Below are 1,153,433 nucleotides of genomic sequence, written 5' to 3'. Positions count from 1 at the left end.
ATAAGGTCGCTGATATGGAGTACCTGGCAGTAGGTGGCAGCAAAATGCACCTAATATGAAAGATGTATGTTTTTGAGGGTGTCAAGATACTTTTGATTACATAGTGTAGGTTTGTAAAACAAGAAAACTTAAATCTTAAATTGGAGATTGTTTAGACTAGATGATTTTTAGAATAAAAAGTAGATTTTTACAAAGGTATCAGCAAATTTCTGCTCTCAGTAACAAAGTTAATGATGTAGAAATATATGTAAGAACAACTGTGGTACCAAAAAAAATAATGAATTAGATTTAAATAGAAAATTAGTAGAATCGCAAGAAAGTGTAACACAATAAAGTTTTTCCAATAGCTGTAAGGGCATGTGGACTAACATTCTGATCAAAAGTTTCCCAGGAGATGGAAAGTTGCATTTCATAGATTTCTGTAGCACTGTTGTGATAATTTTTCATTTGAAATGACAGATACATTTAAAACAAAATTCTTGAAAAAGTTCCTAGATGGTTAAGCACTTTCATGCACCAATCACAAGCCCAGTCCAGGTACAAGGGTCACTCCAAAAGAAATGCACACTATTTTTGTAAAAATACAAATTTCATTCTGCATGTGTGAAAGTTTTACAGTGTGTAGATACATCCTTCCCAATTGTTTTCATACTTAGTTCAACCTGTTCCTATGAGTGGCACCATCACAGCATGTCTTCAAGATGGCTGCTACATTGACATTCATCAGAAGCAACGTGGTGTCATAGAATTCCCGTGCTGTGGAAACGAGGCAGTGGGAAACATCCACAAGAGGTTGAAAAAGGTGTATGGAGATGCCGCTGTTGATCGCAGTACTGTTAGTCGGTGGGCAAGCAGGTTACATGATGGAAGCGGGCACGGCAATATTGAGGATTGTCCTCATAGCGACAGGCCTCATACTGCACACACTCCAGACAATGTGCAGAGAGTTAACGAATTGGTGACTGCTGACAGACACATCACAGTGAATGAATTGTCACACTACGTTGGGATGGGGGAAGGAAGTGTTTGCACAATACTGAAAGTGTTGGCGTTAAAAAAGGTTTGTGCCATGTGCATTCCCAGGATGTTGACAGTGGCTGACAAAGAAACAAGAAAAACGGTGTGCAGCGAGCTTTTGGAACAGTACAAGAATGATGGAGATGAATTTCTTGGAAGAATTGTGACAGGTGATGAAACATGGCTCCATAATTTTTCACCAGAGCCCAAGAGACAATTAATGGAGTGGGATCATGCAAATTCACCCAAGAAAAAAAATTCAATACCACACCTTCTGATGGAAAAGTTATGGCTACGGTGTTTTTCGATTCCAAAGGACTCTTGCTTGTGGACATCATGTCAAGTGGAACCACAAAAATTCTGATGCATATGTGATGACACTGAAGAAACTTCAAGCTCGACTGAGTCGTGTTTGACTACATCGGCAAAAGCAGGATGTTTTGCTGTTGCAAGACAATGCACAGCCACATGTCAGTCAAGAAAACATGGAAGCGATCGCAAAACTCAGATGGACAACACTGAAACACCCGCCTTACAGTCCTGACCTGACTTAATGTGACTATCATCTCTTTGGGAAACTGAAAGACTCTCTTCATGGAACAAGGTGTGAAGATGATGAGTCCCTTGTGCACGCTGCCAAGTAGTGGCTCCAACAGGTTGGTCTAGAATTTTACCATGCGGGTATACAGGCGCTGGTTCCAAGATGGCGTAAGGCAGTTGAGAGGGATGGAAATTATGTGGAGAAATGAAAATATTGTTCCTAAAGGATGTGTCTACACACTGCAAAACTTTCAAACATGTAGAATAAAAGATGGGTTTTAAAAAAAAAAAGTGCATTTCTTTTGGAGTGACCCTCGTATATCACATAGTGATTACGAGAATAGCTTTTTGCATAATTTTTGGTCAGAACCAGAACAGGCCTGGATTTACAGCAAATTCCTGAATGGACCAATGTACAAACAAAATGATAGGGGTATGAAAATTTCCTGTGAAAAACAATGAAGGAGATTAGTTAATTTAGATAAACCTTTTGACCAGTTAACACAGACACGTTAAAAAGATTACCAAAGAGAATTCAATGGAGACTGGTTTATGGACCAGATGATTCCACAGTTCATTTTCTAAAATATGTTGAAATGTTTGACAGAGCAATCAAAAGAAATGAAAGGGAAAATTTTAATCAAAACAACTTTGGGGGTCCACCACATGGGGTTGGAAGGTGGAATAGTAACACAGGTAGTGAAATCAAGGCTGAACAGAAAACTTAATAATGAATATCATAGGGGAAATTTCAATTTTAATGTGAGAAAAAGGAATGGGAATAGGGATTCTGAAAGTAGAGGTAGGCCATGGGAAGAAAATAATAGGCAACAGGACAATCAGAGGTCAGGTAGTGATGGAAACAGTCCTTTAAAGTGAACAACATCCCAATGGGATCCTCTACATTTGGGGCAAGGAATTGGAACCAAAACCAGGCTAGCCACAACAAAGTGACACACAATGGGAGAAAAAGATCAGTGTCATTTAATTAGAGAAATTGGAGGGGTTAATGTAATCACAAGAATGGGGGGGGGGGGCAGTGGCACAGAAAAAATAATAAGAGACTCTGTTGAGGAGGTGCAATTAGATGACAAAACTGTCACAAAATTGTATAATCAATGTAAATACATGGCTAATCAGGGGAAAATTATTTCAGGTAGGAACTTCAACCAATCTGGGTTAGGTAGATTAACACGTAATGAAGAGGGTAATCTAGAGGACCATACTGATGACACTAATTTTGTTGCCAGCAGGGCTGGTGACCATGGAGAGGGAGACAAAGGATTGCCAATATTGAACAGTGGTGGTGATAATGTTGTAAGGACTGATAATAGTGTTGATAATGATGATTATAGTAGTAAAGGTAATTTTGAAGGGGAATTGATGGAATAATTTACATTGGAGTAAAGGAGTTAATCAGTGACAACGTGGTTAGTTGTATCAGAAAAGACACTGAAAGTATAGAATATGGGAGTCAGATTTTGCCAGTGGAGCTTAGTAATACTTCAGTTGGTATGGAAGTACAGAAACAAGAATGATATTTCAATCAAGATTCTGAGAGTAATTTAGGATAATTATAAAGAGCACAATGATAAGAAAGATAGAAGTACTTTGTGAGAAGTGTCATCCTAATTGGGAGGAAAATCCAAATCATCAGCCATGTTTTAAAAAATCCTACAGAAATCAATTGACCTCTGCAGGAGAATTATATCTGGTGTAGCTCTAAGTAATTCTCAAACAGAAAGGGAAAGAATTTGGTAAGAGATATGGGTTATGGTGAAATAATCAGTATATTGCAAAAATGAAGGAATAAATAAAACACAGCTCCGTCTTTGCTGAATTACCTGTTATCAGGATTTAGATAAAATGAGCAATGAGCAGGCATAGTCACATTGCGAATATAGAAGTATTGTTGTCATTTTCTATTAATGATGTACAGTTTACACAAGGTTGCCTTGTGACTCCCAATTTACATGAACATATTTTTTTGAGTATGAATTGGAACAAAGAAGCAGCAGTAGGGTTTAACTGTGTCAACAGAAGACTTATGTTTGCTTACCCAAAAAACAAATATCACTTCAGAAACCAATTCCAATATTCAAAACTGTATAGCGACTAATGTGCAGATCAAGGAGGTGCGTTTTACTGATGACAGGGGATACAATGACGATGATTATAGTGGGGTAGAATTTAGTGATACTCAGTTTAGTGACTTAGTTGAAGCTAAATTTAAAGAAGCAGAAAAGTTTAGTAATAAACAAAAAGATCAATTAAAAGAATTATTATGGTAGTACTATGATGTTTTTGATAATAGACCATGGAAAGTGAAAAACTGTGAATGTAAGCTAACAAGGGAAGCTCCCCATCGCACCCCCCTCAGATTTAGTTATAAGTTGGCACAGTGGATAGGCCTTAAAAAACTGAACACAGATCAATCAAGAAAACAGGAATAAATTGTGTGGAACTATGAAAAAAATAAGCAAAATATACAAACTGAGTAGTCCATGTTGAAGATAGGCAACATCAAGGACAGTTTGTACTTAGCAGTGCCGTGGTCCCGTGGTTAGCATGAGCAACTGCAGAGCGAAAGGTCCTTGGTTCAAGCTTTCCCTCGATTAAAAAATTTAATTTTTTATTTTCAATTTATGTCACAAACTCTTATGTTTTCATCACTTTTTTGGAGTGATTATTACATCCACAAGGAAACCTAACCAGGGCAAGGTAGAAGAATATTTTTACTTATTCGCCAAGTGTACAAGTTAGGTGGGTCGACAACATATTCCTGTCATGTGACACACATGCCATCACCAGTGTCATGTAGAATACATCAGACGTGTTTTCCTTTGGAGGAATCGGTTGACTATGGCCTTGCGATCAACTGTTTTCAGTTCCTATTGGAGAGGCATGTCCTTTCGTCTACTAATCGCACGGTTTTGCGGTGCGGTCGCAAAACACAGGCACTAAACTTATTACAGTGAACAGAGACGTCAGTGAACGAATGGACAGATCACAACTTTGTGAAAATAAAGAAAATAAATTTTTTGCTCAAGGGAAGACTTGAACCAAGGACCTCTTGTTCCGCATCTGCTCTCACTAACCATGGGACCATGGCACTGCTCAACTTACAGTGTCCTTGATGTTGCTTATCTTGCAGATGGACTACTCAGTATGTATATTTTGCTTATTTTTCCATAGTTCCACACAACTTCTTCCTGTTTTCTCGATTGATCTGTGTTCAGTTTTTCAAGCCCTATCCACTGTGCCAACTTATAACTAAATCTGAGGGGGGTTGCGATGGGGAGGTTCCCTTGTAAGACTGGACCCTCATGAACCTCTCTTCTCTAAACCTTATGGAATACTTATTTCAAAGAGAAAGGTGTAGAGAAAGAGCTTCAAAAAATGGAAAGTTGGCAGATAATTCAGAGGAATGACAGTGAATACAATAATTGCTTTCTTGTAGTTTCAAAATGAGATGGGGATGCAAGACTGGTTTTAGATTCAAGGAATTTAAATAAATTTTTAGAAAGAGCAAGAGCTTATCTGGAGAATATTGATCAATTACTGCACATATCTGAACATATAATACTCATGACTAGTTTAGATCCCACTTCTGGTTTCCACCAACTACCACTTGAACATAACTTCAGAAGATTCCTGTATGGGAGGAGATGTTACCAGTATTTTGTAGTGCCTCTTGGACTTAAAGTCTCTGTAGCTGAATTCATTTGTGTACTGGATTTTGAGTTGTGGAGAGAACATTTGGGAAAACTAACCATTTCTGGTCCCTTAAACCCACAAACCAACCAACCAAAACTAACCATCTATGTGGACAATATCTTAATTTCTTGGAGATATTGGGAAGAATGTTTTGGCATATTAAGGCAAATTAGGGATGCATGTCATTGAAATTAGAAAAATGCAAATTTCCTGTGAAATAGCTCAGATTTTTTGGTCACAACATTTTGGAAGAAGGGATGATGAAAAACTTTGAGCTATCACAAAGTTCTCTACTCCAAAAATAAAGAAGCAACTAAACTCATTCTGTGGTATTTGCAGGTGTTATAAAAAATTTATCAGTAGTTGAATGCACCTTGCTTAAATAACCTGCTTAAGAAGACTACTGTGTAGGTACGGAACAAAAATAGCAAAAAAGCTTTTGAGAATATTAGGCAGTAGGTATATAACAGCAGAGTTTTGTACTGACCCAACTTGACTACACCATTTTGTATGATGTCCAACAGTAGTGATTGTGGTCTTGGGGCACATCTTTTCCAAGAAAAGCTTGTTGATAGTAAGATAGAACACAGGTCAATAGCTTTCACAAGAAGAACACTGTAGAAACATGAAATATCATTCTGTCATGGAGAAAGAACTGTTAGCTACTTATTCAGCACTTGCAAAATTTAAATAGTATTGGCCAGGACACCAGGTTGTGGTGGTCTATAAGGGAATATTATTCAAGAGTACAAGTGTTTGACAGTGTTATCTGGAAACTGTGCTGGCCAGAGCAACATATTTTATTTCAATAAAATACATTAATGACCATTTTGGACACTATGGGATACAAAAGTGCATTCAGAAAATCCAGGGAAATGTTTACTTTTATATCACAAAGAGAGTGAGAAAGCAACTAGCAACCTGTATCAGGTGCAAGAGTGTAAAAATCACTAACTAGACGTGTAGGTGACTCATGCAAAACATCTTATGGAAAGAACAGCTAGAACTCATTGCTGTGAATACATACAGAACTTAACCCATGTCAAAAGGTGGGGGGGGTTGGGGGGGGGGGGGGGGCAGGAAGGTGTCCTAGATATCTGTACTGGTTGAGCCATTTTCCAAATTTATCAAACTATCTCAACTCAAAAGACCCCCAGTAAAAATATCATTCTCAAAATCAGGAGAAATTATTTTACAAAAATAAGAAAATCCGAAGAATCTTTTCTGATAATGGTAGATAATTTACATCAAATTCTTGGAAATCTTTTGTTGCACATGAAAACATTAATAACATCGTAATATCAAAATACCACCCATAGAACAACCAACCAAATAATGTATGTAGGAGAGGGCAGAATATTTAGAATGTACAGCAACAAGAATCACGCAAGCTGCATAGAACATGTTGGTAATTTTCAAGATATTCTTAGTAGTTTGCAGCACATTTCAGCTGGATTCTGCCTATATGAAATTCTGTGTGATAGGAAACCATGTACTTTGATAAGTGAACTGACTGAATTCCCAGCATGCAGTTGAATAAGTCCATAAGAAAGAGAGAAAATAAAAAAAAAATGATGGAAGAACAAGGGAACATCAGAAAACAAATACAAAGCAAGAAACTGAAAACAATCCACTTCAAAACTGAAGACCTGTTATTAGTTAATTCTCATTGAAAATATAGGCCTATTAGTGGAGAACTAAAGAAATGTTTTGATATCTGTACTGCCCCATTTGAAATCAAGGGAATCCACATCCAAATGCATGCAGACTGGTGCACCACAAATCTAGAAAACTGTCTATTCTACAGAATGCAGCAGAACTAAACGATATAAACAAATAGCCAACACAAATAACTGAAATTGAACAGACATATCAAAAGAATCCTGTACCACAATATTTTCTTTGTATATTGTGTATATTCTATTTTATTCTCTTCTTTATGTGACATTGTGATATCCTCAGAAGGACAAACAATCTTTGTGAGCAAAGTGTGTAACAAGCACTAGGTCTCTAAGCTATGTAGCATTCCTCTTCAGTTTTTGTTATCAAATGTAATATTCTCCAAATCCTGTCCATCTATCAAAATTACCTCTTAATATAATCACTATCCAGTCTCTCCAGATTAAAAAAATGGTTCAAATGGCTCTGAGCACTATGGGACTTAACTTCTGAGGTCATCAGTCCCCTAAAACTTAGAACTACTTAAACCTAACTAACCTAAGGACATCACACACACCCATGCCCGAGGCAGGATTCGAACCTGCAACCATAGCGGTCGCGCGGTTCCAGACTGTAGCGTGTAGAACCGCTCGGCCACACCGGCCAGCTTTCCAGATTAAGCAAGTAGTAGAATAACTTTATAATTCAAATTTATTTCATCATTTTCTGATTTTAAACTGACTTCATTATCAGTTTCGTTTATTATGTAGAATGAAATATTTGTACAGTTATATGAAAGATCAAACCATATTATTCCTCTGAAGTGACAAAATTTGTGCTATGACTAACAATGTTCACAAAGCAGACTTTGTATGATGAGTAATACCATACCATATACTGGGACATCTTATTCAGGTTTTTATGTATGTATTTTGAGAGATGGGAATTCTGTGTGGCTTATCTATTTAGCTGTTAAACTTGACAGAAACTATGCACTTTATTATCTGTCTCACCAGACAGCAATGTTCTTATTTTTCTTTTCAAGTAAACCAATGAGGTGCAGAAAACTAGTTAATAAGAGTAGAAAATGTAAAGAAATTACACTTTGTACTATATACTATGAATCAGTTTCTCCATCTGCTTCATAATAGTACATTACTGATTATCCTTAAAAGCAAAGACTATTGTGCTATTGTGACATGTAACAGTTACTCTGTGGGAATTTTGTGAGCCATAAATAAAGTGAAATAGGAACTATATTTTACGTTACACACCACAGAGAATAGATCACATCTTGTAATTAGTAAAAATTTATACAATAGGAAGAAACTAACATCATAATTTTGTTACCTGTACATAGACACATTGCATATAGTATTACTGAGTTCATATTTACTTAGGTCAAGTGTAAAGGAAGATAAACACTAGAGTAGGTGAGAATTTTAATTATTTAGAACTTGCTAGTCACATGAAAGAGCAATGAGGAAATGTAGTGTGACCAGGGAGGCCAGAAATCTGTGTTTTATGTATTTTCATACCTATAGTGCAAATAAGTATGTTGAGGTATGATCTGTGACATATCCCATGTCGAAAAGATGTATACAATGATGTGAAAAGTTGCAAACATACATTGGTGTAATACAAATTGTAAACAGTTATACATAAGAGCTACAGAGAAAAACAGTACAGTTCAAAGTCAAGACACAATTAAGAGAGAAATGATCTTATATTTTTCAATACTACACACTGAAAGATAGTAAACCAGTGACATAGCCCTTACTTGTACATACACACACACACACACACACACACACACACACACACACACACACATACACTCACCCACACACACACACACACACACACACACACACACACACACGCACACACACACACAGTGTGTGCTTTATTTGTGATAAGTATTTGACAAATTTATTACTGATAATACATGATGAACAGCGATGAGCTACTCTGCCAACATAAATTTCTGTATTTTCCCCACAACTACTATTGATGATATTTCGGATATAAACAACTTTTCTAAATACCTAGTAATGAATATTTAGACTAAGAGAATATTTACTACAGTTTTTCTTCACACATTGTAATTCTATGATTAATATCATGCCTATAATGCATTTCATTTCCCTGTATGGGAAACAGAGTTGGCTTACCATACATGAGCATTGAATGCTTTCTGTACCTATTATTCTATCCTTGTACTGACTCAACATAAAATAATTTTGACTGATTGTGGCCTGTGCTATTGTAGTGTAAATACTCATGAAGGATGATAAGACAGACAAAATATGGACAGACTGTCTAATTTTCTATCTCTTAATGCAGTGACACACACAGTGAGGAATGTGAGAACTGATAAAATCCAATCTTACACTTAGAAGTGATTGTTTCTTTTGAACACCATTACTTAATGTTTTGTGAAAAGACGCATTTCAAAGTAGATCTCGTAAGTGAATTTGACCGGGTAAATAAGGAAATTTAGAGACCCAGCATTTGAGGCCAGCCACAGAATGATTCTACTGCTGCCAACATACATTTCACGTAAGGACAACAAACATAAGATGAAAGAAATTAGGGCTCATACAGAGGCTTATACACAGTCATTTTTCCCCCACTCTATTTACAAGTGGAGCAGGAAAGAAAAGTAGTAGTGGTATGAGCTACCATATGCCTTGACTGTGTGATGGCTTGCAGAGTACAGATGCAGATGTAGACAAAGTAGTTTAAAGATACTGTTAGCCACTAATAATTGAATATAAGACAAATTTTCCTTCTTAAGTTGTTCCAGGTAGCAGCACCATGGTAGCTGTATTTTCAGACAATAAATGAAAGTTAAATGAACACAAGCTTGTCCTCTAATAAATAAATTCTAAAATTGTAATGCACACAGCCAAATTACATACAATTCAAAAACATTTTCAGGAACAGATGAGGCTGATTAATGACATGCTATCCAAATAATTAATTTAAATTTAAACATAATATGACTCAAATGTAACTAGGGCAATGATTCCTTTCAGCTCTTATGACTTTTTTAATATATTAGTATCAATTTTTTAAAATAGTTTCCCCATTGAAGTAATTAAATACAATACTAGGAAGTTATCACTGAAACCTTAGACATGACAGACATCAGAGTGCCTTCAAAACTGGGCAGGGCACACGCAAAATGCAATAGGAGTAATGATCAGGATGTACTTTTCTGTTTTAAACAGTACTGGAAAATAGTGCTGAAACAACACACTAAAGTATATGTAACTCATATGAAATCAGTAGTCCAGACAAGGAAATCTATTCAGAATCGATGAGATACTGAATTTAATTGACGAAAGGAAAAAATGCAGCACATGACTCAGGTAGAAGGGAATAAGACAGAAGTTGCAAATCGTTTAAGCAGGAACAGCTAGAGTGCATTTGTAAGGCTATGGAAGCATGTATAACTAGGTAAAAGATAGATGCCATCTATAGTTAGTTAGTTAGTTACTTAGTCAGTCAGTCCAGTCAGCCAGTCAGCAAGTCAGCAAGTCAGCCAGTCAGCAAGTCAGCAAGTCAGCCAGTCCACTGATTTCACATTCCATGGATCATTTGGATAATCATAATGATGTGTAATGAGTTATGCTTCCCATTCACATCAAAAATAAATTTGTAAGTATGGCTTCATGTTGCACATTCATTACAATAACAATTTCTTCCTTGGAATAGAAGAAGTTGTCAAGCCAAAACTTATTCAGTTTGGAGGAGGAGGAGGAGCTTAGTGTTTAACGTCCCGTCGACAACGAGGTCATTAGAGATGGAGCGCAAGCTCGGGTGAGGGAAGGATGGGGAAGGAAATCGGCCGTGCCCTTTCAAAGGAACCATCCCGGCATTTGCCTGAAGCGATTTAGGGAAATCACGGAAAACCTAAATCAGGATGGCCGGAGACGGGATTGAACCGTTGTCCTCCCGAATGCGAGTCCAGTGTGCTAACCACTGCGCCACCACGCTCGGTATATTCAGTTTGTATTCAAACAGGAACACTAGGAATCTTTGGAGAAAAGTATACCTAGAGCTCAACCAGAAAGGAAAAGGTGAAAGGAATACAGAGGTTTTTTACAAGGGAAATGAAATCAAAGGCAACGTAGGGGAAGTAAATAAAGATGAAATAGGAGATGATACTGCAAGAAAAATATGACAGAGCACTGGAAGACCCAAGTCCGTGGAAGAGCCAGCCATGGCACAACTATTCTACTAGATGTGCAAAATGTATGAGGGATGGAGTACCCTCAGACTTCAAGAAGAGTGTAATAATTATAATGACAAAGAAAATATATTGATAAGTGTCAATAATGCTGAATTATCAGTTTCATAATTTATGAGTGTAAAATATTGACATGAATTTTTATAAAGGAAAGGAAAATTGAAGAAGAAGTTTGAAAGAAGATGTATACAGGGATCAAAAGGTTTGGATATGAGGCTGTGGGTAAAGGCCTAAAGAGCTGTAAACAGCAGGTGGAAAAAAAAAGATTGGCTCTGAGCACCATGGGACTCAACATCTATGGTCATCAGTCCCCTAGAACTACTTAAACCTAACTAACCTAAGAACATCACACACATCCATGCCCGAGGCAGGATTCGAACCTGCGACTGTAGCAGTCGCGCGGCTCCGGACTGAGCGCCTAGAACCGCTAGACCACCGCGGCCGGCAAAAACGATTGCCTCTTGTCTTAAAAGATAGGTTAAAGAAAGAATGAAGGCAAGCCTACACTTATAACATTTGTAGACTTAGGTAAAGCTTTTGCCAGTATTGACTGTAACACTCTTAGAAATTCTGAAGATAGTAGTGAGAAGTACAGGGAATGAAAGGTTATTTATAATTTGTAAAGAAACCAGACAGCAGCTATAAGAGACTAGGAGCATGAAAGTAAGCAGTGGTTGGGAAGGGAATAAAAGTTCATGGAGAAGAAATAAAAATTCTGAGGTTTGCCAATTCTGTCAAGAGGCAGGACAGGACTTGAAAGAGCAGTTTAATGGAATGGACAATGTCTTGAAAGGAGGATATGAACTGAACATCAACAAAATAAAAACAAGCGTAATGGAATGTAGTCTAATTAAATCAGGTGATCCTGAGGAAATTGTATTAGGCAATCAGACACAGAGTAACAGGAGAGTTTTGCTGTTTGGGTAACAAAATAACTGATGATTTCCAAAGTAAAGAGGTTATAAAATCCAGACTGGCAAAAGAAAGAAAAGTATTTCTGAAGAAGGGAAACTTTGAAATGTATCTGCAGACTGTGTCTACAGTACCACCAAAGCTATACAGTTTACTGGAAACAACTGAAAAATTGTTGCAGAATGAGACACTAGCCCAGATTTCCCACTTTATGTGAGTGATTTCCTTAACTGCTTTGGATATCCGAGCATGCTTCACAGACACATCCAAACTTCCATTCATCCCAATGTCTGCTCTAGATAGTGCTCACAGAATTATGTGATTCCAACATAAGGAGAGACTTATTTAGTTTTCTGGTCAGATTGCCTTGACTTTACCATGAAATAAGTTAGTGCAATGTCTTTATTTGACAGTGTCTGTCAAGTTTGATGCAATGTTCCTTCGAACACACATGAACATCTGAGGGAACATTGCATCAAATTGTACAGACACTGCTCTAATTTGAAGGTAATTATGTTAACATCTAATACCAAAGAAGTATTTTTTGAGGGTATTTGTCTGGAGTGGAGCCGTGTACAGAAATGAAACATTGACAATAAGCAGTTTAGACAAGAAGTGAATAGAAGCCTTTGAAATGTAGAGGTATAGCAAAATGCTGATGATCAGGTGGGTAGATCTCATAACTAATAAGGAAGTACAAACTATAATTAAGAAGAAAAATTTATTGAACAGTTTGATTAAAAGAGAGGATTGGGTGATAAGACATATTCTGAAACATCAAGGAATCATCTATTTAGTATCAGCAGGAAGTATGGGAGGTAAAAATTCTAAAGGGAAACTATGGATGTAAGTTGCAGCATAAAGCCCAAATGACTGGTTCAGCGGGGGGTCTAAATAGTACTGAAAATATATATGGAGTAAGTGGAAAAGAATTTCTTCAGTAATATAGTCATGGGCTACTCTAAAACTGTTAACCTAAAAAGAAGTTTATAGACTAAATGTTTATAAATGATTTATACAAGGTATGAGCACGTCATGTAAAGCTAAGTGAAGTAGGACCTACACTTAATATCAAAAGCTCAAATTTTACAACGTTAAATTATGTTACAAAATTCATTGTAAAATTCTGTTAAGTCATCAGAGGCTGTGTACTTAAAGTTCTTCTGGCAATGAGATTAAAATTTCACTTTACATTTATTGTAGCCTAACTATTATAGAACGAGGTATTGAAAATAAGCAAGAGATAAGAAGAAACTAATTTGAAGTTAAGTAAAAAGCTGATCATAAGTAGCACTCAAAGCCTACAAACTTTCAGTAACTTTTCTGTCAGCTGCAGATAATATGGATTTGAACAGTTTTAAGGAGAGTATTCTGAAACATGTTGGTTAAGATTCATCTGTATATTAAATCTTCAAAATAGATCTTCAACATTGTCACAGTCTAAAAAATAAACTGTCTATTATTTATGACCAAACCAGAAATCAATAAATAATGTATATTAAAAAGCTTTATAATATATTAATACAAATATGTAATGAATTTCTAGACATATTTACCCATCTTGAAATACACTGTTAAATCACAACACAAGATGATAGTGACAATATTAAACTGCTGAATCTTATCAATGTTACTGGCATTTTTCTACAAAAAATTTAGAGTATTGAGAATAGAATTAATAAAGATTTAGTACATAAAAACATTCTGTAAGAAACTGTTTGGAATTTTGAAAGATGTGTTAATGGAATATTCATTATTTGTCTCACTGATTAAGCATTAAAATCAATATGTCAAAGAGGCACTGGAAATATTTCATTGTTCATTATAAAGCTTTTAGCTGTGTGCACCATGAAATCCACAAATCCACTTTGGAATACTTGACACAAGTACATGTTACGTATAAGTTTGTGTTCAGCAGACAGAGATAAGCATTGTGGCTTTGAAAATATCAAGCACAGTGTACTACATCTTTCCATCTTGGATTTCTTTTTCTTTCAAGTTTCTCCAAAAATATACTGGAATTTATTATTTTCCATGTTCTTGAATTCACTGCAGTGTTCCGGAATTAGAAATATTCAATTCTATGTTTGAGATTTCTCAGAGTAAAAATGCCAAGATGAGCTTGAGGTGAACACAAAGTGAATGCTCAGTGAATATTTAAGTAACAGTAACAAATGTGATATTTAGTCAGTTTCAGTGTGCAGTACCTATTTATGCTATCCTGAAGAAATGCACAGAGGGGCAAAGTGATATGAAGAAATGAAACTGAAGTGGAATAAGAAATGCAACTTGCATCAGAACAGAAATATTATCAAGAAATGATAACATGTGTAAGTGATACACAGCATGGGTAAAAAAAAGTGTTATATTGTTTTTACTATTGGCAGGTGAAGTGCCAGATTGTTTTAAATGTAGCATATTTGCACATAAAAGAAAGATGATATGAGATATAGTGAAGGAGGAGTCTGTTAGAACCAGACATGAAGGACAGATAGCATTAAGAGTAAATGCTACATCAGTAACAGATGTGTGTAGCGTTGTGAACTTAAGAAGCATTTCATAACATTTTGTGAAAAGATGAGGTGGTCAGATCCAATAGATGCTGCCATGGAGTACCTCATGCCAGTCACTGCACATTTCTTCACTAATATGAATGTGACCCTCACTAGACCAGCAGAAGTAAAATCCATAACAAAATGTTTACAATTAAAAGCTTGCAGCTGAGCATTCAGTGACATGGTTCAGCTATGGACAACATTCCAGATGAGTAGTATGAGTCCCCCATGAGATCGAATGCCATCCTCAGGGGAGAATGTCAAAGCAGATAGAGGAGATTGGAAGGAAATGTGGGAGAGCAAAGCAGTCTCGAGAATACAGTTTTGTTTCTTGGAGGCAGGAAACAAGCAGATGCTGCATTTCCAAGACCAGCCATAATTCCTCCTTGTTGGATCTAATGCTGTGAAAATTCCATTGGAGAAGATTCATAATGGGGAATGTGAAGGAGAGAAGAAATGAGGAGTAGTCACCTTGGTGACTGCCGAGTGCCAGTTTTCAAAGACTTTCTGCTACAGGGTGCAGAGGGTGGAGGATCCTCTACCATGAGATCTAAAGACGTATCAGTATTCTCAATGGGTCAGCCTGTGAATTCCAGGGCAGAAAAATGGTGGGCAGTGTGCACTGATGAAATGGAGGTCGGCCCGGTGAGGGTGTCACACGGCAACACCACAAGAGGATCTCCTCCGACTCAGGGAAGGAGAAGACCGTTTGCCTTTGCTTGATTTCTTAGAGTCTATGCAGTTGGCAGATGAAGACTGAGATGTTTCTTGGCGGAGGGACATAAAAAGACTTCATAGGTGTATTCCTTTTGTACTTTCTGGCCTGCCAGTTGTGTAGCAGGTGATTTGGCCACTTGTGACAAAGATTTAGTGGCTTGTTGCACAGCTGTAGGAGAATGAGACAGGGATACTACAATGATACTGGGTGGCTTTACAGCTGCAGAGCTGAATTGGAGGTCAGAAGTCTGTGTGTGGCCATGTCCTTCACAGAGCAAGGCATAGTGAGAACTGTACTGTAAGTGCTGGATGGGAAGATGCAGGGTTTCAACTAGCCAACAACTTGCGAGTTACAGAGTAAGGTACCTTTTCCTTCACCAAGATCTCCTGTATGGCCTGCTCATCAAGACACATGGGACATTCTTGGGATGAGGTGGCATGGTTGTCATTACAATTTATACAGAAGGGAGGAGGAGGCAGTGGGCAGTTGCCCTTATGAGCATCTCTATACATATAACACATTTGGCCATGTTCTGACAGGACCTGTGAGTGTGGAAGTAATGTTGACACCGATAGCAACGAGTCATGTTTGGAATACACAGTCAGACTACGATGACTTCATAGCCTACTTTGATCTTCTACAGAAGCACTACTCGATCAAATGTGACAAAAAAAGTGTGTGTGGGCACTTAGGTTGTATCAATCTTTTTCATTACCTGATGGACTGCAGTGATGTCCTGATCAGAGAGAAGTTTGGGTATCTCCCTTGGTCAGACCATCAAGCAGCTGAGTGTAAATAATGCCATGTGAAGACTTCAGTGTTCGGTCGGCCTTAACACAACAGGATAGCTGTGGAGGAGCAAAGCTGTGTGCAGTTCTTGGGCTTCAAAGTCACAACTGGTATTCAGAACCAAAGATCCATTATCTAAACAAGAGCAGGATTTAACAGGGCCTGCAATTGCATCAACACCTTTCTGAATAATAAACAGAAAATAACTGAACTCCTTCAGTACGTGATACCATGAGGGACCAAGATTCAGCCACAAGGTACTTTGAATCTTTAGCCTCATTCTGTTTACATTTAATAGATGTAGATTGAGTTGAAGATGATAGGCTCATTGTGAAAAAATCCCCCACAATTGCCAGCATCTCCAATGGTGCACTCCTTCCATTTGGGCCCCTATAATATCCCTTCCCCAAGTTAATTGCGATAATGTACTAATTCTCTCTTGAATGAATGTGTACTGTACTGGGCAACTGTGCAGATAAAAAAATGAAAAATAAGCAAGAATATTATGAATGTTTTTGAAGTTAATTGCAGAACTTTTCATAACAAAAAATACTGAAGATTCTCTTAAAATACTTATTATTATTATTATTATTATTGTATCTTCAGCAATAGAGATTTGCTGCAGGAAGAATTCTTCTTCTGAATCTTGGCTATGTTGGTCCCAGTACTCCACAGCTGTGGCGATCAACAATCTCAAGGAAAAATGGGAAGGGAATTAAAATGGCAGCAGATCCTTGATCATTGTAGTGAGAATAAGTCCACATCTGGACTACTGAATGTTAGTTTTGAGACAAGATTACAATGTCACTTATCGCTGGTTTTGATCTGTGTCATTATAAATTTGATGCAGGCTCTTGAAATACTTTTCACCACAGGATGTAAATCTTGCTGGTAAAACTTAAACATGTATAACGTCCAATGTGAAGTGTTGGTTTTTTTTAAATGAATTACCCTTTCCTGTTTTGTTGTCTTTGATGATGATAATAGTCACTGTTTATTCATCAAGATGAGCTCTTTTGAATTACAGTGGATTTTAATCCTTCCACCTTTTCTATATAGACACCAAACATTGAAGTCACAATGCTGATTGCTATGGTGGACGATCCCTTTCATACAACAATATATACCTCTCTCCCTTCTGCTAGGAAGACAACAAAAAACAAAACAAAAAATAGAAATTACATCCAAGTTGGCTAACAAAACCAGAGATACAATGTACAACAGTCTCTTTTTAGCATCACTGCTGCCACTCGCATCCACTATATCTTTGAGTGTCAATATTACCATCATAGTTTTTAACATATAAAACAATGTATAGCTTTTCTAGTCTGTCCAGATCAGGTGTAAACAAAAACGATTAGCATTACTTTTCAAAACATATACAAAGTAAACATTTGGCCACTACCAGCTTTTAACAAAAATAAAAAACATTTCCAATGCATTGACATTTTCACCACTTTCACACGTGTGTTATAAGACAGAGAATACAATGAAATATCAGATTCTCTCGACGTGATACTACATAGCCCTCCTAGGGCACAATACTTTTCTCTGACATAGAAACATTTCATGTCCACAATTGTTAATGGTTTTGAAAATATTTGCAGAATATTTGCCTTCAATTTTAAATGGTAATGAGTAAATTGATTATTACTTCAGATTAGTAATGGAAACAGTTTTCTCATAACAGTGATTCACATTTCATCCAGTTAGATAAATTTATAGCTTTGGCTCAGAATAAATGGTTTTGCAAGAATTGGGCCACTCATTTTGGGCAAGGCTGGCCAGGAAAATGAGCCCTAAAACCTCCATTGCCCCTATCCAGGCCAGTTTTCTCAGTATCATCAGTAAATATTACAGCAAAATTCAACATTACACAATTAGAACAACTTCTTCACACAAAAATCATATAGAGTTCATCTTATAGAATTGAATGTTTTTAAATATATTATATCAATGAAAGATGCTGATGTCAATGAATGATGGTGTCAACGGATGTTGAAAAATGGTGAGAAGCTGGATGTAAATTGGGAAGGGATGTTATCATCCAAGGTGCAGTGAGATACTGGTAGTGAAGGGTTGGCAGGACTGGAGACAGGATGGTATGACCTAGGTTTCATAGCACCAAGATATATGTTGTGGTGATAGGAAAAGAAATGTGAATGAGAAAAGAAAAAAATGACTTGCCACAGTGCCCATCTGGAATGGAATTGTGTTATTTTCACATTCTGACTCACTTGTGTCAACAAACAATCAACTTTGGTAGTGTTGGTTTGCACATATTATGTCTCAAAAAAAGTGTCACGACACAGTACTTTGAGTCATGTAAACTGAAGAAAACTTCACAACACAGGCATGTTGTTTCACAATCAACAGTTACATTCACTCTGACACATTTTCTTTAGTGAAGAAGGGTGCAAAATTCCTCATGTGCACTATCAATTGATCAGAAACACATTGTCTATGCATAGTAACACACTTTCAAATGAGCAACACAAAACTTTAAGGAGTGTTGTGAGACTGTCCAAAGTCAGCACTTCAATGGAAGGTTGTTGAAAAGACAGCTCGTCACCTAACACAAAATCACATGAACAGAGATCTCACAGAAGGTGATTAACACAATGCCGAAGGACACTGTTCTTCACAGTTACTAGTCAGGTTTCATCATACAATCATTTAACAATAATCACATTACACAGGCCTTTTGACATCTCTGACTTACTGTAGAAAACCTTTTTAGCTGTCCAGGATGACATCAACCATATTTCCATTTGTTCCTAGGCAAATTGCTCTCAAAGGTAGCAATAACACAAAAAATTATAATGATGTGAAGGATCAACAAAAATAAGGGAAAACCTGAGGACAAGAGTGGAAAGACAGGAAAGAAAGAAAGATAGAGCTATCTTGATAAACAAATCCCAAAACAAACAACTAACACCTAATCAACAAACTGACATGAGATACAAGAGAAATCTTTAGTTAGAAACTTCATCACTTATACACAGGATCAAGAAATAAACTATAATTGTGAATCTTCACAAAAAAATTAACTTCCATCCTTAATACCAGATGTAAAAAACTTATACACTAGAGAATTAAAAAAATCTTCCACTTTGCATAAGAGTGTCTTTTGAGTTGCGATTAACTTAAACACACTTAATGTCCATTAATATCACTCAGTAGTTACTGACAGTCTTCACACAATATATCAAAGAACACCCACACTGCTAAATACACATCAATTAATATTACAGATATGATACTAAAAACAATAGTGTTTCACTGTCTGCAGTAGTTTCTCCATGAATACTATGGTGTATGACTGTCTTCTATTTATCCTAGATTAGATTAGTTTTTCATTCCATAGATCCGTGCTGAGGAGATCCTTGTGGATGTGGAACATAACAATACTAACAGTATGAATATATACAATACATCATTTGTTTCTATTAAAAAATTTGTCAATGGAGTAGAAGGAGTTGGCCACTAGTAAGTCTTTCAGGCTCCTTTTAAACTGATCTTTATTTGTAACTAAATTTTTTGTTTGCTGGCAAATTATTGAAGATGAGTGTTCCTGAGTAGTGGACCCCTTTTTGAACTAAAGTAAGTGCTTTTAAGTCCTTGTGCAGATCATTTTTGTTCCTGGTATTGTATGTATGAACTGAGCTGTTTGTTGGAAAAAGAGATATATTATTTAGGGCAAATTTCATTAAGGAGTAAATATACTGAGAGGCAGTAGTTAGTATACCCAATTCTTTGAAGAGGTTTCTACAGGATGTCCGTGAATTTACTCCACAAATAATACGTATTACACGCTTTTGGACTCTGAAAACTTTTGTTTGACTTGAAGAGTTACCCCGAAATATTATACCATATGACATTATGGAATGAAAGTAGGCAAAGTATGCAAACGTTTTCATTTTTATGTCGCTTATGTCTGCTAACACTCGAATTGCAAATACAGATTTGTTAAGGCATTTCTGCAGTTCAGTGGTGTGCTCCTCCCAACTGAATTTATTATCAAGCTGTAATCCCAGGAATTTCAGACTGTCAACCTCTTCTAGCTGCTCTTCTTCATACTTCATGCATATGCTGAGTGGAAACCTCTTACAGGTTCTAAATTGCATATAGTGAGTCTTTTCGAAGTTTAATGTCAGTGAGTTGGCTTTAAACCATTTATTAATATCCATGAAAATATCATTAGCAGATATTTCTAGAACTACACTCGACATACTATTTATTGCAATACTTGTGTCATCTGCAAACAAAACGAACACTGCTTCTGGCAGTGTAACTGATGAGAGACCATTAATGTACACAAGAAAAAGCAATGGCCCTAAGACAGATCCTTGTGGGACACCACCTGTAATTTCTTCCCATGCTGGTGATGACTGATGACTTAATTCACTAGTCCCTTGCACTGACACCCTTTGTTTCCTGTTAGTGAGGTATGACTCGAACCATTTTGCAGCACTGCCCGTGACACCATAGAATTCTAATTTACTTATAAGGATGTTATGGTTTACACAATCGAATGCCTTTGACAAATCACAGAAAATACCTGCTGCTTGTAACTTGTTATTTAATGAATTAAGTACATTTTCACTGTAGGTGTAAATAGTCTTTTCGATATCAGAACCCTTCAGAAATCCAAAGTGTGTTCTTGATAATATGTTATTTGTGGTCAGATGGTTGAGGAGCTGCCTGTACATTACTTTTTCTAAAATTTTTGAGAATGCTGGCAAAAGGGAAATCGGTCTGTAGTTTGATGGTATCTCTTTATCCCCTTTCTTGAATTGAGGCTTAACATCTGCATATTTTAGCCAGTCAGGAAATGTCCCAGTTATAATTGACTGGTTACACAAGTAACTTAGAATTGTACTAAACTCACAAGAACATGCCTTAATTAACTTTGTTGATATTTCAGTGTAACCACTAGAATGCTTTGTTTTTAAAGATTTTATTATGGAAATTATTTCTTTTGGTGAAGTGAGTGACATATTCATGTAACTGAAGCTATTTGTAAAGGCTAGTTTCTGATATTCAAGGGCATTATTTACTGATCCTGACAATCCCATTCTATCAGTAACAGATATAAAGTACTTGTTAAATAGATTTGCCACACTATGACCATCGGTTACTAATGTGTCATCTAACCTTAGTGCTATTTGCTCCTGTTCCTTTCTGGTTCTACCAGTCTCCTCTTTCACTATATGCTATATTGTTTTTATTTTGTTCCCTGACATTGCTATCTTCTTCTCGTAGTGCATTTGTTTAGATGTCTGAAATACTTTTTTAAATATTTTACAGTATTCCTCGTATTTAGCTAAATCATGAGCATTGGAGCTATTCTTGGTTGAAAGATACATTTTCCTTTTTGTCTTACAGGAAATCTTTATTCCTTGTGTGATCCATGGTTTTATTATAGACTTCTGTTTAATTTGAGTAACTTTTAGAGGAAAACAGTTTTCAAACATGGCACTGACATTGTTCATGAATGTGTTATATTTTTCATTCATGTCATGAGCACTATAAACATCTTTCCAGTTCATATCTTTGAGCAGTTTTCTAAAACACTCAATTTTTGGTTGATTGACTACTCTCCTGTACTCAGATTTAGCAGTCTTGATAATCTGCTTAGAATTTACATCTAAAACAAGGAGCTGCATGTCATGATCTGATAGTCCATTTATTACAGGTTTTATGATATGATTTTGTTCCTTTGATTTGTCTGTAAAAATGTTATCAATGGCTGTCCTTGAGGATTTAGTGATCCTAGTTGGGAAGTTTACAGTTTGAGTTAGATTGAAAGACACATTACTAACTGCAGTACATGTTTACTAGAAGATTGCATTAAAAAATCTGTATTAAAGTCACCAGCTATCAAAATTTCTTTGTTTCTTCCTGTTAAATAACCCAAAAGAGCTTCTAGATGATTTATGAACAGATTATAATTTCCTACAGGTGCTCGGTAAACAGTTACTATTATATAGGATCTGTTATGGAACTCTACTTCTGTTGCACATGCTTCTAGATGCTGCTCAAAACAGAATTTGTTAATGTCAATGTTCTTGAATTTATGGCAGTTTTTAATAAATGTGGCAACCCCTCCTCCATCCATATCTACTCTGCAGAAGTAGGAAGTTAGCTTAAATCCTGAAATGTCTAAATATCTATACCAGTGGTCACTTGATGTTCAGAGAGGCAGATTATGTCAATTTGGTTAGATGAATTTGTTTCATTGATACAAATGAGTAGTTCATCAACTTTATTTCTGAGTCCCACAATGTTCTGGTGTAATAAAGATAACTGATACTGCATACTAATGGGATTGTAACTGCTTTGGTGAAGATGAACTGGCAGTTTCTGATTACTTTCTGTTAAACATTGTTTAAATGGAGGCTGTATGCTAAAATCTTACTCCTGTTCATCTGTTTTCTCAAACTGAGTGTGTCTGCCAATCTCTCTTAAAACTCGTTTTCTATCCCCCTTCCCTATCCTAAAAAAGGCATCCCTCTGACACCTGTGACCACTGGTATTTTACCACTTGTGACAGTGTCCCCCCTTAAGTTTTCTGCAATCAACCCAGACAGTTTTCCCTTCCCTTTCCTATTGAGGTAAAGGCCATGCCTAGTGTAGTCCTACCTATTGATAGCATCCACAGGAATCAATCCAATATGGGACCCTATATCCGTCCTAAGCAGCCACTCCAACTGCAAGTTCACCCTCCTTACAGAAGAGTTCAAATGAGGCCGATCATGGCGTCTCAACATAGACACAAATCCCACACTCGTATGCTTCGTTGCTGATGCTACCTTCACCAGGTCACTCTCTATGGAATATTCAGAGTCTGTGTCAATGCTATTTCCCGGACCACCCACTATAACTACGGCATCCTCCTTCGTGAAATCCTTGCATAAAGAACCTACATCCTCTGTTACCTGACCCAGATCTGCATTAGGCTTGAAAAAGTTTGTAACCTGGTACACTGGACCTAGATTTTCCTGCAGTAGTTGGCCAACACCTCTACCATGGGACCTAACTAACAACAGAACTTTCTTTCTCTTTACAAATTTCCCTACCTTTTTCAAGTCCTTGAAAGCTTGTTGTGCCCTTTCTACAGCTTCAGCTACATGAGGCTCATCCGATTATGACGGAGGCAACAGGTCAAATCTATTTTGAAGATTTATCACAAAGCTGTCTGATGCTCTCCTTTGCCTGTTCCTCCTATTACCTGTTGCCACTTCCCACCTCCGTTCTCCCTTCTCCCTCTTTAACCTTTCCAGATCCTCCCTTGCCTTGAAGAGCAAGCTAGGTCAGCTTGAAGAGCTGCAATTTTCCCTTCCTGTTCCAGTATTTTCCTATATGTACTGCAGATCCTACAATACCACTGGTGAGCCTCATTTATGTCCCCATTTCCCATGCCACTACATTCACCCCAATGAAAGAAACTATAGCACACATCACACCATACCCCGGAACTAACGATCCTACGGCATGTCACACACTACTCACTCATGGTAAAAACAAAAATCGTATAAACTGATTTAAGTACTAACTAATACATAAACAAAGGACCCTAGAAACTATTCAGACAGATATAAATAAATTGAAAGAGTACTGAATAAAATAACAGATGATTACATATAAGTTTAAGTCACTGTTTACTTACGACACGCGCGCGTGAAATTAAGCCTAAAATCCGTGCTATAGGTGCGAGAAGGAAAATAAACTTCTTACCCTGTTTAATCTTATTTAACACTTCACTAACACTTCTGCTAATGTAACAACACTTATATTATATTTATACCAACTGGAAACGTTTACCGATAAGTTTAATTCACTGCTTATTTATGATTCGCGCACGTGAAATTAGGCCTAGGATTCATGCTACAGAAAAAAATACGCTTCTTACCCCGTTTAATCTTATTTTATACTTCACTAACACTTCCACTAATTTAACAACACTTATATTATATTTATAACAACTGTAGACGTTTAAAAATAGCTTAATAACAACGCTTTTTATAATTATTTAGTGCAGCATATACTCGAAGAGTCCGCGTCGGTGCAGTGTTGCCAACGTGCTTCATTTTTCTTCTTTCAGATATTGCTGACATATTCAAGTAAGCATCCCTAATTTCTGTCCCCAGTTTATCTTGTTTCTTGGGATTCTTGGTAACATTTTTGTCCACTCATTTTCTTCTTTAACAAACATTAGTTCCTCTGGTGTGCATCCGGTTGCAGTATGTGGCAAATTATTCATAATGTGTGTAAAATCTTTAATGCATTAGTCCATTTGGTTTGCTTGTTGGAGCAATAGGTCCTCATAAACTGGTTCAGTTTTCTAAAGACACTTTCTATAGGACTGGCTTCAGCATGGTAACAACTTGTTTTGATATGTTTGATGCCTGCTGCTTGCACAGCATTCTTAAAAGGTAAATGCAGATGCATTATCTGTAAGAACTGCTACCAGTTTTCCAATGGATGGTATGAGGTCATTGAAAAGTTTCTTCAGTATGGCCTTGCTGGTTGCTGCACATACTGGATACACCTGAATGTACATTGAAAAGGTATCAAGCACTCCAATAATGTATTTGCATCCTCCTCTTGCATGAGTTACAGGCCCACCACACACCTTCAGAGAAAATAATTGCAAGGGCTTTTCAGGAAGGACTGAATGTGTAATATCTAAACTGCCTAGGTTATTCAGCTTAGTTATTTGACAAATCTTACATTTTCTTAATACTTGTTGTACTTTTCTTCTCAAGCTGGGAAAGTAGCACACCACAGCACCCCCAAGCTTAATGCATATGTAAAATCAGTCTTTCAACATAATCCGCCGGGATGCACACATATCATTCATCTGAAGTTTCTTTTCATCTGTAAAATAATACATCATTCTCTGTTTGGAAAAACTTCTTTAATTGTGGCTGCTTTCTCTGTCTTAGTTTGGATAGAACTGAAGGCCAATGTTGATCCTTGCTTTGTAAACTCACTAAATCCTTGCACATGGTTTCATAGTACCACTGGCTTTCCACATCTCTCATCAGAAGAATATAATGCTGATTCTGTTCTTGTTCCACGCTACCTTCAGAAAGCATCCAGCATGACAACCTATCAGTAAGAGCTTACATTGTTGTAAAAAAAACACCCACACACAGGGCTTGATGACTGCAGTATACTGTCGTGCATGCACCATGTAAGTAATAATGAAATGTTTTAAAAGCCCAAGAGCCCATATCACTGCAAGGGCCTCTAAGTCAGTTGCCATGTATGATTGCTCACAACAGGACAAAATTTTGCTTGTGAATGCAATGGGGCAGAATGTTGCTTTTCCATCTATTTCTTTAGTCTGGAAGAGCACTGAGCATAACCCAATGCTTGAAGAATCAGTCATCAGTCCAAATTCCTGTGATATGTCCAGGTGGTGTAGGATTTTTGCATTTGGTAAGGTGTCTTCGATGTGCCAGAATGCAGTATTGCATTCACTTGTCCACCCACATAACACATTTTTACATACCAATCAGTGAAGCTCTTTGGCATTCATAACTTGATCATTGAGAAATCTTATAAAAAATGATGACATTCCAAAAAAAGCCTTCAGGTGTTTCTTGTTGCTGGGCATCGGAAAGTTCTTTATGGTGCTTATCTTGGGAGAATCTAGTAAAATTCCAATGTCATTAATCAGGTGTCTGAGGAACTTGATCTTGTTCAGTGCAAAGTGCAACTTTCATAAATTTGCAGTATTTTCAGATTGTTGAAATATTGAGAGAACTCTTGACAAGAGATTAATGTGCTCATCCCACAATGTTGTTGCTATTGGTATATCGTCAACAAAGAGCATTAGCTGACTCCACAATTCAGGTCCAAATACTGCATCTAGGGCCTGAGTGAAGACTTCTGAACTCACGTTCCAAGTAAATGGCAGAACTTTTAAATTGGTAGCTTCTCCCCACATAGAAAAAAACTGTATACTTCCTACAGGGTGTTTCAAAAATGACCGGTATATTTGAAACGGCAATAAAAACTAAATGAGCAGTGATAGAAATACACCGTTTGTTGCAATATGCTTGGGACAACAGTACATTTTCAGGCGGACGAACTTTCGAAAATACAGTAGTTACAATTTTCAACAACAGATGGCGCTGCAAGTGATGTGAAAGATATAGAAGACAACGCACCTTAGAACAGAGGATTTTTCTAGTGTTGGAATTCCACCGCCTAGAACACAGTGTTGTTGCAACAAGACGAAGTTTTCAACGGAGGTTTGATGTAACCAAAGGACCGAAAAGCGATACAATAAAGGATCTGTTTGAAAAATTTCAACGGACTGGGAACGTGACGGATGAACGTGCTGGAAAGGTAGGGTGACCGCGTACGGCAACCACAGAGGGCAATGCGCAGCTAGTGCAGCAGGTGATCCAACAGCGGCCTCGGGTTTCCGTTCGCCGTGTTGCAGCTGCGGTCCAAATGACGACAACGTCCACGTATCGTCTCATGCGCCAGAGTTTACACCTCTATCCATACAAAATTCAAACGCGGCAACCCCTCAGCGCTGCTACCATTGCCGCACGAGAGACATTCGCTAACGATATAGTGCACAGGATTGATGACGGCGATATGCATGTGGGCAGCATTTGGTTTACTGACGAAGCTTATTTTTACCTGGACGGCTTCGTCAATAAACAGAACTGGCGCATATGGGGAACCGAAAAGCCCCATGTTGCAGTCCCATCGTCCCTGCATCCTCAAAAAGTACTGGTCTGGGCCGCCATTTCTTCCAAAGGAATCATTGGCCCATTTTTCAGATCCGAAACAATTACTGCATCTCGCTATCTGGACATTCTACATGAATTTGTGGTGGTACAAACTGCCTTAGACGACACTGCGAACACCTCGTGGTTTATGCAAGATGGTGCCCGGCCACATCGCACGGCCAACGTCTTTAATTTCCTGAATGAATATTTCGATGATCGTGTGATTGCTTTGGGCTATCCGAAACATACAGGAGGCGGCGTGGATTGGCCTCCCTATTCGCCAGACATGAACCCCTGTGACTTCTTTCTGTGGGGACACGTGAAAGACCAGGTGTACCGCCAGAATCCAGAAACAATTGAACAGCTGAAGCAGTACATCTCATCTGCATGTGAAGCCATTCTGCCAGACACGTTGTCAAAGGTTTCGGGTAATTTCATTCAGAGACTACGCCATATTATTGCTTCGCATGGTGGATATGTGGAAAATATCGTACTATAGAGTTTCCCAGACCGCAGCGCCATCTGTTGTTGACAATTGTAACTACTGTAATTTCGAAAGTTTGTCTGCCTGAAAATGTACTGTTGTCCCAAGCATATTGCAACAAACGGTGTATTTCTATCGCTGCTCGTTTAGTTTGTATTGCCGTTTCAAATATACCGGTCATTTTTTAAACTCCCTGTATATTCTTCTTCTAGCTTCACCTGCGAGTACAAAGTGTGAAGGTCAAATGTGGTGAAGTACTTCTCAGCATGAAATCTTTGAATCAGTTCATCAATATTTACAAGGTGTGTTCTACTGGAACTGGATCTTGTTGATCGAATGGGCATCCAAAACTAGGCAAACTTTACCATCTGGCTTGGGTACAACCAACAACAGACTGCAATATGGACTAGATGAAGTCTTGATGAGATTCCACTCCATCATTTGATGAATTTCTTCTTCCACTCCATCATATGATGAATTTATTCATCAGCAGGTTGACGTAGCCTCCACAGTATTGGGTAAAAACTATGACAATATGTGTCATTGGCATATATATCCAAGTCACACACATATCCTTTGATGATAGCTATCTTTTCATCGAAAACCACTAGGTGGTTTTTCACAAGGTTTGACAGTTGGACTCTTTGGCTATCACTCAAACAAGAAGATTCAGATGTCTTCTGAGTTACATGATCATCCAAGATGCAAATTATCTTAATATCAGTTTCTATAATATTCTACTTATTTTTCTTCCTGTGATAACGGATCAGCTTGATGTTGTATCCTTGACAAAACTGCCTGTGTGTGCTCTCTTCCCTTATCAACTCCACACAAATCCTCTCACCATCAACATTAAAATCTGCATATCCTGCTAAGAAGTCAAAGTGCACATTCTTCTCATGTATCACCTCCATTCCTACTACACAGCCCTCCAACAATGTAGTAATTAATACAAACGTGCATAAAATAGCTGCATTTCCTAGTCTTAATGCTAAGAAAGTCTGTATACATATATTCTGAGCCTTACTGCCCACAGCTCCAATTACCTTATAGTTACTTACGAGAAAGATTGGCAGTTTAGCATTTTGAGACAGTTTGTCAAACAAAGATGCTGAAACAGCATTAACATTGGCACCTGTGTCAAGAATTACCTCGACCGTTCTATCCAGAATCTCTGCATAAATCATCAGCATAAAAACTGTCATCATCCTATTGGCACATTTATTTACTCCCTCAGTCAGTTCATCCTTTAAATTATGACCATTATTACATATGAACATACTCAATCTCTCGTTGGAGACGCTCTCTGCACTGACGACCATTTCTCAGGGGCACGATCTAGTCACGTTTAGTTTTACTGTTGGTTGGTTGGTGGTCTTGAGTTATCTGTTTCATCGGTAATTATAACTGGATTGTTTCTCCAGTTAGGATTGTTACTAGCAGTAGACCGGTTTGAGTTTGATGGCTGCTGCCAGTTGCCTTGATTTTGTGGTCTGCTCTGTGTGTTGTTGCCCTGCTTGTTTGGATACATAGGGTCAAAACGCCTCTCATACCTCCCTTTTTTTCCCAGTGAGGTTAAAAATTTGGTGCATTTGCATTGAGTTGCTGAGCAGTGTCCATTTGTTGATGTTTGACCTGTTTCATGCTACCTGAATTGTTTTGCCTGCTATTGTGGTTCTGCCCATTCTGGTTTGCCAAATATTTATTAAAGGAATTAGACAGACCACTATTTTGGTTTCTTTGTCTTAAATCTTCTTGGTGATGGTCAACTGTGTCTACCACAGATAGAAATTCCACAAAATTGTCTTCTTGTATATACATTAACTTCTCACGCACCATACGTTAACTTCTCATGCACCTCTACTGGAAGTTTAGCCTTAATAATTTTCACTATGTCCTTCTGAGGAACTGCTTCAGTCCAATATCTGGCCTCATTCAAATACTTCTCAAAGTATCTCCAGAGGTTTCTGATTTGAAGGAAAAGGGTTCTGGATTGTACAACTCTGTCTTCAAACGCTCCTGGACTCCTTTGGACCATTACCAGCTGAGAAAAGACTTTTCGAATTCCTCAAACTTCTGGCATGTCTCCATTACATCTGTACACCAAAGGCTTCCTTCCCCTTGTAAGTAGCCTGCCACAAAACTGATTTTCTGGGCATCAGACCAAGCCCTGGGCAAGACTCCTCAAAATCCTCAAATTAAAATGACTGAATTAACTGATTGCTTCTCCAGTAGAAAGGACTGAAATTGTAGATGCTTTAGTAGCTTCCCTTCCATGAGCATCTGTGTCTACAGATTATTGTTTGGTATATTGCCATGGAATGTGTCTGACACCGCAACTTCACTTTTAGCTGTCTGTACAGAGATACTACGGAAGTTGTTGCTTCCAAATTTGGCCTAATTTCATCAGAAAATGCAACATGGGTTGTTGAAATATTCAACTTGAGGTCATGAATGGTTCTATTACAGTCATCTATGGTTTCCTCCATGACTTCCTTCCATTTGGTAAGTTCAGCTTTGATTTGCTGCTGTACATTAGTAAATTGGGTTTGTATATGTGCACTATTGGGTATTATGGATGCTGGCATTTGTTGTATTGCTTGCTGTAATTGTGTAGCAACACCCCATGATATTTTAGTTTCAATCACTTGAACACAACCCAAGGATACTTACTCAATCTTGTCTGCTAATGTTGCTACCTTAGATTTAATTTGTGAAATCTCAGATGGAATAGTTTCTTGAGAGATTTTTAGACTAGCCATATCTTCCACTAAATCAATTTGTTGTGAGTTTATGCAGTCATCAGATTTGAGAGTGTTGAAAGCTAACTTGGTAGGTAATGTTTTAACTTCAGCAACCAACCAAATCTCTAACAGTGGCAGAAATCTTTCCCAGTTTGCCTACAAGAATATCTTGTTTCGGTCCTAAACTATCTTGTTTTGCAGATAAGCTAACCTGTTCAATAGTGACGGTATGCATTATGCGAGGTATTTTTTTGTGAATACATTGTATTTATTGTGATTTGTCATATATAGATAAGAGTGTGAATCTATTTATAGACTATAGATTTTATTATATGGTTAAGACTAGGTTGCGCCATAAGCTTGGATTGTTTGGCAGCTACATTCTGAACAGTTGTGGATACAATATCTTACTTTGCAGAAAAGGTTTGGACAATTGCCGTTAAACTCTGCATCATTTGTGATATACTCATGAGCAGATCTCAAGTATTTATTTCTGCACCCCGGGGTGGGGCCTGAGTTGTAACTGCAGTCTGAGTTGCAGGAACTTCCTCAACTGCCTGTACAGTTCCTTGCAAATTACCTTCCTGCTCCATCTTATGGTGCAACCTAGTCTTAACCATATAATAAAATCTATAGTCTACAAATAGATTCACACTCTTATCTAGATATGACAAATCACAATAAATACAATGTATTCACAAAAAAAATCACTAATAATGAAAGGAAGTATACCACTGGAAAAAAGATAGAAGAGATAAACAAGGCCAGAAAGATGATTGTGGCTTTCCTGGTGTTGACACTGCTACAAAATTCAAGCGTGATGTACTCATGACATACAGTAAGTTGCTAGTAGTGACCTCAGTCCATCATGCTCAGGTTACAGTACATAAAACACACACAACAAATAAATGATATTGCACAAATAACATTGATACATACATATATATAAGAATGTAATTCCTCTCTCTTGCCCAATAGTCCTGTGAGCTGTCGCCAGTTCTTATAATATCCCTTCCCAAGGTTAAATGCAATAATATACTAATTTTCTCTTGAATGAATGTGTACTGTAATGGGCAACCATGCAGATAAACAAGAATATTATAAATGTTTGTGAAATTAATTGCAGGACATTTCCTAACAAAAAATCTTGAAAATTACTACATCTCCAGCAATAGAGACTCACTGGAGAAAGAATTCTTCTTCTGAATCTTGGTTATGTTTGTCCCGGGACTCCACAGCTGCACCAATCAGCGATTTTGTATTGATGGTTCTGCATGATCTCAAAGAAAAACAAGACGGGAATGAAAATGGTAGCAGATCCTCAATTGTTGTAGAGGGAATAAGTCTACGTCTGGGCTATTGAATGTTAGTTTTGAGAAAAAACACAATGTCGCTCATAGCTGGTTTTGATCTGTGTTGTTATAAATTCAATGCAGGTGCTGAATCTTGCTGGTTAATCTTAATCATATATAATGTCCAATGTGAAGTGTTGGGTTTTCTTAAAGAATGTATTACCCTTTCCATTTTGTTGTCTTTGATGATGATTATATTCACTATTCATTCATCAAAATGATCTCTTTCGAATTACAGCTGTTTTTAATCCTTCCACCTTTTCTGTATAGTAACCAAACATTAAAGTCACAATTCTGATTGCAATGGCAGACTATTCCTTTCATACAACAAGATATACCTCTCCCCTTCCCACTAGGAAGACAACACAAAACAAAAAAAACAAAAACAAAAATTAGAAATTACATCTAAGTCAGCTAACAAAGCCAAAGATACAATGTATGACAGACTCTTTTTATCATTGCTGCTGTTACTCGCAGCCACTATATCTTTGAGTGTCAATATTACTGCCCTAGTTTTTAACATATAAAATAATGTATAGTTTTTCCAGTCTCTCCAGATCGGACGTAAATAAAAGCAAATACGCATTACATTTCAAAACATATGCAAAGTAAACATTTGGGATCTACCAGCTTTTAACAAAATTAAAAAACATTTCCACCATGTTGACACTTTCATCACTTTCACACACCTGTCAGACAGAAAATACAATGAAATATCAAATTCCCTAGACGCGACACAACACCACCTCAGAGGTGTTAGGTGACTGTTCACACCTCAGGTCACATCACCCAAATTCCTGACAGAGGGACCAATTGGCCATACGGGAAGGTGACAGCTCAGGCAATCACCCAAGGGTAAATGTGAACCCTACCTGTCAACCTGAGGCTGGGAACTGTGCGTTACCCAGTCACCTGTAACTCATTAAACACATGGGCCGGACTTCAGGAGTGCACCTGAAGCAAGAAGAAACAAAGCAAAACCTCAAATGCCAAAGCTGAGGAAAGGTAGGAGATGGAGAACAAAGGAAGAAAGGAAAGAAGGAAGAAAGAAAGAAAGAAAGAAAGACAGAGATGAGGGACTGCTATGATGTCAGGCTATCAAAACTTCAGAATACATTCCCAAAAATATCCCAGACATGTTCCCCAAGGGAGAGGAAGAAGAACATGCAACATGGAATGGGAAGAGGTGCTGCAAAGATGGAGGCCCCGTGGTAGCCAAGCATGAATCATCAAACAGTGGCAAACACCCTGGGGGGTTGTCAGAGGAACACTGCTCACAGTATAATATTTTTCAAGTACAGAAGTATACTGAAGAATTGTGTTTGTGTTTGTCTCAGAAATTCTCTCAAAAGCCTCTGAAAAAACTTTCAAATTTTGTCAAATGTTTCAAAATATACATATTCAGTCTCATTTCATGTTACCAGGATTGTGTTATCTCAAGAAAGTATGAAGCATTATATAACACCAGAATTACACTATGTGATCAAAAGTATCCGGACATCCCCAAAAAATATGTTTTTCATATTAGGTGCATTGAGCTGCCACTTACTGCCAGGTGCTCCATATCAGTGACCTCAGTAGTCATTAGACATCATGAGAGAGCAGAACGGGGCACTCTGTGGAACTCACAGATTTCGAACGTGGTCAGGTGGTTGGATGTCACTTGTGTCATACGTTTGTACGAGAGATTTCCACACTCCTAAACGTCCCTAGGTCCATTGTTTCTGATGTGACAGTGAACTGGAAATGTGAAGTGACATGTACAGCACAAAAGCATACAGGCTGAAGTTGTCTGTTGACTGACAGAGACCGCCGACAGTTGAAGAGGGTCGTAATGTGTAATAGACAGACAGCTACCCAGACCACCACACTGGAATTCCAAAGTGCATCAGGATCCACTGCAAGTACTATGACAGTCAGGTGGGCGGTGAGAAAACTTCGATTTCACGGTCGAGCGGCAGCTCATAAGCCACACATCACACCGGTAGATGCCAAATTATGCCTCACTTGGTGTAAGGAGCATAAAAATTGGACAATTGAACATTGGAACATTGTGTGGAGTGACGAATCACAGTACACAATGTGGCGATTTGATGGCAAGGTGTGGGTTCAGCGAATTCCCAGTGAACGTCATCTGCCAGCATGTTTAATGCCATCGGTAAAATTTGAGGGTGGTGGTGTTATGGTCTGGTCATGTTTTTCATTGAGGGGGCTTGCATCCCTTGTTGTTTTGCATGGCACTATCACAGCACAGGTCTACACTGATGTTTTAAGCAACTTCTTGCTTCCCACTGTTGAAGAGCAATTTGGGGATGGAAATTGCATCTCTCAACACAATTGAGCACCTGTTCATAATGCATGGTCTGTGGTGGAGTGGTTACACAATAATAACATCCCTGTAATGGACTGGCCTGCACCTGAATCCTATAGAACACCTTTGGGATGTTTTGGAACGCCAACTTCATCGCAGGCCTCATGAACTGTCATTGATACCTCTCCTTAGTGCAGCACTCCGTGAAGAATGGGCTGCCATTCCCCAAGAAACCTTCCAGCAACTGATTGAATGTATGCCTGTGAGAGTGGAAGCTGTCATTAAGGCTAAGGGTGGGCCAACACTATATTGACTTCCAGCATTACCGATGGAGGATGCCATGAACTCTTAAGTCATTTTCAGCCAGGTGTCCAGATATTTTCGATGACATAGTGTAGAATATTCTAAGGTTTAACATTGCTGATGTATGGAAACAGATGCACTGATAATCACAAATAAAACAACATGACAGAGGACATTAAATGTATTGAAGGAAACATGATTAATTTCAATAATAAATTAGAGAACTTCTTGTTGATTAACACCAACTGAACTGTATGACAATTTCAAAGAGATTATTGAGTCTGGTGGTTGTGCACATAATACAGTATGTATTTGAACTTTAATGCAATAATATTCCATACCAGTCATTTTATTGTAATGCACTTGAATCAAATTTACATCATTCATTTCTTTCCACAAACAGCTAACTCTCCAGGAAACCTATGAAATAGAATTCATGCCATGTATGTTAATGTTGGTTAGAACTATAACAACATTCAGTGAAGCTACAAGTTTGACAGAAACATGTAATCAGTCTCAGACTGTAATCTGCTGGTGGTTCTAAGTGAAATATGAACAGCTGCAATAATTACCTAACAGATTCCAGATCCTCAGATAAGAAATGGTGCATTCACCAGTCTCCCTATTCTGTCATAAGCCGTTTCTCAGATAATCAGTTCAACTTAGAGACAGATGAATAATCCAACTTTACATTCTTTGATACTATAATGTAGGCACATACCAGATGTTTCATGTAAGTCTTGTCAGTCAATTTTGTCTGTTTTTCAACAAATATTTACCATTTTCTTTTTCTGATATGAGAATAGATACAAGCTTTATTCATGCAAGATCCATTGTCAATGGAAAATGTCCATTTTTTGTACTCATTTAAAAGGAAGTTACCAGAATTGTCTACTGATTTATTCAGTTCCATAAATGCAGTAGCAGTGATAGCACAACATGAAGAGTACCAGCCACTACAGGAGTGAACGAGTTGCTCCACTTCATGGCTGTATCACAGACAGTGTGGCACAGACGAGCACACAGAACAGAAGAACCAAGTATAGGAGCATGTGATCAAATGTATACCTGATATTCAGTGTCTACATTATTGTTAACATCATTTTGGGAAAGTGAGCCACATAACAACAGTACTAATACAGAAAGGTACTACTACTATCTCCCTGTCAAGATATTGTCTAGGAATAGATTTATGTTTAAATTTCAGTATTCATAACAGGATAAAAAATTAAAGAAAGGTAAAAAAAGAAGTGTATAAGACCTGGATAACCTTAAAGAACCAATGGTTGTCCAGAGTTTCTAAGGGAGTATATAGGCAATAGCTGACAACAAGGAAAGGAAAACTGTAGGTAAATGGCTAGCTCAGAGATGAAGGCAGCCGAGTATCAAAGACAAAAAAGACACGTTTCAATAGAAATCTCAGTAACAAACCGGTTGTGGAATTTAATCGACAAAATGAGAACAAATGCATCAAATAAAGCCAACAAGAGGGAACGTAGACATGAAATGAAACCAACAGGAAATTCTGCACATGCATGCCATCCATCAGAAAAGTAAAGAAATCTTTAGAGAAATAAACACCTTTATAAGAGTTCAGATGGCAAGCCAGTATTACACCAAGACAGTAGTATGAAAAGGGAAGGGGAAGCAGATGATGAAAAGAGATGTGATACTCTTCAAAGACACTGACAGAGCACTGAAACCTAAGTCAAAACAAGGCGTCTGGAGCAGATGACAGCTCCTTGGGAGAATTTCGTGACGAAACTGTTCCATCTGGTACATAAAATACTGCCAAACTGAGAACATAATAATACCAATTCCAAAGTAGGCAGGTGCTAACAAGTGTTAAAACTTCTGAATCAGTAGTTCAATAAGTCATGGTTGTAAAATACTGAAATTACTTACAGAATAAAGTAAAAATGGGTAGAAGACTACATCAGCAAAATCAGCTTGGGTTCAAGAAATGTAGGAATGAGAGGCAATACTGAATTTCTAAATTTAAAGAGTTCTCTCAACAACATCTACTGTAATATATTCTCTGAAACTGTGAAGGTAATGGGGATAAAACACAAAGATCAGTGTTGTCTACAACTTGGACACAAACCAGATCATAATTATGAGAGACTAGAAATGAGAAAGGGAGGCAGTATTTGTGAAGAGGATGAGAGGACTGGGTTTTAGCCAATTTCCAGTGATATTCAACCCATACATTGAGTAATCAGTAAAGGAAATCAAGGAGAAATTTGGAAAAGTAATTGAAGTTTGATGGCACTGAAGATCAGTTGAACAAGTTGGAAAGCATCTTGACAAGAAGGCATGTTAAACATAAGGTAATGGAATGTGATTTGATTAAATAAATCCAGCAATGAAGCGGAAATTAAATTAAGAGATGAGACAACTAGAAGCAATAGATGAGTTCTGCTTTTTTGGGAGCAGAATTACTTATATTGACCAAAGTAAGGAGGATGTAATATGTAGTGGCTATAGTAACAAAACGATTTCTGAAACAGAAGAATTTGTTAAATCTGAACATAAATTTAATACCAAAGTAAAAACAAACTGCAATCCTTGACACAGAGGATGTGTATGGAGTCATAGGCCAGTACTGTGGGAAAGTATTTATTGGTTGATGAGGCAGAGCTGTGGCTGTTTATCTGAGCATGAGAATAGCTGGAGATTAAGAAAGCATTTCAACTTTCACTGATCATGTTTTAGTAGAAACCCGCTAATATAATGTAGAATGACATTTTACATCCTGAAGGAAAGCAGGTTGATAACCCTACTTCAAAAACTGGAAATCAACAAACATACGACACAGAATGCCAGCTTAAAATTAAGTAACTAAATTTTTTTTCCCTTTATTAAATAAAGTTTTAGTTACAAGCACTACATTGAAATATTAAATTAAATTTTATTTTTGTATCAGCTTTAAATGTAACTCCACATATCTCTTCTCCTTTTTAGTTAACTACTTCTGCAGGACAAAAAAATGTAGTACTTTCGTATTCGACTACTCCCTATGTCTCATTTTGTTATCTTCTTTGTAAACAATGTGTGAAAGCCACTTTCTTTTATCTGTTTGTGTCATGCAGTTGTCACCTGAAGAGAGCCAAAACCACAAGCTGATGCAGGATAAAAGAAAATAGAATCTTTTTTAAAATTTTTGCTGTGGAAGAAGATTAGGTAAGTAGATCAGGTAATTAATGAAGGGATACTGAATCCAATTAGAGAGAACAATGCATGCCATAAGTGTGTACATACTGAAAAACTGAAAACTGATTAGTCACAGAGAAAATCATTTTATACATGATCATTCCATAAAAGTTACATCCAACCCTACTTGCATTAAGTTATTGTTAAGAATTTCTCTACAAAGTGTAATATTTTAATCATTTTTTCATACTTAACCTTTCATTAAATTTTTCAGGATACCAACAAATACTAAAATCAAGAGGCTCACTGCAACGTTCCTTGTTACATCCCGATAGTAAATGGTGGAACCAGCTGCAAAACATTTCCAGTTGACAGTCTGAAGAAGGTTGAAGATTTCTTGACTTCAGTGATCTGCATTTGCTTCTTTCATCAATAAATGAAGTTGGATGATAAGACCTACCAAAGCACTGATTTCAAATGGTGCTAGAATTTCACATTATCTTACCACACACTTGAAACCAGTCCCTGTGCAAGTCTGTTAAGGGAAAATCCACACCACTTTTTCAAAAAATTACTTGATTAGAAGCAAGCCAAAAAAAAAAAACGTTTTCAAAATCCTTATTTAATTAAAATAAATTCTCAGAGAAAATTATATATCAAGGAGACCAGTATAAATTAAACTAGAATGATTACACTTTTTCATATACTGTAAATCTGAGGTAATTGTGTAAACCATCAGAGATTAAAAGACCCTACTTTCAAGAAATATCAGAGAATGTAAGCATTGATTAGTACTAGAGCTAGTCCTCAAAAATTACACTGACAATATTTATTTGTAATAACGTGATTAGTCAGCAAAATGAAGTGTTCTGTTGATTTATAAAACTTATCTATGTATAATTTACCGTGTTAAATGTCTAAAATCCATGTAGTGAAGCAGAAGGAAAGTAATATGAGTGTACATTGTGATTTCTTATCTTTATGAGTGAAAATGTACAAGTATTGTATTTGGAATGTCAACACAACACTGAAATGAACTTACATACGTATTTCAAAGATGACTTGTGAAGCGAGACATGAGCAAACCACCTTTATCACAAACCATATTTCTGTACACATTAAATTATTTCTACCACTGTCATCTCCACCATTTTATGGCTTAGAAGGGAAAAACAGTAACTTCAGGAAATCAGTCAAAAAAGGTTTAATTTTGTAATGATATATGTGTCCTTATACTTAACCAGAAAATACGGAAATTAAATTTCACTGCAGTTCTCTTGGCAAGATGCTTTTTGTTGGCATCAAGTTGCATGAGATGAATAGATTTCTGTAAATGTTAGCACTGGATAGATTTAAGTATTGTTAACACACTCCAAGCTAACGCTTAGCACAGTGGACATAAAGTGACCATAAAGGTATTTCCTATTTACAATCAGTGCCATCAATCACTGCACCCAGTGTCAGCTTGCACTGCATGACTAGTACCATCACAACAAATGCATCCACAAAACAGTTTCAGTGGATAACAATTTTATTTTTATTGCATTAATACAATAAGCAATGGAGCATACATTTCTTTTAAATATTTATTACATTTTTGGAATCCAGCATTTAAATCATTTTCATGTCAAAACTCTGAAGTAACAGTAGAGTTACTTATAAAGTAAATATATAGTAATGCCTTTCCTTCTTAATAATTTAATGAATATTTGGCATTAAATGGAACTAGTTTAAAATATTTGAATTTTAACCTTAGTTGCAGATGTGAGTACCACATACAATTTAATTCGCCTCTGCTAACAATAAATTCTTATGAAAATGGAGACCATCTGCTGTAGGCTCCCTGTCTACCACAGTGCCAGAAATTGTTTATTATACTGCTGAGTCAAACATTTCATTAAAAAAGTCATTAAAAATTATTTGCATCTGGATTTTTGCTTGAAATCATAATTTATATGTGATTTCCTACTTTTTGTTTTTGAATAAATGCAAAGTGTTAGTTTTCAGAAATAAATTCCTGACTGTAGTTAATTACCTAATTTTTCTGGTGCTATGAGGTTTGAAGTATCAATATTTGTGTAGTATAAGCATTCCTCACATGATATTTTACAGGAAAAAATGCATGCCTTCTCTGCTATGCTCTACACCTGTCCATCCATAAGTACGGTAAGCACAGTACCTGTATCACTAAGAGCAGTGAGGATGTTGGCGATGGCAGTGGAATGATGTCCCAGCTGCAACTACGATGAGCTGGCCCATACACACACTTTAAGAGAAGCCAACAGTTCTGCTCTATGGCCTCAGTACAAAGCACTGGTAAGCTTAAACCTGCAGCAAATTTGATACCACCCACACAGTGCAAGATACTGTAGGCTACAACACAGCACCACTCCTCTTCCTGCCTGAAAAGAGAACAGAGGACAGACACCCTCAAAAACATATTTTTCAACATCAGACATATTGACACATTAGATCAAAATCATGTGTAACCTACATTATTTTACAAAATATTTTATATACCATATTAATGTAGTTACAAGCTGATTCATAAGAATACACAAAGCAAGTCATTATTTAAAAGTGATATTTCAGCCATATTATCTACACCTGCATATAGTTAGTGGAAAATATTTTTGTCTCCGCTTATTAACTTATTCCATTTTGGATCCATTCTTTTGTATTTTATGCCAGCCAGTTATCCTGATTAGTTTTTACCACGTCTAATGTTTTCATCCCTTATCAGTCACTTTTAGATTAGCGTACAATTAGGAAAGAGAGACATTAAACAGAAGATATAAAAGAACTATTTGTTGACAACCATAAATCTCAGTATTATGGGCATTTAATTAGAAACTAGGGCAGCAAAAATCACTTTCACAACCTAATGTTGAAGAGGAGAAGTAGACAAAGGAAGTCATGGATATGAAATGAAAGTCTGAAATAGTACATCGAGGCCTCACAATAAATAGACCACTTTCATCATCATCATCATTATTAACATATATAGTGAAGAATTTCTCAATGGAAAAAGATCAATCTGCTTTTAAACAGATGTTAATACTGCCCAACAATTTATTTCTTCAAGACAATTTACTGTGAGAGGAGATAATTTCTTCTATCTAACTTATTTGTTGATGTCAACTTATTTTGTAACTATAGTTAATTTTTACCTACAAAGATAAATTTAGAGTTGAGACAAAATAATACCACATTCTAATTACACATTTTATAGCAGAAAGAATGGTACACAGTTGTGAATCACACAAAAAAATGGAGAAGTAGTAATTTATTCTAATGGGATGATAATGATGATGAAATTAACTAGACTATACTCAGTCTATTCTACGTAGAAAATACTTAGAAACCATATGACTTCTTTTCAAAATAAGAGCAGTTCAGTGAGGAAACTCATTTATGAAGTTATACATTATAAATATTTTCTTGCTGTTAAGAAACATCTAACTTTAGAAAGCGTGTGGAATTTAATGTGGACATTATTGGACGAAAGACGCAGGAACTGCCCGAAAGGTGGGAAATGTGATACTAGCACTGCATATCCAGTGACACCTGACATACGAGATGCCCCAGTTAAAAAAGGGAAAAAAGCACCAAAGGGAAGGGAAGGAAGAAAGCAAGACAAAGGAGCCCATAGGACAAAAGAGGAAGGCAGCTTGCGCTTCGATACTGCAGCAAACAGCCCTATAAATAGTCAATACATTACTACATACATGCTCATTATCACTTCACTTTATCATGTCATATGTAAGTCTAATTCCATACTTCATGAAAAGAACCTTGTTCATAATGTATGCAGTGATACCAGTACAGCCAATTAAAGTATTTTTTTCAAATAATTTTACTGAAAATGTCATTAATAATCTGGTATTAATTTTCATATCCATGCATTTTTGATACATTCAGAACACTTATTTAATTCTGAATGAGTCACATTACCCACAGATTCATTACTAAAACTAGTTTCCTGGTTAGAAATGTCAAACTGTCTTCAGAATTAGACTGACATATCAAATTACTTTTCAACTGAATACCTTTTCAGATTGTGGAGTACAGTTTTCAACAGCAATTATAGTACTTTCCTATATTAATGTATGTATAAATATAAATGCCTTGCTTGTCAGTTTTTGACAGAAACCCCATAAAATATTTTAGTCATTTAGGGTGGAAAAATGTAGTAGTAACAGCAGCAGTAGCAGCAGCAAGCTAGCAAAAACTTATATTTCTTTTACTTCTGAGCACAGAAATTAGTGCCTTGAGATCATCAGGTACAGCTAACGAGCCACTGCACACATTTTGAATTTGTATATAACATTTCTCCTCACTTTCTTCTGCTATACATCCATTACAAACAAAATGGTGAACAGATCAGTATCTGCAAACAATGAAATGCCACTGAAGTACATTCAAAACAGAGCTGAAAAAAGGCTTCAGAAAAACATTTAAGTTCTATTTTAGTGGCCAGTAATTCTATCACAGTCTCACCAGAAGATGTGAACAGAAATGCTTCACAGTCAAACTTTGGTATGTGTTATTTAAGCAGATTTACTATTGTCACAAGAGATTTGAAAATAAGCTTTGTCACTATGAAACAATAAATATAAATATTTTCTGAGTAACTGTAGATTATTTATGATGATCTTTTGATCAGCTTCTGATTTCACTTTCCATAATTCTAAGTTTTGTGCTCCATAGATGTATGCATCTTTGTCAAAGTTCCCCTCACCATAGTTCCCTTTATGCTTTTGCCTATGACTGGTGTATACACTTGCTGCATGTGACATTCATGTCCTCATGCAGGTTGACAGTAATGCTGTTTTGACCAAATCTAAGGGCTTAACATTGACTGCAGTCATACAAGCATTTACATACAATGTCAAATGCCACATTCTAGTGTGATAGGAGTAATCAAATAAGGTGGACATTGGGTGGGCTACTGGAGGACACTATTGGTATCAATTTTAATACAATTATCCACCTGGCTTTTCCCTTGAAGAGACACAGAAGAATATTGTAATTATTGAATCAGATTAGTATCTGATGCAAAGAAGGTAAATAAGTCAATTGCAAGGTTATGTGCTTGGCATATTTTTTATTTATGTAAATTGCATACAGATGAGGATCATATGATTTGCAGATGACACTAGTGTATTAATGAGCAATGTTATGGAATCTGTTTACAACAGCTTATTGTGATTCAATGCCAACAGGTTGAACCTTAATGTTAAGAAAGTTACATTCAATTTGGAAAAGTGAATAAAAACCACAGTCTCCAACTGGCACTTGATGATAATGAGAGGGTGTAATCAACAAAACTATTAGGAATATGTGCTTTTGCTTATAATCATGTCAAAAATTTGCTCTTCTTATTTATTACTGCTTGTACCTTACGAAATAGTATTTAGAAGTAAAACTATGCAAACAGAAGTTGTACATTACAGAAAAGGGCTATTCCACTATCAACGCAGTGCTATTAGATCACACTGCAAATCCTTATTTGACAAGTTGTGTTCACTTACAGAACCCTCCCTACACATATACAAATGTATTGTCAGTCAGAGCTAAAATTTGAGACCTATTAACAGAGATTACCCTAGCTACAATATGTGTAACAGTGGGTTCCTTCACTATGGTGGCTTGCTTTATAATGCATTGTCGACATACATAAAGAGGTAGGAAAAGGAAATGACTTAGAGCAGAGTTAAAAATATTTCTACTTGATTAGTCTTTCTACATTGTAAGTGAAAATGTTAGCTTACAGAATTGTGAGACCCACATTATCTGTAGAGCATATTTCTTATCTGATAACACATGTACTATCGTTATCGAGTTTGTCTTTGCATAAGAATGTTTCTACATTTTGCTTCCTGTTTCTTTTGTTTCAGATGTCATTGCAGTATACCACTTCAGTGAATACTATTCAGCTACAGGAATAGTTATAAGGAACATAGTGTTGGCAGGTGTCCATACGTCTCTGTTTTTGAGAAGTGTAATATATTGAACTTACATGACCCAGTAATTTTATTGTTTACAGTTCTTGTGAAAGGTGTAAACTAACTACCGGTTCTAGATTTGTGGTTTTATTGAATGTTCATTTCAAATTAAATACCAGGTGAGGTGGCACAGTGTTATGGTACTGGCATTTTATTCTGGAGTAAGCAGTTCAAGTCCCCATCCAGCCATCCTGACTTCGGTTTTCTATGCTTGTCAAGCAGGAAGAGCACCCATATGATAGTTTGTAGAGGGGAGGGGGCGGGGCACAAACTGGAGAGTTAGAGCCATTTTTAATAGTCTGGAAAACAAAAGTTGACATGTAGGTAGCCATAATAAAGTTCCAGTTTCAACCTTGTTTAAAACCTGCATAATACCAAATTTTAAATATTTTTTTTGAAAGAAAAAACACATGACTACACATAATTTTGTTTTCCTTTCCCCAAGACCTGGAGGGGAGGGGAGGGGGGGGAGATTGCATGGTCTGCCCTTGCCCCAGGAATGAGTGCCCCTGCCAAGTTGTCAAGACAAATGCTGACAAAAAAGCCATGGCTGACTTCTTGCACCACTCTTGTCTGATATGATCCAAGTTTGTGTGTGTGTTACACTTATGTATAAATTATATCCGTAATGTATCTGACATGTCATACTGTTGGTTGAATGGACAAAAGGTAAATAAATACAACAGAAATATAAAGTTTTAATGTACAACAGCAAGAACTGGACAATTAACAGATCAGACCAAGAGAGATTAGAAGGTACCAAGATGCGTTCATTGAAATCTGTGGTTGGCTGTACACTCCAGGAATCACAGAAGGAACTGGAAGCTTCCAATACAAATTTTATAATATGGGATACTAAGCACTCTTTCTACATCCACATTTACATGGATATTCTGCAAATCACATTTAAGTGCCTGGCAGAGGGTTCATCAAACCACCTTCACAATTCTCGATTATTCCAATCTCATTTAGCACGCAGAAAGAACAAACACCTATATCTTTCTGTCTGAGCTCTGATTTCCCTTACTTTATTGTGGTGATTGTTTTTCCCTATGTAGGCTGATGTCAACAAAATATTTTCGCATTTGGAGGACAAAGTTGGTGATTGGAATTCCGTGAGAAGATTCCACCGCAGCGAAAAACGCCTTTGTTTTAATGATGTCCAGCTAACGATTATCATTCAGTTCAGGTTTCAGTGTGGTACTGGAAAACAATCCTTCCCCTCCTTCTCCCCCCCCCCCCCCCCCCCAAACTCCCTTTCCAAAATCTCTTTTGTGGTGACAGACTGATCTGTTGCATGGCCTAAGGTCAAAGTTTGGTGGGGAAAGCAATAATCTGTTAGTGAGTAGGCAAAGCCAACAAATGGGAATGCCAAATAAAAGTTATAGTAACCTACAGGCCTGTAGCATAGCCTAATATCTATGTTTGCATAGTATTTAACACTGATTTTACCATGGAAACAAACTGCAAGATTCATGCAGAAAACCTGCTTTAGATTATGAACAACTCTCATATGAGTATTTTGATGAGCACTATATACATGTAATGTACATAGACCTAAACTTCAAAAAATTAAAATGTGGTCCACTACTTGAACCTTCAGTTCAATCTTTTGACTGATTGCTTCTGTAATTGCCAAACTATTTCATTCAATGTTCTAACAATTTCATTTTACTAATCTTTATATCAGTGTATTCACATTCTGAATGAGTCAAATCCTAATACCAGATTTTTCCACTTTATTGACATTTGCAGAGTATGTAGCATCAAGATACAGAAAAAAATTCTACTAAACTGTCATGGACTCAGAACCAGAATGAAAGGCACTTCTTTGAACATCGGTTATTGTAAAAGGAATCATATTTTCATCTACGGTGACATTCAAAGCCAGGCTTTGATGCGAAAGTTCTAGTGCCAATTCAATTATTAGTCTGATGAACAGATGGGTAGAAATGTGTCCTTTTAGGCTTGTTTGTATCATGTGAGGAACTAGGGCAAGGTACTAAATATCAAACCAAAATCTTGCTTCATTTAACTAAATGCACTTTGACTGTGTGCAGCGTAAATGAGTAGATTACCATACTACTGTAGTTTACAGGGTGAAGTGGAAATGTTTTGAATCCTCATCGAGCCATACCTGTGCCTAGCGTAAAGTAGCTGGTATCAATGCTATGAAACTTAATTCTAAGTTCTGCCCACAAAAATTCTTTTAAAATTTTTCTGAGTTTTAACAGTGATTTTACTTATGTTAAGGGTGCTATTAATGAGGTTAAGGAGTTGACAGTATTTTGCCCCTAGTACACAAAACTGACGTTGCTTACTTGTCCTTGAATAAATGCTTCATGGAGGGGGAGGGGTGGGGGGGGGGGGATCCGAGTTCGAAGCCAGTGAGATTTGTCGAATTCAATGCAATTCATTGGCCTGCGTTTCATGAATAGCCCCTAATGATTTCAGTATCGACGAGGAGCATGACATTACGTTTGCACTGATTACCTTCATAAATCTGATTAGTGTACCACTGTCCCGATAATTGCCTTACGAATGCGTTCACCTTCAGTTCCTCCAGACCCCCCTCCCCTCCTTCCCTCTCTCACTCTCTCTGTCTCTCTCTCTCTCTCTCTCTCTCTCTTCGTGCGTGTGCTGTTTTTCCGCGAAAATTTTCATTACAAAATGTAAGAACTAAAAACTGTTTGTACCAGTATATTCAGTTGTTGCCTCCACTACTTCTTTGCATTTGTTAAGACACTGTACCAAATGTACAGTTTTCATTAAGTTCTTTAAACTGTTCCCGAAAATGAATCAAATCTGTTACATGTATCGTACGTTGCATACTCTTAGCAAGCATACTCCAACAAACGTTTGTGCATTCTTACTATCAAAGATAAGTGAAAATGTTCTTTAATTTTTTGAAGAAAGAAGTAACCGTATGTCATGCGAAGTACTTTAGCATAATGCATCAAAAATGAAAACGTTCATGCAACAAGAAACTTTTCTCAAAATAAATTGACTCTAAGAATAGTCCTATGACGTTTCAAATGTGATAATAATTATGAAAAATCGAGTAAGATTCAAAGCAGATCTAATTATTTTTGAACTAGCACAACAAGAATTCGCGATAGATAGGAGAAACTCTAACTACTGGTATAAAAATGTAAGACACAATTTATTTGTCGAAAAATTCCCACGAATAATAAAAGGATTCGCAAAAGAAGATAATCCAGTGTTGTATGACACTAAATAATACCGGTATCTCCCCTAGAGAGGGACTGTTCGTACGATTTTTCTTAAAGCTATCATTACTCATCTGTTAGTATTGTTAATTTTTTTAATGTTCCTTGCGAAGACCGAAATCTATTACATCCACAAGTAACAACTGATTTTATTCATTATGTTTACGAGAAGTTTTTTTTTTCGTTTACGATATCTTAACAGACATGGCAGCCATAGAACTGTGTGCTGGTCGTAGAAGCCCTGCATGTGCGTAATACCTCATGAATGACCCGCCCTAGAGCTGTTTCACTATAACCACAAATCAAGTTCCCTGGGAAACAGTCTGGTTACTTACAGGTTACTCTGAGGAACACATTACAACGTCTGAAAGACATAAAGAGTAGAAATAGGATAAAGCCCACCCGAAACTGACATGTATGTAGTTCTCACAGACGTTGCGAACTACACCTTTCTCAAACGTAGCGGTAGATTGACGTTCGTGAAAGATTGCCCAGGCACCACTCTCCTTCTGGGGGGAAACGAGGCGTACATTAATTACGAAGCAAAACTGCCGACACGAAAAGTGATCTGAACATGAATCTGGTACAAAAAAAGATAACGATACGAGGAATAAGTCAGTGGCTGGACGAGTGTCATTTAAAGGCCTCTCGCTTCTGTTCCGAGCAGAGGGCATGCTTGACTGACAATAAACGAGCCACATAATTCATTCAAAAGGAAGGACGTATGTTCTGGTACAGCCTAACGTTCCAGCTGTGAGCAGACTGAGAATAGTACTTAGTGAAAGAACTGTCACAGCATTTGCGTAATGTGGTTCAGGGAAACCACGGGAAAACTAAATTAGGCAGGCCGGGAGATGTGAAAGCAGCTACTCACGAACAGATAACTCCAATATCTCAACAATTACTCTATTTAACTTAATTTAGAACAATGTGTACCATCGAAATATGGACCTCGTAAATGAGTCTCAGCGTACACTCAAATTTGCCCTCAGTGTTTTACCCCTGGTCGAAAAAAAAAAAAAAGACAAGAGAGCTCTAAAGAAATAACAATTAGAACGCACGTTCCGTTGAGTGAATTTCAGCCCCCACCACTTCTTTACATACTCTCATAGCAGCAGTACATGAGATTTCTGTTTTCCTGACAGACAAAGGAGTATGTGGAGCAATATGTTCGTGAGTCTGGAGTCACCTCTGGGTGGCCGTATTGTGTGCAGTAGTAAGTAGAGATGCGAAGAAACAGTGCAAAACAATTTTTTTATATTTTAAGTTATATTGCGCAGATCGCGTATGAACAAAAGAACATTTTACAACTGGGACCAAGCGAATGCGGTAGTGCATTTAAGACACTGACTGACACATTCGGGAGGATGGACTCACCTCTATCCGGCCATCCTGATTTAGTTTATCTGTTGTTTTCTTAAGTCATTTCAGTCAGATGCCAGGCTGGTTCCTTCAGAAGGACCAGGGCCGACTACCTACCCCAGCCTCGTAAAAACATCTTTGTATATTCTATGTATGCGTAGATTGGCTTTAAATGGTGGCTCAAGGAATATGTGAATGGAACGGGGAAAACACTTCAATAACTAGTACATTGGAATGTACCCCCTGCCATGCACTTCAGTGGTTTGCAGGGTATCCACGCTGGCGTGACAAAATTCGGAGAATTCAGTGCAACTGGCCATTTCCTTCAAATGGTTGGGGTGGCCAGGAAGAACCGGTAACCCACGTCAAGGACCTTCTCTAAAAGAAAAGCGACTTACGCATAGCGGACTAGACTAGTTCGTAAAGGTCTAGAGCAACTAGAAACTGATCACTCCAACATTCACCACAGATACCAGTACAGAATGCTTACCAGAGACTCAGATTTTCTTCAGCCAATGAAAGTACGTCCGGAACCTGGTGTGAAGTAAGGGAAAAGCACTGACAGAACCAGGCAGAGAGAGCACTGGACTAAGAGGAACGCTCGTTGGAATTGGTAACTATGTTGTCCGGTGTGGGGGTAATGGAACATAACGTGTTTTTCCAGAGAACTGAACTGACTATTACAGTAGCCTGTACATAGCGAGAAGTGTGCTATACTATGCTGCTAACGAATCATTGCTTTTGTAATAATTCTCATTGCTCTAAAGGTGGTTATTGCAGAGGCTATAGCGGAGAAAGACAGCATTTTAACATACACTGAGGAAGACCTTCCTTGAGTCCGAAAGTCAAGTTTTCGATGTTTGTGATATCTTATATGCGAAACTTTGAACTGACAAAGAATATCAAATTTAACTGCCACTCCTCCAAGAAAAGAGCGGACGGTGACAGCTGCTAAACTGTTTAGCGATTTTCTCAAGTCAACTACAGTAACAACAGGAAGTTGAATGCGTTTACATAGACGACCTGTTCGATAACCTTAGATTAATAAACTTTCGTAAAATTTACAATTGCAGGAAAGTACGAAACGGGACATTTTTGTACTTAATTTGTTAATTAACATACCACTGGAAATCTAATAATGGTAGTTAACTAATACGAGGGCTATACACAAAGTACATTACGTTTTTGAATTAAAAATAAATAAAGTATTGGAAATTTTTTTTATTATATATAGATGAAAGCCACACTTAAATACTGCTTTTCTACATAGTTGCCATTTAAATTAAGGCACTTATCGTAGCGATGGACGAGCTTGGAAATTCCTTCGTCGTAAAATTCGGCCGCCTGCGCCTTCAACCACGTGGTTACCTCTTCTTGAAGCAGTGCGTCGTCATCAAAACGCTGCATAGCCAACCACTTCTTCATTGCGGGGAATAAGTGGAAGTCGCTCGGTGCCAGGTCGGGACTGTACGGCGGATGAGGAAACAACTCCCACTTAAAAGATTCGAGAACTTCAAGAGTGGCATTTGCCGTGTGGGCCCGGGCGTTGTCGTGAATCAGCAAGATCTTTGAGCCCAACTTTCCCCTGCGCTTGTTTTGTATTGCTCTTCTGAAGTTGTGCAGAGTTTGGCAATACCTTTGAGAGTTTATTGTAGTGCCTCTTTCCAGGAAATCCACAAAAATCACACCTTTTCTGTCCCAAAAGACAGTCGCCACGTGGTTGAAGGCGCAGGCGGCCGAATTTTACGACGAAGGAATTTCCAAGCTCGTCCATCGCTACGATAAGTGCCTTAATTTAAATGGCAACTATGTAGAAAAGTAGTATTTAAGTGTGGCTTTCATCTGTATATAATAAAAAAATTTCCAATACTTTATTTATTTTTAATTCCAAAACGTAATGTACTTTGTGGATAGCCCTCGTACATAACCCATAAATTATGACTTAGGTTGGCTACGGTCATCGGTCCCTTATCCTTATGACTTACTTTGAGTAAAATGTAGAGTAGTACACTTTACGACTGTTTAGTAGCAATGTAACACTCCCCCCCCCCCCCCCCCCCCCCACCGCCCCTTTCAGTGTTCTGGAGTTAAGTGGACCCGAGCAGTTCGCTAATACTTCGCTCGGGCATTCCAGTGTTTTCCTTTTTTTTGGCGGGAGGGGTGGGGGGGGGGGGGAAGAGCACAGTTTTACAGTGAACGGCCAAACAACTCTGAGATTTCACGGCAAACGGTTCTGCGTAAACTTGCTACTAGTCAGTATGGATTACATGTTCCACGATTCGAGTTCGGCGAGGGGGGAGGGCGAGTCAATTTTCAGATTTCCATGAATTTCAGATCTAGCCATTTTTTCATGGTAAGCAAAAAATTTTCTTAGAGCTGTATATTTTGAAGCTTAGAACTAGGTGCACAGACGTAAAATGTTAGAGGCATTATGGTTACTTATTCCCCAAATCACAAAAAATTGAAAACATTAATTGTAACAACCCCGAGCCGAAACATCATTCGGCAAGCTGTGCGGCACAAGCAGGTATTCGTAAAAATACGAGATTGTAAGGCTTAACACACGTATAGAGGAAACTTTAAAAAATAGCTGTACGTTTTCCAAAAACATTCAAAATAACATTTCGCAACTTCATGTAGAAATTATACGGCCTCATACACGCTGGCAGATATGACGCTACAATGTTTACATCACCCGATGGGACTTCACTATCGAAGACGGACTGTGTGCTTTCGTGTTACTGAGCCACACAGAACGTTTAGCTAAAAGAAACGTACTCATGACACGTGACTGTTGTTGTTGTGGTCTTCAGTCCTGAGACTGGTTTGATGCAGCTCTCCATGCTACTCTATCCTGTGCAAGCTTCTTCATCTCCCAGTACCTTCTGCAGCCTACATCCTTCTGAATGTGCTTAGTGTATTCATCTCTTGGTCTCCCTCTACGATTTTTACCCTCCACGCTGCCCTCCAGTTGAATTAGAGACGTCAAAAACATCTCTTCCATTCCAATTTTAACTTTATATACTGTTCTTAATTTTATTCTTGTAACTATCTTGTTTTAAACATAATAACTTCATCATCTTCGTGTACCACTTAATAGAGGGCCACACCTCGTGTTGTGTTTCCCTCATCTCGTTTATAAACTCTGCCAGTATATCATCCCCATAACGGAGGTCTCTCACTATTTCAAATTTCTTAAGTAAGTTCGTATGAACCTACAAATTTTGTATAATGTAGTAGGGGGAATGTAAGTAGCTCTTTAATGAAAAATATCTATCTACCCTCCTGAAAATTCGTCGTATTATATTTGGTCAGCATGCAACCTACACCCTTCCCAATAGATAGCCGAAATAAACAGCCTCGCCCTTCACGTCATCACCTTCACCCTCACCGCTCTCATCAGATGAGCTGACCTTAAAAATTAAAGCGGGAGGTGGAGTCCGACATCAGTTCCCACCATGACCTCCATATAGGAAAGATCCTCCGTATTAACAATGACTCTGGCCCTACTTACGTGGTTCGAATCTTTCTGGACTCGCCATCAGCCATAGATTATCTGATACATTAACTACCGCAAACACATGGTTGAACCTTCAAAAGCCCACCATCCTCCTTTCACAGGAGCCAAAAATGTCTCTTACAGAGACATAGACATAGTACGCAAAAATCCTCCCCCAGACCTTACATTAAATCCAACCACTTTCTCAAACAATATCCAAACCTCTCTTCCCCTCCTATGCCTAACATCTGTAACTGGCTCATCGTAATTACACTTGGAATTGTAAGGTTAAATCCCCATCACCCAAACCAGATCTCATATTTCGAATCAGGCACACCAATATATTCATCAAAACAAAGCCTTCCGTCCATCCCCCCCCCCTTCCCCCCACTGCTGAAGATATCAAAAGGGTCTTCACTGTTCTCTTTCAAAATATTCATGAGTTCAGTGGTTATGGTACCTAATTCTGCAACTGAGTTCGCTTCATTATCAACCATCTCTAGACTTTAACGACCCATCCCAAACCTCTCCCCTAACCTTTTTCTATATCACAACAGCAGTACAACATTCTTTCCACATATCTGCGCATGTCATTAGAGACGGAGCATAAACTCGAATTCTGTCAAGGATGGGGAGGGAAATCGGCGGTACCCTTTCAAAGGAACCATCCCGGCATTTGCCTGGAGCTCTTTAGGAAAATAATGGAAAACCTAAATCTGAATGGCTGGACTTGCGTTTGAACCGTCAATCTCCTGAATGGAAATCCAGTGTGCTAGCCACTGCGACACTTCGCTCAGTCTATAACCATTGCCAGTGGCCCTATGTACATTTGACGTGATCATCCTATCTCTTATGATTGTCTCTCCCATATATCCACTAATATGACTGCTGCCGACATAAACATCCACAGTCGATCCCCCACAGAGCTTCGACGATAGCATCAATTAATTGAGTGCCTGCAAGGTGATACAGATCCTATCACACACATACGTGTTCTGAAAGCAACTCCATCACTGGTGTTTCCCTTACGTCTCCAACCTTATTGGGCACATCACTGGAGAAGTCTATAGACTTGCTGGAAACGATGACTTACCCATCCTAATCAGTATCCCTTACAAAACACCTCACACCCACACAGCCACTCCCAACGGGAATCGAAAACTCGTCCAATACTACTTCCACGCCAAATGGAATGCCAACTGGGAATATATTGATACCCAAATCTGAAGTTATTATTTATCCTTTGAACTTCCCGTTGACGTCCCTCATGCCATTTTCTTCCTACAACAGATATTGTCAGATGTCATAGTCACCGACATCCCAACCTAACACAACTATCCTCAGCCGCCGCAACGGAAAACGCCTTTGTTTTAATGACTGCCACCCCAGCGTCCGTATCATATCCGTATTACTCTCTCGCCTACTTCGCCATAATACAAAACGAGCTGCCTTCCTTTAAACTATTTGATGTCCTCCGTCAATTTTCTCTGGTAAGGATCTCATAATGCGTTGTGATACTCTTGCAGAGAGCGAACATGCGTATGTGGGCAATCCAATAAATTTGTTGTATACTGTAAGTGTTCTACCAATAAAATGCAGTCTTTGTAATTGTAAATTCTAGGAATTTAATTGAGCCGACAACCTTAAAATTTGTACCTGGGGGTTGTAATTAAAGTGCAGGTACTCACAGAGGTCAAGCGTAGGTAGTAATTATCGTATGGCAGCGCAGATTTGTAGACGTTCTAATTCGTTAACGCAGAAACGATTTACGCTGGAAAAAAATTGTTCCAGTTTTGACCACCTGTTGCAAATCTCGCGCTGTGAATGCAAGAAAAACGTATAGAAATAGTCCCATATACAACGGATTAGGAACAGCATGTGGGCAGAAAAGGTCAAACAAGTGAGAAAGGCATAAAATTGATTTTTATTATTAACTACCGCTTACATAATTTGTTCAATATGAGCACCGGAGACGTCGACGAGATGCTGTAGAGCGCCAGATTTGCACTTGGTGGTCAAAATTGAAACTAATGTTTTCCGGCGTAAATCAGTTCCGCACTGACGTATTAGCATATCTACCAAGTTTCGCTGCCATGCGATGATAATAGCCCTCATAGGACCTCTGTGACTATCTGCACTTTAATTATAACCTCCCGGTATTGATTATTGTTTAACCGACATTTGGACGAATTTTTTGTACTAACTTGGAGGACCTGAAAATTTTTATTTTTCAGCGATAGCTGACACTTTTCACATCATAAAGATACTTAGCCTAAATCATCTTGAAATTCGTATTGATCTTCTGATGACTTTACTAGACGATAGACAGCGTCACCTGCAAAAAAATTTAAGAGGGCTGTTCACATTGTCTCTCAAATCTCTTATATAGAACAGAAACAACAGAAGGCTTATAACATGCCCTTGGAGAACGGCAAATACCGCGATATCACTTAAGTTCCATTCAGATTTAGTTTTCTATGGATTTCCTAAGTCGTTTTAAGGTTAATGCCGGGACAGTTCCCTGAAAAAAGGATACGGCGTATTTCCTTCCTCATCATTGATGGCACGCTGAACCCGAAATTCTTCTCATTTTCATGAACGATAACAGGTATTAACACAGAAATTAACACAGAAATTCTCTAGAGTGAGAATAACGGTTTTCTCCATCTGCAAGTGTTCAAGAATCCGCATCTGGCGACAAGGAGTAAAAATTGTTATGGGTCCTAGCTTGGGTGGAATGTGAAGTCGGAGAAACCGACTCTCCAAGATATCGAACTCAATTCAAACTGTCAAAATTCGTTAACCAGTCTTTTAAAAGTCTTAGCGTGTTTTCTTTTTCTTTTTTTTCGTTTCAAATGAAGTGCTATGTGTTTCACCAGGTACCATTGGGAAACTGGCGTGAGGAACCGAAGGGTTTGAGACGTGAACGCAGGCTAAATTCATCAGTAGCGCACTGAAAAATTCAGTCAAATAAGCCCATAAAATAATTAAGGCTGCGTCTTTTAAGTTTATAAGAGAACCTGCACAACAATATTAAATCAGGAACTTTTTTATTTAGAAGTGTTCGTGGTGCGAGTCCCTTTGTGGTGCAGATGTTTAAACATGCTACTGTCTGTGAAACTTGAAGCACTAAGACGGAAATATGTGATTACGAGGGCATTTATTCCACAGGTTAGGGTCATGAGAATACATAAATGATTAGAATTACAAAATTGTAGATCCACTTATACTGTGAGATTCAGTACCGTGTGTGGCCGTCACGTGCTGGAGCCGGAGCCTCTAGAAGTCGTGACGTTGACTCAAAGGGGACTGGATAAGGTGCTGGAGAACACAGTGCCATGTGGTTTGTAGCCGCGTCCACAGAGAATGGACAGTGGTTGCACGAGGACCAGAACGAATCAAGTTGCCGACCGACCATGTCCCAGACACGTAGCATCGGTGACATGCCAGGCGAACATGGAGTTCAGAGAAGCAGTGGTACCCAATGTTCTTCGAAGGAGGCTTACAAATTCCTCGCTACATGTAGCTGGGTATTGTCATGCTCAAAATGGCACCTGGAGCTACTTGCAGCAGGGGCAGTGCCTCGTGCTCGAAGATGTTCCTGATGTCGTTGCCGTTCAGATTTCCCTCAGTCCGTAGGAGATGAGATAGCCGGTTATAGCCAACGGCGCCCCAAATCATGGCACATGGCGTTTGTCAGCTATGTCGCCTAACAACGCAGATATCGGCGGCAGCGTCTAGCACGCATGCTGCCATCACTGTAGGACAAGTTGACGCGTGACTCATCCGAGAACACTAAACTGTGTTACTCAGCACGCCAGTGACGGCGTTCACGTGCCCATAGCAGTCTGAGACACTGGTGCTTTCTGCACAATAGAAGCAAACACATGAGCATGCATGGCACCCATCCAGTCCTCTGCAGAAACGCAGACATGACCATACCCTTTGCGGTGCTCCAACGTCGAGTCAACGCTGTGGACGAGGCTGTTCTATCGGTTACGGCCACGACAAGACGCAGTCATTTCGCGCTGTGGTCACACTGTGTTGTCTGGTACCCTGTTGTCACTGTGTATGAGCCTCTTCTACCCACTGGTTCCTCACGCGCACCACTGCCATAGTTGCTCCGTACGAACTATTATGTCACAATGCGACAAAACTGTTCCCAGAGACCAATCGTTCTGCACAGTTGATTGCGGGGAGCCAAGATGCCGGAAGCCTATAGCCGTCTTCTCTACTGAAATTACAGGCGTTTTTTAAAAATTTTTAATTGCTCCTCGGACTTTTCTTCTACAAATTTTGACTTCTGTAGCCAGCACATGTACATTATTGAAATCGATGTCGACACCAATAGTAGCCACAGGAATTTTAGCCAGTAACACTCCCCCCCCCCCCCCCCCCCCCCCGCCCACCGTCGCCATTAGCGCGGAAAAACTCATCTTACGATCCATCGACGATGGCCACCAGTGGTAGCAAGGTTTTCTACCCAATAATCCCATTTCTCCAGTACAAGCGCGGGAAAACTCCCCTATATAAGAGAAGGCGACACTGGTCTCTGACAGTGCCCAATCTGCATTAGATACCACAAGATCCAGAAGAAGATCCCAGCAGAGGGGTCGAAACGTCGATTGTTTGAAGAAACATGACGTGGTCTACCAACACAGAAGATTTTAACTTCAGTGACAATGGCCACGAAAGCCTGCAGACTTACTCGGAAGATACCCCTGAACATCCCGACATTTTATATCGCTGGAATTCAGCTTCGCGCTGAAGACAATTGATAATGTAGGACAGTGGGCGACAGAGGCTAGTGGGCGGCCATTTTGAGGAGGGCGGTGAACACGAGCAGCGGCTGTTACGCTGCAAGAACTTGCTGGCGGGGAGCTTACACGGCTGTGGTCGTGTACTCTGAGCCCGGCCGGCCGGCCGCTGCGGGCGGCTCGGGTGTCGCCTCCACGTGACGCGTCGCGCTCTGAGGGCCGCCTCGCCTCCTACCATTCATAGCCCGGCTACTGCCACATAGCACACTTCCCTGCAGCTAAACTTTCATCCAGCCAGCACTGCTGTGCAATCTACCATTCCGTACAGTTGCGCGTGCGATAATGGATCATGTAGTGGAACTTCGGACAGTAGTGACTCGTTAAGACACTTATACATTGGTATCTGTAAATCAAGCAAAAATATCACACGAACAGCAATACGTAAGGATCACATACGCTGTTCACCCGAGAGATGAGGAGCTTGTTGCCACGAAAGTGCTGCCCAAAACACGCCGTGCTGCTGTAAATGTAAATCGGAGATAACTCCGTGAGTGAGAGTGTTGCGAGAGAGAGAAGACAGCTCGGTTAACCAACATAGTCGTATGGCGTTGCACGATCATGTACTGGACAAACAACGAAGGAGGGCAGTTAGCCGAGTGGAGGTAGGTCGAACTTGCAATGGAAGCATACATCCGACAGATTACCGATTTCGGTAATCTTTCGCGAGGTAGCATATACTTAGCTATAACATATCTTCTCTAGTGTGATGTGCTTCTCAAGCGTTTTAGAGAAGTTTTTAAAGTTTTACGAGCTTGTTGAAGGGCACGCGAGGGCACCAGTCACCCTTTAGGTCAGCCACTACCGACATCACGAGAAATACGCCCCCCCCCCCCCCCTCCTAGCAACGAACTTGTGACGTCACCCTAGTCGGCTTGTCTGTCACACTTCGTAAACGCTCGGCTCCGTTCATGGTCTACGAGAAATCAATGTATACTTGATAAGGTACCCATTAAAGGTCTTCAGTTTTGTCGTGTGCTACCGAGAGTTTTCATGCATTTAAACGGGCAGTTCAGAATTGTTAAACTCGCCTGAAATAGTTATTTGTTCCCGCCGGAGACGGCTGGTGGCACTCCTAAGGCCTGCAGTGTCACGTGCTGTGACATACGCGCCACGGCCTGTCTTTCTCGTGGACCTCGAGCCGCTACGACAGCAGACTAGAAGTGTGCCTCTATTACGTTCCTGTCTCGTCATGCCCGTAAACGTATACCTGTATCAACAAAAAGAACCATGTTTCTTCGGGAAAGAATGATAATAATGATAACAATCATTGTGGTACATTTGTGGCTAGATGTAATCGAAGTAAAGTAATGGTGATGAAATGAATTTTTTTTAGTAGTAAATTCATGCGAGTATCGCAAATACCCCAGTGGACATTATTCAAAGCAGCTATAACCCCGTATGACTTCACTGTGATACGCGCATGACTGTACGGACAAAGTCTATAATTCATTAATTCTATAATGATTTTCTTATTCCACCTCTTCACGAATGTACCGCAATGATCATCATTATTACGATTTTTTTCTCCCAAAGAAACATGAGTCATTGTAGCGATACAAGTTTTTGGTGGAAGACAAAAAAAAAGGAAAAAGGAAAATATTATTGGGACGCTGTAAGAATAAAATTTAGTCTCCTCTGTTAGCCGATTGCGCTAACGTCGTTGCTCGATGACTGCTGCTCACCTGTTGTGTTCCACAGTCTCGTAAGACTTTCAACCTCCATTTCTCGAGAACGTCTGAGAAGCACTTCGTGCTATTGTTACATCTAGGTATGTACTACCATCTTGCGAAAGACGTACAAATTCGGCTACCTGTTGGGTCAGAGGTGACCAAGTAGTGGAAAGTTTGACATTTTATTGGCCATCGGCAGTGGCAACAAATTCTGATCAAAGGTTGGGCATCATGGAGGGAAGGTTAACGCTACGACGTGCGCCTATAACTGACATCGAGCGATCCTTTCCCAACTATGGCACGGCTTGGCTGTAGCCGTTGAGGGCGTGTTATACACAGCCCGACAGGAATAGTGAAGCACCCAGAAGGCAGGGTCGGATGTGAATGTAACTTCGTACACATGCACAGTATCGGTGGGTATGTAAACAATAGAGCTGCAAGCCTTTGTGGCTGGTAGAACGGCCACCAGAGTGCACTAGCGTTTTCGTGTTTAGTATTGTTATCGGGCCTGGTGGGATATACGAGGTGGTCAGAATCAGTCTGAAAAGCTTGTAAGGGTATTGCAGGGTAGGTTATGCTGAGAAATCATTATTAAGACAAAGATCCGATATGTTGCGCTATTTCCGAGTTAATCAACATTGAAGTTAGCCAATCAGGCCGTTGCGCACGCAAATTAAAAAATTCAAGCGGCCCGCTAAAATCGGTGCCGCCAAACGTGTTCTTCGTTTATTTTCCTACAACCTAACAGGAGAGCGATACAAAAATTGGACATGGGGCGGTAGTAAGGATCGAACCCGAACCAAAGGATGAGCAGTCTACTGGGCGGTCATCTACGCCATGAGAACAACTGACATTAATTGTGTCTGGCGGGCAGCTTGAATTTGCGCGGACAACGATCTGATTGGATAACTTCAGCGCCAATAAAATTGGAACGGTGCAACGTATTCTTAACAATTATTTCTCAGCGCAACCTACTATGCAACACCCTTACAAGCTTTTCAGACTTTTTCTGACCACACTGTATAAGGAGCGTGAACAGTGTCAGATGTTGAGTGATTACTGTGAAGGACACGGAGATGCCACATACTCGTGTGAGACAGCGTCGTCACGACCTGACGGAGATTGAGTAGTGGTTCATTGTAGGCCTCCATTTACCCAGCTGTTCGAATAATGCAATATCCAGATTTTTAAGGCATTCCAATGTGACAGTAGTCGTATGTTGAGCTGCATGAGAACGTGAGGGCAGGCATACTCGTCGTCAAGGTACCGGTTGACTACGTCTTATTATCACGAGTGTGGATCACCGTACTGTGCACAAAGCATATCGTAGCCACTTCACTTCTGCACCTGCCACCAGAGAACAAATAATGGACTCGGTGCAACACTGTGTGTCCTCCGGCACCAATGGTCGGAGACTAGCAGCAGTCAGATTAGGGCTGTCGTTAACACCACAACAGAAACGGATGCGTCTGGAGTGGTGCTGTGACCGGGAAGCACGGACCGCGGCTGAGTAGCGCTGCATTGTGTCCAGCGACAGTTCTGCGCTATCCTGGATGACCATCGGTGGCTAGTATGGCGGCTACGTGGGGAGAGGTTCACTCATCCAATATTTTGGAGAGATACCGCGGTGTTACCCCTGGCATCATGGACTGAGGAGTCATCGGGTATAACTCTAGCTACGGCTAGTATTTAATCGAGGAACTCTGCCGGCACAACGGTACGTCCTGCGTCATCATGCGTTACATCTAATGCCACAGTATCGGTTTGCCGTTTCTCAATAAGGCAGTGCTCGTCCATACATGGCCCATAGCTCTATGAACTGCCTGTGTGATGTGAACATACTCTCCTGACCAGTAAGATCCCCAGATATGTCTCCTACAGAACATGTGAGGGTCAAGCTCGGAAGTCAGCTCTGTCCCAGTGGTAGTGTCTAGGATCTCGAGGACCAGTTTTGGGCCAGTTTCCTCAAGAAAGGACACAACGGCTTTACAACACGCTTCCCAACCGAATCATTGCATGCACCCAGGCCATAGAGGGTGCAATGTCATACTGACAAGTGGGCTAATGTTGCCAAGTTCTTTGTAAATTTCACCCGATTTTGTAATCACTGGAATTACATCACATACCCTCTCAACCCTTGAAATTTCAGTCCGTTTCCTCCTCCCCTTCTGGGTGCTTCACTTTTTTCGTCAGGCAGTGTAACTGAATAATACGAGCAGAATTCGTGAAAGTGATATGTATCCAGGACGATCAGTCGTAGAAGGAAGAGTATGCTGCTGTAACACCATATGTACCCTAGACTGCAAATCAGTGGAGGACCAGTCTCTTTTTGGGCAAGTTCCAGTTCACTTGCAAAGTTTCAGCAGTTGCGATTTGATTCACTATGAAATCAAACGTGAAAGAGATCTCTTAGAACGAAGCAGTGTCTGTGCGTGCCGTGATACGTGCTTTTAAGGCCAGCAGGGACAACAGTTATCTTTCCGCACCGAACCGTGACTGCGTAACTCATTAAATGTCGTATTTAATACTTTTGTGCACTAGATGGAGAGCTGAGCCTACAAAATGACTACGCTTCAGATACAGGTCTCATATGCTGGACGAATAGCTTCAAAATCAGATAATTCAACGCATGGAGCAATTAGTCCGCTCTGACAGGAGACATGTTGCTGCTCATCGTGCGCCGCCGCAGCTTTGCCGCCGTGTTACTGCAGCTTCACTGGAAGAACTGCTTTAATTTTCTATGGATCTCACAGAAACAACTATTTACAACATTATACTCGGTATTGTTATTGCTTGGTTGTACAAAAGTGAAACAACCATTTTGTATATTTAAAATATATTATGAGACAAGTTCTTCGTACCTAACTATGTTCTGATGTTATTTACGTACTGTCATATTCTCCTCGAATTTTTTTGAGTTATCTTTATTTTTGTTCATTCTACAGCCCCCCACCCCTCCCCCTTGAATTGTGGAACACATCTGTCAAATTAGCACGAGCGATATGTTAGTGCAATAATGTTATATTCCTAGAAGTTCAAAGTCCTGAGCGCAACACACCTCTCTGTCCAGCAAGTACCCACCAGGTAACGAGGCAATTACTTAGGAAATTAACCGTCGGTTCTCGAGGAATCTGCGTTATTTGGTGGAAGGCGTTAATTTTCCAGGTGAAAACTGTATAAGTTTTCGGGGTTATATTTTTTCTATGAAGGCCGTTGCCTTGCGTTCCAACGAACTGTATAGAAGATTCTCGATTTCCTTGCAGCGTTAAATCCGACTAAAACTTCGAGCTCTCATCGAGATCCTCCACCGTATTCGTCAGGAACAAAGGACTGTCTTGGCTGCCGCTGAGCGAAGGCGCGAGCTCTCTACGCTGAGCAGGCGCAGAGGAATGCGCTTAGTCGACCACAATATTACTGCACCCGGAGTGAAGGCGCTTCGGTCGGCTTACAGTGAGTTAGCGCATAATCAGGGTTCATAGTTTATGCATAACTGACATTAAATCATTAACAGTGCGATGTGTATTTCGTAGTCATCACTGTACTTGTTTGTTGTAACGTCACCGCGTGGTCGAATAGTACGTTCCTACGAGTGCGGTGACGCCACCAGTGTAGACGTTGGAACAATCTCTGGCAGCGTGACGTAATAACAACGTGCGCCGACCAATCACAAGCCATTTATGGGCTATAAATAATCATCACAACAGCCACGACACTCATCTGTTCTTGAGGAAGACGATAGAAGATTTCGTTGAAAGGTCGAAGTTTTACCCAGATCTGACGCGGCAAGAAAACCTAGAATGTTTTATACTAGGTTGTCCTGCGAGACATTTTGATCTCATTACTCATTATTGTTTGGTAGGTTTGATCTCGGACGGAACAGTACTGTTTTAACATTGACTGCTTCTCCAGTTTGCAACAAAAATGCTGAATAATAACGGCAGCACATCAACAAATGATGACTATTATTTTCCTCAGTGAATGTTCGGTTTAGGAATGCGTTTCAGCAGCTCGTCATCCACTGTGGAAAGTTACGTCATTTCCATATCATATTTGGTTTTCGTCACATGTCACAGCGTCTTGCAAACGTGCAATGTATAAAGAATGGTCAACCAGCCAGATAAGTTTCACAAAGGTTGCAGATATCAAAATGCAGTTTCCACTACAGAGTATAAAGGGGGGGGGGGTGGGGGGGGTTGGTGTAGAATATTTTGCTATACTGTTACATCCGAAATCTTATTATTTACCGACATATAAATTTCATTAACATTTTAACTGGAATTAGTTAGTTGTTAACAGTAGCCGGCCGGTGTGGCCGAGCGGTTCTAGGCGCTTCAGTCTGGAACCGCGCGACCGCTACGGTCGCATGTTTGAATCCTGCCTCGGGCATGGATGTGTGTGATGTCCTTAGGTTAGTTAGGTTTAAGTAGTTCTAAGTTCTAGGGGACTGATGACCTCAGATGTTAAGTAACATAGTGCTCAGAACCATTTGAACCATTTTGTTAACAGTATTCGACAAATGGCGAAAAGAGAAACACTGTGGCATTGCATACGTTAACACTGGTAGTGAAACATTTACCAAAAAGAACTAGAAGCTTTGATAAATGTCAGGGCAAAGTATGCTAATACATCGCTATTTGATTGTGCAGCAGCAAGTCGTGTAGGAAGCATGCGACCATAATACGTAAGTTAACAGTACTGCGCAAAAGCTGGATAAGTAATGCAATGAAATTTCATCAGTTGGTGAACAAATGTCTTTATTATAACGCGTTTTGGGTTTACCCTACATCTGATATTCTGAAAAAAAAGGATAAAGTGTCATGAAGTAAAATTTTCTTACAACAGTGACATGCAATATGAAGAAGAACAAATACTGGTTATAGCAAAATGAACACATACCACATACACCAAATTGTTCAGATGAACTGAAAGTACATGTTGAGTTCATAACTGTCAGGGGCAGACTGACAGTGTTAGTAAGGCAACATCACCATGAAGCAAAAATTACCAATAGGGAGCACTACTTTGTGCAAGGTGGCGTTCTCAGCGTCATATAGCAAAGAAAAATACAATATATATATATAGATATGTATATATATTGATAAATATACAAAAAGCCAGTCTAGGAGCAACACAGCGTAACAATACTATTGGTAAGTCTAAAAAAGGGAGAGCATTATATTAGCTATATAGGCATGTAAGAATTTACACAAACTTGATCGGCAGAGAACATAACCAGTGACTGAGAGTTGCAGGACAACATGAATGTTACCTAATTATAATCTTACACAAAACCGTGGCCATAGGCTTACAAGCTTGCACATGTTTCTTAGGCTAACCAATTTTTTAATACGAAAGTGACACACAGAATGTATTTTCAACTAATCACAGCAACTAAGATACAGGATTAGCATTATCATCGTGTTTGGTGTCGTAGTACTTCTGCAACGTAGAAGCTGAGAGTCGTGACCATAGGGAACACTACGATATAGTTGTTAACTTAGGAATCAGAACAATTTGATGGTCATGAACAAAGCCAAATCTATATGATAAAAACAGGATTAAAAAGAAATGCAGCAAAATGTAAACACGGCGTACTCTGATGTAACATAAAAATAGTAAAAAAGTAATTGTGAGTTGTGACTAACTGTCCTCCTAGTGATGCTGGTGGAGTCCGTAAATTAAAATACCAGACATAACAATACATTACTTTTGGTGTCTCAAAACATATCATGTAGCGCTAGTACACTTTACTGCAGAGTACCCTAAAATGGAACTACATTACTCTTTGTTTCGTATTTGGTAATGTTGTTTGCTGTATTCTATAGTAAAGTGTCCTAGGTCTATGCAGCAAATGTTTTAAGACGGTAAATGGTATTTTGATGTTACGCACTCTAGCAACATCACTGGGAGGACAGTTAGTTGCAACTGCAAAGTGCTTTTTTACTATTTTTGTGTTGCTTCAGAATATGAATTTTTTATATATTACTACATTTCTTTTTGATGATGTCTTTACCATGTAGACTTGGCTTTGTTCCTGACCATCATGATGTACTGCTTCCTATGTGAACAGCTGCATTTTAGTGTTCCTTATGGTTACGTCTCTCAGGTTCTGTATTGTAGAAGTACTACGACACCGAACACATGGTAAATGATAATCCTGTGTTTTAGTTCCTTAGGTTAACTGAAAATACATTATGTGGTTTACTTTTCTATAAAAATTTGTTTTGTATAAGAAATTTCTACAAGGTTATAAGCCACGGTTTATTGCAGGATTATAATTAGCTTATGTTTATGTTCTCCTATAATTCCCAGGATAACTAGTTATGTTCTCTGTCGATCCAATTTGCAAAATTCTTAGATGTTTGTATAGCTATCATAATGCTCTCACTTTTTTAGGATTACCAATAGTATCATTATACTATGCGCCTCTGACATTGGCTTTTTATCAACAAAGAAAAAAAACTCTTTGTAATTGTCTATACATGTTATGCCTGAAATATGAATATGTATATATTTTAAATTGTCATTTAAATTTATATCACTGTAAATAACGTATTGTATTTCGCTTTGCTATTTGACGCTGAGGCCACCACATTGGGAAAATTAGTGCCTGTTATAAGTAGTTTTTGCTTCACGATGATGTCACCTTACCAACACTATCAGTCTGCCTCTGACAGATTTCTACTCAACATGTACTTTCAGTTCATCTGAAAAATATGATGTATGTGGTATGCGTTCATTTTGTTCTACTTTATACAGCATGTCAATGTCGAAAAAAAATTGTTTCATGGAAATGCATCCTTTGTTTTCGGAAAATCTGACGATGGGTAAACCCGAAACGCGTTATAATAGAGCCATTTGTTCACCTCTACTTCCTTGTAAATATCGCCCACCAGAGCTGCAAGTGGTTTCTATCGACAGAATCTCATCCCTAGCGCGTTGCATTGGGTTCTCCATGCTTTCACCTTGACCTGCTCGTATAGCTAGCTTGCGACACAGCGAGGTGAGGTAGGCGGGGATCGAATCCGCATGACGTATTAATGAGCTTTGGTCTGATACACCGACCAGTCTGGTAGTCATTTTTCGGCGGTTTGCTTAAGCAAATGTTGGGCTTGTTCCCGATACCTGTCTCAGACAATGTTATCCACAATCAGTTAAAATACCATAACACAATGAACAAAGGTTTACATGATTCATGGGCAGCTGTTGCACACGACTTCCCTCGAGCACACACATCATGGCCGTGTGACATTTACTTTTTCAGATCGTGATTCTGGATGTACATTAATGGCTGTCCCTGCTGCGGTGTTGTCAAACTTAAATTTGTTCAAAATAAGGCCGACGCTAGGTCGAGCGTCGTAGAGCACGCTACCCCTAAACTCCAGCAGGAATACGAACAAGGTACTTTCTGATGGACTGACACTATTTGATGCCTTTTATAGTTATATAACTTACTTCGTTCCGAAACTTGACATTCATGTGCAACGACCTCCATATATTGATGAGGGATGACACGGTAATCTTGAAGGTAACAGCGATCCAATGTTTGAGAATGTGTGGAAACCAAAATAGTTTTTCATCATAAATTTGTTTTGTTGTGTTCAACAACCGGTTTTGATCGTAATGATCATCATCAGATTGATGTAAAAATGAATGTGCATATTTATCAGTAAGAGCATTATTTGTGGCGTTGATTTACGTTGTCTGGGAAGCATTTAACAAATGACGCACCTGTCTCCTTGAACTTAGTAAAGGAGGCGCATAAAATTTATAGCTTTCGCCGGCATTTACGCATAATATAAACAGATGATTAAATTGTGATAAATGTTTTGATATACTGTGTTGATGCCAACCACGGCTATAAATGTTATTTGCTTCTTTTACTAAGTATAAGGAGACAGGCATGTTATTTTTAGATGTTTCTCAGACAATGTGAATCAACGCTACTAGTTGTACTGTTATAACCTTATGTAATGCTCTTACTCATAAATATACACATTTCTTTTTAGATGAATCTGATGATGATAACGATCGAAAACAGTTATATATCTGAAGAAAACAAATTTGCGATTAAAGACTATTTTGGTTTCCATGTACGACCTCCATATTTCTGTTTTAGTTTGCTGAGATTGATGTCTATGGAAGGACCACAGAAGTTAACAGACAATAAATCCACCAGATCACTATGACACAGCCTCCGAATTTCCACCGCACTTATGGGAAATTCTGTTGATAAGTAGAAGCAGCCAAAAATGCTTAGCGAAGGCAACGTCCTGTTTATTCAAACTGTTATTAACTATAAATCACTAATATATCTTTGATGACTGTAAATATAGATTGACGGTAGACACTTTGAATGAATTCTTCGTCCAGGTGTATTCGGCGAGCGTGATGTGTGTTGCGTACTCATGTTGACAAGTGAATCACAGAAAAAAAAAGAAAAAAAAATGTGTGGCATTGTTGGCTGGCAGGCCCCATCCGGGGAAGTTCAGCCACAGAGTGCAAGTCTTATTTCAGTCAACGCCACATTGGGCGACTTGTGTGCCGGTGATGAGGATGAAATGATGATGAGGACAACACAACACCAAGTCCACGAGCGGAGAAAATCCGCAACCCGGCCGGGAATGGAACCCGGGCCTGCTGCATATCTCATTTTGTTCGTAATTATTCGTTGGATATGTTCGGGGCGGACGTCGCATGACACATGTTAAAGTTCATCGTTGATCCGTTCACTCAGTTTTTTTTTCTTTATTATTAGTACAGAGGGCAGCTAACCTTCTTAAGTCGCATAGTGCTCAGAGCCATTTGAGCTAATCCTCTGACCGAACACGCTGAGCTACCGTGCCGGCATCACTCAGCTTAGCAGGCGGAATGAAGTTCATCTCGAGTTCTGTTCGATACTTGTAACGTGTCCATAATACACTGCCTGACAAAAAAAAGTGAGGGACCCGGAAAGGGGGCATTATGAGCCCTCTTACTAATATGACGTTATCGCTCTGGTATGCACCGATACGGTTGGAATGGGTGTCATTAAGCCGTTGTATCCTCTCCTGAGGCAACTTGGCCCACAAATGGTCTTTGATATCCCGAGTACTGGCACCTGGACAGAGGTGAGTTCCGGGCAGGACCCGCACATGTTGTAATGGGGATAGATTTGGGGATCTTTCTGGCCATGGGAGTACCTCAACATGAGGCTGACAGCTCATAGACACACGTGGCTTATGTGGACGAGCGTTGTCTTGTTGACAAATGGCAAAACTACAGTGTCGCATTAGAGACACCACATGAGGACGTAGGATGTCTGTGCTGTACCGTTGTGCGGCCAGATTTCCCTTAATGACTATTAGCCGTGATCTGCGGTCATAACTGATGACTCCCCACACAATGAAGACAAGAGTAACACCACTGTGTCTCTCAAGAACACTGCAAAAATGAAATCTCTCTCCAGGTAGCCGCCATACTCACCGATGATGGCCATCCGGGCTAGTGGAGCACCGCGATTCATAGCTTAACAAAATGGTTCAAATGGCTCTGAGCACTATGCGACTTAACTTCTGAGGTCATCAGTCGCCTAGAACTTAGAACTAATTAAACCTAACTAACCTAAAGACATCACACACATCCATGCCCGAGGCAGGATTCGAACCTGCGACCGTAGCGGTCGCTCGGCTCCAGACTGCAGCGCCTAGAACCGCACGGCCACTCCGGCCGGCCATCGCTGAACACAATTCGACACCATTCATCAGTTACCCATGCTTCCTGGTCGCGACGCCATTCCAAACGCAGCTATTTGTGTTGTGCATCTGTCTCTAATAAACGAGAACCAAAAATGAAGTTAATTATATTAAGTGATAATAAATGTAGACAAAAATATGGACTTGGCGATTAGATAGTTTCGGCAAACGTAGGAAAATATCCCAGTTTCCGTTTTCTAGAACGGTAGCCAGTTTTACATTCAGTGTCAACTGTAGGCAACAAAACAAAGAGTAATTGAAAACATCTTTGACAAAAACCAATAATTTCATACTGTTTCTGAAGCTGAAGAATAGCAGATAGCCGTTCCTCAGAATGATTAATTTAAGATAGTTTTGCAACTATTCTAATTTCGCTGTCATCATAACATGAATTGCATTTGTATTAGCAAGTTATCAGGTTACATTAAGTCATACATAGGGAGCACGTAAGTATGTTCTTCAATAACATCAAGAACTTGGCTTTTAGTGTATAGCAAAAACGTTCAGCGTATTATTTTGGTTTGTCATGAAATTTTCATTAGACGACATTCTTCTCTGCAGAGCGAGACATTCATCCCAAAAATGCTCCCCCCCCCCCCCCCCCCCCCCCCCCTGCTGTGGCTTTGACGTTCTTCTCGATATTTTATCTTGAATTAGGACTAGCACTACACGGTATGCAGAAGAGAAGTTGTGCAATTTGGGAGGGCAAAATCTTTCTGATTCTTGTTTTAAGACGTACTCGGCTGGCTCAGGTAACAAACTAGTTTCGGCTGGTTCGAGCTCTACTGCAAGGAAACAGTTTCAATCAGTCAGGGAGTTAACAAAAATAATTGTTCAGTGTTTGATAAATCACGCTTTCCTCAACATATTTTTCGTTCAAGTTCAGAAAACTACATTCAGTGTATAGATACACCAAGCATATTTAATTATGAGGCTTATTAGTCGTTATGATGTCATTTCATGATCATAAAAACGTGTCGCGCAGTCAGCTTTTGGTTGAAAATGAAATATTAGTTTGTTCTGTAAGTCGTTCCAGCCCGCCACTTCTCTATTGCATGATACTCCTATATGAGCCACACCTCGATCTATTTAATCATATCAGATTTTTTGTATACTTTGCAGTGGTTACAAGGATAGAGCTGCATATAAATAGACAGACAATAAACAACAGTACTTGTGGTTTTGTTATTTAATTACGTCTTCTACCTGTACATACGCATAATGTCAAGCCTCCATCAGAACGTGAGGTTATGCTTTCAGATGACAAAAGGGGCGTTTACAACTTCAAAATTTTGTAATTCCTAGTTGAAATCTCATGCCATGTAAAGATGTATAATTCTCCTAATCACACGTGACAGATTGCCTCAGGCTTAGCACTAAGTGTGCGTAATAATTAGTCAGCATGCTCTGTTGAAAACCACTAAACCACTAAGGAAACTTTCTATACCTGCGACTGATTTTTCACAGTTACGAACAGCAAAAATTGTTGACTGGTTTTATCTGTGTCAAGAAGGAAACTCCTTGCTGAAATCCCACGAATGGAGTTTTAGTGTAAGTATTCATTACTGAAAGCCAACAGGACTTAAAGGTCTGCAGTTACCGCTGGATGTGCCTCAGCGTGTGTACAAGTTTCGTGGCGTGCTCTGTGAGTAATACGCCACAAACAATACGTGCCACCACCATTCATTTCCAGCGCATATGTCTCTACAGACATTTCACGCATCAGTATTTGAAAGCATCACAACATAATTTCTCTTCTGTTAATTTTATTCGGATAAGGAGTTAAACCCACAAAGAAAAAAATGTTGCCTCAAATTTCTTCTATGAAATTTGTACTGACATATCTGCCACAGATCTATGCGGCGTACCTCAAAATAACTATCTCGATAATTTGACCACCAGCCTCTATATTGAGCCGGAACGTTTCAACACTAAACAACATCTCCATTTTTCCTTTCGCAATATTTTAACTGTTTATCAGCTGTTGACATAAGAACACGACGAAGTGAAACACAGTTATTCCACAAGGATAAAGACTGTAAAGAAAAAAAAAGGACGTGTAGTGTTATATAAAAGCGCACCGAAAACAACAACAACAACAACAACAATGGTTTCAATTTATTTTCAGTCCTTATCACTATGAAGAGTCGTCGAGAAGTTAACATCCTGACTGATCCACCTTCTCGTCAGCTGGCCGCACTGCGAAGTCTTCCACAGCCTCACGGCAAGCGAGAAGGGCTCTTTGCCACCTGAAACCTGTCCCCTGGACAGAACTTGATACCTGTAACCCTCTTTCAGGTTCTCCTATATTACCGCTGCATTCTTTCAAGTTTTGGCGCAAAATCTGATCGCGCAACATGGTTCAGCATTACATTTTTCTGCTTCCGTAGTTTATTATCCAAATCACATTCTCACACACTTGAAATCTGGAGGGTCATCTTCTACGTTAATACACTTTGCGGAGAAATACATTATGCCTTATCAGTCTTGTCTTTTCTCCTTTCATCTTAGCGACGAATAAGTCTTATCATTATTTCCTTAGTATTGTGAAGCAAGTTACCCACTCTACAAGGAATGATTGCTTTGTTAAGCGCTGAAATCTGGAACTTACGTAGGAACATTCCGCTCCAAAGCTCGGTGGTGCTATCCTGCTTCGTTTTCTCTTAGTTTTCCTTAAGTTACTTCTGACGAATACCAGGATGATTTCTGTAATAAAACGAAGGATAGTCATAAAAATCGACCGAATACGCGAGAGTAAAAGGGTGACCAGCAGACTGCTCCACTGACGAAGCGACGAAGCTCTTATATAAAAAGATTAATTCATCTTGTGATAATAAAGGAATACTTAAATAGTTACATGTAGATGGTTTGCAGCATCTTTATTTTCCTATTAACGTCATCGAGTTGTAAGATTTTTGATTAGTTTCGTCTCGGTGACTTGAACTAACCTCTTCATGTGTACGAGGAGATATGACGGAAAGTTACCAGCCGGGCACAGGAACGGCATTGGTAAAAATGAAATTCCGTTTCTATTTGATGGCGCACGTTGCGCTCAGCGGAAGTCGAGCGTCAAGTTAATCTGATGAGCGGTGTTGTTTGTAAATCTTTTCGAATGAGCTATGTTGTATGCATTTTATCAAAAAGAAAAAAAATTGGACTATTGCACCATCGTGAAATGCTTTGAATTCGACAATTTATCGAAATCCATCAAAAATTAGTAAAGGATGTAATGAGTATGCGCCGTCATTTTCAGCAGTTAAGAAAGGGGCCAGTGAACTCAAACTACTGTCCCGTTTTCGAAGACGATCCACGCGAAAAACGTCCCGAACGTACAACCACAGTAGACTACATGGAGAACGTGTACGGTGTGGTACTGGACGGTCGACAATTAAAGATGGCTCAAACAGTTCACTCCAGATTTAAGCCAGAGGAAAGAAGACGAGATAACTAACATGAAGAAATTATGAAAACGCTTTGTGCAAGACAGGTTCCGCATTTGTAAAATGTTCACCAAAATGAATGCAATTACAAATTTCTTAGTAATGTTTGGACTGTTTTAGGAAGCCTTCAACTATTTCTGTGCGCCAATCTGCTTGGTTACCACTTTGTGGTAGACACGACACCGCACAATACGGCGAAATCAATGTGTATACCATTAAGTTCGTGTCAGGTGCTTCTACGATGCAAAAGGAACCCCCTTTTTATTTGTTACCATTCGAAAGGTAAAATAGTTATGAGTGAATGGCCTGCATGTCGTCTGCATCAACTGGATGAAAGAACACGTCATCAGAGGTCTGAAATGAAAAAAAAGAAAATCGGTAGAACGAAGCAACTGTCCACAGAGGTGCTTTCGAAATAGTAAAACCGAGGTATACGAACTGTTGGAATATCCACTCTGTTCAGCAGAACCCACCTGAACCAACATCTAAAAGAAATTTGTGGCTGGAAGACGTTTTGAGGCCAATGAAGAAGTTTTGAAAACTGTAGATAGTATTATCGCATGTCTTTCAGAATCGCAATTCAGGGATGGAGTCTGCTCGCTATAAAAACCTTTGGAAAGTGCATTGATCTGAAGGAGGATGTATCGAAAATAATATGAATTTTTGTCTTAAAAATGTCACACAATAGTTCTGTGCCAGACAGGTACCCTTTCACCTTGTTTTCGTAAACAAATTATTATGTACTTATTAATCCGCAGCAGTATTCTAATATTTGTTACATCGTCCTATCTGCTTGTCTGTACCACTCTAAATGATCTTAAATTCAAAGACATCACGTAATTTTTTCTTTTCTTCTGATAATTTTCCAAATCGGCCCTCTTATTTCCCCAAGTCTGTGCAACCCACAATTATCAATATCCTTCAGCAGAATAACATTTCAGATGCTGTGAGCTTTCAACTTTTTTATTTGCACACGAGTCATGATTCAAAACGATACAAGCTACACCCGAAAGAATAACATGCGAAAATTTCTTTTAGAATCACATATCAGTATTTCATGCTTGCAGTGTTAACGCAAGGGAAAACATTTATTTCCTGCCCGTGTTCTAAATTTTTCTTATCTATTCTCTTACTCTGATGCGAAAATTTCTATTGCACCACGTCTGCCTAAATTTTCAGCCTGTTATGTTTATTTGTGCTGTGCCTAACAGATTTAGTATTAGTCATAGGCGTTAAAGGTTTTTCCGAAACTCATGACAACCTAACCCCCAGGTATTGGCGCTTGTTTTATTGTTAGACATGCAAGACCATGGCAGTTTTTTCTATTCTGTAGTGAGGAATTACCCAAAACTGCTCAAGTCCTCTTGAAGCATAAGTATTAAGAGCGTATACTAGCCATTGCGAGTGCGAATGTGACTAATCCAAGCGAATCTTCAATGGTTGACGACATGAGGATACAAAACAAGGGGAATTTGAGTTATTAAGGCACACCCTACAAAATGCGGTATCAGAATTAAAGGTATGACATAAAACTGCACGAAAAATGCCGCCGACAACATAATTATTACCGAGCGGTCGATCGTCTTCCATTTACGACACTCCAGTACCTGTGTTGTTAAATGGAATGATATACATGCATGCATGTCCAAAGGAACATGGCATCTATCTTCTTAACAACACAGGCACTGCAATATCGTATTTATCCACCAATACCGGACAGCGACTTTGAATTAAAATGTCTTCCCCTGTACCGCACATACGTAATATGTATACGAGTACAGGCTGTGACGCAGGAACGACGACATATGCAAGTTTAGGTCTGACCGTGGGTTAAATCGGTTAAGGCGGCCCCTCGTGTAAAGCGGGAAATCTGGCTCACGTTTTCTATTCTCGTCATTCCCTTATGCATTTGACGGTTGTTCGTATTCAAAACTGCAAATATATTTCATCTCTTCCATTTACATTCCTAGGTCAACGTGACTCGCTCTAAGAAAGGCGATATTTCTGTTCGCTCTGCAGTGTCTATGACATTTTACAAAACTCCAGATGCGGAAAACTTTTTCTTTAACTTGAAAAGTTCAGCTACGAAGCTGCAATTCTGTATTGTCTCTCTGTGCTGAACATAAAACTCTTCTCCTCTAATTTCCTTTCCTTTTTAATTGGATGCGTTAACCGTAGATAGTTGTGGGCTTATTAAGAATAGTACACACCCATTACTTCTGAAAAGGCGAGAATTCAATGCTTTTCTAAAAATATGATAGTATTTCACCAGTCCTGCAGCTACTGAAAGAAGTTTAGTAACTTTCCAATTCTCTTTTCCTCAAAGACTGAAACATCTCTGTATCATCTGTTCGATTCAGAATTTAGTACCTGATTTTCTGCTCCTCACCGAAATACCTCTCTGGCGTTATCAGGCCACTGGACAACGTTTCTCCTTGACACGGGCCATCAACGGTATTCTTATTTACTCATTTGTTTGCTCTTTCATTTTTACGTGCATTTCTAATGTTAACGTACTAACTCCAGGACTCAGAGTTGTGTCACATGAGCTCTATTTCCGATCGATCTTTTGCAGTTACTTGTTTTTCCTGATAGCCAGTTAGTGAATATTTCACTGCCCAATAGTTTCACTCTTCTACCCTTCTTCACATAACTAATTTATTATTCAATTTCAAAATCGCTTCATTGTTATTTCCATGAACCTATCCGTGAAATGAGAGGCTGTAAAAGCTACAGACAGTCCACCGATTTTACTTGAAAAATCAGGCTGTATGAGTTTTCACCACGACATGAATCAACAACTGCTTCCTCCTGTCCAATACAAAGTTTAATCTCTGAATTCGTGTTTCAGCCTAAGTGTGTCCAAATAATGGCTTGATCTTCTTAAAAATACATTATTTTCTGTTGCACTTTTTGAAAAGAATGTGGGCTACGATTAGATAAAGTTATGTTCAGCTCTATTCCGGTAACGTACGTTCTCCAAAAATATGTGGTATTTTTCCTTGTCGGTTCAGAGGTTGTAAAGTTCACAAAAACATCAGAACATATAAAAATTCCTGACCTTAAAACAACAGGTAAGTTAACGTCATTGCGCGCAGTAAGAGTATTATACAGTAAAACGGCTTAAAGAATATTATTGTGTTAGCGTATTTTACACAATTCTGTACAAGGTTTTTCTCGCTATCTAACAACGAATGACTATGCACAAAGTAAAATACCCACGCCTGGAACTGTCAGTCAAAAGACATACTTCTTAATATTTGCTCTGCAATGATTTACTTAACTTAAGACTACTCTTTCCTTTGTCAACTCACTTTTACAAGTAGACAAAAACATCAATAACTTGGCAGTGATGTCCACATGCGACAGTCGTCTGAGAAATGAACTAGAAGGGCGCAGCCAATGAGATAAGAAAAAATACACGCTCTTACTAGTGCCTGTAATTTTTCTGGAGGAGACATTCTTTTTGATAATATTCGATCACCAAACGTTTCGATGTCATTATTTGCTCACGTTGATAGTAACATATAATAAAACAACGTCCAGACTCATTCATAACGTGTTTCTTGCTTGACTTTGCTACGCTTTAGCACGCAAAGCTCGGGCAAAAAAAACTGACAAAGGACGTGGACTTCCAATTTGAGATACATCGGCGTTACTAGGTACAGGACACAATCACTGCCATCGTGTACTGACTGAAAACGTCAGTACAGGATTTAGTCGCGAGTGAGTGACAGAGAGCTAAACGGAGCGAGTATCGTCGTACGCAGAGGCGGCGCTGGCAGCGTTTTGAGGCACAAATAGCTCTGCAAACAGGAGCAGCGTGCGTGACGCCATTGTCACGACGGAGCGACCAGGTGCTCGCGACTCATTTGTGCGGCTGCTGGCTGCTTCCGCTTTCCTCCCCAACTCCCCGACCCCTTCCAGCCTTCTGACCAACACCCCTTCCGCCTTTCGGTCCGCCGGAAACAGAACCTCACGACGACGCAGTCTCACACAAAAAAGACCTAGTTAGCACCAAAAACCTGTTCCCGTTTAATTTCCTGATACAAAACTACTGGAGCCTTCCGCGTGTGTGAGCTCGGAAGCGGGCAATAGCTACGGCTGAGAAAGTTACGTTAAACGCGATTAAAACTAGTGGTGTTATACCAGACTAGTGTTCCTTCTTTATAAAAATCTGGTGACTATGATCACAGAGCAGGTGACAATGCCGTCTTTCATTTTGTGACAAAGAAGTATCAGTCAGTTTCTGTACCGTTACTGTAGCTAGCATTTTCATATTTTGTTGCGAGAAGCGTATTCAACCAGTTTATGCTGTAGCCATGTGGTGATATTCCTCACGACTCTGAAAATTCTTGGGGAGATAAATTGACAGTAACTTCGCCTACCACAGCTACAGTATTCGCTCTCATACACTAAGTATGTTAGCGAAACTAATGCATCTTACGGTAATAGAATGTTCTGTCGGTTCAAGTTAGAACAGATTCACGAACGAATAATATGACTCTTCTATGACATTTACCATTTTACAAATCAGTTTTCACCCCTAGCAGATCGGTTGACTAACTGGCACAGAAATGATACGTGTGCCGATGTAAGCCTTCATATATGGACATCAATTTTCTGAAAACAAAGAAGATGAGGACTCTGTCACTATCGCGACAACAACTTTCTGCAGAAGAAATACACTTACTAACAGACGATGAACACTACCGTTATTCTAGCACCGTAACGAAAAAGAGAACTATTTTCCTATGAATTTTTGTAATAGAAATGTTTTCAGAACAACAAGAAACGAATATTTCTAAACACAGCTTTTCTTTAAGAAAATCCCGAAAAGTATTTGAAATAAAACAGGAACTCGAATTACTATTAATTAATGGGAGTGCAAAAAGTCAGCTCTACACGTGAATGCGCATTTTACAAACCCAGTGTCACCAATATAAGCTGTGCTGTGTAAATGTGAAGCAAAACTTGTAGTGACTGTGCCCGTGGCTGTTATTCAGCAGCTGCGGTATGTATTCTTTCACGAAAATAAGAAATAGTCGTCACTTAAGCAAAATTTTGAAAAATTGTGTAGCTGACGACTTATTTTTATTTTGGTTAAAGGAAATACTGTAATATTATAAATAGTGGACTTCAATATTGATAATATTACTTGATACACATTCTTGAAACTTGAAATGTATCACTTTCTCTGACACTTTTAGAAAAGATCGTACTTTAAAATGAGCAAAACCTGTACGCAGTTGTAAATTACAAACTTATATTGAAAATCATTACGCACTGCATGAACTGCGTTTTTATTTGACATCGAAGAGATTGAGGAAAAGATCAGGAGGGAGGAGTAATATAACACATCGAATGGTATAGTGAATGCACTGTATTAAAATCGCACAGTATTCGAAGGGAAACATCTAACTTGCTGCTGGTCATTTGAAATTGTGTATCCTTGTACAACAATATCTCTTAGTTGATTCTGAGCTTTAATGACAGCAGTTGTTCTCTATATTACTTTTATGTAAATGTTTGTATTAAGTAGGGAATATTCGTGAATGTTACCTTATCGAGCTATTCCGATTTGAATTTTCCACGTCTTCTTTGCAGTGACACAAGGACTAGTGGAAAAATAAGGAAGATGAAATAAATTTTAAATATATCTGATCTGTGCCAATTTGAAGTCCTATTAGATTTAATGTTTTCATGGAAACCGTAACTGAGCACATTATTTCCAGCGTTTTGCGGAAATGAAGAATTTAATGTTCGGTCTACATCAACAGTGAATAGCAGGACAGGAAGTACTCGTACGCAGGTAGCAGCGATCTATATCATCAGGTGGAATAGCAATGTAGTGTAGGGATCTAATTATTTCAGCTGCCATTCAGAATTGGGACAGTGAACGCAACAAGAACGAATACTCTCATTTTGATGCATACGAAATGTAATAGGATGAAGGTCTGTGAAAGTCGATTACATAAGACGTCTTAGTTCTGTGAACGGATCAGGAGTTAAGTGCGGAGACCAGTTTGAAAAAAAGAGAGAAGTTACAACATTAGTGTGTGATAATTTTACTCCCATGATCGTTTCATGAGATAAATGTGGGAGACAGAAATATATTTGTGTAACTCGCCTTGAATGGTCCCATCTTGGAATGTTAAGAGAAATGATATCTTGTATCTTTCTTGTAGCTTATCCCACTGGAGTTTGTTAAGCAATTGAACGAGTATGGCGTTCTCACCACGACTTAAGAACACCATAAGGAAATGAGCAGCTCTTCTTTGACTTTTATCTCTCTCTTTTCTTAACACAACGTGACAAGAATATCAGACTGACGAGCAATACTCAAGACCTGGTATGGTGAAATTCTTTCTTGTGATTGTTCTCCATGGTAGTCAAATTAAATTTCCTTGCTGTTATCCCCCATTAATCGCAGAGAGGCACCTATTTCATCAATATTGAATTTATCCATCTTAAATCAGTCTAGGGGGATACCTCTAGATATTTGACCGTCGTGATTCCAGTGATTGTTCAACGTCCGTGCAATGAAAAACGTACTTAATATTCTTGGGTATTTACGATCATTAAATTACATTAGTTTAGAGTGAGCTTCACATCCTAGTCTTTGGAAAAAGCATAGATCTTTTGCATGTCTCCTTTCGTTTCAAATAATGAGACCTTCCAGTGTACAGGGTGTCCCAGGAGAAATGGTCAGTATTCAGATATATGACAAAAACGGACATTCGAAGCAAAAAAGTCTAATACGCAAGAGCTCTAAAATGCATAACGTAAGAGCTATGAGCACTAGTTCTTCTTCGCTACTTTAAAACACGTCTCTTCAACTGAACAAGTACTCATAGCTCTTAAAGTGCGCACTTTAGAAACCCTGTTTACAAGAAAAGTTTTTCTTGTTTTGGTCCATACTACCTTCTCCCAAAATATGGAAAGAAAAGAGGCTGCACTAGAAGAGATTTGTTTCACTGCATCAAAGATGACGAAATGCTCATAGCCCTTAAGGTATACATTTTGGAGCCGATGTGTTCTAGATTTTTTTGCTTCGAATGATCGTTCCTCTCACATCGATGAATATTGACCATCCCCCTTGGGACACCCTGTATAACTACATACTTTACTAACAATCTCAGAGAGCCACCTGGTCAGTTATTGTGTATTTTTAATAGTACCAGTATTATAAGATTTCTTTGGGACACCTCAGACACCACTTCCGCTTCAGAAGTTATATAATAATAAGTTACATAATAATAAGAAGACTTGAGAATTTAGTGTGCAGAGGGGAATAAGAAGCGAGAATAAAACTGAATTAGTAGCAAGAAAGGATAAGGGAAGATCAATCTAGATGATATGGGAATGAAGTACAATGACGACTGTACAGGAACAGAAAACTAAGGGAAGAAGAGGAAGAGGTAAAACTAGGTTTCACTGAAGGACTGTCGGAGCAGTACTAAAAGAAAAAAGTGGGACACACAATGGATGAAAGCATGGATTGGAGCAAATGTCCACAAGACTGTGAATGTAGCGGGAATAACAAGAGAAGATGGATGAAGCAGAAACAAGGGTAAGAAGAGGTATACTGACCTGAAGTGTCACATCATGAGAGAGCTTAAAACCAATTAGATGTGCCCAGTTGATGTATTACAGGTAATTTGTTAATATGTGTAAGGAGAGGAACCACTATGAAAAACTTCCACTAAATACAGTGTGTACAAAAATTTTATTGTTAGCTAACAATACCACGATTGTGATCAATGAGTTAAAACCACCTACCTAACGGCGTGTACATCCTCCTTTCACCTTATGTACAGCAGCGAACCATCGTGGCTACACTTTGATAGATACTGTTAATAACCTTGTAAGATGATAAGTCACGCTTAGCGTATAACGCTCTTCAGTGTTGGTAGAAAGATCACATAGTGTTTTCCGAGCCTTCCCAGCACAAAGCATTGGCGTGGGCTAATTGTCTTGTAGGCTTTCCAGATATCACCATCATCTGAGAAAAAGTGTAAAATTGTTCAGCGTGCGTAGCCCATATCGTGTACATGATATTCCGGAATTCTGGAACACTTTTTATGCTCGCGTTTTATGACTTTTCTGGAGGCCGAAAATCTCCTCTGTAGGAATCAACATGGATTCTGTAAATAACGATCGCGTGAAAAGCAGCTCTCTCTGTTTGTCCACGAGACCCAGAAGGCAGTAGATATCGGCGACCAGGTTGATGGCATATTACTTGACTTACGAAAGGTTTTCCACGTAGTTGCGCACCGTCACCGAATGGACAAAAAATACACGCATACGAAATATGAGACCAGCTTTGCAGCTGGACTGAAAAGTTCCCAGGAATTAGAGCATAGCATGGCATTCTTAACGGAGAGAAACCTTCAGATGTAAAACTATGAGGGGCGTTCAGTAAGCACATTTTTTTCTGAAAGCAGGTAGATTTTATTCAGAATTTTAAACACCATGTTATTCTCCACTCTTTTGACTAAATGAAACTATTTTTCAACATAATCTCCGTTTAATGCTACGGCCCTACGTCACCTTACTGGGTGGGCCTATATGTCCGCATGGTACGAAGTATTGGTTGACGTTGGAGCCAATGTCTTGTTTCATCAGTAACCTCCCCATCATCCACGTACTGCTACCCGCGGAGTGCATCTTTCAATGGGCTAAACAGCTGGAAGTCGAACGCGCGGGATCCGGGCTGCAGGATGGGTGAGGAAGAACAGTCCATCGAAGTTTTGTTACGATGATGACAGGCGCCCCGCCCAAACACTCGCCGTGCTTTTGTTCACTGACTGGTCTCCGTTGACATTCTGCAAACGCCTGTGAATATCTTCGATGCTCTGGTTTTCAGCCAAAAGCAACAAAGTGGAAGCTCTCTGCTTGGAACGCACCTCCGCACCTATTTTGAAGGCTACGTATAGCTCCGCCGCCCGTCAGAACTTCATGAAACTATAGGGACTGAAGAGAGAATATTCCAGGATGTCGCACTACAAATTCAGCAATTTTTCAACTGGAATTGGCCGAGAAAAGAAATATTGTATTACTTATTGAAAACCCCTCGTAATTTCGGTCGTATATCAAGGGAGTCTTGCATGACAATTAGGGTGACAATTATTCAACTGTATGGGAAAACGTAAATTAGTTACAAACTACGGCGTGCACACATTTCATTCAACAAGTAAACATCACTATAGATATTCGGATTGAGGTTACGATATGTCAGATGTGTCTACCATCATTGGCGATGATGTGCCGCAGACGCATAGCGAAATTCTGCATGACCCGCTGAAGTGACGGAACATCGGTGAAGTCGATGACCTCCTGAATGGCTGTTTTCAGCTCAACAATGGTTTTGAGGTTACCTTGTCTTTAATTTAGCCCCACAAAAAGGAGTTGCGTGTGTTCAGATCCAGAGAATATGGCGACCAATCGAGGCCAATGCCAATGGTCTCTAGGTACCCCAGAGCCACAATGCGGTCACCAAAGCGCTCTTCCAGTACATCAAACCCTCTCCTGCATTGATGTGGACGAACTTTGTCTTGCATGAACCACAATTTGTCGAAATCAGGGTCACTTTGGATAATGGAGATAAAATCATCTTCCAAAACCTTCAAGTACCGTTCGGTAGTCACGTTTACATCAAGGAATATCGCACCGATTGTACCGTGATTAGACATTGCACACCATACAGTCACCCGTTTAGGATGAAGAGATGTCTCGATCGAATGCGGATTCTCAGTCCTCCAAATGCGCCAACTTTGCTTATTGACGAACCCATCCAAATGAAAGTGGGCCACGCATGCATGCATGCACATACTAATTCCCACCATGCCCCCCGGCCAACCCTGCAGTTTGAACGTCCTAAAGCAACCCATTCAGAATTTCATAACTTCGGAAGCTCAGTGAGGTTATCCTCGGATGACGATCAACGCAGAGAAGTCGCAACGCTAGAAATTTATAATGAAACGCAGGGAGACCTGCTTGGTGCGAGGTGCAGTTGAACTTCAACATGAAAAAAGTAACGCTTCACGTATAAACAGACGGAAAGACCAGTTATTTTATGATTTCTGAACAACATCCTGAAAGTTATCACATCCGGTAAATATCTTAGAGTGTGCGTATGGGGTTATTTAAAGTTGAACGACCACTGTAAACTAATCGTAGGAACGACAGCTGCTAGACTGGGATTCACAGGAAGAAGGAGGTAGCTTACAAACCATGGTTTGCCCGTCAGTGACGGATCCTTACCAGAAAGGTTTGATGAAGGAAACAGAGAAGATTCGAAGAAGAGCTGCATGTTTTGTCATAGGTTCGTTCAGCAAGTGGAAGTGTCACGTAGATACTCATCCATCGCCAGTGACGGACCTACATGAGAGACGTTGTGCGTCATGGTGTGGCTTTCTGCTAAAATTCAGCCAGCTTGCTTTTCTATAATAGTCAACCAATATATTGCTTCCTACTACGTGTATCTCGTGGAAGAAACAAGGAGGAAGACTTAGAGAGTTTAAAGCTCACGCAAAGGCATGCCAACAATCGCTCTTCCTGCGTACCACTCGCTAGAGGAACAGGAAAACGGGTACTGAGATTCATTGTAAAGGGGTCAAAACTACAGTAGGGCAGAGTGTTGTACCTTGGAGCACTTTTCAGACTTCTGCTTCTAGCTGTAATGGAAGTTTAATACATCTTCTTATTCCATTCTTAAAAAGTGGCATTTATTTTTTCTGTGCTGTACACTTTTCTTTAAATTACAAAAATTTCTCCGTAAAAGAAATATTTTCCAGGTACAACATGCTCATGTACCTAGGAACAAATGTTGTATTGAATCTTAAAGGTGTTGCGGTTGGTAACATCTTGTCAGTAGTGTATTTAATAATCTATCTGTTATATTATTACTCCACTACACATCAGTAATCAGTAAGTAGAAGTATTATCGAAAACCAGTTACAAGTTAAACACATTTTGGAACAGAAACTACTGGAAACTGTCACAAATTTCTATTTTCAAGAGAGGTGAAACTGTTGCGATGTTAAAAAGACTTATTTCATTGATATAATCACATGATACATGGCAGAAAACCTTCATTTGTCTCAAGGTACAAGATGGTGCACCACCGACTTATTTTTGTTTACCTGAGTGCCACAAAATCACTTTAAGCTATTGTCGCAGTAGTGGTGGTTGCTTCCGCTAAGTACCTTTCCTTACCAAATAGATTGGTAAACCGTCTATAGTGACCTCCAAAGGATCAATGGGACATTAACGTTTCTTCAGAGAGACAAGTGGATACTGGTCCTACTTAAAATGAATTCAGCGTTTTCCCGCTCTCTCGTTTTACGCGTGAACGGTGAAAATATGCCTGTGTTCTGTGGTGTTCCACCACGGTAGAAAAAGATGAGAAACTGCAACCAAAAATGAGTGGTAGGAGGAGGAGGATTGGAGATATGGAAGACGAAGCGGTAAGAGAATAAAAAAATAGTACAAAGATCACTGTAGCCTTTATCAATCGCAGGTACTGTGCTTCTACGGGCTCCAAGTTCTTCCGCTCTCATAAAACGAACATTTAGAAAAGTTTTGGATCGGGCTCTGTTCGACAGCTCGCTACGGCAGAATCCATATAAATGCAGCAACAAAAACTTGCTGTGAGTGGAAACAGCTACAGAGCGAAGTGACGCAACAACACTCGGCCGGCTGAGTCAGCCCCTAGTCGCTACGCTCCGCATTCTCACTGGATTTTCCGAAATACGTGACACCTGTTTCAGTCCTGTTTCTCCGCCTCTTTGTTGATTATTTTAGTAAATTATTTGCAAATGATATTATCTGGACATCAGCCACGTAGCTATGGTATAGTTCTACGAAAAATATGTGGAGAAAAGTATGTCACAAAGAGTTGTGGTCGTTAATATTACTATTTGACACCTGCCAATTAGTAGTTAATACGTCATTTGAACCACCTCCATGGTAGCAGTCACTAAATCCCATAGGCCACGTGGCCTCCGCGTAAAAACAGATGGTTTGATTCTCGATAGTGGGAAGACTTTCTGTGACAGGTCTATGGCCAGCAAGAGAGGTGGAGGTGACATACACTTCTTGATAACGAAACGATAGGTGACATACGTCGGTGTTAGAGATAATCTCCACATTTATCTACAGTATCTTATCGAAAGAGTATATAGTGCACTGATGATGGTAGTCCATTAGATATGAGACTGGCAAACCTGGTGGACATCTCCTGATTTACGGATTTAACAGTCCTGTCAACCAAGTTTCCAAAATTGATAACTCCTCCCAGCCGTCATTCAGTGTAGTGCTTACATCTCAGTCGCCAGCAGGACCGACTACAATCTGAACAACGTAAAAATATTGAAAATAATGAAGTGGCACTTACATTGCTAACCACCAAAAACAACAGTGCGAGATCTCCATGTTGGAGATCACAGTCGATTTGGGGTGATCCTTATTTCAGTCCCCACCGAACGACGTGACGCAATTGTCAAGGCACTGCTCCGGTATTACGGAGGAGTAATTGTTAAAATTCCCGCAGGGCGTCTTTATTCAAGTTTTCTGCAGTATTTCTAAATCTCTCCAAGCTAATGCTGGGATGGCTAAATTGAGAATGGCTACTTCCTTTTCCGATCTCCGCCCAGATGAGCTATGATCTTGGCACTGACGAGTCGCTAAATTATATCCCCCCCCCCCCTTTCATCTTTTCTTTAAAGTTGTGTAAAGGAGGCAGTAAAACAGCTGTCTAAAATACCATCATTATATTTTCATGTCTGAATGTACATTCAAAAAATGTATCAAGTTGATATACAATAAAATCTTACACCTTTCTTTCAGATGTGAGTTCATGATCATCAAAAACTATTATACACCTACAACAGAAAAGTCCGTATATTTTTTAGTGTGCGAGTGCTGTGGAAGATTTACAGCATCTTTTCAGTAAAAATGTGAGTAGGTCTACGTAAAGAACTAAAAAGTGTCCAAGCAGTTTAATCCACTGAGACTGCGAACGGGTCAGTTCGTTTCCTTGGATTATTGCAATCTGAATAGTCTGTAAATTCACCAATCTTCTGTATGACTCCATTCCAGATGAATGGTAAAAGGGACATTTTACGAAACAAGACTGTCCATTTTACTTCTACAACACAATTTCCGCTTTTCTGTTTTCTCTTCACTTCCAAACGACCTATGAAATCAGTTTTCCAAAATCCTCTGAAAGCTGAAAACATTCACTAGCCATGACAGAGAGGGTCTTCATCAGCAGAAAGTACGTGCTTCCAGCCAAATGGTCACTTTCAAAATCATTGCTACGTCAATCAGTAACTTTGAAACCTACTTTCATTAAAGAGACAGAATTCTTTTATCCAGTGTTGGCGTAGAGGAAAAATTAACTCTGTGGCTTCGATTTACACCGGCTGCATTTAAGTTTCTGTGTGCACTGTGACTGCTTTACTGCGCTTCTCAGTGGCCGTTCTTTGAGAGGCGAATGCAATATGTTGTAATATTACTCTTCTGGTGAAATATCAATCACGCACGATAGTGGCATTTTGTAACAATCATGTACAGAAGTCTGTAACTGATTTCCTGAGATTATGACTGTAAAACTGAGCCAGGCAGGCCACTGAAGGACGCTTCTACCTGAAAACGTCCATTGTTTTTGTGTTTTCTTTCGTACGTACCAAGTTTTGCATCTGAAACTCGAGACATATCTGTTATTTCCTTGCTAACATTTCGAACCACATACTAGAATCCTCGGCTGGAATCAGCATGTGCCGTCACGCTTGATGTGTGTTCAACGCTACCAATTCAGGTTTTTTTTATGAAACTGAAAACATGGGCCATCAGAAACCTTTCTTTCCTCTATTCACTCACTAGGATATAAACAGAACAATATAAAACTATATAAGTATAGATGTCAAAGATAGTATCTCTATATTTACTTCTTAATTTACAGCCGGCCGGGGTAGCCGAGCGGTTCTAGGCGCTACAGTCTGGAAACGCGCAACCGCCACGGTCGGAGGTTCGAATCCTGCCTCGGGCATGGATGTGTGTGATGTCCTTAGGTTAGTTAGGTTTAAGTAGTTATAAGTTCTAGGGGACTCATGACCTTAGAAGTTAAGTCCCATACTGCTCAGAGCCATTTGAACCATTTTCTTATTTTATGGGTGTTTTATGCCGAGACTTGAGTGTACAAACTTCTATTGAAGTATCAGAAACAAGACAAACAGTACAGTAGTATCTGCTACACGACTTGCTTGGTATCCGTCGGAGAGCCAACATATTCAGTGTACAAAAAAAATCTGCTCATACTTACATTTATATTCACACCGAGTAATACCCCATACGACACATTATGGCGTGTATCTCGTACAGTATTATATGCATCAATTTCTTTGTGTCAAGGATTGGTAGGCGGACAAATAAATTTTCTGTTTGTTTCTCTGTGTTTTCTAAGTACAGATCTTGCGCGTTTTCAAAAATGGTTCAAATGGCTCTGAGCACTATGGGACTCAACTGCTGAGGTCATTAGTCCCCTAGAACTTAGAACTAGTTAAACCTAACTAACCTAAGGACATCACAAACATCCATGCCCGAGGCAGGATTCGAACCTGCGACCGTAGCGGTCTTGCGGTTCCAGACTGCAGCGCCTTTAACCGCACGGCCACTTCGGCCAGCTCTTGCGCGTTTTATTAGCCAATCATATGAGGAACAATATCTTCAGTGTAGCGTCTCCCGCTGTAGTTCAGTGTACTTATATATAAGGCTCCTGAACTGTCCAAAGAGTCCCATCACTAGCAGAATTATTCTTTTGGTAAGGTACACCTCAAAATTTTCACAATGTATCCCAGTGTAGTATTTATACAACACGTTACTAGAATCAATTTTTCACCCAATTATACAGCTGGTTAGAAAAAGAAATGGTGATAGCTGAACGAAAAATATTAACACGATGTTGAACACTTTTTAGGTTGTGCTACAGTCGCACAGTGAATGTTCATAGCTCGTCCATTGTTTCCTGAAGAAGTTTGTACTCGTTGTCTTTTTTGTTCGTCGTACAGTGGATACCTTACGAGTAGCCCCAACATCGATTATGAAGGTAGAAACGTATCCGACTTTGTCCAACATGCAATCGAACACAGATCCTCGAAACGCTTTATCAGGGGCAGAAACGATAGGGTGCTGAACATCAATCGCATAATCATAAAAATATGCCTGAGCATAGCTGCCAGTGTCAAATGTGATATTAGTAGTTTGGAAGATATTGTTCTTGTTAAGAAATAGCACCTGTACCTTGTAACACACTTGATCACCTGAAAATGTCGACACAACCCTCTGTCACAATTTATGATGATTTATGGTGGAGGGTGCTAAACAGCAAGGTCATCAGCGTCACAATTTATTATTACACTGTAACTATAAAACCAACAGAATATCATGTAATCGCTACTGCACCATCACAGAGACAGGCTACGCGTTTATAACAGTAGCAGCCAGCGTGATGTATATTCAGATTTTTGCATTTTCTATCGATAAACTGGACTCATCGCTAGAAGAAGCTGTGAATGTGTGACTCATCGGACATTATTACCTTCTACCAGTTAACGTCGTACAAACGCCTTACTATTAATGATCAGAGTCTTGGAGACTATAGCTGGAGTCACGAACGATGGCGGACGAGTTTAAGCTTGTTTTGCGCATCTACGTCATACATTCTCCGACAGCCAATGAGCTGTCAGTGGTGTTCTGAACGCTCTGCTGTGAATGCCGTAGGTAATATGAGCATTAAACGTGATCGTGGAGAGTTGTTTAGGTAATCTCTATTCCATTTGTTACGAGTTGTCATCGCTGATTGTAGTGGTAAGCGACAAATTCTGCATAAGGGAGCAAGAGACATAATTTTCAGGACATACGCTTTCTTGAAGTACAAAGCACCTGTATACGTGTAACGCAACTGTCGTATGGAATCGGCAACAATGTAATTCCCGTACGAGCCTCGACATGCGCAAACGGCCATCATTCATGGATCGGACTATAGTATCGGTACGGAATATGACAGCGGAAATAAATTGCTCGAGGGACAGATAGAGCTCTGACAGTATTTGCGCTGCAGAATACACTTATGACAATCCTTTTGTAAATTTGTAGATCCCTTTTTTGTCACAGCTACTCTTCACTGATAATGTCTTGGCACAAGTTAATATCTTCTTCACGTTGGGTGTTCTCGCTCTCTACTTAAAAAAAGAAAAACGATAGACTTAGATAAACTGACTTTAATAAACCGCTCTCAGACAGTCTCTACTCTTTAAGCAATAAAAATGCCTCCCAATTTGCCACACCTCGTCTGACCAATAAATTGTTTGCTTTATTGACAAAGGAGAATCGCAACGAACGAATGATCAGTTACCACCTCAAAAATAAGCTGTTCTTTGCCGTAAAATTGCTGTTACTACACGTAGAATAGTTAATTGGTGTAACGTGTTAAGCTGTGTATCTATCCCACGTCTGTGGTTACAAGCTAAGGCCCTCTCTCCGACTATTCTGAAGATATATTTTCTACACAAAACATCACCTTAGAGTTACGCAGCTTGTATTGGCATTCACAAAATAAAGACTGCCACCAATCTAGTTAATTACGTTTTGGTGAGCTCCGTCTGGGATATGGAAGAAGTGCAGTAGAGATATGGACAGAATATGGACTGCAGTCGACCAGTGCGCAAGGTAACTTTTTCTCAAATACACTGTGCTCTTCAGTCCCATGAGGTGCTCCACAAAACACTGCAAGAACAATATAATTGAAAATAACGGCATAATTGAGTTAAATGTTTTAATATTGTTGCCTGACGATGAAATTTATATCACTCGCTTTTTTTGTGTGAAATCGACAAACTATGACTGCTAGCGTTTACTGAAAAATGTATTTACTAATTTCAACAAAAAGCTGCAGTCCAAAAATGCCCTGTAAAGTGTCTTCCTGCCTATTGTGTCTTATTGAGTTTCTCAATTCATATATGCACCATTTTTGGGGAATCAGTGTATGGAAACCAGTTAACTGCCGACTTCTACTGGACAAAAATGTATCTCAAAAGTCCGTTGCATAGCATTCAAGTCTTTTACAGGCGTCAGTTACTCTAATGATGCAAACTGCCGTCAACAAATAAAGCACAACCTAAAAATATTGTTTTTTCATTTACGTCTGTTACCGTTTATTTTATACATCCAAATGAAGTCTTGTCATATAGTGAAAAGAAAGGGGGGAGGGTAGTTGGGGCGTTTGGGGCAATACCGTGGGACTATACGTCGGTAAAACGTCTCCGTGGTTTGAAATTTTCTCACAGATTAAAACTGCGAAAAATCTTACACAGTTTAAAAAGAACGCAGCTGTATTACACAATCTATAATGTGAAGTCAAATATGAGAAGCATGTTGTGAACGTCATTGGAGGCTTCCAATTTGAAATCTGGTGCGAACTACTGTTTTATAATACACAAAGGTTTAGAATCAAATATGTTGTGGACTAAACCTTCGAATTACAACAAATTTTTCTTGTTGTTTCGGTTACATGTTTATTCATTTTTTGCTTCAAAATTTCGTACCAGTTTCTTTGAAGTTAGCGATTTGTACAATTACTTACGACTTCGGTTACACAGCAGTAGAGAGAAACGAAATACGGATTACATATACTTGTTGCAAACGGAGGCAAGGTGAAAAACATCTTGTGTTAACGAGCTGGCCTCTTTCACTGGAAGCGAAGCGGCGCCAAAGTTCCTAGTAGTGAACTTTGCTGAACTCTGCGACGTGACCTAAGGTTCCACAGGCTGATCGTACTGCCAAGGGTCTGCCCACGCACAACTGAGCAGAAAACGCACCAACGAATCGTATTGATCGTGAATGTTGCGTAAGCAGCCTGAATGTGCTGATGTCGAGGGCTCTGGAAGCTGAGACAAATCCCCCCGCGACCGAACGTGTGTGGATTGTCACGATGCCAGTGAAAACTCTTTAGTGTTATATGACGATTTCTCTTGCGTTTCATGACGGCTGCAAGCAACTGACTGCGTAAAAGAGGGCTCAAGACTGACCAATACTCCTCTCGGACGAATTTCAGTCACTTGCAACTGCTGAATGCGGCAAGACGGAACTGTCGATTTCATTTACAATTTCAGCTCCTTGGTTTGATGCTGTTGTAATTAGTTTGGTTTCGCAGTTATGTATCAGTAATTAACACTCTCACATTCATGTTTCGTAAGTGGTTTTATTTTCCAAATCTGCCATTACTTGCCGTACAGGTGATGTCTTAATGAAACACTGACTCATTTGTTCATTTTGCAACATGTTTCACGACGAAAACATGCTACTACAAATATTCTTCACTGAAGTTTGAATTAGTAATTGTGAACGAAGACACATTCATTCATTATACATGAGCAGACATCCAGACACTGTTTTCATTGAGCTACGATAGTGACAGGACTGAGTTACATGGTAGGCAGCTTTGAATATTACGGATCTTTATAAATATTTACTTAGCTTCGCACCAGTATTATCTACTGCAGAATCTGTTAAAGTACCGAATGGTCCAAATTTTTGTCATAGTGTGATAGCGGTACTTACCGATGGCATGGTACATTATTCATATCCACCGCTTAGGCGCAGTGCATACAACAGTAATTTTCTGCCTCAGAACGAGGCTCACAATCAATGACTAAGTAAATTCATCTTCTAAATAATGAATACGAGCATAAATCTTTCACTTTACAGTGGAGAGTGCTCTATTGTGGAACTTCATGACAGTTACAAACTGAAATCATTGCCTTTCGTGGCCAATGCTCTTATCTATTTTACGTCTCACAACATAACTTTACAGATCATTTTTTGTCAGTACCTCTCTTCCACTACCCTAATACTGTAAATGTCCTCCTCCATATTTTGCTAAACTAGCGCTCATGAGAGAAACGATATCGCTGAGCATGGCGTAGACATATACTAAAGTTTGATTCCCTCTGCAGTGGAATTTGAGCTGTTGAAAAGCAGGTATGTAGAAGAACTTCTGTCCAGTGTGAAAAATAGGAGAGATGCACTAGTAAAATTAAATTTGTAAAAAGACATCATGATTCGAGCCTGTACAGCTCAGTCGGTAACAGTACTGCACCAGGAGACAAGGTACCGGGTTAGAGTCACAGTCAGGCACGTAGTCTTAACCCGTCAGGTAGTTTCATGATAACACATCGTTGTACAAGAAAAGAAAATATGAGAGAAACAACACGTACGAGTTTAATTAAGCTCATTATATAGTAAAATGCGAAATTAAAAGAAACTCGTGCTATATCGTTTTCTACGTGTCTTAGGTGGAAATGCTTCAATTTCACGAACTTATTATGTAGGAGTTTTCTTTTACAAAATTCTCGAGTTATTGCTCTTCTTTTTCCTATTATATAGTCTATTTCAGCAGTTTTTTTGGTGTATATCACACAAGCCAAACTAACTTTTTCAACAGTTTTTTGTAGAACAGTTATGAAATTGATGTAGACGTGCAGATATTCCGTCGTTTTAATTGGGCGTCAAATTTATCATCATCACGAAACCTCGGAATATTGGCTTCAGGTAAGGTGATGATGATTATCGCATAACGAAAATAAAAGTCAGCATCCTCTCTAATGACCTCGTCACCGGCGGAACGCTGAACGCCAAGCTACGTTCTTTCCTTCCTTAAAAAGTTACCTTATAACATAAAATGTGTAGTAAGGCTTTTGTACTTGGTTATTTTGTTGATTGATAAAAGTAACAGCAATACGGAGAATCGTTACGTAAGTTACACGATGGATCCACCTTCTTTCCAGCAGCCGAGTAACTAGAAGAGTCAGGTGCAGGTGGCGTTACGTGATTCCCTTCTGAGAACTGTTCTTCTTTCTCCCGTTGTGCTGTATGTCGCAGAAGTTTCTTTCTGTATGTCACACAAGTCAAACTGACGTTTTCAATAATTTCTTGTGGAACTGTTATGAAACTGATATAGACTTATTCAGTCTTTTTAATTGGGTGCCCAGTTGACATCATGAAACCTCGAAATATTGGCTTCAGAAAATCTGTTGAAGGTACCACATAACGAAAATAAACGTCAGTACCGTTTCTGATGACCTCGTTATCGACGGAACGTTAAAGCCTAAGTTTCTTTCCTTCTTTCAAAAGTCACTTCGTAACATATAAACCGTACTAAAGCTTTCTGACATGGTTCTTCTGCTGAATGATGAAAGCAACAGCAATAACGAGCGTCATTACGTAAGTTACTCGATGGATCCACCTTCTTTCCAGCAGCCCAGCAACTAGAAGACACAGACGCAGGTCGTGTTACGTGATTCCCTTCGGAGATCAGATATCTAGCACACGCCGTGCGAGTGTTACGCAATAGCTGCGCAGACATGAGCACTTATCCTGCTCATTCCTGAAGGCGCGCTGTCATCATTATGGGAAAACTCTCAGTCCTATGAATGCTTCATGCGATACATCCTTCCGCCAGATGAGAGCCCATGATTCACGTCATGGTCAGCTCAGGCAGCAAAGCTTCACTCTGGCGTTGACTTTTTTCTGTACATCTCGACGGGATGGCCACTTTTATCTTTCGTAAAGTTTTGTAATTATTGAGGAAGAAAGTCGCAGACAGTTGGATATGGCAAATAGAGTGACTCCAAAGGCACAGAAAGCTGCAATATGACTGCGAAATTTCCACTGTCTGCCAGAGAAGGTATTTGATGGAATGTGACCTTCTGGAGCATTATTACTATCGTTTTCAGTAGAAGTCATAGCCACCGAACACTTATCGAGTGGGTATCGATGCATTCATAAACATAGCACGGTAGTCAGAGGTCTAGCAAAATAACAAGTGAGAAATTAAAATTTGCTCTTTGTGTAAATGCTGAAGCCAGAAGACGCAAAATATACATATACTTTCTTCGCCATGTACCCATTTTTCTTGATTATTACAAAAGTCGCTGACTTACATCACTGCAGTTCTCCGCATCATCGCAGTCCTGCAGTACTTGATTTTTCTGGACTTCAGTAATAAATGCTAGCATTAGTTGGTTTTCCTTATGCTTTATCCAATCAGATATCATCTTACAGGATAGTGAATAAACAAGAGGGGTGTAAGAGAAAACATTTTCATTTGAAGAAACCTTTCGTATGATGAAACGCTTGCACTTATTTCAGAACCTCCCTCTCTTTTTTAATTCCAGTTTTACACCTATTGTAATGGACGTTTTTTTTTTACGTCTTCGCTGAAAACCTACCTCATGTCACTGTTGGAGGTGAACACGTTGGACAAGGAGAGTCCCTGCTAGAACTTCCGGCAATGTACACTGTGTTATATTACTCCATTTGCTATTTATAGCTGAAGTTTAGCTACAATACAAACATATTATTTCCTTATGTCGAAAATTCTTAAACAATTGCCGAGAAAAACAAAGGCAAAAGTACTGTAATAGAATTCAGGTTATTTGTACCCTTATTTGGCCATTCGGTTTTATGTCATCCGTGGTTTTCTCAAATCACATAAAGTGAATGCCATGATGGTTATATCGATCAAACCACGACCGATTCGTTCCGCCACCCTCCAACTGATCTACTATCGTGATGAGAGAGGTTTAAATCTCATTCCAGCTATCCTGGTTTAGATTTTTCGTAAGTCATCTGAGGCGAATCTTTGGATTCGGGGTGGCTCATTAAACACGGCCTGTTTCCTTGCTAGTCCTTGCCACTCAGAGCTTATGCTCAGTCTCTAATGACTTCAACCCCTATCAGATCTTCCTTTCTTCTCATAACCTCCTTGTTAATGAGACTTTAGAATCGAACATTACTCTCTTGCTTCTTGCATACAAAATACTAGATAGGAATATTCCAACCGGACACAGTATTGTGTATAATACACAACAGACTGAGCCATATGAGCACTGAATACAGAATTAAATTAAGTCTCATTGCGCCATTCGATAACAGACCTAGCGATACTACGTAGACGAAGCTGATTTTAAGACCATACAGTTAAAGGAGCTTAAGTGAAAATCGAGTAAAAAAATTAGTACGTGATACACATTTCTTTATTTCAGATTTTTTACCCTGGCGTAGCATCAAGTGGACAGCAAAAGGATCAGGGACGGAGACATCTCTAAATTTGAAGATGATCTGAGAAGGGACTGTCCCTGGCCACGATTTGGATATGATTATACGAAATCACGAAAGATAAATTAGTACATCAGGCACCGTAACTGTTTAGTGGTGGTCCTACTTGTGAATCCAGCTGTTCACCATTGCATGCTTCCTTTTAGCTAAACATTCTGTTTTTAATCATTATTAACCCTATCAAATCCAATTAAATATTCTATGATGAAACAGTTCGTGGCTGTATTTAAGATAATCAACAGATCCATCGCCGTCTTCAGAGCGGTGTATTCTACTTGCAAACTTCTCTGAACATTTACCGTCCTCTTCTTGGTTTATTTGATGGTGTTAATCACTATGTACACTGGCGCGCAAAACTTACGGACGAAAGTAACTTTCGCATGATGTGTTAGTGTCAAGTAATATAGGTCCATAACACCTGGACAATAAATAGGAAGAACTGCTATAGTATAGTACAATACAGTACAGTACAGTACAGAAAATAACTGAAAGAAATACGCAGTGACACGAAGAGAAATGACACTTTTATTCAAAGACAGTAATTACACTGAAGTCACCGCGATTTATGATGGTCCTGTGGACGTTACAAAAGGCGGGACATTGTTCTTAATAGGGTGTGTGATCATCTCCAACGCCAATACATGCTCTGCAAAGAGTCTCCATTTTGGCCACAAGGCTGGTAAGGGAGTTCCATTCCTCCTCCAGCACGGCCGCCAACTGCTGTATGGTCTTTGGTGCATGTTAACATGCAATACGTCTCTCCAAAGCATCACACTCGTGCTCGATGGGGTTCAAGTCGGGGGAAAGGTGCAGGCCAGTCCGTTCGCCGTATATGTTGTCGTTACAAGAGCTCACCCACGTGCATAGATCGATGCGGTCGCGGATTGTCATCCACGAAAATGAAGCCATGGCCGCATACATCCCTGAAGAGACATACATAGAGAGGGAGCACAGTGTCACAATAGCACTGACCGGTGAGTGTACCGTGTTAAGAGATTTGGAGGTCAGCAAATCCATGCAATGTTATGGCTGAATGGAAGTCTTGTGAGTTGACAACGACTGGGTTCCCAATATCATTGGGCTGCGGCGCATTAAGGTGACAGGTAGTCGTGTATGAAATGTGAGATAAGGAATCTTGTTCGAGAGGTTCACGCTTCGAAAATCAGTCAGACTATAATGATGAACTTTGGTGCCATTTCTGAATATCATCATCATCATCATAAGATGGTCCGCCTATTGACAGTTGCTGTCACCATTGCTGTCCCCATCTGATTCTATTCCAGGGCAACTGCTTCGTAGTCTGGTGTCTTCCTATTTTCTACATAGTCTAGTATCTTCGTGTTTTCACTTCATCCAGCATGTTTATTCTTCTCCTTACTGTTTCCCTCTGTTTTTCCACTGTACCTTTGACAACGGTAGTCCTTTTCCTCACATGGTATGTACCATGCAGCCTGCTTTCCTTTTCTTAACCAGGTTTAGGAGAGTTCAATGTTACATTGGATTGGGGAAGTGGACATACCAGCATTTGGCACAACCAATTTAGAGAAACCGCAGGAAACTTAAAACTGCTTGGACAAAGGGAGATTTGAGCACTGGTCCTCTCAAATGCTGCGCCACGTTCCTCAGCATCATTGTCTTGATAAAAGTAATAAAAAAGTGACAAAGATATTACCTAGTATACACTTGAACGCTAAAAAGTACACTGAAGCATCTAAATATAGGCGAAATTTTGACAGAGATCGTACAAATGAATCCTCTTTAGTCCAAAAAACTGAACTGAGATGATCAGTGGCTGAGACAACGGAAAAACAAACGACGTTAGATAATTGCGATTATTGTTGAATGAATGTCCTACATAAATTTTGATAACAAATAATGTCACACCCGGCAGTTCTCTTGCTGTGTAATAAAATCGAATGAACAGTGGAAGCCGGCGGTGGTGCCCAGGCGGTTCTAGGCGCTTCAGTCCGGAACCGCGCGACTGCTAAGGTCGCAGGTTCGAATCCTGCCTCGGGCAAGGCTGTGTGTGATGTCCTTAGGTTAGTTAGGTTTAAGTAGTTCTAAGTTCTAAGTCCCGTAGCGCTCAGAGCCATTTCAACCATTTTTTGGAAATGAAAATCGTTGTAAATGAAATTTTTACGAAACACTTTACCATCGCTATTGTATTCTCAGTAATCTGTTGCATGTCCCTAGATATGATTGAGGTACCAGACCACGGAGAAAGTTTTGCAAAGATATGTTAGTAGATGGTGCATGTTATTTGTGGCAAGCTGTGCTTCCCCCTGGAGTATCAAAATTTGAAAGATGTGAAAAGTGATATTTGTTGACTACATTTCTACTCCCCCCCATGAACCATGGACCTTGCCGTTGGTGGGGAGGCTTGCGTGCCTCAGCGATACAGATAGCCGTACCGTAGGTGCAACCACAACGGAGGGGTATCTGTTGAGAGGCCAGACAAACGTGTGGTTCCTGAAGAGGGGCAGCAGCCTTTTCAGTAGTTGCAAGGGCAACAGTCTGGATGATTGACTGATCTGGCCTTGTAACAATAACCAAAAAGGCCTTGCTGTGCTGGTACTGCGAACGGCTGAAAGCAAGGGGAAACTACAGCCGTAATTTTTCCCGAGGGCATGCAGCTTTACTGTATGATTAAATGATGATGGCGTCCTCTTGGGTAAAATATTGCGGAGGTAAAATAGTCCCCCATTCGGATCTCCGGGCGGGGACTACTCAAGAGGATGTCGTTATCAGGAGAAAGAAAACTGGCGTTCTACGGATCGGAGCGTGGAATGTCAGATCCCTTAATCGGGCAGGTAGGTTAGAAAATTTAAAAAGGGAAATGGATAGGTTGAAATTAGATATAGTGGGAATTAGTGCAGTTCGGTGGCAGGAGGAACAAGACTTCTGGTCAGGTGACTACAGGGTTATAAACACAAAATCAAATAGGGATAATGCAGGAGTAGGTTTAATAATGAATAGGAAAATAGGAATGCGGGTAAGCTACTACAAACAGCATAGTGAACGCATTATTGTGGCCAAGATAGATACGAAGCCCACGCCTACTACAGTAGTACAAGTTTATATGCCAACTAGCTCTGCAGATGACGAAGAAATTGAAGAAATGTATGATGAAATAAAAGAAATTATTCAGATTGTGAAGGGAGACGAAAATTTAATAGTCATGGATGACTGGAATTCGAGTGTAGGAAAAGGGAGAGAAGGAAACATAGTAGGTGAATATGGATTGGGGGACAGAAATGAAAGAGGAAGCCGCCTGGTCGAATTTTGCGCAGAGCACAACATAATCATAACTAACACTTGGTTTAAGAATCATGAAAGAAGGTTGTATACATGGAAGAACCCTGGAGATATTAAAAGGTTTCAGATAGATTATATAATGGTAAGACAGAGATTTAGGAACCATGTTTTAAATTGTAAGACATTTCCAGGGGCAGATGTGGACTCTGACCACAATCTATTGGTTATGACCTGTAGATTAAAACTGAAGAAACTGCAAAAAGGTGGGAATTTAAGGAGATGGGACCTGGATAAACTAAAAGAACCAGAGGTTGTACAGACATTCAGGGAGAGCATAAGGGAGCAATTGACAGGAATGGGGGAAATAAATACAGTAGAAGAAGAATGGGTAGCTTTGAGGGATGAAGTAGTGAAGGCAGCAGAGGATCAAGTAGGTAAAAAGACGAGGGCTAGTAGAAATCCTTGGGTAACAGAAGAAATATTGAATTTAATTGATGAAAGGAGAAAATATAAAAATGCAGTAAGTGAAACAGGCAAAAAGGAATACAAACGTCTCAAAAATGAGATCGACAGGAAGTGCAAAATGGCTAAGCAGGGATGGCTAGAGGACAAATGTAAGGATGTAGAGGCCTATCTCACTAGGGGTAAGATAGATACCGCCTACAGGAAAATTAAAGAGACCTTTGGAGATAAGAGAACAACTTGTATGAATATAAAGAGCTCAGATGGAAACCCAGTTCTAAGCAAAGAAGGGAAAGCAGAAAGGTGGAAGGACTATATAGAGGGTCTATACAAGGGCGATGTACTTGAGGACAATATTATGGAAATGGAAGAGGATGTAGATGAAGATGAAATGGGAGATATGATACTGCGTGAAGAGTTTGACAGTGCACTGAAAGACCTGAGTCGAAACAAGGCCCCCGGAGTAGACAATATTCCATTGGAACTACTGACGGCCGTGGGAGAGCCAGTCCTGACAAAACTCTACCATCTGGTGAGCAAGATGTATGAAACAGGCGAAATACCCTCAGACTTCAAGAAGAATATAATAATTCCAATCCCAAAGAAAGCAGGTGTTGACAGATGTGAAAATTACCGAACTATCAGCTTAATAAGTCACAGTTGCAAAATACTAACACGAATTCTTTACAGACGAATGGAAAAACTAGTAGAAGCCAACCTCGGGGAAGATCAGTTTGGATTCCGTAGAAACACTGGAACACGTGAGGCAATACTGACCTTACGACTTATCTTAGAAGAAAGATTAAGGAAAGGCAAACCTACGTTTCTAGCATTTGTAGACTTAGAGAAAGCTTTTGACAATGTTGACTGGAATACTCTCTTTCAAATTCTAAAGGTGGCAGGGGTAAAATACAGGGAGCGAAAGGCTATTTACAATTTGTACAGAAACCAGATGGCAGTTATAAGAGTCGAGGGACATGAAAGGGAAGCAGTGGTTGGGAAGGGAGTAAGACAGGGTTGTAGCCTCTCCCCGATGTTGTTCAATCTGTATATTGAGCAAGCAGTAAAGGAAACAAAGAGTAGGTATTAAAATTCATGGAGAAGAAATAAAAACTATAAGGTTCGCCGATGACATTGTAATTCTGTCAGAGACAGCAAAGGACTTGGAAGAGCAGTTGAATGGAATGGACAGTGTCTTGAAAGGAGGATATAAGATGAACATCAACAAAAGCAAATCAAGGATAATGGAATGTAGTCTAATTAAGTCGGGTGATGCTGAGGGAATTACATTAGGAAATGAGGCACTTAAAGTAGTAAAGGAGTTTTGCTATTTGGGGAGCAAAATAACTGATGATGGTCGAAGTAGAGAGGATATAAAATGTAGGCTGGCAATGGCAAGGAAAGCGTTTCTGAAGAAGAGAAATTTGTTAACATCCAGTATTGATTTAAGTGTCAGGAAGTCATTTCTGAAAGTATTCGTATGGAGTGTAGCCATGTATGGGAGTGAAACATGGACGATAAATAGTTTGGACAAGAAGAGAATAGAAGCTTTCGAAATGTGGTGCTACAGAAGAATGCTGACGATTAGATGGGTAGATCACATAACTAATGAGGAAGTATTGAATAGGATTGGGGAGAAGAGAAGTTTGTGGCACAACTTGACCAGAAGAAGGGATCGGTTGGTAGGACATGTTCTGAGGCATCAAGGGATCACCAATTTAGTATTGAAGGGCAGCGTGGAGGGTAAAAATCGTAGAGGGAGACCGAGAGATGAATACACTAAGCAGATTCAGAAGGATGTAGGTTGCAGTAGGTACTGGGAGATGAAAAAGCTTGCACAGGATAGAGTAGCATGGAGAGCTGCATCAAACCAGTCTCAGGACTGAAGACCACAACAACAACATTTCTACTAGTTAAAAACCTAATGCTCTATTCCTGTACTTGTGTTATCACAAATAAAAAGCTGTGCGTCGGTGTTAATGGCACATGGAACAAAAACTTTTTTCCCGGCTATTTTGTCATAAAATCTGATATTTTTAGTCCATGGGTGTTTACAAAATAAAAGTTGATTCTTGTAAAGAAGGAAAAAGCACCTACCCATTGTTAATAATGCAACTTATTTACATAAATAGCGCCGTTACCCATTTCGAATCTACAGGATCGTCTTCACAATGTTGTTCACATTTATTGCTTAGATTACTTCTCGAAAACAAAAGCCTAAAACTAACGTAAGCAGCAACAAAAATAATATAAAGGTGAACAGCCGTCTTAAGATGAACCTGTCGGTTTCTAAACTTGTAACGATGCTATTTGTGTAAATTAACAGCATTATTAACAGTAGCTACCTGCTGTTTCCTTCTTTGCAAGAATCAATGCTATAAAAACTTTCTTTTGGTCGCCTAGAACCAGTCACTTTCCTGGCATGGCACAAGTTATCAATAAGAAACATTTTCTATTTTTTCTCATTATTTTTTGCGGTGGTGCAATGAGCAGCATGATTCGTGCTGATTTGTTGGATACAAATCAGTTATGCACAAATAGATATACAGACATGGCACTTGCAATATTTTCCATTTTCATTCTTCAAACGTCCTGTGCCGCTTGGGAAGCGATGTTGGAGAAACAAATGTTAACGGAATTCTTAGTCAAAGCGTCTTGCTGCGCCATGTGTTGCTGATACTGTAGAACAAATTTGCAAGTACTGTAAAATTTATAGTAGATATCAGGCCGAAACACTGACAGAAATGAACCTTATTACCTTTGCATGGTGTTTAATGTCCCACCTGAAGCAAAATGAGCAGTCCACACCAGCCTTACGTTTTATATGTAAATTGAAGGGGGAGAGGGAAAGAAAGGAAAGGAATCACTGCTGTTAGCTGCATTGGGACATTACGCAGAATCAGCAGCGGTGATTGAGGATGTATACAGGACCAGGATTTGAACCCGGGATCTCCTGCTTACTAGGCGGGTGCGTCAACCACTGCGCCATCCGGGACACAGAATTATCGCTACTGCGCGTAATATCTCGGCACGCCTCACGGCCGAACCACACTCCAATCGAGCCCCACCCACCTGCAGTCGCTCTCCATTTCCTCCATGCTCGCTGCTCTGAGATTCCCACGGGAGGTCGGTCTGAAGAAGGTGGATCCACTGCCCAGATAGGCGGATTGATCAGTTATATGAATGCTTGCTGTCTGTTCTTTAGGACATGTCCACGCATTCATATAATTGATTGATTCGCCTAGCTGGGCAGTGAATCCATCTTCTTCAGTACGGATGCACGGATACGTCCGAACGCCTGCGGGAATCTCAGAGCAGCGCACATGGAGGAAATGGAGAGGGAAACCACTGCGCCATCCGGGACACAGCATTATCGCTACTGCGCGTAATATCTCGGCACGCCTCACGGCCGAATCACACTCCAATCGAGCCCCACCCACCCGCAGTCGCTCTCCATTTCCTCCATGCTCGCTGCTCTGAGATTCCCACGGGAGGTCGGTCTGAAGAAGGTGGATCCACTGCCCAGATAGGCGGATTGATCAGTTATATGAATGCTTGCTGTCTGTTCTTTAGGACATGTCCACGCATTCATATAATTGATTGATTCGCCTAGCTGGGCAGTGAATCCATCTTCTTCAGTACGGATGCACGGATACGTCCGAACGTCTGCGGGAATCTCAGAGCAGCGCACATGGAGGAAATGGAGAGGGAGAGCGGATAGGTGGCGCTCTATGGGAGTGTGGATCGGCCGTGACGCGTTCCGAGATAGTCTGCGCAGTTGCGGAAATGTTGTGTCCACATGTCGCAGTGGTTAACCCACCTGCCTAGTAAGCAGGAGACCCCGAGTTCGAATCCCGATCCGGTACGCATTTTCATTCGTCGCTGTTGATTCTACTTAATGTGCGATGCAGCTGATAGCAGTTATCCCCTCCCTTTACTTTGTTTTCTTTCCCTCTCCTCCTGCAAATTACATATAATGTATCACAGCTGTGGGTTCAGGGTGACGTCTGTTCATAACAGACAGCCTAAAGCTGTCGGCGCGCGGACCGAGCATTCGAGCGTTGAGCGTGTCAATTTTGTGACGTTATAGCGTCGAAAAAGCACATTGGTTAATCTCTGCGAACGTGATGAGAAATTTCTAGCACATTAGATATTCTGAATGTGCGTTTGAACCTAGTCCAGTGAGATGGAAGAACGTCACCTACGTCGCATGATGCCATCTATTTTCAGCGAAATGAATAAGGCTTCGCGAGACGCCATGTTGGCTTTCAGTTGAAACCCATAAGTACATGTGCCGTTTATAAGCACCAGCAATTTGAGAGTCTATTGAAACCCGCCGTTAATTGCAGGATTTGTTGTAATAAAAAGACGGGAAACATCATATTCACGGTTAAAGAATGATTATAACTAGCGTATTATGAAAGCATATTGTTCAAGGTAATAGCACATTGACGATCCACCAAAACCGTATTGCTCGTGGTACAATTTGTTACAATTAAATGTCAGTTAATAGCACAGCTACTATTAAATCTTTCGTGAGTTGGTAAGATGCAATGAGTGTTCTCTGTCTTTCATGGTCGGTGTAGCGTAAGGACTAGAGCTGCAGACCTGAAATGTTACATGTGATGTGCTGCTGGTTCGCATCTCACTGATCCCGATATTTCTTTTTACTAACCTTCGCATTTTCTGATAGGTTCTGTTTCTTTTTTATTAGTTTAATAGAAGTATATTCTATAATATTCGATGCTTTGTAAATATAAGTGCGCTCTTTCTGATGAGTGAGTTTGTTCAATTGGCTTTATGTACAAGGTACCTTGTACTACTTGCAACAAGATATTTTGCATTTTATTGTTTCAAGATTTGTATTTAATATGTGGTAAAGATTCTACTACTGAATAAGAACAGTAATCAAGTAAGAATGATCTCAGGGTTTTACTAACAGTGAGAATAATGAAATAATTTTTATTTTACGTAGAAAACAACTGTAAATTTGTATCGCACTACTTGTAATGGAACTTTGACAGGTTAATGTCCTTATTGATTGTACATGTTCTTTCCTTTTTGCCTTATTACATGTTCATGGATATTGAAGTTCTTATTTATGTATACTACAGAGAGAACGTAATGACTAGCGTATGGACAAGGGAGGAAGCGTGCGTCTTAATGGAGCTCACGTAGGAATTTTACGCCGGTCCATTTCGTAAACCGTGCGATTTGCGAGCCAGATACAGCTGACAGCCGCTGGAGCGCGCTGCGATTGCGTATACTGAGTTGAGGCACACGAACCGTATGTACAACTCACATCGTTTCTAAGCGTTCAGCAGCAGTTTGAGCTAGGCCGCTCTATGTTCACATTCGAAAGTACGGTCCCTGTGCCGACGGCTTAACCTAAGGGAAGATTATGCTGACTGACAACATCTGCCGGAGTAAGCTACAACCTCAGGAACTGCAAAGCGATGGACGACTAGATTTAACGTCCTGTCGACATCGAGGTCATTAGAGACGGAGCACGAACTCTTGTTTCAAGGATGGGTAAGGAAATCGGCCGTGCCCCTTCAAAGGAACCATCCCGGCATTTCTCTGGAGTGATCTAGGGAAACCACGGAAAACTTAAATCTGGATGCCCGGACTCAGGTTTGAAACGTCGTCCTCCCGAATGCGTGCAACGCGAATTATGACTGTGTATCTGTGACTTTGGTGACCTGTGTCTTTGGGGCCCTTAAAATTATTAATGATTCAAAGGAAAATCTCACAAATCCAGCCTCTGTTTGGGTTGGAATGAGATACACCACCTTATCCATGCTGCCACATCTTGCTGAGTCATAGGATTTATCCAGGAAGCTTTACCATAAACAGCATAGTAAAAGATGGCCTGTGAAGACTATATTTCACAAATTTACTTGCTACCATGGCGTACATGGAGTAGGACTTATTACACTACGTCTTTTCTGTACGACATCGTAGTAGATACGACCAGGAGGGATCTGTGAAAGAATAGAAATCTACATGGCAACGGATATTACAAGGAAAGGGAGCCTTCAAAAAATGTAACGATCATAGACAACAAGAACACTACTACCTGAGCTGAGAAATAGATGCTTTGATTGGAGAGTAGATACATATGACACAGAAATCTGAACGATTAAGAAGAGGGAGGGTACACAGAAAAGAAGATAAGAATTTCGGGCGAATTTTAACTCATGCACACAGAACTACAAACTTTTTATTTTTTAAAGAAATTCTGGTTTTGGAAGCATATATCTTTCACGTACATGCACCTAAAACATTGGGGTATTTTATATAACTACGTTTGGGATTAAAGTATTCCGTTACCTTTTACAGCTGTTCAACGTGTCCTCCACCAGTTGCATGACAAATATGTAGACGATAGTGAAATTCACCTCATCCTTTTTCGAGAATGTCTGGAGTCGCAGCATACACTGCTGTCACGCGAGTCGCAGTTCACCGAAAGCTGTTGGAAGAGGAGGCACATAAATGGAGTCTTTCACAAACCCCACAAAAATGTCACATACCAGTAGATCAGGCGACGATGGAGGCCGACGGTGCAATGTAAGGTTCATACGTCCGCTATCGTCGGTCCATGGCTGTGGCAGGGCGTTGTTAAGAAATGCTCTTACATGCAGTCGCCAGTGCAGTGATGTTCCGTCCTGTTGAAAAATGAAACTTTCAGCAATCAAGTAATGAACGCGAGTGAGCAAGCTGGGCCATAGAGATGCCACCGACAACCTCGGCAATCGGAAAATTACAACTGCACCTAAGTTAAACATTTAGTTTCGTTGTGTAAGTTAATATTCACCCAATGTTTATTTCTTAATTAATTTAGAGCCCATAGTAATTGATACCGGATGAATATTTTTGAAGCACTTTTTATAAAATATGACTATGGAGAGAAATGGAGCAAATTAAATGGATATATGAAGTGAGGAATCATGAAGTGTTTGAAAGAGTAGAGAAAACAAGTATATCAGAAGTGAATTAGAAAGAGGAAAGCAAACTGAGTTGATATGTTCTCAGAAAAATTTGTTTTCAATGAATTATCATTGAAGTTACAGTAGGGGGAGAAAGCAGACAAGGAAAAATATTTGCCCCCTGACATATTAGAAGAAAGGGGTAGCTTACCAAGAACCTAAGGGAACAGCAACGAATAGGACAATTTAGGTGTCAAAGTTTTTTTGACTGGTTTATATAGGATGTAACGATATTAGTGCAGATACTTCTGTTTGTGCTACCTTAATGTGTACACACATCAGTGTGTTGGTTGATTTTTCTCCGCGTCAAACAGTCTTCCTGCAAACATAGCACATAAATTACTACCTGACGTTCACAAATGCAGCAAAGTGGACTACGCCTTTCAGTATAGACCGACCGTTTTGCGACCAAGTGTCCACACGTCCACACTTTAACTTCTAACGTACTGCCCAGGAGCAAATAAGCATTAATGTCTTGCTCTTGCCACATGTACTTGGAGGTACTAATCAACATAAAACATAATCCCCCTAATAGCTATAATTATTGTCTGCAAATGAAGTAAATACTGATGTAATGTTGTCCAGTACACTGTTCTCGGTCACCAACAGAAATATCTACAACTATACCCGTTGCCCCTTGTATATGATGATGAGAAACGTACATGAAACCACCTGATCAAATTAGATACCTGGTGATGCCCTTGTATACAAGACATGGGGACCGGTCACAAACGTGTCTTATAATAAGAATAAATAATATGGTACACTGACTGTCAGTTTTTTCTTTTCATTTAGGTACAAGTCTGATAGGTTTCCAATTTGAGGTTTCATTAAATAACACACAAACATTTTAACATTAAAAAAACAACTCAAAGTTAACGTGAATCACAAACGCTCGTAAGCCAGATGCAGCGGCACCTCCGTGGAGGCTAAGGCAGTACATGTTTAGAATATGGATCTGGTGTCTTACCAGGCTTGGCAACCAGGTCATCGTTCGCGGAGGATTCGAGTCACCGACCACTGAAACAATACTTACGCTGCGTCCCTGGTATGTAGCGCCACATCCAAACCGTCAGCAGGAATGTGTGACAGGACACGTCAGGCTCTTCCGTGCCTGCTGTGTGCAGAACATACAGCCCTTTGCGTCTCTTACAAACGACGGTTCAGTGTAGTACCTTGTCGAACATTTCAGTGAAGTCCGCCGTTGACTGCATTCATACATATCGCTTTACATGCACCCAGCTAAATTTCAGTACTATTTGTGATTACCAATACAAACCGTGCAACGTTAATGCTAATGAATAACTGCAAAATGGCGTCTCTGATTAATGCTGTACAAACTTCTTGGAACATTAAAACTGGGAGTCGTAAAAGGAATTTTATCTTCCGCGGGAATGTGTTCTACCGACTGAGCTATCCAAGCACGGTTCACGACCCGCCGACACAGCTCCACAAATTTTTGTTTGTAAGGTGGGAGAGGTTCTGGTGGAAGCAGAGGTGTGAGGGTGGGTCGTGAGTTGCGTTTTTCGAGCTCTGTCGCTACAGCGTTTACACGCGAAAGGTAGAGGTCTCAGGTCGGAGTCCCGGTCCACTCAGTTTTAATCTGCCAGGAAGTTTCAAATCTGAGAACACTTCGCTGCAGAATGAACATTTTTCTGAAAAATCTGTACAAACCATTAGATCGGCTCTACGAGAAGCGATTGCCATTCTAACGGTAATAATATTATGTTTTACACCATAGGCCACCTACGTTTTCTGTGACCTTCGTAAATACTATTGTCTTTCATTTTGAATGGATACAAAGTAATAGGGCAGATAATTAGCTCAGAACCGCATAGAAGGAGTCCATGTTGACGTGGCTCCTTCGTTATTTTCGGTTGGTGTGTCGACCTATCAACTGATTCTGGTCCGCAGCTCGTGGTCGTGCGGAAACGTACTCGATTCCCGGCGGGGTCAGGGATTTTCTCTACCTCGTGATGACTGGGTGTTGTGCGATGTCCTTAGGTTAGTATGGTTTAAGTAGTTCTAAGTTCTAGGGGACTGATGACCATAGATGTTAAGTCCCATAGTGCTCAGAGCCATTTGAACCTTTTTTTTTTTTTTTTTTTTTTTTTTTTTTTTTTTTTTTTACTGACTGTGGGCAGTCACTTAGGATTTCATGATATTTTCTGACATGGTAAGTGACACTGCATATCACATTGAGCGTTCGTTACACATTATTACGAAGGTTCGTGGCAAGGTTTCGCTGATATCAGGTGAACTATAAGAGGGTTTCATAAAATTTCATCAGTAGGTAGGAAGAAAAACGCCACGATCTGGCGTTATGACATAAATGTCGAATGTCGACAGTGAATTTAAGGTCGAATCATTTTGTAGATATATGAGCTTAGACTTTCGCGCTAGATGCTGTTTCAGTAAGACTGCTTGGGTGTGTGACTGCGTCGTAGTATCTAGTTCTGTCACATCAAGGAGCTGTCACACAAAAGAAACAGTGAAATTTTTAGTAGATCTTGATCGGAATTAAAAAAAAAAAAAAAACATTGCGGCCGTGATATGGAAGTAATTCAGCGAAATCACGAAATTCCGTTCTTCCATACTCTATATCTAAGTGGAATTAATGAGAACTGATGCCAAAATGAGCACAATCTGGCAGCTGAATATGACGAAGTCTTTGAGTCAACCGACAGCAGAGGCTGTGCTAGGAATAGAACGGAGCGCTGCATCGATCCGTGTACACAGAAGATGTCATGTTGACATACGCGCATGTATCAACGCTGACAAGCATTAAGCGATACAACTCCCGCGGCTGATTATAACGAGAGGACCATTCTGCAACTGGAATCGTTCTTTGCACATAAGAAATGATGAAATCAAAGAGGAGAGTAACATGTTTCTTGAGCAACTGAAATATAATCGTGGAATACTGTGAAACGTATCGAGACATTTCTCTATAATTTCGTTTTGTTTTTTTTTTTTTTTCGAAACCTTCTGCTACAGAAAGCAGGAGCAAAAATACCGAAGAAGGAGAATGTTTGGCCTAAGTTTTGGATGTGACCAAGACGCTTCAGTTTCTCGTATTGTAAATTTCCTCGAAGACCTTTAAAAGAAACGTGGTGCTTTTCCTAATAAGTGTTAATGTCGTGGCTATACTGCGACACCTGATGTTCTACAGCGTGATAACTTAACATAATTTACCCAACCACTCAACCCCGCCCCCCCGTCTATCTCTCTCTGTCTCCCTCCCTCCCTCCCTCCCTCTCTCTCTCTCTCTCTCTCTCTCTCTCTCTCTCACTCACTCACACACACACACACACACACACACAGAGAGAGAGAGAGAGAGAGAGAGAGAGGACGCAAAATAAGGCTAGATTCACTTTCCAGGATGCCTATTTGGTTTTCAAAGGAAGGTTTGAGTTCAACGTCCCGTCGACACCAAGATCATTAGGGATGGAACGCTAGCTCAGCTGAATGAGGATGGGTATAGTAAGCTCACTGGGCAAAATATTAGTCAGAAGCTTAAAAGAGCAGACTGGTCGCTTTAGAGAGCTGTAGTTAGTGTACAACTGGTACCAGGTCGTCATGTGACCCTTACCGCTGATGTAAGTCATGACAGTGACGGAGCTATCGAGACCTTGTATGCATTTAAACTCGCACTCAAGAATTATTAAACACGTCTGAAATAGCTACTCGCTTCCCTCCGTGGAAGGCTTTGGCACTCTTAAGACCTGCAGTGTGACGTGCTGTGACGTATGCGCCACGGGTTATCTCCCTCGTGGTCCTCGTGGCAGTGAATTGGCGTGTATGTGTTAGTTGGTTGTGTGGGATCAACGCAGTACAATGGATCAGTGTCGAAATGAGACAGAATAAAAGAAAGGAGCTATCGCGTTTGGAGGTGCCCGTGACTACACGGTGAATGATGTTGCACGATTTGTTGGCGTATCAATTTAGACAATCCAACGTGTCTATAAGGAATGGTGTATCGGTCGAAGTCATTTAACATAGCTTAAGAATTGTGGTCGTAAAATCATACTAAACGAGATACATTGGAGACGAGTGTCACGTCTTGTCAGTGACAATCGATTTTAAACTTAGCATGAATATTGCTGTTGTCAGCGAAGATAGGTCCATCTCTACCAGTTTCCGATCAGATATCGCGAAGGGAACAGCGCTGGAGATTTGGAGACGGGTACAATCCAAAAGTCACTGCCCACAGTAGGCATAAAGCTCCATGTCTTCAATGGGCCACACAACACGAAAAGTGGACAGAAGCAGACGGGAGACGAGAGACGGGAGACGATTCACCATTTTGCCTTTTTCCAAATGATGGATAGGTAATTGCTCCACGCGGCGTCTAACACGACTTTCTTTTACATCCTCATGATGAGTATATGCGATGGACACTCTTGTCTTCTAATACTACAACTGTGTTCGTAGGGTGTACACATATATGTTCCCGGTTTGAAGCACTTTGAGGAACCCTATCGATCCTCAACTGGGACGCTAAATCATTCGATCTTAGTCTCAGTGGAAATGTCTGGGACTATTTTGAACATCCTCTAACTGCTTTGCTGCAGTGGTAACACCAGTTACCGTCAGATCGCCGAAGTCAAGAGCTGTCGGGCTCCGTTAGCATTTGGATGGGTGGCCATCCGGTCTGCCAAGCGCTGTTGGCAAGCGGCGTGCATTCAGCCCTCGTGAGGCAATTTGAGTAGCTACTTGACTCATAAGTAAGGGCTCCGGTCACGAAAACTGACAACAGCTAGGAGAGTGGTGTGCTGACCACATGCCCCTGCACATTCGCATCCAGTTATACCTGTAGACTGACTATGACACGGCGGTCGGTCAGTACCGTTAGGGCCTTCCGAGACCTGTGCGGACGGAGTGATTTTGAACATCCAGTGAAACAAAGTAATCAACATTCCGCAGTTTGGTATGTCAACGGGATTTAATCATCAATAAGTAGCTTCAGATTTATATGACATAATAGAGGAGACTTTTGGAATCTCTTCGCCCGAACTGAGACCATTATGAAAGCTAAAGGCGTCGTTACACGATGTTAGACTGACGACCAATATTTTTGCCCGACGTGCGTATTTGGGCCTAGTCGTATTCTATAAACCATCCTGACATTGTCTTATGTCTTGTGTGTTTACACACACACACACACCAAGTAAATCAAGAAGTCAATATACCTTTACGGGTACTAACACCACACTCCTCAGGAATACAGTTCCAGTATCTCAGCCTTTTACTTCTTACAGAGGAAGATGTAGCACTGTCCTCTCTTTATACCAGCGTGGGTATGAGAATGTTTTTCATCAACGTGGGATAAATGATAGCTGTATGCTCACTATCTTTGTATTCGTAAAAAACAACTCTTCTACGCGTGTATGTCCACGACTAACTGATTATGCACGTTCCGTGGAACACCACCCTTTTCTCTAGTATTGATGAGGTACATACGACAATATGTTTCTTGATATTGAAGACAAGAAGGATGCCTCACCGCTGTCTCCTCGTAGTGATCTAGTTATGATAAAACTTAAGCAGAGACCGCTCGCCTGAACTGAAGCGGAGGTCGGACGACACCCCTGAAACCGGAGACGACGCTACAAAAAGCTGTCGACAACCGCACGAACAGGTCTCCTGAAACAAAGGGATACCTGAGCGATGCTCGGTGGGGCGTGCTGCTGGGACTGCTGCCTATGGCGAAGTATGCTCACAGTGAAATCTTCGCATTACAGGTGTAGGCAAAAACTTCAATCAACAAAAATCAATTTTAGCCACTTAATATTCTTTGGGATGGTCAGTTTCCAAAATTGTCTTTTACAAGGGGAAACTCAAGTTGAAGTATAAGGAAGAGAGTGAATTTGGACTTAAAATCTCGTCGAAATCTACCTGTTATTAGGAACGGATTGCTACCTCAAGAGGGTAATGAATTTTTTTTGGGTGGGAGGGGGGGTTGTAATGGGCTTGCGCTGTTACCTCGTTTGCGAATCATTCCGGCATTTGCCTCGCATGATTTAGAAGAAACACAGATAACGAAAATCAGGCCGACAGGGTGAGAATTTAAGCCATAAGGACCATTCACACTAAGAAGAAAAGTGATAAGCAGCATGATACTAAAAGGACATGCAGAATGCCTTTGACATTCTCTGTCATCATGTCAATAGGCGCACTAGTACTAAAACCGGACGTCAATTATGCGTTATTGGCATTTCTCGAATTACAGTTCTTACCCGCTCATTTGGCAGGTGAGTCTCCAACGTAGATCGCAGAGGCTCAAAAATATTGAGAATTGGGGACTGTGGTAGCCAGGAAGGATGCGACAGTTCATCCTCGTGCCAACAAGTCATCCATGGTCGATACGAGCTGCTCACATAATCAGTCGATCTAATGCGACCTTGCAGAGTAACCACGGGTCTCACGGAGTACCGCGATACGAATGCTGAAATCTTCACCGAAGTTCCGATATATTTCACTCTTGGGACGCAGACTCGGCCAGAAGCTGGAAACAGTATTAAACAAGATCCGTCCGACCAAATGACATTCTCCCATTGCTCGGTAGTCTAGGTTTAATGTCTTCGGCACCACTTTTTGATGGCACGGGCATTTGCATCACTGATGAGTGGGTTTGGAATCCCACCTCGCCCTATTTTGGTGCTGACATGGCGCACGAGTGCGACGTATAGTTCTACAGTGACTCTTGCAGCTGTCTTCTTCTTATTTGTCGTCACAATTCTCTTTAATGACCGTTTGTCACGATCACTGAAAACACCCTTTCATCAGTGTTGTGGCTCGGCGGGTGCTATTTTGTCGCTTTCCCAGTATCCAGTATAAATCTTAAATATGGTGCCTATCCTAGCCTAGACCGAACTTATGCTCCGTCCTTAATGATCGCTTCGTTGACAGAACGCTAAATCCTAACGGTCTTCACCCAATCCGCATGTGTTCATTATTCCAGTCCACGGTAAGTAAAACTGTTTCCCCAAATCTACCACTCACCTACCCGTACGTCATTGATGTTTTTCCTCCGGCCATTGTATAATACGAGACGGATGAAGAAAGTAAGTAAACTATATAGTATTTCAAAAGTAGTTGCCGTAACAGTTAATACATTTATCCCACTGGGAGATACGTCAGCGCCTTCATGAAAAAATGTTGCGATTCCCAACAACCATGATTGTACCCAGGCGTGCACCCCTTCGTCCGAAGCAAATCGACGTCCACGAATTCCTTTCTTCAAGGCTCACAAGTATGGAAGTTGCCTGGGGAGAGATAGAGCCTGTATCGTAAATGTGTAAGGGCTTCCCAATGAAATCTCTTCAGCGTAACCGAAACAACAAGCACGCCGGCTCCGAGAAAATCTTGATGATCTTTTTCTTTGACAGCAAGGGCCCGCAGTTCACTGGCTTTCTCGAACACGGTGCCACAGATAACGCACAGCGGTAAGTGGACACTTTGCAAAAGTCCAAACTGTCAGGAAAGTTGACGGACGGCATTATTCTCTTGAAGGATAACGACCGCCCGCGTGCTGCCAAGATTGTTTCGATTACGCTGCAGAAGTCTCGCTGGGAAACTCTTACACGTCCTCCACATGGTCTCGATGTCTCCCCAGGTGATTTTCATATTTTTAGAAACCTGAAGAAATACATTCGTGGCCGTGGATTTGCTTTGGACGAAGAGGTGCACGCCTGTGTAATATCATTGTCCTATGATGATGATGATGATGATGAGGTCCCATACACCGAGGAGCGTAGGGGACGATGCGGGAGACCCGCACCACCTACTAGGCAAAGTCCTAACGGAGGTGGTTTGCCATTGCCTTCAGGCAACTGCAAACATTTTTCCACGAAGGCAATGGCCGTCTCGTCTCACAGTGAGATAAATATATTAACAGTAGAGGAATTACGTTTGAAATAATAAACAATTTACTTAACTTTTTCTATCTATCTCGTTTTGAGTTGACTGCCGCGTACATAATGAGCCATAGACAGTTCAAGGCTATCTATGTACACGCTTTTACTGCATTATTTTGAACCAAAGCTTGACATAATATGGTAAATGCCCACACCTTCTTCTCGGGATAACAGGTCAGCCACCCCCCACCCTCCCCTTGCATCTGTCAGGTATGTTACAGACTATGGGCACCCAATTCGGACTGTCATATCCGAATTGGCCGTTGTTTACCTAATTCACTTAACCCAAACCCTTGGTAAAGATAAAATGTTGGTTTGAGCACTGTAGTTATTTATTAGTCATGGTGCTACTACACAGAAGCGCCAAATAAACTGGTATAGGCATACATATTCAAATACAGAGATATTTAAACAGGCAGAATGCAGCGCTGTGGTCGGCAACGCCTATCTAAGACAACAAATGTCAGGTGCAGTTGTCACATTGGTTACTGCTGCCACAATGGCATGTTATCAAGATTTAAGTGAGTTTGAACGTGGTGTTATAGTCGGCACACGAGCTATGGGGCACAGCATCTCCGAGGTAGCGATGGAGCGGGGATTTTCCAGTACGACCATTTCCCGAGTGTACCGTGAATATCAGAAATCCGGTAAAACATCAAATCTCCGACATCGCTGCAGCCGGAAAAAGATCCTCCAACAACGAGAACAACGATGACTGAACAGAATCGTTCAACGTGACAGAAGTGCAACCATTCCGCAAATTGCTGAGATTTCAATGGTGGGCCATCAACAAGCGTCAGCGTGGAACCATACAGTGAAACATCGATATGGGTTTTCGGAGCCGAAGGCCCACTCGGGTACCCTTGATGGCTGCACGACACAAAGCTTTACGTTTCGCTTGGGCCCGTCAACACCGACATTGGACTGTCGATGACTGGAAACATGTTGCCTGGTCGGACGAGTCTCGTTTCAAATTGTATCGAGCGGATGGACGTGTACGGGTATGGAGACCGCCTCATGAATCCATGGACCCTGCATGTCAACAGGGCACTGTTCAAGCTGGTCGAGGCTCTGTAATGGTGTGGGGCGTGTGCAGTTGGAGTGATATGAGACCCCTGATACGTCAAGATACGGCTCTGGCAGATGACATGTACGTAAGCATCCTGTCTGATCACCTGCATCCATTCATGTCCACTGTGCATTCCGACGGACTTGGGCAATTCCAGCAGGACAATGCGACACCCCACACGTCCATAATTGCTACAGAGTGGCTCCAGCAACACTCTTCTGGGTTTAAACATTTCCTCTGGACACCAAACTCCCCAGACATGAACATTATTGAGCATATCTGGGATGCTTTGAAACGTGCTGTTCAGAAGAGATCTCCACCCCCTCGTACTCTTGCGGATTTGTGGACAGCCTTGCAGGATTCATGGTGTCAATTCCCTCCAGCACTACTGCGGACTATAGTCGAGTCCGTGCTACGTCGTGTTGCGGCACTTCTGCATGCTCGCGGGTGCCCTACACTATATTAGGCAGGTGTACCACTTTCTTTGGCTCTTTAGTGTAGAAGTGGCGTGCTTTTAGTTTCCTCCCATCTTTTAACTGACTTAAGCAGCCACTTACAAAGGGACCTGCAGTTTAATATGAACGCCGAACCACGGTGCAACATGACATTTTCACCTTAACAATTCATTGCCAGAGGTGAGAGAAGCGATAAATGTCAGAAACTAATCTTAAGACCGGTTGATGATTATGTCCGGGACCTTTGGATTTCATATGTGACCCCCACTTAACTCCTGAGCTACACAGTTCTACAAAAATGCCATGGCTGCTTCCAACCCCGTCCTTCTCCAACTGTTCTTTTTCAAGTTGTAGTGGCGTGGCAAGACAGCCAAGCCACTCGGAGGTAGCCGAAAGGCACGCGTTAAGCTCACGCAGATTGGCGTGAGGTCTGGAACAGTTAACTGTAATTAATATAGCCAATAAGGTACGCTGTTGCTGGAATACTTAACGTTAATCCATAATTGTTGTACATCGCTCTCGACGGTACATAATTTCCATTTCAATATAACTGGTAATGGCGCCTTGCTAGGTCGTAGCAAATGGCGTAGCTGAAAGCTATGCTAACTATCGTCTCGGCAAATGAGAGCGTATTTGTCAGTGTAGCATCGCTAGCAAAGTCGGCTGTACAACTGGGGCGAGTGCTAGGACGTCTCACTAGACCTGCCGTGTGGTGGCGCTCGGTCTGCAATCACTGACAGTTGCGACACGCGGGTCCGACGTATACTAACGGACCGCGGCCGATTTAAAGGCTACCACCTAGCAAGTGTGGTGTCTGGCGGTGACACCACACAAGTGTTCTGAGTAATGAAACTGACATCGAAGAGCTGTTACACTGTAACCTTCGCAACTGTTCCGGTCAGTCTTCTCTAGCTGTATGTAATACAAAACTGTGGACTTGCACAGAAGTATCCTGGGATCCTGTGACAGTTAATATCTCGAAAACACAAGAAAAGCCTTTTCGAATTGATCTCGTGACCTATAAAAGGAGCTGCTCTTGGTCATATTAATTCCGCAAAATACTTATTTTACCGATGACTGAGCTCTGTCAGAACAGAGGATATTATTTGGTTTCTGAACGGAAGCAGAAAAACGTAACCATACTCGTTAAAATGTTACGTTATTTAGCAAAAATTGCTTTTTTTGGGTTTTAAGGCATTACCGGATATTTAACTTGAATTTTCACCGAAGAGTGTACAGATGCCTTCATGTGATAATCTGTATTAACTCGAAACAGAAGTTCTTCCAAAGTATTTGTGACTGGACTCTTTAACGTATAAACGTTTACGTGCATCAGTATTAGCTACAAGTGTTCAATGCAGAATAGGGATTTATGTCAAATGTGAAAATTGAAAGGATTCCCCATAAACGGTGAAGTTCGTTTGGTGTGTGAAGGAATGAACTGAATGATGCTTTTGGCATGGGAAGTGTATAGTGGGTTACAGTTGTTCGGGTGGGTGGATCTCAAAGATGAGTTCACAGTCTAGAAGGTTTACACGGAGGAGAATCCGTACTCAAGAAGGCATCTGGCAATTAGAGCTTTCCAAACATAGGAGGACAGAAACTAAAATTAAATTTTTGTATGTTCAGACAGAAAATCGTTGCAGATCAGTAACAAAGTATTAAATGGAAGAAGCAACGTCTGTTATCTTTTTAAGAATCTTGCACCAGCGAACGAAAGGACAGCAAGGAGAATGCGCACATTTCTGGCTGCAAGAGCAAGCAACAGGCCAGCCCATTGGCAGGTATATAGGGGAAGGTCACGAACTCGACTAAGCGGACGTTTTTGCAGGGTGGCGTGAAGCAAAGCGCTGCAGATCCGTTCCCAACCGTTGCTTGGACAAAACAGGTTTGCCAGCCAGGTACGCGCTACCCTGCACAAAGCGCGCTGCGCTGAATAGCCCAGGACGAGGGGTGGAACAGATGGCAAGCCATGCTCACCATCCCCTGCCGGCTCCTCAAGATTTTATATATCTCATACATCGGACGTGTTAAATTTTCCTCCATCATTTTAAATCGAGGCACTGTTTCGAATTAGTGGTGAGCTGAAATGTAGCATCCGTCAACTTATTCCACCGATGTTCCGAAGCAGTTTTCGTCTTTCATTCTTACTTGTTGTTGCATAATTTATTACGATTCATTGTCTCGTTGTCTTCTTCCTTCTGCGGAACGTTTAACCAGCTACTACGGAAAATACAGTAACTTCTATCTAGTTACTTCAGGTATTTTTATTTACTATTTTTTCTTACAAGTTCGGTTCCCCAAGAGCGAAATTTCTCCGCCTAGTTTACTGCTTAGTACAGGACTGACGTCTTAAATGGCACAGCCGCTGTGTGAATCAATAGACACGTAATAGGCGAAACATAAACCAGCTACAGGTAGTCAGAGCGGGCTTGTAGGTCATGATAGGACAAATTATTGCATTCGTGGGCGCGCGCGCGCTTGAGTGTGTGTGTGTGTGTGTGTGTGTGTGTGTGTGTGTGTGTGTGTGAAGTGCATACATTGTTTACTGCTTGAGTCAGACAGAAGCGAAACATGTTCTCATATCTACATCTACATTTACATTGATACTCCGCAAGCCCCCCAACGGTGTGTGGCGGAGGGCACTTTACGTGCCACTGTCATTACCTCCCTTTCCTGTTCCAGTCGCGTATGGTTCGCGGGAAGAACGACTGTCTGAAAGCCTCCGTGCGCGCTCTAATCTCTCTAATTTTACATTCGTGATCTCCTCGGGAGGTATAAGTAGGGGGAAGCAATATATTCGATACCTCATCCAGAAACGCACCCTCTCGAAACCTGGCGAGCAAGCTACACCGCGATGCAGAGCGCCTCTCTTGCAGAGTCTGCCACTTGAGTTTATTAAACATCTCCGTAACGCTATCACGGTTACCAAATAACCCGGTGACGAAACGCGCCGCTCTTCTTTGGACCTTCTCTATCTCCTCCGTCAACCCGACCTGGTACAGATCCCACACTGATGAGCAATACTCAAGTATAGGTCGAACGAGTGTTTTGTAAGCCACCTCCTTTGTTGATGGACTACATTTTCTAAGCACTCTCCCAATGAATCTCAACCTGGTACCCGCCTTACCAACAATTAATTTTATATGATCATTCCACTTCAAATCGTTCCGCACGCATACTCCCAGATATTTTACTGACGTAACTGCTACCAGTGTTTGTTCCGCTATCATATAATCATACAATAAAGGATCCTTCTTTCTATCTATATCAGAAGGAAATCAACCACGTCGCTGTTCATGAATCCCTCCTGACTTCGTCTCGTGTAATTTAAGAAAACCACAGAAAATCTTAATCAAAATGATCAAATGGGAATTTGAAATCCGCTCCTTCCATTTTTGAGCTCTGTTTCCTGTTACTTATCCTCGTCCCCGCACACAGCTGCGATAAACCAGTGAACTGGGAAAACGTAGATAACAACAGAAAATGTTAACTGTTTCGAAACTTCACTAACGAGCGCAGACGCTGTCGAAAGCAACCGCTTTAGTGATATAGAGAGCAGAGCCTTCTCTTAGTCAGATAGCTGAGTCACATATCAGCTGAGAGAGAATCAATAACTGGGCGAGTTGCGGCCTGTGTTTCCTCGCTTTTCCGATTAAAATATGAACGGATTTTCATATGAACTGTGAGACCTCCTTCGACATCTTTAGTCCAATATTTTTATTCGAAAACGCATTCGTGTCTTTTGTGAGAGTAATGAGTTTTTTGCAGGGAATTTTCGGAACTTACAGAAATCATTTACGTCCCATTCCGTCGTCACCAGTTGTTCATATTACGAACAGAAGTGCGAAGCTGCCATCAGCCACTATGACAATGGTTCAAATATATTACTGTCTGCATACGTAAACAATTGTTGAGCTTCAGCATGGAAGTTTCACGCTTTTGAACTGCTCTTCTCTACAAATTACCACTTGCTCGCATTGTCGGGCAGCTTTCGAACAATCCATGTTATAAAGGTTGTAAAACCTGCATTACAGCACAAATGAATAACGTTCATCGAGTAATGTTCATTTATTGGATGCATGACAAAAGATCAGTACTGCAAAAGCGAGAATGCGCGGTCTTAGGAGGGTTAAATTCTGTGTTGTTGCCACATCTGTGTGTAAATTGTTGCATATACTCGATAGAATCCCCACTTCGAGGGATAGGTTTGTGCAGCGGCTACTATATTGTTGATAAAATCGATTTTACAACGTAAAGCATAGCTCTGTAAAAGATGAATGTATTTACCATAGCATTGCACGTCAGCCTGGCCATAAACGAATGGAAAAAAACATGAGATATTTCATTGACTGCATGTGAAATCACATGTATGATGACCTAATCAGATTTAAAACAAGACCCACTGTTAATAGTTTCCCACAAAACACCAATCAGAAGCTTTTGTACCATACATGAAAACCTCCGATGCATTCGTCGAGTTACTATTACAATCGTAACTACACGAAGTTAAATGTTCGAAAATTTATCATTCTGAATAAAACTTGATTTACAGTCTCCTGCCAGCCAGCAGAATTTCATCGTCATACCCGATGTGAGCAAAGTAAATCACCCCGTCAAGACAAAGCTAATTTTCATTCACTGAACATATTCACTTAAGTTCACTCATTTTAACTACAGAAATTTGTTACGTTAAAAGGATAAGATGTAACCTGCGGGATCATTCTTGTTAGCTAAAAGTATGAAAGATAATTTACAACAAAAATGCAACAAAATGTGACACCTTTTTGTACTAAAATAATTTTACTAGTATATCCGCTGCTATATATCACTTACTTTGACAACGACGTGATGATCGATGGAAAGACAGAAATGTTGTTTAAAATCGCGACGGCTGTAAAAACTGAAAAAAGCGAATATGGAAACGAACTGTCTACAGAAATCCGTAAACGGTTTTCAGAAAGAAAAATATTTCTTTAATCAGCGTCTAAAATGCTAAGTTTCGAAGTATTTTCTTCCGAAACCGAAATCCCAAAGGGGATACTGCTGCTTTCTATTTCTTTTCAATTACAAGTCTTCCCAGACTACAGATCGAAAGACACTGGGTTCGATCCCCAGCCAACCCTAGAATTTTTATCTGTAACATGTCGTTTCTTTCACCCCTAACAATGGTTGTTGACGTGCAAAAGCCGAGTTTCACCATGGTTCGGAATCCATATTAAAGTGCGGCCCAGGTAAGTCAGGTCAAAAGTCGAAGGAGGGCAACGGGATATCAATTTCAACAGGACCACGCCTAATAAATCACCGTGGTGCTCAAAACAATCTTCGGATTGATGAGTGCTTTATTTATGAAATTTCCCAGAAAAGTGAGCTCGAACTTAGTCACTTCTCGAGTTTTCGCCACTCAAGTTTTCTTACGTATCACATTCACTGTTTAAGGTGTATGTGATACCACATGCCTTAGATAACGTATTACGTGAATACGAATACCCAAATCAGAATTTGCACATCCCTTTAAGTCTCCAGTTGAATGGTTGGTGTTTGTTGCAGAACATACAGGTATTCTGCTTCGTTCTCGTTGTAGCGGATTCTTGTCAAGGGGAGTTTTTATTTGGTCAAAATTCCAAACTCGTTTAGCCCGGCGCACGCTGGACACGATGAATATTTTCTCCCGGTTTGGTAGAATTTAATTTCATCGTCAAGGGGATGAATATCTGAGGAAGGTAACGTGGCGAAACTGAAGTCGTGCAGCTGTATGTTATACAATCCACCAAGTACAAGTACTGTCTGTGAGGTACAGATGTGTATGGAGTTACTGTTTCTTAGTGAATGTTCTTTTCCCTCTCAGTCTCTCTGTCGCGACGGCTGTTCTCTGTGAAAGGACGAAAAATTACACATTAACGCCTCATCGACGTCGAGGTCATTGGAGACTGTACAACCCATGGGCTGGAAACGGATGTAGAAGGCAATTAACTGTGGGCTTTCCACAAGAAGCGATCCCAGAAATTACTTGTAAATCATTTACTTAATTCTAGCCTCACGTCGTTGGTGATGGAACCTATTATTTTTGTAGACTCTTCGACTGATGACGGAGACACTTATAGCTGTATCAGTTACAGAGAATGCAACTAAACAGCGTTAAAAAAAAGAGAGATCTCACGCAAATAAATGCTTGGAAATCTCTGGTTTGCCTTATTCATTACCAAAGGTGCGGTGATATTTTTCTTTACACATATGGAACACACACTCACACCAGCAGCATAATTCTCGCGTGAAATTTGTATAAATTAATTCACTTGTACTGTAAGTGAACGTCATGTGTTTCTTACTTTTCTTCACAAGTAGTAAATCCTCTAAAAATTCTCTCGCTTCTGATAAATATACCAATAATTATAAAGGTATCTACGTATTCTTGAATAAAGAATGTGTATTTAAAGAATAAAAACAGGAAGGAAGATAAGATAGTTCAAAATGAAAGATCTCTCAAGAATAATCAAGTAGTCATTTCCGCACACTATAAGTATCTCCTTTATTGGTAAATTCATTGGCAAAGGAATAGTGTCAGACTTGACTCACGGCTTTAATGTACACGTATCTAAAATGATACATCAGTAATGGAGGAACATTTTTATTCTATGAGTGTATATTAGATGGTCAAGTGGTTTCATATTTGATTTGATAGGTGAACACGAAGTGAAAGGGTTCCAGAAGATTTTTCAATATTATTTTGGACCCCTGTCCTGTCTTCAAGGGCATTTCGTTGTTTAATATATCAGTGACGTGGCTTACGATTCTCAGGAGTCTGCGAAAGATAAAAATTCGATTTTATCTACCACAATAAAAGGGCAGTTCCGGGAGAAACAGTTATGTGGTTTGTAGATTCGTCTACCCACTCTAAGGCAACATACGATTTTTGAAAGAATGGGGACACTTAAGGACTGTTCTTGTTGCACGAATAGTTCTCCGATTATGTATGTAATATTTTTCAAATAAAGAAGACATGGCTCTTTCTCTAACCAGTTCTTAAATCAAGTTCGCCAAGCGATGTGCCGCAGCGAACCACACAGTGGACTGGGGCATGGTTTAATTCCCCGGTTAGACACGGTGATCTAAGTTTCTCGTGGTTTCCACTAACTTCTCCCAGCTATGCCGGGATCTACACCTATATTCTGAAAACCACTGTGAAACACGTGGCAGAGGGTAGTTTGCCTTGTACCACTTATTATGGCTTCCTGCCTCTTTCGTTCTTTAATAGAGCAAGGGAGAATCTTCTCTTCCGTGCGGGATCAGTAGGTTGGAGTTGGAGTTGTAGTATATTCCTATATTCCTCACTTAATTCTGGTCCTCGGAATTCTTAAGTAGGCTTTCGCAGACAAGTTAGCGTCTATCATCAAGGGTCTGCCATTACTTTCAGCACCTCCGTGAGGTTTTCGCATGGGTTTTCTTGCTGGGGCAACAACCGTTTCTCTCCCCAGCCTGTGCCGTCTGACAATATGGTGTCGTCGTGTATAATAAATTCTCATTTCCTTTCCGCCCTGATGAATGGTCCTGAAATCACAAAAGCTTTTATTTATTCATTAATTTTACTTAAATGTATGCACTCGAATTGCAGGCCACTACTTGGTCTCTTAACACAGGATAAATGAATCGATGATGTGGACATATTCCCGGATGAAAATTCTGCTAATAACTTGAAAACTGAGTGATTAGACACTGTAAGGAGACTTAGGACTATGAAAACGAATCCGAGTAATCGCGACATGTTCACCTGCAAAAGCTGAGCGTCCCACGAAGCAAAGACGGTGTCGCAGCGCGCCGCTGGCTGAACAACGTAATGAGCGCGCAGTGCGCAGGCGCGCCGCAGAGGGCTCTCGAGGCGGCCGAGAGCTGGCAACGATGCCGCCTTTCTGGGGGGGCTTTCTCTAGCGCAGATGTCGACGCCAAAACTGACTCAAAACGCAGATTTGCACTCGCAAGCCTGCGGACACACTTCTGAGATTGGTCAGGAACGGAAAGGCTCTGCCGCCGCTCCTTTTGTCTGTAGTCCAGGTAACGCTTATCTGAGGAAGCAAAAAAATCCATACCGCGCCTGCAGTGGGGTGACTCGCGGGTACGTCGCCACGGGCAAGAAGAGTCTTGCCACCCTCCCCTTGCTGCTGCTCCAACAGGGCTACAGGCTCCCGTACATCCACCAGCAGCGTTGGCGAATGAGATAAGAAAGCCGCCTATCTGACGCGATACAAATCAGAAACAAATACACGTCTCTGCGTTTCTGAAATTACACGAGACAATTAAAATTATCGTAATTGCAAACATCAGAAACATTTCCGCTTTATTTAAACGTATTGTATACGATGCAGCGCTTGTAGGAGTTTTGTTCGAATACAGCGTAGTTGTGGCATTGTTGCGTAACCTTTGCCTTTGGCACGTAACTAACGCTGATGAGGGGAAATTCCCGAGAAGTTAGATGAAAATGGTCGATCCCGCCGGACTCCTCAATCGAGATTTAGTACCTTCTCCGATTCTGTAAACTGGCGGCCGTAGTATCTATTCAGTACATTATCGGTATATTTCTGAAAAACTATGGAGTGGGGAATTCAGACGTCAATACCAGTGCCAGGACCATGGAGAATGTCGATCAGAATTTAACTACCTGTCGATAGTCTTATTAGAACAGAAATTGTAACGCAACTGAAGAAAGATGAGGTAAGAAAATACCCGTGATCTTATTGAGGGATCCTTTCCAGACATACGACTAAACTGTAGTACACACAGCGCATCACATATTTTCATCGTCTACATGTTCCCAGTAGGTTGGAGTATGTGCTTAAAAGAAAAAAAAAACTATTTGTCGTAGTGGCAGCATGTCTTCTAGAAATAAAGGTAACTGCTGTTTGATTTTTAATAATTTTTGACTAGAACAGGCTTTAAAATGCTTATATATCCTGCACTATCGAGTAAGTGATGGTATACCTCATCGCAACACAGCGACATACTTTTTTTTCGATGTATTGTTGGGACTGCGTTCATCAACGACCTATATTTTCACATTCCAATGACATTGTTTTCACCATTTTTAAGTGTTTAGTAGTGAGTTTTCTAAGTACTGTACAACTTTCACTCATTTCACAAAATAAACAGTTCTCTCTTTGAACATGATCTTAAATTTTGATATACAAGGCGAATTTTTTAAATTTAGTATTTTAATCTTATTTTGACCCCGAACATTGTACTGACCACCAATAATAAACTTTTCACTCATAAAATCTAATCTCAGGCCTGAGGAGGTCAAGAAAGAAGACAGTACAGGCCAAGACCAGGAAAGATAAAGATGTACTCTTTTATTTCTATTGTCAAAAAAATCGTACACAGAATTTTCAAACGACGGTTGAAAATTCATCAACAGTCCGTATTTTTCGGAATCATGAGCAGGGCAAATTAGTTAATTTCTATTTAGATGCTGGATTAATGCCTCAAAGGTTGACTGCGATTCTTGTCTGCGTTATACCTTAGCTATTGGTGAGTAGACGTGTCCAAGTTCGCAGCATACTACGAAGCATACTGCAGCTTAGAACCAGATTGTAGCATCAGGAGTTTATCTTCCACTGCCATTTCTTCGAACTTTAGCCCATATTACAGGAAGCTTTTATCTCCCATTACCTTTTCTTTCAACTTTAGCTCATACTACGCGAAGAATTAACGAGTGAAAAACAGATTAGACAGCATCTGCTTACAACAGTCCTCAACATCTGCGCCTGTTCTCTGCCAGCTTGTGACGGAGGGTACTGGAATACAGTATAATTCACCATCCCTGCCCCTCACACACATCACCCTTGCTACTTCATTCGCTGACGGTATACTGGAAGAAAGACTTGGGTCTATCTGACATTTGCGTCTTCGTCATTACGCTATATGCATATTAGAAGAATTAATATATGAGTATTTCTTGACTCGTTTTGTGAGTATGGATCGCTCCGACGCACACTGCAGTTTGTCAAACATACCTGGGAGACCCTCAGGCTGTATAAACAAACATATGAAGAAATCGTTCAGCTCTTCTTTGAAACTTTTCTATCACTACTGTTAATCCAACTTGGTAAGACATCCAGACAGACGAGCAGTTCTCAAGAATAAATCGAAAGAGAATTTTGCCAGCGACGTCTATGGTGCCTGAGTTACACTTCCTTAGTATTCTTCCAATAAATATGCCTTCCCCACTGTTAGATTTATATGTTCATTCCACCTTAAATTGCTCCACGCAGGGCTGCTCACTCTCTTCTGGCTTGTTCAATGGATACATTCAGATGGCAGTAGATGAAGACAGGGATAAATTAGGAATTATACGAGGAATTAGAAGTCCATGGTAAGAAAATATACATGTTGAGACTTACTGATCATATCGCAGTGTTAAGTGAGGATGCGGAACAATTAGAAGCGGTGCTGGCCCAGCTGGAAATCGCCTTCAACTCCTCCTATAACATGAAAATTGATCAAGCTAAGACAAAAATCTTGGTGGTGAATAAACAAAACACCGTTGCCCAATGTTTACTTAATAATGAAATACTGGTGACCGTCGAATCCTTTGCCCACGTAATTTTATCAGATGCTGGATGAAAGAAGAGAATGGCAATCCGAATCCACCAGACAAAGACTTCTTTTAACAAGAGAAGAAACATTTTCAGCTTCAGCAGTATAGACAAACATCTCAAGAAAGACTCATAAAGACGTTTGTTTGAGATGTGTTGCTGTACGGAACTGAAGCATGGACACTAGGAAGTAACGTATCAAACGAAGAGGTGGTCCACAGAGTGGACGAAGAGAAGCCGTGTATCTTGAAGCTTATCCAACACAGAAGGAAACATATGTCGGTCACCTGCTGTAGTATAAAGTAGAAGGGAATAAGACAAGAGGCAAACCGAGACTGGAATACATGAACTAGATCATGGAGGATACCAACTGCACCACCTATACCGCTCTCAAGAGGAATATCAAGGACAGAAAAGAATGGTGAGCTGCTGCTAACCAACCTGATGGCTGAAGACTTAAAAAAAAGATTAACTCACATATAACAGACATTTTCACTATATATATTTGCAGAAAGATGCCTATCAGTAAATCTCTCTACATTTCGTTTCGTAATTAGTTACCAACCATGTCACCCGCCTATGCATAACTGCGTAATCTGCGAACAACCTCATAGATTTGCACACGGCAATTGAGGTGAAATAGGGACACTTAGTAGAGCCCAGTACCACCCTTCGCAACCTGATCTATGACCGCTTGAACACTCGCAGTATGCTGAAGACTGCAAAATGGATCAGATGGTTCCTACATCCGTCATAGGTGAGAGAAGACGGCAGAGGTGTCATGAGCCTCATTTCTTCCCGTGTAATAGCTCTCACACGAGGATACGAGTAACTCCATCACCTGCCTGAATATTGTCATGCTGGAAAGCGGAATGAGTGGCATCACACGGTTTTCTACTTACTGATACACCGCCGTCAGCATACAGCAACATCTACTACGGTTCGTCAGTACAGAAGACTTATCGCCATCCTTCCGCGTCCAATGGCGGTATCTACGCCAATCTCCGTGCCTTGTGGTACGCCACGTCCAGGGCGGCGCATGTGGAGCCTGGATTCGGTATCTCATAGAGAGAAACTTCTGGCCGGGCGCTGTGGTCGAGCGGTTCTAGGTGCTTCAAGTCCGGAACCACGCGGCTGCTACGGTCGCAGGTTCGAATCCTGTCTCGGGTATGGATGTGTGTGATGTCCTTAGGTTAGTTAGGTTTAAGTAGTTCTAAGTCTAGGGGACTGATGACCTCAGAAGTTAAGTCCCGTAGTGCTTACAGCCATTTGAACCATTTGAGAAATTTCTGCATCGTATGGTTGTCATTCAGCACTGGTGCGTGATGTGCTGCCCCTTCGCCCAATCTTGTAATTCGTGATAGTCAACGGCAACCTCTGTTATCTGCACGCCGTTACCCACGGCAGCTGACTCTGGCCACCGGATTTCTCTCCGAATCGCGATACTTAGATCAATGACTCTGTAGCACACGAGAAACTCAGTGACTGTTCGACTACGGAGATGGAGTGTCCCGAAGGTCGGGCATCCACGCTTTGACCACGATCAAATGCGCTACTGTGGCGCGCCTTGACCATTTTGCGCACATTTGTCACGCCAGCAGCCACCTAAGAGGTATGACGATATTCCAATCACGTGAAATGTCGAAATATTCCAGTAGGCGTGGTAACAGGAGCCTGCTTCATCTAATTTTTTTTCTAATTAAAATGATGCTGACTGTATAGCTTTTATCACACACGCACTGCTCGCTTTGGAGCGCTGTAGATAGTGTACAACAGGTACCATGTGGTCATGCGACCGTCCACCGCTGGCATAAGTCATGGCCGTGAAGTGATGCAGTCGTTTGTCTGGAATTAGCAAGATGGGTCATCGTGAAAGGATGACAGGAAGGAGCTATCGTGTCTAAATGTGCCCTTGACCACAACGTGAATGTAGTCGCCCTATTGGTTGGTGTATCAACGTGGACTGCCCAGTTTGTCTACGAGGAGTGGCGTACCAATTCGCAATGGGTATTACTCACAGAGGCAGATAAAGCAGCACATCGACACAAAAAGTGGACACCAACTGGCTGGAAACGTGTCGTGTGCTCCGAATACTCACGTATTTTACCTCATGTCAAATGATGCAAGGCGGCGACTGCACCGATGGCCCAGTGAGGTGTTTAGGCCGCAGTGCGTAAAAGGTGTAATTGTGGCCGGAGGCGGTTGTGTGATATTTTTGGGGTGTTTTTCGTATAATGACTTGGGCCCACACAATCAGGATACCGTGAACATGAACCACGATGGTTATTTCAACATCTTCGGTGCGTAAGTGTTGCCTTTTCTTGTACATTTCCATGATGAGAGTGAATTGGACTCTCCCGTCTTCCAAGATGACAGCAGCTGCATTCGCAGGGCTGAAGGCGTATACTGTCATGGGATATCTCCTAATACCGTATCGAACCCCGTTTTGCTCGGCGTTGTGCAGCAGCTCGGCCTAGCACGAACTCACCAAGTCGTTGGAAGTCCCGTGCAGAAATATTGAACCATGCTGCCTCTAAAGCTGTTGCCGGTGCAGGATGATGTGCACGAACTGACCTATCGATTATGTGCTGTAAATGTTCGATGGGATTCATGTCGGGCGATTTCGCTGCCCAAATTATTCGCTCGAATTGTCTAGAATGTTCTTCCAACCAATCGCGAACAGTTGTGACCTAGTGACAGGCCGCATTGTCACCCATAAAAATTCCATCATTGTTTGGAAACATGTAGTCCATGAATGGTTGCAAATGGTCTCCAAGTAGCAGAACATAAACATTTTTAGTTAATGATCGGTTCAGTTGGATCAGAGGAGCCGGTCCATTCCATGTAAACACAGCCCACACCATTATGGAGCCACCGCCAGCTTGCACAGTGCCTTATTGACGACTTGAATCCATGGCTTCGAGGTGTGTGCGCCACCCTCGAATCCTGCCATCAACTCTTACCAATTGAAATTGGGACTCATCTGACCTGGCCAAGGTTTTACAGTTGTGTAGCGTCCAACACATATGATCACTAGCCAACAGAGGCATTGCAGGCGATGTCGTGCTATTTGTAAAGGCACTCGCATCGGTCGTCTGCTGCCATAGCCCAATAACGCCAGATTTCCCGCCACTGTCCTAACGGATACGTTCGTCGTACGTCCCATATTGATTTCTGCGGTTATTTCACGCAGTGTTGCTTGTTTGCCAGCACTGACAACTCTACGCAGACTCCACCGCGCTTGTTCGTTAAATGAGGGCCATCGGCCACTGGTTGTCGGTGGTGAGAGGTAAGCTTGAAATTTGGTATTCTCGGCACACTCTTCACACTGTGGATCTCGGAATACTGAATTCCCTAACGATTTCTGAAATGGAATGTCCCATGTGCCTAGCTCCAACTAGCATTCCGCGTTCATAGTCTGTTAATTCCCGTCGTGCAGCCATAATCACGTCGCAAACATTTTTACATGAATCACCTGAGTGCAAATGACAGCTCCGCCGATGCACTGCAATTTTATACCTCGTGTATGCGGTACTATCGCCGTATGTATATGTGCATATCATTATCCCATGACTTTTGACACCTTAGTGTACGTTTCTGGTTTGACAAATACTCAATCACCCTATCACACCCAGAGTGGCCCTCTAAATCAGCCAATATTAATCCCATGGAAATTTTCGGGACTATTTGAGACAATGGGTGCAACGTAGAAATCAACATCCCTCCAGTTTCGTAGCTCTATTGGGCCTAATCATCAGTGAATGTCGTCAGCTGGATAGGCGAAGCTGAAGAAACCCATGGACTCTCTTCCCTGCCGAACTGAGGCCATTACCATAGCTAGAGATGGTATTACCCGATATTAGCGTGATGCCTACTGGGGGCGACTAAATTTTTCTCCTGTGTGTTTACTGGATTGCAAATAACCTGCGGTCTAATCGCGATTTACGTGAAAAATAGTCCACGGTGCGTTTTATTCGTTGATTTTACTTCTCATTTATACCAGTATTTCCTTCCTACTTTGTCAGCCCCACAGAAGACATAAGATTCAAATTATGTTGGGCCAATGTGCGTACTCGGGCAGCTGAGTTGGTAAAAAAACTGCCCACCAAATGTGGTTAACGAGGATGTAGCATATAGTTCAGTTTCAGTCTGCAAGAAAAGGTCATTAAGGCACACGTTCCATTGGGGCAGAAATATTTCATATTGTCAAAGATATTGGTTTGAGAAGTTGTTATGGCACAAAACAACAACCATAAAAGTGCAGACACGTGCCACGTATTTTCCTGTCACTTATAAAACTTTCGCCTCCGGTACTGATTTGTGTATGTGAGTAACCGTGACTCGGATCGCTCATTAACGAGTTTCCCCAGTAACTCAATCTGCATGAGTTTTCTGTAGATGCTCTTTGTTAGGCTCTCCCATCTCTACTCACATCTCCCCCTTTTTCATAATTTATTACTGCAGATTGAGATGCAAGTTTTATTTCACATTTGCAATATAGAGACCGTCACAGCGAAAACTGCTAATTACTGAGAGTACTCTAACTCTGTCCGTACTATAGTATTTTCCTCGAATAGTATCCATGTTCGAAATTCGGAGTCGTTTTGAGTAGCTGTAGACTGTAAAGTGTTAAGTAATCAACAATTGCGTTTTGACTATTTACAGTTCGTGTCACTTGGATCAATAACTGTGATCTAATTAGGAGGCATGTAGTCACACGTAGTGACGGGTTCTGGCCAAGCTACCCACATTTTAGTTTCCTTATTTTTGAGGTCCTTCTTTTTATGAGCGACACATTTTACCAAGGTCGATTAAGATTTTAAATACACTGGGAGTTCTTGTGAAACGAATAACTTTAAAAATCCGGAACACAGATTCTAGCTAAATCTGAACATAACTCCCACTTTTGCAATTAAGTCATTTTTATGACTTACGGAGGAAAATAATCGTAATTCCTCCGTCAGTCACGATAATAAATTCGTTTTAAATTCTGGAAGATAATATTCCATGTGGCTCCATTTTGATGTGTTTTGGCGTTTACAGCACATACCTGTGTCCTTTTGTATATCATTTGGAATGGATATTAATGTTTTTAATCCCTGGAACTCGAAGCAAAGTGCAATTCATTATACAGAAGGTTAGCTTGGAATTTACCATCCAATCGACAATGAGGTCATTAGAGATGGCGCGCAAGCTCAGTTAGAGGAGGAAATTAGCCATGTCATTTCCATATGGACCACCCGGCATTTATCGCGAGCGATTTAGGAAGAGCACGGAAAACCTGTATCTGTATCTGTACCTCCCGTACAGCTGTCGTGCCTCTTAATGAATACAGATTCCACAAATGACATGTTTTCAGTCAAATTTTAGTTCAGTGACGGCTTAATGATCTCCCAGCCATTAATTCTCTACCAGTTCGCCATTCGTTCGCCGTTACAAGATGCCACAAAATACTTCGATCTCAACTGCATGACACATGTAAAATCCTGTAAAAACCAAAGTATCTGAAGCTTAATCCAGAAGTTGGGAAATGTCATAATGCAAAAACGTTAGAAGAAGTTTTTTGTGACCGGCACTGGAATTCATGCATACAATCATCTGAATTACAACAGTCACGGTTGTTTTAAACATAGTAGATAAGATTAAATTTCATAAAAAGCTTACCGAAGCCGGGCGAAAAAAATTGCGTTGTTCATAATGTTCCAACGAGCAGTACATTAGAGCTCGTTTAAATGTAAATTACTGATTATTTACTAAATTAATTGTGGGAAAGCGTTGAGCCAATTTATCTCCCAAATTAAATACGTGACGGAAGGAAAAATTTACAATGTTTCAGCATGTTTATCTCGCATTAATCGAGTACAATGCGGCTAGATAAAAATGTTTTATAAAGCAGTAGATGTCTGCACGTACAAAACCATGCACTGGATACCGAGAAAAGAATGCACTGTGTACGTAGAAATGATCATACTGTTGCTTATATCTTGAAACTTACAGCACGTAGCATATTGTTCATTCCATTTATATTTATATATATTCATTTCCAAGGCACAGGGAAGAGTGAAGTGGAATGTGTATTTATTGCACCCTAAATTTAATCTTCCTTTACTTCGATTTACGATTTGAACGCGAGTAGAATGCCAAATTGCATGCTTTTGTACCGGCAATAAGTACTATAATTCTGGATTTCTGAGGATAATAGGAATAGCTTTGGAGAATATATAAGACCTCTCATCCAAAAGTACAATTTTTGCCACATATTGGGGGTGTCCATTCGAGCGGCTGCCTGTACTTAATTCTCAGGCTTTCAACATTTGTCGTGTGTTTCAACAACAAATTACATACAAAAAAAGAAACGTTAGCATTCCTGCAGAATGTAAGTCTCATGTGACATGCATGTCTTACGCTCTTGCAATATTATACTAAATGTACTAGAAGCTTTTTACAAACATTTCTTTCGTCTATGAACTGCAGCTTCCCTGTATCCTCTCAACGAATCGACGCTTGGTATTTGCTTTATCCGCAGCTGTACGTACGTGATCACAGCCTCACCTGATTTTACCTTCATCACATTTATAGCCACTGATCCCAGCTGAAACATTAACCCAGCAGATTACATTTTTACAGTTATGTAAGGGTGCTCCTTCACTTTTCTATGATAAAGTTTGCACGAGGTCCTCTTATTGTCCAAATCTATCTGGATATTCGTTTACCCTTTTTCATGCAAAGCTTCATCATACATATTCTCACTGTCTGCTATAAGTCTGTTACTAGAACCATAATTCTCTGTCAAGTCATTAACACAAAGTATGAAAAATCCTTCTATTGTGTTCCCATGAGACACAACCGAAATTACATTTATTATTTGTGTTACGTCGGTTCTGGATAATGTCTTGCGCTCTGCATGATCAAAAGACGTTCAACTCGACCGTACGTCGAGTATTTCAAATGATTTTCTCTACTAGTCTGAAGTCTAGTATTGTATCAAAACATTTTTCCAAATAATAATCATCGAATGTAACAAGCTTATATCGATGTATGGTTTTCACAACACATAAAACTGCAGGGTAGAATTAGTAATTATGATCAATATTTCACAAGCCATGCTGAAAAGTTTAGGACACATGACAGTGGTTAATATAGTTGAAATTAGGCTCTATAATTGCAGTTCTGAAATCATTATCGAGATTTTTTTGCATTATCACTAGAGCCCAAGATTGTGTTTGCTGCGAGGTTGTTACGGACTGGACAGCGAATGAGTTTTGACAATGCTCGAATAAAAGTATGAACATTATCTTACTGGAAGAATCGTTGTAGCAGCTTCTTGAAGAATCTGAAGAATTACGGACGACTTTCATCAGAACGCTGTGGCTGGTATGTGAATCACACTTCTCTCGATTACGTAGAACACTTTATTACATAATCACCATAAATTTCCCTTTGATATACTTAAGAAATCATTCCAAAACCCGACCTTAGATGTTAAGAAAATCAATCAACCGCCACTCCAAAACGCACCTTTTCATTCTGCTGGCAACTTGAGTAAATTTCAATAGCAATTTTTGAACGCAAATATTTATCTGAATTGTCGGGAGTTTTTAAGTTAATAGCTACATAAAGCTGAAAGTTGTATAAAGCTGCGTAAATAAAGAAATTAATTTTGTGCTAATTATTTCAATCATTACTATGCACCGCGGAGGAAGCGGCTGCTGTGTTTACGAAGCTACGGAAACTGCGTTTCAGCTGCAGCGTCGATCGACTATAATTAAAACTGTGTATTCGCGTTAGGCAGAAAGCTCACTTTTTCATCACGCGTCGGAGCGGAAGTCACAAACAAGGCACGCAACATGTTCTCCATCATAAAACACGTAGCCGCTTATCTGATTGGGAAGTATTCCACTAGATTAAGTACAATCTCACTTAAGAGAAATAAGCATTTCTCAGTATTGTGTAAGGCGTAATCAAAAACAATGCATATGTCAATGCATGGATAAAAATCCTAGTAACTGACGAAGTTTTGGGGCTAGTAATTTCTTATACTTCACCGAATTGCGCGTAAAGTAAGTCGGTATGGGAGGTTTTCATAATTATTTTTTCAGCAGACGGAAAAGAGAGCAGCAAAACATTTTAATATCAGCGAAATAACTGCACAACAGTGTATTATGAGCGACGGTTACATGAAAAATAGCGAATATGGAACTCACCACGTCGTTCTAAGAAGAGGACGGGGAAGCGGTGTATAATGTTCTCTCTTACTACACATTGCAAAAAAAAAAAAGTCTTATTGCTCCAGAAACTCGCTATATCAATACGTATTGATTAACACTTGCGACGACCGACGACTGTTATGGTAGGAGAGTTATAAGGTGGATCAACGTCTCACACGAAAGTAAAGAACTACAGGATTTGCCGGCCGGGGTGGCCGAGCGGTTCTAGGCGCTTCAGTCTGGAACCGCTCGACCGCTACGGTCGCAGGTTCATCCTCGTGCATGGATGTGTGTGATGTCCTTAGGTTAGTTAGGTTCAAGTAGTTCTAAGTTCTAGGGGACTGATGACCTTAGAAGTTAAGTCCCATAGTGCTCAGAGCCATTTGAACCATTTGAACTAAAGGATTTAACGTCACATCACCAGTGAGGTCATTACAAACGCAGTCAGTGGTTATTTTCAACAGAACCGGGAATTGGATGAATTTGCGATCTATTTTTCAAACTTTCCCAATTTTTTTAATTAGTTAAGGAAAACTATTCTGCTCATTTTGAAGCAAGTAACTGGTTAGAACGGTACACAGTTTTCTAGCTCCCTATCACGAATAGTCCTACAACAAACTACCTGAAACACCGAGAATCAAAGTTTTCGGAACTGAAGAAAAAATGCACAAGAGTTCATATAATTATGTAAGAGAACAGTCCTGCACCATAGTCTTCTTCATTTGTGACATCTGTTCTTCATTTCTTTCTTTCATCCGCTTTCTACTTACTTTTAACATCTTTTATCAGATGAAGAATAAGTCCTTCTGCTTTGGCAAGAAGCCCCTTTTCGGCAGTGATGAGTGCAATGACCATGTTCTCTCCAGCGTCTATCCCTAACTCGTCCACTGAGGTTCAAATGGCTCTGAGCACTATGGGACTTAACAACTGTGGTCATCAGTCCCCTAGAACTTAGAACTACTTAAACCTAACTAACCTAAGGACATCACACACATCCATGCCCGAGGCAGGATTCGAACCTGCGACGGTAGTGGTCACGCGGTTCCAGACTGAAGCGCTTAGAACCGCACGGCCACACCGGCCGGCCGTCCACTGAGGTAACTGTGCTTTTTGCAATATCACTGAAACCTGGTACAGGCTACAGAATCCAAGTCTCCAAGCTTTAACGTACAAAAAGTACCAAAACGTGTTTCGCTACCCGTTCCCAGCTTATGTGACTGAAACTTTTACTCTCATTTTGCGCACGACTATGGTGACAGTTGACCAAAACGCTTTAGCACTTAGTTCTCCAAAGGCAGATTTGATGGTTATCATCACTGCTTCAGACAGTAATTACTTAATGGATATATGTTTCAGAAACCTTCAGGTAAAGCGCATGCTGTGGACTGGTTTCTGTTGAAAGGTTATGATAAAATACTACCTATATCGATCTGCTCTGTATTTCAAACTATGGTAACAATGGAGGAAACCTATCTTAATATCGCTGAGATGTCCTCTATCTGTTAGTGGGTTACCTGCCGTCAGACAGTTTCTTGTCCTAACTGTCTTTCTTGGGTTGTCATAGCCTCTCATTCTTGGAGAACAAAACCGACAAGCTCACATGACTACATCGAAGAGAAACGCAAATTGCAGATATATCTATCAGATATTAGACACATACAATACAGCAGACACTATTACCACAACATAACAGATTTTTCAAAAGTCTGTCATATCTGTGAAGCAAGGAAATGCAGTGCACATCAAACAATACAAGCAGGACTTCCTACCCCACATCTACAAATTCCCGAATGAAGTATTTAAAGCGTAAATGGCCGAATAGCAAACATTTTCCAGTGCAGAATAAAACTGTGCATCAGACAGGACAAAAATAATCGATTGTTTCATTCATCTTCACGACACACCGTAATTCGGTCTTGCACTTAACAATGCACACAGGAAAGCGATGTAACCGACCACACAAATGGGAATAATCAAAGAAGGAATATACACTTACGTATATAAAAATATGAACCGGTCTCTATCTTAAAATTAGTGAACATTGAAGCATAAAAGTCACGTAACTTATATGCAACAGTACCTTCATTAGGGCAGTATGATAAAACGGGATGAATGACAATAAATTATTGTCGTTTGATTGTAGCTACCGCTTTCGCTTTATTTATTGTCTCGTTCCATTTGGATTTTGTTTTCTTTTCTTCTTCAGACTTGCAACGTGTTTGTTGTTTGCATAAGTACAGGGTAACAATTATTAAACTATATGAAAAAAAGTAAATTAGTTACAAACTACGGCGTGCACACACTTTATTCAACATGTAAACGTCACTATAAATATTCGGATTTAGGTTATGACATGTTCGATATTCTTGCCATCATTGGCGATGATGTGGCGCAGACGCATTGCGAAATTCTGTATGACCCGCTGAAGTGTCGGAACATCGAGGCTGTCGATGACCTCTCGAATATCTATTGTAAGCTCAGCAATGGTTTTGGGGCTATTTGTGTACACCTTGTCTTTAACAGAGCCCCACAAAAGTGAGTCACATGTGTTCAGATCCGGAGACTATGGCAGCCAATCGAGGCCCACGCCAGTGGCCTCTGAGTACCCCAGGACCACAATGCCGACCCCAGAGTGCTGCTCCAGAACATCAAACAATCTCCTGCTTCGATGAGTCGAAGCGCCGTCTTACATGAACCACATCTTGTCGAAATCAGGGTCACTTTGGATAATGGGATGAAATCATCTTCCAAAACCTTCACCTTCCTTTCAGTAGTCACCGTACCATCAAGAAATATCGCATCGATTATTTCGCGACTGGACATCGCACACCACACAGTCACCTGTTGAGGGTAAAGAGACATCTCGATCGCGAAATGCGGATTCTCATTCTCCCAAATGCTCCAATTTTGCTTATTGACGAACCCATCCAAATGAAAGTGGATTTCGTCGTTACACCAAACCGTGCATGCCCATACTAATTCTCATCGTGCCCCGCGGCCAATCGTGCAGTTTGAACGTACTAACGCAAACCGTTCTGAAGTTATGACTACTTTATTTCATATGATTCAATAACTGTAACTCTCTACTTTTGATAGAAAGAATCCCTTTCCTTTATGCAATTATAACATTCAATTCCTGAGATGCTGACTTTGTTACTTAATTTAATGTGGTCTAATCCTCTGCACTTAAATAAATTCTCATAAACTACATTTTTCCACCGAAAACAGAAAAAATTGTTGATGTTCTAAACCATTTTATATCTACTGCTGAAGACGACTTTGCGAACACGAAACCAGGCGCTATTAATTAGAAAATTAAATCAAAGAATTCACAAAGATGCAACTTTTACAGAAACATTCATATGTTCGCTTATGACAGTAGACAATTGTCTTAATTCAAGGCGATTAATATTACTGTCTCTCGGAAGTATGTGTCTACTTCTACTGACATTCGGAACCTTTGAAATATATTTAAAAACTGTGTCTGCAAATTACGGTGAAGTTCGGGTCCATTCATAACACTTTTATCATTAACAGGTACTTAATACTTTTATATTTAGCTTTCGAAGCGATATTTTCTCTAAAGTGAGCACGTCTTGGAACAGTCTCCATGCTGGAGGAAGTCCCGAAGCCTTACATGAAATAACCCTTTCTAACATTGCTGTAGCCAAGTCACCCAACACAATACTGAAGTGAAAATTCGTAATTTTGAACATAATGTTTTAAAATACTTGTGCAGAAATAATACTTTCTTCTCCACGAAAAGAGTACCAGTTGGGTGACTTGAGAGATTTCAAATACTGAGGCTAAGATATCTAGGTAATTAGTAAATAGTATACTTTGTTGGGTCCTCTGATTCTTTCTTGAAGCCCTAGACTCTTGTTCTTCTTCGGATACTTCTTCGCCAAGCAGTCAGTCCATATCTGTATCTGAGCTACTGTTATAATGTGAGAAGTCTGAGTCTGACTCCCAAGAATAATTAACTGGCTTTTTGATCTGTTATTTTTCCTTTTTTGCCATTGATGTAAAGAAATCTAGATTACGTAGCTTTGTTCCTATAGTGCGCTCTTTTCTTTCGTTGGTACTTCCCTCCTTCTCAGTAGATAGCTTTTCTTTTCCCGCACATTATTTTTCCAGTAGTTCTTTATTGTGTGTCGACATTATAAGCACGGATTTCAACGCTTTGTCAGGAAGTTCTTTCTAAATATTCATTTTAGACAGCGGAATTATATCTTCAGATGAGATAATCTCACGCAGCTGCGCAGGTTATCACTGAAGAATTGTCGTCACATTGATAGAGCGGCGGGGATTCACCCCAAAACTCCTGCTGGACCTTGCCCCATTTAGCCATTTCCTGAAAGATGCGCCATTGTTGATTTTGGGGAAAAATGGAACAATTACTTCCAAGAGAAGGTGAAGCTTAAATGCAGCAGTGTCAACGAGTCACTCGTTGATTCTTCTTTTCAAGCTCTACGTTATACATTGTTCTAGTAAAATATACGCAAAGTTGACGTAAGTGGTACAAACAGATTTACCTCATCATCTCACCTCTGGAACGACCTGCCGGGACACAGTTTCATGGAACCTTGTGGCGAATTCCTGAAACGACTGCAGTCAATTAAAAACCTGGTGCTGATTTTTGCTCCATGTGACGTTTTACCCCTACCTACAGTAAGTAACACGTCCGCGTAAGCCCTATAGAAGCGTAACAGTAAAGGATTGGTTGCCAGATCGTCTTAGACACAATAGCCTCCCCAACATATCACACTATATATCTTAGATAATTTCCTAACATTTATCAGACGAGTGACGCTCTGAAACGGAGAGTTCTGCCAGGTGCAAAAATAAATAGTGAAATGTGAACCACAGAGAAAAACCTGGAACGCAGCTACAATGATTGTAATCGCTCTGAAGTGTAGCGCTACTGTTTCATATTTTACTAGAACTTCTTTCAACGAGTGATGTTGCCTTATCACATGCGGTCAACGGTCCTTCTCAAAAATCCGTTGATCGTTGTGATTTTGAAAGGGGGAGAGCGCTTCTATCTCAGTGTTCGGGGAAAGATTTCAAGTAGTTGCACCAGAGAGGTAATAACTTAGAGTACAGAGGTAACAAAACGTGTAAATAGCGCGCGCGTGCGAGAGAGAGAGAAAGAGAGAGAGGACAGAATTGAAATATGTAGTTTTGCACAACAACACTGTAGTGGTCGTCTATTCTGTGGTCTCTCACACGATTCTTTCCGTGCGATTCTTGTCTTCGTTCAACGAAGCTGAGAATACGTACCGTTACTATGTGGCGTACATTTATTTCGCTGTGGTATACATTAGATTCTAATTAGAGTTTGCAAAACTCAGCTTCTCCTTTAAAATGATCATGCCCATGAAACATATGCCTCCGTCTTCCGCTTTAAATCATTAGAATATCGAAGTTCGTCTGTACCGTGATGTACTAAACTACCGCCTGCAGCGATTCTTCGCCGGTGGACATCGACGAGACGTAAATTTTCATTCCACACTCCGCTGACAGTCGGAACTTTACATAAAATCGGCATATTATTTAAGGAAAGGATAGGGTGTTTGAATTTATCGAGTGATGAAGTTAATGGCAATTGACTACTTAAAAAAAAGTTCGAGTATGTATCAGGATTGGCTGAGAAAGTTATTAGATGAATTCAGAAAGCAACGTAAAACCTCATTCGAGCTTTATGCTAACAATATGAGAAGCGGGAAATAATCTGTACAGAGAAAGTGAACCGCGCTCAGACGAACATACTAGGCACGTCATATTTATGACTCTTTTGACCTAGCAACGTAACGCTGTCCGGAAGACTGTGGCCCACCTTTATTCGAAGAGACAGGTCTCACATCACTATCTGGACATCCTGGTTTAGGTTTTCCGAAGTTTCCCCAAATCACATCAGGTGAATGCTACAACAGGTCAGTTCCTTTCGCTTCCCTTTCGTACTGATGCGCGAGTAGTGCTCCGTTTTTAATGAACTCCAGTGTTGACGTTTCGTTTGACTCTAATCAACCTTTCTTGGTTCATTCTCCAACTGACATTATTTTTTAGTTTTTGCCGCACTCTTCCTTCTTTATCTATCTGTTTATTTCTACGTATCTACGAAAACCAAAACAGACGATGACATGTTATAGATATTCTAATCTTCAGTAGCCCCATTGCAGTTTCCACTATGAAGTCAAATCATCGATCGATGCATTAGTACAAGCCCCACGAAACTGCGGCTTTAATAATCAGTTTACATAAAAGACAACTGCAAGAACCCTGTGAATGTAGATAAAGGAACGACGAGATGAGAAACATAGTCTATCAAATTATTTCTAGGCGTATTACTAAAAAGGGTAACATAAATCGTCACTAATATAAAAATTAATGGCATAGGTCGGGAAAATGGTTGCCTTAACCACATTAATCGCGGATTTGGCCTCATTCTTTACGTAGGGATAAAAATTGTTTTTCATCTCTGTCGCGAGAGGAGTCAGAAATCGTCGTGGTTAAGTGACTAATAACTACCTCCACGAGATTTTATGAGCCATATACCAATACTACGAAGTACGGCGCGTTCATTGCATTTGTCATTCATGTTAAGGTATCTTGCTTGATTGCGGACAGTACCTCAATCAAAGATAAAAAAGAATCTCATTTAATCACCGACTCCCTAGCAATTCTATTCACCATACGATCATAACGAGAAGATTATGAGTCCGAGTTTGTTAATCAAAATTGCCGCCTCAGTCTACATGTATATTTCGTAAGTCACTGTACAATGAATAGTAAACGTACCAGGCATACTGCAATTGATTATGAAGCAATTGTTCTGAAATTTCGGGAGCCAGTCGTGATGAATTGTTGCCAGTCCTGTTGATTATTATTAAATATAACATAATGTACCCTTGGAGGTAGAGTCCTCACTTTCACTGTCGGTAAAGGGTCGTTTAGCAAGGTGTGGAACAGTTGTGGATTCTGGAAGAAATATTTAACCCAGTGAAGCAAGTAAAGAAATTGTATGACTTTTTAGCACCACTCACTAGCTCATAATAATTACCATTCCGGATATGCGCAAAAATTTGGTCCTATCTATGGGGTGAATACATATGAAGACCCTGAAAACAATTTAACGTGCGACTTCTAGAGCACCTGGATAAAAATTGTGTTACATTACAAGGAGCGGTGGCAGAAACTAATAGCGGCATGTCACATGTACTGCAAAAGTATGGAGCACAAGCCAAAAATTAGATCTTCACCTACGGTCGGAAAAATATACTCCCAACCGCTACAACTATCACATTAAACCGAGGTCATAATAGGGAAACATTAAAGGAAACTGAAAAATAAAAGTTAATCGGACAATTTACACAACATAGACTGTTTAGATATTTGATAGTGCGAGTGGCCCTCATCTAGCTTCATCGGAAGTCAGAAACTACATAAGGATCTATTAGGAAAATCTAGGCTCCTCCAAATACTCCCTATCACGTCTGCAAACCAAGATTATAGAGCAAAGGGACAAGGAGGAGGCACATTCCCAGAACAAGCAGAGATTTTTGCTGGAACACGGAAAGCTACGAGACGTAAATGAGTATATTTTACAATGTACGCATTTCCAGCCTATCATGTATGGAGGACGTGGTTCGTTTGCTTCCTTTTCTGCATTGCAATCAAAAACACTCGATTTTTAACGATGATCCAGCTTAAATAGAGCGATTTAGTGAGAGTAATTAGCAGTGAATGAACTGCAATCTGGTGAAAATTGATTGCAAAGCAAGCTTGACAATAGTCGCAATTAAGGTAGATTACGTATCTCCGCTCACATGCGCGGTAAACGGGTCGGATTTATGACTGTGTTCAGTGCTGCCCAGGATTCACACCAAATTAAAGAGCTTATAATACCCATATAAACCCCCGAAGATTTCTAATTTTCACTGAACTGCTGGGAACGACTGTAACATTTAATTTTTCACAACAAATTCATTAGATAATCCTCCCAGCGAAAAGAAAATCTACGTTCTGTTTCATTTACTCATTCGAGAGGCAAAAAGCATTGTTACTGGAATTCTTCCGATACACACGGTCAACGTGGCTACTACCCGTGCTAAATTAGCTGCTGCCACAGAACGTGAGTCTTCAGAACCCATAGGAAGTAACACTCGGGAGGAGGACACTTTGACGCAACGCTTCGGCGGTAAATTAAGAGCACTTTCAGCATTCGCTATATTGTAAATGTTCGCAGCCAAACTTACGGCTATACGCCGCATTTTTTACGGAAATGCAATTTGTCTACAGCCGGAGTTCCTCTGCTGAACTTGAGCGCGTTTGTTTAAAAATTATAACAATCACGATAACAAATCTGAACAATCGGTATTCTTGAAGATATGGGATACTTTCGGTGGTCATCCAATGTACAGTAAGTGTCGAAATTTAGAGAAAGTAAACATTTTATCCGTAATAATCAAGTCGTCGTTTCGTACATTTGCAACTACAGAGGGTATCGGGAAATGAAAATGGTATCGATTCCTTTCACAGCTTGCAATTGACTAAGAAGCACAATCCTTTGTCGAATGAATTGTTTGCCGCGAGGACCTCTTGCAGATCGCAGAGGCGAGCGCCGCTGCAGTGCGCCGGTGGATGTGGTACATTCGATACCCGTGTTATGAAATTTCGCAAACGCTAGTATTGTTGTCGGCTACAGCTGTTCCGTCGGCAAGCAGTGGCGGAGCGGCACTTACCAGCTAGCGAAGAACTGCAGTGCCGAGGAGTCGAGCAAGGCAATTTTCTGCGAGTGCGGAGGCTCGCCTCACACTGCATTCGAAGAATGGCGCGCGAAGGACTGCACGCGCGTGGTCATCCGAGACCGAACTGCGCAAGTCCGTTACTGGGCCGGCCGTTAGAGCGGGTCGCGAGGGGCGCGCGGGGGGGTTGCCGTAGGTAAGGGTGGGAGTGGAGGGGCCCGGGGGGAAACTATTGTTCGCAGCAAAGGGGCGAGCGCGCGCGACAACCCCCGCCGCGGAGCGCAACCCTCCGAGAGGCGAGCACACGCCAGCAACCTTCAAAAAATGCTTGCAGCTGAGTCGCTAGTTGTGTAAACGTAACCAATTTGCCACGGTCTGCAAACCGTGCAAGCTCGACGATGTCAGTTCAGCCCTGGCGAACAACTTCTTTGCAATCACTGTTCTCGAATGGTTTCTTCAGTAACGACACATACTCGGCAGTGGACGACATTGTAAATACGATACCGTGTTGTTTCGAACATCTGCCTGTTGCGAGAACATCTGCCTATTGCGAGAACATCTGCCTACTGCGAGAACACACGGCGGCACAATAAAAATCCAGAATTAAGATTCAGATATAGGCCACATGCCACAAGCAAATGATTCGCAGTCTTTCGCGAAAATTTTCAGTCCCTAAAAAACAAAATGAAGCAACTCTAAGTAAAACTGCAAACACTAAACGGTTCAGTTGTGTGTATCACTGAATACCGGTGCAAAGGAAGTGAAGCTGTATATACCAGTGGTCATCAAACGTTTTTGCTTAAGAGCCAATACTGACATTGTAGGATGACACTTCGGGCCGCATAGGAAGGTCATGGCGGCGGGGTGAGGTGGCATAAATTGGCCACTCTAAGAGAAATTCAGTTTTCAACAAACCATGGTGACTGATAGAAGCTTTCCAATTACGCGTTTTAAATGTACGTTTTATAAAGCATCACATGAAAAATTATTAAATAAAGAACAAAATAACCTATAAGAACTACATGCGTTTTTCTGAAGGCTTACAGAGTGATAAATTCCCCGTACCTAAGCGAGTAACGTGCTCAGTGCCATCCTAACAGAATCCAACTTTTTTAAAATTATTTCCGGCCCCATTTTCTACGCATTTTGACGCCCTAGTATCTGGAACAATACCAAGCGGCTGTAACAGTCCGTTTTCAATTGGGCTTTCATACTATATTTGTGTAACAGAACAGAGACGGTTTTAAATTTTACAACTTAATTAGTTCAAAGTTGTCACAAAGGGATAGAATGGCGGATAATAGCTTTGCACACAAAAGTGTTTAGAAGCCACTTTTACCTGTTGCATTATGTGTGATTTTGAAGTAACTAACTGTTAATGGGGGCTTTTTCCGACGATTATTGAGACCACATTTCCTGACCGGACGCAATGTCGGTATTAGTGACCCGCAGAAGGAACTGTCAGACTGAGAGAAATAACAAGAAATTACATCTTCAGGCCAAAAGACGTTGTTTCAACTTTGACATTGTGAAAAATTATTGCTCTCCATACAATTAAGATAACAAGAATATAAACGACTTAGTTGATTTATCAGGTGACTCAAACTCAAGAACGTTTTTACTAAAAACTAACGGAAGAAGATTCCTCTGTCAATCTCACTGACAACAGTGCTGATTTGTATTAGAACTAGTATGAACACTTCTCGGCAGGCAGCATCGCTGTTCAGGCCAAAAATTAAGCAGCAGCCACTTTTCCCCTACTGCCTACTTTTCCACTCCTTTTCCTGCCTATTTTACTATTACTTGGCAACCTACGTAAAGTAGTATGTTTTATTAATTGCAACGTGACATACCAGCCACGATCTCGAATGTTTTTGTTTTAATGTAATTTTTCTTCTACTGATTGCGTTGTATTAGAACAGCCTAAATTTAATTTCGTATTATTTGCTACAAAAATGTACCACATTTGAAGATGACCGTCTCTATAATGCGCATTCACAAATCCATGTTACTTCCGTTTGAAATATATGCCACAGGAACTGATTAGTGCGAGTTGCGCACATTCGTGAGTTGTCAGCACTGGACGACAAACAATAAAACGTTCCCCCTCTCACTTCTATTACCCGACAGTGGCCCCGCTACTTACGAATCGGCCACTGAGGTAAGAGCCAAATTGTACTTAGCTCACGGTCTAATTCACCAACGTCAATAAAAATTTAAGCTCATCTTAAAACATTACTGTCTGTGCAAGTATTTTTGTTTGTTACAGAGCAAGAGAAATACACTCCTAACGTAAGTTGACATTTTTGGGTTCTGCTGTTGGTTGCTAGAAGTGTATTATTATAACATATGGCTGGGAACCACGGGCCGCACGAACACTTAATTCGGACTGCTGGCCGCAGTTTGACGACAGCTGGTACATACTGTCTTAACCTCATATGACCTGGTCTGTTCCTATAACAAAGAGTCCATGAATGGTGGGGCTCATGTATTTATCTCAAGAAAGGGATCTCATTTAATGCTAGAAATGACGTCATTGCATTAAGTGAAGATAAACATTTTGAATTATCAGCTGTTAAGATAATCAAACAACATGGCAAAAAATTTAATTGCATTTTGTATGTGCCGCTCTCGTAGTGGTGATACAGTCATCTTTTCCTCAAAACTCAGCTTCCTACTCATCTTCAGATTGAAGCATACTCTAGTGTCCGTGTTTGCTTACAAAAAAAATGGTTTTTGGATATGTTCGGCTTGAACAAACATAAGTTTTTTCTTCCTTTTATTCGGGTATGTTTCGTTGAAGGTTCAGCATCACCGACGATGCTATAACTTCAGCGGGACATATTCGGGTAAAGAAGCAAAAACTATGTTTGCTTAGGGAAGAACCTACCCAAAAAAATGTTTCTAGTCCACAACTAATATGCTCATTTGTGGCGATTTAAAATCAGTACAAATAATATGCCAATAAAACTTACTTGAAAGTACCGAGCAGTTCTAGCATACCTTCGCTAGGAAATAATCCAAACAGACTAAATAAACAGTCTTTTTCAATAGATAACGACAGAACAAATGCGTAGCCAGTCGTCTCTGTCGGTTACTTGATGCTAATATCCTCATAGAAAAGCATGCTAACGTAATTGCGTACAAAAAGATCTTCTCAAAATCAAACTTGTATGAATATGCAGTCCAGTTAAAACATGAAAAATGGGAGAGAGTGTGTGCAGAAGCAAATCTGAACAAAATGTTTAGTAAATGCATGAGACTATTTAAATTAAAATTTGAACTACCATTTCCCAAAACTCTGTCACTGGAACGTCATAAAAAAATATATGGGTGACAGTAGGTACGAAGAACTTGCTGAATCGCTTAGATCCAATCCAAAATAGACACAATGAACCAGCTTTTTTTTACAATTTTACAAAAAATACAAAAGAATTTACATAAAGGTACGGCTAGTTGCAGAAAACTTACAAACAAAAAGCAAATACAAAACAGCCTGGAATATTATTAAGTGAGAGACAATAAATGCTGAGGAGAAACACCTGAATTCACAAATTAAAAACAGAGATGTAAAAGTAAGCCACCCAGAGCAATTAGCATACTATGTGAATGTATACTTCAGCAGCATTGCTACGAAATTACATCAGAAGTTGACAGGCAGAAATGTTTTACGCACCGATGACCAGAAGGCAAACTCAATGATGATTCTGCCAACAACCGAGAGGAAGGTGACACGTTTAGTCTACATCTTCATCCATACTCTGTAAACTACTTTAAAAAGGAGGCCAGACAACACATCCTAGTGTACCAATTACTAGCGTTTTTCCCCGTTCCATACCCATACAGAGCACGAAAGAACGTCTGTTTAAATGCCTGTGAAAGTGCTGTAATTAATGTAATCTTGTCCCCACGACCTGTAAGGGATCGATGTGTATGGCGTTGTAGTATATGCCTAGAGTCATAATTTAAATCCGGTTCTTGAAGCTTTGTAAGTTGGCTTTCTCCGAACAGTTAACGCTACCTTCAAGATTCTGAGTGTTCAGTTCTTTCAACATCTCTATGACACACTCCCGCTGCTCAAACAAACCTGTGACTAGAGCACTTGCCCGCGAAAGGCAAAGGTCTCGAGTTCGAGTCTCGGTCCGGCATACAGTTTTAATCTGCTAGGAAGTTTCAAACCTGTGAATATTTTTGCTGCGCTTCTCCCCTGTTATTCCTATTTGGTACGGTTCCCAAACATTGGAGCATTATTCTAGGATGGGTCGCACGAGTGATTTGTAAGAAATCTCCTTCGTAGACTGACTGCATTTCCCTAAAATTCTGCCAATAAACCGAAGTCTGCTTTCTGCTTTACACACGACTGAGCCTATGTGATTGTTCCATCCCATGTCCCTACAAAATGCTACATTTGGTATTTGTATGAGTTGACCGATTCCAGGTGTTACCCGTGATTCTGTAGTACAGTATACTAACATTTTTCGTTTTTGTAAAGTGGGCGATTTTACATTCCTGAACATTTAAGGCAAGTTGCCAACCTTTGCACCAATTTGAAATGCTATAAAGACCTGACTGAATATCCGTGCAGCTTCTTTCAGACTGCACTTCAGCCGGCCAGTGTGGCCGAGCGGTTCTAGGTGCTTCAGTCTGCAACCGCGCGACCACTTACGGTCGCAGGTTCGAATCCTGGCCCGGGCATGGATGTGTGTGATGTCCTTAGGTTAGTTAGGTTTAAGTAGTTCCAAGTTCTAGGGGACTGATGACATCAGATGTTATGTCCTATAGTGCTAAGAACCATTTGAACCATTTTGAACTGTACTTCATTATAGGTAAGTGCATCATTTGCGAAAAGTCTTAGCTTACTATTAATATTTCCTGCAAGGTCGTTAATACACAAAACGAACAGCAAGGCATCCAACCCACTTCCCTGGGTGAGTCAAATGATTTTCGGAAATCGAGAAATACTGCATCTACTTGACTGCCTTCATCCATAGTTTTCACTATGTTATGTGAAAGAAATTAGGTTTCGCATGATAAATGTTTTCGAAATCCGTGCTAGTTAGCATGGAGGAGGTCATACTGTTAGAGATATCTCATTATGTTTGAGTCAGAGTTTGTTCCAAGATTCTACAACAAGTGAATGTCAAGAATATTGGACGGTAGTCTTGTAGATCACTTCTGCTACACTTCTTGTAGACTGGTGTAGCCTTTGCTTTCGTCCAGCTACTGGGCACGGAATTTTGTTCTAGGCCTCTACAATAGATTATAGTTAACAGATGGACTAACTCGGCCGCAAACTCGGTACAGAAATTGATAGCGATTACATAGGGCGATAAGCCTTTTTCAAATTTTAACGATTTCAGCTGTTTCTCAACGTCACTGACACTAATATCTATTTCACTCACCTTTTCAGTGATACGTGAGTTAAATTTGAGCAGCGAAGGAATATTATTGAAACAGAGTTAAACATTTATGCTTTTACTTTACTACCCTAAATTTCTGTTCCTGTATCGTCTGTGAGTGACTAGCCACTAACTTCAGTGCCACTACCATATTTTACGTACGACCAGAATTTCTTTGCGTTTTGTGAAAGAGCTTTCGGTAATATTGTGACCTGGTACTCACTGAAGACTTCACGCGTTGATCAATTGGTAGCCAAACGCCTACCATTTAGCATCTGTCTATCTATAGCACTATGATTTGTTTCATACCTATTAAGAAGTGGTGTCTGTTCCTTTAGATGATTCTTTACAGTGACTGTTTACCATGAAGGGTCTCTCCCATGATGAGCTATTCTACTAGGTACACATATACCAGTGCATGGTCAATTATTCTTTTAAATTTGAACCATAGTACCTCTATACGCTTCTATACCGAGCTAAATGTTTCAGGTACCTGATTGAGATATGACATCACTGCTTAAACTTGAAACAGAGCACCTCTACATGCTCCTATCCCGAGCTAAAAGATTCAAATGCCTGCTTGCGATAGGACATTACTGTTTCTTTATACACTGAAGAGCCAAAGAATGTGGTATGGGCATGCTTATTCAAATACAGAGATATGTAAACACGCAGAATATGGCACTGCGGTCGGCAACGCCTACATAAGACAACAAATGTCTGGTGCAGTTGTTAGATCGCTTATTGCTGCTACAATGGCATGTTATCAAGAAGTGAGTTTTAACATGGTGTTATAATCAGCGCACGAGCGATGGGGCACAGCATCTCCGAGGTAGTGATAAAGTGGGGACTTTCCCGTATGACCATTTCACGGATATACCGTGAACATCAGGAATCCGATAAAACATCAAATCTAGGACATCACTGCGGCCAGAAAAAAGATCCTGCAAGAACGGGAACAATGACGTCTAAAGAGATTCGTTCAACGTGACAGAGATGCAACCCTTCCGCAAGTTGCTGGGCCGTTAGAAAGTGTCAGGGTTGAACCATTCAACGAAACGTCACCGATATGGGCTTTCGGAGCCGAACGCCCATTCGTCTACCCTTGATGCCTTCACAACACAAAAGGCTTACGCTTCGCCTGAGTCCGTCAACACCGAAATTGGAGTGTTGATGACTGGAAACATGTTGCCTGGTCGGACGAGTCTCGTTTCAAATTGTTTCGAGCGGGTGGACGTGTACGGGTGTTGAGACAACCTCATGAATCCAATGATCCTGCAAGTCAACAGGGGTTCTTGAAGCTGCTAGAGGCTCTGTAATGGCGTGGGGCGTGTGCATTTGGAGTGATATAGGACCCATGATACGTCTAGATTCGACCCTGACAGGTGACACGTACGTAAGCATCCTGTCTGATTACCTACATCCATTCATGTCCATTGTACATTTCGATGGACTTGGGCAATTCCAGCAGGACAATGCGACACCCCACACGTCCAGAATTGCTACCGAGTGGATCCAGGAACATTCTTTTGAGTTTAAACACTTCCGCTGGCCACCAAACTCCCCAGACATAAACATTATTGAGCAATCCTGGCATGTCTTGCAATGTGCTATTCAGAAGAGATCTCCAACCCCTCGTGCTGTTACGTATCTACGGACAGCCCTGCAGGATTCGTGGTGTCAGTTCCCTCCAGCACAACTTCAGACACTAGTCAAGTCCATTCAAGTCCATGCCACGTCGTGTTGCAGCACTTCTGCGTGCTCGCTTGTGCACTACACGATATTAGGCAGGTATACCAGCTTCTTTGGCTCTTTTGTTTTCGATGTCCTTTGTTCTTCGGTACCCATTGTTGCTATAACTGCCACATGATCACTAATACCGGTTTCCATGTAGACAGTGTGGAAAAGGTCGCATCAATTTGTTGCCTTTATATCTATATTTCCATTATGCGGGGCTTGAACTATATACGTAGTTTTCAGAGATAATGTTTCACAGGCTGCCACCACTAACAAAACTGTAACTATCCAAGGTGATTGTTGGATGATTTAAGTCTCCTCCGATGATTACAATATGACTGGGCAACTTAGGTGCAAGAAAACTGAGGTTATCTCTAAAGTTTTCGGTTACATCAGGAGGCGAGCCTGGGGGCCGATAGAAGGATCTAATCATAATTTTATGCCCACCCTTGATACTGAGTCTTTCCCAGACAATCTCGCGTACGGTTCCACTTTCAATCTCGGTGGATTTGAGTTTCTTGTCTAGGGCGATAAATACACAACCTCCATTTTCCATTAGCCTATCCCTTCGTTATGCGCTTACATTTTACCTAAAACTTCACTGTCAAAATTTTACCCAAAATTTCATTAACACTCACGCTTAATCAGCTTCATGTACCTAGTATTACTTGAACTTCACTGATTTTTTAAGAGCGCTTCAAACTCTATCACTTTATTGAAAACGCTATCGCATTTAAGCACTAGGATTTTAATACTCTCGCCTGTAAGGGAGCTTTTCATTGGATCTTCCTCTGCTAATTCTAGGTGTTCTGTAACCATCGTTATCTCTATCGGACAGACAGTGGACTAATCTTTAAAAAAAGAAAAAAAACCTTCTATACGCCATGCGCACAGTCAGCTACTGCCTCTGATGCGTAGTGCACATATGAAGCATTTACGGGGCCCTACAGTTCTCATCCTATGTCGCAAGTCTAGGAAGTCGCAGCACGACCCAAAACCAGTAGGCCATGATGTGTTCTGATAGACAATAAAATATTCAAAGTCCTACATTTAATCAAAGTTTGTGTCTTTATCGAATTCATAATTACCATAAAGATTTCTTGAAGAGAAATAATTAATTTATCATTGAAATCTGTCTGCTTATCTGAATACCTATACTCAAAGCTGGTGGTGCGGAAAACATTGAAAGCTACAGACAGATTTAAGTACTGTTTCCATTTCTGAAATAATAGAAATAACAATACAATTAGACTAATGAATTATATAAATAAATATAAACTTATTTGCAATGAACAGTTCTATTTCAGGCTCAGGAAAACTACAGAGTCCACCACAGGACAGGTTACGAAAGTTGTTCTTGAAGCACTGGACGAAGGTGGCCACGTAACTGTCATATTCACAAACCTGTCAGAGGCTTTTAACACTGTTGACCACAGAATTTTATTACATAAATTAGAGATTCTAGGAATAAAGGTTGTACCAAATACACTACTGGCCATTAAAATTGCTACACCAAGAAGAAATGCAGATGATAAACGGATATTCATTGGACAAATATTTCACGAAATTTGGGTGCATAGATCCTGAGAAATGAGTATCCAGAACAACCACCTCTGGCCGTAATAACGGCCTTGATACGCCTGAGCATTGAGTCAAACAGAGCTTGGATGGCGTGTACAGGTACAGCTGCCCATGCAGCTTCAACACGATACCACAGTTCATCAAGAGTAGTCACTGGCGTATTGTGACGAGCCAGCTGCTCGGCCACCATTGACCAGACGTTTTGAATTGGTGAGAGATCTGGAGAATGTGCTGACCAGGGCAGCAGTCGGACATTTTCTGTATCCAGAAAGTCCCGTACAGGATCTGCAACATGCGGTCATGCATTATCCTGCTGAAATGTAGGGTTTTTCAGGGATCAAATGAAGGGAAGAGCCACGGGTCGTAACACATCTGAAATGTAACGTCCACTGTTCAAAGTGCCGTCAATGCGAACAAGAGGTGACCGAGACGTGTAACCAATGGCACCCCATACCATCACACCGGGTGATACGCCAGTATGGCGATAACGAATACACGCTTGCAATGTGCGTTCACCGCGATGTCGCCACACACGGATGTGACCATCATGATGCTGTAAGCAGAACCAGGATTTATCCGAAAAAATGACGTTGTGCCATTCGTGCACCCAGGTTCGTCGTTGAGTACACCATCGCAGGCGCTCCTGTCTGTGATGCAGCGTCAAGGGTAACCGCAGCCACGGTCTCCGAGATGATAGTCCATGCCGCTGCAAACGTCGTCGAACTGTTCGTGCAGATGGTTGTTGTCTTGCAAACGTCCCCATCTGTTGACTCAGGGATCGAGACGTGGCTGCACGATCCGTTACAGCCATGCGGATAAGATACCTGTCACCTCGACTGCTACTGATACGAGGCCGTTGGGATCCAGCACGGCGTTCCGTATTGCCCTCCTGAACCCACCGATTCCATATTCTGCCAACAGTCATTAGATCTCGACCAACGCGAGCAGCAATGTCGCGATACGATAAACCGTAATCGCGATAGGCTACAATCCGACCTTTATCAAAGTCGGAAACATGATGGTACGCATTTCTCCTCCTTACACGAGGCATCACAACAACGTTTCTCCAGGCAACGCCGGTAAACTGCTGTTGTGTATGAGAAATCGGTTGGAAACTTTCCTCAGGTCAGCAAATTGTAGGTGTCGCCACCGGCGCCAACCTTATGTGAATGCTCTGAAAAGCTAATCATTTGCATATCACAGCATCTTCTTCCTGTCGGTTAAATTTCGCGTCTGTAGCAGGTCATCATCGTGGTGCAGCAATTTTAATGGCCAGTAGTGTAAGTGGTTTGAGACTTACCTGGAAAACAGAGTGCAACGACTCCAAATTTCAGATGCTTCGAGAATATTACTGCTAAAACATTTATCATACGCAAAATGCTCTAATGAGCCAAAACATTGTGACCACTGCCCACAGTGAGAATGAATGCTGCTTGGTGGCGCTGCGGGCATATGACACAGTAAGAAGGTCTACAAGCAGAGCAAAGACAGGTGGGGAATAATGCTTGCGACGATACGAGCCGGAAACGGAGAAAACCACTGACATAAGCGAATGTAACTAGGGCTGATTGTAATGGCCCGGCTCCTGGAAACGAACATCTCGGAAACGACGAGCTGGTCGGCTTTTAACGTACTGCTCTTGCGAGCATCTGTGGAAAATGGTTGAAAGTCGGTGAAACTTCGATATGTTGGCGAAAATACTTGTTTAAAGTCGGTGGCAGGCATTAAACGCAGTCCGAAATTGTAATGCATGCTTTCTCAGAAAATTATTTTGACAGTTTGGTTCAGTAGTTCACTCGAATTGTAAATGGTTGCGAAAACATGCTTGACATATTAGCAACAAATAAGCATGAGCAAATAGGGATTAGTGAGCACAAGGATGTTTTTAGTTAGACTGGATAAAGTAATACCCAAATCCACCAGCAATAAACGCAAAACACATATATTTAAAAAAAATAGATAAAAATTCGCTTGACGCCTTCGGAAGAGACAGTCTCCACTCCTTGCAGCCTGACTATGTAAATGGAGTCGACATGTTGATTGCACTAAAAGAAACAGTAAAAATGGTTCAAATAGCTCTGAGCACTATGGGATTCAACATTTGAGGTCATCAGTCCCCTAGAACTTATAACTACTTAAACCTAACTAACCTAAGGACATCACACACATCCATGCCCGAGGCAGGATTCGAACCTGTGACCGTAGCGGTAGCGCGCTTCCAGACTGAAGCGCATAGAAAGAAACAGTATCGGAAATTGAGAGATGTATACCAAATAAATTTATAAAAGATGGTACTGATCCCCCATGGTACAAAAAACAAGTCAGAACACTGTTGTAGAAGCAACGAAAAAAGGCATGACAAATTTAAAATAACTCAACATCCCAAAGATTGGAAATGATTTACAGAAACTCGAAATTTAGCGCTAATTTCAATGCAAGATGATTTTAATAGTTTCCATAATGAAACTCTGTTTCCAAATCTGACAGAAAACTCAAAGTGATTCTGGTCGTATGTAAAGTACACTAGCGGCAAGACGCAGTCAACTCCTTCACTTCTCAATAACAGTGGTGATGTTATTGATGACAGTGCCACTAATGCAGAGCTACTAAACATGGTATTCCGAAATTCCTTCTCCAAAGAAGGCGAAGAAAATATTCCGGCATTCGAATCAAGAGCTACCGCCAACATGAATAAATTAGATGTGGATATCCTCTGTCTAGTGAAGCACCTTAAATCAGTACAACCAAGGACTCCAGTACAAATTTTATACCAGACAGGTTCCTTTCAGTGTATGCTGATACAATAGCTCCATACTTAACAATCAAATAATGATATGTACCTAAATACTGGAAAGTAGCACATCTCACAAGATTACCTAAGAAAGGAAATAGGAGTGATTCTCTGCATTACAGGCACATCTCACTAACATCAGTTTGCAATAGGATTTTGGAGCATGTGCTCTGTTCGAACATTATGAATTACCGCGAAGGAGCCGGCAGCTGTGGCCGAGCGGTTCTAGGTGATTCAGTCTGTAACCGCCCGCCTGCTACGGTCGGAGGTTCGAATCCTGCCTCGGGCATGGATGTGTGTGATGTCGTTGGGTTAGTTAGGTTTAAGTAGTTGTAAGTTCTAGGGGACTGATGATCTCAGATGTCAAGTCCCATAGTGCTTAGAGCCATTTGAACCATTTTGAACCCCGAAGAAAATATTTATTTACAAATAGACAACACAGATTCAGAAAATATCGTTCTTGTGAAACATATTTAGCCCTTTATTTTCATGAGGAAAGGAGTGCTACCGGCAGGGGATGTCAAATTGATTCCACAATTTTAGATTTCCGAAGTCTTTCGACACCGTTCCTTAGAAGCGACTTCTAATCAAATGGTGTACATGTGGAATCGTCTTAGTTGTGTGACTATATTCGTGATTTCCTGCCAGAAAGGTCAGAGTTCGTAATAACTGATGGATAAAACAGAAGTAATATCTGGCGTTCCATAAGGAAGCGTTATACGCCCTCGGCTGTACCTGATCTATGTAAACGATTTAGGAGACAATCTTAGCATCCCTTTTAGATTGTTTGCAGATTATTTTGCCATTTACCGTCTTGTAAAGTTATCAGATGATCAAAACCAATAATTTGAAAAAGACAAGACATCTCTATGGTGCGAAAATGACAATCGACTCTAAATAATGAAAAGTGTGAAGTCATCCACATGAGTACCTACTAAAAGGAATCCGCTAGTTTCGGTTACACGATAAATCACACAAATCTAAAAGCTGTAAATTCAGCTAAATACTTAGCAATTACAATTACGAATAACTCAAATTGAAACGAACACACAAATAACATTGTGGGGAAAGCAAACCAAAGACTGCGATTTGCTTGCAGAGCACTCAGAAACTGCGGCATGTCTAGTAAAGAGACTGCTTACGCTGAACTCGTCTGCCCTCTTCTCGAGTAATGCAGTGTGCCGTGGGCTGCACATCAAAGAGGACTGACGGAGGATATCGAATAAGTTCAAAGAAGGGCAGCTCGTTTTATACTATCATGAAATAGGGGAGAGTGTGTCACGGATATGGCACGCGTGTCCCATCGCTCGTGCGCCAAATATAGCGCCACGTTAAAACTCACTTAAATCTTGGTAACTGGCCATTGCAGCAGCAGTAAGAGATCTATCAACTACTCCAGACACTCGTCGTCTTATATAGGCGTTGCCGATCGCAGCGTCGTATTCTGTCTCTTTACATATCTCATTATTTGAATACGCATCCCTTTACCTGTTTCTTTGGCGCTTCAGTGTAATAGCATAGGCTTATGTGGTACGTTATACGTAGAGGTGACGGCAAGTTATATTTTGGGGTGGTGGTGAAGCAGGGGGGGTGGGGGGAGGGGGCGAGGGAGACAAGGAAAAACAGTGAGCCCCTCTGGAAGTAAACACTGGAGTCACACCTGTACATCGAAGTGAACAGCTACTCGAAACATGCACCGCGCCGTGGATGCAGACTGGTGGGGACAGTACTACCCTATGGGAGACATCGCTCTGGACTTCCAGCTTTCGTAATAATTGAAGGTATCATGACAAATGTGGATTACGTGAGCATTACTGCAGGCCTCCTGCATTCCTTCATACTTCGTGTCTCCCCTGACGGCGATGACATCTTCCAGCAGGATAACTGACTGTATCACATATATGAACCATGCTACAGTGGCTGAAGGAGAATGATCCATAGCGCATGTTGATGTCTTGGCGACCAAATTCGCCTGATATAAACCCAATGGAACACATCTGAGACACTACTGGGCACCAGCCCCACGCTCACAAATCATTGTACGATAATTTACAGAAATTATGTGAACTGCGTAGAAGTGTGGTACCACATACCACCAGAAAAATACCAAGATACTGTCAAGGCCATGAGACATACTTTCACTGCCATTTTATGTTCCACACGGAAACAAACATCCTATTAAGCAGGTGCTTATTGCTGTGTCATGGGCTTATGACAACTCTGCCAACAACACACATTACATCCAAGATACGAGGGCGGCCGGCTTCCTAGTAGACGAAATTCGATGGCTGCCACGCTACACACGGTCACCAGATAGCAACCTAAACTCCACCAGAGGTCGCTGGTCCCTTGGCCTCCCTCTTACTCTGGCCACGTGACAGGAAGCAGGAGCGACTGTACCCTATACTTAGGCTGGTGCTCGCGCACTGGGAGGCCAGTTCACTCAGAGTGATCTTCCTGGGCCAGGCGCCGAATGCACTCACATTTCATCTATTTGGAACCCACTCAGAGCCAGCACTACTCCGTCACCACTGTCCTGGTCAGTCTCCACAACCCGGAACCTCCGACTTGGCCTTACCAGCAGAAGACGTGGACACCATCACTGTGACTGACCCTCTGAAAGTTGACAGTGGCTCATCCACTCGGGTCCTTGCACCAAGTGCACTGTGGTAGTGTGATATTCTTACTCAAAGAAAGTCCTTGCGGGCAAATTTCCAACGATTCAAGACAATGTGACAGTCTCGGTCGCAGTAGCATTGTTTGTGTTCTTTAACTATACGAGGAGTCTTTTGGTTTAATAAGTGTTTCACCAAAAACTTACGTGAAGACAGACACTGGCCATCAGCCTTTGTTCTTTTGTCAAGATAGTGCAAGAAACAAGGCTCCGGGAGTAGACAACGTTCTGTTAGAGCTACTGATAGCCTTGGGAGAGCCAGCCATGGCAAAGCTCTTCCATATGATGGGCAAGATGCATGAGACAGGCGAACTATCTTCAGATTTCAAGAAGAATATAGTAATTCCAATTCCATAGAAAGCAGGTGCTGACAGGTGTGAATATCACCGAAAAGTCAGTTTAATAAGTCATGGCTGCAAAATACTAACACGAATCCTTTGCAGAAAAATGTAAAAACTAATAGAAGCCGTTCATGGGGAAGATCAGTTTGGAGTCTGGACAAATGTAGGAACACGCGAGGTAATACTGACCCTACAAGTTCTCATAGAAGATAGATTAAGGAAGGGCAAACCTAAATTTATAGCATTTGTAGACTTGGAGAAAGCTTTTAACAGTGTTGAATGGAATACTCTGTTTCAAATTCTGAAGGTGGCAGGGGTTAAATACAGGGAGCGAAAGGCTATTTGTAGTTTGTAGAAAAACCAGATGACAGTTATAAGAGTCGAGGGGCACGAAGCGGAAGCAGTGGTTGAGAAGGGAGTGAGACAGGGTTGTAGCCTATCCCCGATGTTATTCAGTCTGTATATTGAGCAGGCAGTAAAGGAAACAAAAAAAAAAAAAAAAAATTGGAGTAAGAATTAAAGTCCAGGGAGAAGAAATATAAACTTGAGGTTTGCCGATGACATTGTATTACTGTCAGAGACAACACAGGACTTGAATGAACAGCTGATCGGAATGGACAGTGTGTTGAAAGGAGGATATAAGAAGAACATCAACAAAAGGAAAACGAGAATAATGGAATGTAATCGAATTAAATTGCGTGATGCTGAGGGAATTAGATTAGGAAATGAGACACTTAAAGTAGTAAAGGAGTTTTGGGGAGCAAAATAACCGATGATGGTCGAAGTCGAGAGGATATGAAATTGAGACTGGCAATGGCAGGGAAAGAGTTTCTGAAGAAGAGAAATTTGTTAACATCGAGTGCAGATTTAAGTGTCAGGAAGTCTTTTCTGAAAGTATTTGTATGCAGTGTAGCCATGTATCGAAGCGAAACATGCCCGATAAATAGTGTAGACAAGAAGAGAATAGAAGCTTTCAAAATATGATGCTAGAGGAGAATGCTGAAGATTAAATGGGTAGATCACGTAACTAATGAAGAGGTACTGAATAGAATTGAGGGGAAGAGGAATTTGTGGCACAACTTGACTAGAAGAAGGGATCGGTTGGTAGGACATATTCTGAAGCATCAAGGGATCACCATTTTAGTACTGGAGGGCAGCGTGGAGGATAAAAATTGTAGATGGAGACCAAGAGATGAATACACAAAACATATTCAGAAGGATTTCGGTTGCAGTAGGTACTGGGAGATGAAAAGGCTCGCACAAGATAGAGTAGCATGGAGAGCTGCGTCAAACCAGTCTTTGGACTGCAGATAACGAAGAGGAAGGAGCACAATTACCTTGATGAAGTCAGTTTGTTAGTTAAATATTCAAATCATAACCAGTCAAGGTCAGAGTGTTTTTTGTGTTCGATAAATATTCAAGACTTAACTTTGTTGAAGTCTGTATGTTTAACATTACCTCCTGTCGGGGCTGATTCTTTGAGTTTAATAAACGTTTTAAGCATATTCTACCTGAGTGTGTGTTTCTTGTACAGCCTTCTTTGGATACATTACTTACAATGTTTTTTTCAGATCAGTGCGTACTAATATACGACTCACTCAGGGCAATATACAGGGTGACAATTATTGAACTATATGAAATAAAATCGTCATAACGTCGGAACGGTTTGTGTTAGGACGCTCAAACCGCACGGCTGGCCGCGGGGCATGATGGGAATTAGTATGCGCATGATGGTTTGATTTAGCGCCTTCATTTGGATGGATTCTTCAATAAGCAAGGTTGGAGCATTTGGTGGACTGAGAATACTCATTTCGGGATGGAGAAGTCTCTTCACCCTCAACGGATGACTGTGTTGTGTGCAGTGTCTAGTCACGGAATAATCGGTGCGATATTCTTTGATGGCACGGTGACTACCGAACGGTACGTGAAAGTTTTGGAAGATGATTTCATCCCGTTATCCAAAGTGATCCTGATTTCGACAGGATGTGGTTCATGCAAGACGGCGCTCGACCTCAGCGAAGTAAGAGAGTGTTTGATGTTTAGGAGGAACGCTTTGTGGACCGCATTGTGGCTCTGGGGTACCAAGAGGCCACTGGCATGGGCCTCGATTGGCCGCTATATTCTCCGGATCTGAATACATGCGGATCATTTTTGTGGGGCTATAGTAAAGACAAGGTGTACAGCAATATCCACAAAACCAATGCTGAGCTGAAAACAGCCATTCTGGAGGTCATCGACAGCCTCGATATTCCGACACTTCCGCGGGTCATGCAAAATTTCGCTATTCGCCTGCGCCACATCATCGTCAATGATGGCAGGCATATCGAACATGTCATAATCTTAATCCGAATGCCTGTACTGACGTTTACATGTTGAATAAAGTGAGTACATGCCCCAGTTTATAATCAATTTGAGTTTTTTCATATAGTTCAGTAATTGTCCTCCCGCATTAGGCCCGATCATTTTCCTAAGTTACATCAATGATTTCCCGTGCCAACGATGGAGAAAAAATACTGTTTATCGATGTATGCACCATATTGATCACTGATAAAACACCAACACAGTTCTGAAAAAAAAAGACAATGATGCTCTCAGAGATGTCCACAATCCACAAGTGGACAATAGAGCAGCAGTGCATGTAATGAAAGGAAACTGTATGAACTTGCGATTGAATACGAAACACAATGGTGCCAGATTAAAAGTCAACAATGTTGTATTAGAACGTATAAAAACAGACCAAATTATTGGGGATGAATGCAAACTGCTAGTTGAAGTGCACAGAACAGATAAAGGTATTGACGAAGAGAATATCTACAATACCTTGTACCCTTATAATCCTTGCTCAAGCGTGCAGCATTTCAAGCTTCAGGATAACCTGTTTTGGAAAAATACATGTATTCCTCAATTTTGGTATCAAGTTGTAGAAATAAGTATTGGGATTATATTGACTGTCTTCAAGGTACAGAAATGGGCTGTACAAATAATAACAAAAAGAAGCAATAGGGCTCATTGTGTTGTTAATTGAAATGATAGAAATTTCGACCTGCCTATGTGAATATATCTTGCAGAATATGAAGTACGTTAGGAGAAATTTTCATATGTATGCTGCTAACATGGAAACAGATCGACTCTCTATTTACATTCAAACATAAAAACAATTCTAAAACACAAAATAATGTGTTAAGTCATGGACTACAATTGTACAATAGCCTGCCATTGGAAATTAAAGATCTAACTAATACTGGTACCTTCAGCGAAAGGCTTACAACATTTATTGAATATCAGTTATTGCACAGTGAATAAATATTTAAAGTAGCGCAAGGTAGCCACTTAAAATCCTTAAACAAGTAATATGTAAACGAGAATCCAGGCTTTCTCGGCGAATTTCGATAATGGAGTCTTCTTGGATTATTAGTCGAGTCAAGGTGTCGTTCCGCGGCAACGTTTAGACAAGTTTCCTACACGTCACCTTTAGGCGAAGTCTTCGCCTAAATATGAGGATAGGATATTTGTCGAGACGTTGCCGCAGAACGATATCTTGGCTCTGCTGATAACCTCAGAAGACTTCATCAGTGTCATATGTAACTTAATAACGATGTACATCTAGACTACCTGATATAAAAAGTGAAGCACCCAGAGTGAGGAGGGGAGAAACGAAACTTCAGTGGTTGAGAGGGTATGTGATGTTATTTCGTTGATAACAAAATCGAGTCATATTTACAAAGGAGTGCAGAAATGCAATATGACTCCACTTCTCAGTATGATGCTATACCCACTATGGCCTGAATGCGCACACTTATTCAGTTGGGAAGGGTATCATTAAGTCTTTGTATCTGACCTGAGGGAAGCTGGCCCACAACTGTTGTAACTGGTCCTTGATATCCTGGATGCAGACATTGGGATATTGATGTTGAAGCTGGTTCCACACTTGTTCTACCTGGGACGGAACTCGAAATTTTTAGGCCATAGAAGTAACCTCAACATCACGCAAACAATTCATAGAGATATACGTCACTTATGGATGAGCATAACCTTTTTGAAACATTGCATCACGTTACTGTCGCACAATGGATATCACATGAGGATTCAGGACATGTGTGACGTACCGTTGTGCAATTAGAAATTCCTCACCACCACCAACTGTGATATGAAGTCATAACCGATGGCTCCCCACACAAGGATGCCAGGAGTAAAACTGCTGTGCCTCTTGACAACACTGGAAGAATTGGACATCTCCCCCCCCCCCCTCCCACCTCTCACAGGTCACCACCATGCTAGCCGACGATGGTCATCCAGCGTAGTGCAGAACCGACATTCATCGCTGAACACAATACGACGCCATCATCAGCAGTCCACATTTTCTGGTCACTGAACCACTCTGAACTCCGCCGTTTATGTTGTGGTGTTAACGGCAGCCCACAGATTGGTCGGTAATTCTATAGTCCGGATGCTGCTAGTCGCCAACCAATGATACAGAATTTAGTAGAGATTCCTTTACTTGTTCTCAGATTGCAGGTGCAGATGTGAAGGAGTTACAATGTGCTTGGTGCACCACAAAGCGATCCTCCGTTGTGATGGTCAGACGTAGTCTATCAAAATCTTGACGACGAGTATGACCGCCCTCACTCTCCCATACAGCCCATCATCGAGCCACTGTCACACCTAAATGCCCCCAAATCTTGATGCTACATGGTCCGTCCAGCTGGCCGAATGGAGACTCTCAATGAGGACTCTTTCAAATTCTATCAGGTGTTGATAACACTGATTCACGCGAATACGCAGCATCTCCACGCCTTCACAGTGATAACTTCTGACACTATTTATATCCTTTTTATACCTTACCAGTCCTGGTGACAACACTAAACACGAACAACATTTATGCAATCTGGTGGCCGTTCTATTTCTCACAGAGAATTGAAACTGTAGTCGTTTACATACTCACAAATGGTGTGTACGTGTACGAAATCACATTGATCTCCGACCATGTGTCACAGCTGCTTTACTTTTTTTTCAGGCACTGTAATATGTAACAATATATGACAGTAACAAAAGTACTACAGTATAATACTAATCATGAGAACTATAAAAAGAATAACAAATTTTGTATGTTATTTTAATACAAACCTTTGTATCGAGCACTGATGAGATCCATACAACGTACATAGTAAAATGGATGAATAAATAAATAAATATCAACAGCAACCACAGACATAGTTTACAGATAATGCATTTACCTATAATGGAGTACTAGCTGAAAAAGTTTGCATAAATAGTCAGTCATATCTTGATCTCATTCCAGTGTGGTGCAAAGATTAGCTGCTGCTTTAAATGTTCAGAAATGTAAAATTGAGCAGCTCACACATTGCAGGAAAGAATTATCCTATGGCTGTAATTTCAATGGCTTAAAGTTTTAGTCAATTAATTTATACAAATTCCTGTGTGTAATAATTTGTGGAGATATGAAATAAAATGATTCGTTGGCTTAGTCGTAATTATAGCAGATGGCAGACTTTGATTCAGTGGTAGGATACTAAGAACATGTTGTTAGTCTACGAAGGAGACAGCTTACAAAAAACTCATGCGATCAATACTAGGCTATTTTTCAGATGTATGGGAACAACACCAAAAAGGATTAATATAGGATAGTGAATGTATACGAAGAAGGAAAGCGCCAATCATCACTGGTTTTCTTGACTTACGGCAGAAAGTCACGGAAATTCTGAAAAATCTGAACTTGCAGACGCTGGTCTCATCAACGCCAAGCCAGTTCATAACACAAGACATGACTAACACAGTAACTACCAGCTTACCTCCAAATTAGAATCAACTGATGTTTGAAAGTATCATTTTGGGAAATATAGTCGTTATATTCCGTTGTTCTGTACCAAGAATACCACACATCAGTGGTGCCATTTGGGTCTGTCAGTAGATCGGGTTTCACCAGGCATGGCTTGCACCTCAGTAGGTATGGGAAGGGGAAGCTGGCAAAGCTTATAGGTGACAGTGTAGTGGGTGGTGGTGGGATCACTCATGGATAAATTCCTGCAGTGGCTGGTGTTAGCGCTGCACCTTTTTTTACGTTGAAGTCAGCTGATAGGTATACCTAGTTAAAGGAAGTCCCTCTAACTAAGGGCTCAGCTTCAGAGGATGTCATGATTTCAACTAGAGAAGGAATTAGCATATTTCTTCAAAATATAAAGGTATTGGAGATAAAGTTAGTGAAATGCTTACAGATGTTGACACTGAAATTATTGGTATATCGGAGCATCACTTAAATAATTTTACAATTCAGAGGCTTCCTTTACCAGGATACAGATTAGCTGGTTGTTTTTCAAGGAGTTCCTTACGGGGTGGGGGAGTGGCTACGTACGTAAAAAACAGAATTCCGTTTGAGTCCATAGACATATCATTGCACTGCACTGAATAGATATTTGAATGTTGTGCAGGGCAGTTGAAATTCGTGAAACGAAACTTCAAATTATTATTGTTTATAGGTCGCCTAACTCTGACTTCAGAGCATTTCTGCTTAAGCTAGAGAGGATCCTTGATTCACTTTGTAGGAAGTACCAAAAATTATCTATATGTGGTGACTTCAATATAAATTTTGTATATGATTGTGCAAAAAAAGGATGTTGGTAGATCTCCTAAATTCTGTTGCAGACTGTTTTTTCCAACTAGGGTGCAGGGGAACAGTAGCATAGCCGTAGACAATATTTTTATTCATTCTTCATTACTAGATGGGCAATCTGTTAGTAAAAGGGTGAATGGCCTTTCAGACCATGATGCACAAATTTTAACACTAAAAGGCTTTTGTACTAAAGCAAATGTCACGTGTAATTACAAACTATGTAGGAAAGTTAAACCAACAGCAATAGAGAGTTTTTTTAAATCTTGTCAAGGAACAAGAATGGCAGGATGTTTATTGTGCCGATAACATAGATGATAAATATAATGCTTTCCTTAACACATTTTTCATGCTCTTTGAGAGCTGCTTTCCATTAGAACGTTGTAAATGGGGTACTAGCAGTAATAGGCAGCCCAAGTGAGTGACTAATGGGATAAGGATATCATGTAGAACAAAGCGGGAATTATATGAAAATGTTAGAAGTAGTCACAATCAAGCTACAGTAGCCCATTACAAACAGTACTGTTAGGTGCTTAAAGATGTTATTAGAAAGGCAAAGAGTATGTGGTATGCAAATAGAACAGCTAATTCACAGGATAAAATTAAAACCATATGATCAGAAGTGTCTGGTCAGCAGCACAAGGTCGACAATATAAAGTCAGTTCGTAATAAAAATGTTTCTGTTACTGATAAATCAGATATATGTACAGTATTTAAAAATCATTTTCTGAGCATTGATGGTGAATTAAATAAAAATTTAGTTTCCACAGGGAATCATGTAACTTTCTTGGCAGATGCCTTTCTGAGGTTGATGTCTGAAATACTCCTCTGTGATACAGCCAAGGGGGAGATCGAGTCAATAATTAAATAACTGAAGACTAAGGATTCTCATGGATATGATGGAGTGCCTAGTAAAATGTTAAAGTACTGTGCTGCATATGTTAGCCCTGTATTTAGCCATATTTGTAATTTTTCCTTTAGGAATGGTCAGTTTCCTGAACGATTAAAGTACTCAGTAGTAAAGCTGCTTTCTAAAAAGGGAGAAAGAGATAATGTAGACAATTTTAGACATATTTATATGCCATCAGTGTTTGCCAAACTTATTGAGAAGGCTATGTATGTAAGGAAATTGATCATTGTACGAGGGCCGTTCAGAAAGTAACCTCCAGTTGATTTAAAAAAATACACCAAGTTAAATAAAAATATTTTAATATATACATCTTACAACTACATCTTTGCACTATTTTTCTACATAGTCTCCATAGCGATTGAGGCACTTATCGTATCTCTTCACAAGCTTTGAAATTCCTTCTGCATAAAAATCACCCGCTTGTGCCTGGAGCCAGCCTGTGACCGCATCTTTGAGCTCTTCGTCGTCATCAAACCGCTGTGACCCGAGCCATTTCTTCAAATGCATGAAGAGGTGATAATCACTTGGCGCCAGGTCTGGGCTGTAAGGTGGATGGTTGATAACGTCCCACTTGAAGGACTCAAGAAGGGCCGTTGTTCTGCGAGCAGAGTGAGGACGGGCGTTATCGTGCAGAAAAACGATACCGGAAGTCAGCATACCACGGCGTTTGTTCTGTATAGCCCGTCGTAACTTTTTTATTGTTTCACAGTACACGTCTTGATTAATGGTCGTACCACGTTCCATGAATTCAACCAACAACACCCCTTTGGCATCCCAAAACACCGTTGCCATCAGTTTTCTGGCAGAAAAATCTTGCGAGGCTTTTCTTGGTTTGGTAGGCGAATTTGAATGTGCCCACATCTTTGATTGTTCTTTTGTCTCAGGGTTCACGTACTTAATCCAGGTTTCGTCACCGGTCACGATTCTGTTTAACAATGGTTCTCCTTCGTTCTCATAACGTGACAGAAAGTCTAATGCAGAGGCCATTCTTTGAGTTTTGTGGTGGTCGGTAAGAATTTTGGGCACCCATCGTGCACAGAACTTATGGTAACCCAATCTTGCTGTCACTATCTCGTACAAGAGAGTCTTAGAAATCTGTGGAAAACCAGTAGACAACTCCGACATTAAGAAACGTCGATTTTCACGAACTTTTGCATCAACTGTCTGAACGAGTTCGTCAGTCACCAATGATGGTCTACCACTCCTCTCTTCATCATGAACGTTTTCTCGTCCACTTTTAAATAAACGTACCCATTCACGGACAACTCCTTCACTCATAACTCTTGGTCCGTACACGGCACAAAGCTCACGATGAATAGCTGCTGCAGAATATCCTTTGGCTGTAAAAAACCTTATGACAGCACGCACTTCACATTTGGCGGGGTTTTCTATTGCAGCACACATTTCAAACTGCCACAAAAACTAAACTAGCGCAGGTACGGCGTTCACTCGACCACGGCTTGATGCCGACTGGCCTGTTGAGTGCGTGAACGCACAGATGGCGTCGCTACTCCCCCCACAACCCGCACTGTGACCAATCGGAGGTTACTTTCTGAACCGCCCTCGTATATCACGCGATTTGCTATCAAATGTACAGTTCGGCTTTAGAAGTTGTTTAACAACTGAAAATGCTATATTTTCTTTTCTCTGTGAGGTACTGGATGGGTTAAAAAATGTTTCGAAAGCTAGGCATATTTTTTGCTTTAACTAAGGCGTTTGATTGTGTTGATTACAAAATATTGCTCCACGTGTTGGACCATTGCGGAACACGGGGTGTAGGTCACAATTGGTTCACCTCTTACTTTAACAACAGACAGCAAAAGGTCATTATTCACGATGTTGATAATGACTGTGATGTGGGGTCTGAGTGGGGTGCAGTCAAGTGGGAGGTGCGGCCGGGTTCAGTGTTGGGGCCACTCCTTTTCCTTATTTATATAAATGATATGCTCTCTAGAATTACGGGTAACTCTAAAATATTTCTTTTTGTTGATGACACTAGCTTCGTAGTAAAGGATGTTGTGTGCAACATTGGCTCTGTTTCAAATAGTGCAGTTTATGACCTAAGTTTATGGCTTGTAGAAAATAAACTAACGCTAAATCACAGTAAGACTAAGTTTTTACAGTTTCTGACACACAATTCAACAAAACATGACGTTTTAATTTCACAGAATGGGTACATCATTAATGAAACTGAACAGTTCAGATTTCTAGGTGTTCAGATAGATAGTAAACTGTCGTGGGAAGCCCACGTTCAAGATCTTGTTCAAAGATTTAATGCTGCCATTTTTACTATTGGAACGGTATCTGAAGTGAGTGATCGTCGCCGGCGAATGCTGGTTTAAAAATCACTTGTCATTGTGGACGGCACTCTTGGTGCTTCGACATCTTCTGCGAAGGGTAAAAAGAACGAAATAAGAGGAGTTGGTAAAACTACTCAATTTGTTCTTATTCATGGACCTACTTTATTTTGTGGTGCGAGGTTCAATTTTTCTTTAATGAAAGTTTCTTCTTGTTCCAGTTTGGGTAACGGATGGCTAACTGTAGCTTTCGTTGCTTGTAACAATGCAGGAAGAGCCGGTTTGGAATCCTTTGAAACTTGGGCCAAAAAAAAGACAACCAATCAGAGACTGTGCTCGACATCTATTGAGCAGCCCAGAGCATCCCAGAGTGCCCCAGAGAGCATCCCAGAGTGCCCCAGAGAGCTAAAACACCAAGAAGAATCGCTTCTCGGCTTTTGGCAAGATCAATGTGTAGTATTTGTGGCCCTTAAAACGGCCGTTTATTCAGAACTGCCTTCAATGATTATATAAAGTACAATCACCCACAATGCGACAATCTTCCAAAGAAGAAGGACCACTAGCCTTCACCCATAAGTGAATGCTGGAATCAGAATTTATCTTACAACGTCTACGACAAGAGAACGTAAGTTAGTCTACTTTGCCGATTTTCATTCGCTTATGTCGTATAGTATTATATTTTGGGGTAACTCTTCCCACTCTAAAAGAATATTTTTGGCTTAGAAACGGGCGGTTTGGGCAATAAGTGGTGTATGTTCACGAACCTCTTGTCGACCCCTGTTCACGAGTCTGGGTATTTTGACATTGGTTTCTCAATATATATATATATATATATATATATATATATATATATATATATATATATATATATATATATATATATACCTTACTGTCATTTCTTTTTACCAATATCAGCTTATTCCCAAGAATAAGCAGCTTTCACTCGGTTAATACTCGGCAGAAATCAAACCTGCATTTGGATCGGACTTCCTTAACTCTTGTGCAGAAAGGTGTGCAGTATACTGCTGCATCCATTTTCAATAAGCTACCACTCGAATTCAAAAATATTCGCAGTAATCCATGCTCTTTCAAATCGAAACTGAAGAGTTTCCCCATGGCTCACTCCTTCTATTCTGTCGAGGATTTCCTTGATAAATTAATCTGATTCTTGTTGTATTATTGATTGCGTTTACTTATATTATGGACTGACTTTTTTCGGGTTCATAAACATTTTATTTTTAACTGTTATTACTTTTATGTTATAATTTCATGTACTGACACATTCCGTGATCTTGGAGATTTGCTCCTCAATTTGGTCCTACGGAACTTGACGTGTAAATAAAATAAATAAAAAGAACAAATGTAAAGCTGTCATCAACGCGAAGACTGGTTTGAACATTACAGTGCTTTTCTTGGCATGACCCTACTACAGGTGCTATGCTGTTTCCTTCCTTTGACCTTTGGACTGACTTAACTATCCATTTATAGGGAGACCCACAGTTTAACGTGGACTCAAAACCACGATACAACTGAGAATGTAGATTAAATATTTAGAGGTATCGTCATGGAGAAGCAGCTCAGAACAGATGGCTCTCCAGAAGTGACGCTAGGGCTATATGCTGACATAGCGGACCAAGCTGTCGAAGTATCAGGGTGGTTACCTCATGTTGTCGTCAAGTGCAGGGACCTGGAGCATAAATAATATCGACGCAGCAAAAAGTCAAAACACTTTTGTCTAGACGACCAGGTTACTTCACATCAGAGCTGCGGATTTGTTGTGGCGTATGTGACAGACCCGATGTAGTGGCCGGCCGCTGGTGGCCGAGCGGTTCTGGCGCTACAGTCTGGAACCGCGCGACCGCTACGGTCGCAGGTTCGAATCCTGCCTCGGGCATGGATGTGTGAGTTGTCCTTAGGTTAGTTAGGTTTAAGTAGTTCTAAGTTCTAGGGGACTTATGACCTCAGCAGTTGAGTCCCATAGTGCTCAGAGCCATTTGAACCATTTGAACCGATGTAGTGACAACAGAAGTACACTGAGAACCATTATAAACAACCCTCATTTTTAGTCAAAGGGATCGCAGTCTGGCAGTCACCAACTGCGAGGAGAAGTCTACGCCGGTCCAAGAGGAGACATGGTTCTAAAAGCAGCCACCTCAAAACGTGGCCTCGAATGATTTCAGGCCTGCTGGTGGCTCTGTAGACTTAGCACCTTCCAGCCGGTGCGCCGCCTGCGGGCCTACTTCCAGGCGCTGTCAGCCTTCTGCCTGTGCGAGGCCAGTGTGGTGCAGCTGCCTGACCAGCTCTGTCTGGGTGGGCATACTGTCGCTTTACACCTCCACTCACAAGGGCAGGCACTCCTGCTGTGGGCTGTTTTCTTCTACAATACCCACAGTGGGGTTCTGTGTCTTCCGGTATATCATCTATGAGCTGAGAAGCTTTGCCCAGATGACACATGTGCTGCCTCACACATGGCACGTCAACATTCTTGCTAAGCCACTGGCATCACAACAGGCCGCAGGTCACCCGCTGCAACAGTGCCTTCCCACTTGCTGCCTTCAGTACTTACCCCAGAGGGAGTTGTCACCGCTTAGTTTCACTATGAATGTTGTAAATCATTCTTCAATAAAATGTGTGATTACTAATGATGCTTCTCTGAGCAAACATTGATCACGATTCTGACATCAACCCACTACCTTAAATCAGTCCTGCGGTTCTAGAAGTCATCCAGCTCAGGCCTCTACATTTTATTGACAGAAGTGTACGTTGCAGCATCAATCACTGCCAAGATTGAGGCTGGACCCAGCACCACGTATTAGCCACAGCCATTAGCATGAGGAGTTAAGTGGGACGAATGGATGAACTCGTTTGTTCCTCTTCTCCAACTTTCATGTGCAGGGGAGATGGATACAAGTGGGGCTCTCATATGAACTTGAAAGCAAAATTCCTGAAACCAGAGGAACCAGCTGATTTATCACAATTTCGTGGCAATTCTGGGGAACACTATTTGCAGTCAGAGAGATGCAGGTAGGGCGACCTATTATGTCGCAGCACATCATGTAGCGAGTCAGTACCAATGAAATGTTTCACAAACCCGCGTTATGATCAAATTGCTAGGCAATGTAGCGAGTTGAGGTGACTCGTGATTAGGTGTAATGTTTGAGCTAGTGTTCCATGATTCCAACTGTTTGAGATATTATTTTCTTCCTGGCATTGTTGTTATTAACTGAATTTTTGTGTTCGTGGATAAGTGCTCCACAAGGGCAGAGTCCGAGACGCAGGGAGTTCCTCGGTAGAATACGATAAAGTCATCAATAAATTAAGTAGCACAGTTGGCAACAGATTACGTGGAGATGTATACGCAAATGGTTGCTATGAGGGAGGATAGGATATCGTCCAGTTTGACCACTATGTTATTGGTTTTTCCCGCCGCTACTTTGGTCTTCCCCTTTTCTCGTAACTCAACTGAGGACGTGTTGTCTCGCTTGGATGATTTGGTAGAGGCTATAAGGCCTGTATTTTGGACGATCAACTGTCGTAAATGACTAAGTTACGGTTGAAAGGGGAAGCGAAAGCATTTGTCAGGTATCATAAGGGTTTGAGGAATGTGCTTATATGTGAGCAAGCAAAGGAGGATCTGTGCAACATTACAGGAAGCAGAAAAGTGCACGATATTTTTCGCGAGCTGTTGAGTGGGTTATAACAGAAACAGAATGAGTCAGTACAGAGTTTGATCGATACGACAAAGAAAATAGATTCATATACTTATGAACTGGCAGAGAGCGATGAGACGAACAAGATTATCCTTCAGAAGATGGAACATAGAGCTCTGGATGCCTTCCTGGGGGGCTGCCACCAGACAAGTTAAGATGGGTACAGGCAGGTTACCCTGAGAGACCTAAACATTGTCATCAGGAAAGCCGTAGAGCTGGAGGAAATAGACACAGAGACAGGGGAGTGCAACAAGTGAATCATTTTCTGTGCTGACGTAAGATGTTATAGGCGAAGACTTTTGGGTCGCGTCCAGATGCCATGTCGCTAACCATAATGTTAGAAGTGTGGTGTTGTTAGGCATCAGCAGTGAAATGTAGGCAAAATGGGCAAGGGTGAAATAGTCAGAACTTAAGCGCAAATGGGAACTTCAGGTCCACCATGCAGCGTTCCCTGTAAATTTCAGTGCTACAAAGACATATACAGAGGTAGAGTGTCACTTAGTAGGAGTTGTAAGGGATAAGAAACGTAGATTTTTGTTAGCCGCAGGGGTGCATGTATTGGTGCCAAGTCTGGACCACGTAGCTAGAAATCAGTTAAACCGACCAAGCTATAGGTTGTGTGGAGTAGGAGATAGTGATATGAAGGCACTAGGTTCAGAGGTCTTGAGTTTTCATTTTGAGAGAGTGTGGAAATTGGGCGTTATGTAGGTGAAGGATACTGTGCAGAACTAGGGCTAGACTCTTCATTCAATCTTAATGTAAAGGTTGACCTTTCGCAACGCACAGTGGAACTTAGAGAAACTATGTTCCAACTATGGGAAACTGTCGCCAGTGAAATGTTGTTGCAAAGTGTCTGTCATGAAGTACAAATCAGTTAAACTGTGGACAGAGTTATTAAGGCTTAAATTCACATGATATGGTGCTGCAAGGCACCTTGAAGTAACTTTGGGTTAGTGTGGTGTTAGAACTGCCTGTTGACATTTTACGTGTGATAGAGCCACTACAGGAGACTGGCATGTTGGATGCGGCACATCGTTTTAAATGGAAGAATATCATACATATACAGGAAAGGGATTGTGAGAGAGTGGTACCAGTCAGTTAAGAGAACTTTGGCACCAAAGGGGTAAAGTTAACCAAAGGTTTGTTGGTTACAAATTTAAATTTTCTAGACAAGAAAGATCTGGACATGTCATTTGTGAACCATTATCATAAACTACAGTCGCATTACATACAAAAGTAGGACATTTGAAGGAAAGAGATAGGATATCAAAGGAGTAATTATCACTGGAATTCAAGGACCTGTTTAATCCTCGGGGTCAATTACTAGCGATGTCCATAATGCAGTGTAGAATTCCGACAGGGGATTAAGCACCTATGCAGATAAAACCATACTTAACAGACAATTATGAAGGACTTCATAAACCAACAACTGAATAGTGGCACAATAGAGGAGAGCACTAGGCTTTGGAGAGCAGTGAATAGTGACAAGAGAGTATAGATTTTGTTGTGACTGTTAATACTTAAATAGAAAAACAATAACAGATGCATACGAAACAACCATCATTACAGAAACCCTTGATAATTTAGGGCAGTACTAATACTTCTCTAGGATAGATTTACAGAGTGGCTACCATCAGCTGGAGGTGGTGCTGGAGGACCGAGCAAAGAATGCATTTTTGGTTCCCTGGGCTCATTACTAGTATCGGAAAATGTTGTTTGGTTTAAAAAATGCACCAGTCACATTTCAATGGCTGTTGGACATAGTATTTAGGGTTCTGAAGCTGCAACAATGGATAGTGTACCTTGATGATATTATCATGTTTTCAAACGATATGACGTAGCGTATACACCAGTCAAGGCATTATTTTAAGAGTTTACATTTTCGATGAGTTACATTAAGTACTGAGAAGTGTCATTTGGCCCTGGAAGAATTGAGTTATTTCGGACATGAGATTAGTCGAGAAGGTGTAAAGACAGAGCACAGACTGATATAGACAGTGTGAGATTTTCGACTCCTCAGACAGGTAAGGTTTTGCCTTCATTCTATGGGGTTGGCCAAATACCGTAGGAAATTCATGAATTGGTTTGTATATATTGCACGGCCGTTTCCACTATTACTGAAGAGGGAATAAAATTCCATTGGGCAGTAGAGAGTCAAGCCCACTTGAAAATCTGCAAGAGGCTTTGAAATCAATTCCATCATTGACTTTTCCAGGTTATGAAAAAGAGTTTTACTATCATGTGATGCTTCCAACCATGCACTTGGAGTGTATTTTTAGTCGAGTAATAGAGGGTGAAAAAAATGGCTCTGAGCACTTCCGGACTTAACTCTGAAGTCATAAGTCCCCTAGAACTTAGAACTACTTAAACCTAACTAACCTAAGGACATCACACACATCAATGCCCGAGGCAAGATTCGGACCTGCGACCGTAACAGTCGTGCAGTTCCAGACTGTAGCGCCTAGAACCGCTCGGCCACTCCGGCCGGCAGATGGTGAAGAACAGTCACTGGCTTATACTTCACAGCAGTTAAAGGAAGCCAAGAAGTACTACTCCACAATAGAGAAGGAGATATTGACCTTGTTAGATGGGGCTACATATTTCAGGTGCGATCGGTAGAGCAAAAAGTTAACGGAAGTAACTCATCACGCAGCGTTAAAGTGACTGTTAGAGTTTGAAAGATCCTTCAAGCACACTCGAGAGGTGGACATTGACACTGAATGAGTTTGACTTTGAAGTGTTTCATAAACTAGGCAAGAACCACAGGAACGCGAACAGTCTTAACAGGAAGGTGACAGTAGTACGAGAACAAGGTCGCAGCTTTATGGAGTGGCAGAAAGCACAATATGCAAACGCAGACAACAAGTTCTCAACAATACAGCTGCAGTTCATTGTGCACGATGGACTGTTATGTACGTGACCTAAACTGGGGCTGTGCATGACAGTACCTGCAGAGCTAAAAGAGGAGGTATTGAAGGAAGCACACAATCGCTTTATGGGCATGCAGGTCGTATGGTGACAGATTGAAGAGTGGCAGAGCATTCCTGGTGGAAACAAGGGAAAATGACTTATACCAGTATGTAAGAAAATGTGTAGTGTGTGCACAGAGAGTGGATATAAGCCATCAGCTAGTACCTCTACAGAGATTACCAGAGGCAACCGAATTTTTTTAGATGACTGGAATGGATATTTTAGGACCTTATAGCCAGACACCAGTGGAAAACCACTATGTTCTGACTATTATTAATCATTCCTTTCAACACATTGCAATGGTGGCCGTCCTGAATCAACAAGCAACTACGGAGACACAGGGCAAGGTAAATAACTGGATAACTGGATGCTGAAGTTTGGTGTCCCTGAGATGATAATCACAGACCAAGGTACTATCTTAATGTCAGATTTGATGATATAACTGACAGGTTTCCTGAGCATTATGATGGTGGTGGTAGTGGTGATGGGCAGGTTGAGGTCAGGATTCAACAAACCACCACCCCAGGGCATGAGTGAGAGATGGTGTGGTGAGTTGGGGCTAGATGCCCAATGAGACACCAGTGAAATAGAATTGACACACCATGTATTTATTATTCAGAATCCATCTGTGAATGTGACGTAGGTCCAGGCAGCCAGCATCTGCCGGTCATCAACAGTGCACATTTGTTGAGATAAGGGGTGACCATCACGTAGTTCACAGTTGCAGTTGGATGGCGTCGAAAGAAGCAGTGGTATCAGCACCTTCGACACTGTGAGACTACCGACGCCACGGAGCCAGCCCACGTGTCACCCGCATAACCCGGTGGCCGCTACCAGCCCCAGGAATCGGCGACCAGGCAACCAAGACCACTATATAGACTGCATGCAGAGGGAGCAGCCCCCAGTGGCACAGCCTGCCCACGCACTATATAGACTGCATGCAGAGGGAGCAGCCCCCAGTGGCACAGCCTGCCCACGCGAACACTGCAAGCAGCAAGTAATTTTCCAGCAGAAGTGGGAACAGACTAACAGCTTAACGACCGTAGTCACGAACTAGAGGCCACCAAGAGGCCCATTGGTTGCAGAGTGCCACGTCCCCTGCATTGGATACTGCATAAGCACAGCGCCATGGCTAGCAGCTTGTAATTCCACAGGAGAAGACATGCAGATGCATGGAGCTAATAGATCAGTAGACGCAAAGGCTGGGGATCGTCATAGGTCCCACCTTGTAGCTGTATGCAGGTGTGCTGAAGAAACAGTTCTCAATGAATCAGCATGGCATTCTGTGTAACTTGCTTGGCTGGTTTGACCCACTTCTCTGGGGCCTTGCAGCACCTGAAGAAGTTGCCTTAATTTTATTCAGCGGCGCCAAATACATTATTTGTGGTGCAACATTCCTGCCTCCTTTAGAAAATCGACTCTGGATTTTGCTTGTGGCTCCTCGGAAAACTCTAGACATATATTTAAACATTGAAACTCAAACAGTACGCTTAGTTTTCTTCTTATACTAGTGTGGCTTAAATTGTGAGATTCATTGGCTATGTTCCTAATTCTAAACATCATTTCTCTGGCTCAATCCACTGGACCGTCTTGCGCTGGTACAGGAACATATTCCCAAGTCACTACTTTACAAACTTGTACAATTATATTATCACATCCTTCAAATCTCCACAGATCCTTAACAAATATTTCACAATAACAGTGTCGCTCACTTTTCCTAATACTCCTCACTCCTTCTTACTTACCAGGTATTTTCCATTTAAATCTTACATAACGAATCCTTACTTGACACAGGTTATCCACCCTATTTGTATCTGATGCGCTGGCAGTTCATGAGGTGATTTCATTTTCGCTTGAGGTAGATGGAGATTACACAGAACGCAATACAATATTAGAAACCATGACACTTATAGTCATTACAGTGTGACGTTGCTTGTCACGATACTGCCATACATGCTGAAATATCTGCTCTTCGGTAATTTGCCCTATCTGGAGAGTTATGAGCTCATCTAAGAGTGAAGGGAGTCCAATTGCCGGCCGCTGTGGCCGAGCGGTTCTATGCGCTTCAGTCCGGAACCGCACTGCTGCTACGATCCTGCCTCGGGCATGAATGTGTGTGATGTCCTTAGGGTAGTTAGGTTTAAGTAGTTCTAAGTCTAGGGGACTGATGACCTCAGATGTTAAGTCCCATAGTGCTTAGAGCCATTTGAACAATTTGTGGAGTCCAATTTTAAGGTATCATTTGAAAAGGTTAGATTCTGGGTTGGCGACGTATCTAGTGGCTTCTCCGGCAAATACAGTCTCGGCTGTGTCAGTTTTATCATAGTCGTTCAGTGACAGTAGCTGGGAGACGAAATGTCGCACCCCCTATGTCAGAGGTCTTACAGATGACTAGCACCCCGCTATCCCATAACTCCAACGTCGTCATTCGCTTCGGGCTTCCTTTTTACTATTACCACCTCTAGAGAAAATATAGAGGAAACACAATGCATGTTTATTTGTTAGAAATAAGGGTTTGGTGTCAGCACTTCTCTCTGACACCTGGAAGTTTCTGAGTTCTCCAAAAACATTTGTACTTCACATGCCTGCACACTTGTCTGAGCCAACATATCGTAATCTCCGTCTTTAAAAATAACTGGTCTTACATGATTTACCAATACAGTTATATTGAACCACAATACCCCATACCACGTGTGCTCATAAACATTTAATAATGTAAACCCGCAAAATACAGCAACACTTAACAATAACGAAACATACTTGTAATATAACCTCAATACATCAGAACACTATTCCACACCATTATTTTACAAACTTCATTACACTCCAATTTAATAACGTCATCAAAGCGCAGAAGGCACTCTGCATAAACCCTGTTTGTCTACTTCCACTTTACTTTCTTTCTTTCTTTTCTTTTCAACGTCAACTGGCGCCGACGCTGACCCATGCGGAAAAGTTTCCACGGATCCCATAAACGGCTTAACGCCCTCCCCCCCCCCCCCCCCCTCTCCCATGCACAGTGGTAGTCATTGTTGGTAATCGCAGCTTTATATTTCATTTCTATGACCTAATATGGTCCTTGAGATCGAGTTAGGAATTTCTTCATCTTGCCCTTATGTGTACAGAGAATTGACAGCAAAACCCATTGACCAATTTTGTACTGAGGTAACTTGCCAACACATTGTGTCTCTTGCCACTCGAATGCCTTCATATTCACTTTTTTCCCTTCTACCACACATCCCGTAACCTTTCTGAAAACGCCTTCACTGCCCCTCCGTTCTTCCCGAGCTTAGACCTAATTACTCAAAAAGTGACGGCATATGGTGAGAGTTCGACAATGCCTTGTACCTTAAAATTAAATGCTGCCATGACGCAAGGCAGGTTAACATCACAACCGTTGTGATAGCTGCTAACATAATTGTTCCATTACGAGTCGCTAACCTTTATGTTCTGAGAATCCAAATTTTACGTTCTCGCTGGTAATGATAAATGTGTGGAAGGTGGCCAAAGGATCTGTCGCCGTAGTAATGTGGACAGTGAAGAAAAAGATTAGTTGACACAAGTGCACGTTAAATAAACATATTGTACTCAACTTACAAGTGAAGACGTGCTATATTGTTGACAACTTGTGCAGACGCGACTAGCAATAAGCAGAGGCCCCACTCGGGAGTGCGCCAGAGAACACTGCAGTCAGCGTCAGCAGTCTATACTTCCTGCCCCTCTGCATAGCTTTTGCCAAGTGTCCACATGAACCTCAATCTTCTTATTCAGACCGTCGCATTACTGTGTTCCTTGCCTGGTTTGTGTATCACTTCGTAATCAAATTTACTGAATTTCAGAGCCCAGCACATTAACTTATTCCAAGGATCCTTTAGTTCCAGTAACTATTTAAATGCAAAATGGTCTTTTACGACCCCAAATTTCTTCCTGTACAACTAACAACGAAAACACGTAATCCCGTATACGACAGACAACATTTCTTTCTCTGTGACTGATAATTCCATTCCGCTTACTCTGTTGTCTTAATGCATATGCCACTGGATGTTCCTTGCCATCCATATCTTGACTGAAAATACAGTACATCCAACAGTCTGACTGCTTGTAACACATGATAGAATAAATTCCTTCCCAAAATTTGGGAATACCAATACTGGACTTGTAGACAATTCTTCCTTTAATTGCTCAAACACAGTCTGACAGTTGGCTGACCACTGGAATTTTATACCTTTCTTCAATAAATGTTCTAATAGTGCTGCGCTTTCGGGAGATCGCTTAACGGGTTTTCTATAATTATTACACAGTCCATCATAAAAATGACTGAAGTTGCATCGTTGCCTGTGATTGCAAGAAATCAGGTACTTCACTAATCAGCCGACGTCACATGTGCTGAATGGCTGTTCAAATCGCTCGCCAATATTTTCTAAAGTCTTAGGAGTCAGATACTTATTTTAACGATTATTGGCGATAATATTTGCTGTAAAAGTAATTTATTATTTGATTTTCATTCATCTCTGTCTTTCTTGTTGTGATATTCATTCTAGTGCTCTGTTATTCGTGAGCGTGCTTACGTCGTTCTTCGAAGTCGAAGCAGTGTGTTTTCATTTCACGATGTGCAGTTGCAGCTGTAACGGTTCTAAACCTGAGTACTGACATAGGTTTGAATAAGCTTTCGGAAACTTTCCTCCACTGTATTTTATAAAGTTGTTTGTGTGCTGTAGCCATTTATTAAATTAGGTACGGTAGTTTTCAGCCGTTGTTTCTTGCTCTATCTTGTGAAACATTTCAGTGACAACTTTCGCTCACTGGTTTAGCCTCATTTGGTGTTCCAGTGGACGCTTGTATTTTTGGTTTTAGACAAGAAATTGTGTGAAGTTTTTGTAGTATTGGTATTAGTTGTGGTTTAGTAGTATTAGAAGCAGTTGCTGTCCTAGTAGGGAGTGAAATTCGAGATCACTCTTATTAGTTCTTTCAATCGTTCTACTGAAGTAGCTGAATTTAGCTAACGCAGGTGTTTAAGTTTTTCACTGATTGTTAACATTTTACCATGAGTGAGAAGTGTGGGCTTTGTCGTAGGCTTGAAAGCCGTGGGTTACGTTGTGAGATTGTTCAAAGTATTTTCGGGAGGGGGGTGGGAGGCCCAAGGAGGAAGCCAGCGATATCCTCTCTTGGAAATGCAAAATTTTCAGCAAAAATATTTTAATAGCGGAACAGGACCGTAAGATCTGTGCCCTTCAGGTGCAGTTATAAATCGCGCGTATCACCAATAGATCTGATCAACTGTCAGAGTTTAATAGAGAGGAGTCTCATGCAGCGGTAGCTTCAGACCTCAGCAGTTAAGGATCCTAAGACAGCTGCAGTTACGACTAAAAAGGAGGAGGCCCTGCTGTTAGGTAGTTCACATGACAGAGGTGTAGGCCAGTACTTGCAGGAAGTGTTGAGAGCGAGTACCAGGTCACCAGCATTGTGGAGCCTTGCGCAGGGTTGACTCAGGTGACTGTTAACTTAGGGGAGTTGTGTACTAATTTTAGGAAAGAGGATCAGAAATTGATTGTGGATGGAGCTGGGAAGTCTTGATAGGGACAAGGAGTATGATGTAGGTGGTGACCTGGAAAAGATAGCCACTCAATCTGGTGGCGCAAACATGCACTTCGTGCAACTGTTTCAGCTTCATCATCTGCTACATCTTAAGACGCTGTTAGGCGTGTTAACATGAGGCTTGAGAAAGAACTGATGGCGGAGGTCATGGCTCACATTGCAGTGGTGTCAACTGCCTATCAGTTGATCGGGTTTCACTAGGCACGGGCTGCCCCTCAATAGGTATGGGAAGGGGAGGTTGGCAAAGCTTGTAGGTGACAGTGTAGTGGGCGGTGGTGGGATCACTCATGTATAAATTCCTCTAGTAGTTGGTGTTAGAGCTGCACCTTTTCTAGATTGAAGTCAGCTGATAGGTATACTTGCTTCAAGGAAGTGTCTCTGACAAGGGAACCACCTTCAAAGCAGGTCAGGTATTCAAGTAGTGAATGAATTACCATATTTCATCAAAATATAAGAGGTATTAGATATAAAGTTAGTGAATTGCTTATAGATGTTGACTCTGACATTATTGGTATATCAGAGCACCATTTAAATGATTTGATAATTCAGAGGCTTCCTTTATCAGGAAACAGATTAGCTAGCTGTTTTTCAAGGAGTTCTTGGGAACTTAATAGGATTCATAAACATTTTATTTTATCTGTTACTACTTTTCTGTTGTAATTTCGTGTGATGACACGTTCCATGACCATGGAGATTTTCTTCTCAGTTTTGTCCTACGGAACTAGACGCGTAAAATAAAATTAAAAAAATTGAATCTGTCTTCATGCCTCTTGGCTAATTACATAACTCTACTAAACTCCCTCCGAAGAGGTATCGGAAGATCATAACGGTACCCACCGGCCGCCGCGTCATCCTCAGCCCTAACGCATTACCGGATGCGGATATGGAGGGGCATGTGGTCAGCAAACCGCTATCCCGGCGTTGTCAATTTTCGTGACCGGAGTCGCTACTTCTCAACCAATTAGCTCCTCAATTTGAGTCACAAGGACTGAATGCACCCTGCTTGCTAAAAGCGCTCGGCAGCACGGACCGTGACCCATCTAACAAGTAAAGTGGTAGCCAAGCCCGATAGCGCTTAACTTCGGTGATCTGACGGAAACCGGTGTTACCTCTGGGGCAAGGCTTACGACTATTGATGCGAAATGACACTCCTCAATACTCAGCAGTAGATGTGCCGAATGTAGCCATTATTACACTTTCTCCAGATTTTTAGAAAATACGTCAGCGTGTAGTATGTAGAGTAAAACTGAGCAGTTGCTGCATATATTTTCGCTTTTATAATTTGTTTTATAATTTCATAGCCGGCCGCTGTGGCCGTGCGGTTAAAGGCGCTTCAGTCTGGAACCGCGTGACCGCTACGGTCGCGGGTTCGAATCCTGCCTCGGGCATGGATGTGTGTGATGTCCTTAGGTTAGTTAAGTTTAATTAGTTCTAAGTTCTAGGCGACTGATGACCTCAGAAGTTGAGTCGCATAGTGCTCAGAGCCATTTGAGCCATATAATTTCATAATTTTATACTTTCAATGTTTTAAAGTTTTAACATTTAATGACACCTAATTCAGTTCTAGATACTCTACATATTCCCACTTCCATAATATTACGATCTTTGTCTTGTACTGTTTATAGTCCATTATTCTATACTTTTAACATTTATCGAGCAGTTTTATACAATTTTACTTATTATACTTTCAGAGCAAGACTATTACTGTTTTATACTTACAGTGTTTCATACTTTTAATAATTCAAGACACTAGTCCAGTTTTGGTTACTTTATTTCCACTATTATAATTTACTGTTCTATCTCTTTTAGGAGTTTGACATCCGTTTGTTTACGCTTTTAATATTTTAACAGAAAATTTTTAGGTAATTGGTTTTTTTGCAGTTTTAGTGTTACACCTCCTCCTGTTTAACTCATCCTTACCACTCCCTTATCGCCCCGCTCCCTCCTTCCTGCCCACCTTCTTTTCCCACTCGCAGTGCCCCTCGCTCCATTTTATGATTTTACTGTTTATTCCGTTTACAGTTATTACACCCATGGTTCTATAGTATTCATGTTTTAACCAGTATTCTTACATATTTATACTTTTTATAATTTTAACCGATGACACTCCCTTGTTAAACACATGATGTCCCTACCATTCGCCGTCCCTGATTCCTGTCCCCTCTCTCAAGCACCATGGCTTCGTTTCCCCCCTCCCCCTCTTCCCTCCCTCCCCGCTTCCCTACCACCACAAGATACTAAATTAAAACACTGACTGCAGCTGAAATATACAGTACTCTGATATGAGGTTCTGACACAGACAAGCCGGGCTGCTTACACAAATACTTAGGTAAATTCTACATTTATGTAAAACAGTTCTTGTCTGCTTATTGTAAAATATTAGACGGTACGTATCTAATATTGCTTTGTTTTACATCTGAAGATGATTCAGCGTAATCGAATAGGGCCATGCAATTAAAAATGTGCGACTGAGACTGAAAAATAATTGAGAATTCTTTTAAATATCAATACATTTTGGTGATTCCTTCGGCACGAATATGTTGGCTGAGGTGACTTGATTTTTATGTAATCCCTTGTGCCGTGTACTTCTTCTTGCTCTATGAAGACTTTAAACACTGTAATCTAGGTATTCTCGCTAGTTCCATTCAAGACTCGCTACTGTTGTAACAACCAAATAAAAAGTACAATTGTTAATGATGAGACGTATTCGAAAGGGAGTGTGACCATGATGATTTAGATTTTCTGTGGCTTCTTCAAATTACTCAAGTAGAATGTACGGAAGATTCATTCAACGTATTTACGTTCGATCCCTTCACTCATTCTTATCCAACTATATTAGAGCTTCGTCGCTAATTACCTTAAATAGCCTCCTCTTATTCCGATTACGATACATTTATATTTTATATTAAGTGAAGGACCGTAAGTCTCTTTTATTGCAAGGAAGGAAGTTTCGAGTTTAACGTCCCATCGACAACTAGGTCATTACAGACGGTCCACAAGACCGAATTAGGGGAGAATGTGAGAGAAAAGTGACCGCTCCCTTTCAAACGAATCACCCCGGCAATTGCCCTAAGTGATTTAGGCAAATCGTGGAAAACATAAATGTTGGTGGTAGGATGGGGATTTGAACCGTCATGCTCTCGGATGTGAGATCAGTGCTGACCACTGCGCGACCTCCTTTGGTCTTATTGTAAGGTCAACGATGAGTAGTTAAACTAGAAACTGAAGTACATAACTCCATCACTGGCGATCTGTTAAGATGTGTTCTAAAAACTGCTGCCTCCCAAATCAATCTATTGATCTTGGGCCGTGGTGGCCCCTTACACAGCCCATGCCTTTCTGTGAGCGAGCCTCTATCGGAGATGTCATGCTCAGTTCTGTCACACTAGAAATTCTCTCATAGTCCAATATCTTGATAGATATACAGCAGGAACGTATTTTCTCTGCATTTTGTGGCAAATTACTTGGATGCTTTGTTGGGCTAAAACTGAAATGAAAACTGCACACCTCTAAAGACATGTCAAAGGTACACCATATTTGGGCACTGAAAGAAGACAGTAAAGCTAATGGAACAACTTATTGTGGATTGACTTAGACCCACTTGCTGAGAATTAAAATTATGAGCCCATAACTACTGTGTTTTTGTTCCTGAAAGATTTGTCTGTTATTTCAAAATTTTTAATGAATTAGTATTCACTGTAGTCAGGCTAGGACGACACAGGTGAGCAAAATTTCCCATCTAGCTGCATTTCTGTGAGATCGTATTCTGAGCAGGTGGAAGGTTGGATACGCAGATAAACATTCTCACTTGGCTTGATGTTTTATATCAGCTGCCATCGCTGCGCACGCAATGACAATAACAAATATTAGGACCAATGTAGTAGCTAGGGCGGCAACTTGGATCATCAAGATCTATTTGCTGGGAGCTAGACGTTGAGAGTAGAATCTCCTTCGAACTCAGTGACGGTCGCCGGTTGTACCAGGAAAGTGGTAGGTGCAAAAGTGTAATTGCAAAGCCGTTCCACTATCAACTTCGGGCAACTGGCAGAGGGAACCATAGCAAATAATGACTACTATCTGGTATTTGCGAAGGACGATTGTAAAATGCAGTAGGACAATGATCGTATAATTCAACACCTGCTGAAAAAAAGAACTAATCATGTTCTTTTTAGATTTTAGCGAAGACTTTGGTATTGTCGAATTAAGCGTTTTACTTTGAAACTTGTCAGCCTAGAGGCTTCTCTAAGTTCAGTGCAATGGTTTCACTCGTAGCTCACGTCCCGCCAGGAATGTGCAATGCCTGAAACAAAAAGGACGCAATGTTATGTTTTCCAGCGGTCACTGGCCCTCTAGAGCAATCACTGCTTCAACGCTCATTCCCCGCTGCATTCTGTCCGCTGCTCTTTCCTCCCAGTTGACTACAGGTACCGCAAAGGCTCACTGGAAACAGATAATACGATGGGCGTTCAATAAGTAATGCAACACGTTTGTTTCTGAAAACAGGTTGGTTTTATTCAGGATTCAAATACACCATATTATTCCCCACACTTTTGGGTACAAAACTCTACTTTTCAACATAAACTCCGTTCCGTGCGACAGCCTTACGTCACCGTATTGGGCAGGCCTGTATGTCCACATGGTATCATTCTACTGACAGACGTAGGAGCCAACGTCTTGCTGCATCAATAACCTCCCTATCATCCACGTACTGCTTTATGCGGAGTGCATCCTTCATTGGGCCAAACAGATGTAAGGGGAAGGTGCGAGATCCGGGCTGTGGGTTGGATCAGGACAAACAGTCCAATGAAGTTCTGTGAGCTCTTCTCGGAAGTGCATACTTACGTGAGGCCTTGCGCTGACATCTAGAAGGAGAAGTTCGTTTGAATTTTTGTGCTCGAGGAACACGCTGAAGTCGTTTTCTCCAATTTTATGAGCTTAGAGCAATACACGTCAGAGTTGATCGTTGTAGCATGAGGGAACATATCAAACAGAAAAACCCCTTCAGAGCCCCAAAAGACCATCGCCATGACTTTACTGCCTGAGGATGCGGCTTTTTCTTCAGAGAAGACTGGTTGACTTGCCGTTTTGTGTCCAGTTCGAAGTGGTGAACTCATGTTTCATCGCGTGTGACGATGTTCGACAAAAAATTGTCACGATCAACCTCGTAACGTGCACACATCCCCCGCAGGTCGTCTTTCGTTACTACTTATTGTCTTCTGTCAGGCGGCGAGGAACCTGGCGGGCACATACCTTTGAATACCCAAAAAGGGGGACGAGCGCGTCAGCACTACCAACAGAGACGTCCAGTTGAGCAGCGTGGATTTTGATTGTTAGCGTCGATCATCTCGAATAAGAGTGTCCACAACATTGCAGGAGTCAGAGCCGTGTGCGGCCGGCTGACGCGCGGGAGATCAAATAGATTTGCGTGACCTTATTGTGATGATGACAGACGCCTCGCCCAACGACTCACTGTGCTTTTGTTCTTTGTCAGGTCTCTGCAGACACTCTGCAAGTGCCTATGAATATCTGAGATACTCTGGTTTTCCACCAAAAGAATCTCATTGACAGCTCTCTGCTTGGAACCCACCTCTGTAACGGATGCCATGTTGAAGGCTATGTATAGTGCCGTCACCTATCTGAACTTCATGAAGCTCCACCGGCTGAAGCAGGAATATTCCACGTTGTTCCACAACAAATTCCGCAATTTTTCAACCGAAATTAGCCGAGGAAAAAAGTTTTGCATTACTTATTGAACGCCCCTTGCGTAATGCGTCCCCAAAGATTTGGTATTCTCTTCCCATTGTAAGTTACTGAGGTATCAACAACTCTTAACCACTGAGAAAACAACATGTAGGCTGATAACCTTCAGCAATGCTTAAGTAGAAAACCAATAAACTTGAGGATGGCCATCGATTAATGTCAGTGTTGATTTTTGACCATTATCAAACAGGGCGTAGAACGTAAATCTAGAACCTAGTATGTCACAACTCCAAGCGGTTCCAGATCGTCATTCTATTCTCATTAGTCCGAAATTTCAGAAATCTCTTCCATCTTTAGTCCTAAATGTGACAAACATAAAATTCGCTTCTTCAGGTAAGAATCTAGAAGTGACATTAGATGAAATCCCAAACTGGGTTTAAACCTACAGCTCTACCTCGCTGGAAGACATCGGCATCTCTCCCACATAAACATACAAGCAGTTCGTTCTGTATCATCTGAAAAACAAACGTCTACAAACACATGTGCTTGTAGTTGTCCTGCAAGGACTTTATTAGGAAAGCACACGGTGTCTAGAGCTGGTGATGAACACCTGTGTGCGATATACAGAGTGAACCAGAACTTCACCGACAAAATTTCGAAGGCTGCTCAGGAATATGTAGTGAGTATTTTCATACAACGGACCTGTTGTATCCGGTGGCTCGTTACAGAATCGTAAAACAGTTATGATTTATAGGGAAACTTCCTGGCAGATTAAAACTGTGGCAGAAGTAAAGCTGTGAGGACTGAACGTGAGTCGTGCTTGGCTAGCTCAGATGGTAGAGCACTTCTCGCGAAAGGCAAAGGTCCCAAGTTCGAGTCTCGATCCGGTACACAGTTTTAATCTGCCAGGAAGTTTCATATCAGCGCACACTCCGCTGCAGAGTGAAAATCTCCTCTGGATTATTTATATGGATTGTACAAGAATATGGAAATACGGCGAGAAATGCATGCCTGAACATAAATGCAGATGCTGACCAGGCCTGCAGGTTGTGATGTTTTTCACCGCGAACGGTACCTGTGCAGTTCCCTTAATACGTTGTAAACGTTAGTGGTGATAAGAACTGTGTTCTGTGTAGTTGCGAGTGCATTATGTCGGATATAAGTGAATTCGAACGTGGGCAGATTGTTGCTGCTCGTGTGGTGGGTGCTCCCGTAACCAAGGAAGCCAAAGTGTTTAGTGTTTCGAGAGGCACCGTATCGATGTTTTATGTCTTCTACAAGGAAACCGTAAAAAGATCATCCGCTAAGTGAGAACGCGGGCGAAAATGTGTTGTGTGATCGTGACGGACAGTTATTGAAGAGGATTGCGTCGAAAAATGAGAGGACGGCAACTGCAAAATCCATTGCAGAAATGAATATCGCACTACGAACTCTGTTAGCACCAAAACACGGATGGAGCCACATAAGAAGTGAATTTCTGGGGGAGCTGGAATTTCAAAACCACTCGTCAGTGATGCAAACTGTCGTAACAAGGAAACATGGTGCCGAGGCCATAAAACTTGTTCGCAGATGATGTAATTTACAGTCTATTAAAGTCACCAGATGATCAAAACCAATTGCTAAATGACTTAGGCACGATAACTGTATGATCCGGAAAGTGGAGATTGTTTCTGAATAAAGAGACGTGTGGGGTCATCCACATGAGTGCAAAAAACATCCGTTTTCTGTTAACACGACAACTCACACAAAATTAAAAGCTGTAAATGCAACTAAATACCTAGGAATCACAATTACGAATCAGTTGGAACGATATCACAGATGATGTTGTGGGGAAGGCAAACCAAAGACTGTTTTATTACCAGAACAGTTAGAACGTGCAATAGGTTTAGTAAAGAAACTGCCTACACTTCGCTTGTTCATCCTCTGCTTGAGTATTGCTATGCCGCATGGGATCCTTACCAGTTACGATTGACGGAGAGCACTGAAAAAGTCCAGAGGAGGGCAGTTCGTTTTGTATTATGACGAAATAGGGGAGAACATATCACGGATATGATAAGCGAGTTGGGGTGGCAATCATTAAGACAAAGCCGTTTTGCATTGTGGCAAGGTATTGTCACGAAATTTCAATCACGAACTTTCTCTCCTGAATGTGAAAATATTTTACTGTCACCCACCTCCTTAGACAGAAATGATCACTGTAATCAAACGAGAGAATTCAGAGATACTGCAGAAAGTTTTAAGTGTTTATTTTTCCCATGTGCTGTTGGAGAATGGAACGGTAGAGAAATAGTCTGATGATGGTTCGAAGAACCCTCTGCCAGACACTTAACTGCGAACTGCAGAGTAGTGATGCAGATGCACATGGATGTATCAGTACGACCCTGAGACAAAGGAGCACAGTGGGCAGTGGAAACATGATTCATCACTGCTGAAAAAGGAAAGATTCAACCATCACCGGGGAAGGTGAAGCTATGTGTTTCTGGGGACTATAGTAATACGCTGCTACAAAATTATGCTCCAAAAGGGCTCAAATTTTGTCTCACCGCTATGCTACCAACATGGCACCTAGTGACTTCTTCTCTCTTCGTATGAAGGAACCACTACCTGACAGGTATTTTCAGGACAACGAAGAGATAATTGTCGTGGCGAAATATTTCCTGAACAGCCATAATAAATTTGGCTACAACCAAAGTCTCTGACGGGTCATCTATTGCTGCGAAAAATTTGTCACATTGAAGAATGAATATCTACAGAAGAACTAACATAATCACCAACTTTCGTGGTGGTACCTAGATTCTGTCGAGGTGATAAAGTTTCTGCTACTCCTAAATATTAGAATTTTCTAAAGTCACTTTATTATTATTATTATTACGAGGCGTGTTTTTTTTAAGTAAGTACCGTTTAGAAATTAAAAAAAGACGTGCTAAGATATCTCAATAATTTTATTTTTACATGAAAGCCTGTACCTTAATCTACCCACCGACGCCATTACAGTCTGATTCTTCCTTGTTTACGTTATGTACTGAGTGTTTAAGATAATCGTGAGTCCCGCCGACTGTGAAGTACGGGCTGTTATAAGATTTCTTTGTGATAAAGGCCTAAAAGCGATCGATATTCATCGTGAGATCTGTGCAGTTTACGGAGAAAACATTATGAGTGATGGAATGGTAAGAAAATGGGTGAGTGCATTTAAAGATGGCCGCACAAATGTGCATGATGAACAACGGAGTGGGCGTCCTTCGGTTGTTAATGAAAGTTTGGTGCTGGAAGTGGACAATAAGTTGCTAGTTGGAGCTAGACACATAGGACATCCCATTTGCTGTCACCCACCTCCTTAGACAGAAATGATCACTGTAATCAAAATATGATGGTGGCTCCATAATGGGGTCGGCTGTGTTTACGTGGAATGGACTGAGTTCTCTGATACAACTTAACCGATCCTTGACTGTAAATGGTTACATTCAGCTACTTGGAGACCATTTGCAGTCAGCCTTCGATATACGATATTTATTTCTGAACTCGGGCAAAATCTTGTTAGCGGCAACACGAACCCCCCCCCCCCCCCCCCCACCTTCCCTCAAATTCAGTATTCCGAGGTCCACAGTGTAAACAATGTGCCGAGAATATCAAAGTTAAGGTATTACCTTTCACCACGGACAAAGCAGTGGCCGACGGCCTTAACGACCAAGAGCAACAGCGTTTTCGTAGAGTTGTCACTGCTAACAGACAAACAGCATTGCGTGAAAGAAGTCAATGTGGGACATACGACGAACGTATTCATTAAGACAGTGTGGCGAAATTTAGCGTTAATGGGCTATGGCAGCAGATGATCGACGCGAGTGCCTTTGCTAACGGCACGACGTCGCCTGCAGATCCTCTCCTGGGCTCGCGATCATAGACGACTGGAAAACCGCAACCTGGCCAGATAGTCCCGATTCAGTTGGAAAGAGCGGGTGGTAGGGTTAGAGAGTGGTGCAGACCACATGAAACCACGGACCGCAATTGTCAAGAAGACATTGTCGAATATGATGGTGGCTCCATAATGGGGTCGGCTGTGTTTACGTGGAATGGACTGAGTCCTCTGATACAACTTAACCGATCCTTGACTGTAAATGGTTACATTCAGCTACTTGGAGACCATTTGCAGTCAGCCTTCGATATACGATATTTATTTCTGAACTCGGGCAAAATCTTGTTAGCGGCAACACGAACCCCCCCCCCCCCTTTCCCTCAAGCGTTTGAGATAGGACGTCAAATATTTTAAAAAATCGATTTTTCAAAAATATGTTCATCTTGCAGCGCACATCTTTCTGAAGAGCTTGATATATAAAACATTTGTGTTCGAGGAAATGCAAGACATGTTATTTGGTCTTATGCGTGCCAAAGTGCAGTGCCACGCCTCTTCACACAGCATTCTTCTATTGCACGTCACTGTATTTCGCTCTGTGGAATTCGAACGTGTATATTTTGTAATGGAAGCCATCAAACACATATTCAGGACAGGGGGAATTAAAATGCCCTGTGGTGCTTCTGCTGCTCCCAGTCGACCGTTTTGACATCCTACCCCCTTAAAAAAACTCACAATTAATACTGGGTGGGATTATTTGTGACCGGGAGAATAAGAACTCTTCAGATAATTTTCGCTCTTCACCTAATATCTTTCCCCTTTTGTGTGTCATAAAATTAAATATAGGAAACGTAAAACCAGTAAAGAAAGGAGACAAGCAAGACAGTACACATTTCTTCAGTCCTTGGGTCCCAGCATTGTTTTTTCTCTCTAATGTTGATGCAGCTTTACGCGGCGTTCTTTCTTTTCTGTGAAAGAATCTGTTACCTCATCAAAATTCATCAAACATTTTGCTACATCAAAAATGAAATGTCATTGTCTAATACGAAAAAGCTGTTAACCTGGTGTGGTTGCTCGATTTGATTAGGTCTATTTTGTCACTGTCTGGTAGATAAAACTAAATAAGCCTTCCTAATATTGCAGCAGTTGTAACACATGCCCAATAAGCGAGACTTTCCTCGCACAAATGGTCATTTTTATCTACCTCATTTACATAAATAACACGACAGAATATAATTCACAAAGTACCATTATCACGAGATCGAAAAGCAACAGTAGCAGAACGAATTTTTTATACAAATTGGGAATCCTCACATTTTTCCATATAATTTATGTAATGTACTCATTTCTTCTCGTTCCTCATTCTAACAATCAATATTTTCATCACTAATTCTGTAACTATTCCCGCCATTGTCAAAACTTATTCTCCGGTTAACTTCACTAACCCTGCCAGAATCATCGATTCAGTTATCCCCATTTATTCTCCGGTTAGGCGTCAATACGTGTTTGTACAACGCATTTCCCTCGCTATTACATGAATAGAACATAAGCGGCTGTTAACCAGGGACTGTACAACTAGCCCTTACTAATATAGCGATCTGGCAAAAATTGTCGGCCATAATTTAATTTCTTGGATAGATCGAGAATATAATATGTGACGACCGGTGTGGCCGAGCGGTTCTAGACGCTACAGTCTGGAACCGCGCGACCGCTACGGTCGCAGGTTCGAATCCTGCCTTGGGCATGGATGTGTGTGATGTCCTTAGGTTAGTTAGGTTTAAGTAGCTCTAAGTTCTAGGGGACTGATGACCTCAGAAGTTAAGTCCCATAGTGCTCAGAGTCATTTGAACCATATAATATGTAATCTTTCTTACCTGTTATGCCTGTTAGTCGTTTATTTCAGCTCTGGTAGTCTGAACCTATGGATTTCCCTAATGATTATAAAAACGCTTATCATTCGCGCACCTAATCAACCACATAAAGGACCAGCGATTGGCATTCACCCGTTCGGGTTTATTCGGCTCAGTTCGTATAGCCTCGTTCCCTTTTGTCTATGGGGAAGTTTTTCATTCCCCTGGCAGAGACATCACATATTCTATGCACGCATTCAAAAATCAACTTATGATTACTTCAGAAATCAGCTTAGAAAGTGTTCAAAAAATTTTCAAAATCAAAGGAATAACCGATGGGCCAATGTGTGCTGGATGCTAGGCGATTTGTGGAACAAGCTTTTTCTTCAAGAATATGAATTTGGCACCCCCTGAAATTGCCGCCCAGGACGGATACCCCGGTTTGCCCCCCCCCCCCCCCCTCCCCCCAATTCCTTGATCTGGGCCTGATTGCCCTGTTGAGACCATGCCATGTTGTTTTGCTGATTTGCTGCACTAAGCCAGGTAAAAGGAGGTCTGACACGATATTAGAAGGTATCCTATGGCTTTTGTACCTCAGTGTATATGAAACTTTTCTAATTTTTTTTGACCTGTTGGATCCAAGATATGGTTTTTAGTTGTACGTCATCACAATTTCAACAGAAGTCAAAACTTTGCTGACAAACAAAAACTGAACAAAGCGAAAATGAATGTAACGAGAGCAATGAGAGAAGCGTTGAATGGACCAAACCCCTTAGAGGTTCTGGTCTTGAGTAAAATCAGCAAGCGGTTCGAAATCCTCTATTCATTCACTCAGTGACCATACTGGCACCGCAACGGAAGACAACAGAAGGCCGAAATACTGAATTCCGTGTCCAAAACAGTTTCACCGATGAAAATCGTAACACACATCCTCCTTTCAATCATCGAACGTTCGTCGTAATGGCAGATACTGAGATAGTCGATCGCAGAACAGAAAAGCAACTACAATCCCTTAGCAGTGAAAAGGCATCAGGACTAGATGATACCAACAAGATTCTGCAAAGGTTATGTGAAAGAACTTGCTCTCCTTCTAGCAACAGTTTATCGTAGATCACTGGAGTAAGGAACGATAACTAGCGACTGGGAAACAGCACAGGTCATTCCCGTTTTCAAGAAGGGTCATCGGGTAGATGCAAATAATTACAGGCTTACATCGTTAAAGTCAGTCTGTTCTAGAATTACGAAGCAAGTATTCTGCTCAAGAATGATGAAGTTTTTGGTGAACGTAAATCTCCTCAATAAAAATCAACAAGGTTTCCGCAAACAGGGATCGTGCGAATGTCAGCTCGCTCTGTTCGTCCATAAGATCCATAGAGCGGTAGACAATGGCGCCCAGGAAGATGTTGTGTCCCTTGACTTCAGGAAGGCACTTGACACCTTCCCGCACTACACTTTAATTAAAAAAAAATTACGAGGTTACCGAGAATCGGACCAGATTTGCGACTGGTTTCAAGACTTCCTTACGAATATACTTCCACACGTTGCTCTTCGAGGAACAAAATCAACAGATTTGAAGGTAATTTCCGGAGTACCCCAGGGAAGTGTGATAGGATCGTTACTGTTTACAATATACACAAATGATCCAATAGAAAGCGTCGGAAGCTCTTTAAGACTGTTTACAGATGATGGAGTTTATTATAAGAAAGTAGCAACGCCAGAAAACAGTATCGATTTGCAGAATGACCAGCAGAGGATTGATGAGTGACGCGGGCTCTTTCAATCGACCTGAACGTAAGTAAATGTAACGTATCGCGGATGCATAGGAAAGAAAATCTATTACTGAACAATTTCACTATTGACGATAAATTGCTGGAAACAGTATGTACTGCAAAGCGTCTAGGAGTACTGTCCACAGAGACGTTAACTAGAATGACAACATGAAGCAAATAGTATGAAAAGCAGATGCCAGACTGAGAGTCATAGGAAGAATCTTAAGGAAATGTAACTCCACGAAGGAAGTGGCTTACAAGGCACGTGTTCGACCAATTGTTGAGTATTTATCGTCAATCTGTGATCCTTACTATGTAGGACTGATTAGAAGAGATGGAGAAGATCCAACGAATAGCGGCGCGTCACTTGTTCATTTAGTCAGCTTGGGAGCGTTACAGAGATAAGCAACAAATTCCACTGGAGACTTTATAAAAGAGGCATTGTGCATCACGGAGAGGTTTCCGAGTGAGCACTTTGCGCGAAGAGTCGGACAACTTAATACTTCCTCCCACACAAATCTAACGAAATTACCGCAACGAGAAAATAAAAGAAATTAGAGCTAATATAGAGACTTACCGACAATCATACCTCCCACGTACCATTCTCAAGTGGAACATGGAAGGGAGAATCAGTTAAAGATACCAGATGTATATGTAGATTTCACAATTTTGTCAGTCTTGTTGTTGGCAGCTTTTGATACGCCCATAAAATTTGTCTTTCAATATTTGCCACGAGATTTGATAGTTTTTCGGTTATTTTTCGGGATTATAGTCGGCGTCCATCTTTAGTTCTTTAGGGGCCGTGTATCTTTCTTAGAATTTTGCATTCTTCTTTTAGAATATCTTAGAGGTTAGGTTAGGTTAGTGTTGTTTTAACGTCCCGTCGACAACGAGGTCATTAGAGACGGAGCGCAAGCTCGGGTTAGGGAAGGATGGGGAAGGAAATCGGCCGTGCCCTTTCAAAGGAACCATCCCGGCATTTGCCTGAAACGATTTAGGGAAATCACGGAAAACCTAAATCAGGATGGCTGGAGACGGGATTGAACCGTCGTCCTCCCGAATGCGAGTCCAGTGTGCTAACCACTGCGCCACCTCGCTCGGTGAGAATATCTTAGAGATCGCCTTTTCTGTGGAATGTAAGCGTTTCGCTTGCGTATACGGCTTCAGACTTTACAACTGTGATATAGTGCCTGATTTTCGTGTGTGTGGGCGAAGCTCTCCTGAACTTTTCATCCGAATTTTCTGTGCCATTTTCTCTTCCGCTGTAGATTCCAGGATTTCGCCTAAATAATTGAAGTCTCTCGATTTGCGCATATTTTGTGATCAGTTTTTGAGTAGGATATTTTGAGCTGATGTGCCTGCCTTTTTTAAGATGTTTGAAGGGCAATTTTTCAACTAATTCCTTGAGGGCCTCTGTTTAACAAATTGTTGTCGTCGTCTCCTAGTATTGCCAGGTCATCTGCGAAACCTAGGCAAGAAATTTGGATGTCAATTTTAGGTGTTCCAAGTCGTATGGGTTTCTGGTAGATATGATTTTCAAGTTTCTTTCACTTTGTTCTATATCAGATTAAAGACGATAGGAGACATACCGTCACCCTGCCGAACACCGGTTTTGGTTGTTGTTATTATAATTATTTTATTATTATTATTGTTTTTGTTAGTAGCAGCAGCAGCAGGAGTTGTAATACTCGTAGTAGTACTGGTAATGTTAGCAGCAGTTGTAGCTTTATTGCTATCATTAGTATTTGTTGTTTTTCAGTATTGTTATTCTAAATGATATTATTACCCTGATAGTACCATTAATATAATTGTTCCTGCCTTAGACTATATGTATGCAAATTCGAATCAAATCATTCATTCACAATCATTATTACCATTCTTATTTCTATTCATAAAGTTGCAATCTTTTTCATAATTTTACCAAACTGTGATGATATACGTTTTGTACTCATAACACCATCATCAGGTGCAAGAGATTTCACGTTAAATACAACGATATCTCTCAGGTTACTTCGTATATTAACCAATGTCGTTATAAAGTGCCTTCTCCAGCACAATCCCCAAGACATTCCCCGTTCAGCATGTGTGGGCGATGACGATAGGATAGCTGATTCCTTGAAAATTTACAAGGCAGGAACACTATCCTTCAAGATTACGTTTGACATATCTATGATTGCCTCTAGCAATAGTGTCTAGTAGCTAGGGAAGGGTATAAAAGACCTGCATCTACATTTATACAGCACAAAGTCACTACAGTTTTTTGTGAAAGGCACTTCTGGTACAACTATCATTTCGCGCCTTCTTTGTCCCATTCACGAACGATGCGTTGCAAGAATTACTGTCGCTAAGCCTCACCATGAACTTTAATTTATCTGATTATCTCGCTGAGATCATTTCGAGAGAGGTATGTGGGGGAAAGTAATATGTTGTCCGACTCTTCATTGATTGTACATTCTCTGAATTTCAACACGAAATCTCGCCATGATGCACGACTTCTGTCATACAGCGTCTGTCATTGAAGTTTATTTCCTGTTTATTGGCTTTCAGATCACGTCCCTTCATCTCAGTAACTGAAAGACGATGCGATAGCGTATTGGAGACAATTTGATTGTCAGTTAAGACGATGTGAAGGTAAAGGACAACACATCAACCAGTCCCCGAGCGGAGAAAATCTCCGATCCGGCCCTGAATCGAACGCGGGTCCCTTAACTGGCAATCTGCCGTGCTGATTGAAACTTGTTGGGCGTGTCTGTTACGCTTTCGCACTTACAGAATGATCCCGTAACCAATTTCAAGGGTTCCAGGCTGATGCAGTGTATTTTACAGTCGGTCGAACGAGTGTTATGCAAGCCACTTCTTTCGTGGGTAAATTATATTTCCATAAGATCCTTCCAATGAATCTCGGCCTGGTATCTGTTTCTACTACTATTGGTTTTATGGCTCATTCTATTGTAGGTCGCTACTAACGTTTACTGCTAGGCATTTTTGGTTTGTTACTATTTCTGCATCAGTCAGCAACAATACTGACAAGCCTCCCGACGTAACACTTCTTGTCATTTCCTTTCCTGTTGCACTTGCAAACTGAGCGAGGGAAAGACGGCTATCTAAAAGCTTCCGTACGAGCCTTAATTTCTCGAATCTTTTCTTCATGGTTCTTACGTGAAATGTACAGTGGAGTCAGTAGAATCGTTCTGCAGTCGGCCTCAAATGCCGGTTCTCTAAATTTCCGCAATGGTCTCTCGCGAAATTAACGTTGTCTTCCATCTAGGGACCCCCATTTGAGTTCATGAAGCATCTCCCTGATCGAACCTAGCGGTAACAAACATAGCAACACGCCCCTGAATTGCTTCGATGTCCTCCTTTAATCCGACCTGGGATCACAGACACTGGAACAGTACTCAAGAATGGATCGTACTAGCGTTATATACGCCGTCTCCTTAATGGGTGTTACACTTTCCCGAAATTCTCTCAGTAAAAAGAAGTCGGACATTCGCCTTCTGTACTACCAACCTGAAGTGCTCATTCCATTTCATAACGTTTTGCAGCCTCCCGCCTACATATTTAACCGATGTGAATGCGTCATGCAGCACTCTCCTAATGCTTTATTCGCACTTTACAGCATTGTTTTTCCTACTCATCCGAGTTATCTTAAATTTTTCTACGTTTAGAGCAAGCTGTTATTCATGACACCAACAATAAATTCTGACTAAATGAAACCTGTACAGTCACTCAACGACGACACCTTCCCGTACAGCCGGCCGCGGTGGCCGTGCAGTTCTAGGCGCTTCAGTCCGGAACAGCGGGTCTGCTACGGTCGCAGGTTCGAAGCCTGCCTCGGGCATGGATGTGTGATGTACTTAGGTTAGTTAGGTTTAAGTAGTTCTAAGTTCTAGGGGACTGATGACCTCAGAAGTTAAGTCCCATAGTGCTCAGAGCCATTTAAACCTTCCCGTACATCACAGTGTCATCAGCAAACAGCCGTTAACTGCTGCTCACCCTGTCCATCCGATCATCAGACGTATAGAACAAGAGCAGTTCTGTCACACTTCCCTAGGGCACTCCTGGCGATGCCCTTGTCTCTGAACACACATTGTCGAGGAAAAGGTACTGGAGTCTATTACTTAAAACGTCCTCGAGACACTCACGTATCTGGGGAAACTAAATCGTATGCTCGGACCTTCGTTAAGTGTGCAGTGGGGTAAGATGTCCGGATATTTATCGACATAAACAATCGACCAGTAAAGAATCTCTTCAGCTATTTTCACGCAGTAGGGTGCATTCATAAATGTCAAAGAACAACTATCAGTCGCTGCACGAACCGCCTATATTCTGCAGATCTTCCTGCATTTTTCTACAGCATTTTGACGTTGCAGCCTCCCTATGTATGTCAGCATCATATTCTCTCGACCGCTTTGCTCAAACTATAAGTCCCACAGTAAAAATGAACAGGAGCTTTCTGCAGGAAATTAGCTGTAGTTAAATTTTGTACTGTCATACGTTTTCACTACTGGCCGCGGGTTTCGAGTTATTCAAGAAAAACGAGGGAAAGTGATCTCCAAACGCACCCTCACTCCCACACTCAGCCGCCATTGGTCAGGGTTTCTAGTGTGGTTATGCCACTCCCTCCTACCACTGGACAAAAATTTGCACTGCACGAGTTACTTCCCACATTCGACCTTTTTTTTGTCTTCATTGACTGCTCTTATTACGCCACCGACTTAGTCGACTCCTTACAAATTGTGAAATTGAGGTTTGTGTAAAGCTTAAAAACGCTGTTCTTCTTTCATTACCCTCACGGGCACGCTTAAATTGATAATGTTAACGAAGTAGCCGACTATGCTGTTGGCTTAATAGCCCAATCAAGAGGGACCAAGAAATGTCGAATATCGGGAACAGTTCGTGTAATCGGACATTTTTGTGCAGTGGTAGGAGGGAGTGCCACTCGAACATACCGGAAATTCTGATTGGTGAGGGATGAGTGCGGGAATGGAGGTGCGTTTGAAGGTCACTTCTGTACATTTTTGTTGACAAACTCGAAAACCGTAGCCTGTTGTGAAAACGTATCCCAGTACTAAATTTAACTATGAGTAAATTGAATTTTCTACGAAAAAAAGTCTTGTTCGTTCTTTCTGTAGGACTAAAAATTCGCACGTATCGAGCGATAGAATATGATAATCTCATTCGTTGTTTCTGAAGGCGATACATAGAACTGCAGGCTACATAAAGCGACATCTATAGGGGCAGCTGAATCAATCTGTACATTGTAAACAGTAACGACCCTATAGCACTCCCTGGGGTATCCCCGAAAATACCTCTACATCTCTCGATTTCGTCCCTGCGTAACTGAATCGGAGGCCTTTATAAGTAAATGGACACCATTGTCTACAGAGCTCTGGATGTCGTGGACGAATAAGGTGAGATGAGTTTCGCAAGAGGGCTGTTTACGAAATTCATGTTGATTTTTACACAGGAGATTTTCGTCCTCCAAACACATACTCGTTAATCCTACAACAAATCGACGTCAGTGATATAGGTCTCTAATCACGTACACCTGCCCAATGAACCTTTTTGAAAAACGCATTTTTTTTTCAAATCGTTTAGAACTCTTTGTTGCTCCACCCACCTCCGAAAAACTGTTGCTAGAAAGGGAACAAACTTTCCAAAACGCTTTATAGAACCTCACAGGTACGCACTTCAGATGCCTTTCCACTGTTGAGCGATTTTGGCAGAGTTTATTATTCGCCATCACTTGTCTCGGTATCTGCCATCACGGCGATCGTGCAATGATTTTAATAAGACACCGTATTCCTTCCTTCAGCAGAGAAACATTTTCGGAAGATCGAATTCAGTACTTCGGTCTTATCTCCGTCATCTTCCATTTAGGTGTGAGTATGGAGAGCTTTTTGTAAACAGACTTCAGAATGAAAACTGCAATAACAACAACATCATGGTCACTCAGTACCGATTTCAATCCGCGTAATGATTTTGCATAACAGCAAAACTTCTTAGGCTATTTTGTCCGATTGCTTGTCTAAATTTTAGTTTCAGATTAAATTAACGCTTCTCACATTATTCTCTGTATGCTCATTTTTGCTTATTTCTGCTTTTGTTTGTCAACTTCAGTTAAATCTGTAATGAAGCTCTCTTTGATTTCGTAGCAACTTTCTAAGACGGCCACTGAGCCACATCAGAATTTTCCCATTCCTCACAACCTTCCTCCGCTCATACCGGCCAAAGAAGTATTGTACATGTTAGAATTTTATTCACGTATGTTTTACATCGTCACCAGAGCTAAATGTTTGAACTTCCTCATAACACATATGACAGGCATAAATATATTAAATGAATGAGGCATTTTTCCGCTTTGGCTGTTATTTTTTTTAAACACTCTTCGTTTCAAAAATAGTTTCAGCTATTTAAAGCATTATCCAGTGTGCATTATTGCTACGAAAGCGGACTCAATGGTGTGAACCTAAAGTAACAGAAATATCCTTACCTAGAAAAAGAGTTACAATCGTATAAAATGACAGCGTATTCACATTACGTGCTTCCTTTCATTTTGGGTCTAAAATTTAAATGTTCTTAATGTTTTGACAAAGGATAAAAATGAGGGTGGTCCAACACATTCAGATGTCTATTTATGTAAATATGTATGTAAGAAAAAAGAGCTAATAAAAATAAAATTACTAAAAAAATGGTTTATTGAAATGATAAATTCGAATATTTAAGTTTTAGAAAAACGACACACCGTTTAAGGACATGTTGAATGACTTGTTGTAAAGTTTTGTTTATTTTTAAAACAATCACTTTTTTCCATCATTTATAACCGGCTTCGCACTACAGTGGCCATCTTCAGATTATCATAGAAAGTAATTGCATAAAAATAAAAATTTAGCTGAGTGTATTTACAGTATAAATAATTTTACCTGTCATTTTCAAAGCTAGTTTGGTTTTCGTTAATCTAAGTAGAAGGCCAGTAAAATTATTGAAGTACCTTATGTTTTACATTTCGGCTCGTCAACTGGTAAGTGTAAGTAGCTGATTTTTAAGATGACTAAAAGTTTTGATCTCTCCTAAAAAATTCCTTTTTTCTCCTTCTTCGCATGTGGAAGGATTTTTAGTTTATCGTAAATATTTCGGAACGTGTGTTTTAGTTGCATCGCGGATGCTCTTGGGTTACTTTCATTAAATTTCGTGTGTTCTTTCAATTGAATCCGAAGATTCCTTCCTGTTTGCCCAATGTACATCACGCCAAAATCGTCGCAACCAGTTTAATGTATTAATAAATCTAATGGTTCTCTTCTATGGGTTGTGTCTTATAACAGTTTTCATTCTCAATAGAAAGAGAAACCAGTCCAAGTTTCAAATGTTGTATTTTTCATTCGATGACTAGTTAGCTATTCGATGACTGTTATCTGTATGCACTGTAAATGTACATTACAGATAACTGTTATCTGTATGTGCTCTAAATTTACATTGCATATTTTTTGACATCTTCAGAAATGCATTTTCGACTTAGTTAAGATGATTTGAAAATGGGTCTCGGCCAGAAACCAGTCGTCGAATGAAAACTAAAATATGTGCAAATTGGACTGGTTCTTCGTTCTATTGATTAGCAGGAGTTGCAGACCAAAGTTACTCCAACATGCTGGAACTTCGTAAGTTTTAATTCTCTTTTCTGAGCGAAATCCTATTGTGATTTTAGTAATTTTAAAAATTTTGGCTATTTTATTTGAACTGTTATCATAATAGGGGAGAACTGCAAAATTAGTCCTTTATTTAGCCCTTTCTCTCTCTCTAGAGTACGGTCTACAGTCGTTTCTGGCTGACTTTTGTTAAATCTTTATCTTCATGTCTGATTAATCATTTGTGGTTCAGAAACGAATACTTTGCCTAAATGTTAAAAGACTGCTATTTCTTTGTTAATCTCGTCTCCATCAAGCTGATAATTTATGGTTGAGATTAATAGGCCGACCCCGTGAAGATAGGGGATAAGACCAGGACGAAGAAGAAGGCAGAATAAGAAGGAGAATAGGAGGAGCAGCGAGACGAACATCTTGAAACTCTAGCAACAGGCGCTACGAGAAAGGCACTGTATATCACGGAGAGCATACACTTAAAATTCAGAGAGCATGTGCTCCTACAAGGGTCAGGCAACATATCCTTTCCTCCCACATACAGCTCTCGAGATGGTTATGACGCCAAAATAAAGAAATTCGAGGACATAAGAGGGCTTAGTGAAAATCGTTCTTCCCAAGCACCATTCGCAAATCGTGAAAAGAAAATCTCGAAATGATAGTGGCAACAGAAGTACCCTCCACCATGCACAGCAAGACTGCTTTCCGACTATAGGAGTAGAAGTAGATGACACCCCTCAAAAAAATCAGCCATAGTGCACTGTTTATCGAATCTATTTTAGTGTGGCCATGACTGGTCATCTGCAAACATTTTTGCACGGGATGGTGTACTTCGGCATCGTTTTACATCATCTATTATTCAAATTCAATATAGAGCAGTTGTAGTTCAAAAATGTTCAAATGTGTGTGAAATCTTATGGGACTGAACTGCTAAGGTCATCAGTCCCTAAGCTTACACACTACTTAACCTAAATTATCCTAAGGACAAACACACGCACCCATGCCCGAGGGAGGACTCGAACCTCCGCCGGGACCTGCCGCACAGTCCAAGACTGCAGCGCCTGAGACCGCTCGGTTAATCCCGCGCTGCCGCAGTTTCAGTAGACAGACTTGCTAGTTCCCTGTAGCACACACCTCCACAGCAACGGTAGAGGCGTCATGTCACGATTTATGGTATGATGAAACAGATTTTAAGCCCCGTTCATGACGGGGGCCCAGGGACGAAATGCAATCTCAGATTTGACAAAAATTTGGAAGGAAATCTTCTGTAACCTTTCCAGGGGCATTTGACTTAAACAGTATAGAGAAACAATGGAAAAGCTAAAACTAGATCTCTAGAACGCAGATTTGGACCCCCGCTGCTCTCGAATGCAAGTGCATTGAGCACTTAGTTCGTCATGTTATGGGTTCCACAGGATATCATGAAATTTGGTGAGGCATGTTGATCGATTAATACTGAATAACTACACGCAGCTCATGGGTATTGGCTGGAATGGTTTCTCTATATCATTTCAAATTTGCTAAATTGGGCTGAGGACAGTTTATGCCAATGGCCATAGTAGTATTCACACTCGTATGGAAGAGTACATTAAATCGTTCTGACACAATTCGGGAGCGACGGAAAATGCGTTGTCTTGCCTTACACACAGAACTGCAGCGAGGTGGTTCTAATGAAGAAAACTGACTACGCATGGCGTACCTGCTGTATTCCGTTACTAGTGTGTGTGTGTGTGTGTGTGTGTGTGTGTGTGTGTGTGTATGTGTGTGCGCGCGAGCGCGCGCGCCGAGTGTGCGTCGCCGCGCGTGGGCGCTCAAACCACCCGCCAACTGTATCAGCGCGGGACGGCCACGAGACGCCGACAGTAGGAAGCGTGCACACGGCAATATCTACCTTCTGCCGGCGGCCCAGTCCTATTTATGCGCAGTTTGTGTCGAGACCAATAGAGTTCTTTGTCTTGTGGAGTCCCGAGGGGCTTGATGTTCAGGGGTTATGAATAAACCCATGTTTGTGTGGCTCGGATCGGGTTTGTGTATTTCTTGGTTGCTACACTACCTGACGGTTCCTACTTCGTAGTGGTGATCGCTGGCAGATGTAAAAAGTCTTCATTTATCCCACGAGCGTTCCAGAAATTTTTCTTTATACACTACTGGCCATTAAAATTGCTACACCACGAAGATGACGTGCTACAGACGCGAAATTTAACCGAGAGGAAGAAGATGCTGCGATATGCAAATGATCAGCTTTTCAGAGCATTCACACAAGGTTGGCGCCGGTGGCGACACCTACAACGTGCTGACATGAGGAAAGTTCCCAAACGATTTCTCATACACAACAGCAGTTGACCGGCGTTGCCTGGTGAAACGTTGTTGTGATGCCTTATGTAAGGAGGAGAAATGCGTGCCATCACGTTTCCGACTTTGATAAAGGTCGGATTGTAGCCTATCGCGATTGGGGTTTATCGTATCGCGACATTGCTGTTCGCGTTGGTCGAGATCCAATGACTGTTAGCAGAATATGGAATCGGTGGGTTCAGGAGGGTAATACGGAATGCCGTGCTGGATCCCAACGGCCTCGTATCACTAGCAATCGAGATGACGGGCATCTTATCCGCATGGCTGTAACGGATCGTGCAGCTACGTCTCTATCCCTGAGTCAACAGATAGGGACGTTTGCAAGACAACAACCATCTGCACGAACAGTTCGACGACGTTTGGAGCAGCATGGACTATCAGCTCGGAGACCATGGAATTACCCTTGACGCTTCATCACATACAGGAACGCCTGCAGTGGTGTACTCAACCACGTAACTGGGTGCACGAATGGCAAAACGTCATGTTTTCGGATGAATCCAGGTTCTGTTTACAGCATCATGATGGTCACATCCGTGTTTGGCGACATCGCGGTGAACGCACATTGGAAGAGTGTATTCGTCATCGCCATACTGGCGTATCACCCTGCGTGATGGTATGGGGTGCCATTGGTTACACGTCTCGGTCACCTCTTGTTCGCATTGGCGGCACTTCGAACAGTGGACGTTACATTTCAAATGTTTTGCGATCCGTGGCTCTACCCTTCATCTGATCCCTGTGAAACCCTACATTCAGCAGGATAATGCATGACTGCATGTTGCAGGTCCTGTACGGGCCTTTCTGGATACAGAAAATGTTCGACTGCTGCCCAGGCCAGCACATTCTCCAGATCTCTCACCAATTCAAAACGTCTGGTGAATGGTGGCCGAGCAACTGTCTCATCACAATACGCCAGTCACTACTCTTGATGAACTGTGGTATCGTGTTGAAGCTGCAAGGGCAGCTGTACCTGTACACGCCATCCCAGCTCTGTTTGACTCAATGCCCAGGCGTATCAAGGCCGTTATTACGCCTAGAGGTGTTGTTCTGGGTACTGATTTCCCAGGATCTGTGCACCCAGATTGCGTGAAAATGTAATCACATGTCAGTTCTAGTATAATACATCTGTCCAATTAATACCCGTTTATCATCTGCGTTTCTTCTTGGTATAGCAATTTTAATGACCAGTACTGTATGAAGCTTGCCACAGATAGGACGAATTTTGAACAAAATATTAAATTGATTTACTTCTTCATCTAATTCTACTTTAAAGACGCAAAGTGAAACTATAGATCAAGGACTGCGTTTTTATGTAAAATTTCGTAATTTCGACATGTCAGCCGCCTTCCTGGTGACTAGATTCCATTCATGAACCGCAGTTACTCAAGGTCTACGAAATATACGTCTACAGCTCCAATTACCTCTTCAGTGGATTCAAAATATTTTCCAGCCACGAATTCCCTTACAGGTGACAACAAGTGAAAATCAGTGGGAGCCAAATCTAGAGAAAAGGGTGAATGTTCCAATATTTAGTACTTCGAATACGTGGCCAACTTTTCTATTCAAAAAGCACTTTTGTGGACAGTTTCGTCTTAACGAAATGTTTCTTTTGTTTTTTCTCTTGTAATCTCACGTTTTTGTCATTCATTTGATACAAAAAGATTTGTATAGTAACGATCAGTTATTTTCTTCCTTGCAAGGTAGACAGTAAGGTGAATCTGGTTTTTCCATCTCCGGAAACATTCGCCAAGACACTTCTCGGAGGTAAAATAGTCTTCGTTTTTTTTGGCTTCCTTCCACTACTTTAATTGCAGTTTCCTTTCTTGTGTGAAGTAATGGACCCACGAATCATACACAATAAGAAATACGCCCAAAAAGCAGTTGGGAACCTTTCAAACCGTCCAAACGTTACTGCGATATTTGTTTTCGCATCTGATTTTGATTCCCATTCCAAAAACGCGTCTCTCATCTTGCACGAAGTTATCTCATAGTTAATTACTCATTAATCTGCATCTTACTCTTTCTTGTTACATGCCTATGGCGTCAGCTACTTCATACCTCTTAAAATGCCTGTTGTCCAATACGATGTTTTGCTCTTTCTTGAAACTCTAGTTTTTCCTACATCGCTCATACTGATAACGTTGAAGAGAAGTTTATACACGTTAGAATACAGTCGCCGTATTCTTAATGACTGAAAACGAAGGAACATCCCACTTATTATTGAACAACTTTAAATATAGGTGTCATCGAAGGGTTGGGAGGGGAGAGGAGGGGGGCAATAGAGGGTACTAGCCCCATCTGGAATCTGGGCTAAGGCCTTCTCATTCATTTTAGAATTCTGACGCAGTTCAAAAAATAATTTTGATTCTCCAAAAAGCAGATTTGGCACTGCCTAGTGTGAAGGGAGCTACAGCGAATTTGGCACTCGCTACACAATTTAAGTTTATTCAGTTGTCACGCTGTTCATGCCAAAACATACCGTTTTCTTTGCGCAGCGATCATTCGATTCTGAGTGGGGTGGGAAGAGGGGTGACCGATTTTTTTTACGTCTCCCCTCTCTCGCCAAAATAATAATATAGCTTGTAGTCACTCCCACATTTAACGTGCCACAGATTCCTAGGATTTTATTCATAATAACAACAAAATATATAAAATGTTTTTTAATTTGCTTCGGCCACCTGTGAACGACGGTGCCTTTTTTGCCGTGCTGCCTCTTCTGGTGTTCTTGGTGAAGTCTAGTACCTGTTCTCTGATTTGTATAGTAACTTGAACTTTTCTGTTAGCCCAGTTTTTCTTCATTTTTTTATTGAATGCTATCTTGTGTTCCTCGGGCAATTTCCGTGTCTTTTTGTGGTTAACTTCTGCAAGGGACATTAGGAAAGATCTACAGAAGTTTCAATAGCTGAATGGTAGTCACTCCTGTGGCTTTACCCTTGTTGGCTGCTTTGGAGATCTTGTAGGACAGTCTATGGCGGTCCATTCTGTTCAGGTGGTCGCAGAAAGCTAGACATCTTTTTTCTGATGGCATTGGTGAGGCTTTCTTGGTGTTGGTAGAATTAAAAATTAAATCTGTACCATGGTCTCCTATCTGATAGAATCCTTGATCCCACGATCTTTCGCAGGAACTTCCTTCGTTTTAATTCGAGGACTCTTATCTGGGCCAGCCAGAGTTGCCGTGCGGCTCTAGGCGCTACAGTCTGGAGCCGACCGACCGCTACGGTCGCAGGTTCGAATCCTGCCTCGGGCATGGATGTGTGTGGTGTCCTTAGGTTAGTTAGGTTTAATTAGTTCTAAGTTCTAGGCGACTGATGACCTCAGAAGTTAAGTCGCATAGTGCTCAAAGCCATTTGAACCATTTGAACTCTTATCTGGCCCTTTTTGGTAGCGGAGAGGCACTCTGGTGCACAGCGGAATGACGGTCTGACTACTAAGTATTCCAGAGAGATTGTTTCTATCCATCGAATCGTGCGAATTTGGAAGTATACGAAGGCAGGTACCAACTGTCTGGTTCGTTTCTTGCTGTGCTGGAGGATACTCTTGAGGTTTTGTATTTGTTGTATCTGGAGATTCTGAAATCTGCTTGATACGCCCCTAACTCATTGTGAAATCGTGTCGTACGTGTCGTTCGAGGATCTTGGAAAAGATTTTGTATGTGAGTACAAGGAGCGATATTCCTCAGTATGTACGGAGAACTGCTTCCCTTCCTTTTATGTTAACTGGGTAGATAAAGGCTGAGTCCACTCGTCTGGGAGTTGCTACCTAACCCATAAGTCCAGAATTCCTGTACTCATTTGCCTGTGTGTGTTTTCTTCGGCTAGTTTCAGCGTTTCTGCGGCTACCACATTTGCCCCAGCAGCTTTGTTGTTTCTCAGGAGATTACGACCACCCTGACTTCCTCGTACGCGGAAAGAGGTATGTTCTCGGCGTGAGAATTAGTGGGTTCTATAACTGGGGGTCATTGAAAAGATTCTTTGGCATTTAGAAGTTTCTGGAAATAGACAGCAAATGTTATTATGCATTCGCTATCAGTGAGGCACAGTAGCCCATCTGCTCACTGAAAAGTAGGATGCATGAACTGCGTCGTCTGTCGTTTAAGGCCCTTTTATAGGTCTCTTGAGTTGTTCCTGAATCTTTCGTTGAATCCTTGTTCTCTTACTATTCCAAAGAGAGTGGTTCTATCCACGGAGTCATACGCTCTGCCTGCTGAATCAGTTGTATGTTAAACTTCCTCTTTGCCCTTGTTATGATGCTGTCTGTAAAGGTCTTCCTTTGTGTAATAAAGTCGTGAACCTAGCTTCATTCTTGTGTTCGTTCGATTCCACCTACACTAGTCGTCTGGTCTCTATTGTATCATCGTATTCGCAGGACCACCAAGGGTGCTTAAGCCCCTTTCAGTATATAGTCACAATAATTTTTTTACATCAGTAGCTTGTACAGAGCCTTTACTTTTGCTTTGTGTGAATATAGGGACCGTTCCTTCAACATGTCACGGTCGATTCCTCTCTCGTTCCTTTTCCTAACCGGCTAGCGTGTCGTAATGATCATAATGACCACGTTGTCTACGAGACGTAGAAAGATATCCTTTCTTTCTTCTACATAATTCTAAACAGCTTGTTAATTGTATTGTATTATATTGTATGGAACTGTGGAGCTAGAAACGACGGAGAGGCTTCGTCCCCGCAGTTACCCTCAGAGGTTCACAACCCCACAACAGGCTGCAGCAGTCCACTCACCCCACCGCCGCCCCACACCGAACGCAGGGTTATTGTGGGGTTCGGCCCCCAGTGAACCTTCCCCCCGGGAACGTCCAACACCAGACAAGTGTAATCCCAAATGTTTGTGTGGTAGAGTAATTATGGAGTACGCGTACGTGGAGACAGTGTTTGCACAGCAATCGTCGACATAGTGTAACTGAGGCGTAATAAGGGGAAACAGACCGCATTCGCCGAGGCACATGGAAAGCCACCTTAAAAACCATCCACAGACTGGCCGGCACAGTGGACCTCGACACTAATCCGCTGGGTAGATTCATGCCGGGGTCCGGCACGCCTTCCCGCCCGGAAAGCAGTGCGTTAGACCGCACGGCTAACCGGGCGGGCAGTTTGTTACTTACTTGTCATCAACAGACCTTTACTTGCGTAGGGAAACTGTGAGAGCTTGTTAAACTATTCTTTTACGTTCATTGTTGACTAATTACTTTGATGAAACAGTCATAATTATTTATCAATAAAAACATTACCATAAAAGACGGATAATGTGCTATATTAGTGTAGGCGTCCATAAGGAAGGGCAATGGGGGACACTTGCCCTCTTCTGAAATACTGGCACGGACTGTTTATTCATTACAGAATTCTCACACTTTTCTATCAGCGACTCTGTTGATCTGCAGGTTTAACATCGCTGAGCCCGACGGAAAATACGGTGACTTGACAACCAGTATAGTCTGATTTAAGTTAGATGGCATCTGAAATTGAAGGGCCAAATTCGCAACGTTGTCGAGGTAAGAACTTTCTGTGGGCAGCCGTCAGTTCTCGGGGGCGATAGAAAATCACTTTAAAGTTTTATCTTCTACCAAAATTATATGTAAAATCTGAAATTGAAGTATGGTATAGAACTTTACAGTGACTCTAAGTGTGCCAAAATATCTTATCTTAATTTTGATTGAAGTTACAGTTACGTTAATTTTCCTGAAACAGTTGAATTTTTCTCGTCCCACAGTATAAATTTCATCGAGTCATATATCGAAAATCTTTGTACTCACTGAAATACCTTTTTTGTTGATTACCAAAATATCTCGCATCACCGTGCCTATCTTTAAGAAGAAGGAAAATCCCACTGAGTGCACAAACTACCGTCCAATTCGACTTCTCTGCCACCCCATGAAAATCTTTGAGCGTGTTCTGGACCAAAGGATCCATTAGATCACACAGATTTCCAGAAACCAAGCTGGATTTGTGAAGAACTGCGGCACAACTGATGCATTTCATGCTGCAAGACTCTTGGTCGAGAAACATCATGAGAAAGCAAAACTGCTGCAAAAATGGTTCTAATGGCTCTGAGCACTATGGGACTTAACATCTACGGTCATCAGTCCCCTAGAACTTAGAACTACTTAAACCTAACTAACCTAAGGACAGCACACAACACCCAGTCATCACAAGGCAGAGAAAATCCCTGACCCCGCCGGGAATCGAACCCGGGAACCCGGGCATGGGAAGCGAGAACGCTACCGCACGACCACGAATTGCGGACAAAACCGCTGCATCTAGCATTCCTGGATCTCGAAAAGGCCTTTGATCGGGTGCCACATAGTCTCATCTGGCTAGCACTTCGACAGCATGATAAGCCAGAGCAGCTTATTGACTGGGTGCAGTTACTTAATGCACAGCCAAGAAGTTATGTGCGTACAACCTCAGGACTATCAAAGGACTTCCCCATCACAGTCGGCGCCCATCAAGGTTCTGCATTATCACCACTTCTGTTCATTCTCGTAATGGACACCGTGACCATGGACCCTACTTTTTGCTGACAACATGATGCTGGCAGCAGTAAACAAGCTTGATCTGCAGAGCCTAACTCAAGAATGAAGTGACCAGTTGGCGCAGCACTGTTTGCACCTTAATTTGAAGAAAACAGAGTACATGACATCAGACAGACATGAAATGGGAACCATCACGATTAATGGTGAAGATCTGACTCGTGTGAGTAAGTCTTGGTTCCACGATCACCGTTGACGGCCGACTCACCGAAGAGATCATTACCAGAACTCAGGCAGTCTGGATGAAGTGGCGAACAACCGGAGTCACTCACAACCGCAGGATGAAAGATAATTTAAAATCACAAATGTATCGCACTGTCATCCGACCAGTCGCCTTGTATGGTTGTGAGTGCTGGCCGACTACAGTTGAGACACAACCCCGCCTAAGTGTAATGGAAACGAAGATTCTAAGGTGGACAGCGGGCCTCACTAACTTAGATCATGTTTCTAATGACAGCATTAGGAAACAGTTTGTTATTGCACCGATCCAAGACAAGATGCGTGAGAGTCGTCTTCGATGGTTTCGGCGTGTTTTACGGGATGGTGGTGACTCTATTGCCAAGGCGGGTTACACACTGAAGTCGTCGGCAGTAGACCCAAAGGACGATCTAAGCAACGTTGGGTTGATACGATTCATAAAGACCTTAAATGCGTGAACATCCACCCAGATGAGGCCCGTGATAGAGCGAAATGGAGACAACGGACAGATGTAGCGAACCCCGTGTGACCAACTGAAGAACTTTAAACTTCGATGCTTACACTTTTTGACTGAGAGTGCGGAAAGATATTCAAACGGTCTCCTTTCAGTGATAATGTTCTAAAAGATTGGGAGGCACTTGACCCAATTTCCATTAGAGACAAGAGAATTAAGACTGCTGCCAGGTCTTGTATCGAAGTTTCCAAGTTTAACCAAAAATGTTAGTCAAGAAATTGACACTAAATGGTGGCTATTGAGAAATACAGAAGCAGCATCGAAGAGTACGGATCTGGCTGAATCCTGAAACGCTGACCGTAAGCTGAAAAGGGGAGATGGAGGACCTATATTCTCCAGGTTATCAACCATGACGACGTAGGTGTTGTGCTTACCCCATTGGTTGGCGAGTGTGGAAAGAAAATTTTCATCAATTAATAGAATGAAGACCAAAGTAAGAAACACTGGGCACTAAAACGATAACAGGACTTTTACATTCCAAAAGTAATACGATATTTGTACCTTGCTACCACATCCCTATTGGCACAGAATTCCTGCGTCCTATGACTAATGACGTTTACAGGGATGGTGGGGAGGAAGAAGTAGTCTAGATTGGTGAGCGAAAATAACAACTTTCTCTTAACGTTGGTGTTTGTTACATTAACCCGTAGCTGGTATGGTGGGGTCATGTAGACTGGAATTTTATTTTTTGTTTGGTTTTAATGTTTGTAATACCGTAGCGCTGCATGTCTCATAAGGGAATGACCCAGTCCGACATGTCCAAACACAGCCACAAATTTCTTATACGGGAAGAATACAACGAAAGAAATGCTCTATAAAAATTTTAGCGGCTAAGACGCACTACAAGTATTTAAAAGAATGTTTAAGTTAACTCATTTTTGCCTCGTGAGGAACCACTTGTAACAGCGTTTGGTACATACAGTCCTTCCTGCCAGTGCGTGGATTGCTCGTGACAAGAGAGCGCTGTGTAGCGCAAATATCCAGGATGACACACACGAATTTTTAGCACCTGAACCACAGAAAAAATGGCACGTAGCATTAATGTTTTGAATAACGGGAGTTCACATCGGCAGTTAAACTGTTGCAGATGTAATTCTTACCAATATGACTAGCAGAGGAAAATAAAGGTAATGTTTGATGTTACATCACAGGCGACTTCCATCAATCGGGACTTAAATTTGTTGGAATGAAATATTTCTTACGCATAAAATTTATATAACAACTCCTGTAGTAAAGTAATTATCTTAATTCCTGTATATTTTGTGGCCGTATACCAATTTTTCTTTCAGCTGGGGCCAGACTGACCCTACCATACCGCGTATCTGATTTTTCTAACGAAGTATTTTCTTCTATTCTAGATTGAATAGAGTTTCCTTCTCGTAATGAAATAAAAGCATCCGACTCTAAACTCGATGAATGTCTACAGTCAATGTTTGATGAAGTAGTGAGTGAGTTCAGCTTCAACGATGATTCAGATCGTGATAAAAACTGATTCAGAGTTAGGCGAGGAAGAGAAAAATGAAAATGAAGAGGTATTAGAAGCACCTAGGTCAAAAGACAGGAAAACAAAAGGTTGCTGTCTTAGTTGTAGCACACCAATATGCAGGGACTGTTGAAAAAAAAGTTTGTACAGACTGTGTATGAAACTATAATTGGTTTTGTTTACTTCCTGGTTGAAAGAGTTTACAGTTTCTATTATTTCTTTGCTAAGGATCTTATTATAAAAATCTATTAATAATTTCTGACTCAATAATTTTGTGATAGTAAGAAACAAACCAATTCTTTGTACATAGAATTTTTGTTACTTTAAAGTATTTATTTAAGAAGAGAATGTTTACAGTTCATTGTAAATCACGTTTTTTAAGTATGTTCACCATAAATATTAATAACTATTAAGATCAAATTGATTGTAAGAGATTGTTTTAAAAATCTTTGGAAAATATATTCGACCACCTAAAACTTGCACCGCAAATGTTGATGATGGAAAGTTCTATTGATGTTCAGTTTTCACAGAATGGATGGGTAGTCAGAAGCCCGAACTGCTAGCCAATACTTAGGAAGTGTATTTTTCGTGGAAACATACTTTTTTAACGGGACGATGCCTATCGACATTAACAAACTAAAACTAGAGTAAATTTCACTTTCAGTGGTGTTTGTTCCAGGATTATAGTGCGAATTGTTTAAGAGCTACCTTATTTTGAAAAGTTCCCACACAAACACTTGATCAATCTCTGTGGTAGTACATACTAAACAGCAACGCAAGTGCATACAGTAGTTATGTGGATTTTGACCAATATCAAGACATCTGACAATCACAGAATGTGTTCAAAACGACCTCCGACAGCGACAGTTAGACTTGTGATGTGTGCTATTTATTCTCTTGTGTATACGGGAATTTCGTCGTTTGTACGAGACAAAAGCGAATATTGTACGCAAATATACGAGAATTGTGCCTAAGGCGTAAGTTTTTACCAAATATGCACTTGGTTTCTTAGGGAAATAATTAATAATTTAATGCGCACAAGTCGTTGAGGTTTCATGATTAAGGAGCATGTGAGAACTTTGGTAGGAAGGCGAATGGTCGACTTCGGTTTATTGTGAGAATTTTAGGAAAGAGTGGTTGACCCTTAAAGGAGACTACATATAGGACGCTGGTGCAACCTGTTCTTGAGTACTGTTCGAGTGTTTGATCCGTACCAGATCGGATTGAACGAAGACAGAAGAAATTCAAAGGCGGGCAGCTAGATTTGTTGCCTGTAGATTCAAACAACACATAAGTGTTACGGAGATGCTTCGAGAACTCAAATGAAAATCCCTGGAGAGAAGGCTAAGTTCTTTTCGAGAAACACTATTGAGAAAATTTAGAAAACGGACATTTGACGCTGCCTGCCGAACGATTCTGCTGCCGCCAACATACATTGCGCGTAAGGACCACGAAGATAAGATACTAGAACTTAGGGCTCACACGGAGACATACAGGGTCGTTTTTCGCTCCCTCTATTTGCGAGTCGAACAGGAAAGCAAATTGTAAGAATTGGTAAAGGGTCTGACTCAACAATTAAAGTCGAGAATTAGGCTTCAATGCCGACCATGGAAAAAAATTTAAAAAACCTAACAACAAGGAATCGCTTTGTTTTGTACTCAGTTCGGATTATTAACTTTCAGAAACAGAGCGATGACCTGGATCCCAAAGCGCTAAAATGTCATTTCAAATAATATTCTCATGTAACTGGAAAGCAATAAACAGTAATTTACCCTATAATTCCCTGGAATCCCTTGTAGAATTGTTAAATACAAACAATTTTCATAGTAGTAATAACTTCAAGAATGACATTACATCAGGTGGCATGGTTTCGATTTCAACAAACGATACTCTTCATAATAAGTGCTTCGCATTGCAGTACACTCAGCTCCATTCATTTACGATCCAGTTTGTCTAAGTGCTTCACGTCTTTGCGTGTTGTTGTGAGCGTATACAAACATGGGAAGAGATAGTGAATTTGAAGAAAATCCAAGAAACTTACGTTCGCGCCCACCGAAAAAGTAAAGAGAGGTGAAATCTCTAAAATCGAACCTCCTGTGCATAAACTGCAAAAATTTCAAGAAGAATGGCAAAATTACCAGCTTCGTGATTGGCAGGTGCGCGATAGTGATCCGTATAGGGCGCGATGCAGGTGCTATAATAAAAGTATAGGTACTGAAGTTCAAAACATTAAAAGTCATTCAAAAAGTAAGAAACATCTTATTAACATGGTGCAGTCTTTCACTATACGACAACCTTCAGTTTCTCAATTCGTCTGAAACATGCAACCAGTAAACAGGAAGGCTCCTAATGCTGAAATCAATTTAATCAGTAATCTTAACAAAGTATAATGTGGAATTTTTAGCAGGTGATCATTTATCCGACTTGTAGAAAGAAATATTTCCAGAGTCGGATATTGCACTTACATGGCACAAAGCACTTGCCACAGTTTCTAATGTGATTCGAATGTCACACAAAAAAGTGATGGTGAAATGGCTACAGCGTGCCAAATTTAGCATAATGATGGACGAGTCCACCGGTATTGGAACTGTAAAAAATTCATGTGCGGTGATGCGTTTTTATGACAAAAATTCATGTGATTAATAATAAGAGCTCCCCTTGAAATAACAATGAATTTAAATCTCAAATAAAATTTCCACTTAATTTATAATTTTGTACCACTTCTCCTTTAGCAGGTTGCACTGAAAGTAAGTTTTGGGAGTTATATAAATTTACATTGGCGCAGACCTAAATATTGAGAACGCTTTTTCTCCAGAAAATCTCTACAACGGCCTAGTAAAAACGTTCCAACAACGAAATACGCCATTTGAAAATGTTGTTGCTTTGGAGCATACAGTTGTAGTACCGTGATGAGAGTTTATAATTTGTTGGAAAGCAGATTCCGAGATATTTGCACTGAAATTTTTTTAATGAAATGTGTTTACCACGCGGCGCTACATGCGCAAACGAGGCGTGCAAAAGACTTCAAATGGCTTGTGAAGACATAGCGACGAATATTTATCGCTTTTTCAACCTCACAACCAAGAGGCAGGCGGAGTACAAGAACTTTAAGGTATTATAGCATTTTATATCTCATATGTTTCATGTTACGTCAGATCACGTGGAAATAGGCTAAACGTAATGCTTTATTCCGCTGTTTTTAAACCTGGAACGCATAAATGGCTTCATAATTCGCAGACACGTTGGGTATCGATGATCGCAGTTGTAAGGACAGTAATGCAAAATTGGGAAATTCTAATGATGCGTTTTAACAAAAATGGCTTTCTCTGCGAATTTTAAGCGCTGAACGAGTTTTCAACTGTTTACACGTCCCATTTGTAAAAATGCGCTATATGTTCTTAGAGAGGATTTTAAAAAAATTACTAATTTCAACGAGTAATTCCAGTCTGAAGCGGTAGTAGTTGTTGATCTTCATGGCAAGATAAGAGCTCTCTTTACATAAATACTTCGGTATTTCATGAAGCCATCTTACGTCATGGGGAAAAAATCTGGAGGACGCTGACCCAAAATATGTAACTCAACGTCTGGACGATTCACGACTGTTTTTAGGAGTAAAAATTCTGAAGAGCATTTGCGACACCTGAAATTATCACCCACAGCACCTAAAGGATTTTTTCGTCGATACAGGGACTTACTTGTGGTGAGTACACCGTATCTTAACTGTAGGGTATAGAAAATAGGGTAAGTTCATTTTTATTTTATAAACTATTTTAAGCAAAAATAGCCTAAGATTTTTTTTACTTCTTCTGCAGTATTTCTAGTTTCGAGCAGGTATAAATATTATGATCTTTGCACACATAAAACATGCTAATATGTGACCATAAATTTTTATTTTGTTTTTTATACATTTGCAGATTTATATGTGGCATACCGGTAACAAGTGGTATTAATTCTCAGATGTTACAGACAGCTTCGTGCCAGATCAAATTAATATACGGTGCTGTCGAAACTAGTGGCTCTGAAAGCTAAAAATACTCTGTCACGAAGTTTCACAAACAGAACATCTTTTTTTGTGGCATTGACGGAACTATTGTCACGTATTCCCACAGATGTTGATTAAGTACAAGCTACAGATAACCATCGGAGGCTTCTCCCCCTGGTTTTGGCTTGTCTCCCAGACTGACCGGATAAAATGTGGAATATATTAAACCATGACTGAACAATTCAAGGAATTGAGGGCTTTTGCCCTCTCAGTAAAAAAGTGTTTTCTAAGGTATGTTAAACATTGAAGTACATAAACTGGTTAATAACATGTGATCATGCTTTTTAGGTTATTAACATTTTATGTTAAATTTTAGGTAAACCTCATAAAAACCAAAATCAGAAACCAACACACTGAATGGAGCACTTCCTGCCTCAGAATATAGTAAAGATGGTTCGGAAAACAATGGCATATTGTTCCGCTACTCTGTGTAAAACAACAAAGGAGGAGGAAGAAGAAGACGAAGAAGAAGTAGGCTTCGAATTTGAATCATAAGTACAACTTTTTTAAATAGTACATGTAGTCTACAATATACCACGCATACAATATTTTTTCAGAACGTACGAGAATTTTGAGACTGGTACGAGAATCGGGCCCTCTGGGCATCACAACCCTGGTGGGCAATACACGCTTCCAACCTGGCATGGAATGACTGCTGCACACGTGCTAGCATTTCAGCGGAGATGTCCGAGCAGGCTGCATCCTAGTCTGCAGAGGAACATCTTCTAGCATCCGTGGAAGATGGTCTGTTAGGAGGCTGCGATATTTTGTCGCGTACAATATTTCGTCTATGAAAATCGAGCCAAGGACTGCGCGTGGGGAAATCCAGTGACATAAGCGACAATAACAAAGGACAGATTATTATGGCGCAGCGCCTCGGTACGAGCATCGCAGAAACGGCGAAGCTGGTCCTATCGAAAGTGATTGAAGGACAGTAAAACCGAGAGCAGGTGACAGTGTTGGATATCCACACCTCATTACAAAATGAGGAGGTCGGAGGTTTGCCCGCTCTCTGAAGCGGGATAGGTGGCGATTTGGGCCAGATGCGACGACAGAGTACAGTGCTGGTGCAGACACAAGCGATTCGAAACACACCATTCAGTGCACATTGGTGAACAAGGGGCTCCAGAACAGATGACCCCTACGTGTTTCAATGTTGGCTGAAGACGTTATCAAATACAGTTGCAGCGGACATGGGATTATCGAGATTGGACTCTGGATCAGTGAAAGCCTGGGCAGATGACTCATCTTTCTTGATACTCCAGGTCGACTGTCGTGTCCGGATACGCAGTCAGCCAGGCGATCGGCTGTTCAAAACATTCACTGCGCCACAACCACTGGGCAATGGCGGCTGTAATATGCTATGGGTTACTTTCATCTGGGCTTCCTTGCGACCTGTGGTAGTAATCGAAGGTATGACAGCTGTGGCTATGTGAACATTATTGCAGACTACCTGCATCCCTTTACACTTAACGTCTTGGCCGATACAACCATGTCAGAAGGCCAGACTCGTGCTACAGTGTTTTGCGGAGCGTGATAGTGAACTCACTTTGATATCTTGTGCACCAGATTGGCTTGATGTGAATCCGGTGGAACACATTTGGGTCAGTATCGGACGCCAGCTCCGTTTCCACGAACCACAGGACCATAATTTACATGAATTGCGTGACCCGTGTGTGGACACCTGGTGCTACATAATATCTCCGCAAATCTACCATCGAACCCACGCCACGCAGAATCAGTGATGTACTGTGTTCCAAAGGTGAACCAACACACTATTAAATAACTGGTCATGATATTTTGGCTCTTCAGCGTATACTGGGTGTTTCAAAATGAATATCGGACTTTTAAGGCTTTGTAACATATACTACATTCAATTTACGATTATGAATAATACAGCAAATGGAAGACCAGCTCACAGTTCCTCTCACGTGTCCAATGTGAGCACTATTCGTAACGTGGCACACGTTAAGTCGATCGGCGCATACACATGACTTTTTTTAGTCATCAGTCTTCTGACTGGTTTGATGCGGCCCGCCACGGACTGCTTTCCTGTGCGAACTTTTGCTTAATGAACTCCTAAAGGTAAACATCGCATGGCGTCAAACTGGATAAACGTGGAGGACGTGGTATCCTCTGAAGAACGAGGTGCCATGACGAAGTTACTACCTTGCAACGGAACTGTAAGCACAGTTGCTGCCGCACGCAGCAACGAATGAGAGACGTCGGGCTAGACATGCCCTCAAGAGCTTCCATTCGCCACCGTTGCTGAAGACTTACGTTAGAGTGGAGGGCCGCTTATCCCACTCTGTAATCATTGCCGAAGACGATAGCATCGTCTCATTTCAGATCCCGTAGTGCGAGAGCTGTAGAACTATGTAGCAAACTTTACATTCATTTTTACATTGAGCGAGGAGCCTGTTATTCTGTACTGTATCAAGTAATACGTTAGTATTCAATGACAGCAACAAATATACACAGACAGTACTGTCTTGTTAAAGTTATAATAAAGTGATGTAATATTCTGTGTGTGTTGTGGTATCCACTCGGCCTGCTACGCAAGTAAATCTAAGAACCCACCATAGTGCCGACGAGTGGTTTTTCACCCGGCACAAGAGGCCATGCAAAACAAGCTCTGTAACCCGGCCCCTTACTGCCAGTCCAACGGCCGAGTACAATGTCGTTTAACCAATCGCATACTGGTTATACCATTGAGGCGGCGGACCATTTTGGCGCCAAATAAAGTTCTTTAGCTCAGCTTTTGCAATTGAGAAAAAGCCATAGTTCTAGTGCGTCAAGATAAGGGACACCAGTTACAGATACTTCCCCGAAAAAGAAAGGCCCATAAACTTTCCGCTGTGATATAGCACAAAAAACGGTGGTCTCGTGCAACTGTGTCATCTAGTGGGGATTTGCTGACCCCCAGATGCGCACACTGTGTGTTCACATTTCCACTTAGATGAAATATCGATTCATCTCTGAAGAAGACTCGATCTATAAAATCTTCGTCATGCAGCATCATTTCTTTTTCAAAGTAGACACTTGAACCATAGTCGTTAGGTTTTAGAGCTTGTAGCAGCTGCACACGGTAAGGACGTAGTTGTAAGCGTCTCCTTGAGTCTCCACACAGACGTTACTGGAATTGATAATTCACAACTAGCCTTTGGGACTGATTGCTTGAGGCTACGCATGAAAGATTCTCTTAGTCGTTGAACACGTTCTTCAATCACTCTTGGTCGTCCCCTACATTTCCCTTTCGAAAGACTGCCGGTGCACTCAAACTAATTACACAATCTACAGATGTTATCACTTCGAGGATTACAGTGTAACTTATTACGGAACACCTGTTGCACTGTAAGAACAGATCCAGTGCTTGCAAACTGTTAAACGACAAGAGCTTTCCGTTCACTGCTCGCCATCTTTGCTGCTAATGCCTTCTAATGGAACACACAGGAAACAGTGTATGCGCATGCGCGCAGGTATACAAACAAAACAGCTGCTTTCTCATTTGATCTATTATTATAACTTTAAGTTGATGTATTAAAGCCTTGTTGTTGTTGTTGTGGTCTTCAGTCCTGAGACTGGTTTGATGCAGCTCTCCATGCAACTCTATCCTGTGAAAGCTTCTTCATCTCCCAGTACCTACTGCAACCTACATCCTTCTGAATCTGTTTAGCGTATTCATCTCTTGGTCTCCCTCTACGATTTTTACCCTCCACGCTGCCCTCCAATACTAAATTGGTGATCCCTTGATGCCTCACAACATGTCCTACCAACTGATCCCTTCTTCTAGTCAAGTTGTGCCATAAACTTCTCTTCTCCCCAATCCTTTTCAATACCTCCTCATTAGTTATATGATCTACCCATCTAATCTTCAGCATTCTTCTGTAGCACCACATTTCGAAAGCTTCTATTCTCTTCTTGTCCAAACTAGTCCATGTTTCACTTCCATACATGGCTACGCTCCATACAAATACTTTCAGAAACGACTTCCTGACACTTAAATCTATACTCGATGTTAACAAATTTCTCTTCTTCAGAAACGCTTTCCTTGCCATTGCCAGTCTACAGTTGATATCCTCTCTACTTCGACCATCATCAGTTATTTTGCTCCCCAAATAGAAAAACTCCTTTACTACACTAAATGTATCATTTCCTAATCTAATTCAATCAGCATCACCCGACTTAATTAAAAAAAATGGTTCAAATGGCTCTGAGCACTATGGGACTTAACATCTATGGTCATCAGTCCCCTAGAACTTAGAACTACTTAAACCTAACTAACCTAAGGACATCACACAACACCCAGCCATCACGAGGCCCGACTTAATTCGACTACATTCCATTATCCTCGTTTTTCTTTTGTTGATGTTCATCTTATATCCTCCTTTCAAGACACTGTCCATTCCGTTCAACTGCTCTTCCAAGTCCTTTGCTGTCTCTGACAGAATTACAATGTCATCGGCGAACCTGAAAGTTTTTATTTCTTCTCCATGGATTTTAATACCTACTCCGAGTTTTTCTTTTGTTTCCTTTACTGCTTGCTCAATATACAGATTGAATAACATCGGGGAGAGGCTACAACCCTGTCTTACTCCCTTCCCAACAACTGCTTCCCTTACATGTCCCTCGACTCTTATAACTGCCATCTGGTTTCTGTACAAATTGTAAATAGCCTTTCGCTCCCTGTATTTTACCCCTGCCACCTTCAGAATTTGAAAGAGAATATTCCAGTCAACATTGTCAAAAGCTTTCTCTAAGTGTACAAATGCTAGAAACTTAGGTTTGTCTTTCCTTAATCTAGCTTCTAAGATAAGTCGTATGGGCAGTATTGCCTCACGTGTTCCAATATTTCTACGGAATCAAAACTGATCTTCCCCGAGGTCAGCTTCTATCAGAAATTCGTCTGTAGAGAATACGCGTTAGTATTTTATATCCGTGACTTATTAAACTGATAGTTCGGTAATTTTCACATCTGTCAACACCTGCTTTCTTTGGGATTGGAATTATTATATTCTTCTTGAAGTCTGAGGGTATTTCACCTGTCTCATACATCTTGCTCAGCAGATGGTAGAGTTTTGTCAGGACTGGTTCCCCCAAGGCCGTCAGTAGTTCTAATGGAATGTTGTCTACTCCCGGGGCCTTGTTTCGACTCAGGTCTTTCAGTGCTTTGTCAAACTCTTCACGCATTATCGTATCTCTCATTTCATCTTCATCTACATCCTTTTCCATTTCCATAATATTGTCCTCAAGTACATTGCCCTTGTATAGGCCCTCTATACAGGGTGAGTCACCTAACATTACCGCTGGATATATTTCGTAAACCACATCAAATACTGACGAATCGATTCCACAGACCGAAAGTGAGGAGAGGGGCTAGTGTAACTGGTTAATACAAACCATACAAAAATGCACGGAAGTATGTTTTTTAACACAAACCTACGTTTTTTTAAATGGAACCCCGTTAGTTTCGTTAGCACATCTGAACATATAAACAAATACGTAATCAGTGCCGTTTGTTGCATTATAAAATGTTAATTACATCCGGAGATATTGTAACCTAAAGTTGACGCTTGAGTACCACTCCTCCGCTGTTCGATCGTGTGTATCGGAGAGCACCGAATTACGTAGTGATCCAAAGGGAACGGTGATGGATCTTAGATACACAAGAGACTGGAACAGCGCATTACGTCCACATGCTAACTCCTTTTTGTTGGTCTTTTTCACTGACGCACATGTACATTGCCATGAGGGCTGAGGTACACGTACACACGTGGTTTCCGTTTTCAATTACGGAGTGGAATAGAGTGCGTCCCGACATGTCAGGCCAATAGATGTTCAATGTGGTGGCCATCATTTGCTGCACACAATTGCAATCTCTGGCGTAATGAATGTCGTACACGCCGCACTACATCTGGTGTAATGTCGCCGAGGCTGCCACAATACGTTGTTTCATATCCTCTGGGATTGTAGGCACATCACGGTACACATTCTCCTTTAACGTACCCCACAGAAAGAAGTCCAGAGGTGTAAGATCAGGAGAACGGGCTGGCCAATTTATGCGTCCTCCACGTCCTATGAAACGCCCGTCGAACATCCTGTCAAGGGTCAGCCTAGTGTTAATTGCGGAATGTGCAGGTGCACCATCATGCTGATACCACATACGTCGACGCGTTTCCAGTGGGACATTTTCGAGCAACGTTGGCAGATCATTCTGTAGAAACGCGATGTATGTTGCAGCTGTTTGGGCCCCTGCAATGAAGTGAGGACCAATGAGGTGGTCGCCAATGATTCCGCACCATACATTTACAGTCCACGGTCGCTGTCGCTCTACCTGTCTCATCCAGCGAGGATTGTTCACGGACCAGTAATGCATGTTCCGTAGATTCACTGCCCCGTGGTTTGTGAAACCCGATTCATCGGTAAACAGGTAGAGCTGCAACGCATTCTCTGTTAATGTCCATCGAAAGAATTGCACTCGATGATTAAAGTCATCACCATGTAATTGCTGATGTAGCGACACATGAAACGGGTGAAAGCGGTGACGATGCAGTATGCGCATGACACTACTTTGACTCAGTCCACCGGATCTCGCAATGTCCCGTGTACTCATGTGTGGGTTCATGGCAACAGCAGCTAACACACCAACTGCACCCACTTCTCCTGTGACGGGCCTGTTACGGACCCGTTTGCGTGCTACGACCATACCTGTTGCATACAGTTGGTGGTAGATGTTTTGCAATGTGCGGCACGTTGGATGCTCTCTGACCGGGTACCGTTCTGCATACACCCTGCAGGCTTCAGCTGCATTTCGTCGACACTCGCCATAGATGAGTATCATCTCCGCCTTTTAAGAGTTCGAATACACCATGGTCACAGTTCCTACAACACTACACTATCACAGACGTCTGGTAACACGGTGTACTACAGTTGGTCTGCGTGCGGAGACGAATGCAGAATAACAATAGCAGCAAGCGCTACATGCGGATACTGCAACAGCTAGACCAAACCACAACAGTGCACTACAGCCACACTCGTAAACACGGTCGTCATCGTAAACATGTCCCTGCAGATGATGCTCGCCGACCGTGGCCCGTGTTTGTTACAACACGCAACTGAACTAGGAGGTTTCAAGCGTCAACTTTAGGTTACAATATCTCCGGATGTAATTAACATTTTATAATGCAACAAACGGCACTGATTACGAATTTCTTTATATGTTCAGATGTGCTAACAAAACTAACGTGGTTCCATTTAAAAAAGCGTAGGTTTGTGTTAAAAAACATACTTCCGTGCATTTTTGTATGGTTTGTATTAAACAATTACACTAGACCCTCTCTTCACGTTCGTTCTGTGGAATCGGTTCGTCAGTATTTGATGTGGTTTACGAAATATATCCAGCGGTAACGTTAGGTGACTCACCCTGTATACTCCCTCCACCTTTCTGCTTTTCCTTCTTTGCTTAGAACTGGGTTTCCATTTGAGCTCTTGAAAATTGTTGTGTCTAGGCAAGACAGCCTAGACACAATGAGAGGAAGCCGAGAGGCACGCGCTAAGCTAAAGCCGGATGCGTGAGGTCTGAAACAGGATACGTAATGAAGGCTATAACGAAAAGTACGTAGCTTCGGGAATACTTAACTTTAATCCATCCTTTTGGTACATCTGGAGATTGTGGCGATACAAGTGAGACTCTTTAGATACATGCAATGTTACTAATGGCGCCTTGCTAGGTCGTAGCCATTGACTTAGCTGAAGGCTATTCTAACTATCTGCTCTGCAAATGAGCGAGGCTTCGTCAGTGTGCATCGCTAGCTACGTCGTCCGTACAACTTGGGCGAGTGCTAGTCCGTATCTCGAGACCTGCCTTGTGGTGGCGCTCGGTCTGCGATCACACAGTGGCGACACACGGGTCCGACATGTACTAATGGACCGCGGCCGATTTAAAGCTACCACCTAGCAAGTGTGGTGTCTGGCGGTGACACCACAATATTCATACAAGTGGTTCTCTTTTCTCCAAAGGTCTCTTTACTTTTCCTGTAGGCAGTATCTATCTTACGCCTAGTGAGATAAGCCTCTACATCCTTACATTTGTCCTCTAGCCATCCCTGCTTAGCCATTTTGCACTTCCTGTCGATCTCGTTTTTGAGAGGTTTGTATTCCTTTTTGGCTGCTTCATTTACTGCATTTTTATATTTTCTCCTTTCATCAATTAAATTCAGTATTTCTTATGTTACCCAAGGATTTCAGCTAGCCCTCGTCCTTTTACCTACTAGGTGCTCTGCTTCACTTTCTGCTTCTGTCTCCTGGCCCCCAGAGGTGCTGCCTTCACTACTTCATCCCTCAGAGCTACCCATTCTTCTTCTACTGTATTTCTTTCCCGCATTCCTGTCAATTGTTCCCTCATGCTCTCCCTGAAACGCTGTACAACCTCTGGTTCTTTCAGTTTATCCAGGTCCCATTTCCTTAAATTCCCACCTTTTTGCAGTTTCTTCGGTTTTAATCTACGGGTCATAACTGTGGTGTCACCGCCAGACACCACACTTGCTAGGTGGTAGCCTTTAAATCGGCCGCGGTCCGTTAGTATACGTCGGACCCGCGTGTCACCACTATCAGTGATTGCAGACCGAGCGCCGCCACACGGCAGGTCTAGAGACACTTCCTAGCACTCACCCCAGTTGTAGAGCCGACTTTGCTAGCGATGGTTCACTGACAAATTACGCTCTCATTTGCCGAGACGATAGTTAGCCTAGCCTTCAGCTACGTCATTTGCTACGACCTAGCAAGGCGCCAGTACCAGTTACTATTGATGCAGTAAAACATGTACCGTCAAGAGCGATGTTCACCAATTATGGATTAAAGTTAATATTCCAGCAGCTACGTACTATTTTTGCTAGTCTCATTTTCCTGACCTGTTCCAGACCTCACGCTAGCCTGCGTGAGCTTATACGCGTGCCTTTCGGCTTCCTCCTAGTGGATTGGCTGTCTTGCCAGTCCACAACAATAACCAATAGATTGTGGTCAGAGTCCACATCTGCCCCTGGAAATGTCCTACAGTTTAAAACCTGGTTCCTAAATCTCTGTCTTACCATTATATAATCTATCTGATACCTTTTAGTATCTCCAGGGTTCTTCCATGTATACAACCTTCTTTCATGATTCTTAAACCAAGTGTTAGCTATGATTAAGTTATGCTCTGTGCAAAATGCTACCAGACGGCTTCCTCTTTCATTTCTTACCCCCAATCCATATTCACCTACTACGTTTCCTTCTCTCCCTTTTCCAGTTACCCATTACTATTAAATTTTCGTCACCCTTCACAATCTGAATAATTTGTTTTATTTCATCATACATTTCTTCAGTTTCTTCGTCATCTGCAGAGCTAGTTCGCATATAAACTTGTACTACTGTAGTAGGTGTGGGCTTCGTGTCTATCTTGGCCACAACAATGCGTTCACTATGCTGTTTGTAGTAGCTTACCCGCATGCCTATTTTCCTATTCATTATTAAACCTACTCCTGCATTACCCCTATTTGATTTTGTGTTTATAACCCTGTAGTCACCAGACCAGAAGTCTTGTTCCTCCCGCCACCGAACTTCACTAATTCCCACTATATCTAACTTTAACCTATCCATTTCCATTTTTAAATTTTCTAACCTACCTGCCCGATTAAGTGATCTGACATTCCACGCTCCGATCCGTAGAACGCCAGTTTTCTTTTTCCTGATAACGACGTCCTCTTGAGTAGTCCCCGCCCGGAGATCCGAATGGGGGACTATTTTACCTCCGGAATATTTTACCCAAGAGGCCGCCATCATCATTTAATCATACAGTAAAGCTGCATGCCCTCGGGAAAAATTACGGCCGTAGTTTCTTCTTGCTTTCAGCCGTTCGCAGTACCAGCACAGCAAGGCCGTTTTGGTTAGTGTTACAAGGCCAGATCAGTCAATCATCCAGACTGTTGCCCCTGCAAACACTGAAAAGGCTGCTGCCCCTCTTCAGGAACCACAAGTTTGTCTGGCCTCTCAACAGATACCCCTCCGTTGTGGTTCCACCTACGGTACGGCTATCTGTATCGCTGAGGCACGCAAGCCTCCCCACCAACGGCAAGGTCCGTGGTTCTTCGGGGGAATAAAGCCTTAAAAACCATCATATTCATTTTGAAACACTTGTTATTTGGTGAGGAGGCGTACGTTTCTGTTTAAAAGTACAAGCCATACGTTTCGTAAACTTTTGATGAAGTTGCAAACAGAATAGCTTATACGAATACCATGTGCTTTCTTTCCAAAGTTTGTGAACAGCGTCTTGTATTAGGTGTAATGACGTCTTGTAGCAGGCATAGAAGTGAAAGTGTATGTGTGAATATTGTTAATATATTTTTAGTACACCAAGCAAGATTTAGATATCCAGTGATGAATATTTTCAGGAGAATAATATGAAAATTTAGTTAATCGTATTCGCGGTAGAATTCTATCTGCAGGACCCATCAAGGCTCTGACCGACAACATACACTGAGGTGACAGTCACGGGATACTGATATGCACATATACAGATGATGGTAGTTTAGCGTACCCAAGGTATAAGAGGGCAGTGCATTGGTGAAGCTGTCATTTGGAATCAGGTGATTCATGTACAGAGGTTTCCGACGTGATTATGGCCGCACGATAGGGATTAACAGACTTTGGACGCGGAATGGTAATTAGAGCTAGACACACGAGACCTATGATTTTGGAAATCGTTAGTGAATTCAATATTCTGAGATCCAGTGTCAACAGTGTGTCGAGAATATCAAATTTCAGATATTACCTCCCACCATGGAGAACGCAGTGAGACGAGCGAGAACGATGGCGTTTTCACAGAGATGTTAGTGCCAACAGACAAGAAACACTGCTTGAAATAATCACAGAAATCAATGTGGGACGTACGACGATCGTATCCATTAGGACAGTGTGGCGAGATATGGCGTTAATGGACTATGGCAGCAGACGACCGAAGGGAGTGCCGTTGCTCACAGCACGACATCGCCTGCAGCGCCTCTCGTGGGCGGGTGACAATATCGGTCGGGCCCTAGACGACTGGAAAACCGTGGCCTGGTCAGACGAGTTCCGATTTCAGTTGGTAAGAGCTGATGGTAGGGTTAGAGTTTGCCGCAGACTCCACGAAGCCATGGACCCTAGTTAACGTGGTCTTTCTTAGGCGATGGTCAACAGAAAGTACAAATTTAAAAAAAGTCATGGCACTGTGCAGTCTGATATAATGTTATTTTATTTTGCACCGGTTTCGGTTTTAAACCATCAGCAACGGCAGGAAAATTATCAAAGATGTATAACATGTCATACATGATTACTAATAAGTTATCACAAGAAACCATAACTGCCAAGATAATATAAAATCAAAAATTGTAATCAGATAAAAATATGATAATGAAATGTGAGGAGGGTAACACAACACTCAGCCCCCGAGCATGTATCTATCTGCTGGTGAGAAGTTGAAACAAATCAATCGCCAGCTTTTAAAAACCATATTCACGCTGTAACAATCTCAATCCGTCACGTGAAAGAAACGGGCTTACCGCGCATACTTGTGAAAGGGCAGAATTCTGAGCTGCTATTGGTTGCAAAGCTAGAGGAGTGATGCCTTATACTGGCGGGTGCATATACAAAGTTCAAATGCAAAATATTCCAAAACGTTTACGAGAGTACTTGATCAGATCGAATTCAGTTCAGTTCGGACGAATTATTTTGTAATTTTGTGGCCAAGCTCGCCACTGATCCCCGGCGAGTTTTCGATGCGCTGTACAATCTGGTACATCCAGGCGCGCGAGCTACAGCGGAGATGGTCGCTGCCAAAGTAGTGTGGCCCGGGCTGCAAACAAAGTCGGCCGTGTACACGTATGTGTCTAACATGTCACCGAAGAAAAACTGTAAGGCATGCGTTCGCACCGATTGCTCACTTTCCCACACCGATAGGAAGGTTTTTGGGTCTCCATGTGGACATTGTCAGCCCACTGCAAAGCTCTGCAGGACAAACGTATTTGTTAACGACCATCGATCGTTTTACAAGGTTGCCGGAAGTTGCAAAACTTACCGATATATCAGCAGAATCGGTGGCGAAACAATTGGTGCACAGATGGTTCTCAAAGTTTGGCCTACCACATGGTGCTACCAAACATCGGGGAAGGCAGCTTGAGAGCCAACTATTCAATGAGCTCATGTTATATGTCTGCAACCATCTTCGTACGACAAGCTACCATACTGCCAGTAATGGCATGGTGGAAGGTTCTCATCGCACACTCAAGACGTCGCTAATGTGTAGTTCGTCAGAGTGGATTCCAGGGGAGTTAATTTTGCCAGACTCCACACAGCAAATGGAACCACAGTCCTGTACACAGTTTGCACAACGGCTCAGTAATCGAATGAGGAACACTCAATCAGACACGGTAGACGAGAAGTATTCGTGCACAAGGACTCAAAAACAACGTCCCACGTGTAGCTTCGGGATGATGCAGTTCGTTCCCCACTTATTTCGCCGTATGCTGGTTCCTACAAAGCGATACAAAGGGGAAGCCACATCTTCAAAATCGATAAACACTGAAAACAAGAAACGATTTCCATTGAGAGGCTCAAACCACTATACACTATACCCCTTCTTGCTCAGACCGAGACATCGCTTTCTGAGGAGGAAACAGACAAGGCGACGCACAGTCCACGGAACAGGAGACAGCAGACATCTAACCCGATACTTTAGCCACCAGACAGGAGCAACCTACACCTGCAATCACCGTTTACACGAGGATCTGTCGAAAAGTAAAATGCAAGTTCCTTCACATGTCGGGAGCAACTCGCTTAAAAAAATAAAAATAAAAAAAGGGGTGAGCTGATGTCGCGACATCAAGGAGACGCTGCATCACAAGATGTGAATTTCTCTTTAGAGTGTAAAAGGATTATCTTTGTCACTGTCGGCGTAGTAACTCGTGTTGATTCTCTTATATTTGTTCTTCGCAGAGTGTGTTTTTGCGAGATAGAAAGAAGATAGTTATTAGAAGTAACCCTTTGTATACTTCCACAATAAATACATATATGGTGAGTTCCAAAATCCTTTTTTGGAAATATATAAATATGGAAGATGCCTGTTGCCGTTCATCTGTAGTTAGCAGTATGTTTTGTGAGAAAGGGGCAAGATGAGTTTAGCACAAGCGATGTTTTCTAAGACTGTGCTGATCCATGGACAGAATCTTTTTGGTCTCAATGAAATTTATTATATTTGAACTGCCGAAAAATATGAAATTCCGAATTTCTATAGCGGTAATTGCATCATTCATTTCCTGAAATAAATGACGAGAGGGTGGTTCTAAGTAGCAAGGCAAACTGCTTTCATGGTGCACTTTTGATATCAAATTCATATCAAATCAATTATTCATATTAATTAATTGATTAATTAATTACCCCCACAGCCTGATGACGTCATGGCTTTCCCCTAGACAGCACGTGGGACCCTTCCCCTGTACCACTCCCCTCCCCTCCTATCCTCTCCCCTCCCATCCCCCACATCTGGAAATGGCGGGAAATTGAAATTTTGGCGGGAAATTCATAAAAATGGCGTGAAAAATAATTTTAGTGGCAGGAATATCAAATTTTGTGTATTCACCTTGAGGTTCAGGGACCAACTGACGTAGTTCAGAACCACCATCAGAGGGTACTATTGGCCCTCCCCTTCTTCCCACTTTCCACTCCTCTCTTTCTCTCCCCCAACCTCTTCCCTCCTCTCCCCCATCTAGTAATTGGCAGGAAAAGGCCTCAGTCTGTACTGGACCTCCGGTTAGGACAGACATAAGTATTTATTTTGTATGCAGTGTGAAATATTGTTTATTTCAGAAATTTGAGTTGTACGGAGGTAGCTGCCATTGATTAAGCACGAGACAGTAACTCCATCCAGTGTCATCAATAAATGCTGTATGTGGAGTGTATATTTTCGCTATTAGTCTAGCACTAGAAAATTGCTCCAGCCAGTCTAGCCAATAGTCCTGTATGGAAAGGATGGGTAATAATGTTAGCGCAGCAAAATGTCGCCAAAGTATAGGGGAGTAGCCTTCTGCCAATCTACAAGTGAATAGCTGCTGCTAGGAGGAACATAAGGATGGGTAATAATATTAGAACAGCGACCCACTGTCCCAGCATCCCCGTTTTTCTCCTTTATTGTTATTTATACCCCTGCCCCATGTGGTGGCCAGGTGAGAGGGGAGGTGGGGAGGGGGGGTTGGCAGCAGCACAATTCGCTGCTCCCTAGTCCAGAGACTGTATAAAAGATGAATTTTGCGCATGGGAATAGGAAACAATTGGAGTTAAAATATACGAAAAAGGGTAGTTTGATGAGGCATATTTGCCTAAAATCCACATATAATTAAAATGACTCTTGACAAACACGTATCACATGAACTCTGGTAGCACAAAGAGCACAATTAAAAATGGCATTCACATTATGAAAGCCACACGGGACAATGGCACTGGACACACACTGCACTTTCGTAATGTACACTGCAAGCACCAGAACACAACAGAAAGTAACTGGATTAAAATTGGGACATTCCAAGGGAGAGGAGGTTGGAGAGGAGGGAGAGAGGAGAGAGAGAGGAGAGAGAAAGAGAAAAGGGTGGACGGCAGAGGAGGGGGGGCATGAAGGGGCACAAGGGGTGGTCAGCAGAGGAGGAGGGTAGGAAGCATGTAGCACACCAAGGGGCAGGAGATGGGGAGAGTGGTGAAGGGCACAGCCCAGGAAGGAGAGCAAGGACTGGGAAAAGAGAAGTGAGGAGGACAGGGTGTAGGACACAGCAGAGGGGGAGAGAAAGGAAAGGGAGCCCTAGGAAGGGGGGATAGGAAGAGGATGGTCAGAGTTGGAAGGAAGGATAAATATGGGAGTGAAGCACATCATCTGGAATGGGGAGACACTGGAAGTTTCTTTGGGAGGAGAGGTGGAGGATGTGGAGATGGAGAGAGGGTGGGAGACATTGGAAGAAGTGTGGCAGCAGGTGAGGAATGGAGAGGAAAGGAGATACCAGGGGTTTAGGGGAATTGAGGTGGTGGTTGGTGTAGAGTATACATATGTGTTCAAGGTAAAGATGATATGGCAAAGGGATGAGGACGTAGAGAATCCTTGTGGGGGCCAGGAGACAGATGCAGAAAGTGAAGCAGAGCATATGGCCTTCAAGGATTTGGAGGGCTTTATAGAATCTAGGAGGGGGCAGAGATCCAGGCAACACTGGCATAACAAAAGATGGGACAGATCAAGGATTTGTAGGTATGAAGGATGATGGAGGGATGCAATACCCATGTCCGACCATACAGGAGTTTGTGTGCTTTGCATTGGAGGATAAAGAGATAATGAGTCCAGGTGAGTTGACAGTCAACAGTGAGGCCAAGGTATTTTAGTGTGGGAGTAAGTTGGATAGGACAGCCATAGATGGTGAGGTAGAAATCATGTAGTCAGTGGGAGGGGTGGTACCTCCTATTGATTGCCTGGGTTTTGGAAGGATTGATCAGGAGGAGCCATTGGCTGCAACAAATGGTAAACTGGTGTATGTGGGTTTGGAGATAGCACTGGGGCAGTTGAGGGGTAGGATAGAGGGCAAGAAAAGCAGTGTCATCATCTTATTGAAGGAGATGGACAGGTGGGAGTGATTTGGGCATATCAGTGGTGTACAGGAGATGGAGAGGAGAATGGACGGAGCCATGGCGCACATCTGTGGTAGGGTAGAAGATATGGGAATTGGTATTATGGATGGTGACATAGGAAGAACGGCAGGAGAGGAAGGAGGCAATGAGATGGATGAAGTTGATAAGAAAAGCATAAGTCTGGAACTCGAAAAGGAGCCCAGAATGCTACGCATAGTTATAAGCCTTCTAGAGGTCAAGGGAAGAAAAATAGCAGGAGTTAAGTTGGAGGGAGAGGAGATGGGTAAGGGTGAATAGCTGGTCATCGGTGGAGAAGGAAGGCTGGAAACCACACTGAGTAAGAGGGATGAAGTGATGTTGAGTTAGGTGGTGATGGGTACAGTGAGAGAGGATGGACACTAAGACCTTACTTAACGTGGAAGTGAGGCATATGGGGCGATAGGAGGAGGGGGTTTGTTGAGTTTACGGAACAACAGGATGCGGGAGGTCTTCCATAGCTCAGGGTAAATGCCAGCGGAGTGGATGGTGTTGCACAGGATGGCAAGGATGGTGAGGAAGGAGAGAGGCCATTCCTTGAGGTGATAGTACGTAACCAAGGGTGATGTTGCGTATTTACAGAGGATGAGGTTAATGTTGTGTGCTGTGATAGGAGTGTTAAATTCTGAGGGTGGTAACTGGTCCAGGTACTGGAAGCTGGGAGCAAGTGGCGTGACAGTGGTATTGGTGCAGTCAATGACACACAGGAAGAGGGAGTAATCAAAGCGAGGGTCATTGGGTACTGAGAAGACTTCAGAGAGGTGGGAAGCAAAGTGGTGAACCTTACTGAGCTTGACAGGGAAGAGGCAGTTGTCATGGAGGTGTGGGTAATGCAGGGTGGGATGGCTACCAGTAAGGCAATGGAAGGCGGACCAGTACTTTGATGAGTTGACAGGGAGTGCGGTTTTGAATCATGTGCATGTAAGGCACTAGTCCCGGCATTTCTTTGCTGTCAGAAGGTTTCAAAGTGTCATTATAATTGCCAAAGGAGAAGAAGTGTGCCTTGGTCGCTAGTGTGGAGGATGGAGCAGTAGAGCCATTGGGATTTACAGATGAGATGACTATGGCCTGTAGGGGGAAGGGTAGGATGGTGGGGGTGATAGGTTTGGTTGGAACGTGGGCCACCAGAGCATGAGAGATTGTCTTCTTTAGGAAGGATAAGATGTGAGCGATATCATCAGCATGCTGGAAGGGGAGGGAGTGGCTTTCGACCTGGGTGTTGATGAATTCCCAGTAGGCATTCCAACTGGCATGGTGGTTGTTGTAAATGACTATGGGAGGGGCGATGGGGCAGGGAGCTGGGGGAGGGGGAGGGCAAAGGTGGTGGGGAGAAGGACTAGGAGGTGGTCACTGACAATGGGATCAAAGATTTCTGCGATGATACACCCAAGGAGGTTGGGGGAACTGAGGACAACATCAGGGGTTGTATTACTTTTGGGACAGGTGTGCTGAGGGAGGGGACAAGGTCGTTTTAGAGAGTGGAAAGGAACTGACGCTACCTCCGGAGGGTGCAGGGTCGTGGCTATGGATGTTAAGGTCTGTGGCAGTCATGTACATGGAGAAGGTGTGGTCAGTATGGGAGAGGAAGTCATAGGGGATGGGAGCAGCAGGACTGACTATATGGTGGAACAGCTGAAAGTGGGGGAAAAAGACGTGAGGATAAGATGTTTGGTAGGGTCATTGAGTAGGGGTTGTGGCTGGAAGGGTATATGCTTAAGGTGGCCAATAGACACCCCATCTCGTGCTAAGGAGCAGCGATTATCAGTATGGTGATGGACATAGGGAGAGGTGTAGAAAATGTGGTGAAGTTGGAGGAAGGTTTCATTGAGGATGAAGGTGTCAACCTGGTGCTGGGACAGGGTATACATGAATAGAGGCTTATTGATAGAGAGGGAGTGGATGTTTTGATAAAGCGTGTCACTGTCATCACACCAGGATGGAGATAAAGGAAGTGGAAGGGGGGGGGGGAGCAGGACACTTAGACGATGGTATTGAGGTGGGTAAAAACAAAGTGGGCTTGGTTGTGGGAGAAGGTGGTGTAGATGTTCAGGTGAAAAACGGTACGGGTGGTGAGGGAGATCTGCTGGAGAGTGTGTGAGCGTTGGAGTGGATGGGTTGATCAGTGGAATGAACAGGGATGGTGAGCTCTAGTTTGCTGGGAGGGGATTCTGCGTTACATTTAGAGGGATAGGTGGGTTGGGCTTCATTACATGCATTACTTGAAGGAGGGGAGGCGAGGCTGGGACACTATTTGAAGAAATGAGAGGCTTTGCAGTGGGACAGGTGGGAGAATTTTTATAGGCAAAGGTAAGGTGATCATTGTAGACCTGGCACTTAAGGCACCAGTAGGACTGGGGAGGGGAGTGGGAAGGGTCAGCAAGGTGGCAGCGGTTGTAGGTAAGGGCTCCTCTGGTGAGTAGGTGGTCGATGGAGGAGAGGGATTCCATGAAGATATGCATGAGTAAGGTGGGTCCGGAGTCATTGTAAATGGGCTGGGCAGAACAGATTTCAAGGGCAGTTTGGCTGTTCAGTTTCACCAAAACCTCCACCTCCGTGAACATGGGTTTGAGCTTCAGGGTCACGGCAGTGAGGGTTGGAGGATGATAAGGGGATTGGAACAGGTAGGGAGAGGAGGGGGATAAGAAAGGGTGTAGGGTGTAAGGGTGGTGTGGAGGTCAAAGGTGACACAGGAGACTGCTTTGAGGAGCTCGGTGTGGAGAGATGGATTGGGGGAATTGGTGAGGACAGAGTCCTTGTAGGGAGTGAGTTAGAAAATGGGGGAATTGGGGAAGTATTTGCGGATTTCTAAGGTGAGGGTGCAGGTGTTGAGGAACTTGTGGTTGGGGCAGGAGAGAAGGAAGCTGTGCATGGTGGAGGGTTGGGATACAGGAATGGGAGTGTGGGAGTGGTATCTATGGGGGACTCAGATGGGGTGGGGGCTGGTAGTGGTGTTTTGGTGGAGGGGGGGGGTACAAGCTGGGTTGCCACTAGAACATTTAGGGTTTTTTTGGTGAGGGTAGCCTGGGAAGGTGGATGAGGGATGGGTTGGAGTGAGAGGTGACTGGAGGCAAGCCCTTCTTGGGGTAAGGAGTCACCAACATGAGGTGGTGTTAGTGACTCATCTAACTTGGCTACTGTGGCCCAGCAGTATGTGACCTAGGTGAGTGAACAAGTTGCTGGGGTTTTAGGGTAGCTGAAGAGGGGGGAAACCCTTGAGGAAAAGTGGTAGGGGTGGGAGTGGGAGTGGATTGATATATGTGGGATACAGTACGGAGGAGGAGGTAAAAGGGGAGGATACAGTAATGAGGAGAGGCTGGGCATAAGTAGGGAGTCAGAGGAGATACTCCATGAAGTGAGGCTGGGGGCAGGCGAAGAGGAGATGTAGATAATGGTGGTTGTTGTGGTGTCTATGTTTAAATGGAGATGAGTCTACCAGCGATGGATGTCACCAAGGTAGGAAACGAAATCGATGAGTAGGGAGACGACAGAGCAGACCGAAGCAGAGGAAGATGAAGAAACAGCACAGCAACAGTGACAGCAGACACCGAAGTGGTGGCAGTGGTGGTGATTGCGATACGGTGCAGAGTAGGGCCACTGAGAGCTTCCAACCAGCGGATAGGTACTAAGAGTAACCCATTCGACAAATTCTTCCATGGGAAAGGAAGGATTCCAACCCTCTGGATGCTAGCGTGCCTTTTTTTTCCTTTATTGTATTTTAATCCCCCATCAGGGGCGGGTTGGCAGCAGCATAGGCTCTGCTCTTCAGCCGAGAGACAGTAAGTGTGTAACAGGAAGACATTTAGAACAACATAAAGGACAAAACATGATGGAAGATAGATATAAAAAGGGAGAACATAATGGAAGAGAGCATACAGAAGGGAGTGACTGTAAAAATGGAGATGTTGTTGTTGTTGTGGTCTTCAGTCCTGAGACTGGTTTGATGCAGCTCTCCATGCTACTCTATCCTGTGCAAGCTTTTTCATCTCCCAGTACCTACTGCAACCTACATCCTTCTGAATCTGCTTAGTGTATTCATCTCGTGGTCTCCCTCTACGATTTTTACCCTCCACGCTGCCCTCCAATACTAAATTGGTGATCCCTTGATGCCTCAGAACATGCCCTACCAACCGATCCCTTCTTCTGGTCAAGTTGTGCCACAAACTTCTCTTCTCCCCAATCCTATTCAATACTTCCTCATTAGTTACATGATCTACCCATCTAATCTTCAGCATTCTTCTGTAGCACCACATTTCGAAAGCTTCTATTCTCTTCTTGTCTAAACTATTTATCGTCCATGTTTCACTTCCATACATGGCTACACTCCATACGAATACTTTCAGAAATGACTTCCTGACACTTAAATCAATACTGGATGTTAACAAATTTCTCTTCTTCAGAAACGCTTTCCTTGCCATTGCCAGTCTACATTTTATATCCTCTCTACTTCGACCATCATCAGTTATTTTGCTCCCCAAATAGCAAAACTCCTTTACTACTTTAAGTGCCTCATTTCCTAATCTAATTCCCTCAGCATCACCCGACTTAATTAGACTACATTCCATTATCCTTGTTTTGCTTTTGTTGATGTTCATCTTATATCCTCCTTTCAAGACACTGTCCATTCCATTCAACTGCTCTTCCAAGTCCTTTGCTGTCTCTGACAGAATTACAATGTCATCGGCGAACCTCAAAGTTTTTATTTCTTCTCCATGAATTTTAATACCTACTCCTAATTTTTCTTTTGTTTCCTTTACTGCTTGCTCAATATACAGATTGAACAACATCGGGGAGAGGCTACAACCCTGTCTTACTCCCTTCCCAACCACTGCTTCCCTTTCATGTCCCTCGACTCTTATAACTGCCATCTGGTTTCTGTACAAATTGTAAATAGCCTTTCGCTCGCTGTATTTTACCCCTGCCACCTTTAGAATTTGAAAGAGAGTATTCCAGTCAACATTGTCAAAAGCTTTCTCTAAGTCTACAAATGCTAGAAACGTAGGTTTGCCTTTCCTTAATCTTTCTTCTAAGATAAGTCGTAAGGTCAGTATTGCCTCACGTGTTCCAGTGTTTCTACGGAATCCAAACTGATCTTCCCAGAGGTTGGCTTCTACTAGTTTTTCCATTCGTCTGTAAAGAATTCGTGTTAGTATTTTGCAGCTGTGACTTATTAAGCTGATAGTTCGGTAATTTTCACATCTGTCAACACCTGCTTTCTTTGGGATTGGAATTATTATATTCTTCTTGAAGTCTGAGGGTATTTCGCCTGTTTCATACATCTTGCTCACCAGATGGTAGAGTTTTGTCAGGACTGGCTCTCCCACGGCCGTCAGTAGTTCCAATGGAATATTGTCTACTCCGGGGGCCTTGTTTCGACTCAGGTCTTTCAGTACTCTGTCAAACTCTTCACGCAGTATCGTATCTCCCATTTCATCTTCATCTACATCCTCTTCCATTTCCATAATATTGTCCTCAAGTACATCGCCCTTGTATAGACCCTCTATATACTCCTTCCACCTTTCTGCTTTCCCTTCTTTGCTTAGCACTGGGTTTCCATCTGAGCTCTTGATATTCATACAAGTCGTTCTCTTATCTCCAAAGGTCTCTTTAATTTTCCTGTAGGCGGTATCTATCTTACCCCTAGTGAGATAAGCCTCTACATCCTTACATTTGTCCTCTAGCCATCCCTGCTTAGCCATTTTGCACTTCCTGTCGATCTCATTTTTGAGACGTTTGTATTCCTTTTTGCCTGTTTCACTTACTGCATTTTTATATTTTCTCCTTTCATCAATTAAATTCAATATTTCTTCTGTTACCCAAGGATTTCTACTAGCCCTCGTCTTTTTACCTACTTGATCCTCTGCTGCCTTCACTACTTCATCCCTCAAAGCTACCCATTCTTCTTCTACTGTATTTATTTCCCCCATTCCTGTCAATTGCTCCCTTATGCTCTCCCTGAATCTCTGTACAACATCTGGTTCTTTTAGTTTATCCAGGTCCCATCTCCTTAAATTCCCACCTTTTTGCAGTTCCTTCAGTTTTAATCTACAGGTCATAACCAATAGATTGTGGTCAGAGTCCACATCTGCCCCTGGAAATGTCTTACAATTTAAAACCTGGTTCCTAAATCTCTGTCTTACCATTATATAATCTATCTGATACCTTTTAGTATCTCCAGGGTTCTTCCATGTATACAACCTTCTTTCATGATTCTTAAACCAAGTGTTAGTTATGATTATGTTGTGCTCTGTGCAAAATTCGACCAGGCGGCTTCCTCTTTCATTTCTGTCCCCCAATCCATATTCACCTACTATGTTTCCTTCTCTCCCTTTTCCTACACTCGAATTCCAGTCACCCATGACTATTAAATTTTCGTCTCCCTTCACAATCTGAATAATTTCTTTTATTTCATCATACATTTCTTCAATTTCTTCGTCATCTGCAGAGCTAGTTGGCATATAAACTTGTACTACTGTAGTAGGTGTGGGCTTCGTATCTATCTTGGCCACAATAAAGCGTTCACTATGCTGTTTGTAGTAGCTTACCCGCATTCCTATTTTCCTATTCATTATTAAACCTACTCCTGAATTCCCCCTATTTGATTTTGTGTTTATAGCCCTGTAGTCACCTGACCAGAAGTCTTGTTACTCCTGCCACCGAACTTCACTAATTCCCACTATATCTAACTTCAACCTATCCATTTCCCTTTTTAAATTTTCTAACCTACCTGCCCGATTAAGGGATCTGACATTCCACGCTCCGATGGAGATAGAAATCTAAAAAATTATCTAAATCTAAAAAATTATTTTACCGAAAAAATCGCACACTGTAAGGATTAAAAGAACATAACGTGAAGTACAGCCAGAGTGTAAAAGCTGCAGAATGAGTAAAACAGCCACACAATGGGTGGCATAGCACAGAAAAATCAGAGATAGCAAAACTATATACAAGTCAAGCATGTGATTGAAGCCACAGCACTTGACGTGACTGTAGAACGGCACTGAAAAAAAACACTGACACAGCACACTGATGATGAAGAACAAACTGTGAGGATCTGCCAGGGATAGGGATACAAGGAGAACGGAAGGAAGGGTGGGGGAAATGGGCGTTGCTAGAGGGGGCGAGCAGCATGCTTGTTTTTCTTTAGTGTGACTTTATTTCCCTGCCCCATATGGGCAGAAGAGGGCTGGCAGTGGCACAATCCGCCATTCTTCAGCCAAGTGACATGTCAGGTAATGAAAGGAGAAAACTATACATATAAAGGCAATAAAAAGGGTGGCATAAAAACAGGATAAGTGGAGACAATGGGGGTTAAAATATACACTCACATGGAGATGTTCATTGTGGAACAGTTGAAAAAGTCGACATAAAGTTAAAAGACACAGTTGGTGATTCGTGGAGAATATAAAATACACTGGAATCGCACACACAGGTTAAAAGTTGGTCACAGTATTAAAACACTCCAGAACGAAGACGCTTTAAAACCACTGTAAGAGATGAAGCACACACAAAGCATAATAAAAACTGCCAGGAGGGGCCTGCTAAGGGAGAAGCCTGAGAGGAGGGAAAAAGGGGGGAGAGCAAGGTGAAGCAGGGGAGGGGGTGGGATGAAAAGGAAAGGGGGACTGGGGGCGCACCAAGAGGTAGGAGATGGCTGGAGTGGGAGATGAAGAGGGAAAACAAGTCATAAGGGTGTCCATAGACACAGAAGGGGTGCACTGGAAAGGGAGGGGAATGGAGAAGGGAGGAAAATCACTCCGGGGAAGGGAAGAGGAGGGGAGAGGGAGCCCTGAGAAGTGGAAGGGGGGAAGGTAGGGTTAGAGTTGGTAGGAAGGGCAGATGTCAGGGTGAAGCTCATCATCTGGGAGGGGTAGTAGCTGGTAGTTGCATTGGGAAAGGAGGTGGAGGGTGTGGAGATGGAGAGAGGGTGGGACACAATGGTAAAGGCATGGCAATGGGCTGGGGGTGGAGAGGAAGATGGACACCAAGGGGTGGGGGGCATTGAGTCAGAGGACGATGTACAGATTGCGGATGTGTTCAAGGAAAAGAAGAAGGTGGGGGAAGTGGATGAGGTCGTAGAGGATGTGTGTGGGTGATGGAAGGTAGATACGGAAGACGAGGCAGAGCGCGTGGCGTTCTAGGATTTTGATGGCTTTATAGAATCTGGGTGGGATGGAAATCCAAGCGATGCTGGCATAACAAAGGATGGGGTAGATCAAGGATTTGTAGATGTGAAGGATGGTGGAAGGATGCAGTCCCCACGTCTGGCCAGATAGGAGTTTCAGGAGGTGGAGTCTATTGTGGGCTTTGTGTTGGATTATAAGGAGATGGAGAGTCCAGGTGAGGTGGCGGTCAAGGGTGAGGCGAAAGTATTTTACGGTGGGAGTGAGGTGGATAGGATGACCATAAATGGTTAGGTAGAAATCTTGGAATTGGAAGGAGCGGGTGGAGCGGCCTATGATGATTGCCTGTGTATTGGAGGGGTTAATGCGAAGGCACCACTGGTTGCACCATGTGGTGAACTGGTCAAGGTGGATATGGAGGGTGCATTGGGACTGTTGAATAGTAGAATAAGACACGAAGGCAGTGTCATCAGCACACAGGAAGAGATGAGCAGGTAGGGAAGGTTTCGGCATATCAGCAGTATACAGGAGATAGAGGAGAGGGGAAAGGATGGAGCCTTGGGGCACGCTGGCAGTGGGATAGAAAGTATGATAGTTGGAATTGTGGATAGCAACATACAAGGATGACTAGAGAGAAAGGAAGCAAATTGATAGGGAGAGCATAAGTCTGCAGTTTTGAAGAGAAGCCCGGGATGCCAGATGTGGTCGTAGGCATTCTGGAGGTCGAGGGAAACAAAGATTGTGGAGCGATGGGATTTTAGTTGGAGACAAAGAAGATTGGTAGGGTTAAAGAATTGGTAATTGGCTGAGGAGGAGGATCAGAAGCCACACTGGGTAATGGGAAGGAGTTGGTGCTGGTTAATGTGGTGATGAATACGGTGGTAGAGGATGGACTTGAAGACCTTCCTGAACACGGAGGTGGGGCAATGATAAGAAGAGGTGTCAGAGGGGGGTTTGTTGGATTTAGGGAACAGCAGGACATGGGAGGTCTTCTACAGGTCAGGGTAAAAGCCAGTGGAGAGGAGGGCATTGTACAGGGTAGCAAGGGCAGCCAGGAAGGACAGTGGTATTCCTTGAGGTGGTGGTAGGTAACACTGACGAGACCAGGGGCGGTGCTGCGTTTGGAGTGGAGAATGAATGTGATGTCGGACGAGTGTGATGTGTGTGGTGATGGGAGTGTTTGTCTGAGGGGTGACTGATCCAAGTACTGGAAACTAGGGGCGAGCGGTGGGAGAGAGATATCAGTGTGTACAAGTAAAGTGGGGCAGAGGGAGTAAACAAAATGGGGATTGTCAGGAATGGAAAAGATCTTGCATACGTGGGAAGTAAAATGGTTAGCCTTACAGAGGTTGCAGGGAAGGGGCGATTGTCGTGGAGATAGCATACTTGTGGTTTTTTTTTTCCTTTATTGGATTTAGATTCCCCACCAAAGAAGGGGCTGGCTGGCAGCAGCTTAATATGCCGCTGTTCAGCCTTCGGAAGAGTTAAAAACATAATGAGAAGATAACAGACAATAAAAACAGGTGATAAAACGGTGACTTTTTAAAAACTGTAAAATGGCGGAAAGTTGTGGAAGTTAAAACATAAAAACATAAGGTTGGCGATTAAGACACAAAGTAAGCAGACAGGCACAATTAAAAAACATGGAAACAGTCTTGTTTCTGTTCGCAACACGTATAAAAGGGATAGCACAAAACTGAACACACCACTCCCTATATATAGGACTCCTGTAGCGACATTATCTGGGAAAGAAACACACTTATACCTATTTACGAGTTGCAAGTCGCATCCTAGGCAACAGAAACAAGGAAATACATTGCACAACATTTTTTATGAATGTACTGCACATTATCTTACCTGAACAAAACGTCTGAAGATGGAAAACGAAACTGGCTACTAACCTCCAGCCTAGTCCAGTGCGATCTATCGAGAGTATTATGTACCAGAAGAGCTGGCCAGCCGGCGAGCTACCGCTTGCAACAGCCGTAACCCTCGACTTCCTGTTAGCAGACCCCCTTCTGACCACTCCTGCTGCTGACCATGGAACAATGCAGTGTGACTCAGACTAACTGCAGTTCCAACACTAACTCACACTCATCAGTTGAAAAAAATCCGAAACAGGGATGTTGTTTTGTCAATACAGCTCAAACTTTTCATGCAAAACGTATAGTCTTCTCTTTTATACTAGATATTTTCGAAGATGATTTTTTCCCTCCACGCTCCCTTTCAATTCTAAATTGGTGATCCCTTGATGCCTCATAAAATGTCCTACTGTCGCATCCGAGGCATGGGTTTTGCCTAAGATTGAGAGACACAGTTCGCAACCACAACTTAGCTGGTTGGCCTTAGTGTGAGGGAGACTTTGACCTAAGAAGTGGCGATAAATGATGTGAAGGTAACAAAAGGCTGGGAGATAATTAAGAAACTCTCTAGAACGTTCAACAATCTGAAGTTTACTAGAAAATGGGCAGACTGAACCCTACAGCTCTGGCGGAGGTCTGTCCTATGAGCGGCCAAGTCTGATACAGAGACGGCGTAATGACACTGTTGTTCCGTCTACTCTTAGGAAGCGATCCACACTAAAATCAGAGTCCCACAGCTGCTGCCTATCGAAGCCTGCCGACTACCTCCTCACAGCCTCGTACATCGACTGCCTCTTCCGACTAAATCCCTGTCCCTCCAACTCTGTCTACTTTTTTCTCGGAGCGTCTTGCTGCAGATTTTTGTATCATTTTCCCTTCGACCCCGCCGGCTATTGCCTTGACGTAATGTCGAGGGCAATTTTCCTCCTTATTGGCTGTTATTGTGCACTATTCTTCACCCATTAAATATTCATAACACCGTCTCATTAAACATTCGTGAATATAAGGTATTAACACATTGAGACAGTTACATTAACTATTCATCTCTTAAGTTACACTTTGCTATACATATTTTTACAATTTGCTTTCATTTAACGCCAGTTCCTAAATAAGACTGCCTTGTCCTGGCCGTTTCCTCATCTTTCATAAATCACCACATCTTCAGTCTCTTTAGTGCTTCGTCTTTTAGTTAAACTCTTTTCTGGGTACTGGTTAAAAATTGTTTCTTATACACACTTTACCGCAACAATAATTATTGTCAAAGTATTTCCGTATGCTTTTAAAACATTCCTGAACGCATTTACAGTGCTTACAACAACATGTTACTATAAAAAAATGGTTCAACTGGCTCTGAGCACTATGGGACTTAACTTCTGAGGTCATCAGTCCCCTAGAACTTAGAACTACTTAAACCTAACTAACCTAAGGACATCACACACAGGATTCGAACCATTATTGGGTCCCATGGTGGTTCCTTTAAACATAGTAACGTTAGGCCTTCCTCTTTTGGCGCTATGTACACTCTTTGACATAAAACTCGACCGGCGGCCGGCCGCTTCAGAGGCTAAGTCCGCGCCGATCGCGACATGGGACAAAAAAACTGGCCAACTCGCTAATTCTCTAAGTCCGGTTATCTGCACAATCTGGCAACACTGCAGACTGCTCCACTTCCTTGAGGAAAACTTGTCCCATGATAGAGATATCCTAGGCTGATTACGCCTGTGATCTAGCGGTAGCGTGCGTTGTTTCTGTTCGTAATGTCAGTGGATCGAGAGCCGCTGGCATAAAATATTTTTATAGCCTCTTCTGTCTGAATGCTGAAGACGTGAATGTAATGGTAGTGCAGATTCAATCTATTTCGCTTTCTAACACACCGATATCAAAATTTTATCCAGTAACGATTTTGCGGCAGATTTCCTGCAGACTGTCCTCCTCTGGACGCCGTATGCGGCAAAGCTCCGGGATCCATTTGCAGGCTACTGGCAGCGGCCGTGGCGACAGCAGCGGCGCTGCACTCCCCCGTTCTTTATCGAAAGCGCCTGCTACCGCTCATCGCTTTTGATGATTTAAAACGTTGTATTATTAAAAGTTGCTCCACAGAAAATTTCTACGATTTCCATTCAGGCTCAAAAGCAACGGAGACAGACGCCCTGTTTAGTAGGCGGGTATTATATTACATTAATCGGCAAGAGCTGAGTATGGCCTGAAATTAATTTTATAGACTGGGACGAAATTAAACCACCTCACTACATTCGATGAATTTATAAATGCTTCATACCTCGTTTCTTTTCCTTTCAAACTCAATTATTTGTGCAACTTTTGGTCAAAGTTCGGATGTTTTCGTCAAGCCGGGGTGAGCGTCTGTGGTGTAAAGTGAATTACAGTTCTTGTTTCATTCCTTATAGTAACTCTATGCGATAAACTGTGTGAATACCTTGCAACGCATGCTCTGTAGCAGTGCAGGAACATTGCACATTTGGAGTTCCATGTATGGGTTCATGAAGTATTTAATGTTGATCAGAAGTGATAGTTAAGGTCATCAGATATAGATCAGAAAAATTTGTTATTTTGGAGGTTTCAGAGAACGGAAAGGAATTGCTAACGCCGGTGTTAGAAAACGTCTACAGTTAAATGCTACTGCAAAAATTTAGAAGAGGGGAACTATACTAATCAACATGTGCACGTCATAAACAACCTTCTGACATGTTAGACCTATATGACGAACAAAACTCAAATTTATATCGTTGACAGTCGCTTTGAATCTTTTCAGGATCTATTTTACAGTGAAGCACCTTGGCATTTGCAAAGCAGACATCCATGATAGTAACTTAATTTACTAAGTCGAAATCGGACGAAGATTGATGTTTAAAGGCATTCTTCAGATTTCGTATAAAGAATTTTTACTAGCAGCTTGCAACTCCATTAATTAAAATGGAAAATAAAAGGTTGTAGTCAGCGGCTTCCACCGAGATCGGAACTGCTATGTCATACAGTACGACCACCGCAAGGCACAAGGGAACCTCTTTTTTTTTATTTTGCTTTTTTTCTTTTACTTATTTTGGCGATTACCCCTTTTTTCTCTTTTATTTTAAAGCCCCTTAGGAAAATGGCAATAAAAAAAGAAACTAAGTGCCACCGCCACTTTTCATCCTATAACAAAAATAAATAAAGCTGGTCCACTTCAGGCGTTGGCTCCTGACTAAACCTACTCCAAGAGCTGCCTATATACCAGGGGAAATATAGGAATTCAAGGCTAGGGCTATCATTACAAACAAAACAAAATCTTCCTTTTTCTGAATTTTATTATTATTTTGATTCTTTTTGTTTATTTTTGTTGTGTAATTGATCAGACGCCTTCTGCGCCCCGCTGGTAATATGTTGAGTCACGTCTTCTCGAAATTGGTGTGTTCCGTTCAGTAGTTCAGAAATGTTCATTGGTTCAAACTGAAAACCTTCTTCACTCTTGGCTTAACACATTCCAGCTGCGAGGCGGGTCGTGGAAAGCACTCCCAAGGAAGTTCGAGAAAAATTGTCTGTATTTTGGGTGGCGGACAACGACATAATGACGGTCGTTGAGGTATGTCCAAAAACCGAGTACAGAGTCTACAGTTTGTCCAAATAGGTAGTGAATGGCATGTCCGCGAATCCAATTCACAGCATTGGTCTTTGTCCGAGGAAAATAACCACGTCCCGGAACTAATAATGAAAGGGGAGTATTCCGATTCAGAATGTCCCGCGTTAGAAAAGCCACAATATGACGAATAACCTCTGAGCTAACGACACACTGGCGACAAGAGACGGACTATAGTCACTGCGATGTTGCCTGAGCCTTAAAACGCAACCTTAAAATACACAAACAGGTGTTACTTATGTGAAGAACGCCGTTCTTGGAGTCCAGAAATTAATTATACTTTCTAAGTGTCTCATCTTACAGTGGATTCTATCGTACGAGTCTTCGATGTGGAAAACGAATGTCAAGTGAATATAGCGAGGTAACGCCGGCCTACACCCGGAAGTAAATGCACTATCAGAGTGTTGACAAATACTTGCTACGACGCTGCCATTTCTCGGCTCTCTTACGAGGCAGCTTTTCAGCGAAATGCTTACCGTGATTCTCCGATATGGTTCTTCAGAGTGGAGACGCGCACGCACGTTTGGTTTTTATGCGGCGTTCTCCCCTGATGGTTTCTGACGTCGCCTTGTGGGCTATGTATACATTTGAGACATTCAATTATGATTAATCCAGAATGATACAAGTTTCAGCTTCCGGCGTGGAAGAAGGCTGTTGACGCCGACATTATATCATTTCAACGTAGGGAAAGCAAAACGGGTCATTCAATGTTTCTCATTCAACATAAAGCATGAGAGATAATTTTCCGTAAAGTTCATAATCATCTAAAAATACAAACGAAGTAAAAATACATCTGAAGTCTCTTCGAATTGAATGTAATGTAAGATACCAAACGTTTTGCACCTCGATGTCGAATTTGTCCACGTGCAATCTTTTGCAGCATACAAAAAGAATGTCATGATTACCACGAGAATGAAGAAATATGTTGGTACGGATGGACGCAAGAAGAGACGCAGTCAACAAATATTCGATTCCTCATGGCATTCATTTCATTTGAGACGTAAGAAGAGTTAAAGCGGGATATTACTTTTGTTAACACGAAAGATATGCCGCACATATTGATAACGAGGAAGTCTGCGTCTTCATACGTTTCCTCCTTGAAATCTGTATGCTCTCTTATATACTAAGTAGCCTGATCATTGTTTCAGTAATGTTACCCTCTTGTTTGACCCCGTAACGATGAACAGATTCCAAATGCATGTCTCTGCATGAAAGTAGCTGTTCGAACTCTTCCTGCGTTGCTTTTTGTGTTTTATTGCTTGGAATTCCTGAAGCAGACCACTGTGCCTTCCCCCCTTGTGGGTTAGGTCTCAAAACTAAACCGCTTTTTATCCAATGGCATAATTTATTCAGACAGCATCAGCACAAGACTATCAAACAAAGCCTTCCATTTACAGTTGCAACGCTCTAACCAGCACTGACCGAAGTGTAATCCACGGTCATGGTCCGAAATTAGCAGCTGTCTGCTACTGTGGCAAAGTCCGTACTACACTTTCGACTCCGCAGCACCATTTTATTTGGTAACACTGTGTAGTTGCAGAGTTGTGCCAGCATGTCTGCCCTCACACTGTCAACTTTACGTATCTCACTTCTCCTGTAGCGTTGATCACGAGGAGCAGAAGTAAATGAGTGTATTCTGCATGACGTTACATTCAGTATTCCCTTCTTTCATAGCCACTCTTCATGTGCATCGATACCAAATAGGAACGTGAAAACTCTTGCGAGTGAGAGAATGACATTAACAATCGTATCAAGAACAATCAAATAATGAATGATGTTTATTCCAACGCAGAACGAGAATGGCTTTAAATATAAAAATCTATATCTATATCCATATCTATTGATCTTTGAGTTGGCACAATGCAAATATATTCTTAGCATTTAGTTACTGAATTTAGTTCGGGATGTTTGCAGAGAAAAGGAAAAGTCGGTACTTCTCGCTAGTGTAATATAATGTGAACCAGCAACTACCCTTTCCTTAGAACACGACTCAAGCAGGTCCCCAAGTAGATACCAAGTCACTGCTGCATTCTGTTCCTTGACATTGCTCTGATGACGGTTAATGCAGATAGTTCCGATTATGAAATACAAAACGTTTTGCAGGTTAGTTCCTAGGATAGTAACACTAAATTTGCGTTGTAGGCGGCACATGAACGTGACGACTATCCATATTACTCATCAATATAAAAAGACAATATTATGGGAATTTAGCAGGATTACCCAACATGAATTCTGAAATTGGTTGACTGACCGCACAGGTGCTAAACGTCGTCAAGAGCATACGATGTCCTAATCGCATTAGGAATATGAAGATCGTCTTCGACAGCTCGCAACTTTCACATTGCTATCTCCACCCTACTCCTGACAGCCCTCGGTGGAACTCTTGCAGCGTAAGCTTATTGTAACTAATCTAAAAATTATTGGACAGGAACATTGTCCTATTCAAAAAAAGTAAAATGTTACACACTGTTGACATCAAACGGACATTACCTATGTCCTGTCTCGTGTCCTACTCATCTACAGTATCAAGTGTACTATCAAAATGATTATATATAATGGATGATAATGTAATGCATTGATACCAGATGGTGGGTTCACAACAGTATTGACGCGAAAATAAAAAAGAAGTTCGCAAAAGTGCAGTTGTGCATTTTCGTACGTTTTCATCTAGAGATGTACAGTCGTGCTCAAAAGTATCCGAACGACCTGAATTGCATTTCGCCTGATTCGCATGCAACCGGCATAACGCAGCTGTCTAGCAGGTCCTCTAATCGCTCCTTGGTACAGTCGTTTGACTATTGAAAATGGTTCCAACAAGTCGCCACTAGAAAACACTGCTCTGTACCGCAATAACTCAAGATGTAAAGTAATACCACGATACTACAAATATCAGGGAACACCTTATCACAGATAAGACTGTCCTTGAGGCTTGTAAGCTCACATTTATTACAATAAATGACGTACCTGAAATGTTACCACTCTCATTATTACGTCAGATTGGTAATGCACGTAGTAAGTTCGTCGTATTCATGATTTCCTCTTCAAAGTAACATACCATACTTATTATTTAACACAAAATGACATTAAAAATTTAAGTTATTCACGAGCAGCTAGTTGAGAATATGTATGAACTTCAAATGACACGACGAACCGTCTTGTTCCGCACATGGATTCAAACCCAGCTCATGCAGACTAAATGGTTCAAATGGCTCTGAGTACTATGGTACTTAACATCTGTGGTCATCAGTCCCCTAGAACTTAGAACTACTTAAACCTAACTAACCTAAGGACATCACACACGTCCATGCCCGAGGCAGGATTCGAACCTGCGACGGGAGCAGTCGCGCGATTCCGGACTGAGCGCCTAGAACCGCTAGACCACCGCGGCCGGCATGCAGACTAAGCAAAGATTTCGTTACTGACGGAAACCAACAGTCATTCCTGATTAGGCATACAGAGAGTGATATACCTCGATTTTAGACAGTATCAGTTAGCAAATATCAACTTTAAATTGCATAACGCAAACATGTTTAACAGACGCGAATTCCTACCCATCATCTATTGTCCCTGTTAACGAACTACGAGAGATGTTAAATATTGCTTCTTCACAAGTAACTTGCTTGAAATGCCGTGAGGTAAAGCTTTGTCTTGGACACGGATTCGAACCCAGAACCTAATCGGATTGCTATCGAAGCACAGTCAAATGTGACATATCGGATTTTCACGGCAGTAGCTAGATGTTTTAACTGAAATGACGAAACATTAATTTTTTCCTTCCCAGGACTCCTACCCGGCACCTATCGCTGTTATATTCTAGAGAAAACGAACGTTAAATATGGGTTTGTTGAGCCAGCAGTGATATGTGAGCATGTTTGAACTAGAAATAATATGACGAAGAGTTCAGCGCTCACTAGGAATAGAGCCCCACACATATCGTTGTTGACTACACGCAAAGAGACGTCAGCTACCGAATTTTTCTCCACCAGCTGCTCAGAATAACATCTTGAACTTACAGTCATCTCGCAAATAGTTCTGTGTCTCACTGGGAGTTAAAAACGTCAGATATCGTTAGTGTTGACAACGAATGAAAATACATTAAAAATCAAAATTCTTATCTACCAGCAGATAGGTGTTCTCATGCTAGAGCTTGATAATACACAATTAAATCTTTAGTGCCGGGCCAGGTTTCTATCCAATTCACGCGTAATATATGGAGATGTTGAGGAATCTGCAGTTTTGAACAAACAACAAATTGTAGCCGAGCTGTATTGTCACGAAGGGATCAAATTCCGCGTTAAGGGCGGTCTGAGTTGCATTCCCAGTTCAGAACCAATTTTATCGACATACAGAAGCTCAGATAAAAGATGGAATAAGTGTCCTGTGACCATACATAGCGTTTGTTTCGTCACTTGAAATAAATAACTAGTATAAAAAAGGTTACTGGTGATAGAGTTTCTACATGTCGCCACTCCAGACTTTATTGTGGTTCCACCTACCGTCTACTTGGTAGAGAAGGAAAATCATCTTTAATGTGAATTTTCAGACCACACTGCCATTACATCTTCTTCACTTGGTGTAGCCAGGAGAGAATGGACTCTGTCTCTCCCTATCTAAAATCATTGACAGAAGTGGGAATCCAACCCAGACCATAGGTATAACAACCTACCATCCGTCCAACAGACCACGAAATCCTCTTCTCTCATTTTTCTATCGTAACGCCGTTGCGCCACACTGGAAGAGAATTCTGACACACAGGCGTCCTGTAGTAATTTGCACCATGTTCAGTAAATTCATTTACTTGGTTGACCGAATCATCATGAACTAGCTGCCTCGGCTACCCAGTGCATTCATTCCATTCTATTTTGTAATCACCGAAACAAAATCGCGTAACTGCCACCTACACAGGACTGCCAACAGTGTAGGATGCAGAACTTTAAATAGGAAGTGTTCCTTTCCACTTGAGCTATTCTATTGCGCTATCTGTTTGTAGAAAACGTCGTTCAGTAAAAAGAAAGAAAAGCTGTAACTGTTTGTCTCTCAGAAGTCAAGACCTGGCCATATGCATAATCTCACAGTGCTGTGGAATCCAAAAGTTCTGGAGGAATAGTTGTCGAGCTCTGGAGCTGTTGTAGATACGTGTCAGCTAGTAGCGTAGATAAGATGTCGCGAGTTCGAATACATTCAGTGCTACATTTTTTAAAACGCAATTCTGCTGTCTTCTGAAGTTGTCAGTCTAATAGAACTTTGAACATACTTCCCTTCACTTCTCAACCCAAAGTAGTCGCATGTGGAAAAAGGGCTAACTACTGTGACATTTTGTTCTGTTCAGGTTTAATAGATAGCAGGCAGCAGATGCATCTCGAAGATGTGTAGGGAGAGCGCATCGTGCCATAATATGTCAGAAAAGTATTTTCTACATTAGCTGTCGTGTGGTAGTGATATTTTATTCTTCTTCAAACTTTGTTTGACAGCTTTAACTCGAACAGGTTTTCTACATGCATGTAATCAATAAACTGCATGTGCATTGTCAGACCGTCATAGGGAACATCAGAGAATTCGCATATATCGTTGATGATTAATTTCTCTCTCATGTTTACTATTGTTTTAACAACACTAAAGGAAACCTTACGAAAATTGTGCACTGTATTATAAGAAATGAAATAAAACTAACCACGATAACCTTACGACGAAAGTATGTTTTAATAAAACCGAGTATCTGTACACAAACGTGCCTCTATCGACGCGAATTAGTAAAATACTACTCACTTAGATTTTGATTGGGTCTGTGTTTAATTGGTATGCTGTGCGTACTGAAGAGGTATGCAAATGTGGCATTTCATAAATATAGTTACGTATTCCTAGAAACCCAAAATTCGCTTGTCAGCAGCGGAAAGAGGCGTTACCTGTTGTGCAGCATTGTAAGTTTTTCAACATTGCACTATGAGCCGAAAGTATTTTCTTGCGATTTCCTTAATGATGTTTGATCCGACTCCTTGTAGCTCTTTCACAGAAGGGATAAAAACGTTGCAGTCAGTGAGACTGGAACTGCGAGCCACAACAGACGCTTTTCTACAGGTCAGCACGTTACCACAGAGCTGGCGAAGAGATATGGGCCCAAACTTCCTCTTACGAGGGCAATAGTGCCTAGAACTCGTAAACCGCTATTTAAAGGTCGAGATTAGTTGCGATTTCCACCTGCAACGACTTTCCTGGGCTGAAAACCGTAAATTTACAATCTTTTGTTACCCTTCAAGCGATAATAACTCAGATTATTCAATGGAAATGACAGGTAAAATCAAGTGAACTTTGAGGCTTAATTCCGTGCACACCAGGAAGTAACTCGTCGATCACAGAGTTGCCAAACATAAGTTGCCTTGTTGCCAAATCTCAGTTACAATACCAGCAGGAAGAAGTCGAACCAATGTGATCCTACAGCGGGCTGGGAAGTGACCATAGCTGGTGTCTCCAAGTCGCGGCTGCTACGGCCTGGAATACGTAATGCGTCTGATTCGCTTACTGTAACTAGGTTTAGGGACGGGGGCGTAGTTACTAATAATACTCAGAATTGACTGCAAACTAAGCATCATAAATCAGTAACTCTCATTGTTGTTTTTATATTTCTTTCGCAAGTGTACTCAAAACTAAGAAACTCATTCACAGGCGTTTTCGTGCCTCGTCGATAGTCGAGCACAACAAACAAATAAAAATAAAAAAGTATGTGTGTGTGTGTGTGTGTGTGTGTGTGTGTGAGAGAGAGAGAGAGAGAGAGAGAGAGAGAGAGAGAGAGAGAGAGAGAGAGAGATAAAAAAGAATGAGAGAGAGTGTAAAAAGTTGTTGTAAAGAAATTGAATCATGGTATTTAAAGAAATCTTTCATTATAATGACACTTTACACATCATTACGAAATGTCGTATTCATGATCTATGGAGCAAGAATTAATCTAAAGTAATCTAATCTAATCACATCATATTGATGACTAGCCATAAAGAGTCATGAATTACCGAAATTTTTGCCAATACCAGTAACCAAATCTGAACCTGAAAATAAAAGACGACATGTTTTGTAATAAACCGTAACTCCTATCAAGACCCTTTCGTCCCTGTTATCTAACCACGAAAGATGTCTGATATACCTCCATTCTGAAGTAACAAAATGTGCATGCATTTAAAGATGAAGTGCATGATGTGAAGTTCTGTGACGGAGATACGAACCCAACACGTACTCGGATTGTTAACTAAGAAAAATCAAATGGTACGTATCGGTTTTTCTTACGAGCCGCTAGGTGTCTGAATCTAAAATAAGGATACAAACTTTTGTGCCTAAGGTGACAGGTGGAAATCGCAACTAATCTCGACCTTTAAATAGCGGTTTACTAGTTCTAGGCACTATTGCCCTCGTAAGTGGAAGTTTGGGCCCATACCTCTTCGCCAGCTCTGTGGTAACGTGCTGACCTGTGGAAAAGCGTCTGTTGTGGCTCGCAGTTCCAGTCTCACTGAGTGCAACGTTTTTATCCCTTCTGTGAAAGAGCTACAAGGAGTTGGATCACGAACGTAGCTTAAGTATCAGTTTCTTACTCACGAACAGTAAGATGTGTGCGTGTTTGACCAGAAATAACGACACCTGTTGCGATTGTTGGCAACACATGAACAGACATTAAAAATGCGAGTTAATTTTCACTAGCAGGTGGGTGTGCACTTCATAGAGCTGGAAATGAAATTATGAATATTTTTGTACTGGATCAGGATTCGGACCCACATATTTACCTTTGGAGGAGACCTAGAGGAGACTGCAGTCTTGGGAAAAGGAACGAAATGATTGAACTATACTGTTCCGAGAGATTCAGATCCTCGAAAGAGGTGATACGAATGCGAATCACAGTCCAGCACCAAATTTTTCAACGTCTCTAGTTCAATCAAGTACAAGTAAACTAAGAGCCTTGTCCCTTTAAATGGCTATCGGTTCATCAAATAAAATAAAATTTGCTAATGTAAGTAAGCTTACTGGCGACTGTATTTCTGTTTACAATGACTTCCGCTATGTCATTTCCCAACGTATACTGGCTCTGCCCAGTTGGTAATGAAGTAACAATGCAGATTCTGGATTATAACGTCTTTCTCTTGAGGTTACCAGAGGTAAAATAAATCTGTTTGTGCCTCTTAAAAGCAAATGCCTGAACCCACGCATTGCACCTGTGATAGTTCGTTCCACCAGACCATTGTGGCCACATTTCCCAGCCCCTGGAGTGTGCTGTAACGGATGATGTGCTTTACTTACAAAATTAATCACGGTGGAAAAAATGCGAGCCTATCAAATAGTTAAGTAGAAGCAAGCTTCTGACGCAGAGATTATGCTATTCTCATGTCAGCAGGATCTAAAGACTCTTCTAGGAATCATAGAATGGCTCTGAGCACTATGGGACTTAACTCCTGAGGTCATCAGTCACCTAGATCTTAGATCTACTTAAACCTAACTAACCTAAGGACATCACACACATCCATGCCCGAGGCAGGATTCGAACCTGCGACCGTGGCGGTCGCGCTGTTCCAGACTTTTGCGCCTAGAACCGCTAGGCCACACCGGCCGGCCTAGTCATCATAGGCTGGAAGGGTAACATAAGATTGTAAATTTACGGTTTTCAGCCCAGGAAAGTCGTTGCAGGTGGAAATCGCAACTAATCTCGACCTTTAAATAGCGGTTTACTAGTTCTAGGCACTATTGCCCTCGTAAGAGGAAGTTTGGGGCCATACCTCTTCGCCAGCTATGTGGTAACGTGCAGACCTGTGAAAAAGCGTCTGTTGTGGCTCGCAGTTCCAGTCTCACTGACTGCAACGTTTTTATCCCTTCTGTGAAAGAGCTACAAGGAGTCGGATCAAACATCATTAAGGAAATCGCAAGAAAATACTTTCGGCTCATAGTGCAATGTTGAAAAACTTACAATGCTGCACAACAGGTAACGCCTCTTTCCGCTGCTGACAAGCGAATTTTGGGTTTCTAGGAATACGTAACTATATTTATGAAATGCCACATTTGCATACCTCTTCAGTACGCACAGCATACCAATTAAACACAGACCCAATCAAAATCTAAGTGAGTAGTATTTTACTAATTCGCGTCGATAGAGGCACGTTTGTGTACAGATACTCGGTTTTATTAAAACATACTTTCGTCGTAAGGTTATCGTGGTTAGTTTTATTTCATTTCTTATAATACAGTGCACAATTTTCGTAAGGTTTCCTTTAGTGTTGTTAAAACAATAGTAAACATGAGAGAGAAATTAATCATCAACGATATATGCGAATTCTCTGATGTTCCCTATGACGGTCTGACAATGCACATGCAGTTTATTGATTACATGCATGTAGAAAACTTGTTCGAGTTAAAGCTGTCAAACAAAGTTTGAAGAAGAATAAAATATCACTACCACACGACAGCTAATGTAGAAAATACTTTTCTGACATATTATGGCACGATGCGCTCTCCCTACACATCTTCGAGATGCATCTGCTGCCTGCTATCTATTAAACCTGAACAGAACAAAATGTCACAGTAGTTAGCCCTTTTTCCACATGCGACTACTTTGGGTTGAGAAGTGAAGGGAAGTATGTTCAAAGTTCTATTAGATTGACAACTTCAGAAGACAGCAGAATTGCGTTTTAAAAAATGTAGCACTGAATGTATTCGAACTCGCGACATCTTATCTACGCTACTAGCTGACACGTAGCTACAACAGCTCCAGAGCTCGACAACTATTCCTCCAGAACTTTTGGATTCCACAGCACTGTGAGATTATGCATATGGCCAGGTCTTGACTTCTGAGAGACAAACAGTTACAGCTTTTCTTTCTTTTTACTGAACGACGTTTTCTACAAACAGATAGCGCAATAGAATAGCTCAAGTGGAAAGGAACACTTCCTATTTAAAGTTCTGCCTCCTACACTGTTGGCAGTCCTGTGTAGGTGGCAGTTACGCGATTTTGTTTCGGTGATTACAAAATAGAATGGAATGAATGCACTGGGTAGCCGAGGCAGCTAGTTCATGATGATTCGGTCAACCAAGTAAATGAATTTACTGAACATGGTGCAAATTACTACAGGACGCCTGTGTGTCAGAATTCTCTTCCAGTGTGGCGCAACGGCGTTACGATAGAAAAATGAGAGAAGAGGATTTCGTGGTCTGTTGGACGGATGGTAGGTTGTTATACCTATGGTCTGGGTTGGATTCCCACTTCTGTCAATGATTTTAGATAGGGAGAGACAGAGTCCATTCTCTCCTGGCTACACCAAGTGAAGAAGATGTAATGGCAGTGTGGTCTGAAAATTCACATTAAAGATGATTTTCCTTCTCTACCAAGTAGACGGTAGGTGGAACCACAATAAAGTCTGGAGTGGCGACATGTAGAAACTCTATCACCAGTAACCTTTTTTATACTAGTTATTTATTTCAAGTGACGAAACAAACGCTATGTATGGTCACAGGACACTTATTCCATCTTTTATCTGAGCTTCTGTATGTCGATAAAATTGGTTCTGAACTGGGAATGCAACTCAGACCGCCCTTAACACGGAATTTGATCCCTTCGTGACAATACAGCTCGGCTACAATTTGTTGTTTGTTCAAAACTGCAGATTCCTCAACATCTCCATATATTACGCGTGAATTGGATCGAAACCTGGCCCGGCACTAAAGATTTAATTGTGTATTATCAAGCTCTAGCATGAGAACACCTATCTGCTGGTAGATAAGAATTTTGATTTTTAATGTATTTTCATTCGTTGTCAACACTAACGATATCTGACGTTTTTAACTCCCAGTGAGACACAGAACTATTTGCGAGATGACTGTAAGTTCAAGATGTTATTCTGAGCAGCTGGTGGAGAAAAATTCGGTAGCTGACGTCTCTTTGCGTGTAGTCAACAACGATATGTGTGGGGCTCTATTCCTAGTGAGCGCTGAACTCTTCGTCATATTATTTCTAGTTCAAACATGCTCACATATCACTGCTGGCTCAACAAACCCATATTTAACGTTCGTTTTCTCTAGAATATAACAGCGATAGGTGCCGGGTAGGAGTCCTGGGAAGGAAAAAATTAATGTTTCGTCATTTCAGTTAAAACATCTAGCTACTGCCGTGAAAATCCGATATGTCACATTTGACTGTGCTTCGATAGCAATCCGATTAGGTTCTGGGTTCGAATCCGTGTCCAAGACAAAGCTTTACCTCACGGCATTTCAGGCAAGTTACTTGTGAAGAAGCAATATTTAACATCTCTCGTAGTTCGTTAACAGGGACAATAGATGATGGGTAGGAATTCGCGTCTGTTAAACATGTTTGCGTTATGCAATTTAAAGTTGATATTTGCTAACTGATACTGTCTAAAATCGAGGTATATCACTCTCTGTATGCCTAATCAGGAATGACTGTTGGTTTCCGTCAGTAACGAAATCTTTGCTTAGTCTGCATGCCGGCCACGGTGGTCTAGCGGTTCTAGGCGCTCAGTCCGGAATCGCGAGACTGCTCCCGTCGCAGGCTCGAATCCTGCCTCGGGCATGGACGTGTGTGATGTCCTTAGGTTAGTTAGGTTTAAGTAGTTCTAAGTTCTAGGGGACTGATGACCACAGATGTTAAGTACCATAGTACTCAGAGCCATTTGAACCATTTAGTCTGCATGAGCTGGGTTTGAATCCATATGCGGAACAAGACGGTTCGTCGTGACATTTGAAGTTCATACATATTCTCAGCTAGCTGCTCGTGAATAACTTAAATTTTTAATGTCATTTTGTGTTAAATAATAAGTATGGTATGTTACTTTGAAGAGGAAATCATGAATACGACGAACTTACTACGTGCATTACCAATCTGACGTAATAATGAGAGTGGTAACATTTCAGGTACGTCATTTATTGTAATAAATGTGAGCTTACAAGCCTCAAGGACAGTCTTATCTGTGATAAGGTGTTCCCTGATATTTGTAGTATCGTGGTATTACTTTACATCTTGAGTTATTGCGGTACAGAGCAGTGTTTTCTAGTGGCGACTTGTTGGAACCATTTTCAATAGTCAAACGACTGTACCAAGGAGCGATTAGAGGACCTGCTAGACAGCTGCGTTATGCCGGTTGCATGCGAATCAGGCGAAATGCAATTCAGGTCGTTCGGATACTTTTGAGCACGACTGTACATCTCTAGATGAAAACGTACGAAAATGCACAACTGCACTTTTGCGAACTTCTTTTTTATTTTCGCGTCAATACTGTTGTGAACCCACCATCTGGTATCAATGCATTACATTATCATCCATTATATATAATCATTTTGATAGTACACTTGATACTGTAGATGAGTAGGACACGAGACAGGACATAGGTAATGTCCGTTTGATGTCAACAGTGTGTAACATTTTACTTTTTTTGAATAGGACAATGTTCCTGTCCAATAATTTTTAGATTAGTTACAATAAGCTTACGCTGCAAGAGTTCCACCGAGGGCTGTCAGGAGTAGGGTGGAGATAGCAATGTGAAAGTTGCGAGCTGTCGAAGACGATCTTCATATTCCTAATGCGATTAGGACATCGTATGCTCTTGACGACGTTTAGCACCTGTGCGGTCAGTCAACCAATTTCAGAATTCATGTTGGGTAATCCTGCTAAATTCCCATAATATTGTCTTTTTATATTGATGAGTAATATGGATAGTCGTCACGTTCATGTGCCGCCTACAACGCAAATTTAGTGTTACTATCCTAGGAACTAACCTGCAAAACGTTTTGTATTTCATAATCGGAACTATCTGCATTAACCGTCATCAGAGCAATGTCAAGGAACAGAATGCAGCAGTGACTTGGTATCTACTTGGGGACCTGCTTGAGTCGTGTTCTAAGGAAAGGGTAGTTGCTGGTTCACATTATATTACACTAGCGAGAAGTACCGACTTTTCCTTTTCTCTGCAAACATCCCGAACTAAATTCAGTAACTAAATGCTAAGAATATATTTGCATTGTGCCAACTCAAAGATCAATAGATATGGATATAGATATAGATTTTTATATTTAAAGCCATTCTCGTTCTGCGTTGGAATAAACATCATTCATTATTTGATTGTTCTTGATACGATTGTTAATGTCATTCTCTCACTCGCAAGAGTTTTCACGTTCCTATTTGGTATCGATGCACATGAAGAGTGGCTATGAAAGAAGGGAATACTGAATGTAACGTCATGCAGAATACACTCATTTACTTCTGCTCCTCGTGATCAACGCTACAGGAGAAGTGAGATACGTAAAGTTGACAGTGTGAGGGCAGACATGCTGGCACAACTCTGCAACTACACAGTGTTACCAAATAAAATGGTGCTGCGGAGTCGAAAGTGTAGTACGGACTTTGCCACAGTAGCAGACAGCTGCTGATTTCGGACCATGACCGTGGATTACACTTCGGTCAGTGCTGGTTAGAGCGTTGCAACTGTAAATGGAAGGCTTTGTTTGATAGTCTTGTGCTGATGCTGTCTGAATAAATTATGCCATTGGATAAAAAGCGGTTTAGTTTTGAGACCTAACCCACAAGGGGGGAAGGCACAGTGGTCTGCTTCAGGAATTCCAATCAATAAAACACAAAAAGCAACGCAGGAAGAGTTCGAACAGCTACTTTCATGCAGAGACATGCATTTGGAATCTGTTCATCGTTACGGGGTCAAACAAGAGGGTAACATTATTGAAACAATGATCAGGCTACTTAGTATATAAGAGAGCATACAGATTTCAAGGAGGAAACGTATGAAGACGCAGACTTCCTCGTTATCAATTTGTGCGGCATATCTTTCGTGTTAACAAAAGTAATATCCCGCTTTAACTCTTCTTACGTCTCAAATGAAATGAATGCCATGAGGAATCGAATATTTGTTGACTGCGTCTCTTCTTGCGTCCATCCGTACCAACATATTTCTTCATTCTCGTGGTAATCATGACATTCTTTTTGTATGCTGCAAAAGATTGCACGTGGACAAATTCGACATCGAGGTGCAAAAAGTTTGGTATCTTACATTACATTCAATTCGAAGAGACTTCAGATGTATTTTTACTTCGTTTGCATTTTTAGATGATTATGAACTTTACGGAAAATTATCTCACATGCTTTATGTTGAATGAGAAACATTGAATGACCCGTTTTGCTTTCCCTACGTTGAAATGATATAATGTCGGCGTCAACAGCCTTCTTCCACGCCGGAAGCTGAAACTTGTATCACTCTGGATTAATCATAATTGAATGTCTCAAATGTATACATAGCCCACAAGGCGACGTCAGAAACCATCAGGGGAGAACGCCGCATAAAAACCAAACGTGCGCGCGCGTCTCCACTCTGAAGAACCATATCGGAGAATCACGGCAAGCATTTCGCTGAAAAGCTGCCTCGTAAGAGAGCCGAGAAATGGCAGCGTCGTAGCAAGTATTTGTCAACACTCTGATAGTGCATTTACTTCCGGGTATAGGCCAGCGTTATCTCGCTAAATTCACTTGACATTCGTTTTCCACATCGAAGACTCGTACGATAGAATCCACTGTAAGATGAGACACTTAGAAAGTATAATTAATTTCTGGACTCCAAGAACGGCGTTCTTCACATAAGTAACACCTGTTTGCGTATTTTAAGGTTGCGTTTTAAGGCTCAGGCAACATCGCAGTGACTATAGTCCGTCTCTTGTCGCCAGTGTGTCGTTAGCTCAGAGGTTATTCGTCATATTGTGGCTTTTCTAACGCGGGACATTCTGAATCGGAATACTCCCCTTTCATTATTAGTTCCGGGACGTGGTTATTTTCCTCGGACAAAGACCAATGCTGTGAATTGGATTCGCGGACATGCCATTCACTACCTATTTGGACAAACTGTAGACTCTGTACTCGGTTTTTGGACATACCTCAACGACCGTCATTATGTCGTTGTCCGCCACCCAAAATACAGACAATTTTTCTCGAACTTCCTTGGGAGTGCTTTCCACGACCCGCCTCGCAGCTGGAATGTGTTAAGCCAAGAGTGAAGAAGGTTTTCAGTTTGAACCAATGAACATTTCTGAACTACTGAACGGAACACACCAATTTCGAGAAGACGTGACTCAACATATTACCAGCGGGGCGCAGAAGGCGTCTGATCAATTACACAACAAAAATAAACAAAAAGAATCAAAATAATAATAAAATTCAGAAAAAGGAAGATTTTGTTTTGTTTGTAATGATAGCCCTAGCCTTGAATTCCTATATTTCCCCTGGTATATAGGCAGCTCTTGGAGTAGGTTTAGTCAGGAGCCAACGCCTGAAGTGGACCAGCTTTATTTATTTTTGTTATAGGATGAAAAGTGGCGGTGGCACTTAGTTTCTTTTTTTATTGCCATTTTCCTAAGGGGCTTTAAAATAAAAGAGAAAAAAGGGGTAATCGCCAAAATAAGTAAAAGAAAAAAAGCAAAATAAAAAAAAAGAGGTTCCCTTGTGCCTTGCGGTGGTCGTACTGTATGACATAGCAGTTCCGATCTCGGTGGAAGCCGCTGACTACAACCTTTTATTTTCCATTTTAATTAATGGAGTTGCAAGCTGCTAGTAAAAATTCTTTATACGAAATCTGAAGAATGCCTTTAAACATCAATCTTCGTCCGATTTCGACTTAGTAAATTAAGTTACTATCATGGATGTCTGCTTTGCAAATGCCAAGGTGCTTCACTGTAAAATAGATCCTGAAAAGATTCAAAGCGACTGTCAACGATATAAATTTGAGTTTTGTTCGTCATATAGGTCTAACATGTCAGAAGGTTGTTTATGACGTGCACATGTTGATTAATATAGTTCCCCTCTTCTAAATTTTTGCAATAGCATTTAACTGTAGACGTTTTCTAACACCGGCGTTAGCAATTCCTTTCCGTTCTCTGAAACCTCCAAAACGACATATTTTTCTGGTCTAAATCTGACGACCTTAACTATCACTTCCGATCAACATTAAATACTTCATGAACCCATACATGGAACTTCAAATGTGCAGTGTTCCTGCACTGCTACAGAGCTTGCATTGCAAGGTATTCACACAGTTTATCGCATAGAGTTACTATAAGGAATGAAACAAGAACTGTAATACACTTTACACCACAGACGCTCACCCCGGCTTGACGAAAACATCCGAACATTGACCAAAAGTTGCACAAATAATTGAGTTTGAAAGGAAAAGAAACGAGGCATGAAGCATTTGTAAATTCATCGAATGTAGCGAGGTGGTTTAATTTCGTCCCAGTCTATAAAATTTATTTCGGGCCATACTCAGCTCTTGCCGATTAATGTAATATAATACCCGCCTAATAATCAGGGCGTCTGTCTCCGTTGCTTTTGAGCCTGAATGGAAATCGTAGAAATTTTCTGTGGAGCAACGTTTAATAATAAAGCGTTTTAAATCATCAAAAGCGATGAGCGGTAGCAGGCGCTTTCGATAAAGAACGGGGGAGTGCAGCGCCGCTGCTGTCGCCACGGCCGCTGCCAGTAGCCTGCAAATGGATCCCGGAACTTTGCCGCATACGGTGTCCAGAGGAGGACATTCTGCAGGAAATCTGCAGCAAAATCGTTACTGGATAAAATTTTGATATCGGTGTGTTAGAAAGCGAAATAGATTGAATCTGCGCTACCATTACATTCACGTCTTCAGCATTCAGACAGAAGAGGCTATAAAAATATTTTATGCCAGCTGCTCTCGATCCACTGACATTACGAACAGAAACAACGCACGCTACCGCTAGATCACAGGCGTAATCAGCCTAGGATATCTCTATCATGGGACAAGTTTTCCTCCAGGAAGTTGCGCAGTCTGCAGTGTTGCCAGATTGTGCAGATAACCGGACTTAGAGAATTAGCGAGTTGGCCAGTTTTTTTGTCCCATGTCGCGATCGGCGCTGACTTAGCCTCTGAAGCGGCCGGCGCCGGTCGAGTTTTATGTCAAAGAGTGTACAACCATTCATTACGGTTTAGATGTGTCCAAATGCTTTGATTCAGTGCGACCACTTTTCGCACACAACCTTCCATAATTTTTTTCAGCGGTTGCAACAACTTGGCTTCACAGTCTTCGTGATCGAATGTTGACAACAAGGCAAATAACTGTTTACACAGTCGTCTATTCTTACTTAGTTCCTTGCATTTCAGCTGCTCCTCAGAAAGTTTCGCGTATTGCCTTTGGACTCATCTATTAGTAAGAATTGCTTTTCTGGCTCTATGTATACATACCTCCCTTTCATTTTCGGGATCTCTTTAGGTAGTGGAAGTACTCTATTCAAGTTGAAATTATTGTTATCTATCAAGGGGATGTTGATTACATAGCCTAATATACTAACCACGATGAAAACATCTAAATCAATTATTCTTAGTAGTAGGTAACCTGAGTATTCGGCTAGACGAACAGGAAACTTTACATATTTTATCTCGTCACGTATTAAACTTAAGTATTTCACAATTTGAGCTGGGTTTATGCTGTGCGCCTTCAGTATTCCCTTTAGTGAATTTACAATAGCGTGTACCATCTGTTCATATTCTTCCTCAATTTAGCCAAACACTGCCGCTAATTTTAATATTTGTTCTGTTATTGTGGCAAAGGACGCTACACGTTTGAAACCCTTGTCTGTTTCCTTTACATAGTCTTTCATGAACCTCTCTAATCTTTGCATCCCTGTCTTCAGAACATGTTCGTTCGATTCTAACGTATACACTGTCTTGTTCACTCCTGCCAACGTGGCCCTTACTACTGCCACTTGTTCCTTTGTTAGCCTTAGCATCTATTTTTTCCTTGTAATACGCTGCATCTGCTTTATCTAATGTCCCGAAGAGTATCTTACTCACCTGTCCAACGAAGTTAAAAACTCCTCTTTTCCTTTTAGTCTCATGTTTCGTCAGCTGTTGTACTAGCTGTTGCAGACCTGTAATTTTTTTCTATGTGGTGTTTTCCCTGCTGATCTAGTACCATACACTCTATTAATCCTACGTTTAGTTGTTGTAAGGTGTCCCGTCACCTTTGTACCGCTGTTTTACCGTACCTTTCTGCCTTCTGAAACCTCTCTGTTATAGCATCTAGATTCACATACGTAACAATTTTCCATTTGGTGCTGTATATGTTTACTTGTCCTAAGTTATCATAATATAATCCTGAAGAACTCGAAAACTGTGTCACCTGAAAATTGTTCGTTGCATACTCCGATGCAGTGATGTCGTATGTGGCTACCACTATAAGGAGTTGGACAATTTTCTACTTGAGTGCCATACCTGAAATTTAAAAGAACTATTTCAACCTATTTGCATGTACTTTTGTTTCGTTATTTCTCTTAATTTTTATTACTACATTAGGACCTTCAACTTTTAATACTTCAAATGGACCTCTCCATTGCTAATTTCCGAGATCTACCACGTCTCACCGACTCATCGTGCAGTAACACTTTATCTCCAACTTTGAATTCTGTTTCATGTCATACTGTCCCTTACTGGTTTTCTTACTCTTTATAAACGAGTCTCTAGCCACTCTGTGGGCTTCCTGCTGCAGTACTCCTGGCATGTTGACCCTATTCCCATGCAGTAGTTCGAATGGTGTGTAACCTGTGCTGCTGTGTGGTGTAGTGCTGAACACAAAAATTGCATACGGTACACATTTGTCCCAAAAACTTTGATCGCCTTTTTCAAAGTGTCTGAGATACTTTACAAGTGTCCTATGACCTCTTTCTAGCGCACCATTTGATTCTGGGTGATAAGCTGTAGTATGTATACGCTTAACTTTCAACAGTTTACACACTCTTTTAAAAACGTAACTCAGAAAATTCGAACCCTGATCCGATAATAATACTGATGGAATTCCAAACCTTAAGACAATGTTTTCCACGAATGCTTCAGCTACCGTCTCGGCATCTTGCATTTCTGTTGGAAGTGCTAATGTAAACTTAAACCGTCCTGAAATGTTAACATGTACCTTTTGCCGGTGCTGGATACATCTAGAGGACCTACTCAAATACTGTCTCTGCAGTGTCTGTAATCTCTAAAGGCATCCTTGTCCTCATCTTCGTGTTTCTATTTGTCTGACATGAAGGACATTTCCGAATGTAATTTTCAACATCACGCTTCATTCCGTGCCACCGCTTGTACGCCTTTATTCTTCCTAATGTCCTGTGCATTCCTTGGGGCTCTCCCAAAGGATTATCATGCATCTCCTTCAGTACGTTCTTTTCCTCCAGACTCATTTCCTCTTCGCTATCTGCTTCCTGTTCTATTTCAGCCAACACTTGTGCTTGCCGCACGTTTACGGAATTTTGTTCCCCACTTGCTTGTGCTACAGAGATCCTCTCTGTTTCCATATTCTGTTTCGCATCTATCTCTTCCTTCCCTTCATGCCTTATTCTGCTTAGCGCTTCCGCATTACTATTTAGCTTTCCTGGCTTGAACATTACCTCATAGTCATAATCTTCAAGCTTTAGTCTCCACTTCAGGAGCCTCGAACTCGGATCTTTTACACTGAATATCCATGCCAGTGCCTTGTGGTGTGTTACCACCGTAAAGCTTCGTCCATAACTCCTGGAAATGGAAAAAAGAACACATTGACACCGGTGTGTCAGACCCACCATACTTGCTCCGGACACTGCGAGAGGGCTGTACAAGCAATGATCACACGCACGGCACAGCGGACACACCTGGAACCGCGGTGTTGGCCGTCGAATGGCGCTAGCTGCGCAGCATTTGTGCACCGCCGCCGTCAGTGTCAGCCAGTTTGCCGTGGCATACGGAGCTCCATCGCAGTCTTTATCACTGGTAGCATGCCGCGACAGCGTGGACGTGAACCGTATGTGCAGTTGACGGACTTTGAGCGAGGGCGTATAGTGGGCATGCGGGAGGCCGGGTGGATGTACCGCCGAATTGCTCAACACGTGGGGCGTGAGGTCTCCACAGTACATCGATGTTGTCGCCAGTGGTCGGCGGAAGGTGCACGTGCCCGTCGACCTGGGACCGGACCGCAGCGACGCACGGATGCACGCCAAGACCGTAGGATCCTACGCAGTGCCGTAGGGGACCGCACCGCCACTTCCCAGCAAATTAGGGACACTGTTGCTCCTGGGGTATCGGCGAGGACCATTCGCAACCGTCTCCATGAAGCTGGGCTACGGTCCCGCACACCGTTAGGCCGTCTTCCGCTCACGCCCCAACATCGTGCAGCCCGCCTCCAGTGGTGTCGCGACAGGCGTGAATGGAGGGACGAATGGAGACGTGTCGTCTTCAGCGATAAGAGTCGCTTCTGCCTTCGTGCCAATGATGGTCGTATGCGTGTTTGGCGCCGTGCAGGTGAGCGCCACAATCAGGACTGCATACGACCGAGGCACACAGGGCCAACACCCGGCATCATGGTGTGGGGAGCGATCTCCTACACTGGCCGTACACCACTGGTGATCGTCGAGGGGACACTGAATAGTGCACGGTACATCCAAACCGTCATCGAACCCATCGTTCTACCATTCCTAGACCGGCAAGGGAACTTGCTGTTCCAACAGGACAATGCACGTCCCCATGTATCCCGTGCCACCCAACGTGCTCTAGAAGGTGTAAGTCAACTACCCTGGCCAGCAAGATCTCCGGATCTGTCCCCCATTGAGCATGTTTGGGACTGGATGAAGCGTCGTCTCACGCGGTCTGCACGTCCAGCACGAACGCTGGTCCAACTGAGGCGCCAGGTGGAAATGGCATGGCAAGCCGTTCCACAGGACTACATCCAGCATCTCTACGATCGTCTCCATGGGAGAATAGCAGCCTGCATTGCTGCGAAAGGTGGATATACACTGTACTAGTGCCGACATTGTGCATGCTCTGTTGCCTGTGTCTATGTGCCTGTGGTTCTGTCAGTGTGATCATGTGATGTATCTGACCCCAGGAATGTGTCAATAAAGTTTCCCCTTCCTGTGACAATGAATTCACGGTGTTCTTATTTCAATTTCCAGGAGTGTATATATATATATATATATATATGGTCTAAACTGTTTTACTGCATACCCTATGGCCAATAATTCCTTTTCTGTTGTGCTATAATTTAATTCTGCCTTGTTCAACGCTCTAGACGCATATGCAATGGGCAAGTCTTCGCCCACTTTCTTCCCTTGCGATAACACGGCTCCCAGGGCGGCGTTACTCGCATCCGTTGTAACAGTAAACGGTTTCGTGAAATCTGGGTACTGAAGTAGCAGAGGATTTATGAGCTTCTCCTTCAGCTCTTCGATCGCATCCTTCTGTCGTTCTTCCCAGTCATACTCATTTCCTTTCTTTAAAAGCTCATGAAGTGGCTTTGCAATTTTGCTGAATTGTGCAATGAAACGGTGGTAATAGCCTACTAGTTCGAGAAACCCTTTTAATTATTTCGTTGTTCTTGGCTGTGGAAAGAACTTTACCTTCTCCACCTTCGCCATATCCGGTGCTATTCCTTTGTCAGTAACACAGTGACCTAGGAAGATTATACTTCCTTTCTCAGGAATTCACACTTGTCTGGTTGCAGCTTCAATTTGTGCTCTCGCAACCTATCAAATATTTCCCAGAGCTTTTCGTTATGCTCCTGCAGGTTTTTCCCATAACATACTATGTCATCTAAATAAACAAAACATTTCACACTTTTCAGACCTGCCAAAACTGTGTTCATTAGTCTCTGGAAACATCCTGGGGCTCCCTTCAGTCCCATCAGCATTCTCTTATATTCATAATGTTGATAGTTCGAACGGAACGCAGTTTCCTCTCTCTCCTTCTCATCCGTCAGTATCTGATGGTATCCACTTGTAAGGTCAAGCGTTGAGAAGTATTTTGCTTGCCCTATCTGGTCCAAAATATCGGAGATGTTCGCTAGTGGAAATGCATTGCCTACAGTGATGTCATTTAACTGTCTGTAGTCCACTACGATTCTACATTTCTGCTTGCCACTGGCGTCTAACTTTTTTGGAACCAATAGTAACAGTGCGTTCCAGGCGCTCTTACTTTCGACAATTATGTCATCTCTTAACATCTGCTCTATTTGTTCTTTTAGCACTACTTTCTGCGTTTCTGGGATCCACTACGGTCTGGCATTTACTACCTTCCCCGCATGTTCCGGCGCAATTGGTATATTGTGCTTTACTGCGGAAGTATAGGACAATTTGTCACCTGGTAAATGAAATTACATCTCCGTACTCCGTGCTAACCTCCAATAGGGCGCTTTTCTCTTCCGCATTCAAGTGATCCAATCTTAATTGCTTTCGCAGAACACTAGCACGACTTTTCGCCTTTCCTACGATATCCGTGCTACATTTTACTTTGCGTACTTTTACGAGTCTTTCTAACTCTTCCGTCATTAACCTGACGTTTCCTAAATGAACTCTGTCCTCTAACAAGTTCAATGCACTCACTATGAATTTACCATTTCGCACTTTCACCAAGGATTCAGGTACATGCACCCCCAGTGCAATTTCCTGTCTTGGAATAATCATTTCTTTTTCGCTTCCCCGTGGTACATTTCCTTCCACCCTTAATAACATTCTTTCCTCTCGGGGGCCGTATTTCCCCGCCTAATCCTGAATCCGATTCGATCTCATATCCCTTCGGTTTTCTTCTACTGTCAAGGCTATATCTCGCCCTTGCAGCCTTATTACTTTACCTGCATAGTCTACCTTGACCGTATGTTCTGTTAAGAAATCTCTACCTTTTAAACCGTCGTACGGGATGTCTAATCCCGATCCGTACACATGGAACTTGTGCCAGACTTTTCCAGCACCTTCCACATTTAGGTGTATCCCTTCTGCACCTATCGTACTCACAGCTTCGCTTGTTACAACCTTTCAGCCGAAGCCTATCTGCTACATTAATTCTAATTGCACTTTTCACTGGAATACTTATTCTCTTTAGTAAACATAACTTTGTTCCTGTGTCTATCAACATCCTTAAATATCTTTTTAACTCTATGCAGTACAATACTAAAACATCTACTCTGTTGCACAGTCTATTATCCTAACTGTGGGTTTCTCTCTTGCAACAATGCCTGACTGTGCGGCCTTGGTGGACCGTGGTGACCGAGCGGTTCTAGGCGCTTCAGTACGGCACCGCGCGACTGCTACGGTCGCAGGTTCGGATCCTGCCTTGAGCATGGATGTGTGTGATGTCCTTAGGGCCGGCCAATGTGGCGGAGCGGTTCTAGGCGCTACAGTGTGGAACCGCGCGACCGCTACGGTCGCAGGTTCGAATCCTGCCCCGGGCATGGATGTTTTTGATGTCCTTAGGTTAGTTAGGTTTAAGTAGTTCTAAGTTCTAGGGGACTGATGACCTCAGAAGTTAAGTCCCATAGTGCTCTGAACTATTTGAACCATTTTTTTGTTCTTAGGTTAGTTAGGTTTAAGTAGTTCTAAGTTCTAGGGGACTGATGACCTTCGATGGCCGGCCGGTGTGGCCGTGCGGTTAAAGGCGCTTCAGTCTGGAACCGCGTGACCGCTACGGTCGCAGGTTCGATTCCTGCCTCGGGCATGGATGTGTGTGATGTCCTTAGGTTAGTTAGGTTTAAGTAGTTCTAAGTTCTAGGGGACTGATGACCACAGATGTTAAGTCCCATAGTGCTCAGAGCCATTTGAACCATTTGAACCTTCGATGGCTCAGAGCCATTTGAACTATTTTTTTGTGCGGCCTTGCCCCCTCTTAGTTTCCCTGCGCCACTTTACCGGTTCTTCTAGGTACTGGACCCTGCCTTTTGTCCAGGTGTGTCAGGGCCCTTGATGACAATCCTTAGCGTAGTGGCCCTGCCACTTACACTTAAAGCAGGCTACATTTTTTACTCTTGTACACGGGACTCCACATTTACCTGGTAAATTGCATTGTGGACATCTCCACTCCCGTAAACGTCCATGGCTTTCTCTGTGGTTCCCTTTGAAATCTCTTACATCTATCAGATGAATTTTCCTTAACCTCACCCGACATTCTGCGTCGGCGTGCCCAGGCTTGTCGCACGCATAGCAAGAGTTGGTGAATTCTTTACACGTCACTGCCCTGTACTCTACCCTCTGGCTTATTCTTCCTGCACTTGCTCGCAGTATGACCTCTCAAACCGCAGTTGAAACATTTTAATTCCTTAATATCTCTAGAGCTCGCCACCGTATCCCGCTTTTTCATGGACAGTATCGCGCTCGCCTCTTGCAGTGCTAACTCCACCGCTGCCGCTAGCGTAATTCCATCGCCTTTGCTTCTTGTTATCGTTTGGATTCTATCACTGCTTAACCCTCTTACAAAACAGGCTCTTCCTAACGAATCGACCAATTCTATTGCGCCCTTCAAGTTATCTCTAGCCGTGCCCATTTTTACGGCCTCCCTGAAATCTGTGCATCTCGTCAATTCGATTTGCCCACAGCGCATTTGGCTCTCCCTGTCCCTGTCTCGCTTGAAAAATCTTACACGTATAATAGTCTATGGTGTGCTTACTCGCATAATTCTCTTCTAACACGCACTTCACTTCTTGCCACGTGCTCGTGCGTTCGCGCACTTGCTGTGTCGATCCGGCTTTTATTTTTGCTTTCACAAATTTTAACAACGTTTCGTGTTCCTCCGGCTTTACTAGCTCAAATGCCACATCCACATTTTCAGTAAACTCTCTGAGCTCTCTTTTGTTCCCCTCAAACAGTTTAGAAACAATACACAATGCTTCTCACTGATATCTTACCGCTACTGGTGGACGACGAAGCTCCGATAGTCTGGGGCATCTTGCCAAACTTAACTTTGTTGACAATTTAAAGCTACAATTTCTTAAAACAAATTTATGTGTACCGCTTCGCTTGGTGCGTCGTCTGGTTTGTTGATCCGCATTGCTCTGCGCTGCTTTGTGCCCGCGGTGTCCCGCGCTGCTGAAATGCTAGCCGGCACGGTAGCTCAGCGTGTTCGGTCAGAGGGTTACGTGCCCTCTGTAGTAAAAAAACTGAGTCAATCGATCAACAACGAACATAAATGGATGTCTTACGGCGTCCGCCCCGAGCAGACACAACGAACAATAGCGAACACAATGAGATTTAAAAAAAAATGCATTGGTCGCCGCACTGCTGGGCTGTGCCGGCCCCGTCGCGCGTCTCGGCTGCCGCTGCTACGGCTGCTGCCGCGTCTGCCGCTACTAGGCCCGGACCCTCGGTCTCGAACCCTCGACCCGCTGGCTGCTTAGGCACCCCTGTGCCTCGTCGCTCTGCGTCGTGCTGCTGCTGTCCTCGCTACCTCGCACTCGCTCGGACTTCTGGGACTCTATTGCCCTGAGGCTGATAACCTACTTGCTTTGAAAGTTGCGAGTCGTCACAACTTCCTACAGATTGCTACAGTCGCTGTAGCAATGCCTACTGGCTGCCTTCAGTGGATCCTACCTCCCAACTGCCCAAGTGCCTTTGTGGTACCCCACACCTGGCACCAAAAGATTTTATGTCGCGTCCCAAGTGTGTATTCTGCCTGAGATTGAGAGACACAGTTCATAATCACAACTTAGCTGGTTGGCTTTAGTGAGAGGGAGACACTAAAATCAGAGTCCCACAGCTGCTGCCTATCGACGCCTGCCGACTATCTCCTCACAGACTCGCACATCGACTGCCTCTTCCGACTAAGCCCCTCTCTCTCTAACTACTTTTTTCTCGGAGCGTCTTGCTGCAGATTTTTATATCATTTTCCCTTCGACCCCGCCGGCTATTGCCATGACGTAATTTCGAGGGCAACTTGCCTCCTTATTGGCTGCTATTGTGAACTATTTTTCAGTGGTTCTTCAGCAGCTGTGTGGAGGGGTTGAGATGCTTCTCTTAATACGGTCATACACTGCGTCCGAAGCCCTGTATTGGCTTCTCATGATGTAGGGCTGTCCCCACCAGAAGACCATCTCTCTTTCTCCTTCTTGTCCCACGCTCTCTCTCTTACTATTAGTGCTGTTTTCGTATTAACTTCATTTCCACTCCTTCTCAAGGTCTCATTACCAGAAGTGTACACAGAGCCCTCCTTCTGCCATTATGGCTTATAGCTTTTAGCATGCTGTTGACACGGCTGCCCGTCAGCCTAGCGCCGGCTAGCCAGCCCGCTTCAGGGTCTGTGGCTCCTCTCGCTGCGCCTAAATACATCACTGTTGCTTCTTTATAGTTCTTCAATTCTGTTATTAACAACACCTTAACAATTCCCTGTTTTGTTGTTACTAGTGCAATTCACACTTGATTTCACTCATGAATATAACACTACCAACCGATCCCCTCTTCTAGTCAAGTTGTGCCACAAACTCCTCTTCTCCCCTATTCTATTCAGTACCTCCTCATTAGTTATGTGATATACCCATGTAATCTTCTGCATTCTTCTGTAGCACCACGTTTTGAAAGCTTCTATTCTCTTCTTGTCTAAACTATTTATCGACCATGTTTCACTTCCATACATGGCTACACTCCATACAATTACTTTCATAAACGACTTCCTGACGCTTAAATCTGTACTCGATGTTAACAAATTTCTCTTCTTCAGAAACACTTTCCTTGCGATTGCCAGTCTACATTTTATATTCTCTCATTTTCGACTATCATCAGTTATTTTGCTCCCCAAATAGCAAAACTCATCTACTACTGTAAGTGTCCCATTTCCTAATGAAATTCCCTCAGCATCACCCGATTTAATTCGACTACATTCCGTTATCCTCTTCTTGCTTTTGTTGATTATCATCTAATATCCTCCTTTCAAGACGCTGTCCATTCCGTTCAATTGCTCTTCCAGGTCCTTTGCTGTCTCTGACAGAATTATGATGTAATCGGCAAACCTGAAAGTTTTCATTTCTTCTCCCTGGATTTTAAGTCCTACTCCGGATTTTTCTTTTGTTTCCTTTCCTGCTTGCTCAATATACAGACTGAATAACATCGGGGCTACAACCATGTCTCACACCCTTTCCAGTCATTGCTCCCCTTTCATGCCACTCGACTCTTATAACTGCCATCTGGTTTCTGTAAAAATTCTAAATAGCCTTTCGCTCCCTGTATTTGACCCCTGTCGCCTTCTGAATTTGAAAGGGAGTATTCCAGTCAACATTGCCAAAAGCTTTCTCGAAGTCTACAAATGCTAGAAACGTGGGGTTTACCTTTTCTTAATCTGTCTTCTAAGATAAGACGTTGGGTCAGTATTGCCTCAAGTGTTCCAACATTTCTACGGAATCCAAACTGATCTTCCCCTTTCTTATCGACTTAATATCTGCTTCGTCCTGTATCACAGGGCTAGAATATTACACTCATTACAGAATTCTAAGAGCATGTTCTACCTCTGTCACAACATGTCTCCTCACTTTTGAACTCTCTTAAAGTAAACAGCTCATCACATGCAAAGTGTCTCAAGGTAACAGCACAGAGAAGCTGTAAATTTGAGATTTATACTACGTATTGGTTTATAAAATCGGTAATGTAGCTGCTTTTATTACCATAGTCATCTCTCCCTGCGTAAGTGGGAGATTGATATTTTCTTAGAAGATCTCACCGCAACGAGAAGCACCTGATTAGCCCTTCAACTCCCAAATCACTTCCGTAGTACTCACGCCCTCGCTTCCACCCAACCGGCCGCGCGTCATTCACATCAAATTAATCATGAGACTTCCCTTGCATGGTATTTTTTTCCTACAGTCGCATTACACTCGCCTCGTGAAGGTCATAGACGCTTCCATGACATTTCTGGAGCCGGCTGTTGTGGCCGAGAGGTTCTAGGCGCTTCAGTCCGAAACCGCGCTGCTGCTACGGACACAGATTCGAATCCTGCCTCGGGCACGGATGTGTGTGATGTCCTTGGGTTATTTAGGTTTAAGTAGTTCTAAGTCTAGGGGGCTGATGACCTCAGATGTTAAGTCCCGTAGTGCTTAGAGCCATTTGAACCATTTGACTTCTCTGGAAGCTTCCCACAAGCTAGGTACTCACTTCCTCCCATACCAAAATTGGGTGGTCACCGTCACCAAATAGCTGAAGACACCCAACGCTAATTGCATTCTGTCTCTCAGTAGTCTTGTCATACTGGTGGAAGTAAGTTTCTTAGAATTCTAGTATACTGTTGCCGAATTAATCATGCTGAGACCAGTCAGTCTGAGTGCAGTGGGATGTTTCACTCACTTCTCCAAACCCTCCATGCCTCCGCCACCGGACTGCATGCAAACAGCTCCACCGGGTCGAGAACCTTCACCCACCCTCCAGGACTGTACTGCGCCTGGCCGACAATCTACCGCGCTCTCCGTGCAGGACAGCTTTTAATGATTCCAGACTCGTAAAAGTTGTGCCACCCTTCTCAGAAGGGCTGGGCGCTTAAATGTCCCTGGGATAAACATCAGGATGTTGAACAATGTGCTTCCTCTCATCCTTCCAGCAAAACGAAACGTTCTGAGATGTGTTTTCGAAATAGCCCAGAAAGGTTGACGCAGTGAGCAATAACAAAATACCAGTCCACTGACGGCCACATCCCAAACGTGTAAGAGTCTACGGACCTAGGTTTCCTTCCGAATATAGCCCTATAGAGGTGTTCCTATTGGCTCCCGCCAAATTAGTGGGTAGATGCTTCAAGAACGCAAATGGGAATCACTGGAGGGAATACAATGTTCTTTTCGAGGAACACTGTTGAGAACAAACATTTGAAACTGACCACAGAAAGATTCTCCTGTCACCAACGTAGATTTTCACATAAGGAACACGGAGATGAGATATGAGAAGTTAGCTCTTATAGGGAGGCATATAGGCAGTCTCTTTCCCTCTATCTATTTGCGAGTGGAATAGGAAAGGGACTGCCTAGTACTCGTACAGGGTACCCACCCCCAAACACCGATCGATGGCTTGCGAAATAAGCATATAGTTACATGTAAATATATTCTACCTGTTAAGATGTCAGTCCATCTATTTGTAAGCACACAACACTCACGGAAAAATGTTGTCTCTTATTTATCGAGAAAACAAAGGACGGAAGTTCTGCTGCTGGTAATCTCTGTAAAAACCTTCGCGTTAGCCCGTAATTTTCTCACTGCACTTACTTCACGAAACGTATGCGAGAGGTTGTAATATGTTTGCCCACAATACTTAGAAGAAACGGTATAGAGCTCACATCTCAACTCCAATTTCGTCAGAGCATCACTTACCATAGTCTCGCGAATCTTACGGTGGTCTTCGATGTATAGGATTTGAGCCCACCTAATTTTGACGAGTAAGAAATGTCCCCTGCCAAGCTACAGACGCCTTTTAATTCTCTCAAAATCCTATCACGTTTCGACCGCACCGTTCCAGTAGTTAGAAGGCTGACAGGTAGAGAGCTGGCAAAACGAGAAAAATTGCATACTAATGTACAGGAGGAAATTCACAACCATGCAGAGTATATGCGGACAGCTCAGAGAAATTCAGAAGAGTAAGATCTACAATTCATCGATATCGAATGACGCTCTATAAATATCACTCTGTACATGTCTTAATCTCCTTCATCATGTTCATGATTACCAAGCTAGAAACACGACAGCGTAGTGGTGTCTGAGTCTTCATTGACAGCAAAGTCTCTCTCTCTCTCTCTCTCTCTCGTAAATCTACGAACTATAAAAACTTCATTGACGTCACCTGGTAGAGAAATCAATAACATTTTACTGCAGCTCTCTTTTCCAATATATCGGGAAACAAATACTGTCTGCGTATTGACACTGAACACATGTGGTGATCCTACTAAGTATACATGTGTTGGTTAACTGGAGCTGGAGACCAGTGATCGAAGTTGCTTCCACAGACCTGTGTAATGTTTTGTTGCCTGTACTGGAGGAAGACCATATCAAAAATCAGTCACAAGGAGAAGGTTCTTGTGTTGTCGTTGTTTCAAAAGCAGTTTGATACTTTTTTTGCTGTAACACATCAAAACAGTGTATCACTACAGCTCAATACACAGCCAGCCATACATTTTGTTTTTCTACCTTGACTTCGAAGACTGTGTCAGGGGCTAAACCGACATTAACACATTTCGATCCATTGCCTCTCACAGAAGCCATCTTGCATGGTGTAAACTATGCTGGTCATACAACACACAGGATGGTTGAAATAAGACATAGGTGGTGTTTCTTACGGACAAAAATGACGAAGACATTACAAAATATGGAAACTGGAAGAGTCTGCGGCACTGTGGAGTGTTTCCAAATAGCTGTCCAAACGTGATGACCCCTACATTTAATCTCATCTTCCGCAATGATGTGGTAACAGATGTCTTGGCGTTCTATTTATGAGAGACCAACAGCATTGATTCCTCATGTGGCAGCTATGTATACGATCACTGTTTCGGTGCTGGTCATCCCCGGAAGCGGTTGCTCTCTCCAAGACTTTCTCCATCTCAAACAAGTAGTGTCGGTCAATTATTAAGTCGTAATCAACAGAGCAACAGCGAACGGACGGGATGGAAAAGACATCATCAATACAGGATGATGTACTGTAATAAGCACCACAGATGATAGTTCAATCAATTTTAGAAATTATACCAGTTTTCTGTAATTTCGATGCCAACCAATGACGTGGTAGCACGCTTCCCAATTTTTGTATCATCACTAAACCACACCTCCACTAGTTTGCGAGTACCATATACCAGATTGTAAATGTAGATAGATGACTGTGCAGTACGTTTATTCATGGTTAATTCTGGGTCATATACACCAAAGTATACTGGACATCGTCCTATACTGTTGCAGTCAGGTTATCTACATATTCCTGCCACTTCAATCATAGTGCGGAATTTACAGTTACGATTGGCCATCTTTCCCTGTATGGATAGGAGTCGCAGGATATTCTCTCATTGATAGGATAAAATTGGAGATTACGAGATCTCCCCGCATTGTCTTCGACCAACCCTCCCTGCAATACTGTCGCCGATTTAATTTGCAACAGCCCAGACATAGGAGGATACTATACCCACCACATTCTACGTCTCATGAAGGAACAGAGAGCGAGCTGAGTCTGTATCTGCGGATCAGCAAAGACTGTTCTACACCAGCTTTACTCACGGCAACCATCTAAGTGTACGAGACCTCTCCAGATGCGTGCACGTCGAGGAGATTAGTACTAGTTATCGGTATATAGTGGACATGAGAGTGTTGCGCTGATATAACAGAAACGTGTGGTTCATGCATGATGGAGTTCCAGGCAGATGGAGTTTGCAGCATTTTACATAAATCCACTGTGTTGTCAATTCTGTAGTATTGTTCTAGTGTCTCGGGTCAGTACCAAGAAGGTGTTGGCAAGGCATGGCTGTGCTGTTTGACATGTGAAATTACACGCCATACTGCACTAACTCCATGAACAGAACAGTCTTTTCCACATACAATTATTCTCATGCAAATGTGTACACAGGGTATGCAGTAGCTCACAATCACCTGTCGCTGACTTGGAATCATTGCAGGTATGACGTTGAAGACACAATTTATGGCCAGAGCACTTTGTAAATCAGTCCATTCTGTAGTTGTCATGGTTGAATGTAGGGGACCAAATAGATCATGTAAACACGTTTGTGGGTCAACAGGGCACTCACACCCCAACTGACCAGTTCGGGGAAGCCTAGTGGCGGCCCACCCCTTAGTCAAGAAATGTCCATTCATTTCACTGGTGCCACGCTGCAAGTCGTGGCCAATAATCAGCTCAATGTGCCTTTCCACACCGACACAACTTCCTCTCTGTCGTCATATTTAATGCAAGTGGTGATGATCATCATTCAACACTCACCATCCATCATTCCACATTGACATACGTCACACTTTAAACAATTGTTCGGACCTCATAGTATTATTATGATTCCAAATTCGCATACAGTGTTCAATGCTCTCAATCGTTTCATGATCTCAGAGACCATTTCTAGCTGTAAGTTCAAACAAACACCTGATAAACAGTATTATGTTTCTTTTGGCCAGCTGGCTGTAGGCCACAACAATTCTGTTAATAATTATGTCCCATCAACATAGGAGGAAATCTCTCAAAAACTCAACAACTCAACAGTGCCGCCCTAGGGTCGCGAAAGGATCTCTCTTGACAGGACAATACGGAACAAGTGTCAGTTAAGTTATACACGAGTAATTTACACGTTTAACCTGTGTGAATATAAGCCGTTAGCACTGGAACTAAACACAAACCTATGCAATTAACAGTCATCTAACCTTACACAGGGTGTAGTGACGTGACTCAGAAAGATCTGTCTCGGTCAAAGCACATCAGCTTCTGTGTGGTGGCATTACAATTCGGAGTGATATGTAGTTGCTGGGAGGGATTGAAAATAAGTATCAACACAATTCGCATAATGCAAGACGAAACCATCCCCATTACTACTCCGTCACAAACCACATGAAGCCACAAATCCCTTATACTGAAATACTCAGAAAATATCACTGAGCAGCCTCCGAAATTTTATCGAAAGAGTTCTAGTTCACCATGTGTAATTCTAAATTTTTCAAGTAAAGCGCTTTAGAGTAAGTATTCCAACGTATAACGACAACAATTGTTACTAACAGTAAATGCTTGTATCTTATATTCCCCAGTTGCAGCCAGGTTTCTCCACACACTACGTTTAAAGCAATAAGGGAACCTTGCTTGTACATCTACAATACCTTCTTCTTTTTCCGGCTGCGATTTTTTTATTGACACTTCATGGCTGTTGTTTTCTTAAAATACTCAAGTTTTCGTTTCCTGACTTCGACCTGATCCATTTCCCGTTTTCTTTTGCGTGCACTTAAAGGGTGGGAAATGGTTTAAACCTGCTCGATACATTGTTTCTTTTTTTTTTCTTAAAAATTGCAGTATAATATTGCTTGTGGGTACCAGAACTAATTCGATCAGATGACATCTATATAAGGCGTTATTATGGGGAACAACGTCCTAGTATGGGAAAATGTTTCACCTGCTGTAATGTACCACTTACGTCCTCTTTGTTGGAGGCAGTGTTAAGAATCTCTACGCCGGCCGGTGTGGCCGTGCGGTTCTAGGCGCTACAGTCTGGAACCGAGCGACCGCTACGGTCGCAGGTTCGAATCTTGCCTCGGGCATGGATGTTTGTGATGTCCTTAGGTTAGTTAGGTTTAATTAGTTCTAAGTTCTAGGCGACTGATGACCTCAGAAGTTAAGTCGCATAGTGCTCAGAGCCATTTAAGAATCTCTACGTAGTTTACAGGTAAAAGGTTAAAACTGTATGCAGACAAACCGTAGTTTGTAAGCTTTTCTGACTTAGGTGATTTGACAGCTTGCAGAAATATCATTTCTTGTAACCATCGCATCTAGAAAGTGTAGTTGCTAGTCCTTTCCGACCTCCATAGTAAATTTTTATGCGGGTGTCGTAGGAGATAACCGAGCTGATACACACCATGAAAGTATCGCTTATAAAACAACTAGAACCAAGTCACTTTGTAAGTCAGAAATTTAATGTTGTGTCCCTTATGAAACTGGTGGATTTTAAGTCGGGGATGTACACACTAAGAATAACATTTCCTGTGTCGACGGTGCTTCGTATTAGTAGTAGTAGTAGTAACGGTAATAGTAGTGTTGATTTTGAAGCACCTCGGCCGGCCGAAGTGGCCGTGCGGTTAAAGGCGCTGCAGTCTGGAACCGCAAGACCGCTACGGTCGCAGGTTCGAATCCTGCCTCGGGCATGGTTGTTTGTGATGTCATTAGGTTAGTTAGGTTTAACTAGTTCTAAGTTCTAGGGGACTAATGACCTTAGCAGTTGAGTCCCATAGTGCTCAGAGCCATTTGAACCATTTTTTTGAAGCACCTCACCCTGCTCCACTAGTAAATGGAGTAATGTAAAACAATAGTGACATAAAACACGTATTTTTGATCGTTATATCGGCTGGAAGGATATCAAAGCAATTTGGCTACATTATAGATGAGAGGACGAGGGGGGGGGGGGGTATATACACAGGATGGTCCATTGATAATGACCGGGCCAAATACCTCACGAAATAAACATCAAACGAAAGAACTACAAGAAACGATACTCGTCTAGCTTGAAGGGGGAAACCAGATGGCGGCCCGCTAGATGGCGCTGCCATAGGTAAAACGGATATCAACTGCGGTTTTTTTTTTAATAGGAACCCCCATTTTTATTACATATTCGTGTAGCACGTAAAGAAATATGAATGTTTTAGTCGGCCCACTTTTTTCGCTTTGTAATAGTCACAAACGTATAAGTAGGTGGTTGCACGTAACATTCCACCAGTGCGGACGGTATTTGCTTCGTGATACATACGCTCGTTTACCAATTGCGGAAAAGGTCGATATCGTGATGATGTATGGCTATAGTGATCAAAATGCCCAACGGTCGTGAGCTATGTATGCTGCTCGGTGTCCTGGACGACATCATCCAAGTGTCCGGACCTTTCGCCGGATAGTTAACGTTATTTAAGGAAACAAGAAGTGTTTAGCCACATGTGAAACGTCAACCACGACCTGCAACAAATGATGATGCCCAAGCAGGTGTTTTAACCGCTGTCGCGACTAATCCGCACATCAGTAGCAGACAGACTGGGCGAGAATCGGGAATCTCAAAAACGTCGGTGTTGAGAATGCTACCCCAACATCGATTGCACCCTTATCATATTTCTATGCTGCACCAGGAATTGCATGGCGACGACTTTGAACGTCATGTACAGTTCTGCCACTGGGCACAAGAGAAATTACGGGACGATGACAGACTTTTTGCACGCGTTCTGTTTAGCGACGAAGCGTCATTCACCAACAGCGGTAACGTAAACCGGCATAATATGCAGTACTGGACAACGGAAAATCCACGATGGCTGCGACAAGTGGAATATCAGCGACCTTGGCGGGTTAATGAATGGTGCGGCATTATGGGAGGAAGGATAATTGGCCCCCATTTTATCGATGGCGATCTAAATGGTGCAATGTATGCTGATTTCCTACGTAATGGTTCAAATGGCTCTGGGCACTATGGGACTTAACTTCTGTGGTCATCAGTCCGTTAGAACTTAGAACTACTTAAACCTAACTAACCTAAGGACATCACATACATCCATGCCCGAGGCAGGATTCGAACCTGCGACCGCAGTGGTCACGCGGTCCAAGACTGTAGCGCCTATAACCGCTCGGCCACTCCTACGTAATCTTCTACCGATGTTACTGCAAGATGTTTCACTGCATGACAGAATGGTGATGTACTTCCAACATGATGGATGTCCGGCTCATAGCTCGCGTGCGGTTGAAGCGGTATTGAATAGCATATGTCATGACAGGTGGATTGGTCGTCGAAGCACCATACCATGACCCTCACGTTCAACGGATCTGAAGTCCCCGGATTTCTTTCTGTGGGAAAAGTTGAAGGATATTTGCTATCGTGATCCACCGACAACGCCTGACAACATGCGTCAGCGCATTGTCAATGCATGTGCGAACATTACGGCATTACGGAAGGCGAACTACTCGCTGTTGAGAGGAATGTCGTTACACGTATTGCCAAATGCATTGAGGCTGACGGACATCATTCTGAGCATTTATTGCATTAATGTGATATTTACAGGTAATCACGCTGTAACAGTATGCGTTCTCAAAAATGATAAGTTCACAAAAGTATATGTATTACATTGGAACAACCGAGACAAAATGTTCAAACGTACCTACGTTCTGTATTTTAATTTAAAAAACCTACCTGTTACCAACTGTTCGTCTAAAATTGTGAGCCATATGTTTTCACAAAGCGAACAAAGTGGTCCAACTAAAACATTCATATTTCTTTACGTACTACAGGAATATGTAATAACAAATGGGGGTTCCTATTTAAAAAACGCAGTTGATATCCGTTTGACCTATGGAAGCGCCATCTAGCGGGCCAACCATAGCGCCATCTGGTTTCCCCCTTCAAGCTAGACAAGTTTCGTCTTTGTAGTTTTTTCGTTTGACGCTTATTTCGTGAGATATGTGGCCCAGTCACGATCAATGGACCACCCTATATATATATATATATATATATACACTCCTGGAAATGGAAAAAAGAACACATTGACACCGGTGTGTCAGACCCACCACACTTGCTCCGGACACTGCGAGAGGGCTGTACAAGCAATGATCACACGCACGGCACAGCGGACACACCAGGAACCGCGGTGTTGGCCGTCGAATTGTGCTAGCTGCGCAGCATTTGTGCACCGCCGCCGTCAGTGTCAGCCAGTTTGCCGTGGCATACGGAGCTCCATCGCAGTCTTTAACACTGGTAGCATGCCGCGACAGCGTGGACGTGAACCGTATGTGCAGTTGACGGACTTTGAGCGAGGGCGTATAGTGAGCATGCGGGAGGCCGGGTGGACGTACCGCCGAATTGCTCAACACGTGGGGCGTGAGGTCTCCACAGTACATCGATGTTGTCGCCAGTGGTCGGCGGAAGGTGCACGTGCCCGTCGACCTGGGACCGGACCGCAGCGACGCACGGATGCACGCCAAGACCGTAGGATCCTACGCAGTGCCGTAGGGGACCGCACCGCCACTTCCCAGCAAATTAGGGACACTGTTGCTCCTGGGGTATCGGCGAGGACCATTCGCAACCGTCTCCATGAAGCTGGGCTACGGTCCCGCACACCGTTAGGCCGTCTTCCGCTCACGCCCCAACATCGTGCAGCCCGCCTCCAGTGGTGTCGCGACAGGCGTGAATGGAGGGACGAATGGAGACGTGTCGTCTTCAGCGATGAGAGTCGCTTCTGCCTTGGTGCCAATGATGGTCGTATGCGTGTTTGGCGCCGTGCAGGTGAGCACCACAATGAGGACTGCATACGACCAAGGCACACAGGGCCAACACCCGGCATCATGGTGTGGGGAGCGATTTCCTACACTGGCCGTACACCACTGGTGATCGTCGAGGGGACACTGAATAGTGCACGGTACATCCAAACCGTCATCGAACCCATCGTTCTACCATTCCTAGACCGGCAAGGGAACTTGCTGTTCCAACAGGACAATGCACGTCCGCATGTATCCCGTGCCACCCAACGTGCTCTAGAAGGTGTAAGTCAACTACCCTGGCCAGCAAGATCTCCGGATCTGTTCCCCATTGAGCATGTTTGGGACTGGATGAAGCGTCGTCTCACGCGGTCTGCACGTCCAGCACGAACGCTGGTCCAACTGAGGCGCCAGGTGGAAATGGCATGGCAAGCCGTTCCACAGGACTTCATCCAGCATCTCTACGATCGTCTCCACGGGAGAATAGCAGCCTGCATTGCTGCGAAAGGTGGATATACACTGTACTAGTGCCGACATTGTGCATGCTCTGTTGCCTGTGTCTATGTGCCTGTGGTTCTGTCAGTGTGATCATGTGATGTATCTGACCCCAGGAATGTGTCAATAAAGTTTCCCCTTCCTGGGACAATGAATTCAAGGTGTTCTTATTTCAATTTCCAGGAGTGTATATCCAAAAGTCTTTCCCTGATTACATAAACTGATAACTCAAGCTAGAAGTAAGATACAAATATGAAACTGGTGTCTATTTATTTACAAACTATCAAAGTTTTTTTTCACACATCAGTAAACTTCCACATGAGCACCCTTGGTAGCACGTAGCACATCTAGGTGATACTCAATTTCCGTCCACACATTAGCCAACATCACTGGAGGGATCGATTCAACTTCTGTAGTTATCCGTTGCCGCAGGGTTTCAAGATCTGATACACGTGTTCGGTAGACCTCGTCCTTGACATAACCCCCATAAAAAGAAGTCTAATGGGGTTATGTCAGGAGAGCGTGGAGGCCAAACCGTTGGCCCATCACGACCAATCCATCGCCCAGGAAAGGTCATATCGAGATAGGCACGGACGTCCAAACCCAAATGAGGCGGTGCACCGTCTTGCTGAAACAAGACATCGGGGTGGTACTGAAGCAGCTGAGGAACAGCATACAGTTGCAACATGTTCACATACACTGCAGATGTGATGGTAGCCTCAGCGAAGAAGAATGGCCCGACAATTCGATCGTGGAATAGCGCGCACCATATATTCACCTTTGGACTGCTTCTGGTGCACTCCATGACCTCGCCAGGGGGTTGTGAACCCCAAATGCACACATTATGGCGATTCACTACTCCGCTGACAAAAAAGGTCGCTTCGTCGCAAAAGGCAATTCGTCTGAGATAACCATCATCGTCCTCAATACGTGATAGCGTTTCGACCGCAAAGTCATATCGCCGTGTACTGTCATTGGACAACAGTGGAAATGGAAGTTTACTGATGTGTGAAAAAAAACTTTGATAGTTTGTAAACAATTAGACACCAGTTTCATATTTGTATCTTACTTCTAGCCTGAGTTATCAATTTATGTAATCAGGGAAAGACTTTTCGGACACCCTGTATATAGGGTGGTCCATTGATCGTGACCGGGCCACATATCTCAAGATATTGTGCATGACAAAGGATCTGACCGGGTGGAGGGCTTTGTATGTTGGCTTCTGTTTCATTGTCTCAGATTTTTCGCGAACAGGCTCACGCCTGATCCTACATGCTTACCGTTTCCATCAAGGGCACACCTCCCCTGGGCCAGACCAGAACTTTCACGGCCTCATAATTTACAACAGCTCTTTTAGTGGATTTTCCAGACTAGGTTAGCCATTGACAGTGTCTTGTGAGAGGCAGCATTCCCCTATAGATTCAAACAGCCCAGTTCAGTTGTATTTCTGGTGTGACCTAGTTAACATGGCGCAGAATATGGAATGGATGAGATACTGTAAGTCTCTCAGAAATTGTTCACATGACAACAACAGCAACATGTATACATACGTTTGTAGTTTGATGAAATTGAACGTGTTTTGTTATCTTCTTTTCCAGTTCCACTGCAGACCAACCATGATTTACTTCTGTGGGGTGGTGGTGTTAATGAGTGGGAGGATACCGTCTCAGATGCAGGTACAGAAAAATTTCCGTTCATTCAAGTTGTGTGTGTGTGTGTGTGTGTGTGTGTGTGTGTGGTGTTATATCAGTAGCAGCTTTCATCTATAGATGTAATTGTAATTTTGAGGTGTGGTGTAATACAGAGAGTTTCGCTCTTATCTGCAGGATTTGACGACATATTTAACGAGATAGACAACGTTCTCATGATGGTGTAGGCTAATAATGCCGAGGATTCATCACCAAATGATTGTGTTCACTAACTGAAATGCATGTATGGTAAAGAGTCTCTGTATATCAAAATCTATTCTTAATTTTTAAATTAAGACTAGAGTTCTTTTCTCGGAAACTGCAACAAACTCGTCAAGCTACGTCTCGAAAACTACATGATATAGTTCACATGTATGCACTTCGGGAAATTGTATTTGTTTTGTCAGTGCGTAGCTAATACTAAATATTATGTGTAATGTCACAAACTTCTACAACCAGTTCTGAAATTCATGTGTAGACCTCTGTCGAACATTGAAACAATTCACGAATCTCCTAGAGTAAAAACCCGCTGAGAATTGTTCAAATGGTTCAAATGGCTCTGAGCACTATGGGACTTAACATCTATAGTCATCAGTCCCCTAGAGCTTAGAACTACTTAAACCTAACTAACCTAAGGACATCACACAACACCCAGTCATCACGAGGCAGAGAAAATCCCTGACCCCACCGGGAATCGAACCCGGGAACCCGGGCGCGGGAAGCGATAACGCTACCGCACGACCACGAGCTGCGGACTGAGAGTTGTTAGTTGTAGTTCTTTACACTGCGGAAGCCATAGATTACATGACATGAGTGTCAACTAGTTGAGATTGGGCTACAGGTGATACTCTTATAGTGATTTCGTTCTTATATTCAATATGTCTGATAGCTATATCTTAAAAGTTTTGGTATAACTTCTTCGAAAATATAGCGGAATGACTGATAGCTGGATCTTAAATTATCGATATAGCCACTTAGAAATTGTATGGACCTGTTACGGAAACTTATGTAGGGATGGTATGTTAATATATGTTCACATCATGTACAAGATTATAGAATCGAGCAATGAATATGAATTACAATAAATGAAAAGCACCAGTTTGCTTTTGTTCTACAATATTACTTTTATTGTTAACCAATTTTTGGCATACAAGGCCATCTTCAGACTTCGTTTTGTCTGAAGATGGCCGTGTAAGCCGAAAACCGGTTGACAACGAAAGTAATATTGTAGAACAAAAGCAAACTGATGCTTTTCATTTATTATAATGTTGTTCTACCAGGAATCGAAGGAAGATTCTGTTAACATAATATTAATTACTATTTTTCTGCAGTTTCAACAAATATTTTACTGTACTTTGAACAAAGTCTGTTGTAACACGACACTGAGAAGCAATGCATCGATTGTGCTCTTACTTCGTCGGACAGTTCTTGTGATTTTGAGGAGTTGTTCTATAATGGATGAAGGCTTGTGTTTTAATGGTTAACCATAGACACACAGCAGTTGGATATGTAATCCATATGTACAACCTTTTATCTGCTGTGAAAACATATTAGTCTACATCGCACAAATAGAAATTAAGACTTTGTAATAAAAACTGTTTCCATTGTCGGACATGGCTAGTCTGTCGCTAAAAGCATGACATCCAGTCTAATGCAATGTAAGCAGAGTCAAATGAAGATGTAGCTTTATTTTTTTTATTCGTGTACCTTCGATTTTGAAAAAGAGTTCGATTCCATGGATTTTGACACCTAAGTATTTTCATCACTGTTTAATAAAAAAGCTAATATCTCATATCTCCTACTTGTAGCTATATTTAAATGGACATAATAATAATAATAACCATATAAACGTTATTATTATTATTATTTACAGTGGACATGCAGCATGAGGAGTAGGAGGGGGAGGAGAAGCTAACACTCCTCTAGTTGCTTTAGTGGCATATTAACCAGAGGTTGATCCTATGATAATAGATGATGATCAGGCTAAAATAATATACGAACTGAATTGTATTGACTAAATAAAGTTTATTACCTGCTGCACAAGTGTTCTTTGTTGTGGTCGTCACTCCTGAGACTGGATTGATGCAGCTCTCCATGCTACTCTATCCTGTGCAAGCTTCTTCATCTCCCAGTACCTACTGCAACCTACAGCCTTCTGAATCTGCTTAGTGAATTCATCTCTTGGTCTCCCTCTACGATTTTTACCCTCCACGCTGCCCTCCAATACTAAATTGGTGATCCCTTGATGCCTCAGAACATGTCCTACCAACCGATCCCTCCTTCTGGTCAAGCTGTGCCACAAACTCCTCTTCTCCCCAATCCTATTCAATACTTCCTCATTAGTTATGTGATCTACCCATCTAATCTTCAACATTCTTCTGTAGCACCACATTTAGAAAGCTTCTATTCTCTTCTTGTCCAAACTATTTATCGACCATGTTTCACTTTCATACATGGCTACGCTCCATACAAATACACTCCTAGAAATGGAAAAAAGAACACATTGACACCGGTGTGTCAGACCCACCACACTTGCTCCGGACACTGCGAGAGAGCTGTACAAGCAATGATCACACGCACGGCACAGCGAACACACCAGGAACCGCGGTGTTGGCCGTCGAATGGCGCTAGCTGCGCAGCATTTGTGCACCGCCGCCGTCAGTGTCAGCCAGTTTGCCGTGGCATACGGAGCTCCATCGCAGTCTTTAACACTGGTAGCATGCCGCGACAGCGTGGACGTGAACCGTATGTGCAGTTGACGGACTTTGAGCGAGGGCGTATAGTGGGCATGCGGGAGGCCGGGTGGACGTACCGCCGAATTGCTCAACACGTGGGGCGTGAGGTCTCCACAGTACATCGATGTTGTCGCCAGTGGTCGGCGGAAGGTGCACGTGCCCGTCGACCTGGGACCGGACCGCAGCGACGCACGGATGCACGCCAAGACCGTAGGATCCTACGCAGTGCCGTAGGGGACCGCACCGCCACTTCCCAGCAAATTAGGGACACTGTTGCTCCTGGGGTATCGGCGAGGACCATTCGCAACCGTCTCCATGAAGCTGGGCTACAGTCCCGCACACCGTTAGGCCGTCTTCCGCTCACGCCCCAACATCGTGCAGCCCGCCTCCAGTGGTGTCGCGACAGGCGTGAATGGAGGGACGAATGGAGACGTGTCGTCTTCAGCGATGAGAGTCGCTTCTGCCTTGGTGCCAATGATGGTCGTATGCGTGTTTGGCGCCGTGCAGGTGAGCGCCACAATCAGGACTACATACGACCGAGGCACACAGGGCCAACACCCGGCATCATGGTGTGGGGAGCGATCTCCTACACTGGCCGTACACCACTGGTGATCGTCGAGGGGACACTGAATAGTGCACGGTACATCCAAACCGTCATCGAACCCATCGTTCTACCATTCCTAGACCGGAAAGGGAACTTGCTGTTCCAACAGGACAATGCACGTCCGCATGTATCCCGTACCACCCAACGTGCTCTAGAAGGTGTAAGTCAACTACCCTGGCCACCAAGATCTCCGGATCTGTCCCCCATTGAGCATGTTTGGGACTGGATGAAGCGTCGTCTCACGCGGTCTGCACGTCCAGCACGAACGCTGGTCCAACTGAGGCGCCAGGTGGAAATGGCATGGCAAGCCGTTCCACAGGACTACATCCAGCATCTCTACGATCGTCTCCATGGGAGAATAGCAGCCTGCATTGCTGCGAAAGGTGGATATACACTGTACTAGTGCCGGCATTGTGCATGCTCTGTTGCCTGTGTCTATGTGCCTGTGGTTCTGTCAGTGTGATCATGTGATGTATCTGACCCCAGGAATGTGTCAATAAAGTTTCCCCTTCCTGGGACAATGAATTCACGGTGTTCTTATTTCAATTTCCAGGAATGTACTTTCAGAAATGACTTCCTGACACTTAAATCTATACTCGATGTTAACAAATTTCTCTTCATCAGAAACGCTTTCCTTGCCATTGCCAGTCTACATTTGATATCCTCTCTACTTCGACAACCGCGCGACTGCTACGGTCGCAGGTTCGAATCCTGCCTCGGGCATGGATGTGTGTGATGTCCTTAGGTTAGTTAGGTTTAAGTAGTTCTAAGTTCTAGGGGACTGATGACCACAGCAGTTGAGTCCCATAGTGCTCAGAGCCATTTGAACCATTCTACTTCGACCATCATCAGTTATTTTGCTCCCCAAATAGCAAAACTCCTTTACTACTCTAAGTGTCTCATTTCCTAATCTAATTCCCTCAGCATCACCCGACTTAATTCGACTACATTCCATTATCCTCGTTTTGCTTTTGTTGATGTTCATCTTATATCGTCCCTTCAAGACGCTATCTATTCCATTCAACTGCTCTTCCAAGCCCTTTGCTGTCTCTGACAGAATTACAATGTCATCGGCGAACCTCAAAGTTTTTATTTCTTCTCCATGGATTTTAATACCTACTCCGAATTTTTCTTTTGTTTCCTTTACTGCTTGTTCAGTATACAGATTGAATAACATCGGGGAGAGGCTACAACCCTGTCTTACTCCCTTCCCAACAACTGCTTCCCTTACATGTCCCTCGACTCTTATAACTGCCATCTGGTTTCTGTACAAATTGTAAATAGCCTTTCGCTCCCTGTATTTTACCCCTGCCATCTTTAGAATTTGAAAGAGAGTATTCCAGTCAACATTATCAAAAGCTTTCTCTAAGCCTACAAATGCTAGAAACTTAGGTTTGCCTTTCCTTAATCTTTCTTCTAAGATAAGTCTTAAGGTCAGTATTGCCTCATGTGTTCCAACATTTCTAGGAATCCAAACTGATCTTCCCCGAGGTCGGCTTCTACTAGTTTTTCCATTCGTCTGTAAAGAATTCGTGTTAGCATTTTGCAGCTGTGGCTTATTAAACTGATTGTTCGGTAATTTTCACATCTGTCAACACCTGCTTTCTTTGGGATTGGAATTATTATATTCTTCTTGCAGTCTGAGGGTATTTCGCCTGTTTCATACATCTTGCTTACCAGATGGTAGAGTTTTGTCAGGACTGGCTCTCCCAAGGCCGTCAGAAGTTCCAATGGAATGTTGTCTACTCCGGGGGCTTTGTTTCGACTCAGGTCTTTCAGTGCTCTGTCAAACTCTTCACGCAGTATCATATCTCCCATTTCATCTTCATCTACATCCTCTTCCATTTCCATAATATTGTCCCCAAGTACATCGCCCTTGTATTGACCCTCTATATACCCCTTCCACCTTTCTGCTTTCCCTTCTTTGCTTAGAACTGGGTTTCCATCTGAGCTCTTGATGTTCATACAAGTGGTTCTCTTATCTCCAAAGGTCTCTTTAATTTTCGTGTAGGCAGTATCTATCTTACCCCTAGTGAGATAAGCCTCTACATCCTTACATTTGTCCTCTAGCCATCCCTGCTTAGCCATTTTGCACTTCCTGTTGATCTCATTTTTGAGACGTTTGTATTCCTTTTTGCCTGCTTCATTTACTGCATTTTTATATTTTCTCCTTTGATCAATTAAGTTCAATATTTCTTCTGTTACCCAAGGAGTTCTACTAGCCCTCGTCTTTTTACCTACTTGATCCTTTGCTGCCTTCACTACTTCATCCCTCAGAGCTACCCATTCTTCTTCTACTGTATTTCTTTCCCCCATTCCTGTCAATTGTTCCCTTATGCTCTCCCTGAAACTCTGTACAACCTCTGGTTCTTTCAGTTTATCCATGTCCCATCTCCCTAAATTCCCACCTTTTTGCGGTTTCTTCAGTTTTAATCTACAGGTCATAACCAATAGATTGTGGTCAGAGTCCACATCTGCCCCTGGAAATGTCTTACAATTTAAAACCTGGTTCCTAAATCTCTGTCTTACCATTATATAATCTATCTGATACCTTTTAGTATCTCCAGGGTTCTTCCATGTATACAACCTTCTTTCATGATTCTTAAACCAAGTGTTAGCTATGATTAAGCTATGCTCTGTGCAAAATGCTACCAGACGGCCTCCTCTTTCATTTCTTAGCCCCAATCCATATTCACCTACTACATTTCCTTCTCTCCCTTTTCCTACTACCGAATTCCAGTCACCCATGACTATTAAATTTTCGTCACCCTTCACTATCTGAATAATTTCTTTTATTTCATCATACATTTCTTCAATTTCTTCGTCATCTGTAGAGCTAGTTGGCATATAAACTTGTACTACTGTAGTAGGTGTGGGCTTCGTATCTATCTTGGCCACAATAATGCGTTCACTATGCTGTTTGTAGTAGCTTACCCGCATTCCTATTTTCCTATTCATTATTAAACCTACTCCTGCATTACCCCTATTTGATTTTGTGTTTATAACCCTGTAGTCACCTGACCAGAAGTCTTGTTCCTCCTGCCACCGAACTTCACTAATTCCCGCTATATCTAACTTTAACCTATCCATTTCCCTTTTTAAATTTTCTAACCTACCTGCCCGATTAAGTGATCTGACATTCCACGCTCCGATCCGTAGAACGCCAGTTTTCTTTCTCCTGATAACGACATCCTCTTGAGTAGTCGCCGCCCGGAGATTCGAATGGGGGACTATTTTACCTCCGGAATATTTTACCCAAGAGGACGCCATCATCATTTATCCATACAGTAAAGCTACATGCCCTCGGGAAAAATTACGGCCGTAGTTTCCCCTTGCTTGGGTATTTACTTCAGTTATGCACAGTAAATGAAAAAAAAGCTAATTGACACTTGTATTGAGGTCTTGCCATCACCTACCTCTGATCTATAATGTAGCCAAATTGCTCTGATATCTTTTGAGCCAATCTCTCTTCCAAAAATATGTGTTTTATGTCACTATCGTTTTACATTGCTCCATTTACTAGTGGAGCAGGCTGAGATGCTTCAAAATCAACACTGCTACTACTATTACTACTACAACTACTAATACAACTAGACACAGTCGACATGGGAAATTTGATCGTTGGTGTGTAGATTCCCGACTTAAGATCCACCAGTTTCATAAGAGACAGAACATTAAATTTCTGACTTACAAAGTGACTTGGTTCTTGTTGTTTTATAAGCGATACTTTCATGGTGTGAATCAGCTCGTGGTGTGAATCAGCTCGGTCACCCCCTACGACACTTGCGTAAAAATTTTCTATGGAGATAGCAGGGGACCAGCAACTACCCTTTCTGGATGCGGTGGTTACAAGGAATGATATTTGTGCCAGCTGTCAAATCATCACGCGAGTCAGAAAAGTTTATAAACTACGTTTTGTCTGCGTACAGTTTTAATCTTGTACCTGTAAACTACGTAGAGATTCTTAACACTGCCTCCAACAGAAGATTGAAGTGGTACATTAAACAGGAGAAACATATTTTCCCATCCTAGGACGTTGTTCCCCATAATACCGTCTTATATAGATGTCATCGAATTAGGTCTGGTATCCACAAGCAATATTATACTACAATTTTTAAGAAAAAAAGAAACAATGTATCGAGCAGGTTTAAACCATTGCCCATCCTTTAAGTGCACGCAAATGAAAACGGGGAATGGATCAGGTCGAAGTCAGGAAACGAAAACTTGGGTATTTAAAAAAACAAAAAACAAAGAAACTGCCATGAAGAGTCAATATAAAACCACAAAAGGAAAGAGAAGAAACTATTGCAGATGTACAAGCCAGATTCCCATATTGCAACTGGGGAATGTAATATACAAGCATTTTCTGTTAGTTGTAGGTCGCTATATGAGGATTGGAACTTAAAAAGTAGCAACTGTTCATTCATAACCGATACAAAAGAGTTACATGTTTTCACCGGTTACTGTCCTTCAAAGTAGTCAACAGTGTTGTGTAGAACCCATTGCCATCGATGTGGGAAATGTAGTATACCGTTAGCAGAGTCTTTTCTGTTGATCGTGCGAATGGAGCGGTCTACTGACTGTCGAATCTCTGGAACAGTTCTGAAGCGAATGCTACGAAATGGTTCCTTCATCTTCGGAATCAAATCAAAGTCACAAGGACTTAAGTCGTATTACTGTTCGTTTTTGGAGCATCACCTGCGACCAGCTTTGCGAAAGAAGCGGCGACACTTTCTGCGCAACCCACCCCTCATTTTGCACGACAGTGCGCGGGCGCATACAGCGCAAGTTGTGGTTGCTCTGTTCGGTCGATTAGGGACTTGGAAGTACTGTACCAGCCACCACACTCCCCAGACTTAAGTCATACACTGTAGTCATACACTACTTCAGTTTTTTACAGAAAAACAAAAGAGAAAAAACCTTGTATGAAACTGCTTACCAAACAACAACACAAGAACCCTCTCCTTGTGACTGATGGGTGATATTGTCTTTACACAGCTCGGTGGAAACAATTTCGATCACTGATTGCCTGCTCCAGTAAACCAATACACATATATTTAATAGGATCACCACATATGGTTGATGTCAACACGCAGATGGAATGTTTTTTTGTTTGAATGGTTCAAATGGCTCTGAGCACTATGGGACTTAACAGCTGTGGTCATCAGTCCCCTAGAACTTAGAACTACTTAAACCTAACTAACATCACACACATCCATGCCCGAGGCAGGATTCGAACCTGCAACCGTAGCGGTCGTGCGGTTCCAGACTGTAGCGTCTTTAACCGATGGAATGTTTCCTGATATACTTGGAGAGGGACACAGTGAAATCTTATAGAGTTCTGTTCCAGATCACGTTCGCGAAGTTGCTGCCAATGAAGATTCGGATACTATTACACTGTCGTATTTCTAGCGTGGTAATCATAGGAACACAATAAAAGAGATTAGAACATGTACAGAATGATATTTATAGACGATAATTGGAAATCGATAAATTGTAGGAGCTACACTTACGAATTTCTTTGAGCAGTCTGACTGTTGCGAATTTCCTCCTGTACATTAGTGAACAAATTTTCTCGTTGTTGCAGCCCTCTACCTGTCAGCCTTCTAACTAGCAGAACCGCGCTGTTGGAACGTGATGGGATTACAAGAGAATTAGCAAGGGTCTGTAACTTGGTGGGGGATATGTCTTACTCGTCGAAATCAGGTGGATTTAAATGCTGTATACCGAAGACCAAAAAGCTCGTGAGACTATGGTAAGTAATCGATACTTTAATGAAAGGAAGTTGAGAGGTGAGCTCTATACCATGTCTTGTAAGTACCGTGGGCAAACATATTACAACCTTCCACATACGTTTTACAAAGTGACTACAGTGAGAAAATCAGGGGCTAATACGAAGATTTCTACAGAGAGACAGTCTGGGGGGAGTGGGCGGGGGGGGGGGGGGCTAAGGTGATTGGGGAGTGGTGGAGTGCCAACAGTGTCCTCTGGGGTGGTGTTGTGAACTTGGTCAGTTTGTCTCCAAATCCCAAGGTGAACACACCAATAAATTCGAATTTCACGCAAAATTTTGTTTTCCCGCCATTTCCACGGGGGCGGGGAGGCGATGGTACGGGAATAGGGGAAGGGAGCAATGTGCCAACTGGGGAAAACCCGTAATGTCCTAAGGGGATGGGTATTAATTAATTGATTAATTAATTAATTAGCATAGTTAATTTGATATCAATTTGATGTGAAAAGTGCTCCAGAATGCAGTTTTCTCTAATACTATTCTACACGCTACTTTAAAACAAGTATGATGAACGTGAACTCCACCGACATAATTTTGAAAATTAATTCATTGTTATTTTGCGAGAATTTGGTTACAAGGGACCTGTAGCTCCGATAGGTCATTATAGAGTGTTATAGTAATGGTCTATTCTCTTTGTTACCCCAACTAGCTTTGCTCCCGTGAAAATGCCTTCACAACGTTGAAAAAGTCTGGAATGTCCTATCACCAAAACGTACTACACAAAAACGCAACAACTCTCAGATGAAACAGGTACACTGGTTGTCGTCGCAATGGTTCAGCAAAGCTCCTTTGTACCGCTCTTCCCTTGCATTCAGTGAATCTATACACGAGGCTAACTCTTCATCAGTAAACATGTCCGTACTGCTATGTATCACTGTTGATGTATATCGAAAACTGCCGAAATAGCATTCCCGAGAGACAGTACCGGGCTGTACTGAATGAAAACTTGAGAGTGAATAGTAAAGTGGCCATTACTGTTGTGAGCAGCATGCACCGTGAGTGAATGGACAAGATTCTATCCTAACAAAGCACATACCGTCAACATTTGTGCTGTTGATCGCATATTTTGAGTGTAATACAGATACAAACGTAAATGGAGGTCAGAAATCAAGTACTCTGTAAGGACCCCTGGAGATCATGTGTCTCTTATGCCAAAATACTCAGAAAATAATTCATCAAGTTACCTTCCATTAGGAATGTGGGTGCACTGAACGAGTGTGATTTGACTTTCAAATGAAATAGCACATCAGTCAGTAGTCCTTTTCTTTCAGATTTTATTAGGCAAATCTAGGTTTCGACTAGTGCCTAGCCATTATCAATGCACTACTGAGTGTTATCAATGCATATCCTACAACGTCAGTCCCCTGTTGTTCGGGCTTCTGTCACAGTTCGTTCAAGACTAGTAGTCTTCTAGGACGTGCATTGATACCATGAAATAGTGTACTGATAATGGCTAGGCACTAGCCGAAATCTATTCTGCCTAATAAGACCTGAAAGAAAAGGACGACTGATTGCTATGCTCTGTCACTTGAAACTCAGGAAATAACCCTGAACAACCTTCGAAATTTTTTTCAATGGAGTTCCGGTTCATACCGCTTAGACAACCAGAGACGTACCGACAGGACATTTCGTTTCGCAAAAATGAGGATAAACTCGGCTCTGTAGATAATAAAAACGAAATCAGAAAAGTATTTAGGAGAACCATAGTAAACGTTAAAGAACACGAAACGCGATGGACTTTAATATGCCACCCAAGACATGTATAATCAAAGTTGATGAAATCTCTTTGTTTAATCTATTAGAGCATATTTGCTGTCATAGATTCCAAATTATGAAACTTTCTGTAAAAAGAATCACTTTTCATGCAGGGAATGCATTATGTGAACTTCGGCATAAAATACTGTACATATTTTGAACTCATTTTCTAATTATAACAGTAACAACTAACAAATTTTAATGATAGAATGTTTCTTCAGTCATCAACCTATAAAACTAAAAGCAGCAAATGCGATATATGCAACCGATCACCGTTTCGCTCTTCGCTCTATTAATTGTTTACTCGTGTTCGAGCATTAATTTTAAATGTGTACTCACATCACCATAAAATATGTACGTACGGTGAACTGTAACTACTTTGAATACGGATAAAAAACAATTATGTCGCAAAAAAGTGACTATAGCGAGGTTCCAATTTTTCCAAACCTTGTCGACGGTGACAGACTCAGCAGTGTTTTGCTGGACAAAAGAGTAGAAAAGCAAAAAGAAAGCCGCTACAAAAATGGCTGCATGGAGAAAGAAAACGAAAACTAGACGTGACACCTCTGTCTGTTAATTTCTTTCAGAAATTAAAAAAAAAGTCAATAGATAAATCTCTTGAATGATTTGGTTAAGGGTTACCGGCGTTTCCGCACTTTGGCCAGAATCTGTCTAGTAGCATATAAGAGTCGGTACCGCTTCAACTGCACTTTGTCTACGGCGAACGAAAGATGACTGTGTGTATAAAGACAGGGGGAGTATCTCTCGAAATATAACTTCCTCTAATCACCATATCAGGCACCTTGTGGAAATAAGTGGAAGAAAAGTCACGCTTAAAAAAGAGAACGTGCAATATGACGATGTGCTAGGGAGCTTCCAGCGATGGTAAGTATCGATCGACGAGTCTTAATTTCGTCTGAGTGGTATGAGCCGCGTACGCCATCAACAAAAATCCCCGGACGGCTAAAGGCTCTGAAGAGATGTTTCATCCAGCTCTTCTTGTGCGGGCCCCTTGACACTCAACATACGACATGTGCGACAGACGATATTCACACGTCAGAAAACGTAAATGGGTGAGGATGTGGCATAGCTCGGCGCAGATACATTGACGGCTTACAGTAAATTTGTTGATTAATTTTTGAGTCAGTGATTTAGAATAATTAATGCTTACGCTATCTCTTGCTGTATCCGTCATTATTATTCGTCAACTCTGAGCGGCGTTCGTTTTGTGGATTCATTTTACCTGTTTGGATAATATCACGCAGATTGTAGTAGGAAGTTTTGCTCAGTGTAGAATGACGAACGTAACCCAAGACTGTGGTAAACTGTCAGATTTCAGAATTTCTGTCTGTATCACAACTGTGATAAGAATACTGGATCTCCAATGCCGTAGAAGCACCGTCTGCCACTGAGCGACATGCTCAGACCAGAAGAACATAAGAGCACCAGGGGGCAAAAGAGGGAGCAAAGAGTATACGAGATACTCTTCACTCCGTTGAAAACAATAAACCAGGCTAGAGACCCCTATGAGCATTATTATCTAACGAGAAGTGGAAGGGAGAGGGCGCGCTTTCGTGCGTCATCGTAACAAAGGATGCTGCGTATTTTGTGTAGTACATAAAGAAGAATGAAAGATGAAAGATCGCAGTGTAAGAACGTGAATGAGAACGGAAAAGCACGAAACTCAGAAGTTCCTCTGGGATCGATTAAAAAGAAACCAACATGGAGCTGACACCGGGACTTACGAAATGATACTGTAAAGTAAATTAAGGCATCAGCTGCATTAGTAACTTGCCTATGATCCTAATAGCACGAATCTCACGTCGGCAATCACTTACCCTTGAAGTTAAACAGCCCAGCTACCGTTTAAATTACACGCCTTCCCTGAAGACTATTAACTAGCACTGTCTGCGGAGCATTACCTTTAGTACAATCGTTATAATTCTGTTTTTACAATTATGAAATTCCATCCTCTAAATATATACTCCTAAAATCACAGTAAAAAGTAATTTTTCCCTTTTTATTCTATTCGTTGATAAAGTGAGCTACATACATAGCTCAATAGTAGCCTACAGCTGCATGTTTGTGAATAATTAAATATTTGCTGACACCATATCATAGAATATAGAATTTACAAGAAAAGTGGCAGAATCATAATATGAGAACAAAATTAATTTTCACTGGTCTGAAGCATTATCTAAAGGCACATTAAAGTTCATTGGAGCTTCCATGCCTACCTAAGCAGATCTGTGGATTGAAAATGTAGCCCACCAGATCTGTTATTTTCTTCTTCCTCTGACCACTATGTGCCACGCTTCCATCTCTGAATAATACCATTAATATTCAGTTTAGAATGTACTTCGTGCCCATGTGTATTTATCATTTAACGATTGTGAAGTACTGGCTCATCAAAGAAGTTTCCCAGGTGAATCCTCCTGGCCGATAATGCCATACAGTCATTGAATTTCATTATCAGGTTAACCCAGAACTCCTCAAGCAAACTTTCAGAGGTTGTTCACGGATACTTTCCAAGCATTTTGGTATTAAGTACCAATGATCTCTGGTGGCTCATTACAGAGTAATGATATAATTACAGTTACTTCAGTCGCTATTGTTTCTGTGAAAATATTTTCACAACATTAAAGAAGCCTGTAATAAGCAGTAAGCAAAATGAACAACAAAAAATAAAATGTACTTTCTGCAAAAGTACTGTGATGTGGCCACCCACAGTGCAGGAACAGCTTAGCATTGTCACTGTGCTGCTCTTCCATTGAATAATGAACCAATACATGAGAGGCATTTCAACCAATCTTCACTAGTAAACCTGTCCATAATACTGTTGTTTATCACTGTTAATGCACAACTAACACATCAGGAAAACAAAGCCATAGACAGAACTGAGCACTACTGAATGCAGACTTGAGGGCAACGATTTAAGGAGGGTGTTAGCTGCTGTTGTCAACAGCAGGTACCATTAGCAAATGGAAACAAGATCCACAGTGCATACCATTACATTTGCACTGTTGAGTACTATTTTCTGTGCAATACAGATGCAAAGGTAACTGAGGTAAGAAACCAAACGAAATGCAATAACTCTGTAATGAGGTACCAGAGACTGTAACTTCATTATATTAAAACACACAGAAGATACCCCTGAAAAACTATGAAAGTTGGGCGAGTTCACTCTATTGCCTGTAACCACCTATGTCATAAATAAAAAGTGTATGACATTCAAACTATTTTTAAATATTCTTGCCAGTCTTCAAGTACGTACTGTACTTCAGCCGCCATACTATCCATTGAGCAGGTATAAGGAGACTGGGACTGAAATGAACACCATCATGCCTGAAAAATGGACAACGAATAGTAGAAGTTAAGTATCAAAAGGAAAAAAATAATATTCATATATACCATTTAGAGAAATACAGTGTTGCATATGGTGTGCCACAAGGTTCTATTCTAGGTTCAATGTTGTCCCTGCTGTTTATTAATGACCTAGATTCTGGTAAACAATTAAAAACTGTAAACAGTGCTAAATTTCTTGGAATATAGATCCAAGAAATATCTAAAGCGAGACAAGCATGTAAGCTTTAGCAATAAAATATTATCTGCCACTGTGTGAAAATTCTTACTGGACGTATGACACAAAAAATGATAAATATATCCTACCCAGAGATGGAATCACTGTTGAAGAATGGTCTCTTTTCTTGGGCAGCTCACCTGCCAACAGAAGTTGCTATTTTCTCCAAAAAAGAATTTAAGAACTTTAGGAAATGTTGTAACTTCCAGATTTTCTTTCAAGCCACTACTTGTGAACTTGCAAATTCTACCACTACTGTAGTACATTGTAAACAATGACAGTGTTACAATAATACAGAATATAATTAACTATGTACATTAAATGTGTTCTATCTCAGAAACCATTCAGAATGAGGCATATCTCCATGTGATGTTTTTTGTTCAGAAACACTAATACTATCATCTGTCAAAGAATGTATCTTTCCTATTGATGTTCCCTGTATGTACTGTCCTAAACTGTACGATGACATAAATATTTAAGATTTTCATCTGTTGATATTCCAATATGTGAATTTTCTCTTACATGCTATAAGGACTTCAACTTTTAAATGCGTATGCTATTCAGAAGTATACAGTTCTCTCATTACTGTCTTATTCTCACATTATATTATTACTTTATTACCTTACTCTTGTATTTCATCTGTTTTAGAAACCTTATTTATGTACAGTGTGCAATGTTATATACTTAAAATGTGTTGAAGACTTTGTTGTTGTATTACCATGCACCCACAATTTCATCTAAAAGTTGTTCTCATAGCATCAGTCTTATAGGAAATTGACTTTTCCAGTATATAATTGTACCCATGTACAGAAAATATTAAAAGGATCAATAAATGAAATTATTTCAAACATTTTTGCTTTCATAAAAAGCAAACAAAAGTTTTTTGCTGCAAATACGTTTAGCACACAGAAAGTTTGGATTTTAGATATTTTTACATCTTTTTGTTTTCACATCATTCTAATAGATCCATTTTCATCAAGAAAAATAAACTAGTGTATTGTATGTGAAAATGTTACGTCCCATTCTAGTTGGTATTTATTTTATACACCACTGTCAGAAAATAGCAACACCATGAAAAAACATGTCAATCACATTAAATTTACAAAATGATTGTTGCAGGACATGATACATAACTGTTTAGATTACCGACAACACTGTATATATGTGGGGCAATTATTACCAGGGATGCTGGCTTTTGAAAATCAGTGTGGGTGCCTAAATGACTGTTCGAAAATGTTGAAAATTAAACTACTTGAAAACCCAGTTTTTGATGTGTTTGAATGAGCAACACTTGATAATGGTAAACAGCTATTGTTTATTAGGTTATTTTTTCATACTAATTAATGAATGCAAAAAGTAATCCACAGTCCATATAAAGTTAATTCAATTTTTTATATCTTTGTGTAATTTCTAAATAGCTCTCATAAAGAATTTGTTCCTCTGGCAGGTTAGTTTGATGAAAATGTTCACCACCATGTCGAGGTTCAAAATTTTGGATTCTTCAAGGACATGCATGACAGTTGTCGTTCAATTTCACTTGCATTATTGTGTTGCTCAGGTAAGCATTCAATATTCTAATGGTCGAGAAAGAACATTCTGCTGTACATATAGAGATTGGTATAGTTCGAGTGATCTGTCAGTTTCATCACCCCTGGAATCAATTTTCTGACCTACATGTTGTTGTTGTGGTCTTCAGTCCTGAGACTGGTTTGATGCAGTTCTCCATGCTACTCGTTCCTGTGCAAGCTTCTTCATCTCCCAGTACCTACTGCAACCTACATCCTTCTGAATCTGCTTGGTGTATTCATCTCTTGGTCTCCCTCTACGATTTTTACCCTCCACGCTGCCCTCCAATACTAAATTGGTGATCCCTTGATGCCTCAGAACATGTCCTACCAACCGATCCCTTCTTCTAGTCAAGTTGTGCCACAAACTTCTCTTCTATCCAATTCTATTCAATACCTCCTCATTAGTTATGTGATCTACCCATCTAATCTTCAGCATTCTTCTGTAGCACCACATTTCGAAAGCATCTTTTCTCTTCTTGTCTAAACTATTTATCGACCATGTTTCACTTCCATACATGGCTACACTCCATACAAATACTTTCAGAAATGACTTCCTGACACTTAAATCTATACCCGATGTTAACAAATTTCTCTTCTTCAGAAATGCTTTCCTTGTCATTGCCAGTCTACATTTGATATCCTCTCTGCTTCGACCATCATCAGTTATTTTGCTCCCCAAATAGCAAAACTCCTTTACTACTCTAAGTGTCTCATTTCCTAATCTAATACCCTAAGCACGTGACCTAATTCGACTACATTCCATTATCCTTGTTTTGCTTTTGTTGATGTTCATCTTATATCTTCCTTTCAAGACACTATCCATTCCGTTCAACTGCTCTTCTAAGTCCTTTGCTGTCACTGACAGAATTACAATGTCATCGGCGAACCTCAAAGTTTTTATTTCTTCTCCATGAATTTTAATACCTACTCTGAATTTTTCTTTTGTTTCCTTCACTGCTTGCTCAATATACAGATTGAATTACATCAGGGAGAGGCTACAACCCTGTCTCGCTCCCTTCCCAACCACTGCTTCCCTTTCATGCCCCTAAACTCTTATAACTGCCATTTGGTTTCTATACAAATTCTAAATAGCCTTTCGCTCCCTATATGTTACCCCTGCCACCTTCAGAATTTGAAAGAGAGTATTCCAGTCAACATTGTCAAAAGCTTTCTCTAAGTCTACAAATGCTAGAAACTTAGGTTTGTCTTTCCTTAATCTAGCTTCTAAGATAAGTCGTAGGGTCAGTATTGCCTCACATGTTCCAATATTTCTACAGAATCCAAACTGATCTTCCCCAAGGTCGGCTTCTACTAGTTTTTCCATTTGCCTGTAAAGAATTCGCGTTAGTATTTTGCAGCTGTGACTTAAACTGATAATTCGGTAATTTTCACATCTGTCAACACCTGCTTTCTTTGGGATTGGAATTATTATATTCTTCTTGAAGTCTGAGGGTATTTCACCTGTCTCATATATCTTGTTCACCAGATGGCAGAGTTTTGTCAGGACTGGCTCTCCCAAGGCCGTCAGTAGTTCCAATGGAATGTTGTCTACTCCGGGGGCCTTGTTTCGACTCGGGTCTTTCAGTGCTCTGTCAAACTCTTCACGCAGTATCATATCTCCCATTTCATCTTCATCTACATCCTCTTCCATTTCCATAATATTGTCCTCAAGTACACTGCCCTTGTATAGACCTTCTATATACTCCTTCCATCTTTCTGCTTTCCCTTCTTTGCTTAGAACTGGGTTTCCATCTGTGCTCTTGATATTCATGCAGGTCATCCTCTTTTCTCCAAAGGTCTCTTTAATTTTCCTGTAGTCAGTATCTTTCTTACCCCTCGTGAGGTAAGCCTCTACATCCTTACATTTGTCCTCTAGCCATGCCTGCTTAGCCATTTTGCACTTCCTGTTGATCTCATTTTTGAGACGTTGGTATTCCTTTTTGCCTGCTTTATTTACTGCATTTTTATATTTTCTCCTTTCATCAAATACATTCAATATTTCTTCTGCTACCCAAGGATTTCTACTAGCCCTCGTCTTTTTACCTACTTGATCCTCTGTTGCCTTCACTACTTCATCCCTCAAAGCTACCCATTCTTCTTCTACTGTATTTCTTTCCCCCATTCCTGCCATTTGTTCCCTTACGCTCTCCCTGAAACTCTGTACAACCTCTGGTTTAGTCAGTTTATCCAGGTCCCATCTCCTTAAATTCCCACCTTTTTGCAGTTTCTTCAGTTTAATCTACAGTTCATAACCAATAGATTGTGGTCAGAGTCCACATCTGCCCCTGGAAATGTCTTACAATTTAAAACCTGTTTCCTAAATCTCTGTCTTACCATTATATAATATATCTGAAATCTGTCAGTATCTCCAGGCTTCTTCCATGTATACAACCTTCTTTTGTGATTCTTAAACCAAGTGTTAGCTATGATTAAGTTATGCTCTGTGCAAAATTCTACCAGGCGGCTTCCTCTTTCATTTCTTCCCCCCAATCCGTATTCACCTACTACGTTTCCTTCTCTCCCTTTTCCTACTACAGAATTCCAGTCACCCATGACTATTAAATTTTTGTCTCCCTTCACTATCTCAATAATTTCTTTTATCTCATCATACATTTCTTCAATTTCTTCGTCATCTGCAGAGCTAGTTCGCATATAAACTTGTACTTCAGTAGTAGGCGTGGGCTTCGTTTCTATCTTGGCCACACTATGCTGTTTGTAGTAGCTTACCCACATTCTTATTTTTTTTATTCATTATTAAACCTACTCCTGCATTACCCCTATTTGACTTTGTATTTATAACCCTGTATTCACCTGACCAAAAGTCTTGTTCCTCCCACCACCAAACTTCACTAATTCCCACTATATCTAACTTTAAACTATCCATTTCCCTTTTTAAATTTTCTAACCTACCTGCCCGATTAAGTGATCTGACATTCCACGCTCCGATCCGTAGAACGCCAGTTTTCTTTCTCCTGATAATGAAGTCCTCCTGAGTAGCCCCTGCCCGGAGATCCGAATGGGGGACTATTTTACCTCCGGAATATTTTACCCAAGAGGACGCCATCATCATTAACCATACAGTAAAGCTGCATGCCCCCGAGAAAAATTACAGCTGTAGTTTCCCCTTGCTTTCAACTGTTCGCAGTACCAGCACAGTAGGCCGATTTGGTTAGTGTTACAAGGCCAGATCAGTCAATCATCCATACTGTTGCCACTTCAACTACTGAAAAGGCTGCTGCCCCTCTTCAGGAACCACACGTTTGTGTGGCCTCTCAACAGATACCCCTCCGTTGTGGTTGCACCTACGGTACGGCTATCTGTATCGCTGAGGCACGCATGCCTCCCCACCAACGGCAAGGTCCATGGTTCATGGGGGGGACCTACATATTGGAGGAAAAGAAGTGCACTCTATCTTCCATATTTCCAAGAAAGTAATTTTTAGAATTTCTCTCATCTAACAACATATATCTGTGTGAAGTTAAGTTTTCTGGGTCAAAGTCATCCTTATAATACTCTATTACCTAACTGCTATTGTTTGTTTTGGAAAGAAGAAATGTTTCTATTTCTTTGAAGCTTTTTACAGCCTGAATCACAATACCTAAAACTTAAAAATAAATTCAAATTTTTTAGTCAATTCCCAGCAAGGTCAACATTACTTCATCAAAACTTTCATCGGTTCAAGATAACTTCAAAACATCTTGGACACTGTTACTATTATCCATGGTTTTATGGAGTTGTAGAAAAGAATTTTGCAGAAAAGCATTCAAATTTTCAACTGGCTCTAAAATTTTAATAGGTAAGAAATGTAGCGATGAAGATAAATTCAAAAGAACACAGAAAATTTACGAAACGTTTAGTTTTAACACTGTCATAAGATTTTTCACATTGGTGCTCCTTGAAGAACAAAATTAACTGTTCAAAATTCTGGAAATTAATTTTCAATGAAACTAACCTAGAAAAGGGCTGAAGAGGTACAGGATGAATAAAGCTAGCACCTTGGGCAGTTTCTAGAGACTCAAATATTGATGGTCTCTTGGTGGTGCGATGTACAAACTTGGCGATTTTTTTCACATTTGAAAGATAGTCTCTCTCCATGGTCCCATGCTGTGTTGTTTCTTGTGTCACAAGGTTCAAAGAATGGGCCAAACAATAAATTTTTGGCTCAATTTCTCTGATTTTTGCTTGCAACTCAAAAAGGTGCTGGTCATACTTGCCACTCTGCTAGTAGCAACATCTCTGCATGACTTGGTATCTAGAGAAAAATGAGTAACAACATCCATTAACACTGCCAACAATTCCTCAACTGTAGTACATTCAGTATTATAGAAACCTAAAAATAATATGTGTGGTTTCAGTTGCCTGAGACTGCACTCGTGTATGTGCAAGTGTGTGTTGGGGGGGGGGGGGGGGGGAGGTGTCTATTTTAGATGAAAGACTTACTGGTGGAATGCTTTATTTGTGTCAGTCTTTTTGTATTGCCTATCTGTGACTCAGCATCTCCACTGTATGGTGAGTAGCAATTTTCCTTTTCATAATATTGTTACAAAAAATAATATTCATTAATCTGAAAATTATCACCAGTGACACATTTAAACTTGCTCATGTTGACGTAAGTTTCTAGTTTCATCTATGATTATCAAAGATTACAAGGATTATTTCATAAACATTTTCAAACTGTGTGAGACTTTGTTAGCCACAATAAAACCTTCTTAATTTGTTATGTCATACAAAAGCCATTTGTAATTTGTATGCTAGAGCCAAATGGACAAATTAGAATTATCTTCAGCAACCAACTTTAAACTGTTTAATTAGAATTTTCATCTTTGTGACCACAGACTGCTAACCACTGCACAGTGAGATAATGCAGAACTACTCTTGCGTATTGCATTGCTTCATATTTACCCTTATACATTAAACACGGCATAGTCCTACTTTTATCAATTGACCTGTTCCTACTATGGCAAGAAATACTATAATCTGAATTTTCATGACAGATGAACCTTTATAACACTTTGTTTCAAGAAGAAAACTTGACTTCAGTGACTGCTTTTATCACATCTTTATCTTCTTTAATTTTCCTCACATACGTCTTACTAGAGGAACTCATTTACTTACACATAGAACAAAACACTTCATTGTGCTTCTAGTCTATAAGATCCACTTGTATTTGTCTCTCCAGTGTTTTTGAAAAGAACGGCTAATGCCAGCATCAGCAGTTTTCTTTGTTTCATTCAATACAACAGTGGAACTTGAGCCACCTGAACCAATGCCTGCATATGTCATAGCTGAATCACTTTTCTTCATTGACGAGTGAACAACAAATCTATTCATTATGAAAACTAACTGTAACAAAGAAGTAAACAAAATAAATTTTAATTGTAAATAATATTAAATGATACTGCATTATGCACTTAAAAAATTTAAATTAAAACTTGCTACTCCACAAAGAATGGTACTGGGTGAGTGAATAACTACCAACAAAAAGTAGGCAGTCTAAATCTCCGTGGCAATTACACATTGGGCAGAATGTTCAAAAGCTTTTGTAACATGTCTGTAAGAGAGCAGCACTGTGGACCTGTCAGTTGTTTTTGGAGGACCGAGAAGTGCTAGGCTGTGCTTACGCGGGCCAACGCAAGAGCACATGTCAAAATTGGCATAATTGATGGTTTTCAAATTTTCCCAATTGTTTCTGTTTTTTAATTTGTTCAGTTTATTCCTTCATCATTTTGTGTGTGTGCTGAGTATCCTAAAAGACATTTTGAGGGGGGCAACTGGAGCAGCCACAAAGTTGGTGACCCTGATCATTGTCATCTGAACAGCCATGCTAGATATGTGTTAGACAGGCTGTAGAAGAGTGGTGAGGATTGTGTACCATTGTTTGGTAGGTGTAAATTTTTTATGAGATTGACTGTTATTCACGAACGACTGTTATCCGAGTGAATTACATAGCTTGAGCAGAGTTGTATGTCTGGCTTTCATGAATATGGGCTGTTGTGTGGTAATATTACAGTGCATATAGTGGTAATACTATAAGAGTAATAATATATGTGCAGATGCTGTTGGTCTTTATAGTCCTTGTTAAAGTGTAGGTTACCATTTCAGTGGCTGGGTAGGTCAGTTCAAAGACTGGAAGAAGGGAAAGGCATACTACTTCAATTCCATTGTTCAAATCAGCCTTTGGCTTGAGGATAGCCTTGCCTTTAATTTAGCTGTGGGCCAATAAGAAGCAGAAAAGGAGTAAACCCAACAATTGGTAAGAGAGAGAGAGAGAGAGAGAGAGAGAGAGAGAGAGAGAGAGAGCTTGGGGTAACCAAGATCTAAATTGAATGGTAATGATGAACCTCAGGGGTTTAGGTTGACCGATTGCACAATGTTGGAATACTTCAATAGGTTTACCCTTCTTTGGTGCCATAGTTCACTTGAGCGTAATTGCATACTGCAAATACATATTAGTTTCTCTGTAATACACCTGAATGTTTCAGAAAAGTCTCCCGGCCACAAAACAAGTTGTCAAGCTACACAATCGTATTGCCTGCTGACAAAAGATTTTTTTAAATTGGTGTGTCCTCACTTTGGTCTGTATTGATGGCTGAGTATATGCAAGACTCTATAACATTGAACACAATTTTCCAGTGAAGTAACAAGGGTACACATATAACAAACATATGAAATATACAAAGGACGTTCAAAATGTTATGCACAGTCATCTCTATTTTTTTGATTTTTGGAGCAGGAGAATGAAATTTTTTGAGAACTTGCTTGGAACATTTAGCTATACCTTGAGCCTACTTAATGTAGCCCACATCAGCTGTGATGCATCTGGCCCAACGTTCTTTCCATGATGTAAATGTACTTTGGTAAAACTCTTGGGATTGACTTTTACACCATGTCTCGACACAGGAAATAATGTCTTTCTTACTAACAAATGTTTTACCATGCAGGTGGGCCTTGAGACGACCAAAGAGGTAAAAATCAGACACAGCCAAGTCCGGACTGTAGGGAGTATGAGGAACAATTTTCCAACCCATTTTCTTGATTTTCTGCTGTGTCATAAGTGCTGCAGGGGTTTGGCATTGTCATGGTGCAGTCTGATGAGCTGACCATGAAGTTGTGGTCTGTGGGTCTTGATGGCACGTCACAAATTGTCCAGTAAAAATGTCGTGTGACTAGGGCCTCGTGTTGGGTAGACCATTCGCCGGGTGCAAGTCTTTCGATTTGATGCCACTTCGGCGACTTGCGCGTCAATGGGGATGGAATGATGATGATTAGGACAATACAACACCCAGCCCTGAGCGGAGAAAATCTCTGACCCAGCCAGGAATCGAACCCAGGCCCTTAGGACTGACATTCTGTCGTGCTGACCACTCAGCTACTGGGGGCAGACAATTGTCCAGTGACAAACAGTAACAGTCTCGGTTAATTGTGGAGCCAGGTTACAAAAAGTCAATGAAAATTACACCACACTGATCCCATAAGAAGGAGGCCATCACCTTTTGGTCTGCTGTTCATAAAAGTCTTGGTTTTTTCCTTCCAAGGGGAACCCGGGTGACGCCACTCAATTGATTGGGTGTTCCTCTCAGGTTCGGACAAAAACAACCATGTTTCATCCTGGGCAATGGCGCCGTCAAAACATTGTTTCCACTCTTCAATAAAGGTCTCTATGAGACCCTCACACACATTCTTCCTCATCTTTTCATTTCTCTTGTCAATAATCTAGGCACCCAACATGCACAGATTTTTCTGTACCCTAATGACTGTACTAGTGATACCACACTACCCAATGACAAACAAATCACTTTAGCAAGCTGTTGTGTCATCACACATCTGCCATTTTGGAGGATTTGATGAATGGTCTCCTTATTCACATCACTCACTGCCATCGATGGTCTACCGCATCATGGATTGTCCAGTAGAGAGAAATCACCGTCTTTAAACCTCTGCAACCACCGCTGGATATTGCTGCAATCCACTGTGTCCTCCTCATAAACAGGGAACAACTTCTTGTGAATTGATGTGGCAGAGTCATCGCCGGTCTTGAAGAAGAACTCCATCACTGACCGTTGTCACAACCTGACATCTACTTCATGGTCGATTATGGCTCACCTGTAAATAAAATGAAATACTTTTATCTACCAACTTATAGCTAAGTGTTGCAAGTGTATTCACAAAACCTTCCATTCTCCTGCAAAAAACAAAAAACAAAAAATTAGAGACAACTGTGTAAAACTTTTCAAATGCCCTTTGTATTTGAGATAAATCTACTGTGTGAACTGTGGGAGGGTAGCATTTATGCATAACAAAAAGATCACATGACCAACATTGCCACTAGGTGTCTCTGTAAGATCTGCGAGCAAAAAATATTTTGTTGTTCTAGATGTGTAAGTCTGCTTATATAGCCTGAGCTTGAATTGTCATTGACCAACTACGAGGGTCATTCAGTAAGTAATGCCCCACATTTTTTTTAAAAAACCATTAATATACATAGACAAATGTCCTTGTTGGTGTTTCACATTTGGTGTTTGTTCTGTACACTGGTGAAGTTTTGAACCATTCTGGCAGATGGCAGAGCCGTAGTACAGCATCAAAATGGCATCCACATATGAGTCACATTACAAACAGCATGCTGTCATTGAATTCTTGTATGCAGAAAAAGAAACCTTGGTGAACATCCATAAATGTTTGTATGCAGTGTATGGTGTTGCTGCAATTGATAGGAGTACAGTTCAGTGATGGATAAAGGAAGTTACAGCCTCAGGAAAAGCAGAAATAAAGCTCCATGATTAGCCACACTTGGGACGTCCTGTCACAGCCACTGCTCCAGACATGATGAATCGTGTGGATGCCATTACTCATGTCGACTGGCGCATCACAACTCGACAATTGGCTCTACAGTTGTCGGTCAGCATTGGTAGTGTGTCTGCAATGATCGAGACTCTTGGACATTCAAAGAGGTGCTCATGATGGGTTCCACAAATGCTCACAGTGAACTACAAGATTCAAAGAAAGGCCATTTCATCTGAACTGTTGGACCATTTCGAGACCGACGGAGAGGCCTTTCTGTCATGGATCATTATGGGGGACAAAAGCTGGGTGCACCACTTTGTGCAAGAAACAAAAATACAGTCCACGGATTGGCATCATCCTCATTCACCAAAAAAGAAGAAAGTCAAGACATCCCCATTTGCCACAAAAGTCATGGTGACAGCCTTTTGGGATTGTGATGACATGATTCTCATGGATGTGATATGTGATGCCAAGAGGGTCAATCATTAATTCAGAGGCATATGTGAAGACTCTCAATAAACTCAAGAACCATTTCTGATGTGTCTGATCGGACAAGAATCCAGCAGAAATCTTGCTCCAACACGATAATGCATGCTGACACCCATGTCTGAGAACCCGGGAATATCACCAAATTGGGTTGGAGATCACTGACTCATCCACACTGCAGTCCAGACCTGGCACCCTCGGACTTACAACTCTTTGGACCACTTAAGGATTCTCTACAGGGAACAAACTTTGAAAATGATGGGAGTGTCAGCCATTCAGTGAAAACATGGCTACACCTACAGGACAAGAGCTTTTACCAGCAGGGAATATATGCTCTTGCACAACGTGGGCATTCAGTCATAGAACTTGATGGGGACTATGTAGATAACTAGGCTGTGGACAAGACATGTTGATATATATTGTCACCAAATTCTAACTCTTAACAAAAAATATGTCCTGAGAAAAAAAGTGAGGCATTACATATTGAACAACCCTCGTACAATGCCTAGCAACATTTACATAACACTGCCACATCAACATTGGAAGAATATTACTGGATGCTGGCTGGGAGAAATTCAGAACTTTAACATGGAGTACACACTATGTTATACATAAGCTGCCACACGTGTTACAGCATTCGCGTACTTGTGTATGAGGGGGCCTGGGGGGGACCACCCGCTACATAGTACACATTGATCTTACCAAAACCCAAGAGGCAAAGATGCATTAGTTTACTTGATACATATTAAGTCTCTATGTATGTGTGTGAGTGGGGGAGGGGGAGGGGGAGGAAAGTATGAGCTTTGTAAAATAATGCTATTACCAGATTCTGTGAGTGCCACTAAAATAAGTGGCTCAGTTGTTAACTCACTTGGCCTATATTTATAAAGAGTGAAGTTCAGATCTCCATCTATCCAGACAAATTTTCTTAGACTCCCCTACATTACATGAGGAGAGTGTTAGGCTGGTTCCTTAAAGAACGCCACATCCAGTGTTCTTACTCATTTTTGCCAAATTAAAACTCTTGCACCAGTTGTAATGAATTCAGCCCTAATGGGACATTTAATTATAGCCTTCTTTCTCCTTATACTGACAGAGAAAAGTGATGGCTTGTACCCTAATGTTGTTGTTGTTGTTGTTGTTGTTGTTGTGGTCTTCAGTCCTGAGACTGGTTTGATGCAGCTCTCCATGCTACTCTATCCTGTGCAAGCTTCTTCATCTCCCAGTACCTACTGCAACCTACATCCTTCTGAATCTGCTTAGTGTATTCATCTCTTGGTCTCCCTCTACGATTTTTACCCTCCACGCTGCCCTCCAATGCTAAATTTGTGATCCCTTGATGCCTCAAAACATGTCCTACCAACCGATCCCTTCTTCTAGTCAAGTTGTGCCACAAACTTCTCTTCTCCCCAATCCTATTCAATACCTCCTCATTAGTTACGTGATCTACCCACCTTATCTTCAGCATTCTTCTGTAGCACCACATTTAGAAAGCTTCTATTCTCTTCTTGTCCATACTAGTTATCGTCCATGTTTGACTTCCATACATGGCTACACTCCATACAAATACTTTCAGAAACAACTTCCTGACACTTAAACCTATACTCGATGTTAACAAGTTTCTCTTCTTCAGAAACGATTTCCTTGCACCCGAATGTTATGGAAGACAATTTACACTGATGTGACGAAAGTCACAGGATACCTCCTAATGTCGTGTCAGAACCCCATTTCCCCAGTGTATTGCAGCAACTCAATGCAGCATGGACTCAACAAGTCATTGGAAGTCCTCTGCAGAAATACTGAGCTATGCTGCATCTATAACCATTCATAACTGCAAAAGTGTTGCTGGTGCAAGGTTTTGTGCATGAACTGACCTCTCAGTTATTTCCCTTAATTGTTTGAAGGCATGGCATTAATGCTGGCTGATCTGAGTGGCCAAATCATTCACTCAAATCATGCAGAATGTTCTTCAAACCAATTGTGAACAATTGTGGCCCAGTGAGATGGCACTGTCTCTTCCATAAGAAATCCATCATTGTTTGGTAATATGAACAGTGCCTGTTCATTAGTACACAATTTTGGGTGTTCGCAGATTTTTACCTAAAAATAAACTTGGAAGTTTGAAGTATCATACACTGTTTAACAGATATGATTTGAACAATTTTATACAGCTACGACCACCACTACTACTACTACTACTACTACTACTACTAATAATAATAATAATAATAATAATAATAAAGCTGGCCACTATGGCCGAGCGGTTCTAGGCGCTTCAGTCCGGAACTGCGCAGCTGCTATCATCGCAGGTTTGAATCCTGCCTCGGGCATGGATGTGTGTGATGTCCTTAGGTTAGTTAGGTTTAATTAGTTCTAAGTTCTACGGGACTGATGACCTCATATGTTAAGTCCCATAGTTTCAGAGCCATTTGAACAACGGAATAATAATACTTGTCTGATGAAAGAAAGAATTAGTTTTGTGGAATTTCATTGTTTTGTACATAATTAAGTACAGTTTAGGGCAAGGATGGCGTAATGTGAATCTTTCACTACCCTCAGTTTCGCCAGCCCATTATTAACACAGTATTATTAAAATATTACTCTTCACCAAGTCTCACTTTCTAAAGCAGGAAAATAGCAAAATTTCCTCTTATTAAATTTCCTGTCCTTCCATGTAGTGCACACAAAATATTAATGCCAATAAATGTTACACTGCAATGCAGATAAATGTTAAATAGAGAAAACTATATCACAGCATGACCAACATTGCATATGTATAAAGAAAATCATTCGACTATTTTTAAATCATGCAAATGTCTTTATCACACTACTATTTGAGTATTTAATATCATTCACAACCTTTTTCTCAATTGCAAGCACTGCTAATGCCAAAAGCCTATTCTCCATCATTGTATTTTGAAGGAAAGTTTTATCCTTTTCATTGCTGAGAAGCAATAAAATCCAAAACTTAATATACTATAACACATTCAGAAACCCATAAAATAGATTTAGGTTTTTCCAACTATAACATGTGCTGGAATCTGATCTAATTTTATGATATAGTGACTGAATTGGCGTATCTGAGAATGTCTTATCATCTATCAGCATTTATTCGAAACGAATGGGTATTTACTTCTGCTGCTGTGTGCTATCATCTTCTTACATTGACATAAACTTTGAGTGGTAAGGTTTAGCTGTGCACACCATAACCCATGCACATTTTTTATCAAATCTATATGTATTTGACCCATAAGGCAATTACGTCATGCCAGTTGCACAACTGAAGGTGTGCTCGTGACCCTGATGCCAAGTTTCATGGAGTGCAGAGGAGTAGCAGTACAGCAGATTTAAGTGTGTATATTTCAGATTATTGCATCTATGTTATATTTAAGAGCATTCAAAGAAAAATAATCAATCAATCTGCATATGTCAGAAGTTAGGGTGTTTATGTGCTCTTACACAGCTGCTGCCACTGAAATTTGAAGTCCATGATTGGTTCCAAATGGTCTCCAACTAGTTGAACATAACAATTTCCAGTCAATGCTCAGTTCAGTTGGACCATAGGATCCAGTACATTCCACATAAACACAGCTCACACCATTATGGATACACCACCAGCTTGCACAGTGCCTTGTTGATAACTTGAGTCCATGGCTTTGTGGATTCTGCACCACACTCAAATTCTACCATCAGCTCTACCAACAGAAATTGGACTCATCTGACCAGGCCACAGTTTTCCAGTCATCTAGTGTCCAACTGATATAATCACAAGCTGAAGAGAGGTGCTGCTGCTGTTGTTATAATGTTAGCACAGGTCCTCAAGTTGGTCATCTGTTGCCATAGTCCATTAACGCCAAATTTAGCCACACTGTCCTAACAGATACATTTTTAATACATCTCACGTTGATTTCTGTGGACATTTCATGCACTATTGCTCATCTGTTAGCACTGACAACTCTTCGCAAATGCCCCTCCTCTCAGTTGTTAAATGAGGGCCATCAGCCACTACATCATTCGTGGTGAGAGGTAATGCCTGAAATTTGGTATTCTCAACACACTCTTGACATTATGGATCTTGAAATATTAATTTCCCTAATGATTTCCTAAATGGAATGTTCTATGCGTCTAGCTCCAACTATTTTCCCATGTTCAAAGTATGTTAATTTCTGTTGTGCAGCCATAACACATAACCTTTTCATAAGAAATTATCTGAGCACAGCTCTGTCATTGCACTGTCATTTTACACCTTGTGCTGTACCCGTGCATATCACTACCCCATGAATTTTGTCAGCTCATTGTATTTTCAGTCCTACGGCCATTTGTAATTCAGCTAATCTGAAGATAGAAAGGAAAATATATAACTACACATGAAAGTAAAGACTGAGAAGCAAGGCTTAGACACATATAAAATAATAATCATTTCATATGGAATTCTGAGGAACAGACATTTTCATAGCTCAAGCAGTGAGACAGAATTATGAGGAAACTTGTAAGATTGGTGGAGAGGTATTTATGATCCACTGTAGAGCAATAGTTCCTTTGATACTAAATAGAGGAGGAAAGATATCATAAAGCTTCTATCAGTGCTGGACATTCAGGATAATAAGTAATAGTTGTTGGAGGAGACATGGGACTCTCTAGAAAGAGAAGGGCAAATAGAGATCGAACTGCAGTCCCTGTAACTTGCAAGGTATGCTGTATATGCAGCAAGTATTTGTCTGCAATGTAGCTTTATACACACGTAAAAACTGGATGACAAATAATACAAAAAGTGAACTGAAGCTTTGGAAACATGGTGGTGCAGAATAATGCTAAAGATCAGATAAATTTTAGAGAGAATGTGCAGGTGTATCAAAATAATTTGTTGAACTGAAGACCACAACATAAAGAAAAAAATTACAGGCATCATACACTGTGTGTGTGTGTGTGTGTGTGTGTGTGTGTGTGTGTGTGTGTGTAGTAAGTTTTCATTCCCTTTATAGCTGGTGGCCTTGTCTCATTGAATTTGCCAATTCCCATCAGATAATTAAAGTTAAATAGCGCTGAGCCTGGTACTGGGATGGGTGACCACCAGGGTGCATTACATGCTATTGGCAATTTTATCTATGTCTTTCTAACAAAGGGGACGAGGGGTAGTTGTGTAATGTTCTGGATAATCACACTTCATGCAATGTTCTGGATTAAATACCAAACCTTTGCACAGTGCCTCATGGAGTGAGGGTATGTGACATTGTTGATGGCAATCCATCCACTGAATGGAGAAATTATGCTTGGTGGTCCCCTTCATGCTGTTTAAGAGGAGTAGGCACTGGGTTTCACTCTGTCCCTACTCCCATCATCATACAGTCCGCGCTCACGGGCCCTCCCCCCCCCCCCTCCCCCCCCCTGCCACACACACACATTACAGTTAATCTACATGTATCATATACACTTAGAACACAAATCTCATCCTTCACATGCCACCTAAGTTCCTTATATTCTTACAGCTGACCATTTTTTCCCCGAAGGTCTCTCTAATTTTGCTAGAGACAGCATCTGTCTTTCGCTTAGTTACACATGCTTCTACAGCCTTGAATTTGTGTTCTAGCCATTCCTGCTTATCCATTTTGTGCTTTCTGTCACTCTCATTTTCATATGTTTGTATTCTGTTTTGTCTGATTCATTTGTTGCATTTCTGTATTGTAACCTTTTGTCAATTAAATTCAGTATCTCCTGTGTTGTTTAAGGATTCCTAATAAGTTTTGTGTTTTTACCTATTTGATCTTCTGCTGCTTCCATTACCTCATTTCTCAAAACTATCCATTTGTCTTCCATTGTGATCGTTTCCCATCTTAGTCCAATGTTGCCTAATGCTCCTCTGAAAGTCTCAAAAACCAATATTTCTTTCAATGCATCTAGGCCTCATCTCCATAATTTCCTACCTGTTTGCAATTTCTTCAGTTTTAATTTGCACTTCATAACCAATAAGTTGTGGTCAGAGTCCAATTTTCCCCATGGGAATGTTTTTCAATTTAAAATCTGGTTCCAAAAACTACCTTACCACTGAAATCTTCCAGTGTTGCCAGGTCTCTTCTGTGTACACACCATTGTTTCATGATTCTTACATCAAGTGTTAGCAATGATTAAATTTTGCATGACATATAAGCTTTTATTACTGGGGGGGGGGGGGGGGGGGTGTTATGTCTCTCTTTACTATGATAATGTACTATGCTGCTCATAGGAGGTTACCCACATTTTAATTTTCTTATTTATTATTAGACCCGCTTCTCCATTAGCCCTATTTTATTTTATATTTATAGTCTCGTACTCACCTGACAAGAAGTAAGAACTTCATTACTGCTGCCAGCACATTTCACAAATTCCCACGACATCCACAGTCAATCTACACATTTATTTTTTAGAATTTCAAAGAAATAAAAGAATTGTTTGCCGTGGTCTTAAAAGACAAAGAACAAGTGTTAAGTAATAGAAAGCAGGATGTTGTAGCTGGAGATAATATTATTAATCTCAGTAGGTTACCATATGGGATGACTGATGGAAGTGGTTCCTGGTGATGAATACTAGAAGTAAACCTCCATGAGGGGTAGTCACAAAGTTTTCATTCTCAAAAATAAATAAATAAATAAATGAAGCTCATATTCAGTCTTCTATGTGACATGTTTCCCCAACAATGGATGACTTGGGAGAGACCTTGGTTGTAGAAGTCTGCTTTTTGGCTGTTTAGGAAATTTTACGTCATAAAAATCAACTTGTCATAGTTCTGGAGATGCTAGCCATTCAAAAGTTTATTCATCCAAGGAAAGAGGAAGAAGTAATTTGTTCCTCCAAAGAAAGGAGAAGAAGAAGGAGGAGTCACTAAGTGCTTCTGAATCTTGGAAGCAACTTTCTAAAAATAGGAGGTGAAAACAACATTTATATTAATGAAGCTACACTCATCACAAGAGTGCTGAGAATCACATTACAGAAAATTAAAGATGTTAACTTCTTCATTGATAGTGTTCTACAGATATGTAAGGCTATAGAAAACTCCTCTGTCAACAAAGAAATCACAGTTACCAAGAATAAAATTGAGAAAATTTGTTGAAGCCTCCTGAATGCCACATAAGTGACAATACCATTTTCAGAAAAGAAGTCATTTTACAAGGCATGGGCTACACAGAAATAAACTTGGAAAACCATTTATTACTCAAGAAGTCCATAATGCAATGAAAACAGTGAAAGACAAGAATGGCCTGACCATATGACGTCCAGCCACAAATACAGAAACTGAAAATTTCCAACAAGAGAAATGAAACTGAGTCACTGACAGCAGGCCAAACCCTAGAATCTCCACTTGCCACAAAAGCTGCTGATGTAAATGATTTGTCTAGGATAGAGGCCTCCACAACAGCTTCACCAGTATCATAAGCAGGTACATACTACACCACTGCATCATTATCAAGAAAAATATCAACTGATGTGCCAGCATCCAAGTCAGCAGATCCAACAGGAATCAGAGCATAAAGAGTTGTAGCACATCCAGAAGAAAACAAGACAAAATGCAGAAAACCTGTTTCCCTTAAGGATTTTTGGAATCCAGCCTCAACAAAATGAAGCAGGTGACATCAGACAATACAAGTATGAACTTTTCTCAAGCTAACTGTAGCAACTTAAAAGTAGTTACCCTTAATATACAGTGTCTCAAAAATAAAGTTTTGGCTCTTGAGATTAAAACCAGTGATGCTTATGTTGACAGAATTTGTATTCAACAAAATCGGTGCAAATGTTATGAACTTTATAAAATTTGTAGTCACATGTATAACTTGGTGTGTCATTTTCCTGGGAAGGAAGCCAAAAATGGAGGTGTGTGAATTTATGTACATTCAGGGGTTAAAGTAAAAAACAGGCCTGAAGCTGAATCTCTGAATGTAGAAAAATATTTTGAGGCTGCAGTAGTGCAACTGAATGTAAAAAATAGAAAATAACAGTTATGTCAATCTATAGATGACCATATGGTTTAATGAGCCATGGCTGCAAAATACTAACACGAATTCTTTACAGATGAATGGAAAAACTGTTAGAAGCTGACCTCGGGGAATATCAGTTTGGATTCCTAGAAATGTTGGAACACATGAGGCAATACTGACCCTACAACTTATCTTAGAAAATAGATTAAGGAAAGACAAACCTAAGTTTCTAGCATTTGTAGACTCAGAGAAAGCTTTTGACAATGTTGACTGGAATACTCTCATTCAAATTGTGAAGGTAGCAGGGGTAAAATACAGAGAGCAAAAGGCTATTTACAATGTGTACTGAAACCAGATGGCAGTTATAAGGGTCGAGGGTCATGAAAGAGAAGCAATGGTTGGGAAGGGAGTGAGACAGGGTTGTAGCCTATCCCCCGATGTTATTCAATCTGTATATTGAGCAAGCAGTAAAGGAAACAAAAGAAAAAATCGCAGTAGGAATTAAAATCCATGGAGAAGAAGTAAGAACTTTGAAATTCGCTGATGACATTGTACTTCTGTCAGAGACACTAAAGGACCTGGAAAGGCAGCTGAATGGAATGGACAGTGTCCTGAAAGGAGGATATAAGATGAGCATCAACAAAAGCAAAACGAGGATAATGGAATGTAGTCAAATTGAATTAGGTGATGCTGAGGGTATTAGATTAGGAAATGAGACGCTTAAAGTAGTAAATGAGTTTTGCTATTTGGGGAGCAAAATAACTGATGATGGTCGAAGTAGAGAGGATATAAAATCTAGACTGGCAATGACAAGGAAAGCATTTCTGAAGAAGAGAACTTTTTTAACATTGAGTATCGATTTAAGTTTCAGGAAGTCTTCTCTGAAAGTATTTGTATGGAGTGTAGTCATGTATGGAAGTGAAATGTGGACAATAAATAGTTTAGACAAAAAGAGAATAGAAGCTTTCAAAATGTGGTGCTACAGAAGAATGCTGAAGATTATATGGGTAGATCACATAACTAATGAGGAGGTATTGACTAGAATTGGGGAGAAGAGAAATTTGTGGCACAACTTGACTAGAAGAAGGAATTGGTTGGTAGGACATATTCTGAGGCATCAAGGGATCACCAATTTACTATTGGAGGGCAGTGCAGAGGGTAAAAATCGTAGAGGGGGACCAAGAGATGAATACACTAAACAGATTCAGAAGGATGTAGGTTGCAGTTGGTACTGGGAGATGAAGAAGTTGGCGCAGGATAGAGTAGCATGGAGAGCTGCATCAAACCAGTCTCTGGACTGAAGACCACAATAACAACAACATCGTGACCCAGAAATATTTACAAATAAGAGTGAGGCACTGCTGTGCATCTTACATGATGAGAAACTGTCGATAATTATGTGGTGGCTTCAATGTCAATATGTTGAGAGAAAGCTGAATTAAAATTGAATTCTTCAATACCCTATAAAGTTCATACTCATATTCTAATATAAACAGCCCTACAAAGGTAACAAACACTTCAATGAGTCTCATAAACAATATATTTTCAAATATAGAAACCTTAAATACAGACGCTATTAATATTGATCTAGGAAAATCCAACGACATTGAACTGATCATTGAAGTTTTGACAGTTTCAATAAATACAAAAACAGTACATCATATGTATGAAAGAACTTTCTCCTCTGAAAACTGTCTTTCATAGTGACTAACCAATCCTAGGCAGAAGTACCATCACAAACAAATACAATGTTGCATACAATGTTTTCTTTTCTCTTTTCAAGCCAAACTTTGAAATGTGCTCTCCAAAAAGATAAGTCTAAATAAACTCATCTAGTCACAGACACATACTCATACTCTATGTGATCAAAAGTATCTGGACACCTGGCTGAAAATGACTTACAAGTTTGTGGCACCCTCCATTGGTAATGCTGGAATTCAGTATGGTGTTGGCTCATTCTTAGCCTTGATGACAGCTTCCACTCTCGTAGCATATGTTCAGTCAGGTGCTGGAAGGTTTATTGGGGAATGGCCCATTCTTCATGGTGTGCTACACTGAGGAGAGGTATCAATGTCAGTTGGTGAGGCCTGGCACAAAGTCAGCATTCCATAACATCCCATAGGTGTTCTGTAGGATTCAGGTCAGGACTCTGTACGGCCCACTCCATTACAGGGGTGTTATTGTTGTGTAAGCACTCCACCACAGGCCGTGCATTATGAACAGGTGCTAGATCATGTTGAAAGATGCATTCGCCATCCCCGAATTTCTCTTCAACAGTGGGAAGCAAGAAAGTGCTTAAAATATCAATGTAGGCCTGTGCTGTGATAGTGCCATGCAAAACAACAAGAGGTACAAGCCCCTCCATGAGAAACACAACCACACCATAACACCACCGCCTCTGAATTTTACTGTTGGCACTACACACTCTGGCAGATGATTTTTCACTGGGAATTCACCATACTCACGCACTGCCATTGAAGTGCCACGTTGTGTACTATGATTTGTCACTCCACACAACGTTTTTCCACTGTTCAATCATCCAATGTTAATGCTGCTTACACCAAGTGAGGTGTCGTTTGGCATTTACCGGCGTGATGTGCAGCTTATGAGCAGCTGATCGACCATGAAATCCAAGTGTTCTCACCTCCAGCCGAGCTGTTATGATACTTGCAGTGGATCATGACACAGTTTGGAATTCCTGTATGATGGTCTGGATAGATGTATGCCTATTACACATTACGACCCTCCTCAACTGTCGGCAGTGTCTGTCAGGCAACAGATGAGGTCGGCCTGCATGATTTTGTGCTGTATGTGTCCCTGCACATTTCTACTTCACTATCGCATCAGAAACAGTGGACCTAGGGATGTTTAGGAGTGTGGAAATCTCGTGTACAGACATATGATACAAGTGACACCAAATCACCTGACCGTGTTCCAAATCCATGAGTTCTGAGGAGCACCCCATTCTGCTCTCTCACAATGTTTAATGACTACTGAGGTCACTGATATGGAGTACCTTGCAGTAGGTGGCAGCACAATGCATCTAATATGAAAAATGTATGTTTCTGGGGATGTCCAAATACTTTTTATCACATAGTATAAATTCATCAATCACATCTGATGTAAGAAGTTATTTCTAGACTGAGGAAAGACTCAACTCTGAAATGAAAACTTTCATTGACCCCGATTTTAAGAAATACGCAAGGAACAACAAGAATGTATATAGAAAGATGTTGAATCTGGCAGAAGTACCATGTAATGATAAATTAATAAGGAAGTCAGACAATAAATCAAGAACTACATCAGAAACTGTTAAAAGAAAAAGAGGAGAAAGCTGCAAGGGGCAGGATGTTTTTTTAAATCTAGTGATAACATCAAAATAAAGAAAGAAGTCTTGCCCAATTACATTAATATCTTTCTAAGTGTATCTGAGAAATTAAGCATGAAATCTACAAAGCAAGAGAAAATAACAGCACCAAAAGTAGTCATCAGTGTGAGAATAAGCCTCACTAATGAACAGAAAATGTTGAAAGTAATTGATAGTCTGAAACCAAAAATGTCTGCAGGAGTGGATGAGATGCCACTGTCACTAATAAAGAAAGTTGCCTCAGAAATTTTGAAACAGCTGGTACATATTGCCAATTTATCATTCAGTGAATGGGTGTTTCCACTGAGGCTGAAAATTTTTAAGGTTAGACCACTATTCAAAAATGGGGATGCATGTAAGGTAGAAAACTACAAACCAATATCCCTCCTTCAATCTTTTACTAAATCTTTGATACCTTCAGTCTTCTGAATTGTGATAGCCATAACTTTTGTACAGATCACAACACAGAAGCAGAAGAGAAATTGAAGACATTGTTAGAAATTTAGGCAGTAACAAAAGTGTGGTATCAATCTAGATCTTTCCAAGACCTTTGACACAATAAGTCACCAAATTCTCATTGACAAACTGGAGGCCACAGGCTTCAGAGGAATTGGGAGGAAGTTGTTCGAATCTTATCTCAAAGACAGAACTCATGTTGTGGAACTCATCTTGAAACTGACAAAAGAAATAAAGTGGTTATCAGATGCTAAGAAAGCAGAAGCAGGTGTTGCACAACACAGTGTTCTTGGCCCTTCCCCAATCACTTTTGATCTATATAAATGGAATTAAAAGCCCCAACAGTTGTCCAAAATTATTTTATTTGCAGACAATACAAGCACAATTATAAGTGATGACAGAAAATCCTTACCCAGTATAGATGAAAAAGTTCTGAAGTGTGTGCATCAGTGGTTTCACAAAGATAGGTTAACATTTTATTTAAATAAAACTAAAGACAGCAGAGTAAAGTTAATGAGGTGGATGACCTCCATTTATTTTTGAGTGACAAGGGGAGAGAAAAAATATGGTCTGCAAAATTTTTGGGCCTGCATGTTGAGCATGACTTGAGCTGCAAAGACTACATATCATATGCATATCCAAAAAACTCATTTCTGCATTTTTTGTGCTGAGAATAATTTCTAGAGTTTATAGCACAGAATGTGCAAGATCACTGTGTTTTGGTTATTTCAGTTCTACTGTATCTTATGAAACAATGTTATAGGATGTAACAAAATCTTGCTTGAGACATTTTTAAATTACAGGAAAGGGCCATTACCATTGTTACACACAGCTCTCCACAAGCACAGTGCAGGTCCTTATTCATGTAGCTAAAAATACTTTCAGTACCATCTTCCCACATATTCAAAATTGTAATGGATACAGGAACACGTTTAAGTAGTTTGCATATAAATACAGATACCCATAACTACAATACATGTATCAATGAGAATCTGCACATTGAAAGAGTGAGAAAAACAAAAACTCAAAAACATTTGAGCCATTATGGAATAAAGCTATACTGAGCTACTAGTTTGCATCAAGTGAATGGAAGATGAGGGGAAAATTTAAGTTATAATTAAAAATTACATGTTAAATAACTGTTTTTATAATATAGAGGAATATTTTGAATCCTTAAGTCACTAACAAATACACTGATGTCCAAAATTAAAACAACAAACGGAAATTTTATAAGATTGTGCCTATTTTGCCACCAAAAAAAAAAAAAAAAATAAAATAAAATAAAATAAAATAAAATAAACAGGTGACATTAAAGTAGAAACATGTAAAGGATACAGAACATAATCAACTGTAACATGTATAACGGTAGACAAAAATGTACTTCATTTTTTCCAGCTTAATTGATTTGCACGCACATTCCAACAACTGGTTAATCTGCACACTATAGAGTGTGACCTCCTCTGGCAGCAATACAGGCCTGACAACAATGGAACATACTGTGAATTTGTCATCAATGTCATGTTGAGGCAATAACACCCATTGTTCCTGCGGAGCTGCTCGCAAGTCTCGGAGAGTGGCTGGTGGATGCTGACGTGATGCAACTCATCTCCCTAATGCATCCCATATGTGCTCTATGGGATTCAAATTGGGAGACTTAGCGGGCTATGCATGTGTTCAGCATTTTCCGTTTCCAAGAAAACACCAACCACTTGTGCTCTATGAGGACGAGCATTATTGTCCATTAATATGAAGTCTGGGCACACAGCACCTCACAACAATGGCACGCGAGTTCCCAAGATCTTGTCACAATACCTAATAACAATTAAACTTTTCCAATTCACCCACACAATTTCACAAAGGGGTGTTCATGTGGTAAACATAATCCCTACCTACACCAATAGCGATCCTCCTCGATATTGGTCTCTTTCTGTAATGTTCAGGTCTTGAAATCATGTTCCACTTTCGCTTCAGATGTGAATCCATCAAGAATCACTCTCCAGGCCAAATGGGGACTCATCTGTGAAAAGAACATTGGTCCACTGTTCGACTGCTCGGGTGGAATGTCAATGACTCCACCACAGGCGTTGCCTTTTGTGAAGGTGCATTAGGGGCATATACATACAGCAGGTTTTTAATAATAAAGGCTACTCTGTCGAAGTCCTCTCTACGGCATTTGCCTTGATGCAACATGTCCAGTGGATGGTGTGAGTTCAGATGCCACTTGCTGCACAGTACTAAGTTGGTACCATAGTGCCCTTACAGCCACATAACAGTCCTCTCTTTCTCATGTCACATGTGGTTGGCCCCGCCCTAGACTTCAGAATACAGATTAGATCTCTATAAACTGTCACCACATCTGAGACACAACAGAAAGATTCACATTAAGCCATTGGGCCACATGAGTTTGTGACTGTCCCGATTCCATTCTTCCTATGGCCCTCCACTGCAGAGAGTCCAGTAGGCATCTTCTCTGTGCCATACTGCACCATCTGTGACTGTGTACACAGTGATCGTGGATGTGGGGTTACCCAGCAAACACTAGTCAATTTGATAGATGCTCTGATGCCATCATTGGTGTGGTCTTCTGTTGACCAAAATGCCATCTTCTGTGCAGAACATGACTGTACAGACATCAGTTGACAGTTCGTATGATTATATCATGAAGTAGACATGGTATGGGGAAATAGCAGTTTGTTGCTTTCATTTTGGACACCTGTGTACTTTTATTTCCCTCATTGTCATTTGAATCATGCTATTCTTACTGTAAATTTTATATTTTATTTGTATACTTTTTAACTCTAAATGACATGACAAAAAATGGCTCTGAGCACTATGGGACTTAACTTCTGAGGTCATCAGTCATGACATGATAAATGTGTTTCTTAAAGTGTACTGCATGTACGCTGTATAATTATTTACTTCTTCTGAGAGATTGTATAAGATCAATGAATTAGTTTATAGTATGAATTTTTTAGTATATTGTAAAAAGGCAGTTTTATATTTATTGCATTAATTTGTAGAACTGTGCTGTGCATGTGCAGTATGGTATTACGACAATTCCTGTATCACAAAAGTGATGGAAAGTATGATTTAGACTAAACTATGTCAGGGGAATATCTAAGTGAGGCAAAGTTTGATAGCCCAAAGAAGCAGTAAGTCAGTATTTATGACTATGACCTGTGCAGAAAGAGCTGGAGCATTGTTACGGAGCAAAAACCCTCTCTCAGATAGTGTTTTGCATCACTTCATTGTGATACCTTCCTGTAACTTTGTCAGGAGATTTTGGTAATATATCTCCTTACCAGCATAATCCCTCAGCACCACTCCATGGCAGTCTTAAAAAGCTTTCAGAGTCACTTTGCATGATGTTGGTTGGGTCTTCCCCTTTTCTGGAAGTGATGAATCCATGTTTCCACTGCTAGCTTTGGTCCTTTGTCTTGGGGTCGTAGTGATACCTCCAGCACTCATCTAAGATAATTAGGTGACTAAATAAGTCATCTGGATTGGAATGACATAGTTACAACATATCCGCAGTTGCCTTGTTTCAATGGCTTCTAACGATTGGCTGGGAGTAGCAGTGAAACCCAGTGGATGGTGACCTTTATCGTGTTCAAATTGTTGTGCCAGACATTGAAAACTGTTTCACTTTTTCTTCTTATAACTTCTTATATTCTTTTTCTTGGGATTACTTCTTTAGTGTTGTTTTAGCATTAATGATAGCTGTTAGAGGTCATCATAAATTATTGTGGAAAGTGAGAGGTATAAGTAATATTTAATATTATTACTTGTCTCTGGTGTTTGTGGCTTAAAGTTTATATGCAGTTCCTGATGTCCAAGGTTCCTAAGTTGGTTAAAGAGCAAATCAAGCCAGTAATTCCAGGCTGATCCATTTTCATTTTTCTTCTAGTCATATTTTCTAAATAAAATTTCACAGAAAACATATTTACAGCAACTAACACAGTATTAATTCCTCACAAAACAAATCACATAATTTTTACATACCTTGTAACTACATAAGAAAAGACACCTAATTGTTGTGCCTTCAGCCTTTATTAAGACTGTTTCCATGCATGAATTTATGAGAAAAACAATGTTTTCCAATTATTGACAAACAGCAAAATAATAATGAATTATAATGATTATGTGTATGTAGTCAAAATACAATTTAATTGCATCAAAATGGTGATATTTATTATTTCACTTAATTTCTCCTTTTCAATAGAATGTTCTAGAAATAGTTCACTTTGTTTACCTTAGTATTTTCAAGACTGTTACTTTAAAGAAATTATTTTGCAGTGAATTTACCTATGTTATTCCAGTTAGTAAAGTGAACAGTCAGTAATGAATAATAATAAACTTTTAGCTTTACAAATAACATGGAAAAAGATGTAAGTAAAACTGTCCATCTTAAATACCAGTGTGATAATAGTGAGAGGAATATAAACATAGAACAAAGATATGACCCAGGTTTAATGACACAAACTGAAAAAAATCAGAAGCAAAGGGAGCAAGTGATGTGCTTAGTATATTACAGGAAGGGGAACTATTAAATTTAAAGCCAACTGTTAGAATACTTCACCAAAATGTTCAATACATAAACAATAAAACAGATGAACTAGAGGTAATATTACAGGAATATAGGCCAAACATTCTAGTAGTTACAGAACACGGGCTAAAAGAAAATCACATAGGAATGTACAACTTGAAGAATTATGTGAAAGTAGCAAGTTTTTGCAGAACTTCTTATAAAGGTGGTGGGGTTGCCATTGTTTCCAACTATAAATCAACTAAAGCCACAAATATAACAAAATATACTATAGAATTGAGCTTTGAAGCTACAGCACTGGAACTAAAATGGCTGGGAATTTATATTGTGTATTAGGTTTGTATGAATCACCAAATGGTGTAATTAAAACCTTCTTTGAACAGCTGGAAGATATAATCCAACACTTCATATGCTTATTTGATCATTATAGGAGATCTGAACATATACACAAGTAAAAATACAGACAATACTAAGACCCTACTGGACTTATTGAGCATATACAATCTAAAGATAAAAATGAATAAACCAACCAGAGTAACAAAACATAGTGAATCTATAATTTATCATGTAATAACAAATATTCCTACATGCTATTGTGACACACAGGTAATAAACTCCACATTAGCAGACCATTTTGTGATCATGATAGACATAAATATAAAGATTAGTGATTCAGTGCAGAAGATATGGGAGATGAGAAGACAGAACTACTCACATAACATAAATCTGCTAAAAAAGATGTTAGAGGCAGAAAACTGGGAAACAATATATGCAGCTAAAGATGCAAACACCAAATGGAACCAGTTTTTTTCTTTATTCAATTATTATTATTATGTTACATGTCCTGTCAGTAAAAGGCTTGTCAAAAAGCAACAAAAAAAGGAAACCTGGGTGACTGGAGAAGTAATCCATGCCAGAAATAATCTGAGAGTGTATTATGACCTCTCCAAACAAAAAAATACTGAGGCCTACAACACACTGTATAAAATAAAAAAGAAAGAGTACTGTAGTTTTATCAGAGAAACTAGAGCATCATTCATCAGGATGTCTATAGATAAGGGAAAGAACTACTCAAAAGGTTTATGGTCTTTCATTAATGAAGAGAGAGGAAAAGTAAGAAATCGGGCAAAGGGCATCCACCCACTGAGTGGGAAAAGCAACGCAAACCCTCTAGAAACATCCAATACTTTTAACATGTATTATATTACTGTAGCAGACGAATTAATATGACAAAATAAAACAAATGCAGGAGGTAAATTGTTAAACCCCCCACATACAAATCATACTATGGTTTTCATACCTACAACAGATACAGAAGTTTCAAACCTAATTAAAAACTTAAAATTGAACATTCATCTGGCTTGGATGGTGTTACATCACACCTCATAAAGGAATGCAGAGAATGTATATTAAAACCATTGACACACATGCTGAATGCTGTGATAGAAGAAGGTATATTTCCAGATTCACTGAAAGTAAGTAAAGTGAAGCCAATATTTAAGAAAGGGAACAGGGATGAATTAGGAAATTGCAGGCCAATATCATTGATCTCAACATTTGCTAAACTCTATGAAATGATAATAAAGAATAGAATTGCAAGTTTTATAACAAAGTACAGTATACTGCATTCATCACAACATGGTTTCAGAGGAGGGAAGTCAACAAAAACAGCATCAACAGATATAATTGAGCACATTCTTAATTTATTTGACAGGCAACAAAAGACTTGTGGGATTTTTATGGACCTATCTAAGGCATTTGATTGTGTGAACCACTCAAAATTAATGATGAAATTATATCAGTATGGAATTAGAGGAAAATGCTATGACATACTTAAATCATACATTACAAATAGGAAACAATGAATGGAAATCAGACATACTAGTGGGGGAAATATAACAAACTACAGATCAAAATTGCAAACAGTTAAACACGATGTGCCACAAGGGTCAGTGCTTAGGCCAATACTATTTCTACTCTATGTAAATGACTTCCGTAGCTACATAAATCAGAAACCTATAATGTATGCTGATGACACAACAATCATTTTCACAGCTGACACAAAGGAAGAACTTGAGAAGGAAGCACACATGAATATCAAAAATGCAAATAAATATTTAACAAAAAACAACCTGTTTATGAATCAGTCTAAAACAATGAATGTAGTATTTCAGACCAAGCATAGTGAAAATTATTATATAAATGTTAATATAAATGGAAAGACTATTAAAGAAGTAATCAGCACAAACTTTCTAGGAACTATGATAGACAAACATTTGGCATGGGGGGAGCACATAGATGCACTGTGTAAAAAGATAAACAAACAGATCTTCATCATGCATAAAACAGCAAAGACTGTGGATGACAAAGTCCTCAGTTAAAAAGAATATTCACAATTCAGAAAAGGGCAGTGAGATACATTGCAAAAATACCACCAAGACGGACCTGTGGTGGTGGTGGTTAGTGTTTAACGTCCCGTCGACAACGAGGTCATTAGAGATGGAGCTCATGCTCGGGTTAGGGATGGATTGGGAAGGAAATTGGCCGTGCCCTTTCAAAGGAACCATCCCGGCATTTGCCTGAAGCGATTTAGGGAAATCACGGAAAACCTAAATCAGGATCGCTGGAGATGGGATTGAACCGTTGTCCTTCCGAATGCGAGTCCAGTGTACTAACCACTGCACCACCTCGCTCGGTGACAGACCTGTAGGCAAGCTTTTGTACACTATAATATTATGACAGTATATTCACTGTGCATATAGCAAAGCATAATGGTGGTAAGGGCCGGCCGCGGTGGCCATGCGGTTAGGGCGCTTCAGTCCGGAACCGCGTGACTGCTACGGTCGCAGGTTCGAATCCTGCCTCGGGCATGGATGTGTGTGATGTCCTTGGGTTGGTTAGGTTTAAGTAGTTCTAAGTTCTAGGGGACTGATGACCTCAGTGCTCAGAGCCATTTGAACCATTTTTTTCAATGGTGGTAAGGTCAAGCAATAAACACCTCCTAAATAAAGATGTACACAACCACGGTACAAGAGGAAATGAAAATTACTACATGATAAACAGAAATCTAAAACTGTCTATGACTGCCCCTGAAGAAGCAGGCAAAAGGTTTTTTAATAAACTCCCCAAAATCATTAAAAAAGAAACAGACCTAAAATGTTCTAAAAATCATTTGAAACTATATCTCACAGAGAAATGTATATACAGTTTAAGTGAATGCTATTGACAAATATTACAACATTGTGGGTGGAATAGACAGGGACTGTATCATCACAACAAGCAAAATTACAGGAAATGTGTGCAAATAACTTAAGTGAAGCATATTCTTGTAGCATTGTGTGTTATTTGTATCTGATGTGGGCATCATTGATTCTGTCTAGTATATGTACATGTCATGCATTTAATCACCATTTAAAATATATGATTTAAAAGTAGTAGCTCTCTATTTTACGGTTTTATCTTAAAGCTTTTTAAAATACCACATACTTGACAATGGATCCCACATGTGTTGTGTATGTGTGTGTGTGTGTTTTTATATATATATATATATATATATATATATATATATATATATATATATATATATATATATATATATATATATATATATATGAAAAGAGGTAGAGGGGAGGGGTAGAAAACAGTGTGTCATTAGACATACGGCTTATAAAGAGCCTGCAGGCTAAGGTAAACATAGAAAACTCTCTACAATGTGTGCAAAACTGCATGAGAAGCACGGTGTGCAAGAATACACAACTATAACAAGCATGAGCATCAATGCAAAAATCCATCAAGGAAATATTATCAGTGTACAAGAGGTCCAGTACTTGATATCTTAAGCTGACCCCTGACATCAAGGAATACTATAAAAGGAAACTCTGTGATGCAAATATTAAAAGACAAACACAAACTGGGAAAAGAGAAGGGGGGAGGGGGGTAGATTATTACTTGTGAATCATCATGCTAAGGGAAGTAGTTGTACTGATAAAGCATGTTATATGAACAAATATATGAGAAGGGGTGTAACAAAATAACCAGTAAAATAATGAATAAACAAAGACACACAAAGCAGTGTATACATGCCGAGAAATAATGAAGTTATAGACAGAATACAACACCCTAGAGACAAAAAATGGTGTGTGGGTCCTAAGTAGTTCCTAACCAAAATGTTGAACAGCAACTTAACTGTGTAAGGTGAAGTGTACATTGTAAAATAAATGTACTTTGCGGAAAGTATAAAAGAAAAACCATTACTAATGATGCTGTAAGAACTACTTTCATTTTATTTTGCTTATTTCCTACTAATGAAATAATAGGATGATGAATTTTGCTTGAGAAATACTATGTTTATTTAGTATGCTAAATCATTAATGAAAAGCTATTCCATATTAATTGCTAACAAGTTAAGGTAATTGGTGTATCCTGTTCCATGGAGATATTTATTAAAGAGGCAGGAAGTCAGTAACACAAGTTTATTTCTCTAACACAATATTAACAAGATCATAATGTATTATGGAGATAAAATTTGTTTAAGTCTGAAATTAAACAAAATTCTCACACAAGCATGCAAACAAACAATAGTTATTCATGACAAACAAATTTAAAGTTCCTAAATACAAAAAATAAATAGTTAAGTTGCTCAACATGTAGAATTAATCAAATTACTCTTCAAAGGTGAGCTAAATCTTGAAATCTGAAGAATGTTAAGTTCAGCCTGAAGCAAGTTCTTGGGATTGGAAACAGTCTGCAGTCTGGGTTAAGCCACAGAAACAAAACACTTTCAAAGTATCATTTAGTAGTGCTTCCCAAAAGAAGCATAAACGGTCAAATAGTTTGGAAAATTTCTAAGTCTGGCAAGAACAGAAGCACAAAGTAAATTCTTGGCATTATCTTGTCAGTTAAGAAAACAAACAGTAAAAATTATACCAGTTTCCAATTTGCCCATCACCAAACACACTTAGAACCCAGACAAAGGAGGTGGCATGCTGTCCCAGGAGATGGTAATGGATTCCAGTGTGAGACAAAGTTAAGGTTTTCTGACCACTTTCTCACTGCATAGAATTGCTTTTTTAAGCTTATGCACTGGCCTAAATAGCTATCTAGTGGAAGAATCCATGTGGGTCTATTTTCAGTGCATGCAGGAAGAGGGGCAGTACATCAGTGATCTCTACCATCACCATGCACACCACCTGGTGGCCTGATCAGAATACCGTTGTTGCCATCTGCTAATTTGGCTGTGGAGTTCCAAAGTTCAGAATCCCTGGGGCATCTGTTCTGTAGACGTGTGGCTCACAGCAACTCAAATGACTTGGAAGTGTTGTCAGCACCTGATCTCTAGGGCAACACGGTGTCCCTCCCTTACCCTCCCCTCCCCTAGCCTCTTCTCCCCCATGTCCTCCCCCCCTCCCCCTCAGGCTCAGGAGGAGAGGTGGAGTCCTCCATCCTGGGGAAGGGGAGTGCAAGGGATGGGTCAACTTCCATGGGTTTGCCGTGATATATGCCCAATGCCCAGCATCATGCTGATGGGTGGCAGCCAGAGGAGGCACTGGATAGGCAGCATCTGTGGGAGAGTCCATGCAGTGTTGTGTTTCTGGAGGAGAGAGTTGTGTAAGATTTCCTGCAGGAAGCATGGCACCCCAACATGGCTGAATCTGATTTACATGTTTCTTGCATCAGATGCTGTCCTAAAATTCAACCTCAAGCATGGCTCAGCCAAGAAAGTGGGTGAACGTAGATGGAAGCCACTGGGGATGGCATCAGGAAAAGGTGAGAGCCCAGACAAGATTATGTAAGGAAAAGCAGTGCCAACGAGCATGCTGAGGATGTGATGAGGACTCCTGAGGGTGTAAAATGAAGGTCCATGAACTGTGTGGATGCCTGTGCAGTTTTTATATGGGCAAGGACCCATCTTGTGGGGTAGCATGGCAAGAAGAGAGAAAAAAATACATCAGCTGCCATGAACCACAAGGCCTCCAAAATAGAACCAGCAAAATCTAAGTGTATTTTGGACCATGTGGAAGAGGTGATTGGCCAGTGAAGGTAATGCTTAGCTGGGGCCGGCTGCTCGCTCTGATATGTAGAGCACGATGTGATGATATTTGTTGTGTCTGAATCCATACTGTGCCAACAGATGTGTTGACATGCCAGCCTCTTCATAAGTACCACACTCCAACTGCCCTGGTGGAACATACCAAGGACCCAGTACTGCAGTGCGTGGGGTGTGGTTGGTTGGTTGATTGGTTGGTTGATTGGTGTTGAAGGAACCAAACAGCAAGTTCATCAGTCCCTTGTTTCAAATGTGGTCCATTCAGACAGTTTGACATCTCAGAAAAGTCAGAACAATAAAAGGTAAAAGGCTAAAAAATGTGAAAGTGCAATCGTGTTGTCAATGGTAAAAAAACAAGAAAAAAAAAGAAAAGAAAGAGGGAAGTCAGCAAGAGAGCAACCCCAAGGCTATGCTAGAGGCAGGAATATTCTACCTCTGATGCAGTAGAGGCAAGACCACCTGCTATTTAAAAGTGTTAAACTGCTAGAATGTAGAAGTGTGTATTGTAAAAGGAGACCAACCAATTCTAAAAAGTGATAAAAACAGAGTAAAAGGGAAAGAAAAGAGGAGCTCGGCCAGGGAGGGGAGTCAGGAATCTCCGAACACTGCTGACAGTGGGAGACACCCCAACCCTCACAACCCTGCTCCTACTACAGAGTGAGATTAAAAACCTTAAAACTGAGAATAAAAAACACTTTCATGGAGGAAATTGAGACCCAGTTCGACCATCAGGGAATCGTCTGCCGATATTAAAGGTAAAGTGTGGGGAAGTCTGTACTTAGTTGGCCCATGATTGTGTGAAGTGGGATTTGATGTGAAGCCGTAAATCTGCTGCAGGGGAGATTACAGAGAAGGGGGTGTAAGTGACTGCTCCCCCAGCCAAACGATCAGCAAGCTCATTATGTGGGATACCCATATGGCAAGGGACCAAAAGGAAGTCAATGGAACAAGCAGCATGGTAAAGATCAGCAAGACGGTCATGGATAACCGACACCAAGGGATGGTGGGAAAAACACCAGTCAACAGCCTGAAGGCCACTCGTTGAGTCCGTACATAGCAAAACGCGGTGGAGTTGGGACTGTTCAATGAAGGTAAGGGCCTGGGAAATTGCCAGCAATTCATCAGTAGACACACCACATGTAGTTGGCAGGAGATGATTTTCTGTGCCAACAGAGGACATGAAGGCATATCCCACATGATGAGCAGATTTAGAGCCATTGGTGTAAAAAACAACAGCATCCTAAAACTCCCATAAAATTCGGCAGAAAAAACAACGGAACGCCATTGGAGGAACGGAATCTTTCAGTCCTCAATGGACATCCATCCGAATTCAGGGCCAAGGAACTAACCAAGGAGAGGTGGGTGTTTGGGAGGGTATGTGGGAAACAGGACAAAAGAGGAAGCTGAAAATCATGGGGAAGAGACACAAGGCGGATCCCAATCAGTAAACCCGCCCAAGGGCGGGAATCAGGTGGTTGACGTCCTTGGTCTGGGAGCTGGATAGAATAGGAAGGATGAGTGGGAGAGGAATGGACAGTGATTGCATAAGAAACCAGAAGCTGGGACTGCCAAACAGAAAGGGGGGGTTCCCGGTTTCAACCAGGAGACTATCAACAGGGCTAGTAGGGAAGGCACTGGTGGCCAAATGGATACCACAATGGTGGACGGATCCAGGAGGCGCAATGTGGAAGGAGGAGCTGAACCATAAACTTGACAACCATAGTTGAAGAGAGGCAGTACTATAGCTAGATAAAGGCAGAGAAGGATGGAACGGTCTGCAGCCCAAGAGGTGTGGGCAAAGAAGTGAAGGACATTAAGTTTACGGAAACATCCTACCTTCAGAAGTAGTATATGAGGCAGTGAGGTGAGCTTTTGGAGAGTCAGAATGTGGCTTGCTCTTCACACCATGCTCATTGATGAACTTTTGTAGAAAAGTATCTTGGTCACCCTTGGTTTTGCATGATTAGTAATATTGAGCAAACTCAACTTCGTGTAACATCTTAATTGGAGAAACACTGCATGCAACACTTACAATCAGAGCCTGGTATTCCTGTTGGAACAAAGTCATTAAAACTTTTATATTCTTGGCTCCTTGTCTTTGATGATATGTTAAAAATTGGTCAGGGATTTATTTACACTGTTCCATTTCCTCTTCTTTGGTGTATTAAAACACTACCTTTGCTGCGTTATGGCACAGAATAGTAAGGGATAGGAAACTAGAAATTTTTATCAAAGCTCATTTGCATTGCCACAGATAATATCAAGTTAAGCCAGATACAGAAGTTAAAGCAGGAAGTGATATATCACAAGTGGGTCAGGCTTTTGACACATTAAAACACCGTCTGCCTAGTGAGAAATACACATTCAGCCAAAAGAACACTGCAACAGAAAACCAAGTGAAGAGAGAGAAGCATATTTGTTAGCTCATGAGGCATGGTGCAAGAAACTCTATCTCTGACACAAGAACATCTAACAAGGACCTGATAAATACTTAATTGATTATTGCAATCAATGGCTTTTACAGAAATAGCACTCAATTCTATGATTATGATAATGTAGTGAATTTATGTCCTAGATTCTCCATCACAGTCTATGAACTAGAAGACAATGTACTTGAGATGATGTATGTATTAAACTGGGGACCTAAAAATGATGGAGAAGCTTCATCTCACCATAGCCCTTAGTGGTTCACAAACCCACAACAGGCCACAGCTCTCCACCCACCACACCACTGCCCCACACCGAACCGAGGGTTATTGTGTGGTTGAGTCCCCAGTGGACCCCCCCGGTAATGCCTCATACCAGATGAGTGTAACCCTAAATGTCTGCATGGCAGAATAATTATAGTGTACACATACATGGAAATGGTGTTTGCACAGGAATTGCCAACACAGTGTAACTGAGGCAGAATAAGGGGAACAAGCCTACATTCACCAAGGTAGATGGAAAACCACTTGAAAAACCATCCACAGGCTGGTTGGCACACTGGACCTCAACACTAATACACCAGGCAGATTCATGCCGGACACTGGCACACCTTCCTACTCAGAAGCAGTGTGTTAGACTGTGTGGCTAGCCGGGTGGGCTACTTAAGGTGATGATCTTCACTTTATGAACTTCATGCCCCTCACCATCTACCATCTGCTGTTCGAGAAACAGACTGTCTCTCAACAACATCACATTGCAGAGTGCTGCCAGCACTGAACTTCAGTGAGGAAGCCTGCAGCTGGGCCTTGGTATAGGACCTGTATGCCCAGATAGTACCATTCTACTGGTCAACATCAGAGCCAATGTCTTTCTGCATCAATAACAACCTCCCCATCATCCATGTACAGCTTCATGCAGAGGGCATCCTTCATTGGGCCAAACAGATGGAAGTTGGAAGGTGTGAGATCTGGGCTGTAGGGTGGGTGAAGAAGTATAGTCCAATGAAGTTTTGTGAGCTCTCAGGTGCACAGAATTGGGTGATGCATTGTCATGGAGAAGGAGAAACATGTTTTCATTTTTGTGGCAATTAACATGCTGAGGCCGTTTTCTTAGTTTTCTGAGGAAAGCACGATACACTTCGGAGTTTTTCATTTCACTCGAAGGAGGGCATCAAATAGGAAAACCCCTTCAGAGTCCCAGGAGACCATCAGCGTGACTGTACCAGCCTAGGGTGCAGCTTTGAAATTTTTCTTCAGAGGAGAGGTGGTGTGGCACCATCCCATGGATCGATGTTATGTTTCGGGTTCAAAGTGATGAACACTTGTTTCATCACCTGTGATAATGTCCAACAAAAAATTGTCATGTTCAACCTCAAAACATGCAAGCAATTTCACACAGATGGTTCTTCATTGCTCTTTATGGTCTGCTCTTATGTGTAAGGCACCCAGCTTTGAGGCTAGCAAGTGGTGGACTAGGGCATCAGCATTGCCAACAGAGACATCCAATTGATCAGTGAGGTGTTTGTGATCCATCACCCACCTTAAATGAGAGTGTCTGCACAATCCAATACAACAGGAGTCACAACTGTGTGCAGCTGGCTGGCTAGCAGATGATTGGACATGTTTGCATGATCTTGTTGCAATGATGATAGACACCTACCCCATTGGCTCATTATGCTTTTATTCAGAGGCAGGCCTCCATAGTCATTTTGCGTACACCTATGAATATCTGCGATGCTCTGGTTTTCCACAAAAATAAACTCAATGACAGCCCTCTGGCTGGATTGACTGATTGATGATTGGGGTTGAAGGGACCAAACAGCACGGTCATCAGACTCTTGTTTCAGATGTGCTCGATTCAGACAGATTGACATCTGAGAAAAGTCAGAACGATAAAAGGTAGAAAGCTAAAAAACGTAAAAGGGCAGTTGTGTTGTCAATGGTAAAAACAAAATGAAGGGAGTCAGCAAGTGAGCAACCCCAAGGCTATGCTAGAGGCAGGAAATATCCCACCTCTGATGCAGTGGAGGCAAGAACACCTTCTATTTAATAGCATTCAACTGTTAGAATGTAGAAATGCTTATTGTAAAAGAAGACTAACCAATTCTAAAAGGTGATAAAAACAGAGTAAAAGAGATAGAAAAGAGGAGCTCGGCCAGGGAGGGGACTCAGGAATCTCCAAACACAGCTGACAGTGGGAGACACCCCCACCATGCCCCTACTCCAGAGTGAGATTAAAAACCTTAAAACTGAGAATAAAAACCACTTTCACAGAGGAAACTCAGAATCAGTTCGACCATCTGGGAATTGTCTGCCAATATTAAAGGTAAAGTGTGGGGAAGTCTGTACTTAGTTGGCCCATGATTGTGTGAAGTGAGATTTGATGTGAAGCCATAAATCTGCTGCAGGAGGGGTTACAGAGAAGGAGGGGTAAGCGACCGCTCCCCCATCAAACAATCAGCAAGCTCATTACCTGGGGTACCCATATGGCAAGGGACCCAAAGGAAGTCAATGGAACAAGCAGCATGGTAAAGATCAGCAAGACAGTCATGGATGACCGACACCAAGGGATGGTGGGAAAAACGCCGGTCAACAGCCTGAAGGCCACTCATTGAGTCCGTACATAGCAAAACACGGTGGAGTTGGGACTGTTTAATAAAGGTAAGGGCCTGGGAAATTGCCATCAATTCCGCAGTAAACACCCCACATGCAGTTGGCTGGAGATGATTTTCTATGCCATCAGAGGATGTGAAGGCATATCCCACATGATGAGCAGATTTAGAGCCATTGGTGTAAAAAACAACAGCATCCTGAAACTCCCATAAAGTTCGGTGGAAAAAACAATGGAACACCATCGGAGGAATGGAATCTTTTGGAGCTAGGTGGAGATCCATCCGAATCCGGGGCCGAGGAACTAACCAAGGGGGGAAGGGGTGGGTTGGGGAGGCTACGTGGGAGACAGGACGAAGAAGGAAGCTGAAAATCAAGGTGAAGAGATTCAAGGTGGAGCCCAACAGGTAAACCCGCCCAAGGGCGGGAATCAGGAGGGCGTTGTCCTTCGTCTGGCAACAGTGTAGAATAGGAAGGATGAGTGGGAGAGGAATGGACAGCAATTGCATAAGAAACCAGAATCTGGGACTGCGGACGGAAAGGGGGGGATCCCAGCTTCAACCAGGAGACTATCAAGAGGGCTAGTAGGGAAGGCACCGGTGGCCAAACAGATACCATGATGGTGGACTGGATCCAGGAGGCGCAGTGTGGAGGAGCAGCTGAACCATAAACTTGACAACTATAGTCCTAGTGAGGCAGCACTAAAGCCCGATAAAGACGGAGAAGGATGGAGCAGTCTGCACCCCAAGAAGGTGTGGGCAAGGAAGTGAAGGACATTAAGTTTACGGGAACATCCTACCTTCAGAAGTCAGATATGAGGTAGCCAAGTGAACTAGACCTGGAAACAAAACTGTGGGATCACAGGTAATCGTTGCGCATTTAGGTAGAGCTCTGGATCAGGGTGGACCATAGTCCGGTGACAGAAGTGGACCACCGATGATTTTGAAGGAGAGAATTGAAACCCGTGTGAGAGGATAAATACAGAGGCACACCATATAGCTCAATGGAGCTGCTGCTCTGCAGAGGCCATCGAACAGTAACTAACCCAAACTCAGAAATCATCCACATACAAAGCAGGGGTGACCAAAGGGCTGACAGCCGCAAGTCATTCTACAGCAATGAGGAAAAGAAGTACACTCAATATGGAACCCTGTAGCCGGCCACGGTGGCCGAGTGGTTCTAGGTGCTTCAGTCCGGAACTGCGCGACTGTTAGGGTCACGGGTTTGAATCCTGTCTCAGGCATGGATGTGTGTGATGTCCTTAGGTTAGTTAGGTTTAAGTAGTTCTAAGTTCTAGGGGACTGATGACCTCAGATGTTAAGTCCCATGGTGCTCAGAGCCATTTGAACCATTTGGAACCCTCTAGGATGCCATTCTCCTACATCCGTGGAGAGCTAGAAACAGTACCAACGCGAACGCTCAACGACTGATTCATCAGGAACTGGAGGATAAAAATAGGGAGCAGGTCCTGAAGACCCCACTCATGAAGTGTAAGTAAGATGTGATGGCGCTAAGCCATGTCATAGACCTCGTGAACGTCGAAAAATACTGAAACAAAATGGCGGCGCTGGGAAAAAGCCTGTTGAACTGCAGATTCCAAGTAAAGTAGATGATTGATCGGAGACCATCCCTCTCAGAAGCCATATTGGTAAGGGGACAATATATCCCGAGATTCGAGGATCCAACTGAGCTCATGGGCTACCATCCATTCAAGTAACTTGCAAACAATGTTTGTCAGATTAATAGGCCGATAGCTTTCGACAAAGAGGGGGTTCTTACCAGGCTTAACGACAGCAACGACAATGCTATCCCTTCACTGAGAAGGGAAGTCACCCTGGAGCCAAATACGGTTAAACACCCTTAGAAGATGTTGCCATTATGGAGCACTGAGATGTTGAAGCACTTGGTTATGAATGGGATCCGGGTCAGGGGCCATATCATGAGAAGAAGAAAGTGGGGAAAGAAGTTACCATTCAGTAAAAGGTTCGTTGTTAGATTCTGACTGACAAGGGGTAAAATATAAGGCAGAAGCTTCAGCCCACTGTTTCTGGTGAAGGAAAGCAGCCAGATGCTATTGCAAAATGGGTCGCAAGATGTTCCGCGAAAATCAACGGGTCCGTGCAAAGGCCATCTGGGAGGTGAAGGCCCGGGAGGGTAGACTACTGATGGCAACCTTGGATAGAGCTAAGTGTAACCCATACCCGTGACATAGGGACAGGAAAACTGAGGGAAGAAACAAAGCGTTCTCAACACATCAGTTTGCTCTGTTTGATTAAGTAATGGGCTTTAGCGCAATGGCAATGGATGGGTGCCTCTTAAGGTGTTGCAAAGCTCGACGTACTCCACCGCAGGACTTGCCGGCGGCGAAATGGTCCAGATGAGCACGGGATAGCAAGGCTAGCAGCGCAAACAATAGCGTCTGACACGTCACGTAGGACGTCATCAATACAACCCGACAAAGAACGAGAAAAAAACAACCTGTGCGGTATATAGAGGCCAATCGGTGCATTGGAAAGACCAACGAGGTAACCTGTTCATTGGGGAGCAGGAAGGGAGTGAGAGAATCAATGGAAGATGGTCACTATCGCAGGTCATCATGTGGCGGCCAGTCTAATGAAGGGAGGAGGGAGGGAGAAGAAAGAGAAATATCAATAGCAGAAAAGGTACCATGACCGGCACTGAAATGAGTAGGGGAGCCATCATTAAGAAGGCACAAGTCGTGGTCTGCAAGAAACTGGTCTATGAGAAGACCCTGACTAGATGGGAATGCACTGCCCACAAGGGATGATGAGCATTAAAATCCCCGAGAAGGAGGAAGGGAGGAGGAATTTGTTGAAGAAGGGCACTTAAGGCAGCAGGCATACGAGTCCTGTCAGGAGGGTGATAAAGATTGCAAACCATGACCTCAGAGTCCAGGTGGACCCTACCAGCAACTGCTTCCAATGTAGTTTGAAGAGGAATCCATGTGCTAGCAATGTCTGTATGGACCAGTGTACAAACGCCACAAGAGGCCTGCAGGGGGCCGGCCCAATTTTGATAGAAAACACGAAACCCATGGAGGGTTGGTGAGTGATCATCAGTAAAATGAGATTCCTGTAGAACCACACAAGCTGCAGAGAAAGACGAAATAAGGGATTTCAACTCCGGAAGGTGACGGTAATATTCATTGCAATTCCATTGGATAACCACAGAACGATGATTCAAATGGGGGCTGAACAGGCTAAAGCCAGTCATGCCATGGGGGCACCACCTGTCAGCGACAAGAAGGGGGTGACATCCATGAACAACAGGTCAGAATCAGGTTGTGAAGGTGAGGATGGGACCTCTGGTGACACCAGAGGCTCATTATCCCAGGACTTATGTTTCTTCTTCTTTTCTGTTTGAGATAGAAAAGGGCTGTATGGCATAAAGGAGCCAGCTGCAGTGAGATCTGGAACAGAAAGAGATCGGGTGACCTGGGGGCCCACAGACTGTGGTTCTTGTGGTCGTCGTGTGGCAGCATACTTTTGGCCTGGAAGGTGCCAGGAAGGGGTGTCCTGGGAGGGGCGCCCTTGACCAGCAGACGCTGAAGAAGTGGGACACTTCTCCAGCTGGGGAGGAGAAGCAGCGCCCAGAGGGGAGGGTGTGGGATTCACAGGGGAGGGGGGGAGGAGAGGTGTTTGGGACTGGGGTAAGGGAGGGGGAGGAAGGGGTGTGTGGCATGGACACAGGGAGAAGACGTGCATACTTCTTACAAGCCTCAGTGTAGGTTAGACGATCAAGGGACTTATACTTCTGTATCTTCTTTCCCTTCTTATAAACTGAGCAATCCGGCGGGAACACAGGAACTCCCCTCATGAAGTGGACGTCCACAGTCACCACAGATAGGGGCATGTGAACAGCGGAAAGATGTGTTCAAAATGCAAACACTTAAAACATCTCATAGGTGGTGGGATGTACTGTTTCACATCACATCGATAAACCATAATCTTTACCTTCTCAGGGAGGGTATCCCCTTCAAAGGCCAGGATAAAGGCACCAGTATCAATGCGATTGTCCTTCAGACCCTTCTGAACACACCGAACAAAGTGAACACCCCGGCATTTGAGATTGTCATGAAGTTCCTCATCTGTTTGAAGGATGAGGTCCCTGTGAAAAATCACACCTTGACCCATATTCAGAGACTGGTGGGGGATAATGGACACAGGAATTGTGCTAAGATGGTTACAGGCACAAAGGACTGCAGACTGGGCAGCTGAAGCAGTTTTGATCAACAACGAACGCGACAGCATCTTGATCAGAGAGTCCACTTTGCAAAACTTGTTTTCAATGTGTTCCACAAAAAATAAAGGTTTGGTATTGGTGAAGGTATCCCCATCATGATGCATCAGTCCTGATGCAAACCAGATAGTGGGGGAAAGGTTTCCCCCTAGCCAATGAGCCTGACCCTCCTCCCAGGGGGTAGCCATGGAAGGGAAGGCTGAAGGGGCAGAAGAAGCAGCACTAAAAGAATCATTTCCATGCAGAGAGACAGCCGCAGAAGAATGGCCAGAGTTCTTGACCCGTATGAGTTTCATTTGCATAACATCCATCCTGATGCCACCCACTCCAATCAGGGGCTCTCCCCGCGGGCGCCACGCAGCCCCAGCAAGGGCTGTTTGGCACGGCGGCCATTGCCGGGAGTTCCGATGGTCCAGGACAACAAGCAACCACTCCTAGGCTTACATGAGGAGGTCACAGCTCAGGTATCAGAAGTGTGATACCTGTGTTTTCTGAGGGATCAACCAATAGGGTACATAGCAAACCCACCACATGGGCTGGCTACCATGCTGGCTATACACCCTAGCCTCAGACAACGATGTGAAGAAAAAGGTGGAATGAACTAGGAGGGCATGTGTCAGAGACACTAGGTAAGGTGCTCTTCCCCAAATGGCTCACACTATGGAATAGAAATTTAATAATGGAGGTCAAACCCCAGAGGGGGTCCGGGGAATGCCAAAAGGATGAGGTGATTACGCACAAAAACCAAATTGCAAAGCCAACATAACCAGGAGGATAGCGGGGCCAACATAAACAAGGACACCAAGAGAGGGAGAGGAGAGGGTGAAGGGAAAGGAGCAAAGACAGAAAAGGAGGGGAAGGGCAAAGCAATGCACCCCCAAGAAGAAGGAAGGCTGCAATAGCTCGGGGCACCGTGCTTGCACGCACGTACTCACGAAAGGACAATGAGCCCGCAGGGGGGGCCCTCTGGGTGGAATGCACCTCCATTACAGATGACATTTTGAAGGCTATGTCTAGCTCCACACCTACTGGAACTTCCTGAAGCTATAGGGGCTGCAGCGGGAATTTTCCACGATGTCCAACCACGAATTCTTCATTTTCCTCTACTCAAACTCCCTGAGAAAAAGAAGTGTTCCATTACTTTTTGAATGCCTCTTTATAATTATTGCCAAAATTATTTGTCAAATATGCCTGAAATATCTGGTAACTGAATTGCAAGAACACTGAGAAGATGGTATAAAACCACCAAGAATAAACCTACAGAAGAATACTTAAAAAGTGTAACCATCGACTTACCTTGTGTGATGTGGGTGATCAGTCATAGCAGCATAGAATAAGACCATGATCAACTGATCATTGAGTAAGACATCCTTCCTATTATATGAGTGATCAATGATTTTAATTTCTTCCAGAAGGTTAAGTAGCCTCCCTTTGGGTGTGCAGAATAAACCATAACAATTATAGTGTCATAGCTGCATTATATTTTATGGAAGATTTGGTGTTTGCACTTTTGCCTTGATTTATACCAAAGTTTCCTGCTCATGACAGCAGAATTATATGCTAGTTTTAGGGTTATCAACTAAATGTGGTTTGGGCTATATGTTCTTGACAGTTATCAGCCCTCTTTTGGTATTAATCATTCTGCAATATTTGTTTGTATTGGCCGGCCGGGGTTGCCGAGCGGTTCTAAGTGCTACAGTCTGGAACCGCGTGACTGCTACGGTCGCAGGTTTGAATCCTGCCTTGGGCATGGATGTGTGTGATGTCCTTAGGTTAGGTAGGTTTAAGTAATTTTAAGTTCTTGGGGACTGATGACTTCAGCAGTTAAGTACCATAGTGATCAGAGCCATTTAAACCATTTTTTTTGTTTCTATTGACAAGGGTTCCTGTTTGTGTGCCTTCTAACTTGTGCCCCATATAGTTTTAATTAGGGTGTTTATGTTTGGGTGTTGTATTTTATAATGCTTTTCACTTTATGTTCTGGCTGTATGTCAATTTCTTTATTCAGTTTATTGTGCTACACACCTCTGCCACGTTTCTGTCTTTATTGTCCTATGTGCCTCTGCCACAATCCTTTCTCTTGTTTCTAATTTTTTGCTTTTCTTTCTAATTGTACTACGTTCACATACTTCAACCCCCTGCCTCTGTTCTTGGACTGCATTTTGTAATAATAATTATCCAATTTATTTCCTATTTTTACATGTATGTGACTTGCTTAAGAGAATTTCTTTATCTCTATGATAACAACTTTTTATTTTATTGGTGGCTTTGTACCTGCATTTGGACCTACTGAATGCTTGTAATCTTTACTACTGCTACAAGTACCTTCTGGTTCTATCATACTGTGAATGCACTGTGTGAGTGTGGATCAGACCCCACCACTTTGTCCCAGGGTCATGTTTACAAATTATGAGCAGTTTACAGTTTACTGTTTATGGTCTTATTCTGATGATGCTATGACTGATGATCCACATTGCATGAGGTAAATTGACAATTACACTTTTTAAGTGTTCTACTGTAGGTTTGTTTTCAGTGGTTTTTATACTACCTTCTATGGTGTTCATTATATTCTGTTACTAAATATTTTATGCATATTTGATGAATGCATTTTGGCAGCAATTATAATATTTTATACATGCTTTCCTATCCTTTTCATCTTATATATTTACAATTTTGGTTTTCACTTTTGAGTACAGTAGTTCAAGATAGCACGATGCCCAGTTATTTATTATGGACACTTTACATTGTACTTCCAGATAATCTGATGAAGCCCTTACCAGGTGAAATGATCATTTTTGCACCAGCAAAGAACATTATGCAACCTGTGACATTTTTATATTAATTATATGCCATAACTTGTCCTCTCCTTGACTGTCAAATTCTGGCAATGAAAGTGTTTTCTTACACGTAGATTCAAAGCATCTACCTTGAAGAAGAATTCAACCATACAATAAAGTGGATACAGAGATAAGTTAGGGTGATACTTCATTTAAGAATCATTTATTTTCTGGGGAGAAATAGTTCAGTTGCCATCAAGCTTACTGGGCCACAATCCTATTGAGCATTTACTTGATATCAACAAGTGGCACATTATATCATTCTTCACATTCCTATTAACATTCAAAAAGCTTGTTGAGATGCATGGTCACCTCTGTCACAGCACTTTTGTTATTGGCTCTTCACATTATTGTCATGTTAGATGGCTATTACACATGGTGTCTGCCTGTCTGCCTTCCAGCAGAATTATGAAGGAAAAACTTCAAAAAAATCCATTCACTAGAGTTGTTCAATGTGAAAAATGGCTTATGGAAATTAAGAGTGGTTTCAATGATGGATTTAATATAAGATTGTCACATTTTACTGACACAACATTCTTGCAGTACCATTGGTGTAATGTGTGTAGCATTATGCACATCAACACATCATCACCCTAGTCAGATAAAAGTTTAGTTTTCTTTTCAACTTCAAAGGAAAAAACCTGGACACCTCTCTCCAATTATGTTTTTATAAGAAAATCTAGTTGAGTGCAAGTGTCCAAGTTTATTAGAAATACAATTTAAAAAAAAAATGTAAATCATTTTAAACCAGGACCTACATAATCTGAATCTGAAAATTTGCTATTAACATGTTAACATGCTCAAGTTAAGAACAATAGTAAATTTGTGGAGATGTTCGAGAAAGACATCTCAAATTAGTTGCAAGAGTAGATACAAAAGTATGGGCTGACGAAAGATGCTGATTATCCGGATAGATATTTTACACACACACACACACACACACACACACACACACACACACACACACACACACACAGCCGAGGTCTGCGGTACATTTGTAAACGGGAAACATGACACAATCCTATAATAATTTGTAAAGGACGTTTCAGGTTACTGTTCATTGATAGTTTCTCTGGCACTATATTACACAGTTACTATTTTCTCAAATTAACCTTTCAAGTAACACCTGTTATAAATTAACAGTTGCTTTTTGCAGTATTGGTAAGTATTGACAAAACAGATAAAGCTCAATTAATGCAGGTATATATTGTGCTGTCATAAGGCATGCCAGCTAATAGTACCTTTTTTCTTCCAGTTTCACAGTAATGTGGGATCCAGTTAATGTTCTTAATTTAGTAATGATGAAATATGAAGAACATGGTTTCTAGCTGAAATCACCTACTTCTGCTCAGGACGTACATATGTGTCATTTGTTAGTTGACTTTCATTCGAATGATATTGACATATGTCAATGTGCCAGTAATAGTTCAGAAGAAGAATACCTTCCTCAGCGACAAAGAAAAGGCAGCAAAATATTTGTTAAAAGAAGGAGGAGGGAAAAACACTGGACATTACGCAGTTTGCAAAGGCATTTTCATTTTGTAAAATCGGAGCATGAACTGTACAAATGGAAGAATGAATTACATGAAGTAAGAAATATGCGCCACACGGAAACCCGAACCCATCTGAATCAAAAACTCATCGAAAGATCTAGAACTGCTCGTGAGAGGCTATGCACCATTGCCGATGAAGATTTATGAGACTGGGCCCTCCGAATTGAATCTGACATGAACATTGCTAATTTCCAGGCTTCGTCGACCTGGCTACGCAGGTTCAAGAAATCGTACAGATCAGGAAGTCTCAAAATTACCAACTTTATGTCACTTAAACGTGTAGAGCAGGTGCCAGTGACAGACAATGCTATAGAGACATCCATAGCTGACGTAAAGACAAAACTGCTGTTTATATTGCTGATCAGTTAGGTTTTGTAAAAGAGCTGTGTGGACACCACATTTTATCATTTTGAGGTAAAAAAAAGACGGAGTCTGTTGCCCAATCAATGAATGCAATGACACATTCATATACAATGAAGTGAGAGCTGGTCAAAGCAATACGACACACATCTCCACTCCACTGACTTCGCTGTTGCTGACCACGTACGTCGAGTCAATGCGACTCCCCCACAAACGCGTATGTGCAGCCTGAAACACAGTTGCTTGTTTCGCAGAATGCACCCTTCCATTTGACAGTGCCTTCCTCTCTTCCGCAGACATCACAGCACTTCCACTCGCACCAGGAGCTGGACATTTGGCAACACGGCCTTTGTCTCGCTTGGTCCACGCGGTCACACCACAGCTCATCACTGGAGTGTATACCCTCCGGGATCTGTGATCGAGCCGTACCGCTAGGGCAACACGCCTGTACAGATGAATGTTAATGATTCATTGCATTTGTAATGTAGTGTAAGTCTTCCCAAGAATAAATGCGTCACGACCAAAACTGGTCTAGTCATTCCATCACCAAGCCTCTCCCTTGAACATAGTGAGTGGGCACGGCAATAAAGCCGGTTCACCGCACGTTAATGACTGTAAGTGGTGATACCACATGTCTCCGCTTCACTGGTGACCCCGATGTGATCTGAGGCTAATAACACGTGGTGAGGAATGTTTTCGTCAGTACGAGTGACATGGAACTGTGAGTAGTCTGGCGCGTACACGATCGCACCCGAACAATGCTACTTTTTTTTTTTTTAACGTACTTATTTTGTGTTGTTTTTGTGCGTGTGCTTCATTCCGAACAGTCTAGTGTTATTTTGTTGTGTTTTACTTTGTCGTGTTATTTTCATTGTGTGCTTTCCCCTTGTGCGAGGACTCAACTCTAAGCTAAGATGGCGACATTAGAAGAGTTGTAAAAGACCGTTGAAGACCTGCTCGCACACAACAAAGGACTGGGGAGTGAGCTACAAGCACAGGCTACACGCGTGGTCGCTGCACACCCGCAGACAGCTCAGGACAATTTTGGCGCGCAAATCCCCGCCACACCAACGCCTCCTACAATCGACGGAGCACCCACAAGCACTGGATGGGTGTTGATCAAGCCTTTTGGCCCTGCGACCCTGTAATGTGGTTCACCCAAGTGGAGGCGATCTTTATGAGCAACCATGTAACCTGCGACCTGCCAAAATTTGGACACCTTGTGAGCCAGCTCGATCAGAACTATGTGGCCAAAGTGCGGGATATAATCACCACACCGCCAACGCAGTCATCCTACATATGACTCAAGGAGGAGCTGATCCGGCGGATCTCGTCGTCCGAGGAACAATGAGTGCACCAACTGCTGCGGCAAGAGGAATGCGGTGACCGGAGGCCCTCACAGTTCCTGCACTACTTGCGGAGCCTCATGCAGTCTGACATGGTGCCAGATTCTCTGTTACGCACTATCTGGGTGCACAGTCTCCCAGCTCAGGTGCAGGCAGTGAGAGCAGTACAGATAGAGATACAGCTAGACACCATCGCAAACTTGGCCGACTGGGTGCACGATATGCTGACACCGGCACCTAGCACCGAGACCGTGGCAGCTTACGACACTGTCCCCTCACCTCCGTGGTGGCATGCGCCTCCCGCAGCCACATCGGAAGCCGACGTGCACCAACTAGTGCAAAACTTGGCCGCACAGGCGGAAGCTCTCTCCACGCAAGTCGACCGGTTGGCAGCAAGAGGACAGTGCGCACCGCAGAAGCAGCAGAGCAGGCTACAGGGGCGTGGCTCGTGCAGCCAGAAACACAGCAACAGCCGCTCCAACGGTACCCCACAGACGTCAGAGCAGGCACAAAGCAGCTACTGCTGGTACCACGCCCGCTTCGGCAATGAAGCAACCAGGTGCTGCGCCCCTTGCTCGCACCCAAATGGCAGCTGTGACCGGGCCTAGGTGCACCCGGCTGCAGTGCAATATCGAAGCATATGTTTGTTGTGGAACAGGGTGCGGGCGTGAGATACCTTGTTGACACGGGTTCAGACCTTCCGATATTCCCCCGTTCTAAGTTATGAGAATGCAGGCAGGTCGAGGCACTCTCCCTCGCAGCGGTGAACAATTCAGCTATTACAACTTACGGCACACACAGCCAAAATTTAGCTCTAGCTCTATGTCGCACATTCTCATGGACTTTTACTGTGGGCGACGTTAATGAGCTGATTCTGGGCGCAGACTTTCTCGGCCTCTATGGGCTGCCAGCCGACATCTCAAATGGCCAGCTCATCAACACGACAACAAATTTAAAGATAGCGGGACAGTACTGGCAGGCCGCATTCTACAGTGTTAAACCTGTGAAGTGCACTGGACCTTACGCTGACATCCTTGAAAAATTCCCCGACCTCACCCGCCCAGCCGGAGCACAGAGAGACATTAAACATTCGACGGTGCACCACATAATAACAACAGCTGGACCTCCCACATCGTGTCGCCCATGTCAACTCGCGCCGGATAGGCTTGTAAGCAGCAAATGCAGAATTTGAGGCCATGCTGCGACAAGGCATTGTTCGACCATCGAGCAGCCCATGGTCATCGGTGTTACACTTAGTACCCAAAAAAAATAATTCGTGGCACCTATGTGGAGACTATCGCACCCTTAATTCGTGAATGGTGCCAGACCAATACCCAGTTCCACACCTGCAAGACTTCAGTTATGCTTTGCCAGGCTGCGCGGTGTTCATCAAGATAGATTGTGCAAAGGTGTACACCCAAATTCCAGTGGCGCTCAAAGACATTTAAAAACAGCTATTGTAAAGCCCTTTGGACTTTTCGAAACCCTGTTTATGACTTTCAGTCTTCGGAATGTTGCCCAGACTTGGCAGTGGTTCCTGGATGATGTCTTGCGAGGCTTGCCATTTTGTGTCGCGTACCTCGACAACGTCCTGGTGTATTCCAAGTCACCCGAGCTCCACCGCCGCCACCTAATGACTGTCTTTCACCGCCTGAGTGAAGCCAGCATCATTATTAATCCAGGGCAATGCAAATTCGGTGTGACGGAAATTGAGTTCCTTGGCCACTTAATTACCCCCACCGGATCGACGCCACTACTGGAGAAAGTGCAAGCGATACTGAACATGCCGCGTCCACAGGCACACAAAGAATTACGCCGTTACCTCGGCATGTTGAATTTCTATCGTCGACACGTGCCCAACGCTGCCGCCACGCAAGAGCCATTGACTAAGGCATTACACGGTCCTATCTCAAAGCGAAAGATCCCTGTGAATTGGACGGACGCAATGGAGCAGAGCTTCATGGACTCAGAACGAAATATAGCAGAAACAACGCTGCTCGCGCACCCAGTACATGACGCTGACTTGGCTGTAGTCGTGGACGTCAGCCAGGCTGCCACTGGTGTGGCGCTACAACTGCGCGTCGGTGGGAGCTGGCAGCCTCTCAGTTTTTTTTCTAAAAAGCTGTTCGAATCACAACGCACTTGGAGCGCTTATGACCGAGAGTTGCTTGCGGTGTATGTGGCAGTGAAATACTTCTGACCGTGCGTAGAAGCCCGACAATTCGTAATTTTCACCGACCACAAACTGATAACCCACGCATTCCACAACAACCACACTAAGTGTTCACCGCACCAACTCCAGCAATTAGAGTATGTGTTGCAATTCACTACAGACATCCGATACATTTTAGGGATAGACAATATCGTCGCCAATTGTTTGTCCCGAGCGTGTGCCGTCTTCTCACCCCTGTGAACTTTGAGGACGTCGCCCAAGTACAGGAGAGTGATGAAGAACTGCACCGCTTCCGTCACGACACTTCCAGCGGCCTGCAACTGGAGCTGGTGCCTTTCCCCGGCTCTGCACGGAAGATTTGGTGTGACATCTCAACCGGCACGCACTGACCGTTCCTTCCAAAGAATTTCCGGTGCAGTGCCTTCGACCGTGTCCACGGACTGTCACACCACAGCACCAACACCACTGTGACGCTCGTGACTGCGCGTTTCGTTTGGCTCGGGCTTCAGAAGGACTGCCGCGAATGGGCACGCACTTGCACGGCATGTCAGTGTACCGAAGTCGGGAGGCACACCCACGCACCTGTGGGCACCTTCCCTGACGCGAGACGACGATTTGCGCACGTGCAGATGGACCTCGTCGGCCCGCTTCCTCTCTCTCAAGGCAAGCGGTATCTTCTAACTATGGTGGACCACTTCACTCGCTGTCCGGAAGCAACGCCCGTCGCTGACATCACCGCCGAGACCATCGCCACCACATTTGTCGACACCTGGGTGGCACGCTTTGGATGTCCCAGTCACGTGACATCTGACCGTGGCCACCAGTTCGACTACGCGTTGTTCACGCACGTCGCCAGACTATGTGGCATCTGGTTACACAGGATAACAAGCTACCATCTGGCGCCGAATGGCATGGTTGAACGATTCCACAGGACTCGGAAAGCCGCCTTAACTTGCTACGACACCTCGTGGCCAGGGGCAGTCACACTGGTGCTGCTCGGCCTGCGAGTAACGCCAAAGGAGGAGATTGATGTGTCACCTGCTGACCTTGTATACAGACAGCCTCAGACAATCCCGGGCGATTTCGTCAAGGAAGTACCACTCCCACGTGGCTGGCCTCCGAGTGCACACACCGACGTGGCATGTCACTGGGAAGGTATTCGTGGATGCTGACCTGCAGCGCTGCACGTACATCATGTTGTGTACTGATGCAGTACAGCCACTTCTCTGGCCGCCTTACAGTGCACCACATCACATGATCGCCCAAGGAGACAAAACGCTGGTCATCGAGTGCAACGGGAAGCCATCTGCAGTGTCAATCGATCATGTCAAGCCAGCTTACATCTTGCCCTCTCCAGGAGCCACGCATTTCTTTGACCCGGCGGAAGATGTGGTTACAGACGTCACTCCCTCTGCCACCGGTCTGATGGAGCGTGCACCCATAGCCGCCAGTGATGCACAGCTGCCGCCTGCTGTCATTGCGTCACCATGTGCGCCTCCCACCAGGCTGCCCAGGCAGCCGGCATGGCCTCCCGGAAATCGCCCACCACAGGCGCACCGGTCATCCCCACCACAGCCTCAAACAGACTACGTCACGCGCGCTGGCATCTGCGTCCTATTCAAACAGCCGTGCTGCATCACCAACATACTGTGCCACCCAAAACAGCAAACACGCACCCGAGTCACCAAACGCTGTCAGAATCCGGCGTCCACGAGCCACCGTTCAATGTTAAGATCCAGCTCCAGCTGCCGGCACCCTCGGCCGGTACTTCCAGTCAAGCTCTGGACAAAGCCTCCCGTGTCCGTCAGAGCTCCTGGACCGGCGTTCATGTCCCTCTGCCCCTGCCGCATCGGGTGTTGAGGCCGGTTTGGCATCTGCGTCAGTTTAACGTATTCACGTCGCTGTCGAGCTCCAGACATCGCACTCCACACTGCCTGTCTTGTCTGTTGCGGCTCCCGGACCCGCGTTTGAGTTCCGATGGTACAGCACTCGTGAATATCCTCCGTACCTCCGTTGTCCCAAGAGTCGAGGTCGGTTCGAATACTGCGCTGTGTTCCTGTGACTGAGTCACTCGGTAAACTTGTGGAATGTTGTAACGTATGAACACTTGGACTTGCCACTCTGAACAATGTAAATAGTGAACTCTTTCTGTAGCTCTTGTGGATGCTCGGTGTTATTATTAAGATGTCATACCAAATGACTTGCAGCAGGCGCCTTCGCCGCTCATGCTATGGACAGTTGTAGCCAGTGCTTCATGCCGCTGTCACTAGCCGACTGCATGAGGACACGCCCACCGCACCCTCGCCGGTCCGGCCCTTCCAACGCTGACCAACCCCCACCAACTCTCCCACACTGTCATCACGCAGCACATGAACTTTAAACACACACACGCTACAGAAAGACTGCCGTGTTTTAGCAGCTATGGAGCTCCACTCTCCAAGGGGGGATCTGTGTGGCGGCTGCACTGTTCAAACATGTGAATGTCTGAACTATGGCACAGCCGACACAAGTAAGTAACGCCCGGCATTCACAGGTGCAGCTATACCGCTACGCCGAGTTTTGGCAACAGTGCGTCATGCACAGGATGCATGGAACAAGGCAAGTAGACAGTGTAAGCTGGCCAATGCAATGTGACACATGTCTCAGCTCCACCGACTTTGCCGTCACTGACGACGTGCGTCGAGTCAACGCGACTCTCCCAAAAATGCGTAAGCGCAGTCTGAAATGCAGTTACTCATTTTGCGGAATGCACCCTTTGGTTTGACTGTGCCTTCCTCCCTTCCATGGACATCATGCCAGGAGCTGGACATTTGGTGATGTGGCCTTTGTCTTGCTCGCTCCACGCGGTCGCGCCACGGCTCATCACTGGAGTGTATACCCTCCAGGATCTGTGCATTTCATTTGTAACATAGTGTAAGTCTTCCAAAGAATAAATGTGTCACGACCAAAACTGCTCTAGTCATGCCGTCACCTAGCCTCTCCCTTGAACATAATGTGTGGGCATGGCAATAAAGCCGGTTCAACGCATGTTAATGACTGTAAGCGGTGATACCACATGTCTCCGCTTCACTGATGACCCCGACGTGATCCGAGACTAAAAACACGTGGTGACAAACGTTCGTTGGTACAAGTGACATGGAACTGTGAGTAGGCTGGTGCGTACATGATCTCTGCTTCAGTATCAAAATCTGGAAAAATGGGAAAGAATAATTTTCAACATTTCATTCTGAACACATTCCTACCAGCTGCAGAAACTAATTCATTGCTTTTGTTAGATTCATAGTCTGCACACAACGATGCCTCTGTTTTTGTGAAGAGTGACAAAAAATCCATAGATGTAATGTGAATTCTGCCTGAACTACTGGTGCGATTCAACATTTTGATAAAGAATTTTTTCGACAGTGGAAAGCATTTTTCTGGAAATTATCAGACAACATAATTTCTGATACCTCTTTCTCATTTCAGGTTTATTAGTGGAACAGTATTCTTAAGCTCCAGTCATTTGTTCATTACCAGTTTTCTTCGTCACACTTTATGAATTTGATCAAGTAGGGCTGGTATGCAGCGTAATATGCAGAACAGCGGTCAGGACCGTTTCTGAGTTCTTTCAAGTTCTGTCTAAATAAAGATAGTGGTTTCTGCAAAATGCCTGACTACATCAATTTTTTCTTTCTCTGGTGTGCCTGGTACGTGAAAAATGTTTGTTTTTGTCATTTGGTAGACACTTCGCATTTTTGGGATGACTACAAGGAATAAACAAAAAAAAAACTGTTTCACTGATAGTAAAATGCACAATATTCGAACATTATAATAAAGAATGGCCTACAGGAATTGTTATCAAATGTAGCACTGCATGACACATTTCATTTCAACAAATAACGAGTCCTCATTGATGGAAGTCGTCTGTAACATCAAACACTACCATCATTTTATTTCCCCGCTAGCCACGTTTATCAGAGTTACATGTGCAAGAACTGGACCATCTACATGAAGTTATTCAAAAAAATGTTTATCTAGTTTAAGCTAGTTTTTCACCAGAGCAAACAAGCTAACATGCATGAGCAAAAGAGAATTCTGCCTGGTCTACCTAGTAGCAGGCCTTTCAACTGGACTCCACTGCAGATACTAACGTGTCCATAACCTTCCCCAATTACCTAATCAGAAAATGGAGACCTACAGTTGAATGTGGAATCCGAACCACATGTCTTTCGAGGACGCTCCAACATCTGAGAGATGCGAATGCTTGGTTAAAGATCATAGCGAAAAAGTTGTGGTCTGAACGGGATTTGATCCTGTGCTCTGGATCTTTTTTTTCTTTTTATCAGGGTGACTTGGTATTTTCGTGAAAATCAGACAACCATAGTCAAATCATAATTTAATATCAGCTGCAAAAATAAAATCAACAAATTAGTTCAAGCACAAGCAATTATTAAATTCTGAATGGAAAGACTAACCCATTATCCCACCCTTTTCAATTTTTTTTTATATACATGTGGAAGAGAAAAAGTGACAAAACAAGCTACAATGGAGGGGACTGAAGCTCAGGGAAGAAGCAGGGATCACAGAGGAGCTTAACAAACACCCTGATGGTTAAACACAAGAAAAAGCATATTCACAAAAAGCGTTCGGTATCATGGCAACCGCTCCTATTTCCAATGTGCAGTTGTCAGATAATGGTGAAAAACATGGGGATTTGGGTCATTCCCACCTTCAACGACATAGTGAACATAGTAACCCAAGAGCCAGACAATCGTGTTCGTTTTCATCTGAGTTAAAAAGGATATGTCCAGATGTAGGAGAATTTTGTCTGGGAAAGCGATTTCAGACCCTTGGGTAAGGAAAGCTAATTGGTGGCAGACCCGGAGCTAATGATCCTGTCTGCAAGCAACACGCCTGTGAAGTAAGGTGTCAGTTTGATGACACTCCTCACACCGATCAGTTGGACGAAGGCCAATACGAAAAAGACGATCACCAGTAGGTATCAGATGGTGAATGACCTTATACCACGTTGAAGCAATCTCCATTGGCAATATAGAAAGACTAAAATGAGACCAGACCATTTTCCAAGACGTTGACGGGGAAGCAAGTTCAACAGAAGAAAGGGGACATGTTGCACCTGAACAGGATGATAGCATGTTGGTATTAATATGCATCATAGAAAGTATATCAGCACCTAGGATACTGATAATTAGAAAGTATTCACAAATGTGCCACAATTTAGGATTAATCCATCCAACATCAACAGCAAGGGTCAGACAGACTGGCCGGAGGCGGGAAAGTAAACGAGAGGTAACTGAATGCGGAGCCCGTGTACAGGTTAAAGCATTTTGGCGGGCAAATAAAATGGATGTCTTCATTTTGATATCGAAAAGACCCAATCCTCCAAGCTTTTGAGGCCTGGCCACCACTTCATACCGGACGTGAAAGATATGGTGGCGCCAAAGGAATCTACCAGACAACTGTTTCAATCTGCGGGCCATCATCGCAGGAAGCGGGAAGACCTGCGCAATGTAATATACTTTACTGAAGACATAGGTTTCTAAGACCCGTACCTTGTGAAAGTGGCTAAGCAAATGGCGTTCATGTTCAAGGATTGCCCTGTGAATGCGACTCATAACCTCACGCTGATTTAGTGTCACCATTTTGATCGGATTGTGATCCACTAAGATCCCTAAGGTCTTATGGCGATTGACAACCGTCACCCAAGGAATGACGCCATGATTGAAGCCTCTCAATGGTAGGAACATGCACTTATGATCATTAATGCTAGCACCAACAAGACGACAAAATGAATCCAAGGGATCCTTAAGCCTCGGTATGTCGTATTAAAACCATGACGTCATCGGCGTATGCACGGACCGAAAAAAGTTCCCCAATATAGTCCAGCCACGTAACTGCATGGCTCTAAGAACAAGACAAAAAGGGACATGGATAAAGCATTTCCCTGGGGTAAACCCATCTGATCGATATCCGGGGGGTAGGGTGACCATTCACAATCACCGAGACATTGATACCGGTAAAAAGGTGAGTTAAGACCTGTTGAGCATCATTATTAAGGCCGACAGTGGTGAGAACTCTCGTTAAAAAATCATGACTGACACAATCAAACGCGTTTTGGAAATCAAGAAGAAAGCAAAGCCCCTGGGATATTAGCGGCAGCTGCCACTGAGATTGCATCGCGACATTCAAGAACAGAAATCAGTATCATGCGTCCAGGCACACAGCTTTGGTGGGCGGCAATAATGGTATCAAGCAGCTTAGAGAGATGGATATTAATTGTTTGAGCGACAATTTTATAATCAAAGTTAAGAAGAGTAATGGGACGGAGGGAATCAATCGCAGGTCGACCTGTGGATACCGGGTGGAGGACCAGTTTACCTTCCCGAAAAGGAGCAGGAAGTGAGACTGCCCACATCAAAAAATGGTGCAAATGGCTCTAAGCACTATTGGACTTAACATCTGAGGTCATCAGTCCCCTAGACTTAGAACTACTTAAACATAACTAACCTAAGGACATCACACACATTCACACTCGAGGCAGGATTCGAACCTGCAATCATAGCAGCCACATGGTTCCGGACTGAAGAGCCTAGAACCACTCTGCCACAGTGGCTGGCCTCCCCACATTACTTTATTTACCACTGACATTAAGGTGTCACCAATGAGTGGTCAAAATTGAACATAAAACTCCTCAGGAATACCGTCTAATCCAGGTGACTTGCAGGACTGAGATCCTGTAACAACATCATATATCTCATCCGTGTGAAAGGGATGCAGAAAGGCATCATTTAATTGAGGAGTGATGATGCAGCAAGGATGTAAAGTAATCGAGAGAGTTTTCAGCCGGGACATGGGTATTGTACAGATCAGTAAAATAGGTGTAAATACAGTCGAACATGTCATGGTGAGAGGTGAACATGTGCCTGTCAGCAGTTGTGAGGGAGACAAGGCACACGCATTTCTGGCATGCCCATGAATGGACTAGATGGTATAGTGACATCAATTCATCTTGTAAAAGGGAATGTGGTTGAGACATTGTCCACAGTCCATTTGCATGTGTTTGAGCTGCAGCAATTTGGCTTTGATGCGCTGTATATCAGTAACCTGTAGGGGAGCATGCATAGCACTATCGTACAGTTGACGTAAGACTGAGTAATAAAATTCTTGCATTCGTCGATCGTCTGCCATCTTCGCAGCTCCAAAACACATGTGAGCCATATGGATTTGTCGTTTTACATGCAGTGTCCACCATGCCACAATAGACGAGTATTGGCCCGTAGTACGAGAACAACGAACCTATACGTCCTCCAGGATGACACCAAGAGAGGTATCTTGCAAATAGGCTATATTGAGCATCCAGGGAGGACAATACAGTTTTACCAGTTGCCGCTCTTAATTAAACGTGATGGCTATGGCACAATGATCAGTAAAACAGGCTGGTATTACATCAACATCCAGAAGTTGCCCACACAAGGAATCATAAATGTAAAAGCAATCGAGGCGACTGCTAGACGTGTGAGTTAAGTATATATGTCGCACAAGTGTAGGATAGGGAGAAACCCACACTTCATGCAGGTGCAACGAGTGCACCAGGTCGTCGAGTTCTTTACTGAAATTAAAATTAGGAGACTGATCCACCGGCCGTAGAACACAATTGAACTCCCCACCTAAGATAATCTTTGTCAGGAATTTTCGATGCAGGTAAATGATTTCTTCTTTATAGAAACTCAAATGTGCGGTGGTACGACCTGTGCCAGATGGGGCATAAAGAAGAAGTAAACTGAGATCACAAAACGTGCACCCGATCCCCCTTCCATTGTTGAGTACTTCAAAATCCATCAATGGAATGCCTTCCCTATAAAACAAGACAGTGCTCGTAGAAAGTTCGGAAGCTACATGAAGAAAGGTTGAGAACCCAGGAATGGAAAACAAGTCGAATAAGACTTCCTGTAAAAAAATCATCTGCCCCAAGTTGATATATAAACAGTCACAAAGTGGCGATCCAAAGCTCAGAAGATATTCTGTTAATATTCAGAGTAAAAATGTGTATGCTTGCATGGAACTTCAACCCAGAAAGAAGAACAAAAAACAGCAGAGATCCATTAGTTGATGGAGAAATATACAAGTAACCATACCAGAATCAATAGCCGAACCAGAAACAGAAGAACTATGAAACAGAACCCCCATCTTCTCACTGCTTTTTCTGCAGTCATGACACGGCTCTCTGGGGCTGTTTACTGATTGTACTATGGCTCCACAATGCTGGCGCTGCCACATTTGGTCGCATGGGAGCATCATGTAGGTATTCCATTTCAGATTGCGAGGGAGAGGTCTCTACATCCCACTCGTACACAGACATCGGTTCACGGAGGGACGGTCGGTGAATATCAATGGGATCCACTGGCTCTTGAGAATCAATCAGTCGTCTAATGGGAGAAGGCTGTGACCCAGAGGGGGCAACAGAAGTCGCAGAAGGGGGATGGGAAAGAGTTGACAGGAGAAGTGTCTGAGAGAACCGGAGAAGACACATGGGAACCAGAAGCAGGTTCCTTCACAGGTTTCTCAGAAGGGGTGGCCTCAACAACAGGAACAATGCTAGATAAGGTGTCCAGGATCTTCTGCACAGGTGAGAAAGCACCTGTGGCATCCTCATCCATGATTTCAGACTGAGGAAGGGGGTCCTTTACTGGAGGCCCATCAGAAGGGGGAGCCCATAGGGAAGGTTCATGCGCCGCAACATCATGTGTTCGGCACCGCTTGTTGTGAGAAATCATGATGGGCATATCAGAATTAATGGCATCAACATCCCGATGCAAGGACAGAGGGGGAAAATCATGGGTGGTGTCTGTCAATGGATCACTACATCCATCAGTAAAAGGGAGCGATTCAGTCTGAGATCCCTGTGGGAGAAGATCAGCTAAAGTCAATTGTTTATGCTGTTTGTATGTAGCTTTCAATATCGCCAAATGCCGTGGATGATTAGTATGAAAATGACCAGTTTGATTAGAATAATAGCTTGTTCCATCTTAGCCACTGCACGTAATATGGACCCTATAACCACATACCTATAGATGAGAAGGAATATGTTTTTTGAGCACCAGTTCCACCAACCGAATACCACAGTAGACCTGTAAGTGGTGCTGAGCGGACCTGTACGCAGCGCTTCAGTAAAGGCGGAACTAATAGCACAACCTAGTGACCCGACAGGCGAAGCAGGAATGGATCTTGAAGCGTGCACTTTGCCACTGGACCATTTTTGTTTTAGAAAAAAAAAAAAAAAAAAAAAAAAAGAAGCAAAGCAGAAAATAGGACCATTAGACCTTACATGCATAGTGGAAACGATAGCCGTGTCACCTCCTGAGATTATACTTGACGTTGGTAATTAGTGTTCTGTTTATAAATTTCCCCTCAATGGTAATGAGAAGCCGGGGAAAAATGGCAGCCGACATACAAGGAAATTATTGGACCAGTGTTAAGGGAGAGATGGAGATGCAATTCCGTGTCAAATGCACGATCTCCATGCATGTCATGCTTCCATACAAATTGAGACACTTTAGTTCTTCCTTCCCTGCATCATTTTGCATACTCTGTCTAGAACAGTGTGCTCACCATGCGAAATAATCCTCACTGAATAACAAAGTTTCATGTTGTGACTCTAACATGATAGGGTTGTATCCTGCATGGCAAATATTAGCTCCAAAAACTAGAAACTAATAACATAGCATTAATAGGCAATGTTTGCTACCTTGTGTTCTCTTCTGTTCTCTCTAATATAAACGATTCTACCCATAAACAAACGAAAGGTAGAGAATTTTCTGCAAATGCTCATTTGCATGTGGTCGCTTCGATTCGCACCATTGTAAACCAGACTTTAGGTGCTTAAAATTTATGTCTGTGAACACCAGATAACTCCGCTATGCAGCGCTGCTTGAGTGATTCACCGAGTCGTATGATAGGCAGGCAGGGCTGTACAAACCGCTGTTATAAGCTGTTCTTCGCATGGCCAAAAATGTGTAACTCAACATTTTTTACAAAATACTTGCAGTGCCTGTTAGCCGGTAAAATTTTGGCAGTGCATTACTTTCATTTTCTTCTTCCTATGTAAAAAATTTCATGGTAGGTTTTGACATGTCTTGTTGGACCATTCCCTTGTCTGTAGCATAAAATATAATAAATATTAACAGCTTCTTCAGTTTATGTCAGTTATATTGTTTAATATATGCACTGTTTTTACTAATTCAAAATAATAATTAATATATTTAGCAGGACACATGCCACACATTCACTCACCCAATTGTTCATGCATCTAGTAATAAAATATGACTGGTGTTTCCTGTGACCTATATATGACATTTGACTATGTGAATCACAATATTATCCTAGATAAATTGAGGTTTTATGGAACTGGCTGTATAGCCAACCAGTTGACAGTGTCTCATCTAACCAATATGTTGTAGATAGTTGTAGTTGATAATTTGATGAAAGTAAGAATAGGAAATTCTTCTGACTGGAGATATTTATGCAATTCCACAAGGTTCAGTCTTAGGTTGACTATTGTTTCCCATGTACATAACTGGTCTTCCAGCTAATATACAACAAGCAGAATTAGTTCTTAGTGCAGATTGTAGTAGAATTTTAATCATTCCAAAAGTACATACAGCAACAGAAGGAATTGTAAATAATGTTCTGTAAGTATTATTGTGTGGTTTTCTGTGAGTGGTTTCACTGTCAATCTCAGAAAGACATAACATATTCAGTCCTGCACATCTAGAGGTAAATATAGCACATGGTGAGTATAGCCCAGAGACTTTTTGAACATCTTTAGAGCATGTGATCTTTATTTATTTATTTATTTATTTATTTATTCATTCATGGAACAATAAATATTGTATGGATGTTGTCAGATTACAACACATGAGCACACATTTACATTTACAATTAAACAGATTTCTCATATTTTGTGTAGTTTTTATAACTAGCCATACACATATTTATAATTACATAATATTTTGGTGATAATGTCATATGTTGCTAATAGTCTACATCTATGTTAAATATTCTTTTACTTACTAAAAAGGTTTTAAGCTTTTGTCTGAAAGTGAGGTTCTCATTTATTTCTTTAATTTCTTGTGGTAATTTATTGTACAGTTTTATCCCATTGTAAAATATACTTTTTTGCATCTTTGCCTTGTTCTTTCTATCTAGATGGATGTGGTGACAAGTCTCAGCTGCTCTCCAGTCCAGTACCATCACGAGTTAAATAAAATTATAACCAAGATTCCAATCACAGATTCATGCTGTTTGTGCCATTATAAGTTAAATCTTATGGTCTTGTAAGTAAATTAATTATAAACTGAATGAATTTAACATGCTTATTTAAACGCCAAAAGTAATTTTTCCTAGCCGCCAATAGCTTGCCTAAGCAGAAGGCTATCAAATGGAGGGAATGAAGCAATTTTCATGGTAATGAATCATTTAATCCATAAAATAAACAAGATGTCATTAGTCACCAGAAGTTTCACAGGCTGTTAACTTTAAAGTCAAACCAAGTCAATTGCAGTTTCTAAGGATATTGATCACTCCCGTAGTCAATGGACTGGTTCCTCCCCAAGACCACCAATCTGCACACTGGGTAGTCAAACTGGTCTAGGGAGAAAGCCATGTTACTCTCACATTTTCAGTTTGTTTCTGTGCTAGGCATTACTTCATGACTAACTCTAATGTAGTAACTGCCTCCTTTTCTGAAATGCTTGTGTGGTTTTCCGTCACCTTGGAAGGAACTATGTACAGCTACATTCAGCCTGGCTCAAGACATTCAAGGGAGAATGCTTGTAGTACATCCAGTATGTCAGTACATCCAGATCTATGACTGTACATTAAGCTACAGATATATGATTTGAACCTTGAGAAATTATCTTTGGTGTACCTTCAATGTTAGAGTAGTTAACTTTGTCATATTGCCCCTGTTTGCATGCTCACAAATCATGAATATTTATGGCTCATTACTTTTCTTCTTGATTTTAAATTTTCAAGATCGTTCTTTGTTTTTCTGATCAGTACACTCTCTAGGGACTGGACAAATAATAATTTTTCTAATTTGTTTCTGTGTCTTTTCATGTACATTTGAGTTGGTCCATAGCAAGCCTGCAGATAGCTGTAAAGTCCACATTTGTGGGCTCGCAGTTTCCCTCATTATGTAACAAGACTGCCTCACATGTCTGAGTTTCATTAAGAATATGTCCAATTTAATTACCACTGTCAATCTGTGACTGATATTTAGTCTCCTGCTTTACCATTCATAAACCCCTTTATTCATTTATATTTCCAACTGAATCCTCTTGCAGAAAGAAAAGAGATTCAATGCCTTAATGGTCCAGGAACAGAAGGTTATCAGGTGAGGTCAATTTAATCTGATGGTAGGGGGAACAAATTTTGGAACAATCTGCCCTAGTACATCATTAGTCATGCTTGACCAAAATTTAGCAGTAATGAGAATGCACCTGTTTCCCTCTAACCACTACTAGTACTGTGGGTGGTGACCATTTTTCTTACCATGCTAGAGAGAGCAAATTTCTAGTCATTGCCTTCAACAACTACATAGCCATGAGAGAGCATTTTCAAAGCCAAGGAGATGGTCCAGCAGACAATGAAAGGGAGAAATCAGATACTGTGTTAGCTATGTTTGAGCAGTTGATGGCAGCAATTTGGGTGCAGGCTAATAACTTGTCAAAAACAGCTCAATTACAACACCAAAAGGAGATTATCAAAAAGTTAGAGGCACAAACAGTTCAAAATGCAGATCCAATTGCAGCTTTAGCAAAGAATTTGGAAGCCCAAACTGCCAGTTCTATGAAAGCATCAAAGAGATGATTATTGAAAGGTTTAGAAGCATAAAATTATGATATATTGAAAAAGATAGATGAGAAAAGTACAAAAATAGGTTCAGACTGAGCAGCAAATGCAGACAGATAACAACTCTCTCTCTGCGGCCATTCAGGTGTGTTGGGATGAAGTCTCTGTCCAAATTGACATTCAGGCTTTAGATTTTAAGAAGCAAGGTCAGATTTATGACAAGGCTCTTTCCAGAGAACAGTGAGGTTTTAACTAACATTAGTACTAAATTGTGTACAGTAGACAAGCAGATGGTAGCTCTTGCTGGTCAGATTGATTGGCAGATGATTACCATAGAATCACTGGGCGGATGTTTGGGAGAAAATGAACACAGTAATTTCTGGCCTTGGAGATGTTGTGTGTGTTTGAAACCAGGGTTGACTCAACTGAGGAGCAGCTAGAAGAGTTCAAAGCAAGTGTAGGTTATAAGAACACTGCATAGTGCTTAGGAGTAGAGAACACACTAACAAGTTGTTGTGACTCGCCGATCATTCAAAGTGCCGCCGCGCAATTACACGTGTCCTCTACATGCGGCACTGTCTGCCAGCCATGCAGCAGCTGTGCCACCTAAGCAGCCGGCCAGCCAGCGGCCGCTAGACTTGGACACAGTGCTCATTTGAATGTCATCATGTTCACATGTCGTGCTTTGTCAACATGCTCGGTGACGTACATGTATTGTGTCGTTTTGAAATATATGTGTTTGACTTGATGTTATAACACAAGTATATTAAGTTGTGGAGTATTAAATAATTTAATCAAATTATTGCAGTCAGTTCACCGTCACCAGAGCTCAGACAAGCTCCCTTGCCTAGGAAGGCACCGCAAGTGTCATTTCTCTAATCCAAGACAGCCTGTCTGATGTGGCAGCCATGCAATAACTCCCTGTGGAGGTCATCACCATGTGCACTGTGCTGTTGCAACTGCTTCCAACAGCAGTTCCTTTGAGCTGAGGTCCCCTTTCTGTTGTAGCTCCTGTGGCAGAGAAAGAGAGCTAGACAGCATATTCCACTCCACTGGAAAGGGGTACAACAGTTCCAGCAGGCAAAAACTGCGCAACATTCAGCCTGCAAGGCTGTCCTGCTTCTGTAAAGTTCCTGACTACTACTCTTGTTACCTGATCACACCATTTATGTCTCCAAACTGGGAATGGTTTAGTGGAATCTCATTAAAAATCCACCCACTTCATTCCATTCAGAATTTCAGTGGCTGTTTCAATGCAGTTCCCGTTAGTCACTGACAACTGTTGAGTGTCTTTGGTCAGCATTGAACTTCTGCAACCATTCTATGGTGGCAGACACAACTGAGCCAGGAGTGTCTTGCCCAATATTGGGGCTGGGTGTACCAACAGCTTCAGATGCTTTTTAATGACTGGCCCAGAGTACAGTTTGAGTGGTGGAACTCAGGCAGTTATTTTTGTGTGAATTATTGGCAGTTCACCTATGGATCCAGAGAAAATGATTCCTACAGTATGTCAGTGGATACCTGAATGGCCATGTATGCAGTTTTTGACTGTTCCTACTATCAGCACACAACAGCCTTAAAGTTCTTGACACTGCAGATGATTTCATTGAGGAATAGTATCATCAAAAATCCTTGCCCCTTGGATGATCTCCAAGAGTTGCAATACTGCGAAAAATTTCTACAGAGAAATTCAAAATTGATCTCATAACCAGTCACAAACCTCCAGTAGTCACTGCAAAAACAGGCCTGGATGGGTGAACAATCAGTTTGGATGCAGCCATAATAATAATTCTTGGCAAAATAATCCAAATGAAATGAAAACCGTGTGACTTCAGTTTGTAAACACGTGAGGAAGAAACGATAAGTCTAAGAACTAATGGCAAGTGCCTCTGCAAAATGTGCAGTAACAGTGCACCACCAGCCGTCACATCTTTGATTACCAAAGTCATGCTGGAAAACTAGTGTGGAGTGGCAATCCACATGATGTGTTTCTATCATGTGGCAGCTAATCCAATTGAAAGATACACTCCTGGAAATTGAAATAAGAACACCGTGAATTCATTGTCACAGGAAGGGGAAACTTTATTGACACATTCCTGGGGTCAGATACATCACATGATCACACTGACAGAACCACAGGCACATAGACACAGGCAACAGAGCATGCACAATGTCGGCACTAGTACAGTGTATATCCACCTTTCGCAGCAATGCAGGCTGCTATTCTCCCATGGAGACGATCGTAGAGATGCTGGATGTAGTCCTGTGGAACGGCTTGCCATGCCATTTCCACCTGGCGCCTCAGTTGGACCAGCGTTTGTGCTGGACGTGCAGACCGCGTGAGACGACGCTTCATCCAGTCCCAAACATGCTCAATGGGGGACAGATCCGGAGATCTTGCTGGCCAGGGTAGTTGACTTACACCTTCTAGAGCACGTTGGGTGGCACGGGATACATGCGGACGTGCATTGTCCTGTTGGAACAGCAAGTTCCCTTGCCGGTCTAGGAATGGTAGAACGATGGGTTCGATGATGGTTTGGATGTACCGTGCACTATTCAGTGTCCCCTCGACGATCACCAGTGGTGTACGGCCAGTGTAGGAGATCGCTCCCCACACCATGATGCCGGGTGTTGGCCCTGTGTGCCTCGGTCGTATGCAGTCCTAATTGTGGCGCTCACCTGCACGGCGCCAAACACGCATACGACCATCATTGGCACCAAGGCAGAAGCGACTCTCATCGCTGAAGACGACATGTCTCCATTCGTCCCTCCATTCACGCCTGTCGCGACACCACTGGAGGCGGGCTGCACAATGTTGGGGCATGAGCGGAAGACGGCCTAACGGTGTGCGGGACCGTAGCCCAGCTTCATGGAGACGGTTGCGAATGCTCCTCGCCAATACCCCAGGAGCAACAGTGTCCCTAATTTGCTGGGAAGTGGCGGTGCGGTCCCCTACAGCACTGCGTTGGATCCTACGGTCTTGGCGTGCATCCGTGTGTCGCTGCGGTCCGGTCCCAGGTTGACAGGCACGTGCACCTTCCGCCGACCACTGGCGACAACATCGATGTACTGTGGAGACCTCACGCCCCACGTGTTGAGCAATCCGGCGGTACATCCACCCGGCCTCCCGCATGCCCACTATACGCCCTCGCTCAAAGTCCGTCAACTGCACATACAGTTCACGTCCACGCTGTCGTGGCATGCTACCAGCGTTAAAGACTGCGATGGAGCTCCGTATGCCACGGCAAACTGGCTGACACTGACGGCGGCGGTGCTCATATGCTGCGCAGCTAGCGCCATTCGACGGCCCACACTGCGGTTCCTGGTGTGTCCGCTGTGCCGTGCGTGTTATCATTGCTTGTACAGCCCTCTCACAGTGTTCGGAGCAAGTATGGTGGGTCTGACACACCGGTGTCAATGTGTTCTTTTTTCCATTTCCAGGAGTGTATTTCAGAGAAGTTGGGCAGCAGGTGAGGAGACACTGCTCCAAGAAACACTCATAAGTGGCTTGAGGACATTCCTTAATATGAGAAGATCAGCAACAATGTGGTCCACAACACTACTGGTTATTCCCATGTCTGAGCCATTGTTAGACATGGCCATAATCACATCATTAAGCAACAAGATTAGCCCCTTCTGTTGACCTGAAAACCAAACTAGCAGTTGTGTTGAGGAGACTCAGGAGGTTTGAGGAAAGAACATCACAGTCATACCTCAGGGAAAACTATGCTCAAATAAGGAGACTTGTTACTAGTCTGGAATTGTCTTAGGTCAGACCTAGTCAAAAAGAAAATCTTCAAGTTTTATCTTTTGTGTGATGGCCCTTAATGAGTGAAGGAGGTCCTAAGTGACCACTCACATGTGATTGTAGACCCTGATACTGGCACTAAGAAGGAAGTAGAAAACATTAAAAACATTAAGCCATTTATTAGATAAGTCTTCCACTTAGAAATTATGTTAATGTATGTGTATAATTAGCAATTGTTGCAAGGTAATTGGTAAGACCAGCTGACTCTCCATTGTGGTATGGTTGCAAGAGTGCTCAATAAACCTAAATTACTTAAAGTTTACCAATAGTAATGAATATTCTCTTCTGTATGTTTGAGATTGAAGATACAAATATGCTTTATAATCACTCACAGTTCTACAAGATGAACCAAGAGGGAGAGAGTACTTCTGTCAATGATCAGTTATGAAAGTGGTTGAGAAGGATGCTAGTCAGAGATGGAAAGGAGAACCAGAAGTATGGCCAGCTACCCCAAGTGGGCTGGGTAATTAATGAGGGTGGAAATTGCAACTGGGCTGTTCCTCTCATGGCAGATTACACCCTTTATGTGGCTGCAATGCACAATTTGGTGTAACTGATGCACTAATGGAACCCTCCCCTGCTCAAAAAATTGCCAAAGACAGATCAGGGGATCAACGTGCAATTCTGAAGTTCTTTGCCAAATAGGCTAACTCTGGTTATTTGTTTAAACCACAGACAGTGAACACACACCATTACATACTTTTCTGATGTGTAATAAGGACAATGATTTAAGTAGTAGGAATTTGCATATTGTCTGATAACAGCTATGCACAGGAAAAAGGGAAGTGCAGGATGATAAACCTCCAAATATAAGAACTGTGAACTAAGATCTTAAGGAAGGGTATGTGAATGAACCATAATGTGCAAGAGAAAGCTAGGAAAGGAAGAAATAAATATGATTATGGAATAACCAAGAGTTTGTAAAGTAAGCAGCATGCTCTGACCAAACTTTGAGAGAAGAAAGGAGATAAAACAGTAATTGTTAAAATGTATGAAAGACTCACAGGAAGCACCACAACAGCTTGGCAGTAAAGCGGATAGTGTCTGGTTTCTCTTTGAGCTCAGCCAGTATCTCTTACAATACCAGGAAACAGTAATTTTCAGAAAAAGGAAAGGCAGCTCCTTAATTTTTGAAAGATATTCTCTCTTATAGCCCCCACATAAATAGCACAACCTAAGAAGTAACATGCATTTATCATTGTGATGAAAAGAAATAGGAAGATTCAGAAAAGCAATTAATTAAGCATTAATTTTAAGTAGTAATTTAAGGAGGCTTAATTGTCAGTGTTATCCTATGTATGCATGTGACTCAAATCTGAAGGAGAGTGAGAGGCTTGAGGATGTTGAGTAGCATCTTTGAGAAAGAAAGGTGACTGGGAAAATTAAATCTTTAAAGAGAATCTGTTAACTGTTCTTTGAAATATCAATATTATTTCTAATTCATTAAATGTATGTAGATTAAAATCTGGAGACCAGAGGAGGTACGTCACAACTGGGACATAATAGCTCATTTGTCACCAGCAGCTCACAGTGACAATATTCAAGGGGTAATCAAATAGCAGCGATATAAGTACTAGACTGCTATGAACACCTCTAAGCAACAATAGATGAGTGTGAGATGGACACCCTTCAGGGCCCAGAGTTTACAGAATGGTAGCTAAGGCACAGAAGTACTGTGGCAGAGTACATTGGTTGTGGATGAGACACAAAGGCAAGCAGCCTGCGACCAGCAGATGGCTGAACCAGCTGTCATATTCTCCTCTTAACACACAAGTTGACATGCTAGAGAGGTGGTCATCTTGGCCACCATCCAATCCACTAGCTACTCTTGCCAGAGCAGCGGCTCCTGCCCCCATTGCCCCATCCACCCTCACCCCTGCTCTCCTCAGTTGGGACAACTATGGATTGCCTTCCACAGCACCCCTTTGCACAACCAGTGAGTGCTGTGAAAGTGTGTGTCTAGTTGAATGGAAGGAGTGGATGGTAAATCCCTTCCCATCATTAAACTCCGATAGGAGTCCATAGCTAGTGTAAGTGAATACTCATGAGGATAACCCTGCAACTATGAAAAGTCTCCTGAGAAATTTTAAAATTTTCCTCTTCTGTTTATTAATATTTGTTTGATGTTGATGAAACCTGGAAAGGTCCCTCACGGAGGAAGAGACCTTAATACTGACAACTGACAATATGTGAAATGACATATGTTTTTACTGTGATACACATGTTCAGATAACTTGTTACAAATTTTTTATGAAATTTTGTGCTATTGTGAATGTTTTTGACATCAGCCCTACTGAGCATGGAAATCATACCTGCTGGTAACACATGAAAATTTGTGACAGACCAAGACTTGGACTTGGATTTTCCCCTTATCATGAGTGGTCACCTTAGCTATCTCGGCTACCTGTACATGCTTCCAGGACCAATCGAAACCTCTCTGTGCTGCAGTGTTTGTGCCCCCATTGCTTGCAGCTTAATTGGATTTCCACAACAGAGTTGATGAGACAAACATGTTCAATATTAGTATTAGCACTGTTTCGACTATCTAGGCTGTAATACTTATTATAACAGTGTCTGTTTCTTCAGACTTGCATGTATATAGTACCTGAAGGAACAGACATAATAATAATAATTTTTTTCTTGGCACAAATTAAATTTTTGAATTTGGTTAAATCAAAGAAAGGGAATGTATTCCAAGGAAACATTTAGTCCAATTATTTTCCTTTCCCACATATTGCCAAGGTTGTTTTGAGTACACTACACAAGTTTTTCTGGGGAGCTCTTATATATCCTCCATACAGTCCTAATCTCTCTCCATGCAATTTCAGTATTTTAGGAGCTCTGAAGAAAGACATTGGTAGCTGTCGATTTCCTTTGGATAAAAAGGTGCTTACCTGGGTACAATCGTGGTTCCATAGGCAACCACAAAAATTTTTCTGTGAAGGCATTGACCATCTTGTCTCACAGTGGGATAAATGTGTTAACAGTTACGGTGATTATCTTTGAAATTATAAATAGTTGACTTACTTTTTTCCATATGTCTCATTTTAATTTGACAACCACATACATTTTGATATTTTCTGTATTTGTGTGTATTTAAATGTAATCATTGTTAGGAAGCAATCATGAAATAATACAATGCATTATTTGAAAGAAATTAGTATAACACGTACAACACATGGAATAAATCTCTGTGAATGAGACCCATGTATCTATATTTAACTGAATATGTGGGTGCAACCATAAATAAACATCTGTAAGTAACATGAATATTTCTGTGCATATATATATATATATATATATATATATATATATATATATATATATATATATATATATATATATATATGACCAGTACAGGAATGAAAAACCTGCTTGTTGTTGATTGTTTTAAATTGTCATGTCTGATATCATATAAAATGATCTAAGTGCAAATAAACATAAACATAAGTCATTCATTGGCTGACACATAGATACTTTACGTCAGCTTATATGATATCTCTTTACAACAGAATAGTCAGCAACTTATACCAGTTTCACCTGTTAGCAAACAGTTGCAACGTTCTGGCTTCATTCTGTTGCTGTAGAAAGCAGTGAAGATCATTTATATTTTGCTTGAATGTGACTGCAGGTACATGGTTCATTTCCTTGAGTTTACCATGAAACTGGCTACACTCATTATCAGATAAGTTGACTGTTGTGAAAGATCACACAGACTTGTTCAATATAGGTGCTTTCTGTCTCTGCCAATCTACACTCGCTAATATATGAGGTGACAGATTTATAATGTCCTATGGGGTAGAGTATAGATAATAAGTATTGCAGAAAAAGTAGAAATCACGGTACCAATACCTAGATAAGTGAACTACTTACAGAAGGGGATTAATTCTGAAACACCAGGAGAAGTGACTGATTTATTAGTAGAAATGCTGTGTGAAATTACAGCTATAAGAATATTAGACATAAATGACAAGGTTGCTACACTTTATTTTGCAAATACAGGTGACTAACCAGAAATGATTTTGTTGACATGTTAATGTCTTCATGTGAGACTATTTGTAAACATAGTTGTAGGATAATTATTTGTGCTGATTTGAATTTGAACTTCCAGTTACCCTATAATCGTAGTTTTTATGTAAAAGATAAATGTCAGTTTTGTGGGCTTTAAGATATAAACAATGAAAAATCAAGTTACAAGTACAGATACCAGTAATCATATAGATAATATCATTATGACTTTTGAATCGAAATATCTGAAGTCTGACATAATTAAGACATGCGCCTCTGACAACTGAGCACTATTTCTCAGAATAGACTTAAAAAAAGAAAAAAAAATGGATCAACTCTGTGCATACACCAAAGGAAAAATGTATGTGGTAAATGAGAAAACTCTGAATATATTTAATATGTTGTTGTTATTGTTGTCCTTGTCATTGTGGTGCTCTTCAGTTCAAAGAGTCAGTTGATGCAGCTCTCCATGCTAGTCTGTCCTCTGCATGCCTCTTCATCTCTGAATAATTACTGCAACCTGTACCCATTTGAGCCTGCTTACTGTATTCACACCACGGTGTTCATTTACAATTTTTACCCCCTTCCCCCCACATACACTAAATTAACAATTCCTTGATGCCTCAAGATATGTTCTATCAACCAATCCCTCCTTTAGTTAAGTTGTGCCATATATATCTTTTCTCCTGAATTTGATTCAGTAACTCCTCATTTGTTACTCAGTCTACCCATCTAATCTTCATTATTCTCCTATGGCATCATATTCCAAAAACTTCTATTCTCCTTTTGTCTGAGCTGCTTATTGTCCACATTCACTTGTGTGCGACACTAAACACATAAAAGAAATTCTAATGCTTAAATTTATATTACACATTTTAAAAATCTTCTCTTAGAAATGCCTTTCTTGTCATAGCCAGTCCACATTTTGTACCTTCTCTACCTCAGCCATCATCAGTTATTTTGCAGCTCAAACAGCAAAAAACATATACTACTTTTAGGGCCATAACTCTTAATCTAATTCTCTCCATATCATATGATTTAATTTGGCTATATTCCATTACTTTTATTTTATTTTTGTTGATTTCTATCTTATAAACTTTTTTTAAAGAGATGACCCACTCTGTTCCTCCATATCATTTTCTGACTGATATTGTTATTTTTCTCTATGAACTTTAATTCTTTTTGATACAGAAACATTTAAAGTTGCAATATTCACTTTTTATTTAGTTGTGACTAGTTTCAGGTTACCTGAACCCATTTTCAAATCATCCTGGGAGATGGAAAGTTTCAAAATTACATACGTACCAGACATACAGAACAGTATTAGCAGAAATAACAATAAGCTATGTCAAGAGATATATATATCAATAAAATAGAGGGAAACATTCCACGTGGGAAAAATATATCTAAAAACAAAGATGCTGTGGATGGATATGTGTGTGTGTGTGTGTGCGAGTGTATACCCATCCTTTTTCCCCCCTAAGGTAAGTCTTTCCGCTCCCGGGATTGCAATGACTCCTTACCCTCTCCCTTAAAACCCACACAAACAAACACAAACACACACACAAAATTTAAGCTTTCACAACCAATGGTTGCTTCATCAGGAAAGAGGGAGAAGGAAAGACGAAAGGATGTGGGTTTTAAGGGAGAGGGTAAGGAGTCATTCCAATCCCGGGAGTGGAAAGACTTACCTTAGGGGCAAAAAAGGACAGGTATACACTTGCACACACACCCATATCCAACCGCACATACACAGACACAAGCAGACATTTGTAAAGTTTCGGCAGAATTTAAAAATTTAACTGCAAACAGTGAGAAGACAAATATATAATTAGATTAGTACTTGTTCCATAGATCATGAATATGGCGCTTCGTAATGATGTGGAACGTGTCAGGTTAATAAAAGGCGTCTATACAAGATATTACATTACACAAAATATTACATGACACTTAATATTTTTAATTTTTTTTTTGTGGATGTTGGGGAAATTACCCTCTTTGTCTCCTGCCACAAGGAAACCTCAGATAGGGAATGCCCTATCAGGATGTAGGGAATGTCTTTATTACAACTTCCAGTTATCAAAGATACAACAATTAATGCCCAAAAACAACAGGGCATTTAAAACCAATGAACAGTAAACAGCAGCAGCATATATACCATATGCCCATATACAAACAAAAATTATATGCTATAGTGACATGTATTATCTTTAATTGTGAACCATAAAATAGTACAGAAGGAAATCAAAATAGCATGAAATTGAAAAAACCATCATTATCTTTCAAAATGCATCATACTCATAATATACTTTACCAGAAACTAACCTAAGAGAATATACAGGCTTATTCAAAACGAAAGATCAGATTTCAATTGTTTATTACAGACAAACTGTAAAGGATAGAAACACACTGTCAATAGTACTGGATATAGAAAGGTTCAAAGTTTTATGTCCATGCAGACACTATGCCATACACTCAGCATGAGCACCATGTAATTCTCAAGAAACATCAAAATGGTGGTTCATTTCATTCCACACATGAATCAACATGTTCATGTTTATTGAACTGACAGCATCAACAATTTGATATCTCAGCTCTTGAAGAATAGCTGCCACAGGTGGGACAAAGACTCTTTCATGTACACCCACAAAGAAAAATAACAAGGGGTGAGATCTGGTGACCTGGGAGGCCAAAATCAAAGAACAAAATTTTGTTGCCTACCTCTTCCAACATTGTTGGATGGTAGTGTTAAGATAATGCTGCATCTCAAGGTGAAAGTGAGGTGGGGTGCTGTCATACATAAAAATGAAATCATTGGAATCTTTGTGAAGTTGAGGAGACAAACAAATTTGCAGCATGTCCAGGCATGACATTCCTGTCACAGTTTCCTCTACAAAAAATAAATGTCCATGATCTATGTGAACAGAAATGGCACAGAACACATTCAGTTTCAGTGAGTCTCTATCGTATTCAATGATGACACCAGGGTTCTGTGACCCTCAAATTCTTACATTGTGGCAGTTTAAATTACCCAATAGATGAAACATCAATTGTCTGAAAGGATGAGTCATTCAGGGAAAGTGTCCTCTGCCATATTCTGGAGAAATGAAGAGCAAAATGTGTACTTTCTCTTGTGGACACTGCGAAGCAATTACTGCATTAACTGCTACTTTTAAGGTTTCTTATGGAGGTGTTGTTTCAGAATATGCCACATTGTTGCTTGAAGAAGCTAAATATCCTGGCCTGCCCATTTTGTTGACTTCTGAGGCCTCAGTGTGAATGCATCTCAGATATGTTCAACATTTTCATTAGACTAGTGCTCATCCCTTGCATTTGCAACCAACATCCAATAATTTTGTATAGAAGTCATAAATCTGCTTGTGAAGAGGCAGTTTTCTTCTGAATTGAAATAGGAATCCAGGTTGCACTTGAATAATGGATTGACCTCATTCAAACAGCAACACACAAAATGGTATCTCTTGTGGTGTAGTCTCTATGTTTCTATAAACAAACAACAGTGCAGCTTTGTCAAAACTTTGAACCTTCCTTTATCCAGTGACATGCACAATGTGTTTCTATCTTTAATTGTTTGTCTGTAACAAACAACAGAAGTCTATTCTTCCGTTTTGAATCAGCCAGTATACCTATAAAACCCCATTTAAATGACACTTCTTAAGTTCCCCCTCCCCTCCCTAACTATCCCACCCATTTTTTCCCAGGAGTTGTTCCATTCCTTGCCTCTCACCAGGATGGCTGTTACCCTTTGGCTCTAACCCTTCATATCTTTTATGTTTTTGATATCTGTACTTTATTGTTTGTTTATATATACATTCATTAAGTTGCTATCGGCCTTTATGGGCCCTAACATTTGGTTCAGTGTCAGAGACAGCCTAGTATTTTAAGTTTTTTTCACTTATGAAATGCCATATAAAAGGGTTTTTGTAGTTAAATATTCTGTTATGTTTGTTTCTGGTTAAGTATTTTATGAGTATGATATATTTCAAAAGGCAATGATAATTTTTCAACGTCATAATATTTTGGCTTCTATCCACAGTATTTTATGATTAGATTAGATTAATTATTCATTCCATAGACCCACAAAAGAGGGGATCCTCCTGAGTGTGGAACATGTCAGATAAACACATCTACATCTACATCTACATGATTACTCTGCAATTCACATTTAAGTGCTTGGCAAAGGGTTCATTGAACCACAATCATACTATCTCTCTACCATTCCACTCCCGAACATCGCGCGGGAAAAACGAACACCTAAACCTTTCTGTTCGAGCTCTGATTTCTCTTATTTTGATGATCATTCCAACCTATGTAGGTTGGGCTCAACAAAATATTTCTGCATTTGGAAGAGAAAGTTGGTGACTGAAGTTTCATAAATAGATCTTGCCGCAAAGAAAAACGTCTTTGCTTTAATGACTTCCATCCCAACTCGCGTATCATATCTGTCACACTCTCTCCCCTATTACTAGATAATACAAAACGAGCTGCCCTTTTTTGCACCCTTCGATGTCCTCCGTCAATCCCACCTGGTAAGGATTCCACACCTCACAGCAATATTCTAACAGAGGACGAATGAGTGTAGTGTAAGCTGTCTCTTTAGTGGACTTGTTGCATCTTCTAAGTGTCCTACCAATGAAACACAACCTTTGGCTCACCTTCCCCACAATATTATCTATGTGGTCTTTACAACTGAAGTTGTTCGTAATTTTAACACCCAGGTACTTAGTTGAATTGACAGCCTTGAGAATTGTACTATTTATCGAGTAATCGAATTCCAATGGATTTCTTTTGGAAATCATGTGGATCGCTCACACTTTTCGTTATTTAGCGTCAACTGCCACCTGCCACACCATACAGCAATCTTTTCTAAATCGCTTTGCAACTGATACTGGTTTTTTGATGACCTTACTAGATGGTAAATTATAGCATCATCTGCGAACAACCTAAGAGAACTGCTCAGATTGTCACCCAGGTCATTTATATAGATCAGGAATGGCAGAGGTCCCAGGACGCTTCCCTGGGGAACACCTGATATCACTTCAGTTTTACTCGATGATTTGCCATCTATTACTATGAACTGCGACCTTCCTGACAGGAAATCACGAATCCAGTTGCACAACTGAGATGATACCCCATAGGCCGGCAGCTTGATTAGAAGTCCCTTTTGAGGAACGGTGTCAAAAGCGTTCCGGAAATCTAGAAATATGGAATCAACTTGAGATCCCCTGTTGATAGCGGCCATTACTTCATGCGAATAAAGAGCTAGCTGCGTTTCACAAGAACGATGTTTTCTGAAACCATGCTGATTACGTATCAATAGATCTTTCCCTTTGAGGTGATTCATTATATTTGAATACAGTATATGCTCCAGAACCCTACTGCAAACCGACATCAATGATATAGGTCTGTAGTTCGATGGATTACTCCTACTACCCTTGTTAAACACTGGTGCGACCTGCACAATTTTCCAATCTTTAGATCAGTGAGCGAGTGGTTGTATATGATTGCTAAGTAGGGAGCTATTGTATCAGCGTAATTGGAAAGGAACCTAATCGGTATACAATCTGGACCTGAAGACTTAGATGTATCAAGCGATTTGAGTTGCTTCGCAACCCCTAAGGTATCTACTTCTAAGATACTCATGCTAGCAGCTGTTCGTGTATCAAATTCTGGAATATTCCATTTGTCTTCCCTGGTGAAGAAATTTCAGACAACTGTGTTCAATAACTCCGCTTTAGCGGCACAGTCGTCGGTAACAGTACCATCGGCACTGTGCAGCGAGGGTATTGACTGCATCTTGCTGCTCGTGTAATTTACATACAACCAGAATTTCTTCTGATTTTCTAGCGAATTTAGAGACAATTTTTCGTTGTGGAACCTATTAAAGGCATCTCGCATTGAAGTTCGTGACAAATTTTGCGCGTCTGGAAATTTTAGCCAATCTTCAGGATTTCGCGTTCTTCTGAACTTTGCATGCTTTTCCCATTGCCTCTGCAACAGCATTCGGACCTGTTTTGTGTACCATGGGGGATCAGTTCCATCTCTTACCGATTCATGATGTATGAATCTCTCAATTGCTGTTGCTACTATATCTTTGAATTTGAACCACATCTCATCTACATTTGCATAGTCAGTTCAGAAGGAATGGAGATTGTCTCTTAGGAAGGCTTCTAGTGACACTTAATCCACTTTTTTAAATGAAATTATTATGCGTTTGTTTCTGGTGGATTTGGAAGAAACGGTATTGAGCCTAGCTACAACGACCTTGTGATCACTAATCCCTGTATCAGTCATGATGCTCTCTATTAGCTCTGGATTGTTTGTGGCTAAGAGGTCAAGTGTGTTTTCACAACCATTACAATTTGCGTGGGTTCATGGACTAACTGCTCGAAATAATTTTTGGAGAAAGCATTTAGGACAATCTCAGAAGATGTTTTCTGCCTACCACCGGTTTTGAACAAGTATTTTTGTCAACATATCGAGGGAAGGTTGAAGTCCCCTCCAACTATAACCATATGAGTGGGGTATTTATTTGTTACGAGACTCAAATTTTCTCTGAACTGTTCAGCAACTATATCATCAGAGTCTGGGGGTCGGTAGAAGGAGCTAACTATTAACTTAGTTTGGTTGTTAAGTATAACCTCCACCCATACCAATTCACATGGAGTATCTACTTCGACTTCACTACAAGATAAAAATGTAGTTAGAAAAACTTGAGTTCCATTAATTTTAATGATCCTCAGTCAATAAACAGTAAAATTTTGTACATGAATTAAAATTAAACTTCTAATATTTACTTACATCTGCTTTCATTAAATCCATCATTCACACAGTAGCTAATTACTTGGCTATTACAACCAAGTACTGTCAATAATTAAAGTAAATTATCCATTTCAATGATCCTCAGTTAAGAACAGTCAAATTATGTACAAGATTTAAAATTAAACTTCCACTGTTTACAGACTTAAGACTTACATCTGCTTTCCATACATCCATCACTCACACAGTAGGTAGTTACTTGGCTGTTACAACCAAGTATTGTCAAAAATTAAAGTATAGTAAATTTTCATTAAAATGGTCTACTGTACTTATTGAGAAATTCATGGATGGAATAGAAAGAGTTGGCCGCCAAAAATTCTTTTAAATTTTGTTTAAATTGTGCCTTGTCTGAAACTAAACTCTTAATGGTTGCTGGTAACTTATTGAAAATATGCGTTGCTGAATACTGGACTCCTTTCTGGGCAAGAGTAAGTGATTTTAAATCTTTATGTATATTGTTCTTATTCCTAGTATTGATACTGTGTACTAAGCAGTTACTTGGAAAAAGAAATGTGGTATTTGCAACAAATTTCATTAAGGAATAAATATACTGAGAAGCACTGGTTAGTATGCCCAGTTCTTTGAATAGGTTTCAACATGATGTTCTCGGATTTACACTACACATTACTCTTATTATACGCTCCTGTACTCTATTTCTTGGTTTGTGGAGTTACCCCAAAATATGATACCATATGACATAATGGATTGAAAATAAGCAAAATATACCAGTTTTCTTAATATTTATATCTCCTGTGTCTGACATCATTCACATTGCAAACACAGACTTGTTTAGGCACTTTAGCAGTTCATTAGTATGTCACTCCCAAGTGAATTTATTATCAAGTTATAATCCCAAGAATTTTACACTCTCAACTTCTCCTATTTCCATGTCATCATATTTTATACACACACTAGAAGGTAATCTCTTGGAAGTTCTGAACTGCATATACTGGGTCTTTTCAAAGTTTAATGACAGTAAATTGGCTGTGAACCACTTATTAATGTCAGTAAAAATTTGATTAGCTGCCCTTTCTAAATTTATATTTGATTCACTATTTACTGCAATGTTTTTATCATCTGCAAATAAGACAAATTTGGCATGTGGTAATGTAACATATGACAGGTCATTACCATACACAAGAAAAAGTAGTGGACCTAGTATGGAACCTTGGGGAATACCACATGTAACTTCTTCCCAGTCAGATGCTGAAGTGTTATGTAATGACACCCTTTGTTTTCTATTAGTAAGATATGACTCAAACCACTTAACAGCACTACCAGTGATGCCATAATATTTTAATTAGTTAAAAGAATGCTGTGACTCACACACTCAAAAGCCTTTGACAGGTCACAGAATATGCCAGTTGCCTCTAATTTGTTGTCTAATGAATTAATGACATTTTCACTGTAAGTGTAAATAGTCTTCTCAATATCAGCGTCCTTAAGAAACCCAAACTGTGACTTTGACAGTATGTTATTTTCACTAAGGTGCCTAAGTAGACGCTTGAACATAACCTTTTCAAACAGCTGGAAAAAGTGAAATCGGTTGATAATTTCATGGCATTTCTTTGTCTCCTTTCTTGTGGAGAGGTATAACTTCACCATATTTAAGCCATTCTGGGAATTTTCCTGTGATAAGTGATTGATTACACAAATAACTTCAGATATTACTAAGCTCATATGAACACTCTTTTATCAACTTTGTTGATATGTTATCATAACCACTGAAAAGCTTTGATTTCAAGGACTTTATCATGGATTTTGTGTCTTTGGGTAGGATAATTGTCAATTCCATTTTGCTGAGATTGCTTGTGTGCACTGATCTCAGATATTCCATTGCATTATTTACTGAACCTAACAACCCCATGCTATCAGTAACAGAGACAAAATACTTGTTTAATTGGTTTGCAACACAACATGCATTTGTTACCAGGGTTTCATTTAGTTTTAGAGCTATTTGTTCCTCCTCATTTCTGGTCCTACCTATCTCTGACCTAACTATAACCCATATTGTTTTTATTTTATTGCTTGATGTATTTATCTTCTTCTTGTAATGCAAGTGTTTAGATTTCTGGATAACCTTCTTCAATATTTTGCAGTAATTTTTGTAATGAGCTATAATGCTAGTATCAAAGGTGTCTCTACATTTCAGATAGACTTTCCTTTTTGTCTTACATGATATCTTTATCCCTTGTGTGATCCATGGTTTCTTATTAGACTTCTGCTTAATTTGAGTTACCTTCAGGGGAAAACAATTTTCAAATAAGGTGCTAACTTTATTAATGAATGTTTTGTATTTTTCATTTGTGTCTTGGATGCTGTAAACATCAATCCAATTAATTTCTTTGAGCAATGTCCTAAATTTTGTCAGTTGTTGACTGTTTTATTGGCCTTCCGTACTCAGTTCTGATAGATGTTTTACCCCGACAATTTTCAAAATTTAATGTTAGGTGTTGCATGTCATGGTCAGATAGCCTATTTACTACTGGTTTTGTAATGTGGCTTAGTTACCTACAATTGTCTATAAATACATTATCAATGGCTGTCTTAGAACATTTGTATACACTAGTTGGGAAATTTACAGTAGAAATTAAATTGAATGACAATATAAATGATTTCAGTAACTGTTCACTGACAGTGTTTTTCAGGACATCTATATTAAAATCACTAGCAACCACTACTTCTTTGTTTTTTAATTTTAGATGAGATAATAAATGAACTAATAATGAATGATGTTACATGTTGCTATAGCATACGATCTTTATTTGTATATGCTGTATGTGGTGCTGCTTGGTTCTTCGTTTTAAATGGAAAACAATGTTTTAGCTTTGATCAGTGGAAGTTAGCCCCCCCCCCCCCCCCCCCCTCCACCTGATGTTTGCTTGTATCAGTGGATAAAGTAACCTATCAGTTATATGTTTTCCCTGTTATTGTTTGTGGTCAAACTTGATTTTCTTATACATCTATGTATAATCCTGACATGGTGTAGGTGCTATTTTGGTAAATACTGTTTTGTATGACTGGTTCATACATCCTGATATGCTACATTCTGTATCTTGTTGTATGCACTCAGTAATTTTGTAACAGTTTATTGGATGAATTATAACTTTAACAGGATGATTTGAAAATGGGTTCATATAAGCAAAAATTAGTCATCAGTTAAATAAAAAGCTTCAGTTGTTTGTATATTGAACTGGTTACACAAGAGAGAGAAAATAAGATTACACAATATAGAAAAGACACAGAACATGCCTCATGAATGTCATTTGTACCTGAAGAATTACAAGAGGATCCTCAAAAATGTTGTAAGGAAAGCTAAAAGAACTGCAAATGACAAATACATTGAAAATTCAAAAAACAAATCTAAAGCTGTATGGGAAGTTATAAAAAAATCAAACAACAAGTGAAACTAAACAATATAAAAATATAAACTTATGTTATGAAGGACAAATGATTTCTTGCCCAACAAAAATCATAGGGACCTTCAACAAATAGTTTGCAAATTTAAGTGAACAGTTGGTGAGTGGACTGGAAAAGCACAACAAAATATCACCTCCATCATCCAATAGCGTGAGAAATGTTACTACATCATTGTTCCTTTCACCCACAAATACTGGAGGAAATTTTATCAGTTATAATAACCTTGAAAACAGGGTGCTCATGTGGAATTGATGGAATACCAGACGCAATTATTAAAAATGCTATCTTGCCTTAGCTGAACCCTTGACACACTTGTCATCTAGAACCTTCCCTTCATGCTTAAAAACAGCAATACTGAAACCACTGCTCAGAAAAAGAAATCCAGATTGTGCCTCAAATTATAGACTAATAACCCTACTGTCTGTATTTTCAAAAATTTTTGATTTTTTTTTTTTTTTTTTTTTTTTTTTTTTTTTTTTTTTTTTTTTTTTGTAAGAGCTTGTCTGATTTCCTAAATAAAAATAAAGTTCTCTCTCCCTCACAACACAGTTTCAGGAAATACTATTCAAATAAAAGTGCAATATTTGAATTTCTTAATGAAATCTATACTAAACTGGATGCAAGTGAGTTTGTGATGGGCATATGTCTTGATTTATCGAAAGCTTGACCATAATGACCTATTACAGAAGCTTGACCAATTAGGAATTAGAGGTATATCCAAAGAGTGGCCCAAGTCATACCTATGTGGTTGTAAACAGGTGGTTGAAGTGCAATATACTGACCATAACAAAATCAGCTACTACTACTCAGGATGTGAAAATGTGAAATTTGGGGTCCATTAAGGATCAGTATCAGGACCCATTCTGTTTCTCCTCTATGTCAGTGATTTTATGTACAACAAGTATTGCCAAACTACCCTCCAATTTGCAGACAATACAAGCTTCCTTATTAGTGGTAAAACAGAAGAAAAACTAAAAGACTGCTATCCAAACAATGAACAGTGTAGAACGGTGGTTCAGCTGTAACAAACTAATTATAAACAAGTAAAGACAGTACAACTGAACTCCCATAATCTAAAAGGAAGACACCATCCAAATGTACAAATAGAACTAAGGGGCAGAGTTCTTGAAAGTGTTGACAGCACAAAATTTCTGGGATTCTGTCTCCAAAACAACATAAAATGGGAGGTACACATTGAATATTTGCAAAGAAAACTAAGCAAAACCTACTACATGATAAGGATCTTAAAAACTTGTTGCAGCAAAGCCAGTCTGTTACATTTATACTACTCCTATGTGCATTCTGTAATTGAATATGGCATAATCTTCTGGGGCAATGCAACAACAAATATTAAATTTTCAGGATGAAAAAGGGTAAACAATACAAAATCATGCAGAATCATACTCAAAAAACAGTCAGTTCTTCCTCTTCCCTGCATTTTTAGTACAAAATATCAGTTTTTATCAAACAATATATTGATAGACACCCAGATATCTTATTAAAAGTGGAAATATGTCTGCATACAATACAAGGCAAAAATCTGACCATCATATGAAACAGGTGAGAACATCATTGTGCCAAAGATGCACTCTATATACTGGGATAAAGATTTACAATAATGTGCCTAACCATATTAAATCAGTAAGTAAACTCAGTAGTTTTAAGGCTGAAATAAAGGCATATTTAATGGATCATTGGTTTTACAGTCTGACAGAGTACTTAGAAACGAGAAAACAAAATAAAGATGCATTATGAATATTCTACTTTGTATGTTGTCTCTAAGGTTTGTTGTATAAAAGATTCTTTGCTAAATTATTTCAGTATCTAGTCCTTAGGAATGCAATACAAAGTGTATTTTATCTTCTAAAGACCTAATCATGTCCAATATCCTTGTATATATTCTATGCATGTAGGAATTGAAGGACTAAATAAATAAATAAATAAGTTGCCATCCTGCAATTAATCGAGCAGGCTGGAATTCCATGTAATTCTTTTTCCAGACTTCTCATTGGTTTTCTTCACAGCTTGCTCAAGGTACAGATTGTATAATAATAGGACTGGGCTATAATGCTGATTCACTCCCTTCTCAACTATGAGTTCCTTTTTAAGTCTTTTGATTCTCATGATTGCAGTCTGGATTATGTACGTGTTCCAAATACCATACCATTTCCTGTATTGAAATCCTTCTACCATCAAAACTTCAAAGAGTGTAGTCCTACTACCCTGATGTTCATAACAGCTTACCCACATATGTATTTTCTTATTCATTATTAGGCCTAGTCCTGCATTACCCTTACCTGAATTTGCACTGTATTGACAAACCTCTACTGACCTGACCAACGGTCTTTTTCTTTCTGTCACCATATTTCTCTCTATATCCAACTTCAACATGTACATTTCCCTGTTTTAATTCTTCAACCTATCTACCAGATTAATGGATCTAACATGTTGCACTATAGTGCACAGAACGCCAGTTATGTTTCTCCTGATGTTTACATCCTCTTGATTAGCACCCACATGGAGATCCAAATAGGGGAATATTTTACCCAACTGAATGCCATCAATCATTAAGCCATTCAATAGAGCCATATATGCTCAGGAATAAATAACAACTGTAGCTTCTGCTTGCTTTTAGCCATTCACAGTACCAGCACAGCAAGACCATGTTGGCCTAATGTCCAGTTTAGTAATGCTAACTGTTGCCTATACAACTACTGAAAAGGCTTCTTGTCTCTCTTCAGCAAATACAAGTTGGTCTAGCCTCTCCACAGATACCCCTTAATTATGGTTGCCCTACAACATGGCTATGTGTATCACTGAGGCATGCAGGCCACCTCACCTTAGTAACATCCATAGTTCATGGAGGAATGTTTAAATATCACCTAGAACATTCTGTGGATAACAAAGCTGAAGCCATCCAGAAGTGTTAATACATTGTTTCTCTTCCTGTCCAGACCATATACCAGTTTGGTTAGGTTTTTTTAGGTACAAATGATCCATACTTAAAGGATGGAAAGTTGCACAGGACACATCAATACCCAAGAATGGAAATAGAAGTAACCCACAGAATTACAGAACTATGTCACTGATGTCAGTTTTTGGTAGGATTACGGAAAATATACTGTGTTCAAACATTATGAATTACCTCAAGGGAAATGATCCATTGGCACATAGCATGGATTTTAAAAAATATTGTTTTTGTGAATCACAATTGGCTCTTTACTCACACAAAGTAATGAGCACTATGAACTGGAAATCTCTGATTGATTCCATATTTCTAGATTTCCAAAAGGGTTGTGACACAATTCCTCCCAAGAGGCTTCTAACTAAATTACCTGCCTACAAAATATTGTCTCAGTTAAATGGATTCACGATATCCAGCAATAAGGGTTACAATTCATGGTAATTAACAGAGTCATTGGCAAAACATAAGTGATATCTGCCACTCTCCAAGAAAGTGTTATAGACTGTCTGTTGTTCCTAATGTATATGAATGATTTAGCAGACAATCTGGAAGCTGTTTTAGATTGCTTGCAGATGATGGTGTCATTTATCTACATCTACATCTACATCCATACTCTGCAAGCCACCTGACAGTGTGTGTGGAGGGTACCTTGAGTTCCTCTAGCGGTTCTCCCTTCTATTCCATTCTCGTATTGTTCGTGGAAAGAAGGATTGTCAGTATGCCTCTGTGTGGGCTCTAATCTCTCTGATTTTATCCTCATGGTAGGGATCCCAAATGCTCAAGCAGTGCTCAAGAATAGGTCGTATTAGTGTTTTATAAGTGGTCTCCCTTGCAGATGAACCACATCTTCCCAGAATTCTACCAATGAACTGAAGATGACTATCTGCCTTCCCCACAACTGCCATTGTCCCACTTCATATCGCTCTGCAATGTTACACCCAAATATTTAATAGACATGACTGTGTCAAGCGCTACACTACTAATGAAGTATTCAAACATTACGGGATTCTTTTTCCTATTCATCTGCATTAATTTACATTTATCTATCTTTAGAGTTAGCTGCCATTCTTTACACTAATCACAAATCGTGTCCAACTCATCTTGTATCCTCCTACAGTCACTCAAAGATGACACCTTCCTGTACACCACAGCATCATAAGCAAACAGCTGCACATTGCTATCCACCCTATCCAAAAGATTATTTATGTAGATACAGATGATACCCTCACCTCCGATGAACACTTACCATCGAGGACAACGTACTGGGTTCTATTACTTAAGAAGTCTTCGAGCCACTCACATATTTGGGAACCAATCCCATATGCTCGTACCTTAGTTAGGAGTCTGCAGTGGGACACCGAGTCAAATGCTTTCCGGAAGTCAAGGAATATGGCAACTGTCTGATACCCTTCATCCATGGTTTGCAAGGTATCACGTGAAAAAAGGGCGAGCTGTGTTTCACAGGAGCGATGCTTTCTAAAGCCATGTTGATGCATGGACAGCAACTTCTCTGTCTCAAGGAAATTAACTGTATTCGAACTTGGAATATGTTCGAGAATCCTGCAACAAACCAATGTTAAGGATATTGGTCTGTAATTTTGAGCATCCGTCCTTCTACCCTTCTTATACACAGGCGTCACCTGCGCTTTTTTCCAGTCACTCGGGACTTTACGTTGGGTAAGAGATTCGCGATAAATGTAAGCTAAGTAAGGAGCCAATGCAGCAGAGTACTCTCTGTAAAACCGAATTGGAATCCCATCAGGACCTGGCAATTTATTTATTTTCAACCCATTCAGCTGCTTCACAACTCCAGAGATGTCTATCACTATGTCCTCCATACAGGAATCTGTACGAGACTCAAACGGCAGTATGTTTGTACGATCCTCCAGCGTGAAAGATTTCTCAAATGCTAAATTTAAAATTTCAACTTTCGTTTTGCTGTATTCCGTTGCCAGGTCAGACTGATCAGTGAGTGACTGGATGGAAACCTTTGACCTGCTTACTGATTTTATGTAAGACCAGAATTTCCTTGGGTTTTCAGCAAGAGCTTTTGCTAAGGTATGATGGTGGTACTAGTTGTATGCTTCGTGCATTGCTCTTTTTACAGAAGGATGAATCTCTACTAACTTTTGCTTGTCCTCATTCTCCCAATCTTTCTTGTACCATGAGTGCAACTGTGTTTGCTTCCTGAGCATTCTCCAAATTGCACTGTTAAACCACAGTGGGCCTTTTTCATCCGTAACCCACTTTTTTGGCACATACTTCTCAAATGCGTAATTTACAATGTGTTTAAAATTTGCCCATAATTCTTCCACGTCCATCATGCCGGAAGTAAATGAAGTTGATTCGTTTACTAAGTGGGATGTTAAAAACTAGTCTACTGTGTCATGGTGTCTTATTTTTGGGGGTTTTACATGCCCAGTAAAACACTCCTTTACTGTTCAAAATCGAGCAATAAGAATTATAAAAGGGAATACCCCTAGGTAGTTTTGTATGGAAATATTCAAAGAATTGCAAGTTATGACTCTTCCATCTATATACATCAGTGAAAGTTTATGCATTTTGAAATCCCACCTCCAGCTCTTTTCTTTCAATAGTGGTTACCAAAACTATGAAACTAGACAAAGAGTTGACTTCCATGGAGAAGTACATAAGAAAGCCATGTATCAAAAAAGTGTAATAGATCATCCCAAAATTCTTTCTGCTGCACATTTTTAAAAACGAGCTTAATAAAATACTTATAAATGAAAGCTTTTACAGTGTTGACGATTACATAAATTTTATGAATTTGAGGACATCGATAACTTAAGTTACTGGATCTAATGTAAACTTGGAATTTGTTTGGTTTATGTATTTGTTTATCTGTGTGATTGTATATGTATGATTTTCTTCTGTTTCGGTACTTAATTATCTTAACGGATGTGTACTGACACTATCATTTAAGTTTTTTTTGTGTCAACATATGACAAGTCCTATATCACTTTATATGATAAAATGGATGATCAACAAATAATCAATAAATCAAATCACACAAATGAACAGATTGCAGAGTCAACTAAATATGAGGGGTTATGATTACAAGAAACTTAAACTGGAACAAACACACTGAAATTTTGTGGGGAAAGGTAAACCAAAGACTGTTTTATTGGCTGAACACTTAGAAGATGCAACAGATCTTGTAAAGTGATTGCCTATATATTATGCTAGTCTGTCCTCTTTTGGAGTATTGCTGCATGGTTTGGAATCCTTAACAGTTGAGACATAAGAAAGGCTCAAAGAAGGGCAACTTGTTTTGTATTATCACAAGACAGGGGAGAGGATGTAGTGGATATGAAATGCAACTTGACAAGGCAGTTATTAAAACAAATGAACTTTTAGTCATGGTGACATATTTTCTAAAAATTTCAATCACCAACTTTCTCCTCCAAATGCAAAAATATTTTCTTGGTGCCCACCTACATAGGAAGAAATGATCATCATATAAACTAACAGAAATGAGAGCTCATATGCAAAGATTTACATATTTATTTTTCCTGTATACTATTTGAAAGTGGAACGGTAAAAAAAATTGTCTAAAGGTGGTTCAGTGAATCCTCTGCCAAGCTCTTACATGTGAAGTGCTGAGTAGTCACATAGACATTGATGCAGTTATGTATGGTGAATACAGTACCATGAATGGTACAGAATGACAGGCTCTAATGATATAAGCCAAATGCCAAGAGATCAGTCTTGCATTAAAATAATGTAAATTTCATGAATGAAACAATAATCCTCAAGACATATGCAATGTTGTAGGCAGTTTGCAGTGGTAGTAATAGGAAAAGGGGTAGACAGGTCGAATTTAATCATCTGAATGCTACATGCTCAATAAATTCTTTACTAAGAAGGTAAAGGTAATAATAGTGAATATTGATTCACAATATAATTATGGAGCACAAGTGCTTTTTGGAAAACACTGCAAATGAAAAAAGTACATTTAGATTTACATTGATTGATGAGTAAGAGTAATAGTGTGCTTCTGGATGTTCTGCCAAGTTGTTTCCATTTTATGCTCAATATTTTGATGACCAACCCACCCATCTTCTTCATGTACTGTGAGTTTTGGTGTTGTGTGTACTCACTGCCTGGGTGCCAACCAGCCTGTGAACTGTTAACTTGGATGCATGAGATGATTGTGCAAAAATTCTCACACTTGTTGGCTCTTGCAGTCTTCAGAATTATGTGGATAATATTGTTCCAAAAGTAAGATGGTGTGTTGCCAGACTCATACATACGTACAACTTGTGACATTAACAAGTAATAGTGGTTTTGTTGCCACTTCACCCAATGATTTTAGAAACTCTGATGGAATGTTATCTGTCCCTTCTGCCTTATTTGATCTTAAGTCCTTCAAAGCTCTTGTAAATTCTGATTCTAATACTGGATCTCCTATCTCTCTGCTGTTGACTCCTGTTTCTTCTTCTATCACATTAGCCAAATCTTCTCCCTCACAGAGGCCTTCACTGTACTCTTTCCATCTATCTGCTCTCTCCTCTGCATTTAATAGTGTAATTCCTATTGCACTCTTAATGTTACCACCCTTGCTTTTGATTTCACTGAGTCTTTTGACTTTACTATATGCTGAATCAGTCCTTCTGGCAATCATTTCTTTTTCTTCAAATTTTTTATACACCCATTTCATCTTAGCTTCCCTGCATTCCCCATTTATGTCATTCCTCAATGGCTTGTATTCCTGAATTTCCCTGAACATTTTTGTACTTCCTTCTTTCACTGATTAACTGAAGTATTTCTTCTGTTACTCATGATTTCTTCACAGTTACCTTCTTTGTACCTATGTTTTTATTTCCAGCTTCTGTGATTGCCATTTTTATAGAAGTCCATTCCTCGTTCCTACTGAGCTATTCCTTATTGCTGTACCTACAGCTTTAGAGAACTTAAAGTGTACCTCATCATTCTGTAACACTTCTGTATCCCACTTCTTTGTGTATTCATTCTTTCTAACTAATCTCTTGAACTTCAGTCTACTCTTCATCACTACTACATTGTGATCTGAGTCTATATCTGCCCCTGGGTAAGGCTTACAGTCCAGTAGATGATTGCGGCTCTGTCTGATGATGATGTAATATAGCTGAAATCTTCCCATATCATCCAGCCTTTCCAAGAATACCTCCTCCTCTTGCGATTCTTGAACAGAGTATTTGCTACTAATAGCTGAAATTTATTACAGAACTCAATTAATCTTTCTCCTCTCATTCCTTGTTCCAAGCCAACATTCTGCCATAAGTCTTTCTTCTACTCCTTCCCCTACAACTGCATTCCAGTCCTCCATGACTATTAGATTTTTCATCTTCCTTTACATACTGTATTACCCTTTCAATATCCTCATATATTTTCTCTATCTCTTCATTTTGAGCTTGCAACATCGGCATATGTACCTTAACAATGACTGTCAGCTTTGGTTTGCTGTTGATTCTGAAAAGAACAACACTATCACTGAACTGTTCACAGTAACACACTCTCTGCCTTACCTGCCTATTCATAACAAATCCTACTCCTGTTATGCCACTTTCTGCTGCTGTTGATATTACCTGTACTCATCCAATCAGAAATCCTTGTCTTCTTCCCATTTCAATTTACTGACGCCTACTATATCTAGATCGAGCCTTTGCATTTCCCTTATCACATTTTATAGCTTTCCTATCATGTTCAAGCTTCTGGCATTCCACACCCTGACTCTTAGAACATTATCCTTTTCTACTTTGATTGAGCTCATATTATATGGGCTAAAACAAAGTAAACTTTCATTGCATCACTATGTTGTCATGTACTGACCAACTTGGAGCACTAAACAGCACAGCTGTATAAGATCACAGCCAAACATTTATTCCATTACTAATTATCTCATAGGCAACTGTGTTGTTAGAGGGTTGTGCGGCTAGCTTGCAGGCTGGGCAATTTTCTTGCACAGATTGTAAATTTGTTCTCTCCTGGCTCACAGTTTAATTTATATTAATGCAGCTCATTTGGACATACAACGCAGCTTATCACTGTGTTACCTGAAGCAATAATGAAGGAACAGAAGTGGGCTCACAATTGTAAAACAACAATAGAATGGTACAAAACCATGTTATTTGTGGTTGGAGCACTTTATACATAGGCACACCCACTTGAGGGTTAAACAAGTTGTACTAAATGACAATTTGTAAAAATGTTTGAAAAAAATATTTTCTTCAGCAATAGTCCATTTGGTTTCAGATCAATATTTGGCACAGTTAAAGCTACTCTATCATTTCTGACACAATGCATCAAAAAACTTGCAAATTGATCAGCTATCTATAGAACACACTTTTTGATGTATCAAAAGCTTTCAACACTGTCCTACGAAATACTACTGAACAAGCTGTATGTATACTGATTTATGAAATTGCTACTGACTTAATGATATTTTATTTAAGTAACTGAATGCAGATGGTTGAAGTTAATGGTACTGAGAGCATTTTAGTGACCCTCAAGTGTCTGTACTAGGTCCAGTCTTATTCATTATATATACTGTGATGCAATATAGTGGGACCAGCTGTTTGCAGATGATGATGCTGTCTGCATGACATCAGAAATATTAGCAATATTGAAATATGAAGCAGTCAAGCCACAGTTAATGCTGAAGATTGGTGTAATGTGAATTTCCTTTGTATCAATGAAGAAAAAGTACAGGACTTACATGTTCTATGAAACCACTGAAGATCAAGAGAGAGAGAGAGAGTGATCAATATTATGACTGATATAGAAGTACATGTTCTCAAGTAATTAAAAACATGTTCACAGTGAAAAAGAAAAGATTAATACAGGCCTTAAAGGAAGCTAGGTGTAAAAAAATGAAGATATAATATTAACATCTGAAAATAAGACATGTGCAATGTGGAATATCATTAATAGTCAGTGCAACAGGAACATGACTTCACAGGCTGAAAGCAGTAATCTGAATGCTGTGCAGTTAAATACATTCTTCACTGAAAAGGTGCAAGAAATAATAAAGGTGATTGGCACTTCCAATATAGCCACTGACTATTATTACTGTCTGGGAAACAGCACAAGGCCTGAAAGTACATTCAGCATTAAACTGGTCAGGGTACAGGGTGTTACTAATATACTGAAGAAAATGAAGAACAATTTTAGTAATGATGTTTATGGTTTAATTTCAGCCATGTTAATGTGTGATTTAGTTCAGCTGCCTGAATTGATAACTCATGTAGTAAATACATGCATATTGGAGGCTCAGTTCCCAAAGGCACTAAAATTTGTTAAAGTCACTTGGATACACAAAAAGGCAGCCTCTCAAGTTGTGATAATTTTAGGCCTGTTGCGATTGTGCCAATCTTGTCTAAAGTAGTAGAAGCTATACTAAATAATTAAAAAACTAAAATACTTTGAAGAAAACAAAATCTCCACTGATAATCAATTTCGTTCCAGATCAGGAACTATTAAATGTGCCTTATAACTTTTAACACAATGTGTGAAGCAACTAGAAAGCAAGCTAGTGGTTCAGAATAAACTCTTTGATTTATTAAAAGCTTTTGACACTGTGCCTCATGAAATCTTATTGAACAAACTGCAATTCTATGGCTTTACAGGAAGAGCTCTGGAACTGATAAAATCTTGTCTAAGTGACAGAGTGCAGAAGGTGGTTTTAATGGTGCAAAATCAGATTACTTATCTGTGGGCATAGGTGTCCCACAAGGTTCTGTACTTGACCAAATTCTATTTTTATTTATATAAATGACTTACAATGTAACATAGCTGGGCAGTCAATTAGGACTTACTTATTTGCACATGATCTTGCAGTCTGTATAGTTGCAGGAACAGCACAGAAGGTGAAATATGAAATAGACCAATGTACTGTCAAAGTTGAAAACTAGTGTAAAGCTAATTCCCTTTGTGTCAAAAAAAAAAAAAAAAAAAAAAAAACAAGACCTGTATGTATCATGGAATAATAACACTGAATTTGAGCAGAGCTCAAACGTTGTTAATTTCCTTGGAATCTCAATTGATTCAAAATTACCCTGGGATAACCATATAGAAAAAGTAAGTAACATTAGCAAAGGAATATTTGCTCTAAGGAAGCTTCATCTTTGTCTAAACGTGCCAGTACTTAAAGTGGTTTACTTTGCTTTAATACACTGTCATATTTCCTATGGCACAATACTGTGGGGACATCAAAGCAAGGCAGATAATGACGCTACCATCAATATTTATACTACAGTGTGTAATGCATATTAAGGAAAACTATTCCATTTATCAATGGTATGATTTGTGACATAATTATAACACAAGAAACAAGCAGGACATAGTTTATTTCCAATGTAACTATAAAAAAACACAAAAGTGCTTCTATACAAGTCCATAAAATTTTTTAATGCCATACCCCAACATTTCAGGGATCTTCCAATTCAACAATTAAAAAAAAAAGTAAAGGAATTTCTTATTGAGCTCAGCTTTTATGAAACTGATGAATTCTTATGAGAGGTACAGTATATGGTATGATTACACTTTATGTGATCAGTTTGTATATGCTTCTATATCTGAGTAAGTCTGTAATTAGCTAAACTTTACTATGCAATATCGATTTGTACCAGAAGTTTCTCTGTTTTGTATTTGTGTAAAGGTACTATAATTATTTGTGTAATATTTATATTGTGTAATATTTTTCTTGTTTTTGTAATTATTTGTGTAACATTTATACTGTGTAATATTGACTTTCGTAATTCCTCAGATGATCTCTGAGGTCCCTACAACAATAAAAATCAATTAATCACTACACCCTAATGGGACAAGGAGTAAATACTGATAGTTCCCTTGTGATAACAACCGATTCCAGATTGGTATAATCATATAAAGTGGTATGCAAAACTGGTAAGGGTTTATTTCCTCCTAGGAAATTATATCTGTGACTTAGTATTTCTCTAGTCAGAGTTGGCTATTATACCTTGATACAGACTCATGTAACATGTGATCTATTATGTCAGGCCATCAAATGAATACAAGCAATGATTTTAAATTAAGGAACAAGGATTTTTGGGTAATATGCACCATGGCACACAAAGCTCATTGTAAACATAGGTTTAGAAAACTTAAAATTATGATGCTGCAATCATTATTTATTTTCCACTGGATATTACACATCAAGGAGAACTACAACAACATCCAACAGTATGACACAGGTCACAAGCACAATAGCAGAAACAATCATATCTAATTTCCTTACATAGTATCTACACAAAAATGAACAAACATTTATGCAGAAATCAATAAAAATCTTTAATGCCATACATGAGCATTCCAGTTATCTACTAATCCAGTCATTAAAAAAGAAAGTTAAAGAATTCCTATTAAAAGTGACTGTTTATGTAATAGATGAATTTCTGATTGAAACAAAGAAAATGGTCTGAGTGAAATTTGTGCATTCTTGTACTTGTAGATAAATGCCCAAATACTGTAAATTTGGTGTATAAATGTCTATAGCCATATTGCATTTGACACCTGTAATGCTGGAAATGACATCTGCGGTTTTCAAACCAATAAAAATTCATTCATTTGTGATAGATAGGAAACTACAGAAGATGCACACTGTAGTATAAACTTTACAGAAAGTACAAAATTTTAATATGTACTTGCTGATGTAACATAGACTTCATAAGTTACAGTTTCAAAGGCAAGGAGCATACCAAAATAAACTTATCATTATATAAAATACAAATTAATATATTAGCATCCATTTTCTTTGTTTATAAATATAGTACAATAATAGATCACAACATTTAAAGAATATATTCATTTTTATATTTGTCTGTACCCAGAATTCATTTGGCACATGTATGAGAAATATATATTTTTTTTATATATGTATATATGTTTACTACCAGTATAATCATTGATACTGATGATTACACCCACATCGTCAGGTAAAAGTGAGCAATTCGAAATGTATTTCTTTCCTTGATTCACCAGTACCAGAGAACAAATTCTTCAAAAATTTAGAAATACGTATTTGGTATCAGTGCTTATTTTAGGACGGTTACAGACATTACACAGAAAACACCAAACATCAACAGGTTTAGAGCTCATACACATATATTTTTTGTCTTTTTAATTTGTTTTTAAACATTTAACATGTAAGATTGACTTTTCTTTTTTACTTGAAATTGCCTTCTGGCAGGTGATAGAAATTGATTTAAACACCGAATATCAACAGCTTTGGATCTTACACAGTTTTAAAACATGGAGCTCACTGAACAGACAGTTTCATCTCTGAAACTGATTTCTGACAGGTAAAGGAAAAGGGTTTTCTGATAGACTTCTACCTGTTGCTCAACGTACTTTATTTTAAGTGATGAGCCTGACAGATTCTGCGCTGAAAGTGATGCCTGTCTGACCCTGGTGACGGCTCTGTTGTGGAGCTCCAGTCTTGATGCGGGTACATAGGATCTAAGGAAGGCTTTACAAGTCGAGGGAGAGGAAGATGATAAGCAGCTACCATTCCACCATCATCTAGCTGGTTAGATGATTCTGTGCGGCTTGAAGTACCAGGTTCTGTGTCAGATTCAGAACCAAAACTGTCATACTCCTCACTTGGTCGAGGTTTCTTCACACGACAGTACTCACTCCTCATAGACTATGATAGAAAGGAGGAAGCTTATTAAAATTATTAGTCAGACACAATTAAATGAAAATATTTTAATTTAATTCCAGGACTTAAATATGATACTGAAAGTCATGGTGGAATAAAGACAATGGAAGGAGCAAAGGTACTCACCTGACAGCTGAGGCTTAAGTGATTGACAGGAATATAAACAAGACAGAAACTGTTGTTAAGCATTTGGACAATGCTCTTCCTTTGAACTAACAGACTGAAATACACATACGTGTGTGCTGCCCCCCCCCCCCCCCCCCCCATCAGACTCATCAGTCTGCAGTGCCAGTATCATATATCTGTGTGTGTGTGTGTGTGTATAATGACTAGCTCTCGGATAATATGTGTGTGTGTGTGTGTGTGTGTGTGTGTGTGTGTGTGAAGGGGGGGGGGGGGGCAGTATGCATGCACACACATGTGAATAAACAAGAGTGAAATCATGTGTTTTAGTCTGTCAGCTCCAAGGAAGTACATTGTCCAAACTCTAAGGAAGTACATTGTCTAAAAGCCTTGGAATGATTTCAGTCTTTTTTATTCACTTTTACTCCTTCCATTGTTCACAGTACATAAGCATGAGCACAATTCTGGAATGCGAAAATAGTCTTAGATGAATTCTATTGTGTTATGTCTGGTATGAAATTTTAAAAATGAAATATAGATCAGTAACAAACAGCAAAACAGTTATTTAGGTTTTATTTGTAAGCTCAGATATGATTATTGGTGTAATTTCACTGGAGTGGGCAGTAACAACTGATCGTTACAGCTTATCACTTTTAGTGTTAGGCTGTGAGGCTATCTTCATCTACAATTTGCTGTTACTTATACCTCCCACAATCTTTCACAAAGCTTACATACTTCTTACATTTATTGCTAGATTTCTTCATGCATACGTTATTTGTGGTACAGCTTAAAATACTGGTTGTTTTTAATGTTATCTGTTCATTTACAAGTGTAGCTATACCTTCCACTTCAACTATTGCAAACTGTTTTTGTAATTATTTGTATTATTACCCCAGTAGATATTAAACTTATACTCTGCAACTTCCTTTCCCAAGATGGCTCTCTCTCTCTCTCTCTGCAGACTAAAAGACACATTTATTGTCCTCATTTTTGTTGTGATTTTATAATTGCTCCTATGTTCTCAATCTAACGTACCAAATGGGTGATCATCAGTTCCCTTTTCAATATTCATTTATTTCTCAACTCTACTAGTTCCTTCATTGATAACCTCACTGCTGAGCTCTCATGAACCCCCAGCACACACACTGTACTTGTTTCTGTCTCTCTCTCTCTCTCTCTCTCTGAATGATATCACTTTGACTATTCTCTTTATGAATTTGATTACTTGATCAATCCATAACATAGGTTTGTCTTGTTCTGTCTCTTTATTTTGTTTCTTCTTAATTGGAGCATTCATGATAGATGTTTGAGCTAGAAATCTACCGAAAACCACATCAGACAGGCTAGTGTACAGACAAATGGTAATTGTTCTTGGATGTGGGATTGGTCAAGATCTGACTCACTTCCCTTTTGTACAAGCTGGCACTTAAAGTGTTGTAATATACAGGGTGTAAAAAAGAAATGATGAGGTGAAAGAAGAGGTTTGTAACTTTCTAAACAGCATGGCGGGAGCTGGTATGATATGGGCATACAAAAACTGCCACAGCATCTACAAAAATGCATTGACAGAAATGGTGATTATGTCGCAAAATAGCTAAATGTTCAAGCTGTAAACACATATAAACCATTGTAGAAATAAACAGGTCTATGTACTTATAAAAAAATAGGAGATTTTAATTTTGGGATTATCCTCCTATATCAGTTTGAATTACTGGACATAATTAAAGCCCATTGTTGATGCTATTTCATGATGTACAATGAGTTGACTAGCCAAAAGTTAATCTGACTACCAAGGCACTGGAAACCGTAGCAAGTGGGTGAGTCATGACAATTGCCCCAAATAATATACCTCAAATACAAGAAGTATAATAAAGTTCAAATATCAAGTAGCATCAAGATCTTCCCCATGAATTGGAGTGGTCACTATTCTGAACAGGAATCTGATTTAAGGAAAACAAGAAGCAGTGCATTTGACCCATAATGTCTCTTTCATGTCTTCATTTTGGTTGTGAACAGAGAGTAGCCTCTTCATAAATATTTTAATGTAATGCCACAAAAATACCATTTGGATCCTGGTTTGCTAAGTGGAATCATCAGACATGCTGATACAGGTCAGATGCTAATAATTATTTCAAGACTTTGGCAATGATCCCAAGATACATTATATGTTCATCAGCGGTTGGGACATGGTCAGTCACTCCTCAACTGGACCTACAGCCAACATTAACTACACGACAAATTTCAATGATGTCTGCATTAACTGTTTGCAGAATTTCAACTGCTACAGGATTTACAGTTTCGTAACATATTGTGCATCAGAGGCTTAGAACAGAATGTCTATATGGCACATATCATGTTGTGAGTTTTGCACTCACAGAAGTACATAAAGTATTCCAGTTACTTCACAGACAGCAACATCAGGATCTAACCATGAATAAATAGGAAAATGTGCCCTTCTTATTTGACATCCATTTCAGTTCGCAATGTTATTCTTGTCACACATTTGTTTTTATGGAAAATGTTATCTGGCATAACCACATAAATATTGTAAAAAGAGAGCTATTTTAGTGGTGGGGCTCTAATTTGCAGATACTTCAAGTTGTGTGAGTATACATAGTTACACATCATTATTTTGAACAATGCTGTTAATGCCCAGTTAACAGGGAAAAGGCACTGAAACAAACTGTTCAACTTTGTGGGGTGCTATTCTGTCAGACTTCTTATTCATGGAGGATATTCTACAGCACATGAATTTCTGGTGGGAAGATATTCCCTATATGGTTTTCCAATCTAGGATCCAATAGGAAAAGTTAATACATCAGTATAATTCTTCTTGCCAACATTTATGAAGTACCAGCATCATCTGAAAGTCTGGCCAACAAAGATGAAGTACTGAAAGTTACAGTGGACCTGAGACAGTGTGATACATTTCTCTGCTGTACATCCTATTCAATGTTAAAACTGGTGCAGAAAGGAAGAGATCTATTACACTTTGGCAATTTGCCAAATAGGAGTCCAGGAGACCAGTGGAAAATTATGGAGAGGACTATGATGCTCATTCATCATTGTTTATGCCTGGATAACTCAGTGTCCATTGTGAAGAGGTCATCCCATCAGTGATGCAGGTCAAATGCAGGTACAAGGGGAGGTCATGAGAATCCACCCTTCCTCCCCCCCCCCCCCCAAAAAAAAACTACATCTTACTAAAAGTGTTTATATTTTTATATATATTAATTACAAAATTTTTAATCTAACTTTCAGAGGTTACAGTACTGCAAGAACTAAGACTCTCAGAAATGGTGACAAATTTTAAAAAAATTACAAAATTTCTTTAACTCAAGGTATTTCTCAGTTGCTTTCCTGTGAGCTGGACCATGTAGGCCTGCAAGAACTAAGACTCTCAGAAATGGTGAGAAATTAAAAAAAAGATTAGAAAGTTTGTTTAACACAAAGTACACTCCTGGAAATTGAAATAAGAACACCGTGAATTCATTGTCCCAGGAAGGGGAAACTTTATTGTCACATTCCTGGGGTCAGATACATCATATGATCACACTGACAGAACCACAGGCACATAGACACAGGCAACAAAGCATGCACAATGTCGGCACTAGTACAGTGTATATCCACCTTTCGCAGCCATGCAGGCTGCTATTCTCCCATGGAGACGATCGTAGAGATGCTGGATGTAGTCCTGTGGAACGGCTTGCCATGCCATTTCCACCTGGCGCCTCAGTTGGACCAGCGTTTGTGCTGGACGTGCAGACCGCGTGAGACGACGCTTCATCCAGTCCCAAACATGCTCAATGGGGGACAGATCCGGAGATCTTGCTGGCCAGGGTAGTTGACTTACACCTTCTAGAGCACGTTGGGTGGCACGGGATACATGTGGACGTGCATTGTCCTGTTGGAACAGCAAGTTCCCTTGCCGGTCTAGGAATGGTAGAACGATGGGTTCGATGACGGTTTGGATGTACCGTGCACTATTCAGTGTCCCCTCAACAATCACCAGTGGTGTACGGCCAGTGTAGGAGATCGCTCCCCACACCATGATGCCGGGTGTTGGCCCTGTGTGCCTCGGTCGTATGCAGTCCTGATTATGGTGCTCACCTGCACGGCGCCAAACACGCATACGACCATCATTGGCACCAAGGCAGAAGCGACTCTCAACGCTGAAGATGACACGTCTCCATTCGTCCCTCCATTCACGCCTGTCGCGACACCACTGGAGGCGGGCTGCACGATGTTGGGGCGTGAGCGGAAGACGGCCTAACGGTGTGCGGGACCGTGGCCCAGCTTCATGGAGACGGTTGCGAATGGTCCTCGCCGATACCCCAGGAGCAACAGTGTCCCTAATTTGCTGGGAAGTGGCAGTGCGGTCCCCTACGGCACTGCGTAGGATCCTACGGTCTTGGCGTGCATCCGTGCGTCGCTGCGGTCCGGTCCCAGGTCGACGGGCATGTGCACCTTCCGCCGACCACTGGCGACAACATCGATGTACTGTGGAGACCTCACGCCCCACGTGTTGAGCAGTTCGGCGGTACGTCCACCCGGCCTCCCGCATGCTCACTATACGCCCTCGCTCAAAGTCCGTCAACTGCACATACGGTTCACGTCCACGCTGTCGCGGCATGCTACCAGTGTTAAAGACTGCGATGGAGCTCCGTATGTCACGGCAAACTGGCTGACACTGACGGTGGCGGTGCACAAATGCTGCGCAGCTAGCGCCATTCGACGGCCAACACCGCGGTTCCTGGTGTGTCCGCTGTGCCGTGCGTGTGATCATTGCTTGTACAGCCCTCTCGCAGTGTCCGGAGCAAGTATGGTGGGTCTGACACACTGGTGTCGATGTGTTCTTTTTTCCATTTCCAGGAGTGTATTTCTCAGTTGCTTTCCTGTAAGCTGGACCATGTAGACTGGTTTGTGGGCTGACTGGCTATAGAGAAAATCCTAGACAGGGAAAAGTAGCCATTCAAAGGCTGACCTTACCTGTTGCCTGTTCCAACAGGACAATGCACGTCCGCATGTATCCCGTGCCACCCAACGTGCTCTAGAAGGTGTAAGTCAACTACCCTGGCCACCAAGATCTCCGGATCTGTCCCCCATTGAGCATGTTTGGGACTGGATGAAGCGTCGTCTCACGCGGTCTGCACGTCCAGCACGAACGCTGGTCCAACTGAGGCGCCAGGTGGAAATGGCATGGCAAGCCGTTCCACAGGACTACATCCAGCATCTCTATGATCGTCTCCATGGGAGAATAGCAGCCTGCATTGCTGCGAAAGGTGGATATACACTGTACTAGTGCCGACATTGTGCATGCTCTGTTGCCTGTGTCTATGTGCCTGTGGTTCTGTCAGTGTGATCATGTGATGTATCTGACCCCAGGAATGTGTTAATAAAGTTTCCCCTTCCTGGGACAATGAATTCACTGTGTTCTTATTTCAATTTCCAGGAGTGTATGTTCTCCAGTTGTACCATGATTGTTGGAGCAGATTTTAAGCACCCTGCACTGTTTAGGTAAATGGCAATCTCATAAGTAGAGGATGAGATAATCTTTCTGAAAATATGTTCTGAAATGTTTTATTTGAAATTATCTAGCAAAAATTGTTAAAAGTGGTTCAGTAACGCATCCACAAAGGAAATAAATTAAATTTGTTAATGACAGATAAATCATATATTTCTGAGAATGTGTGCATAGAGATTAGGATCAATGATAATGAGGGAGTCTAAGTGACAGTGATTACCAATCCAAAAATGGCTACAAAAACAAGCAAAGAATTTTAAATTGTTGGTAAACTGAACAAGTAGCCGAGAAACTATTATTCAAGTTCATGTGAATATTTTATGAATCTCTAAAGTAAGATTCATCTACAGGAGTACCAAGTAAGGCAGAAATTCCTCACAGTATGCAAACAACAATAATAAATTTCATAAACAACTGTACAATAAGGAAAAACAAAGTTTGAAGCAGCAGGTAGATTTATAAAAACATATTTGGCTATAATGTAAAAAAAAAAAAAAAAATTGCAATGGCTGCATAAGAAAATCCTAGTCAGTACTTCTTGCAATGGTCATTATCATCATCATTATTTATTGCACTGGTTGCCCTTTAAGGCCTACAGCAGAAAAACTAAAGAAATAACCACACTACAAAAGGAGAAAAAACTGTATTCTTTAAAAATTATAAAAAAAACATGCAATAAAATGCACAATAAAATAGTCAGTCAATCACAACAGAAGAAAGGACAAATTCAGATGGTAGTCAATTGTTGCCAACCTCTAGCTTCATCTTCCACCACTCTCTAAACCACTTCTTTAAGGACTGTTAATACTTTGTTTGTGTCCTCCCTTGGGAATTTTTTAGTAGGTTGAGGATGGAAGACTCAGTATGGGAGGGATCTATCAGACTGAAGAATGCTGCCAAACCACTGTAGTCTGTTGTACCCTAACATCCAGCCAGTGTGTGGTTTTCCAAACTGCTGGTGTTGAGAAATTTTTGTTATGTGTTAATGCTGCAGATAAGTTAATGGCCTGGCATTTGATTGTAACAGTGAGACCAAAGACTGCAGAAAAGTGAAATGATGAATTCTGCTGTAACATATTAGTTTTGAAAGGAATAGCAATACTACCACCATGCAACTACAAAAGTCAACACTAGTGGTGATGAAAACAAATACAAGTGCTAAAGCTCAACAATGTTTCAAAAAAAGATAGAGCCCTACCAAGTTCCCCACAAAACAAAATGTGTAGGTGAAGTAACTTTATTCTTGACCAGGATTTATGGCATACCTATGGAGCAATGAACTGTTCCCAAAAATTGAAAGATGGCACAAATCGCACTCATTTATGTAGAAGTGATGGACAGAATTACCACCCTCTACCACCCACCTCCATTTAAAGTACAATTTAGAACATATTCTGAATTCAGACATAGTGACCTGTTGTTGTGGTCTTCAGTCTAAAGACTGGTTTGATGTAGCTCCCCATGTTACTCTATCATGTGCAAGCCTCTTCATCTTTGACTAACTACTGCAACCTACATTCTTCTGGATCTGCTTTGCTTACGGTTATCATCTTTTGGTCTCCCTCTATGATCTTACCATCCACACTTCCCTCCATTACTAAACTGGTGATCCCTTGATGTCTCAGAATGTGTCCTGTAAACCAATCCCTTCTTGTAGTCAGGTTGTACCACAAATTTCTTTGCTTCTCAGTTCTGTTCAGTACCTCCTCATCAGTTATGTAATCTGCTCACCTATTCTTCAGCATTCTTCTGTAGCATCACATTTCCAAAGATTCTACTCTCTTCTTTCTAAACTGTTTATCATCCACATTTCACTTCCATACATTACTACACTCCACACAAATACTTTCAGGAAAGACTTCCTGATACTTAAATCTATACTCAATGTTAACAAATTTCTCTCCTACATAAATGCTTTTCTTCCAATTTCTAGTCTACATTTTATATCCTCCCTACTTCAGCCATCATCAGATATTTTGCTGCCTAAATAGCAAAACTCATCTACTTTTTAAGTGCCTTGTTTCCTAATCTGATTTTCTGAGCAGCACCTGATTTAATTCAGCTACATTCCATTATCTTTGTTTTGTTTTTCTTGACATTCATCTTCTATCCTTCTTTTGAGAAACTGTCCATTCCATTCAACTGCTCTTCCAGGTCCTCTGCCATCTCTGACAGAATTAAACTGCCATTGGCAAACCTCAAAATTTTTATTTCTTCTCCCTGAACTTTAATAATTCCAACCCCAAATTTTTTTGGTTTACTTTACTGCTTGTTCATTGTACATATCAAATAGTGTTGGGGATAGGCTACAACTATATCTCACTTGTTTCCAACCATTGCCTCTCTTTCATGGCCCTCAACTGCTATAACTGCTGTCTGGTTACTGTACAAGTTGTAAATAGCCTTTTGGTCCCTGTAATTTACCCCTGCTGCCCTCAGAATTTCTAACAGAGTATTCCAGTCAACATTTTCAAAAGCCTTCTCTAAGTTTACAAATGATAAAAATGCAGGTTTTCCCTTTCTGAACCTGTTTTCTAAGATAAGTCGTAGCGTCAGATTGCCTGTCATGTTCTTACATTTCTCCGAAGTCCTGACTGATCTTCCCCGAGGCTGGCGTCTACCAGTTTCCCATTTCTCAGTAAAGATTTTATATTAGTATTTTACAACCATGACTGATTAAACTGATAGTTTGGTAATTTTCATGCCTGTTAGCAACTGCTTTCTTTGGAATTGGAATTACTACATTCTTGAAGTCTGAGGGGTCATGGCTGGCTCTCCCAAGGCTAGCAGTAGCTCTGATGGAATATCAACTACTCCCAGGGGCTTGTTTCAACTTAGATATTTCAGAGCTTTGTCAATTGCAGTATCATACTCCCATCTCATCTTCATATACATCCACTTTCCTTTCTATAATTTTACTTTCAAGTTCATCTCCTTGTATAGACCTTCTATACACTACTTCCACCTTTCAGCTTTCCCTTCATTGCTTAGGACTGGTTTACCATCTGAGCTCTTGATATTCATACAGCTGTTCCCTTCCCCCAAAAGGCCTCTTTAATTTCCCTATAGGTAGTATCTATCTTTCCCCTACTGGAATATGCTTCTAAATCCTCATGTTTGTCCTCCAGCCATTCCTGCTTAGCAATTTTGCACCTTGTGTCAATCACATTTTTTAAACATTTGTATTCCCTTTGGTCTGCTTCATTTGCTGCAGTTTTAAATTTTCTTCTTTCATCAGTCAAATTCAATATCTCTTGTGTTATCCAAGGATTTCTATTAGGCCTTGTCTTTTTACCAACTTGATCCTCTGTTTACCAACTTGATCCTCTGCTGCCTTCACTGTTTCATCTCTTAAAATTACCCATTTGTCTTCTACTGTGTGCCTTTCTCCTTTTCTAGTTAACCTCTGCCTAACACTGCCTCAGAAACTCTCAACAACCTCTGGTTCTTTCAACTTATTCAGGTCGCAATTCCTTAATTTCAAACCCTTTTCCACTTTTCTTCAGTTTTGATCTACAGTTCATAGCCAATAAATTGTGGTCAGAGTGCACATCTACCCCAGGAAATGTCTTAAAACTTAAAATCTGTGTAACCATTATATAATTAGTCTGAAACTTTCCAGTGTCTCCAGGTCTCTTTCATATATACAACCACCTTTTATGATTCTCAAAACCCAAGTGTTAGCAATGAATGAATTATGCTCTGAGCAAAATTGTATCAGGCGACTCCATCTTTCATTCCTTTCCCCCAGTCCATATTCACCTACTATTTTTCCTTCTCTTCCTTTTCCTGCTATTGAATTCCAGTCCCCCATCACAATTAAAGCTTCCTCTCCCTTAACTATATGAATAATTTCTTGTATCTCATCTTACATTTCTTCAATCTCTTCATCATCTGCAGAGATAGTTGGCACATAAACTTGTGGTAGGAGAGGGCTTCATGTCTATCTTGGCTATGATAATGCAGTCACTATGCTGTTCATTGTTGCTTACCCACATTCCTATTTTCTTATTCATTATTAAACCCACTCCTGCATTATCTCTATTTGACTTTGCACTTAAAACCCTGTATTCACCCGATCAGAAGTCCTCTTCCTCCTGCCACCAAACTTCACTAATTCCTACTATATCTAACTTCAATATATCCATTTTCCTTTTTAAATTTTCTAACCTGCCCAATTGTCTTTGGTGTGACATCATGTGAGCTGCACTGCTGTTGGAATTGCTTGTTAATATTTTATAAAATTTTAGTCTTCATTTACTTATTTTGACATTAATTTGTATTAATATTTGCTGTAAAAGTAATTTATTAGTGGATTTTCATTAATCTCAGTCATTCTTCCTGTGTTATTGACTCAAGGGGTCTATTATTCGTGAGTGTGCTTGCGTCGTTAGTCTAAGCCTCGCCTCAGAAGTGTGTTTACATTTTGTGGTGTGCACTGCAGCTGTAGTGGTTATAAAGCTAAAGTACTGACAAACTTATTTGTGCTCTGTAATACAGTTATTAAATTTAATAGCTTTCAGCGGTGTTGGGTGCCATTTGTCACGAAATAATGACTTAATAAACTTTTTTAATCATTCACTCACTGTGTTTTTTAGAGTTTTCTGTGCATTGAAGTTGCTTAGTAAATTTTGTGCTTTAGTTTTCAACTGATGTTTCTTATTGTTTCTAGTGAAATATTTCAGTAAAATTTTCGTTCATTGTTTTAACTTCACTTAGTGTTCCATTGGCCATTTGAATTTTTTGGTTTTAGGTAATAATTCTGTGACATTTTGTTGGTATTGGTATTAGCTGTGGTGTAGTAGTATTAATACTAGTAGTTGCTTTCTTAGTAGGCAGAGAATTTTGAGACCATTATTGTTAGTTCTTAAATAGTTCTACTGGTGTAACTGAACTTTGGTAACATAGACATATAGTTTCTGTCAGCACCTGTAAAATTTTACCATGAGTGAGAAGTGTGGGTTCTGTCATAGGTTTGTGAGTAGTGGGTTATGGTTCAGGATTTGTTCAAAGTATTTTCACTGGGGGCAATGCAGTGGGGAAGCCAGTGGGGATTCTAGCGAGATCCTCTCCTGGGAATGCATAATCTGTAGTGGAAATAAGTTGTTAGAGAAGCAGGAGAATAAGATCTGTGGCCTTCAGGTGCAGTTACAATGTGCAAAGGAGGAACTAGACAGGTTGAGGAGGGTGAAGGGTGGTGGGGAATGGGAACTGGCAGTTAGCAAGAAGGCAGCTGGGAAGAGGACGTATTCAGACAATTTTACTTTGTGTACATGCAATAGATATGGCCAACTGTCAGAATTTAGTGGAGAGGAGCCTCATGTAGCTGTAGATGTAGGGAACATGCAGCAGTCCTCAGCAATTAGGAAGCCTAGGTTAGTTGCAAACTGTATCACTGCTGCTAGTTAGTGCTCATGGTGGAGGTGTGGGCCAGCAGTTGCAGGAAGTGTTGGGGAGTGAGTATCAGGTCACCAGCATTGTGAAGCCTAGTGCAGGGTTGGCTCAGGTGACTAACAGCATGGGGGAGTTATGTAAGAATTTTATGAAGGAGGATCAGGTAGTGATAGTGGGTGGAGCAGGGAACAGTGTTGATAAGGACAGGGAATATGATGTAGGTGGTGACCTGGTTAAGATAGCTACCCAAACTGGTGGCACTAATGTGCATTTCATGCAACTGCTTCAGCATCATGATCAGGCACATCTTAACGCAGCTGTTAGGCACGTTAACATGGGGCTGGGGAAGGTGCTGATGGCAGAGGGCATGGGTGACATCTCAGTCGTGCCAGTTGGATCAATCAGTAGATCGGGTTTCACTAGGCATGGCCTGCACATCAATAGGTATGGGAAGGGGAGGCTAGTTAAGCTTATAGGTGACAGTGTAGTGGGTCGTGGTGGTGATGTCAATCAAGGAAAAATTCGTGTAGTAGTTGGTGCTAGAGCTGCACCTTTTTTAGACTGAAGTCAGCTGATAGGTGTACCTGCTTTAAGGAAGTCCCTGTAACTACGAGCTCACCTTCCGAGGATGTAATGCTTCCAAGTAGAGAAGGAATTAGCATATTTCATCAAAATATAAGAGGTATTAGAGGTAAAGTTAGTGAACTGCTTATAGGTGTTGACTCTGAAATTATTGGTATATCAGAGCACTACTTAAATAATTTGACAATTCAGAGGCTTCCTTTACCAGGCTACAGATTAGCTGGCTGTTTCTCAAGGAGTTCCTTGTGGGGTGGGGTAGTGGCTATGTACATAAAAAACAGTATTCATTTGAGTCCATAGACATATCATGACAGTGCACTGAGCTGATATTTGAATGTTGTGCAGCAGTAGTCGAATGTAGTGAAACTAAACTTCTAATTGTTGTTGTTCATAGGTCCCCTTCTCCAATTTCAGAGAATTTCTGCTCAAGCTAGAGAGGGATTCACTTTGTAGGAAGTATCAGAAACTAGTTATACGTGGTAACTTCAATAAAAATTTTCTATATGATGGTGCAAGAAAAAGGATGTTAGTAGATCTCCTAAATTCATATGAGCTTATGCAGACTGTGTTTTTTCCAACTAGGGTACAGGGGAACAGTAGCACAGCCACAGACAATATTTTTATTCATTCTTCATTTCTAGATGGGCATCCTGTTAGTAAAAGCGTGAATGGCCTTTCAGACCATGATGCACAAATTTTAACACTAAAAGGCTTTTGTACTCAAACCAATGTCATATTTAATTACAAACTATGTAGGAAAGTTTATCCAACAGCAATAGAGAGTTTTTTAAACCTTGTCAAGGAACAAGAGTGGCAGGATGTTTATAGTGCTGATAACATAGATGGTAAATACAATGCTTTCCTTAACACATTTCTCATGCTCTTTGAGAGTTCCTTTCCATTAGAACATTCTAAATGGGGCAGTAATGGGCAGTCTGTGTGGCTGATTAGTGAGATAAGGATATGATGTAGAACAAAGTGGGAATTATATCAAAATGATAGAAGTAGTTACAATCAGGCTACAGTAGCCCATTACGAACAGTATTGTAAGGTGCTTAAAAATGTTATCAGGAAGGCAAAGAGAATGTGGTATGCAAATAGGATAGCTAATTCACAGGATAAAATTAAAACAATTTGGTCAGTTGTGAAGGAAGAGTCTGGTCAGCAGCACAAGGTCGATGAAATAAAGCTAGTTCGCAGTAAAAATATTTCCATTACTGATAAATCAGATATGTGTACAGTATTTAACAATCATTTTCTGAGCATTTCTGGTGAATCAAATAAAAATTTTGTTTTTACAGAAAATCATATAACATTCTTGGCAAATGCCTTTCCGAGATTGATGTCTGAAATACTGGTTGGTTGTTTTTGGGGAAGGAGACCAGACAGCATGGTCATCGGTCTCATCGGATTAGGGAAGGGTGGGGAAGGAAGTTGGCCATGCCCTTTCAGAGGAACCATCCCGGCATTTGCCTGGAGTGATTTAGGGAAATCACGGAAAACCTAAATCAGGATGGCCGGACGTGAGATTCAACCGTCATCCTCTGAAATACTCCTCTGTGATACAGACAAGAGGGAGATTGAGTCAATAATTAAATCAGTGAAGACTAAGGACTGTCATGGCTATGGTGGAGTGTCTAGCAGAATATTAAAGTACTGTGCTGCACATGTTAACCCTGTATTTAGCCAATTGTAATTTTTCCTTTAGAAATGGTCAGTTTCCTGAGCAATTAAAGTACTCAGTAGCAAAGCCGCATTATAAAAAGGGAGAAAGGGATAATTTAGATAATTTTAGACCTATTTCTATGCCATCAGTGTTTGCAAAAGTTATTGAAAAGGCTGTGTATGTAAGGATAACCGATCATTTTATATCACACGATTTGCTATCAAATGTACAGTTCGGCTTTAGAAGTAATTTAACAACTGAAAATGCTATATTCTCTTTTCTCTGTGAGGTACTGAATGGGCTAAACAAAAGGTTTCAAATGCTTGTCATCTCTTTTGATTTAACTAAGGTGTTTGATTGGGTTGATTACAAAATATGGCTCCAGAAGTTGGACCATTATCAAATACGGGAGTAGCTCACAATTGGTTCACCTCTTACATCTACATCTACATCTACATCTATATCTATGTCCATACTGTGCAAGCCACCTGAGAGTGTGTGGTGGAGGGTACTTTGAGTACCTCTATCAGATCTTGCTTCTATCCCAGTCTTGTATTGTTCATGGAAAGAAAGATTGTCGGTATGCATTTGTGTGGGTTCTAATCTCTCTGATTTTATCCTCATGGTCTCTTTGTGAGATATATGTAGGAGGGAGCAATATACTGCTTGACCCCTCGGTGAAGGTATGTTCTCAAAACTTCAAGAAAAGCCTGTACCGAGCTACTAAGTATCTTTCCTGCAGAGTCTTCCACTGGAGTTTATCTATCATCTTCATAATGCTTTCACAATTACTAAATGATCCTGTAACAAAGCGTGCTGCTCTACGTTGGATCTTCTCTATCTCTTCTATCAACCCTATCTGGTACGAATCCCACACTGGTGAGCAATATTCAAGCAGTGGATGAACAAGTGTACTGTAACCTACTTCCTTTGTTTTCGGATTGCATTTCCTTAGGATTCTTCCAATGAATCTCAGTCTGACATCTGCTTTACCACCAATCAACTTTATATGATAATTCCATTTTAAATCACTGCTAATGCCTACTTCCAGATAATTTATGGAATTAAATGCTTCCAGTTGCTGACCTGCTGTATTGTAGCTAAATGATAAATGATCTTTCTTTCTGTGTATTTGCAACACATTACACTTGTGTATATTGAAATTCAATTGCCATTCCCTGCAACAGGCGTCAATTCGTTGCAGATCCTCCTGCATTTCAGTACAATTTTCCACTGTTACAACCTCTCGGTATACTACAGCATCATCCGAAAAAAGCCCCAAGGAACCTCCAATGTTATCCACAAGGTCATTTATGTATATTGTGAATAGCAACGGTCCTATTACACTCCCCTGCGCCACACCTGAAATCACTCTTACTTCGGAAGACTTCTCTCCATTGAGAATAACAAGCTGCATTCTGTTATATAGGAACTCTTCAATCCAATCACACAATTGGTCTGATAGTCCATATGTTCATACTTTGTTCATTAGACGACTGTAGGGAACTGTATCAAACACCTTGTAGAAGTCAAGAAACATGGCATCTACCTGGGAACCCATGTCTATGGCCCTCTGAGTCTCATGGACGAATAGTCCGAGCTGGGTTTCACATGATCGTCTTTTTCAAAACCCATGCTGATTCCTATAAAGTAGATTTCTAGTCTGCAGAAAAGTCATTATACTTGAACATAATACGTGTTCCAAAATTCTACAACTGATTGACGTTAGAGATATAGGTCTATAGTTCTGCACATCTGTTCAAAGTCCCTTCTCGAAAATGGGGATGGCCTGTGCCCTTTTCCAATCCTTTGGAATACTACGCTCATCTAGAGACCTACAGTACATCGCTGCAAGAAGGGGGGCAAGTTCCTTCGCGCGCTCTGTGTAAAATCGAACTGGTATCCCATCAGGCCCAGTGGCCTTTCCTCTTTTCAGCAATTTTAATTGTTTCTCTATCCCTCTGTCATCTATTTCGATATCTACCATTTTGTCATCTGTGCGACAATCTAGAGAAGGAACTACAGTGCAGTCTTCCTCTGCAAAACAGCTTTGGAAAAAGACATTTAGTATTTTGGCCTTTAGTCTGTCATCCTCTGTTTCAGTATCATTTTGGTCACAGAGTGTCTGGACATTTCATTTTGATCCACATACCGCTTTGACATAAGACCAAAATTTTTAGGATTTTCTGCCAAGTCAGTACATGGAACTTTACTTTCGAATTCACTGAATACCTCTCGCATAGCCCTCCTCACACTACATTTCACCTTGCGTAATTTTTGTTTGTTTGCAAGGCTTTGGGTATGTTTATGTTTGCTGTGAAGTTCTCTTTGCTTCTGCAGCAGTTTTCTAGCTCTGTTGTTGTACCACAGTGGCTCTTTTCCATCTCTTACAATCTTGCTTGGCACGTACTCATCTAATGCATATTGTATGATGGTTTTGAACTTTGTCCATTGATCCTCAACACTATCTGTACTTTAGACAAAACTTTTGTGTTGAGCCATCAGGTACTCTGAAATCTGCTTTTTGTCACTTTTGCTAAACAGAAAAATCTTCCGACCTTTTTTAATATTTCTTTTTACGGCTGAAATCATTGATGCAGTAACTGCTTTATGATCACTGATTCCCTGTTCTCCATTAACTGCTTCAAATAGTTTGGGTCTGTTTGTCACCAGAAGGTCTAATATGTTATCGCCATGAGTTGGTTCTCTGTTGCTCAAGGTAGTTTTCAGACAATGCACTTAAAAAATTTCACTGGATTCCTTGTCCCTGCCACCCGTTATAAACGTTTGAGTCTCCCAGTCTATATCCGGCAAATTAAAATCTCCACCCAGAACTATAACGCAAAATATTTTCCAAATTTTCCTTGAGGTGCTCTGCCACAACAGCTGCTGAGCCAGGGGGCCTATAGAGACGTCCAATTACCATGTTTGAGCCTGCTTTAACCATGACCTTCACCCAAATTATTTCAAATCTCCATCAATTTCCTTTGATACTATTGCACTTTTTATCGCTATTAACACGCCTCCCCCTTCACTGTTCCGCCTATCTCAGCAGTGTACATTCCTATCTGAGTTTAGAATTTCATTACTGTTTACATCTGGTTTCAGCCAACTTTCTGGCCCTAGTAGTATGTGGGCATTGTGACTGTTTATTAATGAGAGCAGCTCTGGGACCTTTTTATAGATGCTCCTGCAGTTTACTATTACCACATTAATATTATTATTCCCTGTAGCGTTTTGCCTACTACTACCTTGTCGCGTCTCAGCAGGCGTCTCGTCGGGCCTAGGGAGGGAATTCTCTAACCTAAAAAACCCATATGTGCATTCCACACATGCTCCACTACCCTTGTAGCTGCTTCCTTCATGTAGTACACGCCTGACCTATTCAGGGGACCCTACATTTCTCCACCCGATAGTGGAGGTCAAGAAATTTGCACCCCAGACCTCCACAGAATCGTGTGAGCCTCTGGTTTAAGCCTTTCAGTCGGTTCCAAACCAGAGGACCGTGATCGGTTCTGGGAACAATACTACAAATAGTTAGCTCAGATTCCAACCCGTGAGCGGGGCTTTCTGCCTTCACAAACTCTGCCAACCGCCTGTATGAAGTGAGGATGACCTTTGAACCCAGACGGCAGGAGTCATTGGTGCTGACATGAGCAACAATTTGCAGTCAAGTGCACCCAGTGCTCTCTATCGCCGACGGCAGGGCCTCCTCCACATCTCGGATCAGACCCCACGGCAAGCAGACAGAGTGAACACTGGCCTTGTTCCCCAATATTTCCGCTATTTCCTTAAGGAGCTCCATCACCCGCCTAACATTGGAGCTCCCAATCACTAATAAACCCCTTACACCCCTCCCCCCATTTGCCTGCTCGGACCTTGCTGAAGGAGCGGGCGATGCCACACAGCCAGCCTCCACATTGAGCCTCTGCCTCGTGCACCGCAAATGCCGCTGAACCCGCCACTCCTCTAGGGGAGAGGGTGGCACAACCGCACCCGGTACCCACGAAGATGTCTCGACAGCAGGGACTGTGAGTGAAGCATGTAACACCTGTGGTGTACCATGCAACACACCAGACTCCCCACTGCCGCTAAACTTCAAGGAAGCAGCCTGAAGACGGCTGACCACAGCCATCAACACGTTCAGCTGTTCGCGAACAGTGGTCAGCTCCTCCTGTGTCCATATACAGCAGTCAAACATCCCATCCAGCCTAAGAAATCAACAATTTACTCTAGAGAGTTAATCAGCTTTTAACTATACTGCTAATTCACTAAAGGAGGCTGGTATCTGACTAAACTGTGGTTACTAGACACTTCTTGTTGAAAACAATGAAAATAAGCACTACCTGTCTCTGGACTGTATTCAACACAAACACTAGCACTACTGGCACTACAGCTGACTAAAGGGACTCACTCTGACTGTATTCAAAACAAACATGAAATCTATGGAACACTTGCTAGTACTTGAAAATTAAAGCTTCCTAAAAGCAAAAACGCATGGAAGAAGAAGTGACAAGTAAGAAAAATACAGTTAATACTTAAATTATCGTAGCTTGCTGCACAGCAGATGTGAAGCAGGCAACAGGCAGCAAAAGGTCATTATTCACAATGTTGAAACGGCTGTGATGTGGGGTCTGAGTGGGGGTGCCCCAGGGATCAGTGTTGGGGCCTCTCCTGTTCCTTATTTATATAAATGATTTACCCTCTAGTATTACGGGTAACTCTAAAATATTTTTGTTTGCTAATGACACTAGCTTGGTAGTAAAGGACGTTGTGTGCAACACTGGCTTGGTTTCAAATAGTGCAGTACATGACCTAAGATCATGGCTTGTAAAAAATAAACTAATGCTAAATCACAGTAAGACTCAGTTTTTACAGTTTTTAACACACAATTCAACAAAACCTGACATTTTAATTTCACAGACCGGGCATATGATTAGTGAAACTGAACAGTTCAAATTTCTAGGTGTTCAGATAGACAGTAAGCTGTCGTGGCAAGCCCACATTCAGGATCTTGTTCAAAGACTTAATACTGCTATTTTTAGTATTCAAACGGTATCAGAAGTGAGTGATCATTTGACACAAAAATTGGTCTACTTTGCTTATTTTCATTCGCTTATGTCATATGGTATTATATTTTGGGGTAACTCTTCCCATTCTAAAAGGATATTTTTGGCTCAGAAACGGTCGACCTCTGTTCATGAGTCTGGGTATTTTGACATTGGCCTCTCAATATGTATATTCCTTATTGTCATTTCTTGTTACCAATATTAGTTTATTCCCAAGAATAAGCAGCTTTCACTTGGTTAATACTCAGCACAACAAGGCCAATTTGGTTGATATTGCAAGGCCTGATCAGTTAATCTTCCAAACTCTCACCACTGCAACTATTGAAAAGGCTGCTGCACCTCAAAAGGAACTATGTGTTTGTTCTACCTTGAACAAAATAACCTTATCTATGATAACAGGTGACAATAACTGATTCCTAGAACATCAAAAACCTAGCTCACATGCTTTACATGTGATAACATAAAAGCGACATATAAAAGTCACTGGCCCTGTGCTGATTTTGAATGGAACAGGAGGAAAGCTTAGTATTATACAATATAAATTACTTTCTCTCAGGTACTTTACAGGGATTTGCAAGCTACGGAGACAGAAGTAGAACATGCAAATATAGAATGACATACTTCTTTTGCTGAATTATTGTATTGTACAAGTTTCTTCAGTGGAATCTATAATATTATGGAAGCTGGTACAAACTTTAGTTAAGTACACAAGACTATAAGAGAATTTAAGACCTACATTATCTGTGAAACTGCTTTTTGCATTCTCCATAGGAGTTTAGTCTAGTACATTGAATGTAAGCTCCACCAGGAAATTTAAGATTCCAGTGAACAGAAAGACAAAACTACACCTGACTTATGTAGGCCAGCCACGGTGGCCGAGCAGTTCTAATTGCTTCAGTCCAGAACTGTGCTGCTGCTATGGTCACAGGTTCAAATCCTGCCTCAGGCATGGATGTGTGTGATGTCCTTAGGTTAGTTAGGTTTAAGTAGTTCTAAGTCTAGGGGACTGGTGACCTCAGATGTTAAGTCCCATCATGCTTAGAGCCATTTGAACCATTCATTGACTTATATAGTGCTGTCAAAAATGGAACTTAGTGTGTACAGGTAGAAAATGATTAAATGTTTCATGCAATCCATGCTGCAACTGCTTCTTCATCAAGTATTCATGTGTGTAGGTAATTGATTGACTAATTCATATAGTATATCAGGTGCATATAACCAGGTGTTAAAACTATTAAAATATAAAACTGAATGACAAGTCCACTAGTCTTTAGTGGTTGTTCTTATTGAAATCGATTAGAAATTCACACAATCGGTGACTCACACAACTGCTTTCTAGTTGACTAAAATAAAAACAGCTACAAACAGCTACTATGGACTATTCAACTGTTCATTCAGATTTATATTTTAATAGTTTTAAAATCAGTTTGTATACATATGATATACAGTAAGATCTGGCCAGTCAATCATATATACTTATTTTGGCTGTGGCTGCCCTAGTTTTAAAATTATCTACTCATGGGTGGTTGCTATGTTGGACCGAGAATTGTTTCCACAGCATTTGAAATACCGCAACAAATGAAAACAACACAAAGACTGTCAAACGTTTTTTAGCCCAAACTCTGTCAGTTCCTACTGATTCTGAAATAGGAAGATGATAGATGAAGACAAAATTCTCAGATAATTGAAATAGCTGTCACAATATTTGTTTTTGCAGAAATTGTGATGGGTCTTTATGGTAATTTTTAGAAAAAATAAATGATAAAATAGTGCATTACACAGAATAATCATGATTAAAATCTTTCTAAAAACTTATTTTGAAAAACTCTCAGATCACTGGTTCTGCCAATAAATTTTTAGAAGTTTAGTCTAATGATGAAAAAAGTACTGGCACTTGCTGTTTTTTTATTTACCTGCTCAGATTACCTTTATTGTTTTCATTCTCAGTCAGGTTTCAGTCAAAAAGTTTCTTTCATTGAATTTTGTTTTAGATTTTAAAATTGTTTTGCCTGCACACCAAATAATAGACAATAGTCCAAGTCTGTGCTTTGTACACTTGAAAACAAAAGACCTTCAGTCATAGGAATGGATGTAGGTTCAAGGTACAAACACAGAAAAAAGATAATTATATTGGCTTTGCAAGTCATTGACTCTGTTCTGCAAAATTTCAACTACAATCAACTACAAGCTTTTGAACACAATGCTATCACCTTATTTGTATAGTACAGTGTCTGTCCACCTGCTTAGCTGAGTGATTACATGGTTGCCTGCTATGCAGCAGGCCCAGTTTCGATTCTCGGCTGGGTTGGAGATTTTCTCCGTTTATGAACTGGGTGTTGTGTTGTCCTTGTCACCATTTCATCCTCATCACTGGCATGCCAATTGCCTAATGTGGCATTGACTGCAATAAGACTCGCACTCGGTGGCCGACCTCCCCTGAATGGGGCCTCCCAGCAAGCAATGCCATACACTCATTTCCATTTTTAGTGTCTGTTATAGATGCTGTGTTGCTCTTAAATGGCATGTCAATTTAAAGCTGTGTTTATAAAAGTAGATTAATTTGGTAATTAAAGAAACCTAGTGACTGAACTTTGGAACTGATTTATTATTTGCTGTTCACATATCTCTTCATAGAATGTCACATTCTTTAACATCATAAACAAGATTAATTGTAATAGCAAATTTTCTTCTTTGTGCACACTCTATTGAAAAGTTTAAGTATATTTTGGAACTGTAGTGAAGTTTACTTTTATATTGCAAAATACAATACCTTTCTAGTCGGTGATGCATCACCTTCACGGTATACAAATGTCTGCATTTTTGTGCTTTCTGTGTTGACTGGTGTAGCAACATGGAAAGTAGCATATGGCCTAATATCTTCTGAGTACTCTGCAACAAAATGCCTTTCATGAGCGCAAGGCTTACAGTAATTAATATACATAGAATGCATTCCAACTGATACAAGAACAATATTTTTTTTAGCACTGAGGTGTACATTTTGAATTATCAATCAGCCAAGTAACCTTTATGTTTAAAATTAAAAATTAAAAGTTATCTCTGAGCAGAGTGATGTACTCATTGAGAAACTAGACTTGTATTTAGGAATAGAATGATTTACAATCCTGTCTAAGCATCCTGATTTTAATGTATTATGTGGTTTCCTTATATCCTTTCACTTGAATGCAGCAATGGTTCCTTCAGAAATGCCACCATTAGTTCTTTTCTTCAAATTTGTAAAACTGAAGAAATATTATCTTAATTCTTGATACTGTTGGGATGTTAAACTTTAACTTTCCCATGTAAATGTTTCTGGTTACTTCATTAATCAATTTCATTGTATTAATGTTTTTTAGAAGAAAAGCAGATGCTTACAGCCCTGTTTCAGAAAGATAATTATATATACTGTTTTATGATGCTGTACCAATTGCTCTAGTGATGATATGACTATTTTACGATTTTAGTATCTTTCTCATTTTTTAGAGATTCATTTTCTTCCTATACCTACTAATAATTTTATCTTCTCTTCCAATTTTTTGTGTTTCTTGCACAATTTCCAATTTTTCACTCCTTCTTCTTCTTCTTTTTGTTAGCATTTAACCCATCTAGTTCTTGCCTCTGCTGTACTCAAATTTTGGCAAATTTATTTAACTTCACATTGTGGCAATGGCCTTCCTGTTCATAGTTGCCAGTTACGTACTGAGGGAAAGTCTTGTGTGCCACATGCCTATGAAATGTATAAGCTTTGTTCTGTGTGAGAACATATTTTAGCTGTTTTTTTTTTTTATTTTGAATAAAACAGTCTTGCTTTTGAAAATATTGCTTTAGTGATGCATTTTGCCTTTTCAGAGTATCATCAGTTTATTATGGATTGAGATACACTTGTAAAACTATTATGCTGTTGGATTAACATACATCCAGATTTAGCTAACCAGAGCACGTGCCTCCAATACATTCATGATGGCAGGTGCAGTGATACGACCACAGTTAACAGAATTGCACACATCTAGCTTCACTATAGGTGGTGCAATGATAATCACCTATTAAATTAGAATACTTCAAGCATGTATACAGTTGAGCATATTGTATGCATTCTCGACATCATCTACTGTGATAGATGGTTTTCACTGCCCTATATTTAGTGGAGCAAGATGTGTGCAATTCTATCACTGCCTTATTGCACTTGCCATCTCTCAATCCATGACAATCTGATGATACCCTACAAAGGCAAAACATGCCATTAAAGGAATATTTCCACAATCAAGGTTGTTTTACTCAAAAATAATAATTATATCATTGCTGTACCAGTCGGCCAGATGGAGTGGGAGATGATTTATATTTCAACTGTCAGTGTATAGAATTTTCTTTGATCAAAAATGTGGAGCAGCCCAGTATTTGCCTAAATGAGCATGAGAAACTACGTGAAAACCACACTGAGGCTGGTTGGTGCACCAGAAATGGTTGTTAATCTGTCACACGCATTCTGTCTGGATCTGGCTCACATTTCTGTCTTGCAAGCTAGGGTGCTATTGATTACACTATACAAGCAGTCCCAATTTGTTCTTGCCATCACAAAGTATTACTAGTAACATTGGCTTGTCATAATATTGTCGAGTTACACTTTGTTAATTATGAAAAGATTCTATCTGCACACAGTAACTCAGGAAATGATGTTACACGACATATACATAACACAGCCTTGGAACAAGTTACAACCCTGGTAGTATTATGGTAAGGAACTGATATACCAGTGCCAGTGTTCTCATCAATGGCAGCATCACATTAGGAGCACATCTGTCAATGAATGCTTTCCTGGGATACTGTGAATGACTCATGTTGTTTCCAGGACCTTGAAAACAGCTGTTCTTGTAGAGGTGAGTTTGTACACTGATGAGTCACAACATTATGACCACTGCCTAGAGTGAGATGGTGCAGTCTTTAGCACACTGGACTTGCATTTGGGAGGAGGATGCTTCAAATACATGTCCAGCCATCCTGATTTAGGTTTTCTGTGATTTCCCTAAAGTGCTTCAGACAAATGCCTCAATAGTTTCTTTGAAAGGACGTGGCTGACTTCCTTCCTCATCCTTCTCTAATCTGGTGGGACCGATGACCTTGCTGTTTGGTCCTCTCCCCCAAATCAACCAACTAACCAACCAACCAACCACTGCTTACCATGAGACTGAAATCTAACTGCTGGTGTTGCAGGCAAGAAAAATACATAAGTGGAGCAGAGAGAAATGAGTAATCATTCAAGCAATAATAAGGGCCACCAACAGGGAAATCCACTGACATAAGTGACTTTGAACAATACCAGTTTGTTATGGCCTGGCACCTGGAAATAACACATCAGAAACAGCAAAGCTGGTCAGCTGTTCATGCGCTGCTGTCATGACCACCTATTACAAGTCGTTGAAGGATGGTGAAACCGTGAGTGAGTGACAACGTGTTGGACGTGTAAGCCTTATCACAGAATGTGGAGACCAGAAGCTTATCTGGTCTGTAAAGCACAATAGGTGGCAGACCTGATGATAGAGTACAATGCTGGTGCAGGCACAATTATGACCCAACAATGTAACCACTTACAATTTACAGTGCACGAGGGATAACCGAGATTGGTCTGGTCAGATGAGTCATATTTCTCTTTACACCAGGTCAATGACGATTTCTGGATACACCATCATTCAGATAATCAGATGTTCATAACATTTGTTCTGTCAAAGACACAGGCTGATTGGGACAATATTATACTATGCAACACTTTCACCTGGATTTCCATGAGACCTGAAGTAGTAATCGAAAGCACCATGACAGCTATAGGCAACATGAACATAACTAGCGCCACCTGTATACCTTCATATTTGATACGATATTGCAGAGCCTGTGTTGTTCAGAATTATGATGCAATGTTCCTTTGGATATGCAACCATATCCAAAGCAACAGACACTGACTACTGCCATTATGGAATACATGAAATGTATTCACAGTTGAGAATATGGACAACTATCAGCTATATAGTGCAAAAATGACAATGAAAATTTGTGTCATTCCAGGACTCTAACTCAGATTTCCCACTTATCATGAGCAGTTGCCTTACCATTAGATATCTCAGCATGCTTCATGGTCAGACCCAAACTTCCACATGTCATCAACCATGTTTCTACAATCTGCAGCTGTACATCCATTATGTATGTTCCTGTTCAGGGAAGACATTTTAACTAGAATTCACTTACCCAGTGTCAGTGAATTGATACAGTACTGCAGTGTCTGAGTGTCTGTGTTGTTCAGAATTAAAATGTAATGCATGCATGCATCTGTTGGCTCACCATTGGCAAGTGACTTTCATTTAAAATGTTTCCTCTGTACAGGAATATGCATAATGAATGTATGAGTGCAGGTTGTAGACACATGGTTGATGACATATGAAAGTCTGGTCTGACCTTGGAGCATGCTCATATAGTGTAATGGTAAGATGACCACTCACAAAAAGTGGAAAATATAAGTTTATGTCCTGAATTTCCATTGTCATCATTCCGTTATATAACTGGTGGTTGTCAATATTTGCAACTGCAAATATATTTCATGTACTTCATACCTGAGGTCTTCCCCAATGGCAATGGCATATTCCAGTAGGATATGTGTCTGTATCACATGTTCTGTGTCTTGCTCTAGTGGTTTGATGAATGACAGTGAACTCACATTGATGTCTTGGTCTCCAAATTCAACTAACCTGAACTCAATGGAACACATCTAGAATGCTGGTGGACACCATCTCATCACCTACAAACTGCCAGACTGTAATTGACAGTAACTACATGATCTATGCATAAACATCTGATACCACATACCTCCTAACAACTATCAAGGACTTATCAGATCCGTGCCATGCTGAACTGCTGCTGTATGATGTACAAAAGATGGAGCGACTTCCTTTGAAGTAGAGGGTCATAATGTTTTTGGCTTATCAGTGTATGTAGCCATGACATTATGTTATAAAAATGTGTTTCACGTAGAGTTTGATTCTTCAGTTTGGTGCTAGTTTGCCCAAATATAGGTATTAAATTAGTTATCAACCTGAAGCTCTGTTTTAACAACTACAGTAATTTACTATCATGATCCTCCGGCTTATATCTGAGCTGTAAATTTGGCCATCCATCCAATTATGTGAAGACCCTCAGCTTAACATGGGCTTTGTACTATTGTAAAACTTCATGTATTTTGCATACAATAAGCACTTAAAGCATTTAAAATGATATTAAGTGCAAAGGACCAAGTCTAGACTAGCTGCATAGCCTTGGGGTATAGATGAGAATTGCCCAGAAAGTAAGGCACAGCTTTTTTTTTCTTAACTGAAAACTACTGCTACAAATGTAAAACATTACATATATGCATTATTTGAAGTCTGCTGAGTGAGCGCACCAAGTCTCTGTAAGTTACGACGGATAATGTAGCTGCAGGACAGTTTCAAAATAATGTCTGTAGGTGATGTACATTACAAGCAACATGCCATCATTGAATTTCTCACTACATAGAAAGAAACTGTGGGGAATATTCATAAACTCGTGCAAAGTCTATCGAGGATCTGCTGTTGACAGAAGTATAGTTAGTCACTTGGCACAGAGGGTGAGGTCATCAGAAGGCAGTTTTGGTGGAGCTCCATGATTTGCAGCAGTTAGGGAGACTACCCATGACTGTCACACCCAACCTAGCCCCCTCAGACTTTCACTTGTTTGGACCATCAAAGGATGCCATTTGTGGAAGACATTTTGAGGGTGATGAGGAGATGATTCACACAGTGAAATACTGGCTCCACCACCAGGACAAGCACATGCACACCCTTGTTTCACGCTGGAGGAAGGCCATAGAACAGGATGAAGATTATTCGGAAAAATAGGATGTGTAGATAAAACACCATTTTTTCATGTGTGTAATTCTCATTACAATCAATAAACAATTGAAGAAAAAATGCAGTGCATTACTTTCTGGGCAACCCTTACAATTTATATAGGAACATGACAGAGAGTTTGTAAAGCTTTGAGGAAAAAGAGGGAGATCAGAAACAAAGTTACAAACTTGAAAAGTTGCTACTCACCATATAGTGGAGATGCTGAGTCACAGACAGGCACAACAAAAAGACTGTCACAAATAAAGCTTCCAGCCATAAAGGGCTTTGTCAACATAGACAACACAATCTGTCTCTCTCTCTCTCTCTCTCTCTCTCTCTCTGTCTCTCTTTTACACACACCACACACACACAGCTTTGTCAACAATACACAACAGAGTCTCTCTCTCTCTCTCTCTTGCACACACACACACACACACACACACACACACACACACACACACACACACACACACATATGACTGCAGTCTCACAACCACAAATAACTGATTATGTTATGCAAATCATATCACACTAAGTGTTACAAAAATAAATGTGGCAGAAAGTATTAAATGCTAGTTACAAATAGACAACAGGTTTATCTGTTACATTCCATCCTGGATTTTCCATTGTTTGAAAATTACAAACTTTTATCATTAGCCATTACTACTGCAAAATTTACTGACTAGTTCTATTCTAGCTCTGGTAATCCTTGTTAGAGATTGTAGAAGCCATGAATGTAGTAAATAAAGAAAACATTAACAAACAATTAACTGTTTATCATTTATGAGTGCCAGCACACATACATAAATGTGGAGGAGCTGAGTTGGATCAACAGGAGTTGGCTGGTATAAATCATAAAATACACTCCTGGAAATTGAAATAAGAACACCGTGAATTCATTGTCCCAGGAAGGGGAAACTTTATTGACACATTCCTGGGGTCAGATACATCACATGATCACACTGACAGACCCACAGGCACATAGACACAGGCAACAGAGCATGCACAATGTCGGCACTAGTACAGTGTATATCCACCTTTCGCAGCAATGCAGGCTGCTATTCTCCCATGGAGACGATCGTAGAGATGCTGGATGTAGTCCTGTGGAACGGCTTGCCATGCCATTTCCACCTGGCGCCTCAGTTGGACCAGCGTTCGTGCTGGACGTGCAGACCGCGTGAGACGACGCTTCATCCAGTCCCAAACATGCTCAATGGGGGACAGATCCGGAGATCTTGCTGGCCAGGGTAGTTGACTTACACCTTCTAGAGCACGTTGGGTGGCACGGGATACATGCGGACGTGCATTGTCCTGTTGGAACAGCAAGTTCCCTTGCCGGTCTAGGAATGGTAGAACGATGGGTTCGATGACGGTTTGGATGTACCGTGCACTATTCAGTGTCCCCTCGACGATCACCAGTGGTGTACGGCCAGTGTAGGAGATCGCTCCCCACACCATGATGCCGGGTGTTGGCCCTGTGTGCCTCGGTCGTATGCAGTCCTGATTGTGGCGCTCACCTGCACGGCGCCAAACACGCATACGACCATCATTGGCACCAAGGCAAAACCGACTCTCATCGCTGAAGACGACACGTCTCCATTCGTCCCTCCATTCACGCCTGTCGCGACACCACTGGAGGCGGGCTGCACGATGTTGGGGCGTGAGCGGAAGACGGCCTAACGGTGTGCGGGACCGTAGCCCAGCTTCATGGAGACGGTTGCGAATGGTCCTCGCCGATACCCCAGGAGCAACAGTGTCCCTAATTTGCTGGGAAGTGGCGGTGCGGTCCCCTACGGCACTGCGTAGGATCCTACGGTCTTGGCGTGCATCCGTGCGTCGCTGCGGTCCGGTCCCAGGTCGACGGGCACGTGCACCTTCCGCCGACCACTGGCGACAACATCGATGTACTGTGGAGACCTCACGCCCCACGTGTTGAGCAATTCGGCGGTACGTCCACCCGGCCTCCCACATGCCCACTATACGCCCTCGCTCAAAGTCCGTCAACTGCACACACGGTTCACGTCCACGCTGTCGCGGCATGCTACCAGTGTTAAAGACTGCGATGGAGCTCCGTATGCCACGGCAAACTGGCTGACACTGACGGCGGCGGTGCACAAATGCTGCGCAACTAGCGCCATTCGACGGCCAACACCGCGGTTCCTGGTGTGTCCGCTGTGCCGTGCGTGTGATCATTGCTTGTACAGCCCTCTCGCAGTGTCCGGAGCAAGTATGGTGGGTCTGACACACCGGTGTCAATGTGTTCTTTTTTCCATTTCCAGGAGTGTAGTATCTATTTTTGAATTAATGGGCTCCATGCTGAATTACATGTTTATTGGCACCAGTTGGAATTATATGTAAAGTGCATAGGGTCTAAGTAGAGCTTTGAATTAACACCGTAAACAGACTAATTTTGATGACAGATATTCACATAACGTAAAACTTCAGTTTGTAACAACTGGTTTTATCTGCAGTTATATATTTCCATTCACTTCACATTCCAGAAGGTTGTCCTTCATAATACATTGTACAGAATAAAATGTTAAAATGAATGAATAACTGATTATGCTATGCAAACCATATCACACAAACTGGTACAAAAATAAATGTGACAGAAAGTATTAAATGCTAGTTACAAATAGACAACAGTTTTACCTGGAATGCATTCAAGTCCTGCAGGTGATGGAGGTAACTTGCGAACTGTTGCATAATACTGCTCTCTTCGAGCTATGTTGTGTTTATTATCTTGTGCAACAGTGGTTTGAATTTCAGGAATGGAAGTTTCTGGTTCTGAATGTTCTCTTGCTTCTGGAAAAAATATATAAAAGCACAGAAGGATTAGCAGCTAAAATTTTAAAAAGGTAAGCCATTAAGATCTGTCAGATACAAGAGGGTTATCAACAATGGAGGCAATCTGAAAGAGATGACCTCTGTGCGGATATATGACAAATAAAATTTAACAAAGAGTACTGTAGCCCTTTTTTTTAAAAATTGACATTAGGCCACTGCCATACAGCCATCTGCCACATTTACAAAGGTTCTTAATTAATCGTTATTCTACTATATACTTTGTGAATGGTTATTTACAAAAAAAAAAAAAAAAAAAAAAAAAAAAAACATAGGGTAGTAATAAATAACTAATACCTGTCCCCACTATAAACTAGTCATAAAATGAGTATACCACAATAATAATAATAACAAATATAATAATAATAATAATAATAGTTCCCATGGAGGCCCGGGAAAAGAATAGGCCTCCGGTATGTTCTGCCAGTCGTAAAAGGCGACGAAAAGAACAAACCACTAAAAGGGCTAACCCCCCCTTTTAGTGTGATTAGTTGGTTCAGGACAGAACTAAAGAAGCCTTGGACAAGCGCCGTCATGGTTGGGGATGACGCTTGAACCCTATGCCCGCCCACAATGGTAACGACACTGCTAGCCAACTGGAAAATGATTCAAATCCAAATAGAGGTGTTTTGCAGGATATGCTCCCTGCAACCACCCTAGAAGGAAAACAAAGACAGAGGATGAGATGGTCAGATGAAGTTAATCGACACCTCATGTTCTGTTATTACCAAGCAACAAACCTAGGAACCAACACAACTGGATACAGATCACAAGTATACACAACATTTATTACCAGATAATCAGAATTAAAATTTTTAACAGAACAACGACTAGCTGATCAGGTCCGTGTAATAATAAAAAATAACAGGATACCCCAGTCAGAATTAGAAAACATCAAACAACAAGTACAACAAATACGGGAACAAAATAATGTGCAATCAGAGGAAGAAGAAAATACAGTAATGGACTCAAACATCCCAGAGCAAACAAACAAAGAACAACACGCATCAATTAAACAGTCAGAGGAATACGAAATCTTAAGACAGCCACCAGAACAAGCACAAATAGAACACGAAGTGACACACATGTTAGATATAGAAGAAACATTTCAGCTGGCACATATAGAATACAAAGACACAAATACAGACATTAGACCATTCTTGCATAGACCGCCAAATAACCCACAAGTCAAAACAACAATAAAAACTATCAACACAATCATACACAACAAAATAAATGAAAACACAACTATGGAAGAGTTACAACTACTGGTTTATATAGGAGCACTCACTACACTAAATATACACACTAGGCAGAGATCAGAACCAACCAACACACAGAAGAAACCCACAAAACCAGCATGGCAACACAGGCTACAGATCAGAATAGAAAAACTGAGAAATGACATCGGACAGCTAACACAATTTATAAGAAATGAAATGTCAGAAAAAAAAACGAAAAAGGTTAGGTAAAATCTCACAACAAGAAGCGATAGAGCAATTAGATGAAAAGAAGCAGAAATTACAAGCATTGGCCAAACGACTTAGAAGATACAAAAAAAGTGAAAATAGAAGGAAACAAAACCAAACATTCAACACAAACCAAAAGAAATTTTACCAGACAATAGATAACACACACATTAAAATAGACAATCCACCAAACATAACAGACATGGAACACTTCTGGAGCAACATATGGTCAGACCCGGTACAACATAACAGGCATGCATGGTGGATACAAACAGAAACAGATACGTACAAGATGATACCACAAATGCCTGAAGTGATAATTTTGCAACATGAAGTCACCCAAGCAATTAATTCTACTCACAATTGGAAAGCCCCTGGAAAAGATAAAATAGCAAATTTCTGGCTAAAGAAATTCACCTCAACACATTCACATACAACTAAATTATTTAACAGTTACATTGCAGACCCATACACATTCCCTGATACACTTACACATGGAATAACTTATCTGAAACCTAAAGATCAAGCAGACACAGCAAACCTAGCTAAATATTGCCCCATAACATGCTTACCAACAATATACAAAATATTAACTTCAGTCATTACACAGAAATTAATGACACATACAACACAGAACAAAATTATAAATGAAGAACAAAAAGGCTGTTGCAAAGGAGCACGAGGATGTAAAGAGCAACTCATAATAGTTGCAGAGGTGACATATCAAGCTAAAACTAAACAAAGGTCGCTACACTATGCATACATTGATTACCAAAAAGCTTTTGATAGTGTACTCCACTCACGGTTACTACAAATATTGGAAATATACAAAGTAGATCCTAAATTGATACAGTTCCTAAACATAGTAATGAAAAATTGGAAAACCACACTTAATATCCAAACAAAATCAAATAATATCACATCACAGCCAATACAGGTTAAGCGTGGAATATATCAAGGAGATTCATTAAGTCCTTTTTGGTTCTGCCTTGCTCTGAACCCACTATCCAACATGCTAAATAATACAAATTATGGATACAATATTACTGGAACATACCCACACAAAATCACACATCTGCTATACATGGATGATCTAAAACTACTGGCAGCAACAACTCAACCAATTACTAAAGATAACAGAAGTATTCAGCAATGATATAAATATGGCTTTTGGAACAGACAAATGTAAGAAAAATAGCATAGTCAGGGGAAAACACACTAAACAAGAAGATTACATATTGGATAACCACAGCGACTGCATAGAAGTGATGGAAGAAACAGATGCCTATAAATATCTAGGATACAGACAAAAATAGGAATAGATAATACAAATATTAAAGAAGAACTAAAAGAAAAATATAGACAAAGACTAACAAAAATATTGAAAACAGAATTGACAGCAAGAAACAAGACAAAAGCTTTAGATAATTATGCTATACCAATCTTGACCTACTCATTTGGAGTAGTGAAATGGAGTAACACAGACCTAGAAGCACTCAATACACTTACACGATCAAAATGCCACAAATATTGAATACATAACATACATTCAGCAACTGAAAGATTCACATTAAGCAGAAAGGAAGGAGGAAGGGGATTTATCGACATAAAAAACCTACATTATGGACATATTTAAAAACAAAGATGATGTAACTTACCATACGAAAGCGCTGGCAGGTCGATAGAAACACAAACAAACACATACACACACACAAAATTCTAGCTTTCGCAACCAATGGTTGCTTCGTCAGGAAAGAGAGAAGGAGAGGGAAAGACGAAAGGATGTGGGTTTTAAGGGAGAGGGTAGGGAGTCATTCCAATCCCGGGAGCGGAAGGACTTACCTTAGGGGGAAAAAAGGACAGGGATACATTCGCACACACACACATATCCATCCGCACATACACAGACACAAGCAGACATTTGTAAAGGCAAAGAGTTTGGGCAGAGATGTCAGTCGAGGCGGAAGTACAGAGGCAAAGATGTTGTTGAAAGACAGGTGAGGTATGAGTGGCGGCAACTTGAAATTAGCGGAGGTTGAGGCCTGGCGGATAACGAGAAGAGAGGATATACTAAAGGGCAAGTTCCCATCTCCAGAGTTCTGACAGGTTGGTGTTAGTGGGAAGTATCCAGATAACCCGGACAGTGTAACACTGTGCCAAGATGTGCTGGCCGTGCACCAAGGCATGTTTAGCCACAGGGTGATACTCATTACCAACAAACACTGTCTGCCTGTGTCCATTCATGCAAATGGACAGTTTGTTGGTGGTCATTCCCACATAGAAAGCTTCACAGTGTAGGCAGGTCAGTTGGTAAATCACGTGGGTGCTTTCACACGTGGCTCTGCCTTTGATTGTGTACACCTTCCGGGTTACAGGACTGGAGTAGGTGGTGGTGGGAGGGTGCATTGGACAGGTTTTACACCGGGGGTGGTTACAAGGGTAGGAGCCAGAGGGTAAGGAAGGTGGTTTGTGGATTTCATAGGGATGAACTAAGAGGTTACGAAGTTAGGTGGACGGCGGAAAGACACTCTTGGTGGAGTGGGCAGGATATCATGAAGGATGGATCTCATTTCAGGGCAGGATTTGAGGAAGTCGTATCCCTGCTGGAGAGCCACATTCACAATCTAATCCAGTCCCAGAAAGTATCCTGTCACGAGTGGGGCACTTTTGTGGTTCTTCTGTGGGAGGTTCTGGGTTTGAGGGGACGAGAAAGTGGCTCTGGTTATTTGCTTCTGTACCAGGTCGGGAGGGTAGTTGCGGGATGTGACAGCTGTTTTCAGGTTGTTGGTGTAATGGTTCAGGGATTCCAGACTGGAGCAGATTCGTTTGCCATGAAGACCTAGGCTGTAGGGAAGGGACCGTTTGATGTGGAATTGGTGGCAGCTGTCATAATGGAGGTACTGTTGCTTTTTGGTGGGTTTGATGTGGACGGACGTGTGAAGCTGCCATTGGACAGATGGAGGTTAACGTCAAGGAAACTGGCATTGGATTTGGAGTAGGACCAAGTGAATCTGATGGAACCAAAGGAGTTGAGATTGGAGAGGAAATTCTGGAGTTCTTCTTCACTGTGAGTCCAGATCATGAAGGTTTCATCAATAAATCTGTACCTAACTTTGGGTTGGTAGGCCTGGGTAACCAAGAAGGCTTCCTCTAAGTGACCCATGAATAGGTTGGCGTACAAGGGGGCCATCCTGGTACCAATGGCTGTTCCCTTTAATTGTTGGTATGTCTGGCCTTCAAAAGTGAAGAAGTTGTGGGTCAGGATGAAGCTGGCTAAGGTAATGAGGAAAGAGGTTTTAGGTAGGGTGGCAGGTGATCGGCGTGAAAGGAAGTGCTCCATCGCAGCAAGGCCTTGGACTTGCAGAATATTTGTGTATAAGGAAGTGGCATCAATGGTTACAAGGATGGTTTCCGGGGGTAATAGATTGGGTAAGGATTCCAGGTGTTCGAGAAAGTAGTTGGTGTCTTTGATGAAGGATGGGAGACTGCATGTAATGGGTTGAAGGTGTTGATCTACGTAGGCAGAGATACGTTCTGTGGGGGCTTGGTAACCAGCTACAATGCGGTGGCCGGGATGATTGGGTTTGTGAATTTTAGGAAGAAGGTAGAAGGTAGGGGTGCGGGGTGTAGGTGGGGTCAGGAGGTTGATGGAGTCAGGTGAAAGGTTTTGTAGGGGGCCTAAGGTTCTGAGGATTCCTTGAAGCTCCGCCTGGCCCTCAGGAATGGGATTACCTTGGCAAACTTTGTATGTGGTGTTGTCCGAAAGCTGACGCAGTCCCTCAGCCACATACTCCTGACGATCAAGTACCACGGTCGTGGAATCCTTGTCCGCCGGAAGAATGATGATGGATCGGTCAGCCTTCAGATCACGGATAGCTGGGGCTTCAGCAGTGGTGATGTTGGGAGTAGGATTAAGGTTTTTTAAGAAGGATTGAGAAACAAGGCTGGAAGTCAGAAATTCCTGGAAGGTTTGGAGAGGGTGATTTTGAGGAAGAGGAGGTGGGTCCCGCTGTGACGGAGGACGGAACTGTTCCAGGCAGGGTTCAATTTGGATAGTGTCTTGGGGAGTTGGATCATTAGGAGTAGTGTTAGGATCATTTTTCTTCGTGGCAAAGTGATATTTCCAGCAGAGAGTATGAGTGTAGGACAGTAAATCTTTGACGAGGGCTGTTTGGTTGAATCTGGGAGTGGGGCTGAAGGTGAGGCCTTTAGATAGGACAGATGTTTCGGATTGGGAGAGAGGTTTGGAGGAAAGGTTAACTACTGAATTGGGGTGTTGTGGTTCCAGATTGCGTTGATTGGAATTTTGAGGTTTTGGAGGGAGTGAAGCTGGAAGTGGGAGATTGAGTAGATGGGAGAGACTGGGTTTGTGTGCAATGAGAGGAGGTTGAGGTTTGCTGGAAAGGTTGTGAAAGGTGAGTGAGTTGCCTTTCTGGAGGTGGGAAACCAGGAGATTGGATAATTTTTTGAGGTGGAGGGTGGCATGCTTTTCTAATTTGCGGTTGGCCTGTAGGAGGATGCTTTGAACAGCCGGTGTGGATGCGGGAAAGGAAAGATTGAGGACTTTTACTAAGGATAAGAGTTGACGGGTGTGTTCATTGGCTGAGTTGATGTGTAGGTGAAGGATTAGGTGGGTGAGGACAATGGATTGTGCAGTTTGGAACTGGTATAGGGATTGATGGAAGGAAGGGTTGCAGCCAGAGATGGGAACTTTAAGTGTGAGGCCTTTGGGGGTAACGCCAAATGTCAGACAAGCCTGAGAAAATAAAATATGGGAGCATAATCTGGCTAGGGTGTAGGCATGTTTGCGGAGGGAATGTAAATAAAACTTAATGGGGTCATTGCGGGGGTGTTGTGAGGGTGACATGGTATTAGAAGGTGGAAAGTGTAACACGAGGCTGAAATGAAAAATATATATATATGGGGAGAGATAAAGGTGAACTAGAAAGCAACTGGAGATCTGGTGTGAAAAAAGGCGAAAAAGTGTTGGTTAAAGCTGGGCTGTGTTGATCCTGTGGCTGAGGGTCTGCGTCAGCTTTCAGACAACACCACATACAAAGTTTGCCAATGTAATCCCATTCCTGAGGGCCAGGTGGAGCTTCAAGGAATCCTCAGAACCTTAGGCCCCCTACAAAACCTTTCACCTGATTCCATCAACCTCCTGACCCCACCGACACCCTGCACCCCTACCTTCTACCTTCTTCCTAAAATTCACAAACCCAATCATCCCGGCCGCCCCATTGTAGCTGGTTACCAAGTCCCCACAGAACTTATCTCTGCCTATGTAGATCAACACCTTCAACCCATTGCATGCAGTCTCCCATCCTTCATCAAAGACACCAACCACTTTCTCGAACACCTGGAATCCTTACCCAATCTATTACCCCCGGAAACCATCCTTGTAACCATTGATGCCACTTCCTTATACACAAATATTCCGCACATCCAGGGCCTCACTGCGATGGAGCACTTCCTTTCACGCTGATCACCTGCCACCCTACCTAAAACCTCTTTCCTCATTACCTTAGCCAGCTTCATCCTGACCCACAACTTCTTCACTTTTGAAGGCCAGACATACCAACAATTAAAGGGAACAGCCATGGGTACCAGGATGGCCCCCTCGTACGCCAACCTATTCATGGGTCACTTAGAGGAAGCCTTCTTGGTTACCCAGGCCTACCAACCCAAAGTTAGGTACAGATTTATTGATGACATCTTCATGATATGGACTCACAGTGAAAAAGAACTCCATAATTTCCTCTCCAACCTCAACTCCTTTGGTTCCATCAGATTCATCCGGTCCTACTCCAAATCCAATGCCAGTTTCCTTGACGTTGACCTCCATCTGTCCAATGGCAGCTTCACACGTCCGTCCACATCAAACCCACCAACAAGCAACAGTACCTCCATTATGACAGCTGCCACCAATTCCACATCAAACAGTCCCTTCCCTACAGCCTAGGTCTTCGTGGCAAACGAATCTGCTCCAGTCCGGAATCCCTGAACCATTACACCAACAACCTGAAAACAGCTTTCACATCCCGCAACTACCCTCCCAACCTGGTACAGAAGCAAATAACCAGAGCCACTTTCTTGTCCCCTCAAACCCAGAACCTCCCACAGAAGAACCACAAAAGTGCCCCACTCGTGACAGGATACTTTCCGGGACTGGATCAGACTCTGAATGTGGCTCTCCAGCAGGGATACGACTTCCTCAAATCCTGCCCTGAAATGAGATCCATCCTTCATGAAATCCTGCCCACTCCACCAAGAGTGTCTTTCCGCCGTCCACCTAACTTCGTAACCTCTTAGTTCATCCCTATGAAATCCACAAACCACCTTCCTTACCCTCTGGCTCCTACCCTTGTAACCACCCCCGGTGTAAAACCTGTCCAATGCACCCTCCCACCACCACCTACTCCAGTCCTGTAACCCGGAAGGTGTACACAATCAAAGGCAGAGCCACGTGTGAAAGCACCCACGTGATTTACCAACTGACCTGCCTACACTGTGAAGCTTTCTATGTGGGAATGACCACCAACAAACTGTCCATTTGCATGAATGGACACAGGCAGACAGTGTTTGTTGGTAATGAGTATCACCCTGTGGCTAAACATGCCTTGGTGCACGGCCAGCACATCTTGGCACAGTGTTACACTGTCCGGGTTATCTGGATACTTCCCACTAACACCAACCTGTCAGAACTCCAGAGATGGGAACTTGCCATTCAGTATATCCTCTCTTCTCGTTATCCGCCAGGCCTCAACCTCCGCTAATTTCAAGTTGCCGCCACTCATACCTCACCTGTCTTTCAACAACATCTTTGCCTCTGTACTTCCACCTCGACTGACATCTCTGCCCAAACTCTTTGCCATTACAAATGTCTGCTTGTGTCTGTGTATGTGCGGATGGATATGTGTGTGTGTGCAAGTGTATACCTGTCCTTTTTTCCCCCTAAGGTAAGTCTTTCCACTCCCGGGATTGGAATGACTCCTTACGCTCTCCTTTCAAATCCACATCCTTTCATGTTTCCCTCTCCTTCTCTCTTTCCTGACGAAGCAACCATTGGTTGCGAAACCTAGAATTTTGTGTGTATGTATGTGTTTGTTTGTGTTTCTATCGACCTGCCAGCACTTTTGTATGGTAAGTCACATCATCTTTGTTTTTAAATATATTTTTCCCACATGGAATATTTCCCTCTATTATTTTCACTACATTATGGACAGGTAGACAACTTAAGAAAATTCTTTATAGAACAAGCAGAAACTAGCAAAATACACAAAGCAATCACTCATATAAATACATCGGCTACACCATTGCAATTTCATAACCACTTCTACAACCCTTTAAATCACATAACATCAACAGATACGAAGAAAGTGAATTGGAGGGGGAGGGCACTACTTGGCAAGCACCCGTATCATCTAACACAGCCACACATTGATCAAGACGCAACCAACACATGGCTAAGAAAAGGCAATATATACAGTGAGATGGAAGGATTCATGATTGCAATACAGGATCAAACAATAAACACCAGATATTACAGTAAGCATATTATTAAAGATCCCAATACCACAACAGATAAATGCAGACTTTGCAAACAACAAATAGAAACAGTAGATCACATCACAAGTGGATGTACAATACTAGCAAATACAGAATACCCCAGAAGACATGACAATGTAGCGAAAATAATACATCAACAGCCTGCCTTACAACATAAACTTATAAAACAACATGTTCCCACATACAAGTATGCATCACAAAATGTACTGGAGAATGATGAATACAAATTATACTGGGACAGAACGATTATAACAGATAAAACAACACCACATAACAAACCTGACATCATACTCACCAATAAAAAGAAGAAATTAACACAACTAATCGAAATATCCATCCCCAATACAACAAATATACAAAAGAAAACAGGAGAAAAAATTGAAAAATACATCCAACCGGGTGAGGAAGTCAAGAACATGTGGCATCAGGATAAAGTTGACATTATACCAATTATACTATCAACTACAGGAGTCATACCACACAATATCCATCAGTACATCAATGCAATACAGCTACATCCAAACTTATATATACAACTACAGAAATCTGTAATTATTGACACTTGTTCAATTACCCGAAAGTTCCTAAATGCAACGTAACATATACCGTACAGTTAAAAGGAAGTCACACTTGATGAAGGTCCACGTCACTTTCTATTTTTAACCAGACCTAAGGTCTGAGAAAGGAAAGAACATAATAATAGTAATAATATACATAGAGTCTCTAGATAGTTAGGTCAGACATGGTGTTGGAGATACCCATATAAATCTTTATCAAATCCTGGAAAATAATATTAAGCAAAATGCTGACTGCAGTCTTCAAATTTGGAGAATCTTTGTATTGTACAATATTTTCAAAGATTAGTTTATTTTCTTCTCAGTAGCTATAAGGGGCCAGGAATTCTGGTATGACATTCATTCCTGTATTTTATTTTCATACCAGGTCAACTGTAGTAACCACAACCAACAGCAGGAACGCCTTGGGCTGCGGATCAGAGCCACCAGGCGGGGCTGCCACCGCTGGTGGATCACGCACCACCGGGTAAACACAGGATGAGTCGGACGACAGACCAATGACAACTGACAACAACCAACCACGACCGACTATGAGCAACACAACACAGAAGAGGTAAACAACGGAGGCTTGTGGAAACCACAACACCAAACACCAAACGTAAATCCACTTGGAACCAGAGCCAGGCAATGTCAACAACGAGCAACGACCAGAATGCAGTACCGCCGAGATAGAAACAAAATCCAGAGCAAGTACCAGACTGCTGGACTAGGGCAGAGCGGGTCCCTATATACAAAACTGGAGGGAGCGGCTATTGGCCGCTGTTTGCACGTGGCTTAGCGGCAGCACCCTTGCTGCGCGAGAGCCGCTGCGCAGAATAGCCGCCATGGAGGTGGAGCCCTCTATGGGCTGACCATGTCCATTTGTTCTGCCGCGTGTTCAACTTCCGTGGCGGAAGGTGTACTAGATCAACCATTCAAGAGATTTTATAATTAATGACTTTCTTTTATTTCCAGAGAAATAGTTAAATTTTTAGTGTCTGACCAATATTTCACTATGCCATTGATTAGAGGGTGTCCCATCATTTTTTTGACACATGTCATATGTATAATACTTTATGACTCTGAGAGCTTTGACAGTCTGTTTTGTTTCCAGTGCTTGTCTTGATAGTGGTGATGGTAGTGGTGGTGGTGGGGGGAGACCTGTTCCTTTGTACTTTGTCACTTTCTTCCAACTGAATCATCTTCAACTACATGATTACTTAGGTCACTGTTCAAACAGTGCATAGCACTTACCATGAGATCACTGACACTATTGTTATCAGGGGAAATAATATTCTCTCCTTCACCAAATGCCCCACCATCCATGTTGGCAATATGATGAGTGAAGCCTGATAAGTCCACTGCCCATACAATCACTGCTCAATGATTCTTAAATAACAATGCAACAATATTAACTGAGTACAGTTTGTTTTTGTTCCCTAACAAGTCAAACCAATAATCACACTTCCATGATTCATGGTAAATTATTTCACAAGAATTAATTTGCAGTTCACACATGGCAGCTATCTTCAGCTGTAGCCATCATCGAGATCAATACCACTATCTAGTAGTGAATATCAAGTGTGTTTGTCACTGAGATGTATAATGTGGTATGAATAATGTGACCTGTGGTAGGGAATATATACATGATTTGATATATTTCATGAGATACTATTAGTGTCTTGTAGTCTCACACAGTTTTTAATCATTGGTCAAAATCATCTAGCATTTGTGGACATACTAATATTCTGTATGGATATGTTTGAAATGAAGAAATCAAAGTATACATTCCCATATTAAATATAACTCACTTTAAAAATAAGGCCTCTTTTGCAGTCATTTCTACTTGAAAAACGTATGTGTGGACATGTGATAATTGAAGTAAAGTTACAGAGAAATATAATTTCGTCTACTGGTATATTATTACTCATACACCACAAGGTGCCACTTCTGAGATTATTACACATGTGTAATAACTTGTCACTTCTCAGGAATCCTGCTGGGAGTGGGAGCCTTAGTAGAAATCAGACATTACTGTCATGTTTTCAGTCAGCTCCAACCTTAGTAGGAAACAATACTGTTTATGGTAGTTGCATATTGGTGTATTGTAAATTGTTGCAATAAGATTTCAGTTATAAACAAAGTTTATAAACTGTGCATTACTTTTCCTTCTGTAGTAGTGCAAAAGACAGGTAGGCCCTACAGTTTTGTATTCAAAAAGGTGTCAACGGAAGATGAGAAGAATTACTACCCTTTCTCTCTTCTCTAAAATATTTAAAAATATTACAGCAAGAGCAATTCAAACAATCCTTAGAATAAATGGCATGATTATTAAAAACCAGTTTGACTTCCAGCAAGGAAACAACACCGTAAATTCTGTAAGTCAGTTTATTCAAGAGACATGCTCCATATTAAATAATGGTAAAAATGTCACATGAATATTCTGTGAGCTAATAAAAGCACTGAATTCAATGAATCACTCCTTGCTTAGTCAAAAATCACTAACTGGTGGAATCAGGAACAGTGCTTCACAATGGTTCAGCTCATACACAACAGATAGGAAGTAAAGAGTAAGTCTAACATTATTTATTTATTTATTTATTGTTCCGTGGGACCACATTTAGGAGAAGTCTCCATGGTCATGGAACGAGTCAATACATGAAATTATAACACGATTGTAGAAACAGATAAAATGAAATATAAGAAACATATTCAGATGACAAGTCGTTAGTTTAAATAAAGAAAATCAAGAATGTAACACTGGAATTTGCTTAATTTTTTAGCTCTTCCAGGAGCTCCTCGACAGAATAGAAGGAGTGAGCCATGAGGAAACTCTTCAGTTTAGACTTAAAAGTGTTTGGGCTACTGCTAAGATTTTTGAGTTCTTGTGGTAGCATATTGAAAATTGATGCAGCAGAATACTGCACTCCTTTCTGCACAAGAGTCAAGGAAGTGCATTCCACATGCAGATTTGATTTCTGCCTAGTATTAACTGAGTGAAAGCTGCTAACTCTTGGGAATAAGCTAATATTGCTAACAAAAAACGACATTAAAGAAAATACATACTGTGAGGGCAATGTCAAAATTCCCAGACTATTGAATAGGGGTCGACAAGAGGTTTTCGAACTTACACCATACATAGGTCGAATAGCCCGTTTTTGAGCCAAAAATACCCTTTTTGAATCAGAAGAATTACCCCAAAAAATAATACCATATGACATAAGCGTATGAAAATATGCGAAGTATACTACTTTTCGTGTTGAAATGTCACTTATTTCAGATACTGTTCTAATGGTAAATAAAGCAGCATTTAGTTTCTGAACAAGATCCTGAACATGGGCTTTCCACAACAGCTTACTATCTACCCATACGCCTAGGAACTTGAACTGTTCCGTCTCGCTTATAACATGCCCATTCTGTCTGATTAAAATGTCAGTTCTTGTTGAATTGTGGGTTAGAAACTGTAAGAACTGAGTCTTACTGTGATTTAGCATCAAATTATTTTCCACAAGCCACGAACTTATATCATGAACTACATTATTTGATAATGTTTCAATATTACACACAAGATCCTTCACTACCAAGGTGGTGTCATCAGCAAACAGAAATATTTTTGAATCACCTGTAATACTAGAAGGCATATCATTTACATAAATAAGAAACAGCAGTGGCCCCAGCACCGACCCTTGGGGAACGCCCCATTTAACAGTGCCCCATTGGGACTGAACATCATTACCACTCTCAATATTGCGGAGGATTACCTTCTGCTTTCTGTTCTTAAAGTAGGAGGCGAACCAATTGTAAGCTACTCCCCTTACTCCATAATGTTCCAACTTCTGCAGTAATATTTTGTGGTCAACACAGTCAAAAGCCTTCGTTAAATCAAAGAAAACACCTAACGTTCGCAACCTTTTATTTAATCCGTCCAAAACCTCACAGAGAAAAGAGACTATAGCATTTTCAGTTGTTAAGCCATTTCTAAAACCAAACTGTACATTTGACAGCAAATTATGTGAATTTAAATGCTGCAGTAACCTTGTATATACAACCCTCTCGATAACTTTAGCAAACACCGATGGCATAGAAATAGGTCTATAATTGTCAACATTATCCCTGTCTCCCTTTTTATAAAGTGGCTTCACTACCGAGTACTTTAATCGGTCAGGAAACCGACCACTCCTAAAGGAAAAGTTACAGATATGGCTAAGTACTGAGCTAACATATGTGGAACAATAATTCAGTATTCTGCTAGATACCCCGTCATATCCATGAGAGTTCTTGGTCTTTAGTGATTTAATTATTAACTCAATCTCCCTCTTGTCAGTATCATGGAGGAGCATTTCAGGTAACAGTCTCGGAACACTTTTTTCTAAGAGCGCTATATGATTCCCTGTTGAGACTAGGTTTCTATTTAGTTCACCTGCTATATTCAGAAAGTGATTATTAAGTACTCTACATATATGTGACTTATCAGTAACACGGACATCCCCACTACGCACTGATTCTATATTCTCGACCTGTCTCTGCAGACCAGCCACTTCCTTTACGACTGACCATATGGTTTTAATTTTATCCTGAGACTTAGCTATTCTATCTGCATACCACATACTTTTTGCCTTCCTAATAACTTTTTTAAGCACCTTACAATACTGTTTGTAATGGGCTGCTGTATTTAGATTTTGACTGTTTCTAACGTTTTGATATAATTGCCACTTTGTTCTACAAGATATTCTTATCCCTTTAGTCAGCCACCCAGGCTGCCTGCTTGTGCTAGTACCCTGTTTTGAACGTTCTAACGGAAAACAACTTTCAAAGAGCATGAGAAAAGTCTTGAGGAAAGCATTATATTTATCGTCTACTGTATCAGCACTATAAACATCTTGCCACTCTTGTTCCTTGATAAGGTTTACAAAAGTCTGTACAGCAACTGGATCAGCTTTCCTAAAAAGTTGGTAACTATCTTTAACATGTGTTGCAGCACAAAAATCTTTTAGGCTTAAAATTTGTGCATCATGATCTGAAAGGCCATTCACCTTTTTGCTAACAGAATGCCCTTCTAATAATGACGAATGAACAAAAATATTGTCTATGGTTGTTCTACTGTTCCCTTGCACTCTCGTTGGAAAGAATACGGTTTGCATAAGATTATATGAATTGAGGAGGTCTACCAGCATCCTTTTCCTTGCACAATCACTTATACAATTAATATTGAAGTCACCACATATAACTAACTTTTTGTATTTCCTATAAAGTGAACCAAGAACCTCCTCTAGCTTTAGCAAAAAATTTGTGAAATCGGAGTCTGGGGATCTATAAATAACAACAGTAAGAAGTTTAGCTCCACTAAATTTAACCACACCTGCACAACATTCAAACACCTTTTCAGTGCAGTACTTTGAAACATCAATTGACTCAAATGGGATACCGTTTTTCACATACATGGCTACTCCCCCACACCGCAAAGAGCTCCTAGAAAAGCTGCCAGCCAACCTGTATCCTGGTAAAGGAAGCCTCTGAATTATCTCCTTATTTAAGAAGTGTTCAGATATACCAATAATTTCAGAGTCAACATCTATAAGCAGATTACTAACTTTATCTCTAATACCTTGTATATTTTGATGAAATATACTAATTCCCTCATTAATCGGATACCCAAGCTTTGTAGAAAGTGGCTTCTTTGTTAGAGAGACTTCCCTTAAGCAGGAATACCTATCAGCTGACTTCAATCTAAAAAAGGTACAGCTCTAACACCCACAACTACCGGAATTTTCCCATGAGTGATCCCACCACTCCCACCTATGCTGTCACCTACAAGTTTTGCCAACCTCCCCTTCCCATACCTGTTGAGGTGCAGGCCATGTCTAGTGAAACCCGTCCTACTGATAGACTCCACCGACACCACTGAAATGTGACTCATGCCTTCTGTCATCAGCGCACCCCCAAGTCTCATGTTATTACGCCTGACGGCTGTATTAAGATGAGGCCGATCGTGACGCTGAAACAGTTCCACGAAATGCACATTCGTGTTGCCAGTCTGAGTGGCTATCTTTTCCAGGTCACCATCTATGTCATACTCCCCATCCCTATCAATACTATTACCAGCCCCACCCACAATCACTACCTGATCCTCTTTAGTAAAATCCCTACATAACCCCCCTATGTTAAAAGTCACCTGAGCCAATCCTGCATTAGGCTTCACAATGCTGGTGACCTGGTACTCACTCCCCAAAACTTCCTGCAACTGCTGGCCTACACCTCTACCATGAGAACTACCTAACAGCAGAACCTTCTTCCTTCTCTTAGACTTTGCAACTGTCCTAGCTACCGTAACTGCTTAGGTCTGCTGCATACTTCCTACATCTACAGCTACTAGAGATTCCTCTCCACTAGACTCTGACAGTTGGTCATATCTATTACAAACACCAATAGTAAAACTGTCTGAAAATCTCCTTCTCCTAGCAGATCTCTTGCCAACAGCCAGCTCCCATTCCCCAACCCCCTTCTCCCTCCTCATCCTATCTAGCAATTACTCATCTGACTGAAAAACAATTTTTCATTGATATCCACAGGGTATGATGTTGGGTCTCATCTGTTCCTGTTCTATGCTAATTAAATATCACTTACTGCTGTGACCGATATGGTTACAATTCAAATGTCAATGCAGTAAGTACAACAGGAATAAAATTTGAAGCAATTAGAGTTGCTTCTTTACAGCTACAAACTATCAGACAATTAGTAAGTAAATTATTCATAGCAAATACAAAACAAAACTTTAGATTATGGACACAGATTGTGATATTTACTGTATGATACTTGTTGAACACTGTAGTTAGTTGTAGAATTGGTGAGATATTATGAAGTAATAAATTTGCACTAATGTTTGTGAAAATTGCAACCCACAGGAAGACTGGCCCAAACAGAGGATGTGAAGAACAGTGTACCAAAGACATGTGTAGGTCTATTAGCACCATGTCTTCTATGGTAAATCAGTGTTAAAGCAAGGACAGGTATTTTCAGCACATGAAACACAATGTATATGTGAATGTAAGTGCCTGTATGCCTAAATGACATAAAATAGTGCAATATTGACATGAGAGTAAGTTGAAATGAGACAAAATGATTAGTCTAGAAGCAAACAATGAGAAATTCAGGATGGAATAATGACAAAATTATGAAAAGGAAACATTGCTATTCACCATACAGAGGAGATGTTGAGTCACACACAGACACAACAAAAAGACTGTCATTCATGTTGACCTTTGAGCCAAAAGGCCTTTTTCTAAAGTAGGCAACACACACATATATACACACAAGCACAACTCATACACACATGACCATTGTCCTGGCCACTGAGACCACAATTAGTCTCCATGAATTGTTTTTGTCATACCACGATATTTTTACTTGTATAGGACAGGTACCATAACACTGATGCATGTGTGGCACTAGAGTACTGAAGAAGGTATATGCAGCAATGCATGGGGGCTAAATCATGCAATGTGACCATGGAATGACTGCCACCTTTTCTGCACATCTTTAACAGACCATCTCACTTTGTCCTACATGTTGGCTTGACATCTGAGCACTCATATTTGTGGAATACTCCTTCTGTCAATAATTGTTTCTGTTTAAGTTTCGACTGTAGGTGTTCATTGTCAAGGCTGCAATGGACATGTGAATCGAATTTCTGGAAAGCTGAGTGACAAACTTTTAGGTATCTAGTTGATTTATTCTTCAACCTTCCCTCAAACAATGATTCTATATGTACAAGCTTGCATACGTGTATGATTATTTGGAGCACTACTGAGTACAACATACATTCTTAGATTTTGCACCTAAAGGATAATTTCAACAGCAACTGCTACATCTTGGAGGCTTTCGAGCCCTACTTCTGTGGGACAACACCCAACCATGTGCGTATGTGTGTGAAGAGGGGTGGAGGGGTGGGGGGGGGGGGTGGAGGGGGGTGGAGAGGGAGGAGGTTGGGGTCCCACACTTTCTTCAAAGAATGATGTGTACCATTGCTTCCTTGGCCTGCACATTCACCTGGCATGGTCTGTACTTGATTGATGGTATAACATCTATTTCAGTCATATCCATCATTCAGGGTGTTGTAATTTCAACAACCTTTAGTGTATATAGGGTATTTATTTTGACTGAAAACATTGAAATAGCTCAAAAAGTACACATCAAATCAAAAAAAGTTATAATTCCAATTTGTTTGTCTCAGAGGGGGACATCCAATGATAGCACATTCAACCCTCCACACCACCCCATGCGTCAGTGCTGGGGCCAGCTTTGAAATCTTCAAAGGGAACCAGCATTGTAAATTACAATTCTACTGCAAAATCTACATATGTTTTACCTGAAGCATTTTCTTCATTTTACCACAGATGGCACTGTAATCAGAGTAATAGAAATGGGAACACAATCATAATTTATAACATGCCACTCAATGTCGCTTGAATATTCAATGCCATGTAAGACCCCACTTCCATGCTGCGAGGATAGCACAGGCTAGTATTTCACAACTTGTAATTGGAAATCACATTTGCAATGTTGTATTACTCCAACATATTGAACAGGTGACTACTCAATGTGCCACTGTGGCCATGGCTTGAGGTGAGTGCTACTCTACTTTTCCAATTAGAGTAAGTGTTCACATGTAGTACCACCAACTTCAATAAGCTTAGTGACCTACTTTTCAAATGACCATACACAGGACAGAAGCATATCTGCAGAAATGTCAGCACAGGCATTTCTATTCAGTTGACCATGTCTTCACAGCCTGTTGGCACTTGTTGGTACACCTTATCTACATCTACATAGATCCTTCGCAAGCCACCATACAGTGTATGATCAAGGGTACCCTGTACCACTACTTGTCATTTTCTTTCCTGTTCCACTTGCAAATAGTCAGGGAAAAATGGCTACCTATATGCCTCTGCATGAGTCCTAATTTCTCATTTCTTATCTTCATGGTCCTTAAGTGCAATGTATGATGGCAGAAGTAGAATCATTTGGCAGTCAGCTTCAAATGCCAGTTCCCTAAATTTTCTCAATAGTGTTTCTCGAAAAGAACGTCGCCTTCCCTCCAGGAATTCCCATTTGAGTTCCTGAAACACCTCTGTAACACTCACATGTTGTTTGAACCTACAACAACAAATCTAGCAGCCCACCTCTGAATTGCTTTGATGTCTTCCTACAGTCTGACCTGGTACAGATCCCAAACACTTGAGCAGTACTCAAGAATAGGTCACACCACTGTCTTATATGTGGTCTCCTTCACAGGTGAAACAATCTTGCCTAAAATTCTCCCAATAAACCGAAGTCTACCATTTGCCTCCCCTACCAGCACTCACAGGCTTGTTCCACTTCAAACATTATGCCCAGATATTTAAATGACTTGACTGTGTTGAGCAATGTACTAATAATATTGTATCCATACAGTATAAGTTTGATCTTCCTACTCATCCACATAAACTTACATTTTTCCACATGTGGGGCAAGCTGCCATTCTTCACACCATGTAGAAATTTTGTTTACATCTCATATTCTCCTACAGTCACTCAGTTTTGAGACCTTACCATACACCACAGCATCACCAGCAAACAACTCGCAGATTGCTGCCCATCCTGTCCACCAAATCATTTGTGTGTATAGAGAACAATAGTGGTCCTGTCACACTTCCCTGGGCGCTCCTGACAATACCCTGATGAATACTCACTGTCAAGGACAACACACACAAAAATAATTTGGTGATGTGAAATCTGGTGACCTTGTAGGCCAATTAATAGGGCCACCTCTGATGACACAATGAACCAGTGTAAACATGGTATAATTCCTCCCTTACCTCAATTGCATCATGTGGTGGGCAAAAGTCATGTGGAAACTACATACACTGTTGAACATCCAGGCCAACATTGTGTAGTAGTACCAGTAGTTCCTGTTCAAAAAATGTTTTCTATTTGTATCCATTCAATGTGCCATCAATAAAATATGGACCTGTTATTAGTGCCACACCATACATTAATTGACCAAGGGACATTGACGATCAGCTTGCTGTTACCAGTGGGGATTGTATACATTCCAGTAATGTATGTTATGCTGGTTAATTCTACCATGGTTTATGAATGTAGACTCACTGAAAAATAGTACATTGGGAAAGAATGGGTGGATTATTTGCATTTGTTGACATGCCCATTCACAAAATACTATGGGAATTAGTACTAAGAAGTTCTTGATGCATTGACACGTGGCATGGATGATAATGTATAATGACACAATACAGTGTAATTTCCAGGCACTTATCTGTGGGTTGAGGTGCAATGGCGTGAGTACAATTAGTTCATTAGCCTCTCCTGTAACATGTTGCCTTCATTTCCTTTTGCCAGTCTGTATGCTGCGCTCAGACATAAATGCATTTACAACCTTGTAAAAGAATGAACAAGAATGAGCTTTCTCTGAAAAATGCTTGGCATACAAGGCAACAGCAGCCTCAACATTTCTTCTATATTCTCTGTAGATCAGGATCATCTCAATTTTTCTTCTGTGGTTGCTACACTCATAATCCACTTGCACGTCTGTTCGCCAAATGATAGGAATATGTGCAGGCAATAAAGACTGCACAAGTATTGTAATGTTTAGAGCCACTATCTGTTCTGTATCTGCATGATACATGAGCTCCAGTCACAGTGTGCTGCATGTTATGTCTTAGTTTGCTGTACAGCCACAGTGGTGCTTGAAGTAGTCCCATGTTTGATATGCTGGAGGAATACAACATTGTGAATGGGTTTCTAATTAGGAGTTATGAAATACTGGCCTGATCTACCCTCCCAGCATGGAGGTGAGGTCCCAAGTGCCAATGAGTATTCAGGGGTCACTGAGTAGTATGTTATAAATTACAATTGTGTACTCATTTCTATTTCTCTGATTGCAGTGCCATCTGTGGCATAACAAATAAAATGCTTTAGACAAAACGTATGTAGATTTTGACATAGAACTGTTTTCTGCAATAAAAAATTGGGGTTCCTGTTGAAGATTTCAATGTTGATCCTCACCACTGATGCATGGGTTAGGGTGGTGGGTTGAGTTTGGCATCATTCAATGTCCCCATCCAAGAGAAACAAATTAGAATTATAACTTTTAGATATGATGTGTAGTTTTTGAGATATTTCAGTGTCTTTTGTTAAAATGAACAGCCTGTATAAAAACAGTTGTTGAGGAAGTAAATAGGTGTATACAACAAGTGCAGTGCACCTGCAAAAGAATATCATGAATAGGACTATTCTGGTATCCTTAGGATACTCTTCATGGAACGTCTTCAAGCAGATATGACACACATGGCACAGGGCTGGGAGTAACTATGGATTTAGAGCTGACCAGGATACGTCATAGATATATTAGGTATCAGCACAGGACTTTTTGTGATCTGGGAAGGATTTTGGCATCCCTCATTTCATGGAAAAATGTTAAGGTAATGAAGACCTGGAAAGGGTTGCATTTAAGAAGTTCTTCTGGGGTTGTATTTGATAATGTGTGCTGTGCATGTTTATAACTGATGGGTTCTGGTGGTCTGAATATTACAACCATATGTAGAACAATCTATATCATTACTGTAGAAGGAAAGTTGCTACTCACCATATAGTGGAGATGCTGAGTCGCGATAGGCACAAGAAAAAGATTCACACGATTAAAGCTTTTGGCCATTAAGGCCTTTGTCAGCAGTAGACACACACACACACACACATACACACACACACACACACACACACACACACACACACACACACACAAACACAAACACAGCTTACACACATGTCTGCAGTCTCAGACAGCTGAGACCACACTGCACTGTGGCAGTGTGGTCTCAGCTCTCTGAGACTGCAAACGTGTGTGCAAGTTGCATATATGGTGAGTAGCAACTTTCCTTCTCTGGTACTGTTACATTCCATCCTGGATTTTCTGTTGTTTGAGTATATCCTTACTGCTCTTGATGCAGATGCCTCTTCCTCAATTTTATCCTGCACTCCACTTCTCCTCCCCCCCCCCCCCTATTTGCTCATGTACAACTTGCCCCTTCCCCTTCCTCTGCCAGTGTGAGCTCACTGGTGGTTCACTCTTATCCCAGCCCCGTGCTGCTTCTCCTTCCCACCACCCTCACTCTGCTTTCCTTCATTGTTGCCTTCCTTCTCCCAACATTTTTGCTGTTTTTACTGTTTCCAACCACACACCCTCTCATCAATGACATGACAAGTAGTTTTCTCTCTCTCTCTCTCAGAAATTGTCCAAAAGCTTAACTGCAAGTTAAATCTTGTTCATGTATCTGTCTACTGCTCAGCACTTCATCTATTTGGTAAATGATTACCTTTACTCTCTCCATTTTTTGTATTAGACCCAGGACTTTCTCGTATCATTTGCATGTTACAAACAGAAATTTTACTATTACAGGTGCCTTTTAATTTACAGTTTAAGGGTATCAACTGAGTGTAGCAGCCAAAATTTATTCGAATGGTGAATACTGAATATAAATAGAAATTATTATTTTAAATATTATTCATTGACCAATAAAAACACTCATTTATCACCTGTGATTAAAAAGCGGTATGAATAATAGATAAATCTGAAATCCAAAGAAATTTCTTGTTCTAATTTTTTGTTATTTATAAAACAAATGTAATAGTATTTTTTGTTGGTTCTTAATTAATCTTCAGAACAACTCTTTTCTGTAACATCTCATCAGAGTTGATTTGATTTTGGAAGATCTGCCTTTATGATATCTAAAAAATACCACCTACAAATGCCAAAGAAGAATATTACATCTTCTGAAAATCACATTTATTTCTTGGTAACAATATAAGATTTTTAAAACATATTTTTCAGCAAAAATTTGAGAAAACACCAATTCCATTCTACTTTTTGTTGAGTAGCTTTATTCCGATTCCACAATAGCTTTATCTCCTAATATCCCATTGAAAATAGAAAGATAAATTTTCATTCTATGTGAAAACATCATGTGAAATTTGTCACCAGTTTCTTTGGCTATTATGTGTCTGTAGTGTTTTGTACACCTCCATTACACGTGCACAACAATACAAGTCAACTATTTGTTTTTGAATTATGGGCAAAAAAGTGCTGCAATAGTTGCATGTTCTTTCTTCAGGGTATAAATGTGAAAGAAGCCTTCAAACCATCTATTGAAACTTTCTCAATAGGAAGTTGCCAAAGAGCTGCAACATTATGAACTGTTTTAGGTAGTCAAACCCAGTGTCTCTTACAAAATTTTTCCATCGCAAGATTCTATGTAACTGCAGAGATGTACATCATGTTGAAAAACTTTTCCATCGTCTAAGGCAAAGGTTTCTCAGAGGTTGTTCCAAAAGACTTTCAATTATTTCAAATGCCTTTGGATATTCAACAGCATCCCACATTTTTGTATAGTTTTGTGAATCTCTTTGATTAATACTGTTTTAGGAAACTGTAGATTTAAAGTCAGTTGGTTTTAGTCACATTCAGCCTCTGAGACATTACTTTGTTCACTCATTCTGCAGCTCTACAAGTATGAGAGAATTGCATGATTATATCAACAATACACTCATATTTAATAGCATTAGCAATCTTGTGATTAGCAATCTTGTCATGTTGAGGAAGGTATTGTAGATTAGCTGTGTTCTAATCTTTCCTAGTTATCAGGGGGAGGGGGAAAACAAAGTACTGGCAAGTGCAGAGTCAGTTGGATTGGGCCTCATTGGTAGTATTAACTTTCAAGCTTTTTATGTTCCATTTATTACACTGCAAATTTGTGTTCAACCACAATGTTCACTTGAACACTGTATTTCCTTACTTGGTACTATTCTATTCGAGATGGTATGCTTGTGCCTTCCTCCAGTTTTTGACCTGACTTCTCCAGGCAGTTATACATCAACCTATTGCTTAACATGAACTCTGAAATGTGATGCAACTTAACTTGATATTTTTCTCTTTGATAGAGGTGAAAGAAGTCAGAAGTGACAGAATCAATGCTAGAACAAATGGGGGACTGAGCACCAGAGTTTATATCTGTAGTCTTGAACTTAACCCACTGATCCACTGAAACACACCACTGCACCATTCATTAATACTTACCTCATAAAAACTGTGCTGAGCCAGAGGAACAAACAATGGTTATACGTGGCTCAGAAGTAAAAGAGGAAAATGTAATGATACTGTAACGTATTCATTATTTAAGTTACAAATAATAAATAACAAATAATTATTTGTACTCAGTGAGGAATAACCTATATACCTGGGAATAATTTATTCAAGAATACAGTTCTCTGAGTGATCTATTTATTCAAATGCTAATGGCCTTGCCACAGTGGAACTTCCATTCCTGTCAGATCACCTGTCCGGCTTGAATAGTACTTGGACGGGTCTACCAAGTGCTGTTATCAAGCGAGGTGCACTAAGCCCTTGTGAGCAAACTGAAGATGTACTTGATTAAGAAGTAGCACAATAACTGAAAACGGCTGGGAAATTGGTGTGCTGACAACGTGCCCCTCCATACCCGCATTCAGTGACACCTATTGGCTGAGGATGACATGGCGGTCAATCGGTACTGCTGAAACTTCCAAGGCACATTCTGTTTACTTTTTATTTATTCAAATAATTACCAAGATAGAAATTTGCGTCAATAATGTCCATCCCTGACTTTGAATATGTTTCGCCTTTAGTCAATCACCATCCCCACTGTAAGCTTCAGTCATATGGCGGCAAGTGTACACGTAACTTTGACCACTCTGCAGTTTTTGAGGACTTAATTTCAATCAAGTGTATTGTATGTGAGGAAACAATGCTAAATGGAATTAGAATATGCATGTTTAAAGATAAATGGTGCCACTCACACTGCTTTGCTCAGGAAGATTTACAAATACAGTGTAAATGTGACATAGAGTGTAACGGCCATGAGATCGCGAGTGAAAAGTGCTACGCGGGATTAGCAGACAGCGTGCATGACGAACTTCAAAAAGAAATTCACATATTAAAAAAATATATAAAAACAATGGAAAATGTGCCACTAACCATATGGGAACTACCTGAATTGTCAAGGCAACAAGATCTCATTAATGCTAGCCATAAAATTCGTAGGTCTGCACAACCAAATGTACAAAGTGTAAACAGTACGACTGTAACTAAGAAATATGAATGAACTGATCACTCAAAAAGATACAAGTGAATTAATCGCAAGAAAAGAAAGTGTTAATAATGTGTTTATGGATAAAAATATGAACAAACTATCCACACACAAAGATGCAAGTGGATTAAATGGAGAAAAACACAACGTAAATATTTGTAAAGAAAGAAAAGTAAACAACCATGTTATGCACAAGCAAGGATACAAGCAACAAACATATATTTTTGCAGATAGTCATGGGAGAGGAGTTACAGAAATTATGAGAAGAAATCACCCAGACCTTAATGTAATGGGCATCATCAAACCAGGCACGCCACTACGCGAAATTTTGGAAAACAGTGACAACATATTGATGACCGGTAACAGCTGCATCATAATAGGAGGCGCAAATGACGTTTACTGTAATGAAACTTAGCGTGCAACGAGAATCCTATAGGAAACAATCAAAAGGATGCCTCGAGTGCATTTCTACATTGTTAGTATCCCCAGGAGACACGATCTGATGGAAAACTCATGTGTAAACATTGAGACTGTTACAGCAAACAGGCCATTTCAGAAAATATGTAGAGGTTTCCAGAATACGACTTTTGTAGAGATAAACAATCTTCACAGAGAGCACTTCACAAGACATGGTCTCCACATGAATGTAAAAGGGAAAAAGATTATTAGTGCCGAAATACTTAAATTTATTAATGAGTAATCTGTAACAGAAAGGTCTCCAATCCCAATTCAGTCAAAACAAGAGTCGTTTGTAACAGTGGAACCATCATTGTCTGCAGGAGAGCTACAACAAACACCAGTAGCAGCAGCAAAGGCTCTGATATTCTCAGCAGCAGTGTCAGATAAACCAATAGCAGCAGAATCACCACACTCATCAGCAGAGCTGTCGTCAACAGCAACAGCATCCATAACAGCAGACCCCATAATATTATCTCAAGGCAATGAAAATGCTTGTGAGAAAAACATACAAGGGTCATTAGCTGCAGCAGCTAACCGAGAAGGGCAGTCACCAAGTCAGAGAGCACAGGAGTCACCAGCAACAGCAACCACACAGAAGAGGTACCCGAGGCCTGGGAGATCAACAGCAGAAGCAGCTTCCTATCAAGACAGATGCCTGAGAACTAGGAGACCTGCTACACCAAGTGAGGATTTTTATTGTATTGAGTAAGCAGAAAGAGAACATGGAAAAAGATATAAGTAAAACTGTCCATCTGAAATACCGGTTTGACAATAGTGAGAGGAATATAAACATAGGATAAAGATATGACACAAACTGAAAGAAATCACTGCATAGTATCAGAAGCAAAGGGAGCACGTGATGTGCTTAGTATATTACAGGAAGTAGAACTATTAAATCTAAAGCCAACTATTGGAATACATCACCAAAATATTCAATACATAAACAATAAAACAGAGGAACTAGGAGTAATATTACAGGAATACAGGCCAAACATTCTAGTAGTTACAGAACATGGGCTAAAAGAAAATCACATAGGAATGTACAACTTGAAGAATTATGTGAAAGTAGCCAGTTGCAGAACTTCCTGTACAGGTGATGAGGTTGCCATTTTTTCTAACTATAAATCAACTAAAGCCATAAATATAACAAAATATACTATAGAATCGAGCTTTGAAGCTACAGCACTGGAAACTAAAATTGCTGGGAAATTATGCTGTGTATTAGATTTGTATTGATAACCAAATGGTGTAATTAAAACCTTCTTTGAAACGGCTGGAAGATTTACTCCAACGCCTCGCTAAAACATATGCTTATTTGATCATTATAGGAGATCTGAACATATACACAAGTAAAAATACAGACAATACTATGACCCTACTGGACTTATTGTGCACATACAATCTAAAAATAAAAATAGATAAACCAACCAGAGTAACAAAGCATAGTGAAACTATAATTGATCATGTAATAACGTATATTCCTACATGCTAATGTGACACACAGGTAATAAACTCCACATTAGCACACCATTTTGCGATCATGATAGACATAAATATAAAGACTAGGGATTCAGTGCAGAAGATATGGGAGATGAGAAGACAGAACTACCCACATAACATAAATTTGCTAAAAAAGATGTTAGAGGCAGAAAACAGGGAAACAATATATGCAGCTAAAGATGCAAACACCGAATGGAACCAGTTTTTTTCTTTATTCAATTATTATCATGATGTTACATGTCCTGTTAGTAAAAGGCTTGTCAAAAAGCAACAAAAAAGAAAAGCTGGGAGACTGGAGAAGTAATCCATGCCAGAAATAATCTGAGAGTGTATTATGACCTCTCCAAACAAAAAAATACTGAGGCCTACAACATACTGTATAAAATAGAAAAGAAAGAGTGCTGTAGTTTTATCAGAGAAACTAAAGCATCCTTCATCAGGATGTCTATAGATAAGGGAAAGAACTACTCAAAAGGTTTATGGTCTTTCATTAATGAAGAGAGAGGAAAAGTAAGAAATCGGGCAGAGGACATCTGTCCACTGATGAGTGGGAAAAGCAACACACACCCTATAGAAATAGCCAATACTTTTAACAGATATTACATTACTGTAGCAGACAAATTAATAAGACAAAATAAAACAAATGCAGTAAGTAAATTGATAAACTCCCACATACAAATCATACTATGGTTTTCATACCTACAACAGATACAGAAGTGTCAAACCTAATAAAAAACTTAAAATTAAACATTCATCTGCCTTGGATGGTGTCACATCACATCTCATAAAGGAATGCAGAGAATGTATATTAAAACCATTGACACACATGCTGAATGCTGTGATAGAAGAAGGTATATTTACAGATTCACTGAAAGTAAGTAAAGTGAAGCCAATATTTAAGAAAGGGAACAGGGATGAATTAGGAAATTCCATGCCAGTATCATTGATCTCAACATTTGCTAAAATCTATGAAATGATAATAAAGAATAGAATAGTAAGTTTTATAACAAAGTACAGTATAATGCATTCATCACAATATGGTTTCAGAGAAGGGAAGTCAAGAAAAACAGCATAAACAGATATAATTGAGCACATTCTTAATTTACTTGACAGGCACCAAAAGACTTGTGGGATTGTTATGGACCTATCTAAGTCATTTGATTGTGTGAACCACTTAAAATTAATGACGAAATTATATCAGTATGGAGTTAGAGGAAAATGCTATGATGTACTTAAATCATACATTACAAATAGGAAACAATGCACAGAAATCAGACATACTAGTGGGGGAAATATAACAAACTACAGATCAGAATTGCAATCAGTTAAACATGGTTTGCTGCAAGGGTCGGTGCTTGGGCCAATACTATTTATACTCTACTTAAATGACTTCCCTATCTATATATATATAAGAAACTTATAATGTATGCTGATGATGCAACAATCGTTTGCACAACTGACACAAAGGAGGAGCTTGAGAAGTAAGCACTCATGAATATCGAAAATGCAAATAAATAATTAACAAAAAACAACCTGTTTTTGAATCAGTCTAAAACAATGAATGTAGTATTTCAGACCAAGCATAGTTAAAATTATTATATAAATGTTAATATAAATGGAAAGACTATTAAAGAAGTAACCAGCACAAACTTTCTAGGAACTATAATAGACAAACATTTGGCATGGGGGGAGCACATAGATGCACTGTGTAAAAAGATAAACAAACAGATCTTCATCATGCATAAAACAGCAAAGACTGTGGATGACAAAGTCCTTAGTTAAAAAGAATATTCACAATTCAGAAAAGGGCAGTGAGATACATTGCAAAAATACCACCAAGACAGACCTGTAGGCCAGCTTTTGTACGCTAAAATATTATGACTGTATATTCACTGTACATATACCAAAGCATAATGACAGGAAGGTCAAGCGATAAACACCTCCTAAATAAAGATGTACACAAACACGGTACAAGAGGAAATGAAAATTACTACATGATAAACAGAAATCTAAAACTGTCTATGACTACATCTGAAGAAGCAGGTAAAAGTTTTTTTAATAAACTCCCCAAAATCATTAAAAAAGAAACAGACCCAAAATGTTTTAAAAATCATTTGAAACTATATCTCGCACAGAAATGTACAGGGTTATTACAAATGATTGATGCGATATCACAGCTCTACAATAATTTTATTATTTGAGATATTTTCACAATGCTTTGCACACACATACAAAAACTCAAAAAGTTTTTTTAGGCATTCACAAATGTTCGATATGTGCCCCTTTAGTGATTCGGCAGACATCAAGCCGATAATCAAGTTCCTCCCTCACTCGGCGCATGTCCCCATCAATGAGTTCGAAAGCATCGTTGATGCGAGCTCGCAGTTCTGGCACGTTTCTTGGTAGAGGAGGTTTAAACACTGAATCTTTCACATAACCCCACAGAAAGAAATCGCATGGGGTTAAGTAGGGAGAGCGTGGAGGCCATGACATGAATTGCTGATCATGATCTCCACCACGACCGATCCATCGGTTTTCCAATCTCCTGTTTAAGAAACGCCAAACATCATGATGGAAGTGCGGTGGAGCACCATCCTGTTGAAAGATGAAGTCGGCGCTGTCGGTCTCCAGTTGTGGCATGAGCCAATTTTCCAGCATGTCCAGATACACGTGTCCTGTAACGTTTTTTTTGCAGAAGAAAAAGGGGCCGTAAACTTTAAACCGTGAGATTGCACAAAACACGTTAACTTTTGGTGAATTGCGAATTTGCTGCACGAATGCGTGAGGATTCTCTACTGCCCAGATTCGCACATTGTGTCTGTTCACTTCACCATTAAGAAAAAATGTTGCTTCATCACTGAAAACAAGCTTCGCACTGAACGCATCCTCTTCCATGAGCTGTTGCAACCGCGCCAAAAATTCAAAGCATTTGACTTTGTCATCGGGTGTCAGGGCTTGTAGCAATTGTAAATGGTAAGGCTTCTGCTTTAGCCTTTTCCGTAAGATTTTCCAAACCGTCAGCTGTAGTACGTTTAGCTCCCTGCTTGCTTTATTCGTCGACTTCCGCGGGCTACGCGTGAAACTCCCGCACGCGTTCAACCGTTTCTTCGCTCACTGCAGGCCGACCCATTGACTTCCCCTTACAGAGGCATCCAGAAGCTTTAAACTGCACATACCATCGCCGAATGGAGTTAGCAGTTGGTGGATCTTTGTTGAACTTCGTCCTGAAGTGTCGCTGCACTGTTATGACTGACTGATGTGAGTGCATTTCAAGCACGACATACGCTTTCTCGGCTCTTGTTGCCATTTTGTCTCACTGCGCTCTCGAGCGCTCTGGCGGCAGAAACCTGAAGTGCGGCTTCAGCCGAACAAATCTTAATGAGTTTTTCTACGTATCTGTAGTGTGTCGTGACCATATGTCAATGAATGGAGCTACAGTGAATTTATGAAATCACTTCAATCATTTGTAATAGCCCTGTATATACAGTTTGAGTGAATACTAAGATGGTGTTTAAATATGACACATCATTACTGAAATGTACCTTTAAAAATTATCATTTCTGTATGTTGTTTGGATTTGTGTGTATATATAATGTGAAACATGTAATACCTTTGTATGCTTATAGACTATTTCTGTTTAATTATTTGTTTTATTTATATATAATGAAATCAAGTTTGATGTTAATAGCCTATTGTATGACACACCCAATACTCTCAGCTGGATTTTCAGCTGGAGTCCATGGGCAAAGAATAAATAAATAAATATGTATATTAAAAACTGAATTAGTTGTTGCAGTGATAAGATGGTGATCCCAATCCCCATTTGGGAATCTACGGTTAGGTTTTCCATGGTTTTCCTAAACTCCAGGATGGTTCCTTTGGAAGGGCACAGCCAGTTTCCTTCTGCATGCTTCCCCAGTCTCAGTAAGTACTCCACATCTATTACCTCATTGTTGACAGAATGTTAAATCCTGATCTTCCCTTTCCACATATAGTAAAATCATAAATATTACCTGAAGTGAGTAAACTGTGTGCCAGTCATAGCTCCACTCCCATCCCTCTTACATGCACCTAGTTGCCATTTACGTCACCTCTCTTTATAACCAAGAATGTAGCTTGTCTCCTGCTTACTCAAAATGTTAGAAACCAAACTTACAATGTATTTTCATCTCACTTTAATTAGTCTGCGTGTACCATTAACCTGTACTCTTCTGAGAGAGGAATAGATACACAATTTGGTTTTGAAGTTCTGATGATATTTCCACTGTCTTGATTTGTGATATGGAATAGCTGAGTGTCTAAAAAAATCTAAATTTTTTCACACATACTACTCATTTGATCCTTTTCTAAATCACATGCCATCTTCCTAAATGTTGCACTCAGTCCGATGATCTGCCAAGTCTTTACTTCCAGAAATGTTAGACCCATAGACAAAAAGCAGTGGTTCCACTTTTGCAGTTGACACCCTTTCCAAATGAATCTGTGTGAATGCATAGCCAGTTCAACCACTGTCTTCACATTGGATTATCACCCCACTAACCTGAAAAAATGGGGAACTTCCTGTGTCATCTCATCCTCATCCAGTACCAGAACTAATAAAAAGAAAGGAGAAAGAAGAGTAAAGTATTTTCCAAGCAGAGAGTATGTACTGATGCATAGTGGTCGTAGATTTGGTATCTGTTTGTGGCTTGTGTATAATTTTAAATCTTCCTGGCTTGCGTGTAACTTGAAATCTTCCTCTCAGCACCAGTACACCAAAATATTGGAATAAAGGATCTCCTTTACAGCATTTTTTAGGATCCCACCACCTATGTTGTTTCAACTAATACTAATTACTGCTGATATTATCTACATCGGTTCCATTTCAACTACACTTGATCCCCCCACCCCTCCTTCCCTTGTACACACACACTGCCACTAACATCATTGTCCACTGATATATTTTTGTTGTTTGTCATGACTCATCTTTTCTCGGCTGCTGTTTCTGCAAAATTGCTTCTTCTCTAATTTTTTTCCACCACTGTCCCCATTTGCTTCATTTATGCTTCTACCTTCACATGCTACATGCCTTAATTCTGATTTATTAACTGTCCTGACAGGTACTTAAAACATCTCAGGTTTCCATACGTTCTCTGTTGTCAACATGCTACTGTTATCAGCTTAACTTCTCTCTTGCTCATCCCCCACACCCTGGCTTGTTCCCTTGACTTAAGCTCCTTAGAGACCATCCTAATTAATTTGTTCATTACTCTTGTATCCCTAAACATTGTAACTAGAATCTCAGGATATGAGATCAGTGTACACTTGGTATGTTTGCTTGAGGGTAGGAGTGTCACATGTTAGATCTGAAGGAGGCTCTGCTTGTTACTATCAAGGACACTGAGAGCACCTGACTAGATTGCGGCTCACTTTCATGTGGCTGAAGTGTGGCAATGGTTTCAGAGGCCATACATGGTTATTATAGATACTTAACTGAAGTGCTCAAGGCAGCTAGCTTCACATTCCGGGTGGAAGCACAGCTTACAATTTACAACGTTTTCTTCTCAGAATTTATTGCATCTTTCTTTTTGGAGCTGGGTAGGAGGCATCAGCCAAAGATTCAAATTGTGTGGAACTTGCTTCATGTTTTATCTTAATTCATATCTGTATTATTATTATTATTATTATTATTATTATTATTATTGTTATTACTAATATTGTTATTCCCTGAAACTTATTGCTAACAAGTATTTGTAGTTAGACAATGAATTCTACAATTATAATCAAATTATTCTATTTTATGTAATATGGAAATTTTACCAAAATAGCAAATCTTTCTTCCTCTAGCTGTGATTCCTAGTACAAGTGATATCTGTGTCTTAGATATATGAACTTACTTTTCCTTACACAGAAGCAGACACCAAAGATGCTTGCTATGACAACCAAAGCAGAAAAAACTGATAACAGTATCACTTTCAAATCCTTATGTAGTGGTAGTTGTTCATCACCATTCACTAATATCTGGTTTGGGGTATTCACACCTGGTGAAGAGAAGTTTTTGATTATTTTGATGAAACAACAGCAAATTTTTACATGCAGGCTATGATTTACATTCATATCCATATTAAAACATTGATATGATCTGTACATAATAGAAAGAAACATTCCACGTGAGAAAAATATATATAAAAAACAAAGATGCTGTGACTTACCAAATGAGAAAGCACTGGTGGATAGACACAATAAAAAACACACAAACACACACACAAATTTCAAGCTTTCACAGCCAAAGGTTACTTCATCAGGAAAGAGGGAAGGTGAGGGAAAGACGAAAGGATGTGCGTTTTAAGGGAGAGGGTAAGGAGTCATTCCAACCCCGGGAGCAGATACTGTAATGTTTCCTAATAGTGCCATAATCTTAAATAAAGATATTATTATATGAGTTGAGAAACTTGATCTGTAGCTAATTGATAAAATTATGTACAATTCAGAAATAAAAAGTGAGGCAGACACACATGACTAATGGTATAACTTGTTCCCTAGCATCATGTTTCAGTATATTATTAATTACATGTGGCCTTCTAACTGGTTAAAATAACCAAAATAAACCATATCAGCTATAACTAAATCATTCATTCTGATGATATCATTAGCAATTCTCTGCAGTAATTCACAGTTTTGCATAAAGTTTCATGGTTAATAACATCATCTTTATAATCTTTGAGGACCAAAAAATACCTTACAGTATTTTCACTTGTATTTTGAACATACAAATGTAGGTATGTATTTCATAAAACAAGCAACTACTAATTTCAGTTTGTGAAAAGTATTTATTTTGTTTTGTCCAAATAACTATATTTCTTGAAATGGTTTGATGTCTTTTGCAATGAATTTAAAGTCAAATGCAAACACAAGTCATTCATTTGCACAGGTTGTCAGAAATATTTTACACACAATAAATTTACTATTCCACCTGTTTGACATACTATGTAACTAATATAAACCACTTAATAAGAGAATCAGTAACAAAATAAAACAATGTCAGTATTCAGACATCCACAAAATAAAATAAAAGTGAACTAAATATGCAACTCATTGTGAAAACAAAATGGTACTCTACAAGACTCAAACAATGGAAAATAAAGTTAGATTTGACAAAAACCTAGGTATACCAATAATATAATAGCAATCACCATCATTTAGGTTTTATTTTTAGGCTACCAGTTTTGACAATACATTATGTCACCTTCAGGCCTGCTTAAATTGAGTAAATAGTAACTTTCATGTTACAAAAAATAGCAGCACTTTGAACTGGTCTCTGTCCAAGGAGCACACATGCCCATAATAATCTTCGTGAGACCAGTTAAAAGTGGTGCTATATTTTGTAACATAAAGGTTACTAGATTTAAGCAGGCCTGAAGATGACATAATGTATTGTCGAAACTGGTAGCCTAAAAATAGAACCTAAATAATGACGATTGATATTGTATTATTGGAAATTGACCAGCCATAGTCCCACACTCCAGATAGAAGATGGAGTTACGTTCATTCAGAAACTAGGTATGTTTCACTCTATAAAAATATAATAAACTTCCTACTCACCTCCATTGATACCAAGGGTTGTGAATTGGTAATTCCCAACATTTGAACCAGCTGAGTTGTGTGCAGTAACTTTAAGATTGTATGTTGTTCCAGGGCTTAGACCAACAATCAGGAATAATTTCTCAAGGCCAATGTTATTTCCCACTGAAATATGTTATATTTAATTGGCTTTAGTTTTACAAAGATTTGTGTAACATATTCTTCAGTGTAACAGTAGGCCCTTAAGATAAGGATGTTAAAAAATATAACAAAGAAACGACATTTAAAGTGTTAGTAATGTTTTATGCTTCCTGGATTTTGATAGCAATGAAATTTATTATTACTGCATATGAACAGAAACACACATATTACAATTTACTTTTTTATTATTTCATATAATTCTGCTGCCATACTGTTAAACCTCAATGTTTGAGTAGTTAAAAAGTAAAATTAGCATAATTATTGAAATTTATAAATTTTTTGGTTTGTGACCTTACTATAGAATATGGTCCCAATTTTTACTAGATTTATGTCATTGAATTCAAGAAGTGTGTCACTAATTTGATAGTCACATTTTGATCTGGTGCTCTTGTCATTAATATTTATATGGAAACAAGCTGAATAATTATATCAAAAGAAAAATATTATTGAGAAAACTGTAAAATTGCAAGAAGACAGTATAATTGGCCAGTATTTACATTCAACAGACAAAATTCCAAGTGTTTCCTGACTGTAACATATAAGTGCAGGAAAACCATACGTAAATCTTGGCACTTTTAGCATTTTGAGGGGAAAAGAGAAATATATATTGGAAAAAGTTGCAAAACAGGTGCAGGTCACTCAGATCCAACGTTAACAGGAATCGACTTATTGTGAGAAAAAGGTGAGGTGGACACCAAACATAGGCACCACCATATTCCTTTTTAATATATCTGGGAAAATTCCTTCCTCCATTACTAAGTTTATCAGAAATGGCAGAGGTTTTTAAGGGTATTTAGACATCTACTTAACAGTTTCTACTTCTTTAACTTACTCATATAATCACTTAATACTCTCAATTTTCATTGTATCAGCTTGTTTGCAACATCAGATTTGCAAACATCAATAATAGTTCTATATGTAAGATCACTAGTCACCAAATACCATACATGCTGATTGTTTGATAGACACATAAAAAGGAAGTTAAATAACTTAGGTTGCAGACACACACACCCACATGCACACACACACACACACACACACACGCACACACACACACACACACACACACACACACACACACACACACACACACACATTCTCTCCTAAGACTGCTACCTGATTCTGAAGGTCAAGTCACAACAACCAGTAAACAAGTCACGGTTATCAAGGACATAGGTATAACCAGCTGCAGTAACTTCAAGTGGAATAATGCCACAAAACTAACTGTTGGAGTATACAGATTCAAATTCAATGGAATCATTATTTGAAATAAAATAAAAGAAACACTTTTATTGTGATATTTATGCTCCACAACAAGTTTTATTTGTTCACTGACCAGGTTTAAATTTCTGAGGCAAGAAATTGTTACATTTCAAGAAGTGAAACTGCTGTTGATTCACTGATTTCTCATAAAGAAAAGCAACCAGTTATCAGGAATAACACAAAACCAAGACAGCACAGATAATCAAATAATACAGCTAATCCAAAAGACACATGTTTTTACTAGAAACTGCTATTTTCTGTACTTACAACACTGTCTTTGTGCATCCAGTAAAGTACTATTCACAGTACATCGCATTTGTATTGGCAGTTATTTGATGTTGAAGGCTGCTCTGTTGCTGTTGGTGACATCACTGGGATGGCAGTACCATTTCCTTGTTGACTGAGTTTTTCTAACATACGAAGTATTTTTTTACCTGATAGAGTTTTACCACTTCTGTTTAAATGCATTCCATGTTTTGTATGGTGACTCCTTTAAAGAAAGTCCATACTGAGAAAATGTGCATTTTGGTTCATTTTGCAGATCTTATGGATCTGTCTGTTTGCCTTTCTGATTTCAAGATTTACACACGAGGTGGGCATTAAATCATATCTTTGAGGTATTCCACTAACGACAATGACCCCCTCTCTTGTGAGATGTAAGGCTTGCTTTAGGTTGTAGGTTGCAGTTGCTAGTTCCTTTCTGTAAACGTTGTTTGCATCCACAATCAATAAGATGCTTCTATTTTTCTTCTCTGTTATTACTAATCCTATGTTTTTTTGTAACTACCTTCATACGTGCCCCAGGTTTAACGTGTCCACATGCTTTCACACTAAGGTCATAGCGAAATATTGCTGCAAGATTTCATCCATGACTGTCCGAGAAAATTTCTATATCTGCAAACTCATCAAACAATTGCAACTTCTTTGATGTATTTACATGCTTTTCTTGTGCTATCTTTCCCACTTCACATTTTTTTGAAACTGTTGTTTTGTTTACTAAATGTGAACAGTTAGTTCATACCCACCACTGCTGTTTTGTTTACTGAACATGAATGGTTAGTTTGTACCAACTGCTGAGATTCTGCACATGTCTGAAAGCCTTTTGTTATGATTTCATCGCACTCACAGCACTTAGCAGTCACATTATTAATGCAGGAGTCCGTATTTTGCGATCTATCATATACAATCATTTTCTTCTGATTAAGAATTGCAGACCTGTGGAGCTGTTGTTGCAGTTCCTCATTTTTGTTTTGAAGATTTAGTACTTCCCGATTTAAGGCATCCATGCTTTTTTGTAAAACGAGCACGCGTTTATGAATTTTCACTGTTTCATTACTGTAGTGTCCATGAATTCCCTTTTTCACTGGAAAACTATAACTTTTATTCTGTTTTTCACTACACACATGTATATTTTCTGCTATCTTTCCAAATTTCATAGCTGCATTCACACCATGGGTATCTGTATGAGTGACATAATGCAAGGTGATAGGAACCTCGTAACAATCATTCCAGCAACTGAAACAAGCACATCTTCTGCAGGAAATTGGATGTGGACATATAACAAAGTTAGAATCCCTGCATTTACCTCAAGATTAAATACCAAACAACAGAAAAATATTTCAGGAATGTCTGATGGCGAGATTGCGGCTTTCACTGTCTTCTGGCTATAAAACTTGGGTCACATGTGTAATAATATGTTATGAACAAAACTATTCATTCTGATTATAGGAGAATATTTCAGGTATAATCTGCAGTTTTTTCAAAACTGGCTGAAATATGGATGAATAATCTGCAAACCAGGCAATCCATACTCTGGTAATTGGGAGCTTGTTGAATGTGCATGAAAGAAAACTTAATTTAAAAGAAGAAAGTTAATGTGTTTATTTAAACCCAAGTGAGCATTCTGCATCATCAGTTTATTGATTTCTATGATATTGTCTTTATAACCTACTTTGCTGTATGAAGAACACATGTTACATCATACGGTTTTTCAAGGTATGTGGCAAGAGTGGAATCTGTTTTTTGTATTCTGTCTTTTTCTCATGTCTAGATGACATACTTGTTACAGCTCTGTCTGATTAACCTGTACATAATATTTCACTGACCTTGCAGATGACTTGCAACATTGTGCGAAAGATAGTGCTGAATAACATCTTAACTATTTTACTGTTATGATAAAATGGCAGTTTATATTTATGATATCTTAACTTTTTTGGAGGGAGCCCCTGAAATTTTTCCAATGCATGAAATGTTGCAGCATTAGCAACTGGTTCATGTTGGTTAGCATGTACAACTGTAGAATGTCATCAATCAAGTCAGAACTACAGCTATTTCTGAAGGTGGAGTGTTTGATCATCCATTTCTGTTCAAAAGACTGATTTGATTAACCCTTTAAGTAGGTGTGACTGACATACCCATCCATGCTCTGCTAATTCACAGTTGCTTGGACACATATATTCACCTTCTGCATTCTGTGGCTAGTAGCTAGTGGGAATGGTGAGTTATCAGCCTGCCACTGAAACTTCGGTATTAGTTAAGCTTTTCCCACTAGATAGCAGCACATTTCCAGCAGCACAGCATATTCTGGGCAAGTTGTAATGTTTTCCACTCAAGTGCATGTTGACAGAATGCATCCAGTGAAGCAGCCTTTGATGCATGCCTTTTTTGTCTATGTTTACTGCCAGGTTAGTAAGTGATCTTTTGCAATGGTAAAAAGGAGTCAAGTCACTTACCAGACTTAGAGATAGATGAGCTACTTTCAGAAAGTGACAATTTCAGTTACAGTTCTTTAGGTTTACAAGATATAGATGTTGAGGCTAGTGACAATGAGTGCAGTTCAGAAACATCTGTCAATGAGACACTACTGCAGCAGACAGTACTTAGTGCATTTGTGCATGTTAGTTCAATCTGTAATCAACATTTGTTCAGAGGTAGCAGTAGTACAGTTGTGCCTCTAAAACAATATCATATGATGAGTTATTTTGTGTTTTGTGGGTGATGCTTTGTGCAAAATAATAGCTGAACAGACAAACTTATATGCAAAATGGGTTATAGCTTCCCATCTCAATTTGGCAGTATGCTCCTAGGTTCACAGTTGGCAAGATACTACACGTGATGAGGTAAAAACATGTATTAGAATGCTCATACTTCAAGGAATTCCTCACAAACCAGAACACAAGATGTGCTTTTCAAAGACATAATCAGTTGACGCACCTTTCATCAGAAAATTGATGAGTGGGCAGTGGTTTCATCTTTTATTGAAATTCCTCTACTTTGCTGACAATACACAATATGACCCACTAGGCACTACCAGCAGGGAGCTATACAAAATTCACTCAATTAGGGAGCATCAGCTGCATAAATTCAGATTGGTATACATGACAGAAAGTAATATCACCATTAATAAATCATTGTTGCTCTGGAAAGGGTGCTTGGGTGGAGGCCATTTATTCCATAAAAGTACAGCAGACATCACATTTTATGAACTCTGTGAAAGCGGCTCTGGGTATTTATTGGACTTTATTGTTTTCACTGGAAAGGACAGTGTTTATGGTAGCTTCCACATGATCTACTCAGGAAAGGCCATCTTGTTTATCTTGACAACTTGTACACCAGTCCAGGTTTGGTAGAAAAACTAACCAGCAATAACACCAACACTGTTGGTACAATGTGGCAGGACAAGAAGGGATTCCCTGACTTCATAAAAAAGGAAAAACCATAGAAAGGAGAGTACATAGCATGATACAGAGGCAATCAGTAGATAATGAAATGGAAGAACCAAAGAAATGTTCTTATGGTCAGCACCTTGCATGAACATACATTTTTAAATGCCAACTCAAAGAAGGGACTCATTCAAAAGTCATTGATTACAACAAGAATACTGGGATGCAAAACTTCCAAATGACCAGGAGCAGACTGAAAAAAATATTATTAGAAGATTTCCACCACTTGTTGGGCATTGCATGCTACAAGAAGCATGATGGCGAACAAAGTAAAATGAGCTTCATGATTAGTCTCAGCAAACAGTTGGCTATATCTTCACCAAACAAGGGACATTGGTAGGATGCCCATCTTGAACACTGAAAGCAATATGCCTTACAGCCAGGCAGTTTCCAAACCTTCTGCCACCCACAATGAAGAAAAGACCACCAAGGAGCTGTGTGTTGTGCATGAAAAAAGGCCTTCATTAAGAGGCTTCAAACTAATGTGCAGAATGTAAAGTTTCCTTGTGTGGAGCACCACACTTTAAAATGTTTCACACCAAGAACAACAGTTAATATCATGAAAATATATATATTTTTAACTACTGCAATATGTTTTATTCAACTCCACCCAAAACATAAATGAAAACTTCTATGTGTAAGAAAAATAAGCACCACCACCATACGGGGCATGCTGGTGCATATTAATGATGACATAATTAGTGTGAAAGAGCAGAAACTCGGACTGGCAAAGGAATTTACCTATGCCATTTAAAATAAATTATCCCATAATTTACATTAAGTGTTTTAGGGAAATCATGGAAAACTTAAATCTGAACGGCTGGCTGGTGATTTGAAGCACTGTCATCCCAAATATGAAGATCTTTCACAAACATCCTACACTTTCTTTCTCTCTCTCTCTCTCTCTCTTTTTCTTTTTTGTTTTTAAAGGAAGCAGCTTAAATATAATATATGGTATCACAAACTCAGCTATGGTAGAACTACATAAGGATAATTACCCTTTTGTCACATTATATGATACTTTGATCCTTTGGTTGTGAAGATTATTAAATTCTACAAGAGAAACTAAAATGTTGTGGCAGCATAGGCAACCCCCTTGCATGGATGGAATCATGCCTCATCAGGCAAACTGAATTACATTTACAGGTGATACCACAGGAAAAATATTAAATTAAGAGTGGGGAAACATCATACATGGAGTCACACAAAGGTTGATGTCTGTCTTGTGCCTGTGCTACACCTGTATAAATCATTTCCCTATGACAGTTGAGGACTCTTCAAAACCTGCAAAGTTTGCTGATGACATCAATATACCAATAAAGGCTCCAAATATATCCATACTAGAAATAACCAGAACAATGAAACAAAATAACAAGTGGATCACAGCAAACAAATTAACTCATAATCTTCGAGGCACCCACATTGTGGTACTCCAAACAAATAAAAATAACATACAGGTACTAGAGATAGATATCAATAGCCTCATACTGGATGGGCTCCATGTGTGGATTTCTTGGGCATCCAGATTAATAATAAATTGAGATGTATTACAATTTGCTAGTGGTGGGTATGATAAGACATCCTTTGAAACTTTACTAAATGCCTTTTCTGAAAACTATCCAGAACAGAGAGTTAAGAACCCCACCTACGATGGAAATATATTGGATCTAATGGCAACAAACAAACAAACAAGACCTCTTTGAGGATATCCACATCAAAATTGCTATCAGTGACCCTGACGCGGTTGCAGCAACAATGATTACCAAAGTACAAAGAACAACTAAAAACAAGCTGAAAGATATATGTGTTCAGGAAAAAAAAAGGTCAGTAATGTCACATCTCAATGAGGAACTCAAAACATTCAGTACAGGCCAGGAGTGTGTAGAGAAACTCCGGCTCAAGCTTAAAAGAATAGTTGACCACACATTGGATAGACACGTACCCAGTAGAACAGTGCATAATGGGAGGGAACCTCCAAGGTATACAGTAACTGTAAAGAAACATCTAAAGAAACAGAGATTACTGCATAGTAGGTGTAGAACAAAGTAGAGGGCTATAGATAGAGAGATGTTGAATGAAACACATTTGGCTGTGAAGAGAGCAATGCATGATGTCTCAATGACTACTGTTGCAGAATATTGTCAAATACAAGTTCACAAAATCCAAAGAAATTATGGTTGTATGTAAAGACTGTTAGCAGCATCAAACTTAGCATCCAGACAGGAACTGATACTGAGAGTAGCAAATAGAAAGATGAAATTCTTAACTTTGTTTTCAATTGTTCCTTTATAATGGAAAACTGAGGAGAATTGCCCCAACTTAATCCTCATACCACCGAAAAGATGAATGAAATAAGTATTAGTGTCAGTGGTGTTGAGAAACAACTGAAATCATTAAAATTGAACAAAGCTCCAGGCCCCAATGGAATCCTGTCAGATTCTATGTTGAATTTGTGGCTGAGTTAGCCCATCCTCTCACTATAATCTATCATAGATGCCTTGAATAAAAGACCATGCCGAGCTTTTGGAAAAATGCACACATCATGCCAGTATAAAGAAGTGTATTAGAAGTGATCCATAAGACTACCGTCCAATATCCTTGACAACGATTTGTTGTAGAATCTTATAAAATACTCTGAGTCAAACATTATGAGGTATCTTGAACAAAATGACCTCCTCAGTGCTATCTAGGATGGTTTTTGAAAACATCGACTATGTGAAACCCAACTCGCACTTTTCTCACATGTCATACTGAAAGATTTGGATCAAGGTAACCAGGTAGATGTAATGTTTCTTGATTTCCAAAAAGCATTTGACTCAGTACAGCACCTATACTTATTATCAAAAGTATGATCTTATAGGATGTCAAGTGAAATATGTGACTGGACTGAAGACTTTTTGGTAGGGAGGGCACAGCATGTAACCTTGGATGGAGAGTCATCATCAGATGTAGAAGTAACTTTGGGTTTGCCCCAGGGAAGTGTGTTGGGGCCCTTGCTCTTCATGATATATATTAATGACCTTGCAGACAATATTAATAGTAAAATCAGGCTTTTTGCAGATGATGCAGTTATTATAATGAAGTATTATCTGAGAGAAGCTGCATAAGCATTCAGTTGGATCTTGGTAAGATTTCGACATGGTGCACAGACTGAGAACTTGCTCTAAATCTTCAGAAATGTAAAATTGTGCACTACACAAAACACATTATGATGCGCCTCCAATGATCATGTGACCAGCAGGTCATTAAAATCTAACCTTTCTTTCTTACCTTCCGATCAGAATGACTATTTTTCTCTTTTTGACAGTAAGACTGTGATTCTCTGTTACAGAATCTCATATGTTCCTTCCATGAAAGTTACTCTGCAGATGTTCCACATTCATAACATTATAATTAAGCTAGTTCCCAAAGTAAAAGTAGTTCACTAAAAAGTCAAACCTCTGCAGAAAGAAAAGGAATGTTATATGCTGAATACACATTCTACAGTAATTAAGGAAATTTGCTCCTAAACTAGTTTGTGTTTTATCCAGGATATTGCATTTAATATGTGATAAAACTAGACAACTGCAATTTTTCAGTGCTCTGAAGTTTTTCACTGTAACAACAAAGACTATTTTTTTCATCCTGTGTAGAAAAGTTGACCACTATATAGAGTGCCACCTTTTTACTTCTGTGTAACTGCATGATAGGGTCCTCAGTACCTAGCTCCAAACGCCACAAATGGAAGTTTAACTGCTATGGAATAATTGTGACACGTGAATGAATGACTGAAATGTATTGCAGTTCACACAACATAGAGATACTGTTAGTAATCCATCATAATTTGTATGGTTTTGTGCTGTTATTGACAGTCTTGTGATCTACTGGCTGATGCATTAACCACATGCTTTCTTATTGTTATCAATGCCCTTTTCATATTTAAGTTAGTGTTAGGATTGTGGCAATGTAGGTGAATAAAGTGCAACATAGTCTTGGAGGATAGGAAAAAGAACACTGAAAAGTGCACTATCGACAGGATAAAGCTAATCTAGCATCTTATACAAAATATTAATTCAATGATCTGCACTTCAAATAGGAAAGAAATAATGGTCAGTCTTCATTAATCATCTTCTGTGATCATATAATGTGATTATGAATTGTATTATCCAATATTAAATCAGTAATAGTTACACAAGTGTTAGAGAAATTTGATCTTTTTCTTTGCCAGTAAATAAGTAGTGACCTGCTACATTTTATTAAGATATTTAACTGAAAGCTCACAAAAATGTAAAAATGAAAAATTCATGACCTGCTTATAGTTTTTTCAGATTTTTCTCTCAGAATTTACTGAACTTTATTACCACCATGAGAATATGCTGACTTTCACAAGAAAAACAAATGAATATCCAACTGTAGAACTGTGGTTTCCATAACATTATTAAATTTTAAAGTTAGTGTAATTTTCCATGACTGCACTTTTAAAAAGTTGACATTCACTTACTCAAATGAAAACTGACCTCTTTTCACAGATAATTTACTTTTTCAAAATGTTTGAGTATTATCTTAAACATTTTATCACTTTTTCTATGAAAACTACAAAGCACGTGTACCTTCATGCTAAATATCAGGTGAATAAAGAACTATTAGTAATACCTGTAATCCAGTTGTCTGCTCCTCTAGGTACATAATTTGAATATTCAACAACAAAATATAATATAGGACATCCTCCATCTGGCCAAGTGGCAAGACGTAGCCCAACACTTGTAGAATTAATAACCAGAACATCATAAGGAGACGGTAAGTGTGGACGCTCGCCTCGAGTTCTGACAGCCAGTGTTTTACTGGGATCTCCACTACCAACTCTATTGTAAGCCGTTATAAAAACATGATAGAGTGTCCCACAACGAAGATTGGTCAAAGCATGTGTGTTCTGTGATGCATCTAGTTTGATTTCTTCCCATTCACCATGCTCCAGTTTAAAATGTACAATAAAGCCACGTACAGGACTTCCTCCATTGTCACCAAGCTTCCATTGTAAATGCAGTGTATCATGTGAAGCTGTAGGAACTATAAGTAATGGTGCACTTGGTGGAACTGAAAACATTGTTACAAATATAATAATTCCATATATAACTGAGATCCACTTACATTACTGTTTACTATAATAACTTGCAGACACATAGATTGTAATACTCTTCTTAGTATGAGTAACAGAAATTCTCTTTCCTAATATCTACCACTAGGCTCATTAAATATTAACATCACATAATTTTCCATCATTCCTGCAAGAATTAGTTTTTCTCAAAGTGTTATGTTAGTGTGAAGAAAAACTACAATCATGTAATTTAAAAATGAAGTGTGTGAAAACTGCAGTAGTGAGTAAATTAAGTGCATTTAAAGGTGACAGTTCATGGTCAATGAATTAACAAATGACATTATTACAACTAAGAATTAAAAAATGGAACTGCATTTAGAGCAACAGTCATATGAAATGATGCAGGTTAGATGCATTAAATCATTAAAGTGAAAGGAAGTTACACTCAACAATAGGACGTCAGCTTAATAAATGTTACCAACTTGTGTAAAGGAAGTTACATTTACAAATGAAAGGAAAGCTTTTGACTTTCCTTAAAATGAGACAGAGTAGTCAATCCAGATCTTAGGTATACTTTATGATATACATATATACGCAATGACTCTGATGATAACATAAAAGTAAACATTTTGTTCAGTATGGTTTGTAACTAATAGGCAGAGTTCTTTTGGGTTACTGTCATGTGCAATACATATGTATAACATACAGCAATAAAGGTTCAAAATCTCATCGTTCACTTCCAAACAGCTGAGATACTTAGGAAGGCAAAAAAAAAAAAAAAAAAAAGAAAAAAAAAAAAAAAAAAAAATTGCTATACACTTATCTTCTGTCATACAATGTATGGAATTTGTAATGAGGGACATGTAGTCAATATTTCTGGAATTATAAAAACTTAATTAAGATGATTTGGTTTGGAATTTATTATTCAGGACTTAGTTATCTGTTACCTCTTTGTAATACTGTAACTGACTCCACTGAAAATGTGCTTTTTACAGAAAAAAATCAGAAAATGTCAACATAAACAAACTAGAGATTATATAAGATTTCTACATGGACAAAAGTTGTTACTTGTCACATATATCAGGGGACACATTTTGTTATCTACTAGCTGACCCCAGTGGCAGAGCGGTTCTGGGCGCTTCAGTCCGGAACCGCGCAACTGCTACGGTCGCAGGTTCGAATCCTGACTCAGGCATGGATGTGTGTGATGTCCGTAGGTTAGTTAGGTTTAAGTAGTTCTAAGTTCTAGGGGACTGATGACCTCAAATGTTAAGTCCCATAATGCTCAGAGTCATTTGAACCATTTATCTACTGACAAAAAATGACCTGATTTAATCAAAAAACATTCTCTTAAAAACAATGTTTATAAAAGAAACTTTAATGTTTCAGTAAATTCTTCAGATACAAGTACTATCTTTTGTAGCATTAAAATAATAGTTTCCAAAATGTATACTTCTGTTAAGAATTATGGTTTAATTAGAATATTACTGTGATTGAAATGTGTATGTTTCTAAAATGTTCTGGCATGAACAACTAGGTTATAAATAGATTCAAAATATGCCAAATGCATGTTTAGTCAGTCACATGTTTTCAGTGTATTAGGAAGTTCAGATGTTATTTAGTAGTCCACTCACTTAGTCATTCTCTTGTTGAAATGAGCTTTGCAAAAATCTTTTTCTGATGTTTATGTTTTTACGACATTGTTTTCTAAGGAGTGTTTCAGAAGAAAATAAATGACAAGAAGTAAAATGCTGAAAAGTATTTCAATCAGTATGATAAGAAATGTACACATATAGACAATGAGATGGAGGTGATCTGCAAACTATCTATATGAGTGCCAAATAAAGATAAATACATTAATTTAATGTAGGTAGTTAATCTTCCCAGTTATAAGACTATAGTGCAATACTGATTTGAACTTAAGCCAAAAATTTAACCAACTTCATCATTAGAGCTTGCCCAGGAAGGTATATAAAAGTTACAGCAATCCACAATGAATATGTCATTGAAAACAACTCTAACAATAACAAACACACAGTAAAAGAATTTACTTCATTTTACATCCTGTAGTAGTGGAGAACAAAAGGGGAATGTGTCATTTGAAATCACTATTTTGTACATCAGGCACCCAATTTTTCATCCTCTTCACATGAATAGTTTTCCATACTTTCCAACGTATTTTAGTTAGTAACAATTACAACAAAATGATCAAATATGCATAAAGTACTTGTATTTGCCAATACTGTCCAAAATTTAATTAATTTCAATGATTAACACAGGGAAGTAGAAAAAGTTTTCTGTGGGAATAGCCTTCAATGTGGTTTTCAAAACCTACAAATCCCAACAAGAAACACAAATTTTTGTTGAAAGCTACTCAAAACTTATGTTACAGAAATCTGAATTTTTTTAACAATATTTAATGATTAATGACATCACTATGTTGACATTTGTGTTGTGATGACTGCATGTCAGCTGCTGTTTCTTATAAACAAATCCATATTTTAAACTAAAAACTTATAAGCAAGAAGAGCTACAAAGGCACGTAGATATCTGAAGCCTATTACAAAAAGATCAACATGAAGTCATTATCAAGGAATGAGATATGCAAAGTGAAAAGTTCTAATTTACCTAATCTATTATATTGTACCATAAATGAGGTGAATTAGGCTTCATTGACTGTGTCATAGTTTTTCAGAGATTGTATTATCAGCACAGACCAAATTGTGAGTAAGAAACTGGATGTACTGTATTTCTTTATTTGTTGTTAGTACACAATATAGACATAATTTGCCATGGCTGCTTCTGCCTCTTAATGTATTAGTTGTCTAATTCAACATTCCTGACCACCCTCCTTCATGAGAGACTTACAGAACATGATGTGTGAATGAATAAATGAGTAATTGCAGTTATAAACTGGCTCATTAATAGTAAATCAAAATTTAGTTCTCAACACAACACAATTTTTCTGTGATATTGAATTTCTGTCCTGAATCCATAACATTATTCTTTTTACACATGGGCTCACAACTGCTGTATATGTCTTGCAGGATGTCCTTTCCTGCACAAGTTGTTCTTTTATTTTGAAGTAACACTTTGTTTCAGTATTATCTTCTTAGCCATGGCTTTACCCATGTATGTGTATGTCACACACATATGACTGAATCTCTGCTGTGTCACACCGTATGACTCCAGAGATGAAGTTAAATTTACTAGTGGTATTCGCACAGTCTTTGGTCTCTAAACATATTGACAAATGAGTCATGTATATTACAAATTTTGTCACATAGTTTCATCCTAAAAAATCAGGAAAAATTTGAATTTATTTCATACTCTACATGCCCCTTCAATTTCTCTCTTCCCTCTTCCCTCTGTTTCATCACACCCTGCCCCTCTTCCACCTGCCTCCTCACAACCTGTCACTCTTCTGTCTGCCTCTTCACACCCCTTCCCATTTCCATCAGCCTTCTCACCCACCATTGGGAGGTTGATGGTTTTTATTCCCAAGTGGTTGTTTTCATACAATAAGTAATAAGTATGCTAAATTTGCCTGAAATTGATGTAGTTGTCTAGGAGGTGATGTGGAACATACATATGTACATACATTTTTGTAAATTATAGATATGGATTCAGCTCATTTCACTCATATCATCAACAAACAAACTATAATTGAAGGCAGATTACACATATATGTTAACAAAATATGTAGCTCTAGTTTAAAACCTTGAGGTGTAGTCCACATGTCTCCACCACACTTGCTTCCAGTTATGTAAGAGTATAAATCAAACTTTTGTTCCCTACTGCTTAGATAGGATGAAACCATCTTAATGCATCAGCTTCAATTCCATGATGTTCAAATTTATTTAGAAATTCATTTTTTAAGTCACAAAAGATGTCCAATGGATGCAATCTCTTTATCATGACCTTCTATTATCCCATGAATGAATGGATATATCACATGGTTGATTGATGATGTATTCCTAAAACCATTCTACAAAGTTGTCAATAAGTTGAACTGAGAGAAACAAGCAACATGTCTACTGCACATTGTCCTTATGAAACTGACAATGACATTGGTCTGTAGTTATCAATACCATATTTTCCCCAGCTTTCATATCTGAAAGACCTGCTTGTATATCTGTGCTGTGTAAGTAATTAAATATCTAGCTTATGCAGGACATGCAAATCATAAATGCTATGCTTGGTACCTCATCCTAACCATATGCAACTGTACACTTCAGAGATGTAATAATTGCCTCAGTTTATTTGCTGTTAGACTCTAGTAAGTGTCTCCTGTTGTTCACTTACAAGGGTCTTCTGTAAATGAGTTATGTAATTGATGTGTGAGAAGTTTTAATTCATGTTGCTCATATAATAGGTGAGAAGTGATAATCAAAGATTTTGGATATCACATAAATGTCTGAGATATTTTAATTCTGGAATTTCAGTGAGTTCAGTATTGCACATTTATAGTGATTCTCTGACACAGTCTCCACTATATTCCATACCATTCTGCTATTATTCTCAATATCATTTTGATACTATTCTCAGTTTGTGTCCTCTGCAAAAAGTTCATCCACTTACATTTCCTAATAACATTACACCATATCTTGTAATAAAGTGCTGCAGAGGAATCTTAACTGTACTGTAAAGCTTTAATAAACGTTTTATTTTTTTTACTTTAGATTCCAATGTTTACATCTATATCAGTACTCTGCGAACCAAACCATCATGAAGTGCATATCATTAGGCACTTCCCATTGTGCTGTAAATTGAAGTTTCTTCCTATTCCATCCACATATGGACTGCAGGAAGAACGATTCTTTAATGGCTCTGTGCACGGTCTAATTAGTCGAATAGCATCTTCGAGGTCTATACAGGAGAGATTCATCATCTGAGAGTGGTGTATTTCCAAATAGACTAATAACTGCAAAAGTAACATCTCTGCCTAGAATGGGTGACAAATGTGAAACTGCTGATCATAGGTCAGTATCAGTTTTGTGAGGTTTCAGCAAATTTATGGAAAGGCATGTGAAAGGTGTGTGAAATAGGTGTTAGTGTTAGTGGTGTTGAGAAACAGCTGAAATCGTTGAAACTGAATAAATCCCCAGGACCCAATCAAATCCCTAGCTGCTTCTATCCCTAATTCACAGACGAGTTAGTTCCTCCATTAACTATAATCCATCATTGATCCCTCAAATTAAAAACTGTGCTCTATAGTTGGAAGAAAGTACAGGTTACATCTGTCTACAAGAAGGGTAGCAGACATAATCCAAAAAACTACCATCCATTTGTTGCAGAATCTTTTAACATATTCTGAGCTCAAACATAATGAGATATCTTGAACAGAATGACCTCCTCAGTGCCAACCAGCATGATTTACAAAAACATCAATAATGTAAAACCCAATATGCACTTTTCTCACATGACATACTGAAAGCTTTGGATCAAGGCAACATGGTAAATGTAGTATTTCTTGATATCCAGAAAGCATTTGACTCAGCACCACATCCACACTTATTGTCAAAAGTATGATCATATGGGGGATGAAGTTAAATTTGTGACTGAACTGTGTACTTTTTGATAGGAAGTACACTGCATGTTATCTTCGATGGGGAGTCATTGGCAGATGTAGAACTAACTTTGGGTGTGCCCCAGGGAAGTTTGTTGGGACCCCTGCTGTTCATGTTGTATATTATGACCTTGCAGACAATATTAATAGTACAATCAGGCTTTTTGCAGATGATGCAGTTATTATAACAAAGTACTATCTGAGAGTAGCTGCATAAGTATTCAGTTAGATCTTGATAAGATTTCAGCATGGCGCAGAGATTGGCAACTTGCTCCAAATGTTCTGGAATGTAAAGCTGTGCATTTCACAAAATGAAAGGATGTAGTATCCTATAACTATAATATCAATGAGTCACTGTTGGAACTGGCCAACTCATAGAAATACCTGGGTGCACTTAGTATGGATATGAAACACAATTGATCACATAGATTCAGTTGTGGGTAAAGCAGGTGGTAGACTTTGGTTTATTGGCAGAATACTAGGTAAATGCATCAGTCTTCAAAGGGGATTACTTGAAAATCACTTGTGCAACCCATCTTGAATAGAGATGGGCAGTATGAATGGTCATATGTCACATGAGAGAGTCGCCTAGATATTGAAAGAGCTGCACTGGCAGACTCTTAATGATACATGGAAACTATCCCAAGAAAGTCTAATAAAAATATTTCAAGAACTTGCTTTAAATGATGACTCTAGAAATATTCTACAACCCCCTACATATCCCTCCCCTAGGGATCATAAGGATAAGATTGGAGTAATTACAGCACATACAGAGGCATTCAAACAATCATTTTTCCTGAACTCCATATGTAAATGGAATGGGAAAAAAGCCCTAATAACCAGTACAGTGGGATGTTCCCTCTGCCATGCACTTCACAGTTGTTCACAGAGTATGTCTGCAGTAGAAATAGATGCAGGTATAGATATACTGTAGATTAAAAGCAGAATATATGTACTATTGTAATCTGGAGCCCATAGGAATGTGAAAACAACTTACTATAATTTCTAGAAGTTAGGTGCACATGGATAAAATGCATGAGAAACTGTTAAATAAAAGCTTGAGTAAATTGTTGTTAAATCATAAAAATACTCAGAGACTGCTGCATTATTTAAGGAGAATCATGTGATTAGTACACAAATAACCATCGATTGGCAATATTTGGCTTGCTTTTCTGGATACAAGGTCAACACCCAACACAGTAGTGCAAGTTACATGCCTAACAGCTCCACTGACAGTGAAGATACTGGAAGAATGTATGAGCTGATAAAAGAGATTATTCAAACTGTTAAAGAAGATCAAAATTTAACTGTGATTGGAGACTGGAATTTGGTAGTAGGAAAAATAGAGAAAGAGAAATAGTAAAAGAACATGGACTGGGGGAGAGGAATGAAGGGTAAAGCGACCTGATAGAATTTTGCACAGAGCATAATTTAATCATTGCTGGCACTTGGTGCAAGAACCAAAAAAGCAGGTAGTACCTGTGAAAGAGACCTGGAGAACCACAGAAGATTTCAGACACATTGTGTCATAATGGCAAGACAGATATTTTGAAATGAAATTTTAAGCTGCAAAACATTTCCATGGGTAGATGTGGACTCTGGCCATAATTTATTGATTACAAAATACAGATTTTGAAAAGGTAGAAAATTAAGATAATGAGATTTGGATAAACTTGTGGGTTTTCTACTGACACTGTCAAGCGTCTGGATAGAAATAACCAACTGTTTTGATTACACGCTCTTTACTTACACACAACAACCAGAAAATAATAGAAGTCAACTGAATACAAACATAGTCCACAACAAGATCCAAAGCTCACTAAATCCCACGATAGAGCACTCCACATTCTATCATTACTGGTGATCTATGATTGCCACAGAGCCTCCCTCGCCATGGGAGTGCAGAGCGCTGGGGAGAGTAAGTGGGCGTTGTTGAATGCAGGGGTGTTGAGGGCCACTCAACAGGTGTTGCCTGATTATGCAAGGAACCAGGACCACCCATGTTGTGGCTGGTTTGAATGGAAGGAATGGGTGGACCATTTCTCATCGGGTCAGGGAGGTCCATGCAGGGTGGACTAGAGAGGATATAGTCCACCATCCAGTAAGGAGGAGAGTCTGGTCACCCTGCAAATGTGAACTGTACCAGCATGGGAGGTGACAGTGTTGGAAGAGCATCGAAGAGGGGGACACACATCTCGAGCATCCCATTGATGCCAAGTGCCACTGTTATTCCAGCTGCATCCATCCCATCTGGAACAGGGAATGTCCATTGGGTGGTTATATGTGAAGTGGGCATGGCCTTGGGGAAGTGCCCCACACATGAAGGACGAAGAGTGATTCATCTTGGAGCAGTAAGGTAAACTTGTTGTGCAGGCACCCAGAAGTGTTGATGGAAAAGCAGATCTCATCGATGGTAGTGACAGGTTGTACTCTAAAAGAAATGGAAGAAAAATATTTTAGTTTGGGAGAAGCACAAGAGCACAATGGGGGACAGCAAATGAGAGCACTTGCAATGATGGAATGTCACATGCAATGTGTTTTTGAAACTGAGGCAGTGGATCATCACACGCAGAGTCAGAGTGAGGCAAGGGAGGGGTCCATCATGTGCAACCCTTAAGTTACTGATGGACATAGGCTCAACACATGCAAGATCAGGTAGATGCACAGGCTGAGGGGTGGTATTTACTGGTTCACAGTCATTGCACAATAGTGAGGAACTTGACTCGGTGCACAATGGTGAGGAACTTGGCTTGACGAGAGGTTGTGGTGGGACGGACTCCTTGATTGTCCAAACTGGTTTACCCCACTGAAGTGAAACTGTCTGACACCAGCTGTTGATGAGGATGTCCATAATATTAGTCATGCATGCCAATATCCGATGCAGACCAGATTAAAACAGCTGTAGTGCTGGTTTGACAGTGTCACCCTATAACATAATAAACGTCCAAGGCCAAGTGCAAGAAAACTGGGGGGGGGGGGGGGGGGGGGGACGAGGGGGGGGGGCAGATATCCAGTCATGTGGGAAGTATATGGATGCCCATTTTCCAAAGCTACTGCTGATACAAATGAATAACACCATGAAGTGGTTTACCTTGGTGGACAACTTCTTTGACATACATGGAAACTTAGGTGACAGCACTCGTTTTGTTTGTTTGGTAAACCATTTACATGACCACCCCAATCTTATTAGTGACTTGCTGCTAAACCCCCTGAGTGTAGTAAATATGCTCCTGCTCCAGCACTACTCATTGACACCTTTAATGTACTCCAGATCAGAAGTTTGCATGTTCAAATCATGTTGGGGTCTTCCATGTTCAAATCATGTTGGTGTCATCAATGTGGATTTTCTATCAACACTGATTAGCTTCTGGGTAGAAATAACCAACAGTTATGATGACACACTATTTATTTGCACATAACAACCCAAAAATAGCACAAGAGAGGTGAATACAAACATTGTCCACAACAAGATCCAAAGCTCACTAAATCCCAAGATGGAGCACTCCTCATTCTATTGTCATTAGCAATCTATGGTCACCACAAACTAAAAGAACCAGAAGATGTTGAAAATTTCAAAGGAAGCAATAGGCAACTAAAACAGGGAAATGAATACAACAGCAGATGAATGGATAGCACTGAGGGATGACACAGTGAACACAACACAAGATCAATAGGTATAAAGACATGAGCCAGTAAAAATTGTTGGATAACACAAAATGTATTGAATTTAGTTGATGAAATGTTAAAAAATAAAAATTTCAGCAAATGAAGAAGGTAAAAAGAAATATGTGTGTCTAAAAAAATGAACTGACGGGGCACAAGGTGGCAAAGCAGTAATGGTTAGAAGACAAATCCAAAGTTTTAAAAGCAGGTGTTAGTATGTGAAACATAAATGCCACCTGTAGGAAAATTAGAAAGACCTTTGGAGTAAAGATAAGCACAAGTATGAGTATTAAATTCTCAGATGATAAGTAGACCAGTACGAAGCAAAGAAGGGAAGGCTAAAAGGTGGAAGAAAGATGTAGAAAAGCTGTACAAGGGAGACAAACTTGAAGACAATGTTTTGAAAGGGGAAGAGGAAGCATACGAAAAACCGCTGGAATATATGATTCTGTGAGAAAAAATTGATAGAGAATTGAAAGACCTAATATGAAACAAATCACCTCGAGTAGAAGCCATTCCCTCAGAATTATTGAGATCTCTGGGAAAATATACCATGACAAAACTATTGTTCTTGTTGTGCAAGATTTATGAAACAGGCAAAATATCCACAGATTTCAAGTAGACTGTAATAATTTCCAGTTCCAAAGCAACAGATGCTGAGAGGTATAAATATCACTAAACCATCTATTTAATACATCATGGCTACAAAGCACTGACACAAATTATTCACAGAAGAATGAAAATACTTGTAGAAGAATACGTAAGAGTAGATCAGCTTTTGATCCACAGAACATTAGGAACAAGTGAGGCTATATTGATCATATGACTTATCTTGGAAGATAGCTTAAAGAAAGGCAAACCTACATTTATAGCACTTGTGGATGCAGGAAAAGATTGACAGTGGAATACATACCTGAATGTAACAGAGATAAAATGCAAGGAGTGAAAGGTTATCAACAAGTTTTAGAGAAACTAGACCAGAGTTATTACAGTTAACTACATGAAAGGTATGCAGTTGCTGAGAAGGGAATGAGGCAAGGTTGTAGCCTATCCCAATGTTATTCATTCTGTGCATTAAGCAAACAGTAAAGGAAAGAAAGCAGTAATGGAATTCAAGTTCAGGGAGAAAATAAATTTATGGCACAACTTGACTAAAAGAAGTGTTTTGTTGATAGACACTTAATGAGGCATCAAGGGATTGTCAGTAATGGAAAATAGTGTGATGGGTAACATTTGTAGAGAGAGACCAAGGCTTGAGTACAGAATCAAATGAATTGAGGTTACAGTAGTTATGGAGAGAATGAAGGGACTTGTACAGAATAGACTAGCATGGAGAGATATATCAAAACAGTCTTTGGACTGAACCACAGCCGGCTGTTGTGGCCAAGCAGTTCTATGCACTTCAGTCAGGACCGCGCTGCTGCTACGGTCGCAGGTTCGAATCCTGCCTCGGGCATGGATGTGTGTGATGTCCTTAGGCTAGTTAGGTTTAAGTAGTTCTAAGTCTAGGGGACTGATGATCTTAGGTGTTAAGTCCCATAGTGCTCAGAGCCATTTGAACCATTTGCACTGAACCACAATAACAACAACATACTGGAGAAATACCAGTTTCGTGAAAAAAAAAGAAAAATCAGACTGATGGAAGTCACTGACCATTTATTGGAAAAATAACTATGTTATGTGAATAGCCTGCAGTTGAGAAATCCTAATATATATAAGGGCACTGCTTGATTTGTGACAGTATGCACTGGTATACTGTATTGGTACCTCTGATGGAAAAAAGTCTGAGCTGCAGATTTTGAGATGTGATGCAATAGAACTTTTTCTGCAATTGAAGTGATGTAAAACAAATGCTGTATTCACACTTTTAAAATGGTCAGAGACACATTAAGATAACATTTTAACAAGTCTAAATTTAAAAAACACTCCTTGGAATGTCACAGTAGCAGAAACTCTTATTTTACAAATCAACCACTATGTAAGAGAATCTACAACTGTGTTGAATAAATAGATAATGTGATTTTGATACAGATCTATCAAAGCATCAGAGTCTTTCATCAGACCTATCTATAAAACTTTAATTCTCACACATAAATGATCTGTCAGTTATTTTCACTCACCTTAATATTTTTTCATCTGTGGACCAATGGGCTTCAGAATCTGTGAGAACTGGCAAATAGTGTGAAAGACTGTATTTGACTCTGGTAATAAGTTCAAATTTTGTGTCTGAGTTGAAACTGAACATGGAACCCTGCTCACAAAAGTTATGAATCTGTGTCCAAGCACTCTTCTGGTAGACATTTAACTTGACACAAACGTTTAATGCAGTAAATATTTGAGTAAAGAATAGAAAAATTTCAACTCATTCACAATTTATTTCATTTACTATCATAAAAGACCCTCTATGAATTACTGTACTCTCCCACAGAATGTTTACCATGCCTATCATCCAGTGATATCGTGAGATTTATTTCACTGTCTTCTCTATTGGTGAGAATTCAGATTTTCTGTTTACAAATGTATCAATCATGCAGTAATATGGCATGTTTCAGGGTAAAATTTTTAGATTTGTAAGAACAGAAGGGCTAGATTTTAAAGTCTCTTCTACATTCAATGTGCTGCAAAGCGTAATCTCAAAAATAGCAGCAAGCTGTCACAGTTATATCTTCACCTGTTGCTATGGTATTTTTCACATTTTGAGTTATTTTCCTTCAATTATGGATGTTTCATTTCAGCAATCGATGTTCTCCCTTTTGGTTTGTCTCAAGTCTTAACTTATTTTATTTTGGTAGATAAAAAATCTACTCACGATATTTTATTTGGATAGACAAAAAAATCTACTCATGATGTGGAGGCAGGAGAACACACACATAAAGTTATTAAAGTTTGCAATTCTTCATAGCCAGTGGCTCCTTCTTCTGGCAGAAGCATTGAAGGGGAAGAAAAAGGGGTGAAGAAAAAGGATTGGTGGGTTTAAGAAAAGGGGGTAGAGTTTGTAAAAGTTGCTCAGGACACCAGGATAAGGTAGACTTACCAGATGGGATGAGAAGGAAACACTGATTGTTGTGGACTGCAACAGACGCAATCCGAAAACCTGAGAGCTTAAATGTGTAAAACGCAAGGCAGAGATAACTTCCAAAATATCATCCATGAGTTAATAAGAGTGGCAAGCTAAAGTGCATTGTATGTGGCAGAGGAGGGAGGGGGAAGGCAAAAAATTGACAGATCATAAAATGAAAGATACAGAAAACTAAAATGGAGTTAAGAAAGGAATAGTTAATGTGAATAAATGCAGAGACCAAAAACATTAATGTAAATTAAAGCCAGGAGGGTGGCACTGGCATGAATAATTCTAAGTTATCAGTTAGGATAAATGGGCACAGGCAGAGGTTATATACTGGCAACACACAATATCCTGTTGCAGAACATGCTCTACAACACTACAGTCATGACTTCTTCCAGACACCAGTTTCCCAGAAGCCTGCAGGTGGGAACTAGCACTACAATGTGTCCTTGATTCTCAACTCTCACCAGGCCTTAATTTACTTTAATTTCTTCAGCCTCAGCCTTTCTTCACAATAACTATTCCTTTCTTCACTCAACTTCAGTTTTCTACATCTTTCACTTCTGACACTGATGTACTTGGCTTTCTGCACTTATTAACTCATGCACGATGTTTTGAATGTAATCTCTGTCATGTGTATTACCCTACCTTCCACCTTTAAGCTCTGAGGTCTTCAAATCTAGTCCTGTGCATCCCCAACAACCAGTCATTCCTTCTAATATTGTCTGGTAAGTTGCCTCTGATGTGGGGCTCTGGATGACTTTTCAAAGTTCTACACCTTTCCTAAATCACACCGGTCCTTTTCCTTCATCCCTCTTCCATCACCTTCAAGCCTTCTGCCAGAAGAAGATGCCACAGGCTCTGAAAGCTGGCAAACTTTATTACCATTAAATGTGTGTTCTTCTGGCAACACTTAGGGAGTAGATGTTTTTATCAATCCTATTCCATTATATTTTCAAAAATTGATTATTTTTGTTAAAATATTTTGTTTGTTATTCTCATCCTTCTTTGTTGATTGATGCTTTCCATTCACTTCTTTAAAACATAGATCTGAGTGAATATTCTTTGGGAGATTATATTTAAGCATTCTGTAGAAATCTTGGGCCTTAATTTTCTGAGAATTACATCAATTTGATGGAGCTGACTTTATCATAAACATGTGCAATTTTCATTATCACTTCTGCAGCTGTTGTCAAACTCCATTAATTTTTTTAAAAAAATCTTGCTATTTTGTCAACAGTTTCACAGTACATATGTTCATTATCAATATTTATGTTTTCTCAAAAATAGTGTAAAATATGAATTACCTGAACAAGGATATTAAAAGCACAACATTAGTGTAGAAAGAAGTCACACAAAGATGTACACATGAATTCATTGACCTTTCAAGGCATATTAGTTGTCTTACGACTAATATGGAGGAGTTAAAGACTGAAATAATGAACTTCCTGTTTAGTAAACTCCTTCTACAATAATGAAGAGTATCTTCATGAAAGCTATTAAAATTATGTTTAATCTTATGGTATTTTATGATTAATGTTAACCATCAACAATAATGTTAAGTCATTTAATTGTACTGCACTTAATTAAAATGTACATTCTTGACTTCTTTTGTCATCAAATGGGCCTCTCTCTATGCGATGTACAGAATATAACTGATGAAATGAAATGTCATTTTAGAATCAGAACTTTGTTATGTTTGAACAACATATGCAAGGAAAGAATAAAGACTACACAGACTTCTGTACAGAGATATAGGCAAACATGCTGCTACTGCTTCATACATTTCAGAGTAAGATTCAGTCATTGATAGTAAATATATTTTTATTTCGCTTTACCGGCTTCGACAAATTAAGTTGAATTCTTCACAAGCTCAGTACTGGTTTACAGATTATTGTAGCCACATACAATATGAACATTTTTGGACATACTACAGCACTATGCTTCTATGAAGAAGATATTGACATCTGCTAAACCAATACTAAGCAACTGAAGATGACAAATTAAGTTGCTGAAACCAGCAAAGTGAAATGAAAGTACATTTGGAACTGATTACTGAATTTTATTCTGACATATAAACTACAGTTACTGGAAACGAATAAAATAATACTATATATACAGGGTGAAGATAAATGCTGCATTTGGAGGTCAGAACGCAATTCCTCATTCCAATTTAAGCTGTAGTGCTGGTTTGACAGTGTCACCCTATAACATAATAAATGTCCAAGGCCAAGTGCAAGAAAACTGGGGGGGGGGGGGGGGGAGGGGGGGGGGGGCAGATATCCAGTCATGTGGGAAGTATATGGATGCCCATTTTCCAAAGCTACAGCTGATACAAATGAATAACACCATGAAGTGGTGCATGTGTCTACTAACCATGCAGTGCACAACCATAACTGATCCTGTCAAGTTCATGTAGGGCAGCTTTCTTGTGGAGTACACAAATGATGAATATGTCAGTCTGCTTTTGTTGTTGGTTGCATCTGATAGCCAGTCTGCTGCAGCTCGAGTGTATGCTGCACGGTACTCTCAAAGGTGCCATCCTAATAAGAATGCTTTTTGTCATCTGAAGTCATGCCTCCAGGAGAATGGTAATTTTCATCCACAAGTAATGAACAAAGGTCATCGAAGGACTAGATACACTCCACAAATAGAGGACATATTTCCTAAAACCATTCACCAATCACCTTGGCAAAGTACTTGTGTTAATGCAAGGCAGTTCCAGATATCTCAAAGACTGGTTGTTGAAGTGTTGCATGATGAATAACTGCATCTATACCATTACATATTAACTCAACACCAGCAACCAGAAGAGCGCATTAAATGACTGCAGGTTTGTGAATGGAAGATGATGAACATTTTATAAATGACATGATATGGACTGATTAGTCTAACTTCACTCGTGAAGGTATTTTAAACCTCCACAACATCCATTATTGGTCAGAGCACAACCCAAATGTCACTCATGAATGTGGCTTGCAGCACTCTTTGGTACAAACCTGTGGGCTGGAATTGCAGGAGGAGAGCTTTTGAGTCTTTTTCTGTTGGTGGACAAGTTGAATGCACCTCTGTATCATACATTTCTTTGCAGTACTTTGCTTAATGCATTAGAAAACTTCCACTTGGTGTTTGGCAACATCTATAATTTCAGCATGATGGTGCACTGCCTCATTTTGGAATTAATGTATGTAACTAGTTAAATGAAGTGTTTATAGGGAAATGGATTGGTTGCACAAATCCAATGTTCTGTCCTCAGTGTTTCCTGGTGCTTAACCATTAGAATTTTATTTGTGGGATCAGTTAAAGGAACAAGTTTATAGTACTAAACTTATGGATGTACATGACCTAATAGCTCACTAGCATACCACTTCACCAATGGTGGATGCAGGTGTGTTGCATAGGACCAGCAAAGTATGAGCCAGTGAGTTGTGAAGCTTTGGCAAATGTAAGGTGGTTACTTTGAACATCTTCTTGTCTGTGCTCATACTGGCTCTGTGAAGGTAAGCCTGGATGTCAAATGTACAAAATGGAATTGTTGTGTGTAGTATAATAAGGTGCAATATGGCCTAGACTGCCTGCTGTTTTGTGAACCTCACTGTATGCAGACAATGTTTCTGCATCCACTATTACTTTATATTGGCTTTATTTGTGCCACGGATGAAGCAAAGCGGTCGTTTACATGTGTGAGAAGTTCATGTTATTTCTTACTGTTTAAATAAAAGCAAGAGTAACAGAAAGTAATACACAAGCTACCACATTGTGGAGGCGTAAATTCTACACAATTTGATGCTTTAACTAAAGAAAAGAGTTGGAACAAATGAGACTTGAACATTGATGTGTCTGCACATCCATTCCCTACTGCATAGCTTCTGTGGCTTTTTTTCAGCTTGTATATGAGCTGAAATTGGTTTATGATAGGCAAACTATTCTAAAGCATGAGGAAAGAAGTAACATACAGCAACACTTACAACTTTCATTAAAATTCACAACATGCGTGTTAATTTTGAGATTCAAAATGAAAGCCATCAGAGACAAAATGTAAAACCCAATGGTAACATTTTCTTCTTCACTTTATTGAATTTATAACTAAAATGGCAAGATAATTAAGGATACAAGCACTGAGAACTTTCTAACACATATGACGTCGACATGAAGTGAAGTTTGCATGACAAATATCTCTTATCTCAGAATTCATGAAATATTTCTATCCTACACATTTATTTATTTTTTAATGATGAACTCTCTAATTTGTATGAAATGGTAAGCAGATGACAGCTACAGCACAGGGATAGTGTACATACCTTGAACTAAAAGTTGATAAACAATGGTATCTTCTCCATACTCATTAGAGACATGGCATGTGTATTCACCCTGATCAGTTCTTTGTAGTTTTGACAGGAGAAGAGAACCATCAGGAGCAAAATTGATTCTTGGGTGCTGGTTTAATGGTACATCTCCAGCTTCTAGCCATCGCCGTTTAGGTTCAGGGATGCCTACAGCTTGGCATGGTAAACGTACATCGCTCTTCCACGTCACCATCCTTGGTCCCCCGAATGAAATAATTCCTGCCCTAACTGCAACTAACATCACACACTGAGTTAGTATCTTAAAAAAAACCTGAAAAATTTAAACCAGAAATGTAATATAAATGGAATATTTTCTGTTATTTTTAAAAAAAATTTTTACTACTGTCTGCTTTAATAAGAATCAATGGTTTTTGAGATTCAAAGAGCCCTCAGACTAGTGCTTTTGACTGAAATACTTTCCTGTGTTTTTCCATCTTCAGTGCCTGAAAAACAAAGTGCAGTACCCAGAAGACATGGTCACATATCAATGTAACTTCACACATGAACATATTATCATTAAGTATGTAAGTGATTAGAATAGCCTTTTTCTGCGGCAGGTAGAATGACCACCAGATTGCATTAGTGTTTTTCATGTTTAGTATTGTTACCAGGCCTGAGATGGTATATAAGAAGCATGAAAGTGTCAGATCTTGAGTGCCAAGGATACAAAAATGCCATGTACTAGTCTGAGACAGCATTATCAGCACCTGACAGAGTTTGAAAGTGGCCTCATTGAGAGTCACCATTTGGCCAGCTGGCTGACTCATGCATTATCCAGATTTATGGGGTATTTGGATGTCACAGTGGCCCAATGTTAGACTACAAGGGAATTTCAAAGTGTACATACTTGTTGTCAATGTTCCAGTCAACTATGTCTGACCACCACAATGGAAGATCTCCATATTGTACCCCAAGTACAAAGTAACACCTTCACATCTGTGTGTCATCTGAGGAAAAGTACTGCATTCTCTGCAACATTATGTGACATTGCAAACCACTGATTGGAGACTAGCAGCAGACAGACTAGTAAATAACTGTGACATGCATAGGCTGCTGTTAACACCACAAAACAAACAGCTGTGTCTTGAGTGGTACTATGACCAGAAAGTGTGGAATGCTGATGAATGCCACAGTTTGTTGAGAGATGAATCACAGTTTTGCCCTACAACAGATGACCAAAGTTGATGAGTATGGTGGTGGCCTAGGTTGAATTTCAGTTCTTCCAATGTTATGTAGAGGCACATCAGTGCTATTTCTGCCATCATGTTTTGTGGACACATCAGATATAATTTCAGGTCATATGAATACAGATCACAGATGTCAACTGCGGGATCTCTGATAGCACAACAGTACATCAGAGACATTCTGCATCCTCCAGTGTTACACTCCCATGTGAGAAATTGTGGTGGCATTTTATCAACAGGACAGTGCTCATCTACCCACCTCATACATCTCTATAAACTGCTTGCATGATGTTGAGGTCCTCCACTGGCAAGCAAGATTCCCAAATCTCTCCCTGATAGAACATGTGAGAACAGCTCAGATGTCAATTCCATCCCAGCGTCAATGTCCAGGTTTTCAAGGCTCAGTTACAACAGTTGTAGGCCACCTTACCTCAAGAGAAGATGCAATGGCTTTGTTATATCCTTCACAACAGAACTAGTTCATACATCCAGACAAGAGGGAATCCAAAGTCATATTGATAAGGGCTCATACAACCAAGTTCTTTGTAAATTTGACTTGGTAACCACTGAATTAACATCACATATCCCCTCTGGCCATAAGTTCCATTTCCTCCCCCCCCCCCTTCCACTTCTGGGTGCTTTACTTTTTTTGTCAGCCATGTATAGCCAAGTATACCTGCAATACTATGTGTTTTCTAAACTGCTGCCCAGAAGTCTGTTTTTTCTCAGCATTGTCACAGTATTACTTGTGCTGCAACAAACTGGACTTTTCTCTCTCTTAATAGCCTGTATTTTTTCCAAATATTGATTAAAAAGAAATTTAAATTTACATTAAAGTATTTTTATATGTACTATGAAAAAACTAAATGCTTACATTTACGACCATTGCACTGTAGTCAATGACATTTGTCTTCGTGTGAACAGAATCAACAAATACAAGGGATTATCATGTTGTATGCATTTTATGCACAATTTAATGGAGTCATTTTTTGTAGTAAAGTTTGAGAACAGTTTAAGGAGTCATTTTTTCCATGAATAAAACTTTACTTGATATTTCATAGAGCCTTTCTGTTGTTATATAGACCAAGTTTAAAGCCACTTCAGCAAGTTGCCATAGCATTTGCCTTTATAAGAGCATGATACACTAATGAGCAGGTGTATTATAACCACCTACCTAATAGCCAGTATGTCCATGTTTGGCATGGATAATGACAACAATTTTTTGTGGCATGGAAGCAACAAGGCCTTGGTAGGCCACTCTAGGGAGTTAGCACCACATCTGTACACACAAGTCACCAAATTCCCATAAATTCTGGGGAGCGGGATGATGAGTTCTGTTCAACCAGGATCATATCTGGCAAGTTATGGGCTTGTGGGTCAATTGTAACTTGCCACTATGTTCCTCAAACCACTCCATCACACTCCTGGCCTTGCAACATGGCACATTATCTTGCTGAAAGATGCCACTGCCATTGGGAAATGTGATCGTTATGAAGGAGTGCACGTGGTCATCAATCAGCATATGATACTCCTTGGCCACCATGGTCTCTTGCACAAGCTCCATTGGACCCATGGATGGCCATGTGAGCATTCCCCAGAGCATAACAGAGCTGCCACCAGCTTGTCTCTGTCCTATAGTATAAGTGTCATGGAGGTGTTCCACTGGAAGATGATGGACTTGTGCCTTCCCATCAGCATGATGAAGAAGGTATCAGGATTCATCAGACCATGCAGTGCTCTGTCACTGCACAAATGTCCAGTGTCAATGGTCAGGTGCCCATTTTAGTTACAGCTGCTGATGTTGCAGTGTTAACATTGGCACATGCATGGGTCATCAGTTGTGAAGGCCCATTGTCAGGAGTGTTTGGTGCACTGTGTGTTCAGATACAGCTGTACTCTGCCCAGCATTAACGTCTGATATTAGTTCCTCCACAGTTCACCGCCTGTCCTGTTTTACCAATCTGCTCAACCTATGACGTCCGACATCTATAATGACGGGTGGCCGTCCAACCCCACGATGTCTGGACATGGTTTCACCTTGGTTTTGCCACATGTTGGAGACACTCACCACAGCACTCCTTGAACACATGACAAGTTGTGCAGTTTCCAAAATGCTGATGTGCCTCCTCCATTCTACACTTGGACAGCACTCTCACTGATACTACAGGCACCATTTGTGTATCTTATTAGCACGTATTCCTTGCCAGATGATGGTGCTATCCCCTAGATGTGTTTATATTGATAGTAGGTCAGTGGTTATAATGTTCTGGTTGATCACTGTAATTTGGTTGTACACCTAGAGAAGTTTTAATGAAGATGATAATGACTAGAAATAACTTTACATGTAATATTGCCCCTGACTTGAAAATGAATTTCTTTCAATTTTATTCTGCTACTGGTACTTTCTACTACCACTGTAAGGAGCTTCAGTACAACAGGACTGAGATATTCTCTGAAGTTTGCAGCTGTTTCCTGTAGTGAATGAAGTGCCAAATGGAGAAAATATACTTCAGGTTCTCATATGATGGTTTATTCATATTACACAATCTGTTGGATATTTATGGGCTTGATTTTTTATGGGCTTAGTTTTTATTTACAGACTTTCATACCAAACATATGCCCTATCACCTTCCATAGCTGCATTACTATGCATCCAAACTGCCACCAAATTTCTCACAAATGTTAATTTAGATATCAATCAGTATTCAATACAATTTCCAGAAATTAATCATTTTCTGCTCAGTCATTTACAAGCGTTTCAGTAGTTTTAGTCTGCCTAAGAAACTGTGGCATTTATAGAATCACTGAAAATCATTTTTCAGTATAATGTAAAATAAAGTGAATTCTAGAAACCAGTGGTCATGAATGGATCTACTTCTCTCTTTCTGGAGCGAGCAAGTGTAAACATTTCCAGCTTGAGCAACCAAAGTGTAATTTATGAAGATCTAAAGGTTAGATAGCTTAAAAAATGGCTACAGGGATAACAAAAGCAGCAGCAGCTATATCAACATGAGCTGCTGTCACAGCAACATGGTGGTTCACAGCAACACCAAAGGGGAAAGGATGAGTTGTTACAGCAGAATCACTGGCAACAGCATGAGTCTCACAAACGTTGAAATGCCGGTAATATTGTCAGTGCATAGCAGCAACAGCTTCATTCCTGACCATCACTGATGAAGAAAGATATTGATATTAGCCTCTGTGTTAAGAAAGGCAAATTAACTTGGGTATTTGAACAAATGCAGCTGGCAGTACATTGCAATATGAAGTAACATTTTCACAAGTTTTAGGCCTATTCTGGTAGATTAGATGTCACTATTAATGTGATATCACATGATTGAAATGTTATACAAAGTGTGCTTTCGCTACTAATGGAGGTTGGTTTTGTTTACATTAAGAGTAAAAACCATTTCGTAATAAAATTACATCCCATGGTTGTAAACAAACTAGTGTATAAGGGATGTGATGTATGCTATAGAAAGCTATAGAAATAATCAAGAGAATGGGAAGCAACTAAATTAGAGATGAACTTAATTCTGCTAGTGCTGCCAGTCTAGTGGTTATATCGGCATTGATAAAAGCGAAGAATTTGGAATGTAATGTACCAATTCCCATGATTCAAAAGCAGGGGGTAATGTAGCAGGCAATTGTGAGGGAATTAGATTAGGAAATGAGACACTTAAAGTGGTAGATGAGTTTTACTATTTGGGCAGCAAAATAACAGAGTATGGCTGAAGTAGAGTGGATATAAAATGTGGACTGACAATTGCAAAAAAGAGTTTCTGAAGAAGAGAACTATATTAACACTGAGTATAGATTTAAGTGTCAGGAAGTCTTTTTCTGAAAGTATTTGTATGGAGTGTAATGATATATGGAAGTGAAAAATGGATAAGAAACACTTTAGAGGAGAAGAGAATATAAGCTACTGAAATCTGGTGCTAAGAATGCTGAAGATTATATGGGTAGATCACATAACTGATGAGGAGGTACTGTATAGAATAGGGGAAAAACAAATATGTAGCATAACTTGACTAAAAGAAGGGATCAGTTGATAGGACACATTCTGGGACACAAGGGATCAGCAATTTTACTAGAGGGAAATGTGTGGGAGTAAAAATCATAAGAGATGAATAAAGTAAGCAGATTCAGAAGGAAGTATGTTGCAGTAGTTCTTCAGAGATGAAGAGGCTTGCACAGGATTGAGTAGTATGGTGAGCTGCAATAAACAGTCTTTGGACTGAAGACCATGACAACATAACACTGGAAAAAATCACAGATGTGGAGAGTTAACAAACCGAGAAACTGATGAAAACAGAGCATCATGTAAAAGTTTTACACTCTCACAAGAAAATAAAGTAGTAACAAACCCCACTGAATTCCAACTTTATAGGCATTGATGGTGTCCCTTCAATAGTAGTAAAGAGGAGTACTCAGAACCTAGTTAAACTACTAACACACTTTTGTGATTGCTCATTTCAAGCAGGGATCTCCCATAATGCATTGTAAACATCTAAGGTAATTCCAATATATAAAAAAGGTGTGAAAGATAATGTAAATAACTACAGGTCCATCACAACTTCCTCTTGAATTTCAAAAATATTAGAAAAAGTTATGTATAATGATGTAACAGAACTTATAAATAAAAAGAAAATATTATTTAATGAAGAACACAGATTCAGAAATAAGATGCCAACAGTAACTGCCATTGTAACTGCATACTGAGCCTCTGAGCCTCACTGACAAGAAATAGGAATTGACAGGAGCATTTATTGACATATCAGAAGCTTTTGGCATGGTTCATCATATGAGTCTGGAGTCAAAGCTTGAAAAGTATTTAATTCAAGGTCTCTCCCAATGCTTCCTGAGCAATCTTAAGCAAGCTACATCACTCATACTAACATCAACTGTAAAACTATTTCTGCTGTTTATGAACACTAGTCAGAGAATAATCTAAATAAATATGATGTAAATAACACAATAAAATTCTCAGAAACATAAAAACAAATACCAAGTTCAAAATCTTTGGAAAATCTTTAATTTCAGATTTACAGCATCACTGCTTTTATTCCACTGGAGTATATTTAATGTATGAAGTGCATTATTTGTAATTTCAAATATATAAGCACAGAATTCACTTTCACCTATATACACATAAACCGACTTTCAATATCTTATGCATAAAGCAATTTTGTAGACTACAGGACTGAGAAAAATACAATAGAATCTAAAGCACTGCGCTGTCTTAAAAGATTCATGGTCTCAATTGCCCATATTAAGGGTCAAACAGTTTTTAAAGAAAAACATTTGTAATCAAAACATATTCTGTGGCCCCATTCCAGTTGTATTGCAGACATTTATATCCGAGCTTCTCCTAGCATATGTCTATCTGTACTGTATTGACAGGCACAGTTATGCCCAATGTGAAACCCATTAGACAATGTCATGACTGTCTTCATTTCTGTCACGTACATGTGCAGTGTCAAAGTCAAACCCAATGTGCAAAATGTGTGGGTGAACAATATATAAAACAATGCACATCTACAAAAGCAACTGCTTACATTTGTTACTCTGGCAGTCACTTATCTATGGGCCACATCTGTCCACTATTTTCAAAATTATGGCAAAAATCATTTCTGTCAATGGGTTTTCACTCATGAATTTCACTTAAATCTATTTAATTGAATTCCGAGGCGGCAGTTCCTTTTCTGCAGTCAAACAACATATCTCTACCTAGTGTTCAACACACAGGAAATAGTGTAGCTGTGCTAAATGGGGTACCCCATTCAACTAAAATCCCCTTACCTAAGCACTCATCAGATGACATTCCAAGACCATACATCTTCCCACACAAACTGACATACAGACAGTGCATAATTTCAAATATAGCCAACAAGCTCTTTTAATATAATGGACCTATCACTTTCATTATGAAAAATCCTACTCCAGCACCCTTCTCCTACAACTACAGTGGGATCAGTTAACATCTGTCAAAGCTTAAATATTAGTGATAAAGGGTTTCATATTTTAATGAATGTAATTCAGCACATGAACTAAGAACTAGTTGGCTGCATTGCTTAATCAGATGTAAAAGCATTAATAGGGGTCATAGTGGGGACAAATTATGGCTCACAAAATAGTAAGTTTAGAACAAAACACTGTGTAAGAATTTATCTTTCAATTTTCTTCAGCGAAACACACAGAGTCTAGGAAGTAAATGGAATGACTTTTTGCAAAAACATACATAATGTCTGAAGGGATACCGCAATCACTGGTTATACAATGTCACTTATAATCCATGTTGATTGCAAAAATGTTTATTCACATGACTGGTTTCGGTTCCTCTAGAACCTTCTGCAATTTAATGTGGCGTGGCATGTCAAGGTTGCTGTGTGTGGATGGGTTACTCCTGTAACCAAAATTGCAGATCTGAAGATGGTTCTAGAGGATCAAAAACTGGTCATGTGAATAAACATTTTTGCAATCAAAATGGATTATAAGTAACATTGAATGACTTTTTACCTAATTAGACTCAACTATATGCAAGTATTGTTTTAATCTCCTAAGTTTGGTTAGCTGACAGTATGAATTAAAGGGACTTCCAGTATAAAATTTATCATGAAGCCAGATGTAATGGCAACAGTGGAGTCACCATTGTTACAGACTAAAGTATCTTTTACATGCCTTATAGTCTCCAAAAAATAACAGATATATTGGCATTTTATCACTTCATATTATGAACTCACAAGACATGAGGAATGTTGTGGTTAGTATTGTTCTCCTCCCATCCACCTGTTCTATAAGTTACCAAAGAAATGTTTCTTTGTTAGCCATCTAAACTCACACACTAAATGACTTCAATAGTATGGAAGTTGAATGATTCATTAGTTGTTCACATTTACTTTTACTTAACACAAAACCAGCCTACTAGATAAGGCACTGCATTTCAATGGCAATATCCCCCTTACATCTTGTTAGCATCTCTTTCTTTATCTCTAAAATGCCAGTGGATATCACTCACAGACACTTTAGATAGTGACCTTCTTGTCATTAAAATATTAGTGATTGTTCCAGTTCCTTGTAGCATGCCCACATGAGTGACATCAGTCTTAACTGCAAGAGTAAAAATTGGAATGGGTGTCAAAACAATATTAAGCAAGCTTTTTGAATCACATGTGCCTAATGCCAACTTGTGGGGCTGGTACCCTTGGTCTGAGAATTCTGTCCTTAGGTACACACTTTGATAGCACATCTAGGAATATTTCAGTGAATCCTAGATGTCACTTTACTGGGCCTCATCTCACTGCAGGTGGTATTCTGCTGCCTTCATCTGACCTTTCAGTATGTCTGTTTGAAGGTCATCTTTAATAAGACAATGTCTAGTAAAGCACTGTAATCTTCAAGTTGATGACAGCTTTACTTACATGTCACCAGCACAAGTGCTGCTGGACTTCTGAATGCTGTGACACAGTAGCTGAGAGACAGCTAGCAACCACAGTGTTCTCAGCTGTATCAACTTACCAAAACTTTATTGTTATGGGGAAGATGACATCGTGGGCCTGGAATATGTACAAAAAGCAAAGAAAGCAAACTGAACCAAGTTTTGCTTAGAAATACAGATGAATATGTCCGCACAAGCATTTTGTGGGGAAGCTACAAGTTTTACAGGTCCTACATAGGATAATAATACAGTTAAAGCAGGTATTTAACATGCAGTGTCATTTGTGGATGTCTTAGCTCCAGCTTACACCAAAAATTGTATCAATGATACAATCAATTTCCATCAGCAGTTTATTTTTAATGTGCTACTCAGATGCCTAATGTGATTGTGTACTCCTTGATCTTCAGTCTTTCTTTAAAATTGAAAACTATACTTCCAGAGTTGCTTCTTGATTTATTCAAAATAACCTTTGTATCTTAACAGCAGAAGCTAGTCAACATCGTGCCTGTGACCAAACATGGCAGGAACCAGTCCATGCAAGCTCCTTTTGCTCTGTTTCTTTGATCTCTTATCTCTGTAAGATTATGTGCAAAAAATCTGAATAGTTTGTAGAACATTATAACATCCTTTATAATTTAGTATTTTGTCTCTGTAAAAAACTCAATTCTATTTATGCTCATTACACACTTGTAACCAATGTGCAACTGAACTTCACTGATAATTTCTGCATAATTGCAGTTTTCTTAGATACCAAACACACCTATGGAAACAACAATCATACTATTCTTCAACAAGTGTAGTGCTATATTAGCATACCATCAAAAATTATCAACTGGTGTTGTCACTACCCTCACCACAGGATCGTAACAATAAGCATGGTAGATGGTCAGATGATTAACAGACTCCTGTCCAAGGGTTTACCATGAGGAGATCCTTAAAGTCTGCTGTTTTTTGGTCTATACACTGTGACAACAGATTATGGTATCCTGTCACCATCCCACAGTATACAGACAATTTCATAGTATATGCCAAGGATGAATTTGATGGCCGAGCCCTCAGCTTTTTGCAGAAAGATGCAGTAAGGTAACACTGCTATGAGTGATAAGGGAATCGAAATAGTACCTGGAAATGTCAACAGGTGTTTCTTCCCAGGCATAAGCTACAGAAACCAAGTACTCTCTTATAATGATTGTATTATGTCCTATAAACCATTCCAGTCTGTTATTAATTACATTCTTGTCTATATAAATGATTTTCACACTGCAGATGATGCAGCCAAAGCAATAATATTTGCAGACGATACTAGTGTGATAATAAGTGCACCAAAGCTATTGCTACCAACAACTGCTGATAAAGTACTAAATTACATCCACTCTTGGTTCAATGCAAACAGGTTGACATTGAATGTAAATAAAACAAATTACATGCAGTTTGGGAAAAGATGTCAAAATGTAAGTCTCGATTTGGTGTGGGGTGACAAAGCCTTAGACAGAGTGACATCCACGAAATTGCTGGGGATTCATGTGGATGAAAACTTAAATTTCAATGACCACGCAATAAAACTTGCACAGAAACTTATAATTCAGTCTGTTTTGCCCTCAGACTTATTGCAAATGTTTGTACCTCAGAGGGTGCCAGAATGGCATATTTAGGCTATTTTCAATCTCTTGCCACATACGGAATAATATTTTGGGGTTCCACAACAGGGCGTCTAAAACAAATTTTTTTGTTGCTGAAGAGGGCCATCCGAATAATAACTCACAGTCTTCCACAGACACACTGCAAACCCATATTCAAAAATCTTAGAATACTTACTATACCATCATTATACATACACAAATGTGTATTGTATGTCAGGACCCACATTGCAGATTTTCAGACAAATGCCGACTTTCATAACTACAATACCCGTAATAGCGCAGCACTCCATACTCAGCGAAAAAAAAAGAACGAATACACAAAGGCATGTGAGCCATATTGGTGCAAAACTGTACAATGCACTGCCTGTCAACATCAGACAGTTAGAAGATGATAACACATTTAAAACAGAATTTAAAAAATTTCTGGTAGAACAATGTTTTTATTCTGTAAATGACTATGTAGGTCAATAAATTTTTTCTGATGATATTTATAAAGGCAAAATGGAAAATATTCTATCTGTACCTAATCATTCATTACATTTACATACTTAAAGGACAGCTGTTGTGTCGTGTAAATATATACTTAGGCAGTGTTGTGTATATAAGGACTTGCCGTTTAGGGAGGACAAAGCTAAAGCCTTATGAAAAACAGACTAACATTTAAAATAACAAGCAGTGATGTATATAGGTTGTATTAATTTCATTGTATTATTATTAACTTCATTGTATTATCTTGTTTTGTACTTTTTTATGTATATATTGTTTGTGTCCCATTTCTTTGAAATGGCTTACATGTACCCTTGACAACTTCCATACAATATTTATTGTCAATGGATGGATAAATAAAATAAATAAACAAATAAATGAATTGCACACAATCTGCACAAATCAACAATCACACTCTCTCTGTCCCTGCATGTTAAAATGTATGAGTATGTCACTGGACTACTTCTTTCATGGCAGAAATTTATTAAAGAGTTCCTACAACAAATCGTTAAGATGATTAATAACTTAAATTCAGGCATGTACTGACAGGAGAGCAAACCTTGCAATCCTCTTACACAGGCTGGTAAGAACAGGGATTTCCTCTCTAATCAGCAGCTTATGAAGATTTAATAAACTTCCACTTTCTGCCAGTCAGTTCACATAACTAACTTCAGAAGCAAGCTATTAAACTGGTTACTTGTTGTTGTTGTGGTCTTCAGTCCTGAGACTGGTTTGATGCAGCTCTCCATGCTACTCTATCCTGTGCAAGCTTCTTCATCTCCCAGTACTTACTGCAACCTACATCTTTCTGAATCTGCTTAGTGTATTCATCTCTTGGTCTCCCTCTACGATTTTTACCCTCCACACCACCCTCCAATGCTAAATTTGTGAACCCCTGATGCCTCAGAACATGTCCTACCAACCGGTCCCTTCTTCTTGTCAAGTTGTGCCACAAACTCCTCTTCTCCCCAATTCTATTCTATACCTCCTCATTGGTTATGTGATCTACCCATCTAATCTTCAGCATTCTTCTGTAGCACCACATTTCGAAAGCTTCTATTCTCTTCTTGTCCAAACTATTTATCGTCTATGTTTCACTTCCATACATGGCTACACTCCATACAAATACTTTCAGAAACGACTTCCTGACACTTAAATCTATATTCAATGTTAATAAATTTCTCTTCTTCAGAAACGCTTTCCTTGCCATAGCCAGTTTACATTTTATATCCTCTCTACTTCGACCATCATCAGTTATTTTGCTCCCCAAATAACAAAACTCCTTTACTACTTTAAGTGTCTCATTTCCTAATCTAATTCCCTCAGCATTAGACGACTTAATTCGACTACATTCCATTATCCTCGTTTTGCTTTTGTTAATGTTCATCTTACATCCTCCTTTCAAGACACTGTCCATTCCGTTCAACTGCTCTTCCAAGTCCTTTGCTGTCTCTGACAGAATTACAATGTCATCGGCAAACCTCAAAGTTTTTATTTCTTCTCCATGGGTTTTAATACCTACACCAAATTTTTCTTTTGTTTCCTTTACTGCTTGCTCAATATACAGATTGAATAATATTGGGGAGAGGCTACAATCCTGTCTCACTCCCTTCCCAACCACTGCTTCCCTTTCATGTCCCTCGACTCTTATAACTGCCACCTGGTTTCTGTACAAATTGTAAATAGCCTTTCGCTCCCTGTATTTTAACCCTGCCACCTTCAGAATTTGAAAGAGAGTATTTCAGTCAACATTGTCAAAAGCTTTCTCTAAGTCTACAAATGCTAGAAATGTAGGTTTGCCTTTCCTTAATCTTTCTTCTAAGATAAGTCATAAGGTCAGTACTGCCTCACGTGTTCCAACATTTCTACGGAATCCAAACTGATCTTCCCCGAGGTTGGCTTCTACCAGTGTTTCCATTTGTCTGTAAAGAATTCGTGTTAGTATTTTGCAGCTGTGACTTATTAAACTGATAGTTCGGTAATTTTCACATCTGTCAACACCTGCTTTCTTTGGGATTGGAATTATTATATTCTTCTTGAAGTCTGAGGGTATTTCACCTGTCTCATACATCTTGCACACCAGATGGTAGAGTTTTGTCAGGACTGGCCCCCCCCAAGGACGTCAGTAGTTCTAATGGAATGTTGTCTACTCCTGGGGCCTTGTTTCGACATAGGTGTTTCAGAGCTCTGTCAAACTCATCACGCAGTATCGTATCTCCCATTTCATCTTCATCTACATCCTCTTCCATTTCTATAATATTGTCCTCAAGTTCATCGCCCTTATATAGACCCTCTATATACTCCTTCCAACTTTCTGCTTTCCCTTCTTTGCTTAGAACTGGGTTTCCATCTGAGCTCTTGATATTCCTACAAGTGGCTCTCTTTTCCCCAAAGGTCTCTCTAATTTTCCTGTAGGCAGTATCTATTTTGCCCCTAGTGAGATAAGCCTCTACATCCTTACATTTGTCCTCTGGCCATCCCTGCTTAGCCATTTTGCACTTCCTGTTGATCTCATTTTTGAGACGTTTGTATTCTTTTTTGCCTGTTTCATTTACTGCATTTTTATATTTTCTCCTTTCATCAATTAAATTCAATATTTCTTCTGTTACCCAAGGATTTCTACTAGCCCTCGTCTTTTTACCTACTTGATCCTCTGCTGCCTTCACTACTTCATCCCTCACAGCTACCCATTCTTCCTCTACTATATTTCTTTCCCCCATTCCTGTCAATTGCTCCCTTACGCTCTCCCTGAAACTCTGTACAACCTCTGGTTCTTTCAGTTTATCCAGATCCCATCTCCTTAAATTCCCACCTTTTTGCAGTTTCTTCAGTTTTAATCCACAGTTCATAACCAATAAATTGTGATCAGAGTCCACATCTGCCCCTGGAAATGTCTTACAATTTAAAACCTGGTTCCTAAATCTCTGTCTTACCATTATATAATCTATCTGATACCTACTAGCATCTCCAGGCTTCTTCCATGTACACAACCTTGTTTCATGATTCTTGAACCAAGTGTTAGCTACGATTAAGTTATGCTCTGTGCAAAATTCTACCAGGCGGCTTTGTCTTTCATTTCTTAACCCCAATCCATATTCACCTACTATGTTTCCTTCTCTCCCTTTTCCTACTCTCGAATTCCCGTCACCCATGACTATTAAATTTTCATCTCCCTTCACTGCCTGAATAATTTCTTTTATCTCATCATACATTTCACCAATTTCTTCATCCTGTGCAGAGCTAGTTGGCATATAAACTTGTACTACTGTAGTAGACATGGGCTTCGTGTCTATCTTCCTGCACACCTATCTTTTTATTCATTATTAAACCTACTCCTGCATTACCCCTATTTGATTTTGTATTTATAACCCTGTATTCACCTGACCAAAAGTCTTGATCCTCCTGCCACCAAACTTCACTAATTCCCACTATATCTAACTTTAACCTATCCATTTCCCTTTTTAAAATTTCTAACCTACCTTCCCGATTAAGGGATCTGACATTCCACACTCCAATCCGTAGAACGTCAGTTTTCTTTCTCCTGATAACGACGTCCTCTTGAGTAGTCCCCGCCCGGAGATCCGAATGGGGGACTATTTTACCTCCGGAATATTTTACCCAAGAGGACGCCATCATCATTTAACCATACAGTAAAGCTGCATGCCCTCAGGAAAAATTACGGCTGTAGTTTCCCCTTGCTTTCAGCCGTTCACAGTACCAGCACAGCAAGGCTGTTTTGGCTAGTGTTACAAGGCCAGATCAGTCAATCATCCAGACTGTTGCCCCTGCAACTACTGTAAAGGCTGCTGCCCCTCTTCACGAACCACATGTTTGTCTGGCCTCTCAACAGATACCCCTCCATTGTGGTTGCACCTATGGTACGGCCATTTCTATTGCTGAGGCACGCAAACCTCCCCACCAATGGCAAGGTCCATGGTTCATGGGGGGAACTGGTTACTTATTAATCCTTTTTATAATATCACTGAATTTATTAACATAAAATCAATTGACATTAATTTTTAATGTTTTTGCTATGTAACATCACTAACAGTATTTGTTTATTGTTTTGCTGTTTATCCTATCATTTCTAGGTTTTATATGGAATATGGAATGTTTATTTAGTTTTAAGGTACTATTGAAGGAAAATGTAATATGTTATCAATATAAAATGCCTGTTCCATCTCAGGTGGTCAATGGTAAATTAAGAATCTAAATCTGAATCTGAAGACCATTTATATGCTTTGAATCTGTAGTAAGATGAAGTATGACTTCTATGTTTACAGTTTTAGATCCCTTCAATTGATGGTCTGTATATCTGTAAAAGCAACATTACAACTTCAACTATGTATGCAGAATTGGCTATCCCCTCATTTAACTTAAGATGGAAGCCTTTGAGTTTAGAGCTCATGTTGAGAGAAAGATCATCATTACATCATCCCTGGCGATGAAAAATACATTTGCATATGTATATAATCTTGCAATCCTCTTACACAGGCTGGTAAGAACAGGGATTTCCTCTCTAATCAGTAACTTATGAATAATTAATAAACTTCCGCTTTCTGCCAGTCAGCTCACATAACTAACTTCAGAAGCATTTTTTTTCTCATTGATTTATTATTATTATTATTATTATGCTAGTCATGACTTAAATACTGCACCAGTTACTTTTTTGTGCACTGTGCCACACATTTCGAGAATTTATTCTCATTTTCAAATGCATTTGTGTACAAAAATATTTTTGTGATATTTGTACATGTGATTGTCTGACTCTTGTGCGTTGTACTTGTCTTTTTGATGTTACACTGAAATCAGAATATCAGAAAAATATATCTTGGAATTTTTTTATATGATAATGTTAGAGATAGTACTTTTGTGTGTCTACATACAATATTGTGCCTCGTCCATACTTGTAATTAGACAGACAAAAATACTGTCTCTAACATTAACACATAAAAATAGTACAAGATTTAATTGTCTGATTTTCCAATTGCAGTATAACCCCAAAAAGACAACTACAGTGTAAGAGAGGTAGAAAATTTCACATGCAAACATAAGAAAAAATATTTACCTAAACAAATGCACTTGGTAATGGTAATAAATACTGAAAGCACATAGTGCTAAACATGAAAAATAAGTAACAAGTGCAGATTTTTGTTTTTTAAATCATGAATGACACAGCTGCAGGCTTTCAAAGAACACTGATTATGAAGAACAAAATTAAATTATTGCTGTTACTGTACTAAGGCACAATATTGTATTCAATCTAACAACTTCAAAATGGTTAAAAACACAGTCCAATATGTAAACTGACAGAGTAGGGCTAAAGGACTCAGTAAACTAAATAAATAAATGATTCACAAAGAAATGGACAATTTCCAGATTTAGATATCTTGTGGATGATTAAATATTTTTGGAAAATGAAACATGAACTATTGTCATCAACATCATACTGGGATACTTGCCAGTCCAATGCCAATTTCATCATTACTTGGAAAACATGGTGCTAATCAAGTGATTTTCCCACTCATGTTCGCTATCCAGTACATGATTATCAAATTAGTAAAGAAATGGTATCTAAGAATGACTTACAAGTCAGCACTCTATCTAAGGTATATTCCTTTTGGTATGGCTGGCTCAGAGTTGTTATGAATGGATTGAAAGTGACAGACATCCCTGCAGGAACTGTGTTCAGCTATGAAGTAGATGGGCATGGCTTAGACTTTTTGCTTCCCAATGAAACATTGATGCTAACAGCTTAGGTATTTGCGACCTTACAGATCATACTATATTCAACAGAGCTAAGAGTCAACAGAATCCTGATATGTGCAAATTCCATAAGTGATCTGTTATCTTCTGCAAGAGTAGCTTGGGGGAAAATTGCAAACTACGTAGAGCAGAATATCTTAAGATTGAAATATCACTATAAATTAATCTGTTTCCAGTGCATACTGTGCCACATTGACATAAGGGGGATGATTACTCTGACCAGATTTTTATAAACATACAACAGCTTGCACCCACTATAATACTTTTTCCACAGTCAGACTACTATCAACAGCATGCAGTTAAGGGAAGAGAGGATAGCCATCAGAATGTAACCCAGACACTAATTTAAAATGAACTTAGTACAGAGCTATCAAATCCCATACCCCATAGTTTTGTAAAAGTTGGCTGATGTGGAAGGATATTGTCACCATTAATAATACATGGCTACAAACAAAACAAAACACCTGTTAAAGGTAATACACTCTCTGAACTGCAATTACTGTAGAGCTGAATATGACATCCTGCATTTTTGTTCACTGGAGTGCATAACTATAAAAGAAAGGGTGAAAACACTACATGAAGACAGTTGATTATTTCTCACTATTTCTAAGTCCTTTCAACTATAAAACCTGTAAATGTATTTATGAAATCATTAGTTTCTGTAAGCTGTACCTTTAATGGTGCTTTAGGTTTTACTTATAACTTGATTGGTTTCTAAAATTGTTACTTTATGAAAAGCTGAACTTTGGATGTCATAATGTTCAGTGATTTTATACTCATGAAAACTAAGTGCATAAATATTTATATTTCAATACATACCTATCCTATGTATAAAGTGATCACAATTCAATTTTACCTCATGTTTTTGAATTTTTTATTTGGTTGTTCAAATGGTTCAAATGGCTCTGAGCACTATGCGACTTAACTTCTCAGGTCATCAGTTGCCTAGAACTTAGAACTAATTAAACCTAACTAACCTAAGAACATTACACACATCCATGCCCTAGTCAGGATTCGAACCTGTGACCGTAGTGGTCGCTCGGCTCCAGACTGTAGCGCCCAGAACCGCACAGCCACTCCACCCGGCTATTTGGTTGTATAAGCCATTATACAAACATATTTGAAACAAATTAAAGGATTCATCTGGTCTCATCAATTTGTGGTGATGGTAATTTTGTTTGTCCGATGCTAATGTATGCAGGGATCCTATGTGTCATTTTTGTTCTTCAAAAGAACCACAGGTGAGGACAAAGACCTCTCTGATGACTGAATGATGTCCTCTCACAGTATATTTTCCAGTGGCTCCTAAATAATCCATTGTTTAGAAAGTGACACCCTATATGAGTGGTAAATGATGAATGTTTCACATTGTGTCATGTGGATCATCTGGTGTGTCCTGTTTTCGCTTCAGACCTGACTACATTAAAAAATTTATTCAAAATGGGCAGCACTGAACTGACATTGTTCCTTCCTCAAGCCATGTCCTATTGCTAACTGGGTAGATGATTCCCTTACTGAGTTGTCAACAATAGTAGAGTAGAATGAGTCACCATCTATGGCACTGACCTGATCTACCCATACAGGAATTTAGGGATGAGTTGTGGCTGTTGATGGCAGTTGTTGACCCAGAGCTGTCCGTCTCCACTTGTGATGGTTATGATCCTCACTGGTAAACAGATGTCATTTATGAGGATGAGTACTTTTCCACACTTGTCTAGCACTTCACAGTGTAACTGAGTATTAAGTCTATTGATTAGAACTCATCTCACTGAGGATGGAAGGATAAGTTTATCTTCAGTGTTTTGTGAACTTGTTGAAGTAATTTTATCACCCTGGAGTTCTGGCCTACCACAGTGTGTGACTGCCTGTGATACCTGCAAGAAGTCTCATCCAAGGATAACTGTATGGCTACATTCTTGTAAAATGACAAACTTGATTGGCCATGTTCTGTCATTGATAACTATTCTCACAAAACTTATCCCTATTGGCTTGACATATTTTACATTTGCAACTTTCAACAAAGTGGGTGTTTAATTTCAGAATATAATATTTTTCAGATGACTATGATAAGCAACCAATATCACAGGAAGTGATGAGCCAGAATTGACTAGTGTCCAGAAAAGTTGTTCATTGATGCCAGCAATGTGATTTTCTGACATCTCTCAAACTGCTGTCCATGGAGGCAGCCCAACCTCCATAGATGGTCAACTTATTCCATTTTTATCATTTTAGCAGTTGGGCAAGTAGATGGAACCCCTGCACAGTGTTCAGGAGCAACTTTGGCACACTGAAGTGTGAATTCTACGAGGTAAAGTTATGTTATTCATTCTGCATGTCAGTTGTAGTCATCTGCAGTTGCTTGGTGTGCATAGAATAGACCTGCTGTTTGAAATTTATTAGGTATTGAACAGTCTTCTTTTTTTCTTTATTATAGCATATGATGTGGCCAAGGTGTCCACAACGAATACATATCAGAGTGGTGACCCTTTTCCAAATGTCTGTTTTTCTGTGCAGTGATCAAACTGGCAAGGGAGCCATTTTTATTTATGTCATCAACACTCTTGGATGTTATCTGACAGTTGTGGCATAAGTATGAGGTTTATGACTTCATTCACCAATGTTGTTATCTCTTGTAGGTATCTGTACCAATGGTCAATGAACCTCTTCTTGAATTAACAATGATATCTCCTTCTGGTTGGCTTTTACAGTCAATATTGTTACAGAGGCAGTCTTGATTAAGGGATATCATAAACTTCTATTATCTGTGTTATTATTATTACCGTATTAAAGAAGTGAGGTCCTGACAGTCTTCCATGACTTCCATTGATATGACAGCCTGTTGAACATCATTCGTGTGTGCTCTTTTTTTGGACAGAATCAGAATTTTTTATTATCCCGTAACATACAAAGTCAAATCACAGATCTGATGAACTGGGGACTCATCAACATTACATTTACATTACAATTACAGTTTGTATATACAGTATTACAAAAACAATATATCAATACTCCAGTTTACATGTATTACAAATTAATATATAACAATAGGATTTACGTAATGACACAGTGCCACAATGCCCTGGCAACACTTCATGAAGTCCTCTGTTGTGATGACATCCTACAAAATAAGCACCTGATAGATATCTACTGCTCTGCCCCTGGCTCTTTCATACCCAAACTATGAAAAACTGCGCCAAAGGATTTAATATTTGGGGAGGATATTACAAAAGCAAATCAAAAATTTAATACATACATTTTTTTTTTTTTTTTTTAATTTGTGTGTAGAGTACAAGTGGGACTTCCGAGTTCCATCAGATCATGGAGGGATTGGACAAAAGCACAACACATTACTATAACTAGTACAATGCAGGAAAACCATTGACATTCAAAACAGCTTCCAATTATCTTGAAACTGGATAAATACAGGTCCTGTGTTGTTTTCAAAGGAATATTATATCATTCTTCCCATAAAATAGTGGCAAGTTCAGGTGATTATGATGGAAGTGAACAGTGAACAGCAATCAAACACCCTTCTCTCCCAAGTACACCACAAAGACTCACTAATATTGAGATTTAGTGATTAGCAGCCAGAGGAGAAGCAGCAATTCGTCATTGTGCCAACAAAACCAGTCTGGGATGATGAGCACTGTGTGAACAGGTGCCCTGTCATCTTGGAATGCAGCATCACCACTGTGAAACATTGTACCATGGGATCATTTTGATCAGTCAGAATGGTCACATAATCCTTGACAGTAACATGACCTTGCTCGGTAACCATGGAGCCTATGGAATACCATAATATGGCCACCCAAATAATCACTGAACCCCCACTATGTTTCACTCTTGGGACATGAAGTCAGCCAGAAGTTGGAAACACTGTGAAACAAGAGTCATCCAACCAAATGACGTTTTTCCATTGATCCCTAATCCAAGGTTTATGGCTTTGGCACCCTGTTTTTCTGGTATGGGCATTTGCATCACTGATGAGAGGCTTTGGAATTCCAACTCACCCTGCAGTTCCCAGCTTATGAAGATCCATTCATTTTTTTTTAATTTTTTTTTATTTTTTTTTTTTTTGCTGGCATGGTTTTTGACTGCAATGTTCTGTTCTGCAGTGACTTTTGCAGCTGTCATCCTCTTATTTTTTGCCACAATCATCTTCAATGACTGTCTGTCATGAACAGTCAACACACACTTTCATCCATGTTGTGACTTAGTGGATGGCATCTTTCTGCTTTCCCTATATGAAGTATGAATCTTTGATATGGTGTTTCTTGAAACACCAAACACCTTTGTTACAGAAGCACACACCATACAATGATGAATTATTTGCCCTTGTTCAAAGTCACTCAGTTCCAAAACAATGCACTCATAACCACAAAGAGCACTGTTTTGACCATGACTGGCCCTTGCAATGTGTTGAGAATGTTGCACAGGCACCATTCATAATCAAATACAACAATGCAACTTTCAGGCTTGGCTGGCATCCACATTAATGTTCGAACATGAATTTCCCATGGTGTTCCATATTTTCCTCTGGCCTGTGTATCTGGTCAGATTATTTATTTATTCCATTAATAATATCAGTTTACATAAACTAAAGCAATACAAAAAAACTCAAGATAATGTCCCTTCACATCAACAGGGCACATAAACTCTTATGAGGAAACAAATAACAGTGCAATTATGTGACAATCTATCATTTACTGTCCACTGTAACCAGTGATATTGAACTACCGCAGTCAAGGAGTTTCCTGTGCTACAGCAGAGGTAGACAGGGGTCCTGATGGGATGCCACTGCATGAATTCTGCTCCATGTTTTCTATGACTCTAGAAAGTGGACTTTAAGTCCTGTTGGGCAGAAAAGGGCAATTTAGGTGTGGAGATTTGGTAACTTCCATCATATTTAGGAGCTACATCATTTTACAAATGAGTGTGTCAATTATGCATAGTAATGGGCTCTGTTCTTTAATAGCTCTTCGGCTAGGTGGACCTACTGAAAATATATTCTTAATTTCTGAGTGAAATTTGTCACAGCTCTTGAGTGTTCTCTCTCTTTTTTTTAAGCAACTGCTGTACTATATTTCCCAAGTAAAGGTAGATATTGGCAAGACACATCATGCCATCCCAACAGTTACATTTAACGACACAGTTGAATATGCTTAACCATTTTGTCGGAGCCTGGCCAGTTACTCTCAAAAACAATGTTGGTTGCCCACTGTGCATCTGACTCACAAATATCTTTAAAGTAGTGACTATACAAGTGGAGATGCTCGTGCATTGTTGAAGTACTGACCATATGAGTGGAGAGGTCTGTGTATTCCCATGAAGCTGAGGGCTACCTCAGCTATAGTGTAGCTGCTGGCAGGGTCTCCAGTGCCTACCATCCTGGACAGGCCTCAGTGGATTAATCAGACAAAGAGTGTCACACAAGGCCACATCTCTCCCATTTACATCCTCCTAATCCTTCCCCAGTTTTCCAGATACACAAGCTAAAGTGTGATGCAACCCATGCCGAGGGGTGCATGACACATGGGAAGACATGTTATTAACAGAGTCTCAGGGATATAGGTACTGGGCAATCTCTCTGAGTAATTAGCTAGTGTGGGACTACATGGTGTCTATCAAATAAATCTCCAATGCTTGTGGAACAAAAATGAAGAACAGTGAGCAAAGCAAAATGCTAATGAAATGTCAAGCACAAGAGCATCAGGTTTGGAACTGATGGAAACTGTTTCCTCAATTGGACTGGGTGACAGACCAGTCCAACAAGCGGAAATCATCACTGAGAAGTTGGACAAGGTCAAGATCAAATCTTTGTCTAGCACTCAGAGAAGGAAACTTCTCAAAGAACAAAGAGCAAAGGAAGGTAAAGAATGGCTTCCTAAACATAAATGGAGGGAACTAAAAGGTCTTGAACCTAAGATCTCCAAAAACGACTGCCTCAGAGTGAATGAGATAATAGAGCACTTTCTGCATCCAAGACAGATAACAAGAGAACAAGAGAGGAATCTAATGCTTCCACATCTCAGGATAAACAGAGCCACAAAAAGCTGAGGCAAGAAACAGGGAAAGAGATTTATTGTACTGCAGCCTCAGTTTTTAGGATGGTGGTTACCCAACAGGGATATCCACTAAGCAACATAGCCTTGCATCAGGTGCAGCTTGTTCAGATGGTTCTATTTGAAAAGATTTGGGAGGGTGAAAGTGCAGGCCCTAAATTCAGGAGGGTCTACCTGGATAAGGATTCTCTTTTCTTTGCATGCAAGGGAGCAGGAACAGTGGACCGGTTTAAGGAGATGGTACCCAAGATACCTCCATGGTAGAAGGAGAAGCTGCTGGTCAAGGCAGTAGCTGAGCTCTTCAAGATCACAAATTTATCAGTTTGGATACCAAAACTCCTTAAGGATACTCCTGCCAAGAGTATTTAGGATTCTCATGGGTTACTGTTATGATAATCAAAGACATTATAAGCAACCATACTGGCAAGTTGGGGGCTACAAGTGTTGCAGATAAACCTCCAACACAGTAAAGGAGAAAATGCCACAATGACTCACCTTCTAGGGAGGCAGAAAGAGGATGTGACCCTGATCCAGGAACCCTGCCTATATAAAGGAGGCATTTCAGACCTTGGAGGAACTGAAGGTAAGTTGATTGATGCTAGAAATAGAAAGAACTCTAGAACATGTATTTATGTTAAGAATGGAATTTAATTCTTGCTGATGGCTTCTGTTCCTGAGATTTGATAACCTTCAGGATGAAACAGCATGAGAAAGGAAGCATGAGGGAAACTGTATTGGCCTCAGCTTATCTTTCTTATGAGAACAGTACTCCTTTTCCAAAGGAAGTGAGGAGAATGGTAGACAGCTTGGTTTATTGTGATGCCGGTCTGGTGTGGGGAAGTAGTCACACCAAAGCAGATGGGAGCACCAATGTGACTATTAACTTGAATGTAATTTGGAAATCATGTATAGGGACTGTACCTTCAGGAATAGAAGAAGGGAAGTAGCAATTGACACAGCTTTTGGGTCTACTTTAATTACATCTAACAACAGCACATGGCATTGGAGTCATCCTTATCTGACCACACTTATATTAAGTTTGAAGTTGAAAAGGGTGTTATAAAAAGACTGTGGCCTAAAGAAATCCTAGGAAAACAGACTTGGACACAGATAGAAAAGACCTAAACTCATACTTATCTGAAGTCAGAACTTTAATAAAGAACTCAGCAGATTTTGAGAAAATGGCAGACGCAGAGACACCTGCCATTACGACATCACTTTTAGAAGCCTGTCCAATCACCAAGAAGTACACAAACATAAATGTACCTTGATGGAACAACAACCTGAAAGAGCGAAGGATGCAGGTACAAAGACAGTTCAACCTTGCAAGAAAGAAAGGGCAATAGGCAAAATATCAGGAGGCTCTTGTCAAATACAACCTTGCAATCAATCAAGAGAAGATGTCTTGCTATATTCTGTGAGGAAGTGGAAGGTACAGCTACTTGTGCTAGACTTCATAAAATCCTCACTGGAATACCAACTAATCCAGGAGGTACTCTAAGGAAAGAGAATGGGTGATATACAAAGAAAATGAGTGATACGCTCAAGACATTTCTCTCAATGTTCTCTGGCAGATAATCCAGAACAGGAGTCATTTCCACTGAGGCACTAGTTTACAAGTAATCACAGTGAAAACTGGAAATCTGCCAGAGAATATGTTGATTTCAAAACAAAATCCAATGGGCAGTGGGAACGTTTCAACCACTCAGGTCACCAGGCCCTGATGAATTCCTTCCAGCTCTACTACAAAAAGCAGGAACGAGTTTAATTAGATTTGTATGCAGACTGTTTAGAGTGAGTCTATCATCAGAAATAATTCCTAATGCTTGGAGGACAGTGAGGGTTGTTTTCATTCTGAAATAAGGGTGAACTGATCATACCAAGGATAAGGATATAAGACCACTCAGTCTGTCCTCCTTTTCATAAAGAAATTAGAAATAAATTAGAAAAACTCATTAATGTGCATGTTTGGGAAAAGAGCTTAATTGAGGTTCATCTGCATGTAAACTTACATGAATATCAACCAGGCAAATCACATGAAACAGTGTCAACTCGTTAGGGTGGTAGAGAAAAGCTCTACACTTTCAGTACATTGCTCTCTGGATCTGCCAGGATATTAGAGGGGCTTTTAGCAATATCTTCAAAATCAAAGTTAAAGCTGCACAAGAGCAAGGCACTGAGAGCACCATATCCAGATGGATTAAGACAATGCTAAGCAAAACAAAGGTAGAAGCCACCATTATTAATGATTTTTGAAAAAACCATATTTCTGTCATCAGCTGTACAATTATGTTTTGGTTATTACAACCATCATCACAGGAGAAAAATAGTGTACACCAATGGATCAAAAATACATTTTTGTCTAATATGACTGACTCAAATGTACAACATACATAGCTGTCATAATAGTCTGAACACATTCCACATAAATGTGCTGTGTTTGGCACAATCACAGTAATGCACACTTGGTGAAAACTCCACATTTAATAAGTGTACAGTTCTCACGAAGTGTATAATACTGTACCTGTGCCAAGGCACAACCAGGTGTTTTGTCCCCACTACTGTGGAACCTAGTGGTGAATGAACTCACTGAAGAATTAAATACTGCAGGCTAGTTTTGGCAAGGAGACACAGATCATTTAGTCACAGTAATAAATGGTAAATTTGTTCGTACTGTTAGAGCAATTATTCAATTTGCAAAACTGATGCAGAAAACAGGATCTAATGGTCAGTCTCAAGAAAACTGCTGTAGTATCATTTACAAAGAAGCATATGCCACACAGTACTGGAATCTCAAGCTTCTCAATAAGAACTATGAATCTGATTTATTAGTCTCATAATGTACATACCCTAAATCATTTGAGTCACACACAGGAGACACATCAAAATTGTGATAAAACTTCATCATAAACATAGAACAGCTGATGTTAAGAAACAGAATCATAATATAATAGAACTTTGTTACATATACCACAATAAGATCTAACACTGTATTACCCCTCACTCAAATTATCATTTCATCCTCCATGAATTCTTCCATAAAATGTTAGCATTTATTCCACAAAATCTGCTTTAGCCTTATTTTTAAAACCTCTGGCTTCATATTAAATATGTTTTTGTTGATTAACTTGTTACATGTTGTCATCCCAATATACTCTGCAGACATGCGTATAATTTCAGCTGGTGTGTTGGTAGCACAAAATTATTTTTATTTCACATGTTATATTTGTAGTTAAAATGATTCTCTTCAAATAATGTTTGTCTGCTGTGCAGGAAGATCATAATTTCCTAAATGTATATGGAGAGAACAGTTAGGATTTGTAGTTTCTGAAATAATGGGGATCAAGATTCTCTTTGTTGACCGGTGCACATCTATTTGACAATTTTGCAATTTCAGTATCAGAGATGCACTATTTGAACTTGACCAGAAAATTATACCATATCTAATGTAAAACTCAAAATAACTATGATATGCAATTTTTCAAATAAACTAAGCAAAATAGCTTAGTTTATTTGTCAGGCAGTCAATATGTGTATTCCAGGTTAAATTCTTGTCCACATTTAGTCTCAGGAATTTGATCATATCAACTTTTTCTATAACTATTGTTGTCTTTTTGTATGTTCCACAAATTTTGAATGTTTGATTTTGAAGTGTACCACATGGGTTTTTGCAATGTTCAGTTCAACCCATTTAACTGGAACCAGTTTTCTAGGGTATCCATCATGCTTATGGTGGAGCTCAGAATTTTTTCTGTGTTGTCACCTTCAATTAAAATAGAATTCTCATCTGCAAACAGAACTGATGGGTAATTTGTGTATTTATGGGTAAGTCATTTACATAGAACAGGAACTGGATTGGCCCCAAAATTCAGCCTTCAGGCATGCCTTGTGATACTATATTCCATTTAGAATAATAATTCACTGCATTTGAGGTGACAGTTACCCTACATTTTCTGTTTTGAAAGTAAGATATGAGCCAATTCAGAGCATTGCCATTAATCCCATATTTGTCTCATTTGTAGATAAGCAAGGCATTGTTCATGGAGTCAAATGCTTTTGTAAGATCAAAGAAGACACCTGCAATTTTACTCCTCTGATCCAGTTATTTGCATATCTTTTCAATAAAGTTACTCACTGCATCCAGAGTGTTCTTTCCTGGTTGAAGCCCAAAGTGGTTACTTCGTCATTTTTTACAACAAAATTTTAATCTACTTTCCAGCTACTTTCTTTAACAATTTGGACAGAACTGGAAGAATAGAAATATGGTGATAGTTTCCCATATGTTCCCTCATCCCTTTCTTGAATGGAGGTCCGACTCTGGCATATTTCAACACATCAGGAAAGCATCCCTGTTCAGAAGATCAGTTGAATATTTTAGTTAGGGAAGGTACTATTATGTCACACACTGCTTTAACGACTGTGTAGGTATCCCAGCCTACCCATCTGAGTTCTTATTTCTTTAACAATAATACAACATTTTCCACATCGTTTATTGTGACTTATCTAAAATCCATGACAAATTCAGCTTCTTGGTGGAGTCCAAAAGGATTTACTTTACTCTGATACTCTGCTACACCAACATCTGACTTTGTCACATTTATGAACAATTAATTTAAACACTCTGGCACTTGAGCTGGGTTTACAATAATGCTATCATCTACTTTAATCCTAGATATTTCATTACTACTAATTCTAATGTCTAACTCTGATTTGACAATGGACCACACTGCCTTTGTCTTGTAGCATTCAGATGTTAATCACTTTGTTAGAGTACAGGAGACACATTAAAATATGGTTAATACAATTTCACTGATGTAAACTTGTAATTAATAATACGGAGTAATATTTAAATATTGATGTAACTCTTTTGCAAAAAGATACCTTTCACATATTCACATAACAAGAAAATTGACAAACTGCATCCTGCTCAAATATTCAGTTAATCATTTATGAAGTCTTCAGCTGAGTAGTAGCATCACTGAAGCAGAGTATCATGTAGCTTTCTTTCAGTGAATCTAGGTTCATACTCAGAATGTTCTTGGTATTTTGATTGTTGTAAATTTTCATTCCCATATACTCAGAAGTCTGAGCATCTAAGTTTAAATGATAAGCAGAGAGTTTAAAATTTTCTTTATTTATTTGATTATAATTGTAATCAAAGCAGTTCTCCATGCCCAATTCTAAACTGCTACGTAAACAATGATAATACCATGGATAGCTGGAGTGGGTGCTTAACAATTTCAGATTTTTAAATGGTAGGTGGTATAATTTCCTTGGATGCAGAGCACATGTTTCCAATAATTCATTTCCACAATTTTAATATGCATATTAAGTTGCTTGAATTTCTCCAAAAACAATAGCAACCTTGTAATTGACTGGAAGTAGCTATGATATGCAATTTTCCTTGTGTTCATATCAGAGGCTTTGGCTAAAAATTGCATCACTGAAAGAAAGCTACATGATACTCTGCTTCAGCGATCCTTTGCAAATGTAAAGCCACATAGTTTGTTTACTTGAAATTCCACATATTTGTTCCAATTTAAATTTTTGTCAAGGTTTAATCCTAAGAATTTCACAGAATCCACTTTTTCTAGATTTTGATTTTAATGGTTTATTTTAATTTCCTGGGTTGTTCACCATTTGTTATCAGCTGGATCACATGGGTTTTTGGGACTGTTCATGGTTAATACATTGAGGTGAAATCATATTTCTAAATGATATGTTGTATTCATGATGCAGACACGGATAGTTTCTGGCTCATTGTCCTCAATTAATACAGATATGTCATTTGAAGATAAAACTTATGGGGTATTTATATTGATTGATAGGTCATTAATGCAGAATAGAAATTAAGTCCCGTAAGATTTCACACACACACACACACACACACACACACACACACACACACACACACAGAACAGAAAAGAACAGAAACAAAATAGGTCCTAGGATAGAGCCTTGAGGGACACCTTGTGTTACTGTCTTCAATTCCGAAAGAATAATTTGTTACATTTGTAGAGACAATCATTCTTTGTTTCCCATTGCACAAGTATGACGTAAGCCAATGTAGAACAGTACCCCCAGTTCCATAGCTGTCAAGTTTATGTGTAAGAAGTGCTTAATTTAGTGTGCCAAAGGCTTTTGTGAAGTCACAAAAGACCCCTGAAACTTTATTTTTGTTGTCTAATGATGTGCTAATCTTGTCAACAAACTTGTTAATTGCATCTATAGAGATTTTTTGACACATGAGGCCAAATTGATTTTTCAAAATAATCTCATACTTTTCAGCAAAATTTTGAATATGGAAAGCAAGAGCTTTTTGGAATACTTTTGACAGAATTGGAAGAAAGAATTGAGATGATAATTTCCCATACTCTTTCTTGATCCTTTTCTGAACAGCAGTTCCACTTCTGCATATTTAAGGACCTCTGCAAAACATCTTGGTTCAAAAGATTAGATTATTATTATAGATAATGGAAGTCCTATTATTTTATACACAAATTTAAGAACTTTTGTGTGTATCCAGCCCCAGCCTGCAGAATTTTTCGTTTTTCAGTGTTAATATAATATTTTCTACTTCCAGTGCTGACACTGTTTAAAATTTGTGATGCATTTGGACATTTGATCTACTCTGAAGGGACATACTTTGTTGTCATAATATGCAACACTGACATCTCACTTTGCTACATTAATGAAGAATTCATTCAAGCATTCTTAGATCTGAGCTGTATTTACAATAACCTCATCATCAAGCTTGTTTGCACAAATTCCATGACTAGGGGCCCCAATACCTAATTCAGATTTCACAGTTGACCACACTGCATTTGATTTATTCTCATGTCTTAAAAATAAACTACTTCTTGCCATTTGCTTTGCTGCCTTACTGACTTTCTTAAATGTAATTTTATAGCATCTAGCACATTCAACAGATCAGTAGTTTAATTATATCTTGGTTCACTATGTAGCTCTCTTCTTAGCACTAGAGATTTCTGTACCTTCAGAGATAGATTTCAATTTTTCTGTCATTTTATTAAAAGAAGTTTTAGGTGGAAATGTTTCACTGAAAACATTTACAAAATTACATAAGAATGCTTAAAAATTTGCACTACTTGAACTACAAGTCGTACAACTTTGCTTCCGCCATTTTTTCCCCAACATTTGAAGCTTTAATGAAAAAAATTGGTTACACATGTATCATTCAAAGTATTTTCCATAGCTGGCCCCTATTTCCTGCCATGTTTTGGGCAGTGTACAAATCCCGCATTGAAAAAATTGTTCATCTTTTGAAGTGATTCATGAATCGATCCAATTTATGACTTCTTCATGAGATTGCAAGTGTTGGTCAACCAGGCCATGCGCCATTGATCTAAACAGATGATAGTCAGAGGGTGCAATGTCTGGACAATATAGCGGGTGGGGTAGGACTTCCCATTTCAATGTTTCCAAGTACGTTTTGACCTCTTTTGCAACATGGGTTCAAGCATTGTCCTGCTGCAAAATCACTTTATCGTGCCTCTCATTGTATTGCAGCTTTTTGTCTTTTAATGCTCTGCTGAAATGTATTAATTTCATTCGATAATGAGCACCTGCAATTGTTTCACTTGGTTTTAACACCTCATAGTACATGACACCAAGCTGGTTGCACCAAATGCAGAGCATGCTCTTGGAGCCGTGAATCTTTGGTTAGGCTGTCGACGTGGAAGCAAGGCCGGGATATCCCCATGTTTTTTTGCATTTAGGGTTATCATAATGAACCCATTTTTCGTCCCCGGTCACAATGTGATGCAGAAATCCCTTCCATTTTTGCCTCTGAAGCAACTGTTCACAGACACACAAACGCTATTCAATGTCTCTTTGTTTCAGCTCACACGGGACACAAGTTCCTCCATTCTGAATTGTGCCCATAGCGTTGAGTTGTTTTGAAATGGCTTGCTGAGTTACTCCCACTAATTGTGCCAATTCTTGATGAGTTTGATGTGAGTCTTCACTCAGCAATGTCTCCAATTCTGCATCTTTGAAAACATTCTCTCTTCCACCATTATGCCAGTCTATGATGCTAAAATCACCATTCTTGAGGTGTTGAAACCACTCACAACACGTTCTTTCACTAATACCGTCCCTACCATTCATACCTGAGAGCATTCAATGAGACTCAGCCGCTGTTTTCTTCATACTGAAACAAAATATTAACACCTCCCGCAAATGACGAGAATCAGGCTCATAAAGTGACATTTTCAATCAAGAAGAACTTTATAATGAAGACACAAATTGACTAATGTCTGAATGAGGTTATGTTGACTGAGGTCCAAGCTAACTGCCTCAGGTCTGCGATCAGTTTCTTTCGACCACTACTTACCGTTGTCACTACCTATTGGCAAACGGCCGAAGCAAAGTTGTACACCTTGTATTTTGCTCAAAGTGCCATTCTATCTCATTCAGCCTGTCATGATTGTGATCTGGCAGCTCAATGAATAATGCTGAATGATCAGAAACTCATAATTTCAAAAAAATTTCTGTACATCTTTAAAAACACAATTCATTAATAATTCATTAAATTTTTGTCAATACATGTATGTGACTGTGCATTTCCTCTCACTGATTCCAAAAAAATTAATTTGAAACTGTATTTTTTTATTAAGTTAATGAATTTTAATGCTTCACCATTTTCACACTGATCTTGAAATCGGCAGCAGTTATATATATTTTTCTCTATTTCTTTTTACTGAGGTGTTCTTGTAAAAACAAAATTTACATAGGAAATGCTCTGTTGTGTCTTTCCTTTGGATTCTATAAACTGAGATTATAACATTATTTATGTTACTTAATTCAACATACCAACCCCAAGATAGTAGAATCCTCATTTAAATAGTTAAAGTCAGCTCTTACATGGTAATCTGAATCTGAATGGGGTAGCCCTGGATGTGAAACTATCATGGAACTCTCACATAAAGAATATACATTCTAAGGCAAAAGACACTCTCATGAATATTAGAAGGGCCTGTAGTAAAAACTGGGGTATAGTGAATACACTACACTGTAGTATGAGCTATGATAATTTATGGGGCTACAGCAGGGAGGAATGAAGTAGAACAGAAGGTGACTGCTCAGGAGACTGGCAAAGTGCAGAGACCAGCCTGCTTAGCCATAACAGGCAGAATAAGCAGCACAACCACTGGGTTTCAATGGAGGTAGGGGTACTCAGTTTAAAAACTGAAAATAACTAAATACCTTTAGGATACCCAGTATCTCACACACCAGTATAGTGAGTGCGGTAAGTATGGGAATGGTCAGGGAAATACTGGCTGAGCATACAATAACTTCTAGCTTCTTCAATAAACCATTCAGTGTAACTGTTGGAAGGAGGGAGCAGTGGAACAATGAACCCTAAAACCATTCAGGATATATAGGGTACAGACTATACTAGAGAGAGCAATCTCTCTAGAGAAGCTGCCCACTGTATTCCATAAGGAAATATCTGCTATCAGAGTGTACACAGAGGAGTACTTGTTTAGGTGCTACAAGGATCATGGAATCCACAGTTATTCAGAAAGCCAGGTGGCTCTGAAATCTCTATCAGCCCCTCCAACAAGATCAAAGAGAGATGCAGAATGCCATGAAGCCATTGTGAGGCTAGTGAAATGCAAGACGGTAAACCTGCTGTGGGCCCCTGATCACTCAGAAATTCATGGCAATGGACAAGCTAATAGGCTGACCAGGACAGGTGCTATGACTCCATTTTGTGGTGTGGGATATATTCTAGCCATCATTAATGCAATATGAAAATCAAAATTATGTAGCTCGATCAGAAGGTAGCACACAGCATATTGGACCATTATCTGAAAACAAAACCGTGGCAAGTTAATGATGCTGAAGGCATGTTCTGAGAGAAGTTCTGTAATCCTGTACTTGAATAGGAGACAGAATAAAGTGATGGTAAGACATATGACTGACCATGAAAACTTTAAGAAACACCTATATACTATGGGTATACAGGAAGGACCTCTAAGTGTAAACTGTGTGGTGAGGAGGATGAGACCACACCACACCTAATCTTCCAATGTGAAACACTGGTGGGCAAAAGACACAGTATATTTGGATCATTAAGTTCTGAAAAAATCATGTTGAATAAGGAATTAGTAAAGCATCTCCTTCAACTCTTTATGAGTGCCAGTTAGTTTTACTAGAATCACAGGGGGTGAAAATGCACAATAAAATCAGTTTTAGTGAGGGCAACAGTGTCTTCCTGCGCTAATTAAATCAAATCCATTGGCACCTAGATGATTTGGAGTGTAGGAGGAATGTACTGTTTGTTTTCATGTTGCTGTCCATGAAAACAGTGATGTCTGAGACAGCTAGCACCTGCAACAAGCTACATCACATAGGATCCACAAACAGTACCAGCTATGATAGATTTGTCAGCAACAATCAACACTTCAAACTGAAAGCATACACAAAAATTCACACAGAACTGAACTGCTTCCTTATCAGATATTGCTTTTATTTCTACATACATATAATTTTGTAGTAAAATCCTATATTCCACAGTTAAATAAATCCCTGAACCATCCCAAAATTACAAATGTTAAACAACTGCAGGAGATAAGAACCCAACTGTTAACTCACAGATATCAACAGAGATTTATCTAGGGGAGAGGCAAAATGCTGAAACTGCCATGTTTGATACAAACATCAGTTTCAAGATGTGAAATGCTGCAGGAACTGAATTCTATTGGTGACATAGGATACTTGTCACATCCTAAGGAGTTGATGGCTATCCACTCAGTATACAAAAAAATCTTCTGTACGCCATCCAGATTCCAGAGAAAAAGGGAGGGGGGCTGGGGGGGGATTGAGTGCCCTACTTGACTTCATTGCCATTGTGGGATGCCTATGTGGCAATCTGTATGTCACCGGCTAAAGGTTATAACCATTTTACCAAGGCAGATGATTTACACCGCACAGCAATATTATAAGCTGTGGTATAATGTGGCTTTGAAAATCATCATTAGAAGCATTTTCATTAAAATAAACTTCCATTTGTACAGTACATAATAACTGTTATCCTGCTATTGCCATACTCATATAACTGGTTAAGTATATAGAAAAATTAATAGCGTTTGACTAATGCAACCAAATAATCAGTAGTTTTTTCATAGGCATTTCAAATAGTGGTAATGTCTTAATGGATATCTTGATTTGATCCACATCACTAAGAGTTCTTCCTCATTAAAAAACATGTATGCTATTGCCTTCACTATGTGCAAATAACACAATCTACTTGTAAAGAATGAGGTTTAAACATTATTTGTAACAAAAGAGGTGCTCAAATCTTATATATGCAGTGATAAAATTATTTCATACATTTTATTTCATGTGAGAACATAAAAAATTGTAACAGACTTATGCAGCTTTGATGAAGTTTATCAAAATTGCACATAGATTACCTTTTGACTCTGGTGTCACTGATGTCACTGGTGTACTCTGACCTTCTCCAATTTTGGTAAAAGCAGTAACCCAGAACTCATATCTCAATCGTCTTTTAACTCCAGGAAGAGTAAACCGTAAATCTGACATTGACAGATGAAGGGCTGAGCGAGCATCTACTTGATGCCCATTATCTACAATACGTATGTAAATGACATACTTCACTATAATACCATTTGGGTGAGTTGGAGGCAACCAAGTAACCACTGCTGTATCTGGTGCTTGTAGTAGCGCTTTAATTCCAGCTGGAGCACCTGGAACTAAAACCATTTTAATAGCAGGAGTGTGACCTATAAATAGTGACTGCAAATAACCAAACTCATTTTTAAAAATGGATCAATTAATAAACATTAGGAAAGGTTATATCGAAGCTAGTCACATATATTACAAAGCTTACCATCTTCCTTTGTCATACAGAACACTTTTGGTGATTTTACACCATCACCAACACGAGTAAAGGCTAGTATCTGAACACTGTAGTTTGTGAATTTGAAAAGACCATGCAAAACTGTAGTAAGTGTTGGTGTCATTTTAGTCCTTGTTTCATCTATGTCTGGAAAAGAAAGATATCCTTTGATAGAACACATCAGTGATCACAGTTCACAAGTTTACAACCATTATATCACATAAAATTACCTTGCTGTTGAGAGGGTGACACTGGTTCATAAATAAGTCTGTACCCTTGGATTACACCATGTACCAATGATTCTGGTGGAGGTTGCCAGCTGACTTGGAGTGATTCTGAAGACAGAGCTGTACATCGAACATCTCTGGGGGCTGCCTCTGGAACTACACAAATGAAAAAAGAAAGAAGATCAAGAAATGAAGACAAGAAGGGAGTTATAGACTCACATAAATTTCCATGTATAACTAAGGAAATAATACGGTAATGTACAAATGATTTAAGGCATCCATGGCTACATAAAAAAAATTGCAAAAATATAATGATCAAATTTCACAAAAGCATAATTTACATTTAAATTGTGTACCAATAAATAAAACAGTTTTTGTCATGAAACAACCTTAAATTTTTGGCATGATCAATAGCCAATAAGATCTCAATAAGAATGACCCAATAACTGATCTTCAGGTGTGCACATTACTTTTCCTGGAGATAAAGAGGGGTTTTCGAAAATTATTGAAAAAGTGTTCCTTTCAAAACTAATTACATTCTTCGACAAGAATAATATTTCTGGATGTCAACATGGCTTCAGACCACAGCGACTAATTGAAACACCCACTTTCAGTCTGATAAACCATGTCTTTAATGCAGTGGACAACCACAGAAATATCTCAGGTTTATTCTTGGACCTAACAAAAGCTTTTGATGTGATTGATCATTTGGAATATAGCTCTCTGGTAACTGAAATTAAGTACACAGAAGGAAATGACCTCCAAGTACACCTTTCAGAACCACGTGGACTAAGCCAAGGTGCTCCACAGGACTCAATTTTAGGTCCCTTTCTTTTTTTGGTCTACATTAATGATTTCCCATCATAGGTTAGGGATTCTGTACCAGTACTGTTTGCAGATGACACCAGTCTATTGATTGAAGGGAATGAAGAAGAAAATCTTACTGCATTTGCAAAAAATATTACAAAAAGAGTGTCTGAATGGTTTGCCAGAAACAGGCTAATAGTTAATCCCAAAAAAACTGTACTCGTGAATTTCCACACTGATCAAAATAAAAATCCGGCACAATCTGTAATATGTATAGATAACCAAAACATTAGTGCTGTCAATGAAACTAAATTTCTCGGGATTCATATCCAGGAGAATCTTAAATGGAGCACTCACATCACATCCCTAAATTCAAAACTAGCAAAAATGAGCTATGTAGTAAGAATTATCTGCAACAATACTAGTGTAGAAACAGTTAGGGCTGTATAATGTGCTCTTGTACATTCAATACTGAAGTACAGTATCATTTTCTGGGGAAATGTACACCAGGCCATAACAGTTTTCAGGAAACAAAAGGCTATTATAAGAATAATGAAAGGAGTGAGCAGCAGAAAACCATGCAAACCCTTCTTTAAAGATCTAAAGATCCTACCCCTTCCCTGCATTTATATACTGGAGGTAGTCATGCATGTCAAAAAAAGCATACTGAGAAAAGAAAACATTTTTTCTCAAAACAAAAGTGTCCATGATTACAGTACCAGGTCAGACAGTGACATACATGTCACTGTCACATTGTAACACAACATTATGCCAAAAAGGTGTATATCATGCTGGAACAAAACTTTATTACAGATTACCAAGACATATAAAATCTCTTCCTGAACTACAAAGCTTTAAAAAGTATGTGACAGCCTACCTTCTGAAAAACTTCTACTATTCAGTCTCACAGTATCTTATACAAGAAAAAATGAAATTTGTTTCTTTAATTGTAGAAATATACAGTATTTCAGAAATTTGTAATTATTAACTTTATAGATCCAATTTGTCATAAAAATTTAAATCATGTATGTTTGACGTTTGAAAAACCAATAGCTAAAAAAGGTTTTCTGTCCAATATCCTGTGTACAATATATGTACTGAAAAAGGGATTTATATGGACAAATAAATAAATAAATAAATAAAAATGGAAACACACTATACTACTAAGAGATGGAGATAGGACAGATAGACTAGTTGTGGAATGGCAAGTGTGTCTGTACCAGAGGACCAAGGAATGGATACTTTCAGTAAATTAAATTTTTTATATTTGAAGGGTCCACAGGAAAAAGGGGTAAAAAATTAGGTTATTACAGTTTCAGAAAGCTTTCAACAAGCTGCTTTTATCAGTTTTTGTTTCATGGAAAGTAGGGGGATTGTGTCAAAGTTCAAGCGGTTTAAAAATATAGCATCTACAGTAAAAAGGGGGTAAGTCAATGTCAAACTACAAAAAAATGAGGTTAGTCAGTTGTCAGCAATGATCACAACTGTTGCTTACATTCCATTGTCTATGATTATCAGGTGTTGAGTATGTGTTGTTGGAGAGGTTAAGGTAGTGCTTTGTGTGTTGTGTGAATTCGTTAGTTTGTTTTACATTTTAACTGAACTGTGGAAGTGAGCATGGAAAATGAAGATGAGGAAAGTATCACCTTCAGCTAACTGTCACATTCAACACAGAAAACAGGTCAACTTTCCAACATGAGAAAAAAACTTTTATCATCCACCCATGAATTAGGGCCAGACTGTAAATGTTTTCAGACTACCACTGATGCAGAACATGGGTATATTATATCTAATTATAACAAAAAGACTGTGAATGAGCAGAATGATTACTTTGCAGGCCTAATTAATGTAAATAGTATATTGCAAAGGAGACCTAGGTAACCAGGAAATGAAGCAAAGTTTTGTGACAACAGTTATTCATATCGTGTAAGAGTGAAGAGGGAGAATTCTGTCACTGAAGTAAATGTTTGTTCTAAAGCCTTTGCATCTTTTCATGGAATATCTAAAAAAAAAAAAAATAGAAGTAACACAATGTCATCTGAAAAAAGGTGTGAGTCCTTAGGATGGTCAAGGCCAATACTCTAATCGGAAACATCATGTGACATCAGAGACACTTGACACAGTTCACCAACCCATTAGTTCATTTAAAGGTGAACAAAGCCATTACAGCTTGAAAACCTCTAGGAAAGAGTATCTCCCACCAGGTCTAAACATCAGTAAGGTGTATGAGTTATTTAAGAAATTATACCCTAGTCAACCTGTGTTGTATGAAAAATACAGACTTGTTTTCAATACAGAATTTAATGTCAGTTTTGGGTACCCTAGAATGGAAACTTGTAGTTACTGTGATAGGCATGCTGCCAAAATTCAAGTTGTTGAACATGCTTTGAAATCGTACCTGGAAAATATCTCAGAAAGGGTGAGTGCAGAAAAAAAAATCAATTAACTATCAACGTGAAAAAACTTCACTTATTAAAATCTGATATGTTTTATATTTGTGAAAGAAGTTCTAAAGCAAACAACAAGGCATCAAAAGAATGTGAAACTATTACTATGGATTTACAGAAGAACTTACCTATCCCTAACATCACAACTAACAACATGTACTACAAGAGACAGTTAACTTTGTGCATGTTTAATATTCATATATTGTCAACCGATGAATCATATTTCTTCATGTATGATGAAACAGTAGCCTACAAAGGATCTAACAAGGTCTCTTCATTTTTGTTTTATTTTGTGATGACAATTTTTGATACCTATGTTAGAAAATTAGATGTATTTTCAGAATCTTGTGGGGGGCAGAACAGAAATTGGACTACTTTCCGCATGCTGCATTACATCATTCATCATGTCAAGAGACTTGAGTATGTGAAAATGACTTTTCCAATCTGTGGCCACTTGTACTTCGAATGTGATCATAACATGGCCAGAAAAAAAAAAAAAAAATAAATAAATGAATGCCTAAAGACTGGATAGAGGAAATAGAGAGCTCAAGAGCAAAATCCGCACCTCTTCATGTTGAAGTAGACAGGGAGTTTGTGAGAGATTGGTCTACACGCCTCAGTCAGTTATATTTCAAGAAATGCCCATTTCCTTCTAGACCAATAAGAGAATTAGTGACTGCAAAAGAGCATCCCAAATTCTTGGAATACAGAAGTACATTCCATGGCCATTGGGATTGGCACGTTATCAACAAGCCACTTATGGTTCCAACAGAACAACCTCAGCCTCAAGAAGAGTTCTTTTTACCTGATTATGCATACAAGGGAGAGTCTTTTTGGTTTCATCCTTATTTGTATTATCATATATTTTTTGTATTACTTACTTAAAACAGTTTTTATTTTAAATTTTGTAAACAACTACCACTACATTTACTTTGTGCAAAACCTACAATAATGTGTTTTTGTTGTAGGTGCACAACCTATTACTTATGAAATGATGCAGACCTACAGTAGTTAAGGATATTTTGTGGAGAAGAGGCTAGGCAGTTTTTTTCCCATCTGCCAAAACTGGAAAAAGGACAAAAGTGTAACAAGAAACTGTGTCATCAAGATGACACTATTTTTCCAAAACCAATAAGTGCAAGTGCTAAGAAGAAGACCCAGAGAGGAAATGAATAAACAATGAATGAACATATTTTACAAAGAAATTGTTTGGGCCTAAAAAGTTTTGTTCTGTTTGTAAAGAATTAATTCTAGTCTATAATTTACTGTCTTATGACATTAATGGTTTTTTCATAACTAATAAATTTCAGCACATTCATTTGTTGCATTGTTAGTTCTAATTGCACTAGGTTTGGCACAGTCAAAGAATTAGCAAGATTTACTGTCCTTCTCCCTTTGATAATGACTTACCCCCTTTTTCCCCACAAAAAGTTGAAGTTATTGAATATAATATTTTCTTTTGAATGTTACAGTACCTTTACACAAAAACCTTGTAGAGGTATCTAACGACTATAAGTAAGGCTATGCTAGAGATCAATTTCAAGAGGATTTGCTAAAAATTGCATTTGGTACAGGATTGGTGTTAAAATCTTCTTTCCTGAAAAATTAAGAAGAACTGACTTATCTCATTTTTCCTGTGGAATCTTCACTTGGAAAAGGCCTGGAGCTATGGGAAGATTCCAGTTGGATTACATCTTAGTCAGATAGAGATTCCAGAATCAGATACGGGATTGTAAGGCATACAAAGGAGACAGTATAGACTCAGTTCACAACTTAGTAATGATAAAGAGTTTAAGAGAATTGATGAAGAGTTAAAAAGATAAAAGTTTAAGAGAATAGTCTGGAAGAATCAATGTGGAATGAAGTGGGATACTGAAGTACTGACGAATGATGAGCTGCATCTGAATTTCTTTGAGGTAAAAACAAATACTACAATAGGCACTTCACTCGAAGAGGAATGGACAACTCTAAGAAGATGGATCACATAAGCCCGACAAACAGATATAGACAGATAGAAGGTAGGTAGCTGTGAAGAGATATTGAGTAACAACAGAAGTATTTTCAGTTGATTCATTAAAGAAGGAAGTATAAAAATGTTCGGGAAGAAAAGGAATTGAGCAACAAAAGTCACTTAGGAAGTGACATAAATATGAAGTGCAGGACAGTGAAGACAAATCAGCTGCAATGATGATGATGATGATGATGATGATGATGATGATAATAATAATAATAATAATAATAATAATGTTCATCAGAGGGATTGATTCAGCATGCATAAAAAGCAAAACAACCTTTAGCAAAATTAACACAGAAAAATCAGACCAACCTTTGGTGAAATTAAACGCAAAGGTATCAATATTAAAAGTGGAAGATGAATTCCACAATTAAACCCAAAGGAGAGAATGGGCTTGTGGAAAGAGTACACTGAAGATCACAATGAAGGGGAGAAAATGTCTGATCATGTGATAAAAGATGAAATCGTGGTGGATATGGGAGACATAAGTGATCCACCATTAAAGTCAGTGTTTAATAGAGATTTAGAAGGCCTGAGTTCAAATAATGTAGAAGGCATAGATACCATTCTTTCAGACTTTCTAAAATCATTTGGGGAAGTGGTAAGCAGATGAATATTCAAGATGGTTAGTAGAATCTAGGACTCTGTAGACACGCCATCAGACCTATCTCTCAATCAGCTTAATGTCTCATCATCCCAGTCTCTAAAGAGAATAATATCAAGATGATTGGAAAAGAAATTGATGATCTGTTAGATGACAATCACTGTGGCCTTAGGAAAGAAAAAATCATCAGAGAAGCAGTTCTAACATTATATTTGGTAACAGAAGCAAGACTTTAGAAAAATCAAAACAGATTCGAGAATTTGTCAACCCAGGAAAAGCATTCCACAATGTAAAATCGTGCAAGATGTTCTGAATTCTCAGAAAAATGCATGTAATAAATAGGGATTGTCAGATAATACACAATATACACAAGAACAAAGAGAGAAAAATAAGAATGGAGGTGAACAAAAAAGTGCTGAAATGCATTTTTCACCCCTGTAGATCAATATATACAACTAACAAGCACTTATAGAAATAAAAGAAGGGTTCCAGGGTGGGATTAAACTTTTGGGTGAAAGCATGTCAATGATAAGATTTGCTGATGAAATTACTATTATCCTCAGTGAAAGTGAGGTAGAATGGAATGGAATGAACAGTATAATAAGCACACAGTATTAACTAACAGAAAAAATAGAAAGTGATAGTAATGAGGAGTAGCATAAATGGGATTAGCAATAAACTTGACATCAAATTTGGGGACAATGAAGCAGATGAAGTGAAGAAATTTGGTTCATCTTCTCCTCAACATGTGACCATTCAATTTATGTTGTTCACAACTGCTATCCCTAGGAATTAAGTTGAATTGATCTGTGTGATTTACTGTGTAATCAAAATGTAATGGATTCCTTTTAGTACTCATATGGATGACCTCACACTTTTGATTATTTAGGGCCAATATCCACATTTCACACCAAACAGATATTTTGTCTAAACCTTTTTAGTTGTTTTTTTTTTCTTCTGAGGGTGTTATCAGATGGTAAATGACAGCATCATCTGCAAAAAATCTATGATGGCTGCTCAGATCAAATCCTAAATCATTTATACAAACTAGAAACTGTAGAAGACCTAGAACACTTCCTTGGGGAGTGCCAGGTATCACTTCCATTTTACTCAGTGACTTTCTATCGGTTGCTATGAACTGTGAGCTTTCTGACGTTAAATCATGACTCTAGTCACACATCTAATTCAATACTCCATAGGCACACAATTTTATTAAAAGCAACTTCTGACGAATAGTATCAACAGCCTTCTAGAAATATGGAACCAATCTTAGATCCCATGTCAACAGGACTCATTACATCATAAAAATAAAGAGCTAGTTCTCTTCCACAAGAATGACATTTATTTATTTCATTTATTGAGGTAATTCATAATGTTTGAAAAGAGTGTATGTCCCAAAATCCTGATGCAAATCAGTGTCAGTAATATTAGTCTGTAATTCAATGGATTACTATTATTTCACATCTTCAGTATTGGTGTGACTTGTGCGACTTTCCAGTCGATAGGTATGCATCTTTCATCAAGTGAGCAGTTGTATATGACAGCTAACTACGGACCTGTTATATCAGCATAATCTGAAAATAATGTAATTAGTATTCAATCTGGATCAGAAGACTTTCCTTTATTATCTGATTTTAGCTGCTTTGTTACACTGAGTATATCTACTTGTAAGTTACTCATGAAAATTTTATTGATGTAAACTAAGTGAAAAACTATGTAGTACATTTGCTCAAATGATGAGCTTCAAATATTTTTTCTCTAGGAATAATTGTCAAATTGAGGACAGGGACACCTGGAGACAGACATTACAAGATCTGCAACTGGGACATGCTTAAAGTAAAGCTACTTCCAGTTTCAACAGACTGTACAGTCAGTCACATCAGTTATCAGTGGGATCCCCTGTGAGCCTTCTGTTAGCTGAAATTTTTATAGACAATTTTGAAAAAAATGTTTTTTCATGAAGAGCTCATAAGTTCTATTTCAGTCCCAGGCCATGTGTGTGGGTGACATAGTATGCTTGTAGACAGGTACCACCAGACAATTAAACAAATTTTTCCAATATTTAAATTCATACCACAGTAAAATCAAATTTACAGTGGAGGTGAGAGAGGACTCAATCAACTTCTTAGACATTACCACTGGCATTAGGAAATAAAAATATTTATTAAAGATATACAGCAAAGTAACTACTACAGAAACAATAATGCCTGCCAATTCCTGGCATCCTGTGACACATAAACATGCAACTTTCCATTCCATGGTACACTGCCTGCTATTTATACTACAAACCAAATAAGATTTTAAAAATGAATTGAAAATAATTAAATAAGTTTTATAGAGTAATAGTCCTACCCTAATCGATAAGATGCTTAGAATGAAGAGACAGAGGATAACAGCATTTTTGTATCCTCCTCAGAAAACAATAAACCACACTGACAATAAATGGGTCCCCATGCTATATTTAGATAAGTCTTCACAGGTACTTGCCAGCATACTAAAATCCAGGACAAACAGGGTGTTCATTTTAACTGAAGACTTTGAAATACCTCAAAAACTACACATCAGATAAAAAAAATTATAATTCCAGTTTGTTTGTCTTGGAGTGCACATCCAGTGATACCACACTGAAACCCCCAACCCATCCCGTGCATGAGTTGTGGTGAGGGGTCGGGCAACTTTGAAATCTTCAGCAGGAATCCCCATTTTTTATTGCAGATTATGATTATATGGCAAAATCTACATACATTTTGTCTGAATCATTTTCCTCACTTGCCACAGATGGTGCTGTAATCAGACGAATAGAAACAGGTACACCACCATAATTTATAATGTTATTCAATGGTCCTTGACTATACCATGGCACATGGGACCTCATCTACATGCTGCAAGGATAGGTCAGGCCAGTATTTCATAACTTCTAATTGCAAACTCCATTTTATTCCCCCAACATTTCAAACAGGGGCTACATGACACACCACTGGGACCATGGCTCAAGGTGAATGCTACTCTACTTTTACTATTAGAGTGAGTGTTCAAACATAGTACTTCCAACTTCAATACACTTACTGATCCACTTTTCAAATGACCATACACAGGACAGAATCATATCTGCGGGAATGTAAGCACAGACATTTCTGATGTGTTGTCCATGTCTTCATGGCCTGTTGGCACTTGCTGAGACACCTTATCTTTAATTATCCTCACAGAAAGAAATCCAGTGACATCAAATCTGGTGACCTAGCAGCCCAATTAATAGGGCCACGTCTGCCTATCCGCTGACCAGTGTGAATACAGTGTAATGCCTCCTGTGCTTCAATTCCTTAATATGTAGGACAACTATCATGCTGAAACCACATATGTTGTTGAATGTCCAGAGCCACATCCTGCAGTAGTAGCGGTAGTTCCTATTCCAAAAATGTTCAATATTTGTGTCCATTCAATGTGCTGTTGATAAAATGTGGACCAATGAGTTTGTTTCCCATGATACCAACCCATAAGTTAACCAACCGAGGACACTGATGGATAACTTGCTGTAATTAGTTGTGATTATCTGCACTCCAGTAATGTATGCTATGCCAGTTAATGCTACTGTGGTTTGTGAATGTAGACTCAACGGAAAATAGTACTTTGGCAAAGAACGTGGTGGTCATTTGCATTTGTTGATGTGCCCTTTCACTAAGCACTACCCAGTAATGGAAATCAGCATCAAGACATTCTTGATGCAGTGACACATGATATGGCTGATAATATGATGAAGCAGTATTGTGACAATACTATCTATGGGACATATGGGAATTGCAGTGTAATTACTGGGTGTTTATCCATGGGTTGTGGTGTGCTGCCGTTACTACTTCTGTTTCCTTAGCCTCTCCAGCAACAGAGTGTTTCTTTCATTTCCTTTAGCATGTCTGCCTGCTACCATTGGACATAAAAGAATTCACAACCATGTAAAAGAATGAATGAGAGTGAGTTTTCTATGGAAAACATTTGGCAGCCTCAACATTTCTTCTACTTTCTCTGTAAATTATGATCATTTCAATTTTTTATTTTGTGGTTGCAACATTCATAATCCACTTGCACATTTGTTCTCCAAATGGTAGGTAGGTGTGCAGGCAATAAACACAGTACAAATATTATAATGTTTAGAGCCATTATCTGTTCTACATCTCCATGATACATGAGCTCCGATTACAGTGTACTGACTGTTACTATACATCTTAGTTCGCTACATGGCCATTGGCACATTTAGTAGTGCCATGTTCCATATGTTGGAGGAATACAAACTTGTGAATGGGTTTCCAGTTAGAAGCTATGAAATACTGGCGTGTCCTACACTTGTAGCATGGAGGTGGGGTCCCATGTGGCATTGGATATTTGAGGGCCATTGAGTAATATGTTGTAATTTATGGTTGTGTACCCATTTCTATTCCTCCAATGAGAGTGCCATGTGTGGCAAAATAAAGAAAATGCTTCAGAGAAAACGTATGTAGATTTAGCTGTAGAATCATAATCTGCAATAAAAAGCAGGTGTTTGCATTGAAGATTGCAATTTTGCCCCCACCACCCACGCACGGGGTGGGGTGGTGGGTCAAGTGTGTTATCATTGGTTGCCCCCTCTGAGACAAACTAATTGGAATTATAACTTTTTTTCATCTGATATCTTGTTTTCAAGATGTTTCAATGTCTTCAGTTAAAATGAACAGCCTGCATACACCAGTTTTCTATACTAAGAATATTGTTGCTCAAATTCTGTTAAACAGTAAAGACAAGGATCCATCTTTTGAGTGGAGTAGAATAGGAATTCCTTCAATTTGCATGGTAAATTACATGTTGGTCAAACAAGTGGGGCTGTAATTACTAGAATAACTAAACATAAAAGGAGCTGAAGACTGAAAAAGGAAGATTCCACACTTGCTGAAGATGCTCTGAGTAAATATCATTCTTATGATATTAAATATGATGTTTTCTATGGAGCATATAAAGGCAAAAACTAAGCTTTCTCAAAATTGTGGCTTCCAACAAACACTAATCACAGAATCCTGACTTAATCCATAATGCTCAAGTACAGTTCCATTATTCACTCATTTCTTTGTCTCTTCGTAACAGTCACCCATTGCTTCATCCACATTTAACACTGTAGTCTGTGCCAGTATTCACTTGTGTACTGTTTTGACTTTACATTCTTATGCTTTTAATCTTTCAGTATAATGTGATATAAGGTTTATTTTTACATAGCTTCTTTCAGTATGCTTGGGTTTTTCATACGTATATATAGTCATAAAATGGTCACATATCTCTGGGAAAACAATCTTTGTACAGTTATAAACTCTCACTGATGTCATGTGGACAATATGTTTACTCTTAAGCTATCTGAGGATGGACTAAAAAGCCAAAACCTTGTTCACAAAGAAATTTAAAATAAATATTAATAGCATAATATGCTACATAAGTGCTGCAGACTAAGGTCCTCCACTGCAACAATATCGAGGACGGTGGTGCACTGGTAATAAAATGGTCTTGCATTTGGGAAGACCACAGTCCTTATTTATTTTATTGGTTTCTTCCTTCATCACTCCATCTGTGATAAGCTCACAATGATATAGTGCATCAGTTTTTTAAATTATTATATATGATGACATGATCCTTTTACACACACAATTAGATTGACAGTAATGTTGCAAAAGAAACAAAAGTAAAATTATATTTGAATAACACACTACAGAAGTGTAAATGGATTGATAAACATGTACAAAGGTTAAGTAAATGAGCAAACTTTAGGAGCTGATTACTTCTTCTTCTTCTGGTAGAAGCGTTGAAAAGAAACAGGTACAAAGGAAAAGGACTGGTGAGGTTAAGGAAATGGGGAGAGTTGAGATGGGATGAGAAGGAAAGGCTTCTTTCCTTCTAATCCCATTTGGTAAGTCTCTCCTTAGCTGGGGTACTGGGTGACTTTACTGAACTCTTCCCATTTTCTAAATGTTGCGAGTTCTTATCCTTCATCACTCTTCCATCCTCTTCAGCTCTTATGCCAGAAGGAGCCACTGGCTCCAAAAGCTTGTACTTTTACTTAACATTTATACATGTTTTCTCCTGCTTTTGCTAGTGAGTAGGTTTTTTTATCTGTCCAATTACATTATATTTTCAATAACTGATTATTTTTGTTGATCTACAATCTAAAAGATAAGCCATGAGATTATGTTATATGTAGACCGAGCAGTGAAACATAAAGAGGGCACCACTGAAAAATATATTTACAGTATGTTACACAAGTACTTCTATAATTGATCAAGCTTATATTGGATTCTGTCACATATAGATCTTACCATTCCAGGGGTGTTTTTGATTATGATCTAGAAACTCTTCCAAACTACAAAATGACCTTGCCAGAAGAAACTGCCTCAGGAACTCATCAAATACAGACCTGTTACTGAATTTACATTTAGTTTCTGAACATTTCAATCTCCATCTGACCAACATAATTCAGGTTTTCATTCTGTTGTTTCTGTTATCCCAAATATGCTCCATGATATCATGGTCCTGTCTTCAAAGGTTTCCATCAGATCTCCAAAGTCTACACGATTTCAAACAACAGTTACTACAGTAAACCATTTATGTCCTCCAAAAACAGCATCCAAAAGAACAAAAAAGTCAAAATGACATCCTCTAAATATGTTATGATCTCCAATAATCTGTTGACTAATAGGTGTACCAGCAACAGAAACAGCAAAACTTTTGAAACTCCTCTATACAGGAAAGTAGTGGTGATGGGAAAGATGTCATCTCACCTTTCACTGAAGATGACATGACCAGTTTTCTTCCATATCCTTCTCCAATCAAAGCTTGTGCTTCTTTGCTAATGACTTTGTGAGTTAGTTAGTTACATGTTCCATGAACCATTTTGCACATTAGATTGGAATGATGTGGAACATGTCATTCCACATTCACATCACAAATTAATTTCTACATGTGGCAAGTAATTCCTACTCACCACCTTTTACAAGTTACAGTAACAGAAATTGTTTGGTGGAATATAAGGAGTTGTCAAGAAGAAACTTTCTCAGTTTTTAATCAAATTTTACTTTACTGTCTGTCAGACACTTTATATCACTGGGTAAGTGATCAAAAATTTTTTGTTGCAGCACTGTGCATCGCTTTTCTGCTAAAGACAACCATAATGTGGATTAATGAACGTCATTTCTCCTTCTGACACTATAATTATGTACTTCACTGCTCCTTTTGACATGTAGTGGATTATTTGCAACAGACATCATAAGGGAATAAATATACTGTGAGTCAGTAGTCAGAAAGCCCAAATCCTTAAACAAATGTCTACAAGATGATTGTGTGTGAGCACCATATATTATTCTTACGTTTTTACATTCTTACATTGTTGTGCGATAAAATTTTTCTTCATTAAAGATGAGCTACACCAGAACATTATTCCGTACGACATAAATGAATGAATTACTGATTTACTCTCCCCAAGATTTGCAGTGATTCTAAGTGCAAATATGGCTGAACTAAGTTGTTTTCGCAGTTCAAAAAAGTGGTTTTTCCAATTTAGAGTCTCATTGATATGGACTTCTAAGAATTTTGAAGTTTGCACCCTATTTATTATTTAGCTGCCATGTTTACACTTGTCATTGGTGTAGTAGGCCTACCTATACATGTGTGGAACTGAATATGATGTGTTTTTAAAATTGAGGGTGAGACCATTTGCAGAAAATCAGTCAATAATATTTTTAAGAACTTTGTTAACCATTCCTTCTCTTTCTGTATGTATGCTTGGATTGATTACAATATTAGTAGCATCTGAAAAAAACCTAATTCTGCCAGGGAATGCCACACACAATTTCTCCCCAGTGAGAATTATGTCCCTGGACTATATTGTTTGAATTACTAAGTAAAACTTTCTGCATTCTTTCGGCTATATAGACATCTACTGGTTGACTATACCATCAGTACCATAAAACGTCAACTTATCTAGGAGAATACTGTGATACACACCATCAAATGCTTTAGGGAGGTTGCAGAAAATACCAACTGGCACTCTTTTATTATTTAGAGCTCATATAATCTGGTGAGTGAATGTGAAAATTGCATTTTCAGTAAAGCAACCCTTATGAAGGCCAAACGGTGATTTACTAAGGATACTATTGTTGTTAAGGTGAGATATTATTCTAGAATACTTTATCTTCTCAAAAATTTTGGATAATGGTGTCAGCAGTGAAACAGGTCAGTAATTATTGGAATCTCTCTAATAACCTTTCTCAAAAAGGGGTTTAACAATGTCATATTTCAGTCTCTCTGGGAAAATGCCTTGAGTTAGTGATGCATTACATATTTCAGATAAGACTGGGCTTATTAAATGAGAACAAATATTTAGTACTCTAGTTGAAACACCATCCAAACCAGATGAGCTTTTACTTTTGAGAGAATGTATAATCTTCCAAATTTCGGAAGGAGAAGTTGGTGAGAGAATGTATAATCTTCCAAATTTCAGAAGTAGAAGTTGGTGATACTTTCATATGACTGAATTTTATGAAAGTTACATTTTCTACACACTGCTGTGATTTTGCTATTGAAATGTTTGTCTGTATGCTTTCTAGTATATTTAGAAAATGAATATTAAACACATTTGCTACCTGTGACTCATTGATGGGACATTGTGCCCTAATATTTCTTCTGTTTTCAAAGCTGTTAAAGTCTGAAATGAACATGATGTTTCAGTTATAATGGTAGAGAGAAAATGACAAATGTTTATTACTGTTTTCTTCCCACACAGTATTTCATGTTGTGGAAACACAATTTCTTTGTTTTTAATATAATGATTGGATCACTTACATTCCTTTTTTCCTGTTCCATTTGATAGGTAGCAGCACTGTTCTTCCTCCAGTACTTTGTAAAAAACATTCTATTCATACAGTCATCAGGCAGGAGGCATTTTTCCTCTGCTGTGCCCCTCTTTTTCCACATGTGGCATATTACAATCAGTTTATATGAACAAATGTGATGGAAGAAGGAGAAGAACATAATGAGAACACTGTAAAAAAGTCTTTAAATGTTCAGGAGAAGATGATGGAAAATTACTTCAAAATAATATAGAAAATAAATGTAACAACAAGGGAAATACCTTTAGACTTCATGAAGAATGTTATAAAACTAATTTCACAATTCCAAAAAAGGGAGATGCTGACAGTTGTGAATATTAGCACACTATCAGTTTAATGAGCCATGTTTTTGAAACACTGATACAAATTATTTACAAAAGAAGGGAAGAACTGGTAGAAGTTGACCTTGGGGATGGTCAGTTTGGGTTCTGGAGAAATTTAGCAAACATGTGAAGTAATAAAGACTCCATGACTTATCTTAGAAGATTGGGTAAAGAAACACAAATCTACATTTATAGCATCTGCAGGTTTAGACCAAGCATTTGATCATGTTAACCGCAATACACTCTTTGAAATTCTGAAGATAGGAGACATAAAATATGGTTAGCAAAAGGTTATTTACAACTAAGACAGAAACCAGATGGCAGTTACTAGAATAAAAGGAAAGCAGGCTTGACATCATTCAATCTGCACACTGACCATAAAGTAAATGAAACCTAGGAAAAATTTGGAAAAAAAAATTAAAGTTCAGGGAGAAGAAATACAAAGTTTGAGGTTTGCCAATGGCACTGTAGTTCTGTCAGAAACAGCAAAGGACTTGAATCAGCAGTTGAATGGAATGGACAGTGCCTTGAACAGATTTTGTAAGGTGAACATCAACAAGGTTCCATTTTAGGGCCCTTACTTTTTCTTGTGTATATCAACGGCCTTTCATCACTAACATTACCAGATGCCAAGTTCGTTTTGTTTGCTGATAATACAAACATTGCAATAAGTAGCAAATCAAATGTAGTCTTAGAAAGATTGGCTAATAAAATATTTGTGGACATTAATCACTGGTCCACTAAACTTTGAAAAAACACACTACATGCAATTCAGAACTTGTAAGGGGTTTCTCGCGAGTATATGCCTAACATACAATGACAAGTAGATAGAAGAAGTGGACAGTGTTAAATGCTTGGGATTACAGCTTGATAATAAATGCAACTGGGAGGAGCACACCACAGAACTGCTGAAGCGTCTTAACAAATCTCTATTTGTAATAAGAATTGTGTCATAGGGGATATAAAAATTAAAAAGCTGGCATACTATGCTTACTTTCATTCCATAATGTCATATGGGATTATTTTTTGGAGTAATTCATCAAGCAAAGCTAAAGTTTATCAGGCACAAAAATGTGCAGTAAGAGTTATATGTGGTGTGAACTCAAGAACATCCTGAAGAAGCTTGTTTAGGGAACTATGGGTACTAACTACTGCTTCCCAATAATTTATTCCTTAACGAAATTTGTCATTAAAAATATATCACTTTTTCAAACCAACAGCTCAATTCATGAAATCAAAACTGGAAATAAGAATAATCTTCACAATGATTTGAAGTCACTTACTCTTGTACAAAAAGGTGTGCACTATCCAGGAACACACATTTTCAATAACTTGCCAGCAGCCATAAAAAGCTTAACAACCAATGAAATCTGGTTTAAGAGAAGCCTAAATATACACAACATAATTCTGTAGTAATATGTTCATTGTAAATAAGTATTATAGTAGTTATATTAAATGTTTATTACCTTATAAATAAAAGAAAAACTTTTTTATTTTAAATTCAGTGCATTAGTGTTTGTAAAATGATTCTTTGATATAGTGTTCATTAAAAAAATGACAATCATTCCACTTGGGACCTGTGGAATGTACATTAGCTTATTTTTTTCGGATGTAAATATTTGTCATGTATTATTGTTTTTCTGACATGTTCTACATCCTGGAGGACCTCCTCACTATGGATCAATTGGAATGAAAGTAAATCTAATCTAATCTAATCTAAACAGTAAAGCAAGGGTTATGGAACTTAGTTGAACTGAATCAGGCAAGGCTGAAGAAATGTTATTAAGAAATGAGACACAAATAGCAGTAGATGAGTTTAGCTATTTGGTTAGCAAAATGACTGACAACTTCCAAAAGTACATAGAATGAAAAAAGCCGATTGGCTATAGCACAAAAAGCATTTCTGAAAAACAGGAATTTGTTAACTTCTAACATAAATTTAAGTATTAAAAGTCTTTGCTGATGGTAATTTCCTGGAGTGTGTGTTCAAAAGATATTGAACATTCTTGTTTCCTTTGTAAATCAATGAACTACGTGAGGCTTTCTCTGGTGCAGATGGGGTGGGGGATGTTCATATACAGCCATCAACTTTTTCCCACCAGCAGAAAGTGTCAGTCCAGGGGCAATGTCTTAAGCATCTCATGGGTACAGGATGAGTGGTACGGCCACTGCAAAGATGGTCACATATCAGCAAACAGCAGATTGCTTTGTGGCAGGCCCTCACCAATTGGAAATGACAATGTCACTGAGCAGGTGTATAATTTGGTCACTGAAGAACTTTGTATGACAGTATGAGAACTTGCAAACGAGGTTCATGATACTTTGTGGTACAAACAACTGAATTTTTGGGGGCTAAATCTTGGTTTCTCCACTGTGATAACACACCCACCCATTCTATGCATGTGATTCAGTCTTCCCTTGCCAGACACAACATTCCTTTGGTTACTAAGGCCCCCTGCTCCCCAGACATTTGGCTGTTTCTCAAGTTGAAAATTACCCATAAAGGAACATCTTAAGAGAAAACATGATGCAGAATGTGATGACCCAGCTGATAACCATTCCAAAAGAGACATTCATGAAGTGTTTCTGACAACAGCTTGAGTGCTGGGAGAAGTGTGTGATTACCAGGAGATTACTTTGGAGGGGATTACAATTCCATGCCTACAAATCAATAAATATATTCCCACTCTCCTCATATTTAAGGAAACCATTTATGGAAGTGAAACACGAATGGTAAGAAGTACACACATGAAGAGAACAAAAGGTTTTGAAATGTAATGGTACACATGAATGTTGAAGATTAGATATGCTGATTGAATAACTAATAATGGGATAAGGAGTGAAATTGAATAAAAAAATTGGAACAACTGAACTAAAAGAAGGGATTTGTTGATAGGACACATTCTGAGACATGAAGGAATCATGAATTTGACAATGAAAAGATATATGGTGGATAAAAATTGTACAAGGAGAAAGGCTTGAAAACAGGAGGAGGTTCGGATGAATGTAGGTTGCAGTAATTATGCAGAGATGAAGAGGCCTGCACAGGATAGAGTAGCATGGAGAGTTGCATCAAACTAGTCTTTGTGCTCAAGATCACTACAAAAACAACAAGAACAACACATTCTAAGAAATCTCAAATTTGTTGGTTAGTTCAGATTATGAGATACACCGATTATAGATGTACTACTGATATGATAATAACCAAATAAATGTTTGAGGAAGGAAACAGTTACAAATATGAAGTGATTTTGTTGCCTAGTTTATCTGGGAATACACACCATTTATAAATGATGATCAGATAATCTCAAAATGCATATAAAAAATTACTCTAAAATGTCATTTTTACTGACTTAAACATGAGAGGAAAATCCATTCTTTTGTTTCTGAGTCTAATAAAATTTAGGCATTAAAAATAAATTTTGCTTTTCTTTTTATTTTACTGTTATGTGTAAAAATCTGCAATTCATTTGACATTAAATTCATACTTTTATGTTTCTGTTACTGCTTTCTTGCCATACTGATAGACATTGACTCTTATTTCATTTTGCCCGATTTTTAAATCTTTCATTTTTCCTGTTGCCTCTTCTGCTCCATAACTAGAATACATGTTCTCTTTAAACACATACACTGTATTAATATATTTCTATACAAGTGTAAGAAACAAGCACAAAATAAATTAAATAAAGAAAGATGGGAGGTAAATGGCTGCACTGAACCAAAAGAAATATGAAAGTGACACATTAATGAAACTGCCATCCAATGATACCATAGTGAAATAGGAAGTTAACAGTCAGTTGGTAGGAGAGAGAAGAGCAGCATGACCTGGTTTTATTTAAATATTGGTAAATGAAGTAAAAGTATTTCTGAACAGTAAATGAAACTATAAATGAGCAATAATAGATCCATATATACTGAATCAAGAAAATGAAGCCACACTTTCTGCAATGATGTTGAATGATGGCTAGTGTATATAATAGAAACTATACATCTCAGAGGAAAATAAACAGTTACTGCCTGGTCAGTGGTGATAAATACAAGTTCTAAATATTGTCTATTACCTGCATACTTCTTGTAAGTAGGGGTATTTTACAGTTCACTAAATCATGCAATTTTGTGAGTGCTACAATTTTGTAAATGAACTTTGATGCAAAACTCAATCAGAAATGGCACAGGAAGGGATACAATGGACCTATAAAAGCAAATAGTCACTTCATGGAATGATTGGTGTGACGATAATACAAAGAAGCTGAAGACCTCACTGTGATGCACTCACATCACCAAATAGTCATCATAATACACTAATCAGCCTGAACACCTACCTAATAGCCAGCACGTCCATCCTTGGCATGTATAACAGCAGTATCACATCATAACATGGAAGCAATGAGCCCTTGATAGGTTGCTGGATGGAGATGACACCACATCTGGACACCCAAGTCACCTGATTCCCGCAAATTCCAGGGAGGGTGGCGATGATCTCTGATGCCATGTCCAATCACATCCCAGATGCGTTCGATCACGTTTAGATCTGGTGAGTTGGGGGTATGCATATCAATTGGAACTTGCCAATCTGTTCCTCGAGCCACCCCATCATGCTCTTGACCTTGTGACATGCTGCATTATCTTGCTGAAAATTTCCACTGCCGTCGGGAAACATAACCGCCATGAAGAGGTGTGTGTGATCTACAATCAGTATATGATACTCCTTGGCCATCATGGTGCCCTGCACAAGCTTCACTGGGTTCATAGATTCCCACGTGAATGTCCCCCAAGGCATAATGGAGCCGTCACTCGCTTTTCTCTGTCCTGCAGTACAGTTATAATGGAACTGTTCCCCTGCAAGACCTCGAGTTTGCGCCCACCCATTGGCATGATGAAGAAGGTATTGGGATTCATAAGACCATGTAATGCTTGGCCACTGTGCCCATTTCAGTCATAGTTGCTGATGTTTTGGTGTTAACATTGACACATGCATGTGTTGTCAGCTGTGGAGGCCTATCGTTAAGAGTATTCGGTGCACTGTGTGTTCAGACACACTTGTACTCTACTCATCATTAAAGTCTGATGTTAATTCTTGTTTTACCAGTGCACCCAGCTTATGACATCTGACATCTGCAATGGTGGGTGGCCACCCAACCCCATGATGTCTAGACGTGATTTCACCTTGGTTTCACCACGTACTGAAGACACTCACCACAGCACTCCTAGAACACCTGAAAGGTTGTGTAGTTTCCAAAATGCTAGTGACAAGCCTCCAGGCCATCACAGTCTGTCCTCAGTCAAACTCAGACAGATGGTGTGCCTTCCCCATTCTACATATGGATAACAAACTCATTGACACTTCATGCATCATTTGTGTGTCTGATTAGGAGTCATTCCTTGACTGGTGATGCTGCTAAAGCCTGGGTGGGTTTATATCAATAGTAGGTCAGTGGTCATAATGTTCTGGCTGATCAGTGTGTAATATGGATTTGTTACAATCAAATTATTGACAAAATCCTATGGCCAAAGCATAGCCATTGGAAATTAGTGTCAGGTGTGTTAAAAGTCTCTCAAGATAGTCAGTAACTTATTCAGAAAGACATGCAGACTATCGGTGCTATTAGTGATTTAAATTACCATTGAAATACCAACCAGATGTGGAAACTGCAACTTTTGGATTGGTGGTTTTGCATGACAACCAAAATATTTCATATGTCCCCATGGAGTATTAATGTGAAAACTGTATCACTCTAGAGCATTATTGTGCGCTTTGAATAAATACATTCATTAATGAGCTTCAAAGGTAACAAGCCATAAACAAAACAAAGAGAAAGTAACCATTTGCCTGCAGCTGACTGATATGTGGCACAGAAGTTATAAATGTACTATTGATAATTAGTTTCTTAGTTAGGAGCTTGTTCCAGAGAGCAAACGGGCAGGTAGGTGACAATTCTGTAGTACATTATCTTCTCAAAAATTTTGAAAATGGTGTGAAGAGTGACACTGGGTGGTAGGTAATGACATCTGTGGTGTCACCATTTTTAGAGAGAGGCCTAACAATCACATATTTCAATCTTTATGGGTAAACATGCTGTGTTAATGATGCATTACCTAAGTGACTAAAAGAATTACGTACTATAAGGCCAGAACATTTCAGTGTCTTATTTGAAAGATTGTCCACTCAATATGAACTTTTATTTTTTAGTGTTATCTTCCTTGTTTTGCCAATGATTTTGCCACAGTAACGCTGGTTCACATCAGATCACTGAGTTTAAGTGCTGTTGAGATTGGATGGCACTTCGATGAATGACTGTCTGGATCAACTCAGGAGTAACAGCTCCAGTCATGAAACTTGACAACAGCTGGGAAAGCAGCATGCTAACCACATGCCTCTCCATATATGCATACAGTGACACCTATGGGCTGAGAATGACATGGCAGGTGGTTGGTAGCACTGGATATTCAAGGACTGTCCACACAGAGGGTTTTCAGTGTTTCAAATGGGATTGTGACATGAAGTTTTAATTCACTATATGTCATCTGTATTGCTTCTTTTTCTGTTTTGTTATCCCTTCTGAGCTATTTGCACCATTCTTTCCGCCCAATTTTAGAAAGTAATTATTAAAAATATCCAATGCACATGAAATTACTTTTACAATGTTCTCATTCTCTTTAATGGAAATAATGTCACCTTCTGTGGCTACTTTTTCCTGTATTTTACAAAGAACTTTGAGTGTTGCATAACATGTACCCTTATTTAAATATGACTCTTACAAGATACAGGAGACACACTTGAAAAGTTAAGTGCCACTGATTTAAAGTTTCAATTAGGTTAGAGTGGTTGTATTTGTAAACACTATGCACAGCTTGCTTAAAACTTTACATTGGTCAAACTGGAAACACCATTCATACAAAGTATAAGGAACATGTTAATGTATACAATTAGAACACACCAGGAATGTCTACCATAAGTTTCCACTCACTCCTTCCCAATCACACACATACAAAGACATGGGCCATACTCTTAAACCCATCGATAATCAGTGAGAAATACTCATATAGTGAAATGAATGAAAGTTTGTTAACTTGTATTGAGAAATGGAAAAAAATAATATGTTGAATAAAAGTAGTCAGCAAGTTTTTTAAATGGTGAAGTTGACCAAGAATCCTTAAAATTGATCAAGAGCTTCTCGAGTAAGTAGTAGAACTGTAACAGTACAACAGTACATGTAACGTTGTTTGATTTGGGGGAGAGGACCAATAAGTGAGCTCATCGATCCCATTGGGTTAGGGAAGGATGGGGAAGTAAGTTGGTCACGCCCTTTTAAAGGAACCATCCCAGCATTTGCCTGAAGCAATTTAGGGAAATCACAGAAAACCTAAATCGGATGCGGGTTTGAACCATTGTCCACCCAAATGCAAGTCCAGTGTGATAACCAGTGCGCCAGCATGCTCAGTAGTACATTAAGATAACTTCCAAAATTCTTTGTAATATGAAGACATATCTAGACATAAATCATACAGAATACTCACAATATGTGCATCAGTGCTATTGTAACTATCAAAATTTGCTTCAGAGTCACTGTTAAAGCATTCAAAAGAGAAATACTGTGCAAAAAATATCCTTATGTGAATCTAATAGATGTCAGTACATTAAACAGAGACATGCATACCAGTCACGGCCTGGATTTGAATTACTATGGTAAATAGTTCTTGGCTGAAGAAATCTGCCGTCTTGTAAACAAGAGTGACAAGAAGCACAAAAATATTGCACATTAGAGAACTTTGGAGAAATGGATCGCTAGGGAAGACTCATCTCGCCCAACTAGAAGAAACATCAGGCAGCCTCCTCATCTGAATGATCTTTTACTGCCAAAAGCAGTAGCTACAAATTGCACAAACTAGAAACATTTAAACTGAAGGTAGGTGGTACTGTAGATTTTCCCACGACTTCTGTAATAAAGATCTTTCACCAAAATGTTCAGTCCCTAAGCAATAAAGTAGAAGAACTAAATATTTTATTAATGCATGAACTAAAGGATATTTCCGTAATGTGTCTTTCAGAACACTGGCTTGACGAGAACTTAATTAAATCTGTCTGCCTACACAATTTCACTCTGGCTGAGTACTATTGTAGACCTAGTGGTCACAATGGAGGTGTAGTCATATATGTAAAAGATAATATAGAGGTTACTAAAATAGATAATGTCACATCCCTAAGTTGTGAAAAAGACTTTGAGATGACATTGATAAAAATTCCAAAATTAGGTTTGATAATAGCTACAGTGTACCACTCTCCAAAGGGAAAGTTTGAGGTATTTTTAGAAAAAATAGAAATTTTCTTAAATAAGCTGCATAAAACAAGTTGTGATGTTGTAGTATGTGGTGACTTTAACATAGATTTTCTTAGTAAATGCAAACAGAAAACCACCCTTGGCAATCTCATTAAAACACATAACCTGACAGTCACAGTTAAAGTTGCAACGAGAATAACACCAACCAGTCAGACAGGTTTAGATCAAATCCTGATTGATAAAGAGAAATTGGAGTGGTCAGTAAAAGTGTTTAACACAGGATACAATGACCACAAAGCTCAAATACTTACCACCCCAAAGGAAGGAAGACCGGTTAAGAATAACTTACTAAAGGTCAAGAGAAGGATCTACAGACAGAAAAGCATTGACCACTTTAACTCACTACTGCATACTGAAGACTGGTCTGATGTCTATGAAAAGCAAAATCTGAATTTGAAATTCAATATTTTTCTAGAAAAAATGGTAAAGCATTTTGATACAGCCTTCCCTCAAAAAATGGTAAATATAAGAGAGAAGACAAGAGGAAAGGGTTGGATTACTAAGGGAATCAGAACTTCTTGCCAGAAAAAAAGGGAGCTCCACAGAATCTGCAAAGAAAATAATGCCACTGAGGAAATGCATACTTACTACGAAACATACACAAAAATCTTACAAAAGGTCATTAAACAGGCAAAAATAATGTACAATGATTACTACATAAATAATTCTACAATAAAGTGGGACATCATTAAAAAAGAAACTGGCAAAAATAAGAGAACTGAGGAGAACATTGTCTTGATACACAACAATAAAAAGATTTTACGACCTAGAGAAACAGCAAACATATTCAACAAATACTTCACTGGGATAGCTGAAAATTTAATAAAAACTAATTTTAGTTCAACTCAGCATCAAGTGGTAAACAAGTGCAACAGGAATAAATATTCAATGTTTGTGGACCAAGCAAGCAGGGAGGAGACATTGAAGGCTGTCAGAGAACTAAAGACAACATACTCAGCAGGAATTGATGGTATGCCAAACAGAATCCTAAAACTCTGTATCCAAAATATAATTGACCCCCTTACTCACTTATGCAACTGTTCCCTAGAGTCAGGCATCTTTCCAGATCAACTAAAAACATCAAAAGTCATCCCTATTTTCAAATCTGGTGGCAAAGATGAAGTAATAAACTATCATCCCATTACATTAACATCCTGTTTCTCAAAAGTAATAGAAAAAATTATGTGTAGTAAGTTGTTATAGTTTATAAACAAAAGTAGTGTGCTATCTAATACTCAACATGGCTGTAGAAGCAAGAAATCAACGGAGACAGCAATCTATGAATGCATATCTACTGTATTAAAAACAATAGATGAGAAACAACAAACAACAGGTATATTTTTGGACCTATCCAAAACCTTTGATATGGTAAACGTCAAAACCCTATTGAAGAAGCTAGAGCACTATGGAATTAGGGGGCTGGCAAATGATTGGATTCGTTCATTTCTCAGCAATTGTAAACAAAAAGTATCCATCAGACATATAGATGATAAAGCACAAATTATCACAGAATATGTATCATCAGAAAGCCCAATCACTTACAGGGTACTGCAAGGGTCAGTAATGGGACCCCTACTTTTCTTGTTATATATCAATGATTTGGATATACACATTGATTCCCAAAAAGTAATACTGTTTGTTGACGACACAACAATACTGGTAAAAGCAGCAAAAAATGAAGATATACAAGAAGAAGTAAACAAAATTACAAAACATCTAAGTAATTGGACAGCAGAAAATCAGTTGATAATAAACTACAACAAAACAGTAGCCTTAAATTTCCATAACCACCAAAACACTACATTGATGTATCCAGAAATAAAAATCAATCAACACCCTATTGGAAATGATGAAGCTACAAAATTTCTCGGCATCTGGATACAAAGAGACTTAAAATGGGACAAACACATAGAACTAATTAATGCCAAGCTGAGCATGGGCTGTTATCTTCTTAGGATTCTCAAACGATGCATAAATGAACAGGCACTATTGTGTGCCTATTATGCGTACTTCAATGCCCATCTCAAGTATGGACTCATATTCTGGGGAAATTCCCCAGCAGCTCAAGGGACCTTCAGAATACAAGGGCCATTAGGATTATGACAGGGAGTGGTGCTCGACAGCCCGGCAAACCAATATTTAAAGCACTGAATATACTACCTCTACCATGTATGTTTATTGTTGACACACTAATGTACGTAAAAAGTATATGATTGGAAATGGTGATAATACTTTAAAAAACAAAGATATACATGATTATAATACTCGAATAAAATATAACTTGCATGTACCCCCAGCCATTACCAGTTTGTATCAGAAAGGTACATGCTACCTGGGTATTAAACTCTATAATAGACTATCAAATAGTATAAAATGCTTACAAAATATTAGTGCTTTTGAAAGATCTGTCAGAGAATATCTATAGTACCACTGTTTCTGCTCAGTAAAGGAATACTTGGACCAGAATAACTGTTAAGAACTAAAGCTACTCTAATTTGTAACATTGTATAATTGTAAGAACTACAACTATTGAAATTGGTAGCATGTTGAAAAATGATTGTTTAAATATGTATCATTTTGAACTTAGTAATAAGTCCAATATCATCCTGTACACTGCACTACATATGATCAAAGGACTCAATAAATAAATAAAAAAATAAAAAAAATCTTGCAAGAATTAGAAACTGATAATCATCATGAATTCCCTTAACATTGATACTGACAGTATACTACACATTTTAGTCCTTTGCCTGTATCAACATAAGTAAGATAGCTACTGAAGTGGATTTGTGAGTCTATGTTGATCATGATAATGTATGTAGTGAGTTGTTTGATTTATTATTTAACAGTTGCTATAACAGTTGTGGCTTCCAAATCTTTGGTTAATGTGTCTTTACTTAAAGTTTGTTTCTGTACCTTCAGAATAATCTGTCTATTTATTTTTTTCTCTCTCCCCATTTCACATCATACACCTTTGAGAATGAACGAGCTCTCAATTACACTTTTGCTGACACAATCTCATATCTTATCTTTTTCAAATGCACCCTGTTAGTTTCCTACATGTGATGAGTCTGAAAACTTTTCTTGATACACTTGCCATCACATCTTCACATCTCTCTTCCTACCAACAAGAAGGAATCTGTGACTCAGAAAGCTTGATATCTACTGTTTACTTCCAAGCATTGGACAAATTAAAATATACATCTACTGATATGATTTAGGCAGTTTCTGGGATCCGGATAACTTTGAATCATAAATCATGAAAGATGGGCATGGATTATACTATGACTTGCAAAAAAACTGTTTTGTTCTTTTATTAAAACTTCTGGACAGCAACAAGCCACAAATTTTATTTCAGTAGGGATACTAATGGCTTGATATGTGCAAGTGCAGTAACGTGTGATTCATGTATGATATGTTGTTCTGTCCTCATGCTGACTGATGAAATCTCTGTTATTTTTATGAATATGGATGCAAGTAGTTTTGTTCTAGAAAATGAAGAAATACTCTACATGGAACTATGAGGTGTAATTTTATGAACATGGTCACATAAAATAGATTCCTACATTTACCCACTATCTTTCCATTCACAGTGATCTTGATTTGACTAAAAACAATGATATGACTACCAAGTCCACTAAAAAAATCCATGTTTTGCTTATCATCTCAAAGAAGAACATCCAGACTGCCAAATTTCTCTGATACCCTCTACGTGTAATCTCATACTGTAGTAGTAAATGGGTTAAAGTAGATTCATCAGACCACATTATGGGTTACATTCATTGATAGTCCAGATTTTATGCTCTAGATAGCACTAAAGTGTTTATTTGGATTTGCCTGCTTTAGTGGTTTTCCAGTTGTAGCACTACCATAAACATACTTTCCACATCATGGTTTTCTTTCATACTGTATCTTCTAGGTGTATACTAAGTTCAGTAATCATGCTGATATCCAGTCTTCTTACAACAGGTAATAATGCCTTCTAATATGTGTCAGTATGATTAGTATTTCACTCACTACTGCTTCCAGTAAATGAAGATTGCTCATGAATTCTGCAGACTGTCATTAGGTCCATTTGCACCAAAAAATAGGCATATGTACACTAACAGGAAGTCATCTCTATAGACCACAGCTGGCGCAGCACCCAAAGGTAAAACATGCAGTAGTGTGCACTTATTGAACAACAATACTATCTGAAATAAGAACTCATGAGCCACTACATTAGTCAATTTCCACAGTACTGGTATGTACGTACTATGTACCATCGGCCACTAGATGAGCAGAAGGTAAGACTCACTGCCACTCATTATAAAAAGACTGCAAAACTTTTATCCTGGATGAGCTCATAGTGGGGTCAAGCTACTATATTTACTGAAAGAAATAGTTTGTTTGTGTTTGAAAAATAGATATGCCAGGTGACACAGCAACCTCTCAAAGCTGATGATACACAGACTAATGGAATGTGAATGATGAAGAGGCTGTCAAAAGACCTCTACCTGGGGCAGGTTCTTTGCTTGTTGGTCATCTTCAGGCAGTCAGGCAAGATAGCGATACTAGTGTCAGTAACTTAGTGACTACTTCTTTGTAGTGCCACTGATTACGACTTCTTTCCTGATATCTTCTCCGCAGCACGAAAGAACTCCATAGTGGAAATTCAACTCTGTCACTGATTTCTCATCATCCAAATGTATTAACCATGACATCCTGCTTCCCTATATCTCAAATCTCAAATAGTGTGTACCAAACACACACAAAACATGCTATTGGAACCACTATGCTGAAGATCTTAGACAATGTGAACAACTTTAGGCACACTAAGCGGTCTTGTACTAGCACAGCACAAATGTTACTTGTTTAAGTGTTCTACTGCCAAGGTTAAATCTGCACAGTCTCACCATAATGGCTTTTTATCTTGACAGTCACTTAACTTAAACACTGATTTAACGAGTAACTTCCTGGCAGATTAATGTTGTGTGCCAAACTGGGACACAAACCTGGGACATTTGCCTTTTGTGTGCACATGCCCGATTCAATGACATTTTTTTCACACAAGCAACATATCACTGAGTGCCCCCCCTCACCACCCATTTTTCCACAACATATCATTTGCCCCACAACCATCTCCTTTCCTCCATCACACATTAGTTGCTGTTCCTTCAGCACTTGGTAACATGTTTAAAAATCTAAATTTAGTTAGTGTGGAAATTTCTTGATTCATCTACTAATTATGATACACCCTGTGCACAAGTTTGGCACTTAGTGTGTTTGTGGTTTCCCCCCCCTCCCCCCTTGTGTGTGTGGTTCCCCCCCCCCCCCCCCCCCTCCCCCACTCATCTCAGCTTGGCACCCAAAGCAGCCACTTGTGACTTACACTGGCCTTGTGTGGGCAAGTGGTCTACTGACTGACATCCATAAAGATTTTATGTTTTCAACAAACAATGAAATGAATGGTCTAGACATGCACATTTGACAATATTGTTTTACGTTCTCTGCATCAACTACTGATCTGATCAAACTACTTTGAATTTGTGAAACACAGATGCCATAAAAAGTCTTACCTGGCAGTTACTTTAAACATGAAGCCTATTTTCATAACTATCCTTTTGTTAAATGTTAAATAAAATGGAGAATTAGTAGAAATAAAGGGACAGATAGTTACTACATAAGATCAGAAAAAAACAGGAAAAGATATTTTTACCCACATTACGAAAACAGTAGCAGCCAAGAATTGGTAACATATCACAGCCAAAAAACAAATGTGTCATCAAAAAATCAGAAAGCATGCACTGTGCAATAAAAATCAATATTATTGTGCATGATCAAATGAAGTGTTCCTGTGGTTCAATGACAGCATTCATCGCAGAGGTAGAAAAGTCTATTTTTTATTTTTAAGATGGTAGAAGTTTTACACATCAGTTACATAGCATGATGTAATATTTGGATTAAATGATAATGTTGCTTGATGATGGAATGTATGAGGAAGTTTCTACAGTGCTACTGGTGTAACATGCCTGCAAAGTAAGATGAAGCAAACCAGAGATGCTGTACCTCACCTAAGAGAAACTTACAAATGGATAATCAACCAATAGGATTGTCAACCATTTATGTCCAAACACAAAACACTTGGAATCGTGAATAAATTCTTGAAATTCATTATGTTTAACATAACAGAATAGAAATTAGAAAGTTTTTGTTAATGTGAATCATTTCTTATGTGTAACAAATAATATTACATGGTTACATATGCATGTTATTCAGTTTGCATTTCCTGGCTGTATAAATCTCAACATATTTATATATAAAGTTATTTAGTGCTGTACCAACAGTGTATTGAATGATGGATGGGTTTAGTGTTTCAATTGTGCAGTCAAACAATTAAGTTCATATCTGAATCAAGATTCATTTGGTATATGCAAAGACAATGTATTTGGCACAACACAGACACTGTTTCATGGATCAGATCTTACAAACACAAAGAATCTGTCAATGTACTAAGTGAGATATAAAAGTTTTCAGAATTCTCATCATGTATTTACACCCTAACATAGTATGGAGACATAGGGAAATGATACATAATCATTTATTTTCATTATATCCTTTCTGTTATTATGCTCTGAACCAATTTTACTTTGTTCAATCAGTCTCTCTGGCTTTCCATCATCCACTGGGTTACAAAGTTACAAACTAATGGTTGATAAAACTTGTATGGAATGTATATCACAACTAGTTTATCTTTGTCAAGAAATTACTGAACACAGTTATTCCTTCAGATGAAGGACTGCTTATTATTTTAAAAATGTAGGAGTTTTAAGAAGCCTACCTTAAGAAACGTGTCACAATTACTACATCATTACTCCAGATACAGTTGGCATATCGAAGGAAACTATCTGAACTGAGAAGCCATTTTAAAATTTGCAGTTATGTCATTTAATATTTAGTTTAGTTTGTGATCCATCTGGAGGAAGTTTTATATTGTTATGTCAACCTTCCATTAGATGCTATCACTCCCATTAATAAATACTTACACGGAATACATTGGGGTATGGTGATATGAAGGAAAGCTGCCAGTTGTAATATGAGTTAAGTTATCAGTTCCAGGTGAAAAATTATTAAGATAAAAGTAAAAATTACCTTGTTAATAATAATAATAATAATAATAATACTTTATAATACTTCATAATAATAATAATAATACTTTATCCCGTGGAGGCCTGGGAAAAGAATAGGCCTCCGGTATGTTCTGCCAGTCGTAAAAAGCGACGAAAAGAACAAACCACTAATAGGGCTAACACCCCTTTTAGTGTGATTAGTTGGTTCAGGACAGAACTAAAGAAGCCTCAGACAAGCGCCGTCATGGTCGGGGACGACGCTTGAACCCTATGCCCGCCCACAATGGTAACGACACTGCTAGCCAACTGGAAAATGATTCAAATCCAAATAGAGGTGTTTTGCAGGATATGCTTCCTGCAACCACCCTAGAAGGAAAACAAAGACAGAGGATGAGATGGTCAGATGAAGTTAATCGACACCTCATGGTCTGTTATTATCAAGCAACAAACCTAGGAACCAACACAACTGGATACAGATCACAAGTATACACAACATTTATTACCAGATAATCAGAATTAAAATTTTTAACAGAACAACGACTAGCTGATCAGATCCATGTAATAATCAAAAATAACAGGATACCCCAGTCAGAATTAGAAAACATCAAACAACAAGTACAACAAATACTGGAACGAAAATATGTGCAATCAGAAGAAGAAAATACAGTAATGGACTCAAACATCCCAGAGCAAACAAACAAAGAACAACACGCATCAATTAAACAGTCAGAGGAAAACAAAATCTTAAGACAGCCACCAGAACAAGCACAAATAGAACACGAAGTGACACATATGTTAGATATAGAAGAAAAATTTCAGCTGACACATATAGAATACAAAGACACAAATACAGACATTAGAACAATTCTTGCATAGACCGCCAAATAACCTACAAGTCGAAACAACAATAAAAACTATCAACACAATCATACACAACAAAATAAATGAAAACACAACTATGGAAGAGTTACAACTTATGGTTTATATAGGAGCACTCACTACACTAAATATACACACTAGGCAGAGATCAGAACCAACCAACACACAGAAGAAACCCACAAAACCAGCATGGCAACACAGGCTACAGATCAGAATAGAAAAACTGAGAAAAGACATCCGACAGCTAACGCAATTTATAAGAAATGAAATGTCAGAAAAAAACGAAAAAGGTTAGGTAAAATCTCACAACAAGAAGCGATAGAGCAATTAGATGAAAAGAAGCAGAAATTACAAGCATTGGCCAAACGACTTAGAAGATACAAAAAAAGTGAAAATAGAAGGAAACAAAACCAAACATTCAACACAAACCAAAAGAAATTTTACCAGACAATAGATAACACACACATTAAAATAGACAATCCACCAAACATAACAGACATGGAACACTTCTGGAGCAACATATGGTCAAACCTGGTACAACATAACAGGCATGCACGGTGGATACAAGCAGAAACAGATACATAAAAGATGATACCACAAATGCCTGAAGTGATAATTTTGCAACATGAAGTCACCCAAGCAATTAATTCTACTCACAATTGGAAAGTCCCTGGAAAAGATAAAATATCAAATTTCTGGCTAAAGGAATTCACCTCAACACATTCACGTCTAACTAAATTATTTAACAGTTACATTGCAGACCCATACACATTCCCTGATACACATGGAATAACTTATCTGAAACCTAAAGATCAAACAGACACAGCAAACCCTGCTAAATATCGCCCCATAACATGCCTACCAACAATATACAAAATATTAACTTCAGTCATTACACAGAAATTAATGACACATACAACACAGAACAAAATTATAAATGAAGAACGAAATGGCTGTTGCAAAGGAGCACGAGGATGTAAAGAGCAACTGATAATAGATGCAGAGGTGACATATCAAGCTAAAACTAAACAAAGGTCACTACACTATGCATACATTGATTACCAAAAAGCTTTTGATAGTGTACCCCACTCATGGTTACTACAAATATTGGAAATATACAAAGTAGATCCTAAATTGATACAGTTCCTAGACATAGTAATGAAAAATTGGAAAACCGCACTTAATATCCAAACAAATTCAAATAATATCACATCACAGCCAATACAGATTAAGCGTGGAATATACCAAGGAGACTCATTAAGTCCTTTCTGGTTCTGCCTTGGTCTGAACCCACTATCCAACATGCTAAATAATACAAATTATGGATACAATATTACTGGAACATACCCACACAAAATCACACATTTGCTATACATGGATGATCTAAAACTACTGGCAGCAACAAATCAACAACTCAACCAATTACTAAAGATAACAGAAGTATTCAGCAATGATATAAATATGGCTTTTGGAACAGACAAATGTAAGAAAAATAGCATAGTCAAGGGAAAACACACTAAACAAGAAGATTACATATCGGATAACCACAGCGACTGCATAGAAGCGATGGAAAAAACAGATGCCTGTAAATATCTAGGATACAGACAAAAAATTGGAATAGGCAATACAAATATTAAAGAAGAACTAAAAGAAAAATATAGACAAAGACTAAAAAAAAAATACTGAAAACAGAATTGACAGCAAGAAACAAGACAAAAGCTATAAATACTTATGCTATACCAATATTGACATACTCATTTGGAGTAGTGAAATGGAGTAACACAGACCTAGAAGCACTCAATACACTTACACAATCACAATGCCACAAACATAGAATACATCACATACATTCAGCAACTGAAAGATTCATATTAAGCAGAAAGGAAGGAGGAAGGGGATTTATCGACATAAAAAACCTATATTATGGACAGGTGGACAATTTAAGAAAATTCTTTTTAGAACGAGCAGAAACTAGCAAAATACACAAAGCAATCACTCATATAAATACATCGGCTACACCACTGCAATTTCATAACCACTTCTACAACCCTTTAGATCACATAACATCAACAGATAAGAAGAAAGTGAATTGGAAAAAGAAAACACTACATGGCAAGCACCCGTATCATCTAACACAGCCACACATCGATCAAGATGCATCCAACAAATGGCTAAAAAAAGGCAATATATACAGTGAGATGGAAGGATTCATGATTGCAATACAGGATCAAACAATAAACACCAGATATTACAGCAGGCATATTATTAAAGATCCCAATACCACAACAGATAAACGCAGACTCTGCAAACAACAAATAGAAACAGTAGATCACATCACAAGTGGATGTACAATACTAGCAAATACAGAATACCCCAGAAGACATGACAATGTAGCAAAAATAATACATCAACAACTTGCCATAAAACATAAACTAATAAAACAACATGTTCCCACATACAAGTATGCACCACAAAATGTACTGGAGAATGATGAATACAAATTATACTGGAACAGAACCATTATAACAGATAAAACAACACCACATAACAAACCTGACATCATACTCACCAATAAAAAGAAGAAATTAACACAACTAATCGAAATATCCATACCCAATACAACAAACATAAAGAAGAAAACAGGAGAAAAAATTGAAAAATACATCCAACTGGCTGAGGAAGTCAAGGACATGTGGCATCAGGATAAAGTTGACATTATAACGATTATGCTATCAACTACAGGAGTCATCCCACACAATATCCACCAGTACATCAACACAATACAGCTACATCCAAATGTATATATACAACTACAGAAATCCATAATTATTGATACATGTTCAATAACCTGAAAGTTCCTAAATACAATGTAACATATACCGTACAGTTAAAAGGAAGTCACGCCACGCTTGATGAAGGTCCACGTCACTTTCCATTTTTAACTAGACCTAAGGTCTGAGAAAAATAGAAATAATAATACTTATAACATTTACTTCTCTCTTAAGTTTTTTGTCTATAATAATAATAATAATAATAATAATAATAATAATGGCGTGTGACGAGGGCTCCCCATTGGGTAGACCCCTCGCCTGGTGCGAGTCTTTCGATACAACGCCACTTCGGCGACTTGCGTGTTGATGTGGATGAAATGATGATGATGAGGACAACACAAAACCCAGTCCCTGAGCGGAGAAAATCTCCAACCCAGCCGGCAATCAAACCCGGGCCCTTAGGATTGATAGTCTGTCGCGCTGACCACTCAGCTACCGGGGGCGGACTTTTTGTCTATGAATAGCACATTGACTCATACCTTTGTCACCAACATAAATGTTCAGGTACTCAAACATTTAAATGACTATGAAACAGCATGGGGTACGAATGTTTACAGTGAATCTCATAATACCTGAGTCACATGGCAAAATTACTATTTTTTAATTTTCTGACCAATAAAAATTATACATCCATAACAATGTAAAAGAGGCACCGAACAATATGATTACGAAGTATGGCCAGATAAAGAAGGTTTCTAATTTCAAATATTTAGGGGAAATCATCCAGCCCAATGCTTCAGATAAAGAAGGAAATAAAACAAGAACAAGAAAAATGGAAATGGCATTCCAGCTAACAAAGAATGTGTACAACAAGAAGTCAGTATCAATTAATGCAAAAATAAGGCACTACAACACTGTGGTTAAGCCAGAGTGTCTTATGCATCTGAATGTTTAGCAATGAACACTAACAAGGAAATGGAAGCTATAGCAAAAAAGGAGCGAAAAATCATTAGAAGAGTACTTGGGCCGAGGTTTGAGAATGGGACTTGGAAGCTTAGAAGTAATAGAGAAGTGTATGACAAAATTGAGAAAGTGGGAGATACTATGAGGAAGAGAAGAGTAAGCTTTTACACCCATTTGAAAAGAATGAATGATGAAAGGCTGACAAAGAAAATATTCATGTTTTTTGACAAGAACCCCAGAACCCAAATTACCTAGTTCAAAGAAGTCAAAGCAGACTTAGAGGAGATGGGTATAGGAGAAGATGATATAACCAACAGAGACTTAATGAGAGACAAAATTCAACATTTTGAAGGATTTGAAGTGAAGAAGAGAAGAACTGGAGGAACAGTGTGGACAGAAGACCGAAGGGAGCAGCACAGAGAGAGGATGAAGACATATTGGCAGAAGAGAAAAGAGGAGGAGCGCAATAGGAGAAATGTACATTGAAAAATAGTTGTTTAACGCGGTCCCTAGACGGCCAAAATCAGAATTAAAAAAAAAAAAAATGTGGTTAAGGTAATAAATAGAGTGTACCTTAATTTCTAGATCTGAAATACTTATTCATGATGACAAATGCTACAGTGCTCATCCAAACTGATGAAACAGTTTGGTCTTTCAGAGCCAATGATTCAAATCAGTGTATGAAGGAAATTATCCATGAACCCACTTAGACAGATAAACTGTACAAAGAGGGAAAATTTACTGATTATGATGGTGTGCAGTTGAGTACAAAATATGAGACTCCAAAATATATTTTCTACTCTTTACCAAATTCCACATGAGGGCTTTTAGAGTGTGGTACATCCTTTGAAAAGCAAGCTTTCCTTCAGTAAGGGCACTGCCTGAATGCATAATAGGAATTTATAATTCACAGCCTACACTTTGATAATATAATGTACGCTGTTCAAATGTATATGTCAAAGTTTCTTAATAGTTTTCCTTACTGAATTATCTCCTATATTAGATTTTTATTAGTATTTCTTCTATGTGTTTTGTATTTTCACATTTATAACCTGAATAACATGACATAATACTGTCAATGGTATAGTATATTCAAAGGAGCAGCATACAGCTACCAAATCCCAGTGTTAAATTATAAATGTATTACAACAACTTCTGCGTTTGTGGTTCTATTTGAGTTACTTTAGCATAAATTTATTATATGATTACAAATGGATGGCTGTAAATGACAGAGAAAAAGTATGCGTCTTCAGAAGAGCATGACTGTTAGAGAGAATAAAAGATAAAAATAAAAATACAATACTCTTTGCTCAGTGAAATTGTGTATCAAATGAGATTAAATATAGACACAGTCTTGAACACATATCATAATACAAACTGTAGTATCATAGCCTACTGATACAGCCTGAGCCAGTGCATCAAAGATTCCTGGAGGTGCCACGAGCAGTGGTTTGAATATCACCACCAATGAAGAATGTCCAGGCTGTTGACCAATGAAGACTGCAACGATGGTGTTATAAGTGGTTGGTGCATGGGCACCAGTGAAATAGTTCAAGTCTACCCCTAGTTGCTATCAGATGACAAACGTTACAGCAATTCCTTGATAGATAGCTCTACCGGCAAACAGTCAGGTAAATAGATGCATGTCCATGTCGAGCCTCTGCTTATAGCTAGCAACAGTTCCCACAAGTTGTCAACAGTGTAGTGTTTCTTCATCCACAAGCTGCATACAACACATTTATTTAAAATATGCTTGTGCCGACTAATCTTATGCTTGCCAGTCCACATTCCTATGGTAACAGATCCCTTTGGTCACCTTCCATCCATTTACCGTTAGCAGCAAAGACATAACATAGTGGCTGCTGGCTCAAATCATAACATCTGCAATGAATCTTGTCTACTCTATGAAGACACATTGTTTTAGTTCCTTTGTTGCCTATTTTTAGTCGCTTTCTGGACATTTTGTTTCACTTTTATCATTTGTGCTTGTAGATATTTCTGTTTAAGATCCGTGCTTGCCATTTTCATTCATTTTGCTTGTTTGTGCTGCCACATATTGATTTAGCTTTAGTATTTTTTGCTTTTTCCTGGCTAACCTACTGCATGCAGCCCCATGCATGTATGCCTCACACTTAGCAACACCACAATTGCAAGTATCTTTGGCACCAACACTCGATCTAACACAGTTTCTTCAGTTACATATGCAACATATGATACAGCTTACTGACATGATAAGGGGCTTCATTCAAATGCAGGCAGCAGCCAGTGAGAATTGAAATCAGATGCCACCAATTACAGGCAGCACCACAATTTACACAGCCTCATTAGTGCCTTCATTTTGCCCATTTGAAGGGGACAAAGAGGATTGGAATGAGTACTTGGCACAGTTTGAAGCTTATCTATCTGCACACAAAGTACCGACCGAGCGAGGTGCCACAGTGGTTAGACACTGGACTCGCATTCGAGAGGATGACGGTTCAATCCCGCGTCCGGCCATCCTGATTTAGGTTTTCCGTGATTTCCCTAAATCGCTCCAGGCAAATGCCGGGATGGTTCCTTTCAAAGGGCATGGCTGACTTCCTTCCCCGTCCTTCCCTAATCCGATGAGACCGATGACCTTGCTGTCTGGTCTCCTCCCCCAACCCAACCAACCAACCACAAAGTACCAGGTACTGTTAAACAATATTTTATCTTATCAACAGCCAGTGTGTCAGTGTATAGAACATGTTGAACATTATTCCCCACTTATCAACCAAAACTTGTGAGCTATGAAGAATTAATCCAAGTTTTGAAGGAATGCTGTGATAAGTAAGTCTGTGTGCTGGCTGCCAGGTTTAAATTTTTGAGGCTAAAGCAGCAGTCAGGACAAACATATAGAAAATGGGTGACAGACTTACAAGGGTTTACTAGGTAGTGTAAGTTTAAATTTGAGTGTAGAAAGTATAATAGTGACCTCATGATTTATGATGCCATTAGTCAGATAATGACTGATAATAAAATAAGGGAACAGGTTCTCAAGTATCCTGAGCTATTCTTGCAGCAAATTTTCCAAATTTATTGACTGACAAGACTCTTGTGACAGTGCTGTAGACAGTTTTCACTCAGTCAGCATTTGTGCTGTAATGCCTAGCAAAAACATTGCATGGCCATGTAAGCATACCGCTTCCAAGTTGAGCACACAGTGGCCCACTCAAGATCAGCATAGCCAGCCATCCAAGGCATCAGGTCAGCAAGGTACCAGCATGAAGTCTTACCCATACTGATTCTCAATGCATAAGCATTACGTACACCCTTAACAAAATGCAATTTTTTTATGTGGCAAGAATGGACATGTTCAGAGGGTATTCTTGTAGAAAAAGAAGGCTCCCTCCCATAATATATACACATGGGAATCAACCTTTGATGTACATGTTGTGTATTCAGAACAAAACAGAACTTCTAGTGTGGAACAGAAGTGTGGTTGTCCACAGCCCAACAAATCAGTAGCCCTTTGTGATCTCAAACCTCCAAGGAATGTTATTGAATTACAGTCAGTGCTAAGGAAGCTGATGTATTACATCCGCTTCTTTCTGAATGCAGCTCAGATTGAGGCACTGTTGCACTACCTTTGCCACAAGAATGTAGCTTCTGTGTGGTCCCAAGAATGTGACAATGCTCTCTGACAACTCCAAGACACTTTGCTCAGTGATCATTGTCCCATTCATTTTGATCCTTTGAAACCTATAGTCTTAGCCATGGATGCCTCATCGTATTGTGTTGGTGCTATCCTCCTGCATAGGACAGATTCTGCTAACAGCACCAATAGCATTCACCTCCAGATTGCTTAACCAGAGAAACTATTTGCAAATAGAAAAGGAGGCTCTTGCCATCATCTATGGAATGACTTAAGATTCATCAGTATTTGTGTAGAAGGTAGTTACACTTGGTCTCCAACCACAGGCCTTTGCACTCACTTTTAAACCTGGCCAAGCACTGTGGAGAAATTGCAATGTTGGGCTCTCATCATATTACACTACCTGTATGAGATAATGCACAGGTTCACATCCGAGCATACCAAGGCATACATGTTTCTTAGCTTTCTCTTGGCACTGGATGTGGACTTTGACACATCAGAAGCATCTTGCTGCCATATTGATGCACAGGACACAGCCATACTGTACCAGCTTCCATTAGATCACCAAATATCAACCAGGCCACAGCAGCAAATGCAGACTTGCAAATTCTGTTGTGCAACATCCCCACTGTTGACCTTGCATTGTGAATCAACTTGTCAGCCATGTGTTTCACCAATACTTTGCATGGTGGTGTGATTTGCCTGTGTTTAGTTGTCCTACTGCTACACACTGAATTTGAACAATCATGTGTGGTGGTTCTAGAGGTTGTCAAGAGGCATCTCTCTTTTTCCAAGCATTCATCCCGACTTGCAGGGTCTGCTGGTTAATTGGAAGTGGCATGTTAATTTTAAGGGGCAGCCAGATGCCCTTCCCGTCACCAAGGTTGTCCATAGGCATGTTCTTATTTTACTTCATCAGGGTAACTGAGTGCATCAGCACCAACCAATTAGCTGACTAACATTGCACACAGTTTGGCATGAACTCTCGGATAGAGCAGATGAGGGCTCAGTGTCATGCTTGTGCAGAACATCAGGCAGCCCCTTCTCAATGATTCTTTGATTGGCCAAAGCCTGAAGCACCTTGACAGTACTTGCATATGGAGTTTGCTGGACCTTACTGGAACACTCGTTGGCTAATTCTCATTAGCCACAGCCTGGGGGATGTTTCCAGAATGAGATTTTCACTCTGCAGTGGAGTGTGCGCTGATACGAAACATCCTGGCAGATTAAAACTGTGTGCCCGACCAAGAGTCAAACTCGGGACCTTTGCCTTTCACGGGCAAGTGCTCTACCATCTGAGCTACCGAAGCACAGCTCACGTCCAGTCTCACAGCTTTACTTCTGCCAGTATCTCGTCTCATACCTTCCAAACTTTACAGAAGCTCTCTTGTGAATCTTGCAGAACTAGCACTCCTGAAAGAAAGGATATTGCAGAGACATGGCTTAGCCACAGCCTGGGGGATGTTTCCAGAATGAGATTTTCACTCTGCAGCGGAGTGTGCGCTGATGTGAAACTTCCTGGCAGATTAAAACTGTGTGCCCGACCAAGACTCAAACTCGGGGCCTTTGCATTTTGCGGGAAGTGCTCTACCATTTGAGCTACCGAAGCATGACTCACGCCCAGTCTCACAGCTTTACTTCTGCCAGTATCTCGTCTCCTACCTTCCAAACTTTACAGAAGCTCTCCTGCGAAACTTGCAGAACTAGCACTCCTGAAAGAAAGGATATTGCGGAGACATGGCTTAGCCACAGCCTGGGGGATGTTTCCAGAATGAGATTTTCACTCTGCAGCGGAGTGTGCGCTGATATGAAACTTCCTGGCAGATTAAAACTGTGTGCCTGACCAAGACTCAAACTCGGGACCTTTGCCTTTCACGGGCAAGTGCTCTACCATCTGAGCTACCGAAGCACGACTCACGTCCAGTCTCACAGCTTTACTTCTGCCAGTATCTCGTCTCCTACCTTCCAAACTTTACAGAAGCTCTTCTGCGAAATTTGCAGAACTAGCACTCCTGAAAGAAAGGATATTGCAGAGACATGGCTTAGCCACAGCCTGGGGGATGTTTCCAGAATGAGATTTTCACTCTGCGGCAGAGTGTGCGCTGATATGAAACTTCCTGGCAGATTAAAACTGTGTGCCTGACCAAGACTCAAACTTGGGACCTTTGCCTTTCACGGGCAAGTGCTCTACCATCTGAGCTACCAAAGCACGACTCACGCCCGGTCTCACAGCTTTACTTCTGCCAGTATCTCGTCTCCTACCTTCCAAACTTTACAGAAGCTCTCCTGCGAACCTTGCAGAACTAGCACTCCTGAAAGAAAGGATATTGCAGAGACATGTCTTAGCCACAGCCTGGGGGATGTTTCCAGAATGAGATTTTCACTCTGCAGCAGAGTGTGCGCTGATATGAAACTTCCTGGCAGATTAAAACTGTGTGCCTGACCAAGACTCAAACTCGGGACCTTTGCCTTTCACGGGCAAGTGCTCTACCATCTGAGCTACCAAAGCATGACTCACGTCCAGTCTCACAGCTTTACTTCTACCAGTATCTCGTCTCCTACCTTCCAAACTTTACAGAAGCTCTCCTGTGAATCTTGCAGAACTAGCACTCCTGAAAGAAAGGATATTGCAGAGACATGGCTTAGCCACAGCCTGGGGGATGTTTCCAGAATGAGATTTTCACTCTGCAGCGGAGTGTGCGCTGATGTGAAACTTCCTGGCAGATTAAAACTGTGTGCCTGACCAAGACTCAAACTCGGGGCCTTTGCATTTTGCGGGAAGTGCTCTACCAATTGAGCTACCGAAGCATGACTCACGCCCAGTCTCACAGCTTTACTTCTGCCAGTATCTCGTCTCCTACCTTCCAAACTTTACAGAAGCTCTCCTGCGAACCTTGCAGAACTAGCACTCCTGAAAGAAAGGATATTGCGGAGACATGGCTTAGCCACAGCCTGGGGGATGTTTCCAGAATGAGATTTTCACTCTGCAGTGGAGTATCACATTAATGACCCATTTTTTCAGTGATTAGAAGTGCTAGGAATGCAGAATTGTCATAAAGGTTCTTGGTAATTGCATGTTTTTGATACATGGTCTGGGCAGATTGCAGAGGCACCACCTACATGAACTTTGCCCCTGTAAACTGCATGATCCTGCCACTGACTCTTTGTCCACATATTCATTACCTGTCTGCATGATGCAGCCTGCATCCCCTCTGACTACATGGAGTCCCGTATTGCCAACACCTGGCCTCAAACCAAAGGACCTGGATCCTACACCTTATCCATCACCAAGCAGAAAGCAGATGTCCCCAGCTGAAGGTCCATTCAGTTCTGCAACCACCATTACAGGACGCTGTTGCAATCTGACCACCAGAAGACCTCGCACTGTCATTGCATGAGGGGCATGCCCTTTGTCTAGTTTCTCAGCTGGCATTCTGGAATGGTCTCAAAGTGAATACTAGGGCACAGACAGGAGCTCAGCACCATCAGCCACAGCTTTGGCTCGTGTCTCCTTATCAATTCCTGCATCCTCATCTGCCACCCCCCTTCCCCCCCCCCCCCACCCTCCCATTGTTGTTGCAGTAATTGTCAATACATGACGATGGTGAGGACGTTTGAAGGGGGCGGGGGGGTGGGGGATGTAGTATTGTAGCCTATCAATATTACCAGAGCTGGTGCCTCAAAAGGTCCTATGGATGAAGACTCCTGTGGGTGCAGTGAGTGGCATTTTGAACATCGCCACCAATGAAGAACCTCCAGGCCATCGACCAATGAAGATCGTGAGGGTGGTGTTATAAGTGCTGGGCACCTGGGCACCTTGGCACCAGTCTTCCAGTTCAAGATTCCTTCTAGCTACTAGTTAATGCCTAATGTTACACCGAGTTGTTGATAGATAGCTCTACCAGCAAACATTCAGTGTATATAGATGCACACCTCTGCCGGGCCCCTGCGTATAGCTAGCCACAGCTGCTACAATCCATCAACAGTGTAGTCAGCAATACTAGTCAATGTCCCATTTTATGTGCTGCAATTCTGAGTGGATTGTGTATGTCACTTAACTATGAGTGTGCTCTTACAACAGATTAGAGTAAATGTCTAAAACAGTCAGGAAAAGTTTCATTTCTGAGGTCTGTTTGTTCATTGAGAATGTATTGTTGTTGTTCTACAAGGCACTATACATTTAAATTTCTTCTAGAGTGTCCATTAATCTGCCTGTGTAGTGTCTTTAAAGATTCCATGATGTTCTTGGTGTTATGATTATAGTTTCATAGATATGCATTAAATGAAGATCTACAACATTAAGTAACCTTGTAAGTGCAGTACATGAATGTCAGAAAACTTCAAAACTGTTGTCCTGCTGTTAATGCCACTGTAAGTTGTTCTCATTATGTTGTATTATGTTCTGTGGATGCTGTGATGTGGCAACTATCTATAAGTGAAAAGTGATTTATCTGGTAGAGTCCAATGTCGACTTTCTCACATGCTGTACCATTCATTCATGTTTTCCGTAGTATTGTGTCAAGTTATTCAGTGTTTAATAAATGTATTTCCATCAAAATGTGTGTTATTAGTGATGCATGTTACCTTAACTGCATTAATAACAACAGTGGTCATCCTGATAACCATTAGTAACATTGAAAACTGCAAGTATCCATCACCTTTGTTTCATGTGCTTCAGTTACCACTGTTTACTGCCAACATAAATGAACTTAACTCCATATGAACAGGCCTTGGAAGGCCCAATGGTACAGGCCGGCTGCTGTGTCATCCTCAGCTAACAGGCATCACTGGATTTGGCTACGGAGGGGCATGTGGTCAGCACAACACTCTCCCGGCGGTATGTCAGTTTATGGGATCGGAGCCAATACTTCTCAATCAAGTAGCTCCCTAATTTGCCCCACAAGGGCTGAGTTCACCCCGCTTGCCGACAGCGCTCGGCAGACCAGATGGTCACCCATCCAAGTGCTAGCCCAGCCCGACAGTGCTTAACTTTGGTGATCTGATAGGAACCGGTGTTGCCACTGGGGCCAGGCCATTGTTGTTACTGCCAACATGGACCACACTGTTACTTCAGGTTCAGACTTCTCCATGTCAACAGTGTAGTTTGACTGTGAACCTGCTATCATACCTGCCTTGTTGCTCACAGCTAAGACGGAATTGTGTGACTTCATTTCATCAGTTTCTGCCACCACCAAGACAGCCTCACCTGGCACAATATGGCCAAAGTTGCCTGCTGACTTGCATGCTGACCATGCTACACTGAGTGGCCTGCTCACCAACCTCGTCTCTCCTGTAAAGGATGTCACCATGCTGTTCCACACCACATCGCCACCTAAATGACAAGGTTGGAGCTACACGGCTCATTTGGTGAGTCCACAGCTTGCTGACACATTCCACTCGGCTCCTCATTCTGCAGCGTTCTCACAATTTGTGTCGAAAATGCCCACCAACCTGCCACAACAGGCTCCAGTCACATGGTTTCATTTTCACATGCTATATTGGTGATGCCAGTCACCTCCACCGCATCGTTTTGCCAGCATGCTCACCAGACATTGCATTCTACCTCTCCTGCATTAGCTCAACCAAACATTTTAGTGATGATGCCAGTCACCTCTTCTACACTAGATGCTTGCACTTCTACACATCTCATCTCCCACCCGCATGGATTTATGGCAACGCCGGTCACTTCTGCCATACCGGACACCTTCACTCTCATGCCTTCCATGCATCTCGGTTCCCACTCCCATGAATTTTCAGTGATGCCAGTCCATTCTGTCACTGAACACCTTTGCTCTCATGTCTTCTGTGCTGACTCCTGGTGCACCAACCTACGATGCCCATACTCTGCTTGTGGCCTCTTCAAATGCTCCAGTCCATGGCACTGCAGCATCCATCAAGCTTCCCTCACTCACACCCACTCCTTTTGCTATGGACCATCACGTCCCTTCTTTGTTCATGCCTGCACTGTTTGCACCTACTGCCTCTGACTGTGGTTCCACTACCTTGTCCGAACCTGCTCAACTTGCTGCTGCTGCCCACATACATGGCCCTGCTGCTATGGACTATGCCACCCCTGCTCTGCCCACACCTGCTCCTGCTCACCACTCTCTGATGCCCCCATCACCAGAACATGTGTTTCAAATACATCCATTCAGGACATTAGCAAACTTCACATGCATCTGGCTACTAGCCAGGCCAGGCTTCTGCTGCTTCAGTCAATGGTCTGATAACAACCCTTGAGCCACTCAATCATGATTTCCCACCACATTCTGGTACGGCTCTCCTACCTCGTTTCATGTTGGCTGCTTAATCATCCACTCATAATACTATCCGTTCGAGGTTTCCCAAGCTGCCAGCCCTGCAAAATGAGAATCCTAAGATGCAGTTTGCCCTAGTGGACAATATTCTCAATTTCCATGGTATCTCAAATGATAGCAAGAGGTTCATTTGCTTGGCCGGCCGTGGTGGTTGAGCGGTTCTAGGCGCTTCAGTCAGGCACTGCGTGACTGCTACGGTTGCAGATTAGAATCCTGCCTCGGGCATGGATGTGTGTGATGTCCTTAGGTTAGTTAGGTTTAGCTAGTTCTAAGTTCTAGGGGACTGATGACCTCAGATGTTAAGTCCCATAGTGCTCAGAGCCATTTCATTTGCGTGGCCACATCGACCTCATCAGTGATCTACTCCTTTTGCTGCCTAAGGACTGCAGATATATGTTGGCTAAAAATACCCTAATCATGCACCTGTAGCATCCTACTACAGAGGCTACACACCACATTATTCATGACGATCTATTAGGTGAGCACACGCCATCCCAGCTCTGGCGGAACTTTCACTCTCAAATAGACAGTGAAGTTATGCCTGACATTGCTCTCAGACTTCCTTAACAGCTACAGCTGCAATTACTTTTGCATGTCATGACTATTCTGGAGCCATGCCTCCATTTCGCTGAGCATGCATTCACTATTATTTGCTACTATCAGCGCTTGGCTCAAGCACTGTCGCTGACCACAGTGGTGGGGTCAGTGCCTTCCACACTACCCCCTCCCTTGCACTGCTGGAGCCTCGCTCACCCAGGTCAGTACACCATTTCTACGCTGCTACCACCTGGTAGCCTCCAGCCTGCACTGCCAATGTCAACAACCCAACACTCAACGACTTCAACTGAAGCCACGCCCAACTGGCCTCTGAGTGCTCAGCAATGACACAGCCTGTCTACTGACACCGCCTCCCCTCCCTACCTATCTGCACAGTTGGTTCGATGCAACATTTGGTGCCGCTGCTAACAACTGCAAGCCTCCATGCAGTCACCCAAATGCCAATGGTGGTCACGTTTAGTCGTAATGTCCCACCTCGTTGCTACATGGCACCTACCAGCCCAGGTCACACAGTGTAAACCTCACGCACATGCTTACCACCTCTACATGTGTGACATCGCATCCAGCCTTCGCATCCTTTTGGACACAGGAGCAGACATCAGCGTCATCCCTGCCATTGCAATGCCTATTGGATCCCTCTCCAGTTTCATAACTTCTCACTTTTGCAAACAGGTCAAATGTCACAGTTCACGGCTCTCTCAGGTTATCACTCTGTCTTTCCCACAATAAGCTTTTTCAATGGACTTTTTACGTGGCAGAAATCGATGAACCTGTCGTAATGTTTGACTTTCTCCATCATCATGACCTCTCGCTTGACCTTCAAGCTGCTTCACTTCACCACACTACAGGTGCTTTGATCTCCTGTATGACGACAGCCATAGGCTGCACCCAGTGCCTGTTCCTTTGGCCGCACAACCGTCAATCCTCACGGAATGTGAGTCACTAACCTCTCAGCTCATGAACATGCTCTCTGAGCTCTCACATGAGCTCTCTCAGACAGCATCCCTCTGCACGCAATATTTGAAGCTGCTCTCACACGTCACAGCAACATCCCCTGAACTGTCACATGTACTGGCGGACTTCTGTCACCTCTCTACTGATGCCTGGACTTCTGAACGTGATCTCGGCCAGATGATTGCAACCCTGGCCATCATGCTGCTCCCTCCATCCACAGCAACTACACCGACTCTGCTACACAAGGCCCAGCAGCTGCACCCACTTCTGGGTGACATGCATAGCAATTGCAACATAGTCCTTGCAGCTAGCGCACCACCACACACATCACAATCCACCTCGCCCGGGATTTCCCGACATCAGCTGACACATCACTCCCACTGCCAATGGACCCATCCCCACCTCTCGCACACCAACAATCCATCTCCCATCAATGATATGTTTTATTTTCTATCAGCTACCCACAGCACATGCTACCTGACCTCTCCTCCTGCTTCACGTGTTTCTTAGGCACCATCACCAGTGGCACCTGTCATAAAATAAGTACCCTGGAGAGGACTCTGGTTTAACAGAAGGCTTGGTGCCTTAATGTGTTCAAGCTATGCTGCACTGAATACATTGTCAAAGACTCACTTGATGCAGGTATCCTACAGCCCTCAGACAGCAGAGTCCGAAATTCTTGCATGATCATAAATAACTACCATATTCCCTACACCCAGGAGTTCATACAGTTGCTACATGATGCCCAAGTGTTTACAGTGCTTGACTGCTCCAAGGCATACCACCAAACTCCCTTGCGCCCACCCAACATATCTAAGTCTTCCACCATTATGTCGTTTGGGCTCTCTGAGTACTAATTCATGTCTTATATCCTTAAAAACGCCACCCAAACATGGCAACATTTTATCACCTCAGTGTTGTTTAACTTTCCCTTTGTCTATGCATACCTCAACAATATTCTCATGTTTTCATCATCTGTCAGCAAGCATCAATGGCGCCTTGAGCAAGTTTGCATAGCCCTGGAATCGAACAGCATCGAGATGAATCATGAAAAGTTGCAGCTTAGTAGCACCACCCTCACTTTTTTGGGGCGCACCGTTTCATCTGATGGAGTGCACCCCACTTCAGGCCAGGTCGACCTCATTCTCAGCCTGCCTATCCCAGAAGATTATTCTGAACGAAGACACTTTCTAGGCATGGTCAATTTTTATCACCAACACCTCCTCCACACATCTTCCATTCAGATACCTTTGACTGATGCAGTGGCCAGGAAGAACATGTCATGCAAATGGCATCTTCCTTGGACAAATGACATGATTGACGAGTTCAATAGTCTAAAGACTGTACTTTCCAAGTCTGTTGCCTTTGCCCCCCCATCCCATAAACATGTGTCTCTCACAGCACACATCAGTGACGTGGCAATCGGTTTCTTGCTATAACAGCATGTGAGTAACACTATGGAACTATTCCACTCCTTCTCAAAAAAACTGACAATGTCTCAGTGCTAGTGGTCAATATATGATTGAAAACTTTTAGCAGATTATGAAGCAATCAAATACTTCCATAACAATATCAAAGGGCACCCCTTCACTATATATATCGACCATAAGCCTCTTGCTGAAACCATTCACAACACATCTCAGGATCTCCCTCCCCAAAGTTTTGCCATCTTGACCTCATCTGCCAGTATTCCACAGATGCATGATACATCCATGGTGCAGAGAATGTGGTGGTGCACTACCTCTCACAAGTCAATGTCACTGCCATGCCTACAGACCTCAAAGACCTGGAACACCGGCAAGCTGCCGACATATCAATCCAATGGGTATGTACTGACCGATCGAGTTCACTCGTGCTTGAAATGCACCACCTTCCTGGAGCAATGACACCAGTGCTCTGTGACACAGTGACAGGCAGGGCCCAACCAGTCATCACAATGGAACTACAATGTGACATCTTTGTCACCTTCCACAAGTTCACCCACCCAGACACAGGAGCAACCACCACAGTGGTAACTGAACATTACGTCTAATAGGGAGTCAAGCATGACTGCCACATGTGGGTGAGGGCGTGCATCTCTTGCCAACATAGTAAGGTCGGCAGCCATGCCTCATCCTCCCATCACCATTCACTCTGACAGGCTCACGCACGTCCACTTTGATCTCATAGGTCCCCTCCCTCCCTCTGAGGGTTTCAAATACATACTGTATTCAATCAACTGGGGCACCCAGTGGATTGAGGCAGTTCCTCTGGAGGACATCATGGCTGATAACATTGCCCGTGTTCATCAACATGTGGATCTCCTGATTTGGCTGCCCTCTGCCCCTGACAATGGACTAGGGCTACCAGCTCAAGTTTAACCTGTTCAACCATCTGCATGATCTGTCTGGTGTGTCAAAGTTCCACACGATGCCCTACCACCCACAGAGCAATGGCATGGTTTAAAGCTGGAACAGGACATTCAAGACTGTGCTCATGTGCCATGTGGGGCCTGGTCTGAGGTACTTCCATGGGTACTTTTAGGTGTAAAAAAAAAATCGTTCAAATGGCTCTGAGCACTATGGGACTCAACATCTTAGGTCATAAGTCCCCTAGAACTTAGAACTACTTAAACCTAACTAACCTAAGGACATCACACACACCCATGCCCGAGGCAGGATTCGAACCTGCGACTGTAGCAGTCCCGCGGTTCCGGACTGCAGCGCCAGAACCACTAGACCACCGCGGCCGGGTTTTAGGTGTACATGTGGTGCACAAGGAGGACCTGGAAGCATCACTTGCAGAAATCCTGTATGGCAACCCACTAATCTTGCCCGCCTAGTTTGTGGATGACATCCCATTTCCCTCTCAAGGTGAACTACCTGGCCTGGTTGAGCATGTTTATGTGCACATCTCTAACATTCAGACTGCAAAACCTAAGACACATGCCACTCCACACATATTCCTCCATAAGGACTTGGAAACTTGCCACTTCACGATGCTATGGAATGATTCTGTATGTGCAGCTCTTCAACATGTCCAATCAGGACCACATAAAGTGCTCATGTGTGACACCAATACTATGCACATCATGCTCAATAGCAAACTTCAAACATTATCAGTGCACCGCATAAAACCTGCTTGGACCCTGAAAGGCTCCCTTGAGGCACAGGCTCCTCTGATGCCCCAAGACGATACATGAACACAGTGACAATACTCCCACTGAACATGCACATCCCATCTCTAGAGCTGGATGCCATATTCAGCTGCCTCACTGGCATGAAGACTACTATGTGTCACTGCAGCCAGTCCCCTTAGCTCCACCACCACAGGGCCTCCGAACGACATCTCCACCCTCCACTGCACTTTGGGGGGGGGGGGGGGGGGGGGGATGGTCTCGGTGGTGACTATTGATAAGTGAAAAATGTATTTTATCTGTGAACAGCTTTATTTGGTGGAGTCCAATGCCAGCTTTCTTATGTGCTGTAACACTCACATTTTCTACTGTATTGTGTCTAGCTATTCAGTGTTTAATAAATGTATTTCCACTTATGTACATTACCTTAGCTGCATTAATAACAACACATGAAAATGGCAAAATGCCTAAATTGCAATTGCAAAATAACACTCTAATAGCTGAAAGCAAGATGAAACCCCTTAAAAAGTTTGTACTCATGTTTGCTGTTATTTTAGTAGCCATCTGAACAAGGAAGTCCTGGCTGCTGACAGCTTAACATTGGATGATTATACATGTTTAGATGATACTATGCTAAATGTCTAGGTCTTCATGTATAGAAGTCTATTTGGAGTATTTGTGGTTCTGTATGTTTTTCTACTAACTACTACTGTTGTTCAGATATACATTATATGTTTGGGACAAGGTTTCTTTTCTCTGCTGGCAAATTTCTAAAGAACTCAACAATTAGATCCACCAGATGATGTATCACAGAATAAACAGCTAATATCCAGGAAGCAGAACAATAGTTTTCTTCTTTGGAAAATTAAAAGATTTTTAATATCTGCAACATCAGGGACATAACCAGTTTTCCTGCCCCTGTTGTGCTTTCCCAATGTTCATAAACTTATTTTTCCACTATTAAGGTAAGTATAGACATTGTGAGATCTGTAGATATCAGGTGTTCCAACAACTGACATCTGAAGATGATTTTCATACATAATGGCCCATTTACACAAGAAGCTGTACAGCTTGGTTTTCATGGTCATGACAGTGCAGTGATTAACCATTATACCTAAATTGAGATGTAAACTTGAATCATTGTATTTGCAGTGTCCTTTTTCTTGGATCAGATACAACAACTGTCTGTGTGTGTGTGTGTGTGTGTGTGTGTGTGTGTGTGTCTAAAATATGTTCAATATAAAACTAAGGTACTGAAGACATTTCTGGAAGAATAATGGTTTCATATTAGTTGGGAGCTCAGTGTCAGTGAATGGAAGCTATGTTTGTATTACTTCATGACACCATATTTAAAATGACATGTAGTAGTGAATTTTTGTAAAAATGCCTGCATTAGATATCTTGGTCTGGTTATATTACTAGCGCTCACATTTATTGTGTATACATATTCTATTAGATACCCTTTAACAGCATTAGCAAAGAGCTTCCTTCTTTTTTTTAATTTGATATTGACTAATTAGTTGAATAACTTTCTCTCAGCTATACAGCTGCCAATTGCCCATTGCTAGTTTCATGTTTTGTTGACTTGTACTGTAACTCTCATTTTACAGTCTTGGATATTTCCATTAAGTCCACCATCAGTAATGGAGAGTGAACCTTTGCCAATGCCAGCCACATGTGCTGGCGAAATGTCAGGAAAATCTCAAACAAACATCACCCAATGAATTTAAGACAGAAACCAACAGGAAGTATGTCAACAAGTGGTCGTGAAATTCTAAACAGTTTTGTACTATTTAGAAGTTGTGTCTTACTATCTTCAGCCATGTGGCGTAGCCATGTGGTCTGAGGTGCCTTGTCACAGTCTGTGTGGCTCCTCCCATCAGAGGTTCAAATTGTCCCTCGGGCATGAGTGTGTGTGCTGTCCATAGAATAAGTTAGTTTAAGTTAGATTAAGTAGTGTGTAGGCTTAGGGGCTGATGACCTCAGCAGTTTGGTCCCATAAGACCTTACCACAAATTTCCAATTTCTTACTGTTTTCCACTGATGTAATAGTCACAACAAACTTTGCTGTACCACAAATCAGAAAAATCTAATTCTCTTGCAAACATTATCTTTGTGGTCTGCCCAGTTCTGGTGCTTATCAGTTCTTAAATATATTTTGTTGTTTACTTCTTTAAAAGAGTAATTATTTATTGATATTTCTGTACTGCAAGTTTCAGAGTGTCTGGCTTGGAACGTAGGTACAAAATTATTTACTGGTTTATAGAGAGATAATTTTATACAAAATATTCACTACTATTTTTTCAGTTTCCTCCTCAGAGTGGGCTGTATAAGCCAATGATCTGTCATCAGCATAAATGGTATCTTTCTGATGTATGTTTCTTAGGAAGTCATTTCTGTGTAGTATAAACATTATTATTGGAGGCTGATACACTCTGTTTCTCTTGATGTTGTTCTACTCAGTTTATTTATTAAGAAACATAAATTATTACCTAAAGTCCCTCATTTATTTGTAACTTTTGTGGACCCTTGCTTGATGAGTTTGAAGTACCCTTTCTTGATGTTTTGTGCAGAACATTATATGAGTGTCTTGTTAATCGACCTGGATTTGTCATAAAATATACTGTGTTTTTAAGTATCATTCATAATGTTAATGTAAACAAAGACAGCAAAGTGTATTGGAAAATAGCATTCACAACCTTGGTATTGCACTAACATGGTGTAATGTTGCTTATTATTGGTCAATTGTCATTTCACTTCATTCTGTTACTCCATCTGATCCTTAAAAAACAACAATTACATGACTTTTGCTGCATATCCCCCAGTTCCTCACTTACAACATTTTGTCACTCCAGTTCCCATCTGCGGAAACTGTTTACAGACATGAGAATCACCCGCACCACTTTGCGACAGATTCTTATTCTGCAGCACTGTCACAGCACTCACTGACCATTTTTGCTCTGTTGTTTGTCATGTTGTCTCCATTGAAAGCCTACAAGTGAAAGTGTGCTACACTTACTATACTGGTTTTCTTTGGAAACTGTAGCAGTGTTGTATCAGGCTTCACTGTGAGGAATTTGTAATACCTTACAGTATGACTTATAGAATGGTCTTCATTTCTAGCTGACGATTAACTTAGATTAAATAATTTTGTGAAACGTTATAATAAATTAACTGATGAATGCTTCATTGAGCTACCAAATTGACAAGGTGCTACAGAAATAATTTCTGATGTAATACTTTTGCTTCTGAGATGCTTTCACATAGTGTCTTTACAAGCATTCACAAGAATAATGATTTCATATTTTTTCAAACAATGTGCCTTTTGAATGTTGTGCAGAACTTGAAATCTTCAATTTCAATACAACAGCATACAGACTGTTACCACATTAAATGCATGTGACCACAGAATATATCTAGCCCCCACAAACTGTACAGAAATAATGGACATCATTAGCTCTCTAAAACCCTCTAATTCAGGTGGGCATGATGGCCTAAATATTATTGTTTTAAAAGCCTGTAGCCAAAATGTCTCTGTACCTCTGTCTGTAGCAGTCAAAAGTATAATAGAATCAGGCACCTTTCCAGAAAGACTAAAAATAGCACAGGTAACATCCATTTTTAAAAAAGGTGACAATAACAAATTAGAAAACTACACACCAGTCTTGATCCTTCCTGTCTTTTCCAAAATAGTTGAGAAAGTTATATACAGCAGGATTATAAACTTTCTTAACAAACACAACCTGATGTTTGAAAATCAAAATGGATTCCTAAAAGGTAAATCAACTAGCACTGCAGCTGATCAACTAATTGAAGAGGTGTTGGGGGGTATCAAAAGCAAGGAACATGTGGTGGAAAAGCCTTTGATTGTGTGAATGTTGACATCCTATTAGACAAGCTACGGAACATGGGCATTAGAGGCGCTGCTTATGACATAATAAAGTGTTATATGAGTAATAGAAAACAGTTTGTTCTGCTTAAAATGGAAAGTGGTGTCTCCAAATCAGAGATCACTAACATAAAACATGGTGTGCCTCAGGGCTCGGTGTTGGGCCCCCTTCTGTTCTTGAGCTATGTAAATGATATTAAATACTGTACTATAAATTCCAAAATTGTTCTGTATGCCGATGAAACATCCATTGTGTGTAAAAAGGAATCATATAATGAACTAGAGACTGAGTGTAATAATGTGACAAAAGAAATTGTTCAGTTTTTTAATGAAAGCCACTTAAATGTAAGCACCAATAAAACATGTCTGATGGAGTTTAACAAAAGTAGTTTGAATAATGAAATTAAATTATACATTGGCAACGAATTGGTAAAGAAAGAGTCTAGTGTAAAATTCCTTGGCCTAACAATCCAAAGCAACCTGAAATGGGACACACATATTGACTCCCTAGCAACTAAGTTCTCAAAAAATTTATTTGCAATCAGTACTATTAGCAAGTTCTGTAAAGACACTGTAGTCCTATAGACTACATACCATGCTCTTTTCTCCTCTCTCTTGAATTACGGTATTGAAATTTGGGGGCAACAACCAAAGATAATCTAGATAAGCTACTCATTCTTCAAAAAAGGGGTGTGAGAATAATCTGTGGAGCAAAATATAGGGAATCTTGTCACAACTTGTTCCCAAAAACAGGGGTGTTAACCATTATAAACACATACATTCTAAAAGCCATATTGCTTGTGAAAAGACTGCACCCAAATACTTATTCGAATTTCCACCAGTACAATGCTTGAAATAAAGAAAGATTTTACATCGGCAACCACAGTACTTTACAAAAAGGGGTCTCAGTACGCAAGTATAAAATTAGCTAATGCACTGCCTAGTGCAGTCATGGCTCTTCCTACAATAAAACTGAAACATCAGCTTAAGAAATTTTTAGTAAAACGCCATTTCTACGCATTAGAAGAGTACCATACTTACATGAAGAACAACAAATGCTTTGTGAAATTATGTAAATAGAAATCAGTAAACATCTTATTGTAATTTTGCTGTAAATTAATGACGTATTCAGAAGAATGTGTCTTGTGTATTGTACAAAAAACTGTAATCATTACTGTTTCTTTGTAGATTTGCAGTGTACCATTCGATGTTGAATAAAGCTATTACTATTACTATTATTATTACTATTACTATTATTATTATTATTATTATTATTATTATTATTATTATTGTTATTATTATTATTTGAAGTCACTTAATTAATTAGAACTTTCATTTTATATATAATAAATTTACATTCTCCTTGCTTCTTGCAGTGCCTTATGTTATGAAAGCTATTAATAAAAATATTAAAATTCCAAGGCAAAGCGCAGAATTTCCCCTTCTTTCATTCCTGACTGCATTCATCACTTAACTGTAACATGCATGCAACAGCAGTTTCTTCCATCTAGCCTAAGAGCAAGCTTGCTCAAATCAAACTGGGATCATGCTTCAGATAAGAATAAGTTGTAGTAACAGGACTGGAAATTGAGTGTGATGGATGCTTTCGTGTTTTGAATGGTCACATGCAGCAACTGTCATGTGAAACCTACTTTTATAAAATATGAGTGCAGGGGAAGTCCGTGTATTTGAGCAAGCTTGCTCAAATCAAACTGGGATCATGCTTCAGATAAGAATAAGTTGTAGTAACAGGACTGGAAATTGAGTGTGATGGATGCTTTCGTGTTTTGAATGGTCACATGCAGCAACTGTCATGTGAAACCTACTTTTATAAAATATGAGTGCAGGGGAAGTCCGTGTATTCTAGGTAGGTGAGTAGGTCTGTACATGTGGTTCACAGCTCTCTCTACAGTTTCTAAGTAGCTGATTTTGTGAAACAAGCAGGAACTTAATATAGCTGAATCAGGTGCATTTTCTGACTGCTGTCACATGGTAGTCCAGCTTTAATTGAAATCCTGAAGCACGCTACTATGTGATAATCAAGTACTGCGTATTTATTTTTTATGTCAGAACTAAGACTAAAACTTACTTAATATTAAGGATCCATGGAGGACTGGAGCAACTGTGGTGAGTATTTCATCTGAATACTACAAAGCAATAATGACTCATCTATGAGTCTTATGTCTGAATTACTTACTGCCTATTTCTTCACTCTCATGTTCCTCCAATCCTCATGTCCCTGTGTTTGGTTTTCTCTTGGAAGCAGCAGCAGCTCGAAAGTCCTGCAGGCACTGTGGTTGAGGATCCTCAGGAAGGAAGTACCTTCTCAGCTTTCAACAGTATCTAATGAAGTGTTTCGCACCATTAGTGTTTTCATTTTATTTATGGCAATCTAATTTCCCAAGAATTTAATAGCCCATGGGAATTAATGCTGGTGGTCTTCACAGAAGTAAAAGAAAAATAAAAGCAACATAATTCAAATCATTCACCTGTACCATCACAGTTTCTTGTCTTTTTTTGTGAAACTAAGGGAGAGGAGTTTTTTGGCCACAATATATCATTCAGGGGATATTTTTCTTTATTGAAGGTACAAATGAGAATAGGATGTTTCAGTATTTAAACAGTTTACAAGACTATGTTGTGAGGCAGAAAGTATAAGTTCAGACTGCAGCACAAATGTTACTGCCATCCGACTGTTGATGGCAAAATAACTACACAACAGAATGAAAATTAGCTCTTCAACTTGTAGGTCAAAAATTTGACAGTCAAGTGTGGAAAATGAACTAAGGACTAATAGATCACTTTAAATCAGGATCCAATGTGCCCTAATAAATTGAGAGAAGAAAATATACACAAGAAATTTAGATATATCTTGCTAAAAATATTTTATTTTTATGTTGTAATCAGTGTCATTACTTTCCTCTTGCTATTATGTTTTCTTTTTTTTACATATTAAAAAGAGAATCATATTTTGAAATACTAAAGTCAGCCATCAAGGAAAGCAATTCAGAATAATAGAGTGCAACAGAAATGTGGAAACATATGTGCAATATAGACATATTGTATGTCTGCATCAGGCAATAATTATGTTGTAATGTGCTATGAAGCAAATGATGGATTTAACTGATACATCAGTAATGACACACTAATATTATTTATTTCCTTTATTAACAGAAAAAAGTGCTGCGTAAGGTACTTATTGTCAACATTATGTAACTACTTTATTAAATATTCACAATGCACCACTCATGTAAATTAATGGTTACAAAATTGTAGTGGGAATAGAAGAGCTTCACATGAACTTTTCTATACATCCTGGAAATGAAAGGGATATATTTTCATGGCTCCCGAGGGAATGAAGAGTGGTTGGGAGTGGGAGGAAGACTTAACCAACAGTTGCATTGCTCAAACTGCAATCCACACAGCCAGCAGACTTGTCTTCTCGCATACATACTTTGCAAACAAACAATGAGATCATTAATAACCACAACAATCATCTAACATTGTCTACAACAATACAATGTTCCCTGCAGTTGGATCATTGTCTTCTAATGCAAATGATGAAAAGCTCCATCAAAAAATGAAACTGATTCCTCACTTACACGCAGCATTTAAACTGAGATTGTTTCATTAATGCCCATAACTACAAAACAAAAAGCCATGCAACTTATTTCTTCATCACTAGAATTAAAATATTTGCCATTAAAATAAAATATTCAAATAACGCCATTGTTTCACTGATATGCCTTTAGATTGAAATCAATAGGCTTTCACTTAAGTTAAAATTTTGTTGTTTGTCATACCGGAAAGACAATTTATAAATATGCTTTGTCAAGTATATAAAAATTTATATTGTTGTGAAAACAAACAGTAGGCTCCAAAGGCATGGTTATAAATAGAGTAAATACTCTTTAGAAATACATATCCCTTTATATATAGCTTAAACTTTTTACACTGATGTCAGTTCCTGAGGGCACAGTGTGACATACAAATTTTCAAGTAATAAAGAAAGAAATATGCCCCTTTGGAGCTGCTTGATAATGTTGTAATTAATATTTTAGTACTTAATTTGTACAGTAGTGATTGTAATACAGACTACAACTAACTCAGAAATTGCTATAATGTTGATTAAATTCAATGCACTGGCAAGGTTGTCATAAAAAGTATGTGTGAACTCATATAGAAAAAAAGGAAACAACAAGCACGGAAAATTTCAGGGAAAGTACCTCCTTGGGTACTGCAACACCATTACAAGAACTTTATGGAAGAATAAGTGTCACTGGCACTATTATCTGATTGACTAAATTCTTTTTGTTAAATATTGGTACTGAACAGGATATAAAATCTATTAAATTTGAATTCAAGAGGGTACTCAGTATGCCAAAAATTGACTATCTTAGGACATTCCTCAAAGACACGAATTGGGAATGACGTACACAGTGCTCATGGCATGAAAGAGAAATATAACACTTATTAACAAAGTCATTATTTTATTTGAATACTGTTTTCCCTAAAACTAACCAAGATTAGATCAATACATAAAATAAGGAAAGCCAACCACTCACCTATAGTGGACTGATTCTAGGAGGAGCACAGAGACATGAAACAGGAAACAGTATGAACAGTAGCTTTTGAGCACTTGGTCTTTTTCTGGCAAAAGAACGCACATACAAACACACAACCACACAGACACCCAAGCATGTACTCCTGTCGCCATAGTGAGACTGATTATGGATATTCATTTACTGAAAGCAGTTGCCTGAGCTGATGGAAGAGTGGAGGAGGCAGCAAAGGATGCTGAATGTGGAGCAAAGGCAGATTTTTGTACAGATAAGTCCATGGCCACACAATAAGGCAAAACCAGTACAAAGGGTACAGGAAAAAGAGATATACTAAGAGGGAGACTGGGGTGGGAAAAAAAGATCAAGATGGAGATAATGTGAGAATAAGGAGGGAAACAAGAAGGGTGGGAGAGGGAGGGGGAGAGGGAGAGGGAGAGGGAGAGGGGGGGAGGGAGGGAGGAGAGAGAGAGAGAGAGAGAGAGAGAGAGAGAGAGAGAGAGAGAGAGAGAATGCCTGAATGCCCACATGAGGGGTGGGGGGAGAGGGGAGGGAAGAGGTAGGAGAAAGTAGTGCACAATCTTGATGGGGAAGAAGGGGTGCAGACATGTAGACAGGAGAGAAAAGGGAAAATGTAAGATGAGGCACTGGGGGCAGGTTAGCAGCAGTTTAGGTCAGGGGGATTGTGAGAACGCAGAGTATGCTGGAGGAACAACTGCCATTGTTGTAGTCTAGAGAAACTTTTGCTGGATGGGCCCACATGGTAAAGTAGCTGTTGAATTAATTTGCGTTATGGAGTGCACCATGTTTAACAACTGGATAGTCAAGTTTGTGGTTTCTCACAGTTTGCCAGTGGCCATTCACACAAGCAGGCACATGGTTACTTGCCGTGCGCACATAGAATGCTGTGAAGTGTTTGCAATGTTTCCTGTCTTCTATTGGGTGGGAAACATCTGTGACTAGACTGTGGTAGGAGGTGATGGATGGGTGTATGGGACAGTGACATGGGGGGATATTGATGTATAAGGACATCACATCCACAGTAACCAATAAGGAATCCATTTTTAATCAAACAGGAATTGTAGAGAGTCAATGAAGGAAGCGAGCAGTGTCATGAAAGTAAGATGAGAGTTTACAGGCAATAGTTTGGAGGTGTTGGTCAAAAAAAAAAAAAATAGAGGTCTGTACTGGGGCAGCATTGTACCTTGCCACAATGGGACACCCAGTGTGATGGAGTTTGTGTAGTTTGAGCAGTAGGTAAATGATAAGAGTGCATGGGGTTGCTGGTGTTAGGAAGATAGATTCATGTTCTGAGTTTTGGGTTGGACCTAAGGCCTCATGGAGTTGTTTGAGGTCATTTTGGACTTCTAGGATGGGATCATGATTGCAAGGTTTATATGCAGAGGTGTCGGGAAGTTGATTGATTCATGACCACTGTGGTGGTGTCCTCATCTGCAGGAGTGATAATAAGGTCTGGATTGTCTTTCAGGTTATGAACAGCAGTGTGTCCAATTAGAGGGATGTTGGATGTCCTGAGGAGGAATTCAGAAAAGGAAGGTGAGGCCAGGTTAGAAGTGAGGAATTCCTGAAAAGTTACCAGGAGGTGGCTGTGTGAAAGGACAGGAGGATCATGGTTGAAGGGAGGTTGAAACCATTTTAAACAAGGTTCTATATGGGATTTTTGTTGGCTGTTGCCAGTAGGTTGTGTGGTGAAGAAATTTTTCCACTGTAGAAAATGAGTAACAAAAAGGGCATCCTTTACAAGTTCAGCATTGTTGAAATTAGGTGTGGGGCTAAAGGTGAGCTCTTCAAAAAGTAGAGATTTCTGCAAGGGTCAAAGTTTTGGTAGAAAGATTGACAACAGTGTTATAGGATGGATTTTCAGGAGCATGTGCATGACTATGATACCAGTGCAGAAGTCCAGCATGAACTGAAGGAGTTCCTCAAGGTCTTAGCATCATCCCAAAACATGATACTTGAATCTGCCTTCCTCCTCACAACAGTAAACACCTGAACCCTTACCTTTTATCTACTCTCCAAACACCTCAAAGCCAATTCCACAGGTCTCCCTACTGGTTGTCCCATTGTTGGTTAGTACAATGCTCCCCCAATATGAACATCTGCCTTTGTTGTCCAATGTCTCCAAATTATTGTCCATAACCTCCTATCCTACATTAGTGACACCACTCACTGCCTTCACTGGCTCTTTTTAGTTCCTGCCCCATTACCAGCAGACTCCTTGTTGGTCACTGTGGATGCTATGTACTTATACATCAACATCCCTCATTCCCATGACCTTGTGGCCTTGGAACACTACCATTTCCAACATCCTCCTAATGGCAAACTCACCACTTCATACCTAAGCCACCTAGCCAACCACATCCTTATCCACAGTATTTACCCCACGACATAAATTTCCTTTTTATCATTATTCTATTAATTCATCTGTGTACTTTTTATAATGGCTTGATTATCAAGTTTATAATCTGACTGACTACTCTGCATGTCACATTAATTTTGTGTTAATTGTGTCAAAAGGTGACACTGCATAACTGAACCCCTGCAGAGCAATGAGTCATGTAATTGTCTATGCTGGGTGTCTGCCCAGCTGAAGAATGAGTGTTAGGTCTGCACTTAGTCATGGCACATCACATAAAGTCTCTCATCCTCCAGGTTCTGTTGTACTATCCAGTCAATTCCTAAAACCTCTTGCCTGCTACATATTCATTCACAAACTTTTAATGATGTGAACTCATGGCAAGGAAAACATTTGTTCTTTTGCTTCACCTTGTGGTTCTCAAATTATCAAGCCACCTTCCTAGATCTTGTTGTATGGTCATGGAGTCATCTATATAAAGATCTACATCTATCCTGCTACCCCTCTTTTTGTGTCCTTTGCTACCATCTCCCCACCTCCAGCAGCAAAGGGGACTGCTTTCAATAACTGAGTATCAAAAATCAATCTCATTGTGGCCACAGGAGTGTACATTGTGTGGTTGTGTGTGAGAATCGATGTACTTCTGCTAGAAAAACAGCAAGAGCTCAAAAGCTAGTGTGAATGATGTTTACTGTTACATGCCTCTGTGCTTCGCACATCACTCCACAATAGGTGAGTGGTTGCCTTTCCAATATTTCACATATTGGTCTGTCCAGGATTTCCATTATTGCTACAAGAGTAGACCAGATTCTATAAAGAAGCCATAGATTACTCAAGGAATAAAGGTATCTTCTACAAAAAAAGGAAACTGTATCTATTAGTCATAAACAGCTCTGACATAGATGCTACACTTCATTACAAGAAATACAGGAACTATTAAAGTTAGTAATATCAACATCAAACCAAATGCATTAAAAGAAGAAGATAATCATATAAGAGTAGTAAAATAAAGGCAATATGGGTTTGGTGGAAAAGGAGACTAATAAAACCAGATATGAAGAGGAGTAGATATCATTCCGAGTTGATGATACATTGGTAACAGATGTGTTCAGTGCTGCAAAAGATTTTAACAAGCATTTCCCATCTGGCACAGAAAAGATGGAGTTGTTGGTTCAGTAGATGCAACCATGGAATATCTCACAACAGCCATTAGAAATAACTTCAGTAACACAAATATGACCCTCACTACACCAGTAGAAGTAATGTCCACCATACAATCTTTAAAATCAAATCACTCTAGTGGTTATGATGAAATATCCACAAAGTTAATTAAAGAGTGTACTGCTCAGTTTAAGTTATGTGTGTTAATCATCATCTATTAGTGGAACATTTCCTAAATGATTGAAATATGCTAAAGATAAGCCTTTTCTAGGAAATGAAATGAGAAATACCACCAAATTTCCATCCAATTTCACTTTTGCCAGCATTTTTGAAACCATGGAATATCTCACAACAGCCATTAGAAATAACTTCAGTAACACAAATATGACCCTCACTACACCAGTAGAAATAATGTCCACCATACAATCTATAAAATCAAAACACTCTAGTGGTTATGATGAAATATCCACAAAGTTAATTAAAGAGTGTACTGCTCAGTTTAAGTTACGTGTGTTAATCATCATCTATTAGTGGAACATTTCCTAAATGATTGAAATATGCTAAAGATAAGCCTTTTCTAGGAAATGAAATGAGAAATACCACCAAATTTCCATCCAATTTCACTTTTGCCAGCATTTTTGAAAATTTTAGAAAATGTAATGTAAAATCTGCTTCTTTGACATCTGACAACAAATAACACATTGTCAAAGTTACAGTTCAGATTTCTAAAGGGTTGAGAAGGCTGTCTACACAAAATGATAATGTACTTAATTAATTAGACAGTAAATCACAAGCTACTGGTATATTTTGTGATCTGACAAAGATGTCTGGTTGTGTAATAACAATATCCTTTTAAATAAATTATAATATTATGCTGTAACAGCAACTGTTGCCAAATGGTTGAAATCCTTTCTCTCTGATAGGAAAAAAAGGTGTCACTAGGAAAGAAATATATATCAAGCTATCAGACATCATCCAACTGGGAACGAATTACATGTGGTGTCCCACAAGAATCCACCATAGGACCCTTAAGTTTTCTTGTTGATATCAATGACCCGACATCTGTAACATTACCAGATGTCAAGTTTGTTTTGTTTTACAAATGATATAAATACTGAATAAATAAAAAATCAAGAAAACAAGTGCAATCTTAGAAAGATTAGTTAATGAAATTTTCATGGATGTTAATAAATGATTCCTAGCCAATTGTTTGTCACTAAACTTTGAAAAAACACACTGCAAGCATTTAGAGCTCGTAACATGATTTCCAACAGTGTATGCCTAAAATACGATGACACACAGACAGAAGAATTTGACAGCATTAAATTCTTGGACTTACAGCTTGATGATAAATTCACCTGGGAGGAGCGTACCACAGAACTGCTAAAGTACCCAAAGAAATCTCTATTTGCAATGCAAATGTTGACAGACATACAAGATATAAAAGTAATAAAACTAGCATTATATGCTTACTTTCATTCCACAATGTCATATGGGAAAATTTTTTGGGGTCACTCATCAAGCAAAGCTAATGTTTCCTAGGTCCAGTAAAGTCTAATAAAAATTATTTGTGGAGTGAATTCAGGAACAGTCTGCAGAGGCCGGTTTATGACATAGGAATACTAACTACTACTTCCAAATATATTTATTGCTTAATAACATTTGTCTTTAAAAATATATCTTTTTTCAAACCAAGAATAATCTTCAAAAACATTTAATGTTACTTAATATGACCCAGAAAGGTGTTCATTATTCAGGAACACTCATTTTCAATAACTTTCCAGCAGTCACAAAAAGTTTAACTACTAATGAGGTTCAGTTTAAGAGAAGCCTAAAGGACTTACTGGTGGCCAGCTCCTTCTTCTCCATTGGGGAATTTATAAGTAGAAGCAACTGATGTGTTCATGCTTCTAATAATGTCAAATAATATATTAGTTTCACCTGACTTCTGTACAAACCGGATACAGTAATGTGATCCATGTAAGTAACTGCTATAAAATAATTTTTCTACCCTATGATGAATTGCTACAATAGCCTAAAAATTGTCATATGCACTTTACAGTACTGAGCATAATGTCTTGTTACAAGTTATTTCTTACCCTTTAAATGAAAATATGTTTAAGATATTTTTTTACTTATTGCACACGTATAAGGATTATTGCACTTGAGCTCCATGAAAGGTGAATTAGCATTTTTTTGTAAATATTTATTTCATATTCTTGTTTTTATGAAATATTCTACTTCCTGAAGGATCCAAAACACAAAAGAGAATTTAACAACTGCTGTTATGCACCTTACTGAGATAAATGAAATACAGTATACTAAATGTGATACTGTAGTCATCAAAGTGTTATATAGGGATATCATATAAAAAATGCTAGGACAGAAAGAAATTTTTTTCCTCAATGACCAGAGTGACTTTCTTTCAGAAAGTTGAATGAAATCAATTAGCATTCTGAAGCAATAAAATAAATATTTTATGGTTGTAAAGATGACTACATAATTATGTCAACTGATAAACTCAAACAATGATACCTATTCGAGAGGAACTCAAAAAAGGAACAACATGGTGAATCATACTATGGCCTTTCCCCCCTCATTTTTGGCATCATGAAATACACTAACAGGATCTGATTAAAGACAGAGTTGATAAAGAAAATTTTCAAATGAGATATTGTTTTAGAGATACTCACAAACACTATTACATAACAACAGATTTGAGATTTTATGGAAAATCAACAGTTGAAAACAGTATTGACTCATGAAGAATTATTAGAATGGAAGAACAACATACAACTAATTTTTAAACGTAAAGAAAAACATAGAAACTTCACAAAAATGTTAGTAAATATGCTTCATAAAATTGATATACTTGGAATGTCATGAATATATAATTTATTTGGGTTCAAGTTAACCCTCCTTTGATCGTTTAATGTCCTATGGCATCTACATGTAAAGTAATTTCTTTGGTCAGCACTATATATTTTACATCCAAATCTTACATCAGAAGTACAGCTAGTTATTTACACTGTACAGTACATCATTAAATAAAAATAAACTATTCATACATATCATATGCCAAACAAACCTGTGTTAGTAATATCTATATCAAATCAAAATAACATGTACATAAGTAGATATCAATATTAATATTCTATTTCCAGAGGGTATATATAATTTGCAACATTGATGGAACAAAGAAAAAAAGTTAAAACTTGGGCATTTACTGCCAAATTCACCAGTGAAACACAATTTTAATAAATTAAATTGCTGGTCCTATTTTATGGAGTTGTGGCTCTAGTGTTGTAGTTGCAATCTGAAAGAACCTGGAACTGTTCACAAATCAGGTAAAAGCTCAATGTGTCTGTGACTGTTGTGTGAACTAAGTCACTATAACAATGCAGGACCAATTTCACAGAGGTTATAGAAAGATTTCTCATGATAAGAAAGTAATTATATGACAAAATACAGCATTCCAGGACTCGTTATTAACTTACGAAGAATCAGCTAATTGTCAACCTCTGCAGAAAGAATAGCTGAACAACAAACAAATACTATTTTATTTAAGTCCCAAGAAATCTACATACAGGCCTCCAAAACATTGTGTATAAGAGAGTTCAGAATAAAGTTCATTTTTCAGACATACAAAGTATAATGTGACAAGGCTCTATTGCTGAGCAATACAATGTTTTACAATGGATTTTCATCACAATTTATTATCATAATAGCTATTTCAATGAGCTTGATTTATGTGGTCTTTCAAGCTTTCTCTGGAAGGACAAAGATGAACTAAACCTTACCGCAATATACAATTTTATTTCAGCTTTGTATGAGGTCCACAGAGGTAAAATATCATTAAGAATATTTTTACTGACAAGTAGAAATGAGGTTATGATGTTAACTCACAGACTATGGCTTCTCTAATCACAGTGCTATCAAAGTAGCAAAGTAGATATAACAGATGTGAAGAGCATAATTAGTAACAAATACATGTGTATGTTATATAAGTGAAGGTAATAACAGGACATTTAATAATCTTTTGAAGTATGCAAATTGGAATTTGGAGACCTACAGTAATGCAGGTGATTTGTTTTAATTGCCTTTATGTAATAGAAAATTTATTATTACATAACATTCTGAACTAGAAGAGTAAAAATAAAGTGTGAAACAAGAACAGTAGTTGTGCTGTGTATAAGAAAATCATCTCATGATGTGAGAATTCTCAATATGCTGGTAAGGCGAAATGTCCTAGTGTGCTCAGTACTACAAAAGAATATATAAGAATGTTAAAGCTACAGAAATAATATTAAGCAATGATCTATATCTTAGGAAAGTAAACAAATAAAACTATATCAGATAGAAAAAGTATTAACAGTGATATCAGTGAAACAAGGCAAATAATAATAGTGTCATTACATTCAGGTTGAAGGCAAGTTAGTTGAAGATTTGGTACAAATTACTAACATGGTTAATTAATATTACTCAGAAACAGCCCCCCCCCCCCCCCCCTCACGAAAGAAATAATCATAAACTAAATTATATGTTTCTATGGATGAAAAACTATACCTATACATCCAGCAATGCCAATAAAAATAAAAAAGTGAAATATGTTACCTGCAAGCTGAAAAGCAAAATGTCTCATAGAACTGATAACATACAGGACAAAGAATCAAATGTACTGCAGGAAACATAATCCACAATCTTACATGCATTATCAAAGCATTAATTTTCGTGTGAATATTACCTCAAGATTCAGATTGTTTTAAAGAAAAGGATGACAGGCCTGATCTCACCAATTACACACGAATGTCATTTTGTCTAAATTGTCAGTAGTGTCCAATGCACAGAATGGCTTTGGAAATAAACAAATTTGCTGACATTGCAGTAACCAACTTTCTAAAGCTGGCCACTGGTGCTACAGATAATGATGAAAGAAACTCTGGGTCATTTACAGACATATAAAAAGCCTTTGATTCATCAGTTATGAATTTCTGCTATGTCATATTGCTTCAGTGTTTGGTGAATCTTATATGGATTGTTAAGGCCCTGTATCTTGTACAAGTATATCATACCGACAGCATACACTGGGTTGTGAAAATATCAATAACAATTAACTGCAAGGGACTTTAAATTCCTGAGTTGTGTGTTTCACTCTTTAAAACATATTTCTAATCAATTTACTAGTGCAGTCAGCAGCAACAGGAACAGTGCTTCTGACAGATAACACTAACACTTTCTGTTGCAGGAGAATGTGAGGCTGGTCTACAGCAAAAAACAGAGTAATTATACTAGACAACAAAATTTGGATTACAGATAGTTGTTTAAAGTGAACGCATGGAAAAAAAGAGTGTGAATGAATGTCAGCAACTTAAGAGGCAGATAAGAACCTACCAAACAGGTGAAGTTTGGATCCATGGATTTCAGCAAGTGTCCTACACAAATTTCTCATAGATATGGACTGTAATTTATTTATGGTGGGAAAATCATGCAGCAATTGTAAATACATCATTACATACTGCACAAATGTTGTCAGGTTTTAAGAATACTTACAGATTATTGCAACACTAAAATACTATAAATTGTATATTATTCTTTCATAGACAGTTAACAAACAATGTACAGAGTCTGTTATTAGAAAAAATAAATATAAGGGAACAAATCAATAAACTACAAAAGAAAACTGTAAGAATTTGCTATGAACGTGTCTCAAGAGGTGCACAGGAATACACAACAGGCCACTACCACACAAGCGTAACCACATGCCTCCTCAATACCTAGCAGCTGCCTCCAGATGACAATCACTAATTAGGACTATTTTCTGCTTTCACCCCTGGCCACTGAAGCATGAATTTCATCCACTGGTAGTACTGCGAGCTACCAGAGAGAGAGTGCTGTCAACCATGGAATGTTTTGAATCTGTCTAGTACTGCCATGGATGGAGATCCTTCTGCCAACAGGCATGAAAGACGATATGCCAACACTCACACAATTTCTACAATGCCAGCAGTTCCTATAGTAACTACAGTTCCTGAAGTTACACAATTCCAGAAGCTCTGGGAGTTCAATTCAGAATACTAAAGTTCCAACATAGCACTCACTATTTATGGAGCAATAGGAACAGTTAACTACAAGTATCTGAATAACACTTTCTGTCACCGTGGCTGAATAATAGACTGCCAGGAGAGAGCAAAGTTATTTAGAGTTTCATTGCGTTAGGTATAGAACCCAAGTGCTCCACATTAAACTGTTACCATGATTAAGTAAAACTGTGCACAATAACTATAACTAAATGTTATTAATTATTTGTTATTGTGTTGTCACATTTCTGTTCTAATGCTGCCACCTTTTATGGAACCATAATAGGAAATATATCATATGTTCTACAACTTTGGATGTCTGAGATGAATTGCGAGAAACATTCAATTACAATATCCCAACACTGGTAATGAGGAAAAGTGAAAATTGTTAATAGTTTTTTGTCAATTACAAACACTGATTATGAGACAAAGTTTATAGCTTTGCTAAAAATTTTCAGTCAGTATCCAACACTGGCAATGAGACAACATCAACATGAATGATATTTTAATGTTCCCAAAAGTGACAACAAGACAGTGCAAAACCATAGAATCACTGTCACCAGCAATGCCCATGACCAAAAATGATCAATAATGGAGACAAGGTTACAGAACTAAGTATAGTGACCTAAGCCGAACAAGACTGGGAAAGACTTGAGAACCTACAGAGACTGACTGACTAATGGTGTCAACAGCAAGCCGCCATGAAGTGAACAAACAAGTGGACAACAACAAGAAAAAGATAGACAACAGAGATGACAGAGCAGAATAAAAAGTCCAACGAGCAACCCAAGATCAAAAAGTTAAGACATAATGAATCCAGAAACAAAAACAACAGTGTGTAGCAAGACCAGTACAGCAGCACAGTGAAATAAAGAGTGACTGACTGTTCAGCTATGCTGCTGGCTTCAAAGAGCAGTCACTGGTGCCGACAGGTCAGCAGGATAGGCATGCCTCTGTAGCTAGTGCTGCAGCAGCGACAGCAGCTCTTGAAGATTGAAGCAGTACTTCCCAGTGGATGTCATGAAGATTCATGCCTTCTGATGGGCTTTCAAACTCATCAGGTTAGGATACCAGATCCCTCCCCACTGAATAGGGTGTGTAGGGCCAGAAGCACCAGGCTGGTGCTATGGAAGGCACCAGAGGAGTCCTGATATTGAAACTGTCCAATGGGAGGGAAGAAGCCACTGGGGTGTGATAGCAGGAGCAACAATGGCAATGGGTATGAAGGCCGAAGGAGGGCTCTACCTCCAAGTCCATATCCATGGTAGCCACTGCTGGTACTGTAGAGCACAATTTGTACCCATTGCGTAAGCTGTACCTTGCAGGCTGGTCACCCTGGCTGTATATGATTGCCTGGGGAGCTCATGGTGCTGGTTAAGTTGCAATTATGCCACTGGCAAAACAGTCTTATGTGCAAAATTCTGTGTGAATGACTGGCAGAGAACCTCAGATTTAAGTTTCTAGTAACTGCTGGATGATTTCATATTCTGCAGCAGTTTGTACAACTCAGCAGCATTATCAGCTGGATTGATGATTCACCTTACCTGGCAGTACCACAAGGACTGGCACAGATAGTCCTCCCACCTTCCTGCAGAATCATCAGAGCTGACAAATGGCACCAAATAAGATGAGGGAAAAGGCTTGTCTGCAGACACCTGGCCCACCATCAGCATGGTGTGAGAATGGAATAATTGCACATTCTGTTTGAGCAGTGCTCATATCTGCTCCTGCTGCAGCTTTTGTTACTGCTCTTCTAGGTGCATCTCCTTCTGCCATGGTAGTCATGTATTAACACCACGAAAAAGAGGAAAGCATCACATGCATAACAAAGTTCTACATTGGCGCTTTTGGGTCTACAAAGGGCATGACAATGTCACAAACCATCACCGTCAGGAAATATGTAACTATACTAGCCAATGGTGGCCTGACTACAAAACTGGGGAGCTGAATCTTGGAGAGGGGAACGAAACTCTATGTGTGAATCTAAATACAGGGAGCAGACAGTTTGAACACCGAATGGAGACAAGCAAGGAGATAAACACCAAACATGACCAGTGTGAGTGACTGAACAAATAAGTATGTGGAAGCAGAGCACAGCAGGAGGCAAAGGCCAGGTAGTTGAAATCAGCCTAAAAACTGATGGCCCTGGCCTGTTGCTGCTGACATGTAAACACCTGTGTATATAGCTCTGCCCATACAGTGCTTTACACACTCCATCTGTAACAGCTTACCACACTACTCTGCTGTGAGAGCCATGCCATTTTATGTGTGTCCATATTGATATCCACTGGCAGCGACACTAAATTCAGAACTGGAAATACTCACTACAGAGGTACCATAGAGACCAATACTTAGTTCTTGTTACATGTAAATGATTATATATCCAAAAAGCAGAAACAGTTCACTTTGCTAGTGATGCAAGTACTATAATCATACGTAGGAGACTATTTTCAAGACAGGAAATTGTAAATAATATTTTCTTGAAAATTAATAGCTGGTTCTCTGAAAACAGAATTTAGACAAACAGAGGGTTGGGTTGTTTGGGGGAGGAGACCAGACAGCGATGTCATCAGTCTCATCAGATTACGGAAGGATGGGGAAGGATGTCGGCAGTGCCCTTTCAAAGGAACCATCCCGGCATTTGCCTGGAGCGATCTAGGGAAATCACGGAAAACCTAAATCAGGATGGCCGGATGCGGGATTGAACCGTCGTCCTCCCAAATGCGAGTAGACAAACAGAATTTAGACAAAACATAATACATGCAATTCAGTACTACATATGGCCTGGCTGCACCATTAAAAATAATGTGAGACGGTAAGTCAATAAATGAAATATTACATCATAAATTCTTAGATGTTCATATTTGTAAGAACCTGAACTGGAAGTTACATGTTACAGATTGTGTTTAATGTCTAAACTATGCAATTTTTACATTATAGATAACATTAGATTTTGGAAATGAAAATGTAAAAAAGATGATTTATTTTTCCTATTTATGTTCAGTGATGCCTCATGGCATTGTATTCTTGGGTAACTCATCACTGAGCAATAAAGTGTTCATTGTACAGAAGCATGTGATAAGGATAATGTGTGGTGTTCACTCAACAGATCTCTTGTAGGTAGTTCTTTAAACTGTTGGTCATACTGAAAACAGTCTCACAGTACATCTTCTCCCTGATGGTGTTTGTTGACAACACTCAATCATAGTTTGAAAATGACAGTAACATTGATAAACAGAATAGTAGAAGGATTAATGATTTACACCAGGGCTTCCCAATGTGTGGTCCGCGGACCCCTTAGGGGTCTGCCAGCTCTTTCTAGGGGGTCCGCAGCCACCTTTCACCAAATAATGTAAAACAATAAGTAAAACTAGTGAATAAAAACGTGAAAATCAACTTCATCACTATTTTATTTTTCGTGTGAAAAACATGTGTACTTTTACTTCAGGTCCTATTCCCAAGCAGCGTTTGTGGTTCCTAGGTGAGAACGCATACACAATTTAGTGCCAGAGAATGTGCCTTCTCTGATTGACTGTTTCACAACTATACGGGGGTCGTTTTTGCACCAGCTCACAGTGCTAGATGCGCTGAAACCTGTTACGCATACGCGGAGCGATCTTTGTCGACCAATCACAGTGCTCACTGGCACGTATACGGCCCCAGGTATCATTAAATGTTAAACTTGCTTTGCCAGTGCACTACCTATTTCATAAGTCGATTTTTGATCAGTTTATTACTTCTAACATGGATTGGTGGCTCAAGTCAGGATCATTGAAGAAGGGTGCAATTTCTCCATCGCCTTCACAACAAGGGAAGTTTCCAGTTGAAATGAATGAGGAGGGAGGACGACCAAGGGAAGAACAATCACAAGAAGCTCCACAGCCGGATTTGTTATGTGAAAATAACCTCCTCTGCCAGAATTGTTTCCTTTGAGAAATAAAGTCTTACGTTCTGTGAAATGCTTTGTCTTCTTATATAGAAATAAGAGAGTCTGTTTGTTTGTTTTCCTAAATTTTTTACAGTCGATGCTGACTGCCATGATATGGTGTCCAAGTAGTAGTTGAAGTTGTCAGCTGTGGCTAAACTGTTGCCACGCCATCTGCCAGTTGCCAGCTACCAACTGACAGTACACTGTTGCAAAGACGCCTGCTAGCTGCCGGTTATGGACTGACAGCTACCATTCAATAGATATGCAAAGACGTAAAAATAACTAGACTTTCCGAGCTGTTTACATGGGCATGAAAATCGATTGTGGAACTGGAAAACGGCTTTATAGAAGCAGATTTCCAGAATCGATTTTGAAGTGTTTACCTGACCAACCAAAGGCGGAACTGGGACATCGGCTTACGAAATCCACTTTTGGAAACGCATGTAAACTGGGTGAATGTATTCCCACACATTGCACAACAGATGTCACAATAGTCCTTTATAGGCAATTCCTTGGCCTCTTTCCTTTCATGATGTGTTTGTGTCTCGAATCATGGGTCTGCCTCTCTCTCTCTCTCTCTCTCTCTCTCTCTCTCTCTCTCTCTCTCTCTCTCTCTTGTGGAAGATGAACAAAAGTCTATTGAGTGTCTAAGTCTCAAACTATAAGTTTTTAATAAGTGAATGGGAGAAACATACAGATTTTCTCTTAAATAAACAGGTGTCTTGAAACTGCTGGTGTCATCATTGACTGTTTCAAGCTGTGAGAGGTGCAATGCCACACCCTTGACAAAAATCATGCCACATAGTTGTAACTAAATAGCACCTGTTGAAATGGAGAACACAAAATTTCTTTTGTTGCTGTGTTATCACCCTGTCATCATTGGGTGCTGAAAGAATAAGCAAATGAGCAAGCTAGCTGCTGCAAGGAGAGCCTTTAACCATTCATGTGGAAGAAACAGTCTCTCAGATCAGATTACTCTATCTGAAACTCCCATGTATTTGCAGACTTTGAATTGTCACTGCCCTGCGCAAGGCAGTGATGTATTTTGCACTTGAATCTGCAGAGAAAGTACTGTTTCAAATCTGAAAAACTTACTGGAAGAGCTTCAACATATGATGGTGGCTTTCCAACAGGATGGGTTTTCTAGAAAACACATTCATGCTCCACTTCAATTGAAGAGAGTGTAGCACAGGGAACATAAGGGAAAAAAACCTAGACAGCCCAACTGTGAGTTTCTTGTTATACTTACATCATAGTTTTTCAAGAATTGGAAGAATACTCATTCAGCTGAAAAACATAAAAAATACTGGGGTCTGACAGAAACAATTTCAACCTTAGCGAAGAAGATTCATATGAAATTCCATTTGAGTGTGGAACGTCATATGAAGCCAAAATGTGCTTCATGATGAAAGATCATGGTGATAAATATCATCATCATTAATGCCTCATCCTACCAGATAAATCTGCATTAGCAGCAAAACGTCTTAGCACAGGACATCAGAAGACAAATAAGAAGACCAAAAATATAGCCCATGTTTCAGTTATCTTGGAGTATGTTGCAAATGAGGCAATACATATTAGTATGATAAGCAATCATCAATATGGATTCTGGGTTCCAATTCAGTACACCTTTGCACTTTCTACCATCACGCTGCATCAAGCAGGACAAGAACTTCCAATGACAGTCCAATCACAGCATAGTGTAGGACTCTTACAGAAATCCAAATATAATTCAGTTTTCAGTCACTGCTGTGTCTGGCAAGATCTAAGGAGCTGTGCATGTGTGGAAGGCCACACCTTAGTTCCAATCAGGGGGATCTTAAATGCTTCCACCATCCATCTTATAGCAACTATGTTATGCATGTGTGACTTTCAGAACTTAGTCAACAGTAATGAACAGTAGCCACTGGAAGGTGTCAAACAGTTGCCTCAAAAAATGTACTTAGATTTACACAACATAATACAGCATCAGACCTGAGAATATTTGATGTGATACCCATCAGACACTGAAAGTGTAAACAGAGTAAGGAAAATACTTCTGATCGATTACATATATGTAAACTAGAATTAGCAACAGATAATAGTTAACCCTTGAGCAGGCACACTTTTTTCCATAACAAGAGTGGATGCACAGCGCACTTTGTACACACGTACAGAATAGATGTCTTTATGTTACAAAGGTAAACACATATGAGCAGAATCACAGATTAATCTTAGTTTAATAAAGAATGATAAAATAGACTTACATCACATGAGCTAAATCACTCATTAATTAAACATTAATGAAAAAAACTTTACCCACAGTAACGGCCCACTCAAAGCATTAAACAGTGCAGCTGCATCAGATCCCTGCCAAATGCTTATTTGATTACTAATTATCTTGTAGATAACTGCCTCATTATGGGCTTGTGCTGCTAGCTCGTAATCTGGGAAATTTTCTTGCATGAATCATAAATTTTTCCTCACCTAATTCATTGTTTATTTTATATTACTGCTGCTCACTTGGACATATGACAACACAACTTATTACTGTGTCAGCTGAAGCAATGATGGAGAAATAGTTATGGGCTGACAATTCTAAAACAACAACAGAAGGGTACAAGGCAAAGTTATTTGTGATTGGCACATTTTATACATAGGTGGGTCCACTTGAGGACTAAACAGCATACAAAGCAAGTGTATAATAATTACTTCAATCTACACCAGTTCTCCTTGACATTTTCCAGGTTCTTGTCGATCTTGCTGTTGTCCGTACAACATGTCTGACTAAATAAATGTACAGGAAGCATGGAAGAAGTGTGAAATATGTGACTTATGGTGAAACATTAAACCCAAAATACTATCTTTTTTTTAATATAAAACCACATTTCTCAGAAATTACTATAAATGATAAACATTCTGCTCCTAACATACATTTGAATTTGATACATTACTGCAGGAAATGTTAATTGTAGGAGCTTCACTTCTGGCTAATAATAAGTTCATTATGATGGAGTATTCCAAGTTGCTAATTTTTCTTGCAGTGGTAGACTAGGAACCATTCTAATTCAGAATATGGCACTTTACTTCTCAGACATGACAATCAATGGAAATCTGATTACAAAGGGTGAAAGACATAAGCCAAAAAATGTGTTATGGAAAATAATCATTCAAAATTTCATTAAAGATTTCCACTGTACAGTAACATATTAAACAATTAAAAGTTACATGCTCTTATTCTTCTTCCCTCCAGGTTTATGCAATCAAAAGAAGACAGACAACAAAAGTCCAAACCAGATCATAACTTAATCCTGAACAAACACACCAAGAAAGATGATTTCATGAACCAAAGCCATATATCCTTACTGGAAGTTCTGTGAACATGCTTGTCATTTAATGCAAGACCTTGGTGCAGTGTGTAGTGATAATGGACTGTATGCTACTATCTGTTTTCTCCTTACTAGCCAAATTCCAGATGAGTTTTATGAGCAGGATTCAGAATGAAAATTTTCAGTGTGGGTATTATTATGAAGCAAATTTGGCAATGCAAGTACCACAAACATGCACATATCACTTTCATAACTTTAAGATCAGTGTAAAACACAGATATGCTCAGTCTCTCAGTATACTGTTTCTTCAAGTAGAGTTACTAGGGAAAATTCTTAAAGTAAGAAAGTCAAATTTCATAGGAATCAAATGTCTCTATATACTACAAGATCTGGCAAAATTTAAGTTGCATTGTGTACTGAAGAGACTTTTGAGTACCTATCTAGCACCACCATTTTATAGAAATTCCTCTAACAATTGTGGCTTTAAATCAGTCAATTCAATCTGACACAGATCATGAAAAAGTACACTATTGGCTATTAAAATTGCTACACCATGAAGATGACATGCTACAGACGTGAAATTTAACCAACAGGAAGAAGATGCTGTGATATGCAAATGATTAGCTTTTCAGAGCATTCACACAAGGTTGGTGCCGGTGGAAACACCTACAACGTGCTGACATGAGGAAAGTTTCCAACTGATTTCTCATACATAAACACGAGTTGACCCGCATTTCGTGGTGAAACGTCACTATGATGCCTTGTGTAAGGAGGAGAAATGTGTACCATCACGTTTCTGACTTTGATAAAGGTCGGATTGTAACCTATCGTGATTGCAGTTTATTGTATCACGACATTTCTGCTCAGGTTGGTCGAGATGCAATGTCTGTTAGCAGAATATGGAATTGGTGGGTTCAGGAGGGTAATACAGATTGCCGTGCTAGATCACAACAGCCTCGTATCACCATCAGTCAAGATGACAGACATCTTATTCGCATGGCTGTAACAGATCGTGCAGCCATGTCTCGATCCCTGAGTCAGTGGATGGGGACGTTTGCAAGACAACAGAATTAAACATGTATTCTCACCAACATATCGAGGGTAAATTAAAGTCATCACCAACTATTATCATATGAGTTGGGTATGTGTTTGAAATCAAACTCAAGTTTTCTTTGAACCTTTCAGCAACTGCATCATCTGAAATGGGAGGTCGGAAAAATGATCCTATCATTATTTTATTCTGGTTGCCAACAATGACCTCTGCCCATACTAACTCACAGGAACTATCTACTTCAATTTTGCAACAAGATGAACTACTTCAAACAGCAATAAACACACCACCTCCAACTGTGTTTAGCTTATCCTTTCAGAAAACCATTAGATTCTTTGCAAAACTTTCGGCTGAGTTTATCTCTGGCTCTAGCCATCTTTCAGTGCCTATAATGATTTGAGTGTCAGTGCTTTCTATTAGTGCTTGGAGCTCTGGTGCTTTCCCAACACAGGTACAGCAATTTACAACTGTTATACCAATGGTCCCTGTATCTACATTCTTCCTGTGTTCAGCCTGCACCCTTTGTGACTGAAGCCCATCTTGCATCTTCCCGAGACCCTCTAACCTAAAAAACTGCCCAGTCCACGCCACACAGTCCCTGCTGCCCGTGTAGCCACCTCCTGCGTATAGTGGACACCTAACCTCCCTGCCGCCGTTGGATAAGCAGCTGCAGCAGCAAGTCGTATACTCTTAGCTCACTTATTTGTTACATAGTTTAATTCTTAATTTCTTTGCGTGTTTTTGGTATTTCCATTGTTTAATTCACAAATTTTGGGCATATTATAGTATTTGAGAGTTGTAGCATTGCATTTTAGTACCTGAATAGTGTAAATTCGTGTAGTCGTCTGTCTTCTGTTTTTGTTTCGAACGGCCAGTGGCGGTTGGTCACAGCCAGTGTGCTCCCTGCCGCCATTGGATAAGCAGCTGCAGCAGCAAGTCGCATACTCTAAGCTCACTTATTTGTTACATAGTTTAATTCTTAACTTCTTTGCATGTTTTTGGTATTTGCATTGTTTAATTCATAAATTTCGGGCATATTATAGTATTTGGGAGTTGTTGCATCACGTTTTAGTACCTGAATAGTGTAAAATCGCGTAGTCTCCTTCCGCCGCCGAGCAGTGTGTCAGCAGTGCGCAAGTAGCAGCATTACTGCATTTACTAGGCAATCTTGTATTTTAATAACTGTTTAAATTTTGTGTCGAATTGTTTGTGCTCTCTGTAGATTAGTTCAGACATTCTTTGCACAACAGTTTTTAGCATGGATAGGGACTGCAACTGCTGTGTTCGGATGCAGGCTGAGTTGGCATCCCTTCGCTCCCAGCTTCAGGCAGTGTTGGCTTTGGTCACACAGCTTGAGGCTGTTGCCAATGGGCATCACTGTGGGGGTCTGGATGGGGGTTTGTCGGGGACGGCCAGCTTGTCCCACGCATCCCCCGATAGGACTATGACTGTGGCTGCCCGGGATACTGCCCACATTGAGGCTGATCCCTCACCTGTGGTAGAGTGGGAGGTCTCTCGAGGTGCGGCAGGGGGCAAAAGACATTCCGGAGGGCTGAACGGAAGGCCTCTCCAGTTTGTCTGATGAATCGGTTTCAGGATCTGCCTTAGGCTGATACCGATTTTCGGCCGGACATGGCTGCTTGTCCTGTTCCAGAGGTTGCCCCTCAGTCTGCAAGATCCGGGTGGTCGCAGAGGGTGGGCTTACTGGTAGTTGGGAGCTCCAACGTCAGGCGCGTAATGGGGCCCCTTAGGGATATGCCAGCAAGAGAGGGCAAGAAAACCAATGTGCACTCTGTGTGCATACCGGGGGGGAGTCGTTCCAGATGTGGAAAGGGTCCTTCCGGATGCCATGAAGGGTACAGGGTGCACCCATCTGCAGATGGTCACTCATGTCGGCACCAATGATGTGTGTTGCTATGGATCAGAGGAAATCCTCTATGGCTTCCGGCGGCTATCTGATTTGGTGAAGACTGCCAGTCTCTCTAGCGGGATGAAAGCAGAGCTCACCATCTGCAGCATCGTCGACAGGACTGACTGCGGACCTTTGGTACAGAGCCGAGTGGAGGGTCTGAATCAGAGGCTGAGATGGTTCTGCGACTGTGTGGGCTGCAGATTCCTCGACTTGCGCCATAGGGTGGTGGGGTTTCGGGTTCCGCTGGATAGGTCAGGAGTCCACTACACGCAGCAAGTGGCTACACTGGTAGCAGGGGTTGTGTGGCATGGACTGGGCGGTTTTTTAGGTTAGATGGCCTCGAGCAAGTACAGAAAGGGCAGCAGCCTCAAAGGGTGTGGAGCAAGTCAGGACATGCGGGGGCCAAGCAGCAATCAGTATTGTAATTGTAAACTGTCGAAGCTGCATTGGTAAAGTACCGGAACTTCAAGCACTGATAGAAAGCACCGAAGCTGAAATTGTTATAGGTACAGAAAGCTGGCTGAAGCCAGAGATAAATCCTGCTGAAATTTTTACAAAGGCACAGACGGTGTTTAGAAAGGATAGATTGCATGCAACTGGTGGTGGCATGTTTGTCGCTGTTAGTAGTAGTTTTTCCTGTAGTGAAGTAGAAGTGGATAGTTCCTGTGAATTATTATGGGTGGAGGTTACACTCACCAACCGAGCTAGGTTAATAGTTGGCTCCTTTTACCGACCTCCCGACTCAGCAGCATTGCTGGCAGAACAACTGAGAGAAAATTTGGAATACATTTCATATAAATTTTCTCAGCATGTTATAGTCTTAGGTGGAGATTTCAATTTACCAGATATAGACTGGGATACTCAGATGTTTAGGACGGGTGGTAGGGACAGAGCATTGAGTGACGTTATACTGAGTGCACTATCCGAAAATTACCTCGAGCATTAAACAAAGAACCGACTCATGGAGATAACATCTTGGACCTACTGATAACAAACAGACCTGAACTTTTTGACTCTGTAAGTGCAGAACAGGGAATAAGTGATCATAAGGCCATTGCAGCATCCCTGGATGTGGAAGTTGACAGGAATATAAAAAGAAGGAGGAAGGTTTATCTGTTTAGCAAGAGTAATAGAAGGCAGATTTCAGACTACCTAACAGATCAAAATGAAAATTTCTGTTCTGACACTGACAATGTTGAGTGTTTATGGAAAAAGTTCAAGGCAATCTTCAAATGCATTTTAGACAGGTACGTGCTGAGTATAACTGTGAGGGACAGAAAAACCCACCGTGGTTCAACAACAAAGTTAGGAAACTACTGCGAAAGCAAAGAGAGCTTCACTCCAAGTGTAAACACAGCCAAAACCTCTCAGACAAACAGAAGCTAAACGATGTCAAAGTTAGGGTAAGGAGGGCTATGCGTGAAGCGTTCAGTGAATTCGAAAGTAAAATTCTATGTCGCAACTTGACAGAAAATCCCAGGATGTTCTGGACTTACATTAAATCAGTAAGTGGCTTGAAACAGCATATCCCGACACCCTGGGATGATGATGGCATTGAAACAGAGGATGACACGTGTAAAGCTGAAATACTAAACACCTTTTTCCAAAGCTGTTCCACAGAGGAAGACCGCACTGCAGTTCCTTCTCTAGATCCTCACACAAATGCAAAAATGGCTGACATCGAAATAAGTGTTCAAGGAATAGAAAAGCAACTGGAATCACTCAACAGAGGAAAGTTCACTGGACCTCACAGGATACCAATTCGATTCAACACAGAGTACGCGAAAGAACTTACCCCCCTTCTAACAGCCATGTACCGCAAGTCTCTAGAGGAACAGAAGGTTCCAAATGATTGGAAAAGAGCACAGGTAGTCCCAGTCTTCAAGAAGGGTCATCGAGCAGATGCACAAAACTATAGACCTATATCTATGACATTGATCTGTTGTAGAATTTTAGAATGTGTTTTTTGCTCATGTATCATATCGTTTTTGGAAACCCAGAATCTACTCTGTAGGAATCAACATGGATCCTGGAAACAGCGATCGTGTGAGACCCAACTTGCTTTATTTGTTCATGAGACCTAGAAAATATTAGATACAGGCTCCCAGGTAGATGCTATTTTCCTTGACTTCGGGAAGGCGTTCGATACAGTTCTGCACTGTCGCCTGATAAACAAAGTAAGAGCCTACGGAATATCAGACCAGCTGTGTGGCTGGATTGAAGAGTTTTTAGCAAACAGAACACAGCATGTTGTTATCAATAGAGAGACATCTACAGACGTTAAAGTAACCTCTGGCGTGCCACAGGGGAGTGTTATGGGACCATTGCTTTTAACAATATATATAAATGACCTAGTAGATAGTGTCGGAAGTTCCATGCGGCTTTTCGCGGATGATGCTGTAGTATACAGAGAAGTTGCAGCATTAGAAAATTGTAGCGAAATGCAGGAAGATCTGCAGCGGATAGGCACTTGGTGCAGGGAGTGGCAACTGACACATAACATAGACAAATGTAATGTATTGTGAATACATAGAAAGAAGGATCCTTTATTTTATGATTATACAATAGTGGAACAAACGCTGGCAGCAGTTACTTCTGTAAAATATCTGGGAGTATGCGTGCGGAATGATTTGAAGTGGAATTATCATATAAAATTAATTGTTGGTAAGGCGGGTACCAGGTTGAGATTCATTGGGAGAGTCCTTAGAAAATGTAGTCCATCAACAAAGGAGGTGGCTCGTTCAACCTATACTTGAGAATTGCTCATCAGTGTGCGATCCGTACCAGATCGGGTTGACGGGGGAGATAGAGAAGTTCCAAAGAAGAGCAGCGCATTTCGTCACAGGGTTATTTGGTAACCGTGATAGCGTTACGGAGATGTTTGGCAAACTCAAGTGGCAGACTCTGCAAGAGAGGTGCTCTGCATCGCGGTGTTGCTTGCTGTCCAGGTTTCAAGAGGGTGCGTTTCTGGATGAGGTATCGAATATATTGCTTCTCCCTACTTATACCTCCTGAGGAGATGACGAATGTAAAATTAGAGTGCACGGAGGCTTTCAGACAGTTGTTCTTCCCCCGAACCGTATGCAACTGGAACAGAAAAGGGAGGTAATGACAGTGGCACGTAAAGTGCCCTCCGCCACACACTGTTGGGTGGCTCGCGGAATATAAATGTAGATGTAGATGTAGAAGCAGAACCCGAAACCCAATCACCCTCTGGTGTAAGTTGAGGAATTGGCAGCCTACACAGTCACAGAACTGTCTGAGCCTCTGATTCACACCCTCCACTTGGCTCTGTACCAGAGGTCCACAATCGGTCCTGTCGCCTATGCTGCAAATGGTCAGCCCTGCTTTCATCTTGCAAACAAGACTGGCAGCCTTAACTACTTCTGTTAGCCACTCGAAACCAGAGAGAATCTCTTCTGATCCAAAGTGACACACATAGCTGGTACCGATGTGAGCAACAGCCTACACTGTCACAGAACTGTCTGAGCCTCTGTTTCAGACCCTCCACTTGGCTCTGTACCAGAGGTCCACAATCGGTCCTGTCGACTACACTGCAAATGGTCAGCTCTGCTTTCATCTTGCAAACAAGACTGGCAGCCTTAACTACTTCTGTTAGCCGCTCGAAACCAGAGAGAATCTCTTCTGATCCAAAGTGACACACATCACGGGTACTAGTGTGAGCAACCATATGCAGTTGACTGCACCCTGTGCTCTTCATGGCATCCGGGAAAACAGGTTTGTGGGGGAAACAAAGAATAGCGTAGGATTCATTGATAACATCATCCGGCAAATGCCATTATTGTTTCTACATTGTCTTCCAGCAGGAGAATGCTTGCACGCACACTTCTTTCATTTCTTTAAGATGATAATATTTTATGTTCCTATAGTGGTTTTACAGTCACTCTTGAAACATAAGTAAGACCAAGACAGATGGCATGGCAGTTAATGAAACGAAATAACATGTACAGCAGTATCTACATATACACCTATATGACTACTTTCCAATTTTCAGTGCCTGGCAGATGGATTATCAGACCACCTTCAAACTATTTCTGTGCTATTCCATTACAGAGTAGCTTTCAGGAACAATGAACACTTCAATATTTCTGTGTGAGCTCTGATTTCTTGTATTTTATGATGATGATCATTTCTCCTTATATAGGTGAGCACCATGGAAAAGATCTCCTCACAATGTTTTCACTTTGTTTTAATGATTGCCATCCCAACTCATGTATCATATCCATGACACTGTCTCCCACATTTAGCAATAACACAAAATGAGCTATGTTCTGCCAAGAAAACATAGTCTTTGGTTCACCTTCCCAAAAACACTTTCTATATGATCATACCAATTTAAGTTGTTGATAACTGTAATCCCTACGTATTTAATTAAATCAACAGCCTTTAGATGTGTATAATTTATCATGCAAATGAGATTTGATGGAGTTCTTTTAGTACTCATGTGTATGTCCTCACACTTTTCATTGTATAGAGTCAATTGCCACTTTCTGTACATACAAATATCTTCTTAAAATCATTTGGCAATTGATTTTGATGTTCTGATAACTTCACTAAATGGTAAATCACAGTATCATTTGCAAACAGTCTAAGAGGGTTGCTCAGACAGCCTTCTAAATCATTTATATAATAGAGAAAGAGCAGCGGCCCTTTGCAGATGCCAGATACGGCTTCTGTTTCACTCAATGACTTTCCACTATTATTATGACCTGTAACATTTCAGGCATGAAATCATGAATGTAATTGCACAACTGAGATGATACTCGATTTGCATATGCTCTGATTAGAGGTCATTTGCAAGGAATGGAGTCACAAGGCTTTTGGAAAGCTAAAAACATGGAATCAATTTGAGAACCTCTGTTAATAGCACTCATTATTTTGTGTGAATAAACAATAAGTTATGTTTCACAAGAATGATATTTTCTGAATCCATGCTGACTGTGTCAATAGAGCGTCTTCTTTGAGGTATTTCATGATGTTTGAACATAGTATATGCCCCCAAAGTCCTACTGCAAATCAGTGTCAGTGATATGGGTCTATAATTGAGCGAATTACTCCTATTTCCCTTCTTGAGCATTGGTGTGGCCTGTGCAATTTTCCACACTTTAGGTATGGATCTTTTGTTATACGAGGGTTTTATATGTTTGCTAAGTATGTAGCTATTGTATCAGCATACTCTGAAATGGACCTAACTTGTATACAATCTGGACCAGAAGACTTGCTTTATTAAGTGATTTAAGTTATTGTGCTACACTGACAATAGAGACTTCTACATTTCTCATGTTTGTTGCTGTACTTGATACAAATTCTGGAATATTTACTTCATGTTCTTTGGTGAAGGAATTTTGGAGAACCATGCTTAGTAACTCTGCTTTAGTGGTGCTGTCTTTTGTAATATTCTTAGTGATATTGTGCAGTGAAGGTATTGATCATGTATTGCCACTTGTGTAATTTACATATGACTAGCATTTCTTTGGATTTTCTGTAAGATTTAGAGTGAGAGGTTCATTGGGGATGTTATTAAAAGCATCTCAATTGAAGTCCATGCTAAATTTTGAGCTTCAGTAAAACATTGTCTATATTGCAGATTTTATGTTCTTTTAAATTAGGCATGTTGTTTTCGTTGCGTCTGCAACACTGCTCTCAACTGCTTTGTATACCATGAGGCATCAGTTCCATCTCTTATTAATTCAATCTCTCCATTAATAGTATTTCCTTGAATGTGTGTCACATATTTTGTGTACTTACATAGTTAGTTTGGAAGGAGTGGATACTATATCTTAGGAAGCTGGTAAGTGAATTTTTATATGCTATTTTTTAATAGATATACCCTGCAATTAATTTTGGTGCATTAGGATGTTATGATATTCAGTCTCATTACAACAATCTTTTGTTGACAAATTCCCATATCTACCATGATGTTCATTATTTACTGTGGATTATTTGTTGCTAAAAAGCCACATACATTTTTGCAACCACTTACATTACAAAAGGGCTCCTAATGCAATTGCTTGAAATAAGCTCCAGAGAAAGCATTTAGTATAGATATGGACAATGTTTTATGTCTACCACCAACTTTACACATGTATTTCCTCCAATATCCTGAGGACAGACTGAAGTAAGCACCAACTATAACTGCATAAATGGAGTACCTATTTGAAATGAGACTTACGTTTTCTTTGAACCTTTCAGCAACTGTATCATCTAAACCAGTGGTTTGGTAAAAGGAACCAATTATTAATTTATTCCAGTAGTCAGTCACAGCCTCTAACCATACAAGCTTTCAGAAACTATCTGCTTCAGTTTCACTACAGGACAAACTACTTCTAACAGCAACAAACCCTACATCACAAACTGTATTTAATCTATATTTTCTGAATCCCATTAGAACCTTTGTAAAAAGATTTTAGTGCACTTATCTTCAGTTTCATCCAGCTTTCAGTACCTATAACAATTTGACCTTCAGTGCTTTCTATTAGTGCCTGGAGTGGTGGTTCTTTCCTAACACAGCTATGAAAATTTGCAGCTGTAATACTAGTTGTTCTTAGATCTACTGTCATTCTGTGTTTGACCTGCAGCATTTCTCCAGTTTTCCAAGACCTTCTAATCTAGAAAAACCATACAGTTCACTCCACACATACACTGCTACCCATGTAGCAGCCTCCTGTATGTAAATGGCCCCTGAACTATTAAGTGGAAGCCAACATTTGGCAAGAGTGAATTTCAGACCCCCGTCTGGCTAACAAGAACTAGGTTTTGCATGATTTTGCCAAAATCATTTCAAGTCAGTATATGATGTGTCTTTTGATTACCGCATGGCTAATTTTAATCTCATTAAGCCCAAACAAGCACATGTACCAATTATAATGACTTCAACGTTTTGAAATAGTAAACTCTAATCTTTGTTCCAGACTTCCTTTTTACCCATGCATATATGCATGTGGGCAGAGATGAGAAGATAAAATTTTATCCTTTTGCACAACATTACTGATTTTAACCTGCTGTAAGATTATCATGATTTCATAATAAGTAGTTTCATATTTATCAGAAACTTAAAATCAATGTTCAGATTCATGATGTTGTTTCTAAAGCAACACTGATGAGTGCTCAGAGCCACATTGACATTTTAATTAAATCATTTTCAAACAAATGGGGAAATTACAAGTGAGTTACAGTTATGCAAAATCTAACCTCAGTGCTCTCTGAAACACAGTGATCACAGGAGATCCATGTACCAGAATGTATACAGGCAGCAAATGAATTAATCATGAAATCTTGTGGATATTGCAATGCCAAAAATATAACTCCCTAACAAAACTGAAAAATGATAGACATTGTGACTCACCATCTTCCAGTGTCTGAGCCACAACTTCTTCTGAAAGTGGTCCTGGTCCTCGGCTATTAAAAGCTTGGACAACAACACCATATTTGCTATACTTCTTTAATGATTCTAGATGGTACTCTTCTTTCCCATATCCTTTCCATGGTACTGTTGTATAGTTGTAGTGTACCTTTCCTTCAGATTCTCTGAAATTAGAACAATGAATATATCTGTTTTAGCAACAAAATTGCAGCTGCAGATAATATTCATAAATCACCAGGATTAAGAAATACAGAGTGTTTGCACAAAGTAGGGTACCAAAATATGAACACAGGAATGAAGGAAGAAATTCATAGGACTATACATTTTTTACATATATGAGAAAACATGATACCTTTCTCTCTAAATCTTTTTTTATTTTTTGTTTTGAACTTGTGTGTCATCCCAGCAAAATTTTATAGAAATCCAAGAGGAAGAAATACTTAACTCAAACCTAAATGTAAAGTTATATATTCTCTATAATTTACTGTAAATTACAACACACAAGGCACTGTTTACTGAAGAAGTTAAGGTTTTTCCAAATTGATTCATGGACAGAGTGTGGTAAAATTCTTTACTTAGGCTCTGTATAAGCTGTCATTAAAATTTTATTCAGAATCCATAGAAAGAAGCCTATACATGTTGACACACATTCACAGAGTTATCAGTACAATGAGTTCTTGAAATTCCATATGTATGTCAGCAATTTTTTGCATTTTGAATTCTATATTCATTTTTTAAGCCACAGTCAATTTCCACCTTGATGTTCATCAACAAACACAAACTAGGTCAGAAGTGAATGTGTTGTTATGCATGATTTTGTGAGCTGATAGACATTTTCTTTGTTTGAGTACCTTTCTGTTCAGATTTCTCAAAAAAAATTCTAAAACCCTCTCATGAGTCAAACAAACTTATGACTGTTAGCCATTATCTTTTTTGCATCCACTAAATATCCCATTTAAATGGCAATATAATTTGGCTATTTGGCATTTGTGTACACATTTTAATTTTTTTCATGAAATAGCCACTATATAGAAATGTTTATTTTTGTAACACACTGCAAGTGAGTGAAAGCCTGAAGGTCGCTTCATTTGCAATGGAACATATGTGTTCACTTCCTTTCATTCCATATACTCACTTATCACTTGCAGATTCAGTAACAATAGTACTATTGGCCTTCTTGTAGTTGAGGCAGGTGTAATGAATCTCACCCTATTTGGCGGAAACCAACATAATGTCCAAGCAGCATGCCATTCAGGTGATCCTCTGGAGGTGCATCCCAAGTAAGCATGAGCTGTGTGGAGCTTACAGCATCAATCGTTACATGGCGTGGTGGTGCTGTAGGCGCCTCTTCCTCAGTGCGTGCCAGCATTTCTTGGCTTGGGGCACCAGGGCCAAGATTGTTCTCAGCAACCACACGAATGCTATAGAGTGTTGCTGGGTGCAACTGAGACACCACAGCACTGTTCTGTTTGCCATCAACAGTCATTTCTTGAGATGGACCTTGCCATGAAACTGAAAAATGGAAAGTGAAAGAAGTTCAAATGTAAGTGGATATGACATACACAAACTACCTCTTTAGTGACACAATAGTGGCTAGAATATGACCTCACCTTGAGTAGGATTATATTGCAGCACATATCGAGTTATTGGACTGTTGCCATCATCTGGTGGATTCCATGAAATGCTGATTTTCCTGCTATCTTGTCCTAGTACATGGACATTAGTAGGTTGAGATGGTAAGTCTGTGAATATAAAAGAATTATACAGCAACTCGTGACAAAGCAAGCTGGGATGTTGTTACTTTCTCTCTTGTTTTGCCATCTACCTCCTTAAATTCATTTTTTCATTTTAACTAATTACTATTAACATCATAATCATCATTATCATCATCAGACAATTCAATCATTAAATGATGTGGCCTCTTCGAGTTGCGGATCAGGTGATCAGCATTTTCATAAAAGAGAAAGGTTGGTCCTCAATTGTAAAGAATATAGCACCAGATCTAGTTTGGTGTTTAGTTTAATGTATGTAATTGATTTTCTAATTCATTTTGACTATTCCTAGTTAATATCTTTAGTTATAGGGTGAAATCAGTAATTGTTCCATAACTTAAATTCTATTGTTGACTTACAAACAAATATAAATTCTGTACTAATTATAAACCTTTGGAGGAACAACCACTGGTATTCTTAAAGTATCTATTTGGCTCTATTCAAATATATGATAGCAAAGCCAGCCCTCAATTTATTCCAAAGTAATTACCAGGTCTGTCAAAAGTATTGTTTGTATAACTATATTTGTTAATTTTATCATTTAAACAAATAATTCAGCTTAACGCTTGTAGTAGAAGAAACTGTTAAAAAGAAGGAATTTTTCAATATATTCAGTTAATTGAATGAGTTATGTTTTAATTGTAATTCCTGTAACTTTAACATCAAACAATGTATAGTTTCAGTACCTATTATTGTGATGATATATAAAGGCCCAATTTTTGGTCACAAGACAGTCAGTCCACGGCCGATTTTCAGACAAGAAAGCTGTATTGGTTAGGTCAACAACAATGCATCAACTTAACTGTGACATAAGTGTAACACCAATGACAGAACAGTAAACTATTGTAGCAGTATGCTGATGTTTGCCTGCAAACTATTAATGAGGCTTATCGAAAGTTAACCAATAGTGGACTGGCCATATTTCCAGGGAAAGGATTAATGAAGATTTGTTGTCTGAAGAAGATCAAATGGTAAGCAAAAAGGAAGTGTGGCACCCTGTAATAACAGCAAGTATACAAGTTATACATGTTAAGCATTTACTGGACAGTGGTAGTGATTTGAATGGCATTTCACAGGCATTTTTTGAATCTATTAAGAACACAGAGGGTATAGTACTGATGCATGTGTCTGGAATAAAAATTGTTGGTGCTACTGGTAAGCTATCAAGGAGTGTGAAACAAGAAGTACTATTAACTGTGGAATTGCAGGACAGCTGTCTGTGTGCAATTTCTTGGTAATTTAAAATCTCAGCATAGAGGTAATATTTGGGACTAATTTCTTATGCAAATAGCAAGTAGGTGGTTCAACATTTTGTGTTGGATTCACTAAGTGGTGACAATGCTTATGCCAGCTGTCTGTCTCTACTTTCATGTTTCCTGAGACAGTCAAACTCTTCTCCTATTCTATCTGTAGGTTATAAGTGAATCAGAAACATTACATCTTTGACTTTCATGTGATTTTGTACAGCAGGATACTTTAGTATAGGAATATTTTAGAAAAGGTTTCTCAAGTTGTATATTATGTTGTGTTAGTTATAAGTAATGGAATCATAGGAGGATGGAAGAAAGTAAACTGGTAGCATGGTTAAAGACATTCTGTCAAACAAAGAGGTAAGGCAAACTGAAAATGAAATATGTTAGCATATGTGGAGAAGGTGCAGATTATCTGAAAACTATAATTAACATCTGAATTAATCAGCTCAGGGGTGCATGAACAGCAGCAATATGCAGTAAAAACCATCTTGAATACTAGGTCTTAATATTAATTGTGGTGTAGTAGAAGTGTTTGTGGTCAGTGCAATCAGTATATGCAGATAACTATTTATCTGTGTCATAGTACAGCCTTTTCTATCATTAAGAAATTACAACTTTAAACATAGTTGGCTGCAGTAATGCATGTGGAAAGAATATGCAAGATTTGTATGTATATTGCACTTCAGGCTAGAATCTCAAGCAATTTGATGGGTCACAGTGAAATAAGTTTTTCTAATTGATAATTTTGTCTGGTCAGTAATAAGAGCTCAGTTTGCCTTAGCATGAGGATCTATTACTGTGGAGTGTTTTTCAGTAGTCTCAATTTTGCATTGAATAAGCACAACAGGTGTTTATTAGATAATGAAGCAATAATTAAATAATAAAATAATGAATCATGTTAGGGTCTTAATGGTTAGGGAGCCTGTCTTTGCAGTAGGGATGTTTTTTTGAGGATGCACTCCACCAGTTAACGAGGTAAGAGAGTAAGAGAGGTAAGTAAAATAATGGAGCTGACAGACATGATTGAGTAATGAAAAAGATAACTGTATACAAACAAATGTGGTGTAACTGTATTCATGATATAATTTTGAACTAGGCAATAATGAGTACTGTATATATTGTGCAATTCATGACACTGCAGCTGGGAATGAAAGCTTAATAGACAGAACAATATTTTAGTGAGATACAAGTCATATAACACTGCATTATCAGATCTATAGGTTATCTGAAAACTTCTATTTGTGTTCTGAGTAATTATGAGCTTAAAGTGGTAATACTGGGATGAAAAAAAAGTAATTTTGCTGATTAACTGATAATGGTGGTGCTAGAATCTTGTGAATAATCTGACAGGTCAACTATTTGGTAACATCTTGTGATTTTGCAAGGATTTAATTTTCTGGTTGAATGAGAGTAGCACTCAGAGTCGAATGGAGAAGTAGGGCAATGATTTGGTAAAACTTCCATTCCCTTGTTTTTTATTTGAATAGTAATTGAGTCATGTGGTGGTGACTAGTCTTTTTTCATAATGGAACATTTTGTAAATCTATGCTACTACACATCTTGACTTTTTGCTAGAGGTGATGTACATATTTTAGACACTAAGATTATGAGTCCATAAACTATGTCAATTTCAAACCAGGACTTAGCACTTCAGTGATTTTGCGAAGGGGAAAGAAGCCCAAATCTTTCAAGTTTAACCAGTTTCAGACAGTTATGACCTAGAGTAATGTTTTGTATTGTAATGTGTACTTGATTTTAAAATTTTTACTGGTCCCCATCTTTTGTACTATAGTCAAGATGCCTAATTTTTATTAAAAGTATAACTTGTGGGTATTTGGTGCCATTGTACAATACAATGTATGTACATATTTTGTATGGCCATTTCATATAAGAAGAAATTTGAATTACATATGTAGAGTAGTTTTTGATGAGAGTTCTTATGTAATATTTTTTGTGTGTAGATTCTTAACTCACTTTCTGGGGTCACTTGTGCTCATTGAATTGCCCAGTTAGCTATTTGCAACATCTATCTGGTCAATCCAATCAGGGATTACGATGATGAAGCAAGGTGGGATCTTGTTACTTCCCCTCTTGTTTAGCCATCTGGCTCCTTAAATTCATTTTTTTCATTTTAACTAATTAAGATTAACATATGTGAGTGTAATCTGCATTTTCATAAAAGAGAAAGGTTGGCCCTCAATTGTAAAGAATATAGCACCAGATCTAGTTTGGTGTTTAATTTAATGTATGTAATTGATTTCCTAATTCATTTTGACTATTCTTAGTTAATATCTTTAGTTACAGGGTGAAATCAGTAATTGTTCCATAACTTAAATTCTATTGTTGACTTACAAACAAATATAAATTCTGTACTAATTATAAACCTTTGGAGGAACAACCACTAGTATTCTTAAAGCATCTATTTGGCTCTATTCAAATATGTGATAGCAAAGCCAGCCCTCAATTGATTACAAAGTAATTACCAGGTATGTCAAAAGTATTGTTTGTATAACTATATCTGTTAATTTTATCATTTACACAAATAATTCAGCTTAACCCTCATAGTGGAAGAAATTGTTAAAAAGAAGGAATTTTTTGATATATTCAGTTAATTGAATGAGTGGTGTTTTAATTGTAATTTCTGTAAATTTAACATCAAATGATGTATAGTTTCAGTACCTATTATTTTGATGATATATAAAGGCCCAATTTTTGGTCCCAAGATGGACAGTCCATGGCTGATTTTCAGACAAGGAAGCTGTATTGGTTAGGTCAACAACAATGCATCAACTTAACTGTGAAATCAGTGTAACACCAGTACGCCATGTGTTAAAACAATGACAGTGTCTGTTCAATGTATTTGAAAGATTGTGAACTGTGTAGTTAGGATTTTACTGCTCATAGATATACAACAGTAAACTATTGTAGCAGTGTACTGATGTTTGCCTACAAACTATTAATGAGGCTTATCAAAAGTTAACCAATAGTGGACTGAGTGAAAAGTGCTTGACTTGCCATAGAATTGCTAGATCGGGGCCTTTGTGACTCATCAGTGGTTGTGTAGGATATGTAGTAGAGATAGGAAGATACTAGAAAAGGAGGGGTAAATTGCTGCCCTTCAGGCTGAGTTAGACAAGTCCAGGGGAGGTCTTGACTGGTTAAGAAGGGACAAGTGCAAAGAGAGATAGGAAGTGGCAACAGGAGGAATAGGCCTAGAAATTTGTCTGGCAGCTTCATGGTGAATGTGGAAAATATATTTGACCTGTTGTTTCAGTTAGAAGCTGGTGAGCCTCACGCAGTTGCAGGTGTAGACAGGGCACACCAAACTTTCAGCAGAAAATTGAAAAGTAAGGATGTAGGGAAATCAGTAAAGAGAAAGAAAGTGTTGTTGTTAGGTAGTTCCTATGGAAGAGGTGTTGGCCACCTTTTGCAGGATTAACTGGGATCAGAATACCAGCTCACCAATTCTTTTAAACCTAATGCTGGTGTGGAATAGGTGACAGAGGATTTAGGATCAATTTGCAAAGATTTCACTAAGGAAGACACTGTGGTTATAGTGTGTGGGCCAGGTAATAGTACTGACAGAGATCCTGGGAAGGTATAGAGTGTGACATGGCAAAGATTACATCAGCATCAAAGCATACTAGTGTTGAGTTTGTATCTGTTCTTGGGCACTATGACCGACCTCATTTGAACTCTTCTGTCGGGGGAGTTAATTTGGAGTTGGCATGCTGCTTATGTTGGGTGCAGGGTGCAGGGTCACACATTAGTGTGGATCCCTGTTGATTCTATCAATAGGTGGCACTATACTAGGTATAGCCTTCACCTCAACAAGAAAGGGAAGGGTAAACTGGCTGGGAAAGTAGCAGGAAAGTTAAAGGGAGGAGGCAATGTCATGAGTCGTAAAATACCAGTGGTTATAGGATAGGAAGCACAGAAAGAAACCAAGTTTTAAAAGATTGAAACAACCCTTCAGTTTGAGAAAGAAACCAAAAAAACATAATTCTAGTTTATTACATCAGCATAAACAGCTGTTCGTTAAGAATTTTCAACAATCAGCAGAACCCAGGTTTAACTCAGTCAAAGTAAAATGAGAGCTATCTTTATTGCATCAAAAAATCCGTGGACTGAGAACTAAAATTAATGAATGAATTATCTGCATAGATTAATTAGAGTACTCAAACCCAGCTGACGTAGTCTGCCTCTCTGAACATCATGTGACCACTGGTACAGAACTTTTAAGTGTTACAGGATTTAGGTTAGCATCTCACTTCTGTAGAGCAGAAATGGAGAAAGGAGTAGTTACCACATACATAAATTTAAGAACACAGACATTCATAAATTTTGCCTAGAACAGCATATGGAAGCATGTGCAACACAAGTAGAATTTCACAAAAAGTTCTTAATAGCATTAAGTGTATACCAAGGACCTGCAGGTAACTTTAATCTGTTCATAAAACACCTTGAAGCTGTACTGGCCCATTTAAAAAACCAAAAACAAAGAAATAGTGGTTTCTGGTGACTTTAATCTAGATTTCCTTAAAGACTCTCCCAATAAGAACTTATTTGAGTTAGTAACACTATCATTCATCTTAATTCTGACTGTTAAGTTCCCCACTAGGGTAGCCAACTGCTCACAAACAGCCATTGTTAATATCTTTATAGAAAAGTACAATGAACAAAATTATGTTACAAACCCAATAGTCAATGGGCTCTCAGACCATGACATGCCGTTCCTTCTGTTAAATGTTAATATTGAACAGGATATAAAATCTGTTAAATCTGAACTCAAGAGGGTAATCAATAAGCCAAAAATTGATTATTTTAGAACACTCCTCAGAGGCATTCCCTGGAGTGATATTTACAGTGCTCATGGCATGAATGAAAAATATAACACTTTTGCTAATAAAGTGCTTACCTAATCTGAACACTGTTTCCCCCCAAAACTAACCAAGGTTAGAGCAAAGTCTACAAAGAAGCCATGGATTACACGAGGAATAGAAGTAGCTCACAAAACAAAAAGAAAACTGTATCTGTCAATCCGAAACAGTTCTGATTTTGATGCCATAGAACATTACAAGAAATACTGCAAAATATTAAAGACTGTAATGTGGATATCAAAGCAAATATATTAAATGAGAAGATAGTCATATCAGATAACAAAATAATGACAATATGGGATATGGTGAAAGACGAGACCAGTAGAAGCAGACATGAAGAGGGGCTCTGCCTCTAAGCACTATGTGACTTAACATCTGAGGTCATCAGTCCCCTAGATTTAGAACAACTTAAACCTAACTAACCTAAGGACCACATGCACATCCATGCCCGAGGCAAGATTCGAACCTGTGGCCAAGCAGCAGTGTGGTTCTGGAATGAAGCAACTAGAACAGTTCGGCCACAGCGGCCGGCCTGCAGAGGGGCAAATAACATTAACAGTAAATGATACATTGGTAACAGATGTGTATACTGTTGCAGAACTTTTTAACACACATTTTATAAATGATACTGTTATTGTTAATGGGGTTGTCAGGTTCTGTAGATGTTGCCATGGGATACCTCAGACCAGACATTTCAAGTAACTTCCATAATATGAATTTGACCCTCACTACCGCAGCAGAATTAATGTCCATCACAAAATCTTTAAAATCAAAAACATGTAGTGGGTGTAATGAAATATCAACAAAGTTAATTAAAGAATATGATTTTGGGTTAAGAAACATATTAAGCTATTTGTGTAACCACTCGTTTATCAGTGGAATATTTCCTGAGTGGTTGAAATATGCTGAAGTTATCCACTGTTTAAGAAGGGAGATAAAGAAATTGCATCAAATTTCCATCCAATTTAACTTTTGCCAGCATTCTCAAAAATTTTAGAAAAGGTAATGTACAATCAGCTTTATAACCATCTTATCACAAATAACATACTGTCAAAGTCGCAGTTCAGATTTCTAAAGGGTTCTGATATTGAGAAGGCTATCTACACTTACAGTGAAAATGTACTTCATTCATTAGACAAAAAATTCAGGCAACTGGTATATTTTGTGATGGGTCAAAGGGATGTGACTGTAAATCACAATATCCTTTTAAGTAAATTAGAATATTGTGGTGTAACAGGAAATGCTGCAAAATGGTTCAAATCTTATGTCTCTGGCAGGAAACAAAGGGTGTTATTAGGAAAGAGACATGTATTAAGCTATCAGGCATCATCCAACTGGGAACTAATTACATGTCGGGTCCCACATGGTTGCATGTTAGGGCCCTTAGTTTTTCTTGGGTATATCAATGACCTTTCATCACTAAAATTACCAGATGCTAAGTTTGTTTTGTTTACTGATGATACAAATATTCTAATAAATAGCAAATCAAGTGTACTCTTAAAAAGATCAGCTAATAAAATATTTGTGGACATTAACCACTGTTTCCTAGTCAATTCTTTGTCACAAAGCTTTGAAAAAACACACTACAAGCAGTTCAGACCTTGTTAGGAGTGTCCCATGAGTATATGCCTAACATTCGATGACAAGCAGATAGAAGAAGTGGACAGTGTTAAATTCTTGGGATTACAGCTTGATAATAAATTCAACTGGGTGGAGCACACCACAGAACTGCTGAAGTGCTGAAGTGTCTAAACAAATCCCTATTTGCAATGCGAATTCTGTCAGACAATAGTGGATATAAAAATGAAAAAGCTGCCACACTATGCTTACTTTCACTCCATAATATTTATTCCTTAATGAAATTGTCATTAAAAATATACCATTTTTTCAAACCAACAGCTCAGTTCATGGAATCAGTACTATAAATAAGAATAATCTTCACAAGGATTTAAAGTCACTTACTCTTGTACAAAAAGGTGTGCATTATTCTGGAACACGCATTTTCAATAACTTGCCAGCAGCCATAAAATGCTTAACAACCAATGAAATTCAGTTTAAGAGATGCCTGAAGGATTTATTGGTGGCCAACTCCTTCTACTCCATTGATGAATTTCTCAGTAGAACCAACTGATTTTGTGTGTGTGTATATATACAATGTACAATCTAACTTCTGCACCATTTCAGTGCAGTAATGTGTTCATTGTAAATAAGTATTGTAGTAGTTCTATTATATGTTTATTACCTTATAAATAAAAAACTCTTTTTTTTTTCATTTTAAATTCAGTGCATTAACGCAATCTTAGTAAATGTGTGTTGTAAAATGATCCTTTCATATAGCACTCATACAAAAAATAAGGACGATAATTCCACTTGGACCTGTGGAAGGTGCATTAGCTTATTTGTTTTAGCTGTAAATATTTGTCACATATTATTGTTTTTCTGAGATGTTCTACATCCTGGAGGACCTCCTCACTATGGATCAATTGGAATGAAAGTAAATCTAATCCATATTAACTGTGTATATTGGGTGGTTGTGAATAGTGAAAGTGAAGAACTGTGAAACACAACTGTGAACCTAGTGGCTACATCATTTACAGAAGTCAGTGTTAAACTTCCACCCCCCATTTTTCAGCCAGTATCACAATGCAGTACATCAATGCCAAGGACCATTAACAAATAAATAAAGCAGGCAAACATCACAGACTAAATGGAGACAGACATGAACTAATGAAAATCTTATAATGTTATTACTGATTGGAGGATACTTAGTGTGTCTTGATGCAAACAGCATTAACACCTTAAATCAGTATTGCTTTAATTTACAGAAAGAAAGACAGCAGACAGAGAAAATAAGAAACAGCTGTTTAATTAGAAGTGGTATATTATTACCAATATACCCCATCCTTCAGTCCTCTCTTGACTTGGTCAGCAGGCAATGGCACAGCTCACATTTATGGCTAAACCATGTGCTGATGATTCATTAATTAACAAAAATACTCAATTCTTCCTCATAACAAAGTTTTTCTCCTCATTATGTACTTTCAGCAATATCTTGTAGCCAGTGTAGGTAGTGCAGGTACTGCATACAAATTGTTGTAAGAGGTGAGTACTATTTTTCGAAGCTATTAGATTTCATTTGCAGAATGTAAGAAACATTTCTTGTATTTCTGGTCTTAGGTCCTGTTACTGTGGAAAATGGAACGCTTTATGACAGCTGGGTTTTATTTCACATGGGAAGACTGACTGAATTGTTACTGAATTTAAAATAATATATGCTGAATTGCAAAATATTTCACAAGGATAGTTTTTCCTATTCTTCAGATGCTGCAATAACATTTCAGAAAATTTGAGATTAAAATTCAAAGTTAGATTAACTACCTATAAGTATTGTAAGTGTGTCAGATGTGAAGACTGGAGTAAGGTAGAGATACATCCCATAAGTTCAACCATGATTTCACTTTCATGTCTTGTGTAGATAAAAAACTCCACCACACATTTATTATCTCTGACGCATGATCAAGTAATGATCAAAATATGAGGTTTGGTATGGTACACAGGTACAAAAACTCATTATGAAACATTTAACAGAGTTCCACAGGTTCACTCTTGCACTTTCTCACATTTGACAAAAAACTTTAATTTAATGTACTTTAAGTACAACTACTGGTTTTTGTAGATGATAAAATTATTATATTTATTCCTCCTGCTCCCATCCTCTGCCCATAATTAATACCCCTGTCAAAGACCCAGATGCAAGACCTGTGTCATACATGTACTGATTACCTCTTATCCTATTCTTCTCACTAGGTTTCATGCCTCATACAAACACAACCACTTACTAAACAGGTGAGGTCATATACCAACTTTGCTGCAACAATTACGTAGCAGTTTATGTTTGCATGAGCATAAGTGAACTATCTATCTGGGTGAAAGGCAACTGTTAATCTGTGGCATGCCCAGTTACAGAGTATACAGCACTACATAATGTAGTGCCCTGCACCTTGGATGAATCAGTTCAGTATCTGTATCAATAAGCTAGAACATGCAATGAATATCTACATCTAAATACATGCTCTGGAAGGAGTCATAAGGTACATGACATAGGGTGCCTGTACTGCAGTTAATCATTCCCTTTCCTGTTCCCCTCACAAATGAAGAGAGACTTGATTTCTCTTAACATGTTCTTGCAGTCCTGAGATGTTGGTGGCAGTAGGTTTATTCTGCAGTCAGTTGCACAACACACTACTAAACTTTTTCAGTAGTGTTTTATAGAAAGAACATCATCTTCCCTCCAGGGATTCCCATTTGAGTTCACAGAGAATTTTCATAACAATTGCATGTCAATCAAAGTTACTGGTAGCAAATCTAGCAGCATGCCTCTAAACTCCTTCAATGTATACCTTTAAACTGACCTGGTGGAAATATCAAACAGTCAAGCCGTATTCTAGAATTGGTCACACATGTGCTCTGTATACAGCTACATTTTTCTAGAATTCCATCAATAAACAGAAGTCAACATTTGACTTCCCTAGAAATGACCTACATGCTTGCCCCATTTCATATCACTTTATAATGTTATACCTAGATATTTAACCAATATGACAATGTCAATCAGAACACCAACATCACAACATTGTTATTATTACTTATCTGCAGTAACATACTTTTTTTCACATTTAGAGCAAGCGGCCAATCACCACACCAAACACAAATTCTAACCAAGGCATCCTGTAGCCTCCAACAGTCACTCAAAGATGACACTTGTCCATAACTGCTGTCTTGGATTGCTGCTCACTCTAATCATCACATCATTTATGTAAATAGAGAATATGAGCAGTTCTATCACACATACTTCCCTGTGCCACTATGGAATATAGTGAAATGAGAAACTGGCCAACAAGACACAGAACAGGATAATATCACTATTAATTTAAATAGAATGGATATAAATGATCTGTCGCAGGTAGCAGATGTGTTTAATAATCATTTCTTAAATGAAGTAGAAACCATAGGGACAAACAGTTCAAGAGAAAAGGAGTATGCTGAGTAAGCAACTTGTATAAAATTCAGTCATACGGATGTCACATCAACTTTTCCTTCTGAAATTGAGAAAATTATATATTCTGTCAAAAATAAGAGTTCATCTGGATTTGATGGGGTTTCCAACAGACTACTGAAGACATGTTCCCATGTAATAAGCACTGTCTTTCCTTGAAATATTTAATGCATCACTGACACTGGACATTTTTTATGAGATTGCAATGTGCCATTGTTAAACCATTGTATAATAAAAGTGATAGGAGAGATGACAATAACCACGAAAACATTTCACTACAGACATCATTTTCCAAAACTTTCAAGTCATGCGTTCTAAAATAGTATCCCACCTGAGCAGCAATAATTTCCTCAGTAAATCATAGTTTGGATTTCAGAAGAGTTGCTCAGCTGAGATTTATACATTCACTCACTTTTTTTTGTACAAGCATTAAATAACAAAACAGCACTGGACAGTATTTTCTGTGACCTATCTAAGGTATTTCACTATGCACATCATAATGTTTTCCAGGATATATTGAGGTTTTAAGAAACTGGTGGTACAGCAAACCAATGGATAATGTTATATCTAACTGAAATAACGCTGAAAGTTATACTTAATAATTCAAGCAATGTAAGCAAGGAGATGCTTCTGACTGGGGAGGAATCACTTACAGGGTCCCCAAGGCTTGATCTTAGGTTCATTAATGATTCTCATACATATAAACATCTTACACTGAAGAGCCAAAGAAACTGGTACACCTGCATAATGTCGTGTAGGACCCCTGCAAGCACACAGAAGTGCCACAGCATGACCTGGTATGGACTTGACTAATGTCTAAAGTAGTGCTGAAGGGAATTGACACCATGAGTCCTACAGGGCTGTCCATAAAACCGTAAGAGTATGAGAGGTTGGATATCTCTTCTGAGCAGCATGTTGCAAGGCATCCCAGATATGCTCAATAATGTTCATGTCTGGGGAGTTTGGTGGCCAGTGGAAGTGTTTAAACTCAGGATAGCGTTCCTGGAGCCACTCTGTAGCAATTCTGGACATGTGGAGTGTCACATTGTCCTACTGGAATTCCCTAGTCTGTCAGAACGCACAATGAACATGAATGGATGCAGGTGATCAGACAGGATGTTTATGTACGTGTCATCTACCAGAGTCATATCTAGATGTATCAGGGGTCCCATATCACTCCACCTGCACATGCCCCACACCATTACAGAGCCTCCACCAGCTTGATAACTCCCCTGCTGACATGCAGGGTCCATGGATTCATGAGGTTGTCTCCACATCTGTACACGTCCATCCACTCGATACAATTTGAAATGAAACTTGTCTGACCACGCAACACATTTCCAGTCAACAACAGTACAATGTTGGCATTGATGGGCCCAGGCAAGGTGTAAATCTTTGTGTCTTCCAGTCATCAAGAGGACACGAGTGGGTCTTCAGCTCCGAAAGCCCATATTGACAATGTTTTGTAGAATGGTTCACACACTTACACTTGTTGATGGCCCAGCATTGAAATCTGCAGCAATTTGCAGAAGGGTTGCACTTCTCTTCAGTCATTATTGGTCCCATTCTTGCTGGATCTTTTTCTTGAATCAGTGATGTCAGAGATTTGATGTTTTACTGGATTCATGATATTCACAGTACACTTGTGAAATAGTCGTACGGGAAAATCCCCACTTCATCACTACCTTAGAGATGCTGTGTCCCATGCACCGACTATAATACCATGTTCAAACTCACTTAAATCTTGATAACCTGCCATTGTAACAGCAGTAACTGATCTAACAGCTGCACAAGACAGTTGTTGTCTTTTATAGGCATTTCCGACTGCAGCACCGTATTCTGCCTGTTTACATATCTCTGTGTTTTAATATGCTTCACTATACCAGTTTCTCTGGTGCTTCCGTGTAATATCTAATATACAACATGCAGAATTAATTCTTTTTGCAGATGACATCAACACTGTAACCAGTCCCAACATATATACATACAGAAACAAAAGAAATGGTAAATAGTGTTTAAAATTACTATTGAGGGGTTTTCTGCAAATGGTCACTCGCTCAATTTCAAAAGGACACAACATATTCAGTTCTGCACATCTGGAGGTGCTACACCAATGATAAGTGTAACACATGGTGAGTAAATAATATCTAGAGTGGAAACACTAAAATTTTTAGGTGCCCATATTGATGAGAATCTAAACTGGACAAAACAAATTTTGTAAGTCATAAAAACAACATAGTACAGCCACATTTGCACTTTGAATCATTGTTAATCTTGGGGAGAGAAAATCAGTGAGCTGAAAAATTTTGCCTATTTTATTCAGTAATGTCATATACACAATGTTCTGGGGTAACTCAACTTTAAGAAAGAAAGTGCTCATTGCTCAAGAATGTGCTGTAAGAATGATATGTGGTGCTGACCCATGATCGTCTTGTAGACATCTATTTAAGGGGTAAGGCATTTTAACTACTGCCTCACAGTATATTTATTCCCTCATGAAGTTTGTTGTAAATAATCTGCTGCAGTTCAAAAGGAACAATGGCCTACATAATTACAATACCAGAAGAAAAAAATGAGATTCATTACCCAACACAAAGGTTGTCTTTAGCTCAAGTGGGGTGCAACACTGCCTCTAAAATTTCTAATTTTGCATTTTGTAAAAGATGATGGGTATGAAGAATTAATTCACAATAGTATTACAAGAACTGGACAAGTGTGAGTAGGGCTCACACTCTGATAATTTCATACAAACTTAATTATGTAAACGGATAGTTCATCCATAGGTTTTGATGCATTTGCAAGTATCAAAACGAGATATAAAATGTTGTATCTTTTAACTGCACTGACTTAGAAGCTTTACTTATTTAATACCATAAAAGGACTGTAGACATTAGGAAGTGACATAAATTTCAACTTGATACCACAAGCAGCTCCTGAGGAAAAGGGACCTTAACGGACAGACAAACTAACAGATGGGCAGCACATGGTTGGTTTTGGTACAACCCATGGAAGAAATTCATGGAAGAGTGAGACCCTTGCATTTTACTCCACTCAGGACATATTGTCTGCTCTGTTGTCATAGGTTTCAGAAGTTTGAGCTGTCTTGTGCAGTGCTAACAACATATGATTTATGCCTATCATCTACAATGGAAGAAATGTCATACAGATGTTACGGGGCTATTAACACATTCAATATTATTCTCAATATGTCAATATAATGAGCATGTGAGGCTGAATTTTGTCATAGTCTCAGTACTAGAAATACTTCTATGCTAGCCACAAGATTGGTAAGGAGCTCTTGTGGTTGGGCATTTCATTCCTCCACAGTGTGACTGACAACTGCTGGTGGTCGTTGGTGCATGTGGATGTGCTACAAAATGTTTCCCAACGCATCACACATGTGTTCAATGGGATTTAAGTCAGGGGGAACAGGCATTTCAATCTGTGATGATCACACACCCTATTAAGATCTATGCCACATCTTTCGTAATGTCTACTGGGGCATCATGAATCACAGTGATTTCAGTGTAATTATTATATTTGAATGAAAGTGTCATTTATGTTCATCTCATTGTGTATTTCTCTCAACTTTCTTCTGTACTGTACTGTACTGTAGCAGTTCTCTGTATATGTTCCATGTTTCATTGAGTTATGTTATTGCAAAAGTTTCTTTTGTCCTTAAGTTTTGCACAACAGTGTAGTTTTGTGTACACCAGTGCAAATACAAGTAATTCAATGTGCATAAACCCACAAAGAGACCCAATACTGTTTGATTACACAATGAATTACCAATCACTGGAATTCATCAGAGCCATCATGTATCAACAAGTATCTGCCCAGAACAGTTTAATGTGGAACTACCACATAAATCCTGCTGTTGGGAATGCAACTAGCAAACAAATTTATTCAAAGTACAATTCACCCAAGCCTAAGCTCACCTACAAAACATGTAACCAAGATTTGAGTGTTAACAATGCAAGATGGTTTGGTTTGGTTTGGTTGTTTCGGGAAGGAGACCAGACAGCGTGGTCATCGGTCTCATTGGATTAGGGAAGGATGGGGAAGGAAGTCGGCTGTGCCCTTTCATAGGAACCATCCCGGCATTTGCCTAGAGTGATTTAGGGAAATCACGGAAAACATAAATCAGGATGGCCGGACACGGGATTGAACCGTCGTCCTCCCGAATGCGAGTCCAGTGTCTAACCACTGCGCCACCTCGCTCGGTAACAATGCAAGAAAAAGATAGATTGCTACTTTCCATAATGATGATATGTTAAGTTGCAGACAGGCACAATTAAAAGACACTTACACATTAGCTTTCCACCATAATCAACATACACTCATTCACACAAACAAGCAACCTCATGCACACATGACTGTCATTCTGGTCCAAGATGCCAGAGATGGCAATCATGTGTGTGTGAGTTGTGCTTGCTTGTGTGAATGAATCTCTGCGTGTAAGTGTCTTTCAATTGTATCTGCCTTTAACTAACATTTCATCTTTACAGTAAGTAACACATTTGAAATTCAAACCTGGAGTTCCCATTGCTTAATTTCTAAATGTTGATTGTTGATCATTGGCCTTCACCAAATTATATTAGAGCAAAAAAAAAGAAGGAAAGATAAATAAAAGCTCCAAGAACATGATTTTACATAGTTTTTTCAGTTACTGTGAGAGGAACATAGAAATGGTCAGAAAACTCTAATGGCAGGTTCTGGGTCAAATGTGTTATACATTGCTGAGAGCCTTGCTTTCAAAATTCTGAGAACCTACAATCCAATATAAGTAAATAAACACAACACTTCCTGCAATTTTAGTCTTGGTTAGTGACTATGTGATATGGCCTTATACAGAGTGGTGCTGACAATTATTCTTCCCGTGTATCATATGTGAATAGGCTATGAATAGAATGAATGATCTTGGAACACAATGTCTCTCAATCAACAGCTTGAGGTAGATTTCAGAGTATAATGTAGATTTAAATGCAGTCCACATTGTCCTCATTTTGATGTTATTGTAGGAAAATGTAATGTTCTTATACCACAAATGATTAACAGTTCCTGAAAATCATTCTAACCATAGAACTCGAAGTTTTTCTCACCTACCCACTATTCATACTATAACTTCTTCCAAATGACTGATGGCTGAGGATAAAGTATGATGTTGCTGCTGAAAATAAAGATGAAGGGTGTAAACTCAGTGCCAGCATGTCCCCTGCAGTTGGAAAGCATCACAAGTATCAAATGTTTTAATGTTTCCACCACACACATAAATGGATATCCACATTGTCTACAGCCTCACTGGATATAGCTATTAAGAGAGGTATGGAACTTCATAGTGTTGGCACATCATCTGATCATAAGAAACTAACTTCCTCCTCTGATCAACTACTAGTATTTGCTATATACCATGGCTGTTTTTTATCGTTATAACAGGAAAGTAAAAGTTACTTAATTTTCGCCATGCTACAAGAAACTTTCGAGCCAAAACTGTTGGTCACTGATATGTATTTAGAAGTAGCAGAGATTCAAATATCCATCTAGCCATTGTGATTTGAGCATACTGTGGCTGGCCTAAATAATTTCAGGTAAATGGTCAGAATATTTTTTTCATAAAGTCACAAATCATTTCTTGTCCCATCATTCTCCAAACGAGTTAGCACTCTATATCATAAATTTGCTGATGATGAGATGTTACAATTTCTCATTTAGCTGTTGGTTATTTGTTGCTTGATTATTCCTGCCTACCAGATTCAGTGAAAATAGCCAAGATTTAGAGTGTATTTTTGTCTGTATTTTCAGTATAATGAGCTGGTTGATTGTCCAGACAAATTTCTAACCACTCTAAAGAGGAATACGTAATAACGCCATCAAATATCTGCCACTGTACACACTGTAACTATAAATGAGTACACACAGATGGTTTCATCATGCATTTGTAGAGATACAGCAAGGGCACTGACTTTGAAAACACAACTTCCTGTATGAAGTGTGGGATTCTGTCATTATTTTTCAAGCATTTATTTCATATGTTCAAACAAATTGTGCACAGTCCTTCAAGCAGTAACATAGACATGGTTTTTCTTAGCTTATCTGTACTGTGACACAATTTTAAATTTCATCAGTTAGTTCTTCACTTGCTTCAAGTAACTGTCTCTCTGGAACACACTTCTACCATACATTATATGATTATATTTGCGTACATGACATTTTATGAATTGAAATTGTCAAAATTTGTATGCAATAGTCAAAGACTGAATTCATATTGCCTTATCTAAAATATTACTTAGGAACTATTTGAAACATAAGTTATCAGTTTATTTAATATCATGATATAATAATTAGAAATACCAATGGTGTACAAACAGTACAAAAATCTCCTAGAAACTCAAAGGAGTGGGTATGTATTTTATTTCATCATACTAACCTAAAGGTAATTTCCACTTTGATAACAGGTGTGATAATTACCTTGGATCAGGAGATGTATTGTTGTCTGATCATGGCCATATTCATTTAGAGCAAGGCATGAGTAAATGCCTCCATCTCCACTTCTGACATGTTGTATTGTTAGCTCTGATGTCAGTCCTTTGTTACTTGTAATATTTTTCATGCTAAAACATTTAAACAGTCAAATTTTAAATATCACATTTAATAATGAACCACAATGTGTATTAATGCTCACTGGATGTTGTTTAACATTGCGATAAAACAAGAAATATAGCAAAAAGGAAGAAATAATCTCAGTCTTTCAAAACATTAAAGCAACCATTTGTGGGATTGTCATTACTGCATATAAATTTTCCACAAACGAATACAACAACAAAACTACCAGGATAGTACCAATAAACAAAAAATAAGGGAAGGTAAAGACTCACTTGTAAGTGAATGAATAATCACATCATCATCAATGGAATGTTACACATCATAATTACATAAAAAGTTCTTTCTATTTTTATTGCCTAGCATGTGATATCATAAAAGTGAAACATAAAGTGAAGACCACAAATGCACAGCAGTTCTGATAAATAAATAAAATATCAGTCTACTTGTATAATTTTTGACTGCAATTCACAAGTACTAAGGTGATCCTTATAGTAACTGAATGCTTTATTTAATTTTTCCATTACATTGCACAGGAAGTCAAGACAAATGCATAGAGTTTGAGATTGACATTGCAGATATTTATTTGCTGTAGGATCTGGGATAGAAGCTTTTCTTTGACACATACACTGGCAATCTTTTGTTACCTATGGTCCACACTGTTAAAATGTAAATACCTTGTGGGACACCATTCTATCTGACTTAATATTCTAAAAGTGTAGAAAAAAGAAAAAGTCAAAATTCAAAAAAGATGATAAAAACTGGACTTTTTAACTAGAAGATGGGTCTTAATCTTCTCAATGAAGCACTGAATAATATGATGAAATCAGGAGAAAGGTGAACGAATACCCGCAGATTAACATCTATAAATCTATAAAGTCTATTAAAAACAAAGATAATGTAACTTACCAAACGAAAGTGCTGGTATGTTGATAGACACACAAACAAACACAAACACACACACAAAATTCAAGCTTCCAGTACTGGATCAGACTCTGAATGTTGCTCTCCAGCAGGGATACGACTTCCTCAAATCCTGCCCTGAAATGAGATCCATCCTTCATGAAATCCTCCCCACTCCACCAAGAGTGTCTTTCCGCCGTCCACCTAACCTTCGTAACCTCTTGGTTCATCCCTATGAAATCCCCAAACCACCTTCCCTAACCTCTGGCTCCTACCCTTGTAACCACCCCCAGTGTAAAACCTGTCCCATGCACCTTCCCACCACCACGTACTCCAGTCCTGTAATGCGGAAGGTGTACACGATCAAAGGCAGAGCCACGTGTGAAAGCACCCACGTGATTTACCAACTGACCTGCCTACACTGTGAAGCTTTCTATGTTGGAATGACCACCAACAAACTGTCCATTTGCATGAATGGACACAGGCAGACAGTGTTTGTTGGTAATGAGGATCACCCTGTGGCTAAACATGCCTTGGTGCACGGCCAGCACATTTTGGCACAGTGTTACACCGTCCGGGTTACCTGGATACTTCCCACTAACACCAACCTATCAGAACTCCAGAGATGGGAACTTGCCCTTCAATATGTCCTCTCTTCCTGTTACCCACCACGCCTCAACCTCCACTAATTTCAAGTTGCCGCCATTCATACCTCACCTGTCATTCAACAACACCTTTGCCTCTGTACTTCCGGCTCGACTGACGTCTCTGCCCAAATTCTTTGCCTATGTTGCTAGTCACCCAATCATGCACAGAAAGTCAGATGTCACATGGCAAGAGGTTATCATGACCTTAGTACCAGATGGGGCTGAGCCTGCAACACAAGGCAGGTTAATGAATGGGAAAAAGACAGTGTGTGCTGTTACGGTGCACAAAGGTGGTTTTCTTCATTACACCTACATCTACATGGATACCATGTAAATCACACGTAAATGCCTGGCAGAGGGTTCATCTAATTACCTTCACAGTAATTCTCTATTATTCCAATCTCAAACAGCACACAGAAAGAACAAATTCCTCTCTCTTTCCGTACAAGTTCTGATTTCTCTTATTTTATCATGGTAATCGTTTCTTCCTATGTAGGTCAGCATCAAAAAAATATTTTTGCCTTTGGAGGAGAAAGCTGGTTATTGAAATTTCTTGAGAAGATTCTGCCACAGCAAAAAACACCTTTGTTTCAATGATGTCCAATCAAAATCCTTATCATGTCTGTGAGACTCTCTGCTCTAGTTATTGATAATTCAAAACATGCTGCTCTCCTTTGAACTTTCTTGATGTACTCTGTTAATCCTATCTGTTAAGGATACCAGACCATGCAGCAGTACTCCAAAACATGACAGACAAGCATAGTGTACTCAGTCTCTTTAGTAGATCTGTTGCATTTTGTAAGTGTTCTGCCAATAAAATGCAGTGTTTGGTTTGCCTTCCCCAAAACATTTTCGATGTGTTACTTGCAATTTAAGTTGTTCATAATTGTAATTCCTAGGTATTTGGTTGAATTTATGGCCTGTAGATTTGACTGATTTATCATGTAACTGAAGTTTAATGGATTCCGTTTAGCAGTCATGTGGATGATCTTACACTTCTCGTTATTTAGGGTCAGTTGCCAATTTTTGGAACATATGCAATTGGTTTTGATCTTCTGATGACTTTACTAGATAATAAACAGCATCATCAGCAAACAGCATAAGACGGCTGCTCAGATTGTCTTATAAATTAACTATACAGATAAGGCACAACACCTAGAACACAACCTAGGAGAATGCGAGAAATCACTTCTGTTTTACTCAATTAATTTCCATCAATTACTATGAACTGTGACCTCTCTGACAGGAAATCATGAATCCAGTCACATAACTGAGATGATATTCCATACGCACGCAATTTCACTACAAGTTGCTTATGTAGTACAGTGTTAAAAGCCTTCTGGAAATCTAGAAATATGGGACCAATTTGAAATCCCTTGTCAATAACACTCAACTCTTTGTGTGTGTTAAGAGCTAGTTGTGTTTCACAAGAACGAAGGTTTCTAACTCCTTGTTGACTATCTGTCAATAGACCATTCTCTTTAAGGTAATTCATAATGTTTGAACACAATATGTGTTCCAAATCCTGCTGCATATCGATGTTAATGATATTAACCTGTAATTTAGTGGATTACTCCCACTAGCTTCCTTAAATATTGGTGTGACCTGTACAACTTTCCAGTGTTCAGGCATAGATCTTCTGTTGGGCAAGCAGGGATGATTGTTAAGTATGGAGTTATTGCAGCAGAATACTCTGAAAAGAATCTAACTGGTATACTGTCTGGATCAGAAGATTTGCTTTTATTAAGTGATTTAAGTTGCTTCATTACTCTGAGGATTCTTTGGTGAAGGAATTTCAGAAGGCTTTGAAAGTAATTCTGCTTTGACAGCACTGTTGTCAATAGTATTTCCATTGGTATCACACAGAGTAGGTAGTGATTGCGTCTTCCTGCTGGCATATTTTACATACGACCAGAATCTCTTTCGATTTTCTGCCAGGTTTTCAGCCAAAGTTTTCTTGAGGATACTGTTATAAGTACCTTGCATTGAAGTCTGTGTTAAATTTCAAGTTTCTGTAAAAAAACACCAATCTTGAAGATTTTGCATTCGTTTGAATTTGGCATGCTTTTCTCATTATTTCTGTTACAGCATTTTGACCCGTTTTGTGTACCATGGGTGATCAGCTCTGTCATTTGTTAATTTATTTGGTATAAATTGCTCAATTGCTGTCGATACTATTTCTTTGAATTCAAGCCACATCTTATCTATGGTTACATTGTTAATTTGGAAGGAGTGGAGATTGACTCTCAGGAAGGTGTAAAGTGAATTTTTGTCTGCTTTTTAAATAAGTATATTTTTTGTTTATTTTTGGAGGATTTGGGAGCTTCTATACTCAATCTCACTATGACAACCCTGTGTTCACTAATCCCTGCATCTGCTTTGATGCCTTGTTATTAGCTCAGGATTATTTGTTGCTGAGAGGTCAACTTTCACAACTGTTTACTATTCATGAGGGCTCATGAATTAACTGCTCACAATAATTTTCAGAAAATGTGTCCAGCACAATTTTGGATGATGTTTTATGCATACCTCTGGATATGTATTTTCACCAAAATACTGAGGGTAAATTAAAGTCACCACCAAGTACAATAGTATGAGTCAGGTATATGTTTAAAATTAAACTCAAATTTTCGTTGAAAGTTTCAGCAGTTGTATCATTTGAGTTGGGAGGGCGGTAAAAGGATCCAATTATTATGGCCAAAAGACCCCATTTAGATGACTTCACACAGGAAAGAACCATAAGGAAACTGGAAGAAGGATGAAGTGTGAGCAGTGTAACCCAGGAATTTGGTATTCCTCACAGCATTGTTTCACCTGTGTGGGGAGCATTCCAAACCGCAACCACTCTTGCCTAACAGAAAGGAGTTACCAGCCCAGCCATAGTGAATAGAGACAATGGCCATATATGTGTGAGTTGGGTGTGTGAATGTGTGTGTGTTTTCTATTTCTGAAAAAGAGTCATTTGTCCGAAAGCTTAAATATTTAGCAGTTTTTTCATTGTCCCTGTTTGTGACCCAGTGCCTCCTCAATGTGGTGAATAGCAATCTACTCTTTTCATAATATTGCAGAAATGCTGATTTTGTTAGGTAATGGTACGTTAAATGCTATAAAGCTCTTTTCAGAAAAGTTGACATGTCTGCTTGTGTCTGTGTATGTGTGGATGGATATGTGTGTGTGTGCGTGAGTGTATACCTGTCCTTTTTTTTCCCCCTAAGGTAAATCTTTCCACTCCTGGGATTGGAATGACTCCTTACCCTCTCCCTTAAAACCCACATCCTTTCGTCTTTCCCTCTCCTTCCCTCTTTCTTGATGAAGCAACCGTTGGTTGCGAAAGCTTGAATTTTGTGTGTATGTTTGTGTTTGTTTGTGTGTCTATCGACCTGTCAGCACTTCCGTTTGGTAAGTCTCATCATCTTCATTTTTAGATATATTTTTCCCACATGGAATTTTACATTCACAAAATAAATCTATATACCAGTAATTATCATCGGCATCATAGGTAGTCAAGGAGAACTTTAGATCACTAACTGTCATAGATAGAAATGACTCACCCCTACAGGTATGCAGGGATGGGCAGCTCAGTGCCACTGATGAAGGATCGAGCACTGCTAGCACTACACACAACACAGTGAGAGAAGCTACTATTCATCTGTCAATACGATCTTGCCTGACCTAGGAACAATATCAGCAAGTGACTGCCATTCTGCATCAATTTTTGGTTGCTTTGAAAACAGGAGTGAAGAAAAGTCAGGCCAGGCAGCCAACGATTTTAAAAAATGTATCAACACGGAGCAACATCTGCCAATTAGCCAGCACTTGTAGAGGAAGTCACCAGCTGAATGGCGAATAATTTCGGATGACTGGAGAAGATGTTGCAGAACAAGGTTATTGAACCTTTAGGGAGGCCTTGGTTCTCTACTGTGGTGCTAGAGAAGAAGGAGGGCGGCACGTGGCATTTGTGCATCAACAACTGATGACTGACCAAAATCATGAACAGAGATTTCTACCCACTGCTGCACACTGAATTTATCATAGACTGCTTGAAAGGAGCCAAGTATTTCTTGGCTATGGATGTGCAGACAGACTACTAGCAAATCAAGGTTGACAATGCTGACTGGCAAAAGACTGCCTTCACAACTCCTGATGGGTTCTATAAATTCAAAGTTATGCCATTTGTATTATGAAACACTCCAGCCACCTACAAATATATGATAGACAACCTGCTTTGATACCTTAAATGGACAATGTGCCTTAGCTATCCAGATGAAAGAGATTTGAAGAACATTTATGTTGCCTGAAAATAGTGTTAAAGTGTGCTCAGACTGTAAGCTTCTACCTGAGTTCAAAAAAAAGTGTCCTTTCATCCCCCAAGAAATAAAAATATTGAGGCAACTATTTAATGGCTTTGGAGTCCATTCAGATCCAGAGACTATAAAAGCAGATAGAGTTTTTCAGATTCCTTGGAACATTTTTTATGCAAGAAGTTTTCTTGGGATGTGCTCATACTACCAATGTTGGACTTCTGTACCAACACATGTCCCTTTCAAAAACTACTGCAGGGAGATCACAAATTTTCCTGGGACAAGGCGCAAGAAGGATCCTTCCTCATCCTTAAGGAGGCACTAACTTCTTCCTCAGTCCTACAAATTTATGATGATAATGTGAAGACAGAACTTCACACTGACACTAGACGGTATGGGATGGATGCAGTTCTAATATAAACACAGGTAAGTGCTGGAAAAGTGATAGATTATGCTTCCAAATTACTCTCTAAATCAGAGATGAACTAATCTAGACACAAGAAAGAGTGCCTTGCAGATGTTTCTTCCTGAAAAGTGTTATCTCAAAATTTCAATAGTAAATCTCTCCGTGATGCACAACACCTCTCCTGAAATAACTGCCCATGGAGTTTGATGAGCATCTCAGTAATGCTCTTGCACTGACTAAATGATCCCCTGATGAAGTGCGTTGTTCTTCATTGGACCTTCTCTACCTCTTCTACCAGTTCCACGTGGAAAGGATGCCATATTGATGAACAACACTCAAAAATCATTTAAACAAGTGCCTTGTGCCTTACAAGCCATTTCCTTCATGGCAAATGTCCTTTATTTAGCAAACCATTCACCACTGTGACGGATCATCATTCTCTATGCCAGTTGAATAGCCTGAAGGATCCAAATGGGCATTGAGGATTCAGGAGTTTGATATCTCACTGGTATACAAAAACAGATGCTTACAAAAGAACACTGACTGCCTTTCAAGAACTCCTTTGACAGAACAGAGCAGTGTGGATGAAATCTCAGTCATTCCTGCATTACATTACATTGCTGTTGAACTGAGGTAAAATAGATCATTGCTGAAAACTGTAGAACCTTTGAAGATGAAGGAACCGACTGGCCATATGGGATTCATGAGGACTCAAGATGGAATCTGATGCAGGTATCACTGGCCATATCCCTAACAATCTGTTACACATTATGTTAGCCACAGTAAGGAATGCCTGTGAGGGAAACATGTGACACAATTGCCTCTTGGGCATCTGGCACCTTTTACACCTTCAGGGCACCATTACACGAATCAGAATCTACCTCTAGGGAAGGCTCTCAAAGTCAAAAAATGAGGGGTAATAGTCTGCAGTGTGCCACACCTGTGACCCTGCCACCAAAGCTGTGGCACTGTTGAAAGTCCAAAAATTGCAAGGTTCCTTGTATGAGACATGATTTTGAAGCATGTAGCACCTAGAGTGACAATCTCTGTTTGTGGAAAAAAATTTCCGTTGAGGACTAACATCACAGATAAATGGCCCCATAGAATGCATTAATAAATCATTGGTAGTTATGCTCTCAATGTACTTTGATGTCAAACAGAGAGATTGGGATACAATACTACCAGCTGTGAAAGTAACATTTAATACAGCAAAGCAAGACATGACAGCTTTCCCACTGTTTTTATGCTCCACAATTTTGAGGGTAAAATGATAATGGATTCACTATTTCCATTTCAACCAGAAGGTACTCAGGATGACTACATGATTCACCTCATTACCAAGACTGAAGAAGGAAGACAACTGACTCAGAAATGGTACTTTGACACAAGTTACTAAAATGCTGCTTTGCGTGATATTATATCAATAGTTACTAAAATGCTACTTTGTATGGTATTATATCAACAGATGTTTGTTGTACATCACATTAAAAGCTGAGGACTATGACCCTTCATCAAAAAGACAGAAGTGCAGAGATGTCATCTATGTCCTCTGCGTGAAATCCTGCTACAGTCCTGAAGCACAGACCAGTGTGGGGCCTGAAGACCCTCCCAAGGACCACGAAACTTCAACATGAGGGGCTATTTTCAGTGCTTATCATACTGAGGAGGATGTGACCACATAACCAGTAGTTGAGGAGCTGCCAGTGCTGCCATACAAAGGATGTCTAGATCAGTGTGTAAGTAGTTGGCTCCATTGAGAACTTGTGAAACAGTGGGTCACTCACTCTGCAGGAAAGTGAGCAGAGTTGTGTGCAGTGTGGTGAAGTGATTAATTATCTATCATTTCTGGAACACTCTAGAAATCTCTTATGCTTGTAGTGTTTGTATCTTTTGATATTTTTATAAACAGCTTGCTCCATCCTGGAGGTCAGTTCCTTTCTATCTGCATGTTGGTGTTCATAATAAATGTGCTTTCAGTGCTACAAGTTGTACTTCACAGATGACCTTAATATCAGATTTGGACTTGACTGTGTTTAGACTATGACAATATTTATTTTTTCTACACTATTATTATAAAACTGGTTTTTGTTGCAGAATTGTAGAAAATTTTATGAACAGCACACAGTGTAGAACACTTACTTGCTAGTGTGATGATAGCAGTGGGGGCTTAGGCCAACTTCAGATCTAAAGTACGAGAGAAAAGTTGATATGGGTCAGGTGTGTTACTATGCATCAGGTAGCTGAATGTGTGTGGGATTCACACGAGGGTTCTTTAGATTAGGTGACTCTCCATCTAATCGAGACAGCTGTAGGAAACTCAGAAGCACCAGTGTAAGACAGAAAGAAATGCCTCCCATAGGTAACAGTATTAAAATCCTAATGGTTAAATACCAAAGCATTCACAACAAAGTGCCAGAGATTGGAGCACTCCTGAAAATCAATGAAGCTCACATAATACTACATACAGAAAGCTGGTTGAAACCTGAAATTAGTAGCAGTGGGAGTTTTGAGGAAAAAATTAAGTGTAAATCAAAAGGATAGGTAAATGAGAAATGGAGCTGGTGTATTTGTTGCAGTAGGCAAGAAGCTCAAGTCCATCGAAATAGAAATTCAAGATGCATGTGAGATTATTTGGCAAAGACCCAGTACCAGGGGTGGGCATAAAATGATAACTGGATCCTTCTATTATGCAATGGACTGATCTCCTGATGTAACTGAAAACTTTAGAGAAAACCTCATTTCACTTGTACATAAGTTGTCCAATCATACTTTAATCATTGGTAGTGACTTTAATCATCTAACAATCAACTGGAAAAATTACAGTTTTGTTAGTGGTGGGTGTATATCTAACCAGTTTATTAGAACAAGAATTCAAGACAATTTTTCCAAAGCATTAAAAATGGTAAACATGGATTTCAGAATGCAACCTAATCATCCAGGTCCAGATGGGAGGCCACATGCAGACATCATTGAGGAAAGAGAGGATGAGGAACAATGTGAAGCGACTGAAGAAGATGTGAAGATTGCAAACAAAAACTCAGAAACCACAGTGCCCCATGGGATGACAGAATAACAGGTGAATTAATGAAAGAGGGAGGGGAGAGCCTGTATTTACAAACATATAAACTGATCCAGTTGATACGGAAGAATGAAACACTGCCATAACAATGAAAAGTGGCAGTAATATGCCTGATATTCAAGAAGGCAAGCAAAATGGCATGTGGTAACTACAGAGGTATCAGCTTGCTGAATGTAACCTACAAGGTACTGCCTATCATTATCCTCAGAAAATTATAAATATTCATAGGGAATAACATGCAGGAAAGCCAGGCTGGCTTTCAACCAAACTGATCAACAACAGATCACATTCTCACCCTAAAACAATTGTAGGAAAAAAACTGAGAATACAATAAAAATACCTATAGTCTGTTCATTGATTTTCAATGTGAAAATGGTAGCATTCACAGGAATAGTCTATGCAATTCCCTGGATGACTTCACAAGCCCTGAGAAGCTGCAGAGAGTGGTGAAAACTTATATGAGTGGATCAAGGACAGCTGTGCGTCTCCAAGGGGCATGACAGAGGAATTCAAGATAGAGACCGGTCTCAGACAAGAAGTTGCTCTCCTATGTGTTCTGTTCAATGTTATTTTAGAGAGAATAATGAGGGAATGTAGGCAACAGGGATGTGCTGGAGTACAGATGGATGGAAATTTCAGTTGTCTCACATATGTGCTGTGACTCACCGATCTTTCAAAGTGCCGCCGCACAGTTACACGGGTCCTCTACATGCGGCACAGTCTGCCAGCCATGCAGCAGCAGCGCCACCTAAGCGGCCAGCCAGCCAGCGGCCGCTAGACTTGGACTCAGTTATGATTTGACTGTTTAAGTGTACACATGTCTTACACTGTTTACTTGATCTGTGACTTTCATGTATTGCATCTTCCTTGAAATATATTTGTTCAACTTGAAGTTATAACAATTGGCGACGAGGTAGTGATTTTTCTTTTCCATCGTTGACCCACATGTTTCCATGCCTACTTTAAAGCAACTATAGCAAGGTCTCATAGAACAGCAAACGCTTCTCACAAATGCGATTTGTGATTTCATCGCAGCATCAAATGCAGGGTGTCTCTCATTGATGTCTCTACCTACTTTTCCTCCTTATGACAAGACAGCGAAGACTGGTCTGATTACGAAAAACGTCCTCGACAGCACTTCTTGGCACTTCATATTGTGGACGAACAAACATGTAAGTCTCTGTTCCTTTGATGGATTTCACCTCAAATGTATCAGTTGTTGTCACAATTGGCTCCTTTGAAAGATCCTACATCTCCGTCCATTGCTGAAATGTGCTCACTTCTGTCCGTCTATTTTCAAAAGCAAATGCATGTGGTAGCCTCTCGTGTTGCCTTTTATCATTGTCAAAAACAACCAAATCAATCCTATCACGCTTAGGCTGCTGAACTTCATGGCCTCAGTAGAAAGTGTCAATTTGTTACTGAAGTTCACAAAGATTCCTACACCGATTCCATGGTGCGGGATGCTATTATCCGATCGGCGCCCGACAAAGAAGTTGGCAAATCTGACTCTAGATGAAGTCCTATCCATCGCTCAGTCTTTTGAAATTTCTCGTGCTGCTGGAGCGCAAATAGAGGCGTGGGGCAATGTCAGGGAAATACAACCTCTGTGTGATGTTGACAAAGCATGTGGCGTGTCCCCACCGGCCGACGTGGCCGCAGTATGCTCCCAAGCGCAGCCTCGGCCTAACCGTAAAAAAAAACCTCTAAGAAACTGCAGCAAAACCCACAGCAACTTCCTTCATGTCTGTGCAGTGTTTTACGAAACATTCATAAGAAGATTGTCCACAACGTTGGGCCGTGTGTCACCAATGCAAAAAAAAGGGTCATGTGTCATCCGTTTGCAAATCTGACTACATACATGATGTCCATGAACATGACGCTGATTCTGATTCTGTGTTGTCTGTCAATTGTACTTCTTCCCTTTCAGGGAAGTTATTCCTCACTGTCCAAATACTTGGTCAAGATGTTCGCATGCAGGTGGATACTGGTTCTGCTGCCACTATCATCAATTCTCAGACGTATCTTCAGTTGGGTTCTCCAATACTGTACCTGTCACTAGGCAATTACAGACTTACAATAAAAAGAAGATTTCTCTCTTGGGACAATTTGATGCTGAGGTATCATACAAATCTATTGTTTACACTGTTCCCATATCTGTGGTAGACCATAGTAATGCAGAGAATCTTTTTTGTTTCGATGCCTTTCACGTTTTTGGGTTCTCCATAGATGACTCTGTCAATATCATCTCTGATGCTATTCCTTATGCCCAATTGGATTCCTTGTCGATGACATTTTCGTCCTTTTTTTCTCCTGGGTTAGGCCGTGCAAACGACTTTGATGCTCATATCACGCTCAAACCCACTGCTCAGCCTAAGTTTTTTCAGGCTCGGCCAATACCTGTGGCCCTTCATGATCAGGTCAAATGGGTGCTGGATCATCTCACTGCTTCAGGGGTCTTGCTTCCTGTCACTTCCAGTGAGTGGTCCTCTCCTGTCATTGTCGTTGCTAAGCCAAATAGAGATATTCGTCTCTGTAGCGATTTCAAAGCCACTGTAAATGCTCAATGCCTTATCGACACTTACCCTATGCCTTGACCTGAAGAATTGTTCACTAAACTTGCTGGAGACCAGTATTTTTCTAAACTGGACCTGTCAGAAGCTTATCATCAACTTCCTCTCGATGCTGCTTCCTGGCAGTTTCTGGTCCTTAACACGCCTTTCGGCCTCTACCAATACCAACGATTGCCATTCGGGGTTGCCAGCGCCCCTGCTCTCGTTCAGCGATTCTTGGAACAATTATTGCTCACTGTCCCTGGGTGTATAAATTACCAGGACAACATTGTTGTCACTGGCTCCACCACTGACAAACATCTTCAAAATCTCCGCACACCTTTTTCATGTCTTACAGACTGCCGGTTTTAAGTGTAATCTTCTGAAATCAAAATTTTTTCAGGCATCTATCACATACTTGTCGTTTCAACTCTCTTGGCATGGTATTCATCCACTTCAGCAAACTGTCACTGTGATTGATGCCCTTCTTCGCCCTACATCCGTTAAGGTATTGCAGGCCTTCTAAGGGAAAATAGCATACTATCACAAGTTTTTACCCTCTGCTGCTTTGGTGGCTCAGTCACTGCATCACCTGTTGCATAAAAACGTGCCTTTTCACTGGTCCACGTCATGCAATGTGGCTTCCCAGAAACTGAAGACTATGCTCAAACAGGCCCCGTGCCTGGCTACTTATTGACCTGGCCAACATCTTCTTCTTGCCCCGGAAGTTTCTCAATAGGCGGTCGGTGCAGTCCTTGTGCACCATTTTTCTGATGGTTCTGAACAACCCATTGCTTATACCTCCAAAACGCTCACAGATGCCCAACAAAAGTATCCTCAAATTGAAAAAGAAGCTTTGGCCATTATTTATGCTGTTCATAAGTGTGGTGTTTTTCTCTATGGATCCAAATTTCATCTTGTTATGGATCACAAACCTCTTGTTTCCTTGTTTCATCCATCAACGTCACTTCCGGACAAGGCTGCACACCCCCTCCAGCGTTGGGCCCTTTACTTGTCTCGTTTCAATTATGAGATTCATTTCCAGCCGACGGCTCAATATGCAAATGCAAATGCACTGTCTCACCTTCCCATGGGTTCTGATCTGGCATTTGATAGGGACAAACTTTTGTGTTTCCACCTGGATGTTGCCGAGCAGCGGGTTGTGGACGGGTTCCCCATCACCGGGGAGTGGCTGGCGGCTGCTACGGGTTCTGTCCCTACCCTCTCCCGGGTTTTACGCTGTATTCAGAAGGGTTGGCCAGATCGTACGTCTGCTAAGACTTCTGATCCGTTGCGGAACTACTATGCTTTGCGTTACCGCCTCACTGCTAGGGATGGTGTTATCATCCTTTCCACCAACAATGCTTCGTCGTGTGTTGTGGTACCTGCGTCTTTGCGTGCTTCGGTCTTGTGCCTCCTTCACCAAGGGCACTGGGGTGTCTCTAGCACAAAATCTCTGGCGTGCTGTCATGTGTACTGGCCCGGCATCGACTCTGAAATTGCACACGTGGTCACTGCCTGTGGCCCTTGTGCGTCACCGGCCATTACCCCGAAGTCATCTTTGTCACCGTGGCCTTCGCCTGAGAAGCCCTGGGAGTGTATTCATGCTGACTCTGTGGGACCTTTTTTAGGTACTTATTGGCTTCTCGTTATTGACACCTACTCTAACTTTCCTTTGATTGTACGTTGCACGTCGCCTACCACCGCAGCAACCACCAATGCTCTAGCACGCATTTTCTCTTTGGAAGGCCTTCTCTCTACTCTTGTTACTGATAATGGTCCGCAATTTGCCTCTTCCGATTTTGTGGGTTTTTGTGCCCGTCATGGCGTCATGCACGGCACGGCCCCTCTGTTCCATCCACAGTCAACCAGTGAGGCTGAACGACTGGTCCGCACATTTAAGGCTCAGATGAGGAAAATCACCATCATATCAGTGCCAGCACAAGAACTGATGCCACCAGGAGACGTGCCCATGTAGGAACCAGATGACCATCATCTGTCGGAGCAACTCTACTTGCCTCCTTCTCCTACAGATGTGGACACATTGCCCATGTCTCTTGTTATAACAACTGGACTTGCCGCAATGGGCAGATTGGTGCACAGGGCCCCAGCAGATTCTCCTGTCATCTCGACCCGTTATCATCGGGGACACTTCCGTCCATATGGCAAGCCTCCTCCTCGAGACTTTACGGCCAGTCAAACAACATCTATGGACGTTAGCAATCTACAGGCAACCTCCATCAAGACCTTTGCAAAAAATTCAAAGGGGGGAAAAGTGTTATGACTCGCCGATCTTTCAAAGTGCCGCCACGCAGTTACGTGCATCCTCTACATGAGGCTCGGTCTGCCAGCCATGCAGCAGCAGCGCCACTTAAGCGGCCAGCCAGCCAGTTGCCGCTAGACTTGGATTCAGTTACGATTTGACTATTACCATGTACACACGTCTCACTCTGTTTAGTTGATCTGTGACTTTCATGTGTTGCATCTTCTTTGAAATATATTTGTTCAACTTGAAATTATAACAATATGCAGATGACGTAATACTGCTAAGTGAATTAATTCACAAGCTGAAAGAAGTGTACCAGAAAATGGACAAATATGCACAGAATTTTGGGTTAAAAGTGAATCAATACAAAGCAGAGTTCATGCAATTACGAAGGAGACAAGAGCAGCAAGGATTTCTTGAGATAGATGGTAAAAGGTTCAAGAGAGTTCACCAGTTCACATACTCAGGAACTTGATTTACCAGTAACAACAACATAGAAGTGGACATCAGGGAAGGAGTAGCAATGGGAATGAAATGCATTTATTCCCTCAGGGAGACACTTAGCTCAAAATCTATGTCAGTGAATATTACAAGGAGAACCTATAAAACAGTAATACTCCCAGCAGTCACGTATGATTCAGAAATGTGGAGCATGACAAAATTTGAAAAGGAAAAACTATTAATATTTGAAAGGAAAGTAATGAGGAAGATATGGAGACCAATCACAGATAAATTAGAATGGAGAAGGAGGAGGAATGAGAAAATCTACCTCTTGATGCAACAACCAACAACACTACAGAAGCTGAAGAGCAAAAGAATCCAGAGGGCAGGCCATGCAGCCCACAAGTCAGAATAAAGACAGGCAAAGAAAGCATCTGGGGGCACACCAGATGCCCATAGGATGACGAATGCAATGCTGGATGGATGACCTGGAGACTGAAGACAGTTGGAAGAACCGAGCACAAAACAGAAAGGAATGGAGGCAATTTGTGGAAGCAGCAAATGGTCTGCAGGGCCTGTGACTGCTGGATATGTATGTACAGGCATGATAAGACATCCTGTGGAACATTGCTAAATGTCTTCTGGAAACTACCTAGAACATATAGTTTGGAACACCACTTGTGATGAAAATATGTTGAATCTACTGGGAACAAATAGACCTGCCCTCTTTGATATCAGTGATCATGAAGGTTGTGGCAACAATGGTTACCAAAGCACAAAGGAAAACTAAAACAAGTAGAAATATATACAGGGTAGTCCATTGATAGTAACCAGGCCAAATATCTCATGAAATAATTGTCAAACAAAAAAAACTACAAAGAACGAAACTTAACTAGCTTGAAGGGGGAACCAGATGGCACTATGGTTGGCCCGCTAAATAGCGCTGCCATAGGTCAAATGGATATCAACTGCATTTTTCTAAATAGAAACCCACATTTTTTATTACATATTCATTTAGTATGCAAAGAAATATGAATGTTTTAGTTGGACCACTTTTTTCGCTTTGTGATAGATGGCGCTGTAATAGTCACAAACATATAAGTACGTGGTATCACATAACATTCCGCCAGTGTGGACGGTATTTGCTCCATGACACATTACCCATGTTAAAATGGACCATTTACCAATTGCAGAAAAGGTCAATATGATGCATGGCTGTTGTGATCAAAATGCCCAATGGGTGTGTGCTACGTATGCTGCTCGGTATCCTGGACAACATCATCCAAGTGTGCGGACCGTTCACCAGATAGTTACGTTATTTAAGGAAACAGGTAGTGTTCAGCCACATGTGAAATTTCAACCATGACCTGCAACAAATTATGATGCCCAAGTAGGTGTTTTAGCCACTCTTGCGCCTAATCCGCACATCAGTAGCAGACAAATTGTGCGAGAATCGGGAATCTCAAAAACGTCGGTGTTGAGAATGCTACATCAACATTGATTGCACACGTACCATACTTCTATACACCAGGAATTGCATGGTGATGACTTTGAACATCATGTACAGTTCTGCCACTGGGCACAAGGGAAATTACGGGATGGTGACAGATTTTTTGCATACGTTCTATTTAGCAACAAAGCATCATTCACCAACAGCAGTAATGTAAACCAGTATAATATGCACTATTGTGCAATGGAAAAGGCTGTGACAAGTGGAACATCAGCGACCTTGGCAGGTTAATGTATGGTGTGGTATTATGGGAGGAAGGATAATTGGCCCTCATTTTATCAATGGCAATGTAAATGGTGCAATGTATGCTGAATTCCTATGTAATGTTCTACCGATGTTACTACAAGATGTTTCACTGCATGACAATGGTGATGTACTTCCAACATTATGGATGTCCAGCACATAGCTCACATGTGGTTGAAGCGGTATTGAATACCATATTTCATGACAGGTGGATTAGTCGTCGAAGCACCATACCATGGCCCACACGTTCACAGGATCTGATGTCCCTGGATTTCTTCCTGTGGGGAGAGTTGAAGGATATTTGCTATCATGATCCACCAACAATGCCTGACAACATGCATCAGTGCATTGTCAATGCATGTGCAAACATTACGGAAGGCAAACTACTTGCTGTTGAGAGGAATGTCATTACATGTATTGCCAAATGCATTGAGGTTGACAGACATCATTTTCAGCATTTGTTACATTAATGTGGTATTTACAGGTAATCACAGTGTAACAGCATGCATTCTCGGATATGATAAGTTCACAGTGATACATGTATCACATTGGAACAACCGAAATAAAATGTTCAAATGACTATGTTCCATATTTTAATTTAAAAAACCTACCTGTTACTAACTGTTCATCTAAAATTGTTAGGCATATGTTTGTGACTATTACAGCACCATCTTATCACAAAGTGAAAAATGTGGTCCAACTAAAACATTCATATTTCTTTACGCACTACACGAATATGTAATAAAAAATGGGGGTTCCTATTCAAAAAAACACAGTTGATATCCGTTTGACCTATGGCAGCGCCATCTAGCGGGCCAACCATAGTGCCATCTGGTTTCCCCCTTCAAGCTAGACAAGTTTCCAGCTTTGTAGTTTCTTTGTTTGACGCTTATTTCCTGAGATATTTGACCTGGTCACGATCAATGGACCACCCAGTATGTGTTCAGTAAACTAGATAAAAGGACAGTAATGTTATATCTCAGTGATGAAAATGAAACTTTCTGCACAGGGTAGTAGCAAATATAAGAACTACGGCTCATGTTTAAAAGAATAATTGATCATACACTGAATAGATATGTACCCAGTAGAACAGTTCATACTGGGAGAAGCCCTCCATGGTATACAGTCACGGTAAAAAAACATCTAAAGAAACAGTGATTACTGCATAATAGGGCTATAAAAAGAGAGATGATGAATGAAATGCATTTGGCTATCAAGGAAGCAATGCATGAAGCCTTCAATGACTAATGTAGCAGAATACTATGAAATGATCTTTCACAAAACTCAAACGAATTCTGGTCATATGCAAAGGCTGCTGGTGGCATCAAAGTTAGAGTCCAGTTCATAGAGAATGAAACGAAAACTGAAATTCAGGGTAGCAAAGCCAAAGTTGAAATGCTTAATTCCATTTTCAGATTTCCTTTACAAAGGAAAGCCCAGGAGAATTGCACCAATGTAATTCTTTAATCACTGAAAAGATTAATGAAATAAATCTCTGTGTTAGTGGTGTTGAGAAACAGCTGAAATCATTAAAACTGAAAAAGCTCTGGGGCCTAATGAAATCCCTATCAGATTCTATAATGAATTTGGGACCGAGTTATCCCCTTTTCTAACTATAATCTGTCGAGGAGCCCTTTAACAAAAAACCATGCCCTCATCTTGGAAAAAGCACAGATCAAGCCCGTATACAAGAAACTTAGTAAAAGTGACCTAAAAATGTACTGTCCAAAAGCCTTGACATCAATTTGTTCTTGAATCTTACAAAAAATTCTGTGCTCAAACACAACGGAATGACCTCCTCCTTGCCAACCAACATGGAGTTCAAAAAATAGATGATGTGATACACAACTCGCACCTTTCTCACATGACAGCCTAAAAGCATTGGATAAAGGCAGTCAGATGGATGCAGTATTTCTTGGTTTCCAAAAAGCATTTGACTCAGTAGCACACCTACACTTATTATCAAAAGTATCATCATATGAGTTATCAGACAAAATATGCAACTGAATTGAGATATCTTGGCAGGGAAGATGCAGCTTGCTATCTTGGATGGAGAGTCATCAATAGATGTACAAGTAACTTTCAATGTACTCCACGGAAGCATGTCATATTATCAGTGGTCTTGTTGACAATATTAATACTAAGTTCAGATAGTTCTGCAGATGAAGCACTTATCTACAGTGAATTACAGTCTGAATGAAGCTGCACAAATATTCTGTCAGACTTAGGTAAGATTTCAAAGTGATACAATGATTGGAAGTTTGCTTTCAATGTTCAAAAAAGTAAAATGGTGCACTTCATAAAATACACACACACATAGTAATGGTTTATTGGTAGAATACTAGGGAAATACACTCAGTCTAGAAAGGAGATTACTTATAAATCACTTGTGCAATGCATTCTAGAATATTGCTCAACAGTGTGTGACTACCAGAGGATATGGAATGTAGGCAGATAAGGGCAACACAAATGATCACAGATTTGTTTGACCAACAGAAGAGTGTCACTGAGATGTTGAGGGAACTGAAATGGCAGATTCTTGAAGATAAATGAAAACTATCCTGAGAAAGTCTACTAACAGGGTTTCAAAAACCGGCTTTAAATGACCGCTCTCAGAACATACTACAACCCTTTCACTCATATAGGGATTGTGAGCGTAATTACAGCACACACAGAAGCCTTCAGACAATTATTCTTCCTGTGCTCCATATGTAAATGGAATGGGAAGAAACCCTAATAAGTGTTACAATGGATCATACCCTCAGCCATATACTTCACAGTGGTTTGTAGAGTACAAATGAAGATGCAGGTGCAGATATCACTTATATCAGCCAGTGTCATCAACAGCACCAGTACCAGCACCAATTGATACCCATGATGGCTACCTTTCTCACTGTATTTTTTTTATCTGAAGATGGCCTAACTAAACTGAAACCAGTCATCACAACAAAAAAATACATTATCTGGCCTATGCATTGATTATAAAATTATAAAACAAGATTGCTGTTTTCTTCTAGTGAGATGCAGCTGTCTTTCTACACACAAAATTTCTCAACACAAAAGGTATTAGTTATGAAACAAAGTCATGGCAACATAAATGAAATACAGAAATATAGAAGGTTTTGAGATTCCTACACTCACAATGATGACTTTGGAACAGAAACTGAAGGTGTGGAGAAGTAAGTTCCTACCTTTAGCCATGATTTACTTTCAAAATGATCTATAGTAATTACAGTGATTTGTACTAAAATGCATTACTATACAGAAAATACTTTAAAGTCATGAACACTTATCAAATAATGTGAATAATGTTTATGAGTAACTTTAGCCACAAAAGGCCAGCAGAAAAAACAATGGGAGGATACAAAGTTAAGATTACTCCCCTATAAATAAATTTGCATTTGACAACTCTGAAAAAAACTGCCGCATGTACATCTATATGACTCTGTTTGGCAAAGAGCACAGTTATTGTACCACATATTACCTTTTTTCAATTTGATTCATGGATGAAGCAAGGGAAAAATCATTGTCTCTACATACTTTTGTGAGCTATCATTGTTCTAGTTTTATCCACATGATCCCAATAAGACTGATATTAAGGGTCTGAAGAATATTTTTAGATTTCATTCTTAAAGCTGTTTCTTGGAATTTTTTAATCAGGTTTTCGCCAGACATGGAGCATACTTATTTTGCAAGCCTGTCAGTTGAATTTTTTCAGTATTTCTGATACTCTCCAGCCAGTCAAACAAGCCTGTGACAAACAACACCACTCTTATTTGTAAGTACTCAATGCCAAAACTTACTGATAGATTAAAACTGTGTGCTGAACTGGGATTCAAATTTGTGACTGTTCTTTTTGTTCACAAGTTTTCTGCTGACTAAGTCATTCAACCATGACTCAAAAACCGTCATCACTGATTTACTTCTGACAGCACCTCTTCTCCCACCTTCCATACTTCGCACAACGTATTCTGCATACCTCTGCTATCGATAGGGATGAGTAATTTGTGATGATTGTTCTGTGGATCAGGTTCTACCAACTTTTTGTAACATAGTGTGAAAAATGCTCTTTACCAACTATAGGAAGGAGTTCTCACCTTAAGTAAACTACAGTCAATTGCAGAGCTAATTTATTCGCATATTATATGTAGACATTGAAAATAATTCCATTGGCCCTGAGAAATACTTAGGTACTAGTAGCACCATATACTTTGCCATTTGTCTTTGCAGCAGTACAATTGTACAGTACCAATATTCAATTATTTTCTTTTGTGGAAAGGCATACTGATGGCCATTACAATTGAAACACTAGAAGGATAACAAATTTTGCTTATTGTGCACATAATGTGTAGTAGGATGGAAACATGATTAAATTTATAGGTGATTTGTGGGTCTGCATGGTGCTAAATTTAGCACACAGAGTTGCCAACTCTGGCAGCAACTATGGCTCTAAACCAAAGGGGCATCAAATCAAACTGAGCTAGGATGACAGACACTGTTACATCATTCCATGCTGCTTCAGCTATATGCCAGAGTTCATTGACTGCAGTGGCTGGCAAGTAGTGGCATACCAGTTCTCAGCAGCCCAACACCCAGTTGTATTTTGTGAGTGACAGACCCAGAAAACTTTCTGGCCACAGCAACTGCTGTACACTCTCTATCAAGGAAGTCAGGATAGCATGAGCAACATGCAGTCATATGTTATCTCATTGGAAGATAACATCTTGGAGGCCTCAAAAATAGGGCACAGCCATCAGCCTTACCATGTCATAACTGTAACAGCTGTTGTCCAAATTACTGGCTGAGCAAACCAGGTTATTGTGTTATGTACCCAATAGCATCCACATTGTAACACAGGCTGCTGGGCATGTGTGACAATGACAATTGCAGCCAGGTAACTTTGGTTCCGCTATGATCCTCCACACACAGATATGTCCATTGCTATACCATACATAGAATCAGGACACATCTGAGTAGATGAGGTGGTGCCATTCTGTGCCCACTGCTGGCAATGGGAGCACCACTGTCGGTGCACCTCTCGCTACTGCTGTGTAAAGGAAAGCCACAACAATTATAACCATACTGACAGTCCATGGCCACCCAAATGCTATTACACTGTCTGTGTGGATGCTTGTTTCACTGTAAACAAGAATATTTCTTAAGTCCAGGTACATGACATGGCCATATGATCCTGCATAAACAATATGATTGTCATCTCAGGAGACAGTTGCATGTAGCCATTGAGATCCTGCATGACAGTCAAGGGATCCCAAACAACACATCAGCAATACTGTGGAATGATAAATGGTAGTCTGAACAGGCCTCAGTCCTGCTGCTGTGAAATTACAACACATGCTGGTAGGCATTTCTCCTTCTTACACACAGCATAACATGGTCTTCTCACAAACAGCTGACATTCAAATGTGCTATCTGAATGAGAGATACAAAGCACAACCATTCCTTATATATATAATGTATGTGACATTTCCTGAAACACAGACACTTCTGATGTGCCTCAATAATGCAAATAGCTGTATTGCAGTGCAAACACAAATGATGGGTGTCTGTAGTGTGCGCAGGCAAATATGTGATTCTTGAAAGTGACAGCAGCCTTTTAATTAGTTGCAAGGGAAACAATATGGATGATTGGCTGATCTATCATTGTTATATCTGACAACAGGGCATTGCTGTGGGGGTACTGCAAATGGCAGAAAGCAAGCCTACAGCCATTAGCTTTCCGGAGGACATGTAACTCTTTCATATGCTTAAATGATGATGGCATTCTCTTGGGTAAAATATTCCAGGTGTAAAAAGATCTCCCATTTGCATCTCTGGGCATGGACTAGTCACACCCCAACGATGTTGTCAACAGGGAAAACAAAACTGTCATTCTACAGAATTGAGTGTGAAATGTTAGAACCCTTTATTGGGTAGGTGGTTTAGAAAATTTGAGAAGGGAAGTGGATAGGTTGAAGTTAGACATAGTGGAGATTAATGAAGTTCGGTGGCAGGATGTAGAGGACTTCTGATCAGGTGAGTACAGGGTTATTAATAGAAAATCAAGTAGAGGAAATAGAGGAGTACGTATAATTATCAATAAGAAAATATGGATGTGGCTACGCTAAAATGAATAGCATATTGAACACATTATCTACATCTACATGGATACTTTGCAAATCACATTTAAGTGCCTGGCAGCAGGTTCACTGGGCAATCTTCACAATAATTCTCTATTGTTCTGCTCGTGAACAGACCGAAGAAAAAATGAACACATATATCTTTCTGTGCAAGCTCTGATTTCCCTTATTCTATTTTGATGATCATTTCTCCCTATGTAGGTGAGCATCAACAAAATATTTTTGCATTCAGAGAAGAAAGTTAGTGATTGACATTTTGTGACATGATCCTCCCACAATGAGAAACACCTTTATTTTAATGATGTCCACTCAAAATCCTGTATCATGTCTGTGACACTCTCTCCCCTATTTCTTGAAATTACAAAGTGCACTGCTCTTCTTTGAACTTTCTCAGTGTACACCATTAATCCTAACTGGTAAGGATCCCACACCACACAGCAATATTCCAAAAGAGGGTGGACAAGCATAGTGTACATAGTCTCTTTAGTACACCTGTTGCATCTTCTAAGTGTTCTGTCAATAAAACACAGTCTTCGGTTCACCTTCTCTGCAACATTTTCTGTGTGTTCTTTCTAACTTGAGTTGGACATAATTTCATTCCTAGGTATTTACTCAATTTTGTGGCCTTGAGAATTGATTGATTTATTGTATAACTGCAGTTTAACAAATTCTTTTTAGCAGTCATGTGGATGACCCCACACTTTTCATTATTGAGGGTCAATTGCCAATGTTTGCAACATACAGATACCTTACCATTTTGCAATTGGTTTTGATCTTCTGATGACTTTACTAGACAATATCTACTGAAAACCATTTAAGACAGCTGCTCAAACTGCCTCCTAAATTGTTTATATATATAAGGAACACCAGAGGGCCTATAATACTACCTAGGGGAATGCCAGAAATCACTTCTGTTTTACTTGATTACTTCCCACCAGTTACTACAAATTGTGACCTCTATGACATGAAATCACAAATCCAATTGCATAACTGAGCCAATATTGCATAAGCATGCAATTTGATGACAAGTCGCTTCTGAGGTACACTGTCAAAAGCCTTCTGGAAAACCAGAAACATGGAATCAATTTGAAATCCCTTGTCAATAGCACTCAACACTTTGTGTGAGTAAAGAGGTGGTTGTGAATTACAAGAATGATGTTTTCTAAATCAATATTGACTGTGTACCAATAGACCATTCTCTTTGAGGTAATTCATAACACATGAACACAATATATGTTCCAAAATCCCACTTCATATTGATATTCATGATATGGGCCTGTAATTAAGTGGATAACTCCTGCCGCCTTTCTTGAATATTGGAGTGACCTGTGCAACTTTCCAGTCTTTGGGTATGGATCTTTCTTCAAGAGAGTGGTTATGTATGACTATTAAGTATGGAGCGATTACATCAGCATACTCTTAAAGGAACTTAATTTGTATACTGTCTGGAAAAAATGAACACATATATCTTTCTGTGCAAGCTCTGATTTCCCTTATTCTATTTTGATGATAATTTGTCCCTATATAGGTATAGCATCAACAAAATAGTTTTGCATTCAGAGAAGAAAGTTAGTGACTTGCTTTTACTAAGTGATTTAAGTTGCTTCACTGCTTCAAGCAGATCTACTTCTAAGTTGCTCATGTTGGCAACTGTTCTTGATTCAAATTCTGTATATTTACTTGGTCTTATTTTGTGAAGGAATTTCAGAAGGCTATGTTTAGTAACTCTGCTTTAGCAGCACTGCCATCAATAGTATTTCCATTCCTGTCAAGCAGAGAAGACAATGGTTGTGCCTTGCCACAAGCATACTTTACATTTTCTGCCAGATTTTTTGAGACAAAATTTTGTTGTGGAAACTATTATAAGCATCTTGCTTTCAAGTCCATACATAATTATGAGCATCTGTCAAAGATTACCAATCTTGGAGATTGTTGTAGCCATGATAGACATGAAGCCAACACCCAGCACCATATTACATGTTTACATGCCACCTATTTCAAGAGTTTGAAAAAATGTGTGATGAAATAAAAGAAATTACTCAGATACTTAAGGGAGAGGAAAATGTAATTCTGTGGGGGTGACTGAAACTCAGTAATAGGAAAAGATAGAAAAATAGTAGGAGAATATGGACTGAGAGAAAGGTCTGAAAGAGTAAGGCACTTGGCATAATTTTCTTTGGAGAATAATTTAATTATTATTAACACTTGGTTGAAGAATCACGAAAGAAGAAGACACTGGAAGGATTCAGATTGACAGTCTAATGGTAAGACACATTTTAGAATATTTCCAGATGCTGATGTGGTCTCTGACCATAATTTAGTGGTTATGAATTGTAGATTAAAACTGGAGAATCTGCCAAAAAGGTAGGAAATTAAAGAGATTAGACCTGGATAAGTTGAAAGAACCAGAGGTTGTTGAGAGTTGTAGAGGGAGCATTAGGCAACAATTGCCTGAAACGGGGGAAAGGAATACAATAGAAGATGAGTGGGTAGCTTCAAGAGATGAAATAGTGAAGGCAGCAGAGGATCAAATAGGTAGAAAGCAGAGGCCTAGTAGGAATCATTGGGTGTCACAAGAGATATAAATTTAATTGATCAAAGGACAAAATATAAAAATGGTGCAAGTGAAGCAGGTGGGAGGTAACACAAATGTCTAAAAATGAGATTGACAGGAAGTGCAAAACAGCTAAGAAGGAGAGCCTAAAGGGCAAATGTAAGTTCTTAGGAGCATGTATAATGAGGGAAAGGTGCATACTACTTACAGAAAAATTAAAGAAGCCTTTGGACAAGAGGGAAGCAGCTGCATGAATATCAAGAGCTCAAATGGAAAACAATACTAAGCAAAGATGAGGAAGCTGGAAGGTGGAATGACTACATAGAGGAGCTATTCAAGGAAAAAGAACTTCAAGGCAGTATTATAGAAAGGAAAGAGGAAGGAGATGAAGATGAGATGGGAGATGTGATACTATAAGAGAATATGACAGGGCACTGGAAGACCTAAGCAAAAAAGAGGCCCCTGGAGGAAAATGTATTTCCTCAGAATTGCTGATATCCTTGGGAGAATCAGCCATGACTAAACTACTCCACCCGGTGTACAAGATGTATGAGACAGGGGAAATACACCTACATATAAATAATAATGTAATAACCCAAATTTCCAAGAAAGCAGGTGCTGACAGATGTGAATATTACTCAAATATCAGTTTAATAAGTCATGGTTGCAAAATACTGATACGAGTTCTTTCCAGAAGATGGAAAAACTGGTAGTAGCTGACCTCGTGGAAGATAACTTCGGGTCCTGAAGAAATTTAGGAGTGTGCAAAGCAATACTGATCATACAATTTATCTTGAAAGATAGGTTAAGGAAAGGCAAACCTGTGTTTATAGCATTTGTAGATTTGAGGAAATCTTTTAACAATGTTGACTGGGATACACTTTCAAATTTCTGAAGTAGGGGTAAAATACTGGAAGAGAAAGTTTTTTACAACTTTTATTGAAACCAGGTGGCAACTGCAAGAGTCCAAGGGCATGAAAGGGAAGCAGTGATTGAGAAGGAGGTGAGGCAGGGTTAAAGTTTACCCCCAATACTATTCAATCTGTATCGTGAGTAAGCAGTAAAGGGAACAAAAGAAAAATTTGGAGAAGGAATTAAAATTCGATAGGAAGAAACAAAAACTTTGAGGGTTGCTGATGACACTGATTCTGTCATTGACAACAAATGACTCAGAAGAGCATTTGAATGGAGTGGAGAGCATCTTGAAAGGAGGATATACAATCAACACCAACAAAAGCAGGACAAGAAGAATGGAATATAGTCAAATGTAATAAGATGATGCTGAGTGAATCAGATTAGGAAATGAGACACACAAACTAATAGATGAGTTTTGTTATTTGGGCTTGGGCTTGATGACCAAAGTAGAGGAGATATAAAATGTAGAGTGACAAGGACAAGAAAATCAATTCTGAAAAAGAGGCATTTGTTAACAGTGAATATGACTTTAAGAGTTAGGAAGTCTTTTCCGAACGCATTTGTCTGGATTGTAGCCTTGTACTGAACTGAAATGTGGACAATAAGCAGTTCAGACAGAAGAGAATAGAAGCTTTTGAAATGTGGTGCTAAAGAAGAGTACTAAAGATTAAAGGGGTGGATAGCCTGTCTAATCAGAAGGTACTGAATAGAAATGGGGAGAAAAGAAATTTGTACCATGATCTGACTACAAGAAGGGATTATTTGATAGCACACACTCTGAGACATAAAGAGATCACCAATTTAGTAAGTGTGAGGACTAAAAATTGTAGAGGAGACCAAGAGATGAATACAGTAAGCAGATTCAGAAGGATGTGGGTTGCAGTAGATACACGGAGGTGACAAGGCTTGCACATGATATTGTACTGCATCAAACCTATCTTCAAATTAAAGACCAAAACAACTACAGGGCATTATTCCTACATACTTCATGCAATTGCGCTAAGATGCTAGTTATAATACACTTCACACCAATTTGACATTTGTTGCATGCCACCTTAATGGTGTTCCAGTTTTAACAGCCATCAGTATGTCTGGAGACAGAATTCGACACTTCCATTATTATTTTGCTGTACCTCATTTCAGTCTATCTTGTATAGCAATATCTGAACACCAATTTTTGTGACAGCTTTCACACATGGCCAATGTCTATTATGGGTTTGGGAGGGATCTTGAGATACTATATTGTTGCAGTAGTTTTTAAAGGGTCCATGCATTGTCCTTCAGATAGTCAGGTATATTTCAATCAGTATCACCTTATATGTCAATTTGTGCTCTGATCTTTACTTCTTGTGCAGTACGAGTTGTGTTTTCAAGAAACTTCCTCATATTCCTTTATGCCAAAGGCAGTCTTTATAATCTTCCATTATACTGCCAGATACATAATTTTTGGAGATTGATCAATTATTCGCTTGGAGTCAAGTCATAGCTCCTCTAAAATTTCATTATCTGAATTAATGATTCTGCTTCCTCACTTGAGAAATGAGCTAGCTTCTTCCTTCTGTATTTTCCTGAAATTTTTGCAGCTAATTGTTCTTTGGTGAACACTATTCCTGCAACTGCCTCATAAGCACTGATACCATTCTTAATGTGAAAGTCCTTGGGGAACTCAGGTATCTTTGTTGCTAACAAGTCTAATACATTTCCACCATGGATAAAGGAGAGGATATTTAGAGCTTTTCTCCCTGTTAACAAAGAAGTCATTAGTCAGAGCACATGCTCAAATTGGGGAAGGACGCAGAATGAAATCAACCATGTTCCTTTCAAAGGAACCACTGCATCATTTGCCTTAATCAATTCAGGGAAAGCATAATATCAAAATCTAGATGGTTGTATGGGTATCCGAAGCACTATCTTCTCGAAAGTGTTTCCAGTGTCTCACCACTGCTTCACCTTTCTTGGTTCCATCATGAATAACAGTTTTAACAATTTTTTGACATAATTTTGATGTTAAACTTCAATTATAACACAACAAGATTAAGAAAGGAGGTAGATGGGACTACGCGCATGTTTAGAAAATTTACAGAATTATGAGGAGATGGATGTTTGGCCCTTCTGAACACTATGTTCAAAAATGTTCAAATGTGTCTGAAATCTTATGGGACTTAATTGCTAAGGTCATCAGTCCCTAAGCTTACACACTACTTAACCCAAATTATCCTAAGGACAAACACACACACGCCCATGCCCAAGGGAGGATTTGAACCTCTACCGGGACCAGCCGCACAGTACGTGACTGCAGCGCCCTAGACAGCTCGGCCAACCCCGCGTGGCTGAACACTATGTAACCACATGGATAGAACAGGTAAATGTACGTTAACGGTATGCTTCCATGTATACAGCTGAGTTGTTTCCACTTCTATTAATACATAGACTAGACAACTGCGATGTCATCATAAAGAACAGAAAGAGCTTCAAGAGTTCTGAGACCATTTAAATTCTATCATAATATAGAAGAGGGAAAGTTACCTTTCCTTGATGTATTACTTAAGAGAACACTGGACAGATCTGTGAGTCAAAGTGTATAAACATAACCCATGCACATTAACCTCTATCTCAATGCCTCGAGCCATTACCATCCATCATCCAGAAATTCAATGCTTAAGACTGGTCAACAGAGGTAGAACATATTTAGAAATGGACAGCCTTATCAAATAATTACAATACCTACAAATAGTGTTCCATAGGGATGGGTGCTCAAATCATAAAACTGAGTGGGTGTTAAAGTCACACTCAAGAACACCTGAGGAAGAAACTGAGACTGACACAGAAAAAGAAATGCCAAGAATCGCTTATCTACCCAACGTTTGAAAATCTAATGATATGAAAGGAGATTTCAATTTAAACAAGGCACTCTATTGATTAACATGTTGCTGCCATCACAGAATCTGCATTTTAGGGAACATAAGTATGGGCTTTGAAAAACAAAACAGCATCAAAGGGCATTGTGGGCATCACGAATTGAACCAGGGTATAAACTGCAGTGTGGGACCAACTTTTGGCTGAATATGGACATGTCAATAAAGCAGAAACCAATGATGAAATTGTTGAAAAGAGTACACCACTTGTTGAAAAGTGAAAGTCATTGTTGGCCACTTCTCTCAGCCAATGTGAGTTTTCACTTGATCAGTAGTGCATAATGAAAAGATTAATTTTCCCATGGTTTGTAAACAATCCTTCACACATAAACAATATGTTTTATAGAAATATTACATAACTTTGCAGTTATCTTTGACACCATTTGGAGGAATATTGCAAATTTTGAAAGCTGTTGCCATTAAGTTATTGATAGAGCACACTGTGGCAAGGAATGTATTTGCAGAACACTGCTCTGTATCATACCACTCATACATTCAGGCTGCCTTGCAATGACATGTGGACAGATAAAATATAAGTTCCCATGAGTTTCTGTTCTATTTTGCTGACAAATTTTATTCTTGACTCATCCAATTTCTTGAATTCTTAAAATAATGTTTGCAAAGACAGATTGTGTGGGCTTGGTATCTGGATACTTTCCAGTATACAACCTCCACACTGCTCTAACAGTTCGGTGGAATTCATCATAAACAAAAATCATATCCATTTTTTAAATTGTTACATACATTGTGAAATTTTGAATAGCTTCATGAGCAAATTGGATGACTGCTACAATGGCAGCGCACACACTGATGGGCATGAGGCACACATAACTTTGCTTACATTTTTTATAGCAGGGTAGATACTTGTGATACTGTTATCCTATTACTATCTGATCAAGCACCACACATGTCATGTGAAATATGCTAGCAGCAAGACACAATCAATGCCTTCTTTGCATGATATCAGTGCAGATACTACCAAAGACAGTGCTTCCAAAGTTGAGTTACTAAACACAACCTTTCCAAATACCTTCACAAAAGAAGACAAAGTAAATATTCTGGAATTCTAGTGAAGAACATCTGCCAACATGAGTAACATACAAGTAGATATTCTTTGAGTAGTGAAGCAACTAAATCACTTAAAAAAAGGAAGTCTTCTGGTCCAGACTGTATACCAATTAGGTTCCTTTCAGAGTATGCTGAAGCAAAAGCTCCATACTTAACAATCATACACTGCCATTTGCTCGACAAAAGATCCGTACCTAAAGACTGGAAAGTTGCACAGGTCACTCCAATATTCAAGAAAGGTTGTAGGAGTAATCCACTAAATTACAAGCCCATATCATTAACATCGATATGCAACAGGATTTTTGAATATATATTGTGTTTGAACATTATGAGTTACCTCAAAGAAAACAGTCTATTGACACAAAGTCAACTCAGATTTAGAAAACATTGCTCTTGTGAAACACAACTAGCTCTTTACATACACAAAGAATTGAGTGTTATCGGCAAGGGATGTTAAATTGGTCCCATATTTCTAGGTTTCTAGAAGGCTTTTGACACTGCACCATACAAGCAACTTGTAGAGAAATTGCATGCTTATGGAATACCATCTCAGTTATGTGACTGGAACATGATTTCCTGTCAGATAGGTCACAGTTCATAGTAACTGATGGAAAGTCATTGAGTAGAACAGAAGTGAGTTCTGGTATCCTCCAAGGTCGTGTTATAGGTCCTCTGCTGTACCTTATCTATATAAACAATTTATGAGACAATCTGAGCAGCTGTCTTATGTTGTTTGCAGATGATGCTGTTTATTATCTAATAAAGACATCAGAAGATCAAAACCAATTGCAAAATGATAAGATATCTGTGTGTTCCAAAAATTGGCAACTGACCCTAAATAATGAAAAGTGAAAGGTCATCCACATCAGTGCTGCTAAATAGAATCAGTTAAACTTCAGTTACACGATAAATCAGTCAAATCTACAGGCCATAAATTCAACTCAATACCTAGGTTCAAATGGCTCTGAGCACTATGGGACTTAACATCTCAGGTTATCAATCCCCTAGAACGTAGAACTACTTAAACCTAACTAACCTAAGGACATCACACACATCCATGCCCGAGGCAGGATTCGAACCTGCGACTGTAGCGGTCGTGCGGTTCCAGACTGAAGCGCCTAAAACCACTCGGCCACCAGCGGCCAGCTGAATACCTAGGAATTACAGTTACAAACAACTTAAATTGGAAAGAATACAGACAATGTTTTACGGAAAGCAAACGAAAGACTGCATTTTATTGGCAGAATGCGTACAAAATGCAAGAGATCTACTAAAAAGACTGTGTACACTATGCTTGTCTGTTCTCTTTTGGAGTACTGCTGCAATGTCTGGGATCCTTACCAGATAGTATTAATGGAGTTCATGAAGAAAGTTCAAAGGAGAGCAGTGCATTTTGTGTTATCAAGAAATAGGGCAGAGAGTGTCACAAAAATTTTAACGATTTTGGGTGGACATCATAACAAAACCAAGGCGTTTTTTGTTGCGGCAGAATCTTCTCAAGAAATTTCAAACACCAACTTTATCGTCCAAATGTGAAAATATTTTATTGACACTGACCTACATAGGGAGAAACTATCACCATGATAAAATAAGGGAAATAAGAGCTCGTGTGGAAGCATATAGGTGTTCATCTTTCTGCGTGCTATACAAGATTGGAATAATACAGAACTGTGAAGGTGGTTCAATGAACCCTCTGCCAGGCACTTAAATGTGATTTGCATAATATCCATGAAGGTATAGATGTAGATGTCACTGAAATCCTCTTCGATGACTTTTCCCAATGGAAAAGAAAATGTGTACATTTCCTTAAGTAAAGGTAACATAACATGGAAGCCAGAAACATTAAAAATTACTTCATCATTCAGAAACTTTGACACACTGTCCACCATAAATTAGAAAAAAATGCACTTCAATATACCTACTCATTCTAAATGTACTTGGAGTGCCTTGTCTTAGCTGCTTCATCCTATATACATGAATAAACTTCCATTTTACAGGTCTGAAGATGAGCTGCACTTTGTGCAGATGATACCGTAGCTATTAGTGGGACATAAACAGAAAAAATATTATGCCTCTCAAAGAATTATTAAGTGGTTATCTGTGAACAGGTACTGTTTTATTTCAAAAGAAATACATAGTACCTTCAGTTATATGCAATGAACAGAATAACACCAATGACTATGGAAGCACATCAATAGGAGTCAATGAATGGAGGAAAATATTTCAGATTTTTGGGTACGTATATTGACCAAAATAAGAACTGGAAGAAATACATCACTGAGATTCTCAAACAGCTAAATTATTTTTTTTTTTTTCCTTTCACATAGTTGCTAGCTTTAGAACCAAACATCTCAACATTTTATAACATTGTGAATATCACAACTGATAACAGTCTTATGGCATAATTTTTCTGCTGTAACTCATCACACAGACAAGAAGTATCAATTGCACAAAAGGAAGTAGTGAGAATAATATGTGATGTTCACTCTCATTCACTTTGTAAGTGCCTCTTTGAGGTACTTCAAAACATACAAATAATAAGAACAATTATCATAAACAAGTCATCACAATATTAGAAGAACAAAAATACTCATCACTAGGGCTGCTAATGTATTATAAAGGTGTCCAACTTGCATCCTCAGATATCTTGGTCATTTAACAAATATCAGAAAATGCTGACATGTAGCAGAGAAAATTTGAAATCTAAACTGAATTTTTTTCTGAACAACCACTCTTATTTTATCTAATTAAAAACTAAATGCATGGGTAGATAGGAGACAAAGCTGTTTACTTTTGTTTTTAAGTTTAAATATGTTTTCATCAGTAACGTGATTAGTGTCAGAGAGTAGTATGTTTACTTTTACTAAATTTAAGCTATGGTCTAATACAGTAATCTTTAGGTAATCAGCATGTAGTCATACATACAAGGAAATTAAGTGTATACTGCCTGTAAACACTCAACATCCCTTCAGAAGAAAATGTGCCAATGACTTATTGGAGATGCAGTAAAAATCAGCTAATTAACTAACAGTCTGCAGTTAGTTTTCTCAGGTCTGTGATTCATAAGATTTCCTGTTAAAACTGACTACAGCAGTTATTGTATGGCTTGTGAACATACATATTGCTAGGTGAAGTTCTCATCTACTATGGCAGGAGAACGAGTAAGAAAGGGGTTGGGGGAGGGGGGGGGGGGGGGCAGGGGCAAACATTTGATTGCTCAAAGAAGCAGCATGTATGACTATCTCCTGGGTGTACAGAGCTGGGGTATTATTGTGTGGAAAAAACAGCCACTTGGACAGCTTTAGGCAGTGATTCATGTTAACAGCCTCCCATAACCTCATTAGGGGATTAACATCAACTTTCCTAGTGATGGCTGGGTCTTCACACTTTTTTACTGCTGGTGAATCCACATGTCACTTGCTTTGCCCATTTCTCTCAAGGTCATAGTGATACATTCAGCATTCATCCATGGTGATTATCTGGCTAAAGAAGTCATCTGCATTGGTCTGACACAGATCTACTGTTGCCTCAGTTTGGAAGGAAACCAGTGGCTGACAATATTCATCATGCTTAAAATGTCATGCAAGCTGTTAAAAACTGATTCATGACCAATTTTCACTTTTTGTTCTATTGTTTCTATTGTGATATGCCAGTCTTTGACTACCAGGGACTCCACCTCTCGACAATCCCTGGCTCTTCATAGAGACATGGTCTTTTAAATAGTTTTTCTGGGAAAACCTAGCGTAGTTTTCGCATCTCGTATTTCAGTGAGTGTTTCTTGATTATCAGAGTAGCTCATCAGAAGATTATCTTGGGAATTTGTCACCGTATAGAGTAGGGTAAACATAGTCATGTGTAGGGACTGTGGTTGTTGTGAGCGGACGCAAGGAGAATTGGCCACTCTTCGGGGGCAGGTGGAGGCTTTGTCTGTTAGGCTCATCGAGCTCGAGGCGCAGGCGTCGGCTTGTAGTGGCGTTGGGGCAACTGTGGTGAGACCTATGCCCACTTCGGTGGCCTTGGAATCACATGGAACCCCTGATGTTGCTGCGTCTTCCGGCAGTGAGCATCTTACCGGTCAGCCATCACTCCAGGGTGAATGGCGGACAGTGGTGGGCTCGCGCGTGCCTGGCCGAAAGGCGAAGGTGGGATCTGGCCGCGTGGCAGCTGCCTTACCCCTTTCCAACAGGTACGGGGTGCTTCCTAGTGGTGATGACATCGTTTCCGAGCCACCACAGGATGCCTCGCCTGTTGGGCCAGTGGCCGATTCTCCGGCAAGGTCCCGACAGTCACAGAGGGTGGGCCTATTAGTTATAGGGAGCTCCAACGTTAGGCGGGTTATGGAGCCCCTCAGGAAAATAGCGGGTAGGTCGGGGAAGAATGCCAGTGTGCACTTGGTGTGCTTGCCGGGGGGTCTCGTCCGTAATGTGGAGGAGGCCCTTCCGGCAGCTATTGAACGCACTGGGTGTGACCGGCTGCAGATAGCAGCACATGTCGGAACGAATGACGCCTGCCGCTTGGGTTCTGAGGCCATCCTTGGTTCCTTCCGGCGGCTGGCTGATTTGGTGAAGACAACCAGCATCGCACGCGGAGTGCAAGCTGAGCTTAATATCTGCAGCATAGTGCCCAGAGTCGATCGCGGTCCTCTGGTTTGGAGCCGTGTGTAGGGTCTAAACCAGAGGCTCAGACGACTCTGCGACTATAATGGTTGCAAATTCATCGACCTCCGTTATTGGGTGGAGAACTGTAGGGCCCCCCTAGACAGGTCAGGCGTGCACTACACACCGGAAGCAGCTACTAGGGTAGCAGAGTACGTGTGGCGTGCACACGGGGGTTTTTTTAGGTTAGAGGGACCCCCCCTTGGGCGAAACGATAAAATACCTGACAGCTTACCAGAGAGGACATTATCATTGTTGATAAAGAACGTCCGTCCTCAGAGACCAAAAACAGGAAAAGTTAACGTAATATTGGTAAACTGCAGGAGTATCCAGGGCAAGGTTCCTGAATTAGTATCTCTTATTGAAGGAAATAGTGCGCATATAGTATTAGGAACGGAAAGTTGGTTAAAACCGGAAGTGAACAGTAACGAAATCCTAGACACAGAATGGAATATATACCGCAAGGATAGGATAAACGCCAATGGTGGAGGAGTATTTATAGCAGTAAAGAATTCAATAATATCCAGTGAAGTTATTAGCGAATGCGAATGTGAAATAATCTGGGTTAAGTTAAGTATCAAAGGTGGGTCAGATATGATAGTCGGATGCTTCTATAGACCACCTGCATCAGCAACCGTAGTAGTTGAGCGCCTCAGAGAGAACCTGCAGAACGTCGTGAAGAAGTTTCGTGATCATACTATTGTAATAGGGGGAGACTTCAATCTACCAGGTATAGAATGGGATAGTCACCCAATCAGAACTGGAGCCAGGGACAGAGACTCTTGTGACATTATCCTGACTGCCTTGTCCGAGAATTACTTCGAGCAGATAGTTAGAGAACCAACTCGTGAAGCTAACGTTTTAGACCTCATAGCAACAAATAGACCGGAACTTTTCGACTCCGTGAATGTAGAAGAGGGTATCAGTGATCATAAGTCAGTGGTTGCATCAATGACTACAAGTGTAATAAGAAATGCCAAGAAAGGAAGGAAAATATATTTGCTTAACAAGAGTGATAGGGCACAAATCGCAGAATATCTGAGTGACCACCATCAAACGTTCATTTCTGAGGAAGAGGATGTGGAACAAAAATGGAAAAAATTCAGAAACATCGTCCAGTACGCCTTAGATAAGTTCGTACCGACTAACGTCCAAAGCGAGGGGAAAGATCCACCGTGGTATAACAATCATGTACGAAAGGTACTACGGAAACAAAGAAAGCTTCATCATAGGTTTAAGAGTAGTCGAATCATAGCTGATAAGGAAAAGCTGAACGAAGCGAAAAAGAGCGTAAAGAGAGCAATGAGAGAAGCATTCAATGAATTCGAACATAAAACATTGGCAAACAATCTAAACAAGAACCCTAAAAAGTTTTGGTCATATGTAAAATCGGTAAGCGGATCTAAATCCCCTATTCAGTCACTCATTGACCACGATGGCACCGAAACAGAGGACAACCGAAGAAAGGCAGAAATACTGAATTCAGTGTTCCGAAACTGTTTCACTGCGGAAAATCGTAACACGGTCCCTGACTTCAGCCGTCGCACGGACGCCAAAATGGAAAATATTGAAATAAACGATATCAGAATTGAAAAACAACTGCTATCACTTAGTAGCGGAAAAGCATCCGGACCAGACGAGATACCCTTAAGATTCTACAGTGATTATGCTAAAGAACTTGCCCCCTTTCTATCAGCAATTTATCGTAGATCGCTGGAAGAACGTAAAGTATCTAGCGACTGGAAGAAAGTGCAGGTCGTTCCCATTTTCAAGAAGGGTCATAAATCAGATGCGAATAATTATAGGCCTATTTCGCTTACGTCAATCTGTTGTAGAATAATGGAACATGTTTTGTGTTCTCGTATTATGATGTTCTTAGATAATACAAATCTCCTTCATCATAACCAACATGGATTCCGCAAACAGAGATCATGTGAAACTCAGCTCGCCCTATTTGCCCAAGAAATTCACAGTGCCGTAGACACTGGCAAGCAGATTGATGCCGTATTCCTGGACTTCAGGAAGGCATTTGATACGGTTCCGCACTTACATTTAGTGAAAAAAATACGAGCTTATGGAATATTGGACCAGGTTTGTGATTGGATTCAGGATTTCCTAGAAGAAAGAACACAACATGTCATTCTTAACGGTTCAAAATCTGCAGATGTAGAGGTAATTTCGGGAGTACCGCAGGGAAGCGTGATAGGACCTTTATTGTTTACAATATACATAAATGACTTAGTTGACAACATCGGTAGCTCCGTGAGGCTATTTGCAGATGACACGGTTGTCTACAAGAAAGTAGCAATATCAGAAGACTCGTACGTACTCCAGGAGGACCTGCAGAGGATTAATGCATGGTGCGACAGCTGGCAGCTTTCCCTAAACGTAGATAAATGTAATATAATGCGCATACATAGGGGCAGAAATCCATTCCAGTACGATTATGCCATAGGTGGTAAATCATTGGAAGCGGTAACGACCGTAAAATACTTAGGAGTTACTATCCGGAGCGATCTGAAGTGGAATGATCACATAAAACAAATAGTGGGAAAAGCAGGCGCCAGGTTGAGATTCATAGGAAGAATTCTAAGAAAATGTGACTCATCGACGAAAGAAGTAGCTTACAAAACGCTTGTTCGTCCGATTCTTGAGTATTGCTCATCAGTATGGAACCCTTACCAGGTTGGATTAATAGAAGAGATAGACATGATCCAGCGAAAAGCAGCGCGATTCGTCATGGGGACATTTAGTCAGCGCGAGAGCGTTACGGAGATGCTGAACAAGCTCCAGTGGCGGACACTTCAAGAAAGGTGTTACGCAATACGGAGAGGTTTATTATCGAAATTACGAGAGAGCACATTCCGGGAAGAGATGGGCAACATATTACTACCGCCCACATATATCTCGCGTAATGATCACAACGAAAAGATCCGAGAAATTAGAGCAAATACGGAGACTTACAAGCAGTCGTTCTTCCCATGCACAATTAGTGAATGGAACAGGGAAGGGGGGATCAGATAGTGGTACAATAAGTACCCTCCGCCACACACCGTAAGGTGGCTCGCGGAGTATAGATGTAGACGTAGATGTAGATGTACTCCATCATTCTCCATCATTCAAACATGTATGATCACACTGGAAGCACCTGTGTCCCCTAACCACTGTGTCATATGTTGGTTCATTGTTTCTGTACACATCTACCAACTTAGCATGTCTATGCCCTGAAGAAGGCTATGTAACATGGAAAAATATTGGTTGTTTTGATATCTTAAGTTTTTTATAAGATGATGTGGCAGTACGCCCAGAAATATTTCACTAAGACTGATGCAATGTCTTTGATGTAGAATATGAATTGACGTACACTACTCCACTTCATCAGTGGGCTGCACCATTTTGTTTAAGTACCACTAGTGGCCTGCTGTGGTACAGTGGTGTGAGAGTTTCAATGTGTATGTGACTACTCACATAAGTGATAAGAAAGTTAATTAGATGACTTTATTGCTTTGTAGTGATAATTAAAATTTTATGACTACCACTCACACAATTACTAGGTACCACAGGGAACTTTATATCTTACATATATTTTTTAGTGTGCATATAAGTGTATATCAGTTAATTTCAAACTACTAGTGAAGTTAAACATCATTAACTACAGTGAATCATTATAATATTGGCATTTCTTTGACTTTTTCATTTTAAATAAAATTAAAATTTTAACTGAGTTAAATATGGAAATTAACATAATTAATATAACAGTAAGTAACTGTACATGTATTTCACACATGTTTTCCATGAAGTTTTATTGTAGACGGCCTGTCAAAAAAGTGAAGCACTCAGAAGACATGGTCAGAAGGCAGCGTAACTTCATACATGTACCCACCATCAATAGTTGTTTAAATCATTGGAACCGAAATTCTCTGACAGGTAGAACAGCCTGTAGAGTGCATTACTGTTATTCATGGTTAGTGCTGTTACCAGGTCTGGTAGGATGCACAGGATGATTCTGTGATGATATTCCAAATTTTTAGGGGTGATACAGAAGGGTAAATACATCAATTTCAAGTGAGGGACCCTGGTCCAAAAACAACCGAGTCAAAAGTTTTAAGCAAAAGTCATTCTGATACCTCTGACAGGGGACCTCCTCTTCTGTAAGATCTTTGCTTTCCATATTTTGTGATCATATAGTATGAAACAAAACAAAAAAAATGTGTCTAGCAAATATTGTTTCTAAGGATCATACCTTTAGAGCTATGAGCACTTGTCCAGTTGAAGAGAGGGTGTAGTAAAATGAACTATTGCTCATAGCTCTTATGCTATGCACTTTAGAGCCCATGTTTACCAGAAATTTTTTTTCTTGTTTTGGTACATACTACTTCCTCCCAAAATATGGAAGGTAAAGAGCTTGCAATAGAAGAGGTCTACTGTCAAAGGTGTCAGAAAGATTTTCACCTCTAACTTTCAACTCATTCATTTCCAAACCAGGGTCACTGACCTCAAATTGGCACAATTACCCTTCTCTATCATCTCTGAAAGCTTTTAATGGCATCACAGAACCACTCTGTATAAGGGACATGCACAGCTTCTCCCCTCCCCCTTTTTTACTTTTTCTTTCACAAATGTGCTTATAAAATGGCATAAAAGAAGGAAGAACAAGTCTTACACAAATATAAACAAATTCTTTCAACCCCACCCATGGTCATCCACACACACACACACACACACACACACACACACACACACACACACACACACACTTGCTCACATCCTTTAAGACAGCATAAAAATGTGCAAACATTCCAAAACTGGCACTCAAAACAAAAGAAAAATAAGAGAAAAGCTAAAATAATTACACAGGGAAATGTGACTAGCTGATCACTTACAAAAAACATGGGTGAGCCAGCCACTCCGATAACACACCACAAATTTCTCTCCAAAATTATAGAGAAAAAGCCAGAGATTCACAAAACCTGAAATGCAGCACCACATGAATTTGATTGTCAGTTAAAATAGAGGGAAAATTTGTTGGAAAACGAGCTGCTGCCCTCTGATCTGAATACAAAACAGGGTCTACTAAATGTGGCACACCTTGATCTGCATGCCATAAGAACCACTCATTGGAGGGTCCTCTTGCCGGAGTAAGAAGCCACACGTCATAGGGTGTATCTTAAGTGAAGATGAGTGACAGGGACTTCAGCCCACCTGTGTGACTGGAAAGAGGTGCACCTTTGCCGACTTGTTGACTTTATCGGATGCAGCTTACAGTCTGTCACAATGAGCCACTGTTCTTCCCACTGATGCTTGACCCTGTACCTCAACAATGAGGTTGGCATGCAGGAGGTAGCACACTGAACTATCTGGGGATCTCAGCATTTGTCTTTGGCTGCCACCATTTTGTTTCTCTTAATACCCACATGCCACACCACAAAGCAGAAAGACATCTATCTGCTGAGTCTTTGTAAATGGAGAAGAGTGTCCTAGATATCCTGGACTACTTTATCTGCTGCGTATAAGTGTTGTATCGAGTTAAGTGAACTCAAGAAGTTGGGACACAACACATCTCATCTGCCGCTGAGCCCAAATGATCACGTATAAGTTTGCATTGAAGACTGTGAAGTCTTAAGGCAATCAGGACATGAGAACACAATCAGAGAAAACAACAGAGCAACCAACAGACTTGCCATGTTTAGACCCACTCATGAATACAGCTAAAGAGTTGTGGAGCTCATTAAAACTGTCATAAAACATTGTACTAAAAACACATGCAGGAGTGCATCCTCTTCCATACTGCATTAAGTAAGAAAATGAGATAATTATGTGGCACTGATGCCTGGGAGGCCCTATCTGGAAAAGTTCAGCCGCTAGGTGCAAGTCTTATTTCAGGCGATGGCACATTGAGTGATTTGCATGGCAGTGATGATGAAATGAGGATGAAGACAGCACAACACCCAGTCCACAAGATGAGAAAATCTTCAACCCAGCTGGTAATCAAACCCGGACCCACGGCATGGTAGGCAAATACATTATCCCTCAGATAAGCAGGTGGACATTGCATTAAGTGTGAAATTACTTAGGGTCTCTGCAATAATCATTCTTGCAGTCAGTTAAAACTATGGATTTGTCTCTGTAATTGGTCCACATTACTGAGTAAAGCACATGCTTCATTTGGATCCCAATTGGTCTTGTTGCTTATGGACATCTGGAGGAATGTGTTCCATAGCTGGACGAGGAACAGTGTGGTATACTGGTGAGCAGGGAGCAGTGAGGAATTTGTACACTTACTGCATCTTGGGGACTTGCCACCAGATGGCGAGTGGTGGTTCCCCAGTCACAGCACAGAGACTGGGGATAGGGCTGATCTTGTAAGCACTCGCAGCCAGACTGACCCCTCATTGGATGTAGTGTCAATGATCTTCAGGTAAGAATATATCACTGATCCATACAGTATGGACTCATAGTCTAGTCACAATTGCAAGAAATTCCTATAAAACTGGAACAGGAATTCCTTATCTGCTCTCTAAGACCTGTGGCTATGGCAGTTTAAGATATTGATCACTTTCTGGGTCCTTGCCTTCAGGTCCTTTAAATGTGGTAAGCACAATATTTCTTAATCAAAAATGAGGCCCAGAAACCTCACCAAGTCCTTAAAATGTAGAATGATGTCCCTAATATACGAGGGCTATCCACAAAGTACATTACGTTTTGGAATTAAAAATAAATAAAGTATTGGAATTTTTTTAATTATATACAGATGAAAGCCACACATAAATACTACTTTTCTACATAGTTGCCATTTAAATTAAGGCACTTATGGTAGCAATGGACGAGCTTGGAAATTCCTTTGTCGTAAAATTTGGCCGCCTGCACCTTCAACCACGTGGCGACTGTCTTTTGGGACAGAAAAGGTGTGATTTTTGTGGATTTCCTGGAAAGAGGCACTACAATAAACTCTCAAAGGTATTGCCAAACTCTGCACAACCTCAGAAGATCAATACAAAACAAGCGCAGGGGAAAGTTGGGCTCAAAGATCTTGCTGATTCACGACAACACCCGGGCCCACATGGCAAATACCACTCGTGAAGTTCTCGAATCTTTTAAGTGGGAGTTGTTTCCTCATCCATCGTACAGTCCTGACCTGGCACCGAGCGACTTCCACTTATTCCCAGCAATGAAGAAGTGGTTGGCTATGCAGTGTTTTGATGACGATGCACAGCTTCAAGAAGAGGTAACCACGTGGTTGTAGGCACAGGTGGCCAAATTTTAAGACGAAGGAATTTCCAAGCTCGTCCATCACTACAATAAGTGCCTTAATTTAAATGGCAACTATGTAGAAAAGTAGTATTTAAGTGTGGCTTTCATATGTATATAATAAAAAAAAATTCCAATACTTTATTTATTTTTAATTCCAAACGTAATGTACTTTGTGGATAGCCCTCGTACAAACCAGGTAAATTAAAAATATGACTATAATGATATGTATTGGAGGAGAAACAAAAAGCTGCAAAATTGTGCGCAAATAATGAGCAGTACCCAGACTCCTTACCATAGGCATTACACACTGTTTATGGCCACAGCAAAAAGGGTAACACTTAAAACACTTCCCCAGCGAACACCATCTCCTGCTCAGAACTATGTGACAGCACTTCACCAACTCATTATCTAATAAATGACTGAATGAATATAGGAAGGTGACCATGAAAGTCTCATTTGTGCAGCTGTCCTAGAATTGCTTACTGATGTCAAATGATATCACTGTAGAATGCTGTTTATGTAAGAAAACCTGTTGGATAGCCATCTCATAGGGCCAGGTTGTCAACAGTGGATCAATATCTTCTGAATCCAAACAAAGAGCAGGTGAGGACCTGCCTGGTTTCTAATATGCAGATTATATGGTAGTTGCCATTTGTTCAAATTTCTATCCTACATGGCTTGTTAAGGTGACTTGGTGGTAACTGCTGGGACACATTTGGTGGTGCATTCCCAATATGAAAAGTGGTTTAAAAATTGTCTCCCTCTATGAGTTGGGAAATTGTACTATGTGAGCATCATTAGTTTCAGACAATGCCAAATCCAGCTCCCATGTCAAGAAAGGACAGTTGTAGGATTCAAAATTGTTGGACCTGAAGTGAAACCCACCCCTCTCCATTGTGGTACAATAGAGATGAACTGCTGGATATTTGCTCTCAGTGGCAGTAGTCATCACAAAATGGTTTGCCATTATCTGGGTGATGTCTCTGGGTGTTGTTCTGAGACACCCCTGTTTCATCATCACTGCTATAGGTAACCAACTGCACTGGCCAGAAATCCATCTGATGGCTTCCCATTCTTTTGTAGAACAAATCTAATAATTGAGAGAGCCCAGGAATGCTTACCATAACCTTTTCTTGCTATCCTTGATGATGCATCAAGCTTCGGCTCTCACTACTTAAAAGTCTGCAAAGTTTTCTACTGTTGGGCAGCATTTAAACCATTATAGAGCTGCATGCCCGATCTGAATTGCTGAGTGTCATGCATCAGTCCACCATGGTACATGCTGACTTCTAAGATGACCTGAGGACTTCGTGATAGATGGCATGGTGTATCACACATCTGATATGGTCCACTGATTCCTGGAAGGTGCCTCTGAGTTCAGACACAGCCAGCTGGCTAAACAGTGTCCAATTAGCTCTGCTGATTATTCATTTTGGTGGTTTCCTTGCAAGGATTACCCTGCATGGTAGGTGAAAACAGAATGGAAAGTAGTGACTGAGCAGAGTCTGTGAGGACTGGGGAGCATAAAGAGGTGTCTGTCTGTTGGTGAGGACAGCCCTACAGCAGCAGAGAAATAAGTGGGATTGCATGTGTTTAAGAGGCAAAGCTTCTGAGAAATCATGAAGCTTTCTAAAACTTGACCCCTTGGGCGAGTAGACTGTGAATCCCATAATTGTGGGCACTGAAGTCTCCTAGTAGTAGAAATGTTCAGGGTAGTTGGACTATAAGATCTGTGAGAACCTCAGAATCTACTGCTTCCTGTGGTGGTAAATACAAAGAGCATACAGTGATCCTTAGACCCACATGAATTTCAGCTGCAAGTGCTTGCAAGTTAGTAACCAAGGATAGAGCAGAGGATCCATATGTGTTATCGATAAACACTCCTACTACTATCTTGGCCCTTGCCCCAGTCTGGTCATCCTTGTCAAGAAGGGTATACCACCCATAGCACAGAGGCTTCAGAAGGTTTAAAATGTGTTTCTCATAAACTCAACTTCAGGGTACATTCCTGCACTAGGAGTTTCAGTTCCTCCCCTAGCACCCTGAACCCACTGTAGTGTGGGAGACATTTATTGGTGAGGTTTCTCTTTCACCCTGTCTTTCAATGGGTTTGGGGATCCTGCATTTTTGGAAGTTTAGTCTGGGGAGCTAGTTGGTTGCCCCAGACAGATTCATATTCCACTGTCTCCAAAGCCTAATCATTAGAGCCATCAGAGTGATTGAGGTCTACATGGTGTGACAGTTTACAGCCTGTCCTCTTCTGTGAAGGACACATCCCATTTGGTTGCTTTTGCCAGAAAAGACTTCTTATGAGTCTCCACAGCACTGATAACAACAGTGCTGGCCTGTTTACTGGAGTCTGCCTTTTGAGGTTCAAAAAATGGCTCTGAGCACTATGCGACTTAACTTCTGAGGTCATCAGTCGTCTAGAAATTAGAACTAATTAAACCTAACTAACCTAAGGACATCACACACAGCCATGCCTGAGGCAGGATTTTAACCTGCGACTGTAGCGGTCGCTCGGTTCCAGACTGCAGCGCCTAGAACTGTACGGTCACTCCGGCCAGCCCTTTTGAGGTGCCAGAAGCTTTACAATATCAGCAGTTGTGGTGTTTCCTGATGTTCTTGGGGGAGCTATGGATTTTGGAATAACAAAACTCATACAACATCACTTACAAATGCAGCAAGTAGTGCTGACACTAGCAGCCTCCATTTGTGCTGAAGCATTGGCTTTTGGAATAGGCTCCCAGGGCCAGTAAGATCCCCAGCCCCCTCCAACAAAACATATGTGGGACCAGCTTGGATGTCAACTTCATCCCAGTGGCAGAATCCATGATATCAAGGACCAGTTAAAACTGCTGTGGGCCAGCTTGCCTCAGGAAAGGATACAATGACTTTATGACACACTTCCCCAGCAAATCAGTGCATGCATCTATGCCAGATAGCTTGCAACATTGTATTGGTAAGTGGGCTCAAACTGCCAATTTTTTTGGTAAATTTCACTTAATTTTTAAGTAACGAGATAACACCAATACCCTCTCAACCCATGAATTTTCTTTAATTTCCACTTTCTCTTCTATGTGCTTCACTTTTCTTGTCAGGCAGTATATTTATTACAGTAAGATCCTTTAGCAACAGGTTCTGTTAATAATTACAAATATGAAACAATACTGAACAGTACCTCATATGACTCTGCATTTCAATAGGACTTCCTTCTTTACGCCATGACAGAGTTATAGGCAAGTCACCAGTAGCTTCACATCTGAGAACAGCAGTCCCACTCTTGCGAACCATTTCCCTATGAGATCTGGACTTGAAGCGGACTGGTGCTGAAAAGAATTTGTGAGAATTATCAGGAAAATGGTTCCAATTATTTACATAATTTGAAGTAAGGAAATGATTATTAATTTGATAGTTTTTGAACTATGTCATTAATTTATTTAAAATGCATTGTTTTTGTTACTGTGCCTTTAGAAAATAACATTTTTATTTTTATGAGAAGTTTGTATCCAGTGTTCTCCAGTGGCCTCAGAGGCTTATTAACTCTATATGACCTCTCATATGGTCCTCAAAGTAGAAGTCAGTTAATTCACAGAAATTAGTAGAGTAGTGTTTAAGTTTCTGCTATTTAATAAACTGAAACAGCTACCTTTATGTGCATAAACAAAGTGGTAAAAGGAGACCAAAGGTTGCAGCATTACGCATGAGACAATAAATCAAAAGGACAGAACATTTGTTGCTAATTTTTGTTCTATGAGCATTAGCCCATTGTCCAAGACATGTTTCTCTGCCTAATGTTTTGTCTTCTAATGCTGGAGACATTAGCAGAGGTTGTAAAGACTCAGACAGAAATTTAAAATTGATCTTGTTTAAGTTTGAAACTGCTAGCTGAGGCTTTATAGCCTCTGATGATGTATCTAGCAATTGGAGACAATGTCAGGCATGGAAACATGCCTTTGACCATGACCAAGTGCTCACAAAACTAAAATCATCAAGGATGCATGTATTAACCATGAAAACCTGCACTGTATGATTAGAACATTCACTGTTAAAAAGAAGATGAAAAATAATTATAATTTAGTCACAATAATACAGATTTGGAAACCAAGCAGGAATAGTGAAAAAATTATTATGTAATCAATCCACAAACTTTTCGTTTGAATGTATTGTCTTGTACAATTTACCACACACAAGTGCCTCTACCTATGACATGAGATTATGTTGTACAAGAATTCTTACTTGTTTAGTAAGAGTGGATTTCCATACAAAGCCATAAATGATGGTAATTTTAAAGTTTTTCTCAGTCGAAAGGTTAGTTTGAATAACATCATCCTGTTGTGGAAAGTATGCCCTTGCCTTCCTCCAACCTTTGATTGATTCACCCAGCAAGTTATAGAGGGACCTAAAGTTTTATGTGGACTCAAATCACAGAGAACTTGACATTTTTCACATTAATAAATTACTGCTGAAGGTGAAAGGAATGATAAGTGTTAGAAAAAATCCTATAACTTACTGGGAACCAGGCTCCAGACCTTTACATTTGCAGTCTGCTATTTATGGGCCAAGCTACTGAACCACACTTACCATACAATGAACAATGGTACAAGTAAAAACAGAGCATATATATGGTGTCCCTTCTGATAGGCATCATGTGTCTTCTGTGGGTATTTATGAATATATGTTCACTTTCTTTTTTATTGTACATGTACAAAGTCAATTGAGACAGTGATCGCTCATGAGATGTTTGATATACTATCTTGCATCAACACCAATTGTTCTTTTGCTTTGTGTTAAAAGTCATTGGGAAATGTCATTTTGATTATCATTGTATGGAAAACAGTTTTAAAATTTTTTTGTGTCCAGTCAATAAATTAGTGTTAATTTAGTATAGTTCAAAACTGAACAAAACATATTTGTTGACATCAAAGGCAAAGCATGAACAATTCACAGTATTTACAGTAGTAACTGACTATGCCTGCTGTGTGGCATAATGGCAGAAATAAGTTCGTTTTGTAGAATATTATAATCCACAGCACTACAGATACTACAGAAAAGGAAACTGTAAATAATGTGTTTGAATATAATATTCCTCTCACTTAAAATAAATAAATTACAAGAAACCACGGCATACCCTTTTCTACCCATAAAATGGTGAAATAACAACAATAAATGTCATGCATTCAAAAGGGTTCATAACTTAAGAAGAAATTTCATATGTTTTGGATGTATTAATAAAGTATTCATAGGTTTCAAGCCATGTCAGGTGGTTAACTGCCCATGAGCTTTTGGCCAGGGTCTCCTCTACCATTGTCAAGTGGTTGACTGCCATTTGAATGCTGCAGCTGTGCTTATATAACTGCACTGCCACCAATCATGCACTGTATATGGCAATGTTTTGGTGGTATGACTGCCCTGGCCACTTCAACTTCCCAATCAAAGGATCCCAGGCTGTACTTACTGGCAATCCACTGTCTTTATTGAGGGTATTGTCTGATATTTTGATCTCTATTGCTTCATTGACTATGTTATCCCACAAGCCGTTGGTCCATTTAATAATTGAAGTATCACTGAATGCTGTTTGGTGTCCATTTTCCAGTGCATGCTCTGCTCCATCTGATTTTTCGGAATAGTGTATGTGGAAACACCATTCATGTTCTATGCATTGCTGTTTAATAGTGTGACTGTGTGACTGACATGAGACTGCCCACACCCACACAGTATTTTGTACATTCCAGGTGTCCTGAGGACTACATCATCTTTCAGATGCTTCATTAGTTGCTGGATCTTTGCTGGAGATCTGAAGACTGTGTTGGTTTGATGTTACTCCAGGAGATGGCTAATTTTCCCTATTACTGAGCAACAGAATGGTAAAAATTCAATCTTCTTTGTGTCTTCCTTGGAGACCTACTGCTTTCATGGCTTAGGTGAAATTGTTTGTGAAATTTGTCTGTTGTTATAACCATTTTCCTTGAAATCAATATGCAAGTGGCTCAATCCCATTGGCAGGTGTTCAACATCTGAGATGGTTTCAGCTTGATGTACCAAAGTCCTGCAAACAGACAGTTTCTGTGTTGGGTGGTCGTAGCTGGTGCCATGCAGATACCAATCTGTGTGGGTGGGCTTACGGTTAATGCTGTGACTGAGACACTCATTGGGTTTACGGTGGACAAGGATATCCAAGGATGGCAAGGAACCATCCTTCTCGAATTCCATTGTGAACTTTAAGCAGTTGTGGACGTTGCTGAAGTGTTACAAGAACTCTTCTAGTTTTTCATGTCCATGAGGCCATATGACAAAGGTATTTTTGATGTAGAAATAAAATTAACTTGGCTTTACAGGAGCCACGTCCAATGTGATATCCTCAAAACATTCCATACAGAGGTTGGCTGCAACTGGAGTTAATGGGCTCCACATTGTGACACCATCCATCTGGTTGAAATATTCTCCACTACATAAAAATGCAATGACCTCAAGGTATGTTTAAATAAATACACGATGGTGTTGTCAAAGAGCCAGAACAGAAAGCCTATAGAGTATGTGATGGGCACGCATATGAATAGTGAAATCACATCAAAACTAACCACACTATCCCCTTACCAAGGCATAGGTATTTAATTTGATCTGTGAAATCCAGCATATTCTTTATAAGGTGGGACAAAAAACTGCATAACATACCGTAATCAATATGGCAACAGGAAACTTTTACACAGGTGCCATCTCAGCACTTAAGAAGGGACTAAACTTTGCTTCTTCACCATGAAGTATCCCTTTGATTGACATATTAAGTGTGCTGAACAAGCAACTCATAAGTTTCTCAGTGAAACTGCAGAAGGAATTCATAGAACAAAGAGCCACATTTTTTTTAAAATCCAAGCTGCCAGCACCAAACATGACTAGAGCTGAGTGCAATGGACTCTGTGCCCTCCACAATGATTCTCTTGCCATAGTCGCGCCAGCTGACCAGGGTAATGCTGCCATCCTGATGGAACAAGCCAACTTTGACACAAAAATCTGATGGATGCTGGAGGAAAATGTGTACCAAAGAGTGCCTCAGAACCCAACATCCAGAATAGTAATGAAGACTTTGGAGCTTCTCAAACAGTCATCGCTGGACGAGAGTGTTATTAAAAACCACCTCCCCCAGGCACCCAGTCCACCCACATTCTAATGTCTGCCAAAGATGTGTTAGAAGGATACACCTTTAAGGCCTACAGTGAGCATCATCAGATTGCTGACCAATAGACTTGCAAGGCATTTGGCTAGTCTCCTCTCGATGCACGTTGGACATTGTGTGCACCATATAAAGAATACAGCAAACATCATCGATTGAATTAAATGTCTATGTCTTAGTGAAGCAGATATTATGGTTAGCTTTGATGTGGTTTCCCTACTCCCATGTGTGCCCATCAAGATTCTACAGACTTGCTGTTCCGGTTCTTTGATGACACCATCATGGGTTTATTAAACATACCCTGATGTCACTGTATTTTTCACATGGTGGAAAATATTTAAGCCAGATGAATGGTGTTGTGATGGGGAGGCTATTACTCTGGTTGTAGCCAACTTCTTTATGGAGCATTTTGAGGACATCACCTTGAACATCGCTCCTGCTAAGCCTGGTTGTTTTTGTCACTACATTAACAATACATTCGTTATATGGCCTCATGGACATGAAGAGCTGTAAAAGCTCCTGGAACACATCAACAACATCCACAACTACATACAATTCATGATGGAAGTGGAGAAGGATGGTTCCTTGCCATTCCTGGATGTTCTTGTATGCCACAAAGCCAATAGATGTCTCAGTCACATTGTTGATTGCAAGCCCACGCACACGGATTGATATCTGCATGCCCCCAGCTACCACCACCCAGCACACAAGCTGTATGTTCTCATGACCATGATACATCAAGCTGAAACAACCTCACATGCTGAAAACCTGCCAAAGACACTGAGCCACTTACATAAAGTTTTCAAGGAAAACAGTTATAACAACAGACAAATTTCACAAGCAGTTTCAGCTAAGCCTCAAAAGGAAGACCTCCAAAGAAGACACAAAGAAGATTGCGTTTTTACCATTTTGTGGCTCAATAATAGGGATGATTAGCCATCTTCTGAAGAGGCATAAAATCAACAGTCTTGGGATCCCAAGCATAGATCCAGCAACTAATGAAGCCTGTGAAAGATTATGTAGGCCTCAGAACACCTGGAATATACAAAATACTGTGTGGGTGTGAGCAGTCTTATATCAGTCACATTGTTTGCACTATTGAACAGTGATGAATGGAACATCAAATGTGTTTCCACCTGTGATATCTTGAACAATCAGCTGTAGCAGGGCATGCACTGGATAATGGACACCAGATTGCATTCAATGATACTTCTATTGTTAAACAAACAATGAATTCTGCAATATCATAATAAATGAAGCAATAGAGATAAGAATATCAAATAACAGCCTCAATAAACACAGTGGATTGCAGCTTGGGATCCTGTGATTGGGGAGTTGAAGTTTTGTGACAGTCCAACATTGCTATCTATGGTGCAGGACTGGGCACCAGTGATACTACTGGTGGCGACGTGGCTGTATAAGAATGGCAGCGACATTCACACAACAGTCAGCCACATGACAGTGGCAGAGGAGATCTCTGCCAAGAGCTCATGGGCAGTTAACCATTTGACATGGTTTGAAACCACAGAATATTTTATTAGTTGATATCACTGTGACAGCATTCATTCATACGTAATGTTTAGGAAATTCAAATTAATGGGAATTTAAATCGTATGCAACAAAGTATTCAGTTAACATACTTTCCTAATTTACACCAGATAATGCCATCTGGTGTAATAACTTGGAGTATCTCATGTCTAAGAAATAAATTTTTGTTGCCCAAAAGTGAATGCTAGATTTATCTATGCCGAGCATTGGATGACAGTCCCTGCATTAAGCATCTGTCCTCTACAAGTCTTCTGGCTACCCACTACGAGCTAAAAAATTTCTTTCTAAGCAATTTCTTCAACTGTATAGAAGAATTTTTATTCAATAATTTATATTATATGCAGTAAAAACAGTTATATGCCTTTCAAATTAAGTATTTTCGACTGTTGTGTCCATTTATATGTAACAGGTTAATGCATTGCCATACTTAAATACAAATTGTGTTAAATAGCATATAAACTTATTTGTGCCACATTATTATGGTCATAAAAATGACACATGGAACACACAACACCTATTCATGTCACACAGCAGCCACACTAATTGCCTGCTAGAAATACTGATTATATTTAATGTGACCTCATTCTTTCACAGTGGCATGCTTCAGATACAATTTTCTCAAGTTACAAGCCACATCACTCTTAATAAAACACCAAAGATTTCTATAGCTGACTCAGCCATCATTATCAGGGGTTAAAAAACTGACTGCCAGGGCTGGTACAGTGTTCCACTTATATAGGTGTGATAGCAGCATCTAAAATCTTCCAGAATGGGTGGAAGTGATGCAGGTGTGGAAAACAAGTTGGCCAGCTAATAGGATTTCTGTCTCACCATGGGACTGAGAGACATCAGGGGCATGAGGGGCCAATGCCACATCTTTCAGGGTATGCTGATATAAGAGCCTGATAATTAGCAAAAAACGAAATGATAATGTGGTATTGCTGGCAACCAGGGAAGTTTCGACTGCTGGGTTGCAGGTCTTATTTCAGGTGATGCCACATTGGGCACCTTGTGTGTCGGTAATGATGAGATGATGATGAGGAGAACACAACACCCAGTCCACAAGCAGAGAAAATCCTTGACCTGGCTGGGAATTGAACCCAGGCCCGTTGAATGGCAAGCAAACATGTTACCACTCACAAGGGAACCTCCCCATCGCACCCCCCTCAGACTTAGTTATAAGTTGGCACAGTGGATAGGCCTTGAAAAACTGAACACAGATCAATCGAGAAAACCGGAAGAAGTTGTGCGGAACTACGAAAAAAATAAGCAAAATATACAAACTGAGTAGTCCATGTGAAGATAGGCAACATCAAGGACAATGAGAGTTAAGGAGCACCTTGGTCCCGTGGTTAGCGAGAGCAGCTACAGAACAAGAGGTCCTAGGTTCAAGTCTTCCCTCACGTGAAAAGTTTAATTTTTTATTTTCAGTTTATGTGACAAACTCTTATGTTTTCATCACTTTTTTGGGAGTGATTATCACATCCACAAGAAAACCTAAATTGGGCAAGGTAGAAGAATCTTTTTACCCATTCGCTAAATGTACAAGTTAGGTGGGTCGACAACATATTCCTGTCATGTGACGCACATGCCGTCACCAGTGTCATATAGAATATATCAGACGTGTTTTCCTGTGGAGGAATCAGTTGACCTATGACCTTGCAATCAAATGTTTTCGGTTCCCATTGGAGAAGCACATCCTTTCGTCTACTAATCGCATGGTTTTGCGGTGCGGTCGCAAAACACAGATACTAAACTTATTACAGTGAACAGAGATGTCAATGAACGAACGGACAGATGATAACTTTGCGAAAATAAAGAAAGTAAAATTTTGAGCTGAGGGAAGACTTGAACCAAGTACCACTTGATCCGCAGCTACTCACGCTAACCACGGGACCACGGTGGTCCTAACCTCAGATGCTCCTTGATGTTGCCTATCTTGCACATGGACTACTCAGTTTGTATATTTTGCTTATTTTTTTCATAGTTCCACACAACTTCTTCCTGTTTTCTCGATTGATCTGTGTTCAGTTTTTCAAGGCCTATCCACTGTGCCAACTTATAACTAAATCTGAGGGGGGTGCGATGGGTAGGTTCCCTTGTCAGATACGCAGGCAGACTTGATACTTAGTAATCATACATGACTTCTTGCTCAACGAAAGAAGAGTGTCTAAGAACTGGAAAGTAGCACAGGTCACACTAACACTCAAGAAATAAAATAAGAACAATTCACTGAATTAAAGGCCCATATCACTTATATCCATTTACAGTAGGATTCCGGAACACTATGGTAAAAAATTATGAGTTATCTCAAAGAAAATGATCCATTGACACACAGTTAACATGTATTCAGAAAACACAGTTATTGTGAAACACAACTAGCTCTTTATTTACACAAAGTAATGAGCACCATTGACAAGGGATCTCAAATTCATTCCATATTTCTAGATTTTAAGAAGGCTTTTGATACTGTTCTTCACAAGCAGCTTCTGATCAAATTGTATAAATATGGAGTATCGTTTCTGTTATAGCTGCGAGCGACCAGCAAGCAGTGCACGGCAGAGAATGGAGACATGAAGCCACCAGGTGGGGGTGCCACTGGAGGTATTGCTAACAACGAATAGACAAAACAGACAAACAAGTAGGGGATGACAGACACTAGAACTGACCAGGACACAACACGAGGTAAGCAAGCAAGAACTGGGGTGGTAAACATAGCGAGACAACAACAATGCAGGAACACTCCAAACAATGACAGTATGTATCTCAACACATGGAACTGGAATGCAGTAAGGCCAAGAAGCACACGTGAACTACAGCAAGTACCAGACTGCCAGCATAGTGCCATGCAGCTATCTAAATACAGGACCATGGGAAACACAATTGGCTGCAGACTTAGCGCAGTACAGAGAGAGGCACACTCACAGGGGGAGGCTCGTGGTGCAGGTGCGTGCCAGAGCACAGAGACCCCTAATGGGTATCCACGTCCATAGACTCTGGCACACGTTCAACTCCCGCACCTTCCAACACCAGATTCCTGATCCCCCCCAAAACTTGTCCATAGGGGTGGAAACGACCCAGACGGAGGCCATGATGGGCAGAAGGAGGGAATGGAGGGAGACCCTGGGTCATCACCATCAGCAATGGGTTGGGATAGCAGTCCGTGGAATCCATCAAAATGTCACCAGAGGGCAGGGCATCACACAGCACCTCCGATCCTTATGGATGCAGGAAGGAGTGCTGGCATGCCTGCCGGGAGCCGGGAGCTGGCAGCCATCAGCAGTGGGGCTGGCTTGAGGACCTCATGCACACCAGAAGGAAGTGGAGGACATTAGGGGAGGTGAGGTGCCATGAAGGGGTATGATGCTGGAGTTGGTTATGGTGGTGGTGCTCGAGCCCCTTCTAAGTCTGTACCAATGTCACAAGCTGCCCATGGGTTGCGACTACTGTGGTGGAAGTCCAAGCAGCCTTGCCTCCATATGAGCTGGCCCACACTGCTGTGCTGGGGTGTAGTGCTGAGAGGGTCAGAGGTGAGGCTCAGAAGGTGATGATGTCAGCAGATGGACCAGGGTGGCAGAGGATTCAACTGCTCTTGTCAGCTGTTGTTTAAGTGTCCTGATCAGTCATTTTGCTGTGACATTGGACGACAGATGGAATGGAGGGGTGCGGATGTGTTTGATACCATACGCCTGACAGAATGCGTGAAGGAGGCTGCTGCAAATTGGGGGCCATTATCAGAGACCAAGGTATGAGGCAGGCCTTCGATAGTGAGAACCTGAGCCAAGGCCATGAGTGTGGCATCAGGCATGGTGGACGCCACGTGTACCTCATATGGGTATCTGGAGTATGCATCCACAATGAGTAACCACAGCAATCCTGAAAACAGGCCCATAAAATCGAGATGGATGCAGTCCCAGGGGTGGCGAGGCATGGGCCAGGGTGCAAATGATTCCAAAGGGCTGGCCTGGTGATACGCACACACCGAGCACACATGTACCAAGCATTTGATGTTGCCATCTATGCCAGGCCAATACATATGCCGGTGAGCCAATGCCTTCATACAGGACATCCCCCAGTGTCTGCATTGTAGCAAGCGTAGGACGTGGTGGTACAAACAAGGTAGGATGATCACCCAATGGACGTCAGTCTCCGTGGCCAAGAGAAGAACACACACCACAATCGATAGTCTGTGTGAGAGATGCCACCAGGGGCTGAATTCAGTTTTCAACCAGCGAAAAGATAGGTGGGCCAGCCATGGGTCATGTAGCAGAGAACCTGCCTTAGGATGTGGTCCTGGCATGTGGCAATGGCGACCTGTGCAGCCGTGATAGGAAATCCGTCCTGTGTATCTTGGCGGGCTGTATCAATGTGAAAGCAGAGGAATTTGGGATCAAGGCCCAAGGGAAGATGTGGCAATGCATCTGCACTGAAGTGTTGAGAGGTGGGGTTATATTGGATAACGTACGTGTAACTTCATAAGAACAGAGCCCAGTGCTGGAGATGAGTGATTCACTCTGGGAGGTGTGTCTGTTGTGTGTGTGTGTGTGTGTGTGTGTGTGTGTGTGTGGGCTGAATAGGGTAACCAAAGGCTTGTGATCAGTAAGGAGAGTGAACTTCATCCCAAACAGGTAGATATGAAACTTTTTAATGGTGAAAACTATCACCAGAGCCTCTTTCTCAGTCTCAGAATAGTTCCTCTATGCTGGGGACAGCATATTTGAGGCATACACAATGGGCTGTTCCGAGCCATCCTCATTCCTGTGAGCCAAGACTGTACCAATATCATAGGTCAAAGCATCAGCCACCTCAACCATGGGGCAGTCCGGACAGAAGGGAAACAGGCAAGGAGCAGACTTCAGCATAGTTTTCAAGTGGAGAAAAGCATGATCACAGGCAGGAGTCCAGTTGAAAGGCACTCCTTTGTGACACAAGCGATTGAGGAGCTGTGCAACATCAGCAGCCTGGGGTAAAAACTTTATGTAGTAGTTAGCCTTGCCCAAATTGATGGTAAGCCTCTGCCAGGTCAACCTGAGAGAAGTACTAGCCAAGCACCAGTTTGATGACAAGGTCTTCCTGCTGGGGAATGGGATAAATTTCAACCAGAGACTGTGCATTGATTGTAGCTCTAAAATCCCCACATTGGTGAAGGGAGCCATTGGGTTTACTGACCACCACTAACAGGGACACCAAAGCACTCACTTTCATGGGCTCAATGATGCCAGCAGCCTGCAGTCGATCGGTCTTGTTGACTGCTGAACATAAGGCCACTGGAACAGGTTGAGTCCAGAAAAACTGCAGTTGAGCATCTGGTCAGAGAGCAATGTGCACCTTGAAGTCAAAAGCACACCCTAAGTCAGACTGAAACAAAGAGGCATAGGCCAAGCACAAATCATCGAGGTCTTGGAATGGGACGGCAGTGGAAATGACCTTAACTTCATCAGAAATCAAAAAGCCAAATAATGTGAAAGCATTGAGTCCAAACATGTTTGAAGCCAATGGATGGTCAACCACCAGTAGTGTTAGGAGACAGGGAACGTGTTTATAGGTGGCTGGGACCGAGAACTGCCCATAGAAGGGAATAGAACCATCACCATATGTGACCAATCACTGAGAGGTGGGAGATGACTGTGGGGTACAAAGACATGTATACATCGCCAGATTGATCAAGGAGTCGGTGCCCCCCGTATTGATCTGGAAATTAATGTCCACATTCAAAATGCAGAGCGTGAACAACAACTTCCACGTCAATGGGTCTTCTAGTGGAATGACTGATTGCAGCGTATGCATGGTATCCTGATGACCCATGGGTGAGGGGCATGTGCGGGTTGAGCGGCTGGGACAGACTGATTGGAGACAGCCATCTTTCTGACAGCCCATGCACATCTTCCAGCAAAGGGAACATCCTGCACAAGATTGGACAAAAAAGCACTGTGGACCCATAGAGACATTGTACAAGGAGGAGTCCAAACAATGTTGCTCTCTGTGGGCGGTACCATGACGATGGCATGAGAGAAGTACCCTCACGGTGGACTCTACCGCCAACAATATGACACCCTTCAATGCTGATTGGCACAAGTGAAGTCACATTTGTGGCTGAGACCCTGCAAGTCCATGACCCAAGAATGGAATGATTGACCAGGCTGTTTATGGTACTGATGGAACTCAAGCCAAGATGCCACAACATGATATTGATGGGAATAGTAGTTAGTCAGCAGCACACACATTCATTAAAAAAGAGAGCCACGGGGTCTGACAACGGTGCCAACTTGCGCAGCAGAAAGATCGTGTCTGGTGATGCCCAGGACAATAATACTGACAGCTTTAGGGAGTCATTTGTAGCCTGAAACACTTCGAATTGTTTCAGAGAATGAAAGTAGGATTCCTAATCTTCCTTAATGTCATTAAAGAGCTTTCAATCACACAATGACTTTTGGAAGTGCCTTTGACAGTTTTGTAATAGTTGCTTAGTGGCATTTAAAAAAAAATGATGCACCATGAAGCAATTATCCAAATGGGACAGAAATCAATAGATGTGATTTCCATGCGAAGACAAACAAATGATTACAGTTTCACAAAAATTGGATCATTAATTCAAGACAAGAAACTTTACAAAATGAGCAAGACAATAACGTGTTAGTCCACCTGTGGCTCTTAGTCAAGCACTTAGCATTGGTTGACACAGTTATTGGGTGTCCTCCTGAGGGATATCATGCTAAATTCTGATCAATCAGAATGTTAGATTGTCCCCATAATGCACCAAACATTGGTACCACTGCATCCTTACAGCACAGTGGTACATTGATGATACTCTACAACCCGTTTTGTTGTCCTTCATGTCAATCCATCCTGGCATTACATTCCAATAAGATAATACCTGCCCACACACAAGAAGAGTTCTACTGCTTGCCTTTGTCCTTTCCTAACCATACCTTGGCCAGCAAGGTTGCCAAATTTCTCTGTAACTGAGAATGCTGCAGTGCAGTTTCTCCAAAAGACCATATGAGGAATGCAAGCAATATGAGGAAGGCGTTGTCAACATACTGTAGGAAGCAAAATGGATGCAACCGTATAGAGTTCAGAGCTTTCTTCTTGAAGTTCTAAGTTCTCCATAAACAAATGGAACATGAGAAGTAACCTATGGCTGAGCATTACCTAAAATAAGAATAAACAGCAATGCTTTTAACAGAGACCAGGGGTACACAAGAGGGCAGCCTTTAGATATCAAGTGAAAGCAAAGACAGATGCTTGATGCTCATGTGGAGGTGGAAGCAACAGTTTCAAATGTGGTGCTGGCGATTAGGCGTAGATCCCTCAGAGTGGTTGGTGTGTCACATTGTCCATAAACAGCCCTTTTCAATCAATCCCATGCATGTTCGATAGTGTTCATGTCTGGAGAGCAAGCTGGCCACTCTACTCGAGTGATATTTTCCTGAAGGAAGTTGTTCACAAGATGTGCACGATGGGGGTGCAAATTGTCATCCATGAAGATGAATGCCTCACCAATACGCTGCCGATATGGTTGCAGTATTGGTCACAGGATGCCATTCATGTATCATACAGCCATTACAGCCCCTTACATGAGCAGCAGCGGCATACATCAGCCCCACATAATGCCACCCCAAAACAGAAGGGAATCACCACCATTCTGCACTCGCTGGAGAGTGTGTCTAAAGTGTTCAGCCTGACCGGGTTGCCTCCAAACACATCTCCGACGATTGTCTGGCTGAAGGCATACACGACACTCATCAGTGAAGAGAACATGATGCCAATCCTGAGCAGTCTATCCGGCATGTTGTTGGGTCCATCTGTACCTTGCTGCATGGTGTCGTGTTTGCAAAGATGGACCTCGCTATGGACATTGGGAGTGAAGGTGCACATCATGCAGCCTATTACACACAGTATGAGTCATAACACAACGTCCTGTGGCTGCACAAAAAGCATTATTCAACATGGTTGCATTGCTGTCAGGGTTCCTTCAAGCCATAAACCATAGGTGGTTGTCATCCACTGCAGCAGTAGCCTTTAGACAGCCTGAGCAAGGCATGTCATCGACAGTTTCCACCTCTCTGTATCTCCTCCATGTGCAAACAACATCATTTTGGTTCACTCCGAGACGGCTGGACACTATCCTTGTTGAGAGCCCTTCCTGGCACAAAGTAAAAATGTGGATGCAATCAAACCACAGTATTGACCATCTAGGCATGGATGAACTACAGACAACGTGAGCTGTGTACCTCCTTCTTGGTGGAATCACTGGAACTGATTTTCTGTCGGACCCCCTCCATCTACTCCATCTAATAGGCACTGCTCATGCATTGTTGTTTACATCTTTGGACAGGTTTAGTGAAATCTCAGAACAGTCAGAGGGACTGTGTCTGTGATACAATATCTACAGTCAATGTCTATCTTCAGGAGTTCTGGGAACTGGGGTGTTGCAAAACTGTTCTTGATGTGTGTATATTATAGGCGGCACTACAGTGGCTAAAATATCAGTCCAGGCTGCTTTTGCCCTGTATAGAGCCACATAATAGCCTTCCATTTCTTGCTTTTCAATCCACTAATATACTGAATTTCCAGCATTCTGCTCTATTCATCACTGGTTTCACCTGTAAACAGTTCATCATGTAATACACCATACAGTCTTCCATTTCACACTCTTAATTACAGTGGACCTGTCTTCAATCCAACAATTTCATCCTACAACCAAGACTCATTTTCTCCATTTTTCCCTTGAGGAAATATAATCATCTTCACTTCCACTGCCCACTGCCTCTACTTACATTTTCTTTCTACACAATGGGTCATTTTTTTGTTCATGTTCTACAATTTGAAGAGATGTTGAAATTTAGAAGACTTCTTTCTATCAAGTCACTAGATCCCATATAAGTTTCACTCTTTGTTTTGACCATAATCTGTGTTCCAGTTGTTATCTGTACTTGAAGAGTATTTTTCCAAAGTATACATAACACCTTTGATAGTTAGGGGACAATCTTGAAAGTTTTTATTTGATCTTCTTATTATTCAATTCAAATTTTTTTATGGGAGGTACGTAGAAAAGCCTCCATACTTACTTTTTCAGCTTTTGTTTATTCTATCTTGTTTCTTTATTTCTGAGTGTGGTGTCACCGCCAGACACCACACTTGCTATGTGGTAGCCTTTAAATCGGCCGCGGTCCGTTAGTATACGTCGGACCTGCGTGTTGCCAGTGTCAGTGATTGCAGACCGAGCACTGCCACACGGCAGGTCTAGAGAGACTTCCTAGCACTCGCCCCAGTTGTACAGCCAACTTTGCTAGCGATGGTTCACTGCTTACTTACGTTCTCATTTACCGAGACGATAGTTTAGCATAGCCTTCAGCTACATCATTTGCTATGACCTAGCAAGGCGCCATTATCAATTACTATTGATATTGTGAATCATGTACCGTCAAGACCGACGTTCATCATTAATGGATTAAACTTAAGTATTCCACCAGCTATGTCCATTTTTCTAAATTCTAATTTCCTTGTCCTGTTCCAGACCTCACGCCAGCCTGTGTGAGCTAAAACGCGTGCATTTCGTCCTCCTCTAGTAACACGGTGTTGTCTCTCCTGCCAACCACAACATCGGCGACGAGGCACAACCGCGTTCTTATTGATATTGCCCTGATTTACTTGTGTAATGCCTTTGCCACAATCTCCAGATGTACTGTCCGAATTTTATCGCTTACAGAATCAGCAGATGCAGGCATTACTGGATGCCCTTGGACAGCTCATCCAGGGTCAATGTGCGATGCAAAACGATGTGGCAGCAGCTGCTCCACCGCTAACACAGCCACAAAACGCATTTGCACCAACTTTTTGACCTTTTGATGCTGCACTGGAAAGCTGGACGGTGTGGTCACGCCAATTTGGATTCCATCTCGCCACCTACAGAATTCAAGGTAACGAGCGGCAGCCTTTTTTGTTATCATCAGTCGGGGTGAACACATACCGTGTGATAGTCAAATTATTTCCCCAACACGACGTAGCAACTCTGTCCTACGAAGAAATTTTGTCTGCATTAGATGCATATTTCAAAGAATCAGTCAATGTAGTTGCAAAACGGTATACCTTCTTTCGTACAAAATGTACAGCTGGTCAGACTAATCAGGAGTGGGCTGCAACCTTCAAAGGCCTTACTAGGGATTGTGCTTTTGAGTGTCAATGTGGACTCCCTTATTCAGATACTATAGTACGTGATGCAATTGCACAGAACGTTTCTGATGTTCGTATAATTGAACAGATTTTGAAACTAGTCAATCCCTCCCTTCAACAAGTGATGGACATATTGGATCGGCAGCAGACACTTGACTTGTCTCAGGAATCATTTGAAACTTCACCAGCCATGTGTCAGGTTAACCAGCCCACTGGGCGAGCTGCACAGAGCAGTAAACAGCCCCCGAGCCCGGCCGCGCCACTGCCGCCAGGCTCTCAGCCACGTGTGCTACGCTGGCAAGCAAATGCAGTGCTCAAATCCTGCCCGCGGTGCGCTACTAGACATTCGCATGAGAATTGCCCGTCACGCCAAGCTATTTGCTTTTATTGTAATAAAAAAGGGCATGTTCAGAGTGTTTACCAGAAAAAGCTCAGATCAGAAGCTCAAAACCATTCCAGGCGCTTTGCTTTGCGCTGGAATATGAATCGAACCAGGGATACTCAGGCTCGCGAAACTTCGCCCATGGAAATACGTGTAGTTCATTCCACTCCGCCCAGTGCCACTCTCTCTAACAGTGACTGTGTTCATCCCACAAATAGTGTGTGTCGACATCGCCAGAACTCCCGTCACGTCACAAGTGATTTTGTACCAGTGTCAGTCCACGTTGCATGAGACAGTCGCTCTTGTCGTCAGCAGGACAATAAACTTTATGTGGACTTGGACATTAACAAGAAAGTGATACCATTCCAGCTCGATACCGGGGCTGCAGTTTCACTGATCAATCAAGACACTTACAAACTGCTGGGCACACCTCCATTGTGTGCCGCAAATGTTAAGTTAACTAGCTATTCAGGTTAAGAGATCCCTGTGTTAGGACAGTGCAACCTTCTTGTAACATACAAAGGACAAACAAAACTTGTGTCATTTTACGTCCTTCGTTCTTCTTCTGCAGTGAACTTGTTTGGTTTCGATTTATTTCAGTTGTTTAACTTGTCTATAGTCAATCAGGTCCTATCAGTGAACCAGACTGTGCCTTCAGACAGTGTTTCTCGTCTATGTGAAGAATTTGCAGATATTTTTGCACCGGGCTTCGGTTGCGCTAAGAACTATAAATCACATTTGGAACTGAAAGTAAACCCGCAACCGAAATTTTTCAAAGCACGCAATGTTCCCCACGCATTGCGTGATGAGGTGACAAAAACATTACACGAATTGGAATCACAAGGTGTAATTGAACGTGGGCAGGCATCTCTCTGGGCATCACCCTTAGTAATTTTTCCAAAACCTTCGGGAAAATTGAGACTTTGTGTGGACTTCAAGGCAACAGTGAATCCACAACTCGTGATTGCAACTTTTCCTTTACCCCACCCGAAAGATCTTTTTGACAAACTGTGCCCGGGTAAATATATTTCGAAGTTGGACCTAGCAGATGCGTACTTGCAAATACCGGTGGACGAAGAATCCCAGCGTGTATTGGTGATTAACACGCATCTTGATTTGTATCGATTCAAACGACTGCCATTTGGGTGTGCATCCGCCCCTGCATTGTTTCAGCAATATCGACAAACTGTTTGTGCATCGGTCCCTACTGCAGCAAATTATCTGGACAATATTGTGATCTCCGGAAAGACGGAAGAAGAACATTTGGCCATTCTCAGAACATTATTTCAGGTCTTACGACAAAATGGTCTTCGCTTGCGGAAGGACAAATGTGTGTTTTTTGCTCGTGACTTGCCATACCTGGGACATGTACTCAATGCCCAAGGCATACATCCCAGTCCTGAGCACCTCCATGCCATACAAGACTTGCCTTCACCGCAGAATTTGAAGCAGCTACAGAGTGTGCTGGGAAAAATCTACTATTATCACCGATATGTTCCACACGCCTCTTCCATTTCATGATTTCTTGTATGGTCGTCACTTTACCATAATCACAGACCACAAACCTTTGACATCACTTTTTCATTCAACCAAGCCTGTACCTCCACGTACAGTGCAGAATTTCATTCGCTGGTCTATTTTCCTCTCACAGTACCGCTACGATATCTTGTATCGGTCCACTGCTAAGCACGGAAACGCCAATGCGTTGTCCCGCTTGCCTGTTGCTGAGGATACGGCATTCGATTCCTCCGAACTTGCTTGCATGTTCATTGATTCGGAAACCAATGATGTGGTCGAATTGTTTCCGATTGATTTTCGTCGCGTAGCTACAGCCACAGCTGCCGACCCTGTCCTTGCTACCGTTCTGCGTTTTGTTGCTACGCAATGGCCCTTGTCAAAGTAACGGATCAGGGATCCGTTGGTTCACCAATTTTTTGCTCACCAGGAGAGACTTTTTGTACAACGTGGTGTTTTGCTGTTGCGTTCTGATAATGATCAGTCCAGGGTCGTGGTCCCACATTCATTACAGTCCTCTGTCTTACAGCTTCTCCACCAAGGACATTGGGGTATAGTGAGAACGAAACAACTTGCTTGTCAGCACTGTACTTGGTTCGGAATCGATGCCGCAATTACGAATATGTGCTCTTCTTGCATGGTGTGTGCCGAACAACAATCAGCACCACCGCGGAAATTCTTTGCATGGCCAAAAGCCACTTCCCCTTGGCAACCCTTACACATCGATTTTGCTGGTCCATTCTGGAATGCTCGATGGTTGGTTGTGGTAGATTCATTCAGTAATTTTCCTTTTGTTATCCAGATGTCTTCCACGACGTCATCTGCCACCATCCAAGCGTTATCTGCCATCTTTTGCACTGAAGGTCTTCCACAGACTATTGTTTCCGACAATGGCCCACAATTCATGTCCTCAGAATTTCAGTCATTCTGCAAGGCCCTAGGTATTCAACATCTGACGTCCGCGCCATTTTCGCCACAGTCAAACGGTGCCACTGAACGATTGGTCAGGACTTTCAAGTCACAGATGTTGAAGTTGAAAGAGTTGCATTCTCGGGTGGACGCGTTATTGCTCTTTTTGTCCTCGTATCGCTCTCACCCCGAGATGGTTGCTCACCGGCTGAGTTGCTCCACGGTCGTCATCATTGAACCTTGATGTCTTTGCTACATCTGCCGCATCAGGTTCCTGTGCAGCGGCAGACACCTGGTTTTGCTCCAGGCGACGTTGTCTACTATCGCCACTATCGAGGTTCACGGCGTTGGCTCAAAGGTTGCATTCTTTGCTGCCTTGGCCGTGCTATGTATCTGGTTTTGGGGCCTCTGGTGAGGTGCGTCGGCATCTCAATCAGCTGCGCCTCTGTCGTCACACGGGATCTGCTGCTCGCCGCCTGCTTTCAGTGATGGTGCCGTCCAGTCAGCGCCAAACTCCGGGCGCCTCCCTCGATCACACGCTGCCGGTCGCTTCCCGTGACCAGTTGTCCTCCGACATGGAAGTCTTGCCCACTTCAGACCATATGTCGTCTTCGCCCATCGGGTGTCCCAGCCCGATGGAGGTTGATTCGGCCCCTCCTGTCTCTCTGCGGGTGCACACACCGCATGTTGGCGTGCACCCTGGAGCAGGTTTTCAGGCGTTTCCTAGCTCCCTGCAGTCCAAATGGCAGGGTGTGGGTGGCACAGCCTCGGCTGTTGTTAGGCTCCCCACCTCATCGCACACGTCAACATGGGGTCCTCTCCCTACGGCGGGCGGAAGCCTTATACCACAACTGTACGCCGATTTGTGGGGTAGGAATGTGGTGTCACTGCCAGACACCACACTTGCTAGGTGGTAGCCTTTAAATCGGCCGCGGTCTGTTAGTATACGTCAGACCCGCGTGTTGCCACTATCATTGATTGCAGACCAAGCGCCGCCACATGGCAGGTCTAAAGAGACTTCCTAGCACTCGCCCCAGTTGTACAGCTGACTTTGCTAGCGATGGTTCACTGCCTACTTACATTCTCATTTGCCGAGACGATAGTTTAGCATAGCCTTCAGCTACGTCATTTGCTATGACCTAGCAAGGCGCCATTATCAGTTACTGTTGATATTGTGAATCATGTACCGTCAAGACCGACAGTCATCATTAATGGATTGAAGTTAAGTATTCCACCAACTATGTCCGTTTTTCTAAATTCTAATTTCCTTGTCCTGTTCTAGACCTCACGCCAGCCTGCGTGAGCTAAAACGCGTGCATTTTGGCCTCCTCTAGTAACACGGTGTTGGCTCTCCTGCCAACTACAACACTGAGTACATATTTGGCAGCAGTCAGAAGTGACTCTCTTTGTTGTGTGAAACAGTTACACACTGTCACAGAATGAATGATTATGTAATGAGTAGTTACTTGGTGACTTACAAAATGTGCCACATACCTCATGTGTTGCTTATCAAGTCCAAGCGACAGTTTGGTAGAGAGTTTTAAGAAAGAAAAAATTCCACTGAGAAATTACACATCTAATACTTTAACTTTCCTGGTTTTATGCAGAGGAAATTCATAAAATCATCATTCCTTCACTATGATGTGTTTAAGCTGTCCAGCAGAAAAATTATGTAAAATTACTTTGTATATAATATGTTTTTATTATTGCTGATATTTTGTCAGTTGCCAAGGTAGAATACCGTAACAGATTAAATTTAAATATTTCACTTTATACCAACATTTTTGGATGTTGGAATCACATACTTTGATACTCAACTGTGAAATAGATTTCTCACATTAATGTTTAACTGACTGTATAGTTTCATAACACTACTGAATAAGTTGTTCAAATTAAAAATCATCTGAAGAAAACTTACTGAGAATATGAAGATACTTTTTAAGTATTACTTAGTCAAATAATTGATATAGGCCCTACCATGTACTGTTAGTTGGACTACAGCACTCAGTCCAACACTAATATTGTTGCTCGCCTCACACAGATAATGTCCTTCATCATCCTGAGAGATTGTTTCTATAAATAAGGAGCCATTTGCTAAAACCTGAACTGGTTCTGGGTTAGCATTGACTTTTAACAGTTTTGTTTCCTTTCTGTGTTGATGAGCTAAATCCAAGTAATGTCCAGGTTTTGAACCTGAAAAAGAAATGATATATTAACAACTTCAGGTTTGTAGTAGCGGGTATATATTTTTCATTCTTTTATGACAAAACACTTACTGTATTTAAGTCATCTAATATCATAAAAATACAAATTAAGTAGGCCTCTGAACAACATTTGTATTGCAGTGTAAATTGCACATAACTTAATTTTGAGGGTTGTATAATAAGTAAGGCAACACATTTTTATCTCTGCCAATTTCAGTTGAAAAAATTCAGAATTTGTTGTGGGACATTGTGGAATATTCTGCTTCATCCCTATAGTTTCACAAAATTCCAGTAGGTGGCAGTGCTATACATAGCCATCAAAATTGCATCTTTAATGGAGGTGTATTCGAAGCAGAGAGCTTTCAGTGAGTTTCTTTTGGGAGGAAACCAGAGCATCACAGATATTCATGGAGAATAATGCCTATGGAGACCTGGCAGTGAACAAAAGAATGGTGAGTCATAGAGAGAGGTATCTGACATCATCACAATTAAGGTTGTGTCAACCTGTCTTATCTCCCTCATTCTGGCCATCCAGTGATTCCTACAATGTTTGATCATACATACACTTTCCTTTGAGGTGAGTGATGAATCACATTCAACACCTTGCTGTACAACTGGATGTCTCTGTTGGTAGTGCTGACACACTCATCCACCAGTTGGGATAGTCAAAGTTGTATGCCCACTGGGTTCACCACTGTCTGACAGAAGGACAATTTTTTTTGGAATTGATTGCATGTTATGAGGCTGATTGTGACAATTCTTTATGAGACATCAACACAGGCAATGAAACATGGGTTCATCACTTTGAACTAGAAACAAAACACCAATCCATGGAGTGGTGCCACATCACCTATCCTCCAAAGGAACAGTTCAAAGCTGCACCCACAGGAAATAAAATTGTAGTGACAGTCTTCATGGACTCTGAAGGGGTTATTCTATTTCACGTCCTCCCTTATGGTGCAATGATCAATTCTATTATGTATCATGCTACCCTCAGGAAGCTGAAGAAACAACTTCAGCATGGTCATTGCCACAAAAATGCAAACAAACGTCTCCTTCTCCATGACAACACAAAGACTCACATAAGTCTGCAGACCTGAAAGGAGTCCACAACACTTCATTGGACTGTTCTTCCTCATCAGTCCTACAACCCAGATCTCAGACCTTCTGACTTTCATCTGTTGGCCCAATGAAGGATGCACTTCAAGGGAAGCAGTTGGCTGATGGGGAGATATTGATGCAGCAAGAAATGGCTCTGAAGTCAACCAGTGGAGTGGTAACATGTTGGTATACAGGTCCTCAAAGTAAGATGGCACATATAATAGAGATTATATTGAAAAATAGGATTTTCTAGCCAACAGAGAGGGAATAATATGGTATATTGCAATCCTGAATAAAACCAACCGGCTTTCAGAAACAAAATGTGTTTCATTACTTATTGAATGTACCTCATAATTAAGTATTTATCAGTTGACAGAAATTTATATTTACAAGTGCATTAATTTAATTGTGTCATTCAGAGAGTAAGTGGGTAACTGTCAGATTAGATATCCAAAGATTTGAGTTTCCATTCTCAGTTGGTCCTAGGCAAAATCATATCTAATATCATACTAGTAAAGCACTTTGGTGTTCAAACCAACCTTCAGGCTGTCAACAAAATGTGGTTTTAATTTTAATCAAAGACAATTGGATGGCAAAACTTTTAAATTATTATACCATGTTGCAAAAACTAAATAAATGATGTACGGGAAAATGAATGTTGAATAAAGCAAAAAGGACACAATGTCCTTAAAGCTGTATAGAAAAATATGATTGACTATTACCAGCACAAAGTAAATGTATCAGATAACCCAGGATCAAGAGGAGGAATCACTGAAGGTGGGATGGAGGTTTGCAGTACTATTATTCTGTTAATATGTAATCAAGTTGCATACATGTTATGTCATTGAAATACTCTCTGAAGACACACTTTTCAGTTCAGTTCAAAAGGAGAAATTATATATTGCTGTTAAACGAGAGAGAGAGAGAGAGAGAGAGAGAGAGAGAGAGAGAGAGAGATGGGGGCCTGATAAACTAGAAATGCATTACCTGATGCTTTTTTCCATGACACTGTGGGCTGTGGGAAACCATCTACTTTACAGTCTATGATTACAGACTGTCCCAGCTTGGCTGAGGTATCCTTTGGTTCAACCACCCAGGTTGGTGGAACTGTAAGGCAACAAATTATCTACTAGCTACATATTTCCAAGCACATATTATACATATGTATATATAAGAATTCTACTGAAGCTAGAGTCTCTTTTTTCACTATCTGTGTATTGAAAACCATTAAGAGGTTTCTAAATTGACTTGAAAACCATATTTATTGGTTGGTAATATACTGTTTGAAAACTTGCAGCAACGCTTTTGTCTTTTGTTTCTGCCAGAAAAAGAAAAACAGTTAAAGATGCCTGACAAAAGAGCTTTCAATCACACAATGACTTTTGGAAGTGCCTTTCACAGTTTTGTAACAGTTGCTTAGTGGCATTTAAAAAAAATGATGTGCCATGAAGCAATTATCCACATGGGACAGAAATCAGTAGATGTGATGTCCATGTGAAGACAAACAAATGATTACAGTTTCACAAAAAACTGGATCATTAATTCAAGACAAGGGACTTTACAAAATGAGCAAGACAATAACGTGTTAGTCCACCTGTGGCTCTTAGTCAAGCACTTAGCATTGGTTGACACAGTTATTGGGCGCCCTCCTGAGGGATATCATGCTAAATTCTGATAAATCAGAATGTTAGATTGTCCCCATAATGCACCAAACATTCTCAGTTACAGAGAAATTTGGCAACCTTGCTGTCCAAGGTATGGTTAGGAAAGGACAAAGGCAAGCAGTAGAACTCTTCTTGTACGTGGGCAGGTATTATCTTATTCGAATGTAATGTCAGGATGGATTGACATGAAGGACAACAAAATGGGTTGTAGAGTATCATCAATGTACCACTGTACTGTAAGGATGCTGTGGATGACCAAAGGGGTTCTGCTACCAAAAGAAATGGCACCCCAGACCATCACTCCCACTTGTCGGGCCATATGGCAGGTGACAGTCAGGTTGGTATACCAAATCTGTCTGCGGCATGTCCATACAAATCTTTGCTGCTCATCACTGAAGACAATTTATTCCAGTTAAATGGATTCCAGACCAAAGACATGTCTTGGGATTCCATGGACAGCAGTGGGATACCAACCTGACTGCTGTCGCCCACCATATGGCCTGACAAGCAGGAGTGATGGTCTGGGGTGCTATTTCTTTTAATAGCAGGGTTCCTACAGTTGTCATTCACAGCATCCTCACAGTACAGTGATATGTCAACAATATTCTATACCCCGTTCTGTTTCCCTTCATAACAAGCCACCCTGGGATTACATTTCAGGAAGATAATGCCCGTCCACACTTGGTGAGGGTTTCTACTGCTTGTCTTCATGCTTTCCAAACCCTGTCTTGGCCAGCAAGGTCACTGGATCTCTTCCCAATGGAGAACATTTTGAGCATTATGGATGTGACTCTCATACCAACTCTGGATTTTGACAATCTAACATGCTAATTGGACAGAATTTGGCACAGTATCCCTCAGGAGGACATCCAGCAAATCTATCAATCAGTGCCAAGCCAAACAGTTGCTTGCACAAGGACCAGAAGTGGACCAACACATTACTGATGCGCTCAATTTGTGAAGCTCTTTCTCTTGAATAAATCATCCAATTTTTCTGAAATTGTAATCATTTGTTTGTCTGTTCATGTACAGCGCATCTACTGATTTCCATCACATTTGGATAATTCCTTTGTAGTGTGTCACTTTTTTTTATCTTAGAGTGTATATCATGAATCCATTCAGTCATGAAAACTGTTTCTTTGTTTCATTGGCATGATAATGAAAGTTAAAATCACCAGATAATGGTACCATTTTTGTGTAAAATAGTTTGAGGCAAATTCAGCAACTGAAATTTATAAAAAAAGGACTCACTGTAATACAAAAAAAAAAATTATTTTAATATAAAGTTCATTTTGGTTTTTGGCATTTTTTCTTTGTGATCTTGTAACACTGATTGTAAACAGGATTCAAATATCAATGGCAACTGGTTCTCTTTTAAAAATAGTACAATTATGAATGTGAAATCAGAACAACTAAATGAAGAAGACTCAGGACAGAAGGGAATTACAAGTTGGAGCAAGATGTCTGAGGGTTGGGACAATGATCCAAAACTAATAACAAGAAACAAATCTTTAAAACTCAAATTGTGTTTCCTCAATATATACAGTCAACTGTTTAAGTAATGTGGTTTAATCACAGTACCTTTTTTTGGATACCTGATTGTTCTTTGATTATGGAATGGAAGGAACAGAAGTTTTCTTATCTGATTTAGTTTTGTTACAGTTCATCAGTATGAAAGGGAGAGGTGCAGGATGCAGCAGTCAGTAAATACACTCCTGGAAATTGAAATAAGAACACCGTGAATTCATTGTCCCAGGAAGGGGAAACTTTATTGACACATTCCTGGGGTCAGATACATCACATGATCACACTGACAGAACCACAGGCACATAGACACAGGCAACAGAGCATGCACAATGTCGGCACTAGTACAGTGTATATCCACCTTTCGCAGCAATGCAGGCTGCTATTCTCCCATGGAGACGATCGTAGAGATGCTGGATGTAGTCCTGTGGAATGGCTTGCCATGCCATTTCCACCTGGCGCCTCAGTTGCACCAGCGTTCGTGCTGGAAGTGCAGACCACGTGAGATGACGCTTCATCCAGTCCCAAACATGCTCAATGGGGGACAGATCCGGAGATCTTGCTGGCCAGGGTAGTTGACTTACACCTTCTAGAGCACGTTGGGTGGCACGGGATACATGCGGACATGCATTGTCCTGTTGGAACAGCAAGTTCCCTTGCCGGTCTAGGAATGGTAGAACGATGGGTTCGATGATGGTTTGGATGTAACGTGCACTATTCAGTGTCCCCTCGACGATCACCAGTGGTGTACGGCCAGTGTAGGAGATCGCTCCCCACACCATGATGCCGGGTGTTGGCCCTGTGTGCCTCGGTCGTATGCAGTCCTGATTGTGGCGCTCACCTGCACGGCACCAAACACGCATACGACCATCATTGGCACCAAGGCAGAAGCGACTCTCATCGCTGAAGACAACACGTCTCCATTCGTCCCTCCATTCACGCCTGTCGCGACACCACTGGAGGCGGGCTGCACGATGTTGGGGCGTGAGCGGAAGACGGCCTAACGGTGTGCGGGACGGTAGCCCAGCTTCATGGAGATGGTTACGAATGGTCCTCGCCGATACCCCAGGAGCAACAGTGTCCCTAATTTGCTGGGAAGTGGCGGTGCGGTCCCCTACGGCACTGCGTAGGATCCTACGGTCTTGGCGTGCATCCGTGCGTCGCTGCGGTCCGGTCCCAGGTCGACGGGCACGTGCACCTTCCGCCGACCACTGGCGACAACATCGATGTACTGTGGAGACCTCACGCCCCACGTGTTGAGCAATTCGGCGGTACGTCCACCCGGCCTCCCGCATGCCCACTATACGCCCTCGCTCAAAGTCCGTCAACTGCACATACGGTTCACGTCCACGCTGTCGCGGCATGCTACCGGTGTTAAAGACTGCGATGGAGCTCCGTATGCCACGGCAAACTGGCTGACACTGACGGCGGCGGTGCACAAATGCTGCGCAGCTAGCGCCATTCGACGGCCAACACCGTGGTTCATGGTGTGTCCGCTGTGCCGTGCGTGTGATCATTGCTTGTACAGCCCTCTCACAGTGTCCGGAGCAAGTATGGTGGGTCTGACACACCGGTGTCAATGTGTTCTTTTTTCCATTTCCAGGAGTGTATGTACACACAAACTCAATTAGTTCTCAGAATTTGTCCATATTTATAGACTTATTTCATCTCTAAGAGCTCATATCATTCTCTCTTCAATGGCAGTCCATTTAACCGTGAAATCAGAACGTGTAGAGATAAATGTATTTTAGAAACATGTAGGGTACCTATATTATACATGGAAAGATTACAAGTTTACTGATGTAAGTGTTTTACATTATTTGTTAAATTGAAACGTAGAAGAAAACTAGCTGTTTTGATCAAACAGAAACTCAGCAAGGTATGGCTGCAGAAGTAACCTCATTTGGTGGCTCAGAAGTAAAATTCCATTCTGCAGTGTTAATGGTGTTCAATTTCAATAAAATACTATCCATTGGGGCAATCTATCAAGTGGACAATCCTCATATTTGTGGTCCACCTACCTTCAGCTTTAGATACACTGGAGAGGGTAAAATTTTCATTCTAAAATAATGTATAGTGTGAGACCCACTCACCAAGTAACATTTAATGTGAATCTTTTAATATGTTAAACCCATCTGTGATTGAATAATAGTCATCATAATGCTGAATGATCTTTAAAAAAAAAAAAAAAAAAAAAAAAAAAAAAAAAAAAAAAAAAAAAAAAAAAAAGCAAGTGAAACTTATTCCTAATCTGCAGTTCTTGGAAGAAGTCATAGGAAATAATATACTTTGTAAAATAAATGACATTTATGACATTTTCTTCAAATCAGTTGGCTTGTGAACCTGCTGCTAATTATGGGACATAACGTCTTCCTAGTTTGACATTTCTAGACTTGTTTAGTCTCCTCCCATGACCCATAGCAGAAACACTTTCACATACCCAGTAATAAGTCTTTGGCCTTTATATCATTTTAGTCTGTCATTTAGATAATCTTTATCTTCAAAAATAAAACTTACAAACTTCTACAATTAGTAAAAATTCAGAAATAACTGACATTAGTCTTAAGCGAACTCCCTGATCTCCCAGTCTCTCTCTCTGCTCTAATGTATGTGTGTGTGTGTGTGTGTGTGTGTGTGTTTTAATCCATTTACCCCAAACCAGGATATATTAAGGGTGAATTCAATAGAATCAAGATTTTTTACTGAATCATTACCTTAAATTAGTACACAAGCATCATTTGCAAATTGAACCTATAAAGAATCAATATCTGTGAATGAGTCATTCATTGAGTCTAGAAACAGAATTGTTCTAAAATCAAGACATGAGAAATATCTCATGTTACACACCACTTAGAGTATTAATTTTCTGCATTTGAGGTGTTTTGTCTACTTGTCAAAATGAATCATGTTAGTTACTGCAGGGGGTTTTCCTGTTTAAATTCAGCTCCCTCAGCTTGAAACAGTCACACTTATATGTACACTCTTCATTCAAATAATTAAAATGATTTTGCATCTCAAAATTTGTATCAAATTAGAAAGTATGCATTAATCTCCATGTGACTGATTTTATCTACAAGAGCTGAATGTTAATACAAGAATTTGAATTTTATTAAGAATTACCCCCTTCTCCCTGGCTTCACTCACATATATGTTTGACACATATACTGTGCACTTCTCCTCTTCCCCCTCTGTCTGCCCACCACTTCCTCTCCCCATCTCTCTGTACATGTCATCCACTAAGCTCTGCTTTTTCACCTCCTCCTCCCCACTCTCTCTGCCTCTCCATCTCCTCCTTCCCAATCTCTCCAACCGTCTCCTCCTCTGCTTCACTTTTTTCATCTTCTATTCGACCCTCTCTCAGTGTCCATCTCCTCCTCCCCTTATATCTCTTCATTTCCTCCTCCCCATCCTTATCCATCTCTCGCTCCTCCTCTTTCTGATTACCTCCTTCTCTCCTCTCTCTCTGTACATTTCCTCCTTCTCTCTCTCTGTCTGCCCCCTCCTCACCCCTCTCGCTGCCCATGACCTCTATCCCCCCCCCCCTTTTTCTGTGTCCATCTTATCCTTCTCCACACTCTCTCTGTCCATCTCCTTCTCTTCCCCCTCTACTATCCATTACCACCACCTCCTCTCTCTCTCTCTCTCTCTCTCTCTCTCTCTCTCTCTCTCTCTCTCTCTCTCTCTATCTCTCTCTGTACACCCCTCCTTACCCTCTGACTGTCCATCATCTCCTCTGGCTCTCCGATGTCTATCTCCTCCTCTCCGCCTTACTTGGTCCACCTCTTTCTTCCCCTTTGTTTCTATCCATCTCCTTGACACTTCACTTGGCAAAGTCATGCCCATCCACATGTGTAGCTCCTGAAAGCCATGCTGATAATACCCACACAACATGCTCCTCTCTCTGCCCATCACCCCCTCCACGTTCTATCTGACCATCTCCTTCTGTCCCACTCTCTCTGACTGTCCTCTACACTTTTAAGTCTGACATGTAGGCCAACCTGCAAGTCAGGTTGATACGGCAAGCTAATACTATACCCTGTCATGCTGGGCAGCTTACATGGCAGGAGTTAAAAAACATGTTTCTGTCCATATCTCTATTCCTACAAGAGATAGAAGGTTCCAACCCCTACTGTTTTGATAGTTGTTAAGTTTTCTGTTTATGTACCAAATTTGGTTGAAATTGACCCTGAGATTTAGGAGAAGACACTGATGCCGGACACACACACACACACACACACACACACACACACACACACACACACTGTCACAAAAAGAAATAGTGTACCTGGAAAGATGATGTCAATTTTGATTCAGTGATGGCATATGCTACCTGGAGAATAGTAGATGTATTGATAATGGTTTCAACATTGTCTGCCAACACATAGTGTAGCGACACAGCTACCAGAGTGTAATCTGTGTCCACCCTGTAATAAGGAATGCTCACAGCTCAGTGTGGTGCAAACATGTGAAGCAAGCAGGCAACCATGCCACAGAGATGTGATCTTGTTTTCTACACCCAACTGAGTGAATTTGAAAGGGGTGAGACTGTAGCCTTCTGAGATATGGGATGGTCCTTTCTGAGAACAGGATAATGCTTGCATTCGCACTGCCTGTGAAACTCAACATGCTCTGCAAGACATGCAGCAACTTCCCTGACCTGCACAATCTCTGGACTTGTCTCCAATTAAGTACATGTGGGATCTGATGGGGCAAGAAGTGACTCGTGTGACTTGTCAACCAACAGCTCTTACAGAACTACATGGCATGGCATGAGGTATCTCAGGACAGTATTTGTCACCTGTATGATCAACTAGATGCCAGAGTCAGCACCTGAGTTGCCAACTGTGGAATATACACCACATATTAATGTGGGTATTTCAGCATGTGCCAATACCTGGTACTTCAGAACTGAACCACTTGTGCTATTGATCTGTAAGTGTGATCATTTCATGTACCCCATATGCAATAAATACTGAGTGAATTGGAAACCTTGGGTGTACTATTTTTTTATGCCTCTGTCAACCTTTTGATATCTTGTTACATCTTTGTCAACTGGGGTCTCAGGATGCCTCTTTCATATATTTGACTTTTATTTCTTGTTCTGTCATGAGCTACTACACCACACTAAACCCCTTCTCCATTAAGTAGGTAGATGGAAAAGCTAGAATTAGTAACTTAGCTTTCACCACATAGGACAGTAGGAATTATTCCCTTTCAATTACAAACATTCATAGCTCTGTTGCTGGAAAATCATTTGGGCTTTGCAGTTGTGTTCCAAGACATCAACATTACTCTTGCAACCTTTGATAAAACTGTCTCTATGTACTGAAAATAGACTGAGTTCTCAAATTTGTATTCAAGGGTGCATAGGTCATGAAAACTAGATTGCATATCATCTTTGGTTTGTTTGTGTATGAGTAAAAAATATATACATCTGAATGTATAAGAATGTTTATATCTTTGTATAACATTCATGAAGATTTGATAGTGAACAAGTTTGTGTCAACTTAAGTTATTTACAGATGGTACAGTTTGGCAATGAATGAAGATATTATACACTAAGTGGCAAGAAGTCATCTACTAAAGCATCTCCTGATAGAAATTTGTTCCTGATAAATAAAATTCAAATTGGCATTGATCTGTTTCACAGTAAGCTATCAACTGTCTTACATGGCCCTGCAGAAGTGACTTCGAGGCCTTCAAACACTTGTGGCTGTTCTTTGCAGATGTTATAGTGTATGGAAAGAATGTCTCATCAATACTGAAGAACCACCCTAGATGCTGTAGGCCTAGGAAACCCGATTCTTTGTGAAATCTCTGACATGCACGTGGCAATGACTACTATCTCCCACTCAGAATCAACTAATTCACAACATGATGGAACATTCACTGCATACCTGTGTGCAACAAACTGCTCAGATACTGTGTCTGCACTCAATCCATATGCTGCATCTAGTTACAACATTCTGGAGTCATACACTGCATTTCTTCAAACGACACATCACTTCCAATGATTTTTGGTCACCCACATTAATCTTTAACCTTAATGACAATCATTTTGTCTCCAAATGATACACTGAATGTATCACACATGTAATAAGATCATTCCCTATGTGCCGTATGACTGTGTTGTGTGAATGTTACCTAAGTAAGTCAGTGGAATTTTGCTTTGTTAAGCACTTTTAGGGCACGTCTGGTCTGAAAATGAATGGCCACATTCAAAACTAGTCACCAGTATCAATTACATGCATCTATGAAAGAACTTTTAATAAAGAATTATCAAATCTTAAGTGCCTGGTCCTTCCCCAACAAAATGTTGAAACTACATAAAAATGCAGTTCCATCAGTTGCACATGTATGTATGTTTACAAAAAGAATGTTCTTTATCTCTGCATAAATAAAAAGTCTTCCACTTTTTCATACAGAGAAGAACTGTTCACATCAACGGTCAAATTTCTATCTGTGACTCATAATCGCTGCTGTATGGTGAGTAGCAACTATCCTTTTCATAATACTGTGTGGTCATTATTACATCATAGCATTTGGATGTGTCACACTGATGGCTTACAAAAAATATGATAAGTCTGTATATACAGTGAGTACACAGATAGATATTTATTTGTTATAAGGGCATGATACAGGTTTCCCTGTATCTCAGATCAATTATCAGTCTAATCAGATTTTGTAGTACAAGTATTGTGTTCAAGTGCACACCCATACAGCTCTATCCTGTTACTTATAAATGGGAGAACTGTCTCATAGTACATTGTATTTAGTGTTTTATTACACACATATTTGCACAGTTAGTGAAGCAAATACAATATACTGCTTATTTTCCTGCATATGTAGTTAACATAGAGTTCCCACTGAAGATAGCCATCCAAGTGCAGACCAGGAAATTTGCAGTCTTCACGGCCTGTATACAAAATTCCACAAATAACACCTGCACATCTGTGGCATGAGTTTCCTGCTGTGAACTATGATTTTTACTTTTGGACTTTGGCTACTAAAATATGCTCTAAGACAAAGGAGTCATGCAAAGTGACCACAAATTGATATTCATATAGGTATTGATGGAAAACACAAAATTATAAACTTTGGTGGTTGATGAATGAATGTGTGATACTGCACATGTGGCTGACAAGGATAGTAAAGAGGGGACATGTTGATAGCATGTTGATGCATTACGGGCAGGACCATTAAAGCAGCTCTACATTTTGACAATATAACTATCAGTCAATGCAAGGCTGAATAACTGCTTGGATAAGGGCCAGAGCCGGCTGCGGTGGCGGAGCGGTTCTTGGCACTTCAGTCCAGAACCGCGCGACTGCTAAGGTCGCAGGTTTGAATCCTGCCTCGGGCATGGATGTGTGTGATGTCCTTAGGTTAGTTAGGTTTAAGTAGTTCTAAGTTCTAGGGGACTGATGACCTAAGATGTTAAGTCCCATAACGCTCAGAGCCATTTGAACCATTTAAGGGCCAGAGGTGGACCAACGCATTTTTGACTTACTCAATTTTTTGGGCTCTTTTTCCTGGATTAAACATCAAGTTTTTATGAAATTGTAATCATTTATTTGTCTGTATATTTACATCACACCTACCAGTTTCTGCCCTATTCAGATAACTCCTTCATGGTGCATCACCCTGACATTTTTTTCTTTTTCTTTTTTTTTTTTCTTAGAGTGTATTTAATCACCTCAGACAACCCACGTGTTGAAAAAAATGTTGCATTCCTGTTTCAGTCATAGACCAAATATGGATTTTTCTCACCCCATTTTGATAATTTATATTTGTGCATTGTTTATGCTTTTTTAGGTAAGTAGATAGGAGTTCAAGAGGTGTGTTGGTGATATTGGATGCCCTCAGTTTCTTCATCAGAAGTGCATGTTGACCATTCAAAAACCTGTATGGGATCTAAAAGTATGCCTGCAGTATGCTTTCCTTCATCTAAATGACTGTAGACTTGGTGAAAAAATTCTGTGACAGCTCTTGAGGTATCGTGATATTTTTGAAACCCATGTTGGGTTTCTGCGAGGAGACTGTTTATCATGAGAATGGCACTGTTATGTTACAGAATAGAAATACAGAAGAAATTACAATTTTTCTGAAGTTCACACTAGCACATCCATAGGCATCACCAAGCAGAGGTGGTGTCACAGCTATTCAGCAGAAAGGAACACTCAAAACCATGTCAGTCAATAAACAAGCAAAGGTTGATGCAGTGACACCAAATGCCAGGCAAGTTACACATTCAGCAGAACATCCACTGAGGAAGTAAGAGACATATATTCATTAGTTCTTATTATGCTAAGCAACAAGCAATGTGTAAGATTGAAGAACATCTATCAGAGACTTGACAGCGCATTTAAGAGCTTGCAACGAATTGTTAAGAAAACACAATGGAACGAGGACTGCTGACAATTAGAAAAAAACAGGCCACATTCAATCATAACAAATAGAGCCTCACCCTCACATCACTGTCTCCCCATAAATACCCAGTTCTCCAGCCCTGAGTTGTGCGAGATAGCCATGTGGTCTCAGGTGCCTTGCCACGGTTCATGTTGCTACCCCCGTCGGAGATTCGAGTCCTCCCCGGGCATGGGTGTGTGTTTATGTGTTGTCCTTAGCCTGAGTTAGTTCAGGTTAGATTAAGTAGTGTGTAAGCCTAGGGACCGATGACCTTAGCAGTTTGGTCCCATAGGAACTTACCACAAATTTCCATTTTCCAGCTCAGAGTTCAGTTGGTCATTGGAATCGATGGTGTTCATACCAAAGCATTTGATTCAATGGTTATTGTGGTGTAGTGACATCCATGTATTAGATGTTCCAGCACTTCTCATGAACACCCTGCTTGCCATTCCTCAGATGACAGCAAACAAGTAACCACGACATGCCATTCGTGGGACTTGGCAATGGTCACCTACCACATCACTGATGGGGGAACAGAGGGTCTTCCATCACTAGTACATCTCAGGGTGCTTTTCACACAAACATCACTGTCGCTACTGGGTGAGATGGCTGTCCAGTGCCTCTGTTCCTGATTGACATGGCAAGAGCTCAGGGCCTTCTTATCCAGTGGGGCCAGGATCAGCTGACTACATGTCTTCTGACAACATGGTACATCCAGTTGGGACATGGCAGGTCATCATTTTCTGAAGTGGGGTTGAGGATGTTCTAACCCAGTGTGAGGCCATACTCTCGCACCTTGGCTTCACCTGATAGGTGGTAGCCCAACAGACTTCAACTGAATTACTGGAACAGTGGTCTCACTGACCAGAAACACCAACCTGACAATAGGTGTCAGCAGAAATTCTCTGTGTCACTGACACGAGGTGTCAGCCGAGGCTGAAAAGAAGACAAGAAACTTTAAATCTGAATGAATAATTAATACCTTGGTAATCATGCTTTATTAGCATCAAAGAGGTGCTTACAGGATCCACAACACAATTCTGATAATGTAGAGGTGTCTCCACTTGGCATCACTATAATTTGGGGCCAGAAATGGTTCTTTGGTGACTTCAACATGGCACTGATGTCCTGGAGGGACTGACAAAACAGGAGATGATGTTGCAGCATCAGTAACAGCCATCTCATGTCTCATTATGTCTCAAATGGTGTCCACATGCCTCAGCTATGACAGCATTGCAGTGATTTCAAAGAGTATTATCTGCTGGCCTACTTCATTCTTTCTTTTTTTATGGTCAGGATAGGACATAGAGATTGGCATTCAACAGGGAAAGTGACTTTTGTCAAATCTGAGGAGCCTGTAGATCTGTCACAGTTTCGAGAGAATTTTAAGGAAAATTATTTGGTACCTATGAGGTGTGACAGCTGTAATTTAATGGGATATAGTGTACCATGTAGTGGAATGGTACCAGTAACTTGCACCATTTGTAGGCATTATGATTATGCAGCATACAATAGTAGCGACTGTCGCTGGGCAATGATCAGATGCTAAAGATTAGTTAAGATTAGCTGTTTATGTTTTCAGCTGCTAACAGAAGAGGCAAAGGCTGCCAGTCATGCTTGCAAGATGAAAACAGAGCTGACCATTTGCAGCACAGTCGACAGGACTAATTGTGGACCTCTGGTACAGAGCCAAGTGAAGGGTCTGAATCAGAGGCTCAGATGGTTCTGCAATCGTGTAGGGTACAGATTCCTTGACTTACGCCAAAGGGTGGTTGGGTTTCGGGTTCCGCTGAGTAGGTCAGGTGTCCACTATATGCAGGAAGCAGCTACATGGATAGCAGGGGCTGTGTGGCATGGACTGTTTTTTTTTTAGGTTATAGGGTCTGGGGAAAACACAAGAAGGGCTTCAGCCACAAAGGGTGCAGGGTCAAACACAGGAAGAACATAGGTACAGGAAACATCAGTATAACAGTTGTAAATTGTCGTAGTTGTGTTGGGAAAGTTCCAGAGCTCCAAGCACTAATAGAAAGCACTGATGCTCAAGTTGTTATAGGCACTGAAAGCTGGCTAAAGCTGGAGATAAGCTCAGCTGAAATTTTTGTGAAGAACCTAATGGTGTTCCGAAAGGATAGGCTAAACACGATTGGCAGTGGTGTGTTTGTTGCTATTAGAAGTAGTTCATCTTGCCGTGAAATTTAAGTAGATAGTTCCTGTGAGTTAGTATGGGCAGAGGTCATTGTTGGCTACTGGAATAAAATAATAATTGGATCCTTTTACCAATCTCCCAATTCAGATGATACAGTTGCTGAAAGGTTCAAAAAAACTTGAGTTTGATTTCAAAGACGTACCGCAATCATACGATTATAGTTGGTGGTGACTTAAATTTACCCTCGATATGTTGGCAAAAGCGCATGTTTAATTCTGAAGGTATGCATAAAACATCATCCAAAATTGTGCTAAATGCATTCTCTGAAAATTATTTCAAGCAGTTAGTTCATGAGCCCACGCAAATAGTAAATGGTTGTGAAAACACACTTGGCTTCTTAGCAACAAATAACCATGAGTTAATAAGAAGCATCAAAATGTATACAAGGATTAGTGAACACAGGGTTGTTGCAGCAATATTGATTATTGTAACCCCCAAGTCCTCCAAAAATAAATGAAAAATATACCTATTCAAAAAAGCAGATAAAAAAATTCACTTGACACCTTCCTGAGAGACAATCTCCACCTCTGTGGATGTGGCTTGAATTCAGATAAATAGTTTCAGCAGCAATTGAGAGATTTATACCAAATAAATTAACAAACAATGGAGCTGATCCTCCTTGGTACACAAAATGGGTCAGAACACTGTTGCAGAGACAATGAAACAAACATGACAAATTTAAACAGACACAAAATCCTCAAGATTGGTGACCTTTAACAGAAACTCAAAATTTAGTGTGGACTTTAATGCAAGGTGCTTATAACAAGTTCCACAATGAAACTTTGTCTCAAAACCTGACAGAAAATCAAAAGAGATTCTGGTCATATGTGAAGTATGTTAGCGGCAAGAAACAGTCAATGCCTTCTCTGCACAATAGCAATGGAGACACTATCGAAGACAATGCTGCAAAAGCAGAGTTACTAAACACAGCCTTCCAAAATGCCTTCACAAAAGAAGATGAAGTAAATATTCCAGAATTCGAATCAATAACAGCTGCCAACATGAGAAAAGTAGAAGTAAGTATTCTCGGAGTAGTGAAGCAACTTAAATCACTTCATAAAAGCAAGTCTTCTGGTCCAGACTGTATACCAGTTAGGTTCCTTTCAGAGTATGCTGATGCACTAGCTCCATACTTGACAATCATATACAACCATTTGCTTGACTGAAGATCTGTACAAAAGACTGGAAAGTTGCACAGGTCACACCAATATTCAAGAAAGATAGTAGGAGTAATCCAGTTAATTGCAGGCCCATATCATTAACGTCGATATGCAGCAGGATTCTGGAACATATATTGTGTTTGAACAATATGAATTACATCAAAGAAAATGGTCTATTGACACACATTCAACATGGGTTTAGAAAACATCGTTCTTGTGAAACACAACTGGCTCTTTATTCACATGAAGTGTTGAGTGCTATCGACAAGGGATTTCACATTGATTTCATATTTCTGGATTTCCAGAAGGCTTTTGACACTGTACCAGACAAGTGGCTTATAGTGAAATTGCTTGCTTATGGAATATCTTCTCAGTTATGTGACTGGATTTGTGACTTCCTGTCAGAAAGGTTACAGTTCATAATAATTGATGTAAAATTATCGAGTAAAACAGATGTGATTTGTGATGTTCCCCAAGGTAGTGTTATAGGCTCTTTGCTGTTCAGGATTTATATAAACAATTTGGGAGAAAATCTGAGCAGCCATCTTTGGTTGTTTGCAGATGATGCTATCATTTATCGACTAATAAAGTCATCAGAAGATCAAAACAAACTCAAAACAATTTAGAAAAGATATCTTAATGGTGCGAAAATTGGCAGTTGACCCTAAGTAACTAAAAGTGTGAGGTCATTCACATGAATGCTACAAGGCTTTCATTATACTTCTGTTACATGATGAACTAGTCAAATATAAAGGCCTTAAATTCAACTAAATATCTAGGAATTACAATTATGAACAACTAAAATGGGAAAGAACACATAGAAAATGTTGTGGGGAAGGCTAACCAAAGACTGTGTTTTATTGGCAGGACACTTAGAAAATGTAACAGATCTACTATGGAGACTGTCTACACTATGCTTGTCTGTCCTCTTTTAGAATACTACTGCACAGTGTGGGTTCCTTACCAGATAGGACTGACAGAGTACATCGAAAAAGTTCAAAGAAGGGCAGCACGTTTTGTATTATCGCGAAATATGGGAGAGAGTGTCACTGAAATGATACAGGATTTGGGCTGGACATCATTAAGAGAAAGATGTTTTTTGTTGTTACAGAATCTTCTCACAAAATTCCAATCACCAACTTTCTCCTCCGAATGCGAAAATATTTTGTTGACACTGACCTACATAGGGAGAAATGATCACCACAATAAAATAAGGAAAATCAGAGCTCGTATGGAAAGATATACATGCTTGTTCTTTTAACACACTATATGAGATTGGAATAATAGAGAATTGTGAAAGCGGTTCAATGAACCCTCTGCCAGGCACTTACAATGTGATTTGCAGAGTACCCATGTAGATGTAGATGTAGATTATATATGTTGAGTTTTGCTGTTGCTTTTAAAAGAGAAAGTGTTTCATTTGTATTAGTCATGTAAATGAAAAAGTAGTAATAAACTGCTAAAAGATGCTGAAAACACATTGAGGTAACATGAGTGACGCTGTAGCTGCCTGATGAAATAGGTATCAAAATTACAGAAATCGTATAATGAAGAGTTAAGTAAGCAACTAGAAGCTTTACAAGCCACGCAACACTCACAGTCATGTTCAGATGGGGTTAAGGCTGTAGTAAATGTACCCTCCTACGCTATAGATCATTCAGCGGCTAATCTAATAATGCCCTTCTTCAGTAAAACAACGGAGGACATGACAGTATTCATAAATGATGTTTTAGCTACAGCTAAACTGAGTAATCGGTCAGGTGAAACAGATGTGATGATGGCCAATCTATGTCTAATAGGTGAGGCTAAAACATATGTGATGTGTCACAAGATACTTAGGAAAGTAAAAAATTTGATGATGATGATGATGATGACAATGATCGGTTTGTGGGGTGCTCAACTGCGCAGTCATCATCGCCCCTACAAAGTCCCACTTTGTACACAGTCCAGTCGAGCTACTTTCACAAATGATGATGAAATGATGAGGACAACACATAATTCGAACAATTAGCAGAGGGCTTGCAACAAAGGTACCATAAACAGAACAGTAGTAAATATTTCAGAGAGGTGTTGAGTAGGTTAGTGCAGAAAGCCAATTGAGGTAACATGGGTTGAAGCCTTCTCTGACAGAATTCAAAAAGTGAATGCATAAGTATACGAGTTGACATAAAATCCAGAAGCAGATCAAGTCATACTCATGGAAGTGGAAAATAAGGTTCGAGACATCCTTCTATGGGGAGTCCTTGTGGAATTTTCACAGAGCTCATATGGAAAATCCTGATCATTTAGTTGTAGTGCTTCGCATTGCTATGCACTTGCAGGAAACTGACTTTATTACAAAAATATGAAATGACTGACAGATCTTTGTTTCTGAACAAGAACATTATTGGTGTGGAAAGAAGGGACATTTGAAGGCACAATGTCGCTGGTCATAGTGTTATAGTTGTGTACATTTTGGTCACAAGGTAAATGAATGTAGAAGGAAGGAAAAAAGTAAATGAAATAAACATAAGCAGGTGTTAAATGTATATGGGAATGTCTGTTCCATTAGGAAACATCCCCAGTAAATCACAGTAGTGCAGACTGGGTACACAGAGATGGACTGCTGCTTGATGGGCTTATTACAGGGCAGGGAACATAAAGTTCTGGCCAATACTGGTGCTCATGTGTCCGTCATTAGTATGAAGCTTGTGGGCAAGAGGTTATGTAGAATCGGAAATAATGATGTGGAGTCATGGGGGACAATACAGCTCGATTTTAAATTAGGAAGTATAGGGTTTTGTAAGCACATGGAAGTATTGCCACCTGTGGGACATGGATGTTTCATGATTTTCAGAATTGACTTCCTAGATAGGCAACATGCCAAAATTGATCTTTGGCAGCATACAGTTGAACTTAGTGGAAATTTATTTCCAATGGGTGCAGCTGCTGCCAGTGTTTCTACATTGCAAGGTACAGCAATCACAAAGGTGTCACCAACTGAACTTTGAGAATGTGCATTAAGGATAAGTTTGCATGACAAAGTACCAGCAGATGCAGAGATATTGATTTGGCTAACTATGGATATCAACATATCACAATGAGTATTGTGTATGCTTGACCCATTGCAGTACAGTCAAGCATTAGATGAGAAGTGTTATTTTATACATGGTAGTGAAATGTGGCTAAGCAAAGTGAATGGTAAATTGTTGGTTTTGGTAAGCCTGGATAATTTTGGATGGAAGATGTGAGTACCCCTAAAGGCTTAATAGTAGCAAATTCAGAGGTAATTGATGAGGATGATATTGATAGATCAACAGATGAGCAAAGCCTCAAGTAAATCATCAATGCATCTGCTCTAAGTGCTGAAATTTGTCACTTGAAAGATTGTGAATGGGAAGCCATGGAAACATTGTCGTTCAAATACTCAGACCTGTTCAACTCAGATTGTTCACTGCCAGCAACACCCATAACACAACACTGCATTCCAGCAAATGATAATACACCAGTCTATAACAAATTATACATATTTGGCCAGAAATGCACAAAGAAGGAAGTAGATTACAGCCAAGCTATTTGCAGGTGAGTGTGGTTCTTAAGCATTACAAAATACAGTACAGTCATCACGTATTGTGAGGTGAGCCAGCAAGGCAATGTGTGGAAATTGCTGACACAGCAGCACCTAAGTGGAAGGTGGAAGCCTTTCCACACCAGCAACTCTGGAAGTGTTTAATGTATATGCTGCAAGGCATGGCAAAGCCCAAGCAAACACAGCCCATGATCATATAAATAACCAGACACTTTTGCACTGAAATATCTACATCTACATCTACCTCTACATTTATACTCCGCAAGCCACCCAACAGTGTGTGGCGGAGGGCACTTTACGTGCCACTGTCATTACCTCCCTTTCCTGTTCCAGTCGCGTATGGTTCGCGGGAAGAACGACTGTCTGAAAGCCTCCGTGCGCGCTCTAATCTCTCTAATTTTACATTCGTGATCTCCTCAGGAGGTATAAGTAGGGGGAAGCAATATATTCGATACCTCATCCAGAAACGCACCCTCTCGAAACCTGGCAAGCAAGCTACACCGCGATGCAGAGCGCCTCTCTTGCAGAGTCTGGCACTTGAGTTTATTAAACATCTCTGTAACGCTATCACGGTTACCAAATAACCCTGTGATGAAACGCGCCGCTCTTCTTTGGATCTTCTCTATCTCCTCTGTCAAACCGATCTGGTACGGATCCCACACTGATGAGCAATACTCAAGTATAGGTCGAACGAGTGTTTTGTAGGCCACCTCCTTTGTTGATGGACTACATTTTCTAAGCACTCTCCCAATGAATCTCAACCTGGTACCTGCCTTACTAACAATTAATTTTATATCATCATTCCACTTCAAATCGTTCCGCACGCATACACCCAGATATTTTACAGAAGTAACTGCTACCAGTGTTTGTTCCGCTATCCTATAATCATACAATAAAGGATCCTTCTTTCTATGTATTCGCAATACATTATATTTGTCTATGTTAAGGGACAGTTGCCACTCCCTGCACCAAGTGCCTATCCGCTGCAGATCTTCCTGCATTTCGCTACAATTTTCTAATGCTGCAACTTCTCTGTATACTACAGCATCATCCACGAAAAGCCGCATGGAACTTCCGACACTATCTACTAGGTCATTTATATATATTGTGAAAAGCAATGGTCCCATAACACTCCCCTGTGGCACGCCAGAGGTTACTGTAATGTCTGTAGACGTCTCTCCATTGATAAAAACATGCTGTGTTCTGTTTGCTAAAAACTCTTCAATCCAGCCACACAGCTGGTCTGATATTCCGTAGGCTCTTACTTTGTTTATCAGGCGACAGTGCAGAACTGTATCGAATGCCTTCCGGAAGTCAAGAAAAATAGCATCTACCTGGGAGCCTGTGTCTAATATTTTGTGGGTCTCATGGACAAATAAAGCGAGTTGGGTCTCATACAATCGCTGTTTCCGGAATCCATGTTGATTCCTACATAGTAGATTCTGGGTTTCCAAAAATGACATGATACTCGAGCAAAAAACATGTTCTAAAATTCTACAACAGATCGACGTCAGAGATATAGGTCTATAGTTTTGCGCATCTGCTCGATGACCCTGCTTGAAGACTGGGACTACCTGTGCTCTTTTCCAATCATTTGGAACCTTCTGTTCCTCTAGAGACTTGTGGTACACGGCTGTTAGAAGGGGGGCAAGTTCTTTCACGTACTCTGTGTAGAATCGAATTGGTATCCCGTCAGGTCCAGTGGACTTTCCTCTATTGAGTGATTCCAGTTGCTTTTCTATTCCTTGGACACTTATTTCGATGTCAGCCATTTTTTCATTTGTGCGAGGATTTAGAGAAGGAACTGCAGTGCGGTCTTCCTCTGTGAAACAGCTTTGGAAAAAGGTGTTTAGTATTTCAGCTTTACGCGTGTCATCCTCTGTTTCAATGCCATCATCTTCCCGGAGTGTCTGGATATGTTGCTTCGAGCCACTTACTGATTTAATGTAAGACCAGAACTTCCTAGGATTTTCTGTCAAGTCGGTACATAGAATTTTACTTTCAAATTCACTGAACGCTTCACGCATAGCCCTCCTTACGCTAACTTTGACATCGTTTAGCTTCTGTTTGTCTGAGAGGTTTTGGCTGCGTTCAAACTTGGAGTGAAGCTCTCTTTGCTTTCGCAGTAGTTTCCTAACTTTGTTGTTGTACCACGGTGTGTTTTTCCCATCCCTCACAGTTTTACTCGGTACGTACCTGTCTAAAACGCATTTTACGATTGCCTTGAACTTTTTCCATAAACGCTGAACATTGTCAGTGTCGGAATAGAAATTTTCGTTTTGATCTGTTAGGTAGTCTGAAATCTGCCTTCTATTACTCTTGCTAAACAGATAAACCTTCCTCCCTTTTTTTATATTCCTATTAACTTCCATATTCAGGGATGCTGCAACGGCCTTATGATCACTGATTCCCTGTTCTGCACTTAAAGAGTCGAAAAGTTCGGGTCTGTTTGTTATCAGTGAGTCCAAGACGTTATCTCCACGAGTCGGTTCTCTGTTTAATTGCTCGAGGTAATTTTCGGATAGTGCACTCAGTATAATGACACTCGATGCTCTGTCCCTACCACCCGTCCTAAATATCTGAGTGTCCCAGTCTATATCTGGTAAATTGAAATCTCCACCTAAGACTTGTATTAGTACCACAGTACTACCTCCATGGGGCTGAGACACTTGGGGCACCATTCAAAATGATGTACAAGGTCCACAGTTTGACCTCGGACCAGGTCAGCCTGCCCTGAGACAAAAGGCACAGAGACATCGCAGGACCCACTGCATCCTGAGACATAGCATGCCACAGGGCTCCTATGCCAGGTCATGGCTGCTCCAGCACTGGAGACATCAGCCATGCCTCAGCTGTGGAGCTGGAGGACACTGTTGACAGAAGCAGTGGTGTTATGCCACTGCTCAATTATGCCATGCTCTGTCAGCATTGTGGGACATCACACAGACATACACAAGGAGGTAACTGCATGCATCAGCCACTCTGCTGCTGTTTTACATGTATTCCACTGGAGAGCCGCAATTAAAGAATTTGGAAGCACAAAACAGATATACTGCATCCTGCCCTGTGGGTATATTGATAGGCAGTGCCAAAAGTCCAAATGTTTAATGATTAGATGTAAGATCTAACTTAATATATATTATTTTGTCTGTCTTGTAAGTACTTGTGTTTCAAAACAAGTGTCAGGAAGAGCAAGGCTTCTGCTCAGTCAGGGACACAAGGTGTGTAAGGACTGGAGGCAGTTCACATATTACTGGAAAAGGTAGCACAGTTGACAGAAAACAGTGTGGAGTTATGTGGTCTACAGAGGCTGTCAAGGGAGCTAGAATGTTTGAGGAATTTAAGAAGGGGTTAGTTCAGATATGTATGGAGTAGAATAGTACCAGACATTTTAGAGAACAATTGGGCATGGTAATGAAGAAGCATGCAGAGTCAGTGGAAGAATTTGCAAACAGAATAAGAAAGAGTTGGGATGGAATACTGTGGTAAATGAGGTGATTTTACGAGAGGTGGAGCAGAGGGCATCTAACACATTTTTATGAGGATTACCTTCAGAGATGTTGTGATGAGTGTGGAGAGGGGGTCTGACTGATTTGTGCAGAGCTGTCAGAATGACAATAGAATCTGAAGAAACTGACATGTCAGCCAGAGTGCAGGTTAGATGAACAGTGTTCTCCATGAATATAATATGTTACAGGCGTGGGAAAATGGGGCATGTGAGCAGGCAATGTCACCAGCCTCTGGACAAAGGCAGTAGAGGCAGGGGTCACAGTAGTTTCAGAGGTAGGAGACCAGGAAGAACCAGGTATTAAATGCCAAAGGGAGCCTGGCATCCACCTATGGTCATTCCCAGTAAGATTAGATGCTACAGAGTCATATGCAGATGTGGATTCTGTGGTCAGAGGAATGGCTGAAGAAAGGAATTGCAGGACACTGTTGGACATAGGGGCACATATGCCAGTTCCCAGTGGTGATCTGATGGAACATATACAATGGAACCCATCAAAATATAGGTTACATGAAGTGGGTGATAAAGATTCACACTGTTGGGATCAGTGGACATAGATTTTTGCCTGGGTACAGATAAGTACAAGCAATGTGTAGAGACTGTGCCACTTGTGAGTGAGTGCTATGACATGATTCTGGGATTGTATTTCTTGTATAAATGTTGTGCCAAAATTGATAGTTGTAAAATGGCATCATCATTTGACATGTTCAAATCCAAGAACAAGGAGACAGGAGCATTGGTTAAGGAGTTTGCAAAGGCGATAAGAGAAATTTGGAACATGGTGGAACACAGAACATGGTGGAACAAATTTGGAACACAGGGCAAATACATGGGCACTGGAAAAGTAAGAGGAGGTAATGAGCCATAGAGCAAGAATGCCACAACAGAAGGTTGGCAAATGGGTGATGTAATCAATTTCATACACTCCAAAGTGGAAGACAAAGAAATTTGAAGTGTCAAGGGCAATATCAAGTTGCGGAAACTATGACACCAGTGAATACCAAGATTCATTTGCCAACAAGAACAACAATTGTACACATTGAACGTTTGAAACCTTTTCAAGTGAGTCCAGAGGTTATCCCTGGAACTAGAGAGGCACCCAGAAAGGAAAACTGGAAAAGAATGTGCAGGGGAGCAAATGAGAGGTTGTAGGTGAAGCAGCAATGGGAAATAAATATGGGTTAAGACCTAGGAGACAAGAATAAGTGAATGTTTTTTGTATGATAGATATAGGCGTAGAATAATATTTAGTACAAGTGAAATGAGCTGCTGCAGGGCAGTAGAAAACTTCAGGGGGAGGAAAGGATAATACGTATCCCTGTCCTCAGGTGAGATATGACAGGGGACAAGGTTATATGGGTTATAACCAGATTACTGGACACTGGAGTGGAGGCATTACAGAACCAGCAATGGGAGCACAGGTGGTATTTAATGCATGGGAGATATGGAATGAGGTAAGATGGCTAGAAGAAGCCTTTGATAATTTTTGACTGGGAGCAGAGAATCATGGGATACTTAAAGGGGTTGCTGGGGTGTGTAGGAGAGTACATGGGAATTAGGAGAAATTAAGGGATGAGATGACACAGGTTCTGGGGATTATATCACATATGGAAAGGAGCAGAGGCTGGATCTATGTGGGAGCCCGATTTATGAAAACTCCGTTTGGGACAGCTGACGAGGCAGACATTAGGAGACTGAATGACACAATAGAAGTAATAAAACAATGATTGAAAGGAAACAGGGCAGAAAGTGAATGGCACACCATGAAAAACGTGACTTTAGAGAAATATATGTTGAACAATACTTGATTACTAGGCCAGCTGACTGGGGAAGTGATGAGCTGGGTCAAAAGTTGGGAAGAATCAGTGAATCAGAACATTAAGCAGTAGCAAATTGAAGTAGACATACTGGACAAGGAAGGAGTGGTAACAGTATGGTTGCAGTCCTCGGAAGACAGCATGAGAGAAGCACAAAGAGAGGTAGCAGAGCTATGGGAAGCTATGCAGCAAGACATTAGTTGTGCCTCAGTTGCCACTGCCTCAGCCACTGAGCCTGGAGGACATTACTGATGGAAGCAGTCATGTTACGCCAATTCTTGGTCATGCCAAGTTCTGTCAGCATTGCAGGGCAACGTGCACACACACTAAGAAGACAACTGGGTGCCTCAGTCACATTGCCACTGTTTGAAATGTATCTCGGTGGACTGCTGGAATAAAGAAATTTGAAAGCACAAAACAAATCTACTGACTCCAGTGCTATTTCATGAAATAGCAAAGCACCTAAAACTGCCAGTAGATGAATTTATACGTCCACATGTAACTGGGGGCATTATTGAATGTAGTGATAGTCCCTTGGCAGGTAATACTGTCATTGTGCTAAAAAAGTCATTAGATGGGACCAGGAAGTGAAGATTCTACTGTGACTACCATTTTTTAAATTCACACACTATAACAGATGTATATCCAGTCTTAAACATCACTAAAACATTAGAGAACTTGGGACAATGCAAATATTTCTCAACAATGGCTGCTAGAAGTGGTTACCACCAACCTGAAGTATGTCCAGGAGACAGGCCTAAAACAGCATTCACTGTACCATCTGGCCATTATCAATATCACAGGATGCCATCTGGATTAAAAAGTGCTTTTGTTATATTCCAATGCTTGTGGATGGAGTACTTCACAGGTTGGAACCAAAGATCTGTATGGTGTATCTTGATTATATAATGGTTTATTCAAGAAATTTAGAGCACCATATTAAACACTTTGATAAAGTTTTCTGCAGACTGACAACAGCATATCTCACACCTAAGCATAGGGAAGTGTTATTTTGCTCAAACAAAAGTTAATTACCTTGGTCATGTTATCAATCAAGAGAGAGTGATGGTGGATCTTTGTCTCATGTTAGCTAAGCTTGATTTTGCCACACCACAGAGAACAAAACAGTTGCAGTCATTTCTTAGTTTATATAGCTATTATCATAAATATGTAAAGGGACATGTTGATACTGCACAACCATTGACTTGGTTACTTCAGAACGGAGTTAAGTTTCAATGGACAGCATAATGTCAGGAACCATTTCAGAAATTGAAGGAAAAACTTATATCAGATCCTGTATTAGTATCCCCTGATAACAAGAGGGGATTCATACTTTCCTATGACGCTAGTAAATGTGTGTTAGGCTGTATTCGGAGTCAGGATTACAACAGAAATGAATGCCTAGTGGCATGTGTGGCTAGACATGTTGACAGTAATACATGGAATTTCTTGTTTTTGTTGTTATTTGTGTTGTCAGAAATTTGAAGTGATAACTGATCATGCATTCTTGAAGTTGTTGTTTGGGCTAAAAGACCTTTTGAGTCAGCTAACAAGATGGGCACTCAAACTAAGAGAGTTTGATTAAGAAGTGGTTCACAAGCCAGGAGTAAATCATACACACACATAAACTCTAAGTAAAAAAGTAACAGCATTACAGGCATTAGGTAGGACCAAACCAGAGTGGAAAAAGGCACAGACAGCAAACAGTGAATGCCAAATATTTAAAACATAATCTCAGTTCATAACACATGTGGGTGTAATGTGGAGATCTACAAAGTGTGGTCCAAGCACTGTTGTTCCTACAGCACTCAGAATGGAAGTGTTATGACAGGCACATGACCATGTATTATCAGGTCATGGAGGTAGAAGGGCAACTGATAAACAAGTTACAGAATTTTTTTGTGGAAGAACACTGTAGTGATGTAGAGCAGTTATCAAAAACTGCATTCTGTGTGCTAAATGAGCACATTTAAGTCATTAGAAAATACAGTTACAGAGATTACCAGAAGCTGGAAAACAGTTTCAGTGGTAGGAGGTGATGTGTTAGGACCTTTAAATAGCACTCCAGCTGGTAACAGATATGTACTCATGATGACAAGTCATTTTTCAAGATATCTTGTAATGACTGCAGTTCCAGATCATAAAGCTAGTACCATCATACAGGCAATGGCAAACACCTGCTTACTACAGTTTGGTGTACAAGAGAGCACAATCATGGACCAAGAGACTAACCTTGTGTCTGATTTAATGAAACAGCTATGCCCTTTATTGTGAATCAAGAAGTTATGTACCAATCCATTCCATCTGCAAACAAATGAACAAACAGATAAAGTTCACTGCACAATATCTAAAATGCTAAGCCATTACATAAATAGCTATGTAACATATGGACTGGGATAGCTATTTAAGTTTTGTAGTCAGTGTGCATAGTTCAAAAGTTCACACAGTAACAGGTTTTTTCACCATGTGAGGTAGTGTATTGGCAGAAAATTGCCATCACCTTTTGATGTGATTCATCCAAAATTAGGGACACAAGGTGAACTGGTAAAACAATTTGTTGAGCAATTAAGAAAAGTCTGGCAAAGTGTAAATTGTGTCAACACTAAAGCTTTGGAAAATCAAGAATGTGCTGGACAATGTGCAAGTAAACTACTGCAACATAGGAGAGGGCAATGGATGCTGCTAGCAAACCATTATACCCAAAAGGGTAAAACAAAAAAAGTTCTTACTGAAGTGTCAGGGTCCATACCAGGTCATCAAAGTTACTTCATCAGTAATGTGAAACAACAACTATTGACTAAGACATCTGTAGTCCATGTCATTAGAGTGAAACCATTTAAAAGCGTGACTGCCGCATTACCACAGTTTCCTTTACCAGAACCAGAAAAGGAGAATTTGCCTTAGAAAGGAAAAGATACACACAATGTACCACATGAACTTCGATGTGGGGGAAAATAGGGTCAATCTATACATTTTATACTTTAGGTGTAGGTGGGTTATGATGAGCTATATGTTAGGATACTTCAGTTAACATTATTTTTCATTTGCTTATCTTTGATTCTGTAGATATATACTGATCCAAAGGACTGCAGGGATTCATGGAAATTTGTTTTTTTTAAGTATGGTACCAATGATGAGGTCCAGAAGGATTATCTTGGGCATAATATTACTACACTTTTACAGTGGAGGTACAATTCGAAACCAGCCTCTGAACACTGGAATTTCTTTCTTGTGACGACCAGATGAAGCTACTCACAAATTATGAAGTGTTATTAGTCTCAGAATGAAAAGAAGCTCATGTACTCATGTCCACAGCATATCTAAACAACTGTATGATAGAGAGTGTTACCATTTGTCCAACCATAGGTTGTTCAGACTGGTGATCAGGCATGTGAAATGCAACAGTTTCTTGGGAAAGTGGAAGCAGTAAAGTGTAAAAGATAAGTACTAGTCCTGCTCCCATATTTCCAGAAAATTGGGTACCATGGGTTTTACTACACATATTCACCAGAAACAGTGATTGTCAACTGCCACAGAAATGGAAAATCAACAGGGATGACAAATTTTGAATTGAGAAATAACATATTACTAATCAACAGAACAAAGTGTGACATAGCCATAACATGACTTCATCTTCCAGCCACTATCACAGGAACAACAAGGATATCCTTTTCTCGAACAGTGTTGTATAGGCCAGAGGAACCATTACACATGTTACTTGTACAGAACCTAACCTTCCTTCACAAAACCTTGGATTACAGTCAGTTACACTCTTTAGATGAACTGATACTCTCATAAATGGGAAAAATTTCAGTTGATCAGATGCTGCAACATGCAAAGCAATATGAGAAATGCAAACAAAACACAGTAACCATTTGTGTGTCCACAATGAGTGATATAATGATTCTAGTACTCATTTTTTCAATTTACTTCTGCTTGAAATGCAAAATATTCCATTCAAACAAACTGTTACTTCATGAAATACCCATGGAATCAATACAAACTAGTAATAAGAATTGAGAATAGGAATGTTAAGTGTATTAATAATAGGAAAACAGACTAACAAGACAATGTAAGTTACATAAATAAGTTAACAAAGACTAAGAGCCTTATGATTCAGCTCAAGAAGCAACCAAGGGATTGAGTTTAGTGTAATATTAAACTGTAAATTGAAATTATGTACTAAATAGTTAATTCTTTCTTTAAAAAGTGAAGAATGTTATGCGACAGAATTGAAAAGTGGAATAAATTAAAAATTTTCTTAAGTTCATGCTAGCACAGCCACCAGCAACACCAGGCAGAGGTGGTGACATACCTACACAGCAGAAAGAAACCATTAGAACTGTAAGTTGTCATGAAAACAAGCAGAGGTTGCTACATTGGAACCAACAGCTAGGCACAAGTTAGACGTTCAGCACAATGTCCACTGAGGGAGAGAGACAGAGATATACTTGTTAACTCTTGTTACGTTAAGCAACAAGCAATATGTAGGCTGCAAGAACACCAATCAGAGACTTGACAGAGCAGTTAGGAGCCTTTAACAAATGGTTAAACAGACACTGTGGAACATGGGCTGATAACAACTAGTAAAGAAGTGAGTCTCATTGAGTCACAATGAACAGAGCTTCACATCATATCCTTCTGCCATTCCCCATAAATATTCAGTTCTCCAGTTCTGAATTCAGCTGGTTATTCAAATTGATGGCATTCATACCAAAGCACTCAATTTAATGATTAATTATGATGTAGTGACATCTGTGTATTAGATGGTCCAGCGCATCTTGTGAACACACTGCTTGCTGTTGTTGAGATGACATCATCTGAGTAACCACGAAGTTTCACTCGTGGGCCTTCACATTGGTTGCCTACCACATCACTGATGGGGGGTCAGAGGGTCTTTCATCACAAGTACATCTCATGGTGCTTGTTGCACTAACATCATAGTCACTGTTGTGTGATAGAGCTGTCTGGTGCCTTTATTCCTGATCAACATTGTGGACACCTCCAAGTAGCAAGAGCCTACCTGTCTGGTGGCGCCACTGTCATCCCACTACACTGCTTCCAACAACACAGTACATAATGATGGGATATTGTGGATTATCATTATCTTCTGGAACATGATGAAGGATGTTCTAACCCAGCATGGGACCATACTCTCAAACCATGGCTTTGGCTGCCAGGCTTTGGCTGAATTGCTGGAGCAGTGGCCTTGTTAACCAGAACCACTGAGCTGACTACAGGAGTCAACAGAATTCCTCTGTGTCACTGGCATGAGGTGTAAACCAAGGCTGACAAGGAGACACATAACTGTAAATCTGAATGAATAAATAACTTCCTAATCATGTTTTATCAGCACCAAAATATGCTCTGCAGGTTCCACAATACTTTCCTGACAATATAGAGGTGTCTCCACTCAGCACCCCTGTGACAGCTGTTATGGTATTGTGATCTTTTTGAAATCAATGTCGGGTTTTTGTGAGGAGATTGTTTTTAGTGATAAAGACACTAAGCTGTGCCAGCATCACTGATTCAAAAATTTATTAAATGTAGGAATCTGAGATATTGGTCTGTTGTCTGATGCTCCCTCCTTTGATCCCTCTTTTATATATTGATCTGAGAGGGCTCCTTTTCAATGCGTTACAAAACATACCTTCTTTGATGCTACAATTGGATGAGATATGTAATTGGTTTAATCACAACATTTGAACATATTTTAATTATTGTGCTGAAAAGACCATCCCAAGCACTTAATTGTTTGTTTTTTAGCTGCAGAATTATTTTGCTTACCTCTTGTTCTTTTATTTACTCAAAATCAAAACCCTTGTCTGTTGTGTAGCAGTGTATTTCGATGTTGAGTCGATGTGTGTCAAATTATGGTGGCAGCTGGGGAGATAAAATGTTTATTAAGAATATTACAAACAATTTTATGGTCTTGTATCAGATGACTATTTCTGAGAGTTATTGCTTCACCTTCAGTGTTTGTAAATGTTCTATAGTGTTTGTTAATGAGTTTCCAGGATAAATGGCTTACATTTGCTAACTGTGCAATTACTTCACTATGGATTTGTTTCCTAAGATTTTACAGTTGTAATTTTAAACTTTGCTTAGTAGTGGTATATTTTTCTTTGAAAATGTGCAACCAGATGATTTTTACAACATACAGAGGTCATGGAAATTTTGTCTAAGGTTGACTAATCTAGCTAGTGTTTTCAATTTAACTCTTTTTTTATTTCCCCCACTGATTGAGAACTGTTAGGCAGGCCTCTTTCACCCTGGAGTTTGAGCAACCTGTCAATCCTTCCCTGTCTTCCAAAATCTCTCTCTCTTACTTCCCTAAAAGAACAAAAAGTTCTGAAAGCTAGGAATATATTTTTTGTGAATTTTATGTGTCTATTAGTAGCTATGAAACTTTTCCTCTTGAAGGTAAGTGCAGGCCAGCCCTGCCGTCTCCTCAAAATGTTACAGAATATAGATTAAAATATCCAACTATTGTAATATACTTGTTTATTTCAACATTAATATTATCTAATACTATGCTATCCATTGTAGGAATTGCATTTATTGAGAATATAGATTAAAATATCCAACTATTGTAATATACTTGCTTATTTCAAAATTAATATTATCTAATACTATGCTATCCATTGTAGGAATTGTATTTATTGTGATGTTAATGTAAGTTATATTATACATGTGATAAAATATACAATAGCCCCAGGTATATTAACCTTTGCAGTACCAAGGGTGTGGGGGAGTGTACTTTGTGTCCCCCTTGTGTAAATATTTAATTTAGATTGGAATTTCATATTTAAAATTTTGATAAAAGTATTTACTGTTTTTTATTTTCTATACCAGATTTTATAAATATATAAATTTTCCAGCTAAACTTAATACATTAATTTAAGTCTAATGGTGCTCATCATAAAGTCTGCCTCCTTAGTAGTAGACATGAATGACAAACTTATAACATTTTTGCAGTGTAGGCCCTCTGGGCATTAAATTTGTCTGTTTGCGTAGCAACAATAATTCATTTTTCTTTGGTTTCTGATTGTTTCTTGTTACCTCTTATTCAGTGATGTTTTGTCCAGTATTAGAGACAACTGTGTTTGAAAATGTACCATCGCTCTCTTATGGAGAGGGAAGTATTAGACATTTTACAACAATCTACAGCTTCCAAAATTGAATTTGGTGACAGTGATGAGGTGGTGAGTGAAACTGAAGTGTGGGAGAGAAGGAAATGTGCTTTATTAAAGAAGAGTTCCTTTGTTGTGCTAGATCAGTTTAGTAGTCATTTGAAAAATTTTGTGAAAGAGGAATTTAGACAGGGAAATACAGAGCTTGCTGTTACTCTAGGAGAACTTGCTTCACAATTTCAGCCTCCTGGAGTCTCAATAAATGAAAAATGAGAAAATAAAAATAAGAGAGGAATGCAACAAATGGATGATGTATGAAGCCCAACATGAATTCATGCCGAAGGGTGCTTTAAAATGACCTACAATCAAACAAGTGTGTCAGTGGATAAAATAGTCATGGTCTAGAGTGGGAGAAGACATTATCGTTAAATCTTTCAAGAAGTGCAGCACAAGTAACGCTTTTGATGGCAGTAAAGACCATGTTATATATAGAGAGGATAACAATGATGATGAAGAGGAAAAAGAAAAATAAGAAGAAAAAGGTTCAGATGATATTCAGGGATTTTAAAGGTCAGTTCAGTTTTATAAAGTAAGATTGTTTTTAGTCTGGCAAAGTGTTATTTAAAAAAGCTGTTTAAAAATTTAGGTGCATCCTGTAGTTGTAGCGTATTACAGTCCATAGAATACTGTGGTTCAGGGCACAATATTACACCTTTATTGATTTGACCAATGATTTGTAGAGGAATCACAACCTAACTCTTGTGGGAACATTACAAGCTGATGGAAAGCATATACCTCAAGAACTCTCCCTCTTAAGAACTGAAAGATATCTCAAGAAGAGAATGATATTTCAATAAATTTGTTTTCAGTGATTCTAGTACTGGAAATATCCCAGTCACAATTGTTTATTATATCCCCTGTGAAAACTCCCAAAAAAGGCTTCTGTTGCTATCAACTCAATATTACAAAGCTGCAACTGGTTAACCTACTGACACTAATAAGAAAAAGTTATAAATCTGTATTACAATGAGATAAAGGCAGCATTGACACAATTGATCAAATGGTGAGGAGATTTTTAACTAAGAGGGCTACAAGAAGGTGGCCACTATATACTTTCTATATTCTTGGGGACACAGCAGCATCAAATGGTTATGCATTGTTTCTGATTAACTTCCCAGACTGGAATAAGACAAAATATAATAAGTGACAGCTTTTTCTCCAAGAATTGGCACTCCGTCTCACAAAATCATACAGTGAAGAAGGGGCTATGAATATTAGAGGATTCCAGAAACGTGTGGTTTCAGCCATGGGAGATATTCTCAGTAAGGAATATCAAGCAGAAGTTCACTGCAAAGGAAACTGAAGAAGGAAGGGGAAGATGTCATCATTTGCACTGTTGAAAGACAGTCAAAAGCAATGACGTACAACAAAGTGAACAAAACAACAATGATCTGTAACAACTGTAAGAGATACAAATGCAGTAAATACAGCAAGAAAACTGTTATATGTTCAAAACAAGAAGACATTTCCAAAGAAAGAGACAAATAAGTGATCCCAGAAAATATGTAATGTAAACAGCTGAAATTAGCCTAAAATACCTGTAATATTTTTGAATTATAATGAATTGTTCTTGAATAACTCTGTAATGACTTTTACTACCACTGTAGAGAGCTACTGCTCAAGAAAATAAGACTGAAAAACTTAAATGATGACAAAAGTGAAAAATACTAAATATGTTTTTGTAGAGACTGCTAAAGGAAATTTACAGTTTCTGGACCTTTATCACACATCAGTAACTCTTTATACAATACTTTGTTAATAAAGCTCAATAAAAATTAAAGAAATTTGAATTATAGAAATTCTGTGGTAGACACAAAGTATCCCTGCACCCTTTGTACTCTGCATTATGAACAATACATTGGTATTGTAAGGGCTAACAACATTTTCAGTCTTCAGATTACCACAAAAATAAATAATTTATTTTTACAGCATCTTGTGCTGTAGCTAACTATATGTTACACAATTGTTTAAATAAGACAAGCAGATTAACAGTAAGAGAAATGCAGTTATGTGTGTGTGTGCATCAACTAACTTATACTCTTAGTTCTAAAGGATTGGTGCAAAATCTGCAAACAAATAGGAGCTGTGCTATGATTTTAAAAAACACACTACTATTTGCTTTGATAAAGTGAAGGCTGATTATTTTGTAGTTAGGCAAAAATAGGTCAACAGTGGCAAACAAGCTGCTGCTAAGCAAAGAAGGAATCATCACTGGCATATTTACTAAAAGGTAATTCATAAAAAGTGCTAGTAATTCAACTACTTGGCACAGATATTTGTCTTTTTGCAATAACATAAGATCAGATGTTCCAAGACAAGCTTTCTGAAAGCAGTCTAATTTCTGTAATGCAAGTACTATGACAATATACTTATTTAGCAGATATAAAGTTAATAACAGTCATTTTCTGAGTTAGCACCAACTTTTACAGTCCTATACACTACCTTTGGCACCTCGTGAAGTATGTTCTCTTTATATTTCAGTATATTAATTCTCTTTGGTGGGGTAAAATGGAAGGATAGGAAGCTTATATGAAATTTCATCTTAATGAAAATGGATACAACAACTCAAAGGATGGTAGAAAATACAAAGGAGGTGAAAAAAGGGAAAAAGGAACCCACTGTACTAATGGTACAGTGTAATGCAATGGTACTGTCAGGGCTGATCTTTATGCCTAGTTATTTACTAAGTCTACACACCAACTGCTTCAAATTAATTTGCTTTATTATGTTTACGTGACTAAGCAGCTGGTGCTACATTTCAAGTTAGTGACTTTTTCAAATTTCATTTGGTTGATAGAAAGTATGAGCATATAAAATACAATGATATTCAAGATGTAGGTTACCATGCAAGTAAATATAATTTTCTATACCACACAGAATATTGAACACTTAGCACTAGCTCAACATAGAACCATCATCAGATATTAAAGTATTTTGTGATTCATTAAAGCATTTCACATTTAAATGAATGCGGCCATAAAAATTTTACAGGAATGTCATGATCTTGTGGTAGTTAACATACATCATTTCACTCCCACATTTCATAGACTACCAAAAACAACAGTTTCAAACATCATGTGGGCCTTGTATCTTTCCCAGTTAGTGATAGTTATTTCAACAAATGTCTAAGATGAAAAAATGAAATGATCATATGGCATTATTGACCGGGAGACCCCATCTGGGGTTGTTCGGCTATCTAATGCAAGTCTTTTTATTTGATGACACTTCAGAGACTAGCTCATCAATAATGATGAAATGATGATGAGGACAAACAACACTCAGTCCATGAGTGTATAAAATCTATGACCCAGCTGGGAATCAAACCTGGGCCCCCTGCATGGCTTCAGCTGCAGAGGCAGACAATGTCTGAGATAACATCCCTGCTACTGAGAGATTGTCATATATAGTTGACAAATAATTTACTAATGTCAAGTGGGGCAAAAAAAAAAATTCATATCTTGTACAAATCAAAGGCATATTTCCTATGAAAAAGAAAAAATCTGTCTGAAGTGTCAGTAATGTAAACTTGAATTTGTTTATGTAAACAGCATACCTGGAGTCTGGGTTAGAGATGAAAACTACAGTATTACTGATAAGCTAATAAAATATCATTTCTTGGTTAATGAATTTTTGAAAAGTAACTTTTTTTCCAAACAAACAAGAATAATACAAATTCAGATCTTTTTGTTATTTTATTCATCACAACTTTATAGACATTCCATATAAACTACTTTTATGTTTTTATGGTAGACAACAATATATACTGAAAAAGTATTTAAAAGAGGGTCAGAGCAATCTCATCCCTATGAAAGGCTATATGTGAAAGAGTATTTTTCTTTTTCTGCTAACTACAACATTTCTAAAGAGAATGCTTTGCTTCAGTGGAATTCATATTTATTTCAGACAATATTTCAAATGGAAAGACCAATATTGCTAATACATGAATACTCAAAATGAAATTAACTATTTGAAAATTTCATTAATATACTTTAGAACTTAGTGTTGCTGTGCTGTTCATTAAACAAATAAATCTTGTAACTTATATAAAAAATATTCTTTGAAGTAGTCATGTACATTGTACCAATATATTTATTAGTTATTTCTAGGAACATAACCACTGTCTTGTGCAGGTAATGTAAAGAAGTTGTTGGCCTCGTATTGTGAGGTTTCAACAACTGAGGCATTAATATCTTGAAGGCTGAAAGGTAAAACAGTAGTAATAAATAAAACCGCACAAGAAATAGTATTGAATAATCAGTAGAAAGGAACATGAATAAGTGAAAGACATGAACCAACTACACATGCTGATAAGCTTTAGGTTACCTGCGTGGCTTGAAGAAGTAGGAGCTTTTTGTCAACCGCATGTCATCCAAGGCGGTGATAATCAAGTAACACACAGCTATCTCATTCCTTGACTGCGAAAGCAACACAAGAAGGGTGAAAAGACAGTTCAGCATGCAAGCTTTGTCTAGGTTGGGATAGGGGTGAACATGGCCTGCAGGGATCCATTGCTTCTATGCCTTTTCAGCACATTTGCCCAGCACCACTTTGCAAGTTTAAATTGAAGAACAAATAAATTATGCACTTTGAACATAAACAAAAATGTCTGAAAACAGATGAACATGAATGACTAATCACTGTAACTTATTTCTTTCATTTAACTGGCATGATTTGGGCCTCAACGGTTTAAGAACTTAGTTCGCATTACATTTCTTTCTGTGACATTAAGAAATATAGTAACAAGTCTGGCAATATTACGAAACAATCTCCCATAAAAGTGAGAATATGAATACATGAAAGAAGGAACCAAATTAAGAAATAAAACTGACATAAAGTGTTAAGTGGGCAAGGCAATGTTTAGCACTATGTGCACGTAGCAGGATCCCTCCATTTCATTTCTAGTTACCCGTGACCAGAAGCTGCGCCGTGTAGGTTGTGACTCGGGCTGGATTTCTCACTTCACATGTGTAGTTGCCGCTATGTCTAGAGCTAACGCTACTGATCGCCAGGACACTAGAGTAATCTTCATAATCTCGGATCGTGAGGTCAGGGTCATCATGCAGGCCTGGGGTTGGCGGGAGAGGATGGGCATCCTTGAGCCACTCGAATGTTAGTGGTGGGTCGCCTCGCTTCACACTGCAGGTCACCCGTACTCTTTCACCAGTAGATAACTCTCCAAATGAGAATGGAGTAATAGCTGGTGGCACTGAAACACATATATACACACACACTCAAGCCAAACACAAATCTACTGACCTCAAAGGGACCCAGTGAAGAAACAGGCCAGTAAATTCTCAATTTTTACAGCGTCTCCAGGTTGAATTCATTCAAAGAATGCTAAATTTGTTTGTACTGCCTATAGCATGTATGAATATGATTATTATTACTAAAATGTACCTATCACATAATAATGTGGGATTTTTGTCATACAGAATGAAATATAAGATTCTAAACCCCTCAAGACTTAAATCAACATGTAAATTAAAATCTCATATCATGAATGAGTGCAGTATACCATGATTTTTAGCGCAATATTGTTCTGATTACCACCATATCCACCTCTGAAGAAACTGAGCACTACAGAATTATATATATTTCTTTTCCTCCCCCTCTCTCTGTGACTGTTCCACTATTGCCTGATAATATTTTGCATTTTCTGGTTTTAATACAAACTATAATGTGTCAAATGAATAGTAACTTACTTCCTTCAAATTTATTCTTGCTTGTGGCTGTAGTAATCTGTCATTTCTACAGATACAATTCTGTCCTATATATCAACAGAAATTAGGCAGCCTAAGAACCTTTACTCCAGTACAAACAAATTTCTATTTAACACATAGAAACAGATTTAAACACATCTAGGCAGACAATTACTGGCCAGTTTAATCATGGAACTTTGAGGCTTCCTTCAGGTGATACATACAATCATACCATTAACAGACAGAGGGGCCGAATGAGAAGCACGGGCAGCAGGGTTGCTGGCCACACAGGTGTAGTTCCCATCATGTGATTGATCAAGCTCTGCAATACTCAGGACACTAGTGAACTGGTCCAGATGGCGCACAAGTACACCCTTGATGGCAGAATTGTGCCCTATTTCACTGTCATCCTTCAACCACTGTATTTGCAGAGGAGCATCACCCTTGCTCACGACACACTGAACACCTACCCGCTCTCCCAGGTGGACATCTGAGCGGAAGCTGAAGGGAGTGATCTTTGGTGGGACTGAAAAAAAGACAAATATTTTCAAATATAGTTGTCTGATAAGAATTGTCAGTCTTTCTGTTACCTTTTATTTCTGACATGTTGAAATTTGAATTTAATCCTTGAATGAAGTGTAAGAAAACAGTACCATTCGCATGATTTTGCAAAGTTTTTGAGCCTTGATGCTTTGTCCTTTTTACATTTTCACCATCTAATTCAGTTACACTAGCACTGCGAATCAGATATATAGTTTTGGAGTAAAATTCATTTTCATCAGTGATAAAAAATCAGGTAAATGTGTAATAATCATCAAATATATAAACTGAAAAGAAAATACTTCCTTATATTAAAGTAAGTTGATGTTATTTGCTTGTATTTGGGTCTGTCTCAATTTTTTATACAAAATCTGAATAGTGAAATAGGCATAGCCACAAAACATTAGTCATTGTTTTTAATTATCACTACTGGTTAAATATCATTGTGTATGACAGCGGGAGTCAATTGAAGTGAAAGCCTGATTGAAAATTTGGTATTAGTGTCAGCAAAGTGCTGTCCCTCACATGGTGGATATACAAAGAAAATTATTCACCTACGGAATAAATAAGTTGATAAGTGGCAGCATCATCATAGTACTGCAATCTCTACAATAATTTCATCATTTTCCTGTAATCCTGTCAGGTGTATTGATTTACTAATAAAGATAATCATGCTTATATTTGGTAAGCTCACAAGGTGCAGTGCAGAAGGACACATCCCCCAGTGCTAGGTCACAGCTTCACATACAAATCATCCAATTTTTACAGCAAGCTCTCCAGTGTATCTCTTGATAATGGCTCTGCACTACATGGTTCCCTTCTGGGCTGCAATATGGACATTGTTGCTACCTACTAACAACATTTGGATAGTGCATGGATTTGCCTGCTGTCAAATGCAGAATTGTCTTTACTCACTGCTCAACTAACTATTGTGTTTTCAGTGAATGAACTGATTGCATATAGGTGCACCAAGAATGTGATTTATATTCAAGTGTTTCCCAGGTGAACCTACAAACAATGTTCTCCTGCACTGACATCTGAGTTACTCAACAAACATTCAGAATACTGCATTGACTATGAGGTATCTACTGCCAGAAGTCTGTCAATTTGTGTATTTCCAGACAAGTCAGGAACTATTACTTTTTCTGATTTAAGCAAGAGTAATAGAAGGCAGATTTCAGACTACCTAACAGATCAAAACGAAAATTTCTGTTCCGGCACTGACAATGTTGAGTGTTTATGGAAAAAGTTCAAGGCAATCGTAAGATGCGTTTTAGACAGGTACGTGCCGAGTAAAACTGTGAGGGATGGGGAAAACCCACCGTGGTTCAACAACAAAGTTAGGAAACTACTGTGAAAGCAAAGAGAGCTTCACTGCAAGTTTAAATGCAGCCAAAACCACTCAGACAAACAGAAGCTAAACGATGTCAAAGTTAGCGTAAGGAGAGCTATGCATGAAGCGTTCAGTGAATTCGAAGGTAAAATTCTATGTACCAACTTGACAGAAAATCCTAGGCAGTTCTGGTCTTACGTTAAATCAGTAAGTGGCTCAAAACAGCATATCCAGACACTCCGGGATGATGATTGCATTGAGACAGAGTATGACACGCGTAAAGCTGAAATACTAAACACCTTTTTCCAAAGCTGTTTCACAGAGGAAGACCGCACTGCAGTTCCTTCTCTACATCCTCGCACAAACAAAAAAATGGCTGGCGAAATAAGTGTCCAAGGAATAGAAAAGCAACTGGAATCACTCAGCAGAGGAAAGTCCACTGGACCTGATGGGATACCAATTCGATTCTACACAGAGTACGCGAAAGAACTTGCCCCCTTCTAACAGCCGTATACTGCAAGTCTCTAGAGGAGCGGAAGGTTCCAAATGATTGGAAAAGCGCACAGGTAGTCCTAGTCTTCAAGAAGGGTCGTCAAGCAGATGCGCAAAACTATAGACCTATATCTCTGACATCGATCTATTGTAGAATTTTAGAACATGTTTTTTGCTCGAGTATCGTGTCGTTTTTGGAAACCCAGAATCTACTCTGTAGGAATCAACATGGATTCCGGAAACAGCGATCATGTGAGACCCAACTCGCTTTATTTCTTCAGGAGACCCACAAAATATTAGATACAGGCTCCCAGGTAGATGCTATTTTCCTTGACTTCCGGAAGGCGTTGGATACAGTTCCACACTGTCGCCTGATAGACAAAGTAAGAGCCTACGGAATATCAGACCAGCTGTGTGGCTGGATAGAAGAATTTTTAGCAAACAGAACACAGCATGTTGTTATCAATGGAGAGACGTCTACAGACGTTAAAGTAACCTCTGGCATGCCACAGGGGAGTGTTATGGGACCATTACTTTTCACAATATATATAAATGACCTAGTAGATAGTGTCGGAAGTTCCATGTGGCTTTTCACGGATGATGCTGTAGTATACAGAGAAGTTGCAGCATTAGAAAATTGTAGCGAAATGCAGGAAGATCTGCAGCGGATAGGCACTTGGTGCAGGAAGTGGCAACTGACCCTTAACATAGACAAATGTAATGTATTGCAAATACATAGAAAGAGGGATCCTTTACTGCATGATTACAAGATAGCGGAACAAACACTGGTAGTAGTTACTTCTGTAAAATATCTGGGAGTATGCATGTGGAACGATTTGAAGTGGAATGATCATATAAAATTAATTGTTGGAAAGGTGGGTACCAGGTTGAGATTCATTGGGAGAGTCCTTAGAAAATGTAGTCCATCAACAAATGAGGTGGCTTACAAAACACTCGTTCGACCTATACTTGAGTATTCCTCATCAGTGTGGGATCCGTACCAGATCGGGTTGATGGAAGAGATAGAGAAGATCCAAAGAAGAGCGGCGCGTTTCATCACAGGGTTATTTGGTAACCATGATAGCGTTACGGAGATGTTTAGCAAACTCAAGTGGCAGACTCTGCAAGAGAGGCGCTCTGCATCACGGTGTAGCTTGCTCGCCAGGTTTCGAGAGGGTGCGTTTCTGGATGGGGTATCGAATATACTGCTTCCCCCTACTTATACCTCCCGAGGAGATCACGAATGTAAAATTAGAGAGATTCGAGCATGCATGGAGGCTTTCAGACAGTCGTTCTTCCCGTGAACCATATGCGACTGGAACATACCGTTGGGTGGCTTGCGGAGTATAAATGTGGATGTAGATGTAGAAACTGTCAATAGATAGTGCTTAATACATCCTGTGCTGTTGAAGAAGCAAAATTACAACAATTTTCTCTTCAAATATATTCCTTTGTGTCTTAATTTTCTTCACAGTGTTGCATGATCATAATATTGAGAAAAATGTTGTACACTGCAGTATACCAGTTTCTTTATATAATATATTATTTAATATTTTTATGGAGTGAATTTTTATAGCCGTGTAAAAATGTCTGGAATATCAGAAGTGTTAGTTACATACTTTCTTTCATTGTCATGATGTACATCACAATATTCTTTGACTGATACTGGGATACTTGCAAAGAGCTACCTTTTTTCCTCAGCTGTAGCTGAAATCATATGGCACCAATTTGAAGCAGCTGTAAAGGGTTAAAATTAATTAAATTAACAAATGCTGAAATTCTTTTTGAAATAAAATTTGAATCTCACAAGAAGAACACTATTTGCATTATGATTATTTTGACATTGCAGAACTTGCAGGAAATGACCTCAGCCAAATATGAGAGTTTAAATATATTAGATTCTCATTGTATCTCACAGGTTTGCACAGTGACACAGGAACACAATTATAAAGCAGACGTTTTTCTTTTACATGTGTAGTTACCTGGCATATACATTATTCATCGAAAATGAACCACCATACAGTTGTCACTAAAATTTACACTTCAGATACATAGCACCCTATTTTAAATTAACAAGGAGGAACTTCAAAAGTTTTATATAGAATAAGACAATGGACACAGCCACAATCCATCAAAAATGTTCAAAAGCAGCTTTCAAAGTGTGCACGTTCATTTGACAATATCCCTGCTCTACTCAACATGATTAAAACTACACAAGAACTAGGACCAAGCAGTTATTCACTCTTAAATTTCCAGGGGTAGATGTGGACTCGGACCACAATTTATTGGTTCTAAACTGTGGATCAAAACTGAAGAAATTCCAAAAAGGTAGGAAATTAAGAAGATGGGACCTGATAAACTGAAAGAACCAGATAATGTTGAGAGTTTCAGAGCGAGCATTAGGGAATGATTGACAAGAACAGAGGAAAGGAAAATGGGTTGCTCTGAGAGATGAAATAGTGAAGGCAACAGAGGATCAAACAGGTAAAAAGATAAGTTGTAGTAGAAATCCTAGGGTAACACAGGATATGTTACATTTAATTGATAAAAGGAGAAAATATGAAAATACAGTAAATGAAACAAGTGAAAGGGAATACAAATGTCAGAAAAATGAGATTGACAGGAAGTGCAAAATGGCTAAACAGGAATGATTAGAGGACAAATGTATGGATTTAGAGGCATATATTCCTAGAGGAAAGGTAGATATGGCCTACAGGAAAACTAAATATGTCTCTGGGGAAAAGAAAAGCATCTGCATTAATATCAAGGACTCAGATGTAAAACCAGTACTAAGCAAAGAAGGGAAAGGTGGTAGGAGTAAATAGAGGCTCCGTACAAGGGAGATGCACTTGAGGGCAGTATAATAGATATGGAAGAGGACATAGATGAAGACGAGATGGGAGATATGATACTGTGAGACAAATCTGACACAGCTTTGAAACACCTAAGCCGAAACAGGGCTCTGGGAGTAGACAATATTCTGTTAGAACTACTGATAGCCTTGGGAGAGCTAGCCATAATTAAACTCTTCCATCTCATGAGCATTATGTAGAAGACAGGTGAAACACCCTCAGGCTTCAAAAAGAATGTAATTATTCCAATCCCAAAGAAAGCACATGCTGATAGGTAGTTAAATAAGTCATGGTTGCAAAATATCAACATTAATTGCTTACAGATGAATGGAAAAACTGATGAAGCCGACCTCAGGGAAGATCAGTTTGCATTCCAGAGAAATGTAAAACATGTACTGCAATGCTGATTCTATGACTTCTCATAGAAAATAGGTTAAGGAAAGGCAAACATACATTTATAGCATTTGTAGACTTGGAGAAAGCTTCTAACAATGTTAACTGGAATACTCTCTTTAAAATTCTGAGGGTGGCAGGGGTAAAATACGGAGAGCAAAATGCTTTTTACAATTTGTACAAAAACTAGATGGTAGTTATGAGTTGAGGATCATGAACAGAAAGTAGTGGTTGAGAAGGGAGTGAATGTAGAGTATCCTCTATGTTATTCAATCTGTACACTGAGCAAGCAGTAAAGGAAACATAAGAAAAATTTGGTGTAGGAATCAAAGTCCAGGAAGAAGAAATAAAAACTTTGAGGTTTGTCAATGACATTGTAATTCTTTCTGAGACAGCAAAGGACATGGAAGGACAGTTTAACACAATGGACAGGAACTTGAAAGGAGGATATAAGATGAACATCAACAAAAGCAGAACATGGATGATGGAATGTAGTCAAATTAAATCAAGTGATGCTGAGGGATTTAGATTAGGAAATGAGACACTTAAAGTAGTAGATGAGTTTTATTATTTGTGCAGCAAAATAACTGATGATGATCAAAGTAGAGGGGATATAAAATGCAGACTAACGATGGAAAGAAATGTATTTCTGAAGATGTGAAATTTGTTAACATCAAGTATAGATTTAAGAGTCAGGAAATCTGTTCTGAAAGTTGTATATGGTGTGTAGCCATGTATGGAAGTGAAACATGGGCAATAAACAGTTTAGACAAGAAGAGAATAGAAGCTTTTGAAATGTGGTGTGACAGAAGAATGCTGAAGATTAGATGGGTTGATCACATAACTAATGAGGAGGCACTGAATAGAATTTGGGAGCAAAGAAACTTGTGGCACAACCTCACTAGGAGAAGGGATCAAGTGATCAGTTGGTAGGACATATTCTGATGCATCAAGGGATCACTAATTTAGTACTGGATGCAAGTGTGTGGGAAAGGGGGGGGGGGGGGGGTAAAAATCATGTAGGGAGACCAAGAGATGAATACAGTAAACAGATTCAGGAAGATGTAGGTTGCAGTAGTTACTCAGAGATGAAGAGGCTTGCACAGGGTAGAGTAGCATGGAGAGCTGCATCAAATCAGTCTTCAGACCGAAGACCACAACAACAACATGTGTTAAGTGGTCATCAAGCAGTTTCGTCACATTTCAAGATAATGTAGTGCTGAAAGGTTTTGCTGGATACTGTCGCCTGATCAATGGGTGAATATTACCTGCCAGCACATCCATTTTCCTTTACCTATGACCAGTGATAAAAGCATACACTTGGGGCCCATTTCCTCAATATAAGAATGTCATCTACAGCCTGAATTGTGTCCTGACAGTATGAGAGATCCATTTCATTATGTTTTTGAATTATTTCCTAATTTAATCTACATTTATCAATATGTTATGTAACTCATAAAATCACATAATCTCTTCACAAGCTTTAGGTATTCAGCACCAGTGTTCTAATGGCTGTGATATTTTCTTTGCCCTGTGAAGTACTGTTAGCAGAAGTGTTTAATTTTAGACAGTGACTCCTATAAAACACAGTGAAAAGATGGTATCAGATGGTATGTTGTTGATACTTTTACAGAACTTTAAAGCAAGTGGAATATTACATGACACAGTCATTTCATGCAATGGAGAGGCAAGGGTATCATCACAGACTTGATGTCAGCTGAAAAAAAGTGTGTGCAGCATGTGTAGTGAATTATGATGATATGAAGTTAACTAGACCTCTAAGTAATTACATGTCTGCATGTTTGTTAACATTGAGTTATGATTAATTGTATTAAGGTGTTGTATGCAAATTTTGTGTGATTAAGCTTTAACTTGTCATGTAGTACTTCTGATATCCTCTTCATTAAGTATGTTCCCTTTCTTGATTATTCTTTATATCTGAAGTCTACTGTAGCACAGAAAAATAGTTTGTAATAGGCATTTCACTCTACTTAAAGTATTCATTCACTCATACCACATGCATGAAGATTTTCCTTCAAGCTGGGATTGACAGAAAGCAATGCCTGAATGAATGACTAATTAATTGAATGCGTATAGACTTAATAGCCAGATGTATTAATTCATGTCTGAATGTCCAGATAGACTGAAGGGTTAGATTGCACCAAACCTTCAATATACAGCAATAATGTGCCCTAAATTTGGAATAGTAATGTTCACTGTTCTAAAGTAGCTACAGTTCTAAAGCAGCTAACAGGGCACCACATCATGTTATTCTAGTTCAATGTGAGAGTAAGATACTACTTCAGAGCACTTGGACCAGAAGCTGCTGTAACAGTAAAAACCTCAAGGGTGTTCTGCTGGTATTATACTTGACATAACAATAACATTGCTATGACCTGACTGTTAATGAGTGAACAAGGCAGTTACCTCATGTGGAAGGTCAATAGCTGTTCCATATTTGGTTTGTTCTCTGGAGTATGTCCTGTGCTTTGCCCAAGGTTCACATGCAGGGGTGTCCCTGATCACCATATATTTTGCATGACCATCTATTGTTAAATAAACTGTGTGCAATGTCAGATGATTGCAGAACAGGGACTGAACATTTATATATAACCCAGAAGCAGAACATGATAGCTTTGTAGGAATGACCTCCAGAGATGAATTTTTATCCTCTACCACCAATGAAAAATGAATGGCTTGCGCAAGAAACAGCTATAGCTTCTGAGCAAAACAGAAAAAAATTGTAAATACAATAATGAACATGAAAGATAGCAATGACTAGCTGCAATACTAGATCACAATAACCAGACAAGCTACAGTCATTAACAGAACAGAATAAAATCTTTCTATTCTATTCTATTCTATTCTATTAATGACAGCAGATAATTTAATTACTATAAAACAGCTGAAGAATTCTGGATAAAAGAGAAATAATACAGGTTTCTGTAAACACATTTGATTACAAAATGATGACACTGAAAGCAATACACTATTCTGACATTTAAGTGTTGCACTTATTTAACTTTTGTCTTTGAGGTATAATCCATATCCATTATGGTTGTTAGACCTTTCCTATAAGTTACTTTCATCTATTAATTGTTGAAATGAGATAAAGAAGTTTATTTTATTATTATTATTTCAACCCATGTCCACTTGCCAGCACAGGGTATCGATAGTGAGATAGAGACACACATACACTCTGTAATATGTGATTTACCCTATCACATGATACATGAGTCTACACACACTGAGGACAGAGATCAGATTAACTAGTCAGTGATGCTACTACACTATCCTTCATTCCAGAAGGGTTAGTGTTACTACAGAGCAGAGTCCATGCAGAACAACAAGCTGCCCATGTTTCCCCCCTTCCCCCCACCCCCCCCCCCCCCCCTCCCCTCCGGAGTGCGCAGCATGTAGGGTGTAGGGTGCCGAGCCTAAAGTGAGGTAATACTGTACATATGGTAGTCCTGGAAGTGGTCTGGTCAACAATGTGGTCAGTCAAACCTGGATGTTGTTGTGGCACCTGTGGTTGCTGTATTGTCAAGCAAGGGCTTGATGGTTGTGTCAGTGATGTCATCTGGTGAGGTTGAGTCAGCTTTCAGTGGTGTCAAGATGGAAGTGGTGTGGTGTTGTCCAAAAATAGAGAGTGTGTCATTGAGTCAGAGTAGCAAAGTGATTTGTCAACCTCAGGAGAAAGCCTAACATGATGAAACAGAGAAGGCAGTGGAGAGTTGTCAGACAGTGATGCACTCACTAAGATGCAGCCCTGGTAGGATGAGATGGAGACTGACTAGGAGTGGTGTCCTTCCAAATCAATTGTGACACTCCATGGGGGTTCAGCCCATGGGGGTTCCTCACTTTTCCCCGCAGCAGCCTCAGTGTGATCATGAAGTACAGCCAATTAATGGAAACAATTAATGGAATGGGCTTGTATTGGGAGGGGGTGAGCACCAGTTGAACAGTGTCATCCCACAACTGTTCTGGCACATGTCCAAATCCTTATGGACAAAGATGCGTGCGATGGAGTGCATCTGAGGCATGGGTGTGTTTAATAGTGAGATGTACTGACTGACATTGCATACTAATGTAGTCAGATCCGAAGCTGAGACAGTTGGTGAAGTCTCAAAATGTTCACCTGGCAGGTGCATGGGTTCACCATAGGTGAGCTTGGCTAATCACACATTCAGGTTCTTCTTGAACACCATATGGATGCCTAGTAAAACAGACAGGAGAATGTCACTACATTCTCTGACATAGCACATGAGTGTGGCTTTCAGTGTGTGATGCCAGCATTCCCCTAAACCATTACTTTCAGGGTGGCAGGTGGTGGTGTGGAAATGCTGAACACCACATATGCAGCACAACTCATTGAAGAGGCTTGCTTTGAACTGCCACCCTTGGTCAGTGGTGATAACAGTGGGGCAACCAATGTGGGCTATCCAAGTATCTATGAAGGCACAAGCCATATATTCAATTGTAATATTACTAATGGGCATGGCCACCACCCATCTTGCAATTTGGTCAGTGACAGACAGTATGTAGCAAGACCTTTGAAATTCAGGTAGGGGTCATACCAAGTCCAAATGCTTACGTAAAAAGATGGAATGTTGAACATGCTTGGAGGGCTGGTAGTGTGGCATCCAATCTTGGCTTGTTGGCATGATATGCACACCTCGGCCCATAGTTTACAGTACTGTTTGATCCTGGGCCAAATGAAGCATTCAGTCAGAAGTTTGACAGTTATACATACACCAGGGTGTGCCAGGCTATGTAACATGTCAAAAACCACGTATAAGAAATCACATGAGACCAGAGGGGTGTCCTACCAGCAGAAATGTTATAGAGAAGATAATCATCAGTACCACGCAGTTTTTGACACACAGTGTTAAGACTAGAAGTTGAGTCCAAGATAAGAGTCTGCAGTTGTGTATCTATGAGTTGGGCTTGTGAAAGGGTTATTGACAATTAATGACAGTCTAGACAGATAATCTGCAACTGGCCTATCGGTACTGTTCACATGGCAGAAGTCATTGCTGAATTGAGAAATAAAGGGTAAATGTCTTAACCTACATGACGAGCAGTTGTAGGGTGAAATGGCAACTGACTCTGCCAACAGACAGTGACCAGTGAATAAAGTTATATGCTGACCACTTCTTCTGAGACTCTGAAACTTTTTTATAGAAGAACGGGAGGGGTGGAGATCTCCATCAATTCGTTGGTGGAGAACTGCTCTAATGGCAGTGTTACTTGCCTTTGACGTAATAATGGGGTAGGCATGAGAATAGGGTACTGTGAGAGTGACAGCTTGTTGAAAGCACTGTCTCAAATCACTGAAAACAAGCTGCATGTGGGTGTCCATGGGACTGTTTTTTTGCAGATTTGTCTTTGTTAGTGAGGGCTTGAATTAGTGGAAGCTGAAATACAGCAGGATGCAGGAGGCACGTGTAATAGAGATTTACCAACCTCAAGAAGCTACAGAGTTATTGGTATGTTGGAGGAGGCAGCAGTGAACTAACAAGAGCAGTGCAATCATCAGTTGGCTTGTCTGCACTGAGGGGGCACCTGGGAAAGTCACAGTTGGTTTGTGTAGTTTTCACTTCTCTTCAATAACAATTACCTCCCACCCAATCCAAAACCTCGAAAACTCATTTGAGGTGTAGATTACGTTCATCTGGGGAAGCTGAAAATACTAATACATCATGCAAGTAGGTGTATCACTGATTTCATTCACTATCTCTTTAGCAGCCCTAAGGTGATCAGGAGTTAAGTGGTGCATTTGCGGCCATAGAGGGAGCCCAGGAGTGGTTATAATGCAGTGAAATATACCATTATTACTAGCGAACTGGCATGGGTTCAAATGAGCTGGAACATCACATGTGACCTGCACAGTGGCATACACTGTACTGGGCACTGCACTAAGCTCTGCCTGGTCAAGTGCGAATGCGACTGTAGTAAAGTGTGTGTGGAGTCGTAGTTTGCAACGGTGTCACATGTCACACTGAGTGAGACTTTCACTTTGGATATGTGGTTATGCAGGGTGCTAATTTCCTGTTGCAGTTGAACAGTATCAGCCAGATTGTCTGTTCATAATCGTTCCAAGTATAGTAGTTGGAATAACAAATCCACAGATCCCATCAGCATATGTAGAGAGGAAGATAATGAGCCCACTGCAAGGTCCATAGAGAGCATAATAGTAGGTGGTGTTTCAGTGCCTGCAGCAAGCACAAATCCCTGGATAATCAATCCGATGGAGATGTATATGACCAGGTCAGGAACCAACTTGTAACAAGCCATGAAGTCTACCCCAATGACTGGTTCAGTGACTGTCGTGCACAGGAAGTTACAATCAGTTGTAGATTGAACGTCAAGTCGGTTGTGGCAGTGGTAGATCCGTCAACTTCAATTACATAATTATTAGTAGCTCATAAGGCAGTCATCAAGTGTGCCAGAAGATGGAGAAGCCTGTACATGAGGGAGTACAAGTCACGTCAGAACCTGTGTCCACAAGGTAAAGTCTTTCTGTTGTGCAGTCGTTAAGATATAACCTGCATGAGGCAGGTGAGTGAGTCACACTTGAGGCAGTGAAACACAATGTGGACATTAGGCATCATGATGCACTGCAACAGCATGGTGCACACTTGTCAGCCCAGTATATCATTTTGGAAATTGACATGATTGCTCACAGCTCCAAAGGTGAGCACTGAAACATGTATGAGACCAGCAGTTGACACACAGGTGATGGGGTGTTTTTTGTGCTGTCAGTCAGTCTAGTTTGCACACTGCTGACAAGCATGCAGTCTGGCAGTTGGACACAGACCGAGCAAGTGCTGAAGTTAGTCAGCTATGTTCGGCTGCAGAAGCTCTTCTTGGGCTACATTATTAGGTGTCAAAGTGAATGTGTCCACAGTCTTGTAGACGGGCATTCTTGATCTTCTTGTATATCTTCTCCTCCTGTACGGCATGGCTGTGTGCTTAGTGCTGCTGCCTCGAGTAGAATGAGAGTGCTGCTGCCTCGAGTAGATTGAGAATGCTGCTGCCTGTTCTGCAGATGTGCCTACTGATAAGACTGGGTGCGGCAGGAAGTAGCGCAGCGATAAACCGCAATGGCGGCGCCGGAAGTCGAGCAATTCTGCGGATCGCGCTTAGTTGAAACTTAGTGCGATCTGCCGAGGCCTAGCGGCAGCCGAGCAAAACTCGTTCTAGGTCACCCGCCAATATGGCGGCACACACAGCGTGATGCTGTGTGAAATACTGTGTCGTGCATGCATTGGCTGTGTGGTGTGGTGTCTTTGAAGAAATCAAAAATGGCTCTGAGCACTAGGGGACTTAACTTTTGAGCTCATCAGTCCCCTAGAACTTAGAACTACTTAAACCTAACTAACCTAAGGACATCACACACATCCATGCCCGAGGCAGGATTCGAACCCGCGACCGTATTGGTCGTGCGGTTCCAGACTTTAGTGCCTATAACCGCTCGGCCACTCCGGCCAGCTGTCTTTGAAGAAAGACGGCTTGTTTATATGGTAGTTGTGTCTCCTGATCCTGTGATGTGTTCAGTTGTAGGGCAATCCTCACAGACCTGGAGTGATGACTGGATGAGTGTTGGGAGCTTAAGTAGTCACAGAGCCTATAATACAGCATCAGATGGTACAGTAGGGTTCGCGATTGCATAGAGGTTATGCCACAATTCCAAAAGTGTCCATGTGCCTAGTTCTTCATAACAGATAATCTGTGTCAGCTGCTGTTCTCATGAAAGAGATAAATGTTCTAATATGGCGCACTTCACTGTTGCATACTTGTCGTGAGCTGGAGGGTCCACTTAGGTGTGCAATCAGCATCACAAACTTCATCTGATCATCAAGGTCATCGTTATACTGCATTATTAACTCCACTGTAGTGAACCATGCCTCGATGTTGAGGGGGTCAAACTCTGGTAGCTTGATTCTATGGAGATGAGTAGGTGTACAGTAGGATTCATGTAGCAAAATTGTGGTATACGGTATTAAAGTCCCATAGTCCAAGCCTGTACTGGAGTGTCGTCCCTCTTATAGGTGTAGAAATAGCTTCAGGGATGTGAACCAAAGTATCTTGTCCTTCATTGGAAAGCATGTTCTGCTGGATTGTAGGTGGGCCTTGCGAAATGGCAGGCTGTAGCCATTGGAGCAACTGATATGTTCAGTGGAAGTCCAGTAAGGCTTCTAGTCATTGGCTCAAGCTGTCCTTTTTGTGGCAAGTAGTATGACTGGCATTGTGTTCCGTCTGGAATGAATGGATTTTGACACGATGCAGGAGACACAGATGTTTCAAGATTAGCAATTGAGAGACAATCATCATGAAACGTATTTGACAGGGGAAAACTTTCCCAGAAGTGGCAGTCCAAAGCCATTGCATTTTATATGAATGCAGGTTCACATAGCGCAGGTAGTCTTGAGATGTACACTGCATAATTTCCATCGAGATAGGCACTTGAGAGTCATTAAAGTTTGCAGACTCATGGAAGAAGAAATTGTCCAGTACATTTTCAGTGTTTTGTGAGTAGTTTCCTGCATGTGCTGCACTGTCGCACTGTAACCAGTCACAATTAGGCAGCATTTTTTTGCACAATCAGAAACATGGAAGATGCACAGAAATTGTGCAGTTACGAAAACTCATCAGAGAAGTAATCTAGGGTTCACCAATGTAGACACTGGATACTGACAGTCAGGTGGAGACATGCATACACAATGTAATACATGTGATTTATTCTAACAATTTACACACACGTCCATACACACTGAGGTTAGAGATCAGACTAACTAGTCAGCGATGCTGCTACACTATCTGTCACTCCAGAGGGGTTAATGTTGCTATAGGGCGGAGTCCCTACACACTAATGGATGTCTACCTTTCAATTTTTAGAGCTTCTTGATTTCCTGTCCCATTCAGTGCTAGATGTTTCACAGGAATGACATCTTATTTCTTCCAATTCCTTTTCTGCCTTCAGTAATCACCTGCAATAGATTTTCATTCAATATGATATGTTCTCAATGCGTTGTCTTTCTCTTCATAATTATTCTTGGTGGATCCTGGTCTTTGCTGACAGATTTGTGGACTCCTTTATTTGTCATTCTCACCAGCCATTGTATGTTAAGTAGTCTTCAATATACTCACATCTCAAAGTCTTCTATTTTGTTGATTGTGTTTACTTTTAATGTCATCCTTCCAATTTCCTTCAAAAATCACTTCTAAATTAAGGCTGAATAAAAGTGGAACAAGTAATTATCCCTTTCTCAAATATTGATAAGTTTCTATTAAGACAGACACAGCATCATCTGATTTTATGTGCACAGACTGGTTCCAATACACAAGGTTTGAGTCCTGGTCTGGCACAAATGTTCATTGTTGTCATTGAATCCTAAAACTGATGGAAGTCATTATTCACAACTGCAAATTCATCTTATGGGTTCCAATATAAGTTTTCAATAATTTAGATGTCTTTTAATCAGTACAAAAATATTTGAGGTGCTGCATTGTTTTATGACTAGAAGCTTCTTTGTAATCCACAAAGCAAAGACACACATCCTTCCTTGCTTTAAGGAAGTACTCAAACTCTTCAAAAGTATTTCAACACTAGTATTATATGTCATGCAGACCATGCATAGAAATAGAACAAGTGTATATCTATTACTCTCAACAAGTGTGATACAAAGACATTTAGAAAACAGGAAAGGAAGATTAAAATTTAAGGTCTTGTTGATAATGAGGTCATCAGGGATGGATAAGTTATGTAGAGTTTTAGTTCTGTGAATTTGCTCTTCACTGTTTCATTAAGCTGTTCCTGATTCCAATGGACTCTCACTGTTGAATGCAAACACAACTAAAAATACACTCCTGGAAATTGAAATAAGAACACCGTGAATTCATTGTCCCAGGAAGGGGAAACTTTATTGACACATTCCTGGGGTCATATACATCACATGATCACACTGACAGAACCACAGGCACATAGACACAGGCAACAGAGCATGCACAATGTCGGCACTAGTACAGTGTATATCCACCTTTCGCAGCAATGCAGGCTGCTATTCTCCCATGGAGACGATCGTAGAGATTCTGGATGTAGTCCTGTGGAACGGCTTGCCATGCCATTTCCACCTGGCGCCTCAGTTGGACCAGCGTTCGTGCTGGACGTGCAGACCGCGTGAGACGACGCTTCATCCAGTCCCAAACATGCTCAATGGGGGACAGATCCGGAGATCTTGCTGGCCAGGGTAGTTGACTTACACCTTCTAGAGCACGTTGGGTGGCACGGGATACATGCGGACGTGCATTGTCCTGTTGGAACAGCAAGTTCCCTTGCCGGTCTAGGAATGGTAGAACGATGGGTTCGATGACGGTTTGGATGTACCGTGCACTATTCAGAGTCCCCTCGACGATCACCAGTGGTGTACGGCCAGTGTAGGAGATCGCTCCCCACACCATGATGCCGGGTGTTCGTCCTGTGTGCCTCGGTCGTATGCAGTCCTGATTGTGGCGCTCACCTGCACGGTGCCAAACACGCATACGACCATCATTGGCACCAAGGCAGAAGCGACTCTCATCGCTGAAGATGACACGTCTCCATTCGTCCCTCCATTCACGCCTGTCGCGACACCACTGGAGGCGGGCTGCACGATGTTGGGGCGTGAGCGGAAGACGGCCTAACGGTGTGCGGGACCGTAGCCCAGCTTCATGGAGAAGGTTGCGAATGGTCCTCGCCGATACCCCAGGAGCAACAGTGTCCCTAATTTGCTGGGAAGTGGCGGTGCGGTCCCCTACGGCACTGCGTAGGATCCTACGGTCTTGGCGTGCATCCGTGCGTCGCTGCGGTCCGGTCCCAGGTCGACGGGCACGTGCACCTTCCGCCGACCACTGGCGACAACATCGATGTACTGTGGAGACCTCACGCCCCACGTGTTGAGCAATTCGGCGGTACGTCCACCCGGCCTCCCGCATGCCCCCTATACACCCTCGCTCAAAGTCCGTCAACTGCACATACGGTTCACGTCCACGCTGTCGCGGCATGCTACCAGTGTTAAAGACTGCGATGGAGCTCCGTATGCCATGGCAAACTGGCTGACACTGACGGCGGCGGTGCACAAATGCTGCGCAGCTAGCACCATTCGACGGCCAACACCGCGGTTCCTGGTGTGTCCGCTGTGCCGTGTGTGTGATCATTGCTTGTACAGCCCTCTCGCAGTGTCCGGAGCAAGTATGGTGGGTCTGACACACCGGTGTCAATGTGTTCTTTTTTCCATTTCCAGGAGTGTACTTTGCAGTTGTGCCCATTAGTGCAGCGCTTTCTGCATGACCACTAATTTTATTAAACTATTAGAATTTCCAAATCTTCTCATGTAGAGATCAGGAAAAAGATGACGTAGTAATTCTGGAAACTCACCACAAAAATGCAGATGTTTGGGTCCAATCAACAGAAACAGTGACATACACAGAAAATGTTGAAAATGAAGAAAAATTACTGTAAAATAGGAGAATTCACAAAAGATTTTTACTGGCTTCTTCCACAAAAAATGTTCCTCAAATAAAACTATATTCATACTTCAAAATAAAACAGTATGTGTGGAATAAATTCTTAGAAATAGCTGGTGCACATTTTCAGTGCCACTGCAAAAATAACATTGTTAAAATATTTTCTTATGTGCCATAGGTTCATAGGTGATTTAGTTGACTCAATAGATTTAACCAACATTTTTTGTATTATGGGTCTGAAAGAATAAAGTTCAACATTATCTTAAATACCACAAGTTTTTAGCTGATGTATTTCATTCTACCATTGCAACTATTCTTTTTCATATTACAAGTCAGTCATAATATTTATAGAAATTGTAACTGTGTGTTGTGCCATATCCATGCTTAACAAGAAACAATAGAATTTCTGGCATCAATAAAAATCAAATAAAAAATTATGATAATGGAAACCATGAAACAATACAAAATTATATCATTTACTATGACACCAAGGACATATGTTTTGTATCATTACTTATATTTTTATTCAAATAACAGCAAAGTATTAGCTGAACAACAGGAGTAAACACATCTGTAAATCTGTGACAAGGGAATATTTTGTAAGGCATTCACTCAGGATGTGGCCCTTGGACTACCTATTTTCTTGATTTATATCAATGAATTCTCAATATCAATAAGTAAACAGGCATAATATGATGTTTGAAATTATACAAACACCCTGATCCAATTCACAGCAAAGGATGTAACAGGATGCACAAAAAGAAGGGTGCACATACATGTCACAACTAGTAATTCATATTTTTTGTAAATGAATGTTCAAAAATTGTATTGTGAATAATAAGGAAGCCATTTAAAGAGTGTTCAATGGACAGAAAATTACTATCATTACTGAAATTGCACCAGCATACCTGCATAGTCTTTTCTCCTTCTCTACTTCTCTGCTCTCCCCTTTAGTCCCCCCCCCCCCCCCCCCCTGCCCCCATGGCTTGCCAGTATTGCCAGTATAGGGCCTATATCCAAATCTTGGAATTCATATAGTTTTAATTTATGCTAGTTTCAACACTGTTCCCTTGCTCATTCTCTTCCAGAGTCATTATTCATACCCTTATGTAATTACAGTTTGCATTAACTCTCTTTCCATCACTGTCTAGTATTATTATACCATCTTTTGTTTTATTTGCTACCTTATCTACTCCTTAAAACATTTTCTTTAGCTGTTATGTTTGAGTGATTTCTGCGACAACTCATTATCAGTGACCTGGAATTTAAATATCAGTTGTCAGCTTACTGTTGCCTCTGGTTTCTTTCTTGAAAATTTTGTGCTCTCTTAATTGAAAGAGTAAAATATTTCCACAAGATTCAGGAAATACCATCTCCAAGAATGTCATTTTGAAATGTTACTGAGCCCAAGCAAATTTGTATGGCTTGAAACCTGAGAATTTACAATATCAGTATTACATCATAACAGTCTCCAGCTGCACTTCACTCAACTATTTTGAAAAACATTTTTGGTATAAAACAGTAAGTGATTTGTATATATTTCTAGACTTATCAGTTTGGTTAAATCTGGAAAAAAAACATACCCATTACATTTATCTTGGCTATTCCACTTGAAGCATATCCTTGTTTATTTGTTGCAACACATTTATATGGTCCATCATCTTCTGCTGATTGTACTTTCTCTATTATAAGTGATCCATTCGGGAAGACTAACTGCCGTCTGTTGTAAGGTAGCTGTCTGTCTCCTAAAATATTCAATGTTGAAGTAGCTTATTATTTTAACAAATACTTAGTTATAACAATTCAGAACTATGATTTTTGTAATGCAAGATAAACTAGTTTATGCTATCTATAATTTATACTAATCTGAGCTTATATTCTAATTATTTGGACCTAATTGGGTTTTTATTGATACATTTTTACCTCATCATTATTTTCAGAAGTGGAGAATACTTTTTACCACATCAGAATGAATGAATGAGGGAATCTGTTGAATTTCAGGTGTTCATATTGTTATGAGAGCATCCAAAATATAACTGAGTACCAAGATAGATTACAATGGTAGTAATAGCAGGGAAAATGAACAGTACAAATATGAAAAACACTTACTTATCTTGAGATGGAGTTATGTGCATTTTGTATGCCTCTATTAACGAACAGATATGTCCTGTAGTAGTCCCAATGTAGATAGTTAAAATCTGTTAGTGCTGTCAATCAGAATAATCAGGGATACTTTTCTGACAACTGAGCATACCTCCTTCTCATTAAGAACTATAGTGATAGCTAAATGATAGTTCTACACACTTCCAAATCATTCTGAACTTCATTTATAAGGTAGGTGTTGATTATTGACACTAGTATAAAGGAAAAATGATTAACTGTTGTGTTTTCTGAAGTTTTTCAAATTATTACAATTATCTCTGATTACTACATCTGCAGTCATGAGTTAAGTAAGGTAAAATGTCAAAAAAATTAGAAAAAACGTGTTTCTCATCAAGATTATGAAGGCAGTATCAAAAGTAATGCAAAAGTGGTCATAACTTCTGTATTAAATATTGTATGCCATTATAATTCAACCACATGTTTATAGTGGCTTGTTCCCTTTACAGGCATTCCAGAATTCTTTTTTCACTGCAGATGAATAATGAACTCCAACCAGAAGCAAAATTCTACCACTGAGATGTTTGTTAAGGAGGGTGCAAGCTGTCTGACTAACACAGAAAGCAACAGCATGTGAAGTGATGACACCGGAGTTGAGCTATGTGCACAGGTAGATATAAAATATTAGCAGATGGGATAAACAGTACAATGAAAACCATAAACTGTGGCCACCAACACAAACTGACAATGTTTTAATATGTTGTTTCACATAAAAAGGCACATATATCACAATCTGTGACACTGCTGTACAACCAAATGCGAGTTACACCATACAGAAAATGATGAGAATCAAGTAGTATTGGAAAGTGTGTGAAAAGTGAGTACCTTGACAATTGAAATCTGATTTGAGAGAGAGAATGGTGGGAGTTTGTTCTGGTCAAAGCAAAGAACACTTTTTTTTTTGTCTGGTGACAATATAATATGGGAACATATTTTTAAGATCTCTAGACATATACTCATTCCATGGAATGGCATTCACAGGAAGTCATGGACACAGTTTCTTTAAATTTATGGAACAGATATATACCAGCAATAGTGAGAAGCACAATGAAAACTTCAAGTTTAAAGAAGTCATCAGGAGCAAGTGTCATGTTAATGCATGTCAAACTTCTCTTTTGCAACAAATCAGCTAATTAGCAAATTCTGATGTCCTTGGTAATCTGCCTACTGCACAGCTTGGATCTGACAACCTGTGTGGTCCAATGGAGGACAGTGTGCTGGGACAAAAATTATAGGACACTGATGATGCTAAAACAGCAACTTTGTGCATTTACTGATGTAATAAGTTTCACATTAAAAAATATTTTATTTATTATTTAAAATAAATGTATGTAAATGTTTACCTCTATGCCATGTAATGTTTTCTAGTGGATAACCAGCTGCAGGGCAATCTACTCGTAAAGTCTCTCCTGCTATAGCAGATATTTCACCCATTTCACGTATGTGTGGTGGACCTGTTCCATTAGCACCAGATACAAAAATATTAACATCGATAATGTGAAGTTTGGTAATGTAAATGTATATTTATTTAAATACTCCACTAGGTATCCACATGGTACTTTAATGTAACCATCAGCTCTTAGGAGCAATTTATGTGACAAATGAAATCTGTTACAAATGACACTGTCGGCAAAAACCTTTTGTTCCAAATTATTGATTGTATCTGAATTACACAGTAAAACAGTAGAGAACTGAACTGAATCTTTAGAGAGAGAGAGAGAGAGAGAGAGAGAGAGAGAGAGAGAGAGAGAGAGAGAGTTTGCCTCTTCAAATTTTAGTGTATACATTTTTTGTTACAAAACAAAAACTAAAAATGAGTTTGTGAATGTTCAGCAGTATACAATTACCATTACTAAAGATCATATCCTAAATTATTAAAAGGGATGAAAAGCATCAGTACCTCTGCCTGGAGTACTACAGAATTTACTTTCCTTTATATTAGTATAATTAATAATTATTTATCTGATTATACTTACTCTCATTTGTCTGCAGAGAATCAGATGATAATTTATGGCTGTGAATATACATTTAGAAGGTGACTGTCATCATAATTGTGAAAATTTTATTTTTATTGCCAAATGAAATCAGCTTCATTGAGGACACTGTGAATGTCTCCATTTCATATATAATTTTACATTCAAAATTGCTTTTATTATCAGCAACAGCCATACTGAATCTTACTGTAGACTCTTTCTATAAAATTAGACAAACGTACCAGTAGCAATTTACACCCTAGTTTCATGGCAGCAACACATCATGAAATGACTCCAGAAAATGCTGATAGCACTGAGGGGAAATGACTTCACGAAATGCTGAGAGCACTGAGGAGCTGTTCTTGTCCATAGCTACCTTAACTACAATCTGCAGCTAATGGATAATATCCAGAACTGACTCAGTAGCACACATACCTAGTTCAACTGCATCTTGGACATGTTTAACATGATTACTGTCAGGTGCTTTGGGGCCCACACATGTATCCATACACACAACCATTCTGACACAGATTGAGGGAAATGGACATTCACGTGAAAATTCCAGTTCCTGCATAACACTGGAGGTGGAGTACCACATGCATTGCGCATGATCTGGTCACAACAAAATGTGCTTATACAGTGCATCTTGCCCACCCTGTGATCAATAGTCACACCATTGGCCAATATAAGGTATGACAACTTCTGGGCTATCTCAGCTATCCCATTTGCTGTGGTGGCAGGAATGTTCTCTCTCCAACACTGAATCTATCACTGATTCCATTGCTCATGAGTATATGCTTTCTTCATTTCAATTGTGATGTCTTATTTTATTCAGAAAGACAATGAAACACAAGTGTGTCAGAAATGGAAGTAAGATTCCTCAGGATTTTCAATATACCATTACAAAAATGTTATATGCTGCAATATTTAATACTTTGACACAAGGCTAATGAGTAATTTCTTTATACAGAATTACTCTGCTCAGTATATATACAAATGAATGTTTTTAGAATGTAGTCATACAGTAGGAAGGCAGGCATGAAATGTTATTATATAGAATATGACACTGTATTCACAATCCATTGGACAGTCTGAGCATCAATACATTCTGTAATCCAGTTTGGTCTATAATAAAAGGGGGAGAACCATGTATTTCAGGCATTTCTATCTGGATATTTCAGCTGTCACATATACATATTTTCCCAGTCTGTTTTGAATACAGTTCAGCACAAATATCTTCATGTAGTTAGTTACAATAAGTGCATTCCACTTGCAGTTGAGCTTCTTACTGCAACTGATGTATGCCAAGAAAATAAACTTCATTCTTCTTTCATATGTAACTTACAAAACCATGAAAGTAGCAAAAAATTGGAAATATCTGCTTTTTGCAATAATAATTCTCCATCATTTTTGAGTCATCGTTATTTGGTCTTTGTATATGTACATTTTCCAATTTTTCAATACTATTATAATAGAAACTGAATATTTATTCAACAATTATGTAATGACTATAAGAAAAAAACTTCGCAATGTTGATGTTAGATGTAGGTTCCATCAGCTGCTATTATTGGTTTAAAATAATTGTTAATAGTTTCTTGTATTTCAAAATAATTGTTACAGAACCTACATCATGGTAGAACTGTCCACAATCCAGATTGATTTTAAAATCACAATGCTTTGACTTCCTATGATTTTTGGACTGAATTACCCAGCCACTTACAGAATACAGTTTAATGTAGACTGTGAATCAACTGCAACCTGGCACTTTTCCCATTAACAAATCATTTGCGGATGTGAAAAAAAGCAATGAGCAACTAGTGACAATTCAGGTTAAATACCAGACACTGGATTTGTAACACATCACTGCCCCACTAAGTCACATGAGCTTTTGTTAGGACTACACCCATCTTTTCAAGATTGCAGGATAACTCTGATATGTATCTTTCGAAATAGGTCTATTTGTTTGGCTGGCGGTAAAATTATTTGTTCAAAGTTTCTGGCACTAGGTTTGCAAGAGAAAAATAAAGTACAACAATGGCATAAATAAGGAGTTTCTGAATTACTAAAAGAAAATTGTTACAGAAGATGATACTGAATTCTGTAACATGACACAAAACAATCATTAATTTTTTTCCTGCAGAATGCCCCTTCAGTGGTTGTTACTCAGTTCAGAACTGTAACATTAAATCCAGTAAAAATCACCCAATCCTAATTCTTTTACAAATGAAACAGTTTTAATTTTAGAAACATCTCACTTTCTCAAATTAATTGTTGTAAGCAAAAGCTGGAGTAGTCTACAACATGATGAACAGTTTAGTAATACCTTCAAGGATGCTTTGTTTTATTGCTAATAGCAATTCCACACATATGACTTTTAATCAATCAATGTGAAACATGTCATTATTCAGTGTTTCAGTGCTCTATAATGGCAACTGTATTTACTCTCCTTTTTTATAATGGTGTTACATAACAACAAAATTGTAAAATCATATTTATCTGCTTATCAGATATGCTGCTATGGATAAGAGAAAATAACTTCATAAAAGGATACTATGAGACATAACAGAACTTGTGAAACACTATGCCACCGAAGAACCACCAGTTAAAGCAAAAAATATTTGCTCCTTCCTTGGTACACAGCAATAATGATGCTAAAATTTCCAAGCAGAAATAGTGCAGATACTAACCGTAGACATTAAGTTGAGCATTGTGTTCCACTTCTCCCACTCGATTCACTGCTAAGCATCTATATGTCCCTCCATCTTCAACACGAACACTTGTAATATTCACATGACTAATGACATCCCCATGTGATGGCACATATTGGCCAATTACAAACCTGAAAATTGTGGTTCACTGTAATGCACTTCATTAATGAAACTTCTGTAATTGCAAACAGTTGGTTTATCTCTCAAATGATGCAAATGTAGGCTCAAGTTCTACTAGGTGAATGTTTAAAACTTCTGTAATGACTTTCTTCACACCTGTGACAACATACACTTAACTCATTCTGTTCAGGACATCTGATATAATTATGAAAAAATTTAATAAAATCTGAACTCAAATACAACTGTTCAACAATAAGAAGGGCTTCCATAAAATGAAACAATCAGCTTAGTAGGTAACAGTGACTACTTCATCAACTGAAAAATACGTAATAAGTCGGACACACTTATCTTTTATCCTTGGTGTGATTTTCTAGATAAATAAGTTAAACTTGTCACACTGGTGTGAACATACTTTTCTATCCTACTCTGCATAGGTAAACACAGTTTATCACTTCCACTGGCAGTGTCACAGGGACTTGTTGAACAGACAGGTGGTTCTTGTGGCCAATGAAGTGGATGGCTAGCAAAAAGCAAAGCCCAGAGCATGGTGAAAGTCATGTTAAGCATGCTCAAGCAGTTCAAGGTTCAATACAAATTGAAAAAATGTGAGTATGGTCAAGGTCAATGATCTCCTGTTATCAGTGGCACATATCAAAGGCTTCAGAGAATAGTGAGAACTTCTGGACAAGTGCAGGGCCATTGTATTTACAGGCACTGTAATGTCATTGGATGCGCCCATGTGAGGTGCCTGTGGATGTGGCAGCACCCTCCGTGGCAACAAGCTGAAGTTGCAGTATGAAACCCAAGTATCTCTGGCCTTTCCTCCATATTGATACTTGGGCTGAGTGGGGAATATGAATCATTATTGAATACTAAACATACAACCCACAATAAATGAACTTTTTACACTTCTATTCTATTTTATTCAAGATGGTTACTTGCAGTACATGTTACAACACACTATTTGGAAACTCATTATGTTCCTCTATTTACTCTAGCTAGTCTTCAGAATTATTAGTTGTAGCTCCTGTATATTTTCCTGTGTGTTACTGTTTTATTACTTATTCTCCTGGTGTTAAAATTATTATGATGCATTATACATTCGAGGAGAAATTCACAAATGAACTGCTCAGTTATTTTTTCCACATTATGTCTATTTATGGAACACTCTCATATAATAGTGACCCAACTAATGCTTTACCTCATTATCTGCCAATCATCACTAAACTCGTTATATTCAATCAATACACTGAAAATTGGTTAACTAGGTGAGAATTAATATTCTTCTTTCTTATCTTGGAGCCAGGTAAGAATCAGATTAAATGTATAAGGTACTAGCTCCCAGGAAATGGAACATTCAGTTTCATACTTGCTCGGTTTACCAGTACAGTTGACTGAGTGAAGTAAATTTATAATTTATTTGTGTGATTTTATTGCTTTCTTATGTGTAGCTTCTTTACACTACTCATATAAATAACATTATCTGCAAAGTTTCTTTCAAATTTTGTTTATGTGGTGGTTTTCCATCAAGTTCTTTCACTCTGCTGTAGTGTTAGCAGTGTAAAACTTCAAAGTGAATTAAGTAATTTGGTTCTTCCTCTATGGCCATGGTACAGTATTTATGTTACTTTATTTTCCTGCATGAACAACAGACAACATTTGTGGGTGGTTAGTACAAAATGATCAAGGAAAGTAAACAGCCTGTTGTAAATATGAGACGGCAGAAGGTTTTGACAATCTAAGATAGCACCAGGCCCTGACAAAAGTACCTTTATTTGTAAAAATCACACAGTAAGGGTACTTCACTAGTAGGTTACAGGCAATCTGTATTCTTTTCAGAGGCAGCTTACATGTACAAAATCATTTGGACAACAGGCTGAGTCAATGTAGGAGGAATCAGAAAAATAAAGATAATTCACTCCATATTCAGTAGCCAGCTGTTTCAGCCTCAGGAGAAACTCCAGTCAGCACTTACAGCCCATATCTTAAGGGTCCCTCAGCCTCCTAAAATAACTTCTGTGGTTCATCTTTGCATTCACAGATCATTTCGGATAGCTGACACAAAATGTTGTACCTTATTTTTAATCAGTTTTGCCACTGAATGATCAGATATTAACTGAAATGCAGTAGTTTGAAAAATTTAAAGGACACTTTCTGAAAAATCCTACAATGACTACTTTTGCCAATGTTTGACATTTTTAACTTCATTCACCCTTGAAGACACATTGCTTTTGCTTGAAAGGTAAAAACTGAAATAGTATTGATGCTAGACTCTTATTTATAAACACAGGAGAAGCTTTCTGCTTGCTGAATGATAAAAAAAGTGCAAATGCCAACCAGTCTACAGTCTATTAGGATCCTACTGTCATAGATCTCAAATAGGCAGAAAATGCAAAACAAGTGCACTTGCATTTCATCTTTCTTTTGTCATGTTCTTGTGTTGAATTTTTTTTTAAATATAGCACAGAGGGACAGGCATTAATGTCATAGTCAATTACAAATTGACTCACAGTGGCTTGAAACTGTTATGAAATATCAAACATTCATGAATTTCCAAATGTGAGGGACTGATCACACATGTGACCTGTCTTACTAATGGCTCCTGTATTTGTATGACAATGATATGGAGAGATTAATATGGATCTCCATTTTTGGTCTCAAATATGTAACAGAACCTAACTGAGGCACCTGTGTTCATCCTGATAAAATGTGGAAGTTATCCATGGTGATAGGATTAACACATTTGTATCTGTACACTGTAGAATTAACTGAGCTTACCTGCTTTATGTTAGGAATATTCTTGTACACAAATGAGGGATAATTTACCAAGGAATTATTTTTTGTTCTGTCTCTTTCTTGCAACATATTTGTGTTGAACTTTGCTGAAATTGTTGAATCTGTAATTCTGGTTATGTCTTTTGTTAATTCTTACACTGTTTCATTTCTTGATACAAATCACATTCAGGAGTTGTTAACATCTTTTTCTAGCTACATCACAATTTCAGATTAAGATCAATGTCCATTACAACCAGAGGTAGTAATATGATTGTCATTTACTAATATTTATAGACAGCATCCACTGTAAAACACTTATTTTGGCAAGCACTGAATTTATTTTTGGACATCATAAGATGCAAAATTTTATTGAAAGTTTACACTTGATCCATTCAGTTCTTCAGTTTTTGTGTGATTGAGTAATGTTTATTAAAGTGCAGATGTATCTGCTGCTAAAAGCCAGTTAATAAGTTCACCTGCAGTACTGCGATATATATGGATGGTCCATTCACAGTTTAAGCAAATAACTGCAATTGAAAATTGTGTTTTTCCCTCTTGAGCTAAATAACGTTAATGTTAACATACCTTAAAATTCAACAAAGACATGATCTGTGTGAGGGACATTTAAGAACGACATAGATTCTTTCAACTTTTGTCTTTGCATCTTCTGCTCCACTCAGTTTCTTACTTTACACAATTGTTCTTTGGTGTTACTATATTTCATGTGTGCATGATTGCAGTATTATTACAAAACCAACAGTAACAACTCACCAAATCTACTACATTTCATTTTCACCTTACAGTTTATTTTCCAGCTTTTCTTATTGATCCCCTGAGGAACTTCAGATTAGAATGTTTGATTAAGACTGCATAACTTTTTCCTGTTTCTTTCTGGCACTGTTAGTTTTTGATTTGTTCATTTTCATTTTTTATATCTTCCAGTCACTGAAAATTTCATTGGGTTTCATGTTTTTACATAATCAAATCTCTTACTTTAGTTACCTGCTAAAAATTTATGTATGGAAGTATTTACTTTACATTTGAAACTGACAATATAAAGAATGCTTTTCCTTTGATTCAGTGATGCAGTCATTCAAGAACTTTTTAGGATTTGTGCATACACTGTATATCATCAATTCAGTACTTCTTTAGTCACTCTTTCACAGAAGTAGCCTTGGACCTGGAATTATGCAATTACTGGTTCTGTGAAAAAGGTAACTTAAGGTAGTTTTAGTTAGCTGTAGGGCCCAAATGAATATCTCACCAGAGTTTGTGAAGACATAAGGAATTGAAGCAATGCTTCATAGTTACTTCCCTCACTGCAAAGTTTGACAGAAAGCTGAAGCCTCTACCACCTTCTCGTGGGTACTTGTATGAGTTCACCATTCCACTGTCTCCATTAGTGTTGTTCTTCAACATACTTACTGTTAGTCTGAGGAGGTCCTCTTTTCCAACTGTAATCATGAAACTGAAATTTCTTGTATCTATAGATACTGATGTTCAGGGGTTTGTTCAATACTCCTCTTTGCTTTGAAAGTGCTCACTCAAAAGTTTTCTTCTAACTTGCCATTTCCAATGTCTTATAATCTCAGTTTGCACATAATGACTGGCATATTTTAATAAGTACTAACAATCAGCACAGTTTTTGGGGAAAATGCTTAATGTTTATAGTCCCAGTTTCCTTGTTTTCTGTATAAAATATATTATATTTTTGATAAATATTGAACAGATTTCCTGCTTAGCTAGATACCTTTGTCTAATGTTGACAATGCTCTTTAGGGAGAGTTCCAGTAAAAGTTTTGTTGACAAGTAACAATGTGTAGTTGACACTTAATCACTAGTTGATCTCTTCAATTAGCCATAGTTTTATTGAAATAACAGTCTTTACTTTTCACAGTCATGGAAAGTATCATTTCTTTATTCCAGTTTCACATTTTGCATCTACATTTCTCAAGTCTTCTGATACATTTATTAAACCAATGTGATATATCAATTGATAGGTGCTCCTCCAATGTGTTTTTTGTGTAGTTCTGTAGCTGGACCACTACATATAAAGCTCAAGTTCCATTCAAGACAAAAAAGTACTTTTAAGTAATTTTAGATTGTATCTTTCTGCTATTTTCTTTGTGACATCACAATTAGGAAATTCTTACAGTTAATTCATTCAGAGTACTTCCACTTGTATAATGTTGTTGAATACATTCACTTGTCATTTCTTTCTGAAACTTTGATAAAGCACACAGCTGAATATACATACTACAGAAAACTATAATCAGTGTTATTTATGAGCACAGTGCTAGAATAAATCTGAACCAAGTTGTCATATGCGGCAGACGGAAGACAAAACATTGATTACTGCCCATGTTTTTGTTGTATTTCCGGTGCTTAGGCTTGAACCAACAACATGTGACATTTGTTATTCTTAAGCTGGCGGTCATTTCAGACTGTTGGACACAACATCTTCAGAAGAGTAACATGTTATCTACACATCACTTCCCTTGAGTCATTAGATGTATGACAATTGCTCTCTTCAGGCTGTTCGTAGTTGGCCTTGTGAAGCTGAATGAATACTGTCACAGAGTTTGAGACCCAAGAAAGGTTAATCAGAGATACAGAATCTTAGAATCTGTTTGTAGTTTTACTGAGTAATGGCTGACTCACACTAACACATTATTATTCCATATAAAAAGAGACAAAGTTCACCTTATGCTGGTAGATATCTATTAAGAATAAGAGAGACTCTGGGTCTTATTCTGTCCATGGTTGGAATGATGGAATAAGTTTTTTCCACATGATTCCATGAAAATTTTAATTTTTATTGCCTTAATAACATCTGAGAAATGGCAGCAGCATAATATGTTAACTATTGCAACAGGCTACAATATATTTTCGAAGCTTTTTATAACACTTCTCTTGATTGTCTCTGTCAGTGAATAAAGAACTTATTGCTGGAAATTAATTTTTAATCCACTTCTTCAGATGGTTTCTTGTTGATTATCACAGTAGATTGTGTGATTGTGTAGTTGAAAGCAGAGTAAGCTCTTGTTATTGTTAATTACAGTAAAGTGATGATAATTATCCAATCATCATTTCAAAAAATTGAAAACGATTTTTCACCTCTGACAAACTTTTTATCGAGGAAAATTCAGTGTTATACAGCTGTCTCACCACAAGTTTGACTTTGCATGTTGTTGTTGTGGTCTTCAGTCTGAAGACTGGTTTGATAAAGTTCCCCAAACTACTTTAAGCTGTGCAGGACTCTTCATCTCTAAATAACCTGTTTATGGTATTTACTTCTTGGTCTCACTACACGTTTTTTTCTCTCTGATACCAAATTGGTGATCCCTTAATGTGTCAGAATGTGTCATATCAACTGAGCCCTTCTTTTAATTAATTGGGTCACTAATTTCTTTTCTCCCCAATTCTAATCAGTACCTCCTCATCACTTACGAGATCTACCAATCCAATCTTCTGCCGTTTTCTGTAGCACCACATTTCAAGAACTTCCATTTGCTTCTTCTCTGAACTGTTTATTGTTAATTTTTCACTTCTGTACAAGCCTACACTCCATACATATATCTTCAGAACCTACACTCCATACATATATCTTCAGAAAAGACTTTCAAACACTTTAAATTTGTATTGAATGATAACAAACTTCTCTTTTTCAGACTCATGTTTCTTGCCATTTCCAGTCTACATTTTTATCTTCTCTAATGCAATCATCATCAGTTATTTTACTGGCCAAATAGCAAAAGTAATCTACTACTTTAAGTGTCTTGTTTCCTATCTTATTTCCTCAGTATCACTAGATTTAATTTGACTACATTCCATTATCCTTGATTTCCTTTTGTTGATGTTGGCCTTATATCCTTTCAAGATGCTGTCCATTCCATTCAGCTGCTCTTCCAAGTTGTTTGCTGTCTCTGACAGAATTAAAATGTGCAAATCTCAAAGTTTTTGTTTCTTCTTCCTAAATTTTAATTTCTCCTTCAAATTTTTATTTGGATTCCTTTACTGCTTGTTACTGTACAGACTGAATAATACTGCTGATAATCTGCAGCCTTGCCTCACTTCCATCTCAACCATTGTTTCCATTACAAACACCTCAAATCTTATAACTGTCATCTGGTTTCTGTACAAGTTGCAAATAACCTCCTCTATATTTTACCCCTGCTACCTTTGAAATTTCAAAGAGTGTATTCCAGTCAACATTGTCAAAAGATTTCTCCAAATCTTATGCTACCTTCTAAGATGAGTAGTAGGGACAGGATTGTCTCACCTGTTTCTACATTTCTCTGGAACCAAACATATCTTCCCTGATGTCAGCTTCTGTCAGTTTTTCCATTCTTATATAAATAATTTGTATTAGTATTTTGGAACCACGACTCAATTACTAAACTTATAGTTTAGTAATTGAAAGGATAAGCATAATTTGGCCCCATATGCAGTGTTTTACAATAAGTTGTGTTTCTCTGAAGACACTGAAATACATCTTGACAAAAAAGCTTCTGGATATGACCTGCTGGATGTACGATGGTATCTTCATTCATCTCAGTGCATCCTCATTGACATCAGTTAGTTCAGTTTCTGCGTACATTGCAAACATTAGATTTTTATGTGTGCAGCTGGCAATAATTTAACTGTAGGTTTACAGAATTCAGAATATATCTTTCATTATGAGATCAGAGCCATAACATGAGATTTTGATATAGTAGCTTGTACTTCAAAAATACCTAGTAAATACTGATTATAAGGAAAACTGATTCCAGCAAAAGAGGCACTCATGTCATGCATTTACTAGTCTCCATGTAAAATGCTTGTACTAATGGCACTTCACGTTGAGCAGTAACAATAAGATATGTATTTCTTATGAGTCACTATCAGACTCTAGCTGATGTTCCATAGAATCTGACTGGTAATGCAGTTTCTTTAGACTATTATCAAAGCAATTCAATTAATGTTGTGATAGGAAGAAAGTTATACTCATATTGCAAAAATCTGGATGCAGCTGCTCGAATTTTCCTTTGGAATAAAATGATTTTATCAGACTGTAGGGCAAATTACTAATTTTCTCATAGGTAGTTCAAGGTATGTAAATGTTGGGCAATACCTGACTTTCTTCAGATGCTTTTGTAAGATTTTATGACTATTTATGAAATTAATAATGCAAGAGAGAGACTTTCGATGATATCAATACTTCTCTGATGAGAGTTTTTTTATACACAACCACATTTCATTTTACTTGTTTGTTGTCATCTTGTATACAATTACAGGCACTGTGTTACCTTCATACTGCAGTTACATTTTTCAGGGCAGATAAATACAAACAATACTAGTCTGCTGTTTTCTACAGGTTTCATAATTTTGTTTGATATGGGTGTTTCTGATTATTAACAGCCAAACTGCTCGAACATTGTTTCTGCTCAATAGAAATCATTGTTTTTGAGTGCATGGTGTAATCTACAAATTACTACAGTTAAGTCCAAGTGATAATCAACATCTGGATATAATGACTGTAGGTGTGTATGTTCAGATAGGTTGATTGATTACATTAGATTAATAACTGAGAAGAATAGATTTTGATGGAGCAAGTAGTTCAAAATAAAATGAAACTGAAACAGTGTATTTTGATTTTTGTGAGTTCGCAAACACATAACTGTTTAACATGTAAGAAAAGCTTTTGAGGTAAAAAAATATCTCACATTTGTCTTAGTATTTAGTTATATTAAGGAGCTACTATTTCCCAGGTTCCAGTGTTGACACCTCCAAGAGAAAGATTAAGGAGGAAGGAAGATTAGGGTTTATGTCTGATTGACATTAAGGCCATTAGAAAAAGATAAACAGAAATATATCCTAATCCAGAGAGTCACTTCTGACATAACATTTCATACACAGTTCAAGAAGATAAATGGGACCGATGACTTCATTGTTTGGTCCCCTGCCCCAAACAAAGCAACCAGTCAAGAAGATAAATAATTTATAATTGCTTTGTAAAACATTCTAAACTAACATCTATGTAATTATATGTTTCCTGTTTCAGTATTCTGTTATCTGATGCAACCCATCTTGACAGAAAGTGAAGTTTAATGTGGATCTAAATGGCTACAGGCTGGTCTGCTGAGTCTGTAATGTACCTCGACACTGTTATGTTATCCTATAAACTTCCTTCAGCACAACCATACTGAGTGTTTCATTTCTCCTGGATATTAATAGTTTTTCATATTTAGATAGTAGCCTTTTGATGTAATTACTAATGTAGGATCTGCTTTGATATATAGGCTGTCTTAAATAGGTTATGTGAAATAATTTTTGAGTCTTGGATGGAGATCCCGGTTCTTGATCCCAGACTGAGGCTTTGAGATTCGTCATACTGACTACCCTCAGGTGTCTTCTAGTTCAACTCTGTCAATGGTCAAAAGACTAAAAAAAGCCAGTGTCTTCTGGGGAGGTTGAAGTTGGCTACCCTTCATCTTGATACCTGTACAATTGTACCAATGGACACAGGATAAAAATAAAGACAATATCTGTCTTTTATCTGCCGAGCAGAAACTTTCCAAACACATTTAATGAGACACTGATGTTTATACACTAATGGCCATTAAAATTGCTACACCACAAAGGTGACATGCTACAGGTGCGAAATTTAACCAACAGGAAGAAGATGCTGCGATATGCAAATGATTAGCTTTTCAGAGCATTCACACAAGGTTGGCGCCGGTGACGACACCTACAACATGCTGACATGAGGAAAGTTTCCAACCGATTTCTCATACACAAACAGCAGTTGACCAACGTTGCCTGGTGAAACTTTGTTGTGATGCCTCATGTAAGGAGGAGAAATGCATACCATCACATTTCCAACTTTGATAAAGGTCGGATTGTAGCCTATCACGATTGCGGTTTATTGTATCGTGACATTGCTGCTTGCGGTGGTCGAGATCCAATGACTATTAGCAGAATATGGAATCAGTGGGTTCAGGAGGGTAATACAGATTGCCATGCTTGATCCCAACGGCCTCGTATCACTAGCAGTCGAGATGACAGGCATCTTACCCGCATGGCTGTAACAGATCGTGCAGCCATGTCTCAATCCCTGAGTCAACAGGTGGGAACATTTGCAAGACAACAACCATCTGCATGAACAGTTCAATGACGTTTGCAGCAACATGGACTATCAGCTCGGAGACCATGGCTGCAGTTACCCTTGATGCTGCATCACAGACAGGAGCGCCTGTGATAGTATACTCAACAATGAACCTGGGTGCACGAAAGGCAAAACGTCATTTTTTTTGGGATGAATCCAGGTTCTGTTTACAGAATCATGATGGTCGCATCCGTGTTCGGCGACATCATGGTGAACACACATTGGAAGCATGTATTTGTCATTGCCATACTGGCGTATCACCCGGTGTGATGGTATCGGGTGCCATTGGTTATACGTCTCGGTCACCTCTAGTTCGCATTGATGGCACTTTGAACAGTGGACGTTACATTTCAAATGTGTTACAACCCGTGGCTCTACCCTTCATTTGATCCCTGTGAAACCCTACATTTCAGCAGGATAATGCACGACCACATGTTGCAAGTCCTGTACAGGCCTTCCTGGATACAGAAAATGTTCGACTGCTGCCCTGGCCAGCACATTCTCCAGATCTTTCACCAACTGAGAACATCTGGTCAATGGTGGCCGAGCAACTGGCTTGTCACAACACGCCGGTCACTACTCTTGATGAACTGTGGTATCGTGTTGAAGCTGCATGGGCAGCTGTACCTGTACACGCCATCCAAGCTCTGTTTGACTCAATGCCCAGGCATATCAAGGCCGTTATTACAGCCAGAGGTGGTTGTTCTGGGTACTGATTTTTCCGGATCTATGCGCCCAAATTGCGTGAAAATGTAATCACATGTCAGTTCTAGTATAATATATTTGTCCAATGAATACCCGTTAATCATCTGTATTTCTTCTTGGTGTAGCAATTTTAATGGCCAGTAGTGTATATTTGGCATCCATGAAATTTTATATACTCATGGATTAAGAATTTTTCTCTTTGCATGTATACCATTTATATTCAAAGTATTCAGTTGGATTAAATACAGAAAATAGGTGATAAATGAAGTAAAGAACAATTTTTACTAACCAGGTGTTTCAATTATCCAGTCAGGAAGGGCACTTCACCAGTGTAAGAAAATAATAAAGAGTAATATAAAAATGAAATGAGTAACAGGACAAATTATTAATTTAGATTTAATATTAAATTCAAATATGATATTTTCAACATGAAATCTGATTGAGAAACTGGTGAGAAGAACTGGTGAAGTGTGGATTTTCACAGAAAGGACAGCGTTAATGAAATAAAAGTAACAAAATTATTTTAATTATGTTCTCATTATAGTGAGGAACAGCCTACATATCACTGAACATGAGAGCATAGGAAGAAATAGGTGACGGGTGCATGTAAATTGATGAAAGGAATTTTTGTATGCAAGATCTCCGAAAAAATTCAGAGATTTAATAGATCTTACAAAGTAAATAATTTTTTGTTATTAAGCCTGCATCTTGTGACATGCCATTTTAAATGTATGCAACCAAGTTTGAGGTATATGGAGTATAACATAATGTGACTGAGAAAACATTGTGATTGACAGCTGGGTGGAGAAGAGGGACTATACACAGTTCTCATGATTGCAGATGAAGCAATACTGTCAGAACCTGCTTGGAAAGTAAATTAAGCTAGTGTGTAATGAATTGTTCTGTTAACTGGATTTCCCCATGAGTCAGTTAGAAAAATTATTCAATCTAAGTACCTTGGAAACACTTCTTTGCCACTAGTCCATCCAACCAAAATCAACATAATCCCAACATTGAACCTTGCCTCTCCCAATTCATAATACCATCCAACAGTGACTCTCTCCTCTCCCACCTAACCACTCCCTGGTCACCTTCCAGGAATTCCTTACCTCAAACTTGGTGTTGCCACCACCACCAGGCCCATTCCTAAGAACACTAACCTTTCAACTGGAGACAGGACAGCCATACACACCCTGAAAACAGAGCCTCACTTAAACATCGTCCATGTAGACAAAGGCTCCATGACTGTCATGATGTTTTGCAGTAACTACCTGACCAAAGGCCCTGTAAACTGTCTCACACCTCCACCTACAATCTCTGTTAGACTGATCCCATCCCAGTTGTCGAGCATAACCTCCAGTTCCTACCCTTCCCAGATCGTCTTCCCCAAATCCATCTCCCTCCTCACTCCAACAGCACTCAACACACTCAACTTCTACATGCTCCCCCAAAATCCAGAAACACATCAATCCTGGATGCTTCATTGCAGCTGGCTATTGTGCTCCCACTGAAAGAATTTCAGCTCTTATTGACCAACATCTCCAACCAACAGCCAGAAACCTAGCCTCCCACTCATCACTGTTGATGCCACCTCCCTATACATCAACATTCCTCATGCTCAAGGCCTTGCCACTATTAACCACTACCTCTCATAACTTCCTTCAGACGCCAAAGACACTTCCTCATTTCTTATACTCCTTACCAACTATATCCTGACTCACAAATACTTTCCTTTAAAGGAATGGTAGACAAACAAATCCACAGCACAGCCATAGGTACTAATGTGGCACCCTCCTACGCCAACCAGTTTGTTGGCCATTTAGAGACAACCTTTCTAGCTTCCCAAAACGCCCAACCCTAGTCTGCTTCAGGTTCTTTGATGATATCTTTATGATCTGGATTCAAGACCAAGATATCCTATCCACATTCCTTAACAACCTCAACACTTTCTTTCTCATTGCTTCACTTGATCTTCCTCTACCCAGCCTTCTTGGATGTTGATCTCCTACTATCTAATGGCTCCATCCACAACACTATCCACATTAAGTCCGCTAACCACCAGCAGTACCTGCATTTATACAGCTGCCACCCTTTCCACACGAAAAAAATCCTTCCCATACAGCCTGGTCACCCGTGGAAGACTAATATACAGTGGCAAAAACTTGCTTGCCCTGTATGCTGAAGACCTCACGAAGGCCTTCACAGGTAGGCATACCCCCAAAACTTGTCCACAACTAGGTTTCCCACACCATATCTTTACACACCCCTAATCTTCCCATCACCCCCAAGAACCACCTACAAAGGAATTCCTCCCTCATCAGCCAATATCACCTTGGACTGTGTGAAGGGACACTCTCTTCCAGCATTACTTTTCCTCAACAGAAGTAGTCAATACCAGAAATAGTTTCAAATTCTGAATAGGTCAATATTATCTCAGCTGTTTCTCTAAAAACTTTCATATGAGTTTGTGCACAACATGCTATATTTCAAGCTAAAATATATAAAAAGAAATTACTTTGTTTTGTTTGTTACAATCGATATGTACTAGCTCTGAATGTACAGTTGAAATTATTTTAATTTGGAAACATTTGAAATTAAGAAACATTTGGCTCACTTAAAATTTCTGTTATTAATTATGCAATCTGATACTATTTATTATGTTTATTTCTGGATTCATTTATAAATAATAATTGAAATAATAATAATCGAAATTCATTTGTCAAGAAAATTTGTAAACCCTTTGGAATATTGTTATTACTGCAGAGTGAAATAGTAGTGGGCATACCTCTGACGTGACAAGCCGAGTTTTTATATTTGGGAAGAACAATGTAATTTTGTCTTTGTTAATGTGAAAATTCAAAAGACAGTCTGATATAGAAAAATGTGAGAGAATAAAATATTCATGAAAACAAAAAATACAGTGCATGTATTCTTCAGAGTTAATTATGTCAGTTGGAACCATGAGGTCCTAAAATATGAAAATTTCAGCTTCAAGAATCAGCCCCTAGATATGAAGAACTGGGAGCAGGCTACACGAAAAGAAGATAAGTAAAAAGTTTATTGAAAATCTTACTCCTCTCATATTTTTGGAAAAGATACTTTACCATAAAAAATAGGAGTGACAACAACAAATTGTTGAGGGAGGGGGAGATTACGAGTGGAAAAACTGAACCATAGCTTTTACCAGGTTTTTTATTATTTCTCATCGTGCCCTGAAATGAGGGGCATCCTTGACAAGTCTCTTTACACCTCTCCTAAAGTGGGGTACCATCGCCCACCCAACCTACACAACATCGTAATCCATCTCTATGCCACTCTCACTCCTGAACACATGATGTACGGATTATATCCCTGTGGCAGACCAAAGTGCAAGACCTGTCCAATCTAGTAACCCAGCACCTAATATGCCAGTCCTGTAACAGGCTTATCCCACACTATCAGAGGCTGGGCCACCCAAGAAAGCAACCAAGTCATATTCAAACTCTGCTGCAAACACTGGAAAGCTTTTTGTGTTGGTATGACTACCAACCAGCTGTCCACCAGGATGAATGTCCACTGACAATCTTTTCACAAAAACGAAGTTGACCAATTGTTGGCACAACATGCAGCTGAGCACAACATGCTCTATTTCAATGGCTGCTACACAACCTGGGCCATCTGGATCCTTCCTCTCACCGCCAGCTCCTCTGAACTATGAAGATGGAAGTTAACCTTACAACACATTCTCTGCTCTCGTAATCATCCTGGCCTCAATCTCAGGTGACCCACAGTACCCACACCCTCCACCCAACAGTTTCTCCTTCCTCTGTCCTGTAACCTCCTTCTAATTCATGTCCCCATCTCACCTTCAGAGTGCACCACTCGCCACTGGTTTCTGCAATCATGCATCACACCACGTAGCCCATACACCGGCAGCCCTCATTCCCCCATTCCAAGCTGACAAACAGGCTGCCTCCATCCAAGCTGCTCACCACCCATCCACAATCCCTCTGCCTGCCTCCTGCCTACCTCTCCCTCTATCCACCCCACCCAAAATTAGCCCCACCACAACCAGTCTTGCCGAAATGCAGCACTGGCACTGTTAACCCAGCCAGCAACATATACCAGCCAGCACCATATAGGGGCAAAGGCTTGTGTGTGTGTGTGTGTGTGTGTGTGTGTGTGTGTTTTATTCAAGGTAGTAAAAGGATTATTCCAAAAGATAGCAAGATTTCTTTCTTTTTGTGTGTGCCTGTCAACAACTCAGCACTTCTGTTTTTCAGTGTGTAGTCTCCATCATTTCGGAGGTATTCACATTCCACTGGAAATTTCCTACAACATTTACTATTCAGTCTCCAGCAACAATGTATAACAATAAAATTTTATGTCAGAAGGTGCAGGTAACTCGAAATGAAGGTTTATCATTGCAAGATCCTTCATTTCTCTGACATAGCCCTACAGCTCTGAAATTTTCCACTAGCTGTAATGAAAGATATTACTGACTTGCAAGAAAGTTAAGTAGTTGTAATATTCTGGCTGGCAACATAAATGAGAATACTGTTTAAATGAGGAACTAACATTAGATTTTATGTTGAACTGTGGTATGTATTGTCTGAAGAAAGGACACACAGAGTGGTAACTAAGATGGTCAAGAATAGGAAAGAACAGCAACCTTATCACTGTTGAAGGAAAATCACAGACAACTTGAATCAGAAAGTGCAGATGGGGACTTGAACTCTGCTGTTTACAAACATGAGGGAAAGCCTCAATAACTGTAACAGCTCACTTGTTGTTTGAAGACAGATTAAGATGTACTGCTGTTTCACTTCAAGGAACTGAGGAACCAATGGCATCAGAAGGGATACTAAAAACAAAACATGCTGATTACTGATCACATGAAGAAAATGGATGAAGAGAGGAGCTAATAAGGGAAAAATAAAAGATATAGTGAAAATCTTATCTGCACTGACCAATGGCTCTGACTATGAAGACCAAGAAAGGAAAGAATATAAGTACCTGTTCATGCACAACTTTACAGGAACACTTAAGGTAATTAAGCATTCATATGGCAGCATTTGCCAAATGATTAAAGTAAGTAACATATTGAAGAATAAGTGTATTGCTGGAAGACACTGGGAAACTTACAGAAATAGGGCTACAGTTTGGAAAGGAAACTGCAACTGTAACAAATTGCCTGGTTACTCATACAGGTGTTTTAGATCCATCACATGTCAACCCATATATTCTTCACTTCCTGGGTTAAATGACATTACAATGACATTTGTCCAGCACAAGTATTTCTCAGCCATTGTTAACCTTAGCTTGTAAAATAGAGGCCACATATAATCTTTATATTGGCTTCACGGATGTTCTCAAGATACTGAGTGGGTGCCATTCCAATCATTCTAAAAAAATAAAGTACTCAGAAGTACCACACAGCACAAAGAAGTCTATGCAAAAATCATCCAGACTCGCTGATCTCACAGCCACAGAGCAGGACAGACAAGTGGAAATAAAACTAATGAAATGAATAAATTTCCAATAGTAACAACTAAATTCATCAATGAACTGCCACATCTGCCATGTCATTTTAACATACAGAGTTTACAAATGATGCAACGAGTATAATAATTCAGTTGATTTCATTTAGATCTGACAGTGGCATTTCCAACTGATGAATTCCCTCTCTCTCAATTATGTTTGGCTTACTGTTAATAATGATGCCATTAATTGTTTGCGATGTGGATGTTGTCATCTGTTAACCACTAATAATACAGTTATTTATTTAAAAATAAATACATTGCTACATCTTCAATATATTAACTATATTTTAAGTCAGTACATTTGTCCACAGTCCTTGGTGAACATTTTTAGCATATTAAAGAACTTAAGTTTAAAACTGTGGTTATAGTATTGTTAAAGTGTTGCAAAACATATATTATAGTCACATCAAATGCTACAGAGTTACAGGGTATTATTTACATTGGCTAGTGACATAGTGATTAACTTGGCAACTGCAAATATGTGCCAGTGTTTCTCTCACTGGTTTAATTTATTGTCTTACTATTCTGATAGTACTTGTTGAACTTTGATAAAAAGAGATATATTCATTTCCAGTTTTAAAATCAGTATAATGTTTTAATTTGGTTTCTAGTTACTTTCAATTTGCTTTCTACGCCATAAATGACCGTGGCTCTTTCAAAAAAACCTATAGTTCATTATTTCTTAGCAAAGCCATTTGAAGGGCAACACTGTTGCAAGGATCAAATGTAAGCACCAGTGCTGACTAATGTTAAGTTATTCTGTAGTGTGTCTGAGAAGTCCTAGTACATGTATGCTAAAACAGTGTATTGTATGTTGCATCTTAAGAACGTATGTATAAAAACAATGTATCCAGCAGATCTGGTTGTACACCACAGTGCATTACACAGAGATCTATATGTTGTCATGACCTCCTCAATATCTTGCACAGCATCTCAGGAGTTATGCGTTGAAAGATTTCTCAACACTTTTGAACAATTCCTCATTAGTATTGTACCAATGCTGAGCTACATGGGGGCCGAGTTGTCTGGTGTGGTACTGTCCAGACTTCATGGTGGCCATTTCAATGCAAATGGCACTGGAGAATTTGCTGAACCATTGCTCAATCTAGTGGCCTCAAAATTGTTCAACAAGGAACTCATGCACCCAAATAGCAAAGTGTGCTGATCTCCATCCTCTTGTAAACCCATGATGCTTGAGCTCTTTTTCTTTTTTCTTTTTTCTTTTTTAAGTATTATGATGACATCTTGGTGCATATCATGAGGTGCATTCCTTTCCAACTTCTGCACATATTCCTTAAATCAGAAAACCATATTACACCATTGAAAACAAAAATGTATCACACATTCATCACAAAATAATACTCTCAAGTGTGACAGACAGCATTTGGACATTGTGACAGCAAAGTACAGCAGGCTTCAACTTACTGCTCCATGTTATCATTATATAATTCATGCACACACATTGGTCTAAATACTTTCATTACTGAATATCTTTTTATTACGGTAATATACTGTTGACTGCATTAATTGAAGTTCAGTTGCTCTTTTGTGAAGGCATTTCACTGGAAACTCCTCAATAACTTGAATGATGGTGGCACACATTTCCTCTCACGTTTTCTTATTTCTACTACTCAACCTGTTCTTAACACTCCCTGAAATACAAGCAGGGTTGATTTAAGAGGTGGAGCTTTGTTTACGTAATCTAAAGACACCCATTATCTATATCATTGTTTTCCATTTTTCATTACATTTGTGAACATATATGTGACTAGTCACTGATGTGTCCTCTCATCTACATCTACATCTACATAGATACTCTGCAATCCATTGTATGGTTCATGGAAGAAGGTATCCCACACCACCAGCTATCATTTCCTTTTCTGTTCCATTTGCAAATAGAGTGAGGGGAAAACAACTGTATATATGCCACCATACAAGCCCTAATTTCTCATAGCATATCTTCATGGTCCTTATGCAAAATGTATATTGGAGGCAGTAGAATCATTCTGCAGTCAGCTTCAAACACTGGTTCTCTAAATCTTCTCAACAGTGTTCCTTGCAAAGAATAACGAGTTCCGTCCAGGGACCATTTGAGGTCCTGAAGCATATTCGTAACACTTGCATGTTGTTCGAACCTACCAGTAACAAATCTAGCAGCCAACCTCTGAACTGCTTCAATGTCTTCCCTTCATCTGATCTGATACAAATCCCAAACACTCAAACAGTACTCAAGAATAGGTTGCACTAGCGTCCTATATGCGGCCTGCCTTACAGGTGAACCACACTTTCCTAGGATTCTCCAAATAAACTGAAGTCAACTATTCATCTTCCGTATCACAATCCTCACATAGTCATTCCATTTCATATTGCTTTGCAATTTTATGCCCAGATGTTTAAATGATGTGACTGTGCCAAGCAGGAAACAATTAATGCTGTATCTGAACATTATTGATTTGTTTTTTTCTACTCATCCACATTAACTTACATTTCTCTGCACTTAGACCTAGCAGCCATTCATCACACTGACAAGAAATTTTGTCTAAGTCATCTTGTATCCCCCTCCAGTCATTCAACTTCAGCATTTTACCATACACCACAGCATCATCAGCAAATAACAGCAGATTACTGCCCACCCTGCCTGCCAAAACATTTATGTATGTAGAGAATAATAGTGGTCCTATCACATTTACCTGGGGCACTCCTGTGATACCCATGTCTCTGATGAACACTCACTGTTGAGGACAACATACTGGGTTCCATAAGTAAAGAAGTGTTCGAACCACTCACATATCTGTGAACCTATTGCATCTTCTTTAACAGCCTGCTGTGAGGCATCATGTCAAATGCTTTCAGGAAATGAGGAATCTGCCTGTTGACCTTCATCCATAATTCACAGTATATCATGTGAGAAAAGGGCAAGCTGAGTTTTACAAAAGCGATGTGTTCTAAGACCTTTACTGGTCTCAAGAAAATTTATTATATTCGAAATGAGAATGTGTTCAAGGACTCTGCAGCAAACTGATGTTAGGGATATTGGTCTGTAATTTTGTGGGTCTGTTCTTTTGCCCTTCTTATACACAGGAGTCACCTGCACTTTCTTCCAGTTGCTTGGTACTTCGTGCTGGGAGATAGATTTGCAATAAATGCAAGCTAGTTAAAGTACCATTGCTGTAGAGTACTTCTTGAAAAACTAGACTGGGATTCCATCTGAACCTGGTGATTTATTTGTTTTCAGCTCTTTCAGTTGGTTCTCTATGCCAAGGATGCTTATTACTATGTTGTCCATACAGGAGTCTGTTCAATGGTCAAACAATGGTGCGAAACTTCCTGTCAGTTTAAAACCGTGTGCTGGACCAAGACTCAATCTCAGGACCTTTGCCTTTCACTGGCAAGTGCTCTACCAGCTGAGCTACCCAAGCATGACTCATGACCCATCCTCACAATATTACTTCTGCCAGTACCACATCTCCTACCTTCAATGCACATTCTGCTGCATAGTGAAAATTTCATTCTCAAAACATACCCCAGGCTGTGGCTAAGCCATGTCTTCACAATATGCTTGCTTTCAGTAGTGCTAGTCCAATATGTTTTGTGGGAGAACTTCTGTGAAGTGTGGACTGTAGAGGACGAGGCACTTGCAGAAGTAAAATTATGAGGACGGGTCACGACTCATGCTCGGGTAGCTCAGTTGGTACAGCACTTTCCCTGAAAAGCAAAGGTCCTGAGTTCAAGTCTCTGTCTGGCTAACAGTTTTAATTTGCTAAGAAGTTTCATAACACCACACACTTTGCTGCAGACTGAAAATTTCACTGTTGAAACACCAATATGTTTGTGTGATTTTCCTCCATGAACAATGTCTTGAACATGAAATTTAAAACTTTGGCTTTCATTTTGCTATGTTCAACTGCCACACCAGACTGATCAACAAGTAACTGGATGGAAGTCTTACAGCCACTTAGCAGTTTTACATAGGACTAGAATTTTCTTTGGTTCTCTGCCAGATCTTTTGCTAACATGGTGGTGATAGTTTTTCTATGCTTTGCACAATGATCTTCTCACAGACACATGAATCTCTACTAACCTCTGCTTGCTGTCATTTGCACATTTTCTTTTGAAATGAGAGTACAAAAGCCTCTGCTTACTCAGTGTTTTCCAAACTTTGTTATTAAATCATGGAGTGTCTTTTGCATTCCTGATCCACTTACTAGGCACTTAGTTCTCCAGACCACGATTTACAATCTGCTTAAACTTTGCCCACAGTTCTCCTATGCCCCTCTTACTGGAGCTAAGTGATATCAGTTCACTGTCTAAGTGAGATGCTAACAACTGCTTATCTGATTTTTTCTAGCAGAAAACTTTTCTAACCTTCTTAACTGATTTATTAATTTTTATAACCATAGCTGCTAAAATGACATCATGATTGCTAATCCCTGTTTCTACACTGATGTTGTCAATAAGTTCCAGCCTATATGTAGCTACAATATCTAAAATATTTCCCTTATGTCTGGGCTGCTGAACTAACTGCTCAAGACAGTTTTCAGAAAAAGTGTTCAAAAGTACTTTGCATGACTGTCTAGCTGTACCTCCTGCAGTGAATCCATAGAGAGCCCACTTTATACTCGGTGGTTTAAAGTCACCTCCAACTAATATGGCATGACTGGGTATTTCCATGTTACTGACAATAGACTTCCTTTAAATTACTCTAGAACCGCCACAGTAGAATCGGGTGACCGGTAAACTCAACTTCGACCTCAGTAGTGACAATATTTTTGTCAGCTGCAATGAACACTCCCTGTCCTATGGCCCCTAATCTGCCTTTACAGTATATGTTGCATAATTCGCTAAATATCTCAGAGCATTCCACTTTGGGTTTCAGCCAGCTCTTGGTCCCGAGAATAATTTCAGAGCAAGAACTTTCCTGGAGGGCAGTAAATTTGGTAACATTGTTATGAATACTTTGACAATTTTCTGATAAAATTTTGACAGTTGAAGTGTATCTGCTCTGAATGTGATCTGACTCCCCTTGCTGTGTTTTGACTGGCAAGTGTTCATCAGAGTACCTCAAACTACTGGCTAGCCTAAAAAACCCTCATGTGCACTCCACAAATACTCTGTTACCTGAGTAGCTGCTTTCTTTGTGTAGTGCACCCCTGTACAGAGGAGTCCTACAAACCCCCAGCTGATAATGTGAGGCTACAACAGAAAAATAAAATATTGAAACAGAATAATATAATACTGATATTGATAACAATGTTTTGTCCACCTCAAATGTGGGATATCAATAATAAAATAACTATTTATTTCCCCAATTGTACAAAGTCAAAATAGGTACTAGGACTTCTCAGACACCCTGTACAGAGTGCTGCTTTTTCTAGAAATTTCTGCAATGATGTCTTATCTGAGAGGCATGAAGATTGAGATTGTTGTAGAAATCAAATTTGAATGGTGATGTTACGTTATTCTACATATCATTGCAAGAAAATGACCTAGACAGTTCACTGCTGGAACAGTTAGCAGTAGGCTTCTCAAAGTTCTGAGTAAATGCTTCATTCCAAGAAGACTGCACATGTAATTATAATAGTTTTTTGTGTTCAACAATTAAAATAAGAGGAACAAGGAACTCCTGACTGAGCTCACTGTCATTATTGCCTAGAATGTCTTTCACAGCACATTCAACATAGAAGGACACATAAAAAAACGTAACTGCTCTCTGAATGTTCTGGACAAAATCATGCTCTTTATTCATAGCATCATGCTTTATCTTCAGTTTATTAAATGTTTAACGTATACAGTTGCTCAATAGTTTAGTGTCTTTTCCGTAAGCTAATGAAAGTACATGCACTACTTGTACCATCAGCATATAGTGTCACATCTTAATTAAATGAATGTGAAAGTATGAGTGACTAGGGAATGAGGAGCTGAAAATTTTTACAAACTTAACAGTTCTTCATTCTGTTGGTCTATACAAGACAATAACAGTAACAGGATTGAGTTATCTGAAATATGGTGTAACACATGTATTTGTGTTTTTTATGAGTTGTTTACCATTTACAGAAACTGAATTACTGGGTAATTTAATCAATATCATACTTATCCACAACACTACTTTTAGAGTTTGCAAAAACAAAACACAAGTAAACAAAGAAGCTGGATAAGCCTTTGGTGAAGCTACTGGATAGATTCAAATTGATTACAGCTGACACCATTTGGAGACTATTTAAAATTTTGAGTCTTTTTCTTTTAAAACCTCTGTCAGTTTACCTTTCATTATGTGGTAATGGAAATCCATCAAGTGCCCACTTTATGTTGGGAGTGGGGTTTCCAGAAGCAACACATTTCAGTGAAATTGGTTGTCCTGGTTGAATTGTCTGTCTGATGAAGCGATAAACAAATTGAGGTGGAGTGTCTGAAATTTAAAAAAAGTACCAATTTTTAAAATGTAGATAACCATTCAATCAGTAATACATAAATTTTTAGTTTCAGTATATGGTATCAGTTATAAAAGTTAGTTGTATTTAACAAAGAATTTTTTGTTATGGAATGACAAACAAAATCATTTCAACTTACGGCAGTGATTAATAGCAGCTTATCAACAATTTTGGAATTTTAAAAGTTTAAGACATGCATCAGAAATCATAAATATGCTAACAAATTAATTTGATATGCTAATAATGCTGATATGCATATAATTTGACATGATAATAAAATAATTTGATAGATTAAGTGCATTATATTGAGTAATCTTCAAAAAGTCAGTCTGTTCAGGATATGGCTTGCATGCATGGATGCTGGCTGGAAAAAACACACTGAACATTCACTGTGAGACAGTACCAATAATTATAGGATGGATATGTTGCCAACCAAAAATCTGTCAAAGGTTATTCAGGATTATTTTGCTAAGTGGCTTGAAATAAGCATGAACTTCAGCAGTTTGCTGCCAAGAAAATGATTATTGTTCTTACTGACTGAAGAGGACTAAGAAACATACCTTGGACATCTCCTTTGTAAAGGGACTTTGTAAATGACGTGACATTGATAATTCATATCTTTACGCCATTTTAACATGACAAAGTGTCAATATAAGTGAAATTAAGGACCACTTTCAGATGCGGTTAAGACAATGATGAATTAGTTGCAGTGGTTCTGTTCCATGACCAGCTCTTTCAACAGGTATGATACTTACATGTTACTTCCTTTGGACTCATTTATTCTCTTCATTCCAGGAACAATGAAGGTTGTACATGAACAGTTATTACTGTATACCATACATTGCACATTACACATAGATGAAGTGTCTAGAAACATACATAATATTAACAGCTTCTTTGACTACTGAATTCACAGCTGCAAGGAGGAAGACTTTTCCTAAATCACATCAAGCCACTACTTAGTAATGTCACAACCCCTTGATACTGCAGTAACTTGATTCTCCATGGTGGACTTTACAAGGTATGAGATGCACTTTTTCATAGGTGAACACTTTTAATGTTACTCTCCACAATCACTAAGAGTTGTCTTACATGGAAAACATGTCTTGAGGTGTGCCTTGGATGTTCCAAGTCCAAATCTCAATGTACAAGTATTTAGGGATTTCGATATTGTCCATGCTGCTTCATGTCCTAGTGCGTCTTTCTGATGTATGAGTTGGGAGTGCCTGGTCTACATCTCTGAGATGATATGGATCACATATTGGCAGAGCATCAGACATTGCTCAGCTCTCTCTGACTACTGATCTCAACTGATACCTGAGGGTGCAATATCTGAGTGAATATATTCTTTATCACAGTGAGTTGGTCTTAATCAGCAAACATTTCACACATATCATTTCAGGCAGTGTCTACTTGTTCTCCGTGGTGCAACCTACACCAAACAGAACATGCATCACATGTTGTGCAGAAGTTCTAGAGCTGAGTTGGGTTTTTCGAGTTTGTATCAACAAATTTGCGAAAAATACAATTTCTTGAAGACATTTGTGTTTAGTGTTTACACAATATTTTCCACTCTCAAAGCTCTGTCCAGTGTTACTCTTTTGATGTTGAACAATGGTCCAACTGAATGTCCACCCATTTCACTTAGAATTTTTTGTCAAAAATCTAGATTACTTTGTAGTCGACACTCTCATAGACTTGGTTTTCAGAATAACTGAAATCACTGGCATTGTATCCTATCATGGGGATGCTAAAGTGTTTGCAACTGTTAATAATGTGACAGATAGTGTAGTCTACTGTGATCATGGTGGTTGTAATACAGAACAACTGCTTTAAGGAAACAGTTCTGCTGACAATTAGAAAAGACATTGAACAGTACAACAATAAAAATGCAAGTGTTTTGTCTGACGGTTATCACTTTACTTATGATTTTTATTTTTTGAGTTTTGGTTGTTTGCTCCTTTATATATGATATGATGGACATAAGAATAACATAAACAATTAACTTATTTCCTTTTAAACAGAAATTCACCTTGGATAATCCCAGGGACATTGTACATATAAAAGGTCAACAGAAAATTACTATGTAAAAAAAGCAGAGGACGAGAATAGTGTTTAATATCCTATTAACAACAAGGTCATTAGATACAGAACACAAACTTGGAATAAAATAAGGAAAGATAGAGAAGGAAAGCAGATGTGCCCTTTCAAAGGAACCATCCCAGCATTTGTCTTAAATGATTTAGGGAAATCATGGGAAACCACTCAGGAGACTTCCCTGAACAGCTTCTGGAACTTTGTTGTTAGACCTCAGATATAGACTGTAGAGACATTGATAAATGGTTTTCAAATATGCAGACCAGTTGAAGTTTCACTAACATACATGAAAACTGCAACACCAGGAATGAGACTTGTGACTGAAATGGCCTCATATGTACCACTGATTAGGTTCAGTGAAAACAGTCATTAGCATTACAAAATCGTAGGTTGATCTCAGACTTCAAGATTCAGCAGTAGTGGCCTGGGTTCAAAGAGGACCTGTGTGTATTTCTGGAGAACCTCCTCCCCCCCTCCCCCTACTGCCCTGCAGCCAGACAGTTTGGATGTTCAATGGTCTATGGTTCACATGAACAGCGTGAAACCTTTTCTCCGAAAAAGACTTCCACAACCCTATTTACATGGGATGGGCCTTATCCCACTGAAATATAGGGTTGTGGAGTTCCCTAAAGGAAGGGCAGTACTTTAGACACCAAAACCTCTCTCATGTACCAGCTACTACTCACCCTTTCCTCATTATATATTAAGCTGATAAAAGTCATGGGACAGCTTATGATTCATGTGCTTATGGCCACACGATGGGGTGTACCAAGAATACCAAACTTCAGCATTGTCTCTCACTGCAGACAACACAGAGGCTGATCACCGTCACTTAATGACTAAGAGCAGCGGCATTTGTGCACAGTCGTCAGTGCTAACTGACAAGCAACACTGCATGAGATAATGTGGGATGTATGACAAACATATCCATTAAGACAATGACTCTAAATGGCTGGAAAACTGTGACCTCATCAGATAAGTCCCAATTTCAGTTGCCAAGAGCTGATGGTAAGGTACGAGTATTGTGCAGACCTCACAAAGGCATGGACACCAGTTGTCAACAAGACAGTGTGCAAGCTGGTGGTGCCCGCATAATGGTGTGGGCTGTGGTTACACGGGATAGACTGGATCCTCTGATCTAGCTGAACTGATCATTGACTGTAAATGGTGATGGGAGACGATTTGCAGCCATTCGTGGACGTCATGTTCCCATACACCACTTGAATTTCTATGGTTGACAATGCACCAGGTCAAAATTGTCCGTAATTGGTTTGAAGAACTTTCTGGACAGTTCAAGCGAATCATTTGGCCATCCAGATCATCCAACATGAATCCAGTCTAAGATTTGTGTGTCCGCTGACAGTAGCTGAGTGATAAGCACGACAGAGTGCCAATCCTCAGGGCCCGCGTTCGATTACCAGCTGGGTCGGAGATTTTCTCCGCTCAGGGACTGGGTGTTGTGTTGTCCTAATCATCATCATTTATGTGACATAATCGAGAGGCCAGTTCGTGCACAAAATCCAGCACTGGCACAACACTCACAGTTATGGACAGCTATAAAGGCAGCATGGCTCAATATTTCTGCAGAGGACTTCCAACGACTTGTTGAATCCATGCCACGTTGAGTTGCTGCCAGGCAAATTATGAAAGTATGTATAATAATCAAAGCTCGAATAGTGTATCAGTCAGCCTTAGATACATCACATTTGGTGTTTGTCCTCTATGCCTCACAACACTGAAGGCTGCCAGTTTGCGATCACCACAGCAGCATCAAACACATAGCCAGCCATCCCATCACATTAGGACTCCAAACATACTTCCTTTGAATGAAAAGTTTCAGGACAGGACTTTTTTATTTCTCAGTTCGCAATATCTAAACACGAACAAATGTTTTTTCTGTTACCTGGTATGTGTACGTGCTTGAAATGACCTAGGCCATGTTTCTGCACCAACTCACTAGGTGGCATGTCTCTGCTTAGCAACACACTGTTTGGGTTCTTGGCGAATTAGTTGTGGTGACTCAGTAGGTGCTGATTGTGAGCAAAGAGTGAATATTAAGTTCTGCTTTAAACTCGGGAAAATCCTTCTGAAACTAGGACAACTATAAGGAAACATATGTAGGTGAGGCACTTTCAAGAAATCGTGTTTTCGGGTGGCACAAAAGGTTTCGTAAAGGTACAGATTCAGAGGAAGACGATCTCAGAGCTGAACGCCCGCCTACAGCACATACTGATGCATATGTGGAGCGTGTAAGGCTGCCGGCACACGGACCGTGCCGTCGAACGTTAACGTTGAGCGTTCCGAGTTCAATGTGTTGCTGAATACTCAGAAACGATGTGACTTGTGCATTCGGTAAGTGGGCCCCAACGTGTAATATGCGATCGCAACGCGCCCCAGCGGCAGCTGTCGGGTGTATCTGGCTTGTAAATCAGACTGTTTACGAAATGGATGGGTGTGAAATTCCTATATTAGGTCTACTAAAACGTACTTTTCTCCCTTGTCCATATGCTAGTCAGGTTGCCATATCTCTAGCACACATACATAAAAACTTCAATATCCGCGAATAAGAACTCTTCAGAAAATTTGCATTCCTTATTGCCTATTAGCTAATAACTTTCTCTTTTGTGTAACCAAAAATTAAATATAGGAAACACGAAACCAGTAAAGACAAGAGACAAGCAAGACAGCACACATTTCTTCAAGTCTTAAGTCACAGCATGTTTTTCTCTCTAATCTTGCAACAGCTGTACATGGCGTGCTTTCCTTTCTGCGAAATAATCTATTACCACATCAAAGTTCGTCAAACGTAAAAATGTCGTTGTCTAATACCGAAAAAGCCGTTAATACAAATAGTAACCAAGACTGGTGTGGTCTCACCATTTGATTACGTCTATTTCGTCATGGTCTGCCAGATAAGACGGAATGGGTCTTTCTAACGTTGCAGCAAGTGTAACACACGCCAAATAAGGGAGGCTGTTTTTGCACATATGGTCATTTTTATCTACCTTATTTACATAAATAACACGACAAAATACAATTCACGAAGTACCAATATCAAACGCCTGTTAGGCCTACTACATGCAAAAAGTTTTATGTTAGGAAATAGTTTCACATCTCATTCACATACTCCTGTTTCTCAAACGTGAGATCGAAAAGTAGTAGTACGAAATTATTATATAATTTGGAACTGTCATATGCTTCCATATAATTTGTGTGATGTCCTTGTTTGTTCTCCTTCCTCATTCTCACAAACAATATTGTCATCACTAATTCCGTAACTATTCCTGTCATTGTCAAAACTTATTCTCCATTAACTTCACTAACCCTGCCAGAATCACCGGTTCAGTTATCCAGCGTTTATTACCCGATTAGGCGTTATTATGTATTCGAACAATGCGTTTTCCGCGCTATTCCGAGAATAAAACTTAAGCTTAACTGGCCCTTGGTAGTTTAGTGATCTGGAAAAATTTTATTTTCTTGGATACACCGAGATGATAATACGTAATCTTTCTTACCTGTTATTACTGATAATAGTTTATTTCCACTATGGTAGTCTGAATCTATGGATTTCGCTAATAATTATAACAACGCTTATCATTCTCACACCAAATCAACCACAGAAACAAACAGCGATTGGCGTTCACCCGTTCGGGTTTATTCGGGTCAGCTCGTATAGCCATGTCCCCTTTTGTCTGCGAGAAAGTTTTTTTTTCTTCTTTCTTTTTGCAGTTACCAATTTTCGTCCAATGAGCTGGGCGAGGTCAGAAGGGGAGGCCGACAAGTGTTTGCCATCTTTTGGCCTGTTGGCAATGACAGAATTGACACGCATGCCCTGCAATCTTTCTCAAACGATTTTATAGAAACTATTAGGTAAAACATTTCATTTTTGCTTTACTTGTTGCTTTATATGTCAGGTTCATTATCATGTGACAATCATTTCATTAGAGGTCATAGTTATTGGGATATTTACGTGGAAGTAAGACCTTGCGTGAAATTCGGAAAAGTTTTCAATGAAAAATAGGGTCGCTAGGATGGTGTGTCTGGTGCATATTACAAATATGTTGCTGCGTATGAAATTTAGCAAACATATTGAATTTCTCTTTATACTTGGTTGGAAGTCTCTATCTGACATCAATCTCAAGAGAATTGATCTGACATACCTTACTTATTTGCGATCGCACCGGTCCAGCAATATAGCCAGAGTGAAATATCCACAACATTCCCCATATTTCATAAACAGTTTGAGGTATCGAAATGAGATTGTGGCAAATGGTAGCACATAAACAGGGGAGCACTTTGACGTATGGCAATAACTACAGGTTTTATAGCTGAAAGAATGTAATTTTTTAGGAACATTGATAGCTGGTTAAATGAGAAATTCTATGGGTTTTGGAACAACATAAGTGGAGTCATTACACGTTTATTTTGTACTGAGGATGTGCTTTTCCTCAGTTCCCCACTTACTAAACCACTATTTCAGAATTCTCTCGCATTTGCGTCTGCACAACGTGTTAGTGAGATGAGGTTGTGGAAAGTCCGCTTAGTTTTGGCAAAAGAAGCAAATTTTATCATGACAAGAAGAAAAATGTGTCGGTTTTACTCAAAATTCTCCACCTATGACTCCTCTCTGAAAGCTACAAATGGTTAACAAACCAGACGAAAATAAATCGCTGTATTTTCAGCGGAATTATTTTTAGGTACTAACCAAAGAAGAGGTGACAGATCTTTTTGAATGGTCACCACGCAAGTGTGGGCATGGAGGGGCGCCGCTTAATATCTACCAAAAATGTGAGTGTACGCTTCAGTTTAGAGCCGCACTTTCAATTCAGCGCTCGGGATTTCCCCTATATCGCTCTAAGCGAGTCCCCGCCACTGCTGCGCTCCCCATGCCTTCCTATGTTTCCCCAGCCGACTGCTCATCTAGCGGCCATGGCATTTAGCGTGCAATATACACCTTACACGCATTCATATATCAAATGATGATTCGAATTTGGCCCCACCTGGATAGAACCATACGTGAGCCCACATTCCTGTATAAGGTTATAACTGGGAATGACAATGTAGATTGCAGTCTTTGAGAGTAAAGGAATTGTTTACGATGAGTATGTTCCTCCAGGTCAAACAGTGAACGAAACTCTTTACATCAAGGTCTTGAAACGTTTGCGACAAGCAATTGGATGTCACCGAACTGATTTGTGGCATTCTCAGGACTGTTTCTTACTGCATGACAATACAATTCCCAACACTACCGTATCTGTTTCCGACTATCTGGCCAGACATTCTATTATTGCCATCCCACATCCGCCATATTCGCCCAAACTCTCGTCTTGCGTTCTTTTCTTTTTTTTTTTTTCGCGAGTGAAAATGCGACTCAAAGAAAACTTGATCAAGATATCACAAACATCCAATGGGCCGTGACAAATGAGCTTACAAGCATCGCAACTGAAAATTTCCCTGCTAACATCCAAGACCTTCAGAAACGTTGGCAACTGTATATAGATAGGCAAGGGGTCAACTTCGATAGGCTCATGACTTGGTAGGTGAAATTTTTTATTAATTTTTTTTTAATCCTGTCCTGGAACTTTTCTAACAAAGGGAGTATAACATTTTGCCAATTAGTGCATGAGCAACGCTGTTAATATACCATGGCAGTGAGAAAATTTCGTGCTCTCTGGATAATGGAAGCCAACGAAAAGTCATATGAAGGGCAGAAGTGGAAAACATTCTAAATGTCAAATCTCACATTTTTCAGGAAAATAAAGAACAGTGTATATTTTTGTACATAACTTATTTATATCAAGAACACTGAGTATATATTCTGATACCACAGAATTATGCTGCCCATCTCATCACTACAAAAAATATTGAGACAAATTAGAACATAAATTCGGTTATTTATTAAGAAAGTTGTAAGTGCCATTCAGAAAACTGACTGGTTCTGAGTGCCAATAAGAAAGGTTCAAAGTGTTATTAATACAGAGGCATTACGTTTTATTTGTAGTAATAAAAAGTACCTAAATTCGGCAGAAATGTTTTAACTATAGCTGAACTGTAGTCAACACAAACAATTTCTCATTTTATTTACATTTTTTGGGGTTCCTCACCTGAATACATAAAAACGATTGTCCGTCAGTTCAGACTCCTTTTTCTCAGGAACAGATGGAAGTATTAAACTGAAATTCAAGTAAAATACTAAGGTCTACGGTAGCTTGGCGTTGTACAAAATTTAAACTTCTAAGTCAGTGCTATCAGAGGATACAGCTATTTATGTGGTGAACTACCTGTAGGACTATACATAATTATGTTTGTACGGAACTCTCAGAGAGCGCGAGTCCATCTCGCACGTGTGCAGTTTTTAGAAGGGAATAACAAAATTAAATTCATGAAAAAATCTCTCAATATTGACTTCTGTTTCTTACACAACTCCACTCTTGAGATCAGATGCTACAAAATTTACTGTACATCTCCCTGTGCTGTTGAGGAATAAAAGGCGCTGGCCTCTGTGGCCGTGCGGTTCTAGGCGCTTCAGTCCGGAACCGCGCTGCTGCTACGGTCGCAGGTTCTAATTCTGCCTCGCGCATGGATGTGTGTAATGTCCTTAGGCTAGTTAGGTTCGAGTAGTTCTAAGTTTAGGGGACTGATGACCTCAGATGTTAAGTCCCATAGTGCTCAGAGCCATTTGAACCATTTTTTGAATAAAAAGCAACATTGTCCACAGGTCCTACTGTTTTACAACTTAAAAACATGGCTGGTCTTTCAGATGAAGTACGGCAAGGCTTAAATCTGCCGTGGTCATTCCTATTTTCAATACACTGAGGTTCTTCCAGTCTTTTGTTTCAGAGTAAGAATTTTTAACAGCTATTTGAGATGGAAGAGTGTAAGACACTTCGATGATACCACATTTGGAGACCGTACACGCGTGAATTGTGCTGGCATTTGGAACTCCTGAGGGGAGCACTGCTTGGTACAAACACCATGTGCCCTCTAGTAATGAATGTTTGGAACATTTCCTTCATGATTTGACACTTTGAACAAGTACAAGGACATGCGACAGAGTACCGAGAACACAATAGCACTGATGACGCATTTTTGGATAAATATTTGGCACATCACATTTTCCACGTACAATTTTCAGAAGTTCAGCAGACGGTATCAAAATGACAACACAGGCAGGTCCATCTCCATGGAAGTGCTCAACGTCGAAATGACATTGCGGCGGGAATTGAACGGTTTGTTATGGTAGTTCAATGTCGATCATTCCATGCTATGATCACATTCCGTGGTTCATTATTTGTTCGTTGCTGCGTACTTTCCAAAAACACATTTTACTGTTGTAGCACAATTCCCTTTACGAGCCGAAATTTCTTAACAAATCCACTTTCCACCGTCTGATCATTTTTCCATGTTCGAATTCGCTCATATATTAATAGTGCGCTTTTTGGCGTCGAAGACAGTAGATTCTACTGACACTTGCATGCATATTTCCAATCTGATGATTCTTCACTACTTGTAGATCACATAAGAGAGGGAGTTGATTGACTTACGTGTCCAACTTTATGAGAGAGTGTCATTTATTAGTACCAGTACTGCACTTTTCTACGCAGTCTACAAGTTTGGATCTATACGGTTTATTTATTTTTTTGTTTTGGATGTTGCAATTTTTACAATTACCAATGTCTTTGTTTAAAATATTTGAAAATTAATTAGGTTGCTTAGAACAAAAACGATGTAAATTTGCTGACTTTAGACAAAAATAAGTGTAAGTAGCAGATGAAGTAGGCACGCCGTTTTTTTTTTTTTTAATTCAGTGATTCCCAGTTCTCCGTGTACACAGTAACCATGACTACAGCTATTCCGCATTCGCGACCAGAAACGAATAATCTGAATTGATCGAATCACTTTATAAGCTGCACTGACTAAAATGACGCCTGACGTCACTGCAGGAAATATTAGACATGTACCTGTAAGGAGAGGGAGATGTTCATCCTCTTTAATGGATATCTCTCTTTGCCCTAGCGTTTATCCCGTCTAGTACGAGGTCCACTTTTCCAGGATTTGGCATCTTCTGTTTATTATTTAACTATGTGGCCGGACGCACTTCCTGACGCCACAGCTTTCGAGGTAACTTATGAGGGGAAGGAGGAGGGGGACGGGGGAAGGTGTGTTGGCGAGTTGTGTAAACTATGTTTAGTGCGTTATTGTATTTTACCTACTTGCACTGCAGTCCGGAACCGCATGACTGCTACGGTCGCAGGTTCGAATCCTGCCTCGGGCATGGATGTGTGTGATGTCCTTAGGTTAGTTAGGTTTAAGTAGTTCTAAGCTCTAGGGGACTGATGACCTAAGATGTTAAGTCCCATAGTGCTCAGAGCCATTTGAACCATTTTGAACCTACATGCATGTTGCATTCTCTGAGGCAGAATGTTGGGATCTGTCTAGCATTTGTCTAAACGATCGTGGAAAAACCTCCTAAAGATTACGCTCAGGCTGGCCAGTGTACCAGCCGACGGTCGTTAATCTGCCACGCAGATTCGATTCGTGTCTGGCTCACCTCCCAGTCTTTCAAGTTAGCATGCTGCATATTACGCTAAACGAGTAGATCCATCCTCTTCAAAGGACAAGGGAGTAGAAGAACTCTGCATCTAAACCTGAAAAATAAGCGCACCATCAGGGTTCGTAGAGTCACTCTTTGAACCATACGGGACTGCAAACAATGGCTTACTCACATAAACCACAGTATCTGTTGTTTCCGCCTAATAATCGAATTTAGATCCAGGGAGGACCAATGACACCGTGGGTCTTCATTGTCAACAAAGCATTGTGCGAGTTTGTGGTGGTTGTGACTGCGTGCGCAGCGTTAAATCCCAAAGTGTTAAAATAACATGGAAGCACTGCATTGTCTAACGTGTTTTCATACGACCAACCAAAACTAATGCTCTGAGGGCAGATGAGGACAAACAGCCACAGAACATGCTACCTGCATAGAATTTCACTCTTGGTACAATATACTCCCTTAAGTACCGTTAGCTGGGCATCTGCGAGCAACTACCGTACGCTATGGTGACTACGATAAGAAAGCTTAGACTACGGTTTTTTTCCTAATAGCTTTGGTCATTTAAAATTGCAACCGCGTTACCAGTGCGTTAAATGTGTTGCATACCACCTGTCGCTCGTTACCTCATTTCGATCGCTTTGTCTGCGTATGCGATCAGTGTCTTACTTTTTTGTTCTACATTGTTATCCTCCTGTCTGTTACAAATAAACAGTATCCTTAGTAGTATTGAAACTGTCAGAATTTAATTCAGTTTTCATTCGAAAGTTGATTTGTAGCCTGAAACACAGAGATATTATAGTGAAAATAAATGAAAAAACACTACAGATTCATCATACAGTGCTAGAAAACGCTATTTCCTGCAAAAAATGTGAAATTAAAAAATCAAAACAAAAGCATGTCAAGCATCGCTTCAGGACTTCGTCAAACTTATAAAAGAACATGTTTCTGTTATTCATGGCCGGCCATTGTGACCGAGCGGTTCTAGGCACTTCAGTCCGGAACCGCGCTGCTGCTACGGTCGCAGGTTCAAATCCTGCCCCGGGCATGGATGTGTCTGATGTCCTTAGCTAAGTTAGGTTTAGGTAGTTCTAAGTCTAGGGGACTGATCACCTCAGATGTTAAGTCCCATAGTGCTTAGAGCCATTTTAACCATTTTTTGAGTAAAAAGCAACATTGTCCACAGGTCCTTCTATTTTACAACTTAAAAACTTTCACACTTATCAAAAACTAAGCTCTGCCCGAAGGCCCAATGGTATCGACCGGCTGCCGTGTCATCCTCATCCACAGGCGTCACTAGATGCGGATGGAGGGGCATGTGGTCAGCACACAGCTCTCCCAGCCGTATGCCAGTTTACGAGACCGTAGCCGCTACTTATCTATCAAGTAGCTCCTCAGTTTGCCTCACCAGGGCTTAGTGCACCCCACTTGCCAACAGCGCTCGGCAGACGGGATGGTCACCCATCAAAGTGCCAGCCCAGCCCGACAGCGCTTAACTTCGGTGATCTGACGAGAACCGGTGTAACGACTGGGGCAAGGCCGTTGACTATAATTGATAACAGGAAACTCCTATCTTTGATCATGATGAAGAACGTGCTATTAGTACGAAAACAACAACAGTAACATGAATTTCTTATGTTTGTGCGTATAAACTGTACCTGCATCAAAAGTAATTGCTTTGGTTAGATAACAGCGAAGAAGTTACACCATCAACTGATTTTTATTACTTATCAAATGCAATTTATACTTTATAAGGATATGGAATACACAATGAACTAACACTGAACGATGTGTGGCTCTAAATATGTGCAAAACAATCAAATAAAATACCAACAAACGTCGTCGGCTCGCAGTTCCTCTCTCACACACTCATTTATGTTTTTTTCCCTAACAATGCTACCAATACTACCGGTAATACTTTCATTTACTACGTCATTTACGTATTGTACCTAAACGACTGCACCGTAGTTTTGGTAGAACGCAACTCTTGCCAGGTCCACACAGACCTCCTGGAGTATCACGTTATCTATATTCATCATCTCATAAAACTATTTTACAATATTATACAGGCTAATTACCCCATAATTTGAAAGATTCAGCCTTGCTGCGCCACTTTTGTTGTGAGCAGTGGCTACTGCGCAGTTGCACGACCATGAAACCCACTGTTATTGTTTCTCGAGAAGTAGCTCTGCCTGTGACTTTTCTGCCTCTCCTGCAACAACGAAATGCCTGATATTACAGGACTCTACAGTGAAGTCCTACTCACACACTCACAGTTTTGACCGCCGACTTACTCTGATGTCTACACATCGCACCGTGCCGGCCGAAGTGGCCGTGCGGTTAAAGGCGCTGCAGTCTGGAACCGCAAGACCGCTACGGTCGCAGGTTCGAATCCTGCCTCGGGCATGGATGTTTGTGATGTCCTTAGGTTAGTTAGGTTTAACTAGTTCTAAGTTCTATGGGACTAATGACATCAGCAGTTGAGTCCCATAGTGCTCAGAGCCATTTGAGATCGCACCGTATTACCTCACGCGTACGTTGAAGCGTTGTAGTAATCGACATCCTTTGGCCACATAGTGTTCGTTCATAGTGTAAATCCCGTTTTACGGAAGAAGGCAAGAGCAGTACGCATTACTCCTAATTCCACTCTGAGGAGCAGGAAGCTGTGCAGGAAGTGTCGGTCAATGAAAGAGGAAACAGTTTAAGAAGAAGAAAAAAGGAATAAAATGTGGTCATTTCTTGAGTACATAAATTTGATAGAAACGATCTTTTCATTTGAGACATATAATGTGAAGTGTGGCTGTAAAATAACAGTTCTGATCCTGTTGCAGAGTAAGTACACATGAGCCAAAGTTGAGCGACCAATAGCTGTGGAGTATGTTGCCTTCTCAGTCGAATGTGGGATCTCTGGTGTTTGTAGACAAATCAGTGTGGCCGTGGCCTTCATTTGTGAAACAGATGTTATTTTGTTATGCAGGAAACATGACGAGTGTAAAAACAGGGCAACAGATTGTCGTTAAGTTTCATATGAAACTTGGAAAAACTGCTACTGAAACCTATCTTATACTAAAATATGTGTATGGTGAAGACTGTTTATCACACACGCGGTTTTGAGTGGTTCAGCTGTTTCCAAGATGACCGAGAATAAGTTGAAGATGACTTCCGCCCGGGACGCCCTTCGACAGCAAAATCCTATGAAAATGTCGAAAATGTTGGTAATTGAGTATTCGAACGATTGCTGAAACTGTAGGAATCGCCAAGGAATGCGTAAGCCAAATTTTGCATATTTATTTTAACATGAGGAAAGTGTGTGCGAAACTACTGACGAAAATTCTCACAATCGAACAAAAAGAAGCTTGTGAAAATGTTTGAACTGACACTTTGAATGCCATTGAAAATGATCCTAATTTCTTAGAAAGACTGATCACATGTGACGAATCTATGATTCCCACTTATGATTCAGAAACAAAGCACCAATCCATGTATTGGAAGGGCCCAGCTTCACCGAGAATGAAAAAAGTGAGAATGAGCTAATCAAGATTCAAAGCGATTGTGTTTCGAAATGCATTGAACTGTGTATCTTCATTGTGTGCTTGAAGATCAAACTACTAATCAATATTATTATCCAGAGGTTCTAGCTCAACTGCATGAGAAAATAATAAAAAACAACCCGAATAGTGGAAAAACCTAGTCATGAGTTCTCTATCAAGACGATGCACCGGCACATACCGCATGTCTTAAGAGTTTTCTAGCGAAGTGCAGCATCCTGTTATTAGACCACTCACTTTACTCGTCTGACCTAGAACCATGTGACTTATCAGTTCTCCAAAGCCAAATCTCGCATTCGGGAGGACGACGGTTCAATCCCGCGTCCGGCCATCCTGATTTAGGTTTTCAGTGATTTCCCTAAATCGCTCCAGGCAAATGCCGGGATGGTTCCTTTGAAAGGGCACGGCCGACTTCCTTCCCCGTCCTTCCCTAATCCGATGAGACCGATAACCTCACTGTTTGGTCTCTTCTCTCAAACAACCCAAAGCCAAATCTGCATTAAAAGGAATAAGATTTCAGTCCGTTGAAGCAGTGAAAAAAAAGTGGCAGGCGTCATCAACGAGCGATGTTTCCATCAATGGAAAATTCGCATGGAGCGTTGAAGGGATAGAGGAGGGGGTTTGTTGAGAATGGGAATAACCAAATATGTATGTTAATGAAATAAAATGTTTTACAGCGACAGTCCCATTATTTTAGAGCCACACCTCGTACAGTAGTCCGGTAGGCACATTAGTAACCCTGTTCCGTGATCAAACACATACAACAGTATTAACATTAGCTCGATGAGTACATTGCAACAGAGAATTCAAGGAGTACCTGTGGAGGGGATTTTTCAGAAATTAATTATGACTTTTTTTTCGAGAACCAAAGATAGTCTCTAGCGTGCAGTAAAATCAACGGCTACTTTGCTACGATAACTGTGTTTCTTTGTAATGGCGTTCTTTAGTGAAACAAGATCTGAATCTCATTATACAACGGTACGGTGTACATGTGCGTTCTTAGAGTTAGTTAAAAAGGCAGAGATTTCGCACTGATGCTATAAGCTAAATCCTTCCAGCTAAGCCCTTGCCATTTGTAGAGGCTAGGATCAGTTTCGACTATTTTCTATCTGCTTGGAGACTCGAGTTCTTTCATTTACAGAGTCACAGATAAGCTGCTACATCTCGTCACATTTCCGTGTTGTTTAGTAGTCAGAGACGTATTTCATTTATTCCAATACAGTGTCTCGCGAGATGTGAAAATACAGATAACAAAATTTGCAACATTTGCAAATTTTCTTATCGGTATTGTATTTCTACATCATTCAAGAGATCACTCTGTTGTGTTTCACTCGTCCTTCCGTTACGGGTACTACGCCATTGTTCCGTAATTTTCTATGGAAATCTCTAATGGCTATGTGTCCCGACAATCTCATCAACAGGGTTCTCCTAAATTCGCTCAAGCAGGGGCCGCATCGATTAAGGCGCTGGATTCAAATTCGGGACGAATGAGATGGAAACTCCCGTCCCACCATCCAGATTTAGGTTTCCTGCGGTTTCCCCAAATCGATGATGCTGTATAACGAGCTTGTTCCTTTAAGGATACAGCTGACTTTCTTCGTCTGCCCGGGACGGAGATTTTCTCCGATCAGGGACTGGGTGTTGTGTTGTCTTGATTATCATTTCATCATCATCAGTGGAAGGCAACGGGAAACCACTACTGGAATCACTTCCCTAGACGCTCATGCGATGGACCTCTCTGACGAGGCTTCCACCATGACAAGACCTGCCGTAAAGCAGAACACATAGTTTGACTTCCTTCTCTAGCCTTATCATATCCAAGCTTGTGCTTCGTCTCTAATGACCTTGCCGTTGACGGGACTTAAACCTTAATCTTCCGTCATCCTTTGTTTCTATTGTGTTTCTAAATTCTTTGGTGAAACTCTTACAATGTGCAGAGGACGCCAGATGTTAGCCGTTTCCACGTTGCAGGATCAAACGTGTACAACAGTGTGTTCCACTGTCCCACGTATGTTGGGTGGAAGATGGAAAGGCATAGTTCATATCAATTCAGGCAGACTAAGAAAAAATCTTACCTTCATAGTCTCGGATGTTATTGAATTTAGCATATGTTAAAATGAAGGACTAAATAAGGAACGCATATTTTTTTGTTGTCTCCAAAAAAAAGTTTTGCTCCGAGATACAGCCCTCCAAAGACGACATTGCGCATACCATTTTGAAGATGCGAATTTCGGAAAAAATTTAAAATGCTGTATCCTTGGAACAGTTTTAGATTTTTTTTTTTTATTTGAAAGAGAACTGTTTTATGATTACGCAGAAATCCTCGATTTGGCCTTATCTGACAAAGTTCTTTTCCTATAGAGTTCTGAACTTACTTTATAATTTATCGAAAAAAATTTTCAAAAATGCCAAATCATAAAATTTTGATTTTTTTCTGTTGATTAGTACCATATACTTCTACATTGCCTGAAAAGGAGAGCTTCCACCTTTAGGTTGAACAGGTTTTATAAACAACTGAAATTTTGCCATACATATAACCTGTTTTATTCTCATAGTATCATATAACAGACTCATAAAAATCAAAACGTAGCCTTATTTAACATAATTTTAGTTTTCAAAGATGAGTAAGAAACTCATTTTTCAAGCATTTCAAATGGTTCCAAAATATATGTGAAAGGTCCAAATTGGCTTCAGTATCTTCCTTTGATACAGAGAGATGCCTTCCTGTTGAACCAATAGGACCTGGAGCACTTAACAATCTACAAAACATTGTGAACAGGAAGTGAGCCCTGATGGCGTTGTTGCTGTCCTTCAGCTGGAAACCTATATTCAGCAGCTGATCCATGTGGTAGCATAAAGTTCACTACAATTTCGCTTAACTCATAACTGGTGTCTATAATCTCTGCAATACACCAATCACAGTCATACACACACGCAACAAACATCCCCCTTCACAGGTTGTGAATATGAATATTATCCCGCTGTTTCTGAGGTGTTGGCCGAACGAACGAAATTTCTTCTTTCTTGCTCTTTAAAGTGCGTGCAATATGAGTTCGCCCATCACTTCGAGTCCAGAAATGTGTCTTCTGAATTCCTTTCACAGGAGTCGTTTGTCTCGACCATTCTTCTTTTTGCTGCTTACGGAGTTCTTCGATTTCCTCTTTGGACCAAAGAATGAGGGCTGTGGATGTGTAAGGTTTCACGACTCTCGTAAAATACTCAGCATTCTGAATCGCAGCTGTATTTGGTCTGGAAAGATTATGTTTTTTAGCAAGGTGGCTCAGCAGGCCTCCCACATTATCACAAGGCCCCTTCCCGTGACCAGTAGACTGTACGCCCAGTCAGTTGGCACAAGCGACTTACCCAATTCAAACATCTGTTAACGATTTTTAAAATGACTAGGAGCACCATCAGAAATAATGAAGATCTTCTTTGCCCCTGTTTGCATTTGAAGAATTTCGTGCATTGCTAGCAAAGCATATGCTGAGTCATGCCCTGTGTCATCACTTATAACTGCAGTACTTGAGGTCTTGTTTTGAAAATATGTCACTCCTGTAAAAATTGAAATCCGGTCATTACTGCAATGATACCCTTGTACTTCTTGTGGGAGACCAATTCTCAGCAAAATCACATTGAAGCACTAAACATACTTCTCCAGCCTGTACACACGCTTTCACTTCTGCAATGTGTTTTTGCTGCAATTTCTTCAGATGTAGTGTGTTTCTGCTTTCACTGACCATTTACCAAGTTCATTAATGAAACTCAAAGGCAACAGTTTTCTTAATTAGTTTATTTTCCACCCATGTCGCATATGTAATTTCTGCAGAGTTATCTGCTACGTCTTCCAGGCGAAGTGTCTGTAGAGACAGTTCCCCCTTTCCAGGACAGTCGCCACATTCTTGAAACAAACAAGTCTCTCGCTTTACGTCACAGACTACTAACGACTTCACAGACCCAACCAAGGTGTTATATGTCACGTGCTCCAGTAAGTTCTTCAAAGTTACCACACAAAGTTCAAAATTCGCGTAGTGCACACATAAACATACATCTCTAGGTGGGTGTGGAACTACCCACTTAGGTCGTAGTGCATAAAATTTTGGTCTTCCGACATGTGAAGTTGTATGGTTGCTCTTATAAATTGCAAAAGTTTCTTTAATACTGCGAGTCATGTACCTCTCCACTTTCACAACTTTTTGATCTTCAACTACTATAGTTATAGTGTCTTTTTTGTTGGCACTCTGTCCTGAACAGTCCCATTTATCTTCCATATAAAATGATTGCACTACTTCAACCTGAGCTGCTTCTACAGGATGAGCATAATAGGGATCTGGTCTTCCAAAGACTCCTTTTACAGACCTCACATTTTTTCATTTGTCTACCATGTACTTTGATACTGATGGAACGTGGTTAAGAATTGTTTTCTTTGAAAATGTCTATGGAATAATAGTTAAAACTTGCACCTTTTCACTGTAGGATGCACAATATTCAACAGTTGAATTGATTTTTGTGAAAAATTCATGGCCAGAGGTGCAAGAGTGCTTTTCTTCAGTTTCTTCTGAAGATGGAATTTCTATTTTGAAGAGTGTGGTCAGTTTTGCTGTAGTGTATTCATCCATAGCTTTAGTAATTTCTCTGCGCTTTCTTGATGCATAGCGCTTATGACTCTACTTCACTGACCACGGTTTCTTAACAGGACTAACACCTACCTGACTGATTCAGGGTATTTAATTCTTCCTCTATTGATGCAAGATCTGCATCATCTGCACCGTGGGAGGCTTCACCTTGTTCAGGTACTATCATTATTGTTATTCTGTCAAAACATTTAGAGCACAAAAAGTCGTCACTGGAAACATCTTCACTTTGAAACAGAGTCTTCAAATGAGAACACTTATTCCCAACTTGAACAAAGTCTGTTTTTTTGTTTGTCTTGTATATCACTCTTTTATGGACATGCAAATAGGATAGTTCACTTTCCTGTGGTCTCAGTCAGAAGACATTTCAAACACTCCTTTTCACAAAACACAATGCAACGGTGTCAACTGGCAAATTTTTCACGAAAACACAGAACTCACTGGATGGTCTCAGATTTCTTAGAAGCCTCTCCAGTAAACAAATTAGCACTGAACATCTATTATACAGAAACCTGCAATAAACAACCACGACAAAGAAACTGACAAGAAACTACAGCAAAGTGTAAGAAATATCTGCAACAATGAAAGCGAAAAGAAATAACTGCAACAAAGAAACTGATAAGAAATAACTGCAACAAACACAATAGAAATAAACATTGTAACACAGGAATCAGTAAGAAACAACTTCAGTAAAGAGATACATTATGGTACCATTGAAAGTTAAAAAAATGATTTTTTTAAAATAAGACCTATCCAACTTTAAAAATGGAAGCACTAATCAACAGAAAAAAATCTAACTTTTCTGGACTAGCATTTTTGGTTCAAATGGCTCTGAGCACTATGGGACTTAACATCTATGGTCATCAGTCCCCTAGAACTTAGAACTACTTAAACCTAACTAACCTAAGGACATCACACAACACCCAGCCATCACGAGGCAGAGAAAATCCCTGACCCCGCCGGGAATCGAACCCGGGAACCCGGGCGTGGGAAGCGAGAACGCTACCGCACGACCACGAGATGCGGGCGACTAGCATTTTTGAAAAAAATCTTTCTGTAAGTTATAAAAAAATTCAAATGGCGACAGTAAGAGAACTTTGTCAAATATGTCCAAACGGAGGATACTATTGTAATCATAAAGCAATTATCTTTCAAATAAAGAAAAAAATCTAACAAAATATCTAAAAGTGTTACAGAGCTACAGCATTTTAAATTTTTTTTCCGAAATTCGCATCTTCAAAATGATGTTCGCAGTGTCATCTTTGGAGGCCTGTATCTCGAGGCAGGAATTGTTTTGGAGAAAACAGAAAAATACGTGTTTCTTACTACTCCTGAATTTGAACATATGCTAAACTCATTAACATCTGAGACTTTGACGGTAACCCCCCCCCCCCCCCCCGTCTGAAGTGATACGGATTATGGCGAAAGTAATTTTCTGAGACTCTGACATTTCTTGTATTTGAAAGCAACTAAGCTACTATTGTGGTACAACGGGATGCGACATGTCAGTGGAAAAAGACATCGAGCGTCAAAAGCTATACGTCTACGTCTATACGTCTACGTCAAATGCTATAGGTCTCGTGTGTATATCTCTCTGCACTGCTGCAATAGTTAGTTGGCTAGAAATACAGGGTGTCCCAAAAGAATAACCCGATTTTAACTTTTAATAATATTGAGACAAGTGTAACTAGGTAACTGAAACAGCGCTAGATGTAATCGGGATGGTCTAGATTTTCAGAAAAAATCCGCTAGATGTCGCTACGAGCGCTGACCTGGATCGTGCAGCCTGCTCAATGCCAACGTGCCTCAACGTTGCATAGGGCGTACAGGAGCACGAAACCAGGCTTTACACGCTTGGCCTCCTAGGTCCCCTGACTTAAAACCATGTGACTTCTTCCTGTGGGGATATGTTGAACAACGTGCTTACGTTCCTCCCTTACCTCGTGACATTGATGAACTATAAACCAGAATATCAGCTGCTGTAGCTTCAGTGACAGAAGACACCTTACGGACAGCTTGGGATAAATTCGGCATCAGCTAGATGCCGTCCGTGCAGCCAATGGAGGACATATTGAACATTTATAATGGATTTTTTTTAAACTTCTGTCTTTTCGGAGTAATTTAGTATTCAATTTGTTGGTGTTAAGCCCTTCTTCCTAATAAATAATTCTATTTAAAATCGGGTCATTCTTTTTGGGACACCCTATATAGTGTTCCCAGAGCCGCAGTAAATTTCCATCGATCTTTCATTCAGCAGACGTGTTGTTGATGAAGTTGTTGTTATTGTTGTCTTCAAATAGCTCTGAGCACTATGGGACTTAACATCTGAAGTCATCAGTCCCCTAGACTTTAGAACTACTTAAATCTAACTAACCTAAGGACAGCACACACATCCATGCCCGAGGCAGGATTCGAACCTGCGACCGTAGCAGCAGCGCGGTTCCGGACTGCAGCGCCTAGAACCGCTCGGCCACAACGACCGGATGTTGTCTTCAGTCAGAAGACTGGTTTAGTGCAGTTTTCCATGTTACTATATCCTGTACAAGCCTCTTCATCTCAAAATAATTATTGCAACCTACATCAATTTGAACCTGTTTGCTCTATTCGTCTCTTGATCTTCCTCTACAAATTTTATCCCTCTTATTTCCCTCTAATATTAAATTGATGATCCCTTGGTGTCTCAGACTGTGTCCTATCAACCTATCCCTTGTTTTAGTCAGGCTTTGCCACAAATTTATTTTCTCTCCAACTACATTCAATACCTCCACAGTAATTACATGGTATATCAATCTAATCTTCAGCATTCTTCTGTAGCACCATATTTCAAAGGCTTCTATGCTCTTTTTGTCTGAACTGTTTATCGTTCACGTGTCTCTTCCATATAAGGCTACACTCCAGACAAATACCTTCGGAAAAGACTTCCTATCACTTACAGTTATATTCAATGTTACGAAACTTCTCTTCTTTTGAAACAATTTTCGTGCCATTGCCAGTCTACATTTCATATCCCCTGTACTGCGGTCATCATCAGTTATTTTGCTGCCAATATAGCAAACCTCATCTACTGCTTTTAGTGTCTCAAAAAAAAAAAAAAAAATGGTTCAAATGGCTCTGAGCACTATGGGACTTAACATCTGAGGTCATCAGTCCCCTAGAACTTAGAACTACTTAAACCTAACTAACCTAAGGACATCTTACACATCCATGCCCGAGGCAGGATTCGAACCTGCGACCGTAGCGGTCATGCGGTTCCAGACTGAAGCGCCTAGAACCGCCCGGCCACACCGACCGGCTAGTGTCTCATTTCCTCATGTAATTCCCTCAGCATCGCCGGATGTAATTCGACTACATTCTATTATCCTTGTTTTGCTTTTGTTGATGTTCATTTTATATCTTTCTTTCGAGACGCTGTCCATTCTTTTAAACTGCTCTCCCAAATCCTTTGCTGTCTCTGACATACTTACAACGTCATCTGCAAACCTCAAAGTTTTTGCTTCTTCTCCCTGAACTTGAATTCCTACTCCAACTTTTTCTTATTCCCTTATTGCTTGCTCAATGTACGGACTGAATAGTACCGGAGAGCTACAATCCTGCCTCATTCTCTTCTCAACCAGTGACTGATTTACTTTCACACTCGGCCGGCCGCGGTGGTCGTGCGGTTCTAGGCGCTCCAGTCCGGAGCTGCGCTGCTGCTACGGTCGAAGGTTCGAATCCTGCCTCGGGCATGGATGTGTGTGATGTCCTTAGGTTAGTTAGGTTTAATTAGTTCTAAGTTCTAGGGGACTGATGACCACAGCAGTTGAGTCCCATAGTGCTCAGAGCCATTTGAACCATTTTTTTTAACTTTCACGCTCTTCGCTCTTATAACTGCCGTCTACTTTCTGTACAAGTTGTAAATAACCTTTCGCTCCCTCTTTTTACCCTTGCTACCTTTACCCTCGCTACCCACAGAATTTCAAAGAGTGCGTTCCAGTCAACGTTGTCTCAAGTTCTGTCTATGTCTACAAATGTTACGAATATAGGTTTGTCTTTCCTTAACCCTCCGTGTAAGAGATGTCACAGGGTTAATATTGTCTCGTGTGTTCCTACGTTTCTCTGGAACCCAAACTGATCCTACACTAGGTCGACTTCTGTCAGTTTTTCTATTTTTCTGTAAATGATATTTGGCAGTATTTTGAATCCATTACTTATTAAACTGACAGTTCGGTAATATTCACACCTACAAACACCAGCCTTCTTTGGAACTGGAATTATTACATTCTTCTTGAAGGCTGAGGGCATGTCACCTATCTCATACATCTTGCACACCAGGTGGAACAGTTTTTCCATGGCTGGTTCTCTCAGGGACGTCAGTCGTTTAGATGGAATGTCGTCTACAACAGAGACCTTGTTCCAACTTAAGCCTTTCCACGCTCTGCCAAATTCTCGCAGGATCATATCTCCTGTCATCTACGTCTTCTTCCATTTCTATAATACTACCTTCAAGTTCATATCCCTTGTAAAAAAGCCCCTCTATATACTTCTCCCATCTTTATTCTTCCCCTTCTTTGGATAGTACTTGTTTCCCTTCTGACCTGTTAATATTTATATAGCTGCTTCTGTTTTCTCCGAAGGCCTCTTTCATTTTTATTTGGGCAGTATGTATCTTTCATCTGTTTATACATGCCTCTGTTGTCTTGAATATGCCGACTAGCCATTCCTGCTTAATCTTTTGCATTTTCTGTCAATCTCATATTTTTAGACTTCTATATTCCCTTTTGCCTGCTTCATTTGCTGCGATTTTATATTTTCTCCTCTCGTGAACTAAATACAATATCTCCTGCGACATCCAAGGATTTCTATTGCTGTTTTCACCATTTCTTCTCCCAAAGCTACCCACTCGTCTTATACCGTATCCTCTTCCCCTGTTTCAGTCAATCGTTGCCTAATGCTCCTCCTGAAACTCTCAACAACCTCTGGTTCTATCAACTTATCCAAGTCCCATCTCTTAATTTCCTACCTTTTCGCGATTTCTTCAAAATCTTTGTCTTATCATTATACACTGAAACGCCAAAGAAACTTGCATACGCACACGTATTCAAATACAGAGGTATGCAAACAGGCAGAATATGGCGCAGTTGTTAGATCGGTTACTGCTGCTACAATGGGAGGCTATCAAGATTTAAGTGAGTTTGAACGTGGTTTTATAGTCGGTGCACGAGCGATTGGACATAGCATCTCCGACGTAGCGATGAAGTGAGGATTCTCCCCCACGATAGTTTCACGAGTGTACCATGAATATCAGGAATCCGGTAAAACAGCAAATCACCCAAATCGCTGTGGCCGCAAAAAGATCCTGCAAGAACGGGACCAACGACGACTGAAGATAATCGTTCAACGTGATAGAAGTGCAACCCTTCCGCAAATTTCAATGCCGGGCCAACAAGTGTTAGCGTGTGAACCATTCAACGAAACATCATTGATCTGGGCTTTCGGTGTCGAGGGCCCATTCGTATACCCTTGATGACGGCACGACACAAAGCTTTACGCCTCGCCTAGGCCCATCAACATTGACATTGGATTGCTGATGACTGGAAACATGTTGCCTAGTCGGACGAGTCTCGTTTCAAATCGTATCGAGTGGATGGACGTTTACGGGTATGGAGACAACCTCATGAATCCATGGACTCTGCATCTCAGCAGGAGCTGTTCAAGCTGGTGGAGGCTTTGAAACGGTGTGGGGCGTGTGCAGTTGGAGTGATATGGGATCCCCGATACGTCTAGATACGACTCTGACACGTACGTAAGCATCCTGTATCATCACCTGCGTCCATTCATGTCCATTGCGCATTCCGACGGACTTGGGCAATTCCAGCAGGACAATGCGACAGTTCACTCGTCCAGAATTGGCACAGAGTGGCTCCTGGAACACTCTTCTGAGTTTAAACGTTTCCGCTGGCTACCAGATTCCCTAGACATGAACATTACTGAGCATATCTGGGATGCTTTGCAACATGCTGTTCAGAAGAGATCTCCACCCCGTCGTACTCTTACGGATTTATGGACAGCCCTGCAGGAGTCATAGTGTCAGTTCTCTCTGGTACTACTTCAGACATTAGTCGAGTCCATGCCACGTCGTGTTGCAGCACTTCTGCGTGCTCGCGGGGGCCCTACACGATATAAGGCAGGTGTACCAGTTTCTTTGGCTCTCCAGTGTATAATCAGTACGAAATGTTCTGGTGTCCAGGTCTTTTCCACACATACAACATTGTTTCATGATTCTTTAACCAAGTGTTAGTGGTGGTCGAATTATACTCTGTACCAAATCCTCAAATGGGTTATGGTAATGCGTTCGCTGTACTACCCATTTTAGCTCCCCCGCATTCCTGTTTTCTTATTCAGACGTACTCTCCTACATTCCACCTATTTGATTTTGTATTTATAACCCTATATTCATCTGACTGGATGACCTTATCTTTCCACCGAACTTCACTAATCCCTACTTTATATAACTTCCTCCTGTCCGTTCCCTTTCCAAGTTTTCTAGTCTACCTACCCGATTAAGGGATCTAACATTCCATTCTCCGACCAGCAGAATACCAGTTTTGTTTTCCCTGATGATCACGTCCTCCTGAATAGTTCCTCCGCGGAGATCGGTACTGAGGACTATTTTACGGCCTGAATATTTTACCCCAGCGGATGCCATCATCGTTTAACCCTGCAGTAGAGCTGCATATCCTCGAGAATATAGTGGCTGTACTGAAAGCGTAGCTTGCCGTGGAGCCGGGAGGAGAGGCGAATTTGGTTCCCACGCTCGCACAGCTGACGCCGGCTACTGGGCCGAGCGAGCGATGTACTTGACTAATGCTGCGTGCAGTACGTTACACACACACTCGATGAATTTGAAGAAGTACTGTTAAATTTTAATCGATCTTTTTCATAGCTTGTATACCAAATTCTGTGGTATACTGAATAAATTTCAAATCAATAAGTTCAATACCTTCGGAGATATAAATTTTTACCTAAATCACATAATAACTTTGCTGGCATTACGAAACCGAGTTAAGGACTATAATGTATTCATCTTCATCTGTAGTATCAATTGAAACTACAACCAAGACGATAGATTCATATAATCTAATTTTCTGGAATTTTCTTTAGTTTCATTGCCACAGATTTCTGACGCACTTAACAGTACATTGGAAAATTATTATTTCATTTTTTTATTGTGTGTTTGGAGAGGATGAGAGAGTGAATGAAGGTCATACGTAAAGTGAAAATGTAATATTTCATTAAAACTATGCAAATGTAAGAGTGAGAAAACTGTGTAATAGGGGAATTTGTGACGTGTGTCCGAGTGAGCTTGATTTTGTAAAGGGCAGCCAGAAGGAGCGTTGAGCATAAAATTTATTAGTAATTTATTTTGTGGAAAGGATTCATACTTTTTCATTAAATTTTATTTAATTTCGGAATTATGAGATTTCTAGTTGAAACTACTTGTCGTAATCTGATTGGTTGTCATTAGAAATGACGGGAGTATAGGTGCTCGAGATGATCTGATTGGTTGCTTAACATACTAGCCAATAGAAATACAGTATTTCCCAAGCGTTTGGGTAGGGAGGGCCTGGTGCCTCAGATCTTCAAATCGAGATAGTCGCTCGGGAGACGTTTTCTAGGAAACACATACGTTAAATCGCGCTGATCAAATTTACACCAAAATGAAGAAATCTGTGCGTTTTATCGATTCTCGTGTAGTTGATGAAAAGTGACTACAGTTTGAGTATTTTGGGGAAGTTTGAACTTGGAGAGTGATTTAGTTTATGAGATTTCGCGTGTGAACGTTTCAAGTCGTACATAATCTACGCGTAGCGTGTTTCGAGCAAATTACGAAATATGGCGAGCACTTCTGTATAACAAGACTGCTGAACGACTGACTGTGTTAACTCGCAAATAGTCGTGGGTCAGTGACTGTTTAGGACGTTTAAAATATCGTGTCGGACTAAATATCTACTGGCTGCTTTTGAGTGTGAACTTGTTACAGAGATAGTAACATTGCATGATTAGTGTCGGGATATTAAATAAGGACTTGATGGCCATTTTTTGTGTTTTAAAGACAATAATCCAGCTTACAGGAAAGTTTAGATATTTTTCAAACGAGTCATGCGAGAATCCCGAACGCCCGGTAGTTTAACTAACTTTCAGATGCTGCCCATAGACTGGAGTTATGTGGACTTTACGTGGTAGGTACTTAGCTGACTTTTCGTCAACACCGTTTTTGCCGGCTGAACCAGTATCTATCATCGCAGAGTGAAGGGGCAGACAACCTGAAGCCTATTCAGGTAGATGGACAGATTGTTTAACGTTAGTGAGAGTGCGACCCACTACGCCTCTCTACCATCGCGAAATCACGCGATACATCAGCAGCTGCTCATTGATACAAGCGAGAGTTAGTGAAAGAAGTGGAATACATGTGATATGAAACTTTCAGCACGGTTGCTTATTCAAGGAAACCGCAGTTTGTATACTGTCTATTTACATTCAGGTGACAAAAGTCATGGGTAACCTCCTAATATCGTGTCGGACCTCCTTTGCCCGGCGCAGTGCAGCAACTCGCCATGGCATGGACTCAACATCTCGTCGGACGTCCTCTGCAGAAATATTGAGCCATGTCCTCTCTATAGCCATCCATAACTGTAAAAGTGTTACCGGTGCCTGGATTTTCTGTGCGAACTGACCTCTCAATTATATCCCATGGATGTTCGATGGGATTCACGTCGGCCGATCTGGGTTGACAAATCATTCGCTTGAATCGTCAAGAATGTTATCTACAGAAATTCCATCATTGCTTGGGAACATGAAGTCCATGAATGGCTGCAAATGGCCTCCAAGTAGCCCAGCATAACGATTTCCAGTCAATGATCAGTTCACTGGACTAAAGGATCCATGTAAACACAGCCCACACCACTATGTAACTACCACCAGCTTGCACAGTGCCTTATTGACAACTTGGGTCCATGTCTTCATGGGGTCTGCGCCACACTCCAATCTTACCATAAACTCTTACTGACTGAAACCGGGACTCATCTGACCACGCCACGGTTTTCCAGTCGTCTAGGGTCCAAGTTAAAAGGTGAAAGTTAAATAATATATAAACTTAGTGATAGAAGTGAAGGTCCTCTGACTGTGTTTGTTTCATAACTAGCAAGACTCTAGAGTGACAGTGTCAAGGACTGGCTTATTGTTTCCCACACTACATACCAACTTTGCTGAACGGCGGACTCGGTAAGTTAATTTACCACTATTTCATGTAAATCGTATTTTGCAGCACTTTTTTATTCAATGCACTGTTATATAAGTGAATTTTAACAACTAGGGCAAACATTATACAGCCACCTTGATAAAAATATAAGCCAAAGGTTTGATGTGTGAGATAATTAAGAATGTGTTTGTGTGTGTGTGTGTGTGTGTGTGTGTGTGTGTGTGTGTGTTTGTGGCGGTTCACGTAGGTAATTCAAATGCTTCCTACAAATAAGGCAACTGCATAATTTCTTGAGTGAAAACGACAGTGTTTTTGTAGACATGATGTAAGCAGAATATAAATGAGCGTTACATAGAGCTTGTCTACAAGTTAACACTTTTCCCAGAGCCAAAGTTAGAAAATTGAATGCTTATTTCGAACGTTTACTTTGTAGAGAACTGCAAAACAGACTGTACTTTGCACTTATTTTTGTATAGTTTGATCTATAGACGCTTGATTTTATTAAAGTCAGCACTCAGCAGTGTCTGTTTAAAAGCTGGACAAGTTACAGAATATAGCAGTAACTTTCTAGAAATAGCAGAATAACAATTTACCGTTTACTATTGCTGTAGAAACTGAAACATTCCACAAATACATCGCTTAAATGCGCTGGCTGCGTCTTGTAGCGCTGTTCCAGAGGCAGCGGCAGTTCCTTCGTGACGTCATAGCGTCAGCCAATGGCAGGACAGAACGCTTACTGCTCAACCTTATTTTTTTTTACGGACCTTGGTCCAACCGATATGGTCTTGAGCCCAGCAGAGGCGCTGCAGGCGATGTTGTGCTGTTCGCATCGGTCTCTGCTGCCATAGCCCAGTAACTCCATATTTCGCCACTTTGTCCTAACGGATACGTTCGTCGTAAGTTCTACACTGATTTCTGCGGTTATTTCACGCAGTGTTGCTTGTCTGTTAGCTCCGAAACTACGCAAACGACACTACTACTGGTCGTTAAGTGAAGGCCACAGGCCACTGCGTTATCCATGGTGAGAGGTAATACCTAAAATTTGTTTTTCTCGGCACACTCTTGACACTTTGGTCGCGGAATATTGAATTCCCTAACGATTTCCGAAACTGAATTTCCCATGTGTCTAGCTTCGACTGCCATTCCGCGTCATGCAACCATAATCGTATCGGAAACATTTTCACATAAATCACGTGATTACAAATGACAGCTCCGCCAGTGCACTGTTCTTTTATACCTTGCATATGCGATACTATTGCCATTTGTAGCTGCGCATATCGCTATCTCACGACGTATGTCACCTTAGTGTATATGCACTGGGCGATGAAACAAACATTCCGTAGACTGAAAGAAAATTCTATATTAGACAGGAAATATCTACTACTGTAATCTGTAAGTGCGGGAACTAAAGAGGTAGATACGAACAGATCTCGTGTCATTTCCTAAGCCATTTCTACTTACGGAAAATTTGTTTCACGCCTCCCGTACATTCTGCCACACAAATATTAATGGCAGCTGCTACTGAGATTTGAAGAAAAAATTTATACAGGGTGTTCGGAAATTCTTATTACAATCTTCTAGGACATGTAGAGAGGAGCGACTCCATAACATTTTGAATAGGAACCCATGATCTGAAACGTACTGTTTCCGTTCTGTTCCGTTTCAGATGTTTAGCTCATTCGCTTCTGCTTGAGGAACTGAATTAGGAGTGACGCAGAACAATTATTATGTAACATTTAGAAAGGAAACATAACGAAACATCCATTTATCATTTAAGCACATAAGCATCACGTGTTTACAAAATTCAAAAACAAAAAAGAGGCGACCAGTGTGGCCGAGCGGTTGTAGGCGCTTTAGTCTGGAACCGCGCGACCGCTCTGGTCGCAGGTTCGAATCCTGCCTCGGGCATGGATGTGTGTGATGCCCTTTGGTTAGTTAGGTTTAAGTAGTTCAAAAAATGGCTCTGAGCACTATGGGACTTAACATCTGTGGTCATCAGTCCCATAGAACTTAGAACTACTTAAACCTAACTAACCTAAGGACATCACACACATCCGTGCCCGAGGCAGGATTCGAGCCTGCGACCGTAGCGGTCACGCGGTTCCAGACTGAAGCGCCTAGAACCACACGGCCACACCGGTCGACAGGTTTAAGTAGTTCTAAGTTCTAGGGGACAGATGACCTCAGATGTTAAGACCCATAGTGCTCAGAGCCATTTGAACAAAAAAGAGCAGTATTGATGAAGTACAACAGTGGCTCAATATGGCGACCACCAACGTTGTTACAGGCATTATACCTACGAAGCATGCTCTGGTAGACACTCTCTATCCCATATGGTGCCTCATAACTTTCTAGTGCAGCGGCCAGAACTCTTGCCAGCAGGTCTTCCCCTGTCTCTACAAGAGTCTCGGAAATTAAATTTTGCGTAAGACTCAACACCACGTGACCATCTGACGTAGTACATCTCATGCCGTCTATCCTATTGCATACCGGGAAGAACAACTCTAAGACTTATCTCTTTCCCCAAGTAGACGTGGACGCATTATGCATCTGAACTGAAACCATTGTAAAACGGAAAATGTATGTTTCCGGACATGGGTTCCTATTCAAAATGTTAGGTACTAACTCCCCTCTTCAAGATTTAGAAGTTTGTAACTGGAATTTCCAAACGCCTTGTATAGAAATACGTGTCGTAAGTTTGTATTTAAATGACGCGAGTCTAGGCTGTCTTGTTTGAGTTCAGATCTTTGAGAAGCTTGCATCATCTGCAAAATGTATGCATACGTTTCGCATTTGCTACTGAACCACTGAATTGTAACGAGAACTATTAACACACACATCTAAGAAAATTTTTCGCTTGTTCATCTGTGTTAATGAATTCATTTTTCACGCAATATTTTTGCACAGGGCCGGTTTAAGGCTCAACCGCCACAAGCTGCCGCTTGTGACGCCAACCTCAGAGAGGCGCCAGAGGGGCTACAACAGTAAGATTTCTATACAGGATGTATGACAGTTAGAAGCGGCCACTTGTGGCGCCAAGCTTACAGAGGCGCCAGAGCGATACAACTGTAAGATTTCTATACAGAATGTATGGCAATTAGAAGCGGTCACTTGTGGCGCCAAGGTTAGAGAGGCGCCAGAGGGGTCACAACAGTAAGATTTCTATACAGGACGTATGGCAATTAGAAGCAGTCACTTGTGGCGCGAAGCTGAGAGGGTTAAAGTCTAAGTGGGAGAAGAGGGGATGTGGGAGGGGGGGGCACCAAATGGTAAGTCGATTATGTGGAAAAATGTTATAGAGCCAGCCCTGGTTCTGCAACTGTGTGAAAAAAGGACACCTCAGTCCAGTTGGATATGTGTAAATTTGTTTTTTCTCAATCCTGCCATAAAAGTGAAGGACATTCCAAAGTACACATCAGTTGACTGTAAGCTTTCTGTCTTCTTGGATTTTCCCCATAACTGCTAGGAAATTATCAAAAATTGAAAAAATATCAACCGCAGGACTTAAACCCAGACCCCCATGATTGAAACATAGCTGGACTTAACTGTCTGTGGGGAAAGGGAAAGCCGTTAGCGGTGTGCGTGGATGGGCTGATTAGTGACCTCATGTGGCTGACCGGTGGTCTTGAGATTGATGTATCAAACCACCCGTGATCTCCTTTCACTTTTTATCTAAGACTTAGCTGAGAACTTTTCACTCCAAATTTGAGTGAGCACTCTCACTGCCGTACTACTACTACTTATGTCCCATCGATTCTGAAGTGACAGGGAAGCAATGGTCGGAAATGTGTATTTATTGTGTCATGGATATATACAGCGTACCCTGCATAACAACCACGTAGCTCGTTGTAACTGTTCGAAGCGACGACTGCCCGTCTTAGTGCACGTATTGCAAAGTGCATGCAGTTTTCCCTCATTCTCGAAAAGATCCCGGATGTCTGTTGTACACTGGAACAGGCAGCAGGTGATAATCAGCGTGCACCCCCGGCCGAAAAAAAAATATATACTGTACACAACTTAGCTCATAGCACGTGTGTCATGCAAAGACCGCGTGCATCGCACCGGCGCATTGACCTTTTCCGCAAACACACCACTGTCTCTGGGGTCAGTTGTCCATTGCGTCAGACAGCTTGTGATGTGTCCTTGGTGAGGTGAGTTACTATGTACAGTGCATGACGTGTAGTCAAAAGTGGAACGTTACTCGTCACGAGATTTGACAGACATGCATTTAATGTATGATGCGGTAGGATGTAGCGCCCGTTAAGCAGCACAAATATACAGAGAACGTTTTCCCAATAGGCGTCATCCTAAACGGCAGACGTTTATCTGCGTGGACACCAACTTTTGAGGGCCGGGGTCGTTCACGGCACAGAGAGCCGGCCAAGATTCCCGCCAAAGGCATGTCCGAACACTAGACTTTGAGGAGATGTGTTGGGTCGTGTGGCCGGACACCCAGCAATATGCACCAGTCAACTTTCCCGTAAAACACCCGCTTTTGGGGAAACAGTGTGGAGAGTACTGGTGTAACAGGTATTAGACCCTTATCATAAAGAAAGTGTGCAAGCACTGGAACCAGTGGATTTTGGGCCCCACGTTCACTTATGTCAGAGGATTATCCACCGCAGTGCTGTAGCGTCGAGCTTCGTACACTTTGCATTGTTCAGAGATGAGGCCTCATTCACCTGTGATGATGCTTTCAACAGCCGTAAAAGCCACGTATGGAGTGGAGTGAGAAGAATCCCCACGCCACCCACATCGGTGGCCACCAGCAACGATTCTCTGTCAACGTATGAGCAGGCATTGCCCAAGATTATCTCATACGACCTTATTTGCTACCTCCCCGTCTGACTGGTCCACGTTACCTGGTGTTCCTGTGAGATGTGTCGCCACAGTTCAAATGGTTCAAATGGCTCTGAGCACTATGGGACTTAACTTCTGAAGTCATCAGTCCCCTAGAACTATGGTCACAGGTTCGAATCCTGCATCAGGCATGGATGTCTGTGATGTCCTTAGGCTAGTTGGGTTTAAGTAGTTCGAAGTTCTAGGGGACTGATGACCTTGGACGTTAAGTCCCATAGTGCTCAGAGCCATTTGAACCATTTGAAATGACACGGAAAATCCGTCGGCGTTACTGCAAGGAACGTAATAATGAGATCACTATGCGATAATATAAATAGGAATAAAATTTTTGGAGATTCGAGTGAAAAAGCAAGTTCTCCTTTTTTAACTCTGTTAAATGGAAAGGAGAAAAGAGAATCTAAATTTAAACAATAATCTAGCGAACGTTCATTTATAGCACGAAAGACGGTTACAGAAGAAGGATGCGGAGTTACCACTTATAATTTAACAAATATGCCATAGGAACATTGAAGAAGACTATGTGTTTATAATGTCACAAACAAGTTTCAGTTTTAAACATGGCTGACAGCAGCAAATGTAAATAAATTTTCATTGTATAAAGTTTACAGCCAAAAGGTTGCATAAATCTAACGTAAAAACATTAACCAGGTTTCGATACCATTACGGGCGTCTTCCTCAGACTGACACCTATAATGTTTAAACATATTATAAAATAAACGTCTAAACTACTTAATACTTGGCCTCATTGAAAAGGAGATCATGGAATAAAACTGGTACTTACATAAATTACATGACGTTAAAATTGTGAATATAAATGATGAGCTAAGGAGCTCAAGTCAAAAAGCAGAAAATATGAAATAAAATCCTCCATGGGAACAGCAAACATTGTTTCAAAAGGTACAGCTTGTTAAAAGAGCAGACAGTAGACTGAACGTTTGGCAACTAGTTACAATGCCAAATAAATATGGTGTGGGGCGTGCTACTGAGGGCTAGCAGCGTGATAAACTCTCACCTGTGTGAAATACGTAACTGTTACAGTAATACACCAGTGTGATAAATATTTAGATGTTTTAAATAAAATAATTGTTTGTGGTATAAAAAACAGGATTTACAAAAGATACAAAAGGAGTAAAAATAATTTTTATAAAAATGACTTCGACAAAAAGTAGCAAAATAAATAAAATGATTAATTACAAAAAGGGGAGAAACATGTTTTACATAAACTTTACAAAACAGAATGTGGTATGCAATACCTTTTGGGGTACAAACAGTAAGCGAATACAGAGTCCGTAGAGGAAAGGGAGAAACAACGGTTCCGAAACGGAAATGAATGGAAACCAAAACCAACGCATCATAAAGTTGTGAGCAGTGGCTTAAAGGCGTTAAAGAAGCATTTGCTTCGTAACTACAGCTGTTCACTTAAGATGAGGCCATCTTTACTGACCATATGTCTAAAGATCTCAAGTTTTTCTAACACATCAAGTTTCCACCCTTTCTTTTCTCTATGTAGATTGGTCATTTCCTCTACTCTTTTTGGATTGTGTCCCGATGTTAATAAATGCTCTGCGAAAGTAGAATTATCGACATTAGTACCTTTCTTCCCTAGCAAGTGTTTCTTATATCTTACCTTAAAATCCTTACCGATTTGTCAGGTATAAAACACAGAGACACTATCGCAAGTGATTTTGTAAACTCCTTAACTACATAAAGGGCCATTTGTTGTTTTTAAATTATGGATTAAATTTTTTATAAACTATTATTAGTGGAGGAAATAATCTTGCAGCCATGTTTTTTTAAGGAACGGACGATGAATCCTACATGATACGTTACCTGTGTAAGGTACTGAAATACATTTTTCTTTACCAATATCCTCTTTCAGTACGTTTCCTAAAGTAGTGATTACTTTTGGTGGTCTTAGCTTCGAAATTTTTTCCACTAATGAGGGTTCGTAACCGTTATGAAAGCCATTGTTTTAAATACATTAATTTCTTTTTTTTTTTTTAACTGGTTATAGTGGCGTGACTATAGCGCGATGAATAGCTGAATGAAAGGTAGCTGTCTTGTGGGACTGAAGATGTGTTGAATCCGAAGGCACATTCCGATGAGTATTCGTCGCCTTACCAAGCTCATCAAAAGTTATTTTATCATCTGCTATGGCCAAATTTAGATCCAAATAATTTAGATCTCGTTTTTCATTTTTTAACTCGCAAGTGAACTTGTTTTCTCATGAAATATTTAAAATAGTTGGGTAACCCCTTCATTAGTTCCATTGAAAATTTAAAATAGTTGGTTAATCCCTTCATTAGTTTCACTGCATATAATCAAGATATCATCTACGTACCTAGAGTAGGAATGAATAACTAATTCTGTAGCAGCATAACATCTGAAAAGTATTTCTTGTAACGAATTTATAAAAATGTCTGCTACAAGGCCCGCTAACGTATTACCCATTGCAAGACCTTCTGGTTTCTGATTCGAAATCGTTGTATTTAACTACCACTTCTAGTAACTGTACCAAGACCGTAATTTGTTCCTCTGTTGTATCTTTTTTGAAGGGACGAAGCACTGATATATTAGTTTACAAATTAGTAATATCAAACGATATTAGTTTTATCTTTTGGTTACATTTTAAGTTTTTAATTTTATTCACCAAGATCTCACTATTTGCTGTTGAATAATTATTTTGGAAGACGTATGAGTTTTTAATCTTTCCGCGAAGCAACCTAGCCAATTCATGCTACGCACTGCTAATACTGTTCACAATCGGACGAATCGGGTGATGACTCAATTTTTACATGTGAGCCCGAGTTCTGTAGACCAAGTTATAGCTGTGTGTAACATTACATTGTCGTAGTCCATGGATTCTGCGTCAAAATGTGTCTGGGACGTGGACAGAAGTCAAATATGTGCATTTTATTTAGGTGAAATACAATTAAATGACTTAATGTTATGACATATTATTGTATTATAGTGCTAATTTTAATTTTAAGTAACCTAAAATATTAGTTTAAAGAGTTCCTGTGAAGTTTCTCACCAATGGAGTAAGAGTGGTACAACGAAAGTTCAAACTTCCACAATATTACCTACAAGCCATTTACGATACTCTGGTACGTTGTTGAATGTTTATGTGCCCATGTGTCTTGAAGTTTTTGTATAGGTTACTTTTGGTACGGGTGTTAAATTCATGCTTTTCGCAGTTTTTTTTTAAAAAAGAAATATTAGTAATAATAAAGGGCATTAAGAAAATATATTGTCACAACACCAATATCCTTGAACAAACAGCAGATGTAATTATTATTAAATGCTTCTGTATTCTGGAAAAGTTACACCTGTAAATAGATTTTCCCCATGAAAAGTTCCTAAATCATCCAAATGGAAACTTGCAGAGTCACCTGCTATATATTATCAAATATTTCGTTACCTGATTTTACCGTAAGAGGTCCGCTACCGCGGTTTATTCCTACAACTACATGATCTCCAAAAGGTACAAAATTTGCACCTTCTGACAACAGGACTGAAATATCGTTTGTGTATAAAAGAAACAAAAGAGGGCCCAAAGAGAATCCTCTGGTAGACATATCTGATTACTTCAAATTGTGAGTACCTATTGAAATGCGATCGACAAGGAACTGATACGTTCCTCTTTCTGTCATGTAGATAAGAGATAAACGATGAACCTGCCGAGTCTACAGTTCCATTATTTTTTAAGAATGGGATGAAAATATCATGGTAGAGTAGCAGTAACAGCAGAATGTAACGGACAGGAAAGCTCAGTGCCTTCGAACGTGGACTAATCCTTGGACAGGGACAGTTGAGCATTGCGGAGGATCGCTGTAAAAATTCGTATGAAACCAGTGGAAGGAGTAACTCGTGAATTCCAAAGAGCTACAGTCAGTCCATCTAGCACAATGACTGTGCATAACCATATAAAAAAATAGACACAGCTCAACGATACCGACCGGTCGCCTTGTCGTCTTCAGCCCTTAGGCGTCACCGGTGCGGATACGGAGGGGTATATGGTCAGCACAGCGCTATCCTGGCCGTTGTCAGTTTTCGTGACTGATAACGCTGCTTCTACGAGGACCAAGTGTAGCCCGCTTGGCAACAGCACTCGGCAGAGCTGGACGGTGACCCATCTAACTGCTAGCCAAGCCCGAAAGCGCTTATCTTCGGTGATGTGACGTGAACCGGTGTTACCACTACGGCAAGGCCGTTGGCTCAGATAAAAAGAATGGGGTACGATAATCGGGCAGCTTCTCATTAGCCACACATTTGAGTGGTCAGTATTAAGCACCATCATAGTGTAAAGATTGACCTCATTAGACAGTGGATGGATGGAAACGAGGGATTCGGAGTGAGGAGTCACGCTATACCCTGGGCTAAACCGTTCAGAGGATTTGTGTTTAGCGACTTTCTGAAACCTGTTACCTTCCACCACGTAAAGCGCCAACAGTGAAGTGTGGAGGGGGTGGTGTTTTCTGTAGTTAGGGCATGATATCCTTATTATGCTTAAGTAAACACTAAATTTGGAAGGTTATTAACGTATTTTACAGCACTGTATACTGAGTGCAGTAGAAAAACAGTTTGGAGACGATGACTGCTTGTATCTATATGACAATGCACCACGCCATATGTCAACATCTGTGACGCTATTGTTTGTGGGCAATAACAATCGTGAAATGGACCGACCTGCTCAGAGTCCCGACATGAACTGAATAGATTGCAGCATCCCACATAACTACTTTCTATGGTTTCGGGTCTTGTTTCGATATGGGCTACCATTCCTCCACAAACATTCAGAAAACTCGTTGAAAGTTTTCCCAGCAGAGTTCAAGCCGCCATAAAGGCGAATGGGTGGTGGACAAATCCTTTATTAATGTCCAATAATTGGTGTCTACATACTTTCGATGTCATAGTGTATTAGAAGTGTTTTGGAACTATCTCTGATTGGTTCAATAATTACTTTCAAAGACATTTCCTCATTTTCCTAAATTATGTTCAGGTACATGAATTATTTTGAGTTAAATTACTACGGCGTACCAGGAAGAGAAGTAATTTCTAAACTGTTGATTTAGTTCTTGTGAGGCTCGCCTCTTAGGTTTTCACAAACGACCTCCAGATGGCTCTACAGATATCTACATTTATCTCTACAACTACATCAACATTATTACTCTGAAATTCACAATTAAGTGCCTGGTAGAGGGTTCATCGGACCACCTTCAAGCTATTTCTCCAGCGTTTCACTCTTGAACAGTGCATAGGAAAAACAAACGCTGTGAGCTCTGATTTTTCTTATTTTATTATCATGATCATTTCTCTTTATGTAGGTAGGAGACAACAAAATATTTTACTTCGTTTAGTGCCTCCTCTGGGCTTAACCTGTCTACACCACCTCCCCTCCTCACAGTCTCCTCTTCTTCTATCTCCTCCTTATCCCTGTATCCCCACTTTTATGTTGCCCCTACCCCTGATCCTGCCCCCCCACCTCCCGCTGCTATCGCCCGCCATGGATACTTTTCCCCCTCCCCACGTGCCCTGCAACAACTACTACCCCTTTCCCCACCATAGTCACTGCCCGCTGCACCATAGTCACCACCACAGAGCGCCCCTTCCTGGTTCAAAAATGGTTCAAATGGCTCTGAGCACTATGCGACTTAACTTCTGAGGTCATCAGTCGCCTAGAACTTAGAACTAATTAAACCTAACTAACATAAGGACATCACACACATCCATGCCCGAGGCAGGATTCGAACCTGTGACCGTAGCAGTCACGCGGTTCCAGACTGAAGCGCCTTTAACCGCACAGCGACACCGGCCGGCCCCTTCCTGGTGTTGCCACCTCACAAGAGGGGCTTGCCTCTCACCACCTTCCCATCCATCCAGTCTGTCACCCCTCTTCCAAGGCCACACCCTTCAGAAAAACCTCCCATGCACCCAATTAACGACTTCACCTCCACCCCCTCCTCCAAAAAACCACTGCCCATCCCTCTTTCCTCCAGTCCCCCAATGGACAACACCCCTGCCCTATATACCTTCGTCCTTGCCAACCCCAATCTGAAATTCCTAGCTGCCGACACCCTCACCCTCAAAATCTGTAAATACATCCCCAGTGCCCCCATCAACCCCACAGAGACTCTGTCCTCATCAAATCACCGTATCCCTCTTTCTGTACTGATCTCCTCCACCGCCTTCCCCACATCACCTTTGGCCCCTATACATCCCTTGCCCTTTTCCTTACATCCTCCTCTCCTCGTCAGCTCCTACCCCTCGTCATCCGCCAACCCTCTCCGCTGTGATCACAAAACTCTGCCCTGTGATCACAGAGGCAGAGGTGTTGGCGAAACTGAACAACCACTCCACTCTGGAAATCCACTCGGCCCACCGTACCTAAAACTCCTCTGGCCCTACCTTCCTCAGGCGCGTCTTTACTGATTTGGCCTCCTCCATAGATCACCTCCTCGCTCAAGGAGCTCTGATTTTCAACTGCTGCCACCCTATTGACCTGTCTCGTTCCCCTCCTTAGTCCTACCGCTGCCAATGCTGTCTCCTTTACAATGACCACTTCACCCAAAGCTGCAAGACCGCCCTCTCCACCTGCCCCCATTGTAAGGCATCCCACTTTCTTAAACAGTGTCCTAACCTCGCCTCTCCTCCTTCTTGCAGCACCTGCAATGAACCCCCTCCCACCAACCCTGAGCTCATTGTCCCAGTTCACCCCATGGACAAGCGCATCCACCCCAACAATTCCCTCCACCCTCCCCCTACAACTGAAGACATCATCCAGTTCCTAACTATCGTCCTGTAGAACATCCATCCATTCCAACACCCCCACACCCTCCAGCAGATTTCTCTTACTGCCCACTCAGTTTTCCATTAGAATCCTATGCAACCTACTCCCACAACCAGGATCACTTTACCTTCACCCACCTAGACACTCTCGTTTAAGCCTCTCTCCCTCCCCCACTTCCTTCCTGCCTCCCACCTCCTGGCATGTCAAGAGTATCATCTCCTGTACCCAAACATTCGCTCCCTCCCTGCCAACAAATGTCTCTTCATGCATACCCTATCCTGGCATCAGGTTGACTCCTTCATCCTTAATGAAACCGTCCTCCAACGTCACCATGTTGTCTGCACCTCTCTCTATCTCCTTCACTGCACCAACAATCCCCTTCCTCTTGCCCGAGGTGGGAACACAATCCCTCCTCAATGACCCAACTGAACACCTTCTCCTGAGCATCTTTCTTCCCTCGCTCACCCTGTGCCACCATCTATATTTGTCCCACGGCTCCTCTCCCCTATGACTTCATTTCCCATGTTGACCATACCCTCTCCATCTATGTGATTGTTGCCGACCTTAGCATCCACAGCCATAACCCTCCCACCCTTCAGCGGTGGCATCAGTTCCTTGCCACCCTCCATGGTGGCCTTGTTCCTCTGCTACAACACACCCGTCCTGAAACTAACTCCACCCCAGATGTTATCCTCACTTCCCCCAACCTTCTTGATCGTATTGCTGCAGCTGTCATCAATCCCATTGGTAGTGACCAATCTCCTCTGACTGTGGCCACCCTGCAGCTCCCTGCTGCCCAGCTACCCCTCCAAAGTCTGTCCACGACTACTGTTCTGCAGACCGGGATGCCTACCAGGAATCCATTGCCTCACAGGTCGAAAGCCACCCTCTTACCTTTCACCCGCTGACATCATCCATGCCTCTTCCTTCCTTCAGAAGACCATCATTGACGTTGTGGAGGCCCACGTTCCTACAAAACTCATCTAGCCTCACCACTCTACGGTTCCTCCACAGGCTATCCTTCTTCTTCATGAATCCCACAGGCTCTACAACTCCTGCCTCCACAACCTTGTCCCGGATACACCAGCAATTAAAACGACCCATTTGGAACCTCTTTACAACAAAGAAACGCCGGGGCTGGGGCCAGATATGCACACACACCTCAACTCCAGCCTCCCTGTCAACTCCTCCAAGCACTGGTCAGCCTTCCATCGCCTTACTAGTACCCATCCCACTCTGCATTACCCTATTCTCCACGATAATTGACCCTTCCCTGACAACCTCAGTAAGGCTAACCATTTTGCTTCGCATCTATCCGATGTCTTCTCCATTCCTGATGATCCCCATTTTGATTGCTCCCTCTTCCCCACCGTCCTTGAACGCACTGATATCTCTGTCCCACTGTTCACCCCTAGTTTCCAGTACTTGGATCAGTTAGCCCCCTCAGTCATGAACACTCCCATCACCACACACATCAAACTCGTCCTCCACTCCAAATGCAACACCATCCCTGGTCACAACGTTTTCACCTACTGCCACCTCAAGGAACCCCCTCGTCCTTCCTGGCTGCCCTTGCTACCCTGTACAACGTCCTACTCTCCACTGGCTTTTACCCTGGCCTGTGGAAGACTTTCCATGTCCTGTTGTTCCCTAAACCCAACAAACAGCATCTGACACCTCTTCCTATCGTCCCATCTGCCTCACCTCCATGTTCAGCAAGGTCTTCGAGTCCATTCTCTCCCAGTTCTATAGGAATGCTAAGTATGGAGCTACCGTATCAGCATAATCTGAAAGAAACATGCTAGTATACAGTCTGGACCAGAAGCCTTACCTTTATTAATTTAAGCTGCTTCGCTAAACCGAAGATATCTACGTCTATGTTACTCTTGTTGTCAGTTGTACTTGATTCGAATTCTGGAATATTTACTTTGTCTCTTCTTTGTTGAAGGAATTTCGGAAAAACGTGTTTAGTAACCCTGTAACATCAACATTGTCATCGTGCAGTGAAGATATTGATTGTGTCTTGTCGCTGGTGTACTTTACATATGACCACAATCTCTGTAGGTTTTCTGCCAGAGTTCGAGTCAGAGTTTCGTTGTGGAAACGATTAAAAGCATCTCGAATTGAAGTTCACGCTAAATTTCGAGTTTCTCTAAAACTTCTCTAAGCTTGGGATATTTGCGTTCTTTCAAATTAGGCATGCTTTTTTCGTTCTGCAACAGTGCTCTCACGTGTCTTGTGTACCATGGGCGATCAGTGCCATCTCTAATTTATTTTGTATATATCTCTCAGTTGCCGTCGACAATATTTCTTTTAATTTAAACTGCATCTGGTCTACGCTTGCATAGTAAGATTGGAAGGAGTGGAGACGGTCTCCAGGGAATGCGTCAAGCGAATTTTTATCTGCTTGTTCAAGTAGATGTATTTTGTTTTTATTTTTGTTGGGTTTGGATGTTACGATATTCAGTCTCGGTACAACAACCTTGGGGTCACTAATTCCTGTGCGTGTCACGCTGCTCCCTACTTGCTCATGATTATTTGTTGGTAAGAGGTTAAGTGTGTTTTCACAGCCATTTACACTTTGGATGGACTACTGAACTAATTGCTCAAAATAATTTTCTGAGAACTTATTGAGTTCAATTTTGGACGACGTTTTATGCCTACCACGACTTTAAACATCTATTTTTGCCATCATATCGAGGGTAGACTGAAGTCAAAAAATGGTTCAAATGGCTCTGAGCACTATGGGACTTAACATCTGAGGTCATCAGTCCCCTAGAACATAGAACTACTTAAACCTAACTAACCTAAGGACATCACACACATCCATGCCCGAGGCAGGATTCGAACCTGCGACCGTAGAGGTCGCGCGGTTCCAGACTGAAGCGCCTAGAACCGCTCGGCCACACCGGCCGGCTAGATTGATGTCATCATCAACTATAATTGTATGAGTGGGGTACTTACTTGAAATGAGACTCAAGTTCTCTTTGAATGTTTTTGTATCATCTGAGTTTGGGGTCGGTGAAACGATCCAGTTATGAATTTATTCCGGTAGTCAAGTATAACCTCTAGCCATACTAACTGACACGAACAAACTATTTCAGTTTCACTACAAGATGAAGTACTTCTGACACGGTTAGGTCCTTCAAAAACATTTCTGGTGAACTTATTTCCAGCTTTAGCCAGCTTTCCGCACCTATAAAGTTTAGAGATTCAGTGTTTTTTCTGTTAGCGCTTGGAGCTCTGGTTCTTTTCAATCACAGTACGTTAGTGTACAACTACAATACCAATTGTTGCTAGGTCTGCCTTCCTGTGTATTTCCTGCACCGTTTTAGACCGACGGCCTTTCTTTAGTTTCTCGAGACCCTCTAACCTAAAAAAACCGCCCAGAACCCTCCAAACAGCCCACGCTAACCGTGTATCCACTTCTTATGTGCACATGGTGCGGCGCTTACATTCGGACAAATGAAACTTTTTTTAAAAGCGAATTTATTAAAACCAAATACAAATGAAAATGAAAATCCTTTTACATATAAGTAGTGGTATCTTTCAGGAGGAACATTACTCGATGTAACCCCCTTCAGACGCAATGACCGCCTCCAATCTTGTCCTGAAACACTCGCACGCACTCTTTAAAAACAGTGCTGTCCATATTCTCGAATAGAGCTTCGATAGCGGTGCATAGAGATGTGACAGTAAGGTGGCTCGTCTTATTGGTAACTCTTTCGACTACGCTCCAAACATAGTAGTCCAGAAGGTTCAAATCCGGGCTATTTGGGGCCAGAACTCCTTTGACTATATCATGCCAACGTCATACGAGAGCCAGTTTTGGACTAAATGGCTCGTATGAGGCCCTCCTCTGCCATCCGACGCATTGTTCGCTCGCATACATTCAATACTGACGTCAGTTTCCTCAGCAATTGCAATGGGTCCTCCGAAATCAGCGCCTGAGCCTTTTCGATGACTGCCGCAGTTCGTGAAACGCGTTTCCTTGAAAGAGGTATCCTCGCCGGGTTAGCGGAACCTTCCCCAGACTTCTCCGAAGCGTTAGACTTGGCCACAATATCGTAAACAGTTGACCTCGGTTACCCGAAGAACCGAACAATTTTAGTGGGCGGACGCCCAGCGCGAAGACTTTCGATAATCGTGGCTCATCGGTTGAATTCCGCTCTTGTCCGTAACATCTCGGCCATTTTGAGACTGTTTACTAGATGCCTATGGCTTTCAAGAACGCAAATCTCGACCTCTAGCGGAACTACGATATGGCGGGAAATTAAAATTGAAATTTCTCCAGATTTATGCGCAGTATCCTGTCGTGCAGCACTGACATGTTACGCGGTACCCGGAAACCCAGCTCTCTGAGCTAACTGTTGTTTAAAATTTGGAATTCCTATGTGTAGAAGCAGTGAGAGCTTAGAATTTGTCCAAGCAGCAAGCCTATAATAAGAGTTGAAGAATGGAAATTTTTCACTAAAGGTTCCGTTGGATGATTTTACGAAAATACCTAAATCAATAATATTGCCTTGAATCGCTTCAATCAGCTTGTGATAATCACAGACCTTAAAAAAAAAACTGTTTGCAATTGGTTTGCTTGATTTCGTTTTGTAGTCATGCAAAGCAGCAATCAGCGCTTTGGGTATTCGTAGATGACCCGAAACAGGCAAAATTAGCTCGTTCGTGGGGCACTTACAAGAAAATAATAGCTCGTTTCTTTGGTTATTCTGCACATGTCATGACCACTGCGTTCGAGAGGCGAAGAACAATTTCTGCTGAATCATATACAAAAATCTGTTTGCACAAGTCACTGATGAATTCAAGAAAAGCAACCGAAAACGTCGCTTCATGACAATGCTAGCCCACGTAATTATCTTAAAATCAGCAAGAGGTGCTACAATATTATATTGGCTGGGCAATGGGGAGCAACTTACTGTAACTTTGGATGACATTTATTTTAACCACTTGGTACACAAATAATGCTCATCTAAACAGCAAATAAAAAATTTATTATATTCCAGGGTCATATTATTAATGAACTGACTTTTTTTGCCAATACTATATCCCTAAAAATTCCAAACAAAGTGCTATCCATACACACAGTAACTAAGGATTCTCACGGTATGGGCACATCAGGTTACTATTTCTACAGTGTTATATACCTTACAGGCAAATTCACTTATTTTCCTGTATTATAATTAAGTGTAGTAATGTTCTGCTAACTGCTGTTAAATGGCTCATTTGTTGCTGGATTCATACTAAAACCGCATTTAGATTTGTAATAGTTTCAGTGCAATGTAGCAATAGCAAAAATTTGTATAATGCACTATGTGTTTTTGCTCCAGCAGTAATGTAATTTCTCTTTTTACATGTCATATCCTTTTTCCATGCTTCTGTCATCAAATATTGGACGCCAGAATTTCTCCGAAGCTACTTTGTTTACACCCACTTCATGTTAGTTAAAAGTATTTTTATTGTTCTGTTCTGTATCAGACTTTGATTTTACATAGTTCCTTAACATTAATTTGCTTTCAGTTTTTATTCATAAAGCAACATAAAAACGGCATAAGCAGTAGAATATACTGCACGACTCTAATTGTAGCATTCACATGCTCTTTTCTAATGACATGTAATCTCTTTGTAGTGTATCTACGTTTCGTAACGGAATACTGTTGGAACCACTTTGTTTACATCCACTACATGAAATTTAAAGCACATGACGTTCTGTGGCACTTTTTTGCTGTGAAACAAATAGTACAAATGACTACTGTGTGTGATGAAGTGTGCTTCAATAAGATGGTGATTGCGTTGTTGCTGGATTACGCGTGAAATACGACTTCTAAGTGGGCAACTGACCCACGTCATAATATTGTAAGACGTCATGGTCTCCTGACCTTCATTGCTTACATATTCCGCCCTCACAATCATATTCCGCACATCAAGACGCTTCATTCGAACCCAAACTCGATAAGATAAAGTCAATGTTGTATGAATTCATGTAAACGATATGCAAATAACTAATAAATCGCAAGTGCGCACCGTGGTTGAAATACTCGAGGCTGGCGTACACACACACATTCAAGACACGACGGTCACAAAAGCTTTTAGTTCGGGAGAACAACCGCACGCCAGGAGGCTGGTCCCAACCTATCTACGTCGGCCGGTGACTGTCCATAGAGCAGACAGCGTTCGCCCGAGTCAAAGGACGACCCCGTGTTCGGCTTAAAAGCAAATTCCGCTACATTGTGTGGGAGCGCCCAGCCTATGCATTCTTTACAAATATAGCACGCAGTTTCAGAGACAGCAAATGCCAAACGCCAATGCTACAGATTTCCGGATTGGTCGTCTTAAACGAAACGTCATTCTCCTGTTTTAGAATTGCAATGCTGATTGGCAAACGATATTTCCGACACCTTGAGCTGAAGGAGTAATGGAAGAGGCCGAAAGATACACCCCTTCACGTCTGGCGTGGAGCGGGGCCGTTCCGTTGTCGCTCTTGGAGCGAGAGCACGTAACGAGAGCATGCGCGCTCGTACGTGTACTCAAAGAGCGAGGAACAAGTCTCTCCTCAGTACTTCACTGGGAGAGCACCTCTGTCGAGAGCGAATCTGAGTGCGACTCTATATTGAGTTCTTGTGATTAAGTGTTGTTCACTGTGTTGGCCGCCACACTTATTGTGTGGTGTGAAGAGACAGAGTTATAGTTAAAAGCATGCGAGCGAATTTTTGAGTGGCATTGCGGTGGACTGGTTATCTGACCAGTGTACCATGCCAATAGTTAGACTAGGGCCAAATAGGAGTCCTTGACTTCATCAAGGCGTAGGGAGAGTTTGACTGGCGAAGGTCAATCCAAATAGAACGAGAGTTATCTTATTTGTCAGCAGCGAGCGGCGCAGACAGCAGTCATCGCAGCTTATGCTATTGTGCGCTACAGCTCCTGCGAGCCCCTTATTTCCTCCACAACAGTACACTTCACTGCATTTCACACGCAACAGCCTCGACGGTACCTAGCAACATTCTAATGGACAATTATTCAAGTTGAGCCCATTCTGCCAAGTCAATAACAATCTTAATCTTTGTATAGAAGTTTCATTAGCGAATCCTATCCTTAAGAGGTAACTTCACATTCCGAAAAGAACCCAGAAATAACTGGTTCAATTCATAACTAAAAGTGCCATTGTGATTTCTCAGAATTTTTGCCAAATAAATAATAATTTTCGTTAGTTTCATGTTTTTCTTACACTAACTAGCATTACTCCAGTACCCAAGTATTCCACTAGTTATGTAAGAAATTTTGTGAATTTTTGTGTCATTTCCTTACAGCGGACAACTCCAGAAGATATTTATTGCTGAAAGTTTTTCAGGCATTTCTCTTTAGAACGTTAGGAGCGTCTGTCTGACTTCTGTAGTAGTGTGGGGATGGAAATTGCATCTTGCAGGAGCCACAGGGTAAAGGGTACATCTCAGATTAATCCGTTGCACAGAATGACAGAATAGCACCCTGTCGCTCACAATATTCCACAAATTTGGAAACCCAATTTCCATCTTTTTTTCCTCACATTTAAAATAAATTTTTGTCGTCTAAGTGCAGCAAGTATAGAAACGTCATATCGTGAGATCATCTGAAGAAATGGAAAATTCTGAAACCTATAAAAGTGTTTTTTTTTCTTAAATAAGTAATTTACAGGCAAGTTATCTAAGCGTTGAGTTCTGCAGTTGGTGTCCATTTCAGTAAGATCCTTATGGGTGTGTGAGAGCGTCATGATGCCGCGACACTTGCGACTTCTCGAGTGGTGTTGCAGATAACAGTCATCAGGGTGACTACCGATTTTTAAAATTGCGTTCGGGTGCCGTGGCATACTGTATGTTGATTAGGTGACAGGATCAAGAGGGAGATACAGCAAATGCTTACTGACTGGAATATTTTATGTTAATTTTGTAGGTTGGCATCGGCAAATGCTGTGACGACTACGTCGTGACGTGGTGGCGCTTATGGGTTAGACGGTGGCACCTGAGATATGTTGGTACTTCTCGCCACCGGGAGGGTCGGGCAGTGGCAGCTCCACACTGGCCAAGCACGGTCGGCCCGCCTGCAACCAATATGGCCAGGGCCTGTTGCCCTTTTGCGGTTCATGTGCTGAGCCGCTTTGCTATCTCGACGGCGTCTTTGATTTTTCTTTTAATAGTAAGCGTCTGCCTGGTTAAAGCACGCGCTTTCTGAAATTATATGGGCCCACCACAGTCGCCTTATTGTTCTGCCACGGCCAATGTAGTACTGATCAAAATCATGTACGCCACTCGTGCCCCGTAATGTGTGTGTTGATGAAGTTCCACACCTCGCCAATGCAGAAAAGTACAGAGTTACAGCTGATGTCGCCGCGCGGAGTGGCCGCGGGATTAGAGGCGCCATGTCACTGGCTGCCCGGCCCCTCCTGCCGGAGGTTCGACTCCTCCCTCGGGCATGGGTGTGTGTTGTTTACAGTACACTGCACACAAGCAGTAATGCATTGTTCGTCTTATTGTGTGCAAACAGAAGTATATTCTCTTCTCTGTTCAAAGCTATAATCAATGAATTTCATATATCAGAAATGTATTAAGTTATTTATGGAATAATGGATTCAAGTACCAATGAACTATATTCTATTTCAACTAACAAGTCTGAAACGTAAGTGTATTTCTCATGTGGAGCTAAACTTCATGTATTCCATGTATGAAGTGCTCAACCAGCATTTAATCTGTATAATCTGTGTAAACATACATTAGCGCAAACCATTTCAGATGAGAACAGCTCGAGGTTGTACCGAGACCTTCTCTTCTTAAATAGAAATAGGCCATTACTAACCAACATGCTACTTAGACTGTATTACTCATCCTAATACAGCATATTACTTCCCTCTATATATTACAAATTATTATTAATCACGCTCATTGTGCTACATTTTATTTTTTTATTTTTCTTTGACATTTGCGTTGTATAAATTATATTCTCATCAACTATGTAGTATCAAATTATATGGAACCATTTTAACAATTGTCAAGCATTCAATTCGCTGTAACCTCAGAGAAAACTTTATATATTATGTTCTTTATATTATTTAAAAAAAGCATTAACAACTGTATACCAATAAGACTGTAACAATGAGAAGTCTTTGCTGTTTGGAATCAGAAGCATACGACCCACCTTACATTTCAAGGCGGTGGGTTACTCTGTACTGTTAATGAAATAAATAAATAATAAATGTTCTTAGCATAAGTTAGTTTAATTCGTGTGTAAGTCCAGGGACCGATGACCTCAACAGTTTGTTCCTTTCGAAATTCACACACATTTGAACATTTGAACAGCTGACCCACTAGACTCCTGGCGTGTGAAGTTTATCTACGACGTCTTTAGTGGAACGCAGAAACTCTATTATTTTGTTGTTGTAACGGAATGGTTGGATTCCCCTGGGGGTGGAATCTCGCCTATCCTGTTAGTAACACTTAAAAAAATAGTAGGCGGGCGATTTGCAGTAGATATCCCTCGAAGGTTCTCTTGACGTACTCTCTTGCTGTAAAAACTATGTTCATAGTACTCTCACTATAACATTGGCCCGAAAGTAGTTGGTAGTTTGCTAAGTTCGATCTTGAGGCTGTCAGTGCTCCTTATGCTGTGTGCTCTGGTGTTCGATCTTTTCGCCACAAATTTTGTTTTCGGCATAAAATACATTAACGTGTGGTTATTTTACTTAAGGTCGTCATCAGAAATAACAACACGAAAACACGCATGAAGGGGAAGGACTATGTGATCCACACGTACTCTGACGTGGAACTTACAAGGGGTGGACAAAATTATGGAAACACCAGAAACACAACACATTACCATGTCTAATACGGTGTAGGTAAACCGTTGGCACTCAAAGCAGCTTCCGATCGTCTGGGAATGGATAAATACAGGCCCTACATGGTTTTCAATGGAATAATGGCACGCTCACGTAACAGTAATCGAGGTGGACAGCGAGCACGCACATTTCTCTCAAAAGTAGACCAAAAGGCTCAATAATATGGAGATCTGGTGACTGTGGTAACCAGTGGAGATGCGACAATTCATTTTCGTGCTCACAAAACCAGTCCTGAACGATACGAACTGTGCGAACACAGCTTCGCCATTGAGGAATAAGCACTGTATCATGAGATCGACCTGAACAGCCAAAATGGTCATGTAACCCTTTGCAGTAATGTGACCTTGCAGAGTAACAATGCGTTTCATGAAACACTACGGTATCTAGGCGCTCAGTCCGGAACCGCGCGACTGCTACGGTCGCAGGTTCGAATCCTGCCTCGGGCATGGATGTGTGTGATGTCCTTAGGTTAGTTAGGTTTACGTAGTTCTAAGCTCTAGGGGACTGATGACCACAGATGTTAAGTCCCATAGTGCTCAGAGCCATTTGAACCATTTGAAACACTACGGTATGGCTACATAAATCACCAGCGAACCCCCGCCGTGTTTCACTCTTGGGACGTAAACTCAGCCAGAAGTTGGAAACACTGCGAAACAAGACTTATCAGATCAAATGACATTCTTCCATTGCTCCGTAGTCCAGGTTTTATGGCTTCGGCACCACGTTTTTCTTTTATGGTCATTTGTATCACTGATCTGTGGTTTTGGAATTCCAGCTCGTTGTGGAAATCCCATCTTATTGGCTCCCTTCGTGCTGTTTCTGTGCTGGCAGCGTTCGAGAGTGCGACAGTCGGTTCTGTAGTGTCTTTTGCAGCTGTCGTCCACTTCTCCTTCGTCACGATCCTCTACAGTGACCGTCCGTTACGAGCTCTCGACATACACTTTCGTCCGTGTTGTGAGCTAACAGACGATGTTCTTCCGCTTTCCTTGTATGCGGTATAAATCTTCGGTACGGTGCTCTTGAATCACCAAACATTGCGGCTACCTTGGTTACGGATGCAACCACCGTACAAGCACCAACAATATGCCCACATTCGAATTCACTTAGCCTCAACTGAATACAGTCACAACTGTACAGAACGCTATTCTGATAACGACTAACATTTCCATCGTATTTAGGCACTATACAGGTGCCGTATGTGGTCAAATACGTGTCGCCTATATGTACAAGTGGTAATGAAATCAGCGACCGTTTTATATTTTCAGTTGTGACTTATGTTTTCAGAAAAACACTCGGATCGTATTTGTGATTACAAATGTTTGATAGTTTAGTAGATTATTCCAAGTGTCAAGCATTGTATTATTACATAAAAGTCGAGTGTCTTATGTCACAGTGACATCGATCCTCCAACTAGTGAAACTGTGAGAAACAGTTTCTGCCGGCCGGGATGGCCGAGCGGTTCTAGGCGCTACAGTCTGGAACCGCGCGACCGCTACGGTCGCAGGTTCGAATCCTGCCTCAGGCATGGATGTGTGTGATGTCCTTAGGTAAGTTAGGTTTAAGTAGTTCTAAGTTCTAGGGGACTGATGACCACAGCAGTTAAGTCCCATAGTGCTCAGAGCCATTTTGAACAGCTTTTGGCCAAAGCAGTTTGACACATGGTACATATAAATAACACGCAGCAATTCCCACTGTTTCTCAGATAACCTGTCCTGGGACACATACGTCCCAATGGTAGTGAAAGGGTTAATATATGGATCACTGAGTTATTGTGCTTTAGGTGCCGATGAGATATGACATTCAGGTATCTGTCCGTCATTTTCGGACGGACGGGGACGTAGTCTTTGGGGACGCAATAGTATACGTAAAGTAACAATATCAAACCACCAAGTAGCAACCCTAATGCAGACTGCCTGCAGTAGTTGCCAAAACATCGACAGTTTTATTGTATTGGCGCAGTCACATCCCCAGGAGAATCTTACTGAAAATGACTTCGGGAGTGAATGGCTGCGCTCATACATTACCATACTGTTCGAGCAGCTGAGCCACGCAGAGTGGCCGCGCGGTTTGAGGCGCCATGTCACGGATTGTGCGGCTCCTCCCGCTGGAGTTTCGAGACCCCCCTCGGTCATGGGTGTGTGTGTTGTTCTTAGCATAAGTTTGTTTAAGTAGTGTGTAAGTCTACGGACCGATGGCCTTAGCAGTTTGGTTCCTTAGGAATTCACACACATTTGAACATTTGAGCAGATGACGTACAACAACTTCGCATTTCTGAAAAGGTGTCGCGTTTGGATATATTACCTAATTTTTTTCCGAGTGGGCATCAACCTCAGTTCCAGAAAAGTGAAGAGCATCTGTCAACAGGCAAGCCGAGCCCTGCTACGTGACATAATTTAACATCTTCTAGTAAGCTCGATCAAATTAATTTATATTACAAATACCGTTAGGAAAAGTACAGGATACGTACTATGAGGTATACAAATGAATAAAAAAATAAAAATTTCATTAAAAATTTTTCTAGGGAATCTTCGCCCTGGAAGCTCATTGACTGGAGTAGGAATGATGAGTGCCGCTTCGAACTGATTCCAGATGAGCAGCGAAAACGTATCTGGAAACGCCTGTCGTCCGCCATACAGCCCGACATGTGGAGGTGGTGGTCTAGGGAGCCATTTCATTTGATAGCGAGACCCCTTTGGCTGTCATCTGCGGCGCCGTTACAGTACAGGGGTACGTCGACGATATTCTACGTTCCGTTCTGTTGCCATCATTGGCTTAAATTTCAACAAGATTATGCCCACCTGCACACGGCGAGAGTTTTTACTGGCTGTTTCTTGGTTGCCAAACCGTACCTTGGCCAGCAAGATCACCGGATCTCTCCATAATGGAGAACGTTATGAGCATTATGGGCAGGATCCTCCAAACAGGTCGGGATTTTGATGATCTAATACGCCAGTTGGACAGAATTTGGCACGGTATACCACAGGAGGACATCCAACAACTCTATCAATCAATGTTGAGCCGAATAACTGCCAGAATAAGGGCCAGAGATGGACCGAGTCGTTATTGTCTTGCTCACCTTCATTTGTGAAGCTCTTTTCTTGAACGAATCATCCAATTTTTCTGAAACTGTAATCGTTTGTTTGTCTACACGTGTACATCATATCTACAAATTTCTGTCCGATTCGGATAATTCCTTCGTGGTGCTTCGTTTCTTGTCTTAGAGAGTATTTTTTGGTATACTTTTATTTTACCCACTTTGTATCTAAGCGCATACACTTTCGCAGATATGAAAGTGCATCGAAAACTTTTTTTACAAGGTCAATTTTGATGCACTTAAAGGGGATTCCTCAGAAAACCGGTCCCAACAAATAACCTGAGAGCCCACAACAGTTAGCTAAATACGTTAACTGACTGGTAAGCTCAAGGCTCTCTATGTAAAACTTGCCCAGATATGTAAAAATACGTGTGAGATAAGTTCCAGCTTCAAGATTGACAACCGATTTACGTCAGGTGATGAATAAGGATGCTGATCGCAGAAGTTTAATCAAATTCGACGCCTGAAAGCATCTACTTAAGCTTTGTTTTAAGTGTAACAGGGTATTGATCTGATCGCAGAGTGCAGAATAGCTTGTTTCAGAGTCTGACAACAGTAGATGAGGAAGAGCAATTGAAAATATTTGTTTTATGGGTGGGTACGAGTAGGATAACAGGTAAATGAGATCTTGTGTGATTATATTGGTGGGATAAGTACGTGATCAGTGAATCGAGAAGCTGAGGGGCGTCCACAGTAAAACACCAATGAAACAGACATGACTTGTAGACGCGTAAGCTGTTTGGTAGTAACCATCGTGTGAGACACACTGCTATTGTCAAACAGGCGGATGATGCATATGTAGCGCACACAAGCATTCATAGTTAGAACTACCGGTTTAGAATTTTCGCTGATCATTTTGCGTTGGGTTAAATCGCAACAGCAGAGGTCTGATAGAACGAGTGATTGCACAAATTCCTGTTTCGCATCCGTGGAAATATTATTTGAAATGTTTAGGAGGCATATAGGAGTGCAGATTCATGAGCTCATTCAAAATTAAACTCACATTCTTCAGCTTTTTCTGATCCGATGTTGGGATATCGTGAGGAAGAATAGAGGGCACGTGTTGATGACTTTAAGGCTAATTAACCCCTGTTATGGTAATAAAAGCACTTGGTACTTCTACTCATTTAGTTTTAACCCAGGATTTGTTCACATCCTAACACTGAAAAGAGGGCATCAGTCTTGTGGACAGTGGCAGCAAGGATAAATATCTTCATACGTAACACTTAAGCAAAGCCGGTGGTCACAGACATATAAATGGTATTTGTAAGAGGAAAATACCAACGGGAAGTCATTGATATACAAGGTTAGCAGCTTCTGGCCGAGGAATGGTGGCTGTGGCACTCTTGGTTCAAGATACTTATAGGACTACTTTTCATTCGCACGGGCGACACGCTGTGGTCTGCTTTTCCCGTTGTGTTGATACGTGTTACAGGATCCAGACAAGATAGGGCTGACTGAAGACATCGAAAAAGTTCAAACAGGAGCAAGATACTTATAGGACGACTTTTCATTACCACGAAATAGGGGAGAGAGAGTCAGGGATTTGATGAGCTAACTGTGGTGGCATCGAAACAAATGCGTATCTCACTGCGACAAGATCTTTTCACGATATTTCAATCATCAGCTTTCTCCTCCAAATGCCAATATATTTTGTTGAGTTATATCTGTATTGGGAGAAATGAACATCTTATAAGAGAAATCATAGTTCAGATGGAAAAATTTAAGAGTTCATTCTTTCTACGTACTGGTACAGAGTGGAACGGTAGATAAACAGTTCGAGGCCGCGCGGTTAGAGGCGCCATGTCACTGACTGCGCGGCCCCTCCCGCCGGAGGTTCGAGTCCTTCCTCGGGCATGGGTGTGTGTGTTGTCCTTAGCATATGTTAGTTTAACTAGTGTGTAAGTCTAGGGACCGATGACCTCAGCAGTTTGGTCCCTTGGAAATTCACACACATTTGAACATTCGAACAAGCAGCGTGAAACTGGTTCTTTACACCCTCTGCCAAACAATCATGTGTTAACTCCAGAGCAATAACGTAGATGTAGAAACTTCTTCAGGGATATATCTGAAAAATAAGATTTGCCATTTTTGTGAGCAGCATCTATAATTTGACACTATCATATGCTTCGCTGAAATATAGTGATGTCAGTATTGCGGTTTCTTGGTTTTCCGTAGCGCATTTCAACACATCAGTTTCCTGAATTATTGCGGTATTCGTACTATGGTGTTTAAAGAAACTAGATCGGTCTTTGTCATGTAAACTGATTGCGCTTCAGTATTCTATTTACCCAGTTGATCATGAATAAATATATTCGAGGGTGAATGTTGATTTTCATGTAATTACATGGTGATGGTGGGCTTTTATTCTTTTGGATGGATCGGACTTACCTTAGTTTGTTTCGAATGGTATCTATTTCGTTCTCAAAGGAAAAATTAAATACGTCTGTCTAGACTGTTCTTATGTTCTCCGTGACATTCTTGACCATGTTCACACCATGCTGATACCGTCGTTGTCTATCGCTTCAAAAGAGAGTCTCATTATTACTTTTGTTGTTGCGTTTACTGTAACGTGTTTTTGGATTAAAGGGTCCATGTTAGGTATGTGGTTTGCGGGTTCTCACAGGCGACAGGATGTCCCAGCAGGGGGATGTTTGGCCTCAAAATTATTTAGGTAATTACAGCAGCTGGGACATGAAAAACAGTTCCCGATTTTATCTTTTCAACACTCACATTCTAGAAATTCTTCCACAAAATAGCGGAGGTCATATCTCTGCACACAATGGAACTAGAGTACCATGCTATAGCTTTGCGAAGGTACAGCCTTAACCTTTAACCTGTTTCCCAATGAAGCAAATGTTGACTTTTTCCAGTCACGTTTGTTTGTCTTTTCGTTTTTCTGTCACTCAAGTTGTTTTGTTTTATTATTGTCGTCTTTTCATTATTAGTGTCCACCTCTTCACCATATTCCTCTGTCTCTCCAATCACGTCCATTACAGCCACTGCACAGATTCTACACCACTAAATCTGTATGACTTTACTCTGAACAAATAAATATAAACTGCTGCTTTTCCTGCTAGAGCTATTACTATTTTTAAATCTTCTTTAATTACAATTGCGAAGTGTTAGGCTTCATTTTAAATAAATATACACTGAAGTGACAAAAGTCAATGGGGTCTCTAATAATATCGTTTTGGACCTCCTTTTGCCCGGTGTAGTGCAGCAACCCAGCGTGGCACGGACTCAACACGTCGTTGGTAGTGCCCTACAGAAATATTGAGCCAGGCTGTCTGTATAGCGTTCATAGATGGGAAAGTGTTGCCGGTACAGTATTTTGTGCTAGAACTGCTCTCCCGATTATGTCCCATAAATGTTCGACGGGATTCATATCGGGCGACGTGGCTGGCCAAATCATTCGCTCGAATTATCCAGGATGTTCTTCAAACCAGTCGCAAACAACTGTGGCCCGGCGATATGCTGCATTGTCATCCATAAAAATTTCGCCATTGTTTGGGAACATGAAGTCCATGGATGGCTGCAAATGGTCTCCAAGTAGCTCAACAGAATAATTTCCAGTTAATCATCACTTCAATTGGACTAGAGCGCCCAGTCCATTCGAACTCTGCCATCAGTACTTACCAACTGAATTCGAGACACATATGACCAGGTCACTGTTTTCCAGTTGCCTAAGGTCCAACCGATATGGTCACGAGCCCAGGAGAGAGGCTGCGGGCGATGTCGTGCTGTTAGCAAAGGCACTCACGTCGGTCGTCTGCCGCCATAGCCCATTAACGCCAAATTTCGCCACACTGTCCTAACGGATACGTTCGTTGTACGTCCCACATTGATTCCTGCAGTTATTTTACGCAGTGTTGCTTATCTATTAGCGGCGACAACTCTACGCAAACGCCGTTGCCCTCGGTCGTTAAGCGAAGACTACTGTGTTGTCCGCGGCGACAGATAGTGCATTAAATTTTGTACCCTCAGCACATTCTAGACACTGCGGTTCTCGGAATATTGAATTCCCCAACGGTTTACGAAATGGTATGTTTCATGTGTCTAGCTCCAACTACCGTTCTGCGTTCAGAGTCTTAATTTCCGTCGTGCGTGAGGCATAATCACGCCGGAAACCTTTTCTCTGTAATGTTGAAGTGTGGATGAAGGATTAAAGCATGCAAGGGGTTCGTGACTGCCCAAAATATGGCTAATTCTTTGCATACGAAGAGAGTATGTGTGGACTATTGAGAGGCACCCACTTGCCTTGCTCATACTGTGGCATCAAGCAGTCAGGCCTGCAAGATGAGTGGTTTGCCATGCGAGTGGATTCTTCCTTAATTTATCGAGTAACATGAATTCTCGTATCTTACTATTTAGTTACAAATTACTCTCCTGTATGAATAATACGCAACGGAAACACGCATCTGACTATCAGTGATTTATAGAACTCTGACTGTACACTACGCACTGGCAATACCACATTTACTTTTTGTCTTTTATTTAACGGCTTTTATTAACACGTGGCCATCCCACTGAATACGAATGGCGGACACATTATAAATTCGGGACATTATGACAATATACAATTCAATGAAAAAGGCCACCAATCTCTTTCTTTTCACTATCTGATTTATTCCTAAACACACAAATTCTACAACCTACAACAATATCACATGAGAAATTCCGCCCAGTGGGCATGGCTTTACATTAGTGAATCTCTATATTATGGTCTCGTAATTTATTTAAGGCTACAGTGCACTTTCTGGGTAGGATGGTGGATCTTTTATTATACCTCACACTTCGACTCTCACAATCATCATCACGAAACTTTCCTCCAGATCGAGCGATACAGAAGGAACAAGCATAACCCACAAATCTTTTGAAACTACCTTGCTACTCCCCCATGCAAACCACACATACCCAAATTACATGACATACACCACACAACAATATGAAATACTGCACAAAGAATGGTTACAACATCATCACTTTCAGCTTTCCCACTTCAATCAATATTTATCCCAGTTTCACACGACACTGCCCCACTTTGTAATTCTACTTTCCTACCGTGAACTCTGGAGATAAATGCACGTCTTCCTGTGCAATGCAAGCCAAGTGGCGTTGCTGGATAGACGGCCGACTCACCTTGATTCTCTCTCAGAGTTTAAATCTAGCGTCACACGGAATCATATCATGCAGTTTAATATTAAGCACACACGCGAGTCCTCAACTGATACCATGGACGAGTACTTCTCTTTATCCTTTGTCTCATACACAGATTGAGACTCACACAGTACTCACCACGTGGAAGTACTTGTCTCTAATTTCAAGTTCTGCACACGCCATTTCTTAAATATTTCAGTTTATGGTACACACGCTATTTCTTAAATATTTCAACTTATTGTACACACGCTAGTAATTCAGCTTAACTTAAGCACACGGAAGTATCTCAACTTATTGCTACACGTGGTTTCGTTGTGACCGTTGGTCACTTTCGAAGATTACTACAGTCCCATTAATATTACCTGCCTGACATTTAATTCTCCCCACAAAAGTTCCTGAGATAGAGAAATTATTATCTCAGACTACTCTTAAATATTCCACATACATACCATGCCTCCACTCTTTCGTTATTACGGAGCACAACCAAAAGAAGTCTTAACAGCACAAGATCCAGCGGCAGAGTGCCGAAACATGGCCGTTCTCTAGGTCCTCTCGCACCTGTGTCGAGGTGGGGGAAGCACCTTGCTATCGTATTGGTCAGCCACATTTCAGACGCTCAAAGCTCTGGTAAATTTCATCTCTTTGGTCCAACCAAAGGTGTCCAAAGGATCGACTCAAAGATGATCATATATTCACATTCACTATCTGCGGTTAGCAGACGACCATACATTCATTCATTTCACAGATCTCACCAAACTGGATGTAGGGATTTACTTTGTGGGAGTGCACATGTGATCAATTAAATAAATAAATTGTCATTCTTTCCCACACTGGTATCCGGCTTCGCTGTATTAATTGAAATTGAGTTATTTTACAAAAAAATGTGTTGTTCTGACAAAAATAATGAAGTATGTTGTACCTATTTTCAATGTCGGGTGGTACTGTACCCTTTCACTATATACACTCAAGGGCCCAAGAAACTGGTACAGGCATGCGTATTGAGAGATATATAAACAGGCGTGCGACGCTGCGGTCGGCAACGCTTATAATACAACTGTCTGGCGCAGTTGTTAGATCGGTTACTGCTGCTACAACAGCAGGGTATCAAGATTTAAGTGAGTTTGAGAGTGGTGTTATAGTAGGCGCACGAGCGATGGGACACAGCATCTCCGAGGTAGCGATGAGGTGAGAATTTTCCCGTAAGACTATTTCACGATTGTACCATGCATATCAGGAATCCGGTAAAACATCAAATCGATGTATAGTTTTAAGTGTAGTAAAAGAAATGAACAGAGTAAGTTTTTTTCCACCTGCTGGCATCTGAGCTTCGCTAGTGTCAAACTAAAGAGGAATACAATGATTGTGTTTGTCAAGTACAATTGGAAGAATAGTGTTTATCGCAGTCAAAATCTCATGAAATTTGAGCTCAGCTAGAGGGGAACTTAACTGTGAAAGTTAACCTTTCAAACATGTTTGTACCAACCAAGAAAATATTTCAAGTGGAAGTCAGTGGCGACTCGTAACCACGAATTCGCAACTGAAGAGTGGAAATGTTAAACATTTTAACTGCCAAATCTCACGTTTTTCCACGTGGACCAAAAAACAATGTATCTCATTTTGTACATTACTTATTTTTATACAAATAACTGACAAGGTGTTCTGATGCTACAGAACCATGCTGCTCACCTCATCACAGCAAAAACATTATACAAATAAGGAAATAAATTATCAAAAACGTTCTAGGTGCCACACCAAGGAACTAACTGGTTCTAAGCGCCAATAAGAAAGTTTTTGTTTCCGTTGTCATTAGTACTGAGGCACCACATTTTATTTGTGATAATTCAAATACTGAAGTACGGCAATAATGTTTTAAGCAGCGGAACTCCAGTCAACCATAACAATTTCTCATGCCTTTTAAATTTTGCACGAGAGACTAAGAAAATTAATTTTAAAAAAGTTTAGTAATGACTTCTGTTTCTTATACATCTCCTTTCTTGAGAACAGATATTGAAAAGTTTACTGCAGGGCTCCCTGACCTGTTGAGGAAGAAATTTCTACATCGTCAACAGTTGTTTCTGTTTTGCAACTGAAAAACATGGCTGGCCATTCAGATGAAGTACAGCATGATATACAGCTAGTAATGAATGTGTCAACCATTTTACCCACGATTTGGCACTTGTAACAAGTCTAGCAACATTCAACAAGGTACCGAGAATCCAATAGCACTGAAAATACATTTTCTGAAAAACTGAAACGTTTAACGTTTCCACTCTTCAGTTATTTCGCAGCCGGCTTATTCGCTGAACAGTCTCTACTGGGTCCTTTATGCTCATATTATCGTAAACTTTCACCCATGTCAGTTTTCGCTAATAATTATGGCGTACTGTGAATATAGTATTTAGGAACACATAGAAAATATAAGACATGAATTTCGAATATTTGGCAGTTTACAAGTTTACTGAAAGCGAGCTAGATCTTCAATTTTTTTGCGAAAAGTACTAGTTATATTATTGTAATGATTATTTCCTGCCACAGTGCTCTCCTAAAATTGTCTACACAAATGATATTAGTTACTTAACCGCTAATTATCAAATATTATCCATTATTTTTGTAAATCTCAATATTTTGTACATTATAACTCGGAATGACTTCAGAATTTTTCTTAGCCCCTACCCCATCCCCCTCCCTCTACAACAGTAAGCATACAGTAATTACAAAAAAGATATGGAAGTGAATGATTAGGATAAGTGGAGCAGATTACCTCCGAGACGGAGCTCGCTGGTGCCCTGCGCGACGTCGTCGTCGTTGCGCACGAAGCACTGGTACATGCCCTGGTCGTCGCGGCCCACGCTGTGGAACTGCAGCTCCGCCGTGTGCTCCGCCAGCGGCTGGCCGTCCTTCAGCCACGTCACAGACCGCACCGGGTGTCCCGTGATCTGGCAGCTCAGCTGCGCCGGCCTGTGCTCCCACACAGCCTCATCGTCAGCTCACTCTCATCTTTGACATTTTTTTACGCATAACACACTTCATATTAGATTAGGGCGACAATAATTGATTGGTAATGAAATCTGCAATCTCTATCGAATAAAAATCTTTTCTTTATCTCTTTGACAGATGAGGAATAATGTGGAAATCAGACAAATATTCGCAACGCATTATGTGGGGAAATACAGCACACTGGTAGACTACCTCTTATTACCACCCACAATTTCTTCAGCAGTATAACTATCTTTAGTCCACCCCTGGCAGCTGAGTGGTCAGCGCGACAGAATGTCAATCCTAAGGGCCTGGTTTCGATTCCCTGCTGGCTCGGTTTAAAAAAATAGCCCAGAATAACATAGAATTCATTCTCCCTCGTGGGCCGCGCGGAATTAGCCGAGCGGTCTAGGGCGCTGCAGCTGTAGACTGAGCGGCTGGTCCCGGCGGAGGTTCGAGTCCTCCCTCGGGCATGGGTGTGTGTGTTTGTCCTTAGGATAATTTAGGTTAAGTAGTGTGTAAGCTTAGGGACTGATGACCTTAGCAGTTAAGTCCCATAAGATTTCACACTCATTTGAAAAATTTTTTTCTCCCTCATGGTCCTAACGCCTCACCCTGTCCATCATGTCCTTACCCTTCTTGCTTTCGACACACACAAATGTTTTCACCACTATGCAGAGACTCCTATATCCCAGCACAAAGGATCTCTTGTGAATGAATGGGGGACTATGATTGGCTCTTATCGAATTTGCCTCCGAATTACTGATGCCGGAGGTGTGTAAGCACCATCCGCCTTTTTTTTCTCTCTGCGGACAAGACTTTCAGCCACAAAAAACTATTTTATACAGATAGCCATATTACACCCACAATTAAACCTTGCAAAGTGCCCTACATATCGTCAAATATGGAGAGACTCATACTCAATGACACTGCTATCCGGCTGAGGACAGGAGCATGAATATTAGATCATGAAACAGATCTCCAAAACCCAGCAACATATCACCGCATACTATGTCGATGTAGTAAACATACAATTCGTATCTGTGCCATACAAAATCACCCCTTTTACATCATTTGTACATATACCATGAAGACATACAGCATAAGCACATGCACCATAGGTATACTCGTGGCACTAGATATTTCCCGCGAGGTCGGGCAGTCATTCAATCCCAACACGTGACCAGAGCGCCCTCAGTGGTTCAAAGTCACTCTCGGAACTGTTGTACAAAGACTGACTCGTTCCCCAACGGTACAAATGCGTTACTGTTTCTGGTCCTGACCTGCTTGCTTGCTCGCTTTTCTACACACATCTCCAGACTCTATGATTACAAGAACATATCTAATTTTGCATGGTTTGCAAGAATATCATACCATTTTCGTGGTACTTCTCGATATCAAACACATATCAGTATCGCTTGTATAGCAGTATTGCTCTCACAATATATTTCCAAAGATATAGACTGGAAATTAATACTCTAGAAACCCGAAACTTTAGCTAGGTGGAGCATGCTGTAAACTAAAGAGTAACTAGAAACTTATCCTATCTGCAAATATCTTTATGTGAAAAACCTCGACAAAAGAAAAATAGTGCAAACTGATACTTCCACTCGCTAATCCAATGTTGGTGATGTAACAGATTCCAAATCATCCCTATAATTTACAAAGTCAAATAATGTGTTTCTCATGTCAAGAGAACCAGCAAACGTGTCTTCCACCTGCTAGATGCACACACCACACTCAATGTTCTCTCAGCTAAATAAAGAAGTGGAATGTGAAGAAGCAGTCCTGTCACTGGCTATGCAAGCCAAGCACACATAGGCAGGATCATCCTAGGAAAATAACCAGCACGCATAGGCAGGATCATCCTAGGAAAATAACTGGCCTAATATATATTTGAACACTATACTTACAATTAAATATTATGATCGCAGTCTCCACTGAATGACATTTGACAATGAGTGAAGAATCGGAAGTACATCCTACTGACAGCTGTGGCTCTGGAAATAGAAATATCCTTACTACTTTGACATACTCTCCCCGTTGCTATCACAGTATTCCACAGTCTTTTCCCTTACACATGTCAGAACACAAACACTTACTTCATAAGCCTGATGCTCAAGGTGAACCTATCATGCATCACCTACTACTAAGCATAATACTTCGCAAATAATTGATTTCAGATGATACTAAATAATACTGACCGAAAATCAGCGAGGGGGGGACATGTCTCATGAGTTTTCTTGTGAGTGGTACCACGGTGTCTTAAAAAGAGAGTAGTAATCGTCTTACAAACTGTCAGATTTTAAAAAACACAACCATATTTTCATCACAAGCGGTCTTAATTCTACAGGTGCACTCAAGTATCTATGTTAAAAGCTATACTGGCCTTATAAATCGGGGTATGACAATATCTCCAAATGAATTGGTTTTTCCAGACAATCACCATTGGAGAGTATATTATCAGACCAGCAGTCCTTTTACATGTAGCCCATGATGCAACCTCGTGATAAAATCGCTGAATTTTGAAAGTGATTCGGTTAAGGAACATGGTATGAAACCGGTATTTGCAACTCCCTTACGCTGCTAGATATTTCTCCAGTATTTGTAACATATTCTGTCTCGGTACCATGTCAGAGGTTCGGTGATATATCCACTGAATCATAGGCGATGATTGATTGAGGAGAATCACAAACAGTAGTAGATGTTGTGCTGACTGACGTCGTAATAAATGTGCACTAGCTTTTCAGATCTCTAGTGTGACGCTATCCACTAGAAATGATGTCTATGATTTGGAATCAGGTCCCTCCATTCAAGCACATACCTGCATTGGATCCTATGGAGAACTCCTTTAATGTTTACAGCCACTAGTGAATCATATTTCTGACACTCTCAAATCTCGAAACGAGTCACCTCTCTCGAACCTATCTGCTACAGTAAAATTCCAGCGTCGTTTAGGGTAGTCCCTATGCATCATGCAACAGCCCTCTCAGATTCTGCGCTACCATCCCTGCAGCTTTGCGCATGTGATCATTCCATTGTAAGCCGGAACTGAGTAGAAGTCGGAGGATACTATATCTACCACCTTTTGCATACCGTCTAGGCACAGGCTAAGCTTCGTTACTGCGACAGGACTGTGTTTTGACCATTCAAGAGAACTGGGAACCGAGAGAAAGATGAGGATTTTTGCTACCTCACTGTGGCGCACCCCAAAACTACATACAAGTACTACAGATCCGCATCCATTCACATTTGTCTCCCCAACATGCTATCTTCGTTATTCTGTACCATTCATCAGAGAAAATTTACGAACTTTAAAGGCTCAACTAACTTCATCTGATAGAGAACTAGATAAGATTTTTTCCGCATCTCTCTCCTCCCATACATCGAAAACAAATACCGCATGCACGCAGGCAACGAGCACATGTGACGATCCTATTAAATATACAGTTATTGATCAACTGCAGAGACCAGTTTAAAGTTTCATCACCTCTACTGTAGGAAGATGATCATGTCCCGCCGACTATAGTGTAAGCCGCAAGAGACCAAGAGACGCCCCCTGTGGTCCTCTGTCGCTGTTTGAAACTTTTTTTTTTTTGATCTAACATGCTTTTTACACTGCCAAACATTTTGTTTTGCTGCCGCGACTTCGAGGTCTGTGTCAGGTTCTAAACTGACATTAAGACGTTCTGATCCATGACCTCTCGCACACAACAAGGACATCACTCCAAAGTACCATTATTCAAGATGGCACACTGTGACGTGATTGACGTCATTCAAGATGGCTGCTGTGACGCCAGCTGATGATGTGATATATGTCATTCAAGATGGCTACTGTGACGTCAGCTGATGATGCGAGTACCGTTACCCAAGATGTCTGCAAAATGTCACACCCTCCTGCCAAGCCCTCTGGCGGGAAGTTTGAATTTTGGAGGGAAGATGGTCAATTGGGCTACCTCTAGATGTCGCACAGTGTAAATCATATTATTACTGCTGTTACCATAATGCACTACACTCACTGGATGATTTTAAATAAAAGTCATTTACAACATAAGTAAATTGGAAGAGTTTTGCAGTGTTGGCGTGAGTTTCCAAACAATATTTAAACTCATCTGTCAGATTGACGGAATAGCTGATGGCTCTACGTTCCATTTCAACTGATTATTCATATTGAAGTCATATACGCGATCACTGTTTCGGTGCTATCTATCTCCAGAAGGTGTCACCCCTCTTCCGAAACTCTTTCTCCAACTCAAACAAGCGTTGTCAGTCAATCATTATATGGTAAAGAACAGCGTGCCAGTGGACGGATGGGATGGAAAAGACACTCCTAATGTACTGAAGTATTAAGCATAACAGTTGCTTGTGTGAACAATTTTACCAATTTTACAGTAATTTCAATACCGATCAATGATGTGACAGAATGTTTTCAAATTTCAGTATCATAGCTAAACCACCCCGTCCCTTCTTTGCGAGTATCATTGCGAATGTCGACAGAGGACTGTGCAGTACATCCATGCATTGTTACTTCCATCCATCATCAAAGTATATCAGACAGTGCTGTACATATTGCTAACACTTCGAGCATAGGGCTTAATTTACGATTTATCTCTAGGCTGATGGGAGTCACAGAGCATTCTCGCAGTCTTATGGTATAATTAGATACTGAAAGACCCCCTAACACTGTCATTGACTAACCCGCCCTGCAACACCATTACCAGTTTAATCTGAAATCGACCAGAAATAGACTGCTACATTCCACATCTTGTGAATGAATGGGGCTTGCCGAGTGCTCGCCCATCCAAGTGCACAAGATTTCTCACGATGCGCCCATGTCGAGGGGGTTAGCACTCCTTATCAATGTATAGTAACAGATTCCCTTCACTTCCATGTCGACGTTTTCTTGGATTCCTCTTGGTGCTGCATACTTGTTCCCATGTTCAAACTGCTCTGCGCCTACCAAAAGATACGCAAGTACTTCCTCAATTTCCCCGCATTTTGGTGTATATTCGGTCAATTTCTACCTATATACCTACCCTCCCCCCCCCCCCCCCATCATTTTTTCGCAATTCTATCGATTTTATGTCAGTTCCATCCATGCGATCATGACATAACCTCTCATTCTGTGTTCTGAAAATTGCTTGTGAATGTAGTACATCTGCTAAACATAGCCCAAATGCACTGATTGGGAGGCATAGTACAGCACTTTACTCGATTGTATCCAGTCACCACCACAAATGTAGAGTGTTTGCTCTGTATTCTGTATGTCTGTGTATATGCATGTGGTACCAATCACAAGAAAACTTATGAGACATTGTCGTCCCCCCCATCGCTGATTTTCGGTCGGTATTATTTTGTATCATCTGCAATCATTTATTGGCGAAGTATTATACTTAGTAGTAGGGGATGTGTGATTGGTTCACCTTGAGCATCTGGCTTATAAAGTATGTGTTCTGACATTTGTGAAGGAAAAGATTGTGGAATACTGTGATAGCAAAGGGGAGAGTATGTCGAGTCATAAGAATGGTAAAGATATTTATTTCCAGAGCCACGACTGTCAGCAGGGTGTATTTCCAATACTTCACTCACTGTTGAATGTCGTTCAGTTGAGACTGTGGTCATAATATTTAATTGTAAGTATAGCGATCAAATATATATGAGGCCAGTTTTTTTCCTAGGATGATTCTGTCTACACGTGCTTGGCAAGCAGCACTGTTGACAGGAATGATTCATGTTTCTCATTAATGGCAGTAGCTGTCTGAATAGAAAGGCCTGTTGGAGTGTAGGAATGGAGCTGACTTAACCGTGTAGTCCTCTAGACAGCTGAATGGCGAACTAATACTTAATATGTGTTGGACAGCTTTTGTGAACCCGTGGAAATTTAAGAAGATTCAATATGGATGTGTGTTTGTGCTGGACCATTATTCCCACTGACGTAAATTGTTTGGTTGACTGCTTCTTCACATTTCACGTCTTTATTTAGTTGAGGGAACATCGAGTGTGGTATGTGCATCTAGCAGGTGGAAGACACATTTGCTGGTTCTCTTGATATGAGAAACACATTATTTGACTTTGTAAATTATAGGGATGATTTGGAATCTGTTACATCACCAACATTGGTATTAGCAAGTGGAAGTATCAGTTTACACTATTTTTCTTTTGTTGAGTTTTTTCACATAAAGGTATTTGCAGATGGGATAAGTTTCTAGTTACTCTTTAGTTTACAGCATGCTCCACCTAGCTAAAGTTTCGGGTTTCTAGAGTATTAATTTCCAGTCTATATCTTCAGAAACATATTGTGCGAGCGATACTGCTATACAAGCGATACTGATATGTGTTTGATATCGAGAAGTACCACGAAAATGGTATGATATTCTTGCAAACCATGCAAAATTAGATATGTTCTTGTAATCATAGAGTCTGGAGGTGTGTGTAGAAAAGTGAGCAAGCAAGCAGGTCAGGACCAGAAACAGTAACGCATTTGTACCAATGGGGAACGAGTCAGTCTTTGTACAACAGTTCCGAGAGTGACCTTGAACCACGGAGGGCGCTCTGGTCATGTGTTGGGATTGAATGACTGCCCGACCTCGCGGGAAATATCTAGTGCCACGAGTATACCTATGGTGCATGTGCTTATGCTGTATGTCTTCATGGTATATGTACAAATGATGTAAAAGGGGTGATTTTGTATGGCACAGATACGAATTGTATGTTTACTACATCGATACGGTATGCGGTGATATGTTGCTGGGTTTTGGAGATCTGTTTCATGATCTAATATTTATGCTCCTGTCCTCAGTCGGATAGCAGTGTCACTGAGTAAGAGTCTTCCCATATTTGACGATATGTAGGGCACTTTGCAAGGTTTAATTGTGGGTGTAATATGGCTATCTGTATAAAATAGTTTTTTTGTGGCTGAAAGTCTCGTCTGCAGAAAGAAAAAAAATAGGGTTGATGGTGCTTCCACACCGGGGCATCAGTAATTGGGCGGGCAAATTCGATAAGAGCCAATCATAGTCCCCCATTCATTCACAAAAGATCCTTTGTGCTGGGATATAGGAGTCTCTGCATAGTGGTGAGAACATTTGTGAATGTCGAAAGCAAGAAGGGTAAGACATGATGGACAGGGTGAGACGTTAGGACCACGAGGGAGAATGATTTCTATGTTATTATGGGCTATTTTCATAAACAGCTTCTGTTAGGGCAAAGTGCTTCCATGCTTACAAGCTGAGACATCCCAAAAGCTCCTAGAAAAGCGAGCATTAACTATTTCTGGGACACTAGACAAGCGTAATGAATTATTGTGGTAGGACAAAGTATCACAGTACCATTATATTACTTGAAGATTAATTTTGTTCGATACTGTGTTGAATCAATAAAATAACATTGGAGAAAAGAAAAACATAGTTATAAACATTACCATCTGGAGAACATGACATACCTTCATGATGGCAAGCCAGCTACTGACACATTCAACTAATTAAAGAGTGTGGGCTAACGCACTACTCCCGGGGCCCCTGGGAGGCCACACACAGTCGTTGAGGCGACCTGCCTCAACAGCCCTACCACATTGAGAAACTGGTCTAAACCAACAAATTCCTTTATGACATTAAGAACATTAGGTTAGCAAATTCAACAAATTTGAGGGTTTTCCATTTCGATCGCATTGTTGTATACGGTCTTGCAGTAGTTGTCACATTCCAGCATAGCATATCTTCCCAGTAGATTACGTAGTGATGTGAAAGAACTCAGTTTCAGTGCCATACACCAGGTCCTGTTTCACACCATTAATTATAAATATAAAATATTTTGCGATAATGGGCATAGTGTATATACCATTTTATGCTCTTAAGTCTAACAGATGATGAAATAACTATGGAAACTACTTGTAGCATAACGAAGTTTTAGCAGCTTTTCTGTGATATACATAAAAATGTCTTATGAAAGCCGTGGAGGACAACCTAAAGAAGATATTGTACTGTGAAAGTAAAAGTACCATTCATCTTGATACACTTCAGCACAAATCCCTCACGAAGATCTTACACCGTAAAAATAAATGTAATTACCTTCTCGATACAGTAATACCCTTCCATGCTGCGACCGTTTCCAGACTGTTCTTTAACTCCACATCACCTGTATTATACAGCAGACTGAACTTTCTTTTCTCTTCGATCAGCTGTACGACCTGCATGTTTTCACTGCAAGTACTACACGCTGCCGCGACGGCACATCATCGAGAAATTTAGCAGCTCGTCTCAGCAGCAGCTAACTGGTCTCCGCGTTAAATGCGCCCTCTGTGTGGCCTACTGAAAGCAAAGGTAGAGTTTAGCCGCTGCTGCTATCTGCCGCCTGCCTTACAGTCATAGTCGCATTAGTAATTTACGCTGAAAAGTCAGCACGTCATGTGAGCGCTCCTCAGAAAAGTAGAAGGTATATACAGGGTGGTCCATTGATAATGACGGGGCCAAATATCTCACGAAATAAGCATCAAACGAAAAATCTACAAAGAACGAAACTCGTCTAGCTTGAAGGGGGAAACCAGATGGCGCTATGGTTGGCCCGCTAGATGGCGCTGCCATAGGTTAAACAGATATCAACTGCTTTTTTTAAAATAGGAACCCCCATTTTTTATTACATATTCGTGTAGTACGTAAAGAATTATGAATGTTTTAGTTGGACCACATTTTTCGCTTTATGATAGATGGAGCTGTAATAGTCACAAACGTACAATTACGTGGTATAACGTAACATTCCGCCAGTGCGGACGGTATTTGCGTCGTGATACATTACCCGTGTTAAAATGGACCGTTCACCAATTGCGGAAGAGGTCGATATCGTGTTGATGTATGGCTGTTGTGATCAAAATGCCCAACGGGCGTGTGCTATGTATGCTGCTCGGAATTCCTGAACTACATCATTCAAGTGTCCGGACCGTTCGCCGGATAGTTATTTAAGGAGACAGGAAGTGTTCAGCCACATGTGAAACGTCAACCACGACCTGAAACAAATGATGATGTCGAAGTAGGTGGTTTAGCTGCTGTCGCGGCTAATCCGAACATCAGTAGCAGACAAATTGAGCGAGAATCGGGAATCTCAGAAACGTTGGAGTTGAGAATGGTACATCAACATCGATTGCACCTGTACCATATTTCTATGCACCAGGAATTGCCTGGCGACGACTTTGAACGTCGTGTACAGTTCTTCCACTGGGCACAAGAGAAATTACGGGACGATGACAGATTTTTTGCACGCATTCTATTTAGCGACGAAGCGTCATTTACCAACAGCGGTAGCGTAAACCTGCATAATATGCACTGTTGAGCAATGGAAAATCCACGATGGCTGCGACAAGTGGAACATCAGCGAACTTGGCTGGTTAATAATGTATGGTGCGGAATTATGGGAGGAAGGATAATTGGCCCCCATTTTATCGATAGCAATCTAATTGGTGCACTGTATGCTGATTTCCTAAGTAATGTTCTACCGATGTTACTCCAAGATGTTTCGCTGCATGACAGAATGGCGATGTACTTCCAACATGATGGATGTCCAGCACAAAGCTCGCGTGCGGTTGAAGCGGTATTGAATAGCATATTTCATGACAGATGGATTGGTCGTCGAAGCACACATTTGCTATCGTGATCCACCGACAACGCCTGACAACATGTGTCAGCGCATTGTCAATGCATGTGCGAACATTACGGAAGGCGAACTACTCGCTGTTGAGAGGAATGTCGTTACACGCTGAGCATTTATTGCATTAATGTGGTATTTACAGGTAATTACGCTGTAACAGCATGCGTTCTCAGAAATGATAAGTTCACAAAGGTACATGTATCACATTGGAACAACCGAAATAAAATGTTCAAACATACCTACGTTCTGTATTTTAATTTAAAAAACCTACCTGTTACCAACTGTTCGTCTAAAATTGTGAGCCATATGTTTGTGACTATTACAGCGCCATGTATCACAAAGCGAAAAAAGTGGTCCAACTAAAACATACATATTTCTTTACGTACTACACGAATATGTAATAAAAATGGGGGTCCGTATTTAAAAAAAAAAAAACAAAAAAAAGCAGTTGATATCCGTTTGACCTATGGCAGCGCCATATAGCGGGTCAACCATAGCGCCATCTGATTTCCCCCTTCTAGCTAGACAAGTTTCGTACTTTGAAGTTTTTTCGTTTGACGCTTATTTCGTGAGATATTTGGCCCGGTCACGATCAATGGACCTTCCTGTATATTTTGTTACTAAAGTCAATGACGTGGAACTATAAAAAACAGCATCGAATTTGAATGAAGGACAGAGAATCCATTGATACCTAAATCGGAAGCCACCAGTTATCCTTCCAAAACCCCACAGCTATACGCCATACACTCATCCCCCTTTACCTGACAATGAAATTCGCCCAGTTATACATCCGTCCTGACAGATCTCCCTTTATTAAGATTCACGTCTTCATCACTACCCACTACACACATCCTAAGGTTTGGTTCGGAGGCTCGTCTTCATCATCCTCCCCTATCACTCAATCAAACATCCATCCTCATAAATTTAATAATTCACATCACCCAGAAACATAAAAATCTCAAAATACCCTGACACCTGGAAGTCTACATAAATTCATCACTTCACACATTTCTGTGTAATTATTCTAACGGAATCAGGGGATCAGTCTTTCATCTTCTCGCCAACGCAACTCACCATCTCTACTTTTTTTGTGTGCAGACATTCAATATTTTAAAGCCATGTAAAATTTTTAGAGCAGCTATTTGCAGCCTCTAGCAGTAAACTCCCCCTCTCACATCTCCGAGTTGGGTGAGGAGGATGAAATGACAATAAAGAGAAAACGAAAAACAAAAACTGAACGAAGGGAAACGGAATGGACATGGGGAAACACACTTTGGTAATTATGCTATTCGCAAGTCAGTTACAATTGTGTTGACATAAACAGTGCTACAAAGAAAGGAAAAAGGAGCTGAGAATTGTTTTATTGAAGTACATGTTTGTTTGCTGATTGAAACTACAGGTGCTGTTCTCAGGGATAGTTTAGTAATACAGATGCACTTCTGCCCAAGGGAAGTGGCGCTGTGGTAAGACACTAGCCGCGCATTCGAAACGAAGCACCACAGATTTCAGTCTTCCTTTGTTTCCCTAAGTCATTTAAGGCAAATGCTGGGATGGTGCCTTTGAAAAGTACACGGCCGATATCCTTCCTTTTCCTTTCCCTTTTTCCCATTTGTACTCCAAAGTTTGCGAAAAGTGTAACATCCACAAAGAACATCTCAAATGCATACAAAGTTGGAGGATGTGTCGCAAAGTGTTCTAGCAATAATTGATTAAGATACGGAGAGAGTACACACAGACTCATCAGCATCCTCATGTGACTGGAATTGTGAGCGATATACGAAACCCTACAAGTAATGAGGTGCCAAATAGAGTGGTAACGAAAAAACGAATGCCAGTGTGTCTCATAGACATCAAAGTGTGGATGATTACCAAGTGAGTGAGTTCTAACAGGGAAGAAGGACAGGCCTTCACGAAATGGATTTGTCGTACCGTAAAACTTCGACTTTAACAGCGCCTGTTGCTACAACAGCGATGCGAGTGCCATATCAGGGGATAGAATGGTATGGTATGTAGCAACGAGCGGGTACTGTACTACGCAATGTGACCACGGCACAGTATGAATACTATCTTGTTGATATGGGGACAGCAGACCGTACAGCTTGGTCCACAGTCTTGGCTCGACGCTGGAATACAACGACCGATAGTGGACATCTCAGTGCTAACGATGCAAAGCCGTGCTTCGAGCTGGGGGCTAGAACAGTGGCGTTCATGCAGTCGCGCTGGTTTTCAGCGTGCAGAAATCATCAACATGCTCAGGTTATGCGTGCTGCTAGTGAAAATGTAATATTCTCGGACGAGTTCCTCTTAAAACTGCCCTGCAGAAACGATCACAGGTATGTGTGTCACCCGATCGCGATATTATTGCACTTGGCCTCCGTAGCCGTTATGGGAAACACACGGTGGCGTTATACTAAACAAGTGCGCATCATATTGTGATTGACTTCAAGACAGTTGTGCATGTACAGTCTTAGACAGTAAAACTGACCGCCGGCCGGCCGCCACAGAGACTAAGTCTGAGTCATTCACTTAAGGTGGCCAATAAAACTGACCGCCCCTGACAACTCTAAGTCCGGCCATATGCACAATCTGGCAACACTGTAAGATGAGGAAGTGTTAGGAGGAAGTGTTGTCTACTTCCGAGACGTTGTCGGACTACGTGAGCCCGTGGTCTAGTGGCCAGTTCGGCACTAGCGGCCGTGCGAAGCGGAGGTCCGATACTTCCGCCTGTGCGGCGTGTGCAAGTGTTTGTTTACTTGTGGACTTAGTCTGAACGCGGGCTAGTAACACCGATGATGGCGAACAAGTACAGGAAAACTACATTACGATTCAATTTCTGCAAAGACTACGAACTACCAAAGGCTTTAGCAGTGGAACGATTCATTCGATAGGACGTCAAGATACCGCCAAACGATATTATCGGAATTCACCTATCCATCGTTAGTCCCACGGTGTATGTTAAGATGGTAAATGACGCGGCGTGTGAGAGAATTCTACAGGCGACAAAAGCAGGTCTCCGATTTTGCCATAGTGACGGGAATGTCGGCACGGTAACTGTAGAACATGCTGGTCTGGGTATACGGACAATACGTGTTTTTGAGCTGCCATTTGAGCTCCCGGCTGACGAAGTTATCGAGGCTTTTAAGCCATACGGCACAGTACATGATCACACAGCTGAACGCTGGACACAATTCGCCACATATGCCGTTCTTAACGGAGTGCGGCAGATCACTATTGATCTTCAGAAGCATGTACCGTCCTATCTGACAATTGGTGGTTGTCGGGCGGTGGTGATTTACGATGGTCAACCACGTACATGTTCTGGATGTGGCCAGGAGGGACACCTCAGGTCGAACTGTATGCAACGGCGGATTACACAACTGCCTTCAGATGTGCGGGAGCCGTCGCCGGCGATGACAGTACTACCGATCACCTATGCCAAAGCCCTCACTGCGTCCGCTGATGACCGAAAGGACACAGCCTCGGTGGAAGATCAAGATGGCAATCTCCGAAACCTTGTCGCAGACGTCGGGATGACAGAGCATGCTGCTCCGTCGAGCATACAATCTACGGCGACAACATCAGATGAGACCGAACTCCCACCCAGCACACCGATAGTACAAGAAGCAGTTCCAGCCACTACGGATGCTGTTCCGTCTGAAACGCACTCTGAGACGACATCATTAGTTTCGACCGAACTCCCGCCAAGTTCAACGATGGGACTCGAAACACTTCCAGTTCCTACGGATGCTTTTCTGTCGGGCAGCCGTGATTCCCTGCAATCTGAGGACACGGACGGAAGATCACGCAAACAGCGTTCCCCGAAAAGGAGGAAACGGCGGCGTCGCACGACATCTCCTCGGGATGACTCCCCTTGCCCCGACGACGATGTGCCTGTGGACCAAGACGACACAACAGCCTCTACGAAACAGGATGAGGCACTGGGAACTGTTCGATCCGACCCACAGCGGTCTGTCACATTGACGGTACCGGGAAGTGGTGATGCTGAAGAGAAATCGCAGCCAGTTGGCTCTCCAGACGCAGATGCTGTGGCTATGGACACGAATATATCACAGCCTGAAAAGATGTGGTATGAGGATATTGAGGAGGCGCCGGACGTCATACAGAGGCAGCCGGCACTCACGAAGACGGACTAATAATTGCTGAAGGTGAAGGGAGAGGGGCGAGAGAACGTCTTCTAACTCAGCCCCCGGCGCCGGTGCAGGGAGATGTTGCGCCTCGACAGAGTGGGATTCAACGCCATGCGAACCGTATTGCGACATTAAATATCAATGACGTGCGTTCACCGGCCAAAATACACCTATTGAAGGAAACGGTTTGGGCATCTGATGTGGATATTGCTTTGCTGCAGGAAGTCCACATAGCTGCACTCCCATACATCGCAGGCTACCAATCCTATTCGTCACATGGAGACCACAATGGGAGTGGGGTGGCAGTTTACGTGCGAGATGGCTTCCCAGTCGAAAACGTGTGTTATCTTCCGTCGGCCAGGGGAATGGCTTTCACGACGTTTGGGACACGCATAATCAATCTTTATGCACCGTCGGGAAACAATCGGCGGCGGGAAAGGGCGCGATTTTATGCAGAAGACATTGCTCCACTATTCCATGGACGTTCTGAATGTGTAATAATTGGTGGAGATTTCAACTGTGTTCTCAGCCAGAAAGACCAATGGCCGCAAGCAAACATCAGCCAGGAGTTGCGAATCGTTGTCAACGACCTTGTACTTAGTGACACGTGGGAATTACGACATGGAGCTGCACCGGGATACACCTATGTGACAAGTCATTCGGCGAGCAGATTAGATCGCATTTATATCTCACGGGCTCATGCAAATGATGTCCAGGACGCGGAACGCTGGCCATTGGCATTTTCCGATCACAGCGCTTACATCTGTACGGTGCTTCTTCCCCGTAGAGAGGTGTGGAACAGTAAGGCCCCGTGGAAACTAAACATTCAACATCTACATGATCCTGAATGCCGTCAACGGATCCTTGAGACATGGACGATGTGCGAGCGAAGGGTTGGAAGGTATGCGACGAAGCTTGATTGGTGGCTGACTTGTGCTAAACCGGCGCTTCGCCGTACGTTCATCTCATATAGCAGGGAGATGGCAGAATGGCGCCGCCGTACCACCGACTTTTATTTTGCAGCACTGCGCGACCTGGATGATGGCCCGCCGGGACAGGACATCTGGATCGAACGCAAAAGGATAAAAGCTAAACTAGTGGCTTTAGCTCGGAAACATCTTCAGGGAACCATGGTGCGCGCCAGATGTCACGATACGATAAGGCACGAGATTCCTTCCATGCACCACGTCGTGAATGAACGAAAGCACCGACGACGCGTTTTGGTACAGGAGTTAATCACCCGCGAAGACCGAAGAGTGACGCGTCAAGCGGACATTGTCTCTGCATTCGTCGACCATTACCGACACATCTATCGGGAAGAAGCAGCCTCTTTCGATGACCTCGACCGTATAGCCACGTCCGTCTCCCGTACGCTGACGGTGGAAGCCGCGGGAACCTTACTGGAAGCCATTAGCTGTGAGGAAGTACATGATGCGATCGCACAAGGTGCGTTGAATCGGTCCCCAGGCATTGATGGGCTTCCTGCTGAATTCTATCGCAAATTTCGCAACGAAATGGCACCGCGATGGACGGAAATGTACAACGAGATGTTAAATTCCGATGCGCCTATTCCACCGGCTTTTATGGAAGGCCTCCTGGTGCCAGTACATAAACCGAAGCCAGGAATTACGGTCACACATTATCGCCCCATCACCCTGCTTAATGCCGACTATAAGATCCTTGCACGGTTGCTAGCGTCCCGATGTCGTATATTAATTCGTAGCGTTCTCTCTCCGGAACAGACGACACCGGGTGGATCGGTGAATGTGCAAACAGCTACTGGCGAATGCCGTGATGTGATAGCGCTGGCGGAGGAGTGCCGGCTTAAAGCGGCGATGGTGGCGGTTGATTTTGACAGTGCTTTTGATAAGGTGCGCCACAACTATCTGTATGCTGTACTGGAACAAATGGGTTTTCCAGACCGTTTTACTGGTCTCATTAGAAGGATTTACGGGGGCGCACAATCCTTGGTACAGGTTAATGGGCGTATAGCAGGGCCCATTCAAATTCGACGATCCATTCGCCAGGGCTGCCCTCTTTCGATGCTGCTGTTCGCGATAGCGTTGGAACCATTAATTGGGAGGCTCACCAATTCTCTTTCTGGGATGGAACTACGGGGCTACACCTTCAAATGTCGTGCCTATGCGGACGACCTCCTGCTGCTCGTTCGTTCTGAGGAAGAGGTGAAGACGGTCCTTGAACTGTTGTTGGACCACAGTGCGATCGCGGGTAGTGCAGTGAACATGAACAAATCGGCGGCAATGCCGGTGGGAAGGGGCCTTACGCCGGAAGAAATCAGTCCGTTTCCTTATGTGCAACGATTCCGCTACCTCGGCATAGACTTTACCTCATCTGTAAAACATACTGCAGCAGTTAACTACCGACGTATTTTACGGACAACACGTACCATGGTCCGACAACATCTCCTACGGCGCCTTGATCCTTTGCAGCGAGTCAAGTACCTGAACACTTATGTGGTTTCTCGAATGGTGCATATTTCGCAGATCCTGCCCCTACCACTCACGCTCGGACGTCGACTTCAATCAGCACTAGGCTATTTCGTGATGATTGGATCGCCCCTCAAGGTGCGATACGAAACGCTCACTCTCCGTACGGACAAGGGGGGACTCAGACTTACGAGTGTTCACTGCCGTGCGACGGCGCTCCTTCTAGCCACAATGTATAAGCAATGGCGTAGCGGGCGTGATTCCCTTACATCCCGCCTACTGGATCTCCTGGTTCCAGCGTCCCTCACACCTCCGGTGGCGGTGGGCAACATTACGCCACATTTTGCGCATGTCTCAACATTTATCGTGGAACTTAGTTATATCAGAGACGAGCTTCCGCGCACAAGACCGCCATGCGCGAAGGATTTTTATGTTTGGCTGTTACGACGGATAAGTTGTAATGTAATTGAACTGAAACACCCCAGGTTGCATTGGCCGAAGATTTGGAGACATGTGCACCAAAAATTCTTTCCTACCTTCGTTCTGGCACTGTGGTTCTCTGTCGCCTGTGGCAAGTTCAACACCCACCAACGGCTCCATGCAATTGGACTAGTGGACACTCCACTATGCCCGAAATGTCACCAAGTGGATGACGACCATCACCGCTTAACTTGTATCGCGGTGGAGGACGTCTGGCTCCTAGGAAGACAATTGGTGGCTTGCTACCTCCGTGTGACCCCGCAACATATTACACCTGCTTCCTTCTTACATCCGGAGAGTGACTACTTTCCGGCGACTAAATCACAGTCGATCATCTGGATCAAAGGTTGGACGATCGCGTACCTCTATAGGGATACTGCCACGTCACGACTTGACTTTTGGTATTTCTTGCAGCAGGCCCACAGTGAGGTTCATAGATGGTCACACTATCGGAAAACCTTTGCCAATTATCTTCAGGCAGTCTTCCTTGACCCCCCCCCACGCAGTTGGAATGTGCCGGGTGCAGTCGGTGTACACATTTGACAGCTGATGATGAACCTCACGCTTCTCTCACCACTCACTATGTAATGCACATACTATACGATGAAATGGTCTAAATGTTCCTTTTAACAGAGTGATCATTATTGAAAATAAATAAATAAATAAAAACAACATCCCTGTTCCTTTCAATTTGAGATTTGTTTTAAAATCTTTTGTTTTCTTTCTTTTTGGCAGAGGATGCATTTCATTTAATGTTTGTAAAAAAAAAAAAAAAAAGTGGCAAGCGTCGTGCGTTCTAAGCTTATAGTCGCATGTTCGCGTCCAACTGTAATTTTTTTTTTTTTTACCACAGTCGGTCTAAAGTTATGAGTCTGACTGAACATCGAAGATAATTCGCTTAACATTCTACCCACCAGCAATAACAAGTATTCCAGAAACAATTCCGCAGGACAGCTCGTGGCTGCGTCGCAACAGCTTACGCTCGAGCGTTTCCTCGCGCTGAAGCGGCTACCGGCCACCGGCCAGACGCCACCCGCCGCCTGAAATCCGGCGCCGCCCAGGTGAACGCGGCGCGATGCTGTCAGTGTGTGTATCAACTGTCATTTTCGAATTTGAAGTTCTAGTTATCATCTTGCAGTTAAGCATTGGATTTTGCATACTTGAAAATCATGAACTACAGTTAAGCATTGTAAAATTGAGTCGCAAGTGGAAATAGGTGTAACATCGTAACAACGTTTACTTTTGGTATAACAGAGGGGTGAATGCAGAGGAGGCAGCTAGGAAGATTTGAATTGTGTATGGAGCGAGTGCTTTTGGGAAAAATACGCCAGAAAAAGATACTCTTGTTTCAACAAAGACTGTTCTGGCATGAATGATTTTCCACATTAAGGAAGTCTCGACTACTGATATATGTGATAGATTACCATTTTACCATCATGCGACATTTGCATTCAATAGGCAAAGTTCAGAAGTCTGGTGTAGGAGTACTGCATGCTCTAATTCGAAACAACAAAAATCAACGGAGTGACTATTATTGAACGTCATCAGGTCGCTCATTGAGCATTCGTATGCAGTACTGTTACTGGTGACGTGTTATGATGCCTTTATCGTTAACTTCCTAAGAAGAAATGAAAGGCTGAGCCCCTCCAAAAGACATAAACTCGAGCAAAGAGTAGTGTGAACATAATATTTTATCGGGAGGACGACGGTTCAATCCCGTCTCCAACCATCCTGATTTAGGTTTTCCGTGGTTTCCCTAAATCGTTTCAGGCAAATGCCGGGATGGTTCCTTCGAAAGGGCACGGCCTCTTTCCTTCCCAATCCTTCCGTAACCCGGGCTTGCGCTCCGTCTCTAATGGCCTCGTTGTCGACGGGACGTTAAACATTAACCACCACCACCACCACCATAATATTTTACATCTGATAGCTCAAAAAGTGTGTTTTGGGCTACGAATTCTGCCCCAAGGACAGTATGCAACACAGCTGGAAATTGTTGCCATCAACTGAGACATCTTTCGGTCTCAGCGTAAGAAAATCGAGCAACACAACTACATCACATGTGCTACTGCATGATAACGCACTTCTTGATTTGAGAAACAAAACTATCCAGGAGATTGTAATTAAAGTCGTCTCTCAGGCACTTGTAATGATAGAGAAGTCCTCTCTCAAGCACTTGTCCCTCTCGTCATATATTCGTAAAGATTTACCTTTCCCGCTCTTGATCGATCATTTCTAGACGAAAATACTCTTAAAACTACTCTGGTATAATGATATCGTTGGAACCAGTAGGTGTCTACTGGCGTAGAATTTGTAAACAACTTTAGCATTGTCAGATCGTTTTAGATATCGTGAAAGAAAATTCTTTTGCTGATTAATTTCTCTTTGATGATTACTGTTGCGTTTAGTAAACTTATGGAAAATTCAATTAAAATATTCACTGTACTAATACAAATTAAATTCAGCTTACTACAGAAACATCACGACGGCAGACTATCTTAATAAAGCCTTAAGTATCTGTAAGACGATTGAGACTATTTTAATACGAATTAGTAGGACATTACCGACTTTTGACTTCGAAAAGATCCGTATTTACTTCATTTCCTGTATCATCCGCAATTATTATGAAAAGTGGCATTTCATAGATATAATTATGTATTCACAACAACAAAAAATATGTCGTCATTATGAATTTGGCAGTACCGTAAGGTTTTCGCTCTGACACTAAGGGTTACTGAAAGTAGCAAGGCGCGTTGTCTTACGATTCCCTTATTGCGTTTGTATCTGCCTGCTTGTAGCTCTGCTACAAAAGAATTAAAAATCTGGCTTTCAGAGAGTCTCGAAAGGCGAACGAAAGCAGCTTGCTCCTGGTAGCCAACCATGTTTCTTGGGAACAGGCTACTTCCTAAAGTGTGAAGACATTCTTTTGTGGTTGAATCGTTGGCAAATGTCAGTCAGACGTGTGCCGTTGGTCTAAGCGTTTCGGTGTGTTGAATTTGTACCAATGATTTTTCTACAGGTTTTTTCTGTCCCAAATAGAGAGTTGAAGTCTCCCATTAGTATTTTCACGTCATCTCGGTGAATTTTGCTCATAGTATTTTCGAGTGTGTTTCACAATTTTTCGACATTTTCGGTGCTTTCCTTATTTTCGATGTTGGTGGGGGCATGTGCATTTATGAGTGTATATTTTTTATAGGGGCTCTGAATGAGCATAGTCATTACTCGATTGTTGATGGGTGTGATTTCTTCGACAGAGTTGTTGATAGATCTGTGTTCGAGAAATGCAATGCCGAAGATTGGTGCGAGTTTCGCTACCTTTTGTTGTATTTTGAAGATGCCGTGGTTTCCGTAATGAAAGTTTTAATTGCCAATTAATCGTGGTTCTTGAAGAGCAAGGATGAGAATTTTTTGGCGGACGATTTCTTTTGTGAGATTATTTAGGTTTCTTGTTTGGATCAATGTATCGATGTTTAGTTTTCGAATGAATGTTTTCTGCTTGTAGGGAAATTTGCCAGAGATCTTCGATATTCTCTGCCGTGCTAACCTGGACTGCCCAGAGTGCGAAAATCCAACTGCCTCCTATCGGTGGCCAAGTTGTGTACCACCTGGGGTAAAGTTAACTTTGCTTGCATAGTTCATGTTTTCTTGTGTTTCATTGGTTTGGCCTGGGTGATACCAGGACCAGACAGGACCAGAGGGTGTTGAAGCCTTTGGAAGCAAATATTTTCAGCCAAGCTCATTGAGCTAACAGACGGTGACCAGAGTAGCGGTGATTTTCACTCAGATGTGTCTGGATTTTGGGTTCAACGGATTGAGTAGCCGTTCAGGACTGTGTTAGTATTTGGTTCACCACAAGTATTTGATTTCCTCAGTACCACCCATATGGGGGAGGGTTTCCCCTATCGGCCACACGGGATTTTTATTATTATTATTATTATTGTCATTATGTCATCAGCAAATCCGATATGGTGTATCTTCCCTCCACTGAAATAGATGTGTATTGTTCGATTCAGTATTTCCATCACATAAACATGGGTTATAATCACATTACATTGCTGCTAGTAGACATATTTCTCACTTTTTCTTAGACAGTTGCTAGCTGTTACTCCATCATAGGAATTTATGTGAGTAGCATTGTTGCAATACAGACGTTCAAATTATCCGATTTCTGTAATTTCATTTCGACACAAGATCGTCCTAATCGGATTCAGCCAGTCAGTCCTAATGTAGCTATCCGACTACGACTCTCATCATATGATAGACTGGGTGAAGCACATTCTTAATCGGACTGTTGAATCCAGATCACTTATCTATGACAGGGAATGAATTCTTAAACACTGTGGAAAATAATAATCCAATGTGCTTATTACAAATACGTTATTTAAATATAAATATATGAACTAACGAAATAAAAATGTATTTACAGGAGCGGAGACCCATCCATCATAGTAGAGCAGTGCGAGATTGGTTTCAGGGCCAAGAGAGGATAAAGCTGTTGCCGTTTGTTCCACGATCACCGAACATCAACCAGATAGAGAATATGTGGGCAGAGGTAACAGGGTCATTGCCATGTGTCCCTACAAATGGAAACGACCTTTGGACGAATATAGAAAACGTATGGTGGGAAGTAAACCATCACGCTACACTGTCGACGACTTAATGAAATCAATTCCCCTACGCCCTCGAGAAATCTTACGTAATAATCGTGGGTGGGTTGGTTACTGAAAGTATACTCGTCCACAAAGCCCCTGTGGACAATTATCTGATAATCGGTCAAGCTTTGCTTTGTCGCAGCTCTTTAGCATACATCAAGTCCATTTACTTTCAGTCCCCCTGTTACAATTCTTGCAGTGCAAAGTAATTGAAAAAGCTCATCCACTCGACGCCAACTGAAGAACTGACTGGTGCATATGTTGTTCAACACACAGTAGTTGTCACCCTCACTGGAATCAATGACTGTTTGTGTGGTGTGTGAGTGTGTGTGTTTTCGTGTTAACGCACGATGTGAATCAATACTATTAACATTAGAGAGACAACCAACAATAAATATTGCATCAAAAATGACTGTAAAGTATTTTAATGCGATGGGAAGCTACAAACTGAATTTTTACCCATCCCACGTCCTGCGTATTACGTTAAGTAAGATGTATTAACTCCATAGTATCGTTAGCAGAGACAGTGCGCTCTTGTTGTCGAGGCTCGCGAAAAGTGCAGCGATTAGCAGTGCCCAATGCCGCCGCGATTTGTTTATGTTGGCTGAGCGTGGACACTGCAGCAGACACTTCGCCCTAAACAGAAAGAAATCACCTTGGCTCTGACTGCAGTGAGCGGATATCACTGCCTGCGTGTTCATATAGTAACCAACGTGAGACTCTACTCACAGGTGCCATGGAGCAATTGCAACGGGTATCATGTCATTAGTCATCAGAATATTAACCAGTGATGAAACGTCTACTCTATTTGAATCCCAAGACAATAGGAAACTTCTCGCAAAGGAATGTGAGGTGATATCAAAATTTATCCAACATACAAAAATTAACTGCAGGTCTTTCATGTATGCAGTAATAGCACACAAGGAAATATCATGTCTTGGAAGCGTATAATTCATTTCCTCTTCTCATATTAACGCCCTTGTTTTAATATGAAGTGAGAAAATAAACACGAAAAACTAAAGTTCCTGAGAAGCATATAAGTCATTTCCTCTTCTCATATCACAACTTTTGTTTTAGTATGAAGTAAAAAAATAAACAGTTTAGAGTTCTGAAGCATAATATGACACCAGATTCTTATCGTAGGCGCTATCGGAAACGCCAAAAGCAGGGAGCTGTCCATTCTTTTGTCCAACAGTCTGTTTCCTTTCATGTATTTATTACTCCCGCTAGGAGATTCTTATTTAAGGACTTGTGGGCATCAAGTCCTTCAGCAGAACAAGCCTTATGTTATTGTGCTAATTACGGTATGGAAAAAATGCAACAAAGACGAGTTCCGCTAGAGCAGTGAGGATATTTGCTCATGTGTGTATTCAGCAATGACTGCCAGCTGCCACAACACTTCACAGAATCCTTGCGGCAGGCAACACAACTGTGCGTGCACTTCAGACTTCATTCAGTGAGACGTCAGGAGATGGATGAAAACGTAAAATTAACGTCGCTTTCCGAGTCGTATTCAATCCAGAATGAGGTGTTATTAAGGTAGTTGAGCATTCTAGATATTCCACTTTTATGATTCCCATATGAGTATTTCGATAGCCAAAAGAACCCGTTAGTGTGAAACTATCGGGAACTGCATTATATCAAACTGCCAGAACTTGAGACAATACGTGGACTCTTCTCTTCGCTGGGTGACCTATTACTGTTATTTAGCATTCTCTCTGTCCTAGTGTGAATCGCGTCTGGTGAATACGCTTTCGAGGTTTTGATCCGATTAAGACAGTAAAACACAAATAATTGTCGCAGTTATTAATATATGACATTTAGTTTGCATTCAGTGCATCGATGTATTACAAGTAATTGCACTCTAGCCTCTAAACCTGGTTACAGAAATGCGAATAAGACTCATGGGCATATAATGAGGACCTTGCGGCCCTTGCCACCCGCAACTTTGAGACGATGCTATAGTCACTTCCGAAGTCACTCACAGAACATATCAGCTGGTATCCTTCCTGGCACTATAATCGAAACTTGGCAACAACGCAGAATATGTTTGGCAACTCTGTGACCGACGAGTTACTACCTTGATGGCACAGAACTATCCTGCTAAATTCACATGATATTATCGTGTCATTTCAATTGAATACCGTAAGTGATTTTCTCTTGAGACGTGACATAAGGATATCAGTTAATGCTTTTGAGTCAACGAAAGTGGTTCCTCACGGGAAATACAACTACTCTCGTCTCTTATGTTGCGATTTATTTGCCATAGCGTCTACTGAGCCAGTAAGTACGTCAAAGACCCCCCCCACCTGTTCGCTAGCTCGTGGGTAACGTGCTTGCCTGTCAGGTGCACGCTGCCTTTGTTCGCCTTTCGAGACTCGCTGAATGCAAGATTTTTAATTCTTTTGTAGCAGAACTACAAGCAGGCAGATACAAATTCAATGAGGGAATGGTAAGACAACGCTCTAGCAAAATTCGTCTTGCTACTTTTAGTAACTCTTAGGGTCAAAGCGAAAAAACTTACGGTACTGCCAAATCCATAATGCCACTTTTATTTTCTGCCGACTTACTTTTTTGTTGTTGTGAATACGTAATTTTATCTATGAAATGCCACATTTTCATAATACTTACGAAGCAAATCATGTGAGGTAACACTTCACCAACTTGGGAAGGTGGAAAAAGCACTACCCTTTCTGGATGCTGTCTGTATCTTCCTGGATGTCGAGGGGGTTCTAGTAATACGACCTTCGAGTAAATGGTTAGAGATGAAGAACCTAGTGGTGAATGAACTCATAGATGAGCTGAATGCGAGAGACTACTCTTGAAAAGAATAAGTAGACGATTTATTCGCAGTAAGACTTAGAAAATGTGATAGTATTGTTAAACCTATGTGCACTGAAAATTGTGAAAAAGTATTTAAAGACAAGCCGCACGAAAATTGGTGTAGTATTATTTATGGGGAAGCATGTCCAGCACATATACTGAAAAATTATGTTTCTCGATGAAACTTTAGAGATGGCTGTAGTGTATCTAGAGGTAGCACTGGATGGAAAACTATTATGAACACCTCACATAAAGAATATATTCCACTGCGAAAGATAATCTTATAAGCACTAGAAGCTGCTGTAGGGTAAACTGGGGTCTAAACCCAGTACGTACTGGATATACACCTCTGCAAAAATACCAATGATAATTTATTGTCATATAATATGAACAAAGTCGAACAGAAGGTGGCTGCTAGGAAGTCTGGCAAAGTGCAGAGACTGGCCTGCTTTCACAAACAGACGTAATTATCAGGACATCCACTCTTGGGATGGATATTAGGCTAGACATGCCCGCCTTACACCTGTGGCTTAAAATGGAGGCCGCAGCAGGGACATAAATGCCAAAAATTGTAAATAACTGGATATAGTTAGAATATACGGAATCCCAAATCAGTATGGCGATGGCTGGGGAAATGCCGACTAACTATACAATAACCTCTAGCTGTTTCAATAAACCTTGCCATGTAACAGTTGGAAGCAGGGAGCAGTGAAAGAACGAAACACTACACCGTTCAGGAGACATAATATATTGGTTTACTGACAGGTCGAAAACAGATGAAAGTACCGGGTCTGGTGTACTACCTAGAATCTCTTTAGGGAAGATGACCACAGTATTACATGACATCTTTTATCAGCATGTGCACGGAGGAGAATTAGAGTAGACCCTACAAAAATCGTAGCATCTACTTTTATTCAGACAGCCAAGCATCTCTGAAATCTCTATCAGCCCCTGCGGCCGAAGGTCGTTGCAGAATGCCATGAAGCATTTTCTTTCGGACATGGCCGAAAGAACAGACACCACACATATATCCATATACAGAGTGTTTCAGGAGGAATATGAGATATTTTAGCAGGTGGGAGTACAGACGAATTGCATAAAAAAATTCCATATAAATGCGTCCACTTTTTATTGTGTACAGAGATACAGCTGTTAGTACGTAACCCTAACAAACTCAAAGCAAAGGCAACGAAGACATTCAAAGTTGATTTTCAAAAATTCCCTCACCAACTTCAATGCACATTTGACTTCTCTTGATAACACCACGTGTAGGTCGTCTTTGCGTTCTTTTATCAGGGCTGCACTATTCATAATCCGAACGATCAGATTGGTTCTTGGGTTTACTTTGTCTTTGTATACTTCGCCTTTAACCATCCCCGCAGGCGAAAATCGAAAGAGAGAAGGTCTGGGGACCATGAAGGCCAAGAAAAGTGCCCACATCTACTGATCCATCTTGCAGGAAATGTTAGGTTTGGATAATGTGTCACCTGACGACTGGAATGTGCAGGAGCCCCGTCATGCTGGAGGAACATAATTTTCTTGTAGCCAAATGAACCTCTTCCAGTGCCGCTGGAAGCTCATTTTCAAGGAATTGTAGACAACTGAGTCCTGTAAGGACCAACATACGAAACGAAAATGCATTGAACCCAGCTATCTGTATGTTCAATAAAAATTGGACGCATGTTATGTGTCATTATTTCAACAATTTGTCTACACTACCGTCTCCTAGAATATTTACTATTCCTCCTGCAACATCCTGTATAATTATTTGGGTCTCCACGGGTCATCGAAAGTTGTCAGTGCTAGACGTACGACATCGTCCGACCTTCGCGGGAATACAGTGTGGACGCAAGTTAGTGGAACAATGACCGGGGGATACCGCGAATGTGGTATGCGACAAAAATGGAAATTTGCGTCTGACGAGGAGCGTGTGTAGATAGATGCTGCAGAGACGTTGACTGCTGTCTCATCATAGTGTCCACCTTCGGAGGTTCGAATCCTCCCTCCGGCATGGGTGTGTGTGTAGTCCATAGCGTAAGTTAGTTTAAGTTAGATTAAGTAATGTGTAAGCTTAGGGACCGATGACTTAAGCAGCTTGGTCTCATAGGTTCTTACCACAAATTTACAAAATTTTAATACCAAAATACTGCATCTCGGTTCTTACAATAGTGCAATAGATGCGCACTAGTTAGATGTAACTGAAGAGAGTCTCCAACTCCGACTGAGGTTAAGGGCGAATCCCAAGCGCATGGCCACTAACAACTGGGAGCGGAATGTCATACGAACCTTGTTGAAGGACCATGACAGGACCGGATCTTCGACCCCTGCCCTCTTTGCCTCCGCCTACCTGGTGCTGAAAGTCTTCTCAAACATAAAAAAAAAAAAAATAGTCCAGTGATCAGAACGTCTGTCTAGAAAGCAGGAGGTCTGGGTTCGAAGCCCAGTCGATCACAAATTTTCATCTGCCGTCGTTGCTGTATTTCAACGCGCTGTGACAGTGTGGTCATCGGTCCTTCGATATTTAAGATGCAATTGTTTTTTGAGGCAATTGTCTTGCCATTAATGTAACAGGACTACAACGGCATCCAACCCTTAGTCATACTTTTGTGCCGGCGTTAACCCATGACATATACATGCGAATTAGATTGTAGTTCATATTTAGTCAAATAACGAATGATCAGTATACAAGTATGCAGGCCGGGGTGACCGAGCGGTTCCAGGCGCTACAGTCTGGAACCGCGGGACCGAGACGGTCGCAGGTTCGAATCCTGTCTCGGGCATGGATGTGTCTGGTGTCCTTAGGTTAGTTAGGTTTAAGAAGTTCTAAGTTCTAGCGGACTGATAACCTCAGACGTTAAGTCCCATAGCGCTCAGAGCCATTTGAACCATTTCTGAAGTATACGAGTATTTACGCACAGTACAAGCAGGATTGCAGCGAACTGATCACTTAACCAGCGCAACATGGAGTACCTGTGTAATGAGTCATTCCAGTTTGCCAACGATTCAACCACAAAAGAATGTCTTCACACTTTAGGAAGTAGCCTGTTCCCAAGAAACATGGTTGGCTACCAGGAGCAAGCTGCTTTCGTTCGCCTTTCGAGACTCTCTGAAAGCCAGATTTTTAATTCTTTTGTAGCAGAGTTACAAGCAGGCAGATACAAACGCAATAAGGGAATCGTAAGACAACGCGCCTTGCTACTTTCAGTAACCCTTAGTGTCAGAGCGAAAACCTTACGGTACTGCCAAATTCATAATGACGACATATTTTTTGTTGTTGTGAATACATAATTATATCTATGAAATGCCACTTTTCATAATAATTGCGGATGATACAGGAAATGAAGTAAATACGGATCTTTTCGAAGTCAAAAGTCGGTAATGTCCTACTAATTCGTATTAAAATAGTCTCAATCGTCTTACAGATACTTAAGGCTTTATTAAGATAGTCTGCCGTCGTGATGTTTCTGTAGTAAGCTGAATTTAATTTGTATTAGTACAGTGAATATTTTAATTGAATTTTCCATAAGTTTACTAAACGCAACAGTAATCATCAAAGAGAAATTAATCAGCAAAAGAATTTTTTTTCACGATATCTAAAACGATCTGACAATGCTAAAGTTGTTTACAAATTCTACGCCAGTAGACACCTACTGGTTCCAACGATATCATTATACCAGAGTAGTTTTAAGAGTATTTTCGTCTAGAAATGATCGATCAAGAGCGGGAAAGGTAAATCTTTACGAATATATGACGAGAGGGACAAGTGCTTGAGAGAGGACTTCTCTATCATTACAAGTGCCTGAGAGACGACTTTAATTACAATCTCCTGGATAGTTTTGTTTCTCAAATCAAGAAGTGCGTTATCATGCAGTAGCACATGTGATGTAGTTGTGTTGCTCGATTTTCTTACGCTGAGACCGAAAGGTGTCTCAGTTGATGGCAACAATTTCCAGCTGTGTTGCATACTGTCCTTGGGGCAGAATTCGTAGCCCAAAACACACTTTTTGAGCTATCAGATGTAAAATATTATGGTGGTGGTGGTGGTGGTTAATGTTTAACGTCCCGTCGACAACGAGGCGATTAGAGACGGAGCGCAAGCCCGGGTTACGGAAGGATTGGGAAGGAAAGAGGCCGTGCCCTTTCGAAGGAACCATCCCGGCATTTGCCTGAAACGATTTAGGGAAACCACGGAAAACCTAAATCAGGATGGTTGGAGACGGGATTGAACCGTCGTCCTCCCGATAAAATATTATGTTCACACTACTCTTTGCTCGAGTTTATGTCTTTTGGAGGGGCTCAGCCTTTCATTTCTTCTTAGGAAGTTAACGATAAAGGCATCATAACACGTCACCAGTAACAGTACTGCATACGAATGCTCAATGAGCGACCTGATGACGTTCAATAATAGTCACTCCGTTGATTTTTGTTGTTTCGAATTAGAGCATGCAGTACTCCTACACCAGACTTCTGAACTTTGCCTATTGAATGCAAATGTCGCATGATGGTAAAATGGTAATCTATCACATATATCAGTAGTCGAGACTTCCTTAATGTGGAAAATCATTCATGCCAGAACAATCTTTGTTGAAACAAGAATATCTTTTTCTGGCGTATTTTTCCCAAAAGCACTCGCTCCATACACAATTCAAATCTTCCTAGCTGCCTCCTCTGCATTCACCCCTCTGTTATACCAAAAGTAAACGTTGTTACGATGTTACACCTATTTCCACTTGCGACTCAATTTTACAATGCTTAACTGTAGTTCATGATTTTCAAGTATGCAAAATCCAATGCTTAACTGCAAGATGATAACTAGAACTTCAAATTCGAAAATGACAGTTGATACACACACTGACAGCATCGCGCCGCGTTCACCTGGGCGGCGCCGGATTTCAGGCGGCGGGTGGCGTCTGGCCGGTGGCCGGTAGCCGCTTCAGCGCGAGGAAACGCTCGAGCGTAAGCTGTTGCGACGCAGCCACGAGCTGTCCTGCGGAATTGTTTCTGGAATACTTGTTATTGCTGGTGGGTAGAATGTTAAGCGAATTATCTTCGATGTTCAGTCAGACTCATAACTTTAGACCGACTGTGGTAAAAAAAAAAAAAAAAAAAATTACAGTTGGACGCGAACATGCGACTATAAACTTTTTTTTTTTTTTTTTTTTTTTTTTTTTTTTTTTTTTTTTTTTAGAAAATTACCTCTTCCACTTCAGGCGTTGGCCCCTATCACCCATACTACCCCCAAAAACCTATGTAGCCTAAAAACAAAAACAAAGCTAGTGCCACCGCCACTTTCATCCTGAAGCTAACTAGGACGGCCGTTCGCCGCCACTTCAGGTTCCGCCAACGAACAAAAATTAAATATGCCTCTGAACTTTGTATAAAAAAAATAAAATAAAAGAAGAAAGGAAATGGTATAATACTTTACTAAATTTTATTTGTTGTTCATTTTGTTCTTATTTTGTTCTTGTGTATTTATTTGGATTTGAAAGCAGGTCTCCTGCCCACGGTTTTTTTTTTTTTTTTTTTTCAATGTGCGAACAGTCACAGTTAACCAAGCCTGGAAAACTAAAACAGAATGAAGACGCCATCGAAGATATGAGACATAAATAGCATGAAAAGAAAGCTACCACGTCTTAGTGAGGCTTCCCAGCGACTGCGCCCACTGATAAGATTGTTCAATATACGGTCGTTTGCAGTTCGTTCTGACCTCATCTGCCACTGCCTGGAACATTCCAGCTACACGGCGGGCTGTGAAAGGCACTCCATAGGTAGTTTGCGAAGCACTGTCGATATCTGGTATGCCCGGAAATAGCATGATGTCTTTCTTGCAAATAGAGCCAGAAGTCAAGGAAATCCTTGTGTCCGTCACGACAGAGGTAATGGACGGTATGTCCACGTATCCAGGTGACAGAGTTGGTTCGAGTCTTGGGGTAAAATGTCTCATCCGGAAACAATAACGTGCGTGCAGATATATGCTCCGGCCTAACTCGCAAGAGATAAGCCAGCATCTGCCGCACTAGGTGCCAAACCGGTTCCGCATCTCCACAGCTGAGGCGGTGCTCGTCAGAATCTACTGTATTACAACCCACACAATTAGGAGATTCTGTCATGTGGATATTGTAGAGACGTTCTTGCGTCACGAGCTTCCCATTCACGACGACGTACCATTGAGAAACAACATCGGAATCAAGCATGGCATCGTGTACAGTCTTCCACACCACGCGCCACCGTACGTCAGGATATTTTAGTTCGACCACATTTAGGGGGCGGCGTTGCAGCATGTCATGATATAGGCGTCGAGTTGTGGCCATTTGTGGTGTCGTGAGCGCGACACTGCTATAACTTTGTTCTAAATAGAAACGTCCTATATAAAAGAGGGGCGCTGGGATGTCCTGTAGTGGCACCGGCGCTCTTAGTGAAGCAGGTCGTAGCGCCGTGAGAAGCAGACTCGTGAGGCTCGTAGGACAACGGCGCAGCAGACTTAAATGTGAGCTAACATAGAGGGCAATGGCCCTATCATGGACGTTAAACTAGGCCGCGACTTAGAACGCACGACGCTTGCCACTAGACCACGGGCTCACGTAGTCAGACAACCTCTCGGAAGTAGACAACACTTCCTCCTAACACTTCCTCATCTTACAGTGTTGCCAGATTGTGCATATGGCCGGACTTAGAGTTGTCAGGGGCGGTCAGTTTTATTGGCCACCTTAAGTGAATGACTCAGACTTAGTCTCTGTGGCGGTCGGCCGGCGGTCAGTTTTATTGTCTATGACGGTACTCTCAAGTCGTCCAGCGTGTCCTCGTCATACATCACGACAAAAACTTCCGATAAGCCGACGGAAGCGCTCTCACTTCCAGGTGCCATAATATTGTGGTCGACTAATACGATAGACGACATCGCGATGATCACAATGTGGAAGCTTGCGTTGTTAAGGAACGTTAAATAGAACTCAGATTTTGATGGTTTGAGGTGCCACGGAATAGAACATGTGATCTATTCTCCTTCCTGCTGAGAAGCATGGACAGAATGAACAACCTCGCGAAGATTTTAAAGCACACGTTACTGCTCTTCCTACAGACGCCTCCACCTGCCACGTTCCAGCAGGATACTGCCGGGATACTTGTGTTGACGACTGTGCAGGCTTTGCCTATGAACGACGTGCACCGCCACTGCACTCTGCTTTGCGTGAACGCCCGGTATTTCGTCCATCGAACATGCCCGGGATGTGGTTGATCGGCTACTTGTACACCAAGGTCCTTCAGCAGACATTGTTGACTCTTTGACTCGCAGAAAAGCCAACTGCAGGAATATCCCTCCGGAAAATAGCCAAGCTTTCTGTAATTGCATTCCACATGACGCGCAGAATCACAGATTACAGCAGGTAGGTGCTTCTCACTATACTGAATTTTCAAAACGTCAGCTCCTTATTGTTTTGTAGTCTTAATGAGGTGTCTATCGATATGTAGACAATATGCTTCATAAACTTCAATTAAGATACGTATGACCCTAATTTTTTATAATTTTCATTTTAGCATATAACCAGGCACCGTGTTGATACAAAATGTGATGTACAGTGTAGTATGGACAATAAGTCGAGAACCATAGTTATTTTTTCTTCGTATACTAATGAGGAGGTATTGAATATGATTGGGGAGAAGAGAAGTTTGTGGCACAACTTGACTAGAAGAAGGGATCGGTTGGTAGGACATGTTTTGAGGCATCAAGGGATCACAAATTTAGCATTGGAGGGCAGCGTGGAGGGTAAAAATCGTAGAGGGAGACCAAGAGATCAATACACTACGCAGATTCAGAAGGATGTAGGTTGCAGTAGGTACTGGGAGATGAAGAAGCTTGCACAGGATAGAGTAGCATGGAGAGCTGCATCAAACCAGTCTCAGGACTGAAGACCACAACAACAACATACTTATTGTCTACAAAAAAAATGGTTCAAATGGCTCTGAGCACTATGGGACTCAACTGCTGAAGTCATTAGTCCCCTAGAACTTAGAACTAGTTAAACCTAACTAACCTAAGGACATCACAAACATCCATGCCCGAGGCAGGATTCGAACCTGCGACCGTAGCGGTCTTGCGGTTCCAGACTGCAGCACCTTTAACCGCACGGCCACCTCGGCCGGCTATTGTCTACAAAAAAAGAAAAAATTAACCAGTTAAAGAAACATTGAAGAAGCTCACCATCTAATCATGTTATTTTCCCACAATGCATTACATGACGCACTTAAGTCTTGATTTATACTAACCATTTTGGAGAAAATAACGAAAAAAAAACCTCAACTTCTGTAACCACGCGTTGCCGATATTGGCAACGTGTACAGCTACCCGTCATATCTAGTTTGAACTGTAAGCGGAAAAAGTGACAGGGAGAGACTATTAGAACGCGAACAAGTTGTGAAATCTTGGGGATCTTTCCTCCTAGCTTATGCGAGAGCATAGAAACACTGGAAAGTATCTTTAAATTTCTCAATTCTTGTGAAATTTAGTTACATTGCCATTTCTTGAGATAGAAACATGGGGAAGCTATCTTATGGGTGTGGCTCAATGTGTGACATTATGCACTAAATAGATTTCCTCAGTTACGACTCACCCTGTATATATTCCAAAGAAAGTTTCTAAGTTGCGTCGAGGAAGTGAAAATAGTCAGTTTCGATAGTGAAACTGGACCCAAATCTTCACCGAAAAGGTCACGTAGATTGGGGAACGAATGTGAAATAAAGAGCAGATGGAATTTAGTAAAATTACGAAGCACTAAAAGTAATGTTCCATGATTCATGTAGTGAAACCTACCACGGAAAAACTCTGGTGGATTGGGGAAAGAATTTAAAAAAAAGAACAGATGAAATTTAGTAATATTACAAAGCATTAACAGTACCGTTTCATAATTTATGAAGTGCAAACCGGAGCTCTGAGAGAGAGTGCAATACAACTTGGATATTAGATGCGACTAACAAAAATGTTTTGAATATTACAATAATTTCTATAATATCGTTGATAACGGAGGAAGTGCTCGATAAGACGAATGAAGCAGGGAAATTCAGTAGTACAATCACCTAGATGAGTACAAGGGAGTAAGACAGAGCAACGAAACGGCCGTTTTAAACATGTGTAATGAGACGATGGAGCTTCCCTGGGGATGATAATAGACACAATGTACCAGAGAAAGGACATTCAGCATATAAATGGCATGAAAAGATAGAAATCCACTAAAGACGATTATATATATCAGTGCTTGTGTTGAATGAAGTAGGAGAAAATTGGTTTGGGGAGAGCAGACGGCAGGATCTGTGAAATTGAAGCGAACTAGACTTCATAGAAGTGATCAAGTCAACGCTAAAGAGAAGCAGCATGAGAACAAATATCTCGGATCTCGCCTATGGTATGAAAGAGCGATCTGCCTTGAAGGAAAAAGTTTTCCCTCATTTCCGACAGATGTCTATAGAACGAAGCATATTAGGTATAACGGTGAGATTGGTTGGTTGATTGAGGGGAGGGGACCAAACAGCGAGGTCAGCGGTCCCACCGGACTAGGGAAGGATGGGGAAGGAAGCCAGCAGTGCACTTTCAAAGGAATCATCCCAGCATTTGCCTCAAGAGATTCAGGGAAGTCACGGAAAACCTAAATTAGGACGGCCGGACGCGGATTTGAACCATCGTCCTCCCGTGTGCGAGTCCAGTGTGCTAACCACTGCGCCACCTCGCTCGGTATGACGGTAAGAACAACTTGGTTTAGGAAAGTAAGAGGAAGCGGAGCAATATCTGAAACGTCAATAATTATCCCCGACAGTATACTAGCATTCAGAGACGCAGTTTGTGCCTACTTAACCTAGTTGCAAGCCATATTTAACAAGATCAGCAAAAAGACGATGGCTCTTGAGAAGGAAGACCAGTCCGGAACATTCATACGGAAGGTAAAATGAAGGTGCATTTGGGCTGTGGGAACACCTACAATGTGGAAACTGGAAAATATAATCAGCATGGCTACCAGTTGCCCAGTAATACATTCCACGTAATCTGTACGTAGAATAGCGGATAAAGAAAGACTGGAAGGAACAATATACACAATGTGATCAAAAGTATCCGGACACCTGGCTGAAAATGACTTACAAGTTCATGGCGCCCTCCATCGGTAACGCTGGAATGGTTTTGGCCCACCCTTAGCCTCGATGACAGCTTCCACTCTATCAGGCATACGTTCAATCAGGTGCTGGAAGGTTTCTTGGGGAATGGCAGCCTATTCTTCATGGAGTGCTGCACTGAGGAGAGATATCGATGTCGGTCTGTGAGGCCTGGGGCGAAGTCGGCGTTCCAAAACATCCCAAAAGTGTTCTATTGCGTTCAGTTCAAGACTCTGCGCCGGCCAGTCGATTGAAGGGATGTTATTGTCGTGTAACCATTTCGCCACAGCCGTTTATTATGAACAGCTACTTCGCCACAGCCGTTTATTATGAGCAGGTACTCGATCGTGTTGAAAGATGCAATCGCCATCCCCGAATTGCTCTTCAACTGTGGGAAGCAAGAAGGTGCTTAAAACATCAATTTAGACCTGTTCTGTGAAAGTGCCACGCAAAACAACAAGGGGTGCAAGCCCCCTCCATGAAAAACACGACCACACCATAACACCATCGATTCCGAATTTACTGCACACGCTGGCAGATGACGTTCACCGCGCATTCGCCATACCCACACCCTGCCATCCGATCGCTACATTGTGTACCGTGAATCGTCACTCCACACAACCTTTTCCCACTGTTCAGTCGTCCAATGTTTACGCTCCTTACACCAAGCGAGGCGTCGTTTGGCATTGGCCGGCGTGATGTGTGGCTTATGAGCAGCCCCTCGACCGTTAAATTCTAGTTTTCTCACCTCCCGCCTGACTGTCATAGTACCTGCAGTGGATCCTGAATCAGTGTGGAATTCTTATGTGATGGTCTGGATAGATGTCTTCCTATTACGTATTCCGACCCTCTTCAACTGTCGGCTGTCTCTGTCAGTCAACAGACGAGGTCGGCCTGTACGATTTTCTGCTGTACGTGTCCCTTCACGTTTCCATTTCACTATCACGTCGGAAACAGTGGACCTAGGGATGCTTATGAGTGTGGAAATCTCGCGTACAGACGTATGGCGCAAGTGACACCCAATCATCTGACCACGTTCGAAGTCCGTAAGTTCCGCCGAGCACCCCATTCTGATCTTTCACGATGTGTAATGACTACTGAGGTTGCTGATACGGTTTACCTGGCAGTAGCTGGCAGAACAATGTACCTAATGTGAAAAACTTATGTTTTTGGTGTGTCCGGACACTTTTGATCACATAGTGTATTTTGGAACAGTGGAGCAACGCATCACGACCATTAAACATTCAAATTTTGTGAAACTTAATAAGCTGGCTCAGTGAAGCAGAGAAGAACTACAAGGAATTTCTGGACTTCTGTTCTACTTATCATGTTAAACATCCTGGACCGTTCTAACATAAAAGACCTTATTTGAGGTATTGGTTTTTCTCTTCAGTCACTAGAATATCAACCCTAAATGCAGTACTTTAAGGTGAATATAAACTCGATTGAGCATGTTTTAGGGAAAAACTGTTGCTACGCGATTTTATCGAAGAGTAACGAAAATTCGACGAAACTTCAGGGGGTTAATAGTAAAGAAATTTATCTATTAGACCAGCAAAAATGATAGTTGACAGCTATCAGTTGCTATATTAAACTTATAACATTATTTCTTTACTTATCTAAATTCAAAATTGTGACTACTCGAGCTCATTACAAATAATTGAGTGGTAATCATCACAGCATTAAAGAAATTAGGTAAGGCATATATTATAAAAAAGCTTCTAGACCACTATTATCAACACATAGTTAAATGTAAATTAGAGGCGAGGTGATTACGAGAAGTGCCTAACCAAGTTTATGTATCATAACAGTCGACAGGAAATGAGATCACATTAATAATAGTTATCCGTCGTTTTGCTACCTTATTCTTTCTTTTTTAGGCTTAGCGTCTAGAGCAGATTATACCGAGGTCACTACAGAGTAATTATTGTAATACTATTTAGAGAAACTGATGAGTACTCTTTCTTGAAATTACGAGCCTGTAATCGTGTCACATAAGGTTTTGAATGAAGAGGGCGACGATGAAAAGTAAGTACTAATCAAGACTCATCTATACGACATGTCGGAGCTCTGTTTTCCCTGACCTGAGTCACACACTTTCCATTTTTCCAACGCATTTTCATTAGATTAGATTAGTACTTGTTTCATAGATCATGAATACGACACTTCGTAATGATGTGGAACGTGTCAGGGTAATAAAAGGTGTATATCCAAGATATTACATTACACAAAATATTTTTAATTTTTTTTGGGTGGGGGATGGGGAAATTACCCAATTACTATATCCAAAAATTCATCTAATGAGCAGAAGGAGTTGCCATTCAGAAATTCTTTTAATTTTCCTTTTAAATGCTATATGGCTATCTGTTAGACTTTTGATGCTATTATGTAAGACTTTTGTGGTAGCATAATTTACCCCCTTCTGAGCCAAAGTTAGATTTAACCTTGAGTAGTGAAGGTCATCCTTTCTCCTAGTGTTGTAGCCCTGTACACTGCTATTACTTTTGAATTCGTTCGGATTGTTAATAACAAATTTCATAAGTGAACATATATATTGTGAGGCTACAGTGAAGATCCCTAGCTCTTTAAATGTCTGCAGGATGATCTTGGATGAGCTCCAGCCATTATTCTGATTACACGCTTTTGTGCAATGAACACTCTTTTACTCAATGAAGAGTTACCCCAGAATATGATGCCATACGAAAGCTGAGAATGAAAATAGGAGCGGTAAGCTAATTTACTGAGATGTATATCGCCAAAATTTGCAATGACCCTAATAGCATAAGTTGCTGAACTCAAACGTTTCAGCAGATCTTCATTGTGTTTTTTCCAGTTCAATCCCTCGTCAATGCATAAACTTAGAAATTTTGAATATTCTACCTTAACTACTGATTTCTGATCGAAGTCTATATTTATTAATGCTGTCATTCCATTTACTGTGTGGAACTGTATGTACTGTGTTAATACCCTTTCTGCATCGGTGTTCCTCTGGAGTAATTAAATTATTACACGAAGTACTAACTGAAATCTGACGAACTTCGTCTTAATAAAGAGACGGAATCAGTTTTTATTGACTATGGTTTCGGGACTCCATGAAAATTTGTAATTTGTGCAGGGAGACCACGAAAAGAAAGCAGCTCTCCCACTCTCCCGAATTTGCGTATAGCAAATTACTGCTGTGATAAAATGCGCGGCACTAACTTCTCCCCGACTGTATCTGTAACAAAGTTACTGGATAAAACAGCTACCGCACGCTGAGTTCTGTATACCGAATTCCCGCAGAAAAATCCCATTCACAGAAACAAACACAAAGAAGAAAAGTGCGCAGCCAAAGACTTTAAACGAACACGGATAATACGTCTGTCGGAGCGATTCAGATATGTGGATTCATAAGCAAGAAAAGAAGCTCATACAGAAAAGTGTGGCATACACGACGATATGGAAAAAAGTATTCCGCCATGCATTGGGGGGGAACTGGCACCGCAGTAGTATACCAAAATCAAAAATTACGTTACTGTACGAAGTAGAAGACATCTATTTATGCAATAATTAACGGTTTCTTTGTTCATGAAAGCATTCAATGCTGCAGTGCAGTACACGAAATAAAGGTGGAAATTGTTGGACATCGTATTTATGAATATAAATAAAGGTAATGGAAACGTATTCTGACATGGTAGTTCTTCCCTTTGAGCAGAAGCATTAATAATGTATTTTCACCTGTCGCACCATATGAGAAGAGCCAGTTTCGTTACTTTCCGTTTTACCTTCCCTTCTTTCTTTCCCTGTTCATGGGTGATGCTCAGTTTCGAATCCAAGATGTCAGAAATCAGCCTAAGTTTGCTCCCACTGCGGGCAGAAGCTGGTAACAGAGGAAAAAAAAAAGGGTTCGAATGGCTCTGAGCACTATGGGACTTAACAGCTGAGGTCATCAGTTCCCTAGAACTTAGAACTACTTAAACCTAACTAACTTAAGAACATCACACACGTCCATGCCCGAGGCAGGATTCGAACCTGCGACAGAAGCGGTCGCGTGGTTCCAGACTGAAGCGCCTAGAACCGCTCGGTCACACTGGCCGGCTGGCAACAAAAGTGGCGAAAGTTTAAAGGGATTTCATGGAATTGCTACCATGGGGGAATATATGTTAACAGGTCTCTTTCTGGAGTTCAAGGATTACGAATATCTGATGGGTACAAACTTTATTCGAGGAGAACACTAGGATTTTGAATACCTTGGCGAAACATGGGAATGATCCATTGTTGTCACAGTTGCTGTTTCTCACTAGTAGAAAGTCTTGTGCATGTTGGATGTAAAGAATTACGTGGTCATCAATGGAAATAGTAGTAACTAAAGACCAGCACTCATGTATAGATAATTTTATTTGATTGTGTGGAACCAACTCCTAACAAGTAGCTTATATTCAGTGCCCAGGAGCATATATTGCAGACCAAAGTGAAGACGGTGTCAAAACTTTCTGAATGTCATGACCATATGGTCTCTAGAAAATTCATTTATGCCACATTTCCTTCTACACTGATAAGCCAAACCATTATGACCATCTGATGAATAGGGCGTTGGTTCACCTTGATAACTCAATACAGTTGTGATACTTCGTGGCATAGATTCGACAAGTCCTTAGTAGGTTTCCCAACGTATGTAGCACCAGACGTCCACGTATAGGTGACGCACTTTCCGTACATTATAGGACGATGGTCTTTGGGCTCGGTGTTCGCGCACGTTACCGTACCACATATATACTAAGATGGTATCTGTTTTTTCTGACGTGTCCGAAAGAACAGATACCATCGGTGACCATGCAGCTTGTTAGAATGAAATTACAAGGAAATGAACACCATTAGCTGCTTACAGGCGTTGACATATGTCAACGGGGACAGATGAAAATGTGTGCGCCGACCGGGACTCGGACCCGGTTCAAATGGCTCTGAGCACTATGGGACTTAACATCTGTGGTCATCAGTCCCCTAGAACTTATAACTACTAAAACCTAACGAACCGAAGGACATGACACACATCCATGCCCGAGGCAGGATTCGAACCTGTCGCGCGGTTCCGGACTGAGCGCCTAGAACCGCGAGACCACCGCGGCCGGCTCTCGAACCCGGGATTGCCTGCTTACATGGCAGACGGTCTATCCATCTGAGCCACCGAGGACACAGAGGATAGCGCGACTACAGGGATTTATCTCTGGCACGCCTCCCACGCCTCCCACGAAACTCACATTCTCAACATACTGTCCCGTACTACATTCGTTGCCGATTCCCGTAAGAGTAGGGGACATGCCCGAAAGAACAGATACCATCTTAGTATATATATATATATATATATATATATATATATATATATATTTAAGGCTCACCGGCCACCTGACAATCTTCTTCTTCTGTGCGAATGCACAAACAGTCCCCGAACTCTTACGGGAATCGGCAACGCGCCGCGAGTAATGAGTATAATGGGCGGGGGCACTACGAATGTAGTGCGGGACAATACGTTGAAGAATGTTAGTTTCGCGGGAGGCGTGCCAGAGATAAATCCCTGCAGTCGCAGTGTCCTTTGTGTCCTCGGTGGCTCAGATGGATAGAGCGTCTGCCATGTGAGCAGGAGATTCCGTGTTCGAGTCCCGGTCGCGGCACACATTTTCATCTGTCCCCGTTGCCGTATGTCAACGCTTGTAAGCAGCTAAGGGTGTTCATTTCAATGTAATTACCGTACCACACTTGTTTCATCTGGTTCAGACAAGTCAAATTTGGTGGGCACGACATCAACGTGAGTCCACTACAGTGCTCCTCAAACGACTGTACCACGGTTCTGTCTTTATGACACGGACACCTATCCTGCTGGAAGATGTCATCACCGTGGAGGAAGACACCAAGCATGAAGGGAAGCAGGTAGTCCACGATAATTTTTACGTAGTCCATGAGATGACATGGGGTCTTCGGTCACTAACGCAGGTCCCATAGAAACCTCCCTGTGATGAAGAAATCTTCTCTTACAGCGTCTGCCACTGGCGGCTAATGAGAACTTTGCATGACTTCTCACCCTGCCTATACAAATGTGCAACGAAGCTTGCTCCAAGTTTTAGGATCTTCTCTATTAATCCTATCTTGTAAAGATGCCAGACGCCGGCCCCAGATCCAAGCCGGTGGATTAATAACGAGAGCCGGTGTGCTGGTTAGCCTGGATGTGGTTTTTAGGCTGTTTCTCACATCCGACTAGGTGAATACCGGGCGCCGTAGTCAGTTACGTTATTCGCAGTTATTTCGACCACGTCTCTCATTCCTATGTGTGAAAACACTAGGTAGCTGTAGACAGATGAGAACACTAATTCCGTCCGTGGGGTGAGGGGATGGGGGGGGGGGTAGGAGGGAGGTAGGTGTGGCGACGAGAAGGGAATCTGGCCGTCCTCTAACACTAACATAGCCGAATCTAGAATGAGATGCCGACCCCGTGAATGAAGATACGGGATAAGGCCAGAAAAAGTAAGCCAACTGCAATTTAGACTAACTGAATGGAGCTTACTTAATGAGGGTCGTAGCATACAATGGTAACACCATAAACGTTCTACAAAGGGCTAGATTCCAGTCTCAGGAGACAAAGAGATGAATGACTAACAAAATTAGCATCAAGTCAGAATTTTGTCACTCATATTACCTTCTTACTTCCAAGGAGCTATTATTTGCTGAGAATCTTGGTTAACTCTCTGTAGTTTGAATAATATATTTTCTCATTGTTTCTATCCACAGCGATGAATTTCTTTACATTAGCATTACGTCTTAGTGAAATGTTTCTTCGTACACTAATTCTCTTTACTGAGCACTACAACTCGCTGATCATTATTCTAGTACCTTCCGCCGCGGAAGTCGAACACGCGGCAGAACAAATGGACGTGGTCAGCCCTTGGAGGGCTCCGCCTCCGCGGCGGCTATTCCGCGCAGCGGCTCTCGCGCAGTGAGGGCGCCACCGCTAAGCCACGTGCAGACAGCAGCCAATAGCCGCTCCCTCCGGTTTCGTATATAGGAACCTGCTCTGCCCTAGTGCAGACTGCAATGAACCTCACCCCACCAATTCCTCCAAATGCAAAGCCAAGCCCCCTCCCACCAACCCTGAACTCACTGTCCCCGTTCGCCCCACTGACCCACCCAGCCACCCTAACAATTCCATCCGCCCACCTCCAACAGCAGAAGACATCATCCGGTTCCTCACCATCGTCCTGCAGAACATCCACCCCTTCCAGCGCCCCCACACGCTCCAGCAGATTCCCCTTGCTGCCCGCTCTGTTTTCCACTTAAACACCTACGCCACATACTCCCACAACCAGGCCCACTTTACCTTCACCTGCCTAGACACCCTAGTTTAACCCCTCTCTCCCCTTCCTGCACCCTTCCCACCTCCAACCTCCTGGTGCGTCAACAATATCGTCTCCTCTACCTCAACATTCGCTCCCTCCCTGCAAACAAATACCTCTTCATGCATACCCTCTCCCAGCACCAGGTTGACTCCTTCGTCCTTAATGAAACCTTCCTCCAACCCCACCATGTTGTCAGCACGTCCCCTTATCTCCTTCACCGCACTGACAATCCCCTTCCCCTAGCCCGAGGTGCGATCGCTATAGGCCACCTCAGGCATCTCCCTGTCCGGCCACAACCCCTCCTCAATGACCCGACCAAACACCTTCTCCTCAGCCTATTTTTTCCCTCCCTCACCGTCACCTGTGCCACTATCTATATCCGCCCTGCAGCTCCTCTCCCCTTTGACTTCATTTCCCATGTTGACCGTACCTTCTCCACCTATGTGATCGCCACTGACCTCAACATCCACAGCCGTGACCCTGCCACCCTTCAGCGGTGGCGTCAGTTCCTTGCCACCCTCCATGGTGACCTTGTCCCTCTCCCACAGCACACCCGTCCTGAAAGTAACTCCACCCCTGATGTTGTCCTCGCTTCCCCCAACCTCCTAGGCGCATTGCCGTTGATGTCCTCAATCCTGTTAGTAGTGACCATCTCCCTGTCCTTCTCACCATCTCTTCTACCCGTCCCGCCACTGCAGCCACCCGCCCAGCTGCCCCTCCAAAGTCTGTCCATGACTACCACCATGCCAATTGGGATGCCTACCGGGAATCCATTGCCTTACAGGTCGAAAGCCACCCCCTCACCTTTCACCACCCTGATGACATCACCCATGTCTCTTCTTTCCTTCAGAAGACCATCACCGACGCTGTGGAGGCTCATGTCCCTAACAAACTCATCCACCCTCACCGCCCTATGATTCCTCCACAGGCCGTCCTTCTTCTGCATGAATCCCGCAGGCTCTACCGCTCCTTCCTCCGCACTCGTGACCGGGATACTCTCATCTGCCACCGGCAATTACAGCAACATATCCGGAGCCTCCTTACAGCAAAGAAACGCCGGGACTGGCGCCAGACATGCACATGCCTCAACTCCACCCTCCCTGTCAACTCCTCCAAGTACTGGTCAGCCTTCCACCGCCTTACTGGTAGCCATCCCACCCCGCATTACCCCATCCTCCATGACGATCGACCCTTTCCTGACGACTTCAGTAAGGCTAACCATTTTGCTTCCCACCTATCTAAGGTCTTCTCCATTCCTGATGACCCCCATTTTGATTACTCCCTCTTCCCCACTGTCCTTGACCACACTGACACCTCTGTCTCCCCGCTCACGCCTAGCTTCCAGTACTTGGATCGGTTACCCCCCTCAACACTCCCATCACCACACAAGACATCACACTCATCCTTCGCTCCAAATGCAACACCATCCCTGGTAATGATGGAGTCACCTACCGTCACCTCAAGGAATCCCCTCCATCCTTCCTGTCTGTCCTTGCTACCCTGTACAATGTCCTCCTCTCCACTGGATTTTACCCCGACCTGTGGAAGACTTCCCATGTCCTGCTGTTCCCTAAACCTAACAAACCCCCCTCTGATACCTCTTCCTATCGTCCAGTCTGCCTCACCTCCGTGTTCAGTAAGGTCTTCGAGGCCATCCTCTCTCGCCGTATTCACCGACACCTTAACCAGCACCGCCTCCTTCCTCTTACCCAATGTGGCTTCCGGCCTTCCTTCTCCACCGATGACCAGCTCCTTAACCTTACCAATCTTCTTTCCCTGCAACTTAACTCCCGTCACTCCACTATTTTTGTTTGCCTTGATCTCCAGAACACCTATGACCGTGTCTGGCATCCCAGGCTCCTCTTCAAACTCCAGACCTATGCTCTCCCCTTCAACTTCGTCCGTCTCATTGCTTCCTTCCTCTCCCATCGTCCCTCCTATGTGACTATCCACAATTCCAACTCCCGCACTTTCTACCCCTCTGCCGGTGTGCCCCAAGGTTCTGTCCTTTCCCCTCTCCTCTATCTCCTGTACACTGCTGATATGCCCAAACCTCCCCCTCCTGTTCATCTTCTCCAGTTCGCTGATGACACAGCCTTCCTAGCCCTTTATTCTACCCTTCAACGGTCCCAACGTACCCTCCAAACCCACCTTGACCAATTCACCGCTTGGTGCAACCACTGGTTCCTCCGTGTTAATCCCTCCAAGACCCAGGCGATCATCATAGGCCACACCACCCACTCCTTCCACCTCCATGATTTCTACCTGACCATTTATGGCCGTCCTATCCACCTCACTCCTACCCTCAAATACCTTGGCCTCACACTCGACCGCCACCTCACCTGCATTCCCATCTCCTTACCATCCAAAACAAAGCTCACAACCGCCTCCACCTCCTGTAACTCCTGTCCGGCCGGACGTGGGGTCTGCATCCTTCAATTATCCTTGACACCGACAAATCCTTGATCTGCCCCATCCTTTGTTATGCCAGCGTCACTTGGATTTCCGCCCCTCCCCAGTTCTATAAATCCCTCCAAATCCTCCAATGCCATGCGCTCCGCCTCGCCTTCTGCATCCGCCTTCAGTCCCCCACGCGCATCCTCTATGACCTCATCCCCCTCCCACTCCCTCCTCCTGAGCGGCTTCTCCTTCCTACTCCCGTCCACATCTTGTGCCTCCTTACAGTGTCTTTGCGCTCCCTCCTGCCCTGTCTTCCCTCTTCTTCTCCCGCCTCACGTGTCTCCTGCCTCTTCGTGAACCCACTGATGCCCCTCCTCTCTTCATCCCGCCGCTTCCCCAGCTGCCCCATGCTCTCCCCTCCTTTTCCATCCTCTCTGAGCTTTCCCTCGGCAGGTCGCACCTGGCAGCTTTATTCTCCGTCGTGTGTGCTCCAAGTGGGTTTTAAGTGTGTTGTTCCAAAGTGTTTTTAATACTGTGGCCGACCTTTAACCTGTGTGTGCGCATTCAGTGTCTTCTATGTGTTTTAAGACTCGCCAACTGTGTTTTTTAACTTTCTGGTGATTTTTTTAACTGTCCTCCATGAACGTCTCCATGTCCGTGTATTTTTACCTCCATTTTCTCCCCTTACTGTGTTATATGTTCCCCTTTTTTATCTCCTTAGGTATGTATCATTTTATTCTAGTTTTAGTTGTCGTGTCACTCGGCTGAAGAGCGGCGGATTGTGCCGCTGACAGCCCTCCCCTGCTCATATGGGGCAGGGGAATGAAATCACAATAAAGAAAACAAAACCTAGTGCAGCCAGTCTGGTACTCGCTCTGGATTTCGTTTCTATCTCTGTGGTACTGCGTTCTGGTCGTTGCTCGTTGTTAAAATTTGCCTGGCTCTGGTTCCAAGTGGATTTCGTTTGGTGTTTGGAGTTGTGGTTTCCACAAAACTCCGTTGTTTATCTCTTCCTTGTTGTGTCGCTCATAGTCGGTCGTGGTCGGTTGTTGTCAGTTGTTGTTGGTCTGTCGTCCGACTCGTCCTGTGTTTACCCGGTGGTGCGCGCTCCACCGCCGGCGGTTTCCCCGTCTGGCGGCTCGGATCTGCGGCCGCAGGCGTTCCCGCTGTTGGTTGTGGTTACAACAATTATCTTGTTTTCGACGGTAGAATCTCCAACGTCAGACAGTTGTTTGCTGTGAATCAAACGCTGCTTACATTCACGGGCATCACACGCATTTCCCGTTCGGGACCTCAGTCGAAAGACTTATTTCCTACCGCTGTCTCCCTACCTCGAAATACTCTTCTACTGTCTGAGTACAAGAATCAGTCTGTGGCAAATTCTTCGTCCACAGTCAATGACCTGAACGATTATGATGAAACTTCTCAAGACCTAAGAGCACAGTCCTACGTTAAAAAACAGCCGAGCACTAACATATACGACAAACAGTTCCTTTGTAAAGCGAGCAGCCTATTTTCCCCCTTTATTTGTCAGATCTCGATCAGTGACATTTTTGTTGGAGGAGGTGCAAAATTTTTTCCGGACATTTTTATACTAATCTTCGAACGCATGCTGCTGTCCAAGGCTTGGTTGTTTGCGAAAGTTACTGTATGTAAGTCTCCGATTGTCTGTAACCGTAGAGCACTTTAAATGCTACGAAGTAAGTTGGTTGGTTGGTTTTGGGGAAGGAGACCAGACAGCGTGGTCATCGGTCTCATCGGATTAGGGAAGGATGGGGAAGGAAGTCGGCCGTGCCCTTTCAGAGGAACCATACCGGCATTTGCCTGGAGTGATTTAGGGAAATCACGGGAAACCTAAATCAGGATGGCCGGACGCGGGATTGAACCGTCGTCTACGAAGTAAGTGGTTGCTCGTTAATGCGGTAATTTTTTGTCTTGTTTCGACATTTATGTAGCTTCTTCAGCAATTGATATGAGATTATTACAGGCCTCTTTCGGAGCTAATAAACTGTTAAAGAATTTCAGTTTCTCTCTGGTCATAGTTATGTACTTCGATCAGTCTACGTAATTGATTTCTCACTTAGTGTGTGATAGGTCTTCCTAACTGAATTTATTGGCTGACAACTGTGATTCCCAGAGGGAGATGATATGAATCGTGAAATTCACATTCTAGCAGCTTAATCGATGGAAGGAAGCAGAGCATAATTCAGATACAAAGCCAGTTATCCTCTATACGAGTTACGCGCTATGATAGGAGAGCTGTCTTTTAAAATTGTTAAAGCCAAATTTTGTATTAGTTCAACCAAATCTCTATCTATTTTGACTCCAATGTTAAAACTCTCAGATATCTCGCACACTTCACGAAAATCAACAGTCGGGAACCCATTTTCCCTTGTAATATCAGTGCCCCCATTGATAAGCATCTCGCTAGAGGAATTAGATCCAATTGAGGTGCATGACATCGGAGACGTGGCAAGTCATAAATGCCTCATAGAGCGCTCTCATCGACACTTAGCCATACTCTCCCATTAAATCTTCAAAGTATCGAACCTCCTGTGTTTCAGCGAGAAGCTGCTGTTAATCCTTGTACTACTTATCTAACAGAGCATCTCCAAATCTTCTTCCTTCACTCGTTAAGTGGCGTCTTGTTTCCATGTATTGATACCTGTCAAGTATATTTTTGAGGGCCACACACTATGATCTTGTGAAATAAGACGAGGTTGCATAAGGACATAGGCAGAAAGTTATTAGAGTGTACGAATGTCATTAGAAACCCAGAGAGCTTGTATGGTCGTAAGTAGAAACAAGGCGGAGAAAAACTACGTATTTTAAATCAATCACGCAGGGAATCACTATCAGTCATTACGCTACCCGCAGGGTAAGGTATACCATACAGTCTGACCCCTTCGAACAACTTTTTGACCAGGAGAAAAACAAAAAGTACGAGGGAAGATCGGAAAGCAAAGCACAATAATTTTATTACGAAAAAGTTTAATACGTAACAAAATAAAAACATCGCAAATAAACTTACATCTTTTACCTACTTTTCTACGTAATCACCAAAATTCTCAAAACATTTCTTCCATGGCGGTACCAGTTTCAATATACTCAGTTCGTGAGAGTCTGTTTCGTTGGAGTACTGCAATTTGCGGACTGTTGATTTCATTTCTGCATCTGCCGCAAAGCATTCATCGACCAGGAATTTCTTCATGGGACCAAAAAGATGAAAGCCCGACGGTGCAAGGTCCGGACTGCATGGTGGACGCAGGAGCACCTCCCATCCAAATTCGGCGATTTTCTCAAGAACAGGAACAGCAACATGGGAACGAGCATCATGATGAAGAACTTTGGCTCAGTAAGCATTAATGTGGTGTTTGATACGAAGGGTACTACACAACTTAACCTAAGTTTACACCACGCATTTTCTTGCGAATTTCACTCGGTTTATGGCCTTTTGCCCATAAATATCGAACTACACTTCGCTGCTTTTCACAGGTCGACGACAGTAACATGCGCGCCACATTTGTTTCGCTGTTCAGGCTTCTCTCGGTAGAGCTGCACGTGAAAACAAAATACCCTCCGTAGCGCAAACTTAAAACTATATCGACGTGAAATTTCACCATTTCATCTACAATACCAGGGTGGAAAAAATTATAGTGTGTTACTTTCCACTCCTCCATCATATGTCAAGCAAATACCTGCGGGACAGTAACCAGCTTTGTTGCCTTTCTTATAACTTTATCAGTTTCGAAGATACGAACAACAGCACGTCTTTTTTCAATACCACCCTATATATTTTATTCGCCAATCCATGTCCTATCATCAAGACCTATTCAGAAACGTATAACAGTGTACTAATAAAGTAAACATCGCATTAGTAAAAATGTAATACGAAAGTGATTATGATCCTCCTATACTAGCACTAGCAGTCACAAGGGTACCAGGGGAACGCAATGCGCCCGCTTGCTGGAGTTGACAGTAAAGGAATGGGAAATACGAGGAAGATGTACACAGGTTATTCCATCATCTTCAGTCAGAGTAATATCTACAACGAAGAGAAGGTAGAAATGCTGATCATCTATGGAGAATTTAAGTTTGGGGTGAAATGTCCCGTTTTCCCGTTTGCTGCTGAAATGTCACAACAGAAACACGAAGTGGAAACATTCGTCGGGAAGGAATGTTCTTTTCAGGATGTCACTCTGTGTAAAGTTTCACTGCCTGAGTAGGATTACGGACTGTCTTCGCTGTACACAACGAATTGCTCATAACTTCAATTTAAACAACGTGTAAAGACTGTCACATGTGAGTGAGGGCTACGACAGGATCAGATTTCTAGTACCAGCATTGTGCCATACTCGATCTTCGGCAACATCGGGAGGAACTTGACCGAAAAATGTTTCACTTAGGTGAAGCCATTGCCAGTGTAGCGATGTCGCGAGGGGAGTCTGTCGTGGAAGACGAACCGATTAAACCGCGAACGGTAACACAGAGACTTGATTTTCAAGGTTGTGTACCTAGGGACCGGGAAATCATTTTGGGTCGGTGTTGAGTCTAGCTTGCCGGTAGCAAATTTTGTCTGTGATGGAGCCGTTAGATCTCGCGGTCGCGTTCTCGCTTCCCGAGCACGGGGTCACGAGTTCGATTCCCGGCGGGGTCAGAGATTTTCACCTGCGTCGAGATGACTGGCTGTTTGTGTTGTCCTCATCATTTCATCATCATTCATGAAAGTGGCGAGATTGGACTGAGTAAAGGTTGGGAATTTGTACGCGCGCTGATAACCGCACAGTTGAGCGCCCCACAAACCACACATCATCATCGTCATCATCGGAATCGTTAGAAAAGAGTGAAGTGCTGGGTCGGGCGGGTTGCTTACTTGAAAGAGGTATTGTACGCGTACAAGAAATAAACAGCGAAAAGAAGGTACCTGTTTCTATAGATAATTTTAGCGTAGAGGGCATAGAATTAACAAAGGGGTCGTTAGTCGCGAATATGGATACCCTAGAGGAAGAAGAATGGGACGCGAGATGTGTCAGCCACGGTCAATCGCCGGACGCTGTTGAAGCTGCATTAAAGGGAAAAGTGAAGCATCTAGAGGGAATCGATAAGGAACGATTGGAGAAATTACTTGCGGAATTTAAGGATTTATTTTTTCCAAAAGGGCCATTACCAGCAAAATGAATCACCAGTCTACCGCAAACCACACAGAATACCTAGCTACTTAAGCCAATGCTGGAGGAATTTATCAATCAACAGCTGGAAGATGGAATAATTGAAGAAAGTAATAGTGCGTGGAAGGCATGAACAGTCGTCCGCCCAAAAACTCAACAGACGGAACACGAAAATTTAGGTTTTGTTGTGATTACAGACATCTAAACGAGAAAACCGTAACCGGCGCCTACCCTTTGCCAAACATCACAGAAACCTTGGATCATTTAGTGCAATGCAAATATTTTCAACAATGGATCTGAAGGGTGGTTATTACCAGATAGAGGTTGCACCGCAGGATCGATACAGAACAGTGATTCCGGCACCCTGGGGACACCACCTATTCAGAAGTATGCCATTCGGATTAAAAAAAAAAAAAAAGCACCTACAATGTTTCAGAGATTGTTGGACGGATTACTCAAACGTTATAACCACGGTAATGCTTAGTGTATCTCGATGACGTAATGGTCTGTGAAAGTGATACGGAACAGCGTATGCACCGATTAAGGGTAGGTTCAAATGGTTCAAATGGTTCAAATGCCTCTGAGCACTATGGGACTTAACATCTGTGGTCATCAGTCCCCTAGAACTTAGAACGACTTAAACCTAACTAACCTAAGGACATCACACACATCCATGCCCGAGGCAGGATTCGAACCTGCGACCGTAGCAGTCGCGCGGTTCCGGACTGAGCGCCTAGAACCGTTAGACCACCGCGGCCGGCCGATTAAGGGAAGGACTTGTAGTCGTTCTTAGGAGACGCGAACTTTTACTGCCGGTTAGTAAGAGGATTTGCGGATATTTCCATACCATTGACACAACTGTTAAAAAAAGGTGCTTCGTTTTTGAGGTCAGAAGATTGCCAGCATGCTTTTGAGGAGCTAAAAAAAAGCTTTAACCTCGAGTCCTATATTGGTATTTCCGGATTTTAACAGATAATTGGTTTTGTCATGTGATGCATGACATCATGCACTTCACTGTGTGTTATGACAAGAGGTAGAAGGCGTAGAACATCCGGTAGCTTACGTATCAAGACATCTAAACTGCAGAAAGAAATTATCCCACAACGGCGAAAGAGTTGTTAAACCTTATTTATGGAATCACACGGTTCAGATGTCATCTGTGTGGTAAAAAGTTTAGAATAATAACAGATCATGCTGCATTAAAACGATTGTTGGGGTTAAAGGATCCTGCTAGTAGGTTGACGCGTTGAGGAGTAAGACTAAGTGAATTTTATTTAGAAGTCACGCATAAAGCTGGAAAGAAGAACGGAAATGTGGATGGCGTGAGTAGGAAGGTAGCATACTACATATTGAGGGTAGTGAGAATAAGAAATGAAAACTTGCACAGAGAGCGGATGACGAATGTAAGCTTCATTTTAAGCAGTCACAGTTTCGGATGCAGGATGTGTTGCTACACAAGGAAACCAAGTTGGGATCGCGAGTAATGGTACCAACTAAGCTAAGGAATAGAGTACTACAAGAAGCCCATTGTCACATATTAGCAGGTCATGGAGGTTGCAGATCTGCCAACAGAAGCATATTAGAAAGTTATTGGTGGAGGAATAGGCAGATGAACGTAAACCGGTATGTACGGAATTTCATACAGTGCTCTCGGAGAGCGGATTTGTTTCGAACCAGAGTACCATTGCTGTGGTTACCTAAAGCTTTAGAACCATTCGAATTTCTGGAGACTGATGCTTTAGTTCTATTCTATTAAACACCTGCAAGTAATAAGTACGTGCTCACAATCATAGATCATTTTTCAAGATACGTAGAAATGGTCGCAATGCCAAACCAACAGGCAGCAACACTAGCAGAAGCACCTGTGGACAATTGGATACTGAAGTTTGGAATGCTTCAAACACTAGTAACAGACTAGGGAACGAACTTCAGATCTATTCAAGGAATTGTGGATATTGTTAAATGTGAAGAAGTTAAGGACGAGTTCTGTCCATCCACAAACCAATGGAAGAACTGAAAGAGTGCATAGGACAATTTGGAAGATGCTTCGATACTACGTTGAGTCACATCACACCAACTAGGATGTCTATTTGAAGTACGTCGTTTCAGCCTACAGCTCAAAACAGCATACGAATACAGTATTATCGCCATATGAAGTAGTATACAGTCGTAAACTGCCATCACCGTACGACATAGTGAAAACGAAGAAAGGGAGGACTGGAGAGTCTGTTAAGGGATTTGCCAGAGTGATTAGGGAAATTTGAAATAGAGTACAGAGAGCAAATACACGAGCACTAGAGAAATTGTAAGAAGCAATGGGCCATACGGCAAGAGCGCCACAGTATAGTGTTGGTCAGGGAGTGATGCTATCAACTTCGTATATGACGAAGGAAAAGACAAAGAAGTTTCTTGCAAAGTATCAGGGGTCATACCAAGTGGTAGAGCCTACGTCGCCAGTAAATGTCAAGATTCAGATGCCAACGAGAAGGACAACTGTGCGTATACTGCGGTTGACACCTTTTCGAGGGAGTCCGGAAGTTATTTCAGGGATAGGAGTTGCGGACAGGAAAGGGAGAGTGAGGAGGAAGGTACTGGAATATAAACAAAAGGCTTTGAATGAAATGGTAAGGAGGAACCCGTATGGATTAAGGCCAAGGAGATAGTCGTTTAACATTTTTTAAGGTTAGGTTTAAATTTAGTGTAATTAGTACTAGCAGCTGTGGAGTAGCAATGGAAAATTGTACTGAAATGCAGGAGGATCGGCAACGAATTGACGCATGGTGCAGGGAATGGCAATTGAATCTCAATGTAGACAAGTGTAATGTGCTGCGAATACATAAAAAGAAAGATCCTTTATCATTTGGCTACAATATAAAGGGTCAGCAACTGGAAGCAGTTAATTCCATAAATTGTATGGGAGTAGGCATTAGGAGTGATTTAAAAAGGAATGACCATATAAAATTAATCGTCGGTAAAACAGACGCCAGAGTGAGATTCATCGGCAGAATCCTCAGGAAATGCAGTCCGAAAACAAAGGAAGTAGGTCACAGTACACTCGTTCACCCACTGCTTGAATCCTGCTCACCGGTGTCGGATCCGTAACTGATAGGGTTGATAGAAGAGATAGAGAAGATCCAACGGAGAGCAACGCGTTTCTTTACAGGACCATTTAGTAATCGCGAAAGTGTTACGGAGATGATAGATAAACTCCAGTGGAAGACTCTGCAAGAGAGACGCTCAGTAGCTCGGTACGGGCTTTTGTTGAAGTTTCGAGAACATACCTTCACCGAGGAGTCGAGCAGTATATTGCTCCCTCCTACGTATGTCTCGCAAAGAGACCATGAGGATAAAATCAGAGAGATTAGAGCCCACACAGAGGCATTCCGACAATCTTTCTTTTCACGGACAATACGAGACTGGAATAGAAGGGAGAACCGATAGAGGTACTCAAGGTACCCTCCGCCACACACCGTCAGGTGGCTTGCGGAGTATGGATGTAGATGTAGATATTTAAAGGGGCGGAAAGTAATAGGTATTCCTGCCCGTGAGTGAGGTGCAGAGAAGAGGAGATGATGTAGTTCATAGCGGGACTACTGATCTTCGTCGGTCTGGATGCGTTACGGAACCAGCGCCTGAAAGGAGGAATTCTGTTCCCCAAGCAGGAAGACGTAGTGATCACGAGTCGTCTCTGGATGATACAGGTGGTATTCAAAGCATGGGAAACGCGTAAAGAGTTGAGAAGATTGGAACAAGCATTCGGGAAATTCCGTCATGGAACGGAAAGGCATGGGATACTTAAAGGAACTGCCGTGGTATGTAAGAGAGTACAAGAGGAGTACGATAAATTAAGGAGTGAGATGACCCAGGTAATGGGGATTATACCACATACGCGAATGAAGTGGAGTTGGATCGACGCTGGAGGTCGGTTTATGAAAACAATATTTGTCGCTGCTGATGGGGCAGACATTCGAAGGGTGCACAACACCGTAGAATAGGTTAAGTAATGGGCAAAAGGGAAGAAAGCACTAGTGATTGGTACACTATTCTGATTGCAAGCTTAGAGAAGGACGTATTAAATGACACACGACTACTACGGCTACTGACTGGGGAAGTAATGCGATATGCCAAATCTACAGGAGATGCAGTTGATCAGAACATCAGGGAACTACAAACCGAAGTAAGAGTCTTATAGGGAAGCAGTAATGACAAAATGGTTGCACTCCATAGAAACTAGTGTTTGGGATCACGAGGAAAAGCAACAGAACTACAGGTGACTATTCAGCAGGATGTTAGAGACCAGTCAGGGGTAAACTTACTGTCGCCAGAGCAGTATTTAGAGGGTCTGAAGAAAGTACGGAAGGAACTACCACCGGAGTTGGGGTTGGTTTTAAAACCCGAACATAAGAACTTACGTTTTTTGTTTCAAGATAGCCACAGAATCTGTGAGACTGATGGAGCAAAAGTTTACCGTTTCTAGACCAGTATCAGGGAAGCGAGCACGTTACGAGTGCTACATAGTTCATGCGTATCCTGTCGAGTGGGGGATATTGGTGAAAATTGTAAGAGCAAAAACGCAGCGACTATTATTAATTGCAAAAGACAGGGGAAGGAATTTAGAAATGGAGGAAGCCAAGTTACAGAAATGCTAGCAAGGGGAAATTACAGTCTGTCTGCATATGGTAATAAAGGAGGGGCATAGAAGACGAAACACAAGACAGAATTCAGACCCAGCCATCGTTCAGAGTCCAGTGGATTGGATACCCCGAGCACAAAAGTACCAGAAGGAAGATAAACGCACGAGCGGGTAGTATTAAGGGTTGTTGTTGTTGTGGTCTTCAGTCCTGAGACTGGTTTGATGCAGCTCTCCACGCTACTCTATCCTGTGTAAGCTTCTTCATCTCCCAGTACCTACTGCAACCTACATCCTTCTGAATTTGCTTAGTGTATTCATCTCTTGGTGTCCCTGTACGATTTTTACCCTCCACGCTGCCCTCCAATACTAAACTGGTGATCCCTTGATGCCTCAGAACATGTCCTACCAACCAATCCCTTGTTCTAGTCAAGTTGTGCCACAAACTTCTCTTCTCCCCAATCCTATTCAATGCTTCCTCATTAGTTATGTGATGTACCCATCTAATCTTCAGCATTCTTCTGTAGCACCACATTTCGAAAGCTTCTATTCTCTTCTTGTCCAAACTATTTATCGTCCATGTTTCACTTCCATACAAATACTTTTAGAAACGACTTCCTGACACTTAAACCTATACTCGATGTTAACAAATTTCTCCTCTTCAGAAATGCTTTCCTTGCCATTGACAGTCTACATTTTATATCCTCTCCACTTCGACCATCATCAGTTATTTTGCTCCCCAAATAGCAAAACTCCTTTACTACTTTAAGTGTCTCATTTCCTAATCTAATTCCCTCAGCATCACCCGACTTAATTCGACTACATTCCATTATCCTTGTTTTGCTTTTGTTGATGTTCATCTTATATCCTCCTTTCAAGACACTATCCATTCCGTTCAACTGCTCTTGCAAGTCCTTTGCTGTCTCTGACAGAATTACGTCATCGGCGAACCTCAAAGTTTTTATTTCTTCTCCATGGATTTTAATACCTACTCCGAATTTTTCTTTTGTTTCCTTCACTGCTTGCTCAATATAAACATTGAATAACATCGGGGAGAGGCTACAACCCTGTCTCACTCCCTTCCCAACCACTGCTTCCCTTTCGTGCCCCTCGACCCTTATAACTGCCATCTGGTTTCTGTACAAATTGTAAATAGCTTTTCGCTCACTGTATTTTACCCCTGCCACCTTCAGAATTTAAAAGAGAGTATTCCAGTCAACATTGTCAAAAGCTTTCTCTAAGTCTACAAATGCTAGGAACGTAGATTTGCCTTTCCTTAATCTGGATTCTAAGATAAGTCGTAAGGTCAGTATTGCCTCACGTGTCCCGATATTTCTACGGAATCCAAACTGATCTTCCCCGAGCTCGGCTTCTAGCAGTTTTTACTTTCGTCTGTAAAGAATTCGTGTTAGTATTTTGCAGCCGTGACTTATTAAAGTGATAGTTCGGTAATTTTCACATCTGTCAATACCTGCTTTCTTTGGGATTGGAGTTATTATATTGTTCCTGATGTCTGAGGGTATTTCGCCTGTCTCACACATCTTGCTCACCAGATGGTAGAGTTTTGTCAGTACTGGCTCTCCCAAGGCTGTCAGTAGTTCTAATGGAATGTTGCCTACTCCCGGAGCTTTGTTGCGACTCAGGTCTTTCAGTGCTCTGTCAAACTCTTCACGCAGTATCATATCTCCCATTTCATCTTCATCTACATCCTCTTCCATTTCCATAATATTGTCCTCAAGTACATCGCCCTTGTATATACTCCTTCCACCTTTCTGCTTTCCCTTCTTTGCTTAGAACTGGGTTTCCATTTGAGCTCTTGATATTCATACAAGTGGTTCTCTTTTCTCCAAAGGTATCTTTAATTTTCCTGTAGGCAATATCTATCTTACCCCTCATGAGATAAGCCTCTACATCCTTACATTTGTCCTCTAACCATCCCTCCTTAGCCATTCCGCACTTCTTGTGGATCTCATTTTTGAGCCGTTTTTATTCCTTTTTGCCTGCTTCACTTGCTGCATTTTTGTATTTTGTCCTTCCATCAATTAAATTCAGTATCACTTCTGTTACCCAAGGATTTCTACTAGCCCTCGTCTTTTCACCTACTTGATCCTCTGCTGCCTTCACTATTTCATTCCTCAAAGCTACCCATTCTTCTTCTACTGTATTTCTTTCCCCCATTCCTGTCAATTGTTCCCTTATGATCTCCCTGAAACCCTGTACAACCTCTGGTTTAGTCAGTTTATCCAGGTCCCATCTCCTTAAATTCCAACCTTTTTGCAGTTTCTTCAGTTTTAATCTACAGTTCATAAACAATAGATTGTGGTCAGAGTCCACGTCTGCCCCTGGAAATGTCTTACAATTCAAAACCTGGTTCCTAAATCTCTGTCTTACCATTATATAACCTATCTGAAACCTGTCAGTATCTCCAGGCTTCTTCCATGTATACAATCTTCTTTTATGATTCTTGAACCTAGTGTGAGCTATGATTAGGTTGTGCTCTGTGCAAAATTCCACCAGGCGGCTTCCTCTTTCGTTTCTTACCCCCAATCCATATTCACCTAATATGTTTCCTTCTCTCCCTTTTCCTACTGACGAATTCCAGTCACCCATGACTATTAAATTTTCATTTCCCTTCACTATCTGAATAATTTCTTTTATTTCATCATACATGTTTTGAATTTCTTCGTCATCTGCAGAGCTAGTAGGCATATAAACTTGTACTACTGTGATAGGCGTGGGCTTCGTATCTATCTTGGCCACAATAATGCGTTCACTATGCTGTTTGTAGTAGCTTACTCGCATTCCTATTTTTCTATTCATTATTAAACTTACTCCTGCATTACCCCTACTTGATTTTATGTTTATAACCCTGTAGTCACCTGACCAGAAGTCTTGTTCCTCCTGCCAGCGAACTTCACTAATTCCCACTATATCTAACTTTAACCTATCCATTTACCTTTTTAAATTTTCTAACCTACCTGCCCGATTAAGGGATCTGACATTCCACGCTCCGATCCGTAGAACGCCAGTTTTCTTTCTCTTGATAACGACATCCTCTTGAGTAGTCCCCGCCCGGAGATCCGAATGGGGGACTATTTTACCTCCGGAATGTTTTACCCAAGAGGACGCCATCATCATTTAATCATACAGTAAAGCTGCATGCCCTCGGGAAAAATTACGGCCGTAGATTCCCCTTGCTTTCAGCCGTTCACAGTACCAGCACAGCAAGGCTGTTTTGGTTAGTGTTACAAGGCCAGATCAGTCAATCATCCAGACTGATGCCCTGCAACTACTGAAAAGGCTGCTGTCCCTCTTCAGGAACCATACATTTGTCTGGCCTCTCAACAGATACCCCTCCGTTGTGGTTGCACCTACGGTACGGCTATCTGTATCGCTGAGGCACGCAAGCCTCCCTACCAACGGCAAGGTCCATGGTTCATGGGGGGGGGGGGGTGTATTAAGGCTAATTGATTCAATTTAACTTGTTTGGAACAGAGGATTAGAGGTTATTATGGCAGAAGCCTACTAATGAAATGGTATATGAGTCTTGGAGCACGGCAAAGGGCCCCATAGAAATGTGTAAGATTAAGTGACAGGGTTAAGCAAACCAACTGTTAGAATAATCCTTAAGAGGCGAAACAGGATCAGAAGGGCCAGTCGCCTGGAACTCTAGCGTAAAAGGTAATCTAAGTTGCTCGACCCAAACGACCGGGTCTTGATAAAAAGGAGGGCAATGTGGCGTATCAAGTGTATGCCAGAGCGAAAGTGAACTGCAACAGAGCCAGCCGCAGGCAGGCAAGAGTGTTATGCATTGCGAAGCAAAATAAGGCTGACGGGTGTTGTGAAGCAGAGCCACTTGGAAACGGTATAGCAACAGCCGTTGCTGCAATACACTACCGGAAGGCTGGAAGCCTTCCCTCACTTGCCACCACGGAATTGTTTAGTGTGTGTGCCTTAAGGCCTAAACGAACATAGTCTGGAGCGTATAAGTACTCAACCTTTCGAGTACTAAAATATTCTCGTCTCAGTATCACAGCCGACGCCGCGAGTCTGTGACGCTTAGAGCGACATCGTGTAATGCAGTATGAGGTCCGCTGTTCGACCACTGGACAGGGCAGCCTGTCCTGAGTCATGAGGGAGTCGCCGCCGGAGCAGAGACGCGGCCGCTCGCTGGAGGGAGGTCACGGCCACCTTCGCGGTATCGCCAAACGCGCTGCCGCGCTGTCATCACGGTTGCATCCGGAGACGTCACTGACAATGGCATTTGGGTGACGCTAGGCTCTGCCCCGCTCTTTGACTGTCAGCAATGTCGGACTGTTTCGCATGAGAGGCAACTGGACTCCACCACCAAACTGTTCCTCGTCTACTACGGCCGAGGGCCAGAATAAAGAAGTTAATTAAACAGATCTACTGTCGTCCTGACGTCTTGTTTCACTCTCCATGGGTGACAAACCATGGGTCATCTAACAATATCTTCGTAATGAACAAGATTACAAGAAAGACAATCATCATCTTGAAGCTGAAGCTCTCTTGTCCACGTTTGCTTACAAATAGATTTGGTTTTGGAGAGGGTCCCCCTTGAGCATCTCACAATTTTGTCTTTTCTTCTACATGCAAGACATGGTTCGCTGAAGTTTCGACATCATCAGTGGGCTTTCATTTTCTTTCTGTTAAACAGTTAAACAGGAAAAATGGTCTTTACTATTTGTACTCCTATAAATTTGAGTCTTTAAGATATTATTTACAAATTTGAAAAAACAGATGAAGTTTCGTAAGCCGGCCGCAGTGGCCGAGCGGTTCTAGGCGCTTCAGTCTGGAACAGCGCGACCGCTACGGTCACAGGTTCGAATCCTGCCTCGGACATAGATGTGTGTGATGTTGGGTTTAATTAGTTCTAAGATCTAGGGCACTGATGACCTCAGATGTTAAGTCCCATAGTACTCAGAGCCATTTGAACCATTTGAAGTTTTGTATATATACCTTGTTATGCTTGTATTTATACACTACTGGCCATTAAAACTGCTACACCAAGAAGAAATGCAAGTGATAAACGGGTATTCGTTGGACAAATATACTAGAACTGACACGTGATTACATTTTCACGCAATTTGGGTGCACAGATCCTGAGAAATTAGTACCCAGGACAAACTCCTCTGGCCGTAATAACGGCTTTGATACGCCTGGGCATTGAGTCAAACAGAGCTTGGATGGCGTGTACAGGTACAGCTGCCTATGCAGCTTCAACACGATACCACAGTTCATCAAGAGTAGTGACTGGCATATTGTGACGAGCCAGTTGCTCGGCCATCATTGTCCAGACGTTTTCAGTTCGTGAGAGATCTGGAGAATGTTCTGGCAAGGGCAGCAGTCGAACATTTTCTGTATCCAGAAAGGCCCGTACAGGACCTGCAACAGGCGGTCGTGCATTATCCTGCTGAAATGTAGGGTTTCGCAGGGATCGAATGAAGGGTAGAACCACGGGTCGTAACACATCTGAAATGTAACGTCCACTGTTCAAAGTGCCGTCAATGAGAACAAGAGGTGACCGAGACGTGTAACCAATGGCACCCCATACCATCACGCCAGGTGATACGCCAGTATGGCAATGACGAATACACGCTTCCAATGTGCGTTCACTGCGATGTCGCCAAACGCGGATGCGACCATCATGATGCTGTAAACAGAACCTGGAGTCATCCCAAAAAATGACGTTTTGCCATTCGTGCACCATGTTCGTCGTTGAGTACACGATCGCAGGCGCTCCTGTCGGTGATGCAGCGTCAAGGGTAACCGCAGCCATGGTCTCCGAGCTGATAGTCCATGCTGCTGCAAACGTCGTCGAACTGTTGATACAGATGATTGTTGTCTTGCAAACGTCCCCCTATGTTGACTCAGGGATCGAGACGTGGCTGCACGATCCGTTACAGCCACGCGGATAAGATGCCTGTCATTTCGACTGCTAGTGATACGAGGCCCTTGGGATTCAGCACGGCTTTCCGTATTATCCTCCTGAACCCACCAATTCCATATTCTGCTAACAGTCATTGGATCTCGACCAACGCGAGCAGCAGTATCGCGATACGATAAACCGCAATAGCGATAGGCTGCAATCCGACCTTTATCAAAGTGATCGGAAACGTGAGTGTACACATTTCTCCTCCTTATACGAGGCATCACAACAACGTTTCACCAGGCAATGCCGTTCAACCGCTGTTTGTGTATGAGAAATGGGTTGGAAACTTTCCTCACGTCAGCATGTTGTAGGTGTCGCCACTGGCGCCAACCTTGAATGAATGCTCTGAAAAGCTAATCATTTGCATATCACAGCATCTTCTTCCTGTCGGTTAAATTTCGTGTCTGTAGCACGTCATCTTCGTGGTGTAGCAATTTTAATGACCAATAGTGTACCTTGTTATGTTATGCTGTGGTTTCCTTGGGTTTTTATGTTTCTTATTGCACTTGTTTCCTTTCACAGTTTGTCATCTACAACCACATAGAACTTGATGTAGAAAAGCTATTTACGAGTGACTTTGTGAGTGAGTGAGTGTGTGTGTGTGTGTGTGTGTGTGTGTAGTTAGGAGAAGGTTTGTGTGCTTTGGTTGGTTCAAATGGCTCTGAGCACTACGGGACTTAACATCTGAGGTCATCAGTCCCCTAGAACTTAGAACTACTTAAACCTAACTAACCTAAGGACATCACACACATCGATGCCCGAAGCAGGATGCGAACCTGCGACCGTAGCGGTCGCGCGGTTCCAGACTGAAGCGCCTAGAACCGCTTGGCCACACCGGTCGGCTTGTGTGCTTTGTTTAATTATTTTGTTTGTATGTATGTATGTATGTATGTATGTATGTGTGTGTGTGTGTGTGTGTGTGTGTGTGTGTGTGTGTGTGAGAGAGAGAGAGAGAGAGATTATGGGTTGGATTTATCTGATAGTTCTTTGAGTGTTTATGGGTTGGTGTTATCTGATAGTTCTTTGAGAGTGTAGAACAGAACTCCGTATCATAGATCTGTGTATTCATTTATTATTTGTTTTCTTTCGATTAAGGCTTTTTGTATTTGGCAGCTTTCTTCAATTATTAGGTTTTGTGGCGACCTATTGGTGCCTCTGAGAGTTTTCAAGTCGGTGTTGATGTTTGTTGGGGTGTGTTTCATGTCCATAAGTTCTTCAGGAAATGTAGAATGATAGCTGCTACTTTTTAATATTCTTCTGTGTTTTAAATATCTGGTACTAAATTTTATGCTCGTCTGTCTTACACAAATTGTAATGCAGTCCTGGCATATTAGTTGGCAAATACTAGACATGTTGTATTTCCCTGTTTTCGCATTGGTTGCCCTTAATCTTCTCTGTACTGAATTATCTGTTCTGTAGGCTATTTTTGGCCTTGTTTTTTCAGTTACGTAATTATCAAGTAAATAGATAGTGTCAGTACCATCCATATCACATGGATGTCAAAACCATAAGACCTACTGTATGTAAAAACGTATAATACTGAAATTCACTTAATAATTACAAGTAAAATTAGAAATAATGTACGAAAATTATGTAACATCTACTTACAGATAACCTGATGATGGCAGTTCATCGAAATATCGAAATAGGTCTACTGTAAAAAGTAAAGGCAATCAAACTCAGCAGCGTACTTGGACTTGTAAATATACATGTCATACAGGTGAAACCATATAATCTGGGAAACTGAACCACGAAACTAATTCGGAAAAACTGAAACCAAAGTGTGTGTCGGATTACAAGAAGTCTATTGTTGCAGCGGTCAAATATGACACGTTACTTAGCTCGAGGCCTCGTGATGACTGGGTCTTGTGTACTGTCCTTAGGTTAGTTAGGTTTAAGTAGTTCTGAGTTCTAGGGGACTGATGACCATAGATGTTAAGTCCCATAGTGCTCAGGGCCATTTGAACCATTTTGAACTTAGCTCGAGGCAATGTGTATGCACACCGTGCAATTGTACACAAACTTTTTCCACGCCTTAAAGACGTGCGTACTGTGATCTCATGCCATTTACAACGTTCATACCGGCAAGAATCGTCGAATTTCAATTCAGTCTTATTCGTGAGACTTTAGAGAACTATCACCAGGGACATCCATTGCGTCTTCGCAGAGGAACTTTAGAAGCGCTGTTGGATCTTCCCTAAAACAAAACCGGTTTGTAAGGTTCATCGTATGCTGCTGGGATAAATACATGAGAAGATTCTCGTTACTGCTGTAAACAATGTGATGTCAGACTGTGTGCTGCTATTAATTTTGGCCGGCCGCGATGGTCTAGCGGTTCTAGGCGCGCAGTCCGGAACCGTGCGACTGCTACGGACGCAGGTTCGAATCCTGCCTCGGTCATGGATGTGTGTGATGTCCTTAGGTTAGTTAGGTTTAAGTAGTTCTAAGTTCTAGGGGACTGGTGACCTCAGATGTTAAGTCCCATAGTGCTCAGAGCCATTTCAACCATTATTAATTTTGAAGCATATAATACATTTTCTCAAATTTAATTCTTTGTAGAGTTATCTACTTTGAGGAATGTGAAGAATAAAGAATATGCCTACTTGATATTTATTTTAAAAACCTCTTTGTGGGAATAAGTATATTATAAGAGTGTACGATAACTGTAAGTCAGTGCAGCACGCACTGCAAAGCATAGCTCATCACGGCCAGTACGACAGGCACAGCTGCCTCTGGGCATCTAAACCAACCGATAACGGATATCGGCTTTGTCCCGAATTGTAAGGATGTGCCGTATAACGTCATAGATGACTTAGCGAAGCCAATGAAAGTGAATACAAATTCTTAGATATGGTGTCATACTGATCTGTAGCTTAGTCCGAAATCTATGTTACTTTGCTGCATTATAATTCGGTTGTGATTCGGCGAAGCCAATGAATGCGAATACTGATTGGTTGTGAGTAGGCGAAGTGGTATCGAACGCTTCCGTTCGCGTTTTCGGGCATTCAGCAGCGAAGGGATTAGTACAGAAAGCGTTAGAGTGGTAGTGAGTTACTTGTTGAGCCCGGCAAGCAGGAGTTGCGGCGTGACGCGGACGGAGAGCGGCGCCACCACCTCCACCGTGGCGTCGAGGCGCGCGGCGCCGGCCGCGTTGCGCGCCAGGCAGGAGTAGCGGCCGGAGTGCGACTGGCGAGCGCGCACCAGCACGAGCGCGCCGCTCGACGACATGTAGCGCGTCTCGTCGTCCAGCATCTCCGCGTCTGCGAACTCCCACCTGCAAACAGACCTCATGTAGCCACCGACGGAGTGTGTCGCCACCAACAGGCTGATAGGCACTTTTACATGTAAAGGTGGCTTTTGAATGTAATATGGGAGTTGACATCTCGGATATTCGGGAATCCAGCCGGATGTTCGCGTCGTTCTCGCACGATATTTCGACAGCGTGCCCCGCTGTCTTCTTCAGGTGCTACCTGAGACTGGTCCTTGGGTCGATCGAGTCTAGTATTTATGCCTGGAAGGAGCTGGGCATTCCCTAATCGGTCCGCGCCGAGTCGAGTGTTCCGTCTGTGGTCCGCGCTCACCAGACTCGGCTTCAATGGACCCCAATGAGGACGAGTATGGCGGGCGCGGACCACAGACGGAACACTCGACTCGGCGCGGACCGATTAGGGATCACCCAGCTGCTTCCAGGCATAAATACAGGACTCGATCGACCCAAGGACCATCGCCAATATTATTTAATCTTTATATCAACGACATACCGACTCTACCACATGTAACTCTAAGCTTATATGCGGATGATACGGCCTTCCTCACATCCGGAAGAAACATCGAAGTCATTACAACAAGAACACAAAGACAAATTGATATAATGGAATACTGGGAAAAACAGAACAAAATCACTTTTAACGCTACAAAAACAGCTGCAGTATTTTTTACAAAGAAGAGACTACCAAGATTAACAACTCAACTGCAAGTCGCAGACCAACCCATACCTTGGAGCTCAAAGACAAAATATTTGGGTATACATTTGGACAAATCACTAACATTCAAAGAGAACACAATAGAAAGAAAAAGAACTGCTCAAAAAATGATGAATATGCTCATTCCGTTCTTCAAAAGTAAAGAGTTTAACACGAAAACCAAACTACAATTATACAAGTCAACCATTCAGCCAGCAATACTATACGGAGCGGCAGCATGGGGCACTACATGTCAAACCAACATTAAGCAATTACAAATTCTTCAAAATACATGCCTGACGTGGTCTCTTGCAGTACCTCGATGGACGAGGGTAGCTGAAATGCATGCACAATTACAGGAAAAGACAATAAGAGAAAAAATCCAAGATCATGCACAAAAAATTTTCCGAAAAATAGACATATGCCGAGATTCTACCCCTCAACTTAGAACCGTTGCAATAATAGCACCACAACCGTGGCACAGGTATAAAGTACCAAAATCAATAGTACCAGGCTAACTTAAAAACATAATAAATCAAATAGACAATTAACCTCAATATCAAGACCATCAACTGCAACAAGAATATCAAGAAAACAGACGCTGAAATTTCCTAAGCAAGAAAATAAGAAAAAATTAAAATTTCTAAACTAACAAGAAAGGACAAAACCCCAGAAGAACAAAGGACCCCAAAAGAAAGAGCCCAGTTTCTTCTGAATGTTTTTAAAAATAAAGTTATGGAAAACTTACCCTACCCTGAAACACAAAAACAAGTAGAGACCGCCGAAGGCGGGTAGACTTGGCACCAAAAAAAACCCAAGGACCAGTTGCTTAACCTGCGTATCAACTAGCCAATCTCAGGTAGCACCTGAAGAAGACAGCGAGGCACGCTGTTGAAATATCGTGCGAGAACGACGCGAACATCCGGCTGGATTCCCGAATATCCAAGATATCAACAGATCGCTGTGAAAACATGAGGAATTAAATATGGGAGTTATTCCTTGTTTTGCGACTGTAAAAAGTATTATTCCCCTAATTTAAAGCATCTTCATTGGTCATTGTAACAATTTTGGTTTTGTTTGAATATGTGTTTAACGAGATTATAAATAGATCTCATGTTTAATATTAATTTTATTTTTTTATGTCTCGCGTTTTTTTGCTCCTTCGTTATTTCCATAAATTTTTCTGTAGACAGATATGTGAATTTCAGTACACTACACTACACTCTACTGCCACAATATTTTATATTTTGCATGTTTTTATACAGGATGTTTCAGCTGCCCCTTCGGCTGGGTATTGTGCAACTCTCAACGTCTTCAAAAACCACACGCGAGATTTTCATATTTTCTCGCTTGGTATGCAGAAGATATTAGTCGTGTAGAGAAAATGAACGGGACCTTTATGTAGTAAATTTAACGTAGTTAAATTTTGTGCTGGGATACATTTTTCCTGTGGGCCAAAGTTTTCGAATTACTCAAGAAAATCACGTTTGAAGGTGACGTGTTCGTTTTCCTTGAATAAGTCGAAAACTAAGGCCTCTAGCGTAAACGTATCCAAATACAAAATTTAACTACATTAAATTTCCTACAAAACGTTCATGTTAATTTTTTCTGTAGGACTAACAGTTTGCGCATAACGAGTGAGAGGTTATGAACATCCGGAGCGTGGTATTTGAAGGCGTTGCCTGTTACATAAAACCCAGCGCAATCATCTTACGTAGTTTGTCAGATATGTCGCAGAAAATGCCAACCGCTGCTATTTTATTATTTAATGCTTGTGAAATTCGGTGAGTGCACATGTAAAAAGCATTCTCAGTAGGGCAACTCTTCTGAAATCGAAACTGTGACTCGTTGAGGATACTACTGTTGCTCTGGTGAGATACTATTCTACAGTACGTTTCTTTCTCAAAAATTTTGGAAAATGATGTCGGCAGTGAAACAGGTCGCTAATTATTGACATCACTTCTATCATCTTTCTTATGGAGGGGTTTGACGACGGCAAATCAGTTTTAGAATTTTCTTAATTTCAGCAGCAGAAGTTGGTGATACATTCATATGACTGAGTTTTATGAGAGCTGCCTTTTCAGCACACTGCTGTGATTTTTCCTTTGACCTATTTGTCTTCGTACTTGCTACTAAACTTAAGATATCATTATCAAATGTATTTTCTACCTGATACTCATCATTTATAGCCCTTCCATTCAGTTCAATAGCGACGTTATCCTTTTCTTTGGCTGGTTGTCCTGTCTGCCGTTTCATTCAACTCCTTAAGTTTACTGTCGGAATTACTGATTTCTGACATTATGTGCACGTCGCTTCATTTTTAATAACTTTCCTTCTTAACTTTAATAATTTTCCTTCTTAATTTTGAGTAGTTTTTGTAGTATGCTACTACTGCAGGAGGTCACGATATTTGCTTCGTAACAATGTTCATGATGTGGGTTTTCTCCTGTATTGTGGAGTATGTTACTGTTGGCCTCTTATGTGAAACACTCTTCCATTAATGTGAAGCCAGTTTTGGGTACACCTGCAGTACCGTATTTTGTCTTTGTTTATCTTTCCAATATCTGTTCCCGGAGTAGATGAATTGCCTATACACATAATTAAGTCTGTACGGAACCCCTAGTGCGCGAGCCCTACTCGAACCTGGCCAGATTGATATCATTTAAGTTCCTTTATTCCTTACTCCACGTGCAACTGTAGTTGGGTGAGGGTATTGTTAGTTGGGACGTGTTTAAAATTTAACTAAAGCTTTTCGCTACTACTCAATAGACAGTGTCAGGTTTGGGCATGAGAGGGAAGTGCAGAACGGAAAAGGGACAGAAAAACTCGTAGCATTAAACAACCCCTGACTGGAGTGCATAAACCAGCAAGATCGTATGGTAACATGTACTGCCGCGAGTTGATTAGATTGTAACTCACATGCACTGAAGACGGCTGTTTAGAGCCGAATCTAGATAAGCTAGAATAATAAAACACTAATGGGATTACTACCGATTGCTGTGCGCCTCACCTTCCATGACTGGGGCGTTTCCAATCCACCATACCTCTTCCCTCTCTACGTGCTATTGAACACCATTTTGGAGGTGACGAATGTGGCCAGTGGGTGAGAGAGAGAAAGGAACACAGAGCTATAAGCCAGAGGATGATTGGACATTTTAAAATCTAAGGAGATTTTGCCCCCTCCCTTTGGATTCGAGCACAGCAGACGTGAGATACTGCGGGCAGCAGCGGACAGAGTAAGCCACAGTTTCAGGCGAGGATGAAAAATTTCGAGAGGAGGGAGAGAGCATGACTGGTCACTTTCAAACTTGAGGCATTTTGCTTTTCCCCACTCCTAAGGTCAACGGAATGGCCTGAATTACACGAGTGATTCCGAAGCACTGACGAGTGAGCGCGAGGCAATGACGGAAGGTGAGACACGATTCCTGACCTGCCATAGTGTTGCTGCAGTAAGAGCACCGAAGTGACTGTGGAAGATCTTCTGGTGTTTTGATAGGACCGAGTTTAGGCCATGACTGGTCGCGTTTTCGTTACTTTCGTTTTTGCTTACTTGGTTCAGCCAAATGAAGGAGAATTTTGAGGTCGTTCTTATGTCTCCTAATGACTTTAGATTCAACAAACATATCAACGGTTCTCAATTCCCCGCTAGGCCGTATTTTTTCCTTCACTGTCACCGGTGCTTGTAATAGCTGTCTATACTTAGTGGAGAAGCATACTTCTCAGGTGTATCTTCAAGGCATGATAGATAATTATATTTTTCCCTTCTTATAAGAAAGGATTTACTGATTTTTGTCTCCACATGAGTGTATTTCCGAACTTTCTACAAAGTGTCTGTGCAAGGGAAACCATTCCACGCCATGTAACATTTTGGTAGTCGTTCATTGTTTGCGAACTGGTGTTCGTATTCCAGATGAGTGTTCAGTTAGTTAATCGTGTCTTAATAAACCAAGATCATTTGAAATAGATACAAATCTCCCATCACTGATGCAAAAGCAAACCACCACTTTCCCCCCAGGTCAACGCCATCTGATCGCTAGAAGCCGTTTCCACTGTGCGACATTAGTTTAATAATATGTCACCTGAGATTTTGTTGCTCATCCAAATTACCAAAGTAGCAGGCGAGCTAGGGGAATACAGAGGTATTGAACCAATCTCAGATTAATTCCAATGTTCATTTAACAAAGCAGTATCATTTCACTCAGCTTACCTCGTCAGGACTTATTTTACGCATATTACGGCACCACAAATGTTCTTTCGTTTAAGTTTTCCCATCAGGATGTATATTAAGGAGATAACAGTAAGATTTCAACCTGAACTCGTTTAAGAAAGCATTATAAACGTATACAATAACAGCGAAGCTGAATAATGGAAACCTACATAATTAAGTATAATTATTTTCAACTGGTGTTTAAAGTAGTCATACATATGTAATCACATTTGTAGAAGGCTTCATACACCCTACAGTTCACATCAGGAATCTCTTGAACACACAACTTGTACGAGGTATTAGCGTCAGCGGTGTGCTATAATGCTTAATAGGACTTCTCACATCAAAGAGATTTAGTATCAGCTAGGAGGATGGGTCGAAGGGAACAGACTCGTAAGTGTCAAATTAAACACTTTTCGTCTGAACACAATCCCAGGTAAGCTTACACATGAAGCACAGGAAAATGAGCTGCATCATTATAATAATTTTTTTAAAATTTTTTTCAAAGGAGCTTTATATTAAAGGCTGAAATATTAGGAAAGAAACGAACGCCAGAGGGCGCGAGGCACGCCGGAGTGAATAATTTAAACTGATGAGGCTATGACCCTGCGTTTTCGCTTTTAATTACTGTATGAAATTGCGTTTGTCATGTCGTAATGTTATTAAATTGCACATTTAATGGCAGAGTAGGTGTATTCCCGTTTAGAAAGAAAAGTAGATAATTTTTTAAAAAGATAACATAAATATTTCGTAATCCACTTTGAAATTTACATGGTCGATCGATTGTGAGTACATAGTCTTTCGTAAATCGACTGTACATTCTTCACATTTATCAGTTAATAACCCACAACTAATCATGAGACAAATAAGAAGATAGGTAACTGTGCAGCTCAAGGTCTTTCCTTCTGTACGTTGCAAGTATTTACTCTAAACTGGCCAGGACTAAAGAACGTTAAAGTGATACTAAAGCTATTCTAGGGACCGTAACGGACAATACGCTATTATGCATAGTGAAAATTGGAAAATTCGATAACCAATGTAATAAGTCCGAGAAAAGGTTACTCACGGAGAGGGTATAAAGACTTCGAATCTACTTTTTACGGTACATTCACCTTCTGTAGTCCAATAAATCATTGGTGGTTGATCATTATATAGGATGTATCAAAAAAATCATCTGATTTGGCACGTCTATATTTCTGAAACTAATAAACATACGCAATGAAGTTTGTTTTTTGTTGAACGGGAAACTAAAAAAGCTCTTTTTTCATACCTTTTGATAGGTGTTCTGCATGCACACCTTGAGATGCACGGCATATGTCAGTGCGGTATTCAGGTTGTTCCCACACTGCAGCGAGCATGTTTGAGTTACAGTTTCCACAGCTGCTGTCAGGTCCGGTGACCTTGGAGACCAATAATGTAAGGCTGAATTATTTTGTGCAGTGCGATCGACCCATAGTTCAGTAATCCTTTGATTAAAAAATTCCCGCACTTCCAGATTCCAGTGTGACAGTGTCGCATCCTGTCGGTACAGTGTTCTCGGCAAAGAAAAATGGACCATACACCTTTTCCCGTGAAATTGCACAAAACACATTCAATTTTGGAGAGTCCCTCTCATGTTGTACAGCTTCATGTGTTTTTTCCTTACCCCATATTCTCACATTATGACGGTTCACCTTTCCATTTAAATGAAATGTTGCCTCGTCACTAAACAGTAGCGCGTAAGAAAACTGTCATCTTCCATCTTGCCAAGAATGAAATTACAGAACTTCACACGTTGTTGTTTGTCAGCTTCACGAAAAGCTTGCAGCAGCTGAATTTTATATGGTTTCATGTGTAAACGTCGACACAACATACGTCAGACGGGCTTCGGGGGCATGTTGAGCTGTCGGAGAAAGGATTTCTGCGTATTCCTTGTGAAACTGTGGCGCATGCGTTCGACGCCTGCGGCAGACGCTCGGAGACTGCCCGGCAATTTGCCTTTACACAAACAACCAGTTTCTCGGAATTGCTCATGCCATCGTCTAGTGTTGTGTGCTGTAGGAGGATCCACGCCATACCTAGTACGAAAGTCACGCTGAACAGTTATTACTGACCCGCACTGCGCAAAACATAGAACACAAAACGCTTTTTATTGTCCCGACACCATTTTTACTAGAACTGAAGTTCTAACGGGAACCATGTAAAACTCGAAAGTTAGCTCTTTCGAACAATACATTGTTCACGTACATATCTCAAATAACATAACAGTTACGATTTTTTTAAAATCGTATGATTCTTTTTGATACACCCTGTATTGCCAATAGACATTTATTAATAGAAGTTCCACAGTCCTTAATTTTTTAAATCTGAACTGAAAGACATGGTGAAGATGAGAGTAGCGAATAACTTAAGAAACGAGGACCACTGCGTTCACTTTGATACTCGATAGTTCAGCTCCTGTTTTGTCGTCATCTTTATCAAAGTAGTCCCAGCTCTGAGTATTCCTCAGGTAATTACAAAAAACTTACCACTAATTTGCGCAGCTACCCGCCTGACTCAGTGGGACTAAAGCTATTTATCGAAGTTGCATTTTCACTGGGTACCTTTGGGACGGTCGCTGTTAACACACCTATGCATTCTCAGAAATGTGTAACTCATCGGACATTCCCAGGACCATCGTGCGCCGAGACATGCGCGTAGTCGGCCGTTCAAGGCCGCAAACTAAGGGAGAGTCAAGTACGAATTAAGAAGCAATCAGTCAGATGAGAAATTTAGGATCCATGTGTAACGAACAACGCACCGATGTATCCGTAATTTCTCTATTAGTTCTATTTCGAGTTCCTTGATAATTCAGTTGTGATTTAAATCACTAATGAAATTTCCGAGACAAAAGATACTTCGTGATGGTGATTCCTAGAAATCCGAGGCACTGAAATTTGGAATCAGGTTTCGTTGTTGCCATTTTGAGAGGAGTTAATAGTTTACGCAGTACGGCAGAGAACCTTAAAAACTACCCAAGATTTAAACGGGCCGCTGCCGCCTCGTGAGAGGTGTGGTGATACAATGAAATCCGTCTTCCTGCCCGCATCTCGTGGTCGTGCGGTAGCGTTCTTGCTTCCCACGCCCGGGTTCCCGGGTTCGATTCCCGGCGGGGTCAGGGATTTTCTCTACCTCGTGATGGCTGGGTGTTGTGTGCTGTCCTTAGGTTAGTTAGGTTTAAGTAGTTCTAAGTTCTAGGGGACTTATGACCACAGCAGTTGAGTCCCATAGTGCTCAGAGCCATTTGAACCATTTTTGAACCGTCTTCCTGATGGTTGGAATTGTGCCAGCATACGAAGCCTTTTTGGGAAAAAGGACGTGGTAAGTTATTATACCTCATCAGTCAGGCTCCGGAGCCCTTAGTCTCCAACTTACCTGGCAACGGCACTGTTTCTTTGAAGTCGGAAGACTACAAGAGTGTGCCTCCAGTCATGCCATAAAAGGTCCGGTAGTCCCTACGTCTGGCTCACTCAGTTGAGTCTTCGAGGCACACCAGAGGCTGTAGAATTTACTGACATGTAGCAGTAGCAGTTCAACTGGTCATTAGTTCAGAACACAGCAGCGACCCTCGAATACCGGCCGGTGTGGCCAAGCGGTTAAAGGCGCTACAGTCTGGAACCGTGTGGCCGCTACGGTCGCAGGTTCGAATCCTGCCTCGGGCATGAATGTGTGTGATGTCCTTAGGTTAGTTAGGTTTAAGTAGTTCTAAGTTCTAGGGGACTGATGACCTTAGAAGTTAAGTCCCATAGTGCTCAGAGCCATTTTTTGATCCTCGAATACGCACGCCGTTTTGTTCACACGGTGGGCGCGAGTACCGCGCTGCAACTGCAATCCCACTGCGCCAGCCATGTGATAAGATTCACCAAACTCCACCCCCCCCCCCCCTTTGTTACCCTGATCTGCCTCTCACCTTTCAACATTCTTACTCCGATATCATCGTAGTTCTGTGTGTCTATCTATGGTGTCAGTAAGTGTTCTCTTTGTCATCTGGCAGTGTGTAGCGTTACTGAAGGCTTCCCTCGGCTTTATATTGTGATCTGCTAAATTCTGATTTCAGAATATCTCTGTTTTTATTAATTCTCAATTTATTTCTTAATAGTGTTGTTATAGGCTCCGAATTTTACTCAGTGTCCGAACGAATCATGGATCCCTGCAAGTAGGGCAGTTACCAGCGTCTTACACGATCGGATAGTGGCTGGGTAGTCCATTTGAAATCGCGGCAGTCTGTTAATATTTACCTCCCCCACAAACAGGGACAAGCTCCTTTCAATTTCACCGCTCGGAAGTGAAAGACCTGTGGAAGACAGCAGGGCGAGGTAGTGCCGGCTGGGTAATGTAGTCCTTAGGTGTAAAAACAGACGATTTCGACTAATAAGGGAATGATCCAATATGCCATGTCGAATACTAGAGTGAAATTTTTCATGCAGAGTACACCGAGACAAACACACTGTTATAATTGTAGTTGCTAAGTCGCACCATAAGTATTTTTTAAAAAAATATTAAGTTACTCATCTTTGCCGCATGAAGAACCGCTTGTAACAGCGGTTTGTACAGTCCTACAAGAGGATGTAGCGTCGCGTAGCGTTAAGTTCGAAGAGCACACAAGTGAATTTTAAGCACTCAGACCATACTAAAAATGTCTCTCATCATTTATTTTTTGAGTAACTTGGAGATCTTATCGACAGCTAAACTATTGCAGATGTAATTGTCACACAAGTGACTGGCAGGAGAAACAAAATCAAGATAGTGTATGATGTTACATCACAGACGATATCGATCAATCGGGACTTTAATTTGTTGACATTAAACATTTTATAACAGTTCCTGTAGCACAGTTCTTACGATAATTTTTGAATAATGTATATTTTTCTAACTACGAAACAGCAGTCGTCACAAAAATGCGAGATGCCTGTCGCGAGACGAAAACAAACATTTTTCTTACAACAGGCACACCAGATAAAAGAAAAATTAATGCATTCAGGCACATCACAACAATCACTAGTTTTATTTAGACAGAACTGGAATGGAGTAAGAAATAGTCGTGGTCGTTGTTCTGCATATTGTACTGCGTACCAGGCATACTTAATCAAATTCGCAAAATGTGGTGATGCAAACTGAGAATGCAGAAATGAATGAAGTTTAACAGTACTGTTCTGCTGATAAATCTGAAATAATAAAAAGTCATCGGAAATTATATTGTCCGACAATGATCTGAAAAATGCTTTATACTACTGAAACAATTTTGTATCGAGAGGCTGAATCACACTATTTGTTCCGGGTGGAATCCAAATTATATTAAGTCTTTTCGTCGTCCGCCTAAAGAAAGACGTGTCGTAATGTCCAGGACAAGAGTCCAACAAAAGCAGTGAATTATTCTCTGCAGATGGTAAGACGACGTTATTTTCTTGCAGTTTCCCAGAATTTTCTACGTCGATTACAAGAAGTTTGCAAGGAACATTCCTGTTTTCTTAATTGCCTCGATATTACTGAAGACAGGAACAAAATTGTGGAAACTGTGACCGACTGAAACTTATCACTGGCATTGTTGGATACGATTGTGTCACATCATTCATGGATCGCATAAGCGACTTTGTCTTTCTTTCGTTGGAAGTGCTGAAGTGTTGTTTGCATGAAACTTGCACGATTGGCTTTACATATAGCTTTTAGAGGATAACACGAGGCTTGGTCTTCACGTCAACTACAAATTTCTCTGTTGCATTACCTATTAATGACATATTTACTTGAGATAAACGTCGTAATTTTGCGACTTCTTTTTCCGTATAATTTCCTGACTCTGATTAACCAGATCGAAGAAGCCTGGAAATCAGTAATGTTCATCCCACTTGCAATTCAGATCGCCCAGTCTCTCTCTCGGTAACGATGCATTGATTCCCATGAACTGTTCTAAACCTTTCAAATAGTTTTTCTTTCACACTTTTGCGAGTTTCATTTTGGCGCATATTTCGTACTTCGAGTAAATCGTTCCTCCATTTATATAATTCATGTTCTGATTTTACGAAACGAAACAGGCTTTTCAGATGAAACAAAAAATTTTCAGCCTTTTCTTTGCCGCTGAAAGTTATTACTGTACGTGTTTTCTTTGATCTTGGAAGGTACTTTATTTTTGTTCTGGACTTTAATTAGCACAACGATCATGGTTCGAACCACAATTCATGGAATTGTTCGAATTATTTCCTGTTTCTTCTAATGTTTCCAAAATTCCTAACGCAATGTCAACAGCATTGGAATGAATGTCCAAGAAACTAACTAATAAATAGCACATATGTACGTCTTCAGGAGAAGTAGGTGATTTTTGTTGCATACCACGTTCTTCATATTTTAGCTTTGCAAGGCTGAAAACATTAACTGCATTCAACATTACTGTGAAACTCTGGAACATGCGCAAGGTCAGATGCTATTAGCACGCATATGTGAAGAAATTACAAAGAAATTAATTCAATTTTATCTTCATTGTTAACACTTAACAATATTGCAAAGGAAACTGCTAATTGTTATGGATATTAAATTATATATAGCGGTGCCAGTGTTGTCCCGTTCTACGACGCGATTCCTTCCGACATGCATGCAGTTCTGAAGGAACAGCCGTTATAAAATACATAAAATGTATTGGCAGTTGCGCATATGGACAGCCATCGGCTGTATAATGGAATGAGGACAATGAAAATTTGTGCCGGGCCGAGACTCGAACCCCGATTTCCCTCTTATGGCGAGCAGTCGCCTTATGATTAATTTATGTGATCACGATTCACGGCCAGACCAAAACTTCCATACGTCGTCAACCATGTGTCTAAAACCTGCACTCGTACATCCATCATGTATATTCCCGTACAGGAGAGACATTTAAACTGAATGTCGCTTGTTCAGTGTTAGCGGATAAATAAGATATTTCAGTGTCTGTGTTCAGATGTACGATACAATGCTCCTTCGGGCATGCATGCTGGAAACAGATTTCTTATCATTTACTTTGCTGGACCCATTACGTTGTTTGATATGTAATTCTTTCGACTGGCACACAGGATGGCGAGTATGATGCGCGTGAGCGAGTCCTGACTACGAGAGAAGAGCTTGGAAGGTGAAACAGAATTCAAAATGCACAGGGATAGCTTTCAGTAACACTCGTCTTTACTCATTGGTCCTTACCCAAATGTTGTTATCTATTTTCATGGGTGATCGACTTACAATGCGGGAATGTTAAGGTACGGTTCCTATTCTTTCCTCTCCATAATGTTTCAGGGTCCGCTGGCAATTTTGAAAGAGTGCATGTACACTGCAAGTTACATGATCCCTCCTCCCCCCGCAACCCCCAATCCTCCCCCCCCCTTCTCTCTCACTCTCTCTCCCCCCCCCCCCCCCCAAACACACACACATACACGTTCGCGCATACACACAAATCTTCCTTCATTTCTACAGTGTACACTATCTGATCAAAAGTATCCGGACACCTGGCTGAAAATGACTTACAAGTTTGTGGCGCCCTCCATTGATAGTACTGGAATTCAATATGGTGTTGGCCCACTCTTAGCCTTGATGACAGCTTCCATTCTCACAGGCATACGTTCAATCAGGTGCTGAAAGATTTCTTGGGAAATGGCAGCCCATTCTTTACGGAGTGCTGCACGGAGGAGAGGTATCTATGTCTTTTGGTGAGGCCCGGCACGAAGTCGGCGTTTCAGAACATCCCAAAGGTGTTCTATAGGATTAAGGTCAGAACTCTGTGCAGGCCAGTGCATTACAGGGATGTTATTGTCGTGTAACCACTCCGCCACAGGCCTTGCATTATGAACAGGTGCTCGATCGTGTTGAAAGATGCAGTCGCCATTCCCGAACTGCTCTTCAACAGTGTGAAGCAAGAAGGTGCTTAAAACATCAATGTAGGCCTGTGCTGTGATAGTGCGTTGCAAAACAACAAGGGGTGCAAGCCCCCTCCATGAAAAACACGACCACACCATAACACTACCGCCTCCGAATTTTACTGTTGGCGCTACACGCGCTGGCAGATGATGTTCACCGGGCATTCGTCATACCCACACCCTGCCAACGGATCGCCACATTGTGTACCGTTATTCGTCACTCCACACAACGTTTTTCCACTGTTCAATAGTCCAATGTTTACGCTCTTTACACCAAGCGAGGCGTCGTTTGGCATTGACCGCCGTGATGTGTGGCTTCTGAGCGGCCGCTCGACCATGAAATCCAAGTTTTCTCACCTCCCGTCTTACTGTCATAGTATTTGCAGTGGACCCTGATGAAGTTTGGAATTCCTGTGTAATGGTCTGGATAGATGTCTGCCTATTACGTATTCCGACCCTCTTCAACTGTCGGCTGTCTCTGTCAGTCAACAGACGAGATCGGTCTGTACACTTTTGTGCTGCACGTGTCCCTTCACGTTTCCACTTCACTAGTCCTATCACATCGGGAACAGTGGACCTAGGAATGTTTAGTGGTGCAGAAATCTTGCGTACAGACGTCTGACACAACTGATATTCAATCATCTGACCACGTTCGAAGTCCGTGAGTTCCACGGTGCGCCCCATTCTGATCTTTCACGATGTGTAATGACTACTGAGGTCGCAGATATGGAGTACCTGGCAGTAGGTGGCAGGAAAATGCACCTAATATAAAAAACGTATGTTTTTGGGGTGTCCGGATACTTTTGATCACATAGTGTAAGTGTGTGAGGGTGGGTGGTAGTGTGGGTGGGTAGTCATTGTCATAAGATGATGAGGTCCCCTACTCCGAGCAGCGTAGTGGACGATGCGGGAGACCCGCACCGCCGACAAGGCAAGGTCCTAGCGGAGGTGGTTTGCCATTGCCTTCCTCCGACCGTAATGGGAATGACTGATGATGGCGAAAACGCCACAACAGCACCCAGTCATCTCTAGGCAGAGAAAATCCCCGACAGCGCCGGGAATCGAACCCGTGCGCGGGAAGCGAGAACGCTACTGCAAGACCACGAGCTGCGGACCGTGGTAATCTTATCCTAATATAAAATGTCACCATACCTGCCTGTGCAGAGACCTTTATCAAATTCTAATGGGTTAATTTCTTCTTCTTTGAACAAGAAATCCACTAAAACATCTCTGGCCTACCACTCTGTCAACTTTGCAAGCTGTCGCATACGTCTATATTACTACAGAGACAGCGGAAAAGTTATCCTTGTGCTGGGAACCGAATCAGATAACCAGTCGTGCAGTGCGTTCGTTCAACCGATTCCTGCTCAGAGAAACTTTCGGAAGAATCGTCCTTTACTTCAGTGTCGTCTGTCCCTGTTATATTTACATTACTTTTACAAAATAATATACTTTAACCGAAAAAATTGTAACGAACATTCTTCAGCATAGTTCCTGGACTGACGGATTCATTATCATCATCAGCAGCAGCAACCACTTGATAGTCACTGATAGTTACAGACCTCTTCCAGATACATTACGAACATCCTCTGTGTTAAGCCAGAACGAAGGAACTGTCTGTTAGTATTCCATTACTAACAGCAGATGTGCTATACTTACTGTCTACTTACTGAGTACTGCTACCCTTGGAAATAACATTAATTTTTAGAATTTTTTAGATGACAAACAATAATACCTTCCCACACTCCATTAATCAAAGATGGTATCCAATTTCCACGTTATCTGCAATATATCTTACTTCCTTCCTTTTAAGTACCTAAATTTTCTGACTCCAGTGCTATTCCATTGCTCTTCAGGTCCAGTGCGATGCTTACCGCGTGGTACATAAGTAGTTAAAGAAATTACACATATTAACTTGGCTAAAGCTACTGAAATTACAGAGGGCAAGCTGAATCACTGCCAAAAGGAGTATCAGCACAGGACCTTTTACAGACTACATTCTGGCAGAATTAACCTCGAATAACCCAAAAAAAAAAAACGTAAATTGGAAAATAACGGCTCCCTACGAAGCGTCTCGCAGATGATTGACATTTTCGTTTCGTTAGTGTCAAAAGTAAGGTTTATTCACTGTGAGTCCCCCTGACATCAGAAGACATCACCTGACGCTGAAGAAATGCAAAAATTAGTTTATTTTATTAGGGTTGTCCTTCTCTTCTGATACAGAAAGGAAGGAAATTTAGTTACTGGGAAGCTTTAATCACATACAGAAATCATTGAGCAACTTCTCAAAATATTTTCAGAACTGAGGCACTTGCTTTCCCGTGGAATCGACTGACTCATAAAAGTCAGCCTCTGGGGCTTGGAACCAGTATGTGATAGCCGTTATCATCCCTTGTGTGAAAATGTCGAGTGACATGGACTTCCTCGGGTGTACGAAAAGATGGAAATAAATGCGAGCAAAAACAAGAATACAGTATAGATGGTCAGATTATTTACCCGATGAACGCAAATACGATATGCGCAGAGCCATATGAGGGCGAGCAGTGTTGATAATCAGCGCATTTGTACTGAGCGTCCTGCTCCTCGTGTTCTGACGATATGTTACAGCTACTGCGATCGGATTATCAGCCTAAAATGGTCGTTGAGTTCAATAACCATGAAGCGGTGATTATCCATAACGCGCTGCTGCGTCTGTTCCACGAAGTCGTCATCGATGAGGGACGAAAGCCCATTGGGCATTTCATGGAGCACTTTCTGCTGATCTTCCAAAACTTTGATGTATTCTTAAGACATCATGTCCTTGCTCATTATTTCCATCTAACACACTAGAAAGAAATGACGATATATTCATATCGGTGGTAGATTCTGTACGTTCCACACTAATTTCGCAGTTGGCGGCAGATGTACAGTCAAAGCTGCCGCTTTAAGCCCTTACAACGAGGAGGCTGGGATCGATTGTGACGTGACAGCTATTTTTCTAGTCCATTCCGCCCCCTTCAACCCGATTTAATCAAAACATTGAAAACACAATTAACATACGACCCGAACCTCCAATTTTTAAGGTTTTGCCAATGACATTTTGGTGCAGTGAACTGTCTATATTATTAGCCACAAAAATAATTTAAATTTACACAATACTTAATTTGAAGCGTAATACACGTCATAACTCTAACACACAGCTTGTCCGATACCATGGGAATGACAACATCAGCCACTGGAATAAAAGCAGTGGTCTCAGCTGAAGTGGAATGTTTTTGGCAGTAGCATTTGCGTGGGTGTCGTTGTGGTGAGAGTCTTGGGAGATGCTATAGCAGAATACAAATGTATTGTTTTCGCCTTGGGTGAAGGTGGCAACACTGACACACAAGGGCAGTCATTCAGTGAATCGATATCACTTTATTTTTAAACAGAAGAAAAATCGAGAAAGATTATTCGAAGTGTTTGTTTATTATTTAGTAAGCTAACACATCACCTCAAACATACATATGAAAGCGTAGATTTGCATCCTGACAACGAACGGCTTCAAGCTAAGTATATCCACAGGAGTCGTCGATTTGGGAACCCACCTTATTAGCGGGGGCGCGAGTTAATGAAAATTAAAATAAACGAAAATTAGACTTGAAGCTACACTGAGGTAACAAACGTGAAGGGATAGCGTTAGCCGTATATACAGATGGCGATAGTATCATGTACACAAGGTATGAAAGGGCAATGCATTGGTGAATCTTGACATTTGTACTCAGGTGGTTCACGTGAAAAAGTTTCCGACGTGATTATGGCCACACGACTGGAATTAATAGACTTTGAAAGCGGTATGTTAGTTGGAGCTAGCCACATGGGACGTTTCACTTCGGACATCGTTGGGGAAGTCAACATTCCGAGATACACAGTGTCAAAAGTCTGCCGAGAATATCAGATTTCAGGCACTACCTCTCACCACGGACAGCGCAGTGACCGACGGCCTTCACTTAACGATCGAGAGCAGCGGCGTTTTCGTAGAGTTGTCAGTGCTTACAGACAAGCAGTACTGCGTGAAATAATAGCCGAAATCAATGTGGGACATACGATGAACGTATCCGTTGGGAAAGTGTGTCGAAATGTGGCGTTAGTGGGCTATGGCAGCAAACGACCGACGCGACTGGCTTTGCTAACAGCAGAACTCCGCCAGCAGCGCCGATCCAGGGCTCGGTACCATATCGGTTGAACCCTAGACTACTGCAGAACCGTGGCCTGGTCAAGTGAGTCCCGATTTCGGTTGGTAAGATCTGATGGTATTGTTTGAGCGAGGCGCAGACTCCACGAAGCTATGGACCCAAGTTGTCAAGAAGGCACTGTGTAATCTGTTGGTGGCTCCGTAATGGTGTGGGCTGTGTTCACATGGAATGGTCTGGATCTTCTGTTGCAACTGAACCGATCATTAGCTATATTCGGCTACTTGGAAATATTTTGCAGCCATTCATGGACTTCATGTTCTCAGACAACGACGGAATTTTTATAGACGGCAATGCACAATGTCACTAGGCACAATTGTTCGCGATTGGTTTGAAGAACATTCTGGACAGTTTGAGCGAATGGTTTGACCAACTAGATCGCCCGACGTGAATCCCATCGAACAGTTATGGGACATAATCGAGAGATCGGTTCGTGCACAAAATCCTTCACCGGCAACATTTTCGCAGTTATGGACGGCTGTAAACGTAGCATGGCTCAGTATTTCTGCAAGGGACGTCCTACGACTTACTGAGTACACGCCATGAAGAGTTGCTACACCACGCCGGGCAAAAGGAGGTTCGACATGGTATTAAGAGGCAGCTCAGTGTATTATGAAGATAATAGTTGATGATAATAATTACGTGTAGGTGGGCGGCGGGTGCCCCTGGGCGACGCAGGGCAAGACGAACATCTGCTCGCGGCGCGCCTGGACGGAGAGGGCGCGCTCCGAGAAGCGCGGGCTCTGCACGCCACTCGGCTCCACCACGGTGATGCGCGCCTCGGCGCTGAATACTGTGGTGTAAGTGGCGCCAGACAGCCGGTGCGTCACGCGGCACTCGAAGCGCGAGAACGCGTCCTCCGCGTTCACCGCCATCACCAGTAGCTCCCCAGACGGCATCATGTGCACCTTGCCGTCTGCAACAAACGAGCACAACCATAAATGACTCCAGACAATTCTTGGTGTCCCATCTGGTTTTATCTTCGGGGAAGAAGCAAACATAAAAAAATAAAAAAGCGTCGGAAGTCCTTTCACAGTGCTCACATCTTACACGCAACATACAGTGCTCCCAACCTTCAGCATAAAATTTTAGGGATGGCAGACAGCCTTATACTGATTAGTTTAATTATTTTTTGTTATTTGCTGCTCTAACAGCAGCCGTATTTATAGTACTTGGATTCGGCCTGTTTATGCAAACGACAAAATCTTCTTGTGTTACATATTTGTCCAGACTCGTTGCAGTATGCGGCGGCGCTGTGTAAATAACAATTTCTTTTATTTTCTGAGATTTATATATTACTTGCTATTTATAAATAGTGGAGTTCTAGCACGTGCCCTTCATGCAGGAAACGTGATTCACTTTCTAGCTGTACAACATTATACTCAATTACATACAAATTTAAGATTCATTCTTCACCTACACGTTTCATTCACTCCAACACTCAGTCTGACAGCATAACAAGGGTATTTCACGAGGGGACTTTAAGAAGTAAGTAACACATTCCTATGGCAGACGAAGTAACATTTATTGAATGTTACACTACGCTTCAAAGTGACACAGATAAGTGGTAGTATTTTCAGCATAGTCACCAAGTCCCTGTAAACTATGATCGGAACGTTCTACCAATTCTTCAATTCCTCGACGATAGGAATCCGCTCCTTGGTCACGGAATCATTCGAGACGTGCTGTGTGAGCATTCTCATTCTTGGAAAATCTCTTTCATCCGAGATATTCTTTCAGCTTGTCGAAAAGGTGGAAATCGCATGGGGCAACACCTGCACTTCCAGATCAGCATGACCCTCGTCTATGCGGCCTTCATCAAATTGTTGGCATCATTTGAGTATATCTGGACGCGACATTGCATTTGGTCCCTATACCGTATAATTTCATGGTGAATCTGGGTGCAATTTAGTCGTTTTGCCCACAAGAAGCGTACTGTTTCGCGTACTTTAAATTCGGAGTAGGTTTCCAGTTGGTACGCCATTTCAGTCCCACACAGTGATGTACTTGTTATCTCTAATGCAGGAGAACTATGTCTGCAGGAAATTCGGAACATGTATTTTCTTCTGACAGTGCGCGACTCTTGTTCAGCAAAGGTCTTTGAATGACCCGACATGTGTAATTTACTTTCCGAGGTCCCTGCGTATTAACTAAAAACAACAGCAAACGAAAATGAGTTCTCCAAAATATCTATTATATGGGAAAATGTGCATTTGTTGTTAATAGTTGTCTTATGACCGTTTGTCTCTAAATTATTTAACTACACTACTCGTCATTAAAATTACTACACAACGAAGATGACGTCCTACAGACGCGAAATTTAACAGACAGGAAGAAGATGCTGTGATATGCAAATGATTAGCTTTTCAGAGCATTCACACAATGTTGGCGCCGGTGGTGACACCTACAACGTGCTGACATGAGGAAAGTTTCCAACCCATTTCTCATACACAAACAGCACTTGAACGGCGTTGCCTGGTGAAACGTTGTTGTGATGCCTCGTGTAAGGAGGAGAAATGCCTACCACCACGTTTCTGACTTTGATAAAGGTCGGGTTGTAGCCTACCGCGATTGCGGTTTATCGTATCGCGACACTGCTGCTCGCGCTGGTCGAGATCCAATGACTGTTAGCAGAATATGGAACCGGTGGGTTCAGGAGGGTAATACGGAACGCCTTTCTGGATCCCAATGGCCTCGTATCACTAGCAGTTGAAATGACAGGCATCTTATCCGCATGGCTGTAACGGATCGGGCAGCCACGTCTCAATCCCTGAGTCAACAGATGGGGACGTTTGCAAGACAACAATCATCTGCACGAACAGTTCGACGACGTTTGCAGCAGCATGGACTATCAGCTCGGAGACCATGGCTGCGGTTACCCTTGACGCTGCATCACAGACAGGAGCGCCTGCGATGGTGTACTCAACGACGAACCTGGATGCACGGATGGCGAAACGTCATTTTTTCGGATGAATCCAGGTTCTGTTTACAGCATCATGATGGTCGCATCCGTGTTTGGCGACATCGCGGTGAACGCACATTGGAAGCGTGTATTCCACATCGCCATACTGGCGTATCACCCGGCGTGATGGTATGGGGTGCCATTGGTTACACGTCTCGGTCACCTCTTGTTCTCATTGACGACACTTTGAACAGTGGACGCTACATTTCAGATGTGTTAGGACCCGTGGCTCTACCCTTCATTCGATCCCTGCGAAACCCTACATTTCAGCAGGATAATGTACGACCGCATGTTGCAGGTTCTGTACGGGCCTTTCTGGATACAGAAAATGTTCGACTGCTGCCCTGGCCAGCACATTCTCCAGATCTCTCACCAACTGAAAACGTCTGGTCAATGGTGGCCGAGCAACTGGCTCGTCACAATACGCCAGTCACTGCTCTTGATGAACTGTGGTATCGTGTTGAAGCTGCATGGGCAGCTGTACCTGTACACGCCATCCAAGCTCTGTTTGACTCAATGCCCAGGCGTATCGAGGTCGTTATTACGGCCAGAGTTGGTTGTTCTGGGTACTGTTTTCTAAGGATATATGCACCCAAATTCCGTGAAAATGTAATCACATGTCAGTTCCTGTATAATATATTTGTCCAATGAATACCCGTTAATCATCTGCATTTCTTCTTGGTGTAGCAATTTTAATGGCTAGTAGTGTTCAAAATGGTTCAAATGGCTGTGAGCACTATGGGACTCAACTTCTGTGGTCATCAGTCCCCTAGAACTTAGAACTAATTAAACCTGACTAACCTAAGGACATCACACACATCCATGCCCGAGGTAGGATTCGAACCTGCGACCGTAGCAGCAGCGTGGCTCCGGACTGGAGCGCCTAGAACCGCACGACCACCGCGGCTGGCGCCAATAGTGTAGTTTCATTTATGAAACGTATGCAGTATTACACACTGTCCAGTCATATTAATATGACCACCTGTCAAAAGCATGAATAATCACCTTCTGCAGGACAGGCCGCTGCCAGACGTGCAGGATTGTGGAGCCATGATGACTGCATTACTGTAGCCAGCTGCGCTAGGTTCTTCGGTTGAGAATCCATGGCGTGATTGAACGTGATCCCAGAGATCGTAAATTGGGTTTAAATCCTGGGAGTGTGATGGCCTGAGGAGTGCCGTAGATTCATTGCTGGTGCTCTTCGAACCACGCAAGTTTACTGCGAACTGCGTGACGCATTGCGTTGTCCTACTGATAGATGCTCTGGTGCCGTGGGAAAAGAAAGTGCATATAAGGGTAGATTTGGCGCCCAAGGATAGATGCATAATTGTGTTGATCCATTGTGGCTTCCAGAATGACGAGATTACCCAGGGAATGCCAGGAAAACATTCCCCAGACCGTAATGCTCCCTCTTCTGGTCTGGATCCTTCCGAAGGTTGTTGCAGGGTGTTTGCTTTCATAAGTTTGACAGTGTACACACCAACGGCAATTTGTCATCCGAAAACGCCACCTATCGCCACTCAGTAGACATCCAGTTGCCGTACTGGCGTGGAAATTTCAGCCTTCGTTGCCAGTGAACAGCTGAGGAGACACCGTTGGTGGTGCCTCGGTTCATCTGGACAGTCAGCTGCTCAACAGCTGCACATACACTCCTGCAAATTGAAATAAGAACACCGTGAATTCATTGTCCCAGAAAGGGGAAACTTTATTGACACATTCCTGGGGTCATATACATCACATGATCACACTGACAGAACCACAGCCACATAGACACAGGCAACAGAGCATGCACAATGTCGGCACTAGTACAGTGTATATCCACCTTTCGCAGCAATGCAGGCTGCTATTCTCCCATGGAGACGATCGTAGAGATGCTGGATGTAGTCCTGTGGAACGGCTTGCCATGCCATTTCCACCTGGCGCCTCAGTTGGACCAGCGTTCGTGCTGGACGTGCAGACCGCGTGAGACGACGCTTATCCAGTCCCAAACACGCTCAATGGGGGACAGATCCGGAGATCTTGCTGGCCAGGGTAGTTGACTTACACCTTCTAGAGCACGTTGAGTGGCACGGGATACATGCGGACGTGCATTGTCCTGTTGGAACAGCAAGTTCCCTTGCCGGTCTAGGAATGGTAGAACGATGGGTTCGATGACGGTTTGGATGTACCGTGCACTATTCAGTGTCCCCTCGACGATCACCAGTGGTGTACGGCCAGTGTAGGAGATCGCTCCCCACACCATGATGCCGGGTGTTGGCCCTGTGTGCCTCGGTCGTATGCAGTCCTGATTGTGGCGCTCACCTGCACGGCGCCAAACACGCATACGACCATCATTGGCACCAAGGCAGAAGCGACTCTCATCGCTGAAGACGACACGTCTCCATTCGTCCCTCCATTCACGCCTGTCGCGACACCACTGGAGGCGGGCTGCACGATGTTGGGGCGTGAGCGGAAGACAGCCTAACGGTGTGCGGGACCGTAGCCCAGCTTCATGGAGACGGTTGCGAATGGTCCTCGCCGATACCCCAGGAGCAACAGTGTCCTTAATTTGCTGGGAAGTGGCGGTGCGGTCCCCTACGGCACTGCGTAGGATCCTACGGTCTTGGCGTGCATCCGTGCGTCGCTGCGGTCCGGTCCCAGGTCGACGGGCACGTGCACCTTCCGCCGACCACTGGCGACAACATCGATGTACTGTGGAGACCTCACGCCCCACGTGTTGAGCAATTCGGCGGTACGTCCACCCGGCCTCCCGCATGCCCACTATACGCCCTCGCTCAAAGTCCGTCAACTGCACATACGGTTCACGTCCACGCTGTCACGGCATGCTACCAGTGTTAAAGACTGCGATGGAGCTCCGTATGCCACGGCAAACTGGCTGACACTGACGGCGGCGGTGCACAAATGCTGCGCAGCTAGCGCCATTCGACGGCCAACACCGCGGTTCCTGGTGTGTCCGCTGTGTCGTGCGTGTGATCATTGCTTGTACAGCCCTCTCGCAGTGTCCAGAGCAAGTATGGTGGGTCTGACACACCGGTGTCAATGTGTTCTTTTTTCCATTTCCAGGAGTGTATATTCGTCCGCACACATCTAGGGGTCGTTCACCCCTGCCGTATACGTCTTGTTGTGCACCGCAGTTGATCGGCGCATGTTTTAGATTGCGTCGTTTTGCTATGCGCGATATGCTTTAACCATGGCGGCACGCGAACAGTTTACAAACATAGCCTTTTCGGAAGTGCTTCCACCCTTGGCCCGAAAGACAGCGATTATACTCTCGCTCCAAGGCTTGTTCTGAACAGATAGCCCCTATTGGTCTACTGAGTGTAGTATATTATCCAAAGTTACTACCTGTCGTTTTTGATTTGTTATAGTAAGTACTATGGACTTCTAGGGATATTGGTTTTCTTCGTGGGTGCCATAAAGAGATATTAATAGTAATATAAACTCATATGGGCCTACTGCCTATCAGGTAGGGCCGCGGGTCACTTAAAGCGTTCAGCTGCTTCATTATGCCGTCCTAATCTTTGTTTGCTGATGATTATGTCTTCTGATACAGCTTCGCTGCGTGTTCCTGAAATCGCGAGAGTACAATTGGTATCTTCGCTGCCTTGCGGGACATTTTGTGGTACGTGGAAAATGCGCCGAAACGCTTTGTTCTGGAGGCACTGCAATTTCGCTATATGTGTGTTGGCAGCTGTCCGCTCACTGGGCAGGCATGGTCTATGATAGTGCGGATGAGCGGTCTGTGAATTCGAAGACCACACTTAACCGACAATTTGGAGCGTTCATTCAGCAGGGAATAAAGAGCTCGGAGCGCAGGTGACGCCTCCTTCCACGTGTCGTCGACATGATGGTTTCAGGTCAACTGCCTGTCAAGGGTGGCTCCCAGGTACTTGGGTTTTGGTGCCCAAGGAATGAGGATGTCCACTACCACACGCTAGTAGTGTATGGCTCTTAGCAACATGAAAATGAATTTTTCAGTTAGAAGACCATTCCTCGATGTCACGGGAGGTAGCTTGGAGACGGCAATGAACCGCCACCGGACTTCCGTGACGACATTCAGGGCAGTGTCGTCAGCGTAGATATATTTTGCAACTCGAGGTGAGGTAGGTAAGTTATCAGGGTAAACACTGTATAGGACAGGGCCCAACACCCAGCCCTGCGCGACTCCAGCAAGGACACAGCGTCTCGCAGAGGCGGTATTCCAATTCGCACAACGATGGTCCTACCCTCCAGATAACTAGCAAGTAAATGCACCAAGTGGCTCGACAAGCCGTACATGAAATGCTTGTGTTTTTCCCGTGTCTCCCGACTAGCTTTATATACCCTCCACTGATAGTGCTGCCACTTGCCGTCTGTGAGTGGTTACTGCACGTTGACATCGAACATAGCCGGCGTGACATTAATGTGACTGGACCGAGTGTGAGTGCATCAGGCAGCGACTCCTAATGAAAGACTGATAATTTCGAATTTTAAGTAAATTTATTTATCTCAACAGTCTTTAATGTTATGAACTTGTGATGTGAATGGTGATCTATAGTTGTTATCTGAAATTGTTGTGTAAAGTTTTATTACTACCTGTGTACTAGATTAGACAAAGTTAATCTAGTCTGACTGAGTACTCGTTATGTACTCGCACAGCAGCATGCCATATGTTATAAGCATAGCGAGGGAACAGTTTAATAGGAAGACGTCTGCGCGCAATCGAGTGACAGATAATTATGTTGATTCTTAGTGAGTGATTAAATAACGCTATGCCACAGGGACCTATGTGCAATCAAGGCTGCAGTCTTCTTATTGCTTTAAGAAATGAAATAATTTCTAACTCGGCTGCAATTAGGCACTGAAATAATTTCAGTGACGAGAAGCGAAAATTTGTGCCGCACCGACTCTCGAACCCCAGTCTCCTGCTTCTCGCTAAGGGTTGCCTTGACCGCTTCGGCTATCCGGACTCAACCCGCGGCCGCCCCAGATATCCTTCTAGTCGCACACTACTGACGTAGCGGCCCCTGTTCACTACATGAGTTAACTGATAACGTACAAAACTTAGTGAGTTGCACTCAAAACTCGTAATACCAGTTGAGGAGCTACTTCGGCCAGGAGTAGGGGCTTCAGGTCACGAAAACTGACAACGGCCGGGAGAGCGGTGTGTTGACCCTGTGACGCTCCATTTCTGAATCCTCCAAGCATTCATCGTTAAAAGTCGTCACTACTCGGAACACTTCATGTCGACTGCTTTCTGTTTCAGACTGCCGCAACCTTCAATGACCCCAAAGTTGTTGCACTGACGATGTGAAGCTCTATTGTCTGAGCAAGCGGATGATTAATTGATTAATAAGGTAGATAACAGCCTTAATTTAATTTCATATTCCTTGCTGGAAATACACTACTGTCCATTAACATTGCTACACCAAGAAGAAATGCAGATGATAAACGAGTATTCACTGGACAAATATATTATACTAGAACTGACATGTGATTACATTTTCACGCAATTTGGGTGCATAGATCCTGAGAAGTCAATACCGAGAACAACCACCTCTGGCCGTAATAACGGCCTTGATACGCCTGGGCATTGAGTCAAACAGAGCTTGGATGGCGTGTACAGGTACAGCTGCCCATGCAGCTGCAACACGATACCACAGTTCATCAAGAGTAATGACTGGCGTATTGTGACGAGCCAGTTGCTCGGCCACCACTGACCAGACGTTTTCAATTGGTGAGAGATCTGGAGAATGTGCTGGCCAGGGAAGCAGTCGAACATTTTCTGTATCCAGAAAGGCCCGTACAGGACCTGCAACATGCGGTCGTGCATTATCCTACTGAAATGTAGGGTTTCGCAGGGATCGAATGAAGGGTAGAACCACGGGTCGAAACACATCTGAAATGTAACGTCCACTCTTCAAAGTGCCGTCAATACGAACAAGAGGTGACCGAGACTGTAACCAATGGCACCCCATACCATCACGCCAGGTGATACGCCAGTATGGCGATGACGAATACACGCTTCTAATGTGCGTTCAACGCGATGTTGCCAGACACCGATACGACCATCATGATACTGTAAACAGAACCTGGAGTAATCCCAAAAAATGACGTTTTGCCATTCGTGCACCCAGGTTCGTCGTTGAGTACACGATCGCAGGCGCTCCTGTCTGTGATGCAGCGTCAAGGGTAACCGCAGCCATTGTCTCCGAGCTGATAGTCCATGCTGCTGCAAACGTCGTCGAACTGTTCGTGCAGATGATTGTTGTCTTGCAAACGTCCCCATCTGTTGACTCAGGGATCGAGACGTGGCTGCCCGATCCGTTACAGCCATGCGGATAAGATGCCTGTCATTTCGACTGCTAGTGATACGAGGCCATTGGGATCAAGAACGGCGTTCCGTATTACCCTCCTGAACCCACCGGTTCCATATTCTGCTAACAGTCATTGGATATCGACCAGCGCGAGCAGCAATGTCGCGATACGATAAACCGCAATCGTGATAGGCTACAATCCGACCTTTATAAATGTCTGAAACGTGATGGTCACATTTCTCCTCCTTACACGAGGCGTCACAACAACGTTTCACCAGGCAACGCCGTTCAAGTGCTGTTTGTGTATGAGAAATGGGTTGGAAACTTTCCTCATGTCAGCACGTTGTAGGTGTCGCCACTGGCGCCAACCTTGTGTGAATGCTCTGAAAAGCTAATCATTTGTGTATCACAGCATCTTCTTCCTGTCGGTTAAATTTCGCGTCTGTAGGACGTCATCTTCGTGGTGTAGCAATTTTAATGGCCAGTAGTGTAACTATCGCATTTCAAGGAGACTGTCTTTGCAATGTGCATTCACTGATCCGTGTTACTTCCGTGTGAAATTAAATAGCTCAGCAGCTGATCAGTACGAGTCGCGCACGCCCGTGAGTTGTCAGTTCTGGAAGCGAACGGTAAAACATCCCCCCTTTCACGTCCTCTAAGATCAGAGTGGCCGCACTACTTACACGTCTGTACCTAAGGTAATTTGCCAACTTTACATAGCTCACAGCCGAATTCATAACTTCAATTAAAATTAAGAAGCACGTCATAAAATATTGGTGTCTCTGTAAGTATTTTTGTCTGTTACTGAACAGGAAAACTGCACCCTTAAGAAACTCTTAACGTTAGTTGACATTTTTGGATTCGTCTGTTTGTTGCTAGGTGCATATTATTATAAAAAGTGGCTGAGAACCGTGGGCCGCACGAGTGTTTGATTCCAGCCGCATGCGAGCCCCGGGCCGCTGCTCCACGACCGCTGCACTAGAGGGTGGAAAAACGAACACTTAAATCTTTCCGTGCGAGCTGTGATTTCTCTTATTTTACTACAATTATAGTTTTTCTCTATGTAGGTTGGTGTCAAAGAAGATTTTCGCATTCGGAGGAGAACGTCGGAGATTGAAATTTCGTTCAAATGGCTCTGAGCACTATGGGACTTAACTACTGTGGTCATCAGTCCCCTAGAACTTAGAACTACTTAAACCTAACTAACCTAAGGACATCACACACACCCATGTCCGAGGCAGGATTCGATCCTGCGACCGTAGCAGCAGCGCGGCTCCGGACTGGAGCGCCTAGAACCGCACGGATTGAAATTTCGTGAAAAGATCTTGTTTTAATGATAACCACCCCAATTTGCGTATCATATCGATGTCACTCTCTCCCCTATTTAACTATAATACAAAACGAGCTGGCCTTCTCTAACCTTTTTCGATATCGTCTGTCAACCCTAACTGATGCGGATCCCACACCGTAAAGCAATACTCCTGCAGGGGCGGACAAGGGTAGTGTAAGCTGTCTGTTTAGTAGATCTGTTACATTTTCTAAGTTTTCTTCCAAAAAATCGCAGTCTTTGATTTGATTTCCCCAGAAACTTATTTACTTGATCGTTCCAATGTAAGTTATTCGTACCTATAGTCCCTAAGTATTTTTCTGAGTTCACAGCCTTTAGATATGTGATTTATCGTGTAGCCCTAACCGAAATTTGGCAGATTCCTTTTAGCAATCACATGGATGACTTCAAACTTTTCATTATTTAGAGTCAATTGTCACTTTTTGCACCATACGGATATCTTGTCTAAGCTATTTTGCAATTGTTTTTGATCTTCTCATAACTTTACCAGACGGAAAATGACAGCGTCATGTGTAAACAATCAGAGAGGGCTACTCAGATTGTCTCATAAATCGTTAATACACAGTAGGAACTGCAGACGGCCTATAACACTTCCTTGGGGAACGTCGGATATTTCTTCTGTTTACTCGATGGCGTTCCGTCAGTTACCACGAACTGTGACCCTCCTGACAGGAAATCACGAATCCAGTCGCACAACCGAGACGATACTCTAGAGGCACGCGATTTAATTACAAGCCGCTTATGATGAATGGTATTAGAAGCATTTTGGAAGTCTAGAAATATGTAATCAGTTTTCAGATCCTCTTTTTGCAGCTCTCTTTTTTTCGTGAGAATAAAGACCTTGTTGTGATTCACAAAAACGTTATTTTCTGAACCCGTCCTATGTGTCATTAATGTTCGAACACAGTATATCGTCGCCAGTAATATGGCTTTGTAATTCTTCGAATTATACTTCCTTTCTTGATTACTGGTGTGACTTGGGCAACTTTTCTGTCTTTAGATACAGATCTGGTATGATTGTTAAGTACAGAGCTATTACTGTATATCAGAATACTCAAACAGGAATGTAATTAGAATGCAGTCTGAACCGGATCATGTAGCTGGATCTCTAAAGATTCTTTCAAAACACGTTCTTCAGGAACATAGTAAACACACTCCAATTTCATAAGATCTTATCAAAGAAAAAGCGAGATTTTTCTATAAAGAAATTATGAAAAAAGACGATTTCTGCGTAAGTGCCGGATGGCTTGATAAGCTTAAAAAAAGTCTTGGTATCCGCTTCCTAAACACAACAGGAGAAAAACTCTTTTGATTTCGAAGCTGTAGAGCCGAAAAAACAAAATTTCAAGAATTTTTTGGAAGAGTTAAATACAAGGCGGAAGAAAGCGGATTCTTCTGGAGACTTTTGTCCAGCAAAAAATTCGTCCACAAAGCAGAGGCAAGTGCTCGTTGCAGAAAAATGTCTATGGATAGACTCACATTTATATCATTCTCTAATGCTAGTGGAACGTACAAACTTGAGCTGCTTGTCATAGGAAAATCAAAAAATTCTAGGACGTTCAAAAATGCTATACATCTACTACTCAAATGTAAACACAAAAAAAAGCTTCGATGACACGGAATTTGTTCTGTGAGTGGTTTCACGAGGAGTTCGTGCTATCGGTCAAAAAGTTCCTCAAGAAGCAAAATTTGCCACAGAAAGCCTTGTTGGTGTTGGATAACTGCTCAAAAATGGCTCTGAGCACTATGCGACTTAACTTCTGAGGTCATCAGTGGCCTAGAACTTAGAACTAATCAAACCCAACTAACCTAAGGACGTCACACACATCCATGCCCGATGCAGGATTCGAACCTGCGACCGTAGCGGTCGCTCGGTTCCAGACTGTAGCGCCTAGAACCGCATGGCCACTCCGGCCGGCTGGATAACTGCCCTGACCTTCAAAGCCCTTTAGTCCGCAGCTCGTGGTCGTGCGGTAGCGTTCTCGCTTCCCGCGCCCGGGTTCCAGGGTTCGATTCCCGGCGGGGTCAGCGATTTTCCCTGCCTCGTGAAGAAGGAAAAAAAAGTTATATTATGGCCTCCATTGTCCCATGCAACATTTGTCCCACAAACTTTTCATCTACTGTTATACTTTCGGAGTTATTCTAGGTGGCAATAGTTAGTGACTCGCCCTGTATATTATCAGTAGGGTAGAGTGTTATACCTAGAGGATAATGTACCTTGCCCCACACGATGTTTCTTGGTTGATACTTCAGTCTAGTGGGCGATGTTAGAATCACATGAAGGAACGCGCACAAGAGACCGTCATAAGCAGTTTCCGCCGATTTATACAGTTTTTGTTATTGTTGGACATGAGCTTGTGTTTTGGGCGTTCTACATATATTGCCGTATAATATATTTTAGCTGTGCACTAGGAAGATATTGTTAATTTTTCATGTACAGAATTTAATGGCGAACAAAATCCTGTATATTTTAGAACTGCTTATATAACATGTGGACAATTAAGCCATACGTCGTCGGTTGTGCACTATCTTGTACCTCGAAGCAGAAAAAAAGGCCTTCTCCATGAAACAGGTGATATTTGCAAATTATCTGAGTATCTTCAATGTCTTAACAATTTTACTTGTCTTGAAATGGAAATCTGTATTAGTTTCCAATAGCTTCTATTTTAAAATGTAATAACTTGTAACTGGGTTTTGATAACACTTTAGCTTAATTTTATTTCATTTATTGACTATTAATGTGTAGTGGAGTTATAATGCAACAGTAGGCTATTAAATACAGTACTGACAAGATTTTATTCATCGCAACGCTTTTAAATGTCAATCGAATATTTTTTCCTAGGTACATGACCGTGGTATACCTTGCAACATGTTTTCACATTTGTAAAAACTTTAATTTTCCGGAGTAATTTTTGTACATTCAGAAAAAGACTGCACCGCATAAAAAAAGTAATTAGAAAGAGAATAAAAACTACATTAAACTTCAATTACTAGGCTGACTAGAGGCGAAATTCTTAAAAGCGTACCAAGATACAACACTGTCCCCGATTTTATAAGCTGAAGTACTAATTAATGACTATTTCAAAATCAAGAATTAAAAACCAAACTCAATAACACAAAACCAGGTACTATATGAAAAGAAAACCAAAGACGAGTAAGCTAATGAACAAAACCCCGCCATCAATCCAATCGCTTTGTGAGTGTCCTGGAAGTGACTTGATTTCTGCTCAGACGCCTGCTGCACACTATAATGAAACATCTTAGCATGTTAAAACTGTGTGACGGACAGGGCCGTGAAATGTGCTCAGGGAACTTCGTTGATTAGAGGACTGACTCCGATTGAAAATGATCTGTTTCGAGTGCCGGTCACTGTTTCAAATTTACAATCCAGGAATTAACAAAATATTATCTTTATTTTTATTGTGTACCTGAAGAAAGAAACAGTTGCTTATGTCAAAGAATTTCAAACGTCTTTGATAGACAGTGTACATTTCTTACTTTGAGATTCTGATGATATAAATACCTTTGCTAGTGTCTTTTTAATAATGTGCTATTTCATTACAGCCCACATGTGATGAAAGTAGCTCTTTATCAAAGTGTAATACCTAGTGTCGTCTTGTGCAGCTTCCACAACAGCATGGAATCCGTTGGAACGCGCTTGTGGGAAGCAAGAGACTGAGTTTAATATAATTAGGCTCTGCCACACAAAGACCGACTGCCCGCCCGCAGCGGAAAAGCCATAATCACATTTCATGTCCGGCACACCGTTACGCGCATTAGGACGTACCAGCTGAGTTAATTTCATTGAAGCGTCCCCGCCTAGCATACACTGGATGAGGCACGCACTGCACAGCAGCATAAGCCGTACAAGGCAGCAGCGCCAGTGTACATTATTCTTTGCGGCTGGTCCGGAACATGCATAAACACGCACCTTTCACTAGTAGCTTTGGCTAATCATTTTGTAAAACGTAAACATAGAATAGCTGTCATTGTAAAGTTTTTGTTTTAAATTTGCTATTTACTGTAAATGAAAGTGTTTTAGGCTGCTGTTTTTAAAAGAAACACTGTACTGTACTGTATCAAAAACCGCTGACTGCCTCCACTACATAATACGATCCAAGCTGACTGAACTAACTTAGTGACTGATCTTGATCTGGATTCCCAAACTGTACTCTCGTTAGGAATAATCGCTAAGTAGCAAAATTTTAACATACGTCTACGCGAAAAATCAGCGTGAGGAGGATATGATGAACTTTGAGCACGAGGACCCTATGGAATTTGAAAGGCTTAACACAGCGGTTAATGATTAATTCTCAGTTAAGTTACATTCACGAGACAAAAATCGTGCATTCTATTCAGCCTAGGAAATAGGAAGAACCTCAGTTACAGAAAGTTGAGTTTTTAACACGAGCAGCTTGACGTTGTTTCCAACTAGTCGCTCTTGTTCTCTTTTTCTTCAATTGTCTTAAATGATTCCAGGAAAAATCAGAATATCAATAGCCAAGTAAGAGGCTACGATCATGTTTATTTAGATAAGGCTCGGTAGGGAGATTCCGTAATGCTTGTCAAATCCGAGCTCTTCCATCTCTGATAATTTTGCTGCAGACATATGATAAACCAGTTGTTTGAAAAACGTCGCTTAGTAGAAATATAGGAAATTAGCGTCGTAATTACAGGAAGGTCGTAAACGAGTTAATATTTCTTTCTCCAGAATGTTTGGAAGTTTGCTCTCATCAACGATGAAATTACTACATGGGAAATACCATTGCCCTGAATGTATTGTACAATGGCACTGGAAATACAAGGAACAGCAGGTTCAGACTGGACAAGCATACGGAAATAATTCGAACTGTCTTTATGTAAGGAACCACTCCACAATTCGCCTTAAGAGATTTACGGGAATCACCTGAATAGCTGCTCATGCTGAATGCACTGGTAAATTTTCTGATATTCAGAAACAAATAAAAAACAGATGAACTACAACGGAGAATGACAGTCTTCACACATGACGCTTGCTTATGTTGCAGCACCTGCAAACACAAGTAGTCGACGTCTTGCTCATGTCTGTGGAATTTGAGTGATGGCACGATCTCATCTTAAAAATGAACAAAAGATGTTTGCCAAGGAGGCGGCTCAGCTGCAAAACAAACGGACGTCCCGAGCTGGGTAGATAAAGAACGAGAAGAAACGGCAACTCTGATGTCCGAACAGCTTAGGAGCTAAGCTCATGAGAGCAAACTGCGAAGGAGACGAAGGAAGACGAGGATAGCAAGACGCATTTCTTTAACCATATTAACTTTTATTCCATGAACTATGATATGGTGTGTGGTTAAGAGTCGGTACAATTCGATTTATTTACGCTGTTCTTAAAGAAATTTCCCGTATAAATAAAATGTCTGACATATCGCATAAGTGTTTTTAAATTTGGATTCAAGATGTTTCTCCTTAACATTTCGTTCTACATCGTAGAGGAATTTTCGAGTAGAGATAATTAATAAAAAAAAACTGTAACTGGCCAGTATTTACCCATGCAAATATATTTATTAATTTTTGATTTTATTTTTTTAATTGTATATACATGTGTTATGTTTGTTCTGTTGACATAGCATTCATCGTAAATTTGCCCTGTGGAATAGTAACTAACTAATTGTAACTAAATAACTAATTTACTCACAAACAGTGCGAAAAACATACCGTTTGCAATATTTGCGACAGTCGCGCGGTGTTCATGCGTGGCTAGTTAGTTATATTGTCTGATAATTTTCTTTGAAGGCATATTCCAAGAACTTTAAAATGAGCGTTCAACATAATGTACGGCTCATTTTTTGTTGAATCTCCGTCTGTAGTCTGCTGAGCATGTCTGTGACTTGTGGGTCAAAAAAGCCCACCATTGCTGGCGCAGTTATTTGAACGTATGACGATAAGCAAATCTTTCCCTCCATTAGTGCTCAGTTTCAGGATTTATTGGCAGCATATTTCCAGCATTCAAGTCTTTCTGCCACCTACTTAATTTATGTGTAGGCGCTATATGGTTCAAATGGCTCTGAGCACTATGGGACTTAACTTCTGGGGTCATCAGTCCCCTAGAACTTAGAACTACTTAAACCTAACCAACCTAAGGACATCACACACATCCATGCCCGAGGCAGGATTTGAACCTGCGACCGTAGCGGTAGCGCGGTTCCAGACTGTAGCGCCTAGAACCGCTCGGCCACCCCGGCCGGCTGTAGGCGCTATACTTCGCATCTTTTATCATTTATATCATACAGACAAAAAGATGCTCTCGTAAACTATTGCTTTCATACGGAAGCTAAACTAACAGTACATCATTTTAATTGAAGGTACTATATTTTCTGACAAGACAGTACTGTTAAGATGGTCAGTTAGACAAGAATCGCTCTTAACGGTCATTGAAAGCATTCGATCGGCGTCACTGATTATGAATGACTTGTCACTGATTATGTGTTTCAATAATTCATGTATTTTCATCTAGTAAAGCACAACTGCATACGTTTAAAGTCCGTTATGAAGGCAAATTTTTTTACAAATATTGCACAGTCCCATAAAAAAGAAAAAAGACCATCTCATACTAGACCATGTTTTCTACGGACGATACTTACATAATCCAACAATAATATATGTTTTGAACGACAGGAAAAGTATGATGCTCTCCTGCTGCAAGTATTCATACAGTGTTCATTATGATCATCATTATCCGTCTACTACAGCAGATTTGGATCTAGCCGTCAAAAAATCTGCAGTCGATTCGCATTCCTGATCAAATACTGTACAAGCTTGGAACTTATTAATCAAACCGTAGTGCAGAATATCCTATATCATGTCAATTACTGACTAAAAGCGTCCATGTCTGTCTGCAGTGTTTCACAAAAGAGTAACTTGACCATTGTATTTAATGCAATTTACGCAAGAGCTCGTACAATGAGGGATAATTACTTTCAAATATCAGTTCTGTCATAATATCAATATACACTATCCCATCAAAAGTATCTGGTCACCCCTTTGCAATGCGTAACTGACGACTAGATGTAACGAGAGGCGGACCCGCCGGTATAAAAGGAGGCGGGGAGGATTGTGGTGTCAGTAGAGATAAAGTAACAGCAGAGTAGTTAGATCAGGAGAGATCAGTGACTTCGAACATGGTTTAGTCATTCGATTTCACTTGAGTAACAGATCCATCAGGGACATTTCAACCCTTCTAAAGCTGCCCAAGTCGACTGCTGGTGACGTGACTGTGAAGTGGAAACGCGAAGGCACAACCAAAGCTAAACCAAGACCAGCCACTGACGGATAGGCACTGTCGAACATTGCAGCGAGTAGTTGTAAAAAATCGCATGAAATCAGCGGAAGGAATCGCTTGTGAGATCCAAAGTGCTGCCCCAAGTCTAACTAGCACAATGGCTGTACGTAAAAAGTTAAAAAGAACGGGGTATGGTAGTCGAGCAGCTCCTAGTAAGCCAATGCTAAGCGACACTCGGGATTAAAGAGCGAAGCCATTGGACAGTGGATGATCGGAAACGAGTGGTTTGTAATGAATCACACTATACTCTGAGACAATTCCGAGAACGGCTTTGGGTTTGGCGAATCCTTGAGAACATCATGTGTAGTGACAAAAGTGAAGTACAGAGGAGGTAGTGTTACGGTTTGGGGGAGTTTTTTGTGGTTAGGGTGTAGTCCTCTTATTCCGCTTAAGAAAACACCCAATTCAGAAGGACATGAACACACTACAGTACTGTATGCTGCATACAGCAGAGGAACAGTTCGAAGACCATGACTGTGTGTACCAGCCTGATAATGCACCCTGTTATAAAACATTATTTGTGAGGCAATGGTTTGTGGACTATTACATCCCTGAAAAAGACTGGCCTACCAGGAACCCCAACCTGAACCCAAGGGAACACTTCTGGGCTGACTTAGAACGTCGGCTTCGCTCCAGACTCAGCGTCCAACATCACTATCTTCTCCGGTTTCGGCTGTCGAGGAAGTATGAGCTGCTATTCGTTCGCATACTTTCATACACCTCACTGTAAGTGGCCCAGCAGAGTTCAAGCTGTCATGAAGGCGAAGATTGCACACGTCCCATATTTCTGACAATTAATGTGTGTCCATGTCTCCGGACAGTTTTGATCAGATATTGTATTATTATTCGTTTTGAAGATGAAGAGCTTCATAAAACTGGATGAGACAGTGTTGTGATAAGGCACAAGATTAAAAAAATATATTATGGCGCCTTTTGAGTCACAAGAACTGCATTGTGGAACCGTCCGTAATGACTTCGTTATCGCCTGTAGATAAGACTCTTCCTCGTCCTCTTCCGCCTCGTATTTGTGAGAAGCCATTTCAGTTACCAGTTCAGTCAAAAATGGTTCAAATGGCTCTGAGCACTATGGGACTTAACTGCTGAGGTCATCAGTCCCCTAGGACTTAGAACAACTTAAACCTAACTAACCTAAGGACATCACACACAACCATGCCCGAGGCAGGATTCGAACCTGCGACCGTAGCGGTCGCGCGGTTCCAGACTGTAGCGCCTAGAACCGCTCGGCCACTCCGGCCGGCCAGTTCAGTCAGCCTCACTTAGTATTTTAGTGTTTTTTACTACATCATACCATGGTAGTTTAGGGGACAGCAGCTAAACGTAGCAGCGTACCTGTGAGTGAGGAGGTTTGTGATTTTATATCAGTTTTAACTCTCTATCAGTAGTATAATAGCTATTATTTGTAGTCCCACCCCATACACGATCCAACATATTAACGAGACAAAGTATATCCTACAACGCACTGTCACTCCCATGTTCCAACATTCATCTATGCGAACGCCAATATGCTGTTTGCCCCTATAGATCTCCAGTTACTGACAAATGTGAAATTTTTCTGTCCATCCCTATTTTGTAGACTGTGTGAAGAGTAAATTTCTACATCGTTATAGATGAACAGCAGTATCTTCTATGGAGTACAACTGCCTGACGGACGTTGACTAACACGAATAAGACGACATTTTGCAGCTCCTGTGGAATAACGCGGAATGGTCTGTTGGTAGCACACTTAGACATTTTACTGCAATCATATAGGAACCGGAACTACTGTTAGCTCATTTCGGAAAAGGTTTAACGTTAGTCAGACGTCTCATGAAACACACAGAGTCTGGTAGGCTAGAGACCTAAGCGAAAGCAAAATTAATACTAATGGACTAAGTAAATTAAGGCAGTCTGAACGAAACATACATAACCACTTCTGGAGCTGCACCTGGCTACATGAATATTTAATACAGTGAAATATTAAGGGCTATAAAAACGAGACTACTTATACGATTCAGAAGCGCACTTGAAGTGTAAATGATTGCGATAAAATATTTGACCTCTTAGTAACGAACGATTCTGAGTGTATAGGGACCATCATGGCGGATTCCGTGATTAGTGTCAAATTCGTTAGAGCGAGACTGAATACCATAACATTTTAGTCCACTAATAATAAACGCGAAGTGTATCTATTTAAGAAAATAGATATAAATTAACTAGGCGTATTAATAAAAAGACAGTTTCCATTCGTTCCAAGCTATTCAAGCGTAGACCAAATGAAGATTAAATTCAGAGAAATGGTACCGACGGCGAATGAGAGACTTATGTTAGAGCAATTAATAAGAAGCGATACACTAAACGTGGTACTCAAAACAGGTCAGAACACTGTTTCAGAAGCAACGAAAAAGGATGCCAGATTTAAAAGAACGCAAAATCTCGTTACAGAATCTCATGGTACCAGAAACAGGTCAGAGCACTGTTGCAGAAGGAACGAAAAAATGATGCCAAATTTAAAAGAACATAAAATCTCCAAGATTAGCGAAATTTTACGGATGCTCGAAATTTATCGGGGACTTCAGTGCAATCTGCTTTTAATAGGTTCCACAACGAAACTTTTTCTCGAAATCTGGCAGAAAATCCGGGGCGACGGCCTTGCCGCAGTGGATACACCGGTTCCCGTGAGATCACCGAAGTTAAGCACTGTCGGGCGTGGCCGGCGCTTGGATGGGTGACCATCCAGCCGTCATGCGCTGTTGCCATTTTTCGGGGTGCACTCAGCCTCGTGATGCCAATTGAGGAGCTACTCGACCGAATAGTAGCGGCTCCGGTCACAGAAAACCGTCATAACGACCGGGAGAGTGGTGTGCTGACCACACGCCCCTCCTATCCGCATCCTCACCTGATGATGACAGGGCTGTCGGATGGTCCCGATGGGCCACTTGTGGCCTGAAGACGGAGCGCTTTGGCAGAAAATCCAAAGAGATTCTGGTCGTATGTAAAGCATACAAATAATTAAAGTATACAAACAATGTAAAGTATACAAATAATTTGGCACTGTGAGTCCACCTAGCACTATGACGCCTGGATGCAAGCATTGATTTAATTGGGAAGGGTGTCATACAGCCGTTCAATCATCTTCTAAGGCAAGATGGCCCACAACTGTTCTAAATGGTTCTTAATATCCGGAATACTGGCACTGGAACGGAATTAAGGTACGAGTTGGTCCCACACATGCTATCAAGAACCGCTCTGGGAATCTCGCTGGCCACAGGAGTACCTCAACATCACGCAGATAATTTACAGAGACTCCTGTCATGTGTGGAAGAGCATTTACCTATTAAAAAACTGCACCACGATCCTGTAGCATGAGAGATAACACATGAGGTCACAGGATGTACTGGACGTATCGTTGTGCAGCCGTGACCATTGGCTCCCCACAGCAAGACATCAGGCGTAACACTACTGTGTCTCTCCAAAACGTTGGATTAATGGGACCTCTCCCCAGGTCGCCACCATACTCATCGATGATGGTCATCCGGTGTAGAACATAACCACGATTCATCGCTCAACAAAATGTGACGCCATTCATCAACAGTCCATGCTTCCTAGTCATGGCACCATTCAAAATGCAGCCATTTGTGTTGTTGTCGTAGATGTACCCCAGGCATGAGCTGGTAATTATCCAGTCCATCTGCTGCTAGTCTCCGACCAATGGTGCGGGAGTCCATTACTTGTTCTCGGAGACAAATAGAAATGATACGATATGCTTGGTGCACAATACGTCGCATCTCCCTTGTGGTGGTCAGATGTGGTCACCTACAACCTGACGACAAACGTGACTGCCCTTCGTTCCCATTCAGTCAAACATTGGGTCGCTGTCACATCCAGATGCCCTACAAATCTGGATAGTACGCTATTAGACCAGCTGGCCAAGTAGAGACCCCACAATGAGGCCTCTCTCGCACTCTGTGGGGTCCCAATAACATTGTCTCATACGAGTACGGGGCACCTCTGTGTCCTTCACAGAGATCACTCAGCACCTGGCGTTGTTCAGACCTCTTAAATACCCTACTAGGACTGGTAACAACGCTAAACATGAACAACACAAACACATTCTTGTGGTCGTACTACCTGTCACAGACATTTGCTACCGAGCGAGATATCCCAGTGGTTAGCACCCTGGATACGCATTCAGGAGGACGACAGTTCGAATCCGCGTCCGGCCACCCTGATTTAGGTTTTCCGTGATTTCTTTAATCGCTGCAGGCAAATTCCGGGGTTGTTCCTTTGAAAGGGCACTGCGGACTTCCCCCCCTATTCTTCCCTAGTCCAATGGGACCGATGACCTCGCTGTTTGGTCCCCTCCTTCAAATCAACCAACCAAACAACCAACCAACCAACAGACATTTGCTACTCTAATCATTTACATATCCGCCGATGGTGCACATGTCTACGAAGTTACGATGACATTCAACTTTGTCTTCTGGGTGCTCCACTTTTTTATCAGGCAGTATATGAACCGAGGAGAATCCAAATTATTACAAATTACGTACACTCCTGGAAAAGGAAAAAAGAACACATTGACACCGGTGTGTCAGACCCACCATACTTGCTCCGGACACTGCTAGAGGGCTGTACAAGCAATGATCACACGCACGGCACAGCGGACACACCAGGAACCGCGGTGTTCGCCGTCGAATGGCGCTAGCTGCTCAGCATTTGTGCACCGCCGCCGTCAGTGTCAGCCAGTTTGCCGTGGCATACGGAGCTCCATCGCAGTCTTTAACACTGGTAGCTTGCCGCAACAGCGTGGACGTGAACCGTATGTGCAGTTGACGGACTTTGAGCGAGGGCGTATAGTGGGCATGCGGGAGACCGGGTGGCCGTACCGCCGAATTGCTCAACACGTGGGGCGTGAGGTCTCCACAGTACATCGATGTTGTCGCCAGTGGTCGGCGGAAGGTGCACGTGCCCGTCGACCTGGGACCGGACCGCAGCGACGCACGGATGCACGCCAAGACCATAGGATCCTACGCAGTGTCGTAGGGGACCGCACCGCCACTTCTCAGCAAATTAGGGACACTGTTGCTCCTGGGGTATCGGCGAGGACCATTCGCAACGGTCTCCATGAAGCTGGGCTACGGTCCCGCACACCGTTAGGCCGTCTTCCGCTCACGCCCCAACATCGTGCAGCCCACCTCCAGTGGTGTCGCGACAGGCGTGAATGGAAGGACGAATGGAGACGTGTCGTCTTCAGCGATGAGAGTCGCTTCTGCCTTGGTGCCAATGATGGTCGTATGCGTGTTTGGCGCCGTGCAGGTGAGCGCCACAATCAGGACTGCATACGACCGAGGCACACAGGGCCAACACCTGGCATCATGGTGTGGGGAGCGATCTCCTACACTGGCCGTACACCACTGGTGATCGTCGAGGGGACACTGAATAGTGCACGGTACATCCAAACCGTCATCAAACCCATCGTTCTACCATTCCAAGACCGGCAAGGGACCTTGCTGTTCCAACAGGACAATGCACGTCCGCATGTATCCCGTGCCACCCAACGTGCTCTAGAAGGTGTAAGTCAACTACCCTGGCCAGCAAGATCTCCGGATCTGTCCCCCATCGAGCATGTTTGGGACTGGATGAAGCGTCGTCTCACGCAGTCTGTACGTCCAGCACGAACGCTGGTCCAACTGAGGCGCCAGGTGGAAATGGCATGGCAAGCCGTTCCACAGGACTACATCCAGCATCTCTACGATCGTCTCCATGGGAGAATAGCAGCCTGCATTGCTGTGAAAGGTGGATATACACTGTACTAGTGCCGACATTGTGCATGCTCTGTTGCCTGTGTGTATGTGCCTGTGGTTCTGTCAGTGTGATCATGTGATGTATCTGACCCCAGGAATGTGTCAATAAAGTTTCCCCTTCCTGGGACAATGAATTCACGGTGTTCTTATTTCAATTTCCAGGAGTGTATTTATGATCGAAACTAGTTCTAAACTCAAGCTGGCATACCTACTTTGACCGTTACACATTTTTTAATTTATAAATACTTTTTGGTGGCACTGTAGGGGCTGTAGCGAATGCTAACGTTCTGCGATTAACGAGATCGACGTTTTGCACCGTTTCCGGTATCACAGGCCACACTAATAAACAGGGTTAAGACACCACCCTGTTACGTCTAGGCTATTGAAGACTCTGACTTAGGCCGGCCGGTGTGGCCGAGCGGTTCTAGGCGCTTCAGTCTGGAACCGCGCGACCGCTACGGTCGCAGGTTCGAATCCTGCCTCGGGCATGAATGTGTGTGATGTCGTTAGGTTAGTTAGGTTTAAGTAGTTCTACGTTCTAGGGGACTGATGACCTCAGATGTTGAGTCCCATAGTGCTCAGAGCCGTTTGAACCGTTTTGATTGACTTGATCAAGATTTGAAAGAACGCAGAACGCAGATTGTGGGACGTTTCCGGTATTCACTCCCACTGATTTCGGAACAAACTATGAACGTTAACTGGTAATCGTCAGTCTCCTGGTGATGTATTCCTCTTCCTTTTAAGGGATCTGTAAAACGTTCTTGTCGTAGTTTTTTCCTTGTTTTTGTAATTTTCTCATTTTACGATGCAGTGAAATCTGTTGAATGGGCAAAGGCTGTTTTGATAGCCGACTTTCTGATAAGACCTCATTTTTTTCTAACTTTCTCAGTAATTCATTGACTAAGTGTCCAACTCACTGAATAACTGTATTATATCACTTACTAACTGCATAACTCATTTACTGTCTGACATAATGACTAACTGTCTAACCCACTGAGTAACTGTCTAAACGCTCACTAACTAAGTAACTAAGTATCTCAGTGACTAATTGACTGACAAGCAACCCATTTTTATTTACTGAAGATTTATCTCAACGTTGTGTAGGTACATCAAGTCCGTTACGATTAACCTTATAGGATCTTCAACGGAAAAACTTTACTTTCGCTTTGTAACCTAGAGTTTCAATGCTGTCCATAACTTTTTTGTTTCATTGTAATGCTGTCATACTGTTTTTAAGTCAATTAATAACAGATGTAGTACACTAAAAGTTCTTAGTTGCTGCCTAACTAATGAGTTGCTTACATAGGCACGTAGGTCCAGTTCAAAAGTCACTCTAATTCAGCCCTCCTTATTTTGTTTCAATGCTCTCTCTGAAATGTTATCAGTAACAAGAGGCACAAATAATTAACAGACATTTCTACAAATGGCAGAAAAGACGCAACCTTCATTTTAGATGAACAGTCCTTGGTATTGTCTGATTACAAACTATAAAATAAAATGCTTTTTCTCTGATAGAAGATTTAAAAAATAAAAAGCAATAAAACGTTGCTTTCAGTACCCCTTTTCTTTCTACCTGTAACTGAAGTACAATAAGTACAGAAAATCAGTCTAAGTATCTTGTAACAATAACTCACAGCAGTTTTGAGACTATTCATCACATAAACTTGAATGTGTGTGAAGGACAGAATTCCTCCGGATATTACAGTGACTGCAGCGTCTACACTGTTGAGACAAACCGTTATGACCACTGTCCACCAAGAGACTTGAATGCCTCCCGATGGCGATGCGAGCACGTGACGCGGAAAGGAAAGTATTTGAGCGGAGCAAAGTCGAATGGAGAATAATTCTAGTCACGAAACGGGCCGCAAATAGGAAATTCCACTGATTCCATTGATAACTGCGGTTCGGTAGTTTTCGTACACCACATAAATGACGTAGTAAATGGTGGGATTACCGGTAGTATTGGTAGCTCTGGTAAGTAAAGAAACATAAATGAATGTGTAGGAGAGAAACTGGGAGCCGACGACTTCTCTTTGTTTTTTGTACGTTTGGTTGCTTGTTTAGCACATAATTTGATCCCCGCATCGTTCAGTGCTAGTCCATTGCGTATTTTATATTCTTACAGAATATAAATAGCTTCTCGTAAGTAATAAAAATTAGTGGATCGCGTACCTTTTGCGCTTTTATGTAACCAAAGCAATTACTTCTAATACAAGTACAGTTTAAATGCATAAACATAAAAAATCTACATAATAATTTTTGTGAATTTGTACGCGCTAGAACGTTCTTCATCATGGTCAAAGGCAACAATTTCCTGTAATCATTGGTAAATAGCAAAGTTGTTTATGAATAACAGAAATATGTATTATATAAGTTCGACGAATTAATGAAGCGATGTTTGATATATTTTTGTATTGCGGTTTTCTGTAATTTTATCTTTCTTTGAGAAAATTGCGTTTTCTATCACTATATGATAAATCTATATTGTTTTTTTCTATATTTACTACAAAGTTCGTCTGTTTCACGTTACAAATGAAAAATTCTCGAATAAAACCTAAATTAAACATAGCCAATTTAACTTTTGCAATAAACACTGTTTACTTTTAAGTAATAGACAGGAGGGTAACAACGCGGAACAAAAATGTTCTGTAGTTTACTCAGCCCTTTATTTATCCTCACTAAGTTTCTGGATGGTTCACCACTTCCGGTTATTAGGGAAATTTAATAAGACACTGATCAACAACCTCCTTGCCGTAGTGGTGACACCCATTCCCGTCAGATGACGGAAGTTGAACTCTGTCGGGCTGGGCTAGCACTTGGATGGGTGACCATCCGGTATGCCGAAAGCTGTTGGCAAGTGGAGTGTGTGTACTCAGCCCTTGTGAGGAAAACTGAGGAGCTACTTGATTGAGAAGTAACGGCTCCGGCCCCGTAAAATGACGTACGACCGGGAGAGCGGTGTGCTGACCACAGGCCCCTCCATATCTGCATCCAGTGAGGCTTGTGTCTGAGGATGACACGGCGGCCGGTTGGTACCGTTGGGCCTTCATGGCTTGTTCGGGCGGAGTTTAGTTTTTTGGTAAGACACTGATCCCATACACAAAGAAAGCGATTGTTATGAGGTAACGCCCACTAGGTATGCAACACACCTGATGTACAGGTAACGTGGGTACGACATTTACTGACCAAATCTAACAAGGAAGCTGCCGTAGTCTACGCTTGCTTACTTACTTACGATAGTCTCAGGTAGCATACGGCAATCTTACAACTCTAGACATTAGCGACTTTAACAAAGCGCAGATTGTTACGTCCTGGCTCCTGGGAATAAGCATCTCGGAACCAGTGAAGCTGGTAGGCTCTTCACGTACAGAAATCGTGGCCATGTATGGAAAGTGGTTAAAGGACGGTGAAATCACGATTAGGTGGCAAGGTATTGGACGTCACGCATCATCACAGAATGTGCAGGTCGGAGAGTAGCCCGATCTGTAAAGCACGACAGGCAGCGGTCTTTGGAAGATCAAACGACAGGGTACAATGCAGGTACAGGCACAAGCGTTTCCGAGCACACCGTCCAGCGCACATTGTTGAAAATGAATCTAGCGTGTTCGTAAATTGACTCATCGACATCGTCAGTTATGATTGTGGTGGGCACGGGATCATCGAGGTTGGACTGTAGATCCATGGAAATGTCTCATCTGGTAGGACGAACCACGTTTCTTGTTACACGAGGTCGATCGTCTTTTCCGGGCACGCCGTCATCCAGGCGAAAGTATGACGAAACATGGCCTGCGCCACTTACGCAGTCCCGTGGGGGCATTATTATGCTATAAGGGACATTCATTTGGGTTTCCATAGCCTATGGTAGTAATCGAAGGCACCATGACAGTTGTGGACTACGAGAATATTATTGTGGACAGCTTGCATCCCTTCATGCTTGATGCCTTTCCCGGTAGCGAGAGCATCTTCCCGTAGGATAACTGTCCATGTCACAATGACATAATCGTTCAGTAGTGGTTTGACGAGCGTGGCAGCTAACTCATGTACATGCCTAGGGCGACAAAGTCGGTTTATGTGAAACCAATGGAATACATCGGGGTCGCTATCGGGAACCAACTCTGCGTCTACAAACTACCGGCCCGTAATTAATGGGAATTACGTGCACTGCGAGTTGACATATAGTTCCACATACCTCCAGAAATCTACAAAGGACTTGTCGATTCCATGCCACGCAGAATAGCTGCCGAACTGCGTTCCAAAGATGTACCAGCACGCAGTTAAGCGTGTAGTCTTATAAGTGTATGTAACGGACACTGCTAGGAAAAACGCGTCATCTCTCTAATGTGTTAGATCTTTATGGGGATGGGTTAATATGTGGTGAGCAAGGATTGCCAACCATCTATTCATCACATGAGAAAGCTTTTTAGTAATCCTGAATAACATGAATTGGAGACACTTGAAGCAGTGTGTCACTTATACAATTAACCACAAACTAAAACAAAGTCAAGGCCTGTAGTAACACTGCGTTACCCCTTTATATTATCATTAGTGGCTATGGAAGTTAGGTCATATTTACTGCGACGTATGTATGGACAGAGAGGAAACTCTAATTTCATATTCCATTTGCGACTGCCACGAGGTGAAAGATAGACATGACACAGAGCACTCTTCACACTTATGAAACTGCTAAAGGTGTGAACAAAAAACAGAGACAAAATTTGTAGAACAGTAAATGTTGAAAATGGTCTGGTTAAGACTGCTGGACCAGATGTTCGGTGGACGCCGCATGGTTAGCTAAATATAGAATTTAGTCTTTGGGAAACAATCGGAAATACATCAGATGAAGCTGGATTCTGCGTCGAAAAGAAATCAATGTGGATTCTAAGATTACAGATATTCTGAATTTCCAACTGAGAAATATAACTTTTGTGTGTTTACGAATAATCCAGTAAAATTGTTGCTCATCTCTTACCTGGGTTTTAATCTCTGTGCATTGCCACCGGTGCTAGATATATTTTTTTGCCCTGATGACGACATCCTCCTGAGTAAACCCCGCCCTGATATCCGAATGGGGAACTATTTTACCCCTTGAATGTTTTACCCAAGAGCATGCCGGCAACCGGAATAAAATAATAATTGGATCCTTTTACCGACCTCCCAATTCAGATGATATACTTGCTGAAAGATTCAAAGAAAACTTGAATTTGATTTCAAACACGTACCCGACTCATACAATTGTAGTTGGTGGTGACTTTTATTTACCCTCGATATGTTGGCGCAAGCCGGACGTTGTGGCGGAGCGGTTCTAGGCGCTTCAGTCCGGAACCGCGCTGCTGCTACGGTCGCAGGTTCGAATCCTGCCTCGGGCATGGATGTGTGTGATGTCCTTAGCTTAGTTAGGTTTAATTAGTTCTAAGTCTAGGGGACTGATGACCTCAAATGTTAAGTCCCATAGTGCGCAGAGTCATTTGAACCATTTGTTGGCGCAAATACATGTTTAATTCTGGAGGTACGCGTAAAACATAATTCGGAATTCTGCTAAACGCATTCTCTGAAAATTATTTGGAGCAGCTAGTTCATGAGCCCACGCGAATAGTAATCGGTTGTGAAAACATACTTGACCTCATAGCAACAAATAATCCTGAGTTAATAACTAGCATCAAAAAGGATACAGGGATTAGTGAACACATGGTTGCCGTAGCGAGATTGAATATTGCAAACCCCAGATGCTACAAAAATAAACGAAAAAATACCGATTCAAAAACGCAGATAAAAATTCTCTTGACGCCTTCCCGAGAGACAATCTCCACTCCTTCCAAATTGACAACATAAGTGTAGACCAGATGTGGCTTGAATTGAAAGAAGTAGTATCGGCAGTAATCTACATATATACTCCGCTTGCCACCAAGCGGTGTGTGGCGGAGGGCACAATTCGCGCCAAAGACATATTTCCCCCCTCTATTCCATTCGCGGATCGCACGAGGGAAAAACGACTGTCTGAACACCGCAGTACGAGCTCTAATTTCCCTTATCTTTGAATGGTGATCATTGTGCGATTTGAAAGTTTGTGGTAATAATATATGCTCTACATCTTCGGCGAAGATCGGATTTCGGAATTTAGTTAGCAGCCCCTTCCGTTTAGCGCATCGTCTATCTGTAAGTGTATCCCACTTCAAACTTTCTATGAGATTTGTAACGCTCTCGCGATGGCCAAATGTACTAGTCACGAATCTTGCAGCTCTTCTTTGGACCTTTTCTACCTCTTGAATGAGACCCAACTGGTAAGGGTCCCATACAGACGAACAGTACTCTAAGACTGGACGAACTTATGTATTGCAAGCAATTTCCTTTGTTGAAGGACTGCATCGCTTCAGAGTTCTACCAATAAACAGCAATCTAGAGTTCGCATTGCCTGTTATTTGTGTAATCTGATCATCCCATTTGAGATCATTTCACATAGTCACACCCAGATACTTGACGGATGTTACCGCATCCAAGGACTGGGCATTTATTTTGTACTCGTACATTAATGGGGATTTTCGCCTTCTTACACGCAGTAGGTTACACTTACTAATATTGAGAGATAAATGACAGTCATTACACCACGCATGTATTTTCTGCAAATTCTCATTGATTTGTTCACAACTTTCGTGTGATACTGCTTTCCTGTAGACTACAGTATCATCGGCAAACAGTCTAATGCCGCTGTCAATATTATCAACCAGATCGTTTATGGAAGTCGTAAAAAGCAGCGGACCTATTACGCTGCTCTGGGGCACGCCTGAAGTTACGCTTGTTTCTGTTGAAGTCACCCCATTCAGGATGACATACTGCTCTCTTTCTTTTAGAAAACTTTCTATCCAACTGCATATGTCATGGGATAGACCGTAAGCGCGCACTTTTTGGAGCAAGAGACAGTGCGGAACTGAGTCGAACGCCTTTCGAAAGTCGTGAAATATGACATCGACCTGGGAGTCACTATTTAGAGCCTGTTGTACATCATGCACAAAAAAGGCCAGCTGTGTATCTCATGACGGCTGTTTCCTAAAACCGTGCTGGTTTCTGCAGATGAGCTTCTCAGAGTCTAGAAAGGTCATTATGTCTGAACACACAATATGTTCCATGATTCTACAACAAATCGATGTCAGTGAAATTGGCCGGTAATTATGTGCATCCGATTTTCTACCCTTTTTATAGATTGAAATGACCTGGGCCTTCTTCCAGTCCCGTGGAACTTTCCGCTGTTCCAATGATCTCTGGTAGATGATGGATAAGAATGGTGCTATATATGTAGCATAGTCAACATATAGTCTTACGGTGCCGGCCGCGGTGGTCTCGCGATTCTAGGCGCGCAGTCCGGAACAATGCGACTGCTACGGTCGCAGGTTCGAATCCTGCCTCGGGCATGGATGTGTGTGATGTCCTTAGGTTAGTTAGGTTTAAGTAGTTCTAAGTTCTAGGGGACTGATGACCACAGCTGTTAAGTCCCATAGTGCTCAGAGCCATTTGAACCATTTTAGTCTTACGGGGATACCGTCTGGGCCAAGGTGCCTTCCTGGCGTCTAAGGATCTTAACTGTTTTACAGTCCCAGATACATTTAACACTATGTCAGCCATCCTTGCATTTGTTCGATAATTGAAAGCGGGAATGGTGCTGCAGTCCTCTACCGTAAACGAGCTTTTGAAAGCTAGGTTTAGAATTTCGGTCTTCTGTTATTCACCATCCGTAACTTTACCCGTACTGTCAGCAAGAGAAGGTGTTCAATTGATAGATTTATAGCAAATAAATTAACAACCGACGGAGATGATCCTCTTTGGTACACAAAACGGGCCAGAACATTGTTGCAGAAACAACTAAAAAAACATGCCAAATTTAAACAGACGCAAAATCTCCCAGACTGGCGATCTTTTACAGAAGCTCGAAATTTAGGGTGGACTTGAATGCGAGATGTTATAATAGCTTCCACAACGAAACTTTGTCTCGAAACCTGGCAGAAAATCCAAAGAGATGCTGGTCGTATGTGAAGTATGCTAGCGTTAAGACAATCAGTGCCTTCTCTGCGCAATAGCGATTGAGATACTATCGAAGAAATTGCTGCCAAAGTAGAGTTACTAAACACAGCCTTCCGAAGTGGCTTCACAAAAGAAGACGAAGTAAATATTTCAGAATTCGAATCAAGCTGCCAACATGAGTAACGAAGCTGTATATATCCTCGGAGTAGTGAAGCAACTTAAATCACTTAATAAAAGCAAGTCTATTGGTCCAGACTGAATACCAATTAGGTTCCTTTCAGAGTATTCTGATACAATAGCTCCATACTTAACAACCATATACAACCGTTCGCTCGACGAAAGATCCGTACCCAAAGAGTGGAAAGTTGCAGAGGTTACATTAATATTCGTGAGAGGTAGTAGGAGCAATCCACTGAATTACAGGCCCATATCATTAACGTCGATATGCAGCAGGATTTCGGATCATAGATTTTGTTCGAACATAACGAATTACCTCGAAGAAAACGGTCTATTGACACGCAGTCAACATGGATTTAGAAAACATCGTTCTTGCGAAACACAACTAGCTCTTTACTTGCACGAAGTATTGAGTGATATTGGCTAGAGATTTCAAATTGATTCCGTATTTCTGGATTTCCAGAATGTTTTTGACACTGTACCACACAAGCAGCTTGTAGTGAAATTACGTACGTATAGAATATCGTCTCAGTTATGTGACTGAATTCGGGATTTCCTGTCAGAGAGGTCACAGTAATTGACAGAAAGTCATCGAGTAAAATGGAAGTGACTTCTTGCGTTCCCCAAGGTAGTGTTTTATAGGCCCTTTGCCTTTCCTTATCTATATAAATGATATCGGAGACAATCTGAGCAGCCGTCTTAGGTTGTTAGCAGATGACGCTGTCGTTTGGCAACTAGTAAAGTCACCAGAAGATCAAAACAAATTTTAAAACGATTTATAAAAGATATCTGCATGGTGCGAAAATTGGAAACTGGCCCTAAATAACGAAAAGTGTGAGGTTATCCATATGAGTGCTAAAAGGAATCCGTTACATTTCGGTTACACGATAAATCAGTCAAATCTAAAGGCCGTAAATTCAATTAAATACATAGGAATTACGAGCAGCTTCAATTCGAAGGAACTCATAGAAAATGTTGTGGGGAAGGCTAACCAAAGACTGCATTGGCAGGACACTTTGGAAATTTAACAGATCTACTAAGGAGACTGCCTACACTACGCTTGTCCGTCCTCTTTTAGAATACTGTTGCGCGGTGTGGGATCCTTATCAGATAGGATTAACGGAGGACATCGAAAAAGTTCAAAGAAGGGCAACATGTTTTTTATTATTACGAAATAGAAGAGAGAGTGTCACTGAAATGATACAGGATTTAGGATGGACACCATTACAACAAAGGCGTTTTTCGTTTCTGAGGAATCTTCTCACGAAATTCCTATCACCAACTTTCTCCTCCGAATGCGAAAATATTTTGTTGACGCCGACATACATAGGGAGAAACAATCACCATGATAAGAAATCATAGCTCGTATGGAAAGATATAGGTGTTTGTTCTTTCCGCGCGCTATATGTGGTTGGAATAATAGAGAATTGTGAAGGTGGTTCGATGAACCCTCTACCAGGCACTTAAATGTGATTTGCAGAGTATCCATGAAGATGTAGATGTAAATGTCATCGTGATTTAACAGCACAGTAGAGCTGCATGCCCTGGGGAAAAGTAACGGCTGTGGTTTCGCCTTGCTTTCGATCGTTCGCAGTGTCAGAACAGCACGGCCACGTTGGCTGATGCTGCAAGGCCAGATCGGTCTACCATCCAGACTGTTGCCCCTGCAACTACTGAGAAGGCTGTTACCCATCCTCAGGAACCACATGTTTTCTGACCATTCCACGGATACCCCTTCGTTGTGGTTGCACCTATGGTAGGGCTATCTGTACTGTAGCGGCACGCAAGCCTCTCCACCTCGCAAAGGTGCTTGGTTACTGGGGAGCATCCTAAACCGAAAATTACTTTCACGTAGAGTATCTCACTTTAATAGATGTATTTACTCATGTGGCATTTTGCTTTCTTTGATGTGGTTTCAATATAATGTTCAGAAAACATTTGAACTTGGTACATTTGAATGTGTGAACAGGATACTGAACATGCCTTGGTATTAGAATTTAGGAACAACAAAAATAAAGTAATCGACTTATACACACACAAACGACTACTTACAGGTTAAGAACGACAAGAATGGGACAGATATGGTTCAAATGGTTCTAAGCACTATGGGACTTAACATCTGAGGTCATCAGTCCCCTAGACGTAGAACTACTTAAACCTAACTAAACTAAGGACATCAGACACATACATGCTCGAGGCAGGATTCGAACCCGCGGCCGTAGCAGCAGCGCGGTTCCGGACTGAAGCGCCTATAACCGCTCGGCCAGATGGGACAGATAGTCGCTTGTAGTCGTACAGTAAGAATCACCTCTTCATTTGCCTAAAGTAATTCAGGGAAACCATTGAAAATCAAAATAAACACCTAATCTATGCTAAGTAATCCTTCAGCGTATAGAATGTAAGGGTTAACAGGTACTTCTTAACTGCCTTTTAAATAAGTTTGTCTCAGAAATTTCTTTAATTTCCTTTAGTAATTTATTGTACAGTTTTATTCCTTGGTACACAATATTGTTTTGAATTTTATGTTTGTTCTTTTTTGGTAAATGTAAGTTCCGTCTATATCTTGTTCTGTGGAGTTATTTGTGCAGTAATTATCAATGTTACTTTTGATGCTTACAAATGATTGGTAAAGATACTCACAATGTACAGTTAAATTCCCAGTACTTTGAACATATCTTTACAATGAGCTCGACTACCATTTTTGGTTCATAATTCTTATGGCCCTTTTCTGTAGCTTGAAAACTGTACTTAAATTTGGTGCATTTGTTCCGCAGAAAAGAATGCCTTAGCTAAGAGCTGAGTGTACAAATGAATAGTATGTAACTAAAAGACACTGGCTTTTGCATATTGACGACAGAACTGTATGTGCATAACATGCTGATGACATTCTGATTCCAACTATCTTTATGTATTAACACCACTTCAACTAAGAATAGATATTTATTACAATAAATTCTGAATTTCTTACACACGCTATAGAGGTGCCATCTACATTTAATTTAATACTGTCGTTTTCCCTTTTTATACTGAAATCCATGGCATTAATTTTCTTTGTGTTCATTGTCACTTGTAAATTTTTTTGAAGGTTTCATTTGCTTTCTCTACAAGGTGTTCTCTTGTTTTCTAAGTGACTAGAATAGTGCTTCCATCAGCAGTGTGAATTTTTTCCTCATTTCTAACGTTACTGGGGAAGTCGTAGATATTTGTGATGTAAATTGAAGTTGAAGGGGGAGAATGGGAAGGAAAGGGAAGGAACTAATAACATCAGTTACATCGGGATTTCATGTGGAATCAACGACAAGTGAAAATGTGTGCCAGACTGGGTCTAGTACCAAGGATCTCTTGCTTAGAAGGCAGTTGCGTTAACCACTGCACCACTCGGACACAGTGTTTTCGTAAATGTGCGAACTATGTTGGCACTCTCCCCGGCCGATTCACATTCCCACCTAGCGCCGCCTATCCCATTCCCCGTCCATGTTTACGGGATATGTATGTACGATTAGTGCTGACATTACTGAACACATTATTTATGACGTTCCAGACTGCTTTGCTTTTATTCTCTGCATTATATATTATTAAAAGGCTTTTTTTTTACAGCAGTCAGCATCTTCCTAAAATTTTTATGTACCTATGATAGAACTTCAAGAACTCTGGCTCATTATGACTCTTTCTCATGGAACTGAGGTACTTCTGGCTTTAGGAGGATTTCTTAATACTTGTAGTTATTCATTTGTTTTTGTGAGGCCCTTACACGGATACGGATACTTTTGGAAACGCCTTTTCGAAGTCCAGTTTAAATAATGTCGAGAATTTAGAGAATTTAACATTTGCATTGGTTCCTCTATACACTTAATCCTAATGTCTATTTACTAGTTCTTTGAAATTTTTGTACTTTGGTATATGATAAATATCTTTTGTAGGCTTTCGGTTTAAGCAATTTTTCCATACCCGATTTTACTGTTATCATGTAACAGAAATGGTTTGACGGTCCAAGATCTTATACAGCTACATCACACTTTTTCCTTGTCCATATTTGTGCTACATGACTGATGCAGTCATTGTATTAACCCTTGTTGGACCAACAAGGGTATGCCAAAACATTGAAAGATATTTATGAGGGTGCTACGAGTTTCATTTATGATTTTTGTGTTTATGGTTATGTCTCCACACATAACTGTGTTGACGTTTTTTCTTGAGACGCTTTAGGACTTCTATTAATTTACTGAAAAAATGTGGGGGATCGATACACACCCAAAATGATTAATTCCTTGGTGATAGCAAGTTATATTAATGCAATAGCTGATATTTCAAAGTGGTTTTCTTCACTTACTGTACTAAGGTCATGTCTTGATTTGAATAGTGTTCCTTTTCTGGTACAAATGCATTATCCTCCACCCTTTGAAGTAGTCCTACAGTAAGAATACTTCCTTTCATTCAATGATAATACTACATGTTGGATCTCTGTATCTCTACAACAGTGGTCTGTGACACAAATTACTTTGCAGTTCAGAGATTGGAGCTCAACTTAAAATTGTTGTATTTTTTTATTTTGTTTTTTAGCAATAGCTTTTCCCTTCTGAATCACAAAAATGCCAATTCGATTTTGAATGAAACCACTCAGTGAGCTCATACCATCTGTAGAATCTAGTATTTCAGGGATACATTTCACTGGCGTGCTCCCTTGGAATCTTTAATTTCAGATTGTACGGTAAGTCTGACAAGATGTAGTTTTCTTCGAGATCTTACGGTGGGTAGACGCACAATTAGCAATCAGTGTTGATCAAAGACAGAGACATGCAGTTCATCAAGAAGTAGTGAAAAACTGCTATTAAGGGATATTTTTGGAGTTTAGAAATGGGGTAGATGTTTTTCCTCGCGCTTTGAAATAAACTAGTAGCTCACAGTTCACAATTCATATTTAATATTCAGCAAGATATCACTATTAAATGATTTTCCCTTTATTTTTTTTTTTTTTTTTTTTGCAAAAGCGATCTCCGTATCTTTATTGTAACCAGGTCGCTTTATCCTGTATAATAGTTCATTATATTCCAGAGTGTATTTCAAGCCATAAATAATAATTCTAAATTTGTTACTGATGGTGTACCATACGGAAGTATTGAGATTTGATGACTGTTTGTAATGAACTTCGGTAGTTGACCGATTATGACGTCATTTATTAGAAAAATGTTCTGATTACACTAGGAGAGCTAATTTTAGACGTTTGTATTTACTCGTGGTGCTAAGTGTTATTTCTTTTGATTAATAGTAATGTTTATAGTTTCTCCTCATTTTCAAGTGATATGTGTATTGAAATAATATTATTTGATTCTGCATGTACAGAATACAGCAACATTTTTATTTTTTGCAACTGCTTACAAGCAGTTTGGATAAAAAATACTAACGTAGAAAGAATTTGCAGTTGGGAGTTTCCACGTATGAAATGCATTTTTAACATGGTCTCGTAAGTAAAGGCACGTCAGAACAGCACAATAATGTGTGGAACACTAGCTTATTTTTTTTTTTTAAAAAAAGAAGAAAACAATCATAGTTAGTCAGTCATGGGGTAAGGACGAATTTCCTGCAAACGTCCCTGTCATTTCTCCATTAGAATTTGCGCGACAGCGGTACAGACGTTGAGATTTTTTCACTAAAACTTCAAAGAGACGACATGCAGACCACATTATTCCTGCTTTAGCGGACGCCAGCGTCCAGCTATGCCGCTCACGTCGTTTTAGCTTGATAACTAAGGGGCCATTACTGAAATTACTTAATCAAGATAACCTTTATTTCAGTTTTCACGCAGTTCGGGATAATGGCAGTCTTTCAGAGTATGTTACATGTATATTTAGAGAACTGCTGGCCTCCTTAATTAATACCTCAATATTTGCAAAATCCTTATTAGCACAACTGAAATTTGTTGGTCGCTGTTGCACTTTCACCAGATGTTTCTCTCAATGTTAAAAAATTGTTTTTCTCTAACTGTCTAGAAACTCAGTATTATATTATTAGTGTCTAATAACACAAACTAAATGTATACTTGAGATTAAATTAGTGTGCATTGATGCTGTTGACCAACGGTAGAGCGCAAATTTCGAATACTTAAGCTCATTGTTATCTCATATTACACAACAGGAGATTGGCTCATCGCACATTCATAACGTAGACATTTTTAAAACACATCTCTATTGTTCTTGCGTTTTGCAAACGTATGCTATAACAAGTTAAGAAAAACGTGGAAATGGAAATACATCAACAACAAAAAAAACAATTTCTCATGTATCCAGGTTACGAGTAACAAAGCCATAATTACAAGTAAGAAATATGCATCTACGAGGAAATCAAATAGCTTTTCGAAGCTAAAGCAATGATATCCATTACTTGTGCACGAAGAGTTCGAGATAGAAATAGAATAATGAAGGCTGTAACCGTCACCTAACAATAAATCTGTTCACGACGAACTGCACAACATGGCACATGGCACATACCACTCTGGTCTGGTTTGCATAGCTATATGTAACTTCTACAGCATTCTTTAATGTGACATTAGTTTATAAAGGAGGCAACTGATGGTACACTATTGGCCATTAATATTGACACACCATGAAGATGATGTGCTACAGACGCGAAATTAAGCGACAGGAAGAAGATGCTGTGATATGCAAATGATTAGCTTTTCAGAGCATTCTCACAAGGTTAGCGCCAGTGGCGACACCTATACCGTGCTGACGTGAGGAAAGTTTCCAACCGATTTCTCATACACAAACAGCAGTTGACCGCCGTTGCCTGGTGAAACGTTGTTGTGATGCCTCGTGTAAATAGGAGAAATGCGTACCATCACGTTTCCGACTTTGATAAAGGTCGGATTGTAGCCTATCGCGATTGCGGTTTATCGTATCGCGACATTGCCCCTCGCGTTGGTCGAGATCCAATGACTGTTAGCAGATTATGGAATTGGTGGATTCAAGAGAGTAATACGGAACGCCGTGCTGGATCCCAACGGCCTCGTATCACTAGCAGTCGAGATGACAGGCATCTTATCCGTATGGCTGTAACGGATCATGCAGCCCCGTGTCCATCCCTGAGTCAACAGATGGGGACGTTTGCAAGACAACAACCATCTGCACGAACAGTTCGACGACGTTTGCAGCAGCATGGACTATCAGCTCAGAGACAATGGCTGCGGTTACCCTTGACGCTGCATCACAGACAGGAGCGCCTGCGATCGTGTACTCAACGACGAACCTGGGTGCACGAATTAAAAACGTCATTTTTTCGGATGAATCCAGGTTCTGTTTACAGCATCATGATGGTCGCATCCGTGTTTGGCGACATCGCGGTGAGCGCACATTGGACGCGTGTATTCGTCATCGCCATACTGGCGTATCACCTGGCGTGATGGTATGGGGTGCCATTGGTTACACGTCTCGGTCACCTCTTGTTCGCATTGACGGCATTTTGAACAGTGGACGTTACATTTCAGATGTGTTACGACCCGTGGCTCTACCCTTCATTCGATCCCTGCGAAACCCTACATTTCAGCAGGATAATGCACGACCGCATGTTACAGGTCCTGTACGGGCCTTTCTGGATACAGAAAATGTTCGACTGCTGTCCTGGCCGGCACATTCTCCAGATCTCTCACCAATTGAAAAGGTCTGGTCAATGGTGGCCGAGCAACTGGCTCGTCACGATACGCCAGTCACTGCTCTTGATGAACTGTGGTATCGTGTTGAAGCTGCATGGACAGCTGTACCTGTACACGCCATCCAATCTGTGTTTGACTCAATGCCCAGGCGTATCAAGGCCGTTAGTACGGCCAGAGGTGGTTGTTCTGGGTACTGATTTCTCAGGATCTATGAACCCAAACTGCGTGTAAATGTAATCACATGTCAGTTCTATTATAATATATTTGTCCAATGAACAGGTGTTTATCGTCTGCATTTCTTCTTGGTGTAGCAGTATTAATGTGCAGGAACTGAAGGTATTGTGTTCTTCCAAGTACCAGTTGAATGGCAGTGATGTGGACCGACATTCAATACGTAAAGCCCTTGCGACCATCTGTCGCAGGTCTGACGACAGACACAACGTTGATGCGGCCACAAGTGCTTTGGAACACAACATTCAGAGCACATTGTTGAATATGGGATTCCGCTGCAGTTGGCCCCTATATATTCTCATGTTGAACCAATGACATCACCATTTACCATTGCAATGGACACGGGATCTCCGAGACTGGACCGTAAATCAATGTAAACACATCGCCTGGTCGTATAAATCACGTCTCTTTTTACACCAGGTCGATGGTCACTTCATGATACGCTGTCGTCAGGGCGAACGTGTGCTCGAAACATACACCGCGCCACGGACGCAGGCCAGTGGCGGCAGTGTTGTGTTGGGCTTCAATGGGACCTGTGATAGTAGTCGAAGGCACCATGATATCTGTGGGCTACTTGAACGCTATTGTGGACCACTTTTCATGCATGATGTCTTCCCCGACTGCAATGGCATCCTCCAGTAGGATAACAGTCCGTATTACAAATTCAGAATCGTGGTACAGTCGTTTGAGGAGCGTGACAGTGAACTCACGCTGATGTCTTGGCCACAAAACTAGACTGATGTGAAACCAATGCAGCACATGTGGGACACTATCGGACGCCAGCTCCGCAACCACAAGCCAGTAATTTACTAGAATTGCGTGACCTATGTAGTAGACATGTGGTGTCACATACCTCTGGAAACCTACAAAGGACTTTTCGAATCCATATAGTGCAGAATCGCTGCTGTATTACGTTGCAAAGGAAGACCACCTCACGCTTAAGCAGCTAGACATAATTTTTTGATTCCTCAGTGTATGAGCATTTGTGTTAGGATTCTGTTCCATATTGAGTGAACTATAACTGTTTAAATGGGATTTTAGACACAGTTGCTACGAAATTTAATCTTAAAAAATGTCGTGAGCAAGTTCAATACAAGTGAATGGGTATAAAATGAGTATCGTCCTTAGGGAATTTTTGCTTACAAAATGACGATGTTGAAGCAAAAGTATGTACTTTATTAATATCATTTAAGTCATATAGTGATTTAAAATGACTTGAATGAATGGGGGAAATGAGGGGAAGCTTAGAATTTACCGCCACATTGACGACGAAACCATTAGAAATTATGCAGAAGCACAGATTGGACGAAGATGGGAAAGGAAATCAGACGCGGCATTTTCAAAGAAATAATCTTGGCATATGCCCTGTGATACAGAGGAATGAATGATATACATACATCAGGATGGTCGATTGTGGATATGAGACATACATCTCCCGAATGCGAGATTAGTGCCTCCACCACTGACCCAACTGGCTCTGCAAATAAAATAAATAAGAAATTCATATTTCTGATGCATTCTGCTTCTCTTCCGATTCATTGTTTGTGTCATACTTACGAGGCTGCAATTAGGAACATACGGTAAATTCGAAGGCATAGTCGACTACTCAAGAATTTCTTTTTTTTCTCCCGACCTCTCCCAACCTCTCTATCTCTGTCTCTCGTTTCCTTTCCAACATCGCAATGTTATGAACTACTAGATGTACGTTGATTGGTCCCATAAATGTTTTACGTTAGAAGTTATATATAACTGAAATGACATACATAACACACTTCCACTAGGGATAACACTGCAGAACTACTTGTTATTGGAAACTGTCTAAATACAGAAAAGAAACTGGATTTCAAATATCAGCCGGGAGGCATCTGATCGAAAGCGTTAACCTCATTTTACTTATGCTGAAGAGTGAGTGAAATTCTCTGCGGAAACTGTCACCAGTTCGATAACACATTGCCTCACAAAAAGTGAAGCAGACAGAAGGGGAAGAGGAAACAAAATGAAACTTCACGAGTTGAGAGCATATGTGAAGTTATTGCTGTGATTATAAAATCGAGTCATATTTGCAAAGAACTTGGCAGTATGAGCCCTCTTACCAGTCTGAAGTCGCTTCATCTCGGGCTTGGATGCATGAAATGATTCTGTTGAGAATAGTGTCATAGCTGGTGTGTCCTCCTCTGTGGCAAGACGGCTCACAACTGATGTAACTACTTTTTGGTATAACAGATACTAGCAACACTGAGACGGAGTTGACGTCCGAATTGGTCCCACATATGTTCAATGGGGGATAGAATTGGGGGACTTGACGGCCACAGATGTACCTCAGCAACATACGGACTGCTCACAGACACTTATGTCAGGTGTAGAAGAGCGTTGTCCTGTAGAAAAGTGGCACCGCGATATTGTTGCATGAGAGGCCAAATATTAGGACTCATGATATCCGTGACGTAGCATTGTGCCTTTTGTCAGTACTGGCGATGGTGTGAAGTTGTGCCCGCTGCCTCCCCATACCATAAAGTCAGGCTTTCGAGTGGGCATTGATTGAAATCAATGGGGAAAAGAGAAAATTTATGCCAGACCGAACCCGGGTCTCCTGCTTACTCCACAGCAGTTCACCTGCGAAGTTTGCAGTCCAGGCAGGAGGGATATGGCGGATACATGGCTTAGCCACAGCCCGGGGACTGTTTCAGGTAAGAATTTTTCACTCTGCAGCGGTGTTTACGATAATATGAAAGTATGGAAGCTGAGGTACTGGCGGAAGCAAAGCTGTGAGGACCAGTCGTGAGTCGTGCTTGAGTAGCGCAGATGGTAGAGCACTTGCCCGCGAAAGGCAAAGGTCCCGGATTCGCTGCCCTGCACACAGTTTTAATCTGCCAGAAAGTTTAATATCGGCGCACACTCCGCTGCCAGGTGAAAAATTCTTTCTGGAGAACAACATTGCTAAAGTAAATATTGACTTTTAACGTAACATGAAATACAGTGTTCACGCTGTGTTGCTACGTATTGCTGTGCCCGAGTGCTACATATTGCAGTGCTCAGCTTTTTACTTAAACATTCGTTTCATGAGAAACTCGCGACAGACCGCTCTTGCGCTGTCAGGTGCGCGTTGCAGCTTCGTTCGTAATAAATGCAGAGGGCGGGACCTGGACGCTCATATCGCTTCGGAGCTCCGGCGCTGTAATTACCCGGCGGACTCGATGCTCAAACTAGAACTGCAATCGCAGCCCATGCTCTCCACTAGTCAAATACCAAGCGCGGTAACATTCTCATGTGAACGTCGGTAATCCCTCTCCCATCGACAGCTGGGATTTCGCCTGCCGAACATTGACGAACTGTGACGGAAATATCGACATCCCCCAGGCGCTAAAGCACTGCGACGTTCTCTACTTCAGTCACACGTAGCTTAAATTTCATTCTATTGGATCTTATTTGTATTGTGTTAGTTTGTATGCAGCTGTAATTAATACACCCTGTGGAGTCACAAATACAATAGCCCGTTTTATTCAAAGTAAAAATATTCATTATTTTTATTATTCAGCATAGTCTATGGCAGGAACAGAGAAAAAGAATGAATGAATGTATTAATTAAAAATAGAATTTCAGCACACACCTGCTGAAACTAGATAATTCCTCTGTAAACGACAAAGAATAAAAGTGTAAGGTTATTATAAGACGATAAGCAACTAAAGGAAAAGGTGAAAAGTTACGTATGTGCGTGCATGTGTGTGTGTGTGTGTGTGTGTGTGTGTGTGTGTGTGTGTGTGTGTGTGTGTGTGTGTGTAAACGTATTTATTTTCATAAAATTGAAGCAGTATGTACTGCTTCTTTTCCCAGACGTCTCATAAAAATGGGACTTAAAACACTGCGGCTTTTTTCAAAGTTGTCGTCATACAGGTTTTACTTCGAATTACGTGGCTGTAATATCTCTTACTTAACTTTTTCCTTGTAACGAAGTAATCCACTAGCGGTAGATTGGTCTATGGAGAAACTTATCTTTACCATGCTATGTGCATAGAAGTGTTAGAAGCGAGGTAGATTCCATGTATCACCGCACAGGATGTTTAAAAAAACATGGCCTGACTTCAACAATCCAATTTGTTGATAAGAACATTCTACAAACACTGCATGGATGGAAAAATACTCACAAAATCTTTAAGGTTTAGCAGCTATACTATTACAGATCCTCTGTGTGCACCAGCAGTAGCAGCACGAACAACATCTAGACGATTGTTAAATTTGTCATAAACTTTGCACTATGTACCGGCTTTTATAGAAGTTATGGCGGGCGTTATTCCGTTCTACACCTCTTCTATGTCAAGAGGTGTAGAGGAAGTAAACAAATTTTCCTTCACATATCCCCACAAGAAAAAAATCGCATGGGGTGATGTCTGGCCATCTTGGAGGCCAAGAATGCAGGGCAGTGTCACGTGTCCCGTGTGCAGTATCCAGCTCTGAGGTAGAGTGTCAGTGAGAAACTGACGTAAATTGTTGTGACAGTGCCGTGGAGCTCCATCTTGTTGGAAAATAGAGTCATCGGGAACCTCCTGCAGTTGTGGGAAAAGCCAATTCGGCAACATCTGAAGATATCTCTACCCTCGATAAGATGCACGGGACGACGAGTGACTGCCCTGCATTCTAGGCCTCCAAGATCGCAAGACATGACCGCATGCGACTTTTCCTTGTGGGGATGTGTAAAGGAAAATGTGTGTATCTTCCTGTATCTAGTGACATACAAGAAGTTAAGAACAGAATAACACCTGCCATAACTCCTGTAAAAGCAGATGCATTGTGTAAGATTTATGACGAATTTAGCTATCGACTAAAAGGTTTTCGTGCTACTGATGCTGGTATATACATAGAGAATTTATAATAGCATAGATAAAACTTAAGATTTTTATGAGTATTTTTCAGTTCATCCCATGTTTGCAGTATGTTTTTATCAATAAATATGGAGCTCTGAAATCAGGTCATTCTTTTTGAAACACCCTGTATTTCTATTACAGTTATGTAATCCAGTGAATGAAATATTTTAATAGACTATCACGTGCTAATTTATTTCGTTGCTAGAGTCCCCAAAATTAGAAGCACAAAAACTGCTGTGTGCAAAATTTAGTACCCTGATCTGCGACGGCCGGGGTGGCCGAGCGGTTCTAGGCGCTATAGTTTGGAACCGCGCGACCGCTATGGTCGCAGGTTCGAATCCTGCCTCGGGCATGGATGTGTGTGATGTCCTTAGGTTAGTTAGGTTTAAGTGGTTCTAAGTTCTAGGGGACTGATGACCTCAGAAGTTAAGTCCCATAGTGCTCAGAGCCATTTTTGAACCCTGAACTGCCACTTCCGGCAGTAGCAAGGGCCCTAAGCTGGGTGTGTATCGAATGAAACAGAGCTTAGATGACAGATATGGGTATGCTCTTACATGCTCCTTAGACAGTGTCGAAGTTCATCAAACGTACTGGTTGGCTAGTGGCTGGCGCGTCACTCTCTCTGTAACCCATGACCAGATGTTTTCAATGGGTGAGACATGTGGATAACATGCTGGCAAGGGCAACAGACGAACATCCTCTGTATCGAGGTAGATCAGGCAGCACGAGCGATATGCGGTCTCACGTTAGCTTGTTAAAAGATAACGTGACGGAGACTCCGAATATAGGACACATACACCTACCTTAAGACATCAGAAGTGTAACACCTGCTGCCCAGACTACCGGCTATGTGAACCAGAGGTGATGGTGTTATGTATCCAATGGCACACTATACCATCAAGCCAGGTGATGGGTCTGTGTGAAAAAGATGCTGCAATACGGCAAACAAAAAGTTCGTTCTCTTTGGAGACCGCTCACTGAGAAACGTCCATCGTGATGTTGTACGTAGAACCGGTAACTTATCTCAAAAGAGCACATGGTACGTCTCCGGTGTTCAGTGTTGTCGTTGGGCGCACCATTGTTGGCACCCCTCTCTCTGCTGCCGCTTTAACCCTCCAAATACTCTTTAGGCCCAACTTTTGAAAATACGAGGCACGTTCGGAAAGCAAATGTACTATGACCATAACGATCCGTTTTTTGTCTGTTTTGTTTCTTGAGGTTTGACAACACTGGGTATTGGAGGGGGATCGCTTGACCAGAAAGAGCACCGTAGGAACACGGTAGTGCCTAACTTCCCGTTGTAGTATCCAGTTGAGTGAAAGACGTCTGTAACAAATCTCGCCAAATGCGAACCACGTGCTGTGATCCGCTTCCTCCTGCCGGAAGGAATAACACCTACCGGAACTTTTTAGCGAATCAAAACGGTTCACGGTGAAGATGTTATCTACGGAACGAGTGTGTCTAAGTGGTGTATAGAGTTTGGTGGAGGCAGAACAAATGTTCAGACGCACAGAGAGTGGACGACCTTCCATTTTGACTGGAGATGATGCAAAAAATGGAAGAAAATGTTCGTGAAGACCGCCGACTGACAGGGGACGAAATTTCTGCGACGGTTCCACAACTCTTCAGAACTCTTATACGAAACACACACACAAACGCTCGGATACAGGAAAATGCGCAATATGAGTCTCAAAACAGCTGACAGAGCAGCACAAGAAAAATCGGGTCAGTACAGTTTCTTGAGCGACTTGGATTGGAAGGTGAGGATTTTCAAAGCTCTATTGCCCAGCGTAGTACAACACCTCTAGGTGGTTGGCCTTAACAAGGCGTTGGAAGTCCTTTGCAGAAATCTTGAGCCATGCTGCTTCTATAGCCGTCCGTAATTGCGAAAGTGTTGCCGGTGCACGATTTTGTACACGAACTGACCTCTCGATTATTTCCCATAAATCTTCGATGGGATCCATGTGAGGCGATGTGAGTGGCCAGACCATCCGCTCGAACTGTCCAGAATGTTCTTCAAACCAATCACGTACAACTGTGGTCCGGTGAAGCGGCGCATGTTGTTCGTAAAAATAAATTCGTTGTTTGGTAGCCTGACGTTTGTGAATGGAGGTAAATGGTCTCCAAGTAGTCGAACGTCCAGAGGACCCAGCCTATTCCATGTAAACATAGCCCACTCGATTATGGAGCCACGTCCAGCTTGCAGATTGCTTTGTTGGCAACTTGTGTCCATGGGTTCTTGGTGTCTACGCCATACTCGAACCATACCGCCAGCTCTTACCAACTGAAATCGGAATTCTTCTGACCAGCTAGTGTTTACCAGTCGTCTAGGGTCCGACCGATATGATCATGAGCCCAGGAGAGGTGCTGCAGGCGATGTAGTGCTGTTAGCAAAGGCACTTGCGTCTGTCTTCTGGTCTCATAGCCCATTAACGCCAGATTTCAGCACACTGTCCTAACGGATACATTTGCCGCACGCCCCACATTCGAATTCAGCTGTTATTCCAGACTGTGTGCTTGTCTGTTAGCACTGACAATTCTACGCAAACGCCGTTGCTCTCGATCGTTAAGTGAAGGCCGTTAGCCACTGCGTTCTCCGTGGTGAGAAGTAATGCCTGAAATTTGTCACTCTTGACACTGGGGATCTCGTAATATTGAATTCTCTAACGATTTCCTAAATGGAATGTCCCATGCGTCTACATTGAAGCGCCAAAGAAACTGGTAAAGGCATGCGTATTGAAATACAGAGGTATGTAAATAGGCAGAATACAGCGCTGGGATCGGCACCACCTATGTAAGACAACAAGTGTCTGGCGCAGTTGTTAGAACAGTTACTGCTGCTACAATCTCAGGTTCTGAAGATTTAAGCGAGTTTGAACGTGGTGTCATAGTCGGCGCACGAGCGATGAGACACAGCATCTCCGAGGTAGCGATGAAGTGAGAATTTTCCAGTACTACCATTTCATGAGTGTACCGTGTATATGAGGAATCCGGTAAAACATCAAATTTCCGACATCGCTGCGGTCGGAAAAATATCCTGTAAGAGTGGGACCAACGACGACTGAAGAGAATCGTTCAATGTGACAGAAGTGCAATCCTACCGCAGATCGCTGCATATTTCAGTGCTGGGTCATCAACAAGTATCAGCGTGCGAACCATTCAACGATACATCATCGATATGGTCTTTCGGAACCTAAGGCCCTTTCGTGTACCCTTGAGGACTACGACACAAAACTTTACGCCTTGCCTGGGCCCGTCAGCACTGACATTGGGCTGTTGATGACTGGAAGCATGTCCTGGTCGGACGAGTCTCGTTTCAAATTGTAACGAGCGGATGGACGTTGAGATATTCGCTATTTTTGACTTCATTAAAACAACAAATACGAGTAGTTAATACTTTCAGCCAGAAGGCAAATACTTGTTTGTAAATAATGATTAATGTATAATAAGGCGTCGCATGGCGACGGTGGAATTTTCTAGATAATGTAATTCGTCGTCTTTGGGCGGCAATAAAAACAGAAAAATACGGATAGATATACGATCCTTCACTATTTTGTTCGAGGGAGAACAAATGAAGCCTTGAGCGCTAAGAAGACTTTTACTGTTTTTCTCGAGTAAGACGGACGCAGATTTGTGGCGGTCTGATCTAATTATTTTTACTAAATAAATAAAAACGTGTTCCGTCTAAGTTTTGAGTGAAGTGTAGGAAGAAGAACTGTTGTAACTTACCGTGACGAAGCACGAGCGACTCAAGAGGACAATGGCTATATAAAAGAGCGCTCAATGGACATGATACGGACATAAAAAATCTACCGTCATTGTAGTATTAAGCTTAAGGTACGATATATGTTTTAGTTATAATAAATATTTGTTCTGGGAATACTGAATCATTTAGCAGTGCTCATTCCTATTATCTCCTCAGTATTATTTTCATTTTAATTATGCATTTTGCTAATATTACAGACTCCAAGATCAGCAGTCCAATGTGCGTGTTACATTGATAAAAAGAAAACTGTTTTATCGTCTTCTTGCATCAGCTTTAATATTGAATTTCTCTTTTGTGTGATGTTACAGTTGTTTTTACGCCCTTAAGAACTTTCTGGTCCCTTAGGAAATTTTTTTGTCATAACAATAACTTCACAACCGGGTATGATCGTATCTACGATCATGAAGTAATTAGAAAGACGATAACGCAATTTCTTAATCAATACCACGCTAGTTGTGACTGCCTCAAGCGACGCGAAACTGCAAGTAAAAACTATTCACATCTCATAATGCAATATTTTATGACAATGGTCAATCCATGATTCTTACGCCAATTGTGATTGATAAAACAGTTAGTTAAATCTCAATTTCCAACTTTCCATTGAATAGCAACATCACTTCGCTATTTTTGACTTCATTAAAACAACAAATACGAGTAGTTAATACTTTCAGCCAGAAGGCAAATACTTGTTTGTAAATAATGATTAATGTATAATAAGGCGTCGCATGGCGACGGTGGAATTTTCTAGATAATGTAATTCGTCGTCTTTGGGCGGCAATAAAAACAGAAAAATACGGATAGATATACGATCCTTCACTATTTTGTTCGAGGGAGAACAAATGAAGCCTTGAGCGCTAAGAAGACTTTTACTGTTTTTCTCAAGTAAGACGGACGCAGATCTGTGGCAGTCTGATCTAATTTTTACTAAATGTATAAAAACGTGTATGTCTGAGTTGAGTGAAGTGTAAAGAACTGTTATAACTTACCGTGACGACGCACGAGCGACTCAAAGAAGACAATGGCTATATAAAAGAGCGCTAAATGGACATGATACGGACATAAAAATCTACCGTCATTGTTGTATTAAGCTTAAGGTACGATATATGTTTTAGTTATAATAAATATTTGTTCTGGGAATACTGAATCATTTAGCAGTGCTCATTCCTATTATCTCCTCAGTATTATTTTCATTTTAATTATGCATTTTGCTAATATTACAGACTCCAAGATCAGCAGTCCAATGTGCGTGTTACATTGATAAAAAGAAAACTGTTTTATCGTCTTCTTGCATCAGCTTTAATATTGAATTTCTCTTTTGTGTGATGTTACAGTTGTTTTTGCGCCCTTAAGAACTTTCTGGTCCCTTAGGAAATTTTTTTGTCATAACAATAACTTCACAACCGGGTATGATCGTATCTACGATCATGAAGTAATTAGAAAGACGATAACGCAATTTCTTAATCAATAGCACGCTAGTTGTGACTGCCTCAAGCCACGCGAAACTGCAAGTAAAAACTATTCACATCTCATAATGCAATATTTTATGACAATGGTCAATCCATGATTCTTACGCCAATTGTGATTGATAAAACAGTTAGTTAAATCTCAATTTCCAACTTTCCATTGAATAGCAACATCACTTCTATTTTGTAACATCACACTTGGCGCCCGAACAGGGACCTGACCAAAAATTAGATCAAATTCTTGGAAAATTTTCTATGTGCTTGTGTTAATAAATGTTCTGTCGTTTCATGTACACATCGTATCTCTGTGAGAATAACGGTCAATAATGCAGTTTAATTACCGAGAGAAAAGAAAAGAAAAGAGACGTGAATTTGCTGAGACAACATAGCGGTATTCAAGCCATCAAAAAGTAAGTCAGAATTTTGCATACGCAGTGTAGTGCTTCAGTAGCAACGTTGCTTTTCCAAGTCGATCCACATCCTTTCTATCTCCTTCCCGCTATAGAAAATCTGCTTTATTTTATCTTTCAAAGTAAAATTCTTCGTAGTCTGATAATAGAAATTATTTCTCCCCATTGTTAGTATACCTGTATTGCATTTTCAACATGGTGGATAGTGTGCGCAATTTGCAGTGAAGAGCATCTTCATTCATTTGTCTGAAACGGTTAGGTTCCATCTTGTCTTCTTGCCAGATAGAATTTCATTTGTTGCTCACGCGAGAGTGGTGCTCTTAGCGGACTCACCACGTCACTGACAAACGACGAAAGCCTTACGTAGCACGTGATTTACTAACGAAAATGGCAGATAGTAAACAGAGACAGGTGACAACAGGAGACGGGAGTGAAGACGTTAATAGTATTCCATACCCTTTACGATCGCGAACGGTAGGTTCCCGTGTGGAAACTGAACTAACCATGTCTGTAACAGGGGAAAGTGACCCTAAAGTCCAAATTCTTCCCGCTGCAGCTACAAATGACCTCGGTGCGTTAATGGAAATGCTGAAACAACAGTTTGACGCAGTAAATGAGACTATAAAAACACAAAATGAGACTGTTAACGCCCGATTAGATGCTGTAAGCGAATCAGTAAAAACACAAAATGAGACTGTTAACGCCCGATTAGATGCTGTAAGCGAATCAGTAAAAACACAAAATGAGACTATAAAAACACAAAATGAGACTGTTAACGCCCGATTAGATGCTGTAAGCGAATCATTAAAAACACAGCTAGGCACAATCAAAACAGATCTGCATAAAGAAATTACGGCTGAATTAAATACCCATTTGGGTGAGGTGCAAACTAAGATCAGTGATCAAATTCAGAAAATGCAGAAACAGGTGAAAAGTGAAATAGCTGAAGTATCTGGAACATTAAACACAAAAATTCAGGCAGCTACCAAAGAAATAAACTCAGTTAGAAATGCAGTATCTGACATTGAAGGTGTAGTGGAGGATCTGTCGAGGCAGATAGACTCAATCAATATTGAAGAACAGGTTAAGAGCACCGTGAAAGCACACGCGGAGGCATTGTCGGAACACTACAGTGAATGGATAAAGGGTAAAGATATTTTTATCGAAAAGAAGGTCAGGGAGGAGCTTAGGGAGACTGTCAAGGATGTAACTTACGAAATCTTAGCTGCTCCTGGTAAGTCGGGAGACACAGTAGTTTCTGAATTGGGACAGATTCGGAGGACACTCACACGGGATCTTCCCGAGTGGAAGCAGCAAGTAGTGGACGAAGTCAGAATGCTGAGAAACTGGGTAGAAAATCCGCACACGCATACGCAAACTATAGGGAACAACTCTTTAGACGGTGACGAATGTCAGTCAACTCCTTATTGTTCACCGCCTGATTACATGCAAAACAACAGTCCTGTTGAGTCCCGAGTAGGGAAACTAAATGATCCGCCCACAATTGTGAGTTTAATGCAAGAGGAAAGTGTGATTAAGCATCGCACTTTTCCTGTTTTTCATCCGCAGAAGCGAGAAATACACCCCATCGTGTTCCTAAAGAATTTTTCCGGCATATTTCCCAGGAGCTGGACAGACAGACAGCGTATTCAGTTCGTCACTGGCTTTATTTCTGGTGATGCAGCATTATGGGGAACGGAAATGGTAGACACGTGTAGGAATTATGAAGAGTTTGAGAAAATGTTCTTGGCAAAATTTTGGAGTAATGGGGTACAGCAAAGATTAAGGAAGGAGGTGTATGGTGCGGAAATTTTCAATGAGAAGCATGGAAGTCTCCGGCGATACTTTGAGAAGTATCTAGCAAAAATTAAATTCTGGGATTCTCCGATTTCTTCCAAGGACGTAATTATGATTCTCAAAAGCAAACTCCCTGTGTCTATTAGAGAGAAATTAGTAAATGTGTCCGAAGAAGACACGGATGTATTCCTTTCTGTGCTGGATTCCTTAGATTTAATTAGCGAGGATGTGCGCTCCAAGGTTGGCAGCGGCAAATTCTTCCCTGGCAGCCAGCAGAATGCATCGCACGCGGACAACAATGCGCCCAAGGAGAGAGCGAGCTACTGCGACCGCTGTTGCCAACCTGCCAGCGGTTATCAAAACGCAAACGGCAATAACTTTAAACGGAAGCAGAAAACCAATTACAGTAATCAGCAGAGATACCACCCAATTTACAACCACCAGGTACAACATCAGTACGGAAACCCACCCTTTAATTCTGCGCCTGAGCAGCATGGAAATTCTCCACAAACTAGTGGTAATTTTTCAAATGGACCAGTGTACAATCAAAGTTATAGGTCGAAATATAGCAAGTGGCATGGGCAAGGCGGAGGCCACCCAGCACATCAGAACAACTTTTCACAGAATAGAGGTCCGCGGAACAATTTTCAAACGGTACCAAATGCGAACTTTCCTTCACAAGGAAATGATTCTGCCGGCAACCAAAAGATCGGGCGACATCAGCCTTCTCAAGTATTTTATTCACAAGTGAATGCACCCAGTGGATTTTACCCCTCTACACCGGCATTTGTACCACATAACCAGCACCAATATGAAACGGAACAAACACTTAAGGCCATGAATGACAAACAGGTTAAACATCCTGCGGAAAATTAGAGGCAGCACCTTTCAGCCTCCTAGAGGTCGCTGCCGGTTCCAGTGGGGGTACTAACGAATACTCTGACTCTGTGTATGCTAATGCGATACGCTACGACCATGAGACCGACTTACGAGATGACCTTGCACCTGACCTAGAAGCTCAAGACATTAATGACATTTATGATGAACAGGTCCAGGCTTCGATTAAGATTTCTATTGCCAACATTCCTGTCACAGCCATTGTTGATACAGGAGCAAACATCAATGTGATGTCATCATGTCTCTTCAGACAGGTGTCTTCTGTTTCAAAAGTTTTATCATTGCCGATTCAGGGCTGCTCCATATCGGGAGCGATTGGTCCATTGAAACAGAGAGTTAGTTTACAGACGCAGCTTCAACTGCAGATAGAATCCGTTTTGGTTTTTTGCCACTTTCTAATAGTAAAGAACTTGTCAGTTCCATGTCTCTTGGGGATGGAGTTTCTTCGACAAACAAAAGCAGTGATAGATATTGAATCTGGAATGTGTACCTTTATCGTAAATCAACAACAAGTTGTTGTTAACTTGTTAAGGAGTAAAGTGAAGGCAGTGTTGACATTGCATCAGGTTTGGAGACGACAGAGGACCGCCAAACCGTGCTTTGATCAGACAAATGACCTGAGTAAATGGGATGACATAAATGACAATGAGTATGAAGACTTACTTCCTGACACAGACGAGATCGATGCTAAAGCCAAGGAATCGACTGAACTCAGGGGGGAGCAGAAATATGAGTTGTTCCATTTATTAGTAAGTTACAAGAAAATCTTTTCAAAGAAACCAGGAGTAATAAAAGGGTTCGAGTATAAAATGGAAGTGCTTCCCCACTCAACGTTCTGCAAAGCAAGCTATTCAGTACCCTACGCCCGACGAGAAGCTGTAAAGCATGAGATTAGGAAAATGCTGTGTTGGGATGTTATCGAGTTATCGAATTCGCCGTACTCAAGTCCCTTGTTGTCTGTACTTAAACAGGACGGTAGTGTCAGACTAGTACTGGACGCCAGATCAATAAACAAAATAATTGTACCGATAAGGACTCGGCCTGAAGCACTTGAGGAGCACTTGCAAAAATTTCATGGCATTAGATTTTTGAGTACACTCGATTTAAGAAGTAGCTATTGGCAGGTGAAATTGGCCAAGGAATCCAGAAAATATACTGCTTTTATATTTGCCGGCCGCTCATATCAGTTTAAGGTCATGCCTTTTGGTTTAAATGTAAGCTCGGGAATATTTATTTCTGCTCTCGATTTTGTGTTAGGACCTGAACTTCTGGATGAGGTAACTGTTTATGTAGATGACGTGTTGATAGCCACTAAGAACTGGGAAGATCATTTAGCTATTCTACGAAAGGTGTTTCAGAGATTTCAAGAACATGGTGTTACAGCGAATCTGAAAAAGTCAAAATTTGGAAAACGTGAGGTAAAGTTTTTAGGTCATGTGATTACACCTGAAGGGATTAAACCCGACCCGGAAAAGTTGTCTGCGATTAAGAATTTCCCTACGCCGGTAACTAAGAGGCAACTAAGAGGATTTCTCGGTCTTTCGTCTTTCTTTCGACGATTTCTGTCTGGTCAAGTAATGAACAATCCCGCTTTGCACAATCTTCTGAAGAAAAGTACGCATTGGATTTGGACACCAGAGTGTCAGAAAGCTTTTCAGGCAATTAAAGATGGTCTTGTAAACAATAACATTCTCTGTCATCCACAAATGGACAAAGAATTTTGTATCACCTCAGACGCTTCGTTTGTTGGAATTGGATCTTGTTTGTTTCAGATTGAATTAGTAGACGAAACAGAGCAGATCAGAGTGATTAGTTTTGCGAGTAGGGTCTTAACAGAATGTGAAAAGTCCTATTCAGTTACTGAGCTGGAGGCACTTGCAGTTATTTGGTCCTTCAAGAGGTTTAATTATTACATTTTTGGCAGAAAGATAAAAGTGTTTACGGACCATCAAGCACTTTCGTATCTTTTGACCTGTAAATTACAACATCCGCGTCTGACCAGGTGGTGTTTATTTCTGCAAGAATACGATTTTGATATTGTGTATATAAAGGGCAAGGATAACATTATTGCAGACGCACTTTCTCGTTCACCAGAAGGTCTGCCTGAGACAAGTGAGTTGGTAGAACAGATGTCGAATTACAAAGTTCTTCTTATGCAGGATCCCATTCATAGAAAATATTTCTTGGAACTGTGCAAGCAAATCCAGACACTACAGACCACAGATCCTAAGTGGGGAAAAGTAATCAGACTTCTTCAAGAAAATCCAAACCATAAGTTGTCCAAATTCTTCAAGATTCATAATCAGGTATTATTTCATCGTACCTCTGTGTCATCAGACAACTGGCTTGTTTGTATACCTAGCAGTTTTGTCGAACATCTTTTGTGGTATACCCACATTTCTTGGGGCCACTATGGTCCAGAGAAGTGTAAAAAGAAGATTGCTACTTACTGTTATGTGCCCAACCTACATCGTCGGATACACAAGTTGCTAAAATTCTGTGTCATCTGCCAAAAGGCGAAAGCTCTGAATATTCCTACTTTAATTCCATTGAATCCGATCATCGCAGAAAGACCTAATCAGCTCATTAGCATTGACCTGGCTGGCCCTCTACCGATGGGTAGGGGAGGTGTCAAATACCTCGTTGCTGTTCTCGACAACTTCACTAAATACGTTCGAATGTATGTTATGAAGACATCTTGTGCTCCGCCTATTATACGCTGTCTTGAAAATGACTATTTCCCTCGATTCGGAGTCCCCGAATCTATACTTTCAGATAATGCATCCAACTTTACTTGCCGCAAATGGCGTGAGTTTTTGGCCCATCACAATGTCAAGCAGATCTTAATATCACGTTTTAGGCCTCAGTCGAATTTGACTGAGCGGATCTTCAAGGAGTTTAACAGATTTGTTCGGACGTACATTCCAGACAAGCAAACTCGTTGGGTTGATTTTGTGACACCTTTTGAGGAGATAGTTAATAATTTGCCACACACTTCCACAGGTTTTACTCCACACGAGTTGATATCTCGAAAGAAGGAACAGAATGAGTGGGTTGATCCTCTTCCCAAGATACCTAGCCCTGAGGTAGATCTAGATGTCAAAATTCGAGAAGCTTTAAGTTCCATTACCACCAATGCTCAATTAAGGAAGAAAGGCTATGATAAAAAAGTAAACAAAGTTGTAAATTACCATGTAGGTGAAAAGGTATTACTTAAGACTCATTTCAAGCCATCATTAATATGTAAGAAAAATCGCAAGTGGCAACATATGTACCAAGGTCCTTACCTTATTTTAAGGAAACCGCACATAGGGAGTTATTTGTTAACTGACCCGGCTACGGGGAGAGTAAAAGGCTTATTTCACCATCAAGACTTAAAGAAATTTTATAATGGTAGTGGTTAAATACTGTCGTGGAAATGAATTCTTGCTTACTGGAAATTTCCTTGTGTGAACTGTTAATGATAAGTATTGTGTTGAACAGCGCACTGACTACATGGTAACGGCTATTACATGTAAACTTTAAGTATTAAATGCTATGTATGAAAAAATTGTTTATAGTGATGGACATGAACTGATATTTCTTCAACAAGCTGAAGCAGGGAATTGAGGTTGCACCAAGAATTTCAATTTAATTTTAAGTTAGTATTAAAAAAAAAAAAATGCTTGCGAGGCGATTGCCCGGAGCTATATAAATATGTAAAGGTGAGAAATGGAGAAGGATGCGTAAATAAGCACTTCTCTCAAGGTACAAGAATATTTATAGATTTATTTTTAGTAATGTAAGTACTTGAAGTTCTGTAGTAAAAGCCCAAATTACCTGCTTAAAAAAAAAGGTACATGGTCAAACAGTCCAGACAGTGGACAGGAGTAGAAGAAATAGCTTAAAGTTCAGTTAAAGCGTGCTGTTAAATGGAAAAAACAAGTGGTAACCCGCATGTGTTCACGCAAGGAGACAAAAAGCTGTAGTAAACTAAGTAAGGTGAAATACAGTACAAATGGAGGCAAACCATGAAGCATCAATAATGTAGCGTAAGTACTCCACGAGGCCATTAATTGCTATGAAAGTAAACTATTTCCCTGTGATCGGAGCCCAAGGTAAAGAGTATATGAGGAATGTTAGCTGACGAATTGATTTCAATAGAATCGAGGTACTAAATAACCACACAGCAAGCCACCTGTATCATAAATAAGTCCAAGTAAAGATCTTCAGAAGATCTGTAGTGTAATCTAGCGACCATTCAATACCCTAATTGAAGGGTAATCTAAAGAACAAGCAATGCAGTGATATTTAAACTTAATACTGACTATAACCAGAGTAAGACGTAGAAGTAGCAAAGCATGCTGTAAGGAAGGAGGTTGAAGTTTATATATGTGCCTATGTTTATTAAGATAATTTTATTTACATGCAGATTTTATTGCAAAAATGTCTCCTAAGACACTCCTCTTATGAAATCCATTTTCCTTCTGCCCGTTCCTTTTGATCCTGGTTCATTAACCCAGACCAAGGGTCGACTTGTAAAAGGCACGTGTGCTTCGAAGCAAAGCAGTGCTTATGAGAAATGAGACACGTAGCGTGATGAACTTCGCTAGCTTTGGTAATGTTTGTTATGGACCGGTTGCGTAAACCCAGTGAACTGTCGGTAATTCTATTCATGCGAAAAATAGTAGACACGCGTTACCCTATTTTTTTTTTTAACAGAGAACGATTGCTGAGTACATGAAGCGAAGAGGGAGACCTATTGTTATCCAGTCTGCCCTCAAATATAAAAACAAATTTGGCAAGCAAAAAAAAAAAAATTCAGCGTTAAATGCATACTCGTTAAGTAGTAGATATGCTGCGTGGCAGTAGAAAATGATCTTGGGTGCACTAAAGAATAAATGCAACGAGTGTTGCGAAACCTGTAGTTTTCATAATGAGGAGATGAGCACTTAAAAGAAAGTTTGAAAGAATATTTTTAGGTTCACTAGTGAAAGCAAATCTTGAGATATAAAGAGTCCATTCATAAGGCAGTTGTTCACTGGACTTAACAAAAGGAGTGACCATTAATTGTAAATATTAGCTCGTAAGTGATATTTTGTAAATAGTAGAATATAAGTCTTTCTATACCAGTGGAGGAAACGTGCAAAATTGATTGTTTTGTAAATGAACTCCATCGGCGAAGGAACTAAGCACGAATGCTGTGTGAAGATGCACACTAAAGTGCGACGTGCATAATAAAAATAACTGTTCACTGTATACTAGTGGTAGTGTTGTACGGCAAGTGTAAAAAAGAAGTCAAGGCTACGACAACAGGTGCAACGCAAAGTTCAGTGTTGTTCTAAGTGCAGCGACAGCTAAAACATTCGTCGTCACTTACCTGTGAGCCTCATGGGAGGCAGTTGACAGAGAAGTATGGAGGCAGCTTCAGTGTCTGGCTCCTCCGATGGAAAACGCGCGCGAGGTGTTTGTATCGATGCACTCGTGTGATACGAAGTTCACAAAAAAAAGGAGCAATCTACGACCAGCAGCTCTGTTACAGCCTTAGCGCGAACGGATACTGAGTATTGGAGCTCACGCAACACTGTGCAGCCGCTGTGAGTGGCTGACGTGTGGGTGACGAAACAATCCAAACTTTAAACTGCTAACCGCCATGATTTCAATCGTACATACTGGAGGAAAGACATTTGTACACTTGTGTGACTACGTTTTCATATGTAAATTATGCAATTTTCTTGAGTTAAAGTTAAGATGAGTGAGAAGTAGATTGTTAGATTACTCAGACCTTAAAGCCATTAATACCGGCACTCCTGAACACTGCTAAAATGAATTATAATCCTGTCTCTTGATGGACAAAGAAAATGAATGTGCACTATAGGAAGACCCTAAACTCCAGACCAGTCCCGATCCTTAATAAATGTATCCAATAGGTTATAAGTTATACTAATAATTTTCCACTTCTTCTGTTTCATATTGTAAATAAAAACCCGGGAAGCCACTTGAATTCCTGGCACCACAGTGGAAAGGACAGATGTACTGCATAATGAACGCCGTAGACAGCTAACACAGAAAGTGAAAGCATCACGAAGTGTAGTGCTACGTTATTAAACTGTAATTGAACCACAAGGAGTCAACAGATGCTCGAACATTGTCCACTCTAGTTTAGTGAAAATAAGCACTCACTGTACTCATGTATTAGTTGTTAAGCTCAAGAGAAAGTAATTCCTGAATTCTATCCCCTGAAGTGCGAAATGAACGTTCACTTATTGTTATAAGCAAATATGGACCAAACTTAAATATGCACATAAATGTTAATTTTGGTATTATGGAATGAAGTGACTGATGAACAAAGAATGAAAAACTTTATTTTGAAAAATGATAAATATCTGATATATGTTTATAAATGTGATTTCAATTTATGTACTTTGTACGCCAGTAACGTTATGTAAATGTCACACCAAAAATCACGAATATCTCATGAGGACATGAGGATCGAGGTAATCCTTCGGCATTCCCTCTCTCCTCATGGGAGGCAATGAGATATTCGCTATTTTTGACTTCATTAAAACAACAAATACGAGTAGTTAATACTTTCAGCCAGAAGGCAAATACTTGTTTGTAAATAATGATTAATGTATAATAAGGCGTCGCATGGCGACGGTGGAATTTTCTAGATAATGTAATTCGTCGTCTTTGGGCGGCAATAAAAACAGAAAAATACGGATAGATATACGATCCTTCACTATTTTGTTCGAGGGAGAACAAATGAAGCCTTGAGCGCTAAGAAGACTTTTACTGTTTTTCTCAAGTAAGACGGACGCAGATCTGTGGCAGTCTGATCTAATTTTTACTAAATGTATAAAAACGTGTATGTCTGAGTTGAGTGAAGTGTAAAGAACTGTTATAACTTACCGTGACGACGCACGAGCGACTCAAAGAAGACAATGGCTATATAAAAGAGCGCTAAATGGACATGATACGGACATAAAAATCTACCGTCATTGTTGTATTAAGCTTAAGGTACGATATATGTTTTAGTTATAATAAATATTTGTTCTGGGAATACTGAATCATTTAGCAGTGCTCATTCCTATTATCTCCTCAGTATTATTTTCATTTTAATTATGCATTTTGCTAATATTACAGACTCCAAGATCAGCAGTCCAATGTGCGTGTTACATTGATAAAAAGAAAACTGTTTTATCGTCTTCTTGCATCAGCTTTAATATTGAATTTCTCTTTTGTGTGATGTTACAGTTGTTTTTGCGCCCTTAAGAACTTTCTGGTCCCTTAGGAAATTTTTTTGTCATAACAATAACTTCACAACCGGGTATGATCGTATCTACGATCATGAAGTAATTAGAAAGACGATAACGCAATTTCTTAATCAATAGCACGCTAGTTGTGACTGCCTCAAGCCACGCGAAACTGCAAGTAAAAACTATTCACATCTCATAATGCAATATTTTATGACAATGGTCAATCCATGATTCTTACGCCAATTGTGATTGATAAAACAGTTAGTTAAATCTCAATTTCCAACTTTCCATTGAATAGCAACATCACTTCTATTTTGTAACATCACAACGTGTACGGATGTGGAGACAAACTCATCAATCCATGGACAGTGCATGTGAGCAGGGAACTGTTCAAGCTGGTGGAGGCTCTGTAATTCGTGTGCAGTTGGAGTGATATGGGACCCCTTATACCTCTAGATGCGACTCTAGTAGGTCATACGTATGTAAGCATCCTGTCTGATAACCTGCATCCATTCATGTCCATTGTGCATTCTGATGGACTTGGGAAATTCCAGCAGGACAGTGTGACATCCCACACGTCCAGGACGTCTACAAAGTAGCTCCAGGAACACTCTTCTGAGTTTAAACACTTTTGCTGGCCACCAGATTCTCCAGACATGAGCATAACTGAGCATATCTGGGATGCCTTGCAACGTGCTGTTCAGAAGAGACCTTAACCCCCTCAAACCCTTGCGGATTTATGGACAGCCCTGCAGGATTCATGGTGTCATTTCCCTCCAGCACTACTTCAGACGAGTCCTTGCCACGTCATGTTGTGTCACTTATGCGTGCTGGCGGGGGTCCTACACGATATTAGGCATTTGTACCAGCTTCTTTGGTTCTTCAGTGTAGCTTCACCTACTGTTCCCCGTTCAGAGTCTATTAATTCTCGTCGTGTGGCCATAATCACATCGGACACCGTTCACATGAATCACCTGAGTACAAATGACAGCTCCACCAGTGCAATGCCCTTTTATACGTTGTGTACGGGACACTATCGCCATCTGTATACATGAATATCGCTATTCATCGCTATTCCATGACTTTAGTAAGTCGGTATAAATTACTGCAAAATTCGTTGGTTGCATCAAGTGGCATGCCTGGAACGATTTTTAGATTTAAACTCGATATTGATGAATTTATAAAGGAAAAATTAGTGCCAGAGTGAAAATTAGAGCATCCGGAATGGATTGAAAACCTCGCATTTTAGGTGGACTTGACTGCACGCTGCCCACAGTAGACACTGTCAGGTATTAAACAACGTCTTTCTGATTTGCTGAGGATGCATTTAAATATAAAATAATTTTATGGACGGGATACGTTCTGGGAAACGCAGTCTAGTTCCCTGAGCTTACTGCTGTTGAAGAAAACGCGAGGTTTGAAGTATTCATTGTGGCCTTTAACAAATTACAAGGATAGTTTCCTAAAGGTTTTGAGGACACTGCGAATCCTACATGCGTTTTCGAACTGTTTTCGAGACTATTTGCAGTTTCAGTTCATGTAACGGACTGACCTGTAACGTAACTCCTGTTTTAATGACAAATCCTATTACGTTAAAGCTGTCCAGGACGCCTACACGGTTCTCCTCAGACAGGGTTTCTACGTCTCCATGATAAGGTTGCAAAAGTGCTACAATATTTCGAGCGACGTACACTGGTGTCCAAAATTAATGCAACAAACGGAAATCTTGCAAGGTTGCGTTTATTTTGCCACAAAACAGTGTAAACAGGTGACAATAAACTAAAATAATGTAAATAATATAGAATGTAAACAACTGCAACATGCGTAACGGAAGAAAAAAATTTTCTTCGTTTCCTCCAACTTAACGGATTTGCACACAGCTGGTTAATGTCCTCAGTGTGGGGTTTGACCACCTCCGGCAACAATATAGGCCTTACAACGATGGGATGTGCTGTGAATGATGTCTTCAATCTTTGAGTGTGGTCGGTGGAATGTGAAGTGATGCAACCCGTCTCCTAAGTGCACCCCAGATGTGCTCTATGGGATTCAAATTGGGAGAGCGAGCAGGTTACGCCATGCGTGCAATATATTTCGTTTCCAAGAAAACGTCAGCCACCTGTGCTCTATGAGGTCGAGCATTATCGTCCATTAATTCCAAGTCTGGGCTCACAGCACCTTGCAGTAACCGCGCAGGAGATCCCAAGATCTCGTCATGATACCTGACAGCAACTAAACCTTGCCAATTCGCCCGTACAATTTCATGACGATGTGTTCGAGCGGTCAACATGATCCCTGCTCACACCACTAGCGATCTTCCTCGATATCGGTGCCTTTGGACTATGTTTGGGTCCAGAAATCGTGTTCCAGCTTCCCTCCAGATGCAAATACGTCTAGAATCACTCTCCAGACCAAATCGGGACTCATTTGTGAAGAGTGCATTGGCCCATTGTTCGACCGTCCAGGTGGCATGTGAACGATTCAACTCTAGACGCTCCCTTCTCTGAAGACGCGTCAGTGTAGACATACAGCACGTCTCCGACAATAACGGCCACTCTGCCCAAGCCTTCTGTACACCGTTTACCTCGATACAGCACGTCCAGTGGATGCTGGGAGGTCAGATACCAGCTGCCGTGTAGTACTAAGGCAGTACCGTTGTGCCCTTACAGCCAAATAACGGTCCTCTCTTCCTGATGTCACGCGTGGTCGGCCCTGCCCTGGTCTTCGGTATAAAGCTTCGGTCTCTATGAACTGTCGCCACACCCGAGAAACAACAGAACGATTCACATTAAGCCATCGGGCTATATCAGTTTGCTACTGTCCTGGTTCCGTTATTCCCATGGCCCTCCACCGCAGGGAGCCTGATAAGCGTCTTCTCTGCCACATAATGTACTGTCTGTGAGACTGCACGGCAAACACTAACCCGTTTGATAGGTGCCCTGACGTCATCACTGATGTGGTTGTCCATTGACTGGAATGCAATCTTCTGTGCAGAACGCTATCGTACGGATGTCTATTGACAGTTAATATGATTTTATCGTGAACTAGACACGGGGAAATAACGTTGTGCTGCTTTAATTTTGGGCGCCAGTGCAATTGGCTTAAGGACCTTTTTTCGATTATGAAACTAAAGTCACGATTATGTGACAATCTAACTGCTAAGATCTGTGAAGCAGTCTCCGTCTGTCAGTATGCCGGCAGTTTGTTGCAGGTAGAAGTAATATTATGTATTCAGCATTCCAAAAATAATTAAATAATACAGAAAACTTATTTATCATCCATGTTGTTGAGAAATGTGAAATATAGAACCAAGTCGTACGATATTTAAATGCAGCACGCTCTGAGTTTGCCCTTCTTCCCCCTCCATGAGCACAGACAGTGTGGCATGGCGGCGGGAGCAATGTGCAGTGAGGTAGAGCGCTATGGCACTTGTGCCAGAGCACGGCTCCCGAACCGAATTCTTGACCGTTCCTGATCTAGACAACCTGCTTTAGGAACAGAAGCATTTGAAAACATTTCGTTACTATTGAGAGTACATTAACACATATGAAAAAGAAGTTTGCATATGAAATGCCTTACTGAAATCTGTAATACATGGTATTAATGTTCCACAATAACATTTATTTAAGAGTTCGCTATTAACCGGCTTTCGGATTTCTAAGCCATGCTCAGATAACTGAATATTAAGTAGATAGTTCGCACAACATTAGCAAGAGTTCATAGCTGTACAATGATAGTTTTCCAAAGAGTGTGACATTTTACAACTGTATATCGGTATAGAAACACAAGCAAAATTATGTCACAAAGGAACTCTGAACAAATAAATATTACTTCATAATCAAGCCAAAACCTTTACGGAAGTGAGTAATAGCACAGAATAGGCCTAATATGTTATATGGATGTAATTGAGAGACCGGAAAAGATGAGGGGGGGGGGGGGGGCAAGTGGAGAAATGAATCTGTAAAGTCTGGGTGTGGGGCAGTTATAAGAATAGTATTATCTAATTATGAGAAAAATATTAACTGGCCGCTGCTACTTTACTAAGGATGAATGATAAAACTGTGTATGGCCATTAAAGATTAGGTCAGGATTTTTTGGTTGGCGTTTGTTAATAGCCAGAATAATGAGTAATGCCATTTTATGCCCTTCGTTCTTCTATGAAGAACTTAACATGTGTTATCGTAAGAATGATATTCATTCAGAGTATCTTCAGCGAAGGTGGAATCTCTTTTTCAGCCTCCAATTCCTTTCATGCTCAGTTAGTCTCATAGCCCTACCTGACGGAGCGATCAACAAGTATCTGTTCGAAGGCTGTACGGTCGGTATGAAAATCAGGTAAAACCACCGTCAAGACTGGGGTAGTACCAACTTGAAAACACCCATTTAGTAAAACACCGTGCCCTGCTGCACATCCTCGTGTGATAGGAAGCGTCGATCCTCCAGACCTATTTGAAGCGACCGAAGGAGTGATAATCGTATGGAGAGAGATCAGGAGTGTAAAACGGGCGCTCGAGTGTCTCCCACTCAAGTTGGCGTAACTTACGCGTTACAAAAAAATGTTCAAATGTGTGTGAAATCTTATGGGACTTAACTGCTAAGGTCATCAGTCCTAAGCTTACACACTACTTAACCTAAATTATCCTAAGGACTAACACACACACCCATGCGTGGGGGGAGGACTCGAACCTTCGCCGGGACCAGCCGCACAGTCCATGACTGCAGCGCCTAAGACCGCTCGGCTAATCACGCGCGGATATGCATTACAACATTTGCGATATGGAGACGTGCGTTATCATGTCGCAGTTTCCAGGATGTTCCGCCTCAATTTCATACACACTCTTCGCTTTCAGATGGATGTCTACCGGTGTCTGTCCTTCGGCAGCGATGAAAAGAGTAACAGCACGTTGGTGCCGGCCGGTGTGGCCGTGCGGTTTTAGGCGCTTCAGTCTGGAACCGCGTGACCGCTACGATCGCAGGTTCGAATCCTGCCTCGGGCATGGATGTGTGTGATGTCCTTAGGTTAGTTAGGTTTAAGTAATTCTAAGTTCTCGGGGACTGATGACCACAGATGTTAAGTCCCCTAGTGCTCAGAGCCATTTTTGAAGCACGTTGGTCCTGTTTGGATGCAGTTGGTAATAACGTCAACTTATTTCACATTTACACAATTGCTGTACGCACGTCGGAAACACACGAACGCCACAGTAGCGCACTCCAGTGGAAACTTTTTGATTGCCCTTTATAGTTTGCCATTCAGATTTCAGGAAATCCTGTAAATTCCACTCTGCTCTAAAGGTGAAATCCTTTCTTTACCGTTGCAAGGAGTACGGGCAACAGTATTTCTATTACAAATAGCTGGGCCGACCGATGTGGCCGAGTGGTTCTAGGCGCTTCAATCTGGAACCGCGCGACCGCTACGGTCGCAGGTTCGAATCCTGCCTCGGGAATGGATGTGTGTAATGTCCTTAGGTTAGTTAGGTTTAAGTAGTTCTAAGTTCTAGGGGACTGATGACCTCAGAAGTCAAGTCCCATAGTGCTCAGAGCCATTTTTTTGTGGAATATCAAAACTGTGAATTCAAGTTCCTGATATGTCTATGTTCAATAGATGCCCGTATGTTAACAACGTAAGTTCTTTGAACTTTCAAACAATGATTAAAATATGTTTCCATAGCTCAAATTGTGTTAGCATGAACAGCACCAAAAAAACTACATTTGCATACATACAATCGCGAGAACGATAGTATTATATACAGGCAGTTTCAGGTAAATACAATGTGTGTATCTTGACATTAAGCTCATGACGCGAAGTTTTTATTTAACAATCTTCAAACCTCAATTCTCTGTTTTACGAATCCATTCAATTTTTGACGTCCACTTTTCTTCAAGACCAAGAACAGAACTGCTACCGTAGTTAGCTGATGAATCATCTGGAGATGCCAGGTCCTTTGGCTTCCAGTTGATGTGTCGGCCCAACCACAAGTGGCCAAGTGTGATTAATATTAGCTTAAGATTAGACTTCCTACACGCCCGTCAGGGGCCTGAAGATGGCGTGGTAAAATTCTGAAACTGTTACCCAAATAAAATAAGTCTGAAAACTAGACGGCTGAAAGATATTTAATTTGACATGCTGTATCGAACAGTCGAGTCCCGCAACAATCTCTAAAAAGATGGACATACAGAGATAAGATTAAACTGTTCTCCACTATTCCGATTTTTTAAGTATACTTCCTTAGCTGCATCCCATCAGCCTGACGTGACAATTCTGAGTAAAAATACGAACTTCCGAAGAAGACCGGAATCGATTTCATGTTCAAACCAAATAAATCCCAAGTTCTAAATATCGTAGTTTCTCATAAACTGCCAATAGAATTTTGAACCACGATACTCCTCTGAATTTGTTTCTTTCAGAACTACGATACTAGCAGTAGAAACTACTACAGTTTCATTTTAAAAAACGAGGTTTATGCTGATATCTCCGTAATTAAAGCAGATTTGCAAGAGATTACACGTCATTTAGCGAGAATTTTTTCGCAGTTTATTTTAACGAAAACAGAATTATTATTTCTTGAACTTTTCCGGAAATATTTTAGAAGGTCAGCTTTGCTGAATCCTCTGTACAAACAGCAATATACAGCTTAGTCAAGATGTACAGACACGTATATTTACATAATGTCTTAAGGACAGCCATTATACGATATCTTGATATTTCGTTCCCGAAAGACAAATATGATCATACTGTAGGCACATTATGACCAGAGGAATGCATCTGTCTGGTCACAGTCTGACAAAGAAAGGGTATTCGGTCTAAAATGCGTGTGCCTGTTCTTTCAAGCATGTCCGAAAGAACAGTCACCACACATATATAATTATGGCGATGACGGCCAATGATGCCTTCGGTGCAGATGCACAAGCTCGAATTTATACAGCAATCGGCGAAATGCCGCGCGTAATGAGGGTAATGAGCAGGGGCACTACATCAGTAGTGTGTGGTATAAGTTGAGATATTGGGTGTGACAGGAGGCAAGCTAGGATAGTCAGAGCGATTGTTTTGACCACTGTGTAAAGATGGCGTAGTGGTCAGTACATCTGCCTAGTAAGGAGGAGACTCGGGTTGGAGTCCCAATCCGGCACAAATGTTCAACTTGCACCATTGATAGATACCACTAACCACTGGCAGCTAATGTCTTTAATTCCATTGTGTCTATTCAATCTATGTCTGCAAAGTCAGTTAACAACGCTTACTCTAGGCATACATTGTCATATGTGTGGTTTCCATGACATGATACACTTCACGTACGTTGGCTGCTTCAGAAAAGGCTGTTCCTGGCACCTACCAAATTATAGCTTTTTCTTCTGTGGCATGCTTCGGGGTTGTAAGACAACGACGCAAAGACCACTAACGTAGCTTCGAGATTTATTATGTACTCTACTCTTAGAAAATACGTGTTTCCGAAAATTGCACTACGACTTTCGCTGTTACTGGTTTGATATCTTGTTTTTGCATTTATAGTGTCTGTAACTGTAAAGAAAGGGTGTTCTAGCATGATGGTGATTTCAGAGTGGAGAACTTAATGTTTCTAATTGGCATACATAGTAAGAGAACATAGGATGTGCATCGGCATAAATACCACTGAAAGATGTACGTACCATCAAGATACTTATGCAGCTCAGAGGAGAGACGAATTTTATAGTTTCATTACATTAGATTAGATCGAATGTAAGGAACCTGGCGTAATGAGAAAAAAGACAAACGTGATGAAGGTAGCAGAAACAAGAATACCATGCTTAATAGCAGAAATGGAAATGCAGAAAAGGAGGAACTTTGTAAATTAAAAAGCAAGTTTGCATAAATTAATTCTGTAATACAGACCTGTAAAACAAACTTTGTCACACAAAGTAACATTCGTTAATTTTCACAAATCTGGTGCGGTGAAAAAATGACCTGCAATAAAAGACGAAGTTTCTAAAATTATGTCTATGGAATTTATTACTAGACACACGGTAGTGGATCATGGCTTTTAAGAATGGCTGAGAAATGGGTGAATCTGATATTTAGCGCCCCAGGACATTAAATGTCACGACAGTCGATTAAAAAGGAACAAATATGGGCAGTGAAAAAATGAGTCTTTGGAAAAATTACGAAGTAGAAGAATAAATGTGTAATAAGGTATCCAATTTTTGCTGATAAATCAATCTACATCTACATCTACAGCCATAATCCGCAAGCCACCTGACGGTGTGTGGCGGAGGGTACTTTGAGTACCTCTGTCGGTTCTCCCTTCTATTCCAGTCTCGTATTGTTCGTGGAAAGAAAGATTGTCGGTATGCCTCTGTGTGGGCTCTAATCTCTCTGATTTTATCCTCATGGCCTCTTCGCAAGACATACGTAGGAGGGAGGAATATCCTGCTTGACTCCTCGGTGAAGGTATGTTCTCGAAACTTCAACAAAAGCCCGTACCGAGCTACTAAGCGTCTCTCCTGCAGAGTCTTCCACTGGAGTTTATCTATCATCTCCATAACGCTTTTGCGATTACTAAATGATCCTGTAATGAAGCGCGCTGCTCTCCGTTGGATCTTCTCTCTCTCTTCTATCAACCCTATCTGGCACGGATCCCACACTGGTGAGCAATATTCAAACAGTGGGCGAACAAGTGTACTGTAACCTACTTCCTTTGTTTTCGGATTGCATTTCCTGAGGATTCTTCCAATGTATCTCAGTCTGGCATCCATTTTAAATCACTCCTAATGCCTACTCCCAGATAATTTATGGAATTAACTGCTTCCAGTTGCTGACCTGCTATATTGTAGATAAATGATAAAGGATCTTTCTTTTTGTGTATTCGCTGCACATTACACTTCTCTACATTGAGATTCAATTGCCATTCCCTGCACCATGCGTCAATTCGTTGCAGATCCTCCTGCTGCATTTCAGTACAATTTTCCATTGTTACAACCTCTCGATATATCACAGCATCCTCCGCAAAAAGTCTCAGTGAACTTCCGATGTTATCCACAAGCTCATTTATGTATATTGTGAATAGCAACGGTCCTGACACTCCCCTGCGCCACACCTGAAATCACTCTTACTTCCGAAGACTTCTCTCCATTGAGAATGACCTGCTGCGTTCTGTTATCTAGGAACTCTTCAATCCAATCACACATTTGGTCTGATAGTCCATGTGCTCTTACTTTGTTCATTAAACGACTGTGGGGAACTGTATCGAACGCCTTGTGGAAGTCAAGAAACACGGCACCTACCTGGGAACCCGTATCTATGGCCCTCTGAGTCGCGTGGTTTGAATAGCGCGAGCTGGGTTTCACACGATCGTCTTTTTCGAAACCCATGCTGATTCCTACAGAGTGGATTTCTAGTCTCCAGAAAAGTCATTATACTCGAACATAATACGTGTTCCAAAATTCTACAAATGATCGACGTTAGAGATATAGGGCTATAGTTCTGCACATCTGTTCGACGTCCCTTCTTGAAAACGGGGATGACCTGTGCCCTTTTCCAATCCTTTGGAACGCTACGCTTTTCTAGAGACCTACGGTGCACCGCTGCAAGAAGGGGGGCAAGTTCCTTCGCGTACTATGTGTAAATATCCCATCAGGTACAGCGGCCTCTTCTTTTTTGAGCGATTTTAATCGTTTTTCTATCCCTCTGTCATTTATTTCGATATCTACCATTTTGTCATCTGTGCGACAATCTAGAAACTGAACTACAGTGCTGTCTTCCTCTGTGAAATAGCTTTGGAAAAAGACATTTAGTATTTCAGCCTTTAGTCTGTCATCCTCTCTTTCAGTACCATTTTGGTCACAGAGTGTCTGGACATTTTGTTTTGATCCACTTACCGCTTTGACATAAGACCAAAATTTCTTACGATTTTCTGCCAAGTCAGTACATAGAACTTTACTTCCGAATTAATTGAACGCCTCTCGCATAGCCCTCCTCACACAACATTTCGCTTCGCGTAATTTTTGTTTCTCTGCAAGGCTTTGGGTATGTTTATGTTTGCTGTGAAGTTCCCTTTGCTTCCGCAGCAGTTTTCTAACTCGGTTGTCGTACCACGGTGGCTCTTTTCCATCTCTTACGATCTTGCTTGGCACATACTCATCTAATGCATATTGTACGATGGTTTTGAACTTTGTCCACTGATCCTCAACACTATCTGTACTTGAGACAAAACTTCTGTGTTGAGTCGTCAAGTACTCTGAAATCTGCATTTTGTCACTTTTTCTAAACAGAAAGATCTTCCTACCTCTTTTAATATTTCTGTTTACCGCTGAAATAGCTTATTCAGAGATGAAGATACAGGTATCAGTTAACGAATGACCTGAGGACAGCACCAGATCAATCAGTTAACACAAAAGAAAACTGTAAAAAAAAAATACTCGATTGCTTTTTTTGTCGTCTGTCTGTATTTAGATATAAACACACCGAATTAAAATAATAGGAGTAAGTAGTAACAACGGCAATATTAGATTAGCTGAAATCATACCAAAATATCACACCACAGAAAAGTGGCAATTCGTGAAAATTAAGATTTTTATAGTTTTGATATTGCGTTAGATTATATAGATTATTTGCTTATATAGTGGTAAGACAGAGATTTCTGAACCGGGTTTTAAATTATAGGATATTTCCAGGGCAGATGTGGTCTCTGACAACAATTTATGGGCTATGAACTGCAGATTAAAACTGAAGAAACTGGAAAGTGGCCGGAATTTAAGGGGGTCGGACCTGGGTAAACTGCAAAAACCAGAGGTTGTAGAGAGTTTCAGAAGGAGCATTAGGGAACGAATCGCAAGAACTGTGGAAAGAAATGTAGTAGAAGAAGAATGCGTAGCTTTGAGAGACGAAATAGTGAAGGCAGCAGGGGACCAAGTAGATAAAAGACGAGGGCTAGTGGAAATCCTTAGGTAACACAAGAGATATTGGATAAAATCGATAAAAGGAGAAAATATAAAAATGGTGTAAATGAGGGAGGTGAAAGGGAATACAAACGTCTAAAAAATTAGATCGACAGAAAGTGCAAAATGGCTAAGCAGGAATGGCTAGAGGCCAAATGTAAGGATGTAGAACCATAAAAGTGGTAAGATAGATGCTGCATGCAGGAAAATTAAAGAGCTCTTTGGAGAAAAGGACATCACTTGTATGATTATCAAGAGCTCAGGTCACAAACCAATCAAAGAAGGGAAAGCAGAAAGGAGGAAGGAGTATATAAGGGCCTGTACAAGGGAGATGTACTTCAAGGCAAGATTATAGAAATGGAAGAGGGTGTAGCTGAAGATGAGAAGGTAGATATGATACTGCGTGAAGAATTTGACAAAGCACTGAAAGACTTAAGTCGAAACAAGGTCAGGGGAGTACATTGCGTAAGAGCTACTGATAACCTTGGGAGAGCCACCCGTGACAGAACTCTTCCAGCTGGTGAAAAAGATGTACGAGACAGGAGAAATACCCGCAAACTTCAAGAAGAATATAGTCATTCCAATTCCAAAGAAAGTAGGTGCTGACAGGTTTGAAAATTACCGAACTATCAGTTCAATAAGTCACGGTTGCAAAATACTAACACAAATGCTTTACAGAAGGATGGAAAAACTGGTAGAAGCCGACCTCGGGGAAAATTAGTTTGGATTCCTGAGAGCAATACTAACCCTATGACTTATCATGGAAGATAGGTTAAGGAAAGATAAACGTACGTTTATAGTACTTGTAGAATTAGAGAAAACTTTGGACAATGTTGACTGGAATACTCTCTTTCAAAATCTGAAGGTGGCAGGTGTAAAATAGAGGGAGCCGAAGGATCTTTACAATTTGTACAGAAACCAGATGGCAATTATAAAAGCCGAGGGGCACGAAAGGAAAGCAGTGGTTGAGAAGGAAGTGAGACAGGGTTGTAGCCTATCCGCGATGTTACTCAGTCTGTATATTGAGCAAGCAGTAAGGGAAACAAAAAAATATTTGGAGTAGGAATTGAAGTCCAGAGAGAAGAAATAAAAATTTTAAAGTTTTCTGATGACATTGTAACTCTCCCAGAGATAGAGAGGACTTGAAAGCGCAGTTGGACGGAATGGACAGTGTCTAGAAAGGAGAATATAAGATGAACATCAACAAAAGCAAAATAAGAATAGTGGATTGTAGTCGAATTAAATCAAGTGATGCTGAGGGAATTAGACTATGAAATGAGACACTTAAAGTAGTAGATGAGTTTTGCTATTTGGGAAGCAAAATAACTGATGATGGTCGAAGTAGGGAGGATCTAAAATGTAGACTAGCAATGGCAAGAAAAACGTTTCTTAAAAAGAGAAATTTGTTAACATTGAGTATAGATTTAAGTGTCAGGAAATCATTTCTGAAAGTCTGGAGTGTCGTCATGAATGGAAGTGAAACATGGACAATAAACAGCTTAGACAATAAGAGAATAGAAGCTTTTGAGATGTGGTGCTACAGAAGAATTCTGAAGATTAGATGGGTAGATCACATAACTAGTGAGGAGGTACTGAATAGAATTTGGGAGAAGCGAAATTTGTGGTACAACGTGACTAGAAGAATGGATCGGTTGGTAGGACATATGGGGCATCAAGGGATCACAAATTGAGTACTGGAGGAAAGCGTGGGGTGTAAAAATCGTAGAGGGAGACCAAAGATGAATGCAGTAAGCAGAGGGATGTAGGTTGTAGCAGTTACTCAGAGACGAAGAGGTTTGCAGAGGAGAGAGTAGCATGGAGAGCTGCATCAAACTAGTCTTTGTACTGAAGACCGCAGTACACATACACAAACAAACACACTGCATTAGGGCTTTCATATATTGTTTCGTGCAATAGATGTCATAGAGGTGCGTTTCGCTGCATGTGCATGGCAAAGTACATTTTATCATGGAACGAATTACAATTTATTGGGCTATATTATTAATTACACTGATATTTTGTGAATGCAGGAAATTAAAGCTTTTTAGAGTGAAATGCGATTGAAATTGGGATATTGCCGGGCGCACAGTGATGCACAAACAAAGCTCCCGATACGTCCTTCATTTTCGGAAAGCGATAAACAGCTACTGACGCCACATTTCACGCTAAAGGTCTTTATGGATGGACAGTGCGTCCTATCGTGTGATGTTGATGAAAAATTTCAGTCAGTACCATCTGACCGATTTGATGTATCATGCGAAGAGATTCTGCATCACAGATGAAGATGACATAGTTGTCTATGGAAAGATCAGATTCTAGCACTTACAAGCAATCTCTGCTGTTCTACCTCGTCCTTTGACAGTCCTTATTGATTTTCCACATGTGTACACACCGTTGGGATACTGCACGGCGGTAGCAAAATCAGACCACGAGTGAAATCTTCATCAATCAAATCACTGCTAGTTCATGACTAAGAGCATCTGAAATGCCGCAACATGGTGGTGATCCATGCGGGTACAGTTGTTTCGTATATCTGTGGAAAACACTTTGTCACTGTGCAATATCAAACATATGCGTCGCGTAATCACCAGACAGACTGAGAGGAAACATCTTAGGTTAACTTCCACACCCAGCTGTGTGATGAGTGGATGTATTTGAGTTTGTGCTTTAATGTGTGATAATAATGGCACATTTCTTAAATGAGTGAAACGATAGTACTCATAAATCTTAAGAGTTATAAAACACACTAGATACCTATAGAATCCATGAATGAAATGTTGCGTACACATTCAACGTCTTTTTGTCATGTTGGCACCTATTAGTTAGTTCCGATAAAATACTTCAGCAGTTATGTGTGGCTGCCTCACATTTTTACTATGAACCTCATGCTTATGGTAAAGTCAGGGAAGTGTTATATTATTCGTATTTTTGACGATACACGCATCAGTGATTAACAGAATTTGCATTGAATTAAACAGACGTACAGAAAATGTCTTTTAACATGTTAGCAACAATAACAAAAGAGCATCAGATCTATGTAATAGCTTTCGAAGTGTAGGTGTTGCCTAAAACTGAATATCAGCCATCGTGCTGAAACGACCAGTCGTGTATCAGAGTTTCTCGAGTTTTTACAATTATTTTCTGAGGAGTACCTCAGTAACACGAAATCTACCTAGTTTTCTGTCGTGTAACGAGCATTAATGTGTACTGCATTTCGACCGTGTGCGTGGAGGTGGTCTGAGGAGAAGGAGAAAGAGAAAGCAGAGGTACCCCTTCAGAGGATGATGAGGCCGCCGTTTTGATACACGTCCGAGGACCCAACCGAAGGCTTTTTATCACACTGTACGTCGATGAAAATAGTACAGAGGGGAAGATAGTCAAAGGGACTTGCAAGATAAACAGAGTGTTACAAAAAGATACGGCCAAACTTTCAGGAAACATTCCTCATACACAAAGAAAGAAAATATGTTATGTGGACATGTGTCCGGAAACGCTTACTTTCCATGTTAGAGCTCATTTTATTACTTCTCTTCAAATCACATTAATCATGAAATGGAAACGCACAGCAACAGAACGTACCAGCGTGACTTCAAACACTTTGTTACAGGAAATGTTCAAAATGTCCTCCGTTAGCGAGGATACATGCATCCACCCTCCGTCGCATGGAATCCCTGATGCGCTGATGCAGCCTTGGAGAATGGCGTATTGTATCACAGCCGCCCACAATACGAGCACGAAGAGTCTATACATTTGGTACCGGGGTTGCGTAGACAAGAGCTTTCAAATGCCTCCATAAATGAAAGTCGAGAGGGTTCAGGTCAGGAGAGCGTGGAGGCCATGGAATTGGTCCGCCTCTACCAAACCATCGGTCACCGAATCTGTTGTTGAGAAGCGTACGAACACTTCGACTGAAATGTGCAGGAGCTTCATCGTGCATGAACCACATGTTGTGTTGTACTTGTAAAGGCACATGTTCTAGCAGTACAGGTAGAGTATCCCGTATGAAATCATGATAACGTGCTCCATTGAGCGTAGGTGGAAGAACATGGGGCCAAATCAAGACGTCACCAACAATGCCTGCCCAAATGTTCACAGAAAATCTGTGTTGATGACGTGATTGCACAATTGCGTGCGGATTCTCGTCAGCCCACACATGTTGATTGTGAAAATTTATAATTTGATCACGTTGGAATGAAGCCTCATCCGTAAAGAGGATTGACACATTGTTGGATGAACCATTCGCAGAAGTGTACCCGTGGAGGCCAATCAGCTGCTGATAGTGCCTGCACACGCTGTACATGGTACGGAAACAACTGGTTCTCCCGTAGCACTCTCCATACAGTGACGTGGTCAATGTTACCTTGTACAGCAGCAACTTCTCTGACGCTGACATTAGGGTTATCGTCAACTGCACGAAGAATTGCCTCGTCCATTGCAGGTGTCCTCGTCGTTCTAGGTCTTCCCCAGTCGCGAGTCATAGGCTGGAATGTTCCGTGCTCCCTAAGACGTCGATCAATTGCTTCGAACGTCTTCCTGTCGGGACACCTTCGTTCGGGAAATCTGTCTCGATAAAAACGTACCGCGCCACAGCTATTGCCCCGTGCTAATCCACACATCAAATGGGCATCTGCCAACTCCGCATTTGCAAAACCACGTTCGTGATGAACACTAACCTGTTGATGATACGTACTGATGTGCTTGATGCTAGTACTGCAGAGCAGTGAGTCGCATGTCAACAGAAGCACCAAAGTCAACATTACCTTCCTTCAATTGGGCCAACTGGCAGTGAATCGAGGAAGTACAGTACATACTGACGAAACTAAAATTAGCTCTAACATGGAAATTAAGCGTTTCCGGACACATGTCCACATAACATCTTTTCTTTATTTGTGTGTGAGGAATGCTTTCTGAAAGTTTGGCCGTACCTTTTTGTAACACGCTGTATAACTCAGTAGGATACAGACTTTGAGGACACTGAAAAATTAAAAATTACTCACGAATGGGATGGTTTTAGAAAGGAACATTCTAGTTAAGTGTGTGTATGTGTGTGTGTGTATGTGTGTGTGTGTGTGTGTGTGTGTGTGTGTGTGTGTGATTGAGTGTCTGTGTCTGTGTTTCCCTTTCTAGGGCGGATTGGAAGATGTTACAGAATAGCAACGAAAGTTACTAACAATTTGTTTGTGCTCGCAGAAGACACCGCCTTATCGTAGAAATCTGTAGTGCCGGGCGGGAGGCTTTGCGTGTCTCAGTGAAGCTGAGGGTTACGCCGGCCTTAGCATATCTATTGGCAGGGTCACCCAAGAAGGACAGGCTTCAGCGCAGGGACCTGACGAAGAATGTCCCGCAAATTAGAGAAGAGAGGGCTGTGTTCTTCCAAGGTAGCTCCGCCGGCAATGGTTGGGTATGCTTACGGCGACCCCGAGTATCCTGAGCTGGGGCTGACCAGGGCCGCCTAATTTCTTCTACCTTTTACTCTGGCCATACTTCAGGGACCGTAGGTAGACGCCGCAGTGACACGGTGTGTGTTACGAAGAACAGTGGCCTTGGCATCACCGCCTGGAGGAAGGTGCAAACCTCTCGCAGTCTTCTACTCTTCCTCCAATCTTACAGCCATACAGCTTACAATCAGGAGATTGGAAGCTTGGGCCAATAAAACTGGTTTTCGTTCTCACCAGAGAAGTCTCTGTCCCTCAGTTTCAACAATGCTAGTTGAAATTTTAACCAACGTGAGCTCACAGTGGAGGACAGTATTTTAAATTCTGAGGAACACTATGCTCTATTAGGACGTACTATATGACTCGAAATTAACCCAGCTCCCGCACATGAGAGATCTGTGAACAAAGGGCTTCATATCATTGAATATTTTGAAAAGTCTCAGCGGAAATACTTGGAGTTTTGAGAGACCCCACCTCATACAGTTTTATAGGGCATCTGTTAGATCACGATTAATTACGGTAGCGTGGTTTATGGATTACCCCGTATTTCCTACCTCCAGATCTTACCCGCTGTCCACACTGGGGGCATTCGGATATCGACGGTTGCCGAGTTCAGAGTCCGTGTGCCGAGGTTGGTGAAGTTATTCTGGAATTCGGGACTCGGCGGCACCTCCTTCTGGCTCGACAGGCCCTGAAAATCTCAGCGTTGCCTTAGTCGTTGGTACTTAGTACGGCGATCCACCCGCGCTTTGAATGGCTGTTGACGAATCGCCCCATGCAACCAAGCTATTCGTGATCCGTGTTACTGACTGTTTCAAGACTCTGGATGTATCAGGTTTCCGAACACACAGCCAGGGATGGAACGAATTGCCGCCTGGTGTCTTCAGAGGCCAGAAGCGATTTTAAAATGGCTCTGAGCACTATGGGACTCAACTGCTGAGGTCATAAGTCCCCTAGAACTTAGAACTACTTAAACCTAACTAACCTAAGGACAACACACACATCCATGCCCGAGGCAGGATTCGAACCTGCGACCATAGCGGTCGCGCTGTTCCAGACTGTAGCACCAGAACCGCTCGGCCACCAGCGGCCGGCAAGCGATTTTAAGCTTGATGCAGTACAGATTACGTTCTTACACCTGTTTTATTCAATTTTAAGTACGCATCACTGTTATGTCGTTTTTTATACGGAAGGATTCGATTAAGAGAATTCTCTCGGTTGTTCAACTATTTTTCGTGATAAGGTTTTCAATGTGCACCTTCCGGAACAATTTACAAATTATGATGTGAACTGATGTAACATTATGACGGCCCTCGAATCAAGTCACAGGCATCACAGTACAATGTTTCTTGTCTGTTGACTCGCTCAGTGTGCCACAAGTGGTCCACTAAATGTGTCCGGTAGACCAGTTGATTCAGCTCACCCATGGTTCCTTGCAGCGTCTCCAACACCGTAGCACGGAGGAAATATTTTTCAGGGTACCTGGACACATCGGGATACAGGGAAACGACATAGCCGACAAAACAGCCAAAGAAGCATGTCAAGGTGGTGCTGTACGGCGATATCCCGTCCCTTTTCGTGCCATCATCTCATTATCTCAGAGACGAATCATGCATCAGTGAGAAACTGAATGACTGAAGGTGGCGGAAAACAAACCGCTGTCACTGAAATCGAGCACATAGACATGGCGGACTTCATGCAAGCCTCGCCAACGTAATGAAGTGCTGCTCACCAGACTGCGCATAGTCCATCAATGCACGGTTTCGTCCTCTGGCGGGGGTATCCACCTCTCTGTGATGTGCCACTTTCAGTTCAGCATATTATGGCTACGTGTGTCTTATATACTGACATCAGGACAGCCCTCGGCTTGCCTGCAGATCTGCCCACCATCGTCGCCGAGACTGACAGATGTGTTACAAGAGGTCTGATATTTTGTGAACTGTTGGGCCTCATCTCTAAAGTGCTCCAGAGGGCAACTGCATGTTGCATGTTAACGTACTGTAAAGAAAATGGAAAATGGATATGAGCGTATGGCAGTCGGGGAAGTTCACTTGCCAAGTGCAAGTCTTACTTCATTCGACGCCACATTGGGCGACTTGCGCGCCGGTGATGAGGATGAAATGATGCTGAGGACAGCACAACACCCAGTTCACGAGCGGAGAAAAATCTCCAGCCCGGCCGGGAATCGAACCGGGGCCCGCTTGTATGGGAGGCGAGCACGGTACCACCTAGCTAAGAAGGCGGAGAACGTAGAGTAAACTTCTCCGCATGTGGGAACAGCATTCATCCAACCTAGCCCGAAAGAGAATGGTACGCTGACTTTCCATCAGGACGCTGATGTGCATCCATATCTACATACATACTCCACATGCCACATTACGGTGTCTGGTGGAGAGTGCCACATACCGCTACTAGCCATTCCCTTTCCTCTTACACTCGCTAATAGATCGAGCGAGAAACGACTGTATAAAAGCCTCCGTATGAGCCCTAATTTCTCGTTGTACTTACGAGAAGTGCACGAATAGCGGCAGTAGAATTTTTCCGCAGTCGGCACAAATAGCTGTGCTTTTAAGTTTCCGCAGCAGTGCATCACGAAAAAAGAGGCGTCTTCTCTCCAGGGATTCCCATTTGAGCTCACGAAGCATCTCTGTAATAATAGCGTTTTGATCGAACCCACCGGTAACAAATATAGCAGCGCGCTTCTGAATTGCTTAGATATTTTTCTATAATCCGACCTGGTGGAGATCCCAACCTTCTAACAGTACTGAAGAATGGGTCGCTCTAGCATTCTATAAGCCGTCTCCTTTATAGCTGAGCTACACTTTTCGAAAATTGATTGCTGTTCGCCATGTCAGTCAGATCATTTATGGATACGAAGAATAAGATCGGTTCTGTCACACTTTCGTGGGGCACTCCTGACGATACACTTGTCTCTGATGAACGTTCAACGTCGAGGACAACGTAATGAGTTCTATTACTCAAGAAGTGTTCGAGTCACTCACGTACCTGGAAACCTATTCCATATGCTCGTACATTCTTTAACAGTCTGCAGTGGGGCACCGTGTCAAACGCTTTCTGGAAATATAGGAATATGACATTTATATATTGTCCTTCATTCATGGTTCACAGGATGTCATGCGAGAAAATGGGAAGCTGAGTTTCGCACGATAGATGGTTTCTAAATCTGTGCTGATTTGTGGACTCAACTTTTTTGTCTCAAGGAATGTCATTGTATTCGAACTCATAATGCCACAACTAATACCCTTCGTGTCATATGCTACACACTTTACTTATTGCATCATGAGAAACAGAAACAAGATACCAATTGTGTTAGTACAACAGCCTCCCATTTCTTGGCAATTTAGTGTTTCCATTATGTAGCATGAAAGCACTTACAGACCCCTATGGCAGAGAGCTACCATTGCGTATAAACGTCGCCAAAATGACAACAAAAGACACATATGCGTATAGAGATTATGCATTTTCGCTGTTTAATAGGTTAGCGGCATATCACTGTAAAGACGTGATTGACTGGGAGATAACCAGTCGAATCAACATACATATGTATAATATTGCTATTTCAGAAGTAATCACCATATCTGTTAATACTTTTATGCCACTGTGAGACACGATGGCATTGCCTTCATGAGAAAACGCTTGCGGCGGCCTACAGAACCATGATTGTGCCCAGGCCTGCACCTCTTCCTCTGAAGCAAATCTGACGGCCACGAATGTCTCGCTACAGGGCTCAAGAAATACGGAAAACGCATAGGGAGACATCGGAACTGTATAGAGGATGTGTAAAGGCTTCCCAGGGGAACTTCTGCAGTCGAATCAACCTGAGCAAATGCGGGTCCGTGGTGCCTGGGTTGTTTCGACTAAGTTAAATAAGTTTCGCTTGGAAGCCCTTCCATATTTTCCATACGGTCACTGTCCCATCCCATGCAATTTCTGTATTTTTGGAGCCCTGAAGAAGAAAATTGGTGGCCGTCGATTTGCTTCAACTGAAGAGGTGCACGTCTAGGTACAATCATGGTTCCATAGGCAACTGGAAACATCTTTTCATGAAGGCATTGAGCACCTTGCCGCACGGTGGATAAATATATTAACGTTACGGTGACTCCATCTGCATCTAAAACTACATCATACTCCACAAGCCACCTAACGGTGTGTGGTGGAGGATACTTTTGCTGCCACTCACTGATCCCCCCCTTCCCTCTTCCACTTGCGAATGGCTCTTGGGAAGAATGATTGTCGGCATGCCTCTGTATAAGCTCTAATTTATCGTATTTTCTGATCGTGGTGATTTCGCAAGAAGTGTGTAGGAGGAAGCAATATGTTGTCCGAGTCATCCGGAAAATCCCCTCTCGTAATATCAACAGTAATCCTCTTCCAGATGGAGCTCGTCCGAATATCAGTTGCATTCGTTGTCGCCACTGCCGCTACAGTTCATCGCAGCTCACTTGACCGAAGAACGATCCGCCACTCGCCGACAACACACGACGCCGCCACGGCAGTGACTACCCCGGATTTGCAGGCGTTAGTGTGTACCAATTGGATTTAACCTTAGAGTAAGACTGTCACAGGTTAGGAAGATTTTACAACGACCTCTTGAAGTTGAGTATTTGTTTGTTATTGAAGGAATGTGTGTTTTGGAAGTAGAGTTGTTGTTATTTCAGTAGCTGAGCTTGCAGGTACGCCTGCCTCGTGTTTGACTGGGAGCGCCCCTATTGTTGTGATGGGCTGTCACAAATGAATTGGGTTGTAAACAGAAATAAATGTCATGATTATCGCACACGTAAAATGTAAGAATTGTAATTTACTTACAGTCAAAATGAACGAAGTACTGTTCATTAGGAACTCTTTCTCGTAGCACTGTTCAAAGACAAAGTTCGCAAACACATGCAAGGACTTGCAGATTAACTTTAAGAGTCTAACTGACTGTCTCTAACTCTGCTGTCGCCGGAAACGGTAGCCTTCTCGCTGCTTGCTGTGGAATAGGCGGTGACTGACACGTAGCTTGATGTAGAACTGAGACTTTACCACGTGTCCATGTGTCAGTCAATTTCAAAACAGGACGCTGATGGTGGCAAAGAGAACTTCTGTCTTGCTACTTCCAATTTATTGGTGTGGCCAGCGGTGTAGTCGCGAGCATCCGTTTGATGTCGGTAGCCGGCGTCAGCGTCATTCCTATCGACTGCACCACATCTGTTTACATCAACATCTGCAGTATCTTGGCGTTTGTTGTCAGAACACACCTAGGCGAGGCGACAAAAGTTGGCTGAAACAGATTCGTTTGAGGTAGATGGTACCTTATCAAAAGGCTTTTATTAACAGTATCACGATACCCTTGCAATAAGTATCACCTCTGTGAGTTCTTGTGCACTCAAATGCACGTCATCTTCCAGCGGTAGACTTCCTGGACCACGAATGACTCATATAATGTGTTTGATACTGTATTGCACTCGTGTTCTGTGTTTTCTTGCGTTTCCTTTCCAGAGATGGCATAGTGTGGTATGGTGATCACTCCACGTCATTCCACTTTCAGGCCTGTAGCCTCTGAAACGGCCTGTCAGTGTCACATCTTCTAGATTTATGTCACTATTTTTGACGTTTTTGCGTCTCTCCCTTAGTACGCTGACTGATTTTGATGTGTATTCATTACCTGATTACCTCTTCTACCCGCCTTCAATGCTCATTATTCGGGTGATGTTCCCAAAATACAAATTTTGCCTTTGCATCAATAGCATATTCAAAAGGCATATCCTTTCCTAGGTGACTAATGTGTTTGAGCCCCATTAAATACCCGCAAGTCGCATTGATGAATAGAAATAACACGAAAACAGAGTGAAACTCTCATTTCCAGTTATCAGCATCCCGAATATTATCGTGGTATATTTGTTACTTCAATGGCCTTACTAAATGCTTCTATCATTACATAGATCGTTGCACATTTAGTGACTCTCTGGACAGTTATCGGTACATATTCACAAATACTGCCTCGTACGATGGCACCTTTTTCGCGGACGTTTAATGGCTGTTAACTGCCTGGTTTCTAGCCGAGTAGAAACACTCCACCAGTTTGCAAGTGTGGTCCGTATTCATGTAAAGAGAGCCTTTGTGCATTGATCTGCTGTACCGGGTACATATTGACGAACCCACTGCAAATGCTCGCTTCCTGCGACAATCAATGAACGGTAAACAAGTGTATGGTCGCTTAGCGTACATGTCACATCCATGAAGTCTTACTCACACAGATTATGAAGATTTAATTTTTCCAGTAACAGCAGCTCGACCGGAAAATGTCACTCGAGGAAGCTGGCCATCTTAGCTGTCTTTTCCCACGCTCGTTGCACCAACTTCCTTCCTACACTAAACGATGCATTTGCTGTACTGTACAAACGACGCAAGTTACGAGCTTCTGATGAAAATGGGACAGTAACAATTTATTTATTATTTTTATGAGTGCTATTAATTTTACGGAAAGATCTGGCGTGGGATCATTATTGTAGTATGAGATAGCTTTTCAGTGCTGATTCTAATTTTTCATGATAATATTTTTTGTCTTTTACAGTTGCAGTAGTGTAGATTTAGTCCACGTGCAGCACCGTAGTCGGATAATTTTATCTTTTGTTGCAGTCTGCTAGTTCTTTCTCAATTAGTCCATGGCTGCTTTGGTTAATAAAGTTTCTTTGGGTTGTTATGTAGTTGTTTCCTAGCAGGAAATAGGTAGGTACTTGCGTGTTGGGTGCTTATGAAAGATGAATTGGCTACGGCCCGAAAATTCCTAGAATGTGTATTGGTCACAGACCACGGTCCACAGAATTCAAACTGTTCTAGCGACGCTGGGACACCTGTGGCAAAAGCCACAACACTGAGACGCCGTTAGAACCCATGGAAACTGCCTTGTCACTGAGTCTTCCGCTGCACCACTTATGACTGGCTTGACCTCAGTCGAGGACTCCCTAGCTGTAGGTTGCTCTCAATACGCAATACAAGTTATTATCTAGCAATGCCATTGGACCAACACGTTTAAGTAGACTAAAATCTTCGTAAACACAGTAATGTGTGATAGGTTTACATCTACATCTACATCTATATCTATTACTCTGCTATTCACAATTAAGTGTCTGGCAGAGGGTTCAATGAACCACCTTCAAGCTGTCTTTACCGTTCCGCTCTCGAAAGGCGCGTGAGAAAAACGACCACTTAAATTTTTCTGTGCGAGCCCTGATTTCTCTTATTCTATTGTGATGATCATTTCTCCCTATGTAGGTAGGTGCCAACAGAATGTTTTCGCAATCGGAGGAGAAAACTGGTGATTAAAATTTTTTAGAAGACCCCGTCGCAACGAAAAACGCCTTTGTTTTAATGATTGCCACTCCAATTCACGTATCATGTCTGTGGCACTGTCTCCCCTATTTCGCCATAATACAAAACGAGCTGCCCTTCTTTGAAGTTTTTCGATGTCATGCGTCAAACCCATATGATGCGGATCCCACACCGCACAGCAACACTCCAGAATAGGGCGGGTAAGTGTGGTGTAAGCAGTCTCTTTAGCAGATCTGTTCCACCTTCTCGGTGTTCTGCTAATGAATCGCAGCCTTTGATTTGCTCTACCCACAACATTATCTATGCCATCGTTCCAATTTAGGTTACTTGTAATTGTAACCCTTAAGTATTTAGTTGAATTTACAGCCTTCAGATTTGTGTGACTTACCGCGTGATCGAAATTTAGCGGATTTTTTTTTTTTTTTAGTACTCATGTGAATAACTTCACACTTTTCTTTATTCAGGGTCAATTGCCACTTTTCGCACCACACAGATATCTTATCTAAATCATTTTGCAATTCTATTTGGTCATCTGTTGACTTTACAAGATGATAAATGACAGCATCATCTGCAAATGATCTAAGAGGGCTACTCAGATTGTCTCCTATGTCGTTAATATAGATCAGGAACAATAGAGGGCCTATACACTTCCTTGAGGAAGACGCACACTGCGCAACAGTATTAAAAAAAAATTGTGTTCTGCATTACGGCAGGTCTTGTCATGGGGGAAGCCTCGTCAGAGAAGTCCACCGTATGAGCGTCTACGGAAGTGATTCCAGTGGTGATTTCCAGTTGCTTTCCACTGATGATGATGAAATGATAATGAGGACAACACAATACCCAGTCCCGGAGCAGAGAAAATCTCCGACCCAGCCAGGAATCGAACCCGGGCCTCTTGGAGTGACAGACCACCGCGCTGACCACTCAGATATCGGGGCGGACCAACAGCATTAAACGATAGCTTTTTGGAAACCCCGTAATTGTCTCCCGCTGCGACACGTAAGTTTGAAACTTGGTTCAAGGGTGTCTGCAACCTTCCTTTGTAATGGTCCAAAGGCATGTCGCCCAGTGACGTCACCCATGAGCTCGACGACGCTTCAAACAGCAAGGCGTCGACAAATGTGGACAAAAGGTCACAACTCAGAAATTCTTGTGATGTTCAAGGGGGATTAATGATTTCACATTACCACCAGACCCTATCATAATTCTGTCCATCACCACTGTGAACGTGTCACACGATGGGAAGTTCGTCACATGCTCTCTTATCCACATTCCGCCGCTTCTTTTGACGCTTATGAGATGGAGTTCAGAAGTGCGACGGCCAGCTTTGAAATCACGGGGTTTTCTTATGAGTGGCCAAGGAAAGTATCCAAACTCATCGCTACTCAGAATCAGCGCGAAAAGGCCTCTGGGAATGGCATAAAGGTCGTCAAAGGAACCACTTCTTTCTCTGTAGTGTCGATTTCCACACATTTCGTGGTCGGAAACGACAGTTCACAATGCGATGAGCAACAGGAAGGCTTTTTTGATAACCTTTTGACACTACTGACAACGTCGGACGTTTCAACCCTTCTCTGAGGACATTGTGAAGCTGCATCCGCATTGAAAGTGATCTGGAGCGCAGGGTGACCGCAATTTTTGCTCTTGTGTACAGGCTGGAAGCACTAGGGACCGTTGAAAACCATTCGACGAAATTTGGCTGTATCCAAAGCCGCAAGAGAGACTTATGCTTTTTCTGCCCTTTATTTCGCCTCCCCCCCCCCCCCCCCCTGGCGTGATTACGGGGAGAGGGGGGGGGGGAGGAGAGAGAATTTGGGGATAGTTGACACTAACATTCACACACATTTGAATAAAACGGTAAAGGGTCTCTATGAGACCCCCCCCTCCCCACAGTTCCGCAAAACCCTCGGTGGCACTTGTACAACTTCACTGAGAATTTTAAAAATGAAAATATAGAGAAGCAACTCTTAAAGTAGTAGAGAATTTTAAAAATGAAAATATAGAGAAACAGCTTGTAAAGTAGTCCAAGGCGCTTGTAGGTAGGCAACGCCTTGACAGTTGTGCCAATCCAGTCCTTGCTAGCAAGCACCTCGGAATACCTTACAGGTTGTCTCCGTACACGTTGTCCGCCCCTGGTAGCTGAGTGGTCAGTCCGCTGTTAGCAGCGGTGGGGCAAGGTCGTCGTGCCTGTGTCCCCCTGTTAGCGCACCGCGCGCGCAAGTGTTTACTGTTTACCTTCCGCTGCGGCGAGTGTCACGCGTCCGTGTCTCGGTAGTGCCATGGCACACTCGTATCGCACTTCCACAATTAAGATCACATTTCAAGCGGACTACGCAAGACCTCGAGCACTTGACATTGAACGTTTCATCCGGGAAGAACTTCATATTGCACCTCAACACATCATTGGGATCCACTTTTCTATAACACTAAGTGTCGTCTACATAAAAATGATCAATGAAAAGGCGTGCACAGATGTTGTGTGCCGACACGCTCATGGACTTAAATTCAAACATTCTGATGGTCACATAGGAACTGTTACGATTGACCATGTTGGATTAGGCCTTCGCACTCTGAGGGTCTTCGAGCTGCCATTCGAAGTCCCGCCAGATGTTGTGATGACAGCTTTCAAACCGTACGGCAACGTGCTAAGCCACTTGGCTGCAAAATGGCAAACGTTTGAGACGTACCCCGTCTTAAATGGAGTGCGACAAATTAAGATTGAACTGAAGAAGCATGTGCCATCCTATTTAGTAATTGGCGGCTGCAGAGCCATTGTCATGTACGACGGACAACCGCGTACTTGCGCCGGCTGTGGCCAGGAAGGACATGTTCGATTGGCCTGCATTCAACGCCGACTGACTCAGACACCGGTTGGTGAAGTTCCATCCCCGGCGACGCCTACTTCACTCCCCATCACGTATGCAGCGGCTGCAACCGCAACAGCTGTTCCTGCCCAGGATCGTAACACAATATTGCAGTCAGTGGTCGATGACAGTGTGGCGGACAGCATATCCCCCTCTAAGACGTCATCGGCAGACTTGCCGCAACACGGTGATCAATTGTGCCACCAAGACGAGCCTAAAGAGAAGGTGGAAGTAGAAACTGAAATTGTCCCGACCTCTGCCTTCCTACCAATGGAGACCGCATCAGATGATTGTCGCCCGCACTCTGATACAGAACAACATGTCCGGAAACAACGGTCCCCTCGAAAACGCAAGAAACGGCGCCATACGCCATCCGATGATTGCCTGCTTCGGATGTGTGACCCGGACGAACATCCGGCGTCGGACGACACTCAGGACTCTACCACCACAACTCACCCTTCCCATCACGATGCTACGGCGGATACAATTTCTGAGCCTCAGTCTGACAACATCACTTCTGCTACTGAACATGCGCGCAAGCGCTCTACTGACAGCACTAATCAACAGTTACCAATTGCTGCATCTGATTCTTGGGCGGATGATGTCGAGGATGAGCCACAGCACCAGGAGGATGCCGAAGGCAGAGATGCTCCCTCGGCTTACCCAGCACCAACCAACAACAGTGACTACGGCTGTATCGTCAGCCTCTGTGGGGCCGCCCCTGCCGCCCACACCTGGCCTGCTACACAACCCAGTTGCCGACCTGGCTCACCAAACATACCGTCTAGCGACGATTAACATCAACAACATACGTGCCCGACATAAACTAGCGATGCTACAGGATCTACTCAACGCAGCAGACATCGACATTGCGCTCCTTCAAGAGGTGTATGTCGCAGACTTCAAGGGACCCTATGGCTACATGACTTGGGTCTCACATTCAGGATCTGGTCGGCGTCGCGAACGATCCACCTTTCTCGCTCATACAATCACGCCCCTCTTTATGGGCCGTCAGGACGCCTTGATAATGGCAGGGGACTTCAACTGTAGCCAAGCACCTAAGGATCAGTTACCACATCATTGTCCCTGCGCAGAACTTACGACAATTATAAATAATCTTCAATTGGTGGACTCGTGGGAACATGTTTGTGGCGATCGGCCCGGATTTACTCACTACACCAGCCATTCCTCCAGCCGCATCGACCGGATTTACATCTCGCGCTCCATAGCTGTGGGGACAAGAGCTGCCGAAGTTTGGCCCACAGCCTTTTCTGACCACGAGGCCTACATCTGCACTATTACCCTCGGCCGCCAGAAGGTATGGCACAGCCGGGGTCCTTGGAAGTTGAACGTCGCCCACCTCGCTTCTCAGGAATGCCGCCGCCTTATAGAGAAGACGTGGGACTCAAGTAGCCGCCGGCGTGGCACCTACCGGTCTACACTGTCGTGGTGGTTACTCTGCGCCAAACCAGCCCTCCGGAAGACCTTGATAGGCTACGGCCGAGATGTTGCAGCATGGAAGAGACATACCATGGAATTTTACTATAGCATCTTAATGTACAACACTGCCGTACTTACCTGCACGGCAGGTGCCGGTGAACCGTGCCAAGGCACAGATCATCAGATTGATACGTTGCCACCTTGAGGGTGCGATCGTCAGAGCGCGCACTCAAGACAGAGTGGCCCAGGAGGAACCGTCTATGTACCACGTCATTGCAGAACGATGGCACCGACGCAGGTCACTGATCCAAGTTATCACGACGGAAGACGGACGACGCCTTGATACCCAGCGCGACATAGGAAACGCCCTTCATGCTCACTACACTACGCTGTACTCGGAACATCGACATCCCCCAGAGGTGATCGCCGAAGTCTCTCAACTCACTTACGGCTCGATCTCTCCGACAACGGCGGCGGATTTGACTGCAGATGTAAAGGAAGAGGAAATCATTGTAGCAATACAGGCTGGGGCTGCTCATAAGTCCCCGGGATCTGATGGCCTTCCTCTGGAATTTTACCGTATGTATCAACAATTGCTGGCACCAGCATGGACTTATATTTGCCACGATCTTAGGTCTCCCACGACGCAAATACCTGGGGCCTTCCTAGAAGGACTGATTGTGCCCATACACAAACCACGAGGCGGATCCAGGATCAGTGACTATCGGCCCATGACCTTACTCAACAGTGACTTGAAGATTTTCACCCGGCTTCTGGCGGCACGCCTAAAGCGATCAGTACGATGTGTTGTGTCGCAGGACCAGGCATCGTTAGGTGGTGACCATAATATTCGCACTGCATTGTGCCGATATAGAGATATGATCACGCTAGCCAAAGCTCGCCAACTGCCAGGAGTTTTGGCCTCACTCGACTTTAGCCAGGCCTTTGACAGAGTCGACCACACGTTTTTGATGGAGATACTGCGACACATGGGGTATCCGGACGTCATAGTTAATGTACTGATGCGTCTCCTACGCGGCGCGACGTCCAACGTGTTATATAATGGCCGTCTTACGCCACCGATACAGATCCAACGATCGGTGCGACAAGGCTGCCCTCTTTCGGCGATATTGTACGCCCTCGTCTTGGAACCACTCCTCTGCGGCCTCCGAAAACGCCTGACTGGGATGTCCCTTGGTGGACACACTTTTTGCTGCACTGCCTATGCGGATGATCTGGTACTCCTTCTTCGCAATAATGACGATGTTCGTGCAGCACTGGCGTGGGTGGCGACCTACGGCGCGGCATCGGGGAGCCATCTCAATCTCCACAAATCACACACCCTGTCTATAGGCAGAGGCCTACCCGACGAGAGCGTCGCACCACTACGAATCAGTGACACAATCCGCTGTCTTGGCATTGATTTCACATCTGACATGAAGCGCTCAACAGCCATGAACTACAGGCGTTTATTGAATCAGATGAGAGCAGGAATAAGTGACCACCGTCTGAGACATCTAGACCTCCTGCAACGGACACGATGTGCTAACGTCTATTTGGCGTCACGTATTCCCCATTTTGCACAGATACTCCCCATACCACCTACCCTGGCTCACCGCATGTTGTCGGTTTTGGGATCCTTTGTTAATACGGGCATGTTATTTAAGATTCGTTACGAGTCCCTAACCCTCCCGAGGAGCAGAGGGGGTTTAGGCCTTTGTCATGTTCAGCACAGAGCGAAGGCCCTGTTCGTCAGCTGTCACCTGCAACTGTGGCGACGAAGTCCGACGTGCCTCACAAGTCTCTTACTGGAAGCCTTACGACCAATCTCACTCGCACCCCCAGTGGTGATATCGGACATCCCAGCACCTTTCTTCTACATTAGCCAATTCTTCCTTGAATTAAGCTACATCCGCACCGCACTACTACCCACAAGCTGGATGATGACGAGGGCGATACATGCTGCCATGCAAATGAACAGGACGCCGAATGTGATTGAAAGCAAACACCCCACTACAAAGTGGCGCGCTGTGTGGGAGGCAGTGATTGCCACCACCCTTGATACTAACGTGCAATCTGCATGGTACGTAACTGTTAATGGGAAACAGTTGTGCCAGTCCCGCCTACATCACATCCACCTCGCTGATTCACCCTTGTGTGTCACATGCCAAGTGATTGACACGGATGAACATCGTTTCGAATGCGGGTCGGCAAAGGACGTTTGGTATTTGGTGCGTCAGATATTGGCTTTTCTCACACGCACGACTCCCGACAGGATAACTAGCCGATCACTTCTTTTCCCCGATAAGATTTATTTCCCAAGAGCAAAAACGAACTCTGTGACGTGGATCAGCGGCCACGCTGTTCACTATCTCTTCGGTAACGGCGAAAAGATAGTACCCGATTTTTGGTATTACCTCAACGAACGACATTGTGCGATCGTCAAGAACCCTAAATATAGGCAATATTTTTCTAATTTTCTTTGGAGCGCATTCCATAATCTGCCTCGCAGCTGGATTATCGATGACATGAGAAGATAACCATAGCACCTCTTCCCAGTTCCTTTTTTTTATGAGATTGAACAAATAACGGAAACAACACAGCAACGAGAAGACAGTCATTGAAAAATTCGCAGTGGGCTATAGTATGGAGCATCCTTAGTCGTAACGGGACGACTTCCTATTATTCTGTTTATGTAGCCGAAGAGGAACGGCCTTTCTTTTATCCATTTGTATAGAAATAAAATAAAATAAAAATAAAAAAGCAGAAAAACAAAGCATCGAAAATCCTTTCTCCTTTTTTTCATTTTTGTTAAAGTGGCTAGGATAGCTGGCTATTAAAAAAAATATAAAATAAATAAAAAAAGGGAAAAAAATAAAATAAAAAAAGAAATTAAAAAAAGTGGTCAGCGCGACGGCGTGTTATACCTAAGGGCCAGAGTTCGATTCCCGGCTGGGTCGGAGATTTTATCCGCTCAAGGACTGGGTGTTGTGTTGTCCTTACTATCATCATTTCATCCCCATCGACACGCATGTGGCCGAAGTGGCGTCAACTGTAAAGACATGCACCAGGCAAACGGTCTACCCGACGGGAGGCCCTAACCACACGGAATTTCCATTTTCCGTACACGTCGATTTTTAAATTTTTCAATAAAGAAGGGTGGGTGACACCAAGGGTTTTGCCGTCTTAGAGGAACCCTTCGCCGTTTTATTCACGTAGCAATGAAGCACCCCGCCCCCCTCCCAGTGATCACGCCACGGGAGGACGTGAAATAGAAGGCTGACTGAAATACCACAAGCATCTTTTGATGTTTCCTATCACGTTGAAATTTCGTCCAATGGTTTTGAACAGTCCCTATCGTACAAACCTGTACTCGAGAGCAAAAACTGCGGTCGCGATGCACTGCAAAGAAGTGCAATCGCGTTTAATGGGGCTGCAGTATCACAATGTACTTACAGAAGAGCTGAAATTTCTGAGGGGTTTCAGCAGTGTCAAAGGTTATCAATAAAGTCTTCCTGTTGCTAACCGCACTGCGAACTGTCGTTTTCACCCACGAAATGTGTGGGAAAGAAGTAGTTTCATTGACGCCCTTTAGATCTCTCCTTAAGGCCGTTTTGTGCCAGTTCTGAGCGGTGGGGTGTCTGGAATGTTTTCCTCGGCCGCTCATAAGAAAATCGCTTGATTTCAACGCTGAGCGTCGTGGTTCCGACTACCATCGCAGACTCTTCAAATGAAGGGGTGAGGGGTAAGAGTGGTTGTGACGACCATCCCATCGTGTGACACGTCAACGATGGTGCTGCACAGAATGGTGATGGAATTAGGTGCCAACGTGACATCATGAACCCACTATACACTTCTGAACTGTGGCCTTTTCTTCCCATGCGTCGTCAAGCTCGAGGGTAACGTCGCAGGGCGCCACGCTTTTGCACCGTTACAGAGGAGTGTTGTGGGCACCGTTGAGCCAAATTTCAAACTTAATACAGCAGAAGTTGAAGAATCATGTTATTCGTAACTAACAACGCAATCAGTCCATGAAAATAATGCGATACTGGCCAGTTTCAGCTCTCCGACTTTTGGGGTAGCAATGTCTTGTTAAAATAGCTGCTCAACACGAGGTTTCAGCCAGTTCCATTCCTCTCACCAAGGAAAAATTCTTTGAAGTATCGAGAATCAGTCATGAATATGGCACTCAGATGTACTGACTCCGCAGCTATCGAGGTAACGCATATTATTCGTACGATAGTTTATAATCCAGTTAATAAGCAGGAAAGAAACATCCGCAAACTACGGAATACTCCGTGTCTTTGGAGTCTTTCGCGGTTACCTTCTTCAATAAAATCTTATCGGTTTACAAACCGCGTCACTTCGAATAAAACACTTGAGCTTTCGATAGCTGTCACCGCCATCGTTATCGGGAGTTCAAATCGCTGACTGCCAGGGCTGACACGGTGTTCTACTTATATATTTTTAATGGCAGTGTCTTGAACCTTCCAGAACGGCAGGAGTGACACAACGTCCAGACTAACCATTATGTCATTTTGATCTATCCTTATTTTTCTGAAGGTCTCAACGAATCCTTCTGTACCTTCAGCAATCCATAAAGCCTGGGGGTCTGGCGGCCAGTAGGAATTTTCGTCACTGCTTCTGGCATACCGGAGTCCTTCATTAACTTCCTTGTTTTTTCGACTATAATCTGTGTTGGATCGCGACTAGCCTTGTGGTATGTATCATCTTCTAATAAATGCAGCACCTTTAGGTGGTAGTCTTCGGTGTTAAAAACTACAGTGGCATTTTCTATATCGGCTGGCAAGACTACCAAATCCTCATCACGTTGTTAACTAGCAGTTAGTCTGGACGTTGAGTCACTTTTCACGAGAGTGCCAGTACAAGACACGCTGGGTCTTTTGGCCCAATAGTTTCCACCTGAGGTCGTCAAGCTGTTCCGTCATGTCTTAACGACAACGTACTTTCTGCAGCGCAACGAACATTTTGAGATGACGGATGGCATAGCCATGGGATCCCCACCGCCTCCAGCCGTAGAAACATTTTCATGGAACAGTTTGAGGCGCAAGTTCTGAACTCTGTGAGGTTGCGTCCATCTTACTTACTACAGTACGTTGTCGACACTTCTTTGATATTGCCCCTTTGTAAAGATGCACTGCAGCAGTTCGTCGACCACATGAACGTGTCCATCCCAACACGAAATTTATTGTGGAGTTGGAGAGGGATGGCAGGCTTCTGTTCTCGGATGTTTCAGTTGAACGGAAGGAAGGAGGCCGGTTGGTCATTCAGTGTATAGGAAACCTACACACACTGACCGGTCTTGGAACGCCAACAGTTTTCAACACCGCGTAAACAAGGAAGCGGTCCTGAACACATTAGTACACAGGGCAAAGATTATTTATGACAACGAGCATCTAGAGTCTGCATTTGGGCATTTGAAGCGCGTGTTCAGATAAAATGGTCACAGCAAGGGAGAAACTGCAAAAGCTTTCAAGTCCCACCGATGAAAGACGCGAAAGAGGCGAAGAGACGAAGCCAGCAGCACTCCTGTGGAGCAACTACTAGCTAGGTAGGAAGCGTGTTGAAGAGACATGGACTGAGACCAGTGCTCCGGCTCGCCACCAAGATAAGAGATATGTTACATCCTGTTGGAGACAACATAGGTCTTCGTGTTCGTAGAGTGTATGATGTCCTCTGTGAAAGTGGTAGCATTTACATAGGTCAGTCTATTCGCACTGTTGCTGAGCGTTGTACAGAGCATTCACGACATATAAAACAAAGGGAATATGAGACGTCGGCCGTTGGTGAACATTGCTAGGAAACGGGCATAAAATACAGTTTGAAAAGACGAGAGTTTTGGCTCAAACACCGTCACACTGTGATTCTATTACAAAAAAGCGACCGAAATTAGAATAAACAGCAGTAGTTTTAGTAGAGACCAGGAGTACACACTTACAAGGGAACCTCCCCATCGCAGCCCCCTCAGATTTAGTTATAAGTTGGCACAGTGGGTAGGCCTTGAAAAACTGGACACAGATCAATCGAAAAAACAGGACGAAGTTGCGTGGAACTACGAAAAAAATAAGCAAAATATACGAACTGAGTAGTCCATGCGCAACATAAGCAACGTTAAGGACATTACGAGGTCAGGAGCGCCGTGGCCCCGTGGTTAGCGTGAGCAGCTCTGGAGGGAGAGGTCCTTGGTTCAAGTCTTCCATCGGACGAAAATTTTACTTTCTTTATTCTCGCAAAGTTATGATCCGTCCGTTCGTTCATTGACGTCTCTGTTCACTGTAATAAGTTTAGTGTCTGTGTTTTGCCACCGCACCGCAAAACCGTGCGATTAGTACACGAAATGACGTGCCTCTCCAGTGGGCACCGAAAACATTTGCTCGCAAGGTCATACGTCAACCGATTCCTCCACAGGACAACACGTCTGATATATTCTATACGACACTGGTGACGACATGTGCGTCACCTGACAGGAATATGTTGTCGACCCATCTAACTTGTACTCTTGGCGAATGGGTAAAAAGATTCTTCTACCTTGCCGATTTAGGTTTTCTTGTGGATGTGATAATCACTCCCAAAAAAGTGATGAAAACATAAGAGTTTGTCACATGAACTGCAACAAATGACTGCAACAGTTTCACAGTCGCACAGTTTTCCCTGTGCTCTGTCAAAACATATGTTTCTAACGTTTTCAAATTTTTCCGTGTGTAGACCGTCAAATCCTGCATGTGTCCAAGCAAATCTGAACATGTCCTGGAATTTTGGAGAGCGAAGTTGATTATGTTTGAGTGCATTAACTTTGATAATAGTCTGAAAATAAAAAATTTTTCACTCGAGGGAGGCTTGAACCAAAGACCTTTCGTTTCGCAGCTGCTCACGCTAACCACGGGACCACGGCGCTTCAGAGCTTACAGTCCCCTTGATGCTGCTTATCTTGCGCATGGACTACTCTGTTTGTATATAATGCTTATTTTTTTCATAGTTTCACACAACTTCTTCCTGTTTTCTCGATTGATCTGTGTTCAGTTTTTCAAGGCCTATCCACTGTGCCAAATTGTAATTAAATCTGAGGGGGGGTGCGCTGAGGAGGTTCCCTTGTTAGTAGAGCATGAGGGCGGGCTTTGGACATTGTGCGAAAGCAAAGACGTACGCTTGGCGCTTGTAGGGACACGGGCGCGACGGGTTCAAACGTGGCGCCGGCCCCTCACGCCACGTGACATCACTCGTTCCCGCGATGGGATGGAGCTGCTAGGATCTGCCCAATTTGCCTTCCGCGCATGCGTCACTCCGGCCATCTATAGAAGGTTCTAGACACTACCATTACAGCCGCGCGGAGTGGCCGCGCGGTTAGAGGTTCTATGTCACGGATGACGCGGCCCCTCCCGCCGGAAGTTCGAGTCCTCCCTCGGGCATGGGTGTGTGTGTTGTTTTTAGTATAAGTTAGTGTAAATTAATTTTAGTAGTGTGTAGGGACCGATGACCTCAGCAGTTTGGTCCGTTAGGAATTCACACGCACACACTACCATTACAGCTATAAACGCAGAACACCGTGCCAGCCCCGGAAGCCAGTGATTTTAACTGGTAATGAAGATGGCGGAGTCAGCTATCGAAAGCTCCAGTGTTTTATTCGATGTGGCGCAGCTTGTAAAATGTGAAGATTTTATTTAGGGAGTAGTCTGTTCACTTGTTGCTGTGTCGTCCGAACAAGACTCAGCCAGGGTAAAAGCACCATAGGCGCAAAGATGCGAGCTGCTGCTAGTACCATAGAGACTTGCCACTTGAGCGAGTTCCACCAGCGGCACAGGCGGCGCTGGCGCTGCGCGTGAAGATACCGACTCGGCCTCGGCCAATTGCCGGCCGATACAATCCGCCAATGACCGGACGACAACGGACAGAGGCCAGCTCGGAAGACAGACGTGCAACTCTCGCCCACTTGTTTGTAGATCATCGTCTAGGGCTGACTGAGACAGGGAACGTCGTATAGTTAACTCTTAGAAGTGAACAGACATTTTTTGTAAATTATATTTGCTATGTACTGTGAAGTTTACCTACGATAATTTGCACTTAGCCATTGAGGAAGTTTTTTGTGTTATATTAAATGCAGTGCTGCCAACTTCATTATTCAACAAGTCACAAAGATAAGTAAACCTTTTAACTCATTCGTGTGACTTCGTTACTAATTTGTTGGAGTGTTGTGGAACCTTCGTTCTCCTGTCCTGTTAGCTGATCCTGGGGTACACGGAGAAATTGTCCTAGCGGTGTACTGCACCAGAAGCCGTTTCACGAACGCACAAACTAGGCCTACCGCAACAACAGTGGCAACTCGCCCTCCACAGCAATAGCGACGAGGCGTTTAGAAAACTGGCGACAAGGGTTTATAAATTTGTGATTATTCGGGTTTTATTGGTGTAAGCTCATTCTCATCATCTTATAGCTCTGATAGCGCTATTACACACGTCTCTACCACGGTGTTCTGATCATACGACTTCTTAATTGTGGGACCTCAATTTGACAATTTTTTTAGTGTTACTATTTTGTACAAAAACTTGCCACATTGTCTCCAGATCGCTTTTATTTATTTCCACGTGACCGCTTTCAGCTCAGCTGTCCATATTAAGTTCTATTGCACATTTTTTTAAAAATTACAATTGTTTCTGTGGTGTCAGCGCCAGACACCACACTTGCTAGGTGGTAGCCTTTAAATCGGCCGCGGCCCGTTAGTATACGTCGGACCCGCGTGACGCCACTGTCAGTGATTGCAGACCGAGCGCCGCCACACGGCAGGTCTAGAGAGACTTCCTAGCACTCTCCCCAGTTGTACAGCCGACTTTGCTAGCGATGGTTTACTGACAAATTACGCTCTCATTTGCCGAGACGATAGTTAACATAGCCTTCAGCTACGTCATTTGCTACGACCTAGCAAGGCGCCATTATCATTTGCTATTTATCTTGTGATGCATGTACCGTCAGACCGATGTTCACCAATTATGGATAAAAGTTAAGTATTTCAGAAGCTACGTACCTTCTTTTGCTAGTATAATTACTTTACCTGTTCCAGACCTCACGCCAGCCTGCGTGAGCTTAAACGCGTGCCTTTCGGCTTCCTCTCCTAGTGGCTTGGCTGTCTTGTCAAGTCACAACAGTTTCAAATTACAGATGGTTTGAGATTTATGTCTAGAAAACTTCAAAATCCTTAAGAAATTAGTTAGTGTTCAGCAGCCGATCAACATACCATTTGTTACAGTTGTAGAGTGACCTGTCGGATATGGAACTGAAAGTTCACAGTTACTAATTTCTTTAAGGTTTTTAAGCTCTCTAAACATAAACCTTATATCATCTGTAATTTGAACCAAACGTAATTAAAAAAAATGTTTATAATGGATCAGAAGATGAGCAGCTGACCCGACTCTGGTCACGTGGAAATGAAGAAAAACGACTGAATTTGGACAGTTTTGTATAAATAATGATCGGGAGTTATCTCTGATGACGAATGTGACTATTTTTGATTTATTATATAAGAATGATGATATGGAAGTCTTTTCCAGAGTAACGTGCCAACAGGGCAAAATGGTGTCTCGTCCATGCCAAGAACTGAAGCACATTTTCTTCTCCTCGCAATCGGGCAGCGTTACCTTCCAGCTCAACTTCGGACGGGAGTTGTATCCATTTCGCCTAGGTGGGTGGACGTGACTATCAACTGTTCTCACTGAAATCGATGCTACTCGGTCTCTTTGTTTTAGAAACACGAAAAACAATTTTAGCAGAGGAGGAGGAATTCATGCCGGATTATACTTTTTTATCAAGTACATCTCCTCTAGTACGAGTTTGCAACTAGCAAAGGACAAAGAAGAGGCATTGAAACTGCTTTAAAAGAAGAATCGTCAGCCAGTTGATCTACTGTTTTGTTTTGATGTGGGCTGAGACGAAGGAGATGTATCGAAAAGGCTCCTCTTTAGTAGTCTTGTCGGCGGGAAGTACAGCTGGTCGTAGTTACACAGCGAGAGCAGTTAGACTCAGGCTCGCAGACATTTAGCACCATACAATCTGTGAAACAATTATTTTGTATGTAATGTACTACTACTATATAGTATACACAACTGCCGAAAACTTGTTTCAGTTATTTAAAAATCTAGCTAGATACTTTTTTGAAGTAAAGCAAGGGAATTAAATATACCAAGTTGACAGTCCATTCAGAAGCACTAGGCCGTTCGTAACCACGAGACGCTGCTGCTTTTATCTTTATTTTTTTTCGAAGACATATGACTCCAGAGTATCCAGGATGAAACCTTGATGCCTTCAAGCAAGAAAGTGAGTAGGAAGGAATGTATAAAAGATTGCATGTATAGTTTTAGGAATCGAAAATCATTACTCGCTGAGCACAGTGATCTCAACTAAATATCTGGTTGTGCTCAAATAAATTTTGAAATCAGTTGTTGCGCCACAACTGCAATGGGGTGATGAACTGTCCTGTCTCAATCAGCAGAATGACCTCGAAGAGAGAGAGAGGGAGTCATTAGCCTGAAGTCCCGGCACTGTTGCACAAGAAGGCGTATTGAAAGTGTACGAGCACTCATTCAGGTGGCTGACGAAGGAGAAGACGGCAGCCAGCGCCTCGGAAAGACAAAATTAAGAACTCTTACAGCTCCAGCGGGGCACTGGAGGAACTGAACATGCAAGAAGCCAGAGAAAATAAAGTCTTTGCCGCCAGTTGGCGATGGCCTGCCGTTCTAGCCTGCTCCGAGTTCTGGGGTGGGAGTGCTGCCATTGCATATATACTAGCCCACCAGCTTATAGAGGATGTTTGTTTTAACTTGAGACAGCTAAATATCTCGAAGTTGATGCATCGTATGAAAAACGTTGTAGGTGGAAAGTTAGTATTAGTATTAGGGATATCTGTCTGGGCTACAACTGACCACCTCCTACCCAACCCTCCGGCAGGGTGAGATAAGCTTTGTATTTTCAAATGGGAACCCCCCACCCATTTTTATGAATGGCATATTCGGGTGGTTTGTTGGTCTGTAAGGTAAACGGACTAAGCTGCGTGGTCATCAGTCCCCGGCATATTCGGATTTTACGTCGAAACATGTGTATGGTATGCTCAAAGAATTGTTTTCCATTCGTGGCAGATGAAGCTGTAATCGACAAATATCAAGTGTGGCTGTTTTTACAATTAAGAATCTACGCATTCGATTCTAAATTTTATTTAAAATGCGCCGCGCGGGGTAGCCGCGCGGGCTAAGACGCCTTGGCACGGTTCGCGCGGGTCCTCCCGTCGGAGGTTCGAGTCCCCCCTCGGGCGTGGGTGTGTTCGTTGTCCTTAGTATAACTTGGTTTAAGTAGTGTGTAAGCCTATGGGCCGATGACCTCAGCAGTTTGATCCCATAGGAACTTTCCACGAATTTCCAGTTTTTCATTTAAAATGTAAATATAAACCTTTGTGTTCTGTTATTCAAACATTACTTGAGTTTTGCAAATGTGATTGTCTCTCTCTAATTGGTATAACACTATGCAAGGGTGTAATGGCATCTGCCACGAGGTTAGAGGCGCCATGTCACTAACTGCGCGGCCCCTTCCGCCGGAGGTTCGAGTCCACTCTCGGGCGTGGGTGTGTGTGTTGTTCTTAACATAGGTTAGTTTAAGTTAGTTTACGTAGTGTGTAAGTCTAGGAACCGATGACCTCCGCAGTTTGGTCCCTTAAGAACTCACACACATTTGAACATTTTTTTGTAAGGGCATCTCGTAGTTAGCCCCTTTCACGATTTGTCTTCTTGAAGCTCTGTCTTGGGCATGGTGACTTACTTGCTGCAAGATCATCCCAGTCAAGCTCCTAATCTGGTATAAACACTCTAATGATGCACGTCCTCTAGGTCTTCTGCCGTCGACTTTTCCCTCTACCATCGTTTATTCCATCCCTCTTTGCTTCTGGCAATGCGAGCAAAATATTTTAACTGATTTTGGTTGACAATAGTCGAAAACCTTGTTCTGACGCCGAGCTTCTACAGGATCGGTTTTGTTTTAGTTTAAGACCACTAAATATCTCGAAAACGACGCATCGTACGAAAAAAAAAACAAGCTGCTGGCTACCAGCTCTGCGCTATATTCCACCTTCAGCGGTACGTAGGTCTATTACACTTGTCACAGTGTGCAACAAAGTTCTTCAAAGCCGACAACTACCAGTAAATATAATAATGATATATTGAGAGATAACTTGCACTTAGGGTTGCCTTATGTAAGAATGGCTGAAAACTTGACTACCACTGATTTCAACCCAATAAATGAGGCGAGGCAGACATGGGTCCAAGCAGCTCAACCCAAACCGCGCAACGTGCCGTGCGTTAACAGCTTCCTAGCAGGCTCTGAATTGGCATGTAAGATATGACAGGTATTCTGAATGCGCTGCACAAGTGGAATAAATTGCATTGCCCACAGTAGTACTGAGGCGCCGAAAGATAAACGATCCTTCACATCCCGCGATAAAGCAACCTTGAAGACATATGGCGGTCATTCAAATGATTCTCTGGCTGTGACTCCAGATGTTAATGATTATTTTAACAACTTAGACATCTAATCGTTAACTATGTGGTATTATTATTGTCAATTATATATTTTGGTATATTCTTATGTTATACATTTTCGTTTTCATTACCTACATATTTGTATTACTGTATTGTTAATTTACCTGAGGTACTCTTATTTGGTGATGTGTGCTGTACGATACATAAACTTAATGACAGAAGAAATAAGCCATGAAGCAAAGATGAAACGTAAAAATTAAGTTTATTTGAAATAAAATGTAGGACTATGGACGTAGAACCTACTTGTTGATTTACAGTATTCATTTATTAAATTATTGTTTCGTTTATCTGCATTCTGATATGGCTGACCGGGGTGGCCGAGCGGTTCTAGGCGCTACAGTCTGGAACCGCGTGACCGCTACGGTCGCAGGTTTGAATCCTGCCTCGGGCATGGATGTGTGTGATGTCCTTAGGTTAGTTAGGTTTAAGTAGTTCTAAGTTCTAGGGGACTGATGACCCCAGAAGTTAAGTCCCATAGTGCTCAGAGCCATTTGAACCATTTTTGCATTCTGATATACTGTATTGTGATATAGCACTTTTGTTTCTTCCGAAATACTAAGAATGCGTTTGCCACGAGAACAGCCTGATATAGTTTATTTACCGCAGGAGAGGGTTATCACACGTGTCTCAGCGACAGACCTGAATGTATGCTACCAGAATAAACAGATAACGCATCGGTGGGTTGTTTCACTGAACTCATCAACAGTTTGACAGTATTAGAAACAACAGAATGCAGTTTTCCACTACTGTGACAGTATTAGAAACACCAGAATGCAGTTTCCATTACTAGTCTGTTTCTGCATATTTTGAAGGGATTATACAATACGCTGATCTCCATGGATTAATTTGCAACTTGCGTTAGTCTCTGTTGTTTGAAAGGAATAAGGTATCCCTTACAGCGACAGGCCTTGTGGATGATGCACTTAGGACCAAATGAATTAATTATGCAGTGTAACAAATTGCAAGGTCACAAAAACTTTTTTTTGAAAATGTAGGCGTTCTTTTTGTATTTCAACCTCCCTAAAATGAGACTCAAAACATCGTATCACCCACAGTTTTTGCACAACTTCCATACATCTGGAGTAACGATAATATACACGTAAACACCATATGAAACTCAGAAGCCGCGCATCGCTTTCAACTAATCAACACTTGCCCCTCTAGCGGGACACAACGAGCCGTCACATTGCAAATGAGCGCTGCCTGTCCGTCACTGTGTTGTCTATGTGGAAGGAAGTACATACTAGTGTTATTGTACAATGTCTAAACGAGCTCTGCGAATTCTCCTAACAGTTTTTGTCATATTTGCGGTGCACTTGTGGTGAAAAAAAGACCGAACAAACATTACTGCTTTCGTGAGAGAGATCAACAACGCCTATTTTGATGTGAAACTAGGCGACATCTGTAAAGCATGGACTCCACAGGGCGTCTGTGTAGAGTGTGTAAAGATTTACGACGGTGGGCGGCAGGAAAGAATGAGTCACTAAGACTGGGCATCCCTATGGCCTGGTGGAAGCAACACAATCGTATCGACGACTGCTATTTCTGCTCTTGTAAGGTTACCTGTCTCAACCAGAAAACAAGACGACTATTGAGTATCCGAACAACATTCGCCACAGTGATTCGTCCTGTAACACATGGACTGGATATACTTACACCTGCCTCCACAGACATTAGATACGCACGACAGTGATGACAGAGATACTGTGGAGGAGATGGATGACACTGACCCTGAAGTAGGCACAGATAACTGTCCTGTTCTGTTCATCCAGCCAGATCGAAATGACTAAGTCCGTGATCTGCGACTGACAAAGAAAAAAGCATAGGTCCTAGGGTAAAGACTGCATGGAAGACATTTGTTAGCAGGTGGCATTTCTGTTACATTTTACAGAAAAAAGGGACTTGATATTCACACAATAGTTTGCTCACAACGACTTTTTAGTGTACTGGAGTGATGTACTAGGTGTGGTGAGTCAGTTCAACATACCATACGCGCCAGCTAAGTGGAGACTGTTTATTGACTCATTTAAAAGAAGTGTGATGGCAGATCTGCTGCACAATGGTAACATGTAAACATCGATACCTGTCGGCCATTCTGTACACCTGAAGGAAACATATGATAACATGAATGTGCTCCTTACTAGCATTCATTATGAGTATATGAGGATCACAACTGAATGGCGTGTGGTGATTTGAAAGTGTTAGGTACGCTTCTAGCACAACAATCAGGATTATCAAGTTCGCTGTTTCATCTGTGAATGGGACAGTTGGGCTTGTGACAAACATTTGGAGCAAAACCTGTGGCCCTGAGGTTGGAGTTGGTGGCAGAAGACAAAAATATCAAGTGTGACCCCTCTAGTGGAGAGAGAGAGAGAGAGAGAGAGAGAGAGAGAGAGAGAGAATACTCTTGCCACCTCTGCACTTCAGACTGGGCGTGATGAAGCAGTTTCTCATGGCATTACCTAAGTGTGGCAGCTGTTTCAAATACCTATGTTACAAGTTCCTGAACCTGTCAGAATCTAAGTTGAGAGAGGGCGCATTCACTGGTTCTGATAATCGGAAATTAATGCTAGATGAAAGATTCCTTCATTCAGTGAATGCTGTGGAGCGAGAAGCCTGTACTTTTAAGTGTCTGGTGCGAAACTTCATGGGAAACAACCACAGCCCAAAATATATCGACATAGTTGAGAACATGCTGACGAAATTCAAAATGCTGTTATGCTCCATGAGTTTGAAGCCACAGTTTTTAAATTCATACCTTGACAACTCTTTACTTATTTTTGTTAGGTGTAATATTAATAATGTCCAATTTAACTTTTAACTTATAACTTAAATCCACATCTGAATCATCTATTTCTTTCTCCAACCAGTTATTTGACAAATACACGAAGGTATATTCTCGAATGCTAGTACATATCTAATTTTCTTCCTGTAAAATACTGGTTTTATCACTTTAACTATTAGCTCTGATCCCTCATGCAGTTCTTCTATGCGAGAGCATTCGGGAATTTTAATTTTTCCTCGTATCTCCTCCATGACGCTATTGTTAAAGCGTTCCACGTCTTGCTGTGTGTATGTCGGCAACTCTTCTGCTTCATATTCTTGCGGGATTTCTGTGTATAACTTTAAGTTTACAACCTTTGCAAACGAATTGCCATTAAATGAAGTTACTCCATTAGTTTTAAACTCGGCAAATGGCTGTGCTATTGCTAGGTGGACAACAACCAGCTCACCACACTTAGATAGAATATAACCATTTTAAGCCGATCCAAATGGGAATAGAGCTTAATAAACACATTTTTCGTGTATCCCTTAATATAGTAAACGTTCTCGATTCCACTGATTTCGGCCAGGACACCAACACGTGACCAGTTTCCATGGCTGTTTACTGTAAATGTCAGAACTTTGTATTCCCCCTTCATAGTCAGATTTTTCCATACAGAAAGTTTAAAACCGTACATAAACCTGGCCTACACATCGGCAATAGCTTCTTCCTTTTCCAATTGCAGCTTATATTCTTCCTTTACAGCAGTTGTCTTCTTCATATACTCCAGTTTCCTTCTCTTTACTTCGAGGTCCTCCATTTCCAATTTTCGTTACCGTACACTTAATACATTAACTGCACTTAAAGCAGTAATTTCTTTAATGGGGAATGGTTTAAGTCTGTTTGATACATTGGTGCTTTTTCTTAAGACTTGGGGTATAACATTATTTGTAGGAACCAGTCTCAATATGGCGATATCTATATCAGACGGTATTGTGGAGAACACAGCTCTAGACCGAGAAAAATAAGTTTCTCCTGCTTTAACATAACACTTATGCATTATAATTATATTGTCTTTGTTGGAGTCAGAGTTAAGAACCTCCACATAGTTTACAGGTAGATAATTACAACTGCATGCAGACAGAGAATAACTTATAAGCTTTTCTCGATGCTGAGACCCAGGCAGACTTACTTGGACACCAGTCAATTTTCGGGTGTTCTTTTTACCCCAGTCCGCAGCTCGTGGTCGTGCGGTAGCGTTCTCGCTTCCCGCGCCCGGGTTCCCGGGTTCGATTCCCGGCGGGGTTTGGGATTTTCTCCGCCTCGTGATGACTGGGTGTTGTGTGCTGTCCTTAGGTTAGTTAGGTTTAAGTAGTTTCAAGTTCTAGGGGACTGATGACCATAGATGTTAAGTCCCATAGTGCTCAGAGCCATTTGAACCATTTTTTTTTTACCCCAGTAGACAAATTGTAGAACGTTGTTAAACACCACATGGCAAGTGTTCTGTAAATTGGAGCTAGACGTATGAGATATTCCCATTTCTCTCCTGCTACCCACATTTGAAGCTCATAGGTTCTTCCTTCTATAACCAGGGTTGCACCTTTTAAAACCCACGTTGTTACCTACCTTGATACCTATTTTGAATTTTCAGCTTTCAACCTACTTTAAATCACCTCCCTTTTCAGTCAATTATTTCAAGCCACCATGCATCTGAAAGGGTTTTATCATTTTTAGTCCCCATCTGCCAAGATTTCTCGAAGAAAGATTTCTGCTATTGAACCTCTCCGTCTCATACTTTATTCAGTCAAATAATTTTTTCCATCAGTTTTAATATGAGTGAATACTACTTAAGATTTTTTCTGCTTTACAGATCGACCATGATGCAGTTCTCAAATGGTTCAAATGGCTCGAAGCACTATGGAACTTAACATCTGAGGTCATCAATCCCCTAGAATTAGAGCTACTTAAACCTAACTAACCTAAGGACATCACTCACATCCATGCCCGAGGCAGGATTCGAACCTGCGACCATAGCAGCAGCGCGGTTCCGGACTGAGGCGCCCAGAACCGCTCGGCCACAACGGCCGGCGATGCAGTTTTATGAAGTATTATATTCTAAACCAACAGTGACACAGGCATCTTCCTTTCCCTAATTTCTATACTTTGCGCAAGCAAAACTTGAGACAAAATTTACGTCTGTGGGGAAATCTACAATCGTCACAGTTTTATGATCTGCTTCTTGGGTTGCATCATTCGTTTCTTGCTTCAGCATGTCATTTCATGTTATCGTTAGTAAAATAATCATTTACAATGTATAATATTTATTGAATTTGAATAGCTATGTTTGTTTATAAAGTTGAATAGAACTTCTGAAAGCCGGCCCTTGTGGCCGAGCGGTTCTAGGCGCTTCAGTCTGGAACCGCGCGACCGCTACGGTCGCAGGTTCGAATCCTGCCTCGGACATGGATGTATGTGATGTCCTTAGGTTAGTTAGGTTTAAGTAGTTCTAAGTTCTAGGGGACTGATGACCTCAGATGTTAAGTCCCATAGTGCTCAGAGTCATTTGAACCATTAAAACGTCTGAGGTTTTCTCATCGTACTAGTAGGTACAGGTCACTGCAGAAAATGTGCGGGATTTCTCCAATTTGGCGAAATGTAGGAGTGGTAGTCCTTGCAATTCCTTACAATACTAGGAGGATACCACTGAGTACATTCTAAGGAGGGTCCGCAGCTCGTGGTCGTGCGGTAGCGTTCTCGCTTCCCGCGCCCGGGTTCCCAGGTTCGATTCCCGGCGGGTCAGGGATTTTCTCTGCCTCGTGATGACTGGGTGTTGTGTGATGTCCTTAGGTTAGTTAGGTTTAAGTAGTTCTACGTTCTAGGGGACTGATGACCATAGATGTTAAGTCCCATAGTGCTCAGAGCCATTTTAACCATTCTAAGGAGGTCCAACGATGCTTTCAGGATGCTTTGATAATGGAAGGACTGATGGTGGGAATCCTTAACTTAGGTTTTTCTTTCCTATAGGATAGTGATTTACTTTAAATTTATGGGCCCATTCATTATAAGTATTTTTGTTTGTATTTCGAGTTAAGCTGTTGTATGTTAAACTCCTGAAGTAAAATTAGCTATAGATTTCGTAAGATGACGAAACTATTGTAATAGAGTAATTTCTGTGATTCACTTCATATATTAACTAATATTAGTGTACAAAGTAACAGTTCAAAAGTTATTAAGTAAGAAGTAGTTCCAGAAAGTCTACTGAAACAGTAAACATTTATTATCATATTATATGAGCAGCCCATCCGCCCCCACCTGCCCTCACAACAAAAGGAATATTTATTTTACAAGGAAAGCTGTACCCCGGCGCAGTAAAATAGCGGACCGCGGGGCGTATGTGGCTCGCTAACGATTTTTGTGCGGCCAGTCAAGACAGTCATTATTTTTATGTTACAATTTCTTTTCTGAAACGTAAAATTAACAAAAGCATACGATCAGTTTATAAAGTGGGACCCTCCTCTAACCTCTGCTTCCACAAATCGGCCCACGAGCCAAAACTATTACCCACCTCTGCTCTATCCCGATATTTGTCTACATGGCTGGGATGTTAACCGATGTATAGTGTCCTGGCCGGAGTTTGATAACGAGATGGATGCACCAGCGTGGGCCATCCAAATTTCTTTGGTTTCGCGTCCTTACTGCGCGCAACAACGTGGACTTCGCGTCAGTTGGACAGACCCTCTGGAGGTGTAAGCTGGAAGGAAAGTGTGCTCGTTTCCGAGGGCGTCCGATCGCCGACGCTATTTTCGCACACTGATAATCGCTTGCTCTTTGTTTTCCTCTCCGTTTATTATTGTATCTTTGTACGCTGTTGACGATTCTTGGCTTTCACGTTTTGAATTACTCATTTTTCGTCCGTTCTTATTTGTGTACTGCTTTCACCATCCACCACTCGGTCCTTATGGAGACTCGCTGTTTCTCAGAAATCGACTCGTGCAACTTCCACGCCAGTGTCATACGTCACTAAATTATGGTAGCTTTTAATCAGCGCTACGTTAAGCACTTCAGTCCATAAACTATGCAGAGAAATAATGTCGAGATGTACGTCATCTTGAGAAACTGTGTTCTTCACTAGTTTCAACTGCTGTCGCAGACGGTCATGGGATGATGCAGATAATGCAGAGCAGATCAGAAGCCGTCTTATCGTATTTCACACGTGCTAGATAGGAGGAACTAACGATTAATGTGTTGGTCAGCTGATTTGACGAACATCTTGGTGACTGCGATGGGTTATATCATACTGTAGTGTTGGAAGAGCACGCCTTTGTGCTAACGACAAAAATATACTGGACGTTATTTTAAGTGTATTCTGTACTGTTTAGTGCTCCTTTAGCTGAAAATAGAGGTATATGGTCACTGAAGAAGAACAATCACACAAAGCTGTAAATTCAAATAAATGGTTAACGATTACAATCATGAATAACTTTATTGGAACTATTACACAGATATTGTTGTGGGTAAAGCAAACCAAAGACTGCGATTTGTTGGCAGAACATGTAGAAAATGCAACAGATCTATGGTTCAAATGGCTCTAAGTACTATGGGACTCAACGTCTGAGGTCATCAGTCCGCTAGACTTAGAACTACTTTAACCTAACTATCCTAAGGACATCACACACATCCATGCCCGAGGCAGGATTCGAACCTGCGACCGTAGCAGCAGCACGGCTCCAGACTGAAGCGCCTAGAACCGCTCGGCCACAACGGTCGGCGCAACAGATCTATTAAAGAGACTACTTATATAACGCTTGTCCGCCCTCTTCTGGAGTACTGCTTGCGGTGTGGGTCCGCATCAGATGGGACTGATGGAGGACATCGAAAAAGTTGAAAGAAGGGAGCCCTTTTTGTTATTATCGCGATATAGGGGAGAGAGTGCCACGGACGTGATACGCGAATTGGGGTGGCTATCATTAAAACAAAGGAGGTTGCATTGCTACAGGTTCCTCTCGTGAAATTTATTACAATCACGAACTTTCTCCTCCAGTTGCGAAAAGAGTGTATTGGCGCTTACCTATATAGGAAGAAATGATCATCGTGACAAAGTAAGAGAAATTAGAGCTTGAACAGAAGCAGTTAAGTGCTCGTTTTTCCCGCACACCATTCGAGAGAACAACTTGAAGTTGGTTCGACTAGCCCCCTGCCAGGTACTTAATTGTGAACTGTGAAGTAATCATGTAGAGGTAGCTGTAGATGTAGACGTTTCCAATACCAATGACTCTCGGGGTTAGTGCTGTATGCCACCAACTGATACATTTCGGTAGTTGGTGTTCTTTTGATCGAAGCCGCACTCACAGGCGACCGTATCTGACTCAAAAGTGGAATCTCATCTCTTCACAAAACGCAACTTTGCGCCATTCATTACTTTAACGGTGTCTTTCAACACATCTACAGACACGCGTTGCACAATGATGAGGTGTAAGAGGACCCCCCACGAAACTTAGACTTACTAAACTCCAGCTTGAGCCGGCCGCGGTGGCCGTGCGGTTCTAGGCGCTCCAGTCCGGAGCCGCGCTGCTGCTACGGTCGCAAGTTCGAACCCTGCCTCGGGCATGGATGTGTGTGAGGTTAGTTAGGTTTAAGTAGTTCTAAGTTCTAGGGGACTGATGACCACAGCAGTTGAGTCCCATAGTGCTCAGAGCCATTTGAACCATTTTGAACCCCAGCTTGGAGCAAAGGATTTCGTTTCGTCGTAGCCACAGTTATGGCTTAACACATATCTTAGTTTGAACAGGGATCATTGTGCCATCAAAAGTAGCTGCTCGTCCGATACGTCGGTGGAGACACGACCTGAAATCCATTCCGTTGGGAAAAGGATGATACTCACGTGCACCTTGCATGACCTTTGTCATCGATACTGACGAACTCCATGGTGCTTCTAGTAATTGACTTTACTACTCTCTATCAGAATCCCACGTAAGTATTTTATATCTGTGTCCATCCTCTTTGGAGGTGTCTTTTTTCTTATTTCGGTAGTGGATAATGAAAGCAGAGGACATTTATATGAAAGTTTGTTATCAAAGGTGGAATGTAGTTAAACGAAAGGAACTAGTCCTTGTACAAATGATAGCACTTGCCATTTCTAAACTCTGTATATAACATTTACATTTCATTCAGAATTTTAATATGTTCAGTTCCCATGTACCTAAATTAGAACACGAGGTCTATTGTACAAATTTGTGTCCTTGTCGAGAGAGCCATTTTAGTGGATAAAACGAATACATCCAAGACTTTATTTAGTGACCAGGTTTCACTGTCCAATATGGCAGGATAACCCAAGGAAACAAAAGGCTAACATGGTGAGTTTAACATCCTGGAGCCTTTTTCCATAGTTACCAGGTGGCTGGGTACAATTGAAGAGCAAACTACTGCATAACTTCTCTGCCAGGATACCTCCTAGGAGCGGCACGAAAGGGAAGTAGTAGTGGAGAAGGGAGTAATACAGGGTTGTAACCTATCCCCAATGTTACTCATTCTGTATCTTAAGCAAGCAGTAAAGGAAACAAAAGAAAAATTTGGAGTAGGAATTAAAGTCCAGGGAGAAGAAATAAAAACATTGAGTTTTGTCGATGACGTCATAATTCTGTCAGAGACAGCAAAGGACTTGGAAGAGCAGTTTAACGGAATGGACAGTGTCTTGAACGGAGGATATCAGATGAATATCAATAAAAGCAAACCGAGGATAATGGAATGTAGTAGAATTAAATCAGGTGAGTGACTTAAGGTAGTGGATGAGTTTTGCTACTTGAGAAGCAAAATAACTGATGACGGTCGAACTAGAAAGGATATAAAATCTAGACTGGTAATGGCAAGGAAAGCGTTTATGAAGAAGAGAAATTTGTTAACATCGAGTATGGATAAATTTGTTAATATCGAGTATGGATTTATGTGTCAGAGAGTCCTTTTGACAGTATTTGTATGGAGTGTAGCCATGTATGGAAGTTAAACATGAAGGATAAACAGTTTAGACAAGAAGAGAATAGAAGCTTTTAGAATATGGTCCTACAGGGGAATGCTGAAGATTAGTTGTGTAAATCACGTAAATAATGGGGAGGTACGGAATAGAATTGGGGACAGAGAGATTTGTGGTACAACCTGACTAGAAGAAGGGATCGGTCGGTAGGAAACATTCTGAGGCATCAAGAGATCACCAATTTATTACTGGAGGGAACCTTGGAGGGTAAAAATCGCAGAGGGAGACCAAGAAATGAATACAGTGAGCAGGTTCAGAAGGACGTGAGTTGTAGTAATTACTCGGAGATGAAGAGGATTGCACAGGATAGAGTATCATGGATAGCTGCATCAAACCAGTCTTTGGATTGAAGACCAGAACAACAACACCCCTCCCCCCCCCCCCCCCTAGGATGAAGAGGCCAACGTGTGTCTCGAAATAATACCTCCTATTTCTCCTAATGGCGGTATGATCGTCATGAAAAACCATATGTTGGTTGCGCAGCTGAAGATCAATCACACTATTTAATGTTCAAAAACACAGAAAAAGAAAGCGAAGGTGATAGAGGGTCAAGGGGGCTGTGTAACCTCCCAACGGGACACACAGAGTGGAGAACGAAGCTGACGTTCGGCGATAGGAGTAGCCTGTGTCACGCCTCGGCTGTCGCCGTCCCACGCCTTCCACCTGCGGAAGGGGCGTTCAAAGCAGACGACCTATCGTAACTACGGAAATCATTGTAAAAGAATGAGAAACTGCTTTGGCGCTCGTTTTCCATAGCGACCATTCTTACCGTAATTTCTTCACACCTGAGAAAACTACTTTTATGTTGGCATCTGAGCAGGACACCTACAATCATTCAACATACATGTTTAACGTTTTGAAAAACAACGCACACCTAGGATTTAAGACATTGTACCGCAATATAAACATAAAATTACAATACAATCGTATTAAAAATTGACTTGGCCTTCTTAATACATAAAAAAGAATATAAAAGACTATATATTCTCAAGCCTTTCAAATAGAGCATACGAAGACACTTATCGGCAAACAGCATCCAATGATGAGCAGAAGTTGCACTACATGACCTGTAGCGTTTTATGTGTTCGGACAGTAAAGAAAGATGTGACTGAACATCATCTTAACCGCAGTCGCTCAGTGAGGATGGGAACAGACCAGTAGGATGTAGATGCTTCCTTTGACAGTTGTGGTTGATGTGAGGCGCCTTGTAATTCACTTTGGCGTAATCTTTGCCTTTATATCTGCAATTTTCATGCCATTCTGTGTTCCACTTCCCCCGATTATTAATTTAATGACGTTTAAAAGATCTGCAACTGGCAATGTACGTGCTACTGCTTTGGATAGCTTGTCTACTGTTTCATTACCTGTAAGGCCACAGTGTTCTTTTTCCCAGTACATGGTAACTTTTCGATTCGTAGTGGCGATTTGTAATATCAGATTCATGACGTAATTTTCTACTAGGTGGTTCGATCTCACGCTGAGCAGATGACTTGACCGTTGTAGTGGTGACCTAGTATCAGAAAGGATGGTGAACTCGTAGCCCATGTTTTTCTGGGCATATTAAAGGCCAGGTAGTTTAGCCGAAAGCTCTGTTGTCATAATCGTTATTTCCTTAGGTAGCTTGAATTTAAATCCAATATGACAGCTGCTATCCCAATAAGCACAACGACATTCATCTTCGTTCTTCAAAGCGTCGCTGTAGAAGAACCTTGTGTTGTTGTATTTGGAGAAGAACTCTGTCAAAATGGAGTTATTTGAACAACCGCAGTCAAAGCCCAGATCAAATACAACATGTAATTCCAGTATACTGGTACGGTAATCTTCAACGCAGAGTAATCTTTGTGCAGACAGGTTTGTTTTGAGAAATAGATTAGTATCCATGTATGCGGCAGCGAGAGGATAAAAGACCTTTACTGAGCCAATATCTGGACTTGAAATACAGGCCAGTTCAGGTATAATTGCCACGTAATATCTGACCTTGTGCTAACTGCGACCGTTTTAGTAAAAAACTTACACTCACGTTTTCGCGACGTAGATGCAGGGGAGGCTCATTTGATTAGACTAGAAGAGCCCAGAATTGTATTTGTATCAGGGTGCGCTCTAGCCAATCTTGCATTTTCAACGTTCTTTGTTTCTGATGATATTTAATAAATCCACGCTGCAGCAATTAAACAAGAGGAATTCTCTTATTTTGTCAACTACGGTGGCTTGAGCTTCCATTTAAGTAACTTCTGTGCCAGTACTTGGCAGCTCACAACTCACTGTGACGGTCTCACCTAGGATATTAACATAAGGGTCAAAGAACATTATTACTGTAGGTTTATTTAATTACGTCAAATAGATGAGTTTTGACATATTACACGAACTTTCCTTCCATATTTGAAAACACGTTTCCTTTGGCTAGTTTTAAGAACTGGCAGACACATCTGGTGATAAGATCTTCCTTTGGTGTCTGGAAAGTCCAGAAGAGTAAGCTGAGAGCAACAAAAAATGGTTCAAATGGCTCTGAGCACTATGGGACTTAACTTCTGAGGTCATCAGTCCCCTAGAACTTAGAACTACTTAAACCTAACTAACCTAAGGACATCACACACATTCATGCCCGAGGCTGGATTCGAACCTGCGACCGCAACGGTCACGCGGTTCCAAACTGTAGCGCCTAGAACCGCCCTGCCACCCCGGCCGGCTGAGAGCAACAACGATATGCAGTACAGTTAGTACATCAGTTTTTCCAGCAACTGGCTGACGCTGCACCGAACTTACAATCACCCAAGGATTGCTAGAGGTTCAATAAGCTGGTGAATGCGTCGTAAACGGAAAGTAAAACCAAATATTGACTGCTTAGAAAGCAGTAATTATATTGCCTTCTTATGGTGAATTGGGATAAGGTTTAAAACTCATTAATAATCCCACAGGAACACAAAAACTGTCGAAGGGTCAATATTGCAACTAGGTCTAAAAGTCTGAGAAGCTTTGTTTAGTAGATTACATACCTCCATCGGTGGAAGGATATATGTTCAAAACGGAGTCCTGTAGCCAGGAGGTGACTGTGATGAAGTCCTTGACGAAGCTGGGAGCGACGCATTTGAGCAGCGCGTTGTTGTCACGTATCACTTCAGGACTGGATACTGCCACAGTGAAGCTCTGCATCACCACTGTGGAACAAAACATGATTTTAGCAAAGGTGTCAACCCTTTTTATAATTAAAAAATATAAAAGTAATTCTGCGGCTCCAATTGGTACATCAGCTAAACACTGGATACGTCTTCGGAAACAGCTAAATTCAATCCCTGTCCAGCTCTGTTGCCTTTGATTTTTCATTGTTTTCCTAACTTCATGGTGAAGTTTACTGAGAGAGTCCCTTCGGAAATAAAGGTAATATTACTTATAAAATCGGTCTTACCACAGATTTTACGAGGGGCGTTCAATAAGTAATGCAGTACATTTTTCTTCTCGGCCAGTTTCGGTTGAGAAAACGTGGAATTTGTTGTGCGACATCGTGGGATTTTCCGCTCCAGCTCCTACAGTTTCATGAAGTTCTGATAGGTGGCGGAGCTATGCGTGGCCTTCAAAAAGGCTTCTGTAATGGAGTTCGTTTCGATTAGAGAACTGTCATTAAGTTTCCTTCAGCGAAAAGCCAAAGCATCGCAGATATACACGCGCGCTTGCAGAATGTCCGTAGGGACCTCTCAGTGAACAAAAGCACGATGAGGAGTTGGACGAAGCGTCTATTTTCATCGCGCAAACCTGTCCCATCTGTAGCGTTGCGGCCACCGCACACAGCTGTGATTTCTGCAATGTTGGAACGTGCAGACACTCTCATTCGGCGTGATCGACGTATCAAAAACTCCTCGCTGCACTACTGGACGTTTCTGGTGGCAGTGCTGACACACTCGTCCACCAGTTGGGGTACTCAAAGATATGTGTCTGCTGTCTTCCTCACCACTTAACAGAAGACCATAACGAGCAACGAAGGACCATTTGTGCGGAACTGCTTGCGTGTTATGAGGCTTATCGTGTTCATTTTTTGTCGAACGTCGTTGCGAACGATGAAACTTGGGTCATCATTTCGAACCAGAAACAATCCGGCAGTCCATCGAGTGGCACCACATCACCTCTCCTCCGAAGAAAAAGCTCAAAGCTGCACAGTCAACCGCTAAAGTCATGGCGACAGTCTTCTGAGTCTCTGAAAGGGCTATTCTGTCTGATGTCCTCCTCATGGTACAACCATCAACTGTGAAATGTATTGTGCTACCCTCAGGAAACTGAAAAAAAAAACAGGTTCAACGTGTTCGTCGCCATAAAAATGCAAACAAACTTCTTCTTCTCCATGACAAGGTTTGCGTACCCGAGAGCAGCTCAAAAAATGTCGTTAGACAGGTGTTTCTCATCCACCCTACAGCCCGGATCTCGCACCTTCCCGCTTCCAGCTGTTTGGCCCAATGAAGGATACACTCCAGGCGAAGCAGTACGATGATGGGTGGGAGGTTATTAAAGCAGCAAGACAATGGCTACGACGTCGACGAGTAGAGTGGTACCATGCGGACATAAAGGCTTTTCAGTAATGTGGCGTATGGCCGTCGCATTGGACGGAGATTATATTGCAAAATAGGGCTTTGTAGCCAAAAGAGTGGATAATTACATTGTGTATTGGAATCCTGAAAAAATATCAACCTACTTTCAGTAAAAAATATGTTATTGTAATTTTTGCACGCACCTCGTAGATTAACCAGAAAAAGGTGTAGGAGAGATCCGATCGTGAGTAGCTGTCATCTACTGTCAACGGCACTGGAGGAGCGGATCGTTATGGCACTGTTCTCCTTGTCATTGAATGAAAGATTGCGAACTGTATTCACTGCTTATCCAAAGAAGTCACCAGTGCTCTTCATGGAGTAATGTGCTTTCCGTTTCAACTTTTCCATCGAACAAAAATCCTAAATAGTACCTACAATCTGTCTTAGATTGTTCTTATGGAGGCAGACGTGCTGATGGCTGAGCAACAGACTCAGACATGTGTTACTTGAATCAATTACCATAACATCAAAGCATCTTCGACCAAGGAAGCAGCTTCAGAAAAAGCTCATAACTTCGTGTGTGAGTGGTATCGGTTAAGAATCATGGAAAATGGTAGGTGTAACGTCTTGTACACAGCCAAATACGTTTTTATTTTGACAGAAAAATGTGTATTAATGGTCCTCAGTTCACCACAATACTTGTAAAGGCAATTAGACAGTATAGTAAGGTACAAGTTGAACAATGAATTGTAGATATCCGGGTTTGATGCCTCAAGAAATAGACTATTAAGGAATAGTTACAACGGCTGTACTTGTCCCACGTACGCAAGCCGTTTGTAAGTTCAGTAAATTTCCGTATAGGAGAGGAGAAAGTTGGTAAACCCCATCAGTGTTTGAAACTATAGTTATTGTCAGTGTTTGCCTACATAATTTTCGTAACACCTTTTTCGAAAGTTTTAAACGGATGTGACAATTAACTTGAGGAATACGTGTGCAAGAAGACGGTGGATGGGTACCCTGAAGAAACAGGGAGAAAAATCATTTTGCTCGACAACAACGTGATGGGCGGAATTTCCCCAAAATGTTATTTATGAAGTAGAAGCCTGTTGTTTGTTTCACCAGTCTGGGTCAACTGTAATGCACAATGATGATGCCTGACGACAATAAGACTTATGACTTCAGGGGCATATATTTGGTAGGTATTGGCAAATTAGGTACTACAAGTTAATTGGTTGATTTGAGGAGATGACCAAACAGCGAGAAGAGCATCTTCCCATCGGATTAGGGAAGGAAATCGGCCGTGACCTTTCGAAGGAACCACCCTAGCTTTTGCCTGAAGAGATTTAGGCAAATCACGGAAAATCCTAAATCAGGATGGCTGGACGCGGGTTTAAACCGCCGTCCTCCCGAATGCGAATCCACTGCACTAACCATTGCGCCACCTCGCTCGGTAGGTACTACGAGAAGGGCTTTTAAAAACAAAAATTTCTTGTCAAGTGCGTGCTTGTTTTGGCATAGGAAGAGTAGGTGTTGCATGACAACAACCTAAGTTACCAATAAATAATGTAACTGGCCACATCAGTAATCAAATATGGCCAATTAAATACAAGTAAACGTTCTACCCTAATTTTTCATAACGCCAGAGAGAGAGAGAGAGAGAGAGAGAGAGAGAGAGAGAGAGCACTGAAGGATACTATTAATGTAGGACATGAAGAGCGCACTCTAACCGCCCCCTTTACTACCTCCATATGGCCATATTGCACATATAGTGCTCCGAGCCTCGCGTCAACGCACTGGCCATGCACAGCCTGCATATGAAACACACTACAGGTATAACACCTGTGCAAAAGTCCGTCAAACAATACTCTCCTTCTCACAAAGTATTAACAAACACCTACGAATGCAACCTTGATATTTTCGTTAATTCAATGTGAATGTTATTGTTTTCCTCTTGATGATAGTGTATAATAGCTAGGTTCTCGTTGTTTAGCATAATTTTTGTAATGGTAACTGTTATCAGCATAGTTGTAACCCAGATTATGTTAAAATTTTTGGAATAAAAGTAGTAGTTTTGAATTATATGATGTATTCATGTGCAATTTTTATAATTAATAAATGCAATTAATTCAGATTAGCTTCTCAAGCTGGCCAGTGTACAAACCCATGACTACAATAATTAACTTTTGAAAACGTACCCGAAAACTTATCACCATAAGTACTTGCAGCCCAACGACTGCTTACGAAATTTCCCCTTACTTGTTGTTTATCAGCATCCGTCTGGAGTTGAGAGCATGATTTTTATCATACAATAGATGGAGAAAGGAATTCAGACAGTTATCAAACAATTTCGTTCTAAGGGTTTGAAAGCTGCACATGTCAGATTAAAACTGAACTGGACGAAATGCCTGCAGACAATGGATGAATACAAATGACAATACATTTTTAGATTAACGGGCAGATAATGCTCTCAGGACTGTCGATGATCGTGCCTCGCATCCAGCTGAGATGGTCAAATAGCATAGTTGGCGTAAAGGGTGGCTGGGAATTTCTGGTGCACATATGTAATAACACTGAGCCCAACCAAAGAGGGTAGAAACAGTGGGAAACGATCCAGTGGTCAGTATTGTTAATGTAATAAATAAAATTGTACAAGACGATTCTGTAGTGTTACAAAAAATCCAATACCATGATTAAAAAAGTATTTCGAATACGTACTGAATGTCGTTGTGACTCAGATTAGATGACATGTATTGAAAAATTTGTTATAGAACTACAGAAGTTTCTTATTAGATTAATTTAATCATTGATCTGGAATGAGTCGTGTGTCATATTATGTGGTCACACATACAGTTATCTTGATTATCTTGATATTTTGTAGGAGAGAAAAGGAAAACATTCAGAATAATTAAAAATAATTAATACAATCACATATAATACCATGAAACCGTGTGATAGATGTGGTACACACTCACATGGTGACATCATAACACCCTGCTTTACTTTACCTACGACTAGAATCACGCATTAATTAAACAATTCTTACGAACACCAAGTTCATGTATTTTGTGATAATGTCACCTGCACCATGTGAAATGCAATTAAAAGGTGATTTGAGTACTAGATGACATTCATTTTCAGTTTCTACGTTAATTTTTCTCATAGGTGACAAAATATTAGGTCATGTAAATCTCGCACTTACTGGTGATATGATCATCCTTGAGGCGGCATTTGGGTATTTACATAAAAGCTCATCTACCTATATATTTTTAATTGACGACTACGTTATTTGTGTTTTATAGTGTTACTGAGAACCTGAAGTGATCATTGATAACTCATTACTTTTGAAGTGGTGGCCATAGAAGTAAATAGGTGGACGCGGTGCAATGTCGAAACTATGTCGGTGAATGCGGCGATTCGGCGACATCGTTGAAGTGGACAGCGCCAGAGTTAGACAGTCTTTCTTTTTAGGCTATTAGAATATTTCACGAGATGCCATATAGACTAAGGAAAACCTTGTGAATGAGTCATGTTCGAGGCGCGGGAAATTTCTGCGAGCATAGCATTTTCGAGACTACGAATTTTTTTCAAGCATCCAATCGGACTTGGAAACTTTTCGTCTATGCTGAAAATACGCTTTTAAACTGCGTTAAATTTTTGAGCTCTTTCGACGTAGCAGAAACTAATTGTGTGCAATGTTGAGTCTATTTTTATTTGAGAAAGATTTTTCTGGAATTATAAAATATTTAAGTGACAATTCTACTTGCGTGATTTACTGAAGATCTTTGTTTCATAGAGTGACTGAGCTTATATTATCGTATACCTAACACCCAACCTCAATTACGAGGGCTTGCTGAAAAGTAATGTCTCCGAATTTTTTGTATGAAAACTCCTAAAGCTTCTAAAGTAAAAGAAACATTATTAACATTCTACCTCGCTAAAGGGCTCTGAATTGTAGCGTGTAACATGGCAGTGTAGGGTGTAATTATACCAGTACGTGAGAAACAGTGTGCTGTATTTGAGTTTCTAATTCGAAGAGTTCATCCACACGTGGATCAACTTCTCCTTCAGCATAACAATGCCAGACGACACACGAGCCCTGTGACACCTGCAACAACCCGTCGCCTTGGGTTCATTGTCATCGATCATCCTCCATACAGTTACGACTAGGCTCCATCCGAGTTTCATCTGTTTCCAGAACTTAAAGAGCACTTTCTAAGACTTCACTTTGATAGTGAGGAAGCGGTACAGGCATGGGTGACTTGTGCGCGTTAGCAAACCTGGGGGAGAGGCACTGGCCCCGGATCGAATACGCCTTGCACATTAATGACGAGGGCCGGTCTGTTGCAGCCCGGATGTCGTCTTTAGGCGGTTTCACACATCTGATTCAGTGAATAAGTGGTTGGTACCCACGTTGGACCTCTGTTACACAATTCGCAAACATTCCGAAAACATTCATACTCTTTCGCATGGTATGAGCGTATAAGACTAAATACAGAGAAATGGGGTACACAAATTCCGTCCTGGAGTGGTGAAATAAGTGTGACGATGGGAAGGACAGCTAGGCATATGGTCGCCCTCTGCCACTAACAATGACAAATCGAGATTAACGTGCCGACCCTGTAAAGATATGGGTTAAGGCCCGGAAAAAGAAAAATATTATGATGTTCCTAATAAATGATTGGGTATGCTTTAGTTCAAATGGTTCAAATGGCTCTGAGCACTATGGGACTTAACATCTGTGGTCATCAGTCCCCTAGAACTTAGAACTACTTAAACCTAACTAGCCTAAGGACATCACAAACATCCATGCCCCAGGCAGGATTCGAACCTGCGACCGTAGCAGTCGCGCGGTTCCGGACTGTGCGCCTAGAACCGCTGGACCACCGCGGCCGGCTTTAGTTCAATCATGATGTATAGTAGTACAATAGTAATTGGATCACTGAATTTTGTATTTACTGAACAGTTATTTATCATAAGCTAAAATGAGATGTAATTTAGACTTCAACATTGAGTCAGATTAATTACTGCTTTATTAGCTAATCTCGTGGATATCTTTATTTCTTATTGTGTGTGTGTGAAATCTTATGGGACTTAACTGCTAAGGTCATCAGTCCCTAAGATTACACACTACTTAACCTAAATCATCCTAAGGACAAACACACACACCCATGCCCGAGGGAGGACTCGAACCTCTGCCGGGATCAGCCGCACAGTCCATGACTGCAGCGCCTAGACCGCTCGGCTAATCCCGCGTGGCTATTTGTTATTGAAGGTATATATCAGCAGCTGTTTTGGACAGTAATGTTTAACACCCTTACATTTGTATGTCTTTTCATTTAGACGTGTGTAAGAGTTTACAGAAGTGTTTCTGAATATTTTTTGGGCCTTTATGTGTGGTGTAGCTATTGTAACACAGCAGAAGTGTATTACAAGCAAACGTAAAATTTTCTCGAAGCCCTCTCCAACCAGCACCAAATCAAGGCAAGCCAGGCCAACGCCCCACGTCACAATCGCAGAAAGCAGAACAAAATCTGAAGATATTGCCTCACCTTGCGTGAGCGAGAGGCCAGAATTATGAACTCCGCTACACGACCTCAACGAGCAGAGGACAAAACGTCATTCTAATAGCACAGTTTGATTTCTTTAAGGAGAGTAAAAGTTTTACAGGAACATCTATCAGCTTCCAGATATGGCGGAAAGACAACAAGCTGAAGGCCTGAAAGCCATTCTTGCGAAACAGATGGTTGGTGAAGACGGTTGATGAACCCATAAAGTATGTCCCATTCGGTAATCGCCGGCAAGGCATAAGGTCACTTCCTCACACAAGGAATAATATATATTCAGGCTCTTGAGCTTTGACATGTTTACGCAGCGGTACACCAGCTAGGACGCCGAGCCTCTGATGCGCTGCTATCATTCTCCAAGATGACTACGGCCTTTGAGACTGCTACTTGTCAGATCTGTTGTACTCGGTAGGTGTGAGTTGCCGACCTCACAACCATTGTTGAAAAGACTTGCTAAGTCTAACTGATAGTGTTTGGCGCACCGTCCTCCTGTCGCAGTGTCTGAGATGCGTGCTAATCGCTGCTGTCCCAAACTACCACCTGGAGGCAGTCATCGACATCTCAGACCTTTCTTGGTGGAAGGGTGTGTTGTTGTTCATCCTAGCTCTGCATAGATCTTCTGAGAGATTACCTCTGACATCAGCGGTATAAACTGAGGTGACAGAAGTCATGACATACCTCCTAATATCGTGTCGGACCCCCTTTCACCCAGCGTAGTGCAGCAGCTAGACTTGGCATGGGCTCAACAAGTCTTTGGAAGTCCCCTTCAGAAATAATGAGCCATGCTGCCTCTATAGCCGACCATAATTGCAAATGGGTGGCCGGTGCAGTATTTTGTGAATGAAATGATCTCTTGATTATTTCCCATAAATGATCGATGGGATTCATGTCAGGCGGTGTGGAAAGCTAAATCGTTTACTCGAACTGTCCAGAATATCCGTCAAACCAATATTGTAAAATTAGGCCTGGTAACACGGCGCATTGTCATCCATAAAAATTCCACCGTTGTTTGGGAATATGGTCTCCAGTAAGCTGAACAAAATCATTTCCACTCAATGATCGGTTCAGTTTGACCAGAGGACCCCGTCCATTCCATGTAAACACAGCCCACACCATTATGGAGCCACCACCAGCTTGTACATTGCCTTGTTGACAGCTTCGGTCCATGGCTTCGTGGGGTCTGCGCCACACTCTAACAATACCATCAGTTTTTCCCACAGAAATCGGGTCTCATCTGACCAGGCCACGATTTCCCATTCGTCTAAGATCCAACCGATATGGTCACAAGCCCAGGAGAGACGCTGCAGGCAGTGTCGTGCTGTTAACAAAGGCACTTGCGTCGGCCGTCTGCTGCCATAACGCATTAACACCAAATTTCGCAGCACTGTCCTTACGGATACGTTCGTCGTACATCCCACATTGATTTCTGCGGTTATTTCACCCATTGTTGCTAGTGTGTTAGCACTGACACCTCTACGCAAACTCCGCTGCTCTCGGTCGTTAAGTGAAGGCCGTCCGCCACTGCATTACCCATGGTGAAAGGTAATGCCTTAAATGTGGTATTCTCGGCACGCTCTTGAGGCTGTGGATCGCAAAATATAGAATTCTTTAACGATTTCCGAAATGGAATGTCTCGTGTGTCTAGCTCCATTTACCGTTCTGCATTCAAAGTCTGTTTATTCACATCGTGCGGCCATAATCACGTCGGAAACCTTTTCACCTAAGTACCAATGATAGCTCCGCCTGTGCACTATCCTTTTATACCTTGTGTACGCGATCTGTGTATGTGCATATCGATATCCCATGACTTTTGTCACCTCAGTGCATACAGGCTACGCCGGCCCCCAGTGAGGCCTACCGCCCACCCGATCCCATAATTAGGTGAACCTGATGCCGCAGGGCGACGTCCTCTGCTGATTTCTGAGGCAGCTTCCGCATGTTCCGAGGCGTGTACTGCACTGCCGCCAACCTGGTGGCCGCCGAGCCAGCGAAGAATACACGATTGTAAACTATAAAGTAATATAATACTGTTCCGATAATGTTGCATCATTAACGACCACTATACTGACCGACCCACTCCACCGCACTCTGTGCTCCGTCATCACGACAACAGCAGGAGCCTCAACCCAGGTTACACTACTGAGTCAAACTGGATTATATCTAAATTTCAACGGTTCTGTTTTGATTTATTTTTGCAGTTCTTTCGTTATCATGATATCAGGGTAAAACGAGATTAATTTTAATTTGGTATACCATTTGTTAAATTATGGAAAAATCAACAACGTAAAACACAGTTAAGCATGCAGAAAAGTTATATAATTGGATCATTGTTTCTAACAGGCAAATGTAATCTGTGACTATGAAGTGGATACGATACGTGGCGTATAGAATGGCTACAACAGTTCATTAGTGGTGCCGTAATTTGGTAGTGTGGGCAGACTTCATAATGTGACCTATAAACTTTACCCGTCCCATATAATGATTGAATAACTCGTCGGATTGCTGCCGGTTAAACGGGTCAAAATCTGGCGCTATTGCCGTAGGTAAACCCGTATTGTTTTCAAAGCATGTGCTGCGGCATAACGTGATGGTGATCTTTTATATAGATGTGCGGTTGGTGGAGCCGTGCAGGCGCGAACCATATACGAAACCACGCTGAAAAATATACTATAAGTAATAGGCACTAGCAGCTCCACTGCCTGCAAGAGGCAACTACCAAACTTCTGGGTGCGAAGGGAGTGAGAAGGTGGCTCCCGTGTCAATAGATATCTGCCCTTTACAGGACGCACATCAAACAAGACTGACGGGTCTTGAAAAAAAAAATCATTGCATTATGTTTGTACTGCGACGTCCCACCAAGGTCAGAATTATTTTAGGGCCTAAGTAAAGCAGCTGTCTGTCGCACCTTTTGCGATTGCGGGTTGGCTTCTATCGATCGGCTCATCAGAGCCGTTGAAGAATGTTGAGTAGAATTTGATCACCAGAAACCACCATTTTATTAATTTTGTTTTTAAGTGACAGTGCCTTTAGCACGAAAATACCGATGATGTTGCAAGACAGATACTTCTAGCAGTACACTGAGGTGATTCTACAAATGAAGTGCGATGTAGCAATCAGTTATAGTGTCAAAAGCAACAGCAGGCGTGGAGATTGTGTTCCATGATTGTAGGAGATACGTTTTTTTTTATAATGGCCATATTGAGGAGCTCATTGGCAGCGACGTAACGTTGAGTGGTTTCGAAATGAAAAAATTGGGCAGAATGTAGTTTAGATAGAAAATTTATTAAATTTTATGCCCATTTTTGCTTGTTATTTAGGTCTAAAATCTGTTTTAGACACTATGAGTTCGTGGAAGTTCCAAGATGTGTGATTGTGCCTAGCAAAAATGCGAATATGCTTTCAAATATATCACATGAAGTGATGGGTGGTTGAAAACTGTACGTCCTAGTGGTTCCAGAGTGAAACCGCTGCTTTAAAACAACTGAGTGTTTACTTTTTGTCAATTTCTTCTTATATTCGTAGCTTACTGTAATAATAAAGGTTAATTTTCCAGAACAAAGTTTCCACTCTGCAGCAGTGTGTGCGATGACATGAAACTTCGTTACAGATTAAAACTGTGTACCGGACCGAGGTTCAAGCTCTGGTCATTTGCCTTTCACGGGCATGTACTCTACCGTATTTTTTTTCACTAGCTTTTTTTACATAAAGTGATAAACTAATTACAATTTCTCAAGGCTGTGAAACAATTAAAGCATCTCTCTACTAAATTAAATTATTTTTTATACATTTTTTATATTTATGTAGGTTCACAGTCAGCTACAGGTTGGAAGAGACAAGGTGGACAAGGGTCGGATCCCGAGTCCTGGTTACGATGCCTTCCTTCTCCCATCACTGAGCTACCGACTGAGCAACCCAAGTAACGACTCACGAACTGTCCTCGCAGCTTCTGTGAAGTTTTGGAAGATAGGGGATGAGGTAGCGGCAAAAGTACAGTTGTGAGGATGAGTCGTGAGTAGCTCAGTCGGTAGAGCATTTTCCCAGGAAAGGTAAAGCTCCCAAGTTCGAGTCTCTGTCCGGCATAAAGTTTCAAGATTAATTTTGTAAAAAAATTTAAAATTATATTTTTTCATATTGTTCGTACTCAGAGACTTAAGGCAATGGCGATAGTGTCGGTTATACGGCGCATAACTTTTTGTGCGGCCTCTTTAATGATCCGCCCCTGCGATGCGTCGTCCGTCGTAGGCTTATACTGCGGAACACCAGAAGGTTAGGAACCCATTCCCACTTTCACATACGTTGCCCAGATACCCGCTTCCCCAAGTCGTGGCACGCCATGCACACATTTCATACCACCCTTTCCTCTCCTGCGCTATCCCCTTACGGTTGATAAAATTTCCCCCTCTCCTAAAATTTCTTCGCAAATTCTATACATCTCGTAAACTCGACCAGCATAATGCACCTGCCTACCCAATTCTCCCAATCTAGCACAGCTTCCGTACACATGACAAGAAATCCCATACTCTATCCACCTCCACAACCTCCATATCCTGTTCGAAGGTACTTCAACAGGATCTCTCTTCCTGTCGCAGAAATCCGTCCTGAAATCAACCCGTTCTAACAGCTGCTGTTTTAGAACCCATATTCTTCCTCACATCAAAGTTCAAACACCTCTCTCAATCTCCCGGCCATCCATCGCTGCTTCCTACTCAAACCCAACATATTCCCGTCACTCCCACACACGACAGCCAATATACATATACTGTTCCACATCCCTCCATCTTTCTTTTCTTTCTTCCACCCACAAAGTATCTTCTGTGTTTCGAGGGAGTTGTTGGATGTGTCTCGTCATCGTCTTAGCACCAGCCACAACAGCGACATCTGTGTTGTATAGCAAATCATCAGAAGCAACCTACTGTTACATTTCAAATTTATTACTTTAATCTCGTAATACAAGAAACTATATGAGCAGCAACATGGCTGCTATCAGCGTGTCCCATCTCCTATAAGGTGAAAGGAGGATGGAGGTAGAATGAAATGATAAATACGGACAACAAAACAGGTTATGCTGTGGTTCATGCGTTGAAAATGACACCAGGGCGGTTGAAGAGGAGGAGGGTATCAACCGAAATATCGACTGATATTGATGAATTTACTCGATCGTATTTTCGGGGGTTTTCCGCAGAGACTTGATAGTGTTTGTAAGATGTATGAAGAGCGTTTATTAAATATGGTGATGAAGCAGGAAGGATGTATCCTAGATTCGTGATAAATACCAGCACTCAGAGGAGTTTCAGTGAGTTGACATTTTGAGGTTGGAATGTGTTAAGCCAGAGTGGCATAGCTCTAAGAAATTGCAGGGTGAAAATCCCAGTGTAGCACGAAAGCAGATGTAGTGTCCGCAACGCTTTGTTGTATGGTGAAGTATTTGTGAATATTTTCCTGTACGACTATTTTCGTTGCTTCATCGCAAACGGTTTCAAATTTGTCGTTCAATCAATAATTTCAAGACAGCACCTTTGAGATGCCTATCTCCTTCAAAAATCTTTTTAGACGCGATACAGTTACATTTACATACATACTCGGCAAGCCACAATATGGAGCATGGCAATGGGCGTTTTGTACCACTACTACTAATTTCCTTTCCAGTACCACAGGCAAATCGAGCGGGGTGGCGCAGTGGTTAGACACTGGAGTCGCATTCGGGAGGACGACGGTTCAATCCCGCGTCCGGCCATCCTGATTTAGGTTTTCCGTGATTTCCCTAAATCACTCCAGGCAAATGCCGGGATGGTTTCTCTGAAAGGGCACGGCCGACTTCCTTCCCAATCCTTTCCTAATCCGATGAGACCGATGACCACGCTGTCTAGTCTCCTTCCCCAAACCAACCAACCAACCACAGGCAAACGGAGTAGGGGAAAAATGACTGTCCGTATGCCTCCATACGAGCACTAATTCCTCTTATCTTATCTTTGCGGCCCGTACGTGTAATGTACGTTGGCGGCAGTAGAATCGCTCTGCAGTCAGCTTCAAATGCCGGTTTTCTCAATTTTCTCAATAGTGTTTCTCGAAATAAGCATCGTCTTCCTCCAGATATTCTCATTGGAGTTCACGAAGCATCTCTGTAACACTCGCGTGCTGATCGAGCTTACCGGTTACAAATCTAGCAGCTTGCCTCTGAATTGCTTCGACATCTTCCTAAAAATCGGGCCTGGTGGTGATCCAAAACACTCGATCAGTACTCACGAATGAAACAATGGGTCGCACAAGTGTTGTATACATGGTATCCTTTATAGATGAGCACCACTTTCCTAAAATTCTCCCAATAAAGAGAAGTGGACCATTCGCCTTCCCTACTACTATCATTACGTGCTCATTCCATTTCATATCGCTTTGCAACGTTACGGCTGAAAATATAATCAACGTGACTCTGTGGAGCAACATATCACTAACACCACAGCCGAAGATTATAGGACTATTTCTCCTACTAATCTGCAGTAACTTCTCGAACAAGACCCACTGGCAGACACACCGAGTGCACAATAGGATTCTTTCCAGCAGTGGACGCTATTTCCCTAATGAGCTCGATAACGCGACTAACACTGGAGCTCACGATAACTAGCTGATCCCTCTCCTCGTGTGCCCCCCTCGGACACTGCTGAAGCATCGGATAATTGTCCATTCACAGTGTGAATGGGCGAGGCGAGACGGCCCGCCCTGAGCGAGGTGAAAACGTTGCAACCCGCCACTCACTCCGCTGTGAGATCTGATCCGATAGCAGAGCCAGTGGGCGAAACAAGCGATACCTGAGATGTTCCAGTTTCGCGACCGACTTAACCTTCCCCTCCCTTCCCGCTCCCCCCCCCCCCCCCCCCCGCCCCATTGACACCTCCACCGCCACCTCACTGCCAACAGCGTCTTCAGCTGTTTGCAAACTGCCGTCAGGTCCTACAGCGCCCACACACAACAAGCACACTACTACTACTAATATAAGAATTAAACTAGAGAAGCACATTTGCTCCTCTCTTAGTTTGTCACAAATGGAAGCCAGCGCCTGACGGAGCTGTCCCCAACGGTCGCTCGTTGTTCAAAACAAATGACAACTGCACTAAAGCTTACGTAAGTCTCTACACTATGTAGTGTAGTGTGTCTTAGCATACAATAATGAAAGATCCCGTAAAACAGCGCGATGTGGCCAAGAAATCTAGGAATATATGTGCAGGAGTTGTGAGCCCATATACTACAGAAAGCATTAAACTCTTTTGTAACTAAAAAGAAGTGGCTCGTTCTGGGAATTAAAGGCAGACCTGTGACTACACGTAATATGAAAACTGATTAAATACCAAACTGTCCCGTGCGACGCTTACAGTGCAGATGAATCCCACGAGACCACTTCTTTGCATGTTGAAAATTGGTTTGACGACTCAAGCGTGCATGTTGATAGAATATTTTGACAGACGGTTTTTTAAGCAAATTGCTTTTGACCTCACATTTTCCTGATAATTAGATACATATAATTCCATGTTCTTTGATGCAGACTTTAAGAAGTATTTCTGTTATCTCTTCAGTCTAACATTATGTAACATCCACCAGGAATTTCTAAAATCTTCCCTTCGTCCTCCTGTCTCAATTACAAATCAATTTGCTGCTAGGTGGATGACTATGGTTGATTCACCATGGATAAGGTTTATTACATTTATCATTCACGGGGTAGACAAAGTCTCTCATTGGATAGAAGACATACCATTTCCAACAGGAAGTGAAAGCTGTCATTCGTGAAATATTTTATCGTAGTTTCGATGTTGCTTTTTATGTTACGTTTTCAACCTGACGCTAATGCGACGTGGCAGTGAGTTGAATATATAATGATGCAGCTGGTGCGCTTATGGACTGAGACAAAGTTGAAGTTATAGCGAAAACGAAAAGCAAAGCTTAGGCTTTGATAAGGAAAGGCTCATCATGAAGCGTACATCTTTTTTGCGAAAAGGTTTAACTTAGAATACATTATTTGTCTGACTCGTGCCTTTCTCCACCTTCTCGCTGTAGCTATCCAGAGGTTTCTCGGTTTCCTCTCCGCAAAAGGGAATCGGGTTGAATGGGTAAAATTAGACAGTACGCTGGAGGTCTATATCGAACCGCAAGGGTGCTGATGACACTGCGACAAAAGACCCGCCAAGACAAATCCTGATTGTAACAAAGGCTTCCGGATCGATGTCGCCTTCTGAGAGCGGAGGGTGGCAATTGCGGTGTTGGATGGGTGAACTTGTTTTATAGATATCACTTCTGAGCTTTCGCACTCATATATAAGTCTTTTTACGTGTTATTCTTAATACATCACAGCGAAATTTCACTACTATGGTAATCAATGACTGTAGATTTAACGTGCCTGTATCTTTACAATAATAACTAGTGAAACCTTAATAAATGTTAACCACAGCTGAATTTCCTCCAGTTGCTAATCATAAATCGGATTAGGTACACAAGGCAGACAACATCGCCTACACTATGTAGGGAACCATCAGATCCAACCTGTTATGATCCGTGTTGTTTTCAGATTCATAAATAGCACAAAGTAACAGTTCTATAATTTTACATCCAACAATATGGTTCGTTACTCATGAAAAATAACATGTCTACATGACTTTAGTAGGAAACGCGTGGATCATGGCATATGGCCCTGATATGTTGAAGCTAAGGGCACACGCCATTCTGTATGACATAGAAATCCGTTGAACGAGGTGGCTGAGTGTGATTATGCAGGGTGTTCAAGCAGGAATGATAATTTATTGGTTGTATGGACAATTTCAAGTAAAAATCTCAGATAAACATGTGTGCAGCTGACATGTCTTTGAAGTTTACGCGTAATATAACAATTTCGAAGCGTTAAGAAAAATCTGGAAAAGGGACAATGGAAAAAGGAAATTGAGTTAAAATGACCGTCAAGCTTCCTAAAGAAAAACTGATTTGTAGAATCTCCACAGAGTATGAGTGCCCCGTTCTTGGAATGGGAATGTGTATCGAAGATTCCGAAACTCGGCGCTTTAGGACTTTAATATCAGAATCGGATTTGACTTTTCGTTCCGAGCACAGTGCATTCAGTTGGGTAAGGTTACAATTTATTGCCACACACACACTCCCAGTCGGAGCCTGTTTTACAAGGCACAATCCTCGGCTCCGCCGCCTTGAAGGAAGTCCGCGCGGAGTGGCCCCGCGGTTAGAGGCGCCATGTCACGGATTGCGCGGCCCCTCCCGCCGAAGGTTCGAGTCCTTCCTCGGGCATGACTGTGTGTGTTGTTCTTCGCATAAGTTAATTTAACTAGTGTACAAGTCTAGGGACCGATGACCTAATCACTTTGTTCCCTTAGGAATTCACACACATTTGGACTTTTGAAGGAAGCCGAACCAACAGTGTTGTCTTACCAGCGATAACTGTACCACGAAAAACTATTTCAAAACTTTGGCGTTAGTTGCAAGACGGAGGTGACATTTAACGTACGTCAATACAATGACGACCAGGAATAACTACTTCCAACAGTACCGGCATTTCATAACTGCACGAAGAAATGGAAAAATGTCCTGTAAAACTACTGTTCGCAGATCTTAGAAATGCTAGAGCAGTTGGAGGTTCAAGTCAGACAATGTATCGGAGAGTAAAAGTAGTTGGTATGTATCTCTCACGTCCGGAGTTCTGTCTTTTTCTCGCGGAAATACAAAGACGGGATTGTTTATAATGGAATCAGCAACACTGTCATTGAGTATGGGTTAATGGAGAAACATGCTCTAAATAAATAAATCTGCCTTCAGTTTGAACACCCATCTTGCCGCACATCAGTCTCTTAGGAAGGTGGTTGCCCGTACAATCACAGGAACGTCGAGGAAATAGGCCTCTTTGGTGGTTGTTGAGCCCTGGTATAGCGAAGCATCATGTAGGATGCCTATACAGATTCGTTCGTGGTCACACAGCTAGACAACCCACATGCAATAGAAATATTTTATATTTTGTAGCTACAATCAAGCCTGACCTTATAGACAGTGTGACTATAGAGACAGAGATTAGTTATCATGATTACATTATGACGACGATTGTTACTAATGTTCGTACGCTACGAGAATATTTATGCTAGAAAAAGCAGATAAGCAGCTTTTAGCATCCTACTTATACAATGAACAGACGTCATTTAGTTCCAACTGACGGACGTAAAGAATTATGGGCAAAGTTTAAAATGTTTGCAATTGCGCAGTGGAGACGTATGTACCAAGAAAGTACTTGTTCATCTTCGTTACTGTGAAACACATCTCTCCTGCTGAACAAATGCACTTAGGACTTAAGGTATGCACTTTAGAGCCCACGTTTACTGCATTTTTTTCTTTTACTGGCCCATATTACCTCCATCCAAACTATGGAAACAAAGGGCTTTCAGCAGATATTTCTCAGTATCGAGGATGACCGAGTGCTTATAGCTCTTGAGGTATGCCCTTTAGAGACCATATTAACTTGACATTCATTGTTTTGATGTAAGGAACCTGTCCCCAAATTTTTAAAACGTCATTTGGAAACATCCTATACACACAAACGATCAGATGGACAAGGTGAGCAGCAATGTGTGACTCTTTGCTGATGGCGTTGTATTATATGAGAAGATATCGTCGTTGAGTCACTAGAAGGATTCACAATGTCTTAGACAGTGTCCATTTGGTGTGATGAATGGAAGCTTGCTAAAATAGAGAAAATGTAAGTTACTGCAGATGAGCAGGAAAAACAAACGTCTAATTATCGAATACAGGATCAGTGGCGTGCTGCTTGATACATCCAAGGCGGTTAAATACCCTGGTATAACGTTACAAAGCCATATGAAATGGAAAGAGAACGTAAGGTCGTTAAAAGGGAAGTGAATAGTCAGCTTCGGTTTGTTGGAAGAATTCCAGGTACGTGTAACTAATCTATAAAGAGGACCGTGTAATGAACATTTGTGTGACCCGTACCTGAATACCGTTCGAATGTTTGTAATCCCACCAGCTTGGATTTTAGGAAGACTTCGAAGCAGTTGAGAGGAGTGCTGCTAGATCTGTAACCTATAGGTTCGAACAACACACGAATATCGTGGACATGCTTCGTGAACTCAACTGGAAGTCTCTGGACAGAAGACGTTCTTCGTGCGAAACACTATCGTTAAGAGAACCGATATCTGCAGCTGACTGCAGAACGATCCACTGCCGTCAACGTACATTTAATGTAAGGTCTGCGAAGACTTGGACTCTCCGGGTAGCTGGGGTGTTCTATGTGCGAGAAGAGATAGATGACGATGATAGTCCATGACTCAAGATCGATTTCAACCTTTGTACCCCGGGCACAGTACTCTTTGTCATACGAGAAGATGACCTGGACTATCTCCATGCTCATCTGTTGTAGGGTTTTCTTTACCTAGTTAGTATGGTATTTACTTTGTAATTAAAACAGAAACAACTAACTAAATAAATCAACAAGCCAGGTCTCGGGTGGTGACCCCTGTCCTCTCTGACACCAAGCTCCACCCCAGCCCCACCCCTCCTCCCGCCCCCAAAACACGAGTGACCTGGTGGTTTAAAAAAAAAAAAAAGTTGTTAGAGCAGATGTCTGCGAAATGCAAAGGTCCCGAATTAAAGTCTCGGTCTGGCACACAGTTTTAATATACCAGGAAGTTTCATCCTTTATGTTTATTGCTGGTTTGTTATAATTGATTGTATGGGAAGCATTTATATGTTCATTGCAGTTTCTCTGGACACGGGAAACCAAACGCACTTATATGACGAATTAAAAATTACGTTCATGGCAACATCTGTATGTGGAAGTGTTAAGCTGTGGTGTGTATGTCACTTGCTCTGTGTGCCAGACAACAAAATTTTCAACAAAATTTTAAATAAAGGTAGTAATGAAATAAACTAAACACTTAATATACACACTAAAGTATTTGTATCTTTCTGTACAGGGTGGTATTTCGATGCATAAACTCATTCGCGCACACAGCAAACGTACCTAAGCACACTTCAGATTAATATGTTGTACGTGTAACTGGAATGCACCGATAATGAAAGCATGCTGCCGAAAAGTGTCGTTCTACTACATAATTACTGGCTTATTCACTGTTGTCAAGGTAATTTCATACAAACAAGGGTCACCGCGGTAACAAACTGAACCAGTCAAAATTACTTTATTAATCTGTAGCCATCCGCCGGAGACTCTGGGTCCCTAACACCAAAATACTCAGAAGTTATCCCTGAGCAACCTCTGAAAGCTTGTCGGCGTTCCGGTTCATCCTATATATACTTCAGCTTCCATTTGACTTAATCAGCGTAAATGGTAATTCAGATAGGAGTGTGGAGTCAATTAACGATCCCACGGGGTATCTTCGCAAATATGTGATTTGTTCGAGGAATATTTGACCAATAGAATCCAGTACGTTATACTGGACAGTGAATGTTTCCGAAAAAGGGAAGTGACTTCGGTTGTGCCTTAGGGACACATTATAGAACATTTAATGTTCTCACTGTACGTAGACTATTCATCAAATAGGATCAGCTCCACTAGAAGATTGTTCGCTGGCAGTGCAGTTATGTACGGGAAAGTATCTCCGTTACACGATAGTAATGATCTGCATAAAGATTCGGACAAAATTTCACCTGATGTAATGAGCGACAGCTCCTATTAAAGGTGTGTAAGTGTAAAAGAATACCTCTAAAAAAGGGAAAGAACCCGACGGTATCTGATAACAAGGTGAGTGGGGGAACATTCTTGAGCACAAGTCGTGTAAGCATTAAGTATAAAACCAAGACATCTTATGAAAGGGTATGGTTATGTAAAATCAGTATTATGGAGGGTGAAGGTAGGACTTAGATTGGCTCAAAAATGGCTCTGAGCACTATGGGACTTAACTTCTGAGGTCATCAGTCCCCTAGAACATAAAACTATGTAAACCTCACTAACCTAAGGACATCACACACATCCATGCCCGAGGCAGGATTCGAACCAGCGACCGTAGCGGTCGCGCGGTTCAAGACTGAAGCGCTTAGAACCGCTCGGCCACTCCGGCCGGCGGACTTAGATTGGGTTGAAGGGTTCTGGGAAAATGCAATGCATCAGTAAAGGAAATCGCATACAAGACGTCTGCACAAGCAGTTGTAATGCGTTTTTCCAGTGTTTAGAGCCATTGTAAAGCAGGCATGACAACAGAAATCAAAAGAATTCAGAGGCGTGCTGGTAGGATTGTAACAGGTCGCTACAGGCCATACGAAAGTGCAACAGAGGCCCTAGGAGAGCTGAACTTTGGGCTTGGAAGAAAGATGACGTTGTTCTCGAGAAACACTGTTGGGTGTAATTAGAGAATCTGTATTCGAAGACGACAGTGCAACCATTATTCTAGCACCGACGTATATATCGTGTAGGGATTATGAGAATAAGATAAGAGATAAGAACATGTGCAGGGTATATAGACATTTAGTTTAACCTCACTCAATACGAGTATGGAAGAGGGAAGGAAACTGATAATTTTGGTGCTTTGTATCCTCTACAATATACTGTAGCTACAGTGGTTTGCGGTGAGAGCGCTAATGCGCTGCTTCCTGGACTCGGGTAGGCGCGCCGGCCCCGGATCGAATCCGCCCAGCGGATTACCGACCTCGGCCGGTGTGTCGGCCAGCCTGGATGTGGCTTTTAGGCGGTTTTCCACATCCCGCTAGGTGAATACCGTGCTGATCCCCACGTTCCGCCTCAGTTACACGACTCGCAGACATCTGAACACGTTCGCACTATTCCAGGGATTACACTAGCTGCATGTCTGCTGTCTGGGGTACACTCATCCCATCCTGGGGGGAACGGGGTGGCGGCAGGAATGGCAACCGGCCACCCCTTAAAACTAACCTTGCCAAATCCGTTCCCAGCCGTGTCGACTCTGCGAAATCGCGGGACAAGGCACCAGCAAAAGAAAGAAAGAAAGAAAGAAAGAAAGAAAGAAAGTGGTTTGCGGTGTATATATGAAGATGTATATAGAAAAGACATTTTATGCTAACAAAACTAAACTCAGCAGTTCTAGCGAAAATGTCAGGGGCTAATACTAGAACGTTATACAATCGTTGTGCTGGTTCAAAAAATGTTGAAATGTGTGTGAAATCTTATGGGTCTTAACTGCTAAGGTCATCAGTCGCTAAGCTTACTTACTACTTAACCTAAATTATCCTAAGGACAAACACACACACCTATGCCCGAGGGAGGACTCGAACCTCCACCGGGACCAGCCGCACAGTCCATGACTGCAGCGCCCCTGACCGCTCGGCTAATCCCGCGCGGCAGTTGTGTTGGTGATATTGCATTGTTTGCCTCAGCGACAGATAAACTTTGACATTAAATACTAGAATGTTATGGACCAAGTTTGATAATACAAATGAAAATCAATTATAATAAGACTATAAAGAAATTTATAATTACTATATCCAAAGAAAAGAACACAAATTATCGATGAAGTTAAGTGTGCGACTGGTGCGAAGGCGTAATCCGTGAACAAAGATAAGATCGTATTGAGCGAAGCAGTGCATGAACACCGAGAACCTAAGCCAGAAAAACAATGTCCAAAGCGATGTCAATATTCGAATAGCAACTAGACGAGCTTTAATAGAGTCGTTGTGGCACACTAAACAAGAGTGGCCCACATTCTCTTGCCTACCTTCGTGCTGCTATCGGTTTGGCAACGCAAGCCTGTCATCGCGCCTCTGGTGGTGCTGGACAGATGCTAACTGTAGTGCCTCAGATCCGCTATCGCTGCGGGATATTAGAAAATCATAAAAGCAGATAATGAGTTATGTATTTAGCTCAGTTCACGGTAATGACTGGATGGACAAGAAGGAAGTGAAAAGATGTGTAAAAATTACGTGCATTGTAAAAATTAGGTGTAGTACTTTTTGTAATCTAAAAATAATTTTCAAAACAGTAAAATTTAGATGTGGCTGCATGTCAAAAACTAAAATCTGTATGTAGTTTGAGTTATGGCTGTGGAAAATGGATTCAAAGTGGATTAAAGATGTTCATTGCTGGATTGCAAGAGCTAAGTCACAATTTTATGAAGTATTTACCAGGAGACAAAGTAAATGCTGAATCGATTTGGTTCGTTCACATGATCGCATTGTTTTGGATTTAGCACGTCAGGTCGTTATCATCCATATATTACTTAGTCACGCTCGTAGAAAACGCCCACTTTTGACCTAGGGACACTATGGTGTAGGCATTGATGATAATACAGCTAACACACCATTTGTTTTAAGTGGTTACAACTGTGCAGTGTTTGTGCCCACGGGAACCAAAATAAAATGAGTCAATGTGCTCAACTCAAAAGTAAGAGTGCTATTTATTTTAACGACTTTTATACCGTGAAGTTTCCATGTGTTCGTCCGAAATCTTGCGACGTTATAGTTACGGCAGCCAATAATGTTCATTTCATTGTGGGTGTACGACACGCACCGTTTTGTGTCATGACTTTGCGGAGACACGAGTTTAGCCAGGTGAAGTGGAATCTGTCCTCGCTGACGGCAGGTAAACACAGTTAATAGTTGCTAGCGAGGATAGCTGAGTGACGTGGAAAAGTTGTATCTCACGTGTAAACAGACTAGTAGCAGCATTAGAGCGCGAGAGAGGTAGGTGAGAGGCGCAAAAGTTGCATACAGTGGTACCATGTTCATTAACAGCAATGTATTCACATAACAGAATGAAATACGGCGTAACTGATGTATTGTGCACACGAACTCATAAACAGTTGAATGTCTGAATGTATTACGAAGAAGTCGCGATGCCTAGAAATACAGACAAGTTTTTATTGATTTGTACCGTCAAATATTAAGATAATATAGTAGAAGTATTTAGACGGCGCTGTTACTGAAACTAATGGATTAAAGATACCCCTTACTTTATATCAGAGTGAAACCTGCCACGATCGCTATACGTGTCACGTAAAAAGGAGTATTCATGTACGTTCTATCCTTTACAAGGACAAAGCTAGGGACAAACGGCCAGAAAATAGGATAGACTGAGGCTGTGAGAGATTCAGGGGAATTTTACAACAGTAAATTTCTGGGCGTAACTACCTTATAGTAGAATTTCGCGTGAAAGAGAAGGAGTAAACTGACAGCAACCGTTAGCAGTAATTCCAGTAGTCGGGATGGGTGAGGGATGGCGAAGGAAAACAACGTGTATTTCGTATTCATCGCTGACGCCGTGATGGTTATATGTCCAATTTAATTATTAATTATAACCCAGCCCATAATTTCGCTTCCTAATTTCTAATTTTACATCAGGTTTACATTGTTGAATCAAAATTTAACTCAGCAGTAAAGATGTTTATTTCCTCCCTTACGATGTCCTACATTACTGTACCTGATACGCACTTAAAGGCAGTAGCTACTGATTATAAAAACGAAAGTAGTGCCATACAATGCATTTAACTTTGATCTTAGCTGGGAAAGAAATATCTGTATCTGGATAGCAGGACACTTTTTAAATAAGACAGCTATAAGAAACAAAGAGAAAGAAAAAAATGTAAGAGGATCATGTTGAACGTCTTCTTGGTGTTGAGGCCTGTATAGAAGATGAGGTATCGCAGCTACAGAGAGCAAAGGAAACAGTAAAATTCCCTGTCAACAGGTATATTGTAGGCATAGAGCACTATCTTACCCAGAGAAAGACGTAAATAGGACTGGCCTTTATCTTATGAAAGGAACCACCGCGGCAGTCAACTGAAGTGAGCGACGGGAGCTGCACAGTGCTAAAATCAAGCCAGTTACATGGAGATTTGACGTTTACTCCTGTATATGCACTCAGCCGAAGGCGGATGAAGGAAGGAATAGGCAGTGACAGTCTACCGCTCTGATTGTGACACTTTTCAGGGAAAACATGAAATTCATAATTGAAATTATTCTTAGGTGCCGGCCGGTGTGGCCGTGCGGTTCTAGGCGCTTCAGTCTGGAACCGCGTGACCGCTACGGTCGCAGGTTCGAATCTTGCCTCGGGCATGGATGTGTGTGATGTCCTTTGGTTAGTTAGGTAATTATTGGTTCTAAGTTCTAGGCGACTGATGACCTCAGAAGTTAAGTCGCATAGTGCTCAGAACCATTTGAACCATTATTCTTAGGTCTACGAGATACAAGTTGGTGGTAAAAATACAGCGATCCGCAATAGCTATGGTGTGGTCTGCTGCAGTTATGTTATGTACACTATAGCTTTACCGTTGCCGTGTACATGGAAGTTTGTCTGACTGCATTTAACTCCAGGTAGATAAAGGAATAAAAATAGTCCTCGATTTCTAGAGTTTACTCATAACTGCAGTCTGTCAGCAGCTCGTGGTCTTGTGGTTAACGTCGATGACTCTTGGCTAGGGATCCCGGGTTCGATCCCCGGTCAAGTTCGGAATTTTCTCCACACGGGTCTGGGTGTGCATGTTGTTCTCGTCATCATCGACGCACAAGTCGCCGAAGTGGCGTCAAATTAAAAGATTTGCATCATACAGCCAAACGCCCCATTGGAAGACTCCCGACCAGAAATGCCATATGTACGTTTCACTTCTCTACTCTGATTATGAGTCATGCACTGAGGTGATAAAAGCATGGGATACCTCCGAATATCGTTTGCGACCTCCCTTTGCCAGGCATAGTGCAGCTGCTAGACGCGGCATGGACTCAACAAGTCATTGGAAGTCTCCTGCAGAAATATTGAGCCATGATGCCTCCATAGCCTTCCACAATTTCGAATGTGTTGCTGCTACAGGATTTAGTTCACGAACTGAACTCTAGATTACGTCCCATAATTGTTCGATGGGGCTCATGTTGAGCGATCTGGGTGGTCAGATCATTCGCTAGAATCTTCCAGAACATTAAGTCCACGAACGGCTGCAAATGGTCTACAAGTAGAAGAACATAACCATTTTCAGTCAATGATCTGTTCATTGGACCAGAGGACCCTCTCCATTCCAAGTAAACACGCCCCACACCATATGGAGTCACCAGCATCTTGCACACTGGCTTGTTGTCAACTTGGGTCCATGGCTTCGTGGAGTCTACTCCACACTCGAACCCTACCATCAGCTCTTACCAACTGAAATCTTTGCTCAACTGACCACGCTACGGTTTTCAGACGTCTAGGGTCCAACTGATACGGTCACGAGCCCAGGAGAGGCGCTGTAGGCAATGCCATGCTAACGACATATTTCGCCACACTGTACTAACGGATACGTTCGTCGTACGTTCCACATTTATTTCCGCGGTTATATCAAGCAGTGTTGCTTGTCTTTTATTACTGACAGTCCTACGCAAACGCCACCGCTCTCGTTCTTTAAGCGGAGGCCGTCAGCCACTGCGTTGTCCTTGGTTAGAGGTAATGCCTGAAATCGGCACTCTCTTGTCACAGTAGTTCTCGAAATATCAAATTCCCAAACGATTTCCGAAGCGGAATGACCCATGCATCTAGTTACAACTTCTAATCCGCATTCAGAGTCTGTTAATTTCCGTCGAGCGGCCAGAACCACGCCGGAAACTTTTTCACATGAATCACCTGAGTACAAATGATAGCTCCGCCGACACCCTGCCCTTTTATTCCTTGTGTACGCGATAATAGCGCCATCTCTATATGTGCATATTGTTAAACCATAACTCTTGTCACCTCAGTGTAAATGTTATTTGAAGCAAGGAGTCCTGTCAAGTTTTGTCCCCAATTACTTTGGAGGAGGATCGATGTTGTGAGCCATTCCAGTATGTCCAAGAATTAGAGATAGTTTATTTATGCTTTACAAGGTAACTACACATACTCGTCATCACAGATTTCGTCCAGATTTGTGGTGTAAGTAGTGCTTAGGCAGAAATGAAAGTCACAAAAGTGGGAGCTCCAGACGGCCAAGTATTTTCCAGACGGCGGTTGGCGCAGCGGAAAGAGTACAGAACGGTATTCCCAGGGACACGCGGTTGTGTACTGATGCAGAAACTTTTTTCTTCTTTATTCTCAATTTTTACGTTTCTTACACGGCAAATAAACCGAAATAATGCTCGGTATATCATATTAATAGATTCACAAGAAGCATGAAAGGGAAAGAGGACCCTACAAATATCTTTAGAAAAAGGGATTTTAATTAAAGCGTACAGGAATTCATATTCCTTTGGTTTCATTTTGACCTTTGACCAAATCTCGCAGCCGAACAATAGGTCTCATTTTTACGATGAATAATACTACATCGTGTGTCAAACATCAACTGTGAAGTAATAAAAGATTCTAATTTTACATACGAAGTTCTCGTGTATGCCTTAGAATACCTTCCTGGAAATTTATTTGCAATCCCATATTTTCCTTCGCCTTTGCTTTTCATGCCTGTGATAAAAGTATTAATAAATACAATACAGGGTGTTTATAATTAAAGTTTCACTACTTGGAAGGTCCCCATGACAAATGAGTGATCGTAGGATAATTAAAAATCAAAGTAACATTTTTAAGGACATGCGGAAAAGTAGTGACGAATAAATCACTGAAAGAAACATATTTTAATGTCCACATGCGATGGTAACGTTTGTTAATTTTGTACCATGTTTACTTTCCAGGCTAGAAACATTGCTCAATGTGACGACCATCTGCATCCACGACAGCCTAAAACCGTATTAGATATTTCTATACTGTTGCTCGAAACAACGGTGAATCATGAAATGTTCAGCTGTCGTGACACAGCTCGTGCACTGCTTGAAGATAGCACATTGTGTTCAGCATCCTCATCCATGGCAACAGTAACTTCAACAATTTTTGGCGCAACTGGTCGTTGGCACCTCCCAGGAGCAGTTGACAAATCGCCAATTAATCCGAATTTCCGAATAATGTTCTTCAACCCCGCTGCAGAAAGAGTACCTCTCCGTATCCCTTTAACGCATCGACACTCGGGAAGAGCAGCAGCACTGCTGCCGCTGTTTTGATGATACAGGTTTTCGAGTAAAGCACTGATCACGGTGCTTGTGTTTGAACCTTGCATCGCCGTACCAGTACCGGCGCCTAACGGCAAGTCATGACGCTAACACTGCTAACAACGCAGATCCTGCAGCTCACAGCCTGAGTATTGTTCCTGTAATGTTGGGTACCCATAAGGTAAATAGCTTCCCGACTACACTGGCTGTAGTAGCGAAAGTTTAATTATAACCATCTTGTGTATTGAGCATTATTTTCGTTTATTTACATTAAAATTAAAGGACAAATTGAAAATAAAATGAGTTTCCACATAGGTTCTCGACACCACGATCCTCGAATTATCAGTCTGGAGTCCTTCCACTGCGCTAACAGGTGCCTTGAAACTACACTAACATCAGTAGCTCATGTCTCGCTTTACCCGCATTAAATATGTCTTTTTTACCAACACTTGGCCGTCTGGAGCTCCCACTTCCGCCATTTTCATTTCTGCACAGGACCTGCATGTACCATAGAACTGGAAGAAATCGGTGATGACGAGTACGCGTGGTTCACTTGTTAGACGGACGGCAAAACGTAAATGAGATGCGTTAACAGTATACGTAATGTTCCGAAAGAAGACAATAAGTTAAGTACTTAAAAAAATTACCTTATTGTCAGGTACTGCTTAAATTATGCATAAATGTCAGGTACTACTTAAATTTCGCGTAGAATGAATTCAGAGATTACGACAATTGAAACTGAAGATGCAAAGCGCTATAACAGTTAGAAATACTAGCACAACGTGAAATATACGGATTTTCTTGCTATGTCCTACACAGATTCACCCCTACAAGATAAAAGAAAGCTACCTGCTACAAATTTACGTGGCCTGCAGGCGAAAACGACAGAATAATTTCAGTTGGGCGAACATTCAGATACAAAATGGAGTGACTGATTAAAATGTGCCGACATTTTAATTTCCTGCGCAGTTGGAAAAGAATTATTAGCCACCATAGAATTGTTAATGCGCCTGGCCGTCAGACAATGGTACCGTTTGCATGTAATTAAGTGCCTTCTGACTTTCATCTAACCACCAAATGAAACGTTTGCAACTTGGGCGCCGATGCGCAGAGTGCTTCTGTGGCCGGTAAAATCTTTTGCTCCAATAACAAGCACTTACTCGCGCATTAAAACCGTGACACTTCCTATTCCCGTACGCTTTGTTATACAGATTCACGCAGGTGTACAAGAACATAAGCCTCTTTTCTTCTTTCAGCACTTCACATCATTTTCCCCTTAATGATACGGACTCTGTTTTGTCCTGCAACGTGTACCTTCTCATCCCCCCCCACCCACTGAATCAATCCCCCTTCCCTCCCGCCACATCCGTCCTGCCGTTGCAATGACGCACTTATCTTTTCCCTCTTACATGTCGTCGCTTACCAGCTGTTCTACTGCATAGAAACCTTAACTATACACTGACTTATCACTGCAGCTAACATTATCAATTCTGTGCTGATGACCTTCGCCAACTGACATCAGTTGAAAATATTTATTCTTTTTAAAAAGAGCTTTCAAATATTCGTGTTACTTCTTCTGCATACTGTAATATTGTACACTCTTGGGGAAATTCAAAGAATGAAATTAAAGTTTTGATGTTTACGCCCGTTTGACTGTAGAATATTTTGTCAGTTAACATGAAGATCAACTCTGACAGTAATCTGTGTCTGTGAAAAAGATCGTGTTGAAAGTCGGCCTTTATTCTGCACATTTCAGCATTTAATATGTTATTTTTACACTTCGATTGAGTTACTGCATATATGCAGTTCTGTACATGGTATCGATCCTGTACGTATAGTCTCTATTGAATATCCCGTTCAGAATTCTCTCAGTTACGTTTAAAACTGTTTTCAATAGTTATTTTTCATTTTGAATATAGATCTTGTGTAACCTTTGGAAGTAACGGTATTTAAATACCATCACATTTTATCTCTCTCCACAAACTTGTAGACGTTACATGGGCGACCAAAGAACTACGATCTTTCGCCCTAATTAGTGAAGCCTGACAGTGTCAGTAAGGAGACAGTGGTCATAAAAGTAATTTATTAAATAAAAATTTTTTTAATGTAACAATTTTCAATTCCTAGACTGTAATTTTCACCACACAATTAAAGCATGATGACTAGTTTCGGTTGCTTTCTACAACTTTCCTCAGATAGTTAAAATCGTAAAAACGAGTAGAACATACGTTGAAAGGCATCATCATTAGCTACAGTCCTGAAACGACATGCATTCGTGTTATGAGCCAACAAGACTAGTAAAGTACGTAGCGCTAACTAGCGCAAGCCAGATTGTAAACCGTAATCTCGTAACATGCAGGTAATGAAGAATAAAAATGGCCACTTGCGTTAGTAAAATGGCCAGTTGCATTTTCAAATGTTGCTTACGAGATAAAATTAACAGTGGGGAGACGAAAAGGTTCAAATGGTTCAAACGGCTCTGAGCACCATGGGACTTAACATCTGTGGTCATCAGTCCCCTAGAACTTAAAACTACTTAAGCCTAACTAACCTAAGGACATCACACACATCCATGCCCGAGGCAGGATTCGAACCTGCGACCGTAGCAGTCGCGCGGTTCCTGACTGAGCGCCTAGAACCGCTAGACCACCGCGGCCGGCAGACGAAAAGGAATGCAACACGTTTCGTCGAGAGTTGGACTAGTACGCTCGAGATACACACAGAAGCTGAACCAGTTTCGGCAGCAGATGTTACAAAACTAGTGTTGTGTGTCGCGACGTGGTTATTGTTAAAATCCCGAGAACGCAAGTTTCAAGCTTCAAAAAACAGATTTTTCCTTCCTCCCATATGCATCCTGCGACGTGACAATCACAGCAAAATCAAAGAAATTTGAGCTCGTAATGAGACTAACCAACAGCCTTATCTCTAATTTTAGCATGCTCATCTTTTAGCAAATTATCCAGTTTTCTTGAAACATTCTAAGTCCTCACATTCATGTTCTAACTTGTAGAACGATGACCTTACTCCTCATACCTCTCTTACATTACCCTCCTGAAAGTCCTCACCCGAAGTCCCAAACAGGGGGTAGTTCGCCGATAGATACGTTCGCATAGGAAGTGGTTATCATAATATTGTACAAGACTGTATGCCATGCAGACTCTATTTTAGTATCTGTAATGCTATTGTTTGCATTGCAACTTGCATCTTGATATTACTGAAAATTGCTGGTTCTTTGAGGTTAGTTGTACTGAACATTATTCGCAACTGCTTAATATGTTGAACGCTAACATACTGATCACTGTTCCTCATATGATATGATGGCTAACATAAGGGTTGTCGAAAATCATTGTTGTACAATGCAAACTATCTGGCCTTTTTTTTTCAGCTCCACATTTCTTAATGGTAGATTGTCAGGGACATAGAGAAAATCTGTGGTTATCTGCTCCTTCGGAAAATTACTGATGCAATATTATTCCCAGACACTTTTGAGTCGTACTACGCCAAGAGACGTAAAACTTTGGTGCTGTGAACTGTTCGGAAGCTGCCCTTTACTGAAGCTATGTATTATCGTGCTTGACAGGTGTCGGTATATTGATAGCCCACCTCTGAGCTTTCATGTCCAGAAACAAGTAATGGAAATATTCGCAGAATTTAATTAGAAATACCAAAACGTATGTCATATTTAAGCGTACCGTCGGTCTCTGGAACCTCCACATTGATTTCCTGTAGCTGTGGAATGCCTTATAATGTGAAACTTCCCTATAATCTATCTTTAAAATTACATCAGTAATTTGTGATTCACTGTTCCGCGCGAATTCTGAGAAGTTGAAAATACGCAGGTACAACGTATCATCCGCTACACAGGTCGCGCGAATATTGAGTCCGTTTTCCAACTTCGTCCCCTTAGTTCAATGTGTCGCGTATGGAAGCATTGGAAAAGCTCTCCAGATGAAATTTTTGCAGGAATGGCCTATTTCTGTTGGCTCATAACATAGAAAACTGATTATAGATTAACTTTGACCATTCTTCGTGTAAAGCAAGAAGACATAGCAGTGTGTTTACATCCTGCTGCAGTTAGCTCGGCCGATGAATTTAGAACAATCAGTTAGCTTTCTAGTAAAGCAACGTAAATTATTCCCGGAGTTATCTTTGTGGCTGTCTCATATCTGTGAGGACCAGACGCGGCAATGGCACAGCCTGCGAGAGTAAAACCACACTCCCAACAGCCTACATGAGGAATAGAGTTTTCGACAGGCGATCCAGCCAGCAGCATACTATCGAAGTTTGAGTTGTTGTTTCAGTATATGATTTAGGATAGTAGCTATATTAATGATAGTGAGAACATAATGAAAGCCTCTGCCTACTGTCTCATGATTTAAGTGGAGTATCTCACAGATGTTAATAAATTTTTATGGTAATTTTGTAACTTCATCTCAAAGTAATTATAAATGTTGCCACTAGTTGAAAAGGGTAAGACATTTAATCTAAAATGGTCACATTAAAAGACGTGACACATTTGAGTTGAATGATAACGTTGGAAGTGTTAAATTTGCATATAGGGTATGTGGCTTTTATTATATGAATTAATTTTATCTTTATGAACTGTTATCAGAATGGTTAGTTCTGGAACTGATTCTTTAAGTACAATGTTGTATAACATCCACATCTACATTATACTCTGCAAGTCACATAACGAGTGTGTGGCGGAGAATACTTCTGCTACCACTAACTGATTTTCCCTTCTCCGTTCCACTCACGAATGGCATGTAGGGAGAATGGCTGTTAGTAATCCTCTATATTAGCTCAAACTTCTGGCATTTTATCGTCATCTTTATTTCGCGGGATGTACGTGAGAGGAAGTAATATGTTGTCCGACTCTTCCCGGAAACTGCTCTCTAGAAATGTCAGTTGCAAATCACTCGGTGATGCATGACGCCTCTCTTGTAACGTCGGTCACTGGGGTTTCTGAGCTCCTCTGTAGCGTTCTCTAAATTAAACTTAACTCCGTCTGAACAGACCTCAGAAAGTCCACCGGTACCCACCGACCGCCGTATCATCATCGGTTGCTAGGCGTCACTGCTTGCGAATATGGCGGGCCATGTGGCCACAACACCGCTCTCCCGGCGGTTTTGAGTTTTGATGACCGGAGCCGCTACTTCTCAATCAAATACCTCCGCAATTGGCCACACAGGGGCTGAGTGCACCCCGTCTGCAACGCTATCGCTGAACAATCTCGTGACGAAACGCGCCGCTCTTCGTAGGATTTTCCCTATTTCTTCTATCAGTCCTGCCTAGAAAGAATGACAGATTAATGAACAGTACTCAAGAATCGGTCGAACAAGCAACTTGTAAGCCACTTCCGTCGTGGATGAGCTACATTTCCTTAAGATTCATCCTATGAATCTCAGTCTAGCATCTGCTTTTCCTACTGTTTGTTTCACGTGGTAGTTCCACTTAAGGTCGCTCTCGATAGTTAGTCCTAGATATTTTCCGGTAGATACTGTTTATAACAATTTGTCATCAATAGCGCAGTTGGTTAGTATTAGATTTCTTTTCCTATGTAAGCACAGTATGTTACATTTATTAATGTTCAGTGTCAACTGTCAGAGCCTGCACAAATCCTCCACAGCCATTCTGCAAATCGATACTGTCTTCTGGTGTTGCCACTTTCTTATAGACAACCACATCATCTGTAAACAGTCTTAAAGACCTTCCGAGACTTTCTACTGGATCATTTATATACATTGTAAACACTAGCTATCCCATCACAGTTTCATGGGGTACTCTGGAAATTACCTTTATATCTGGCGGTTTTGGTCCGTTAAGAGCGACCCGCCTGCAAGAAGGTCTTGAATCCAGTCGCAACTCTAGTCCGATACTCGGAAAGGTATTTTTTTCACTAAACGGCAGAGCGGGACGGTGTCAAATGCCTTCCTGAAGTCAAGGAACAAGGCATCAACCTGAGCGCCGTTATTTACAACGTTGTGGATCTCACGGAGGAACTGCTCGAGCTGAGTTTCCCAAAATCTCTGTTTGCGGAGTCCATGTTGATTTTTATAGGGTAGACTTTCTTTCTCCTAAAATGTCATAATTCTTGAGCATAGAACATCCTTCATAATTCTACAATAGACTGACGTCAGCGGCAAAGGTCTATAACTATGTGCATCTGTCCTACGACCCTTCTTGAAAACGGGAATGACCTGCGCTTTTTCCAGTCCGTAGGTATCCTTCGTCGCTCCAGTGATCTACGATAAACTGCTGCTAGAAGGCGAACTAGTCCTTTCACATAATCTGTTTGGAATCTTTTCTATTCCACAATCGGTTATTGCAATATCTGTCATTTCGACCTTCGTACGATGACTGAAAGGAAGGTTCGTGTTACGATCTTCCGCGATGATACAGTTTCGGAAGGCACAATTCAGTATTTCGGTCCTCTCTCTGCTATATTCCGTTTAGGTTCCAATATAGCCACTGAATGAATGAATAGAGGATTTTGAGCAGCTTACTGCTTTTATGGAAGACCAAAACCTCTTAGGAATTTTAGTCACATAGGTTGACAAATTTTACTTTCAAACTCGTTGAACGCCTCTCTCATTGCTGTCCTTTATGCTAATTTTCGCTTAGTTCAGTTTCTGTTTGTCAGCAAGGTCATAAGTTCCCTCAGATCTGTGATGAAGCTCATGAAGCATCAAGGAAAAATATTGTAGTTGCGCGAATTTCTGTCAGGGTAAATAATTTAATCAAAAATACGACGCCAATTATTGCGTGACTAGGGTAAGTTAGCAGGTGATGACCAATTTTCGTGTCACCTATGCAAAGTTGCCAGATTTCTGGAATCAATTCAAAATTGCAGGAATTATCCTTATGCATATTAAAAAAATTCAGGATGAAAATGGTGCCAGTTTTCCTATGTAAAAATGACGGGAAATTCATATTGGACAGAGAAAAACACCGAACTGATATAGTGGGAGCAAAAGTACTATGGCGCAGCCATCGATAGAGTGGAGATGGTTTGCGCCACTTTTTTTCATGCACCTCTAGTGATATCTTTGGTATACCACACTTTTATCGAATTTATCTCCTAATATTAACTTTGACACAAAAAGGCTATACATATTCTACATATACATGCATACTCCGCAAGAAAGATATAGTGCAAGGCGGAGGGTACCTTTGAAAGCTGCCAGTTATTCCCTTTCATGTTCCACTCACAAATGAAGCAAGGGAAAACGACCGTCTATATGCCTCCGGAAGTGCTCAAATTTCTCTTATACTGTCTTCGCAGTCCTTACGGAAATGTACTTTGGCGCCAGTAGAATCGTTCTACAGTCAGCCGCAAATGCCGGTTCTCTAAATTTTATCAACAGTGTTCTGTGAAAACAACATCGACTTCTCTCCAGGGATTATTATTTGAGTTCATAAATAGTATCTCTAATACACGCGTGCTGATTAGACCTACCAATTACAAATCTAGCAGCACGCCTCTGAATGGTTTCTATGGTTTTCTTTAATCCGACCTGTTGGGCATTCCAAACACTGGAGCAGTATTCAAGAATTGGTCGTACAAGTATTCTATATGCGGTCTCCTCTATAGATGAGCACCGTTCTCCTGAAACTCTCCTAATAAACCGAAGTCGTCCATTCGCCTTTCCTACTACCCTGCATACGTGCTCTTTCTATTTCATATCGCTTTGCAGTGTTACGCATAGATATTTAATCGAGACAACTATGTCAAGTAGCACATCACTATTGTTGTATTCAATATTACAGAACTGTTTACCTTATTTATCTAGAATAACTCACTTTTCTGTGCATATAGAGAAATCTGCCATTCATCACAGCAAGTAGAAATTCTTACTACGTCATCGAGTATACGTACTACTGCAGTCACTCAACTATGATACTTCACCGTATACTACAACGTCATCAGAAGACAGTCTCTGATTGCTGATCACTCTATCCGTCAGGTCATTTATGTATATGGACAACACACTTCCCTGCGGTACTCCTGATGATACCCTTGTCTCTGATGAACACTCGCTGTCCAGGACAACATAATGGGTTCTATTACTTAGTAAGTCTTCGAGCGGCTCACTTATGGTTCAAATGTCTCTGAGCACTATGGGACTTAACTTCTGAGGTCATCAGTCCCCTAGAACTTAGAACTATCTAAACCTAACTAACCTAAGGACATCACACACACCCACGCCCGAGACAGTATTTCAACCTGCGACCGTAGTGGTCGCGCGGTTCCAGACTGTAGCGCCTAGAACCGCTCGGTCACTCCGGCCGGCGGCTCACATATCTGAGAACCTATTGTGTATGCTCGAATCTTCAGGAGGCTTCAGTGTGGTACTGTATCAAATTATTTCCTGAAAACAAGATATATGGAAACTGCCTGTTGCCCTTCATTCATGGTCTGCACGATATCGTGCTGGAAAAGGGCAAGCAGTGTTACACAGGAGCGATGTTTCCAAGTCTGTGTTGATAGAAGTTTTTCTGTCTCAAGTAAATTTATTATATTCCAACTTAGACTATGTTCAAGAATTCTACAACAGACGTACGTTAGGGTACTGATATGTAATTTTGTAGATTTGTTCTTTTACCATAATTATATACATGTGTCATCTGCACCTTTTTCCGTCGCTTGGAACTTTGCCCGTGGAAGGAGATTCGCGATAAATGCAAGCTAAGTAACGGGCCAATAGCCAGAGTTTCTATTCTTAGTTGCCAAAAAAGACACACTTGAACGAATATATATAATGTTAACTAATGACACCCACTAAAAACTCTTGTGCGATAAGAATTCATAGTTTTCGGGATTTAATAACGTGGCAGTAAATCAAGTTCACGTATATTACTCAGTAAAACGCCAATATCGCACGTTTTAATGAATTGTGTTGGTACGACAATGAGTGATGAAAGACCTGGCTAGAAAGCAGGAAATTGTTGCTGTAAGTTTGAGCGAGGGGCGGCCGAGAGGCAGACGACTAGCAATCGAACGCCACTCGACAATTGTTTGTGTTCCAGTGTTGGTATGATAATATAGTTATAGCCAGTTCATGTGTCAAGAGAAAATGCTATGAAGAAAGTTCAAGGCAGTTCATCAATACTGCCTTTTGTTAAAAGGCAAAAGAATAATGGTAAGTAAATATTTATTGCAAAATGTATTCTAATTTACTCAAGTTTACCACTATAATGTAGTAGGATACCTAGTTTATACGAATTTACCAACTGTTCTTTAATTTATCTAAGTATAGCATGTAACCTATTATGCTTCATACGTATTATATTTGCTTGATTCTTCTCTACAAATAGGTTTATAATAACCTAGAAATTTTCCCGTCACGGCTTCTCTCGGGTTAATCAGTAAAAAAAAACTACGCAGTGTGAGTTTTTGGAGGTATTCTTGTAAGATGATAGGTTTATAGCGTTCTCCATGTTTTAAAAGCGTAGGTCTGCACTTTAAACGACAAAATACATTGTGTTTTCTGTAGGATTATTTTCACTTCGTTAAACTAGTCTCAATAATCAAACTAATAAGGCAATTAATAATGTAGAGGTCTTCGTCTGTTACTGTTTCACTCAACCGTCTGAGCCGAAATTTTGTATGAATGATACATTTGTATATGGAAAGAACTCAGGGCTATTCCCGTTTAGAAGTATTTCACCTTTTCATAGTAACAGCCGATGCAGTGACTTGCACTGTCATTAACAACATGTGAGAAGCTGATGCACTGTTTCCGCTGACATAAAGCACAAATATGCACTGCGGTGTGAAAAACTGTAAATACTGCACTCAAGATCAACCATTAGTGATTGTGTCCTTCACAAAGTGTTTCACGAAATCACAAGTTAAGAAAATAGAAACGACATACGGTAAGTTCTCGTTATGTTCCTCGAGAATGTCGAGAACAGTGAGAAATGCTGTTTTTACCCGTATGAAGGGTGGGTAACCAGCAAGTTGACCATAAGAATATTGAATATTTTATTTTATTTTGAAATACCTTTTTAGAGAACCAATACACACCTCTCCTCCATTTAGAATTCTGGCATTAGTCTCATGAAGTGTGCGTGGATTTTCAGAAAATTCGGAAGAGAACGCTGGTGAACTTTTCTCTGAAGTAAAATCGGAAGAGCAGGTTCAGCCGTTGCCATGTTCATCAACAACACACAATGATGATGACGATGATTGATTTTAGAGGCGCTCAACTGCGTGGTTATTAGCACCGTACAAATTCCCACTTTTACTCAGTTAAGTCTCGCCACTTTCATGAATGATGATGAAATGAAGAGGACAATACGAACACCCAGTCCCCGGGCGGAGAAAATCCCCAACCTCGCCGGGAATGGAACCGGGGACCCCGTGATCCAGAGACAGCAACGCTAGCCACTAGACCACGAGCTGCAAACTCAACAATAGAGAGACCGAAACTCGTCACTTCAGCTGAGGAGGAGTCAGTAACGCCTTACACTAGCTTTGCTTGCTCCCTCTCTTCACATTAACCTGAAAGTCTTCATATGGTTTCCTCGTGCAACATCTTCCAGGCCGAATACTTAGCTTCCAGAAAAGTTGCGTATGATGTTTTCTTAGCTTCACGTTGTTGGACTGGGACCTGAAGGAGTAACTGTTTTTATTGCACAAAATATTTCAAGTTTTACCCAAACAAATCTCTTGGAACTAAAGGTGATACAACATTTACCGGAAAAGAATTTAAGAACTGGAGAAAGACCATTGAAAAATTTGGGCCACACGATAAGAGTGGTGCTCATTCTCAGGCTGTATTGAGCCTTACTCAATTAAGAGCATCTACTGGGGGGAATTATCTCACATGAAGTTGGGGCAACAATAAATGGCTTTAGAAGCATTGGTGATCATCATTAGTAGTCATAAATATCTTTTCAGACAAGGACTGACTATTAAAGGACACACATACTTTGACGGAAATTTAATGGGACTACTCAAACTCGACAGATGACTAACCATCTTTGAAATTGTTGTTTCAAAGAGAACTATGTTACACCCATTCACAGACAGAAAATGATATTACTCAATTCCTTGGTAAGGAAATTATTAACAGGATAGTTCAAAAAACTATGTCAATGAGACCTTTGATTTGTTCAGTGATTTTTGATGGTACAATGGATATTTCAGGTAATGAACAAATTAGTTTTTGTGTAAGACGGTCCTTAGGAAAAGTTTTTTGAAGGTCTATAAAAATCATTATGTATGTGGAGCAGATATAACTGTACTCATTTGTGATGTTTTTCTTAGATTGCAGCTATCTCTAAGTAACGTCCGTCGGCAGATACATGACGGGGCAGGAAACATGAGTGGGATTCATAAAGGGATTCAAAGAGTTATAATTGGCAAGAAGCCTTCTGCAGACTTTATACACTGTGACGGTAATTGTCGTAATTTTAGATTAAAAACAGCCGACCCGTTGCAAAGGATAAAGTAGTCTTTACCTAGGTTTTGATAAGTTTAAACCCATCTTCTTCAGAAATCGGCCTGAGGAAAATGAACATCGTGATTTATATGAAAGGTATACACATAAGTCAAGATTAGAGTTTAACATATATTAAGAGAATCTTGTATTACAGAATATGAGAAGGATTTCTTGTACTTACAGTATTTTATTAACATGGAGTAATACGTCATTGCCATTTTTACAAACATCTCCAAAGCTCCATTAGTCAAAATCACATATAGCCCTAAGAGTAGGGTTTGTCAGATAAATAAAATTAAGTACATGGAAGTTGGAGAGCGCATAAGCAACTGAGTAAAATCGGCCTGCGTGGTAGCACTGCGACCAGGGCAGGTGGCGCTCAGGTCGCGTACTATGTGCCGATTGGAGTACTGAAGCAACATGTAAAATATAAATATTAATTGCATCCTTAGATAGAGTGACAGTAAATAAAAGGAAAGCAATTTAACATTCCCGTTATGACAATGTGGGAGCCTTAGAAACAATAACGTAGAAACGTATTTCAAAAAGGTAGGTGGCGCATACGCCATGAGTTACATGCAGTGGCATATACAGCCAAAATAAAATAATATTACCGTATTAGTGAAGCACATAGAAAATGTAAAAATGGCAATGACGTATTACTCCATGTTAATATAATACTGTAAGTACAAGAAATCCTTCTCATATTCTGTAACACAAGATTCTCTTAATATATGTTAAACTGTAATCTTGACTTATGTGTATACCTTTCATATAAATCACGATGTTCATTTTCCTCAGGCCCCTACCGTCACCTTCGTGAAGCTCCTGTCTCTTTCCTCTCCACCCTGGCCAGGCTCTACAATGTAGTCCTGTCCACCGGTTACTACCCCGACCTGTGGAAAACCTCCCGTATCCTCATGTTCCTTAAACCTGGCAAACCGCCGTCCGCCGTCTCCTCCTACCGTCCCATCAGCCTTACCTCGGTCTTCAGCAAGGTCCTAGAATCTATCCTCACCCGCCGCATCCACCAGCATCTCCGCCAGCACCGCCTCCTTCCCGTCACCCAGTGTGGCTTTCGGCCGTCCTTCTCTTCCGACGATCTTCTCCTTCACCTCACTCATCTCCTTTCCGAACAGCTTAATTCCCGTCGCTCCGCCATCTTCCTCTCACTTGACCTCGAACGCGCTTATGACCGCGTCTGGCATTCCGGTCTCCTCTTCAAGCTCCAAACCTTTGCCCTTCCCATTAACTACGTCCGTCTGATCGGTTCCTTTCTCTCCCGCCGTCCTTCCTATGTCACCATCCATAACACTGATTCCTACACCTTTTTCCCCTCCGCCGGTGTGCCCCAAGGCTCCGTCCTCTCCCCCCTCCTGTATCTTTTGTACACGGCGGACACGCCGCCGCCGTCACCCCCGTCCACCTTCTCCAGTTTGCCGATGACACCGCCTTCCTTGCCCTTGCCCCCACCCTGCAACGCTCCCAACGCCTACTCCAATCCCATCTTGACCGTTTCACTGCTTGGTGCAACCAGTGGTTGCTCAAGGTCAATCCTTCCACAACCCAGGCGATCATTGTAGGCAAAACCACCCCTTCCTTCCGCCTCCTTGATTTCTATCTCACCGTCTATGGCCATCCCATCGCCCTCACTCCCACCCTTACGTACCTTGGCGTCACCCTCGACCGTCGCCTCTCCTGGACTCCCCATCTCCAGACAATCCAAGCCAAGGCACGTTCCCGCCTCCGTCTCCTCAAGCTCCTTTCCGGCCGTACGTGGGGTCTGGACCCCTCCACCATCCTCTGCACCTATAAATCCCTCATCCGCCCTATCCTTTGTTATGCCCATCCAGCATGGATCTCCGCTCCCCCTACCTTTTATAAATCCCTCCAAATCCTTGAACGCCATGCTCTCCGCCTCGCCTATCGCATCCGTCTCCCCTCCCCCACGCGGATCCTGTATGATCTCATCCCCTTCCCCCACCTCCTCCTTTTCCTTGAGAGGATACGGATCCTGTACACCTCCCGTAAACTCGACCCTCCTCACCCGCTCGTCTCCCCGCTCCTCTCCCACCCCCGCTCGCTGCTGCGCCTGTATTCCCATGTCCCACCCGGTCTCCATCTCTCCACCCTCCTTACCCTCTCCCAAGGTGGCTTCCGCCAGCTCCCTCTCCCTGATGATGTCCTCGTCCCCTCCATCTACCCCTCCTATCAACTTTGACCCTGCCCCACCTCCCTCTCCCGGTGTCCTTTCCTTTCGGCGCCCTCCCTCCCTTCTCTTCCCTTCCCTTCTCTTCCCTTTTCCCCTGTCCCCTCCCTCCGCCCCTCTTCCCCCGGGCTTCCTTCCCCCTTCCTCCCTCCCCCCCCTTTCTCCCCTGCCCGTGGCATCTCTGCTCTCCCATCTCGCTCTCCCACTCCCCTTCCTCCTCCTCCTCCTCTATTGGCAGGTCCCCGGACTCGCACACGCTCAGTGGACTTTCGCGCGCCGGAGATCACCGCCGTCAGTGTATCGTGTGTGCTGTCATGTTTAGTGTTCAGTGTTTCACCGTCACACTCCATCGTTCACCAGTGCCGTCGTCTTCTTCAGTGCTTGTGCTTCGTGTCACCCGTTTGTCGTGTGGATTGCCATCGAGTGTGAACGGCTTCTTGTGTTTTTATGTTCATGTGTCTACTGTTTTTTCCCGCCGATTTTTTACGTGATGTCTCTTCTCTGTTTATCTCATTGTACTCTCTTCGGCTGAAGAGCGGCGTATTGTGCTGCTGCCAGCCTACCTGATTGTTCAGGTGTCAAACTAACAATAAAGTAAAAAAAAAAAAAAAAAAAATTCCTCAGGCCGACTTCTGAAGAAGATAGGTTTAAACTTATCGAAACCTAGGTAAGGACTACTTTATCCTTTGCAACGGGTCGGCTGTTTTTAATCTAATTACGTGGAACCGTTGCTGTTACGCAGCTATGTTTAAAATAATGTCGTAATTTTGTTATGAAAGCAAGCTGCGAAATTTCAAGAACTGTCAAAGACTCCATGGATTCAGCTCTTCAGTTAGGAATGCTGTTTTGAAACACAAAAGTAAAAGACAGGTTTATGCGCAATATTGAAGATGCGTCTGAAGGACCTGTCAGTAATGCTGGCACGATCACACCTTTATATCCTGCTAGATAGCTACACCAGCTGTCATAAATTAATGAAAGTTTGAGAAAGTATTCCTTAGTTCTCAAGACACTGAATGAACTTGGTAATGAAGGAGCCATTCACCCACTTAGTGTTTTTGACGATGGAAAAATGTGTCTTGGCTTCATAATGGGGAAAGTTTCTAGAAATCTTGTACAATAATTTTCAAGGAGAAAAAAGAATAGTTGAGTTTATAATTGAGCGTATTAACAAACTCAGGATGAATGAAAAATTTTCTACCTGATACGAAGAATACAATGTTAAGATATCGGAGTTTGGCTCAGAACAGCTGCAACGTCCATGTAAAAAAGGAGTTCCTAAGAGGTTGTCCTAGGGCACGGATCCACATGAATTTTCATCGCTTGAAGAACTTTACAGGCAGGAATATTTTGAAATCATTGATAGAGATGTCCAAGGGCCTCAACACCAAATACTTGACCAACCTGTCATGGGGAAACGGGTATCCTTGAAAAAAGTGTTGTTACAGAAAAGATGTTCAATCTTTGAAAACTAATTTGAACTCCTTCGTCTACCATACAACATAAACCACCTGAAAGACACAAAATATATTTCGGTTTCTATGAAACAGTAAATTCGAGAATTATTTCTTAATATTGAAGCACTGGTACGACTTGTATGCTTGTGTGCCCAGCTTCAAACTGAGAAGCAGAACGCTGTTTTCCTGCTCTCCGACGACTGAAGAACTTATATGAAGTCTTCACAGGTTGTCAGCCGAGTAGTATCGTCGTCTCGTAGCAACGTTTTGATGGAATGCGTCTTCATCATCTTTAGGCGTAGTGTCGGGATATCGTTGCTGCTCTCATCTTTTACTTTCCCCTCTTTGGGGAAGTGTGAGGGGTAGTTTGTAGCCTTCCGGCTTTTTATGTGATCGCTCTAAGCTTGTTGATACCAGTGCCTACCAATTTTAATTGTATATTACAGCACTGAGGATGGTCACTAAGTGACCGAAAATCGATTTTGCGGATAATAAAACAAAAAAATACGACCAATGCTGATTCTCCTTCCAATTAAGAAATGTTGCTAGAATATCTATAGCCAAGTTAGACAATAGGAAAAATGTATTTGGGTTACCGTAGGATGAACTTCGTAAGTTTACTTTACCTTATAGTGTTGACACAGTATTTAATGATAGTTTATGACTTTTGAACTACTTACATTTTTATTCCTAATTTTTATAGTTTTCCGTACGTTTTTTTAAATGTATTTTTAATGTTTGAAAAATAAACTAAATAAAGTCGTGTATGTAATAGGTTTTTTGTTTACATTAGCAATGAAAATCAAGCAGAACTTAGTTTGAAAAATTATTCTATTTAAAACAGTGTCCACTGTTGTTTAGACCATAAAACATAATAATCATACACAGACTGGCGATAAATTTAAATGTTAATCTTATATAATGTTTTTCACTCGGTAATCGCAAAATACGTTTTAATCCAGGCTTAAATGGACACGCTTTGAGGATTTTAAGTGCCATTGAAATATAATTGGGATTCCATCAGGGCCTGGCGACTTATTTGTTTTCTACTTTTTGAACTGTTTCTCAGCGCAAGCCATGTCTATTGCTATGGGATTCTGTGCAACGGTCAAACGATGCAGTCCTCCAGCGTTATTGATTTATTAAACGTGGAATATAAATCTTGAGCTTTACTCTTGCTGTCTTCTGCCACCACATCCGACTGGTCTATGTGTGACTGGATTGAAAACTTCGACACACTTATACACGACTACAGTTGTCGTATATGCGTGTCTTTTATCACTTTTTGTATACAATAACTTCTATTTTTTTACACTTGCTTAATTTTTTGAAGCATAACCTTTAAACGTTGGACACAGAGCATATGACAATATTTTGATTAAAGTCACCGCATGATGAATATTTTATTGACATATTGATTTCATTTGCATGGTGTACATTATCAACATGAAGTTTATAGATACCGACGAAGCTGTCTGTTGATAAATTATTCCAGCTGAAGAAAGCAGTAATATGCTGAAACCAGGAAATGTGGATTTTTGTAGTAATTAAGTGATCTTGTCATAGTAGTTATTATATAAACGGAAAATAAATATGTAACTTTATTTTTCTGCGGTGCTGCTTACTCGGCGTATATTCCGCTATTTTGATAAGAAAAAGAAGTGATGATTTGAACAACACTAAAAACGTATTTTTTATTTTCACTCGAATTTTTTTACGCAAAATGACGGCTCACAGCAATTAATTTTCATCATTTACGCTAAGGAGTCAATTTCGATCCACATTCCATCCCCCCGCCCCTCCTCCCTCAGACCACTCGCCACCATCTCCCCTCAGCCAATAACTCGCAATGATGTTTGTGTACAAACAAAGAATACACGCACGAGGGCTCTTTGGCCGCAGACTGCCGATTGCTAAGTAACCTGTGCGCGTGCTTTCGAGCAAGAATAGCGCTTACACAATTTTCTTCAGATTTAAAATGGTTCAAATGGCTCTGAGCACTATGGGACTTAACTTCTGAGGTCATCAGTCCCCTAGAACTTAGAACTACTTAAACCTAACTAACCCAAGGACATCACACACATCCATGACCGAGGCAGGATTCGAACCTGCGACCGTAGCGGTCACGCGGTTCCAGACTGTAGCGCCTAGAACTGCTCGGCCACTCCGGCCGGCTTCAGATTTAATTATAGTCATATTTGTAGGGGAATATTGGACGTAAAGCTCACCACAAACTGCGCCAAATCGTGTTTCACTGCTGCTTTCGATCAGGAAAACGCTATTTTTCAGACGGAGTCGGAGATGTTATTATTTGACAGTTTTTACGACCGTCGTACACCATTACCAAATCTTCTGTCACGAAGTTCAAATGAGCTAGCTATAGACGATAACACAGCTGAATTAATCCCTGCCACGGCTAATGATGTAGATTTAAAATAACTGGACATTGAGGAATACGGTTCTGGGACAGCTGTGGGCCGACGAAGATGTTGCTCTACAGACATAACCGACTGCAACTAAATTAGAAAAAAGGTCACTCACTATAAGAAATGAGAGACAACATTACAACTGCCGGAACTTAAGACATAATTTATCAGTAAAATGTCTGGCACGTAGGAAGAAAAACGTATCTATCGAACATGCTGTGAGACCTACGCCAGCCACATGCAAATGCGTAAAACTGAAGGTATTCGGTTAGATTAGCAGTACAATTTTAGGAATTGGCGCTCTAGACTTCGCTTGCTTAGCATGATAAAATACAAACTACTTTGGTAACTAATATCAGCTAAATTATACGTTCTACCCCAAACACAGTATATTTCAGCTGGAATCTTAGGCGTCATAAGTGGGTTTTAAAGGGAAAAGCTGAGTCACAGATACTCCATGAATTGTTTGCTTGATCATCAGACCAATCTTAACTGTTGTTACCAGCTTCTTGAGTGTTCGTCTGACCAACAGTCTGTAAGGTCTCGCGTAATGTACCTACAGCGCTGGGACCAACATATGGAAACATTGTGAGAAATGCATGCTTGAACATGAATGAAGATGCTAGCCAAGCCTGCAAGTTGCGCTGTTGTATTTCACCCCGAACGGTCACCTGTGCAATGTTCTCAGTACGTTACAAGTGTCAGTCGTGGTCAGAACAGTGTTCTGTTTAGTTACGAGTGCATTGTGTCAGAACATACAGGGAAAGCGGTAAAGTACCATCCGGTAAGTCACAATGCGGGCGAAAGTGTGTGTTGAGTGATCCTGATGGACGGTAGTAGAAAAGCATTGTAACGAAAAATGAGAAGACGATAGTTTGCAAAAAGTTATTGCAGAACTAGATGTCGCATTCACCACTCTGTCAGCAGCAAAACAACACGAAGGGAGCTATAGAAGCGGGGAACTGGAGGGCGAGCTGGATTTCTAAATCCACTCATCAGTGACGCAAATGCTCGTCACAGGAAAACGTGGTACCGAAGACATAAAATCCGGACTGTGGAGAAATGGAAGGAAGTCATTTAGTCGGATGAGTCTTTTTACACTGGTTCCAACTTCGGGCCGAGTTTACGTGTCCGAAGCGTGAAAAATGGCGGCCGTCCGGTGATGGTTTGGACAGCCATATCGTGATACTCCATAAGGCCCGTTGTTACTCTGTAAGGTCGCATTACTGCTGAGGATTATCTGACCGTTTTGGCTGATCAGGTCCATACCATGGTGTAATGTTTGTCCTCCAATCGTCATTCTGTGTTCCAAGACGCCAGGGCTCCTGTGCGCAAAGTGCGCGTCGTCAAGGGCCGGTTTTTTGAGCATGACGATGAATTGTAGCACCTCCCCTGGCCTCCACAGTCACCAGACCTCAACATTATTGAGCTTTCGTTGTCTTCTTTGGACAGAAGGGTGACCAGTCTGGTGAGGCAGTTGACAACAGCAAAACGAATGCCTAAGTTTTACATTTCACGTTCAAGAAATCGTTCAAGTAGGAGAACCGTGCAAACATACCGTCATTTGACAGTACAGTCTAGTAGAGTCGCTTATGGACGATATAAAGATAAGCATACGTGTCGTAGAGAAACAACTGAAAGATTTGAAAACAAATCACCAGGTCCGGATGGAATCCCAGTTCGATTTTACAAAGAGTACTCTACGGCATCGGCCCCTTACCTAGCTTGCATTTATCGTGAATCTCTCGCCCAGAACAAAGTCACAAGCTACTGGAAAAAAGCACAGGTGACTTCAGTATGTAAAAAAGGCAAAAGAACGGACCCGTAAAATAACAGGCCAATATCCCTAACTTCTGTTTGCTGCAGAATCCTTCAACATATTCTCAGTTGGAATATAATAAACTTTCTTGAGACTAAGAAGCTTATGTCCACGAATCAGCATGGGTTTAAAAAGCAACGCTCGTGCGAAACTCAACGTGCCCTCCTCTCACATGATATACTGAGAACAATGGATGAAGAGCAACGGGCAGATTCCATATTTCTTGATTTCCGGAAAGCATTTGTTACGGTGCCCCATTGCAGGGTGTTAGGTAAGGTATGAGCATATGGAATAAGTTCACAGATATGTGAGTGGCTCGAAGACTTTTTAAACAGTAGAACCCAGTACGTTGTCCTCGACGGCGAGTGTTCCTCAGAGACAAGTTTATCTTCTGGAGTACCCCCGGGAAGTGTGATATGACCGATGATGTTCTCTATATACAAAAACGATTTGGTGGACAGGGTGGGCAGCAATCTGCGGTTGTTTCCTGATGTTGCCGTGGTGTACGGTACGGGGTGGAAACTGAGTTCAAGACGACTTAGACAAAATTTCAAGTTGATGTGGTGAATGGCAGCTAGCCCTGAATGTGGAAAAATGTAAGTTAATGCGGATGAGTAAGAAGAAGAAAGCTGTAATGTTCGAATACAGTATTACTACTAGTGTCAAGTCTTTGAAATATCCGGGCGTAACGTTGAAAAGCGATAAGAGGTGGAACGAGCATGTGAAAACTGTGGTAGGGAAAGCAAATGGTATACTTCGTGTTATTAGGAGAATTTTAGGAAAGAGTGGTTCACTTTTAAAGGAGACCGCATATAGGACGCTGGTGCGACCTATTATTGAGTATTGCCCTAGTGTTCGGAAAACGTACTACTTCGGATTGAAGGAAGACATCGAAGCAGTTCAGAGGCGGGCGACTAGATTTGTTACCGGTTGGTTCCAACACCACGTCAGTGTTACGAAGATGCTTCGGGAAATCAAATGGGAATCCCTGGAGGGAAGGCGACGTTCTTTTCGAGAAACACTGTTGAGAAAATTTAGAGACTCGGAATTTGAAGCTGGCTGCCGAACGACTCTACTGCCACAAAAATACATCGCGCGTAAGGACCGCGAAGACAAGATACTAGAAATTAGGGCTCACACGGAGGCGTGCAGACAGGCATTTTTCCCTCGTTCTATTTCCTAGTGGAACCGGTCAATTTGCGAGTGGAACAGGAGGGGGAATGACAAGTAGTTGTAAAGGGTACCCTCCGCCACGCACCGTACTGTGGCTTGCGATGTATCCATGTAGATGTAGTTGTACATGTAATCGCTACCCACCTGCATCATTGTTCCCTGAACTTGCAACTGTGGTATCAGACTCCCTTAAGAACCAGCATAAAATTGCCAGTGGCTTTCGGATATTATATGTAGACCTAGTAACCAAGACATGTAAGCCTTCTTTCCGGCCCAATACTCGTGACAAAAGTCCCTTCCTCTACTGTGATTCGATCTGACCTTGCGTGCGTTTGCCACCCATTAACTGAAAGTAGTTTTCCATTTAACAGCCCTGTTCAGATAACGAAGAAAGTACAGCGGTACTGCTGAACAGTGGAACGATTTGCCTACGACAACCTGTTAATGGTTTTAATTACGATTTATGAAGTGCTCATGTACATAAGACAACTAAATTTTGTCAACTGCCAACTTACCTTCCTGTCCGCAGTAATAATTTTTATCCACAGTGATGTACTTGGATGTTACTCTTTCTATCTCTGACATACAATGTATGTTCAGAACACTGACCGTGCCTTCTGAAACTCTATAGGTAGGAGAAAACCTGACGATAGTAACGAGGAGGTGATTCGAATGAAAGAAAGACATCCGAAGAAAAGAAAACGAAAGGAAAGGAAAGAAAGAAGGCGTTCGTTCTCCCCTCTCTCTTCCTACCATCCTCCTCCCACTCCTTTTCCTCCTGCTCTCTTTCTTTCTCCCCTCCCTCTCTCCTGCCCACCGTCTCACGGAATTTTGTGTGTGTGTGTGTGTGTGTGTGTGTGTGTGTGGTCACGCAGCATAACGGACACTCTCTCACACTGTATTCTGTCTGTGTAATCGATAGCTTAATAAGCTTTCCTCTCAGTTCATGACTGTACGTTGTTGTTGCTGTTTTCAATGTTATTGTGATGTTGGTAGTCTTCAGTTCACAGACTGGTTTGATGCAGCTGTCCACCCTAATGTATCCTGTACAAGCCTCTTCATCTTTGCATAATTACTGCAAACTACATCCGTCTGAACCTGCTTGCTACATGTATCCTGTACAAGCCTCTTCATCTTTGCATAATTACTGCAAACTACATCCGTCTGAACCTGCTTGCTACAGTCAAACCTTACTCTCACTCTACAATTTTTAGCAACCACACTTCTGCAGTTACGAAATTGACGATTGCGTGATGGCACAGGATGTGTTGTATTAACTGATCAACCTCATTCAGTCAAGTTGCGTTATAAATTTATCCCCAATTTGATTAAGTACCTCTTCATTAGTTAGCCTTTCTATTTATCTAATTTTCGGTAGTCTACTGCAGCACCACATTTCAAAAGCTTATAATATCTTCTTATTTGTACTCTTTAACGTCCACGTTTCACTTCCTAACAAATCTGCACTCAAGACAAGTAAGTTCAGAAAAGACTCCATTATACTTAAATTCATTTTAGAATTACAAACATCAAAAAAAGTTTGGCATCACCCCGATTCCCAGAACTCCTGAAGACAGACGTCGACTGTGGATACTGTATCACAGACACAGTCCCTTTGACCAGAGATGTCACTAAACCCGCCAAAAGATGTAAACAATCATGCATGAGCAGCGCCTATTAGACGGAGCGGGTCCGACTGCCGATCAGTTGCAGTCATGCCACCAGGAAGGAGCTACGCGGCTTGTGTTATCTGTAGTTCAACCATGTCTAGACGGTCAATACCGCGGTTCGATCGCGTCCGCATTGGTACTTTGTGCCAGGATGGGCTCTCAACAAGGAAACTGTCCAGACGTCTCCGAGTGAAACAAAGTGATGTTGTTCGGACATGGAGGAGATACAGAGAGACAGGAACTGTCGATGACATACCTCGTTCAGGCCGCCCAAGGGCCACTACTGCAGTGGATGACGGCTACCTACGGATTATGGCTCGGAGGATCCCGGACAACAACGCCACCATGTTGAATAATGCTTTTCGTGCAGCCACAGGACGTCCTGTTACGACTCAAACTGTGCGCAATAGGGATAATAGTAATAACAGATTGAGTCTTAACAGGGGGAACAAAGGAGGAAGGATATGGTCTGGGAAGAAAAATATTACGTCAGTACCAACTGGATGAGAGAGAAAATAAGGTACGACAGGAACGAAAGGGAAAGAGTTTAAAAATGACTTATTGGTTGAGAGTAAGAAAATACTAAACTGTCAGTCTAGAAGAAAAAGGAACGATTACTGTAGTCTGTAGCGGAAGAATAAATGAGGGCCTGGTATGTGAAAGAGATCTTAAACTAAAGAAGAAGTGGACTGTGCAGATTAATGTCAGCCTTAAGATGAAAAGAAGTATGCTCTGGAGAAGGTCAAAGAAACGTAGACAGTAGAGAAGTCATGAAAAAGATGAAAAAAGGAAGCAATATGATAAAACGCGAGAGAAAAGGATGAAACGCAGAAGTGAAGAGAACTGAGATGTTAAGGAAAAGAAGAATAGTCAAGAAGGTGTGAAGGAGATGTCATCATGTGTAAAAGGGGGACAATAAAGTGTTAAAGAGGAATAGAGAATTACGGAAGTAATGTTGATAAAATGCAGGAGCATGTAGGAAAATATTTAAAAGAGGTAGCGGATGTGCAGACGTGAAATAAAGGGAAAGGGAATTAGTCATATTCCAAAAACAAATAGAAAATGTGTAACAGACAGTATTCTTCCAAGTGTAAGTGCAGTAGGAATGATAAAACTGGGAACCAAAAGGGTTTATTTATGGAAAACAGCCGTTTGGTAAATAATCAGTCACGAATAGGGATAAGGAAATATGTTAACACGAAAAATGGAGCCGTGCGGGGTAGCACACCGGTCTGGGGCGTCTTGTCACGGTTCGTGCGGCTGCCCCCGTCGGAAGTTCGAGTCCTCCCTCGGGCATGGTTGTGTGCGTTGTTCTTAGCATAAGTTAGTTTAAGTTAAATTAAGTGGTGTGTAAGCCTAGGGACCGATGACCTCAGTAGTCTGGTCCCATAGAACCTTACCAAGAAAAATGGAAAGTCGTAACGGTTACAGATTGGTAATATAATCTCAGGAACCGATAAATATAGTATATAGAGACCGAAAACTAATAGAGAATGGGTGAATATCTGAAGGAGGAGTCAGAAAAACTCAAACTACGCTAAGTACAATTAACAATGGCCACAATGCATCCACATCTGTAGCCAAGTGGAAGAGGAAAAGCAAGAGTTACATTTGGTTCATGGACAGTTACGCCTACTACATACTAACAACGAAATACTCGTACATTAAGTACACTGCATGACGGACCACCCGTAAATCTGCAGAATAAACCAAAATGCTGGTGCAACAACTTCTCCATAAAACGATTTAACTCATATCATGAATCTTTATTTTGAAAAGAAGAAATGGCTGCTTCTCCAAAATGCAACGTAGTTGTCAAAGTAAAAATATATTTAATATGATGGAAAAGTCATATACTTGACCAGAAAGAACATAGTCTTTTATTTTGAACTTTATTTATAATTATGAACAAACGTCAAAGAGAAAGAAAACATATTATTTCTCTAAGGAAGAAGATATCTGTTACATCATATTATTTATTTACTCACATATTTAATTATTTATTTATTCTCTACACATGTGATTACACTGTGCAGAAGACACAATATCATTAAGAAGAATTTATTAGTTATACTAACAATCAATGCAACTGAATATACATTAAGGAGACAAAACGTATGCCAATGATCGTAGAGGTGAAGCTAGCCGAGGAACGCATAAAAGGTGAGCCAAGGGAAGAGCATAAAGGGATGTAAGAGACCCTGAAAAAGAGAGTGGACAACCCGCCTTACTCTCATGCAAAGGACCGGCTCCTCCGCGCGAGAGTCAGACGTGCTGACCACTTGACTGCGGATGTGTTTCCTGGAGACACTGGTCAGGATTTGACGAAATGACTGAAAGGATTCGACCAAGTCACCATATACAATACGTGGGATGACAGGATGTTTTTACCAAACATGTTGACATTTACTTGGACGGCACATTCAAATGGTTCAAATGGCTCTGAGCACTATGGGACTCAACTGCTGAGGTCATTAGTCCCCTAGAACTTAGAACTAGTTAAACCTAACTAACCTAAGGACATCACAAACATCCATGCCCGAGGCAGGATTCGAACCTGCGACCGTAGCGGTCTTGCGGTTCCAGACTGCAGCGCCTTTAACCGCACGGCCACTTCGGCCGGCTGGACGGCACATTCCAGCAGGGTCCAAGACCAACGAAGATGGCTTGATAGCTGAGATAAATTCCACGGCAAAGTGAAGAAACCAGTTGGGAACAACCAGCTGCAAGTCTGCTTAGCGGAACACGATTTGAAGAACAGGGCCCCGCGTCATAGTGAAAGGGCGCAGTCCTGCATACGGAGCGTTTTGGCCCCATGCCACATTGTGATTCTAATATGACAGAACCCGGAAAAATCTCACACTTGATGAAAGGGGACGCAGAAGAAATGTATCAACCATAGTATTAAAGCATGTCGCAACAGCCGATGAATTGATCAGGTGGTGCCATCGCATCTAGGAAATGTAGCAGGAAGGAGTCGGAAGAAAGAAGAATGACAGACTCCCGAATGTGGTCCCTGTGGCAGTTGTAGAAGACCACCATGGCCTCGTCTCTCTCATATGCCTGGCAGTGAGAGTATAGACATATAGCAGTTTATGACAGCAAGAAATGTCGGACCGAGTCCCTCGCAATCCATTCCGTCAGCTAGATATACACTGATCTGAAGATGACGGATTGGATTGCTGGCATACTAATAAAGATATGTTTCTGAAATTTGAATGATTTACTTCTAGGGCTCGTCCGCAACGAGTACCAGACGAATTTTTTGATTTATTCATTAGTTATGTATAAAAAACGTGACCAAAAACACACAACAAAACTGCAACTTTGTCTCAAGCTCCCGTCATTTTATTATTTTGTCAAATTTCAAAAACTGTGGTATTATTCCCTACGAAATATCGTATAGATTACGAAAACAGTTTTGTTTAATTTCAGATAAGATTTGCAGACTTCGGGACGTCAGTCATGCACACATCTCATTTTGGACTGAGCAAATTTAACTCCTCGAATGGGGGCTTAATGATGTCTGAATTTCTTTTGAAAAATCAGGAAATATTGTACAAGAATTAATAAATGATGTGCAAAAAGATTTACGTTTTTTTGCTTGATTAATTTTTCTAAAAAAATCATAAAAGCCGCTTGTAATGTAGGCTGACTGAGGAGAATGGACCCCTGAAGCGAAATGGCTTCGTTTGGGAAAAGTGAATTTGGGGAACCAGAAAATTTCTGAACTGGAGTATCAGCAGGGAGAATCTGAGCGAATTACTCTTAGATATAATCCCAAATCCTGGCCACCACGCTTTCTTTCTCGAAAGGCCTTTGTGGCCTGCAGAGAGAGAGAGAGAGAGAGAGAGAGAGAGAGAGAGAGAGAGAGAGAGAGAGAGACAGACAGACAGACAGACAGACAGAGGCAGAGACAGAGAGAGCTCTAGCGTAGCGACAAAAATTGAAAACTTTACGAGAGTTTCTGATAGAAATAACGCGTTTAATTTCTACTGCCGTAATTGAAGTGGTGGAGCGAACATTCTGCAGGGGAGATTTCTCCACCCGCAATCAACTCAATTAGTTTATGTACGACTTCGTGTTTCCAAATACAAAAAAAAAAAAAATACAACTTTCATATGAAGCAAGAAGTTTCCGTAAGTACCTACTTAGAAGCCTGAGTCGGAATGTAGAATGCGATGAAAATTTTATGGAATTTTTGTAATAAAATAAATAACTCTCTTAATCTGCGTCTGCCTGTATCCATTACACTTACTCCGACAATACGGTGTGGATATTACTTAGAATTCGCAAAAGTGCATCTTGTTTAGCTAACTGCATTCCGTCGAAAATAGTGCTACTTTATTCGGGACCACAGTGCTCTTGTAAAACAGCTAACATATAATCAGACTATGAGTTTAGGAGTTTCTGGTATCCTTAGTTAAGTGCAGTAGTCTGCGCAAAAACTTTCAGGAGGAAAAGTTTGATGTAAACGAATATTTATTTGTTTCGAGGTCCTCAGGGCAGTTTTAATTCCAATATAATTACGTAAAGTGAATTTTCGTTTCATTCGTCGCGAAAAATAGAATGAAGCTGTTTTACTAACAAGGGAAGCACCACACTTGAATGGTTCCGACCGAGGAAATAAAATGATATTACAACACGGAGATGTTTCTGTTCTACCACCCATCTAGGTAATTTATATCTGCATCTGTGTGCAATGGATAAGGTTAAGGAATACAGACACTACAGCTGCACATATCACTGAAGGAACAATACAGCGCAATGGACGGTAATGTGCATGAGATTCACAAGATTCATAAACAAGGTATTATTCGGCAGAAAGGTAAACATTTGGTTCAAACAGCAAGTATTAACACACGTAGTACTTACAGTGTCATATTTCCGGAAACAGAAATTCCTGTGTTGCTGTATGTACTTCTCTTTCTTGTCGTCGAAGGTCAAATGTGGGGTTTCAATGAACTGATTAAAACACAACGGCATGAAACAGTGTGCACACATTACAAGGACAATGTGTGGACATGATACATCATTTTCTGTGTATATACACTCCAGTCGGGAAGCTACTCTTTTATGACTACAATGTTGATGAAAAATTACCACAAAATTGGAGTGACCACATAAAACAAACAATAGGAAAAGCGGATGACTATTCGTAGGAAGAATCCCCGAAGGAAGTGACTTACAAGGCGCCTGTTCGGCCGATTCTTGAGTACTGTTCATCATTCTGGAATCCTTTGCAAGAAGGACTGATAGAAGAGAGAGAGAACATCCTGCGTAGAGAGGCACGTTTCGTCACGAGATCGTCTGGTCGGCGCTATATCGTTACATAGATGCTCAACAAACGACAGTGGCAGACGCTACAAGAGAGGCATTGTGGAACACGGAGAGATTAACTACTGAAATTTCAAGAGAGTACTCTCTGGGAAAAGTCCGACAACATATTACTTCCTCTCACATACATCTCGTAAAAGGAAAACTATGAGAAAATTCGAGAAAGTAGAGCTAATATAGAGGTTTGTCGACAATAATTCTTCCCACACGTTATTCGCGGATGGAAGAGCGAAGGGGGGATCAGTTAATTATGACAGAAGTACCCTCCGCCACACACAGTCAGGTGGCTGGCGGAGTTTTGATGTTGTTGTAGGTGTAGTAGTCCAGTATGAAAAAGAGTGACTACACTATTCAATTCGTTTTGATCAGCCAACTGAAACTCCACATTTGCACTTCGATGTTGATAAAATGGAGAGCGTACGACAACCCAGCAACTTCTGTTTTGGAAAGTACGATTCTGGCAGTACAGCATGTGGTAATAAAATACTGTTTGACGCAAGTATTTTGCTTTCTGCGAAATAACGCGTCACTTATGAATCTTTTGAATCTGCTGGTCACAGTTGTGTGTTACAAAGTATTGCATTTTCAGCGACGACTGCATCTTAGTCGTTAGATTCGCAAACATTTAACTGTCTATTGCACACAAATGCCGAGTTTCACTGATAAATTACCTTCATGGGTGGTAGCAGACATACCTCCGAATTCTAAATTAATTTTGATTCGGTTCTATTGTATGTCAAACTGTTTTTTTAGGGATAAGGGAGGTGACGACACCGATGCTGGTTTATACTTGTGTCACTTTGTGTTATCCTGCAGACCATTACCCTCGATTGTTACGTATAGTTCTCAAAACCATAGATGCTTCGGGATGAACGCCCTGTGTGTGTCATATGTTTTCCTAAATGGTCAGCGACAAATCATAAACTGTCTTGTCACGGGGAGGACGAAAACACTCTGAGGAAAGCTCAGGCTGTGTGCAGGAGAATATTAAGTTAATAGAAACTGGGTTCTAGGCACCACGCCAAGAAAAGCATGTGGTGGCCCTAGAACAACTTTAACGTTCTCCTATGCAGTCAGGGACTGCCGGATCACTAACAATGAGGAGCGATAATCACGTAGAGTCGATCTCATGATAATGACATTGAAAGTGAGGTAAACGTGGAATTATAAATTGATGCGGCACTCTAAATTGAGTAAAAGACAGCAATAGTTTCATATTGTACGATAAAAGGAAGAAAGGAAGATGAGGATTTAACGTCGCGACATCGAGATCACTAGAGACGGAGCACAAGCTCAGAATATTTCAAAGATGGGGAAGCAAATTGTCCGGGATCTTTCAACTTAGTCATTTCGGCATTTGAATGGAGTGATTTAGCAAAATCACTGAAAAATTAAATCTGTTTGGCCAGAAGGGATTTGAACCATCGTCCTCCCTAATGCGAGTCCGAATACTAACCACTGTGTCACCTCGGCCGGTGTAATAAAATCTCCAAGTGGTGGCCAAGTGTAAAAAATTCACCGTAATTAATTGCTTAATAGAACAAGTTTCTATTCATCAGCATGCAATGATGTAGATGGAAAGAAAGGAGTTGACAGTCATGCGATAATGGTAGAAAAACAAAATTCAATGAGGCAGCAGAATTTCTTCGTGACAAAACTGCTGATTACCCTTATAATTCGTTTCTTCTCTCTAAGAGCTTGCTGTGCAGCGTAGCCGGCTAAGACAATGATGTCCGATAATACAGATTCTGCACGTTGGTCAGAAAAAGTCTTACAATCTTCTAACGTTGTTGCTGGGTGGGTTGTGCTGGGAAGTAATCATTAAGAAAAACTCGATACGTTGCGCCATTTCCGAGATAATTAGCATTGAATTTAGCCAATCAGGCCGTTGCGAGCGCAAATTCAGCGGTCCGCCAGATACAATTAGTGTCGGTTTTTCTCGGAGCGTAAACTTGTATTTTTCAGCTTTTTTTGAATACGGGACCTATTTCGAAGTAAAAAATGTTCTGGCGAACCTCCAGAACCGTAATAAATATATGTCAGTGATTTCAAAAGCAACGTATTTGATTTTCTCTCTATTAATACTACACTGATCGAGAAATGAAGTACTCTGGGCAAGGCAGTCGCAGCAGTCCCTCTGTCTCATAGCGAAGGCGTGGGGACGAGAAGGAGTGAGAGATCGCGATGGCATACGCTCGCGTTATCGCTCACTTCAGTTTCCGAGTCCGCCAGCGAGTACGGATGTGATTATTGTGTCTTTGCACTTCGGTCTGAGTGAGCATAAAATGGAGAAGTTTCTTAAAGACCTGCGCAGCCCTCCACGTTTGGTACAAGCGGAAGTGGCGGAAGCAAATCAGAAGTATGATTTTACTGTCATGAGTAATAAATCTCAATGTGTAATTTGCGTCGAAGTATTGTCACGTGAGAGTATGAAACCATCAAAGCTTATGCGTCACCACTCAACTAAATATTCCAAGAAAGCTGATAAACCTTCGGATTTCTTCAAAAGGAAACTGAAAATCCTCTCTCTCTCTCTCTCTCTCTCTCTCTCTCTCTCTCTCTATTCGTTTAGTCGGTTCCGACTCTTCGTGACCCCAAGAACCAAATCACTTTTTCCTGTCTTGCACTTTCGCCCGTAGACCTTCCAGGTTGGAACACATTGCTTCTGTGATGGCATCGATCCATCTCATCCTCTGACGTCCTCTTCTTCTAGTTCCTTCAATCTTCCCCAGCATTAATGTTTTTTCCAGCGAGGCATGCCTTCGCATTGTGTGTCCAAAGTAGGTCAGCTTTTGTTTTAACATTAGAACTTCCAGGGAGAAATCTGGTTTTATTTGCTCCAATATTGAATTGTTGGTTCTCTTTGCAATCCATGGAACTCTAAGAAGTTTCCTCCAACACCACAATTCGAAGGAGTCAATTCTTCGCCGTTCAGCCTTTCTAATGGTCCAGGTCTCACATCCATACAACACAACTGGAAAGACCATGGCCCTCACAATACGGATCTTTGTTGCTAGTGTTATATCTCTGGACCTTATAACCTTGTCAAGGTTTCACATTGCCTGTCTACCGAGCAGCAGGCGTCTCCGGATTTCATGGCTGCAGTCGCCATCAGCAGAGATCTGAGAACCGAGATAACTGAATGTGGTCACTACCTCCATGGTTTCTCCTGCTATATCCCACGAATTGGTAGGTGTAGTTGCCATAATTTTCGTTTTCTTCACATTCAACCTAAGACCCGCCTTTTCATTTTCATCTTTCACCTTCAGCAAGAGTGTTCTCAATTCTTCTTCACTTTCTGCCAACAGGGTCGTATCATCTGCGTACCTGACATTATTTACATTTATTCCAGCTATTTTAATTCCTGTTTCTCCTTCATCTAGCCTCGCATTCCTTAACCAGCAGTAAATTACTCCGATTAAGGTAATAAATGGTATTGTTATTTGATGATTAAAAGTAACATTAGCTTACTGATTATTCATTTGCTTTTATGATCTAACAATGTTGTTTATCTGACTTTAGCTATCCAGTGTCAGCGAGAAAGCGTTATTAGTTAGCTACCGACTCTCTTACAGAGTCAGTAAAGCAGGGAAGCTGCATACAGATACCGAGAACCTTATTTTGCCATCAGCTCTGGATATGGTTGAAATTATGTTAGGTAAGCTGGAGACAGACATGCTAAAAAGTACACCACTCTCTAATAATACCACTGAACACAAAATAAACAATATGGCTAGTCACAATACGAAAACAGTTAGACGAAAAATTAAAGAAAAGTGACATTATGCTTTGAAAATTGATGAATCTACTGATGTCTCAGATAGTGCGCAATTTATGGTACTTGTGCTGTTTGCGGCGGATGAAAGTATCGTGGAAGAAATTTTATTTTGCAAAACACTTCCTACGTACACTACTGGCCAATGTTTGTACGATATATTTTTAGAAAGCAGTCGCAATTACGTGATTGTCTGGACAATATGTATCGCTATTTGTATTGATGGTGGTAAAGATATGACTGGCAATGAAGGTGGGCTCATTGCGAAATTGAAATCAATAATGCCAAATGTTTCATGAACACACCGCTTACTTCATCGACAAACTCAGGCAGCCAGTGCTTTACTTTCTGATTTAAAAGTTGTGCTTAAAGAGGTTATCAAAATTGTGAACTGTATTAAAACTAAAGCGTTGCAAACTCGACTGTTTCGAATCATTTGTGAAGACATGAGTTCGCTCCATCAAAATCCTCTTTATCGCACAGAGATCAGGTGGCATTCCAAAGGAAAGATATTGACACAAGTTCTGGAATTAAGGCTGAATTGTTAATGTTCTTAAAAGATTCTAAATCTGGATATGCGAATTATTTTTGTTACCCTGTTTGGCTGTCATAATAAATACTTCTCACTGATCTTTTTATCCACCTAAATATACACCTACTACAAGAACATCCCAGGAAAAGAAGAAAACATTATAACCGACATGGATAATATCAAGGGATTCCTTACAAAACGTTGTTTGAGGTCAACGTCTTTACTACAGATGAAGTTTGAGTCTTTCCTTCGCGTTCAGAAGATTGTCGAAGAAACTGTAATGGAGCAGTCGGTGGTAGTAAGTTCTTAAATTCCTTATATGATATTGATCTTGGATAATTCGGAAGAGAAAGTATTAAGCTACGTTCCAGAACTGAGCTCTGAAGCTGACGACGGGTGTAGATGGATACTAAATCATTTTTTTGGATGCCGCTACAATTGACTTACATGAGCAAGAGAATGACAGAAACACTTATACACTTTTCAGGGTCATTAATGTGACCACTGCCAACGTTCCATGTCAATGTGCAATAACCACTCACAGACGGAAAGTGGCACCACAAGTAGTGGACGGTATATAAATTACGTCCAGCGGACGCGGAAAACAGTACAGTTATTGTAATTCGGAAACAAAGAGATTTATCTGACGTCCAGAAAGGAATGATCATTGGCTTTAGGGCAAAGGGTGGAAGCATTTCCGAAACGGCTATTTTTTAAACTGTTTGCGTGCCTCCGTGGTTAAATTATACCGTGTATGGCAAAGTGGCGCTATCAGAAGCCGGCGAAAGGTAACTTTGATGCACTACGGGCCATACAGGGTGGTGGACAACGTTTGCGAAGATGGGTACAGTCGAATAGATGTGCAATTGTTCAGCAGCTGACAAGGGGCCACTAAGACTGTCTCCTCAACGACCGTCAGCGAACGTTGCTGCGTGTGGTCCTCCCCAGCTGTCGCCTGGTTTATGCACTCATGCTGACTGCTGTTCATCGGCGGCGAAGTCTGGAATTCAAATGCCAGTGCCGCAACTGGACGTCCACTGAGGCTGGTCGCCGTTTCAAATCAATCACCCTTTAGGCTCCATCGGCGTGAAACGTCTGAAAGCATACACCGTATAACAAACATCAGAAGGGTCCAGACCGGAGGAGGAGGCGTTATAGTCTAAGGAATGTATTCGTGGCATTTCCTGGGTGATCTGGTCACTACTGGTCGCCGGCCGGTGTGGCCGTGCGGTTCTAGGCGCTGCAGTCTGGAACCGCGTGACCGCTACGGTCGCAGGTTCGAATCCTGCCTCGGGCATGGATATGTGTGGTGTCCTTAGGTTAGTTAGGTTTAAGTAGTTCTAAGTTCTAGGGGACTGGTGACCACAGATGTTAAGTCCCATAGTGCTCAGAGCCATTTGAACCATTTGAACCACTACTGGTCAACACAAGTACACGTCTATGCTTGGGAACCATATCCACACCCACACGCAATTTGTTTTTCCTCCGTACGATGGCATCTTTCAGCAGGATAATGCAAAGTGTCCCGCAGCTCGCAGTTTTCGTGGGTGGTTCGAAGAGCACCAGTATGAATTTGACCACCAAACCCACAGGATTTAATCCCAATGGAGAATCTGTGGGACCACATCGCTCGCGCTGTACGCGACATGGAACCTCAACCGATAAATCTAGTGGAGATTGTGAGGACACTGGAGGCGGCATGGCTCCACATACCTGTCAGTACTTTCCAGGACCTCACTGACTTTCTTGCTTCACGTCGCACATAGGTCAGAACGTGTGGTTATTTAGGCTTTTGACAGGTGTTACATTAATGACAGTGGACAGCGTAGATTTTGCTGCTGACGGCAGGATTAACATGGAATTTAATTCGCTCAAGATTGACGTCTTTTGGATAAAGATAAAGAAGGATGTCCGCAGCTGGTAAGGGAACTTTGAAGTTATTAGTGCCATTCGCCATTTCCTCGTATGCGAATTAGCGTTCGCTTCAATTGTGATGGTAAAAATTAAGAAGAGAAATAGACTTCAGCTAGAAAACGACTTGGTCATCTGTGTCTCAAAAACAGAACCACGCTCGACAAATTATTAATAAGTAAACAGGCATAGCGTTTGTATTTTTACCGTAGTGTAGGACCTACATCCCTTGCTTACTTGTATCTGGCTAAGTTGCAGCCGTGACAGATATTGCTGGCGCTATCATCCGAGTAAAAACTATTAAAAATAATGAAATTCTGACAAGCGTCAAGTATGATTTTAAATAATACAAATGGGAGACATTAGTTATTAATAATCAAATTGAAGTTGTGCCTGTTGAGTGCTGAGCCTTTGCGTATAGTCACTGAATGGTACCCTCACTGATACCGACTTCACTGTCGATGGTAAGGCTTATACTCCACGGAAAAGAAATGACAATGAAAAAACTGTAAACGCGGAAGAGTAGATAGCGTTATGTTTACATCAATATTATTATTAATATGATAAAAGTACAGTCAAACTTCGCTTAACGAACAACTTCCATGAAGAGTGATTTGCATAACGAGCGATACGAAATGTAATTTTGTAAAAGGTTGAAACGGTTAATGAGCATTGTTTCGCATAACGAGGCTCTTCAGTGCCTCTTTTTTCCAGTCTTCGGTAATCATTTCAGAAACCACCTTCTGACTTAGGCCTCTTCAGCTGCTGTAGTTGGACAATAAGTCACTGGCTGTTCCACGACCTCCCGCCTTGTACAACAGAAGCTACTCATTTGTTGGAGCTCCAACAAATCCAACAATCCTGCTGATGGCAGGATTAACAAGGAATTTAATTCGCGGTGCGTTGGCTTACTCGTTTGTTGGTGCTCCAATAAATGAGTAGCCCAGATGCAAAAGCCACTAAATGCATTTTTTGTCGATTTTGAGTTGAGCACACTACCGTATAGATTCTTTCAACGTCTACACGCTGAAATAGGTTTCATGGTGCAAAACCCGCTATAAACCGTTGAAAACGGCTGCATAAAATGGTGTTAGGTTGCAAAAGCCGCTAACTGCACATTGTATTCAGTTGCAAAGCCCGCTAAATGTCCAACGTTTTCAAAACTCCCCATGTTCAACAGGCATGGAAGTCGCCGGGCCATATCCGGATGTAAAGCACGTCAGCTGACATCAGACTTACCAGTATAGACATTCAAACCTGCCTTTTAGTTTGTTGACTGATGACCAGAGCAGTTAAGTCCCTTAGTGCTCAGAGCCATTTTTTTAGTTTGTTACGATTAGAATGGATATTTTTCTTATTTAGTGTTAGACTGGCTGCGTTGTAGGGAATGCGTACGCAGCAATGAAGCCCTCGCGGCCGATGCGTTGTCAAAATATAAGCACAGTTCACCTAATCAGTAGAATGTTTGTTGGCGTATTTGCGTGAGTGTTTTGAGGAAATTAAGTGATTTTGTGGGCGCTTTAAATGCAGAAGGTAGTACAAACGAAGTGGGAGTAATTGAAATAGTAGGAATCGTGCAAGAAGTCGATCCCATCGTTGTAGTTGCAAATGACCACAACGAGAACGAGGGCGACGGTTCCTCCCGGAAGAGGAAGAGGCGTCCTAATAAGTGGAAAAGAAACGTTTCCAAAAAGGAAAGTCAGAACATGAAAAGTATTATTAAAGCAATGTTATACAACGAAAACTGTTTTGACACCAAATGTTACGACGTTCGAGGAAGGATTTGTGAAAGTTACTGGTAACTGGCATTTCTAGAATCTAACAACCAAAAAAATTGTGTTCAAAAATACAAAAACAAGAAGATTTGTCTCGTTCGTGGAGAGTCCTTCTACAATCTTGAAACTGGAAAGGGCAAGAGCATCCTGAAAACGGGAAAAAATGTCAGCAAAGGAAACGGCCCAACGCCAATCACAGATGGTGTAGGCATTCAGCAGCCAACCTCAGAGACGTCAAAAAGACTTTGAAACTCCACTTTGGTGAATACTGGGCGACCAACGAAACTGAAATTCTATACCGAGGTGTTAGACGAGGAGGAAGGCAATTCTAGAGTCGCTCCTGCCGCTGCCAACTATTAGGAATAGGAAGTAGCCGAAAGCGATTTTGAGTTGATGGGCAGTATTGAGATCGATATCACTCCAAAACAATTTTCAGCTAATTTCATATTCTAGAATTTTTTGTCGCTATTTTAACTAACATGCAACTCGTCACCAATTTTATTATTTCCTAAAATTTTGTCGATGTTTTACTAAGATGCGATTTAGAGCATATTTTATTTTCTACAATATCTTGTGATGTCAAAATCACTATGGTGTATTGTTTTAAAAACGCTAATGTTGAACATTCATTTTTGTTCTGTTTTTTAAGTTAAATAAGTCCGTTTTTCCTGGTAAAATAATGTCACCTCCGTATTTTTATATGCTAATTTTGTAGAATTTTCAGACTTCTGTTTGAAACGAAACGTATTCTGTCTATATTCGCAACAATTAAATTCCATCCTTCTGCCACTCCTGACATGTCACCGAATAGCTGGTTTTGCAACCCACTGTTTATTTCGTAGTTGGATCGACACGTTTGCAAAACCCGCCAACTGCATAAATCGCGTGTAAAAACCGCTGAGTCGATGTTTCACTTAAGATTTTAACGTATAATACATAATCACATATTTCAGCCATTAATAATGACTAATGAATTGTTTTTTTACTTATTTTTAGAAAAGAAATGATGTCGTTAATAGCTTTTATGGGACGAATTTTTCGCGATTACCTCAGTTTCGCTTATCATGCAGTTAGCGGGTGTTGCATCTGGGCTACTCAAATGACAATGCCGCTAACAATGCAGTTCAGCCTTACTGTTAGCGACATTTCTCGTGTTGAAATTTTTATCGCTGGTACCTCCGCTCCGGCCTCCTCGGCGATGTTGCAAATTCTCTGTGTCGATGTTGCAAGTTCTCCTAAATTCGAAAACTCTTGTTAATTCATGGCGTTTAAATACCTGTTTATGAATTCCATTTTCGATCTTTCGTCATTAACCAATACGATTTGAATAAGGTTGCCAATTAACCAACACGTAGCGAGATGTATCATTCGACTAGTCGTCTTGTGAGTTTGAACAGTAGGAGAAAAGAAACATCTTTAGATAACTTTCTTCTAAATAGTGATATACAGTATTATACATTACATTATTATCTTATAAACTGTTTTAGAATTTTCTTCGGAATGGAACGCATTATCCTATTTTTACGCGAATTCGTTCAGAAAAATACATTTTGCATAACGATTGTTTCGCTGTTGATGTAGGAATCAGAAGTGAATTACGCTTTTTAAGCAAGGTCCCACTGTATAGTCAGTTAGTAAAAAAGTAGAATTTTTTGGAATTTCTAAAAGTTACTTGTTGGATCTTGTTCATTTAGTTACCGATCGGTTCCTGAAAATAGTTTTCAAGTTTTGCGTTTATTCATCGTCAACACTGTGTATTTGTAATAAAATAACACTCATTCTACTCGAGTCAGGATTATCGTTAAAACAAGGCAATACGTGATTATAGTAAAAAATAAATTTCACTTTTCTCAGGCCTATGTTTTTCTATTCCGTAGTACCTGGCTTTCAGATAGGCACCCTGTTTCGAAATAAGAAAACATTTCTTCTAACTGCGAGAATATGGAGAGTATTTAGTATATTTTATTATAAACTATTGCACTAGATATTTTTCAACTCTTTTATAAATCACTATCAAAATGGGGATAATTCACTTCACGGCAATCACAATTAACAAATGAAAGAAATGAGAAATGAACTAAGCGACAAACAACGACGATTTTTGGGAATTCCGATCAACCCACAGAGCTAAGTAAACAGAAAGAACGTGAACACACAGAGTGCCAATTAAGGGCTGAATTGAGCTCAAGCGCCCTACATCCGCTAGGTAGAAATTCTACTTCTACATCTACATTTATACTCCGCAAGCCATCCAACGGTGTGTGGCGGAGGGCACTTTACGTGCCACTGTCATTGCCTACCTTTCCTGTTCCAGTCGTGTATGGTTCGCGGGAAGAACGACTGCCGGAAAGCCTCCGTGCGCGCTCGAATCTCTCTAATTTTACATTCGCGGTCTCCTCGGGAGGTATAAGTAGGGGGAAGCAATATATTCGATACCTCATCCAGAAACGCACCCTCTCGAAACCTGAACAGCAAGCTACACCGCGATGCAGAGCGCCTCTCTTACAGAGTCTGCCACTTGAGTACATCTCCGTAACGTTATCACGCTTACCAAATAACCCTGCGACGAAACGCGCCGCTCTTCTTTGGATCTTCTCTATCTCCTCTGTCAACCCGACCTGGTACGGATCCCACACTGATGAGCAATACTCAAGTATCGATCGAACGAGTGTTTTGTGACCCACCTCCTTTGTTGATGGACTACATTTTCTAAGGACTCTCTCAATGAATCTCAACCTGGCACCCACCTTACCAACAATTAATTTTGTATGATCATTCCACTTCAAATCGTTCCATACGCATACTACCAGATATTTTACAGAAGTAACTGCTACCAGTGTTTGTTCCGCTATCATATAATCGTACAATAAAGGATCCTTCTTTCTATGTATTCGCAATACATTACATTTGTCTATGTTAAGGGTCAGTTGCCACTCCCTGCACCAAGTGCCTATCCGCTGCAGATCTTCCTGCATTTTGCTGCAATTTTCTAATGCTGCAACTTCTCTGTATACTACAGCATCATCCGCGAAAAGCCGCATGGAACTTCCGACACAATCTACTAGGTCATTTATATACAGTATATTGTGAAAAGCAATGGTCCCATAACACTCCCCTGTGGCACGCCAGAGGTTACTTTAACGTCTGTAGACGTCTCTCCACTGAGAACAACATGCTGTGTTCTGTTTGCTAAAAGCTCTTCAATCCAGCCACACAGCTGGTCTGATATTCCGTAGGCTCTTACTTTGTTTATCAGGCGACAGTGCGGAACTGTATCGAACGCCTTCCGGAAGTCAAGGAAAGTGGCATATACCTGGGAGCCTGTATCTAATATTTACTGGGTCTCATGAACAAATAAAGCGAATTGGGTCTCACACGATCGCTGTTTCCGGAATCCATGTTGATTCCTACAGAGTAGATTCTGGGTTTCCAGAAATGACCTGATACGCGAGAAAAAAACATGTTCTAAAACTCTGCAACAGATCGATGTCAGAGATATAGGCCTATAGTTTTGCGCATGTCCTCGACGACCCTTCTTGAAAACTGGAACTACCTGTGCTCTTTTCCAATCATTTGGAACCTTCCGTTCCTCTAGAGACGTGCGGTACACGGCTGTTAGAAAGGGGGGGGGGGAGGGGCAAGTTCTTTCACGTAGACCTCTTTCTGTGTAGAATCTAATTGGTATCCCGTCAGGTCCAGTGGACTTTTCCTCTGTTGAGTGATTTCAGTTGCTTTTCTATTCCTTGGACACTTATTTCGATTTCAGCCATTTTTTCGTTCGTGCGAGGATTTAGAGAAGGAACTGCAGTGCGGTCTTTCTCTGTGAAACAGCTGTGGAAAAAGGTGTTTAGTACTTCAGCTTTACGCGTGTCATCCTCTGTTTCAATGCCATTATCATCCCAGAGTGTCTGGATATGCTGTTTCGATCCACTTACTGATTTTACGTAAGACCAGAACTTCCTAGGATTTTCTGTCAAGTCGGTACATAGAATTTTACTTTCGAATTCACTGAACGCTTCACGCATACCCGCCGGCCGTAATGGTCGTGCGGTTCTAGGCGCTACACTCTGGAACCGTGCGACTGCTACGTTCGCAGGTTCGAATCCTGCCTCGGGCATCGATGTGTGTGATGTCCTTAGGTTAGTTAGGTTTAATTAGTTCTAAGTTCTTGGCGACTGATGACCTCAGAAGTTAAGTGGCATAGTGGCCAGTGCCATTTGAACCATTTGAACCACGCATACCCCCCTTACGCTAACTTTTACATCGTTTGTCTGAGAGGTTTTGGCTGCGTTTAAATTTGCAGTGAAGCTCTCTTTGCTTTCGCGGGAGTTTCCTAACTTTGTTGTTGAACCACGGTGGGTTTTCCCATCCCTCACAGTTTTACACGGCACGTACCTGTCTAAAACGCATTTTACGATTGACTTGAACTTTTTCCATAAACACTCAACATTGTGAGTGTCGGAACAGAAATTTTCGTTTTTCTCTGTTAGGTAGTCTGAAATCTGCCTCCTATTACTCTAGCTAAACAGAAAAACCTTCCTCCCTTTTTTTATATTCCTATTTACTTCCATATTAAGGGATGCTGCAACGGCCTTATGATCACTGAATCCCTCTTCTGCGCTTACAGATTCGAAAAGTTCGCGTCTGTTAGCAGTAGGTCGAAGCTGTTATCTCCACGAGTCGGTTCTCTGTTTAATTGTTCGAGGTAATTTTCAGATAGTGCACTCAGTATAATGTAACTCGATGCTCTGTCCCTACCACCCGTCCTAAACATCTGAGTGTCCCAGTCTGTATTTGGTAAATTGAAATCTCCACCTAAGACTATAACATGCTGAGGAAATTTATGTGAACTGTGTTCCAGATTTTCTCTCAGTTGTTCTGCCACTAATGCTGCTGAGTCGGGAGGTCGGTAAAAGGAGCCAATTATTAACCTAGCTCAGTTGTTGAGTATAACCTCTACCCATAATAATTAACAGGAACTATCCACTTCTATTTCACTACAGGATAAACTACTACTAACAGAGACAAACACGGCACCACCGGTTGCATGCAATCTGTCCTTTCTAAACACCTTCCCTCACTGCCAGTCCTAGCGATCTATTGTTTGGTTCGAAGCACGGTTACGGAAATGCATTCCAGTAACCATGATGCGAAGCCTTGCGCGTGTGCTGTGTGTGTACTGTTGCAGCCATTTCTTATCACATTGCAACCTGAGCTGCTTTTAAATATGCTTTCACGAGTTTTTCTAAGACCGAATGATATTTTTAGCTCAGCAGATGGTCAGCACTAAATGTATGGCATGGGTATGCTGCAAATTCTAGTCGCACCATTGAAAGTGATTAATGTGAAGTCACTCCTACGACCACGACGCCCCGAGTAAGACCTTGCGACCTCATGGGGGTCCCGACCCACAATTTGAAAATCACTGGCGTAGATGACAGAGCCCGAGATTGCGCAGTCTTTGGCTCTGGTTCGATCCTTACTACCGCCCCTCGTCCAATTACTGTATTACTGTCTTGTTCGGTTTAACGAAACCAAACGAATAACGCATTTGGTGACACCGACTCTGGCGGGCCGCTTGAATCTCTGTGCTCAAGGGCTTTCAGACTATTTCCGACCACCCGGTATATTACTAAACTGCTATCCCGGAACTCATTAACAGTTGCAGATTGCCTATCTAATGGCTTCGAGAGTCAACAAAAATTTGATTTTAAATATTTCGCGTAAATATTAACCGAATTTAAACATTTAAAATGCAGCCATAATCTTACGTTAAAAGTTTAACAAAATGTGACAAGTACTACAGCTAGAAACTGAGTTTTTCTCTTGATCAAAAATTTTTTTCAGGCGACTGTCAACAGCATCAATATACTTGGAGAAATGTATGAGACACACTTTACTGTCTTACAATACATTTATTCGCTAACTTGAAAACTTATGAAAACTGATGTTTAATGCGGTAATACAGGCTTAACCAAGTAGAAAACAATGTTGAAAACATGTAGGGGCAGTAAGTGCACAGAACCATTGCACAGGCACAATGAGACCCAGTTGGCTAACACACAAGAGTTGATCAGAGACACTACAAGCCAAAGTCAAAGAGCCTAGATCAAAGAACAAGTTACTAAGCATGTGTTCACGACTATACAGTCACAGAGAGATACACATGCACTCAAATTACAATAAATGAAGATTCAATTGTATAACAATATTGTCCTTTTTTTCCTCAGTACATATTTTTCAGTGCAGTATTATGTATCATATTAATCACATGATACTATTATAATACTACATGTTATTATAATGTCACATGGTAAAAACAAACCAATCTTTTGGTGAGGGGGGGGGGGGGGTAACTGATCCATTTACTGGAAACTAGGGGCGAGCAGTGGGACAGAGGTATCAGTGCGGTCAAGGATGGTGTGGAAGTGGGAGTAATCAAAATGGGGATCGTCAGGAATGGGGAAGACCTCGGAGAGGTGGGAAGCAAAATGGTTAGCCTTACTGAGGTGGTTAGGAAGAGGCCATTGTCGTGGAGAATAGGGTAATGCGGGATGGTATGGCTACCAGTAAATTGGTGGAAGGCTGACCAGTACTTGGAGGAGTTGACAGCGATGGTGGAGTTGAGGCGTGTTCTTTTCTGATGCCAGTCCCGGCGTTTCTTTGCTGTAAGGAGGTTCCGGAAGTGTCGCTGTAATTGCCAGTGGCGAATAAGTGTATTCCAGTCACAGGTGCAGAGGAAAGAGTGGTAGAGCCTGTGGGATTCCCGCAGAAGAAGGACAGCCTGCAGAGGAAGCGTAGGGAGGTGGGGGTGGATGAGTTTGGTGGGGACGTGGGCCTCCACAGCGTCAGTGATGGTCTTCCGAAGGAAGGAAGAGGCATGGGTGAAGTCAGCGAGACGGTGAAAGGTAGGGTGTGGCTTTCGACCTGTGAGGCAATGGATTCACAGTAGGCATCCCAGTTAGCACGGTTGTAGTCGTGGACGAATTTTGGAGGGGCAGCTGGCAGGGGGCTGCAGGGGGCCCATGGGCAGAGGAGATGGTGAGAAGGATGAGGAGGTGGTTACTACCAATGGGATCGAGGACTAAGGAGATTGAGGGAAGCAAGGATAACATCTGGGGTGGAATTACTTTCAGGATGGGTGTGATGTGGGAGAGGAACAAGGTCTCCATGGAGGGTGACAAGGCACTGATGCCACCACCGAAGGGTGGCAGGGTCATGGCTGTGGATGTTGAGGTTGTTGTCAATCACGAAGATGGAGAAGGCATGGGAAATGAAGTTGTACGGGTGAGGAGCTGCGGGATGGATACAGATAGTGGCACAGGAGATGGTGAGAGATGGAAAAATGATGCTGAGGAGTAGGTGTTTAGTGGGGTAATTGAGGAGGGGTTGTGACCGGACAGGGAGATGCTTCAGGTGGACAATAGTGGCCCCACACCATGTGAGGGGAAGAGGATTGTCAATGCAGTGAAGGAGATAGAGAGAGGCGCGGACGATATAGTGAGGTTGGAGGAAGGTTTCATTAAGGATGAAGGTACTGCAATAGGATATGCATGAAGAGGTATTTGTTTGCAGGGAGGGAGCAAATGTTAGGTAGAGGAGACAATGCTGTTGACGCACCAGGAGGTGGGAGGGGGGAAGGAAGCAGAGTGAGGAGAGAGGGGTTTAAACCAGGGTGTCTAGGCAGGTGAAGGTAAAGTGGGCCAGGCTGTGGGAGTAGGTGGCATAGGTATTTAAATGGAAAACAGAATGGGCAGTGGGGGAAATTTGCTGGAGGGCATGGGGGCAGTCTAAGGGGTGGATGTTTTTCAGGATGATGGTTAGTGGATGACATCTTCTGCTGTAGAGAGAGAGAGGGTGCAGGGAATTGTTGAGGTGGATGGGATGCTTTATGGGGTGAATTGGGACAGCGAGTTCAGGGTTGTTGGGAGGGGTTTTGCTTTGCATTTGGGGAGTGGGTGGGTTGGGATTCATTGCAGTTGTTCAAGAAGGGGGAGAGGCGAGGTTAGGACACTGTTTAAGGAAGTGGGAGGCTTTAAAATGCGGGAGTTTTGGATGAGGTGGTCATCGTACAGAAGACAGCCCTGGCAGCAGTAGGATTGAGGAGGGGAACAGGATGGGTCAATGGGGTGGTGGGGGTTGAAATCAGGGCTCGCTGTGTGAGGAGGTGAACGATGGAGGAGGCAGACTCAGTAAATATATGCATGAGGAAGGTAGGGCCAGAGGAGTTGTAAATACAGCAGGCCGAGTGGATTTCCAGGGTAGAATGGACTTTCAGTTCAACCAACACCTCCACCTCCATGATCACAGGGCTGAGTTTTGTGATAATGGCAGTGAGGGTTGGCGGACAACGAGGGTGTTGAGGCTGATGAGGAGAGGAAGCTGTAAGGAAAGGGGTGAGGGATGCATGGCGGCCAAAGCTGATACGGGGAAGGTGCCAGAGGAGATCAGTATGGAAAGTGAGAGTGGAGGACTTGAGAAAAGAGTCTCTGCGAGGGATAAGTTGGGTAATGGGAGTTCTGGGGATGTATTCTCGGATTTCAAGGGTGAGGGTGTGGGCATCTAGGAATTTCGGATCAGGGTTGGCAAGGATGAAGGTATACAGGGTAGGGGTTGGGGAGGTGGGAGAAGGAGTGGTATCCATGGCGGCATCAGAAGGAAGTTGGGTGGGTGTTGATTTTTTGGAGGAGGGGGTGGAGGTGAGGTCGCCACTTGGGCGCTTGGGAGGTTTATTGGCAGGTGTGGCCTGGGAGGAGGGGTGAGGTACTGGATGGATGGGGATGTAGGCCCCGCTTGTGAGGCCGCAGCATTGGGCATTGGGTATGGTGGTGGGGCACTCTGTGGTGGTGACTGTGGTGCTGTGGATATTACTCAGGCAGGGGAAGCAGTAGTTGTAGCAAGGAGGGTGGGAGGGGGGGGGGAGTCGTCTTAGTGGGCGACAGCAGTGGGAGTGGGGGGCAGGAGCAGCGGTAAGGGCAGGAGCAGGAGCATTACCTGGGGCACGGGAAGGAGCAGGGGCAGGAGCAATATACAGGTTGGATACAGGGATGAGGAAGAGGTAGAAGTGGAGGAGACTGTGAGAAGTGGAGAGGGATTAGACGGTTCAAGCCCAGAGGAAGCATTCCACGAGGTTCCAGTGGGGGCAGGGGAAGGGGAGGTGTAGATGATGGTGGTAGTGGGCGAGTCCATGATTGAAGGCGGTGTTCACTGGTTACTGGGGTTGCCGAAGTGCGAAAGGAACTAAAACGGGGGCCGGCGGTGGCGGCGAGCACCAGGCGGCGGCGGCGGCGAAGGCGGCGGCCAGCACCTGGCGGCGGCAGCGGCGGCGAGCACCGGGCGGCGGCGGTGGTGGCGGCGGCGGCGGCGGCGGCCGCGGTGTAGGTGGTGGCAGCTAGCACAGGGCGGCGGACAACAGCGACGGCATGCAGACTGACGAAAGGACGGCAGTGGCCCGCAGACAGACAGACAACAAAGGCAGGGGGCCCTTCCAAAGCGACAATTACACTCTGAGTGTAGCCCTGGCAGCGTAATTCCTCCACTTGGAACTCAGGGTGTGCTGCTGTGTGGTGTCGGTGCCTGGCAGCTTTTCCGACACTCCAATTTCTCTTATTTTATTAAATGGTTCTGCAGGAAGGAGTTGTCTATACACTCGCGCGCAACTCAATTAGAGACAGCTGCTGGGTTAGTGAGAGTATCTTCGAAGCACATCGACTAATGGATTAGTTGGGATGGTCGCGTGACATGGATGTCATTATATCTCACAGTGGCCATCAGCGTGACAGTCGAAGCAGAATGTTTAACGCACGTGATATCAGGATATTTCATCTCATCCAAATTTTGGCTGGCCCTTGCATGGGACACTATCTCAGAATGGACATTTCGTCGTATATCAAGTGTATTGTGATTATCTCGATATGAGTTCGCTCCTGGTAGCTGAGTGGTCAGCGCGACGGAATGTCATACCTAATGGCCCGGGTTCGATTCCCGGTTGGGCCGGGGATTTTCTCCGCTGAGGAACTGGGTGTTGTGTTGTCCGTATCATCATCATTTCATCCACATTTACTCGCAAGTCGCCGAAGTGGCGTCAGCTCGAAAGACTTGCACCAGGCGAACGTTCTACCCGACGGGAGGTCCTAGCCACACGACATTTATATCTCGAAATGAGGGGAATCGTCACCGCCTGCCGTGGGGAATAACGTGTTGCTGGCTGTGTTCGACATCGATTATCACAAACTGAAACAATGCATAGACAGGCCACAGTGCCGCAAAACCTCTCTGGTAATTAAATATTGGGTAACAAGGGCCAGAAAGCATTCGTATTGCCCAGAATAACCACCTTTTTTTTTTGGAACACAGTGGTCAAAACTCCAAACGTGTACCTCTGCTTACCTATCGTCAGAAAGTAAAAAGAATAGCATTGGCCAAAGGACGACCACCACGGGATGCGTGAAGCACGGAAAAAGGCAACTTGAGAATTGAGCCAATGTAGATGAGGACAGCAAGTTATACTTCTCTGAAAACCACATGAGGTGATACATCCCACTTGCCAACTATGTTATGTTCAGGCGGATGGTATAGGTGTTGCGATGTAGGGAATAGTGACAAGGTAAGAAATGTGGCCTCTGATACGGCCCTCATCGTCTTTCACCGACGAGGGACGTGGCTCCACCTGTTCACCTACAGCAAGCCACAGGCGCATTCAACAAGACAATGCACCACCTCGTCGATCCCGAACTGCAGCATAATGCTTTGAGAAACACTCCACAGAAATGAGCGTTCCTGTGTCGCTTCCTTTTCCATGTCACTTGATCTCAATCGTATTGAGCACATCTCGAATGCTACTAAACGGGATGTGGCCGACGAGGATCCGACCAATCTCGGTTCCTTATGGGCGGAGGTTAAACTCTCATGTAGCAGGACGGATTCAGAACTGTTTCGGTATCTCGTAAAGGTTTTGATACATCGCAGTCGTTATCTGGGCCACAGGAATTGCTCACGGCAATGGGCAGGTGTCGCTAATTGATCGTGAGTGTACGACCCTAATATAGGAAATGGAAACTGCCAATATCGCTAAGGAGTTTTTCACTTATTAAGCACATTTGTTTTTGGATCCTGAACTGGATACAAGCGTTGTAACGAGTTTCATCAAAATTTGTCAGTTTTTAATTCTGGAAGAACAGTTATCAGTTAACGGCAGAAATATGCCTGCACTGCGCTGGTAAGTAGAAATGGTGACGCTACTGCCCATCCTCACGGCAAAGCAAAATTCACAAATGGAACGAGCTATAGAAGGAAAGAATGCTGCCTTGTATAAACTAAAACAGGCCCTACTCTGAAGACGAAAACCAGTAACTGATCATGTTTGACAATTACACAAGATTCTTTTCTTTGAGACCTTGTACACAACAATATCTGTCAAAGCGCAGGAACACGTCCGTAGAAAATTTCTCGTCCAGTGCCAATGAGTCCTTCAAATTTGATGGAAGGTGATACAGTGAGAAAATAGAAGTCATGGTCGAACTAGTGGCGTACTAATGCGGTACCATAAGTCGTTCGGTAGAAATGCGAGTAGTCTCAAACTTTTTGAGTTGGATTAAAATTCTGGTTGAATGAATGTGTTCGAAAATGCACCCACTCTATGCCAGACCTCACCAGTTGCAGCAGGTGGCTAGCTGTGAAGTGTCAGTTTTACAGTAACCCATGATCAGATGTGTTCACGGGAGAGAGATCTGAAGAATTTGATGGGCAGGGCAACAGTCGAACATCTTTTTAGCGAGTTAGGTCAGGATAACACGGACAACATGTGGTGTTCCAGAATTTATTGAAGACACCGTGACGTAGGCCTGGAAATAGGGCACTGTCACTGTCCTTAATACTTCAGAAATGTAGCGCCTGCTGTCCAGTTGACCGGCTACGCGAACGAGAGGTGATTGTGCCGTGCACTCAATGGCGCGCCATACCATGCCGCCAGGTGCTGAGCCCGTATGACGATGATGAATACAATTTGACAGCCTTCCTTCCCTTCTGAGCTCCCACTCGCGGATACGTCCATCGTGATGCTGTACGCAGTACTGGAAGTCTGAAAAGGCGATACAGCCATTCCAGCGTCCAATGATGTCGTTAAGTCAATCACAGTCCTCAGCTTCCACGTTAAGTGAAGCCCCGTCGCCGGAAGGTATGCGACTGCTGAGAGTCGGTGGTGCTCCTGACATCGTTGCACTGTCCGTGTACATACTTGTATTGCTGGGAAGAAGCCCATTTCCTAATTTTAGGTATGTCACTTGGCTGTTCAACCCTGTATGTCTCAGTGAACATCACTCGTGTTTGTTTGTGTGTGTGTGTGTGTGTGTGTGTGTGTGTGTGTGTGTGTGTGTGACCTCTGGGGCGCTAGAAGCATGGGAGCCGTTGAGATCCTGCATGGCCTTGAGTATGGTCTTCCTGAACCCATCGATTCGATGTAACAGACAGTCGTGGGATCCTGATAAACAGTAACATCGCAAAAAGATAAATCGCAGTCTCGGTAGCCCAAGATTCTGCCTCTGTAAAATTCCAGCACGTGATGTAGGCGTTTCAACTTCTTACACGAAGCATAATATGAGTTCCTCAAGACGACTAACATTTAAATACAATATATGAGTGAGAAACTTGCTGCGTGATTTTATTCTTTATTAGTTAGTGTAGTTGCACCGGAATGCAAATCGTTTGCATATCCAAGCATGTAGTACATTTAACGTCAGTGTCACGTTTGTTGCAGGCAGACTTCATGTGATGGAATAATGGCTAGTAGTATAAAATTAAGATATGATTAGCACTTATCCCTGTTAAGTCTACATCCTTTAGCTACCATAAATATATCGATATGTTGTCTAACGGTAGAAGCATACGACTGAGAGGTGGCGTAGTGATGCAGGCAGTGAACTCACATTCCGGAGGAGTGGAGTTCACATCTCGTCCACTTATCTAGGTTGTGGTTCTCTGTTGTTTCCCTAAATCGCTTAAGGTAAATACCAAGCTGGTTCCGTTGAAAAGTGTACTGCCGATTTCCTTTTCAGTCCTTGTTAGCGGACTGTCTTCAGTGACCACGTCATCGACAGTCCGTTAAACTCTAATCTTCCTACCTTCCCTTTATTTGGTTTCTGAAGTGTATGTTAGTGTTAAAAATGTTTCTTTACTGATCACTGTTACAGTCAGAGCACGGTTGTTGTAACAGCACGTTTTTCATCAGTTTGATATGCAATTTCCAAGACTGTTCTATCGACACAGGGCTTGACAGTCGTGTTGTGACATGTGTAAGTGCTGACATCAACGATATTAAACTTCCGTTTCCTAGCGCTCCTAAATATAGGTAATCCCTTTATCTCTCAACTGCTTTGTTCCTACTTACCTGCATTATTTCAGAGCGGGTGCGTAACACTGATGCGATGCTAACTTAATACCACTACAAACAAAGTCGACCTTCATTAATTCACTACGTTAAGTCGAGACTATTCTCAGCTGCTCCCAAAGGTCATTTTATACGATCACTGCAAACAAGGCTGATCTTCAATAATCCACTACGTTAGCGGGAAACTATTCTCAGCTGCTCCCAAAGATCTCATTAAATACACGCCTAAATTTACTGACTCCATCTGAAACCTCGTTTATGCATTCTGACTACCGGAAAATTGTTGTTCTTATGTTTGCGTAGCTTCTGTTACAGCATACCAGTCAGTAAGGAACAATAATATTATAATTTCACGAAAATGATGCTATCTTCAGACTTCTCGTTTATCTTATACGGGGAGATTAGCAGAGATGTTCAGCGAGGAGTGTAGATACAAACATTATTCGAAATGAAAAATAATTATCACCGTTAATATGAATTGAGATGATAGTGAATAAACCAAGCGAAATAGAGATGACCAGGGTGGTAGGTGACAACATGACCATCAGAGGCAAGGGCCGTGGATTGACTGGAACAAGGAGCAGTTTATTTCTCATAATTTGCGCATTGGGTCCCGTAATACTTCATTTGTACGTATATACAAACAGTACACCTGTTTCACCCACCATTAGACGAATCAAGACGAAATATTTTTGCTACCGGAACTGAACTGCACCGATAGTCACTAAACTTCCCAGCAGTTAAAAATTGTGTGCCAGACGGGGACTCTAACCCGGATTAAATGTTTCACGGCACGTTTCTACATCTCAAACTGCGCTACGAAAGCCTTTGATTGTTCGGTGTGCGAAACAGCCTAGGCCTTGTACCTGTATCATTCTTACGCTCCTCTTCCATTTACAAATTGTGCTCTAGAAAAACGACTGTTGCTACATCGCCGGGAAGTCATGAATTTCTCTAATTTTTCTGCAAAAGTCAGTGCCCGTTGAAGGACGTAGTATGTTTCTCTACCAGTACCTGAAGTGCACTTGCAGAATTTTACGAGTAAACATTTTAGTGATTTTCGAGATACTTCAAGTAGTGTCATCCACTGCAATATAAAACCCATGATGAACAGAACAGCATTCATTTTCTGCATCTCCTTCGTTAATTTAACTTACTGAGGGTCTAAAACTGACAAATAAATCTCAAAAAAAGTTTGAACAAGGAAGTGAAACGCAACCTCGTTCGTGAATTAATTACCCTTTCTCGTGCTTCTTAGTATGAAACTGCCTTAACCGTAAATATGGTCGTCCCATATTTTCAATTGGTCCACAATACATCCTCATAACGAAGCATTAACTTTCCTGACATCTAAGTGGTTAGAACGGAGATCCCAGAACACTCTGATACCAAGGAGTGACGTCTGTTAGAAGGATGAGAGTCGGCCTGAGCGTGAGTGTGCACTTAGAAAAACAAACATGGTACGGCAATGAGTTTGGATTCAATTAGGATTGTGCGTAATCGTTTCAAAATTATTGTGATAAAGTGTGGAACACATTGCACTATGACAGTAAAAGTTTTACGAGATTTCTAAAATATACGTAGTAATTCGTTGCCAATAACTCAGCATATTCGTAAAATCATAGCACTCTTCTTTTTAGTCACGATGAGTGTAAGCAAAGGTCCTACGGTTGTGCGAGATGTTGTGCGAGTAGGACACAGCTATATAAGATTCAAAGCCAGTGGACAGATCTTTGGTGACGTGTACCTGAAGCGTAAACCGCAGCAGCCGTGTGAAATGTCTGGCTGTTACAACCCGTCCACATCATCACGTTTTCGGTAGTAGTGTCAAGTGCAAAGGTTTCACAATGTTACAAGCTATGTTAGAGTAAGGAATGTTGGAAAGTTGTGGTAAGGACTATGGGACCAAACTGCTGAGGTCATCGGTCCCTAGGCTTACGCACTACTTATTCTCACGTAAACTAACTTACACTAAGGACAACACACACACCCATGCCCGAGGAAGGACTCGAAGCTCCGACAGGGGAGTTGGAGTAAGGACTTCTATATAAAACATGAAGGTGTCAAGCTGGTTCCCACTAGACCATACTAGCAGACCTTACTGACGCTTGTGATACTTTCTTTGCCAATGTGAGTGTCGTGTCACTGCCAGTCACCACATTTGCTAGGTAGTAGCCTTTAAATCGGCCGCGGTCCCTTAGTATACGTCGGACCCGCGTGTCGCCACTATCAGTGATTGCAGACCGAGCGCCGCCACACGGCAGGTCTAGTCTAGAGAGACTCCCTAGCACTCGCCTCAGTTGTACAGCCGACTTTGCTAGCGATGGTTCACTGTCTAAATACGCTCTCATTTTCAGAGACGACAGTTTAGCATAGCCTTCAGCTACGTCATTTGCTACGACCTAGCAAGGCGCCATATTCAGTTACTATGTATGTACTAGAATGTATTCTGAACAGATAATATTGTGAATCATGTACCGTCAAGAGCGATGATCATCATTAATGGATTAAAGTTAAGTATCAAACTAATTACGTTCGCTTTCTGAATTCTCATTCCTTGTCATGTTCCAGACCTCACGCCAGTACAATTCTTCCCTCCTCACGCTAGCCTGCTTGAGCTAAAACGCGTGCATTTCGGCCTCCACTCGTAACACGATGTTGGCTCTTCTGCTAACACAAAAGTGAGAATGTTAATAAAGGAGATAATTGTCTTGAATTTTCGCTGTAATTGTGATTTGTTGTATAGTTTGTGAATAAAAACATCTAGATCGCTTTATACTCGTAAATGTCTTTATTTATAAGGTCGTTTCGGCTACTGCCAGTGTCAGATTAAAAAGTAGAACTTAATCCATATTGGCGTATCTTTGATTGATACTAAAAGTGAAAGCTATTTTGCAAGTTCTAAGTTTTCACGTGATAACGGCAGTAGCCGAATATACGTTATAAATAAAGACATATATTAAGCGCTCGGTCCGCCTCCACAGCTGAGTGGCCAGTGTAGCTGGCTTCCATATGGAGAATCCGTGTTCGATTCCCGGTAGTGCCAAAGAGTTTTCCTCAATGAGAGGGTTGGGCTGGCGTGCACTCAGCCTCGTGATGCCAACAGTGGAGCTACTTGAACGAACAGCAGCGGCTCCAAGGCTATTCGTCGACAACGGCCCGGGGGAGCGATGTGCTGACCCCACGCTCCTGCACACCGCATCCTCGTGGTGGTGGAAGACGCGGCGGCTGGAATCGACATCTTATGGTCTTCAGGGTCTGATCGCTGAGTTTCGTTTCGTTTTCAGAAAGCGATCGAGAAGGTTTTATTAGCAAAATACTCAAAAAACGTGATAATATCCCTGTGAGTGAAGTTTTCTGTAATTTTCGCTACACTTTTTATGATTCCTTTACCTTAACAGTTTGAGTCATATGTATTTGAATCCGACAAGTCTCTGCCAGCATAAAAAATGGGTATGAAGATACCAGTGTAAATTACACTCAAGCTGGCTGAGCATTAGTTTTTAATTCGATCAATCTCACTATTTATCGAGCTTGCTGTTAGTGAGTAACGTTGTTCAAGCAGTCACTACATATTATATTAAATTACTTTAATAAAATGAAAGAATAAATGATAATAGACATACATCCTTAGCTCAGTCCACTTTCCAATTCAGTCCTGATTAAATCAAGATCGTGATCTAGATGAGCGGCTCATCAGGAAAGCCCTTCACAATTACTGAAATGCTGTTTCATTCATAGCATGATATAAGTTATGAGGTGTAGTAGACAGGAAATAATGTCCTATTGTTATCAAAATCGGGGGATATACTGTGACTAAAAGCTATCAAAACTCCTCCCGAACAGGCCTTGAAGGCCCAAAGGTACCGACCGGCCGCCGTGTCATCCGCAGCCCACAGTCGTCAATGGATGCGGATATGGAGGGGCATGTGGTCAGCACACCCCTCTCCCGGCCGTATGTCAGTTTCCAAGACCGGAGCCGCTACTTCTCAATCAAATAGCTCCTCAGTTTGCCTCACAAGGGCTGAGTGCACCCCACTTGCCAACAGCACTTGGCAGACCGGATGGTCACCGAGTCAAGTGCTAGCCCAGCCTGACAGCGCTTAACTTCGGTGATCTGATGGGAACCGGCGTTACCACTGCGACAAGGCAGTTGGCTATAATGTGACAGATCGCGAAAAAGTTATGCTGCCCCTTCTCATTTCTACGTTTGTTTTCTGCTGAGGGGAGCTGAAGCTGTAAATGCGGTATAGGATTCCAGTGAGATAAATTCCTGTCTCTTTTTTATAATCTTCCACTTAGCAGACAGTGACCTCAAACAGCTCACCCTCATACAACTACATGGAAGTCCTTACTTGACGAGGTATCAGACATCAGTGATCCGGAAGTCATAAGTTGTGGTAAATGAAGCGTTAGATCATTTCCCTTTGTAGTCTTGTCGAAGTGAACGTTGTGTCTGTGGCGACACATCTAGCCTTAATTCCTTTAACAAGTGGAAGCTAATGAAAGAGAGTTTTTTCTATTCAGCCTGTAGCTCAATGAAACAAAATCACGACATAAATGTTAGGCATTATTTGTAACATCCTTGACTAACATAGATAACGTTCCATCTATAGCGAACAGCATGTCTAAGAAACAAAAATTATGGGAAAGAAAAGTCAACCGAAAGACGTAAGGAACGACTGTTTCCTTCAAAACTCTTCTCTGACTATCGTGTGTATGAAAATAGCTAATTTCGAAACTCTCAAGTACACACCATATAACTATAAACGTCGTTATGTAAATTTTTGACGGGAACACACTGATTTGTTAATATATGAGGAAGCCTGTTATAGGAAATGGAACAATTATTATTCCTAAGAAGGAAAAATATTGTTAGTTTTATAAGCTATCCTTCCTTCAGCGAAAAGGCTGATAATATCTGATACACAAGACCAGCCAGGTAGGGCAATTAAACTAGTTTTTTTATCAGCTGGACTTACCACATTTGTTTATTAACTGTTTATTTTCATCTGAGCACCACGCTTGAGTGTACCCATAATTTTTAGACTGAAAACGATTAAATTCTTTATCTCTGTTTACTAACTATCTTAACACGTTATAAGAGTATGTGGCATTAATTATTGGTCCAAATACAGGAATGATGTTAAATTATCGCGTTATGCGATATGAAGGAAATTAGTGCTTTGTAGTTTTTGTAATATGAGTGCCGAATAGTGACCTTTTTATATTTATTCGCAGAAAAATGAAGATAAAATACCATCGTAAATTTGAAAACGACGAGGTAATTTCACTTCAGATGGATTTATTAAAGTAAGTGAAAAAAACTAAATTCACTGCCGCATTGATCTGGAACACACATCAGTACGGTCATGTCTCTGAAAACTCACTTAGTCATGGAATTTCCTACAACGACTTAACGATTAGTGACACATTCTGTAGAGTGCTATCCCTGCACTACAACCTATTCAGCAGATTCTACAACAAGAAGCGCTTCCATTGAATAAGACAGCGCGGAAGGCAAACACAGTTAACAGTACCCCTAATTAATCAGCGCTAATGGGCGTGGCTCTACGCTTAACAGCTGAAATCCGGCTTTGGCGCAGGCATCTCGTGATTGCGTGCTATCTGTTGCTGCCATCCCTGTTTAAACATCTCGTGACCCATCAGTTAAGTGTGCAGCATGTTTAGAAAGTAACCATGGCACAAATGTAGGGAATTACGCAGGCAATTGTCACTGCAGATTGATGCTATTCGTCTCGTCAACAGTATTAACAGCGTACTTTGACAGTCATTTTACGGTTTAGCGACAGTTTTCACTTGTACATATGTTCATTGCGCCGCTCGTATTTAACTTCGCAATTGAGTGTAATAGTTTAGAGCACAAGGTTATACATTTGAGAAACATAAAAGCAAATTCCCGCGTTTACTGGCGTGGTTGAGAATTTGATACTGTGAATTTTGGAACAAGCACCTTACGAACATCACTGACAAAGATATTCACTGTAAAAATATTCTTTTGATATGAAAGAACAAAAAAATGGGGCAGCATCCGACAGCGAAAATTACAATTTACAATGAGTCACGAAATGTGTACTACAATATTAGCAAACGCATTTGTAATATAAAGATACTTATGGAAGTACCAAAAAGAATAAGACGGATGTAATACTACTTTTACCCACAGCTCGTCGGTTCTTCAAAAATCAACTTGTTCTTGGGTTTCTTGAATGGCTGTTTCCCGTTAATGGACGTATTAGATCTATATTAAGGATGGTGGTTTCTTAGAGCACTGCATGTACCGTAAGCCTAAACATTATCGATTTATAGTTGCATTCGTCTAGCTGCCACCATCCTTCGCAAACTAATAGTGTACTTAAAACTGTACTACATAGAACCCATGTAGTGCAGACACCAACAACCTACTGGAAGTACTGATGCACTTTGAAGAGGTATTCAGTAAAAAATGGATATACAAAACACCAGCTTAAGAGAGCTCCGCAACAGATAACGCCTAATAAACCAAAGCAATAGCAAGAAGAAAGGGATATGAAGCCTTACTACGTTACGTGGAAAATATTTCTTCAAAAATTGCCAGAATAAGAAGCATAAAGTGGATGTGGTCTTTCTCCTTCCGGCCAAGGCAGCAGCGCCAGTGCAATCTCTGCAAGAAGGCATGCTTTCACGAAAGGCGGGTATGTATGAAACCAGCGGGAAAATACTCTCATCAGAGCACAAAAAGTTCGAATATACTGCTGTTTTTTTCAAAGACTCCGATTGAGAAGTAGGGTACCAGATGCCTCGTTCAACCTTCCTCATCACCTTTAAAAATTTTCCCAAAAATTTTCGTATGCGAGCATATTCGCCTCCTTTTTAACATGCACCTCGCCTCTCACTCCCAGAAGCTCTCCTAACTGTAATTCGCTCACGTCCCCAAGTCCATCGCTGTAAGTCGCTCATACCAATCCGCTACCACGTGTCCGTTCTCACTCACTCATTCAACCCAACTCATTTTCAGTTCCACTCAGTGTCTGTCTGTCACTGCCTGCTGTCTCACAGCCACAGTCTCCTTCGTTCTCTCCTACTACTACTACTTCTCTTCTCACTGTCACTATCTCCCTCTTGTTCTGTCATACCGCTGCTGTCCCATCCATTCCTACCTACTGCTGCTATCTATTCTCACTGTCACTATATCTGTTCCTCGTTGTAATTGTCATAGCCTCTGTCTCTCATTATCAATGGCTCTCACGCACCGCCACTTTCTCCTCTTTATTCGTCTCCCACTGACACTCTCTCCATCACTCGGTTCCTATAACTTTTTTGTAACTGTCAACTATTTTCTCACTCTCTTTCACTCACAATTCAATTTTCTCCTTCGATCTTTCTGTAGCGCAACCACTGTCTATTATCTCTCAGTATTTATTACTTTTCTGTCTCTTTCCCACTGCCACTGTCTCCCCTCTCAGCATAAAAGAGCGCGAATTTGTTAGCATACCAAAATTTTTGGGAAGATATTCAAACGTGCTGAGGAAGGTAGAATGAGGCAGCTGCTTCCTCATTTTCCAGTCAGAGTCTTTTTAATAAACAAACCCGCCAGGGAAGCCGAGAGCGCTAACGCGCTGCTTCCTGGACTCGGTCAGGCGTGCCGGCCCCGGATCGAATCCGCCCGGCTGATTAACGACGAGGGCCGGTGTGCCGCCCAGCCTGGATGTGGTTTTTAGGCCGTTTTCCACATCCCGCTAGGTGAATACCGGTCTGGTCCCCACGTTCCGCCTTAGTTACACGCGTCACAGACATTTGAAACACGTCCGCACCATTTCACGATTTACACTCGATGCAGACAGTTGGGGTACACTGATTCCGTCCTGGGGGGGGGGGGGGGGGGCGGTACGGGGGGCGGCAGGAAAGGCATTCGGCCATCCCTAACTAAAAACTAACATTGCCAAATCCGTTGTAACCACTCCGACCTTGCCATCGCGGCGGGACCTTGGCGTAAGCGACAGAAAGTAAGCGAAAGAAAGTCTTTTAAATAAACAGGAGTCTAATCGCCTTTTTTGTGCTCCAAAAGAAGCATTCTTGCACTTGTTCATGTCTTTCCCCAGCTACAGCAAGGCATGTCACTCATACGGAACTCCTGCGAAACTCAGCTCGCTCTGTTCCTCCAAGAGATCCACAGCGCAGTGGACAACGGTGCTCAGGTTGATGCCGTGTTCCTTGATTTCAGTAAGGTATTTGACACCGTCCCGCATTGCCGTTTAATAAAAAAAAATACGAGCTTACGGAGTATCGGAGCAGACATGCGATTGGATTCAAGAGTTTCTTGCAGATAGAACTCAACACGTCGCTCTTAACGGAACTAAAGCGACAGATGTAAAAGTAATATCCGGAGTACCGCAAGGAAGTGTGATAGGACCGTTTCTGTTCACAATATATGATCGAGTAGAAAGCGTTGGATGCTCTTTAAGGCTATTCGCAGATGATGTAGTTGTTTCTACCCAAGTAACAACGCCAGAAGATAGTGAGAATTTGCAGAACGACCAGCACAGAACTGATGAATGGTGCAGACTCTGGCAGTTGACCCTGAATATAAATAAATTTAACATATTGCACATACATAGGAAAAGAAATCCACTACTGTACAGCAACACTATTGATGACAAACAGGTGGAGACAGCATCTGCCGTAAAATATCTAGGCGTAACTATCCAGAGTGACCTTAAGTGGAATGACCATATAAAACAGATAGTGGGAGAAGCAGACACAAGACTTAGATTCATCAGAAGAATCTTAAGGAAATGTAACTCACCCACGAAGGAAGTGGCTTATAAGGCGCTTGTTCGCCCCATGTTTGAGTATTGTTCATCTATCTGGGATCTCTATCAGGTAGGACTGATGGAGGAGATAGAGAAGATCCAACGAAGAGCGGCGCGTTTCGTCACGGGTTCGTTTAGCCGGCGAGAGAGCGTTACGGAGATGCTAAACAAACTCGACTGGTAGACGTTACAAGACAGATGTTGTGCATCACGGAGAGATTTACTGCAGAAATTTCGGGACAGCACTTTTCAGGAGGAGTCAGACAACATATTACTTCCCCCCACGTACATCTCTTGTATTTATCACGAGGAGAAAATTCGAGAAATTAGATCCAATACAGAGGCTTACTGACCATCATTTTACCCACGCACTATTCACGAGTGGATCATGGTTCGAGGGATCAGATAGTGGTACCGAAAGAGCCTTCTGCCACTTGCGGAGTATGATGTAGATGTAGAAGTATATTTTACATGCACAAAAATTTTGCACGTGCTTCATTACTACGATATGGGGTTCCCAGAACCCTTCTGATGATAATAGAGAAAATTTACAGCATGTTTGTCATTGCTACGTCACTTCATAAACTATGCTTTCCCCTCACACCGGATTTTACGTGTACAAGTACGGAGACTTTGAACTTCTGTATCTCGGAAAGCAATAAAGATACTAAGAAAATTTTCATAGTTGTTCGAGATCGGCATCTTAGGATAAAATCACAAATATTACAGCCACTTAATGTTGAAAGCCGCGCTTCAGTCTGGAACCGCGTGACCGCTACGGTCGCAGGTTCGAATCCTGCCTCGGGCATGGATGTGTGTGCTGTCCTTAGGTTAGGTAGGTTTAAGTAGTTCTAAGTTCTAGGGGACTGGTGACCACAGATGGTAAGTCCCATAGTGCTCAGAGCCATTTGAGCCAATGTTGGAAGCCACCCTGGAATCCGTGGCTCGGTTTTGGTACCGAAAAACCATGGTTTTGGTGTGTTTCTCGGTAACTGATGAAGATGTCTGAAAACGGGAAGATACACTTGTAGATAAATGCCTAGAGAAGGTACCATTAAAATTTGAGCAGTTTGCTCCAATTAGTTATTTAGATGTCTGCTGCTGATGGCGAAGAAATAGTGAAAAACTATTTTTTCGGGGTTTCTCAGGAACCACTCATGAACGAAATGGTGCCTCCACAAGGCCCTAAAGGCGCACCGTAGACCACATCCAATGCAAAAAGATGCAACCGATTTGTTTCACTTGCCTAAGACGGAGGAAATATGTAATATTCAAACTTTGGCCCTGTATTATAGGATAGTTACAGGAAGTGGTATAAGTATGGTCCCTCGCCCAAGGGCTATCCAAAAGACTTGACCATACCTTTCTGTCACCAATAGAGTCCGAGGTATGAACCCTGGAAAAATCCCGTTCTTATGCCCCGTGTTTTGGTACATATTGGTAGCACATGCTGTCGCATGCGGTAAAAGGCACATAGGACATACAATACGCACTGTACGAGAACGGTTCATCGGACACCAGCTGCACACCATCCATAAAAAGTTCAACAAATATACAGTGGCTGAACTTTATACTTCAACTGGCCATTCCATGCCGGCCTGTGTGGCCGAGCGGTTCTAGGCGCTTCAGTCTGGAACAGCGCGACCGCTACGGTCGCAGGTTCGAATCCTGCCTCGGGCATGGATGTGTGTGATGTCCATAGGTTAGTTACGTTTAAGTAGTTCTGAGTTCTAGGGGAGTGATGACCTCAGAAATTAAGTCCCATAGTGCTCAGAGCCATTTTGCATCTGATAACCGTGCCACTCGTGAATACACTGCTAGATATCCTCGTCGACGCCATCAAAATAAAAATGTGTTCCGTCGTCTGGAGCTGTTCCTTCAGGAGTCAGGTTGTCTCCTTCCACCATCGCGTGACAGAGGTCGTTCACGGACTCACCGCACTCCAGCTACTTAGGAAGCTATTCTGGAGGTCATACACCAAGAACCTCAGCGAAGTACATGTGGAGTAGCAAGGCAGCTGCATGCCTCGCGATGCATGGTCATTAACGTGCTGCTCTAGCATGGGCTGCACGCCTATCCTTATGCTTTCACGCAACACCTGCATCCTGCAGATTGCCATTAGCAGATGTAATTTTGTGAATGGTTTCAGCAACAACAGGACCCAGCAATGACTTCACGAACACTGTAATAGTCCGCAGCTCGTGGTCGTGCGGTAGCGTTCTCGTTTCCCGCGCCCGGGTTCCCGGGTTCGATTCCCGGCGGGGTCAGGGATTTTCTCTGCCTCGTGATGACTGGGTGTTGTGTGATGTCCTTAGGTTGGTTAGGTTTAAGTAGTTCTAAGTTCTAGGGGACTGATGACCATAGATGTTAAGTCCCATAGTGCTCAGAGCCAACACTGTAATATGGTCGGATGAGGCAGCATTCACTCATGAAGGTGTCTTCAATATGCACAAGGCCCACCATTGGTGTGAGATTAACACGCATGTCACCTGTGACTCTGGATATCAAGTTCGCTTTGTTATCAACGTCTAGGCCGGAATACTGGGTGACAGGTGTTTGGGCCCCTACATGTTGCCTTAACGGTTCACTGCAAGAAGTTATCAAGCATTCCTCTCAAACTATCTGCCTGATGCACTGGAAGATGTTCCACTACATGTTCAGCAGAGGATATGGTTCCAACATGATGGTGCACCTTCACACTTTGGAATTAATGTGCGACAATATTTGGACAGAACATATCCAGGGAAATGGTTCGGACGTGGAGGTCCAGTTGTATGGTCTCCGCATTCACCTGACTTAAATCCCCTGGATTTCTTCCTGTGGGAATACTTGAAGGAGCACGTGTACTCCACTCCACCGCCGAATGTGGAAGAATTGGTAGATCGTGTTCATGTTGCTATTGTTACTGTGGACGAAGCTTTTCTGCGAAGTGTTCAGATCTGTATGATCTGGCGGGTTGCACAATGTTTGGACGTGCAGGGAGATCGCTTTGAACGCCAGTTGTTCTGAGGACAACGTATTCGGTTGTGAAGGTCTTGCGGTCATTAATATGGACATTACTATTGTCACTGGTTGCTAATATGTGACATATGAGTGATCATATTACATCTAGTATAAATGACAAGTAGATGTTATTGTACTGTGCTATCATCTGTAGCATCTAGAAATTGATACTGTTTTTGTAGTTATTCTGTCCTATGATAGGTCATTTGTTTCAACTGTCTATTTCTTATTTCTCAACCACGTATTTGTTATGTTAATGCTACAAAACGTTGTAAATTTAGAATACATGTGACCTAAGAAACGGTGCATATTACAGTATTAAGAAAAAAATGCGCCCCATACTAAGACTGAACCATCGACCTCTTGCATGCTGACCCAAAATTATGTCCGCTTCACCAACTGTATAGCTAAATTCAATTGTGCTGAGAGAAACACTTACCATACATGTGGTTACATTGTTGCCAGATTGCCATTCTTTAACGTCTATTTCTGCCGGATGTACTGGCCAAACGAAATTTTGTGAGTGATATTTTTTTATCTCTCGCATGTGAGGAGTCGCGTTGCGAAGCCCGAGTGCGAGAATTTCGCTTCACATTGTATATATCACAAAATTACAAGAAAAATTTCACGAGAACGGGATTGTAACCTGACAGAAAAAATGGTTCAAATGGCTCTGAGCTCTATGGGACTTAACATCTAGGGTCATCAGACCCCTAGAACTTAGAACTACTTAATCCTAACTATCCTAAGGACATCACACAACACCCAGTCATCACGAGGCAGAGAAAATCCCTGACCCTGCCGGGAATCGAATGTAACCTGACAGACGTGGTTGAAATAAAGACATTCATTGGATTGTTGTACATGGTTGGTTTGAAGAAAACAAATCATTTGAATGTGAAAGAAATGTGGACTGATGATGGTACAGCCTGTGATTTCTTTTTTAACAGCAACAATATCCATAAAGCGCTTCTTATTTTTGTTACGAGTGTTACGTTTTGATGATATCAATACTCGGGAGGCAAGTAAGAAAATAACCTAGCGCCTATCTGAGAAATATTTGAGGTCTTCGTTAGACACTGTAACGGCAATTATACACCCGGAGAGTACTGTACTATTGATGAAATGTTGGAGTCATTCAAGGGCCGCTGTAAGTTTCGGGTATATATTTCAAATTAACGCGCTAAATACGGAATAAAATTCTACGCCCGCGTAGATGCAAAAACCTTTTATACGTGTAATTTGGAAATATATGCCGGAAAACAGCCACCAGGACCTTATAATTTGCGCAACGCGGCTGCTGACGTAGTCAAGAGAATTGCTGCTCCTATATTGAACAGTGGTAGAAACATAACACTGGACAATTATTTCTCGTCCATTCCACTATTCAAAGAATTGAAAAATGTCTACAGAATAATAGCAGTCGGCACATTAAGCAAAAATAAAAAAGAAATACCGCCATTAGTTTTGTCAACAAAGAACAGATCGATGCCGAGTTCTGTTTTTGGTTTCGGTGAAAACAATGTCATCGTATCTTACGTACTAAGGAAAAAGACGAAGAAAATTGTACTTATGTTGTCCACACTCCACAACGACGATAATATCGATCAAGTGACAGGTGTTGAAGCTAAACCAGAAATTGTTATATTTTATAACAATACTAAAGGAGGTGTGGACGTTGTTGACGAAAATAAAGAGGATTACTCTGTTGCAAGAATTTCTTCAAGGTGACCAATGAGACTGTTCTTCACTATTTTGAATATAACTGGGATCAACGCGTAAATTATATACAAAGAAACCACACTAAATGTAATTGCAAGACGTGTATTCCTGAAAGATGTGACTCTTGAGATGATGAAACCATATATTTCACGAAGAGTAACACTGAAGAACGTTTCGTACGATCTCAGTTTCCGAATGAAGCGGTTTGTACTTCTTCCTAACGTGGAAACAGAGACAGGTCCCAGTGGCTTCTATGCGCTTTGTCCAAGAAGGAACAACAGACGCTCTAAAAAGCATGTACTTTGTGTCAGAAATCACTCTGCACTGATCATGTGACATTCATGTGCAAGGGATGCTATGAAAGACACAGTTCTCCGGATACTATGGAAGACCGATAAATTAAAATATATGCTTTTTTGATTTTTATATATTATATTCGTTATATGTGCCATAAGTAAATAACCAAAGTTCAGAAGATTTTATTTATGCCTAATACTGCATTTTTTGTCACTTATACCTTAATAAATTCTGTGATAACGTAGATAAGTCCCTTTCATTTCATGTAATGATTTTTTTATTATAGTGTTATATTTCCTTTTTCTAAAAAATACGATTTAAATAACGTGAGCATTTTGCTCCCGCGCGCCAAACAGTGTAACTTCCCAAGGCACGCCTTCTCACGGGTTAAGGGAAGTGAAGCGCCAAATGTACTTAGATTTGCATGGCGTTAGCAGAATTGGAAGTCTTACACTTGAGGAAGAATGGTCTAGTCGGAAGAATACGTATTACTCCAGAGTAGAGGAAAACGAACAGATTATGACGATTTCCACATGGGTACAAGGCGATAGCGGCTGCTTTGGGGTCTGGTAAATGTTTTTAAGGCAATCTAGAAGAATACTGCTTCACATGAAGAGCACTGTAGAGGCATCTGGTATGCTGTGCATCGTTTCAGGTGAGGTACAGACGCATGTGCCGATTGTGTTATCGGGACTGAATGGGAACCACTGCAAGGTAAGTGCGATATAAAGTACGGCTGGAAATGTCCATTAGCCGTACAGTATTTTTAAGAGTTCCGGTTTGCTTCACCTGACTTCGAAGAAAATGATCATGTGTAGGACCACGAAGGCATCTGTATTTTCTCCGTGTAAGCTCAGCTCCCAAAATCTGACTGATATGTATCAAGCAGCGTGGCTCAAGGAACTTCTGGCAATTTACGATCACGTTAATGAGTCACTCCCAAGCGGTCCATTTGTTGTACGCGCTGAGTGCAATGGTTACTCTGGAGATTATATGATAGTACTAACAATGCGACTTACAAGGGAATTGCTTTGTTGATCAATGTGATTTGCTATGCTGTACCGGACGTGCTAGTTCCTGTCAATTTTTTTTATGTGTGATTATTTATTTGCAAATGTAAAAGGTTTCGTTCTGTCTTATGGTTTGAAACGTATCTCAACATAAACGTCAGTGTGCAATTCGGAGCTATTTGTTCCTTTGTTACACACGGAAGGGAGCATTAATTAGGATAATAACAAACACATCTGCAAAGAAGGTGCAGTAATGAAAGTGATTTTGGTTGATTTTGTTTCGAAAATATAATATCATTCACTAACCCGTAAGAATACGGTATTACTAATACTCAAAAATAAGCCATTAATTAGTCGAATAGTTTAGGCTGTCATTGTTTTATAAATGTATAGTGAGTCTGAATACGTTATTTGATGTATTCTATTTTACTAGATTTTCGAAGGTACAGTTTTGCGTGTTTGCGTCCCGCATTACGGAAAACTAAGGCTGTGATAGAGAGCAGCTCGCATGTATTATAAGTGATCGCTCGTGCAACACCAGACTCCTGCCAGTCCCAGAGCCAGACTAACGTTTGAGCGTGCAGACCACTCGCAGCATGGTGCTTTACTAATTAATTACTTCAGACATCTGGCTGCGACGCTCAAAGCGACCCCTTCACAAGTTTGGCTCAGAGTAGGTTGTTCAGCTATTATAAAAGATTTATTTTTCAGGTTTTAACATCATGTTCAGAAGCGATATCTCCAAACGGAGCACGATTGTTACCAAAGAAGGCCCTGCGAACGAAGAGGTGGTTGGGGGGGGGGGGGAGGGGGTGGTTTGGTGTATAACCGTGTGGGGTCTTTTTTCTACGATCTCACAGAGGAACCACCCTGCTAGTCGTCTGGCGAGCCTTTGAGAAACTATGTGAAATCGGGATAAGGAGATCTTGACCGAAATTTGGATCCCAAACCTCATGAATAAGAGTTTCTGTGTCTCAGCATTGCAGTCTCTAATTCAGCAAAGATGCACAACCATCCAGAATATGTGATAAGAGTTTACCACTACTACAGCACATAAGGACGATAGTGGGGAGAGTTTTAGGAAAGAATGGTTCACCTGTAAATGACACGGCGTATTGAGCTATAGTGCGACCCGTTCTTGATTACTATTCGAGTGTCTGCAATCACCACCAGTTCGGATTAAAGCGGAAATTCAGAGGAGGGCTCCTGGATTCATTACCGGTATGTTTGATCAACGTGCAGGTGTTACAGAGATGCTTCGTGAACACAAATGGGAATCAAAATGGTTCAAATGGCTCTGAGAACTATGGGACTTAACTTCTTCAGTCATCCGTCCCCTAGAACTTAGAACTACTTAAACCTAACCAACCTAAGGACGTCACACACATCCATGCCCGAGGCAGGATTCGAACCTGCGACCGTAGCAGTAGCGCGGTTCCAGACTGTAGCGCCCAGAACCGCTCGGTCACTCTGGACAGCCACAATTGGGATTCCCAGGAAGGAAGACGACTTCTTTCCGCGAAACACCATAGAGTAAATTTAGAGAATCGGCATTTGAAAGTGACTGCAGAATTACTCTAATGCCGTCAACGCGCAATTTGAATGACGACTATGAAGACAATATAAGAGAAGTGTGGGCACGTACGGAGGCATATACTAGTAGACAGTCGCGTTTCCCTAGCTCTACGTGTTAGTGGAACAGGAAAGGAAATGACTAATAGTGGTACATGGTACCCTCCGCCATGCACCATATCGTGGTTTGCGGGAAAGGGTTTGTACATGCAGATGTATAAAAGATGTATCACAAATCAGAGAACTATGTGTAAGGTCAATATAACTTCTTAATTGTTTTTGTTAACACCATGCAGAATAATATTTCTGATTACACTGACAGCACATAGTACGCTATAATAGCTCAGGACAGGATTGCTGATAATAATTGACTTACTAAGTTAAATCAAGACGTAAATGAAACGCTTAGTCTAATATTATCAGACAGAGTATCTACCATAATAAAGCAGGACAAGCAATATTTTATATGGTGGTCAGTAATAGAATAAAACTTTAAATTAAGTTTACAAAATTTTTCTTCGAATTTAGAAATTACTACAAAAATATCAGTTTTAATACATCTACAATTATTAATGTTCATTTTCCTCATATCTTATTCAATTAGTCACAGCCAAAATTGAACTGCGTCATGTTTAGATCCATATACACTCCTGGAAATGGAAAAAAGAACACATTGACACCGGTGTGTCAGACCCACCATACTTGCTCCGGACACTGCGAGAGGGCTGTACAAGCAATGATCACACGCACGGCACAGCGGACACACCAGGAACCGCGGTGTTGGCCGTCGAATGGAGCTAGCTGCGCAGCATTTGTGCACCGCCGCCGTCAGTGTCAGCCAGTTTGCCGCGGCATACGGAGCTCCATCGCAGTCTTTAACACTGGTAGCATGCCGCGACAGCGTGGACGTGAACCGTATGTGCAGTTGACGGACTTTGAGCGAGGGCGTATAGTGGGCATGCGGGAGGCCGGGTGGACATACCGCCGAATTGCTCAACACGTGGTGCGTGAGGTCTCCACAGTACATCGATGTTGTCGCCAGTGGTCGGCGGAAGGTGCACGTTCCCGTCGACCTGGGACCGGACCGGAGCGACGCACGGATGCACGCCAAGACCGTAGGATCCTACGCAGTGCCGTAGGGGACCGCACCGCCACTTCCCAGCAAATTAGGGACACTGTTGCTCCTGGGGTATCGGCGAGGACCATTCGCAACCGTCTCCATGAAGCTGGGCTACGGTCCCGCACACCGTTAGGCCGTCTTCCGCTCGCGCCCCAACATCGTGCAGCCCGCCTCCAGTGGTGTCGCGACAGGCGTGAATGGAGGGACGAATGGAGACGTGTCGTCTTCAGCGATGAGAGTCGCTTCTACCTTGGTGCCAATGATGGTCGTATGCGTGTTTGGCGCCGTGCAGGTGAGCGCCACAATCAGGACTGCATACGACCGAGGCACACAGGGCCAACACCCGGCATCATGGTGTGGGGAGCGATCACCTACACTGGCCGTACACCACTGGTGATCGTCGAGGGGACACTGAATAGTGCACGGTACATCCAAACCGTCATCGAACCCATCGTTCTACCATTCCTAGACCGGCAAGGGAACTTGCTGTTCCAACAGGACAATGCACGTCCGCATGTATCCCGTGCCACCCAACGTGCTCTAGAAGGTGTAAGTCAACTGCCCTGGCCAGCAAGATCTCCGGATCTGTCCCCCATTGAGCATGTTTGGGACTGGATGAAGCGTCGTCTCACGCGGTCTGCACGTCCAGCACGAACGCTGGTCCAACTGAGGCGCCAGGTGGAAATGGCATGGCAAGCCGTTCCACAGGACTACATCCAGCATCTCTACGATCGTCTCCATGGGAGAATAGCAGCCTGCATTGCTGTGAAAGGTGGATATACACTGTACTAATGCCGACATTGTGCATGCTCTGTTGCCAGTGTCTATATGCCTGTGGGTCTGTCAGTGTGATCATGTGATGTATCTGACCCCAGGAATGTGTCAATAAAGTTTCCCCTTCCTGGGACAATGAATTCACGGTGTTCTTATTTCAATTTCCAGGAGTGTATGTGAGTAATTTTATAACGTTGCACATATTTCTGGTAAGAATCGGTATACGAATTTCAGCATCTTTATCTACATATCCCATCTTAAACAAAACATCTGAAATTTTAGCACTATTTGATTGTTTGTTTATCTACTGTTACTGTGAGAAACGTATGGCCCAAATATTAAGGCACTGGATCACAAATGTCCTCAGAAAGAGGTATGTAAGTGTCAGAAAATGTAGAAAGGGGCATGTAAGTGTCAGAAAATGTAGTTCCCGGTAAAAGGAACGTAAAGATTAAACTTACATTTTCTTCAATTATATATTCTCACAACGCTCGAGTACTGTGTTCATGATCTTGTTTGTTCAAGAGACTTCTCTTGTAACTTCTTTTCCTTTGTCTTGCTTCCTTTCCTAAATCTTGAATAAGCATCTCAGCTCTAGACATACGACGAAGTCAATTTTCTCAAGAAATGTCAGAGTGAATTCACTAGCTTTGAACCCCAGATATTGTAACACTTTCACCCTCTCGATGTTTTGGTAATTAAAAACAATTACAGCAAAATATTTTGCAAGTTTTACAGCTGTAGATCATGAAAATGTTGTCTTGAGGCAACGTTTTCGGATAAGCACACTCAGAGGTTCTCTCGGATTTTGAGTTTTTCCGCGAACACATTTCCTTAAAAGGTCAGGATTTGTCAGGAACCTAAATGTGGGGCTGGTAGAATTCATTACACATTCTGGGTTTTATTTAGTCGTGAAAGGGAGAGTGGCCGGAAAACATTGAACAACTTAGATTTTTTCATTACTTCTCATGAGATTTCGAAATGAAACTTTGGAAAACAGTTGTCAATAGATATTACTACTGAATTCGAACAAAATCGAAAAATGAATTTTTTGATCACATTTGGACGGGTCCTCCATTAAGATAAACTGAGCAGCGTCTCCAGTGTGTGGCTTTTCAGTATTGTACAGGGTGAACCAAATTTAGTGCAAATTTAGTGGACGCAACAGCGCAATTCCTTGTGTACTTAGAGTAAAAAAAAAAAATAATCTCTTACAGAAATTCGTCCCATGAGTATTTTCGCAAGACGTCGAACAAAGGACATCTGGCAACACTGTCATCACATGCGCGACAAGTACCTTAAAAAATGGTTCAAATGGCTCTGAGCACTATGGAACTTAACTGCTGAGGCCATCAGTACCCTAGAACTTAGAACTACTTAAACCTAACTAACCTAAGGACATCACACACATCCATGCCCGAGGCAGGATTCGAACCTGCGACCGTAGCGGTCGCGCAGTTTCAGACTGTAGCGCCTAGAACCGCTCGGCGACTCCGGCCGGCCAAGTATCTTCATACAGTATTGCATACTTCCGCTGCCCAATTAGTGCTGTCTGCCTGCGGCCGTCGTAGTGCGAGGGCGTACCGTGTTTACATCCTACCTGCGCTGCGGCGGTCATATGACACAAACATACAACATGATGGTACTGTGGTTCTCGTTCACAAAGGTACATGTATCATATTGGAACAACCGAAATAAAATGTTCAAACGTATCTACGATCTGTATTTTAATTTAAAAAACCTACCTGTTATCAACTGTTTGTATAAAATTGTGAGCCATATTTTTGTAACTATTACAGCGCCATCTATCACAAAGCGAAAAATGTGGTCCCACTATAACATTCATATTTCTTCACATACTACACGAATATGTAATAAAAATGGTGGTTCCTATTTAAAAAAAAACGCAGTTCATATCCGTTTGACCTATGGCAGCGCCATCTAGCGGGCCAACCATAGCGCCATCTGGTCTCTCCCTTCAAGCAATACGAGCTTCGTTCTTTGTAATTTTTTCATTTAATGCTTATTTCGTGAGATATTTGGCCCGGTCACTATCAATGGACCACCCTGTATATACACGAAGACAAAAAAAAAAAAAAGCACCAAGCAGGAGTTATTCGAACGGGACGGAAATCCATAGATCGGATGTACAGTCGTGGACAAAACGAGCGACACCCCTCGCCTTTTTGTTATGCTGATCCGCACGACTTTAAAGTATGCTACACAGCATAACAGGCAAGGCGACGAAGTGCTACCAACATACTATGCACAGGCGTGAAATTGACAAACTATCTGAACTTTTTTAGGCTGTTTTCAATAATTTGTAAGACTATATTAATGTTGATTAGTGGGTTAAATACAACACGTAAATATAAGACAGAACTGAAAGAAGAAACGCTAATTGGTATGAACTGTACCAATAAAAATGAATTTCAACTTATCGAGATAACATAACTGTTTTAGTAAGACAAAGAACCCCGGATCGTTACGAATTAGCAAAATATTATCCGCATTCGGCCGCGAAACGGTCTGTGTCAACGTTCAGACCAGTCATACTGGATTACCGTTGCTGACCTACCATGAAAGTGTGCAAATTTAGCAATGTGTGAAGATTCATAACGACATTCAGTTAAAAATCATTTAGTGCCACACTTAAGTCAATTCCATTATTGACAGAAGCGGAAAAAGTAGGCAGTAACATGTATGAATTTCTACAAGAGTGTCATATTGACATGCACAGGGCGCCAGTACAGAATAAAGGTAGCGATAAAACGTATTGGGGGGCCAAGAATTTCTTTAAATTGCTTTACTGATATTCTACCTGCCTCCATCGAGATTAGAACCGAAAATAAACCAGACCTTCCTTTCACTACGCTAGCAGACAACCCAGGCAAACAGCCCTGTATTATTACCCCAGACGTGAATAAGCCGGAAATTTCGCAATGAAAATGGTAAAATGATTTGCAGTTTCCGTTACATAGAGCTTTCTGGACTCAAAAACATGAATTTTCTTCCTTTATGTCACCGCTTATGTGACAACCATTCGGAATGTTTATCGAAATAGCAAAATACTGTTATTAGACAGTAAATTTAGTAGGATATTTCTGCACCACCCCAGGAAATAAACGGCTACACAGCTGCCAAACGTATTTTACACTGTTTCCAATTCTCCACTAGACTCGCCACAGCCAGAAAACGTTCATTAGCCTAAGTGTTTCTTAAGCTAGCTAGCAATGGGAATGTTCGCACTTCTAAAACGCGGTAGCATTAATACTGGGATGTGAATTACCACGTGTATAGGCAAATGGATTCTATTTGCATTCCTGTAAACGTGATTTGGATCGAAAGCGTAGCTGCGATTAATATGCTGATGTATCGACTGCAACTAGAACATTTCGAATAAAGAGTAGGGAGTGTTATTTATGCGGCTCTCATCTTCAGTAGCTGTCGTAGCTGTTTTCGTTGTTAGGATTTCGTCAACTAAACCGGTAAAAACGGAACCCTACTAGTCTCACATTCTTGACCGTCTATCGGTCTACCCAACCCTTAAAACCCGTTTACCTCCAGAACGGGTAGACATAATAAGCGGAAATGCATCGCACGTCTTGCGGTAACCGGACCCTTGGTGGTATAAAAAAGTGAGCTTCTATGTCAAGGCAATCTAAAGATACGGCCGTTTACGCAAAGAAAATTTACGTGAAAGGTCAAAAAATGGCTCCAAGAACTATGCGACCAAACTGCTTATGTCATCAGGCCCTAGACCTAGAACTTCTTAAACCAACCTAACCTAACACACATCCATGCCTGGGGAAGGATTCGAACTGACGGCGCAAGCAGCCGTGCGATACGCGATATGACGCCGTTGAAAACACGGCTAACCCGCGCCAGCAAGCTGTTATTATCATCTGATGTTGCTAACAAGTTATTTACTTCTGGTGAATGATTTTCTGCGCAGTTCATTTAAGATAGAATAACTAAAATATATTTGATGTTAGGGAAGACGAAGGACGCCTAATTCATTTCCCTCTCTTTACTTATGATGTTACATTCTCAATCTGAGCATACGTATTATCCATAACCACACTTTAACGCCACACAGATATGTGATTGAAACACATTGGCGTACAGTTTTAGACATAAAAACTGACCGCCGGCCGCCCGCCACAGAGACTAAGTCCGAGTCTATTCACTTAACGTGGGCAATAAAACTGACTGGCCATCTGCACAATCTGGCAACACTGTAAGATGCGGAAGTGTTAGGAGGAAGTGTTGTCTACTTACGAGATATTCTCGGATTGTGTGAGCCCGTGGTCTAGTGCTAGCCGGCACGGTAGCTCAGCGTGTTCGGTCAGAGAGCCGGTTGGCCTCTGTAATAAAAAAAACTGAGTGGAAGGATCAACCACCGAACTTGAACAGGATGTCTTACGACGTCCGCAATGACCAAACACAACGATCAATGATGAACACAAAAAAAGTGGTAATCGTCATGCATTCTAAGCTTATGGTCTCCTGTTCGCCTCCAACTATTTTTTTTTTACCACATTTCAGTCTTACGTTATGAGTCTGATTGAGCATCGAAGATAATTCGCTTAACATTCTACCCACCAGCAATAACAAGAATTACAGAAATAACTCCGCAGGACAGCTCGTGGCTGCGCCGCGATCATAACAGCTTACGCTCGAGCGTTTCCTCGCGCAGCAGCGGCTACCGGCCACCGGCGAGACGCCACCCGCCGCCTGAAATCCGGCGCCGCCCATGTGAACGCGGCGCCACGCTGTCAGTGTATGTATCAACTGTCATTTTCGAATTTGAAGTTCTAGGTATCATCTTGCAGTTAAGCACTGGATTTTGCATACTTGAAAATCATGAACTACAGTTAAGCATTGTAAAATTGAGTTGCAAGTGGAAAAACGTGTAACACCTGAAACACAACGTTTACTTTTGGTATAACAGAGGGGTGAATGCAGAGGAGGCAGCTAGAAAGATCTGAACTGTGTTTGGAGCGAGTGCTTTTGGTAAAAATACGCCAGAAAAAGATATTCGTGTTTCAACAAAGATCGTTCTGGCATGAATGATTTTCCACATTAAGGAAGTCTCGACTACTGATATATGTGATAGATTACCATTTAACCATCATGCGACATTTGCATTCAACAGGCAAAGTTCAGAAGTCTGGTGTAGGAGTACGGCATGCTCTAATTCGAAACAACAAAAATCAACGGAGTGACTATTATTGAACGTCATCAGGTCATTCATCGAGCATTCCTATGCAGTACTGTTACTGGTGACGTGCTATGATGCCTTTATCGTTAACTTCCTAAGAAGAAACGAAAGACTGAGCCCCACCAAAAGACGTAAACAAGAGGAAAGAGTTGTGTGAACAAAATACTTTACATCTGAAAATTCCAAAAGTGTGTTTTGGGCTACGAATTCTGCCCCCCAGAGTGTGTGAAACACAGATGGAATTTGTTGCCAACAACTAAGACACCTTCCGGTCGCAGTGTAAGAAAATCGAGCAACAAAACTACATCACCTGTGCTACTGCATGATTACGCACTATGTTGATTTGAGAAACAAAACTATCCAGGAGATTGATAGGAAAGTCGTCTCTCAGGCACTTGTATTGATAGGGAAGTCCTCTCTCAAGCACTTGTCCCTCTCGTCATATATTTGTAAAGTTTTACCTTTCCCGCTCTTGATCAATCAACTGTCAAGGTAATTCACTTCTAGACGAAAATACTCTTTAAACTACTCTGGCTTAATGACATCGTTAGAACCAGTAGGTTTCTACAGGCGTAGAATTTGTAAACAACTTTAGCGTTGTGAGATCGTTTTAGATATCGTGAAAGAAAAATCTGCTGCTGATTAATTTCTCTTTGATAATTACTGTTGTGTTTAGTAAACTAATGGAAAATGCAATTAAAATATTCACTGTACTAATACAAATTAAATTCAGCTTACTACAGAAACATCACGACGGCAGTCTATCTTAATAAAGCATTAAGTGTCTGTGAGACGATTGAGCCTATTTTAACACTAATTAGTAGGATATTACCGACTTTTGACTTCGAAAAGACCTGTATTTATTTCATTTCCTGTACCATTCGTAAGTATTATGAAAATATGACATTTCATATATAAAATTATTTATTCACAACAACAAAAAATATGTCGGCAGACAACAAAAGTGGCATTATGAATTTGGCAGTGCCGTAAAGTTCTCGCTCTGACACTAAGAGTTACTGAAAGTATGAAGACGAATTTTGCTCGAGCGTTGTCTTACGATTCCCTTATTGAGTTTTTATCAGCCTGCTTGTATCTGTGCTACAAAAGAATTAAAAATCTGGCTTTCAGCGAGTCTCGAAAGACGAACGAAAGCAGCTTGCACCTGTTAGCTAAGCATGTTACCTGGGAACTGGTGTTTTCCTGAAGTGGGAATACATCCTTTTGTGGGTGAATTTTTTTTTTGTGGTTTTAGGGCGCACAACTTCAACTGTCATTAGCGCCCAGACTACGTTAGGAATGCACCACGAGGCACAAGTTTGAAACAGCAACTAAAAGAGAAAAGACGATAAAAGATCGACAGGCATAGGATTAAAAAAAACAGCATAATTAAATGTCCTTAGACAGGTTGGTCAATTTGATAAAACGAGGCCAAGATCAAGACGCAGTGGAGTAAAATCCGGACAGGACGTTAAAATGTGGCGGACCGTCAGCAAGTGCCCACATGGGCAGAACGGCGCCGGCGTAGCCGTCAGCAGATGGCGGTGGCTGAACCGGCAGTGTCCAATTGGTAACCGGGTCAAAACTATCTCCTCCCGCCGAGAGGGGCGTGAGGAGGACGTCCAAGCCGCGGGAAGAGGTTTCAAGGCCCGAAGCTTGTTGTCCGTAAGTGCAGCCCAATCGGCATGCCACAGCGATAAAATGCGCCGACAAATGACCCTGCTACAATCTGATGAAGGGACACAACAAGAAGCTGTCCGAGGCTGGAGGACCGCAGCCTTGGCCGCGGCGTCTGCAGCTTCGTTCCCAGGGATACCGACATGGTCAGGAACCCACATAAAGCTAACCGGAGAACCGTCGTCCACCAGCTGCTGAAGAGAGCGTTGGATACGGTGCACGAAAGGGTGACCCGGATACGGATCACTGAGGCTCTGGATGGCGCTCTGGGAATCAGAGCAGATGACATAAGCAGAATGTCGGTGGCGGCAGATGTAAAGAACAGCCTGGTAGAGGGCAAAGAGCTCAGCTGTGAAGACCGAACAATGGCCATGGAGCCGGTATTTGAAACTTTGTGCCCCGACAATAAAAGAACAACCGACCCCGTCATTGGTCTTAGAGCCATCTGTATAAATGAAGGTCATATTAATGAACTTCGAACGAAGTTCGACAAAACGGGAGCGGTATACCGAACCGGGGGTAACGTCCTTTGGGAGCGAGCTGAGGTCAAGGTGAACGCGAACCTGAGCCTGGAGCCAAGGTGGCGTGTGGCTCTCGCCAACTCTAAAGGTTGCAGGGAGTGAAAATTCAAGGTGTTGAAGGAGGCGACGAAAGCGAACTCCAGGGGGAAGCAGGGAAGAGACATACAACCCGTATTGACGATCGAGGGAGTCGTCAAAAAAGGAACGATAAGACGGGTGGTCGGGCATTGACAGTAGCCGACAGGCATACCGACAAAGCAGTATATCGCGCCGGTAGGGCAGTGGCAATTCACCGGCTTCAGCATGAAGACTCTCGACGGGACTAGTATAAAATGCTCCGATCGCAAGACGTAATCCCCGATGTTGTATGGAGTTGAGGCGGCGTAAGATGGACGGCCGTGCAGAGGAGTATACGAAGCTCCCATAATCCAGCTTTGAGCGGACGATTGACCGATATAGGCGAAGTAGGACGGTTCGATCCACTCCCCACGACATACCACTGAGAACACGGAGGACATTTAGTGAACGGGTACAACGGGCAGCCAAATAAGCCACATGTGGAGACCAGCTAAGTTTCCTGTCAAATGTAAGACCTAAAAATTTTGTTGTCCCCACGAATGGGAGAGCAACGGGACCGAGTCGTAAGGACGGTGGGAGAAACTCTTTGTAGCGCCAGAAGTTAATACAGACCGTCTTCTCGGCAGAAAAACGGAAGCCATTGGCGACACTCCAGGAGTAAAGATGGTCAAGAGAACGCTGAAGACAGCGCTCCAGGAAACATGTACGCTGCGCGCTGCAATAGATGGTAAAATCGTCCACGAAAAGGGAGCCTGATACATCAGCTGGGAGGCAATCCATTATTGGATTGATCGCTATGGCGAAGAGAGCGACGCTCAAAACTGAGCCCTGTGGCACCCCATTCTCCTGGCGAAACGTGTCCGACAGGACAGAACCCACACGTACCCTGAACTGTCGATCCATTAAAAAGGAACGAATAAAAAGAGGGAGGCGACCGCGAAGGCCCCATGTATGCATGGTGCGGAGAATTCCCGCCCTCCAACAGGTGTCGTAAGCCTTCTCCAAATCAAAGAACACAGCCGCGGTCGAGCGCTTCCGCAAGAAGTTATTCATAATGAAGGTTGACAAGGTAACCAGATGGTCAACAGCAGAGCGGCGCCTACGAAATCCACATTATACATTGGTAAGTAGGCGCCGAGATTCGAGCAGCCAAACCAAACGAGAGTGAACCATTCGCTCCATCACCTTACAGACACAGCTGGTAAGCGAGAGGGGTCGATAACTGGAAGGCAAGTGCTTGTCCTTCCCCGGCTTAGGAATCGGTACAACAATAGACTCGCGCCAGCATGCGGGAACATGTCCCTCAATCCAGATGCGATTATAAGTACGAAGAAGGAAACCTTTACCCGCAGGAGAAAGGTTCTTCAGCATCTGAATATGAATAGAATGAGGCCCTGGAGCGGAGGACCGTGACCGGGCAAGTGCATTTTCGAGTTCCCGCATGGTGAAAGGGGCATTATAACTTTCACGATTCGAGGAGCGGAAGTTAGGTGGCCTAGCCTCCTCTGCCTGTTTTCGGGGGAGGAAGGCAGGGTGGTAATGAGCGGAGGTCGAAACCTCTGCGAAAAAGCGGCCGAAGGCATTGGAGATATCCTCAGGGGTCACAAGGACGTCATTCGCGACCGTCAAGCCAGAAACTGGTGAGTGGACCTTAGTGCCAGATAGACGGCGCAGGCTACCCCAGATAACAGAAGAAGGAGTAAAACTGTTGAAGGTGCTTGTGAAAGTAGCCCAGCTGGCTTTCTTGCTTTCTTTAATAATACGACGGCACTGCGCACGTAATCGTTTATAAGTGATACAATTCGCCACTGTAGGGTGGCGTTTAAAGGTGCGTAAAGCACGTCGATGAGCACGTAAAGCGTCTCTACATGCTACGTTCCACCAGGGGACCGGTACGCGACGTGGAGAAGAAGTGGTGTGAGGGATGGAATATTCAGCAGCAGTGAGAATGACTTCCGTGAGGTGTGCGACCTGACTATCGCAGCTTGTGAAGGTTTGATCCTGAAAGGTCGGCCCAGAAGAGAAGAGCCCCCAGTCGGCTTTGGAGATGTTCCAACTAGCTGAGCACGGAGAGGGGGTATGATGCAGGAGATGGATGACACACGGGAAGTGGTCGCTCGAATATGTATCAGAAAGGGCATACCACTCAAACCGGCGTGCAAGTTGGGTAGTACATATAGAGAGGTCTAAATGGGAACAGGTGTGAGATGTTTCCGAAAGAAAAGTAGGGGCGCCAGTATTGAGGCAGACAAGATTGAGCTGGTTGAAAAGGTCTGCTAACAGGGAGCCCCTCGGGCAGGATGCTGGAGAGCCCCAAAGGGGATGGTGGGCACTGAAGTCTCCAGTTAACAAAAATGGTGCAGGTAGCTGAGCAATAAGTTGAATCATGTCGGCCCTGGTAACGGCAGACGACGATGGAGTGTAAACGGTACAAATAGAAAATGTAAAAGTGGGGAGAGTAATGCTGACGGCAACTGCCTGCAGGCCGGTGTGCAATGTGATGGGATCGTAGTAAATATCATCCCGGACCAGCAACATAACCCCTCCATGAGCCGGAATACCTACCACAGGGGGTAAGTCAAAACGCACAGAGGTGTAGTGTGCCAAGGCAATGTGATCGCATGGGCGGAGCTTCGTTTCCTGGAGGGCTACGACGAGCGGACGGTGCAAGCGGAGCAGCAACTTCAAGTCCTCTCGGTTGGAGCGAATGCTGCGAATATTCCAGTGAATAAGTGCCATCGTGACAAGAAAAGGAAGATGAAAGAAGGGGTCACCTCGAAGGCCGCTGAGGGCCTGGCTTCGAGCGAGTACTGCCGCCGCTATCAGTAGGCGCACAGTCATCGTCCATTGGTTCTATAGGTTCATCGGCCATCTCGTTAAGATGGCCGGGAGAAGGAGCTTCCTCCGCCGGTGGACGGCCAGATGTTCGGCTACTAGCGGTGCGGCCAGGCGAAACGGATGACGGCCTGGGGCGGCAACCGCTGGGTGGCGCAGGAGAAGAAATGCGCCGTGGAGGAGAAGGAGAACTGTGCTTCCTATGAGCCTTCTTGGAAGGTCTTTTAGTGGAAGTACTGGTCGAAGGATGGGAGTGCGAGGTACGTAGGAAGTCTGCACGTGACGGTTCCTTCTTGAAGGCCCGTGCAACTGATTTCTACATCTACATCTACATCTACATCCATACTCCGCAAGCCACCTGACGGTGTGTGGCGGAGGGTACCTTGAGTACCTCTATCGGATTTCTGGGTCTTCGTCTTGGCAGAAGCTGATGAAGGTGCTTGTGTTGGAGGGGTGACGGGAGGAAGAGGAGACGTCGACCACGCGATCTTAGCACTGGCCGAACGGAGGACCGTGGTGCCGAAGGTCAGATCGCATGTCTGCGTCGCCGCCTCCTTGGTAGTCCGAGGAGAGGCGAGGACAGTACTGTACTTTCCCGCTGGGAGCAGCGCGGGCTTCCTACTAGCAAATAGCTTGCGAGCAGCCGAGGTGGACACTTTCTCTTTGACCCGAATTTCTTGGATACAGCGTTCTTCCTTGTAGATGGGACAGTCGCAGGAGGACGCTGCATGGTCACCCCGACAGTTCACACAACGAGGAGATGGAGATGGACAGTCACCCTCATGGGCATCCCTGCCACAAGTGATACATTTAGCTGCATTGGAACAAGACTGGCGAGCGTGATTAAAACGCTGACACTGGTAGCAGCGCGTAGGTGTCGGGACATAGGGGCGAACAGAAATAACCTCGTAGCCTGCTTTGATACGCGACGGCAGCTGAACACTGTCAAAGGTCAAGAAAAGTGTCCGGGTCGGTACAAGTTCATTGTTGACCTTTTTCATGACCCTATGGACAGCCGTCACGCCCTGCTCAGCCAGGAAATACTGAATCTCCTCGTCAGTCAATCCGTCTAGTGATCGAGTATAGACCATACCCGAGACGAATTCAAAGTGCGGTGAGCCTCCACCCGGACAGGGAACGTGTACAGGAGTGTGGCCTGAAGCAGTTTTTGTGCCTGAAAGGCGCTCTCAGTTTCAAGTAATAAGGTACCGTTACGCAACCTGGTACAAGATTTGACAGATCCGGCTATGGCATCTACGCCCTTCTGGATAACGAAAGGGTTGACAGAGGAAAAATCCTTTCCGTCCTTGGATCGAGAAACGACGAGGAACTGTGGGGCAGGCGGTAGTACTTTTGTCACTGGTGGCTGGTCAAGTTTCCGTTTTTGGGCAGAAGTCGAGAGAGATGGAGAGAAATCCATTGCGGAGGAATCCCCCATGATTGCCAGCGTCTCTGATGGCGCGCTCCTTCCTTGTGGGGACCCTCGCAGAGGGCACTCCCACCTTAGGTGAATGTTTACACCTCAGGTCACATCTCCCGAGAAACAGACGGAGGGACCAATCGGCATGGTCAAAAGGTATCAGCTCAGGCAATCACCCCTCCCTGGGCCTGGCCTTTACCAGGGGGTACGTGCGTGCCTTACTTGTCTACCCAGGGCGGGGAATTACGCGTTACCCCGTCACCGGCTACGCGTGCGAACGCGTGGGTCGGCATTCAGGCGCGCACAGGGAGGAAGGAAGAAGAGGAAAAAAGAAGACAGAGAGGACAGACTGTCTCAAACGCCGAGGCGGAGACCAGAGAAGGCAAGGAGAAGAAGGCAATGAGAAGTCAAGGAGAAGAAGAAAGGAAAAGGGTAAGGAAGACAGTGAGATGGAGAAGAGCAAAGAAAGGAACCAACCAAAGGAAGGAAGAAACGAGAAGTGAAAAAGCAAAATGACCGCAAATAGAGGTCGTGGAACCGTCCGTCTCCGGACGCAGGCGCTAACGACCCCCTTGAAGGGGAGGGACTCCTTTTAGTCGCATCTTACGACAGGCAGGAATACCTCGGGCCTATTCTAATCCCCGGACCCGCAGGGGGGGGGGGGGGGTGGTTGAATTGTTGGCAAATGTCAGTCAGACGTGTGCCGTTGGTCTAAGCGTTTCGGTGTGTTGAATTTGTACCAAAGATTTTTCTACAGGTTTTTTCTGACCAAATAGAGAGTTGAAGTCTCCCATTAGCATTTTCACGTCATCCTGGTGAATTTTGCTCATAGTATTTTCGAGTGTGTTCCAGAATTTTTCGACATTTTCGGTGTTTTTCTTATTTTCGATGTTGGTGGGGACACGTGCATTGATGAGAGTATATTTTTTACTGGGGCTCTGAATGAGCATAGTCATAAGTCGCTTGTTGATGGGCCGGCCGCGGTGGCCAAGCTGTTCTAGGCGCTTCAGTTCTGAACCGCCCGACTGCTACGGTCGAAGGTTCGAATCCAGTCTCTGGCATGGATGTGTATGATGTCCTTAGGTTAGTTAGGTTAAAGTAGTTCTAAGTTCTAGGGGACTGATGACATCCGCTGTTAAGTCCCATAGTACTCAGAGCCATTTGAACCTTTTGATTGTTGATGGGTGTGATTTCTTTGACAGCGTTGATGATACATTTGTGTTCGAGAAATGCAATACCGAAGATTGGTACGCCTTTCGCTACCTTTTGTTGTATTTTGCTCTTGAAGATGCAATGGTTTCCCTAATGCAAGGTTTCATTGTCAGTTAGTCGTGGTTCTTGAAGAGCAAGGATGAGAATTTTTTGTCAGTGGATTTCTTTTGTGAGATTATTTAGTTTTCATATTTGGATCAATGTACTGATGTTTACTTTTAAATGCATGTTACTTGCTTGTAGGGAAATTTATCAGAGGTCTTCGATATTCTCTGCCGTGCTAACCTGGACTCCCCAGAATCCGAAAATCCAACTGCCACCTGTCGACACCCGGGTTGTGTACCACGTGGGGTAAAGTTGACTTTGCTTGCATAGTTCATGTTTGCTTGTGTTTCATTGGTTTGGCTTGGGTGATACCAGGACCGGACAGGACCAGAGGGTGTTGAAGCCTTTGAAAGCAAATATTTACAGCCAAGCTCATTGAGCTAACAGATGGTGATCAGAGTAGCGGTGATTTTCACTCAGACGTGTCTGGATTTTGGGTTCAACGGATTTAGTAGCCGTTCAGGATTGTGTTAGTATTTGGTTCACGCCTAGTATTTGGTTCAGTCCTAGTGTTTGATTTCCTCGGTACCACCCATATGGGGGAGGGTTTCCCCTATCCGCCACACTCGATTATTATTCAGCCAGGCAGTCTTAATGTGGATATCCGACTACGACTCTCATAATGTCATAGACTGGGTAAATCACATTCTTAATCGGACTGTTGAATATAGATCACTTATCTATGACAGGGCCTGAATTCGTAAACACTGTGGAAAATAATAATCTAATGTGCTTATTACAAATACGTTATTTAAATATAAATACATGAACTAACTAGATAATAGTTTATTTACAGGATCAGAGCCCCATCCATCATAGCAGAGCAGTACGAGATTGGTTTCAGGGCCAAGAGAGGATAAAGCTGTTTGCGTTTGTTCCACGATCACCAAACATCAACCAGAAAGAGAATATGTGGGCAGAGGTAACATGGCCATTGTCACGTGGATCTACAAAAGCAAGCGACCTTTGAACAAATATAGAAATCATATGTTGGGAAGTAAACCATCACGCTACACTGTCGACGACTTAATGAAATCAATTCCTGTACGCCTTCGAGAAATCTTACGTAATGATAGTGGGTGGGTTGGTTACTAAAAGTATAAAAAAAAGTTCAAATGTGTGCGAAATCTTATGGGACTCAACTGCGAAGGTAATCAGTACCTAAGCTTCCCCACTACTTAACATAAATTATCCTAAGGACAAACACAAACACACACACACACACACACACACTCATGCCCGAGGGAGGACTGGAACCTCCGCCGGGATCAGCCACGCAGCCTATGACTGCAGCGCCCCAGACCGCTCGGCTAATACCGCGCGGCTACTAAAAGTATACTTGTCCACAAAAACCATGTGGACAATTATCTGATAATCGGTCAAGCTTTGCTTTGTTGCAGCTCTTTAGCATACAAGTCCATTTACTTTCAGGCTCCTCCTTACAATTCTTGCAATGCAAGGTAATTGAAAAAACTCATCCACTCGACGCCAACTGAGGAACTGACTGGTGCATGTGTTGCTCAACACACAATAGTTGTCACCCTCACTGGAATCAATGACAGTGTGTGTGTGTGTGTGTGTGTGTGTGTGTGTGTGTGTGTTTTCGTGTTCATGCACAATCGGAATCAATACTATTAACATTAGAGAGACAACCAACAATAAAAAATTCATCAAATATGACTGTAAAGTATTTTAATGCGATGGGAAGTTACAAACTGAATTTTCACCCAACCCACGTCCTACATATTACGTTAAGTAAGATGTATTAACTCCACAGTATCGTTAGCAGTGACAGTGCGCTCTTGTTGTCGAGGCTCGCGACAAGCGCAGCGATCAGCAGTGCCCAATGCCGCCGCGATTTGTTTATGTTGGCTGAGCGTGGACACTGCAGCAGACGCTTCGCCATAAACAGAAAGAAATCACCTTGGCTCTGACCGCAGTTAGCGGATATCACTGCCTGCGTGTTCTTATAGTAACCAACGTGAGACTCTACTCACAGGTGCCATAGAGCAATTGCAACGGGTATCATGTCATTAGTCATCAGAATATTAACCAGTGATGAATGTCCACTCTATTTGAATCCCAAGAAAATAGGAACCTTCTCACAAAGGAATGTGAGGTGATATCAAAATTTATCCAACATACAAAAATTAACTGCAGGGCTTTCATGTATGCAGTAGTAGCATACAAGGAAATATTATGTCTTGGAAGCGTATATTTCATATCCTCTTCTTATATTAACGCCCTTGTTTTAGAATGAAGTGGGAAAATAAACACGAAAAACTTAAGTTCCTGAGTAACATATAAGTCACTTCCTTTTCTCATAAATTTTGTTTTAGTATGAGGTAAAAAAATAAACAGTTTAGGGTTCTGAAACATAATGACACCAGATTCTTATCGTAGGCGCTGTCGGAAACGCAAAAAGCTGGGAGCTGTCCATTCTTTTGTCCAAAAGTCTGTTTCCTTTCATGCACTACTCACGCTAGGAGATTCTTATTTAAGGACTTGTGGGCATCAAGTTGTTCAGCAGAACAAGCCTTATGTTATTCTGCTAATTACGGCATGGAAAAAATGCAAGAAACACGAGTTCCCCTGGAGCACATGTCTGTATTCAGCAATGACCGCCAGCTCCCACAACACTTCACAGAATCCTTGCGGCAGGCAATACAACTGTGTGTGCACTTCAGACTTCATTCAGTAAGACGTCAGGATATGAATGGAAACGTCAAATTATCGTTTCTTTCCGAGTCGTATTCAATCCAGAATGAGGTGTTATTAAGGTAGTTGAACGTTCTAGCAATTACACTTCTATAGTTCCCATAAGAGTATTCCGATAGCCAAAACAACCCGTTAGTGCGAAACCATCTGGAACTGCATTAACATCAAACTGCAAGAACTTGAGACAATACGTGGACTTTTCTATTCGTTAGGTGACCTATTACTGATATTTAGGGTTCTCTCCGTCCTAGGCGTAATGGAAATGGAACTGCTGAGGCGCTTTCCGCTATTCTTGACAAACATGAGAAACTTGTAATCACTGCGAGTTACAACTGCGTGATGATAATGGTTCAGGTTGTCCGTAGTTGTGGTGGTGTTATGCTGTCAAACTGCTTACAGCAACGTTAATGGTGGCGCACATAATTTAGCGCTGACTACCAATTTAAGTAAAGATAGTGTTGAGTCGTCGTCGCTTGTCCTTATTTGGCCTCAGCTTGAGTAATCCGATTTAACGAACATAGTACTACATTCGCGGGCTGCTAATGATACAGTATGACTACAGAGATCATCGTGCGGGTATTACATTAATCCTGCAATGAATTGCTTAATAAATATTACCCTCAGCTATGCAGCTGGAATGACTCACACAGGTACTCTATGTTACACTTGGTTAAGTGATCAGTTCGCTGCAATCCTGCTTCTACTGTTTTTAAATACTTGTATACTTCAAAAATGGTTCAAATGGTTCTGAGCGCTCTGGGACTTAACGTCTGAAGTGGTCAGTCCGCTAGAACTTAGAACTACTTAAACCTAACTAACCTAAGGACGTCAGACACATCCATGTCCGAGACTGGAGTCGAACCTGAGACCGTAGCTCTCGCGCGGTTCCAGACTGTAGCGCCTAGAACCGCTCGGCCACCCTGGTCAGCATACTTGTATACTGACCATTCGTTATTTGACTAAATATGAACTACAATCTAATTCGCATGTATACGGCATGGGTTAGCTCCGGCACGAAGGTATGACTAAGGATTGGATGCCGTTGGAGTCCCATTATTTTTATGGCAAGAAAAATGTTCGCAAATCACCTCTATTGCCTCAAAAAACAATTGCATCTTAAATATCGAAGGACCGACGTCCACACTGTTACAGCGCGTTGAAATACAGCAACGACGGCAGATGAAAATTTGTGACCGGCTGAGCTTCGAACCTCGACCTGCTGCTTACTAGACAGAGGTGCTGACCACTGCACTATTATTTCTTTTTTAAAGTTTGAGAAGACTTTCAGCGCCAGGTAGGCGGAGGCCAAAAGGGCAGGGGTCGAAAATCCGAGGCCTGGCCACAATGCCTCCCCCATACCTCTCACTGAGCAGCTGCATTATTCGCATGTATTCCATGTTTACACTCATATATTCCTTTAAATTGTTGAACAAAATTGAAGTAGTGATTAAGGTAAAATAAATTACAGATTGTCGCCTCCAATGGCGTGCGTTCATGAGGAACATAACGTATAACAGTGAACAGGGTGACGGAAAAATAAATAACAAACATTCATTCAGAAATATATTCACAATTTCAGTTATTATGCACTGGATGCATATGAGGTCTGTAAGGAAGCCATATATTTTTCAACAAATGGAAGAAGTTTCGGCGCCGGAGGGGGTTTGCCAAATTAGAACAGTTCTGATTTTAGAACCTACGTAAAAGAATATTGCAGGAATAAAAAAAAAGTGAAAGAATAGTATTCTACTTCTAATCAATAAAACTGTCCACCTCTTTGTAGCCCACATAAAGCAATAGATAAAATTTTTTTGAAACCATTACTTATATTTGTTATTCTTCTTCAGCTTAAAATGTTCTTCTGCAATATAAAACATGCACTCTTCTAAGTTTTGTTTATTACGACGTAAAACACAAACTGTCCCAGAAGCCACGAATAACTGTTATTCTTTGCGGACGGGTAACATTTCCAGTCAGGTTGTAAAGCTTCAGTTATCGGTATATGACTTTCTGCGGTTCTGTTGATGGTGCTAATTTCTTCCTAGTCCAGTTCCAAATTCTGATTCTATTTTCACATAAGAAGGTGTGCGCTACAGTTTCTACAAGCCCACATTTGTCGCAGTATGAAGATGGTCTCAATTTGATTTTTCATAATCGTTCCGCTGTGGGTATGGTTTCGTTTACAACGTCGCACCATACGGCACTGACTCTAGTTGGTATAATTTTATTGTTGATATTTTTCCAGACGTTCCTCCAGTTTTTTGTAGGTTAATTCACCGGAATTTGTTTGTGTAGATGATGTCTAGTAATAAAATCATAGACGGTTCTAGTGTTGGTTTGTGCTGGTGGAAGTCTTATACAGCTCCAATCGCATTAGTACTTTCGGACGTAATCTAGGCTTGCGTGCTACATTAACAGGAGCGTTCCTATCTCCAGGATCTAACGAGGGGAACAGAAGGTTCGTGATGCCTGTCTTAGGGACGTGTATTAGTTTAAAAGCACGTTTTTAGTTCCAAGTCCTCTGTTTTGCCTCTGCAAAGTCGCCGTGTGGAAGGATACTTTGAAGATATTTTGTTTCCAAACATACCAAGAGGCTACAGCTAATATTTTATGTGCAATGATCTGCAGTATCGGTAAGACTGCTGCGACATGATAAATTTTGCTAAGTATGTATTTATTTATAAGCTGAACTTTCTGCAGTCAGTCTAACGATCGCATGTCATGTGCCTTCAACAAGGTTCCGATGACATTAAGTTTCCGCTCCCAATTGTTCGTGGCCATGCGCTTGAGATTCGTCCTTAATCACAATCCGAGTTGGAGTGTCTCTTCATTTACATCTAACCAGTGCGCACCTATTGCACTATTGTAAGAACCGACATGCAGTATTTTGGAATTAAAATTTTGTAAATTTGTGATAAGAACTTATGAGAGCAAGCCCCCCGACCATTATTCCACTCGCTCGCGGCCACACTGTATTCCCGCGTGGGTTTGGACGATGTCGTGCGCCTAGCACTGAAAACTTTAGATGAGCCGCCGAGACCCAAATAATTATACAGGATATTTCAGGAAGAATAGTAAATATTGTAGGAGGTGGTAGTATAGACAAGTTGCAGAAGAAATGCTATATAACATGTGTCCAATTTTTATTTCGTACATACAGCTGGGTTCAATGCATTTCTGTTTCGTATGTTGGTCCTTACAGGACCCAGTTGTCTACATTTCCTTGAAAATGACTTCCAGCGTTATTGGAAGAGGTTTATTTGGCTACAGGAATGCCTATGTTCCTCCAGCATGACGGGGTTCCTGCAAATTCTAGTCGTCAGGTGACACATTATCCAAATCTAACGTTTTCTGGAAGAGGGATCATTAGATATGGGCACTTTTCTTGGCCTTCAAGGTCCCTGGACGTTCTCTCTTTGGATTTTTGCCTGTGGGGATGGTTAAGGGCGAAGTCTACAAAGAAAAAGTAAACCCAAGAGCCGATTTGATCGTTCGGCTTATGAATAGTGCAGCCCTCATAAAAGAACTCAAAGACGACCTCAGAAGAGCTACACGTGGTGTTATCAAGAGAAGTCAAATGTGCATTGAAGTTGGTGGGGGAATTTTTGAAAATCAGCTTTGAACGTCCTCATTTGCCTTTGATTTGAGTTTGTTAGGGTTACGTACTAACAGCTGTATCTCTGTCCTCAATAAAAAGTGGACGCATTTATATGGAATTTTTTTATGCATTTCGTCTGTACTACCACCTGCTAAAATATCTACTATTCCTCTTGAAACACCCTGTATATGGATATATGTGTGGTGTCTGTTCTTTCGGACATGTCCGAAAGAAAATGCTTCATGGCATTCTGCAACGACCTTCGATCTAGTTGTACGGGCTGATGGAGATTTCAGAGCTGCTTGGCTGTCTGAATAAAAGTAGATGCTACGATTTTTGTAGGGTCTACTCTAATTCACCTCCGTGCACATGCTGATAGAAGATGTCAAGTAATACTGTGGCCATCTTCCCTAAAGAGATTCTAGGCAGTACACCAGACCCGGTACATTCATCTGTTTTCGACCTGTCAGTAAACCACTATATTATGTCTCCTGCAGGACTTAGTGGTTCGTTCTTCCACTGCTCCCTGCCTCCAACTGTTACATGGCAAGGTTTATTGAAACAGCTAGAAGTTATTGTATAGTTAGTCGGCATTTCCCGAGCCAGCGCCATACTGATTTGGGATTCCATATATTCTAACTATATCCAGCTATTTCCAATTTTTAGCATTTATGTCCCTGCCGCTGTCTCCATTTTAAACCACAGGTGTAAGGCGGGCATGTCTAGCGTAATATCAATCCCAAGAGTGGATGTCCTGCTAATTCCATCTGTTTGTGAAAGCAGATCAGTCTCTGCACTTTACCAGACTCCGTAGCAGCCACCTTCTGTTCGACTTTGTTCATATTGTAGGCCTATAAATTATCAATGGTCTCTTTACGGAGGTGTATATCCAGTAAGTACTGGGTTTAGACCCCATTTTACCCTACAGCGGATTCTAGTGCTTATAAGATTGTCTTTCGCAGTGGAACACATTTTTTATGTGAGGTGTTCATAATGATTATATTACTAGACATCGTCTACACGAACCAATTCCGGTGAATTAACCTACAAAAAACTGGAGGAACGTCTGGAAAAATATCAACAATAAAATTATGCCAACTAGAGTCAGTGCCGGATGGTGCGACGTTGTAAACGAAACCATACCCACAGCGGAACGATTATGAAAAATCAAATTGAGACCATCTTCATACTGCGACAAATGTGGGCTTGTAGAAACTGTAGCGCACACCTTCTTATGTGAAAATAGAATCAGAATTTGGAACTGGACTAGGAAGAAATTAGCACCATCAACAAAACCGCAGAAAGTCATATACTGATAACTGAAGCTTTACAACCTGACTGGAAATGTTACCCGTCCGCAAAGAATAGCAGTTATTCGTGGCTTCTGGGACAGTTTGTGTTTTACATCGTAATAAACAAAACTTAGAACTTAGAAGAGTGCATGTTTTATATTGCAGAAGAACATTTTAAGCTGAAGAAGAATAACAAATATAAGAAATGGTTTAACAAATTTTTTATGTACTGCTTTATGTGGGCTACAAAGAGGTGGACAGTTTTATTGATTAGAAGTAGAATACTATTCTTTCACTTTTTTTTATTCCTGGAATATTCTTTTACGTTGGTTCTAAAATCAGAACTGTTCTAATTTGGCAAACCCCCTCCGGCGCCGAAACTTCTTCCATTTGTTGAAAAATATATGGCTTCCTTACAGACCTCATATGCATCCAGGGCATAATAACTGATATTGTGAATATATTTCTGAATGAATGTTTGTTATTTATTTTTCCGTCACCCTGTTCACTGTTATACGTTATGTTCCTCATGAACGTACGCCATTGGAGGCGACAATCTGTAATTTATTTCACCTTAATCACTACTTCAATTTTGTTCAACAATTTAAAGGAATATATGAGTGCAAACATGGAATACATGCGAATAATGCAGCTGCTCAGTGACAGGTATGGGGAAGGCATTGTGGCCAGGCGTCGGATTTTCGACCCCTGCCCTCTTGGCCTCCGCCTACCTGGTGCTGAAAGTCTTCTCAAGCTTTAAAAAAAAATAATAATGCAGTGGTCAGCACGTCTGTCTAGTAAGCAGCAGGTCTAGGTTCGAAGCTCAGTCGGTCACAGATTTTCATCTGCCGTCGTTGCTGTATTTCAACGCGCTGTGACAGTGTGGACGTCGGTCTTTCGATATTTAAGATGCAATTGTTTTTTGAGGCAATAGAGGTGATTTGCGAACATTTTTCTTGCCATAAAAATAATGGGACTCCAACGGCATCCAATCCTTAGTCATACCTTCGTGCCGGAGCTAACCCATGCCGTATACATGCGAATTAGATTGTAGTTCATATTTAGTCAAATAACGAATGGTCAGTATACAAGTATGCTGGCCAGGGTGGCCGAGCGGTTCTAGGCGCTACAGTCTGGAACCGCGCGAGAGCTACGGTCTCAGGTTCGACTCCAGTCTCGGACATGGATGTGTCTGATGTCCTTAGGTTGGTTAGGTTTAGGTAGTTCTAAGTTCTAGCGGACTGACCACTTCAGACGTTAAGTCCCACAGCGCTCAGAATCATTTGAACCATTTTTGAAGCATACAAGTATTTACAAACAGTAGAAGCAGGATTGCAGCGAACTGATCACTTAACCAAGTGTAACATAGAGTACCTGTGTAATGAGTCATTCCAGCTGCATAGCTGAGGGTAATATTTTTTAAGCAATTTATTGCAGAATTGATGTAATACCCGCACGATGATCTCTGTAGTCATACTGTATCATTAGCAGCCCGCGAATGTAGTACTATGTTCGTTAAATCGGATTACTCAAGCTGAGGCCAAATAAGGACAAGCGACGACGACTCAACACTATCTTTACTTAAATTGGTAGTCAGCGCTAAATTATGTGCGTAACCATTAACGTTGCTGTAAGCAGTTTGACAGCATAACACCACCACAACTACGGACAACCTGAACCATTATCATCACGCAGTTGTAACTCGCAGTGATTACAAGTTCCTCATGTTTGTCAAGAATAGCGGAAAGCGCCTCAGCAGTTCCATTTCCATTACGCCTAGGACGGAGAGAATCCTAAATATCAGTAATAGGTCACCTAGCGAAGAGAAGAGTCCACGTATTATCTCAAGTTCTTGCAGTTTGATGTTAATGCAGTTCCAGATGGTTTCGCACTAACGGGTTGTTTTGGCTATCGGAATACTCTCATGGGAAATATAGAAGTGTAATTGCTAGAACGTTCAACTACCTTAATAACACCTCATTCTGGATTGAATACGACTCGGAAAGAAACGATAATTTGACGTTTCCATCCATATCCTGACGTCTTACTGAATGAAGTCTGAAGTGCACACAGAGCTCTGTTGCCTGCCGCAAGAATTCTGTGAAGTGTTGTGGGAGCTGGCGGTCATTGCTGAATACAGACATGTGCTCCAGGGGAACTCGTGTTTCTTGCATGTTTTCCATGCCGTAATTAGCAGAATAACATAAGGCTTGTTCTGCTGAACAACTTGAGCCCACAAGTCGTTAAATAAGAACCTCCTAGCGTTAGTTATGCATGAAAGGAAACAGACTTTTGGACAAAAGAATGGACAGCTCCCTGCTTTTTGCGTTTCCGACAGCACCTACGATAGGAATCTGGTGTCGTATTATGTTTCAGAACCCTATACTGTTTATTTGTTTACCTCATACTAAAAGAAAAGTTATGATATGAGAAGAGGAAATGACTTATATGCTTCTCAGGAACTTAAGTTTTTCGTGTTTATTTTCCCACTTCATACTAAAACAAGGGCGTTAATATGAGAAGAGGATATGAAATATACCCTTCCAAGACATAATATTTATTTCTGTGCTACTACTGCATACATGAAAGCCCTGCAGTTAATTTTTGTATGTTGGATAAATTTTGATATCACCTCACATTCCTTTGTGAGAAGGTTCCTATTTTCTTGGGATTCAAATAGAGTGGACATTTCATCACTGGTTAATATTCTGATGACTAATGACATGATACCCGTTGCAATTGCTCCATGGCACCTGTGAGTAGAGTCTCACGTTGGTTACTATAGGAACACGCAGGCAGTGATATCCGCTAACTGCGGTCAGAGCCAAGGTGATTTCTTTCTGTTTATGGCGAAGCGTCTGCTGCAGTGTCCACGCTCAGCCAACATAAACAAATCGCGGCGGCATTGGGCACTGCTGATCGCTGCGCTTGTCGCGAGGCTCGACAAAAAGAGCGCACTGTCTCTGCTAACGATACTGTGGAGTTAATACATCTTACTTAACGTAATATGTAGGACGTGGGTTGGGTGAAAATTCAGTTTGTAACTTCCCATCGCATTAAAATACTTTACAGTCATATTTGATGAATTTTTTATTGTTGGTTGTCTCTCTAATATTAATAGTATTGATTCCGATTGTGCATGAACACGAAAACACACACACACACACACACACACACACACACACACACAGTCATTGATTCCAGTGAGGGTGACAACAATTGTGTGTTGAACAACACATGCGCCAGTCAGTTCCTCAATTGGCGTCGAGTGGATGAGTTTTTTCAATTACCTTGCATTGCAAGAATTGTAAGGAGGAGCCTGAAAGTAAATGGACTTGTATGCTTAAGAGCTGCGACAAAGCAAAGCATGACCGATTATCAGATAATTGTCCACATGGGTTTTGTGGACGAGTATACTTTCAGTAGCCGCGCGGTATTAGCCGAGCGGTCTGGGGCGCTGCAGTCATAGGCTGCGTGGCTGATCCCGGCGGAGGTTCGAGTCCTCTTTCGGGCATGAGTGTGTGTGTGTGTGTTTTTCCTTAGGATAATTTAGGTTAAGTAGTGTGTAAGCTTAGGTACTGATGACCTTAGCAGTTGAGTCCCATAAGATTTCACACACATTTGAACATTTTTTTATACTTTTAGTAACCAACCCACCCACGATCATTACGTAAGATTTCTCGAAGGCGTAGGGGAATTGATTTCATTAGGTCATCGACAGTGTAGCGTGATGGTTTACTTCCCAACATATGATTTCTATATTTGTCCAAAGGTCGCTTGCTTTTGTAGATCCACGTGGCAATGGCCTTGTTACCTCTGCCCACATATTCTCTATCTGGTTGATGTTTGGTGATCGTGGAACAAACGGAAACAGCTTTATCCTCTCTTGGCCCTGAAACCAATCTCACACTGCTCTGCTATGATGTAAATATACTATTATTTCGGTAGTTCATGTATTTATATTCGAATAACGTATTTGTAATAAGCACATTGGATTATTATTTTCCACAGTGTTTAAGAATTCAGGCCCTGTCATAGATAAGTGATCTATATTGAACAGTCCGATTAAGAATGTGATTTACCCAGTCTATCACATGATGAGAGTCGTAGTCGGATATCCACATTAAGACTGCCTGGCTGAATACGATTAGAACTATCTGGTATCGAAATGAAATTACAGAATTCGGATAATTTGAACGTCTGTATTGCAACAACGCTGCGCACATAAATTCCTATGATGGAGTAAGAGGTAGCAACTGACTAAGAAAATGTGAGAAATATGTCTTCTAGCAGCAATGTAACGTAATTAATAGCCGTCTTTTATGTGATGGAAATACTGAATCGAACAATACACATATATTTCAGTGGTGGGAAGATACACCATATCGGATTTGCTGATGACATAATGACAATAATAATAATAATAATCGTGTGTGTGCGGACAGGGGCCGGCCGCGGTGGTCTAGCGGTTATAGGCGCGCAGTCCGGAACCGCACGACTGCTACGGTCGCAGGATCGAATCCTGCCTCGGGCATGGATGTGTGTGATGTCCTTAGGTTAGCACTGAGCACTGAGCACTATGGGACTTAACAGCGGATGTCATCAGTCCCCTAGAACTTAGAACTACTTAAACGTATCTAACCTAAGGACATTACACACATCCATGCCCGAGACTGGATTCGAACCTTCAACCGTAGCAGTCGCGCTGTACCGAACTGAAGCGCCTAGAACCGCTTGGCCACCACGGCCGGCCCATCAACAAGCGACTTATGACTATGCTCATTCAGAGCCCCAGTAAAAAATATACACTCATCAATGCACGTGTCTTCACCAACATCGAAAATAAGAAAAACACCGAAAATGAAAAATTCTGGAACACACTCGAAAATACTGTGAGCAAAATTCACCAGGATGACGTGAAAGTACTAATGGGAGACTTCAACTCTCTATTTGGTCAGAAAAAACCTGTAGAAAAATCTTTGGTACAAATTCAACACACCGAAACGCTTAGACCAACGGCACACGTCTGACTGACATTTGCCAACAATTCAACCACAAAAGGATGTCTTCCCACTTCAGGAAAAAACCAGTTCCCAGGTAACATGCTTAGCTAACAGGTGCAAGCTGCTTTCGTTCGCCTTTCGAGACTCGCTGAAAGCCAGATTTTTAATTCTTTTGTAACACAGCTACAAGCAGGCAGATAAAATCTCAATAAGGGAATCGTAAGACAACGCTCGAGCAAAATTCGTCTTCATACTTTCAGTAACTCTTAGTGTGAGAACGAGAACCTTACGGTACTGCCAAATTCATAATGCCACTTTTGTTGTCTGCCGACATATTTTTTGTTGTTGTGAATAAATAATTTTATCTATGAAATGTCATATTTTCATAATACTTACGAATGGTACAGGAAATGAAATAAATACAGATCTTTTCGAAGTCAAAAGTCGGTAATATCCTACTAATTAGTGTTAAAATAGGCTCAATCGTCTTACAGACACTTAATTATTTATTAAGATAGACTGCCGTCATGATGTTTCTGTAGTAAGCTGAATTTAATTTGTATTAGTACAGTGAATATTTTAATTGCGTTTTCCATTAGTTTACTAAACGCAACAGTAATTATCAAAGAGAAATTAATCAGCAGCAGAATTTTCTTTCACGATATCCAAAACGATCTGACAATGCTAAAGTTCTTTACATATTCTACGCCTGTAGAAACCTACTGGTTCTAACGATGTCATTAAACCAGAGTAGTTTTAAGAGTATTTTCGTCTAGAAGTGAATTGCCTTGACGGTTGATCGATCAAGAGCGGGAAAGGTAAAATTTTACAAATATATGACGAGAAGGACAAGTGCTTGAGAGAGGACTTCCCTATCAGTACAACTGCCTGAGAGACGACTTTCCTATCAATCTCCTGGATAGTTTTGTTTTTCAAATCAACATAGTGCGTTATCATGCAGGAGCACAGGTGATGCTCGATTTTCTTACACTGCGACCGAAAGTTGTCTCAGTTGTTGGCAACAAATTTCAGCGGTGTTGCACACACCCTAGGGGCAGTATTCGTACCCGAAAACACACTTTTGGAATTCTCAGATGCAAAATATCCTGTTCACACAACTCTTTCCTCGAGTTTACGTCTTTTGGTGGGGCTCAGCGTTTCATTTCTTCTTAGGAAGTTAACGATAAAGGCAACATAATACGTCACAATTAACAGTACTGCATAGGAATGCTCGATGAGTGACCTGATGACGTTCAATAATAGTCACTCCGTTGATTTTTGTTGTTTCAAATTAGAGAATGCAGTACTCCTACACCAGACTTCTGAACTTTGCCTGTTGAATGCAAATGTCGCATGATGGTTAAATGGTAATCTATCACATATATTGTAACACTAGGCTACTGCGCACGATACTTATTAAAGCCTGTACTATGGTAAGTTAACGGGCTTCACCTTATAAGAAAGGATTTTGGTATATATGTTGACCTCGTGTACCTGAATGGAGGCAAAATCAGACTTTCACCCACTCAGTAACAACAATGATACGTCAAGCAAGTCTGAAGTGCAACTACACGTTAGGACGGACAAGAAACAACACATCAGATGCTACCAAATTGTTAATAATACGATCGCCAGCCTAATTAGGCATTAACTGAATTTCTTCCCAGTACAAGTTGATGTACGTTCATACAAAACAACACGTAATAACACTGCATACTATGGTAAATTTTAGAACCAGAAAATTTACTGAATTAATGATTTCACTTTCTGTACTAATATGGACAAACCATAAATACACAACAAGACACTATAATGTTTACTACAAACTTCATACTGTCTATTGATCTGATTGAAATCGGGCATAGGTTACCCTAGAAATAGCACTTTCGAAACACACATACAATATCAATTTTGAAAAAGGCAAAACACTAATAACTTTTGGTTTTATATTGACTTTAACTTTGCTGGTCAAATCAGTTCAGTACACTTCAGAATTTAAATGAATAGAAACGAAAAGGGGGGGGGGGGACCCTGAAACTGTTACGATCACTGTATTGAAACTATTAACTATTGAAAGCATTAAGCACTCAAGATTTCCAATATATGAATTACTACTCTTTTTATCATATTTCCTGCTCATTTAACTACCATTATTTTTGTCTCAAATTAATTAAACTTCATTACTAAACCAATTTCAACATTATCTTCCAACTTTGTCAGACCTATATTATTTGTCTATTATTTCATTAACAACAAAGTTCTTTAAACATCATTCTAACCTAGCTAGGCCTGCAGGTAATTATTATTAACATAAATTTTAATTCTTCATCTCGGGACACTCGGATTGCACAACATGTGGAAAGGACCCTGTCTAGGTTAGTGATGAGGATAATTAAATGATAGGACAGTTCTGGTAAAAGTTAAGTTGTTATTGAACAGTCAGGAACAAAAGTAACACTGGTCCACACGAATACAGTACTAAAAGTTTCAACCTGTTCGTATCGAAACGGCGGTTGACGGGCGGCGAGATGACGAGGCGCAGAGCACACATACAAGCACAGCTATGGCTCTTGATGTATCAGCACTTTAGTTCTTCATAGCGTCGCAATATTTTTCCATTTAGTGCCAATGCAATACTGCCATGCTGTATAGGCGTCGGAAACGGACATCCGAGGCTCAACGAAATCACGTTTTCCAGGGAGCCTCCTCGATCCAGAACGTGTTACTCAGACCGATGCCCAACTCCGACTACTACTGCTGAGCCCGTTATGCCGTGCAGGGCCCGTGTGCATTTTCCCGCGCTCGCCTACTGACAGGGTATTCACCAAAGGTTTTGCATTCTACATATCCTAATACATTGCCTACGCATGGACCAGACGCACAAGTACAACTTCAACATCTTACAACAGTTTCAATGTTTCTTACATTTCAATTTTGTTATAATATTGCTTGCAATTTGACATAAACATTAATATTCACATCGAAAATTGTTTACAGTTTCTTTAACATAATGACATGAAAAGAAAAAAGAAATGAAATCAGAACATCGCTTACACTAATTTATCGAAAATCAGAAGAAAAAATTATTATATATACAATAGTATAGCGTTGGTGTTGCTACAATATCAGTAGTCGAGACTTCCTTAATGTGGAAAATCATTCATGCCAGAACTTTCTTTGTTGAAACACGAATATCTTTTTCTGGCGTATTTTTACCAAAAGCACTCGCTCCAAACACAGTTCAGATCTTTCTAGCTGCCTCCTCTGCATTCACCCCTCTGTTATACCAAAAGTAAACGTTGTGTTGCAGATGTTATACCTTTTTCCACTTGCGACTCAATTTTACAATGCTTAGCTGTAGTTCATGATTTTCAAGTATGCAAAATCCAGTGCTTAACTGCAAGATGATAACTAGAACTTCAAATTCGAAAATGACAGTTGATACATACAGTGACAACGTGGCGTCGCGTTCACATGGGCGGCGCCGGATTTCAGGCGGCGGGTGGCGTATGGCCGGTGGCCGGTAGCCGCTGCAGCGCGGCGAAACGCTCGAGCGTAAGCTGTTATGATCGCGGCGCAGCCATGAGCTGTCCTGCGGAGTTGTTTCTGGAATACTTGTTATTGCTGGTGGGTAGAATGTTAAGCGAATTATCTTCGATGCTCAATCAGACTCATAACTTTAGACCGAAATGTGGTAAAAAAAAATAGTAGCTTAGAATGCAGGACGATTACCATTTTTTCTTTTTTTTTTTATTGTTCGTTATCGATCGTTGTGTTTGGTCGTTGCGGAGGTCGCAGGACATCTTGTTCAAGTTCGGTGGTTGATCCTTCCACTCAGTTTTATTATTACAGAGGCCAACCGGCTCTCTGACCGAACACGCTGAGCTACCGTGCCGGCTAGCACTAGACCACGGGCTCACACAATCCGAGAACATCTCGTAAGTAGACAACACTTGCTCCTAACACTTCCGCATCTTACAGTGTTGCCAGATTGTGCAGATGGCCAGTCAGTTTTATTGTCCACGTTAAGTGAATAGACTCGGACTTAGTCTCTGTGGCGGGCGGGCGGCGGCCAGTTTTTATGTCTAAAACTGTACGCCAATGTGTTTCATTCACATATCTGTGTGGCACTAAAGTGTGGTTATGGATGATACGTATGCTCAGATTGCGAATGTAACATCATAAGTAAAGAGAGGGAAAAGAATTAGGCGTCGCCAGCCGATGTGGCCGTGCGGTTCTAGGCGCTTTAGTCTGGAACCGCGTGACCGCTACGGTCGCAGTTTCGAATCCTGCCTGGGGCATGGATGTGTGTGATGCCCTTCGGTTAGTTAGGTTTAAGTAGTTTTATGTTCTAGGGGACTGATGACCACTGATGTTAAGTCCCATAGTGCTCAGAGCCATTTGAACCAATTAGGCGTCCTTCGTCATCTATAACATCAAATATATTTTAGTTATTCTATCTTAAATGAACTGCGCAGAAAATCATTCACCAGAAGTAAATAACTTGTTAGCAACATCAGATGATATTAACAGCTTGCCGGTGCGGGTTAGCCGTGCTTTCAACGGCGTCATATCGCGGATCGCACGGTGCTTGCGCCGGCGGTCAGTTTTTATGTCTAAGTCTGTACACTTTTTTCGTTTCCCATGAAATGGTGGCAGACGATGCTGTGGCGTCTTCGAAGCGCGAGCTTCGTCAGTGCAAGATATCTGAGCACAGCTGAGCGAACGTTTTCTTCCTGCTGCTAGTCTAATGGACAATGGCAATACTGTAGAATACATTTGACAACTATGTGATCATCGATTTATGTTCGTGGGTGGTTCATAATTATGTTACTAAAATCACTCGATATTTTTATGTCCTTTAAATCACATTTGCTTCATGATTCGTATTGAAGACGTAGGAAATGTATGTTATTTGGTCCAGGAAGCACGTTCCAACATAAATTGATGCTTACATTGACATTTATGTTGCGAATTAGTCGTCTTGTCCATCACATGGATAACGAGGATGCTCCGTTTTGCTACAGTTGTTTCATAGCTAACAAGGGAACCACCCCATCGCACCCTCCTCAGATTTAGTTATAAGTTGGCGCAGTGAAAAACTGAAACACAGATCAATCGAGAAAACAGGAAGAAGTTGTGTGGAACTATGAAAAAAATAAGCAAAATATACAAACTGAGTAGTCCATGCGCAGGGATGGTGTGAGTTCGGGAGCGCCATGGTCGCGTAGTTAGCGTGAGCAGCTGCAGAGTGAAAGGTCCTTGGTTCAAGTCTTCCCTCGAGTGCGTCGTTTCATTTTTATTTTCAGACAATCATCACCACACGTTCTGTCGGCTGAAGTGGCCGTGCGGTTTAAGGCGCTGCAGTCTGGAACCGCAAGACCGCTACGGTCGCAGGTTCGAATCCTGCCTCGGGCATGGATGTTTGTGATGTCCTTAGGTTAGTTAGGTTTAACTAGTTCTAAGTTCTAGGGGACTAATGACCTCAGCAGTTGAGTCCCATAGTGCTCAGAGCCATTTTTGAACCACACGTTCTGTTTATCAACAAATGTAGGAAATAATCATACAAATGTTCGACAATCGTTCGATCCCTTAAGGAACTTTCCGATGCCTTATAATTCGGAAAATATTCATTGACATTGTTATTGAAGTCGCGAGATCTATTTGCTGGATTCATATTGCCCACGGAATGCGTCTCACGTGTTTAATGCACTCTCTTCCAAAGTAGCGAACAGTCAACTGCCAGCCAGGGAGCCTCGTTAGCAGGAATACATTCCGTGCGCTGTAGTCGACTGACGTCATGTGTTTCGATGTTTGTTTGGGTGTAGCGTCATCATACTACAGCGCAGTTACCTCGCATCGGACGGACGGACGGACGGACAGATAATAATTGTCTGAAAAGAAAAAATTCAAATTTTCATTCGAGGGAAGACTTGAACCAAGGACCTCTCGTTCCGCAGCTGCTCACACTAACCACGGAATCACGGCGCTCCTGAGCTCCCGCTGTCCTTGTTGTTGCGTATCTTGCGCATGGACTACTCAGTTTGTATATTTTGCTTATTTTTTTCATAGTTCCACGCAACTTCTTCCTGTTTTCTCGATTGATCTGTGTTCAGTTTTTCAAGGCCTATCCACTGTGACAACTTGTAACAAAACCTGAGGGGGGTGCGATGGGAATGTTCCCTTGTCAGTGGTATTGTGTGTTGGTGACGTTGCCAGTTGGCATACTGTGCATATAACACACAATAAATGTGTTGGATGCCTCCTGTGATCAGTTTACTTAAAAAACGTTTGTTGTCATCGTAATTTATGTAACTGGCTCTCCGACTTCCAATTTGACAATTTGTGGAAAAATTGTTTACCTTGCTAGTCCTAGTTTCAAACATTGTCTGACAGAAAACGTAGGCATGAAGGAGTAAGTAAAAGCAATTATTCGCTATTATAGCAAACTTTTGAATCCACTGGACACTTGAATTCTCTATATTGATTCTGAGAGTTTTGTTATTTCTCTTGTTATTTACTGTCTCAATGTCATCCGTGAGAATAAAATTAAAGGGAGTTGGATTAGGTTCCTGATCTATAAACTATGATTTAATATTCTGCGCTGCTAAATAAATTTTGAAGGTTATATTCTTTACGTAAAACAGAGTATCGGTTTCAGTCCTAGGATTGGCGATAAACTTCAGAAAAACAATTACAGAATAGTGGCATATCGATTATGGCTCCTCACCATCAACATTAGTTGTTACCCATAGTTTCGTATTTGCTATTTTACCGTCGTTACTCTTTAGAGACCAACCTGATCTTTCCACAATGCCATTTTTGACTTGCTTCTTAATATGTCCTATAACTACAGATTTGTTGAAAATATTAACTGTTAAATACGCTATTCCACAAATTAAAAACTTCCAGTTATTCTTCATATCTTGAAACTTTCTACCGTTGACTTTCACTGAAGAAAAGATACATGATAATAAAATGAAATCAAAGATTAGAATGTCAAAGCATAGTGTGAATGGTTAAAATGAAATGAACTAAAAATCATCTTCTTGTCTAAAACACGTTACTCTTCCAGAGAACTTCGGCATCTCTCAATATTTTTTACACCTCTGATGTTTAGCCACATGTGGCCAAATAGTGGGTGTCATGATGCAGCACTGTTTAGCCGTCACAAAATAAAGCCTCAAAAATCAGTAAATAAAACTATTATTCTACTGTTGCTCCAAATCGCATATACCAACCGCCCTCTGCTGCGACAACGACTCAAAGTCTATTGGGTATTTGATTTTTCTCTGCTTTTTCGGGCCTCCTTACCTCTCCTTCTAGCCCAACCTTTGTTCTCCAATTACGCCTTCATCGGCGAGCTTCTCCTCAATATTTTTCATTTGTGCTGAATTGTTTTGTACCCTTCTTGCAT

At 41.0% G+C, this 1,153,433-nt stretch overlaps 1 protein-coding gene across 1 annotated transcript; it reads right to left on the bottom strand.

Moving 5' to 3' along the window:
- Positions 1–390,624: 390,624 nt before the first annotated feature.
- Positions 390,625–895,487, bottom strand: LOC126470920 (Down syndrome cell adhesion molecule-like protein Dscam2). Its single transcript, XM_050098951.1, has 24 exons — positions 895,291–895,487; positions 832,189–832,385; positions 771,421–771,565; positions 748,870–749,021; positions 745,553–745,663; positions 743,633–743,794; positions 725,164–725,457; positions 689,171–689,290; positions 686,856–687,071; positions 666,359–666,506; positions 621,203–621,345; positions 603,384–603,515; positions 602,982–603,285; positions 601,756–601,937; positions 516,427–516,579; positions 516,188–516,343; positions 515,751–516,050; positions 481,686–481,964; positions 464,647–465,087; positions 454,850–454,993; positions 453,145–453,288; positions 420,354–420,506; positions 412,589–412,707; positions 390,625–391,445 (listed from the first exon to the last, which is right to left on the bottom strand). Exons 1-24 carry the CDS (start codon positions 895,485–895,487, stop codon positions 391,152–391,154), a joined length of 4,686 nt encoding a protein of 1,561 aa, XP_049954908.1. The 3' UTR covers positions 390,625–391,151.
- Positions 895,488–1,153,433: the final 257,946 nt, after the last annotated feature.

This window comes from Schistocerca serialis, chromosome 3 (assembly GCF_023864345.2).
Source record: "Schistocerca serialis cubense isolate TAMUIC-IGC-003099 chromosome 3, iqSchSeri2.2, whole genome shotgun sequence".
Taxonomy (NCBI): Eukaryota; Metazoa; Arthropoda; class Insecta; order Orthoptera; family Acrididae; genus Schistocerca; species Schistocerca serialis.
Note: the sequence above shows the minus strand (reverse complement) of the source record. Positions and strands in the feature narration are given on the sequence as shown.

Excerpts from the sequence above, each read along its gene's own strand:
- LOC126470920 (XM_050098951.1), bottom strand. The coding sequence starts at position 895,487 with ATGCTGGACGACGAGACGCGCTACATGTCGTCGAGCGGCGCGCTCGTG. Across the intron at positions 832,386-895,290 it reads CTGCTTGCCGGGCTCAACAA|GCCGGCGCAGCTGAGCTGCC; the intron begins GTAACTCACTAC and ends GTGGGAGCACAG. Across the intron at positions 725,458-743,632 it reads AGCCAAGATAAATGTAATGG|TCCCACCAAAGATCACTCCC; the intron begins GTATGTTTTTTT and ends TCTTTTTTTCAG.